The sequence below is a fragment of the Temnothorax americanus genome, unplaced genomic scaffold, assembly GCF_048541705.1.
Source record: "Temnothorax americanus isolate GAGA-0224 unplaced genomic scaffold, ASM4854170v1 Scaffold7, whole genome shotgun sequence".
Taxonomy (NCBI): domain Eukaryota; kingdom Metazoa; phylum Arthropoda; class Insecta; order Hymenoptera; family Formicidae; genus Temnothorax; species Temnothorax americanus.
The window spans coordinates 3,153,562-4,267,250 of record NW_027509792.1 but is presented as its reverse complement, the minus strand read 5'-3'; the positions used below and the strand labels follow the sequence as shown (position 1 = coordinate 4,267,250).

Below are 1,113,689 nucleotides of genomic sequence, written 5' to 3'. Positions count from 1 at the left end.
TGATTGGAAGATATTCGAGATTGCTAATACATGCAAATGTTCGCGATTATTCTTCTCGAGGATGCAAAGCATCCGCCGACAATCTTGTACAACTTGATGCGGGTTTCATGGGACGTGTCGTGGTCACGGAAAGTCGATTGTATCAGCGTGGTGCCTAAGGGATCTCGACAAGCGTCGTGTTTTCGGATAATCTTCAGGGTAAGCCGCGGGCGTACTTAATTCATAATATTCGGACGCGTCGGTGACGCGTTGAGAGACACTGGCTGCCCCGGATGACTGGTCGGTTAAGTTGAGATACCGGTCCCATAGTAGAACTAGCCGGGCTCGAGAACCGAGTGTAGCGATAGTCATTCCAGCTTCCGTGAGATCTCATGCGCGAGTGCGCGTGTGTGTGTGTGTGTGCGTGCGCGCGAGTGCGTGAAGAGTCGAGAAAAAGGAGATGAGGCGCGCGACGCGTGGAGAGGAGGATAGGAAGCTGAAGGGACGGGACGCTGAAGAAACACAAGTCCGAAAGGGGGAAAAGAGAAGGAGTGAGAGAGGCTGGGGGAAGATGCTGGAAGAGAGCGCGGAGATATAATTTAACAACCGTGTACCAGGCGTTGGTCGTGGTCGGCCGGTCGTGCCCGCTTCGGCCGTCCTCGCGGAGGCTCGTGTAGGTTCGGGCACGCGAGAACCACGCGCATCAAGGTCGCGGCCATCCACCTTTCCCTCGCGGCAAGTGCACGCGCAAGCTACGCCGTCGACGTCGGGGTCCGGCCGACCCGGCGGCCAACGCGGCAACCAGGATGACCGGCTGTCTCGATCCCCCAGGGACGCAGCCGGCGGTAGAAAGGGTTCCACGAAGAGCGGATCCGATGATCCTCTCTCGATCAACATCGCGGCGAAGAATCTTATTCGCTATCCATTAGCCTGGCTCAATTTTTTTGCGCTTCCACCGCGGGGTACCTTCGAGGAGAACCCATTGTTCTATTGTAAAACCTTTGTGGAAACGGGATACTTTTATGTTAAATCCATTAACGCCTCTTTCGCACGGATTGCAATTATTTCTTTTTTATAGTTAATTTAGGAGACGAGGAGTGTTGAGATGAAGAAAATGAGAAAGTTGAGGTACTTTAGGGGCGTTTTAAAGGAGATACGACGGGGTGCATCTTCTTTAATGTTAACAGAGTTTACGCGTCTTTTATTCTTTTCATTATTACGTTGTATATTGAAGGCTACGTGGATATATGTGTGTGTATACAATATATTCACTTGATGTTAAAAGTCGTAAATTAACAATGTAACAAAGCAACGGTTGAGACGGTATTGTCTAAACTTTAATATTTTTTGCGAGAGTGCAATAATACAGAAAAAATAAATCACCGGAAAATAATACAAGGTATAGGTATTCGAGAGAATTAGAGATCGCTTAGCTTCCTCTATGTGACGCCTGTATCATTTTAAAGATGTTTAGATATTTTCGTACACTGTTAAATTCGGTGTGTGTCAATTATACTCAATTTGAATTATTTTTAACCATTCCTGTAGGTTCGCCACTGCTTCTGTTCAATATGACGTTAATTTGACTTAAAAGAATGTTAATTTAACTAAACCAATGAAAAGTTAAAATAATATTGTTTTGTGTTAAAGTAATCAATACACGTGGTAGTTAAAATAACAAAACGTTATTTAACTCAAGAGATTGGTTTAAATTTCAACCTTTAATATTTTAACAGTGTATGATGCATATAGAATTTTAGCCTTTTTATTCCCTTTGGTATTTGGTACTGGGAAAATATCTAAATATCTATTAAATATCTTTAAAATGATATATATATATATACAGGCGTCACATGGAAGAAGCGATCTCTAATTCTCGAGTATACCTACCTCGTATTATTTTCCGGTGATCTATTTTTTCTATTTCTATTGCAGTATTGCATTCGCGCGAAAAGTATTAAAATTTAGACAAACTACGGAAGTATTCAACGATGTAGTGTCTTAATTGGTGGTGGTATATCTTATAACTAACGGCAGGCTAAAGGGATGAGTGATACAATTGGTATAAGTTACAGAAAGTTTTTAACGTTAGAAGTTAGAACAGGGTCGACAATTAAAACTCGAAGTTTAACGAAAGGGAACAAGCTAAGTTTCTTCGCGACTTATTTTTCGCAGTATTCTCCCGAATACAAAATGTGTTTCTAGTATCTTCGCGGCACTCATTTGCGAGGAAATAAGCAAGGCTGCGGCCCTGGCTGAGAGAAAGGTGTTGCGAGCGGAGTTCGTCCTTCGAGAAGAAGCTGGGGTCCAGAACTAATCGTCAAAATATAAGGGAGCCCGTCGAGCCACCTGCTTGATTCGATAGGATACCGGTTACAATACATCAGCGAGAGGATATAGCACTATATTGAAGGAAATTATGGTGAGGCGCCGCGGACGCGGACGGTACGCTGCCGATCGAGGCTGCCGCCGCGCCGCGCCGCGCGCTTCTCGTATTATGCTTGAAGAAAGAAAAAAGAGAAGATTCGACAAAGCTAATTTCCTTTAAATTCCGCGCACGTAAGCAGGTGTGGGAATACGCGCGTGTGTTTCTGCGAACGACTAAAATCAATAAGCGCTGCATGGGATATCTGTAATCCGTAACGATCATGGACAGAGGAATCGGATTGATGGCGCGGATCCAATCGGTACGCGTACCGAGAGACAGTCGAACATCCGTTTCAATTGAACGTGGAATTTCAAAGAAACAGAGTGTCAAAATTCTCTCTCTATCGTGTCGAATTCGGACTGGCGACTCGCGGAACCAATTTGCGAAAGCTAGTGTAACGCGCGCCCGCGCGCGCGCGTGCATCTTCGTTCCCGCGGCGTACCGCGCGCGGCCAGCTTCCCCGGCCATCATCATCCGGCACGATCAATCCGCTCATTTTTTTTCTAGCCCCATTACACGTAATGGCGCAATTTGTGTGTAATGCTGGAACTGGCTGGAACTCGGACGCTTCCGCCGATCCTCGGCTGCGTCCGGCCACGCGAGCAACACGCGATCCGGCCTGGACCGGTTCGGGGAACCTGTACCCATCGGAGTCTGCGGAGGCGCAAAAGGGGAGAGAGAACCGGTTGCCGCGCGCGTATCTTTCCTACCTGCCGACCTGTGCGTATATAAACCCCACCCTTTCAACCTCCTCAATCTACCTCGCCCTCTTATTCCACACGGGTTTCTGGTGTGCGCATACACGCTGATTTTTTGCCACGAGAAGGGAAGAGGGGGAACAAGGAAGGGGGGAAAGATGAGAGATAGAGGACTGGGAGCAGCGGGCAACGGAAGCGGGGCGGTGGAGATCGGAGCGAGGTATAAGCGGCAGCAGAAGATAGCCGGGGGGTTTGACCCTGCCAAGAATCCCGCATCTGCCTCTGCTCCTTCTCTCTCTCTCTCTCCCCAACCCCGCGCGCCGTCCGGCCGGCTAATTTGCCGTCTCCGACTGACCGTGGAACCTGTTAGCGCAGCGAAATCAGCGCGAAGATACAGCCGAGCGAGAGGCGGTTCGAAGATAAACAATCCGTCCGCCACAATGGCCGGCAAAAATATATAGCCGATTAATAGATCGGAATTATTCAATGTCTCTGTCTCTGCCGCAACGATGTTCCACACCATGCTCGTAACCGTTCATAACCGATTTATTAATCCGCCGGTTTAGCATGTGCTTAACGCTTTCCTTTTTTTTTTTCCATGGTCCCCCATCGGCAATTACCAGGCTCCGTTAACGCGCGGCGCGTCGATATCTTCATCTCGCGCGAGCTAGAAAATATCGACGCGAAAGAATTTAACGCGATCGCTTACAATTTCGAGTTTTATATATCGCGATATCGCGGTCGGAAGAAAAAACATATGGGCAAGAACGGAAGGAATAGAATAAGGGCGAAACACCGCGTCATTGTTACCGTCGCGCTACATCACAGGTTTTCAGAAATGCTGAATAAGCGTTTTTAATGCGTCACCCGCGACGCACCCGGGCGACGGCAACGACGGATTAACTTGTCTTTCTAATTCATTAAAAGTTCTGTGCAACACGTTTCAGATATTTATCTCGGCGGTTCTTTTTGTCCGGTAGGAGCGTGATTACGCTTTTGTTTTCTATACACGACGTCAGATACAGGACCACTCCTTTCTCTCTCCCTGTCCTCCTTTCTCTCTTTCACTCGGTCCGCCTTCTTATAATGCCCTCGCGCTCCCTCGTTCTTTCTTTCGGACGCGCGCGGTAAGGCTGCTGCATCGGGTGTTTGCGGTTTCCCGCAGCTCCGCAGCGGAGCGGAGAATGCACCTGGACCGACTTGCGCGCCGACTTCTCCAAGGTACAATCGACGATCGCCGTTTGTCGGTTGTGCTCGGATTCCTTCACGACTGTAGAAAGAGGTAGAGAGAGAGAGAGAGAGAGAGAGAGAGAGAGAGAGAGAGAGGAGGCCAGGAAGAACGAGAAAGAGGAAGAAGTTATTTCTCTTTTGCGGACCGAACCGAAAAATATATCGCTGTAAGATTTATCATCGTTCCGTGTTCTTCGCGACGTGAGCACCTTGTATGGAGCAAAGAGCGACAACGACTCGCGGAGTTGTTTTTTTTTTAAACTTTATAATGACAGATTCTTTTTGACGAAGTCGACTCGTTTTCAGCGAGGATGTCGTGATGCCGATGCCGCTCGAGCTATAAAGCGAGAGCAAAGAGATGCCCTTGCGAAATAAGTACATAGATAAAAAAAACCTCATCCTTTTAATTGGGACACAATATGCAATTATTCCCTATCGGTTCTCGATAACGTTAACCCGTGAAATTTATAAAGCCGCGTTTATTTATCTCGATTTATCCACGACAGAAATCCACATTTTGCGAAAAATACCGCGATCGCATTACCATTGAAACCTTTCGACGAGCGAGTTTCTCGGCAAGCCGCCATTACGCTTCTGCTAAGCCGTCTTAGCCGGTTTTACAGGTTTGGATTGACCACAGTAAGTTCACACATTACGTTGTTTCGTTTAAGCGAATGCCTTCACAACGGGCAATTGAAGTTTGAAGCTAAACTGCATATAATGATACTTATAAAGTAGCGCTTTGAGAGACTCCGTAACTTCATTCCCGTAACGATCGCTTTCCTCTTTACGCGAAACGGTCTTTATTATAATATTAATTCCACTTTTTCTTATTAAGAGCCACCAGGCACTTGCTGTATTAGTCAAAACGCTTATTATCTACGTAAATGCGAAAATAAATTGCCTTTTGAGCGCGGATTATCGAAAGATACACGTTCCTCGCGTCCCGTCCGACCTGATTTCCCTAAACCTGGACGTTCCCTAGCTGTTCATAAAGGCCTCTCCTATAATACGCTCCCGGTCGTGGATACGCATCTTCTTACAGAGACGGCAGGCGTGCACATACGAAGCGAACAGATTCGCTAGTTGAGCAAGCGTCGTCGCTGAGGAGAAGCGATAGGATGCTGCGCACCTGCTTGCCTCCAGGCAACATAGTGCTCGCTTCTTGTCTGTATCCACCTCTTTCTGATCTATTCCTCTTGCTTTATACCAGCGGTTTCCAACTTCCCTTTACGCTATATTTTTATTGCGTATATCATACTGAAGTCTCTTTAAAACCAGTTACGTATATATACGTCACAGAAAACGAAAAAAAAAACTTTTTAAAAATAGATTGAAGTTTTAAATTTAATTGTGCATTCGGGTCACAAGCATTAAAAAGGTATAAAAAAGGACGATTCGCAATTCGATTTTCGTTTAAGTGACGAGTGGTCCGATCTTATATTCATAAATTATATATGTTAATATCAAAGATAAGAGTAAGGATTAAACGCGCGTGCCATCAAAAGCAAGAATTAATTTTAGTTTCAGTATCTCGGATGAATTATAAATATCTAACTTTAATTAGTCACTAGTTAAAAAAAAAGAGGTACTTTTATTTTACATATTTCTCCGTTTCACGAACGTGCGGCGCCGTGGCGTCGCGACCGATCTCGTTCGTCCAACACGAAGTTGAAAGCGTTTCGCGCGCGTGTCGCTAAAAATATCTTTAATTAATGTGAATGTTAATGAGTTTTCCCTCTGAATTCCGAATGCGGGACCGTCCGGAATGCCCGTGGACCCGTAAATGTCCACGAAACATCAGTTGGGAATCTCTGTCTCGAAGCGAACACGAACACAGCGGAACATTCTCCTCCGTGATCCGGTTACTCTGGACATTATGTAGCCCAGTAGCAAGAGCGATACCTTACCTGAGCTCGTCGCGATATAAAGGCTCTATTAAATTTAATTACAGCGAATAATCAATGTTACAGCTCAAACTTTTTAAATCGCAGATGCATCGCACATATATTTATATATATTGTATCTTTTTTAAAATGTGTATATTTGCCTTTCAACTTTCACGTCGCGCGTTCGTCGAAAAAAAGAGATGTTACATAGATGCGCCTTGTCATAAAGAAACTAATAATCTAGATTCTATCTTGTAGAGATAATTGCAGCTAATCGCTTTTACGTCTCTTCGATACTTGGGAAGCAACGCTGATTTCCCACGTGCGATATATTATTAGTGATAACCAGGGTACAAGTAAACGTGTAACTGTAAATTATAGATATATGTGTGTCACAGAGGATTGTAAATTACGCCCCGTGCACTTATTTACATCCGCGGAACGGCATCGCGCGTCTCGTCTCGGATTACATTCATGTATTGTACATGTCTACGTATTATACATCCGGGTCGGAGAGATTCCTTTGCCGTATCACCACCTTCACGCCATTATCCTTTCCGCACACGTCTGTCACCCACATCCCCCACCCCCCGTACGCGCGGTCTAAAGTTTCGCGCTGGGAAATTAGCGCGAAAATTAGCGTGTCCTCGGTCTCGGGCGAAACGGCGCCGTTCGGCAAAATTCGCCTGTTCAGAATTCGCTATCGGGAGATCATGGCGTACAAAGAAGCCCGTGACACATATCCGGCGGTTAATGAACTTGCCGACGGTGGAGTTGGGGCGATCCGCCACTCGATAGTTAAGACCTCGGAGAAACAACTATTACGTTGAAGTTTGCACATTAATTTGACCGTTGGCCCAGGCTTCTCCAAACTTTGTCCGACTTGAGATATTCTTCAAAGTAACCGTACGAATCCCCCCGTCCCACCTTCCTGCCGGGAAACTTGCTGGCGTCGCGCTATTGTGGGCAAAAGGGCTTTCATTAGGAGCGGATGGGCGCTTTAGCTCGGCGCGCGGCGTATATAGCCTCGGCAAACCGACGCGACGACGCGTTATCGACGCAAAATTATTTCCGCGTGACTCGACAATTTTTGTAAAACTCTCAATTTTCGAGTTTTACGGCAGAAATGTATTACGCCGCTTGCGTCATCGCAATTTTATTTCACGTACGCTTTATTAATACAGAACGAACTAAACCGAGTAACGGTAATCGGAGTACATCTCGTCGCGTCAGCGCGATATGACAGTGCAGTGTACACACATCCGCCTTTTCATGCTATTTGTACCGTAGTTCCCCGCGCTCTCTTGCGAGAGGATAAAAGTAATTTTGCAGGAATGGCAAATAACGTTTTCGTCGGGGGCCGCGGTGAACGTATAAGCGATTTCCGCTTATGACATTTTAACATCAACGACATCATTGAATCCGTCTCGAGTATCACAACGACGGGCTAGCAGAGACTCGGCGCGCGTGTTTTCACGGTCGCAAATGGAATATTTGCGCGGTGTAACGGCGAGGGGCAAGTAAATATTTAGGATGCACACTATGCGCCGCAATTTCCTCGTTCACAGATACCGCCCCGGTGCCGAAGCGAGAATACAACGCAATTTCCACCGTGAACTTCCCTATACCTTTCCCTCTACCTCGAGGAACGTTTTTACGGGAGTAGTTTTAACGGAAAAGTCGCCGGTGCAGCGATGGTACGTCCGTCGATACGAGCGATAAAAATCTTCGTTGAAGATTCCAAAGAAAAAAAAAACGATAGAGGATATTACTTTAAAAATTTATATTTGACAGATTCGCGTTATAAAGAAGTACTAGAACAAGAATTTGTGTTAAAATAAGACCTTCTCATCTAGATTCAGTTTATATCGTAATAAGCTGCTTCATAAAGTAAGCTGATACACAGCTTAATTCCTTTCTTTTCTTCAATTTAACACAAACGCAATAGTTACTTTTCTTCAGCAGTTTTTATCAAACAGAAGGAAGATGCGAGGTATGTTAATGTCATGAATTAATTATAAGATACAATAATGTATGTAAAAAATAAATGGATAAATAACAAAGAATTCTCGATAATGAAATTAAGTGACGAATAAAAAGGAGTTTTAAAAATTAAACGCGGTTAACGATGCGTAAGACAACATTGTATCACCTTTAATAACTACTAAGGTACACAATTATAAATCAGACTTCAGCGAGCCGAAACGTCTGATTAATAATTATATCTTATTAAAGATCGGTATAACGTTAACCTACGCACCGACAACCACGTTGAACTCTCAAAGTTCGAACCTCTTTCTACTTGTCACTTTGTTGATAGAAAATAAAATAATGAATTAAATATTCGTACGTGAGGGACCGAAGGTAACGCGAAAGCGCTTATCGACACGAGACAGACGGATAATTGAAAGCGGAAAGCTCGTATGGGGACACGACTGACTACCATCCTCCGTTCTCGCGATGCACTCGAGTGCAACAGACACTGGGGGGGCGTCATACAATCGCCGCCGACCCGCTGACACGTTTTGTTTTCGGTTCTCGTGTCAGCCGACTCAATTAACTGACGTGGCGGCGCGGCGCGGCGGCGACGGTTGGCTCCCGCCGCCTTGCTTTCCTTCGTTTCTTTCTTTTTCTTTCCCCATTCGCGCACGCATCAGCCGCACGTCTGCCTGTCCGTTCCTTTCCGACTTCTCTCCTTGATGCTATTGCACGTGCGGGTCTGCGTTTCATTTTGACGGCGCGCGTATCCGCCGTCGGCGTCGGCTTTCGCGGGGACACGTACCGCGACGCGTTTTAATTGCACTCCCAATTAGTACACGCGCTCGATCAAGGGCCACTCCACCACCGATTGAAACCCACGTGACCAATTTATTAACGTTCGAGCCTCTTCGAGAGATGATGGCGTTACGTGCAGTATTTACGGCCCTTTTCTCCTCTCATGATCAACATCTCGGTGATCTGTTGACACTGTTGTGATAAACTCAGCAACGAATTTCTACGCGTGAGAGAAAAACGTAGTACCCGCACACACGCAGATGCAAATGGACGCCTACTGAGAACAACTACAAAAAACGATATACCAGAACGACAGGCACGATATACCATCCTACCCCATGAATTTAAACCGCAGATCAACTATCTACTTAACAAGCACGCAATCATAAAAAAATTATACGTTTCTAGGCAGAACGTTGCTCGCTCTTATTTGTTAACTGTCATTCATTCGATCTCTTTCTTCTCCCTATTTGTATTATGTTGGATGATGTAAAAAAATGATTCTCGAAATACAATGATTCTTAAATATAAAAATATTGCGAGAGAAATTCATCTCTTATTGAATTTCGGCCTCTTATCGAAATTCCAATGACGAGAAAGATATGTAATATCTATATACGTATTTTATTTTTGAATGTGATAAACGCTTATATTTTGACTCAATAAAATAACAAAATATAAAACAAAGGTAGAGGTAAGAAAGAGTGGGGAAAGAAGCATCTTGAAATATATGAAAAATGATAAAGGCGATGGTCGCGCGATTACGACACGCTTCTAAACGGTGAAAATTTAGTCCCATCGAATTATACAGCTCGTTATCGCGCGCAAACAGAGAAGGCACGGACAGCGGGAATGACATTAACGAATAACCGCACATGAGAGGCCTCGCCAGCACTCTGTCTCGCTTCCCGCAGCCACCAGCCCTCGCCCCACTTCCACGACCCTACAATTTCTCCGCCGGTCTCCCCACGCGACCCTCGTGACCGAAGCTGCACGCTTTAACCGACCTCGGGGTTGTGCTTTCGTGAAATCTGGCCAAACTTTCGTCATAAATAAAGGGTAAACAACGCCACCTCACCCTTCCACTTTGCTCTTTCTCTTGCCGAGTCCTCGTAACTCATGGCCCTGGTACTCCTTATGTCAGCCACCACTATTCGATCAGATTTCTTTTCGGACACGACGTTCCTCGCATTGATCTTCTACTAAAAACTAATAGCAATACTTTTCGTGAATTACTTAATACATATAGGGCAAAAAGAAAATTTATAAAGCAAATGGTACCTTAAGATAAAATTTATTTAAGATTGCATTTACTTTTCTTTCTATTAGTTTATTTATCGCATACATCTTTCTCTAAGATGCGTAGATCAACCTTTCGTTTGTAACTAAACGCTACCGATAGTATATCGCAAGTTGGAAACTTTCGGTTTGCTTCCTTTTTTTCGATTCTACTCTGTGGCTATTTATAAGATGTTGTGTAAATGTCTGCGTCACAGCGGGAGTAAAGGAACGTGGGATACCACACGATCGAGGTTAAAGTCGCGAACGATTAGGGCGAAAGCGTTTCTCGAGGGACGGTATCTCACCCCCTCCTGCAACACTACACCAATCTTGTTTGCGACCTCACATTATAACTTCCTTAAAGCTCGCGCCGTCGCCCATCTCAGGGAGACATTCTCATCTCGTAACCCTTAATCGTAACAAGCGGGAGAGATCGCGGCGATTTTGATCCCCCTTGTAAGAGCGGCTCACGTATCCTCTCGCGGATTACCAGCCGATTTAAGACGGCGCGACGTCGTTCTAACGAAATTTCCCGTTATTGGCATATCAGCGCGCGCGGATTTTCCTTTCCACCCTTTCAAAAAGTTTTCGTTCTCGTACACACGGCACTTTCGGTGTTGGAGGATTTATCGCTCGTTCCTGCCTCCGGCCCCGGCGATTTAACTTTAGCGCGTTTCGATCCAGCCGAGTTTTGTCCTTTGTATCTATGCGGCGCAGGAGAAGCCGGATCTGCCAGCGACGAGATATATATGAGACGTCGGCTGGTGGTGCGCTCTTTGAAGATAGGAAAATTGTTCGGCAAAAATTAGGTTTCAGCGACGTTATAACGAATACGCGCTCCTCAGAGACATTGAAAGGCTATCTCAAATCGATGGCAAAAAATACGACGAGACACAAATTTATGTAACTTTGCGAGAAGCGTACGGCGGTTTCCGAAAAAGCGTTTTAGTATCCGAAAGACTCTGCTTTTAAACCTCATCCATTTTCCTCGGCGATGTTTCTGCCCTAAGTGTAAAATTGGCAAAAACACCTTGGGGTGTAAAGTTAGAGTTTCGAGCTTTAAAAAGCTTTGAAAAGCTTTTTTTGAAAAACAGTTTCGCGATATGCAACGTCATAAAAATTGAAACTATATATTAAGAAATAAAACTGTATTTCTGGATTTTTATAAACGAATTTTTAAATGCGTTAAGTTTAAATGTGTTTAGAATTGTGTGCTTTCGACGAGATCAATAAGTCGTTTACATTTATATTTAAATTTTGCGAGTAGAAAATAATAACGCGAATGAGAAATATTTCGTGATGTAACACAAGTATATTTGCGTGCAGAAAATTAATTTATTGTATATAACTACTGGCGCATGAGTAGTATCAGTGAATTTAATACTTTAGGAAACCCTGATTATATCGTATCATATGTATCAAGTGCATTTAATCTAGCGCACGTGTTGAAAAATTTCATTTTTCTTTTATTTATGCTGAAAGGTGTATATAACAAAGTCTTCAAATGTTTAAAAGTTTTTTCAAATATTCGTTAGGTTAAAAAAAGTGTTCACGGCAATTTTTAAACATATCAATGTAAAGTATTAAACAAGACTCCAAATTGTAATATTTTTTATAAAAATATTACAATTGACGCGTTGAAACATCTATGCGACGCGACGAATTGTTTTACATGCAATTTAGCAAACGCTCGAAGCGGCTAATATTATATGATCGAACCGTTCGTTATTTTGAATATTTAAACGTCAAAACGTAATACGAGCATAATTATTATAGCTATTGCAAATCATTAAATCCGTTTGGTTGGCACTCAGTGACATATCGTAATTTCAGTCGCAACATCGAATAATTGTTATTAAGCGCGCATAAATACTGGTATGATCGCGGCGCTTCAACATCGCCGGCATATTTTTAACATTAGATTTCGCAAAACCGTGCAAATTAGATAATGCTATAATACTCATAAATAAATCTCACGATTTTATGTACGTACTGATTGTCAAATTTTATAATTTATTGTATCCTCCATTATAATACATATAGATGTGGATGTTTTTTACGTTTTGCTATAACATTGTTTGCAAATATAAGAGAAACGGGTTAATTAAGAGTCATACGCGGTAAATAGTTATTTCGCGAAAGTTATTTCTATTTAAAATTTTTCTTACATATTTTTTCCAACCTTAGTATGTAAAAATTTAAAATCAAAATAACTTTCGCGCATTATTTACCGCGTCTGGCTCTTAATTAGTCCGTTTCTCTTATATTCGTGGATTTTCAACGGAGCCTACACATAAAAAATAATAGAGAGAGGAAGAGAGGGCGGGGAGTTCTTTTTAATTTATTTCAGTAAGTTATTTCTAAAACAGCTCTCTCTTCTATATGTATATAAAAATTATTTCAGAAATAATTTATTACAAAAAAGCTCATAAATACATCTACTGTATCTATGATGCCCCATAGCTGCGTAATTAGCTACCTACTTTGATACCAACGTTATGACTTTCGCATGTCGTGCTGGTTTTGAAGGAAACCAGCTTCTCTGTACTCAAAGCGCTTTGCTTAAAGAGCGTAGCCAAAGCTAGGAAACTCCAAGTATAGTGGTTATGATGCGGTTATCCGAAGCAGGCTTTATAATTAATTCTATTGTTTGAATCGGCTACATGATAAATGTATAAGTTTATACACACGCAACATACATATATATATGTATGCACTCTTTTACATATATATAAATAATTTTGTATATTATACATATAAAATATCAACAATTACAGAGAAACCATGATCGGCCGTCTCGACACCTTTATGCAGTATGGTACACCATTAATTGCGTCGTGTGCGTTATACCGTTCCGCATCTCTGTAGCGAGATCAAACGATTACACGTGGTCGCGTGTGACGTGTCACGAAAGGCGTCACGGGAATACGGGAAGAAGTAATTTTTATGCATATTCACAATGGGCTGCATAAAAGCGTTCAAAAGCAAGTTTCTTTTTACCGGGGCTATTAATAATAGAGGGACAAATTGTTTTTTTTTCGCGGTCACAGTTCACTGAAGCTGTCTAGATGATAAAGCGAGATTGTCTCTCGCCCGGGTACCGACGACTCCTCCCTTATTGTGCAATCCGATGAACGATTTTTCCGTTTCAAGCAAAGCCCGCGAGTCTAGGGAGGCGTCATCCTTCCTAACGGGGCGGAAACGTTTACACGTACCAGTACGCTCGAGAACACGCCGGAGTCTGACGCTCAAGCCGCTTAACAGAGTTTTCACGAGAATCTCGTAAATGCCACGTTTCGAGGACGGCTCGCAAACCGACGAGAAAGCACGCACGTACACCGTGCGCGGCGCGGCACGGCGCGGCGGACGGGCTGCTTGAAGAATGGCATGTTGCGCGAACCGGCCTGAGATGCTCGTGAGGGTAAATGGACGACGAGGAAGCTCGGCGAAGGAGAAGGATAGCGAAAAGGGGGGTGGGTGGGTGGGAAGGGGACGAGGGAGGGTAGAACAGAGAGCGGATGGTGAATAGGTAGGCAGAAGGATACGGAAGAAGCATCGTTCGCGCAAAGGAATGATGTATGATCTATCCGTGCCACGCTCTGCGGTGGCGAGATTTTCAACCCCTTCATCTTTCCGTACTTGAATCCTATCCCTCTCGTGCCGTGCCCAGCCGTGACCAGCTCGCCGCACGAATTGATGGTGACCGTCTTCATAAAAATGACCGTAATGCATTCGCGGGGTAAACTTGATCCAGTTGCGAGCGGCTCATCATTTTTCTCTATACTTCCCTTTTGACGTACGAAATAATTTTGTGTAGTACGATTCTTGTCGGGGATGCGCGTATATGAAATTTATATTACAAGGAATTATTTCAATATTACTCTTTTTTGAATAATCTAAATAATGCCCCAAAGAATTATTCTCATACATTTTAAAATAAGATTTAGTGTCTAGAAGAAATATATGTATATATAACAACTATATAAAACTTAGTTTATATGTATCTATTATTTAATTAATATATTATTAATTGGATTTTTTTCTTTACTCCACAAGAAATAAAAAATATATAATTTGTTTCTAATTGTTTTCGTGTAAAAGTTTTGTTCTTCGTTGTTTTAGGCTAAAATTACTTAATCTCCTAGAGGAAGTTATAACTCTTTGCAACCCTTTGCTCAAGCATATGAACCATTTTGCCTAAACAGTACACGAAAGCCTCGCTAGATGACATCGCATGTAATATTGGGGGTTGATTATGCATATTTATCGCATAAAAAAAGACTTTTCGGCATCTGATACAGCTTCGGGTATTTTTCGCTTCTTATATTACGCGGCGCGCAAGACCTCGTTTTTTTTCTGCGGGCGGGATGAAAGTAAGCTCACTTCGCATTACGTAACATGTAGAAAACCTTAAATATAATCAAATATTAAGAGAAGATGCGAATTAAAATTCTGTAACGAGGTGCAGCGACAACTGTCTGAGACTTATAAAAAAAATAATGCTTAACGGAGCGCTTAGGGGTAAACAATAGTATTTTTCGTTATGTCATATCAGACTATATTTTGTGTAGCGTGTAAAGCTCTTCTCGCGCTGTTCCGCATGGTCCACGAGACGCGGCAAGACCCCGCGAAACAAACAATGCACTTTTCGTGTAACGTATATTTTACGTACCTTTCTCTGTAGCCCCGTGGCCCATGTGCCGCGCGATACGCTTCGTTACAAGGTACACTACGTTTGTTTCTCAAAGCACACTGCGCCACTCTGCGCAGCGCAGATTATTTCTTGCAAAAATTCCTTTTTATGTTAATAAGAAAAACGTAATAACCATGTCTTTTGAGACCAACTAATTTTCGCGCGACTCGTTTTGGAATATTCGTTATTCCGCCCAGATATTTTCCTCGCGGTATACATGCCGTTTTCGCTCGAAATCGACAAATTGTCTTGAAATAGACTATTTCACGTGAATTGGATCACGATAGAAACGCCATTTAAAATATTTGCTGAATTATGTAGAAAGAAAGAGAAAAAGAAAAAGAAAGACAGAGGGGTGGAGGGAGGGATTTTCTGCCTTGAACGTTTCTGATTTCGCTTCATACATTTATTTTCGCGACTGGATACACTTCTTTCGACCGGCAAGACTGTGAGCTAATGTAACGGTTTAATTAAAGAATTTTACTTGGTAATTAAGTCACTTTTACTTAATGCAGGCAAAGGGATACTTTGCAATGACAAATAGTTGAAATAGTTTGTCGTCTGCGCGCAACTTGGCGTTATTTTGTTGAAAAATAGTTAACAAGAAAATTTAGCAATTAAATACATTTGTAACACTGAAGTGTATAACATAATTAAATAAAAACAATTTTAGCGCAAGCAATTAAGTTTTCATCATGTAGCGCGATATAAGGTGAATCTTCGGCGGCAGCTAACTTCAAAAATTATGTTATATAATATCGCACGCAGCGAGGAATAAATAAAACTCGAGGCGCGCGAAACTTTCTCCCGAGTTATATATTTGTTAATCCCTTCAAATTTAATCGGCTTAGGTAAAAGGATTAAGTTACACAAAATGCAAAGAAGAAGGAAAGGAAGGAGATGTTGGGACAATCACACCGCCTATTTCTCCGCCGCTAGGTTGGACAAACTTTCGCAACTCTTCAATTTCCTCCGTATATCGTAAACGTAATGGAAATTTCAGACGAATAACCTACCGAAGCAACTTTATATCTTTCTTCTTAATCTCGGGGGGGGGGGGAATAACTCACCCGAAATATGTAGCAATATCTTATAGTATTACGTGTAAGCATAACTTTCCACAATAAAAGAGGTAATATATTCTATCTTCTTTTTCCAAGTTCTACATCATTGGAGTTCTACACGTCGGTTCATTCAGAGATGTCCTGTACGATTTAAAAGGTAAAAATCCCAACGTCAATCTCTTCTGCGCTCGGTATTACAAGCAATTTAAACTGCATCGATATGCGGCGGGGAGATTTATGGAACTCATGGATATAGTCAATTCATGCTGGCGCATCGATTGACAGATATTTCTGAACAAACGGCCTAATCAAGTGTGAATAACATGTGTGGAACGTTAATAACCTCACAACAATCCGACGATGAAATGATGGTGATTTTTAAAACTGCCAGCCGATTTTCAGCAGGGAATCGTTTTCGGTCGGTATATGTGATTTTATGTTCGAAATAACGTTTACGTAATATTTTGACGCGACGCCATTTGCGAGTCTGCTATTCATTTAGAAACGCGATGCTGTCGAGCGAAAATTAAATATGATATTCGCATTGCTACCCGTGTATGTACACCTGACTTATATATCAGTTATTTTTATTCACGCCCGTTCTATTAAACGCAGCGCATTAATATCAAAATGCTAAGCATTACTGTTGCAGATATATTCTATTATTGATCTGCGTTGTTATACGGATTACCGTGAATTTGCATTGTATTGTTTTAAATAGATACCGTAAATTAGCTTCGCTGACGGAGAGGTTTAATTAGATAGAGATTGTTCGGTATAAGCTTACAATTTGAAAATTTGCCTAAAATTGACTCGCATTTTTCCCTTTCAAATTCTTAAAATAGTAGAGTATACAATCCCGTTAACGAAGTGACGGAATTACATCAGAAACTCGATACGCCTCAAACAAATTTCTCTTCCAATGCGAAATGCAAGAACTTTTTTCTTATTCTTATACATAGTCTCCGCGCGAAGAATATATGGAAGAGGTGGATTAATTTGGCTCCAAAATTTGAGCCGTCTTATACGCGTTCCGCGCGGCTCTAGATCTTCTCTAGTATTCCATAATATTCCTACGCTCACAGATGGGGGTACTCGTTCTCATAATTCATCTCACGGTTCTCACGGGTCCGTAGATTCAGCCAAGATTTTACAATATCTCGTACAAGCAAATTATCCGAGATCCGTCACATCGACATCGTGTCTTTTGATTAAGTAATACTTCGTCGTCGACTTTTCATCTCGCCTTGGTAATTTCACTCACCCGTTTTTTTACGCCTTGCTGTCCTGACACTTTCTACCCGTCTTACGTCTCTCTATCTCCCCGCCCGATTCCCGTTCTATAGTTAAGAGTGTTCGAACATTTGTGCTATATAAATCTTCCACGTCGATCCACTTAAAACGCGTAACGAAATTGATCGCTATGCTAGATCCGCTTCTTGCGTGAAAAACCATTCATCTTTCATTAACGCTCTCCTCATCCCTTATGGTAAAACTCTAATTAAAGTGGCCTGTTCGTAAAGAGTACCTTGGCCTATCGAGTTTATTTTTCACGTTACAATTAAGAATTAATTCTAAAAGATTATTGCAAGATATACCGCGATGCTGTGGAGAGATCGCTATTAGCCGTAACAGCTTTGCGTGCACATAATTGATAAATATGAGGCATTACGACGTCGTGTTAATTACGAGATAGATGTAACGTAAGCGTAAAGGTCATCGCTTAATACTAAATGTGTCTCGTTAAGCAACGATTTCTCGTCGCGCCTCTCTCGGTCATCTTATCCTCTCTAGTCTCGAGGAAAACTCTACGGACACGGACTCCTCAGCTTCCCTCTTCTCTCTTTTCTCATTGTTTCTCCTTTACGTACGGCACGCCTTAGCGCTTTCCTTACCTGGTAAAATGTACGTCGACTTAATTGGACAAAGCTGCCGCCTACTTGTGACTTTTCAGGCTATACTTATACAAGCCGGTAAGCACTGCGACTTGAGGAAGCAGCAATTCCGAAACACGTTAGCATCTCCTCCCTTCGGGATTCGTGCTTCTACGAAGTAGCTACATTTAAAGCGAACAAAATCAATCAGTGTGCGTTCAACTTTTAAAATAATTATAGGTGCGTCTTTAATTACTCAATTACTGTTATCGGTCACTAATTGTTAGATATAAATTATCCCACGATAACAAGTTACAAGACGAAAATAATGGCCAGTCTGATAATTATCGCTCCAATTTGGTCTTCACGCCGCGGTTTTTATTGTAGACTAATTTTTTTCCTCGTGCCATTAATGAATATTTCTTTATACGATTCGCCGTGGTATAATAGTAACGTCGCGATGCAATCTCTCCCGTAACGATATAATCATTTGATTAGCTGCACAATGCCTATCGGTAAAGTATTCTATGTGCATGTTTATATAGGCGGATTTCGTAAACGCGCGTGGAGTAACAACAGCCGTCAGCAGTCGACGCGCAAAATTGGTTCGTGACGTGTTTGCCGTTTCGCGTGCACCAGTGTGCGTAACACAAGTAAATCATGCCGACGACAGTCGGCACGAGGAGAGACATAAATGTTGATCTAAACATGCACTATACTCGCGAAATGTGTCGCGTGAGCCGCGAAAAAAAAATCCGCGATAAAAATATCTCGTTCATCCGTAGTTCTTTGAGCCAACGAATGAGTGGGAGGGAGATCTGGGGTTCGTCGCGAAGATTAAATTTTAAGGATGTAGGTAGAACTCACATTCTATCCTTTTATGTGAATATTGCTTCAACGGAATTCGCAATTTCGTCTCCCGAAGACTCTTAAGACGTTAAGAAAAATAAAAATCACCGACGTTCCTCCTGATCTCCTGATATCTCCTCCAAAGGGGACGACAATTACAAATACAAAATCGTCAATCTGCGCCCTCACTCTCCAGCCTGCGGTTTTGAATCATCGTTATACGAACGTTTTCAGGTACGCACGTGCGCTTAATGGGTCCCGGATGGTGGCGGAATCAACGGGGGGCTTTATAAACGCCATAACAAATAAGATCTATCATTTAAATCGAAAATGGGTCGATAACGCGAATGCGGCTTTACACACGTCAAGGTCCGATGCATGCCGGCATCGACCGCAGCTCGCGAAGTCACGGATGGCTTCCGGTTGTGACATGTGGTTTCGCGGCTGATAAGCCGTAACCGCGAAACCAATATTTTGGAGGCGAGTAGCGCAGAGATTTTGATTTAGCCCAGTGTCACCTTAAAAGCATATCCGATTGACGATCCGTCGGAAAATACGCGGATTGTCAATAACATCGATTATCTTTTTAACTTTCGAAAACAGCACGCTGCATGTCGAGCGGCGGCATCACGACCACGACCATCGAAGAGACGGGAGCATAAAGATAGTATCTTCGCGTGATATGCATATAAGAACGAAGAGAAACGCGTGTGAACGAAAAGTCCCGTTTATAAATTACGTTGTGTACTGCTCAATATAAAACTTACGGGAGAAGATAGCGTGCAAACTTCTCAATACGGCGCCGTACTATTACTTCCTAAGCCTGTGAGCTTTACATAGAATATCGTAAGTAACTCTGGCACGTGTGCCGCGAAAGAATATACAAAAGAATATTATTCTTAAAATCTTTTCGGGTAAAATGTCGAGCTCTCACCGTCACTCGAGCCCGCCGCGAGAGAAGCTCGAGATTGCGGGAGAATATATCGATCACGTCTATACCCGAAAATATATGGATTTGCTTCCTGAGCAAGGGGGCTTGCGTGTGTGTGCTCGAGGCAGAGAGATCAAAAATCGGTAACGGGTTTTACTAATAAATCCAATATTTCAATCGCGAGTCACATCAATCAACGTTATATCCGCGCGATTGTTTCGACAGAGCAATCTCGGAAGCCACGATTAGAAATGAGGCGATCAATTCGCAGGATTTCTCATTACGTCAGCTCGCGATTCCATTACCGTATAACGCGCCACGAAGTTATTGTTCGGGGAGGGTTTTTTTTTTCATTAATCTTCTCGCAAACTCGTGCTTTTCCGAAGAAATCGTCAGAAGTTCGCACTCCCTTTTTCTTTGCACGGCCCTCTTCTCTATCTCCTTTCCTCTCTTTCTCCCTTTCTTTCCCTTTTCCTTACCCTCGTCGCTCGATACTCGAGCAGAAATGCTGCCGCGGCACTCGACATCCTCGCGCGCTCTTTGGAGCCCTTCAGCACCCTCTAGCAGCCTTTGAGACCCTTCACCTCCGACATTACCCGCACCCCCGCGGTGCTAGTCACCACTAGTCATTTCAGGAGCGACCGCTCGCCGCATCGAACAAGATCGACGTGCGCGTCTGAAAATGTTGCGTCGCGTCGTTTCTCCTCGACGTTCGCCAAATTGCGAAGACACGAGCACGCAAAGAAGAAGTGCGCGCCAAAGGAAATAAGCGGGAAATTTGTTCTAACGAAAATTAATTAAAATATTGATTGGCAATATCGTAATTTTCATCATACTCCGTAGCGAATAACAGCGGATGAGAGGTCTCTAAGAGAACACGTAATGTAATCCAATGTAGCTTAAAATATATAGAAGTAAAACTAATTTCCTTCGTAATATTCTCTTTTATAATATTCCCTCAATTTGATATTGCAAGATTCACGATTAACTAGAAAACTATCTCTTTATTTCTCCCTCGCGGTGTAAGAAGATCTCTCCTCAAGGCGACACATCCGTTTGTGGATATTACTCATGCAATATAAAGTGATTCGCGACTACCATCTGAGACGCGGATTTATTTATATAAAATCCGAGAGACGACAATCTAATGTATGAACGCGTATAAATGTGAATCTCGGTTCAACAGTCGATTCAGCCGTGCGATATCAACTGTACTCGTCACGCAACTGCGTACACTCAAATTACTCAAATATGCACGAAGCATATAACTGATTTTGTACGATTATTCCGTTCCGTTAGTAAATCACGCAGCGGAAAAACCACATAGTATTTTCTCGCCTCCTTTCCTTCCAATTCTTTTCTTTCAACGTTCCTCGCCACGTAGCGCGCAATTGGCTCATTAACATCCGGGAGACGTGTCTCGCACGATAGAAAAATTCTCGGATTAAACTGCACCTGCCGTGTGCCCGTGTGTCCATGCAATATGCCCGCGCGGCAAAATAGAACTATCGATATATATAAAATTGTAATTTGCATCTAAATTGCGACCTTCTATGTTACTCCTCCAACTGGATAACCACATTTCCCGAAGTAACTAGTCGGCGCGACTGTTGCGTCATGGTCAGACGCCGCGCGCACCATCGGGGATTTCGCGATGCGCGTTTCTACGAAGTAAACTCGAGTAAACTCGAAATGCCTGAATATGAGCCGACGTGTGGTGGGCTTTAGCGTGTGTTCCCATCGCCAAACTAGATTACATTCTTTTGAAGAAGACTCAACTCGTAACTGTTATTATGCAATCTTTGATCTTTATATAACGATATACCTGGTACGAGTTTACATCGCTACTTCGAAAGCCAGGATATTTATTAATGTTACGTTATTATTGACTAGAATTATTGACGTAATAAATCATATATAATTATTATTTAATTAACACTAATTACGTAACATCCGCAATAAAAATGTGATCCTTATACGAAATATAGTCAAGTGATGTAATACGCGATTCTTTCTTATTCAATTTAAATCAAATGGTGCACTTTAAAAAAGCTCAAATGTGTCTAATATAAGTCTAATACGGAAACATTCCCTTCGATATCGCGCGCAGGGACAACATTACAATGGCAGAGGTGGTAGCACAACTGTGGCGTGTTAGTATTCGGTTTATCAATGTAGGAAGAGCAATCCTGAGACTTTGTTGATCAGATTAATAATTTAGAATGCGAAAGATACGTTCATACATCTGCATACGGGGATATCTACGGTCATTCGCGTCATAAATAGAATGCAGTCTCTTGTAAAACGTATATCTCCGTATGATTGCGGTGATATTTCATGATTCTACAGACGGGAAATAAATCAAAGTTCTTTTTTCTTTAATCATTAAAAATATTGCCGCAAAAAATACTTTGAATTGCTATACGATTATTTTACTTAATTATACAACGTTAATCAGTCATAACATTCACATCACGACTGTGATGATAAATATAATTATGGTATCCAACATTCGCGTCCTCGATCATCCGTATATATCTTCGCAGCGCCTGCTTCAGCAATCGTTTACGTAATCCTTTAACTTTCAAGCACAAATGTCCTAACATCTTTATTCATACTTTTCGAAAAATTTAGCTTGATAAATAGCACGGAGGCGTTCGCATCATTTTATTCATACGGTCCAGTGTTTCATATATCGTGCACTCCGAGTGATATTCAGTCACAGGATCAAATACGTCGAGTTAGCTTCGAGGCATACGAGCACTAGACGTCCAGCAGAAGTCCAGTGGATTTCGGTAGGACATGATAAACGTACATACGGCATTTACTGGACGTATGATACTGTCCTGGAGAGAGAGGGCTGTTCCAATCTCGTAACCTGCATTAGAGCAGATATAAAACCAAGTCCCTTTGAGCCGCTCTCGGTGGCACGGCAAATTTTCTCTATTTTATTTCATTTTTTCCTTTGAAAATGAAATAAAATAGTGAAAATAGCAACGTACACCGCGCTATTTTCGGCAGCCCTCTCTCCGACACCTAGAGTCACTTTTTTTAAATAGATTTTACGAAATTTTTAGAGATTTAATATTTTCTGTCTCCTCTCTCTCTCTCTCTCTCTCTCTCTCTCTCTCTCTAAAAATGTTGAAATAAAATAATCTAATATTCGTCAAAAAGCTGCTCGGTCGTTGATATATTGGAAACCGCGGGAACTCGGCAGTTCCCGCCTTCGAAGCTCCCCCTTTTTTCTACGCGCGAGGGTGAGAGTCTCTAATAAATTCGCTGAGAAAGACCTTTGACTCACGGTGTCAAGCGTGGGGTTGCACAGTCACCGCGAAAACTCGATCCTTGCACCCTGTCTAGACGCCCGTACCTCCACCTGTGGTATTGATCGTGGCGCACCAATGGGATTTTCGTCCGACTAACATAAAACGTCGAACTTGCGGGAATTTCGGACGTGTCACGCACATGCGAGCCGGAATGGGAACTTTCGCACGGAGTTGGAACGGAAATTGTTTTTGACGAGTCCGAACTGTCCGGTTTACATATAGCATAAAGGGTTTTGTACACGCGCGGAAACGTAAACCGGCCGCGAACTTTACGGGTTTCGTTGCGATCGTTGCGATGTTAAGCGGATATCCGTTAATTCGTTGATGATCTACTCTCAGCGGAACATAATTTCGCTAAATAATATGCCTTCAATCGCGCCATCGAAGCCAAATGACACACGGACAGTTTGTATCGCGCGCGTAAAAATATCACGTACGATTAAAAAGAAGAAAGTCATTCGAAACGGCACGCATCGCTTGGCGCACGATTGTAACATCGCTTGACATCGATATATCATGCACGGTGTCGCAGTTATAGAGTCAAAACCGCGTATACGATTTGACATCCTTCGCGCCAGTCCGCGATAGTTTCATCAGGTTCATCGTCGCGTACGGAGATTCGTTTCGAAGCCTCGATAGACGCGCGAGCGCGGCAAACGGCAAGCCGTACGAGCGACACGGTGCGGCGGGGCCGAGCCGATGGGAAATGGGATCTCGATTGAATGGAAATGACGTTCAAAGCTGGACACGTGTACTCTGCGCGGAATGCACACGAGTAGTGCTAATCGGTGTCTATGGCAAATGTTCGTGAGTGCGTGTTCTCCTACGTGGAGTGTTAATTTCGGTCGCAACATTCGACATGCCCTTACACCTTGTCGTACCGCGCATAGAACACAACGCGCGGTAACGATAATGCGCCAGGCGTATTAACGACCGAAGCATGATTTCGGCTTCCCTTTAACGATTCGATCGTCTACGGTCTCCGGATTTGTGCCAAACCTTTGGATTTTAATTCGCGACGCGGCGATATTTAACAACATAATTGCAACAGCTTTTCAGATGCATTAGATCGAACTTCTGACTACGTATTTTATATACCTCTCTTCAGATGTACGCTTAATCTTGCCGAGACTCCGCAGGTACACACATATGTACCATCAAATTTAAATTCAGGACTAAAGTTTAAAACAAAAAGAAATCAAAAACTTTTTATTTCTTTTTTTGCATAAATCTAATGGTTCATATCAGTACCACGAAAAAATGTTAATGGTGCATATATATAAGTACCACCACCTATATCCTCTTCATTTTTCCATATTTTTTAATATAAAAAAAAGTGAATCTTAATTTATATATATAAGAGAACTAAAAACACAAAAAAGTTTCCACTGTTCTAGATAAATACCGCCTTGAAAGGGTTAAGCAAAATCAGGTCTTACTACATCTCACGTTGTCGTGTCGAATGTCGTGTGAAATGTAAATGAGGCTGTCACTTTCTTAGTAAAAAATGGATATATCAAATTACAAGAAAGAGATCTAGACTAAAGAAAAAAAAAGTTGGCGTTTGCAAAACACTCCAAAAATAAAATAAATTTAAAAAAAAATTGGTTATTTAATCACATTATAGCATTATGCATTCAATCGTTTTTCTTTATCTAAGAAATAAAAGCATTTTCGACAAAAAAAATTGATAAAGAAGAGAAACTTTTCGTAAAAACAGATCATTTCAAAATTTCTATTGTTAAAAACAAAAACATCTTTCGCAAAATTTCAAACAACTTGATGTATTATTCGAAGTTTAATTAAAGCTCCAATACACTATAACTATTTATTAGAGATTCTACCTTTCTTGCGTCTATTGATCTTAAAGCTATTTTACGACGCGTTGTCTCTCCCGAAAGGCTTTGTTCTAGCTAGAATACAGCTGCTACGGTGTTGGATTACCAAAATCTTAGGGGCTCATGCTGTCTGTTCGCCCGTTTGCCCGTCGGTGAGAGTCCGGTGACATTACCGGATAAGCAGTAAGATCTGTACGACCGGCGCTAGAATTTTGATGCCGGAGATGCCGGTCCTCCGCAAGGCCCTGGTCAGTTGAGCAGGTAAAAAAAGGGAAAGATACAATGACAGCCGCATATAAAGTCATCGCTTTTTCCTTTGATGTCTTTATCTAAATGCTAATTACTTGTAATAATTCCCACAAAGATTAGCATTACAAAAAACATCTGGGAAACGCGTGGGAAAAGAAAGAAAAGTTTTTTACATAGCACCGAAAGTATTCTGAAACTCTCTTTTTATAAGCTCTTCATTCTTAAACACTTTTTAGTCACGTATTAATTTCCGTCTCTGTTTTTCTCTGAGAGAGAAAAAAACCTTCGTATGCAGCACATTATTTATATGAATTTGTGAAACAACTGTTATGCAGATGTAAATCATACGATAAAATATCTGCATTATTTAATTCGCAATCGTGTTATTAAATTTTATATTTCCTGAACGTTTTGTGGTGACTTTTTATGCATGAAATGTCGCGGTGATCGTTTACATTCTATCACGACAACTCCTGTTATATTTAACTTTTTCAAACATAAGATATTGTAAAAATGTTATTATTGTATAAAAATTGTTAAAAAATTGTAATATAAATTAAAATAAAATCTATTATAAAAAAAACATACATATTTTGTTGATACTAATCCCTGAACTATATATCATAATGCCGTTACGTTCTTTAGCGTATACGTCTTTATGATATCTCAGTGACGTTATCATTTGGGTAATTAAGTTTCACGTTGTCGATAACGTTTGCTGGGATTAGGAACATTTTTCACGTGACTCGAGATAGCCCGACGATTAATCATCTTATCACGTGGCGATACTTTTTCGTGCTTCTCTTCCAAAAGATTCTAACGAGTCCTTTCTCCGTTTTCTATGATTATTAATTAAACGTCGCACGGAACGAATTACGAGTGGAGCCAAGTCCATCAGCGAACGTTTGCGCGAGAGACATGCAGGTTAATTAATACGACGCTTTTTCCACGAGCCATCGTATCGCGCGTGTACGTATACATATGGTTTAATTACTGTATTAATATGACATCATAATTGAACATCGCAGGTTGAAATATTCAGTCTGCGTCGCGGTTCGCGCCGGCCAACGGTAACTTTTCGTTAGATACTGTATACGTAGATAGAAGTAAAAGTAGATCGTGGAAATGCGATCGCGCTGCCCAGAGATGCGCGACACGAGAAATATATCGCTAAGGTCGCGGTCGTCCTTTGACAGTATGCTGATCAAAATGGGGATGCGGAACGACGGAAAATCGGCGAATACATCTGAAACCACGTCTCGCGCTTTGAAGCACGTCTCTCTCTCTCTCTCTCTCCCTCGCGGCAGACAGATTTGCTTGAGGTACAGCGCTAGTTCCCGCCGGCTATGCGCTTCGGCCAAAGTTCCACATTTGTATGCTGAAATAGCGGCGTGATATAAGTTCAGGGTCGAAGCCACTATGCGCCTGGACCTATCCCTCTATATACGCGGCAAGGTTATCCGGTGCTACGGAAAGTTTTCCAGCCGCCAATCAGGCCCGTTTTTAACTTCTACGTCTCTCCGTTGCCCCGCAGACGCGTTTCCGTGTATACGTGTTAGGTTTCACGTGTATCCGGTATATATGTAGACACGTATACACGATACCGCCCGTTCGAGTCCATCCGAGCCGGGAACATCGTCACATCCGTCGCATCTGTGCATCAACCATTCACTTTTTTTCGTGAGTTTCCCCCTGCCTGGCACCCTGCCCTCCGCGTCACCGGCCCTTCTGTCTCTGCTCCTTACTTGCCGCCACATGACGCCCTTTTCTCGTCCCATACTCCAACTACGCTATCCTAAACGTTACACCAACGGTACAGAACCCCACAAAAATCGCGCCGCGAAAGGAACGCTATTAAAAGGAGATCGTCAGATTTTGCAAACTGAAAGATAACGTCGTAAAACGACACGAAGCGAAATTCGGAACTGTGTATGTTATTCTGTATTTTAAGTATTTTAAGGCTCGATAACGTCAGGTGTCACATCACTCTGCAAAGAGGTCGACATGGAGACGATTACATTTTTACGTTGCATAATATCGTTTTCGAGGCACGATATGACGCTATACAGGACCGAGATTGTTATCGAATTGTCATGGCAGTTGTGCAACCTCAGTATACCATTCCGTTTGTCTTTGTGCCTCTTACTACTAGACCCCGTTATTGTAAACAACTGTGAGAGCAGTACTGTGTTTCGTACGTAACACTGGTCTGCTATCGCAATATTATTACGCGGTGGCTGTTCTACTTCCATTAATATTCAAACGGGTCGCATTCGGGTTTTCCTTTTTCTAAATTCAAGGATCTTGTAAATATTAAATGTCAAATGCCCTCGTCAAGTATCTTCGTGAAATATTCATCCAATACATGTTTGAAGGGATCACTTTACCTCCGTCGTTTCGTTTTATTTTCCATTCTTGGCGTAAAATCATTATATACGGATATTTTCAACGGCAATGTCGTACAAAAGTACGACGTTTGCTCGCAAAGCTAATTATTTCCATCTGTCTCGGGCGCTGACTCGGCGTCGACTCCTCTTCCTCGTGTTTCTTTCTCGTAGAAGCCGAGACACTGGAGACTGCGCGCGCTTTAGCTCGAAAATAACCGAGTCGGGCGTTTCTTTGTCGTAGAGCAGAAGGATCTACAGACGTTTCTGCGAAACGTCGAACGACAACCGCAGGGAAACGAACTCACCGCGTTCCGAGAGTTTCGTATAGAAGCGCCCGACGCGGCGGCGCGCGTCTTTCCTGTGATGATCGTTTAGTAAGCTAAACCGCATCGAAACTATTCCAAATAAACGTCAAACGACCATTTTATTTTCGGTTTCCAAAAGAGTCGGCGGAACCAAGTTATGCATTTGCGTAATATCGAGGATATCCGAGGAGGTACCGAGCGTTTCGGCGAAACTTTTTCTCTCGCATCCCAAATTTCTCTCTCAGGCTTCTCTCATAAATACACAAAGAACGTCCGGAAAAACACATTTTCCTTTGTGATAGGAAAAAGTTGTTACGTTAATTGAATTCTCCCGTAGGAGGCAGGGAGGGCGCCGCTGCGCGCGGTGCAGCATCGCATTACCAAGAGTCTTTACTCGCCTCGCCTTACAACGACAACGGCGAATTTCGAGAAAGCAGTTATCTCTTTCGCTTCCCTACGCAATTTGATTTCGCGTTATTCAGTCTCACGTACTTGGTTGTGAAAATTCCTAAAGGACTCTCGACAAGAAGATTGGCCGGAACAAAGCAACGGGGACGGGAACGGGTATTAGGCTACTGCAGAGTTGAAAAAATAATGATCGAGCGAGAGAAAGGGGAGAGAAGAAGGGACGGGAGAAGGCTAACTGGTACCGACCTTCGTTTCGTTTCTCTTCTGGAGCAAGGTTGAACTGGCAGCGGACACCAAAATGCGTTTATCGTTTTGTTTTATCCGAATAGCGATAATAATACGCTGACTGTCGTGGCGATCACCGTTAACCGCGGTAACGATACTGACATATTTCACTGCAAATTGCGACTGAGTGTATTTATGAAATTATACGGTACCGCCAACGACGAGCCAATTAGACGATATAACGAGTATATTTGTTCAAAATTATATTTGTTTCCCACGACGGGAGAAAACACCAATGTAATTCTCTGGGCAACGCGAGCGTTTGAGAGAGACGCATTCTTCAAAACGTCCTTTAAACTTCTCTCGCAAACAAGCTTTGGTTTCAATTGTTTAATCGTCAAGGCGTGTGCGTCTATGCAGACCTCCATTCTCGGGTGAGATGTGAAAAAAGAACGCGGCGGCCTCTAATTGTCGTCTCATTATTTGCGCTCGGTGACAAAATGGAGAAAAAGAGAGAAAAAGTATGACATGAGAGGGAGAGGGGGAGAGAGAGAGAGAGAGAGAGAGAGAGAGAGAGAGAGAGAGAGAGGGGGGGACAACGTTGTTCGCCGCAATATAATTTACTTAATTCTCTCTCGGTGCACCAGGGTACGAGCTAACTTACGTCCCGGGTATAACGTCCTAACGATAACTCGGTTTTCATCAGTGAGAGCACGTTGCGACTGGTCAGTTCCAGCAAACTTGACTATCTGATAAGGTCCCTCGTAACTAAATCGAGCCACACAGTACGACCCAATATATATATATATATATATATATATATATATATATATCTACATATACACATACATATATATGTATATATGTATGCGCGTTCACGTGCGATACCAACGCGGAATTATTCATCGGAACTGATCAACAATAGAGCGGCATACTACTCTCGTTCAGAAACAAATCACCTTTCGAAGGCACGGAAACCGATTTCCGATTATTCCCGCTTCTGGCAAAATAGAATATTTCATTACCGTCGCGCACAAAGTGCGCCTTGCCGCGTAACGGTGAAATTGTGTTATTGATGCACGCGACATGAAATATTATGCATAACTTCAGACTTCAGCGTAAATAATTTGACCGAAAGTGTAGTATGGAAATATATATTAAATGCCGATAATATCACGAGTCACTGAATAATGTGAAAGTGCCATAGATATAAAAAGGAGAGAGAAAAAGGCGAGATACATCGAAAGCGCGAGGAGGACAAACTGGAGAGGAGGAAATGCGGATGAAACGAGAGCGCCAGACTATTCTCATCCTCTCTCGACTTTTCGCGATACGGGAGATCGGGAAGCGCAAGATGAGATGACTTTAATTCACTTAATTACGGTAATTATCCGTTTGAGACTCGCTGAATCCAAAGGCGTGTCGCGCGACTCGGCGCGCCCGAAAAAGAACGGAGAGAGAGAGAGAGGGAAGGGAGCAGAGAAAAAAAAACGGGAGGAACGTTCGGCTGATATCACGATTTCCTGCTAAAAATTCGATATTCGTGTCTGACGAAGTCTCTAAGGGGAGGGACGCAAACATTGCCCGCGCGTTGTGACTCATTACCCTGTCACGTATGCGCATTAATCCGAAAGCATGCAGAAGGAACCCAGCCTTCGGTGTACGCTTGTATACGTGTACGTGTATGTGTCGTGCAGTCAACGTGGCTAGACGTAATCGCTCGCGGCTATATCGTGTCCGATGAGGCAGAGGGTTGTCCGAGCGTAACGTAGCGCGACAAGTGAAGTAGCGCCAGTCGTGGGGTGGGTGACTCAGGGATAGTCGCTCGCACTGTCACGCGCCCCTGATGTTGTCGCATAATTATCATAGCGAAAACCTATGCATCCTAAAGTCACGTAAAGTGACGTGTTTTCGTAGGTCGAGTATCATCCGCAGGGATTATGGCGGAGCATAAGTGCCGGGAGAGACCGAAATAATTCCAAAAATCGATATTACTATTATACGCGACGGAGAATTGCCCATCAACAAATTAACAAATATCTCTGCTCTCCCCATCACTTTTGTTTCAAAAGAAAACCAATATATCATTCGCGGGTGAATTTACGTCACGAAGACTCGACATTAGTTAATTGACAAATAATACCGCTTCTCTATTTGTTTCAAAGAACGAACATATCACTCGTCGCGGTCGCGACGAATTTGATCTGGCAAATTGATATAGATAACATTTTTTCATACTCTGACATTTAAACAAATATATATATATATATATATATATGTATATATTTTTTTTTGTAACAGTTTTAAAGAATTGAATTTGACGATAAATGGCGTTTTTGTAACTTCATCATTTTTTAACAAGCTGATATTCGTTTGTCACACAAGTGTAAGAAGATACAAAGTAAATAAAAAGATGTGCGAAGTTCGCTAATTAGACGTTAAAATAGTAACGGGATACGCACGGATGTAGGCTTATTTAATACTCGTTATGCCCTATTTTACGCATCGTTAGATCATGTTCACGCATAACCAATTACAGCCGAGAGGCAAATCTCGACTAAAATAAGAGGGGGGGAGGAGGGGGAGAAGATCCGCTTAATCGATATTTGATCGTTGCACCGGGATGAATAAAGACCGTTAGGTCGTATTTTCCTTCGGACTTCTACAACGGGAGAGTAGTTCGCCGATAACGAGTTTCATCGTTTCATTGCACCTAGGTCGCGTCTTTTGAGAGAAAGTTAATGATCTGCCTCTGGGACGCCGTTGTGGTCGGATAGGATGTTTTCGGCTCATCCGGATAATATATCTGTCTTTGGTTCTTTCTGGGCATAGCAAAAAGACTACGCCGCGCGTCGGATAATCATTTTAGTTCGAGAACGGATTTTGCCTCTGAACGGGAACAATCTTTACGTTGTCGTATGCGGAACATTGAATATTAAAATATTCATCATGATACACGTTCGTCAAGCTTTCTCTCTCTCTCTCTCTCTCTCTCTCTCTCTCTCTCTCTCTCTCTCTCTCTCTCTCTCTCTCTCTCTCTCTCTTTCTCTCACCATAAAAAAATTGCCAAGTTTCTTACAAGTTTCTTCTGCCAAGTAACTTTACGAGTAGTTACGTTTTTTACTCTCATTTATGTACCTAAGAAGATGACATAGCTACGGTCTCATAATGTATTTCGCTGAAATATGCATAACTAACATAATTAATGAATATCATTATTTTGATGTCAACATCACATTATTTGATAATGACACTACGGCGGCGCGACGACGTTAAATTGATTAGTCGGTATATCAGCATTTTTTATCGTTCATCGCCGCGTAATGTACGATAATACTTATTTTCCACGCGTGGTTAATAAGTGGTGTTGCGTGCGCCATATGTTTCGTTTATCGAAACAATTTATTTCTATTACGTTTCATGTTTATTAAAGTTGTAAGAATAGTCAATTTGTACGAAAACATCGAAAACTGTCGGATTCGAATTCGTTGAAACTGTCGTCACGCTTGCCCGGTTTTGTAGAAACGTCATTCCAAAATTTTTAATTGCGAATGTTATATGTACATATTTTTCCCCATAAAAAGAAAGAATTATTCCTTTATTAATAAATTATTATTAAATTGTATTAGAGAATCATTTCCCCACAAAAAGAGAAATTATTCGTTGGCTGTACATATGTTGCATAGACGTGACAGCGTAACATCTTCGCGCGCGGAGTTTCTCGTTCCGCTTGTCAATGCGACGTGTCATAATCAATATTCAGAATGTACGCTAATCGAAGAGGTTCCGGCAGTAAATCAGAAACCATTCGAAGCGCGGATGTTGCGAATTGGATTCGGTTTTGGAAATTGGTTATTCAGCCGCGCCGAAAATATAGCCCGCGGTAAGGTTGATCATTGAATACGTATTGATATATATCTTTGTACTTTACGGAAAATGTAAATGATGTATATATTTATTACGTTATTATCCATCTTTTACGAAAAGAGAATCTACGAGATATTCCAATGTATTCGGCGCGTATCCTTTCTGTTACAAATTCCTTGAGCGATCTTAGATCGATACTTTATTCGTGGTAAAAATTTGATAACAGGAATATCGAGTTCTGCTGCTCGCCTATACGTCGGTTATCAATGGATAGTCAAACAGATTTTTGAGAATTAACTTTCTTAATTTAAATTAACTAGCTTCTTTACGCGTAGCTGATCGACAAAAGCTTTATGCAGTAAATCTCAACGTAGACGCGACAGAACGTGACTTGGGATCATTTCCAAAATGATTAAGTACGCTATTTCAAAATAGGCATCACACGCTTCGCGCTCATATCGAGCAAGTAACAGATGACCGAAAGGTGCTGAACCATGGCGCTCCATGTCAGAAACTGACACTGTTCGATGCTTTCCGCCGTCCGCTATTACCCAGCCCTGCTCGGTATGAATACATTATTACGTGTATCGGCAAGCAACGCGAAACATGAATTCAATAGCCTACTGTACTCACATTTCACACTAGATACGTACCCTGTTCCCCGTCCCGAAATATTATTTATCTGTTATGATCGTATATCTGTATAACGTTATCGTTGACATTACCGTGGACTGAAATCCAAATAGTCACATTTAGCGCCATGAATATGGACCTGTTCGGATAATAGTATGCGCTCTCTATTCGTATTTCATCGACTGAAACGGGGAGCCGACGCATTAAATCTATTCTATTATTGATTGACACCTTTTCCATGCGGTTAATAAGGGGGAATTAAACAGGCGAATTAATTACGCTTATTGTTAACTCTCTTCAATAAGATAAATCGTTTACGTGCTCGATAATTAAAAATTGACGGGAAGTATCGTGGAAAATCGTTAATTGCGACTTTCACAATTATAATTGCGCGATTTCGATCTTCGCGCGACATTATGCATCTTCATAACGGATCTCGAATTAAGATTTCCGTTGAAAGAAAAGAAAGTTCACCTAAGATTAATTTATTAATGTTAAAAGAACGTAAGACTTGGATTTACGATCTAAGCAATATTTCTAAGAGCACGCTTTTATATATTCGCGGTATATGCGGAGAACGTCGATTTTCTCAACCTCGCCGATTGAGCGAGGTCCCCGAGCGCGAGAAAGAAAAGATTTCTTGTTACGCTTATGTGCGAGCGCCCGAGAAAAATGAAAATACGTCACGTCGTGGTTTGACACATACAGAAATACTGAAAGGAGGGCCGCGAAATATTCGCAAAACTTTCGAACGTACAAACGATGCAAATCTTTTCTCTTCTCCGCGCCCCACCCTTTCTCGCCTTTTTATTTTTTTTTCTTTCTTATTCTCCTTCGCTACGCGCAAAGGCGCAAATCATTCTCGGCGCCAGCTGTTGCGCAACACCTTGATACAATCCCAAGAAAGTCGACTGCTTCGACAAAATCGCAGTCTTATATTGGCGTTACACCCCCTGCTACAGTGTCATGAAAATAGAACGGGAAGCATATACGTTTGCCAAAAGGGGATACAAGATGTCCCAGAAGCATACCGCTTAACTGCAGTACATCACAATTTAAGAGTCGTGTAAGTTTATTTTTCTCAATAATATATTAGAGCGAGTATATTATAAGTTGGGAGAGAGTAATTTGTTGGACACACACATAAATGTACCGATATTAAATCAAATGTGTAAATATTCAATAACGATACTATTTTACTCTGTATTATAATATTATAAATATATATTATTTGAATAAATATATTATTAGATAAAATATATGATTTCAACGCGGAAAGATTTAATATATTTAACTGACAAGTACGCTTTTGACACATATAATAAAATTAATAAAACGTACAATCGATGCAAAAATCTCATTTTATTTAACGTGTAATTAAATAATCTCGGTATTTCGATTCGACGTTTTTTTTTAAATCTGTGTAGGGATTTTGTTATTTAACGATGTCTTTTAAAGATTAATAGAACATTTTAAGCATTTGTATTCTAAAATTTGCTATTATATCATTTAACGATATCAATTGCTGTACACAAAAAATTAAGAGACAAAAATTGCTGAATGTGAAAATCAATAATAGGTGGTAAATCGGTACGTGTGTAATGGCTTGTCCATCAGATAACTTTGATCGCTTACGAGTCAGAAATCGTCGTGACCTCGACATTTACATATTAGGATTTCCAACCGCGATTAATCTCTTGAATACATCATTAAAACTTTTTTTACGATTTTTTTGCGCGGCCGCCTGTACGAAAGGACCGAATGGAAGAATTGAGGTAGCCGTGCGCGGTATACCTCGTGATTCGACACAGGACGCCGATGAGCGCTGAATGGTGAACGGCGGCAGCGGGCCATCCATTTCGAAACTCCGGCAATTCCTGAAAACGAAACTTTCCGGCGGAACCGTTCGATGCTAATGGCGGAACAATGGCCGCAAAAACAATTGGATAACTCGACCGCGGGGGCGGGAACCTTCATAGCCCCCGTACGTGGCTGTTTGTGGGATCGCCACCCCAAAATCGACCGACACCCGTCTGCATCGTTCGTCGAAATTCAGCCGTTCCGCAATACGACAGAAGATGAAAATCTAAGCCACACGCATGAAAACCTGGCGTGGCCATGCAAGCACACGGGATACGCGCTGCTTTTGTTATAGCTTCGTATCATCATTGTATTTTATATATATAATTGTTTAAGAAAAGAATATAATCAATAAACTGATAATGAAGGGAATTACAATCTTATTGTCAGTATTAGGGATATCAGATTGTGGCGATTGTGGTGCAGAGAGATGTCTAGTGAGGCGGAGAATCCGAGTTCAAATCCGATCAAAAATTGTAGGCTTTTACTCGATCGCCACCTCTCGGAAGCAGGGGATGGCGCCCACCGAGAGTATCCTGTCTAGCTCTCTATATTTAGAGAGGAAACCGATCCCCCCAGGTTGGGGGTTAGACAACAATAAGTGCGCCCAGTTTTCATATTTGCTTTATGCTTCGAGTTGTTTCCTAAGCTTATTGTCCAATTAAGCATTCACACTGGGTTTTCTTCCTCGTGTTCGTTAGTTAAGAGCAGAATATTTATCAAGGTAAACGTTGGCAAGTTTTCCATGTGTTGCGTTTTAAGTTCATTATAATAAGATAGCAGAACTTAAAGCCAAATTATCTGCTCTGCAATGCGCGCATTAATTATATGAAATTAATGCGCGCATTGCAGAGCAGATGTGTTGGCTTCAAGTTCTGCTATTTTGTTTTGCCTCATTTCCATTTTAGGTTCAAGATTAGATCGTTCTTGAATGCTTGACTCATAACTACAACCGAGTATTCGTGTCGCAATATTTTATCGAAATAAAAATTTAACAAACGTTTCTCGATCTGCTATTATACCATTTTTAGTGTCATAAAAGTTATTTAACAATAAAAACCGGTATAAAGTTCGCAAATGCGCATAGCTCGCATTAAGTATTCATTTACAAAAACCACGTAGCTCGCACTAAGCGCAAATCGTGTTCCCTCGAAAGTATGAAAAAGTCAAACAATAAAAAATAAAAGTATGTGACATGAAAACTTCTATTACAGGTTTTTCCCGCTATCCGAAAGTAGGGCGTTCCTATATGAAACCTTTCATAAGCCGCGTAAAATGAAGAAGCAATTACCATTAATTCATATACCATAAATTTATATATAAAAATTTCTTTTTCGTAAAAGTAAAAATCTTCTTCGGATTTCTATCGATTAGCGAAAACAGGTAGTGATGTAGGTCTTTTGTAAAAGCATAATGTGAAGAGAACCTTCGAAAAGCGCCGAGATACCTGTATTCTCTCTGTAGAAAGTCATGTTGAGAAACTGTTACCTCTAACGTTATTAAAAACTGATAAGGATATATATCGACAAAAATTTTTGTCAATTTATGGAAAATTACATTGATTTTTGTCGATACGTGTTCCGTTCGGTTTTTAATAACATTAGAAATGACAGTTTCTCAATATAACTCTTCCCACAGAGAATATTAAAAGTTTTCGTGTCACAGTTTTTATTTTTTATTGTTTGACTTTTTTATATTAAGGGAACATGATTTGCGCTTGTGCGATTTGTGCAAGCTACGTGGTTTGCGACGAATACTTAATACGAGTTATGCATTTGCGAAAGTAGCTTTTTGTCCGTTTCTATTGTTTAAATAACTTTTATCACACTGAAGATGGTCTAATGACAGACCAAAACGTTTGTCAAATTTGAATTTCAATAAAACATAGCAACATGAATACTTTGTTGTTCTGATGAGCCGTTTTTTTCATCAGTTGATTTGTTAATCCTTTGATCCTCTTATTGTTAGAATATACAATCAAGTCCTATATAATAGGAAAATTATATATCTCCTATATGCGCGTCTCATGAGCATATTTTGACGATAAACCTTTAATCAGTAGCGTCCCTCAAGGCGGTTCGAAGGCGGTCCTCGTTCGCGACGTGTATATTCGCGGGATATTGTAATTGTGCTTGACAAACAATCTATGCATTTTTGTCGGCCTACGGCGACGCGACGGTTGTCTCACGCCTTATTTCGAGACGCACCGTGGAATTTCGAGCGTCTACAGCACGCGATGGCGTTCCTCGCGATCCTCAGCCGTAGCGCAGTTCAACGAGAGAGGCGAATGCCCTTTGGTTCGCAAGATCGACTACTTGTCACGTAGGTGCAATTAGTTCACGTTCAATCTGCCGGTTCGCTCGGATCGAAATTGTGCCGCGCTGCGTCGCGTCGTGCCGTCGAGCAGCACCGCCGACGGCGGCTTAATAATGGAATTGACAGAACGACTCACTTTCGATTCTATTAGCAACTGCCTCGCGATCTAAATGGTCACCACCGTTGGCCACCGTCGATGGCTATTAATCGCCGGTGTATCGATCAGCTCTGGCGCGGCGACCGACGGCGCCAGCGAACGATTTGCGTAACGCGTAACGGCAAATTTGTTTTGACCGCTAAAGTGTTGGAGAAATAATTTCGATGATTCGTTGACGGTAATTAATGTTTCGCAACCCGGGCGAAAATTATCCGCGATTCTATCGGAGGATACGAATTGATATCGAACTCGAAGCGACGATGTAAACCATTGCCGATGCCGCGGTTTCGTGCGCCGTGGTGTCAATTCGGATGCGCTCGATCGAAAATCGTATAACGCGATATCGACAGGTGTACCTGTCTAAGTTCCTACGAGCTGGAAACTTACGAAATAACGCAACATTCAAGAACTGCAAGCACGAATGGATGTGTCACGTGTCTCGCGTATTGTGCTTACTGAGCAGCAGTTTAAAAATCGTAAAAAAAATATGTTCGCGAGACGCAAAGTTTTCCAACAATGTAATTATTTTAGAAAGCATTTTCCGATTTCTTGAACCCTTCCACCGAGAATCTCTTCTTCCCGATTTTACAAGCATATTGTTCGGTTACACCGCGTAGACGCGGCTTCGTCGCAGCCGCACAAGTTTATTAACTCGCAAATCTACATTTATGACCGTTATTTATAGCCACTGTTACATAGGTGTATTATAGCTTATAGACACATTTTCAAATTCACATGGTATACGTTTTCCGGAGTGCCTATACGCGCGACAGCGCGTCGTATCGGCAGAACACGCGGTATGAATTGCGAGTTCTTTATGACTACGACTTTCGTCGCCCCCATTCTCTTCGACGACGACGCGTATCCCGCTGCCTTTTCCGATCCACCCTCGCAGCCTTGCGTCGCGCACATATTTGCCCCTCTTCGACATTTCCTGTTCGGTTTATTTATCGTCTCGTGCATGGATTCATCTTATAAGATCTTCGCGTCTCTCCCTTGTATTTTAATACGTATAAAAGAATGCACATGATCTCATATATAAAATACATATATGAAATAAAATTTCTGCTTCTATTGATCGAGGTAGAAAAAAAATGTCCATATAAAATGTAAAATTTGCTTCTACTGGAGCACAAATGAATGAATAAAATGAATGAAATTTTTATTATTAAAGATTTCAACATAAAACAAGTCTGCTTTTTTTATTTGCTCGACAAACATTTACATTTAATATCTCGATCGCGCGCACACAAATATGTAATAATAGTAAATATAGAATCTTCAAAAAAGGTTTATTTTACAATGACCCAGTCTCTCTGCAATGTATACTAAGTGTAAAATGTCCGCGATTTATTTTAAACGTAAATCTGAAAAGAAAATTTGACACGGGCTGTCGTTTGTTCAGAGTGTTCAGACACAGCTCTAATTATAGAGCGTGCTCGGATTAATTAGAACTTACTTCCTTCCTGGAGAAAGTACTTCCGCTGATGTCGTGCTAAAATAAAACCTCGCTTGAAAGGGGTCCCCTAACGAGAAGAATTCACGAGCTTTTAAATTCGGTCGAGTAAAGCGCGTATAGTCGGCCGTTAAACTCCTTCCGAAAAATGCCGTTTCAACGGGCAGCGAAAAGATATTCGGAGGACAGATTCGCCATAGGAATAAAATCGCATATATCTTTAGAGAGGGATGGCTAGAGGGCGAGCAGGGGGAGGAAGAGAGAGAGAGAGGATTTTATCGCTCGAGGAACGACAGTCGTCGCTTCTTCGCGAGTCGACGAGGATATCGTTAGCCAGAAGAATGCCAGCGCAGCGGTACGACCCTCGCGACGCCGAAATCGTCGTCTCCGAGTAATTTTAGGCCACCCTTCCCATCCGCGTTTAGACCTGCCCTCGTCTGGTCTCTCTCCTTTTCCCAATCCTCCACATCCGGCGCGAATCCGGATACGTGGCACGTACGAAAATCGGCTCGTGTGCCACCCGGGTGTTCCCCTTTGCGCGAGACACAAAAGAGAGAGAGAGAGAAAGAGAGAGAGAGAGAGAGAGAAAGAGAAAGAGAAAGAGAAAGAGAGAGAGAGAGAGAGAGAGAGAGAGAGAGAGAGAGAGAGAGAGAGAGAGAGAGAGAGAGAGAGAGAGAGAGAGAGAGAGAGAGAGAGAAGTCCTCGCGCGCTCCAGCTTTTATTTCACGCGACTTCTACGAGTCCTACGCGGCGGGCGACGACATGCTATTCTTAGTTACCGGAGGACGTGCCGGCGCAGCGCGGCGCGGCACGGCACGGCGACAAAAGACAGATTCCAACAGCCGGCGATGAACTCCCTAAAAGGCGAGGAGGAGCCGTGAAGGAAGGGCACATAACACGACGTGCGACGAGGGGTCGCGCCACCTGGGTATTTACGAGGTGGGGAAAGAAAGAGGGTTGTGTCGTGTGTCGATTGTCGTCAAACTACATATCTCTCGGAATTCCAGCTTTCCGCTTTTTCTCCGTAGATTCGACAAATTACGTATCGAGATAGTGGTTGAATGGAGCAGATAGTAGAAAAACCACTTGTCAGATCAAGAAACGATAGTATTATCACGATATCCATAGAATGTTGAGACAGCATTCTTCCACGTTAATTAATTGATATAATGTATTAAACTCTAGAATTTTTGCGATTATATTATTTTTCTATTGTTTCCAACAAATTGTTTATAGAAAAAGAGAAGATTTCGAACAGGGAGGAAAAGCAAACAGCGCAGCGAAACTTGGAAATCCATCTCGCGATAAGGCGTACAATTTAAATATTGCAACGAAAGTTGAGTTTTTCGCTTACATTATTTACGAACTAAAGCAAGCTGAACTACGAAGTTTCCGCTACAAGTACATGCAAAAAAAAATGAATTTTCTTATAATATAAAATTTATATTTTTACGAACCGTTTTCTCCGTATTTAGAATAAAAAGTCCATGCATCGTGAACTTCATTGTCAATGATGTACAGACGTACGAAGTTAAATATTCAAAGCGCTATTTTTGAAGAAGTACATCGTTATGTAATAAAGTTATGTAATAAAGAAAGAATAAGTAATCTAAGTCTAAATCTGCAGTTTTAGTAGTGAGAGAAATAGCTCGCGTTCAAGCCAATGGCGCAAAAGTGCTCTTAAACAGACCTGCAATTTAAAGTTTGCAGATACTTGTCGAGGATACTCGGAGCTTTTCTAATTGGGCTAGTTATAGTCAACCGTCACTTTATATTCCTCATTTTTTAATCTGGCAACAGCAAATTGACTTACGTAAATGGCGAGATAAGACACTTATCATTTTGGAAACAGAAATTACATTAATTTCATGTTTGTCCGAGAGCAAGGACGCACCACATGACCCGATAATCTTAATCGGGTTGAATAAAACTTAATAAACCGCGCAAAACTGTCACACTGTAATCCTATATCGTGCTCACAATTTCGTCGTGCAAAAATTCGATCCCTCGAACCATCTAATGGCGTGTCACACGACATGAGTAACATCCATTTGCTGATTAAACCTCACGTACGCGAATAAATCTACGCCGAACTTAGTTTCGTACCGCGAGTTGTCGTCTCCAAATTGGGAGGAGGAAGGAAAGCGATCCTCATTAACGAAAATGACTCGTGACCATCATTGCGTGGAGCTATATAATTATTTACTACGATATACGCAACGCGTCCGGTCTATAAACGATCAGCCTCGACCGGACGAGGATCGGTTCCCTGGTTTTCTGTGCGATGGGGAGATCATACGGGGAACAACCGCACGGATGAGAGCCACTGATCCGCTCGACCGCTCCTCGCGTGATAAACGATCCAGCTGCATCAGCGATACCGCCGTGATCTCAAACGGAGAAACGAACCGGATTACGATCGCTAATCGGTTTTGATGTACGATAAATCGTGCCTCCGCCCTACTTACTTTGCAGATTTTATCTCCGACCGGACTTTTCCCGCACAAAAGCGAGATCGATAGTGGCTATGTAATAAGCGCGCGAACCAAATCGAGCAATATTCACATTCAAACTCGGATTGGAATATCTTTTGCAGTATACATATGTAGAAGCAAAGGCAATCGTGTCAATATTATACTGCCAGTACTATATGATAAACGCTGCGACTATGATTTAATTCACTTTAATCAAATCGTTTTCAAACATTAAATATCGCTGTAATTCTGATATGTGGATAAATCGATGAACCGGTCACTTATGTCCTTCCAAGTTCTTTGACTAATTTAAAGTCAATCAATTCAATAAAAATTCGATTAATCTCTATCTGTTCAAACAATTTTTTTTAATATAAACGTTCCGATAACTAAATATTAAATCAAAATTCTTTTCATGTTTAATTCATTTAAAATTAAAAATAAATATTTAAAAAATTCCCGTTCAATTTTGTAACTTAAAAAAATAATCAAATTCTACATAAAGTAAAATATTTGAGACAGTTTTCTTATTTTGCTAAGAGCATCCCTAAGATAATTTTTAATTAGTTTCAGTCAATTCACTCTTCAATTATAAATGGGGCAAGGGGGCCGAAAAATGCGAAAATACTGAAGAAGACGTGAGAGCCACTGATAGGAGGAATCGAGCCGCGTTTGTACACTCCCGCGGCAATATTAAATGGCGGAGGCACAGTCAATGACTCCTCCTAGGAAGCCGAGAGAGGCGCAAAAACTTGGAGGAATCGAAGCAAACGGAGAACCCGCTGTTCGGCGTCGTTAAGTTCAAAGTCGCTCTATCATAAACCGTATGCTAAATCGAGCGGCGAAAAAAGCTCGGCGGCGCGGTCTCTAATCGGCCGACAAAACGTAAATTATTCCGCATTCCGCATACGGAACATTACAAATTTCGTGCCACTATTCACCATACTATGCTACTCGTGAGCACACGCGTAATTACATAATATACAATATATCCCCACTAATGAATTACACGGTGTTAAAGTGACAGTTTAACGGGGCCGAAATGATTTGTACACGTCAGGAGATATCGTAATTATCAACGAGGGCGAAAGCGTACCTACATTCAACCGGGGATCCTTTGTTGTTGTATCCCACTGGAAACGAGGCTTCCACCTCTGCAATCTTCCTTAATTCGAACTACACGGTTTGGCCGGCGCCGGTAGTATTACATTCTGCGGCAAATTGAGCGCGTCGCGGCGAGATACAGGGAAAGATGGGACAAAACGGGGCACTTAACGTCGAAATGAGAGCAATAGATGTCAAACCGCGAAAAATTGTGTTTTTTATACAACGTAATGTTAATACATTTAATTCTTAAAACCACGTGAATTTTTCAGACTCCAATTGCCAAAGAAAACAACGCTATTGAATTCGTCGCCGGGAATTGAAAGCTTCGCTAAAAAAAAAGGAAATCTAATAATTAAATAAGTAAAGAACTCTCAATAATGAAAAAAGGAAATTAATTCTCACTTTAAATAATTATCATTACTGTCATTATGGATAATTATTATCATTCTACGTAGCGAGCTATAAGCAAACTGCTGTGGCCTCTAAATATTTTATTCGATATCTCCTTTAACCCTCATATATCTTTTTTCAATTCAAAGTACCTTCTGGAAATACATTCATTTATAGATTAAGATATGGGTTACCCTGTATATATGAATATATCGGAAGCACATTTCTGTCGTATCTAAGAAAGGGTCTAAAGTATGCAAAAAAAAGAAGCAATCGTTTGGCGATATCAAGAGACGAAGTATAGCAACGGCAAACGCGGAGCATGAATATTTAAGCTGATTATTTTGCAGTTATTCATCGGTTAAGTTTCAAACGAGCCCGGTGGCAACTTAGTTACGGAGCCGCAGTTAAGAACTTTACTGGCGCGGCGGCATCGCGTTCTACGTCGCTTTCCGCTCTTCGTCTCCATTTTGCACCTTCCGTCGTCCACGCTACGATTTAATTTATTGCGAGCGATCTAATTTCACGGCGACATTATAGCCCGACCGCATTAGTTGCAGAACGATCGTTAGCCGATCGTGGTATTCCCATCTTCGTGGAAGAAATAACAGCCGGCGTTTACTTTGCGCGCGACGGTTTTCGCAATAAACTTGCAAACGTAAGCAATATAAATAGAACGATAATTCTATCACTCTAGAAACGGAACTCAATAACAAACTTTAACAAAGTTACTTTAACAAAATTGCTATTTATATATATCTAGCATCGCAAATGTGAAGAGTTTTAAATATAGTTTGTACATTAATCGGTGTGTATGTGCGAATAAAGCCAATTGCTGAAAAATGGTTAGTGTGCGAAGCACGTAGGGGAAGGATCTTTCTAACGGTAACTTTGAATTTTCCAGGATTTCGAGTCGACATGGCGACGGCTCAAAGTGAATTCTAGAGTACGATAATCGAAAAAGTTGACGATCACCGTATCAGACGTTACCATTAGAGGGATAGAAGATCGAGACGACGAAATGCATTCGAGACACATCGAGACTAAGTTGAACCGGCAGGAACCAAAGTTTCGACTCAGTCCACAGAGTCTCTTTCCCCTTTGAGCTGCAGAATTACCCGGCGAAGATGTGTAAACGCAAATTTTCAAGCGGCTACAGTATTAGACCAAACTCGGCTTGAAATCAATGGTACCATCTACTTTGAGTGTCACGCTATGGCTTCATCTCTCCAAGTTTATTCGTGCAATATGTTGCGGCTTTTCAACATTATTCAAAGGGTGTATGTACTGGGACAAAAAGATGGAAAAACCAAAAGACAAAGGTTATACAAGCGATGTAATTTCCATCCAAAAATCGTACAACTCGTAAGAGTTAAACGCTCGTTTTAAGAATATCAGCGAATTATATTTTCAATTTTAAGCTCCATAAAAAGTGGATCGAACTACGTTGTATTCTGCAAATGCGATGAAAATGGTTTGCACACACCGTCGCATCCGATCATACATCGCGAGGATCGCGTCAACCTTACATTCACCTCGATGCAGCAAATGCATAACGATCTGTGTCGGTCCCCGCATCACCTTGCCACTCCATTTTCACACGTAATGTTGTTATCGCTACGCGCGACGATGGAATACCCGGGCGTAATTTCTCCCCTTCGAACTTCCCTGTATTGCGACGCATTTCAAGATATATTACACCTGCGGAATCGAAATGTATTCAAAACGCGGTACATCTCTGCGATACATACTCTATCTCTCTATATTATCTCTTTCCATCTCCGTTATCTTTCTTCTATTTGGATTGGATTTGATTTCCGATGTAGAAAGAGTATATATACGTTAAATAATGAGATCGACTACCGAATTTTTTTTCTTCTCAAAGCAAATGGTTTTTCTTTGACTCTTTGCTAACTTTCTAACAATAGCTTGAAAGAATCTGTTCTACTTTGCCCAGACTTTTGCGGAAAGATTTAAAAAAATCACTTTTGAGATTACTCTCAGACGGCGATCTTATTCAATCTACGTATTATCGTGCTATTATATTGTCTATAATGAGATTGGCCAAAGAGCGACAAATCTTTCTTTCCTCACCAAAATTCTCAAATCTAAATTTAAGTTTGGCTAAAACAGAACTTTTAGAAAGGACATTAAAAATTTGGAAACATGGCTCGTTGATAATGGCTCACTATATTCGATACGTTGTTAGCACGATCAATGTTGGTGTATCTAAAAAAGAATCACGAATAATGAATTTTAAAATATATTCTTGCAAATTGATACGCGTGCGAGATTATTTTCGCGTTCTGGACTAAAAAATCCCGAATCGAAAAATATTTGTGTAAAAGTACGCAAAGAAAAGGGTATTGTATATAAAATTGCATATTCCGTTGAATATCAACGCGCGGAATTCAGAGATCCTAATTAGCGAAAAAAATATTTTACTCTTCAGCAAACGAAGTCTCAAACTTTTGTCACTGCGTTATTCAGAATAAGCGAGGGGGATTCAATATAAGCGCGGGGTAAACCCGAGCGCGAAGTATTCGCGTGTTTTCGATCGGTCCCCCTTTTCTGTTCGAAACTTTTAAGTCATCTCCCTTTGCGTCATCCTGCTTTTTATCCGAAAGTAGCAGCACGCTGCCTGTAATAACCGCGTGGAGAGAATAGATGAGAGAAGAGTAATTCCCAACTCCGAGAGAGAAAAAGAGAAAGAGAGAGAGAGAGAGAGAGAGAGAGAGAGAGAGAGAGAGAAAAAAATCGCGATATATATTCATCCACCAGCGTTGCCCTGCTGGCTGAGTACGGTCCACTGTTTGTCACCCCAGGTTCTCTCGCTCTCGCATTGTATTCTTTCTTCCGCCTCTCCTCTCGTCCACGTCTTTCACTTCCTATCTCTGTCTTCTCGCTTTTTCTCGCTTCCAAATTTTGCCGTGTCTCCCGTACCTCCGTCTATCCCATTGTCAACATCGGAATACCGCTTCTCCGCCTTCGCTGCTTCTCTCCCTCTCTCTCCGTGTCCGTCTGCATTTCTCTTTAACAGCGTATATCCCTTTTCCACCCTGTTTCTCTCCACCGGCCCTCCGCAGCCTTCTGTGATCTGGCTGCAGTCCCTTTATCTCTTCACGTCGTCCGTTTACGTTTCTAAGCGCACGGCCACGGGCCGCTTCACTCCAATTCTCATGTATTTTTGGATGTAGCACGTCGTGGAAACGGTTCAACGACCCCCTTAGTCTCCGGACCAGGACGTGCCTACGTATACGGCCGCACGCATCGACGAGAGACATGGAAAATTGTGATTGATCGTCGTCGTACGTCATACGAACACTCGACGACACTACGGCGATTCTCTTAACGAGTCCTCAATATGCTTTCGGTTCCTTCTGCTTTACGGCCCGAGAAACGGTCCCTCGACCAAATGGCGCAGAGTGCATCGGAGTATATGCACTATGCACGTCGATAGTTCAACGATCAGAATGTGCGGTCGGAAGTGCTCGTATTCCAATTGTTTTTACGGTTTCTCGCGAATCGTGTTCGTATATAATATATAATGCGTAAGGCAACCCAAGACTTTTTCTTCCTCGAAAATATCATATACTATATTAAAATAGCTATCCTATTTTAAAAACGCATTCTAAAAATTAATTAAAAATTATAATGCGAAAATGTCGAGATTATGATAGTCTTTGATTTATAAACGATTAAAATTGTAAATATTTTTATTTATCGCGAACAAGATATCGGGATTATTTCTAATATATTAGAAGTTATATTATATCCCAATGTCAAGTATATTTAAAATAACTGACTGTCTAATATAATATTGTATATCTACTTTGAGATATCTCTCGTGCCGAATAATTGATTGTATCTCATGTGCTTCTATTTCATTTCAAGTACAGCCAACTTATCAATAAATATAAATGGATAAGCTATTCAAGATTAGTACAAATGTGACGAACTATTAGAATACATATAATTAAATATTTTATCTATAAAATATTCATTATATTTTTAAATTTATATTTAATTGTTCTATAATATAAATTTTAGGTAAACTCGTAATTAATATTTTGTCATACGAGATAGCAAAATGTCCTGATAAATGATGAAATCAGTAAACAATTCATCGATAATAAGCTATCTTTCATAAATTTGCATATATGCATCGTTATACACACAATAGCTCAATTTATGATTATATAAACGTATAGTAGTTTCGTATTAGCCCCTTTAAAGACAATGAATCTACGAGATGTTGTATTTATCTGTAACATTCTCTCTTGTACTTCCTATACCTGCGTACATTCTCTCTTATGTATATTTGATTCATATTCCCTCGAATTAAGATTAAAGATAATATATAATATTCACCGATATGACGCGCAGCAGTGGAGTTTTAGACTGCGTTGTGAACTACGTTGAATTGTAACATAAAGATAACATACAAGTCATTACAAGTTTTTACAAGCGCAGCACCGAATTATAACTTATATTTAAACAAAAGGTTATTGCACGCACCGAATTCTTTCATAGCTATTTATCAAAATAATTATAGTCCAAAAAAGTTCTTTTTTAAGCTTTTATAAGATTTTAAAAAATCAATTACTCTTCGTCTAATTCGTACTTAAATTATCCGAGTAAACGATTCAAATAAATGGCGATAAATATAACTGATATATCGCAAGAAATAAATAATATACGTACAAAATAAATTTTTCACTTTACGGTTGCTCCGTCGCCCGATGCCTGACACATCCGGGCTTTCTCATCCTTACAGATTCCTTCGTTGCATTCACACATCACTCACTCGTAGAAATACTGTTAATTAAGCTCGCGCACTAATTACACAACGACGTTCCCGATGTTAATTGTACGAAATATTTTTCGACGATAGAAGGTAAGATAAGAAAAGCGGAATCGCACGAAACTGTGACGTCTGATAAATTAACGCAATGTATGAGATGAAGGCAATACAAAAATCGCGCGGCCAACTTTAACACGCCATCCGCGACGACGCTGCACCTGTTGCTAAAAAAATAATATATACTCTCGCGGATTTTTAATGCGATTATTATTCCGTGTTGCAAGCCAAGTGAATAAAAACGTAAGAGTTAAAATTAAAGACAAATACGCGCGAAGTGGAATTGCGTGATTTTTAGAAATACGCGTCTTGCATTATCGATGTACGAACGTCGAATTTATGTTACACGGACAGTACATTACGATCGTCATTGTACTCGATTCGGAGTTGATTCACTTTCGTAAGGAACGATCGCGTTTCGAGAGATAATTGCGACGATTCGCGAGACAGTTCGCATTCGCGCATACTTGCCTGCTCGTATGTATAAGATACAGTTTATATGTGTAACGAAATACATCGCGAAATAACGATCGTTAAATAATGAGAGTCATATACCAGTCGCGAGATATCTATACGGGATGATATCAGAAATTATTCGTAACGAAGGATCGTCTTTCCGAGAGTACTTGTCGCGGCCGTGTCTCGAGAGAGAGAGAGAGAACAACGAACAACGCCCCGGCGCGCGATGCGGCGCGGCGCGGTGTTACCGACTGCCTGCCGGCTCGAATTACGCCGCGCGAATGTAAACAAAATAAACGTTGAAACATCGTGACGCGTCGTAAACCGTCGAGCGCTCCACAACAGCCGACAACAGGTCCGTTACGAATTTATCGTATTATTATTACAAATAAATCACGAATGTTAATTGGTCGTGCGGACCGATAGTAATTATTTGTTCGTAAAAAACGATCGCGTTTCGAGAGATAACGTGATGATTTGCGGAATAGCCTGTGTCACTATTTTTCTTATTTGCCGATTCTCGTCGTGGAAGTAAAATAACCGCACATATTCAATAGCACACTTTACATTACGAAAAAACGAGCGTCGAATGGGGAGAGTAGTACGACATTTAATAAATTGATCAATATATATAAAATTATATAATAGTATTCAATATAATATAACAAGTATTCAATATAATTTTTAAAATAATTTTTACGTGGATTGAATTTTCCATTTGTTGTTTTAAAGTAGGAACTATTTAAATACAATAACAATATAATTTTTAAACAAATTTATGTTGACTTCTATATAATTTTACAAATAAAAGTTTTCATTTTTACTTAAATAATAATAAAAATAATTTAATTATTAGGTTGGTACATATAAAATGTCGGATATTTAAATAATTAATTAAAAAATCTGGTTTTGGAGTGTAACTGGGGGCTGACTTTTATCAGCACCAACCTAATAAATAATCATAATGTTCGAGAGAAAGAGGACTTCTTGATTGTTCCGTCATTTCGCCCAATGTTTCCTAGGTCTCCTCTTCCTCTCAGGTTCCATTGTCGCATGCTCATTCGCTCGTTAAAATACCGTTAATTACGATCGCGCATAAATCATTATAGAATACGGCAATCGTACGGGTCTTTGCAGGATACTCCCGAAGTTAATCGCACGCGATGCTTTATTACGCTCGATAGAGATCATCCAAAAATATATGTATAATTGAAATTTAGTATTACACGCGCGGTAAACACGGAACGTATAAATCTCGCGAGAAACACAGGTATTATTAATAAACAAATAATTGGCGATTATCAAGGCCTTCTGTAACTTGAATCGTATAATTCGACGATTCGTGAATTACTCCGCACCTCTCAATCTGACAATGATGCGGCAAATTACGTTTAATTAAGCGGAAAATTCAACGCGCGATGGCGAGATAAATCCAAACGAGATATCGTCAAATAAGTAATAATTGTCTGTAAATGTCACAACGAGATTTAGGATTTCTATATCCCCGCAACCCCGCGAGCAATGCCAATTTCGAGAAATTAAATATCTGCTTCGATAAAGAGCCTCCGATACACTTATGATTTAATTGCGAGAGTTAATCAATCGCAAATCCCGACAATCGATTATTTGGGAACAATTACGAGCCGAGGAGTAAACGCGCGCTCGCTTGAGTCTCGTGCGACATAGGCTGTAGGTATAGAACGTTGTATAGACTCAATTACACTTGTTTATGATTAAGTTCCGAGATTTGGAGTCAACAAACGGAGACGCGAGCCATTTGTATTGTTGTTTCATTATCCCTCGAGACATGGTAGTGGCAGGTACGGTGAAATGCTAAATGCGCGATCTTTCGTTACGAATAATTTGTTACTATATCGTCCCACACGATTAGATAATTGTCACGACTTCTTTTATAGTGCGTCAAATATTTTGAGACGACGTAACAAATTCACTCAGATGTAGTAGCTAAAACAAATACAAGAAGAATTGGAAATGTTTCAGTGATATATTTCAACTCACTTATATTTAACAAAAAACACACCAATAATTAATAGTTGTATTTATTTTTATTAACACATCGATTTTATCACAATCTTTCATAATTCATCCGTCAATATTTATTAATTTAATTTTATATCAATTGAAATAAGATAAAAATTCGTCGCGGAAGAATTTTTAAAAATAGATTATTTCATAATTAATCAGCTATGTTAAAATCAGTCATATTGAAATAATTTTTAATGCAGTGTATTAAACGTAATTCCAAACGTATCAGAAATATAATAAGTTTGCAGGAATATTTATTTGTATTTGGTACTTGACGTATAACGTAATCTCTGGGAATTAATAAGAAATAATAGAGATTCTCCTCTTTTCTTTTTAGTAGGTACTTTTTCTTAATATGTAGGTGAAGTTACGGATTTCCGAATGAAAAAATGATTATATATATATATATATATATAATAAGTAAATTAAATTCAACCGTGCGCGTCACGTCTAATTCATGATTAATGATTGCGATGCGCATTAAATCCATGCAAGTGCATTACAATACAAATTATACGATTCTCGCAGACGCATTAAATTGGAACCCACTTATTGGTGCTTAATATCGTTGCGTAACTATAATTTCACAAATAGCCTTTCTAATTTTCCTTTCTGTTTTTTTCTCGTTTGATGAAACTATCGGCACGTAAATTGATGCAGCGTTGAGTAATAAGCGTGCTTCTGACGCTTCGTTTCTGCAACTCTCGCACACGAGACTATCGACGGTTGAGATATCGAACGTATCGATGAGCGGTCGATCTCTTCGCAGAACGGCATCGTGGCTCTTTGATCGCCGCGGAAATGGGGAAGAGGACAAGAAAGTGGGTATAGGCAGTGGAGCAGGTTGTAAAGCGTTGAACGGTTCGGAAGCAAAGCGCGGAAAATTAAAACGGACCACAGAGAGGAACGAGTTAGGTCGTTTTCCACCTCTTTTCTGCCTTCGGCTTTTCCACGAGCCTTTTATCCCCTTCCAACTCCCCCTCTCACCCTGAGACTGCGGCAAGCTCGCGTGTAACGTGCATTATTCTATGAAATTAATAGGGATCAAACCCCATCTACGTGCATTAAAGAGCGACGTCAAGAGCGATGCTACATAAAAATGGTCAAGATGTGAACGAGATAAATATATAGAAAATAGATTATTTTTCTCATTAGCTTTTTGTTATGTTAAAGCGTTTTCAATATAGATATATGTACACGAGGTGTGACAAAGTTTTGAGAATAATTTTGTTTCTGCCAAAGTACATATATATATATATATATATATATATATATGTATCTTTCATAAAATTATAGCGAAATTAAGTTTCATTGATAAGTATACCTGGCGCGCGAAGACAATTAGATATTTAATTGTCTTTAATTTAAAATGTATTACTACGGATTATTAAATAATCACATCTTTTAGTAAATGTTTTAAACTCATCACATCTCGTCGTACTAATGAAAGGTTAATACGACCTAGCGTAATCACACGCGTGAACGAAGAGATTAGATTCCGGGGCAGCGTTATTCTCCAACTGTAAGCCGAACGTAATACAAGGTCGAGTGGCGCGCGGGGACAAATTGACCTCCGTAGTTTAATGGTACGGCCAGCTTCGAGTAGTTGTAGCGTGGTAGATAATGGAAGCGACGGTATAGTCCAATGATAATATTCCGAAGGCAACGCCGCGTACCTCGAAGAAGGAAGAGCGGAAAATGGGTCGCACCCTCGGAAACAGCCCGACGCTTTTGTCGACGTGGAAACGGGACGTAAATGGATCGTATAATCGGTACCGCTGTTAATTCGCGAGTTAAAAAACGCCGCGGAAAACTCTTCGACAAGATCGATCGCGTTGCGATAACGTCCAAACTAATAGAGTGATCGAGTAGTGCGCGCGGCAAATTTTTATGCGTTTTTATCGATTTTAACTCGATCTAATGAACGTTATCTAACTATCCATAGCTATTGTATTCGTCTCTTTTTGTATTTTCTTTTTATAATTTCATGAAAAAAATATCTTTTGCATAAATTTTGCATGATACGTGAGCGTATTATGTATAGAGTGTATGCAAATATATTTCATTCTATAATTATTATATTATTAGCGTGAGGAATTAGAGCACGTTCACTTCAAGGCACATATGCATAAAATAACGATTTTGTAAACACGAGCACTTATACATTAGCTTTTAATTATATTATATATAAAATCTTTGAACAGTTATATATATAATTCGAAATATATCTCGTAATCGATTACACACAGGGATACATTTCGCGAACGTGCGTGCATAAAATCCGAGAGGCGGCGGAGGTCGTCGCTTTGAAGCGTAATAATTCAACAAATTGATATTTCTTTGAAAGCGCGCTGCCGGCGCGGAAAAAAATGAAAAAAAAAAAAAAGAGGAAAAGAACCTAGTTGGAGTCGGGAATAAAGAAACGAAGAAAAAAAATAGAAGAGGAGAGAGCAATGAAATCAAGGGATTCAAGGAAATACGGAAAAGCTTAAAACGTCCTCGGCGCGCTCACCTGCATATAGTTACACTTAGAATCTTGGTAATCATCCGATCGTCACAAAAGAAAGAAATTTGTACTCCATCTCTTTATGAAATAATTTTTATTCCTTCGATGTTTCATCTCTTTTCGTTGTAACATTGTCGTAAAAATAATAATTCGAGCGAAAATAAGGCCGGGAGTCTATACGGATAACGTTCGTGGTGTCTAAAAGCTACTCCGTAACTAATATCAATACCGGTTCTTCTTTCCAAGTTCTCGAATTACCGGCCCAGATGTCTTATCCATGGGGGGATAATAGAGTAAAGAGAGGATTGATGAGACAGGTAATTAAAGTCACTAAAACAAACAATATATGAGAGCCATTATGAATCGCATCGGTTGCATTGGACCCAGACTCGTTCATTTTGTACACAAACGGAAAATTAAACAGGTACATGTAATAATATGATCGATTCTCGGAAATTGTATTTAGTATAATACTCGACGATGTTTCGTCCAGTTAAGTTCGCGTCAAGCTTAATTAAGCCGCCGCGCCGGCCTAACTTCGTATGCGTGGATTTTATTATTCCCGATGTGCGCCGGATTGAATGAAACGCGTTAAATAGAGTTATGAGCATACGCCATTGAATATCCGGCTACTAATATTCCGGCCAAAGAGGCGGAAATTATTTCATGAATGTGCCATGTTGAACGTGTGATTGGGTCACTGCATTCGGATCTGTATCGGGCAATACATCTCCCTCTCCTTCCTAATATGCTATTGTACGTTCAATCTATGTCGCTGAGATGGCTGTCGCTGTCATCGTGTTTCTATTTGGTCGATAATTCCGCACGCGTGAATATAACGCAAATGTATAAATATTACCGTGGGCACTTCCCTGTACGAGAAACGTTATTTAAACGTGAGAGACCCGATGGAAATTGGATGAAAATATCGCACACGCGCCTCTTTCGGATTTATCGTCGGTCAGTACACGATTCAATTTACGCTCTCCGGATATCTTGCAGAAACACGGGCTGGCGCAATGCCATTGTGGCAATATGTCCATTCTGTTTTTGACTCTCTCTCCTCCTACCACCTACCCTCTTTCGCTCCGAAGCTTTTGCTAGGCAAATATGTCGCGATGCTATCTCGACGCGCGCGGCCGGCAAAAATCTGTGCGCCACTCTCTGACCACACCACGCTCGCCGTTTGTGTTCCGTCCTCTCCTTTCAAATAAAGTGACGCCGAGGTGTAACCCGGAATTTGTCCGACTTCTGAGCGGAAAATTTACTTCCATTGCTTCAAACGTTCTTTAAAAAAGTTTCCCATCTCGCTTGCCACTTAGTTACTCTCGCCGAATACTTTTTACTTTTTACACAAAGATTTCCATAAAAAAAAGAGTGATTCTTGATTTATGTAGGAAAGTAAAAAGATGATAAATTGAAAGACAAACTTGCTGTTTTACTTTATCATATGACAAAGATTTTGAGTAATCATGAAATACGAGTAAAAAAATTTTTGCGGAAGTAATATCTACGCCGAAATATCTCATCGGGGTCTCATCTTTCTTATGACGTATCAGATGATAGATCTTTTCATTTTCAATTACACATGTGGACGCCAAAGCATTTTCGATCAAGTATAGCCTTCGCAGCAGTTATAAATGGATCATCAGGAACACATACATCCGAGAAAGCTGTAAGAGATGCCAATGTCTTTCCAATACTAGATAAATCGTATAAAAAGCTGCTTTAAAGTCAGCTTCGAATGGCCGACGTGGGAAACGTATTTTGATCCTTATTCTTTTGTTTGCGAATCGAACAACGCTCGCGAATAAACATATATAACATCGCGATGACACATTTTGCGTTAACATATCGAGATATATACATATATTATGTTAATTTTGCGAAACGTCTATTTACGAAAACTTCTAAATGAATGAATAATCAGCGAGATTGGATCGTGGATATCGTAATGTATGCAATTCTGCAAATACTTTATTTTCAAGGAAAACACAATAATCCGTTTCATTAATCGGACAAAATTTATGAAACAATGTAAATACCGGTCAAAAATATATGGATGACCAAAATTCGAAATATAGCACGGTTAATATTTATATTTCGATTCAGCATGATTACGCGTACAAATTTTAACGAGAATCAATTTCCTAAGAACAATAGGGCTTATTATGTTTTGAAAGAAAACTCAAAGTAACAAAGAAATCTGATTAAAATTTCTCGAGAAAAATCTAAAGTCTTTCTTTCTAAAACCTTTTTCTTCCTTTTAAATATAAAAGGAAGAAATAACGTGGACGTTATAACGTGAAATTATTTTTAAATTAATGCATAAAATAACCCAAAATAAAATAAAATAAAAAGAAAATTGATAATATAAATAACATAAATAAGTCTTTGATGCATTTATATATTCCATTATACTAAAATGCATCAAGAAATACTCGGAACTGTTAAAAAATTGATATTTTTACAAAGCAAAATATACATTTCTCGAATAAAATTAATTACCTCAAATCGCGAGGTACATTTTCGTTGTAATTTATTCAAGTTTAGCGGAGAGAAAAAAATTACAAAAAATTTAGACATTTACAAAAGGCGATAATTTCACAAAAGACGCTGTGCGTACACCGTGTCTACGTATCCTATCGTTCTGCTAATGCGAGTTTTCTCGATGTAACTTCGGAAAGAGGTTGGTTCCCGAAGCAGACATTACGCGGAATTAAAAAAGGAAACCATCTCGATTAAGCTAACAGTGACTGTGGAGGCGTGTTACGCTCCCCGACGGCATTACTTCCGGATAATTACGTGAAATTTCACACGTTTCATTGGTTTTGCTACCTCAAACAGTCGTGGTTTGATCACTTGTAGGGTGGATACGATTTTTGGCGTCTTAAGAGGCTTTGTCGCACTGACATGTATATCAATGCAAAAATAAAATATATATTCGATCTTAAGCGACATATATATGACGCATTAGATTGCATTTCCTTTATATTTCTCTGACTTTACAATTAATAATTAAATAATAAAACAAAGTTATTATAAACTAATATCAACTTAATGGAATAATTAGGTATGCAATTGCAATGTTGATTATGCGAGTTATTACATGATAGTGGCAATATTGATATTACTTGATATTTAATTAATGTAATGTTCATTTAATTGAAAACCACCTATGGGTCCGTTTATCCGAGCAATTTCTTTCCGAGTACGTCAAAAGTAAAAGTTTGTTCCCACCGTCCGCCCCTATTAGCGAAGAATGAACTCTCTTCTTATTACGATAACCAGTTTAAGCTAGTCCCACATTATACGCGAACGAGGAAGGGAGTTCGCCTAGTGCGTATCCCGAACCGGATTCGTTCGGTCGTTCGCCCTTCTGTCCGGTCCTGCACCTGCTCCGAGTATGGTCGGTGCATGAAAAAGCGCATCCGTACAATCCGAACGAACGAATGAACGAACGAACGAGCAAACAAAGAGAGTTCGGTCAGTGCAGTCAAGTGCACTGTATACAATAGTATTTACGCCGACATCGCTGTAGCATTTTTTTTTCGTATAGCCATCTCTCGCATCATCAATTTATTCTTGCACGCACTCACGTCGTTTCTTTGAGAGGATACGATCGTTATCGGAAAAGAAATAATCGAAAAATCGCAAGTGAGGCAAATTCTATTCGGAGTTGGCCACGGACGAGCAACGGTATTTGGATTGCCGCAAAAGTTTCAGTTTCGCGAGAGTCTCGCTACCGCGAGCTTTCCTCCGTAGCCGCCTCCGCAGCGCCTGATATAGGGAGCTGGAAGATTCAACAGACCGAGTTCAGCATTACGGATTAATATTCTCTGGAGGAAGCACGTAACCTCGCGCCGTCGGGCTCTCGTTATTACCGTCTGTGGTGTCGAATGAGATGCCTCTCGCGCGAAGCTCCAGCCCCATATTCCGAATTCTCTAGCGAAGTTCCCTGGCGAACGCGAAAGCGCGAGGATGCTCATCGCGCGCAGGATACGCGCTTTCTTTTCATAATTCTTTCTTTGAGGCTTTTGAACCGCGAACGTCGTGCAGTGAAGCGAGAATCGAACATAATTTATTCTCACAGTCTAGTAAATTAATTATTCGCACGTCAGCGTTCGCGTTTGACGGAGCAGACTCGCGAAATGTGCCGATGTAACGCAGTAAATTTGCAGCAGCAAATTTTAATCAACCGCCATAAACTTCGCTTTCGTAAAGAAAAAGAAATAACAAATCTGTGGATATACGTTTTTTTTTTTCGACAAACATCGCGTTGCCCATAGCGCAATATGGGCTAACCTGATAAAATCTTTATCAGACGTTCGCGGATGCCGGATGTAATATCTTAACGAATAATTGAAGCGTACGTATACATACGGTACGAAGAAAGAAAATATCCGACGAGAAAGGCATTCAGCGCAAGCTACACGTACAAACCTAAACACGCGCGTCGTTAGCATGATATACAAAATTAAAATTTCAATGGTAGGGCTTCGGAATTACGATGCGATATTTTCTCAAGGAGGCACGTAACAGCCGGGGCTGTCGTGTTCCGTTATCATTGTCGGCGGCGTCGAGTAGGACACGCCACCTCCTCTCTCGTTTCTATACCTATTGCCTCGTGCTCCAAATTATTAAACGCCTAAAAGAGATTTACTCGAAACTATCCACGAGATTCCATTAAACTGGCTTAATAACATTCGTTCTTGACGCGAACGATTGTCTCGATATTTAGAGTAAGATAAAACTTTAGAAGTTGTTTGAAAATTTGCGCGTCACGGCCCTACAGAGTCTCTTTTCAATTCCGCGATATGCATGGACATGGACGCATTTTGTTATTTTGTAAATAATTATATTGAAATGTAAAATTTCTCCGCTACGCGGAAAAACACGACAAGGGACCGCGGCCCATATTTTTCTTTCTGCCGATGCGTGTATAGTACCGTGCTTTAAATATACGTATAGAATTCTAATCACAATGCAATGATTTTGGTTCGAGCATTCGCTGCAAAAAAATACCATCTCTCGAAATACGTTACGTGTACCTTGCAATACGAGAGTTTATTTCATTTCCATATACGATTGGACATAATTTCACAATGATTTTCAGAAACTCTTTTTACAGAACGCGCTCCGTTCAAAGAGCACGTAAGCCAGCATCGCCATCGCTTCTGGCTGCAGTTTGCAGTCTCCGCAATCCCTGACGTATTTCCTGTGCGATAAACGAACGGACGCTCCGTAAATAGATGCGCTTCATTCCGTTTTTCTTTCGACATATTCTTTGCGAATGTTCTGAAAACGCGATGTATTTATAACATTCCAGCGTAGCGCAAGATTGGAATTCCATTCGAGTAAAATACTCCGGATGTTAAACATTTAAACGTCGAGAGTTTAATATTAACATTCCACATAATTACCCAACAATGTAACAACATCAATGAACGGCTGAAAGTACCACAAGTGCCTAATTTATAGTTACAAGCGCTTTATCTCAAACAAATGTATAAATTTCGATGTCTTTCCGACACCATTCGGCCATTAAAATGAATGGTGAAGTTTTAACATTCGCGGTGCTTAAGCACTCTTACTTAAATGTGAAAGATAATGATATATTCTCGCCGGCGCCGGCGTCGCGAAAACGCATGCAAGAAACTGCAAACGACGCCTTCACGTAATCTCGTGATATCGCGACGGCATTCCACGCGAGTTGGCGATATTATTACACTTTATACCGTATACGATAACTCATAATCTCTTTTGCAGTAAAACTCCGAAAAAGTCGCGCGAATTCTTTTCCGATGCGCCGTGTAATTCGCTCCGTAATGTTCTCCCGCCTCCGGCCGGCGGACAGAAGTCACGTAGCTGCGTTTAGCCAGCATCCTCGTCGCGGTCGACGCGACGCGGAGCGAAGGCACGACGACGGCCGACGGAGCGGTGGCAGCGCGGCGCGGAGGCAGAGGTCCCTGCACTCTCGCGGCCTTCGTTTGTACGCGTCGCTCGCGTACGTACGTACACGTATACGAGTGTACGTACGCACTTGTCGTGGATTTTCAGGAGGCCGCGCGCGGTGCATCCACCGTCGGAGCAACGAGCAACGAGAGCGGCAGTGACGTAGGACGCGTGGCGTGCGCATGCGTTGCTAACCACCACCGCCACCATCGCCGCCGCCGCCGCCGTTGCTGCCGCCGCTGATGCCGCCGCCGCCGCCGCCACCGCCGCCACCGCCGCCGTTGCTGCTGCCTGCTGCCGAGGCTTCCACCACCGCCGCCAAGTTCATCTCGCATCCCCTCCGAGTCGTACCGCCGCCACGCGACTGTAGCCCCCACCAGAAGCGTAAGCGTGTGTCACGCTCCGGATAGCTCTCGGTGCGTGCCCATTATTGAGGAGGGGGTAAGGGGCGCGTGTAGCAACGACGCCGTCGTGGGGGTAACCTGGCCGTCGGCGCGGTGGGGATGGAATTACGCTCGCGTAGGGACCGCCAGTAGTTCCGTGCTGTCTGCCGTGCGGGTCGGATACGACGTATATCCGCGACGCGATAGTCTCGTTTCGTCTCGTCTCGTCACCCCTTTAGCCACCCTTACCCTGCGAAACGAACGACGTCAGCAACGTCGTCAGCATCGTCGAAACGCGCGCGCTTGTTTCTCTCCTTCGCGCTCTCTCTCTCTCTCTCTCACTCTGTCTCCTCGAGTGGACCCGGGGACACGAGGAGTTTGATCGTGCGGAAGGAACGTCGCTCGCGCCTCTCCGCGTCCGCGTTTCGCACCTGGAGATTCTCGTTTCAACCCCCGACGAGCGACCGCGTTCGGTGGACGCCGCGCCGCGCGAGTATACATGTCGTGATGCCGCGGGGTGAGCGACGCGCGCCGCCGAGAGGACTCGCGGCCGAGGGTGCTTCGATCTCGTCCTGACGATACCAGCCCTCGTGCGTCACCCTCATCGGACACACTATAGTGGTGCGTTCGGTAGAATGATGTTGGTGTGAGTGGGAAAAGAGGCCCGACGGTGGTGTCGTACTCCGGGTTCCGCGAATGGATCGGGGATACGTCTTTAGGGATTGTGCCGCCGGCTCTGCCCGCTTGTGATCTCGACGGGGAAAACAGGCAAGCGACGCGCGTACACGAGACATCCGTACTCTGCATTCTCCCGTATGCCAAGTGTGTGCGACGTGTAACACGTGTGACAGTTACCCGTGGGATACCACCGCGGATTATACGTTTCTTCGACCGCAAAAGGGTGGTTGGAGGCGCCGTGTGCGGAATTACACATACGTACACATACATACACACACATACACACACACACACACACACACACACCCCCAGTGGTTCTCCTTGGTGCACGTTACGGCGGATTCATCCCTAAAGGATATGTCGCTATAGTGCTCGCACGGATCGCAGCTACGATGGCCGGATACTCCAGTGCGCTCAATACGGATTTCGCTCCGGAATCAGCGCGGAGGATGCAACGATCTGCGATCGATGCTATTGAGGATGCCAGGGAATCCACCGGATGCGCAATAACGAGGTACATACCTTACGTTTTGAGAAGAAGGCTGCGATATTACAGAATTACTTAATTATAAACTGATATCTCGTTTAAGCCACGAAATTTATGACGTCGAAAAGTTTAAGCACGAGGACAAACACGCGTTCACTCACGTGCGAATTTTTATTCGCGGAGTAAGAAAAAAGGTAGATATTGTTTAGAAGTTTTTAGACTACACATGTTTAAGTACACGAAAAAAAAGGATTAGCTACTATAGCAAATCTAATCGTAAAATATGGGATAACTAACATTTTTTATAACGAGAGCTATTTTGCAATAATAGCAAAACCTTTTGTTAAAGTTTTGCTGAACCTTTTGCTATTTAGTAATAATTGCAAAAAGATTTTGCCATCTACTATAATGCTAAATTATAGCTCTCGCTGCAAAAAATGTTAGTTATCCCATTATTTACGACTTACAGATTTGCTACAGTAGCTAATCCTTTATTTCCGTGTAGAAGGTATTAGATGAAAGATCATCAATTTATGTTATAAAATCTACTTGTGCATATTGCATGCCATGTACTTTAAATATCAAATACTCGGCCGTGTCAGTTAAACACATAAATTTAAATACACATAAAACGTCCGTTCAAAAAGCGCTGCATGTACACATTTTTGATGATATTATACTATTACAAACTCTTGTATATCGCATTACGGAATATAAAAAATACGTATATTCTATTTCAAATCTAATATAAAAATGGGTCCATTCCACTTTGTAAGAGTGAATTGCGAGGAAATAAAAGATTCTTCCTCCTCTTTCTTTAAAACTTTCGGAAGAGCATACAGCGTTCTTTGAAGCGCGGCTTCGAATAAGAAATGACTTTTTAATTACCGTACCGTAATTGCAAAATGTAAACTAAACATCCAACGAACCGTGCAAATTAACGAAGAATTGTACGGCTATCGTACGCATACGGCTATTATTCTTCTAGGTAAATTTAGCATCTCGTCGTTTCATAATTAAACACGAGAGTATCGCGAGAATACTCACTTTTGAATCCCCGTACCAACTTGGTAAATCTAAAACATGTAAACGTTCGTCACGTATGTACATTATACATATGCACATGCGTGCGACGCTACTCGGCATTTGCCACAATGCAGAATAATCTATGGGGATTCCAGTGACAACGGTTACCGCGTTTGTAGCGCGCGCGTGTGTGTATGCACGTGTGTACGTTCGACGCCTTAAAATATTCACGAGATCAATATTCCGCACTTGTCGCGATATACGATTTTAGCATCGCGTTGCGAGACTTTTCGCGAGAATTTCGGCAAGTGAATCAGACACGAGAAAAATGCGAGCCATCCATACGTGACCTCTCGCGCAATGCGTGGCCCCGTCTGCACGTATCGAAATTAACCCTTATCTTATTATGGTGTTTAAGTACATCGAGGATTTCGCACCTTTCATAAATATTGTATATAATTTTAGATACGTTTTTGCACTTTATCTTATGTAGAAACAGGATCTTGCAATTTTTTCCGATATCTTACGCGTTTACACGAAATATCGCGCCGAGAGTTAAGAAAGCTGTTTCTCTAATTGATTACACGAACGTAGTTCTCGAAACAGGTGCGGGCCTAATGGACGGGAGGGAGGGTTAAGTGACACACGGTAAAATTAAATGCCATTACCCCCCGAAGAAATTTACGCGATCGATACAGATACGCGTATAAATATGGCGCTATCAAGGTCCAAGAGATGCCAGATCGCCACATCGGCCGATGATAAATGGTCGAGTTAATGGCCGACGTACTATTAATGAGAAAGGAGGATTTGTTGATGTCGGCAAAAATAAGCGACCGACGAATCAACGTAAAGGGTGGTAGATGTTTAGATTAAGCTTTTTGCTCGTTCGTCTTTGTTAGGGACTGACCATCAGGGTTGGTAGTAGTAGGATCTTGACACAACGCCTGCGATTCTAGTCCAAAACTTCCTTTCATTGATCTTAATGCTTTCTTGCAAACATATTGTCAAAACTATACAAGTAATTATAAATACTATTGCAAAATTTTTTATTTTTTAATTTCCGTTTTACATTTCTTTTTAAACCGTGTACTGACATTCGAATTTCGTATAATTCACATCGAGGATTGATGTGAATATATAATAGATAAGTATTTTAAAAGAAGAATTTGAGGAAATTTTAAATTTGACTCATAACGTCTAAAAATTAGAAATCGATATCAAGTTTGAAATACGTTGTCACTGATGATCTTTAATAACGATATAACGTGAACGTAAAATTGAATATTTAACACTACCGTGCAACATAGCGGATATAGACTAATTTTGTTAGACTCTCGCTGAATGCCGTACGTTCAGTGATATATATAAATGCTTTTTTGTATCTATTGACGATGGAATATCGTAGTTCGCGGTATCAATTTGCAGTATCAATTTTAATTCAATTATTCAACCACGACGAATGTAAAAGTTTGAAAAGTCAACACGTTAACGGAAATACCCCGATTTACTTGTTGACAATGACAAAACGCGCGCTGTTACAAACAACTCAAGATATATTTTTCTCAATTTGAGCACAATGTATATGTAATAAACTTATAACTTCTTTAATGCGGTATAGAGTGTAGATATTTGAGAATAAAGGTAACTAGGAGAACAAGTATAACGTATATAATATTCGGTACACCGCTATGTTGCACGGAAATAGTTTCTAATATGTGCACAGAAAGCTCATAGCACGAGCGTTCACGGGTTAATGTCTCTATATTCTGGCGTTCGTGTTTGTTACTGAAAGCGTGGATGTATAGATCGTATCGGCCGGACATTTACTGCCTTCATTGTTCCTTGGTAAAGAAATATTTGAACAACAGCTTGGGATCTTATAAATTTGCAGTATGAAATCGATTAGCTTTCGCAAACTTGAGCAGAATTTATTTAACCAGTCTTATGTATTTTCCGAATCGTTTATGCGTGAAACGTCCTTAATGTAGCAGTTTCTTTCGCAACGGGGTGTAGAACAATCCTACTATTTGACTGTTTGCCTTCAGGCGACTTTATAGCAGATAATATCGCTAATTAGTTCCAAGCGTTATATCAACAAGGTTTTGATATTGTCGTTGACATCGTCATACAATCATCGTCGAAAAATTTACATTTGTATAATATTAGAGAAGTAGATATATATATATATATGTATTATATATATTAAATAATTAAATGTTTAATGACTAAAATTTCTTTTTGACTCGTTTTACGTTTAGCGCAACATATACATATGTTTGTCGCTTGTTTCTGCCATTTATGAATTATGTCAAATGAATGAACATTCCACTAGAACTAGATCAACTCGTGACATAGTTTTTTGTGTTACTTTATTTCTATAGTATTTTCAAACATATTTTTTAATTAATCTTCTAAGATCAACTTAATGTTATCTGATACTTTTTACTAAAATTCAAATATATGAACAAATCAAAAAATTTATTTTACATGAGGTTTACTTTAAATAGTAAACTTTCATAATAAAAGCAAGTTTACAAATTATAGATACATTCTACATTTGTATTCCAAATTTTCTTATTAATTTGATAAGTAGTATTTTTAAACAAATGTAACGTTCTATCGTCACTCACAAATTTTAAATTGTTTTTTCAGCATAGAAATGTGAACATGTAAGAAATAAAAACTTGACTTTTCAAATTTGTCGCATTCCTAAAAGGATAAGATTTGAAATATTTTAAGTATTATTATCAGATTTTTCTGTATATTGATTGATTGCCAACCGTGTGAATCGCCTGTGCAAATTCGGCTCGGTGATGAATTTTATATTGACAGCTTGACATTCGGCGGTTAACCGCGCATCGAGAAGTGATGGATTGAGAGCAAATTATAAAAATAGAAAATAGAAAACAAAGTATCTCTAAAAGGAGACGTGAATTAAATATAAGAGAAATGCATTGTACACCAAATGCTATAAAATATTCAACTTATGAGACTAAATCGGACTAAATAGGTATAAAATATATCCGTTTTTTTGTTTTAATCCAATATATCTGAAAGTACCTAATTAAATTATAAGATCTTGAAAATTTAATCGGTCAAGTTAATTTTTTTTATTCAGATCGTTTTTATTACTTTTACCGGATGCGAGCGTGGAATATATGATTGCATTACACTATAGGAACAAACCGAGTACGCGGTCGTTCCTCGCATCCCTCGTTCCGAAGAAAAGCCAGTAAAAATCAATGAACCAAAGCTGTTGGCGCGGGACTAGCCCAGGGCTCTTCTCAGCCTGTTGAATGAACGAAGTAACATTGCCCGTAAGAACTGGTTTAACTGTTGGACGAACGTGTCTATATATTGGCTTCCTTCGATATCGACTTCCCGAATATGTCTGCAGTGATCACGTCGCGGACGCGGAAAGGAAAACGAACGTCACGATCGCGGGTAGGGAAAAACGTAACGAGCTTACGAAGTCGCGGATCGCCAATCACCCGCATTTCCCGTTTTGTTTTCCATTAGAGAGGAGAAAAACCGAGAGCGCGTCGGAAGGCTGTCCGTCGCCTGAGTTTTAATGGTTCGTCGCGCGCAATAACGTGTAAAGCAACCCGATTATATGTCGCGCTCTCGAGAATTTGTCCGTCAAAAGATGTCCGTCTAGATTGGTATTCTCGCGTTCGTTGTGAAATATTTGATAGTGTATAATAGCGTGGCGGCGCAGGCATGCAAGAAACGGTGACAGAAATCGCCTGTAGGCGACTGGTTCAGGACCTTGCCGGGTTACTTTGCGAGGTCGTACTCATTTATTCATCTCCTTAAAAAACTACGCCATACTACGCACGGCGGGCGCGCGCACACGCCGCTCTCGAGTCGACTCTCGTTTTATCTTCGGCGGAAAGAAAATTCGCTCCAGAATTCTGAGAAAAATTTAACGTCGGACGAGCGACCGCGCGCGCGCACTTATTTCCTAGACGTTCTACTCAAATCCATTTCAACTTCATCGACGTAACGCTAGCGAAAGAGAATTGATTTACACACCATGATGGTCTCTCGATGGTCTCTATCGACTTTTCCAGGGAGAGGACGGGTATATATAAGATATTTCGTCCTTTTTCTCTTTTCTAATCCTCAATATTCCGGAGTCAACGCAGTCGTGAAAGACTTGAAAACCCATTACTTCATTTCGTTTTTATTATTATAATACTATTCGCGATCTAGATCGCGTACCTCGATATCATGTCCTTCGATTTAAGAGGCAGCGAAATGATGGAGAACTTTTACTTCGCACGAGCGAGTAGCTCGATTGTTATACATCACACTCCCTGAGCTGGTGAAGTAGCCCTTTACTGGAAGCACTCACGACGTACTTTGTAGAATTTATGATTGACTGCTCGTATAAAGAACAAAAAATATATGATAAGTAAATACAAAGAGTGTCGATATACGCACACAAAACAGCGTTCGTTGACACGAGCGTATACATAATACAACGTTTAATAATATCGTTAATGTTAGATCCATTCCTCGCGCTAATATCTTATCCAATCTCTTTCGCCCCCCCCCCTCTCTCTCTCTCTCTCTCTGCATTCTAAATTTATTATCGATGGTAATATCATGGCGATGGATTCGAATGCTTCGCGTTTAATAACGTAGATTGCAAGATAATTTAATTTCTTCTTAATCCCTCATTCAATAATAATTCTTATCTCTTTATTTTGCACTTTTTTATTTATTTTATTGATGTACGCAGCCAATTAAATTCATATAAATTAGTATTTAAATCTAGACTACAAAACTCGCCACCACATATCGAATGAATAAAACATGCCGCGACACGCTGCGACAAATAAATTTATTAATGGGATATTACAGCTGATGCAAAAGTTCTTTTGCAGAATCCAATAATTTGCCGAGAATCACTGCGGATAAGAAGTAAAGCGGCTTATTTGGAGCTCACGAGTATTTCTCCAATTATATCGCGTGCGTGTACATAAAACGGCGCGGTTCTCACAATCCGGAGCGTATGTAATCTGGTTAAAGCGTATTCGGGGAACTCCTTGTGCTGCATCTAGCTATTGTTCGGGGGAGTACATTTGGTCGACCGAAATTGTACTCATAAGCCATTTTGGAATACAGACGCGCGTCGCTTTCTCACAGCGAATTAATACGAGCCTTGTCATTGTCTCGTAGGAATATATTTGACGAATCTCGTAGTCTTGCCGACGAATTGTTGAGATGTAAAAATATTGGCCATACAACGTAATCGTACAACATATATGTAGTTATTTAAAAATTATGTAATTGTAGTGCAATTATTAAGCTGATGAAGGTGAGATCATGCTGAAGTTATATAATTTTTCTCTATTTTGCAGAATGGCTCAATGAGAGTTCGGTGGTGATTTAGTAAAAACCAGTATTTATTTTTGCGATGTCAAAGCAAGATAAAATTTCTCGTTTCTGATTTTTAAAAGCAGTACAAAAATAACGAAAATAATATATGTATAGTTATTCCTATTGATGCTTAATACATTAATTTCCAGAAATTATGAAAATCTAAATTCTGTAAAAATCAATGAAATGTGCGATCGAGCGAGAAGAAATTATTGACAAGAATTATTTAACCGCTGTCTGACGGTACAGATTAAGATTCTTCTGACAGGAAATAAAAGTTGACCTGTATACTCGCATATTAAGATCAATGACCTTGTATACTCCAGACGGATACATACCCAAAGCATGTATTTTTAGCGAGACATCGCGACGGAAGTTTGCGAACATAGGCGCCGAGCGCGATAATTGTATATCTCAGATTTCGCGCGTTATTATTGGCTTTAACGCAGCCGTTAAATTTATTTTTCTACTTGAAAAGTTAATAAAAAAATTGGATTAAAATTAAAAACTATTTTACGCGAGCGTGGACGGCGTGATTACTCTAAACGATAGAATTTCTTATTTCGTTAAATTAAAATTGTTTGAATGCGCGCGGGGTTGTGAAAAAAATAAATTAATTTACAATATGAAAAAAAATTAATTATAAATATATCTATATGGATCGTGTGCAAATGCTGCATTTTAAGCTTAACAATTATAATTAAACATTGCCATTCACAGTCATTTCTATTTTTATACATATCTTGTTATACACATATAACACATATCATACATATTTTGTGAATATAAATATATTTTTGTTTAATGATAATATAATATACGATAAATTTGAATGTTTAAAAATAGAAACTCGATAAAACGAAAACTCTTTAACGTCGTGAAATAATCGACGCCAATGTTTCGTCTGTGCATTTACGTTCGAGACGAGGCGGAGGCTAAATCGGGACTGTCTCGCGTGTAGTCAAAGCTCAAACTAAGTGTAGAAGCATTAGCTTTTATTGTAGCGTACTCTTCGGATTTTTGCGTCTGACACATGATATGCAAGTTCTGCTAAACCAAAAAGACCAAAGCTATCTTACAGTCTGGCTTGAAAAGTTGGAGTTAACGGTCGTCTCTTTAGATGATAGCTGAAGTGCAGGCAGAGAAGAAAATTAAGATCTGATCAAAACTCAAATTGATGCGTTACAACGGTTAAATTACGTTGATTTAATAAACTGATATTGATTAGAGCGAGAAAAATCAATTATTCAGGTATACGCGTGCACATGTACAGTAATTTATCTCGTAGTAAAAGGAAGAGAGAAAATATCGAGTTGCATGAACGTTTCGTAAACGTTTCCAGCGCAAATGAGGTGTTCTAGAGGCAATATGGAAGCTCTCGACCTGGGGACTTGATGTACAGGGATGCTGAACTATTCCGCCATTTCGATAGGTTGTTGGCAGAAATCCGAGCGGGTCTCATCATTAAGTAAGAATCCATTACCGCGTTAGTGGCACGTCAATATCGAGAGACCGGCGGAGGTCGCGTTAAATTATTCCCGTAACATCAAGGTGAACGAACACGGAAAGTCCTTTCCGCGCCTTTCCCTACATTATTTAAGGAGATACTATTTAAAAGTATAATCATCTATATCAGAGTACATCTCTCCACGGATATTTCTCGATCGCCATCGAAAAGTATAAGACTATACTCATCGAGAGTCTATATCGGTTCGGTATCCATTCTTATCTATTGTCCATTCGTTTGCTCGCATCCCGTACGGCATCTACTTCTGTCGTGCATATCGCATATCTTTTCTATATGCAATACAATATATACAAATAGACATTCGCATTTCTCCTATTCGCTTGGATTTTCGTCACAGATTCGCAGTCTGCAGCGTAGAGCGGGAGACGCGAAAATCCGGATCATAGCGCATATAAAAAAAAATATGAATATTGAAGAACGTTTCGGATCTTCGCCGTCGTATATTTGTCTTCCTTCAAACTCGGAACGCGATATAGTTACGGTTTCATTTTTGCCGTTATGCAGAAGGGGTTAAGCGAACTGATGGCGTTCTCATCATCCCCCGGCTACGCGAAAAAGTTTCAAACGGATTCTCGCTACCGGAGCCGGGCGCTATTTTCGGAAACCTCGACCAGGATAAGGCCGAAAGTACCCAATTACCCGAGGAACACAATACCTGGGAAATTTTTGCGAAGAAACTCAGAGCTAGGAGTAACTCGTTTCGAAGGCATCGCTTTCGAACGATGTCGAAAGTATCGATTCCCAAAGGCCGTTCTCCGATTCTCGCTCACTCTACCCTCGTGTTTCCCGCGCTCAATCGTACCCCACCGTCGAAATGACGGTGCTTTTATCTTACTTCGGGTAGGAGAAGAATGTTTCATCGTATCGGACGGGAACCGATCCGCGTCATCAACGCAAACGAGTATCGCGAAAAAGATGGCAGTTTTTTTTTTAAGAATTATCTTGAATTAGAATCTAAATGGAATAAATATAAGAAGAGCTCGATCTCGTATTAAATCTCGTTTTGTCGTCGAGATTATTATTATTTGGACAAATTTGGAAATGTCAGAAACTGTATTGAAACAAGAATCTATTACAAGAATAAATTGAAAAATCGATATAACTTTGGCGTATACGTTCAATTCACGATGCTATAGATATGCGAAAAAGAGATTGCTTTACGCCAATTGCCGAGTTTCTGCTGTCACAGATAAACATATAGAGATTATTTTCCGGTACGTTTATGTGTTTTGAACTGACCCAAAATTATACTGTTTTCAAACTCCGCTTTTGAGAGATATTGTATCCTACACTGTAACGGTAATACGTGTCAGATTAACAACTAACTTTCTGACACATTTTATATAGGCGCTCCGTTGAACTCTCCGGCGGTATATGTCACGTTTCTGCAGCACAAATGGAGTGTTTTGTTACCTTCCGACATTTTCTTCCGTACGGCTATCTCGCCCCATGATAACAACATTCCGCGTATCGTTATCGCGCGGTGTTTAAATGATGAAAAAGTGGGAGCGGTGAAAATCGCCGGACAGGAAAATGCATCTCGCGTGTACTCTTTTTTTTTTTTTACCGCGTCCGAAACGGCGTTATGCGTCCTCGGCGGATTCCAAAAGGGAATTACGGCTTGGTCACGACAGTCGGAACTATACATTTTACGCGATAACTCGATTATGTTTCACGGCTGGTGCACTCACGCACTTGCCCGAGCTGATATGCGACGCGATATCGCTTTATTACACGGAGACATCTTTTCGACAACGTCGTTGCCGGTCATTACCCAACGACAGCGTGTTTTCGTTGGGGAAACACGAGCCTGTCATCGATATTGTCATCCATCGTTACAAAAGGGAAGGATAACGTCGCGAGGAAATCACGGATAGCGAATTCTTGTTTTTCGTGTCGCACGCGTGCGGCATGCATCATCCTCAGGCGTGAACCGCAATTAGATCGGCATAATTGCGTCATTGCGCGACGTGGCGCGCCGTTAGCGTAAATAATACTATATCATTATTTACATCTGTCCCATGCGCTTCACGTGCATCGCTCCCACGTTTGCCTTCCCGCACATTATGTGCGCCGCTTTATAATTAAAGCTTTTCCCACTTGCGGTTATATTAAATGTCTGTACTTCTCCAAAATCATCCGGTCGTATAAATCCCACGATCACCATTTCGATGCATATTATTAGTTGCTGTGGAAGTGATATCTCTCGCGATGTTATACGTGAAAATAGAGGAAAATATATATATATATAACCGTGCGATTATTTTTCCAAAATTAGTGAGATTAATAATACTTTTACCGCGCGTTACTTTTCTTAGCATTCGACGATAGATTATAGTTAGGAAGTTTCGCGCACACTGACATATTAAAAGTGTCGGCAATTTTGTTAGAGGCGCGAGTTTTAATCGAATTAACTCGCCTTTCGCGAAGAACGAACTTTTCGCGACGTGTTAGCGACGCACGCTAATAGCATTACCGGCAGACGTACGCGAAATTTGCACTCGGCGGCGACTCGTCCGTTACTTTAATTTCCAAGCACGTACGCGACGGACGGAGGGATGAAATTATGGGGTGGAAATATATCGCGCACGTCCATGGAAAGGGAGATCCGTCGCTGTCGATCGGTTTGCTCGCTTTTTGGGATAGGATAAAGGAATGCGTTATTATAAAACGATCGTCTTTTTCGCTTCGCTTATCATCATCGCGCGCGTGTTTCCCATTTCTTCGCTTCTTTTCCCCGGGACTGACGAATAAATCCGACATATCTCCAAGTGACGGAATCGTTTAGATTCTAATCGAAACAGATAGAAATTAACTTTTATATTGTCGACATTTCCATGTCAACTGAATATTTTAAATCAAAATTTATACGAATAACAACGCTACTATATGAGCGTACGTGACAGTTAAAAATTTCAATCATATCAATATAATGTAAAAATAAATGCAGAAAATAAATCGCGTAACGTTTAAAATTCACCTTCCGAGTTAATAAATTTTCTCAAGATTTTTATAGACTACCGAATGATACACAGAATTCTCCGAAGAATACGGAAGTCGAAGAATACCGCGAAATCTTCCTAAAGAAAACTAAAAGCACACCAGAGAGAGCTCGAGCGAACGTAACTAACTGTGAAAGCACTATATACACCAAGTGAAACAGAAGTATTTCCGTGAGTAACCATGCGGTTAAAATTCCTTTCGCACGAGTGAATTAAAATATAGTCATTGCAAAACGACAAGAAAGCGAGGTCAGGAACGAAACGAGATGACGTTCCGTCGCGCTTTTGACATTTATCCTTTTAGAGAAATGGCATGAGTCAAAGTGACCCAGATGAGACAATATTTCTTCTGTCTCGAATATTCGCATCCGTCTCTTCTGCACACAGAAAAATACAAATAAACGTGCGTTTAATTTCTTTCTTTTTTAACATTATTGCCCCTATATGAACAAGACATTATGAATACCGTGTACTCTAGGGTCAAGCAAATACGTGAAAACTGAGAAAATATTAGACTATGTCAATGATGATATATTACGTTCCTCTCCACCAGGAAGTTCCTTCGAGGAAATTCTGACGCTGCTTCTATCGCTCGGTCTGCTTTTCGGATCGAGGGTTCGCATTATCCTCGCTCAATTTCCTCTCGTTTTATGTAGCCGCGTGTCTCTTTATCCTCCACCCACGGCTAGAGTTTTTTATCCTTATCCAGCAAGGTGTGCAATAGTCGGTGAATTCGGTGTAGCCCGAGTTGAGAGAGCGAAGGTATAAAGACGATAAATGAAGGAGCTTTCAAAGAAAACCGGAAACTACTTCAAAAAACGAAATAAGTGTCGACTAAGTTACTGTAGAGACTCCCTCGCGTAGAGAAGGACGCCTCGCGGCGATCGATTTTTGAAAATTCTGTCGTCTGACGTAATAAAGAGCGAAGAGTAAAAAGGACGAGCTTCATTTTTCTGCGCGTCTGTGCGCGATAGGTAAAATAAAAGGAAGATATAGAAGAAGAAAATGTGAGATTGATATGAGCTCGATATGTATCTTTAAATATATCTTCGAAACTTAATTCTTCCTACCGTTTTAAAGAATTCATTATTTTACTAAAAAATATCGATTCTGAATTTTACAACGAAGAATGTTACCTATCCATTTTCTGCCAATTCCGGAACATCCTCTATACACGTCCGCACAAGAAAGAGATACTCTGAAGAGAACGAATAAAGGAACTTTTGAAGAGATTCAGGAGCTCGAGGACGTTAAAACGTGAAATAAAAGTCGTTAGAAGTTACTGGGTCACAGCGGAAACTTTTGAAGTGAGCAATTTCGAAAATTTTGTAGGCGAGCCAGCGAGCGCCAGCGAGCCAATATCAACAAAAGAACGAAGAACTCGTAATTGGCAAGAATTCCTTATGATTACACATCTTTCTGATATTTCTTACCGTCTATCTTTGTAAAGTACAGAAAAGCTTGATGTGCAACCGAGAAAGATATTACGAGGAAAAATAACGTTTTAGAATTCTGCAGGCAAATCAGGAACTGCACTAAAATTTGGAAGCTGGTCCAAAATTGCTGCGGAGTATGAAAATTAGAAGCCAGCGATTTCAGAAACTCCACAGGAGGACGAGAGAACTGAACAAAGTTGTGAAATAGTGAGTATCGAAGAGTCTTTTTCTTCCTTCTCGTCTAAGGAATCTCATATAGGTATTAAGAGTCTTTTCGAAGAAAATATATCGCATACATGGCACTCTCGCGGAATCTATCCATTTCTCGCCGTGCTTTGTCGAACGGAATTATTCTTGGCCGATTTGAGGCATTTGTCTTTTCTTATACTTACGGCGCAATTTTCTCTTTCCTCGTATATTTGTTTGAAGAATTGAGTATCTTCGTGCGCGAGAGGGAAAACGATAAATAAAAGGCGCCGAAGAAAAAAAAAAACTTAAACTCCTTCAAGCTTGAGTCGGAGCTTCTCTCGACGAAGTCGACGTTTCTAATAAGAAGCAACGCGAGTGCTACGAAAGTAGGAGCGAAGGCCGGCCGACCCTTTTCTCACTTTCGTGCAGTGTAAATGTAAAAAGACATTTCAGAAAGACGGCGCATAGATAAGGTAGACAGAAAGATATATTTCGCGAAATATTACCGGTTAAAATATTCGCTCTCATACGCTGCGCTTTTCAGATCGAGAGGATACATTATTCTCAATCGATTTTCTTTCGCTTTACTTTGCAGCGTGTCCCTTTGACTTCCCCTTGACATTTTCTGCCTTCTTCCTCTCGTCTCTTTAGCAGTACGTGCGGCGAAGCTGATTTCCAGCCGGAGAAAAAGAAAAGATAAAGAGGGGAGGGGGGTGAAAGTAAGTTGAGCTTTTCAAAGGAAACCAGAAACTGTGTTGGAAATAAAATGAAAGTTACTGCACTGGGAGTACTACTAGGAGAACTCTTCCGGAGACCCTCTGACGTGAGCGGTTTTGCGAATTTTGTGATTAAGAGTTATAGCAAGAAGAAACAAACTGGATGTAAAAAGGGACGACGATAGTTGCGAATACAGAAAACACGATATGAAATATTCGATAATATCCGATATCCGTATTATAACGGCATCGAAAAAGAGGTAGTAGTATCAATTTAACGATAAACATCGAAAGAATAAGAATTTATTGCTCGGCACTTAAGTCTTTTACGTTTTCACATTTATCATGCATATTTTTATCATATATTTTCACACGTACCTATGTCTCTTTCAATTTTTTTTATGACAGTGGGATTTCTACATTCCGACAGTTTTATTGCGTTTAATCATGATATATATGAAAAGTCCCGAAAATATAATCACGATAACAGACTAAAAACAACAAGAGTCACGGCGCGTGAAAGAATCTGTACGACAGACACGATTTCTGAAATCTACAGACCGTTACAGACGATAAGGACGATAATAGTCGTGGTAGAAACAACGAGCGACGAACGACGAGGTAACAAAGAAAATGCTGGTTGTTTCTTTTTGATGCTGGTGCCTAGGGGGTCGTAAGAATAACGCAAGTTAAAGGAATTATGTTTTCCTTTTGTCCGGGACGTGGACAAAGGCTCGCCGAGGAAAATGGCAGACTCGCCGAGAGAAAGAATTCTTTGGTATGACGAGGGTGGAATAAAAGTTGGAAAAAAAAAGGAATGGAATGTCGCTAATTTTAGCATGTAACGCGTAATCGCGTTATATTACGCGTAAATTCAGATCAAACTGCATCGAAATATAATTTTTATTTAACCGTTTAGTATATATATATATATATATATATATATATATATATATATAATTAATTCTTCCTTTTAAACTTTCAGACTTTCAACATATTTAAAACACGTGCAGTTTGCAATTTTATATTACAGGTTTACGCTGTTTTTGACGGTTTTCAACAAATTCAAAAAAACCTTTATTATATAAATGCACACAGCATTTTTTTCATACTATATGATGAAATGCGCGCTAAGCAACGCAAATGCGCGGGATGCAACCAAAGGTTAACGCAGACGTCAATATTGAAATTTCCTCTGAAGGTTTATTAAAGGATATCTCTTCGCTATACAATTATCGGCTGACTATCAACCATGATAAAACTCGAGCAACATAGTAAAGCGGAAAATAAAACGAGAGAAACGTACCAGCATGGCGATCCGTAGCATTGTTGTTTAGTGCAGGGAGAATAATGTCATCACGATAACCGACATTTTCTCTCCATGAATGCGAGACCGAGTAAAATTATGCTGCAGAATACCTCAAAACATTTTGAATGAGAATAATAACCGACTTTATTTAAATTTTATTCTCATTTTCTATAAGTTTTGGAGTGTGCATTATTTTTATTTAACCATATTGTCACTCTCTATTTAGTTTTCATACAAATTAATTTAATATAACGAAATTATGAAAAGCAGCGTTAAAACAAGCAAAAGACATAATTATTTTTCATATTTCGTTACCATATTAATATAATTTTGAAAAATAAATGAATAGCAAAAATTTCGTGACCAAATATTACATATAATATCAACAATGTTTGTTATTATATATACAAATAATGTTAAAGACTCGAGTGGTCAGTTATTCATTATTATAAAGCGACAAGTTTGTCGATTCGTGATTATTGGAGAAAATGCCGTTTTATATCAAATTAATTTTTTTACATTTTACGATATAACTTGGTTGAAAAGCTCAGTTCGATAAAGAAAAGAATAGTCGAATTTAGGATTAATTGGATTTTTTATCGACGTTAGGATTCGATGTTAGGAAAGAACGTAACGTAATGTAGAAGCGTGTAGATATCTTTGGTAAGTACGTCAAGTTTACCACGACGCGCGCGCTCAATGATAACACACTCGTCCGCACAATCGTTTCCTCCTCCAGCGTCGTCGCGACGTTGATCGACCGTCGTCGTTCGAGAAGAGAGTACTTGGGTCGCTCCTCCTCAGGGTTCTCAAGGTCGATGACATTACGCCCCTTTTAATTGCTGACGCATGCGCGGCGAACCCGCGCGATTTAATGCTCTGGGCGTGAGCAGTCACGCATTTCACGCGAAATAGCCTCTTGAATTAAGCAGCGAGGACCCAGGGGCACCTGGAACGAGTTTACCAGGACTCATGCATACGTTTACGCGGTCACCCCGATTCAGGATCACCGCCCCGCCACTGCCACCGCCGCCGCTATGCCGCCGCGGTCGCATCCCGCCGCTCCATCATCCATAATCCAACGAGCGAAATCACGGACACGCCAAATCCCAACGCCATCGAATCGCGAGAGTCGTTTCTTTCCTTCTTTCTTTTTCTTATCTAACCGGCCGAGAGTTTAATCCTTTTCGCAATTAGTGGATTACGTGTGCCTCCTAAAGCTTAATTCGCAATTTACGTGTTATACGAGCGGCGTGGCAGAAGAGGCAGCGCATTAATGGAAAGATATGCATCGGTTCTTATTTGCATGACGCGCGTACGCGATCTCGAGTCGATTCTTGGATGAGGGATTCTGAGCGCCTATGGGGTATGTATCGCGCAAATGCGAATTAACCCTTTCAGACTGACGGACGAGTTATCTGCGATCTAATGCCGCCGTCTCGCGCCGCGCTTTGGACGTAATATGTCGCGATGCTACATCGTCTGTCTGCCACTCTTCAGGCCAGACATAATGATGGCTCTGGGAGATATATGTATCCTCTATCCTCTATAATATAAAAAGCAGATGTCAAATTATATTACTTTAAAAGGTTGGAAAAAAACACATCTTGTGAATATTAAATTAAGAGAGCTGAATTGCGATATTCCTATCGCGGTCTTCCTCCCACGCTACACATATCGATATATCTCTCTTGGTTCGGTAAATACGTAATTGTATTTCGTAGGCGAACACCTCGAAACATGAAATTCCTCTTCGCGTACGCTATCGGTTTTATTACGTGTTCACCCTGGCTCTTTCTCTCTCTCTCTATCTCTATGTGTATATGCATCAAACGCAATCGAAATACGCGACCGATGCAACCAGACGCATTTCTCGCCGTTCTTATTTCCCAAATATATGTGTTGCCTCTTGTTTATGGAACGCCGATGTCTTCTATTTCCGCGGACCGTTGCGCAAACAATATTCGCGGGTTACGCCGCGCCGTCTGAATAAATCATACAGCCGCGACTAGCTAGCTCCGCCGAGCCGCGCTGCACCGGAAGGAAATACACGCGTACAGTACGAGCCACATGCCTCCGGCCAAATGAAGAGTTACTTTCGAAATATGGGCTTTCTCCGATTTGCGACGTTTACCGGGAAATTCGTCGCGCGAAAGGAAAGACGGATGAACGGGCGCGTATTCCGGTCCGAATAAAATATTTCTTCATTTCAAAATTGCACGTGTATACGCCAATTATAGTAAAAATCCTACAACCATTTAACATTTCGGTAAAAATATTACACCTCGGCGAAATTTTCTTCTCTTTAAACCTACACATTCTCCGAAGTATTAATTGGCCGCGCTTTAAACACGTCTCATCTTATCCGTGTTCTCGTTATAGTTACATATATGCATAATTTCTTGGGGAATTTGATCCTCCCTGCGGTAGATAAGTAAGCATGTGTATTAACAACATTGACAAATATAGCGTCTCCTATATGCGCCCGCGCTTGTACTATGCGCTTCGGAATTCATTAACTTTAACAAGCGTCGGACGAGGTTACATTTAAGAGAATAACCCTCTCCAGCGCGTTTCGTGCCGGTCGCGATTCGGGTCTCGGTTAATGCAGTAATATTGTAGCCATCGGCTTCTCTTTGTAATCTTAATTGGTTCTTGGCTATCGAACATCTTGATTGCAAGCACATGTTCTTGCTCAGCGCTGCCGGCGGGCTACGCGACTCGAATACCAGCTAACGAAGGAACGTTCGTTATGCCAACAGAACAATTTATCCCGAAGCTTATTGTCACCCTGCTCGCCGTGCACTTTGTGTGCATTTTAACTATCCATATTGCTAATATATTTATACAATTGTTAATCCTCAAATATGTTCGCGCGAAATCATTGATAATTTCTTTAGTTTTAGTACAAACTTTTTTGGCGCTGATTGGGCATCTGATTTTTACATCGCGTAAAATATGATCTTTATTTAAATAAGCTGAACACGATATTATAATTTAACTGAAAATGCAGTGTGACGTGCAAATATATTATATAGATATTAAGATAAATAAGCTGAACACGATATTAAATTTAACTGAAAATGCAGTGGCACACAATTATATAAATGTGTTGCAGGTATCATATTTTACGAAGTGCGAAACTTCTTTTTTCAGATTGTGAAATATAAAAATAAACGTATAAATATGGAAATATCATAATTAGACGATTGCTTTCCGATGAAATTTACAAAAGACGCACTAATGAGAAAAAAAGTCTTGTGCGTTTCAGTAAAATTGGTTTATTAAAGTCAAAATTAATAATTAATTTTCAACTGATGCATAACGTCAAATCGCTGATGGAATAAATCTTCGTAATGCGATTATGCTGAAGTGAAATTGCAACTGTCACAAATAATTTTGGTAAATTTGCGTTAAAACCATTATTATGCATTATAATTCTCTGACTATTAAGATCTACAATAAGGACATTCAGCTAAATTATTTTGCGGTTCTACTTAGTTTTTGTACATGTGCAATTAATATATTCATCTTGCAAAAATTTGATGAACATTTCAGTTTGAAAGATATTTTTTCAATATTTTAATATAAGTCACACAACATTTTCACATTTGGATGCTGATATTTAGTCTTAAAGTTAATCCTGATGTATGTAAAGTTAATCCTTAATGTAACTTATAAATTCAATTTCGAAAACTTACGGATTATAACGACATATACATACATTAAAGCAGTATGTCGATCTTAATCTTAATTTCAGTACTGATTTTCATGTTTGTCTTGAAACAATTGGTAGTTATTATACAGATATAAAGTTCGGAGTAAGAGCCAAAGCACATTACATGGCGTAGCGATATATGACAGTCGTAGTCGTGGACGTAAGTAACGCACAAGCTTTAGCGTATTCTGACTGTCAGAATTCCAAAGCCTATGCCAAAAGCTTGTGCGTTACTTACGTCCACGACTACGACTGTCATATATCGCTACGCCATGTTATGTGCTTTCGCCCTAAAGCCACTCGACAAAAATGATAAAGTAACTGACGCGCGCGATATATCTTTGGATTTATTTTTGTTCGGTATGTCGGAAAAAGAGAGTATCAGGAAGAATTCACGAGATAATCAAAGCCCTGCCTCCCCTTGCTATAAATGTAATGGTTGCGCGAATGTGATCATCGAGGACGCCGGTATCGCCGGTAACTCGTATCAAAATTAACAGCCGGCGATGATGGTAATATTGCACGCTCTTTGTAACATAATTGGCAATTCGCTACCGCGGATCTTGATTAAGGTGAGCTATTCCCGTTACTACTTGAATAGACTCTCAATCCAATCGAGTTTCCACAAATTGCTGCCATTGTTAGATTGCATCGGATGAAGCTCAACAAATACGCCGCGGAAAGTTACCTAGATTTCGATTTTGCCTGCAGTTGTTACATCGATTTGGCGTAACAACTTTGACAACGCCACTAAACGCAGATGCCATATTCGTCGATGATACAACTGGAGTATAGTTTTCAGTGCAATAGCATAACGAGCGAGTATAGGAAGAAACTTTATGTTCAATATCTTCTATTGAGGAAATTGATGTTTAGACGGGAAATTTATGAGCTCTTCAAATATACATACTTTTCTTAACAAACGTAGTGAGTCACGGCGAGTAGTGCGGGATCAAATAACGCTTTATGACACAGGAAAATATTGCGCCTTCGAAGGAAAAATCGTCGCTATTTAACATTACTCTCAATGTACGAATTTCGATTTTCGCGATACGCAGAGCGGAGGAGCGAGCGTCTCAGCGCGCGACGTCGCGTCGTTCGTATTTCTCGAGTTTTTCCCCGAGATTGGATCGTTAAAACTTGGAAAAATGAGAACTTACTCCACCTGCGACCCCCATCGCGCGATGAGAAATTCAAAATGACAGCATTTCATATTGATGAACACGTTACGGGAAAATGCATATTTTTATATGTACGTCTCGAAATCATGTATATAAAAATGTTTATTACTTCAATCAGACGACATATGAAGCGTAATATTATTTTTTTAAATCCTGGTATCATGAGTTTATTAATTCTCTTATATACCGGGCGTGGTGCATAAAATACACGCGCGAAAACGCGATTTTACGATGCCCATCCTTAAAGAGTTAAAGTGATAAAAATGCAAATATAGGAAGATCGAAGTTAAAATAGCGAAATAAAGGGAAATGATTTAAAAAGGATATTCCCCTCTCATACTTTTCGCAAACCCGAATGCATTAATCATTCCTTTATCGCGGTCATGCCTAAAGATTCCAATTAGACTCCCGATTATATTATTAGTTCTCGGAGAGGATTCGATCGCGCGGAAAGTCAGATATAGAAAATTACCGGTCACGGCTATCGCGGCTAACGCTCGGCGAATGATACATGGTCGACGGTTATTCTCGGCTCATTCTTCACATTCCCCGCATTTATATATTTGGCTTCGAAACTCCATCGCGATCGATCGGGCTTTTACTCGCGTTACGTCAGATATATATGTCAAAAACGCAGCGATGAACTCGAAGTTTGAATTACCGAATTAAAATTATCAGGTCTGTATGCATCCAACTTTGTCGAGTGTATGGATCCCTCGATCCCCACTACGATCGCAAGCTCCTATTGTTGACCGGATGCATATGGATGCAATTTCATCTATTTCGCCGTCTATCTGTTTTATTCGATTAAGCAGCAAAAAGCCGGAGGTGTTTTGCACGCGAGCGAAAACTTCGATAGGCTTGATATGCATCGATGTTGGTGAATTTGATCAATTTTGTACTCCCTCTTTCTCTCTGCCTCTCTTTCTCACTCCGCGCTCTTTCCCTTTCCTTCGCCTCCGTCCCGCGTTTATATCCGCGATATCCGATACCGATAATCCTGCGCCGAGCAATACCCGGTCGGTTAGTCAAATCACGCGCATATACGATCGATCCAGAATCGGCGTTTCGCTAATAAGAGAATATGCAGATCAGAGAGATATTAATTCTACGGCTCTTTTTTTGCAAAAGTCGATATCTGTAAAACCAAGGATTTTATATCCGAAAAATTAAAATTTGTCTTTGCTTAAGAAACAATAATGTACATTGATAAATATGATACTGCAACAATAAAAATCGCAACTACTATAGCGACGCATAATAAACAAAGTTTTACACACATTGTGCGTTTCTTGTAATATTCTGAGTAACTGTCTACGACGGAAAATCGAGGTGTCAACAACGAAAACGAATGCATGCCATCGATATTTAATCTTTCAAGCTGGATAAATTGCGTGAAAAGAACCACGTTTTCACACGTTTAACTGCACCTTTTGAACGCGCTAATAAAAAGAACGACGAAACCATCCGAGTCACAGATCCTTTGCTCTAGCTGTTTCAATCAATCCTACACGCTGGTGAAATTTGAGGACAATCGAAATCAGGAGATTCTATCACTCTTCGTAAGCTTCTCCGATTTATTATACCTCTCGTCTCTGCGTCCATAGGGGAGTTAGTCTCTTCGCTGCGTGTTTTTTGTCAGACACTCTCTCAACATTCACGCTAGTCTTTACCCTTATCTCGATTTTATCCCTTTTATCTTCCTTTATCCTCGATCGCTTTATTATTTTTTTATTCACGCTGTACATCCTCCGACTTGTTAAAAAAAATATTTTTTTATTCTACTTTAAAAACAATTTAAAATGGGAAAATTTATCTTCAGATTATTCTTTTGCAGCTGCTAAATCTAATAATTGCTCGCGGAGAAAAACTAACAGGATATAATTGCATCACGAAATTACCTCCAGTTAACATTAATTTTATTATTCAAGACTTCATTGGAATATATTAAAACTATAATGAAAAAGGTATTCGCGCGCGCGGCGGCGGGACTTAATCATTTAAACGATGTGAAAAAGATTATTCTTGCTTTATGAAGTTTTCTTTCAATGTGCTCTTTCAAATTTTCCTATCTATATATCGCGCATAATGGCGCGTATCTTTTCATTAGCGCCGCAATCTCCATGCGGCACGGAAATTCGATCGAATAAACTCGACCGGATTCACTCGCGGCGAATAAACTCTTAACGCACATCAAAGTCGATCCAATTAACGAAAACTATCGCGGGAAACGACAATTTCTAAAAGGGAAAGAGAAAAAAATATCACCGCGAAACTTTATTCCGGCCTTCGAGCAGCGGTCCACTGAACCGTATAAACGCTCAGTTGCCGAACTAAATTCCCGATAAAGTCACGTTCGACCGAAACGGGTCACCTGATGTAACTCTGACTGTCCGTATATTTGTTTGTGCCATGTCGGAAAATTTGTGAGTTACCGCAAAGTGCGTGCACAGGCCTTGGTAAAGAGATATGTAATAAAAAATCGCGAGAGAAAACTTCCAATGATTTATCATTAATCAGTATAGTAATGTTATAAAATATGAAGAGATAGAGGGAAGAGGAAAAAGAGAGATAACAAAGGGATGGAAAAAACTGCGCTAAATGGAAATACATTTGAAGGAACGAGAGATCGAGTGCATCGTATACCTATTCTTTAAACGGTTAAAACGAAAATCAGACGGAATGGAGCGTGCGACGCCGCTCCATCCAATTTATCGCTCCGCACAGTTATTGACTTACAAATTTTTCACATATGTCACGTAGCGCCACGCCGTTCAGATTAAAGGTCGGTCGAGCAACGAGGAGACACGCGAACTACGAAATTTCACACGTTTCTCCTTACACCGAACTCATATATCGCAACTGTCGAATTGATCAACATTTTTCCGGAAAGTGCCCACCGCAAATAGCCCACCAATTCGGTCAAACAAATTCTTGTTAATCAATTTATGTGAAGGTTGCTAATCGATGGAATTATATCTTAAAAATAATCTTCATGCATCTTGTATATACCTGATTTCATTTTCCTCTAATTTATTTTTATTTGTAACGTACATTTTTCATAATCTTATGTATATCTATTACTTTGATATTCTGAAATCACTTTCATAATAGCAAATAATTGAATACATGCAGATATTTTGAAAAACCAATATATTTGATCGGATCCAACTGCGGAAACTGACAAACTGTTACTGATAAAAACGAAAAAAGCTCAAATTTCGATAATAATAGAAACGTATGTTTTTATTAAAATAATATATTTATCGCAAACCCCCAGGCTGCTTTATCCAGCCTACGCCGGTTTATTGTCAAATTGCTTATTTTCTATTTAATAACATAGTTTTAATATCAGTAGCGGCCATGAACGCGGAAACGACGCTGTATTTGCCGGCCGTATACGCTTATGCAAGTTGTTCGGAAACTATGTACAGAATGCGACTCACGATCAATCCGTCAGTACTTTATGATCTGTAAATTATTCAGTTGTATTACTTGTTAATGCACATTCCACGTAAAACGTAACTTGCAAATTAAATTATATTTTGTTAAAAAATAAATATCTGTTTTTATATGTATATACGAAATCTTTAGGTTCTATTTCGGGTTCTCACATTTCCTTATAGAGAGGAATTGACTGACAATTTCACGAGAGACAATCTCTGATAAACTCCGTCATCTCGTTTTCTCGATTCTGGGAAATGCCGCGGCCGCGGCCGCGGAGCCGGTATATATCGTACATTCAGGAAATATATATATCAAAAATCGCATTGAATTGATTCACGCCAATGGCCTCGCGCACGTTACATATTTATTGAGCTATGCAAATCACCCGCGATTAACGCAACGTCCATTCGCGCGTAGGTCGATTATCAGTTATTATTAATGGTTATCAATTTGTCAGAGCCACGAACGTGTATGAATACGCGGTCGACAATCGATATATACAGAATAACAAAGCACACGATAACGCTTAACGCCGCAGATGTAACAGGCCAAATTATAGGATATACGTTCATAGGCCTGCAAGCGCGAATAAGGTACTTACCGTTTCTCCAAGCGGATTTGATGACGCGCGGGAATTAATTTATGATATCGCGAGATACAATACGCTCGCGAAACTCGGTTATATATTTCGTCTCCGATGACACGAGAAAGATGATTGTAAATCGTCGCGCTTATATGACCGGACGCCGACTTACAACGAGGTCTTAACGAATGTGGCGTAAGTAAAGAACGACGGGCGTTAAATCATCTTCGCTCCCCCGAGCGGCTTAGCCGGGCGCAAACTGCATAGCGGGCGCGAAGAACGGAGCAGGTGGCGGTTATCCTTGTACAATTCATGTACCCTGACGCGGGGTTGACGGTGAAATTTCAGGGTAGCTAACGCGTCAGCGCTAGGGCCACGTGCTGCTGTGGCCCTGTTCGATACGTCGATATTATGCAGCAGGTATGCGACTGTGTAACGGATGAGCGTTGGTAACCGGGGAATTCGTTGGTGTAAGTGTAGAGCTCTCGATAGCCGTCACTCGGTAGACCGAAAACGACGGATGTGTGTACGTGTACGTATGTGTGCGTCTGTGTATATGTGGATACACAGAGAAAGAGAGAACGGCGAAGAAACCGAGAGGGATAGCCTCTACAGCGAAACAGATAGAGTGTGAAAATACTATTGCATATACAGCCCCATATATCGTGCGGCAAATGCTTTGAATATAACGCTGCAGATAATGAGGATATATTCGACGCTCTTGCGCCTTGCTTTCCTCTTTCTCTTTTTCTCTTTTTCTCTCTCTCTCTCTCTCTCTCTCTCTCTCTCTCTCTCTTCCTCTCTTCTCCCCCACCTCTCCTCATTCTCTCGCTTCGTTAATTCTCCCTAATTACAAAAATTGCATTTGGCCATACTACTACAAAGTGAATTCGTACAATGAGCTGCGTTTCGAAAATATGACGTGCTCGTCCTATAGCATATGAAAATTTTAATCTGGCACGTAAAAAATTCACAAGCCGGAAAACTCGCGAGGTACAAGCTTATCGTGAGATTCAGGAACGTTTATAAGCGCGAACCCCCATTTTTGCAGAATACTTCGTTAATAATGTTTAGTAATTTTTAATAATGCACGAGGTGACAGAAAACCATATTAACGCACGCTGCCGTTAAAATCACCGCAAGACCCCCTCCGTAGTTTCATATTTTGTGGCGAGGTGTGCCTGCGAGGTATAATATATCTTCGCGCGCTTGTCAGTTTTCAAATAAACGCCAAAGTGTTGAGATAACAGGATCTCTTGCCATTTGATATATATCGGCTCGAGAGAACGAGGCGGATTAAAGAGCCGGAAATACGTATAAAGCGGAGAGCCATCACGAGCGAATGGGCACACAGACATGACGAACAGTGTGAAAATTTCACGTACGCGCGTACTGGGTGGCTGCTTCGAATATACCACCGTGGATAATGAGGATGCATTCGACCGGCACGTATATGCCATTTACCCCAACTGTATCCGCCGCGCCGCGAGAGTCAGAGCGCACGAAATTACGCGCTCCGAGAGAGAGATATACGGCAAATGGTAACTGTTAAAAATGTGTTCGACAGCGGTCAGCCGCGCTTCAACATGCGCGGTCGAAAGAGGGCGGAAGAAAGTCACTTGTGAAATTGATATCAGGCGTTACCTAGCGATAAAAAATAACGGAGAATTGATTTGAAGTAAGTTAAATGGAATCGAGAAAGAGTTAATTTAAGATTAGTCTCGAAATTATATGGAATATACAAAAAAGATCGATCGAAACTACTACAGGAAATGTTGCAAAGAAATAAGTACGTCGCTCTTAAAAACATCTCATGCATCGAGGGATTACAGAAGTGAGACATCCTCTTGTCGATGTTGATCATCGTGAGAAACGTAAAACGATGGAGAGAGGAAACGGGAGTTGGATAATGATGGACAGGAGTGGAAATAATACACAACGTTGCACGGATGTTCGCGAGGATGCCGTGGTTAATGAAGGTTCATTATGATGCCGGAGACATCGACGAAATAATTATGTTTTTCTATCGCCGACGTGACTACGTGTCGTTATCGCCTGTTAATATTTGTTTGATAAATATGGAATAAATAGCAAATGCAACGGTAATAAATAATATAGGATCTCGTTGTGTACAACTATTACGAAAAGCTTTCAAATATATTACTTGATATTAGCTATGCTATGTTTGCTATATCACTCGAATACGCAGGTATAAATATCGCTAGAGAATATACTTCCCATATTTTTCCATTTTTGTAATTGATACAGCTTGCATGCGCCTCTGTCATAGCTTGAATTAATAAAAGTGATGAGCATCAAAACGCTATCCGCGGAATACACGGAATACACCGTATTATGTGGAATATCCCATGTGCCCCATACTCTTCTGCGTGAAACGCAAAATGTATCATATTTTTCTGCCAGTTTTCAAACTTGCACATAAATTGTTTAAATAAACTGTCTTTAAAATACCTTAGATATGTGCAAATTTAAAGGTTTGTCGAGCATATTAAGCGGAGTATTGTAATAACGTTATTCGGTAAAAAAAATTCAATGACGTCGAGTAATTAGCATTATCATTACCGGCGCGTTTTAAGTTTTCTAAATATTTATTAATATATTCCTAGTCACTTTTTCGATTTTCCTTTACGCGAACATTGGGGACTGATCGTAAAAATTTAACGTGTTCTACCGGAACGAATAAAAAGTCGTATTGTACGTTCAATAAAATACCGTCTATATTGCATGGGGCAGGTAAGTACAATCGCGTCTTCCACGTCGCGTCTTCTCGTAAAAAGCGGCTCCGTCTTTCAGTAGCCAAGTAGCACCGACGCGAAATTGACGCGCCTAGCTAAATAAGGACGATCAAACAAGATCATGTTTCTGATAATGAACATCAATTACACGATTCGCTTTTTAGTGGTTTAACTTGCCCTTGTGTCGCAGTGTAGTTCCGTGAGAGATTTATCCAGGTAGATCGGCAAGTTCCTCGTAAATCATCGATCGTATCTCACCACCACTATCGGGAAACTTCCGCAAGTCAATTATCAGATCCACAGTAAGCAATTGCTGCGATCGCAAATACAGTGCGTCGCGAAACTCTGTCTAAAAGCACTCTCTTGGACTTGCAGTACACACGTAGTGAACAATATAATATCAAATCTCAATTTAATCGCAAAAATGATGTACAGACAACAAATTCTTTTACCTGTAATATTTTTAGTGAAAAATGCTTGCTACGTAACGTTAAAGAAGCTAACCGGAAAGAGAAGAGAATTAATCTTTCTGTGAAATTCTCCAATATTTTATATATCCGAGAGGAAGGAAATGCATTCGGAACGATATACAATTCGGCGAATCCATCGATCTTTTTTTTTTGTTTCAAACGCACCGAGAGGAACGAATTCGGTTGATTATATTTGTATTTTGTCTCGCGCGTTTCGTGCATAAGCGATGCGTACGGCTCAGAGAGTTACATACCAAGTATTTAATCCTCGCGTCTATACTCGCTGCTCGCCGTAAATTAGCTGATAACCAGTCCAATTTTATTCAAGATGATATGTGTAAATCGGTTCATGCATTTACTCACGTTGAAATGTTTAACGCAAATAATCATACATTAAACAACGCGATTATACGTACGGTACAGACAAATGAATGCTATTCGAACGATAAAGTGCTCTCCAGTATCGAATCTGTAACAATACGAACGGTATTCGAAGCGGTGTGCATCGCAACTAAACCGATGAACTAGGTGATCAGTCTATCGAATATCCTTGGGGCACATTGTATGAATCTGACATTCGTTTGGTTTCGCGGAGCTATCTCTCGCGAGAAGACAGGTAATTCTCTATAATACATAGCAAATGCATTACGCGCTCCACTGCCACGCGTGTGTGCACTAATGATGCATTAAGTTAACAGCGTGAAACCTGAACGGGCGTACGAAACGCTTTACATAAATTGTTCAACGTGCTCTTTGATTTGGAAAATTAACTCCCTATCACGGAACTTTTTATTTCGATGCGATTAACTCGGCAATTACCGAGAAGCAAACAATGCAATAAAGCCGTGCCAAAGCAAGTCTTATTCATTTAAATCGAAAGACATGTGTCGTCAAGCTGTATAAATCTTAATAAATCGCGAGTTACACTACACGAAGGGTAATTATCTACGTGTAATAACAAATAATTGGAGCATACGAGAGATAATATCAGGCTGTAAATGTGACAAAAGTCTTGTGCCGATAGACTGACGACAATGGATCAAGAATCTTAAAAAGATACGAAAGGAAGACCGAACGTGCATTCACGCAAAATCCCTCGTCTCTCCTTTGTCAGTCTTCTCTCGTACAAAATCGGACGACGATTTACTCCGCGTCTGACGTGACATTTGTCTCTCTTTCTCTTCCCGAAACTTGTTTGCGAGCGTCTCTTGAAGAGTCGCTGAATAAGACGGCCGGCGAAAAGCGCAAAATGGCTCTTCCACAAAAATTACCCGCGGGCAAGTGTGATTTTGTACACCCTTTTTCGCAATTGGTCAAATCTTCTCTTATATACCGATGAAATGAGATCCTAACCGAAAGCTTGGCGCCGTTCCAATACGTTATTACAACGTTTTACTCCTCTAACCAAGATACCAGAAGATTGAATCTCTCCGTATCTATGGGAGGTTAATCGTAGTGAGTGAATTGTGAATTGAACTCTAAAACGGATCGCAGAGTTTGCGTTGAGTAACAGCGCAAATAACGGGGGACTTGCATGTATCAAAAACGATACGCCGGACTTAACAGAGTTAAGTTAGCCAAACTTCACACTCATGAATATTGATGGAACATTTTATCGATGAAAAAAATTCTCGCGTGCGTGCGGGGAAAAGAGAAAGAGAGAGAGAGAGAGAGAGAGAGAGAGAGAGAGAGAGAGAGAGAGAGAGAGAAAAGAGCATATATTAACGTCTACATGGTGGTTCAACTAATACCGACGGCAGTATCGTGAGGTCGAACAGTTACGCTCGCACATTCTTTACATCGTGTATGGGCTTGAGCGTGCGTTACGGATCTACCGGCTCGTTATAATGTCTGTGTTTTAAAAGCTCGATAGATCCATTAACGCACGCCAATTTATTTTCGTGCTTCTATTTCCCGGAATAAATGACACCGCGCCGATAGGCGTCCTCGCGACGAGTTATCGCGCATGCAGCAACAATTATCGCCGCACGCGGCGATTGTGAAAAAGAGCGTATATTGATCTGATGCAACCTTTATAACGTCGACCCGGCGCGGGCCACTTTGCGGAATCTGTGTACCGCGGCGAATCGCGCGGCGAGGAGGGCGGGGGGGGGGGAATTGTTGAATAAATTATAGCCGTATAAACATATATGATAATGTGCGCGCATTTCGTTCAATAGACGCAGTATAATCGTTAAATTGGCAATATCGCTCCAGCATAGTCAGGAAATAATGGAAAAGATGGTATGCCGCGACGAGCGACGGTGCAGAAATGGCAGATAAAACAAGTAGTAAATTGTACCGTCGGTATAATGTTCTCGATGTAAATATAATCAGCATAGCGAGCAAATATTGCAAGCGACTCTAAATACACTGTGCGCGTCAAGCTAAATGCAAATATCTCGTAAATTGTACGTTCGCTCGTTTTAATACTAAAGTAATACTAAAGTATCTAAAAAATAGTAACAGCGCGATTCCTTTATCAGGTTATTCATAGATAATTAGCAGCAATTTTCACGTTTGTCGCTCGTAATCGCCGACGAATTAATTTGCCAAAACTGTCGACGTTATACTTCCACGTCAACGAATATACCGGCAAGATTTTCGCGGCTTATTTTAGAATCCACTCTATATATTTCACCAATAGCGCCGAATAAGGGGAGCTCGACGCAGGTTGACAGTAATGCGGGAAAAGATCGTAAGGAGAAAAACTAGTCTTGCAAAGTAAACTCTCGTGCTTGAGATGCAAACTCGGAAGTGGTGGTGGGTGTCTTTAAATAGTATCATTTATCGTGTTGCAGCTGGAAAGAACTAAAAGTGGAACCTTAAATGATGCCATTTATCGTCTCACAGCTGGAACGCTTACTTTGCCTCGGCATACTTTAAACAATCTACGACTGCACGCCATACGTTAGCACTTTTTTCCTTCATGCGCGAGATAATGGGAACCAGCGGTAGGCTTTCTCGCGCGCACTCGCGATGCTTTTCTTTCCAGAAATTAAATAAATATCAAAGTTCCGATGATTACTTCAATGATAAATGATAGAAAGGACAAGTTTCTTGCAAAACATTTCAAGTACAAGTTCCGGGCAAAACTATTTTCTACGAGCGTTATGCGAAATAAATAATTCAGTCCGTCTCACTTCAAAAACGTCGTAAATTCAATCAACTATTTATATTTCCTTAGGAAAGAAAATGCTGCTAAATAAAATGTGAAAATAAACGTCACTGAAATATCACTTGCCCTATCGTTCATTTAATAATATAGCTGTTAATTGTGGACAGCCATGTTTAGCAGAAAACAGTTGTCTTCTTCATAAAAATATACGTACTTTATATAACTCATATCCTTCCCGAAATATAACTGATATAATTTAATATTGATGGATTTATTCTTATATTACGTGAGTGGACTGATAATTTCATGATGAATACGACATTTATCTCAGAGTGAGTAGGCGAGGAAATTATGGCATTTATTAAGAATGGAGACAGCCGGATATGCGGGGGCGACAATAACGTAACTTCGCGAAGAGAGCAAGGTATATCAATGCAAAAACCTTCTTCTACTACGTCGGCCCGAGAATAATTCAGTGTCACGTTCCGGGTGGAGACTACCGGGAAGAGGAAGCTATATCGCGGCTATTTTACATTCTGTATTTCCCGGTTCGTTATTTATGCAAACCACCGGAATATACGATGAGAAAATGTATGTTTATGTAAATTGAGCGCACAAACGTTTACTTATGTTTCAAACGGAATCTTAATCTTTAACTCGTGTGCGCGCGTCTTCTACTCCTCTTTTATTTTATCCTCTCTTTCCTCGGCTCCCTTTTTCTCTCTCTCCCTCCCTCTCTCTCTCTCTCTCTCTCTCTCTTCCTCTCTTCTCTCTCGCTCTCTCTCGCTCTCTCTCGCTCTCTCTCGCACGTTATCCGGAATATCGACGTTTACGTCCCAACGTTTGGTAACCAAACTGCATTACGGAAGGAATTACACCGAATCGCTCCTGCCTCCATTTTCGATCGATGTCGGCACGGTCACTTGGCGCTAACTGCCACTAAATATTGTTACCCGACGGCGCCGACCGACGATGTTGCATTCTGGTGTTACGATGAAGGATAATATCCGGTAAGCTATGCAACGCGGATGCTCGCTCCCTCGTTCTCCGTAGACGATAATGAATTTATTCGATTTTCGTAGCAGGAGCTCGTAGTAGCTCGTGCTCGTTGCATTTATATCCATTTCTTAGCGAGAGCTCGAGAGTAGTCGGCTAAGAGCAAGAGCTTCTTACGCAACCCCGGCGCTTTTGTGTATAACTCACAATTAGTCTCTTCTAATGACGACATTTTGCTGAGCACCTTGCGCACAATGCGTCTTTATCCAGCTATCGCGCGTGAAGCGTAAAGCTCCGTAATAATGTCTGTTGTAATAACGGATTCAGTTTAGTGTATTTCACGTGTACCTACCTACGTTGCACGCAGCTTTTTTCTCGTTCGAATCCTACGAATATCACTTTACATTATTATTGCAAAGAAAGCTCTTGAATACATTCCACGCTTCGCATAAACAAAACACGATTTTACACTACAAAAACGAGTTGCAGCTCTACGAAGGTCCGAGGCGCGGTGCACGCCATGAGAGAATAAAGCGCGTTCTTATATCAAGTTAAAAAGTTGGGCTAACAAAAGATGAGTTTACCCAGCAAGATTGTAAATGTACATTGTTACGTAAGAATTAATCCGCAAAATAGTAGCGGTAACAAAATTAAAATTTCGACAAGCTATATACTTATTAAATTAAAGGGACACGGACGCGTGATGATATGGTTTGTCAAAACATGGAATACATAGAATGTTTTGCGATCGGCTTAAACTCCCGCGGAATATCTACCCAAAGTTTAAGATAAATAGCGCGTATAATATCTACTTTGTAATAGGCGAGCATACTCTGAAGCGATTAATCATTTTTCGTATATATACATCGCGGTTAATCTTCTATTTAGCGCGGGCCCTCCGTAATTCGAACGATGTTTTTCCGCGTAATTGCGGGTAATCATTCTTGTTAGAGCGGCGCAGCGGCACCTAAGAAGAACGGAAACAAGAGGCACGAGAGCGAAATACGGTGCGAATACCTACCGTGCTTTAATCATCAACGTTAATTAAAATAATGCTTACGAGATAATTACTTTATGGCCAGACAAAGTGATGGACGACCGCGCGGCTATAACGCTATTCGTGCGGTCAACGCGTGAGCAGAAAAGAGGAGGATATAACACCGGCCACGAGGGTATTTGGTATTCACAAATTAATCGATTAGAATTAATTGTTCCCAATTGAAATATCTTTGGCTTGCGCGTGGCATTCCTTTTTTTTTTTCACCGGGCACCGCTATGATAAATTGTTCATTTAGCGCGGGTTAACGTTTTCCGAAACGTTTTTTGTAAAAGGCATCAATTTATCGTCGAATAAACATTAGCGTAATTGCATTATCAAGGTAAACGGCGTTTCCAAAAATTTACGCTTACAGACTTTACATAAAGCAGAGTCGTAGCGTTTGATAATTCACAAAAGCAAATTTCAATTTGTCTTCTGCTGTGACCACATCTGACAACAAAAGAGATAATGATTAATTAGATGACAAACATCCAAGAAAATTATATAAAAGGATAAAAAATATATTTGATAAATATATTTCATTAAATTTTTTACACGCTTGTCGAGGGAATGTCCTATTTGTGTTTCGACTTTCGGATCACGTTGCAGCGATCGTTAGAGGATCAGTTTCGAATACATCGTCATGCACTGATCTCGGAATAATTTTAAAGGACAATTTTTTTCTCATTAAAAGTGTCACAATAATTTTCAAACGCGTTCAATATTTGTTTTAATGTGTCCGCCTTCTGTATGCTTCTCTTTGAAACTTCGAAATGTACAGTGCAACGTAGAGAGGATTGCTGGCGGCGAAATCAAGCTGACATTGCGTCGTTCGCAGAAAACTTTCTCGTCTCCGGATGGAATGAACTTCACAACTTGCCACTAACCCTATCCTATACCGTCCATGTTTAACGTTATCTCTGTTAAAGTAGCATCAACCCACCTGTAACATTATTCCTTGCAAACTGTTAGAGTTTAATCAATGATTTAACATATCAGAAAACATAATTATGAGTACCCTATTTTCTCTACAATGGAAAATTTAGCGTGTGTTTGCTATCTCATTTTATTCTACTGTAAAACTACGCTGGTGTGTTTTATTTTACGCTGTTGCTTTTATGGGCAGCCCAGTCGTACCTTTTATCAGACTTGGGACTGACAACTTTAAAACTTTTAGACAACTAACATTTCTCTTCTGTGTGTTTTACGAAATAAATACATTTAGAAGAAAAAGTCTGATAGATCACACTTCAATTTAATTAATTGAGACTCGCTTGTCAAAATATCTAATACTGAAAATAAAAAGATAGATTTTTGTCAATGAAAAAGAAAAGTCCAAAGTCATCACGAGTTTTTAAAAGAGCTTTAGCTTATTTGCAACATAGATAGTTTTAAAGAAAGTATGTGAGAGAGACGAAACGAGTCTGGGCTTCACCATTTTGCAGGGAAATGAAGATAAAGTTGGCAAAGAACATCCTTGCCTTTCATCTGCGGTTTCTTTGACGGATTTGGAGAATATATTATCCCTTAACAAAAACGTTAGATTAAAAACGTAGGAACTTTCACTAATTAAAGATAATAAAACTTAATTCTTCATTTAATTTTAGGCGGACTTTACTGTAATGGAATTTTAAGAGAGTTCAGGGTTAGTTGCAAAGAGATATTTAAAGTTAAACATTGAATTTTCTCCGAGAAAAAATGGACTCCAAATTAGTTAAGGAATCCGACGAGAAGAAGTTAAGGAAACATAGTATGCCCATGCATGTTAATCGCTCATTAAATTCGTCCTTGAAGATCAGAAACTTAAACTATAAATATACGCGATATACTTTATTAACTTATTGCAATATATTACTATTGAAACACGGAAATTAAAAAAATTTCGTGGTTAATTACGCAGAAACAAATAATTACGAGTCTGTGTTGCGTCGATATATACCTTCACGATTACCTGAAATATAATCGAGCAAAGATTCTTTCAAAAAGTTGGTCCTCGTAATTAAACTTTCCTCCAGCAAATGAAAATTGGACGGAACAACTTTATCTGTGTCTGCTCGAGTGCAATTTTATTATCACCTCACAATAAAACACATTTATCTGCCGTTGTGAACTGTCGCACCGTAAACAATCGCCACGTAGATTACAGATTTTACGCGACGACTTCAGGCTTTTTCCATCGAAGCCTTGATTTATTGCATTACACTTGGTACTGACGCTTTACACTACCGCCGGCCCCTTCAGGCAACTCAGACTGAGTTTTATTTACTTTTAGCGAATCGATCGACCGCGGGGGTTAGTACAGGAGGAGAGACTAGGTGGTTGCTGCGCGCCAACCCCCGGCAATGCGCGCGAGCTTACGTGGTCCCGGCAACTCCGAGTAGCCTGGCCTTTCGTTCCTCTAACGTTATATCATCGCCTACTTTCCTCTAACCGTGAATTTACGTCGACAGATCGGCCCGAGGATCGGCACGATTCTCTTTCGCCGTAATGCTTTACGAATCGACGTATATATAAGAACACATGTACAAAATATTACGCGAATCGATTGAGTTTTTTGCAGTCGTACCTTCCGTTACGTTCGAATTTCAAGGTCTTCGACGTGAATAAAAGATGAAATCTGTTCTTTTATGTTTTACGACTTTCGTGTTTCACCATAAATGTGTGATCTCTTCATTCAGCATTAGATAATACATTGGACAATTTATCTACGAAAACCTGCAGAGCGTACAAGGAATAAATATCTATACTGGCACAATGATAAATATACCTAATAATGAGTTGATTTCAATTAACAATCGTAGAATAATACGATAATATAGCTTCCATACATATTATTTTTTTAATAAAAAAAAACTTAAATCCCGAACTCTTCCGAAGAAGTTTGCTTTCGAAAAAAAATCGTCAACTTTGCACATTCGCGAACTAGAAAGGAAAATTGATCAGAACTTTTGTTTGCAATTGAATCGGCTTCAGCCGTAAGTATTAACTTTGGCGAGAGTTCTAGATAACTCTCGAAGAATTCTATCGATAATCTTTCTTATGACTGAAATTGATCCGGATACAAAGGAAAACGCGATTGTGCCAATTTTTATATAATGTAAATTTAGATGACGCAAATTCTTATTTTTTGTGTTTAATTATCAAACCTATTTAAAACTATCAATAATTTTTTTTTATCAAGAAAGAACCGGGATCACATACCAATTGCGAGGAGTTTGAAAAACGGGGTGTTAATACAGGTACGTGCGATTTTATTCTCGCTAGTAAATAGCAATAACGGAATATATCGATTGTTTCATTTATCTGCTGGCACACGAGGTAATTTAGTCCGAAGAGAATTAACAAAAATGAAAGCGTAAATGTTGTTAATGTCACAGGGCTATGGCGCGTGCTGGCGCGGCAACGACTATGCTCTGACGATTATACGATCTGAATTATTCACAATACAATCCGAGCGTAATTCGATCACACATGCTGTACGTTTTATCAAGAATTAATTTTCATTCGGAGAACCATAATTAATAGTAATCTGTTAATAATAAGCAACAATAGGGAGAAAATAGTAATGCACTGGACGGAATACAAGCAGCTTTATCGATTATCATCGACAATGGATAAACAGAACGAGGGTTACGTTCATTTAGGATTGGGATATGCTAAAATCACACGCGAACAAGTCGTACAATTTAATTTAGATGAACGCCGTATATATTCCAAATTAAATTAATTGTCCAGCGTGTGTCAATTATTACCGTGTCAATTAAATGTAGCAGTAAAAATGGAAAAGCTCGGTAATGCTGAGAATGCAAAAGTGCAGTAGCCAAAAAGTGACGTTAAACATTTGCGTTAAAATAGCGTTAAACATTTGTGTGCAGATTGTAATTTTTTCTCGATTTTTATTTGCGAATTCTCTACTTTTATAATTTTGCGTAGCAGGTGGCCGCGCCGCCAGGTGCGCTACAACGTGTCACGAAAATTCCAAGTGGCAGAAGCAATCAAACGTTTTATTACAAACAAACCGTGATATTAAACTAAGATTTCTATCTGCTTCGCGAGGAAGATCCGTACCTTTCTCTCTTCTCAAATGGGCCCTGTTATTCTTTCCTCTAAGTGTCTTTCTAACGCATATATTTTTCATCCGCCATGCCAGCGGATTGACGCGACACGGATTCGCCGCGCTACGTGCGAATATTAAATCGCTATCCATCCTCCCTCGCTGACTGCCTAAATTAAAATTCCATCTACGAATTCCATCTTGTCGCGCCTATACGCGCTCGCGACTTGGGCGAAACTCTCGTAAGCCGATGTCTTGGCGAAACTCTAGAATTTTTCTCCCCCGGTAACGTTGAAAAGAAAGACGCGCCCTACCTACGACTTCGTTATCGAACTTATAAAACCTTAGAGATTGAAGTTGGCCCCCCTCCCTCCCCGTACTATTAAGTGGAATTAACCTTCTCGGTGAGAATCTTAAGATTCCGATTGCTCTAACTTCGCGCGTACCATCGTAGAACTTTGCCGCGGAACTCATTGCAACATTCAATCCGCAATTTAGATTTCTCATTAAACGTTGAAAATTACCGATAGATGCACGCGAGTTAACCGTAGTCTCGCTCCTCAGACTACGGGCTTGCGCGCCGACTTAATTATTAGGGGCTGTTAGCTTATCGTGTAACGTACATACATAAAGTACACAGGAAGCGTACATGAATGACACGGGACGCGTGCCCGAGCTACCGCTATAATCGTTAGTCACAATCCTGACAGATACGGACGTTTTGACATATTTGAATTCAATTTTTGATTAAAATTTGATGAAGGAGTCGATTCGATAGAATTCAATTTCTCGATTAAATATTTCGAAAAGTAAAAATCTGATATACATATATATATATATATATTTTTTTTCTAATCGTTTCTTTGCAATTAAATATCGCGGAAAATGGATTAATTCTGACCATAATTCCATTTCCAATAACATGATATAAGCTTTTAGAACGTGATATAAGCTTTTGGAACATTTCACGGTAAAATCCATGGAGCGGTACTTGATCAAAAATTTTTGAAGCAAAAAATAAGATAGCTCCATAATTTATAAGGTTCACTTTAAACATAGAACAGTGTGTCTAAAATGATCTTAAAAACTTGAAATTTTCTCCGCTTGAGAACTCTTTAATTTAGCTGCCATCGGATTTTGTCGAAATCATGGCTTCGAGATACGCTCATCTTCGGCATACCGTAAGACACACGAACCAAAAATGAAGCAATAACGAAATAGATAACGCGCGCGTGGACACTTTAAAGGGTTAAATAAATAATTGCGCCAACCTTCTATAATTCAGTTGAGTATAACCTTCGGTCCCGTTTCTGCGGTTTCTGCTGATTCCATTGATTTTTGTCTGTTTTTTCGTCACGGACGAAATGACATGCCATTACAACACTATATGGTAATTATGTGAATACGTTAAGCATTACTACGTCGGCTTTATTATCACGGCCAGCGCCGGTTTTCGTTTTGCACACGTACCGCGTAACGAGCGGCGCGAGAGTAGACTATCATAAATTCATACTTACAATATTGTTATATCACGCTAGATTTTATTCCGAGCCTCGATCGTTAATTTACAAAATTACAAGCATATACAAATGTTAGTCTTTCCGAGAGACGAAAGATGTATCTCGACGCTCGTCGCGAAATCGTAATTCGTTCCATCAGCTTCTTCGCCTCTCGTTTGTATCAGATCGGCTTTCCGATTTACGATTCTGATTCCGATTTATATCGATGTTGCAAAGTGTCAACACTCACGATACAATTGAACACAGTTACGAATATAGAAGCATAAGTCTACAAATACAGGCGTTAATTGTGATTTGTTTATAAAAATATTGTAAAATACAATTTGGTAATATGTATTAAAAATAAAATCAGAAAATATCAATATATTTGGAATAATTTCTCTTGAATAATTATTAAGGACAACTAGCGATGTAAAACAAAAACAATTTCAAAACTGATATCAAGTTAGTTGATAGCTATTTGATGTAATAGCAGTTTCTTATAAATATCTATTACTATTATGTTTCTTATGAATAAAGAATAACGAATTCTGTTGAGAAAAATAGAAACGCCGCCGGAAGTTTCTGTAGTTCTATTCTTGTAAGGCAACAGGATTTACCAGCACAGTTTTCGGCAGTCTAGATTTATGAAGCTGCAACTCTCGGCGTTCGAAAACTTGCGCGAAACAATTTAACAAAAAATGCTAGAAACATTTTCCGAAAACTAGAATATTTTAACATATAAAAGTGTTTTGTGAGATATTCCCGCTGTAGTCGAGAAACTTTTTGAAGTTGGCTTTATATTGCACAGCTAGCTCCATATGGACGGTGTTGCACAACAATGAAATAACCCATGAAATTAAAAAAAAAATGAATTATGCACATTGCTGAGTGTCGACCACATGTAACTTTGCATTTGAAAGTTAATTTACGCGAAACCAGCACTTGGTACGTAATTTTTTGCATAACACGGTCCGTGTAATCCGTTACAAATACTTGATAAAAGTTGCAATCACTTCGCAGGGCGAATAATATGTAAATTTATATAACGTATATCTATAACGAAATAACACACCTTTACCACCCATGATGGCACGTAGACGTAGCAAGCGGAGAACTGTAGAATTTTCAATGCTAATTTTGAACATAGCTGCCTGTTCCGCGGTCGTTGCCTCGTCGACAAAACCATACTCCGGGACATTGTGCAAATGCAAGTGACCCCCGTCCGCGTTCGATTAAGAAGCAAAACAACGACCGAACATTGGCTTTGTATTCCTGATTAACGTCCCGATCCCTCCCCATGATTCGAGCTCGTATTAACACGCGGCGAACCTGGCGAACGGGAACATCGAGCGAAAAAGCTCGGCCCGTCATTCGCGTGCAGCGGGAATTTTTGTTTTACTAATATTTGCAATTTTAACATGGGTGGCCGACTTTGGGAAAAGAGAGAGAGGGGGGGAAGAGGAAGGAAAAGAAAGAGTAAGCCGCAAAGCAGATTACCTTGGAGCCAGAATCTTTTTACTTTTCTTTTCCCTCTTCTTATTTTATTTCTTTTTTAAGCATTTTTTTTTTAATTTGTACGCTACTGTAACATTGTAGTCCGTGTAGCTGCACCGTGTTCTAATGTTCTTCACGGCGAAAAAATCTTTTAAGGAAAATCAAGACGCGCTGAAACGAAGACTAAAATCGATGAAGTTTCATAATGCGAAGGGCTCTAAATGCGCGGCAAATAATACGTTTAAAGAAAGAAAAAACAGGGAATCTGAAAATTTAGTTGACATCTTCCATAAAGTGACCACAGGGAATTTAGCTTTTGGTGACTGTATTTTTGCTAGCGTACGAGAAAATAGATGTCAAAATAAAAGAAAAGAAAAAGAAAGCGAAAGAGGAAGCGCATCTGTCCCCTCACGCGCGGTATTACGTCAATCGGATTATTATTGTGATAAAAACAAAACTCCTTTTGCAGGCAGTTTCTGTCTGATGCTCGTTTGCCCGTAAAGCGTTGTGATATAAAAATATTTCAAGCGACACCGTACTGAATTAAATCGACTGTAAGTAATTATACTGCCGGGAATAGCTAGAACGCAATACTCTGCAAGAGGTACGTATTATTTCGTTGATAAGACCATTTTATTTTTATTCTCGCGCCGCTTTTATTTATATACTCGTTCGTCGTTTCAACGTATTTTACTTTTTATCCGTAATTACGCAGCTCTCATTGTCGATATTTTCCTGCCTATTGTATCGCGCAGATTTAACTGATATATCAAAAAAAAGGTATCTCTCTCTAAATAATTTATCGCGAACACAAAATTATACTTTTAACCATTTTGAATAGTGTAAAATTTTCGAAGATGTTCCCGAGGGAATGTTATTCAAACGAGCACACAGTTGATATGTGAAATGCATGTCGCCGCGAAAGAATGTTCTTCTCACGGAAGAAAGTAGAATTTTCCGTGGTAGAAGACTCCACTTGCGCGCGCGAAAGAGGTCATGTCATTACTGTTATCAGCGGCTGCGGTGAAGCAGTCGTCTATCAAATTCGCGCATCCGTCCCCTTCCTTATTGTTCCGCTATTACGGCAAACGATGCGTTCAAAAAGACTAAACGAGTTACGTTTCCGATCTCGATAGTCGAGACATTTCGCGGTGCACGTGGGTTCATTAAATAGAGTATCCTCTAGTCTACCGTCACGTGGTACGGTTTACTACTGCGAAAGGCAGGAAGGGAATGGAGATGGGGTGCGGGATAGAGCGAAAGGAGAACGAGATGAAGGATAGAATTCGCAACGGAGGAAAAAAAGTGGGAAAGAGTATATTCGCGGCGCGGCGTTCGTGCGAGCGCACTTGCGCCTAGAGCGCTATAACGTACTCTAGGGTAGGTGGAATGGTGGCAGCGCTGTGGTTCGAACGAGGGGGGTCACGGGAACGGCGAAAGGGGTAGTAGGAGACCGAGTGAAAGGTGGGGTTGCCGCTCGATACCACTGCGGCACGGCCAAAGTCGAAGCTATACCACGAATCCCTCCGCTTCGCTCTTTCTCTCTCCCTATTTCACCCTTCCCCGATCCCCGTCGCTACCCTCTCGCTCGCTATGCCACCCCTATCACCCTGCCACCCTGCTCTGTCTTTCCTCCTCTCTCGCCTCCTGGTACGTGCGCACTATAGCAAACGGCCTACAGCCTTTGCCCGGTATCTATCCCCGAAATCTACCCGAGCGACCCTCTAACTCTGCCGCTTCCTCTCGCGCGTTCGCGCTCATCCTACCTATCCCTCAGGATCCCCCGAGGGGATCTACCGACTGCGCGCTCTTTAAACAACGAGACACCTTTCCCTCGACTACGTCTCAATTCTCGCCCGGAAGAAGCCCGATCTGCCTCGCTTTTCCGGGCAAAAGCCCCACGCGCGTCCGTGATCGGCCGACTCTCAACCTACCTAATACCTGTTCTCCTCTCTCCATCCGACGCGTCCCGTCTTCTCTCTTCACGATTTCCGCACCCTGACCTTTCTACCTCCATCCACTAGCGAGATCGATCTCCGTTAGTCCCGTATAAAAGAACAACTCTATTAAAAAAAATCGCACGAGTTATCATATTTGTGCGAGATAAATCCACAAACGAAAGAGAGGACACTGAACGAAAATTTCCTGCAAAATTTACCCTGAGATTAAGATAGTCTTAAGAAAATTAGACAGATAATTTCTGTCAGCTATATCCCAAGACCACACCTATAGATACTTTCTTTCTTCAAAAACAATTTCGTTAAGAGCTACGACAGAGAAGAATCAACTTATTTAATTAAATTACTTTCCCTCTACACACGATAAACTCTGTATTACATAGATAAATTCTAATTGAGTCTCTAGGGTCGCTTATATATATATATATATATATATATATATATATATATATTAATCGCTGTATATTATATAAATAAGAAACGCTGTCATATTCTTAAATTAGATAATATTCTGATTAAATCGGTTACTAAAAAAAAGAATATAAATAAGAGAATAATTTTCAGGAATAAAAAGTTGAAGAAATTTCATATATTATTAAATTAACAGATTTAATTTAATAGTTTCAACACTAAAACTAAAATATAATTCGAGCATTTTTCATTTTTATATATTTTTTTTTAATTTCGGGCATTAACTTGTTAAATAAATCAACGAGAGTGAATAATTGATTTCTATGATTTATATTAAAGAGATATATTTGCTCATTCCGTCAGTCGTCGATTGATTAATCTATCTATAAAACTTTCATTAAGAAATGCGCAACGTGGAATTCATCAGAAAACCTGTAGCTGGGAGATACATGCGCGACTTCTGATAATATCTGTACAGCCAATCATCTTGATCGGTCTCGTTTCAGGGCGTACGCTACTCTACGCTATCGAATCTCCCGATGCAAATTAAGTATAGTCTCCATGGTGTTACCGTATTAAATTGAATATGTTAAGCACGGCGGCAGCTGTGTATCAAAGTCCCATGGCGAAGTGCGCCATGCCGCAATATTTGGCCCTCAGGGTAGCGAACGCTGTTTTCTTACACGAGGCGGGAAACAGCGTATGATCGTATACGTTGCACCTTATTTCTATTACGCGACAGAAAACGTAAAATACAAGGAGCATCTGTACCGAGCACCCTTCAGAGTTTGTAACATATAAGTAACGTATAAGAAAAATTATTTTCTTCTGGGTATATTATAAGAAAAAGTTTACGTGCGATGATTTATTTCTGATATCATAATTTAATTTGACACCGGTGATGGATTAAGGGAGTCTAAGTTAGTTTAGAGTTCAATATAACTTTATTCAAGAAATTTTTTGGTCTAGACTTTGACAAAATGTATATTAAGATTATAGAACGCCAACGCTTTCTAGTCCCTGGCATCCTAGAAGGGTCTCAACCAATTTAGCCCATATGTGTCGAGGTGCATCGACGTCTACATGCTTGCTTTCAAAGTCATCAGGTTTGAATAAAAGCGTGGTTGTCTTGGTACCATATTTTTATCAACTCAACAGAACGATGATGTCTCTCAGCATCGAGCACATTAAGTATTTATTCACATAGCAAATGAGCTTGCTCGTCTCGGATTTTTTTGATGAACATATCAACTTTAGTGATAACGTCAATATTAATTTCGTAATGTTTTTAAATTACATCGAATAAAAATTTATTTGTTACAGTTACCGCTGCGTTATGTTCAAATTGATTGTGTTATAAGTATGTCTCAGTTGCAAGGTACAAATACAGAGTATAATAAACGCGATATTTAACCCACAAGGTATCGAGCCTTGCATTCTTACACGAAGCACTAAGCGCGCGATGCTTACAAAGCTCTAGATTATAATCTGAGATTTGCATGGAAAACTTCATGATCGTGCGAAAGAAGTATGTAAATTAATACACTTTGAGAGAAAGAGATCGGCGATTGCGCTCGGAAGAGGACTATATAAGTGCAAAAACCTGATGTAATCGGGCGCAATTAACTAACGACTGAACTTTTTCCTTATCTATTAACGCCATGCATAATGTCTTTATTATACCACATCATTTCATCTTCTCGTCGTCAGCTCTTGCTGTCGATTTTTATGTAGAATAATTTAATTTTGAATTCCTGTGTCAATAGAATTGATATCCATCATAAAAAAAATTCAATACCGAATATATGAGCAGAAAAAATTTAATATACAATAATAGAAGTATTAAAATAATTGTTTTAATACACAGTAGAAGCAGGAACATGAAAAGTTTAAATACTTCTATATATTTATACCTTTTATGAATATTATTGTCTTTAGAATTACGTTCCTGAAATGTTAACGTTCAAATTATATTGTGATTTTCACGTATCTAGACCACAAAATTTGCACTGAATTATATAAATACAGGGGTTATGGCCAGTGGCATAACTAGGTGAGCGTGCACACAGTGCAATCAGCACTTAAGTGCATTCTCCCTCCTTTTAAACACATCTCCTTCTCAAAGTATAAGCAGTATGGAGGTTCATTAAGAGTAAAAACGAACTAGATCCCTAGTACATTAATAACTTGTACGTAAATTAATAAATGCTATAAATCGAGGTTAGTTGAGTAAACATCCCACGTGTAAATTTCACAACTTCCTCCGATTATTTGAAGATGACTTCGAGTTATTATATATTTTATAATATTATTTCGACGACTTTAAAACACTGACACGTCTCTACATGATAATATTGTAGTTCTTTAGTTACAGGTCATAGTTCATCGATTAATCGCAAGCTCGAATTTCTTTCTTAACGTTATATCGTCTCGTATCGTGTAGCAATATTTATGCCAGCAAGAACTCGCAAACGTGATACAAGAATCCGATACCGGCTAATATTTCTTTCATAAATCGTGTAAATGTCAGGGAGATTTTAAACAACGCGAAAACATGGCAGACACGATCGGGTAAAGCGAAAAATATACGATAAATACGATATTCGCGATAAATAAGAGAAGGTATAATAAGATACCCAAAATAGACAAAAATAAATAATTTTTAGCAACACGAAGTCGCGAAGGAACAGTTTTGACATTATGAGATTAATACTTCTTATATATAAACAATGCGAGCAAATAAAAGTACGAAAAGTTAAGGAAGCTGAAAAACTGCTAAAATCGCTTTTACTACAATGTGTATTTTTGAATTATTACGCGATGTAATTATTATTTAGCACAGAAACCACTCAGTATATATTTAGCATACATTTCCTATCCCAAAATTCATTAATTCTTTATTACACACGTATGATATAAATATAATAATATTGACCTTATTCGAAATAATTGAAAATGGATGACGCATCTGAAATAACGTTTCGTTTATACGTAGAATTTTATTTTACCGAACTCAATATATCAGCTCGAAGTGCTAACAGTGAGGCATGATCGTATTAACAAAGGTTTAATGTAACGAACAAAAAATTAATTACTTTAAAATGTTTAAAGAAACGTGATATGCGATCAATGCAATCGAATAATGAATATGAGGTTGTTTAAATATTTTAAGATATTTCTTGAAAAATAAATTTTATTTCACGCTTTTCTCTTCTGATGTCGCTTATGTAAATGTTTAATATATGTGAATGTGTAAAATGTGAGTAGAATAAAATTTGGATGGAAAAATGCATGAATTAAATGACAATTAAATGACACATTATTCAGCTTCATTCAACTTGCAACTTTACGAAGCTGTTTTCATTGACCAATTACGGCAATTACCGACAATTCGCTACGAGCAATTAATATCTCGCGATTCTCGCTAATCCGCGAAAATTAGCTGTCTATATACGATCAGTAATACAAAGCGTGGACATTCAAACAAATCCGCTGTGCAGGACAAGAAAGAGGATAATGTTTAGCGACCGAAATCTTGAATAGTGAGAAGCGTAAACGTGAACACATATGTATACAATAGGTACATAATGAAACATATCTCATACCGCTTTTAATTCCAAACTGCTTTTTTCCACCATTCTGAAAGCAAGTTTTTTTCATTTTTAAACTTTCGTCATCAAGATTTCAAAATTTCACAATTTATATATAAAATTCAAGGATTTTATTTAAAATTTCCGATATATAAATTTTACGCATGTATTTTAGTTTATTTTATTTCTGCGGGTGAACTTTGAAGTTATATACTGCGCCGATATGCAAAACATTAAGCGCGGTCATTAATTTTAGAAATTAGTATGTAATTAATATTAGAAAATTAATATCTCTAATAAGATTAATATAGAATATAGAACAAAGAATCAAATTCTCATTAAAAATATTCTGCGTAGGAAATTAATTAGCAGAAATCACAGTTTTGTAGTAATAGAATTAATCTATTATTTAAAATATTTTCATTTTATTTTTATTTTTATTTAAACTATGCTAAACTAAAATTATATGTATTCTCTTCAATCATTCTATTTTCCACAAAGTGAATCTTACGATCATAAGCGTGAATGCATGTAACCATGTTAATGATGATTAAGAATGGATATTAATATCCATCAAAATCTCTCCCAAATGCTGGGTTGTTCTAGATTTAAACTCATTTGATGGCTGCTGTCACATTTAATCATTTTAAGCTTCAGGATGTATCGAACTTTGATAGCGGAATGTCTATATTACATTTAATATCGTATTATATTGATTCAGGGTAATTGACGAAAAGTCGATTTAATACGAATAAAAAAACCTTTCATATTTTCTCGCAATTTTCTTCCCTTCCTTCGAAACGAGAACTCAAGATTAAACAATTATTAAAAATTCTTGAATGATAAATAGCATTCAAGCACGTGATAGCGGTAATTCATTAAAACGACGGACGTTTACGAAGCAATCGATCGATCGATCGATCGATATCAGATCCTATCAGGATCTTTCCTTCACCTCATACCGTAAATATTTCTCGATGATTGCCATTGTTCGAGTTTGTTAGACTTCGACCGGAGGGGTTCCGGGTGAGAGATGCGAGAAAGGTGAAGCACGAGGAAGAATACAGAACGATAAGTTTTTTGATGAAACTTCTGTTGAGATGCCTGAGGGAGAACGAGACTAAAGAATATCTTTGTCAATCTTCCAAGAAGAGAATGGGAAAGTTCCGCCGATACTGTCGTTATATTTTCTTCTATCTCTCCAGTTTCCGCGATTCTTCCTTTCCGTCTCGTTGCTGAACAGCGTGATATTGTTTCGTTAAGACGTCGATGCGGCGGAATATAAATCGTGCTCTGCATTTTCGTGCCTAAGTGTTAAGCTCTTCTCGCCAACCTCTTATCTCGCTCTTCTCTTTTTATGCACGAGAATGGTCGCAACAGTTATTGGAACGAAGGTTTATTTCAACAGTCCACCGGATGTGTCGAATAAGCGAGGTATATCGCGTTTGCACGAATACGCATTTGTACGAGAATGCGATACGCGAAATAGCCACGATCAAGCGGTAATGCCGGTGCAGTTGCACAACGTAAACTCGAGGTTAGAGCCAGGATATTACGTCTTTTTCCTCCAGAAAGTATATTTCCGCGAAAATTTGCTGTATATATACAACACGTAGAAAATGCAAAGGTAGCAACGAAGGTTCTTGCAATTTGCATAATTTATTGAGTACCAGGGGTGGAATCACTCTTATATCATCCGCGAAAAATGAGGAAGCTGAGGAACGACAGGATGAAAAATCGTTGGTACACAGAATTACCTTTTCCCACACTTCGGGGGTCCGCGGAATCTCATATACCCGTGGCTTTTTCTTGAAACTCATCCTACGTGGCAAATAGCACGGTACTTAAGAACATCAGCGATGCATGAGCTTAGCTTGGAGAAGATATTTAAATAAAGCTCATGTAACTAAGCAAACATGGACGACATAAACTGACAAGCTTAATCAATAACATATTCTAATATTCGAAAGGAAAGCTCACATCTAATAGATTCAGAATTTTGCTTGTCAATACGAAAATGTATTAAAAATAACGAAATATGTAAAATTGCATTTTCGAGATGAAAACAACTTAAATTGCTCAATCGAAGAACCGTCACTTCTAGAAGACCTCTCAAAAGGATCACTGTTCTATTCACGCTCAAGTTTTTCGCTTACTACTGTCCGTTTGTCTCTCGGAGCGAGCCAGAGAATTCACCGCGTATATCATACGACCTAATTTGCTGTCGCGCGGCAGGCGGACCGACCTCAATCGAAAATCGATCAAATTCAGTTCCACTATCCCAACTTTTTCCATCAGCATCGCGAAAACACATCTTACTTCCATCCGCGAGCGTAAGTGATCGCGCGACGTACGCACGTAAAAAAAAAAAGGAGAAACTTACCCGTTTACCAGCTCTATTAGATTGCATGCGCGCGCGATTCATCTGAATAAAAAGATACGATTACCTCGGAGAGAGAAAACAGATTCACAGTGGGGTATTTATTAGCGAGATTTCTGTTTCGCAAAAGACTAGGAAACTCGACGGCGGAAAAAAAATTAACAACGTTGGCAGTGTCAAACGCGCGGTAACTCGCTGATGCAAAATTCTTTTTTTAGTGCGTAGAGCGAATCCGAGTTGAAAGCTGTGGACACCGCTTGGACTGCTCCAAGGCAAGGAACGAGCGGAATAAAAAAAAGCGAAAAGGGCAAAGCTGGTAGCCAAGAGGCATGCAGAAACAGAGACGACACTTTCGTAATACTTAACTTACCCTGGCAAGCCTTTCGAGATTCGCTTGGAGAATGTTTCATAGCGAGGGTGGATTTAGAGAAAGTAACGGCGCAATTTCGTACGGCGGTCTACGGCGGAAATCTACGACGCGATTTAAACGCTAAAGTACACCACGAAAAATATTAAACAAAAGCCAATAGTGGAACAAATTGTGAACAATGCTTTCGAGAATCTCTCCACGAAAATTTCAATGCGACCTCGTTTGGTAAGATTTATCAAAAATTATACAATAGAAACGCGAAAAGAATGAATCAAGTATAAAAACGGTAGAACTTTGTTCAATGTATTTGAAATTTTTATACAGAAGACAGATTCAATTTTCTTTGAAATTCGATAAACATTGAAAATATTTGTCTAAAATTCATATTATTTTGTATCCTAAAATGTTAATTTTTATTTTTTTTTATTTTTTAATAAAGAGGCATTCGGGTCGGAATAATTTTTTTCTTGAATTGATTCCATCCGGCTTTCCTCGATTCTATTCAAATCACATAAATCTACAGATTCATAGCTTTATAAACTTATAAATTCACGAAGATATAGATCAACAGCTTTACAGATGCATACTACGAATCTGTAGCTAGAGGGAATAAGTAAAAAATACTTCATATGACATCGCGTCCCACATAAACTAATATTTTATCTCAATTTATTGATTAATAAATGTTTTTGCTCGTTACTTTTGCCTTATGTATTCATGATATTATAGTTATAAATTAACGATTGAAAATTGAGAGTATATATTACGAGATGAGACGTGAGAGTCGCAGATTGAAAGCCAATCGTTAAGGATTGAGAATTGAAGGTTAAGGATTACGGGTTGAGAGCTGAGGGCTGAAGCTGATAATTGATACTTGAGGATTGAATGTTGAAAGCTTGAAGCTAAAGATTATGGATTGAGAAAGGATGGAGATTTGAAGACTTAGGATTGAGAGGTTGGAAGTTGGAGTTTGAAGATTGGTAGTTAACAATTAACAGCGGAGAAGCAAGTTGAAGTACTGAACTGAAAGAGAAAAATGTGTTTTGTGAGGCATTTGGCATCAAGCATCGTATTAACGACGCTTGATGATAAAACTTGAAAAGCACACATTTTATAAATTTAATGTAATGACCTAAAAGTGTAAAACAATTGTTTTTTTAACAATTGCTTAGTTGACTCCAATTTTCCACAGATCATCTCTAAAAATGGAATGAACGGAACGTTTCTAAAATGTTACTCAACTTTTTGTATGATAAAGAAACATGATAACGTGTTTTCATACGGTGCAAATAAGCTACGCAGTTGTGAAGTACAGTGAATCTTTCTTGATTCGCTGTAGAAATTATTTTAATTAACTAAAGAGTAACGTGTGTATATGTGTCCGAGGTTGACACAGGTTTGCCGTTTAAATTAATGACTTGCCATTTGCCCCTAGATTAACCCTTATTTTATGTATTCTAAATCCCTTTTACGCGATGACAGTCTTCGTGAACGCTGAATCCATTTGACGAATTTTAACGCGCTTAAAATAGCTGCGCAAACGTTTCGTCAAAATTGTCGACCCAATAAAAAAAAATCCGCCTGAATCTCTAAAAATATCGGAATATTTATTATTCGCAGGCGCGACCGTTACAAGCTCGAAATATTCATTCCAGCAAGATACGTCCGGTATTTGCCGTAAACATTTTCCGCGAAATATACCAGTGCATATTTGCGAGAGCAGTATCCGTGAGTATTCGCGAGGTGCTCAACGCAACGCAAACCGCGCATATGTTCCGTCTGGTCCAACGAGTACGTGTACGTACACCCCGTTAGACACGCTTTTACAAATTCTGCTGTTTTAAAATACGCGTGCTAACCCGTGCATACTTTGCACGAACAAAGCTCACGGTGCTCACGCGATACTCAGAAACGACGTTAACGAAATCTCTGGCGACAATATATACGTCGACGTTTGTGTAAACACGATTGCAACTGGTTGCAGCAATTGGTCGCGGTGCAACGAAGCGCTTTTCTTTTCTGAAGATCAACGCGCGTCCACGAGAGCGTTTTCCTTCGCGTTCCTTCCCTCTGTTCCCCCGTATTCGTATCCCATTTCCCTCTTAATGCTCTCTGCTTTTATGCTGTAAATGAAATCTCCGTGCCAGGGCGTAACGTTCAGCTCGCAACGAGAGCATCGAATATCTCTGTTTGTTGAGTTTAAAATGCGCCGTACGATATTGGCATCGTTAGAGAAGAAGCGGCATATTTTATTTTGCATGAACGCCTCGTGTTCTTTTCTTTGTTAAAGAAATTTTCACGCAAATGAATAAACCGCGTCACACGTATTACGAGCAACGTACGGGACAACGTTTTTTTTTTTATCCGTATTTCTTAGCGGACTAGGTGTAATGTTCTTGTATAATGCGCGTATCTCGCGTTAAATGTATGGGAAAGATAATATCACGCCGAGGAAAGAAGAGTACATATTCCTAAAAGCGCGCAAGCCATCAGAGGAGAATTTCTCGCGAATAAACAGTCGCGGTATCGTGTTCTATAGGAAGAAGCGAGCAACGCGATCGGAACGTTACGTCAATTCGCCAAAGTGGTTTACACCGAATCGATAATCCGAGTAAAAATCATGCATGAAAGCGTATTTCAAGGCGGCCGTATTTGCGCATGCAAAGATACGAATCTTGACGCTCAATTTATACCGTTTTCACGGCAAGCCGGGGGTGGGAAGAGCGAGAAACGCAGACAATAAAGGAAGAGAATAAATCGTTTACCGTTGGAGACACCCGTCGTGAACGGATCTTCACGGTTCAAGAGCGCCGTGTCTCTACAGTTTTGCCGGGTGCGAGAGAAAGAACGTTACTCCTTTTTCTTCTTATAAAATATAACCACACTGCGTCTACGCTCCTACGGTTCGATCTTTTCTTTCTGCTCCCCTTTCCACGAGTTTACTTTATCGCGAGAAATATCAGGTTCCACCAGCACCTCGTGCAAACACGGGAGACACTCGCGCCCATGTATAAGCGACGACATTTGCTCCTTTTTCATGTCCCTCTGACACTCGTTCCGTGAAATTTCTTACTCCCTTCGCGCGCGCGAAACTCCTCGCAGAGCCGTTTACGGTGCGGTCGCGTCATCGGGTTTGCGCGAGATAATAAATATCGGATCGTACGAGCGTGCACGCAGCTGCGGGGAAAATAGCGCCGACACGTCGCGTCGCCGACGTGTACAGTCAGTCGCTAAGCTCGAAACTGCTATTTTTAGCAGTAACATCAAAGAGAATGACTTATACATTCGATCTCGCGAGAGGCGTAACGATGACACATTTCTGCACCGGTTTGATATATCAAAGCGTCCTTTTCAATCTTCACATTTCACGCAAAAATTCAGAAACGTGCACATATATACATATAATCTACGCTTTTGTGTGTCCTATTTGTTTACAGCAAAAATGGAAAATTATTCAAATTGCTATAAAATTTTTTATTTTGCGCATCGGAAAAAAATTTTAAATAAATCTTGAGAATCTTTTTTTTTTTTTTTTTTAATGTTGACAATATTATTTTAGTCATTGCTATGTTCAATTGTACTGTATATCGAAATAAATTCGTTGTTATTGCGTTATATTTGCGCTAAGATTAATATTTAATCTTGATGATCTCAGAAGAAATTTCGTACATCCATTTAATTTCCTATTGTTAATTATCTTGCGGAATGACAAACAGGTTTAATAACAACAGAGGTGTGCATTACAAAAATTGCAAAAACTGTCTCGCGCTAAATAGATTAAATACTACCGCGGCGCAAAATATATACATAATTACGGAATAAAGTACTAGGTAATTGCGAAGCTGCGTGTAGCACCTATATGCACCATCCGCGAGTGAAAAAAAGAATTATATTTTCGTACCGCCGTGATTTCAAAGGCGATTCAGACGGGATGATTAAATCAGACTATGATATATACACGTCGAAAAAAAAGCCGAAAGTGCAAAATTTCGCGCGCTCTTGCCCGCGAACCATACGCACTTTACTTTTATAACATGCGAGCAAACTCAACGTAAAGTCGACAGTCGGCCGATGACGTTGCTTTGAAGGAACAAAATAAACTTTGAAAATGAACGTCAATAAACTTGACAATTCCCTATTTAAAATCATATCAGCGTAAGTCGCACATCCATTCGTTCTCATATATCTAAGTTTTTTTTAGAGCACTTTTAATAAGATTTTTTTTAGGAATCAATATCTTAAATATTGTCATGTATACCAATTCAACTTTTGAATACACAGAAAAAATAACGTCCAATTCCGGTATTGCTTGGCAAACTTTGGAAATTTTAAAATAAGAAACGAAATGACATTGAGTTTGAAGACAATTTACTACAAAGTGCGAAAGCATTTGCGCGGAAAGCACGACCGAGTTTTCGTATTCTCCGCGAGAATATCCTTACACAAACTGCAACAGTAAGATTATAAACTAAGAAGTTTCCTGTTCATGTTATAATCCGCCATTCGTGTTTACTCGGGCGATAATATCCAAGCTGACAAAGCTATCGTAAGCCGATATTTCGCAGGAGCGCTCTCATAAAATATTTAAATCAACAATTCCTGAAAAGTATCATTTAGATCTTCCGATCAAATTACATTTACTTTATCTTTCTTTTCACAGTCTGAATACGATCAATTTGAAATTATTATTAGATCGGAATGTACAAACACCTTAGAATGCACAAACTGCAACAGTAAGATTGTAAGCTAAGAAGTTTCCTGTTCACATTATAATCTGCCATTCATGTTTACTCGGGCGATAATATCCAAGCTGACAAAGCTATCGTAAGCCGATATTTCGCAGGAGCGAAATCTCATAAGATATTTAAAGCAGCAATTCCTAAAAAGTATCATTTGGATCCTCTAACCAAATTATATTTGTTTTCTTTGCTTTCGCGAACTAAATACGGTCGATTTCAAACTATTATTAGGTCGGGATGTGCAAATACGTGTTATTTTCGAGCATCTTAACTGAGTCTGCTTTGATTAGATCGAATCGAATTGTAGTTCTGATTTTTGTTCGAGTTACTTAGGTTTTTCGAAATTATTCTCTATACAAGAGCGTTCCGATATTTCTGCGCGATTTTATTTTTAACTTTAATATAATCGATAAATTAATCAATAAATTCCGCTGTCTTTTAGAAGGAAATTTCTGTGCTTAAAAAAAAAAACATACAACTAAAGAGACATCACGTTAATTAATTCAGATATTAAGATAACTAAAATAGCATTAATTTCGCGAGCTCAAATATATATACCTACCTGTACAATATAGTATTATGATATATCACGATATATCTATTATACGGCATGTGTATAGTAGCATGTATATATTACATACAAGCTAGCGTAAATCCATCAGATTTGAAATTATCCGATCTATCTCATTATCTTGCGATATCTGGTTTATGTAACTGAGAAAACTCCTGACTCCACACATTCAGCCTCATTATTAGGAAGGGCTTTTTCAGCGGTGAAAGTAAGCGTGAATTTTTTCCGTCACTGGCCGAATCGAACACCTCTGAGCGACGTGTAAACGCCACTCGGCGATGCTTAGCACACACGCGTGTATTTCCATTCCGGGGAATATATATTCCTAGCGTTAGAGCCTCGTGAGCACGAGAGACGTGACGTTGCAACAATCGCCTCCGTCCCTCGCTCGCCTATATACCGTCCGTCTTTTCCCGAAAGGGAAAATTGCGACATGCCCCAGCAAAAACATGACGCGGCCTTCGCATTCCGTTGTTCTCTCTCTTTCTCTCTCTCTCTCTCTCTCGTCGCGTTTTCCATCCCCCCGGTTCTCTCCTTCCCACGATTCCCATCGTCCAGAGGGAATGAAAATCCCGAGGACGTCGCCTGTGCGGCGTCAGTGTGTCAGCCGGCGGGAGAGACAGTCATTCGAGTCTCCGGTCATCCCTCTTTTCTCCGTCCTCCCTTGCTATCTACCGGGCATGAATTTGTGCAATCTGAGTCTTTAATACTGTGAGTGGTTTTTGCTTTTATTAGAACGGTAAACGCGCGAGACACGAGAACGTAGATTAAACGACCCTCTACGGGACCTCGTTAAAGGATCCTTCCCCGCCTGAGACAACGACAGTTTTCGGTAAATGATACCGGCGACGTCAAGTGACTGCATCGGATCGGGATCCCCGATACTCGTCTCTTCCGGGAACAGTACGACGTCGGATCGCTAGCTAATAACGTTTAATACCGAAGTTAGGTTACGACACGAACGAACGAAGAACTTAGGGTCTCGTCGACTTTGAGATAAGTTTGCGTAGTGCCTCACCTCTTCGTTTGTTCTCTCGAAACATCGGCGGCATCGCGTCGTTACTTTGTACAAAATTTTCAGCACGTTCGCGCGCGCAATAGCTTTAGAACTTTCGAAAAGAACGAGAGGGTGATATAAAGGGGGAGGGAGCAGGAGGAGCGAAGAAGAGAGAAGAAGAAAGAGAGGGAGAGATATGGAGAGGGAGAGCGAGGCTGATGGAAATGGCGAGAACGAGCACGTCGCGTGATATCGGCCGGTGATGGATGCAGTCATTCGAAACGCGGAGCAGGCAGCAACCGCGACGACGATCCATTCGATCCGGTCGATCCGTGTAATTAAATGCCCACCGCGCGTATACCCACCGCTGGGTTTCTCCACCGCACGAAAGTGTACCCCGTGGTTGCTGTAATCCATCCACACTTGTAAAACGGCTCAGATATAGGCCGATACATCAGGCAGCGTCGATTCACCTTAAGCCAGGTCCAGACGTGTATCGTAATATCACCGTATCGTATCATGATATTTTCTTATTAAAATACGGATATGTCGGTTATGTAATGATCAAGCCAAGGCCTTGTTTTCAATCTATAAAATACGGGATACGAATACAGATTGAAAACAATAAGGCCTTGGCGTATAATTATAACTAACATATCCGTATTTTTATAAGAAAATATCACGATACGGTGATCTGATACATGTCTGGACCCGGCCTTAAATCAGGCAACGGTTAGTGCGAAAAAGATCATCGCGACACGTATGTACAGACGCACACGCAAATACCCCCGTCTGAATAATTTAATAAATCTTCGAGTGATATCGGCTGAAAATATATAAGCGTCTCTTTCAGAATATGTTCATTAATTTTTATCACGTTTATCACTGTGCATTTGTCACTCGGATATCGACAGTATTACTCACTAATATTGCTCTATATCGTTACAAATATGGCGATAACTAATTCGTCGCGACAACACACGGTTAATCAATATTGCCGGACAATACGCACTGATGAATTAACACGTGTATTGACGTATTTTTATTATCCGTACCTATATACCCTAACAAAAGAGCGAAACTAAATATTGACGCTCATAAGTGCGCGTGATTAAACTGACCATAATAATTATTTATGCAAAAGACAGGTATGAAACGTACGCAGCGATAGATGCGATCATTTATGAGGCTACGCGATGTTTTGGAGCCCCAATTAATGATATTTCGAGTGTCCGCGAAACGAATTTGAAAAAACACCAGAAAGTACGCAACTTGGTCATGCAATTCTGTAAGGCAGTTACGTGTTAACTAGGAGTTACCGCATTAAAAACTATAAAAAAATATAGTGACTTATTAGTATACCAACAGTTTAAATAACAAAACAAATCGCGAATTTGCAGGATAATGTTTATTTGAAAACAAATTCGGAAATTTTGGCTTTTAATTTTTCGATAACTGAAAGCGCTGATATTTTTATCGCGGAAAATTTCGTGAAATTTAATAAAAATGCGGAAATCTGAAAATTAAATCGTGCTTAAATAATGAGAGCGATTGGCGCAATGAAACGGAAAGATCTTCTAATATATATCCATTTACCAATTGTAATGTACCATACAAACAATTTATTAAATACAAGTGCAACTTAAAGTAAATTTTATAGAAACTCAGGAAAATATCTCTGAATAAAAAATTTAAAGCTTTCACATATATATAGAAATTGTATCTAGTAAACTGCGTCAAGAATCCACAGTGGGACATCTCGTACAAATTGAGATTGTTAAAATATCACCGCAGATTTCGCATGCACAAGCGAAACGTAAATATTTAATGGAAGATTTATCGTGGAGAAAGAAGAAAATAAGAGAAAAAGAGAAAGAGAGAGAGAGAGAGAGAGAGAGAGAGAGAGAGAGAGAGAGAGAGAGAGAGAAAGCGCGAAGGCAAGAATAGGAAGGTACGCAAGACAATGGAAAGTCGGAAGAGGAAGAACCGAGCCAAGTTTCGGTCGTAAGAGAGACAAGTACCGAGATCGCCGAGGTCGTGCCAATATTCGCGAACGCAGTCTTTGGTGAAATGCAAATTCACTAGTCGTTCGACTGATGGACTTCTTTGGAAATATACGGGAATGAGAGAAAAAGAGAAAGAGAGAGAATTGCAGATGCGGGATTAAATTTCTATTAAATGTGGAACTGAAACTTTTAATACGTTGCAGTCGGCGAAATTGAATTGTTATTTCGGTAATCGTTCCCATAATCCTGCAGAAAGGGAGTTAATAAACTCGATAATTATGACATTACGCTATTGTCATTTTGACTATAGTAATTAACGTCTGACAAATTAATTTTCAGCCTGCCGTTATTTGAAATTATGTATATTATTCTCTTTGGTGTCATAACGGGTTTTACAGAATTTATCCAATTGTCAGGTCCTTTTCGTGACTTAATTAACTCATCCGCTGTCAGCTATTTCAATCGTGAATATGGTTTCTCAAATATCTTAATAGATTTGAAGCCATTCGATATTTTTTTACACAGTTATCCAGCTATGATTAGCTGCAATGGTCGGTCAGCGTTATATTCGTTTCAATTCCAATTGCACAATTCTATTGTCATGCAGAAACGACTAACGAATATCAGTATCCAATTATGTCAACTTGTTCGTTGCAAACGATTATAATCCGCGCCTATAAATCGGAATGTATGCTAATACCGGCATTAATACGATGTATCTTTCTGAAAGCAGTAATAAGGTAATTGCGTGTACAATTGCAGCACAATAGAACGGAATATTCGCACGGCTGATAAGATTGTTAAATAATACGACGCGACCGGTGTTACTACGCGCCGGGGCGTATTTCAGAGGAAGCCATATTTGCTCCTACTATCTGGTCTATGGATATCTTCTCGGAATGACGCGATAACGAACCATCGCGAGCCGTACAGCTTCGTCGATCGAAGCTTCCCGTTCCACTCTTTACTCGCACTCGCCGTCAACACGTACGAGGTAACCCGCGTCTGGTAACCGAGAATCGTCCGTTGGTTCGTTCCCGGTGGACTCCAAATGAAAATCGGAAAAACTACGGGCGAGGCGAATTTAATCGGAAAGTATACGTGTAAAAGCATCGTGTAATAATCGTGCATTATCACATGAATCGGAACTACCAGAACTTTTCGAGTTATTTTGACACCCTTTGGTCGTATACTTTGAAAGCGTTATGTGTGTTTTGCGGAAATAATACATCCTCCGGCACCGCTACATCATTTGATTTAGATGTCACAAGAAAACATCTCGAGGGCGAACAACACATTTTCTCTTCTTTGCAGTCTGCAATGTTCACAAATGATTTAAAAAGAGATAACAAACCCATTTAAAATTTGCCAGTACTTTAACTTTACTGCTACTTTAACGTGAATTTTAATAAGACATCAATTATTTATCGTATCGAAAAATCTTTTAGACGACAGTTATCCAATTTTGACGTAGGATTATATGAATAAACAACATAGAAAAAAACCACATCGACTTTATTTAATAGTTGTGTAGTTATATATTACTGCGTATGATTTATTAATTATATAGGTTAATTAATGATAAGTATTAATACGTATAATTAATTATAAGTATATTATTGCATAATTTTTTTTATGAACGGGAAATCGAGATACATATAAAAATTGCCGTGCGATAAATGCGGCGTGTGTTGCGTGTTAGGTTTTGGTTTTACAGCAGTTACGCGAGCACAATCTAGCAGGGGTATCTGAATTTGCCTAAAAGCCTCGCTGGATAGTATCTGGGCGCTGCGCGTTCGCTACGGTCCACGCAATCCTCATAGTTTGCATCGCGAGATCCCCGCGCCATATGGACGGCACACTTCGGCCAACTATTCCCGGTACGGGAATCTCCTTCGCTTAGTGACGCATAGCCGAAATCTGATAGTTACCGCCGTGGAATGAATATGCGATACCCGCGCGATGCCCACACTGACGCGTACACGGCGTGCACGGCAAGTAAATGCCAAGTTCCACCAAGTGCCTCTATCCGTTAACGCATATATCCGCTCGCGCGAGAGTACCAAATGGATAATACGCGTTTTGACTCGATCACCAAATCCGGCTAATTAGTGCAGCGCAGTTGTCACGATACTAATCGCACTTGGAGACAAATCGAACCATCGGACGCTGTTGAGAATTGGTCTGAAATTCACACGCGTCAGCTTGAGGTCGAATAGACAACGCAATTGTTAACGAAGAGAATCTCGAAAATGTTGTTTTCTTCTAAAAAGTTATTGCTACGCAAAAAAAAATTTTTGACGAATTTTTTTCCAATTTTACGACAGCCGTACCTTAGATCTTAAGTCATGAAACTGTAGCTTTTTTATACCTAAATCCGCTCCAAAAAAAACTAAAATATTGTCATTTTGTTAATATTTCTATTCATTGTACACAGAGAGTTTTAGAGTTTAAGTTAAATATAAAAAGGAATATATATTTTAACGTGATATTAACCACGTATATCATATTTAGTGAAAGTTAACAATGGCACAGAATTAGAATTTTATGCAGTCTCGAAATTTAGAATCGATATCTACAAAATTAACGTATTTCAGGAATAAAAGCAGATTGAAACAGACTGAAATAGACTGAACGGTGACTTTTGTTTGATGAACGTCGAATGAAAAAATTGTAGCAGCCAATTTTGATCCGTTTAATAATGGAACGTGTCAATTACAAAGGCTCTATTTCCGAGTTTACAACGCGTCCGAATATGTACTTGTACAAAAATTTGAAAACCAGTTTCTATCGCCGAAATATCGGGGAGTACAATTGCGATTTGCATCGGACTGCCTCTCGACAAAAAATATGCGCGCCCGCAGTGCGTCGAATAATGGCGAGAAAAAAGAATAGAAGGTAACAAAAAATAAAGTAGAGCGAATGTCGTACTCGGTGAATCGCCACGAACCCTTCTTCACGCGAATGCATTTCGAGCATAACACGCGCGTGTATTATACGTTCGAATAAATTTGAATGCTAATGAGGACGCGATAAAAAAAAAGAGAGAGGGACAGTGGGAGGGGAAACAAAAGAAAGACGGAGACAGAGGGAGACGCGAGAAGAAACAAAAGGAAGGATATATCGCGAGTAATTTTGACGGGCTCGACACGTGTGCGACGTATCTCGAAATGAGAAGAAATTGGAATTTGGAATAGGTCGACATTCTCTAGATAATGATCGGGAGCTGCCAATTAATCGATCAGCGCTACTCCGGCTCACGCTCCTCTTTATCGTCTGGGTCCTATCTTTTAATTGGAAGGACAGCACACCGGCCGGCCGGCCGACCGGGCGGATTAGCCGGTTCTCTTGACTTCGAAAGATCAATAAAAGCTGCCCGAGAGCTACAGTCCAAACCGTGTTTCCCGCTGGCATCGCCGACCTTATCGTCGCCATTACCGTGGAAAATGGCATCCAGTACGCGTCAATATTTTTCTATGCCGTATACTGTTGCAGCGAGAAAAACCAAGTCCGGAGCGGATCGTCGACTTATCTCTGGTTCCCGCGCTTCGCCTGTTTTGCGCGCGCACCGTTCTTACCTCTCGCTCGTAAAAAAAGCTAATCGATCAAAAAACTAATTATTCTAACCCTCAAAGATCCTTACCCGATCTCTCTTTAGTCTTCTCAGAAAAATAATATTTCTGTATTACAAGGCTCTTCCACGTGTCACGTGCGAGCTAAAAGATTAGTAGACGGGAAGGGACGTATAAGGGAACGCGAAAATGACTGATGGAGAAAAAGGCCCATCGTAATGGCGAGTGTCGCTTGTAGTCAGCCATTGTGTCGAAATGCAAATCGCTCGATAGCCGGCGGCAGACGGAAATCATGGACCGTCTATGTGTGTGCGCGGCTTCTCCCCGCTGCGCCGCGTCGCGTCGCGGGAAAAGCTTTCTTTCTGGCGCTGCTACCTCTCCACTGCTCCGCGCTCATAGAGGAATCTGACTCGTCAGACTGGTTTATTAAATTTTCACGGTACGGCGGACACGTTTAATTTTACTTTGTATTGATTTTACCGCAGAATGGGAATACGGCGCGGACGGACGATGTAATTCTTTTCCACAGTCTGTGCGGAGAGTTGAACCTCACACACAATGCGCGACGATACGAAGCTCCAATCGACGGTGTACCCAATGAAAATTGACTCGTCCCTGCGTCAATCAATCGATTAATAGTCGAAAAGTACACAGCGCGTGGCTGCGAAAACCGCCGGTCGTTTTGTGCCGCGCGCAAATGTATATTATAGGTTCGTTGGGGAAATATTTACAGTTACCCCACAAATCGTTCGAAAAATTATTAAAAAGGATCGGATATATCAATAAAAGTCTGTCAATAATTGATGAATAGTGGTGACCGTTGACCCGTCCACACAATTTTCTCTTCGTCGAGCCATTCCCCCTCAGTTCTCTCAGATAAAGTGTTTCGAAACATGTGCATGTGTAACCGAAGCCATCTCGACCGGACGATAGGTTTCCGAAATTAGAAAATACCAGCACGCGTTAGCCGAGAAACAATTATTTGTTGCAAGCGTCTCATGAAGTACGTGCTACGCCTCGATGAAACTGTTACCGTACACCCGTACTGTATACCCGTCCGTAAAATGTCGCGCACGTTTCTGGCGTTTCAGTTTGTTCTGATACAAGACTGGAACCGAGTGTCTCGGAGGCGAGTCAGTAAGATATAGGGATAAAGTTTTGATAAATATCCTCGAGAATGTATCACAATGATAGCACTTCCCCGCGCGTAAAAGTATATCTACAATTATATTGTAACCGTGTAAGATTCTCGCAGTTTTCTTCGCTCCTCGGGTGAGAGTCGATAACGCTTGGTTAAATCTTTAAAATCGTGACGGAAATTTAATAAGTATCGAGACACGCGATATCTTCCCAATATATAATATAGATACGAAATCTCGCCGAGTGATCGAGATCGTATTATACATTGGCGTATTACCAAAAAGCGATTATAAGCCTAGAAATGAGAAATTACAGGCTGAGATATAGTTACGTCCTTCGGACACGCAATACCCACATGGGCTGTTTTTCGAGACAGCATAATGGAGATGTAGCGTAACATGCCTGATGTGCTTATTTTAATGAGAGTCCGGCTGGTAGAAGTCGAAACTTTTCCCGATAACATTGCCGGCTCCGTCGAGCTTGTAAAAGTAGTTAAGTCGACTTGTGATTTATAGCTGATACAATAAGTCTGCTTCCACTTGTATATCCTTTTTTTTTATCAATATGAATGAGACAAGCGGGCATAATTCCCGGATGTGATTACTTAATAGAGTTAGGTACAGTCGTATTTCTGTATCTCAGCACACGTATCATTCCTCGATACGTGTGCTTCCTCCGTTTGACAGGTTTATTGAGAGCAACCAAGTCGATATTCTCTATTAAAGACGTACGTTATAACATTATTAATAATACGTATACTAACGCGTATATACGTAACAATACATATATTAACGTATTTTTACGTGACGTAATTTCTGTCCTTTATATCACTTTATTGAACCTTTTTGTTTCCCAGTGGAATACCGATTCCAATCTTCCTAGTCTTCGATTTTTTTTTTTACGTTATCATTGTAATAATAGATGACAATAGGAAGCCTTGGGCACGTAGAAAATTAGTTCCAAGCATTACTACAGGAATAGTCGTCGGTCCGGGACGTCGTCGTAACGTCGTTGAATAATGCATTCTCCGTTACAGCGATGATATTTACAAACGAATACTTCAAAATACAGATGTAATAAAAGCAACAAATTATTCATACGAAATGCAAAATGTGATTCTCCCCTTTATGCTTTTTACTTCTAAATAAAAGCGCGTTTGCTTTTATCTTCTACCATACATAAAAGCGTTTGCTTTATTTCCATGTAATCCAATATCTTTCTCGATACCTAGAGCCGCGCGAACACAATAAATACACTAATATCACCTCGGTGTACTGTCGGAAGAAGAGACAGTACTTAGCCTCTAAAGCGTAATGACAACACGATTAAGCGACCGTATCGTTAATCTCACGCAAATGTATCTTTACGAAATATTATTCAGAGAGCTTGCAGTATTATGATGTGTATGTACATGCGCGCACGCGAAGCAAGGGCGTTGATTATCCCCGCGTAAGACCTCTCCGTCCTTCAGTTCTCTTCGTAATTAAAGTCAAAACATGAAAAAGAATGTCCTGCCACACACGGCAATTCCATTTGGCTACCGCGAATGTCGCTGATAATTAATAATCCGAACGAATGCTGCTCGCCTTTATGCGACGCGGTGAATTTCGATTATAATAATTAGAATATTCGATGCTATTCCGTGCAATTAAGAGTTTTTCGTCAGCGATTCTAGAAAGTGTCTAAGTTTCTAAAATTAATTAGCATATTAAATTTATATTACTTCATCTAATTAGAAGCAGCAATTAAGGAAACCAAGAAAAATACGTTTGTTAGGCAAACATGGTTGTGTCACTAATTTAAATGTATACAGGAGAGAGAGAGAGAGAGAGAGAGAGAGAGAGAGAGAGAGAGAGAGAGAGAGAGAGAGAGAGAGAGATGTTATATTCCTCTTTGAAAGATCGTGTCGGCGCGTTCCACAAAGGATTTAATTAATGATATTAAGACTCCGTATTATCAGATTAATTAAACGATCTCTCTTCTGTTGCGTTTCAGTTTTTATTATCAATGAAAACCGCCAATTTAGTACAAGGTAGCAAGATGGATCGATGAAAAGCATACGGCGACAACGCATTCTGTTCCATTGTTCATGATTTTTTGCCTCTCTACTATAAATTCTTTTTATACGAATTGCAGTAATAAAATAACTTTTTTTTTTTGAAAAATTTTTTTTATGAAATTTGAATTAACAATGAGACAAAGCGTAAGCCATATCATATATGTATTCTCATTTATGCATTCTCATTTAATTATTTTGCGTAATTGGAAGAACATTTCAGAGTTAAGACCAAAGCTCACGGAAAACCGTAAGCATTAACATTTAAGCAGTAAGCAAGCCGATCAATCACAGCTGAGAGTTTTAGTTTCATCCACAATTTTCGATTGATTTGACCGATTCGCTTACCGCTTCTATTTTACTGTTTATGTTTTCTGTGTGTCGCGGCCTTAACAAATTGTGGGTACAGTGCTATACACAATACATATCGGCAACGGGAAGAGTGTTATTTCATAGGGCCTGGGTAGCTTAGTGGTAAAAGCAATCGCCCGGCATGCGAAAGATCCGGGTTCAATTCCCGGTCCAGTCGCATCGCGCTTGATATTTCTCTCGCTCGATTTTCTCTCGATATATTTCTCTCCTAACGACACACTTCTTCTCCGTCTCACCCTGGGACGAGAGAACCGGAATTAGCATCCCCGGAATTTTATCAAGTCGGGGCGTGTGTACGTGTGCACAATTGTAAGTTGACAATTAAAGTAATTTAAATCGACACAATTGTAAGTTACATTTATGTAGAAAAGTCAATTAACTAGTTGGATATCATTACATTGTACATACAATAGAACCAATCCGAATGAAGTGCGCTTGTTCCTTCTGTCATTTGTTCAAATGATTGAGCGGGCAAATCAGATGGTTCTCCACTTTGATGTCCTGCAGAAGGAGCCATAGCATAAACGCGTTGAACTTGAAGCGTTCTATATTTCTATATTCTATGTTTTCAGCTCTGATCTTGCGACAGAGCGCCGTACTTGTTGCCAAGGGAGAGCTTGGGTGTTTGAGCTTGCGAATCTGGCACATGCGGGTTTCATCCCCATGTAAACCAGAAAAATCCTGAGCGGAGGATATTAACGTGAACTGGATAGCTTAAATGGTGAAGAGCAGTCGCCCGGAAAAACGAAAGGATTCGATTCTTGGAATCACCCGCGCCCCTTTTTTTTCTTCGTGTAGCGAGATAAAAGTCCAACAAGCTGTTAAAATATATTTAGTAACAAAGTAATTTATTTTCATATATTCTGCTCCCCTCTGTTAATTTTTTATTAAATTAGCGCGCGTAATAAATGAGAACGATAACACATGAATGGTATCAGATCTTCGCATATATATTATACATTTAAACTCTGAATCAATCATTTTTACATACTTTCTCTTGTCACATATCTTAAAACTTCGCTCTAACGCGAAATGACTTATTTGTAGTTATTTTTCCATTACAAGAGACAAAGAATAACGGAGGAAGCAGTATACACAAGAAAAAAGGGGAAAAGTCGAAAACCGTGTATTATATTATATGGTATAATTTCGGAAACTACCCTTTTTAATTCCCCGCAGCTCCAGCGATTACGTCAGGAAGCGCCAGTGTATATATTCGCGCATTACTTCTCATTTCTGCGAGATTTATTTGACACCGCGCGTCGGTGAATATCCGCGCGCCTTCGTATTCGAAAATAGGTACATATTTCATGGTACATTTCGCTCTCTTACTCTCGAGGATTACCAGATTCTTGGTTCTTTTTTTATATTCTGCTGTGTTTGCTTATTTTGTGCGCGTGCGAATACATATAGGGTACGGACGCAGTTGTGTCTTTCTCGAAAAAGTTGATAAGATAACACGATCTCAATAAACCATAAAGCGTTTATATGGAAAAAACATTAGTTATTGTCGCCTTGTAGCGATATTTTGTAGTCGCCGTACGTTATCGCAAATACCGCGGTGCGTCGCGTCACCAAATTATTAACAGAGAAATTTTGCTCTCACCAGCCTAGATCCATCGTATCTCGTCGTTTTCTTCGGCGTTTACATCTGAATTTTCCATCATCCCTCTGAACTCCCCTATGCACTTGGCGCAAAGTTTCCACTCACCTCTAGAGATTGTAAACAGTATAATAATGGCCGTTCTTATTACAGGCTGGTACAATGGGAGTTTCGGGAAAACTTCTGAGATTTGCCATTCCTCAGCATTCTAATTAGTAATGCTAACGAAACTTCGCGGAATAATGAACGCCGAAGCAGTATTAAATCAAGTGCTGTCGCATGTATTAACGTGTGTCAGTGCCGCTGTTCAGATTTTGCTAGCGAAGGGTATCATTCTCGTTGTTTGCCTTACTTAAATTAACACGAAACGGGGCGATCCGGTGAAAGTGAGAAGACACACGCGAAAGTATCGTTCGTAACTAACGGAGTGATATAACGTACAAAATGATCTATAAACTTAATTAAAGCCTTTTATGAAGCAATATTAACGGGGCAAGAAAATTAAGATACGGAAAATCTGTTTTTTTTTCTTTTTCTAAAAGTAAAATAGAAATTAATTCACGATATATTAGTAAGACCGAAACATTAATTAAAGTAACACGTATGCAGTCATCTTCAATAATCGTATTTCTATTTTGTAAGAACAAACGTATTAAATAATATTAAAATAATTCTTACTGCATAAAATATTTTCAGCATATTTACATATGCTGTAATGATTACGCGCTATAAGACGGCACTGATAAGTAAATATATAGGCGTAATAGCAGGGGCTCTCTATATGTCTTACAGTCCATTTACCTCGGATACCGAGTTCTTGTCATCGTCAAGTATTTTCGTTCTACCTAAGTTTGTGTTCGGCGGGTTCGGCCACCAAAGTTTTTGCTCTTCAACCTCAATGGATGTGTCGATCTGTTAGGTCGACGTGGTATTAGCTCCTCTCAGTATCATCGAATAGCTCTTTATACCTTCTCTTTTTCAATGAGGAGAAATTTCGTGGATACGCGTTGTAGGAATTTAAAAACGATGCTGGATTTCTAAAATTCTCTCCCGCTCCTGTGCATTCTTATCGACGTACGTGGAATAATACGGTAATTCTTGCGCTACAATACATGTGTAACAACAATTATTGTGCTCGAAATGAAACCGGAAATTCTACGAACAAATAGCATTTGTCCGTAGAAGAGAGGAAGCGAGGCTTCGCTCGAGCCAATAAACCGTATTTTCGCGGTCTGCTCGTCCGCTCAAACCAGATTATCGATACTTCGATTATTCCACTTACTGCCTTAACGATGTTATTGTTTGTTCAATCAACGACATTATCTGGACAATCGTCCAACTAACCACACCGGGGCCCGCGCGTTATGCCCATCGCAGTTCTCTTTTCTTACCCCCTTGTTATAAAGAATGTAAAGACAATACAGACAATATATGCGGATTAACAGAAAACTTTGCGGAAACGCGGTAAAAGAATGCGCGCGGATAATTTTAATTGAATGTTGCCCCGCGAAAGAGGTGCAATCGAAAATCGACGCAACGCGCATCGTAAATACGTTGTGCTCTGCCAATGGTTTTACACGCGAAACGTTACGTATAAATTTTACGTCTCTCCCTCCTCACCTTCTTATAGCAGAAAGTAAAAATAATATGGCACATATCAATATGGATTAACAGCATAATCATAATAATATGACCAATTTACAGAAATATCAAAAGCACATAACGTATGTGTATTTTCGATTAAACGTCGCGTCGCGAAAATACAATCGGAAATCGATAAAACGCGGCGCGGCGGCGGAGTAAACGTATATACTTACTTGGCCAATCGCTTTATGCGCGAAACCGTGAATGTTACGTTAACTCGGTATGGAAATACATCTCGTATTTCTTCATGCTGCCTTTCCAAGAGGTTTCTCTAGAAAATTTGCCAGATGCGGCTCAGAGAAAGGTTTGTATCAAAGGATCTTTCCATATATTACGACCTAAGAGGCTTCCTTCAATAGATTATGGCAACGTTGCGCTGTTGCAACTTGCTATAAGGAGCTTATAGCTCCTCGCTATCAGAGACATTGCCGAGAAAAGCGATCATGCCTTTTGCCTTGACGGACACTATCAGGTATTGATGCTGTCAATGCGAATATATATAGCCGGGGTGCTTGATGCGGTGAGACCGCCGCTTTAGACCTGGACATGCAATTAATCGCGAGTTAATCAAATTAGCGGCTATTGTCCTTGGGAACAGTTGGGACCGCGATCGAAGTGTCAACCGCAAAGGGGATGACTCTAGATAGTTTCTGTGAAACAATTTGAACTTCTATCGCATTCCATCGTACACTGTTTTCCCTCCCGTGAGCCATTTCTAAGCTCAATATTTTCAAGTTTATTTTCTCGCGAATAGAAACGGTCATCTATTTATAATGCAAAAAGGTAATCTTTGCTCCGAGAGTTTTCTGCTTTTAAAGATTTTAAAAATATCGCGCGTATTTTCGAATGGCTCGAAAGTTTCTCAATTATTTGTGTTGAGATATTATAACCGAAAATTTGCTCCAACTTACCTCATTATTCTTTAGGAATTTTAATAATTTCCAAATCTGACAATTCAAAACTTAAATCAATCGAACGATGACGAATTATGATTCGCGGCTCGCTGTTTGATTCTCATCCATCCCGTCATTGTTTGATCTTACCAGCGTTTTTGAAACAGATTTATCCGCGCCGCGCCGACGCGACGTGCGGCAGTAACAAGGAAATATCGTTCCACGAATCGATCCGCGGCGTGAAAAGGTCACCGAGAAGGGGTCGTCGGTTGTCGAACGTGGCGGATGCCGTGTCGATTATACCGAGCAATGTGGCCGCATGAATATGCGCTCCAAACGAGAAACACTGGGATTTCGCGATGCCTATACAGAATTCGGCGATGTGTAACGAGTCGCGTACTTGATCAAACTTGAATACGCAGCGACCGATATATTCAAATATAAAGAATAAATTCTGCAACATTATCATACCCTCTGCAATATGATATATTTATATTCGACGTATCAATGATGAAAATCAACGTCCACCTCGGTGTATTTTCCGAGTATTCCATGGATATTTATAATAGTCTAGAAAATTAACGCAATCGTTAAATTTATATAATTAAGAAAGTTAATACTTTCAAACCTAATTATAATATTGGACCGCGCGATACTTGGATAAAGATATTAAAATTTCACAAACATTTGACGTACACATGATATATCTACATATATATGGGAATGTAAATATGGAGATGTCTCAACCTTATAACTTTTTAATGTCAAATTTCTGATTCGGAGACGAAACTCCTGATACCAAAACGTCATAACTTTCAAATAGGAAGCGTTCAACTACGGTGAATCTGCACGACGAAAGTTCGTAACGCCCATCAGATTTGGTGCGCCGCACATATTGCTGGTGTACGGTACCTACGCCGTGCAATGCTTTAGGAGGAAGTGGAGGAAGCCCTCATCTGACGACCTGCCTCCTGATATCGACATACTTCTGCATACAATAATTTTGAAGTCTTTCCCTCGTGTACCATTTATACAGTAATTATTAATATATCATAAAAATGTCGGAATATATATTATCTCTCTCTCTCTCTCTCTCTTTCTCTCTCTCTCTCTCTCTCTCTCTCTCTCTCTCTCTCTCTCTCTCTCTCTCTCTCTCTCTCTCTCTCTCTCTTTCTCTCTCTCTCTCTCTCTCTCTCTCTCTCTCTCTCTCTCTCTTAATTCAATACCCTAATTTCATTATTACTCTTAATAAACGTATCAATGTTGACATATTTCTTACTCTTTTACTGTAAACGTTTCGATCGATGAATTATCTAATTATCTCTTATCTCTATAAACGTTTAGACATATCGACATATTACTTAAAGCAGTTTGTATTGGTTTACTAAGTAAACTTTACTTAATATGTTTCATTTAAAGGTTATTTATTGTTATGCCGAGGCTTTAATATTAGTTTTTTATATTCAAATTATTTCAGAAGTATGTGTGTATTGAAGAATACGATACATCTGATATTGTTTATGTATAAAATAATTATCGAACATTTTATTTCTATTCAATAACATATTTATGAAAAATAGAATTATTAATTAATACTATAAACAATACTAAAACAATAACCCGTTTTGTTAAAATTAAATATAACCTGTTATTTTATTAAAATTATAATTGCTACAAACCTATAGCTTATGGCATATAAATCACAATATTATTTTATAATTATTTTATGTTTTATTACTTGTTATAGAAATTATATTACTATAAAAGCATTTTAACTCGAAAATGCGATAATTTGATTCTTCGAAAATAACGTTTTGCTTGCTTCTGTTCTATAACATATATCACTCTCTTTGCAATCATTTCTGTTAAATTTTTATGTATTTACAATTTTTTTTGTTTTAATGATATTCAGAGATATAAAATGTTGAAAAGGAGAAAATTTAATTCAATATACAGTAAACTCTTGCTAATCCGACCCTTCGATAATACGGCCCGTCCAGTAATCCGACACTGTCGCGGGCTTCCGCGGCGCTCTAGGCGAGGCTCGCGTATTTTGTTTATTTATATATTAAGGTAGTTGTGTGTCACAAAACCCATTTTCATAGGAATCTTTTAAAATTTGAACAGTATATTAATGTAAACACGCTCTACACACACGTGCAAGTAGAAAAAGCTTGACTATACCAAAGTTGAAATAATGGAAATCAAACTTAGCACTTTTTACATGTATCGTAGGACGAAAACGGCTTCCTATATCACGTTTGTAATTGTAGCGATCAAACTACTCATTAGGATTTTAATAAAAAACAAAGAGATGACGAAAGAGACTTGTAAAAATATTCTTACAAAAGTACAAGACCCTTATCTATTTAGTTTTGAAGCAATTGTTACACAAAGTACACAATTTCTCATAGCGGTGGACGCATACGACAGCTAACCTGTAAAAATCTTGCAACACTGCGCATATGAAGATTAGATATATATGTAGTTCAGACATTGCCGCTAAAGCTTTAAGTCTTTTCTTTAATACTTTTTTTTCATTAATCTTCCTTTGTAATGTTCAACAGATATTTTCGCTTCTATTTCTTCTATTTATTCAAAATAACCTCGATAGCATACTAACGCGAGCGTCGCGAGTTAATCTCGATGGTATACTGACATTACTGACGCGAGTGAAAACAATAAAAATAGTACAAGCTCAGTCAAAAGTTTTACACAGATATATATATAAGTAGAGTTTTCCGTACATTATCGTATTGCAGTGTGACCATTATTTTTTACTAATACTGTCCCGATACAACTACCTTAATGACCGTTGAACTATCGTTGATGCATTATTAGCGTTTCCGCAAAGATGCATTGCCGCTTTTCTCAGTTTTCTTTTGTTTATTGTAAATTCCAAAGTTTTAAAAAATGTCTAATAAAAGAAAACATAGGTAAAACTTTTAGATTAAAAGAAGAGTTTAAAGCAAAAATAGTTGCAAAAAGGCAAACTTCTATTAAAGACTATTTTTCTAAACAATAAATTGTTTTGTATACTGAACACCAAATAGTAGTGTGCAATACATAATTATAATATGTATTTTTCAAATTTTAATACATGTAATAAGTTTAATTTATACTATGACAATTTCACATATTATTTAATTTATTTCCTATATGTATTTCGTATATTCCAGTAATCCGGCCTTATCTGGTTTTTAATAGTGTCGGGTTAGCGAGAGTTTACTGTACTTTGTTTAATTATGACATTGTAACGTTCAACTGGAGTAACAACTGGTTTCTCTTCTTTTTTAACTCATCACTTAAATAATTAAATCATTATAGAACGTCTATCTCTCATCTCAATAAAATATAGATAATTATTCTTTTTAAAAGACACATTATTTTACAAATTTTTATCTCTATCCGCAATTCTTTAACATTTGATTGACAGTCGCGAGCAACGTTACAATCTTCTAAATTGTTAATATTACTTTCATGTTCTGATATCGCATCCCATGTGCGATTTCTTCGCACATGAATGGCGTCTATATCCCGGAGTGAAGGGTGGACGGATCGCAATCCATGTACGTCGTCGTATCATGGTGCAACAATGCGGTATATAACTCCCATTCCGCCCATATCAACGTAGCATCATAGCCGTATCTCGCGTTATGCGCGAATTGTTGCGATCTTAAAATTCGAGTTTAAACTTAATTTTCTTTTCCGTCTCTCTCCTCTCCGCTTCTCTTCTCATTCGCCTCGGCGGAATGTTGTGGCTCTTTCCCGAAATAGGTTGTATCGTATACATATAGGGTAGGGTAGGACGGGGACGCGAGTACATATACGGCAAAGCCTTAGTACCGGAGACCATTTTCTCGCTGGCCCGTCTATACGTTTAAGCTCCCTGTGATACTGTAGCGCATATGACAATTTAAGCATCTGGGTCGGATAGGCACACACGCGGGTTCCCTCCTCTTCGGGTATGATCATTCCATCACGGTGCAAATATTGAATTTGCATGGTCCTCTCGTTTCTGCAATGCAGATGTATCCCCTCCAAAAGTGTGTGCGCGCGTGTGTGTCGCCGGTCGCCGCGCTCGTACGTATATACGCGTCATGTACGACGACGTGGCGACACCGTTTATTGCTCTTTGCAATGGGTTCGTACAACCTATTGTATCAACTCCCTGTCTAATGAAATCTGATTCGCGAAAACGAATTTCCTCTCGCGGCGTAGAAAGTATTACCCGCGGAGCAATTCGAAGAGCCGTATTCCCCGACTTGCACAGATAGCGTTATTGATATCGATATTCCGATGCTATCAACTGCTAAGTACCAATGTTATAAATCTGGATTTACGAAATCTGGTACGGGGTTGGCTTAACATACACCTCCGGTATGATTATAGACAGCCGTCGTTAAAGTGAGTTACTTCTATTTGTAAAATTTTACGGAAATAAATACTTTTATCTTATGATAAACCGTTAAACGTTTTCGAATTGAAAATGCGCGGATGATGTTGAATAAAATATAATACGCTAGTGAGAGTCGCGCACAGAGATAAAACGTGCAAAGAACCAGACGCATAACGCGCGCTATGTTCTTGACATATACATATCCCAGTCTTTGAAAATATATTTTCATATTACGACAAAAATATGAGACTTTCAAGAATTGTCGACGTGAAAGTACATCCCTGTGACACGCATACGCATTTGCGCTTTCCTTTGAATAGGAATTTTTATATCATAACGAGAATACCCCCCGCGCACCTGAAACGCCGTCTGAGTTGAAATTGTGCGGCATTGCTCTCGTCAGTACACAGATATTTGCTTTCGCAAGCATCCGGCATTACGGCGATTGTGCGATGCGTAGCTGCATTACGCCGGCAAAATCGACGGTGGAATGCGAAAACGACGTATTCGATATTCGACCACGTGGCGAGATATGATGTAAGAAGAATTTCTGCATACGAAGTCCTCGCGGCGGACGAGAACGCGCAATAATAAAACGATTCCACATATGCGCGAATAGTTGAACGTCGCTACAAACATTACGATCTAAATATTCAAACAAAATATTCCCAAAATTCGAGTAAGTTGAAATCAGATAAAAGAATATCGTCGAATAACTCAGATATATATTGACATCGCGCGCGCGTATATCGTTAGAGGGAAAAAAAGGATATACATATATGGACAATTGCGATCTTATCTTAACATTCATAACAGGATCGACAAAAAAATTGCCATTACAAATTGATCGTACGTCCATTAATCGTCGCGTTAAAGAAATAGATCGTTTCGCGATGCAATAAAAACTGATCGAATTGGATCAACGGTATCGAACATTTTTCGAGGCGATAACAGCAAGATTTTCTCATAAAATAAACAGAAATCAATGTGCCACTTCGCGTCGGTCCCATCAGTCAATTAATCCCAAAAGGAAACGTATATCATCCGTTTCGATTTCGCATGCTCTGTTTTAACCGATAAAAAGAGTTCCGTTGTTGCATCTTGCGAATTTTCGCTCGTGGGGGAGGAAATGTATCGTTGCTTGCCGCACATCAGGAATGCACACATCACGTGCAGTATATACAGCATTATACACTTGTATATGCAACGGTGCACATAGGCAATGTTGATTGTTGCGTGAGTATACAATGCGGCGCGTTACAACAGTTGGTTGTGTCCTGGAAAGGGGAACGTTTGACAGTCTTCGACAACCCGTGAATACTGATACGAATAAACGGGTCCACCAAATAGATTTCGCGATAATAATCCGATTTTCTCGAAGAATGCACACTGCGGAAGGGAGCGGGGGAAAACGCGACGGTTTACCTTTAAAGCCGGATTGTTTGCTAACGTCACAGGAAGGCTACAAGAGAGTGCAGTTTGGATAAAAACATCCTGAAACCGACCGTCAACCTGCAGCTAAATGCTGCGGATAATCATAAAATTCCTAAGACGAAGTAATTTCTGTGAAATCGCACCTTTACGAACTTGATATTGTGCCGGGCTATAATAAATCGAGTCACGATAAGCGTAAATGGACGAAATTCGCGTCTCTAACTTGAACTTCATTACGCAAGACTAATGCGCTCTCGTAACTTCCACGTCACTTTCGTCGCGCCCTGTTTTTACGTGACAAATATTCGTTCCATTCCGCGATGGCGATGGGTCGATTTCGTCGTGTGACTTCAGATGTGTTGGCACAGCCGTTGCACGGAGTTAAGGAACTACTAATGGCTTCGTTAATACCGGCCGCCGAATTGATGATGGAATACGGCTTAAATTCGAACCTGCATCGAGGGGGGCTCCCTGCGGTATAATCTCGACCTTCTCTCCGTGGATCGAAGGTTAAGCCTCTCCTCCACTCCATCCCTAGAGCCAATCAAAAATTAGGTTGCATCTATCCATATGACCTGCGCGCTGCACAAGCGCGAAGGTTGCACTATCCGCGTTAAAATATACAAATCGTCCCAAAAGAATTGCAGCACAGAGTTCGAAAATTACCCGACCTTTCTCACCTTCCTCGACGTATATAATTTCTTTTTTTTACTTTCATTTTAACGAACTACAATTAATATTAAGTTGGAAGTGAAATAATGATCGATCTAACTTATTTGTCAAGTTTTATTAAATTGCCCATCCTACTTGAAAAACATTTTAATGAAAACTTGGAAAATTCCAAATTTATTTTGCGCGCACGATAAAACATTTCAAATATAAAATATCCGCGATAGGTATAATTTGATAATTATCAACCAAATTTTTGACAGAAAGACCCAACTGCCATGCACCATAGAATTTATATTTAAAGTAAAAATACGCCACTATGTATTAGGTCACATTCCATACATAAAGCATACATAATAAAGCGGTCGCAAATCCGATTCTATCCTACAAATCCATCGCATGATGTTCAGAAGATAAGAACTATAAAACAGGAATCCTATAAGATAAAATGGCTATTCAATAATGGCCATCTCAATGTAGTGTACATACATCAAATTGTCAGCTTTCTACATTTAAATTCTGTATGAGGCAAAGTTATCCAGGGTGAATCACTAAATGTGTTACAAGCTGATAAATAAAATTCTAAAACTAGAAAGAAGAGCTTGACATAGTTATATTGAAAAACGCATTGAGAAACTATAAATATTTTAGGTTTTTCGATGTCAAGTTAACGTGCAGAAACGTGATCATCCGAGTAATTGATGATATAAAAAAAAGAAGTTTTTTTTATTATAAGCTTTATTACAAACCAGATTCTTTGAAACAAAAAAAGAGACGCGACCTCTTGAGATATAGCGCGGATAAACGGAGCGGATGCGGAAAATTGATTCCTGCATTTTTGATTCTACGGCACCCTCATCACTCTTATCCGGTGCAGTGTCAGCTGCAGCGGCGTGACGAAATATTTTCCGACTTTGTCGGGGAGTATCGAAAATCGCGATAACCATTGAATACATGCCATATATACGTGCGTACACGATCGTAGGGTTATATTCAGATAGTCGTGCGACCGGCGAACAAGCGCGCACACAACACGCACGGACACAAACGTACGGCGTACGTACATGTATCGCAGCGTATGCCACATTGCCACATCGTGTGTTTGCATATGTGTACACATCGCGTTGCGTCGCGTCGACCGCGTGTATCCGTGTGCATGTATCAACGTTCCCAGAAACACGTTACACTGACCCAAGGGACTCGTATCTTTGATACTGGGTCATCCCATGACAAATTGATCGGTGACGTTGCGCCGTTGAGCTTCGGCGTGAGTCTTCCACGCTCGAACGAGGAAGATCCTTCCGAGGGACATGTATACGGTGAGGTGGATTATACCACCGCTAGGTGTGAGATCTACTAGAGATCCACGTCTGGGCTGTGCCGGGTAAATTTTGAGAGATGTAACGCACTGATAAGCGTTATATGAAACACGATAAGCCTATGGGGGAATAATATTGGCGATAAATACTTGGTATTTACACGAATAGCAAACAGTGTTTAAAACTTGCGTTGATTTTATTTTCGAAAAAATAAACGTAAATTCAATTTACGTTTAAGCCGCAATCGTAAAAAGATTGAAGATTCTTTTAGGTTTCTGTTTTATGTATTGATTATCGAATTATGCTCCTCTTGGCGACTGAATTTGACAAGTATAATTCTGGATTAGAATCATACCTCAGAAATCACCGGCTAAATATATATTATACATTTATATAAACATTTATATAAACGTCAATAACAAATTGGTAATAAATGAGTAGCATATCGCTATTGAGATTATCTGTATAGCTTATCTGTTAGCGTATATTCTTTAGAAGTGCCTGTGTTACTGTAACGTTTTATTTTTATGCAAAACTTTTGAAACGTGCAGCCCTCACGTAAATACGGGGATTGGAGAAAAATTGAATATCGCAAAACAGGGTATCGAATAATGTGCAACGTAGCAACGTGAAAATTGATTTCGAAGGTCAAATCGGGGTAGCGATCGATTCGACGCGACGCGGCGTGCCGACCGAAATGTATTTACAGAGGAACAAATAGAGAGAGAGAGAGAGAGAGAGAGAGAGAGAGAGAGAGAGAGAGAGAGAGAGAGAGAGAGAGAGAGAGAGAGAGAGAGAGAGAGAGAGAGAAGCGTGTTCTCGAGCGCTAAAATTTCTAACCGACGAACGCAACGCGACGTCCAACAGGCAAACCGATTCGACGCGACGCTCCGTCTCGATTAGTGACTTTATTTAAATATACTTAAACGCCCGTTTGCCTACACGCTAGTGATTATCGCAACATTCGCTAGTAATTGCCGGTACGACATGACGATTGATTGTTTTACGCTGCTATCAGCGTGCTCTATTTTATCGGGGCCGGCGGCATAATCTACGAATACGCCTACGCGCCCGTTCGGGGCGATTCGAAATTTCCGATACTCTCGCGAATGATAAAAAGCCAATGGGCGTGATACAAGCCGTTGGACGTAACGCGCGCGTGCGATATTTTCATGATATACGTTTACATGTAAAATCACTGGTAGTAAAATCGCCTGGGACGTATCCCATCCAATTCCGACATGACCCAATTCTGTTTCGTAAGCTGGTGGCGTGCCTTGTCATAGACGTCACGGAATATGATAAATGTTTTTCCAAGTAAATGAGTAAATTGCATTCGATACAAAATTTATTTTTACTCCCTTGCAAATTATTATGTGGAGAATAAACGGAAATCTATCCGAGCGATGTCAAGATAACCTGACGATGCACGATGAAAATGTCGATCTCGTCGTTGAGCGGGTCGATTATGCGGTATCGTTCGAGTATCTTTAGATGTGTGACGTTTCAAAGGCAAATAATCTCGCGCGATATCGTTCGCGTTCGTCAAAGACGTATAAGAATGGCTTAACGGAGGTCAAAAGAAGCGCGCTTTGTGGGAGCCAAATGAGATAAATTGTACGCGCGCGCGCGCGCGCGCGAAGCCTTGTAACGCGCCGCACGATTACCGCACGTTGTCGTCGGAGGGGACGCGAGGACGCCCCAAATACGAGGCACAAGCGCAATTATTATTACGCTCGTTACTCGCATATTCCATTCAAAGCATTCGGGCGGACATGCGGCGGCAGCGGCTGCCGCGGGGGTTATTATCCTATTGAGCTCATAAGAAGCAACCCGCGTGCGATATCGCATGAGCCGTCGTCTTACGACATCCTCTATCTGCTAACCAACGGAACACGATGTAACAAGAAACGCTTAGCTCGTAGAAAGAACCCCGGTAACTTTGCTCCTCTCCGAGGAACACCGCGCGAGAGGAAGAGAGATCCTCTCTTGAGAGAGAGAGAAAGAGAGAGAAAGAGAGAGAGAGAGAGAGAGAGAGAAAGGGGGGGACGCAACTTCAGTATAACGAACGGCTTCGACGATAACAGAGGGCGACGCCGAGGCGCCACGTCTGTGCGAAGACCGCACGAGTCCCGACAAGACATACGAGAACGATACATCGTTCTCAAGAATCTCTCCTCGAGCGATTTTCAGTTCTATCGATCATTTCACCGACGACGAATAAGAACGGCGCACGTTACCGGAGGAAACGTAGATAGATGACAGAGGAGCGGCTCGTACAGCACAGACGCGAGATACGGAGCGAGAAGAGTAGAAGCTGAGTGCCATCTTGTTCCCGTTATTAAATGACGGACGATAGCCGATACGAATATAAATGACACGACGAAAATGAATTAGCGATTAGGTCGATGAGACGTTTGAGAGATCCGGTTGAGCGAGTGGTGCACTTTCCGTTTGTTTTGCAAAGTGATAATATAACGATTAATAGTTACGTTAATGAGCGCGCAGTTCTGAACGCTCAAAGTCAACATGTTGAATGTTGAATCTGTTAGAAGCACTCGCCTCTGAAATTCCTCGATTCTTAATCTCCGTTAAAATTTATCTGTGAAAGACTGAACGAAATCTATATATCGCATAAGCTTTGAATTAAGAAATACCGTTGAGTCTCATCAGACACCAGTGCTCAGATAAAAAGGCCAATCAGCATTCTTGATCTTTTTATGCTGTCGCCGAATGAGAGGCTTGGAACGAGAGGTATTTTGTTAGAAAGGGTCAAACGATCGATTCTTAGGAAACGTTCCTAATGGGAAGGAATGATAGTTGAACAGCCCGCCAGTTATAACCTATCTCTGAATTATATTTAGTTCTGAATAAAGATCACTGCCGCTTTTTTTTATCCGATAGGATATCGCCCGTTTTAATACTCCGTAAAACGTTCCGCGTGATAATTGTTAAGACGTAGTATATTTTCACGGCAAAACTATATTACCGTCGTAAAAAAGCTTCCCTCATAATGGCAATTCCATATGTGCTCTTAGCTACATACGCATGTATACGTGTATGAGTAGACCCTTGCTTCCCAATACTAACGTGTGCTGGCACCCGGCAATACTTTTATCGCCTCTTTTACGGCACCGGTGCCGCCTTGCCCTCTAACTCCGTTTTTGAATCCGAAGGGACTATAAAAATAAATTAGATAAGAAAGCAAATGAGTAAAGAACGACAACCCACATACTCATTAAATGACATGAAAACGAAAGAAAGCACGCTAGAAATTAACGAAAAGAAAGTGACAGCTTTTCATGCTGTCTCAATTAGAAGATCGAATATTCCAAGATCGAACATTTCACATATACATATAAGTAGTAAAGAACGACATTTTTATTGATTTTTTTCCTAATATAAATTATGTTCAGTCAAATTTTATACAGAAAATATGTTTGAATTTTATATCAGTTATATATCACGTCGTATTATACTTCCGCTTTACGATATGGAATTAAAAAATATCAATAAATAGTAATTAGTGTTGTATTATATATAATTATCCAATTTTTACAAGTATACACGCGATTGATCTAATAAATCTTTTTTATCTATTGCGCAGGAACGAGAGCAGGAGAGTCGGGCGAAGAAGAGCACCGTTAATAATTTGCCTCTCGCTGCTGATGACAATGGAGGCGAAGACAGTGGTAGCTACGAACGTGACAAACGCGTCGTCCGTGCTAGCGTCGACGCTGAAGCCGTTTACAACGACGGAAGTAGTTTATCAGCGATTCGCCATCGAGCCGATGGATCAAACCGCGGTGATCGGCAGCCGGGTGACGCTTCCATGCCGAGTTCTCGATCAGAAGGGGCCCATTCAATGGACCAAGGACGACTTTGGCCTGGGAGCGGTCAGGAATCTCACCGGATACGAGCGATACGCCATGATCGGTAGCGACGAAGAAGGCAAGTATGAGTGGATAAGATAATTCCGGAAATTTTATTTTCACGCTGAAATGGATTCCTTCACCAACCGTGTAACATGCTCGCAGATACTGCAATTATGCAAAATACAGTGCGATTTGCGATTACATTAATATGAAGCTTCCTGTCTCAGGCTCTTTAGAAAGATTGTTTTAACTTTCGTTACTGGAAAAATATTGGGGAAATCCGTTCATTGGATAGCTAATTTCAACAATTTTTTAGCATTGAAATTCGTGAAATAACGTTTCAAACGCTAATTGCGGATCATATTAATGTTCTTCGATATATATGCTCTCTCGAGCGCGCTTAAATTCCCTACTGATAAAACTACTTTATATATATATATATATATATTGGCGAAGAATTATTTAAAAATCTATATATACAGTATATAAACATACACTATAATACGTCGCTAGCATGTTTACTCGTTCAAATTTAATTTCCGGCCGCAAAGTATTGATTTTCTGCCGTGTCGAAAAAGTGTACGCACATTCGTCCGGTTGGCCCATAGGACTCTCGCGCGTCATGAAAAAATATTTCTCGTCGCTTAGAGATCTATATATTTGCGGACGTAGCGACACTCGCGCATAATGCATGAAGAGAGACAAAACTTGAGTAAATTCTCAAAGGCAATATTCACAGTAAATAATGAGGTACATATATATCTGAGATGGAAATCGTAGCACGACAAAAAGGTCAGCAGTGTATGTTTTTACATTTGTATAATTTTACATGTGACTGCATTTCCGAGAAATTCTGTTCTAAATATTGGAATCTTTTTTTTAACGTTGGATAATCTCTTCGTGTATCATATAAAAATTTTTTCAAGCATCATTGGTTATTAAATTTTTATTTAGTGTGTGTGTTTAAAATAATTTAAGATACTGTAAAAGTTATATATACATATAAAAGAAAAAATATATATACATAAAAGAAAAACGTAAAATAAGCTTAATTTTTTTAACGAAAAAATATTTTTTTTTATTTAATTTTGACAACCGCTGCCGACGTGGCTTAAAAAAAAATTTTATTTCGCACTTTCAAGCTTCTTTTTGTGCGAGAGGAATGACCTCCTTTTCAGTTGTGCCATCATTTCCGCTTCACTATAGCACTTCCGAAAGAGGTTCTCTTTTGTTAGCACGCTTTAAAACAAAGATGGACCTCGCGCTACTCTTGTGTCGACTACGTCGCATAAAGCCGATGCAGTTCGCATTAAAAGCTACTGCGAAGTTAAATTAGTTTCCTAACGAGTTACTAAAAAATGCCGCCCAGCACTCGTAACACTTGCTGGTATAGGAACATTTTACACACATGTAAACGTTTCCATATACAAAATAGTCGCTGGGACGCAACCTGGCGCACGAGACGACATTCTTTATTGCAGAATTTTTAATATGTAACGGCATATATATGTATACTCGTAGGTGAATTAATTCAAAATGTGTAATAGCAAAAGCAACGAGGGCACAGAGAATTTCGTCCAATCAGTAAATTGTGTCGGCAAATGAACATAAGGGTGATGTTCAAATAAAGACCTTCACGGTTCACGTCTCCGGACTCAGTAGCGAGAACGCTGATGATGTTAGCGTTGCTCACGAATAAACTCGAGAGACACAAACGCAAATAACAAAGCACACCCGAATGAAATATTCTTACCGCGGACAGCAAATCACGCGGTAATAATAATGACAGAGATGGACCGCGGTGAAGAAATTAATGGCACAATTGTACCGCGGTCAATTTTTCCCAACATGACAGACAGAAGTAATTTATACAGTTCAATAACAGCGCAAAATTTTCTTTCAAAGACGGAAAAAAACTTTAATTTTAAAATTTATTTCGAGCAAACGAGATGTAAAGTCTGTAGTCGCGAATAAAGGGAGATATCGTTGTTATATTTGATCTCGAAGTGACAAAGCACGATCTTCATTATGAAGCCTATAGGGTTAGAAAAGACGGCGTCCAAAATATAACAACATTGTGATATAAATATACTGTATAGAGCCCGGCATACTAAATCGACAATAATTTTATGGAAATCAAGCGTTGCTACCACGGTACGTGCTATAGAGACGATGGGACGCGCTTATATGGAGAAGAATGAACGAGGACCAAGGCATCGTGCAACGGCATATAGTTACAAGTATATTATGGTTTCTCGGCTTAAACTGGATTTCAAACGCGCGCGAGCGTTATCGTCCCAACACACTGTGATTGTTGGGGAAGTCCGCGTATATATACGCACCGGGGAGGCACACACGGCGCGGCGGTGTGTCAGCTTAAGAATATAGTGCCACCTGTACCTAATCCTACTTTTGACTGACGCGTCGTCGTCATCGAGTTTCACGAGAGATCCTTGCAAAGGAAACTTTTTGCATAACTCGATAATTCTTTTCGAAAAATTATGCTCAATTATTCTCGGATAATCGCGCGAATAAATATAAAAATCGTATTGAAGCATTCACACGTGAACAATTGTATTCGAAACTAACTCGTGCGAAAAAAATGATGTCAAGATAGCGACAGATTTGACGCGAACATTATTGTTATAACAACGAAAACATTCGAATAGAATATAGCTTATCGCTGACAATTTTATTAGCCAAATAAACGTAATGCGATATCTTTTTTTTCGGGCTATAGGAATATTGCCGAACAATGTAATATTTTTTAACATATTGTGAATGCACGAAATGGAATATCGGCATGGAACGATACAATATCGTGGGATCACTCTATCTTCGGCAAGCCCGGCGACTAATCCTGCACCCGGCAAATACCGTAACCGAAAAACGAATAGAAATAAAAAAATAAACGCCGCGTTCGCATATACCGTTCGCGTTCCAATATGCCGACGCGCACGAGCAGGACAGCTTCGCGAAACACGTTACAAATTTTGATTGAATAAACGTTGGATCGTTTCGCTTTCGGCGCGCTGATTTTTGCGGAATTAAATGACGAATGCAGCGAGAGCGCGGAAAGATACGCACGCGTCGAAAGACAATCTATATGTTGAAAGAGATACAAACAGATGAAATAAACCAGTTCGCTGCTCCGCCTCCGCGCGCGCCTAAATAAAAGCAAAATAATTCTCTCCCTTTTTTTTCTTTTTCGAAAAATGCTGCACCACGCTGCAAAAATGTAGATTAAGGTCGGTCTGAAAATTATCCGCCAGTAGAAAAAAAATTAATCGAAGGTGCAGGAAAAAATTAGGTGTATGCATCCGAAAGTTAATTAGTGCAGAACATAGTGTGAGTGTTCGTTGCCGGTGGCGAATTTATGATTAACTATCGGAAAACCCGTTTAATTAACGTTTCCATCATTTAATTCGAATGTAAAGGGGATCAAGAAAACTCGGCATTTTCAAGCTTTATCTCGTATGACCACAATGCAAACCCATCGAAATCAATCTTACTAAATAATGTGTCAGCTTCTATATCAGTCATTTAGCACGAGGCTATAAAATGCTTCTTTTTTCCCCCCAAAAAAATGATTTACTAAATCCAAATAATAAAAAAGTATCAAGTAACGAGAATTGAATTACTGCGATAAAGCTTTCGATTAGGAAGAAGCTCTAAATTCAGGAATAATTCAGAATGTATTTTCTGTAAAAATTTTTCTGTTCTTTATTTTACGCGATATTAATTTCAATTTATACATGATTTAATTGCAATCCACAGAATTGTTTCAAGACCAACATGTCTCGAGTTGCGGAAGATATATCAATATCCGAGCAAACCGCCAACGGGAGCAGATGTCGCAAACGGAATCACAACATGTCGCGGTCGTTTTAATCGGCGAAGGCTCGCACATATCAATATACACACGATAGCGTAGCGATAGAGCAAAGTCTTTAATTCGACGTCGTGTATGCCGCGGGCGGAGAAGCGGTTAAGTTTAAATTAGTTCCGAAACATTCGGTGCACGCTCTGATGGTTAATGGTTCTACCATAGATCAATAAGATCAGTAGCGGCGGCGGCGGCGGCGGCGACGGCGGCGGTGGTGGCTGCAGCTGCAGCTGCGGCAGCGGCAGCGGCAGTGACGGTGCGACGAGAGAAGTTGCAGAGCGCATCGCGTTGTATTGCGCTGTGCGCTGCGCTACGCTGCGCCGCGCCGCGCCGCGCCGCGGTGCGTTGTCGCGTTTCGCCGCGGGGCACCCAGCTGCGAAACGCGCCGCAGCCGCTTGACCGGATACCCCCGCCGCGGTCGCTTCTGTTACATGCTCGATATACCTGTTTCTCGCAAGCTCACGAGCGCACGGAAATGAAAAACGTACACGAGGTCATAATTTCCACCTTCGATAAGGCGCGCCTGCGTGGCAACGGACGCGCTCGACCTTGTTACGGGCGTTACGGCACCCGCCGCCGCGTGTAATACGATATGTCTTTAAGGGATCTGAGATACGTGCGATTCGTTCGGGGTGCTGTGCGATCGTTGGTATTAGAAATAGCTTATCGTTCGGACGAATTTATTACGATAACAGGTGACTGGGGGAGGATGCGTTGCCGGAACGGAGGCAATCGGCGGCGCTCCGCACTTACTCTGCGGATATTATCGATTTCATATCTTTCTACCCCGGGCGGATGTTATTCGCGTAAGCATACGCTTAAATAGATTTTAATCGATGAAGCGATCATGCCTAAAGCAAAACTGACCCAGCTTTAACGAGGTAATAATATCGAAGATTTTGATCAAAAATATGGCGCGTTCTACTTTCTCTCTTTTTCGAGGCAATCGTCTGTCTGTTTAATGAGCGCGATTGTTTAGTAAAAATTTGCATATTTTAAACTGCCAACTTAATTATACTCTTAACAATTAGCTCGTTATCGTTATAGAAATAATGGTTATCGTTCGATACCGCTTTACCGCGATGAATATGGCTTTCAAGGGAATCTTAAGAAAATGTTATAAAGCTGCTATTAATGTACAACGAAGAAACTTTGACCTTTAAAGTATTTTCGATCCGATGATGAACATCACGTTACGCAAAGCAGTTCAGTATATCTTACGTACTAGATTCGTAAATCTTAAGTATTCAGAAAAATGTTATTATCTCTTTATTTTTCTCTCCGTCCGCGGTAAAATCTTCCGAGAAATTAGCAGTCAGCGTGGGGTGACTTGCTCGACCAGATCCTGTCCGACTGTTGTCTAGCCAATTAATCGGTCGATAAACGAAGTCGATAAAAATAGCGTCCTACTTGCAACTTGCTTTTAAATTATGAGAAGAGCAGTTTCATCATCGTATTACGTTATAAATATATGTATTAAGTATTTGATAAATAATAGAAGTACAAATAAAATCTCAAGTTTCTATTTCGTATCCTTATATGTATCTTCGTAATTCTTATATGTATAATTTATTTTAATTGATTTTTGCACATGTATTTTATTGCACATTTAAAAAAAGACACATAATTTTTGAGACAGCTACATAAAATAGCGCACAATTTCTAACATCACTTGAAATCTATCGAAGATTTTAGCCGACTCGCGTAAATTTATCTTGGATCAGAGGGCAGGTTCCACTCTGATAATTAGCGCCGGATATCGCCGCCGCACAGGCCACCTGATATTAATTGACGCAATTATAAGCATACAACGTAATTCCGGCAATATTCGTTCTCCAGCATACGTACGAGAGATCCGTACTTTTAAGATCGCTTGCAGAAGCAGCGCGGCAGCGGCAGCAGCAATGGCAGCAATATCGGGGGCGCCCAACCTGCTCGACCGGATCCGGAGCCGCTCCTGCCGCTGCAACTGCGGCCGATTAATCGACCTTACCGGTTCCCGCGGTATATTTTTCTCACTACCACCACGCTCGCGCACAAGCCAGATATTATATTCTGCCGGATACACACTTCGGCCGACGTAATTTAAATCGCAAACCTCCGCCCATGCGAATTCTTATTCAGCAGATGTCGCGTCTAACGCCGAGATAATGAAAATGGACTCGATAAAAAAAGAGGGGAAAAAAGAACGTCATCTCTAATGAAATTATATACATAGACCAGACTTGAAAGATCAGCAAGTCGACCGCGCATAACTATTTTCCGTGTAAGTAAGCGGTTTATCGACATTTCATTTAATCTTCCGTGAGAAATCGTAACTCGCGCGCCTGGTTTAGGGTCGCTCCCATAAACGTTAGTGAAAATTAACTGAGCTTTAATTCATTCTCCGTTTCTCATCAGAGACAAAACTAGAAAGAGATAGCGAATTGATTAAACCTCGGTCAAGTCCACGTAATTTTTATGGAGTACGACCCTTAGATGTGCGAAGCAGTTAAAACATAAATTTAACACTGGACACTTTGAACCTAATACATTTTTCTTTATAATTATAAATTTCTCGATAAAATTCTATTGCTAGAGAAAACTTGATTTGAGATGCAATTAATTAAGAGTTGCAGTTACTTGACATTTGATATGAAACATCCTGATTTAATGAAATTTCGATTCAATCGGAGAAAATGGAGCGTCGAGCCGTTTAATCTTGTGAGCCTCTTTATTATTATATTAAATTTCAATTCATTTCGAAAAATTTGAAATCCAAAATTTGAAGTTACTTTATTGACACAATCATTTACGTCTGTTACTTATTTTTAAGATGATATATTCGTAAACCTTATTGTACACTTTAGTTCCGCTATTTACAGAACTTTATGTAGGTCATTGTATTAAGTATTTACAAACCTTCGAATTTATCGAACATATATATATGTATAACGGCAATATGCAAGTACATTCAAATGTACATGAAATTACACAATCGACTGAAATATTAGCATGTTCGATTTTCACGAAGTATTAATAAAGTATCGGATTCAATTCTAGTTTCTTGAGCTTTTATTATTACTCGCAAGATATTTGCACTTCTGTTACAAATTAATCATTAAGAATTACATTTCTTTTATTTCTGATAAAATTAAAAGAATTAAATTTTTACTGAAACTAAAAACATTTACAATTAGTCGCTTCAAGAAGCACATATATATTATTAGACGCGTTAGTAACTAAGGACATGCAAAGATAAAAATTGTTCTTCATTATGCTTGCGCGCATTAATCGTGTAAATCGTGCGTGTGTAAAATGCTAAAAATTCAACTAATCTCCTTTAGCTCCGAAATCCATCGCTCTGTGGTTCAATCATCAGGCTCGCCGTATACGAAAGCGTGAATCAATTAAGCCTCTCGCGTATACGTATAAAATTAATAGAAGCGACCCAATGTTAGAAAGATGATATAAATAATCGAATTCTCATAAATAACACATCGATTACTAATGCGCGCTTAATTCGCTATAGAAATGTCGTGAATGTACTTCGCTGTACAAATCGCTGCAAATTAATATCGTCATCGGTGCCAAAATAATAACGAGAACGAGCATATGATACTGAAATTTTAGCGAATTCCGAACCGCAACGAGAAACCACCGGTTGGTTTACGAAATCAATACGATCGTCGGCGTTGTCGGCCAATATAGGGACGATTGAACCTCGTTGTGCATCAGCAAAAGCTGAGTATAATTTCGAGACCTGTCGCTCTGTACTATCATTGTGGTAATCATCACATATCGTCCATCTTCCTTCTATTTGCTAACTATCCGCGAGACCATATCGCCGCGATAATTGGCCTGAATAATGGCGTTACATCATTGTAAATATTAAACCGGTGTTTTGAAGCATTTCTCGCGTGTAGCGGAACACCTCAAAGATAAATGCGTATTTACTCATAATCATACACGTCGCTCTATTGCCTCATTTTTTTAAACAAACTTGATTAACATCCGATTGAAATTTTTCAAACAGTCACGCTTATTTTATGAAAATTAATGTAAAGATATTTAAAAAAAGAAGATTTTGTGATGTTTAAATATATATAGCAAATCGTGTGCAGTCAGCATGTTCTACCGTGCGGCATGAAAAATTCAACCGCATTTCGGAGCTGAGCTTTAAAGCACTTTTACCGAAATCTTGCCTTATCCATATGGTAATGTTCACTCTACGACGAGATAGCAAATTCGGAGCTGCATTTCCAGCTGCACATGCGCGAATAGAGATCTACGTTAACACCAATCAGATATCCAGATGCGCTTAATTGGCAATTGTTGCGACCTTAGGATGTATGGTTGGTTTGTCGATTAAAGGATAACTATCTGTAACGACGTATTAGCCTATGCCAGGTGGCCGGCACGCTGAGGAAAATGCGACAAATATTTGCCTCTGGTATAAAGCCACAACCGCAAGAATATGCTATAACAAAACTGAAAAATATATCTTGAAAATATCGTTAGAAATTGTATTTATATTTTACTAATTTATCTATCTTAATTCTTTTGCTTTTTTCTTTACTTTTATATTTATATACTTATGTATATGCGTAGCTTTAATCTTTTGTATTTCGTACGTATTTTGTACGTTTTATTTTCTTTATTACTTTTTGGTAATAATATTATCCAGAAGATGGAGGGTTTCGGTGAATAGCCAACTAGATGAACGATGGTGACAACTTCTTATTTACAAAATGTTAACGCACGTCAGTGTTATCGGGGTAGGAACTTTTATACGGAAGAGATCCTCGAATACTACACCTGCGCGTCAAGTAAAGTTTGTTGCATTAAGCATGAAAAATTATAATGCCAGAAAACTTTGACGCCAGACAGAAGTGAAGTGAACCCTGATTATATTAAAACTCCCCGCCGAATTTTTTGAATAATGAATCGTCGCTGGTGTTCAATTAAAAAAAAAATGATAAAAACTCGCAAAACTTTTGTAATTATAGAATGTCGCCGTTTTGATCGTAATAAACCGATTGCAATTAGCAATTTTAACTGATTGCAATTATCCGATATTTTCCGAGAAATATCTTACCAATTTCGTGTTTTATTGCGTCAGCGTATAACGCAGTTGTTTGATATAGCGCTAGAATTCTGGTCTTCGTGCCATAATTTGAGAACATTTCCGATGTAAGGGTCCAACGTAAAAGCCGGACAAAGGAGAAAGGATCTTTTGGCAGCAAAGGTACGAGAGGAGCCGTGAAGACTTGTTCGATGTGGTGGAACAATACATCGCGAGAAATTAATTAACTCTCGCGTTGTCCGCTCCGCTACAAACAGCCATAATTAATTTTAATTACAAGAGTCAAGAAACGAACATTGTATCATAAACCGTTACGATTAATTACAATTCGCTACAGTTAACAGAGAGTATAATACTACGGCGTATTTTAATCGACTAAAAATCGCGAAAATTAATATTCAGCTTTTCGCGGGACGATAATGCATGGCAGGTAAACAAATAAGAAAAAGATGATCGCGAAAATAAAAAGGAAATTAATGTTTTCTGGATAATATGTATTTAATGTATTTGCTATCAGTGTAAATATGTTTATCGATTAAGCAAAGTGTGTTTGTGCCGCAGTGTAATGATATTTAATATTAAATATTTAATATTATGATAACACGAGAGAGAGAGAGAGAGAGAGAGAGAGAGAGAGAGAGAGAGAGAGAGAGAGATAATGACGAGCCCGACGTCTACGACATATAACATTTGATTCTACATTGTAACGTAAGAACATTCTTCTTAAGCACCGAGGTCGGCCTTGCTCATTAATATCAGTTGAATTTTACAAATGCGATCTCAGCGTCGAGAATGTATAACAAGCCCAAAGTTTGCGCAGCAGAGAATTTCACCCTTCCGGATACATAATTTATGCGGGTACTCGGCTTTCTCCGTTGCCAGACTTGGACATTTTATGCTTCAAAGGGCATAAAAATGGCGACGATTTAAAAAATTCCCATCGTGTTCTGACGTCCGCAATTTTGTATGTCGAAGTTGAGATTGTCATTTTTAGAAAAATCGCGTACGAGACACAGGTACATATCTCGGAAGAAGGTTATGCGGCAATATTTGTAACTTGAATACTAAAAAAGTAGTATATTGCAACGGAGGAACTTATACTAACAACAAGAATAACAGCGGAGAACATGGCAAACAGATTTTCCCGGAGGGACGCCGTGGAAAGAAATACGTCTGGATACCAAAACTCTCTTTCAAAAGATATTCGATGCGATACATCCGCGGTAAATATGAATTCAGGGGGTGACGTAAAATATAATAAATAAATAAATGAATACATATATTTTCCGATCTTGCGATTATAGCGATGACCTATCAAGAAATTAAATCGTGGACATCGCGTCATAATCAAGATAGTCTTAACACAAGGCCATTAATCCTCTAACCAGAAACGTGTGCTAGTTGTTTCGGTAAACTCTCCCCCTCCCCTTTCTCTCCCTCAGTTGGCTCTGTAACTAGACAAACGGCGTAATGATAACATCGCGCGCGGTTACCGGCCTTTATTGCAATACGTAGTAAATCACACACGGCCTAACTAACAGTGGATTGTCTTTACACGCGATGCGATTACGCTGCAAATTTCGTTCTTCGCTATACGGTCTCCGGTCGCTCGGTTTTCGTACCGCGAAAAACCAGGTGCAGGGACGATGAGCGTAAAATGTAAAAAAAAAAAAAGGAGTGAGCGTTCGATAACTCGGACGGTGCGCGCGAAAGCTGCAAAAATATCGAAAACGTAATCCGACGGGGTTTCCCCGAAGCTCTCTGATATACGTTCGCGAGAACGGCGGCCGCGAACGAGCCTCGTAAAAGCTTGTGTGTTTACTGTCGACGAGGTTGCGCGCGGATTCGGTCTCCCGGCACGAAGTAATCGTGTAATCAGCGGGCGCGGCTTTATCTATTCTGGCATATCGGCATTTGGTCGGTGCGGCGGTTGGTTAGTGGTAGGATTCGCGGTGTTCGAGTCGAGGGCCGCAAAACGGGCAAACGATAACATCCTACGGACATCGGGGGGGCACAACGGGGTTGTAACGCGGGCGCGCGGGTCTTTATCGCGACGATAAATCAGCGCTCCGTCAATAATACGGGGCAGGCCTTTCGCGTAAGACGTCGGGTGCCGTGCACGTTAACACGCGCCACACGGACAAACGGACACACGCGGGACGTGCGCTAGGCCAGTTAGGTCGGGTATGTAATAGCGGGGCCATAATTCCCTCCGAAATTAGTAACGGTTAGGCCTACAAACGGCCGCTAGGCAAGCGAACGCCTGCCGGACGAGCCAGTCGTGACATTAATCGCGTCTGTAAATTTCACGAAAGCACGGCCGGGCATAGCTGCGCACTTGGAAACTCGCGGTGAGCTTCATCCTGGCGGGGGAGGGGGGGGTTATGAACGGGGGGAGGACATGGCGCGATCCGAACAAACGGCATTAGCGTTCGTCCAGCCGAGCGGATTCGATCATCGAAGAAAATCGATACTCGTGAAACGACGGCTGCCGTCGACACCGTCCACTGTTGATTCTGGCCGTGACGACGTAATTCTACACGGATATCGATTCAAAAAGAAGGTCGAGAAAGTCAGGGATTATACTTAGATGGACATAAAACATTCACAATCAGTTAATTTAGGTCCATAAATCAGTCTTGATCAAAAAGTGAGGGCAACCATTTATTTCAAGTCAGATATTTATGTATATCAGCTTTCTAAGATTATAAAGATATGCTACGTGTCTATTTTCCATCTCGACGTTAATTGAAATTTTTCTAACACAGGATCATGTATTCGCGCACCAAGATTTACCTTGAAATATAGAAATGTCTGTCTATTTCGAATTTTCTAAATTAGAATTAAGCCTTACGTATCTCCTACATCACGGTTGTGGCTTATACAGAGGCAAATATTTGTACCGATATAGGCAATACCTTGCAATAATCTTGAGAAAACTTAAAACAATATAAAACAAAAATAGTAGATTTATCGAGCTTGCGAAAAAGCCTGATTGAAAAACCATCTGTTCAACAATATTGCACTTGCACAACCAATGCAGTATACTAAAACAAACTCCACTAGTTTAAATATTTATCGTTATGGAACGTTTCGAAACAACTCTGAATAAACTTAACATAAAAGAAATTTGTAAAATGTAGATCTTTTAAAAGAAAGTTATTTTACAAAGTCGTACGATATATCAGCTGCGCAAACAATAGCATGCTAAAAGTTCGCAGCACGAAAATTACCAAGTTACGTTCGTTGAAGTAAATTCAACTGATTATGAGGGCATTATAGATGATCGTCCTAACTGACGTCGCGATATATAACATTGACTATATCTATAGCGAAAGTAATTATCGTAGTATTACAGAAGTCTACGGACAATGTGCTGTATGTCAAAGTTTCGAAAGTTTATTCAACGGGGATCCTGAGAGAAGCGTTAATTGTATAGTTAGCAAGAAAATGTACGTTTCAATTGGCTTTTAACTTCCACGAATGGATATAGGTGAATGCACTTTATCGCTCGGTTACGGTTTCCACTATTCGGTTTACGTTAATTGGAAGGTATCATGTAAAAATAAGTTAAACCGTGAAATTTGAAAAAAAGTGAGTTGCTGGGTCGGCAATATGAAACTAATGAAACTTTACATTAAAAAAAGAGGTGATTAAAGTCAAATTCAATATCGCACGCCATTCAAGAAAAATTATTTCTTAAAATATTTCTTCAAAATTTTAAATCTGATTTATTTGGAATTGCACTAGTTGATGGGCTAAATCACTTTTACATAATAAAGTACGTTCGATAAAGCTGTACGATTCGAAAGGATAAGTTGATCATTGGCACATTGGTGGAAATAGCTAATAAATATGCCACCGCAGTCAAAATAGAATGTAAAAAGATTAAAAAAAAAAAAAAAAAAAAACCGCTTTATCATTTAATGCAAGGGCGCTCGTCAATTTTACTTGCGCGACCATCACGGACGGGTGACTCGGCGAAGCTTTTCGCGTCATCCCACACCGTACCGCACAAAATTTCCTATGGAAATTATTGTCGATAACGCCCTGACGTTTAACAACTGAAACGCGCGGTATTACGAGCGGCTCATACACGTTTCATCGGGCATAAGCCACCGTAGCTTTGAACAAAAGCGCAACAATCAAGGGACATACTGTCCTAACAGAGAATAAATCAAAAAATTATTTATAGAGTTTCATGCTCCATAGTGTTCTATAGTACAGGTGCTAAATAGAATGTCAAATTAAATAACAAATTTTATCTGGTGTTGAAGTTATGAAGAGAGAGAAAGAGAGAATAATATAAAGTATTTAAAACTGTGTTATATTTTTAAGTTAATTTCGTTACATGAAATTAACTTTCTCAAGTTGCTGATTTCAACATCTTTGTTAGTTATAAAATTTTAATAGAAATTTAACGACTTCATTTTCTTCTTTTTATGCTGCTTATAATACTCGTTATTTATATCAATCTTTAAAAAGAAATTGATAATTTCATGGAAATAAAATTATCGTCTCGAGATACATGTATCTACTTGCTTCATATTTTCTGTGAAATTTTATATTTCATATATAAGGGCAGTAAATTAGGGCTGACATCTAAGCGGACACCGGCCTTAACGCGTCCCCGGGTCGGACGCGCCGCCGTTGTCAACCGGCTTTATCGCGAAGGTGCAATTTATTGTGGAAATTATTCCGCGTCGCACGCACGCACGGAGACTGACAATTACATTCTTCTACCGTCTGGCCATGAGATGTCCCTTCGACCACCGCACTCGTGTTCGCGGAATGTATCCTTCGTCGTGTTCGCTTTGCTCCGCTCGTGGATCCGAGAAGCGTAATACTATATATGTATAGCCATCGAGATACATGCGTGACATCGATCCGCGAGAAGGAGCAAGAGAACGGTCCAACGGGACGGTGAGGGGGGAGAAAAAAAGTGCCGATGTGCGAAAGAAGGAAACGGCACACGCACGGAAAGGGGGATAAATTGTACAAGCGACGCGGATTTATTCGAGCACGATACGTTACCGTGATACGTGATGCGACTTGGCGTGAATCGACGAGCTCGCGATACTTTTGAACGACGACGCCACTTTCGTTCGACAGACAATGCGTATTCTCGCGATTTGACGAGAGAATCAGCGGTGGCGGTGGTCGAAAATCACCGGGAAGAGAAAAGAAAGGGGAGACGCAAGAGAAAAAGAGAGAGACTTTCTCACAGTACGATGAGCTCGCTCTAATTCGTCGATGGTAGTTATCAAGCTGGCTGGTTCCTGACAGTTTACGTGAATACGCGACGAATTTAAAAATAAAACCGCGCCACGATAAATTCTATATCTGCGTTCCGACGCTATGCCGTATAAGCGACTGACATATTCCACTGCAGTTGATATCGTTTTTTCGATCTCCTCCATTGTCTACAATTCAAAGAGTATCCATATAATATAGAGATTATTTTCACTTCGCATTGTATTTCAGTGATAGATTCTTTACCCAAATTAGGATAGATTATCTTTGAAAGAAAATACATATTCAAAGAGATCTCATCGTTTACCACAATTTTTCAATCTTCTCCATTGTTATATATCTTTATGATAGAGATTCAAATTAAATTGATGTTAGAGTGATGTTTACATCAATTGAACGTGATTTTAATTCCAGTGAGAGTTTTATGAGAAAATACCTCATCAACATTTAACTTGATGCGAAATGTTACGAGTTCGATATTGATCGTATTTTTTTCTGCTTTCAGGCGATTTTTCACTGCACATATATCCGGTGGAACTCGAGGACGATGGCACGTATCAATGTCAGGCTTCGCCGACAAACGACGGACAGCCGGCTTTACGATCGAGATTTGCTAAGCTAAGCGTGCTAGTGCCACCGCAGAAGCCGAAGATCCTGCAAGGCGACTTCCTCGTCACCACCGAAGATCGCGAGCTGGTGATCGAATGCATAAGCAGCGCCGGAAAACCGCCGGCAGAGGCAAGTACCCTTTCCCTTTTCCGTATTTTCTGGGATTTTTGTTAACGAATATATATATAATATATTCGGTCTTTGAGAGAGAGAGCCTAACACACACACACACACACACATATCTATATATGTATATATACATATGTTTATGTCTGTATATATCGATAGGATTATCTGAGATTAGACCGGATTAATAGTCGTGAAAGCAACCTCCGGCAATTGCATCTGGAAACTTCACGGATATCCCTTGGCAATGGGCAGTACGCTGCCTCGAAGATTACGCTCGATTGATTTTACGTTTAGGCGTATATCTTCTCGTCGTTTTGTTTCCGAAAACGGCTCTTTGTTGCGATAGATTATCCATCGCGATTCTAAACGAAAAATAAATATTTAAAAAACTCGATTTATATATGTTTCTGATGAATATATCAACATAATATATGCGTGGGAAATATATTCTATATAATTCTTTGTACTATATCTAATAATATATCTAGAGCTATATGATATATATATATATATATATATATATATATATATATTACATTATATGTAATAATATATCTTAACGTGGCTCTATATATATAAACTGAGTTATAGTCGCGGATCGGTCATAAAACAGGATGAACATATCCACATATCAAATTTCCTTGTTCGTGGCGGATTGCTACGCAGAAATACAAGGTACGAACTATTTTCTCACGATTAATTTTTATCAAATTTTATGTCAAATCGATGGAGCGTGATTCGAAGCTCTTTTGTCGCGTGAAGCTAGACAAATTGCTGAATGGCCGGATATTGCTCGATGTCAAATTAGATCCATTGGAGGGCTTTCGTGTCAGACGGATCTTAACTGCTGGAATAGATAACGTGAAGGAATACGGTCCGCATTATTACTCCTAACTGATTGATTGAACTAAAAGCGAGAATCCAAGCGCGACACCCTTAGTAGTATCGAATCTGCCCTGAAAATCTGGCCGGGGCCGAAGCTAAGGGCTGCATTTCTTGCCGCGAAGTCCACTCAGCCGAACGCGTGGTTCCGCGCAACAAAAACAACTTCGAACCACGCTCGGTGAGCCTGAGATTTATGTGGGTTACCTATGTCCCTATACATCTAGCCTGTCAGTTAATACTGATTGCTCTTGCACAATTCCACCTCTTGAACTTATAAACGTATAAAATACACACGTTTGACACGTAATACGCGAATCGATATAACGAGTTCGAGAAACAAAACAGTTTGAAAAAAAAGAAAGAACAATAAACTCATGGATTTTGCATTCTATTGTATGTACAAGCTATATACTGATGGTATAAATTAGTGTCATTAGCAGTTATTATATGTATATTTTTACACTCAGATATCGCGCAACAATAGCTCGATAATACGCGTGCATTTTTTATATTAAGGCAAATATTTTTACCGTAATAATCGCGATAACATAATATGGTACACTATTATACAATTATTCTTGCATAAAATATCATTAAAAAGGATGGATAAATCGATTTTGCTATATTACACTCAATCCAAAGTGACTGCTTTACGAGACACACGTAATACCAGGAAAAAATTCTCGTTAGCTTCATGAGCTTGCGAGATGTATTTCCATAATATTCGTGACAAAAAGAAGTTTATCCGTATACAAAAGAGCTTAAACTTAATAACTGCTCTGGAGATAAGGGTTTTCTATTACGCTAATGTACCGCCTACGGATTTCATACGGCGGCGCGCTTTATTTTCATTCATTACATAGCAGAAGTTCGGCTATGTGGGCCCTAACAACATCGGAAGTTATCACGGCTGCATAACTTATTTCCATTACGATTGCACGCTAAGAAGTTTTTCGCAAGACAATACGTACAGGGTGCTCCAAATCTACTCATTCGACCGTCTTTCACGTAGAAATTTATTGACTCATCTGGAATTGATTAATTTATTTAACAAAATCGTAAACAAACAATAATCACGGTAACAAGTGGTTGAAATGTTAAATTAAAAGTATGCACAAAATTTTTAAATAATTTCCGAAGGTATTTACAAGTTACTTGCAAGAAAAAAAGTTTCTTACGCATAAAACAATATTTTATACTTAAAACTCAAAGTATTCATTTTTTATGTAAATCTCATAGCCATATCTTTTGCTTGTTGAACCTAGGAAATAAATAAGATAATTTATTATCACGATCAAGAAATTAATTAAAAGTTACGAAACGTATATTCAATGCATTTTGTAAATATCGACATATGCCAAGAACGCAGATCTGTCCAACATGAATTTTACCCTCAGATAAATATGATCGCGACGTTGTCACTGTCGTTAATATTAAATTCAGCCTAGCAGGAGCAGCCAGTTAATCGGCAACTGGCGAAGAATTTAATGAAATTTGTTTCTCGATCGCTCGCAAACACATGCTTTTTAATTAAAATTATGCAAATCCGACGATTAATAGCCCGATTGGGGAGTCGACGTATCGACTCGCGCGAGTAATGATCACGGAATATTTAAATAGGAAAAAATATCCATTTTGAATGTATTCCTGCGGCATACAAAAAGAATACATTAAATCATAGAGTGACTAAAATGGTCGACTGCAATCTGATGGAAAATTGAACCACATAATCCTACGGAAGTTCCATAATTTTGGTGGAATATTAATGGTCAAAATAAATGGCATCGCTAGTCAGAGAAATAATTTAATATGACTTTCGTAACGTTGGCTATATTGTGTACGTTGCATATTGTATATCGTGGATTGCGTAAATTTTTCTTGAAAATTTGGTTCGCAATTCGTGATGCGTCAAATCGTAATCGTGTAAATTCGTGAAAAGTATCATATTTTATGAGAGCTTGATTTTCGCATTATTCATTACCGCGAAACCACATTTTGCGTGCCCATTAATTAAATCGATATTCTCCGGCGTTACAAATATTATTGCGGAAATAGGCTGTGCACAACATCTGAATTTCATTATACGGCAAAATTCTCATCCGACCATTATTTCAATCGTTTTATGAAAAGTTTTATAAGATGCGCTTAATGGCCACACGCATACACACACATCTACAGATATCGAAATGCCCGAATGAAAAAAGCATGATGAAAAAAACGGTGTACTAATAGAAAATAATAAAATACATGAATAATGAAACATTTTTTTAAATATCTGTTTTCTCCATAAAATATCAATCATTTTTACAACGCTGAACAAACCATTACATTTTTGAGCAAAATAATGATTAGTTAATGCCAATGTCTATACTTTTAATACTTGTTCAATATACACTGTTACGTAAAATTTACAAACATTTGTTTAAATTGTTCGTTCATGTCTAAATTTTACTCTTATAGCTTTTAGCTTCGTTAAAATTGCTCATTTACAAAACTGAAAAATTAATTTCTCGACAATAGTACTTTTCACGAATTTTCGTTAATTGCGTTATTATTGCGCTCGGGTCTGTTCAGTTAAACAACAGACTACCTTCATAATCGATCATTGACGTGACTCAACGTTATCCGCTCACAGGGCGGAAAAATGGAGCGAAAGCTACTCGCAAAATTCCGATGCATTGTTGGGATCAGTGAAAGCGTTAGTGCAAGAGGGAAAGAGTGGAGCGCTAATCACGCGATATCGTGCGTAAAGTTCGTGCGGTTTCATTGTTAGACCGCTGTTCTACGCGTACCACGTGCTGCGGCATTATCAGAGTATAATATGAAAAGTAAAATGGATAAGGTCATAAAATAAATGGAAATCAGCAATAGAAATACACGATACGTTTCGATTTTCGACATATTCACAGTCTACAGACGTTTCTAATAGACACTTATCGCAAGAGCCAAATTTTTTTACATTAAATGTCTATCGTGAAAATACGAAATTTTTTGGCGGCGAGTTCGGATTGGCGAAAATCTGTTATCGGTTTATGAGCTACCGTAGACGAACGGTTACATCCACAGCAATGCATTTTTATATTTGATTTTTATTCGCTCTTGCTTTACTTGTCGTTGGAAATATTTTAATGATTGCATCAAGCTAAATGAATGCCGCGTTATCGAAATTTGCACAAGTTTCTTGCTGAAAACCTGTTTATAATTTTTTTAAACGGCATATCTCAAAAGCAACAGAAATAAATCTTTAATCGTGTATATCCTAATACTTGTTTACCATATCCGAAAATGCCGGGATAACATCTCCAATAAAATCTAATTTATACGTTAATTTATATCATATCAAATTGTATTAAAATGTATTGCATCTACGTTATACTATAATAAAAAAAATTAGAATATATTAAATATCTTTCAAGGAAATCTTTTAAAAAAAATAGAGAATGACCATATAAATACATCGCGCCAAAAGAAAGTTATAGTATTAAGACGGGTTAATTAAATATTCGATAGACTGCACTCTTAGATTTCACTTGTTCTTGACTTTGCATTCCGTTTGCTATGCCTCGCGCATCGGAAAATTTATGGGGATGAATAAAACAGAAGGATTTTCCGAAATAATTTTCACGAAGTCGCGGGTAAATGCGAAATTGTCTTCGTCGCGTATAATCTTGAGATTAATATTAAACAGCGTCTAATAATTGTTCCCAAACACGTAACGTCTACTTGCCACGACTCTCACGCAATTGTTTGAATCATTGTACTTCGTACACTTTCACCCCGATGATATATCTCTCACCTCCTATCTCGCCTTCTTCGTCTCCTCGACAACGCTAAAGTTTTAAGACTTCCTATCGTATTGCCGCCAAAACTCGCGAGATACCGCAAGTTTCCCTTAAGGCAGAATTGTAATATTGCTTTTATTTTACCAAGTATTATCCTCCTCTATTTATATTGCATTGTACGAGAAGTATTCAGCAAACGTACGAAATATACGCATATACTTATCCATATCGACGTTTTAAACTGCGAACGACAACAATTTGCCATAACTACGACGATTAATTCAACTTGAGAAATCTCGGGAAGCTCTGCGCACGATAAAATTGAAGGAAACATTTAATAAATGCAGATCTCTCGATTTTACGACTTAATGTACAAGCCATCTGATCTCATTCCCTTTACGATGCCCGGTCGGGTGACGCTAGCTCCAAGCCGCCGATATTGCTGAATCTATCGCGGCCTTATCGGCCTTCATTAGGCGAGCGAATCGTACGGAAGAGAAAAAGCGAACGACAGAGAGAGAGAGAGAGAGAGAGAGAGAGAGAGAGAGAGAAGGAGAGGAACGGTGCAATTCCGCTAGAAATTCAGAGTCACCACAGTCGAATGCTTCGCAGCTCTCGCGATAATCCGATTTCGCTTCTCTCTTCTTTCCTCGATCCGCTGTCGGGCGCGCACCCTCTCTCGCGCGTCCCTCCGTTTGCCTTTCAACTGATAACTAGTAATTAAACAGCTCCAACAACGGAATAGAGCATTTACTCGCGCAATTCCCGTCCCTACCTCCACTTTTCTTCACCTTCTCTCTCTCTCCCCCCCTCTCTCTCTCTCTCTTTTTGCTTCTCTCTTTCTCTCTACTACTACTACTACCATTACTATTACTACCACTACTACTAGTGCCTTCTCTTCACCTGGCCGCACCGCGCTTATTCCACATTCCATAACTCCACTTTCAGAGCTATTGTCCATCGTGCGAATGGTCCGTGCGAGGATGATAGGGGGGGATGGGGAGCGCGTGGATGCCCACGGGAAATTATTAGTTGTGAATCTATTCATCTTACCAGAGAAAACCGCTACGGGATATCCTGATACGATTCTCAATATGCTTCGTAATAAAGCTGGACGCGCGCGCGCCTCGAAATCTCTAGCCTATGAGGGCAACCAGCTGCGCGTGTATTTCTGCCATTCTCGGCCAGAAAATGCGAAATACACGTTTCAATACGTGAAAACGTAAAAATTGAATATCGGATGATTAAGCGAGCAAGAAAGTGGGATGAGCGTTCGATGGAGATTAGCTTTGGAGCCATGTTTATTGAAACATAAAATAAAGATTTGAAATAAAAACGGGATTATATGTCATAATCATAATTTTGCGACAAATGATACTTTTTCGCGGGGCTCTCATATAGTACTGTTACCGCCATTAATATACAGCTTTTTATATTTTAATAATATTTTATCTCATTTCTCTATTGTAAAACCTTTAAATGTTTCCGTTTTTTTTTCTTTTCGAAAATTCCGGATTCTCCCTTTAAAAATAACGCATTTCGTGAAAGTTAATTATATTATGAGTTTTATGAGGCTATATATTTTATGAGGAAATTTTGAGAGAAGGAGAGGGTAAAAATACTCTGATTTCTCGCTCCTTTAGACAGATGCACTTTGCACGGTAATTTCATTCGTATTCGTGACACAATAGTAAATGGCACTGCACCGCGGGACCGCAGAACTCTTAATTAGAGCGGACGAGATCGATTTCCTGCGGAGGCCGCAGTTAGAAAAGCGACTAAACGAATCTGCCTCGCGAGAAAGGCGTCAACGGGAAGCATTTTCGACGCGCGCTGATTATGCACGGAAGAAGGCAAGCTCGCGTAAATCGTATATAGCTGTCGATTTCCGATATTTCACTCACGTTTTAAAAATATTTCAACACATGTTTGTGAAATCGCGCAGTATCACGCGCTAATACTACGTTTACGCGAGCGTTACTTATGTAGTAACTTGCGATAATTCCTTCGCGTAAACGGGATTTTCCTTCGCGTAAACGGGATTTTGGAGTAACTTACGATAATTTACTCCGCGTAAACGAGCAATATATCGTAAGTTACTACAGAAGTAACGCTCGCGTAAACGTAGTATAGATCCGATATGTTATGATTTTAACATTATAGATTGTGGGTGGCAAACTAACAATATAGTAATCGTATTTCTGAATTTCACTTAACTGTGAAAAATAGAACCAACTGCAGTTGCTGAATCCTTTTATTCCGTATTGCGAAAATGTATTTCGAGGTAATTTATTATATTGACACTTATAGAACGTTTCTCTGAGAATAATATTCAATAATTATTTCTGACATTTCAAAGCAGATATTCTAATTAGACATTGTGATACTTCCTCACACTTTTAATAGCAGAGAAATTATAAGAAATTGCACAAATATTAATATATCAGATGAATTTTATTAAAAAGTATGAGTACGACAGATTGCACGTTGCTGATTAATCCGAAAAAAGAAACAAAATTATCGGGAACGTAATCACGGAACGCCCCGAAAAGCAGGATATATCCGATAGATAATCTGTCCGCCGCGTCGGTGAAATTGCGATAATGTTGATACATCGCAAAAATCGTGCGAAGAGTACATAAATCATGATATGGGGCCATACTGTAATTTCTAATCGCGACACTGTATGGGACTGGGAATACAATTATTCTAGTGATCCCTAACGCGGCAAACGCGCGCGGAAGGACGCTGCGGCACTTGCAGCCCGGAGATCTCATATCGATAACGAACAGCAGGAACTCTCGCACGAGGTGTCTAATTAGAGCCGATAAGCTTGATTTCCGCGACACGCACGCACATACGCGCGCAATTGTGTTTGAACCGAGCCGGCAGAACAATCATGTTACGGCATTATGCACGGAAATTCGTTCGCAACTTCATTATTAATTGATCGTTGCGAATCGCGTCCCCTCCCAACAACTCCGAGGCTATATTGGTTTTTATCTGTAAACAACGTCGTGAAAATTTTAAACACAATTGTGCAAATTGGGAGCGGATATCGTTTGAAATTTTCGAAATTTTGCGTCTATTTTTTTTTTGATCGGAATATATTAAGAAAATATAATATATTATTCCAACTAGTTATTTAAGATAAATGGCAACGAATTACCTTCAATATAACGTCAAAATGGGCTTGCATTTTTGTTGGAATGTTTCCCTAAAAGAGCAGCAGCCTTTTCGAAAAAAAACCTCAAGTTTTTAAGTCCCACGGGCAACATTATGGTAATAAAAGCATAAGAATTCCGGTCACGGGTCAATTCCCTGACGCGGGTGTTTTCTCGAACGACGCTATTTTTAACTGTAACGTTTCTTGCAGATCACGTGGATCGATGGACTGGGCAACGTGCTACACCGTGGCATCAAAACCACGAAGGAGGCGTACGATAACGGTCCGCTGACTACTGTAAAGTCCGTCCTGAGAGTGATGCCGCGGAAGGATCACGACAACACGACTTTCACGTGCCAAAGTCAAAATATGGCGGATCGTTCGCCGCAAAGCGCCAAACTTCGCGTCGAGGTACGTAGAAGTAATTGGTACCTAAGTGCTCAGCGCGCACCCACGATTCTGATAATAGCTCCCCGAGCTTAAGCCCAGTGTTACGTGAAATATATAGGGTAATAAGTCCTGAAATAAATCTCTGAACCGTGTCAGCAAGACGTCGAGAAATCAGAGGAAAATAAAAGAAAGCGGGAAGATAGAAATCTTGCTTAAAAGGGAAATAAAATTACTGGTCTTTTGCGCGCGCTCTTTTTACTCGCTGACCGGAGGAAGAAATTAACGCGAGTCGCGCGAAAGCGAGGCCGGGATGGGGGAAAGGGGGGAAGGGGGCAGAGGGAAGGGTAACGAGGGTAACGAGGCGACGTATAATAATTAACGTCGTGTCTTGAGAAGCGGTTAGCGCGCGGTAATCGCCATCGCTGGCGCAACTTTCGTGCTGCGAGCGCGCGAGTACTTTGGCGCGTTCACCGGGTACTACTTCCGCCCTCTTTTCTTCAGAGACGTAGACTCCATTATCCGAAGTGGCAAAGGGAACAAATAGTTTCATGGAAAAGGGCAACGAAGCGAACTCGCGGGGATTTTTGCCCGGGCGGAACATTCGAATTTGCGACGACAACGGCGACAGCGACGGCGACGACGAAGAGGGCGCGATATTACGAACGCGCCGCGCCGCGCCGCGCCGGCCTGCAAAGAAAATTTTCACGAGTTATTACTTAACTCTTTTACACTGCGCCGGATATATTACCCGCGCTCTTCACGACTCCTAATATAAGTTCGACGTTAATATCGTCCTAATTGGAAGCAATTCTTACGCAAGCGAGTTCGAGCAAACTCCTATTTCCTCGACGTACTTTTTCTTTATCATCCACGCACGTGTCGACAAAGCGAATCAATTATCGATATACGGAGAAAGAGAGTGTCTCGCCTTTATTATATTTTAGTGGCAAATTGACAATTCAGAAGTCGCTTTCTATTAAAATACCTGTTATTATTGTATAATCTTTTTACAGATTACGTAACGTAATTTATTAAAATGTTACTTGTTTATTTTATCGAATAAATATAACGTAGTTTAACAAAATTTTACTTGTTTACTTAATCGAATAAATCTTTTAACGTAATATTGATCAATTTTTAATACTAAATTAAATACTTTTGTATAAATCTTTAGATATTAAAATTCTGTTTAAATAAATTCGAAATGTTTCTCGCAGAATAACCTTTTGTTACTACAATAGCGTTTTTAAAATTAAACTTTTCTCTTGAATCGAAAATTGAGAAAGTACAAGAAAACTTGGTAGAAAAAATCCATCGATAAAAGGAATGAATTACGATAAATGCAAGAAGAACGCACTATACCTACAAACGAACCAGTACTAACTTTAAAATCATGCGATAGCCTTAAAAGGGATTTTAAATAACATATAATAAATACATGTCCATATTGTCCATAAAAGATTTCGGACAAGCTCTTGCAATCGAACATTGCAGGTATAAAATTTCATTCAATTCTGGAAGTGTATCGAGTTTGAGTGATATACTACGGGATGTATCTCCCTATTTCCCTTGTGAAATATGTAACGAACGCTTCGAAAATTTCAAACGCGCAGTAATGGATATGCATCATTATTATTCCGGGCTACGCACACGTAGCCCACACCTCGGGATGAGAGCGCGACGATAATATCGAGCGGACCGGAAAACGGAGGAAGGCGATTTACGCGTTTTGTTTTCAGGTACGTTACGCACCGAAGGTGTCTCTCTCGAAGATCGATCGCATTGTCGAAGGTTCCGAGCTTAGGTTCAAATGTTGCGCCGAGGCCAACCCACCCGACGTAGAATACAGGTAAGCAAAAACACGAATAAGATATCGACTTAATGCTTCATTAATATCGGAACAAGCGTCAAGATTTAAATACCCAATTCCTAATTGAGTTATTGTAAAATAATTTAATGGATTTATGTTAGCTTCTAAAGATCATAATTATATTTTGTCGTAAGAACGTACAAAACTGATAAAACTGTTAAATTAATTATTATTTATTAAAAATCAAGTAAGACTCCCCTCTCCACGGATTTACGATAATCCAAACTTTATTCTAAATCGGGTCGCCTCGGTACGTTGTTCAATATAAAGTCAATATAGCTGGAACGCGAGCTTCAAAATGGTTACTTAATAGTTACCCTCTGTGTACCTATAATTAACATACAACAAGCGAAATATTGATAATAGGACAAGAAGGCTAATACCGGAAATCGCAAATAACGCACGATTAAATTTTCCTATACGTATTACGTCAGAAATCATCGTAATCAGCCGTAAAATATCGACCGTTTCGTTTTAATTCTCGTCTGAATTATTTTTCCAAACTTTCGGGTGTTCGTTGGGAAAATATTTGCTGGAGAGCGGTCTCGAGATATATAAACTGAAACTTCCCTTTTTGCATGCGCAAATAAAATATGACGTATACAAGCGCGCCGACTCGTATCAGCTCCCCTTTCCTTAAAACGATCGGTTCCCAGTGAGCTTTAAACTATACTCAAAGTTTCCCCGAAATATCGATAGTTTCTCACGATATCATGTCGCTACAGGTGAGCGACGCCGTCGGCGCGAACGAGCACGCGAGGGCGCGTAAGCAAAACGTGAGTCGCGTTGTTCGTACATTGGCTACGAGCGACAAAGAGAAGGCGGATGATCGATATCCGTCTCTACAAAGAGGACAATGTCAAATTCAGGACGGTGTTGCGCGCGCACGTGTCAACGTGCAGCGCGTTTGCGGGTTTCGCCTAGCGGGCCCCCGCACATTGATTGCTTTTAAATTATTCGTTACGCAACATCCCGCCGGGGTAAAAAAAAAAGGACACCGCGCTCGCCCCGGATGACGCGGCTGTATTAATTTACGAGATTATCGGATGGTCGCTCGAATTAAATCGGCTCGTCGAAAATATCACCCCCCGAGAAAACGGCAGATTGGATATCTAAAAAAAACATTACCGTAATTTGCAGAACCAGGTTTCTCTTTTTAGAGTTTCGAACGTTTAGCGTGTAGTATTGACGCGCAATGTGGCTCTCCGACGTTCTTTTACTTCGTTGCATATTTTATCCCGCGAGAGTTTTGTAAATTATAACTTAAATGTAAAGGTAGAAACAAAAGGATTTCGATTTACGATAATTTTTTCCGACTGAGATTTAAATATTGCGGCTCTTTTCCCGTATATAAACTGAACGGGCAGCTTTTACATTGCACGGATACAAAAGCTCAAAATCATTTTCTTTCTTCTTTTTTTTTTTTTTGAGTTGCGACAGATCTTTTCCAGGCGTAGGTAATGTGTGTGTTAAAGCTCCGTGGAAAAAAAGAAACTTGATCCGCTTATGGGACTTCACGGGTAGGATAGACGGAGAAACGAGTAAAGAGCAGCCAGAGGACCACATTGTATCGACGATAACGAACGTTAGTTACCAGTCGCTTTAACAGCTTTTATACAGCTTCCGCAGCTTTTTATAGCTTTTACAACGGTCGTCGCCGTCCGTAAAAAAGGTCCGAATACAAGTGAAAATTGAGGAAGAGAGAGAGAGAGACGAGAGTCCGACGACGTGATTTTCGATGCTTTCGCGCGGCGTTAAACAGCGAGACAACAAAAGTAACAAAGCCCGCGCTATCGTATCAGTTTTTGCACGATCTCATTACGCAGTGGTGCGGAGAAAGGATCGTACAATATTCAAGGAAATGTAGGAAGTCAGATGCGCGAGAGATAAGTTAATTCGTAGGGTTAATTAATTTTGCGTTATTTCCGTGATCAAAATCACTTTGATAAATTCGCAGGTTACGGAAAATGAAGTGGTACAGAAAATATCTACCTATTCATCGCGAGACTAAATTTTCCGCTCTTTCTTATTCATAATTTATTCATGTGCAAATTATTGCACATGAATAAATTATGAATAAGAAAGAAATTGGCCCGCACGTCGGAGCAAGTGCACAAACTGTTTTTTCAAACTGACAAAAACTCGTTTCTCGAGACGTATTCCGCTCGCGCTAGAGACGAGAAACAACCCCCTCCGGTGACAAAACACATATAACGTATTACAACTCGAAATAGGAAGATATTGGCGGATTCATAAAACTTCTTTCAATCTCGCTGCGAGTAAAATATCTTGCTAAAGTTAGATCGCGCCTTTCTCGAACACACACTCTACAGATGCGTATACGCGGAAGAGTTGAAACTTTACCGGAAGGTACGAGATGACCTACAGACACTTGGATGTTTATCGAGTCGTTATGGCACAGTATTCGCGCGAATGTACGTCGCACAGCGCTTTTGCCGGCATCTTTGCGAGGTAAATAGTCTGTCGGACGGCTCTACGGCTCCGATAAAATCGATCGCGATGCGAGGGGTGAAGGGCGCGCGAAAGGAGGGTTTCGGGTCTCTCTTGCCTAGAGACACACGAGCTCGGTATAAGTCGTCGTTCCAGTTCGATTCGACTCACTCTCCCTCGCTCTCTCGCTCTCTCGCCTTTTCGCTGATCGTACGCGAAGGCCGTTTCGTCGCTGTGAAAAGCGCAGCCTGCCCTCTCCCGTTTATTACCATTCGAAACGACGACGCCGAGACTCTTTTCCTCGATTGTGCGGCCAAACGATGCTCGAGATAAATCGCTCGGATCCTTCGCGAGGACGCCTCGGTTGGCAAAAGTCGAGTGGCGGAGTACTTCGCGGTAAGGAAACGTCATAAAGCACGTGTACAAAACGTCCCCGAACCAACTTTACAAAGTATCCGTCTTGATTAATTTAAAATCGACCTCTCGCGACATCGCAAACGTTGCGAAACTAATCATATTTCGATTAGGAGCGATCGAAAGTAAAATAAAATTTGAGAAATTCGAACCAATGTTAATTGCAACATTTATTTTTCACATTTGATTCGTAATTAACCCTATAAAAGTTTTAACTTAAGATTACCGAAATGTCAAATGTTGAAACGTAAAGAAAGGGGTATGTATATATATCCAGCTACATTTAAAAAGAAATCCAATTGAAAACCATGTGCACATTTCGTACACTAACCGCATATTAATTTCGAGATGCCCTATATGTACGATGTGAAATATATATACAATGCAAAATCGGTAGGGAAAAAAACGGCTCTGGCGTCGAGTCACAGAGAAGTAATAGTTTAGATGCACCGCGTTATTAAAACGTCGTATTGATCCGGGATAAGAGATGACGCGGGGAAGTTGTAAAACGGTTGAGGGAGAAGACTCGAGTTGCGTGAAAAATGCCTGATAATCCCGTGAGTTTTCGATCGACAGCGTCGGCTCATTGCTCACGGCCAAGGGTCGAATTATTTACGCGGAGAGAAGACGCTACCTTTGGACCATCCTCTTTACGCGACATTTATTTCGCTTCTCTCTTCCAGGTGGTTCATCAACAAGAAAAAGGTGATCGGGGACTACACCACGGAGATGATTATTCACAACGCTACCCGCGAGCTGCACGACGCGACCGTCAAGTGCGAGGTTTCGAACGAAGTCGGCAAGAGCGAGGAGAGCCAAACCTTGGATATAAGATGTAAGCGCGAGAAAAACTTAATTAATATTACTCCGCGGTAATAAGGAAATAACAGCAGCGGGGATTAATAATTTTTTTTAAGGACTGTCATATACGAGATTTCAGATTTTCGTTTCGCTGAAAAATTAAATTAAATTTCGCGATCACGTACGTTAAGAATTCCGGAGAGTTCCAAGAACGTTCGTTCCGTACGAAAGAAAAAAATGATACCGTTTCAACTCGCAGCGGTCTGAAAATACAATCGCGCAAAGGAATAAAACGGTGCGCCGCGCGTTCCGCACGCGCGCTGCTCGAAACCGTGCCAAGAGAGAATTTCGTTTTACCGTAAAGCCGGTACCTTACAAGCGTGTTAAAGGAGCAATCGCGGTAACGATATAAAATATAGAGCGCCGCGCGCAAAGCAACATTTTTTTTCTCTCTCTTCCACCCCGCGCGAGTTCATTTTCGCGCAAGCTGACCCGAGGGAGGGGGTTAAAATTGAATTTCCTCAGACGGCCCGCAATTTCGACACCCGCCGCTCTCCGTGGAAACGCATTACGGCGCGACGGAGATCCTGCAGTGCGACGCAGACGGGAATCCGACGCCTGAGATTCTGTGGTACCACGAGGATTCGGAGCGAACGGTCGCCACCAGTCCGAACATAAGCGTCTTTGTGAGCCCCGACACCGCCGGTCGTTACTACTGTAAGGCCCGTGTGCCGGGCTTTCCGGAATTAACCGGCCATGCCAACATCTACATTCGCGCCCCGCCGAGCATAGTGTCGCAAAGGATCCAGTACGTGCCCGACGAGGGAGTGGTCAAGGTGCGTACACACATATTCTCGGGGGCGACGTTCTTTGACCCGCGATCGGTGGAAACGTCAAGTGTCACGTAATACCTGTACAGACGCGACCGTCTAGCGAAAAGGAACGCGCGACCCGCGCGTAATTTTCTTGAGTGCGCCGTCCCGCCCGCGCGTATATCACGAATTATTATTTCACGGAAGCACACCCCGCCGCCGGAAAGATCTTTTCAGCCGGGGACGGCAGTTATCGAGAAGCACTCGGTATAATTTGCTCTGGATAATTTAACTTCGTCCTCGACATGAAAATATGAAAATCTGTCCGTAGGGCGGTCAACGTACGGAGTGTTGATTCGCTCCGATCGACCGGCCTCGATAAACGTTTTCGCGTCGAAACGCGGAGGAAAAATTTGTATCAAATTCGTCCAGAAATAACTGCGTTCCCGCAAGTTTTTGCCGAAGCAGCGCGATAAGTATCCCGGTCGAGCAATAGCTGTTTAATTTGCGCAATAATTAACGCAATAAGACAACGTTTATCCAAAATTCATTAAAATTATATCGGTTTCGATCTCCGGTTGAAAAAGGCGCGCGTGAATTTTCGGTACTTACCGTGTTTCGAATTCAGATAAACTTCGCCTCGCGTTTCGCCAACGCTCCCATATTGTACGTATACGCGTGTCCTCGCGCTGACACAGGGGCTCACGATGATCGCGCGATCGCACGTCCCACATTTTTCTCTCCGCCGACGTACGCTTGAAACACTTTTGGAAGAGACAGAAGAGCCGCGCGGATCGCCCAGGTTGACGAGGGTGAAAGACCGGGGAATGGCGATGGCGGGGTCGGGGGGTCGGGGGTGGTGGAAAAGGATTCCCGCTTAACCGCAATTTTTTTTATTCCAACCGGGACGTTTTTCCCCCGATTTGCTTCCCAGGTTAAGTGCACCGCGATATCCGTGCCAAAAGCGGAATCGGTGGTGTGGAGCTTCGCCGGCCGCGAGCTCAATTTCACGTCGAACAATACGCCGTTCTACGCGCAAGAGGAATACGCGGCCGAGAGAGTAGTCAGCACCGTCACCCTACTGGATCCTATATCGACGTACTTCGGGGATTACAACTGCACGGTTACGAACAGCTTCGGCACGGATTCCGTCATCATCAAACTGACGGCGCACGGTAAGCGTTTGATACCCGACGGCGGATCACTCTCTCTTGCTCTCGCGCGCCCGATCGCGCGCGCCTCATCTCTAGATAAGCTACCCAAGATTTTGCCAATTCGAATGTACACATTGTCGGACAATAGGTTCGTTTAGCGAGGGGAAGCGATACCATTTGTCGAGGGCCGCAGAGTGAATTTTCCTCTCCGCGAAGATTTAATCGCGATATCGCTGCTAAATATTTCATATTGTTTATATGTAACTTTATGCGCTGCTGTATACCAACTTTTTTCGACTAATTTATTAAATTAAATATATTTTCACGATCTATATAGAAATGTCAAGTGAATCGTTATACTCACGATCGTTCACAGCGACCGCAGCTTCCCTCGATGCGCTCCGATCGGAAATCACTCGCGATTCGCGAATACGATACGCGCATATGTATTAGCGAAACGGTTCACTCGTTATCGATCGCGATCGAGCGAAATAACCGACCCACCAACACTGGATTGATCGCTCGTCGCTCGGTACATTCGTGCGGTACACTCCCGACTCCCGTCGCGCGACGTTTTTCGTTCGAATGTTTGCGAGGCGGCGCGAAATTCCGAGAAGCGACGAGCATCGCGCGATTCTGGGAACTGGGAACTCCGGGAAGACGCGAGCAATCACGACTGACCGCTGACGGGGAGCACCGGCCGTTACTCGAACATTCTAGACGCGCGCGAGTATTCGCCTCCATTGATCCACGGCGACGTCGGCGACGGTTCCTTGGACGCGCTCGACGATCCTCGACAGCTGAACGTCACTCGCGGTGCTCGCCGGACGAGCCGAGATACGAGAGACGCAAATATCGAGATCCCGGCGAAGCGAATCCCGCCCAACATCGGACTCCGGGGTCGCGCGCGCGATACTATATGTCCCGGCGCGGGCAGTTAGCGAAACTCGGTTGCGCGACCGCGGCTAACTTCGTGCGTTCCGATAAAATTCCCGACGACGAGAACGTACGCCGTCGATTTCGATACCCGAGATACGTGCTAATCGCGATCGCGCGAGTCAATTAACACGACGAAACGAACGCCCGTCACTAGATTCGATATCCCCGACACTCGTTTGTACGCGAGAATTACTTGGGACGAGCGAAAGGACGCGGGGATACGCGGCGATTGCGACCCGACGCACTCCGCGAGACGCGCAACGCGTAATGGCGTACTTAGGCGGTTGAGGAAACTCGGCAACGTCACCGCGGCTAACTTCGTGCGTTCCGAAAAAATTCTCAACGACGAGAACGCGTACGCCGTTGATTTCGCGGAGGCCTGAGAGACGTACCAAATCGTGATCGCGCGGGTCAATTAACAAGCCGAGATGATCGCCCGTCACTATATTCGGTATCCCAGACCAGACACTCGTTATTTGTACGCGAGGTTTACCTGCGACACGTAAAAAGATGCGGGGTCGCGGGGCGGCTGCGATCCGACATACTCGCGAGCAGCGCGCAAGGCGTACTTAGTGGGCGATTAGGGAAGTTTGGTCACGTCACGCATGGCCAACTTCATGCGTTCTCGAAAAAATTTCCAACGGGCCCCGATTTCGAGACTCGAGAGACACGTTAATCGCGCGCGCGCGCGCGGGTCAATTAACAAGCCGAAATGATCGCCCGTCACTAGATTCGATACCCCAGACACTCGTTATTTGTACGCGAGGTTTACCTGCGACACGTAAAAAGATGCGGGGTCGCGGGGCGGCTGCGATCCGACATACTCGCGAGCAGCGCGCAAGGCGTACTTAGTGGGCGATTAGGGAAGTTTGACCACGACCACGGCTAACTTCTCGCGAGATTCTCCAGCCGAACGCGAAGCGACGGGCGCGAGAATCGACGAGAGCGCGCGTTAATAGCAATCGCATGAACCGAATAATAGATAAATCGTCCGACTCCCGACATTCCCCCGATGCTCGTTTCTACGTTAGGTTTATCCGGGGCGGGTAAAAAGACGCGAGGATACGCGGCGATTGCCATTCGACGTGCACCCGGGGGGGGGCGCGCTCGCTCGCTCGCTCGCACACCACGTACCGCGGCCGGTGATCAACGAAATTCGACGCGTCATCGCGGCTAATTTCACGCAACGCGATGTTTTGCTAAAACGCTGAGAGGATATTAACACTTCCACCGACGGGGACGCATAAAACTTCGTATGAACCGTTGTTTTCTTTCTTATACATCGCGCGTTTGTCGCGACAAAGGCGCGAAGCCGCAAATCATTAACTATTTTATTCATATTTATTAATATGTCAAAAACTTACCTTCCCTCCCTTCGCCTCTTCTTCTAACTTTTTCGAAAACTTACGAATATATAGTTTAAATATTGTTAAAATATTTCGAATAAAAAATCGTAGTAAAATGTCGAGCGCGCGCGAATCAATCTTGATATTCGTATCAAAATATAACGAGAATACAGTGAAACGCGAATTATCGTCTTCTCTAATCTCGATAATAGTAGCGCATTTCTGGGGCAAGAAGTAATATCATTGATCGAAACGTTCCGTCTCGTTGTAAAAATCCCCGCGATTAAAGAGTATACCGCTGTCTAACATATAATTTTAAAGACGTATATTCAAAGAGGATAAATTTAACTGACGCCCGTGTTAGCTCGACGAGCGCTCGTTAAAAACTTAAGAAAGATATATAAAAACCGATATCGTTAGAAACGAAAAAGTTCTAATTTTACGATCGTGACATTAACGATTATGAGAACCCGTGTTTGCGCGGGAAGCAAACAATACGGGCTAATTGTAAACTCGACGAGAATATATGTGTCTACGTACGCAAAAACATATATACGCGTCCGTTTTACAGCGGCCATTCATATTTTCTAAATGCATAAAAGCCTCTCTCAAAAGCGCAAGAGATATAATATCTTTTGTTAACAATCTTGATATTTTTGTTGAGACAGAGAATCGACTTTAAATATTAAATATTGCTCGAGGAAACACTTATGATAATAGGGCAAAGATAGGTGTACGTAAGAAACCTTTGTGACATTAAGATAATGGAGCTACGTGAATTATCTATTCTTCTCTTTGATGATCACATATACAAAATTCGCGGAAACAGATGTAGGTCTAATGGACGTAGACGGCGCGCGGCGGCGTGTTATAAATCGGTTCGCTCTTTCCAAACAGATCGAAAGTATGTAAAGTAGTTAAAGAATGATTAGGGAGTTGAAATATATTGCCCGAGTCTCTTACCGCATATATACCTAGACTCGCCGAGATAAAGCCGGTGAAATAGATATTTCGCTTATAAAAGCCAAGTAAATCAGATATTTAAATGTCTGAATCTATATCACCGTGTGTATTACATATTTATCGGAATACACGAAATGTTTTACCGCGCTGTTTACGCGGAAGAAAGATATTTTCACTTTCCGGAATTTACATTGTCGTTTGTCGCGATATAACGTCCGTATAACTATCTCGTAGACTTTTTGTGCAGAAGCCAGCGGAATACCTTTTTACCGGCGTAATAATTTGAATTCTTTTGTACCGAGCTGCTTTTACGCGTTTACGATGCCCCGGAAAATCACAATTTGTAAGAATAATATATACGTTCACGGCGGAACGCTTTATCGCCATCCGCGCTTCTGAAAGATCGGAGAGATTCTAGATCGGCTCATTTGCGCGGCTAGCTCTCTAGCCAATGATTTGCAAACTACTTTAATCGCTACCCACGGTCAAATAATTGCCTCCGATAAATGACTCGCTGTTAATGTATATCAAACGTTGTAAGCTGTTCGAGTCACTATCCAATTTCTGTCGACTTAATTCTAAAAAAAAAGGGAGAAATCTTGGGAGCGTAGGAACATTTCTGCAAAAAGTGACACGAGTAAAAAAAAAACGAAACACGAATCTCGAATTTATTATAGCATAAAAATCGTGAAAATAAATTTAATGAATGAAAATAAATATTTACGCTTAATCTGCAAGTAAAATACGACGTGACACGCGGATACGCATTGCTGTTATTCGAGAGAGACGTCTGGAATTTGATGTTGTTGACTCGTGCCACTTTTCATGCCACGATGCGTATATTAATAACATAGCGCGCCTCGCGCTCTTCATCTGGCAAACGAGATTTTAACCAGCCATGACGCTTAGCGTTGATTCCAGTCGATTGGCAACTGATCTTGATCATCGCCGGACTGGTTGTCTGCGTGATCCTGATTGGCATAATAGTCATACTCATTCTACAATGTCGCGATCGTATTAAGCAGCCACGACCGCGAACGGCGCAAAATCAAGAGACTGATATGCGTAAGTAATTACCTACAACGCCAATAATATACGAGTTGTTGTAAGCTTAATTGTTTTTAAGTAATGAATGTTACACCCAATACGATAGAAAGTAATATCCAATATAATATACTTGGAATAGCTCTTTAAAATCTAACTTTTATTCTGCCTTGCAATAAATACGTTAACGTGCTCTTTTTCGACGTTTTAAAAATTTATATTCTTAAATTTTTTTAAGACCCCTGCGTGTGCATCGATTGCAATCTTTTTTTTCCTAATTCATACAGAGGAAACCGATTCTAACGCCGATCGATACAGAGAAAGCGATAGGAGCAGCAACCTCTCGGATGTCAAAGCGGACATCCGAGCGGGGTCCAGTGTCAGCAACGCGGAAAGTGTCACGGCCCTTGACAGTGAAGGCGAAGGAAGTACCAGAGGAGTAAATGCCTTGGCGCTTGCTGGACCAGTGCCGAATCCATTATCCGGTTATCGTTACAGCGCCGATTATACCGAGCCTTCCTTCCCGCCGAAGAATACCGTAAGTGGATTTAGAGTACGTTTGCGCTCGATACTTTAACGACTGTGAGAAACCGCTTGAAAAAGTGCGAAGAAAAAGGATCCATTTATCTGAGAATAGACTTTTTTACGCGCAGAGGTATTACTCGTTGTTTGTCTTGTCTATCCAATAAAAACATTATTAAAATCTATTCAATATTGAGACGTTGCGTTTGTTTCCGTAGGACGGCAGTAACAACAACGGTTACGTGCCGTACGTTGACTACACTCGCGATTATATGCCACCAACGACACAGAGCATGGGCGCTTCGCGAGAGTCCTTGAGCAGGATATCCTCGGGCGGTATCCTGTCATCGAAAAAAATCGGACTCAGCTCGGCCAACCTGGGCAGCACGACTCCGCAGACGACGCCGATCGATCCGCGATTTTCCGCGACGTATGGCAACCCTTATCTCAGGTAAGCCAGAAGGAAAACAAGAGGATTTACTATTTTATTATTAATTACTATCCAATCGATAATTAAAATCGCGATAGTTGAAATTTTTCTAAAAATTTTCGACTCCAGATGCGTGAGATAATCTGCAAGAACGATAGCCCCGGTGTATCTCTATAGTGCAACATAATTCCTTCTCCGTGTAAGCCAAGGAAATAACGCTCGTTGACGCTCGATCAAAGTTCCAAAATTTCTGAGAGCGTCAACATAGTCCCGAGAATCTTGGATCGGAGCTCGCGCGCGGATGCCTCGGACTAATTTTAATTGGCTCGTGTCATTGATCGGCCGCGGATACCTTAGGTGACATCACGTTCCGTTTACGTATACGTCGCGCAACGCTTGTCATCCCCGTGCGCGAGAATCTCACGCCGTACGTGCCGGGAATGCGCCCGTCGCGAACGGCTAAATTAGATATGAGAGCGAAGCGCGGTTGCGCCTTGCGCCTCGCGCGAGCTCCGGAAAATGCTCGCCTGCCTTGAAAATATTACGGAAGCACGATGATTAAAAAATCAAGTAAGAAGAGAGGAAGGAAAAAATTTGCTTGGGGAAAAAAACAGACCGTAAATTCTATTCGAGGATCGCGTAAATTCCGTCTGCGACTGTACATTGAATTTGGCTCTCTCTCTCTCTCTCTCTCTCTCTCTCTCTGCTTTTCCGAGCTCTTAAAATTCTTGTTTCGTTGCGTTTCAGCGGTCCTCTTTTCAAAATTTTATACTCTCCTACCGGATGATGACCTCGCCTCGAAGCGTCTCACTATTGTGTCTAGATACCCGAGTCCACGTTTCGCCATCCGCATCTGGTTCATACGTGCCTTCGCTTCCTTCTGTTTACCTTCCTCCGCCAAGGATGCAAACAGCAACAACTTCACATGTTTTGTTTCAATTCAGACCCAGAATCCAAGACTCCTTTCGCGTCGGACTCGAGTACGAGGCCGAGTCCGAAACGAAGAGTGAATTCGTTATAGTTTCAGTTCATGTCCGCGTTATAACGTAGTTGTATAGGATAAAAGCTGACCGAGAGCTGTCAACGTCGAGGTCTCTTGAAAATTTCCTTTTTCGAAATAGGAAGAGATACCAGAGAGGAACGCTTTGCAATGGTATAAACGTGACTGACGGAACTTTGAGATACTTTTCTTCGAGTGATTCAATTTCAAAATCTGAATATACCACATTCCTGTTCTTTTTTACGCGCGATCGATTTCTACGCTAAAAAAAAAAAAAAAAAAAAGTAGCATAAATATGTTAAATATATATATATTAATTAATATTTGGTATATTTTTTGAGTAAAATTTTGAAAAATACGTGATATCTATTAAGATAATTATAAGTTTCATTTGTAACACAGATAAAATAAGCAACGTTGAGCGCAATGTTTTATAACTAAGGTTTAACGTATCACACTTTACGAACAAACTTTGCTTATTACTCTGCAATTTTATTAAGCGTCAAAGTGTCAGCTATTAATCATTAATCGGCCAATACGATACGATACGATAAACGACAAACGTATGTGAGAATATATTCGACGATGCGCGCGTCGATGTTCGTATAACAAAGAAACGTTGAAGCACTCGTGACACCTGGTACAGGAACGAAACCGCGACGAGTCGGATTCAGTTACTGTTTGCATGCCTGTTTTCTCGCGCTCTCATCTCTTTCCGTGATTTAAATTCCGACACGGGGAAAAAAAGTCCGATTTCCCGTCACTAACGCTGCATTTCTTTCTTACAAACGAATACAGAATGTCAGCGGCCGAGCAGCTCCGACACGCGCCGCACACAGCCGTGCCGGGAGTCACGCCGGCACCGCCGCCGTACACGCAGGCAATGAGAATGAATAGCTTGAATACCTTGAACGGCGCTGGCCCGCAGGTTGGTACAAAGTGAAATGTATGTCAAATTCCCAAACGCGCCGTAGTGCTGTGGTGCTTCGTGCAACTTGGGGTAGATCGGGAGCAAACTGTCAATATTGCAAAGCCATTGCAACTGCGCGCGCGCTACTTTCATTTTGCAACGCTAATCCTTTCCCGTACGGCCCCATTCCAATTCCCCGACGCACGTAAATTTCTGCTGTAAATTGTTTTTGCCCGTTCTCTGCATCGCATGCCTTCGCGTAAGATACGCAAAGAAAAAAAACTCCGCTTGAAAAAAGAAAAATAAATTTAAAAATCTGGTAGTCAGGTAAGTTGTGTTTTAAGCACGGTTGAGTTTCATCGACGGTCCGGATTTAATCTCGGAGCACATAAAGCGCGGTATTAAGGGATATATGCATATTAATATGGGTTTTGGTAATTACGCGGATGCGCATAGATTATGATAAAATTGATTTATTTTTTGTCCTTCTACGTTGTTTATTTCTGTAACTTTTATTAGACAAAATTCGCAATAGCGATTTATTATTTTTCACTTACATTTTTTTATTTAACTAAGCATACCGATTATACGTGTATGTTTATGATCGAAGCAAACGGAGTGAAAAACAGGCAGCGTAGCGTAGTATACGAGCGCTATTGAGCGAAATAATAATATAAACCAGTAATAATATCACTTATTTTTGATAAAGTGCAATGTTTAGTCACTGTGGCAAAAACGTAAAATTTTCAATATTTTTTGTTCTGGAATCGTAGAAAAAGTACCATAATAACGTAGCTGAAATTCGTATTACGCAGTTTCGCAAATTCTTTTATTTCCCGAAATGAGAAAAAATATGGCTTTTATCACTTTTCCGCTTGCATATTACTCGCTGTTTTCATACCGTATAATTCAATCTTTGCACTATTTAAAGCTTTATATAGTTTAATGGATATAGATGGAAACATTATAGCTAGAATATCTCTTTTATGTTTCTATGGAGATGGCGTAATTAAATATGTGTGTTATGTATCATAAAAATATATTAATGGTACTTCAACTTTTATACATGCACGAAAAAGCATACAAAATCAGAGGAGGAAAAAAATAATTTTACTTATATTTTTTTATAATTTTCTCTATAATTGATAGATATAATCTTGATTTTGGAAAATCAAAATCTGTAGAATCTGTATAATTGATCTTCTATTCAGCAAACTTATCGAGCAATTAATTCAGCATTACTCGCATTTTTTACTTGCACGTCTATGTACATATCTTTAATTAACAAGTATCTGTCTCGATTCAAAAAATGATTTAAAATAAATAAATAAAAGAGATTATATATTTTTTCTTAAATTTAACTAACAGAATATATCGTAGTTAGAAAAACAAAGTAGTAGGTATCTGTAGGATTTAACCAGCGGGTTCAATGGTCGATAATGTGACTCAGAATCCTGCGTTTCTTTTTGTTTTTTGTAGGCCCCATTGTCAGCGCATTACATCACCGGCGGTCCAAACGGGGCCATGGCGACGGTGAAGCGCACATCCGCGGTGGGCACGTTAGCGACGCACGTATGAGGCCAGGGGATCTATCCGAATTAGAACCGTCGATACTCGGGCCTAACTGAAACCACCTTCGAACTCGGCCGTACCCTCGAGACGCCCCGCTATTTGCTCGGTCCGCGCCCGGCTACGCTAAGATCGACGACGCGCGACTCGCGACGTCTCGTTGACGTATCGGAACAAAGTCAATGTCGTTACGACGAGACCCGCCACGCTCACGACGCGGAACGTTATAGAGCGGAATGCGAGCGACTTGTGTGTGTGGGACGAAGGTCGCAGGGCAGCTGGGGCAGCAGGGGTCACGGCGGGGTCACGGGCCGAGCACAACGAATGGCGGAGAATGGCGAGGCGCTCAAATATATCGAGCTGGTGCTTCGGCAGTTGCAAAGGGCCAGCAGAGATCATCAAGAACTCGTGCGACAACGTCACGCGGACGTCCAATACGAGATCGGTAAGCGAATCAACGAGAGAGTCTGGCATCATCGTTATCATCATCATTATCGAGATGGACGCGAGAATTCGACGGACGGATCTAGAACTTGGTCCAGGTCCTCGAGCAGCCCGTGGCAATCGGACTTGACTTTGAGGAAAACGCAACCGGACGTTACAACGAGATTGCTGACGAAGAGAAGGGATTACGGAGGAACGGCGCAGACCACAGTCGACATTCTAAGGCCAGTCCCAGGACGCGCTCGGGATGGAATAGCTGCCTCTTACCAAGAGATGAAACACATTCCCGAAAGTGTTGGCTGGAAGGGCGCGCGGGAAACGTTCGGTGCGTGGAGTCTTGGAGCTTCGTCGAGCAACGATCGAAGGACATCCTCCACCGTCGTTTAACGCGAGGAAGATCGGCTTTGTCGGCCGACCAAGTTCGTCGATTTCGGCAAGAGGGTTGCGAAGGAACGTGGGACACTTGAAAGACTCGAGATGACGCGGAGACTCTCTCGCGAAGAAAGGAAGGTATCGACGAGGAAACCTTCGTCGACGAGCGATTCGTTCGCGTTTAATGATACGCTTGCGCTAAGATTGCATCGATCGAAATCAAATCTATCTGCGCGATGATGAACGCACGCTGAAGAGATGGCTGCGAAAGGAACGCCGATATCGAAGGGAACGGACGTACTCTCCTTTTGGGTCAATAAGATTAGATTTAGGACGACGAAGAGCGCCGTGAGTAGTGCTCGGAGGATATTCACGAGTACGAGGGAGGGAGGAACGATGTTGGTTGGGTTCGTGGATCGAAGGTACTCTCTTCGGTCGGTGGCGAAAACAGACCACTCGGTATCGACAATCTTCTATTGACGTACTTTAGATCTTCTATATGATAAGCGTTTAATGAGACTCGCTCGAGCGGAAAGCGACGGGAGACGGAAGGTCCGAACGAATCACGTCGCGAATTGTTGCTGTCGCGGTGGTAGCCGAATATCGGGAGATATGTCGGCGTGATCGACGGCGCGGTCATTTTTCGAAACCTCGAGGACCCTCTTCGAGGCTAGAAGCTTTATCGTGGAAGCCGCTTTCCCGGTAATTCGTGAGCCGAAGCTGGGTTTACGTTTGACATTTACAACGCGACGATTCTATCTGACACTGCCCTTATTAGCGAGGATGCAACAACGGGAGTAGTTATTACTTCTTCGTAGCATTTCACCCTATTCTTTCTCGACGATCTCTCAGTTATTATTTCTAACAATGTATTTCTCAAAATTTTTTAAGTACACTTCACATATAATTTCTCAATTTTTAAGTACGCTTGACGAAGTTTAAGTATAAAAAAAATATGATATAGAAGTAACTTCGGAGATTTTTCTTCGCAGCTACAAAATCAAAAAATTGACTTTCATGCCTCTACTAATAGATTTTTTTTTTCTTTTTTCAACAAAACATTCGGGATGTTTCGGGATGTTCACATTACACGTGGTAACACCATCGAATATGTACTCGACGAATGTCAGGCGCAAACCCAGCATGCACCGTAACGAGAACAGTCTCGGCTGCCACTCCGATGTTCACTGTGTCGCGCTGCCTTTTTGTATTCGTAGGGAAAAAAAAAATAATGAGAGATTTTAGCTTATAAGGGATGTGCTCGTGCAACATTCGCAGACTTAAGGGCGCACGTTAAGGATTAACGACGACGTCGCGGCGGCCACGTGGCTTACGTTAGCGACGATAGATCGCGACAAGTTTCGTGGCTTCGCGTTTCCTCCGGCCTCAAGTTCCACGTGCGACGGACAGGTAATTAGTAAGCGCGGGTTCGCGCTAAAGGAAATCGGCACCGCGTGTTTTGCGGCTGTTCGCATTTGTAAGATAGATAGCGAAAATCATTAGGTATACATACATAAATATATTATACACCTGTTGTCAATATGAGCATAGGGCCTATATATAGTTTGATGGCACTACGTGAAAGCGAATTCTATTTGAAATAAGCTCGTTCGCGCGGGATGGAACGGCTTCGTGTAAATAACTATTGATAAATGATTATTATGTACGTGTAAAAGAAAAACGTAAAAACGGGAAATACGGAACGGCGCGATGTCCTTCGGCGTCGTAGTTTCGTCATGCATTTTTCCAAAAAAGAAGAATGACGAGAGAGAGCGCGCGACTAGATCCGCGCTCAATTTTACTCTCTCGTTACGCATTATGTTGTCATCCTTTCCATTGCATATGTTGTTTTCACTGCGACATGCCGTGGCTCGTTACCGAGGGTCGGTTGACATAGATTCAAGAAAAAGATTTGATAAGTTCATTTCTTCGTTTCGACACCATGCATTGCAATTTTATCAATTCTTTTATCCGTATCATTGGTATCCTCAAAATAAGTGATATGTGACTTACGATTTAAGAAATCAGCTATTATCAGCGAGATTAAAAAAATCAAGTGAATTTAATTTTCAGATTTAACAACATTAGGTCTTCCATGAGATGTCTCTAAGTTTAAAGTTCTAAAAAATAATTGCTCTGAAAAATCTACGAAAAACGCGACTTATCAAATTATGTCCCCCCCCCCCTCCCATTATGTCTTACATTTCATCATTCCTCGGGAACGATCGACGGCGCGAGCGATCTTCGATTTATTATAGTGCGACCGAAAAAAATGTGTCCTGAAAAATATGTCGTGATGTACAGAGCGGGCATAGGGGATACCATTCATAATGATAACGAAACAGGGTAGCCTATCAATTATTAAGACAATTTGAAAAATCGAAGGCTGCACATTACAGACTGGGCCGTATCCTGCGGCGACATCAGGATAACGATTAATCCGCGCGAGAGGAACCCTCGGCGATTCGTACTACCGTACGAGGGGGAGAGGGCGAAATTATTATTAAACGATACCGATCGTCGCACGTTGAGGAGCTAAAATTCCGACTGCGAATGCGCATACACATTCGCGCGTCAAGGAGGTATCTTTATATCGTAACGTCTGTAACATAACACTTCTGTACATATCTGGAATTATTGCTCACCGTATCTCGTAAGATTTAGTTAGTTTTGTAACTGTGAACCACTATGTGCATACATACTTCACTTTATGAGAGGCGCCTCGTGACGAATGTTTCGCGATAAAGAGACAGAGTCTCGAGTCATATATACGAAAGGACATCAGCCGCGTCTCTCTTTCTCTCTTACGAAAGTATTTCGTAAATCTGACGAAAAGTTATACGGCTTATCTCCTAATAATGACCGTGACTGTTTTCTCTCGAAGCGAAAACGCGTCGTCGAAGTCATGACGTAGGCAAGGCTTTAACGATATGGCTTTAATTTAATGTTAACGCACCGAATGTACTAACATCTTTCTTAACTGTCGTCCACGTGGAGGAAAGCAGAGCTAACCCGTGTTAGACCTTTAAGCTATATTATTAATTGAAATTATCCCCTTTTTCTCCTGTTACAACGTCGTTCTTTTTTCTCTTGCGTGCCGGCAACACAAACTTTCGGCTTACTGAGAACAAGTGGGAAAGAAGTGCGATACTTTAATTAAAGCGACTCCGTCGCTTACGATAACGTGGAAACTTTTTTAATTTCGCGTGAATGACAGTTAATTGCAGTTTCGTCGACGCGTTGTCAAATCATCGATGCAGGCCGTTGACCAGGGATTACGCGAATCATCCATCCGGGGTTTCGCTTCTCGTGCATCATTCGATCATTCTGTATATACAATGTTCACGCCGATGTTATTGTTAACTATTTAAGATCTCGGAATCTTCAGTTCAGGGCGCGCACATGACGGCACCATGTGTGCGCGCGCGCGCGGAATGGTGAATAATGCATATATAAATATCGTGCTTGTGCAAGAGTGGTACTCTCCGAATGCCGAATGTACGAACGACGGGTGGCGGGGAGAAGATGATCGCCGGAGAGGCTCATCGCGAGTACATTCGGCACGAGAAGTTAAACATACAGAAGTTACATACGATTTCTATTATAACAAAGATGAAAAAAAAAAGAGAAAAAACGTAGATTAAAGAGGTATACACGCGAGAAGTAACTACAATCAATGTACTGGATGGTCCGTGTGGCGATGTTAAAATTAGAAAAAGTTTATGTCGTTTGAATCTTAGGAGTTTACGCCTTTTCTGCCGTAGGACCATCCTATACGTATTAATTGGTTATCTGTCAATTATTAATTGAATTATATCAATTTCTTCGCCTTTAGTCAAGGAACGCGGGGAATGGGTGTAGCGTGGATGGCGCGATCGCGTTGTTGTAAAGTCAAATTTCCTAGGCAATGTAAGAAAACGGTCCCTTTAGCGAAACGCGAGCGACCCCGTTCGCATAACGAAAGACGATAATTGCCTAAGGGAGTGGACGAGAATTTTTCAAATTTGTTGATACTTTTCATACTTTACGACTAGGGATTATGGCCTATTACTACTATTACGCAAAGTTTATCCGCCGGCTCGGCCGTTTTTATTCGTCCTCAGCCGCGTTCCGTAGAGCACGTTTCAAATCACGTCGAAATGCAAAACTGTAAATAATTTCATCGGAATAATACCTTAGAACGGCATACGTCGTGTATCCTTTGATCTCACACTTTAATATAACTTCGCTTACCTACATTTATATTAATAATTTTATTTTTCTATATTTGGCGCGTATTCATGGTCGATTAACGGGTTTCAAATTATTATTTCAGTAATCTATTTAAAACTAGCGATCTCACATTTTAATATAACTTCACTCTTACCTACATTTATATTAATAATTTTATTTTTCTATATTTGGCGCGTATCCATTGTCGATTAACGGGTTTCAAATTATTACTTCAGTAATCTATTTAAAACTAGCGATCCTTTAACACCGAGATCTCATAATTTTACGATTTACGTTACAAAATTCCAGTCTCTCGACTGCCGCATAAAATGTATATAACGGTATATAAATTTCATAGCTCTTTTAGTAGGCTTCAAAGTTACGCGCTACGACTGCATGAATATGCTAGACGCTGAGAGGATCAAATTAATTAAAATGCAAATGAAATCAGTAAATGCCGCGATGTTGAAGAGTTAAAAGAACCGAACCGAACGGGCATAAAAAAATATGGCGAGTATGCCTTTCTAGGGTAATGCGCCCGACTTTGCTCCCCCGTCTTATAAATCGCGAGTATTAAAAAGGGCCGAGTCGGCTAAGAGATTCGTGAATGGAAAAGTGACTTTTTAGAGAATGAGAGCGCTCTCTTCGCGTGCTACTATACGAGCTGCGTAACGTGGCAATGGATTACGCGAATATAAATCTATTTCGAATTCGACTGAACGACACACATAGGAGATAATATATACCCTCGTATTTTTCTCGATGTTAAGCTTTTTCTCAGAAACGTATATGGAACGTATACGTGAGTCTATACGCGAATCAATCGGAAAAAAACGGGACGACGTCGTCGTCGTCGTCGTCGTCGTCGTGCGCGTCAATCGACATTGACGCGCATCACCGGCGACCGGACGCAGCTGATCGTTTTAAAAGTGTGAACTGTGAACCGTGAATCCCGATTCAGAATGATCACTTTCGCTCAATTACCGGGAGGAACGCGTTTATTTCAGCGACAACGGAGATCCTCTTTTGCCGAAAATAAAAAGAATATATTAAATTTCTTCCGCGGTCTTTTCTCGCGACCGCCACTGTTACGGTTAGAGGGAGGGAAAGCGGGAAATTAAAAGAGTAGCCATCCGCGAAAAGTATATGTTACGTATCTTCCGTGTGTGTATGTGCAATGTATCGTGTGCATGTGTGCGTATGTGCGTGCGTGTACCGTGATCATTTTTCAAAGGAAATCAGATCTGTCAAATTGATTACGCATTCGACGCAATTGATTGCATTTTAATACGTTAGGAACGACACTCTCGCGTACTCGGGAACAAGTAACCGACGTCAATCTGTCATTTTGTTTACTTCGCGATACGTCGCGCAGATGTAGGGCAATAATAAGGAACGTTATTCCGAAATCGGTCAGAAAAAGCGCTAATAGCAGAGAAGAAAATGTCTAGGCGCGAGAAAGATAGGCCGCAATTGTTTGCTATTAAATAACTTTCTTATAAGAATTATCGTAAATCAAATGTGAAGACTCTTCAGATTTCCCATTTTCCAACTTTGATATATCCAGCACTTAGTTCTCTAAATAAAAACTTAATTTCTTTTACTATCCGTGATCTTCTTACACGGAAATATTTCAATAAGGTTTCTCTACAGAAACGATACGTTGATGAAATAAATTAATTTATCGGTATCCGCGAAAATCATATCGGAGAAACTAAATGAAAATTAACAAGCGTATTCCCAGCGTGCAACGCAGAGATGCACAAATCAATTAGATCGATAAATTGCCGTGTAAAGGGTACAAAAGAATTCTTGTACCGTGATTTGACGGCGACATTCGACTAAAGCACCTCGTATCTCATAATTTACACATCGCGAAACATATCGTAGCGTGATTACTGTATGATATTGCCGAGTTGATGGCAATCAACGTGATTTACAAAATAGAATTTCCCCGTGAATGCAGAAACATAATCGTATAAGGTGACACGTCGTTTTACTCGACGGTACAAGAACTTTTGTTACAAGTATTATATCTGGTGCGACGAATAAACTTCGAGAAACGATCCTTTTTTTTTGGATCAAACTCGCCGACCATTTCTGAACTGATAACTTTTATCGATTAATTAATTCTTATTACAGCGGCTTGACAATTAGGACTCTCTAAATCTTGAAACATATATCAATAGAAAATTATCATTGCGATAGTGACTAGTTCAAAAGCGATGTGAAACGCCAACAAAATAAGTATAAAGATTGTCTTTTTTCTTGTTTTGTCACAGACATGAATTCGCAGGATTCATTTAATTTTGTTCTTAGACAATCGACTCTATTCGACCAAGTTTCCTCGTCAGCATAACGAAATCGCACAAACTAAATATAGAAAATATGAAATCATATATTAATCCACTACAGACTGAATTGGAAAAGAATGCGTTTACATCGCAGTATCCAAGCACTTTCTTATCAGCGCATATAAATGCACTTCCTATCGAAGAAGGAGCCAAAGTTGAAATTCAGATTTTTCCCAATGCCGAATCTACAATAAACTCGCGAGATTGACGCATTTAGTGCGAGAATAAATTTCTTTTTGAAATGACGTGCGTTCAATTAAAGGTACGTCAGACACAAGACACAACATACGCCCGAACGCATGTAACATATCATGTCCATTACTCGTTCGTATCGCGGAGCCTCGATTGCAATTACCGCTATCGATTAAATTAAGATTGAATTCCGAATTCCTCGCATGTACATACCTGTAGCATTAAAAAAAAAAGAAGAACAAAGGGCGTGAGTGACGCCGACAGAGATTATATATACACGCAATGTTCGCACAAGATCTTCCGTTAAAAAAGATATGAACGAACGAGAGAAAGAGAGAAAAGGGAATGAATGAGAACACGTTAGCGTGAAAGAGAAGAAAGAATGAGACATTTTTTTTGCAATAGCGTGCTTTCGATATACGTTGAACGCGAGGACTGAAAATCGGTATGTATATACATCTTCGGCGGTTTCAATTTCCGCGAGACGGTGCATCGAGAGACGTAAACCGAGCGAAATTATACCGATTTCAAGCCCCTGATTAAACGCTAATCTCGACGGATTGCATAGTACAGTAAATAACGACGTAAGCGTAAGAGAAAAATTGCCATGGCAATTCGTAACTGTCTCGCGCCGAACGTGGCGGGAGGACTTGAAGCGCTTACCGTATTATCCAACGGCACGGTATTGCAAAAACTCTCTAATGCGAGTGAGTGAGTGAGTAAGTCTGAGAACTTTACAACGCAAAGTGGTCAATCTATTTCGATATGACAGTGTGCCAATAATTCTTCATCCCATTGTATAGCTAAACGTACATCACGTTTTTTCATTCGTTTCACCGTAACGAGGTCTCGGGAATCCGATCGCGGCCGCGTAATCGCATTTTTATTCGTCACACGCATGATATTGGTATATTATACCGTAAGAGTGTAAGTACAAAAATATTACGACCCACTTACTTTCGAATTTTCACGTTTCTTGCACGGTAGAGCCGATTATAGATATCACCCGTATCCCATCATTCCCCTTATAGCTTATCCGCGCGCGGATACATCTTCTTTTTTTTTCACACCGCGGCGAAATCTCTATCTTATTTGTCTTATGCACGAGTGAGGACAAAGCACGATTTGCAACGATGTAAATACGTATAAAGCTGTATCAGAGAAGTCCCCTCTGTTAAACAGAGATTTCTGACGATTTTAAGCTTCAAGCGTGAGAATAGGTAGCAAATTCTAAAAGAAATCTTCCACCTAATTTTAAACGAACTCTAACAAAAATTAAAAGCCGAATAGCAATTATACGTGTTTAAAACGCATATTTGTGATAGAGAATGATGTGCAATTCAACCTTTTTCTGTGCAAAAAGAAAATTTAATTTCAACGTCGCGATAAAGGAATTATCATCGGGAGGATGTGCGCAATTTCTGATACACCCTCGTACATTTACGCGCGGAGCGTATTTCTTTTCAATCGTGTAAAAAGCCAAAGAGATTTTAGTTTACGTTACATTACATGTGTATTATTTGAATTACCGTCATGTACGTGGTCGCATGATTTGTGTGCACGTTCACACACACGAGTGCTTTAATTACTTTATTATTAATTATTTTTTTACACACGCATATTATACTTCCGCATGAGACTGGTGTAACTCGACGTATTAACGTTTTTATGAAATTTTTAATTAATTTTGCAGTCCCTTTAAAGTTTCCTTTTTAAAGCAAAATTTTGTTGCTTTATCTAATAAATCATGTCTTCTTCTTGATAAAGATATAAGATAAAGATAAACGATAATAGGTCAATTATCCATAATTATCGATTATGGTCAATCAAAGCGCTTAAAAGATTCTGTTGTTAATATCCTCGAAGATACTGTGCTATAATTATTATCGCTATATCGCGAGATTAATTATTATCGGTATATGAGATTATTAAAATATATAATTAAATATCGCACCCTTATCGAATCATTTTAGTTGCACCAATCACAGATTTTGGAAATATAATATCTAGAAATGTGTTTTAAAAAGCGCAATTTTTACTAGCAATACGATTTTATAGCTTGAGAGAAGGACACATATATATAAATATATATATATATACACGATCTATTTTATCATGATGTACATTTTATCTCTTGGTGATCGCATTTTCGTGCAAATAATTATGTAGTAATGATTATTATTAATATTATTTTTATTATTATTATTATTTTGTTATTTGTAATCCATTTACGTACTTATCATTATTAAGCGAATGTAGTGCCGTTTATTTCATGTTTCCGTAGAATGTAATATGTACATATATACATCGCCGATGTTATTATATTTTATTAAATATCTGCCATAACATATATATATATAGTCCACGTTAGTCTGACATTTCCCTTCGTTCTCGTATCATATTTTTTCTTGACTCATACCTTGGATATTGCGGCACGCTATTTTTTTTATGCTGCCTTATCCAGTGCGCAATTATCGATGCGTCGATATATTGGAAATTACATTGTATCTCGCTTCCGCGTAACGTTGTATATGTTTATCATTTTGTGCGAGGCCGAGATGAAACAAGGTAATCTTTGTGCGACCAACGTTGCATCGTTGCAAAGAAAATGCTAGGAGCAAACCCCGAGCCAGCCGTCTTTCTTAAAAGAGCACATTAACGTATGCATCGGTGCACCTATTCTATATTCGGTACCGGCGCGTATATACGGTCAAGCAGAGTAATTGTGACACTAAGATAATAGTGACGTGGCAACAATAAGAGCAATAATAATTATAAAGTCACATTGGATTACGATGGCACTTCATTCGGGCGTCATAAAATTATTTTGAAAAGCGACGATTTATCATTTGTCTCTCTCCATCCTCGAAAAATTGTTGCGATATTACGTTTAACTTAGTATCGCAGTTAGCCGACCCAAAATCTTTCGCAGAAGAGTATCGATGAAGAGAAAAAAAATTACGAGATATTCCGCGAGAATGTTCGAAACTTGTTTCGCGTTCACGAAGTTTTCGTCCGATCTCCAGACGATGTAGAGTGGGTCGGATTATATACGCTACAAGAAAGAAACAAAAAAGAAATTTGCTACGCTAATCGCTTTATTCTTGAGTGGCACGCTCCAAAGTGTTATTTTCCAAAGTATTCGGCTTTGCGCGAGCAAGTGAAAGACGATGAATTTGCACTTTCCATGTATGTGCCTCGGAAACCAAGACTTTCGTTGCCGTATTCGCCTAAGTATACAGTCTTCTATATCTCGCGTACATAATCGCGTACGATTCCTTTGTATACCATCGATGATTTTTTCAGGGAAGGCTTAACGAGACGGTGGATCGGTTTGTGAATAATGTAAAACATTTCCCTCTCCGGGGGAAGGTTAACTTCCGGGCCCCGCGGCCAAGATGGAGATTATTTATAATTTTTATCGCTTCGAATCGCGGTGGCCTGTACTTTCATTCTCTGCGTGACCCGGAACTTCACCCCCCCGATATGTTATCCGGACTGATCTCCGTGCAAACGTTTCGCGCAGGCGTTTGACGAAGATCAGTTGTGCGTATCCGTTTCAAGAAAGAGAGAAAGAGAACAAATAAAAAATAGATTACTTCATATAGCACACAGTTGAGCAAACTGTAATGAAAGCAATGAAAGAAAATAATGCTATTTTTATATGTTGCACTTCGTCATCATCTCCGCCGTAAAATGACCCGTAGTTATATAAAAAAGAGAAGATCTATTTCGGTTTCCTTTTACTTTTGGATCCATTGGGCCATTTCGTGTCGCCAAAAAAATCTCGCCGAAAATAACTTCCGTGGAACAATTGGAGAAAACGATCCGACACCTCTGGGTGTATATCAAATCAAACGTAGTTACATTGAGAAATATGTAAGCAGATTCTTTCTCTATCGTTTTATTTAAAATTTAACAAACATATGTAGATTTAGATGATATCAAAGCGATTTGATATACTTCAAGCGCCTTTATTTTATGTGTACGCGTCAAATATTTCCGCGGATCATTATACGAATAGACTGTGGTGACAGAAAAATTCAAATGCAATTTGCACACCGTTATTCGTGCGCGATCCTGACAAGAAATGACCCAATAATATTACCGTCATGATATTTAGCAGCTTAGAACAATCGAATCGATGAAGAAATATCTCCAGGAAGATGATCCAAGAGATGCTCTTGCTCACGATTAATCTAGATTACTATACTAAGAGATTTACGATTATTGTATTATTACTAAAATATATCTACATTCCTTTTCAGAATCTACCACTATTACTTTACGAAGCTATCTGTAAATAAGTATTTTGTATTCCTGCAAAAGAATAAAATTAAGAATCATTATAACTCGTCTGATATTTTTAACGCCGATACAAGTACCGCGTAGACTAATGAAAGTGATACTTTATAAATAATCAGACTTGTAGATAATATGTGCTTTTTTATTAAAACTTAAATAAATTCAAGTTTTTCGAACAATCTACCATCTGCCGCCCTAGGTATTTTCCAAGAATTAATAGTACAGGATGTCAGAAAATTACAACTCCAAGGGCCGGTTGTTCCAACCTGTTGGTAAGTCTATATTTGTCTAATGTAAAGGATAAACAAAGACAGATATATGATTTAACTATTAGTTAGTTTACCAACAGGTTGAAACAATCGGGCCTAAATGTCTTACCGTTACTTATTGAAAATTCAAAAAAAGAACTCTTATAAATAGACAATCTGTTTACATCGTGTTCATTTAATGAAAATTAAAGAGATATAAAAATAAATGGTAATTATATTTAGCTCAACAAAAATCGACTTCAATTTGTGCAAAGAATTTATTACAAAATTGGTGACTGCAGTTTTGACATCCTGTACGTCCATAAAATTAATACAATTCTGTGTAATTTATTTTCAAGTTATAATTGATCGCGCAATTCTTTTACGCCATATTATCGCACATTATATTAAAATGATCACTTGAAAAACGTATATAAGAAGATATTCCATTGATCTCTGTTATATTTTTTAATTATTTATTTTTTACGATACATGTACAGAATAATATCCCATTGAGATAAATATTATAGTACAATCAACTTTTATAATTAAGATAAAAATGTCAATTATAATTAACTTTTATAATGACGAACAATATCTATTAAAACTTTTACATTAGCGGCAAAAAATAGAAGACCAGATATCCAAAGAAAGAAGAACGAATTGAAACTTTGGAATTCTAGCACGTAAGCGACTAACAACCAAACAACTTGACTTAAAATCCAAAAACACGCTAAACACGTGCCCCTACGCAGGCTCATTTCGATATTTGGCAGACACAGAGGTAACAACGACAGAAACCAGAAGAAATACTGGGAAGTTATCACCGGATTATACATCACCGCGATTATCGCCTGGACGAACATAGCGAATGGCAACTTGGACTTTTCCGAATAGTAATATGACGACATCAACAATAGTAATAACTGAGGCAGAAACGTAAGGACCTTCCGAATCGCATCCCGTGGTTGATCAGCGGATAAATAGAGCATGTAGAAATAGACGGAAAAATTGTGCCTCGTGTCTTTACGCACTAAATGATATATAAAACTCTCGTACAAGAATTTAAAGCCATACAGGCAATAACCCGTGCCTGTTAACGTAACAATGGAGAACGCGCAACTCAGCACGAGCTTCCATTGGTCCCTGTTCGGTAGGAAACGATTATCTTTACACAGAGACAAAAACATGGGCAAACTGAACATCAATGGATACAATCTGAAATGTACAGATATCCCGTGTAGCAATCCGGCCGATACAATTTTGTCTCTCTGTAAAAAATCCAACGTGAGCGCAACTAAAAGAACTGCCAATGAATCTGCGTTACCTCTCGTCGAGATCACCAATGTTAACGGATTATAGAGCCATAGGAGCGCGCAGTTATCTCTTACGATATTATTACATCTCCGTCGCGCGAGAATATTTCTAATTAGAACCGCAATCGGTATGTCTACCGCGGAAAATAAAATCTTTCCGAAGTCCTTGTGCAATATGATATTTGGTGTCAAGAGCCAAGCGAGAAAAGGCGAATAGCGGTAAGTATGACGGTCGAACGGTGATCTCTGTTCTACCACGTGCCTAGCGGCGTCGGTAAATACTCGATAGTCCACATCCGTGTACGACACTGCGAAGTACTCGTCGTGAAAGTTGGCGTACAGTATCAAAACTAATCGTAGAACAAACGCCAGTAAACAATGCGACGTAAATGACGAGACACTTATTTTAGCGCGCGTCGCAGTCATCATTTTCGTACGGCTAAAGGTGAGGCGTTAAATCAAACACACGGAAACCCCACTGATCCAATCGTCAAGCTCGTTTATAATCTCGTATTACCGCTCGCGGCGGCTTTAACAAGACATTTTTTCAATTCGTCGAACTCCGCGGCGCAAGCGTTCTTTTCTAAATTGGATTTCGCTAATACGCAAGACGCGTACTTTGACGCCGATTCTTGACACCGAGCTAACAAAATCGGATATCGTCTCAATCTCTGCTTCGCTTTCTTTACAGCCTCCATTCTCTTGCGCGAACAGATTTATCCGGACTCAAAATCGATCGGAAAGATTAATTTTTTTCAAGTTCTCTGGCGGTTTAGCAAAGAATACGTCGTAAATTGGTTTGCTGAATATCATACACATAGCAATCGCTGTACCCGAGAAAACGAATATTCGTGGATAACGGTACATAAATCCTCTTTTCGGCACTGTCCTTCTTCTCCCTTCGTTTTGCATCGCTTATCTTAGAACTCTTCGCTGAAAGAACGTTAATAAAGTCGAAGATTAGAACGAAGTCTACAGTTGTCGAGAGGTATCGCAGCTCTCCAATAAAAAGACAAGATTCTATATTTGGACGAAACAAATATCAAACTTACGTAATCCACGGTATTATGTTCGTATGGTTTCAAAGTATTTATACCGTCGCAAACCGTAGAGTTAGCGGAATTTTTTAAGCAACACTTTCTTATTTCTTCAAGCACGTCCGCACAACGGGAAGGCTGGAACACGTTGTCTGACAACGGAAATATTATTATTATTGAAGTACTATTCCACATTTATTTAATAAAAACTTAACCACGCGTTTTTATCATATCAGCTACGTTGCTGATCGAGATATCAGCTAACGTCGTGCGATTTTCATGCTCGGTTCAAAAGGAGAGGTTAGAAACCTATTATGTTTCCTAATACTTCGATTAAATTAGATTATACAATTATGTACAAACCGTTTAAGCATTTCTGCAATTTACATGCAATTTGTTTGCAAGGATCGGCGGTCGTCATGCAAAATAATTAAAAAATCTTTAATTCTTCCTCGCAACACGCTGCACGGTGCAATCTTACGTAACTTCAACCGGCGTTACATGGAATGGCAGTAATGGCACTACCAGGCACTACATGGGTCAATCGGGTGTCCCACACGTGTATTCCTTTCGCAACGAAAATATCAATGTTTCCAATGAGAGACAAGAATCACAAATTGATTTTTTTATTTTCTCATAGCTATACAATTCCATTATATTTACAGATATGTCCCTGGTCGATTTATTATGTTTAACAAATTTACGAAGGTATCGATACGTGATAAAATCCCCTCGAGACGGTAATGTTTTTTCCAGCTACGCATTTTATTGAAATCTAGTTTTTTCTCGAGTAATTATGACAATTTTAATCTCTTCACGAAAAATTTTTACTCAATTATTAAATGAAAAGGTTCAATTATCGCTGAATGTCCTTTTAAAATTTCCATACACCTGATCAGAGAGAAGCCTGCCTGAGACCTGAGACTCTGAGACCCGCGGCCTTTTTCGTAGGACCGTCGAAAGCCCCTGTACCGCCACTCCATTTTCGAAATTGGTACCACGTAGCCACGCTCATTTTCCGACACTGCCGATAAAGGTGAAATTTCATGAGCAGTGAAAAGCAGCAGCAGATCGTACTGATTGGCTACAAAATAGAGAAGTTCTCGAGTTTCTACAACTTCTCTATTTTGTAGCCAATCAGTACAATCTGCTGCTGCTTTTCACTGCTCATGAAATTTTACCTTAAGTCATCATTTTTCTATGTGTCCGGGCCTTTATATGTATAACACCTAACACCAATGCATTTGCAGACGTAGCGCGGATGCGCATGCACCAGAATGACGTTTTATCGACAGTGTCGGAAAATGGCTTCTCTTCCGATACATAAGTTAAAGACGATGCGCACGCACAGAGAAACGTATAATCAACCAATCGTCGTCGTTCTTGAGAATTCTCGATCGTAAATGGTTGAGGATCGGTTTAATATCGATAAACATTAACTTATTTTATATATTTATATCATATGTTAAATATATATATATATATATCTCTAATAGCCCTCTCTCCTTCTCTCTCGTTAGACGTCTTATGTCCTGCTTTTGGACATGCGTGCCGTCCGGATTATTTTATCTCTTATCAATTTATCAGAATCCGAATACGAGACGATAAGCCTTTGTGGAAAAAATTTTGTAAGCAAAACGAATAATATTTGTTGAAGAAGCAACGGAGAATGTTTTATAATTTTCATCGTCTTTTACACGAATAAAAAAGCACATACACAAATACATTTGAAACATTTTGTAAACGTAACGAATTACGTGAACGCGAGCGACGTATGTGTCGCACGTATTATTTCAGCTTGTTCGCACTCTCGATATTCATACGCATTTTGAAGCAGTCTCGCACCCTCATTCGCGATCGTTTGCGATCCCGCGACAAGCAAAGCGCGACTTGAAACGCGCGATCGTTCTGCTCGATCACTTAATTAATTATTAATTCTCGCACTTTAACGAGAGATTCAAACTATTCGTTGAAGCGTCGCGTCTTCCCGCGCGATTTACTCAACGAAGAAATCGATCGAAACGGAGACAGCGATGAGACGTGAATTCCGAGATCATCGTTTCACCGCGACACGCGGAACAACGATTCCGCGGCGTTAAGATTCGGGTATGTCGCGCTTCGAAACGCTTATTTCTCAAGTAAAATTCACTCACCGATCGTCGGAGCACCGCGCCGGGAGATCCGCCAAATGACAGCCGGGAGGGTGACACGTACGGCAGTGTTACGGCATTCGGCATTTATTTCGGCCCAGCGACGGCATCCCACTTCGTTTCACTCGACACTCGACACCAGAAGGAACGGAATATTCGGCGTACGTTTATTTTTGCAACGCTCCGTAACCGGATTTCTTTTCGTTCGCGAGAAAAGAATTACACGATCGAGCGACAACGTCTCACACCGCCCGCGCCGTTGAACGTGTCACGGGTCGCGTATCACTTGCGTAGTGCGTGTGCGTAGGCCGTTGCCGCCGCACAGTCGAGCGCGACGCGTCGAATGCGATAAATGCGATTGGCTCGTGAGTCGAGCTTCCGGATCTGGCTAATCACGTCCCGCCGCTCCGCGCCGCCGGCGCGGTGTGGCTCGATGCGGCGGCGTAGCAGCACCGCGTCCCCGCAGACCCCCCACCGCCCGGCGCCCCCACCACTTTCCGTACTAGCCGCGCGACCGTTGAACTTGAAAACCGCGTGTCTCGAAAATCGGCGCGTTTTCGTTTTCGGCGTTAATTCTGACGACGAGCGGACTTGCCACTTGCTTCCGTCAACGCCTGGAGTTACTGTTACCCGCGTGAGTGACTCAGCTATCGTTCTCCCGAGGACGTTCGCACAGGTAGGAGGAAGTGTTTGCGCTCCGCGCGCTCGCGCTCGTCACCGTGCTGTTTTCGGAACGCGTTCATTTCGGTGATTGGCATTCCTGCTTCCTCGTGTTATTTTGATGTAAAATTAATCCAATTTTTAATCCGAAGGAATATTTATCTAAAGATTATTGAGTTTCTTTGACATACGTAATCCATTTTTAATATGTTTTTATATAAAAAATACGGGGGGGAAGGGGGGGAAGAGTGAAAATATTAAATAAATATCTGCGACGTATCACACAGAACGATGTTTTATCGGCAGTGTCGGAAAATAAACGTGGCTACGTAATACCAATTTCGAATATGGATATACTGGCGCTAACGTCGTACATATACAGGGGCTTTCGACGGCCCCTGCATGAAAAAGACCGGGATTATCTGACGTTATATTACGTCAATTACGTGTACGTGCGTATATTTGAATATCAACCTGTCATTGGGTTGTTATTCTGGCAATAAAACATTTTTTTTTTTTTTACGTAAAGTAAAATTTTAGTTTGGGCTCGGACATGTAAATCCGGGGAAACACGGTGCGGAGAGTGAGAGCGTGGCAGAGCGCAACTAGAACGTGCAGACTTTTGGATGACGTATACTACTGGAATGAAAGAAAAATAGAGATATGCTCGATCCTATATACTTTTCATCTCTCGTTATCTAATTGTCAAGCGTTCTCCAGTGCTGAAATGTTATCATTGGGATGTTTACTCTGTTACGGAGTATTGCTGGCTGCACTCGTCACAATTTTGGTACGCTCAGGTTATCTCGCGCTTGTTTCTTTTTCGATTAAGACGTATCGCTAATTAACAATTTAAAGAATACGTCTATTTTGTACTTTTATTCTGTACAATCGTATAAAAAATACAATGAAATAATTGTTCTTTTAATACGATGGCTTTTTACAGAAGCGTACGCGTCTGTTTTAGTCTTTTGCAGTGATATACGTGACGAGCGAGCGATATCCCAGAATCTCGAGGGATGAAAGTGAAAAGTTCTTTCTCGACTGCAACGCGAAGAGAAGGGAGGCATTCCCTTCGTTGCGCGATCCCTGGAGCGTACATCTCAGCGTCGTTATACCCGCTTACAATGAGGAACAAAGACGTAAGATTCGTTGCACATGTATTATTTCTAGGCGTTCGCGTATGTGTTGTTTATTACATTTACTTTTATTCAACAGTGCCTCCAATGTTGGACGAATGTCTGGGATATTTGGAGGAACGTAGCAAGTCTGGATTAACTTACGAAGTGATAGTAGTCAGCGACGGCGGTAGAGACAGGACTGTAGATTTTGCGCATAGTTACGCGTCGAAATACAATACCGTCAGAGTACTGAACCTTGTAAAAAATAGAGGAAAAGGTGGTGCCGTAAGATTGGTTAGTAATTCTGACGGAGCTAAGGAAGCTTCGTTGTTGTTACAGTCGGTTTTAGATTGTCGTATCGTTATTTAGAATTGTCGTATTTTAATTTATTCAAGGGTATGCTGAGTGCGAGAGGTAGCGCTTTATTATTCGCGGATGCGGACGGCGCTACCAAGTTCAGCGATCTAAAAAAGTTGGACGAGAGTTTAACAAACGTTTTAGGATGTAAGTTGAAAAGAAATTATGATTTTTTGATATATTTAATTTCTTATATTTAATAATTCTATAGAGCTACAGATTGCAATATTAGAGTATTATTAATTCCAATCAATTTATTTCAGTCGATTACACGAGCAAGCCTGAGGAAACGGCGTCGTCCGACGCGGTAATATGTGGATCAAGAGCGCATTTAGAGAAGGAAGAAACTGCCAAGCGATCCTACTTCCGTCTCTTTCTCATGCACGGATTTCATTTCCTAGTTTGGCTGTTGTGCGTTAGAGGCATCAGAGATACGCAGTGCGGATTTAAGCTCCTAACGAGAAAATCAGCGAGAACGATATTCGAATCGTTGCACGTCGAACGTTGGGCATTCGACGTAGAAATGCTCTACATCGCCCAGACTCTTGACATTCCCGTGACCGAAATAGCGGTTAACTGGACGGAGATCGAGGGCTCCAAGATAGTACCGTTTTGGAGCTGGCTGCAGATGGGCGGGGATCTACTACTCATCTGGCTTAGATACAAAATCGGAGCGTGGAAGATAAATAAACCTAAAACGACTTAGTATCAACGCATGAAACAGTCGGTCGAAAGATTCCCATCTCGATTGACCTTTCTCCCGATCTATTTGTAAGGATACTTTTAACAATGAAATATATTGTGAAAATTTATACGCATGGAACACATCTAGATCTACATCTACATCTAGATCTTTTCCAGATCTTTTAACGATAACATATTATTTATAAATAAAAAGTATTTTTAATTTTATATATTTAATTGAAATTAACAAGAATAGTTATAAATGGTTATATGTAAACTGTAAACATTAAAAATATTAGCTAATTTATTTTAAATTGATCTTATTACGGTATAATTGAGATGAAATATATATCTCCGAGGTCAACGGAGGCCTTTTTTTACAGCTAAACTTTTCGCATTTTTACATTTTTACCTTTTCCTCCAATATCGAAGCATCCGCGCGTATCTCGTTTCAAGCGCGGAAAGTGCAACGAGATGCACCTGTAAAGTACAGACCTAATACATTTCGGAACGCAGTTCCGGTGTTGGCAAACGGTTGGTATTGGTCGTCGGTATAAAGTGACGTGTGACGTGTCGTAAAGTCACTCTTTCGAGAAATTCCAGCCGAGCCACTCGAGCCAGTGAATTTCGGCGTAGATTGCGTAGAACGGTCGCGCGATTATCTGCTCCTAACAAACGCAATATCGCGCAAGATATCGTACCGTTGTCTCATTTCGTCGTGAAGTTCCTTGTCGCTTATTCACGAAAATGTCTTTCATATCGCCGATGCCGAGCCAGCAATTCCTTTGGGATGTATTCCAGCGGTACGGTATCCCCTTCTACACAAATTATTCTTTAATTTTCCGATTTTCTGTACAATAAATTATTGTACAATTATGACGTTACTTAATACGTACCCTCTCTTTCTAAATAGTCTCCGACACCTGCGGAGTTTCGTTGCGCGACGAGAACCCTCATTTTCAGGATTTAGTTTAACCTACACGAATTTTGCTTTTGTATTTTTTTTACTCCGCATTAGACGCCTTTTTATCCAGCAAAATTCTGTTTTCTCTCCCTGACGTAATCGTGCGTTTCGATAAATTTAAAGATTCAAACGAATAAATTTGGCAATGACTAACGACGTTCGGTTGACAATTGAAAATAATCACTTTTTATCAGGGTGGACAGGGACAGATCCGGTACAATCACCGCGGAGGAGCTACAGCAAGCTCTCTCAAACGGTACGTGGACGCCGTTCAATCCCGAAACAGTACGTCTGATGATCGGTACGATATGTTTTCAGTATATTTTCAAAACGACCATGTGAATTTATATAATGTATATATTATTTATGTATATCTATGGTTTCCTCTATTCTCTTAAAACCTTCTCATCTCTTTTCTATAGCGCTAAATGGGAAAGGCTGCATCCTAGTTCAAATGTAGACTGTTTTAATTCCTTTAAATCACGGCATGTCGCACACTCTTGGTTCTTTCAGTATATCGTTGTTGTAAAATGATAAGCGTACGATATCGATTTGCATGGTCTTTTGATATCGTTATTATTTCGTTCCCTACTTTTGTTGGCACAGGTATGTTTGATAAAACCGATCCTGCTACAGGTATGTTTGACAAGAAGCAGGCAGGTACCGTCAGTTTCGAGGAGTTCGGAGCGCTGTGGAAGTACGTTACCGATTGGGAGAGTTGCTTCCGATCGTTCGATCGCGACAACAGCGGCAACATTGATCGCAATGAGTTGAAGACGGCTCTTACAAACTTTGGGTACCGTTTAACCGATCAAACGATCGACATGCTAATACGAAAGTACGATCGTGCGGGACGCGGCACAATATACTTCGACGACTTTATACAGTGCTGCATTGTCTTATACGTAAGTACAGGTGTCTAAGTATCTCAATCGTTTCATCAGGCAGAGCTCGTGACTTTGCCCGAAAATATCTGTTAACTTTTATACGCGTAAAAGCTTTGATACGAGCACAACTGCGTGCGATCTACTCGAGTTAGACGTGTATTTAAATGAGTTATTATATCGTTATTCATAGATTTAAATAATATTGGGCAAGCAGATATTTTTAAGCCTACACGTTTGTTCACAGTTTTAAAAATACGTTCGACCGATAATCTTGAAACGTTTGAATTAATTAGGAAGAAATGGTAATAATTATACTTTCTCTATCTTCAGACTCTTACAACCGCCTTTAGACGACTGGATACAGATCTGGATGGCGTCATAACGATTCACTACGAACAATTTTTGGGCATGGTGTTTAATCTTAAGATATAAGTTGCGCGACGTCACTCTACAAATATTTCATTCTTTCTTGCCGGTTCGGCAGCATATTCGATACCTAAAGATACGCTATGAGATGCCAAATAAAGACACGAGAATTTTTATGTACTATATATGGAGATAAACCCAGAATCTCCAAAACCAATATTCATTTTTACATTTTCTTTGCAGTATTAATTAAATTTGATCAGGTTAACGAAGAGTTTATTGGAAAATTAATCGTAGATTACGGTACATGTCCGTTTATTTGAATATTTTCGTAATAGTAATACTCGGTTAATGTTACTATTGTTCTTAAATTGTTTTATTTCTTATAAAATACGATTTCATACGTGAAATTCTTGTCAAATAATAAATTTTGGAGTAATAAGTTCTGAAACAATTCGTCGATTGAACAGGTAATTTGCGTCGACAGAGATATACCGCTATATCCATTTAAGAAGCGATATAGTCCGTTAATGCAAGTCGGTTATAATAACTCGTATCTGTTACGAAACATCGCTGATTATTATTGTTTGAAAATCAAGTTTGAACGCACTATATATGCGCTTCCAGCATTACCGTTATATATGTATATCGCGCGTAATGAAAACATTTCCGAATATAAATGTGCGTTTAAATAATTATAAGCAACAATGACAAAACTGGCAAATGTCCTACATTTCTTAATACGTTGTTACATATTTTACGCATATTAATATTTGTCGATATATAACGTTCGTAGTTATATTTTTCTATAATTATTATACCAATATTATTGTAACGGATGATCGAAAAATATATTTCTTTTACAAAGGAATTAACGGTGTATTACTTTCCTAAGATCAGGTAGCGTGGATCAAATGCAGAAAAAATAGATTATTGCGGTAAAGATACTTAGTTTATTAAAATTTTTATCTCGATAATAACTTCAATTTCGCTTTTACACGTCGCTCTAATCATTTCTTTTCCTCAAGTTTACAACTTCTGGGCGTCTGTCGACGTATCGATGCGTCGAGGTCTTTCTCGCAATTGGAATATGCCATACCTAATCCGAAACCAGCACCGGTTATAACGGGCCACTTCCTTCCTACAGAGAAAATTCAGCATCCATATACACATCTCGTAAAACAATTGAAAAGTAATTTGACAAAATTATGTAATTTCTTTAAATTTCTTTCATAAATTATTTAATTAAACAAACATTTATTTATCCAAGTATATTACCGTCGTCTAACGTAGAATGCATCAAAGTAGCACTAATCGCACTGTAAAACTATCGTTCTCGAGACGCAAGACAAAGAAACTAATCTATGAAAACTTGTACTACACGAACAAAAGAAATTATACACTTTCGTTTAGAATTAAAGGAATCGTAAAATAAGTATCAACTCTCTAATGACGTCGCTTATGAAAAAAATTATACGATCGGTAGGACGGCGGACCGAATATAAGTACATCCGCGTCTCTGATTATCTCGCTACTGGCTCCAACAATTATATCGATAAATACAGTTATGTCATAGGGGTGTAACGGCACAAAACACACGCGCGCACATCGGCAACAAGGTGATCTTACTTTTGAAGAAAAATAGAGAAAACACTCCGCCAAGGACCACGCCGCCACCTGAGGAAAGATAAATCTCGTCAGTAACATTCGCGGACGGTACATTCGTCGTCGCGGACGGTTCGGGAGCGACGATTACCCAGCTTGAGGATCGCGTCCGTGAAGCAGCGGTCCCACTTTCGCCCGATCTCGTCCTCGGCCCACACGGCGCCGGCCATTTTTCGCTGGGTTATGACTTACGACGACTGGTTATGTTATAACGCCACACGCCACTGCCACTGCCGTTACGTCATTCGCGCGAAACGAGACCGTTCACGCGCGTCCGACGATCGGTCATATTGATCCGGCGGGCTCGCACCTCGCACGCCTCTCTTTCTCCGGCTCCGTCTCGCGCGCGCAGTCGCGCAACCCGCGAGAGAATCGCTGGCGATGGAAATAGCGAAGCGAAGAAACTGGATTCTTGATTCTTTCCGGCCGATATTTTTCCTTCCGAGATAAGTGGATTTTCGCAACGCGCGCCTTCGCGCCGCTCCGCTCGCGCACGGCTACCAATCTGCGTCGATGCCGTCGATCACCGTCGATATTCACGAAATGTGTAAAATTGGAGTAAATTCCTTCCGTTCCCGGCTTTCCCTGCGACCTTTCTCCCTCTCGTCCGGACAACTCGAGAGAGTCGTTTACAACGTGCAATTCGCGAGAGAAATCATTCTCTCGTCACATCTGCGACTAGAATATTTTATTAACAGGCCAGCGTGAAAGCAAGTTCAGAGTTCAGACCAGTCGTGATTGGTCGGTCACTGTGAAGAATAATCGAACGAAAGATGTAGATGAATTTAACGTTAAATTTCTATTTCTATTTAAATTTTTATTTATTTCTAAGCTTCACCCACTTGCCCAGTTTAGCAGACACGATTATTTGTCTTTTTAAATAAAAATATTTTATTTTTTTGCCTATATAATATTATATGTAAAATAATTTTGCGTGAAAACGTGCGCGATGTTTCTTTTCAGGCGGATTTATTTATTTCTGAGCTTTTTAGTTTGCCGGACACGATCATTTTCGTACGCGTGTCCGCGTCCCGATTGTCGTCGCCCACGAGAACTCTCGAACCGACTCGAACTCGCAGGCGCGGTCGATTCGGCGTGACGTAGGGTAGGACGGTTGGCCGGCCTGCCGGTGTCTCGTCGTAGTCTCGTAAGCGACTCATTTCACCCGCGTCTCGTCGTCCTCGTCGAGCGCGAGAGAGAGGCAGGTGCGCTGGCCCGTGGACGAGTCCACGGGGTTACCGTTCGTGCGTGCGGCGTGCGTTTGCGAGATTCGCGCGCGGACGACTCCGTGTGGAAAAACGCGCGAAAGACCGAGTCGCGCGGGCCGCCGAGGTGGCTGCACATCCGGCGGAGCGGCGCGCGACGTCGCGAGAAGAAAGTCCGCTGTCGTGGCGGCAGGCGGCGGCGGCAGTAGAGAGAGAGATAGAGAGAGTGGGCGCGAGTGTTTTTTTTTTCTTCGCGCGCGCGTGTACGCGTGCGTTATTCAAGACCGATCGGGAGCATTTCCGCGCGGGACGGCAGGAGAGTCCCGCGCGCGGCGTGTGCGATCTACGTAGGTGCGGATTACGCGAAGAGGCGTCGGGGGGAGAGGGGGGCCCGCGCGCCAGTCCGCCAGTCCCCTAGGGAATCTCGGCGCCTCGCCGTTGCCCGTTGCCTGTCGCGCGGATCGGCGGACGGAGCCGCCGCGCTGCGCGCTGCGTTGAGTCGCGCTGCGAACGGAGCCGCGGGTCGTGCGCGCGGAGTCGAGCGAGATACGCCGATACGCCGCCGTGTCGACGAAGAGGAGCCGGAGTAGCGTGAAACTCGCGACGAGGATCCAGCGAGCGAGAGAGAGAGAGAGAGAGTGTGTGTGTGTCTCCGGACGCGCGCGAGCGCACGCGGCTCGCTCGCGCAGGTAAAATCCGCGGCGCTCCGCGCGGCGCGTAATGGAGGAGCCGACGACCGCGAAGCGCGCTCGCGGCAGTACCAGCAGCGACAGCGATAGCAGCGGCAGCAACGGGAGCAGCGGCAGCAGCAGGAGCAGCAGAAGCAGAAACACCAGGAGGAGCGACAACGGCACAACCGTGCGCAGCAACAACAGCAACGACCGTCGTCACCACCGCCACCGCCGCCACGGTAATGCCGTGCTGCGCCGCCACCGCGTCGTCAGAGCGTGAGCCGCGCGATTCCCGTCGTCGACTGTTCCGGCACCCGGCAATCCCGGCAGCATCCCGGCGGCCGCCGCCGGGCGCGAGAGGCGGGTCGAAATTGCTATGGGATCGTCCGGGAGCGACGACGCCGCGCGACGCCGCAACGACCGCGACCGTTCGATTCCACCCGTTACGTTCGCCGTGACGTTCGCCGACCGTCGGGCCGCGAGCAGGGAGTAGGAGCAGCGACAGCACCTCGGATACGCTTCCTCGGCGCGCCGCGACGCACCGCGCCCTTCCACGTCCTACGTGTCCTACGCGTCCTACGCGTCGTCGATCACACCTAAACGTAAACGCGGACGCCCCCGCCGGCCGTGAGGGATAAGATCGGCGGCTCTCGGGCGAGAGGTTAGGCTGGCATGGGGATTGATCCCCGTGAGGTGGCATCGTCCGTCGAACTCTGACGATCGGCCAGCCAGTCTCGGCCCCCTTTGGCACCCTCTATATATATATATACATATATATATATCTTCCTCTCGCTCTTTCCTTCTCCCCTCCTCCCCCCTTTCCCGTTCTGTCGCCGCCACCCGCGCGCGTCCTACCCTTCCGCGCCCTACGCGGTGTACACCGCGCCCGCGCGTGCCCTTTTCCGCTTGCGGAAACTGCGGCGAGTGTCGCGTTGTGTCGTTCCGCTTCTATCGCGTCGCGTCGCGTCGCGTCGCGTCGGGTCCCGCCGTCGTGCCCGTCGTTCGCGCTTCCCAGGGGCACGAGGGATTGTGCCCTGCACGGGGATCGGGATCGAGCCCCGTCACTGACCCGAAACAAGACATCGACAACGTCGTCGCCGCGAGTGTGGTGAAAAGTCGCGTGCACGCGCAGTTAGATCGTGTATCGATAATTAAATCGCCGCAACCGTGGATAACAACGGCCGGTACGAGATGCAGAAACGGGACGGCAGGGACAACCGCGACGACAAGGAGCTCGGAGCGCGCCGCACCGACCAGGAGGTCGCCAAACGGGCCTCCAGGGGCAGCGGGAACGCCGCCCGGTCGAACGTGCACTCGTCCCGGCACAGCGTCACCTCGTCGTCCGGCGTGCTCATGGTCGGTCCGAACTTCCGGGTCGGCAAGAAAATTGGCTGTGGAAACTTCGGGGAGCTCCGTCTCGGTGAGTCCTTCGTCGTTATTGTTCTTTTCCCGCGCGATTAAGTCGTTTTGCAGGGAGAGGGACGAGCGAAACTCTTTACAATCTTTTAGAAACGAAAGAAAATGTTTGATATGCAAATGTAACGTTCCATTGTCGTCTCTGTTCAAGTATCCGTCTTGACGCTCGGAACGACGGCACGTCCGACGAATCACGACGTTGATTTTAATGGCAGGTTTCCCGATAAAATTATTATCGATTTTTCCTCGGCGAAGACAGAGAGAGATACCGACGGTCGTCGAGAGCGATTGAGAGAGACTTTCCGGCAAGCTGAGCTCCAGGAGCACGAATGACGAAATGGAGAAACAAAGTCGTATCCCTCGGTTAATTCTTAAAATACGTTCCAACGTGATTTCATGCTTGAAATTACGAAGAAACGCGTGACTCAAAGTGAAAAAGTGAAAGACGAACGATGACCTCCCACGACATTTTCGCCGAGGAAAAGTCGACTCTAAATTAAGGCACGAGCATTCCGCTGTTACACGTAAGGTCGCGAGAATTGCGGGACAACACCCCGCGCATGTATACGCGAGAGAGATATCGTGCGATATGAAAATCCGTTCTAGACAATTTTTAGAATCAAGCTCATTCTCGAATGAACGATTGATCCCGCGATACGTCGGCGCAACTCCCTGTTACGTCGGACTTCTTTTTTCGAAGACGTCGTTTCTTTATTTTTACACGTCGAATTAGTTCTTTGTAAAGCGGCACTGAAAATAGGATCGATGCCGATCCGTGAGAGGCGTCGCGAAATTAAATTAACGAATACTTAAAAATAATTTCTCTCTCGGTGTTGCTATACTCGGTGAATTTATACGTTATATTTATTTATTATATACGTTAAAAAAGTTTTTTAAACGTTTAAGTATTTATTCATCGATTGCGAATTTATACGAAGTATATACATAATGGATTAAGACAATTTGAAAAATTTTTATATGTTTATCCCTCGCGAATTTATATGTTTATTTATTATACGCTGCATTGAGAAAATTTCTAAAATGTTCAAATATTTGTTCATCGCGAATTTATACGAAGTACGTATAATGGATTAAGAAAATTTATCTATCGCGAACATATACGCGTGAAGTTTCATTTTATACAAATTCGTTTAAAACAGCGAAAAGGAGATAAGATAAAAACGCTGTGCCGAGAAAAGATTTCGGAATGATCGCCAGGAGCGACGAAAGGACACGCGAACTTCTCTCATATCTTACGAAAAAACGAGCGAAACGTCACGTCGGATCTCCTCGCGTGGTCAGCGTTCGCCGTTTTTACGAATCGAACTATCGAGCAATGTTTACGACGATATCCGCAATCTGCGGTCTTGCGCGTAACGACGATGAAATCTGGAGTTATCGGCCCCTCGAGTGCTCGCGGCGCGAGTTCGTGTGACTAATGATGTCTGCCGCGCGCTGAAAACAATGATTCTAACATCGGGAGAGGCTAACGCTCTCCCGATTATCGCGGCAATGGCATAATACAGAGCGGTTCTACATATACTGACGCTACTGTACGGTAGACCGGAAGCCTGCAAATATTGATGTTCTTCCTCCGACAAAGCGCCAACGTGTTCTCACAATTATCAATCGCAAACAGTGCGATATTTATTTTTACCCCTTTTGAATTATAAAATTAAACATTCTTTCCATCTCTATACTCGATCTCTTTTTTATGCAATTTTTCTAATCAAAATTCGGATCGAGGGACGATCGTTTTGTGCAAGAGTTCTCCGATGCCTTTGAGAATTGTTACCGAAAAGTAAAATAAACCTGTTCCCTTCGGTATTAGAGATACCTCTTTACCGACGTGTCTTAGAGACGCGAACGGAGAAATCTTTTGCCGAGCTGACGAAATATCAGGCGGGCTGACACAGCGAAACGGCTTTGCAGCTTTGATGCGCTCGGAGCAACATCTTTCGTGGCGTTTCATCGCGCGCGAAACGACGCGACGCTCGGCTCGGCTCGGCTCGGCTCGGGGAAACATTGCGTTTTCCAGCCGTAATGGCCGCGGTTGTTACTGCAAAAAGCGCGGCGTTCGTGCGGAAAATCCTACGGCGCTCGGCTCGTTGCACGGTTAACACGAGCCGCGATTTCGCTAACGCGTTATTACCCATTCGTATAATGACGACTTTGTTAGTAATAGCCGCTTTAACAGCTCGTTCGATGTCATCGTCGACGATTATATCGCTCGTGACAAGCTAGTAATTAGCTGTTAATATCGGAGATTGTATACTTAAAAAGATAGATAGACTTATCCTACAGCTTATCTTGCGTATGTTTGCCTAGAGGAGAAAGAGAGAGAGAGAGAGAGAGAGAGAGAGAGAGAGAGAGAGAGAGAGAGAGAGAGAGAGAGAATGAATAAAGGGACACATAAATTTTGATTGTTCCGCGAAATATTTATCCGGAGTGAATATGGAGAAAACATGTAGGGAGAATAATGGTCTCTTTCGACAACGCCGCCGGGGCGAGCGAAAGAATTTCCAGAAACCGCTCTCGCGTGATTCATCTTTGAATACTCGCTCTCTTGTGGGTGAATATTCGTGCGGTTCTACCGCCGGCCGCCTTCTTGAAGTACCTGCCGCGACGCGAGACCGCAGAACTCGCACGAAAAATATTTTAAGTTTACCGGACGTTCTGGCGTTAGGAGCGACAGTTGAGAAGTAAGTATATCGCGTTATCTTTCCTCGAGTAAACAAGTCACGCCGGGAGTTCCAATGCGGAAAAGCGAAATTTGACGCGGAATACAGATTTCAACCTAGTTTTAATTTTGATATCGGATCCATCTCGTCGGAAGTTATAACGTTACGTGGAAGAGGATATGTATAGTGTCCGATTGAATCTTTGCTCGAAAAAGAATTTGTTCCAAATTTGTCGAAGGCAGCTCGAAAAAAATTTTATTCTAAATTCGCTCGCTGCTGGAGATTATTTGACCGTTGATATATTCTGTAGATAGGCTGCCGGTGTATTTCGGCAAAGCACGAGAACCGGCACTCGCGCTTACAAAAATGACATCTGATATGCCATCAATGATAACACGCATGAGTCATTGACAATTATAAATTATTTCATCATGCTGCATCTTTTTAAGGCCTAAACAGAAGTACAGGCAATAGAAACAGGGAATTAGCCAGGCAACGGAAATAACCACGTTTCAACTTGTAATAAAATACTCATTAGGGTGATTGGTCAGGTACAGGCAATAGAAAATAGAAATCCACAACGCGTCGGAAATTTTGTTCCCTGTGTTCCCATTGCCTATTTCATATTTCGTTGCGTTGATACGCAGTTTTTGGCAAGTTGAAATCTGGTCATTTCTTTTACCTGGCTTATTCCCCGTTCCTATCACCCGTACCTTTGTATCGCGTTTAGACCTTTACGCTTGCATCGATGCCACGTCGATGTTACCTTTCTTCTTCCTTTTTTTATCGTAGCTCGAATATATCGAAACGTGACTATCCTTAAAACGGATGATTTATATATCTCTCGTTAATATTTCTTACTTATTATATTTCCCTGCTTTGAAAAATTGTCTTATTCAACACATGTGGAATCGCTAATTATACAGGGATATAACGGAACATCGCACAAATATTCGATAATTAATACCGCTTTGTGTAATTGTATTGAATAATGTCCGTATCCCTTGTTTCTTCTTCCTTATTCTAACTCGAGAGTTCCAAAATACGCGCAGCTATTTTATTTTGACAAGCGCAAAAATGTCTGCAAGATAAAACGCGAATAAAGCGAACAAGTTTGCTCGGTGTCCCTCCTGACGACGACAAAAACGAGCATCACAGCGGCGGTGGCGGCAACGACGCGTTTGTCGAACAACAACACTCGACACCGGAATGAATCCGAGCCCTTCATCGGCTTGGCCGGCTGCTCCGCGCAATGAGGGACACGCGTGTGTCGTTAATATCGTTATGCATGCGTTATCAGTTTATCACCTACCTCGTGCTTGTTTCTCGCTCGCTCGCTCGCTCGCTCGCTCGCTCGAGGGTCGTAAACGCGTCCACCAATTGACCCGTCGGCGTCGCGCGCACCATGCGCGAATCTAAACGAAAATTGTCGGCAAATTGCTTTCCGGGCTGCTGATACATCGCTCCGAATCCGGAATCGTATATACACCTTGATGACCCAATTTCGAACCACTCACGGTCCAGATTTTTGCAAGTCGCGCGTGTACGTATATACACACACGTAATTGCATGCCAACAATCGTTACTTTGCGCACAGTTGGACGACAAACAAGTTCTTCGGACAGTAGGGATAGCTTGCGCGAGTCGACGTTCCTTTTACAAGAAAAATATTATTATTTGATTCGGTATTATTTGATACATAAATCTTAATGTATATGTTAATTTCTTCGATATTGTTATATTACATATTTCATTCGTAAAATTTTTCGCACCGATTAGCCTGTAAAGGATTAAGGTATCGCGTGGTAGAAATGGAACACTCTGTACACCGAGAAAACGGCTCACTCCGTAAATCTAGAAGCGATAAGGCCTGTCCGCTTTTCGTGCGCAGCAATCTTCGTGCACGGCAGCCGGAACCGCGATACGTGTTCGAGGACGGGAAGTACGAAATTCCAAACCGTAGGCCACAAAGTGGCACACACGTAAGACCTTCCGGTTGTACCTGAGGGGGTCGATCGCAGCCCGCCGTTACGTTCCCACGGTCACGTCCGACAAAAATTGATCGACTCTTCTGAGAAGAGCGCACTCCGATTCGTCCCCGTCGAGGGATTCTCCCCGCTCCCTCTCGAAGAAGATGAAAGCACATCTGAATGAAGTCGCAACTGCGACAGGCGTATTTTTCTCTCTCAGAACGCGCGAAATACAAAGCGCAAGTTAGATTCTAAATTAGATTCTTATAGGAAAACGTGAATTATTTACGCAACAAAGCTTTACGCGCGCGCGAGACCGCCTTCCTTCACAAATCTAATCTATTTTCCCAAAAGAAATATTCTCCTCGTTCTTCTGTTGTTTCGCGTCTTGATTACCGGCCCACCCTTTACGTCGAGTCATTCGTGCCTCGGCGTATAAGCGCGCTCGCGAGGCCGCAATTAGGCGTTACTTCCGCTTACGCGGATCAGCTGATTCCCAGCAGCCGCCCAGCTGACTCTCAAATTCTCGTATATATCTGCCTCTCACGACGCGCAGCAGCTGTCATCGTCGCGGTAATTTTCCAGTCTTCAACCGATCCAAACTTTCAGGTAGGGACACGCAATTACGGCGTTACGCGAGCCCATGCACGCTATCTCTTTTATCATTAGCGTCGTATAAATGACATCGTTTAATAAAGCTCTCATCGATTTGCAGTTCTTTTGTCATTTACCTACATGCGCTATGTCTCGCTCGCCGCTACTGCCCCGGTCGATCCTGTGCATTCTTTCCCATCGGGACGTTACTGTCATCTGGGACAAACCCAGGCCCGCGACGGCTCGTTTTTACGATCTACGAATTCTTGAAATTTCAAAGTCCGCTTTTCTTTCTTTCTTTCTCCTCTGTTTTACGTTATACTTGGATGAGTAGGCGCTATACTATGCGCTCGTTCGACAATGTAATACAACGTGACCAACGTGACGAACACACGGACTCACGAGAGAGTCGCGTGCTCGTGCGCGCGTCACACGTGTACAGCAGTGTATACACGCATTGCATGTCCGCGCAGGTTCTCGAGGGCACGTAGCAACTAGCAACCTGTCTGCTCGGCCGACTCGGCTCTTCGAGTGACTCAGGACGACAGACTTGCCGGCTGGTCGCGTTGCCGAGCGAAACGAACGAGCCGCGTACCGTGCAACGCCCTTTTAACCCTGCTCTTACATTCGCTTCCTGCACGCGTTTTAGTATATACGTTGGAATCCGACACGCTCCGAGTTTTAAATCTACGGCCTTAATCAGCCGTACTGTCGTTCCCTCACGTTGCACAAATACTTGAAAATTGAATGTATATCTAATTTATACTGATATTAAAATTTGGATTTAACGGAAAAAAATAAGAGCTGAGTCTACTCGAAGATATGAGGATCTCTAACGAAGGCTTTAATTTGAGAAATATTTAAGAATAATTCGCGCTTCAGGATTTTCACTTTTTCTTCGCTTCTGCAGTTAATTGATGCGTTACTCGACCGGTAATATGGGAATTAAGAAGACCTTTGATAAGCGTTTTTATTGATTTATTTTATTGTGTTGGTATATCGGATGCGTAGATGTCCGCATCGAGCGAAACCCGATTATTCTAGTCAATATACGCTCGTTCATAAATCAACGGTGCGAGTGCCACGCGAATCAATAATAGCGAAACGCCACGCTATTCACGTACTTAATATCGGCAATTTGTTGAGTATCTAATGGTTACGTAAAGCGAACATTTCAATATTAACTATTGCAAAATAGCACAACACATATAAATTGATATAAATAAAGTCATATGTTACAGTTACAGTATTTTCCGCGTTTGACAAAATTAGGGTAAAATATATGAGGCACAGAGAAAGGAAAATAAATTTTTCTGTAAAACGATTGTAGCAAAACAATTCTTTTTTATTTCTCCGAACAATTGACATTGTGAAAATTTTCCATCGAATAATTTACGTCAATGAGCAAACAAATATTGCGTGGGAAAAGAATATGTGCATATGTGGCGAGCCGTCGAATATTTTGTTAAATATCCAGTAATTAAAATGTTTATCACACATATAAAACAAAATAGATTTTGCTAGACACGCCGACCGAATCATTCATATTTCCAGAATCATTTTACGATAACAATCCATTTCTCTGTTTGCGACAAAAACACACTGCACTTGGAGTGTTTCCAGGTAGTTTTCACTCATCTTCTTCTTTCTTTCGTTCGCCCGAACGCGCGCTCTTGCCGTCCCTCGTGACGCTCGTCGGCTTGAATAAAAATTATATCGCGCGTCCCGTTGAAGGTTTCGCGCCGTTGCAAGTGGATTATCGTCGGCGCGCTCCGCGGCTCTCCAACACGCGCCGCTCTTCTTCGAGTTATTACTCCGACTGGGCAATGACTGATGCCCACGCGGACTGCCGGCGCGCGGTGTCGTTTCGCGATGTCGTTGAAGCAACTTTCTCCGAGTCGAGTTTTTCTGATTAAGTCGAGGGGCGTGGTGCGTATTAATCAACGTTAATTTAAACTATCTATCGTTTCCGTTCGCCATCGTTTCCGATACCTGTTACTTCCCTGGTCATGCACGTACAACAGTTTCTTCTCCCACGTCGATTTGTCGGTGAAAACTATCTCGCCCTCGATCATCTCAAAATCGTCAATCATTTCTCTGGTCTTGGCAAAACCTCGCCGAATACTTCGTCCGCGATATTAATCGCTCAAGTCATTTAATGTAAATACCTTCGGGCACAAATGCTGCCTGATTTACGGCACGCTCGGTCGGCGAAATGGTTATAACGGATTTACGTACGTAGGTCGATTTATCGCGCTGACGTCGTCCTTACGAACGTAACGTTCGTTATAGCTGTTACCTTCTTACATCCGCAACAAAGTCCAGGAATACCTGGCTATACGCGAAAGTCAATACTTCGTCCACCGAGAACCGCGCTCGTGATGAAGATTTATCATCTAGAAAATACGTGGCGCGGGGAAAAGAGGCGATCACTTTCGAAAATATCGATTTTAGAAGACGATATATTCGAAGACGATACGCGCGGAATCGCCAACATCGCGGCACGGCGTTACTCGTCCAGGGTTAAAAATACAGCTATAAAAGCGTTGCTGGCCGGTAACGGTTGCTCAGCGCTGCGTGTAAGTCGTGAGTGAAATTAAACGCGCCTGAGAGAGCGATCTACGATCGGCCCTCCTGCCTTTTTTTTTTCTTTCGAGCGCTCGCGAACAATAGTCCGACGAGAGGCGGTCGGACGTTTTTGCGCGTCGTTCTCGTTCCGCGGTCCGTCACCGGAGGAAACTGTTCTCTGTTGCCGGGTTCGCAACACGAATCCAGAAGGGCCTGGCGATAGCGAGGTCTTCTCGGTGGCGAAGGCCTAAACGCGTCTAGAATTCCTCGATCACCTATACAGGGTGTTCCAGATCTACTATCCCTCGATCAATCAGCCTTTGCTTTACAGAGGCAAAATTCTGTTAAATGTCATTAGGATCTGAGAAAAAGTCTATTAACGCGTGAGCTCTATGTTGCATATCCGCGCCTTAGAAACTGCTCGGCAAACTTCTTCATATTCTTGTTTATAATCCGGAATCTCTATCGCTTCGTTGCACCGAGGAGAAATTGATTTCAAATTAGCTAAAAGAGAATTCACGGACGAAAGGTGCGGCGACAGTTCTGGAACACCGTCTACACGCGGCGCAGCTACATCACTGCTAACTGATGTTTCGCGCGACGATATCGATATCGGCGCGATGGTACTCGAGAACGAACATTACTTTTCGATGATGATTCAAGCGTCATCTGCCTTGTCCAGCGAAACCAGTCCATTAACCTTTGTCCGGCGTATCGGGGTTTGAAATAGCCTGGAAGACGGTCTCTGACAATGAGAGAGCTCCGGGTAAACAGCGTTCCAGTTGAAAATTATCGAGGTCTGCTCGGGACGAGTATTGCCGTTCAAGTACCCGCCTGGATACTTATCCGTATACTCTCCGCTGTCCTTCGACGTATTCTTCCCCGGCGTTACACGCGGCCTGGCTCCGCTGCACGTGCTGGTACCCTGACCTACATTCACACCTACGTGTCTAAGCCTATGTCTACGACGGTCGATCGCGCCATCGCATCGTTCGTTCGCCTGGCGACTCGGCCTGGCAACCGGGCGGTCCGATTTAATATTTTCGAAATTGCGGAGCCTGACGGCCAGCGCCGCGCCGCCGCCGCCATCGCCGTCGCCGCCTCCGCCTCCGGTTGCCCTACATTTCGCTCTTGCTTCTACACTCTTACGCTCCGTATCATAGGGCATACCTTCGGACCTGTTGCGCTCCTCTGCGCAGCGGACTCGCTTCCTTCCTCGCGGCTCGAATCAGATGGCAACGGATCGCGCGAGCGAATGCGAGGCCAGATGCTCTTAGCGAAACGTAGAAGCGAAAGCATTCGCGCTAATCGCGATAAAATAGAGTTACGACATTGTCGAATCCCCCTCGAGGTCTCTCGAGTGCAGAGAGCAGATCGCGCTTTCCGCACGTTTCCTTGATAATTATTTATTTAACTCCGTCACGAATGTATATAAATATTGCTTTGTCAGACGCGAGGGTGACGAAGCGTGAGAGCTAATTCGCGATCAATTTTTAATTAATGCTTTCATTATTCGCGAATGGGACGCGGGTGCTCTTCACACTCGATGATATATCTAGGTCGATCGCGCGCACGTTTATTTTTTTTTTTTTTTCACCGCCATCGCGCTGTCGGACTTGGTTTCACTACGGCGCTATTCGCGGATGCGCCAGGACGTATCGCGGAGCACATCAAAATTCTTGCTGTGAAAAGAGATATTCAGTTCCGTATGTGAGGGCTTTTCAAACGCTAAACTTGTTTTCGAACTTTGTTATTTCGAAACACACTTTCATATTAACACACATTGCATATTAATATTCTATAAATAGCTCAAAATGTATTTCGAACTTTATTATTTCGAAATACACTTTGTGCTATTTATAGAGTATTAATATGCAATGTTGTGACTATCTGAAACTGGAAATTATCACTTTTTTTTATTACTTTTTTTGATATCTTTGACGCGATGAAAAACAGGCTCTCCGACATTTATACATCTTGGACTCGAAGTATTTACACGTGGAAACTGGACATGAAGATATTACAATTGTCAGTATTGAGACATAAAAGCGTAAAAGCTTGCTTCTCTAATTTTAGATCGAGAAATTGCCGTAGCGTCCAATGAGCATGTATATTATTAGAGAAGGACGATCGAATCGAAGAGTGGCGAACACGTGTATTATATTTTGCGAGAAAGTCTTTTTTTTTCTCTTGCTTCGACCTCGCTCGAAGACGTTCGAAATTGAATTCGTCTAGAAGCCGGCGACATCCGGCGATGTTTCCCATTAATGCTCCGAATGGGTGTCTTGAGTGCTAATTTACACCCAGCCCACTATTCTCTTCGTCCCTGGCTGACTTACGCGAGGGTGGAAATGGGTCGCGTGTTATATCGCGCGGCGCGGTGTACAGAGTGTACCATTTCTATCGCGTTATTTTCCAACGATAGATTATTCGGTCAATTTGGAGTCAATAAGGATCACGGAGCGCGTCCCAGTTTTATCGCAATTATTTTTTTATCGCGACAGATTCCTCAGCCAATTTAGAGTTTTTCTTTCGATCAAAATGACAGCTATAATTTTCAAGTATAACCGATGATTGGAAAATAATTTCTAATAAACTAAACTCGAGGAAATAAAATGGCTCATGTTCTTCGATTAATTAATTTCAAATATGGATTACCAATTTGAGACTTAATTATGAAGATACATGCCTTGGGAAAGATACGATAATGATCTTTCTTAACATTTTTGTTAATGAAGAATCTATTACGAAACGGTCAAAGAATTTTCCGCTAAAAATAATATGGCAAAAATGGGACATCCTATGAAAAGTGACAAAAGTGAGCAGGGAGGGGCAGATCGAAGAGTCTCTAATGAGGATGAAGTTGGAATGCGGAACGTCTCGTATTACTGTTGACACGTAAACATCAAATACATATTTCATATTGCATTTCATATTTTTTAGATGATTCTTACTTCTGACATCTTCTAAAAGATTTAAATGCGGTCTTTTTTTTAATCAAAATCTAGTATGACATTCGCTGTTCATGTGAAAAATTGTAATATTAAATATCTTGGTATAAGTATGAGTCAGAAGTCGGTTAAAAGTCGATCCGAAATTGGCTGAGAAATAAGGTCTTCTTATCTGCAACCGCGACAAATAAATCAACAGCCGCGTTCTAATCGCGCGACGATCGACGGCCGTGCTTATCGATCCGCCGTTTTTTCCTTTTTTTCATCTCGGGCCGTTCTTCCGCACACACCTTCGACATTCTTCCACGCGTGTTAACCTTTCGTTATCGTTGCAAGTGAAGTTTAAAAATAGTCCCGTGCGGCCCCTCAGGTGGCGGATCGTCGGAAATTTGCCGCCGTGTCCTTAAATCGGTGCCGAACTTCCGCGTTAATAAATACGACGTCCTATTTTCGCCGCAGGCTTAGTCGTAATACGTATTATTGGCTCTCCCTGGCTCAAATTAATTTAATGGAACAGTTGCCACGCCACAGACGTATCTGCCGCCTATATATCGGAAAACAACGTAAAGCGCCGGAGAAGCGCGTTCTCTGGTCAATGTGGGATAGATTTTCCATTAAGTAAAACTTGATTGAATGCCATTACTCATAACACTTTTAATTTCCATTAAATACACACATTTTGATTTTACTGATATTCAACTTACGAATATGTTATGGTGTAAAAAAATTTCGAATTTTCTGTGATGATAATTTCTAGATAATTACTTGATATAGACTTTTGTATACATGCTGAGCACTTTCTCCAACAAATTGTAGTTTCTTTTTTTTTACAGTTTTTTACACAGTTACAGATATCAGACGCGCAATTTGTATATATAATAATTCCGAAATAATATCCTTATCGCTATTTGCATTACAAATATTGAAGCATTTAGGCGGCGGAAATAATTTGTATTTTAACACAGCTCTCGATGACTCTTGGCGTCAACAGACGCGTCGAATTGCACGTGTCGTCCGCTTCGACGTTTCACTCGCAACACCTGCGGCCATCTCCTCTGTCGCTCTCACACGTTTTTCCGTTGCTCGCCTTAGTGCCCTCGGGAACCATCGACCGTGCCTACTTTATGCCATTTCTCTCTCGAAGCTCGCAACATCGAACGTTGCCAGTTCGTACCATTTCACGGCGGTGCGGCGGACAGCTGCCCATAGTAACGGTCGGAGAAGACACGTCGACTGCCGCGAGGGATCCTCAAGGTCCTACGTCGCTCTGTCATGCTTTCGAAATTATCCTCTCCCTTGCGCATTCTCCATTATACATTCCCCTACAGCGCGAAAGAATTTTCCTGACAGTCGTTACGATAATATCATTACAAATGAACCATTAAAAAAATGATACAATCTATAAAATGTAATATAGATCGGGTAGAAGAAAAATTTCAGGATATCCTCATCGCGTGAGGATATGGTACCCCCGAGGACTTTGCAAGAGCAAGAATCGATAAAAGATCTAAAGAAAATCATGCTATTTATATAATAGCGCACAATTATCCTATTTTTATCAAGAAAAGAGAGAGATGGACAACGATAATATCACTTAATGACTATTCACGTATTTCTGTGTATAATTTCTACTTTGTAATCATGCAGTAATCATATACAGTTATCACCGTTTCATATTAATGACAATTTCGTAGTTCTCATACAGTTTATCTATTGACTTATTTTAATCGTTTACTTGATAGAATAATTATTTCTCATTTCATTGGCTTTTGTTCCTTTTCCTCGGCCTTGCTAACGATCGTGTTTTCACTGCGATTTCGCAGTGAAACATCCTCATGCGACGTCCCATGCGACGTTATTGCGCCAAATCTGCAATGTATATGTTTCATTCGTTTTATTCAATATAACGATGAAACGTTTAATATGTTAATACTTTACAGTACGGAGATAATAGAATAATTGTACAATAACGCGTGAAATATCCTTTTCATTAAATAGTAGAAACGATCGAGATAAACGATATCATTGCAAATTTACCGCACACACAAGTGCGAAGCACTTGTCAAACTGTACCGTCGAAAGTTTAACTCGGATACTTTAGCGACGACAAAGTTTCGTTACCTAACAGAACCCAAGTTTTGTTAGGTAACAAAAGTACAGAGCTTCTCATACGCTTTCACGACGAGGATATTTCCCGAATCGTACAGGCTTAAACACTTAATAATAATCGTATACGCGAGTTGAATTGCAGGCGTGAAGAATTGAAGAATCGATATGATAAATGAATACGATATTAATTCTCATTTGCCTACTCACATCGTAAATGAATATTAATTCTCATTTGTCTGTTTGCATCATCGTCATGGCTACTGTTGCAAATCAACGGTGGTGGCACTTCAATTTCAACTTTTAACACTTGGAGCGTAATGATGTACCGTATGTTGCGTCAATTTGCGAAACAATTCGATACGATTTCGATTACCTTCGCAGAAGCCATTGCACGTTATCAGTTTCCGATAAAACGCGCGTGCGCCTTACGAAATCGCGCGACATCCTGACGGGTTTTCCTTGACGGAATCGCTAATAAGGCTCTTCCGTAGTTTTCCCGTAATTAACGTGCCGTGGCGGTATTCTTGCAAACGAAATACTTGAGAAACGAAAGAGTTCAGAGTTATTGGTTTCTCGATATATTGTAGTCGAGGAAATGAGTGTTGCGACTATAACAAAGCGAGAGGTAAATTGAAAATCGTCAGGTGTGCATTACGAGTTGTTGCGCAAACTCGCAATTTTTTGTCGCCTCTCCAATCCGGTAGAAATAATGGATGGAAATATTTTAGGTATTTATAGTCACACGTCGTTGCATTTCGCGTCGTCTATTCGCTCTTTCAGCGACGACCGTAATTCGCCTGGTTTTGATCGTCGCGCGATATCGATCCTTTCCGAAATTTGCGACGGCCGCGGCGGCAGGTATATTATAATACCGTACTCGTAACTGGAGTCATCAGCCGGAGCATCGTAATAATAGAATAAAGGATATTACGGAATCGAAATTGTTTCTCAAAGATGACAGCACGATTATAAAATAATTTAAATGCGTTTAATAACATTAATTCGATCTTTCTTAAATCTTACAAAGCGTTCACAGAATAATTAATAAAATGTATTTTATATTGTACAAAAAATTATGGAATGTGTGATTCTTAAATCTTTCATCTTCCTAAAGACTATTTCTATTTTTTTCATCCAATACGGTTTTTTTTTTTCATGAAATATTAAAGTTTCTATACCTTCAATACCTTCAAGACTATGACGATTACGGCGAATGCATATTCGGAAATTCATTCTGATGGATTTGTGCCAAGCGTCAAAATAAAATATATTGATGCGTAAGAGTACTTACGATGCGTGTGATCTAATCTCGCGCGGTATAAAACCGTCTCGAGTGTCCCGACTTACCTCAAGGTGTATGATTAACTTCGAAGCTTGGCACGAAATCGTCAAAACAAATTTCCACTATAACTTTGGTCTAAACTGATCTTTACGTCTACGTTAGCCGATAAATTGTCCGCGAATATGTCGATTGTAAAACGAGAAACATAATTAAGAATTAAAATACCTAATTATTCTAATTAAAGTTTTAGATAAGAGGAGGACACCGGTGACTTAATCGTTTCATTCAGAGAAAATTGTAGCGATTATACCGTTTCTACAGTTTTTTCTTGCTACTTTCGCCACTCCGCTTTGCAATTCTAGCCAGGCCGGAGTATACGAGAGTATATACGTGCCCCAGGCGTCACGCACTTTCTCCCGGACGTTTTTCCGGTAGATGCAGAGTAGCGAAAGGGTTAATCCTCCCACGCGCACGCGGTTTCTGTGCATACGTCGCGGTAGGGTATGTATATACCCTCGCGAAGCCGTGCAAGGGGATGCATGTGCGTGTGTTCATTTTGCACGCCGTTTGCGCACGCTCCCCTCTCATGAGTCTCATGCCTATTCGGCTCCAATCCTTTCAACATCCTCTTTGTCTTTCTCGTTGTCTCCGCGTGCTCGTGCGTTAATCGCAGATTAAGCGAGAAAGGGAGAGGAGAAGGCGGACGAGGAGACCATCGGCGAAAAGAAGACGGCGGAAAGGGGTGGGATCAGGGTCGGATTTCCCATTAGTAGCCGCCGTGGTACTGGCGTTAGTGGACAGCGTTTATCTTTCGTTAGCTCTAGAGAAGACCTTCCGAAAACAAACAAAATGTGAAGGCTATAAAAATGCGCGAGTAAGCGCGACGTTAAAAAAAATAGCTATGTCGATATTATCAGAAATGTATTCCTGATTCGATTTTGTGTACGTTCAAGAGCTTGGCTATTTAACAATTTAATTCTCTATAACACGATTAAAAAATTACATACCGACATATATCCTGTGCTTTTGAAGTTTTAATGATTTGATGAATGATTTAATCATTGCTTTCCGTTTAATTATAAAAAAAATCCGGTTATAGAGGGTTAAAGTCTTTGAAAATTGAAACGTTTCAAACTTCTCGAAAATATTCCCGTCACTTTCCATCGATTTTCTATGTAACATATACTCTGTAGTCCTATATTCTCCTGCTTATCGCGATCACCGAAATAAGCTTGTTAAAATTTTAGAAACCCTGGCTCACACACTCGCTCGCTCGGGCAGGATGCGACGACCCTTTCTGAACTCGGTCTTTTTTTTGTCTGACGGGTCTCCGCTGCGTTCAGTACCTCCGTACGGACTCGCGCTCGGTGTCAGGTCGATAGTTTTCCACGCTCTCCGTCGTGGCATGGCACACACAATTTTTGCCTCTGTGCTCTCTCTCTCTCGCCGTGCGGCACCCGTTCGCACCGGTAAGACTGGTTTATATCCACGAAGAGTGGCCGCCCGATGAAAGGATCCTCTCGGTAGCTCTTTACGGCCGGGTTCAATCGATCGTTCCCTTAACGCGCGCCGAGCACCTCGGACGTGTCGTGCAAAATTGCAACCATTATTTCATATCGCGCAACACTTTATTTTACGCCATCGATCACGACTCGTTTTACGTCGTTATCATCAGTATTGCTATTTATTACTGGCGTGCACGATTATATCGCGGGTATCTCTCCGCTTAAGAAAATTGATTCGGTATCTGGAGTAAAAATTAGCATTTGTAGGAAATACTTCTGAGAAAGTGTATGCAGCTTTCAAGTGATTATAAATATAACACCGGTTTCCTTACAATATCTGTATTCTTGCAATTAGAAGCTACATTAGTAAAACACAGCGAAATGTATTTCACACAATAACGTCAAGGAGAGGAAACCCCGCGAAGACTTCTGCAACGAAACTGCGGAAGGCTTGAGAAAGATCATCCTGATAAGGGGCACGAAATTAATATAATGAACTGTGCAACGATGTTAACTATTAATTATAATTTATTTTACATCGTTGCCGTTATTGCTGTTATCATTGACACGTCGCTTATCATTTTCCCTCTAAGAATTATTATTATTAATTTAAAAAGATAGAACATGACTAAAGCGTATATATGACTTCGCGAGAAAAGCGATTGAGCGCGGGCCGCGTAGTCATACAACGGCCAACCGATATATCGACATCTTCGCAATATCTGGTATTCGACGGTGTCATCGGTGCTTCCTGTCGAGGAAGCCACGAGTCCTCCGCGGTCGCAGGGTTGATCGTGAGGCGGCGATGCGACAGCTGGCCCTGTATACAAGGGCGTGGCGCTATCTTTGTCCGAAATAATCGGCGACGCGCATCGGCGAGCGAGCGGGAATAAAGCGGCCGAAGAAGCGCGGCCGTCGCGCTAATTATCGCGAAAGTATCGAACCGCTAATTGCAGAACGCGCCCGCGCGCGCGCGCGCGCGCACAAGCGAGTGAGCGAGCGCGAGCGAGTCATTGACCTTCGCTTCTGGCGAAGAGTTTCGTTCGTTCGTTCGTGCGTTCCGGCCCGCATCCTTTATGTCTCCGCAGGTAGGTGCGCAAGTGGCCGCAGGAATGTGCTTTCGTTCGAGCGACGAGGCCCCGAGTGCTTCATTTTTCTTCACGTGGACGTCAAGTAGCGTCAACGACGCGTGATATTATCCTCGTCGTCGATTTACGGCCACGCGGCTACGTTATCCGGATAAGAGACCGCTCGCGAATAGGAAACGAGAAACGCGCCATACATTCGTTCGCTTTAAAAGAAGAAAACACATGGCTCGCCTCTGTGCCGGCTAATTTTAAGAGAGATTACATTCTCGATTCTTTTAGGTAAATCCCCGAAGGAGATTCGAAGGATTAAACGATAAGACTCGTGACGTAGCTTTTCCGCACATTTCTCTTATCTTCGCTGCACACTCCTTACAGCGTTTGCTATTTCTCTCTCCTTTTATTTTTATTCTCGTTGTTCTATTCTCCTCGAATGGCGTCGCGCACAAGTCGCCGTGCGACTCTGCGACATGCTTACAGTTCGCTCGACGGTTCGTGCTCCTTAGCTTAGGTATATATAATGAAAAATAAGAAAACACGCTACTTAGTGCACGCGCGTTTCATTTATTAGATTCGCGAAGAAGCCTTTGCAGGATATAAAATTAAACCGCGTCAAAATTGAATTTTGTGCTTTAGCCGGCTTCTGTAGCGTCCGGCGAAGCTGATTGCCCCGTCATTTCTCCATAAGTCACGTGCAGATCGTGATACGTACATGCCTCTGCGTATAGCACACGCTTGTAAAATTAAATTCAATATTAATTGCTGGATATTATTTTCAAAAGTTTTCGCTCCGTAACTCGTATAGAGAGTAGAAATGTTCCGTATGTTTATCTCTCCATTATCGAATTTTACAAAGAGATTTGTATACTATAATTGTATTATATTATTTCTATTCTCATACTCTCCTACATTTTAATTGCTATTTAGATTTGCAATGAAAGCAGTCTTAATTTGGCAATTAACTAACTCGACACGAAACGAGCTAATATCGTTTTGTATCCTGAAGATAAAATTATCTTCGTAATTCGACGTATAACATTATTTTTCTTTATATCCTCGAGGAAAAATGATCGGATTGCCCTGGCCTTTGTTCACATCGATATAGTTTATGGGTATTGGTCAAATAATACCCCAACTGCTCTTCATTTGCCGAAAATTTACTCTCGATCAGCACTTAAATTACAGATTTACCCGCGACGGTATCGCGATCGTCGCAGCTTTATTGCTATCCGATGCGCGCTTTGAAACAACGCAAATTATCGGATTAATTGCTATATACGCGATTGCGTTAAATGGAACATCCCCCGACAAGTTTGCGCGAGAATTTCATAGCCGGCGACCATAATTCCGCAGTGACCGCGCGTACCGCAGCCGATCTCGACAATCTAATTTTCTCACGTTGACTGCAATCAGTAGCAGCATGGAGCTATCGCGCGGCATTTAATTATCGCGCAATCATATTGTCATCGGGGGCGTAATATCTGTGAAACATCACGTAACTCGGTGCAATAGTACTATAACGGGCCATTGTACGCGAATTGAATCAGATAATTTAGAAGGGAAAATTGCACGTCCGGAGGCCCTACTATAATAACTTGTCATCGCTCATCCTCGGAATTCTCCCTTATAATTTATCCCTATGCCCTCCCGGCTATATCATTTCAATTATAATGCTCTTATCGACCTTCCTTTCTCTTTACAGGGAAGAACCTGTACAATAATGAGCACGTAGCAATTAAAATGGTAAGTAAGAAAACCGGGCGTTTTGTGTAACCGCGCGATACGTGAAAAACTCGACGAACCTCTGCTGAGCCCTCCTGCTCGCTTGTCGTTGCAGGAACCAATGAAGTCAAAGGCACCACAGCTACATTTAGAATATAGGTTTTACAAATTATTAGGTACACATGGTGAGTATCACTTTCACGCTATTACGTTCAAGATCTCGTGTAATAAGGCATGAATTCATAAATACGGTAAAAAGAAATTAGAGAGTGTGAATTGAATTATCTAAGTATTGAATTATTAAAAAAAATAGAATGAAAAGGAAAGAGCTAAAGAGTATATTCGCAGTAAAATATAATACAGACACGTCTATATAAAAAGTGACGGAGAGAAGTAGAAGGTAGATCATTAATTCTACGACGCCTGAGATAAGTCGATAACTCTCAAATAAACGTTTTCGATATTTTAGAGTGCCGTTAATCTTTCGTCGATGACGCTGCGAGAAAATAGTCTCGCAGCCGTTCGAATCGACTTTGCGTAATTTGACGCGATACGACACGCGAGATATATAATTTACTTCAATTTTAATACGACCTGAGTTGGCTAAATCCCATGTGAGACAATCGCGCATGTAGTTTCCGCACGCTTGACTAAAGCTCGACACAAATTAGCGTCACGAATTGAGATTGTATCGGAAACGTACACCTCGTGCGTCGAATCATGCCCGGAGAAATAAAGGTACTGCGTTTTTTTTTTTCCCCATATACAGGCTGTTCCGCGTTTTATCTTTTAACGGTTAATTCCTCGGCTAATTTTGAGTCGGTTTTTCCACGGGTGGTGATATCGAGGTTTTTTTGTCGCAACTTCATAATTTTCAATATTGCACGTATTGAACATCTATTAGCCACGCATTTGATAAACACAGCGACGTTTCTCGTCAGTCTTGTATTATTTTTAATTATCATTACCTTTGTAATTATTCCCATTGGAGGCAATATTTCTGAATTATTTATTTAAAGAATCATCATATGTAATACCGAAACTTAAAGCGTTAACGTTCCATTTGGAGCTTTATGTATTCTGCAAAGTCGCTCGTGAAAAATATTCGCGAAATATTGCGTTCAGAATGATGCAAAAATGTAAATTTCATTGCGTATATCTTTTCATTCTCTCTTGCTCCTGCGTGCGCGTATCCGCGTCAAATGAGAAATTAATCAGAAAATTTTAAACATCCTCGCATATGTGCTTATTTTCGACGTTTTCAAGATCTTCCATCGTCGTAGAGTTACATCTGCCTGATCTACAATCGTCACACTATTCTTATTTCATTTTTACACGTTCCGTTGCGACGAAACTGATAATATCGCGCATACTGGGGGTAATCTGGGGTGTGATCTGCTTTTGTCGATCGGTATAGTTCATAACACACATATAGAGGGTATACCGGAGGTGTACTACTTCGGCCCGTGCGGGAAGTACAACGCTCTGGTGATGGAGCTCCTCGGTCCGAGCCTTGAGGACCTCTTCGACCTCTGCGGGAGAAGGTTTACCCTCAAGACCGTTCTCAACATTGCCACACAGCTCGTAAGTCGCATTACCGTAACACTTTCGGTCCGCAAAACTAACTCTGAAACACCGCACTTTGGGGGGTCGATCTCAAACACCAAACTTGGATGTTTGAGGTCCGGCAAACCCCACGGACATCGATCGTCTTACATTCGCTTATTTCCTCGGGCTTTTCTCCTTTTACCACCTGAAAGATTTGTTTGAAAGTAAAAAATCATTTCTCAAAATTGTTACAACAGTAAATTGCACCGTGAGAACGAAAATCTATATAATTTTGCTACGTATAGAATAAAATGCACAAATATATCTTTTTTTCCAGCTCCATAGGATAGAATACGTTCATAGTCGGCATTTGATATACCGCGACATCAAGCCGGAAAATTTTCTGATAGGACGATCCACTACCAAGCGGGAAAAAATCATTCACATAATCGATTTTGGACTAGCCAAAGAGTATATAGACCTGGAGACGAACAAGCACATACCGTATCGGGAGCACAAGAGTCTCACCGGCACGGCGCGTTACATGAGCATTAACACGCATCTTGGCAAAGGTAACGGGCGTTTACTTTTGTTTCGTCGTGTGTGTGTGTGTGTGTGTGTGTGTGTATGTGTATGTGTGCGTGCGTCGCACTACATAACGAACCGCCACGTGCTAAGCCATCTGGCTCGAGAGAAAGCGCGGCGAGTGTTTTAATCTTCAGCAGGTATTGTGAAATCTTTTAAACCTCAAGTAACGTAAATTAAAGTTATTTAAATTTTAATAAGCTTTTAAATGTGAAATTACACAGATACCTATGGCGTACCGAGGACTTGACAGAACTTACGATACCTGCTGAGGATGAAGCCGCCGCGAATATATCATTTTTATAACGCGCTTCTCAGAATTTTGTGTCTTCTAATATCGTCGGGAGCACGGAATGAAATTTTCCATTATGCAGATAATGCCAAAAGCTATGTGAAGTATACAAGAGGTACGTTTTACCATAAACAGAGCAAAGCAGAAGGGACGACCTGGAGGCGTTGGGTCACATGTTCATGTACTTCCTGCGCGGCAGCCTGCCGTGGCAAGGGCTGAAGGCCGACACGCTGAAGGAGCGCTACCAAAAGATCGGCGACACGAAACGAGCGACGCCGATCGAGGTGCTCTGCGACGGCCATCCCGAGGAGATGGCCACGTATCTGCGCTACGTACGCAGGCTCGACTTCTTCGAGACGCCGGACTACGAGTACTTGAGGAAGCTCTTCCACGATCTGTATGAAAGACGTGGTTTCGTCAACGACGGCGAGTTCGATTGGACCGGCAAGACAATGGTGTGTGTCAAATGATCTTTTATTTATTTACGTTATGCAAAAAGCTTTTTTTATGTAAAAAAAACTTTTCAGCGGATTACTTTTTTCACGTTCGCGCATTACTTTTTATCCGATAATCTGCAAAAGCAATGACGTCAGTGCGTGCATGTTAACTTGTTTGTGTTGTATCGGGGAACGTTGGTGATAACAGTCGTCGCTTCAATAAGAGAAAACGAATCGACGACTGAATCGTGATCTCGCATTGACGTTATCTATATATTTTCCTGTCCAATAAAGTAAAAAACGGGGATTTTATCGCCCACGTCATTTATTTGTGAGCAATCTTATATAATTAGAAAATTTGTACGAAGCATTTTTCATCAAAATATTACTCTGATCTTTGAAATGTAAAAAATGACGATAATAATATTTACGAGTGACGGTGCAAAGTCAATACCGTTTCCTCTTTTTTTTTTTCCGGCAAAAAAGATTCTCTTTCTTCCAAATTATTCATAAATTCTTGATAGTAACTTTTTTGTCAGCCGTAATTTTCTAAATGAAATTGATTTGTCGGGAAAAGATTCTGGCAGCTGGGTAAGTAAATCGCCCGCCTATATTCCAACAGACCCGACACAAAGAGCTATGCGGTACCGAAGAGCGGTTTCACATTTGATTTTTAACGTTTGCATGCTGCCTTCCCCCTCAATGCACTATCTCTAGCCATCCTTCGAGAACTTCGAGAACCTCAGAGCGCTGCGGATGGCGGCCCCCTCGCATATCGACAAAACTAAGTCCGACAAGGTTGGTGATGGCCTCTCGAGTAGCGACAATATCTTACGACAGATAATTGCGCGGGCCGAGTAATTGAGCTTCGATATCTTTGCTCATTGCAATATAATCGCATATTCTTCATGTAGTATAAAATATCGCTGCGTTGTCGCACAATATTCTATCTAACTAATCGTTGCCACTTGTCACGGCCGACTGGCCTTTCGTATATAGGGATCTAATGTGATTGTGATGTCACAGGTCTTCTGTTAAGCGTAAATTAAAGTGCACAGTTCGTCAATAAGTCTGTTTGTCTGTCTGTCTGTCTGTCCGCTTTCCAGCTCCAAGTATGTTATCCATATATCCTCGTGAAATACGTAGAAGCGTGCGATAACAGTGCTCATTACAGACTTTCGTCCACTATATATGTATATAAAGCAAACATTTTCTCTCTCGTTACAGTCCACGCCCGTCGGATCCCTTCAAACCGGCCAGGAGATCGTCGTATCACCAAATCGCGATCGGCATCCCGCCGCTTACAAGGTATTCCTTGTTTTCTTTCGTTTCTTCTTCCTTTTCTTTACTTTTCTTTTCTTCTAAGCCAAAAAGCATGGACGACGTGTGTAGCCCATTTGTTATTCGAGTTAACCGCATGGATACACGCCTCAGTAGCGAAAGAACCGAAAACAGAGTTTTAACAACGACCTTGATTCAGAATTCTTGTTTATCTCGGGGTAGAGATACAGATCAAACGAACAAATTTTACGGGGAGATACTGGCATGCGCTGGTATTAAGTGCAGAAAACGAAAACACATCACGCAAACCTATTGTCGGTTTCTCTCAGCACGTAATCTCAACGCGAGTATGATGGCGTATCAATTTGTAGGAGTACGATGATTTTGAGGAGGATGTGATCCTCACGATGGATGAGGTTCGCTTCGAGTTGCAAGGCCGATATGTAAGCCATCCTTAGGTTACGCTGAATCGACTTCTTCATGCATACTTTATCTTATCAGCTGGGAGATGACTATATAGTCGGAAAGATACCCGCGGTCACATTTTATAATGCGTATTATTAATGCGTAATGTTTTTCTACTCGTGAAACAAGGTCGCGCGAGATGTAACGATCGTGGAGCGTGAACTCTGCGAACTCACGTCTTTTAGATCAATAGTCGATTAACAGATTGATAACGGCAATAAATTTCCTTTCGCGCAACGTTATTAGAGTGACTAAATATAGATGATGGACCGTGACGAAGTCGTGCGAGCCGATACGTTCAATTCAAAACCTGCGATAGCGATAAACTCATGCACGAAGAAGTAATTTTTCTATTGGTTGCTCAAGTAGCTCAGCAGCTTGTAACAAACTAGAGCCCAGGAAATACGTTGCATCTCTCCTCGTAGCTCATCAGAGTGAAATATATAAAAATATTTGATGCGTAGATAATTATGTACATTTCATTTATCAGAGAGCGAACCGCATTTTTATCCCTTCCCGAATATAGTCATAGAGATTAATATCGGATTAGATTAATCTTATTAATGCGCGGATAATCTCGCGTTTTATCATCACTGATCGCCATGCTATATACGTACCAAAAGATTTCTCTCTCGGATCTCTCCTCGACATCTTTTTTTTTCTACTGTTCTTCGCGTTTATTCGCGGAGCTGTTTAACGCGACGCAACTGCGAAATTGTCATGCTTGTTCCTTCAGGATGTGGCAGGTGGAGGGGTGGGAGGTGGGGGCGGTAAGGGGGTGGGAGCCACGTGGCCAGATACTGTGAAGCAATCAGGAGCCGGTGGTACATTGACACCTGCTGACAGGCACGGTTCTGTACAGGTGAGTTTACCTGCGCATCTTCCGTCTTTCCCCTCTTTCTCCCTCTCTCGTGCCATTCTCTCGACTTCCCCACAGAAGCTTCTCCCTTTTTTTCGACTTTCTTTGCATCTTCTCGTCTCTTATTTAACAGCTGATTCATTTGCAACCGCGAAGGAAACGTGATTTTTAGACGCGACGTTGAAACTCACGCGTTAAATCTCATTACACATTAATTACTTAATCTCATCTCATACACTCTTTTTCCTATGAAACGTATTATAATATTCCTAAAGATTATAAAGATACCACGTGATATATGGAAAGATCGATTAAGGGCAAAATTATTCATTATTCTTCCCCAACCATCATCTTTCTTGTCTCACCTTCATAATATCAACGTATACGGGATGCCTCAATTTATCAGGAGTTAAACTGTTCGCTCTATTTCTAGACAAGGCACCACTGGATTATGGTCAGTTAGAAGTCTGTGCAATTTGATTTGTTGCGGCATGTTGTCTTTGTGTCGATTGTGTGTGATCGAGACTTACCTTCTTTCTTTAATTAGATACGAGATACTAATCCGGTATTAGTACAGATCACTTGTCTTCCTATGCACTTGCAATAACAAAAGCATCATCGTCACGTACAAACCGTATGACTTTTGAGGAAGATCAGATCTTTATTACTTACGCTTCTTTTTTTCCTTTAGTATATTGCTTTATTGAATCTATGTTACCAACAGTAGTCTTGTCTTACGTTAAATTCTCATCTCCGTTCCCTCCCTTTGTAAGATCTCACTTGGTTCTTTGTGTAACTTGCAAGTAGACTTTGGACAAATCAATTTTCGATGTGTACGTTACTTTATCATCAAATCCAAGTAGAGTGGAAAAAGGATTCTTTCCTGATTTTCACATCCAATATAGTATTTGAGACATAAAATCTATATAGTTACGTAAAAATCCCTTAATGTGATATTGACCTGTATATTTGTTTTCGTTTTCTTTGCAATAACGTTGTACGATGTGTACAGGTGGTATCGTCAACTAATGGAGAACTGGCTAACGATGATCCGACCGCTGGTCACTCCAACACACCAATTACAGCACCTCAGGAAGTGGACATGATCGACGAAACCAAGTTAGTAGCAGTTTGTTTTATTGCAATTCGTCTCTTTGTCTGTTCTCCTAAATATGGATAATCAAATGAATAAAACTGCAATTGTTTGATCAATTCCACGAATATTTTTGGTCGCGTTCCGTTATTGCATTTATCTACGCGATATTCTGAAATGTTATTAGTACAATTTTAATTAATTAACTCGAAAGAAAGCCTTAGTCTAAACTTCGACTGTTAAAGTAAGTGTTGAAGTCAGAATAAAAACAATAGCAGCTTATATCTTTAACATCAAAAGATATTGAAGATATAAAATATTGAATTAAATTAGATAATAAGACGCTCGATCTCTAAGCTATGCATGTATGTGTGTCTGTTATTTTCAGAAAAGTAATTCGAAAACCGAAACGTTGTCCCCGATGTGGAAAATTGTTGTTCCATTCTTTACAAGCATACATTTCCAGCACCTATCCTACCCTCATTCCCGAAATAGGTTTGTTACACCAATTGAAATGGTCGGTTCAAGATTTTCTATTTCGCAATATAAGAAGAAAATATAATATTTGTTAAATATTATTGAAGATCGGGGGAGATTATTGTCGTAGAAATTTTATTACTAGACTGCTAATGATGAGAAAATCAGTGTCGTGAACAAAATATAAAATTACAATAAGATGAATATATATTTGTGAGATGCTTTTACCTTATAGAATATTTTATAAAAATATTACAGAGCTATGTAGTTCAAGTTTCGCTATTTGTTCTCGCAATCATATCTGCAATTTATGTAAGATGTAGGGGCAAGATTTGACTTGATAATGTAGAGATAATTATTTGTCATTCTCGCAAAACGAAATGAATGTTTCTTTTGTTTATATTATCTAATACGGAGACTTGACTATTACATCGTTAATATACTATCTATGTCAATAAATCATCGGAGAGAAAGAATTTTTATTTATATGTAATTTAGACAATTTTCTTTAAGCCCCGTCTTCTCAGTTATATTGTATTGTACAAATCGAAACAATGTATTTCTCTATATTTGACACAATTGTAATTAAATGTCTGATTATTATTTTTGTTTATCCCGTATTCTCTACTCTTTCCTGACGTTCCTATTCCTTATCATTCTTCTACGAGTTTTGATGAAATCGAATTAACAACTGCATGATTAATTAACATAACAAATAACTGTGTACATTTACATGCAATCGGATAAAGTATCTTGTTGGGAGATCGACAATTTCTTTCTCTCTCGTATTGCGCGATCGTATGCCGAATGCAACTATTGTCTCATCTCTGCTGCATGCTCGATGTGTTGATCGACGAAAGACGCTGCCAAGGGGACGACTCTAAGTCCTATTAGTGTTTGCTTCATTTCCAGATGCTGTTGCTTCTTCAAGCGCAAGAAGAAGAAAAGTGGAAGGCAGAAATGACTGTCCGTTACCGTTGGTCTCGGGGGGGCGGTGCAGTGCGCGGGTAATAGTGCCGACGAGACCGTGGAAGCCGTCGCCACAACGTCAAGGACTGGCAAGCGCGGCGCGGGAACGGGAGCACGTGCGGGCGCAGGTACGACCGACGGTGTCGCAGGCGGCGATGCCGAGAGAGAAGCCGTCACCCTGCTACGCGTCGGTAGCCGATCCGCGTCACGGGACTCGGTGCTGCACACCACTGTCACGATGACGCCGACGCTGACGCCGACGCCGACGCCGCCGCCGCTGTCGAACTGAATCCATCATCATCACCTTTATCACCACCACCATCGTCACCACCATCACACAACCATTCTACTACCGTCGCCGCTATTATCATTAATTGGACGGTTGCGCGACTGAGTCGAGATCGTGAGAATGAAGCTGCTTTTCCTCTGGCCAATCGAGCTTGATCTCTTCGATAAATAGGCGGACTCGCTGACGACGATTCAGGCACTTGCTCCTCGGTGTAGTGAAATTCTGTAGTAATCTCAGTAGCGTTGCGATTAGAATTGTCTTGATTATGTGTTACGATGAAAGCGCACAATTATCGGCTTTACTTAAAACTTTGTATTCAAAGAACTCAAGATATATTGATGCCAGACTTTCATTGAGCTTTGTCAGGAGCTGCCAGTTCTTTTTCGTCAACTCATTTCTTTTAGTGGAACACATTTGGACAGATGGAAAATGGCTAATAAACGATATATATTCTGTGACTAATATAAAGTCTTTCTCGGAGAAAATTTAATTGATAGTCTCTAGTCAAGACTGACTTCTTATCTTCGTGACTGATAAATTCAGTGATAATTAAATTTCCACGTAAACTTTCACTAAGGTCAATCGATACAGCTCTAGCCATCTGGTATCCATCATTTTAGATTTTGCGCCTCACATGCATCTTGTAATTTCATTTAATTCATACCCTTCCCTCATTCTCATGGACAGGCTGATGAATATTCCTTGTAGCCTTGAGCTACTGACAGATTCAAGACGTTAGCGAATCCACTTACCTACTTACTGAATAAATCCTCTCGTTTAGCCAAGAAAAGTGACCTCGTGCTGTTAGATTATTGCTACTATTGTCATGATTACATTTCATCTTGTTGCTCTGCCCACTACCCAATACTATTACTACTTACTACTGCTACCATTACTACTACCATTACTACTAGGTACTACGATTACTATTATTGTAATGATTATTCTTAATTATTTTATTTTATTTCATTATTATTATTGATATTATTATTATGTTGATCATCTTTATCGTCATCGTCATTATCATCGTCGTTGGTCCATTGTCATCATCATCGTCATTCCCATCGTCCACACCCGCGTTTATCAATTACGTTGTTATCGTTGTCATCAATATATTGACACGTCGCTGTTGACTGTGAACGGTCGTCGGCCGTGACGGCGGCCGTGACGTTTCAGTATCGGGAAACCAACCGGATCACATCCGCATTAGAGTAAGAAGGAATTGATGTACCCCGATGGTGAGAGAACTTGTTTGTGCCTACGACTCTCTTCTTGTAACACGGGGACGCTTTTTAATACACCGCCGCGCCGTGTCGTGCGATCGCATGTATAACTGTGAATTATAACGAATTGAAGCTACCGCTGATCTCATTGTATTCACAGCCCTGCAGGATGAGCGAGCGTAGCGTGTTCCCGAACTTCTTGTAATCGAGATTTCGATTGTCGCGAAGTCTGATTTATATAAATCCTCTTGAAAGGCATGAAACTGAAAGAAATGGGAAAACGACGATCGCGGGTGCCACCGGCCTTCGGGGGGACGGGATTGAGACGTCAGATATCTGTAAATAAAATGCTCTCATTTTGCCCTCGTCGCGTCCGCAGATTGATAAATCGTGCGCGTCGCGAATCGCGAGAATATATAGCGCTATGTATAAAGTGAAAGTTCGCGCTTTTATTCCCGATTTTATTAGGTATTTTTTTATTATTTCGATTTTCGTTTTAATCCACCGTCCAAGTGAATTATTCTAATGCATTGGAATATTTATATTAGGATACTTGTAGTACATACGAGCCTTCCGTACAGTAAACGACTTTTATATAACTTTAATTTCGAGTTATATATATAAGGGGATGTGAAAGAGCAGCGTTTAGGATAATACTGAATCGTATCCGTACTAAAAAAATCCGTACTAAAGTCTAAACCATCCCAGTGCGTTAATTGTCGAAATGATTTCTTTCATATGTGTACACTGCCTATTTTTTCTACACGGGGATCATGTATGCAAGATAGTTCTATCATCACCATACGGATCATAGCTAATATACATTAACGAACGTTTCGCCGTGAATTCCTCGAACAAAACGCGAAATGTCTTTTTGTGAATATCGCAATCACGGATTATCGTTCGCGTATTGTTTATGATAATTTCCTATCCGTAATTTTTTAATACGGTGACATAAATCGCGCAGAGAATTCGCGCACAGTTTCCGCGCAACATTTTTCCATAGTAATATCATGGGTTCATTTCGGTTTCGTGCCTTCCAAAGCGAAATTATCATGTGAGAAAGTAATCTATCGCGATGAACAGTTGAAACAATTACATTTTACATAACATATCGATGAAGTAAGGTTTTTTCTGTCTGTAGACTCTATAGCGTATATAATGAAAATTTAGTAACGCGTAAATGCGAGGAAATTATGTGACATAACCGAAATTGTGTGACATTGCAGTCGAACTCGTGTTCCATCACCAGTGTGTATCGATTCAAAAAAGGAAAAGGAAAAAGAAAGAAAGAAAAAACCCGATAAAAGGAACAAATAAGGAAGCGTTTCTTTCGATATAAATTATCCTCTGCGAAGAGAATGCGATGTTCGCGGACAGCTCTTGTTTCTTAATCCATGCTCGTTTTCGATTTATTAAAGAGGACATTAACGAACAAGCGCGAGAGGAAGGAGTGAATCAACGGGATGCCCGCGCCTTGATTCTATTTCGATGTTCTTGATATGAAAACCTACGTCGTCGGAATAAATAATAAAAGCTGGAACCGAATGTACGTGATCTTCATGGAGAGATCCGATCTAAATGCGAGACGGAAGAGATGAATCATCGAGTACGGTGGTACATGCAATAACGTAAAGATCCACTGTAACGAACTCACTCTGCTGCGAACACATTTAATCCACTATTTTTCATGATGCAACGAGGAGAGCCTTATGTCGCGAGGCGTTTCTAGGGATTTACACAAAGTGACACGTGCGATTTTCTACTAATGGTCCGCGACGAAACATTAAAGCGACCAAGAGACGAACGAGACGAGAAAAACGTACGAAAACTCGGAGAGCTTGGGAAGCAAGGATCTCACCAGCCGTATTGATTAGACAAGCAAGTAAGGATATTTCATTATGATTGCTTGTTGTTGATTATTTATTCGTAATTGCTCATTTAAAATTGACTTTGAATAAAACTCTTTCGCTTAATTTGATTATGATTGCTTATTATTATTTATTCATAATTGCTCGTTTAAAATCGACTTTGAGTAAAACTCTTTCGCTTAAATTCAACTATAAACGAAAATTTCATAGTAAGATTTCAACATTTCTTAGGCATATTAAAATCAGTATTAAAAAATTCAGAGAAAATTTGCAAACTTACTACTCTTATATTAAGAAGAAATCGGAGATTTCTTTTTATTAAAAGTACAAGTGTTTTTTTAAGTAATACAAACTCACATATAAATTTCTAAGAAACGTCAACAAACCCATTTCTCTTGTTTTCAATGTTTTTCCCAGAGAGAATTTCCCGTTAGACTCGTGTTACTTGTTTGCCCAAAGGTATAGTTAAACTTAAGTTTGTTTCTTTTTGCAGGAACACGGTAAACGGCAGGTCGAGCGAGGGAGTACGGGCGCGGAGGTGGCGAATGTGAGGAAACTTGTGTTACGTCGAAACGTCCACACCCACACGTTAAGTCTTGGCCGGTGACTTCGTCACACTTCCCAAGACATATATGCGCATACGTACCGTACTATGTAATACGCCCGTACACCACGTTGTATCCACGTTGAATATCTTAAATACCCAACAAGCGCATGCGACAACAGGCAACCCATGTACTTACGGAGCTATCGCGTACTCGAACCATAGTGTACACTCGACCGTGCGTGCTCTCGTGCGATGAAAAGCGAAACGAGAGACGGAAGAGAGGGAGAGAACCAGTCCGTCGAACGTCTTGAAAAATGATACGCTTAAAAAAATCATAGAGCTTATAATTCCATTCTATGGATTTCATCTTTCTCTTTCTCTCCCCCTCTCTTCCTTTCTCTTTCTCTCATTATCTGTATCTTCCCACTGTTGACCGAGTATCGTTCCTTTCTTTTGTAAGCTCGCCGCATCGCGTCGGCGAGCGACCGTCGAAACAGTCAATCGTTCTACGTTTATATCCAGCGGAAAGAGAGTGAGTGATCCGATGAATGTCTGACACTGGATGGTATCCGCGTAGAAAGAGAGCGAGTCGAGAGGAGACATTACTCCGGGACGCTTTCCTCCCGGCGAGGCTGGTTTGTAGCTTCGCGCAAGTCGTACTTGTACATAAGACGCTAGACCGTGATCGTCGCGTACGCGATTTATCCTCACGAGCGACGCATATAAATTGTAATTCCCGATTATCGCGGATGAGAAAGAAGAGCACGTGCGTGCTTGCGTACGCGAGAGATCCACGTAGACGCGACACAGGGAGAAAGAGAGAGAGAAAGTCTCCGATATTTATATCACTGTCCTGCCACCGGGGAATCCGTGTTGGCGTAATTATAATAAATCCCGCTGTGCAACCATGTTGCGCAAGGACGTTTAGCCCGTAGTTTTCTAGCCGATTTTTCAAAGCGCGCGCGCGCAAAGTCACGATTTTTAATATAACACGACTGACTGCTGGTTAAGTATGGTTGTGAGCAAGAGTCCTGGTCTCCTCGGACATTGTAGACACACACACACACACACACACAAAGATAACATAACACATTTACATACCACACAGAACACACATCTTCCCAATTCCCTTAGATACGTACCTTGCACGGAGAGAAGAGCGATTGTTGCATACATGCTTAGGATGGGAATTAAGGCTTGTAATCCACAAAAAAACGACCATCTCCTTCGCTAGAGAGCCATTTCATTTTCTTCTTTTTTTTTTTGTACGTTTGTAAATTGGTACGAGTAGAGAGATCGGGCCAGGACCGATATATCCTCGGTGTCTTTCATTCCACGGCTCGTCGGTCGAAGAGCGGCGTATACAGCGATAAATGTGGTCGTGCGTATCTGTGAAAAAAAATGAGGCTGCGCGTAATTAATTATCTCGTTGCGTAAAGCGTAAGTTCGAGAGAAAGATTGAGGGATTGGATGATCGCGCGTTTCCCCTCGTGTGTTGTGATCGTTTAGTTGCATTGACACGTCGATTCGGCGATGTTTGGAGAGATGTCGATGGGAGAGACTCCTGAGATTAAGTTAATCAGCACTATAGTTTCTCGCGTAGTGAGGCTTATGTGTATACATTTTTTGACTTACTATATGTTCGTACTGTTTTAATGGACGAATTGTTGAACAATAAAATCGCTGATTGCTACGATAATAACAAATCGCCGTTTTTATGAAATTGGCAGCTCGCGTGCGTGGGTGTGCGCATCCATGTGTGCGTTCGATATCTTGTTAGAACACGAGATTCACGAGACGCAATTGGCATTACAATTTGAATGTGTCGAAAACTAGTGCTGTTTATTGCAGACACTCGAAGAGAAAGGAAAATTAAGTGAGAGAGAAAGATGGAAGATTTTTTTTAACATACGCGCAACGCTTGCGTTCACTTCGATCCGTCTACGTAACTACACCGTAAAAATGAAATTTTATTATATTATTACGCGATACTGACATCCTTATATCGTCATGAATTTTATTTTATTAATTAACAAAACGTATCACTGACAACAGTTTTACGAGATTGTATTACCCCGCAATTTTTCGTCGGACAGCGTAAAGTTAATCTGTATCTGGACCTGGTCAACGTTACGTTCTTTGACGGAATTTCAATGCCGTTCCCTTCAAGTGTGGATTCATTTTCTTTCCGCTCGCCTTCCGAACTGATCTATCCAAAACCGAGCAAACTTCGTGTATATAGCGATTGAATTGTTTTAGTACTATCATAGTGAGAATTATGTGTTTGCACGTGCTCATATATACGTATATGGGTGTGTGATTGTGGAAGTATTAAGGAGAGTGATCTACATTTTAAAAAAATGGACATTATATATACATATAACTGAGACTGAGTGATATATACATACATCGGACCATGAAAAAAGAAACCGATTGTCTTACACTTGCATTTTGTCGTCATATGCAATGATTATTATTATTATTATATAATATAACGCGAATTATATAATTATACAATTATAATTATATATAATTCCGCGCGAAAAAACGAAAGTCTCCCAACTGTACCGATTCTAACGAAACGGATATGTACATCTCTCTCCCCCTATAGCGAAGATTTTACTACATTATACGTAAGCTGTGATTACTATCATAATTTTTAACTTATATTACAATACCGATTATGCTTTGTTTAACAATTAACTTGTACGTGGCCGTCTGGCAAGGCGCTTTAATAGGAGAACTTAAAAAAACAGAATGAGGAGACGAAAATAAGAAAGACATTGAGACTTGCGTGGAAGCTTATTCTTGTAAATATGTGTTGTGTCTATTACGCTTAGCGAGTAAGAAGAAAAAAAGTTCTTAATGAAAGTTCCTGCGTACTTCCTCCGAGATTTCTTTTGTCTTTCTGGCCTAGTTTACGCCGATCTCTTGATACGCGTATCAAATGGTATATTTGAGCTGGTCAGCCAATAATCAAACTAATTTACTAGTTATTTACTATGCGTATCAAGTGATCGGTGTAAACCGATCGGAGGGTTCTCTATCTCTCTTCGATACTTTGTGACATTTTCACTATCGTTTCGATGTTCATCAATTCTCTATGATTCTCCAGCATCTCCAGCAGTATCGGCTCCTCCGCTAGCATGTAACCGGACACCGCTACGAAGTTTCTAATGAGTTTCCTCATTATATTTATCTTCCGTATCGTTCTTTCCACTTTATCTTTATTTCTGAAAAAAAAAAAAGGAAACGAAAATTTTAAATACGCAAATGCTTCGTAAGATACCTTTTGATGTTTGCGGATCTTCACTCACTCCACAATCCCGGGATTCGTCTTCTGCAGTCTCTCGCTTCGCAGCTGCTCCTGCTCCTTGAGAAAATTCTTATAGTTGTACAGCGCCTTCTGACATTCGACTTTCAGATCCAGCTGCACTCGGGACGCTTCCTCGATGGTCTTCTGAATGGTCAAAACACTGTCGTTGAGACTCAACAGTTTGCTCATGTAGGTATGGAGCTTCCTAGGAGCAAAATTGAAAATTTATTACGTCTTCTTACGTGGAACATTTTGGCTCACATCTAGCACTAATCTAGCTACAATTAACCCAGGAACAGCTGATTTTTGTTTGTATGAATGATCGCACCTAGGTTGATTTTTACATCCCAATTAAAACTCTTTGTTATTAATTACATATATTTTTGATTGTTCTATAATTTATTAGTATTTAAGGACAATATATGTACACAGATTTGCTCAACCTTTTTCTGAAAAACAATAGGGAGAAACAAAAAGAGATGTTTAAAGAACGAAAGAAACACATTGAAATTACTGAAAGGTAAGATTCATTTTGTCGATACTGAGGTGCAAAAATCATCCCTGGCACTCGTTACCAGGTTAATAGTAGGAGCTTTCCAGCAAGCGACAAAAGTTGACACAAACGTCGTTTTATCTTTCTCTTTTTGGCAATGAGTAACAAAGACAAAACAACACTTGTGTGGACTTGTGTCGGTTGCTGGAAAGCTCCCAATATTTACAAGTCTCTTCCTCACTCTCGATCCTCCGCGTTGCCCTCCTTATTGCTGAGAATAGACAGGACGGTAGTGCTGTGAAGGCACAACTTGATAGCCTTGGCGTTGATGAGCGCGTCGCTCACGACACTCTGCAACGCGTCTCCGGCTTGATCCTCGTCTTCTTCGCGTCCATCGTCGATGTACTCTGTAAACGAACGAGACTTCAGAAAGAGATCTCCCAGTGGAGAAAACCGCTCCGGGCGGAAATCGCTCCGCGACCCGCAACGCCGACGAACGTACGTTTGTACTTCGCTCTAAGCATTAACGACCTGGCGTTCAGGCGCATCAGCGACTCCCTGGCAGCTCGGATCTTCTCCTCGATCGGCTTGAAATCGTCCAGCGAGGCCGCGCCGATCGGGAACCCGTCGACCACCGCGTTCAGCCGCTTCACGGACCGCTCCAGCTCGTCGAGCTCCATCGTCCATGCATCCGCGGACCTTCGCGCGCGACGGAGATACCGTTCAAGTGCGTTTTTAGGTGCGCGACGCCCGATTCTCGCCGCCGCGATCGCATGCCGAGGCTATGCGACTGCTTCCCTCGACGAATACATCGCGCGTCGTATGCATGCACGAGTCGAAAATGACACGAATGTCACGAATTCACGCAGCGATTAAGCGATCTCACGAACGCGGGACGCGGGACCACGCGCGACTGTTTACCATCCCGATTCCCGCGTTTTGAAATTCCACAGAGCACAGGCATGCCTCCTCGGGATTCTCGGGAAATTGAAACTCACTAGGATCTAGGATCTCGTCGTCTCGTCCTGAAAACAGCATGGACCAATCGGCGCGAAGAAATCGACTCCTCGCGCTTGTTCTTCGCTTCAATTGGTCGGAAATTCCCCTGTCCAATTTAATTGTCATGTAATCAAAGAGGAGGTTAGGTTAGGTTTGACGCGCGCTTGTGGCGGATGGCTGACCGCCACAGTTACCATGACAGCGGATTTAAATCACGAGGAGCGTGTAAATACACGCGTGGTGGACACTGGTGGATATATTTGTCGAATTTGTTATTTTGTATAGAATATTTTACGTCTTTACACGAGGACCGAACGAGATGACTGAGGCGACTAAATCTGACGTGCAGATTATTTTGAGCATAAAAGAGGGTAAGATACCGTGTCCTAATTTCTCCAACATTGCGAGGTCTATTTTCTCTGTCTTTCTTGAAAATTATTTTTGAACGAAATGTTCCTTACTTCTTCTTTATAACTGCATTACAATTACAATAATAAATAGAATAGAAAGAAGAAAACGTTATCATTGATTTGTATATCTTATAAATTATGTTATGTTTATGTTGACATATGTTTATGATGTAGGGAAGGGTTTTGAGCAAGTTTTACAACCAACGTTATTGATTGGGACTTTAAATGGACATTCCTTAGAGACTGACAGAATCGAGCCTTGTCCAACTCCACAATATGCTACTGATTTGGTTTGGGAAACTAATAAAATGGTGTTGAGAAGGTAAGAATAGTATTTCTTCCTCTTTATTCAAATTACTATTAGTTGTGGATATAATACAGATATTTCATCTTGTATTCAATTTATAGAATGCGATCAGAGCAAGCCTCATTAAAATTAGAATGCTTTGCTTTTAAAGAGAACGACGGTAGAGAGAGAATTGGATATGTTCTGCTAAACGTACGTTCTGCGCTAGTATTGTCAAAATGTGGAGATCTGAATCCGAAAGCAGCTTGGCACAAGTTGCTGGGATTAAGAAGCGATCTTAAAGCACAAAAGCCTGAGTTACTTCTTGGGTTAAGAGTCGAGGATCGAAAGGACATAAATCTAAATCCAACAGTAGAGGTAAAATATACTTTTATCTTGTATGAGTAGTATATGTAGTTTAATAATAATTAGCGCATCTATACTTTCCTAGTGACTGAGCAACAAATAATGATAATAAAATAATAAAATGATACAATAAACCATTATTTAATAAACTGTAATTATTATATAATTACATTTTATAAAGCACATATACATATAAATATTGCTATCGTATCTCATGTCGTTTTATAGCTAAGAAATTTAATGATAGACAAAGATGTTGTCTTGGAAAGTGATGAAATAATCCCTTACTTACATGCTGATGAGCAATTGATTCAATTGGGGCCTCTAAACACCTGTTGCGAATTATTTATATTAAGTATCACAACCATGTGTATAGAAAATTTGAATCTATTATTACCCGAATGTCTAAACAAGCGTAACACCGTGCGTTTCTTATATCGAGTTCTGGAAAACGATGTGGAACTTGAACCGTTCAAAACAGAGTCCGGAAAATCCCATTTTGTCTCTGAGAAAGTAGTAGTGAGAATACGAAGCTCTTTGAGCGTCTTAAAGCAATACCTCCAATTGAAGCCATATCTGTTAATATATGTGAAACATGAAAGTAATGTAATAGCCGAATCGTCGGTTAATCTGCAATCCTTAGTACCTGCAGACAATCCCCAAGAATTTCTCAAATGTACTGCAAGTGCAAGTACTACCTTACACGAACAATGTTTTCTAATTAAACAAGGTTCAACGGAAAAACCTATTGAAAACCAACATCAGAAATCTTATCTCGATTTACAACTTAAATTGCAATATATTGGAAGTAGAACAATTATCTTGGTCAACTCCGACACGGCAATAAACTCCAACAATTGCGTATCTAGCACTCGAATAAATTATAACGAAGAAAGTATAAATAATGTTGACCAGGTAGAATAGGAACTTTGTTTTATCAATCTCCCATCCCAATGATTATATCATAGCAAAATTGATAACAAAGATGACTTGTAATTTAAAATAATGCCCAATTTCAGAGGTGTCCAGAGATTGAGTCTCACAGAAATCCTAGTGGCGATTTTGGAAAGTTTAGTGTCAAAAATCTTCCTGGCGAAGTAAAATGCACAACAGAATGTAAGAATATAAATAAACAGCCCGTTGATTGCCAATGCTGCAAACATCAGACGGATACTTCGCGCTCATGCGATGGAATGCTCTGCATTAATAAGAATCGTATCAAAGGCGTAGGATCTTATCACTGCTATTGTCTACGCATCTCACTTGTGGCAATAACACTGGCTTCTGAAACACTATCTGGACGAGAAATTGAATTTCGGTTTGTTTGATTTTAAGGTTTTTTTCCAATTAAAGGAATATAATAAAGTATATGTTCTTTTTTTTAATGTAACGTAATCTCTACATATATATATAGATTTCATCATCCAAAAACTGAAATCATGTCAACGGCATACGCGAAAATGCCAGACTTATCCGACAAGAAAGTTAAATTGCAAGATATTGTATGTCAATTTCACTTCATATCCGCGCCAGACGAAATAAAACAATTACTACAATCTTTCCCACCGAAAATTAGTATATACGACACGAACGAAGGTGATGAATTATCATTGTTAGTACTTGATGTAAAACCGTTATTTCATCAAGAAAAGGTAATATTAATGTTATATTCATAGAGAATATCTTTTGCAGAATAATAGAAATTAAAACAAGAACTTCTTTTTTCAGTCCGAATGTCAGTATAAATTATTTTTGTTCGATAAAGACCGAAATAAAATTGCTGATATGGACATTATACTGAAATTAGAGGATCGTGGACCTCGTTGTATATTAAAGAAAGAAACTATCGGTAGGTAATACATTCGTTAAACATTTTTGTTATAATTTTCTCTCTTGTTTTCTATTGCTTCGATAGATTTTGGCCCTCTATTTATTGAAATGATTTATTTAAGATAAAAATCTTGGCCCACCAATATTGGACGATAGCTTGGCATATAAAATAGTGGACGAGCTCGAAACTTGGAAGGACCGTCAAAAGGAAATGTTTAAAGCAGAGGTAAAACGATAACAGCAACGATTAGAATTTCCATTTGCTGAAATATTATTTACATTGGATATGAATTATAGCTCAAAAGAAAGGAAGAACGATATTTGAACGTGCTGAGCGAGGAATGGCGAATACAGAGAGAAAATCTAGAGTCAAAGCTCGCATACAGTGTTGAACAATGTAAGACGTTAGCCAACGGTTTAAACAACGCTACTGAAGATCTGAGAAAGCGCCGTTTAAAGAGCTTGGAAAACGAGACCAGATTAATTAAAGCGAACGAGGACTTGCAATGGAGGTATGAAACCAAATTGCAAGAGCTAAAGGATATCTTGCAAGCGACGCAAAGCGATCTTACAACAAAGGTTTGTGAAGTACACTTCAGTTGCGTTACATTTTGATTGATTCTGCATCCGTAATTTATCATGCGCTTAAAAGTACTATTAAATATTGTTATCTTATGAGATATATACATGTAACACTGTGTTTCATGCAGGTCGTCAAACTTGAGGAGAAGAAAGTTGCTCTAGAGGCTCAAGTGGAGATACTATCGTACGAAAATGAGAATCTGAAATCATCGATAAGTAAACAGATGAATGAACTACAAATGTATCAAAAGGGATCTTTAACTCAGGATCAAACAGCCTCTTTGTTGCAGGAGGTAAAAATTCTCGAGGAAAAATTAGACAATGCTCAGAAGGGGAAGGAATTTTTTAGAGAGCAATGGGGCAAAGCGGTTCGCGAATTACACAGAATGAAAGTAGATTATCAACAAGCTATGCAAGTTCAAATCAAGACTAGTAGGGAGGAACTAATGAGCGCGGAGTACGTTTTATAACACTTTTAACTAATTTTCTTTGTACAAGGAATTTCACTTCAGTCCAAGTCCTACTGGCAAAATTTTAGATAAACTGGTAATTGAATTAAAACAAAAATAATAGAGTATCTTTGTTCTTTCTTGAAATGTTGGTGATATTGAGTCATTTTACACGGTTGTACCTTACATTTTTACAGAATCTAATCGTATAACGCTGTCACAGTTAAAATACTCAATACGATTTGAATATGATTTGATAGAAGTGGAACATCTTGTACTTTGATATTAACAACAATTCCATTATGACTTAAATTTTCATTTTTCTCGCATGCAGCCTCGCAGAAATTTTGTCTGCAGATAGAAAAGCTTTGAACAATGATCAAATTTTGCTGAACGAGCTGCAGAAGGAGATCGATGTGATCAAGCCGAAACAACCTTTCGCTGCGGAAGAAACCTACGATCAAATATTTACGACAGCCGACGACACGTGTTACAACGTTCCCTATAATCGTAATAAAACCGTTTATGATAAATCAGACGAATACAACGAGCGGTTGTGGGCGCTGAGAGAGGAACGCGAGTCACTTTTAAAAACCGGAAATTACACGGCCGATGACGTAGTAATAAAGAAACTTAACGCAGAGATTCGATCTTTACTGGTAAGCAGATAGCGAATTTATTTCCTGCTTGGCTTTCTCTGATTAGTATTCAATCTTTACATATGAAAAGAAAGCATACACATCTCGAAACAAAAATCTATGACATGTTGCAAGATAATTTATATACATTTGTATAAATAAATATTTTATTGAAATCTTTTTAATCCTTTTGTATTTATTTTTCTCTTAAAAAGTATGGAAGTACGTTTAGGGGAGCAAGATAGTCCGTCAGCCATATCGGTCCTTCATGAGTCTTGTTTCGATTCACATCGTGCCACTTTCCTTTAGGTAGATAGATATTGCGACTTTCGGCAGCTTCTATGGTCACTGGAGCAACTAGTATATTCTCTCCAAGAAGATATTCTGTAATTCGATTAAGCAGCAACATTCGATTATGTATTATTTACAAATCACCTCGTGTGTGCTTTCCAGATTTATCAAGAATATCTATTTATGAATAAGTAATAATTCATATGTTTGGCAAATCTGGAATACAATCTTTACATTGTTACGAACTCACCATCATTAATCTTGTGAGCTACCGGGTCAAGCGGATCAATCCACCAAATAGGTGGATTTACGGGAGTGCCCTTTTCGATAGCCTGCTTCATGGCGTTTATAATTTCGTCGGTATAATTGGCGTGCAGTTCGGTATACTCTCGGCAGATCTCAATGGTCTAATAAAATGCAGATGGATATTATTTTTTCGCAATGACGTGTTTTGATTTAAGAAAGATATTCGTTAATCTATCGTACAGCAATTCATCCATCTCGGATAGAATTTTTCAGATTACTCACTTCATCGTCATATTCCCATGGCACGAAAGAATATTGCAACGACGGCATGAAAACGTTGGCCTGCAACCATCTAATGAATATCTCTTTGGATGGGTATTCGGTTCCGTTGAGCGAACCGTCCAAGTAGCCATTGCCGCCGATCATGTCCGGCAGCACGTGGACGTATCCGTTGAGATTCATCTGCAACAGCGTCGTGATCAGCGTGGGCAGACCGTTATTCCACGTCCACCTGGTGTCCTTGTCGATCATGCGAACGAATATCGGTAAATCCTGGCTGCGCCATCCCACCCGCACTTCAATGCTATCGTCGAAGTTGGCGGCGAGCGTACGAACATATTTTTCCGTGAATATACCTGGCTGCAACTCAGGCGAGGCGTTCAGATTCGCCACCTGCGGTAACCAGGACACCTCACCGGCATCGAACTTGAAGCTGTCAATACCGAGGGCTTCAAGACGCTTTAATCGCGCCACCCACCATGCAACCGCCTTCGGATTCGTGAAATCAATCGTGGCAGCATCCGCACCTGAAGAAGACAAAATTAAATGGCATGAAAATAATTTACTAGAACATTTGCTAATAAACGTCTAGGTGCTTTATCTTTAATTTCAGGAACATAGTTTTTAAGCCAATTCTTACCCTGCCACCACGACATCTGAACCTTTCCCTCGAGGTTTTTAACGAAGTAAGAGTTGTTTAGCGCCGTAGAGTACGCGGGCTCGCAACCTCGGTTGATGAACGGATGTATCCACAGGGTGACGCGAAAGCCTTTGCTCTTCAGTCGTTTCGTGAGAGCGCGGACATCGGGAAACTTGACGGAATCGAATTCGGCAGAGCCGTAGCAGGTTTCCCAGTTGTCGTCAATTTCGATCTGACTGTTTTTGAAATTATGAGCGATGATCTCGTCCGCGTAGGCCTCCACCCTTTTCTCGGTGACGTTGACCTTGTACCTGGCCCAGGTGGACCATACGGGATGCTGGATCATCCGTTTACTGGGGTGACCTTTTGGCTTACCCAGATGGTTTTCCACCGCGTGCCGATGAGCAATTGTCGGATTCGGGAAGACACCTAATGTGTAGGTGAGCTGGATCCTGTCGCGATGCTGATAGGGTGCCTTGTTCTTGGCGATCAGGCACAGGTACTTATCCCGATAATTATTCTGATCGATGAATAGCGGGTTTGTCTCGTTCACATAGATGTAAATCCCTTTACTGGATAGCCAGTAACGCTCGGCTAGTGCCATGTTTACAGGATGCGTCGGCACATACGGCTCCTCCTGGAAGTACATATTCTGCACGGGCCAGTGCTGGTAGCGAAGCTCCGGCCCACCGAACCATTGCGTGTCGTCAGTAAGCTGGAAACAATCGATGAGTTCACCGGCGGGATCGGTGAGCGTACGGGTGATAATGGCGGTTTCGTTTTTGGCATCAGTGTCAATGTTCATAAACGTTCCGGGCGATTGACTCCTTGTGAAAAGGTAATTAACCATGTTCGTGCCGTCTGAAACAAATGTAGCATTCATTCAAGTAGCTTCTTCATTAGAATCTATAAAAATTAAACTGCGAAGGTATTAATTAACAAGAGAAAACATTAGCTTGCGACAGTAATTAAAGAGTTGCATATGTGTTGCGAAATTAACAGAAATTAGCAGAAAAATTTAACAAAATAACATGAAGAACAAAAAGTTATGTATTATATTATAACTCACCATTTTTCGTAAGATTGAGAACCATGAGCTTATCATTAAATTCGTCTATCCTGATAACGCCATTTTTGAAAGGAATTATTGAAACTGCTGTGGCAGCAGTGAAGAATAGCAGTATTATCAAAGAACGCATCGCTAAAACAATTATATTAATACGCAATTATATAAATTTTCTTAGACAATACAAATGTCTTAAAGAAACATTGCAAAATATAAGGTGCGTATATGTCTTTCAGATACGTCGTTTATATTTTTGTCTGTTATTTGCGATTTTGATCCAAGAAACTCTATACTTACTGCTCCGTTCCAACGGTTGCATTTTGTTTAAACCATATCTGACGACTGAAGCGGCGCCGTTTACACCGTCGGCTTATATACATATACACTTGCTCAACGACAGACGTGCATCATGCTGATATTGTTATATCAGCACGAAGTTATATCAATCATGTCCAGTAAATAGATAACTAAAAATCGGATAATAAATCAGGTAATATATACCTAGTTTTTATATTGTATTTAGAAGAGGATAACATTACTAGAAACATTATGTAATGGTGTGATATCCAATTTCTAATTACCAATATCTCTGTAGAAGATCAAGTTGACTCAGCCACAAGACTTCATAAGAATAGAAAGTTAATGACGAATAGTCGGATACCTGTTTTTTTTTTCTTTTTATCAATGTATTTAACCATTTTTCTCAACTTGACACATGGAACTAATATATTCACGCCTTCAAACGACGAATAATGTTTCAATATTGTTTTGATTCACCGACTCAAACGGACCTTGTTTTTAACGAACATTGTTTTCTATTCGGTTATTACATGAATTTAATCATCATGATTCTTTGTAATTTTTAGCTTAATTTTCTCTTCCTCCTTATTAATTTTAATCTTGATTTTCTTATTCCTTTTTTATATTAAATTATTGTTTACTGAAGAAGCGTACAGTCGAAACGTTAAAATTTTAATACACTATTGTAAATAAATTAGATTTTATTTCAAACCAACATCCTTATTGTGCTCATAAATTATCCATTGACTTTCTTACATAACTTGATATATTTTTAATGTACGATAAGTTTTAGTCTATCACAACATTATCATGAATATCAGATATTTTTTGCGATAAGCCTATCTATGCATTTATTACTTATCTACGAAAATATGTCCCCAATAGATAGTAAGTATGTAATAATTGTTAACTGTGGAGAAAACAAGTTCGGTCATAAGAAATCAAGAGAGATTACTGCAATATTAATTATCGCTCTTACGATTTAAACAAGATAACATTTAAAATAATGTATCTTATTATTTTACTTTGTTATATAAATTTATTATGCAACATTTATTAATTTACTATTCACCATTTTAATTCGAAGTAAAAAATATAGCACATTTCGAAATATCGTGTTAAAGATACCAAAATACGTTCGTATTTCGCTTGACACGCAGTAAGATTTAACCTTGAATTATATATAGAGAGAAGCAATTAAAAATACATCCGTTTTGCGCGACGCGATTATTCCAGCTAGTAAATCGTGCAATTGTTCGATAATAAAGGAAAAAAAAACTCGTCGAATTCATACAAATTTACTATATTTTATACAACGACTATTATTTAACTCAAACAATTAGTTATTACAAAACTAAAAATGAGGAAGTTTACTATTCATCTTCCTGCTGATATTGTAACAAAGATGACTAAAATATAAACAAGTGTTTTATTTTTACGGTGCTTTAATACAATATCTCGGTAGTTTCTTTCTACAATACAACATTTATTTTCTATATTTACAGAATATAAAAATCTTGCTTTTCGTAGATCTCGAGATAACCCTTTGCCTACGTAGTCGACTCTGATGTCGTCAAGGAAAATCTTTTGTTCGGAATATCGATCGTGCGTATAATACCTCTCCCCAGAACATAAAAGTCCTCGATCATCGTTGATACGTTTAAGACGAGTTTACCGTCGGCGTCGAGTTTTCTGCAATTGGTGTCCGATACTTTGAAATCTTTACGCTCAAGAACGGTGGGTTTCAACAGAACGGCAATCACCGAGCCACCATAAGTATCGTGGAAAAACAAGGCGTACTCCCCATAACCGTCCTGAAAACGAAAGAGACAGTATAGAACACTTTGAAATATTAGATATTTAATAATAATAATTAATTTTTAGACGTTTAGCATCTAAATCATATACAAGTGGTTTTTTTCTTTTTTAAAAGCGTATATGTATGCATCGATTCAATGAGATTTACAAATACTTTAATTGTTAACAACTTATTAATAAGTTATCCGAGATACTTACTCTTAAATCTTTCAAGAAACATTGTACAGGATCAAAATCCACGACTGGAATCTTTTGAAGAGAATGAGTCTTGTACGGATGTAGATCTACGATTTTGGTTTTGCTAGGTACATCGACTGCCTGCAATCTTCTTGGAATCATACTTGACTTCAAATGTAATAAACAATCGTATTCCAAGAGCGGAGGACGGAACATGGGTTTTACATCCAGGACTGTGTCATTGAACAACAAGTTGTCGAATAATTTCAACGATTCCTTTGCAAGCACGCTTATACGGTTTAAAATCAACTGCGACGGCGCTTTCCTGGTCCACAAGGATTTCTGTTGATCGTAAGGGGTAGATACGAATAAGGGTGGAAGAGAACTGCGAGCTGTACCAAATAATGTTTCTACGGCAACGATTTCTTCATCTGTGAAATTTAACATCATACATTCTCTTGTGTAACAAGGTCAGAAGCGATAATACAGATTTTGCGATAATACAAAATTTGAAGTGAGATTATTTCCTCTCGTTATCATCTTTATCTATCTAAAGTCAACTTTGATTTTTGTATCAATTCATTTTTTCAATGAAGTGATAATTTCACGATAATGCATTACGGAAATTCACGTTTTAGAGAAATAGAAAAACAAAAAATACATTAAGATATGGACTTACTGGTCATTTCGCCATTGAAATTAACAATGACGGGATCAGTGTTCCAGTGAGCTCTCGCAACAATTTCGAGGAACCGTAGAAATGCCACTTGCGGCGTCTGAGCCGGCTTATACGGCTCCGGTGCGAGGTACAGCGATGCCACGAGCAATTCAATCACAACTCCTGGTATGTGTGTGTCGTCCAAGAGCTGCGCCGATAACCATCGTTTCGCCAAACAGCAGGCTGGACCGAACGATGGTTGCTGAGAGTGCAACCTAAAAGAACGAGAATGTCATATATACCGTATATATCTTTTTATTTATTGCACATGATTTATCAATTGTACGAATTATTAGATATCTTATTTAATCCTCAATATCAATAAATTTTGTTAAACTTTTGGTATAATATATGAAATCTCAAAAAAAAGTATAATTTTTTCTCCATCATCTTATAGATTGCTATTAATTATAACGTCTCTTATATCACGAAGTCCAAGAGATATCTGCTGACGATTAAATTCGAGGGAAAAATTATCATTTGGGAAAAATAGTTTCAAAAATAAAAGGTATCCTGCTTAACATTCTATACAAATTATCCTAACAAGGATTCATCAATTCTTACCCATGCAAAGCACTACTCAATTTCGGTAAATGAAACAATTTGTTTTCCAGTTCAATGGATTCCTCATTGTCTCTGTATTTAATTACTCCATTCTCTTTGACTTGTTTCATTAAAGCAATTTCCTTCTGGTGCGCCACTTTTAATCGAAAAACGAATCCGTCCTAATAAAAAAGAAAATTTCATATTACATCAAGAAGAGTGTGCTGTTATAAATGTAATACTACGAGATATTCCCATTTAAAATAAAATTAATATTACAAATACAATACTATTATACTGTTAAATTAATCCATCGTATTAACCTGGTACACATCTACATAAGAAGGATTGGCCTGCACTGTCAGTTCATGTTGAGTCCTGAGACATTCCGCGATTTGTATGTGAAACGCCGCCTTTGTCTTCCTAATGGCTTCCAGTTCCTCAGGCCATTTCCCGCTAGTCGATAACTGTAACGTCGCATCAAGCGCGTGAACATACATAGGGCATTTCGTGATGTTCTTTGAAAGGCTCAAACAATTTTTGTCCTCCTCGGTGACACCATCGCTCTTCCGATGGACAGTAGCAAGCGGCGGAAAGATTTCCGCGTATCGGAAAACCGGGGTCGAGCCCTGCACACCATTTATCGTCAAAGGCATATCCTTCAGCGACATCAAATTCTTTTCCAAAGTGTTAAAAGCTTGTAGAACCTTTAACGTAGCTTCTTCGCCAGTGCCGTATACGAAGTGCGTTATTTTGTACTAAATAAAAGTATATAATCATATTTATGTAAAATTTAAAGAATAACAATAATTTAAAACAACGCACTTTAATTGAAGATGATTATGTTAAGTAGCAGTTGTAAAATTACCTTGTGCAACTTTAGCAAATCTTCCATTTGATCCGCGACATATAAATAATGTTTTTTGAGGATATTAAACTTTGCTTTTAGCAGAAACATTATTATCTTCTTGCATATTATTCTCTTGTCCGCGAGAGTTTTGCCTTTCGACCAAACCACAGCCTCACGAATGGTTCCGTCTTTAAATCTGCGTAATTCAGACTTATCGCCCCAAAAATTTCTAAAGTCAGTTGCCTGCAAAATAAAATACGAAGTCTTATATCTTGTGGCATGTAATATAATAATAAAAAAATACTTTAAATAACAATTATTATATATATATTCTCTACTTCATTATCGTATTGTTTAAGGCATTTTATTTCAATGAGTTGCTTACTTCTGGTAGATTAGCTTCAGGTCCTTTGTCCACGATGTCAAAACATGTTTCAGGATTCAATTCTAGTCCAATAACGAGTTTCTCAATACTATCTGGCATCACCTCAGTACATTCCCATTCCTTGCATATACTGGGTAATACGCATAATCGATTAATCCTATCTTTTAGACCTTTCTTCAGAACTTCGAAAAATAATTTAATCACCTGACTACGTTTGTCAGGCCCGTAATTCAGTTTGTCGTCCACGCTGGATTTATCATTCACAACTCTCTCTAAAACTGACTTATCCTGAAAACTACACACATAAGAATGATAAGTTATTAAAATGGATGTGACGCTTCTCAATACATAAATTTTATATTAAGTTCTCTTCATATAAATTACCATAAAATATGATCGAATGCTCTGTGAAATGGTACATTTCGCATAAAAAGTGCATGAAAGCTATCCACATGTAGGTTGTCCAAATGCTTCAGGCACGACGCCGCTTCTCTCTGTACCCACGAAAAGGTATCCTTCGACAGATTCGCCGCGAAATTGTGATAGCCGGTACTATCAAGAAAGACACAATCGTAATAATTGTGATAATGGGACACTTGTTTCTGATTATCTTTGTCTTCGCACATGGTAATTCCTTTCTCGCACCAATTTCCCTGTTCTATAATTGTCAAATAATTAACATCATGGATAATGTAAGAGAACAGCGTAATTTAATTATCAACTTTTTCCAAGATACCTAGGCAAATCCAGACATTCCGTACAATCTGATAGCTGCTCATGAAAGTGTTGAGCTTTTTCTCGCGCAGCAAATAGATTACAAACATTGCGACGATGTGGCCGGTGAAACCGTCGTATCCCTTGTTCAATTCGCGTTGGCGCAACCATATTTTCAGTAAAATTATACCGTCCCTCAAATTTGGATATTCTTTTATTACTTGCGCAACTTCGGAATTTGTCCTCGACATCACTAGGTCGCGCAATACCAGAGAATTGTAGTGCGAAGTGGACGGTAAAGATGCTGTAGGAAAAAAAACAATACAATATAAAAAATTAGAAACACTTCCATCGATCTATGTAAAGTATTATAAATCCATCGTGTAACTCTTACCGTCTTCCATAGACTTCTTGTTGAAATACCATCTTGGCCTAACGCTATTTTTCTCCGGCAGAAATCTGTTCAACTTGAAGCTGGTTTCCTGCGCGGATACGTGTATTACTACGTCCACCTTCTTGTTCAACCTTCCGCTGGGCCGAAGCTTCAAGGAAGGTGTTGGATTGTCGCCGATAAATCTCTTACTCTCGGCGATGTCGCTTCCTATGATCGACGCTACGAACGCCAGGTATATCGCTCTTTTTCTAAAATATACATAGTTTTGATAATCCTGCTTCCGGAATAAAGTAGCCGGCATCTCCACCATTACATCCACGGTAACGGTAGGACCGAGAATACATCCAAAATCGTAAGATCCAACCACGCTAACGTTCACCGGCTTCAAGAACTTAAAAACGCTCTTAGTTTCTTTTGGTATACGCGACGCAGGAATGCAAATGCCCAGTTCACGATCCAAATTATTATTTACAAGCTGAAATACATCAATATAATAAATCAAATATTATTTCATTGCCTTATATCGTGCAGTTCAATTTACTAACCGGAACTTCTTCGGTCTCTTCGATAGATTCAATCGCTGCTTTCAACTTCCCAAACCAAATCTCAAATAACGCTTTATATTTATCTTTGAGCCTCACTTCGTTGAGAACCTCTTCGATTTGTAATCGGAACAGATTCGAGTGAAATAAATTCTCGGTTTCCCTAAGCTGACTGAGTTCTTCGACCGTTGGCTGCTTGTAAAGGCTGTTTTCAAATTTTTTCTTCTTCTTGGGCACTGCCTCCGTTAACTCGTCCGTGACTTTCTTCCTCTTCTTCTCTGAATTTACTGCGTGACATTCAGTCTCGTGACTTTCCAGTTCTTCTACTTCTCCTTCTTCTTCATCTTCTACCGAGCCCGCATTGTCACATTCAGGATCTTCATCATCGTTCGTGTCTTCCATCAGATCTGCATTATCAGATTCAGACTCCACTGGATCCTCATCGTCGACCCCTGAATTCACTGTACTTTCGTCGTCGAATTCAGAATTCATCGAATCTTCATCTTCAATGGCACATTCAGCCTCGTGCCTGTTGCTCTTTGCTTTGCTCGACTGAAATTATTCATCAAATGTCTTATTTCTTTCATTTCTTCCCATCCAAACATCATTACGCGTTAAGAAATAATATTTCAAAATATATCGGTATCTTAGAGGTAAAGAATTATATCTCATTTTTGTCGAAATGGAGTTAATACTTTTTCAACTATACCAGAAGCTTAAATTGTATAATGGTAAAGGGCAGTAAAGGGTCTTACGTCCATTATTACTAATTCCTAAGATACAATGTTTAATCAAAGTTATACTGGAAATTTTCATAGAAATAAGAAACTTTAAACCTTGTTTTCTCAAAATTTATAATAATTAAGATTCTTTGCTTCTAAAGCACAGATACATAAATACACTAATATTCAAATTAACATAAATATCAATTATAAACAGTGTGTTCATAAATCATCACTTTAAATGACAGTTCAAATTGTAAACGTTATTACGTATTAAGGAACAATATGTCTAAATTAAAATATATACAAATATACACTAATATTTTAGATTTAACAGAAAAATTTGTAATTGATGCAGAAATATAAAACAATTTGAGGTTATAGAGTAGAAAGTCCGACCGATGCCTCGCCGAATAAATAAGATATAACAATAGAATTTAGTGTACCCTCGAAGGCCCCTTCATTTTCCTCGCGCTGCTGCGTGTCTTAAAAGGGTTTTAATTCTTATTCGAGTCTCACGTTGCAAAACACACGCCGGCTACCTCAACGCGTCACGCCACATGCTCGCACATGCTTTCCCAGCACACGTGATCAAATTCACACGTCGCGACATCTCTCCTTTATTTCTCTCCCTAAAAGCCCGCGTTTCTTCGTCGGTACGGAGAACACTCGACGTAGAAGCTTTTCAGATTACATCCCGATTACATCCGGATGAGAAATAAAATGCCTCGTATCGCGAATAAAGTATCTCGGAGAGATTCAAGAGATATAATTTATGATATCTGTGAAAGAAGCATAACCAACGCTGGAGAACGAGGCGTTTCAATTGGAACGCACTGTTCCGCGAAGCGATCGCGAATATCGCGATGCGGGTTCCATCCCGCTTTTCCGGTAAAAGTCGTTGCATAACGGTCGATCGTTAATCGCGACGCTCTCACTTATACCCCCCGTCATTTTGACGCCGCCGTTTTTTTTTTTTCGCGCGGAAGGAATTAAGAAAAGACTCCAAAAAATAAGATTCTCGGGGGCGCGACTGTTATCGGCGGATACTGACCCGCGACCCCCCCCCTTCCCCCACGGCCACGTCGGTGTCGACGGCGGTGTCAATGACAGCTGGGCCGCCGATGACGGCAATCAGCAATGTCGCCAGTCAATGGCGTACGCGCGCAATAGGCGCACCTGTGTCGATGTGTCAGAGCCCAGAGCCCAGAGCCAGACCTCTGCAGACCCCGGCCGTGTTATTGTATCTCGTTTTCGCGTGACGCCTCGAGCTCTGCCGATCCCGCGACGATGCGCCGCGCGTAGGAGTGGCCCCCGCGTATAAGCGAGTCGCGCCGAACTCCGGGGACTGGGGAGTCCGGAGGAACCGCGGCACTTCTCGACGGGGAAACCGTATGCGTCGTGTTTATCGTCGTTATTCGCGGATGTTTACGGCTGGCATGTTAAATGGCAATGAACATGGAAGTGGCGGAGGTGTCCGGGGTGACGTCCGACGACGCTAGCTCGTCGGGGGCCCAGGGCGGACCCGCGACCCTCGCGAGCGAGTCGTCGCCGTCGCCGTCGCCATCGCCGTCGCCGCGCGCCGGCGACGACGCGACGGTCGTCGAGGGACGCGAGGAGGAGGAGGAGGATCCCGCGAGAAGCTCGCCGCAGCAGCCGGACGACGGTCCGCGCGTGCCGCAGACCCCGTTGGCTTTCACCATCGATTTCGGCAACAACAAGGAGGTGGACACGGCGAGGTATCGGAATCTATTCGAGAGGTACAACGCCAGGCACAGGCGGAACCTCTCCACGTCCAAGGTAATCGAGGATTCTGTTGTTTTTAACATATGTTTCACGCAAGTAGATATATTTGAACGCGCTCAGTAAACAAACCGTTGTTAGCGTATGCCAGCAGTGGCCAGCAGTTTGGCAGCGATGGATTGAAGCAGAACGTTGTAGCACAGATTGACTTCGACTTCGTCCACGTTAAGCATGTTTTGTCAGCGGAGACCGTGCTGTCGACGATCTGACAGCGGATTGCCAGCAGAAACCAAGCGGAATCAATTTGTAGTCATTTAGATGAATATTATATCGTTCAAATTGTTAAAGTGACAGATTCCGCTTGATTTCTACAGTCAATCTGTCATCGCGTTCTGCTAACAGATTCTGTTATATTTCTATTGGCATTCTGCCGACAAGCGAATTTGCAGCAGACTTGTCACGAAATTTGTTTTTGACAGATTTGGCTATTTGGGCAGTAAGCTTGAACGTTACAAATGTCTTTTTATAATAAAATATAATTATTTTGTATACAAATTGTTATTTTGTGTAATCTTGATGTGACGTACGAACGCAAAAACACATTAAATATTGCGGAGCTTTACATAAATTATACATATATTGTAATGATGTTTTTAGGTAGAAGTAAAATCAAAGAAACCGGGCACTATATTGTCTCCAAACTTAGTGCAGAAGCAGAAAGTTCCTAGCGCTCATTCGGAGGGTTATTTTAGCAGCGAGGATGATACAAAGCGAAAATCTGACCAATTGTCAGAAAGACTTAAACAATTAGGTAAATAGATATCGCATTTTTGTTTCTCCTCTCTTTTTTTTCTGAAGAATAATTCCGTTCAATATTTACAATTAATGTATTTTTAATTGTAAAAGGTCAAGGTTTATATTGCATTTATTACTTTAAAATAAAATGTATAAAAAAGAATTTGTACTATATAATACATAAAATTAATTGTAAAATTTATTATTAAATTTTTATATTGAGAATAGTCTGATAAAGGCATTCAGTTCCAATACAGGATTTTTTTCTCTAAAGTGAATCCTGTATTGGAATTGAATGTCTGTGATGTATGAGTCATGGTGAAGTCATGTTCCGCAAGCTTCTTAATATTCCTTACAAGTGCCTTCTACCTATCCTGAATGATGTAGCCTGCCGACATATTAATGACTCTGGTGTCATAACCGTTCCCATGTTAGGAATTATGTGTGATTCCCCAGAAATTATGAAGAATATTGACAATTCTTCTGTCGTCATTTTTGTAATAACTACTGTTTTTAAGATGATTTTTCAGAAGACATACATTGTCCCCAAATTACAAATACTATAGAAACCAAATTAAGAAGAATTGCATGTATATTTATTTTTATAAATAAATTTTTGTTATTTTGCTTAAATCTTATTCGATATTAATTATCAATTCGAACTGTATATGGTTCTTTAGGTGTCAAGAATCCTTTAAGAGCGCATTCTAGCACAAAGAAGTCTACGAATGAGCATGTAGCTCCCTCTCATCAAAATAAGCAGTATTTAATGACAAGGTCCTGTGATGATGAATTACGTCACAGCAACAAGCTGTCGTCTCAAGGTCTTTCTTTGGAACTGGAAACCAATGAAAACGTGTACTGGACATCCCAAAGGTCCGCAACGATAAATGATTTAAGTCGCATTCAGATTAGCAATTACGACGATGACGAAAATGAGAAGCGATACACGAAGAACATCGAATATATCGACGTTAATCACGAGTGCAAGGAAGTAAACAGTGTAGAGGACAACAAAGTGTCTAATATGAATTATCTCGCCGATGAATTATCTCACGCTTTCAATATAAAGAGTACCAGTGAGAGAGAGAACAATTTGTCCGCCGATCAGAGAGAACAATTCGTCAGTTACGCGATGGATCTGAACGCGGACGATATAGCGGATACAAATCTAGATGCGTTCAACGTCAGTAACGTCGACGCTAATTCCGATGGTGCGGTGAGCGAGGCTGGAACGTACACGATTCATAAGGATTATACGGACGAGGAGAAAGCGAGAATGGATATCGACAAAGTTTTCAGCGTCGGTGTTCTAACTGAAGACGAGAACAACGAGGCATACGTTCATAATTTTAAGGTAAATAACGTCTATAAGTGGTCGGCATGCGTAACGCGCGCAGGTGTTTGAAATAATTTTATCTTACAGATGAGCATTTCGCGCGATAACAACGCATGGATATCGGAATGGGCTACTCGAGTAGCGGAGCATAACTCTCTCCCTCCGATAATAGGCGGCTCGACAGGTCGTACGCCGCCTCTGAGTCCCACTAAGATACCATCTCCAATTCACACTAGATCTCAACGAGCGACACGTAGTCGTTATGTATGTATCGCGCATTTTCAAGTATATAAAAATGATAAAGATATATCTATGAAATAGCTATAAAATCTATAGACGATAACAAAATTTCTATAAAATAGCAAATTTTCTATATTATACATACTGTCTCTCGATAATTATAAAAATTCGACATCTTTATTACACCAATGTTTTTTTATTGTTTTGTGACTTTTCGTTTTTTTTTCCTTTAAACATTTTTATTTTTTTGCTCGCAGGAACAGTCGCCCGACAACAATCTGGACACGGACTCGTATGTACGAATAAAAGAAAGGCTCGGTTTAGTTTCGAGTCAGCATCAAATTATAGACTCCGGCGGAGAATCCGATGAAGACACCAGCAACAGTTACAACACGCCGCCTAACAGCTCACAACGTACACCTGTACATAGTACCGTAGTTAGACGCGGCAGCTTGTCCGAGTCGTTGTTTCGGCGAGCGAACAGCAACGAAAATAGGCGAAGCGTCCGAAAATACTTAAGTTCAGCCAAATCGAAGACTACTGATACTAACGTAGAATTACCGAAGAGCCCGTCCCAGGTCTTGTCGCCTCTCCATTTTGAGAGAAGAAGTAGCTCTCTAGATAGGTAAATGATCCATTTCACATTACATTCCGATAAATTAATCTGTTAACAACAAAGATAATTTGCATTAATTAACATCGTACGTAACAGTTTTTGCGAGTGGCAAAATATAGAATTTTGTAACGTAGTACATAGATTATTATTGGGTTCTTTTACACTTTACAAGAAACTTATTTTTTTTGTAATGCAGGAAAGAATATGCTTCTGATACAACGGAATCTAATACGTCCAGAAGAAATAGCGCGAAGTATAAGGAAGACTTAAAACATACGAATAGTCCCATTTTAAGCCGTCTCAGACCACCCACACCAAAATTGACTAACAGCCCAATCGTGAGCCGTAAAGCTACCGCAACGAAGATTCTCAGTTCTCCTATGTTAGAAAGATCTAAGCACTTGGCGAAACCGTCACAAGCGAAAAATATAGGATATTTTACATGCGTCGAAAATAGGTACATATTTTTCATGTTTATTATATTATATGATATAACTTTAAAACGTCACGCTTCAACATTTAATCTCAAAGTGATTGATATGTCTCAAATATGTTAATTTTTTTATAGTCCGTATATGCTGAGAAAATCCAACAGCACCACGAACTATCATGAAGGAACCAGTTATTTTGATAAGGATATGCCTCTTAAAGCGCCTAATATGCTACGAAACAGTCCAGAACTTCACCGGTATCTCAATATACAAAGATCGTCAAGTAACGCGAGCATTAGGAACATGAAGTCGCAGAATCTCGTGTCGCGTCGCAGCAGTTTCAACAGTAGCGACATCGACAGAATATCGTCGAGAGGAAAGTATGCCTCTGTTGTTGCCTCCGATAGTAGTAGCGAAACTGGTGAACAACACAGAAAATCTCCTCTGACGCCAATCTCATCTGGAATCAAGCTGAATAGGGCTTTCAGCATAAGAAGAGCAAGGTATCCTACTCAAAAAGTATAAGAATTTCGGGAATCTACTTCAATTTCTATAGAAAATTAAGAATGGAATGTATTACAGATTAAACTGCGAATCCGATACAACGCCGAATACAACCCCTGAGGAAAGGCGTAGAAGAGCGCAGTCCGAAGTTAAGACTGTAGCACCTGTGAACAAGCAACAAAGTTATCATCGTATTCGCACAAATAGTGTTGGAGCGCACAGCAAGGAATCGTCGAAGAAACCGGAGACAACGAAATTCAGAGCGCCGTCTATATCTAGGACCGATACTGGGAGATTTAGTATGAGAGCCCCGAAGCCGACTCACGTAAGTGTCACATCTGTGCAAGGAATTATTTTATTTGTAGAATATTTTAAATATAGGTTTTTTGTTCTTTTTTTTCTAAAGCATCCTCCCGGTAGCCAGAAAACTAATCAGAAGCCAAGTAAAGATCACAAAAAATCTGGTAGAAGTAATTCCTCTCTTACGTCGAAGGAAGTGGAGTTTCAGAATTGGAAGAGGCGGAAAAGTTACGATCCGATGAAAGCAGCGGCCGAAGGGAGAAAGAAATTAATAGACAGTACAAAGAAACATCACAGTACCGAGGACGGTTCTGGCAAGTGAGTATACAGAAACATATGGAGCGTTTTCGCGGGTAATAAACATAATTCAGTTTTCGAAAAGTGTGATGTGTATTCCAGCCATGACAATTCCGTGCTGAGATCTGCAAGTTTTCACGGTACGGGAGGTGCTCTCTCATTAGCCAACGATTGGTCGGATAATGAATTAAATTACTGTTACGAGGACAACCAAGTACCACCGCCTAGTAGTCCGCAGCTGGTACGTTTTGAGATATGCGTGGATTATAATTGATTCATTAGTTATATTAATTGACGAATTTAACTACTCTTAGCTAATCTTAATAAACTATAAACTATAATGAATAATTGTGCACCAAATACTTTATAAAATCTGTAATTGATTAGGAGAGCGACAGTGATTTAGAAACTTCGTCTTATCTGCAAACAACTCAGAATGTCGTATCCGCAATGTCCGCTCGCATGACGGGATACCGTCCTCCACTCGTTTCCGACAACGAGAGCGACGAAGACACGAGTCACAGCCTGCATCAGAATATATCGAAAGGATTACGCCATCCGAGCGATACGGAGAGCAGTGACGAGCAGCATCCTATACCACACTCTCCTGTCTCCAGTAGTAAATACAACAAAGAATTTAGGTGCCTACTCTTTTTCTATTTTTTTTTTACATTTTGATAATATAATATTTCTCTTACATATCCAACTGTTTCTTCTTTTTAGTTTGCGTAAAGCAAAATTGGATCTGCAACGAACAAAACCCGTGTCTTCCAATGTGAACAAAGCTGCTTACAGCAAATCTGAGTCGCTTTCCAGTATCAATAGAACTGATTCTGGACGACCTAGCACGCGAGTTAATAGAGGTTTGAGCATGGTAAGTGTATAATGTGTCTTCTTATTTTTAATATATAGTAAGATTTATCACGTAACATAAATATATGTATGAATGTAGGGGCCTAAAAGCAAACCAAAGGAACCGAAAAAGCCCTCGGCGCCAAATGTACGCGAAGTCGAGATGCAAAATTGGAAACGTCGCAAGAGCTATGATCCCATGAAAGCTGCTATGGAAGGACGGAGAAAAGCCGGCCTAGCGAAGAAAAATGCAACTTTGTCACCGAGGTAAGAGTCGTTGATTCAACTTTTCATAAAGGAAGAAGTGATGTACGAAGAATTTTTCTAGACAACGCAAAAATCCAGATGTCTATGTCTCTCGGTCTTTTGCATTGTCTAGGATACATTATTGCTCAACTAATTGAGAAGACAATTATTTTACTTGTTATATTTTGTTGTTAGGACCGATAGCGATCGATAATCTAAAAATATTGTGGCGAAACTAGCAAGTGGTATGGTACAAACTCATTTGAACATTTTGCATAGATTCTCTCATTTTATATAGATTTTGTCAAGAGGTACATTTAATAGATGTTTTTCATTTTTCAAAGATATAAAACACTTTTACTGACGAATGCTTGTTTATTTTTATTGCACTAACTCAGAGCTCCTACCAGATTAAGATTTTAAGAATAATAGAAGAGATATACTGTACCTGTGTTCTGCATTAGTTTATCTATTTTAGTGATATGATGCTTTTGCACTTTGTTTACTACCCATCTAATCTCTTACCATTTATAGTTACAGCAAACGATCAAAAAACCCCATACTTATTTCTATGGAGAAAAATATAGTGTATAATTAATTCTAAATACAGAAGTCTAATAATTTTATTTGTCTAATATTGAGATTGCGTTTAATTTGATCAGATAGTCCAATTTTAGCAATAATATGATATGTAAATATGCGTTTACAAAGTTTGCCCTTTGATAAAGAAGGGTGTAAACGAAATGAAAGATTTGTTTCTTTACTTGTTCATAATTCAACTGCATTCTACTTATACTTTTATCTGATTTTAGCCACGTAGCGAGATCGCAGAGCTTTCACGGATCAGTAGGATTAGCAATCAGCGATTGGAGCGACGAGGAACCGGTCATATCCGCAGATGAAGGCCCACTTTACTAAAATTGTCTCAAAGTTAGTGAAAAACACGAAAACGAGCACATATGTGAAAATAAGATGAAACCAATTACAAAAATTCTTATTATATATAAAAAGTGCAAGAATAAGCGAATTTTACAGGATGTTATAGGAATTAAGCACTCCTATATCTAAATATAAATCTATTGAAAAGGATTGTAGCGAGCCAAATAATTAACTGGAAAAGTCTTTTCTATATTATAAATTTGTGGGCTATCGACTTATTCGATTGCTAAATCCTGAGTTACAAAAAATGCGCTTCCTAAAAGTGATACTTGAAAATTATATGCCGAAATTTACGATGTTAGTATTGAAACGTCCAATTGTTTGTAATTAATTTGTACGAGATACTCTTTCTTCTCAAATTATTTCGTACTTTTTATTACAATGTAAAATAAAAAATATTGCCTAAATATAGGGATAAATATATTTCACACATGTGTACAATAATATTAAAAAGAAAAAGAAGATTAATAAAAAAGACTCAAGATGTCTTAATTATCGAGCGAGAATATAATAATACGGTATTCAAATTATAATAAGGAGTGCTAAGTAGAGAAATATATGTGTGTCATTGGTTTAATTATGATTGGACCAATCGTGTAGCGTTTATGTAGAAATATTTTTATGTATAAAACGTATTTTGTTTCGCATTGGTGCAGGCGATTCGTCTAATTATATTTACTTGAATATTTTATAAAGTGTATTTTTTTTTATTTAAAACGAAAAGAGCAAAAAACTTTATGTATAGATTCGTGTATCTTTCTTTATCATATTACGGTTGATCAAATTATGTAAGTTACGTTGCTTGTAATAGCGAATACAATCTCAAATTGGGTACTCGCGATTTCTTTCTGCTAATGCAATTATCGACACAGAAAGAATGTTGTGCTAAAGCTCTCTTCCAAAGCGCGCAATGAATTGTAGTAAATATTTTTCCTGTACGATAATTTAATGTGATCATGAAAGGCTTTACGATGATCTTAATCATTAAGATGTATATATCACTGTCGAACGATTTAATTGTACATTCTTTCTCTCGATTTTTACGTAAGAACTAACCGGTATGTCTGTCAATTTGGTTCGGAGAAGTTGAATTGTCTCTGTAACATACTCGACCAGATAATATTAAATAACACGGACATAACATAAGACATATTTTATACTTGTTCAAAGGATTGTATCACCTGTTCATCATATGCCTGTTGTTCTAATATAAATTTGATGAAAATTTTATCTGAATTTCCTGGAGAGTTTCGTGAAATTTATACAAGTTCGTTGTGCATATCGCAAACATGATAAAGAGTTATATTAATGTTCCCTTTATTGCGTAATTCTTAGATTGTTCCATCATTTTAAAGCAATTTCTTTGTATTTTCTTTAATATCTCAGCGTAAAAAAAAATAAAAATTTAAATTGAGTAATTCATATATTTTTTTTATCGCGATACAATTTACAATTCATTGATTTGCGATACACTTTCATTGTGGGATTATGCAATAAAGGTCACAGAAGAATGTGATACTACGACAGGATTAGAAAGTTATTATGTATAAGTTAAATATGATAGTAATTTGAATTTCTTTGTTAGAAATTAATAGATAAATATATGATAGTTTCCTAATTAAGTTTCCATTACATGTTCGGTTCTAAAAATGTTTAATTCTGTAGTGCTATGCAGAATCTGTTAATAATATTGCAAAGATTATGAAAATATGGTGTGCTTCTATCATTAAAATTCAAATTTACTTTTAATTATTCGATTATTTATAAAAAAATATTATTTAAAATAATATATTTTTAAAATGCACTCTTAAATTTACAGAACTGACACTCGATAGAAAGAATCTATTACATTTTATGCAGTAACATGCCATGTTGGAAGTTACAATTAGTTCTTCCTTTTTTTGTTTACAAATTTATGCGTATAATTAAAATATCTCACGAACGTACAAACTTCTAGGCTCATAATGTTCTTAAACACATATTTATTTTTTATTCTTTCTTTAAAAAGAAATGGGCTTCCCCAATGTGCACACACAAACACGAATCACTATATATTTTCAAGATAGATACATCAAAATACATGGCAAGATATATTGCGTCATTTTAATTTTGTATCTGGAAATATGAGGGTCATTAAAACAAAAAAGAATGTAATTTCATTGCTCTCACGCAACAAAGATAAATCTCAATTATTTCTGAATACACTTGCCGCAGATCCTCACTTTTCTAGATCGATTTAGTGAGCAATAATTTGTAAACTTGTAAGCGTTTTTATTTTGTCAAGGAATCTTTTAAGTAACCGATTATCAACGAATCTTAGTTTTGCTTTTATCATTAATGATATTGTATCTCAAAAGGTCGCCTTATTAATATGATCTGAAATCGTTTATTTCAATGCTATGTACACATAATTGCTGTTATTCGCATAATAGCGTACAAAATGTATGTGTTTCGCATCCTGTTTTGTCACAGAAAGAAGCGCGTGCATATATATTTAATAACAATGGGATATATTTTTGTATATTCAGAGCCTACACAGCCGTAAGCGCGTTAAGTTCCAATTCTACAGTTAATTAACTTTTATCAGAATATGTATGTACACAGTTCTTTTGCAGAATGTTATTACACGATAGCGAAATATAGCATCCGTATCTTAAGAGCGTGTCAATCGATCGTATGTATCGTAATAATATATAAGTGTAAATCGCAAAGCAGTCGTTTGTTCCTTTATTTGGGAAAAGAGCGTTCAAAATATTGTCAAGTGTTCGCCAATTCGCCTGCCGACCGAATCAATTTATCAGGAACTGGAACCTTATATTATCATTTTATTTCAATTCCTTTTACCTTCTATATCCGTGTATAAGCGTGTGGTATCCGCGTTTAAAACTTGTACAACGATCATTTACAAAGACTGAGACTGAATTGCAGCAACAATTCACTCACTCCCGACTTTTTTTCAGATCATACTGTTTGTTCATCATGCGGATGAAAGAAAGGAAATAAAGTCGGAATCTTTGGACTTGTGCAATATTGAGAATAAAAAGTTGTCAAGAGTATATAATGTTTCTTTATACGACTACTGTTACTTAATTCGCGTTTTATTTTAGTTTTAATAGCTCGATCTCTTTTCTAAACATATTCATCACAAAACGTTAACAAATATATCAATTATAATGTTAAAAGAGAAATCTTCATGCTCTGTCCAGCGAATAATGCACTTACATAAAACATTAATTTTGCTATAATATATAAAGAGTAACTTTATTAATACTTTATTAAGCAAATAGCTTTTTTTGAATAACAAAGTAAATTTACTTATATCGCAAGAAAAACTTGAAAAATAATGTGATACATTTGTACAAGATAATAATTCAATTGTACCATAATATATAAAGAGTAAATGTTATTAATATAATACTTTAATAAGCAAATAACTTTATAAATAAATAAATAAATAATAAGTAGGAAAACTTTGTCAATATTAGAAAAAATAACAAAGAATCCATAAATATGCATTTTTTTATGTCAGATTTCCATTATTTTTCTATCCGTATGGGTATACAGTTTTGAGCAAGTCTCGAAACGTGACTCATCCTTGTCATTCGGTGCCACAATCACATGTAGCCACTACACTGGCCACATGATCACACACATGATGGAGAAACGTGATTGATCATCAGTCTTGTTGACAACGCTTGCCTTGTTCTAGTGAGTAAAATGCCACGCGTTTCTTTAAATTACTCAAAATCATGTATCTAAATCATCAATATGTGTATCAATAAACGCATATAGTGCGACAGATTTGTCATGAAATACTGAAAATACGTACGAATTCTTTTTCAATGTACCACCGGTCGACGTTATAGGTTATCTCGCTTTAGAGTACGCATGTATATTTTCTTTGATATATCTACAAAACACTTGGACCTGAGTAACAGGGTGTTTTTTAACTCGTGTTTACGTTTGCAGGTTTTATCTTATCGCGCATTATTGAAAATCATGGACAACGATATCGCCGAGACAATCATAACGCAGGCTACAGATCCGAAGGTGGCATTTATGGCCGCGGTCGTCTTCGGTTATTGTTTGTACAAACTCATGACCATGGCAAACAGAAGGAGCCCTCAATCCTTCGCGGAGGACTCCGACGAAACGGATGACGATGGCGTGGTAAAGAAACCACATATAACTTGTCTTCGAATCTCTCTCTCTGAAACTTTTATGTAATTTTTCTCTTATAATCCATTAAGCGTTTTAATTGTTACAATTGTTTTCTGTTTACCTAGGCATACACAGACAAATATGACAATTACAAGTTGATTCTGGTAATTAGAACGGATTTGAAAATGGGGAAGGGAAAAGTGGCGGCTCAGTGCTCCCATGCCGCTGTCGCAGCGTACAAAGCTGCCAGGAAACATCCGAAAATTCTGAGAGGGTGGGAGGAGTCTGGCCAAGCCAAAATCACCCTTAAGGTACTGTTATTTTAAGCGATTCTGAATACTGGTAGTGTTGACGAAGGAAATACACTCTTGTAAAATATATAACGAATTCGATATATTCGTATCTCAGTCCAATATATTAAATATTCCTTGTAAACATATATGAACCAGATCGTGAGGTTTCGATCGAAAGAGACCATATTCGCTCGACATTTAATAAATATATTTAACTATACACAGTTAAAAAATAAATATCTTTTTTCGCACGCACGCACGTACAAGGGGATGAAGAAAGGATATATTGACCTTCCAGGTTGACAGCGAGGCTGCTCTGACGGAGATAGCGAAGCAAGCTAAGGCTGCGGGTCTCTTATCGAACGTAGTACAGGATGCGGGACACACGCAAATACCAGCGGGAAGCAAGACGGTATGCGCGGTCGGACCGGGCCCGGCGAAATTGATAGATCAAGTAACCGGTCATTTAAAGTTATTTTAACTGCTTATCAAATAAAGCCCGAGCTTTTTGATACACCCTCGATTTTTATATTTTATTTCTAACACCCCTAAAATATCTCGTATCTGCTATTTTAATTATATCAGTCTGTTGGCGAAATTTATTGAGTTATATGCAGAGAAATCAAGAAATCGTAACGCAGCAGAAGTTGACGTTAATATCGCGAATTTTTAGTATCCACTTACATATATTATAGGAAGGTTAATATTATATAATTTTATTTTTTTTTTTTTTTTTTTTTTTTATATTGCTTTGAAAAGCAGAATTTTGAGATTAACATTCGACTTGATAAAATGTACGAGTAAAACAAATTTCCTTCATGACAAGCTTTAACAAAAGTATTTTTATCTTACTAGATTTCTCTTACAATTAATATAATACGTATTTGTGTGTGTGTTGCGAAGTACAAACGTACCACAGAGTGTCGATCAGACTCTCGCGTTATCCTCGCACACTTTTGAGAACGCATGATTTCTAAGAAACATGATAGTCGAAGTCAGAGCTCGGATGTTGGTGCAGCTAGTACTATTTATCGTAAATATCAATTATAAAAATGAGAATGAATATATAAAGAAGTTGATTCTTTTAGCTCATTAAACATCCGAACTCCACGAACAGTCGTCTTTTGCTATATTAATTAAGAACGTTAATAATTAAACGTTTGGACGGATTACAATTAAAATCATAGTTGAGCATATTAGCGCTTATTAGCGAGATTATTTTGTCCTTGTATGTATATATGTATAGAGCTCGTTACATCACGAGCTCCGACGTATGAGAAACAGACATGTATGCAAATATGTGCATTTAGCGAATGTTAAGGCATTTATGGTCCCTAGCGCATTCTTTCAGGGTTTCATCTCGAATACCAAGAGATATTGGCAAGTTTGTTCTTCGTCGATCGCTTTTCTGTCAGCTCTGCCGTGGCTGCAAGGCGGTGACCACCTGTTTCCCGATGTGTCTCCCATTCTTTGGTACCCAGTACTATATACTCCGCAAAATTAACTTATAAATATAAATAATCTATATCGGTGGCGCGGGAGCTTTCCGAGGTATTTTATTCGAACTGGCAGCGCTGCACTGCGACTCCGCGATTGATCTACCGTCGGCCTCGTCTCTCCTGCAGAGCTCCGGCTCGTTCTGTATCCAATTCTGCGTCTGACTGTGACCCACCGTCTTCGCCGATTGCGATTCCTCGTTCTCGGACACGGCGCCCACCTCCTCCAGCAATTTCGACAAGGACGGCGCCAGACCCAATCCCAAATTACGCTCGTGGTAAACCTCCGAAATCGTGGGCGTGAGTTCGCGCGTCAGGCTCGTCAGGGATGTAGCCAGGTTCCTCAAATTTTGCGGATGTGTCTCCGTAGACTGCGTCGCGTCGGTCTGCGCGCTACAGATGTCCTCGTTCGCCGCCGTGGAATGCCGCGGCTTCCTCGACGAATTCGTGCCGATCTCCGTTCTCACGCTCAATCTCTCCAACACGTTAGCTGGCAACGGCGGTAACGGCTGTCGTCTCAGCACGGTAGCATGACCGTTATCCCAGTCTGTCACCGAACTGCTCGAGCTCGAGCCGGGCCTCACCGGATTCTGATCGGGATAAAGATTCCGGATTCGAGTCTGATGATTCAAGTTAAGCGCCACTGGAGGACTAGGTGTAAATGCCACGTCTGATTCACCTGGAGCGTTCAAACATAATATTAAATTTCTGCGTAAAGTATATCTTATGAAATTTCTATACAAGATTATTTAATGTGAAATTCTCGCCGATTGAGCAAATCGTCTTTTAACATTTGAAAAAGACAGAGTCAATTTAGAGATACTCTGTCTTGTAACTTTAAAATATTTATATGTACCTCCACCATTTTGACACGGCTGTCGTGACGCTGGTATCAAAACGTTCGGCGGTTCCATGGTTTTTCCATCTGGTTCGCCACGATGTCGTACGTAACTAGCGAACGCTCCTCCCAATCGTGGCCGTTCTACAAGGTTTTTCTCGGTATGGGCTACGGAAGCTAAACTCTCCATTGAGCTGCCTGAATCTAAGCTAAGACTTTTTGGTGCTTCCTGTGTGTCTGCAATTGATAATAATAAACACATTATACCAACGAATATAATTAATTTACATTTATTACTGTGTTACTATGTATCAATATTTGAATTTTAATTTACCAAATAATGCGAGAAGAGCTTGAAGAGCAAATTGGACAGCTCTACGTGAGGCTTGTTTGCCTGTTCTCAGTATCACTTCCGATTGCCCGACTTCCATCAAGTCAAATCCTAAGCTAGCGAACAGTTCGTGCGATCCTGATGCTCTCCAAACATGTACAGGCAATATAACTTCTTGTCCTTCTGTAGCGCAGCTGGCTCTTCTCATGGCAGCGATGACGTCTTCTGCGGCTTCCGGTGCCTAAAATATTTTTTGCGCAATTAATTAAAATCAACTTTATACCATATTTAGTTAAGCATAAATTGAAATGAGTCAATACTTGTAAAAGCCTAGTCAAGGCGTGCAACGACGATTGACCTAATCCTAGTAGAGCTTGTAGGCTGGCGCTACATCTCGTCAGTCTTTCCTCGGGATCGCTTTGTGGGAAGAACACGGAGGACGGTATACCGTTACCGGCCGGCTCGAATCTAAATCCCACGGACATCAGGAGCTCTCGCCAACCGGTGGCCGCGCCCACCTTGTTCTCAATACTACGCTGCGTCGTATACATGGCGTTTTTCTGTCCGCGATGAATTCTCTGTAACGATTTCTCTACCAGATGAAGCGTTACTCGCAGCGCGTCTCTGCTCTGCTCGGGGCCACCGCGCAATAATTCCGCCAGCGCTTGACCCATGAGCGCGACCTGATGAAACGAGAGAAAAATGATGAAATATTACGATTAAAGTTGCGAAAAACGACACTATATTAAAATAATTTTTTCATTCAGAACCGTCTGATATAGTGTGTTATATAATTATAATTTAATAATTAAAACAATGTACGAAAAAATTCTGTAACTAAAGGGGTCTACTTTCTAGAAGATTAGATTTATCCACGACATTTCAGAACATTAATCAATTGATTCGTTCGTTGTTTTGCATCTTACATTTGTTCAAATAGCACATACAATTTTTATCGAATATACCTTGTTGGATAATCTCGCGTCTCCGCCGATAAGCAGCCAGCCGGCCCAGTTAGCGGGATGAGCAAAGTGTCTGGTATGCTGGACGGTCTGCATCGCCTCGGCCAAGGCACGGGACGCTCTCGCGCCTTGCAACATCGCGCTGTAGAACGCTCGCAATAAAATGCTGCCGGCGGTCGGTGGTACTGCCCACATCCCTATGAGCACACATTGCGCGCCCGTGCTCAGTAAGGTCTTGGCGAGATTCTGTATACCGTCTGACGTAGCGTTCGTGCAATCTACGTTGCTCCAACTTTGACCGCTGGACACAACAACCAGACGGGCGGACATCTTTAGCCTAAGTAAGTCCGCCTGGCTTATCAGGTATTCCGGTCTCTCGGACGGCTCCTCACACTGATCGGGTGAGAACGCTAAACTGCTGGTACTCCAGAAGATCGGCACCGTCAAGTGAACGCACTCCGCATCCGGTAAAGATCGCAGAACCGCTGATCTGGTAGCTTCCAATCCTGTAATGAACGAATGAGAGTCGGAAATTGTATGTAACACTTTTGTAGAATTAAGAATTTTAATATTCTAGCTGATACTAACCAGTCATTGCACGGGCCTCCAGCAATTCGGCGACTATTTCCGACTCGGTCTCGGTGGAAGCGACGCTCTCGGCCCAACCGTACTCCTTTCGAATGTCCTCCGGCAGAACAGGATTTCCGGCGACTAGCGCGGCCACAGTAGCACCGCCTTCCAGCACAGGTGTCTTCGACCTCTTTCTGAGCGCCGCAAGGGATGGTACTACCAACAACGAAAATCTTTCGCACAGGTAATCCTCGCCTGGATTGGATTGCAAAGCCGGGAACGGTGCCAAGTAGAGAGACTTCTCCACCACGAGGATCAGCTCCTTTCGCGGCGGCGGTAGCAGATCCTCGAACGGAGCGAGGAGAAGGTCGTAGAGCACTTGTATCGGCAATGGTGCCTGCCACGTAGGTCCTTTCGCGCCTCGTCCCCAACGGGCGCTTCCGGCGCGAGAGCTTACGGAACCGACGCTGAAGAGGCTGCTCAAACTGTAGGAACTGGCGTTCAAGTGATGACCCCTCGATGGGATTTTGGTAGATTCCTCGATGAGCTCGTTGCTCTCGTCCAAAAGCGCTTCGCGCGCTTGAAGGACTCTCTTTTCCAGACCCACCCCATCGTCCAACGTGGTGGAGTGGAATCGTAACAAACCGCGTCCTGGCGCTAAGCACCACGCATGCAATTCACATCCCACTTCACTGAAATAATTTCGTTCGATTATTTTAATCTATTAATAGAATCACGAACCAACAAATTATTATGATATTAAATAACATTAGGGGAACGCGGGGGGTAGCCACGGACATTATTGAAATTCAAGTATATCGCATATCTATGGCCATTGTTTAAACATTCTGCATATGTCGAGAAGGGCATATTAGAATGTTTAAACAATGGCCATAGATACGCGATATACTTGAATTTCAATAATGTCCGGGGCTACCCTCCGTTTCCCTATATTTCGCTGTCTCTCTTCTTTAAGTTGTAATAATACTCGCTTGCAAAAAAATCATACCTGTAGTACAGGATAATTCCGCGTTGCCGATCAATAATCTCAGAATAGTGAGCTGCGTCGTCCAGGGAATTACTTTTAGATCGTCTAGATCTTTCCGCCCAATTCAAAGCTTCTTCTGCTCGGTTTAGGTGGATCAATACCTTTTGCAACATCCTATACGTCTCTGATAGCAACTCGGTTCGATTGGGTTGACCGCAAGACAGGGACACACAAGTTCCGTCTAATGACTCTAAGAGATTCGCGGCCTTCTCCAAGTGTTCTACGGAGATGGTCGCTTCTGCGGCCTCCCAGTGCACGAGACCAAGTCTGTGTCTCAGTCTGGCGGCTTCTTCCCTTCTGCCCAAGCCCTCGGACAGAGACAGACCAGACTGCAGATAACTCAGAGCGCGTGGCAGGTCCCCGCACAGATGATGGAGTCGACCCAGACTCGCGAAAGCCGCCGCTCGAGCGGGTTGATCCCCCGCCGCAGCCGCAAGACTCAACGACTGTTCCTGCAATCTGATAGCTTCCTCATATTGTCCCAACGTCTCCTGGGTCACTCCCAGATTAGCACAGGCACGGGCTTGCAATCCAGCCGCGTCCAGACCCTCGGCGATCGACAGCTCCAACTGATGATGGCGTAACGCGGAATTTGGATCGTCCATCAAAAGATGTACCGCTCCCAAACCACTGGCAGCTTCAGCCTCGGCCGCTTTGTCGCCGAACCCGCGAGCAAGGGCCAATTGATGCGACAAACAACTGACGGCCTGCTCGTGATTACCTAACGCGGCGTGTACTCTGCCTGCAAATTGACATTCGAACAATACACAATTAATATAATTGTGTTAAAATTAGGTGAGTGAAAACGCTTCCATGAATTTTGTATATAAACATATTTGCTAAAAGATTTCTATATGATCTCTTTTTTACGAACTTGATAAAATTAATCTATATTTCATTCTCAATTTACCTAAGTCACCGTAAGCGGCACCCCTTGCCTCGGGACTGTCCACTTCATGAGCAGTTACTAATCTCTTCTCGAAACACACCAAGGCTTCCTGTAAGTTTCCGGTAGCCTCACGAGCTCTTCCCAATCCTCTGTACGCCCTCTCCTGATCTCTTGTACTTTTCAACTTCAAGGCGGCTGTCAATTGTTGCTCATGACATTTGATAGCTTCTTCCAGATCACCCAAGGCCTCGTAACAATCCCCCAAGTTTCCGAGTGCTCGAGCTTTGTCGAGTAAAGCGGTGTTAGTAGTTAGCGGTTCTAAAGTTGCTAACTGTTGCTCGAAATAACCGATAGCATCCTCATAATGCGCCATATTAAGTCTAGCTATGCCCAAATTTCCTATAATAAAGAGTTATAGTTAAAAAAATGGATGGTATGTTATTTTATTCATATCTTTTCAAAAAGATTATCTGTTTATTTTTATTTAATTATCTTCTTCTTGATTCTAGCACATCATTCTGTATATACGTTATATATATATTGCGTTTATCTTTTTCATTTAAGCAAGAAATTTTAAATTTACATTTTGAATGTTTTATTAAAAAAAAATTCCAAATTTAATATTATAAATTTAAATTACCTAATGCTTGAGCTTCAACTCCGGAGTCCGCTAGTTCTTTCGCCCTCTCCAATTGTTCTTGATAACACTTGACCGCGTGAGTGTACTGTCCCAATGCCATGTGTACGGCACCCAGATTTCCATGTGCCCTGCATTCGCCGCGCAAGTCACCAGCTTCTTGCCTCAAAGTTAATTCCTGCGTGTGAAAACCTAGAGCCTTGTCCAAGTTCTTCGTAGCTCGATGAGCGATCCCCAATGCGCCATAGGCAGCCGCTTCCAAGCAACGATCGGCCGCTTGACGTGCCAAGTTCAACTGACGTTGATGCATCTTGATAGCTTCGTCGATCTCTCCCATGCGCAACAAACAGTCGCCGATATTTCCCAGAGCGCGGAACTTGCCGGCCAGATGCTTGGTCATGTGCGCAATCGCTGCGTTAAATAATTAACGATTATTTATTACAATATATTTTTTATCATTATTCATTTTATTTTTTCTATTTATTCTCCTACTTTTTTACTATATTAATATATAATTATAAAATATTAATTACATTATTGTGTACATGTATGTTGAAAATACGCAAAACGTGTTACCCAAATAATATTTTTGGCATTCCAAAGCGGTGTCCAGATTTTCCAGCGCCAAGTGAGCTAATCCCAGATTGCAGTAAGCTCTACCCATTCCAGATTTATCCTGCAAGTCCTTCGCTAATGCTAAATCCTGATCGTAATATCTGACCGCTTCTCGATGGTTTCCCAGGCAATAGTGAGCGTATCCCAGAAAATGGCACGCTTTAGCTTCCCCTTCAACGTCGTGCAATTCTTGCGACAGCATCAGATAGTGCTCGTAATATGGCACTGCTTCCTCGAATCTGCCGCGCGAAGAAAGACAATTGGCGAGATTCAGCAGGGCACACGCCTCACCAGCCGTGTCTTTCAGTTCGCGCGCAATAGCTAAGTGAGCTCTGTAATGTCTCAATGCCGCTTCATGGCCTTGCACAGCCTGATACGCGACCGCCAAGTTTCCGTGTGTGCTGGCTTCCGAGCTACGATCGTTTACCTGAACGACATTTTTCATTAACAGTGTTTCATAATAATGACACAGTTATTCTAGAGACGCCTACCTCTTTGCTTATCGTTAATTCCTGTTTGTGGTACTTGATGGCTTGTTCGTAATAACCCAAGGCGTTATAAGCATTACCGATGTTTCCGTATGCTCTACCCATACCAGCTTTGTCTCCTAACGATCTCGCGATTCCCAGGTGTGCCTGATGTAGTTTCAAGGCGGCATCGTGCTCGCCGAGCAGTTGGTATACTATGCCCAGGTTGCTGCAGGCTCGTCCCTCGGCCACCTTGTCTTTCGTGACCAACGCGACGTCAAGCTGTCTTTGATGCCAGAGTTTTGCTTGCGCCAAGTCGCCTATAATATTTAGAATAAAATCAGGTTAACGTAAAGGAAAGTTAAAAATAGAAATAATACGTTAATGTATTGCAACATGACGTTACAGTACTTTAATAATAATTATCGTTATCATCACCTGCACATCTGGCGGCATGACCTAATCCCGCGTATGCTCTGATCTCTATCGCTCTATCTCCGAGTTCCTGAGCTATTCTCAGAACGTTCTCGTGATAAGCCATAGCCTGTCCGAAATTTCTACGATAGTGGTGAGACGATCCCAAGTTACTGAAGGCCCTCGCTTCCTCCACGCGATCACCCAGCCGTCTGGCTATCCTCAGGTGTTGCGTGTGACAGTCGACAGCGCTTTCGAACTCTCCCATCGCCAAATAGACCGCCCCGACGTTACCGATCTCGCGAGCCTCCTGCAGCCGATCCCCCATCTGCTTCACCAATTGTACGCACTGCTTATGGGAGGCCAGAGCGTTCGGCAAATCGCCGATCGCCGTGTAGACGTGTCCCAGACTGGTCAAGGCCGACGCCGCCGCCTGCGTATCTTTGCATTTCATAGCTAGAACAAGTTGGTACCTATGAGCTGTTAAAGCCTCCTTGAAGCTGCCCTTGCTGAAATAAGCGGCGCCTAAATTCCCGTGGGCTCTGCACTCGCCCTGCGGATCCCCTAGGGAACGAGCCACTCCTGAAAATTTCAATTATCGGTAAACAAACTTGCTCCATTAGATCCTCAGATTCACAGATTACAAATTGAAAGGAATCAAATGCAAAAATTTCTGCTCGATTTATTCTCCCGACTTATCCGCTACTTACCCAGATCCTGCTGCATGTAGTGTAATGACTTGTCCAGGGAGTTCAATGTCCAGTACGCGCTGGACAGAGCGGAGAGTACGGAACCCTTCAATTTCAAGCTGCACGTTCCGATGGTGAGCGCGGCTTCTAGCACGCCAGCGGACGCCCTGTATTGTCCAGCTCCGAGCAGCTCTTGACCAACCACGGATATAACGACGAACGGAGACTCGTCGAGCTTCATCACGCGCAACTGTTGGAACGTCGGCTCTAAGGTCGGTCGCAACGGAGACTTCAGAGACGCTTCTACCAAGCCTGATAACAGCTGATGATTGGACACGTCGTGAGCTAATCCCGTGCTGAAGGCAACGAGTGCCTCTCCGTAACGTCCTAGGCATTGCAGCGCTACTCCTTGTCGGTAGTACGCCTGAAAACAGATCGTTAAAGATCCAAAATTGGTAGGAATGCGCGAAAGAATACGAGAAAGAATGCACATACCTTCGGCCACTGTGGACTCAGCTCGGTAGCTCTGACAGCATCCTGCAATGCGAGCGCAAACAATCCCATTTTGAGCCTGGCGGCTGATCTGTTCGAGTATAACACGTGACTAAGGGGGTCCAAGGCAAGGGCTTCCGTATACAATGTCGCGGCCAGGGCGTAATCTCCATTCTGGCACGCCGCGTTACTCCTGCGTACCGTTTCTAAGAATAGTGCCCTGGATCCAGCGGCCAAGGCCGACGTACCTTCGGGCTCCACCTTACAATCATCAAATTGGCACAATCTTATTTAAAGCAAATAACTTCCTGCTTTTATTAATAGATAAAACTAAGCTATTTATATAAATTAAAATAAGAAATCACATACATGGAAAGATCCATGGAACTAAAAGTGGCTACTAAACGAGTTATTTTTACTCTTAATTATGTGATAAATTTTATATGATGAAATCAATGATAATTAAAAAACTTAACTCATAACGTTAATAATATATATATATATATATATATATATATATATATATATATATATAAACACGAGTTATATTTTATTTTAAAAAATATAATGTAAATTTGTGAAAAATTCCAAATAGAGTTAAAAGCGAAGAAGATACTTTTTATCTCAATATTTAAAAGTAATTAACATGTATAAACGATTTCTTTATTATAAAAGACAAGGGATAAAATTAACATAAATCAGTATCAATGAAATACTCGATTGAATTAATAAGTACGAGACCTCGAACGAGACTGATCAAAACACGAGATGTAACGTGTAAGCGAGGGCCAGATCCCGATTCGGGATTGGGCCCAAAGTTGCAAATAGGAACCTCGCAATTACCTCAGAGATATCCCTATGAGACATTGCTTAAGACGAGCTAGTAGCATCCTCTGGCATGGGCATCATCTGCGGCGTGCTGGCATGAAGAACAGGCCCCGGATTGAACGTGCGATACCACTATTTCTCGCTGTCCCTCGCTCTCTCGGCTCTCCTTCTCTCCCTCACGAGATGGGACTTACCCTCACGGCACCACGTTCCCTCGACGTCCGCTCGCAAACTAAACTCTGCACGTACGCGCGTTACATTGTTTCACCTCGCGCGAGCGGTAATAAGGGGGTTTCTTTTCGCTAGAACGGGCAAATGGGACCGATTAATAAAAAAGGAGGGAGGCAGGCGTCTTAGGGGGGCACCCACTGCATTCCTCAAGCACAGCCATCTTGGAATGTGACCCCGGGTCCCCCCGTTGGGCCCAGAGCGGAGCCGGCACTGCTGCCTGCCGCTTGCCCGGTGCTGTTTGCTTCTTCTATGCGCTCCTCTCCTCCTCTTCCTCCTCCTCCTCCTCCTCCTCTTCCACCTCGCCGGGCCCTCGATGAGGCCCCGGCCGTGTGTTGCCCCGCTCGTTTTGCAACACTATCATCAACATACGAGCGTGCAAATCGAGCGCGCGCGCACATACGCATACACACACGTGGAAACGTGGGCCACGCGCGCGAAGATACGTGGGTTCGCGATGGGCCCTGATGCCCCGCTATGCAACGGCAGCCGCTCCGCATCTTGCACTTCGAGTATCAAAGAGGGACCGTCTTCGTCTCACTTCCCAAGTCCCATGTAGATTCGTTAATTAACTATATATAGATCGAGGAAGATCTTCCGGAGAACAATCGGACGTTCTTTGAGCTCTTTGAGGCTCCGCGTTAATCCGAGATACCGTTATGATGCGGGATACCCTGTATGCATATGTAAAAATGTAAATGACGGGAGATCTTTATCCTGCGACGAGAGGGAAAGTTACATCGACGTTGATGATTAAGAACTATGACTTTTAATGCGTATACTGAATAACGAATATGATTAAAAATTCAATTTTTTTGACTAGTTTGTGAAGATCAATCAGTGTCATAAATGTTACCTTTGATCCTCCACGTGTCGGTTTTTACATTGGCAATTATTATTTTTTAGACGTCGAAACAAAGAACGGAAAGCCGAACGAGCGTTTTAAAAAATTGTGTCCATGACGTTCCCGAGACGGCAGCTCTCAGATTATTTTTACAGAGTCCTGGAGCTCTGCCAGCTTATACTAAAAAAAAAAAAACTGTTATTGAGAAGGAGATAAAGATATCAAAACGCATAAAAAAAACCCGTGAAACTAGGCTGCTAAATAAAAATTCGAAGTGCTATTTTCATATTCTGTTGAACGGAAGATTGCATGTTAAAGAAAACTAAATACAAAATCTTGCATATCTTTTTTATTAACATACATCCTTCTATATTTACTTCTGCAACATCGATGTAGTTCTCAGGCTCGAGAAATTATTCAAAATTAAAATCGTTGGAGAGCTTTCCTTGTGTTCTATCAATTAGTGCTACACAACTTTCTGTACACAATTGTACATAAATATATCTATGTATTGTCATCTATGTACGTTGTGGCTTATATATCTATTACACACCGACTATTTTCTCGCACTTTAACGAGTTTATAAAAACGACACTCTCGTATCTTCGTACTTGGACTGAGATTGCAGGAATGTAACGTCGTTGCAGAATGTTAGATTCTATAATGCTAAACGAATTATTTCACGACACACACATTCAACCAAACGCAACGTTTCTGCAGTTAATATGATTTTTGTGTATCGCACATCATATAAATGCAACTAGAGCCGGAGGTAGTAATATCACACAATTATACCGCGCAAAATGAAAGCTCACATCTTTTTCTCGTAAAAACGATCTGTGTCAAAGAGATGCACTCGCGACACGTTTGCCCCATTATGATTTTCGATATACATACACATGTCTGTTATAAGCATCGCCATTGAATAATGTTTCTCTCATCACATACATCTTAAATAAGAATATAAATAAACTCTAAAAAATACGTTGTACAAATACGGTTGTAGAAAAATACGTCAACGTAAAAGCAATATTTGTAAAATCTGAGAGAATGTATCGTGTATACGTATGTACAAAATGCGACAGACCTAAGGCCATACTTTGTTAAAAAGTTCCATGAAGGAATCATATATCATGAATGTTATGGCAACGTCTAAGCATACTCGGCCCAATCGCGGAATGGTTCCCTTGTAAAATGCCGTTGGACCCTCTTTCTTCCACACTTGGATCGCGCAGTCCACGCTGCTCTTGTACTTCGAAGCTTCCAATCCCTAAATACAAAACAAATTCAGAACAATAAAGTTTAATGGCATTACGATGAGCGTGGATCATCAATTGACGGAGTAGCAATTTTCAATATAAATATAAAGTGTAAATACACGCGAAACGCGTTATACGCATACCTGCATCCTAGTTTTTATGACATCAATAGGCGTGTTTCCAAAAACTGATGCTGCGCCAGCAACCGCACCAAACGCACCGACGACCATCTTAGGAACACTTTTAGTATTGTCGCCTCCTTTGTACCAGTCTTTTAAAGTTTCCATCACGAAGAAACGGATGGCTTGATTGGATCCTTGCTTCAAGATTGTGGGCACTACTCCTTGGTATACTCCTTTAAAGCCTACATACAAAAAAAAACTCGCATGTACTATATCGTCAATATTACGTTTCACACTATAAACGTAACTGCGTTACATTAACATTAAAAATAATTTTGGCAAATAAAATTATTTTAAGACAAATATATTTTTATGTATATAAATGTCGTTGTCTATTGTACATTACGCAAAATTTGAGAACCAAATTTCCAATATAACTTAATGTATTAATTTTATACGTTCTTTTAACTTTTTTATACGATATCTTTGTACGATTATCATTTAACGTGGAGACGAAAATTCAAGATTATTTCATAACATACTAAACCGACCGACTATACAAGCTCGCGTTGCAATCTGACCCAGTTAAACGAGTCATGTCTCTGAACTGGATTCCACAGTTAAAAATTGTACTTATTTAAATTTACTATATAATTTTATAATAATTCTCTTTTCTTTCTGTTACAATTCGATTGCAATTCAAATGTGTTCCACTTTCAATTGACAAACATATGAAAATTAATAAGAAATAAAATTTAGATATATAATATGTACGTATATATTTTTTAAGCTTGAGAAATTGGTACTTGAATCTTCTTTCTTACCGTGTTCCTTCACAATCACGCGTACGCCGTGGAAAAATCCTTTGAATCTTGGATTCGCCGAACGTTGATCGTTGATGAATTTCACTTTAACCGTTTCCATCGGGGTAACCGCGAAAATAGCCTCGCACACACCGGCGCAGAGACCGGCGAGGAGCCGCCTTTGCGGATTGAGCTTTCCGTCCGCGTCCACCAACTGGTTTTTCACCGATTCAAAAGCGCCAAATCGCACCGCCGACTTCGGTATAGAGCCGTAAACCAGGACGGACAGGCCTCTGTACAAGCCGAGGAATCCGCGAGTCTTGACGGTCTTGGTGACGCAGTCGGCTATTCCCGTATATTCTTTTCCAGCGCCAGCTTTTCCATCCAGCTGCAGCTGCGTTTTGACGTATTCGGTCGGATACGTGATGCAAATTTCTATCCCTCCGGTAATACCACCTGGAAAAGCAATTGTATTTCCAATTCTTATTTATAAACGCGAAAATGGTACGTGTATATACGTGCATGCGTTAATTGGCGTTATTAACGAGGTCTTGTTGAGGAAGAGACTGACTTTAAGTGGTCCAAAGAATTGAAGTGCCATTCAAAAGTACAAGTAAAAGATCGTACAATTTCAAAATGTGCAAGAAATAGTATAAAAATATACGATTACATTGCAACGTAATTTTGCATCTTTATCTTCTAATTAATCTTACTAGTAAAACTAAAAAAAAAAAATTTAAATAATGTATCTTTCCTTTATTAATTAAATTTTATTTGATGCGTCCACAGTCCACAGTCGTCAGCTCGTTAAATCGTTTTACGCGGAGTTGTCGCGTCTCCATTACTATGGAAATTTAGATAAATTATTCGATGACCTTGCGAGGATACGTATCCACATATACGTACGCACGCAATCGCGCGAGATCGCGATCGCGCGATCCCGCGTGTTATCGTACGATTTGCCAGAGTGCACTGACTCCGAAGAGTCCAAAGAAAAAAAAAGAAAGAAAAAGGAGGCTCTCCGTGCACGTTTCCGCGTGACGTGGGCACCCAGACAGGTGTCAAAGGTCGGCGGGTCACGGGCAATCGCGCGAGCGAGAGCGAGAGAACGCTCTCCCGTTCCCTCCTCGGAGGAGAGAAAGACGAGGACGAAACGAGAAGGAGTGAAGGAGTAAACGTACCGGCTATGACCCCTTTGAGGCCCAGGTTGCCGGAGGCGGCGGCGGCGGCGGCGACGCCGGTCTCGCTCATCCACGGCCTGCGTGGAAACGGCAACGGGCCGTGGCACGCGCTCGCCAGCGATCGCCGCTGCTGTTGCTGCCTCGTCAGATCCATGCTCGGTCGCACCAAGGACTCGTAAACTGACGTAAACTCGTGCTCCACGCGCTGCCGCCCGCCGCTGGACTACCGCCGAGGCTGGACTGACACCAGCGGATTTTGACACTCATGCGTGCGTCCCGATGAGCGCGTAACGCATCGGCTTCCCCCATATTTTCCCCCTTCCGCGATCGGCGTAACTACGTCGCCTCATTTGACGTGGTTGCTTCACCTTTCCTTGCCTTGCCTCGCCTTGCCCTGCCTCGTTACGCATGGGTGTATCATGGATCCGCGCACACACACATGCAGGATGGGTCACCGGTGACTGAAGGGATCTGTTGAATTAATTGCGCTTGCTCGCACTCTCTTCTTTCTCTCTGTTATCCGCTTTCTCTTTTTCTTTCTCTCTGCGCTTAAAATAGAATAAAGCAAATATTTATGATTATGAAGCATAAATATTTATGTTTTAAAAAGAAAATTCGGAAAAATATGAAAAATATAGAGGAAGGTAACAGACCTCGGATATATGTGTTCACCAGTACGTCTTTACGGATTTTCCACGAGCGTTTACTAAGGGTTGAATGTATTGGAATATTCGCAATATCATGTATTGTACATATATATCTTTGAAAAAATCGATAATTATCTCCGAAAGTTTGGATTTAAAAAATATTCCGAGTAAAAGTTTCAAGCTTGCGAGGAATCGTGGCGACTTGGAATATTCTTTAAATAAAAATCAGATGTACATATGTAGATCATTGCAGGACTGTAACAAGGACTTGAGAATGTAGAAAAAGAGATCGTTCGTCGATAGCTATTGTCAGAACCATCAGCGTTCAAAACAATTGCTAAAACTTGTTCTGCAATTGAGAGTTTATGTGTACAAATACGTGTGTAGATAAAAAAGTCACGTGTGTGTGTGTGTGTGTGTGTGTGTGTGGACGTGTTAAATTATATTTTGAAAACAAAAAAGCAAGTAAAAATTGAGATTGGGCCGCAGAAAATGTCTTGGCGAGGGCACCGGTCGAATCTGTCGCGGTCCTATCGGTCAGTCCATAGTCCAGGGCTAAATACAGGAGTGCTTCGTCACGGAAAAAATCGATTACCTCCTTCTAAATTCATTCTTCAGAACGTAGAGCGTCGTATTACACGAGCGGTAAACAGATATCGTAGCTAAGTTAAGTAGAACAACTAATCTACATTCCGATTCATTCGTCGAAGGTCGCTCATAAATCTCGAAAGGTGTAACAGTCTTTTCTTTCACACACTCAAGTTTTCTCCATTTAATCCATTCAGACGGATGTAAATGTTGGTACAACCAAGTGCAACAAAGATGTTGACCCGCATGATTAATGAGATGCCGAAATGTTAGATAATTGCCGAACACGTGCTTTGCGACGATCGTTTATCATAAATGACATACAATCGCGTGATCTGTTATCTCGTCGTACGATTGCAGCCGACTAAAACAGATAATTGCAGCACTGTAGTTAATTTTGTAATATACGACATGTTTCAAATAAAATATTCAAGATATATTTCATATAATATATAATTTTCACATATGAAACGAATCGTATTTTTTTACTATTACATAAGATTGCGTTCCACAGTCAGCTGTTATCAAACCCCGATTGAAGTGTTACGCGATATGTACGTATCAATAACTGCGTTGTAGACCGTACCATGCATCGTACGATATAAAGAGACACCAGTTATTCATCACACAATGATACAAATTGACTGTCACGTATAATAAAAAAATTAGATTAGCAAGATTTTTTAAATATATAAAAATGGAAAAAAAGTAGACTCTAAATTGAAAAATGACTCGTTAGATCTCTGGAATATCTTGTATATAAGAACATTTCATAAACAATGATGACTGATTATGTAGTTATTCTTTTTTTTTTTAATAAATGCAACCATGTATCCGTTATTTTTACAAATAGTTACTTCCGCATATTTCGTACTCTACGATGGTATCTTAATAAAAATTATATCGTTACTTATAAATCTTACAAATATCAGGGCATACTAAAAATTAGGATGGTACTGGTTGAAAAGTGTAGATGGTATGGAGTTTTCTTTCGAGATGTACTTTTTCTACCAGCCAGGCGTCGTGTTTGCTAAACGTCGCATACGTCTGAAAGAAAGAAGAAAACGAATGATCACAATCAAGCGCATTTATTACAATAAAGTTTACGTATACCGCTGCCAAATTCACTTCTTACCGAGTATTTCGATCTTGATCGCGTATCTTTTTTTCCATCTCTGCGTCTGTCAAGGTTTCTAAAAATGGTGCCCACTGATCGGCCTCTGACGGAGGTCTAAAGGGAACTTCTACGGTTGGTAGAGGTGCTTCAGAAAATGCGTACGTTCTTTGATGCCACGATAATTGCCCGCGTACACTGCGAATAAATATAACGGTATTACTTGAGTAACAATCAATGTCAACTGGGTATATAACAAATTTTAGTTTTGATAATAAAGTTAGTATACAATTTATTATTATATGCTCACAATATTTGAGTATTCAAAATAGCTTTTAACTTGGCTAATTTTTGTGAAAAATCTTTTTCTAAGAATTTCGGTAATAAAACTATCATTTTACACAAAACGGTGGCACAATTACGTGGTCACAGAGTACGTAAAGATTCATTGTTTCACCTGTAAGCGATAGCGGTGACGAATTCTCCACCAAGGCCAAGCTCCGCGCAAAGCTTCATCGCAAACTTCTCTGGATTATTCTCCTTTTCAGACATATCCCATTCTACCTGATCTACTAGAGAGGTATTGCCCACGTGTATATTTAATTTAATTATAACTCTCTGATCGCATTGGTCTTCCAGAATTGTTTCCTGAGGGAACGCTTCTATTTGCTGCCTTATCGCCTGCGCGATTGCAGGAACAAAGGTTAATGGATTTAAGTCTAAATCGTCGCAGAGCACTTCGGCAAATTGTTCGGGTGTTATGAGACTTTCTGCGAAACAAACAGATATACCGTTACAATTTGTAAAAATTAATCGTCATCGGATACAAGAATACATACCATTTTTATTCCAAGTAAAAGTGTCCCTTAATTTCTGGCCTTCGATTTCCATATCTAAACGTATCGGGACCAGCATTTCCTGTTGCGCCGCATTCTCCAAGTTTGCCGATGGATCTGTATCGTCGAAACTATATTGGAAATAAAATAAGAGTTATATTTTTATTATAGGGGTCTGTTTTCTATTGCTGAACTGGTTACGCTAGAGTTCAGAGTTTATCTTTCTTATTTCACATGGGAAGGAAAAAAATAAACTTTGAACTAGTGCAGCCAGTTTAGCAATAGAAAACGGACCTACGATAGAACGTACGTAGAATTTGGCTGTACTTTCTCGCTCACCATAATGGAAACGTCCTAACTTTTTTATTGTGCACTCTGTTGCGATTTATTGGCGTAGCTTGAGGAACCGCATCCAGATGCGAACTGTTTGGTAGACTGGGTACCCACGCCATCGATTTCTTGGATTTACCCTCTCTAGGCGCCGGCGGTTCGGTCGAGTGCACAGACACGGCTTTGTATTTGTCGTCATTGCCCTCGATAATATCCTCCACCTCGCTGGCTCTCAACAGTGAAACACTAGATGCGAGAACGTGCTGACTCAGCCCGAGCTCCACTAATTTCTTGCGTTCGTCGTTGGTTATGGATCTCCTGAACATGCCGGGATACCTCTTGTACAGAGACCCGCGAAAGAGGCGCAGGTAATTGCCGACCTCCGACCCGATGCAGTAGTACTCCCCATTTTCCTCCACTTGGAAACTTATGGGCTTGTCTCCGTAGGTGCGTAACGCCATTTTAGAGGCTACTTTTGCTGCAATCAGTAAAACACAGGTCAACGCGAGTATCGATAAGAATGTGGGACGATTACGTACGTTTGGGACACTATTATGTAGACAGATCAGAGAATACAAAAAAAAAATACATTTGATACAAGGTATCGCTAGCTTTACAAAACACACAACGGAGCTCTCACCGGAGGCTAATATTATTCAGCAGGTTTATCCAGGTTCTATTTTCCTCTTAATTTGAACGTGCGCGACGCGACGAATTTATAAAAATTAACGCAACGATCAAATATTCATTTAATCGGTATAAAATGGACAGCGTCGAAAACGCCGCGAGCGTTTTTGTAGTGAATAGTGAATATACTCCCGGGGATCTCGGACCCTCTTTATCGCACCTGGCAACAGGGATAATTCATCCACTCGCGTTTAAGCTCTCGTAAACTCTCCTCTCCTCTCCGCCCACGTTTGTTTACGTTTCCCTCAGTTTCCCTGAAAACAGACTAGACGCACGGCATCCGCTCCGCTGGCGGATATCAAGTTTAATTATATTTTTCTTATCGTAGATCAACGAATGCCGGGAGAGGGGAATCCGGTGCCGAAATCATCTGTTGCGATTTGCGATTCGTTGGACGGACCTAAAGGCGAACTCGCAAGTGATCGAGGAAGCCATAGCGACGTGCGCGCGCCGATCAAGTTCGAACATCACGTATGTACAGGTCTATTCTTCTTGAGGTTTTTCCGCTTGAAATGAAGTAAACGGCATGGATTGGATATCAAAAAGGGAAGAGGAAAAATAAAGGAAAGAAAAAATATACGGAAAATGCATCGACCGAGAAAAAGAGAGAAAGCGAGCGAGAGATTCGTAGGGATTTAGAAATAACGGACCTAACGCCGAGCGCACACGCGCATTCCACGGGGGCCAATCGGGGGCGAGCCGCTTATCGATAACTGGAAAACGGAGTACGGAGTAGTGGAGTACGGAGAGGCCCGTCAACCTATCCCCTACATGTGCGCGAGGCCTGCGTGGCCCGATAGCCGTGTCAGCGGCACAAGCGGCAGCGAAGTGTCGCAAGGTGCCCCGGTGCATCACACGTCACGCACGCACAACAGAGGCCCCAAGGTTCCCCGGGGGGCGGACGACGTCTCTCCCGTCCTCGGTTCGCTGATAAAATCGTTCGACCCTACTCGCCCCTTCTCCCCGCCGCCGCCGCCGCAGCCGTCGGTCACTGTTAAATAGACAGGTAATTTAATGAGGCACGGCGCGAGCAGTTGCGGCGGCCACGCTCCAGATGCAACCGTTCGAGATTCTACGTAATGTGTTTCTAAACGCTTTTTTACTCCGCTCTTTAATTGTGACAATCAAATTGTCCCGCGAGAGCGCCATGCCGTCGCTTATCTCGCCTCGCGCCCCCCGCGAGATTATCTATCGACGAGGCGTCTCCCCCAGGTCCCAGCCTCGGCCAGCTCCGCGTTTAAATGACAGCTCGAATTCGCTTCGGCGGGGGAGTTAGCGCTACGGCACTATAGATTCTGGACATTGATCCAATCCCGGGTTCGCTATACAGCGAAATCTTATTTAATTTTGCTGCAGACGTGTCTCTTTCTCTCTCTCTCTCTCTCTTTCCAGTGTGCGGAAGTCTGTTGCCGCTCCTCCGCGAGTTTCTCGGCTGTCGAAAATTTTGGAACTTCCATTGCGCCACAGTTCACAACTTTGACCTTAATATCAGTTTGATGTAATTAGATTGTAGTTACGTCTTGAGGTAAATTCAGTTTTATAAAACGATATTTGTATAACATTAACGATTATTCGTTTTATTATGAAAAAGCTAACATAAGGTATTGTTATGCGCTTAGAGATCAGATGATTACTCCGATTATTTTTGTGAAGAAGATAGTTAAATTGATGGAAAGTAGATAAGAGTAACGATAGTTCTATACATATTCATATAAGTGACATTAGAGATTTCATATTTCTTTGTGCGTGTGTGTGTAGCGATTGTAAATTTATATTGACTTACTTACGTTTTGTTACATGCGCTACCGCAGACAAGATGACGGATTCAAAGTATTTTACCACCACGAAGAAGGGAGAGATATTTGAGCTCAAGTCGGAGCTGAACAATGAGAAGAAAGAGAAGAAGAAGGAAGCTGTGAAAAAGGTAAATAAAATAGATCCGTTATCGTATACCTTTTAGTATTTCTAGCTTTTATGACGAGTGATAACTTTGGTCTTGCTAGTAATACTTTAATATGATGCGAATAGTAAGCATTTTCATGCAGAATACTTGAAACAGAAGGTAATTTGGATATTATTTAGGTAAGTTGCAAAATCTAAGACAAGGAGACTTGAATTTTATAATTTCAATAATTTCTTTCTACAAGAATACTTCTTGTATGTATAATACTCTTTTAGGTTTTAATAATCCCTTGATTATCCTTGAATTTATTAATATATTGAGAACGTGTGTCACGTATATGGTAGATATGATGAGAAGCATATTCGATGTATCTTAATTAAAAAACAAGAATTAAGAAAGTAATGCTGATGCACGTAGTCTAGCAAAATGTACTTGTCTCTGATTGTATCGCTGTGCTTCTTTTAGTAAAGTGTATCACGTATGGAACCAAAATTATGTGTGAATAATAAATATATAATGTAGTAACGTATGATAGCAATTACATAGACGTCAAATGCCTTTTCTTAGAAAATGATATCAAGGACAAGATTAATTGATTTTAATAAATGAAAATGATAGATCTGTACCCGTTAATAACATTATAGTTGCATTGTAATAACACAGGTGTATTGTTGACTGTCTGTCCAGGTAATTGCTTCCATGACAGTAGGGAAAGACGTGTCTGCGTTGTTTCCCGATGTGGTGAACTGCATGCAGACCGACAATCTGGAACTGAAAAAGCTGGTGTACCTGTACCTGATGAACTACGCCAAGAGCCAACCGGACATGGCCATTATGGCGGTCAACACGTTCGTCAAGGTAACGTAGCTTAGAAACTCGTCATTCAATTCGCCATCACGATTTTACTATATATAACGCACCTTTACCCCCTCTTACATATTTCTTAATAACACTTGGATGATGTTCAGAGTCTGTCTCTAACGAGAGGCAAACTAGAGAATCGTTCGCCGTTATGTATTCCCAATGACGGCCGTTGGAATTGTAAATATAATCTTCTTTAACGGATATCATCCTCGTTGTGTTACATTTTACAGCGTGCCTCGCACTGTATACAGACTGTGCTTTGCAAATTACAGCTTGCACAGAGCTGTCTGCGTTATGGGACGGAATGTAACTTTTCCGTTCATTACGATCGAATTGTTTGTTTTTCAAAGGGCACGGGTCTGGATTTTGGTTGTCCCAATAATTAATTTTAATAACAAAAAGACTAATAAATTACTTTCTGGACGATGAATAACGTAATACGCGATAAATCTTTTTCCCACTTTTTCATGATGTCACGTTATGGGACCAAATTCCAGAATGTACTCCGTTAGGCAGACTATTATATTAATATGTACGTCCATAATACATGATTAATTTACCAAATGATTGATGAATCAATAGTGATTTAAAATCTCGTTATTCTTTTCACGCTAATGCACCGATACATACATCTTGTTTCTTCCGGAATTGAGCATGTTATTTTGAGAGATCACGCAATTTTTTATCTATACATGCGAAACGCTTGAAACAAAAATGTACATTCTTCACTGATGCTGTGTTTTTTTTATAATATAAATATATTAAATTAATTCTTATATATATATTGCAGTTGTGATACGAGTTTTGAATCGAGGAATGATAGATTCGAACATTAATCTTTTACTCGTAAATTTCTAATGTGCAGCAGCATGAAAAAATTGTGATTCCATGTTTAATTTATAGTACGACTGCATCACTAATCGATGCTTGTATAAAGATAATATTTACTAATTGCACGCAATTTGTATCATACTCAAAATTTCAGTGTATCTAATGAATGTAATTCGCGTTACAAATAATATCTTAATAATGCGATTAACATAAATATTTGTAAATATATACTTTTCTATATATGTGTGTATATATATATATATATATATATATATATATATATATACAATAATATATGTTAGATGATATACCGTTTATCTCTATTTGCATGGCGCTAATATTGGTGCAACACAATTCTTAATTTTCTATTCGCAAAGTTATGCCGCTACGATTGTAAAGAAAGAGAGAAAGAACTAACGAAGAATAATACCTCGTGCTCTTTAAAAAATGACCAGTTCTCGATTACACGCTACTTTAAATGGCTGATAAGTATAGTATTTAACACTTAATGAAAAATGGTGACGGTGACCAATTTGACCTTTTTCGTTCTGACACGCAAAAGGAGCTAGCGACATCTCCGATGACAAAGGTACCAATGCTACTTTCTACTTTGTTAAAGTGGGTTGAGATAGATAGCCACTACTGTGACTAGACTTGAATCCCTGGCTTGCCCGATTTTTGCGCAGGACTGCGAAGACCCGAATCCGCTGATACGCGCGCTAGCAGTTCGCACGATGGGCTGCATACGTGTCGACAAGATAACCGAGTATCTGTGCGAGCCGCTGCGCAAGTGCCTGAAGGACGAGGACCCGTATGTACGCAAGACCGCAGCCGTGTGCGTCGCCAAACTTTATGACATTAATGCAGCCTTGGTCGAGGACCAGGGATTCCTGGATCAGTTGAAGGATCTTTTGTCCGACAGCAATCCAATGGTACGTAAAGCTATCCTCTCTTATGTCACAGAGCTTGATGTAACTGAAATAATATAACAAACGTTTTAAGATCTTATACCATTTATACAGATATTTGATAAAATATTGTTAGAAGCGGTATTAAACGAAAAAGATTTTAATTTACCCGAAGATAACAACACTGCAGATAATACATGCCGTGTGTTATTAGGTTGTCGCAAATGCGGTAGCTGCTCTGTCCGAGATCAACGAGGCCAGTCCGAGCGGTCAACCGTTGGTTGAAATGAACTCGCAGACCATAAACAAGCTGCTTACGGCGCTCAACGAGTGTACGGAATGGGGCCAAGTTTTCATCCTGGATTCACTGGCGAATTATCCGCCCAGAGACGATCGCGAGGCACAAAGCATCTGCGAACGGATCACTCCGCGCCTGGCGCACGCTAACGCTGCAGTCGTGCTTTCTGCTGTCAAAGTAAATGCAGATAAATAACGGGTTCGGAAGAAGAATGCGATTAGCCCTATCTCATACAATTTATCAAATGTTCTACTATGTAACTTCTATGCGGGCTCATCGATTTCTCTCTCTTCTCTTATTTAAATTTATCTTCAAGTCTTCGCTAACAGAAAGATAATTTTATATTAATCGGATGTACATTGACATTTTAGGTATTAATGAAATTGATGGAGATGCTGCAGTCCGAGTCGGATTTTGTTGCCACACTTACGAAGAAATTGGCGCCTCCTCTCGTCACGTTATTGAGCTCCGAACCGGAAGTTCAGTACGTCGCATTGAGAAATATCAATCTCATTGTGCAAAAGCGACCAGATATTCTGAAACACGAGATGAAAGTATTCTTCGTCAAGTACAACGATCCCATTTACGTAAAATTGGAGAAGCTGGACATTATGATTCGTTTAGCGTCGCAGGCCAACATCGCGCAAGTCCTGTCGGAGCTGAAGGAGTACGCCACCGAAGTCGACGTGGATTTCGTTAGGAAAGCTGTGAGAGCCATAGGTCGCTGCGCCATAAAAGTCGAGCCATCCGCGGAGCGTTGCGTCTCCACGTTACTGGACCTGATACAAACGAAAGTAATTAAATTAAAAGATATTACGAGACCTAAAATAGAACAGCAAATTTTAGGGTATATCTTTAACATAATTTCATATTTCTCAAATACTATATCAAAATTTAATATTTCAAAATTAATTGATTATTGATTAATCGATATCTTTAATTTTCCTCAGGTGAATTACGTTGTTCAAGAAGCGATTGTAGTAATAAAAGATATCTTCCGCAAGTATCCCAATAAATACGAAAGCATAATTTCGACTCTGTGCGAAAATCTTGACACGCTCGATGAGCCTGAGGCGCGTGCCTCTATGATATGGATCATCGGAGAATACGCGGAGCGTATCGACAACGCTGACGAGTTGCTGGAGAGCTTCCTGGAAGGATTCCACGACGAGAACACGCAGGTGCAGCTGCAGTTGCTCACCGCGATTGTCAAACTGTTCCTCAAGAGGCCCACGGATACGCAGGAGTTGGTTCAGCAGGTGCTCAGCCTGGCCACGCAGGATTCCGACAATCCTGATCTGCGAGACCGCGGTTTCATCTACTGGCGGCTGCTCAGCACCGATCCGGCAGCGGCTAAGGAGGTAGTGCTCGCGGAAAAGCCTCTAATCTCGGAGGAGACGGATCTGCTGGAACCGACATTGTTAGACGAATTGATTTGCCATATCTCGAGCTTGGCGTCCGTGTATCACAAACCACCCACGGCATTCGTAGAAGGCAGAGCGGCTGGTGCTAGAAAGTCGTTACCCGCTAGAAGTAACTCAAACGAGGACTCCACCCGCACAACTGCACAACAACCCCATGCGCAGGTCATACCCGCTCAGGACTCTTTAATCGGCGACCTTCTTAGCATGGATATTGGTGAGCAAAATCCTAAATTAAAAGTAGAATTAAAATTAGAAAATTAAAATGTACAATAATATTAAAGTATAATACGTGAATGTTTCAGTTTTTGCAAAAATTGCGAGCATGCCGTTAGTCCTTATTTTTTTATACGATATTTTTCGCAGATAAAAAATTATACTTATTCACTTATTTCATTCCAGGTGGCCCGGCGTTGGTCACACCAGCGCCTGCACCAGCGTCCACGGGAATAGGATTGGATCTTTTAGGCGGTGGTCTCGACGGAATCCTGAACAACGATAGCACGAACGCGCAACCAGCCGTTTCTCAGAGCACCACGGGTCTCCTCGGCGACATATTCGGTTTCAACCAAGGTCCCACGCCTTACATACCTCCCAAAGTTAATTGGTTACCAGCCGAAAAGGGCAAAGGCTTTGATATCTGGGGCACATTCTCGAGAAAGTAATTAATACAGAGCGATATATATGATACACATTAATGAATATAGAGGTCTTGCGATATACATCTCTTTGATTGCAAATAATTATAGCGCGCAAAATGTGTCATAGGAATGGACAAATTAGCATGGACATGACCTTCACGAACAAGGCGATGCAACCTATGGGAGGATTCGCGATACAGCTCAACAAGAACAGCTTCGGTTTGACGCCAGCGGCCCCGTTGCAAGTGGCGGCTCCCCTGAGTCCCGGATCGAGTATAGAAACGAACATTATACTGTCCACTACCGGTGCGGTGCAACGCATGGAGCCCTTGAGCAATCTGCAGGTTGCTATCAAAAACAACATCGACGTTTTCTATTTCGCGTGTATCGTGCCTATGAATGTATACTTTGTGGAAGACGGACAATTGGACAAGAGGGTGTTTCTTTCCACCTGGAAAGACATACCTGCGCAGAATGAGGTATCACTCGTTCACTTTTTTTCTATATTTATAAAAAAAAATGAATTATTGTGGGACTCATTAATAGAGGGGAGAAAAATCTTCAAGGGACATATCTCACATTTGCAGGTACAGTATACGCTAAACGGAGTAATGTTGACCGCGGATCAAGTGGTGCAAAAAATGCAACAGAATAATGTCTTCACGATCGCTAAGAGAAATGTGGAAGGACAGGATATGCTTTATCAGTCTCTCAAGTTGACGAACAATGTCTGGGTATTGAATGAGCTGAAAATTCAGCCAGGCAATCCCGATGTCACGGTACGTTTAACACAGAGCATTACGTTTAAATCTTTCCAACGCGATTGTTTCTGAAATTAATGGTTATTTAGAAGAAATGTATTTAGTTCTAAGTCAATCTTAGATCAATTGATAGATCAATAATATATATTTTATCTTGAGTTAGAATACATCCTTTTCTAACAGCCACTAGTTATGAAGAATAATTGCATAAAAGGATGTTATATGGGATATTTTATACTTCTTATATACATTTATCTCAAATTTTATTTTATCGTTAATTTCGCGTTTTTCATAATTGGTCTCTTCTTTTCTCGTTGCAGTTGTCCCTGAAATCTCGATCCGTAGAAGTCGCCCCTGGAGTATTTCAATCGTACAATGCGATTTTACATTCTTAAGTTTTCTCTTTTCCCGTCAATTAGGATAATGCTATAAGATGCGAATTAAAAAAAAAAAAAGACATAAATACGCGAACACATGCGCAACAGCTTATTTATAGAAGCTATCTATGTACATTCGCATGAGACTCGAGAGTATCTTGAAACACAGTACTACACAGGAATCTCTGTTACAGATTGTCGAATTTATTATAAAAACGATCATAGGCGTGTATGGAAATAAAAATTTATGATCACGTCTATATCCTTATTTATACGCCTTTTTCACATTTGGTATGTCAGAGATATATATTTTACATACATATCTTAGGTACATTTTCATGGCTGCAGGACGTAACATACAGTTGGGAAAAATCAATATAAAAATTAATTATAGTCTTTATCGATTTTGCTAAAACGTTCGCAGCAAAAACTTTATAGAACATTAAATTGGTTCCATTGTGTGCATATATATATATATATATATATATATATATATAATTTGGCTTAAAAAATATTTTTATTCGTTATATTTCAAAAATATATGAAATCCAGTTATAAAATATTTTAAAATCTTATATAACTGGATATATGTTCTAAAACATATAATTGGATTTGTCTTAAGAGAAATCCAATTTAAACTCGAGAATATATATATATGCATACATATATATATATATATATATATATATATATATATTTACACGATCTACAATTTTGCATCTATTTCAAATAACTATTATTTAAAATAATTTATCAATATTAAATAGCAGTAATTCAACTTGCGATAATAAAGGATCAGTTTTTAAGTTCCTAAAAAAAATGTCTGCAGATCGACCACATTTATTGCAACGTATCCTGTACGTTACACAGGTAGATTGTATCTCACAGTGAAATAACGCTATATAGTACGTAATGTGATTGTGTTTATTTATCGAATATAAAGAAAAGCATCTCGAATACATTATCGCATAAAATTAACACTGGACCTTTCTTCTAAAAGAGCATCCCTCAGTTAATCGTGCTTTCCCGCCTGTCGGCGTGCAAAGTATCGTACGGCAGCCGTCACATTCTACCGGCCTCTGGGCGTGTGAGAAGATTGTTTTGATGGCGTAGCACCCCGGGCATTTGACGTCCATAAAATAACTGTTGGGCTTCTGTACGAGCCTCTTCAGCTTGTGTTTTCTCTTCTCCTCGATGGGACTCGGATGGAGAAAATCTCTGGCCAGCGGCATTCTGCAATAACAGGTCCGGTTGTCAAAAAACTCGTGCTCGGAACAGATTCGCAAATATCTCGTGTCAAAATAACAATAAAACAAGTGCAATTTCTTCCATTAGTATACAAGATGTATACACAACATTGTGCAATCTTGTGGGGTAACCAGTGACAGTGGGATCGCGCGCAAGAGCTCGAGGATCGCGAATAACGCGAGCTCGGCTCGTCGAACGTTTCACCGACACGGATGCGACAGTCCTCAACGTTAAATTAACAAGTGGATACCGTACAAAATTTGCCTACTGTGTAATGGGCGATAGCGATACCGCAAAGGGGTAGGAAGCGCGGACAGCACGCCGCATACGATATGCGATATGCGGGCGCGAATAACTCGATTCCCGGGCCGGGCGAGGCCGGCGGGTCGCGGCCAAGCGGAATTCGCGCGACGGCGAACGAAACGGCGCGGATACTTACGTGATTCGCAGAGTATTTCGCGTTAAATCCGATAATTACAGTCGTAACCACGTGTTTACGGGACAACGTTACGCACGGAAAGGAACATTGTTCGACGTAAGGCTGCGGTAAGGCGAAACACTTAAAACCCCAGGCACCTCGGCAGCGTCGCCAACTGTCCTTCGGCGCGCGAATCGTTGAAAATATCCGGTCCGGTGAAAAAACTCCAGGCGCTCCCTTGATTTAATTGGTTCTAAAAGTAAGAGCCAACCACGTTCGATTGCTACCGAGCGGCAAGCGGTTCGTTTTGCTGATACGCGCGCCCAAGGGAAGCTGGACAAACTCGTAAGCGCTTCCAACGCAAAGCGAAGACTAATGTATGATGTATTTTTTGTTTCAATATAGTCTTTATCGCATTTGGATGTTATTGCGTAGGATGTAAAGGCAACGTTTATATCACCGATTATGTCGAAAGCTTTCGAATTAAAACTGCTTAAATCGTCTCCGAATAACTCACGTCATCGGGTAACTTCCATATCACGTTTCAACATACCAGTTCTCGTCCGATCACTGAAGTCAAGCAACGTTGAGCGCGGTTAGTACTTGGATGGGTGACCGCTTGGGAACACCGCGTGATGTTATCCAATTTTTTTTTTTTTTTGCCATAAGTCTAGGATCGAGTGCCAACACATGGGATGTGAAACATACTTGGAGATCTTCAATTAAATATAAAGGACATAAGACATTCCGAAGATCCACAACCACAACACATACTGTATTTTGTGTGCCGAGATGTCAGAAGAGAAGAAGAAAGTACTCATGATTTGTTTAGGTATTATAGATAATACCGTTATAGGTAATACAGATATTTTATGGACTTTAATTTTATAAATATATGGGCAAAAATATTTTCTAGGGGGGAAACATAAAAATAAAACAATAAGCTATTTGTACGTGTGTCGTTAATTAGCAGTTATTTATGTAGCCTTGTGCCTACAGGCAACATTTGTCGATCGCCGATAGCGGAGGCTGTATTCCAGAATGAGGTGAACAAGAGAGGTTTGCAAGATCAGTGGGAAGTAGACAGCGCTGCCATCATAGGATTTCACAAAGGACGTCGCCCAGACGATAGGGCCCTGAGTACGCTAAAGGCAAATGGGATCACTGATTATTCCCACAGAGCACGCCAAGTAAGATCTTAACAGTTTTCGGATGCAAATGTTAAGGAGCTTATCATTGCAATCCTGTGCAATAATAATTTCAGACTTTTCTACGTGTCAAATAGTTTTATGATCAAATTCTTCTTACAAAGGAAAGAAATAGGATGATTCTCGCTGTAATTAAATGAATTATTGAATGAATAATTATTTAGAATCGTCAAATTGTTATATTATGTAAATTATTTATTGTATATTTTTAAATATTTTTTTATTTACGTATATACAGATGAAGCAAGCTGATTTCAACAGATATGACTGGATATTTGGAATGGATCGGGAGAACATGGTCTTTTTGACTAAGAATAGACCAGAGAATTGCCGAGCAAAAGTACAGCTTCTAGGAAGTTATGATCCAAGTGGAAATGACGTAATACGAGATCCATATTACGTATGTAATTTTTTAGCATTCATAGAACCAAAAAAAAAGACAATAAAGATGTATATTAAACTGTTCCCATGATCTTCTTACAGGATCACGATAGCGTAGGATTTCAGAAAGTCTACGATCAATGTTTAGCAAGCGTAACAGCATTTTTGGACCAATATTCGAATTAATGCGAAGACTAATCTAAAGTATCAATGTTATAACTTTGGCGTAAATCGGGCCGTGTAAACGTAGTCAATTAACGTCGAATTTACTGTAAAATATTTAACGTTTCCAAAGAATATTTCTATACTTAATGCAGTGAAATAAATATTTTTTATTATTAATACACCGTCGTAGGACATGATGATTTGCGCCCTCAGGTATTATTTTATAAGAAAGAGATAAGAAATACATAATAAAAAAATTTACGCAAGAGATAGATTATAATGCATTGTCTTGTATGTGTCAAAATATGTTATAACATATAACACAATTATAGTAACCGATAATAATAATACATTTCTTCTCTTTTCGAGATACTTTTTTTTATATATTTTTACACAGTAATACTAGATATATTAACTGAAAAAATTAATGTATAAAAGGTTAACCAGAATTTTTCATATTTAATTTTGAAACCAAGTCATCTATTACTTTTTATTTTTGCATTAATATTTCAGCAAAAAGCATGGAATTAATATTTTGAAAATGTCATTCACTCATATGTGCGAGTCTGTGTTTCTGGAATTTGACGAAGGACTTGAGCTTCTCTATCTAATCACACACTTGAAATATAATTTGCAAATAGATTTTCATGAAAGGTTTATCATTTTGTTTCAATCATAAACTTGCAATTTGGTAATTTGAAATCTAAAAGATGTCAATGCATTGTCTCAAGAATAGATATATTACTAGCCCTATTCACAACGTTTTTTCCGCCCCTTTAATCCTCCAACCATGCACTTTCGTGTCCCACCGAAATTTTGATTGTTCGCCGTTTCGAGAGTAAATGAGCTAGGATTTTGAAATTTCTACCTGATGTTTCCTACTATAACAACTTTTTTTAGGGAGGGGGGGGATTGTCTGACGATCATTTGTTTTCCGGAACAAACGACCATTAGAAACTCGTGGGACACGAAAGGACATGGTTTATGGGTTATGGTTAGAGTGAATAGGGCTAGGAATGTATGATTTCTTTTACCATTGTCTCACCGACTAGCAAGAAATCAATATGATGCGAAAGAGAAGAGTCCTCATGGTTTGTTTGGGTATTGTATAATATAATTTATCTATTTTTAATTAAAAAAGCTGAATTTGTTGAATTGTCACACTTTTCTTAAAGTATAAGACGTTAAGTATAGGAAGTTAAATATTATTATTTCAATAACTCTTTTTCTGGAAAGAAATATAATTGAAGTAAAAATTACTATTGTGACACACTTGTGTTGAAATAATCTTTTTAGTAAATGAGAGATTCTAAATTATTTCACGTGAGGTTAGTTTACTATTTTTAAGAGTTACGTAAATAAATGCATATATAACTTGTCAAACTGAAGTAAATGCTAAATGCAACACTCTTGTCCTTTCTTACAACGCTATATCAGTAGTCTGCATGCTTAATCTCAGTTAAAGTAATAATTTTAAGAGATAAGATCAACGGTATAAAATATTGTTACTTTTGTCAGCACTTCGTATAATATGATACATAAAGTTATTATTTACATTTTCACATGTTACGGACTGATCCCAAGCGTTACTTATAAATGCGTTATCGCGCCGTTCATATACTTAAATCATTTATGTCTGTATGTCATTAAATCTCGGCTTTGCGTTGGAATTATTAGAAAGGCTGCAAGGAAAAATACTTGTGTAAATTGCTTGCGAGAAATGCGTTATTTTGCACTAAATCTGGAAGAAGTTCCGAAGCGTTAAATATCACTGTTGCTGTTCACATAAGTTTGCGAAATTTTGGAGTCCATTTCAAAACATTTCAACGATAATCTAATTAAATTTTAATTTAAATTAACGCGTTTTAAACTGATTTTTTTGCGCAGGGAATAGCTGCCGCTCCCCTATGGCAGAAGCAGTGTTTCAGGATCAAGTGCGACAGATGGGTTTGACCGATCTTTGGGAGGTCGAAAGCGCCGCTATTCTGGGGTATCACGTAGGCAATGGTCCTGAACCCAGGGCGATGTCCACACTTCGGAAGGCTGGAATTACGGATTACTCTCATATCGCGAGACAAGTAAGAATTACAATTCTTGACCCTCGCCTGTGTTTGTCTATCAGTTTTACATGATTGCTGGACCAAAATATTTTCCACGGTGATACGGAAACTTGAATTGTTAGGGATAATTTTAGATCACGTCCAACGATTTCTACAAATTTGATTGGATATTCGGAATGGACGAGTATAATATCCACGAGCTGTACGAGATGCAACCAGAGGATAGCCGAGCAAAGATAGAGCTACTTGGGAAATACGATCCAGCTGGAATAGTCATTATAAGAGATCCTATCTTTGTACGTATCGCACAAGATGTCCTGCAAAAAGTAGAAGAATTTAATAAAAAAGATTTGGATTTTTTGGGGATTTAACAAAATAGATCGTATATTTTTCTAATGTAAAATTGATCATGCGTAATCAGTGGGTTCTGCTTACCGACAGGATGCTGGTAGTGCTGGATTTGAGAAAGCATTTGAGCAGGCTCTGAGAAGCGCACGCGCATTTTTGGAAATTAATAAGGTGTATTTCTCGTTTCATCTTTCTAGTATTATTTGTATATAATTCTAAAAGACCACTTTACTATCCTAATCTTTGCGAATCCTATCTCTGAAAACTTTATTAGCGATTTGTTTCGAGATCACTTTCTGTATCTTATTTCAAATTTTGTAGATTTTTATAACTAACTCAAGTACGTTTTATTTACAGGATAATACGCTCGAAAAACTACAATAAAAATTTAATTTAATTTTTTAAATTTATCTATCTAGCAGCTTGTCTACCGCAGAGTATTTACAAAAATAAAAAGTTTATTTTTAAATGAAAAAGACATTGACTGTTCTCTGAAATCCAATTTCACTGAACGATAATATACGCGATCTTTCGTCTCGAGATTCGACCGTGTAAAGACAAGACGATACTTTTTTCGATTTACCTTTCCAGACCCATTAGTTTATAATTTTGTTTGCAAATTATAAAATGTATATCCTTTCTAAAAGAGTTTGATTCTTTGAGAAAATGGAATTTAATTCGAGATTTATTAAAATAATTTGCTGTTAAGAAAGGCCAAGAAACATGGCCTTTAAGAAGGGGTCTTTTTGTTCCGAATCAATTGCGCGTAAAAATTTGACGAAGCAATTACAGTACGAGTATACACGGTGCCCTGTATCGCGCTTCGAAATAGGCCGTAAAATGCTACATTTGCAGATTTTGTTCCGCAAATGAAACCTTTTGCGTAATTTGTTCCTTCGAATAGAGAAATTTAATTAACATCTCGCGATGGTGAATGTCAGTTCGAGCGTAAATTCCTTCCGCTACCTTTGCCGCTACAGCCTCGCGAGACGTCAGAACGAGATGCGGAGAGAACGAAACTCGGGAAATACATGTTTTCTTGTTAAATGTGGAATACGATAAAGCAAACTTCGCACGCCAATTTCATCAAGCTTTTATTACTCTCAAATATACAAGAAATTAATGAAATCTTAGAAAGAGAAGTGTGCGTTCTACTTTTCTTGCTCTGAGAAATGAAACAGTTTGTCGAGCTCGAAAAATTGGAAAAAATATTAGAAAGATTAGAGGTTTCTCTACCGATACGAAATGCTCCAGAGATAATTAGTACAATTATCCTGTTAAATGTTACCCAGAAGCAGGAAAATTGTACGTCTGAAGAGCCGTTAAGCGTGAATTTAATGGATGTTATCTAATTCGAAAGAAAGTTGGTGAAATCGACGGTAATACCTACCAGGTAATACCCGCAAAATTCGATCGCGCTCGTTTCGAGCCGCTTCGCGAAAGATCGATTGCAAGCTGCGGGACGTAATTGCGCGCATTAAATTGATACGGATTGGAACGCGAACGAATAGCATTGAGTCTGTGAGAGCAACGCAGCCGGGGTGTTTTGCATACGGCGTGCTTTGAATTCTGAAATAATGAATACTTATATCGAATATATACAGAAATGTTCACGCACATCCCAAAATAAAAATGCTGAGAAAAATCTCTTGCCATCAATTCGATATTATATATATTATATGTATATAAAAAACTAAACGAAATCGATTCATGTAAGAAAAATATGGTTTTGTTTAAAAAATATGTAGATGACGATCTTAATACGATCTAATAGAACAAGTAAAGAAAAAATGTTTTCTGCGCTATCAGATTTTATATTAAAATATAATTAAGAAAACCTTGTTACTCTATTATTATTATATATTGTATATATAATATCTTATACGCGATATATATATATATATATATATATATATATATATTATATAAAATATATATATAAAATGTTTTTTTTATTTTACATTTTTTGTCATACACACAATTACATATATTTTTATGTACAGTATAAAAATTAAATGCAATGTTAGTTAAATTATCATTATAATCAAAACATTGAAAAATTATAAGCGTCTTCTTCCCATTTCTCAATACACAAAGAAAAAAATTACCATACAAGTAATGTTTTAAAACGATTATAATAGATTGTATTATTTTTCGATCAAGCTAAAATCAATGTTATGAGGATCATAGATCACGGACGTCTTTTGCCGTTACGAGGAAAATTCCACGTGGTATTCGTCACCGCGTGGTGTCGTACGTCGCGAAGTTAGCCGCGTAGCGTCACAGAGGTGCATCGTTGGATGATCTTTCCCCACCACGCTTCTCTTTACAGTCACGTTCCTTAGCACGAGATCCGTCTGTATGTATATACATACCGGAATTGTTGAAATTATTCGAATAAATTATTGTAGCGCACAAGTCATTTAAATTTATAATTGGTGCATACATTAGCGCGCTTCTCGGGTTTCTCCTTCGTAGCCGAATCTCTCCTCTGCTCCTTCTCGTGAGGGGGGGAAATTTTATAAGACGTACGGAAAGAAGAATCCCTCGCGACCAAATTTTCTGGACATTTCACCTTCCGCTTTTCTCTCGTCCTGGTTTTGCAAGAATTCGATCTCGTCCGTTTCGTCCTAAGTACAGAAAACAATGCGATCCAGAAAGGGGAGCAGACCTCATTTTATCTCTTTTTTTCTCTATTTCTCTCACAATTCTCTTATCACACACACACACACACACACACACATGCATACGTACAAGTGACATTAACCGTGATTACATGCGTGTACACACGTGCATACTTGTCTCGGTTGAGTGCAGAAGGTGTGACGCCGCGATTTTTCATTATTTTCTTTTTTCTCCATCACCACATACAGACGTACATGCATACATACAGACGTTAGACGCACACATATGCGTTTACTAAATTTTATTACGTCTAGACGGCTACACGTGTGTGCGTCCGTTTCAGTTCGAGTACAGAAGGGTGTAGCACGTGTAGCACAGTGTAGCGCTCGCAATCAGCAGACCTGGTTTCGCGAATCGCGAGAATCGAGCCCACGGTCGCGGGTCGAGTCCGAGCCTCTCGCAGCCTCTCGCATCGAGTGAAGTGCGCCGCAAATGCCGCAATCCGTAAGTAATAGGAAGGGTACAGCCGGTGCGGTGGGGAGAAATCGCGCTCTCTCGCTCGCGCGATTCGTTCCCCGGGTCCCCGGGGTTATAAAGTAATGCGCCGGCGAGGGGAACGCACGGAATCGGGCCTGCGAGACACACCGCGCTGCGATGCCCTACATGCTGACGATGGCTGACGAAATACCGAGGGATACGTTGCTGAATCGCGTGAGGGAGCAGGGCGAGGTGGTGCGACGGCTGAAAGCCGCGAAAGCCGATAACACGCAGGTACGCGCCCGCCCTTCCCTCGACCCTTCGCGCTCCCTTTTTTCCTATTTTTCCCGCGGGAATCCTCGGCCTCGGCGCGTCGTCGCGATCGCGAACCTCGCGACTCGCGTCCCTGTGACAGATGTGCGCCTCCTTTCTCCCTCTCGTTTTCGGAGGGGGGAATCAGCAATCAGCTCCGCTCCGCTCCGCGCTCGATTACACCCTGTCGTCGTGTCACCTTCACTTCCTTCCGCGAAATCGAGGGTTCGCCGCACTCGAAAGCAGTCTTCTGGTCTTTTCACCTCGAGCGTTTCTACCTATTTACCTCATCACCTCGCACCTCGCATCATGCCTCCTTGATTCATGGCTTCGACCTTTCTTTCACGTCGGGCCCTGTTGGCTTTCAATCGCGCTCGCCGCTCTCTCTCTCTTTCTTTTCCAACAAAGAAAATATGATTAGAGCTAACCTTTCGTAACGGTGGATATGACGCAACAGGCCCCTCGCAATGTGACGGCAATCTTGATTGAAACCGGCGCAAAAAGTAGATTTCTCTTTTCCCCCCTTTTTTTTTGCCACCAACGTTCCCGAGCCTTTTCTTTAGAGCGACACGTCTCATTTCTCAGGAATACAGAGAGCAGTCTGATATAAATGTTGAGTTAGAAAGCTTGAACGATGATCTTGCGGATGTCAGCTACGTGTGCGGTTGGTGGCCAACGTCCAAGGACGCCGAACTGTACGATACGTTGCGCGTCGTCGTCCTTAACGATGAGCTTGCAAGGTGGCCGCATCTGAACAGGTGGCACATTAACGTGAAAAGCTTTACTCGGGAAGAGCGCCTAGCGTTTCCCGCTGCGGAAGCGCCGCTCGCTTCCCTGGCGGAAAAGCTCGAGCGGTTAAAGAGCACTCGCTATATTGGCAAAGATACGCTGGACAAAAAGGTGAGGCAGCCGGTTGCTTGCGAGGCAGAGCTGCCATAAATTATTTCGCAAATTGCCGCGGCAGAACGCGCGGGAGAAGATTCTCCCAGCTGAAAATCGTTTTTCCTGTGTGATGTTCCTCCTTTCCAAATTCTGAAAGCTTGAAATTTGTTAAGAAAGGAAAAAATATTAGAGACAATGTCTTTGTTGATTGTAGACTATACGGTAATAATTAATGGCAGCCTCTTACTAGCTTGCTTACTGATATTATCTCTGCTGTTTCGACTAGTTTGATAAATCAACATTGAGGGGGCTTTTCTCTTTCATTCTGGTTGCCTTGTAATTCCTTCATCCATTCCACGATGTTACGCCTGATACGCAACAATACTTTCCCCGTCGTATGGAAACGCAATTGCAACGTTGTGATGTCCACGACGCCACAGGTGGGTACGACGTTCTCGACTATCGTGCCCCGGATAACTGAGAACGAGAGTGATGCCCCCACACGTTCCTTATATCAATGGCGCGTTTATTTGCTTGTTCGTAGATAGCGGAGGAAGTTGCCAAGTTGTTGGACCTGAAAGCACAATTGGGAGAGGAGAATGGTTGCTCTCACAAACTCATCCTCAAAACGCCGAAAGGCACGAGGGATTATAATCCGGAGCAAATGGCGCTGCGACTGGGAGTGCTGGAGAAAATAATATCGGTATTCAAGCGTCACGGCGCTGAGACGATAGATACGCCTGTATTCGAGCTGAAAGTAAGGGTTGCTGTCAGAGACGACGTTAATCTCGACCTTACCGGTTATTGGATATTAATATTGATACCTACTTTTACTTGTTACACAGGATGTCTTAACGGGCAAATACGGTGAAGACTCCAAGCTCATCTATGACCTGAAGGACCAGGGTGGTGAGATCCTCGCACTTAGATACGATTTGACAGTTCCTTTCGCGAGGTATCTGGCCATGAGCAAGATCTCTTCCATTAAAAGATATCACATTGCCAAGGTCTACCGGAGAGATAACCCTGCTACGACGAAAGGCAGATATAGGGAATTTTATCAATGTGTAAGCACAATATGCTTGTTATTGTATCCCAGGGATACTTTATTTCATTGACGTTGACATTTTGGCATTAACATTTCATATTTAATTTGATATTTTCAAGGATTTCGATATCGCTGGCCAGTACGATCCAATGCTACCGGATGTAGAGTGCATCCGGGTTGTGTGCGAAGCGTTGGAAGTCTTGAACCTGGGACCCTACTTAATTAAGCTGAATCATAGGTCTTTGCTGGATGGCATATTCGCTGCGTGCGGCGTGCCGCAGAGTAAATTCCGCGGTATCTGTTCCGCCGTGGACAAGCTGGACAAGAGCCCGTGGGAAGAGGTGAAGAAAGAGATGATAGACGAGAAAGGATTGGACGAGCATATCGCCGATAAGGTCGGCAAGTACGTCTCGCAGTCCGGTGGAGTGGAACTGATAGCCGAATTGAGAAAAGACAAAGAGCTGATGAAACAGTCTGTCGCTGTGCAAGGTTTAGACTCCATGGAACTGTTGCTAAAGTACTGCGGCATCTACAAAATTCTGGACAAAATTAAGTTTGACTTGAGTCTCGCGAGAGGACTCGATTACTACACGGGTGTTATCTACGAAGCTATATTGTGCGGTATGTATATTGATCTTTACTTTTTAAATTTTCTTGGTATATTACGTAATGGAATACAGGTTACGAAATAATTCTGGCAAAATATTAATAGCGTTCGTTGATTCTTTGCAGGAGACGACGTCGGTGTTGGTAGCGTAGCAGGCGGTGGCCGTTACGATAATTTAGTGGGAATGTTCGACAGCAAAAACAAAAATGTACCCTGTGTCGGCGTGTCCGTGGGCGTGGAGCGGATATTCAGTGTTATGGAGGCGAAATTGGCGAATAAGGGCCTAAAAACGCGTACCGCCGAGATCGAGGTGTTTGTGGCGAGCGCGCAGAAGAATCTACACGAGGAGAGGATGAAGATACTAGTGGATCTGTGGGATGCCGGCGTGAAGGCGGAACAGTCCTACAAGAAGAACGCCAAGCTCCTGGCGCAATTGCAGCACTGCGAGGAGAACGGCATCCCGCTGGCGCTAATCGTCGGAGAAGGCGAGCTGGCGAAGGGTGAAGTTACGCTGAGAGTCGTCTCGACGCGAGAGGAGACTCGCGTGCCACGTAGCAACCTTATCATGGAAATACGGAGGCAGTTAAAAACGTTATCGTAGCATCCCTGTGTAAGTTCTCCTCACCGTCGCGAGATCGACATCAGTACAAGAAAATATTTATATCGCATTTAGTTTCATTTTGATCCGCGCGCCGGGAAAAGTTTATTTATTAGATTTTGCATAAATTTATTTGTATTATTTCACACGACGTGCTAACGCGCGCGCAACCGTGATAAACTCTTTATAACCGATAGACGCTAACTGTGAAGTCGTACGACAAGTGAACGCACGAGGAAGTGTAACGACGCTCTACACTTACTACGTGAGCATGTAGACAATTTTCACATGAATAATCCTTTAACTGAATTTCTCCGGATGAAATCTGGAATTTAACTGGTAAAATAATTCACAGCTTTGAGCTACCGCTCGAGAAACCAAATACATCTTTATAATTTATTCTGCAAGGACCTGTCAATAAAGTGTTATAAATTTCGTAAAAAACGTGCCTCGTTCCTTCCTTTGTTAAATTCAAACATTACAATCAAACATTTTAAGATTTAGCAGAATAAATATGATCGCGCGAATGGCTGTGATAAATGTCCAAGTCACAAGATCGCAGCTGACAATGTTTGAATTGCGATACGAAATATTAATCCGTAAATCACTTCGATTATTTGACATGATTTACGTCCTAACTTAATAAATTCTCGAATCGATGAATTTTAATTCAATAGAAAATATTTTTAATATTTCTATTTATATAATATCTACGTTTTCTAAGTAATTTGTTTAACTATTAGTTTGTTAAATTAAGGATATATATGCCTTATTCATTATATCACAGTCTTCTCTTATCAAGTTTAAATTAAAATCTAATAACTTGCATATTTTATAATTTACTTACATTTCTAATAATTATCATTATACTAGCGTTATCTAGTATCTTATAAAATAGATTTCTCTTAAAAAATGTTACAAATTGGACTAGTCTGAAAAATTAGATACTTGTATACATTGATACAGACAACCTTTCACGAAGCTGATCGCCTTATTGTTAAATGACATTGCCTGGAATTTGCATATAAATGCATCTAAAAATTATACTTCTTTTATCTACAGTGTTTCTTGATAAATTATGCATTGTTTTGAAGCGAAACACGAATTTGTTAATTACTGTAAAAAGTTCTTGTACCAGCATATATGGGATAAAATAATAATTTTTTGTACATGCAATATATGCAGTGGAATTGAAAATTTCTAATAGGCAAGATTCCCGTCTTACGCGTAAGTTTCAGAGTAATTCGGGAAAAATTCGTTTTGCGAGAATGTAGAGTCAATCTTTTTTTAACAAAAATTATAGTTAAATTTATATCATAAATAGCGTTTATATATCTTAAAAACTGTTAGTATCTCGATATTTTTGCTAACAAAACTTGACTCTAAATTTCTCTGTCTTTAAAATAAAATAAAACAGTTTCTTTAATCGTTACCTTTCGCACAACATGATTACGAATTTGTTTTCCTTTCATTTTTTACCAGGTTTCTCGACTTTAACTTCTTTCAAGTCCGTATCCTCTTCCTTTCGAGCAGACCTCGTCATAGCTTTGTACTGCTCGAACGGATTGATCGTCGGCTTCTCTATCGTCATTTGCAGCGATGGCTTGTACGAGTCTATCAACACGCTGGGCTTTTTTGATTCTGGGGACCTTCCGCTGCTCGTCGAAGCATCTAAATGATCAATTACACGCATGTGTGTGTCATCCAGTTTCTTCTCCATTTCAAGCGGAACATCTTTGAAATCCACATTCGTCTCCTGCATTCCTCTTTCAAGTGTCCTACCCAATTCGTCGTTAAACTTTACTAATTTTTGCTCGAACACGGAGGAGGGTGGCTTGTAAACCGGTTCATAAACTGGTACAGAATCTTTTTGGGGATATATTCCATCTTTATGCATGCTTAATATCATGGATTCATTTAACGCCGCAGGCGGCTTTTTAGAAATCTCGAGAACGAAAGGACCGATTGACGAAACACCTTCCTGATCTCTCCAAGGTGTAATTTGCTCGTCTCTCGAACCCGAGGGAACTACCGTGGAATCTTGATGTTCATTTTTCGGTAGCATATTCATCTCCTCTGCCGGCGACATGATAGTCACCGTTTTCTGACTTGGACTGGTCGATTTGCTAATGTCAAAAGTTTTGGTGTTGTCCATAGCGAGGGGACTGAGGGGGGGAGTGGTTTTCTCGGGTTTGTCGGAATAAACGTCACTTAGGCTGAATGCCCTGGCGCGACGACGTAGATTCATCTCCGTGATCTGTCGCTGAAGCATACCCGCTTTCCATTTCGGCACCGGTTTAGGCGTGTTTAACGGCGTAGGTGTGGACTTGGTGCTCGTCGGACTCGGTTGCAGATTGAGTTGAGCGGGTCTTATGGAAAAACGTTGATTACCGGACGGTTGTTGGATCGGTGACGAAATTCCAGGCGGTCCCTCCATGTTCACGAGCGGTTCCTTCGGTGACACAGAAATGAAGGGTTCCATTGAGACGGGTTCTTGAAGATTTCGATCGTTCATTCTTTTAGGGAGTCGTAGCTGAAAGTATTTTTTATAGAATAAATTTCAAGATTACTATCGTTTGTGTTAAATTATTAATTGGTGTACGCTGTTGTGTTTTATAATTTATTTCAAAGTTCAAAATTTTTAATATTATAGGTGTGAGAATTTTATAGTCGTCGAATTTTACAAAAATGTAATTTTTAGTAGTGCAAGCTTACCGACAATCGTGGTGAATCATAATCAGGCGGCGTGGGAGGACTTATCGGGGTCACTACCGGTCTTAAAGAGAATCTCCTAGGCTTCACAGGAACGCTTCCCTTCCTGATGTAAGATGAAGGTGTGCTGGAGCCGGAATAACTGTTGTCAGCCAATTTGAGAGACATTCTCCTGCTTGATTGCGCTCCCGTGACGGTATTCTGATTGCTTTGATTCGCCGAAACTGAAGCAGGCGCGTTTGAGAAAAGGGTGAAGAGACTGGGTAACTTCGGCGGGCTCAAACAGGCCGTTCCCAATTTTCTCTTTGGTTTCTCTTGGGCGACGTACTCGTCGGGAACCGTTCCTACCCGTGCGTGAAGAGCGGTCAATGCTCTAAGGAAATCCGCCAGACTCGTCTCTTCCAGCAGATTGTTACCTTCCAGATAACTCGGCAGATTGCCGCCCGTGTGTGTGTAATAATGTGGCCTACTCGAGATCGAATCGTGCCTCACGTTGAAGTACGAGGGCAGCGGGCCGATCGAATTATTCTGCTGATTGCCGTCGTCCACTATTTCAACGGGTTTCTCCGTGTTCCGCGTATTAGGACCCGCGTCCGACGACCTCTTATTCGCGAACTGTTTTCTCCATCTAGGGAAAAAGTTCTTGGGCGCCGGTAATGCGATCGACGCAAATTTCTTGTACGGTTTGTTATCCTTTGAGGACATGCTCGTGTCGCGATCCTTCATCATCTCCCGCAGCTTCGTCGAGGTTACTCCGGACCAGGTCCACTCGCTGTTACGTTGAACGGAATCGTCCCTCGTCGCGTGCAGTCGTATCTCGCTGGCCGCTCTGGGTCGAGGTTTGGCAAACGGAAACTTCTCACCGCCGATTGTCCATTGAGTGACGCCTTGATCGGCTGATTCATTCTGCGCGTCGGTCTGTCTCTCCATTTGGTCCAACTCGAAGTCATCCCGTGGAGGTATGTAACCGAGGACGTTCACCAAGCGCGCCAAGAGTTCCGCCGGTTGCACTATGGCGTGCGCGGCGAATGTCGCGTTTTTGTCTATCCTTTGAAGATCAGTCTCGGACACCACGCGTGTCAGTTCGTCCTTTAAATAACGCGTTGCGTAAGGCATCACAGTATTTAAAAAGAGGTGATGAGAAAATTATGGCTTACCGTTGGTACCACTTCGCTGTTAGCTCGTCGTCGTGGATGCGGTATAAAGCCGTCCGTGTATCCGCCAATTGTTAAATCTCGGAGATTCGGAAAACTGTTACTGCGCTGGAATTTCGCCGGAGGTTCCTCGGTATCGTACTTGTTCACATATACTCTCTAATAAAAAAAAAAAAAACGTCGAATAAATAAATGCTAAACAAATTAATAATCGGTGCTTAGAGAATTTCACTGATAATATTAATAAAAATAATAATATAAAAAAATATATATAATTGATAATTATGTAAAATCCTGTATTAATTCATATTAATTATTAAAAATATAATTAAAGGTAACTAGCGAATGAGAGAGATTAAACAGTAAGCTATGTGTTCGATGTAGCAAATTAAAAGAGAATTTCGTTATTAGTTTATTAATAATCGAATAAATTTATAAAGATTTCGAACAACACGTATTTAGACAGAACAAAAAAGATGATAAAACAAAGAACTTTCATATGTGGCAGACAGTTTCATGTATGCAGAATATGGCAAAAGTATGCAGTTGCTTAAGGCCATCTGGTCCAAGCCAACCAGGTCACTTACTTTGACCTTAGAGAGCTGTAACTCGTTGAAAACGCGGCGCAGGTAGTCGACCTCTTTGTTAAACTCGTTCCAAATCTTGCTCTGCGTAAGCTTGAGATTCATCGCCAGTTTGTGCTCGAGCCTCGTAATCTTCTTGCTGCGCATACCGCGAGCGATGAATGTCATTATCATGACGATGTAGCCCAGCCCGAAGGAGATCCAGCAAATCAGGAATATCTTGTACATAATGAAGAACGGGCCGCTCCCCTTCGTATTGTCCTGGCCTGCGAGATTTAAGCAGAGAGCTAAGAATATAATCTTCTTCGTAGAGCACAAAAGCTTCTCCCTTTATTATTTCCGTCAATTTTCACTCGCGCTTGATTTTAATCTGAAGATATTCGTTTTGAATAACTTCGAATAATTTTCATTCAGCGAGTTATGAATATATATTTTAATTGTACATTTCATGTATTGCTGTGACTTATCTTTTTGTTTCTCATATATACAATATATTTTATACTCCATTTTCAATTACATATTTTAATTAGCTACATATGATTATGCATGCAAACAGTTTTATTTTTTAATTTATGACGGGCGTGTAGAAAACACTACTTACGTATTAAGATCTGCTTCCCACGTGAGCATGTAACGATTGAAAACATTCATTTTTTAATTAGGCGAAACAGGCTAAGCTCGTAGATTGTAGCAATTGATGTTTATGATAAGAATACAAGTGTATACTGTTTCAATATTATCAATCAAGAAAGCCGGCGAAATTGATCAAACGTATGTAGTTTTAAGTGACTCGATATTATCAAATTAAATCAACTAAATGTTAATCATTCTGAATTACGTATTATTTCTTACTAAAAATAAACACTTCGGTATAGCAAACTCGTATTTACTCAATTTCTTCTCGAAAATAAATTAAACATCAATTTTTTTATATTTTTAAGCTCGTAAAACTTTTTATATTTTTCTGTTACGCATAGGCACAAAGTAGAAAAATTTTAATTTACCATTATTTCTCAATTTTCTACAATAATTTAATTTTTTAAATTTTAATTTATGTATTTCCTCATTCCAGTATTTTGTACGTGGTATCTAGGTATCTTTTTGCGGAATGTTTTGTAAGTTTCTCAAAAATATTATCTTGTTCAGTAATTATATCGATTATATAATACAGATTCATCGTCCATGAACAATTCTGTTTGTTTTATAACAGACAGCCTGTACACAAAATTCCTTTAATCACGTCGCAATCAATATCAATTTTATACTTCTGCAATATACCTATGTTGTTGCCATAAGTCTGTGCCATACTTAGTTTGAATTACAAATGATGCGACTGAATAAATGATATGAACGATGTATTATATCATTCATATCTATATATATAAAAAGAGCTGTTTTCAAGAACCGTTCAAGAATGCATGATTCTACGACTCGCGCGCACGGTTGCGAAAATAAAACTTCACTCTTATACTAGCGATAAAAAAATAAGTTAATCACGTTTCGCGTGCGCGTTTGAAGGAATCGATAAGATAGGACATTTACCCGCCACGAAATCTCCGAAACCGATGGTCGTGAGGGTAACAAAGGCGTAATAGACCGATTCATCGTAGGACCATTTCTCGAAATACGAGAACAGGATCGCCGGGAAGAAGATGAACACGATGAAGCCGGGCGTCAGGTACAGAAAGATCTGGGCAGCCAGTCTCATTGTTTTATGCGTCTTGGGCGGTATCGACTTGTTGGACGAATAATCGGTGAAAGACTGACGTTGCTTATAGGACTTGTACTTCTGATAGGCCCTGATAAACACTTGGCTGAAAAATTCACCCAGCTGCGTCAGCAAAATCCCGTTCATCGGGATGCCTATGAGACCGTAGAAGATCATCAAGATGCGGCTGAGGGTGTTTGTAGGTGCCAAATTGCCATATCCTGCATAGTTTATAATAATAACGTTAATAATAATAATAATAATAAATCAATTATTTAGAAAGACTAAAGAATAACGAAGATTACTGATAGAAAGGAAGTTATTGATAAGGAGAGACCTCCTCACACTTCAAAGAAAAATCATGATAATTTAAAATCTATTAATTTTCAGGAAATATTTTAAAGATTATGTATAATAAAATTATAGCTGATAAAATTATATAATTATCCTAATTTAAAGGGAAGAAAAGCTTAAACAAACCGATAATTCGATATGTACTTATTCTCTAAATTCAAAAGACGTCTCAATGTTCCGAACAATGTTTTTTTAAAATGTCTGTTAGATCTTTGGCACAAATACGTAAATAAAAAAATTTTGTAACTATGCGTAATTGAAGGGTATGAAGACGGAATGGCGTAGGCTATAGTCCATTGACTTTAGATAAAAACTGATTATAATTACGACTTAGATACGTTTAAAAAAAAAAACGCTTCCACTGATAGGTATCTACCGATAGTGCTGACGACCGTGTAGGCAAAATAAAAGCTGTTGTAATAGTCCCATCGTAACTGAACGACCTCGTCCTCGGTCGGTTTGTGGACTGATTTGCCGCAGTAATCGGTGATCTTCTGCAGAATCTCTTTCTCACTATGGTTTCCACTGGGTATGTAGTGTTTGTGAAGTAACTCTGAAAGAAATAATTACACGTGCGTATGTACTTGAAAAGTGGATTGGCCGTCGGATAATCTTAAATTTTATCTCGCCGTCCGCTCTCATCCGTCTGTCTGCTGAAAGATAATCTCTATTTCTTCCCGAACGGGGACGTTTTCGAGACAATTGCTGTATCGCAGCTATCTTATCAGCCGATATTTGTCGTACAAGCAGACCCCCGCCTGGACCTTCCGCGTGCGCAATTGTGATCGGAACGCGATTGTCTTTTGTCGCGTATCGAGGCTAACGGAATATCAGGACGATGCCATCCTTGTAGAGAGAGAAAAAAAAAAGATAAATTATAAATCATCCCGCAGTTTTCCAGAGTATATTTTTAATTCTCGTGATGGGGCATATAGCCACCCGAGGTAGAGGATAATAGCCACGTGAGCGGATATCGCCACTTTCGGTTTTGACAGGAGTGGCCGAGATAACGATTTCGTAATCGATTTCGGTGACACTGACACTGGCCGTCGACTAACTCTTCCCGTCGCACCGACATTGTCTGGTTATTTGAATAATGCCCTTTTCTTGCACGAACAATGCATCGGGCATGGTCATGTACACAAAACCCAATGGCGCCAAATAGCCGCGCCGACTTTCCGGCTATTTGCGAAATTGTTACAAAAGATATGACGCATTTTGTAGAGTTGCGAAATCAGCATCCCGAGAAGTTCAACTTTTCAAGGATCCGATAGCTCATCTGAATTTGAATCGCGTTCCGAGAAGGGGTGAAAATCCAGATTCTGAAACTCTTGATCGCGGCATCTGGAAAATTTAAGACGTTGAAAGCTTCTTGAGATTCCCGAGGAATCTATCTCCGATATATCTCCGATAAATATATGAACTTTAGAAAAATTAAACGAGAGAAATTAAACTTCTCCGCATCTGTTACAATCGAACTACGGATTTAAAAAGCGACAGGCGCGACCATCGGTGCAACCTCAAGTGACAATCTCGATGACACAACTGTTTTAGGATGCTAGAAGCATAAAGGTATTTCGTTACTAAATGCATGTCGGAAGTTTCAAACGTTTTACACGCCAGACTCGTATTCTGCACGAATGGCCTAAGCACAGTTTGCATTATTATCACCGAAATCTCGTAACACGTCGCGAGCAACACGGCATGAGTCGATATAGTCGGCGTAGTTAATTAATCGATTGATTAATTAACTAGCACGCGATACGGGCATGATAGCGACATTTTTTATGACGTGAATATAAATATATAAATATGCTTTCCTAATTAATATTTAGAGATGTTAAACTTTAATCTTCCGTGATAACGCGCGCGCATGGAATCTCGAAAGTGCCGTTCCGCTTATCGAAAGAAAAAAACATTATTTGGTATTTGAAAGATACGGAGATACCAATCAATAATAAGATTCTCGGGAACATTGGCTTTTAAACGATTAAACTAATTGTAAGATAAAAATGCGCGCACTTGATGTAAGCGAAGCTTCCGTTTGTTGTTCTTAGCTACTAAATTGCCACGACAAAAAAGCTACAACTGTTACTGATCCCTTTTTCCAGGATTGGTTCATAAAATAAGTTTCGCGTCAATATCTCGAGAACTTCTCTCTCCGTGTTGCGTTTCTAACAAACAGAGATATGCAAATAGTTTTGCAAAGTCGCATTGCAATAACGACTTGCAAATGACATGCAACTCCGTTCGCGTTTTCGCCATTCCGCTCGCATGTAGCTTTCTTCTTGATACTTCGACGAAGCTCGTCAATCAAAACGACTTCCAGAAATCAGGACTGCTTTGCTATTTTTATACCTAAATGGCTTTGTTATTTTTATGTCTGCTTTATAATCACGAATAAAAATTTAATGAATATGCGTAAAGTACGCGCAAAATGATTTCCAAGAATCTATGCTTTACTTGAGCGATAGCGTTTTCGCTAGTTTTCAATTTTGGACATTAAGTACCTCTGTAAATCTTCGAATTATCATGCAGTAATCAATTTATCAAAGTGCATGTTTCTCGAGAGATCCTTCATTCTATCAAGGAGAAATCGATCGTGGAATTTATAGGCAAGACGAGTTTTGGTAGGTCTAGAACACCGAGTCGTGCCTATCAAATATCAGGATAATCTATCAATTACATCAAGTATCCGGAAATCATGAGTTCTCGTTAACGAGAACAGATTATAGGGACCGATCTTCGCGCGAGATAGCCGATATCGGAGATTGTCATAATTATTTTCTTACTGTTGATCGTAATGCGTTCAGCTTTTTCTTCCTCGTTCTTCATTATCTCGTTGTCGTTCTCGATGAAGTAGAAGATGGTAGCGCCCAGCACCAGGTACGCGAGGAACAACAGCAGCAGGGCGAGCCATTGCTTCTTGGACATTCTCGAATACTGTCGACGAGATGCTGAAATCTAGCGTGGACCCGTCTGCCAGACGAGATGAGGGATAATTTCCAAGAAATGACGATTCCCGTCGTCAGACAGTCAAGACGTCCCCGTTAAAGCGGCGGATATGCCGCGGACTCGGATTCTCGACATGATTCCTGGTTGGGCCGAACAGCCGATCGAGTGAGCTTCCTGGCTCGCTCGCCACAAGCGCACTAACTCTTTCCCGTGAAGAGCGGCTTTCTTTTACGGCTTCTTAGGCGGCGATTATCGTATCGATTATGACGAGCTCTCACGAGGGCGATGTTATCACCCGATGTCTCCGATCCATCAGAAGTCTTCTTGACGATTTAGGCGTCGCGTCGTCATCGCGGTTGCGTCTCACTGCTAAGTGCCTGGAGGACCCTGTGACCAAGAGATCGTACAATGTATAACGATACACTGATGCAGCGGTCAAAACGCAGGGAGCCTTGCAAAACTTGAAATATGCAACGCCGCAGTATTAATTTAATTTATACCAAGTGTTAATATGAACTACGTTGCAAGATAATTGATATATGAGTTAAAATATCAGAGCAGGATGTGGATTAGATATAAAAAAATCGATAATATCTTCCTCACCCTTTGGGAGGCGATGACACCGCTCTATTAAAATTTCTTGAGACTATTTGACTATAATCAGGTTTCGTTGCACGGCCAATAATTCGGCAGCTCGAAAAGGAGAGACGTGTTGGCTCGTGGAACTCGTAATTACCCGAGGTGAAATCTATCTGGCGCACCTTCGACGTCAAACCGCCAAAACCCTTCCCTCAACAATGCCGGTTGCACAATACGTTCGGTCTCCGCCGGTGAACATCATGTATCCTACCGGCTTGCCGGATCGCGAATAAGAAATAGCGATCCACGTGGATCGTAATAGCGATCGATTTTTGCATTCGCAAGGATAATTTACGGCGTGAAACATAACGTCGCGCGTGTCTCCCTCAAGTTCACGCCTCTCGTCCGGTCGCGTGACTCGTCGCCGGTTCGAGCGCACGGTACAGAAATTTGCATAAGTGCATATCGAGCTCGAGACGGCACAAAGTATTTCAGAATTGGCGGAAAGTCATATGAGGTCATATGAAAGAGCTCGTATCGCTTATTGTGAGAAACGGGACGACGATTTCGTCGGTTGCTCCCTGATGAAAATATCGAATTAAATTAAATGAAAGAGGCGATCACAAATGTCGACGTTTCGATATCCTAGCTAAGAGTTAGAATTAAAAGTTATTAAATTAAAATCGTTATGCAACAAGGCGAGTCCGTTTCAAGCTAGAGAATCATATGATACCAATTCGGATCGAAAGTCGAGAATTGATATACAAAATTATTGCGTGACACAGTAAAATGGAGAACGGCGAGCGATCGATTCGTCTTGATCCTCTTACGGCGTCATTGCATGTCCATAAATATGATTTATAACGCGCGAGGAACGTCTCGGCCGCAATGGTCTCGACGTGTCGATCGCTATTTGCTAATAACGCCGTTGTGGACATTGCTCGTTTATACTGGTTTGAGAAAATTCGCGTTTATTGCGAGCAGAGGTCGGAGACTCCTCGGTAACAGAGATACATAACAGGTTTCAGATAAAAAAAAAAAGAGAAAGAGAGAGAGCTCTTGTCTGCCGAATTTGGCCTCGAATGCGAACGAAGAAATACTTATATATATATTAAAAGACAAACAGATACTGATACGTTTCTTCAAAGAGTTAAGACTTTAGAGGATTACGTTTTAACAAATCCATCTCTCGATATCTTCACTTCGTCCGAGAAATCCGTCGCCGGGCCTTCTTCTCCTCCACCCGTGTGACGATGGAACAACGCGTCACGTTATCGCGAATCTTCGGTGACGTTAACGCACATCACGCTAGTATCGATGATCGCCTCTAATTGACGAGATAAATTTACGGACGCGTTTCGTGCACGGATATTTTCTTCACTCGCAAAACGGTGACGAATGACGACCAGTTATCGCATTATTCTCTCTTCAAGTACATTGCAGTTCGCCGGTCTTACTTCTTTTGTAACGTCTAGCTAAAACGAGAAGTATGATTTATTATAAAAGTGCAATTATAATTAGCAGAATGTCGGAATGTTTGAAGCAAACAGTTTATCGCGCTACTTTTTGTTTTGAGGAAATAATTTTCTTTCAAGAACGTTTAATAAAATAATGTTCTGGAAAGCGCGAGTCTAAAAAAAAAGCTATCATTCATAGCTATTTTGGAGATATTTATCAGTTATATAGTTATATAGTTATATAGTTATATATAGTTATATATATAGTTATATAGTTATCAGTTATATAGTTATATAGTTATATAGTTATATAGTTATATAGTTGCAACAATTTTTTCGTAACATAAACTAATTGTTTTAGTATTTTCGGATGATTGCATTAGGTAGTTTGGTAGCTTTAATTTATAATTTACAAAGACTATCTTCTCGCTTACGATGACACGAGTATAACAAAATCTTGGACCTATACACTTCTCAAACGAAGAGACCATGCAAATGCGGATGCCTTATTCGATAACGTAACCGCTATTGTTTCATTGCAATCCGGTAATAATTGCGAATCTCACGCAGAGCCTGTAACTTTGAAAACGTAATGACGCACTTTAATGTAAGCAGGTTGAAATGATTAGTTGAATGACGTTTTACGACGGCATTTTAACTCGAATAATTTTATGGCTGTTAACGGCCGTTTAACAACTGTTATTATCTTCCATTTACTGCACACGTCGTGTCGGTCACGGCTGCGGTTAAAATATGCCGATACTAACGCACGTGCGGTAATTAGTTAACAATTAATGTGTAAAACAGTTGGTCGGAAAGAAATATGAAGTATTAATCACGTGTCCTCATATCGATCAACTCACACGAGTCGCACGATCAAACAAACTAATAGTCGTACCTTAAAAAAATTGAACGCGTCAGTATTTCGTGGAATCGATGTCGATTACGTTACTAGAAAGATAATTCTTTTTAGTACGTTGCAATTTAATTAATATCATTAGTTAATGTTGGTGCTATAAAAAGAATAAATTGCGTCAATAGCTTTCTTATTATGTATAAATTATTTTGAAAAAAACTTAAACTTTTAAAAGTAAACTTTGCGACTTGCTTAAATAATGCTCAATATCTAAAAATAACATTTATTTTCTTATCGTCAGATACAATGTTGCAAAGTCAATGTATTCTTCAATAAATCATACTATTTTTTTGCATATTAATTAAGGTGAACATATGTCCGACATCGATCATTAAAATCGATCGAAAAATACCAGCCGGCAAATATCTGTGAGACAGCATTACGCAGTAATAATTGTAATTGTGTAGTAGCAATTAAATTACAGGAGATATACATGAGATCGTAATTATTGAATGGTATAGAATTGATGGCCATATTGACTGTTTCATCTCTGTGATAACGTTAAGATTGACAACGATACGTTATCAAATATTTTTTCATTTCTTGAATTTTCCATTACTTAATCGCTACTGCACTACTCAGCTGCCGCATTTAATAACTTTTAAATGTACTTGTTTATTTTTCACTTTCAATATTTTTTTTGTGAAAAGATCTAAATGAGAAACTTCTGGTGAACAAAGGTGGCATTATTATTTTAATTCAATTAATTTCTATATAATATAAAATGTACTTAAAATTTTTGTGAGAAATAATCAAGACACTCTATGTTGATGTTTGAAGTGATATTAATGATAAACATAATTTCTTTTTAGATAAATCGTAAATTCAACGAGTTAATTAAAGTTATATAATAATGAGATTGATCAAATGGAAACAATTACACGTAAGAGTAATTACACATAAAGTGTTATACAATTTATTTAGAATATATATACTTAGAGAGAACGTATTTATTTAATTAATATATACAATAAATATATATATATATCATAATCCTAATTTTCATCTTATATATATATAATTCGTCATTATTTTCCATTTTTACAAAAAATCATAATCAATATCTTAATCCACATGGACATGTCAAATACAAATTCTCCAAAGTTCAATAACATACATACAAAAGTCAAGAGACATATACTTCATATATTAAGTGTCAACAATAGTTAATCCGAAAATATTACTGTTCTTTTATCTTTATTGGCTTATTTAATCGCTTTATACCCGTAATACTCACCTGTCTCATGCGTTGCATACTGCTTTAGCACGTTGCACATATCTGCCTTAAGCCGACGATCCACATTTTGTAATAACGTTTATGATCACAGGCGCGGAACTTTGAATCATTTTCGGACGGCCGGATTAATTCTATTGACAGAGATTCCGCAATCCCGTTGTTGTAAAAAGTCTAAGAGTTTATCTGTCGAATTAACGGATCAGCGCGGTCGAGTACTTGGCCGAATGAAGACTATCCGTAATCGAGAGCAGCACTAGGCGAAAGATCGTCCGGATGATGGTGGGAGGACCGAAAACGAGTTCTGCACAGTACTTGTCAAAAATGATCTTCTTAAACGGTATGTTAAAGTGCTGCAAAAATAATAAGAGAATAGAAAAAATGTTTTTAATGTAATTCAAGAAAATAATTCAATATATTTGATGATTATATCAACCGCTTTGAAAGATGGAACACTAAAAAGAAAGCTAAAAATTGAGAATAAAGAAGTCGATGTTTCCATTCGTTTTTAATACAAGGCCAAGCGTTTCGATCACGGCGTGTATATAACTGCATTATCTGCTACATTTCACGTCCCGTACTTAGCTGTGTTAATGTGTCTGTTTAATCAGCAACCAAACGCTAATAACAGCTCCCTTTTTAGCCATGAGAATTCGATCGGAGAAAAATATTGAATTTATTCGAAAGGTGAGATAGCATAATTTATTATTTCAATAATTGCCGAAAGATTAATCTAGAGATTTAATTTTCCAAGCTTTAATTAAATTTTTCTTAAGGTTTAAATCAAACGTCCATACCAAATCTTTCATTTCCACCCAGGTTTGCTTAAACTTCACACAAATACGTTTCATGGTATTTACGAAAAAACAATTTAATTCTCGAAAAAAATACCATATCCATCTATCGTTATAAAATAATATGTCATCACATATTTTAGTTTAACTGTTATATTCTTATATTGTATTTCATATAGTGATGTAGTATTAATCACAACGGAACTTTTTGTTTGCCAGATTATTTATGTGTATAGCATTTTTTTACACATACTCAATTAAGCTGTGGTTCATACTATTTTATTTAATGACATAAAAAAAAAACAATATAAATTTACAGTCATTGTACGTAGTCATTGCTAATAAGCAAAATGTTAGCAATGAGCCAGCAGTTTGCCAGTAGACTCGAACAGGATATTGAGGCAAATTGCCATCAACTGTGTTGACAGTAAACGCATGTTCTACCAGCAGTCTGCTGACATAATTTGGCAACAAATTTCTAACAGAAACCAAGCAAAATCTAACAGTATCTAACGATACTCCAAATGGAATATACATTTAAGTCAAATGAATTATATTTAAATGGTATGAAATGGCAGATTCTCTGCAATCAATTTGTCATCCTATTTTGCTGACATTTTGCTGACAAAATTTGTAGCAGATACTTTGCAAAATCTGTTTTCGACGGACTTGTTTCTCTGGGAATTATGGAAAAGAAATAAAATAATAATTATCGTTTGCACGTATTAAAAAAATTAAAATGCCTCGAAGTCACTCAAACTAAAAATGAAATAAAATTACACGATAAAACAACTTACAAATTGCTAATCAGATCATAATTTTTCAATAACTACTCTTATAAAACTGAATAAAAAATAATCTATATATATTAATCTATTTCTTTTCATTTGTTTCAAAGAAATTAATAGACAAACTGGTTATAAAAAAAAAACACGAATATAACAGTCCAATATATAATTTTTGCTATAAAGAAAAGAATTTAGAATATTACATAAAAATATTACACGCTCGATAACTATAGATGGATAAAATGTAATATATGTATATGTAATATAATATATATTTTCCTTCACATTTTTTCACACTTTCAGGTAAGGCACTGCCTTTAGTTCAAGAACGTAATCGGATATCGTGTAAGTGTTGATCTCTCCTGTATACTTTTGTTAAGTAAATCTTACCTTGCTCGTTTACGTTCGGAGTATGACCTGGTGATCATATAATTTCGCTGAGGTCATTAGATTCGATGTGAAAGAAGTATGAAGTACCACAATGTGCGATATTCTTAAGAATTTTTCAGCATATCTTAGCATATCTATTGTATCAGATATTTTATCCATTACGCCGGATTAATTTTTACTTTGTTAATGACCATGGAAACTGTCGTACATACATCAACGAATCACTCATTATTACAAAAATCGTTAATGCGCTATATATACAGGGTCTGGTAATTACCGTGCTATCTCTCTCTCGTACGTAGGTAGAACGAGTTGAACTGAATAGAAAAGTTCTGTACTATTTTGCGAGTTTCTTAATAATTAATAAAGAATCAATAAATATAGATCTGCGAATCAGTGTGTGCTTTCCATTTCAGTCAGTAACACTAGTTGACACAAACGTCGCTCTATCTTTCTTGGCGTTCAATGAGTAACAAAGACAGGACACTTGCGTCGACTTGTGTCTTGTGTCAGTAAATGGTATCACCCAAAAGTGTATCCGCGCAATTCGGCGAGAAGAGACAGCACAGCGTCGTACAACGGTTGTGGTTGCTACGCGCGCGGCAACAACAAATAATGCGTAACACCGAGATGTTGCTTGTCGCTGAATCGCGCGAATAAACACTTACTCGTAAATCATTAATTAATTTCTCTTTACTTATTGAGAAACTCGCAAAACGGTAGACTTTTCTATTCAGTTTAATCCGCCCTACTCAGGAGAGATGGCATGGTAATTATCAGATGCCCTGTATTTATATATGATGAATTTATGAAATTGACGAGAAACTTAAATTTCAGCTCTCAGCTATTATCGCGTTGCTTACGCAAGCAAACGTCGTTTGACTTTTTTTTTGTAATTTGCATTTGCTTATTTGATTTTGCTCTGGTATTAAAATTACATCCATAAATGAATGTTAACACGATTATTCACATTTAATGTGCTCAAGACTTTTCTCACACATACAAAATCACGTACGTTACGCGTTCTATTATGCATTACTAGTGATACTTGTGAAATTTAAGAAATATCTTCTTTTTATTAAGTATTTTACACGCAGATATAAAAGTTAAATTGAGAGAATAATAAAAATAGTATAAAATCATAATAAAATTTGTAGTATTAAAGTACAGATGGCAGTACAAATTTAGAATGGCCGTAAAAAGTATATTTCTTGTATTTCGTCAGATTGATATAAAAATTTCTCTCGTAGTACGCAATTTATCAATTAATAAAGTTCACAAATTTTCTTTATAATAATATAACATTGGATTTCCTTCTCCTTCGCACTAGTACTTCCATCTAAATTCTATGTCCTCGATTTTGATATTCAATCCTTCGAACGTCGTATCGATGCCAGGATCATCGAAACTTTCATCCAGGTCGATCTTCTATAATTAAAATTTCACATGAATAAATTTCAGGAATATTGATTTTTTTCGATGATAATTATCTAGATATCTAGAGAGAAATCTAGCAAAAAAAATATATCAAGTTCTTATACAAACCTGTAATGCAGCGATTTGCGAAGGATCGCCCACCAACAAAATTTGTGGTTCTTTCTCGTTCGTGTCGTCGATCATTTTAGAAACCTGGACCTGTTTGTCTTTCGCTAGCAGCTTATGCTAAATTCAATTAAATTCAATAAGTTAGTTGCATAATTACATCGGACTGCACAAAATATATCAGTCAGTTTTTACATCTACGTCATACTTACAGTTTCTTTCACGGCCTTCTTTTTATTTTTATTCGGACTAGAGGGTTCAAGAGAATCTTGCAAAAATGCATCGGCACCGTCGTCACTGTCGACCAACGCATGAGCTGTTCTCTTGTGCATCACCAGCGTGCTACTTTGACGATATTTTCTGGAGCATAGTGTGCACTCGAATGGTCGTTGAGGTGTATGTACCTACAAAGGTAAAAATATCTAATCTTTGACCAGTACTGTATTATACTCTTAATAATAGATTGATTAATTGATATTAAATGCTTACAAGATGATGCTTATATAGACTAGAATATTCGGTAAACCTTCTACCACAGTTTTCTATAGAACAAACGTAGGGCTTTTCGCCTGAGTGTATCCGTATGTGATTTTTGTAGTTTGTCGCGCTAGCGAACGCTTTACCACACATCGGTTGCGTACATTTATATGGTCGCTCGCCAGTGTGGGTCCTTACATGAACCTAATAAGCATGAAGCCTTTATTACATTTCGACGATAAAACATCTGGACAATAAATTAATCATCAAACCTCTTGCGTACCTTCCTAATGTTACTCGTAGTAAATGATCGGCCACATCCGTTAAACGGGCATACGAAAGGACGTTCTCCCGTGTGAGTTCTCACGTGTTTTAGCAGATCGCCCGACGTCTTGAAACTCTTGTTACACGTTCCGTTCGTGCATTTGTATGGTTTTTCGCCCGTGTGTGTCCGTGAATGCGCTTTCAGACTGTAACCGGTCGAAAAGCTCTTTTTACATTTTGGATGAGAACATCTATATGGTCTCTGGCCAGTATGCGAACGCTCGTGAACCTATAAAAAAAGATTAAGAATACCGCTTTGAATAACTCGGTTTAAAAAATTTTGTGTGTGTGTGTGTGTGTGTGTGTGAGGTTTTTCAATTATTTAAAATTATTCGTGCTAATCTTGAAAAACTGGATTACCTTGAGATGATGGGGCGTGCTGTAAACCTTTGGACATCCTTCCCTGGGACAAGGATATTTAACTTTTGCGTCGGATAGTTTGTTGATAAAAATCTTGGGATCTTTTTTCTTTAACTTCCCATCTTCAATCTCCCATAAACTTTCGTCTACGTCCACATGGCCGGCCACCATGTACGCGGTGCCATTGATAAATTCAACCTGCGAATATGTGTCCTCTACATTTTCAGTAGCAGCGTCTTCGGTTTGTACAAATGTAGCCGGATCTAATTCCAGTTGGAGAGCCTTGCCATCGCCAAATTCTGATAAGTCTCGCAGTAAAATAGTATCTCCGTTCTCGAGCGTCGTTTGCAATGTTTGCGTCTTGAAATCTGGATCTGCAAATGAGTTTCATCAGAATAAACAAAGTGTTCAAATAGATGTATGCTTTCTTTCAAATATAAATTGTATTAAAAAGAATAGTGCTTTTCTATCATCTAGAATAATATTCAAGAGTTCATCGAATTCAAATGGCTACTGACCGATATCACTGAGATTATTCGTAACAAAAGCTTGAGTTCCGTCGGGCAACGTAATCGTAGTCACCATCGTGCCAAGCAACTGGTCGTCCAATATAAGCTCCTGTACTTGGTCCGCATCCTTTCCATTGCTATCATTGATCATAACTGACAGACACTCCAGAATATCCACAGGATTATTCTGAAATTAATCATCATACATAGAATATATCGAAAATCGATATCGAAACAGGTTGGAAGCAGAAAGGTAAATGAAACAAATAATTAGGTAAGCAAAATGAGAAGAATTACATTCGACTTGTAAACTATTTTAATTACTCATCGTTAAACCATTAGCTTATTGATAGAAGCTAATATGAAGCAATCCTGTGCGATGATTAAAATAAAATTCTCACAAAAGCACGACACGGTATTATTTATTTCCATACAAGTACCTCAGGCTCGTGCAAAATCATCTCCTCCTCTTCCTCCTCCTCCTCCTCCTCCTCCTGATTCGCAGTGCAATTCGGAGAATCCGCACTTTGAGCCGACATAATCCCCTACGACTGTGACCCAGCTGCGAACAGAAAACATTTCTCGTTGATATCCGTCGGACGAGGTGTTCCACGATATTATTGTGTCTTTCGAGAGCGCGCACGTCGAGCGGCATGGGTACCTTTACCGCGCAAATCGCAATCGAACGGCCCCTTCGTTCCTCATGATAAGGGGTGATAGTCAACCGGCTCGATGACGGTTAACAGTGAACGTTATATCGCCGATGCGGCCGATGCCGCGATCGACGTGCGGTATCGCTTCCTGGACGGGCACGTCGAGTTGCGTGTCATCCTCGTGCACAGCCGTCCCGCGAGAGGAGACAGACCGATACGCGGTGCGAGGCAACACGACGAATAGCCGTGAATAGCCGTCGTACCCGTGTTACGAGGGACGAGACGTCAACACGACGTGCCATGACATAACGTGACGCGACGTGACCCGCTCGCCCGTCCGCACGCGGTGAAGTGAATTGAATTTTCGCCGGTTCGGCCTTCGGCCGGTCAAGCCGGTTCCCCGTATGTATCACGTACACCAGCACGCCACAAAGAATCTTGGGAAATATTACCCATAAACTCGACCGCCCGCGAAATCCTCTTGCGACCAGCGCGCGACGGACCGGAACTCCGGCTACGCGGTTATCTCGTCATGGAGGCGTAAGCGCGCCCAGATTCGAACGTCCGAACGCACGTGAGCGAACTAGCGAAGCCGCGATCCGGTTTCCGAACGGTCTTCCGAGAGACGGCCGTCAGCGAAATGAGGAGCCAAAAGCAATATACTCACGATCGTCTGAAATATGATTTGAATGTAATGACGGTACCAATTATTAAGATCAAACTTAAGTATATCGAATTAAAAATATCGCCCCGTAAGATCAACCGTTCGCGAGTCATCAAGGAACTTCGCCGTCATCCAATTTACAGTAATCACATGTACAATCAATTAACATCTACAGATTATTCGTTACAACTGTTGATTAGAATCGAATCACATCCGCGCAAAGTCAAATATGTAATGTACATACAGCGATAGTATCATGACAATCGCGACATGCTCTAATTAGTCTAAGAAAATACACAACGTTTGCATTTTTCGGCGATCCTTAACTCGCTTCCTGTTTCGCGCGGTATAAGGTTACATAATTTACATATCAAGACGCTAGTTACAATTGTAAGGACGACTTCGACTAAACTTCAATTAACTCAGTCGGCAGAATATTATAGCATAGAAAGAAATTTCTAATTATATAATTTCTTATTCTTAATCTCCAATCTTTCTTATCAATCCATCTTTTATTACAAAATTAGTCATTTTATGTTAACAAAACAATACAAAGTTGCTTGATAATTTATAATCGTTAATTAAGTTAATCGAGATTCGATTAAGTCACCCCCTAAATGTTTGGCGCAAAATGGGAATAAGCCAGTGCCTCGCAGCGCAAAAGGCGCGGGAAGAGAAATGAACGTAAAATCCATCTGACTTATGTTAATTATAAATTATATTATGTTCATTACAATTTTGTAACTGCAAGCATATCCGCTTAGAAAGTCATGAAGCCTTCGAGAATGCCCTTCCCTAAAAGATATCACTCGCCGCTTATACAAGCTCGTTCGACAGGCCCGCTTCTTTCTCCTCGGCAACCGATTCGACGATTCGACCGCGCGGCTCGGATCGTGACCGCGGGGACGAAAAATGCGTGTTGCGCGTTCGCGGACGAACGTGTCCGTTTCGCAAGCGAGAGTTCGCTAATTCGATCGCGAGCCGCGCGATCCCGTAGAGAGATGAAAGTGCCTCGCCGTGATCCCCTGCGAGAGTTTAGTCCTTATTACCTCGGGAGCCTCAGAGTCACACGCAGGTGGGGTACACCATGCACGTGGCGAGTGGCGAGAAGGGGGATGCTGAAATTCATGCACGCGCGGCCGCGGCGGTGGCCGCCGACGTTCTCCGCACGACCTGGATCAGTTCCTTGCACCGCATCCACGACGCGTCCCGCGGAATCCGACTGGGTCCTTTAGAGTCCCCCGCGAGTCCGATAAATAAGACAGATCCTCGCCGCGGCGACTCTGCTATCCGATCCGGGCGCGTGCGGGTGTGCGCCGTGCTCTCGTCCCATTGGGATCCTGCTCGATCGGTGGCCCGACGATCGATCGCGCGACGATGACGACGGTGGGTGGAAGTGACGAGACGAATCTGCATATTTCCTCCGCGGGAGAGACCGCTTCACCGGTGGTTACAGCCACTGTGTCGTTTGATCTGAAAATTTGAAATAATTTTAAAGCCTGCTCGGCGCGCGCGCGCGCTGGGACGCTGAAAAAGGGTTGCGACGAACGATACCTCACGATTCGATTAATTGGCAGCTATTCAGGTAGCATTAATGTCTAAAAGACATCATAAAGATGTCTTTAAGATGCCAGAAATCTTAAAGATGTCTTTTAGACATTAATTGCTACCTGGGTAACTTCACGGGAAATGCCGCGTGTCCTTTTCGCGCCAATTTCAGAAAATTTTGAAAATTATAGAATTTTCTTTTTCGGAACGTTTAGAAGATAGATATTCAAATATGGAATTTGTATTTCGATGGTTAATTCAATATTGAAACTTGAAATCTCAATGGAGCGTTATTCGGCGCGAAAGGTGCTCGGCACAATTTTATGAAGGCTCGATAATTAAAAAAAAAATGTCACTAATAAAAAGTTTTGAATAATTTAACTTTGAGTAAATTTTATATAGTGCTGTTCGATTAGTTATCCGAATTAATGATATTCTTGGCTTTCAAGCAGTTTGATGTAATTTTTAATAATTATAAGAAATAAAAATAATTTGTTGCAATCTAGAAAAGTCGTAAGTGGTCTTGATGCAAAAATATGTTTACTTTGTAATTTATAAAGAAAAAATGATGGTTTAAGCAACTTTTCCATTTCAATTTTTACTACTTAAAGTAAGAAAGGAACATAAATCAGCTTTACAACGAAGTTTCTTTGACAAAAGAAACTTGTTTGTGAAGCTACTTACGTTCCATCACCTTCTGGGCTGCTATATTGCAATTCGTATCGAGTAATTACTCCCACGCGATAAATTAGTTTATCTACGGATTTAATGTATCATTAGAAAGGTAGAGGACGGTAACTAGGTGCATTATTCACGCACTTATAAATTCTTGTGCATGCGTATGCGTGTGTATCGATGTAATTGCTTCATTGCGGTTTGCTGTTACTTAATCAAATCGTGATGTATCACGAGAACGGGATCGCTCTCAATTTACAGCAATACATATATTTTTTCTTCATCCTCATACGCTATGTGTCAACACTCTTACTAATCAGACTATATTGTGCAAAAGTAAATTAGGTCGCAAACGAATTGTCTCTACTCGTGTTTAAAACATTTTGTTCTCAACCCAACATTTATAAATCATAAATTACTTTCAAATTATATATATATATAGCAAACATTTAGAAGCGATACATATATCAGGAAAATTATAACAGAAAATTATGTTATGCAAAAGTAAATTCAGTCGCAAACTAATTGTCTCGAGTCGAGTTTAAGACGTCTTTGTTCCCGATCTAACATTTAGAAACAGCAATATAAAAAAAGTTATAAGAAAAAATTATGTTATGTAAAAGTAAATTAAATCGCAATAAACTAATTGTCTCGGCTTGAGTTCAAAACGTTTTGTTCTCAATTCAAAACATTTATAGATTAATAAATTACTTTCTAATAATATGTGAAACATTAATGAACAGCGATTATATATCAACAAAGTTGCAACAGAAAATTAAAAGATTATATTATGTATAAACCGCTTAATTTTACTTGGCGAGTTAGTTTACTTTTGCATAACGTTGCCTCTAAAATTTGTCGTCATTACAATCGAGTTTTCTCTCTCGTGAGAGAGACCTCACGCCCTTTCGAAACTCGTTCCTTTCGCGAATTCCATTGTCCGGCTCGCCGATCGATTATCTATCAGTAGCGTAGAAATACTACTTATGCGCACGAGGTTTCCGCACTGTTGAATCTCAAATGTCGAATTCAATAGCGGCCGAATGTACTCGCCCAAGTGAAGGTGAGCGGGAAGGAAGGCGAAAGGGTGGGTTTGACACGCACTGCCTAGCACGCGTGTGTCTTCATACGAGCCTCCTTCGAGGACTAAGCTCGGCGTGCAACACACGCGTTTTGTCGAGGCGTAGGCACGCTTACTCGCGATCAGTCAGATCAGTGTAGGAGTATTATACCGATGGTATGCGGAGATATAATGTAACTACTGTCGCGATCGCGTTAAAAATATTGCCTTTCAAAGCGCAATGTTGCTGGCTCCAATCCTGGTGGGAAAAGTCTGTTTTGTATACTCGCAGAGCAGCGTTCCGCAAGCAGGTCGTCGAAATGATGTAATGTGTTTCGACGTTACGTCAAGTTTACGTTATAATAAATTACTCCCGATGCCTTTGGAGAATCTAGAAGCAAGAATAATGTGTTAGAAATTGATAAGTACGAGATCGTAAAGGAGTAACAGAATGCGCTCTCTGAGCCTTCTTGTTATATGCAAGAGTGTCGATATTTTACGGCGAGGGATAAAAAATGCATTGAGAATTAATAATTACAAATTAAAAATAATGATTTAACTCTTTATAAATAAGAGCATATTTTTTATCTTAAAAAAATGTAATATAAACATGTAACAAATATATATATATGGAATCTCGATTGATCAATGTTGTTATTTCGTTTTTTATTAAGCTATTGCGCACGAAGCGTTTCATTAGCATGTAAAATGGTTGATGGTAAAAAACGTTGACCATAAAACAGATATAAAAATATTCTATAAAACATATACGTACTTAAACCTTCTAAATTGATTTAACTAGACATAATTCTTGTTAAGATACAGACGATTGATATAGTTCTTTCATATTCATATTTTTACATATTAATAAAATATCTCTTGCAGGTTTTTTATTTCGAAGATTAATTTCGGAGGCAATTATATAACTTCTTCCTATATTATGCAATTATGAATTCTATATATGCGTTTACATACAAGGATTTTTAGAAACGTACTCACCTTGACATATTTTTGTAACATATATTTTGCACGGTCCGTTTTCTGCATTGTGATTCATCAGAAAAGAGATTTATCTGTCGTAAACGTGTATATTGTGACGTAGAAGCCCTCGCCCCGGGCTGGTTTCACGAAGAATAACACAACGTCTAAAGTTTCCGTCAGATTTGGAGTCCATTCTTTTGTAGTGATGCAAGAAATGGCATAATATATAAATATAAAATGTAAATAATCACATTGCTAATTTCGAAATTCGAAAATCGGTTTAACATACCTAATACTAAAATCTACAAAATCAATTATTTTGTATTAATGATTATTATTGTTGCATATTCTATAATAAATATTTGATTTAATTCGTGAACAATAACTCGTGAATTCTTTATATTTCAAATTTAAGGAAAAGCCGTGTAAGAAGCGGTAGCTAGTTTTGTTGTCGCCGTTGGCTACTTTACTTTATTTCTTTGCGAACAAATCTGTACGAAAGTATCGTATATGCACATACATCCGCAGGTAATATCTTGAGTGCGCAATATATGATATAACTCTTACCAAGAAAAATTTCTGTGACAGCTATTTCATAGTGTATTCGGTTTCAGCAACCATAAATTGTTGAACAGCATAATTTTTCGAGTCAAAGATTTAATGGACACAATAAAGTACTCCATAATACGATAGGCAGAGACAGATCGAGACATTTCAAAGCGCAGCAAAAACTATTTTCTATAAGTCTATTTTTACACGAATCTTGTTTCAACAAAAGTTTGAATGTCTTGCTGAGGAGAAATCGACTCCAAAGTAGACGTGAAATATGCTCTAGAATTTCTAAATCGCTTTTCTCACGTTTTTTGTAACTAGCAGACAATTCGGCAATAGTTCTGATGACAAGATACATCGTTAATTACAAGATAAATCGCTATTCCAGATAACAGTGGTGTTGCTGCTTCTCACGGTGACTGTGGCCAGTTCCCTGCCACTCGCCAATGTACACGTGAAATTTGTGTCGCCTCCCAATGTGTACGAACACAGCATTACAACAGATGGTTAGCTACCGATTGTGCAATAATACTTTATGTCGCTAAGTTGAAGTGCTTTAACTCGTTCGCATTCGTTTTCAGGAGATCGAACGGTGGCTCAGAAATCGTTCATCTCGATCGGCCGACGAAGCGCGCCGAAGCGTTCTAAGGATTCCGGTGATTATTTTATTTATATACTTGTATAATTATTAATTTAAGAGCTAATCAATATTAATAATATATCTTTCAAACGATACCCAATGAGTAAATCATTCATATCTATGGTTCATTTTTACAGAGTATAATTATAGGACGACGAGTTTACGGCAAAATCATTTACGACAAGTGATAACGAGTTCAAACGCTGAATCTCTGTGGCCGGTTGGCGTTTTCCTGCCACCGATTGACGTTAATGATCTTGGGTATAGCTGGCAGGAGGTGCATCGCAACCTCCCCGAGGAATTCTACAAGCAGCGTAAGCATGTCTTTTCGCCGATAATTGCTGGCTGATAAACTGATAACACAAAGTGGCTTAATCTGTCCGCTTTTTAATTCATGCTTTCTATTGAACTTTTACGTTTTGGACAAAATGACGTTCTAATTTGTCATCTTCTTTATATATGTGTACATATCGCTTCATACAATTCTGGTTCGTTCCGATTTCAGAACGAGATCCATATTTATTGACCAACCGTGAAGCAATGATGGCAGTTAAATACCTCTATGGATTGGGTGAGCTTTTCTTCGACGATTATCCTCACGCAAGAGCGTTACTACGAAATCAGGAAGAGAGAAAGCTGAATGGTCTGCATGGACATGTTCTGGGTAGTCTGAATCCTAGGTCTCCGTTTCGCAGGAAAGATAGAAGGAACTAATCTCTCTCTCTCATCTCTCTCTAAGAGTGTGATGAAATTCAAACACAAGCTTAATTTTGATATTCTTTTTACAATTTCCTGAATTTTGTTAATATAAATGCAACAAAATATAACAAGTTATAAACTAACGTGTATTTTCACGGAGAAAACAAAAATAATGTATTTAAGATCATTCTGCTTTAAATTACTAATTTTAAATTACTAATTAATAAGGTATGATGTCCAATCACTGCTGTATCAACGCTGAATGGCAGATTTTTATACATTTTTGTCAAATTGATTTCAAATTAACAAAATTAAATAATTAATTAAAATGAAAAAAAATATATATATGTAATACTAAAACCTTACTTGTTATTGTTTTATGTATTATAAAGAATACATTATTTTATACATCCGCAACACATGCATCCGTCAGAGTGCTGATTCTTACGGAAAATCTCGCGTTTTTTACAAAAGACTCACAGGAAGTTTAATCACTTTAGTTCATCCGTACGACGGAGTATCACGTTTGTCCTTAAATAAGCCACCGTGTTAAGCATACAGCTATCATTATTAAAAGACCACTGGCGACGGTCGTTCTCATTGTTCCATTACAAAGATCTCCGTAACAGAGACACATATACACTTTTTTGTAATTCCACACGGTGTAAGCACATCTCTCCTCGTTGTCGTCAGGACCTCGCTGGAAGCATAATCTCTGCGTGGCGGTACCATATTCTGCAAAATATAAATTTAAGATTTTTAGAAGATCTTTTTATAAAAGAACAATTAAGCTGCATCAATTAAAAATTTTTTATTATTTAATAAATAATTTGTATGATTAATAACGTAATATGGTATAATATTAATATAAACTTTATATATGCAAAATATATATTTTTATTACAATACAAAACAATATACAAAACAATATAAATTATTTTGTGCTAATTGTAAATTTTTTAAAAATAATTTACCGTTATTTAAGTTTTGACTCTCGATGATTTTTCCGCACCATCCGGAAACACACGGCACCGCGTCGATGCCTTTTTCGAGCTCGATTTGCGTAGAATTCATGGTGAAAGGATCCTTGCACGAACCCAGATCTCCCCTCGATCTGCAGCTTACGCATCTTCGAAGAATGCCTGCAATAGCACGACGAATGCAACTGTCACTTTTACCTGCTATCGCTCAAGCATCATTTCACTTGCGCCGCGATAGACATCGAACGATTAATGATACTCAGAATTTTCTTATGATCTGTGTAAACTATAAAGCATTGAATAAAGTAAAATTTGTAAAATACGATGCAATATAATTTGTACTTTAGTAATAGTTAATCCATATTGAAATTAAATTTGTTTTTATATAAGACATATAGGAATAAATATTCACAGGAAATACTAGTATTCCAGATCTATCATTAACAAAACAGAAGTTCTTGTTAAAAATAAAGTATTGATTAAAACTTGTAAAGTTTCGAACGTTTCCACGTTTGTAATTTTACATTATTCAAAAAAGAGAGAAATTCTATCAAATATATTCTCCTGAGCATATATTTGTTAATCGCTATGTATTATCTGTTATTAAATATTATTTGTTATTTTGTTAAAAAGATATTTAAGAATATGAACACACAAATGTACGGATAAGAGTAATTGAGAAAGTTTGTTGGCTCGCGATAGAAACTCACCGACGCATTCTTGAAGCGCGATTATGCAGAAAGCCGCGACGATCGCTTGGACGCTTGTTCGAAGTTTCATCCTATTTAATTTCAGTTCAGTCTTTTTGTGATTGAAGCCTATTAGCCCGTTAATAATCACCGTAGACAACGAGCCGGGAGCTACGATGAAACACAGCCATGTTGTTACTAAACGTAACTGTCTGGAGACGGATACGTACGCCTTGTAGCTGTCTCTACCAGTTCCCCCTTTCACTCGAGTTTAAGGTCACAGCATGCCAAAGAAGATCGGATCGAGGGAACGCGAAGGAGATAGCCACGAGGTCTCACGAAGTGTTCTCGACCGATAACCAGTCGCACAAAATGCTTGTTCAATAAAGTCATCCACAATAACATTAAAAATACATAATTGCGCGTGACAAAACTATGCAATTAACAGCCTTAGCCATAAGAGGCAAAACGACTTTTAAATAATTCTCGATATCTTTCTGGAAATAAATTTTTAATTTTAATAAACACAAAAATTATTGTGAGATTGTGAGAAAAAATACATTATATATATATCTACAAGAAGATTAATAGTTTAAAATAAACGTTTAATTTAAGATAATATGATGTAAGTATTATTATTAACTTCTATAAAATGTCAAGATAATTTACAACTTGACATCGAAATTATTCAACTTCTTCTCCTGAAAGATCGTCTTGCGGCAAAGGCTGAAATTTGATTCTTTGCCGACAGGCCATTATTACACCCGCGCAATAGCAGAGTGAAGTCAAGAAAATTATAAATCCTAAGTAGCTCAAATGTCGAAAGAAAGCTGTAAAAAAACGACACGTACGAACAAATTTATACATTTAGAAAAATTTTACGCGCTTACAAAGATGTTAATAATTTTATAATTAGCTATTTAATAATAAAACTTTTATAATTATTTTTGTTATTACATTTTATGTATTTGTTGATAATAATTTTAATTGTGCGAGTTTTAACTGACCTTGCGTCAAAAGCCGAGTCTTAGATACGACGATAATCTTCAAGCGCATCATATTAATGTTATCCACGTAACATGTATAGTTACCTTGTTCCTCTTTGGACACGTCTATCGAGAAAGAATGCGCACAGTATTAAAATTTATTACGCGTAGAAGTTATTAAGTTTTGTCATGCATTTGAATAAATAAAACAAATATATTTCAGATTGTGCTTTCGTAAAATCTAATTCTAAGAGATCAATATACGTAACGTTGCGTTACCTGTTAAATAGAGCGTTGAGAAAGTGTCCACCATCACTCGAGCTTCTTCATCTTTTTTACGAAATGACTGACCCATTCCCTTCTTCAGAGTGAGCGTATCCTTTTTCCAAATTACTTGCGACGCTGTGCTCGATCTATATTGAAGATACGTCCGTTTCCAATTTTTGTATTTAAGTGTATAAGATGTGATACGTTAAGCGCAGAAGAATTAATTGGATTTTGTAAAAGATTGCGCTTGAGGAATCTTTGGGCAAATTACTCCGGACAGGATACGGCGAGATGCGCGCCTTCGGCGAGAACATATCGTTTGGCGTAGCGAAACTTTTCGCCCTTCCTCCTTTTCTTTACGCGTGGACACTTCTTGCAAGGTTCTGTTAAAATAAATTCCGGCAAATATCGTACGACACGGCTGATGCTAGGAAATTCATTCTGGAGCAGGACAGATCTGAGAACGCACAGGGTTTTTAAAATTTGCATACTATATTGCGTAAAGAATCGCTGTTAGAGTTTCGCAATTACAGACATTTACTTGCAAGGAAGAATTGGAGATCCTCGGAAGAAGTGTATAACGATCGAGTCATTTTTCTCTATCACCGTCTAAAATAATAATAGATATTAATAAAGCAATTAATAAAATAATAATAAAAGATTATATCATTAGAGTGTTTAAAATTTGAAGTTTACAATGGACGTTTCAAATTTATAATAGGAAAGAATAAAAACACAAATACAGCCACTCGCCGAATTTATATTGCGCTTTAATCTACAATAACCCCTACTGGTTTTGATACCGCGATTATATATGCATTGCTTGCACGAACTCCAGGGACCCCATTCGGACACTGCCCGAAGGGTTACTCCTTCCTCACGGATATCTGCTAAATCTCTCATTTTCGAGACCTGACGAGAAATTCCTTTCTTTGAAATCACGTTAATTTAGAAAATTACTTTTCAATATTACGTCTCAATATGACGCGTATGTGTCGTGTAGTTATTTCAAATATAAATAATTCTTTATTTAAATTTACTGAATTAACACAGAACAATATATATCGTAATCTTATTTATAATCAACTAACAGTTCATTAACTCACTGCAAATCTCATAGTGACAGGCCATAAATATGTTTCGCGATACTTTTCCCACTCGGTTATGTTTCCCTTTTCTATAAACTCGCCGCCAATATCTTTGAGAATAGCTGTCGCGCATAAAAATGAATGTTAATTTCGATACTCAAGAACTGGCAAATATATATTGTACAACGAAAATTTGTAAGAATCAAATAATTAAAATTAACATTTTAAAAACACGAATTGAATTGCAATTAATATCCTATAATCGGTGAAAAATTTTTAGTGATAATCCATCGTTAAAAATAAAGCTAATTGTAAGTGTCAAAATATGCATTCAATACAAAGTATGTATAACGTAATATTATAACGAAATGAAATATTACGTCTATCGTTATAATTTATCTTACGTTCGATCCTATAATTATATTTATTTTCTTTCTCTTGCCCCTCTTCGCCGTGACAACGATAAACGCCGGCGTCGGTGACTGTGAAGTTTTTCACGACAAGAGAAAGATCCGGTGTTACGTAGACTCGACTGTATGAAACATTATTATCCATTCCCAACTCGACTTCCTTTTCCGATTCTTCTCGATACCGATCTTGATAGTACCAAATTTTTGGTTGGGGCTCCTCGTGCTCGTTGCTTCTGCGAAAATTCGGATTCCCAACAGTTTACCGAAAAATATATCGCTTCAGAAAATATATATAGTTCTCGATCGTGTCCCGAGAAATTATCATAATTAATTAAATTCATTAAAAAAAGCTTTTATTTAGCACGACTTTACTCAAACTCTGATTAACTTTAATGGCCGATCAACCAGCAGAACTGTTTAAAGCATTTTTGTAATTATTTAATTTCTTGTCCCTAATTTAATATTTTTTTCTACATACTGAAAAACAAAATAAATACATTTATATGTTAATAAAATAGAGTACAAGTATTACTTTGTAAGTTAATCGACAGAATTGGTTAAAGCAAACATTTTTATAACAATTATAACTATACAATTAATTAATCTTATCTTTTTTCCTTTATATGATTTACTTATTAACATTTTAATAATTCTATTGATGTAAAGAAAATAGCACAAGCATCACTTGGTAAATTAATCGCCGATTAAGTTAATGAACACTGAACTAATAAGAGTTGACGAACATTAACAGTGTCATCAAACTAATATTATAATTTTATAAAATTATATAATTTATCATAAATGTATATATTACATAATACTGTAATATATTATAGTATATAATTATACTCAACAATATAAGTGCATTTATAACATGTGTTGCAGATAACAGTTACAAATGTTGAGTATTATAGAAAACTATAATTAATATTGATATATGTTAAATAGAGTGTAGGGGAAAGAGGGGTGTCGAACGTTATTATTTTAAACTCATTGACTTCAAATGAACGAAAAAGCTATCGCTTTTCTGCGGATTCGTAGATCCGACAATCGTGTGTCTTGACGATTTTTACCAGTAGTGACAGGCTAGCATAATGTTCGTTTTACTCTCCGCACCGATGAGCAAATACTCGTCGTTCTCCTCGGACGTGATCAATCTGTCTCTATCTCGGCAGTACTCGTTGACAAGCGTGCCGTCGGTGGCCACGCAGTTTCTCCATGTCAAAGCTGCAATAATTATCAAAGCGACGTGCATAGTCGTTACGAAAAAACTGAGGGAAATTAAGGCACGAAGTACGAAGAAGGAGCGTCAACGCTGTCAACTGCGGGGAACCGCTTGAAGTGGCTTGAAGTGAGCAGTGAAGAAACCGGGATAGGCGGGAGGAGCCGCGCATGCTAACGAGGTTCGTTCCTTGCGGTTGAATTTTTCGTCTTCCCTCCTTCTCTCTCCAAATCCAATCGTACACCTATCTCGTTTTAAGTGCAGAAGGTGCAACATAACTTCGAGTCTGTTCCTGTAACTGAACTTTTTGATATATCTTCCATATGTCTTGCATCTATTTTCTCCTTTACGTTTTCAATGTGACGATTTTGATCGCAAAAAGCGTAATTATAGTAGCAGCAGCGTGATGCAGCTACAATCGGAACTTGTATCAAGAAATTTTTTATCGAAACAAGCGATGTCTTAAAACAAGGTGTATTCAAATGGCCACTTCTTCGAACAAAAATGACCACGGAATTCAAAATTTTAATTGAATCTCATCACGAGTCCAGCGATAATAAAAATCATATCGAGGAATAGAATATTAAACGTTTACTTTCCTGCACCGCATAATTACGTCACGAAAATGAAGTTTATTGTATCGTCGTTGATTCTCCTGGATCGGGAACGTCCAGGTGTGGGGCAGAAAACTCATATAATGACGTCATCAGAGTTACCTGGACACACATTCTAACTTTTTGAGTGACGAATAAAGTCACGATGATTGTTATCATGAGTTTTATGTTCAATCTCGTTCAGGGGGTGCGAGGGGGGGATCGAGAACCCGCGGGAGTCGTCAACTTTCTGACTTTCTCACCTTGCGCGTCCCAGATGGTCCCAAAAACGCGTCGCGCGCGAGGGGCGAGAGGGGGGGAACGGCGCGCAACTTCCGGCGCGGCGCCCAATCGCCAACCGGGCCCGGTTTTACGCGAGATGGCGGACCGACAAGTCGGAAGTATGTACGTACCCATGATGCATCATTTGACTGACAACATGGCGGATGTGGTTGAAAGTGAGTAAACTTTGCGTTATTTTCGGGGAAATTCGTGGGACGGGCGGCCGCGGGCGACCCCGTGGACCGACGCCCGTGGATTCCGCGTTCCCGGTTTACCGATACGGCGGGCGCCGCCGCGGCCGACGCGCCCGCACCGGCCGCAATCACCGTTCGAACGGCGATCGGGTGCGGGTCGGGTTTAAAATTTCAAAAATCATCAGCACGCGATTCAAGCGGGATACCGCCGTGGTTGCCCGTGGGCACGTCGTCAATCCAGCGGGGCACCGACGGCGGAGCGTCCGCGTGCCGCGCCCGACCCGCGGCGCCCACCCGCCGGCGACGGCCGCCGCCGCGGGCTCGGCCGCCCGCGCGGTCCGTTTATCGGACGCCCACCGTGTTTGGTTATGTCGTCCCTGTTGCGGAGTTCGATGGGTGCACGGTCGATACCACCCTCGCGAATTTGCCGTCCTCGCCGATCTGACGTCCCGCAACTCCATCCGCGGGGCCGAAGGTGCGGGCGTACGCGTTTCCCCAACCCCCGTGATCGACCCGGTCGGATTCTAGCTTCTTACGTTCACCGCGAATGCATTAGCTGATGGCCAAGCTTGAGTATATACATTTTTTAAAAATTTCCCGGTTTTATTCTTTCGCGCGATGTCAATTTGTATACGTATCGGAGATATTGCCAGTTTTTGCCGAGAACATGTAATTTATAATGGGAATAAATCTTACTTGAGCATTGATAGCTTTCACGTATGCACATATTGATTTTGAATAAATTCGTCCAGGTGAATCTGCGGAGGCTTTGCTGTCCATAAAAAATGGTGGATATCCATCCGTTGATGAAATTAAGACAGAAATAATGGACGACGATATGATGGATATGGATGAGCAGCATAATTCGAATCACTCGATGGATCAGCAAATGGACACGGAGGAATCGGAGCCGATACCGGAACTGGGACCTGCGGCTCTAGGTCTCCAAAGGGTAGGCACTCAACCGCCCTCCAAACCCAAACCGAATCCCCCGACTCAGCCTGTACAGGTGTTGAATCGCAGAGGCATGCCAGCTAGAATCAGGAAAAAGAATAAGTTATTTTATGACGACGTATTGATCAATCATCCACACCATAGGTGAGTAACTTTTCTCGTTACCTAGAAATAGAAGTTAATGGTAATTCGATAAATGATCAATTTTACCAATTAAATATGTAATAATTATGTTCGCAGAATCAAGAAGGACCCTTCGGCGATAGATGTGAAACAATCTCCCAAAAAGATGATGCGACCGTCGCCGGTAAAGAGGCAGGCCAAGATATCGAGTACGCCGAAAAGTACAAGTTCATCTTCGCAACCGGCAACTCCTGCGACGACTCCGGTCAAGCAGGAAAAGGAGCCCGATAAGCTGTCCCAACTTGCGTCGCCGGATCGTAAGATAGGACAGAAGATTGGCATGAGACTGAGAAACTTGTTGAAGCTACCGAAAGCGCATAAGTGGGTCTGTTACGAGTGGTTTTACAGCAATATTGACAAGTACGTGCAAACATGACAACGTGAAACAATACTGAAAAATACAGGTAATAATAGTATTGGAAAAATAAATCAGCTTTCTCTTAATACCATATAATGATATTTCGCGCAGGATATTATTCGAGGGTGACAACGACTTCATGATATGCTTGAAAGAATCGTTTCCACAATTGAAAACTCGCAAACTCACGCGCGTGGAATGGTGCAAGATCAGAAGGATGATGGGCAAGCCGCGGAGATGCTCGCAGTCGTTCTTCGAGGAGGAGAGACGCGAGCTGGAGAGGAAGAGGCAGAAAATACGGATGCTGCAGCAGAGGAAGACGGCGGATATAAGCACTTTCAAGGATCTGCCACCTGAAATACCGTTGCAATTAGTAATCGGTACGAAAGTCACGGCGAGATTAAGAAAACCGCAAGATGGTTTATTCACTGGGAGCATCGACGCCGTCGATACCAGTAATAATACTTACAGAATTACGTTTGAGAGAGCCGGACTTGGGACGCACAGTGTCCCTGATTATGAAGTTTTGGTATGTTGCTCGATCTCTCTCTCTCTCCGATAAAAATTCACGATTACGTTCGCATATTAATGTACAATTTATTTCTGCTAGTCGAATGAACCACCGGAAACGATCAGCTTGGCATCGTTCTCTCAAAAGTTTAGACCGCGGCCTTTGCAATATGTACCTTCGCCACCGTACATGATGAAATTATCCCCGCGATTGACCAATGATCCTTTGATATCCAATGCCTCTGTATCCATTCCGAAAAAGACGAATACTGGTGGTATGGTGAATGGTTTTCCGCTCAAGTTACTCGAACTTATGGTCAAAGTGAACAAAATATTATTAACTAAGAAGAGTAAGATCAAGAAATTGAAAGAGATGAATGGGGAAGCTGAGAAGAGACGCTCCTTAGGTGAATCGCTTCCTCCCGATTTCGAAAAAAAATACGCAGGGTACGATTAGCTAAATTAAACATTTTGTTGATAAAAAATATTTAAGGGATACCTAATTTAAATATAATGTATCGTGGTGTCTTTAATGTACTATATTGTCATTTCCAGAATTATTGTTGAATTGGAGAGAATGAACGGAGCTCTTCAAGATTTTTTGAACGAGATACAAGAATTGTGTCAAGAAATGGCGCCCGAACCGAGCGTGGCGGCGATGTTAGCACCGTCACATCTCCGAGAGAAGTGCAAGCAAGAAGCGACAGATATGGTCGCTAAAAATAATATAATGAACGATAAAGGACCAGGAAAAATGACTCAATTGGTGACGGATTTGACCGCGTTGATGTTACAAGTGAAAGTAAGTATATATAAAATGGATGTTTTTGCTAAATTTATTTTGTTCCTCACTTGTCTGATACTAAAACCATTATTTTCTCTAACGCAGAGCTTGTCGGATTCCGATCAAAACGCATACGAGCTCAAAGTATTGCAAGGTACCATGGAACAAATAAGATCGAAACTCAGTCCGGAGAATCAGCAAGTATTTCAAAACTGCGTAGAAATTCATATGCAGCACATTCAAGTAGGCTTAGGGCAGATGGGTCCTCTAACGCCGTTTATGGCGCAAAGAGTTTAAAGATGAAGCAGAAACTATATATATCGTGTATTCTCACGAAATGTACAGTATGACGGACGATCACGGCATCACGATATTTTTTAGAAAACAAGAAACTAATTCCTGTATTTTCTCAACTCTTGTATAGGCCATAATAATATATTTCCCCGTAAAGTGCATGTCTACACAATACACATGTATGATTTAAGCAACTATATTAGTTTTGTATTTGTATATACAGAATATATTTGTCCTTTAATTTCTTTAATGACATGCTCATGAAACACTTGGAAGAAAGTTCGTGTATTATTGGATAAAAAATACTATTGAAAATGTTAAATATCTAAGAATCCATTTTTTCAGGTTTTTATGTACTTTATGTATCATTTAATTAGAGATAAACACAATTTATTGTCTAATCAATTGCGATATTACTATATGTGTGAAATTATATTCCTTGAAATCTAAAAAGAAACATCAGACTTGTATATATACAATCGGTTTATATAGATAATTCTATAATTTGTTATAAGAGGCTCTTCTCAGTGCAAATGTAATTTAAAAGCTTCAGCTAATTATAAGAAATTTATTGTCATGAATAAAGTGTCTTTCAATCTATTTGTATCTAAAAATTACTTCTGCTGATATTTTTCTCGTGAATTTTCTCACGAAAAGATTATTAGATATATACGTATATATATATCTTCATTTTATATATTCGTTCGTTATATTTCTTATATAATTGTCTATGATTCAAATAATATACGCAATCCAAAAAAAAAAATACTTTTGATCGAAAGGAAGAAATTTTTGAGGTAGAATAATTTTGTATGATTAGATACGTATAACAAATGTATAAAGTGACAGAGTAAATGATAGATAATTTATAACTATAACTTGTGGAAAATTAATATCTCCTCACCTTGAAATGTTCGTTGATTTTCGAATGTGTAATCTAACTCGCAATACGTAAGTTCTATTCAAAATACAACACGATAGTAGAGTAATGTCAAATATTTTTTTTTACTTATTTTGTACCAATTACTATAAATACATTAAATGTCAAACAATTCTGCTTAATCTATAATTCTTTCGAACTTGTAATTAACTTCAGTAACAGTACAATTATTTCTGTAATTAATAGTACAGAATATTTCACCAGCTGTCACAAACATAAACTGCCTTGTTCGTAATATACACTATTGTATTTCTACTATGTACATATATTTCCAATTGTTATTATTATTACATTATTGATTACAATTGCAACACTCATTCCGATTCACAATGTCATACGTGTAAATTGAGACATCTTTTTAGAAACTATTGAATTTTTGTATCTCTTCTTAGGTAGAATCTAGCAAGACAAATAATTACATGTTTATTCAGTACCTGTATATGAACAATTGGAACAAATTTATCATTAATATCTATTCAGGAATTTTCGTCGTTCACTCCCGATGTTCAAAGTCCTAGACGATCGCAAAATTTACATTTTATGGAACGATGAATAAAGCTCGATATGAAACCGTTACGCTGATTAATAATAAACAAATTTTCCATTATGTATAGAATAGCACTCATTTCATTCTTCGCGAGATAACGTCGAAAAAAAAATGTTTTTGTTCGGATACGCAAACTGAGCTTTGCGTAATTTCTTTTCTACTCTTTATGCTTATTCAACGCCTCCAGTAATTCATCCGCGGCTTCACTAGTTTTTACTCTCAACAGCACTGGGATTGGCGGCGGTGAGGAATCTGGCATCGGTAGGCAGACTAACATTATCGTGTTCTTGTTCATGCGCTTCACGGGAATGCTTTGAGTCAACAGGGTATTGAGTAACAAACTGCCCAAAGCAGTGTCGGCACGTACTATCAATTGTGTTTTCCCGTTCGGCGTCGGTTTCAGATACAACATCCCGACGCCCCTGTCACTAAAATTGTTGTCTTTCTTCACGAAGACTTTACATCTGTAAAAAGAGAAACGTATTTAATTAACTCGCTGCAACAATAAAGGTAATCTCACTATTTAAAAAGTTTTGTATAGTTTTTATTTCAATATTCGCACTATAATGTAAAAATCACGACAACCACCTTTGTTCATAAGTAGCACCTTCTTCAGCTACTGGTTTAAAATCCGGCGTCGGCGGTTCCTCATCTTCTTCTTCCTTATTTTCATTGTCGGCCTTGTCTTCGGAATCTTGCGGTTTTACCGCTTGAGGAGCAAACGAAAATGGTTTCGCACTATAAATTACAAGAATATATTTTCGCATCTCATTTAATACAGGATATCATATCAAGAAAGTTAATGAACGAATTACCTTCCGAAGCTAAATCCAGCACACACGTTACTGGCAGTGGAACTCTGGCCGAAACTAAAAGTAGGGAAGGTAGGAGCAACGGACTTCGCGTTGGACTTGGTTTCCTCCTCGTCCGAAACGGTGGGTTTATGTAAGAAAGGGTTACCTTCCACATTCGTATTGCCAAATATACTCTTACTAGCGACGTTCGATTCTACGTTTCCAAAAATAGATTTGCTCTTATCGGGAGTTACATCCGTATTGCCAAATACGGATTTAGGACTTTCCTTCTGTTCCGTGTTACTGAATATCGATTTGGTATTTGCGGTAATATTGGAAAATATCGACTTCTCGGGCTTCCATTCTGCTCCCGCGGTTAAACCAGGCTTCGTATTAGAGTTTAAATTGCTAAACGCCGACTTTTCTGATTTCGTCTCCGTGCTCACGTCCTGTTTACTATCGTTTTGCGCAGCCTGTGTCAAAGTTTGCGAAATTTTCGCCTTAGTACGTTCCTCTTTTGATGTAATCTCTTTCAAATATCGCTCATAATCCTTAAATATAGGTGTCAATATACAAAACGGATTTGCGTCTACGTGGCTCTTTATCCACGTAGCGACGCTTTCGTTCAGTCCCTTTAGTTTCGCGTAATAATCTGACGAGTGATTCTTCGACTTTTCAATCCCTTGCTTGGTCGAAATCTTCTTGCTCACACTCGTGCTCGAAGGTGTTTGTGACTCGGCGGTATTCTCTCTTTTATCTGCATCAATTTCCGAAATCTCGGGAGCACCGTTGCTCGCAATCTGTCTGCTACTCGTATTTACAGTCGTCGCTGCTGACGCCGTAGAAGTAGTCGTACTAGAAGCGGTGGTTGAACCAGCTAAAAAACTAAACGGAGACATGCTTGTCGTAGGTGTGGTTTTGAAACCTGCAAATGTCCCAAATGCACTTTTCGTGGGACTTCCCTAAAACAGTTAACGCAGCATAGCGATAAAAGGCAAATATAATTGAGGCAGTTTCAAACGGCGGGGACGTATACTCACATCCTTGGACGGCAAACGACGCCTCGCTGTTTTTATAACCCTCTTCTCGAGTATATCATTCGACGCCATTGCAAACGTCCCCGCATCCTCTGGTTCGTTCTCCTCGTTCCAGTTGTCGTGATTCAATTCTGTTGTCGCAGATCGCTTGCCCGACATTTCTGCTACCTAACAACAGACTTTGTGCGCGAGAGACCAAGAAGAAAACGTAATTAATAACAGTGAGATAAGTGCGTTACTTGAAACAGAAGAAACTTTTAATGTATTCGATAACGTAATTTCGCGCGAGCGAAATGCCACAACCAAATATCTCTGTCAGAAGCAGAGAGGAGCTGAAATTCTACTTCCCACTGCGTTGGACAGTTCGAGATGACAAATCGACTTACGGACAAGAAACGCAACACACAAATTCTTATTTCTCGCGAGATATAAAATAAGAAGGGAAATCGGAGGTACATTTACGGAATTTATTTGCGTGAGAGATGATTCGGTCGATATCACGTTGCCAAATCAGGTTAGGTTTCAAAGCGACGTCGGGTTCCGGCGAGTTTCGAATCGCCAGCTGAAATTTCTTCGGCGGACGCTCCGGAGCGAACGATTTTTTTGTTCCGCCGGGTGAACGAACGAGACGCAAAGGTGAGACGCACGGGTCCACCGCATAACCTCGCGGCGGCGAACGACGGTGATGTGATATCGATTTTTATCGCACTCACCTCGAGAAATTGAAAACGTTTGCCGCGGTGATTTCGACACTCTCGACGTCTCGTCCGCGACAAACGCAGAGAGGCCAAGAGCAGCCAAGAGAGGCAACTGGTTGGTCTCGAATGGTCTGGAAGTTGCTCTTTGAAGTCCGTTACATATCGATGTCGTCTCGTTAGGCTGAGTTTCCACTGGGCGCGTCACGCGTCGCGTCGTACGAGTTGAACCAATCAAAACATCCCATTTCGATCCCGTCACAAGAATGTAATGAAATGGGATGTTTCGATTGGTTAACTTGTGACGACGCGACGCGTGACGCGCTCAGTGGAAACTCAGCCTTAGCTATCAAGCGGCGTTTTCACTGGCCTTTTTTGTCCGATAGAACAGTCTGGTCTGGATAGGCTAACCATTTGTCGGGTAATTATTTATATATATGTAAGCTTATTTTTCTCATTTTTGTTCAAGATAACAAATAAATTAGCACTTCATTAAGCTATAATATTTTATTTGTCGTATGATAAATGATTTCAACTTGTTGATTAGCTAAAGAAGTTATCGAGAGTTTCTATTTGCATGGAAAATTTGTATGAAAAACTATATACAGTCTTATTTCGCGTTCATAGGATTTGAGCAAGTGACATTTGCTACCCACATTGGACGATTGACTGTTGCTGAACGTGTAAAAAACAACAAAAGTGTAAACGCACATCCAGACAAACTTTCAGCTGCGTATAATTATAAATATAAAGAAAATTATTTGATTGCATTTTAACATAAAATCCGCGCGTAAAATGCGATTGGATCATTTTCTTTGTATTTATAGTACGCAAATTATCTGGATAAACTCTAAACTTGTAATATTTTCATGTGGCATCGCACGTTTCGGTATTTTTCATTTCAATAAATAATATTTTATTTTGTTGAAAATATTATTTTATATTTTATTATACAAAAATTGACGCAATATTATTCAATTATTAGGTTATTACCAAGATCCAGTTCGAACCGTAAATGGCGCTTTTCGGTCTAATTGATCGAATATTATTTTATTTATTACAACATTGGAGCGTGAAGGCGATGAGGATGAAGATATGAACGGTAAGAAGGCTCCAAACATAAATCTGTATTTCTCTTAACCCATGTGAAAAGCTATTTAATAGGCAGAATAAGTAACCACCTACGTGGTCCAAAAAGCTATTTAATTAAAATAGTTGCATTGTAAAAACATTCGAGCGAGAGGTTCGCGTTATTCTAATTGAGAAATTAAATATAGCTTTGCGCGTATAGCCGGTTTACGTAGCGTACGGTACGCAAGGCGATTCAAGTTGACGCGCAGTCGCGGACGCGATGGCATTTTTTCAAACATTTCCAAGTATGGCTACTCGAAATTAACGCGAGTTTATTTTTCAAGGTGGCGGCACACCACGAGGCGACGCAGTGCGGCGAAAATGTGGAAATTCGGGGAAGAAGTGTCGAAGGTGGCCGAAAGAGACGCTACAAAGGGACCCACGCGACTTCCGGCGTGCCAACTGCGGCGAGCTATCCGCCAGCTGTCGCTGGCCGTGTCGCGCGCCGATTGGCCGAGCGGCGCGTCGATGGCGACGGCGACGAATCAGGGAGCCGAACCCAGCGCGGCGCGGAACTGTCTCTCGGCGGCGTGACGCGGAAGTTGCTCCTCTTTCCTCTCCTCTCTTGTAGCCAAAGCCGGCGAGGCAAGTTACACCGGTCCGTTATTTAAGCGAATATCCAACGACGACGTCGAGCTCCGGATCCGTGCCACGCGCCTAGAATATCTGCCTGCGGAACGTGCTCCGATTTCGGTTTCCGAGCCGGGAGACGACGCGCCCTGACGCTGCTGGCAGTTGGCACCGAGGTCCAAGGGATACGGGCACGCTTTGTCTATATCGCGCGGCGAAGTTGTACGGAGGAACGCGAATCACGATGGCGGCAGCGGTAGATTACCAGAACCAGGCGCAAGACGACGCGCAGGATCAACCAGGGAAAGGGCATCCCAACGATTCTCAGCAACATAATCAGGATCACGGCCATCAGCAGCACCATCACCAGCAACAGCACTCGTCCTCGCAACCGGGCCAACAACAGGCGACCGCCGGGATCCCCGGCAAGGACGACGAGCGTAAGCTCTTTGTTGGCGGGCTGTCCCGCAGCACCACCGACAAGGATCTCCGCGATCACTTCGGCAAGTTTGGCGAGATCGAGAGCATCTCGGTCAAGGTCGATCCCCACACCGGCATTTCGCGCGGTTTCGCGTTCATGGTGTTCACCAATCCAAAGACCATCGACAAGCTACTCGCATCCGGCGAGCATTATATCAATAAACGCAAGGTACGTGTGTGGGCAGCGTTATTACGCGGGTACTTTGCGCGCTGGATTATTGCGACCTTAATAATGAAAGCACGTTTTTGCAATGCGACGAGGGATGTGGAACGACGCTCAACGCCACCCCCTCTCGTGCCGCTCTATTGTACACGTGTATATTTATGCATTTTTTTTTTTTTTTTTTAATTGTTTATACAGGTAGACCCAAAGCGAGTCAGTAAAAAACCTCAACACGGCAAAATCTTCGTGGGTGGTCTTACTCCCGATATTACCGACGACGACATTAAGAACTACTTCAGCCAATACGGTACCATTGTCGAGCTGCAGGCGCCTTTTGACAAAGTTAAGAATCAGCGTAAAGGTTTTTGCTTTATTACGTTCGATTCGAAAGAAGTCGTGTACAAGTTGTTGAAGACGCCTAAGCAGACGATTAATGGTAAGGAAGTAGACGTCAAGAAAGTGAAGGTTAATCCGGATCCAAGAAATCAGGGCTTCTGGGCGCCTGGTTACGGCTACGGATACGGCGGCGGTTACGGCTACATCCCCGAGTACAACGGTTATCACAGCGGCTACGATGACATGTACGCGAACTACGATTACGCTGGTTATGATGGCTACGACAATATGGGATATGGTCCCAAACCGCGAGGTAACGGTCCGGGACCGCGTCAATTTCAGAGACATCAACCGTATTGAGAAAGAGTGTGAGGGAGAGAAAGAGAGAGAGAGAAAGAAAAGTGTGCGTGCGTGTGTGAAAGTAAGAGAGAGAGAAAAAAAAGTACAACCGAGAGCTAAATCTCTTGGTTATATATTGAAACATTTGATGATTACGAGTAGAACCTTTTATTATAGGTGGAACGTTTCGTCTATCAAACCGAGACTGAATCCGGGATTATGGGGGGGGAGAGAAAAGATTTAAAAAAAATGGAAAAGCCTCACCCCAAATACCCCGAATTTAGTACGTTGTGAAGGATGCTTTCGCAAGTAATGGCTTAATAATGGATATTAACAGTAACAATTAAGAGTAACAATATTAATATCTTCGTTCAACGAGTGTTGAGCAAAAAGTCGTTCTCCAAAAAAAAACCAGTGTTTCAGAATTGAGGATCGAAATGTAAAACGGATCGACCGCACGTTAAATTTTTCTCTGTAGTATCTCGTCAATTTCAAACTGATTAATTTAAATAATAGCAATTTAAATTAATTCTAGTTTTAATTTAATTGGCAATTCAACAAACTTGCTAAGCAAGATTTCTGAAGTCGGATCCAGAACAAGATAACGAGTCTGCTCGTTAAAGCGTTAATGACCCTGTGTACTATTCTGTAAAAAACATATGTTTTGCTCTTTGTATCGTGTTATACTTTTTACACTTGAAGTGAAAAAGTTATGCTGTATGTATATGATGTATGTGTATAATGAAAGGAAAACGAGCGAATGCCTTCAAAAAAGAAAGAAATTAGAATTAGAAGGAGCGAACCTACAGACATTTTGATCAATAAAATATCTACTATTAATTGTCATTTTCAAAATTGTGCTTTTTACCACGTCGATAATTTCTTATCGTGTGAAATATGTTTTTCCTATGTGAGATACAAGCTTGACAATGTGAGAATTATATAAAACGGCACGAAACATTTTTTTTTTGCGCAGAACCAGTAGCAATTACAATAATTTTAATGCCATTCGACTTTTTTCTACTTGTAATGGTAAAGTCTGTGTAAAAATGGCAAACAAACGAACGAACTTGCTTTATATTGCGCGTGAATATTAACTAATATTGGGTTTGTTTTCTATTGCGCACTGACCGCACTAGTTTGAGAAGTGTACGTATACGTTGAAGCGTGAGAAACGTACATATGAGACTCTCACGCTTTAGTATATGTACAGTTCTTGAACTACCGCAGCCGGTGCAGCAATAGAAAACAGACGTAGCGTGATCGTGACTTTAGTTAAGTGAAGTAGACCAGCAAGTCCTGAAATATGATTTGATCTAGATCTATTTGTCTTATATTCCTAATTTGCTATTAACATGTATATCCATCGTATTGGATTATCCAGAAAGTTTATGCCACATCTTTAGAAGTATTCGCTGGCCCAACAAGATGAAATTTTCATAATTTTTCTTATAGGCCGGTATTCGTAGTTCGTTCCTAATATTTAAGTACAATCTTAAAATGTTACAAATCGATCACAGCCGTGTCAGCATCTCGGGACATTAATTAAGACGGTCTTGAGATAAGAATGGACTACGAACACGGATCTTAGATACGGAAACAAAAGTATACGTTTGCTATTTCTTTTTTTAATCGGCACAAACTTGGGAAAATTCAATACCTTAATATCCTACTTTAGTGATCCTTTATACGTTAAAAAAATTTGAGTTTTATTATTCAAATATTACTTTCCTATAGCTTACAGTTGTATCTCAGACTACGTTTGCAATTTAATGTGTGTAATAATTCAAATTGTTAGACAATCTTAATTTTTACAATCGCAGTCTAATTATATGATCAAAAAAAGAAGATCAATCCACGAAAGAGAAAATACAGTCCAATCTGAGTCTGACGCGTCTTTCGAGACTGGATGAAATGACAATTACATTTATAGTATACTCACGAGTCATAATGATTGCAAAAGAAAGTATCGTATCGTACATCATTTGGAAAAAAAAAAAGAATCATCGATTTCTGAGCGTGCTTGAAGCGCTTTTTTTTCAACGCCCTACGTTTGAAAGCGCAAGTTAATAGTATTCGGTCTTCTTCTCACGTCCACGTTCATCTTCTCTTCGCAATCACAAGCTCTCGCTTTATTGGAAATGGCAAAAAAGGAGTGGTTAACATTCAAGGACCAAGGCCTTAGATCAAAATCGATTTCTCTGCTTAGCGTTAGTAAATAATTCTCATAATTAGTAAATAATAACATAATGTACTCTATCCTTTGATTTCGATTAGCAATGTAATGATGAACATCTTATGGCTGCAAGATTATATGTACATATCGTATATATGCGTGCATGCGCGCATTATATACATAGTATGCGTGTACGCATGCACGTACGTGTATGTGTATATATGTACGTGCGTTTAATGGATACGAAGCATGCGGAAACGAGATAAAAATTAATATTTAGAGCAAAAAAGTAAAAAAAAAAATTATATAATGAAAATATACACGTGATGTACGCGCGCGAGCGGCGAGTCCAACTTGTAACTTCCCGCTGTCGACGAAATAGCACATTTAGTAGTAACGAGAGAAAAAAAAACGGGGGAGAACCTTGCCGGTATAATCATAGTTTACACAATATTTAACGCAGCATCGTGTCATAACTATCGATATCCTAAATGTATCATAAAACGTATATCGCCCGTAATTAATTGTCTGGCAGTTTGTCTCTAATAACGTAAGACGGATAAAATCTGTCTTGAAACAATAGTTCTATTCACTTGCGCGTCGTCTGTGTACGGTCTGCGTATCTCGGTCTGTACTGAAAAATATGGGAAAAAAATGCAAAAAAAAAAAAAAAGAATAGAATAGGATAGACGTATGCGAGGATGATCGCCGCTGGAGATAATTAACGAGGAGTGTGACAAAGGCTTCCCTAAACTGATCCAGGTGACCAGTAACGTTTAAGGCGCGCGAAATGACCGGGGATGATAAACGAGTTATAAACATTTCTTTCACACACACTTCTGTGTCGGGCAATTCCTGTTCGCCGTGTATAAAGACTGCTCTTCATATCGCGAAAAGACTGTTAACACAAGCGATGAATACAGGCACTAGGAAATCTTGAAACAGTTGACAGAACTTGCGGTTTCGAAACCACGCGAAATTGAGAGGATTAACTGATTAACGCGTATAATTGTAAAGAATGTAGATAAGGTACACAATGGGACTACATTTAGGTACATCGAAATTATTACAATCGAAATGTTATAACGAGGCCGACGAAGCTACATTCGAAAGAAAAGAAAAGAAACAAGTTTTTTCCGCAGACGTCGCAAAGGCACGGCGGTTTGGCTCGACTCTCGCCATCGTGAGCACGTGCAAATGGGAATTATCCCCTCGTGAAGATCCCGAGCCAAGCTGATGCCTTTGAAATTAATTCTGTATACTGTGTATACCATATTTGCTGCGTGCGAAAATATATATTGAAAAACAGAGGGGTAGAGTGTAGAGAGAGAAAGGGAGAGAGAGAAAAAAAAATTTTAAAGGGAAACGATACAAAAAAATATTTTGTTACTATTAATTACTATTCGCCTGTTTCACCCATGACACAGTGTATATTTTAATTATAACAAAAAAAAAATAAAAATATCCCCATTATTTCAAATGTTCTTTGTGGAAATTTATGATATTACAATATATACATATATATATAAAAAAAATGCAAAAAGTTTACTTGTTTCACCGGTTGAGTTCTGTGCGCTCATTTCTTCCCGAGGAAGATCGAGAGAATTTGAAGACTGCGTCTTCTGATTTTATATATATAAGATATATTTGATATATATATTTATAAGATATATACACATAAGGTATATAACAAATATAATTATATAGCCAATCTTAATCTTCTACTTTACATGTTCGATTTTTAATCTTCTGTGTGTCTACATATATATCCAATTTTAATCTTCTATCTTATATATTCGTTCTTAATTTTTTCTGTCTATATACATTCAGTTTTAAATGTACACAAATATGACTTTATTTTATCTCTCTCGAATAAAATACGGTAAGCTTTTTGCACCGATCGGATCTAATGCTTTTTTTAATCTCTCCGCGGAGGGGGGGGTGATCGGGGGGATCACGGGGACGACGTTACGGTGCCCTCGACAGATGCCGCGTCGCGCGATCCTCGCGACGATGCTCTCGACAACGCTTCGGCTCGGCAGTACGGCGTTTTCCGACACCCTGGTAGTTGCGGCGCTGACTCGTTCCGGTGTGTTCCGCAACAGCTGTGTGGTTGATCGAGCTCGTCGCGTTTTCGGAGCGGCTCTTGCGACTTCTCTGAGCGGAGGCGGAGCGCGGAGGATCCGACGGAAAGGAGCAGCGTGCGAGCGGAGCGACTGAGGAGAGAGAGAGAGAGAGGGAGGGAGGGAGGGAAAGCGTGCTATGCCTCACCCAGAATCGGCACGGTTGCCGTCGCGATCGGTCACGCCGCTCCGACGATCGCGGGGATTCGCGATGTAGCCCCCTCCTCCCTCTTCCACCGCTCCTGCTCCTCGCTTCTTACCCCGCAAGAATCCGTGGAAAAATACGCACTCTCTTCCTCTCTCTTTCTCCCTCGGCGTTTTGTCGCAACACCCTGGTCACATCGATGCGTCGTCACGCAACGTCGACGGGCACTCGCGCAACAACGCTCACGGATCCTGGCCGCCGCGCCGAGTGCACCTCGTCGTCGTCCTCATCGTCATCGTCGTTAACGTCGCTGTCTCCAACGAGAAGTGCCTTCCCTCGACTCCGATCGTGCGGCCGTGCGAGCGTGCGAGCCTCCCGATCGCAGGGGAGGCAGCGTGTACGTTTCACCTGCCCCGACGACGATCGCCGACCGACACGCACCTTTGTCCAATCCTGCCTGTGCGCCTCGGTAAGTGACGAGTCTCGAGCGATACGTTCTGTCGAGGGGACGGATACCCGCGGGAAATAATGAAGGGGGGGAAAAAACGGCTGCGGGAATAGAGGATCGGGTACCAGGTCAACCGAGTTGAACAATGCCGTTGGAAATTATATATCTTCGAGGCTTGTCCCGGATAGAACTTACTGAAGCGAGTTTCAGATCAGCCAATTACTAATGTTGCGCGCATCGCAGGCCGAACCTGCGACCTGCGACGTGAGAAAAACGTTAGATTGAATTATGAAAATGAATTATCGTCTTTTCTGTTTTCTAAGAATCTTAAACCAGTACTCGAACTACCTTCACGAATTAGGAGACACATTTTTTTGCCGAAGAACTTTAACATACTTTTTTGTTAGCAAACTGATATACTTAAGGAACGAGATCGCTATTGAGATTGTTTCATCCATAATTTGTCTTTCAGAGACAAATTTGTGATCATTGGTGGATCGAGGATTTGGAGTAACGGCGGGCGTCGCGTGTGTCTTTCACGGAAGATGAAGCTGCTAATCGCCCACGAGATCGGAAAGTTTCCGAGCCGGCATGGTCTTCTCTTTTCTTTGCTGTGCGTGAAATAAAAAAAAAAAACACCGCGTGACTCGGCATTGATATATAATTTGTTGCGTGTCGTTGAACGCACGCTTGTAAAAAAGTGACTCACCTCGCACTTACGCGGTTTTTTTGTTGAGCTGAAGACGTGGCAACCTAATTGAAATTGATAATTACAGTGGGACGGCAAAACGGAGATTTAGATTGCAACAAGTTTTTCCTTCTTCCAACTGATACGGTGATCTCTGGCAAAATTATGTAGCCCAACAGACTTGACAAATGATCTAAATATTATAGTAACAACCTAAATCGATTCGTATAGTTTCGTTCTATCGTGCGTAACTCACTGTAATTATTATCGATAGGCACATGAGCATTGTATACAAGTATCGTTATGACGGTAACTCAATGATGCATTTAAGAGTTAATCTAAGGATATATAATAATTAGCCCTTGCGTACTCGCTGAGTCAGATCCACTGGATCAAAGCTATTCTCCTATTATTCGTATTTACAGAGAAAAATATTTTAGAACGTTTTCTCTTTCAGGTATATTCTCTTTTTTTAGACTTAGATTCCTAACCTGTTATTAAGGTGAAAATATGGTTTATCAAATCCTAACTAATCTAAGAATTTAAGTCATATAGACACTAGTAACAGATAACGTGAAATTTTTAGAACAATCTTAAATCAAATTTGGACCAAATTATGCTAATAAAATTGGTCCAAACTTAGAAAATCCGGAATTATTTTACAATTTCTTTTTATTACAATGACAGAGCAGTGGGTAAAAATTAGATTACATTTATAGTACCCGAGCTCATCATATCCCACTTTAATAAGGATTAAGGTTCTGAAATTTGTTAGAGTAAGGCCATTGCACGTAACAAAGTTTTAGTCATAATCGTAAGGTCGTAAGAAAATAGACCACGCACACTCGATTATTCTTCGAGCTCAAGGAGAATAATCGACTGTGCGTGGTCTATTTTCCGGCCTTACGATTATGACTAAAACTTTATTACGTGCAATGGCCTGAAGATTTTCATTGTTCAATTGTCAAGATTTAAGGATTTATCATAATGATTTTTTAGATATGGATAGATATCGATAAACGGTAGAAACAGAGAGAGAGAGAAAACACGTGTGACTTTACTGACTTTGTTTCTAGTTTCTAGCACGCGAGTACTCGAGGGTTAAGTAGAAGATAGCGAGTTGACGCGATAAGATTTCACATTTATGGGTATTTGCGATTTTGCAGATAAGTGAATCAGCTAATTGAGGCGGAAATGCATTGCTGAGACGGCGCGAGAAGCAACGGGGATTGTCTTTCGAGTAGTCGGAGTCAGTCGGAGTGGCGATCCTCGGTACATAACCTGAAAAGACAAAATGTCCCAACTAAACATCAACACGGGCAAGCGAGGGAGAGGGGTCGCGAGTACCTCCGCGTCGACCGTTTCCGCCCTGAGCAGCTCCACCGATCTGGCGAGCCTCTTCGAATGCCCCGTGTGTTTCGACTACGTGCTTCCACCTATTTTGCAATGTCAGAGCGGACATCTAGTCTGCACGAATTGCAGACCGAAACTCTCCTGTTGCCCTACGTGCAGAGGTCCTTTGGGTATGGAAAGACTTTCTTGTTATTGTTATCGAAAACTGGTTGTTGGAATTGTATCTAACGAGCGGTCGACCAACACAGGTAACATTCGTAATTTGGCAATGGAAAAGGTGGCGAGCAACGTGATGTTTCCCTGCAAATACTCCACCAGTGGCTGCACGGTCTCGCTGGTGCATACGGAAAAGGCAGATCACGAGGATGCGTGCGAGTTCCGTCCATACAGCTGTCCCTGCCCGGGCGCGTCCTGCAAATGGCAGGGATCGCTGGAACAAGTGATGCCGCATCTTATTATGAGTCACAAAAGTATTACGACCTTACAAGGTATTAAATCTGTATCCCGTTTACCGATACTTCGGTTGTAACTATTTACGCATTGTCTTTTCTGCAATCTCCTCCAGGCGAAGACATTGTTTTTTTGGCAACTGACATTAATCTCCCCGGAGCTGTGGATTGGGTCATGATGCAATCTTGTTTTGGCCACCACTTTATGCTGGTGCTTGAAAAACAAGAGAAGTACGACGGACATCAACAGTTCTTTGCAATTGTACAATTGATCGGATCTAGGAAGCAAGCGGAGAACTTTGCTTACAGGTAACTGTAACTCGTGTTATTTATCTAAAAGTAATAAAATCTGTCTTAAAAAATTCGGTAGATTTAACATTTTCATCTCGTGTAAGTGTCTATATTCATTTTCTTGTATGTATTCATTTCTTATTTTAATTAAACTATTCTAATCAACAGACTAGAACTAAATGGGCACAGAAGACGTCTCACGTGGGAAGCGATGCCGCGATCTATTCACGAAGGTGTGTCGTCTGCAATTTTAAATTCTGACTGCCTTGTATTTGACACCTCCATCGCGCAGCTTTTCGCTGACAATGGAAACCTAGGAATTAACGTTACAATTTCTATGGCCTGAGGAAAGCCAGAAAAAGCAGTGTAAAAAGAAGGAGGAAACGTCACTTCCCGGACATATCGAGCAGCCCTTGAGAATAGGTGCAATAAGGTACTCAAATGGGACTGCCCGCTATGCGCAGAGAACGGTTCTTTTTGTGTTACCAAATGGATATTAGCAATACGGAAACATTAAGGAATGTTGATTCGAGTATGTTGACTATATGCAGCATTTGGATTCTCGGCACAGGACCGTCGTTGAAAAGCTTTAAAGAGTTGGATGTGATATTGATACGTCACGGAGACAAACGTAATAAACATCTTTTCGATATATCCGTACTATGATTTTAGAGCTTTGATGCTGAGCACGATATCGAATTCCGAGAAAAAGAAAGTACCTGATAAAAACTGCGCTGTTGTCACATTACTCTCGCTCTTTTTCGCATCGAACTTTCATTCATACCTCTTCGGGGAGATTTTAATAATGCGAGACAACTTTTCTGGACTTAGTACGGCGAAAGGCGAATTACGAAACAAATTTCACAAGTTTACTGAATCTCGTTATGTATTTATGTATTTTGTTCTCCGTATATATTTTTATAGTGTTATTTTCGTTTATATAAAATTTACTTCCTCACGGTCTTCTAAAATCGCTATACTTCGTTTTTTTTCCCCTTCAATTAAAGGTCTTGTACGTATGTGTTTTCTGTATAACACGATGAATCCGGTTTTTGTGACTAACACAGTAAGCGTAGCCGCAACTGTTTCGTTATTCTACATTATGATTGCATGATATCGTGCTTTTTGCGATTTTTATACGCAAATAGCGGTGAAAGGCAGATCAGTTTTTCACGATCTAGTCTGAATGTCGAAGCAAGATGCTAATATTTTTACAACAGTTATATTAACATGGGGTGCGTTCCAAATGCATTGATAGTACTGAATATCTATAGCATATGTGAGCTATAGATTGTCAGAGCTGTCAGTACATTTCGAGATGCACCTATGGTGTGGAGCAATGTTCAATTGCAGCAAAGTTCCTGTAAGCGAGATAAAAAGGAAGTTTAAAAGTGACTGAAGCAACGATATTAAAATAAGTAAAAGAAATGTTTTATTCAATTTGAATTAAAGTACGTTGCACAGCATTCTCTCTTTTTCTTTTGCAAATATTAACGTCACGTTATACTTGCTCTCAAATAAAACTCATTTTTATCAATATCAGTGCGAAAGGAAGAAAAAATTGCTCTGTACCACGTTTAATGTTTATTGAGTTAATTTTCTTAACAAATGTCTTTTTTCAAGTAAGATATTTTTTATAGGAAATGCTATTATGGATAACAATCGTTCTTGCGATAAGATTTTCTCATAGCTATAAAGATTTTCTTTATTCTCGTAACTTATGCTTTTCGAGACACGCCAGATTTTTCCTTTATACCGTTATTTTATGTAATATTCGTTAAGCCCCTTGCACAATAGGCGATAACGATAGCGATAGCGACAGCGACAAGGTTGCCGACACAAAGCTATATTAGTTAAAAAGAATTAACTATATATGGATGTATATATACGTTGGGTGTATAAATATATATATATATATATATATATATATATATATATATATACACCCAACGTTAGCAAAAGTAAGGGTGCCTATGTATTGAAAATGCTATTTCAGTTTAATTCTTTGACTAAAGGGAAATTTCTCCACGGGGCTTTGTCGGCAACCTTGTCGCTATCGCTATCGCTATCGCATATTGTGCAAGGGGCTTTAGTTTTGAAAAGCAAAGAGATATTTAGCAAAATCAGAGCATTGAACCGAATTGCGTCACAAAGTCGTTCAATAAAAATTCGAGCTAACGGAAAGAAGTTATGGGGAACATTGTTTTCTTCGGAGGAACAATTTAGACTGAAATGTAATTATACGAGATGAGTAGGCTAAGTCTATAACGATTGATTATATATTTTTCATAGGTTACGGAAATTTGCACGAATTTTACTTTTGCTAAGTAAGTAATTTCATACGTATTGTTGAAACTGCCTTGTCAAAAGGCTGCTGACGACATTGGATTAATATATATTCTCTATCACCCGCAATTACTCGCGAATTATTTATCGGTTTAATGCCCTGTAACACAGTTGTAAGTGAGATAGAGAGAGAGAGATAGATAGAGAGGAGGTTCACGAAGTGTATAGGCGGAAGCACTGTTATTGTAAATAAGACGCGAAAACTTATTATGTGATATAATTAGTATTAGTAATGTACATCACAACATGCCGATATTCACGATGTTGGAAATAACTCGAGGGAACCAAGTGCACGGTGTACGCGCACACCGTAAATATGATTTAACGTGTATTAGCCCAAGCTTGTAACGGATTATGTTTACACACGTCTATCAGGCGGATAATTTAATTTTAGTGGATTCGCATGGAGAAATGAGCGTTCTTGGCGGTTACCGAAAAAAAAAAGAAAACAGGAGAGAAAACGAGATCGAGCCCCTGAGTATGACGTTGATTGTTACACCCCGTATCGAGACTCTGGAGAGTATCTTCCCGACTGTTAGCATGAAACATAATTCGGCAAATCGAGATTGCGGATTAATCAGTGCGCTCATCGTATCGAGATCACGATTGGTACGCACAATTGGATTCTACACAAGTATATCGTAGTGCGATATAGAGAAGGATTACATGCTAGATGTGATTTTTCTCTCTGTAAACGCGGCACTGGGTGGTGACCTAATGATTTATGTTTCAAGAAAACGCACATTACGTTGTTGAGTACCCTGTACATACGATAAGATAAACGATATAGCGTAATCCTTATTCTTTAACCAAGTAGTAATTTATTCTCTAGCATTCGCGAGGGTTCCATTGCCGTTTCATCGAAATCATGATCACGGATAATGCATTTTCAATTTTTTTAACGGATATATCCACTGTTTCGCTCGTATCGCAGAGGATGATTATGTAATATTCCCGAAAAAAAAAATGAAAGCGAGAAAATAAATACGAGAAAATAATTAGTTGCGTTATGAGCTGCACGAAGAATAAATGAGCTGGCGAATGAGAATGTATGTAAAACGTCGAAGGCTTTGGGAGCTCGCGATCGATAGATAACGAAGTCGTACGACAAACTCATCGTTATTTCGTTTCCACGTGAAGGCGCCTTGTGTTAGATTTATGTTACAGTACATGACTTCTCCTTTTTTTACTTGAGACGCGTTGAAATTATTACGTTTGAAATAAAGATACTTCGAAATCAATTGTGTATACAGCGGACGATTTGGAGGAATTATCCCATTTTACACACGCGCTTGGAGAGCCGTCCGTTGATTTTAATTTTTAGCTACTCGCGAGATCTGCGCTTTGATGATGAGATGTGAAGAACGTAGTTGCACTGAGCTGTGCAACTTGGCGAATGCCCGACATATCCCGGATAAATCGAGCAGGAATACGAACGAACGAGAGAACGAGAGTTTTTCCTTGTTTGACGACACAATTTGCGAATCGCGAATGAATTGTTGCGAGCAGCGAGTCCACGACGGAATCTTCGTGCTCTACGAGATGTCTGGCGGAGAAGCCGGCGGTGCTCGCGTGTTATTCGCAGAATAGTATAATTGTCGAGAGAATAGCTTTATTTAAATATAATGTATATACTTATATATGCATATTTATAGAATCTACAAAATGTTCAAGCCATGTATAAAGAGCATGAATAAATTTTTTTTTTATAGATACTTTTCTATCACCGGCGACATCGCTTTTTTGTCATATATCACAGTATATTACAGAAGTATATAATTGAATCATTTTAACTTGTAATACTTTGCATTATTGCGATTTTATTTAATTCGTCAATTTTATTGATGTTACATGTTATTACGTTAAAATGAGGAAGATCAAAAGTAAGAGAGATTCGATAACGAGGAAGATTAGAAAATTTTGATTGAATAAAGGAATAAATGAATAAAATCAATGAAACGGTGAACAAGCAATTCACTAATTTTGCACGTCCCATAGCGTTTTGTTCAGCGAAATGGATTTGTGGGAAACAAAGTTAACTTTTATGCATAATTATACCCGATTAAATTTTATTTTAATACAAATAAGTTACAAATTATGTGAGTACTCATTATAATGAATATGTATTCTAAATTAGGTAGATTTTAGTTAACTAGCGTTCATAGTGATGCGAAATACATAATTAAGTTACTGAAGATGATTCACATTGATAAATATTGCAATTAGAAACTTTTCTACACTTGTAAGTGTGATTATCTATGACGACAAATGCTATCTGAATATATCGTGAATTTAGGAAAAAAAATGGCACATTTACATAGTTTTATTTATGTTGATGTCTATTAATTACATATGTAAATAAGTAATGCGAATGTATTGAAGAATGGACTTGTCTCATTTCCAACAACTCAATATTATTTTTCAAGTTTAATCCACACCCCTAAATATAAATCATATTTATCTTCTTATATGAAAAACATATGAATATATGGTTCGTGTTGGTCTGAACATGCGATGTGCTCCAATGTGCTCATTGGTGCCCATGTGCCTCATGTCTCATGTGCCGTACGGCACATGCTCGGAGTTTATGGTTATGTGCTCTCGAGCCGAGTCTGAATCATTCCTGTAGCCCTGTAGCTTTCGTCTATGAATTGATCGGTGAAAATGCGCTGGATAACTTCGAAACCGGTTGTTTACACTTCCTTGGCAGCAACTACCATCGGCGCGGCGTTTTTGACAAAGTATTAGCGTTACTCAAAAGTCTTCCTCAAAATCCTGCACAATCAAGCTGATCAATTATTTCCCTCATGCTCGCGCTTTTGTCTTTCTTTTAAAGTTCTCGATCCACGAATGCATTCCTATTTTGTTGTAAAGATATAAGTAAAACCAAGTTTATACCGAGCCAAAATAATTTCAATGCTCACTGAGACAGTGTCTTAAACTTTTTGTTGCTTTTTTATGACTTATTAAGCGATGTATGCGTTACATGGAAGAAAGTTATGTGAAATAGTAAAAGTAAATTACGTTGAATTTGCAGGGATTACATGGGAGGCCCAAAATACGAAGGAAAGGAGAATCTAGAGGATAAAGTAGTCATTGTGACGGGAGCCAATTCTGGTATCGGAATGGCAGTAACGACAGAGTTGGCCAAACGTAAAGCAAAAGTTATCATGGCATGCAGGGACATGGAAAAATGTGAAATGGTACTTGTATCGTTGTTAGTATCTACTCAATTTACAAATAAAGTATAAAATCAAATGGATAACGTTGTACCGTAAGGATATTACGCTTAAGTCGAGCGACCAGCTTCTCTCTCGTGTCGCTTATTATTTTAAATCGCTGCAACGTGGTTCTGTTCTCGCTTACAGGAACGCCGAAGTATCGTACTCGATACGAAGAATAAGTACGTTTATTGTAGAAAGTGTGACTTAGCGTCGCAAGAAAGTATTAGAAAATTTGTCACACAATTTAAGAAAGGTGATTGACGTTTGGTACACAGCTATTCTGATTTTTTTTTTACTTTACTTAACTGACGCGTGTCTATCCTGTTTACGTTGTGTACAGAATATGGCAAACTTCATATACTTATTAATAACGCCGGCGTAATGAGATGTCCAAAGAGTCACACTAAGGATGGTATCGAGATGCAACTTGGGGTAAATTACATGGGGCCCTTCTTGCTCACGAACTTGCTCCTGGACGTCTTGCGAGCATCCGCGCCATCCAGAATTGTGAATTTGACGAGCGTTGCCTATCGCAGTGCCCAAATAAATGTGAAGGATTTAAATTGGGAGAATGATTATGACGCTGGTGGAGCGTACGCGCAAAGTAAATTAGCTATAATGCTTTTTACTCGTGAATTGGCGAACAGATTAAAAGGTGATCTAGCATAAATTACATAATTTTCCTCGTTTCGCGATGACCGCTATGCTCTACTTTCCATTTATTTTACAGGAACTGACGTTACTGCGAACGCTGTCCATCCTGGTATAGTTGATACAAATATAACGCGGCATATGTTTGTATATACCAACTTCTTTTCCCGATTTCTTCTTTACCCATTCGCTTGGCCATTTATCAAAGCACCTTTGCAAGCAGCTCAAACCGTTTTGTATGCAGCATTAGATCCTAGTCTTACAAATGTTTCCGGATGTTATCTCGCGTAAGTACCGTCGAAAATTGAACAAACGATAAACGTCGCGAATGTAATATCGATGTCATTGTTATATTTGCTACAGCAATAGTGAAATCAAGGAATTAACAGAAGAGGCCAAGGACGATGACCTAGCGAAATGGTTGTGGAAAGTTGGTGAAAAGTGGACAAAACTCAATGTTGCATAAATATATGTACGATAGAAATATACAGTTGCCAGTTGTAATTTGTTTTTAAATGAAATATGAAATTTAAACACGTTCTTGAAATTCTTTTCCTTCGTAAAACATTCATGTTTAATTGAAGTATAAAATAACATGAGATGTCGCATAGTCATTCTTCGCACGATTTGAGATTTATGTGAGAAATCTTATCGATGTAAGATTTAGTACATTGTTTCTGTAAATTAATTAAAAAATATCTGTTTTAAACTAATCTATCGCGTATTAAATTTAACGTTATTTGAACAAAATTTTTACTTTGATCAAAAAAGCTATTTATACAAATTAATTTATTACTACACTACTTCTTGCTAAACGAGAAGAAAGGATATAACTCTAGAATCGTTCTGCTTTTCAAGTGGTTTTCGTAAAGTAAAAGAAATTCGCATTTTTATTGATCTAAAGCATCTAAAAATATTTTCATTGAGAAAAAAAAAATCCCAATAATATGCCAACACAGTTTATCATCGTTCATTAATGCAAAGCATATCTTTTCTTGAAAAAAATTCCATGATAAAAAGATTCAAAATATTTTTGAATAATGACGGTAAAGACGAGAAAAACAAAGTTATAGGTATATAGGTGATACAGGTGAACGTGGTGTCTGGTGGTGTGTTACCTGTTGAAAACAGGCGTGGCTATGTAGTTCAACGTTTACGTTTTGTGCATAGAGGCGCCAGTAGACATGGCAAGTCAAGATTGTCAAGAATGTCAAGGATGGTTTATGCCGTTTATGGTTTCATCGTTTCATCTGAAATGTTGACATGTTGGACTTACAGCTCACAGGTTCCACTCTGGTTATTTCAATAAATGAATTTAAGGAACATGTATTGAAACAAGGAGGTTGAACAGTTTGTACGTTAAACTAACACCACATTAATACAATGTTAACGTCTTCAATCGCTGATTAATAATATCGTTTTGCAGAATTGATCGTCGATTTGTCATCATGGTGCCGCAATTGTGGGAATCGGCGGACAAAAGCGTCAAGAAGGAAGTGTTAAAGCCAGGTGTGTTTACGAAGAAGCCAACGGAATGCTCCGCGTGTACTGTTATTGTGGATAAGATAAATGTTACTGGAACATCTGAAGCGGATTTGAGAGATCAGTATCATAGCGCTATTCTTGATGGCGAGCCCGAGAAGACTGTGATTGTAGGAGAGGCCAGCTCAGAAATTGACGAAAATGTTGAGAGAGCGATTTGCATGATGAATGTCAGTGAGAGGAGTCTCGTTACCATTGTCCTGCCTCCAAAACGCTCAGATGAATCTATAGGTAGCGATGAATCCATAATAGTTAAGTTCGAGATCACGTTGACTCGGTGTAAACGTCACAAACCAGTTTGGGAATGGAGCGCGGAGGAAAAGTACGAAGTGGCTTTGAAATACAAAGAGAGAGGTGCCGAATTGTTCAAGGACTCCCGAATCGTAGATGCGTTTCGCAAGTTCAGCAGAGCTTGCAAGCTTCTGATAACGTTGGAGCCGATAGCGGACTTGGAATTAGATAAGCAATTGGAGTACGGCATTAATGATTTAAGACTTGCGTTGTACAACAATATGGCTATATGTCATCTGAAGCGAAAGAACTTTCAGCGTGTCGTTACGTTGTGTACCAAGGTGTTGGATAAGGACGGAATTAATGTTAAGGCTTTATATAGAAGAGGAGTGGCGTATGGCAGTATGGGAGATAACGAAAAAGCTATAACAGATCTGAAAGCGGTACTTACCTTAGAATCTAGTAATCACTTGGCGAAAGAACAGTTCGATGTCTATAACACCAGGTTACAAGAATCAATTCGGAGAAATAAAGACATGATGAAAAGAATGTTTAAGACTTAATAATAAATTTTAAGTATTTTGTATATAAATTTAATTTTTCGAGAAATAAAGTATTTATTTTATAAATAGAAAAATAAGATTTTCATTTTTATACGTAATAATCTATTCTTATTTATCTTAATTATTTTTTATTATCAGCGCACTATATACCGTCACATGTAATTACCATTATATAATGTGTTTGTGTCCTAAACGAAGTAATAGCATTAAAATTAAAAAGTTGTGCTGCGTGTAGTTATAGAAGTAATATATATTATTTATTTCGTAATCTTTTTATTACAATAAGTGAAACTTTTTATTACAATATTTATTAGTATAAAATAGATAGCTGAAAGATAGAATTACGTGCGGTAAATATACATAATGCATCCTACACAAGTTTTCCTTTTATGATACAAAATTTTTAATCCAGGTAACTTTGTCAATAGCCGCGACTATAAGTTATTCAATAGTGTCATGTTTGTATATTTTTAATTACATCACAATTGTGTAAAATATATGAGATATTACATGTTCTCTTTTCATACAAATATCGGTATCAGCAAATGACTTGGACAATCTGTTCGTTTAACCGTCATATATTTATATATCAGTTCTTAATTATTTTATAAAATTGCATAACAATACAACTGCTCTAATATAAAAAAAAATCATGGTTTAATAGACAATTGATATCATGTATATACATATTATCCCTAGTTTGATATTGTGATGACTAACTTGGGTTAATACGTAGTCATATGCTGATTTACTTATAATCTATGAAATTAAAAATGAAATTTGAGGAATTCTATAAAATTAGTAAATAAAATTTAGCACGGGACACACAAAATCTTGTTAACCCGAAATTAAATTTTAATGGCACCTCCATAACCATACATTTTCGCTTAATTCTATTCTCCTACGCGCGTACATTCATTCTGTATAAAATACAATAAGATGACGAATACGGCTATATATTAATAATACAAAACTCATTATTTCCTATTGTACTGCATTTCAACTAATAAAACAAATATATTAATCAAGAATATTTTTAAAGCTGCCTGTAGTATTTATATCAGTAAATAGAGATACGAAAAGATACAATTACAAAAAATAATGCACTTTAAATTTTGAACCTATCGTGTTACAAAGCAGCAATTATATTTTGGGGTATAAATGTGAACTTGTTTTTTACGTACGTCTTCAAGTAGTAAATAATTCAAAATATCGATACATAAATAAATTATAGTGTTATTAAAACCACCGCCAAGTACGCTTCTAATTTTTATTATGTTAGGGAAAGTATCTTCTTTTGACATAATATGCTATATATATTTTTCAAAACGATAATGTACGTTATATTTAATAAACTGTAATAATTATTATCTGTCGATAAAACTTTGCAAGTCCAATGTTATAATTCGTTAATTGCGTGTTTAAAAATTAGAATTCTATGCAAGTATAAATAAATTCATTTCTCTATCAAGGTATACGTTGTAGATCGGCTACAAAGTATATTAAGAATCGCTTGGCAAGACTTGGTAGAGTTTCAACACACGTATACGTCAAATTATATTACCAAAATTACTCATTGAACAAAATTCATTGAAACAAAAAGCTAAGTTTTTTTTTTTATATATGTACATCGCTTTTAGATAAACGTAACATTACAAACTTGATAAATTTCAAGCAGTAATATTTGCCAGTTTCATTCAATGAGCAATATAGGATATGGAGTCCAGCACACTTACGATACAAATTTGATTACTATTAACAGCGTGTTGGCAATAAGACTTATATTATTCTTAAGTAAACCAATATAATTGCTACAGCAATATGGCGTGTGAATATCTATATCGGAGTTAGTTAAATAAGTTTCTAAATATTTTTATCACTTTTTCTTTTCAAACTATGTAGAATGTGAATAACATCGTGCGATATATACAATCTTATTTCTTTTTTTTATTAAACAGTAGTCCAGTACAACTCATGTAGCACATTTCTGGCACAAATGAAATCTGAACTTCGTTAGTCCAAGCATATAAATAAGACGTAAAATAACAAGAACATAATCTTGAGACATAATCTATGCAAAACAAAATCCTTCTTATTAAAACAAAAAAATTTACTGCAAAATGCATTTTGAATGTAATAGATACAACAAAAAAGCTTCATATATTTAATGGAAACGAACAAAAAGAGCTGTTACGGACTTAATTTTCTAACGTTTCTTAATATTTTCACAAATGCATTTTTCTACCTTTTAATAATTTGTAATAATTTTAAACATATTAACATCCCTATGATAAAACTTTTAGGTCAAGCTACAATAATAATATTTTTCACCAGTACAAGATTTTATTTTTACAACATTCATACCAAGGATATACTAGGCAATACTAGTAATCACGGTTGCCATCAATCTAACGCTGATTTATAATTAGAATACATCGTATATACATTCACAGTCATTTTCAAATTAGTGCTTCCAAGCCATAATGTTTAATCCAGTTTTAAACAAAGAGAAAACTAGTCATGGCGGTACGTCAAAAGATAACGATATTGTAAAATTTAGTTATGCCACTTAATATTGACACATAAGGATGCAATATTTCGATTTGTTTGAACAATCGGGATATTATGGGAATGAATATTATAATAATTTAGGCTTGCCATTGGCAGTGACAGTGGCGTTCAATGTTGAATTCGTTACCGCTATTTCAGCAGCCTGCGCCACTGCTACAGACACGGACTTCTCCACAAATTGTTGGTAGACGGGCTTCATGAACTGAACAAAAGTAAAGATAATTCTTTCCATCAGTACCGCACTGTTTTATGATATGCAACACTATGATTGTATATGCTATATTTCAAATTGCGAGATTATTTTTTAGCTACAAGATGCAGCATTTACTTTATGAAATTTAATGCGTCAACATGGAAGAAATATTAAGTTACACGGAAGAAATAGAGTTTTTTGATCAAGCGCATATAGATGCATATAGATGTTTGGAAAGAAAGGTGTAATCAGTGTTAATAGAAAGTTATCAAATATATGATTGTATATGTAGCCGAATGTCATACCTTTTCGATATTTGCTCCTGTTAGCTCTCAGCTTATGACAGGAATAAAAAAAGACAATAAAAGAGAGTGATATTAATGGTTATGCTTCCATTATGAAACGACTTTGGTTAGTAATAAAAAAGGTGCAAAACATAAATGTGTACGAAACATAAAGAGTTAAAGAGAGAAGCAATTCGGAATTGAAGATAATTAAAGACTAAAATTATACAAAAGAAGAAAAGCGTGTGATCAGATATAGCCATGTCTACGAAAGGCACGATAAGTATCATGACATATAGGTATTGCAAATACAATTACAATAATGGACAGGATTAGGTATCTTAAAGTATACGTTAATTTATAACAACGATGAGCACATAGCCAGACCTGTTGCAATAAAAAAATATTACATATTAATTGTTAGATGAACATTATACTATGTTAATAATATGCAAGATATACACATATTGTGTCAAGTGCTGCTTGTATGCGACATGTAAAAACAGACATAACTTTTTATGTATGTGTGATTGTAGTGCGAATTTGAATATTTGATAAATATTTTATGCCACTAATCGTAACTTCTCTTTCATGAATTATATTTTAGATTAAAACTAACGTTGAATATATGTTAGAAAACGAGTACATTCCACGTTTATAAAACTAATAAGTGAATAAAAAAAAATCTCTACCTTTCTCAAATATCGTTTTTCATTAGTACACTGTGAACAATATAATTCTTATCAGAGAGGTGTTAACTCATACGATAAGAATAAAAAACAGGTATATAGGAAAAATAAAGAATTCTCGCGATAATTTCTAAAAAGATACTTGTACTTACATTTTCCCATATTGTACTGGCTAAGTCATCTATTTGTGTTCCAATTTCTCTGAATTCTCCGCTATACCTAAATAATATCCGAACAAAAGACGGTATTCAGAAATCCTAATCGTAGGATAATAGAAAATTGTAACAAATGCATTTATGGAAATATTAACATACCTTATATATGCCCACAAGACAAGCGTGAGGAGACCAATACCCATAATAAGATTACATACATTTGCTAACGTGTACAGACCAACAAGACCAAATATTCCAGATAAAATGTACATAGTAACGGCAATTGCGAAGAACACTGCTGGCGTTCGCGCAGCTTTAAAAATATTTTTGCTCTCATTGTGCGCCTTAAATTGCGAGAAAGCGTCATCCATGTCCTATATAGTAGAAGAAAAATAATTTATGATAAAATAAATATTTAAGAAAGAATAAATAAATAAAATTGCAAACAATAAAAAAAAAGTTAATTAAATGCATAGTTGCCTTAATCAATTTTTCCATATATATTTGACTGAATTCTTCTCCGCCCATCTTTCGTTTATTCTGGAATTGACGAAGAGCTGAGTTCATACAGTGTTGATGTTCGGATTCTAAGTGAGCGGTCGCTAAAAATGGTTTTGACCCACCGCACACGGTCTCCATCATCTGAAGGTATAAATCCTTAGCTTCTGCTACAGCGGTTAAATTGTTAGCTTCTGCTGTAGCCTGTAAATGTAAAACACGATTACTGCGGTTGAGATGATTGCTTGTTCCAGTTGAATGAAACAAAAGATCGACTTGTAAATAAAAATCGTGAATTATAGAAACCGCTAAAATTATACGTACCACAAGCATACTTTTTGGTTCGGGAAGTTCATCTCCCTTGTAAAGATTGATGTAACTCTTGAAATATTCCAACAGATCTTTCGCTTTCACGACTTGGCCGTTGATCTTCTTGGTCACCAGATTTTCCGGCGCCAGTATCATCGGTATGAGCACTTTCAACTGTTTTTTAAACTCTGCCTGTATCTCGGATAATCTACCGTCGAATATCGGATTCGTTGCGATCTCGAGACCGGGATGAGGCATGAGAAAACACGATATGTCCGAAAAACAGGACTTAATGTGCTTTCGCAAGCTCTGCAATTCCGGATGCTGCCTGTCGGAAATCTCCAGTCTCTTGTCGAGTAATTTCTTTCCGCCGTTTGCACCGTAATCGGCCTCGTACGGATAGACCCAGTCTCTGACTAAAAATTGCAATCTTTGGAAAGGCGTGCTGTCGGAGCTTTCCAGCGCCAATCTACCGTACTCGGTGAACAACTGCAGGTGCTGAAGATCATCCTCCTGAATATTTTGCGACAGATTGTATATTTGCACGGAGGACAGCATCGTACTCAACGCGAACACCGTCGCGCAGTCCCGCACCGTGGATTGACTGTCGAAAGCGCCTTGAGTGTCCATGAGAATCACAGCGATCTCTTCACCGTTCGCCAAAGTAGCAGGATAAACCTTCGACCACATCAATATTCCCGTGGTATCCCTTTCGGAACCTCCCCTCCATGAAAAACCACTTAGTGGCTCGTCCTCGGCACCCAACCAGGAATCAGTATCGTTGTGTAGCGTGTACTGTTGATTAATGTGATAAATTATTGGTAATCATTCAGTAATCGGGTTTTGTGTCGATCAATGATGAGCGAGTGAGTATTTGATAAATATCTAATTATCTATGTATGCTCTTTTCTAATTTAGATACTGATGATTAAAGTAACAAAACGCCAATTATCGAATCTGTGAATATCACCTACTTTGTTGTTCATGTAACGAAGAAAAAAGTCAAGAAGGAAACTTTTGCCTTTCCTGAAGGCACCCGCAACAGATACAACAACCACATTTCTATCTTTCACGTCGTCATGTAGGAGAATTTTTGACAATGCAGCTTCATCTAATTCAAAGGTATGATCTGGATGGGCAAGTACCACTTGCACAGGCCGCCCACCATCCGCGTCTTGCATTTGTGCATCCATCGGCGAGAGCCTTTCTATCCGATCGAGTTTTCCTAGATAATCTGCAAAAGAAAGCTGGATTAAAATATCTGTATACAAATAACAGATAATTAATAGTAATAATAATAATAATAATAATAATAATAATGCAGATATAAAAAAGATTACGTCATTAAAAGAATAAAAAAGTTATCTATTTTATCATTTTATCTTCAATATTAATGGAGCATCTCTGAAAAATAAATTTTGTCTCAAATTACAAAATAATATCAGTGCCATCGATACTTCGTTTCTCAAAAAAGCACGATGAAGAATATGACGAGGAAATTATACACAGTCATGTGGAGATTTTGACCACCAGTCGAGTACGTAAACAGGTTTCCGGTGAAATTTATTGCACACATGAAAATAGTTCAAGAATAAAACCGCTGCCAGTTACGTGTAATACGTTGGCTTGTGACATGTGTCTTGGATCAGGTGTGAGACCGATTGGCGATTTAAATCACCGATATGAGCGACCGACTGATCGAAGATCAAATGTAAATCGCCAGAAGATAAGACTGTATTGTTAAATGTTTTATCAGTTATATATAGAAAGTTATTATATAAAAAAAATTATGTACTTATTTACAGTTAGTCTTTTTATAAAATAATCTGGAAGGTCTGGGATAGAAGTTATTCGCGCTGCAGTCTTAACTATATTTTATATATTGCGGCAAAATAGTGTCATCATATAATAAAATAAAGATTTAAATCTTAATATTAACGTGTTAGTGGTTTTCTGAAGTGTAATAAATTTATCTTCATAGCGGTGTCTTCTGGTAACGTGGTAACCGCAGAAAAAGTTGAGTTTCTCCACTCAAAGAAATGACATGAGGAGTACCGTTATGATACGGAATACCAGACTTTCAAGTAATATAAATGAAGCGAAACAAGAAATGCTTGTTCTCAAAATTAATATACCATGCAATAATAAGCTAACTGCTAGACACCGTTATTTGCGTTATGAAAACGATCGGTAATAATTACACGGCAAAAAGATATACCGGAAAATTAGTACAGAAGACTTCAACATATTCCATTTCTTACGATTTTTTGTCATAAATAAGAAGAGATTTATGTTTATTTATGTTTATATATAGAATGTATAAAAAATGTGTTTTAAATTGCTATTTATGTAAAGCAAATTTATTTCCCGATTACTACTATTACTCTTGACACTTTTAATTCCTTTACGTATAATGAAATAAACATAATATGAAATAGTATACGTTCATCATTAAAAAATAAAAGAATATTTCACGGTTCTTACGATGATAATTCTCTATTATTAAAGCGCGTTACGCTCGAAGGAACTGACTTCATCACATCTTCATATAATTTTCATTAGCGATATCAAGAGATATCACGAGAAATTAAAAGTTTAATCAGCAATAAATAATGTTGATAATCAACAAGAATCAATAGAAACACATCATTTATATATCCTATTTCTGCCTATTTTAAAACATGATAAAATTTTCATTGGTAACGAGCAACAAGTCTGAAATGATAAATGAGAGTAATTAATATAGGCCGGTATGCATAGTCAGATCTTATTTCAAGACCGTCTTAAGTAATATCTTAAGATGCTAATACGGCTCTGTGATTGGTTAAAATGACATCTTAAGATTGTACTTAAGACGGTCTTAAATATGTATAAGAACCGATGATATATACCGGCCATAGAGATATAATTCGCGTAAATCTATATTTATATTTTTCCGAGACATTTCCAATTTCAACTGTAAATTCATTATCAGCAATATATTAAATCATAATATCATGTCATGCGACAGTCGATATTTTCAGTGATATCGCATGCAATGCTTCGTCATACTGAAGGTAATACATCGTACTCGGTTTATGCGCGATATCTTCAATCGTTCCTCGTGTTGCTACTTGTTTTATAATCCGATGACTATTATGTTTTTATTGACGGTCTTGCATAATTTTTCAGTCAAGAGTGCTGCAAAGACTTCAAGAGCAAGTTATATAAATAGTAAAAAATGCTAAACATAGTTATGTAATTTAAGCAATTCTCACATGAATATTCTTTTAACATCGTTAAAAAAATTTTAAATTTTTGCGCGTGAATGCGTGAGTGTATCTATCGCTTCGAATTATATCTCTTAATAATTCTTGATCGCATTTATATATTGGGATTGCTGCCAAACTATTTCAGGAACGTCCTGAATATTTATAAAGTTATCGAAGATTTCATCAGAAATACACGTACGTGGTTGATATTCCTGTTGGTATTCATGTATTAATTACGTAATATCTTAATAAAATCGAACGCATAGAATATTTTAAATTATGAGTAACGTTGAGATCAAGACCAGTACAGTGTTACACAATGAAACATCGTTTTTTTAAATCGATATAACCTTCAGCAATTACATATTGCGAACGAACAGCTATAAGTTATATTCGTGCGAATGCCACACACTTATATACTATATGGTTCCTTCTTCTCTCTACGTCTCTCTACTTCCACGAGGAATCTTCACGTCATCGTCGTTTACGTAGTAACACACTGCCGTCCGAGCTCAATGTCTCTCCTTATCTCAAAATTGTACGAATCATTATATTATTATACTACATAACGATATAAATTCCTCATTTAGAAACGGCGAAAAAAGAGCGAATGCACAAGATTCAACTAATTACAGTGTCAGAAAAAACTGAGGCAAGAGCAACAAAAGAATAATGTTGTGAACGCTATATCCAGATTATTTTATAGATTAATTTAGTTAAATTTTATTTTTTGTAAATATTATATAAATATAAAAATAACATGACATTATATATATTAAGATAAACTCAATGGAGCTGTCATTAATAATGACTCTTAATTATCACGAACAACGATATGAAGAAACGATTAAATTTAACGAAAAACTCGTGTCACATCGATCGTTCATGCGTTTAGAAGAAACGTTTTACGGTTTTCAAGAAAATTTCACATTTCCCGTGATATAATAACAAACTTTCACACACTGCATCCTTTTCTTCGAATCCTCTGAAATACATGCGACCGAGATTACGAGGACTCACGTGAATTCGAAAGACGGCTTTTGCCGCGAACGATCCGGAAAAGTTGTAAATTCGGGGCAAACCTCTCGCAAGAATCGCAGATAGAACTCGGGCGATCCCTGAGAAAGCTACTTGGCCGTAGCGAATCCGTCGCAAAAATTTGATCCAGCGCGGCGAGACTACTTGACGAGTCCTTTTTGTTGGTTTTCTCTCGTACACAAAGGAAAAGTATTTTAGCCGCGAAAAGGGGGACTCTCGTGTGCGCCTAAGAAGTCGGTTGTCGCTTAGAAATTCACACGGAATCGTTACATTTTTAGGAGGCTTTCAGCGATACGGGGCAACGGGGCTATGATCAGCGACGCGATTTACGAACGAGAAAAGGCGGAGAAACAAACGGATGGACAAACGATTTGAAGAAAGCAGCCGGACAAATACTTAAGCCGACTTGAAAAAGCAACTCACCCATATTTTCGGTTGTCTTATGCTGTTGTCGTGGTACACGGTTCACGTTCTCGTCGAGGGTCGTCATCGGGGCCTTCTCGGCTGAAAGCAAATTTTTGATACGTTTAAGTCACTGTTTCGAACACTATCATGCTCGTGCTTCGCGTAAAATCTGCTTTAAACTATTAAAAGTAATTAAAGACAGATGAATCTTATTTAAGTCGGTTTGAAATCGATAATAATCTTTCATCGATCTTTTATCCTGTCTAGGCTCTTCATAAATTTATAAATATACGAAAGAAAAGATCAACGCAACTATCGTATAAGTAAATCCAGTTTGAAATCACTGTTCCCCAAAAATTTCGTATAAATTTCAATAATCAACATTTTATTATTTTATTAAATTTTTTTATTTTAATATAAGACTTTTCAATTTCATTAATTATTTACATGAAAAGTGATTTCAAAAATAAGATCGAAAAATAAGGGAAAAGAAAAATCGGGGAACATCGAATCAAACAGTTTCTCATGCATGGACTATAGATACCGAATTAATCGACAAGAGAGAAGAGAGGAGACGATCGCGTTTCTAAAAAATTATTTGACAAACTAACTCGGCTTCTGCCGCGCTTCCACAAACACGCTACGTTGCGTGCCATTTCCGAAATCGGAATTGTTAGTCGGCGTCACATATACGGTCTGCTGCGTCCTCGTTCTCGGCGGTCTCGCCGGTTCCTTCGTTACGTTCGACCTTTCCGACGGCCTTGACCCAGAAGGGTCGTTGAGCCGTTTCCGTCTCGGCGTTATGGCTTTTCTCTCGGCCATATCACCGGCTCTCACATTCGTCACCGAATCGACACGACACCCGAACGCTCGTTAGGATTAAAACGAACGCGAATTAAATATATATCGGGACGAAACACTCGTCCGCGACGCGTAGATGCACTATGCACACACGATACTCGGATACTAAGTCCGCGAGAAGAGCCAGACTAGAAATATCCCAGTCCCCGATGGTCGGCACTCTTGAGGCCGTGCGTGACGGCGAACCTCGCTAGTTGGCAGCATCCCACGAGTGGCGATGCCGACACCGACAAGAAATCAGCCTGACACAATCGTAGAAACGGTAGTGGGGCACACACGCACATGGGCGCCGACAGAATTTTCTTCGAGTTAACGCGCGCGCGTGTGTCTGGAGTTTAAATAAATAGACTACAGCCTCACGTCATTTGGAGAAGTTATGACTCTCAAGTTATACGCGTTATACGTTCGAAAGATATACTTTGTAGATTATTTATATGTAATGTATACTTTTAATTTTTTGTTATTGTCAATGACAAAAACAAAAGGTCCCTCGTATCATAACTTAGAACCACAATATATTTATTATTGAAGACTCTAATATATATTTCTTTAATTATTTTAGAAAACTGCATTTCACGGAATACCTACAGCGTTATTATTTTTAACATCCCATATCCTTACTTCGCCACAGTTTATCTTTTATTGTCCCAAATAAATGTACGGATCTTATCAAAGAATACTAAATTTTTGTAATCGCGATTTTAAAAAGTCTTTCCAAGATATGAGTGCACAGTTTTGAGGCGACGCCGATGGAAATATACATTCGCTCCGTTTTTATGTTGGAAGTGGGGGGGTTATAGAAGTCGGCATGAAAAATGCAGGATACGATGACGATGTCATCAACGTCTTAAGATATTGCTTTACGCCGTCGAGTTCAGCTTCGCTCGACACATGGATACTAGTGGATTTAAAAGCGATTGGTGATCTCAGAGAGAAACCGAGTGCGATCAGTGATAAAAGAGAATAAAATGATGGCTATGATCAGACGTTATATTCGCTCAAAGGATAATGTTTTATGTTTCTAAAAGTGTTTGATATTATCGAACATTGATCATAATTGTGAAAGAATTAACGTGAAATAATATTACATCACGTGTTAGATTATTTTATGTGCAATTATACAATTATTTAGATCTACCGCAAAAAATAAACAAAAAAGGTGAATTCTGTCATTATATCTCGAAGCAATTTGTTTGATTTTTTGCATTTTGTACAATATAAAGAAAATGTCTTTTCAATATGTACCCTGTATTATTAAATAATACTGCTGTGATGAAAAATTAGATACTTGATCCGCTTAATAAAAATTAAGATAGTAATAAATTCTCTGTACAAGAGAGCAAGAACATAAAGAATATTTGATAAAAATTATGCACTAACGTCTGCAAAACGAGCAAACGCAAAACTTGAAGACTTCCACGCGCAGCGTAAAAACTTAATTGAACACTGCCAGCGGCAATAAGATTATTATTGATACCGATCGCAAAAGAAGCACAATTGCTGACGTCATAATTCTACAACGGTATTTCCTTCAGAGAAATATTTTGCTATAATGCTCGTATTCAATTAATATTGAAATAAGGTCACAGTGGATATGACAAATAATAATTGACAATCAATACATCAAAATTCTCATAATTAAGCATAATTTTGAACGTCTCAATCAATCTGTCGTTCGTGCCATCTAAATGGGATCATAGGAATAAGGTTTTTGGCAAGATTCTATATTCCATAGTCTGGGTGCAAAACGACTTACACGATATATCGTTTCTAATTGCAGTGTTTCACGAATAAATTTTAACGAGATGTAAAAGTAGATTATGCAGAGAAGATAACTGTTACAAATTATTAAAAACCTACTACAAAATAACGTAGAAAGTACAAGTTTTTCTTATGTATCAACATTTTCATCTACAGATTCTTTAATCGATTTAGAATTCATCCGATGAGAACATTTCTTAGAATTAAAACATTGAAACGATAACATTAAAAAACTGTCCGACGAAGAATAATTAATTAGTTTCTAAATAAGACAAAAAATCTGTAATCAGTGACGCAACAGAAAAATTAAATTCGTCGAACATTAGTTAATATCATTTTCTGAGTATCATGCATGCACCTTGGACTTTCTTGACCTTTGAATTGCTTTACGTGTCGCTTTTTGCATGAATTCGCGACGGTGTGTGACGTGGCTAGTATCCATGCGCGGACTGTAGAAGAAATAACGAGCTTTAGGTTTAATTTAGAAATGAACGACACGAGTAATTTCGTACTCTCGCATTTACAAACGCCAACTGGGAAGAAGATCGCGCCATATGTCGCAAATATTGGCACTGCATCTTCGTGGAAAGTTTTAAGTAGCGCTTCATAAATGTAATAAATAGAAATTATCGAAGAACGGGAGTACAACCTACTTGTTGACTTGGATTAAAATTGTGCTCAACTATTTTACTCCTAGATATTATCTTATATGTATTTTGATGTGTAAAAAAATATCAGATAAAATAGAAACTTTCGCGACATTTTGGAATAATTATAGGCACTTTATTTTTATAAAAGTATACGGTTAAGTAATGCTTTTAAAATATTATGCTAAGATAATACCGAAATATCATTTATTTGAATTATAATACACTTAAAAAGAAAGATAGAGCTCGTGTGGATGCTGAGACAAAGCATTTTTTTGAAAGGTTTAAGCTCTGCAATAAAATTTATTCTGCTTTAGTATACTTATGCGTTACTTTCCTACTTTGCGCGATTGTTAAACCGCACCGAAGTGACATCGGCGAGCAAGCATAATCGAAGTCAGTGGCTGTCACTATGAGGATTTTGGATCGGTAACCGATTTGCACGGGTGGTAAAGCGCGAGGTTAACGATCGCGACGGGCGTTACACGTGAAAATTACGATGTGCTTTTCCCTAAGATATTTATTTTACGAAGGTATATCTCCCCGCTAGAGCATTTACACCGTGCGGAGGCAAATGTTTTACGACAAATGAGGGTTTATTGCGAGAAGAAAAAGCGAACGGGATCGGCGAACGAGAGAGAGAGAGAGAGAGAGAGAGAGAGAGAGAGAGAGAGAGAGAGAGAGAGAGAGAGAGAGAGAGAGAGAGAAGAAATCGCCCCTCGTGTAAACGAATGTGAGTTAGGATTATTGTGGCTCCTTCAGACATCTCGGTTATCGTTAATCTCGCACACACGATGTTATCCGGCACGAGGTTTATTTATATTTCCATCTCGGCGTATATGCCGAGCATAACCGCGACTCCCGAAGTTTATGCAATACCGTATGCAGTTTGGTTATGAGCTCTGCAACGGCCCGAACGATTCTACCCTCTCGCGATTTTGCGAGTTGCAGCCGGCAGGTTCTTAAATCTTCATGACTGCGTTACGCTGAGTGAGATAAGACACGATAACATTCGATGCGAAATGGATTATAACGTAATTCCATCGTGGAGATCATAATGTAAATATTAATTTTTAACGATCGATACAAATTTAATAATTAAAACAATTTACGACAATATAATTTCTCATAATTGGATTGTTTATTTCGATGCAATTTACTATATATGTGAAAAAAGAATCATTTCTTTTAACGCGCTTCAGGTTTAATTATGGAAGGTACATCGGTCTATCGTAGTACAAGTTTTATCGCAATTTCCAGCTAATTGACTCGCGTCACTTACGCACGGTGCAGTTAGTATAGAATCAATATCCCTGAACTTGTCTCTTTTAAAGGCCACACTTTACGAAGTTACCGGGATAAGTTGGCGCGTATATACGCGTCTCTTGCGTCGTGCGATAAAACAAACAAAAGCAATATGCCTCGTCGTGCCATATGCAATCGCACTTACGCTCGTTTTTGCCGCGTGCCCCGACTAACTCGATTGCATCGTTGCGCGGGTTATGAGAAAAAACGGCAGAGATACGGCTGTGCGTCTCTCGAAAATGCTCTCGCGATCGCGTTTTAGAGCTCCGAGATTTGCGGCGTCGGTTATGCCCGCAAACGCATCACGCACGAGGTACAACTCTTTCATTTTACGACCTCGATGCCGTGCCATTCAGAACTTTGAATACAAAACGTCCTCACACTATAGGAGAGGGTTAATAAAAATTGTTTATGGGGGAACCGCGAGCACACCCGTCGTCAAACCCCGTTAAACATTGACGACCCCCTCGCAAAGAGGGGCTTTCCCTCTTTCTCTCGAATCCACATTTTCGCCATGGTATCGCTGGATCGCGATTAATGGCGTACGACCGATTGGTTTCCGATTCATCCGACTGAATAATGCAAGTCTAATTAGCGAAGTGCACAAACGCGAGAGCGCTCGATGAATCCGACTCGAGCGGAGAATTGACGCGCCGAGAACGAGCATTCGCGTTGGCTCGATCGTCAGACCTCTCTCGTCAGCCAATCGACATCCTTCGTATAACTTTGCTTTGTATCACAGTTCGAGTTATCGCGGCTTGAACAAGGGACGCAAATTGACGCACGATATACGCGCGTCTGTACTCGCATTATTTTCAAAATTGGGTTTTTTCTCCGGTTCTCGAGCGCGCACGATCGCGTATCAGTTTTTCCCAATTAGAATATCACAGCCACCTACAAAAAAAATAATTGGTAATCAGCAGCATGGAAACGTACAGCGTGTTACCGGTCGAAGAGCGATATACAGTGCTAATTTCAAGCGGATGTGAGAGAAACTCTAAAGAAGAAACACAAGTCATCAAGAAGAAGAAGAAAAAAAAAACCATTACGATCGTATACATGCATGATTGTGCTCGAAAGTCATAGATAGTGGAATCAAGGTATAGCACGCGGAAACTTTTCCCTCGTCCGAGGCTAATCGCAGTCTAACTACGTCTCGCCGGATCTATAGAGAAAGAACGCCTCATCGTGGTCAGGTCGCGAGAAGAGAAAGGTGACACGTCCCGCAGGTGGACGGCGAAGAACCGCAGGAATCAGCTTCAATTAACTCGGTGAATCGTCTCGGGCTCCGCGCCGCGCGAATCCGGTGTGTAACGCTCGGGACTTCCGCCCTAATTTATCGCGGGCGGCTCAGAAATTTATTGTCGAGGCGTTGTTTCCCGTCCCGGCGACGCGACGGGGGATCGTCGTAAACTATCGGGAAAACGGGGGGGGGGCCTCGGTTCGGCTCCCGTTTCCATCGGACGTGCATACATGGCCGCGCGCGCGCGGCGCAAAGCAAAGCTATCGATGCTTATCAATAAAACACGCGCCACGTCGGGCTGAATAGGCGTATTCGCCAATATGCGACTCTCATTTCCAATTCCGGAACGAGCTATGCGCTCGTTCGCTCGCGGTACACGCGTATATGCGCGGCGCACGCGTTATTAGAGCGTTGCGCCGCTTTGAGCGTACCGGCGCATTTTTTTTCCCATTCAACATATTGTCGCGCGGATTTCATTTAACGCGAGAAATAATATTACGACTTCCCGCTGAGAGAGAGGCATCGCCGGTGGGACGACGTTACGAGAGAGACAGAGAAAGAGAAAGAGTGCATTTCTCGGATTTCTCTGCGGGCGCGCACACGCGCGTGGCTCGTCGCCGGATTAAAGCGACACGCCGATTCTAAAAAGAGCAACTTCGTTTACAACGTACGAGCCCACATTCTCGCGTTTCCTCTCGCGCGCGTTGTTTGCCGTCCTTTGATACTTTTAATTCCGGAAATCAAATCAGTCGACGCCAGCGGGATACCCTGCAATCCGATTATCCGCGTCGCGCTCTTTCCCGCGTTTTTGCTTTTGTTTTCTATATATTTACACCGGTACTGTATTCCCCCCCCCCATCCATCGTGATAGAATAACGCGTCATCTGAAATGTAACGTCTCCTGTCCGTCTGTAGCGAATAACCGGCCGATGTGAGTGATGTGACTGAATTATATTGATTTTACGACACACTCTCAGAGAATCGCAAACTCATCCGCAATCACGTAACTGCAGATTAATTGAAACGCGCGACCGTAGATTAGTACTCATTGCAGACAATCGTAATTTCGAAGTTCTCGTTGCGAAAAGAAGCAGAGTCATTGGTCGCGGGATGTTTTTCAAGTTGGGAGTATAAACTTGTAAAACAGATTCTAGCGCAATGACTAATCACTTTTTTTTTTTTTTTAAAGAAAAACTGGTAGAGACAAAACTTTCCTGTTAACCTTGGAACAACGTATATGTATATCTATATAATATTCAGTGTTTTCGTGTTAAAACATACACGTAACTCTGGAAACGAGAAATATGTGGGTACACCGGTAAAGTTCGTAGTGCATAATTATACTGAATTTGAGTCATTTTTAACCATTCCTATATAGTCGTCGCTGTTTTCCTACTCAATTAATCGTTAATTTAACTAAACCGACAAAGTTAAAATAATTATACTGTTTTGTTGAAATAATAAATTTGAACGACACACACGGCAGTTACAAACAAAATATTATTTGACTCGAGACTCTACCTATTCGTTTAAATTTCGTCCTTAAATATTTAACAGAGTACAGCAATGTGTTTCGATTCTTTCGATTTTCTGGTTCCGCTCTGACTTTACATTGGCGTTCTTTACATTAAAAACCCGATCCATCGCGATCGACCGTCGCGATGCCATTCGCGCCTGCACGACAAACGTCGCATGATTGAAATGACCAAAATATATATAGCTGGAGCGTTCCTACGTCAGCGTTATCTCATCCACGCTGTGCAACAACCTGCGTTAGACTTGACGGAAACCTACCGAGTTTAACGCGTCGCGTCGCGTCGCGTCGTCGCCGGGGCAGTCTCTCGACTGCGATCGTGCCCACGGGGTGACGTGACGCGTGACGTGCCGCGGGAGACGAGCTCGTGCAATTCTCAAGCTTGCTGACTAATCGAAACGCAAGGTCGCGCGGATATACGCAGCGGCCGCGGCCGCGGAGAGCTGTCACGCTTTCGCCGCGAGCGGGCGGCACCTACGAGGAGAACCGAGAACCGTACTCTCCGAGGATCGCGTCGTCATCCTCGTTCTTTCGACGGGATCTCTTCTTCGTTACGTGGATTCGGCGCGCGCGTAAACGCGATATTTATAGACGCTCGCGTCGTCTGGCTGCCGTGCGACGCCGACGTGTTTTTCTCGTTACGCGAGCGCGTTATAACCTCCGCGCGAGCTGCCGCATCGCTCGCGTTCTCGATGCAATTCTTACAATCTCGGTGCCGTCACTCGAGGTTACACTTACCGGTATTTAATCACACACGGAGGCGCGAACGCGCAGCCTAAGCGCGCTTCGTCTTTCGCGAAGGAACTCGCGCGACGTCACTCTGTCTCTCTCTCTCTCTCACTCGCTCACTCACCGTCGTCCCCTTTCTCGTTTCGTCTCTCGTCACCGTGATTCGCGAGATTGCACGTCGCTCGTACTTGGACGGGAAATCGAAATTTCACGCGGACGCGCGAGGGGTATCAACGAGGATCCCGGGAATCGGGAGATGAAGCGGCACGAGCGAAGTGTCAAGCGGCGAGGAGGCATGGGACACGGCACGTTGCGCGGGTCAGCTCGCGCACAGCTGGCTCACGTCCACTCACGTCCGAGACGCGCGCGACGGGCTCGGGATCCCGGCGACGGCACGCGAGCGATCGGTGTGGCGCGGCGCCTCGCCGCGCCGGGCGAGACGATGAAAAATCAGACGAAATACTCACCCACGTATGAGCTGCCGTGACCGCCGTACTGTTTACGTTGTCCAGCGTCCGCCATATTGCGCCGCGCGTGACGTCACTTCCCGCACTTCCGCCGTTGGGCGCCACGGTCGCCCGAGTCGCCTCTCGCATAGTCAGTTTCGCCGTTTCGCGGCGAACTTCGCTCGCACGTACACGCGCGCGCGCGCTCGTTTGCATTCGCGGACCTCGCGGTGTCCAGCATTCCATTTATTTAAATTAATTTAAAGCGATGTCCATTCCCGTTTGTTTAACCATGAAACGCACAATTTTCGTAGATCATTCTAATTAGTATTTTTTAGATAAATAAATAAATTCCTGTTTAAGGAATCCTAACAAACTATTTAAAAAATTCTTCTTTACTAAATTGAACCCTTTTTAACCTTTTTCGTCTTATCGGACAATCGATAAAGTACACGCAGAGAAGGCCCTTTACGGGTGCGCAAAGCCACGCGTTCGAATTTCATGAGGGGAGCATCGAAAAGTCACTTTGCATATGTGCAAAGCTGCGTATACGGCGATACTGGAATCGTCCGTTTTACCGACAAAATGTAATTTTCACGTACATTTTTTTTATTAGTTATATAAAATTATAAATCCTTTTCGAGGATTAAAATATATACGCGCGCAAATGGAGAAGAGACGAGTCACCTTTACGTTGAGAAAGACGAGAATTATAAAAGTATAAAATTTTTTTCCTTTTTCAACGTTGACTTGTCTCTTCTTCGTTTGCGCGTATATTTTAATCCTGGCAAAGGATTTATAATTTTATAGAACCAATAAAAAATGGTACGTACGCGAAAATTAGGTTCTGAGGTTCTGCCGGTACAACTCCGGCATCTAATTTTCTATAATTAAAGATTAAAGCAGGGCACGCGCACTTTTCGTAGAACGTAACGGTATAAGGTTTCGACCAATCGTGTTGCTCGATTCTTACGTCTACGGTTACGGACGGCCGAATCGAGCAACGCGATTGGTCAAAACCTTACTGTTACGTTCTACGAAAAGTGCGCGTGCCCTGCTTAACGCGAATCGGTAGCCTCCATCTCGAAAATTTAAAGCAACCGAAACGCAGCTGGTATCAATCAGATGGATGTTAATTTATCAATGGATAAATACATCGTGTATTTCAGGCGCGTGTTTCAACATCTTCTCGCAAGAATCGTAAAACTCCGTTAGGCCGGTTCTACGATCAGTCGGATGTCGGAACGTAGCCGGACGGTCCAATGAGGAAAATTGGTTTTCGAAAAAGAAATTCTCTCATTGGACCATATCGGTTGCGTTCCGACATCCAACTGCTACGTACGACTGATCGTATAGAATCGGCCTTAAAGTTTCATCAATTTGCAGATTATTATTCCGCTATTCGAATTCAAACTACGCCGATACGCGTATGTTTGAAAGCAATATAATGAAAGAGCGATAGAAGACGACATAATTCGCATATTCGCATTTTGTTACGATAACAAAATCGTTATAACCCAGGTAGAACGGCAAGCACGCAATAAGGTCGAAATAATGTTAAAATGACAGCAAAACGATGATTTTAGGCCATTTTATCATCATTTTACCATTATTTTGACGTCATTTTAACTTTATTGTGACTTTCTATCTGAGAAATGTCACCTGAACATCTTTTCGGTGAACCGCGAATATACATTGCGAAACGAAAGGCATCACGCTTGCGTAGAGACGCTTTAAACTAAATGTATCTGAACACGTTTCGCGTATAATACAGAACTTTTCGGAATAAATTCCGGTCGGAATGATTCGGTTATCTCCTATGATTTTTATTGTGAATTCCGATCGGAATCCATTCTGAAAAGTTCCATAATACGATCGTACCCATGATATCGGAGCGAGGCGTAATTCGCCCGTTCGCCACGTTGGCGCGACGCGGGGAAGCGAGCGTCCGATCGGCGTCGCGAATGAATTCGAATCTCGCGGCAGCATTCACGCACTCGGCACTAGTCGCAGAGCCAGCGGCCGCTTCGCGCGCGTCCGCTCGTAGAATCCGCAGGAATCCGTGAGAATCCGCGGTTGTCCGCGGTAATCGTCGATCGCCCCGGCCTCGGCTGCGTTGTCGGCGACGATATTTAACGTTCGTGAGTATCCGTAAACGCGCGCAGCGTCCCGGAGTTGCGATTTTGACGGCCGTTACTTTCGCCGACGAACGGGTCGTTTTGAGGCGAAGGCAGCCATTTTTCGGACTTCTACGTCTTCTATCTCGTAAAGCTTTTTCTGCCTCGTTAACGCATTTAATTGAAATTGTGGAACGTATAAGCTAGCGAAAAGAGTAATCTGACGTATTTCGAGATTTCGAGACATATATATATATATATATATATGTGTAATAAATAATTTAATATATGTATAATGAATATAAATATTGATATAATATGCATATATAGTAATATAATATTAAATCTAAATAAAAGTATAATCCATTGTACGTCAACATATATATATGGATGCTGAAAGAAAGTTTCGACATTTTTGCGCGCGAGAAGCTTCCGCTTCCCCTGACGAGAGTCTACGCGTTTGTCTCTCTTTCCCCTGGCGTCCCATATAGGGACTTTCTGCCTTTCCGAAAGATGGCGGCACGACTCCCGTGCTATCGCGTCCCGAAGTGTCTCGAACGCGCTCGATAGTGCGCGGTCTAGGTACTTCGCGCGTAGGAGCCCGTGATCGCGGAGATATACCGTACCTCATGGTGGAACGTGGATGCTGTGCGCGGTGGTCCGTGTCTCGTACGCGCGCGAGTACGCACGGCAATACGCGGACAGCCGTGCGGTGTCCGTCGACGACGCCGACGACGACGTGTGCGCGGAGTGTCCGCGACGTTACGCGCGGCTCTCTCGTCGTACGGCGTAAAACGGTTTCCCGCGAGTGACAGCCGTTCGTTCGGCGAGACGACGTATACGACGACGATGCGGCGTCAGCGGTCCGCCGACAGCAGCAGCGGCCCGTGCGATTCGCGTCGCGACGCGCGACCGGCCAGTCCGAGTCCGCTGGAACGGTCGACCGCGACGGGTTGATAAACGAATCTCGGGTGGAGGTGGGACTACGTCGCGAGGAGCGGACGAGGGAAAGGAGGGGTGACAGCGTGGCGAGGATCGAGTGAGAAACGTCAGTGTTCTTCGCGGCGACGCCGACGCGGTGAGAGTGGAAATTCAAACGGCGATCGCTGGCGCTGGACCGAAGGAAAGAGAGCGGACAGGAAGGATACGGAGAAAGCGAAGGAAAAGATACGCGCCGATCGCGTTTTCGGATGTCTCGCGTCGCGTGTGCGCGGTGAGTGGGTGTGTGTGCGCGCGAAACGTGCGGTCGAAACGAACTCGGAGTCGGAGCGCGCCTTTTCGATTAACTGCGTCGCGCAGCGTCGCGTGACGCGCAACGGACTCCCCGGCCGCGACGTTGCGCGGGTGTTTCGCGAGCGTTTACGCGCGCGCGCACGTACGAGTGTCCCCGAGTGACGGTACGTGCCTATACGTGCCATGGTTCGGTAGCACCCGCGAGCCCGTTCGCCTCCGGGTCGACCGCCGCGGTCGTTTTTCGTCGACGCGATCTCGCTCGTGGAATCGCGTCGCGCGCGCGCGTGATCGCTTCGTGCCGCGCGGAGCGTGGAACTTTGACGCGGCGCCGCCGGCCCTTTAAATCGCCCGGGGCGTGCCCCCTCCCCCCACTACGACGCGCGCGTGTAACGGTGCCCCGGAGCCCCCTCCGGCCATTTAAATCCCACCGGCGCGGCGGCCGGCGCCGGCGTACCGGTTTTCGGAGCGTTTAAAGGGCCCCGGGAAGCGCTCCGGCGCGGCGGTCCTTTCGCTTTCGATGCCGCCGTCGCCGTTTAACGCGCGCGAGTTCGCAAACTTTCCGCGCGGAGATTCACGACGCGACGCTTGACCGTGTTTTGGCAACGATCACCGAGGCCGACCTCCCTCCAGTCACCACTGCTTTTGCTCCTCGGCCGCAGCCTCGGGAACCGAAGAATTGTGTAACGCTCGCCGAGAGAAGCCGCCGACCACCGAACTCGCCCGCGCCCGGCTCGCGGAATGCGGGATTTCTCCTTCGCAGTTTTCGGCGAGACGCGTTTGGCTTCGTGAGTATCCAAAACCTTTTGTTACACCCTCCCCTGGCCGTCGCCGGCGTCGGCGCGGGGTCGCCTCATTCTGTGCGAAATTAATCCTCGGATATACCGAGCGCGTCCGCGCGCGATCGTTTTTGCGCCACTGTTTGCACGGGATGTTTGGCACGACGAATATTTATTACCTTCGTCGTATCAAAAAAGCGCGTTTTTTAATTTATCACGATAATAAAATTGGATCAAAATTTATGAAAATTGCAGAATTCATTGTTAATGTTTTCGAGTATCCAGAGAAATAAAATTTCATGTAAAATATTCTCTTAATACTCCACAATTTGCGCTTGGTATCGAGAATTACTTTCGGTTTGAGATGACCGGATAGAATAAAAATTGTTTGATTGATATATAATTAAATGATATCAATCGGTAAATGATCGAATATGAGATTCGTATTCGAATACAATTTTTCTAATGAAGAAAATAGAGCACGTTTTTCGGGGAAGAAACAATTTGAAATATTTTAGTTTTAAGTACGATTTATCCAACGTATCGATGCTATTTTTTAACGAGGATCGTAATTTCCGCTGCGCTAAGAATCTGAGCGCTTCAAACGTGCGTCAACGCATCTGCATATGCCGCGTGTCACGCCAAGATTTGCGTAAACTCAATGCATATGTATATGTTGTACGAAAATGTGAAGTAAGCGTGACACGCGCGTCGCTGAAGATATTATAAAATATTAAGATTCGATCGATAGCTCATTTTCTCGGGTAAGGCGTCATAAAGCGACTTTTAACGAGACGATTGTCGACACGGCGATGCGCGCACAGCTGACGTTGCTTTTGACTAACGAAATCCCGGTAAAACGAGCGAAATTCTAGCGGACGCGTCTTCGCGCGCGCGCACGTGGAGATGAGTTTCAGAGGAGGCGTATATACATGTTCGCCACGAATATCGAATAATCGCCGCGTGTGTGATAATCGATACCCTCGTCCTCGTTGTCGGCGCTTTGCCTTGAGCGTAACGAGGAGAAAAACCGAAAAGTTAATGCCTCGCGTGCACTTTGACGCTATATCGTTCAAGGAAAATACGATAAAAACTATGGATGCGTGTCAGCAAAAGTCTATATTAATTTAATGGTAACTGCTTACGTGTTCGCGAACGACTCCTTCCTTCCATTACATACAATTACGTATTTTTCCTTCTTCGTATTATGCAAATATTAATTAAGTATATGCGAATTATAAATATTAAGTATTTTCGATAACTTATCTTTTTTTTTTCTTAAGATATGTGAATAGAAAGGGATCTAGCTCTTACTATCCTGCTTTAGCTTTATAAACACATATAAATCTTAATCTTATTTTTACTGTTATCAAATTAAATTGTATCTTATTTCTTCTGCTTTTTTAAAATGTTTTTTTTTTGGTATGTGAGTACATTGTATTACTCAGATTCGTGAGTGAGTTTAGTAGGTATAAATGAAATTTAGACCTCTTCTAAGCTAGCACGGTTAGCTCTTATTCGCACGGTCGCAGTATTATTTGCACAATTTTTCGCGGATTAATTATGCGAACTGGTTAACACGGAAATATCCAGCCGCTTGCGGCCCCGGCGGCCGCGATTGTTTCTTACATTTTAAAATCAGACATTTGTTAAAATAACGTTTTAAAAACGCGCAATAATTATTTACTTCAAAAATTATTTACTATCAATTATCTTGGACGTAGCTTTAATATAAAAATATTTCTTTTGTTACAGATCAACTCAGAATTACAACTCCGCTGTTGCGCATCGGCCGGTGAGTTATTTTTTTTAGCAGAAGGGATGAATATATTAAGTTTATTTGTATGGTACAACGTAGTACAAATTCAGTCCTTCAAATTCCTGTATTGAATTTTCTTTTTTTCTTTTTTTTTCTTGTGGCCTTTCTAGCTTAATGCTAAGGTAGCACCGCCACGATTTTCTCCGAAATGGCACGGGATACGAAATTGTTATTATTTGGTACAAAATGGGTACTAAATATTCTGACAGGTACGGTTTGATTCTGCCGATTTGGTCCTGCTAGCTTAGAAGAAGTGAGTCATCCTTGCGCGAAAGTATTTTCGAATCATTTATCTCAATTCAGGAACATATCCTGAATGTATTATTAATAATTCTTGAATATGACGATAAGTATATATCTACTCATATATTCATATATTCATATACCGTATATACCTTTTTTTTAAATAAGAAAGTTTCGTTAAATATGTAGGAAATTTATTTTACGTACTTTATCACTCTCCCATTACATTTTTTTGGTGGCTAATGGTCACGTAATTTTTCATTCATAATATTCCTGTTACATTCCGCAATTATGATTGATCAGTTTATCAAAGAAATACTTAACACATTGGATAAATAATTGCCAATTATATATTAGGTCATTTTCGTCGCAAACCGCTCGACCGACGCGATTAAGAATCGCCGATAACTTATAGACCGCGTTTTTGCGATGTATTTTTTTTTAATCTTATCTCACGAGCGCATGCTGCAATTATTGAACGAAGTCGCTTTAATGTCATAAATAAGAGCGGGTAAAAAGACGTCGATGTCGTCGCAGGCGCGCAATATCTCTTGTATTGTCGTTTTTAACTAACGATCGCATTAAGATCCACGAGACCTCGCAGCTCGCGGAGATGCCAAATGTTGTGCCTAATAGATTCCCGTTGCCAAGGAGTGCAGCCAGCTGCGAGGTATCAATTTTATTAATCTGACTTCTCCCTGAGCGAGAGCTCGCGTGGCCTATTTTTCCTATATAGCGATAGTTAATTTTTAGAGTAGTTAGACACTTAATTTTACCCGCAGATATTAATCGATAGATTATATAGCAAATTGCTCGTGGCATCGAACACATTATTGAACCTTCGACGATCGTTGGTCGGATACGTTTGAGATATAATACCATCGATTGATCTTTGGGCATTCACGCAGGGAACTGATCCGTAAGTTATTACGTTGATATTTTATATTTTCCCTCCGTGCTGTTTATAGCTAGAGGATATTTGTTTATATTTGTTCTATAAAATACGACGCCGACGCGATGGTGATAAAGCTCTATCGGCAGTCGACGCACGATGCATAGTCGTAATGAAAAGCCGTGTGCCATTAGTCCGCGTGTCGTGGCCGGAAATGGATGGCTGTTTTTTCCTTCCCTTCTTTTTTTTTCCACGAAAATCGCGTGACATTGCCGCACCGCGAGCCGTCACGTGCACGCGCGGGCATTTCTGATATCGCCACCGACCGACTGCATGCAAAATGCCCGTCATTCTCGTTCTCTCGACGTGCCTTTCGCACGAACGAACGCCGTGAAATCCGATTGAACGCGTGCGACGTGTAATGTATCATCTTTCCGTTACGTTCTTGCCTGAAATTTGTGTTCCACGCGTATCTTTAGATATTGATTCAGTCTTCTGGGCGGACATATATCACGCGGGTGAGAAGTGAATCATGAGTAGAGAAGTGAATCTTGCTTAAATAATTTCTGAGTGATGTGTTTGGCGAAAGGAAATTGATATAGCGCGTTAAGACGTTAGATTACGCCGTGCGATGCAATATCAGCGAGAAATCAATTCTTCTCTCAAGCTTCTAATCTTACTTGAAACTTAGAACAAACAACTATTATTTCTCGAACCGCAGCCGTAAAACCGTTGCTCTTGTCATTCTATTACGCGTGTCATAGATTTTCACAAACGGAGGGTGAACCGTAATTTCAAGTTTTGTCCTTGGCTCTTCTTCTTTCTCTCTCTCTCTCTCTCTCTTGCTCTCTTTCTCTCCACTAATCTTAACCGAAAACGTCGAGCTCGCCAACTCGCGCGGGCAGAAAATCGAAGTATCGACGCAGTCCAAGCTGGCCATGGCGGCGCGGCGTGTAATTACTCCGGTTGGTTTTTTAACGGTGCGGCCGTGCGGCGCGCACGTTCGCTTTATATTCGCGAAAAACTCGGAAAAAGAATTCTTCGCGCATCCAACCGCTGCTTTCCCGCGCGTCTCGGCCCTTTCACTTGCGAACTCATCAATCTCGCCGGTTGCTCTTCCGATACGCGGCCACGATCCCTCATTTTCAATCGTCTCTTATTCCCTTTCTTCCTCGGCCACTTCGCGTTATGTAAGCTCGCATTATCATATCTCACATACGTCGTGCCGTATCTCGCGTTACCACAGAAAATTCATTGACACTTATCGGTAAACACAATAATTTTTTATGTACTTCACGTACAATGTACGCGTTTTAAGCTATAAAATATTGAGGCGCAATAATTTTGTGTGTCGCAATTTTTCTAGTATATTATTTAGCACAGACCACAGTATAAATTTCCTGTAGTATTCTCGTATATAATTTTTTAAATTTTAATATGTATGAATATACTTTTTAATTTGAGACAATTTGAGTGCATTTTTTAACAATGAGTTGGCCTAATAAATTAAAAATTGTGCGGGGAAAAAAAAAACAGATAAATTGTACATAATGTACATACATTTCTGTTTAAAAATAGTTCTATCATAATCAATTTAAATGTGTTAATCAAAATTCACATGGTTTTATGCAGCGTTTTATAAATATTTTGAAGGATAGAGTGATTCACAGAGAAATGTTGGATTTCGATGAAATCTCATGTTCTACGATATATGTGCGTGCAAATTCTGCTCAACGTTTTGCTATTACGTCATGTGGTTTCCACCGAGTGCACGTGCCGTGCGCATATAAACCGGGGTTAATAACGTTACTGACTTCACGAGCCGTCGTAGTTAAATATTTTTGTTCATTGACCACTAACGGCAGACGTTAATGTTGGTTTCGATATTATTTGCGAGATTGACAGATTTCCTGTTTTTCGTCATAATTATCCTATCTTGTAATACAATATTTTAGTTATTTATTGATGCCTTTTATCTTTGTTGAATGTTAAACAGACCTCAAAATTATAATATTGTATGCTTCAATATAAATATATTAATAAGTATACATTTATATACACTTAAATTTTTCAAAGTACAGCTCGTTCACGGTTGTTATTTAATTTCGACACGCGTATAAGATTGTGGGTTCTAATAACGTGGTGCACACCTGTGTATCGTATTTTTATGCGTATCGATCGGGTTATATGAACCGTTAACTCGCAATTAATGTCGCATGCCTATATACTGTAGAATTTTCGGCATTCTCCGGGAGACTTTAATTTTGCGGTGACGGTGTTCGCATCATATTTCCTTCGCTCCACATGCATGATTAACTTTCCACGCGGGTACATATTTATACTTTCACGCATCGCACACGTATAGACTTATATTTTTAGATTATATATTATATATATTAGATTGAAAATTTATACTTTTAGATTTTTATATAAGCCGACATGTGGAGAGGCAAAAACGACTTTCTGATATCTTAAATCGTTTTAGAAACATACGTTCACTCATTACACTTTTGTTGTCGAATCTATGAATTCCTTTATCTTGCGTCTAACAAATAAACGATAGCGCATATAGCACAACATATAGCAGCAGCGTATAAATATACAGCATTGTTGTGTGCGTTCTCGAGAAATTACATTAATATTGCACGCGGCGCTGCGCATTTGGGATTTTATCGGATGCTATATTTATTAACCGGCCGCCACGCGCGCCTGTTCCTTCCATGAGGGGTAATTGGATGTCTATACCTTCGAAAAACTTCGCGGTCTATTCGTAAATCGGATATATTTCGCGTCTGTGACGGGTGCCGGCTCGTCTGTGTAAATTTGTCATGTCCGTGAGTCCAAAGCTCCAAAAATAAGCTCCTTTGCTACTGTCGGTAGTATAGCTAACCTCCGTTTATATCGTAACTCTTTGACTCGATTCTATCGCGTTTCTTTAATTAGCGCACCCCTAGCGAGATCAAAGTGCATAATTAATATCTGATTACTCAGGTATTTTTTATACAACGTCAATATAGATATTACTATTTTTCTATTTGAATTGTGTGTTCAACATTTGTCATTGGAACTAATCTTATTATTTTAACTTTATTGTTATGGTTTCCTATAAAACAATTATAAGTTTTGAGTGAAAGTTTTACGAAAATATATAATTGACGTAAAAAGAACGTATATAATTTATTTAAACAGAATATCTTACGAGAGACAAAGCATTTTTTTTCAACAATTGCTATTCAAGTGTATAAGATATTTGTCGCAAACGAGAGATAATTCTAACATTAACATCTAGTAAAAATTAACGACGCGAGATAAGTTATCATTGTATTTGTATTTCTTAGTCACGGTAAGGTATATTAGTCATCATTGTATATCGTCTACTTTCCTCACTTTAATAATGCTTTTATCCTGTTGAAAATATTGACGTAGCTATAATTAAGCTAATAATTATGATAGTTCTTTTACGAGGTACATTTGGAGTGACGTAAGAGACCTTATCGGCCGCTTTCTGGTCAGCAAATTTTTCATGTCCTTATACGATGTCGGCTAGATCCCGAGTTTCCGGTCTGCGCAGGCGATTTGAATAAAGGACCCTGACCGCAGAATGCTAACTATATCGCGTGTTCAAATCCCGAGAGCGGGAGGAAACGTTACAATAAGTATGATTGCGTTCGTTGGCGAGTTCGTATTTGCTGCGAACCTATATACGCAAATGCATACGCAAACGTTTCGTAATTTCAGGTCAGTTATCGTTTTCACCAGTTTCAATTTAATTACAATAGAAGGTTCCGTTACAAAACTGAATATACCATCGTTAACATACGACGGTTGCTCATATACAAATACGATCGTCAGTATAACGGAGTGACGTACGGCATTCATCTACAAAATGTAGCTTGTCGTCTTTTTAAAATTGAAATTCGTTTCAATGAACGACGACAATAAACGTATATACATAAATGATATTATATAATATTAATGGAATTATATGCGCCAACATGTAATATTCCCGTACGCTTATGTCATTTTTAAATTAAAATCCGCTTTACTATAAGTATTAATATAATGAGTATAATAATATTAATAAAGAGTATAAATAATATTACGCGATATTAATATATTATCGGTAATGTGCGTATCCACGTGCACGATAGCGGATAAAAACCAGATTAACTTGTTGGCTTTTCATCGTTACGCCGGTAAACGTATGCCGTTTCACGCACCGCTACGTTATGCCCGTATACTGACTCTAGTAGTACAACGTTAAAATCAGTTATTATCGGCGAGTAAACGTGGCGGCAACATTTAACGCTTAATTATTTTACCGCGGTGCGCAATGTGGCGTGTCAATACGAAAATGTGCCCGCCGTTTATATACATATATATGTGTGTGTGTATTATATATATATAATATTAAAGGCTTCAAAGCATAACGTGAAAGCGCGATGGAAAAGTCGACGTCACATTTCGCATAACTCTGCAGGCATCGACATTACGTCTTGTACGTGCTCGATACACATTTTCTATTTAGTCTGCAAAATGCCAGGAGCAAATTCGACATGCAAATATCGTCCGACAAGATATATATTATCGATTTCCTTTCTAATCTTGATTCTCTGCACTCTCGATTGTCGAAGAAATTATCTTCCGTGCAATCTACAATCAGGTTGCGTATATCCGACGACACACACGCAACATTTTCTCATATACGAGAAATTAGTGTTATCTTTCTTTTTTAATTGTTTATTTTCGGTTTAGTCCACAAAACAGCAGACGTCGAGTCGCACGCACGCACGCAGGAAGCGATGTGTGTCACGCGGCAGATTCACGCTCTGACGGCGACACGGACGCGAAGTAATTGCAATTAAAATTTGTTTCGCGAAATTGTTTAGCCGCGCCCACGCCACGTCGCGCGCGCGGGCGGCGAGAACTTTTATCCCACGCATGTTTCGCCTTTATCTTAATCCCCCGGCGAATCGAAAGTTGCCATTAGGACCTCCGATTTTCCCCCCTTTTTTCTCTCTCGATTGTAATCAACGATTCGCGTCCAACAACAACGGATCACGCGCTGTCGTGATCGAACGGATTATCGTAAATCGAAACTGTCGAGAGATGTTGCTTTCGATACATCAAATATAAATGCAATTTTTCTCTATCCATGCGGGTAACGCGTAACGCAACTCTCATATCTTTGGAAATTTGTTGTTGATTTATGGGGCGTTAAATTATTGCGCAATATAAATCAATCATTCTTTTACTTACGAAACATATCGAGAATAGTTGCTTTAATATTACTTGGTACCTAAGATGACTTCAATTATATTTTTCGTTTACACTTTATTGTACATTGGGTTATAATTTAGAAAGGCGAATCATAAGGCTACAATCCAAATTGAGACAATTGGATCTAAAATTGCTTTAGCGAAATAAAATTATAATACGACACTGTGCCGCATATTACCGCGTAAAATATACTTTCTTTCCACGTGCGGAATACACGATATAGATATTTAAACGCTAGCTGTTGCATTAAATACGAAGATCTATATTCTCTCCCGAGTCTGATTTGCAGCAGCTTTCCATGGTCTCTAAAAATCATGGCATATGCATTATGACTGATACTCAAATGTGTGTGACGTGTGTAAAGCAAATTCGGGTTTCGGGATGATTATCGGTAATATTTCCGGTACACCCGGCTGTTAATAATGCTTCTATTATTAATGAACGAACTCGCGCACGAGCGCGGTGTTAACGGTCTACCAGGCGCGGGGGACAATATCGTCACGATGCCCGTAACGCACCGTATGGGACAGGTGACGTGTAATTGTAAACTCGATCAAAAAGGCCGCGACTGCCAATGCGATCGGCCAATGCCGCATGTGCCGGCCGCGTTCGCCGTGTCATATATGCGCCCGTTTACTATATAACTACCCCGCCCGTCACGCGCAGGGATCATTCGGCGAGTTTTCGAAATATTCGAAATCATTAAAAACGCTGTTGACAGAGGGACCCGCCTCGATTTCGGATTTATATCTCGACGCCCGAGTTCGACGTCCGAAATATCTCGCGTAATAGCCGCCGAAATACGAGCAACGCGATTTGCATTTTAACGTGTATAGAAATAAGCTCGCGCCGCATGCAAATTCGGGTTTTTGTTGCCAATTTATTAATACGCGGAGATTCGAGGTTCGTTTCGGCGAGAGATGAATTTTTTGCATTTTTTTTTTAAACTGGCAAATTTTGAATGACTTCAGGAAGGAGAGCGAAACGCATATTCGACGCGCGTGTGAACGTATTACGTTATCGGGAGAATAAATATTTCCTTACACGTATAAGACTTAATACGAAGATAGAACCATCTCTATGACAATATGACCGATAATCTTCGCGCTTTTATACACGGCACATGGATACTCACATGTTAATGGTTATCTCAAGGATATCAAACCAGTTCTATGACCTACCACTACAACGTCTATAAAACTGCTGCACTCACTTTCGTGCGAACAGAAACTTTCTCAGGGACGTAATACCGATGGCGTGTGTCTAATGAGTCGCAATTAGTCTGCGAATAATATCGCTTATTAATACTGCACGATGAATAGAATGTCATGAACATCTCCGTGTTAGAAATTAAAATCTGCATTGTTATACATTATTAAATCTTCATTTACCAGGCTTTCAATTTTATTCCCGAAATGAAACGTTACGTATTAAATATTCTTTCGTTATGTGTTAAAACGGTTAAAATATAGTCGTTCGATTATTTTATATCGCGTTTTAATTAATTCGGATCGCCTCGCTGTATCTCTTTTTTTATATCACGTGCGATATTTCTGGCGTGTAACGAGAAGAATAACGTACGTATTAAAATATCTTTTACCCAGCAACGAGCTTGCGCACGGGGCGTCATAACCCGAAACGTAAAGAACGATACGAGCGATGGCGGACCATCGCGAGCGACAAGATTTATAAGGCTCTCGCCGGGCCGCCATAAAGCTTGAGAATTCTATTTATTTCGCGCACGCGGGGCCAAATGTGGGCCGGACGCGCGATGAGATAAATTTACGGTCCTTTTCAGGCATCAAATCTGGCGGGTCGACAAAGTTTGGCTTGCAGCCAGCGGAGGCCTCGGCCACTGCGAGAGCCGAGATACACCAACACGCGAACGCGGCATTATGAGGATATTTAATTTGTGCTTCGCGCCGTTATATATTTCACTCGGCGTTGATGGAACGGCTTGTTCTCTCACGATTCCCCCGATTCCCCGTTTCTGCGTGGCCTAGACGTGATTTACCGTGATCTCTATCAAGCCGGCTTCAAAATACGCGTTGATTCCATTTTTTTTACCTTCCATCCCCCTTTTCTGTCCCCTCTTCTCCTACCTTCTGTCTGTTACCTTCTTTTGGCTCTCTCTCGGAACAATTCTATTTTCATCTCCACGTGTCTGTGTCCTATATGTTACACATTGTGATTCATTTTTCATTCGGCAGCGAGAGGATTAGCATCGTACGTCATCGCGAATGGAGGAGATCAATTTACGTTCGTTTATAATTTAGAATATTTTTTTTATACATTTCAGGAATTTTCACGCTTTGATAGATTACGGAAAAAAATGGCGTACTAAATTTTCGTATCTGTAGTTGTCCAACTGGACAAAGGTAGAACTCGCTTTCGGCGAGTGTCCCGTGAAATTGCGGGGCTTTTTAGCAGCGTGGTATATAATTAACGTTTCCAGCAGGATGATGTTGAAAATCTGCGATGTTAAGAATTCCACTACGAATGAATGTTTAACGGCGAGCGGACGATTGCGTTTACCTCCGCGATTATCCGCGATAATAATTAACGACGCGTATTTTAATAAATCGTTATTATTGTTATTGCGAGTGCGCAGTTGCGATAATCAAGGGAAATCATTACGGAATGCAATCCGGTTATAATAATAAAAGCGCGTATAATAATGACGGGAATAATAAAATAGGACACGAAACACATAAATGTCCATTATTTTCGTTTAAATTCGTGTCTGAAGATGAACAAGTGATATATCTGTTTATATCTTACAAGTTATATTTGTATCTTTCGATATAAATACCTTAAATATAAATAATGAATAATTCAAAACATGATAATTTTTTTTATTTTATAGTTAAACTTTTCTTAACGTAGCGAACAATATTTGGAGGTTATACGAAAAAATATATTAAGTGATATTTAAACGGAAAGTCTTGAAATGATATTCAATTAGAAATGTATGTGTACGATCTCTCTTTGAGACTTTTCGACATATTTCTTTTTTATTTTTTTTAGATGTTTTAAAAATTTTACTATTTAATTTATAGTTTATTTAAATATTCCCAGTGAACTTATATTTCAGCTTAACGTTTAATCAGATCCATTTTTAACCTGCACCTGGTAGTATGTACATATACGTGTAACGTAGCCCTGTCGTTTATATAGACGACTCGAAAATACGTAAAATGGGCGGTGTGGCTATTCGATTGCATTCAGAGAGAATGGCGCGTCGCGGATTTAAAGCGCGGCGTATTAAAATTTCACGCCACCAACGTGTCGGGGACGACTACTAATTTCGCGACGGTGCAGAGCGGGCGGCGCGCGGGATTCATTAGTACCAGTAATTTCATTCCGTACTGTAATCCGCGCCTGATTCACCCCGCGCGTACGTATACGTATGCGCTATGCGCGCGCGCCATTATTCTGTTACATAGCTTTGTAAAGATCTCTGCGTCATTCCCACGGGCAAACACGCCCCTCCCTAAACAAGCGCCTCTTATTTTCTGCTCTTGTGCAAGATTATTATTCCACGGCGATGCAGTGCACAGGCACACGCACGCATACATACCTATACGCTTAAATAGCCATTGTTGTGTACCGTCGAAAGGTCGATCGATCGAGAGACATGGCGCTTTCATCTTGTAATAATGATGGACCGCGAGCGCCTCTTTATGCGCTATCCTTCGTTACGACACGATTGACTGCTCTTTCTCGACTGTATTTTATCTCTCGTTGGAACACTCTTACCTTCCTATCTCGCAGATGTCTAACTGATTTCGTAAAATAACTGATACGTTCCGTACGTACGAAGACCTTATCGGTTCTGATCGGTTTAAAGATTCATATTTTTTTTTGGATCAATATCATCTTGTCTCATGTTGGATATTTTGATCTTTAATCGATTTAAGAAGCTCTTGCAATTAATTTTTATTCCCAAAATTAGCCTATAATAATGACATTATGATTAACACGTATATTTTTATCCCGTTTATCGGTGCTTGTATTTTTATACCAAATCTTCAGCAATATTTGTCGCCGTCTAAATAAACGCGAGAAACTATGAATAAGCAATGTCGTCGCTTTTGAACGGCGACCGTGAAAGTGTTTCAGCACAAAAGGAAGACGCGAAAACAGGCCGAGGCCGAGAGTAGTGATTCAATAAGGATAGCACGAGTGTGCATGAGTTACATGGAAGAGAGGCAGAACGTGAAAGTCTTGAAAGTTTTGAACGTAACGGCTGTTCGTAGTTGTTTCGCCCGTCAATTAGGCACGCTTCATTGATCGCGTTAATAAACCTGTTGTCGGGCGTCGCTTATGTTTAGATGGACTAATGTTCCGCGTGGAAGCTATCAACAATTCAGACAACTGTATGATACCAATCTTTCGATCAATAGCTACTCATATTTGAACAAAGTAGTTTTATTTATTATAGCAGTTTTGCTGTATTATCAATCGATGGAAAGCGAATCAAATATAGATTAAAGCCAATTTTACTCGTTTTTCCACACATATATTTTTATAAATAATGACGGCGTATATAAAAAGAATATATGGAGTACATTCATATATAAATGAGATCATATTTGTTCCGTGTTAATGGAAATAATTTATATTAATGAAAATAAAACTTCAATAAAAATAATATCAGAAGTGTCGAGAATAACGAATGTTATCCGAGGACTAGATATACACAGATAACCAGCTTACAATTAGAACAATATAGTTTCTAATCATTAATTTCTAATCAAAATGTTATCTTCATGTTTTAAATATACGTAAATGTATGAAATAAAATTTATGCAAGAACGAAGCAATTAGTGACAAAATATTGGTTGGTTTTTTTTTTCGGTTTAACGTGAGCCGCATAAAGGATATTTCTATTATAGGTACTTCTACCTTTTGCATTTATAAAAGAACCGTTCTGGCGTTTCTTTTTTGCAAACGTCAGTGAAAGCGACAAACCTCGATTTCTGCGCCAATGTCGAGCAACGTAACGGCGAAAGGCTTAACAGTTCGCGAAAGATACAACCCAGCGGTGCTTTGGAGGCTTTCGCGTAATGACGTGGGTAATCTATGAAAGCAACGTCGCCACGCGTGAAAAAGTAGGACGGATCGAAATATCGATCACCGAAGAGCGATAATGACTGGCGATGGATTCGAAAGCGGAAGATGCCTGGCACAACCTTTTCAAACGACTCTCATTTTCTCCGTCCTGATCCGTGATTACTCCCGCATCATTTGTCCTTGCTCTGCGCGCCACAAAAGCAGCTTTGCCTTTAATCTCCGCGTTGTAACATAAAGCCCTGTTCAAGACCGTTCGTTCTGTATAATAATGTTAATGTTGCACTTTATACACCTTTTTACGTGTCCTCTCGTTATTTATAAAAGTATCTTTACAACTAACATTAATTTTCAAATTTAATTTGTTTTCTGTAATTGATTCACGTTCAACTAAAATTTTCATTAAGCTTGATGGAAAAAATTTTATTAGTGAGTTAATTAACACATAATTCTCTTGGAATTAATAATTTCACAGTTTTAAATAACAAAGCCTGTGTTGATGGACGGAAAATCGTGTGCATCCTGTCTCCAAGATTCGGTCTCTTTGGGATCAATAAGATAGATGTGTTTGTCATTTCGCGTGTACTAATTTGCAATTTTTTAAATTTAAAAGCGACTGTGTAGTGGCGTGTAATATCCGAAGCAGTCAGTAATTTAAAAAGTCGGAAGAAATCGTGGCGACAGACAACGTGTCGATCGCAACAGGGTGAGGCGTGACGTGCAGGAAAAGCGAAAAAGTAAAGACTGTCCACATAAAAGTTTTACGAACCGTCGCGGCACCGCCTCGTTGCATCTGTTCACGCTTTATTCGGCTGTTTTTCGCTATTTCGGACTCGTCTGCGCCGCGAAGTTTACATCCCGCGTGTAAATTAACTCCCAAATCGTAAAAGGAGCCGCGCAGCAATGACTCCGCCGTTCTCCTTCTACCGAGCCCTCTTCTCTCTTATCCAGCTCCCTGTTCTTTTTAATGTGACGCCGCTCTTTCCTAGAAGTATGATCTCCTGGGACCGATGTTTACAGACCGGCAGCCTTTTTTCGGACGTATACGACAGATAAAACGTCTCGCCTAATGAATTTGCTGAGATCACTGTGACGGCGAATTGCTTTGTTAGTTCAGTGCTTTTTTTATTATTGGTTGAATGGTCATTGAGAGAGAGAGAGAGAGAGAGAGAGAGAGAGAGAGAGAGAGAGAGAGAGAGAGAGAGAGAGAGAGAGAGAGAGAGAGAGAGAGAGAGAGAGAGAGAGAGAGAGAGAGAGAGAGAGAGAGAGAGAGAGAGAGAGCCAAAACTGACTCTTTCACTCTTGGCTTCTCTAAATTCTTTTCTTTTCCTACGTTAATTATACAAAGATGAGACATGAATCGCGCGAATGTTTATGGCGCAGGAAAACAAACTACATCCTTGACAGGAAACATTTGTAATACGCAAACATACGGCTTTAAAGTTACACTATTTAGAAATTTAAGAATTAAAATCTTATTCAGGAACATTTAAAAAAATTACGGTAGGGGTGTCTTCTTTTGCATACTTGAAAAAATAATCCCTGAAGAATAGATCGTTTTGTCCGTAAATAGGAGTGCGGGTTGTTTCCACGCTTTTTCTACGCAGTACTCTCGCGAGTTTCCGTGCGATGCCACTCGAAATCGGCTACCGGGTATAAATTTCAAGTTTCTTTCACGTGTGTTTTGTCTGTGGTCACGCAGCACGAGGGACGCACGGTAGAGCGATTGTTATTAATTCTGTCTCCTGGGTGCCACTAATATTCATTTGGCCAGTGGATAGGGACGTACCAAGAGCCGCCGATACCCACTCGAGTCCCCGGAAAACGGAGTATCTACAACGGGCGAATAACTCAATATCGACGTCGGTTGATACCGTAGGGACGAGACCCGCGACCGCTTCCGTGCGTATTTCCTCTATTTTTTCCCTGTCTCGCCTATTCTCACTTTTCGCGGATGTAGCGTCGAATATAGCGCGGATTTAAATTCAGTCCATTGACTCTCGACTTTCTCGCGGCGACTATTACTGATTGAGGTCCGTGAAAACCGTGGCCATTTTTATCGAATTTCCGAGAACGCACGAACGACGGTTCTTGTTTCTTTTTTTGTATTCATGTATTCGAGATTAGATAGAAAGTACGTAATGTATTATTTAATTCTCATTCATGTACACGCTTTTCGTATATATATTTGCAATATTATTTAAATGTATTTTAGACATTTGCAATTTTAGTAGAAATTAGAAAAATTTGTTTGGACGTGTATATTGAATCAATTGTATTCGTTATCTGGATTAGGACGATTGTCTCTTCAGTTATAATTGACAATCGATATTTCCGGCATGTACGCCCAAGTTTAATTTCCTGCCGAGGATGTAGTTTGCTTTCACGCCGTGAACATTCGGAACGCGACTCGTGTCGTCTTTGTAACTAACAAGGGAAGTGCGAATATCTCCTTCGCGAGTAAGTATAAGCATCAAACGCGAAATTATTCCCGCCGCGAAATCTCTCGTAATATGTTACCGGTCGGTCTCCTGAATACAAGTTCCGTCAGGATATGCTCTCGGTAAATAATTCCGCGCATCGGAAATTTCTATCGTGCTATCCGTCGCGTCCGTATTTTTATCTTCGCATATTCTTTCGTGCTCTCGAGAGGTAATCTCTCCTGATATACGTACCTCGGAGCAAGCACAACGATTTAAAATGACGGGAGGGAGGAAGAGGAGGAGAGAGAGAGAGAGAGAGAGAGAGAGAGAGGGAGGGAGGGAGGAGCAGGGAAGAACAGGCTGAGGACTCCGTCCGAATCATCCTACTCGTATTTTTCTTCGTGAAATACGTTCCGCGGCGAAGGATTTACCTGATGCCATCCCTCCCGCAGCGACGTACATAAACCTCGAGAAATTAATCCCTCAGGATAAGACAGTATGACGAAGCGAGCGTGGAGGCAAGATAGAAAAAGGGTCCTCTTTTCTTTCTTTTTCTTTCTACGCGCGAGAAGCAACCCGATGTCTCGCGCTTGCTGAGCAACGATCAACCTAAAAAGTATATACGACTCCCCGCGCCCCTTACTTTCCGCGATCTTTTTTTATTCGTTTCTTTCAGTCCCCGTCGCCTTTTTATTCCACATTTTATTTACGGTCTTTCTTATCTATCTTTTTGATAGAGAACGCATTGTTTCTAGATATTTATAAATTAGTGGCATTTGACACGTGTTATATTGTAAATATACTGTTTCCTGTATAGTCGTCATATAATATTTTAGTATATTCCGGAGATTATTTAAAATCGGAAATTCTTTCGCGAAAATACCATAGCTTTCAAAATATAATTGATTAAAATTAGTCGAATGTATCGCACATAAAGTTCTCGCTCTGTGTTCCATAACTGGTGCACGCGTGTATACTGTCATTCGTTACCAAGTTTTGCAGGTCGTGATATCGCATATCGATTTTTAATTTAATCAACACACATGTAATTGATTAACTTTAAGGTAACTTACACACATAACAAATTTTTCATTTTACGATGAAATATTTGTTAGACGTAATATAATTCGATTTTGTTTTAAATAAGTATGAAGTCAAATCATTAATAAATTCTTAATTAATAGATTGTGAAAGATTTAGATGTAAAATTGGCACGTTATAAAAATGAATACAATAATCATTAAACGCGCTTTTTATTATGTCAATTATTTTACGGAATATACTATGTAAATTATTCTAGTGTTATATATTATATTTTTATTACTTTACTGAATATATTCTAATTGTGTAATATTTTTTATCATTTTTTGCTATACATGTTTCAAGACGTTAAGTACATACATATCCTAATCTTAGTCACATTTTTTTAAGGCAATAAAATTATATAGTATGATTTTTTGTTATTTTGAGATACATGTCTACTTATATTCTGTATACATTTGATAGCATTTTCATAGATATTACCTTTTAAATTAAAATAATTTGTCACTCATCGACACGATGTACAGCAACGGAGTTGATCACGTTGCATCGACTATAACGTTAAACTACAAAAAAAAGAATTTAAATTATAGCAGCACTCAAAATAATTTATATTTTAAAAATAATTGTCGTGCGTGTGAATAATTGTCAGTGATTAATTCCGCGATAACGTAACATAATAAATAACAGACTTACTTCATGGTTGTTCCGCCGACGCATAATGCTTCCTCGGGATCTTCGCCTCTTCTCAGATTCCTCTATTCTTCGTTGTTGCTTGATAGCGCTCAAAACTTATTCGCGAGAACACATCTAATTACGATCGCGTGCGCGCTGATCATAACGAGATTAAGATTGTCCAAAAAGAGATAATTAAAATTTAATGTTGCTCGGACAATCGTCGTTTGAAAAGCATAAATCTCTTAAAATATGCGTACCATTGAACGATCGATGGTTTACCATTTCTCCGCCGCTCGTTATTCTCTTCCGTAATTCGAAAGTGGTGAGCAAATTGCATTTATATCGGCGAACAATTTAAAGCGCGGTATGAAATGCATCGCAATCTTTAGAAATATAATATTCAAAGTATGATACGAATTTTGATTTTCGTCGACGATCGTTTTGATTGAACAGAGTCGCGCAAAATAAGTATCTGCTTCGACGAACGATCATTGACTTGATACGTAAAATGATGTTGATCGTGCAAACGAATAGTTTATTAATTGTGGAATAATCTTTAGTCATATATCAAGAGACATGGCATGGGCAGTGTCCCGCGTCAAGTGTACGCGCTATACGAGACACAGAACGTATATCTATGAGTTTGAGATTGAGAAAACGGTAGCATTTTATTTGTCGCGATCACGAGAGGTAACAATGCTAAAACCTGCCTGCCCGAGTTGCTTGCCGGCTCGAATCTCGAATGTAAAAAACAAAGAGACCTTGAAACACAACGACGCGGCGACGCGGCAAGCCACAACCGAAGTATATTTAAATTATTGCAAGTAAATCGCGGATGAGATAATTAAATGCGTTGGCAAATAATGGTTATTTGTCCGTAAGAGATAATGTTATGAAGGAATCATTTAATACTCCTTTTTACATAAAAGTCTTAATTGAAGAATCATAAGAATCGTTATATATATATATCTCATAGCTTTCGAGCTTACACGAAATAAAGCTGAAAACGTGTTGTATGATAAGATTAATAAGTTATCCTAATTGATTTGAGAAGCATAATTGAAAGAATATTCGGCGTACATATTTCACCATTAAATATTTCGTTGAATATTTTATAACGATGACGCGCGGCATGCCCCCATTCCCACTACCGCGCTCCGCCGCGCCGTCCTGCCTGCCTTTGTTTTCGTTTCGGCGTACGGTCGCGCGCGCCGCGCGGCGCGCGCGACCGCGTGCGTAGTACGTACAGGTGCGTCAGGTGCGTCGTGCTTATCATTCGCTCGGCGAGTCTCTCGCGGGTTATACGTATATGTCGCTGCGTGAGTAGCTTCGTATTATTGATCGTTACTTACCTTTCGATAGCGGCAAGTACTACAAGACGCTAAACGTGACCGGTGACCGTTCTTTACGAACGCGTAGTTTATTCTAGCGATTTACTTTCTGGCGCGTTAAACATTTTGCGACGGTCGCGAGTTCACTATCGCACGGCGCTCGTTTTTCGCGATATACAAGCATGCTATTGCGCATATATATGCAGTCATCTTTCTTCTACTGGTAACGAGATATTAGTATATGATAACGACTCTGAATCGTTCAGTATGCCGCAGCTGACATTGTTCGAAACATCGCGAGAAGTACTACGAAATGCCAAAACGTAATTATCTCTCGCGTATATTCCTCTTACATCTGCGACTTGCTTGCAATATTTCAAATATTTCGTAACGGCTGGTACGCGGCGAGACTCGAGCCGGCAGGCAGTGGCGCGGTTATCTATCTTTGGGGACAAATTCTAAAAGAAAGTGCATTCCTTTGATACAATTAACAATTATTCGTTCGCACGATACTACGTTTCAAGTCAATCATCGGCGCATTTTGCGCGATTCTCTTGCTCGAGTCGAAACGATTGTCGATAAAAATAAAAATTATTTCGGGTGATAGTGTTTTTTAATCTTACGATGTATTTCGTATCGCGCTTTAAATTTTTTGCCCCATATAAACGTAATTGCTAATTACTTTCGGATTACGAAAGCGTATGATACGCGAATTGTGAGTGATTAAAGTAACGGTAAGCCATATATTTCGTGAGACTTATGCTTTTTGATCATGTTGCATGTGGGCAATATTAATTTTAATTATCTTTCTTTGGACAGTCTATCTTAATCTCGTTATGACGAACGTGTGTGAGTGTAATTAGATGTGTTTTCGCGAGTGAATGTTGAGTGCCATCAAGAAACAATGAGGAATGGGGGAATCTGAGAGGAGGCGGAGGTCCGGGGAGACATCGTGCACCGGCGGAGCAACCATGAGGTAAGTTTATTTTTTATATATATTATATCATATTTTTTATATATGTGTCGCGGATTTAATCTCTGCTAATTATTTACGTGCGCGCGACAATTAATTTTTAAAATACTGATTATCTTGAATGCTACTGTAGTTTATATTTGTTTTTATTTTATAGTTCAACATCAGTAATCGGTGCAACGTAGTTTTAACTCCGCTGTTGCGCATCGTGTCGGTAAGTGACAAGTTATTTTAATTTAAGAAGTAATGGATCTGTGAAAATTGTATCAAATATATGTATAGATATTTGTATTAAGTTAAAAGCATAAAAAAATATACACCGATAAATATTTCATAGATCTATTCCTAAAAAAAAAATGGATGGGTTAATTGATTGATTAAAATATATATGTATCTAATCTTGGAATATATTATCGTTTATCGATTTATTTTGCGTAAGGATGCATACGTACGAAGCTTATAAAATAGAGTTCATTATCGGTGGATTATTCACCGGTTTTGTCATTTATTGGTAAATTTTGCTGCCTTGTTATATGAATGAAATATTAATGACGGAATAAACCACTTGCCTAAAATTTGTAGGACAGAGTGGCAAATATAAATAAGTGATGCAAGAGAATATTTTACTGATAGAATGAGCGCGACGAAAAGTAATAATGATAGAGTAATTTTCGGAATAAAAACATAGTTTCTAAATTTAATAAAAATAATTGTCGTTTCTTCTACTTTTTATCAAGCACTTTATATATGAATACGAGAATTGAAAACCGGAGAAAAGGAAAAAAAAATAAAATTATAATAAATAAAATTGACGTTTCTTGCCGTTTTCTTAGCAAATAAACTTTTATCTGAATTTCTTTTCAAGCTGTTCATATTTCGTGGATGATGAAGATAGGAGAGGGGGGAGGAGAGAGCAAGAGAGAGAATGTGGAATAAAAATTAATTGAGGTTACATTGGATCTTTCTATATTAGGTATTATATAAATTGATATTATACAAAAAGAAGATTTTTCTGTGTGTATATGAATTATATCATAAATAAAATAAATATTTAATAGTATTCTAATTGCATAACATATTCTAATTAATTTAATATGAAACGTGTTACTGATTAATTGTATTTATTTTTATAACGCGCCAATTTTATTTTAATCTTTCATTAACCGTTTATATTTATTAATAGTTTGACTTTATATTTACTTGAACAAAATAAAACAAAAGAATGTTATGTAGATTATTTCAGAAAGCATAATCCAATTAGTTACATGTCACTAATTAAAAAATACTCGATACTGAAATATAATTTCTTATACATGTCGTATTACAAATAATTCCAACAATTCTAATATTTAGATGTAATACATTTCTTTGATTTATCATTTGAGATATTGAATTCAGATTCGATAAAGCGGAAATAATAATTGCGAACCGTTTATCGGATATTAAATACGAGGACACATTAAATATTTCGATAGACTTCTGAATTTATGAAAAGAGGAATTAATATTAAAAAGAGTACTGCTGAAGGTACTACGTCGATTGCGCGAGCTGTATACTTATTATAGATTCACTGTCCTTTTATACGTACAATGTAAAGGGAGCCCCTATTGTTTTGAGAAATTGTCATCCGTGTGTTTCCTCCTTTCATTTCCTCCGGCGATCGAAGGAAGCAATGTCAGCAACCCTATCCAACCCATCAGCCATTGAAACCGTTTGAGCTCAGCTGCACTGTACCCTGCACTCCCCTATATATATACCCTTCCACTCTTTCGCCGATTTTTCTTTCCGCTATCAATATATCTGCGGACTCGGCGGTCCACGCCATCTCCGATACAACCTCCCCCATCTCGAAGGGTACGCTACAACTATCGGTGGTACTCGCGTATTTTTCGACCGACCAATAACATCCGGCTTTACCTCCTCGCCACCGCCATTCCGAAGTACTTGGAAGTACGTTGTTACAGACAGGCGTATTATGTTATTTCCGCGCTTGTGCTTGCTTGTGCTTACCGTTTCCGATCAGCAATTTTCTTTCCCGTTTTCTCATATGCCGCCACTTGCGGGATTTGTGGGAGTTTTACTTACCTCTTGTGCGCGCGCGAGACGAGAGGGGAAGAATATACGTAAGTACGTGTGTATGTGTCGCGGGGGATTTGGAGTGTACGTTCCTGGCGCAATCTACGATAGGCTGCGCGAAAATTGCGGGCGAGAATTGCGGAGAGAGAACGTGGAGGCGAACGTGGAGGGGAAAGAAACATCGGAAGCTGTGCAAAAATGCGGGAGACGAGAATCCTCTTCGTGAGTCACGATCCATTCCCAGTCGCTGGACAGTCCGATCACGTGTTTCGCTCGCGAATATAAGAATAAAGCGAACACTTATTTTCGCTGTTGTCCAGGGGCGTCGTATTTGCATTCGCGAAATCCCGCTTGTACGTGCATACGGTAACCTTCGACGAGCTCGAGAGATTTCTCGTATATAGGGAAAGAACGCTTGACTGCTTCTTTCCGCGGTTTCCGCTAGTTACAGACGGCGTTGGAGGAAGCGAGAAAAAGAGTCACCGTTTTTTGCGACGCGAACGCGAGTTATTTTTCCTATTTCTGCGAGCTACGTCTCTTTATCGCGATTCGCTGACCGAAATCGTTTTGTTTCTCGAATAATAATAAGTCTTGTGTTCGGTATAGTTGCAAATTACTAATATAGGATCTGTCAAGATAAATATTCTTCAGTGACGATGATCATTGCACTTTAATGATGCCATTAATTAAAATAATGGTTATCACTCGATATTACACTGTTAAATTCGTAGTGTCAAACTATACTCAATTTAAGTCATTTTTAATTATTCCTGTAGGTCGCTACTTCTTCTATACTCAATATGTCGTTAGTTTAACACTAAAACAATGATAATTTAATTATATACCAATGGAGTTAAAATAATACTGTTTTGTGTTAAAATAATAAATTTTGACACATAATAGTTAAAAATAACAAAATGTTATTTAACTCCAGGTATTTTAAATTTTATCCTTTAATATTTAGTATAAGACGGTTATAAGATTTTCTATAAAAATATTTCAATGTAGCACTTATTCCAATTATATACACATATAATTGACATTACAACTATTTCAGTTAAGTCTGTAAATCTTTGTCTTCTTTCTCGCAATCTCACTATAACTCTGTCCGTCAGACTACACCTGCGTGTGTATACCGTATGCCGTATGTTCGTGTGTACACGTTTCGAAGTTCTTTGTGCGTAGGGTCGCGTCCATGTCGGCAACAGCGAGAATCTAAAGGGAATAATGAATCCACGTAGCAACGTCGGTTCGCTCGTGTGCTTCGAAGGTCTTTTGCTGCCATTGGAAGGGAGAAAAGGGAGCCTGGAGAGAAGAAGCCTTAAGCTTTTCCCCGGCAGCGAGGAAACTTCGATAATCCTCGTCGTTTACGCTCACGTACATAGGTGCACGTTTCGCAGGCGTCCCTTTTCTCCTCTTGCTCTTCCCCCTTCTGTTCTTTGCGTCGTCGTCGTCGTCGTCGGCGTCGTAATTGGGGGACAGGGCAGCGCCAGGTCGATAACGGGGCACGTAAGTTAAAACGCGCGATAAAATCGCCGTTATTTGCTTGCTGGGCGCGCGATCTTTTGTATCTTACTGTAAAAAGATAGCATTTAACTCCTTGCACTTTGATTAGCGCCCGCAAATCCTCGGCGTTTCGATTTGGACAGATTTGTTTCCGCGTCACTCGCGGCTTTCCACGTACGTGAATAATGCATGAATAAGTTTATCATACGTGGAAATGGTGGAAAGTGTGTGTTCATAAATATTTAAGGTGCTTACGTTCAATGTAAAAGCCTGACGTTAGCACGATTTGCTGTATCTGGTAGATTCAACTGTGAGGGTCTTTTACACGAGAATACATACGTTGATGCTTTATATACGATGCTTTGCTGCATGTAAATTTGTGAGAGTCTGATAAGATAAAATGAATATCGACGGTGACAATAGTAAATCGTAAAAATATGTATGCAGAGTTGTATTGATATTATACCTGCTAATATAATCGTAAATTGTATATCTTTCCTGCGTGCGGTGGTGGTGGTATCTCATACCTATATTAATATTTAAAATTTATAAAAAATTTGGAAAGACTTGAAAGAGAATTTTTTGCTATTCCAAGAGATTCCGGGGATATCCTTTCACGTCATATTCTTTACGAATTCGAATGTAAAATGTAACAAAGGAATTTACGAAGTTGTACTCCCGCGGCGGGCCATGGTATTGGAGGTGGACACGATATAGCGGAACTTTAAAATTCACCCCGGCGACTTTAGCTACGTTCCGACGAAAGTTTTATAATCCCGCTTTCCTGCGACCACGTAGGTGAGCTCATGTCGCTCCGGTCGAGGTATATAAGTCGAAAAAGGGGTTGCGCACGGCGACAGGGGTTAAGAGACGCGGTGCTGAAGTTGTCATTCGAGAGAGGATGAGAGAGAGAAAGAGAGGTCGGGCAAGAAAAATAAGAGCAAGACGGTCACGGAGCCGAATTACACGACATGGAAACGAACGGCGCAGCTGAACTTGTAATCAAGAAAAAGGAAAAGGCCAGCGAGGAACGAGGGTAAAGATCTACTCTTGTGGCTAGGAATGAAAAAGAGATAGAAGGAAAGAAAAAGCAATTTTGGAAAAAAAAAATTTTTTTTTTTTAAGTTTGTACTTTTCTATGAAACGCAATTCTTCTGGTCTCTTTCTCTCGAGATTTACCAATTAAAATTTTACATGTAAATGTGCCCGGAAATAGCGCCGTTTATCACAATCAAATCAGGAAATATTATCATAAGATAAGACGAAAGTCGTTTCGAGCGCGGAATTAGATACAGTACACCGGCCATCAAGGAAGGGCCGAGTTACACTTGTAAATTACACTCGACTAGGCACCAATCGCGTAAACTCAGTGCGAGACAGCGGGAGAGCAAGCGAGGGGGGGGGGGTGGAGGGGCTGAGTGCTTTCGGTTGGCAGCCAGGAATCGCTGAATCGAACACAATTTCTCTGCGGGCGTTCGGGACGTAGAGAGTGAGCGCAGTAATCTGAGATCGCTTAAACGCTTTGCCGGTGCGCAGCACGATAATTGATTGCGCGACTCCTGATTAGGGTTTCCGATCATTTGACACTCGCTCTGTCTGCAATTCGCGCCAGGGTGGTACCCCGTCTCGCTTCCGTTAGTACTCGAGTAGAAGAGCAGCGTATAGCGGAGGAATATCTAAATTGCTTTAAAATCGGTCATTTTCCTTCCTTTATCTCACAATCGCATCATATGATATATAAAAGGAAATTTTTTTAATATTATATTTGTATTAATTTTGATATTTTTATCACACGAGTGCAAATATATGGATTAAAAATCGCATTTAGCACTATCTTTAAAATTAATATGCTGCTTTTTTACAGTATAATCATTACTTTATGAAAAAAATTAATGAGTAAGAAAAAGGCAACAACTTTCATTTCTCTCATATTCTTTTAAAATAACATTATATTAGTTTCTTCATAAATATATAACAGCTGTGTTTCAAACAATTAAATAGTTGATAATTTATATTATATAACGACGATAAACAGAAATTGTTCGTAATTTTGGCGAATTACCTTCACGCAACCCAGCATGTATTTACGTGCATTTTTTAACGTGAGAGCGTATTTTGGAATATATGCGTGGAATATATGCGTGCGCGCGAGAAAAGCGAGAGATATTTTTGTAATCCACACACGTCCGGAACTCGTAAGCGCTGTCCAATTTTTCGGTACGGTCAAGTTGGCGAGGACTCCTTCAATTTCTGCTCGTTTCATCTCGCACCCTCATTGCAGGTTCCCGTTTCCGTTTTCGTGTCTGCAATGTTTTCTGTATCCCGAGGAACTAGTAGCACCACCTTTACCCGAGGAAACGCGCGCGAGCGATCGTTACCGAGCCAGAAAGTTTCGCGGATCGATCCCACGTGCAAGCTGAATTGCTCTCCGCCAACCCTCTCCCCCTTTTATTCTCTTTCGCCTGCAATCTCTCTCATTCTTCTTTCCAGCCGCGCTTTGTTAAGTAAGGTGTGCGTCTCGACGTTTATCGTGCGGCACGAGATATACAGAGATATATTCTTACTCTGTCTCACCAAACCGTCGTGCTTCTTCAGTATCACTGGCCTTATGTAATTTCCGCCTCCTCTCGTTTTCTCTATCTCTTTCTTTTAACTGCGCCTTTGTTTCGTGTCTTGCTACTTTTTTCCGTAAACTCTCGATCGATTATAGCTCGCAGGGAACGAGGTTTTGAATGTCTCGATGAAAGTTTAGAGACTTTACTACCTCTTTTCCTTTTTCTTACACTTTTTTTTTTTGAAAACATTCTCTCTATCGCTCGTGTGCAATGGAGAAAAATTTCGACGTTATTTCAAAGTTCATTTTCAAAGTAATTTTTCTCTTTGAATAATATTCCCTCTTTATTCTTTTTATTTTGGTTTTACGAACGGGGAAAATTTATCGTTCGCTTGTTCACCGTTGCGCCGTTGTTTACTCGAAAAACATCGTGTTACATACCGTGACCCAGTTTCGTACTAAAGAGGAGCGAAGGGAATGTTAAGTACAGTTGTCTTAAAATTATCCCGTGCTAGCGTAGCAAAGTGCACGCGTTTCGAGTTCGTGTAGCGCGCGTTTAGAGTTACTTGAGACTCATCTTTCGCCATTTTATTCAAAACTGTGTACGTCTCAGTAAGATCGCTATTATCTGATGTCTTAATGTGAACCAGCACTGAGTTTCCATCAGAGATGACTTTCGACACATTGTTCCATAGATCTCCGCAGTGACGTTTTACATAAATTCAACGAATAAACGATCTCTCTCTCTCTCTCTCAAATAAATATAAAAATTAAATTAATGAAATTTACAAGTACCTTTCCACGATGAAAAATGATATTACCGCCTCTACATTCCACATAACGTTTTTAATGATCATTTAATATTTGTGTAGCAGGCAACAGTGCGGAAAATTCGATGGAATCGAGAGGCGTGAATATCCGCACGGCTGTGAATGGTGTTAATGGTCAGAGAAATTTTCGATATTATATATCGTTTGGCCACTCTCTCGTACGATTCACCGAAAATTCCCGTTGACGTTCGAAAGAATAATTTGCACCGAAAGCTAACTTAAATAAATCTATTGGCGATTTATTCCCACACATTAATGCAAAATTACTGCTAATGTTGAATTTAAATTTAACGTTAATTTATTAACATTGAGTTCTTATATATTCTCATTTGTTTTCATGCTTAAATAAACTATGAAGAGATTGCATATTTTAATTATTATCAGTTAAAACGAGCATACGCCAACGATAGTTTTTATTTACCGGTAATTTAATATTTTTCATTTAATTTTAGTACTTACAAACAATACGCTTTTTATTTAAAAATCGATGTCGTACGAAATTTTAAATCGTAATTTTCATTTAGAAGGCAATCACATGATTCGAATATTTGGAAAAAAATGAATTATTTAACAATTTAGAATATAATGTATCCACTCTGACAGTTTGACGGGATTCATGTCGGTTATAATCGAAGGTGATATTGTGCCAAATTAATTTTTTTGCCGTCGCTTTGTCGTTACGCGCCGCGCGCAAACACCACACCCGATGGTTTTTCGAGAGCCATATTCGCGAGGCAATCGTCGAATCGTTTTGCGGAACCAGCCGGAATATCGCGGGGCATACGCGTTTAATCGAATCGTAAATCCATTCCTCTCCTCCGTTCGCGCGGAACAGCTCGAAAATTGCATGCAAATGCAGAAATATTCCGGCGAGAGCGCGCGCGCCCCGTGATTTCTTATCGATTCCCGACGAGCGCTTTTTCTCTCTCTCCTATGCCTTTTCTACTCTTCGATCCTTCGTCGTTCGCACGCTTTTCCATTTTTCGACTCTTTTAGTGTTTTCAACTATACCTATTCCTATTCTTTCTCTCTTTCTCTTTTTATTGATCAGACGCTTCGAAACGTTATAAGGCGGGATCGCAAAACGAAATTTTGATCACGTTATAGTTTATTTTCTTTTCTTTGATTTCGAAACAGAGATACATGTGTGTGTGTGTCGGTGATGTTCGGAAGTATCGGTCCGCCGCGGATGTAGGTCAAACTTCACCATCGCCGGTCGGAAACTTTTCGTCGAGTTGATAGAAATACAGGGTGCAAAAGTCGTATATCGATTTGTGCCCGTATACGAGATTCCATTCGTTCGTGTATCGACGATCAATTAAGAGAAGCCGTTGGGGAAAATGTGAAAGCTCTAAAAGCTTTTCAAATTAAATAAAGGCCATTGTATTTAAAGTATTCAGCTAAATAAACTTGTGACTGCTCGCTTTTCCAGAGCGACGGCCAAATTAATCGCGCTTCGGAAAAGAGGAGAGGAGAAATGTAGAGATTTCTGGCTAAAGTAGTTATGAAATTATAGTACATTTGTGTTGTTTTCGCATGCATACAAATTATACCAACGACAAAATTTGGGATTGTCACGTCTCCCATTGCCAATACACTTAGTTAAATTATAGCACGTAATGCAATAACGTTAACGAGAATATTCTTGCAAATCTATAATTCTGTCGAGTTTTGTACTTTCGGATTAATATATCTAACGCAATCTATCTTTTAATTTCTTTTTACAAATAAGATTATGTAAAAATATATTTTGACACATCTGGACACATCTCGCGATTATAACTTATTTTTTTTTATAATGCATTTTATAAATAATATTTTAAGACATTTTGGATTGATTTATTATTGGCAATCTCGCTAAATGTCCAATCTCTTACATTTTTAGTCTTACTTTTATTTTTTTCTCTGAACAGATTAACATGCTTTCACCCATTATTATGTACCTTGTAGCAACTCCGTTTGCTGGAGTATGCTTCCTGCGACGACGTATTAGAATCAAGAATCTGTCGAGCGTGTAATGGCATGCAATTTTCGTGATTGGCAGATGGAAGCCTCGCGTAATGGCTTTTGTATTGGGCGCGATTCTTTTCTTTCTCTTTGCGTTTGGTCAGAGAGGCGTCGAGCTAGCGGTGGCAATCCTACGGGTGTGATCCGTCTATGTCCCTGGCATCGACAAGCTTTCACAAACCCGCACTATTCCTCGGAGATTTAAGAGGGACATTTCGGGAAGAGAGAGAGCGCGCGCGTGAGAGATGTCTGCGTGGAAAAATGTCGGCTGCGAGACACGCCGATAATGCGACGTGCGATTTGTTTCCGCCGGGCGGAATGACAGCGTATCAAAAAGACTGACTTGCGATATTTTCATCGAAACGCGTAACATTTCTTCGTCAATACGTAACTCGCAGATATATTGTTTTATTTCGTTGTGAAAGGAAGGACATTATCAGTTCATTCGTGCGTGCGAATGACGACAGAGTGACGAAGCTTGGTTTTACATTAAGAAAGGTTAAACCTATCACACACGCAATTAATTGCATTATGCTACAGCAAGCAATTTAATTCAAAGTTATATTTTAATTTTTTAAAATAATGCAATTACGAGATGAAAATATTTAAATGGAGTTGAATTACAAATAATGTTATAATGCTCGAAAACTTTGAATCGTTAATATTTTAACGAAAAATCATTATTTAACATTGCTATACATGCGTGTATTATAACACGTAACGACTAAAGCAGGAAAGATTTTGATCAGGATTAAAAGTTGAAGACGAGATTATCCGTAATACCCAGTTTTTAATTTTATATGACGTCAAAGTTTAAAGTTCTTACTGCCGGTTTGATGAAAATTGTTCTTAATGACCGAACCATTAACAAGAAGATAAAAAGACTTACGATATTAAAATTAAATACGCTTTAGACATGGTCGCTACTGTGTATAATTTGAAAAGAAGAATACTCATGGATAAAAGTGACTTTAAATTTAACCATTACGAGTGTAATTAATGTAGCTATTATTAACTTTATAGCGCTATATAGCCGACGAGAACATCTTAATTATTGCTGATCTTTGGTGCTTCTACGTACTGCGTTATTCTAAGAACCGATTGTATCGCGAAAAAAATTTCTTATTTTCATCTTTATCTTTCCATCATATCTTTTATTTTCTTTCGTTTCTCATTATGATTGATTACTTAAACATACATTTCGTTATCCATATTTGTAAATTACTCCGCAATTTTTGAAATTGTACCGGCTTTATCAAGATCGAAATTTAGTTTGCATATAAAAGTATAGAAGAATAAAAATATATCGGATATCCGTACCGGTTATATCACAAGAGATATAAGATATTTTCTACTGGGGATTTACGTTTCTCGATGTTATTGATGCTAGACGTGATGGAAAAGAATGGGAATCGATAGTTACAGCATCGTGAGCCGAGAGATAACATTCTCGTTGCGCTAATGCGCACGAAGATAGTAGCATAACCATTAATGGATAAATGGCCCGGCGGGCAAAGGAGAGTAGAGAGGTCAATAGTCCGGAGCGATTCGTATTTTCTATGTTAATGCACAGACATAAACTACAGCCCGTACTAGACGCGATGTTTCTCTCAGCTGGCTTCTCCGGGTGGAACAGCTGTAACCAATGTCGAAATCGATTACCGTGAGCATAAATTTATGAAAATATATGTCTGCGATGTCGTGTGAAAAAAAATATCACCTCCAAAGCAACGTCTCTTCCCGATATTCATCGCGTAACATCTTTGTTTTGGTGACGACGACGTAATACGAAGTTTGACGTCTCTGAGTTATTGATGCGATTCACTTTTCTCTTCGCATCTTTTCCATTATACGTATTGTTTTTCAGCAATCGGCCAACTTTACTAAACTTGCTATGTTATATTATTATAAAAATGCATTCTGGCTATATGTGGGTGGATGTTCATCGTGCATATATTTCGCGATGTATTATCGCGTAAAAGCACGAAGATGGATAATCAACCATATTCGTTAGTCGAATCGAGATAAGCAGGAAAAGTGATATAGCGACTGTATTATTCTTTCAGTTTATCATTGTATCCTCGTCATTCGCGTAGCGCAAAGTTCGTTAATTCACATCGCGTATTTCGATCTCGCTCGGTTTTAGAATTCATCTTCAATTCTCGCTATATTCCACGCTACTCTTCAATTTACATCCTCTTTATCGGAGCTAACTTCCCACCGCGTAACATTATATCCACCGACGTTGCTGGTTAAACTTTTTATACGTTTACGAGATTAAACTTTGGCCCCGTGGGTACAAAGAGCCCGCGCGTTCCTTCCTATTTTTCCCTTTGTCTTACTTTCTCTCTCTCTCTCTCTCTCTCTCTCTCTCTCTCTCTCTCTCTCTCTCTCTCTCTCCTTCTCTCTCTATTTATCTATCTATCTATCTATCTTTTTGGCGTCCTAGTAGAGTTTTCACGTGGTTGATTAGCGGAACGAGACGCTTATTATAAGCGTCGACTAAACGAGTTCGCATCAAGACTGCATTATCCTTGCATTGTCTTTTTTTGCAGTACTACAATCTAAGGGAGGAATAAGATGTGATAGCATATAGATGTAACTGCATTTTCTTCCCAAGTTTTCTTGGAAAAATTTCTGGAATGCTACCTATATATATAATTAGCATTATATACACATTCTAATTTTGTATTCTTGTAATTATACCGAATTAATTGTTCAGTAATAATCGCAGTAAGTGATCATACTTTGAAGACAGATTAATATCTTTCTGCCGGCAAATTATGACGTTAAGGTCCGGAATATCTCTCACGCGGGGATTGGGTTTCGTTTAAATTCACCCTCGGTGGGCCGCCGGCCGCAGGCTCCGAGGGGGTCCCTGAGGAGAGAAAAACGAGCGAAGGAGAGGGCCCCGGTTCTTAACCCAATTCCGGAGATAAATGCTAAGTAGAGGCGGAGATTTCTGAGATACGAGATTCCGGCTCGGTGATGCCTTAGGGTGAGGGCGACGTCGTATCCCTTAAATTTCACGCTCGTAACTTTGCACACATAGCTTAGTGCGTATAAGGAAGATAACGAGCATATATATATATATATATATATATATATATATATATATATATTCGTGAATGTACCATCCCACGCGTTTATTTCAAGTTTTACGTCGATGTTTTTACGTACGAAAAACTGACGCTTCCTGCACGCATAGAACAACAGCTGTTTATTGCATGTTGTTTTTTTCATTATGTTTTATGTGAATATATTATTAGCCTATGACAAATATCTCAATATCTATATCTATATTATTACAATCATTTTATTTGAATATTTAATATTTATGTATCACATATATATCCTGCATAGAAATTTTTTAAAATCTTTTTAGTACAGATTTTAATAAGAATGCGCAAATTTGTTTCAAATATATCGCATTGCGATGCTAATTGAGAAATCCCAAATATAGATTTTCTGTTTAGATTAAAACGGAAATAATGCGGAAATTTGTCGATTATGATATGACGTATATACATATTCTCGTAACAGAGGATTTGTTAGACAAAAATTTGTAGGCACTATATCGAGTGTTTCCCAATGATTCGTTAAAATCTGCAATCACATTTCCCTGCAATACGTTATAACCGCTGGCTTTTAGAGTGCACTTTTGTTCCTTCCGCATTAATTAACGCTTTGCATTTTTCCGCGCGTTGGTTAGCGGTTTGTGCCTCGCCAACGATACACGCCGGCTTATTGTTTCTCCCGCATTGCTCAATTGTCCAATAGTTTGCGGTGCAAGGGTGCATAGGCGAGAGCGACAGCGGTGCAGCACACAGTATTATATAAATGTTGCACATGTCACTGTTCTGTATACATATGCATATGCGTACACGTCGTCTGTATTATTTCGTCGTTCCACAAAAGCGCGGTGGTACCGCATTTATCTGATGACTGACCATAAATGCGAATTCAGTTGTGGTCGTCGCGGTGCATCAATATGTTCTTTTACCGCTTTGGACACGGTTGTAAGGTGAAATCGGTTTAAATCGGCTTTGCAGTTACGAATAAATAATTATCTCGACACGTCGAGGAAAAAGCGAAAATCACGACACGAGCAAAGGATTTAGGAAACAAATAAACACTTCTTAGTGATATTAAAAATTACGAAAAAGTAAATAATTTAATTTTTGTGTAGAACTTTCTTCGCCTTTCTTTGCCTCTGGTTTATATATGTATGTACGTGTACAAACATTAAGAAAATAGGAAAAATTATAAGAAAATATTCTTTGCGGAATTAATATGTCGAATTAACATAACAGCCTAAACTTTTAAAACTTGCATTAAGAATCCTCTTCACTATAGCTATGTACACGAACTTATCGGCGGTACTACATACAGCTGTGTTGGTACAGGTTTTTTCATTAAACGCGAAAGAAAAATTTTAATTTTCTCTGATGGCTGTGAGGGAATTCATAAGTTCCTTCGCAAGAGATACCCTTTCTTTTTAGTACTAATATTCACGTTGTTGTAAAAGTGCATAGATTCCGTTCTAACCGAATTTTTCTGGATGTCCAGTAGAGTTTATGAATTTATTTTTGAAATGCCATTAAAACGTATCACAAATATACAGCGAGGATGCGACGTTGTTGCGTGACCTTCCGTTTAAATATTTTTTTTTCTTGCACGCGAACCAAAGAAGCGTCGGCGCATTTGCATAATAACTAAGAATTTGCATAATGGGAAAGAATGTATAATACGAAGTTATACGAGGAGCATGTGTGCACTGGTGCTCCTATTACGGTTGTTTCGCGGGATACCAGGACAGTCTGCGATGTTAATGAAACTAACCGAAGAAGATTTTGCATGACGTTCCGACTAAAATGTAAGTGCCCGCATGCTCGCTGTAATCATTACATGCGACTGCGATCGATTTTCGTGTGCTTTGGTAATTCGACGAGAGAGCTCCATTGACATTCCAGGACTATCGATTACTCAGTCGATGATCGGTGTTTTCAAATACTCGACGGCAATTTCCGTCTCGTTTCATTTGCATGAAATTCGTGCTACGTTAATTATTTAAGCCAATTACATTTACGTGCCAATAATCGAAGTATTATTTTTAATCTATTTAATATCGCGTTATGTCATATTTATATCCTGATTAATTTTTAAGTAACTATCTATTTATTATTTATCAAACTTTAATTTATGTAAAATATTTGCGTTTAAATCAAATCTCGAATAGTTTCACGTATTTTAGATGCATAATTTTACAACATATAATTGTTTAGGATAAATTTAGTTAAAAAAATTGTAAATATGCAAAAGTTGCAAAGAGACAGTAGTAAAAAATTGATCGGTGTTCTCTTCGATGCATCAGGATTGCCAGTCGTTAGCTCATTGCGTTCGAGGCGATGCATAACAACGGCAAAGTAAATACCGGTACGATATTCCGACCTATCCACCTTATTGGCGGATTGTTGGCCCATGCAAAGATCGATGTTCCTTCAGAGATGTTATTTGGGCGCCACCGGAAACTACGCCCGGAAATGTCGGCGCTGTTGAATAGTGGTCGTGTTTTGGCCCACCCTGTACGTGTCGGTCGGTTGTATAGGTGTTTTGCACGTTAACACATATACGCACACGCGAGGATCCAACGTTGGACGAGTATCTTCTCTTCGTTCCTCGTTCCTCGTTTCTCTCGCGTCGCCGTCTTCAGTTGGTACAGGATTTAAGGAAGGAAGGTACTATATTTGGCTGCCAGGTACCGCCCATCTCGTTTATGCGCCCTGCCTGACTCAGCAAGGTCGTAAAAGGCCTTCTTATTCGCAGAAACGATTTCTCGCAGAAAATCTTGTTTGCTGCCAATATCATTCCTGCGAAATCCTACCTGCCTCTGACTCTCTTTCTCGGATTTTAGATCCCCTTTAAAACGGCACCGCGCAGTCGGCATAATTTTCAAATTGCAACGAGCACTTCTGCATTTCGACTGCACGAAGCTGAGCTGAAGATATATTGCTATTACTAAAAATAGACTTTCATATACTTACTGCGTTTCTGCTTTAATATTGCTCGCTTACACGAAAATTATTCATGATGGAAAATGAATTTTCATCATTTAGCGTTAGCTTAGTCGCAATAACACGTTATAGAGACGTTATCTCTCATGCGCGTAGACATGCCTGTCTGATCTAAAATTGTAATAATTGCTCCATTCGGTGTTAGGCAAATCGATTCCCCGGGTGGACGAAACCGTTTGTTTACCTCTAAAATGCTCGCGATACGCGATGGATGGCCATGTTCATAAATTAATATCCCGAGTTATAATTTTCTCTCTTGGTACATCCGCATCGCATAATGCCACAAACCTGTCGAATCCCTCGACGAGCCCACAAAATGCAATATCGTGCGATCTTCTACAGCTGACAACAGTCAGTTACCTATCGCAAAAACGTGAAGCACGAGGTGCTTTAATGTAATCCCGCGATGGAGAAAAAATAATATTATTCTAGTCCCGGCCCGTCCAAAGTTGTCGGACGCTATGGGAAAGTTGCCACGCGCCCGTGACAAAGTTACTTTTGCATTACCCTTTGTCCGCCGAGAGGAGTTTCCCGTCTAAGGCATAAGTAGATTCTCCGATAAAGGAGCCGCATTTCTTTCGAAAATCCTTCGATCGGCGAAACGGCAGCGCTATCGGGGATAGTTACCATCTATATTCGCTTACGGACTTGCAATTTTTTCTTTTAATTTTATAGTCAGGAAATTAGGTTTAACTCGATTACCTTATCCGAATGTCGTATTTCCTCCTCTCACGTGGCTAAAATTCGGCTAAAATAGATTCTGAAATAGCAATGCGTTTCCAAGTTATTAAAGTTCAAAATTAAATTCCGCAAAAGACCGTAATACGCCAATATGTGGGAGGGGCAATAGTTTGCCGGTGCTTGCAGGCTATCGGTAGGCTAAGTCAGAAGAGTTGACATTAATTGGACCGTCTTGACAACTTTCATTCATCTCCTAACAAGCTACATTCGTCCCCATCCGTATTACCGGTTACCTCGCCCGCTTGCTGCAGACGCGGCTTTAGCTACTCCCACGTTTCAAGAGCGATTGCGTATTGGAGCTTACTCTGAAAGCTCGTTCCAATTTCTGAGCGAAGTACTTATAGCCCCTACAAAGTAGAATAGCTTGCTTAACAATTTTTGCTATATATACATCCTTCTATTTATATATGTAGAGATTGGAAAGTATATAAGTTATAATATGTGTGCTTGCGTTGTCACTTATGATTTTTCGTTTCTTGTTCATCTTTTATCTTTGTCATCTCTTATCTTTATCAATTTAATTTCTTCGTTGTTTCTATTTCCTTATTCTTCTTTTACAAGTTTTTAGATTTTATCGGTCAATGCGAAAATTGTTATTAACGTTGTAAAGTCGTGAAAAATATATGTGAATGTGAATGTTTTTCAAGAAGAGCGCTGATTTTCCGGGGATTTGAGGATTTATTCGGCTTTATAATTCGATAGTCAACACGCAACATACGCGTGAGCATTTATGCATATTTATTATAATGTATATGAATATTTGTAAACTTACTGATTCTCTATTGTGCCGAGACAATTTGGTGCACTGCATCCCTCATTACCTCAGCTGCATACAACAATGAATTTAACCGTCAACGAAACGCATTCACAACGGAGACAGGCACTGTCAGCGCGTGCGACTGGCGCTGAAGCATCGGAGAATTCCATATGCAGGTTTGTTATACCGGGGTTTAACTTGTGTTATTACTGCCCCAACAAGTCAAACAATGGGGAGAGCACACCGCCGCTCCTTCCTGAAGTTCGTGATAGGTACGCTGTTCCATAAGCCAGCTCCCGAAACCGGGAACGTCGGGCTATCGCAGGGAAATTGGAGAGAATTCGGTGGAAAATTTGTGTCTGTGGTCTGGCTCTTACACGTACCGCATTTCCGAGTCTTCCACCATTGCCCTCCTGGTACGCGCTCGTTCGCGATTTCCCGCGCGTCTAATTATATTACGCGCCGGTAACGAATGTTTGCTTCGCGTGATTTCGTTCCTGCCACGCTTTTTTTCTCTCCCGTCGATCTCACTCCGAGATCTTCCGAATAACGAACCCACAAACATCACGTACAGCCGCAATCGTATAGAATTTATCGAATCTAACATTGACCGATCTCCCTGGAAATTTGCGCGCTATTGATCGATATCGGATATTACAGCGTATGTAACGAGTACGATGATTTCCGTAATGTAGAAATGAGAAACGAAAGTAGTTTTGCTTGTACCTCAGACACATTTATCTCTAAAAATTATTATGAATGAATTTATTATGAAGTATTACATAAAAACTTTCGCATTTTATAGAAGAATGTATGTTTAGCAGTAGATATTATAGAGAATTAGTTGCTAACGCAGTTTAAAGGTATATCAGAAATATATTTGCACCGGGTAAATATAGTTGGTATATTGTTAGAGTAAAAAAAAAAAAAAAAAAAAAAAAACACGCAGGCGGGGGAATTTGGGAATCAATACTGGAAATTAATACCTTTCAAAAACGGTGCAGCGAATAGTGCACTGTTGCGATCAACGTTACCGGTTACATCAGGATAACGATGTAATCGAGATGGATGCGATCATGGATGTATAAGACAATACACTAAATTTTGTTGTATTAATAACGAGATGTATACTTGCACACCATGTTAATGATTTTGTTCTATTTTTTTGCGCGCGGCGATACGCCTTTCATAAGGCTACCCTTTCTTTTATTATGCCCCTATTTCTTTTATTTTCACGTCGATCTATTCTCCCTTCATTCGCGTCCAGGCTTTTGTCTGCCTTTGCTCGACTTGACGTCTCGTTTCCTCCGCGTTAAGGGTTGCTCCTCGGCGCGTCTGCTTTTTTCAGCTGCGTAAAGAAGGAAGCCGCGACGCCAATATCGCACAAAGATTCATCTCGGTTCGGATAGAAGCCCGCCGTAACAATCACGCTGATGGAACCACGTGTGTGCGTGCGAGGGTGGGTTTTGTCCCTTAGTGATAGGATTGATCAAACCATGAAGTTTGATATTCCATAGAATAGAAAGGTTTTCTTTTGATTACTGTCAGTGGGAGTAACGATCGATGAAATGAAATCTATTTGTTTCGTGTAGAAATAGAGAAAAATTAAATGTAGCGTAATGGTGATGTAAATATGCAGACAGAAATTAAGAATTATATGCATAAGAATGAAACGGATTTTAATTAGTTTGACTATAAATCTTTTCTTTTTTTAAGGATTAAAAGCGATACTTCCTTGTTGCGAAGAGAAATTTGCCGATTTTATCGATTTAATTTAAAGTTTCCTTCAGATTGTCGAACTCGGCCCATTGCTTTGGCGGCAAACTTTATGAAGGAAATAAAATAACTTTGCTGTGCACGAAATATCGATTTGTTCCTCGCGATGTTCTTTATGAAGAACGATATCACAAAAGTAAGAATCGTAGAAAGGTTGAAAAATTAGACATTTTTCCGCTGACTTTGCGTATCACGATCCAAACAACATGCTCGAAGATAATCAATTTTCCTTGTGACCCCATTTTTCTTCGAACTTCATCAATTTTCGTCAACTGACGATTCTCGAAAATCGTCCACGTCGGTCTTTGGTCAAGTCGGTGGGAGTTGTGACCGAGGAGGCACTCCGTCTTACGATAGTTTCCGCAGTTTGTGCAACATCGCAACGTGCACGGGACATTAATATTCCTGTCACGCGGCCCTTTCGAAAACCCCAGTCCAGCGCACTGTTCTCTCCTCTCGCTGTTCGGTACCGATGGTGAGTCGATATTAGCCGAAGCCGTATCCAGAATCTCATCGCGGCATTTCGTCCCCAATTCGAATTCCACGAAATCCTTTCGACGAAGCCAATTCGCTCTTATACCACGGCACGGACCTCGCGCTTCACGTTCACGTCTCAAAGGGACACACATATATAGATTTCTGAAAAGTCCTCGACATAGACGGGAAGAATGGCTGGAATCAGAGAGGGAGAGAGAGAGAGACGGAAGAACCGAAAACTGTGGAGCCGCCCAAACTTCCGGGGGAACTGAAGATCCCGAATATTGTTCGCGAGTTTTTCTCTTTTTCCTTTTCTCCCTGTCCTCTTTCTTTTTCTTTCATACGCGTATGTGCGTATCTTTCTATTCTCTTTTGGAAAATCGGACTTAAGCAACTGCTCGAATGGCAGATACCGCTCGTCTGGTATTGAAAGGGCGATACTACTCCCTGACGCTGTAGTCTGACTTTACAGCTAGTTTTACTACTACGATACGCTTGAATTTTCATCCCGTTCGAAGCTCAAATTTTGAAGCTTATTTTGTGCATGGAATATTTATATCATCTGAAAAGTACAATATATCGCAACAAGGAAAGATCAATTACTATCTCTCTCTAACTATTTTTCTCAAAGAAATTACTGTTTTAATTTTTTAATAATATGTAATTTTAATCTTGATAATTTGTAGTTATTCAATAAATTATTGAAATAATAGCGACTATGCAAAAATGTTATATTCTTCTAAACAAGTTAAAATATTTGATGTTAGGTTTGTTTACGATTTGTTTTATTATCAAAAGCGACGTCTTCGTGCTTAATGCGCAATGTTACAGGAAATATTACGTGTATACGTCTGCTGTGAATTGCATAGTTTATATAGAGTGGATATATTTAGGTTTCGCGGCATATCATGCGAGGGCAATTTTTATAGTCTGAGACGCATCGATATTGCCATCCTTCCCTTTATCGAGATATCTATAACTTTTATACTCGCTTTTATAACTTATATATTCGCCAACTTATAGTCAGATTTGTTGAAAAAGCTTGATATTCTTATATATATCTTTATTTAGAGCTCTATGAAAATTATATATATATATATGAATTGCTGTGCATCCGAAATGAAGAGAAACATCAAATTTGCGGATGTTCATTGCACTTTTATATAACGAATACATATACTTATAGATTTCTTTTAGATATCCATAAATTTTGTCTTTAGCAGTTACTCTGTTTTTAAGAAAAACTGTTTTTAATCGATAACATTTGGCAATGTCGTGACAGTTCGACGACCATTGGATAGTAGGATTAATCGTCACGTCTCGATCATGGGTTTTGATCTTTTCTAAATTGACTCTGTTTTTAGTGTGCAAAGAGATCTTATAACATTTCCTCACTTAATAAATATTCTTGCTACAGTATATATATATATATCCAGAGTATTCTATAACGATTCAACGAAATGCATTCAATCCAATTTCCGATGTGATTTAAAGAAAATGGTCCTTTTGATAAAATACGCGTATTCAGTTTGTTCATATGTCTCTCTCGCAAATAAAAGGCAGTTCGAAATCGGTCTTGCTATTTCCCGTACGATCGGTCGTTATGATTTAAAGCTGCTCGTAGATGTCTTCTTCAGTTCAATTATTGAATGATCGCGTGCGATGCTCGTGCGTGGTATTGACGGTGTGTCGAAAGGCGGTGCCAGCAGCGATATGAAAGAGCGATATACACGCGACAGAAGTGGATGCCGGCGGAAGGAAAATCGTGCCCGATTCATTAAAGTCCTTAGTCGGCGCGCCGCCGTTTTATTATATGTTGAACGTTGATTTAGGGATTCGCGACGGGGTGCGGACCAGCCGCGGTGCATTGTCTCGCCACTCGCCTCATGCTGGGCATTGTTATCCTCTTCCCCCATTGTCCAGCGTATCGACTTTCTCCTCTCTCTCTCTCGGTCTCTCTCTCTCTCTGTTTCTTTCTCTCTCTATTCCTCTCTTACCCTTTTGACTCTTGCCCATCACCCAGGCATTCACGTATGCACTCGTGTTGCGAAACGCCGAATGAGCGAGCCAAGAGCGTTTTCCGTGAATTAATTGTCTGGGCAACCTGAATTTTTCGATGCGGTCAGCTCAACGAATTAATTAATTAAATCGTTCTTGAATATTCAGGACCACATTTTGATGTGTAGCATAATTCCAGATATTTTAGGCATTGCTAATTAAACAATATTGGATGACATCACTCTTTAATATTGACATGGAAGACTAAATTTTACATTATGGATGGAAGCATTATTAATATTTCATGAAGACCGTAGAACAATAACAATACATGGGCAATACACTTTCCATTGTTATTTGATATTTTAATTGTGTACATCTTCCATGTCTATTTCTTATCCGTTTCCTGAAACGGATTTTGCATGCCTTTTACATTTGCGCGTGTAGAATGGAGTTAAATCAGAATTAAGATTTTGCTTTTTTTTTTGCTTGATTTTAGTACGAGTAATTTATAAATTTTCGGCAACTTTTGGAGAAAAATAAAAGAGAAACGAAATCCGAATATACATGTATAACGTTACACGTCCAGAGACGCGTACAATGTGCGTCTCTGGTTAGTAATACACTTTATGCTATATGCTTTTTTGGTCATACTCGTCACGAAACAGTACATTGTGGAATTAGTGCTGTACAGCACATAGCTATACTATACTGCATTACACGGAAGTCTCTCGGTATGACAACTGGCTTAACGCTCTCGGCTCGGTGTATGCACTTCGTACGCGCGGTTCAAAATGTAGAAGCAGGCAGTGGCCACTCTGTAGCATCATCCGCGGATCCCGCGATGCAGTGGCTCGCAATCAGTACGAATGCTCACGTTGAACAATAGCGCGGCACGGAGACGATCCAGCGTAACATCCCGTGTTCTACGATTGTGCCGCATCGTTCTCGCATTGTTACCATCGAGACACGATAATGGCATTGGCGCGCAACGGCCGAACCTGCGACAGTCCATCGCCGATGCACCGGTGCGGCGTTTCCGGACTCGTCATGTTCGCGATTTACCCCGAGCACCGGCGCGGCGGCAGTGGTCCTCTCCCTCACACCCGTCCACGGTTAACTCAGCTACTCGACGAGCTGGATTTGAGCATCGAGAGACCATCGATATCCATCGGGACGTCCTCGACGTCCGTGACAGACGCGTGCTCCCCGGCGCGTGACGAACAGCGAGCGTAGCGGCGGCGATGCACTCTCGCCTTTTGTCTCTCGCGCGCGACCTAAATTCCTTGTAGCCCTAAAAGTTTGGCCAACGTGGGATGTGGGATGCGGAAGTGGAAACGTTCGTCACGAGGATCGTAAAACAATCGGTCTTGCACTCGTGCTGGTCCCCGCATTGCGAAATTCCGCTGATTCCGCATTATTCGATATTATACATATATTGATAAAGATCTAAAAAGTATCTAATAATTTAATGCTTTGTATATGAAACTAATTGAACTGATGCCTAATTACTCTTTCCCATTTTTGCGAACTTTTGTGATATTATAACAACTAGAAAGTTTTCATCTAAGAACTGAAAAAATATCAACTATTTCATTTTTGTTTTTATTGTTTCGAATATTAAGGATTATCGTTAGAATTTGTGAGAAAATAAAGGTGGAAATAGAGGTGATTTTTCTAGTTGCTACGGATTAAGCCATTTTTTTCAGGAGTTAAAAATTTTTTCAAAGGATTGAAATTGTATCGCGTTCGTGAAAATGTATCTTTCTTTCTCTTCTTTTTCCAAGGGAAACTTTGGGCTCTCGTCGTCGATGGGCGAAAGGAAATTGACTTGGAAAAATGTTATAAAAAGGCGTAACGACTCGTCCTGTCTCTAGCAGGTCTCGCCGCGGGCCAGGAAATTGATTTACCTGCACGCGCAGATTTATCCTCGCCAGGGAAAAATAAATTCCCTCTCTTCCCTCACCATATATATCGACCGCGAACGGGTCCGATGAAACGTTCTCGCGCAATCTTCTCGTCTGTCTGCACGTCGACATGTTTCGCGTTACGTTCGCATAATGCTGATGTCCTTTCAATTTTAATGTGCCCTCACTGTTGCTCGGGTCAGCGTTCCTTTAGCATAGCAAATAAATTACAATGATCGTTAGATCTAACAAGACTAACCTTTATTCGAGCGGCTTGGTAATGCACCAACCGAATTTTTTTTTTAAACCAGACTTTATTATTCTTTACATTTGTAGCGCGCACGATGGTCCATATATAGCCTGTAATCATGTATTTACGTATTCTCTGTGTATCTGGAAATTTATCGTACAAAATGCATTGTAACGCGTACCATTTCGCTGGTAACGTATAATTTTCGCAGTGTAGCTTTGTATAGTCAACGCTACATGTGAAATAAATTATAATTTTTGTGGCACTACGTTGAGATGGATTTAACGCACAGATTTTCAATATACTATATGCATACTCTCTCACGTGAAAAAGAAAACAGTTGTAATTCGCGAACTATGTTTACGGATTTTCAAGCGAGACTGTTATATTACGCAAAGGTAATAATTGATTTGACTAAAAAAGAAAAAAGAACTTAATATTCACCCATCCCTCTCGAAATTTTCTTGGGGCGTAAAGGGTTAATTGGCGCATTACTCTAATACGATTCTGCGCGCTATGCTCGATGTAACCGGCGGAATTTGCTCTAACCGGGTAATATTTTTCCTCGCAGTATAATGATAAGCGTTGTCGGAATGACGAATTATAATCGACCTCGCCCCGCGTTCTCCTGAAGAGATCTTGAATTCTGGAAACGGACGCGGCGTTCGGTGATGTCCTATTTATTCCAGTGAAATTACTCGTGAAACGAAAGTTTTCTCTCGAATAATGGTCGCAATGGGTGCGTGAACGGTGGAATTTCTTTCGGAATATCCTGAAGTCCGACGGGGAAATCTATGACTTAATGTCGCGCTGCTTGACATTAAGTATGATATTTCTTTGACCATCTAATTTATTTCAAATGGTCAAGTCCATCTTAAAATTAATTGCAAGAGAGAGAGAGAGAGAGAGAGAGAGAGAAAGAAGGGGGAAAAGGGGGAGAAGCATTTTTCTTTCACTCTTAAAAATAGTACTTATTTGAAAATCGTTATTGTTTAGTCGGTTGTGCCATCAATGTATATGTATATGGAAAAACTATAACGCAGTGTATATTTTTTTGTTTAAAAAATAAACCGCGTTAATGGATCGATTCCTTCGTAACGAATCGAATGGTCGCGGCGTGTTTTTCAGTTGCCGCGCATCATAACAATTTTATTCTAGTTTTCTCTACATAGTTTACATTTTATTTTCGCCGACGTATTTTCGTTCTATTCGGGTACAATTTTTTTCAATCACGTTGCAGACCGATCCGCCCTCGTAGTTATTGTTATAAAAAATATCAAGAAGGGATTCGCTCGCCCAAGGGAGATCCGCATGATTAATTCCGCGATTTTGCTGCTCGAGCGATTCCGCTAGTTGGAACTGCAATTATTATTCGCTACGGTAACGCAACTCCGATCACGTTCGTCAATATAGCAATGTGGAACGAGAAGACGCACTAATTTTGGATTTCCGATCCAAGTTTCCGCTTTATTATCGCGAAACTTCCCTCATCTTACGTTGTCGCGATCTGCGAATAGGCGTGCGAGCGCGGTACGTGTGCGTAGCTCTTATAGGTTCGCTCTTAGGTTGCAATCAAATCGACGAGTAGCAACGTGCCGCCGACTGATTGTGCCAATACACGTCGCTATCTCCTCCTGTCGCGTCCCATGTCCAATCGGTAACTTTACGCTTTCTCTTCCTGTTCCGTCTCCATTTCCTCGTCATCGGTCTCTTGCCTTTCTATTTTGATTCCCTTTATCTCTTGTTCTTATTTGTATATCGTTCGCTTGTTTCTCCTCTTTTTCTCTTGCCGTAGGTGATTGCGCGCGGTATTTCGCAAACTTGACTCTATAAAAGGGATGCAATTAACGGGGCAAGAAGGACAATAAAGAAGACATATTTAAGCTGTTCATTCAAGAAGAAATGTTTGCGAGCAAAGTTTCGCGTTTTCGCTCTCTCTCGTCGCCGTTTATGCGTTTTCGGCATCGTCGTCGTTGTCGTTGTCGACGAACGCGGATTTTCTCGAAGGACTTTTCCGCAAAGTGCCTTCGTCGCGCGAGACTTTCCGTAAGATTTTCGAGGGAAGTTAATCGCGCAAGAAAGTTTGTGTTAGTATTACCTTGCCCGGTATATATGCACTCACTTGCTTCGTTCAAAGAAGACCGCGCTGGCCGTCAGAAGACGACGCTTTATGACATTCACGTCCCCCTGAGCGAGTCTGCCGACTGAACGATAATTAATCAGCCGACTATAATAAGCTTCCGTCTCATGGCGGCGGCACGGAGAGAACCTTCGACCTTTGAGCTTCGATTTTCGACGAAGATTACGCCGCCGCAGTCGCGCTGGAACGACGAATTGCGTTGTTTTTTTAAAAATGTGAAATGAGCAGAGGAAGGGCGTGCGAGGAAGAGTTGCATTGATCTAACGGTAGATGCTGCAACCACCCTTAAAGCCGCAAGTAATTAGAGAAAAAGTCGCGACCCAGATGCAGACCGCCATATCGATCGATCCTTGTCGGTTCTCGCGCGCACGCTTCGGGAAAGGAAAGGAAAATCTCCCTGTGAGAGAGGAAAAGGCACTCGTGCGGATGTCAAAAAGATAAATTGATCTGGCAGGCCGGTTTTCATTGTTCGGGTTTTTTTCTACGTGTCGTTAATTGAACAAAGGAAAAAGATAGATATTGTATATACGTGGAATGTTCTTTTTTCTCTTCCTTTCTGATGACTATAATGACTGTTTAGTCGTATTGCTGCTTCATGATTTAAATTTTAAATTTATATTTTAAAGTATAAGGTAGCACTAATGGCAAGGAATCTTTATTTGTGTTGTGGGCTTATATTTTATATTACATATTGAGAATACGGCAAAATATTTCATTCTTTAAATATACAACATGATATGGATACAAATTTTGCAAATTTTATATTTTTTGAGTATCCAATTTGACAACGACTTTTATTTGTTTGCGATAAAGCTTGTTGCAAACTTTTTAGTGTACCGTTGATGCTCAATTTTGAAAAAAGCACATTTGTTATAACCATATAGAGAACTCCAGTAAGTACTCTATTATCGTAAAAATACGACTCTCTTTCGGGGGAGATTGGAAAAAAGAATCGCGATCGTTTATACTGCGATTTAATATCAGATTAACGAGGCAATTTGCGTCGAGGTTGGAGAGAGGAGTCGTTTAATCGACGGGGGCGACTAATTTGTCATCGACATCGATACCCGTCTACTCGTAATTTCGTACCTCGAACGGTAATTCTTATAATTCTTGCCGCTCATAGATCAAAAAGGCGATCTGCGCCAGCTTTCCAACCATCGATTCAGAAAATCAATAGAGTCTGCCGTATCAAACTATACGAGGTAGGCGGCCAATCCTGCATCGTGGGGAGAAAGCACCAAGCTTTGATTTAATTGCCTGAGGTAGTCCTGAAATAGTTGTCGGTACCTCATTGATAATTGACACGCTTAATGCGAGCGCTATTGATTAAATGCGCCCGACAGAAGGGCGCATCCCGCGCTTGTTTACAATGCGCCGCGTTACATATTCATAGGAAATTGATTAATTTTGATAAATTCGGTACGAACGAGCGACATGCAATACGATTTAAAAGGCTTTCGCGGCGCGTGCGCTTATCTAAATTACACATTAACGAAATTATTTATTCGAGAGGCGGAACAAAGTGGCAACGACGCGACCGACGCGACGGGCGGGGCGGCAGGGGAAAGCAATTAATTTGAATGAATTTATCTCGAAATAGCGCACCAACGCTCGCTGTTTCGCCGTCCCGTTCCTTTTGCGCGAACCAGCGTATCTTTTCATCTGCTTCAAAATGCACATTAATTCCTTATCGCGGAAATTTTCTCCTTTGCAAAGGAGAAAGAAATGCTTTGCGTAGGTAGCATTGCGTAGGTGAATTAATTAAAAAAAGAAGACGGTTTGTATTTTATATGGCGGTACAAGAGGTTGAAACACGTAGTCCCGTTCTGAATTTCAGCGAATATTATTCCGCCCTTGTTCGCGTACGAACATCAATCGATACGTCCCACTTTTTATCGGCCTCGATATTTTCCCTAGATTACGCTGGATTTGGTGTCGTGGAACGGTGCTGGTACCATACGGCGAATAGCGGTCGTATTTAATGGATAGTTAAGTGGAGGAGGTTTCCTACGTGGCTCGAATACTCGTCGACGGTGCATATGCGCCGGGCATACGTATACGATAAAACGCAACGATGGCGTCTCTGGTGAGCGTGTCTCGCTGTTGTGTACCTTCGCATCTTTTTCTCCACACCTTCATCCTTTACCGTCCCTGCGGTATACACTTGCACGAGATGTAGGAACAGTAAAAGAAATTTAGAAAAGAGCAAATTAGTTTATCATTGCATTCCGAAATAAATCTCATAAATGTCACAGGCGTAAATTATTTTACGCGCACAGTTAAAAATTGTATGTCGAGACACGAACGTGTTAAATGGGAACACGTAAATCCTCCAAGGATTGCAATATTTATTCGATATGTCTTTTATGTATATGCAATGTCTGTACGTGCGACCTTATAATTTTAACGACAGGTTTTCTCATGAATATGCATCAGCTGACTTTTCGTTTCCTTACATAAATCATGACTTATTTCGAAATAAATCTCTGTTATAATGTCATAATAGAATGCAAATTTTGTAAGCACGATTTTAATGTGTATTTACCATTATATATTGTACTCATCTCTGACGTATGGGGAAGACTTTGGACTCATATCAGTTGCCGTTATTGTAGTTCTTTTATGCAATCGCGACTCACATGGCGGGCACGCACGCACTTCTTGCGAATACGTGTCTCGCTATATTTGTCGGCGGCGTGTAGCACGAGAAGCGGTGCATAACCACACCAAACACGTATTCACCCCCGCGCCGCGTCTCGCCACCAGGCGTTCTCATCCTCTACGATGGCGTTGGCTGTGCCGGGGATTCGTATAGACGGTTTTACGGGCCGCTTTAGATTATACGCCTGAGATAACGGGTGCAGGAGCGAGCCTTTATTTGCAGCCGGGCGAAAGTATGCGCGAGCGTGCTCGCGCCGCTTTTCCACGGTAATGCGCCCGAACGGCCCGAACCAACCCCGGAGATCCGTCGCCTCTTTTTCCACTTTCGGCAACGCGAAAGGCGATTTCTTTCCCCCTCCGCACTCTCAATAGTCGCGCTGCCGAGACCAAGTTCAGCCGTTCTCTTGGCGGAAAGGAGCGATTTATATCGGGACCGAATGAGAAGAGCAGTGGGGTCGGTTTTAGTCCCGCTTTCCTCGATATTCGTGATTTCGTTTAATAGTCTGAATTTATATGCCCGTCCCACTGGGGCTATATATCGCAATTGTGGCTCGCGAGCAGTACGCGTGACTTACGACAAAGTTAATATAGAGCATCGTTCATTGAAGATCGATTGTCAGAGCAAAGAGATCGTGGTTTGAGAAATATTGGAAAATAATTTGTCACGATTTACATTTAAGTTTGATCATCAGTATCTACTGTATATTATAAATGCAGTGCGAATATTGGAACTGACAAATGTTAACAATTTATTCGATGCATGACGTCGCTTGTTTATAATCCGAATTAATCTATTTACAATACATGTCACTATTTATAATTAAGACTTATTAGATCTTAAATCAAGGCACACACACATACTACCTATTTGATTATCCTCGGATTTTAAACGTTATGTCGATCGCTTCACCACGTCTAGCCTCAACGCACGGTTGTAAAAATCATCGCGCGGCATCATTAAACTCGCACGATATTTCCCGGCGGTCTCTTCAAACGGATCTCGATTCCAAGCATTTTCCCGAGTGCAGCAGCGATTGCTGTTATTGAGCGAGCCGCGGACGGTAAAAGGGACGGTAGAGAGGTGGTCTCTGTTCGTCATTCGCGGTTTCTATCTCGTGGAAACTTGAGATAGACTACACACACATTGGGACCTGCAGTTTCATACGAGGTAGCACTTGTCGTGCTCGTAAAAATCTGCCTGATCCCTTTATCGCGTCAACACTCTCGCTACTACCCCTAGACACGGATTTCTTCCCTCCTTCCTCCATCTGTCCTTCGCGCAGTATCAATAACCGGTTCTATCGTCGTTATAGGTGTATCGTCGAGAGGCTGTTCGTCGCGACATTACGATGTGGAATATTTTCGTTTATTATCGTGAATAACGCGGAGCTTCTCGTTCTCGTCGGCGGATTATGAGAGCAATCGAGCCGCCGCAAGCCATGGTGAGGGGGTGATTTATTTCCGACAGAATTATTACTTGTTTTTCCCGAACTGTTTACCGCGTCCCGTGTGGTTTTGCAGTTTGCGGATCTTTTTTCGATACGCTCGAGCGTGCAGGCGGTATCAACAATTAATTTTTTTACATATATTTTTTATAAAAACAGCCTGGAGGTATTCTGAAACTGGACTTTTCACTAATTATTACGATCGCTCTGCCGACCATAACATTTCGCAACGAATTTCATGATATTTTCCCGGTCGAAAACGCGCCGCGCATTTAAATTCGGATCGCCAATGTTCGCTTTGCGTTAACTTGCTCGCGGGATATCGAACGCGGCATTCTTGTTTCCCGCTCGCGGTTTTATATTTTTTTTTATCCACCGCCGACGCGTCAGGCGCCACGGTGAAATAAAGGAAATATACGCGGGGGAATGTGGCGTACTCTTCGCGCCGTGGCGAAAAATCTGACACTTTTCGTTTATCCGACTAATCCGCGGAAAATTCCGCATTCGCCGCACGCCCTCTCGCCGCTTTTGTGCGCTTGCTTCTTTTCGATGCGAGCGGGCGCGTATTTGCGTACACCTACCTGTTCCGCCATTTTCACGGATTCTAAAGGTCTTTTTTTCTCAACACGAATATAAAGCTTTTCTCTTTCTCTCCCTCTGCTCCTTCTCGCCATCTGTCCCTTTTCTGTCTCCTTCTCTCGGTTATCCTGCTTGGATACGCTTGCCGAGACCGAGTTCGAGGTCGCATATCGATTTGCCGCGTTGGCACCCTCGAATCCTCGTAAAGCCCCATGCTTCATACGCATCGCCGAGAAATTGAAAGATATCGCGTCCTCGGCACGCGAAGAAAAAGGAGAGAAAGAGGGAAGAAGACTGGAGTGAGAGAGGAAATGAGAGAGAGAGGGAGAGACTTCCACTTTCGATCAAAAATTGTATGTCTCTCGAGCGTGTGCATCTCGAAGATGACGAGTTTTACGAACGCTTTTCTTTCGTCGAACATCAGCGGAAACGACGCGCGCGATGCGAGAGAAACTCGTGTTCTCGGTGCGTTAGTGAATATTTGGATATCGCGGAAGCATTTCTTTTTGACGTGTGAGCCGTGGAAAAAGCTTGACGCTTCGCGAACTCGTGTAGCGTACCTACGAATATGTTTCGTTAAACATTCGCACAGGAGCGATGCTCGAGAGACTCGCGATTCGCCGACAAGTCGAGAGAAAATCCGAGCGGTAACGTTCGCGGAATCTGTATATGCCGCTCGACAATATGAATTTCTCTCGTGCCACGGGGACAGCAAAAACTGCGATTTAAATTTAATTTGTAAAGTTTGCCGTGCGAAACAACAGCCGCGCTACGTTCGCGCGCGGGACACCGTTTGACGGCCGTTCTAATTTTGTACATTATCCAATTATTGTTACGATTGTTTTTGCGGATGTAAAATATTTCGCTTAAAATCGGTTTCGCGCACGTTTTCACGCACGTGTGATGTTTTTCTATACGTTTGCACGCCAAGTCCGTCTGGGTCGTAGCGTTTTTCAAATTCGACGCTCTTCCGCTCGTCTATAATTTCTGCGAAAATATGTATTCCAACATGGGAAAGTCGTGTGCACGGAATGCTTATGGCAGCAACGTGAGCGCAATGCGTACCGATTTGATTGCTGCATCGGTGAATCTGCATTTGTTTGTTTCTGTAGTATATATAAAGCAACTATGGTTATATAGGTATATGTATTTTTCAAAATGAGGGCACTATCAATTTTTAACTATCACATAGTTACGAATCAAATGGCTATTATTCTTCTTCCATTATTAATGCCTTTTAAAATTATGAAAGGAATTAATTAATTAATTGTAATTAATTTAATTCTACGTCTTAATTGATTGAATTACTTAAAGGGTAAATGCATGGCGAAAATGCCAATGTTATTTACGAAGGATAAAGAGATTAAATTATCTTTAACAAAGTTTCTTAAACGATCATTCACTGCTGCGTCTATCGGTTTGCCTTTACTCGACGGCGGCTGATAAGCCCGATAATTCACGGGGATACAAAGAACTAATTTTCAACGTACTTCGTGGAACAGCAGCCTGAGCGGCTGGTAATTTCGTTTATACCCACGGTAGAGAAGAGTTAGGAGTCGCGTAACATCCTGCTGGAGTTGCGTAAAACTCACGAGGGGTGAACGAAAGGGGATGATTCATAAAAGCAGTGCTGTCTAGTAATGCAAGTCTCCAGTCTTTTTTTGTAACGATACGATTCTTTGGAATTTTACGATTTTCTTTTAATGCTGTCGCATTATAAAGTTATTTTATACATATTAACGATCGCACCGCATTCAAGATATTTTAGATAGAACTTCTCATTCATCTCGGGTATCATACGTAACCGTCTAGACTTGTCTTTAAATTACGTACTGTGCGTAAAGAAGTTATTGTAATGAATATTTGCATCTCTCTTCTCTGTTGACGTGCGCGCAATATTTCCGAGGAACGTCGTTATCTCGAACGTTTCTGAAATCTTTATAAATAGCTTTTATTTGTGTTGCGACAGTGATGCAGTATTTCTTACTATAACGAGATTACCTGCAGCGCTGCAGGATGTTCCTATCTCACGTAATTTTAATCATGGATTACGCGTTTACTTAACAGGAATAGAACATATTCTCCTCTCTAGCAACGATAAGAGAACTGGAGATAGCGTGTATACTTTACTCTCGCTTATGAGGGCGATATTCCTAAATGAATATCCTCACGCACGTGCGCGTCTCGGAATCGCAGTTCGCCGGTTTAAACGTCGAAATTTTGTTCTCCCTCGCGATCACGAGAAGGCCGTACCTACAGAGTACAGAGGGTTGGGGAATCATATGTAAAAGCGACGCGCGCAAGTAGTTAGGGTGCTGCCGAATGGAAACGGGGCGGCGGTGCGAGGGGTCGGTAATGCCGGAGTAAGGGTAACAGGTGCTATCTAGAGTGGCTGTTACAGACGCACGCGCGCGTGTACGTGTATGCGGGCGTGCGTGTTACCAGCCTGCAGCCGAGGCGAAGCTGTTCGCGAGAAACCGCGACGGTTCATTTCATCTCGTACAGCAGAAACACGGCTACGCACCCTCACACACCATGCCGCGACCCCGCCGTCGCCGCCAGTTTTTACCACCGACTAATCCCGCCGAGCATTCGCAGTCGGATGTGTCCTCGACGTGCATACATCTCCTGGGAAAAGATTCGCCGTTTTTCCGCGGAAGTGTCTAGGAAGTGTCACGCGTATTATACGCCCCTTTCTCACTTCCGAAGACGTGAAATGCAAAATTAAATTAATTTACTAATTAAAGCTCTTTTAAAAATCCAATTTTTATAATCCATTTTTTATATTATAGATAATACGATAGTTTCGTATATCGCGTATAATTAATTTTCAGTAAAATAAACACGGTATCAATAAATCATCAAATGGCAGATCTGTGTTGCTGTGTTGCTCATCACATGACTTTAGCTTCATTCACGTTCTTACAGATAAATCCAAGTACAGGTCGGTACTTTGACACGATTCATGTGCTGCAGATAATTTGGCACAGGTTTACTCAAAGAGGAAATCTCGTACGTGTTTATGACTAATCCGCATTATGATCTTTTTCCAACATTTTCGCATTGCGCGAGATGATATTAGGATATCTACTAATAAACCTGTATTTGAATTTATTTGTTTGTTTTTAAAATTGTAAAGAAAGTATGTTGGCCCTTTAGATCTTATTGTCAGTGAACAATGCGAGATTCATGGGTTTGTTTCGCTTTATATGCGACACTGAACATTAATGCGATTTGTCGAACGTTATAATAGTAATAACGTGCTGAGACTGCTTTATTGATTTTGCAATAATAATGGAGGGTACTGTTTATCCGATTACTCTCGCTGTATACGTACCATAATGCTGGGTTCTTCTCGATGCACGCGTATGTGAAAACGGTGCGTATATGCGCATAACATACGTTATAACATACGTCATGATTTTAATATAATTCAGTTGGACGTATATATCTCGATGTAACTCACGAACGTAACCTGGCTACCTGATGCAGCGGGTAACGATAAAAATTGAAATTCTTTAGTGTAGCTCAAATATTTTCCTAAATTAAATTTTCTATTTTGTTCTCTTTTTAACACCAATGATATATTCTGTTATAATTGCCAGTAATTAATTAATATTGCATGGACGCACGAGAGCAAACTCAACAACGTATATTTTTTATTATTTTATTTATTTACCGTTCTGGTTGCTCATCTGTCACGGGGTAAAACTGTTCTGTAAACTGTCGACAACATTTATGTTGCATATATCGTATTCTAAAAACATGGTAGAAACATTTAGACCGCGGTGCTTTTTATTTATTACTCAAGATGTGGCGCGGCAAAATCTTTCCACGACGTTGTAGAGCTCGACGAACGATAAAAAGCAGGTGTTGAGCGGGCTGTCGGAAATTGCTTGCAGGTCAAAATTTGTAAGTTTGAAAAAGAAAAGGGGAAAAAACATCGTAAATCAATAAGCAGCGAGAGAGATATGCCAATGATATGGACTAGCTTAAAACATAACGTTGCGTTTCTGATGAAAAGAAAATTATAGCAATTACAATTTTTAGATTAGACGAATCGAGAACCTATATACGCGATAGCTGAAAGGTTAGAGATCCTCAGAATTTCTAAGGAAATACAAGGTATCGTTTTCTCTCATGGATTCGACGTAACATTGGCAGGTTCGCGTAGTATTTTACATTTGCTATTTCGCGAGAAGCGAGCGTGGTTGACGCGCCGAAGATTCCATTTTCCGCGGCGGCGAGTCGCGGGAATATATCTTTACTCCCGGACGCTATTTTTCTCGCGGCCTCCGCACGAATTTCTCGCCGCGGTCGGATTGAACTGACGGAGGGGGGAAGGGGTGGATGCATTTGCACGCAGCCAGTCTGGGAAACGGAAACTGGCACGTTGCGTGCATCGCACGCTCGCATATACCTACGTATTCTATCGTGCCATGCAATTCGCAGAAGGTGCATAAACCGCTTGTCGATTTCGGAATGCATACCGAACTTTATTGAAATACACCGACGTCCCGCCTATCTCGTGAGCTGCGCGCTATTCGACTATCATTTGCGTATTTTCCAAGGAGAGACAATGTCTCTTGGTATTTCTTGTGCGCGCTATTTTACATAGAAATGATTTTGTTCTGGCATTTTCTCGCTTATCGAAAACGTATTTTGAAATATAAAATTATATGAAGTATATTTATAAATTTTACACAATTTTTTTTTGTGTAATATTACAGCATGCGAAAAATTTGCCGTGAGATGCGAGGCAAATTTAAGTAATATTTAGGAGTGTTAAATGATAATAACATTGCGTGAGTAATACTCTATTGCGGAACAATAGGTAGTTGTTAGCTTACCCCTTTATTTTTCCCGCGTAATACGCTCGATACACGGTTGAGCTTTTTCGGTGTTGTGTTCACCAATTATTGGTTTCGGTTGTTCGACCTGCAACCGAAACACGCTTCGCTCGATGTCGCCGACCCTCGTTAGTAGTTGGGTATTACATTCTCTATCGGAAATAAAATATCGTATAAAAGCTCTCCAAGGACGATCGCGAACGACGGCCGATCGATATTCATCGCTAAAACATGGTGTGTAAATTTCAACGTGGTCCTGTGGCTTTCAAAAAAGGGAGAAAAAATCACAACCATGTAATGCCTTAAATTTGCATCGGGCTTTCATCATGCGCTGAAAACGTATATTTCAATGTATTACCATTTTGTTGCTATTGCGATATTTTTATGCGCTCCTGTGTTTATTCAAACTTGTGTCGAACCCTTGAAAGTTCGATATCAATATCAAGTATCGATGTCAATATCAAGTACCGTAAAATAAATTACATTTAATTTGAAAAATTTGCATTGAATTCTAAAATTATTTTTATTTTATCGAAGTTTTCGTGCAAAATAAATATTGCTCGTTCAACAAACTTGTTTTAGTTTATTTTCTATTTTTCTATATATCTCAAAATTCGATAGATAAATCTGTCTTTCAAAAAGAAGATCGAAGGAAAACGTCCAACCAAATATCGCGAAGTCTGCAAACTTGCAGTTTTGACAATAACGTCAGAAAATGTGTAATTTTGCAGAGTTTATAAGCGTCGATTGACGCAAAATATTATTAATAATAAATAATAAAATAACGCTAAAGAAATGGTTAAACAATAATTTATCTGCGGTGGACTATTCGCATCATGCTAGCGGAAGTCGTGCGGCAAACGGTAGAAAGGAGAGCACCGCGGAAAGGGCGCGGTGGACGGATAAATTGATGGGTATAGATACGGGTCGGAGAAAAGCAGAAAAGATAAAGAAGGGAAGGATACCCATTTTGGAACGGTGGTCGACTGCTCTTGGCTCTTGTCCAATTTCGGACATTTCGATGTAGAAAGAAAAGGATGAATGTCGAGAGAAGTGCAATAACAAGTGGACGAGCGGAGTTCACGTTCGAACATGAGTTTTGCGATAGAACGAAACGGGGTTACACGAAAAAGTATTACGTTCGCTAAGTTGAGAGAGTATTCAGTTTTAAGAATAGGTATACTTCGCTCGAGGATATACGTGTTCTTTCGCACATTAAAACTCACGACTAGGATCTTGAAAACTAACTCTGACAAGGTTTTGCTTTGAAAAGTCAAATGCATGTACATTTTAATGAATATGAATTATTTTAATGAAAATGGAGAAAATTAATATAATACTTTAGTTGAGAAAAAAAATGTTCCATGTGGCAACAGTTGATATTATTTTGTTGTCAAATCTTACTTTGAATCAATCAATATTTATTCATTTTTATTTTCTTTGGAGATTATTTTACGATTATCGATGGTTTTCATAAAGTGAGTCATTTAAAATATTCTGTAACTTTGATATACTACACTCCTAACTGTAGCGGTCAGTTGAGTTGACATTTGCTAGTTGTCACAGTCGCCTGATACAAGCTTATCAGCGTTAATGCAACGGTACGATCGGGCGTTATTCTAAAATTCCAGCGAGCGAATCGCGCGACGTAAATCGCTCGCTAACTGCCGGACGGCGCGTTAGTGTCGCCTATGATGATTTGTCGCTTCGCTCGATCGGAAGTAACGACCGTTTCGGGGCCAAGCTTAACGATCGTCGGATATGGAGTCACGTACCATCGCCCGTCGACTACGGGGGCTCAGCTGCACTCTCGTTCGTGCCGCGCTTCGTCCGAGCGTGTGTTTATGCAACTCGCGCGTTCGCCGCGAGCGTTCGCGATCGTCTCTCGGTGTTTTCCGGCGAATAGCAAACTCCGCGGCTCCTCCTCGTCGGAATTGCAAATACCACGCGCCGTCGGTATATTTTAAAACGAGCGCTTCCCGATAATGGGTTCACCGTTGAATTTTCGCCGAATCTCTGACCGAATGGCGCCCGCGACGACGATTCGTCGTTTCGGACTGGACGCGGAATTGGTATTTTTTTTCGCGTCCAATCATGTATTTTTCTTTTCTAGGATTGCAGACAGTTTTATGTACTTGCAAATGTATGCGAGCTACGTGATATATTATAGATAGCGAAATGTATTCTCATTCGTTGGAAAATCGAACGTCAGTGAGCATACTTATGCGAAAAAAAGAATTACAAATTAACTAAGTATTAGTGCTATTTTAAGTTATGTGCATGTAATTTTTGTTACAGATTATTAATGCTTATATTATGCAAGTTCAAAGATACTGATTTATTTATATAGAGATTTTCATTTTTTATTTAAATACTTATATTACATGGCATGGATATGAAAAATCGCATTTTTTGTTGTAATAAGACAATTGTATTTCAATATATCTTATATAGATTTCTATATTATATATTATAGATAACTTTTTTTTAAAATAAGATACAAATTAAATAATGCATAAAAAGATAATTACGCAGGCAGCTGCACACGCTGCAAAAAGCGGCGTGACACGCGGCGAACTCTACTCCGGAATAGCGGTCGGGTCGGTCTCTCGGTGCGTCGATACGCGAAAATAGAAAAATTCGTATGGCAAGCGTAGCGCGGTAAGATGGCCGACGCGGAACCTTGTGCCAATTTCTTAGACCGACTGAATTTCCTAGAAGAGCCACCGCGACCGGACAAGCGAAAAAGCGACGTAATGATGAAACGGGGATCAGAACGGAGTTGCGGGATCGGGGTGCCGGGCGAAGGGTGTCTATTATTCACGCGGCGACGGCGTTAAGCGGGACGTAATTGTGAATATTTTTGCCGCATCTGCGCTGTCGCTCAAGACGATGGCCCTCGTCCAATTGTCTCGGTTCGAGCCAACTTCGACTCTCCGTTAAAGCCGTCGAACTTGGCTCTGCGGTCGCTCGAATTCCGTTTCGTAGAACGCAGACTCACATAAGCTGTAATACACGACGTATGTACATATCTTGCTCATTAACGTGCGTGGTACGTACGTTAACGTAGCGCGTTAACGACGTTTCACGGCAAACCCGCCATCAGCTATTAATATTTGGTAATGGACGATCGGTTAATTTCTAGCTGTGTCATCAAATTCGCACCTTACGTAGCAAATTCAATCCTTTTGTGGATATCTCACATGATTTTGAGTTTTATCTCATTTTTGTATAGTGTTGGAAAACAATAGTCTTACTTAATTATGCTTAAATTAAAAAGTAAAGGTTCGAGGTAAAACGATGATTGAGGATTTGAGCGATAAAATTTAATGTAAAAGTTGAAATTTGAAGCTTACGATATTTTTTAACATATTTATTATTAAACGTGTAATTGTCGCGATTAATTGTCACTTTGTCATTTTTTTAGTTCTCTCGTGCGTGAAATATGCATCAAGCATTCACTTTATGTGCCACGAATTGGATATACGTTTAATCGATATTCTCGTTGCGTCAAGTCAAGCCTTTTGTACATACTCATCCACACGCATCGTTCGCTTACGATTATCCTACGTTTCGTCGATCGCTAGTATTTACCGGCGGATTAAAAGCTGTGTAGAGGGAGAGTGGATGGGATCGGCGATGGAAGATTTATCGCGTCGCTCGTTGCTCGCAAAAGGGCGATCCTCTCCTCGTTAGGGGATGCGTACTGCCCCGAGCAAAAATAACATCATCCTTTTCGACCGATATCAATCTCTTTGGGCTGGGAATAAGGGATCAGGTGGATCTGGCTTATTTCGTTCGGTTCGGTGGATTCTGTCTCTCCTCTCTCCCCCTCTCGCGTGCACGTGAATCTACGTGCTCGTCCGCCTTCATGGCTTTGAACGCCCGGGCACGCATAAACGTCGAGGTTGAGTCTTAAGCGAAAATCGATACGGCAATTAGACACTCGTAAAGATTGCACAATAATTCGGATATAAGTTTGCACTTACATTGGGAAAAGTTCTGCACATTTTACACGCATTTCTAATCAATCTGCGAGAAATTATTTCTAAGTTTCTATTTATTTGCTAATTATGAAGATATGGATTAATGCTATATCTTATCATTTGTTCCTAATTTAGTGTTTAAATTTTTGTTTTCCAGCAATATGTTAAACAGTATTTATTTGAGAGAAAACAATTTTTTTTCAACAATAAAAAGTTTTAAAATTATAAAAATTACAAGCTTGAAGGAATAAAAAATTTTATCGATTTATAATGGTCCTCGATAATACATAACGGTGGGTATAACGATTTAAAATATACATCGCGCGGATACATCCGTGCGAAAGGCAAGCAATTTTCGGCATGATATCGAGATACGATCGAAGCGTGCAAAGGCTTAAAGCGTTAGCGTCAAGCAGTCGCGACGTAAGCAAAGTTTCCCGAAAACGTTATGGTCTCAACGGAGTCGGGAAGTCGCGCTCGAGTTGCCGCGGCTAAGTCCGTTGCGGCGGCCGAAGGCGGGTGATCCACATTACTCGTGGTATCATGTAGACGCGAATAGGGAGACGGCTGCGGCGACGACGGTGGCGGGGCAGATATTCCAGTAACAGAGACAAACTGTGTGTTTGCCCCTTCATTACCCCCGGGTAAACAGCAGTCGGTTTTAATTACGACCCGCGCGCACTTCCTTGCGTCTCTTCTCGTTTGTTATTTGCTCGCACGCTCGCCATGCCGAGCTATCCAACTTTCTTTACTCGGCTCGGTTAAACGTCGCCAACGAGACTGTCTCGTCTTCTGGCGTTGGTTTCGCTCGGGAGCGACGCGTCTCCGGAATCACGCGATTTTGCCGAAACAAGGCGACGCTATACGCTATCATTCGTAACAGCACGTTGTACATACACGCACTAATGATACAGTATAGTATCTATACCATCGTTCGATTCCAAATATATAGTTTATTAACTTTAGCATAACAGCCAGAAAGTGGTTCGTTCGATTCCAAATGAAATTGTGGATTTTGACCGAAAACGTTCGCTCTCAAATTTCGCGTACGTATATGGCTGGGGAATAGAAATGTATAATAACATGATCATATATGTGATATTTTTTATGCAACAACGTAATGCAGTAATGACGTAGATGCGGATGCATTTGCCACATATATGTTCCGTAGAATTTACTGCTCGCAAAGTCATTATTTATGATATTAGATGTGAAGAATAATGCAATGTTTTAATTATATTGAATCGCCTGCGACGCTTAATAACAATTCACGAATATCTTAATTCTCTTTCATAAATCGAGATTTTAGTTTGAAAGGGTTAAATGATCCAGTGCAGACGAATTAAAGCGCGCCCACGTTCAGTTCACCTTCAGCAAGCGAATTAATGCACTCGACTGTATATCGAGTGCATCCAGTTCCTGAGGCAGAAGCAGTCAGCCGTGCAGTCGTAACGGATCGTTTCGATCGTTTTGTAAAGCCCGTCGTTATCGCCCTGCGAATCCAAGGCGTAACTTGATGACGGAAATAAATTTCGTAAAACGCGCTTAAGGAGCGATCGGCCTCCTCGTCCATAAATACGAGACAGCGGAAGTACAGGAAGAGAATCAAGGGCCGATGGCCGATGGCGAGGAGATAAGAAGATCGCGCGAGGGGATTGCGAAGGAACGAAGTGGGCGCGCAATACCGGCAAAGGGTGAAATTCCGGCGACTTTATCGTATTTAATCTTTTCTTCTCGCTTCCTGTCGCGAAGATCGGAAGCTGATTGGCAGCGGGCAGCGAGGGGGATTGAGAGGCTGTTTGGGGCGAAAAGTCGCGGAAATCCTTTCTAATCCGCTAACCATTTGGTTAGGAGTCGACGTGGCCGGTGGCGTAAAGTTGACTTGCTCGAAATGGGATGCAAGCGGGTCGCGAGCATGAATTTGCCTTGCGGTAAATGAGTCGTGGAAGAAATACTTTATCTGTGCGACCTCGTTTCTATCCTCCACCGTCGGCCTTGCGGCGAACGGAAACTCGTCGAAAGCTGCGCGAGCCAGTGATAAGAGATTCGCATAAGAGTGACAAAACGTAACGTGAAACTAACCCGTGTCTCATCACATACGTTACATTGAGGTATCAATATTCTTGACCTGTTAACACTATAATAGATATCATAATTAATTTGCATACATATATGTTTTGGACAATTATTTTGTGAAATAAAAGATACGGTATACAATAAAGTAGAATTTTTGGCAAATTTGAAAGGTATAAATTGAAATTTTTGAAATGAATGTACGAATACCTTTTATGTGCCTTTATTCGATCGCGGCGATTCAATTCAATTACTCATACGCGTTCTATTAATCTTCTGCTAGCGACGGGAAAATCAAATCGTGGTAGTTATTAATGAAGCTTTATTATTACAAAATCACCTGCATTCACAAGCGGATGGTACTTCTTCAGAATTTTAATTTGAAGTTTAATTACCGAGAGATATTTAATCCTCAATATTAAAAAGCTGCAGAAATATCTTTTGCCTCCTACAGGAAGTATGGATTTAATGCAAAAAAAGTAAGAATCGATATTCTGAAAGATTTCTCCGACACGTGATTCTACAAGTACAATACAAAGAGATATTATAATTTTGTGATTTTTATTTTTAATTTGTTTACGTGCATCTCTCTCTCAAGCGAAATACCATATATTGTCACGTACTGTGAATACCACAGCCAATTTAGAATGGCTCTCTTTACGGTAGATATAAGTGACCTTTTTAACCCCCAGCCGCGGTCCGTTACGCATAATTTACGTTCATTATCTTTAATGGGTGGGCTATTAGGAGGGGCGCGAGTAATAGTATGGCAATACCACTAATGCTTCCGCCCTCTCTTACCCTGTCCCTTCTCTTCTTTTTCTTCCACCATTTTTCTACCGGTACGTTTAAATGTCTGCTCAATGCAAATAATGGCCGGTAGCGGAAGAATATTGTTTCTTGCGCGGAAGAAAGTAATGACCATGGTGCGCGAAGGTACGAGACCCGGATGTATCCGGAATTATATCGGGAATTGCGCGTCAGGCGTTTTCCAAGAGAGACTTATTGCCTCATCTATAGCTCTCGTCGAAAAGACAATGAGATTGCGCAGGAGATTGTACGTCCTATGTTTTTCTAAGGCAAAATTGGAAATTGTCTTTCTTTTTTAATAAATTTCTTTTAATTTTTTAGGCCAATTTTCTTAGAGAATTTAAACTTTAAAAATTAATATTTTACCGAGATTGATTATTTTAATCAAATATCAGTATTTTAAATTTACCTACTAACATATTTAATTGTAAATTAAGGAACAATTAATAACTGCCACTAAAAACTTGTGAGGTTTTTTCTGTGTGGTGGTTCATCGTTGCGTGGTTATCCTTAAAGGCGCATCGCGATGGACGTGGTGGACATCCCGACGGCGATGGCGGCGCAAGTACTTCCGAACGTCCCTCGGGCTGTCACTTAGTGTCCTAAAGAAATAACATTTCCTTCTCGTGTATCAAGCGCGTCATTGTCGTCGTCGTCGTCGTCGTTGTCTCGACGACGTCTCTCCCGGAGACGTCGGCTGGGTAACACCGCGGATTCGCGTCTCGCCGCATTTTTATTTCGCCACGAGGCCAGCCTCGAGTCCGACAAGGGGTAGAGGCATAGAGGGATGGAAAGGGGACGGGATCTACCCTCGCTAGGCATTGCACAAGTGTCAGCCTGAATAATACATGTTCGTTGCAGCGAGTATACAGCTTGACACGACCTGTTCCCCGTACGTATATACCTATATGTACACGATGAACGATATACATATATATATATATGTGCACATGCGTACGCGCATACATATGTAACGACCTACATGGACGTATTTCTTTCCCCTCGTCCTCTCTTTTCGCTCGTTTCATCGTTCTGCGCTCTGTTTCTCTCTCTCTCTCTCTCTCTCTCTCTCTCTCTCTCTCTCTCTCTCTCTCTCCCCCTCTTTCTCTCCCCACTTGCTTGCAGTTACGCTCAGCGGGTCCTTTGACAAGCGAGTTTACGTTATCGCACAAATCGCAGCGTCGGCATACATAGGCGCGTGTAGACGGCAGGACGTGTCACGGCCGTCGTTCTCGCGACGCGACGCGATCTCCGCATCCCGCCGTGGGTCGACACCTGGCGTATGCAGGCTTACCGGAACACACCGTCTTACCACCGGATAACAGAGACAAAGACACAGAGGGAGAGAGAGAACGTGACTGACCTAGTCGAAGGCTGTACTTACGAATTATATATTCATGTAAATTTGAAATTTTCGACTCTGCGCAATGCGCATTTAATGATGATGTTGATAATTCAGTTTGCCAAGTATTGCGGACACTAATGGTCGTTGGTAGTTGAGTTTGCCAGGTATTGCGGACATCAATGGTCATTGATAGCCGAGTTTGCTAGGTATTATGGTCACTGACGATCATTGAAATGTTTATTGTGATATTAGGGGTACAAATGCGTTGAATTATAATCATGAATCATGCTACGTACAAGCATCATTGTACGTGATCTTGAATTGCTTTCGCTTGTCTCCTGCATCTGCGAGCCTAAACGAAAATAATTTTTCATATAACTAAATGCTGCTATCCGGGACACATTACGAACGTCGTGAGAACGATACAAAAATATAAAAACGAGAAAGGCGTGAGAAATCGTTTAGATCCGGGTGATACCCGTTATGCACAAATTTGAAGAATTGCTCGAACGAAAGTGGAATTTTTGCCTCGATTTTTATTTTTCAAGCGGCGCGCGGAACACGTATCGCGTGTGATATTCTTTTTTTTTCCTTGTCGAATTTCTCGGCCTCGTTTTACCACGTGCGCGCATCGCATAGTCTTAGGAAAGCGGAGGTTATACTCCAACTCTTATAACGGTCCACTCGACTCCCATCCTCGTAGTTTCTATTTCCGACGATCTGACTAACGTTCGCTTTCCTTGTGTGTGTGTTGCAGGGATTACGTTCGACGCGAATTGGATGCAGTGACGTCATCGGGAGTTAGCTCCACGGTGAGTAAAGTTATGCACGATCCCGATTTCAATCTGATTCGGTCGCGCGATTCAAGCATTTCAAAACGTACGACACGAGCCCGGCTGACTCGAACTTTTCTAGCGAAAGAACTTTGCACGCGCCTTGAATATGTATTCCGGCTATATTATGAGGACACGATGATATGAGATCATCAATTTATGAGGCGGAGTAAAAGAAAATGATGCTTTCGACGTAATATGAAAGTATTCAGAGGAATAGCGGCAAATACATTTCTTTTAAAAACCTGAGAAAATTATTCTAAATTTAAATTATTCAATCTTAAGATGTTGCGTCGAACTTTTTCTCCAGATTATTGGTTAAATCTAAAGAGAACTTGGTATTTTTCTAAGTGCCATCGATACATCGTGTGTTTAGAAAAGTGTGTTGGGGTAGTACCCCGTTTGTTCGGGCTCCCGCTTCGCGGTAAGTAAAATATGCCGTAACAGGGTTAGCCGGGCTATGAATAAATTTAACACGGCGATCGAGATTATAGGATAGAAAGTGAGAGAGAGTAAAAGGGGGGAGGATAAGGAAAGTAATAATATGTGAGAGAGGAGACATTTTCAACCTGCGAACTGACTCTTCTCTGCTCGCGATAACGTTGTCGCGCAACCCTCTGCTACGTGGAACTTCAAACCGCGCGCATACACGGCCGTAAATGAAAGCCCCGTGTATGAGATATCTGCAGGCTCACGACGAGAAAGCCTCTCGACAAAAAAGTCCGATGAGTGAGACGGGAAGTGCGCGAAAGGGAGAAAGCGTGGGAGAAAGAGGGAGGCGAAGGGGAAAGAGGGGAAGAGAACGGGAAGAGACGGAGAGGTGGTCGCGCTCGAAAACATTTACAGCGAATCGGATTAGCGCGGGTATTTAATCTCGCTCGCGGCTTTCTCGTCGGCGAAACAAAAAGGGGACAGGTAAAAAGGGACGCGAAAAAGATAGCGCGCGCGCGCGAAACACTTTAGCGCACGTGTGCGGAACACACTTTTCTACACACAGAGCAGAATCGCAGGCATAAAGGGTTCGCCCCAGAATGGAGCAGAGAGTGAGAGAGAAGGGGAAGATAGAGGAAACGCAGTCCTCGGTAAGATCTCATCTCTTTAATGGGAGCAGCTTTCCGCGACGAACGAAGCTACCTCCCGCGAGCTTTCATCGAATATCGAGATTTCTGACTGATAACGCCGACATCGAACGACAGTGCGAAACCGCGAAAAACTCGACCTGCAATTTGATTTACGTTTCGGAGAGCGATTTTCAATCTTGTTGAAAAGAAACGTGACGAACGAAAACATCTTACGATTTTTATCGGCCGCGATTGTTAATTTTATTCACGAGTATGAGCAAATTCTTAAAATTGTCTCCTTCTATTCTATTCTCAGTAATTTAATAACATAATAACTCGTGTTTAGGATAATTCATTGTAATTCAGTCACAAGAAAATTATAAAAAATGCAGTATAATTCTATATATACATAGTTAAATAGGAAAGGAAAAGATCGAAGAGAAATATGGATACGTATATAGGTATAAGATTATATTTTTATTATATACAACTTTATTATATGATTATTACATAATATATGTAACATATAGTTTTTCCAATATTTTTTAAAAACTCTTATTAAAGTTTCTATTTTTAATAACACGACGTAGCATGTTCACATTTTCGTTCAGCGTGCAGACTTATGAATAACGCGCAGTAAATCTCGAGAAACGAAGTTTTGGGCCGGGCCGGGATCTCATTTGAGAAATCGCAATTTCCCTTACGTCGTCCGCATGCATACGGTTTCGCTGTTGCAAGCGCTCGCTCTCGTCGCGACGCCTGTCGATATATTCCGCGTACGTTGTAACGACGTGCGCCGATTGCTCGCCTTCATTTTACAGCCGTATTACGAGACGGGCAGCGGGCGAGGCGCGCGCGCGCGCGGGCGTATTTTCTTCAGCTTCCATCAAATCGTACAGCGAGGTCGAAACATCGGCGGCAAACCGGGGAACGGCGGTAGCACGTATCGCTCAGACATTCGTCCGCACTCGGCTAGCTGTGCTTCACGGCATTCGCAATTTCGCTTTTCTCTCACTTTCCACCTCGGCTCCTCCGTCTCTATCTCACCTTTCTTTCCTTCTCGCGCTCGTATTTCGCGCGCGGTACTGATGGGAAACGTAGCCTTTACGTCTTATCGAGAACCAGCCGGCAGCGGTAATCGTGACGGCCCGATTTTGTGCCGCGGACGATCTACTACGGTCGAGGAAACCCAGTGAAAAATGATCCGGTTCAGATACGTATATGGGACCTGCAGCCCGCGGGCCCGTTCGTATATGAAAGGACGCGGAGCGATACGTGATCCCTAAGGCAAGTCTTCATAAATCCCGCGTCAACTTCGGCGAAAACGTGCGCTGCTCCTGCTTTTTTTTCGTTACCCGTTTAAACGTTGTTTGCATTACGTTATTTCAATCTATTAATTCGGTAGCCGACTTTAATCAACGTGACTCTTTTTTTGCGGTGGCTCGGTGGAATTATCGGTAGAACTAGAGAAGCGAAAGTAAAAGCTCTCCCTTTTCTCTCAACGGGAAACGTCCGAACGTGATACCTGCTTAATTACTGAAGCTTTTGTAAGCGAAACGAGGCGAGTGCTCGAAAAGGGGATAGTGAAATCGGTGAGAAGAGGCGGAAAAAAAGGAACGGGACGATACGACGATATATACCGATGTTGAGAGGGGTTCGCGAGAATGTCCATTGCTAACAGGCTTTGTATGTAAATGGCCTCATAGTTGCGAAAGTCTCATCGAGAGAGCAGCGGAACCGGCAGCAGAGTGAAGCTATAACGAGACCGATCGTCTCGACGAGAAAAAGAACGAGACACCGGCAGGCAAAAAGAGAATACCAAAGCGAGGAAATAAAACGATCGCGCGTTTTTGAGTTTGAACTCGTGTCTGCCGTTAATGTTCCTCCGACTGTTTCCTCTCTTCGCTGTCTTTTCCCGCTTCGCGCGGACCGACATCTATTTCCTACGCTGCGTTGCCTCCGTCGACAAAACTCGAAACTTCGTCAATCGCCTTTTAGAACATTCCCGCCATTTCCGTCAGAGCCGAATGGATAAGTAAAACACGTTATACACGTTCACGAAAGACAAGTCCCGCTCGCAAATATTATGTCATTATTTTTCGTTATACGGTACGCTGCACTCAGAGAGCGTTTGATGAAGTTGGGACGATGAGTGATTTACGTATGAAATCAGGTCACGCTATTACTTTAAAATCGATAATTTTTAAATATTAGGGTAAAGACTCGGGTAAGATGGCCATACAGGAAAGATGACCAACCCATGTTTATTCGATGTTTCATGGCGAGCTAGATTGAAAGAACATAGGTTGGCCATCTTTCCTGTATGGCCATCTTACCCGAGTTTACCCTATATGTATGTATATCTTTTTTTATCTTCTACGAAATTTTTAAATATAGTTCTTGGCGAGTTAATCCTTATTATAACACACAATTAAATAATAATTTAATTCAATAAAACTACATATAGAACGCACTCAAAATTGCAATATTCCAAAGGCAACGTATTTTAATCGTTGCGTAATCCCTCTTTTACGAATTGTTATTGGTTTGATATTTACGATAATACGCGGGACTTTTTGCATTCGATAAAGAATTTCTACGTTCGATTACGTTGAACGCGAGATATACGGGATCTGGATCCGAATCCACGTATCTGAATAAATCATTGATACGCGATCGAACGTATACGGCGCGGCGCGCGGACGAGATACGAAATAACGTGAAGACTAAACACGAATTTATATACCGCGCCGTATATTTATTTAGGATAGAATTTATATTTCTTTCCCCGGACAGGCGGTAAAACGAGATATATGAAGCCGTTCCTAAAAGCTTGGCATGCCAGTTTACAGTCGCGCAGCGGCGACCAGCCGAAGGAGTACGTGCGTGTGATTTTCGCGCATCAGGGCGGAGGGAGTTGTCCGGCAAATAGTTGGAGACCCTTCCTCCTCCCGGTACCGTATATCATCCCGACGGGATTTAGGCAACTGGCACGCACACATGCTCTTCTCCGTCGGCTTAACTCAAGGCGGCGGCGTACACGCCGTTGATGATGGTGCCCTTCGCGACGTGCCGTGTCGCGATGGCGCATCTCACCGAGTTGCTACATTGTAGCGAGCGATATAGAATTACCCCTGATGTATAGGACGATGTAGGAGAAATGCGTCAACTTAAATTTCATCAATCAAACGCGAATAACTGATGTATGAATGCGACTCGCGCGGTAATATATCGTTTGCGACGTATTACACGCCGCACAACGCGACTCGTCGCTATTCTTAGCTTTGGCATTCTTTCGGCTTTTGTTCGGCGACGACAACGATGACGACGACGACGACGACGACGATGGCGATGGTGACGGTGACGGTGAGGTCGGATCGACGGATGGATCCTTGATTCCGACAGATCGACAAATGTACCGTAAGCCTGTAAGCTCCTCCTACGCGCTTATAAGCTCGCACGATGAACATGCCTCGCGAATGGCTGACTGACGTGAATCCGTAATTGCATTTCTCGTGACGCGCGAATACATTTTAGCTGATTGCATTGGATTATCTATTCTCGATGCGCCTACAGTTCTCTTGTAACGCGACGTTAAGTTAAGTGGAATAATAGCCTTGTGCGCACGAACGAGAGAGAGAGGTTTATCCGGAGTTGTCTTTTAATATCGACACGCGCTTGAATGGCGGACTCACGGATAGTTTAGGTTCAGTCATTGAACAAGTAACGAGTTACCATTACGTGTTGCTACTGCGGCAACCGATCATCGGCTTGCAACTGGACTGATTGCTACCGCCTGCATCATCGCAATGGATCTATACGCCCGATACTGAATCTGAAAGCAAAATTAGTACCGCTTTTCTAAGCTATAATATGGCAATTTCCATCGATTGACGTGTCGGAAAGTTACAGTAATAATCGGTTTACGAGGAACTTTCTATTCGAATATTTAGTGAAAGTTATAATTACATTTTGACCGAACTGCGTACAGGATAATTTACCCTTTTCTAAGATAACGTTTTATTGTTGATGAAATTATATGTATTTTTTTAGTAGATATTTATATCAAACGTATGAAGTTTAACAACGAAAGTATCAATTTAATTTAATTACTTATTCGGCACATTGTTATTTACATTGAGAAGAACAGATATATATACATATATAAATTATTAACGGGAATGTGCAACGTGCGCGAAAACAGTTTTACAGAAGACCAAATATGCATTATAATTTTCCATTAATTGATACTGAATTCATATACGTTTTTGCTGACTCACGGTAGCGATTTGTTCGACAGCTTTTCCGAGTTAACCACTGCGATCCGGTCGCGGCACGTAACGTGTAGAAGGAATAAAATGGAGCAGCGAAGATAAGGATACCATGCACAGGCACTATAGCGAGGTAGAATGACAGTGCGATAAAGCCGTGGACAGCGAATCGGTCCCGTGTAGCCAATCATTGGGGGATCCTCCCATTCCCTGTTTAATCGTCTCAGCAACCTGGGTTCCGGCGGGCCGATAATGAATACGCCCCGTAGTGCAGTTAGGTACATCTGCAACCGACCATCGAGACATTCTCCGCGAGCGAGAAGGCCTCGGAGCGAGGAATGTCTGTTTCGCTAGAGAGCGTCTGCGAGAGGAGATGGTCGTCTTGGAACCCTATCAGCGATGAATATTACCGTCAGACTTCTGTTCCGCGGAAATTATGGGAATCATCGATGGAGTTTCGGGAAACGTTCGCTCGCACTTGGAAAATTTCCTTGTCGCGTTTATCTTTCGTGTCCAATAAAATCTTCCAGATTTTGGGCAGATGTGCTTAAACATCGGTTTTAACGTTCCGTTTTAAGTGTCGTCGTATGCTATTGCATTTATTTGCTATAAAGAGCAATTACATATGCTTTTAATACATCTGTAATATAGGGATATTTTTAATTTGTTTCTGTATGCTTTGATACGGTTTCTCGATTATTCTGCCTCGTTGCCAGTGCGGTTGACTCTTCATACCACTCTTAACAAAATAACATTGTTTCGCGAACCGCTTGTTCGTCAGAGAGAAATCACGGGTGGTAGAGTCGCTAATCGAGTCGAATATAGATCGGAACGCCACTAAGTTTGATCAAAAGCGGGCGCGCGAGCCGGTTCTCGACCCAATTTCAAGTATCGGTGAATTCCGATCGGCCAGGCCGTGATAGAATGACGAGCGGCTCGTTTTCATCGGAGTTAGCTCCATGTATCGTGTTTGATGATCGCAACGCGACGTTTTCCTATTCTGCGTTCTATGAACAAGTTGTAGTACGCTACGTTGCTTTCGCCAGGAAGCTGGGAAAAATCGCACGTGCATCGCGAAACAGGATTCGATCGTGTAGAGCTAGGTGAATCAAGATGAGTAAAGCGGAGCGCGTTGTGACCTCGCGCGAGATTGCTCCGAGCATGATTTACGCCGAAACGAAGTGACGATTTCGCAGGTGGTTCGACGCAGATACCCGACATAGCGTCGCGCGTGTCTAATGGCGCCCGTATACGTGCAATTACGCTAACGGCTGAGGGCTGCGGGGATGAATTGCGCGTGTCACAGCGTTCCGAGTAGAGGCAAATGGTCTATTCGAACGGCCGCTCGTACACCGTGACCATATTTCTGTGCTCGCCATCGTCTAATGAATGCGAGGAACCGCGCGAGGATCTCTAATCAGATTTTAGAGTACGATGTTTTCGTCATTCCCGGATAGATATAGCGGTTCTAACATTTAATTAATATACAGTTAAATCATATTTTATGCTTTAGATGCGCTTTTTAGAACCTATGCTACCTTCGTTGCAATTTAAATATTAATATGAGATTTCTGAGATTACAAGACATTTATTACTAAAAATTGTTATTTTAATTACAATTTATACTTTACAACAGTTTGTCTGAGGCGAGTCTGAAGCAACACATATGTGAGCAGGAACTAATCGACATATATTTAAGCGCTATTTATCAGCTGATTGAAATATCGATGACAGAAGCTCAGATTCCTCAGATTCCTCTGGAATCTCATTTTGTATACGTGTTTATTTTCATATATATACTATCTACATATGTATCGATAGAATTCTACGGGAATAGGAAGCGGTTATATCTGTGATACCATACGTGTACAAGCATTTACACATGATTACGCAGCAAATGAAGCTGTAATGAAGATATTATTAAGATTGGTGCATTCGCGTTATAACGATAATGAAAACGCGAAAAGTCATTTAAATGAGAATGCGTTCAAATCGTGTCGTTAACGTTTTTGGCATAGTATTTTTATCGATTTTTAGCGATGGTAGCGATAGGATTTCTATATACAAAAATGTACATAGTTTTAATTGATTATAATGTACATTTTTAATTTGTTACTTTGTTTAGGATTTTTTTATTTGGGTATAAATTTTAATTAGTTTGCAATGTTTTGTTTATATTTTGACATTAATCAAATGTAGTTTTGAGTAATGAGAAAGCGATTATAACTTGAATATATTATTGAATACTTCAATTAATTATATATAATAATTATATTGTTTTTCTCAATTACAGCAATTTTTTAATTTAAAAATATTGAAACATGAAATAATTAAGTACGTAATGTATTATATGTACATATATGTAATTGAATAACAATGCAAAATCTAAAGATATTAAAAATTCTTAATATTATTTCTTTACATATAGATTTATAATATTATTATATTATCTTTTTGAAAGTAATATAGATTATGTTAAGATGTGACTAAAAAATATAGCATTTCTCGACTCATCTTTAATGAATTGCAATACGCAATACATCGGGCGAATCTTAGAGAAACAAAAATCGGGTCTTTCTCCAATTGTTCTGCATTAGTAATCGACATTCGTCGAGTCGAGTCGCGTCACGTTGTCTGGACCGCTCATATTCGGTTGCGCGTTTCGCGACAGATTTCGGTTCGATTTCGCGAGACGTGCTTTCAATTTCGCGTGCGAACATGCGATGGTCTCTCTCTCTCTCTCTCTGTTTTTCTCTATGCGTGCGTGATGTTACATTTCGTCGCGATGCAACGCGATCCAACATTCCGCGCGGTTTACCGATCCGCAAACGGATTCGCGCGTGTTCGCGCGGTACGCCGCGCGTGCACATTTGCGTACAAACGAGGCTGCATTCAGATGTAGCCTAGGTTATCGCTCGTATTTTAAACCCAGCGCTACTCGTATCGCTTCGGAATCGCGTTCTCGACGCAACGCGAATAACTGCTCGCTTTTTGATAGCCGCGGCGTGTGCGTTTCAGTCTAACGGGCTGAATAGAACTCTTTTTTTTTTGTTGAAAGAGAGATATGTGTGGATTCTACCGTGTTCTTCTACGTAGGATTTATATTTATTAAAAATTTTAAAAAACAATCACTCCTCTTTGCTATAACTATATTATTTTTTTCTTTTTTTTGGTTTGTTTTCTCAATAATACTATTGCCGTAAATAATTCCTTTCGGGATTAATGTGTTTAGAATTATATGTAAAATATTTGTAACGTAATTAAAAATATCTGCTGCATTTTTATCGTAATTAAAATTTTAAGATATTTATTGTACGCGAACTTTGTACACAAGGAAAAGGACGATCGATGAGTTAACGATCTTTTTATTTTTGCGGAGATAATTTGGCATAGAGCTTTGGGATTGTACACTTGGTATGTCGCCGAGAATCGGAGCAGACGTTTTGCTACGTGAGCACGAAACTCGCATGCACGATCCCAGGGGCATGTCAGCCCAATCGGACAAGAATGTCAGGTGGTCGCGTCACGGACCACCAGCTGTCCATCAATTCTGTCCATGGGGTACACGGGGGTTCCCGTCTCTCTCTGATTACGTCCGCATGCCGGTTGGATTTCACGTGGAAATTGCGACTTTGTTCCCTTCGGCGCTCTCTCTCTCTTTCCCTCTCTCCCTCTCTCCCTCCCCCCTCTCTATCTATCTATCTATCTATCTATCTATCTATCTATCTATCTTATCTATCTTTATCTTTATCTCTATATCTCTCGTCCGTTGGGTCGGCGATCAGATATCCTACAACGATGGCGACACAGAGAATAATGAAGTTTTACGAAAGATAGCCGCGAGATATTTTGCGAATCTGACTGGAAGTTAAATCCGATATATTGCGACACACCGATTTTGCAAGCGTGCGATCGACGTGTACGTAACAACTCTTCTGCTTGTAATTTCTGTTGAAGAACTTAGTCTACGTTTCAAAGTAGGAAACTTTATTTTGAGTACCTCTCTACGCTTTTTGATACGATATTTATACAATGATAAATACACGAATCTTGTAATCGTTAGATATAAACCGGACGTTATGCTTAATTTTTTTATGCACTGCGTAGCTTACCTGTCGATGCAGTTCAAATGCAACTACGGCGACAAAACCTACGCTTTTCTCTTTTCTCTTCTCTATATCTTTCATCGCTACACGGCCGTTCAATAATATCTCGCCCAAGTTCACCCGATCTTTCGCGTGCTCCGCGAGTCTCGTGCATAAGCTACGGATGTGTTGCATCCTTGCTCCCTTCGTTCTCCTCATCCAGCTTCTTCTACTGCCGTGACTTTCTATGATCTTCGCCGCTGACGCTACGTCGGAGCACCAGCCAATCCGACATATCAATATTGGAATTGCATCTCAATGACGTAACTCCCGTTCCTCTGATCGCTCTGCCAAGTCCCCTTCTCCCAGCTGTCTTTCTTTTTTCCATTTTCCATTTCGCTCCGCGATACGCTCGATCTTCCTATATTTTCTTTGCACGAGCGTAGGTAGTTAAACGGGGAGCGTTAAAAACACGCTTGGGGGAAGAGAGAAAGAGACGAAAAGAACGGGGAAGAGTGGCAGAATTGAAAACGGAGAAATCGCGTCTGTCACTTTGCATTTTATCACGTTGCAGAATCTCGTTAGCCTTCAATAATATTTATCTGCCAGTCATAGCGATCGTTTGACGATGATGGCAGGAAACGTATTTATGCGCAGGATGCCCCCGTGTATCGCTCGTATCATCGCTAAAGTGCGGTGAGTGTGGCTACGATAGTTATAATTGTATGGAGAGCACGCCCGCGTATAATCAAAATAGCTTCTCTTCTAATGGCATTAATAACCTGCGTTGCATTTAGTTCGTACACAATTATCTGTGCTAAACTACGTTCAACTACGTTAAAAGTTAGGATATTAAAAACACGAAATCCACTAGAAATTCTTTTTTTCTAACTTTTAATATTGATTTTACGTATAACTAAGATTTAATTTGCCTATACAGTATTTATAATAGATGCACATCTACATTTCTGGATAGTTTACAGAAATCCTCATTTAATTGCTTGTTAAAAGTCGTCGATGCCTTGATATTCTTTTGTTAAAACAATTCTAAGTACAAAATATTTATGGATGCGAACAAGCGCGAAGCTGGAAAGCGCCACGTCGCGTCGGAGGCGTAAGCATCAATATTATTCGGTATAGTGCGACTGTTGCCGTTGCATTGGTGATTCGAGGGGGCTGCGCCGCGGTGTTTAAGATTCCAAACGCGCCGGCACACCGCCGTACGGTCCAGGATTTTGAAGCTCAATCCGCGATAGTGGTTAACGCGAGCAATATCGCGATATTCTCGTGGGGCGCGAGCAACCCGACGCCACTGCCTCGAGACAGCACCGTTTATTCCCGATCGCGGTTCGACAGCCGACTTCTCTTTTCCTTCGTGCTCCCGTGTGTACTTACGTGATCGAATACGTAAGCAGTTGGCTGGCCCGTCCTTCTACTTCTTCCCCGAACTGATCCTCTTTTTCTTTCCTGCTCTCTCTCTTACTTCTCTTTTCGCGTGTTCTCGTATCTCGAATCAGATGGAAATACAGATAGAATTTAGGTTATTTGCGGGGATATTTTAACTCGATGGAGTACGAAGTAACATCTCTTTTTCCTCCCTCGTCGTTTTATTCTCGATTGGATTTTTGGCGAGCGAAGCGTGCAGTCGCGCCTTCGTATACGTAATCTTGTCGTCGATAACGATGGGACTCAAGCGTGCGTCAAGTATAATTGGAAGAATGCGAGAGACAACTCTGTTTCTTTCTTTATTCCATCATTTAGGATGTATATTTGGATTTTCTTGCTGCCTAATGCGAATTCAATATTTTCACGTAAAAACGTAAAACGTTGAATTTGTTTTTGCAGTTTCCTTCTCGTAGCGAAATGTTATTTACTGTGCGCAATTAAAGCTCTATAACCATCCGAAAAGAACGCAGAAAGAATAACGGGCACGAGACAGAGACTACATTCTGCGTGTACCCGACATTTCGTAGGCATACGTGCTTCGTACTTCCCCGCAAGCACAACCATACGCTTTATGACGTAAAGGATAATAACGCGGAGTTGAAGAGAGATTCGGCCGGCGGGTGTTGCCTTTTAAATGTTACGTTACGAGCTTGAATTAGTTTAGTTGCCTTCGGTGCTTTAACTCGCTTTACGAGCAGTCGACCAAATTCCGCTATATAAATTTAAGTCACAAACGGGAGATGATATAAAAATTTAATGTGTCGAGAAAAAAAAAAGGACTGGACAAGATGAATGCGAGATATAGCGTCGCAAAAAACCGCGTGCAGATATGGTGCGTTCTTGCTTTACAACAACGCAGGAATGGCTCTGTGAATTTTTATAATGAAGGTTGGATTATTTGGATTATTTCTGAATTAATTAAGTTGAAGTGCGCTCATGAATTCCACAACGAAGAAGTATCGCGATAAGTTCGAACGAATAAGCGCGTTTTAATGATCGCTACAGATAACGTATCAGAAATAACATGCTGAACAACATTTTTATTCGAAACTTTTTAATTTGTCTAAAGCTTTTTAGTCATCGCTATATTAAATTATAATAATAGAAATTTTAACGAGACCGCACGATTTTTTTCTACTTCGTTGCTTGACAAAGTTACAGTCATAATGGGTATCTCGTCGCTTTTCAGATATGTTTACATCGACGAGGTAACATTATGGCTGCAGGCGCAGGCAAGGAACGTCGAACGATTATCGGTTTAAATATTTCGTGTCCCCTGATTGAGTTTTCCGTAACGAAGCGTAACTACGTTACCGGTGTAAAAGCCTGTTAACTTATCCTCTAATGTCTCGACGAATTAACGTCGGCGCACTGCGAAACTTAATTTTGACCGGTATCCCGTTAACGCGGCAGTTATGGAATATACTAGAGAAAGCCATTTTGGATCTCTCTAACGGGCGAGACTCGGTTGGTCATGTAAATGCAAGAACTGCTTTTGTAAGGGGGGTAGCTGCAGAGAGAGAGATAATATCGTTACTGCTTGTGTAAGTTTAATTTAACTGTCCCGATTCTACCTTATATAATACAAAATAGTCGTGGACGAGACCTTAGTGGGTTTCCCGTGGTTAAATTAAACTTCCGCCTCGTATATGTATCTACATATATCCCGATCTTGCACTGATACGTACAAATACGAGAGGAAACACACAATAACAATCAAGTTAAAGCCTTCGTTGTACGAGGTATCTCTTTAAAGAAGTGACAGATCAAGGTTAAATTAGAATAGAATCGAGGGTATAATACGCAGTCAGAATACAAATGCATTTATTCAATAATGCCGATGTTCTGTCTATTTTTTTTTCTAAGTATACTGCATATGTGCATTGTTGCCAGACGACGATCGTTCCCTTATCGCTTTGAATATTCAACAGCTACCGCAATAAAAGCACCCGTTTTGTTTCTGCATTCGCCTCTTGCTTCCTTTTATTCGATTAAAATCTCCATCAAAATTTTCGGAAGCGGAAGCGACGGGTACGAGAAGTTGAATATTACAGAAGCCGCACAGGAAACCGGTCTCAAAACTTACGGTGACTACGTAGCTCGTAAAGTCAGGTAGATCATCAGGTTTACGATTTATGGGACTTTTATATTACGACATTATTGTCGTGTTTAAGTTATGATTAATATTGGTGCAATAATTTTATGTTAAATAATAAAAATGTGACTTTCTGAAAGGGAAGTGAATTTTTTAGATTTTGTATTTGCATGTATTATATTTATCGAAAGACACGCAGTGTCTCGCGCCAATATACATATAGCTTACATTATACATATATCATTTTGATTTATATATTATTTTGATACCTTGATGAATGATAATATTCCGAAGATACAACAATTGTCAAGATTTTTATATAATTTTTACATCATTTTTGTTCGACCGATATTAACCATTTCTCTGCTTATGCAGAATATATATATGCATATCATTGCATTGGTATTGATATGGAAAGCACGGCATGTTGATCATCATAATTACGATACGTTGTACGTTATACATACGTACATACATTTTGCATATTAAGCGTGTAATTCGGGATTGCATAAACACGGTACGTGCTGTATCAGAATTTTTCGCCCGGCTGCTGTTGAAATCAATCGATGCGGTTATAATCGTAACAGGCAGTTGACGCAATCGGATGAAATTATATTAAGTATGAATTGAACGAATCTCGGATATCCTGACGATAGATTCTTCATGAAGACTCTATAACAATAAACTCGAGCGCGTTGCTGAACAGATGGAAGTTTCACTATTTTCTTTTTCTCTTTTTAAACTCGCGCACAAAACTTTCGCACTTTGAAATTAAATCATTGCAAAATCTTCTTCGCGATATTGTTGGTCACGCGTTTGCGTCATTTTCATTGATTCAACTCGCAGCCGATTTTTCTTAATGGTTATCGCCTTTTCCGATCGGGTACGGGGGTGTTTCCATCTCATCGCCGATTGTGCCGGGTGAGGACAACACGAAGCGCAAGAAGCTGAAAATGCGGCTGGGGGATGGAACGAGGTCAAGTTGATTTTATCTCCTTGTAAGCGCGGGTACACGCCTTCGAAACCCGACCGACGTTATTTACGGCCAATGCATTTTCATCGGCTTTACGTTCGGGGTGGAAGCACGCTCGGCCGCGAACATCGCGAACGTATATATCGCATGAACTCGATATAAGGCTACGAGCGCGCAGCGCGGATTGGGTAAATAACCTTCATAAGAACGAAATAGGATAATGACGTTGATATATTTCATACATCTCTGGAAAGTATCGTAGATCGACTCGGGCGTATGATTCGCTGCATGCTGCATATTTAAACAGTTTTTTTTAAGCCATTGCGATAACTGAATTATTGTTTTAGATTAAATGTAAAGGAACTGCTTTTTTTTAAACCAATTCTTTTTCGATATCAGTAAAAATAATCATTATTGATTTGTAACCTCGAAGATATGTTTGAATTTAATCGAAAAAAGATATCTAGGCTATTTAAATATCTTAATATGATGATTTGAAATATAAAGCGGCGAGTCGCGTCTGATTGTTTCCATTATAATTTACAATAAATTTATTTCTGATAAAATTCTACTAGATTATACATGCGATCATAAGTCTGAATTTAATTGATGGACGTGATTATCTTAGTATTTATTATGTTAAGTATTTGTAAATAATGATATTTGAATTACCGCAATTTCCAAGTATTTCGATAATCGACGCGTTTGTTTGTATCTGGATCTGTTTGAACGCGTTTACGGGAACAAGTTACTGCTGGATCATTGCAAATACGATTCTTTAGGAAAGCGGGCGACAACAATCGATAGCGGTTATCCGCGCCGAACCAAATATCGGATCGCGCGGAAGAAGGGAGCCAAGAGTGGCGTATGGGGAAGGAATACACAAACGGCGTGCCGAATTTACGAGAGCGACGTTGGGCTGTTCAAATACTATCAAATTCGAATCCGTTTGAGAGCAGGGCTTAGCGATCCTACGCCCGATATCCTTCCCATCTCCTCGATCGAAAGGGGGCCTCGGGACTCGATGTTCTCTGCTCCTTCGCCGAGTTAACGTCGATGAAATCAGGTCAGAGCTCGCGCTTATCGATCGCTCGGCGGGAATCTGCCGGGCACTTATTCTTCCGCGCTACGGTCGAAGATGGAAAGAAAGGAGATAAATATCGGTGAACCGGATATTGAGGGAATAAATAGATAACATAGGTTTCGTATAACCCCGTTAAGTGCCGATTCGTTTCCGAAACTTGTGAGTTTCCCAAGAAGAACGAGGGAAAAGTAAGCAGAAAAAATCAATAAATAAAAATCAATAAATTTTCTCGATGATGGAAGGAAATAACGAACAGGTGAATAGTAATAGCGGGAGTTAAACATCAAGTATCAAAAATATCAAAATGATATACCTAATAATATCTTACTCCTCAGTTAATTTAAAACTGATTATGTAGGACATTGATTATGAACATTGTCGCGTCTACGTGTGACTAAATAAAATAAAATAAAATTATCTACGCGTAATGATTCTTTTGATATCGGATCACGCGAATCGCGATAAGCTTCAATCTCGTGCGTCACATATTTCGCGAAAAATAATGTAACAGATACGCTCGTTTTCTCACTTGTTTTTATCCCCCCCCCCCCCCGCGCGAATGAGACTGGACCGGAGTGTAGATCCCGATAATTATAATCAGTCGGGAGGGTCCAGCGTCAAGGCAAAGGGAGTTAGAGCGACGATCGTCAGAGCTGGTGGTACAAGGGGTGGCGGCAGCAGCGACCAGTCGGAAGGGCGGTGGACGCGAGAGGGTAACCCTGTGTGCCGTCTCCGCTCGCAGCGATGGAGGGTGGACAGAGCATTTACATCATTTAATTTATGACCCTCTCCGCCGCGATCGGCCTGTACGATGGCCGATGGTTCTCCGCAACATATACGCATACACGCGTCACGCAATGTGCCATCGTACAAGTACATGTGCACGTATGCGCTGATACACGCATATACAGAACACAGTCGCGCGTCGCGCTCACTAATGCACCGGCAGAATAAATTTGCATATGCATGTGACTGTGTTCGGATGGAACTACGCGACGGAAAGAGGGAGGCTGCGGGAGACCCCGATGGAAGCCACCTATGGGCAAGAACGGGAATGAAAAACACACACACACACACACACACACACACACACACACACACACACACACACACATCGGGTGCTTCCTTTTCGAATCGAAAGTAGCCAACCGGGGTGGTCATTGCGATCGGATAGTGGCACTGAAAAAGTAATGCGTTTGCTTTAAGTAATTTTATTTGCTAGAACTCGGTCCTTCGGTTTCCTTCTACGTGTAGTTTTATAGAGATTGCTACATTTCCCGCTCTTCTCTTTTTACTCTTCTTTTCCCTTTCTTTCGCCTTTCTTTTATTTACACGTTTCTCACTAATTAACTCGACTAACGAATGGTAGGTGGTCTATGAGAACTCCTATATTTGGAAATCAGCAAACGTAATCCCGTACGAGAGAGAGAGAGAGAGAGAGAAAAGGTTTAACAATTTATTCGGCGTACAGACGCTTTTGTAAGTTTTAATTCATTTTTTCTTTTCGGATAAGAAAATTGCGGTCTCGCGATTGTAACCCGGCTGCCATACCGCCACCGGATGACAACTTGCGGCCGAAACTCCGGGTATTAGCGGCGGCGAAACTCAAGGAAACGGGCCGTCTTATACCATAACCTGTAACGTGTAAACGGGAGTATTTGGCCCGGGGATTACCGAAACTCGAAGTTTGATTGGCTGTGCCAGGGGTATCAAGTTTTGGCGGGGGCGTGTGAAACTTTGGTTAATTTGCCGGGTTGCACCGGGCGCAGCGAACCCCGCAAGTTCCGTGAAGCGAAAGCGAAGGGAGCGAAACGGGGCGCAATGTTGTCTTTGATTGGATTGATTGGATTTAAGTTTTTCTTTCCGCGGCGCAATGTCCGGTGCTTCCTGTCGAAAACACCGTATCCTGCCGTCAGCAATCTCTTGCAATTAGACACGATAAAACGCGCGGATGCAATTTGGATGAAATGAGGGTTTAAATTATACGTACATTATTAATGATTATTACGTCGGTATGACGCGCTAATTTATTATAATAAGGTTTATGAATTTATCATTTAAATTTATTACGATATTTTATAAATCTGCAATAATTTGCATAATATTTAGAACCACTTTTGAATACTTAACATATTGTTTTCGAGATTATGCGCTTACAGAAATATTTTCAAATATATATGATATTCTCTTGTCATTTTATTAAGACACATTTGACGATACTTTTGGCGTCGATATGAACGCGAATGTGACTTGACTGACACGTGATTTGAACAATTAACATTTATAATCTGCAACACATGTGGATATATTTTAATTGTATCTATATTTTCTCATCATAACATTATAACGTACACATGTTACAACAAAATTGTTTCTTATAGGATATATTTCGCAAAAACATTAAATAGATTTGACGTATCGCACACATAGTTTCGTGCGAGATGTTCCCTCCGCTTTATCCAATATATTCGTTAAATCACATCGGTATACCGTACAGGAATCTCCAATAAAATTCCAATAAAATTCGAATCGGCGCGGGCGCCGGCGAAGGAACGACCAGAATTTCGGCAATTTTGTTTTATCGTCGCAGTGAGATTTTGAGCGATGCTATATAGTGGCTTTGACCAGAAGACGTAATTTTTTTAATTACAGGGACGCGTGTACGATGCGGTTCTTGTAAAGCGTGCGATGAATGAAGGAGTACTTACCTCTTCGCGAATATTTTTACTCTTTATTCGGGTGTCCGAATGAGTCAACGCTAGAACGCTTTTGCGTGACTTTAAATTAAAACGCACAGCAGTTACGCGAGAGCGAATTTGCTCTCAATTAGTATACGATTATCCGTTGCCTTTCTCTCTGTATTCTCTCTCACTCGTTCATTCGCTAACTCACTCACATTCTCTCTTTCTTTTCCTCTCTCGTTGGACTCATTCGCCTTTGAATTTCTGAAATTGATTTCCATGTAACAACACGGTTGTGTAATTCGCGTTTTTTGCAAGTGACCGAAATGAGAAACTCCGGAAAATTCAAATTTTCAATATCGAGAAGAGAAATTGTCGTTATATAACTCAGCGATGTGAGACTTTTTTAAAACACGCTCTTTACATCTTTTACTTTATTCGTTATTTTTTACAAACAATGCACAGTTGTGTAAAAATTGCTTATAAAAATTGGAACATCTCTCGCCATTTATTGCGTTATATTGCTCAGTCTTGCGAAATTGTGTTACAGACCCGGAAACAAAAATACCACTTTTGTGGTCTCGCGGCGTCGGATATCGTACGCACAAAATTGAATTCCTCAATTCGCTATATACATATTGCGCGATATGCGCTCGCGTTTCACTACATTTTTTGCCAACAAAATTTGTCTTGCGAATATTTTCTAGTACCAAATTTTTCTCGACATTTTTAGCTCGGGATAAAATAAACGCTTTTGAACACACTTCAAGCATATGGTTAAAATTATTTTATGTACATGACGAATCTGATTTCATATTACTGCATTACTATATAAAATGAAAAATTCTTTATGTTGTTACAGAATGTCAGAAGGCAGTTTGCTATGGCTCGTGTACTGAAGCCACAACTGGTGCCCTCCAAGCCGCCCCTTATTTCTTCATGGCAGCAACGGTGAGTGAGTTAAACATATATAATATCTCTCCATCAATTAATATAACTTAAATATCTTATATAGATATTTGTACGTACAAATTTTAAAAAATCGTGGAAACAAATTTTTTTCGGTTTGCGATTTTTTATAAAGTATAATATGATTAATTGTATGGTTGGACTTATTGTTAGACTATATTAAACTATATTAAATTAAACGAGCTTTTTTTTACTATTTTTATAATAGTTGTAGAATTAGGAGGAACTAATAGATATCGAAAAGAAACTTCTCTAAAAATCTGAAACAATCGAGAGGCACTTTAAAGTCTCTCTTGTTAGGTGCATTTTCGTACACATCACGTGCGTGTATAGATATGTGTGCACATTCACGAAGGTAGAAAACCGCTTTGCGCTCTCTCTTTCTCTTTCTCTTCCTCTCGTTCTGTGGTCTCTCGGACGGAGTCCAGAATTCCAGACCGCCCCTTCCGGATATTCATCCGTCGTATATCTTCGAACCGGTCGCGCACTTCGGTACTTACGTGCGATCGCCAGTCTACCGATTAGGGAAAGGAGAGAAACACGGTTGAAGTCGCCACACGAGTTACGTGTGACAGTTTAAGGACGGCAGACGGAACGACGTTATCTACGTTCTCTTGATAACCCCGTCAACCGGTCAGTCTGGCTCCTCCCTACCATCTGTACCAGACACTCTGTAACCGGAAGACGTAATGCCAGATTCGAGTATAATTTTATCTAAACGCCCCTTTTTAGGTTTTCGATCTCTTTCAACATTATTGCGATCTTCGAATTGTTATAGGGCCAGGGTGGAGAGTATTTATTTATTTTACTTCTTTATATTTTATATTTTATCTTGATAGAAAAATAGTCATATTTTGCTGAGAATATAGCAAATACATGTATTTTACGATTTTCAGTCTTTATTTTTCTAATGTATAAATCTTTTATATATGTATACGTATATATGTGCATATGTAATATATTTGAAAGTTATTTAGTTATATAGAGGTTCTATATAAGTATATAAATGTGTGTGAATAGACATTTAGGTTTAATGCTTTTTTTAGAAATTAATGCGCACTCCGAGGGTATGCGGGGAATATCTCTGGAATTGAAGGGCTGAAGATGTATTTCCTTAGAGATACGTACATCGCGAAATCAGCACGTTATTACGCCGAGGTGCTTAATGGGAAGAGCGACGCAAAATGAAAGGGCCGTAAAGAGTCTGACACGCACTTCGCGTTTAGGGTGGTGTTCGCCGTTTGAAATACATGCGTGTTCCGACGCTCCGCGCCAGGAGTGCGGGGAATGTAATCGAGGGTTGCCGCGCGTTCGAATCGCGTCGACTTTGCTGAATGTGCGGTGGCGCTTCGATTAATAGTTATTGGTTTCGTTGCCGGTTGCGGACGCCTCCGCCGCCACCGCTTCGCGGCTTCGGCTTCCTTTTCTCCTCTCCTCGTTCGTGACGGAGCGCCAGCCGTATCGGCAGCTTCGGATAATATTAATCGCTTTCGAATCGCGCCGTGAAACGCCCGATCGAATCCGGAGAGTGTGGGCACCCACAGGGTACGAAAGATACGCGAGTGTATCGGCACGAGGAATTACGCCTGGGCATCGTATTAAGCAACATTTTTATCTTAACATGGTAGCGTGTATTTTAGCAGCTTTATGTTTCTTTGATATTTTTAATATTTTTACGCAACTTTTTTTCATGTGGGAGAATATAAATTACTAACATGTAAATAATACATACATACATACATACACACAAACATACAAACATATTAATAATAATACTAACATATAAACTATTAAAAATTATAACAAAGAAAAGTTGACATAAGAGGTAAGATGAAATTGCGGTTTTATGCAGAAATGATTGGTATTTTAAAGAATTAAATAATTACGTGGATACATGGAATGCGCCCCGTCGACGTATCCTATGGGGGAACTGAAAGCGACTGGTGACTGGTCGTCGGTTTCGCGGTCAAATGCAGACTCGGGATAGCGCTAATCGTTTTTGAATCGTATCGCGATTTGTCGTAGATGCGGGCGGTGTAGCGCGGGCATTATCAACGTGAACATTCATTTTGATCATGCCGTCCAACGATGGGGAGACCGACTTACCGTCGTTCTCGGTGTTCGCGTATCACGTCAATGTATCGTCTAGTGTTTATCGCTGGTCGATAACGCGTGGGACACGCACCTGCGCCAGCGTCGAATTTTACATCGCCGTGGACCACTCCGAGGTCGCTGGGAGGTCTGTGACACGCAAGAGATATTCGTTCCCGCAGAGATGACAAATCCGCACCGTCATTTAGGCTTAACGAACCCGCGGACCCGAGCTCTATTACGAATACTCGCATACATTTACGCATATCATACATACGATTTCGCGAACAATAGTGTAATAAATATTTGAGAAAAATTTGAAACAAGATTTAATTAAATAATAATAAAGAGAATAGCGAAAGTTAAAGAGCTCTTTTTTTATTTATATTTTTTATTTAAAAAGAATAAAAGGAGATGTTTGAAATAAAGCACCACATCGCCAATCCTTTAATTCTGATGATCCTATATTTATAATCTATAAAAATGTGAGTTTTACAAAATTTGATTTAATATTTCTTGTGTACCTACATATTCCTGCATACATCTGCTTTTATTGCTTAATTAGCTATTGACAAGCAATTGATATCAATACGAAAAAGTGTTTCTTTTGGTTTCTTTCTTTATCAATCTTGTTCGATTTATTTCGTCATCGTAAAGACAATTATTCGGAAAAGTTTGAAAAGCGAAAGTTAGCTATGAAGTTTGACATGAGTGAGGGAATAATGAGAAATAATTGGACATCGCGTTTTTCGCCGAGACAAGCGCGGATAAACACTTTCTCTTACAGAAAATGGGGAGAGGGCATAAAGGAGGCGGACATAAATATATTCAGCCTCTAATCGAGCGCCTCGCTCCGCGCCATGCCGTCGTTAATTTTCTGTAAAGGCCGATGAAGAGAGTAAAAAGTTAAGGCCGAGTGTATCGGGGAGTATAAAAGCGTAGACGCTTGCGTAACGAGCAACACGGCGGCTCTTCCGGTTACTTTTCCATCGAGTTATTGCATTCGCGCTTCTCGCCATCGTTAAAAGGTAAACGAGCGTACGGTTCTTTTCGCGAGACGATGCTTTATCGCTTTATAAGTAGTCACGATGAAGTAGACAATCGCGCGCGCGCGCGTGAAGGCTATTATGGCTCACTCCACTGCTTGTCGCTACAGCGTGCAGCTCGTTCGTGTCAGCGTTCATCAGGAGCGACTAAATTTTCCTTCTCTGTCCATATTAAAGATGATAATATAATAAATGACCGAAGAAACATAGAGAAAATTGTTTATACAAAATTGAAACTTTTTAGAATTCGAAACATAGTAGTAAACTTGGATTTTCTATTTCTGCATTCGTCGCTTTATTCGTTACTTTATGAAGTTAAAACCGTATTTTTCTTAAATGCATTCTCACTTACGTCGATGTACTTAGGATATGCGTGTATAGAACGAGAGAGAGTTGATCGCTGGCAAGGTATATGTAAAACAGCATAGCGAATTAGCCGTGCATTTGAACCTCATTCCGTTTGCGTTGGGAATACCAGTGCTAAGCGAGTCGTGCCTCCAATTTTAAGGCAAAGCAAACCTGACGTTTCCATGCCGTTGGTTTTCATTAAGAAGCCGGGCGGCAAGCAAATGTAACCGACTGGCCGTGCTTAGCATTCAGCCCCGTTTCTACCTACCAGCCAGGTTTGCTATAAGTTTCTGCCGGTCCAGCGACCCCTTCGTAACCTTCCTCTCTCGTTGTTCCGGTCTCGGTATAGTACATGCAGAGACGATAAAGGCGATATATGCAAACGAGACACGTGCGCTGCTTGTCCCTAATTAATGTGTCAATTGAAACCACGGGTCGCGCGTTGATATTTTTCGCTCGTGCTTATCATAAATGATCAAATTAACATTATTTAATTACATATTCTGCTTATCCATGCATAGCGTAGGAAACATTATGGTGAGAATTTTTTTTTATATTTGCGTAGGCATAATTGTCAGAGATATCGCCGCGCAAGAATATATTTTGAATATAATTCATGACATTTTTAAAGGTAAAATTTACAAAGCTAAATATGATAACCGCGAAATGGTGGGTGTATTTACAAAAATATTGATTCTCATCAATGTGCAACATCTGAAATTTGTTATTCCGAGCTGGGAAGACCTACTACTTCGAGATACGGCTCACATATCATATATCGTCGAAAACGAGAAAATTTTTTGGAGTATTTTTCATCCGTAACGCTCATAAGCTTACACGCTCGCTCGTTTCTCATTAGTTGGTCCTTTTTTTTCGTGCAACATGACGGCAAGCGAGCTCCAGAATCCCGGACCGGCACAAAGTAAACGCGCCAACAATTTTGCACGAGGTATACACACGCGCGGTGGGTGCATTAGCGAGGCCTTAACATCGCCACGTGGCTTTACGCGGAATGCTCAAGTGGCTTTGGCCGTCTTGGCTCTGCGAGACCTTTCTCTCCACGCCCACGCATTCGCTTGCTCGGTGTCTGTTACCACCGCCGCGGTCGATGTTGTACACGTGCAATGCAAACGTTTCGTCACGACGAAGTCAGGGAAAATGGAAAAGAGAGATTCCTGGGCCCCCTCTTATCCGCTCATTGCGCCGCTCGTATTCGCCGAGGAGAGAAGGAATCAGACTTGCTCCGCGCTCGGCCGAGTTTCCTACGTTAGCACTGACTTAGCTCGCAGCATCTCACGAAACCAATGAAGTGAGTTCTTTCTCAGAACCGCGGGAGATAAAGTAGCGAACTTTTTTTCTAACTTGGAGGGATTGCTTGGTTTCACATCCAACGCTCCGCTCGCGCTTAAACACGTGGAGATATCTCGCTTTCGTTTCTCGCAGATGTATTTACTTCTTTTTACGTACGGAAATTTTGCAGACGTTATAAAAATTAAAATTCAACGGCATTATAATTCTAAATTACTAGAGCAAGTGTTTTAGGCTGCCTGCTATCGTACATCTCGAAGCGAATTAATGCTTTGTTCTGCAATTTCTTCCAAGGAAAATTACGTTGCGGTAAAGTTTCCGTCCATAATGCTCTTTTCGTCGTTGCAACGAACGAGTTATCCTCTTCGGCAGCAGACAGCCTCGAGAAATGAGAACGGGAAGGGTGAAGCGGGTGGTGCGCGAAGTGGCAAGGGGTGCCGAGGGAGTGCATGAGAGAAGGAAAAGCTTTGTGTTACAGCCCACAACAATGCCGGTGATGCAAGGGCCGTCCTCTCAAACGATAGTCAAGCTAGTGCACAATGGGCTGCAGTTTATCGGGCTTTTATTATTCCTCCTTCGAAATAACGCCACTTACCACGTATGTTGCATGTCCAAATATTTGGTTTTTATCGGCAAATATTAGAGCTTTTCTTTCTCTAGTACTTTATAGTGCATCGCTCTCCCGGTGTACATTGCACAGTTTAGAGTAAATTTATTTCGCGTTTACCATTTTTTAATTATATTTACTGATGTATCTGGTTATTATTTCTTATCTATAATTAACTATATTTATAATACATACTTATGTATATCGTATGAACTTCCTGTCTAAGATATTTTCGAATAATATCGATGAATCGCGACGAAACTGACACCCGTTCAAATACAACGAAGCATATATCGGAAGTTTAACTTGACAACGGAAAATTGACCGTATATACATCGCGTTCTCGTTTACTTTCTTTTTCCTTTTTAAGCGTGCACTTAGTTTTGCCCGTACTTCTCGAGCCGATCCGAGCGGAGTCTAGAGTTCTCAGCCCCGTAAATCCTTTAAGTGTCTCTCCGCTTTTACCACCCAACCCTCGGACCATAGATAGCGGGCCAGGGAGTTGGGTTGGTGGAGGAGGATGGTTGTGGAGGCGGACTACTTGCGCAGTAGTTGTACCATTTTTCTTTACGTACGTTTAGCCCGGCTTATCCCGTATCGTTTCCGCAGTGTAGTCGTTTTCTCACAATCAGAAGATTAGACGATAGTCATCTCGGTGATGAAGCCGCCTAGAGAAATAAAGTGAAGCCCTTGTTCACGACACGTTCTGATCTCATCGATGTCTGTATGATGCGTCCGAGTGTGCGTGAAAGTAAACGCGTCGGCACAAAATAGATTCGCGAGTGCAATGTTGATGGATACACATGTATCGCAAGACGATTAATTGGCAGGATTGGTCATTAAGGAATATAAATAAATAAGTAAATAACGAAACACAGAAAGCTCTGTTACTTTAATCATATATCGTTCGTGCAACTGTAATACATCGTAGTTTACGAAATGTAATGAAATACCAAAGTATCATTCAAATTACTGTTATTTCAATAATCAAATATAATTTACGTTTTTAAAATTGTATGGCAGATTTGATTGTCATTTAATTATCGTATTTATTGAATAAAAGATACACTCGAAATTTGTAATCGTTAATAAATTTATATTTAAAACCATTAAAGTTACATTCTTGATCGATATCTTATATATCATTGTCCAACGGTTTAACTTCAGTTCTCATAAATACCGCGGTAAGACCTCGTAATATAATCAGCGACCGAAAACTTTCGCGCGAGTTTGCACTATTTCAAAGGTTGAAGGATAGTCACTACCACAAACTACGTCCGGACCTCTGCATTAATTAAGGGCGCGAGTTTCTCGTTTGTGCAGGCGAGCGGGATGATTACTGGTACCGATACAAGAGAAACGGTGTTTGAAGGGCCCTCTTGACGGCCGGGTTCGTCGAGCGAATATCGCGGTAAGAAATAATTGTGACACCCGACTTGAACGTATTTAGTATACCCGGGCGAACTATACACGTTTCTTCCGCGTGCTATTACATCGGGTTACTTTGTAGTCCTTGTCCTAACGACGCCGCTCGTTGATGGCGATGCTGATGCCAATGGTGGTGGTGGTGATGCCGCTGCTGCTACTGCTGCTGGCGGACGCTCCGGGTGCTGTGATTGTAATATAGGTCAACGTTTACACAGCTGCCTTAAGCTGGATTTACTGAAGAGCTTTCGCCGTACTACGCCAACCGGAGCAAACTGGGACGGCAAATATATTTTTTATCGCACAGTTGTACACTGTGCTTTTCCCTTTCCCTTTGCTGGTTACATGCAGAAATGATTTCGCACGTGCGTATGTGACCACGTATGTGAATGATTCTTCCATCTTTTTTATGATTATCCACGTAAATCGATCTAACTCTTCATTATCGTGTTCTTTTCCGTAAGTTGACATTGCGTTTGCAAGGTTTAACAATTTTTCAGTCTTAATCCTGTTTACTATTACCGACTTGAATTTCTTTTTCGACATAATTAACTTGATGTCAGTTTAAATTAATTCAAAATATTACGTTTAATAAGTATAATTTAATATTAGGTTTCATAAAGTTTATTATGGTTTAAATCTCGAATTAACAGTGCCTAGGTTGTTAGATTCATCGATTAAAATAACATAATCGATAACCCATATTGTCCCGGTGAGCAAACTGATCTAATTATAGCCCTATAGCCTTCAATAGAATCGAAGGCGAATAATGCTATCGCCTATGGCTGCACATTAACTATGGCTAAATATGTAATTATTTGGGGAGCAAGGCTTTTGGCACCGATAATGCGCGGATCAGAGATAAGGTAAGAGTTGCAACGCGTCAATGTGCGTTGCTTTGAACATACGTCACGGCATACGCGAGCGGGGAAATGTGTCCGCAAACAGAACTTTGGTTTCGTCTTCAAAGGCGTCTCCGCAGCCTCAGTTTGCACTACCGACGCTTAGTTTGTCTCGCGGTCTCGCGATCTCCTTGCGAGTCTCACGAGATGGATTGGACCACCCACCGAGTGGCGGAGCGTACGTGCATTTGCTAAGTGATTAATCCTAACTTCCTGAAACCGGGTCACGATATATTTAAGAACTCTCATGCCGCGATATTTTCTTTGAATTAAATACCGCACGGACGTAAAAATACCGTAAATACCGCAGAGAAATATTAACATGTAAAAATGTAGGTATACATATGTGGGGGTATATATAACATGTTTTCGCGTATTGATCACTTTGAAATTAATTTTAATGATAGATTCTTTAATGAGTTAGACTGAAGTTGGATCACCCATTTCGCACAAATACTTCAGAAGGGATTAATGAATCATATGAGTTTATGAATTATGTGAGTTAATATAATAAATAATATTCCGCTGAATGCGTCTTGCTATTAAATGCAAACCTCCGTTAATATAAGTGTTTAAATTGAGGTACATTTGTCAATGTATATGATCGATAATGTATACGTAAATAACGAGATACTAATGATGATCTGTGTTCATCGGTTTTTTTTTACACGCGAACGATTTTAATCTTAAGTTATTTACATTTTTGGAATTGGTATTTAAAAGATGTAATAATTAATGTATCCATTATAATATATGTAGGTACATAGGTGATTTCACGTTTTTAACTTTTCTTACGACAGGACTGAAACATGTCTTTACTATTTGAAAGATTATTTCAACTTTATTTTAATTACGACGACATCAACATTCTAAAGAATAGTTTTCCATTTTGCTGATTGCTAACTACAAATTGGAATATCTGCTGCATCTCCTATTTTCCTTTTTCCTTTTCTTCGTACCACCAAGACATTGGTAATTCGAGGGGAAATGCGGACAGGCAGTGTCTCCGAGCGCTATTATCAGGTGGTGCATTCCCCGAGCTTGACTTCAATGCGGTAGCAGCAACGGGGAACGGTTTCTTTTCAGAACGTGCTATGAGAAATTTTAACTAGCAAAGTTTCCCGGGAGTGGCGCGAAAACGGGAACGTGCCAGGGATAAAGGGAACGCGGGGAATAGCCGAGATGAAGAAAGGAAAGAGCAGTTGACAACTTTTTAATCTCATTGAGATCTCATTGGACCCGCTCTCGTTGTTCCAACGGGGCGAAACTCCGGCTCGCGGCAAACAAATTTCGTTCCCAGCTACCCTCGGCAATCACACTAAGGTAAACGCACGTAGGTTTTTGTCTCACCGTTGATAATCACTAATAAATTTCAATCTTTCGTAATGTGAAGGTATTTTATTCTTACCGCTTGCTTGTAGCCACATACTGTTAAATTCGTAGTGCCAAATTATACTCAATTTGAGCCATTTTTAACCATTCCTATAGGTCACTACTGCTCTTACTTAATATGTCGTTTATTTAACTAAAACAATAACTTAACTAAATCAATGGAGTTAAAATAATACTGTTTTTTATTAAAATAATAAATTTTGACATATACATGACAGTTAAAAGTAACAAAATGTTATTTAACTCAAGATATTGGTTTAAATTTTATTCTTTAATATTCAACATTGCACGTTAATCGATCAACACATTTTGATAACACAGCAGAAAAGAAACACAGTAAACGAGATAAATAAAAACTTACATTTTTGATTCGTTAATTATTTTAATTATTGTATTACTTTTGGAGTTATTACAAAATAATATGAGAATATATACAATTTAATCTTTTATGCTATATAGAAAACGTTCGCTGTTAACTCAGTTACTTAAACCGCTAACTAAACTATATAGTCACTTTTCGATGATCATGAAAATGCAAAGAATATCATGGATCATCACGCTTTTTCGTATGTACGGCGCAAAAAGACGACGAAATGTGAAAATACATGCGACATTGGCGGGAATGGCGGTCGTTGCTCTCGTTGGTTACCGCGAGCAAGGAAGCGAACGGAATTGGATGCGAAGTAACTCTAACCCGGGGAGAAAAGGGCGCCGGGAGAAAACGGAAACTTTCATATTTCCACTTTTCGTCCCTTTCTCGCACTTTCGCGTGCGAGATCTCGTTTCTCGAATTTCCAATGTTTAGAACCGCGCGCTTTTGCCGGAATGCGCAAACATAATGTGAGTGTAGATGAGACACGTATTGGTAACGTGGTCGATATGACATGCATTGGGGAGACAAATTAAACAATATAATTTTTATATTTATATACGGGCTCTTATATTCAATATCTTAGACTTTTGTTTTGGAATTTTTGTCGTATAAATTATATTGCACTTTTCTAATCTCTAATCTAATTCAATTTTTCTTTAGTAAAAAATTGTAAAGTTTAATTAGATTAATATTATTAAGCACAAAAGATTTAGCCTATATATAAGGCGTAGACATTTCTATGTATTTGTGTTATTCACATGTCGGTCCAGTTCACTTATATTGTTTAATGAGATTAATTTTATGCAAGAAGTATATATATTTATACATTATAGTTATATTGTAGTATTGATAATAAAAGAAGGATGTTAAAATTGATTTTACGTGACTATAGAGAAACAAACATTAGAGTCATTCACTGATCACTTGTTCTGCGTGATGTAAATAAAATACAGATGGTACACGGACTGCCAACTGAAAACTAGAATGAGAAAATAAATCATCGCGGGGATATGATTAAACGCGCAAGTTGGCCCGGAAGCGATAGAAATCACTTTGGACGATACGTCGGCCGTTTGGAGGGAACATTCGATGCGAAAATCAATACGACGGGAGAGTCGCTCGATTTAGACTGATATCGGTGTGGAGGATAATATATAGTAAAGTCCAACGAGTACGAGCACGCATAAACGATAAGCCCACTCTGTTTCTATCTGACTGTTTGCATCGGATGCGTGTCGTTTATCTATCGCGTGTATGCGCGAGTCGCGGTCTGTAACGCGATTTACATACCAATTACAGTCCCTCGCTCTTTCTCTCTTTCTCTCTCTGTTTTCCTCTGTCCGATCTTCAAAACGGCGCATGGCAATAAAATCTCTGCGAAACATCGCGCACAATCAATTTGTTTATAAGGATGTATTGATGTTATTGATTTAAGTAATTTTAACCAGTCTTTATGATTATTAACAGCGTATTTGTAAATATTCTTAAGGATGTATGTCCGTTCAGTCAAAATAAATAAGGGATCAAGCTGAAATTTACAGAGATTGTGCACTTATATGTCCTAAAAACCTGTGTTAAATTTCAGATCGATTGTCTGACTTATTTAAAAGATATTAATTTTTTAATTTACAAAATTAATTAATTTACAAAATTAATTAAAAAATTAATATCTTTTAAACAAGTCAGACGATCGATCTGAAATTTAACACAGGTTTTTAAGACATATAAGTGCACAATCTCTGTAAATTTCAGCTTGATCCCTTTATTTTGACTGAACGGACATACATCTCTAAGAATATTTACAAATACGCTGTTAATAATCATAAAAACTGGTTAAAATCACTTAAATCAGTAACGTTAATGTCCTTGTTATGATATTAAATAGTAGTAACTGTTAAAGTATCCATACAACCGATATAATTGGATTTCTCAGATTACTGTACTTTTGGCTTGGAAGAGGTATAATACATCCTTAAGTCTTTATAACATTGTAGAAAGATGGATTTTTCAATATATATAGAACTAATAACAAATAAATTTTAGAAAAAGATAGTATTTTTATCTACTTACTTTTTGTTAGTACAATATAATTTTCGACAACTGTAAAAAATGCGTTTATTTTATATAAGTGCTTTTGAATTACTATTTCGAGTTTTGGAGTCCTTAGTCTAAGCGTTTGCCTGCAAATATAAAGTTTTTCTTTTCTAAGAAAAAATATAATTTTGCGACAGCCGAATGTTCTTTCTCTTATATTTTCGAAGCGATCGTCTGCTGAAACATACGTACGAATGTTATGCAAATGCGAACTAAGTATTCCCGTTTGAGAGATTTTCTAAGGGACTCTTTACCGGTCGTAATGGTATGCGAGACGATCCCTGAGGCTCGTTCATGTATCATTCATGCGTCAGTTTCCGTAGGCGTTACTCAGCCCGACGAAATGTGAAGTCCGCAAGTTTACATCGGTCTTCGGGCGGTGACTATTTCAGATCATATTACAGTTATATTTTAGACTATTTTAGTACATATATCACGATTGATTTTAATTTAATGCGATCATTTAAATTCCGACTCTAACAGGTTTGCAATATATACAATCTCTCAGTTCTTATTTATATTTTATAAACACGTGATCAGAAAAATTTAGTTGTTATTTTTTATACGCGTTGGAATAACCTATTATTTTTAAGAAAAGTATTCATGATTATACGTTTACGATATAATATTGGCAATAAAAGTTAGGCTTAGTGTATTAAGATGGTTTTACTCATATAATTTACAATTTTCGTAAATTATGTGATCAATGCTCTTAATCGAACAAAATCAATATCGTGTCGGTTATTTTTTCGGTCTGTTGAAGTACAAGCGCGTTAACTATTCGATTGATCGTCATCGTCCACTTTGTTGTCAGTGGCGAGAGATGCACGCATCGAAGAGTCGGGGCAATCCGTTGCCTCGATTCACCGTGACACAAAAATACGGTATAAGAAAGTGAGAAAAGATAGAGGAATCAGCGACGCGGAGGAGTATCGATGGTATTTTGGTCACGTACAGAGATAGGTAAGCGCCACGCCGCGCTGGTACGATAGGCCGCGACACTGGATAATAGACTACATACCGCATTATGTACACGTACCTGCTCTGTAACATTATATACCTTTAACGCCCCCGTAGGAATTATTATTGCATTTGAAAGTTTCCATTCGGGGATCATTCGGTCATAAAGACCGCTCGCGAATTGCCGTCATTCTTGTAGCCGCGATGCAGTTGGAATATGTGAGCCTGCTGAGACGAAACTTGATTTCCTACAGCCCGAAAAGTACGATTCAGCAATCGCCATGGGTGTTTGTGACTCTGCGTCGCAAGCCACAAGCGGGATATGATGTGGATAGAAATGAAAAACATATTTTTTTTTGTGAGAAACGCGTTTAGAAAGCGCTTTTAACAGTAATTTTCAAAAGTAAATGTAAAAGCAAATTTTTATTAAGCAAAAATTGACTTTAAATTTATTATATATACAATTTTTAACTTATTTATAGCGACATGAGAGAAAATATTGTACTTTCAACATTTTTCGACTTGAGATTTTTGGCATTGAGATTTGTTTAGACAGAATCTCTTTCACTATTAACTTTATTGACTGTGCTAGGAGGACGGATTTCATTAACTTAATAGTCGTGACCGTCGATCGATTGAGTATTCGATCATTCGATGCAATTTATGTTTCCACGTCTTGGTCTTATGCATCCTACGAGAAACTTACTCCGACTTTAACGGTGATAATTTACGAAAGTGCGCTGCTTTTAGAGTGGGTGGAATTAAATATGTCCGGGGACCGAAATCCGTTTCGGAGCAATGTCGTACGCGTGGCAACTTCCCGATAAGCCGAAGATCGTTTTAACTTCTTTAACCGAGAGATTGAATTTTCACCCTACCTCTATCTCTTCCTCTTTTTCTCATTGCTTTCTTTTTTTTTTTTTTTTTTTAAATTATTTATACATATACAGTGTGTTCTCTTGTTATTATCTCTATATGGTTTCTTTAATTAATTTGGAAACATTTTCCGATAATGGACATATCTTTTGTATCAATAAAATCTTTTGATTACAAAATAACGTTAATCTTTAGCATGTAGATTAGCAACAAAACAGATTTAACTATTAATATGTAATATTGAAAATTGATAATTGGTAATTTCTGGAAAAAGGAAAAATTTCTGGATAATCAGTAAAATTTTATTTGATAAAAACTCCTATATTCTATAGCAGAGAGAAACTGCATAACTTTTGTGAGATATCTAGTATATATACACTTTTCTCTTTTTTTACGCTTTTCTGTTCGCGTAGAAACGCTCCTGGAACTTTCGGGGAAAGGTATACTACCATTGTTATCCCGCCGCTCAGCGAAATTCCCTCGAAAATCACGGCGAATCGTGGATTTACGTCACCGAGAGCGAAGGAAAGGAAATGACCGGTTGAGGCAATAGAATGACTTCCCCTTGAACGTTCTATCTTTATCTGGTTTATTTGCGCTGAGATAGGTTCATCGCGTTCGTGCGAATGTTTATTCTGGTCGAACGATGTTCGATATGCGATATGTAGAAATATGGCTAGCGGAAGTCTATTTTCGCGATGTTCGATCGGCCTAACGCGTTACAATAGCCTCGTTTTCTCGTTTCTATTAATAGCGTATTTTTTTAGCACGAAAATCACACGTGCGACGAGATGGCAAGAGTTAATGTTATTAACAATGAATTTGAAAAACTAATAGACACTAAGTTTACATTACAATTCTTTACCGCTGCAAACATTTTGCACACGTTGTAACGAATATTAGCATTACCGTAGCGTTTATGTAACATGATTTGTAACCTCACACCACGTGAGTGACATACTCATTGATTAACATTAATATGTCGTTATTAATTATGCGAGGACTGTACGACGATTAATGCGCTACGAACGGAACAAATAGCATTATTGCTGTTTGTACTTTGGTCTAGACAGTTGTAATTAATTTATTTTGACTATTCTGAAATGTGACTAGCTCCACCCGGTGAATTATCGGAGTTATAATTATCGCTTCCTCTGTTAATCCGCATACGCTTCCATGATTTATTAGTGTTGTCGTTAAATTACTTATTCAAAGTCGTTAAACAAAACGTATTTCGCAGCGATGGAACAACGTCATCGTGTTTAACCGCGTATATACGTAATTTGCGGCAATTATAACGGAAAGACAGGATGTCAGGTACCGGACCGCTGAACGCGTGGACGTGAAAGGAGCCCGGCCAATTATTTTATGACCGCGCGCTCAGCGAAATATCGAGAAGGAGGAATCGTAGCGGAGGATCTTTGTGGATCGAGAAGCTAACGGATGGGTAAAGGGAAGTAAGAAACGAGTTACCGGACCGTGGTCGGCCTCGAACATTTCACATACACACGTACGTGCACGTATACATAAAGGTTTAATTGCCCGCGGGCTGCAGACGGTCGGCGAAAGAGGAGAGAAAACTTCCTCGATCCGTTCCGGTCCCGCATAGGACGAGGGCTCCGCCTGCCGAGTTTTTCAGAATTTCATTGCCCGTTCCATTGTCCGAGCCGCCAACAATGGCGCGCAGTGCAATTCGGGAAGGATTTCCTTTACCTTACGTATACCCTATATCACAGCATCCTTCGTGAACCGACAACGGCGGGATAGTACATACCGCGCTTCGTCGCGTTCAAGTTTTTGCTTTTCAATTCGCCCATATCGCTCGCGTGCTCGCAAAGCACGTTGCCGCGATAATCGCGTGTGTGCTGACGCACAATTTAATGCGTTATCGATTAACTGGCGCCCATCGCTCGTGCATGTAACGTTATAGCTATGACGTGTAACAGGAACGAGGCGGAAAAATGAAAATCACGCGCGAGAAACCTGTGCTGCGTTTATTTGCAGTGCGGCGAAGGCGTTCGACGAATATATATTCGTAGCGATATTTACATGCAAAAATTATTCCATAGCGAAAGGTTGAATCAACGAACGGAATTAGATGCGCGAATTGACGTGGAAGTTAGAACAAGTTGTTGCTCAAACGAAATTTCTCGCAATATTATGGAAAAGCTCATTATTTTGAACGTTTAGAAAAATGTGAAAATTTCATGACATATTAAATTAATTTTAGGAAAAGAGTTTGTCGCCTCAAATTAATGACGATGTGGTCATCGACGGTTTTCTCGGACGTTTCATTTCCACCCTAGGTGGGCGAAGTATTCTGTAAGAAGAAAACTATATTTTTGGTTTTCGATAACGCAGAAGGAGGTCGAGCACAGATGCTTGTGACGCAAAGTATGTTTTACCCGCGATAACGTTTATTAACAGCCTTCTGTGTTACGTGGTGTAAGCAGTGGATACAGCAACTCAAGGAAGATAATATTTCTTTCTTGATAAACAACCAGCGGCAACAATTTCTTGAATAAATGAAATAACGAACGTTCGTTTAATAAAGCAGAATATGGCGCGGATATAATATGAAATATTATTCATTTCTCTGGTATGATTAGACATTCTAATATTTAATCAACAATTTAGTGTGACTTTTTACTTGCAAGTTTTTAAATAGAGGAACTTTATTTTAATATTAAGAGAAAATAAGAAAAGATTTTAGAAAGGCAACATTTTTTCTACTAAATGCCTTCGATCTATTCTGATTCCTATACGACGGAAAAGACATTGGAATAATAGATAACGAATTCCGAGTGATGCGAGCATATTTTCAGATCGATTATGCTAAGTACGATGCTAAAAAAAATGAGAGATCCGAGGTTCTATTAAGAATGAACTTTAGGATCGCGTTAAAATATCGTTCCACCGCTTCGTTCCCGAGTACGCCACGTAATCTCGAGGTATATTACGACACTCGTGGATTAAAAGGAAGGAGCCTTTAACCGGGCATTAATCAGCGCGAGCTGTCAGGCTCTTCGCGGCTCTCGGAGCGGAGTCGAAGCGAGAGCGATTTATTCGTGCCGTTGCGCGGCCAATAAAAATGCAATTAAAGGATGGATAATGTGTTATACTGCTATTGTCAGCGGCGGCGGTGGCAGCAGCGCCTATAAAGGGAACAAAGAGGGGAGAAGAATTAACCCAGTTGCGGAAAATAATACCAGCGAGAAGATCTATTTCTCGCGAGCTGTTCTCGCCGGACAACGTTCAGCTCGAAATCGGCCACGTGTTTCCGTCCCGCGACCCGCCTTCTAATAAAGGCCGGTCTCGCGCACATTTTCTCTTTCTCTTCCCTTCGTCGCCGTTTCGTACTCGTGTTCGTTCGGGAGTGGCTATTAAAATCACAGAGAGAATCAACCACAACCGACTCGCACGATGACGAAGCTCCCTAATGGCGGCCCGTTAAATTGAAAGTCTCGCGAATAGTGCAGTATGCGAAATGAAAGGGTCTTTTTTTAATTGCAACGGTGAAAACGCAAGTGCTATGTTGCAAGATATATATTTAATGAATTTGGAATTTGTAGAAATATTTCTACAGAGGAAAAGTCAGTGCAATCTCTTGCTTGTATTCTCCAATAATTAATGAAGCATTATAATTGGATTGATATATAAGAACTGAATATTTGACGATCATCATTTTAGCGAACGTATCTTGGTCGAGTAATTGATACGAAATCGCTTAGAACTGACCTGTCGAGAAGAGAATAATGAAATTGCGCAATGATCGGAGAATCGCGACGAGGACGCGTGTACGCGATGCGGGGGTGATATTACACGTCCCCTTCTACCGAAGTACGTTTTCCGCTAGCCATTGTGCGGTATCGATTACCGATGTCCGTCGTATTTAGTCGACTGAGGTCTGCAGTTTCCTCGGCAGGCTGGTGCGCTATTTTCTGTTCATTGCTCGTCTTATCGCGCGCTCAGCCTCTCTCTTTCGTTCCTCGTCTCTCTCTCTCTCTCTCTCTCTCTCTCTCTCTCTCTCTCTCTCTCTCTCTCTCTCTCTCTCTTTTTCTCTTTCGTTGAGACCGAGCAGGTTCAAATTGTTTGCATTGTACGGATCCTCCCGATGATATTAGCTATTATATTAAACTCCGCGCGGAATCGAGAGTCGAAAGATAGTGGAACGGGAGAACTCTCCAGCGCCGGCAGCTGGGCGAGAGATATACTTCCGTCCGTCCCATTCTTAACTTCTTCTCCTTCTGCTTCCGTTCCCCGGAGCATTCTCCTGATATTTCTGCTCGCCCTAAGTCCCATGCACGCTTCGCGAAGAACGCCCGAGTGGTAATACACGCCGAGACGACGTCGCCGGATGTTTACCAAAGTCGGCGAGTTGGTTCATTTAGCCTTTTGCAATCGGATTAACTCCTGTTGTCTATCGACACGCGGGAGTCGCCCTTCGATCAAGGATTATAAATCCGAAATGGAGTTCCGTTGTAATACACGGCAATGTTTATTCTAGAAATATACGCTGCGTCAAGTTTACTCAAGTTTCATGCATTTTCAACATCAGCTTTCGGATGCGTCGCGTGTATTTGATACGGTTTCAATATGCGGATTTTATTGAGCGCTGCCACACGAAAAGGAAATATATCCTATTTTTTTTTAATTTTCTTTTATTATAAAAATAATTTTTCTCTGCATTTAGAATACGCTCCCGTCTTCTCTTGTGTGTGTTTAGTCATATTTTAATATATTTTACTATTATAAAGTTTTATGCATTTCAAGCTCGAAAAGAAAGAATTTGTTTGCTTTTTTAAATAATTATAATCGCATTCGGTCAACTTGGATTATTCTTTTCTGTAATTCGCGATAAATTATATTTTTCATACGTTTTTGTGGTGCGAGGCAAACAATGGAATTCATAAATTTAGATTAGCACAAAGATAAAAAGTGCGCTGTGAGTAAACTCAAAGATGTGCATAACTCATTTCGCGGAAGCTACTTACCCGCCAGTTTATCTGCCCGTTGCACAATTACGAAACGCGAACGTGTACCGTCCGTGCGATGATGTACACCCTCCCGCGCGTATAGTTCGTTGTACTAGCCATATTGCTCCATAAATACTGAGGAAGGATATCTTCCGACGAGTCTTTCGCGGGGATTGGGAGAGAAGGGCGGATATTTTCGAATATTATTCGCAGAAGGTGTATCCAAACATTTCGGTTACAAATAGGTTTCATAAAAATAAAACTCATTTTTCTTATTCTTATAGTTTATTTATACGATTAAATGTCTAATTGTGCATATAATGATCACATTTATTAATTAACGCTAGACTAGAAATATATCAAAGAAATTTTTCAAACAATCTTCTGAAACAAAAAATTAAAACATCTGTATCTGTGTAAATATACTGTATAAGGTATCCCATAATATTTGATGAATAATCTGACGTAGTCAGATCTCCTGAACAGTATCAGGATTGTTGTTTTCAGTCAGTCTCTGAATTTTCTACTCAAGTATCGTGCAGTGTTGGGGATATATTCTGCATACCTATGACCTTACTAAAAAGGTTAATGATGGTTTTATATTTTTACAGTTTAGCATTGCTCGTTAAACATGCTCAGTTAAAAGATTTACCGTGTGTAGTACAAACAATTTTTTCTGTTTAATGGAAATAAATTCATCCTCGCGGTGGTTTACGGCGACTTCGTCATACGAAGGGCGGGCAGTATTCATACAAGGTCGGCTTCCAGATGGTAGTAATCGGAAAGAGGAGCGATGAGAGATCTATCGTCGTGAAAGATACGCGACTTCTCTCTCTCTCTCTCTCTCTCTTTCTCTCTCTCTCTCTCTCTCTTTAAAGCTGGCAGCCACGCTTTATTGCTTGCGTGCACGTCCACGGAAATGCATTTGGTAGTGCCGCGCGTATCCCACGCTGTAAATCAAACACTACAGACCATTAGGGCGGCCCATAACTCGCCGATATCTCGAGGACCGCCAGCTTATTATATCCTGCATATATAATTCGGCGAAGTGCGGGCATCCGTTCCGGTAGCGGAGCGTGTATCGCGCGATGGATGGATGGATCGATCGTGGCGGCGCGGCATAATTGATCGGGCGCGCGAGCGATCGATTGGACGCTCGATTGATCCCGTATGATCGACGTCGTCGTTCGCGATTCATTATTCAGCCGCAGGAGGTTACTGCACGATCATCGTAATTGATTTTAATGCCTGAAAATTTCAACGCCCCAACGGCAGATTATATCCGCCAGCGCGTAATTAATGATACACCCGCTACGGGCACGTAAAACGAATGCGAATAACCGATAAATGTGCCGACTCGCAAATGATGTGAAGCTGTCCGAAAAGAAAGCTAAATAATCAAGTTTCTCAAGGCCTTCAATGTACGCGCACGAAATAGAAAGGTATAAGGCATAGTCTTGAGCGTTTCGAGCGTTGGTCGATCAGATGCAAGTGGCTCGATAAAGGAGGACGATGAAATAAAATAAGCTAGTTTAGTTGACGCCAAAGATGCAGCCATACACGCATGGCTTATAGGACTTCCAGTTTTTATGAAGTGTCTTCGGGATATTTCAGGAATTTCGATGCAGTCGATATCGATTTCAATAAAAAGTTGGCTCACGGCAAACATGATAAGAAATTCATCGCACGCGCGCCGGGGATTGAATACAAATATATATTTTAGATATAGTTTTGTAATATCTTTTCTGTTAAGCGTACTTTTCTACGTTGTCTGATTTCGCTCAGTAATTTCTAATCAATTTATTGGCAATAATTGATGTGATTAATCAACGTTCGTAGCACGGCACGTTCTCAATATATCATTTTACAGCTCCTAAAATATCGCTAATAGATACTTATTTTGAAATGTTAGAAATTTATGAAGTCTCTCCGAATGCTAGCATTTAGTAGAGAATAATAAATTTTGCAGTGCCTTTAAAATCGTTGCTGTCGAACAACGGGATAGAGCTTCCGACAAGTGATATATGTTTGCGAAAATGACAAACACGCCGGCGCCGTTAAAATCCAGCGCGCCACGTTCCTCCTTCCGAGATACGTTGTACATTCGGCCCCAGCTGCGCTCATATGTAACCTGTAATAGAATAGTTGTTGCTATTTTTGTGCGCGCCACACCGTACACAGGAGAACGGAGATCTTTTGATCAACTCGAAACCTCAAACACGATCCCGCTCTTAAAATGCAAGCGCGGATATGCCACGTCAAACGCACACGTGCGTCGACAGAGGAGTCGTCTCGAGTATGTGGGCCCTACGCCTTCTGCTCCTATTCAGGCTTTATGAAAATTTTGCATTTAAAAAAAATAAATTTTAATTATTTTTATGCATTATTATGCTATATAAGATATTTCAATTTCTAGCTGGAGTATCCCGATGAGGGAAATCTTTAAATACACGCCGCAAATCGCTGGCCAAAAATTCGTGAGAATCAACGTCAGATCGCTTAAAAATTTTTTTAGAAGAAATTTAATTAAAATTTGAATGAGCTTTGTATTCTTTGTGTTCATTCGATCGGAATTTAGGATTGCTTCCGACGTAATACGTCGTACATGCACATGCTCGGGCGCTCTCTCACGTTTCTCTTTCTGTTCTTCTTCTGCGAGCCGTGTTATGCAATGCGCCGTTCGAAAATAGAAGAAGGTTCCAACGACGACGACGACGACCGCGACGAGAAGTGACACGCTATGCCTTCTCGGAATTGGACGAGAACTAGACGTCCCATCTCGTAGCACGTGCTACGTAGATTTGTCAGTTTCGATACCCCCCTTTTTTACGGCGTGTTTTACGAGGGACAATTTCGATAGACGGGTCGGCGAATATTACACTTTTCTTACGGGCTGCGCGATATGCAAAATATCCAATAGAATTAATACATTCCGTCGCAATGATCATAACTGGAAATGGAAAATGAATGGAAATCGTCACAATGTGGCTTCCCATATTGCATGACGCATTGTTCGACGACACCCGATATTAAATTAAAGGGCCCCCGGTAATTGGATCCTCGTCATGTTACACACGGACTCGCCTGCAGCTTGAACTGCGTGTGTTATTCTGTTACATTTACTTATATATACGACTGAAACGGGCAGTCCTAACGAAAGTTTGTTATAGTGCGTGTGCGTGGGTATAGCGACTGAATGACAATCAAGCAAAATATTAACGAACGCGCAAATTAATAACGTTCGTGCTGTAAACGAGACGATTGATAATTGCCAAGTCCCATTGATGGTAACTCGGTTAATTATACGTTATAAATATTTGAGTTACACTCATTTGTTTGTTAATAGACACTAAATGCAAGCTATAAAACATTCACGTTCGCTCGTTTATTGCGCTACGTTATTAGCATCAACGTTTTTTGAAAGTATCATTAAAGCTTCTCTATGCGCGAAGTGAACTATTTGTTCGAATAAAATCCTGAGAAAATTTTAGTAAAAAGTGATGTATAATTAATAAATAGTCGCAATAACATTCTTGATATTTTTCTGAATAACGAACTAACTTACTTTTATATAGATTTATTATAATTTGAAATCTGAAAGATATTTTCGAAGAAAAAAAATAATTCTGTTAAAACAAATATCATCTCTCATTTTTCTTTCTCTCATTTTTCGATGCCTCATATAATAATTATAAGATTTACTGTATAAAAATATTTTGTAGAATATATATAGAAATTATATTAATTATATATTTAAACAAATTGAAGTTGAAATGAGGCCGAATATTGTTATCGAATTAGTGAATAAACTAATCGTAGAACAATCATACCGTTGCTATGAAATCACAGCCGATACGGCAAGACGAATGTTCGTTGGTAATTTGACCGGGATCGAATTGGGTATCGCAAAAACTGTAATTATCATAACGCTGAACTCATCATATCGGCTCTGTGAGTTATTGTCCCGCCGCGCCGAGTAAATGCTTCCTTTCCGAGCATAAGTAGATACTATTTCCATGCTAATAGCCAATTTCTGTACCGTCGCCGTTGCTCGCCCGAGCCGCGACCGTTTTCGATAAATCGCGATATACGCGCGTGGCGGAAAAGAAGCTCATTTATTTCCGGTCGGTTTATAAGCCAGCAAATTTACAACTTTGTCGCCACGTCACTCCGATATAATTTAGCACGCGAATGCGCCAGATACGTCGACATTACGCAAACCCCCGAACTCGTACTCGCGCTAATTAATAATGCGCGCTCTATATCGACAATCGTTATCGGCAAATGCGGCACTTTGCGAACAACAGTCTTGCAAATTCACGATGTTGATGTGGTATCGAATGCACGATATATGCATTTGAATGTTTTGAAATATGCAAGCTCGCATCGCGCTTAATTCTGGAGCAACGCTAAACAAGCTCGGGCTGGCTGAAAGCGTATTTTGATACGTAAAGGTAAAAGCATATTTTTGTTTTCGGGCGCTGCTATACGTATTTCGAATGCTGCTGTGTAGCTTCAACACTGCTGTATAGAGCATGTATGCTTGAAAACATATAAACATATTTCGAAATTCATCGTGTAATTTGCAGGGTGGGCGATCGTCAGACCAATGGTCTTTGTGCCATTGTATCAAAAGTTTTATGTAGTTCGACGATCGATATCTGGTTTGACAACGTATTTTTCTATAATATACGATGCAAGACGATGCAACAATCACAATACTGGTAAATATGTTAAAATAATGAACAATCGTAATCGTCTCCCGCTTAATCACTCTAACGTGAAATTCTGTACAAATGTATCCTAATGCAAGATTTAGCGGATTTGGCGTCGCATTAGATACAATTAATAAATGACACGATATATCGTGGTTACTATCGGTGAGTATTTGCCCAACACGCACATTTTATATGCGATGGAGTATTACCGCGCTTTATAGGTACACCGCAGCGCGTTTCGAAATATCACGATGCCGGGCTTAGTCCGGCGAATAAATTCGGAAAGGGTAAAAGCATATTTTAGCCGATGCCGAATGTCGCCTGTTACAGTTTCGATTCGGTCGAGAGTCGAGTCGCTCGTTGATGAAACGATGAACGGGGGTTAAAAAGGGGAACGAGAAGTGTGTGCGGGAGGACTCGCGCGAGCGATGGGAATCCAATGTTTACCGGCGGAGAAATTAAACTGAAGCTTGTGTCAATACCGTTCTCGGCTTTCGTCACAGTCCCCCCTTCTGCACCGTGTACACCTATGTTTTACCTTTTTAAATCCCCCGTGGATTCGGAAAGCTTTTTTTTCCACCCCCAAAGTATCGTCATCGTGCGCTGTTATTCGTAATCGGACAACCGACTGGCAACCGTGCGCAATAATTCGCGAGTATAAATTATATCTAACTATCAGCAACATTTTTATGATTTATCAGCGAAAGCCGATTCAGTTTGTCAACGATGCTGAGGCACGTGGTTATGCCGTTGTTATATTAGTTGGCAAACATTTTTGTGAGGTTTGATATTATGATAGGGATAAAAATAAAAAGTGTATTAATGTTATGTGGCGCAGTATTTTATTGCATTAAAATTTTTATGGTGATACTGTATCGGTAAACAAAATATTTTCACTTGAATAAATGAACGCGAATGTTGCGTATTAACGCATGGCTTACTCCTGTACAAAGATAATTTTTCAAATGCAATTTTTATATAATTTTCATACAAGTCTGATACAATTTAATATCTCAGATTACGTGCACGTCACTTAACAACGATATACAAAGTGCAGTATATAATTTTTACAGCAAAGCTTCACTGGATCCATGTGTTGCCTTAAAGATAAATTCGCTTCTTGGCTTACGTATTCGATTTTATCGCGAAAGTGCGGAAAGTCTCCCTGCTGGATTTTCAGTTTTTTCCCCATCATTTCCCGTGCATTTTCATCGGACCTTTTCAGATTATCAGTGACCCGCAAGCAGATCTCTTTGTGGCTGTTGCAGGGTCAGGGCACAATGGCGCTACAATACTATCGCATCGAGCCGTAAAACCATAGCTTTGGAAGTCGTAAAGCGATGCGAAACGCAGTATGCGTTGTGAATATTGCGTTTCACAGTCCGTATTCGATTAGCTCGGTCTTTTGCCACAACTAAAGACCGTGGATAATTAGCAGATAGTTCGCTGCGTTGAAGTACAGAGAACGAAGCTTTCTATTCCGTTGAACATATAAAGAAAAATTTTGATTTAATTTTTGTGGGTAGAATAGCTTTGAAAGCTCACGGCATTAGGATGACAATCTGCCTGTTACACGTGTTGTAGGATGCAATTGGGTAACAAAATTGTGAAAGCACAATCTGTCATCCTATTTGGATTCTTGAAACAATTTTTTGGAATTAATTAATGATTTCACGAAAGTTAGAATTTAATATGTTAAGTCTAAATTTAGATAAATTTAGAAGAAATGTCATTTTAAGGAAAAGTTTATTCAAGGACGAAAAGTTAAATTATTAATTTTTTCTTTTTTTGTATTATTTCTATACTCTTAGCTTAATTCGTGAAAACCTTTATTTTCTACGTAGTTATTACTCAAATCTTAAATTTTTATCATGTTGAAATTACATTTCAAATTTTCGGCAATATCGTGCTGCTTTCCAAATGTACCACCTGTCATGCGTTTGATATAATGCTAGTTACCGGTTATTATTATTATATTCAATTTCCATACATATCTTTTGTGTTCTTAAAACAATTTTAATCAAAATCCACTCGAAAATTTTCGTATAAAGCACGATCGATCTCGAAAAGATCAAAAGACCGCGAGTGAAAGGGAGAGGGGGGATTGAGCGTACAGTGTAAAAAGAACATGGCGGCAGAATAATTAAAAGTAATTAAAACTGTGTTGGTGGCGCTTTGCGGTAATCCAGCCCCGACAAATTCCATTTTGGACCTCCGGCGTTGTTTGCTGCTGAGCGACCGATCGGAGCGAAACGCGCCACTCCGCTTTCCGATGCTTTCCGGCCATCCCTGTACGCCGCGCGCATGCACTGAAATTATTCGTCCTCGCGTGGAGAGCCATCGACGCTCTATTCGTCCGGAAACACAGTCGATACAATTTAGATATTCAAGTCGAGCGCCGGGGTCTCATTGTTGCGCGCGATCGGGGAACGGAAAACCCGGAACGCTTCCGCGCACGGTCGGACACACGCGGAAATTTCGTTTGAGCGTTAAATGCGGCTGTTAAATGTTGCGTGAGCGCGACAGGGAAATGCGCGACAGCGCCGCAGAATTTAGTAGTTTACGATTATCCCCGATATAATTAAGTTTTAAGGTATGTCGGGTCTCTCGCTCCCTTTCTCGGGGATTCAGTGAATGGATCTTAGGAATAACTGCGCAAAAATTAATTATAATAATTATTCATGCGTTGCTCATCAGATCGAATTTGTCGCTGGTACTAGAAAGGTTTTTAATTTTCCTTTATATTTTGATAGAACATTGATATCGTTATTGTATGATATTGTGATTACGTCACGTGTGATATAAATAATTATTTATTCATGATAACTCAGTTTTATCTATACAAATTTTCTTTTTTGCGTTTGCTTTCTCATCTCGTGTAACTTATTTGAAGCGTAGGTACTGCAATTTGTTCTTTCGTTCCGCGTGGTTTCGTTTTTCTCGCGCCAAAAATTTCTAGGGTGGCACATTCGTTGCAAGGACGAGCGTCGTACGCGAAATCGATCTATTGTAGATCGAGAGAGGATCGCGCGTCTCGTACAATTTTCGCACACGTATCCGTAATGCTGCGTTGCTCGCGAAAATCGAGCGACGCGGGCAGGCGCGCTCGAGTGAAGTGGAGTGGAGTGGTGTGGCGCGGAGTGCATGCGTGCGAGTTTTCGGCGGTAGGTAGGTAGAGATAGGTAGGCCACGTACGCATGTATGCACGTCGTGCGAAACGCGTAGAGCAAGCGTGTGCCGTGTGCGGATAGGAGAGTAGTAGCAGAATATAGTCTCGCGAATGGGTCGATAACGCGCAACTCTCTCGCTCATCGCGGAGTCGGCGATGCCACGCTGCCGCGGCCCCCCGTAAGCCGAGCTTTCCTCTCATTCCGTCGTAAGCCCGCACTCTGGCACATCCATCCGTCGTCGCCGCCGCCGCCGCCGCCGCCGCCACCGCCGCCGCCGCCGCCGTCGTCGTCGTCATCGTCGTCGTCGACATAGTCGTTGCCGCTGCTACTTGCATCGAACGACCGACCGACCGACCGATCGCCCGACCGACCAAAACCGACCGACCACCCCGTGAAACCACCACCGACGCCGACGCCGCCGCCACCACCGCCGTCCCCACCGTCGCCACCTTCGTCCACCGCCGCGCGAGCAGCACTATCTGCAGCAACAGCAGGAATCAGGAGCAGTACCAGCGGCAGCAGCGGTTGTCACCTTGCGATCGCTGCCACGCTGCGCGAGAGTCGACCAATAACATCCGTGCGAATCACGAGAACAACGGAGCGGTTCGCTGTATCAGGAACAAAAGGACGGTCGAACGGAGCGGCGGTCTGTGAGGGTGGCGAATCTTCATCGCGAACTCTGTCTCCGAGAGCTCCGTGCGTTTCAGTGTCGATGGACGAGACGTTTCCCCAACGTGACTCTCAAGCAGTCTCTCGCGATACATCGCTAAAGTGATGAGGAATGTAATACGCGAATTCCGTCCTCGAGAGCGAATCTTCTCTATTCGTGCTCCGGTCTTCGCGCTCCACTCGAGTCGTCGTTAACAGGTTGTCGTCACAAGCTTCGCTCGTCGTCGGTATCGTCCGCTGTATTTTAGTACGAAGAAATCTTCGCTTGAGTGAAATCTGAATACTAAAAAATTCCTTCCGAGCTATTCTTGAATATTGTCCTTTTTAATGCGGGAATTCACCCTTCGCTTAAACTGAAACACACTACCGAGCTTAAATTTAACAAACGGTGAGCGAAGGTAAACAGTTCGCGAAATTGCTCGATCGTCAATATTATGACGGAATATCGAGTGAACTTATTTCGCGAGTGAGATGCTTCATTCGCGGCGGTTATTAGCCATTATTGCACGGTGCTTAGCCAGGTGATTGTGGCATTGAGGTGCAAGCGTGATGAGAGCCCATCATAAGCGATCGGTGAATTTCCGCCGGAGTTGAATATCGTTCCGATTTCCGTCTCGAAGCAAGCCAAGTTGATTGAATTGCGCGATCGGATGGAGATTCGGAAGATGCCTCTCACCGCGTTAGCTTCTCAAGATCCGACACTCTCCCGGCCAGGCGAGCCGCTGTGCTCCACCATCGTGCGATTCGCCAGTTCGTGATTAAGATCTCAGATAAGATGCGGTCGGCGGTTTTTTTGGAGAAGAGTTCCAGTGATTTCGGCGGGATGTTCGGCCAGCGCGTGCTAATCGCTCGGGCTGGATAGTCGATTGGCCGGATCTTCTCGACCTCAGAGTGCTTCGCGAACGCGAATTCCGGTCCGAAGCGGCGCGGTGGCGTTTGCCGTTGGTATGCGGAACAGTCGGCGGTTCGTGCAAGAAAAAGCGAAAAGCGTCGGTTTCCAGTCGATTCGCGGCGGTTTCGGATATCGCCGTCGTGTCGCGAGTGCGTCGTCAGTTAAATATTGGCAATCGGCTGAAGCGATTCGCGTGAAATGCGATAGTTTCCGCGATCGACCGGATATTTTGACGGCGTCAGGCCGAAGTACAAAGCGGAAGTTTCTCGTCTGGTGTACTTCGCAATCACTCGAAGGTGATGTGCTATTATTGTGAGTCTTTTAATTTTTCGCTCTTTCGCGGATGAATGAATTTACCGTTCATCAGAGTGAATCACGATTCAGTGAATTTATCACACATCTGCCGACGAGTCATTGGATATTCGTCTTGAATACGTATTGTTTTTCTGGACCGCGAGAGTCTCCAGAGTTTTTAGTTAAACGGCTGTATCACGTTTCCGTTTAATTCCCAGTTTTGCGATCCCAGTGTATGTCAGTGTCGTGCGTTATCTTAACGTCAAAACATTTTAGGCCAGTCCGATGCGAAAAATGAAAGTCCCGATCGTGAAGTAGATCGAACACGGAAGTACGATTTTCGGTAGAAATTACGCGTTCTCGTGTTCGCTATCGAATGACGATCGTGATCGTGCGTGGTGTTGGTGCTTTTGTCGACGACAGCGAGAATCATCCACGGGTACGGTGATCGTGTGATCGTTACCGTCGTTTGTGACGCATTGAATTACCAAGGCACGAAACATTAGTGCCCCACGGGAAAATGAAGAGATCCTCTTCGTTCTTCACCTCAAGGTAGGACCCTACTTTAGGGAACTGTTGGTGCATTTTAAAAGAATGTAAAAGTTTCGCGATGCCGTTAGTGATATATATATATATATAAGGGGTATTCAAATAAGTTAGAGTTTAACGGTTTGACAGGTTATGTCGGGTTAAAGTCGGGTAAAAAGTTACGTTTTACATTTGTAACCCAAAGATTAATGTGATAGGTTAATGAGACACTTGTGTATTTTGCATAACCTTAGACAGTAGCGCGCCCAAAGTTAATTAATTAACTTTTTACTCGACTTTAACCCGACATAACCTGTCAAACCGTTAAACTTTAACTTATTTGAATATACCCCTATAGTAATCTCTTTGACCGTGTCTCACAATCAGTACCTACGTTCTACTTTTGACAGTACTCCAATTTTAATTCTTAAGCGACAACACTATTCTAAAGAATATTGGTTAATTATAATAGGATATAATACGATAATTATTGATAATATATTATAATAGGATTTTATATATATTATCAGATGATTATGTAATCAATACAGAGTACAAGTAATGCATTGAGATTAAATACAGTTAATATGAAATTTATTTATGACAAGTAAAAAAAGCAATCCATAAAATGGTACATATTTGTATTTGTAACGGGTTTCGATTTGCGCACGAAAAATTAATTCTACAAAATTTTGTACATTAGATATCGAACTTTGGTCTATTTCTTAATTGCTTACATTAAGTTAAGCAGGTGTTATTCCAGCGAGAATCGGAATCGGAAATTGCACGTGCATACGAATACCGCGTTCGTCGACTGACGCATATTCTAAAAAGACTTCGAACCCGCGAAATAAATTGCCGAGTGCGTTCTTCAAGGTGATTAATGTCTACGTCAACTAGCGTTCGGTCGCTATTCGTCTTGCGCAATCGTTGGAATGCGGACGCCACAGAATTTAATCGTCCGTGAACAGTGGCGCGAGCGCGGGTCGCGTGAATTTCATCTTGTCTCGTGTAATTAGTCGACGGACGGGGCGATTGTTACTTATTTGTCAATTTATTTGTGAATATACCGTACGCGTGGACAAATCGCGTCTCTTTAAACCAAATGAGCGTGGCGCGCAAATTATACCGATCGATAATACTGTTAGTAATTCTCGAATGTCTACGTTCCGTTTTTCCTACGCTTCTGACAAGATCGTCACGGATGACTAAAAGATCAAAGTGTTATTCGAGAAAAACAACGTGAGAAGGGAAACGAGTGCTAGCCGAAGTAAAAATATTTGCTTTTAAACAAGAAACATTAGATTGCAAGCTTTTTCTCACTTCGGCACAATATAATAATTATGTTCTCGACGCGTCGTAACGCGCGACGGGTTTGTTTCTTGTGGGTGTTACGTTAGCCCTGTATGGGTAAACATAGTCTTGACAAGTTTTGCTTTCAACGTTCTTCTAATCTTTCGGAAAAGATCTTCCTCTTTCCTAAGGCTAGCTGCTGAACGGGTAAACATCGATGTTGGCGATAGTATCGCCCTGCGTTTTCGTTGGTTTTACTGGCTCCGCGGTAATATTTCGTTTGAAAGCGATCGGCGAGGCGTGCCGTGTAAGTAGATGCTGAGAAAACAACGAGAATAACTACGGTGGTGGGTAACTTTGAAATCGGAGGCGCGCGGCGCCAAGCGCAAACTGATGCTTCGCTTATTTTCAACGATCTCGATCCGAGGGAAATCTCGTAAACGACTGAAAGACCGGTAAATCTTTCTCTCGGGTGTTTGACTATATCGTCTGAATCGTGTTCTTTTTGTTTTTGCATAATAGCAATAACGAGTTTATTTTATCATTAGTTTTTGTTCTCGCAAATAAATTGCAACAATTAACAATTTGTCTTTAGTAATATACTACGTAATTACGTGGACAATCGAATAGACCATTGCTTCGGCTATATTGTCTTGGATATTCGCAACTATTTCTCTTTCTTGAGCGTTCGCGTTTTACCTTTTTGGAGTATCGACAAGATTGAAAGCGGTGCTTTTTTTTAACACTCTTTTCGCATTAGCAATGCGGAAGCGACGCGACATACTTTGACATTTCATCGATTGATCGTCGTTATTGTATCTTCGCGGAGGGCTCGAAGGCGTTCGTTAGTCACTCGCGAGAATATTCCCGTAACTCTGCGTCTTCGTAATGATTGTGTTGTTGCATCGCTAAATCCGCTCGCGTTTCTCGTCGCGTCTTCTTTGCGAATTGCGCAAAACGAAAGTTCGGCACTCGGGAGGAATATATTGAAATATCGGGCTTCGATTTCGCGTTTGCCGCGATAAACGAGGGGGGTCTTCGTAATAACGTCACGTACACATCCCCCGACTACCGCCACCCCAGCGGATCAAAGGAAGAGAGCTCCTAGCTCGGAGCAATACGTGCTTTTAATTTAGCTCACGAACCAGTCGGCCCGCCGCCGCCGGCTACTACAACGAACGTGTCCGGGTTATCCTTATTCAGAAATTATCCGAAACTGTCGCTAAATTTCCTCTCCACCACGAGCACTTTTCCTTGCCCTCCCCTTCATCACGCTCTCTGTTCGCAGCTTTTGTGTCCGCGGCGGTAGCCCTGAATTTCCTATCCTCCCCGACTAATGTATATCGTTACTCCCGCGACGCGGATAATTTTAGATCTCCGTCTCGCGTTTCTCATTTCTCTTTCGTTGCGTTTCCCGATACATTTTCCGTCCTCGATGCTTTCCACGTGAATCGCTTTTAAATTCACTCCAAGTTTCCTCTCGAAGTAACTTTCGCGACTCCGCGATCGCAATAATAACTTAGCGGAGAGCAATCCGTTATGGCGCGCTTCTGAAATGGATATATTCGTGTTTTTTTTTATACGTCGTAATATTAGATATCGGTGGTCTGATGGTGGTAAAATAATTGGCGTGCCATTTTTGCATTATTTTTGATATGGATATGATATCTGTAACAAATGTTATGTCCTGCACATAAATTTTGCGCGGACCTGCGACGGACGTTTATGGTTCATAAAATGCAATTTGTTTTGACAGGTAAAAGTTTACAAAATTGAGTGCCGCGGCATCGGTGCGTTTAACGAGATATGACACGAGCGTCGGTAATTTTTTTAATAAATGCGTGAAACAAACACGTACAACACACGCAAATAAGTGACGATCCGGATCAGGCGGGTTTCGTAACTACGCGCACGTAAGTAAGCGCACGTTTTGCTTATTTCATCGCGTGGCGAGCTGCTAATGCAATATTTTCTCACTCTCCTTTTATCGAAATTACCAACGCTCGCTGGCGCACACGAACGTGACGCGAAGCGCGGAAAAACGTCACTCGGGACGCAGTAAAAACTTGCGCGGGGCAAATTTTACAGCGAAAATACAACGCGTCGAAATGCGTTAACACGTCAAAAGCGAGAATCGTGAAACTATTTTCAGACCTTATCGCGTTGCCGCCTCGTTCTGCTCTTTTGTTCACGTCACGCCACTTAAAATATTACCAATTAAAAGGAGTACGACGTCAGGCGGTAAATCGATGTATCGTTTGATGTTGAAGATTTTCATTTAGAAAGATAGTTTTTGCTCATGAGAGATGTAATTCTAATTATCAAAATGAAGAAAAATTACTTAATCCTGAGGCTTCGCCTTGGGACAGGCAGGAAGTACCGTCATTAACCGAAATGAGCGGTTCTTCTACATCCTTTGCCTTTCACGCTTCTTTTTTTGCGCCTATATTTTTTCTTTCAGCAAAGTTCCGCCCATCCTTTGACCTCGACTATCATTACTGAAGAGTTAGTGGGAAAAAGGCGGTCACCCAAATAGATTACACTGGGCTCTCGTAATCAAGTTGGGGAAAATCGATATTAATGCATCGCGCGAGATATTCGTATCGTTGTATTTTCTAACTAAACGTATCGTAACGTAAAGTAAAGAAACCGAATAAAAATGAACTTGAATGCTGAACTTGAATGCGCGCATAAAAGCTTGACAGCAAGATAGTGCATAATGTTTTAAGACGCGGCTTACGGCGGAAATGCGTTGAACAAATGAGTGAAGAGGATAGAGAGGAAAGAGAGAGAGAGAGAGAGAGAGAGAGAGGGGGGGAGAGAAAGAGAGAGACAATGAACGTATTACCGCACAGTCTGCTCCTAATGACGTAACCTGTTGACGAGATTATAATCAGGCGGCGGACATTAAAGCTAGAGCGGAGCTGGAGCGCGAGTATCTAACTTCAGCTTTTCTAAAGACCTGGATGTTACACATGGGAGATATATTATATGGACACATACCTATACGTATGCCTGTGTATGCGGTACACGTAAATTATATTCATACGTTTATAATGTCATCGTCGTTGTCGCGTGTCGGGGGAGTGGGAGGGGGATGGGGGTGAAGGTCTTTTGCGGACGAGAGCCGGCTCTCTCGGCTTTTCGCTAACAGCGTAAGCGCACTTACCTTTGATCCGGAGCTAGCCATAAACATCCTTTTATCGGCCCTTCGTTAAGGAGAATCAACTAAAAATGCAGAACGACGTGCCATTCAACGACACAAAGGACGTGTAAAAGCCTAGCTCTCGAATAGTGGTGAGGCGTCGCTTGTTGCATCCCTCTCTTGCTTTTATTAAAGAAAAAAGGAAAGAGCTCTGAGCGGGCACATTTCGTAATAAGATCTCCTAAATCTATTACAACAATCGTCAATGGTCTATTTTATTATTACGAGTCATATAATTTTCAACATTTCATTTATTTTGAGATACACTACAAGAACATATATCTATTATATTTTATATTTACATTAAATTCTTGCGTTAATCGATGTATTATCTATAAAATTTTGCCGTCATTAAATTGATCTTTTGGAATTTTATTATGATTTTTAGGAAATATGTGTCATTTCTTGTCGGATCTTGACAAATTTGGCTGAATAAGTAAATACGCTCACAATTTTCCAAGCTCAAATACTCTTGACCTCTTTTAGAAAATTCAACTTTTTGGCACGCTGAGCTAATAAGCTGCGTGCGGGTATCGTAAAATTCGCCATCGAATACTTCCGCATCGTTGTACATACAAGGTCTTCGAATACTCCGAAACGACCTCTGCCTCTATCTCCCGTCTGAGTAAGCCCTCGGGAATCTGATTCGCGACTTTACGATTTCATGCTGCAAGCACGCCGCGCGCGAGTTAGTAAAAGCTGCGGCGAGAAAGAGAAGAGAGAGAGAGAGAGAGAGAGAGAGAGAGAGAGAGAGAGAGAGAGAGAGGGGGAGCAGAAGAAGAAGTTGTAAACCCGCACTTAAGCCAAGCGATAAAAACTTTCGAGGGCGGCATGGCCGCGGACGTATTTCCGGCTCACGGCCGGGATGACTCCGCGCCGAGGTAACTGTAGAGAAAAACGACAACGGGACCTTCGAGAAGAGATAATGAGAAAGTCGAAACGCGCGCAAGATGGACTTTTCTGTTCAGCTTAGAGTGAATCTTGTAGGGATTTATCGGTTATTAAAACCCGCTATATATTTTTTTAACTTAATTCCGTAATAAAATCAGGTCTGAAAAATAATTTCAAATAGAAAATTTATTGGCACACATGCAATCGATTTCCAACATAGAATAATACAGGTTGATATAAAATGAAATTAAATAAAATAAAATGAAATTAATAAGATAAAATGAATTAATTATTAACATAAAATGAAGATACATCGTCTACGAGAAACAGGTTTTACAAGATTCAATTATATTAAGACTCATTTTTCTTTTTATTTTTATGGCATAATAAGGTAGGAATAATAGAAGAGATTAAAATTTAATGAAATATACAAGTTGTACTTTTGATGTGTACCTACTTGAGTCGGAATATCGAATAGGCGACGAAGCTTTTATAAATGCGAATTAATCTTACATAACAGCGGAGGGAAGCATACGACGATGAACGTTATCCCACGGTCCGAGCGAATGAATTTAGATTACCTTTCGCACTAGCACGAGTGGAAGCAGATTTTTATGAAGCAGATAATACGCTCCACGATCTACATTCCATGCAGAGCGGAAATAGGCCGTAAATTCGCGTTTAAGCCCCGCGTTGTTTCCAGCATCCGCTAAAAAATTACCGCGGTACACTATCTAAGAAGAAAAATGACGCAATCCGCGTATTTATTCTCTGCAAGAATCACGCTGAGATATTACGGTTGATAAAATATCGCGATTAAAGACGCTATCTTTTTATATTTTGCAGAATATACACAGATCGTAGAGATATACGATTATATTAATAATTAATTATAATCGTTTTAATTTCTGATGTAATATAAAAATATTGTGCAAATGAAACATTACATATATTTATACTGCGATTTTTGGATAGAACAGCATCTTACATCAGTCACGGTACACTATCTAAGAAGAAAAATGACGCAATCCGCGTATTTATTCTCTGCAAGAATCACGCTGAGATATTACGGTTGATAAAATATCGCGATTAAAGACGCTATCTTTTTATATTTTGCAGAATATACACAGATCGTAGAGATATACGATTATATTAATAATTAATTATAATCGTTTTAATTTCTGATGTAATATAAAAATATTGTGCAAATGAAACATTACATATATTTATACTGCGATTTTTGGATAGAACAGCATCTTACATCAGTCACACAAATCTAATTGAGATCACACAGAGAATACAATGTACAATGAAGATCGCTCGCGCGCGATAATTACGAATGCGTTTTTGCTTTTATGACGCTTGTCCGTATTTGTTCCTTTACTATTTTTCGTTAAGTATGCCAACTGCATTAGGGCATGTGCCCGCGAAAATACGCGGTCTTGTGTACGCGTATACGTATACATATTACAGAAACAGGGAAAATACAAAGAGGCGGGTACGAATGCACCGAATTTCAGAGTTCGCAGTTTATCTTGGCGCATTTGCAGTGGCACGAGGTAAAACACAAACGTTGGCTGTATAGGGGGGAGGGGTGAAGAGGTGAGAGGGCGGTAATCGGAGGAGTGGTTTCGCTCCCGTTGTTTCAGAGGGTTCAGAGAGGAGGAGAACAGGGGATGGGGGCGAAATGGAAAAAGGGGTTGCTAGCGGGCTATAGCGCTTGTCGGGAAAAGCTCGTTAAAGAGATACCGTGGCCGAAGTTAATGAACAAAGATCGGTGTAGCATCTTGTCATTATCCGATTGAAAGTCTATAACGAGCGGATGTTTATATCGCAATCGTTCGTAAATGTGAATTTGGGCCGGTAGTCGGCAGTTTTTAATTACAGATTACTTCAAGTCTTCGTTGTTCTGTTGGCATTGTTAAAGATACTATTGTGACTATAGAATCGATTTGTTAAAAATTATTTTATACATTGTATTGCAGATTATTCACAATGTTGTATAATTATTTATAAAGCCTGGTATGTGCATTAGACACATGTCTACTCTCTTATTTCATATAAAGTTATTTTAAGTTTGCTCTTTTGAATCATCGAAGAATATTTTGATTTTAAGAAAATAAATAGTTATGACACGATTATCGCAAGACAAATAGATATGGGAAGAGTTTGACGCGACATAATTGATCTGATCGATATAGGAATACAAAAGGCATCCGTGAAAACTTGATCTACGTTATAAACAAGCATCCAGAGATCTTCTCGCTTCTTTTTCTCATCCTTAGGCACATGTCTATTTTTAAAAAATTATTTGTGTTGCGGTTTCTTCAGCTCACGTTGATACATTTGACTTTCTTTCGTCGTCTCTTTTATTCGCCTGCAACACTGGTCATTCTCATCGAATTTTCGCGCTGCCATTCCGACACGTTCAGATTTATATTTTCTGCCCGTTATCGGGCTTTCCCTTTTGTGCGTTGCCCTTCTACGTCCAGTCTTTCATTCCGCTTTCAAAGCACCACCGCTCTTCTCTCCCTCCTCCCCCAGGCGAATGAAAGCGCCCTTCTTATATAAATAGCGTCGCGGAGTGCCATGGCAATAACGATTTAATCGTTGTCAGAAGTAGCGTTTTTTATCGCAGGTGCAGCTGTTCGGAGATTCTTCGTGAAAATCAGGAGTAGCGATTTCCGATGCTGATGCTTGGGATCATCATATCGCTTCTCTCGCGCCGAAACGATCCGGATTTTCGCCTTTTTCTCCCGACCCAACTGTTCTCTTTCTCTTTCACCCGATATTCCCCAGTGGCCCCTTATCTCCTGGCGCGACTCCAAGTCTCCGTTATCGGGTCTTTCTGACGCCAATTACGCGATTTTTCAAATCGACGACTCGCCCGCGCGAGGAACGCGGGGAAAAATATCGTAAGTGATCGCGAAATCAATAGCACGTTGACATTTTTAGCATAAGTTTTATCAATTCATTCTTTACGTCGTGCACGGCAAAAAATTAGTATAGAGTAGATACTCACACGGCGGATATTAATACTAAAATATCAAAGTTCAGCATTAAATATCGAAATTTACGTGAAAGGTTTAATTTTATAATAACATTTGTTGCAAGAAAAGTAAAGAGAAGTTTGTCTCTCAGAGAGTTCTTTCGAACTTCTGAGGTGCGACGTCTAATTAACGTTATCCACGTGCGTTTACGCCTGTTTACCATGTCTAGGAGCTTTGAGTGAGAGGCGCTGCTTTTCAAACTGGTCAGAATAGGATGGTAAAGATACTCGTTTCTCTCTCTCGTCTCGGCAGAAGTTCTGAGCCGAATATATCTTGGCCATCTAATTATAACGAGGGTGGGAGTTCTTACTTCTCTTAGTGGGGCAATATAATGAGGCTAACTCTCCATTTAACTTTATGCAGTTATAATATATACATATATGTGTAAAAGCGATATATATTTCGTGAATATATATTTTAGAGTCGCGTATGTACGTATAAACGCGTATTTATGAATGCACACGGTTCGAGAAAAATTTCTTTATTAACTTACAGCACCAACGAGCGGAATAATATTACGCATTTTACACATATTGCACATTAGACGATGTTACTGTTTACCGATGGCAAAACGTTTGATTATTCTGCATCCTCTTTCTATTATTTTACCGCTTTGCTACGAAATGCAATATTGTCTGAAATAATATCTATTCACGTTTGTTTGCATAATAGACATAAAGGCGTATACGTTCCCGTCATTTAATTAAGTTTGCACTAGCGTAACGATGGTACTGTACACGTTGCGCATTATAATTAACAAAGTGAATTTTGCACGTACAATCACGGTGCTTGCATGTCTGCGGCACACATTTATGTTACACAAATGTAATTTTTATTTTACAAACAAAAGTATATTCTTATACTTATAACAACGCATGCACAAAGAGCATATTTAATATTTTTATGTTAATGTCTCATCGTTGTTTTCCTATTCTATAGCATAACTGTAATTGAAAAAGCATGCATATAATAATATTATTATGTTTATTAATTTTGAAATTTTATTTGCAAAGATATATTGATTTTTCTTTTAAAGCACGCAAATGATGATCGCATGCGATTGCTTATATCGCGATTTATATTTTCATCCGAGTTGAGAAACATAAATCATCTTATTTGAAACAAAGATATCCGTTAGTACATTAACGTTTCCCCGCTTAACATTTATCGCGCGAGGCGTTTTCTTAAATTAATCTCGCGATATCATTGAACTGTAGGAGCAATAGAAAATCATGATCAGAGAATGTAGCAATGCTCAAATGCATATATTTTCTTCGTCTTATTCGGCGTGTCGTCTTTAGCAAACGTCATCGTCTTCGTCGTCATTCTCTCCGTCGTCATCTTTGTTGTCGATGCCCGCTCCCTTCGATCGCGCGGGGCGAAGTACGGCCTCGTCGTCTAATTAGTTTTACATTAACGAGGTAAGGGGATTGTACTCTTCATACGGTGGAATTAACGGCGCCAATTTCGTATTTAAGTCTACGCCAGTCTCTCTCTCATCGGTTCCTCTCTACGCACAGAGAGCGACATTGAGGTAATTACGGAGTAGCTCTTTTGCTGCCTCGCGCTTGTAACGTGGTGGTGGTCCATCCTTTCCTCGTACGTACGTACGTTCGTACGTATCGCGCGTAGGTACATATCAAGGCACGTATCCTCCATGTGTACCGTACCGGGGTGGGTTTACGTTAGTTTGCCTAATGTCTGTTGCACCGCCTTTGGCTACGCCGGGGCTCCTTTCTCCGTGGCGTGCCTATTAATTAACCCCGAGACGTTAATTGCGTCGCGAGTGGCGGGAGACGCGGGGAGGATCGGCGCGTGTTCTCTCTGTACACACTCGCGTGTACGACGCTACGCATGCGATACACGTAGCCGCGAGCGTAGTCGCGTGTCTCTCTACGTGCCTCTTCTCTATATGTTTAACCTTGCCCCTTGGCAGCCGTGAATAAGCTCCGACGTAACGGTACGCGGATAAGAGCCGAAAGGGGAGAAATGAATTAACACGCTTAATTAGACGACGTCGAGCGGCTTCTTTCTCTTTTTCTCCCGCTTTCCGCCTCGTCCTTTTTAATTCCCCTTATTTATTTTCGGCTATCTCTTCATGCCTTTCGCGGCTTTTCTCTCTCGACTTTTCTACTTATCTTTTCGGCTTTTTTCAATGTTTTATGTCGGCAAGGCATGCCGACGTAATGGCCATTAATGACCATTGACGAAACCGACGACAAGGTTGACTATTTGATGCTAATTGCCAAGGCGGATTGTCTCGTCGGGTCACTCGACTCGACGAGTGCAGCCCCCTTGTTGCTTTTGCTTTTCCGTGCAGTGCTTCTGTATGTGGATTAACTTTCGAGATATTTTTTTGCGTTGATATATTGTACAGGAATTCCTTTTTTTTAAATTAAATTTAAAGATGACCAATTTTTGAGTGTATTAGTCTGGTTAATTTTAGGTGATTTTTATTATTACGAAATTTCAAGTTTTTATGATATATTAAGGCTGAATATTAAATGTAAAAACATTGAAGTATATAATTTTTCCTTCTTAGAATCAGCTATGTATATTTAATGTAGCGGATCAATTAAGTATTCTATCTTTGATTTTGATTTTTACGCGGAGCGTCACGTCGGAAACAACCACATGCGCGAAATGTCGATAAGGCGGAGGAACGAGCGCTCGTTGGGGCTGATCGATGGATGCGCCTATCGTTTGAAATTACGTTAATTGGACGTTGTCGAGAGCGGAGAGACAGTTTTCTATGCTATATCGAGCGTGCACGCATTTGTCAGGCGGCGAAAGCGGAAAAGAGGTCGAAAAACGGAGACGGAAAAGGAAGAGAGAGATCTGATGGATGAGATAAAGAGCGAAACGGAATCAATGGACGGAACGAGGAGGAGAAACGTACGCGGTGGTCCCATTGGGCCGCATTGAAGTGTTGCCCTTCGTTACAGCAACGCGGGCTCTCCATGTATCGATTCGTCTTTCGAACTTCGAATTTTCAGGACGTGCGCGCGCGTGCCCACGCTCGACTCGCGCGTATATCGTCAAACGAGTAACGCGATTTAAATGGTTTCGAGGATTCGAAACGAGCGATTGTGTGCGCCCGCGCCGCCCCGTTGGATTTTTTTCACGTGCGCGCGCGACGTGTACACGGGGGATTCGATTACATGGCAAAAATATTTCCGAGCGACGACGCACACACGCTCGGAGCTTTTAATATGTTGTTATTATTTGCGTTTCGTTTTTGCTACGCGAGTTCGCGCGCTGCATTCTGCATCCGACGAATACAGACGTTTGATGTGCGAATGAATGGATATTTCCCGGCGACGCGGACGCCGTCGCGCTGCGGGTTAACGTTTATGCGGATTACGTTTATAGAAGTGCGATCAACAGCGCCAGTGTTTGCGCCGAATCGTCGTCTGAATAAACATGAAATTTTCAATAAATTGCGCGGTATTTTTCGAAAAGTTTCGAAACAGTTTCCGAAATGCGACAGTTGATTCAAATGGGAGTGGCCGCCGGAGTGCTATTCAGTTTGAGCAAAAGTTTGGTCGTTCTCCCAGGATCTCCCAGCTGGGATATTCTATTTTGTAAAATACCAGACATTCGCGCGCAATCATGTCCTCGCTTTTAGCGCGTAATGGCGCACCAGACTGCGTCTGACTAAGTATCCATCCCGGGAGGGAGGCGGAGGACGGAAAGCACACTGTCGTCGATGTGAGAGACTGATGGGCGGGGTAGAGATGGAATCTCGGCATAAATTAATCGACCGATGATAAATTGCAAAACGCGACCGAATCAGAACGGAGGAGAATAGTCGAGACACGAGACGCGAAAGAGAAAGGGAGATGCGGAGGGAAGGGAGATGCAAAAAGAGATTGTCAAGGGAGATGGATGTCTCCGGTTTCTCGTGCATCTATACTATTGCATCACGGGAGTGCTTCGGCCGTCGTGCATATCCATCCTTTTCATACAGGGATGGGTATCTTGTGGGTATCCAACTTTAATTTCTTTGACGAATTTGTCGACTTTTCCTTACAGAAGTTATGACGCCGATAGAACGCTTTCCGTGTCCATCATTTTCGGACGTAAAAACTCTTGGCTGGAAATGTCGAAATTTTTCCATACGTTCGTTATGTGTTTGCGTGAGACCACACTTTGATCGCGACCTTTTAAAATAATATCGTCATTCCTGGAATCTTGATTCTGATTCTGAAACAGCGCGGAACGGATTTGCGAAATGATACGACGAATTTTTGGCGCTTGGCGCTGCCGACGGGATTAACAAAACTTTGGCACATTTTCAAATCTTCGCGGTAAATCCTCGGTCGTTTTTATGTTTTTATCCTTGTTATCAGCGATCGCCAATATTATTCTCGATTTGCTACGCGGCTCCTTTTTTAAGTGAATTGCTGATCGGTTGCATTCTATGTGTTTTTGAAGCGTGGCGATGGCAGCAGAAGTTTCGATAAATTCGGAATTTCTCGGAAAAGTTCACCAATGGATTTTTCCGGGGCGCAGAAGTTATGGAAGGATGCTGCTCCATTAAATGGAAAAACGTTCTCTTCCACCATCTCTCGATTTTCTATAAAACGATGGCGCATTCTCTTCGATTTTCCACTGGCTTCGGTACTTCCCCTGATTTTTACGTTCTTCTTCTTATTGCTTCGATTAACTTGAAATCCCTGGATAGAGACCGGTGTAACTGTCAAGTGCAGTGTCACCAGAGTCCCCCTGTCGTTATATATTCCGCGTGTATCTCCGCTGTCGTTACATATTCCGTATATATTTCCGAGAATTGAGATTACGCCGACCAGTCTCGATTGTCTTCGCTCGTTAGCTCGGAACTCTTCCGTAAAAGAGTTCGCGCGAAACGAACGTCGAAAAAAAAAAGGAACATACTATTTCCCACCTGCTTCTCTCTTTTTGTGAAGCTTCCCGGATTTTTCCCGTTTTGCTCCTTCCGGCGCAACGATTTCCTGCCTGTGACATGGCCGGACTTTTAATTTTAATCATCGACCGGGGAATTATAAAAGTTGCTCTCGCTCGAGGACGCTTTCAATTAAGGATTTCCATTTCTCTCGGGACGATCGGTCCGGTTGGCAGGAGAGAGAGAGAGAGAGAGAGAAGAGGGAAAGGGGCCAGGGAGAGAAATCGGGGACGAATGGTTGAGGAGAGTTTTTTTCGTCTGTATCTACTGTCCGTCCTACGTCCTCTCATCCTTTACCTACCTACGTACTCCCTCAGGAAGGCAAACCGCAGGAACAACGTGCGAGGATTTTTCCAATTAATTTTATGAATCGGAAGATCTTTATAAGGACTATTTGTGAAATTAACTCGTAACTCGACTTACGTCGTAGCTTCTATTGGTAATCACGAGATGTTTCAAGTATATGTACATGTTGTAGCTACAATGCAATATCAGACGTATGTCGATAATGTTACATGTAAAAATAATTATAGCTTTTCCTATGTACTGCATCATTAATATCGCGTCATCTTTTTAAACCAATTTTTAAAACTAACTTGTCCCTCGTTATTGTTTAATTAAGTGTTAAAACCCGAATTGTGATTATATTATAAAGGTAAAAGAATTGCAATTATGTCTTGAAAATATATGGTACAACGGTAAAAAAAGCTACGTGTTGCGTCTGGAAATAGTAGCATACAATGTGTTTCCGTTTCACGGAAAAATAACCACAAGATAGCTAGGGCTTCTCGTTGACAATGCAAACAAAAAGGACGAAAAAGTAATTCGACCAAATAAAACAGTTGTGCGGTGCCTTGGGCGATGCACTCATTGTTGTACGCGCATATGCGCCTAAAACTATTCAGGTTTTTTGCGCATTTTGCGACAGGGCGAGACGGTAGAGCAGGAAGGAGTACAAGACTCTTACGCAAGCAAAGGTATTATTCTTCCCAAAAGACTTATGTGAAGCAGCTGCTCTTGCAATGCGGCTGCTCTCGGTCAGAACTACATTATGGTTGACACAGCCGTACAATCTGGTAATAACCCAGTAACAGAACAGAGATTATTTGTTGTTCGGTAAGAGCAATTAGTAGATAATTACTAAAATTAAACGTTAAAACAACAGGGAGGAAGGAAGGCTTTGGCACGTTTTATCTCTATCAATAACTACTGTCTGTTCAGGACTATTAAACGTTCTCTATTAATGGTATCTCGCATGAATATCTCGGGATTTTTTTTCATAAACATTGTTTTATCCGAGTTACTACTTTTATATTAAAAAAAAAAGATTAGTAATTAGTACAGAGTTCGTGTTTTATCCATATAATTCGTGAATTTTGTTCAAGGATGTTAAGCTACATAACGATACGCGTCCTATATTCGCAGTAAGAAAGAAGGAAAGGAAATTAGTTATTAGAGAGCGAATTAGCTAAGGTGGCAACGAATTAAACATTAACGTGATTACACGGTGAACACAGGCGGAGCGTAGCGAATTTCGAGGCCGCTCGCATTCTCTTTGTGCAACTAGAGATCCACGAGCTTGCGCTAATTTGGCGGTTCTTCGAAGCGTATACATCCTCGAGAGGATACTCCGAGAGGATAGATTGCGGCGTGTATATCCGCCGGTTCGCATAACTTCTCCGAAATCGAATTCTGCAACGGTGATGCTATTTGCGCGAGGTGGAACATGCATCTAACGGTGTGCTCGCGTTTATATACGGACATAAGAGAATGGAATGGAGGAATCATAGGTACATATTTCTTAAGGTCTTAAGTTAAAATCATAAGAGTGTACTTTTTACAATCTCTCTCTCTCTCTCTCACTTTTAGTCAAGAACTCTAAGTGTTGCAAAATTGGTTATTTGGTAAATTCACCAAATTTATTGTTTCAATATCTGATTGAAATTAGTTTCGGTACTTCGACGTCAAGACTTTTTTAAGTTGACCGTTCTTCGATCGAGCTCTCAGTTTTTCTGTCCGTCACGGTGCGGCGCCCCGCGACTTTGTTTCCCACCTTTATTAAGTCAACTAACTTTTAAATCTTCATTTTCATGCAATTACGCGCGGAGATGAATTATTGGTTTTCCGTCGGTTTCGGTTGCGAGTAATTGAACACGGTCGGGTATCTTCCGAGGTCTAAGGTTTCTCAGGCGCAATGAGGATATAAACCATGCTGGCACCGTACTTTCCGTGTGCGATATCGTTCCGCGATTATGTATCGGCCATCGTTTTGTGAGATAACTGTCCCTCTTGGTACTCACAAGTGGATCCGATACGGCGTTTGCAGTGCACAGGCTCCGTACTGTAATTAAGTGGTTCGAGGAAACGGCTAGACCGAGAGAAGTACTATGTAACGGCTGCTCTGAACGATTACCGATGAGGGATAATACTACGAGGAGACAAGTAAAGCTTCCGTCGATAGAAAATCAATATGTCTCCAACTTTGCGGTATATCTCGTGTTATATCTTTTTTTTCAAATACGGTTATTTAATAGGATTAATCCTTTGCTCTGATCGATACTTAATCGTATCGCTGGTAGATATGCCGACTTGTTAAGGTATCGTATTCTCTCCTCTTTCCGCTGTTAGTACAACACATTAGAGCTTGCTAAGTGTCTCTGCTGGGAATTGAAGGGATGGTCGAAGAGAATTAGAGGACAAGTCGGGGCTGCATCGCTGCAGGGCTTGTAGCAGTATATATTGAAAATTAATGTTGCGTAGTGTAGCAGTGCGCGACGATAAATTACACTACGTTATATCTAGAATTAATTAATAATTGCGAACACAAGACATAGTACGAATTTTTTATCTGTTTCTGAGAGGGAATAGAAATTGGAGAATATCTTGGTGAAGGTGTAATAATTTAGTGGATAAAGGAACACACAATTAGAAGGAGATTTAGAGCGGAATGGTAGAAAAACGAAATTGATATTTTAGAAAAAAATATATCAGCTGTTCGTGAGTTTGTGCATGAGAGAAGAAATTGAAATCAATGGTAGAGGAGGCGGTTGGTGCGAAGTGCTTTCGCACTTTAAGATTTGATCTCTTTCCAGCAATCTCCCATTCGCTTGGCGTGATTATACGCGGGTTCCATACGGCTTACAGCTGTCTGTCTAACGGTCTGAAGTCCGTTACGAGGTAGCAGCGAGCGCTTCCTCGTGGAAGCTTGGCATCTGCCGTCCATTGCCACCCAGCGCGCGCGCAATGCAGCAATCGCGCGGTAGTAAGGCCGGGGCATGTGTAATTAAATGCAATCAGGCAATAGAGTACTCCGAATTGCCGTGCGTTTAGCTCGCTTCGTCGGCTGCTTCTACGATTCTCGGCTCGTCCGGCTCTTACGCTCTCCGGTCAGGCTCTTTCATTCGTTTCCTTTCGTACCTCTCGTCTCGCCGACCAACGAGCAAGCGGAATGAACGCTCACGCACGCGAGCGCGAGCGGAGCGAGCGTCGCCCGCGGCAACGTCTATTCGGCATTTCATTCGACGGACGGGCGGGCGTGCTCTCGAAAGAGCGAAGCTGAAAGGCTTTCAATTCGATAAAGCGCTTTCAGCAAACTTCAGCTCCGAGCAATTAACGGGAATTAATTCTCGTTTCTTTTTCCATCGCTCGCGCGCGCATCCACTCCCCTTTCCCTGTCGGTGCCGCGCTCTCTCGCGAGTGAAGGCGAACGCAAGAGCGAATTTCTCGTCGTTCGGAGCGACCCTTTGCACGACTTCTTATTTGATTTAAGATCGCTGAGCTCTGCAGTTCCTGAAAGCACCCCGCGCCTTCTCTCTCTCTCTCTCTCTCTCTCTCTCTCTCTCTCTCTCTCTTCTGCCTCTCTCTTCTGCCTTAATGCTTCCTCATTTTGACTACTGCTGCACAGTTCTCACTAACGTCACAGGCCAGCATAACCTGCGCCTGCAGAGAGCCTAGAACAGATGTGTCCGCTTCATCTTCAACCTCAAGCGCGACGAACACATCACTCCGTATCTTGTCAGATTGGGCTGGCTCAAGATCGATCTTCGGCGGTCATATTTGGTGGGAAGTCTGACATTCTCTGTACTCAGGAAGGAAAAGCCGCAAGTTATCTACAGCAATTTTACTTTTAGGCACGAAAACATGCAGCGGAATACTAGATCTCCGACCGATGTCCTTAACCTTCCGCTCTGCCGTACTGAATTCTTTAAGCGATCTTTTTATTTCTCTGCTGCCGAGCTGTGGAATTCTCTCCCTTCCGACATTCGCAACGCGACGTGTATCGGCTCTTTCAAGGCGAAATTATATAAATTCCTGTTCTCATCTTTTTAGGTGTATGAGATTTCTGTCGGTAGACCTGAGCGTATCTTGAAATTATTGTGTAAACTATCTTTTGCCCTACGGCATTTGTAAATCATTTTTTATAGCTATGGTTATTTCTTTTCAGTTGTAAACGCTAAGTTACTGTCGTAATACGTCCTATTTAGTATCTGTATTTTCTTTACTTACTTTACTCTTATATCTCTTTTATTTGTAGTTATTTTTTTATATATGAATGCACGAATGTTTTATATTTTATTCGACACTCTTTTTGTAACTTAGTTTCGACGCTTTAGGGGACGTAGTCCCAGAGCGTCTAATAAATGGTGATTCTGATTCTGATTCTCTTTCTCTCGCGCGAGAGAGTACGGAGATAGAAATTTGTTTACCTGAAAGCGCGGAATCCTGACGATGTAACGGTACTGAAAGAATGCGCGATGAATGAGAGATCGTGTCGTTCGTTCTTATCTCTAGAAAGTTTCTTCCCCCTTTTATTCTTTACTTTTTTCGTTATAATTTAATGCTGTTTATCGCATCCTTTTTCGCTTTGACGAATAAATGTTTGTTGGAAATGTGATATTTAAACTCGTATTTAAACGTTGCATGTATAACGATTAGAGTGAAACAACAATTTGTATACGTCCGTACGATTATTAGACTAATCCCTGTGTCTCGACGTAGGAAGTGATGCAGAGCGGAGAGAAAGTCGTAAACGAAACAAAAGCGTCCGAAAATCGGAAACGCCGTAGGAGAGATGGCGGGTGGGATGCCTCGAATTCTCGACAGGAAAAGCGTAGACAAAAGGGTTCGGGGGCGGCCTATAATTCAGACTTGATGGCTAGATGGACGGGGAGGGAGAGTGGATGGGTCCGCGGCAACGTGGAGGAACAGTAACGGGAAGGACGAGGGCGGGAGGGATTGCAAGGGAGAGAATTACGAGGTCACTTCCGGTGGCGCCTGCACGAGCTTCCGCTTCCGGTCGCGCAGCACACTGTCCCTCCTGCTTCAGCCGCCACCGCGACCGTCTCATCCTTCTTCTTCCGCCCTCTCTTCTCGCGTCTGGTCCTGGCTGCTGGATAGCTTGGTCGCTCGCTTTTCTGACCCCCTTTTTCACCGGGAACCCCCTTCCCTCCCTCCCTCTCTCCCTCCCTCCCTCTCTCTCTCTCTCTCTCTCTCTCTCTCTCTCTCTTTTCTCATTCGAGAACCTCGTCCACTATCCGGTGCAGGACCTCGGTGCAGCAAAACTTTGCACAATGGCGTAACTTGGCTATTTACTATCGCGTGCCCATACTCCCCGGTCTATGCATACCCCCCACCAGATAAATGGCGGATACGGTGGACCGTTCGGCGGACCGGACTCGTGTACATCTATAATACAATTTGGTGCAGAGGGTGCTGGTGTCCAGGATACTCCAGGAGCTCAGGAAGTTTCTCGCTTAGGTGCGCAGGTGACCCGCTCTAACTGGCGTAAATTGTCGTCGTTAAAACGAGTCCCTCATAACGCGCGCGCGATGTCACACACATGTGATTAAGCTCCGTTATAAGAAATAAAAAGCTTGCGGAAAATAATTAATGTTAGTATTGTATCGTTATTTTTATGTCGAGCAGAATAGGATTAAGAATAAAACAAGTCTCAAGACTGATTAATTGAAAATTAATAATTGGTATCACAAAGGAACGAAATGAAGAATAATTAAATTATTTGCTCGCCTCGAGTGTAGTAAGCGAATTAGTTATTCATTCGTTTCCGCGAATGTGCTAGTTATTTCGTCATAACGGGAAAAGACAGCCGCTATTCTTATTTCGCATTTCATTCCGAAAAATTTCACTCTGGCACACAACAATTTTCTCTCACGCGTGCGATATGTAGGTATTATCTACCAGAAAAGAAGCTCTTACGCGCGAGTTTTTCCCGAGGATTTCTCCCTGGGTGAAAAATGGTGACGCGGCGTACTATCGCGAGCACGTTGCAGCATAACGATAGCGGACTCACGAACGCAAGTGGGTCACGATGCAAATAGTCGAGTGCATTTGTGCAGCAGAGCGACGGACGACGAAGCACGCCGGCGGTCGGCGTGCACCAAAAGCGCGTGGATTTGCGTCACAATGGGACGATGAATTTTTCTCGGCGACATTTTGTTACCGAGCGAAGGAAGAGAGACAGAGAGAGAGAGAGAATGAGGCGCAATGCTATCTCGCAAACGAGAGAGCTGCCATAAGCGTTGTTCTTACACCGTCGACTGGCGTTAACTGCGAGACGCGCAGGAAGGCAATATAACCGGCGATCGTAATTACGGCGGATCGAGGGAAGGCAATTTCCACGGTTACAGTGACCGTGAAACGATTATTGGTCCTGCCGGAGCCGTTCGTTCGCGGTGAAATTACGATTAGGCCAGTCGACCGACTTCACTCACGTTAAGCTCGCGCAACACGGCCGTTTAATTCGTTTGTTCGCCGCGGTTAATTACGAATACTCCGGCGTATTGCTCGCTGAAAGAGTTCAAGATACGCCGTAGTTAATTACCAGTGGGGATTACATTCGGTAGAGGATGATTTGAGTAGTGCAACGCGACAGGGGAATAATTTCGTCAGTAAACGCTCGAAGATTCCGAACGGTTGTAATTTATAATTTGTTGAAACATTATCGATTTTTGAAATGATATGAAATCATATGAACGAAACGAGTTTCGAACGTCTCGAATTACGAAGCGCACGAAGAACTATGGATTATTGATACGGAACTTGGAATTCTGCCAGTGAAACGAAATTGAAGCATAAACAGTCATGCTATTGAGATATTCAGAAAGTTCCTACCGACTTCATATTTCCATGACCATCATTGAGCGTTATATTATTTAGCACAATAAAAGGATTAAGACATCTTTTTGATAGTTTTGATAGGTAGTATAGATTCCATCGAGAAAGTAAATATTGCGATCAATATACAATTATATTAATTTATTACATTATAAGGTGATTATATTTTGATTGAAAGACGTGTAATGTAGGAAAAAATTTTTGGATAAGATCGAGCGAAGGATTGAGACAAAACCCATTCGGTTACCGCTCGTTATTCACATTTGATATGCAGATCCGATCGGATAACTGTTTTTTCCCCGTTTTTCGTGTTTTCTATTTAAGAAAAAAAAATCATCGGTTCACGCATTTCTAAAATGCTATCACAGTGGTTCGCTTGATGCATATATACATTTTATCTTTATTTTTTTAAATATTAAATAAGCAATATTGAAATAAGCGAAATTAAAGTTAATTTTTATTATACGAATAATTTTTTTGATTTTAAGTGAGAAATCAAGCAATAAAAGTATTCTTTCTTTTTCGAGATATAATAAAAAAAACACATAATAGTCTTTTTTTCGGGTTTATTTTATCTTTAGCTTTGTAATCCTTGATACTCATTTTCTTTTATCTCGGGAATACATGATTTAATTGTACGAGTAAAACGTAATCAAAGAAAGATAGATGCGTCTGAAAATTTGTGAGCAGATATTGTGAGGATTAGTCATTAGCGATGCGCCGTGCAATTAGGCATTCAGCGAGTAGAAAAGTCCGTTCACGGGCAGACGGCCAAGGAATGCAGACACAGTTACGCGGGCGTACATCGGGATCTATCGTAACAATCCTAAACCACCGGTGGGGCGGTGGCGAGGAAAAACATGCTGATTGCATTTTAACGCAGGCGTGACGAAAAGCAAAAGCAACGGCCGTCGGCAAGCCTTGGCGGCGATGCATATCGACCATTATTTGTGCTTTATAACCATTGTTCGAAATATTTAATGCTTATGTTAGGCAGTTAGACAATGCAACGAAAATGTGTTTTCTATCTTTGAACACGGCGCATCAAATCGTCATGTCGAGATTTTATTTCCGATGATAAACGACATTTTTCAGCGCAGTCCGATAGTTCGTGATGTACGAAAAACTTCAAAAAGGTGGATTTATTCCGCGCAAGAATAATACCAAACAAATCTATTGCATAGGTAATATATTTCTTAAACTGGACGAATTTTTTTGTCCAAGTTTCAGCAGATTTCTTACGTTTCGTGAAATTTTTAATGAAGACTAATTTGTTGAAATTTCTAAAACTACATGTCTATATAATCGACATATAGGATACGATTTTTGGCAGAAAGTATAGACATACAATTTTTTTTATTAACAGACAGTAGCAAACATCGCTTATACATATATTCAAACCTTCTATGTTTTGCATATTATCAGCTGTTATGGCATCTCGTCATAATATTATCGAACAACAAACCCTTGGTGACGCAGCAGAGTTTCGATGCGACGATATGTCTTGTCCGACGGTGACGTAGTTGCATCAAGACAATGCTTTACTTGGTTGGACATTGCAAAAAAAAAAAAAAAAAAAAAAAAACTTGAGAGGGCGAAAATATCATCTTCCACGAACGACATGATGACAACCACGTCGTATACGCGAATCGTCGACGTGAGACGCGCACAAACTGACGCGTTTTAACGAGCGTCACTAAAGCCAGTGCTATTCTGTTTCATAGAGCCAAAAACAACAAAGCAAAGGATCGTATGAAACACACAGACAGCAACATTAACGTAGTATTTGTACTCGTTGACTTAATTGAAATATTTTCTTACGCTTCTCCGCATTCTGGATCGATGTTAAGAAGCGCGCGTATTATAACTTAATGCATGACATTTCTTCGTCGTTGCATTTTCTCGCAGGTTAGATAGGTCTAAAATAAAATAACGAGAGGCATGTTTAAAAAATATTGTGTTTTCATTAATTTAAGCGAAACATACATATAATAGCTATCATTATATATTCAGTACATGAAAATTTCATGGGAGGGACATGGGATGGTTGCTCATCACACTTTAGGATTTAACTCTAAGGTTCATAAGTAGATGGGGAGAGAAGCGCGCGCCGGGAGATAACAGAGGCTTTTCTCGGAGAAAATAGTTTGCCATTCGTCAGCAAACGACGCGATCGTGTACTATAATATACCGAGTCGACGGATAAGTTATTGCGAGGGACAGGCATTAATTTCAGGCTGGGTCGACGGGCGCGAGACGCCGCGCCGTCCCGCACGTCGCGTCTTGGAGGTCGACAGGCCGCGTTGTGTGCGCTGTGCACGGTTCAGGATCTCTCCCCGGAGGCTATTCCGTCCCGTTAACGGATAGCTGTTGCCCTTAGACGAATCGATTCTTCTTAGACGGAGGCGGCGGCGGTGGTGGCGGCGGGAGCGCCGACCCGCCCGCGGGTGAAAGGAGGCGAATTTACCCGGGACTTTCTCCTCGCGCTCGCGAAAGGCAAACACTCGCCGCGCCGTTCGTCTTCCCTGTTCGTGTAACGAGTCCGCGGAACTTGCCGAGACTTTCCTAGATGGGAGGAATCGCCCGGCGCTCGTTTCGTGATTGACGACGATGTCTGAGAACTGCGGCGAACTTCTCCGCGTGCGTCGTTACTTTCGTGCGCTTTGATTCCGCGATCGACAAACGTTGACTGGGATACTAATCCAAATATCGTTATTCTCCTGATGCTGTTGACAAGATTTATATAATCGTCGACATTGCAAACATTACATATTTTTACATAACATACAGTTTATTTATTGTTTATATATTATTATTAACTAAATATTTTTAATAAATTGCTTATAAGTTATACGACATGTAAATCTATAGTTTCTGTAGTTGTCATTTGATGGAGTTTTTGAGATCATGTTCGCATAGCACGCGATATACGTGCTATCCATTGAAATTGGTTTTCCAAATCTTGAATACATATTAAAGTCATAACGTAAAACGTGGATTTTTGATCGAGTAAACGGTAGCTACAATGCGATACCAACAATGCAATGGTAAAAGAAAGAGCAATTTAGTCCCGCTAGTTTCCCTTCGAAACGTCACCTTAGAAGGCCGCGGAATTCAACTTGCACGCGATAATTCCATATCCTGGGAATGGTGGCTCAATCGTACCAGGACAAGACTTATTACATATATATTCAGTATTAATTAAGTGCAGACTGTGTATGTATTTGTAGTCACGAGAAGCTTTTTTAATCCCGCTTAAAAATGCAGCTTTAAAATTAAAATTACAGCCAACGTTAAATGGAAAAAAGCTATCTCGAGCATCGTCTTCCTGGAAGGAACTGCGATTGTCCTCTGTGTTCGACTATCGCGGTCGACTTATTTTACCTCGAATTAATCTCAGACTCGAAAATAGCTCTTGTATTTCTCGCACCGTTTGCGCGAGATTACGTTTATCTTTTTTTTTAGCTCATTGCTTTCAGTTAATTAAGCCGTACTCTTTTTCGATAGTGAATCTTTGCATCCGGGATATTGCACAATGTTTTTCGGGTACATCGTGAATATTATCTTGTCTAAATGAATTTTAAATAGAACGCGGTTTAAACGTCAGAAATATTCTCTCACGTCAAAAAATGCACTACCCGCGGGTTTCCTGGGAGAACCGTGACGTAATATGTACATTCGGCAGAAGGAAGGACACAGCGCCAACAAAATACGAGTCGGACAGGACAGGGTACGATGCGTTAAAAAGTTAATTAAACTACAGTTAACGTGAGATCGCTCGGGCTGCTGCGACGTGCGAAACGAGGTGGGACGACGACGGTATTCAACCCAGTGTGCACAATTCCTCATTAAAGTAATTCGACGGACGCTGACAGGGCGCAGGGCACAGTGACGAAAGGATTAACGCTTCTGCTGCCGTCAGGGCTGCGAAGGGAGCCGGAGTGACAGTAATAACAGACCTGTCTGTCAAAAACGAAGTTTCGCCGGTCCGCGCAGTAATCTACGGGCCACCGCAGCGGTAACACCATTCAGTCGGCTATCTGTCAGCTATTTTTGCGCCCACGCTCCAACATCCGCTGTCGCAATCGGCTCCCTGAGCATTACACGGAGCATTTCGAAATATATAAAAAGAGAGAGAGAGAGAGAGAGAGCAAGCGCCGATCGATCGATGGCGAGGTGATTTCGCGTCGATGTAACGTCAGCGTGATTTTGAAAAAGGGAAACCCTGCACTGCGCTTATTGCGCGGCATTCGATATTCTCGCGGAATTGTCGACGAGTAACAAGCAGATTGGAGGGCTGAAGCTGTCTTTAACGTCACGTCGTGTCCCCTTCGTGTTTAATCGCAGTTACGAAATTGCAGCATGAAACGTGCAAATGGCTTTGCGTGTGTCCATAGACAGACGGGAAGTAATAAAGCTTTATAATCACTGACATAAGTAACGAATATATATCTACATGTTTTCTGCAAATAAGATATAGAATTGATGATTTTGTCAAATTTATTATTTTATTGAAAATAATCTGAAGATTTATAGTTAATAAAACCTATTAGATAAACTTATCTATATTCAAAGACTATTATTTAAAAATGGTAAATTTTTATATTATAAAAGGAAACTTGTTAATTGTTACCATATAATGTATCACTAATATAAAATATCTAAATATTTAAAGAATCGTGAAATACATATCTATCTATTAGTTCAATTCAATCATGTTATAAAAAGGTTTTATGGTAATTTGTAATAACACGTGTGCACACGAAGTTACGAAAGCTACCGCGTGCGTGCATCGCATAGTTCTTAATGCATATCACGGCTCATGATTTGAGCCGAGAGGAGGGGGATAATATCGGAATGCTCATTAGCGGAGGCCGCAACTACGACGTACACGCGTACTATGGAGCGATTCCGCGAAATCTACCGCGAATGTACGTCAGCGAAAATTTCTGGTAACGGCCGATAAGCTCTTTTCGTTCTCCGCTATGTTCCCAACGGCTTTTGGAAGCATTCCATAGCCGTGGTGCACACGATTCACGCGAAACGCAGCCATAAGCCGCGTGGGCTTAATCAAATGAACCATGATGAATGAAACGGCAGAGCCGAAGCTATGCTATAGAATATAGAAGCGTAGAGCGGATCGCGCTCGTTTCGACGTTATAGTTGATCCTCTGCCAAAAATGTGTGACGATATGTCTCGACGTTATGACGTTTCTCTAGCAATAAATAGGTATCGAATGTTGTTTTTATCATCGACGTTCGATCTTTTCTTTTTCCGATGACGTCAATGTAACGGTCGCATTTATTATTAATCGCGGATCACGGAAGAGAGCGAGCGCGAAATATAATCTTTACTAATGGGTGCGTTTTTACGTGAAAAGATGGTCAGAATTTATCTCGGCGGGGTTCTCTCGGATTACGCATTGTATTCGGAGGGGGAATATCTTTATATAGCGTGCGCAAAGCGTATTTCGTGCTGGCATGAAAAGCGCATGGAATATTTTAATTAAATCCGTGCTTTTTTTTTTCGAAGCACGCATCGGTTGAATAGAAAAAAAGGCAATGTTTATAGCCACGAAATACGCTTTCAAATAAATTTATTGCCTCATGTACAGAACAAGATTAAAACGTGAATAAATAAATATTGAATCTTACTTTGCATGGAATTGTTAAAAATTTCTCGAGTAGTTGCATCGAGGATTATGCGCTCCGCGCGATGACGAGCATATAAGAGAGTCCCCCACTGCTATTGTATTATATAATCTGAACTTAAGATACTTCATTTATATTTTACGAGTGATTAAAGTATCCCTTTTTCAAAAAACATTTTCTTTATAATTAATCTGTGCATTAAAGATTACGAGAGCTTTGTAAAATAATTATAGTAATCTTGCCATGTAGTTTCTATTTGAAATGTATCGAATACTTATCTGCAAATACTGGATCATATATCTAAGCTATTACGACAGCGCGTGCAGAATATTCTAAAATGACGTGACTCACGGAGCTACGTGTATGCAGACATTTAGATGTGTGAATACGACAACAACGTTATAGTGTACGAGATGCAGGGACACAGAGAACTCAATTTATTTGCACACGCACTTAATAACACCATCGTGTTGATGCAGTCGAGCGCTCGCTGTCTCGGTGATCAACGTCGAATATAACCGTGTCCATTGTTAATAGTAGTTTAGCGTCTTAGAATTTTCTTCACAGGTCAAGGCTACGTTGCACCCAATTACTGTCAGTCAGTGTTAATTAAAATTGGAATTGAGTTTTCCAATATTCAATATTAAATTTCTTTGCTTTAAAGCATCATATGAGAGACCTTCGTTAAAGCAAAGGATATTTAGAATTAATTAAAAAGGAAGTCTCTACTGCTAATTAAAAATAAACTCGTTAAAATCAATTTCTTACGTGGAATTTTAAATGATTCGGTGCGACGATTATATTTCCCTGAATCCATATTAACTTCCGACAAGCGTTCGTATTTCTCTCCGTAAGATCGAGCATCCAGTATTAGCACACGCGTCCAATAAATCCCGGGACTTTATTTAGTTTACGCGAGTACTAATTAGGTGAACGAGACAAATAGAGCCGCGCTTTCTCCTCGCTTCGTAAATCTATTAGGGAACAGGCTCTAAATTTTCGAGTCTCGTGAATTTTGCGAAAGAGGAAGAGGGAATAGCCCACTGTCTAAACCTAAACTGAATAAAATGATGTGATTTTCTGCAGACTATTTTGCACAGTTATTTAGGCTTGGCAAACTCACCGACTCGAACTCAAGACTTTGTAGACATTTACATATATTTATACATCATATACATGCATATTACATATATTTATACATCGTATACATGCATATACATGTTTTTATGAACAATAATCATTCGAAAAGAAATGGAAGTAAAATGCGATCTAATTTAAGAGTAATAAGAAAAATAAAATCCTGTTGGAATAAGAATAAATACACTATTTGATACAAATGAAGCAAGAAATAGCGAAATCTGAATTACATTTTTTTTATATATTTTTTAATTAAAAGACGCGATTTTTTTCTGCAACGCCATTTTTGCGATTTGTGGCACTGCCGGTCGATCTCTATGCTCTCTATGACCCAGGGCCGTAATTTTCTCGGCTAATACGCTTAACCGTCGTCAATTCGCGGTTTGCCTCTACCGACCACCTCGATCTCATTCCATTCGAAAATAAATCGATATTATCTTTGTCGTATGTGGTCATGTCTAACGCAGAATTAGGAAAAATTAATCTCATTTTCTATTTAAATTCCAAATATTCTTCAACACATTACGATATTTCGTAAAGTATTATTTTATTGTATATTTTTTTATACATGTAAGGGAGCTTAATCGAATTCTCGCGCACGTTGCCAATCCCTTGGGCTTCTGGCGTTATCTGCGGGATCGCGTCGAGAAATACGCGAAATCAAGCGGATTATGACTTCGCGGCGGCGAGAGTGCGTGCTGCCTCTCCCTTTTTTCTCTTTTTCTCTCATTCTCTCTCTCCCGAGCGTCTGCTTCCGGCTCGATAAACCATGCTCCGCCAGATCCCACTTTTTTTTGCCCTAAATGCGCGGCTGCGCGTCCCGCGGATTGCGAAAACAAACGTTTGCATTCGGCACCGCGCGGGGAAATACTACGGGTGGCGGATCGAACGATAACATTTGTACTACGGGGGTAAGCTTGTCCACGCTTTTCCTCGTGCCGTGGGTTACCTATATCGGAGATACATCTTGGGACTCGCCGGTCTGGGAGATCTTAAAAAAAGAATCGTTTGTTTTTCCTCGATCCATCCACGAGTCGTTTTGCCTCGACGGATCGAATATCCCGTTACAACGTATGGGATGTTTTATGAAGTTCCCATTCATCTTTTTGATATTGATGGGATTTACAATTCTTCTCGAGTCCAATAAACGTGACATCTATTTCATAGTTTATGAGACGCACAAATACGTCGTTTATCATATTTTCCTAAATTCTTATAATATTACATTTCTCTTCACGATGTGTCTTCTTCAAAAGATACATCTTGGAAATACTCATTACGAAATATTAATTCGTCCTACATACACACACACCCACGCAATTTCCCGCCGCGCAATGGCGTCGCGGAGTTATTCAAAACGGTTAAGATAAATGTTTCACCCTGTACACGGACGGATTCAAATGACGTAAGAAGGAAAGCGGTAAAAAGGGTAGGAGGGTAGGTGCGCGACGGTACGGAGTGGAAGAAGAGGAGAAACGAGCACGCGCGTGGCGGAGCGCGTGTGCGCGAACATCGGGACGCCTCTCTCCCTGGCACATTGGTAGCGGAAGGACGCGAGACGACGGGGGTAGTCGAACATCACAGGTGATGGGCGTCCCGACGTCGAGAGCGCCGCGACGCAGAGCGCGGCAAACGACTGAAAACGCGTCCACGGACGAAAATCTATTCGTTTCCTCGCGCACGTCGCACGTATTCGCGTTTATCTGTGTATGTTCGTTCATTTGTCGCTTACGAGTTTTATCGCAGTTTTTTCTTAGCGTCGGTTTCGATCCTTTCCGTTGATTTTGTTCAAGAACGGAAAACGCGACTTATGACAATGTCATAACGGAGATTATTTATATACAACCCATCCGCGCCGCACCATACTCTCTCTATCGTCGCTCTATTTCACCGGCAGCTCGCGAGATTCGAGTTCTTGCATCGTTCTTTGTTTCACTGTCCGCCCCGCTCCGCGCCGCGCCGCGCCGCTCGTCGCTCTACTCCACTGGCCGTCTCGCGCCGCGCCGCACCGCTCGTCGCTCTACTCCACTAGGCGCGCGACTTGCGCCGGTGCACCGTTGTCCGTTTCCACTAGCCGCCCCGCGCGTCGCGCCGCTCGTCGTTCTACTCCACTGGTCGCCCCTTGCCGCGCCGCGTCGTTCGTCGCTCTACTCCACTGGCCACCCCGCGCCGCGCCGCTCGTCGCTCTATTCTACTACGCGCGGGAAGCGGGAAGCGCGCCGGTGCATCGCTTTCCGTTTCTACTGGGCGCGCTCCGCGTTGCGCCGCTCATCGCTGTACTCCACTACGCGCGGGACGCGCGCCGGTGCACCGCTCTCTGTTTCCACTGGTCTCGTGCCTCGTCAGTCGTTCTCGCTCGTTCTCCCTCGACGGTTCGTCGACTGGCCGTGCGACGGCGCTTGCGGCATCCGCGAGAACGTCGTGCTCTCTCCGTCGTCGGTGGTGGCGAATCGTGCGCGGCGGAAGAGAAGAGTCCTCGCGTGCCGGTTGTTGTCGTCGTCGGCGTGCCCGTTGTCGTCGTCGTCGTCGTCGTTCGTCATCGTTGTCGTCATCGCAGTCGTCGTCGAGCTCTCGGCGTCGATCTCGCGTGCGCACAGTGTTTCCGTCCGGTGAGAATTGGCTCTCGGCCGTGCCGCTGGTTCGCTCCACGCGAGAGCCCGAGAGCGATGGAAATTCGTACGCGCGTGTCACGTCGCGGTGGTTGTTGCATCGTCGTTAATCACCGAACGTGGCGCCATAACGGAGCGCGTTCGCGCGCGATTAGAGTGTGAGGGAGCAGAGAATCGACCGAAGGATCGCGACCACGCCATCGATCGGCGATTAAATCGATCGCCGGCTGTTTTCTCGAGAGGAGCAAGTGCCGAGGATAGGCCGAAGCCTGGTGTCCGCGCGCGATTCCCGTCGATTTTCCTCGCGATTGTACCGCAGCTCGTGTCGTAACGGGAAAGGCGGGAGAGAGGAAGGCGAAGAGAGATCGTCGCGACGAAGGAAGATGACGTGAGTGATCTCGTGCTTTGAAAATTTGACCGCACAACATCGTTACGTGTGTGTGAAAGTAAATCTTTTTTTTCCTTCGCGCTAAGGAAACACTCCTCTATATACACATCCGTGTTACGACACGGTTTGTATTTTTCTACTTTCGCTCCGCTTTATTTTTCTTTATCTTACTGCACTCCTTTTGCTCGTACACGATTCGTATAATGTGCACGTTACGAAACGAGTTGTTTGCGTTTGAAACCATGATTCACAGCCGTGCGTATTTACGCGATCGCGTAATTTTATTAATAAATTATATGCTTTAGTGATTTTTGATCGAGCGAGATATACGTTCGGGTTCAGCATTAAGTGCACAATGAGAAAGCGAATTTGTTAATTGCCAATCTTTCTCTCGTTGATTTTTGTACGGATCACGTTTGGCATTTGCGAGACTAAACATGAGGTGGCCAGAAAATAACATCGATGACGCCGTCGTATATCCGCGTGCATTTTATCGCAGATAAATCTGTCATAATCGTATTGACAAACTTCCGCGCACTGCTACATTCGCCGAGAAACGGCTATACAAATAAAACTGTGCTTTACGGTGGGAATGAAGTCTCGCCGGTTTGTGCGAGAGACATTTACACGCCTGCCGCTCTCGTTGCGAAACGGCCTCGTGAAAATACGATTCTTATTACAGACACGAAATACGATAGCGAGTCTTGAGTGGGTATTTAGGTCAATATTTTTACTAATATACGTATATATAAACATTTATTAGACACATATATTTAACAAGATATCAATGCCTCTATTCATTTGAAATCGAATACAAGTTGCTTTATAGTATACATCACTAATATAAATTAAGGAATTTTTACATTTATTGCAATAATTAAATTAATAAAAATTAATACAATTGTTTAAAATTTTTATTTTAGAAATTGATGTAGTGTTTTTTAAATGTCGATATTTCTTTCGTTGGTTTCAGCGTTTCAATGACTTATGTCGTATTTTTTATTACACAATCAAAATCGCGCAATACGGAGGTATAAAGATTACAGTAGATCATGTACTTTCTAGTTCCTCGGTCGCACGTGTCGCGTCATTATTGTTTCTTTTGTCAGTATAGGAGATATATGGCGATTTTTGGCGACGTGCCGATCTTTGTTTTGATTGGACATTGATTGCGGTACTTAAAATGCTGAGACATTTATCATATCTCAAATAGATAGATGATAGATGATGTAAATGAGAAGAAATATATTTTTACATATTTTATATTTTACTCTATAAAAAACCTTACGATATTATATTTTTATTATATTATTTCTATTATTCCATTTTTAATGTACGGTTTGTTTGCTAATGGATTAAACTCAAAAAGCTCTTTGAATGATATGATTTTAAAACCAAATTTGAAACGCTAATGGTTAATCGATTATGTAACTCATCCAACAGCAGATATTGTTTACAATTGCGTTCGGGATATTCGCAGACTTTCTGTCAAATGTTCAATTTTATCATTATCAATGGCGCGATCAAAGTTTCAATGACTGCTTTTATGATTTAATGAACGGATCGTCGTGGGTATGTGTCTCGCGAATATACAAAAGACTGTGGCTGTGTAAAAAGACAGTCGATAAGAACGATTCGTATTGTACATTAACGCGTATATTTCCGGTTTTGTAAAAGCACATACATTCCTCGATGAACAAGTAGAATATTTTATAATTGCTTTTCGACTTTTTCCGTTTTATTGAGACACGACTCTTTCGACAGTTTCTTTTCTGATTTCAAAAAGACTTTATTTTATTTAAGATTTTGTAAGATAGAGAGAGAGAGATAGATATTTATTATTGAAAGTTTTTAAAAGTTATTTTTTGCTATTTTTTAAATTTATTACCAAGAAAAATTGCAAAACAAAAGAATTATCCAGAAAAGAATAGATCATACAAATAAAGAGATGGATCTAGGATACGTTTAACGGCCATTACTCGACGATATTTCCGCAGAATGTGGCTGACTATTGCAGTTTGAAATTTTCTTCGTGTCATAAGAATCTATGAATGGAAGACGATTTGCAGAAAGCAGGCAACGCACCAATTGCGCCAACGAGATGAGTCGTGCCAGACGTTTCCTTTCGGTAATTAGGTCAATCTGTGCCCAATGAGACGTTACTCGCGCGTTCTTGTACGATCGTTCGCGACGTTCCGCCTCGTTTAGGACGGCGAGATCGTTCCCCCGATTCTGAAGGTTTTAATTAAATCTTAGACTTTTTTGCATCGCGCGTTTACACGCTTATGGGACACAATGCTTATATCTTGGCTTTAACTGTGTAAAGGAACTTGCAATTATAGTATTGTGTGGGCAATGTGCCTGTTTCTGAATTGTAATAACATTGAAATTAATTTTATTTATATCTGTTACGTTAATATATATATATATATATATATATATATATATATATATATATGTATGTAGGTCCAGAGGTATGTTCCGGGACTGTTTACGTTTTTTGAAATGTACAGTCCTGGAATATAACGCATATATATGTTATCAGATTCAAAAAACTGTCCCGAAAATTGCCGTAGGACATCAATTTTTTCCAGGACAGTCTTGGAAACTGCCAAATGTCCCGGAATATACCGATATCAAAAATAAAAGTCCCGGAACATACTTCCGGACCTACATATATATACAAGAATATATATATATATATATATATATATATATAATATATGTATATATACAATATATAGAAATTAGTTAACTTTGTAATAATTTTAGGCACGTTCGTCATGAGGTTAATTTCTTCGCGAAGACCTCGATCTTCCGATAACGAACGGGCCGCTAGAAATAAATCACGATCAGGCACGCGCGCACATTACGTTACGTTTGACGAGTCCTCAAAATACTGCGCTCAGTTTTAACTTTGCAGCGCTTAAAACACGACGTTGACGAGACCGTGTTGCGAAATCAGAGTCTCTCTCTCGTTCTTTCTCTCTCTCTTTACCTTCCTCTTTCTTTCGTTCTCTTCGTGTGACCGTGCAACCATATAAATAGAATAACTTACATTGTGTATCCCGTGGCCACAGCCGTCCGAGATCAGCGACCATCCCCGACATAACGTATTGCATCCATGCCGCATGTCGAAATGTTAGCTTCTGCATTTGTTGCATTTTTACTTCACGGCGCGGGCGATGTGTACTTTCTTGCCGGTAAGGACACTTTTGTTATCTATATCACGTTATGAAAATAATTATCTACTTGTTGCGTAGGCGAGCTAAATAAACTGCGGATTACATATCGCTGCGAGAATCGTTTTAATTCCGATTAGTAATCGATATTTTTTTTTCTTGCGCGGACGGCGCTGAATAGGATTGATAATATCCGAAGTAGTATATAAATAGTTGATAATATTCTGTGACTTAAAGAATGAGAAAACAAATATGTTATATACGTATATATGACATATTTTTTCCAAATTTCAGTGCCATTGATTTTTGTTCCAAGACACCAATTTATTTTAAACATGAGAGGCATTTAATGCTTCTAATTATTACACATACTGATGGGGCATCTTGACGGGAAAAATTTGTACTTGTCTTGGCACATAGCATTGTTTAGCTACTATTTTGTATAACAATGTGAAATCGGTTATTTGATTTTGATCTAATTGGTCGACGTACCAATTCTATTTGTCACATGCGGGATTAAATACAGTAATTAGCGATAAATAATTTGCCACTAGATTTATTTTGTTTAATCTTTTTTCTTAAAAGATAAAATATACAGAGTTCTTAAAAAAATATTAGTTTATATGAAAATAACTTTTTTAGATAAACAGAACTGATGATACAAGATGTCATAATAACAAATGTATTTTATCTTCGAAAAGTCTCCATTTGTTCGCCATCACTGTCAACATATTCTTGGAATCTTCTCTAGGTGGTTTCCAAAGTCCTGAAGCACATTTCTTTGGGTATTGTTGCAATCACATTTGCAATTTTATGTCGGAGATCTTGCACATTGCAATGATGAACAAATGAAGACTCTTTGAAGACAAAATATATTTATTACTATGATGTTTTGTGAAATTATCAATCCTGTTTTTCTAAAGAAGTTACTTCCATATAAGTGTTAACATTTTTTTCAAAGTACCCTTGTATAGTGAGAATATATATACGAATCTTCACACAACTATATATCTCTATATCTCTTGCGATACATATTATTTTAACACTGATTTTTTCTCTTCTCAAGTTGACGTGTACAAAGAAGGAGGTTCAATAGCTGAGGGATAAATCGTTCGTGCGTGAACGTGCAGGTAGCAACCGTTTTCCCCGAATAAACCAAACGCTCGAGGGGTCGAGATCACGGTCGCACCTTATCAAAAGTGTCCTACCGTTTCCGTGGTAACCCGGGGGAGTAGGAGTCTGCGATATTTCCGACCTATCTTCCGTCGCCTCCCCTTCAAGGTCGATTCTTTTTATCGGCAAACCGAGAGCAACCGCGAGCTCCCGTAATATAATTTCAGACGTCGCAATTATTCACACGGATTTTTTATATTAAAGCTTTTTTATGAATGTGTGTAATATGTCGCGCGAGGAATATTACGAAATGTCTGCTCGCTGTGTGAAATAAAATATTATGCCGCGATCGGCGATAGGATTTTTCTACGCGAACCATTGAAATGCGTATTTTTATAAAATATAATTATGAAAATATCTTTATATTTCTAGATATATTTTTATCATTCTTTTTTTTTCTATTGAATTATTTGCACAGAATTATTTTTATACGTGTTTAAATGTGTTTCTATTTACACCGTAGACAGACGTCTATAATCCTATAAAAGGAAATATCATTAAATCATCTTCTCTTCGCCCAGGAAAGTAAAACAGAAGGGAAAAACGCAACTCGCTCTCGATGCTTACTCTTCCGTTACCTGGGTCTTACTCGCGATTCATTTCCGGTTGCATGGACGGTAGTTTCCGTTTATTGCGGTTGTTCCACTCGCTCACGCGGTCCTACCGTTCTTCTTTCCTGTTCCTCGCGGAATATTTCTCCGCGTTCGGCGTTCCTTGGTTTATTTCAATATATCGCTGCGAGAGGAAATCGATGGAACTCGTTAGGAACTTTCTGCACCGTAGAAAAGCCGGCGACTAGGTGCTGACTTCAATAACAAAAAAAAAAAAGAAAAAGGGAAAGAAAGAGAAAAGAAAAAAGTCGGATAAACGATTTCTGCTGCACGCGAGATCTGAATCGTGAAATTGCCTGCAAGCTCGATGGAGTAAACTTTTTCAGGAAAAGGAATCCCGTGTCGAGAGAAAGCCACGTGTGCGCACGTACGATCGAAAACCGCGGAATGTTTCGATAATGCCTATTCACCTGTCGTCGGCGTTCTGCAACTTTAATTTAATTAACGACCTCTTTTGACACACGTCTTCCTTTAGCCGTGTTAAAGAATTTGACATTAGAATGGATCGATCGCGATGCTCATCGAAAATTGTTCCTAAAAATAGGGCTGCGCACATGAAGAGCGCCATCAGACATGCCAGAACTGTTCTTTTTTTGTTTATTTCATATCCATTGCCGGTCAATTTCGGGAAAAAGGGCCATCGCGCTGAATGTGACACACGACTGACACGCACGTAAACGTCATCGTGGGCTACACATTGAGGCCAAACCGACAAGCTGTTCCTCGTTCTCGTCTCCTGTCTTTGTTCTGAATATTTCTACGCCTCTCGATTTACTCTTGTCCGTTATATGGCGTTTCCTATCGCTGATAAGGTTGACCTGTTGTTACGCACGTGCGTAATGTCATTGTTTCGTGTTTGGAAGTTATCCAAGAAATATACATAGATTTATATAACTTTTATTGTGCGCAAGAAGAATCATATACTAATCGCGCACAAGATCGTATGCAGAACGTCAAATTTTGATAACGGTTTTTATATATATATATAATTTAATACAATAATTTTAATATTATAAAATTTCCAACATTTTTATTCAATAGTTTTAAAAAATTATCCATTTCTAAAAACGAATTTCTTTAAATATATGCGTTCTCTTTTCTTCTATTTTATTATGGAGAGAATTTTCCGGGCGGACGCTAATTGTTGTTGATTAGATGCATCAGTCGCAATTAGAGAGCTTATTTGAAGGAGATACGGAGCATACTGGCCATACGATGTTTCACGTTCGCAATTTCGAGACGACGAACATTTGTTGGCAAACCACGAAGTCCTCGAGACATTCTCGTGTCGCATGCTGAATTCATTAGGCTACCTGACTGGCGCTTTGTGCGATTCCATTTTCCGAGCTAGTCGCGCGTGCTCGCCTCGAGGACGTACGCTTTTATATCGGTATCGACGCGCCTCACACAATAGCGCCCCGTCGGCATTTCGAGTACGCAATGGTTAGAATTTAGATGTTGCTTGCATCACAAATGCGGTACCTTGAAACAGTAACGACCGGTATTTAAGAAGAACTCAATTTCGTGTTTAATATTCGCTTTTTTTATTTTATTGATCTATTAACGATAATAAATTAGAAATAATTTATCAGATTATTTTTTTCTTTCTGTCGTATTATCGATTTTATATTATGTATATTTAAATTCCTCGGGGCTTGTATATTGCTCACTCGCATTTTTCATTTTTACTTCCCCGTCGCGAAGAAATAGGAAGAAGCGCTTTGAAATATCGCTCATGCTAATGGACGAATCCGGGAAGAATAAACATGTATCTTAAGAGTAATGACGCGCAGGAAGGCGGGCGTGTAAAGAGGTAACGAGATATAAAACGGTCATTTAAATGTCATGAAGGCCCTCTAGAGGGACGGGACACACAAACGGGCGGGTTGCATTTTTGTCCTTCGGTGCAACAGTGTTACGGTCGTTAGGAGGCGATCGTGCGTGCAAGATGACGCGGCTTCTTTCTCTTAATGCTCCTCGTATTCTTTTACGGTTATCACTGCACCGCCTGACGACGATCACTTCAGGCGTCCACGGGGTATCTTTACTTTAATGACTCCCTTAATCGTTGGATACCGGGCGATCTTCCTTCACGACATCGTGATATCTTTATATATTTTCGCGTTGGAGTCTAGTTGATCTCGAACTGCAACTCGAGAATTCGATGCTTGTCGTTTTCGAAAGAAAACGTTATGCAAAACGGTACAGCTTTTCAAGATTTAATGATGTTATAATATTTTATAGTCTTTCTTTTGAACAGGAATTTACGATTATATGACTAGTATGAGACAGAGAGATTTGTTATATACGGATATATTAATTTTTTAGGAAATTGTAAAAATGTAAACTGTATTTGTTTAAATTTATTTAGTGAAGGTAGAAAAGAATATTGTAGATGTAATCGAGCTAATATTTTTAAAATTAAGTTTAAAAATTTATATAAAACTAAAAATAAATTTAAAGACTAATACGAAATTAAAAAGGGTAACGCAATAATTAGCGCGCGATGAACTGTTTTATTCGATAATTGCTACCATCAAATCGAAAAGCTACTTAAGTGATAAGAAAATCATGTTTTTCATCGATTTCGATAGTCATTCCGCACTTTCTATAGAACATAATAGCTGGGAGCAGATGTCTGAAAATCAAAGACTTAGCAATAGCTCCGGGCAACGATGCTGGCGAACAGGAAAAGCTCGATAAAATCGAAATACGCCATGTCGATCGCTAGGTTGTTCGGCTTTAAGACCTTCCACGATAACCACTGAAGAAAACCTTGCAAGCTAGTCATTGCTTTGGAATCTTCGTGGTCAATTGGATATCCGGTGCATCGTATCGATTCTTATGGCTCAAGTGGGCTTACGATATTTCTTCCATATAGATACTTGCAATGCCCATTCAGATGCATGTAAATTGGAGTTTAGTTGAGTATTTATAAAATTGGTTTTATGAATTTATAGAGGAAGTATGCGAATATGACGTAAAACTCATGACCGATTTTAGATCCATAATTTTCATATTTTCTCCCAGAGTACCGTATAGTTTTACACAATGGTATAATTTATTTAGAAAGCAGCGAAAGATATTTTTTCTTGTTATGTGAATCACACATGTAACTTTACATGCTGTTATACGAATTGGAGCACTCAGGATTGTGCGAAAGCAAGAAAGAACTCTGAGAGTATTCGAATAATAAGTTTAATATATCCATGCACGATGTACTCTACAAGCGGATATATATAGATATCCGCGATCGATCGTTTTTGGTAATGTTTCGGAAGCGAGAGAGCGAGCCGCTCCGGTTCTGCCGATTCTATACACGTATTGCTCGCACCGTAAGCGCGTATTAACGCGACTTTTCTATCTCTCTATTCATTTCTCGTACATCTCTAACACATGCGATACGAAGCATTTTGAATATTAATTAGTCATTATTTCATGCGAGATATACGTTTCTAATTTAATCTAACTATTTTCTCTATAATGAGGTTGGCTACATAATAAATTAAAAAATTATTTAGTTAGTTAAAAAATGAGTTATGTAAGTCTAAATATTAAGGATTTGAATCAGGTTTATGTTTTGCGTTATATTATTATAAGAAAATGCACGCGTGTAACATTTTTTTGTTTTTTCCGTACTTTTTGTCGCTTAGGAGTGGATGTGAGGGAAGTATGAAATTTTTTTATTACCGTGTATACTAGCAGTCGATGCCAGTAACAGGGTAGTAATAGTGGACGGCGACCTTAGCCATTACCCGCAGGGATCTTTAATTTCGGTTGGTAAGTTCGTCGAGCCCGAAGTGGTTGACAAATAAAGCTATATAGGAGTACTCGCTGTGAAGTTGCCGCGCGCAAGTCAAGGCTGAATATCCACTTTTCTACGTGTCGAGCACCCTTGGTTCTAGGCAAAAGGAACAGTGACAGAGATAAATAGATAGATAGACAGACAGAGAAAGATAAGCGGTAGAAATGAAATGCCGAATGATTGAAAGAGGGAGAAGCAGCGAGACGGAAAGCGGAGACGAAGAGAGAAGGAAAGAGAGGTCTAGGATTTTGGCGACACTCCAGTCTTTGTATAAATATCACTGGGAGTCACCACGTGCCCTTTTCCTTCCCGCTTCTCACATCCCCATCCCTGGTGATATATAAACTTTATTATTTTTTTCCCTGTCCACTCTACGCTTTTTATCATATCCTTCGCCGCGCGCGTATCAAAAGAGGCGCGACTCGTCCCAGTCGTATATGTCACAACTCGTAATGAGGTTTAGCGTGCTTTCGCTGCTTCCACGTGTCACGATTCTTATGCACGTTCGCGTTGTTCTGTATTTTTCGCGAAAGGTCTGGGTTGAGCGAAACTTTCTATCGTACAGTTCGTATCGCTATTCGAAATTATGTTGTCGACGAAGCAGTAATGTTGACGTAATTTCTACGGATGTCAGGCATCAATCATTTGTGTTCATGTACATTAATCATTTTTACGAGATTACATTTAGCTCGATATTTTTACGAATGAATTATATCGCGTGACGTTGCTTCTTACTTTTTTACTTTTGCGCAATTGCTGTTATTGCCATGCAGCTCTACGATGTAGTTGCTAAAAATTAATGACATATTGCATTCACGTGACAGTTGAGGCTCATAAATTTTGCTTTAATTTTGGAGTCATGGACTATTAATTTCAACATTACAGTGTTCTAGAATAATGTGTTTATCATCAAGAGATGTATGCTAAATTCTAAGAATGCGCGAAGATACAGAGTAATGAAAGCCATTTCGCAATTGTCAATCCACGTGTAAGCTACTTGACAGTCTATTTCACGTCCCATAAATGTTGAGGTACAGTCCACGACTAATTTACAAGCGGAGAATGCGAAGCCAATCCTTGCGTCACGCTGCTAACAATATCATCGCTGAAGATGAGACGACGACGTTATCGCGCGTGTCCCTGTTATTTCTCGTAGTAATAGAAAGCTTATGTGTCTTTTCGCCGCTAGGCATTCCATTTTTCGCTTTGCGTTCACGCATCACGGCATTTGACCTTCGAGCGAAATCTCGCGGAAAATAGTTTCGAAAAATCCTGGGCCAGCTGGGTGTGTGCAGTTACGTTCACGAATACTATTTCGAGCGCGGAAGGAAGCGCTCTCGTGTAACATTCTCGATATTCTCTTATCCTCGAAGGACTGCCGGGCTTCTTGCGAGAACGGTGAATGGGGGCATAGAGGTGTTCGTCGACGACGAGTAGAGAGTATAAAGACGTCGCGAAAGCAAGTACGCTCGGATCCACTTGGGAAATTTAAGAGAACGTTCCATCGCGCGTAGTTATCACGAGGATACGTGTCGCTCGCGCGTCGTCGCGCGGTGACGTTACCGACGAAGTCTTTTTTTGACCCCGTTTGGGTATTCCGCGAGGGCCGGAAGCTTGGCCATCGTTTTTAGAATTTATCGCGCTTAACGGCGCACAAATACTTACGGCTTACCACTTATTACCTGGCCGCGGATAAAAGCAAAAATCTTTTTTCATGATGGAAAGAGGAGGTAGCGTACTTTGGATATATTTATACGGCAATACCATAGAATTTAATTATTATTTTGTTGTATTCGCGAAACATTGATTTACGAGTGCAAGCTTTTCAAATCCAAGTGCAAAATTTTAATAATAATATTCATGTGCTTTTGATTATTGTTATTATAACCGAATTATAACAAATCACACTGTAGCCCTTAATTTTTTAAATTAACAGTTAATCAAAGGATAATTATCGCACTTATAAAAATCGTTTATAATAATATAAAATTATTTAAATACGCAATCTGCAATGAATATTACGTCAAGATTTTAATAAGTTGCAAACTAAGTTGTGTTACATAATTTTAGTTTATTATAGGTTCATATTTTGTGAGTACATTTTTATATTTGAAAAGAAAAATATAATTTAGTAATATTTAATATCATATAGCTATACTTTATTTTTTTAATTTTTTATAAATGGCATTCTTTAGAGGACAGAACTTTTACTAAACTTCTGTCTCTTCTCCGCATCTAAATATATCTTATCTATAAATTTGTTCTAGCTTGACCCAATATCCCCGGTAATATTTAATATGTTTATATTAAAAAAAAATAATCTTAGTAGTACTACTTTTCGGACGTATTGCACATTTTGATAGAAAATAAATTATAAATGAATAAAATTATAAACTAGTACGCAATTCTTTCTAGTACATTTTCGATCTATTCCTTCGATGAAAAACGATTTTTTCTCGTGCTGCAATAAAATCATAAATGCAGCACGGTACTCCCTTGGCGCATCGTGGAAACTCTCGTGGTATTTCACGCGCACCTGTGTATAAATATTGTCGCCACGGTGCTACAGAGAACGCACGGACGTCGTCGAATTATAGGTTGAACAGGTGCAGGGCCACTTCGTCGTCGTTTCGACGATTGACGCGCCGTTGCGAACGTGTGGTCGCTTGAAAGCTCCGCGTCGTAGCTTCGTCGACTTCGACGTTTACGATCGGCATGGTCGCACAGTCGTACGTTTTCCCTGAAACGATACAGAAACTAGCTACGTGCCGGGGTTTAAGGGAATCGACCGCCATTCTTTCGAAGAGACCACTTGCTTTCTCGCTTAGATTTTATGAAGAAAACAATATACCACAATTAATTCCAAAAATAATTTGTTGGCATGATTTTTCACTTTTATATTACAGCGAACATGAAAATAGTTTATACATTAATTGCATAACATTATTGTTAAATGGTAATTTTCGTTAGTAATTTTAATATGTTATTTTAATGACTGCAAACGGTATTTTTTCATTCCGTTGACTTTTAATTTTACAATTCAAATTATATTGAATATTAATTTCACAATAAAGGTTTTTATGATTGTTATATTTTTTTTTATTTCGTTGAATGAATTTGCTAATCGATAACATTGAAAGCCACGATAATATCAAAAAGATTACAAGTGGGGTATTACAGAGTAAATGATGAAGTGTTTGACATCGAGTAGTAGCTTTTTAATTAGCTGGAAACGTAGTATTATTTAATATTAAACAATTTTTTCATTATCGACAACTGCAATTTAAATTAATTTGATTATTATGAATCGTCAAGGGAAAATTGTGAATTCAAATATCTGGCAATTATTAGCGGAATTTTGTAATAAACCGTCGGGAACGCAGAAAATTTCGTTATTTAATTACACCACCCCGTCGTGCTCCAGGAGCGAATTTAAGAACTTTGTAGGGCAGTTTAATGCGGAAATTACTATCAGACATTCCACAGTTTATATTGCGTAACTGCCGCTTTGAAGTAATTCCGCATTAATACGGCTTCACATTTCTTCTTTTTTTTCTTGTCCCATATACCCCGCGGCCGTTTAATCGGTTTGCAAACCAATCATCATTAGGAGAACGTTATAATTTCGTATTTACACAATTCTGCATTTGCGGATATCGGGGATTAATTTGCTACTTTCAATTATAGTTTTTACACTCTGACTCGAAATTACCGTCGAGCCAGATTAAACGCAAATAATCACTAGTAGTAATTGGTAGACACGGTAAATGCTACGTAATTAATCGCGTGCCAAAAACGTGTTATCGACTCGCGTTAAAAGTTAAATTGAATGTCGGGGAGTAGCAGTTGAACGATATACCTTGTTGCTGCTGTAGCCGACAAACCGCTCTCGTTACGAGTGACTGTAATTTCTTAGTACCTCCGACCGCGCGCGCGCGTGTCCCGCGGATCGGTAAACTATTGCCAGCAGCGTTACACCGTTTGCGCATTAGGACGACGGGGGTAGCCGGAAGAAATGCAACGTTTCAGCTAGACACGCGGCAATCGCGTTCTCGCTGAGACACAATTGCCAAGAAGTTCCTTGTGTTCCAAACGACAAATGAAGGAGCAAATTTGAAGGGAATTACAATATAATATATACATAGATATTATATACACGTACAGAATATTTTCTGGCACATTTGTGTCTATAAAATTCGTAAAAATATTGTATATTAACATTTTTAATTTAGTTTTAATAAATTTTAGTTTTCTTTTTTCCATTAAGAGATTTGTACGTATTTACATGTACGAGCGGTACCGTCGAGCCACTAACGCAACGATCGTATATGATTAGGTATGCAGCGCTTGAGTACTATAAACATCGTCAAGAAAGTACTAAGTTTGGAGCGAGAAGTAATATTTGAAAAGAAATTTAAAAAAACGCACGACCATGATCGATAACTTCTATGCATACGTCATTAACATGACAATGAGTAGCATCGCGCCGCGCGCACGTGAGAGAGAAAGGGAAACGCTTCTCTTAAGTTCGCCTTGGTGTCCGTCGTGATTCATTGTTCCGTTGTTCCGCGGCTAGCAGTAGTACGTCTTCGCGTAAGTAATGCCCGCTTTTCCGGGAATCGTCTACCCGCGGGATTCTCTCGTTCCATGCGAACTAGAATCCGAGGAGGAAAATTAATTCTCAGTGCGCGGAAGTTGGCCGCGAAGCACCGCTTCCCTAGGCTTCTCTTCGTTAATAGACGGGCTGCTTTATTACAGAATTGCGTCGGTAGGGAGAAAGAGGGGAGAGGGAGAGGCAGAGAGAGTAAAAGAGAGAGATTGATAAAAACTGCATACTAACAACTCTGTGTCCTCCATATAGACGTGCTTTCGTAGGACTTGTATTTGCCTTGCTTCCGCGTGCGCGGGCAAATAAGTCAGCACAGGATAATCGCGTTTTTTGCTTGGAAACTATACTCATTCTGCGGCGCACACTCGAGGGTGTAATTTAAATTTCTGACAATATGAAGTACGAACTTTGCGAAGCTCGTCGGAAACATTGAGATTAGTACTTTCTTAATCCAGAAAATGTTTCGAAACTAACTTTTATAGCCCCAAGGGAGTCAAGCTTATTGAAACGAATAAATGGCACAACCATACGTTAATAAATTTCCCCTCGTTATATTATTTTTTGTACTTGTAAAACTGTTTTTAAATTTTCTATCATAAAAAGTAGAATTAACATCATTGTGGAAATATTTTAATAATTAATAATTGTGAATATATATATATATCAACTAAATTTTTCTGAAGCGTAAAAATGAGGAAAAAATATATTTTTTGGGAGCAAGTTTCATTTTCTGTAGGATATTTTCTTTAAATAAATTTTATATCGTGCAATAAACATAAAAGATCCAAGTCTTATTTCTTAGACTTACGATAAGTTGGTTCTGAGAGAAGTAGAGATTTACAACGCGACGTTATAAGGGCTTGAAACTTTGGCAGAAATCACGCTAGAAGCTCCTCATACTCGTTACGCAACGACCGGCGTCGGCTGGCTGACTAGTCCGCAACTTTTCTACTCGACAACTTCGTTTGTCGGACTCTTTTTACGTCGCGTGGATGTGCCCTCTGTACAAGTGCGTTATCCTACCATCACAGTCTTACTTAACACCATCTAATAATAATACTCGTGTCCGCTTCCTATGATATACTTTACGCGAAGGAAGAAAAATGTGGTACTTTTTTGAATTCTTGTCAAGTGGACGGCGCATTAAAAATAAAACGAAGCGAAGCGCTGAAAGTGGCAGTTTGAATTCTTGATGTTTTCGCGCGCAATGACCTCAAAACTTGTAGCATCGCCGAACCCGAGAATAACTGCCGATAACAAATTGCGCCGCGCCCCGTCGAGATATATTTCGGTGTGCGCGTTTTCCGATTCGCGCGTTCGTGAATACCGACGAGTTGTAATTGGATAATAAATCATTCGACATTCGATCATCTTGTTTTGTATGTGTCGGCAGCGTGCCGCTAATTATGGCCGTGGCCGAAAGTGGATTTCTCGTCCTTAGTCGTTGTAAGTCTCGCGACACGTCGATAATCGTTTCCCGAATCGATCAATCACGTTTAGCCTCGGGAAGTCTCGTCTCGAAGAACTTGATAGCTGGCAGTGCTCTTTTACGAGACGTTAATCAATGTCCGAATCGCCGTAGTGTTTGACGTCACTTCGCCATTATACGGCTGTCTTCTTTTTACTCTTTGCGCATCCTCTTGTATCGGACATGTGTCAACACATAGCGTATCGGTAATATTGTAATTTTATTGTATAAGTCACTAAATCGTAAATATTGAATCGCCCGCAAATCGCGTAATCTGCTTCACATTTAAAATTGCAATCGATCGTGGAATAATTTCATAACTTTGCTGTTTGAAAAGGTGAAATATCCGAAATATCCATAACAGAAAATGTGTTTCGCGATTTTAGATTTTTCTTTATTAAAAATAGAACTAGTAGATCGAGCTTTGAGAATTTTTTCTCAATTTAGTCTGCTTTGGAACTTTACCATTTTTCTGTCTGCACGGATTATTCATATTCTGACTTCCATTTTTCGCGAGATATGCGAATTCGAAAGAATTGACGTCTGTTTTTCTTTCTTATTGCTCTTCTCGTCGTTCTTTCGCATTTTCCGACATCTTTTCCTTGTACTCCACTCTCCCGGCGCCGCGGCGGCCGCCGAACTTCCACCTCTCTTTGTCCTGAAAGACTTCCTTTCTTCTCTCTCGTTCCTTTTTATACGCTCCGAACTACGCTGACTCCGCTGCATTGTCATGAATCATAACTTTAAATTAAAACCCAGCGAAACGTCTGTGACGAATGATGCGGAGCTGTTTAATTATGCGCTAAAGAGCACTTGCGAAAACGTGGGTAGGGCAGCCGGAGAAGAAGACTCACTTTTCATCACGTTTGCTTCTCGCTGGTCTGCTTTTTGTTATCCGATGCCGACGATGTCCGACAATTCGCTCTGCTCTCGCGTCCATCTCTTCTACCCTATTTTTAACGCTCGTAACGCGTGTCGAGAGATTGCCGATGAATTATCATGGACTTCACATCCGTTCTCCTTCTGAGCACGACTATCGATCGGACTACATCAATCAATCTTTCGCACTTTCCGTTTACCAAAGAGCTGTTTTTTTTGTCAACATCACTTTGAAAAGTATTTAATACCACGTGACTCTCCTCCCATGATTTTCAAGGCGCTACTGTGATCGATCGGGAAATATTTCTTCGGTTGTTTTTTTACAAAAGCACATAAAATTACGATATGCAGTAATTGAAACAGAGATTTCACGTGTTGAGCGAACGGATTACGTGAATCGAATGAAGTTGTACTTCTCTTTATCCGAACAACAATATTGATCAGCCTTGCGCCAATAAACTTCGGTTTTTACGGTTTCGCGTCTGCGATCCGGAGAGCGATAAAAAGGAGAGACGAGGTAGCGCAAAGAGAAGTAGCAAAGAGAAACAGCGTACAGATAGGGCGAGGTTTAAATGCGAGCGCGCAAAGAGAGAGACTCTAAGCTGTCTCCGCGGCGTCTTCCCATAAATCGAAGAAGTCCGACTTTTCAGGTCGCGTACCGCCGAGCTTTCTCGAGCTTATTTAAATCATCTCTAAAGCCTCCTTAATATTGAAAAATGGTCGCCGGCAATAGTTCGCCCTTCACGTTCTCGTTTCTTCCATTGGAAATGTCTGCTCCGAGCTCGGAGCTCGTTGAATAAACGAATCGAGTTCGTTCATGCAATTATGAATGTTGAGTTAGTAATAATTGCGCTAATTTCTGCATGTTTTTATTCGTTGATATTTTTCATGGACTTAGTTGTTCATTAAAATCGACGAATGAATCGTAATGCTCTAACAGCGCTTTTTATATACCGTGCGTTCGAGTGTTGTGCAATATTGAATGCTATAATATTTGCTTTGTATAATCCGTTACCCGGAAAACGCGATTTCCGAATATTGGATATGCCACGAACGAGATTTGCGCGGCGTTGGCGTTACCCGATATTCATTTGCAGCAATCCGGAATGATTCGCATTTCACAAATGTATGCGATTAATTCAGGCTCCCTCGTGTAGTTACGGATGTTGCGCTCGATAGATGATCTAAATTAATCATTGCCATTTTTCTGCGCATCATCGCCAAATTTACCCCGCTAAATTTTATCGCGTTTCGATATCGCATTACATCGTTACGCTTTTATTAACGGTAAAACATCCGTTAAAAAAAAAAGGGATTGCCGGACGGAATTTTAGGTTATCGAACGACTGTATACGACTGTGTGGAGACCTGCGGATATGCCGAACGTCGGATATCCGATATACGGATATCCGTAAATTCAGAGCGAGAGGGCAAGAGGACGCGTCGCGTTCTAACTATCTTCCGTTTAGCCTGACTCACGTATCGTGTCCATTTCCGTACTCGATGCGCCGCGTTTCAGAGGATAGCCGAGGGATTTAGGTAGAACGTTAATAACATTCGCCTAACTTCAACCCTCCAGGCTGTCGAGCTAGAGCTAATGAAGCTCTGACGACCTTTCGTGTTCGCTATATGTCGCTCGACATGCGTTGACGTGTTCTAGGATTCTCATTCCGCTTCGTGACGCCGCATAATCGGCCTGACCGCAGGATCGCAGGCGTATCGTTGTCGAATCAGTCCTTCCAAACAACGTTGAAATTAAGGTGTTCGCGCAATGACTCGCACTTTACTCGCCGGGAACATTAATCCTCGTTTTCGTACGAAAAATACGTAATTTTATCGATGAACTGAAATTGAGATAAATCGGCGAATAAAACCTATATAGTTAAAACTTGTAGCGTCATCGCGAATTGCATTATGCAAATATGACGAGTGACCGGCAATGAATTGAGAGAAGTTGAGTGAATTATAAGAGATTATTTATATAATTATTATAATTAACATTTTGTATATATTTGCTTTTATTCTCTGGTATTTTTTTCAATATTTTATATTATTGATTAATAAAATTTGCGTTCTGTTTTTAATAATGTTTTGCTGTTTTAAAGTTGACACAATAGATTTAATTAAAGCGATCTTTTTGTAACTTAAATACTTCGATAATTGATTACCGTAGGTTCTCCTCACCGCTCGACGAAACTGCATAGCGAAACAAATGTGCATGCACATTGCTTCGTCATGTCATAAATCCGGTGGCGGAAAGTCGACGGCGATTTCGTGCGGGTCGCTTCGCCGTAAATTATTATGAGGCGGTCATAATACGTTTTATGACTTTTCGTTTTAGTCGCCCACTACGGCCCGCGACTTTGTATTCCTCGGGCACCATCCCGGGACGACACCTTTGCATCTTCGTCATGCCTCGGTTATCCTTCGTCTGCCTCTGTTAGACAAACCGACAGTTAGGTACGTCTTTTTGCTGCGCGTTTCGCAACGTTGGCACGTAATAGCGTAGCGCGAAACTCCCTTCGGCGTTTGCTGTTTATTCATTATACGCGAGCTCTCTGCTCGTTAGAACAATATGTAAGTTGAGCTTTTATTCGACATGGAATGACTCGGGGGAAATTTCTCGCTGTGCTGCGCTTTTTATTTTTATTACCGTTTATTATATGGGCGGTTGGTCTACGAAAACGACATATGTTTTACACAAAGTAATCGAGAAAACAGTAAATATAAGTTAAATTAATGATTAATTATTTGAAGGCACGTATATTGTGCCTTTTATCATTGTTCAGATATTTTATCTAGAAAGTTATTTTTAAAATAAACTTATGTATAAGTGATAAGATACTTTATGAGAAGACTGTAATTACTTAAAAAATTAATAAAAAATGTTAATAAAGTATATATATCTAATTGTAAGTTTTAATTAAATAAAATAAAAATTCATGGAATTTGCAATTTGTTTGTAAGGTTCAAAATTGTGCATACAATTTAGTGCAATGTTTTAAATATTTTCAACAGTATACCATTAAAAAAAAAACTGTTTTACAGTAATGTGTTGCATTACGATTATATTTTCATTACGCATTTTACAACAATTAATATTATTAGGCATTGATGCGAACATATTCCTTCCTTTTCTTTTTGTTTTCTTATATATAGTTTCACGCTCTCTTTTGTCCGCGCGTAGGCATTAGAGCTCACCGTTCCATTTCCGCCAGCACAGGTCCAACCTTGCCCGACACGCAGGAACCGTCGCGGCTCCTTCGTTCATACGAAGTTTGACACGGAAATTTATTCGCGCTTAACCGATTTGGCTGCGGTTCAAGACGGATGCTCCACCCACCCGAGAAGTCTGCCGCTGTTTTACGATCAAAGTTCAGAACGACATTTGCACGTCGGCTCTTTCGTCTCGGTTCCGCAGCCGCCACCGCCATTGCCACTCTCCATTCTTTGTACTATTTCTTCGCTGCACCCTCTACGAGGCCGATTTCTCGGTTTCTCTCGACGTCGTCGTCATCGTCGTCGTCAACGTACGCCTCCCTCGCCCGACACGCCCGAACGACTCGCCGTCATTTCCTTTCCGGAGAATTTCCGTCTCGGTAATCCCGGCTTCCGTCATCCAGATTCATCGGGAGTGACCGATGGCAGGCTGGGACGGTTATATCGGACGGTAAAAATTCGCGAACGAATTCGGGCAAACGCGCCTCGCTGGCGAGCTTTGCGAGATTGAAACGCCTGATGGGCGAATGAAAGAAACAGACATTCATAAAATGCGATATGCGGAGTGCAAAGAATGTTTAGCGCATTGACCGACGAGGAAAAATTCTATACAGAACCTTCGAGAGCTTTGTTCGACGAGAACATTTGTTTGAAGTATTTTATATCCGCTTCGATATCGCGTTTCCGCGTTACTTCGTGTAATTCGACTTACGCTGTAACGAAATTTGAGATCTTTTTGCGCCTATATAAGAATTTATTTATATTTGTAACATAGAAAATATGTACTGAAATATTCGGACGGTGAGATAAATTTATATATAACGTTAATATTTTATTTTAATTTTGGATACACTTCATATCTGCTTAAACGTGAAACTTGATTTTGATTAATTCATCACGGAGCAATAACACGGAAAAACAGTATACATTTGATGAAACCCAGTTCTAGCGGCGAATGATTACAGAAAATTTCATAGCGGATGGTGGAGTGCACTCGGCTTTCACATGCGTTGGGATTTCGCAGCTTTCGAATGATTTTCATATGAATGTTGTTCACTTTCCACAATATTGCATTTCCGAAATTATTAACAATATGCCCCGTTTGCAATTTTGCGTTTGGAAATTATTCGCTTCTGTGCTTCGAAAACACGTAAAAGGCGATAATATATGGCGCGAGAAAAATATCCTCTTATTTGAATAACTCTTCTTTCCATCTCCACGAATCTCGAACGCGTTTTAACACATGATAGTGATATATACGAAATTTAGCTCGAATGCAAATAACAATAGGAGAAATTATCGATCTTTCCCGTTCTCTAAATTGTCTTCCTGTTTCTGTTACAGAGTGACAGCGGGCTAGTGGACACAGATCCAGGTCGAGTTAGCAGCATGACAGCCATTAACTCGGTGAGCCAGCGTTAAATTAATACGCGACGATAAAAGCAATGCGCACAGTATCGCTTCGTTTAATAACTCGGCGTTATACCAACTGGTTGCGTCCGTTTTAAATTATGCAAATTGAATAATTTACCGATAATTTACGATAATGGTCACGACCCTATTTGGCCAAGCTGTGACCAAGGAAGCAAGAAATCTTTTAACATAAAGAAAACTTTCTGTTAATTCAATTATCATTTCCGCTCTGTTATGCGTTACTGTGTACATTTGAGTTTCTCGTCGCAATAAGTTGTCGATTATGGTCGTATGAGAAATAGCGTAAATCTGGGCGAAAAGCTGTTCGGAGAAAAGATATTCTCGATGCTCGTGAAGTATCGATTCTGAAATAGTTTCACGCACTCGCGTGGCGAACCATAGGGGAACGAGAAAGAGTGATGGTAACGCGCGCCTCGTTGTATGGCCATTCCTCATCAAATATGTAGGAAACTGTTCCCGATATAGGACAGACGGCTGCGAAGTTTCCGTCCGCTAATAATCCCGTAATGCCACTCACGCGACCGTAGTTTCTTGGGGGAAAGAAGATAGCGGCTTGTATGGTCTGCGCGAATGTTTGCGCGGCGGGGCGTTTCGACTCGGCAAACAAGCGGAAAGCCAGGAGGGTGCACAAGCCTAGTATTTTATCGGCCCTAATACAGTTATCATCGCGTAACATTTGGTATTGTTATGATTAAGGGACGAGAGTTGCTCATCCTTCGGTCAGACGGCGTCTGTTAATCCCTTTGTGTTACCGTCGTGTTCGTTGAACAGAGTTTACCATGCAGCTTTATATTATGTATGTTTTATTATATATATACATATGTGTGCGTTGGACTTAACAAATTAGTATAGCCTTAGCATGATTTTTACTGTAAACAAGCTTTTTTTACACATGAGCCGATGTATCTATATGAATATGGAAATATCGACAATAACCCCTTAAAACTAGATTAAAGTTTTAGCTCTGAAATGTAGATGATGAGATGTGATATTCTTGGCATTCTCCGTAAAATTATTCCGCCAAATGGAGCTTCTGAAAGATTCGATATCAAAGAAAAGAATGAATATTAAAATTAGAATAATTAGAACGAAAATTTGTTTGATTTAGCACACTATTTTTACATGCACACCGCTTTAACAGATCATTTCTGGATGAATGGGATTAATCACGTGGTTTCGCCAAATGAGAAACGACGGTTCGTCTCATTTCTTTCTTACAACGTAGTCCGATGATTTATATTCATACCGCATCGCGAACGCAATGAATCAAACCTCTTTTCTCTAATCGAGCACCGTTCGTTCCTCCTTCTGCGGAGTTAGGCATGAACTTTGCGACACCTGACGTTCGGATGCGTTGCATTATGAATCGTGCGCAAAATCACCGTTTGCATGATAATGACACGGGATAGGTGAAAGGTGAGAGACACGCGAGACGACGACGGGGTGGCTTTCCAGCGTGGGAGGGAGAACCAGCGCGCCTTCCTCCGGGATTTGTACACGAATACACCCCCGACATACGGCGTATTCATAGTTTTCGACCACTCTCACGGAATTCGTGCACTTGTTCGGCGATGTGAGAACCGGCGGAATTCAGCTGGATGTTTCTTCCACCTCCCTTTTCCCTCATTTCCGTCGCCATCGCTGTCGCGATCGATTTGGGAATACGGCCGCGCGCGTGCATCGCGACAGAATTCCGAGAATTCGTAGTGCGTCTTCTCGAGAGAGAACAACCCCGGCTGGTTAGGAACTTGTCTCTACGACCTGCTGCACTGTCGCGACAACGGTATATCGGTTGTAGCAGCTTCGAGTCCCGCGGGAGTACGCTCGTTGATTACTCATGAAGATTACGCCGCGGTGCGAATTTGTATTCTTCCTTACAAACGTCCGCGGTATAAGTGCCAAGGATATTCGTATTCAACGCGAATTGGTTGACGACAAACGTCAAAATGCTAAAAATGATATTCCGATATGAGAGAAAGTGGAGAAAGATATACGAGGGCGGAAAGTATCTAACATTTTTTAACTCTATAGAACTTTCATGTGTTGTTGTGGTATTGGAAAAATTTCTTCGAGCTCAATAAGACATCGATATCCATCGTATAGCGTTTGACACAATAAATGATGCGATATCCAAGTAGTTGGGAAGTTTGGCAATCGTCCCATTATACGCGTTTCGCAACGGGATGAATTTCTGGGCGAGTGAGTGGCTCGACGAAAGGAAAGTTTTTCTTCGTTTTTCCAGAATCGAATTACTATCCACCTCATGATATAAAAGCAGGTTGTCTTATGATAGCGTGCGCAAACAGCTAGAAATAAAGCAACGCTTGCAACGCTCGTTCGATTAGGAGATGCGAAATCTGATACGCGCGCTCGTATTACGATGTTGTCTGAGTATATCCGTAGTATTACGCGGGCGTAATTGAGAGGAGTATCAGATCTGCGTTTGAATTATAATAAGTAATATGCGTGTTAATCAGAACAAGTCGGAGCGAGATAATTGTTTTAATGATATTCGAGTTTTTTGGTAGTTCTTCGCAATTGCTCATAGCTTACAAAAAAAAAAAGATCTTGATGATCTGAGATAACGTTAATAATTATTATATAGATATAATATACAGGACATGAAGGTTGTGAAGATGATGGAATAATTATGCGATTGATATTCACAATCTATTAGAATGTTTGCTGCATTATAGAGTTTGAATAGATTTATATAAAATGTACAATGTGTGTACATTTATAACATATAAATTAGAATTGTTTTGTATTGTTGTATCGTTATTTTTACTCTGAAGAGACCTCGAAACCCGTACGATGTCGATGCAAGAGTAGCGGGATCGATGGAAACATAATGATGCATTTTTATTCCGCGTTGCTCCTTTTTGTTCGCTACCTCTTCGCCTTCTTTGTGCTGTATTATTCAAACTTTACATACGTTTGAGAAACAAGAATATTCGACGAGGCGGGAACGCGTTGATGCTTAAAAAACGCTCGTCTCGGAAGCTCGTTATTCCCTTCGGTATAAAAGTCGACGGGCATTTGCAATTGAAATTTTCGCGGTTCTATAAGTCTACCGCGAACAAATTCGAACTTCACCGTGGCCTACGCGAAGAGGTGATTCCGCAATTGCTTTCATCGTACATACATTATTATAAAAAAGACACAAATGCGTAAAAAGTGACTACACGATTTTACAGGCACACTTAAATGTGTAAAAATAACACACTTGGATTTGCGGCGTATGTTGCATTATTAATAGAAATGAAATAATAAGAATATGTATACATTACATATATCGTATAGACAATATTATAGGCTAGTTTCATTAAATCTTGGAAAGGAAGAGATCTTGGGAAAATTATTAAAAATATTAACAATTTTACAAAAAGGGAGATTTTTTATAAGATAACCGTTTATATTCTTCGTGCAACGTCATCTCAAACCACAGATTAATCGGATTGTTTTTTTGCGAGATATTTACAAACATATATGTACAAGCCGACCTTTCCCGAGCTGCGGTCTCGCGGAAAATGACGCGCCGGAATCCGGTGACCCGGCGACCGGAGCACAGACGAAAGTCGGGTCTAAAGGACGCCGAGGAGGAAACCAGTTTAAATAAAGACCACGCATGTGGGTCAGCCGGCGTGGCGTTGCGGCGTGCGTTACGCAAGCTGCATCGCGCATCAGCGGCGACGTCGTTTGGTCGAGCTTTGCTAGCCGTGCGAGAGATGCGTACTGTATGCATAATGTACATCAGCTGAATTACTGTAGCCTACCTCCGAAAAGTTTCCGAACGTATATCACGGGCGTAGAATAAAGGTATATCCAAGTCAGCTTGTAACAAGCTTTCCTTTAGTTGGTTGACACACACGGATGGAGTAACAAGAAATACTAATTACGGAATTACGAGAAATTATTCTATAATTGCGGAGATGTATGTCGGAATGGTTCTCGCGGATGATGTATCTCACTCCAGACTTCATCTGTCTGCACTCTTCTTCTTCTCGTTGCTATACATCCCTTAGTTTAACGTCACGAGCAACACTGTTTGTTTGATAAAATTACAAAGCTGGAGAAATGCAAAAGAGTTGTCCTAAAATTTAGTTTAATCGATAATTGAAATAAGTTTGTATACAGATCATTTTCTTGTAGCATATATTTTATTTTATGAGTATTAACTTATCGAGATCTTTGTGGCTATTTTATTATTTATAAATTTTTTTTTACACTTTGCGAGATTATGCAGTATATCGATCGATATTCAGACTCAAATTGGTATGACTTTCAAATTAGGTAAGGGGCCGTAGATGGTGTGTTCGGAGGATTAGTTTTTCTACGCAGGCGAATACGGGCTAAGCTTCGGAACATTACGCGCTGTATTTGTAAGTAGCCGTATGTAGTTGATAAACCGGGCGCATCTGCGTACATCGTGCTGAACTTTACGCGAGGCTGGACCGAAACTGACTGTCGTAATGCGGGATTCGGGACCACTTCAAACGAAGCGCCACACGGAAATCTGCCCGCGAGCCTCACGAGCACACACGGGGCTTCCGGCGCAGCTCTCTCTCTCTCTTTTGTGATACATACGAGAAGTCAGATGTCGGTTCGTCGGAGTAGGAGAAAAGCTTCTCTCCGCCGCGGGGAGTTATATTATATTCAGAGTGCACTCCTGGAGACGTTGCATTTTCCGAGGTTATTCTAAATTTGCGTCGTGAAAGTCGCACAGGGAGAGAGGAAAGAACGCATTTCGCTAGCTTCGATCGATCCTGAAATTCGAAGTGCTCGATACACACCGAATATGTAGCAACGACGAATTCGCGCAGTTTGCGAAAAGATGCTGGAATTCTATAAATATCCAGTTATTAAAGAAAGGTCGACGCTAAATTTCTTCAAGAAAAAGAAAAGACTTTTGCATTTTCGACGTGCCAACTTTATAACGTGCAATACACAGAATAGATGAGTGATCGCGCGTTTTACTTCTTGTCATGTGCAATATATTATTTCGTTATTGCGTGAAAACGTATATGTACGACTAATGCGACGAAGAAACTCGGTCAGGCCACGCTGTTTCGTTCCGCTAAATATCCATTTCCGTATAGGCGAGAATCGCCGTGCTATATTTTCTGAAATGACGTGACGAAACATAACTTGAAGTGACGTGACGCGACACTGCCTGACACGCCACGTCGCTCTTCTCGACCATTTTTTTTCGAACGAGTTTAGTTTTTCACGCGGCGCGGACCGGCTTTGCGCCGACGATATCTTCAAAGTGATTGCAAAAGAATGCGATTAATCTTTTCTTTAAACACGATCTTTAAATGGTGATCTTCATAAGTCACCATACGTCTATAGTGAAATATTCTTTGAAATTATTGTTAAAGATTAGGTTCTAAATTTATTTAGAACGTATATCGTACATATTTTACAGCAGTCCAAATATGAATACTAAATCATCGTAGATTAAATACTTAGATTTTACTGTGCGGAATGGTCATGGTGATTTAAGAGGGGGCGATCACAATTCGCTTCGCAGTTTCTAAAATTGCGAAAACAATTGCTCGAGCTTTCGTAGAAAAATCCGATGTATTGGACTTGTAAATTATTCGGGGATGCGCGAGGCAACGACATCGTAAATGGTTGGTTCTGTGTACGCGGACAATTAAGGCATAGATAGATCGCCGTCGATTCTACCTCTCGCGCACGCGAAATCGACCGCCGGCGGTCTCGAGGGATGGACCCAGGTGCAAGATCCGTTCGGGAGAGGGCGAATCTCCCTCCGCCTCTATATTATCCCGTACGTCGAACTCCGCGGGTGGAGCCGGGAGGTTTGCGAGGTGAATTGCGCCGCCGACATCACCGACATCGTTTTCTTTCGCGAGAAAGAAAGAGGAAAGGAGAAGAGTGCGCGTCCGACCATTCCTCGACGTCGCGGATCCGGAACAGCAGCGGGATTTATTATCTCGACCGGAACGGACGCACCTGGCTAATGCCATTGCCATAATGCTGTTGACTTTGTTGCCCGACGACGCGCTGCGGAGTGGAATGGAATACGGATACGTGCATCGGTGAAGTGAAGCGCATCAGAGCCTCTCGATGGAATCGAGAAGCGGATGGACATGACAAGATACGTCTTTTAGATGCAAAACGCAGAATTATATATGGATATTTGAGAGCACAAAATCTAAAAGCTGCGCTTGCGTTCGTTATATTTTGGTTTAAAAACATTTAAACATATCAGAATTAACGAGAAAAAGGCATGACCCTCTTTAATAGTTTTATTGGAGATTATATAATATGTTACTCGGTTATTACGGTATTATATATATAAGGCGCTGCATTTTCCATCTGTCGGTTTTATTGCTCGCGCATTTAGCGTCCATTAAATCATTCCTCGCGTCTTTTATGGAATGACGAGGTCACTTCCGAGAAGCGCAGGTACGTAATATCCCCAAGTCGCTCCGATCGCCGCATCGTCGCACGCGAGTTAAAAGCGACGTCCGCAGCCGCGCGCTCATCTAACTTACCGTCGCGATTTTAACTGTCCGTATATTCGCGCGGACATCACAAGGTCGGCCATTCCAGTGATTGTCGACAGCTGCTGCGCGTCGTTAACCGCGTTGAAAGAGCGGAGATAAAGAGAAAACAACTCTGCAGTGCGTGCGAAAAAATTCCCTCCATCATTGGCAACGTCCAAGTGGAAGACGATGGATATTGATATTTTTTTATCCGTCGTCACCGATGTATAAAAGCTGAGACCTTTCTCTCTCTCTTTTTTGCCTTCTCTTTTTTTGCTCTCTTTCTCTCTCTTTCTGTATCGAGTGACTAACGTTCAACAAACGCGTGCACCGAAATACACGCGTGCGTGGGCTATACACAAAGTTAAACGGATGTCCACTGCTCGTCAAGGCTGTGTCTGTCTGACTGCGTGCGTGCGAGCGTTCGTGACTCTTATCACCGATTATTCTGTCGTTAATTGTTCATGTAGTCGCCGGGTTGCGCGCCTAAAGCCCGTATCAGACTACCGACTGCGAAGGCCGACCCGACTGCCGATCGCGACTGCCGACTCACATCTAGCCAATAGACCATGGTCTATTGGCTAAATGTGAGTCGGCAGTCGCGATCGGCAGTCGGGTCGGTCTTCGCAGTCGATAGTCTGATACGGGCTTAATGGAACAGAATATGACGCATCACCCAGTAATAAATCATAGCCGCGTTCTACAAATGTATACCGCTTCATTTAGCTGCAATGAGTGAAGAAGTCGAATATAACAGTTTAGTTCCGTCATCGATGTAAATATGTAACATTATAAAATTTGCTATAAAATAGTATATTTGATATGTTTGATGTTATCAGGTTTTTTATATGAAGGCACGATATACAGGGATATATTTTTTTCAAAAGATCGAATATTAAATCATGATCAAAAAATTGAATATTATTAGGTTAAAATAGATAAAGAAAATTATAATAATTCAAAAGAATGTATTTTTTTATGACGATTACATAAAAAGGTAGATTTCTTTCCATACGTATCCGTTCGAACATTTTTGCTTTATTTTCAAAGAGGTAAGTGCTTCTCTTTTGAGGTTTGTGAGTGTCTCTTATGAACATATACACAGCCGAGTTCTGTATATGCTGTATATGCCGTCGACATCACGACAATGTTGCGTAACCCAAAAGCAAACAGAATTGCACGCAATGTCTGATTCGCGACGATGCGCTCGCGGAAAACACTGACGCGTCAATAACGTCTTAATATACCTTATGATATCATCGACCGCGTTGGATCGGAATATCGCGTGTCGTCGTGAGACTGTGACGAAGCGAATCGACGCACATCGATGAGGAAACTTATAGCGTTTTTCACTGGCAGAGCCGGTGCGCACTCAGTGCACATTAAAGCCGTCGTACACAAACCAACGTAAAGTGTATGTTTAATATAATCGGGTTAAATCATGAAATCCTCAATATTCTTTATTGCACTATTTGGTAAAATATGTACTGAGTATTTTATCAGTCAAAATATTTGCATTTTACTTTAAATATTAGAGACTAAATCAGTGTACAACGGCTTTAATGTGCACTGAGTGCGCACCAGTTCTGCCAGTGAAAAACGCTATTAGATTCGCAAAATGTGGATGACGTGTAGTGAACGCGCGATGTGGATTCCATCGAGACGACTTTCTTAACGGGAACGAGTGTGTGGGATTGTCGGGGTCGTTCCTCGGTGTTCTGTCTCTTCCACTTATATCACCACGATCTGTCATTACACCATCACCCAGAGCCCAGAGGACACGTGGCGTTTTCTTTTTCGTCATTCCCGCGATCAGTCAAGCGTTAGTCCACCCACCCGATTCTTATTTCGAGTTGTACGGTGTCATTGGGAGAATCCTGGATATGATGGGAGATTGAAAGATACGACGTGAGTATTCTCGTCGTAAAAATTGCATTTTTTAATTTACAATTACGATTAATCATTTAGGTACTTGAATTTATTTTGTCTACATTTTTTTTAATACAATTTTTATTGAATGAGATGGTGATATTTTATTAAGTATGTATTACTTAACTCGAAATAAGAGATTACAATCTATTATAAGATTTTTTCTACTACGTTTTCCAGCAAAATAGTCTCGCTGCTATCGTTTATCTTATTATAGACTTAAACTTTGCTGAGAATAATACATAGTCAGCACGAACGACGTTTGTATTTTACCCAAATGGTAATCGAGGGATAAGACCGGACATATTTGTCTAATAAACGCGCGATGTGCCCTACCGTATGACCCGCGCACCCTACAGAAGGGCCGGCGTAACGTCTTCTTAAGCGAGAGGGTAGTGTCTCCCCGAAGTACACTGGGTCGACGAGATCGCCCGTCCGGAAAATAACCTCCACCAAAACAACCGTTATGCTTTTCCAAGTCTTATACATTTTGGCGCGTAATGTGCTTCCTGGCTGTGCCTGCCGGGACCTACAATGTCGTTCCCCTGACTCCACTCTGTCCGGTCAGCGATCGTCCCTTTTCTGCTCCAAGAACCTCTTTCGTATGCGGCCACGCCGTGTTTTATCGCGCCGATAAAACATATAGCTTTCCTTTGATGCGGGTCTGCTCCAGATGCGATGTTTAACTTATGCATACGGACCGGGAATAAGGATAATCTTGAGATGAGAGATATCTATCACAATATCTTTAAGTATTAAAAATAGCACGTTTTACGTCACTATATACCACAGCCTTTAAGCAGAAAGTAAACCAAGAATCTTTGATTGCTTAAAACTTTACGTAATGTTAAAAGAAATTCAATTCCTGAACATAATAAAAAATTATTTATATAGTTTAATTTCTATCTCATTCAATATAATATGTATATATAAAGAATCTCTCTTCTGTAGTTTAGTTTAGAAAACTGAAATTAAATTTAGACGGATTTTTAAAATATCCGATATATAGAGAAAAAAGAACTGTAGCTAGACATTCAAGGATTAAGCGTCATCGTCAGTATAATATACCCGTATATATAGTTAGTTTTTTCCCGAGATTCTCTGGATCGTTACAATATGTATTTCGGCGGTCCCTTGTCGTTCGCTCTCAGGATGGTCGAATAATATATATACGCAATAACGATAGGAGCAACGATGGTAGACCGTGACCTATCGCCGACGCCCCCGTGAGAGTCTTTTATTGTACGTTAAGCCGCGGACCGCCCTATACATCATCTGCCTGTAGCCTCGCGACGGTCCAATCGCAAGCGATTAATGGATTTTTTATTCTGTTTGTAAAATCGTTTTATATTAAACCTGGCATGGCTGCGAGGCTGCATCGATACGGCGCGCCGCGCGTGCAACACACTGTTCTCACTACCGATCGACGAATATTCATTCTGCCTCTCTGCATCCCTTCGCGCAAACTCTATTTTCTCCGTCTTCCATTTGTCTCCTCGTAGGAGAATGAAGATGGCATAATCCTTTCCACTTCCGTTCTCTTTTTCTTTCTCTCCCCCCTTTAATCTTCCTTTCCTCTGAGAATTTATTCGGTGCAGCGACTGATACTGGAAACGAATTTTGGTCGCGTCGTTTGTACATTTTTAGCGAGCAGAGTGCGTTTTTAACGTTCCTTATAAACATTTGGTGGATTCTTTCTGGAACCGAGTATTCATGGAATGCGAGGATTGTTGGAATTACATTATAATGAAGTTTTAAAGCATTTTGCTTCTGATTTTCTTACTGGTGAAGCAGCTTCTGGTGAAAGTCATATAGAGTGTTTAAAAAATGTTTCAGAGAAATTTCAAATTACGCACAAGTATCTTTGAAAAAATATAAAAGTATAATACGTTTCTTATATAGTTTTTTGACATTTTATTTTAAAGCGTGATCTGTAGAGATTATTAATTTACAATATTTTAAGACAAAAAATAGATCGACTTCGAATCGCCAGAGTCAGCAAGTTATTTCTGTTCCATTATTGAGACTTGCTTTCGTCGTGGAATTGTTCCAGGATGAAATCCCCGATACGATAACCCGTCTGATGTCATACAACGGTACTGCGACAAATGCACAGTGCAATTTTGTGTCGTTGTTACCACACGTTCGCTGTCGTTCCTTGGAACCGACGTAGCATTTCCGGTTTTGCGTCTCGACATGCCCGCGGCTTATTACGATCCACCTCCGAAAACACGTCGCGTGTGCGCGCGATAATACTTACGAATGCAATTTTCTCGGGCAACAGCGTCGTCGTCGTCATCGTCGTCGTCGTCGTCGTCGTTATCGCGCGGTAACGCTCGTGCCGGAAGATTGTTTGCGCGGCGAAACGAAGACAAGGCGATACCGTGTTCCTCGAGAGAACCGGCGAGAAGCGAAAGTCTACGTGTATATGAAACGTTTCTCGGCTTGTTTGTTTCTCGCGTATACGTAGGTCCGTAAATACATAGTTACCTCCGCCGTAACTTGCATTTACAGTTACCTATGCGCCGGCGCGCATATCCGCGGGTTGCTGCGCGAGCTCACAACCGCACGGGGAGTCAACCCTGCAGGGGGAATTTTTAAATTTGTTTCCACTCCATTAACCTCGCCTCGTTCCCCTCGTATCTTCCCTCGGTGCTCTCCGCCTCTCACCCTCGCCGCTCGTTTCCTCCCTGTCTCGTTTCTCTCTGTTTGTACACGAACGTCGACTACTGACAGCTAGCAGGACATAAGACCCAGTCAGTAATATCCATTTGCCGAATCGCGGGGGCGACCGGAGTCGTCGCCCCTTTACGATCTTCCATATGGTTCGAATTTGCGAAAGCTCTTTCCGTCCGACTTTCCTTTCTCCCTGCTCGCTTTCTCTTCATTCAGAGATTCGTCCCTCTACGTTGTCAAAGCTAAAACTCAACGCGTGTTGTTTGCATCGGAAACTTGTGTCAGATAGTTACGAAGAGACATATAATACACGTATCTTTTCATAATATGTAAATACAGTTTACGGATAGGAGGGTAAAATATGTAAATGTATTTTGCAAATGAAAATGTAAAATATGTATATATATTTTGTGGATGAAAATGTAAAATGGGTAATTATCTTTCGCGGATGAAAATGTAAAACAGGTAATTATATTTTGTGAATAAAATATAAAATTCGAAAACCTCGTCTAATTTATGGAAAGAACAGTTAATATGTTAGGTGCGTGAAAATCGTATGTTGGATTATGGAAATTGGTTTCCAACGCGTTATCAACGGTTGCATTTGGGAAATTTTTATATTTTTACTGTGTGATTCTTGTATGAAAAAAATATAACAAATTAAAATTATATATTAAAGTATATGGATAGAGTTTTGCTCAACATGGAAGATTTTATATCAAAATCTTGATTTGATATTCTATTACAGTTGTATAATCAAATCACCTTATTAATTTATTTTACTTATTAATTAATTCTGACAATACTTTAGTGATTTATTCAAAGAACTATAATTAGTTATAAAATGAATAACATTATTATCTTAAAATTCTAATTTTAAGATAAGATTAGATTTCTAGAGATATCACTGAGATCACGTCAGTTTAATCCGCAAAGAATTAGTTATAATGTATTCTTGGTATTCCAATGTCGTTGCCAAGTGTCTTCTTCGTATGCCAAGATACATTGTCGCTTGTCGTTCATTAGTAAAAAGTCAACGTGATTGCAGTTAGTATAATTGTGGACTTGGAGAATAGTCGCACGTGTTCGGACGACACGTCTGTACATTTTATTGTTTAAAATATTTAACGATTCATATGATATACAAAATATCACATAGTTATATATATTTACTAGATATTTCTTTTACTTGAACTTTTATCGTTTTATTAATTATTAAGAGTATTTTTTTGACAAAGGCTTAGGACAAAATTTTTAGAGCAAAACCTTTAGGACACCGACAATCGTGTTAGTTTTGTATGCCAAGGCGATATAGGTCAAGAATTATATTTCAAGTTGTTGATATTACTCATTTATAAACGTTATCTCTTCCTGCTAGTACATAGCTGCATTCGATAAAATTATTTCTATCGCGGCGTAAACCACGAATTAATGCGAATTACGTAGCACGCCGCGCCTCGCCGAGCTTAAACGCGATACCGCGAAATGTTTTACTACCGTGCTGTCACGTGTTATGCCAGCTCGAGAGCGATTTCAATGTGAAAACTGCATTACGGTTTAGCAGCAGACTCTTCCCGAATATGCTGCAATAAACAAAGAAGTTATTGCTTTAGACAAGTTCTCGCTCTTGATTCCAATTTCGTTTAGAGCTGAAATAAAATGCATCGATAAGTAATAACATTTAGGAATAAAAAATAGCTACATTCTTTTATAATATCTAAACTCGTACATGTATTATGATTCTAAAATTACGAATTTTTTGTTATTATGACAGATTGAGAAGGTTTATATAATTATGCAAGCGAAAGACGTGCAAGTTATGACAAATGTTCTCAACGTAATTATACATTTCTTTGTAATTATTATTAGTTAAAAATAATCACAGGATATGAATTGACACAGCTTTGTTCCGTCAATTGTACCTCGTAGAACTTGAACACGACACGGCGAGATGCTTCACGACGCCCGCTTTCACGCGTTATATCAGCCGCGGCGAGATTTCAACGCGGAAGTTAAACCTCGAATCTGGTCGATGCCGGGTGCCGGCCGTACATTTCGCGCGTTACGTCCTTGTGCATTTTCATGATCGTCCGACACGATAAGTCACTTTCCACTCGCCACTGCCGCGACTGCGATCACGACCGCGACTGCATACCCACCACGTGTTTCGAATTCCTGTTTCGAACAATGTCGCGTCTCTGCGAGAGCGTGTCAGACCGATCCGGACGATGGCTTTCGATGATGGAAGTGCGCGCCTCCGCGAATACGTCGTATATTAGGATTACGGCACTTGGCTCTATTGTTAGCGTTATAATTCTGATGGATTTACGGTCTTCCGGAATCAGGCGTTCTTTTCAAGTTAAAATTATAACGTTCTTTTTTGGCAAAATAGTGATTTAACTCTGAGGAGCCGTGACGCATATAACTTTAGTTGTAAAATTACGTCGCGGCGTCGTAATCCGCACAGAATTAAAACAATGTAGTTCTGACATTACGACGACAACATCGTAATTTTGACGAAGAGACAAATTTTGTTATTTTGTTGCCTTACGATGTGTCGTTAATTAAGTAATCCGAGTGAGCCGCGTCGGTGGATATCATCAGGATATTTTTACGCTATTTTTTTTGCGTCCGAAGAGAAATACTCACGTTCGTGTGGTTTATATATTACGTTTAGTTCTCGTGGCTGCATTAATGTAAACGACAGAGTCCGCATCGGTATGCAGAGAGAAGGCTTTATGGTAATGAAATCTAGATTCCGGTTATCAGGCGCACGCGTAATCCAACGCGTGCGTGCACACATGCGTGCGCGCGTCTGTTTATTAACTAAAAAAAAAAAAGAAGGAAAAATAGCGGACAAAAATAAGGGATGCAACTAGGAAGTAACGCGGCGCAGACTTCCGATGCATCGCGCGTTTCGCGCAGGATATACATGGCATACGTTGCTTTTTCTTTTTTGCCCATTTTCGTGAATGTCGCGCGGCATTTGCATTTTGCATTTCGTGTACTTTATGATTTTTTCCGCGGTCGTGCGCCGCCACTGCCAGCGACATGCCGCCGAATCTGTGTACATAACTCACCTATACATACATATATATGTACATATACATATACATATACCTATATATACATATGTATATGAGTATATAATATAGTACATATAAGCGGCCTGTCGGATTCGGCGTCCTGTGTATTTTACCGAATTTGAATTTAAATTTTCTAAAATGAAATAGGCGCTCCCGGTCGCGCGTCTTCGTCGCCCCGTGATCTCTGGGCCCGGCTCGAGGGTCGATTTTAATTTGTAATCATCAGCGATTTGCATCCCGCGGCGACCTCATGTCGCTCGTCTTTCGTTCTCGAGGACGAGCTATATACCCAATATCTCGGAACGAACGAGCTTGTATCCAGTCGGGCTAGAATTGTCATTTGTACTGTGGAGTCGTCTTATCTGAACAGAGATCGGTGGTGAATTGCAAATTTGTTCGATGGCGTCGAGGATAGCGTACTTTGGATTCGCGATTAGGGTCGTAAAGGTCATATGTGGACCAATCAATTTCCTTATATGCGTATATGTTTATGCGCTATGCAAGTTTGCCTGGATAGACCGTAAAGGTCATCGCACACAAAATTGCATAGGCTGCATAAGCATAGCACAAGACCGCTGGACCAATGAGCATCTTATGTAAATCAATATGGCGACTTTATGCTGGATGCTCATTGGTCCAGCGGTCTTATGCTATGCTTATGCAGCCTTGCAGCCTATGCAATTTTGTGTGCAATGGCCTAAAAGGTCAATCCAGACAAACTTGCATAGCGCATAAACATAAGCATAAGAGACGTGCGTGGTCCATATGCATGTGCATAAGGAAATAGACCAATCCATTTCTCGATGCATATGGTTATGCACCTATGCAAGTTTGTCTGGATAGACCTTTAGAGCGACGAGGGAGAGGATGCGCGTGTAGAAAGGAGCGCTGAGAAAGGAGCAGAAACGCGGCAACGCGCGAACATTCTGTTATTTCGCCCACGCGAGATTCAGCCACGTGTGTAACACGTATCACGTTTCCACGGCCGCATTTGTGCACGCGGCGTGCTTTCGCGCCGCGTCTGTTTACGCTCAATCATCGCGTTCGCTCGATATGAACAGGCGAGAACAGACGGAGCGTGTTGTGACAACGATGTATAGCGCTGATCTAGATTAGCAAATGAAATAATTCGTAACTTGGACTATTTATAGATTTTAGATGTTTCTAAGCATGCGAGATGTTCGTGAAAATGTTAATTAGTGAGAATGAAGCGCTCACAGAAATATCACTGCTTGCCTAAAGAATTAAATTCTATTTTGGCAAGATGAAACGTCGGACTTAAATTTTATCTTGATATGATTTATATTTTTATTCGTTTATTTTATTTCAGACTAAATGACGGAATAAAATTCGTCGTATTTTCCATTTCCAATTAATTTTACTTTACGAGATTATTAACTCATCGCATCTTTTGGGTGTGGTGGCGGACATCAAGAATACGAGGTATGTTTTCCCGCTCTCGGTACGCATGGCATCGATCTTCGTTAAGAGCAATGTAAATCACGGCTACGGAATCCGGGGTGGCGATGGCGAATTCTCCGTGATTTTCCGAAAGCGCGAAACGTCTGCAGCCGTGACTGATGCGAGTTCGTCTTCGTCGTGGGTGACGTTATTAACCTGCGAGTGGCCGCCTCATGATAAATCGCACCGTTGATCGCGACTGAGAGAAAGCCGCCGTAATACTTTGAGAAAGAGAGGGCCGTTCTTTGGCAAACGGCGCCTAGAGCGAGGAACAATGAGATATAACAACAAGATATATATATGCATGGGAGAAGTCATAATACATTATGATGTATTAATCGCTAACTGCCATGCTGCAAATATATGCTAGACATTCGCGAGCGTTCCATCGTTACACGATATACATTGTATATGCGGTGAAGGAAGTGAAGCAGACGAGATTGCAAAACGACGTGTCGCGGAATACTTTCGTAAAGAGGAAACAATTTTTTGTCGAATACTCGCAGTGCGATTGATCACGGATTTTAAGCGTAACTTTAAACGCTGGCGATCCGTGAATTGGCAGCGGCGCGAGATTGTCTCGTAGGCATATAGCGCGCGCGGCCACTATGTCTCTCGCGTAATATTTGCCATTCGGCGCATAAATCAGTGTCTATTTTTGAACGGCGGCCAAAACTTTATTCCGGATTTATTCGACCGTTACATCAACGAGAATTACCGCTCTCGCCACGACGCGACCCGCCGTTGGTGCATAATTACCGCTACGCGCGTCGATTGTCGCGTATTCGAGGATAAAAAGGAAATTGGCGCGAAGCACGCCGAGAGAGAATCTCGCCAATGACTCAGCGGGGTACATCTGTCCCACCGATGTGGTGTAGGCAAATCAGGGCTATTTTGAACGTGCTAGATAACTCATCCAGAAACTATGAAAATCTATCTAGAAAATCTATGAAATTTATAAAAAAAAATGCGTTAAACCGATCAGAATAACTACGAAATATCGCGAAATATATAATTGATTTAGTACACAAGCATATTCCACAACGATATTTTATTATTAATCGTTACGTATTATAAAGATTAATTGTAGTTGAAATATTAATGTAGAAATATTGCAATTAACATTCGGGTTATAAGCACTTGGAGCTGGAATTATGATAAAATATGTAGAATGTGTATTTTCAAGTTTCTAATTGCGTTTTTATACACAATGAATTTATCATCAATTTTGTGCTTAAATAATATTGATTTCTGCTGCTCAGCTGATTTTTTTATTCGTTAGATTTTTAGAAAAGACGCTACCGCGTGTGTAGCATTTATTACGCGTAGTACTAATTGCATCATTTTATTAAGAAATTTATGAGCAAAGTTTAGCTATTAAATGGAAATTGTGTAATTTTTATGAATGAAAATTTGAATCATTGATTATAACTGCTCCACTTAAAAGAATTATTAAATTTAATGTTCCATCTATAATATATATTTGAAGAATAAAATTTAACTCCATTTTTCGATTGAAAAGAAGTAATGATATAATTTATTATTTTTTCAAACTTTTGCCCGTAAAGAGGCGAAAAAAATTTGAATCTAATTTCAAGTAAAAATAAGGAAATAAGTTTGTATATTCCGTTTGCAGCGCGGCGGTTTATAATTTCATCTTCGTGATTTATTAAAATCATCCACAGATTCTCGATGTTCCAAGATCACTATTTTAATTCTTTCGGGGTGTAAAAATATAGCAAAGATAACAATGAAATTAAATCTAATTTCCGTAACTTATTGTCAGACAAAGAAATAAATCTGTACATTCTATTTGCAGTTTTATCTTTTTCGTTTATTAAAAATCATCCATAAAATTCCTGATGTTCCGAGAAGATTAAAATCGCTATTCTAATCTTCTCGGGATATCAAAATATGGCAAAAATAATAAATTAATTCACATATAAAATAATGCAAAATGTACTCTTTTAAAAAGAACGTTAGATTTCAATAAGCGATAATAGCACATTCGTTGAAATCAATTCGAAATGTATAAGAAACGGATTATTCGCTTATTTATGCCATTTTACGTTAAATATTTTTGTAGGCGGTTAATTTGTTTGAAACGCGGTAACACCGAGCGCGCGAGCGCTCGCTTCCGCGGCGCACGACGCCGGGCCAATGCGCCAATAGCGTAAACAAGGTCGCCGCGCCATACCATTCGGTCGTTGATACTCGAGCCGTAAAGGTGTTGCCGCGCGCACCGCTCCGCTCTCCCGTGCGTCATTATCTCTCGGAACGTGGTCGCGTCAAGTCTGCGAGATGCAAAACGGTAATTCCTTACGAATGGGTTAACCAGTAACCACTGTCGGTCGGCGCGATGCGTCTCGAAGGCGCGAATCCCGCGAGCGAGATGGATATTGTGTTCGGTAACCTATAATACATCGCGGCCTTTCTTTAAGTGACTTCCAAGTGCTACTTGAACCAGTCGGATCCGCGCGCTAATTCGCTTTCGCAATCCGCAGAGCAAATCCGTGCGATTTATTTGTCAGACGTTTATAGATATCTCGTACTCGTAGTAGCGCGGCGCGTTGCGTTTCTGGTTTGCCTTCGGATATAAGTTCGTTATTTGTAGAAAGAGACTCGTGCAACTCCGTTCGTCGCGACGCCGCGACAGGCCCGGAGTCCGGAGTTCCGGAGTCCGGAGTACGGCGACGAGCGCCGCGAGATGCGAGATACCAAACGCGGGCGCGGTTATTCCGCGGTTATCCCGTCCGCGCGATTATCATTTATTTTTGCAATGTGTTAAATATTTCATAACGGCTGGAGCACAGAGCACGGCGGGCGCCGGGCGGGCGCTCGGCGAGTCTCGGGACTTGGGACTCGAACCGGCGCCCGGCATGGCAGATCTCTCGGGACGTGGTCGCGACAAATGCCGTTAGAGGAGAACGCCCGATGCTTTCGGATTATATACGCGCGCGAATTGCCTGATTCTGAACGATTTAAGTAACGGCGACGTGATGTATCGATCGTCCGACAGTAACACGTACAGGTATTTCGCGATGTTTGCGCGTTTTCTGAATCATGTGTATCGTGCGTGCGCCGGTGACAGACGATTGGGTTAGGTTAGGTTATAATTTCTGTTCTCCACGGAACGCGATGAATTTATCGTGTGGATATTAGATCGTATCCTTTTTGGAGTCGCCGCATCTCAATTCTGTATCAATCGGTGCGCGATTCGAGTTGCATTTTCGCGAGTGAGTGGTAAATAAGTGACTGCCAATGAAGAGACAACGAGCAACGGTGAAGTCTGAGAGGAGGCGGAGGCCTGGGGAGAGGCATCGGGCGACGGCGGAGCAACCACCGGGTAAGTTTGTTTGTTATCTTATTCATTACGCTGATGGAATTAATCGTTAATTACGTTACGCGCGGAACAATTGTTTTTTTTTTTTTTTTTTTTTTTTTAATAATTATCTTGAAAGCTACTTGGATATATCTTAATTAAAGTATATTTTTACTTTACAGTTCAATGTAGTTGGCGACGTTGGCGTTACATCTCCGCTGCTGCGCGTCGTAAATGTGAGTTTGACAAATTGTTTTATTTTAATTATTTATCTTGACTTGAGAGGTAATAAATTTGTGACATTTGCAGGTATCGAATACTTATATATAAGATGAATATAAACATATTTACGTATAAAAAAATATTGTAATTTAAACAGAAAATCTCATAGACTTATTGCCCTCAAATAGAAGGGCTATGACAGATTAGAATATACATTTAACCCTGAGATGTGTGATCGAATAAAAAGAGTTATTATGTAGGTAAAATATGCTTGATAAAAAGTAATAGGTAATGATCTGATTTTCGAAACAGAAAATTGTATTTTTATTATTTATACTTTTTACCATGCATATGCATTTTATATACAGATAAGATTTTCAGGAGATGGTTAAGATTACCACGAGGTGATATGACAAACGTATGATTAACAATCTTATTTCGATATCTTATATCAAATACGTTATGCCTACTTAAGTTTAAGATTTTATGAATTTACTGCATAGATAAATGGTAAAAAATAAAGATAAAGACATTGAAGTTGAATAAAACTATAACAGACATATATAAAATATTGGTATTTTTATCTTACATGTATAACTTTACTGAAGTTTCTTCGTGGTATTTATTTTTGAAGACGAATACCGAAGGTGAAGAAATGCTTTTGTATCTAAATGTAATAAAAGTAACTTGATATTTAAACAACATAGGGAAAATATTATAATATTTAGAGAGATACGTTACTTTATTTTCTCTTTTCTCTCTTTTTGAAACAGTTTTTAATTAAAATCCAAGACTTGCGTTTGGCCTTTCTATATCTATCCAAGGTTAAATATCTCATAAAGTACCATAGTAACAAAAATATCCAAGTTTTATATGTGAGCGATACAAGCATAAATCGGACAGAAAACATTTTATTATAATCACGTAGCATATTTTAACTGATTTATTTAATGAAAATTGATCTAGTAATTATTATTATTTGCATAAATTACATTTTTTATTTTAATCTTTCATAGCCTACTTATTCATCCATGAAATATTTAATTTTATTTTATTTGAAACAAAATGACACGAGAGACGATAAATATTCTATCGTAATACAGGAAAAATTTGTATGTAAATTATCTTTATAATACGTAATATCTGAACACAAGAAACATAAGAAATATAATTCGAATTGTAAAGATTTGATACCAAATATGCGTTTAGAAGTGAGCGTAACCATTCTACGTGATAGATAACTTTAAATTACAATCTCGACATTTTAGAATTTTCGTTTCTAATTAATTTTTGCGCGGAATACGCTATTCAAATATTATACGGCGATATTGGTAGATGAAATATTTTATGTACACACTTTGTTAATATGTTTGTACTTTCTTGAAAAAGGGAAAATTGGGGTTTTCTTAAAATTTGAATATATTTTTTTTCCGACTGAACAATCCCCAGCACAGTAACAATTTTTACAGCTCGTCAGTCTCGAAAAATAAATCATAGGAAAAATCGCATTGTTTGGCGAATCGCTGTTGTTATAAGCAAAGAGATTCAGCTGATATAAATCGCAGTTATTTCGATGAATAGTTTCCGAGCTCGCGAAACGCATTCCCAATGTTTTCGGCCATGCATTCTACAGTTCCGCAATCGATGGGAGTATCGCCGCTACAGGTACACCCCGCTATTGTTCCGCGAATAAATCCCTCTCGCGAGTTACAATGCAAAGGTAATATGAAACTCATTATCTAGGAAACGCGAAACTCGTGAATTAAAAGCTATTTTGCAGAGTAATTTGATATGATTCATTGTCGATTACGGGCAATTAACTGAGGGCGAAGAAAGAGACGCGGGTCAGGATAAATGTATATATGTATTCGTAATGCGTAATTAAGATATTTATTATGCAAAATGCTATCATGCAACGATAAACGTGGAATTAAAAAGTCAATATTGACGTGAAAATTACGCGGAATCTATAATACACTGATATTTTAATGAACATTTGGACATTTAATGAACTTTACGTAAACTTTGCGTTTTTTCGCTTCGACATTTGTAGATGGAGGGTCGTATTTGACTTGGCATATTTCGCGATGAAAAATTTTGCTGGGGCAGCACGTGTTGCTGGCACGGTGCGTTTAATAGCCTCCATTATTATGGTGAAGGGGAAAAACTGATGTTCCGCGGCCGATAGATAACCAATTTGTCTGTTCGCGTTCCTCATTAACTTTTTTGACTCGTGTTTTTCGCTCGTAGAGCCTTAGAAAAATATTTTTCAAATATTCTGAAAATATCGTTATACGAAATTTTATTAAAAAAGCGGCGATTAATTAATATGTTTTTATTTTAGTTTAATATGTTTAGTACCGAACACACAAGTACTTGCGTTTTACTTTAATTTCTATCATAATGATGTTGTGGTACATTTTTATTTAATGCATAAATTTTGATTAAAATAAGATTTTTTTATTAGTATTCGATGCAGCTGTTTTAATTGCGAAATGAAATCTCTTGGTTGGTTATTTTGTTCGTTTACTTGGCATACATCTATATATTTCTATTTATATTGCCGATGCTCGCCTTACCCTTTATTCATCTGAATATTCGCGTTCCTGTCTACTACTCCCGGGAGTGTTGTTAAAGACGTTATCGTCGTGTAACCGTGTACTGGTTTCTCATGTCCCTGCGCAAAAAGTTTTTCCTGAAGCGCTCAAGATACACTCCAAGTTGCGAGTTAATATTTTTATAAGTGCATAATGACAGTCGCTATGACGATAAATATTTATCACTCTGTTTCATTAGCGTAATCTATAAAATTAAAAAGTTACGAACGGCACGGAAATAGCTCTACGCGTGGAAGCGATTGCGGTAACAATTCTTTGTCAGGTTGCAGATAATTTACTAGTTCCGCAAACTTTCTTCGTCTAATATAACCGGTACCTTTTGAAATTATAATATTAATGCGATATTTGAGGATTTTGACAATTTATGAAATGTTATAAAATTGTGAAATTTATAAACGCTCTCGAGTTTTGTAACCGATATCTAATAATAGCCTCGTTTATATGGCTGATAGTTAAATGACTACAATAATTAAACCGGCAATAATTATCCAATAATTAAAATTAAAATTGATAAGCCGGTTAAATTACTATGTTTGCGTGTATGCGCTAAAAGCGGCGGCAAAGCAATCGATCGCGTCGACCTAGCGCGCGCAGAGTTACCTTTCGAAACGCGCGCAATCGCCGATCGCCGCTCTCGTAGTGGAAACTCAATTTTTAACGCCGCCGGCAAAATCCGATCGCGTCGGACGTATTAATTTCGCGGCGCGATATACGCTCGTACAGGTAAATCACATTTAATCGAAATACGAAGAGCCGTGACTTCGGTCGAGTTCGTGACGTTCGTGCCGCCAGCTTCGCGCTCGAGTATATTTGTACGGCCGCGATATATCGCTACGACCTCTTGACAGTTTTGAGCCTGGATTTCCAGCGATAACTAATGACGAGGTCGCGTTTACTCGAAGATTATTGAGATTTATGAGATCGCCGGACGAGTGTCGAATCCGAGGACAGACGAACTGTTCTTTGTTGCATTGAAATGGCAAAACGAGATTTCAAGATCTGCAAACAAATGTGTCGCGATCGTCATGTTAAAGATTCTTCTTGCTATCGGGAAGAGGGACTGAATACAGAGAAAAGATAAGAAAAGGAGGAAGTTGAAATGCAAATGTAATAACAATTAAATAGCGGATGTAATATATTCCTCGGACGCGCTCTAATAACAAGTAAAATTGATCGACCGGCGTTGCAACGTTCGTGGAAATTATTTGCCCTGCAACATATAGTAAAAATGTCATTGTCTCTCGTAGTCGCGAACATCTGCGACATAGTTTTCCCCGCGTATGCTTTACACACATTAACTGTTATCATAACTTCGAACGTGATAAAAACCGAATTTTAATCCCACGTAAATGGAATTACGAAGCGATGAATTTTTCTAATATCTCTGCAAGTGCAAATATTTTTCACTTGGTTTCCATCGTTATTGCAAATTTTATATGAAGATTATCTCACATTTTATATTATTAATATTATGTTATTAATATATATTTTATCGAAATATATGATAGATATATTAATACCGTATTTTAGGTCATTAAAACTCTATAATGTTTTTGCAAAATGGTTATTTGAAATATATATCCGTGACCGTATTATATTATTCGTTGATATTTAACAAACAAATATCTGAAATGTCTACGCATAACCATGCACAACTTTGTCGAGCCAGCTGTTACATCAGGTAGTTGTAAAAATAAAAATGATCTTAGAAATAACCTGCGGCAATAACTGAGTTAGGTTAGGTAGATCCTCCGTAAGCTTAATCTTAAGCTTAATTTAGTTTCCGGTATGGAACGGTCGCGTCTTAAGACGTCTTGTGTCTCCCCATCGAAGACGTATATCCATCCACGTAGCGCCATTAATTTAATATTTCAAAGAAGCGATATCATCCCCTTAAAAGTAATCGCCTCAATTTCTTAAAGTGTTCGAAATCTAAGAAATATTGGACTCAACCTACAGCATTCTCGAAGAACTATTTTCACTACTAATTTTCCGGAAATGATACACACATGACATTTTTCTAAAGTTCAATGATGAGTTGAAAGTATTGCATGTATAATGTTTTACGGAAGTAATGCCATTCCTTTTATATAATGCTTTGACTAGATAGAATAATAATATATTAATAATATATTAATAATTGAAAGATTAATAATCTTTCAATTAAAACATATAAATTGCGAAACCGATTTGTGCGGTCCAAGCGTCGCTGTCGTTTGGCTAAATAATTAACTTCCAATTCTTGCGTTTGCAATTAAGCCGCGCTTGCCAAATGCGCGTTGCGCGGATTCACGTCAGCTCTCGTCTGTGCACGCGTAGAATATGCGCTCAGAATTCGGCGCGACATCAATTCGCTTCAACCCCCCGTGGGAGACGTGACGTGTTTTTCTTGGATCGCTTTAAAGCGGCGAAGTGTGTTCCTCGCGACACGCGATCGACGTAGCCGGGACGCAGTGGTATCGCGATACAACGGCGGGTTCTCTTGTACGTCTCTCCCGTGGCCAAATCTCCTCGTGTAGATGACATTCGGTACAAGGATGCGCCGAGTTACGGCACGATGTGGTAATCTCGCATCACGATCTCGTGCCAAGAATTGAGTCACCGTGTCGGGCGCGCCTGTCTCCCCTCGCCCACCATTTTTCTTGCCTATGTGTGTCTTTTGTTCGTCGCACTCGCACATGCGAATCGTACACGTGTAAATGCGTATTTTTGAAACTCGTCATCTTCCAAGTTAGATGCATATGCCGTTAATTCGTGGGTTTTGTTTTTCTTAAGAGTCATTTGTTTATTAACGACGAGCTATAAACTTACTTGATACTATTGGACTAATGATTTTTATTATTTATAATAAAATATATCTATTATCGCCATTAATAGAATATGAAATTGAATAGACAATGTAGGTCAAATCGTTATTATATCGTGATAATCATTTTGCATAAATTAATGCAAATTGAAAGAAAGACATATTGTAAGAATATGAAATTAATTCTTCGTGGTTGAAAGCCACCAATTCCAAGTCATTATGTTAATAGAATGTATGTCGTATGTTAACACACGACTACACGACGTTAAAAAGACTTTGCTTCAGGCTATAGCGTTTATTAAATGAAACAATGGAGAGGTGTACGACAGTGATTCCCTTTTTGAGTTACGGAAATGACCGGAGCGTAATGCACGCCTCGTTGTGTCGCGAATTATCGCGCGTCTTGTCTTCTCTCTCCTTCTCTCTCTCTTTCTCTCTATGATCTACGTCTAAAGTCGTGCTTGTAGGCGACACGCGACTAAGATTCATGAGGTCGGCGCCGAAAGCATGAGCTTACGTCTGGTTTGCGCCGAGTCGCGACTACTTCTCTCTCCGAGCGGGAATCCGGTCGGCACAGTTGACGTGGACAAACGAGCCCTCGTTACAATAAAGTTACGGGTAACGGGTAAGACGGACGGTGACGTTGAGGACGAAGACGCGAAAAACGAAAATCCATTCTTCTGGGCGAATTGTTCGGACCTGTCAGAAACGCGCCAGGGGCGACGTTCGTTTCGCATTTTATTTACTGTTCGCGTATTATACACGACGGAGCCCCTGCGGCAGATATACGAGGTAATTAAGCCTCGGGTATGCTTTTGAAAATTATACTTCGTCTGGCGGTCGATATTATCCTACGCGATTATTTGTTAAAAACCCGGCGTCGTTTCTGTACCTTTTGAAAAAAATCACTCGACACGTTACCACCCACGTTGTTAACATTAATTACACGCTTTTAAGCAGCCGCGGCACCCGCGTTTTCTCTCGCGAAACTCGAGAAACTACGGAATATTATCCGAGCGTCACCAGTTTCGCGCATGCTCCCAGGGTCGGCTGCCCGCTAAATTACGTCGCGCGATTTCTTTTTTTTTTTGCGACGGCTTTTAAAGTTACGCAAATTTTTAATCGCATTTATGTTGTGAGCGGCAAATTACAGCGCAATTATAAAGGTATTTAAAGCGCACAATCGCGTTCCCGAACGTTTTGCACGCTCTCGACGTAACGACTTCATTTACCGTGCGTCCGAAGTATTTCTAAAGTGTGCACTTCACACATCAGCAGACAGGATTTTTGACTGTCTGCTGCATGAAGGAATAAAAATAATTTACTTGCATTCTTTTCACGCGTGCACGTACGTTCTTTGAATGCTTTTCTTAAGGCGCGAATGTTGAATAACATGTAATTAATTCACGTCAAATGACCGCCGCATATTCGTTCTCGCTGATGCATGTAAATTTATATAGATAGATAGGTGATTCTAAAAAGACTGAGATTTTTTTCTAGTTCTTGTACACAAGTGTAACGGGACCGTGAAATTTCCATTCGACTCATGCGTTTATCGACATTTTGTTGCTATCGGTTCTTCTCCTTGGCTAGATCTTACTTATAGATTATGGCATTACTAATCAACAAAGTTAATGCTATTGTAGTATATTGTTCTGTAATTTTTTGAAATAGTATAGAATTAATAATCTGCTCAAAAACCTATAGGTGCGATGCAAATGAAATTTTCATTTGCGTGCTCTCTGATTATCAAACAAATTATATAAAACCACAGAGAAACTTATTTTACTTTTATTATTAATAAAATAATCAGATCTCGCACAAAGGCGAGGAATCCTATACGTTTAAAGAAAGCTGAGCAAAGAAAAGCATAAGGAAGAGAAGGGACTTCGGGCCGTGGGGCGTGAAAAAGGGCACGATGAGAAAAAGGGATTTTCCTCTTTCTCGAGGCTATTCTAAACAGAGAGACCGCACCGATGAGGACCGAGCGGAAACGCCGCCGTCGTAGGTACAGAGGAGACGCTAGACCCGTCGATTGAATATTTTTACATGTATGAGATTTTTATTCTCGCGATGCGATTGGCCGAATCGCGCTTTATTCCGCTCTACATTCCCTCGTCTCATCGTCTCACGTCAAGCAAGGATGAAAAAATTCTAGATCCTTTGACTGTAAAAGAAGGATGCGCCACTTGGTTTCCGGAAAGAAATCCTCGGCGATTTACGCTTCGCTCCGCAAAAGAGGACGATCGTCGAGGATATTTTTTCCAGATTATCGGATCTTGCGCGACGTAGAACTTGCATTTATTGTTGGCACACTTGATTTCTCGTTTATGTCAGTTGCATTTAATTTTATAATATGTAATTGTTATATGTGTTCCGTTAAATTTAAGAAGTAATAATGATATAACAATGTCGCGAAGGATACATTCTCCTACAATATATTCCAGAGAAATTAGGAATAGACTTCTTTCCACTCTCTTTAAATAATTTCTTAGACGTTCGTCTGCAGATATGTCTTACTGCTCTTATCGCTATCCTGATGCGCAACATATCGCGCAGCTCTAAAAGAGCACGGTAAATATAATATCCGACAATCCGCACGCGCGTGTTCCATATATTCTCTGTTTACGGTGACGTTTGACGTTAAGCGTTTTATAAGTTCCGCGATTGCGGAAAACGGAGGCATCGTGTTCCATTTCTTCCTAGAAACGTATATCCTTCAGGCGCAGGTCGTACGATCGCAGTCGTAGTACGCGTAACCTCGGTCTCCGTTTTCGCTCGTTTTTCCTCCCTCGGGTACCTCTTTCCTTCCTCCGTCTCTCTTCTCCCGCGTCTCTGAGAATCTTCTCGTCCTGCCGCCGCGCCGCGTCGTCGCGCCCCGCGTTCTACCGCCTCGCCACTCGTTGCGAGGATTATTGAATTTCCTGTCATTTCCAGAAGAAATACGCTTTATTTACTTTGGCGGGGTATGAAGGTAGTTTTATTTGGTGCGGATGTGTGAGAGAAATAAGAAATACACGGAGGAGCCGCAACGAATCAACGGCGGCGGTCTTTCCATCTCGACACCGCACCGCGCAATTCAATGGGTTCTCGGCGTATTGGTGCTGGCGATGATAACGCTCGCAGAATTGCGAAAACCGCGTTAGATAAGACTAATACACTTCAGAAATCGAACATCGTTTTTTAGTTGTAGATATCCATTATCAAGTATTATCAAATTTTGATTAATATTATTTTTAATAGTTAGTAAAACTTGTGGAAAGAGACAGAAACGCTACTTTTTCTCGGAACAAAACTCGAGGAACAAAAATTGTATCTTTTTTCTTACGAAAGAGGCATAAGTTTGGCCATAAATATTCGCCCTTTCTAATTCGCAAACCGCAGAGCAGACCGATATTAGTCGTTCTAGTTCCGAGATATCGATACATTTAGCGAAATGTCCTGCCTTATACATATAACCGACTCCCTCGACGGGCGTTTCTCAAAAAGCCGAGATATCGTGGCGCATAATGGCGCTTTACGCCCGAAGTTTGCGCCCTTCCCCGCCTTCCCTTCGCCGCGCCGTCGCCTCCTCTTGCCTGTTCCTCCGGCACGTGATTGCAATATTCCTCATGGGTGTCGGACGCGGTAGGGAACGACCTGGCACACTCGCGTATATGACAAGAAAGGGTCAGGAAGAGGGCGAACGGGTTCTCCTTCTCTTTTCTCCTTCTTGTCGCCGTCACCGAGCACGAAATTCGTTCTCCGCCGTCCCCGACCGGTCCCGTCACCTTCCGCATATACGGACCGGAAGCGGGAAGAACACGGCGAATCCCTCCGCCGCGATTCGGAGCACGTACGAGGAATTTATTCGCGCGGAGGCAGGTCGCGTATGTCGCCATGCTCATCTCCGTCCGAGTTTCCGGATCCTCTCCCTTTCCTCCGAGTTTTGCCGGTTTTGACGCAATATGCGGCCTCGTCGCATCGCCGACTTGTCCGCCGACTTTTGCTTCCCGGCCTCTGTACTTTCCATTGAACTTCGATGGGAAACTTCTCTATATAAACCCTCCTTCTTTCCCCTCCCCCCTTTTCCTCGCCGGTCGATCAATGGATATTTAAACGCACCGGCTTATCGAAATACCGCGTCTTTCTCGAGGCACCCGAAGTCGTTAGCTCCCTTCAGAAGGACGATAGTTGAGCCCATCGTTAATATCCTCCGCTAATCCCGCGATTTTTCCCGTTATGTTGAATGAATTACCCTCTTTCGCACGCATATATCGAGAACAGTTGCTTAGCATTTAAGTCATTGACGAATATCTTTATCGTAAATGGATCGTCTTTAAAAATAATTCAAACGTGATTGAACCTAAGATTTTAGATGTGATCTGCGAAAATAAATCTAATAAATGATTGCTCGAGAAGCAGATTTCCAAGAATTATTATACTTCTCAAACTAAGATTTTGTATATTACTTTCATACTGAGAAAGAAGAGAAAGGGATTTATCGCACGATTTCGGAGAATTAGCATAAACTGCATTACACTGCAAATCCAAGTGTGTTATTTTAACTGAAGCTCTTCTTACACATTTCTTGCCGTTTTAAATGCATGACGTCATTTAACACGGTTAAACGTATTAATACGATTAAATGTGTTAATTTAACACGCAACAAAACATGTAGCACGAGCTTCAGTCAAATGTGTCATTTTGAAACGTTTATGCGTGTAGAAATAACACACGTGGATTTACAGTGTAGTATTTTTGTTTTATATGTAATCGATATTTTCCCTTACCAGAGCAGGTATGGTATGTTGCCCTTCGCTAGGTACGACATTAATCGATAGGTATCTCGCAGTTACATGACATATCTCTATCCGACGCGGAAAATTACGGCACGGTGGACGTTTTACTACAATACCGAATAACGCGAATGATTTATCAGCGGCACGCACACACATGCCGGAAAGTTATTGCCGGGTATTCGTAAATGTATGCTAATGGCCGTAATCGAAACCTATGTTTTTTCGCTATGCTACGTGTGTGGCGTTATTATATTTTAGCTCGATATGTTTTTTTTCCGTGCGCATTTTCCGAATGAGATTCGATATTACGTTCGGGCGTGAGGATTGAGGATGAGGCCATCAGATTTATCGGGAAGGGACGCGTTACATAGGATCGATGTTTCAATTTACGCGGAATAGAACATACAAACGCTCGATCGCGGACGATTTTTTAAACGCCGCAGGGAATTTGGCTCTTGGCCGCGCTCAAAGTTGGGAAGATGCCCGACGCGCCGCAGGATTTTCATAAATTTATGAAACACAGTTGTGGAAAGCGTCACTAAAGATATTTACGGTGCTAGTGATACTATCAAATTTATTTGTTTTTGGTATTAAATTTGCTTGACATTGATATTTGCTAAATTTATGAAAATAGTCGTTACTAAATCATTAAATTTATCATCTCCCATTAATTTTTTTCAACAAGACGGCAATAATTAAATTAGTCTATCGTAACAGAGATTGTTTATATAATTGTTCTCGCGAAAGAATTCTCGAAATATTAACGAAACATTTTTTCGTAGTTTTGTCTCTAAGAAGCAGTGACAACTCGACGTTTTCATTGTACCTACATCTGCTATTTACGTTGAATAAATTTTAATCTATCGCAGAGACCATGTGAGAGTTATTAGCGAAACATACTTTTTATATATATATATATATATATATATATCTTTTGATATTTAATTAGATTCGAGCAGTAACTGTATATTTCTAATTATTTTGTATCACGTTCTATTGTAGTGTTTAGATATATTATTTACAAGATATATTTAAATCGATTGAGTGTGGTCAGTAGCTGTATTCAACCTTGTGTAACATATCCTTTTATAGAAGTATCTTTCTGTTGAAAATGTCGAGGAAACCTCGCAGGAGTCAGTTCTCTGTATAGACGTATACTTGTAAGGGCATTTACGCCACACGTTGCATTATACAGAGACTGATATGCCAAGATATCTCTCTGGTTCGGCGAACAGCTGGTGTAACCATTTCACGCGCCTCGTTCTCCCCGCCGTATGCTGGAATAGCGTATAACTTCGTAGTTTCTTCGGGAAAAAGATGAAGTAGCGTATACACGCGGTTCTCTCAGCCCTCATATGTCCTTCAGTACCACGTGTCTCTCGCTTAACTTTATGGCTCATGATACATGCGTACGAATAATATGTGCCACTTTCAAATTCGCAACAGTTGGAAGCACATAATTCATGCTTATTAGGCAAATGAAAAAAGGGAGGGAGTTAATATTTATTCCATTATTTTCGACATTTTCAACGTTCTGACATTTAGCGCTGTAATTAGATATTTGTTCGATTATTTTTGTTTGTGTGAAAGGAGTGATTTTACGTAGGTAAAATGTCATTCGATAATTTTACAAATCTACCTGTTATATGAATTACATTACTATTTTATTATTTCTCGGGAAAGCAAAGGTCAAAGATTTATATTTCATTAAACATTTTTCTTTGGACATCGTTTTGCTGGCCGACTCACGAGGCTGATTGAAAACTGTAAACGTTGTAGTATACGGCGTGAATTTTTAATGCATAGTGGAGACGAGGAAACGGGATGAAACAACCTGGGGAGCCTCGTAGACGTTAATGTGCGCCTTTACACGCCTTTATCACTTCACGTGAATCAGCAATTCTCGCTTCATGATTGCGCGTTTAGTTTCGTTCCAAGTTACACGATCTATCGGTGATGTCGTCTAGGAAAGTTGCAACTGGTGTTAGGGATTGAGTTAGGGATACAGCGTTAAAAATGTTTTCTTCAACATAGGATTAAAGCGGAATAAAAACTCCGTAAAAATATATGAGTGATTTTTTAAATTTATTTGTTAGGCCAAGACGCTGCTAATGCAAACGACATTCATGAATATGTTGCATGCACCGTGTAACAATAATATCGTATCACGTTGCGCTATTATCATTATCATCAAATATAGTGATGTTACGTTGAAAGATCATTTGTCGGTAGGGTTCTAATCGATCTCCGCACCGATCGTCGTTGCGTGTCTCATTGCGCTCGTAATAGAAGTACGTTTTCAAATCGATCCTGCAACGCGACATCGCGCCGATCTCGCGTACCGTGAGCAGGCTTTTAGCGTGTTCGCTCACGTTACGGAATTTCTCGATGAGAATCGCGAGTGTCGATGGGAAACGAAACTTCGTTCGCGCAACCTCGAGTCTTGGCGTAGCGCCGTCGGGACTTCTTACGGCTCCTCCGCGATAATAGTTTCGCGCAACTAATTTCCAACGTATTTAGTCCGCACGGAGATGCGTAGAGATGGGGTTCTCGGATAATTTGGCGCCCAGAGCAAGCGTGCGTGCACGCTATTACGACACCTCATTTATGCGCGTGCGTTCACGACGTGCGATATATCTATCTCTACATCATACAGCGTCTTCCCGCGTTTCATTTTGTTCTCTCTCGCCAAGCTGTCTCGTCCGCGAAATATCGATCGTCAAACGAGTAGGCTCTTTAGAAATGTCGAATACATTATAATTTTCATCTCTGCGGCAGTTATTTGAATCGATAGCGATATTTAGATTGAAATATCAATATATCCCGCGATACTTATGTGTTATTTAATATTTTCCGATATCATATATTTCATGTTATTTATGTTATATTTATTTGAAAAAAAATAGCGTGGGCTGGGACGTAAACTTTGTCTTCCTCATAGAATTAATAGAGTGCGACAAGTTTCCTTTCCACAGTTTCCGTTTACTGCTTCGTTCGCACGCACTGCACTTGCATCTCTAATGATTGCTCTTTTCTTGGATATCTCGTTTTTCAACGTCAGATATATCTCTTTAGTAGAATATTGTTGATACGATTTCCTGTCGGCAAGGATATCAACATAACAACCGTTACGTGAAAGATGAAAGGTTGCGGCGGGATCGTGTCGTGCGACAGGAGCTGGGGAGAGTTCCTTCGGCTGCAGGATGTTTAACGCCCACATATTTATCTCGACGATGGATCCACGCGTTACCAAGGAAAACGTCGCGCAGACAACGGCGGGTCGGGATGATGCCGCGGCATCGGAAACAGCGGGGCGAGAGAAAGGCATTCTAACGCTGCGCGCTGGGGGTATATACGACGCTATTATTTACGCTAGATCCGGAAGAAATATTACATTTTCAAACCACTCTTTTTCTCCACCCTGCTTTTCTATCTTTTCTCCCGCTCCACCCGCTCGACCCCCGCGTACCCGTTTCTCTCCTGCCTCGTAACAGCCCGACCTGCCCTGCTCTTCTCCGCTATATACCCTCGTTTACTTCCCATCTTTCCGGTTCCTCGGTGCGCGGAAGCTCGGCAGAGCCGAGGTGTGCGAGCCGCTCTTCATTACCATTTATAGTGATTCCTGAACCACTCTCGGAACGCTCGCGTACACGTAAAAACGCGTATACACGCGAATTGATACACGCTAGCCGCGGAATCAGCAGCTGGTGTCTATCGACGCTCCACGACATCGATCTTTTATATAGGTATGTCCTTTATCGCACTTTGATATTTCTTTCCTTTTCGTCTTTAGTTTGGGCGCTGGCGACCATTATCGCGCACGATCGACGACGCGCTTAACGATTTTTGTTCCGGGAACAACTCTGGTTAAACTGACGACCGTGCGTATTAATTATATTTTTACACCGGCAAATGGATCGTCAGGATGGAATGCGATCGATAATGCAACGAATATCCGACAACCATCTATACCGTCGTAATATTTTACTGCGCGCTATGATTGTGGAAAAACTACGGAAATGCAACGCTACATATTTACCTTTGAAAATTTATTTAACGCAACAATACAAAAAAAGCATTTATATTTATAAACAGACTGTGCACTTCGATTTCGCGCGCTGCGTTTTATACTGGAAAAACACATCCGAAGAGAAATTTTGCAATTTTAATGAAAGCCATACGTGCGCGGCGTAAATAAATAAATTGCCTTCGCTTCCGTGCAGGCAATAACGTCACACAGCCTTCGCGTACTTAAAACGCGCACCTCCGCAAAAAGTCTCTCTATTACATCGAGATCACAGCGCGCCAGCTTTTTTCTCGGACGCGTTCGGCATCAATTTGTACATTTCTCGGCTTCTTACGCCGTTTCTTCTTTCGAGAAACAGCCAGCGGTGCGCGAGGAGACACGTGCAACGCCTGGCATCGTCTCGCGGTGACAAACGTGACGGAGTACGTTTTACTCGGGCGTTCCGTTTTTCGAAAGCTTGCTCGTTTCACCTCGCCACTTGGCTTCCCTGACCGATGCTGTTATACTCCACCGAATTGCAACGCCGGGTGCAATCAGCTTTATAATTTGAACCCATGTAGAGAGTCGCGTTACCCTTCGACCGACATTATAATGCTGCGTAAGCGATTATAATGCTACATTATTGTAAAATTGTACAATAACCGCTACGTTATTTAAAACTTTTGAAAATAATACGAATTACGCCATTAAAAAATATATCTAAAAATGTAGCGCTCAAAAACATTCCCTAAAAATTATGTATGCAAGTTTCTAAAAATAAAATTGATATCAAGTCAAATAAGTAATATTAATATTATATTACAACACTTTAAATAAGTTTTTTAATTTCGTGGTTATAATTTCTAACAAGATGTCGATGCAAATAAGTAGCTGTATAACTAGCTGATCTTGGGAACTACTTTTTAAGTTAAGATTCTTATACAAACTAGTTAAGTATAATTGGATTTCGTTTCACGAGAATAACTCTGATTAGGATGGATCCTTACGAGAAGAGAGAAAGTTTTGCTATTAGATCGTTCCGGGAATACATCGTCGCACTTTCTTCTCATACGTATCTTCACGTTTATTTCATCTTTTCGCACGCGCTCACGCGTTTTTATTTTCTTTTTTTTTTCGCTCGAATGAGCAGCCGAAAACGAGCCCGTATCGAACGAATCGTCTTTACCCTTGTCTTGACGTTTTCCAACATTCCGCTTTTCCCCGAAGGTGCTTTTCCTTCCCACCTACCGTGGAATGTTAACGACTTTCGAACGATAACGCCGTGACTCCACTTAAACGGTTCTCTCGGCGCTTAACGAGTCTCGTGCCGTGGCTTAAGGGAATGATTAACGAATGCGAATAATACAAACATTGCGAGCCGAGCGAACGCGCAGTCGTTAGTCGGATAAACGACAGAAGGCACTTTTCCTTTTAATGTGCGAGGAGAGAAGTAACTGGTTGGTAACAATTACGATCAGATTTATGAACCATAATGAAAATGTGTCCGTATCAATAACGAGAAATAAATTCGTAATAATTTTGTAACGGACGCATCAGTGAATAATCAGTTATTGCTAAATGACCAAATTTTGAATTTATAATTATTTTTGCAATGTCACGTTAAACGATGTACTTGTTTGACAAAAATGAGAAGAAGCTATTCTATTATTCATTAATTATGTAGTTGTTGTTATTTACTACAGTGATTTTAGTAGTTACCTTTGCACTTTGATATAATTTTATTATTGTAACGTTTCATCTTATTCGACGGCTCGGTCACGACGATGACGACAATTCTCGTGATTGTTTTTGCGACGGTAACTGCGAAGTCGAACCGCGGATTTTAAACGCGCCATTACGCAAATTAACTTTTACATTGCCGACGCCTACGAGAGAATTGTGACAAAGGGAAAGAGAAGGGAGAAAGAGAAACGAGACGGCTTCTGGCTCGACGCCAGAAGTTTACTTGCCCTCGATGTTTTCGCACTCGTCGCCTCCAAATCCGATGCGTACATTATCCTCGTCGTCTCTCTTCTCGCTTCGACGAATCCGTCTGTAGACGAAATTTATTACGCATTTAACCGCTACGTTTTTAACGATGCTAACAGAAATTACGTAAAACGTAATGCACAGCGCTATATTGAAATATGCGAAACTATATCGAGATGTTTCCTACGTTTCGTCTTGTAGTTTGTTGCGTAAGAGACACGTGTGACAGTAGATACGGCCAAGACTAGTCAGACAGTTCGGCTTGTCCAAGTTAGAGGCGTGTCTCTAGCTAAAAAGATCCACGCTGAACATGTATCATGGGGATAGATGCGAGAGACAGAAATGAGAGAAAGGGAGAAAGAAGTATCAGTCGAGAAACGACGCGGGCGTTACTTCGGCCTTATCTCGTCTCAAGGGACGGACTTTCGTAAAGTGCCGCGGCGAATTCGTGCACGTTCACGGCGACCATCTGCTCGCTCGCTTGCTCCACGCTCAGTGACCGCAGGGCTGCAGAGTAATTTGCAGCCATAAAGTTAAATATTCCCACGTGAAAATGTTTAGGCCGTCGTGGTCCGCGACGGGGGTGGAAGGCGGTAGAGAGAAGTGACCGATGCGAGAGCGTGACTAATGCAGTGTCCCGCAAGACCCGCGGTTCTCTCTCGGTTCGCCCAGGTCCTTTCTACCGACCGCCGACGCGAACCTACGCTTGCGCTTCCCCCTTTTAACCCCGCCGACATCCACCCCTTGATTTCCTGTCCTGTGTCCTTCCGCGGCGGCGGTGGAAACGCCGGCGCCGCCGCTAGCTAAGCAATCCATCAAATAATCTGTTAAATATGAATGATTGCACTTGGAGAAAAGACCCTCGGGTAGCGCGCCCTAAATTTTCGACCCCTCGCGCGAGCGACGAATTAGCGAAATTCAAAGACCGGTATTTCGCGATAGTGGATATCCTTGTCTGCGTTAAGGAGGATCATCTCGTTTGATGTCTAGATTGCGACGTTGTCTGATGGTTTTTAGGGACCCACGATGGACGTTCTATACAGATTTTTGAGGATAATATTAATCAAATTAATGGGGAGACAATAGAATTTGTACATAGTGAAATTATATGCTCTGTGATTAAGTTATGTCATTTAATTGTTTTTGAAGACGCTAAGCGTGCGATTGTAATTTTTTAATATTAACTTGGAAGTTCTATGTCAAAGTTATATTACGTTTAGTATAATTACAAAACGCCTTGAATTTTATCTAGTTTTATATTGAACCACCTTTTTACGGATTTTAGAAACTCTTTTCTTTTTCGGATTTTGAGTATTTATCTCGTAGCCACTTAAGCAACATCAGGATAATTAAGCTGAGAATATTTGTGTGGGGCCTTTAGTGCATCGTGGAGTTTTTGTTCTTCGCGGCAGTGACATTTTTCATCGTTTACCCCGGCTTTTTCGCCCTTCATCATATTTCTCTTTTCGCAGTCTCTTCTTTAGCGGTCCACGACCGCATGTTTATTCAAGAGTCTCACGTACAAAAGATATTCCTCGGGCGAGAAACGTGACGCGTCCCTCTTCGGACGGGCGGCAGTTCTTTCTGGTACGAGCAAGAACGTCCAAGCGGAGGCACGGAAACAGCACGCGAAACACTGGAGGGGGGGAGCACCGGAAATGAAAAAGTTATGTTTCGATCTGCGAGCTTTCGAGCGCGGACGCGTTTCGTCTTTTCCGGTGCATTTGAGGAAACGCTCGTGTGCAGTATCGCCGATAAATTCGCTCGCTTGTGACCTGGCAGAACTAGCACATCTCGTTACATTCTTTCGTTTTGAAGAAGTGTAGTCATCTCGAGAAAATATATTCGTATAGGCGATAGTTTCTTCGTACTTTATACAAATTTTTAATTACAACATAACTCACAATTAGTAGTTGTTTAAATAACGAAATCTATATTTCGCGATGTGTTTTTAGTGAATTAAATTTTTGACGTTTACATGATTTATTATAGGTCTAAAACATAGTATGCATGTACATGTATGTATGTATGAAATACATTATGGATTTTTTGATTGTACGAATGAGAACTATTATGCAAGTTGAAAATTCAGATGAAGAGACAGCGTTAAATGAAACTGCGAGCTCTCGACGAGATCATTAAGGTGCGTTTTTTAAAAGCTGTTCTCTGGGAAGCTAACGGATGGAAATAGTGGTGCAACAGTCACAGGATGTACGAAGAAAACACGTAGCTGTCTAACGATTCTGATTTTTTGAATGTGCCAATTAAATGCATGTCATGCATCTAACGACGATCTAAATATTAGTATATCTTCTTTAATTTAACCAAATTGTTGCTTTTTACGAGGGAGAATTTTTATCGTAATATATATTGATGTATAGTCAAAATTTACCATATCGTTGCACTATAACTATATCAACGTCTGAATAAGGACAGCGATATTATATACGTTACTTTGATGAACTTTACCTGCCTGCGTAATAGCAAAGTTCATCGAGGTATGATATTTAGCTGTATAACGTCTAGCCTGGAATACCAGCAAGGATGAAAATTCTATTGCCTTGAAAAAAAGGAAACGAGAGGGCGAAATTGTGATTGCGGTCTATATTACACGCGGTGTACTTCGTGCGCGGGATGACGGAATGGTTACATATCCGTTTTAACAAGACAACGTCACGTAGCGATGCCGCGTTAGTGGATGAGAGACGGAAATCCGAGCGAGGCCGCGAAGTTGGATGCTGGGAAATTCAAGCGCACGTTGGACTCGTTCGTGTGTACGTGCTTCGTTTACCGGGTTCAACTACTGATAGTTCTCGTTGCGCGAAATCAGCCTCGTTATATCCAACATGGAAAATATATACATACATATACATACATGCATGCATGCATATACAATACGCGTGCATAACCGTACCTAGCCACCAGCAATTCACCGGTTAATGTGAACTAATTACCGGTCGACTGGAAGTTAAAAAGTGTGGACAAGCCACCGCCGGTATTCGGTTACTCTACCTTTCGCTTGGCGGCTTCCATTCCGCCTGGTGATGTGCCCGTGCGCGCTTTACAATTCCCGCGAAATGAAAGTTTCGCAAAGCGGCGGCAGCGGCGTTTCCGCCTCTGCCCCGCGATACTTTGTCTCGCGCCTCCGACTTCTCCCGTCGGGCGCGTTTTAATCCCCGACATAATTTTTGCAACAAAGCGAAAGTACACATAACTATGTGGCTGCTGTTACTACGAGAACGCGATACCAAAGGTTTTCGCGTGGCTTCCCTCTGCCCGTTGTGCTTAACGAACTGTGTACACGTTCCTTAGCGGTCGCTGGCGAACGCTTTTCTTTGATGATTTGAAGCGCGAGTTTCCGCGTAAAACTCAATCGGAATTTTGTGTGTAGAATCAATGTTTTGCTGAATAACCGCGTTATTCGTTATTAAAATCTCATTTTTCTTAGTTTTCCGTTTAACGTGAGCTTTAAAGGTGCATGTGGTATGTTGAAACAACGTTCGATAGCAGTTCTGAATAAGACTGGAGAGTGAATACTGAATCGGACTAAAGTTAAAATCTCTTGCTATATACATACATATCTACTGCCGTTACTAACGTCATTGACATCCTCTGGCTATTAATGTGCTAACAATCTGTGTGCTCCCCCTCGAAGTCTGTTTATAACTTCAACTGCTGACTGTGGAAGGTACGGTTATTTCGTCGGAGCGGAATTACATATCGGAGCTGCTCGCGGAATACTGTTTTCGGGGCTCAAGCGTTCGTTACCTATATATACGTGCGCAAGGTGGATGTAACGAAGGGCGGTATTCTATTTCTATCTTACTCTATCTCTCTCCTCCTTCTCTTTCTCTTTCTGGCCAGGGTGGCCTGAGGGGAGAACAAGGAGCGTTTAAGCAGCTTTCGTCGCGCCGCTTCTGTAAGCTCGGCCGGCGCTAGTTTTCGTACTAATATTTGCCACTCGACTACCACCAGGCAACTCCAGGTTTCAGGCTGCTTTCTCTGTCCCGCTTCGCCCCTTTTCCCCTTCGTGGAGAAGCTTACTTCGTGCAAATTCAATTCGCATGCTTTCGAACGCGTCGAACTCCAAGATCTATAGGAGCGCCGAGCGTCGACTGCCATGGCTGATATTCCGCGTGATTTCTGCTCGACTTCGATCCCGAGTCTCGATCCAAACTTCTGAGTAACGGAAATATCTTCCGGTTATCGACGGTATTCTGCATTTGTAACTTGCAGTAACATCGTTGCTCTGTATTTTATCTACTTTTCAGCTTCGTTTTAGTTATTTGTACTTATCTGATCTATTTAAAAGATCAAAGAAAAATTATTTTCAGCTACATGATCAAATAAGGAATCTATGCGCACTTTAATGTTCAAAAATAGAAGTATAATTATTTTTTTGAAAATTATATTTTTCTCACAGCTACGATTGTTAATGAATTCATCGGTTATTGTGAAACTTGGCGTGCTAATAAACCTACGCGATTTACGATCGAACAGAAATTGATTACGCGCGAATTCATCCGCTCGCTCGGCTCTTTAATATTGAACCTGCGACCGTGCATTGCATTTTGCGTCCATGCGTTCGCCGATCGATCGGTACAATGCAAGGTTTATAACGCTTGCGCTCTATACGCGATAGACCAAATTTATTTTGCGGCGGGCCACGTCGGATTGCGATCGCGAGAGCGTGCGACTTTGCTGTTCGCAACGTAGCGTAGCGGCAAATACGAAGAAAGATCTCAGGATCATAAATCGCAGAACGCTGGACTTCCTTCGACGGTAGAAATTGCGAAACTAAATTAATTATCTGTGAACCTGGACGCATCGCGTGCGCACGCTACGCGAGAGAAAAGGGCGTTAATAAATGGCTGCGGGTAAGGGAGCCTAGGAGGAAGAGTTTTTGAGACGGCTCAAAGGGGGTAGTTACGCGAGGGTTCGGCGTTTCGGGCGAACGATACCGTCGTCTCTCGAGCCATTAAAGCGTACAATTGTATAGGCCAATTCGTATTCGACATGGTGCTAATTATCTTCACTTTTGATCGACGAATTAGAAACTCGGGAGATGAAGCTCTCGCGCACCTTGTTAATTATAAAACGAAAAGTTGTACGAACTGATTCTTTTCTCGCGCTGCCTCTCCATTTTTTATTTATTTGAAACGTTAAGATAGCGAAGTTTACTAGTTTTTTCCATTACTGCGTTTACAAAAGACCCTCGTTAGACGAAACTGTACGGTACATTAAGTATGATTAGTAATGATTACTAATTTAACATTGATTACACGTGAATTGTAACATTTTTATATAATTAGTAACGCTGACAAGATTATTTCAAGTTTTCAACTTAAAAAACATGTCGTTAAGGTTGATGCGATAGCAAATGGATACGCTGTCTATCTTCCGTATTTTATGCAAAGTTATCAAAATGCAATGTTTATCTCGTTCTCTATAGTTGCAACGACGGAGCTTCCGAATGTTGCGAAATTTTCTCGGGAGGATCGAGACATGGTCGGAGGAACGATGGCGCTTTGCCTCTCGTCTCGTTAAATATGCAACAATTATTTCCGTATATCTACAGCGGCACGTAGTCTTTCTCCGTCGCTTCGTGACGCTGCGAAACGGTCCTTATTTGGTTTCACTGACGGAGAGGAGAGCGCGGTACAAAAGCGGTGAATTTTCTGCGAGGAAATTGGTGTGCCATGGTGGCGCGACCCTGTTACCTTATACCTCGTTAAATATGCAAGAATTATTTCCGTACGTTCCTGGATACGTAATTCACGAAATTGTTTGCGTCAAGCAACGCGAAAGGATCGTCTATCATGCGATGGCACAAAGTCACAGTTCGCGAACGTGTTTTGAAAAGTGTCTCGATGATACATCTCTTGATACCAATTAATTTACCTATAATGAAGAATTTCTGGATTTTATTTATTACATGCAGTTATTAAATAATACAGTTTTTTGGTAGGAATTAGAAACTGTTAAAAATGTATTGTTGCTTAATTGAACATTACAATAATCATATGATGGGGTCGTGTTTCGCCAGTTTCGTCAGAAAATTATGGCGTGCAAGATAATTAGATATATACAGAAGGGTGAAACTGTAATTGTAAAACTATTAGATTTTATCATTAGAATTACAGTTTTTTGAATATAATTTTTGATATCTCAATCGAGGGCGATGTGCCTATGTCCAGATCGATGGTGCATTATATATGCATTTAAGCTACATTTCGTATGCGCGCGAACATTATGGACACCGTATCCCGAGCCTGGTAAAATACGCCTCGGGCCGCATACGCGCGAGTTATCCGAAATTATGGCCGAGGAATATTATTTCACCCCGCATAGTCCCCATTTAGACCCTCCTCCTCGTGTCCCTCGCATGCCCGCTTCGAGTTATGCGGGATACCTTGCAAGTATCGCACTATATTACGAAGGATACGGTCATCCCCGCCGCCGCTCTCTGATATTCCGCTGCATATTTAACTAACTGTAAGTATGGGGGAATTTAGCGTAGTTTATGCGGCTTGCGCAACGCGAACTCGCGCGGGGATCATGGTTTTGCGCCAGCGATGTTTTGCGAATTTGGAAAACTGCGTCCGAGCTCTCCTCCGACGTGTCGCGACATTAATATATGCGTAACGAATTTGCGGTTAGCTTTTCGGAACGAGGCCGTAGAGCGGTCTGATGGAAATAAAGTTGATCGCCGAGCGCGACGCTTGCCAAAACGATACTTTGACGAAAATTTGAAGTGAAAAGTTATTGATGCTGCAATTATAGAGATTTTTAGATTTATATTTAGATAATTGCTATAAATGATAACTCAATGACTTTTAACATATTTTTACAGTAATTTTGCGTGACGTACTTATTATCTGTGTTATAAATCATTACTTAAACTACAACAGTATTATCTATATTTTCCTCATCAATAAGCACGGAATGTGTAATTATGCGACAATCTTTATATTAAATTAAAACTCATGGTAAAACGTTAATCAAAAGTACTGCGAAGTACTGCCTTGCTCGCTTCATGTGCGAAAGCTATCGTGAAAAGGATCGTGCGTACTTTCGCGACAAGTAAAAATGTTCACGATAACTATATAGAGCCGTGTTCTGCGGGGAACGTTGAAAAGAGATTGTAGCGAAAGATACTTTCTGACGGGAGAACTTATTTAAGTGACGACCTTTGTGTAGGCGATAATGCTAATGAGTTAGATAAGCCATTATCACGTTTCCAACGCCATTTATTTTTTCGCAACGCACGCTCCACAGTAGGTATGCGAATTTGCGGCAATATCGAATAAGATATGCAAAAATGAGATGCACATTTTAAGAAACTTAAACGGTTTATTCAATTCGACCACTTGTGTTTCAAATTCACGAATATCTGATACAAAAATAAAAAAAAGAGCTTCTTGTAAAAAAAGTTTATTTAAAAAACAAAAACGCGAAATGACTGACCGGTATATCGGACGTATTTCATTATTTAATTAAAATGCGGCGCGGTATTTGGACGAGTAACTGAAAACCTGAGAATTACATATGGAAAAATAGGGATAATCGAATAGTACACGACTAGTTTTCCGATCTAGGGTGCGTTCCACTTAACGCTCGCAACGCTCGTGGAATCATTTCATTCTTGTTTGTCAAATGTTAAACAAGGACGAATGATGCTCGCGAGCGTTTGTGAGCGTTAAGTGGAACGCACCCTTATAGACGCACGGCGGAGGTGCAAGAGCGATGAAAAGCGAAAAAGGGCGAGAAAGACGCGAGCTAATTTGTGGAATATTGCCGAGGCATCGATGCGAAGCGCACAGGCGTCGAAAACTTTGGACGAGAGCTCTTTTTGCGCTTCTTTTCGCGCTATACTTTCGTGCCGCGAATAATTATTGGCGACTATTAACTGGTAAAGTTACAAGCGGGGAAAGCTTGCCGATGCACTTCCTTCCGACAGCTTTACAGAGTTGGAAAGTAGACTATGTCCGCCATGTAAATTAGGTACGGCGGCCAGTAGTTTATAACCGTAATAAAATACGGCTTGATTAACATTCGACCCTTATTAGCGAACGTCTTGCAGTTCCTTCGAATCTTTCTCGTGGCTTAATGTGTGGATCTGTGTCGTGTTATCGAAACCAAGCGCTCTGTCACATATATTCATATTCGTTTAGGCAAGTTTAATCGATGTTAGGCTCGTTTAAGTCGATACGAGCTGGGTCTCGTTCAACTTTAACTGATAACATAAAAGCCACTAGTTCTAGATTGTGAAACTTCAACTGATAATGTGGAAGTTATCAGTTATAAGCTGAACCACTTTAGCTGATAACTTTTACCTTATCCGGTAGAGTTCCGAAATCTATAATATATTGGATTCATCTAAACGAAAAACGTTGAATATAGCGCTTTACTCGATAAGTTTCCGATCTGCGAAAGTTATGGAATATATGAACACGTTCAACGTTTGCATGCGTTATATCGTCCCGAGGTGTTCGCAGCACTTAAACGCAGAATCTTTTACAGGCGAATGTAAAAGAATCGCGACACGGAAATGGCAATTTTAATGAAATCACGAAATTTAATTGAAAACTAACATTTAGCTAATGGATTCGGCGAATTAACCGCGCTGAGGCGTAAAAAAACGCAGGAATTATTTCTCCTTCCCCTGGAAAACCACAGTCGATCGCGCCCGTCCGCATTTTTCCGACTGTGGACGTATGCGACGAACCGCAATAACGTTTAGCCAATATTCCATCAAATTGACTGGCCCGTGTCCTGTCTTTTTCTTCTTGATTCGCTCGCGAGAACGAAACGAGCGAATATGGGAAACTCTTTTTCCACATTTCACCGCGGCGGCTCAATAGCGTCGGGACTTTTCGCGAAATCGACACATTGTAATTTGTCGACTGTGCCCGGTGTCATTTCGCAAAAATGTCTTTTAAATGGCAAATTGTGTCACAAAAATTAATTTTTCCATTAACGTTAAGACTTATTACATTATATTTTTGTTAGTACATTTTCTGTATCTTCGTGTTTTTCTACTTCCACAACGAGAGAATTCTATTTTATAAAAGTTTTACTTTGAATCAAAAATACGCCAACGTGCGAGACTAGATATTTCACAGCCTAAGAGGATAATTATTTCGAGAGTAGCGCTCGCGGCGAGAGCTTCTGCGGATTAGCGGCGCGAAGAAAACAACGGGGACGCATATAATTTCGCCGACAAGCTAATCCGGTAGCCATGCCTTCGATAACGTCGGTTCCGGATTTACTCCTGGGACGGGCGGTAAATTTCGCAACTGACAAAGCCCGAGCCCTTCGTTCCACTTCCGGGCCGCGGCTGGACCGATGTAATTAGTGCCCTCCGCGTTGGGCCACATCGGCGGAGATTATAATTGGACGCGTGAAATGTCTACCGATTAATAATCGGAGGAGCCGGGAAATGTAGCAGCGCAAGGTATGACCGATCACCGAACTTTCTGGTCCGCTTTTCGCTGAATTAATAGCGGGGTTAACCTCGAGGAAAATGGTGGACGTATAATAAGCCGATAAAGAATGGATGCTAATTCTGCGGAATGATAATGCATGCATAACGTTATAACCAGAAATACTGAAAAATATAATCTTTAGACTTTAACCCGTATATAATCTCAAATTTCAATAATCTGACGTTTATTTTATTTTTATTTTCTATACCTCGAAATAATTTAATCCTTGAATTATAATTCAATGTAAAGTCGAATGTAAAATTGAGCGCAGTACATTGATCGAACAAATAATCGATCTTGCGTTGTTCGATCATTGAAAAGAAGAGGATGGTATTGATGTAACGGAAAATATCGCCGGCATTTGTCACGTTCACGACTAGACCGCCGCCGGATGCGGGAAACAAAGTTGAACGATATATCGTATTCGACATAACTTGATTGCCACTGTCTCTCCTCTTTTCTTTCCCGTCCGTTCTTTCATTCGCCGCTCGTCGACTCGGCATAGCAGGCGTGTGGATATGATAGATCGTTTCTTCGGGGCCCAATTTTCAGCGTGTAACGCATTTTGCGTCTAACATCATGCGACGTTTTCGTCCTTTCGCCTGTTCTCTCTTCGTCTTATTTCTTTCCACACCACCCATCACCACCTAATGTATTTATCAATGTGCGCATGCACGTGGCCGCGCACGCATGCACGATCGATATAAATTTGAAATAACTGCCGATAATTTTTTAAATACAATAATAGCAATTTGCAAAACACTCGAAATGTTTTAGTGCATATCTTACGTGGGTGATCAATTCCTACGGATTTGAGAGGCTCCGGGATTACACTTGCCACGTATATGTCGCTTGCTCGAATGAAATATCGGAATACGTGGATTAGGCACCTGCGACGTTTAGCTACTCGTCCAAACTGTTCATCTTACTTTTGTATCTTTACGTGTACGCTCGTCTGACGGCTTGACGATGTAAAATGCCGGCACGGCGGACCTTTTCCCGTCCGCTCGTATATTACGAGTCGACGGCACGTGTTACATCCCATATAAGCTCATCGTTCATAAAGCTCGTGGCCCCCGCGCGCGTCGCGACGACGTGGGTCGGGACGCCACTGACAAGCGTACACGAGTGCTCCGTCGTCCGCCAGACGTTTTCCCGCTGCGAGAACGATCCATTCGTCTTGGTAAGAAATGGTTGCGAGAAATCGAGTTTCAAGTGCGTTTTCGATGAGATAGCCAAATCCACATACGTCGAGATTTTTTTTTCCCTCAATCATAACAAATGTAGTTTCCATTACGGGACAAATTACGATCCATCGATAATAATTGGTAACTACAGCCATTCGCATAGTAATAATAACTTTATTGAATATTGAATGCAATATGTAATACAACAGAAACGAACAATAATGATAATGCGGATAGTTGCAGGCGATGTACGAGGCTGCAATAATCGTTATCGCGAGGCAATGAAATCTTGACGTTATTTAGCAGCAATAACTCTTGAATAATCGAGATGTTCTGAAAACAAGTTGCGCGAAGTCGGTAACGTATAATATTATCGGTACAGCGCGCAGTACGGATATGTTTAGCGAACGAGATTTCGTATGTAAATGCTCCCAGGAGTGACTATCTGCACACTGGTGTTACAACTCGCGGTAGTAATTTAAATTGCGCAACTCCCGAGTGTTAGCGCTTCGCTTCGAATACCTTGCTCCAGTTACGGCGCGCGGTTGTGTGCCACTCGTTATAGTAAAAGCGACATCGATAGTTACAAATGTCCGTTGTCAGACGGTACAACTCGTTCTCGTCAGTAATTCGTGAGCGCATTTACATGGCAAAACGATCGGGCACGTTTCGCGGTATCTCTCTGCCGTTGCTCGCAAAGTATTAAATTATTTGCTACAACGTTGCGTAGAGTAATTGTTGCGTAACTATCGCTGAACATTTGCAACGTAATCGAATATATCGGATAGGGGATTTTAATGCTGCACGTTCGAATGAGCGGAAAATGCGGCCGTGCGATAAAAGGACGGAACGAAATTTTAATTTTCCACACGCGTCCTTTGTAATTTAACGAAATGAAAAAAATTACATAGGTTTGCAATTGCACGACGCCGCATTTCCGATACACGCTGCGTTCAATTAATTAATGTTATCTACTTTGGCACATTACGTTGCGTTTGACGCTTGCGAAAGCGGTAATAAAATCTTACGAGTCTGATCTAGTAGGTCCTTTTCTCCTTAGAACAATCATCTTCGCGAAACTCGTCTTCTCTTTCTTCCCGGTGATAAGTCCTTATCGTCGATGGTACGTCGCGCGTGAAGGATAACTCTCGCGAAAACAGAATCGTAAAGAAAAGCGCGAGGAGATGTTACGTGCGAGGAAAATGCGTACACGTGCAACGTCAGTCTTTACGGGCGAGTATAAACGCGGTTTTTGTCGCGGCTGCTGTAGGTGTCATCGCGCGCCAGATGCGACACCGCGTAAACTTGCTCTCCACGTCGCGGATCCCCTCCGCAATTTTTCCTCCTTTAGAGAAGAGCGGCCCCACGGCGCTGTTTAATCATCGCTCGCGCAGGTAACCGCGCGCCCGAGGGCGAAAGCAAGGGAGAGAGAGAGAGAGAGAGAGAGAGAGAGAGAGAGAGGGAGGGAGGGAGGGAGGGGGAGAGAGGGAGAGAGGGGCGAGGGCAGGATGCAGCTGCGTTTCGTTGCGAGTTGCGTTTATCAGGCGAGTGCATCCATTTGCTGCGGATATAGTCGAGACTGTGGCCTGTGATTTGCCGCAACTATCGCCGCTTGCATAAATCATTGACCGTTTCAGCCGTAAATAATCGCGCTCATGAATCATTCGTTATTATTCAGTCGTAAATAATTTGAATTTCTCCTATCTACAGCCGATCAGTTTCCGCTCGGCTTCGATTTCCTTTTTGAACGAAAAGTTCTGCCGTCGTCTTTCCCTCGCACGCACCGGCAAAGTTTTTAATTTATTATTATCCGCTCTCGCGAAGCAAGGAGCATCGTATAAATACTTGCTTCGTTTGCCGGTACTTTTTTTTTTATCTCTTTGTATTGTTCATCTTCGCCCCTTTGTTTTAAGTCAACGTTCTCTCGTTGTACTTATAGTCACTGCTAATTAGACTGATATTTTATAACTGCGGACTTCAAAATTAAATTAATAATACGACATCATTAAGAATGATTATGGATGTTTTTTTAATGCACTTCTTTTATCTACGAGATAAACTTTACTGCCTCGCCAAAAAAAATACGAAAATACGAAATCATTCGCGTATATAATTCGGCATTTTGGTAAAGTGCATAACGCTCTTTCGTTTTTGTCGAGATGTGCGTAGAAAAATTCGCGATCAGCTTTTTATCCGGGAAAGCACGATGGTGGTAGGTCGTGTCCGACGCAACCTCGTGCGTCACGTATTCTCCGCGCCATTTCTGGCTCTTCATCCCGTTCCACTTGCATTTCCTCTTTAGTCCTCTTCTTTTTTTCACGGTGCTGCTCGTAATTACGCTTGAAATAAAAGAAAGGCGCTCGTCGACAAAAGCGTACCCATAAAAGTTTTATTTTAACAATCTGTTTTATTATATGCAATCTAGAACGTTAATACAAGGCTGCCACGAATTGTACCGCGAAGAAACGTTTGAAATAAGGGCACGTATAATTGTTCTCAGGCAATCGAGAGAAAGGAGTCAGCCTATATTATTTACTCGTTAAATAAATTTCTATAGGTAAAGAATTTTACATTCATATTAAGTACAATTATGAAAACGTTATTACATTAACTGTTACTAACTAACGTTATTATATACTAACTGACCTAGAATGTGTATGTATATATAGGTATATACATATCTACATGTATTTATAATAATAGTATATATATATATATATATATATATGCGCACGTAAAAATTATCGACAGCTTTGACAATTACACTTTTCATCAATCTAGGCGAACGCAACAGGCGGCTTTAATATATCCGCGGTGTAGTATCTACGTTTTGTCGAAATCTATAGTTCTTTCGCTTTGTCGTTATGGAAGGTGCTCTTTTTATTCACATTAACTTATTGCTTTTTCTCGTCTGTCTGTCAGCACGTATCTCCGTAGGGAGAAATTTCCTATTAATTCCTAGCTGCTGACTGTATATCAAGCAGCATTATTATTATTAACAATTGTTTTCTTGGATATGTTATAGTTATTTCGTGGTTTTGTTGTCCTAGATGAAGGTATTCTAGATAATCTATTTATCTTTTTATAATAGATAGGGGCGAAACTCAGCGTTTTCGCACAAAAATCTTTTGAGTATTATGGATTAATTGCTGATAACGCGGAAACTAATTTGGAAAACGACAATAGCCATTGTGTTTATTATAAAGGCCGAAATTTTTAATCCGTGGAACGAGTATCACGGCAGAGGAAAACGCATTAACATTTGTGGTTTTACGCTATTATTTGGCGTAATATCCCGCAAAACTGTACAACTATATTCCTGTAATGACCGTAATTTGCGGAATCATGGAAACGCGCGCGCGCGCGCGCTGTATCGGCAAAATTATTTTCCAGCGAGAGCATTATTCGTGGCAAATGTATTTCGCGCAGCAAAAATTATTCTACGTATAATGGCTACGTGTACTGGTCGGTTTTAAAAGGTTACCGCCGCGCGCATTGAAGTTTTTACATAGCCAGTAATAACTTTTAATGAAAACAAATGGTGGTATCGCAGCCCGGGGGAGTGTTCCGCGCGCATCTCTCGTATAAACTGTTACAGCCATTCCGGACTCTGGTTGTTTATACAAGGTGTCTCTGAAGCGTTGGACACCCTTTGATTTTTCTTTAGTTTACATTTCATTGAACATTTTATTTTTCGTAACTTAGTTTTATGCTTGAGTCTCGCCGTTAATATCCCGTTGAAGTAAAGTCTTAATGAAATGGTTCACGAGAGAGAGAGAGAGAGAGAGAGAGAGAGAGAGAGAGAGAGAGAGAGAGAGAGAGAGAGAGAGAGAGAGAGAGAATTCGAATATCTCTTCGTAATCCTATAATTCAATTTGTGATAAATTCGTAATATTTAACCACTCATAACGTAAAAGTTAATAATATTTTTCATATGTGTAGTATTGAAATTATCTATTCGGAAACATAAAAACCATTTCGCATCTTCAACATTTGTGAAAGGATACACCCTGTATACTCGATATTTGTACTAAGAGCATGGAGAAAATTCGAACCATCACGTTAACGTTCAAACCTGATTCTATTTGTTAACGAAAGCACAAAATGAACTGGCCGTCGATGTAATATGTTCCCGTTGTTTGTGCACCGGGCTACATTTATCGGCATAATATATAGAGCCGGGCTGTAGTAGATTACATGGCTATTTCATACGCGCTTGTTCAGAACGTACTCGTTGTTCAATTCAGTTTTGTGTAATTCTAAACCTCTCGTGTTTCCACGATTTTGCAATTAGATATTCCGTAAATAGGAAGAGCGCACGTCAGTCGTTCACTCGTCGTTTATTTCGTGCCCGGGTGGGTAGTCGTGATTAGTCGTGCGGCGCAAATAATTATTGCTAATTGCGGGATGGAATACAAAACGTCATCACGGATGTCGGTTGTGGATTTAATATAATATCACAATGCAATTTAGATCGAAATTAATAGTAGAAACTGCAACGTCATAAATGCAATCGAGAAATGCTTTATATTTAATTAATTACATCTGTTTTCGAATGGCTTAACCGTAACGTGTGTTTTGAAACTCACACTACTGGTGTGTTCAGTTTATTATCAAGTATCGTATACCTTATGGTACATTTACTACCGATAAACAAACGTAACGTATGACAGAATAAATGCTTAGAGTTGTATATTGCAAAAGATATTAATTTAAACAATGGCAATCTAAAATATTGAATGAAAGAATTATACACAATACAAATATTATAACTCATTAATAATCAAAAGAAATTATTATTATACTGTATTATCGTATTTTGTGAAAGCAGAAGGTAAAAGCTAACGCCATCACCCATGCAAAGATATCTTTAAGTTAACTTTTTTTTACATGACATCAGTAATTGAAAAGGTAATTAATACGTGATTTCTTTTATAGTAGATACAAAGTATTTTTTTTTTCGTTAATATGTAAAAAATATTTCTCTTGGTCGATAACGAGTAAGCGAACGCAAGAGAGAAAAGAGAGAGAGAGAGAGAGAGAGGGAGAGAGATGATCGACAATCGGGGGTGGTCTGGTGTAGATATAGGAGGAAACCAACAGGGGGAATGGTGACCATCCCCGCCTTGCTTCGGGGCCTGCAGGTGGCAGAGTAAACGGGAAGGGATCGCCGTAATTACGCGATTATCGCGGGGCTACCGAGGGAGGAAAATCTACATGCACGATCGGCGGGGGATGGAAGTTACGCAAGATGATGCAATGGCGTATGTACGCGAGCACACGCAATTCCGAATGGAATTTTTAATCGATTCCGCGCAATTTTCCCTTCGCCCGCGGCTCGCTGTCGGCGTTTCGTCAATGCGAACCACGCGAATCCATGGCATTGTTCCTTTGGCGGACTTTGGCCAATTGCGCGAATCAACGTCTATACCCGGAGGCCGATTAATGGCCAATCGCTCGATTCTTTGTCGCATAAGTGCAATTTTATGTCGCCGGTTTCACGCCAGCCACTTTGCCGAAGTTTCGAGCTTGGATAATCGGGGCGAATCGATTTTAATTTCCTAATACTTTCGATTCGATTCTTAGACCTTAGATTGGCCGATTGATATATATATATATATATATATATATATATATATATATATCTTTTACGTGAGGGATTATGTTATTTGCATCTAAACGTGCAAATATTATTTTGCGTACTAACTATTTTAACATTTTCTTTGACATTATTTGCGTATGTAATTATGCTTATATTTCAATTATGTTTGTGGAATTATTTTAACAATAAATCACAAAGTTCAAATAGATGGGAGTTTAATTTGAAACAAACATAATTAATTTAATAATGGGTTTCTGTTTTCAATTTGATTCATTTATTGCTATATCGACCGTCCGCCCACAGTTTTTGACCCGTGGTTTTCCTGTGGGCCATAGGGTATTATGAAATGAGATTTGCATTACATCAGGATCGCGGTAATAACGGATATAATAATATTGTTTCTCTCGTCCTAATAAGTCCTTCTTAACCTGGCCATGTAATTTTCCTTAACCCAGAAGCAAAAGGTGTCGAGTTCCTCGGAAGATGATCTTAGCGAGATAATTTCCCCAGAGGCTGCATTTGTAGGCTCCTTGTTATCTTTTTCGGGATAAACTTGGTAACGCGTTAAGCCAGACGTTACGTTGTAATCATAATGTCATGCTCGCGTTAAAATCATATTCGCGCGTTTTTATTTTTCCGCGTGTTGCCTTGGTCGAATTTGGAACACGTTATCGCGGGCGCGTGTGCGCGACGTCACTCGACATTTTCGCGAAAAGTTCGTCGGTATCATCCGTTACGACGACATGTCGCGTTTCCGCGTTGTACCTTGGTGCACGACCGATTTAACGGGCAGGATTAATACAACGGGACGCGTTTTATCTGTCACGGGCGAAAAAAGGGATGCCAGCGCACCACGTCGTCTAGGCTGATAGCCGTGGCGTAAAGCGAACGCACGATGTCCGCTTCGAGTTGTAAACAATACGCGATATGCAGGGCGACTCGTGTGCGTCGTTACCGCTGAGTGCACCCCTTTTATAGCGATAATTCATCGTGCAAACACATTTACGCGCGTCACGATGCGCGGTGTTTCGTTTTCCATCCGTTGCTCTCGCACATTACGTGTATCATGTGCTATCGCGTGTCTTACTGCACGATTTTTTACACGGTTCGACATGCATTTTATCGATATGGATATTTTTCTAAAGTACACTTGATGAAGTACTTTAGTAACAGTACTTTAAGAATCATATACGTCTAACGTTTTTATAATGTTTACTTTGGAAGACTATACTTTGCAGTACATTTAGAAATTCTAATGAAACTTTATAAACGGGTATGTACAATTTAGAAAATGCTACATATTGAGTTAAACTAAAGTGGATTTCGAATAAATAGGGTGCAAAATAGAAGGAGCGAAGTGCGGAGTTAGAATACACAAGGGCGCAGTAGAACATGCCATTATAAGTCAGACACGGCGTAAAGGTATTTCGGCTCACTTTACTTCTCACTTTATACGCTGTATATTCCGGTACTTAAGTCTCTTTACCGACTTTCAGCTTTTTATTATAATTTCTTTATGGCCGGATTATTGCAATTGACGAAAAACAAATTTTGAATACCGGCAGTTCTCAATCTTCATCGCGTTGTGTGCAACCGCGCGACACTCTGTTGTCGTGTATAATTTAGCGTGGACCACTGGTACGTAGAGTGGAAAGAAAAAAAGGGAGACGGGTGTGTGAATGCGACGCGTTACACGTGTCGCATGCGTTACCCGATGGCGCGCAGATACATACCTTGTAAACAATGTTCGCGGCATGACTCGTATAGCCATGCGAACGACCGCCCGCTGCAACCGGATACACCCGTTTTTCGCAACAATGATTCATCGCCCGAACGTTTTAAACGTGCGTCTGTCTGTCCATGGACGACGCTAAAATTTTTCGTCGAACATCCTTTTTCAGAGGCCAGAGGGGCGTAGCTGTCGAGCGGCGGGAGTGTGAAAAGTGTAAAAACCCACGAATTTAAAAAGACCGATAATTTTATTTTCCATCACAATATTAAAAATAATTTATCGGATTTATCAGAAATTGGCTTAATTGAAATATGTATTAATCTAATAGTTTATATTGCTTATTTGATGCACACAATATGCGTATTGTTTTATTATGTACGATTTGTTTATTTATATTGGCAAATATGACTTTGTGTGTGTGCGTGGTATTTGATTATTAAAATGAAAGGTCCCATCAGTAAAAACTCGGTGGAAGAGATATTAAATATAAAATATGCCGTTTATATTGATCGTCGCATACGCGCTTGTTCATATATCGTTTGTAATTGGCCCTTATCACTCTATTCCATCTACTCTATCTCATCTTTACTTTTCTCCACATAAGTGCCATCAATATTTGTCTTTATGACGATGTATCGGTGTGTATCGAGCATATTCTCGCTCCGTAGCACATCGTTATATCGTAATTGAAAATGCCAGAATGGCTTGACGACCAAGGAAAAGATTTTTCATCGAAATTATTTTGTCCCTGTAATAAATTTCGGCGCTTTGAAGAGAATCAAGTAGGTCAGTTAGCGTTACGTATTCTTTGTATTACATTTAGCGTTCGTATTTTTTAAATTCAAGTTCTACTTCTATAACTTGACGTTTAAAGTTTATTGTTACGGTAATACGACAAAATCATGGGCATCGTGGTGAAACGAGAGACCGCGAAAACGACGCGACAGGGAAGAAGCCGTCGTAAATTTTCCAGTGACGAGTAACTGCCGCCTGCTGCTGCTGGTGCTGCTGCAAATATGCAGCTGCGTCAAATGCACAAAGCGAGATCGCCCAACCATCTCGCCTGTCGTAAGCGTTTTCACGCCTCCGTCATTCGCGCTTTGGAAACGGCGAACAAAGAAAATTGCTGCTGGCTCTCGTGTCACGCGCAAATTTCACTCCGTGCCTGCTCGATCGGTCATCCATCGAAAGATGCGAGGCTTATATAGCTTTCTTGTGAACTCTGACCCGAGCGTTTTCGAATCGACACCTACACCTAACTTTTTGGTTTGCAAATACTTCTGTGATAAATGGATAAATCGAGAGGGTCAGTTTGAAGTTTATTTTTCTGCAGCGGAAATGTCGGGACATTATTTTTTTTTGTGGACCATAAACGCGTGCAGGTGAAAGGCTTTTCGCGAGTGATATTCTATGATTTGACGTAGAAACCCACCCACATTGGGATGTCGAATTCAAATGTTTTTTAGCCATTGCATTTGTTCTAAAAATAGAAAAAAAAATCCCACACACATCTTCTCTCGCACACAGACGCGCGCGATTTTTCGCACTAAAGTGCCTATACGCATCACGCCATATACGTGGGCGCAATTCGCATTTTTCGATAGAGCTCGGTCCAGCTCTTTGATTTGTAACCCCAATAGTCCGCGCCGTAAACGAACTCGATCGATGCGCGGCCCCCGACATCCGAAACGCGCGCGAGGCAGAGATAATCCTTTCGGTGCACTCTCCATTTAGTAAAGTTCGTATGGGCCGTGGTGTGTGCTACGGGTCGCTTCGATTTTCAGAGCGAGACGGACGAACGGACGGCGAACGAGGGGGGTGGGGCGAGGGAGGAGGGGGCAGAGAGGGCAAAAGGGAAGTCCGCGTTTACGAGCGCGGTTCGCATTTTGCGTTATGGCCGAGGAAATCTGCGTCGCGCGTCCGTGTGCAATGCCTCGCGCGTACGCGAAAGCTCGCGCGCGCATGCGGCTGCACCGGCGCATATCCGCATTGTTATGGCTACATTTCCGGTTGTTTGTCGTGCGAGAAGGGACTTGGCAGCTCGCCGTACGTACGTACGTACGTAGACTATCGTGGCACGACCCCGCGGTAAGCTCGTGCGTGTACGACACGTAATGCCAACGCGATATCTCGACTTCCAATTCCTCACATCGATGGACTCGCGCTTCGAAAACTCTTGACATTGGCTTGTATCTCTTGAATTCTAAACGCTACGATATTTTCCGATGTGTCATGCGACATTTTGAATGCTCGCCAAATTTGTATGTCACCGTTTAACAAAGATATGAAAATATATTGCGGTTATATGTACATTTTTTTTCATTATTGGCGGAGATTTGTGACACGCACACATAACGTGCAGGCAATATCGTGTCATGCAACGTTTGCCAAAGCTATATATCTATTTTATTTCTTTTTGGAGAAAATTCGATATTTCTCGTGGAAAGACCGCGCTCTCGAAGCTGAAAAGACGAAAGCCGAATAATTGTCGCACGTTTACCGCATCCCGTAAATAATCACTTGGTACTTGGTCACTGTTTATTGGGAATTCCGGAACGAAGGATGCTGATTAATGTTCCGAAATCGGAATCGCGCTCCAGCGTGAAATCGCGGCCGTATCCGCTTTTCATTCGGTTTTTTGCGGGTCATATATCGGCTTGTATATCGTTCTCTTTTATTTCGGAACGGCGGACGAAGTGAAATTCAATTTGTCAATTTGCATACGTGCCGAAATAAAATCTATCAGGCTTCCGAGAGTTGTAGTTTCCGTTTGTTGTTACTTCTTCCTAAATCCCAAAGAGAGTTGGCTTTTCATCATCCAGAAGCAAATCCGAATCGTCGACATTTCGTGAAAAATCATATTCGTTAAAATCTCTAGATGATAAAACCGTTTTTAAACTATAAAGTAATATATTGCTGTGGTATTTTCATTTCTCTTTTTATTATTATTATTTTTTTACGTTTTTATCTTGAAGCAAGAATCGAATCGTGTCTTTCTAGAAGTATTTTTTACAAGAATTCTTAATTCTATTCTTATTTTTTTTAAAGAAGCATTGTTTCTGTGTATTTTCTTTAATTTCTGACAAAGTATTTCAATCTTAAATAATTTTTTTTTCGTCGATTTTATGCAACAAGAACACATTTTGACACGATGTGATTCAAGTTTTTTTAAGGTATCATCAATGTGAAATTATGGAACATTAGTTTATACGGATTTTTAAAAATTTGAGACGAATGTGCAGATAGCGATAGGATGTATGAGCGACAAATTAATGGGGAATAATAAAAGGATATTTGTAAGGTATTTATAAAGACTCGTATATCAGCTAACTCGAAGCACCTTATATTAGTCCTTTTTCCACGAATGTGCCGTGGATATTTATCCGAGAGTATCCACGAGAGAGACTTTCGCCCTTGACCGAGCACGTGTAATAGCGTGTATCGAGAATGACGTCGATCCAGGGCCGATGTGTGCTCTGCCCGGTTTTCAGAGCCCCGCCGTATCTATTACCGTAATCTTCCGCCTTGCCGAGCGAGAACGCCGGATTCCGACTTTGAAGCTCGCTTTTGCTTCCACGGCGAAAGTCGAATCAGAAAGTCTTCTCCGTTCTTCCGGTGAACTTGAAATCGATTTAACTTTCCGACGTTTCTCGGGTACCTCCTCGTTTACTCGATGTACTCACGGTAAAAGTGATTTCGAAAAATATTTCCTCGTTGGGCAACGAACGGAGAGAAAAACATCGCGTAATATATTCGTATATAATGAACGAAGTGACTAATTGTTAAGCGAGCAAGCGTTTTTCTATTACAAAAACGTTTTCTGGGCGCGTCACATAAATCACAGTTCCTCGGGTTAGATTCAATTATAATTGCAGCTTCACAGAAATGATCCTCGGGCGTCATAAATGGGTCGTCGCTTTACCAATTGTACCGGAATCCCCCGTTATACCCGGCGTACTACAATGCCGGCCGTAAAAACGAGAAAGAGCGGGGTGAAACGGAAAAGTTTTCGCGGTTGCTAAAATGGAAAAGTGTGGAGACGGCGAGCATTGTTTCCGGTAACAAGTGCCATTTTCGCGAATGGCACAGTTACCGTGCGTTCTCGCCGCGCTCGCGCGCGCGTGGAGCTCGTCGACCACGTGCACATACAGAGGGAGCAGAGGCAGGAAGAGCGAGATCGTCGTGTTACGCTATACGTGTCCTATTCAGAAATGCGCCCTGTTCAAAGACCCATTACGAAAATGACCATTAAAATAAATTACTCTCATCACGCCGGCTATAGCGATGGTTTGCTGGCCGCCTATAACGCCAAGCCGGCTAGCTCGATGGCTGCGAATACGTGACACGGAAATAGTCGACGGTACGAATCAATTTACGTAAATAATAGAGAGAGTACGCGGCTCGCGCCTGGACCGCTAACAATGGGAAAATTCGCGCCACCGGATACACGGCACTGGCCATTAAATCGGACGCATTACGGGTGCATGTACGTGCGAACTTGAAATTTCTCAGCTTAAGCGTACCGTGCTTTTGGAAATATTTCGACGGAATTTATGATATCAAAAAATTTCACAAATCGCATTTGAAGTTTGCAAAAAATTATTAAAACCATATTTTAAGTGTTGATTTGCCACAATCCGTAATATTTAACAACCGTACGTAAAAATAATATTGGCTATTACTAGAACGCTATTGTCTTTTTTTTTCGTAGTTAATTTTATGATTATACATAGAGGCATATAAAAGAATATTTGTTTCAATTAATAGGACTGTTTCAAAGCTTTCGTAACTTTTAAATTTTATTATAATAATATATATGACAAGATGACATTAATTATAATAATTAATGTTATTTTTTCTTTTTTAATAAGACACTTTGCATTGTTTCTGTTTAGTTTATTCCTTATTCGCAAAATTCAAGAAATGTTGAGCTAACATAATCTTTTGCAAACGCAAAGACTTTAAAATTGCTTGATATAAGTAAATAAGGTGTTATAATATAACCTGTTAGAACCCAAACTATCGCATAACAGCTTCATCTTTTAAAATATAGATATTACAATTACAACGAATAATAAAATTATAATCTTTTATTATATCTGATACATATCTCTAAAAAGGAGATAGAGTTAATTAAAAATATAATTTAGAAGTTTGTGGATGAAGATAATAACGCTTTTATTTTTATTTTGATAAAAATATATTTACAGATTTCTTTTTTATAATATTATTACCAGCGTATTTTTTATAGCTATACAGGCAAATTTTTTTTCAATTATACCGCGTAATATTTTAATCGGTAAACGGACTACTCTCTGTTTGTACGGTTCGCATCTGTATAGATTCGCGTCAGAATTAAAACCGGTGTTTGTACTAGCGGGGCACATTGCCTTTATACAAATGGCATTTATACGTGCCCGAGTTCTACAAACATTTCCAGTAAACCTTGTTTGTACCAGTATTACACTGATATTTTTAATTCTCGCCGGCTTGTACACGAATCGACTTTCCTGTTTACGGAAACCAACAACATCTGTTATTTCAAATTTATGCTTGGCTACAAACATATCTATATTTAGCTTTGACGTTGTATGTGCATGTCCAAAAAACACTTTTTTTTATTATTGATAACATGCAAATTATTTCTATCAGTTTGCTTACATCAGATTGTCGTCAATAGTATTTTTTTCAATTTGCAAGGTAGAATTTTCTATTCTATTCGAAAAAGTACACATTCTGTGAACAACTCTTTGTTAGATTTTGTTTTCATAAAGTATATCTTTTTGTTAACTTTCACATGATGGCCGTAATCGATAAACTTTGCCGAAGGCGACTCTCTCTCTCTCTCTCTCTCTCTCTCTCTCTCTTTCTATCTCTTTCTCTAGCGGGTTTGGGAAATAGCAGAATAATTCATTTATAGCGAACACTATAATTCCATTTCACTGGGTAGTGACATTAACTTACCGATCGATCGCGCGAAACAAAACATCGGATACTTTCCATTGTATCTCGATATTGCATCGCACTTTTTCTGAGTAATATCGATTATCGTTATCACCACGTTTCTTCGATATTAATTATTACGTCCGACAGCATATCAGAAACTGTGCGCGCGGAGAAATACGCGCGGCGGTAATTGAAAATCTCTTCGTTCCATTTAAATTCTTCAAGCAGAGTCGATCTCTTACTAAGAAGAGGCCTCTCTTTTTCTCTCTACGTGTATATGCTTTTTTTTATCGTAGTTCTAAATGCTAGGGAAGTTCTATTTTATTCGCATTTGTCGGAAATTTTCTGTCTTTATTTTTCACCGTGGCGTGGAATCTTTTTCGCACGGAAGTCAAACGTGCGTTCGATGGCGGATAAAATTCCAGTACATCAAAATCCTTTTTCGGCACGATTCAGCAAATATTGACGCTCGCGAATTGAAATTTGCATCGACAGCGAAATTGGTAAAATATTTCCGTACGTAAAAGAGAACGTTAGGCTGCGGTGGCGGTGAAAACGAGACGAGAGTTGAGAGGAACGGCAAAAGGGAACGAGGGTCTTCCCGCGGGATACGACCGGACGAAGGGAAAACTGTAGCCTTAAATTTAATATGACGCGTGCTACGATCGATGCAGGACGCGCTTCCCACAGCCACTCGTTCCGCCAATCGAATTCCATGGCATATATATTATATTATGCGGTTTCTCGGTACTGTTCCACAGGATGCAACATGCGCGCCGTGTTTTCACGATCGTTTTATTTGGCGAAATAGAACTATCGTTTTTTTTCATTGTTTCTCCGACCTTACACTATGCGCGAAAGGCATCGTTAGATTTCCATAAAACTCGAAGTATCGAGTTAAACGATAAAACAGAATATAAAGACGGTTACTGCGAAGCTATTTTTTTTCTAAATGTACGTATCTATGTTAAAGTTGTTATATCGTTAACTGTATTTGCTATATTTTACTATCGCTGATTTATCAATTTCTGATATATGGATTGAAAAGATTATCAGATAAATGATATATATATATGTATCATATATTATATATATATATATATATATATATAATATATTATAATCTTTTCAAAAAATTATATATTATATATATTATATATATATATATATATATATATAATAAGAAATGTACATCATTGAAGAAGAAAATAGTCTTTAATTTATATTTATTTTAAAATTTTTAAAAATTATGTATTAGTTTGTAATCTGATACATAGAACCTAACAATTTTACGTACACAACCAATTAAAATTGTCATTTTTATTGGCCCGTTTTTCTAATAACGATCTATCTTTCGATTTTCAGGGTCCGGTCGGAGAGGTGGGCGGCGTGAGGCTGCCACTGCAGTCGTTACATGGATACGGATCTGTGTTCATGTACTCGGCGTCGACGAGTCCCGGGGGTGGAGGTGGCCAGGGTGGCGGAGGCGGGGGTGAAGTCACTCTCCGCCTCCGCGAACCCGAGGACATTCCCGAAGAGGTCCTCGCCCGCCTCGAGGACACCGCCACCCTTTCCATCTCTCTTCAAAGCGATGCAGTCCTGAGGCTAGGGGCGGCTGGCGCAGGTAACATGCCTCTTACCTCTTACTCTCTTCTTCACGTTTGCTTACTGATCAAACATAAAACGCGCGCAGAAGTGCGCTTGTTATGATACCGTAGAAGATGGTTAGACATGAAAGTTGCTACGATCGATCAAGTAATTCCAACAAAAATAGCGTTCTATAGCCCGGTAGTCGACTAAATTATATTGATATATGTTAAAGTTTTGTTAGATTAGCTAGAAGCGGTCAATCCCAACACGAAAAGGCAACGTTTTATAAGTACAAAGCTAAGCTATTAACTTGCATCTTATATTATAATACATTATTAAGATTATAGCACATAATTGTATGAGACTCTATGGCGTATAAATCGATTTCTGTAGTATAATACTAGCTTTAATGTTTTATTTAAATTTATTTCCATGCTTTTTCGCATTAAGATCGACCGCTGTATTTCGTTTATTTCTTTTCACTGCGGTTGCGGCAGAGCTAAAAAGGTTTCTATTCCGACTACCCCTGAATCGTGGCGGCATATAATAAATAATTGGCTTATACGATGCATAAATTTCTACTGGTTACTCTGGGATTTATTATAACGAAGGTCGCTTCCCTCATATTTTTGGGATCGCGTTTAATTCCCGCGTTTTCGAAGAGCACTCGGTCCTGGTCCGAGTAGATTAGCCCCATATCCAACCCCGTGTGTGCTCTAATGCAAAATTATTTCGATGGATTAGAGTAATCTTTGCTTTGTGTGATCAGATCCGAGATTTTCCCCGACAAAGCGATCCGCTTGCGTTACCGATAGTCCTTGGACGACAAAATTCACAAAGCCAATTAATGCAATTCAAACGTTTATTTTCTCAAATATAATCGATAATATTATAATATTAATGGTAATAATGATATCTGGATTTTTATTTCTAAAATTGAAACATTTTTATTTACGAAGATATTAATTTATTCTTTATAGTTTTTAAAATGTTAAGTCAGTAATTATTGATTATTATTGCAATATATGTGGTGTATTGTAATACCGGATTTATGATTTATCTGAGCACATTAAGATAAATAGACGAAGATGATAAATTACAATGTATAGATGAGATAAAGAAGCACATTGAATTTTGGACATCGCGTTTATCTCCGCGTGCAGCGAGCATTTCGATCTTATTCGTTCTTACGAACAAAGAGTCCGGCAATTGAGGGTTCTACTTCTATAGAAACGCACGGAATCAAACGATTATTGCTTTCTTCTAAACGGCGCAGGTGACTATTCGGATTGGATCGTTTCTCGAGCGCCGAAAGCAAGAAGCCGAATCATTTATATCGGCGCTTAAACTCACAGTCTTTCTCTATTTTCAGTTTTCCGAAGCTCGAAACTTTTAGACTTTCCTTATAGTTGCCATTTTCCATTCAGCCGAGGCATTCATGTTCCTTCCTTTCTTCGGTAATTCTACTTCATCGGGTCTTTTTACGAACGGTTGCCGATATACGTAGAACTTTAGCACGAAAATTCCGTGAGAAATACATGTGGGTTCTCATGCTCGAAGATCAAGAGAGAGACATAGCGCGCCAGGATCTCTTTCAGCACAATCAGGGATTATATTTCGAATTCGGTGATATGGAGCGGCAAATACTTTGTTCAAAATTCCTGCGCACCTATCTTTATAGAATGTCCCGGATCACTGTCGTTTTTTCTTTCAGTTCAGATCCATTGACGAATCTCAGAATCAATCTGGAAAGTTTACCTTGGGATATTGTTTACGGCGGAAAATATGATAGAGCCGTAATAGGAAGATTTTTTTCTGATACTATGATTTTATTTAAAATCTTTCGTAAATTGATAAGATTTCCGATCGGTCGTCTGAATATGAAGCTGGATGTAAAATAGCACTTTTCTACGTATTTGAAAAAGAATTTGTTTTATTAACTCAATGCGTAGCGTACATAACTAACTGAAACATTTATTATTATAAAATATCTACTATCAAGTGCCTATTTAGATTTATTGATTTGTTTTGAGTTTATAATATTCAGTCGCAATTTTACTTTACCAATCTTCGTTCTTTTCAACGTGAGTTTTGCGAAAACATGCTTCTCCCGTAAATTATAAAGTAGCCAAACGGTAAAACAAAATATAAGAATTTGAAACCAATATCGTGGTGTTTATCGATTTCCCGACTTTTAAAAAAGAAACAACTTTAACTTCGTTGAAAGCGTTTGCCGTCGAAGCGAGACGCATGCAAACTTTCGATACGAAATACGGATATCTAGAAGGTCGAAAGTTTTTTTTTCTTCTCAGAATCGGGCACCAAGGGAGGGATTCGCCTTTGCGGAAAGGCGATCCAGGGACGATCGAGAACGTTAACTTCCAAACGATTTGTCAGAGCCGAGCCACAGCGGTCTGGCCCGATTCTCGCTCACACGTCCCCATAAATCCCGGATTTTCATAAGTTTTTCTCCCCCATCCCCCGATCTGCAGTTCCCCCTCCCCTCGTTTCCCACTACTGCCCCTCTTTTCGTATCGCATCTCTCGAGCGCCTTCGCCGAAATCGATCCGAGATATATCTTTTGCTTGCCTTTCTTCTTTCGTTCTTACTAATGCCGCGGAATCGCGGCTCTCGGGGAAAGAAAGACGGTGCGGGGGAGATTTATCGAAGTTGCGGCTTGTTACGGGGGCTTTAGACTTCCGGCAGGAAAGGGTGGAGCAGGACGGTGCTCCATGCACAGCTCGAGCTGTAGAGCCGAGGCAGCCGGGAGAAGAAGAGAGGTGCTAGCGATTGATTAAGAGGGTCGTTTGTGCCAAGGAAATGCTACTTGAAACGCCACCGCTATCCGAGCCCATTCTCGAGCACGCCCGTTCCGCGCTCTGACTTCCTTCTTCTTGCGGCACCTATCCTCGCTGCGGGACGTTACGGCGAATCACTTCGAGACATTAAAGACAATGGCAGGGTTTCGAAGTTGGTTTCGAAGCTTAACTCGGTGATTATTATAGAAATCAGAAAACTGCGGGTGAAATTTAATTGATAATAAAAGATCCAGGAGAGAGAGCAAAGCGAAAGAAATTAGAAAGTCAGATTATTGCTGTTCAAACTATTTAACAGAATTGAAACTTTAACTCTTATAATATAATATTTCCTTCATTAAGGATTTTATTTGTATCCGTATTTAAAAGTGAAAAATTCTCTACAATTTTTTATACTTTCGACGTCAAGTAAGCGTATCTCGAGTTGCGCTAATTATCTTTTGAATGAATTACGGATCCCTTTCGTTATTGAATAACGCAAGGTTTGACAAATAGCGACAATATCCTTGTGGATCAATGCGGGTCAAAGGGTCGAAACCATTCCAACCATTCACAGTATCGATTATTGGGAGCCTTACCCAAAGTACCATTCGGTACTTAAGCGACAGTCTGACAGTGTAATAGGGTTTCCCCAGTAATGCGACAGTATCAATAATCAGACACATTGAAATTAATCCAAGCTGTTTGCTCGGATAACGATAATACAGAAATAAACTATCCTATCCTGCAGAATATTGGCAGAACGTATTTGGAAGTTAAAAAAAATTGGTAAAATACAATAATCGGAATCTTTTATTGCTAGTGTAATATTCGCATAAATAATTTTGCTGTTAAAATTATTTATTAAAGAATGAGACAGCGTGGAAAATTTTATTGTGTGTATAATTGTAATTCTTTCCTTTATAAATATTATTATATATTATTGTTTATCGAGACATTCCACCTGATAACAATCATTAAGAAATTATAAAAAGATTATTAAATTATGTTAAAAGTATATGACATACAAAATTGAATGTTTAAAAGAAAAATAATTTTTTTTTACAAAAACATTAACAGATATAGACGCTTTTTTTTACCAAAGCCATCGTAATTCATTTATATATTTAGCACTGCTCTATAGAAAATATTGGATATAATTTTGGATAATATTGGATACTCCGTAAGGTTTTATTTTCGAAGAAAACTTTCAAAGTTCTTTAATTTTAGTTCTTTCTCGGTGTTTAAACTCAAAATTTAAAAGTCTCGAAGAAAGACAGTATTAATCAAATTTTCTTTTTATCTGTTGAAATATTTTAAATTGATTAGAGATTATATAAAAAAAACGGGATATTTTTAGAACATTCTTAGCAGAATATGTAGTTTTAATATTAGAAGATTTCCTTTAATTCGGAGGGTATTTGTAAGCGAGAATTAAAAACGCCACAATCTGTAGATGAATACCTCGAGGATACGCAAAACGATAGAACCGCGGAATCGAGCGATGTTGCGTGCACAAGGACGGGGATAAGAACGCTGAAACGCATGTAATACCGTTGCGGTAATACCGTAAAAGAATGAAACTAGGCGCAATAAAGGAGCCGAGATAACTCGGCGAGCGCGGAGGGGCAATAAGTCTGAAATATGCCAGCGTTTTATTTGCGCCGTACGAATATCCGCCGCGAAGGCAATGGGGAACGAGTGCGCGGTGACAAAGAGAACTCGAGAATGGCGAGAGAAAGAGACGGTGGGTCTTGCATTCGGAAAAAAATACCTGCGATGTACACGGCTTACACGGGGGCGAGAGCACGACAGAGCGGGCGTATGCACAATTCTCTGGCAACGTGTGCCGTATAATCGTATAAATAGACACGAGAAAAAGAGAGACAGAGAGAGGCGAGGAAAAACACAAGGGCAGGAAAGAGGGAGAGTGAGAAAAATAGGGAAAGGTATGTACGCGCGGTGGAACTCGAAGGTGGAAAACTTTATGGCAAGAGAGCGAAAGAGAGAGGGGAGGAGGGGAGAGCAATTCTCGTTATAACTTTGGCGCCCCGCGGAAACTTAAACTGCTGCGAGCCGAACATGCAGAACTTTCGGCCGTTTTCCTACTCGGGACAATTCGGATCGCCCATCCCTTTCTACACTTCCTTTGCTTCCACCTCCGGGTTTGCCCCAGGTACGCGCACCGTCGTCATCGTCGTCCTTTTTACGAGGGACTGCTCTTTTAACATTGTCGGAGAGAATGCCTCAGGTAAATCGCGTTCCCATGTCGCTGTGACTTTTGGTGTAGTAAAAAATGCGTGCGCGATGCACTCTTATATATAATTCGAACTTTGCCCCATGAATTCGAGGACGAGTGGGAGTAAAGTTGTAAATCAGAAATTACCGACGTGACCGACGATGGTTTGGCATTGAAAAAAAAACGTCTCATATTAAATTTTTCGTATAAATGTAAAAAGAAAAAAAACCGTAACATATAACAGTCGCGAAACTATCTAGATTAAAATTTCTCCACGTAGAGAATTTCTTCACGTAATATGTACGTGCGAAAACGTTATTACTGTTAAGTAAGTTTTTAAACAGTAACGTGTGCTCTCTTATTTTATTAAATCCACACATTTTACATTTGCGAGGATGCTGATTCGTCTTTAAGTAGCAGTGGTTTCAAATCTTCTGCATTCACAAAACTTGCCGTCGTCGATCGTTGCGACGTCTGAAAACTTCGCGCTCTCCCTTCGAGTCTCTCTTTTCCTTCTTTTTCCCAGGGTGATGTTGCGCACTAAGAAACTCTCTTTTGCCTCAACAGCTTGCGATCTACAACGTTCGCGGAGAATTCGTTTAGCAGCCACGTTGCTTGCTCGCGCGCAGTTTCATTCTTCATGAAATTGCGTCACGTGTCCCATGGAGTGTTATTGGCCTAAAACGACGATTTTCCCGTTTACCGCGATTGACTGGGCAAATTGTGCGCGAAACTCGTCGTCCGACACTCGTTCAATCTCGGTTCTAATTTCGAGTAGCCTTGCGCTTGAAAATACTGCCGAGTATTTGTCGCGTATAATTAAAAACGCTATTTTATTATGATATTTTATTGTGGGCCGAAGAAATATAGCAAACTTATTTAAGCTCTGAATAAATCATTTAATTTTTAATGATATTTTTTATATCTAACATCTGTACTTACATATACATCATTCTTATTTATAGGTAACATCAAACGTCGATTATTTAGAAAACTGACATAAATTTTGCTCCCCCAAAAAATTAGAACTTTTAATATAAAAATATAATTATTGCGATCTCGATATGTTTTCGATATTGAAATATGCCTCTAATTGATTTTCAGAATACATTGTTAAAGTATTTATATGCGGATGATCGTGGGAGATCTTGTATTAAATTCTATTATAATCTTTTACATTTTTTTTAACGCTTCTTTATTTCTTCTGAAAAACTTTATAGTACGTAAATAATAGAACGGTTAGCGTTTTCAAACATGGTTGGTCAAGAAATTAGAGAACTTTGATTACGTAGTAAAATTGATATCAATATTTATAGTCAGTTTTGAGACAAATAAATATGAAAGTATACATCCCAAATTATTATTATAAGAAATGTGTTATATATATCGGGAATATTTATCAAGTAAAGCCATTGTGTATCTCCGTGGCAGTCTCAGCGCATTCAATTCACGTCATTGCGCTTGTAGATTTGGCGTTTGCACAGGGAATAAGTGTGAATAACCCCAGTCGTAATGATTTATGATGCGCGATGAATATTTGTTGATAAATGATCGTGCGCGCGCGTTTTGTACCGGATCTATTTGATATTTCGTTGTGACGAGACGGCCGGATCGTGGGATGACAGCTGGGGCCTTTTAGGGCGGAATGCAGCGCACGGTGAAATTGTTGTGATATCCGGCTACGTGGCGCACGGTGATCCCCGTCGCGGACGAAACTACGTAAATTATGAATGCTGTTTGACTGCATGCCAGCTACACCCCATAACCGGCAACTGCCATGACCCCGGGCTTTGCACGTGTCTGGTATACGTATAGAGGCCACGGCGCATAGAGCGGGAGGCTGTGGAAGCGCACGTGCGCGGAACTGCAAACAGGCGGAATAAATTCTCGCAGCGTCATACACACCGCTGCGAACATGACCGGCTCAGGAACGACACGTTTCCTTCAAGGCGGACACGTTTGTATGAAGTTGAATTTTTATGAGAGGGATAATCATGAGCAATCTAGTCTTGACTTATGCTACGAAGCGCGCTATTTCGCATAGATTGGCGCGGAATTTCCTCAATATTCCGTTGAACGGGCGAGGACAGCAAACGTCGCGGATGTTATCGCAGAGACGCATCGGAGGTCCCGTCTCTCGTTTCCCGCATACGAGAATTTGCGCCGCGACTTCTCAACGGTACGAGTTCTGTATATTTTCCCTGGGTATGAAGTCGACATACCGGGAAAGCACCGTGGCGGCCGAAAAATAACAAGGATGATACGATGAGAGTTAGGTAAACCAAATGTTTATCCGCGATACGCGGCTACATCCAGTGCCGAACGAACGAACGAGCGAACGAACGAGCGAATCGATTTCGCCCACATAGCCGACGGCAAGCCGCGTTGAAAATAATAAAAGGACCAACAGTGCTTGCAATTTATACCCCCCGGTAGGGCCGGCGCGTGCATGTCTCACGGTAGTGCATTCCGGTCGATCCCCCGGCCAGTGTGTTTCCGACCGAGAGATAAAGGCGTCGCGTTGGCTTACAACCCACCCGTATATTCAGGGCGCGCTTTTAGCACCGATCGTGCCCACGGTCACTAACTAAAAAGGGATCAAAGGGCAGAGAGCGCGGCCGCCTCGACGTGTCGGACGAGTGTTTTTGTCGCCGCGATTACTTTTTTACAATGACGTTTTTCATCGTGACTCGACATGCCGTACCTATACGCCCGTCCGATTTTCGAGATTCGGTGACGCGATTCGCGAAAAACCCGCCATCCCGAAATCCGAATTTCTTCGAAAGAGTTGTATTTCCCGAAATTTTTTTATCAAACGCGCGCGACATATTTTGCAAGGCGTGTTTGACTACTATAGAATGCAAAACGTCGATTTCTTATAAATGGAATACTTTATAGAAAGAACACAGCGAGACATTCTACATGAAAATACGTGATGTCTTTTAGCATATAATATAGCAGTTCGTCTCATTTGAAAGTATATCATTGTTGCTTTTTCTCATGCAAGAGAAGCTGTTATCAGTATTTCTTCATACGTCTCTTATCCTCGCGCGCTTTGTAATTCATATATTTAGTTTATATTTAAATATGTAAATGTTACGGTATATATCGCGTTGATTCCTCCGTAGAGGCGGATCGTTGAAATTCGTGCTAGGCCAACCCAACGACGGATTATCGCGTTTACTCGTTAGAAGAAAGCGCGATGCTGACAAGAGAAAAGGCAGGATGGGGTTCGGTGCTCAACATAAAGGACAGCCGGGTTGCACGGTGGGAAATTAGTCTGCAAAATTTTCCCCGGAATTACGTCGTAAATTAAAGTTTGTATACACGCGAGTGAATCTGCATCCCCTTCTCCTACGTCCGTCCTTTTCTGTCTTCCCTTTTCGCCACCCCGGCGCGATTCGCCGAAACGAATTCTTCCCTCTTCCGAGTTTCGGCCGCGAGATTAATTCGAAAATAACGAGATGCGCGAAAAAGTATCTCCCTTCGTTATCTCGTCAACCGTAACCATCCGTCATTCATTGAAAGACGCATCGACGTGTGTATATACAATGCATCTTTATTCTCTCATAATTATGCCCAAATTCATTTGCATGTCGCATGTACTCAAATATACGTATAGTCGTCGTATATGTGCCAAATTTTAATCGCACAATTTTACTTTCGCTTTTATAAGATCTATTATCCAGTTTTTACATTAGTTTTATTTCTTGTGTTTAATTTTGGCAAAATTGAATACAACTAATATTTCCTAAACTGTCGAATTCCTACTATATGGTATCAATGGTATCAATAATTAAATGGTCAAAATTTCAAAGATTAATAAAAAAATATATATATTTTTTTTATATAATGGAAGGTAGGAAAAAAAATAAAAGTAAAATGTAATTATAAATACATAATATGTTTAATAAACATATAATAATATGTTTCTTTTATTAATTTGCAGATAATTAGTTACATTCTAAATTGGTACATTTATCTGCCGTCAATCATTAGTCATCAGTTATCTGCTAAATCATGAAGACACCCAATTTTTAACTTGCACTTTAATTCTTGTTTTGTTCTCACTTTCTTCTGTTATCTTTGCTTGCCGAACGCATCGGCGGCCGACTTATCGATATACGGGCACGTATAATCTTCAAACAGATTTTAGTTTCTGATCTGCAAGACTTACATAACGGCTTACGTAATGGTTACGGGTTGTCAGTATTAGGCGGCAGTAGCGCCGAGTCAATATTGATGCGGGCGCACGATGAAACTGGAGACCTTTATCCGTTTGTGCATTCTGGATATTGAATTCTGCAGTCGGATCGTCCAGGATCGCGGTTGCCGCGATTTGGCGCTTGATGACGATCGGCGATCCGAATTGGCAGTTTATATCGCTCTCGGAACGCTCGTTAGGTTCATATTCCGCAGGGGATAGCGCCGATCTCGCGATTATCGGATCGATTTGCGCCGAGTCCCTCGATAGCTGTCGCAGAAATTCTCCTGAGCTCGGTGACGGAGGTCGTCGTAGTAATCATATGTTAATTACGTATAATCCATGATCTGCTTAACCCAGCGACAACGATCGATAGCACGAGTGGCAGCGTGCAGTTATCCATACACATAGCAGTCCCAACTAGGTTTATACCTGCTGACACAGTTCTGTAATTTTGCGTTGTTAAACAGTTTTGAGGCTCTTTACGTTCCATAAACGATCTCATTCCTTTTTCCCTCTTTCACGGTGATCAAAAGGTCCGAACGTCGATTTTCATGAAACCACAAAGCAATTTTTTTTAACAACCTGATAACCGGTGGTCATACCGAACGCCAACGGGTAATCCTTCGAGCCCGCACGCTCTTTTATCTTCAATTTTTCTCACGATCGCATACTCCGCTGTTGCGCCAGCGAAATTTGATTGCCGTCGTTACAGTTCACGTGCACTTTGCGCATACATATTCCGCGCGCCGCTAACAACGGTATTCCACGCTTCGTTGCGGGACGCCACAAAAGAACGGAAACTACCTCCCTATACTATATTGATTGTCATGAATAGTGTTCGGCAGAAGTCCCTACTTTGCCGAATAAGTCTGAATAATAGGAAGCATAATCGCTATATCGCTATAGTACAACTCCGTGGTTAACATTTATGCAAAAGGCGAATAGATATAGGAATCTGAATAAGAGAGAGAGAGAGAGAGAGAAAGAGATAGAACGATATTTCTACGCTAGAGTGATCATAAATTTTCAAGAAATATGTTTTAATAACTTTTATAATTGTATTAAAAGTTTTACTCTTTTTTAAGAGTTAGAATTTCTTTAAACTTTATGTTACTCTTTGACTTTAATGGTAAACTTTCTAAAATAGGGGTCGCAAATGACTATTTTATAGCTTTCATATAGATATTTTATTAACAACACAGGTTTACGTTACTGCAGAGTGTGCAAGCAAATGTCGCGTCGAGCCAATTACCAAGATTCCATTGCGTAGATTGTTAGAGACAAGTTCAGCTGCGGAGCAAGCATCGAGCAACGAAGCTCATTGGACAACTACGGCAGCCGACGTGAGAACAAGTTGGGAATCCCGTCTGATTTGAAATCCCGATAAAGAGCGTTGTCGCGGTTTAAATTTGTATTAACCCACGGCCAGGAGATTCTCATGTATCCGCGGAATAAAGCTATCTGCGCGCGGTATTAAGCCATTAGACCGTAACGAAAGTTGATTAAGTGTACCATGGGATCGGACAAAAAGAATATACCCGGCGGTGAAACGAGACTACCGGGGGTCGGAACGCGACGCTATACGGGAAAAGAGAAGCGGAAGAGCGCCGTGCGAAGCTTTCTCGGGGCACGTCGGCCTAATGAAAATTCACGGGTTCTCCATCGACGCGATAAAGTCTACCGCGTCATTACCATTGCCCTGTAGCTCGTTACGGCGTTTATTTAGCCGCGACTCTTTTCCCGAGATCGGAACGAACGGCGCGCTTACGCACACCAAAACCAAACGTTTAATCTCGGATTTATTTTAACGAGAGTTTACGATGACGGGGGAAAGTTCACGTAGAGATCGTGCGATGGATATCGGGCTATTACGCAACGATTTCCTGTGACGAGTACGACGTGTATAATAAGTGAGTTATCTCGTTAGTTATCTTGTCACGGAGAAGAAATTGCTGATTAGCGTTCGCATTTATTTCCTACTTAACATTTTCGATGACATTTTAATTCGATGACTTATAGTATATGATTAAAAGGGATTTGATTATTGTTTTAAGCGAAGGGAGAATTATTGTTGTAGGATTAACAAGAATTACCCTCTCACTCTCAGCAATCACACAATTCTGGGGACTGTGAAATTAATTCGTTCGTTGTTAGGTCGATAAACAAAAGATTATACGCGCTATTTCACGGTAATAACGAGTCAAAGAACGGCATTGCGCCGCATGCCGTTGGAATTGCGAAAGAATCGGCAATTCAAATATATCCTTTGATATTTTCGAGAGGATTATTCCAAGTATGTGTCCACAGGCGTGCGTTCTCATACAGGATGCGATATTTGAACGACACACATATATCCGGGTGGTGGAAGGGGCACGGCACGGGGGGGAATGAGGGGCAACGATAAATCCGGCTCGCCGAATAAATATTCCGAATCGAGACCCGGCCGAGCGCGCGGAATCCGCGTCCGCGTCCGCGCCCGCGCGCGCATGGAATTATTTTCACGCGCGCCAAACCGGACTTTAATTTGCGATAGTGACTGCCACAAGCTCAAAGGGATGCCGACCCTCTCTCTTTCCCTCTTCTACACGACCAGCTCAATTTAATTAATGCTCGTTGCATAGCCGGCGCGGGACCCGCGCTATACAACGAGACACGCTTATCCTCTCGCGCGAATGATTATAGAAAAGACCCTTGAGAGAACGCGCTTGTGAATGTGTGCAGATTTACGTAGATATAATTGAAATTATGCGCGACCGAGAATTACATTTTTATAATAACAAATGTAACGCCGTTTAACATATGATACGTCTCGTCTCATTATCTTTCTGTAAGTTTTTAATTCTCAGACGCGCACGCTGCACTTTTTTTCACGAAAGTCTTGAATTATTTCCAGTTATTTTCCAGAATCGAGTGCGTAAAAACATTATAAATCTTTTTAATGGTTGAATTTAATAAGAAATGAATAATTTGATTGCTTATTAAGAAATGTCTTCTTATAATTTATTCGATATTCTTTTGGCAAGCATGATAAAAGAATTTCTTTGCGTTGGAAAACGTACGTTTACATTAATATTATTGATGCAGGGAACTTTTTTAAATTATTGATCTAACAAGTTTTTATTGATATAAACTTATAGGTTATTGATATAAGTTTAGTATAACGCATGCTTTGCCAAAATACATTACAAGAGAGTTTCTCTAGTAGTTTGATGAATATGGAGATCCGCTGTTATCGTCATTGATATGTTGTTATCAGGAGAATAGGTAGATCGCCCCAGACAAATTGGCCACTCAAATCCTCTGAGGACTCACATCCCTTACTATCCGTCCTTGCTCCACCGGCTGTCACGATAAAGACTTAATCCATGCGTTCGTACATGTGCGACTCGCGTATACTTCAGCCGTCAATTTGACACTGTTTTATGTAAATCTATGCATATACTTGTCGTATGTACAGTGGGGAGCATTAATGAGAATGCTCCCCACTGTACTATAAAATATATATCGAAAAATCTCTCTGGCTTATACATATAAAACAAATTTTGCTGCTCGAAATAAAACATCTGCTACGACACCGTTTATTTTATTGTCAATTTAAAGTCACTACTGATCATGTATTAACTGATGCATATATTTCTTACAAATATAATATCTATTAACTATAATATTATTTAAATTTTATTGTAGAAATTGATTTATAACTAAACTTATATGAGTGATATTATAAATCTTTGAGATTTGAATTTATTTAAATGCGACGATCAGAATCGTAATCTATTTTTACGGGCATAAACGTAGAGTAGCAAAGTAGGTGCGTACTTTCTTTCACGCGATCGAAGCATTCATAACACGAGGCGCTTTAGGCAAATGGCGAAGTTATCTCGATAGGCAAACTCGACGTAGAGGGTCGGAGGGATATGGGGCGACTCCGGCATTCAAGAATTCAAATATCTTCGAATTCGGTCATCCGCCTCTCGCTCCCCGCGTCGCTTTATATCCCCCTCGATTTTATATCTCTCCTCGTTAAATGGGCTCGTTTATGATACCTCAGTTACATTTGGCATGCATGTGGCCATTTCTAAGCAGCGCTTTCTATACCTACGATCTATTCTACGGAGTCATTTCGTTACATCGAGCTTAAGTGCACCTGTTATGGCTTTTGCTTTACACGCCACTAAAACGTTCGGGAATATAAGCTATAGGAAAGAGGCGGAAAGATAAAAATTAATACGTTTTTTAAGTCAAAGTAATTCATTTCTTTAGAAACAGTTTACATAAATTTTGAAGATGTAATACATTTAATGATTTTCGTTATTATTATCAATAAAAATGTCTGCAATCAAGTTTTAATGTTAAAATCTGCGTGAAAAATCTTGATATTCTAACAATTTTGTAATATTCTTGATAATCAATAATCTTTTCTAGTTGTAGCAAACATTTATTAATTAATGTTATTATTATGTGATTAAACTTACTATTAGGTATAATATGTACATTAGAAAGTTAGGTTTAATTTTATTTTTCGATCACACATATACAGAATGAAAACTTTGTGGGTAAACACTTTAAGATAAATAAATGATTTCTGCTGCGAGTCGGTAGGAGGCAGAAAAAATGATGGAGAAAGTTCATAAAAAGAGAGAAGGTAAAAAAAAGATACCTCAATGGATGGCTCCGAACCGTGGTAAGCAAGGTTGACAGACGGAATCTTTAACGAAACTCTTTCGCTCTCGAAAGAGATCCACTCGTAAACAGTCTGACGTGGCTTAACGTGTGTACTGATCCGCTTTAGAGAACGTAAGTTCCACCTAATTTCTCTTCGACGTTTGAGGGCATTAAAAGAATGCGGTAAAATAATTTCCCCCCTCTCTCTCTCTCTCTCTCTCTCTCTCTCTCTCTCTCTCTCTTTCTCTCTCTCTCTCTCTCTCTCTCTCTCTTTCTCTCCGTGCATCTTACGAGTTTTTCTTCTAACTGACCGTTGTGAAAAGTGCGTCATCGAGTAGCGTTATCGAGAAAATTTCAGCTACGAAAGATAGGAATTAGTTTTCGACGATGCCAGTTTGTCACGGTATTCAAATACAATGTTGGTGCACGCGATTTGATTACAATATTGTACTTTCGGGGATTTTTCGCAAACTTGCGCATCGTTGAGAAATGCAGAACGGAATTGCGCCCTCGAAGCTCTCGTTAGTCGCTTTCGAATGAACACATTCGCGAGCAATTTCGGAAAGTAGGAAAATCTACTTTTCTCCGAGTTTTACAGGGATTTTGCGCGGCTGGCAACTGTTTAAGGAAATAAGGAAGCACCGGCGAGAGAGAAAGGACGAGGAAAAAGATCCAGGGAGAGACAACCCAGACTCATTTAAATGTACGATACCCTTCGCCTCTTATCGCATTATGGTAAATACAGGGTGTACTTTTCTTTCTTCGTTGGCACGAGGAAGGGGGAGGGGGTGGGCAAGCGGGGAGGGAAGACGAAACGAGGGGAGAAACGGCTGCATCGCTGATTGCAAATTGACTTCGCTACCGAAATAATACCGGCGGCCGCGCGTTACTTGCAATTCTTATTGCGCGAAGTTCGTTACGGATTTCCTCCGCCTCTCCTATCTCCGTCTCTCTTTGTGCAAACATACACACAGGCGTGCCCGTGCGCGCGCACACAAGTACATGCACATACATACGTGTTTCATTCACCTGATGCCGCCCATGCACGTGTACGCGGCTAACGGGCTGTGGGGTATCCCGCACGATTTACTTCCCCAATTTGCTGGTTTGGTGGGAGCTCTATCATCTCGTTGCGCGCGCGCAACTCGTTTTTCCCGATCTCTCCACTGTTTTTTCTCTCTCGTTTCCCCTTCCTCCGTCGGTACAGAAATGCGCGCGGGTCGCCCGATAAAATTGCTTCATCAACGCGATCGCCGTCGCGTGCGCGCGTGCGTTTAATTACCCAAATGCCATTTGCGCGCCCCGAGGTGCGAAAAATGTTATTATACGTAGCACTCGTTAGCGATTGGCGACGATATCATTGAACGCCTTTGGTCGGCTTTCATATAGGCGATCGATACAAGGCCGCAACTCTCTGAAAGTGTAATTCAGACGTCGCGTCGTCTGGAGAGCTCGTTCAATGAATGCTTAACGCGTGACTCAATTATGCATATACTGCGATCGCGTAAATCCTAAACTTTTGCAAACACGTAAGAGTATTATTTTCGAGAAACGATCCAATATTAACAATAGTATCGTTATAACTTTTTCATTTTTTTATTAGAAAGAATTTAGAGAGAAATAGAATTCTTGCAAATATATCGGAATATATTGGAACGGCGTTTAAAAATATTGATATACATATATTATGCGCATGCATTTTTTGCGTTAAAAATTGGGCGAAAGAAGCGGCCGATAACTGTCGACGCTAACGTCGCGAAGAAATATTATACCCAGCGTTGTCCATTTCGAGGTATGTACAGCGCTCGTGCAGAATCTGAATACGTTTCACGGTCGCTCGAGCTCGAAAATTGGCTCCGTGAGTTCTGTCGGCGCGAAATCCGACGGCGCGTAGATGTCGGAGGACGTTAAAAGGCGCTTTTAGCCCCTGCGCGCTGTGCGAACTAACGAGCCACCCCTTCGCGAGAGAGAAGAACAGTCGTTCGGGGGGAAGCTGGCGTCGCGCAGCCTCGGAAATTGTGTCGCTGCATCGACGCGAAAATGTTTAATCGACAATCACGGCTCGATTGTCGTCCGTCCTACGAAACCGCCTTAATTGCGGCGCGTTAATTATAACGGTATGATTATTGGACCGTGAACGTGATTACCCGGCGCGCGCGTGTCTGCGATGATTAGCTCTGCTTTTGTGAGGGTGAGTCGGATCGGAAATTGCCTCCTACCCAAAATCCGGACATTATGACTGAAAAAGATACTAAGTTTACGATGAGCTAACTTGGATGAATAATCGATCGATTTAATCGAAGCCCTTATCTTATAATCCCATTCGTGCATTCGTACACATAAAACAGACCATCAATCAAATGATTGTTGCCGAACGGTCGGTTTTTACGCGATCTTAGCTGGCATACGTACTTTCTAGATTAGATACACACTATATTCATACAAGAAGCGAAGGGACCATGGCGTGTATTTTCGCCGTGCTGTAAACTCGAGAAAGATGTCCAACCCATGTCCATTCGATGTTTCATGGCGAGCTAGATTGAAAGAACATATGTTGGCCATCTTTCCTGTATGGCCATCTTATCCGAGTTTACCCTACAAATTACGGTCGCCTTAGCCATACGAGGATTAATTATAAGAACAAACTTGCTTGCGTGATGAAGAAGAGCGCCGTAAAGACAGAGGCCACTGGGAATCGACGGAATAGTCAAGAAGCATTTCTAGGAGATTTCGTGGTTGCTATGATGGGGATGTGCGAAGGGGTGCTAAGTTTAAATTTTAGAGAAAGAGAGAGAGAGAGTGATACCGGGGGTACGACTAAGATAATGGCGCCGGCTTACGCCGCACAAAGGTGGAGAGGATGCCCAGGGCACTCGGCCGGGGTCGGACTCGTAACGCGACACTTGTGCGCTACGGCTTAAGTTTCGTAATACCACTCTCGGGCGACTGCGATACAGAAGATACGACCGCCACCAACGGCCGAGGGGAGGCCGCGGGAGACTTAATACAATTTGCATATCCTTGGCTATACACGCCACGCCCTCGGCGATCTTCGCGGTGTTCGCGAATTCGCGTCCAGGATAGTCCTTCGCTACCTTTTAGCTCGTCTGATATCGGCTGCTCGAGAATGACACGTGCGGAAAAATGTGCGAACGCTAATAAAACGAGCTTTAAACTGACGCACGAGCGCTGTTGATTCAAGAGCCGGTAAAAGCGCTTTCGTGCCGCATGTCCTTCGATGTTTAATTAAGTTTCGAGGAGAGTTTAGAGGATGAATATTATACGTGCGGTATATACATCGCACGCGATCCAATTGCTTCGACGCGAGACGCAAGAAGGAGAAGCTTTTGGCGATTACTAATTTTAGGAGAATATTTTTAAATACTTGTATAAGTAGAAATGTATTTTATAAATGTCAAAAATTGCACACCTTATTTGAATGCGCGCTGTTTTCAATTGTGAAGGTTCGCTATGAAATCGTGTAGATGTCGGTCATTTTACGAACGCACTGTCAAGCACAGAAATCCTTTTACAATCTTCTGGATTTAATTTAACGGAAAGAACGTATCCCCTAATTCGCAACCGGCTTGCCGAATACCGAGTTTTCATTAATTATTCTCGGATCCCCGTTGAATCGATGATTACATCGAATTCCGCGAATTCGCGCAAATACGCCGGGGGTCGGCGCGACGAGTAATTACGAGCGTGAATAAACGCGAGAGAAGCCGGCGTCGCTTATAATTAAACGCATTCCTTTCCTTTTTTTTTTGGTTCTTTTTTATAGCGGGATAAAATTTGCAAGAACTCGGATATCACCGGAGAGTGCGTTCGCATTCGCGTTTTGCATTCACGCGCGCAATTTCGATACCGAACGCTATTTTGGCTGATCCACGCGATAAACAAGCACCCGTAAAATAAGCGGTGGTTCTATTTACCGAACATTGAAATATGATGCTTTTAATGAAATTATATCCAGCAGAGGGGCGGCTGAAAACTAAGCGATCGTCGGATAGACGTGCATTTGTAGTTACCGTACACCAATTTTATTGTGCGCTCTTGAGTAGCATCGTTTTGCAATTATTATTATTCTAATTTGTGTCATCAGTACGCATGTAAAACTCAGCTAAAAAATGTTTTTTTTTTACGTGCACAGGTACTATTATTTCACAATTTTTGAGCAGTGAAACGACTATATCTTTTTCCCAATTTCCAGAAAATATTCTATCATTCAACTTTTGACACATTTACGTATACGATGGTGCAACGTGTCGAACTCGCGCGAGACTTTCGCCGCGATACGAAAATCGAGCATTAAAAACGCTCCAACCCCGATACCGGCGCCGAATTTTAGCACGCTGGGGCTGGGAAGATACGCAAACGCCGAGGGATTAACCGATCGAGCGGTCGAGCTATCAGAATCGGTGATACGAAAAGCCGGGGATCTCCATCAAACTGATAACGCATATTCGCGTAATGCGTCGACAGCGCGGGACGGGCAGGAACGCGAGGGGACCAGGGGGGGATGCGAAAGGCTCGGGAGATGGGTGCTGCAAGGTAAACGATATTTACGTGGCTGCAAGATCGATAGCAATTTAGCCCCCTTCGCCGTTCTGAACGAACACCTCCCGGCAGCGACGGCGGTGGTGCACAGCCGCATCATCCCCCGTCCTCCCTCACCCGCCCCGTCGTTACGCAGGTACGTCCACCATCACCGCCGCCGCTTCCTTTCTCTTGCTTCCAAGCCTTCCACTTTCGTCCGTCTTCCTCCAGCATCTCCGTAACATGGCCTAGTCAGTACTCATCCATATACATCGAGAAAATTAATACCTGGGTTTCGTCGGGTTCGTTCGCGCGCACTGTGAATAAACTCGGTTGCGCCGCTCGGGTTTCCAACCTCTCCCTCTAAAACTCTTCTCGTTCTTCCCTCTCGTTCCCCTTTCTCGCGCAGCGCAGCTTCCTCTCCTCGCTCCGTCGCGTCGCTTTTTTGCCGCGCGCGAATATGGCTCTTACTCCTGCAGTAACGTCGTTTAGTACACAGCCCAGCTTCGGTTAAATAAATTTCTTTGTGATTTCCGTGTCCTATGAAATAGCGACGTTGCGGGAAACTTTTTTATAGCACATAACGTTACACGTGGCTATCTTCCTCGGCATTTACAAGTAACTTGAGTTAGTCATGAGAATTGCTCCAAGCGTCGTATATTGCACGTTAACTGTGGAATGTATTCATAATGAATACTACTCTGATACGAGCTATAGCGACCAACCTGGGTTGATGTTAATAATAATAGCAAAGAGAGAATTGCATTGTTCTTTTATTTGCTGTTTTCTCCCGAAAGATGTTGCGCAGCCGACTTTTTCCATTACGTATCGCGTAATCCTTCCTTTATTACTTGCAGAAGGCTTAATACTCTCGTTCTGTGAAGATAAATGTATCACCACCGATAATTAATACGTGTGCAAAAGGGAACAAAAATTTAATTCGAAACTGTAACGTGAGCTCGTATACATTGCATGTAGCTGCACGTTTCTGAAGATCATATTGACGTACTACACATTTATTTTGATTGATCGCGTTTTAGCATACATTATTTGAAAGTTGAAAAATATGCCGCATCAGCATCTAATTAAAAAATGTCGCGCGGTTTTCGAACCTCAAAAAAAAAGTTTGAAATTTTTCAATTTGTGTATTTTCGAGGGAATACACGCGCGAGACTTTTAATGTAATAATTTATATCGGTATCCGATCCTTCGCCACGTCATGTATTTTTTACAAACACGGATTACGTTACCCTTATTCGTCATTCCGCCGCACGTCGACGTTGTAACCAGGGGGTAACGTCCGGCGTAGCCGCGCGCACGCCGCTTATATTTACATATTTAACTAACCTAACGGCGCGAGCATTAACGCAAACACAGACGGATAATCCGGAATATATTAATCCGCGGCGGGCGCATACCATCGCTTTGAATTAACGCGAATATTCCTGTGTAAGCCCCCGCACACGCAGCAACGTCGAATCGGACGAGTACACCACCTCGCATGCATATTGCAGGTATGTTAATGCGCTTTCTCTCCCGCTCCCTCTGTCTCGTTTCCCTCGGTCTCGCTGGCATGGCCGTTCCCCGCGATGCAGTCGGATGCGCACTTTAACGACGTAAGTGGAGAACGAGGGAGCGCGCGCGAAAACGACGAGGCGCGCGACGCGACGCGACGCGACGCGGCCGAACGTGCTCTATCGGAATGTCCTCATTGTCTCCCTCCGAGCGAGTTAATCTGTCTCCTGGGGGAGCGCGAAATGCACCGGGAACAAATCGTTTTAATGCAGGAACAAACGAGTGGCGCTTTGGATTTTGGACGCAATAAATGCCGGTCCTTATCGACCTGCTCTCGTGTACGAGATCCATTTTTGCATTTCAGACATGTATATTTCTGTGAAAGAGAATGTTTTGTCTAAAAATTGCTTTATCTCTTTGAAGCTTAACAATAAACAAACAATTGCGTATAGTATTATTACAGCGTCGCTCTGTTATTATGCAACACTATTATACCGGGGTTAATGCGTGTCAATATTATTACTGACGTGTACAAAATATCCATCGGTGTAAAGCTCGAATCTGGTTGGTTTCAGCAGAGAAAACGATATTTGCCCGCAACACTAACTATTGTTATCGGTGTTCTATTAACTACAACGTTCAATTGACTGATATCTGGGAGAATGCGATTTCGCGTTATTATTGAGGCTTATTAGGACATGTATTGATAGCTTTTGGACAATGTTACTCACGCGGATCAACGTCCGCGTTGTCCATCGATATTCGCGATATATATATTTTCCGCGAGTCTCGAGATGTTTAAGCCCGATGATGAGAGGACGGGTCGAAAGCCACGGACGACGGGACGGAGCTTCCGTAAGCCGCTTTCGTCCGTATCCTCGGAGGGATTTAAGTCCCGACTCGTGCAGATCAAAATTGTCGTCAAATATTTACGGGGACGGAGCCATTCGTCGTATATGCAGCGCGTTTCGGATGAAGACGCCGGCGACGCGGACGCCGCACTCCGATTGCGCCGTCACGCGCCCGCGGAACGCGCTCTTTGAATTTTAATAAGTCGTAAAATCGTGGCGATTTTTAATCCGGGTTTAGTTCGAGTCCTCATCGAACCAAATAGGAAACGCTTATCTTTTTATCGATTTCGATAAACGATTTTACCAAGTCGTTTTTGTAAATTTTTTTTTAGATAGAAGTATTCTTTGCTTTTTAATCTTATTCTTTATAGTGAATACAGTACGTTCGCATAAACTTCGTTATAAATGAAGATTTATTCACAATTTTTATCTGTATTTTGATAAAGAAACTTTCGCACTTATTGTTTTTTCTTCTTTTTTTTTAGAAAGTTCGTGAATTTTTTTAATAATTTATATTGATTGAAAATTTAAATGTTGTTATTGTTATTTTAAATAATTATTGGTCCTCTTGCGTGATCCGATGTTGTTTTGGTCGGGGAATGTCATTAACGATACACTTAAGTGGGCTAGTATCCTAAAATGCACAAAGTTTGGCGCATAGCCGTTCTCGTTGTATCACGGAAATCATCCGGAGCCTCGAGAGATCTTCACTGTCTGCGAGATCTTTCAAGTGTGCTCCAGCGTTGTTGCCGTTTAGTGGCGAGATATGCGAAAGATACGCAAGCCGCGCTGCTCTTGTGCAGCTGAGAAATTCTCGTTTAATCCGTAGCAAGTAATTTTGTCGCGCGTTGATAGTTGAGTAAAAATGCGGTCAATGGATATCTTGAATTTAGGTATGCACACACATTTCTATACGAGGCTTGTTCTTAAGTTGTAATTTTTTTAAACGTTTTTATATAGGTAACGTTACTTTTAAAAATATATATGTTATGAAAATATATATTGTGAGAAAAGAAATAGAAATATGTTTATTAACAGATGATATCCGCAAAAGAATTGGTGACAATAATTCTGAGCGCTACGTAGGAACGCAACTTATTTATAAAGAGTTTATTTTTGCGGTACGCACTTTTAGCGCACGAAGAATCTTATTCGTTTGTCAACGCAGGTCACCTGTCTTTTATTTGACATTTAGATCTATAAATAAAATTAATTGACTTTAGGATACAAATCTATTGCTGATGCGAGACATAATACTAATTAATAATATATACTACTTAATATTTTATTTTCAGGAAATGGGAACTTAGAATTGTTCGATAGTGAGAGCGGGCCGGACCTCACGCTATCACCTCAAACCTTCACGTCAACGGCGGAGGCCTTCATCAATGACAATAGCGACAGTCTCGGAGTTCCAGGAGACAACGATACCGGCAAGTTATTTTTATTTAATTATCAATTAATTTTTATTCGAGATGAAAACATCTCGATATATCTCAGAAAAAGTGGAATTTTCGTTGAAAATATAAACGAGCCTCCGTGATTGACTAACGACCGAAAGAAATTTTCGACGTACTAGAAATTATGCGTTAATGTCGATAAATAATGACAATTTTATTCAGTTTAACTCATGTCAACCCGCGCTAATAACGAAGTTTCGTAGCGCTTAGTACGTCACGTTGTCTACAATCGAAATGCTTAATTTCTCAATTTCGACTTAGGATAAGATGATGAATCATAAGATAACTGCGACAATGCAATTCGCCTGACAATGATTTTAACGCGCGACTTCCCGTAATTCGATTTAATTCAATCTGCGAGAGTGCAAAACGTCGATGGGGGCGCCGAGTCGTTAAGCGCCGGAACACGGGACAATGCATTAACGTAATTGTTGCTCTCCTCGTCAGCGGCACGTAGGAACAGCGGTTATAACTAGTTCGAACAAGTCAGAAGGGGGAGGGAAAGCTGTTGTCGCGCGTGTGCCGCGGCACATATAATGCCTATTGTTTCCGACAAGTATATAACGGGCCACCGTCGGGACAGTCGTGCACAAGTGCAACGCGCACGCTTTGTTTCTTGGAGAAATGTTGAGGGACAATCAAGATCAGCCGGTGGGTGTAATAGTAATTTCAATTATTACATTCTACTTCCTCCGGAGCGGAGATTAGTTATTAATTCGATGTACCTAAGAAGAATGAGGAATTCTATAGAACAAAGTATTTTGGTATTATAATATTTATTGAAAAATATTATTGTAATATTGATTAAAAAACGAATTAATTTGAACATAAAATGGTATATCACTTCTCTCGTTCAGTCAAGTACATAGCGTATATTTATTTATTTCCTTTAGAACAGCTGTACTAAATCAATTATCCTAGTTTTTAACGTATGCAGAGATTTTTAAGTTCTTGGCAAATTTGTTTAAATCGTCCATTTGCTTTACAAAGTGCGTCATACACATTCGGCGTTTGATATTATATTCTAAACAGCAGCTTTTAGCAAACGTATCCAATGAATCAGCTGTCCTATTTATAAAACGTGATGCAAAACATCGAAGCTTGCGACGTCATTAATATCATCGTGCATCTCCCACGCGAACTCGAACGCAGGTTGAGCCAAAAGTCGTAATCAATACGCATCGAAATTATGTTTCGCACAAGTTGTTCGAGAGGTTATTACGTTTTCAGTATAGCGAAGATATCGTTAATTATATGCGAAGAATATCGGTTTGGTATATATCCGTCGATTTTGCAGCAAGAATGAATATTGGCGCATTGTGGTAGCGTGAGTCAGTTGATCGATGTCATTCAGCTCGTCTCGACGTGTGTGATTTCACGAGCCAAAAACGTTCTGATCATGAAACACGAGCCACTAAACACGCGCCTGACCGCGGTGCTCGCATCACATTTCCGCAAGACACATCTCACTCGTGCTATGTTATCGAAACTGAAACACTTCTTATTTAACTATCAAATGAAGATTTTTATAAACAATTTGTGATTATATGTGAAACATAATCGTTTTAAGAAAGTCGCAAAAATTTCATTGCTTACTATACTCTTCGCAATCTTTGTGTTTCATGTATCCTTGTGCGAATAAAGTTTTAGATAAAAATGTTATCAGGGATCTACTTAAAATTAGCCGAAGAATACGGAAATTAAATCCATAAATCTTAAAATTGATTCAGAATAGTTAGGCAACTTCGTATAACGTTTTGATTTATTAAGTAAACTTTGGGCAAACCTTGCAAAATAACTCGTGCAGTTCGAGCGCTTTTCATCTCGCTTTGCAGTTAGCATTCTCTCATTCCGTATATTTTGCGGCATAGGAAGTTCTCCTCCATCATTCTTTGGTTCTCGTATATGTTGAGTGGATTTATAGGGGAGTCGGTTTGCGACGGGCGAAACGTGCCAGAGAGAGAGAGAGAGAGAGAGAGAGAGAGAGAGAGAGAGAGAGAGAGAGAGAGAGAGAGAGAGAGAGAGAGAGAGTGAGAGACAGAGAAAGAGGAAGTCGGCGCCGGATTTTGCCACCAAACTCCAAACGAGCGCGGTCGCCGGCAGGCCCTTCTTTGTGAAGCGTGCGTGTACGGATAGCACATAACTTTCGCGCGAGTGTAAGTTCGTTAGAACAATTTCGCGGCGAGTGGTTGTACCGATGCGATGCGATGCGACGATGCGGAGAGACCGCAGAGCTTCCGACGCGGAAGGCCGCACGGATATGTGGCTCGCCTATGAACAAGTCTCATCGCGACAAGACGATTTGCATGTATCGTCTGGCATAAGACGTTTCCTTGTTTGTGCAACTAGTGATATAAGCAAGGAAACAATTTGCTCTTTACATCGGCGAAGAAAAAAAACGGCTAGCAGCGTAATATTCCGGATACGTCTTCCTCGTGACATAAAGATTTGATATTTGATATAAAATGAATACGTTGAATATTTCTGTCATGATGGTAAACCAGAGTATGCGGTTTCTTATATTTGCCAAGTGAGCTTTATCCGGTTTTCGCAATGCTTACGAAATCAAACCTGCTTTACGATAATATTTCGTAATATTTTTGCTATGTTTTCAATTCTATGCAAAAACGTATACCACAGTTTTTGCAGTGGTGTATAATATCTGGATTTATGTCATACTGTACGCATATGGATCATGTTCGTTTTTAGAACCGAAGCGAACGATGGTAAATGTAAATCTCACGAGAAAAGTTCGTTTTTGTGCTCTTCGTTGCGAGAGCAATCCGATACAAGCTGATTGCGGGTCGCGCAAACGAATGGAATGAACTGAACGGTCGGATAATTCGCGATAGCTCCTGTTGTTCTTGAAACAATACCGTGAACTGGATCGTAAGATGCTGGGAAGAGCGCAATCGCAGTCGGACGTGATGTAGTTTACTTTGGCGCACCGGTGGCATTCGTGATTCCGTCGAGTCTCGAGATGCATGTCGTTCTTTTCTCTGTGTCGGTGCGCTATGTGATAGACGTTAATTTGGCTCTTTCCGATTTGTTCGATTTGCAGAAAGGACTACGCTCCGAAATTTTAAATCACTATATTATTTACTTGCGTTAAAGGAATTACTCGTCTTGCACAACATGTCATTTCCATTTGCGAGCCCGAGAAACGATTTCTCTAATGTTATTACGTTCAGAAATTTCTTTTTCTCTTATATTTATCGTTTCTTAACGTATTATCTTTAATTGCTTCTGATGCGGATCATCGACTTTTGCTTGTTATTGGAAGGATCTCGGATTCTATTTCACGTTGACGGTCTTTAAATTGATCATTTCTGAAAGCCGGTTTCCCTACGTAATTGCATAAGCTTCGATCCTTGGGATAGAACATCAATTATAGTCGATCGTAAACGATGGATATAATTGAACCGTTATCAGCTGCGTATTCTATTTGCAAATTGCGATTGGTGCATTACCAATATGCCTGAGTTATAATAAAGGTAGTTGCGACACGCGCTGATTAATTAATTACGACAATTAAAGTTATGTTACCCGACATGGGAATCTGGAACTTGTTAAATTTTTTATCGACAGATGATATAAATGCCGGTGAAAGAATAATCATTTTTTCATTCATTGTGCCTGGTATACGCTGATTATAATTTCATATGCGTGAAATGTTTACATCAATTGTTACATTATCATAATAATTGCGTTTATGATGCGTTTAATACTTGATCCTTCTCAAGTATGCATTATATATTGTATATATTATTAAGCCACAATGACGTGTTATTATTATTGACGAGTCACGGTAATATTGAATTTTGTTTCTCAAGATTATAACGTAAATTTATCGAATAGCTTTCACAAACATCAAAAGAAATGTCACTGTTAATTGATTACGTTATTTTTTTGATAATTGCAATATTTCATCATTCTTAGTGCCATTAAAGCGAGAAACGTTTTTTTTTTTTTAGAATTGCAAGCTCTGGAATAATTCCAGTTTTTACGATGATAGATTAGACTTTTCTTTGGTGATAAATTCTGGAATTCGCCAGTCTTTCTGGAAGAAGGTCGGATACATTTTATGCATAATTCTTCTCTTTTTTTTCTTTGTCATGTGAGCGTCGCGTTTTTTAGCATGAAAAGACATTTAAAAGCGAAAAGAAACTGTATATGTAGCTACATTTTTCATTTTTCTTCAAATTAGAGGAGAAAGGAATTTTCGCTCGAGATATTTTTAGAGCTTCGGATTATTCTATTCGTAACTCAGTTAACGAGAGAATGTTTTCGATAATACACGGGAAGAGGATAGGGAGAACCATATTGACGGCGTGGCGCATCGGCGATCGATATAACGCCACCGGCGCTTTCTAAACAATACTGATCGAGATTCGTCGATGCAATTGCAAAAATCCACAGCCCGCGGTCGTCGTAGTGCCATTGGCCAAGGCAGAGAGATATCGAAACAGATCCGTCGGTAGGAAATTTGTCCTCAGATTTCTTCGTCCGCTCTCTTATCCTTTCTCGCCCTCGCCGTTCCCTTCCTCTTTCTCCTCCTCTTCCTCCGCTTTTCATCCTCTGTTGGAGGGAATTCACTTCGTCGGATAGTCCTCTGAGATTCCAATGCGCTCTCAAACACGTTGAGATTACGTCGGAGCTTATGGATTCCTTATCCAATCTTTCGATCAGCACTCGAACTTGGCGTCTTACGCTCTTAGAACCGCGCGTCTATGTAGGGGGGAATTCATTCGCGAGAAACTTGATTTTATGTGTCAAATGATGCTAAATTGACCCGAGCTGGTCGAACAATGGCATTCTCAGTAGGAAAAAAGGAGCTTTCTTTTGACGTAAACGCGAAATTGGATTGTCACCAAATCAATGTCCAACTATTATTTATATTTGTTATTACAATAAAACTTATTTTGATGTATAAGGAAGAAAATTAATTGTGTTGACCGCGGTACAATAAATAAATTAAGAAATCTTAGTTTCAATATGATATAATTGATTAGAAAACGTCTCTAAAGAATATTTCTCTCCGGAATGAAATTGACGTCACGTTATTTTTGAAAATTTAAATGAACAAATGCGCGACTAAGAATGCAAGGAAAAGCGAATCAAGAACAAGAGAAATCTAGAAAATCAAGAATTTCTTACGAAGTTTAAAACAATATACAGAGGAGTGTATAGGCGATTTGCGCACGTGACGTTTCCCTCGTGTAACGATGAGAAGAAGTTACCTGAAGAAAAGTGTAATTTTAGATCGAACACTCGTACATCGCAAGAAATATTATCCATTTCTCTGAATCGCGGTATATAACGCATATCAATACTTGGCGCCGGTCGCGCGCAATATTAAAATATCCCCCGGAGATGTGGAGGATATTGATTTTCTAACGAATGGCGTCGACATAACGATAATCGTTATTAACGGCGCTTAAATAGTATTTTCGATATTTCGGGAAGCTATTACTGGTTATCGGCCCGACGAGGCGGGTTCGCAAAGACGCGTAAATATTACAGTTTACATAAAAGCGCCCAGTGGATTACGGTCATCGCCGGATCTGCACGCCCGTGCAGATATAATCGTTCATGTATATGTGTATACTACCACCATTTTCTCGAAATTTCCGTAACGCGAGAGAGGAGAGGAGGAGTAAGAGGACGAGTGAGTTTATGCCTCGGCCGTTCACCGATCGCGCTCTTTACTGCTCTTAACGATCGTTCGTTCGGCGTCATATCTCTTCCTCAGATCCCTTCGATAGTCCGGCCGTAGGTACTAATTTACACCGAAATTCATAAACCGCCCAAAGCGGTCTTTCCCGTTTCGCTCGCGGTAAACAGCGTCGTAGAACGCTCGTTTCCGGGACGGGAAGGTCTCTCTCGGAGTCCAGAGGTCGGGGATACCGGATAGCAGGTGGCGGAAGGAAGAGCATGTGGGAGGATGTGCGACGAAGGATTCGCGGGATGGCGGATACGAGGGGAGAGGCGCGAGAAAGACGAGGATGAAAGGAGACTGCGAACGGAGGCGACACACGGGGGATGGAAAGCGGGACGAGAGCGAGTGTGTGACGAGGGAGAGAAAGAGACGGTGAGATGGAGCAGGAACGGCCTGCTGCAACCTCGTTGGCTCTAATGCCGGCTATTCAGATCTCACAATGCACTAGTAATACGATTTCGCTGTCGTCCTGCGCTGTGCTTGCGCTCTCACCAGACACGGGGCGGACACATGGTCGACGCACTCACGCACGTAGCCGTGACACGCATGCACGTTTGTATACAAGGCACGATCCTCGCACGCGCGAAACACGCCAAGCCCGGATTCATCTAAGGACAAAAAATAAAATTTGTTCTCTCAGAAAATAAATTATCGATATTATTTCGCGAATAATGCTAAAATGGTAGATTAAGTACCCACTGATTCAAAAATGATGTAGTTTTGGGGTATAATACAGAACAAAAATCCACTCCCTCGTCAAAATATCATAATAATAGTTAAAGCTTTTAATACTCCATATTTACACGAAAGTCGAGAAGAAAGAAAGGGAAAGGAGATAATAAAGTGTATTAGTTGAAAAGAAATTTAGCCGAAAGCCTGAGAAAACAGAGAATCGATTTTCGAATTCAGAAAAAAGGATTCCCAATGTTTCTACACTTGGTACACGTGCACGCCTGTCAGAAAGTTAATGAAATGTCGAAACGTTCATCTTTGATCGAGCCGAGACAGGCATGGGCGCGTCTGTGAGTGAAAAGCTCCGCGTTCTTGAGCAGAGGTGAACTTAAATTGAAAAGAGGAAGAAGGAAGAAAAGGCTCTCTTCCTTCCTCCTTCGTTTTGCTAACATCACCGGGGTATACAGGAGGAGCGGGGGATACTAGAAGGAGGTAGGGAGGAAGAGCCAGTAGTAAGGACGGAGTTCTCCGCGACATAAAGAGTAAATAGCCGAAGGAACGGTCGGCTCGGCGAAAGAGAGACGGAAGGAGGAAAAGATAAGAGGCTCGCCTTCCAAAGGAAAAGAACCGGTTGCCACCGGGGTAAAGAGGAAATGGAGGAGACGCTGAGGGGTTGTAGTGCATTTTAATAATCGTGACTAAAGCGAACGGCAGCCATCCGGCAACGTTCAGAGCCGCGCGAATTGCCATTACGTTCGCTTTAGCGAGCTCCGAAAGTGGCTGAGTATTGAAATTAAGTGTCCTTCATCCGGAGGCGCGTGTACATCTTTTTCTTCTTTCTCCTCTTCGCGGCGAAGACAACGTGGAACGTTTCGCGGAAGTGTTTCGCGAGCTTGCGCGCGTGCGCGCACACGAGATCTTCACTAACGAAACGCAATTAATCATCGGTAAGTCGGGATTACCGGCCCGGGGCGGCTCTGATCGGCGGTGTTTTATTTCTCCGCGTAATTAATTAAAATTTCTTGCAACCTCTACCCCGGAACGACTTCTTGTTGCACGATGCTTTCTCTGAATAAATCATTCGATGTCGCGAAGCTACTCGCGAGTAATAATAATATTCCATGGAGAATCGTCATTTTTTTTAATACTCGTTAAACACTTCTTGTAAATATCGATCTTCTCGAATACTTACGAAAGGAAACTTCGGCAATTTATAAGTTTAAACTGAAAACATTTGTATTTTGGTAAAATAGTTTGGGTTGCGCCACTTAAAATTTTTCGCAGTTTCGATGTTCTTGCCAATCCTTTTTGTTAGCAGCTCCTTCTGAGTTTTTGATGTTGAAGATGCTAGTCGCTCTTTAACACTTTGAACGAACGATGCCGGACGATTAGAAATCTTGTTAGGAATTCAATGCCGGAGCATAAAGTTCCTTTGTGACTGCTCTCTCTGTGAGTGAGCTGCCATTTATTTGCAAAGAGTATGCGCATTATAAAGGAAATTTCTAAAGTTGATTTTTAACATCGTGCTATATATAATATCTCGAAACTTTATAATTGACATAATGTAATAAAATAATTTATAATGATTGCTTAATGAATCGAATTATATTCTGCCTTCGTTTTAATGTTCGTTGGGAATTATTTATTTATCGTCGGAGTTTAATATCTTCTTAATTTATGATGCTCTATATCTTGATCTTAAGTGCTTTTCGAGCATTATACATCATTAGTATGAAAGTTTTTAATGGTTGAATTAAGTATTGCGACACGAAAGTTTACTCGCGACGAGAATATTTTTATATCATAGCTCCGAAAGTTTTCCTTGATAGAAAGATGGAAGATGGGAAATTCAGATCGATTATTCAAATCGATTAAATAGCTTTATCTATATACCTATATTATACATAGACAGAATCATATAAAGACAAAAGCGTAGTTGTTTTTGCACCTCTTCAGCACCGTTAAAAGCTTCGTCTACCTTATTATGAACACTATTAACATTTCGTTATTCTTAGTATATAAACTAATTTTATTTAATTAATGTAATATAATTCTCTATTTTTTTTTTAAATTAAAATATCAGTGCTAACCAATGTTATCAAAAAATACATGTGCTAGTCATATGTAGCAAGAACATCGTTATCTAGATCTTGCCGATACCGGGATAGAAGCTTAATCCAAATTTAATGTTTCCATGAAATGGGCCTCGCCGATTAGGCTGCGAGTGGCTAAACGTGCGTCGTTGAAACGTGGCGAGAATGGCCGAATAAAAACGTCTGGGTAGCAATTTGAAACGACCGGAAGTAGGTAATTCGCGGCATTGGGGGCGGGTATTACGGGGTCGAAAGGGGAATCGACTCGTAGCCGCGTGCTCGTTTTGCGAATATATTTTTATGCGCGCCTAATCCTAGGATCACGAAGACCGCTAACGCCGTTTCCTCTTACCGAAGTTTAATGTGAAAACTAGCTAGTTTTTCACGGACCGAAAGCGAGACCGAAAACAAAAGGGAGTAAATAGAAAATCGACATATTAACATCATCAATAAATCTTGATGCCGATTCGTGCAATTTGCTGCGTGAAATTTTACAATAGCCGAACGTGAAACATTTTCTGCATGGTCCAATTCAACGCTATAATTATTTGCCGTAATCGTTCTGTCGTTATTAGCAGTTTTGCTAAACCCTTCAAGTCACATTTATGTCCCGCGTATCTCGTATACTCATACGCTTCTCACCTTAGTCGCAAGTAAGTTCCGATTCGAAATGAAATGGGACTGCCATGCCGGCGTCGATCCATGCGGGAATACCTAATTACGTATATTACGACGCACCATTTCGCCGATGACGAATGTTCCATCCCGCATTGATATGCAGCCGAGAAGTAAATTGATCGAGACAGGTCACGGCGGCGGGAGGGCGGGCCATGACTGAAATTCGACCACGGACCATCTACTCTGTTCCCGGTTTCTCCATGACATCCGCAGTTTCTATTATACGCCCCGACGTTCCCACATTTGAAACGCGTTCCGCATCGCGGAGGGAGTTATACATCATGACGGCGAACTGGTGACAGAGGGAATATGGCACAATTCAGCCGAAATGTACGCGCATTACCCGTGCATTTTTATTAATCGTACAGGCAGGTTGGCGTGATATTACAATCGCTCACGGTAATAGCGTTATGCGATTCGAAATTAAAACTTGATTCACTTAGACAGATGTAACATTAGCTATATATATGTATTCTGAGTTTTACATGCTTATCTATATTCTATTAGATTATAGCCGAGAGATTTTATATGAAATAATTAGAAGATTGATAAAGCAAAAAAATGTAGGGAAACAAAACCAGCATTGGATCATTGTTCGAGTACTGAATATTCGACGAAAATGCAGCCTATTGAAAAGTTCGCTCGCTCGCTTTATCATATTACCACAAAACTCTCCACGATATTCAAGCCGAAACATTTTTCTCCCGACTTCTTATTATATCGCTCTACCACGCCATCAATACGCTCCTAGCTGATGGGTCCATTACAGGCTCTTTTCTCGCGCGTATCCGCCGTCTGTCGTCGCATAATTGCCCCGAATTTCCAAGCAAGGGGCCGCGTTTCTCCATCCGCTACTTCCTATTCGGCACACCGCCAGTCGACTCCGCCTTGTCAATATTATCGCAATTCGTAACGTCGACGTCGACGATGTTACGAGCGCCAGCGTCATAGTAGGCGGAGGCGGAGACGGCGAAAAGGCAGAGGAGAAGCGATGAAAAGAAGAGGCGACATTACGTTCTCCTTTCCCTTTCCGGCGTAGGAAGCAGCAATTTGCCTCGCCGCCGCTTCGCGAAAATCACCTCGAGGTGCTCTAGGATGCCGCCTCTTTCTCTGCCGTCGGAGATATCATCCTCTCGGTGCTTCCGAAGTTTTATCGCGGCCAATAGCAGCGGGGAAGAACATTTAGCCCTATAAAGTACCGGGCGCTCTACCGGTTACCTCTCGGTGCTAGAAATTGTTCTCGGAATGATGCCCGATATCGCGGCCTCCCGCTCGAATCTCGTTACCGAGGGGATGTTGCGAGCGAGATTAATCGAACCGTGTCGGTGGTTACAATTACAGTAGCTATTCATTACCCGAAGAGGAAGACACCGCTCCATGGGGGCGAGGTTCATCTGTTTCTTTAGGTAGTGTAAAGCGTCTATACAATCTGGAATTTGTGTGGCATTGTAGAATATATCAAGAGTTGCATTTTTCAAAGAATTAATTGTTATTAATAAGATTAATAGCTAATTCAATTTTGAGATAGAATGAATAGTCAAATTCCTTTTTTTAGTCATTAAATGTTAACTGAGAAATTTTTTTAAATTAATTTATAGCATTATGACTCGATTATTTTTATTTTTTCTCTTAGTAGCGTTGAAAGACTTAAACTCGACTGTTCGTCACGATAAGTGGAAGTGCTTTTCGACGGTTTATCCCGCAAATTGCGCGGCAGATATAAAATAGACACATGTAGACAGAGATTATGGGATGGCACTTCATATTTTATGCCGCGCATGCTTCGCGCTTCTTTTTCTCCTGATGTCGTCCTAAAGTAGCGCTATACGCATCTCCCTCACACACACGCATGTACGCAATCGCCGTTAACCTTTCAATGTTTCTCCGTATATCTGCTGTATACACGTAAACGATTTCACAGCGATTTATGGTCCGAACAATCGTCGTGCGACAAGGTCGGTCGTTTTCGCTTGGGAGAAAGATAGTGTTCGCCACCGCGCATACCACTGGCAATACAGAGAACGCTATAAATGGGCTTATGATACGCAAAACGCGTTAGCGACTCGCGGAATTCAAATGAATGAGGAATTAATAGAATTTAAGCTACATTTATCGTCTAGCTGCTATACGTCAGAAGGAAATATAATTAACATTCGTCGATGCAAATTTTATAAGAATTATTAACGTTTATCGAATTCGTATCAGCGAACGGTGAGATATTAAGTGAACAAGAGAGGGAATAAAGCTACATGCTACATTGATCTATCATAAATATGTAAATCGTAGAATAATATAATTAACATTTTTATCTACGCAATTTCGATATCGAAGAATACTTCTCGGCGTCGATACCGAGTTAATTAAAAATAATTTCGATATCGAAAAGAATTTTGCGAAATTCTCCGCTCGGTTACTCGATCGGAGTCGAGGGAAAATTGACTTTGCGGTTGCGTTTAACCCGTAAAATAGCTACGCGTCTGTTTTGAATTTTCGATTTCGCAGCCATACAACTTTTCCATCGCCAGACTCCTCGTCTTTGTATTCACTCGATTTAAACATCCGCCGTGCATTACGTATGTATATAAGCACGGGTAACAGTTAATTTCAAAGTGCCGTCGCGGTAGTCGGCGACGTATCTCGGTTTTTCGCTCGCTCCGCGCGTTTTCGAGAAGAGCGCAAGAGAAGGACGGAGGACACACAGAGAGGATAGAGCGGCATAGTGATTTCGCGACGGCGAGCGCGCCGCGAGAAAAGTGATAGCGCTTCCCTCGCAGAAAGGAAGAAAGGGAGCTCTTTTCTCGCGCGTCTTCGCTTCCGTGTAATGGATTCAAGTATAAATATGAATTTCCGCGGGAGAACGCATTTAATTATTCTGCGCGAGCGTGCACCACCGTTCCGTTTCGCTTCATTTTTTATCTTCTTCTCGTTCGCTTTTTCCCTTTCTTTATCTTCTCGGTTGCCGCGCCCGCGCGCGCAGACGTCGAGTTAATGAAAACGTCACGAAGATTTGCATAGACAGCGCGGCGAGAGAACACACCGCGCTATAATCAATTCCGCGCGATCCGTGTGTGATTCAATTACTCACTCAATTACTTACAGCCCAATTATTCAGCGCCGCCAAAGTTTCTCGCTGGAGAGATCGCGCGAGACGATCTTTCCAAGAATCTATTCAAACTTAATCCTTTCTCTCTCTCTCTCCCTCTCTTTCTCTCTGAGCTGTTGAAAATATATTTATTACTTGCTTATTTAATGAACATACATCACTCGAAGAAAGATGACGCAAGACGTAAACCGAGTTTTCCTTATATTTTCCTATTCTATCTCATTTCACGTCGTAACTTCTTTTTTGTTTCTTAATGCCGGAAAAAGTTTTCTTTCACTTTACCCTTGTACCGTCCGCCTTAAATTGTTTCTTACTATTATTATGCCTTCTTCTGTTTCATAATTAGCTTGTATTATAACTCCTTCCCTGAATGTATCTTCTCTCATGTTGTGTATTCAGAGAGGACTTAGGTTTCCAGAATATGAAATGTTACTCCACTTTTATTTTGTCATTTATTTTTGTACACACAGTAAGTTCTACGGCAATGCATATCTTCTTGTGCAAATTAACTTTAAGTCTCTTAAAGAATACTTTGATTAAATTAGGATCAAGAGTACCGGAGAGAGAGAAAGAATACTCTGTATTTTCTATATTATATAAGATCGAATATCGTATATAAACATTATTAGTAACTTATTTTAATTATATGATGATTTTAATCAATGATATAACGTATGAAGGTCGTCCTTCGTCATATTGATGATGTTAGCTTAGGATAAGGCGCGAGACATGGCTGTGCGCTTTTCTCGTGTTTTATCCTCACGGAATACACGAAGTTACGTGACATGGCGCGACATCTCTTTGTACTCTCGGCCGCTATTATCCCGGGAAAGTATTTTGCCTTCGACGTCGCGTCGAAAAACTTTCCGAGGGGGGTGTTCTCTCGCACCGGTGTGCGTATTCATCCGTCATTTCGACGTAGCGCATATCCCTCGTCAACCTCTTTGTCATCCGAGCTTCTACGATCTGTCTTACTCGTATATTTATGACGAGATACGAATCCATTCTCGTAGCGCACGTGGTGGTTTTTCGGCGGGACATAGTAGCTGATAATTCTTGGGTTCCAAAATCAGTAGCATACATTACTCAACGTGATGGTATGATGAATGACCCAACGGTAAATGTTAATTTTTATGGGTTAAAAAAGTCCACGTATTCTTCTCCTTCATACTTTAAAGAAATTTAATTTTTCTTTGCCCGAACAAATTTGTTTTGCGAGATCTCTCTCTCTCTCGATTTCACAGTTTTCCATATAAATCCATTCCGAGGCGAAGATTCTCGCTCTTCTCCCTTATTTACTCAGTAGACACGGAAGATTCCACCGAGGTGACAATACACTATAGAAGTAGTGATGGAAGAGGGAGACGGCCGTGTAAATGAAGTGATCGATAGGCAAATTCGAGGACTGACGAAGGCTTGTTCGTGCAGAAGACACACGGGAAGTTCGCGGTCGTAGTTTGGTGTACTTTCTTACCCCGTATACACGTTCTCCTGTCTTTCACACTCAGGCTGCCATCGACGCGCGGTACAGTAGATCTCGCTTGTCGATGAAAACTTTGTTTCGCGAGGGAGGAAAAAAAAGAAAATCTTCGTGGTCTACCGAAGAAGCGTGGAAGTTGACCGTTAAGAAAACGCGAGCTGTAATACATTTTCTCAACTCTTCGGCGATTTTCTATACGGATCCGACGTGAATGATTTATGATGACCCCGTCTTTTCAATTGGACGAAGAAGTTAATTTGAACTATATATTTCCTTTCGTAGAACTACGCAAATGACCGTATAGAATGTCTCCCAGATTGTCCGCGCGCATTCTTTTATCTATAAAAATTTTTCCACGATAAAAAGTGAATTAATAGCAGAAGCGTGAGAGCCGCGTAATTCTCCGCGTTGCCGCGTTGGCTTACTTCCCGAAATTACTCGGCAATAAAGCCGCACGCCGGTATGTTGTGTATAAAATGTAGCGTGTGGGGGACGGACGGGGCAGTCGAGTGAAAGGATGTAGGAGATAGGAAGAAGGGCAAAGAGAGAGAAAGACAGTCAGCGGAAACGTCGCGCGCGCTTTCGCGCTTGGCTCTGCTCCATAATTTTATTGCTTTATCTCCTGTGTTTGCGACACAGCCGAAAAAGGGGAGAAGAGGGTAAGGGCGGCTGTTTTATTATTTCTCGGCAAGAAATTCCTGCGAACGTGACTGTCGAAACTGCGGTCCGCGTGAAATTAGCGCGAGCGTTAGTCGTGTCAATCACTCTCGAACACTTCCAATTAGATATTCATTGATGCTTCTTTTCGAATGACGTAAACAGATATCCTTGAAATGAGAAATGAGCTTTTCTCTTCGTGAAAAATTTCTCCTCTCCGATGGACGAAATAAGATATACTCTTGTATCGAATATCTTGTATTGATTTTTCACGCTCGCCGTAAAGTCTTGATACTAACTGACGTCAAATGTATTTAGCCGGCATGACGTCAAATGTATTATTGACGTCTTTTTAGCAGTCTTAAGTCTAAAGTATATATTTAGCCTGGAAGATAATCTGGAAGGACTAAATATATACTTCCTGATGCAAAAAGAGACCGGATACACTTTTCGGCACAAGAAAGTTTGTACGGTATACAAGTGGCCCGCGCATTATCTTTCAAGTTTATCAAGGATCTCTAATATTGTCACCATTCATCACTTTGTTTGCCGTGTGATGAATTTTCGGTTTTTCCGAATCTCTCTCGCCGAGATGCAGCCTCCGATCTGAAGTCACTCCGAAATCCTCTCGTTAATTCACGTATCATGTTCGCCGTCGATATGCCGGCCCATTATCCGCGTCAACTTTTCCGCACCGTAAGCTCTCGCGTTGATACACCCATCTCGACATTGTTAACGTGAAAAGAGTCAACGTGCACTTTCGACGCGGTGACGCGAAGGCGCGTCACGTCGGGCCTTCGGCGCGCAAACAGTATAGCCAGGACAATGGGGTACGGCATATGGTGTAACAACGAGAAACCCGCGAACGCGCGCGCGGCCGGGACACACTGTGGCACCCTTTTCCATTGTTGTCCGCACTCTCGATACCCCCCGGCCGACGGCGGCAGCGGCGCGGTGGCGGCAGCAGCGCGTGTTCTTTCGCGGTATATACGACACTTGGAGTCCCCGATGGCACTTCCACCGAACGGCTGACCCGACAATGGACCACTCCACTCCACTCGAGAGAGGGCGAACCATTCCTATGCTAACGGCCTTTCACGCCAAGTGCAGGGGCAGCCGCCACCTCCAGACCCGGTGAGCGTTCCTGGCTGGGATTCACAGACGCGACACACATACACCTGCAAAAATATATATACGCGTCTATGTACGCGGTCACCACGCATAGAGACGCGGACAAAACCGGGCTAGTCTTGCGGGCATATATTTACCCTCTTGACTTTCGACGACGCGGGGACCAAGAGGGACGAGCAGGAAAAACCATTTCCGGCCTCCGACACTGCGCCGCCGCGCCGGTGGCCAGCGGTAGAGCAGCCGTCGACAAAGAGCCGATTTCTCGCCGATGCTCAACCGCTCGCGGATCGAGTTCGCTGCGCTTTCGGCTTTGCGAGAAAATTCTTTCCCGCGTAAAATCCATTTTCGCACTTTCGGTCCGATGTCTGCTCTTTTTTCTACCTCACGATGTTAGCAAAAGTGATCTAAAATCGATAGATATATACAAACAGGTTAAAGTTGCACCTTTCCATCGATCTCGACGGTAAACGCGGGCTCGTGATTCTCTTCGAAATAGCTTTTTAAATAATTGCACGACCCTTTCGCGATCAATAATCGATGTATTGCGTAAATATTTACGAACATAAATTTGAAACGTTCCAGCTGATTGCACTTTGCGGTTGCACAGGTACACAGTTTGCAAACGATATCGATCGTTCGTAATCATCGATCTTCGCTTGAACGAATTTTTAATAATCCGTAAACTTTATGATGACGCTGTTTATTTTACTAAAACTTAAAAAACAGCGAAACGTTATCTTTATAATTGTGATTAATTGCGTATGTTGTACTAAAAGAGCATTTTTTATTCTGAATTAATATAAGAAAATTTAATGGACTTTGGAAACTTTATTGCTATTTTCTTATTTTAAGGTAAATTTATTTTTGTATATACGTGCTATTTTTTTTTAAGCTTTTGTCATGCTACAAAATTACTTCTGTATAATTTCAAAATAGAGTTTGTAATGAAGAAAAAATAAATCTATTATTAACGTATTTGGTACAAAAGAAGACGAGACGCAAGTTTCGATTAATTTATTCGAAATAAGTGCACAAGCTCTGTGAAGCTAAAGAGCTATAATCTCCGATAAGCGAGAAATTATTAGTGCTTTGTGCGCGCTTGAAAAGGCACCGCCACATCGCCGATCATCGTCGTCGTCGTCGTCGTCGCCGTCTAGCAACAAGTGGCGGTAGGCCGCGCGATTGCGCTGTAAAATAGTATATTCATTAGACTCCTTTTATCAACGACCCTCGCACGTCGACGACGAGAACGATGATAAATTAGACATTAGTCCGGAGCTTCGACACGGGCGCATAGCGCGTGTCAGGCTTCGTGCGCGTTCGAAAGTTTCGGAATAGGAACGACGGACGAAGACACAGTAAAGCCGCGAACACGGTAGTGAGGTAGAAGTGAACCGCGCGGTAATAAAGTGGAGTAGTTGCGCCCGAAGTAGTTTCCCTATACGGTGCCCCTACCTCCGGGTGCCTTCGAAGGAAGCGAGTTCGGCAGTCTTTACTGCCGGTGCTACACATGACGCTACAGAAGTTCATCGCTCATCCCTCGCCCCACGATGATAAAACGTATTATCGTGTGTCCGGTAGAATGTCAAATTTCCAGCACGGGATTTGTTGCGCCGCCGTTGTCGAGTGTGCTAAAGTGCCGGTAAATTCCTACGGAAACTGCAATTTTCGGAACGCGACACAATGCCGCACCGCACCGCCTAGCACAGCGGATGCGGCGATCACGCGCGCGCGTTTCTCCCGTCGGAAAATAATCCAGTTTACAGGGACAATCGTAATCGCGCGCGTTTCGGTGACGCTTTTCGACGCACCGCCAAAGCTCGTCTCGCGAGCCGGGGCAAGCTAATTACGTCCGTGGATTATTTGCCAGGGTACTAACTCTTACAAATACAACATATATGAGATTTAAATCGACAATTTGATATTCAATCCCAAAATATCTTGTATTTAATTCCTATTATTTTGATTTAAAACGTAGGTGGATTTTTCTTTTACTGAAAGACGCAATTTCAGCTTTTAATTTATTAATTATTGCATAGAAAGAATTATTTCAACTATATGTAATCTCGATGAATTTTGCAACCAGCCATGTGTATATATATATAGCTGGGTCTGACCGTATTGCGTTAATTTCGGTTGTAGTTTTAACTCCTGATTCATCTCGACCTCATTCTTCGGATGCGCGCAAAGCACATACACGGTATCGAAGTTGATAGAAACGATTTATCTCTCCGCGGTGAGTTTTTCCACCGGTCAAAGCAACCCGCGAGCGAAATTACGGACGGATTTAACGACCGTTTCCTCCGGCTTTGTCATGCTCTGGAATCCCGATCTATATCTGCGTCACCACAAACCCCCAACCCCTTTCTCTGTAGTCGCCTTTCGCATTCTCGTCGTCATCGTTTCCCTCCGTTTCTCTCTCTCTCTCTTTCTCTCTCTCTCTCTCTCTCTCTCTCTCTCTCTCTCTCTCTCTCTCTCTCTCTCTCTCTCTCTCTCTCTCTCTCTCTCTCTCTCTCTCTCTCTCTCTCTCTCTCTTCCTCTTCCTCTCCCTCTCCCTCTCTCCGTCGACAACCGCTTTGAGGAAACTCGTTAATCCAGCTCGAAACTGCGAAAGCACTCGAACTTCCCGAGTCGAAAATGATCGATCGAACCGCGCATTTGGGACTCGGTTTCTCCCAAAGATCGTAGATACACATACACACACATATACACAAAGCGAGACGCGAATCTCCAACTGTAATTAGAAGTTGACTCGATCTATGTGCATTTCCAATGGAGTTTAACGTCGCTGCGGTTACGCCGTCGCGATCGTGGCACAGTCCAAGTATACGGCCGATCTCGAGGGTATCGAAAACATACGGGGATCTTTGGGGAGTCACACGTGTATTAAAAAAATGCGTGATAAAAATAATAAATTTTGTAAGAGAAACAGAAAAAGCAATGTATCATAAACGAGATAATTCTGCGAGGATAACTTTATTCGGCTACGATCATAGTTTATATTTCAGCACGTGACGTTGTCTTCCATATATCTCGAATCTCTTGCTGTAATCCTCGCGTACATAATATATACGAGCGACACGCGGCTACTGTGATAAGCTCCGAGTTTTGACATGACCGGGCATGATTCAGATTGCAGTCGGAATAATAAGAAGCGAAATCGATTTTCTGTAAGCTTACGCCGGAAACAAGACGCGGACGTAAAAACTGAATCCTGTCTGTCCTGGACGAGCGTAAATCTCCGTGATCCATCTATAAAACACAATCCTTGCGGAATAGAGAAGGCAGGGGCAAGAGGGCCGACGTGGACGCGCCACGTATATCCCACGCGTTAGCCGGACGAATCTCTTACCCGAGGTCAATAAGCGTATCATGCGGATCTCCATCTCCGCGAATTATATCTAGGTTCGCCCGTTCCCGTCGAATCCGGCGTGGTTTACTTTTCCGGGTTATTACTTTGGCGAAGTCTATACCATATGCGGCTTCCTCCTTGGTAAAGAACTTTTTAGAGTTACGATTACGAACGATATCCCCGCGAGCGAGCGTCCTAGAACCTTAAAGTCAATAAAATTCTTCAGCAAAATGACAAAAAGATGAGACGTGGCATAAATAGATATTTCAGAGAGATGATTGATCGTAATTGAACGGCCAAAACAAATGCATTTTGTATCCTGGCATGCAGCGAACAATAAAAGTCAATTGTAAAAGCGTTTTTACGATAATTGGTTTAGGTATTGTAATATGTGTATACGTTGTCCCTGATTCTATTTATGAATATTCGATTATGTCGCATGCGTATCGGCTTAATTACTCGAATTAATTCTTCGCTTTGATGCATTAACAGTTGTATATCATTCCACGGGTAATACTCAATTAAAATAATTACAGCGGCCGAGGCCAGGCAATATAACGTAAAATACAATCTCGCATTCGTGTATTATGTAAGCGGTTATTAAAATTACTTGGAGCGCTTTTGTGCTCGCTGTACGCACGAAATATTGTTTTCTATTTTTAACTAGATATACAGCGAGCTCCCCTGTCAGACATATCGCGGATAGCAACAAAAAATTTACGCTACACGCCGGTGTAAATTGCAATGAGCAATTTTATTTCTCTCGGAAAAATGTAACGAAACCGGACTTATCCGGCTCATAACCGGGCTTTGTTTTTCGACGTTCCGCGCGGCCTCGCGCGGTTTCATCGTTGGGAAATGGTTGTAGCGGGTTATTTCATGGCTCCGCGAGCGTATCGATTATGTTTGGATCGAATGGTGTAAGGTGAACGATGTAAGGATCTCCCCCATAGGTTGTGCAGCCCTTGTCTTCCTTCCTCTCGTAAGAGAGAAAGGGCTCGACTCTCCTCCCCCTCGTCCGCACAAAAGCCGCGGGCTAATCCTCCGACAAAGGGGACTATCGAGTATCGATCCCTTATTCTCTTTGACGTGCTGCTTACTATCTCCCGCCTGCACACCGGCCCCTTGATAAAGGTCCAGAGTTTATGGGCAACGCACAGGGCGCGGCGAATCGACGCGAAACGTGCCCGCAGATCTTCTCTCTCTCTCTCTCTCTCTCTCTCTCCCCTCCTCTCTTATGAGCGCATATCTCCTCTGGTCTCCTTAACGAGATCGCGATTTTCGATGCACCTGCGATCAAGTTGCATTTTTCCGCTAGCGCCGCGAGGATCGCCTTATGGCGAGCGTAAAAAATTTTTTGACGACGCTGCGTCGCGAGATATAAGTTGGTACGGCGATGCGTGTTATTAATCGGGAACCGCGCTGCGGATGCAGTATATTTTCGCAAGAATATGGCACGAGATTCTAAATTTTACGAGACGATATAAGGAAGGGATATTCCGGTCCGGCTCTTTATAAAAGAAGATTGGATGTTCAATAATGAAACCGCTCTGTGAGATGGAACATAGTAACGCGACTGAATCGGCGAGCTTCGTGGGAATATATTCTTGTGCATTCATTGAAACGGATATTCATATCTGGAATCCGCAGCTTTGACTATTCGAGGCGAAAAGTGAGAATTGCGGAGCTTGATAATCACATTTTAATGACGATCTGCTGAGAATCGCTCGGTTTGATCCGGAGCAATTTGACGGAAATGTCGAATATCTGCTAACAGGTCTATTGATAGAAATTGAAGGATGTGATGTCTCATTATGAATCGCTTGTTCTTGATTAATCTTTAGACCACTCCGCTTGCTATAATTTCAGCATCGCTCGAATCGAGAACTAATCCGTTCAATCACGCGCGGATGATACTGGGTTGCTTGATTAAAGTTCAATGGAAACGAACAAAGCCGAATCATATACAAGAGAGAACTAAAAGCATTCGTGTCATATATGATTTTATGTGAGCAATTTATAGCGTATGGAAGCACAAAGTATATGAAATTATTAATTTTTTTATAAAAAGTCATTTTTTGTAGCTTAATAAATAACAGTATTTTGCATGTTAAAATTAATATCTCTCTTAGTGACTCTTAATGACTCGATGATTTCTCATGATCTTAAATATCTCAAATGAGCCTGCTTTTAAAAAATTTATCTTCAAAAGGATTAACGCGAGCGGGTTCGCACATATTCAGGATGATTCTGAGATTTCGTGATTAGCCCCCTTCAACAAGGACTACTCTCACGACTGAGTTATGAGAAGTCCTGAAAGGCGGAAACGTTCACCTGCGAGGGCTGCATAATTCGGCGGCATAAATTAATACGTTCCTGGGAATCTCGGCGCCACCGCCGTCGTCGCCGCGCGTTTGACACAATTAGGCGGAGATTAATTAAACCCATTTCACATCTCGGCGGACTTCGCCCCTCGTCTTTCAGTGGTCCTTCCCGTCTCTCATCCTTCTGTATCGGCCGTACAGAAGAATAAAATTACCCGTATATGAAATCATATAATAAAAAATAAATCATAATCTTTCATAAATAATGAAGAGTGATGTAATAATTCATAAATGACATTTATTAAAGGTCAATTTAATTTCAAGCGATTATTGGTGTTGCCACGAAATTTTTAATCATTTGTTACCCATAACTACAAGTAATTAATCATAAATTTATCCGTTATTTAAACAATTTATATTCACATTGATAATTTTTGTACGTTTGTGTGAACTGTTGTACGATTTATTATTTTATTTATATATTTTTTATATAGAGAGTATTCCACAAATATGTGAAAAAATTTGCTTGCTTTGTCAGCAACAAATGTAAAATAATCTTTGTATTCCAATATTTTACATATGTATATTTGAATGTACGTTCGAAATTTTATGAAGGCAGTATTGTATCGCGGTTCATTACTTTTAGTAAAAAATACAAATAAACGATATTAGCGCTTGTCTTAATTAGCTACGCAGACATCGATAGGCGCGATTCTATTTTGGGACGAATCGAACAGAAATCGACTCGAGCATCCGAGGTGCCGCGTCTTCCGCTCGCAGTATCCCAAGAATGTCGGTGCGACAACTTCTTAATTAAACCATTATGCGTTATAGCGTAAGCTTTTATTGCCGATGAAACCGCGCGGGCTGAGGGAAGGCACGAAGGATCGAGGGTAGATCCTCCGTGCGACGAAGGGGAATAAGGATGAATAAGGAAGGAGGGAAAGGAGATCCGGGCATCTCGTACCCTCGTCTCCCTCGTCCTTACCACCCGGGCATGTAAATTCGCGATAATAGCGGGGGATGCTTCATCCTTTAGCCCTACCTTAACTTGGCCTTTATGAGTTAATAACTTGGGTTATCGAGAAATTCGCCTTGGCTGCTTGCATCCTACCGGGTATGTCTATACCTATGTCGTGCGCCGCGTTCGACTACACACAATACAGCCACGTGTGCGTTCCTAGGAGAATCTTAAACAATCCCTCTCGCGAAGCAAATTCCGAAAGCAGCCGAGAGGTAATAATACCATGGACTCGGTTATCCTTACATATAGCGCGGTGCAGCGAATCATCTCCGTAGTGTTTTGTACTTGCTGTTTTATCCTCCTTTGTCTAGAGAGATTGTGATGAATAACAACGAAACTTGACGCAACTGTATAGTAACTGTTGTAGCAATATTGCTCTACTTTTGTCGGGACTCAAGAACATACTATTATCGCAATTCCAAGTTTATCTCTTCTCTCTTTCTACATCAGAATATTCTTCTCTTTTAAACTTCTATAATATTCTATTTTTAGGATAAAAGTATAATTGTGAAAAAGAATATTTTTTATTCTCAATAATTTTCGACATTTAACAAAGAGGACCAATTTTGCGTCGCGATTTCAATTGTCAAATTTATCAAATTCCATCCAGATATGGGAAAGCCGACAGTTCATAAGCATTTCTTGTGAGCATGAGACACAGAGATTGCATAATCGAGTGACAGGTGTTTGTTGCCCGTGCTTGTGCGTAATCGTTATTAGCAGCCATTCCGGGCAAACAAACTTAATTTTGACGTGTAAACAGCTCGACAAGTAAACAATTTTTGTAAGTGATGAAAATGGATTAATTATTTGAGTCGAACTCGCAACTGCGCGCGTGCGTGCGCCAATGTCGGCCGTAATTAACGATTTCGTAGTTTCCAGCCGAGCCAACAATAGCGCGAACTCGGGTCAATATTTGGGACAAAATTAAAGAGGGTTAATTAGCAAATCGAACGCCCTTCCGCGCAGTTTGCAGCTCGATTTATCGAGCCCAGCGCCGAGAGCGGACATCGCAAATACATATGCAAATTGTATTACAATGTCGATCGGGATTTGTAATAGAATGTGTTACATGCGAGAGCATAGGCGCATATATCTGGACATGCACGGCTACTACACTACGGATGTCATGAAATTCTCGAGCTAAAAGCTGAAGCTAAAGGCACAAACGTTACAGAACCTTATTTAGATAAGAGTTTGATCTGCAATGAACTGCATAGAAATGTATAATATCAAAAATTGCAGAGTTACACAGTGGTAAATATTAACTACATTCGAAATTTTTGTTGAGAAAATATCGATTTTATATTACCTACATAATTTGTAATTAAAAAGATATCCGTAGTGACTTGTGTCGACCTGAGCGATCGCGGATTATCATCCGTTTACACATATCCGCGATAATATCCGCGATCGGAAAAAAATATGCGCTCCATGCGGGAGGGTGGGCGCGTGCATTTACGACGAATATTACGACTTTGCCGTGGGGGCGTACCGATTCGGGATTTTGTATCGGCGCTGCGAATCGCGCGGAGTCGCGTCGGCGAAATTCCATTATCGGTCACCGGCGATAAATATTATAAATTGGGCTGTGCTCGCTCCGCATACAGGTCCTCGCAATTTCGCTCTTTTTTTTCTTCTCCCTCTCTCTCATCCAACCTCCCATCCCGTCGTGCAGAAACACCCTCCACGAAGAGGATCGTCGAGCGAATATATCCTCGTCCGTCTCCCCGTATTCTGAGCCTCTCCTCCCGCTTCTTTTTTAAACCCTCCGCGATAAATCTAACGAAGGGGCAGCTTGGAAGGGGGGTAGTTCGAGCGATTTTAACGGCGGGTGGTGCTTTACGCCCATTATTGGCCGGCGTTATCGCGACGGCACCCCGACGTTTTATTTCCTTTCTCTTTTTTTGTGCTTTCGTTCTTCTCTAGGTCGGTCCAGGCATCACACGCGTTTCTCTCTGTCTCGCTTCTACCGTTCTATTCAATCTATCTACTTATAAAACTTCACATCTACTTTTTATTTCCTTTTCTATTATACTTATAGGTTTTTTTCCTATAGCATTTACTTACAAAGCGATTTATATCGTTCGCTTAAAAAGTAATGAATACAGATTTAGAAAGAATAACAATTGCGCTTGATTGATTCGTTCGTAAAAAGGCTATTTTTTTATTTGCGCGCCGGACGGTGAATCGAGAACACTTCGGGAGTTCCGTCTTTCGCGAAACTTTGCACAATTAAAAGAAGAGCCCGGAAAACACTTGGATGCCATCGAAGGAAACGGAGAACGGAGCGAGAGACATTTCTTCGCTCCTGTTGCTCGGTATCGATCCTCGTTAGGAGTGATTATGGCTAATGAGGAGACGGGCAAGTGTCTTTGTCGAGGAAGAGCGGAGAGACACTTTCGGCTGGCATCGATTGGACTGATAATCGCGGACGTCAATTATTCGGACACGTCGATCATGTCGGCGGCGTTGATCCCCGACCATTATCCGCCTTTCAACTATCCCGGGACAGTCATGCGCCGCGTGCGTTTACCGGACGTGAAACGTGACGCGCGAGCGCGATGTCGAAATGAAAATCGTGACGGAGCGCTGATACGACGATTAAAGATCGACGACCGTACATATTCATCGTACATGTTCGGCAAAATGTCATCCTCTATCTCTATGTATATCCGAAAAGTTATAATTCGCTGTATTATTCCGACGAATGTGATCCCGTGCTAATTGACAAGCGTTTAAAAGGCTTCTCCGATGCAATCGCGCAAAATTCGACCTGCGCCGCGCGAAACTCGATATACGCACGGTAATTAAAAGCGGCAGCCGAGCACACATTTCCGGACAATTCCGACCGATGGTACTAGAAACGTTTCCTCGCGAAAGAAGCGCGAGCGAGTTAAATAACGCTCGGGATGTCTCGCTCCGGCTCTGCTCGCGCTAATCGCGAAAATTAACGGAATGGAAACGATCAGAGAGAGAGAGAGAGAGAGAGAGAGAGAGAGAGAGAGAGCAGAGAGAGAGAAAGAGAAAGAGCGAACGAGCGGACGAGCCATGCGACACGACGTGCAACGAATTCTTCATTAAAAATGGAAAACCACTAATCGATATGAGTGACGTACTAGCGCGCTGGACCAATATCGCGTTACGCTTCGCTCGGATTTCAATATTTAACGATTCCCGCCCCTGTTTACGGTTTGCAGCCGTTACGATCGATCAGGGTATTTCTCTTTCTCTCTCCCTTCTCTGCAGCTCTGTTTCTATCGCGCTGTCTCTTTCGCATCTCCGGATTCGTCCGCAAACTTGAACGGGTTAGACAATTTGTCGTCGCTCGTATTGTCAGTCTCAGGGAGTTCCGCGACATCTTGTCGTCGATACTATTCGAAACTCTTGGCCTCACGGAAATCTTCCTCGGCCGAAACTCGATATTGTCCCTCGTGTCAGCTCAAATTTCGATGTTTTCTTAACTCTGTTTTATGTACAGCTGCTCTAACGAATATACGCTATAATATAGACTTGCGTGCTTGTGGCACTTGAAATTTATTTATTCAAAGTGTATCAGATTTCTCTTCTGAATATATTAAAAGAGATTTTTTTGTTATATTGAATAATTAGAAACCATCGCCGCGATTTTTTTTTTAAATGTTGATTGCCCCAGTTCCATTACTTTATTCAGAACACGAATTTTTGTTTTCGACTCGAGTCATTTCCAGTTTATTTACACAGAAAAAGTCCGCTATATCAAACACACGACATGAATTGATTACGGGCTACTAACGATTTTTGTATGACTAACGAGATGACTCCTAGAAAAAGCCGAAACAATATATAGCGTTGCGAACACAAGGCTGCAACGATGATCGACCCCGGATGTTGAGAGTCCCGATAGTGAACGCGAGATGGACGTACAGTTTGCTTTTTCATTCGCACGTTTATCTTCCTAACGACGATTTAACGACGTAGCAATAATCCAACAGCTTCGAGCATCATATCATTATCATTGATGAAATGTATTACTAGAAAAGTATTAAAATATACATTCAAATTATATCAAATGCACACACACACACACCACACACACACACACACACACACACACACACACACACACATCAAATATTAAAATGTACATTCTATTATATCAAAAATTGAATAATTTAATAACGATCTTTAATTTTTAATTAGAGATATCAACTGCGTAATTAAAATTAGAGATTAACTCAGAATTAATTCCAAAATACCTTGAATATCTTTGCATTGCAACAAAATGAGTGAATTAATTCTTATCAAATAATTGAAAGCGTCGAAATTCTCATTGAAGTGAAGACATCGTAAGAAAAGATAGATGTTAATTGGTATTTAAGTAATATCAAGATAAGTATTCACTATCAGAAAATAAATGCCGATACTTTATTTGAAGTGTCGTAACTCAGTCCTCTTTTGAGAATCAGTCTTAGCTCACCGTGGTCCAAGCAATTTTTCAGGCTCGGCCCCTCGGTCGTAAAATTTATACTGACACGATACACTTCCTGGCTACATGCGACCGCACGCAACCGAGCGCATGCGTTTATGTATATAGCCTTATCCTGAATATCCGCGTTATATGACGGTATCATCTCTCACTGGTGTACACCAAGTGTCTTCGAAAGTATCGGCGCGATAATAGAGCGCTGGTGCATCACGCGTAAATTTATAAACAACCTTAATCCCGTAGTTTATTATGATGGTGATAAAAAGTAAGTTGCGACTTTGGCCGGAGGATTAGTGGCGGAGCCTATGTGACCTGTGAATATTAAACGAGGATTTCAATGAATTTAATACGTCGTTGCGGTTGATAGAAATGTTTCTGGTATATTAGGTAGCTTCTCTCGCGCGCTGTCAAACTGTATCAACAATGTTCGCCCGTCAATTTTGCATCATTGCACACGAAATTGAAACACGCAAATTGAAACTAGATATTAAATGTATGCATATTTTACAACATGTCTCAGTCAAACGCAAACACGTAAATATATATTTAATCCGCGTTATTTCATAATTATTTTCGTAATGTGCTGCGCAACGATAGAAAGACCAGAATTCTTGAGTACCTAATGGAAATTTTCTAAATCTCTCATTCTACGAGAGCTAAGAATTTATTTCACCTTTGTGCATAAATTTTGTGTTGAGCGAGTCTCGCAATTTTTAAATCGACATCTCTCTGTACTCCATTTATGTATATACATATGTATATATAAATATGCGCTTCTCTGAATACACGTGATTGCGGCACGCGAGCAGAGAGCATCGGCAATGCGTTCTAATGGCCTACTTTAAACGAACGCGTGCTCACACTCCACTCTCGTGACACGCGTGTGCCGACGCATACCGTTACGGTTACCAGGATATTTTTACGTCCTTGCCTGCGTGCGATTGCATAAATGCATCGCAACATGATAGCGGAAAAAGTGGCATAGAGGTACGCACATCGGCTTGCACTGTCATCGTGATATATTAATATCTGCATCTTTCGTGTGACTCTTTTGCTGTTTTTATTACTTTCTATTATCTATAGTGTCACATATCATCAACAATGATATGCTAAATATGGCGTAAAAGCAATAGAAATTGCTTTTTACACATCTGAATTGATTTCAATTGCATTTATCATTATGGTACAATTGAATTTACATTGTTACATGATATTTCTGTTGAATATAAATCATTAACGCAGATAAATAAAATTAATTGACGAACAAGTTTTCGTTTTCGATAAAATAAATGAGAAATTAGTCGTTTGATTAATGCAAATCCTAAGATGATAATAACACCGGTGTTTTAAAAAACGTGCGGACGGGGAAGATCCCCGTGTGCGAGATCCTGCATCTTCTAACGCGAAGGGCGTTCTCCTTACACCTGGTTAAATCTCAACGGTGGGATTAAAACGGGAAGAAAACTTAAGGGATGCTCGGAGAGTGGGAGCGCGCACGCGGCCATATCTTAAGCTATAAAGCTCTCAGGCCGCGGTGGATTACGTGGAGATGGACGGTTACGCTTTTATACGCGACGGTATAGTTTATGATTTCCGCGATGAACTACTTTGCTAAAATGAATGCGGAACGCACGCCCGCGTGACTATGTGGGTCAAGGGACCGGGACCGATGCATCGCGATGGGTCGCCGGTCGCCGGAGGAAGGATGAGGGCGAGCGAGTTCGCGTTTCTCCCTTTCCGGTTTACGCATCGTTTTCATTGCCCGACCGTTAAGCTTAACTGCGGACTTTTACAGCGTCAGCCTGCATAAAAGCGCATACGACATTTTATGCGCGCCCGCGCGTAAAATCGTCCGTAACTTCTCGCGCCCTGGCCCGACCGGGGCGGTACTTGCAATTTTTTAATTTCTATTCCGGCCAGCGGCTACTCGACTCGTCGGTCTCTCTCTCTCTCTCTCTCTCTCTCTCTCTCTCTCTTTTTTCTCTCTCTCTCTCTCTCTCTCTCTCTCTCTCTCTCTTTTTTCTCTCTCTCTCTCTCTTTTCCTTCCTCGTGACCATGTCGAGCTCTCCTGAATCGCGGTGTGCGCGTTCGCGCATTTTTTCTTGCCGACGCATTTTTTTTTTTGAGGCGCGCGGGAGCGTACTTACGGGACAACGATAAAAGCGTTACGGTCGCGCAATTCGCGAAAGGAGATAGACATCGTGTAGCGTACTCACGTGCTGATGCACCAATAATATTTACAAACTGATATTTTGCGTCTCGTTTCTGATCAAATATAGCTTGTATTATTATGGAAATAAACGCAGATACAGCGTTGAGTTTCTAGGATCTGTTTTACAATGTTTGTTTCGAGCTATAATTCTGTAACGGTGATTTCACGTTGTAACGCTTTTAACTCTGGGGAGCTCGCTCTAGGAATCGGAGATTTCGAAGTTACAATATAATCTGAAATATAACTTGGAGAGTTTTTGCGAGACACAATTTCGGACGCTGGTATACACGGTACGGAAATTTTCGCGGCGGCTTACAACTTGGTAACCACGGCGCACGGTACGGTGTTATCGCGAAAGTCCCCTAATGCGGAATTTAATTCCCGTTGGACGCGGGGACACAAAGCCCCTGATACGCGCAGCAGTTATCAAGGCGCCCTGCTGCGATGACGCACTGGGCCGGCAAAACTCCTCTACGTCCGTGTCCATGCAGTAATCTCGTAAAAACTCGTTAATACGGTAAAAGCGCGGAAAATGGTCATGCGCAACGAAATACAATTACTCATTAGTCGAATCCCATTGCGCGCGGCTCGCCGGCGACCGGAAACTCTCGGTCGCCGAATCAACCGTGACGCGGAGGGGGCTTTGAAGTTCGCGTTCGCGTGGCTCGACGGTAATTAACCGTGGAACGTCAGCCGGCGAGGGTTATTGGCAGCCCCGATGCAGTTTCGAATGCGTGCCATTTGTTCATTCGTGCGTCAATATGTATAATCCTTCTGTAACTGTCGCAAATAATAAGATTTACATCGCATGTTAACGACCGAGCCGTTTAACCCCAGTAATTTGCGTTTTGCCTCAAATTTTGTAAGCGCGACGAAATAATTCGCGGGGAACAGGTGGCATATTCAACAGGAGCACCAAAAATGATATCGCTCCGTAGAGATCGAAAATAGACTTCCTCTAAATGCTATTCGCGAATTACAATCCTTAACGTGTAATCATATTGATGAATTAGTATTTTACTATTGATAATATTCGCTGGTTTCTTCAACCCTTTAGTAGATGTACTGGTGCACGCGCACGTATTGATTTTAACTGTAAAGTTCGCGGTATCGCAGACACAACGGAGAAAACCGTTGTGTCCGTCAAGCGATCAGATTTAACGATAGAGCGTGGCATAATTAGATCCTATCCTCTAATGCCTGTTACCAATCAAGGCATTATCAGCGCCTGGTAATTATGACAGTCGAGATTACCTATTCTCTACAACGTCGCTCGTCATCTCCGTTAACACAACCGACACGACCTTATCGCGCGCGACTCTCGTATTCGTTTCTGCCCCTTGAAACGCCGCGCCGCGACGACGCGAGTCCTCTTTCCGGCGGCGGCTCCATTGTTGGACGAACGTAAATCCCGATAGATCCACCCGACCACCGGGGAAGCCACGCATGTCGTAGAATATGGATCGTGCGTTATACTGTGTATAGCTTCCTGTTATCTAGGCCCAATCGCCGTACACGAGTAGCGTGCAATAATAGTGTTGCGCATGGAGAAGATGTAAAATTTGCGAAGAAAATTGTCAAGGATATAATTTGTATATACAATTATAGCGGACAGTAGCACTGCCTAAAGCTTTAATTAAAAGCGTTTGTGTTATATACCCTGATAATGAACGTACATCTCGGGATTATTGTATATGTATTATCAGTGGGAGAAGATGGAACTAAACAGATTCACAGGCGAGCCTACATAATTCTAACAATGGTGAATCCATTATAATATATCCGTTACAATATATATAGATGAAATGGGCGTACAATAATAATACTATCTGTAACTGTGCAATCGTTTGAATATCCACTAATTTGCGTCATGAAATAACGCGCGGTCTTCGCATCGAGAGCGCGCCTGCCATGAGTGTAAATTTTTCATCACGTCGCGGAAAATTACGCAGGGATTTATGCATACGATCTGCTTTGTCTTATTAGACACCGCGCGTTTGTATACGGAACGTGTCCCCGATGTGATCAACGCCGAACGTGCAATTATGCACGTTCGCCGAGTAAACCCGTTCCACACTTTCTAAGCCGCGGGATTTCGAGAAGGGAGAATCATTTAGGCGTGTGGGGAGCTCTCGGTCGTAATCGCATTTGCAGATACGCCGTTTCTTGAAGTAATAGCACATCCACGAGATTTCCGCGGCTTTGAAGTCTCACATTCAGTTCTAATTGATATATTTATATCGTATGATGTTTTGCCTTCAGCACGAAAATAACGGAGATGTTAAACGCGTTGATATAAATACTGATATTCTAAAATTCTGATATTTACAGCTACGGTCTATTTTTTTTTCTTTAACTCATATATTTAATACATATCGCTTTAAACATTTAATATTTCTTATCTTCCCAAGAAGTTTGTGAATTCATAAATAATTTTTGAGTTGATGTATATAAACCTATAGTCTTCACACGATCATAGATCGATTTTTCTTATTTGGGTATTTAATGACAGTTAATAAAGAATAATGACGTGAAGTGTTTAGTGCAGAAACTCTCTGGAAGAAAAAAAATAATCCAACAGTACGGCCTCTTAAAATTTAGAATTAAATACTATTCTTTTGCCAAATTATGTTTACACGAGTTTATGAACGACAGACCGTGTTTGTCGCCGTCAATTTGGCAGGGGTTCAAATGCACGACGATCTTACGATCATCGACAGACCGCCAAGAATGTCGAACGCATATGCGAGTTTGTTAGTATTTGTAGTATGATCACAGCCGCGGGAAATTATTTGCAGTCATGGCCACGTTTGTTTTCCAGTGGCGCGCGGTATTATTGACGATTGCTCGAGTATAATTATGGACGAGTCGTCCAGTTGCGAAGCGTCCTCCGTTATTCATGCAGATGTGTTGTTATTGGCGAATCAAGAATCTCAGAAAGTTGAGGCGCGATTATTAGTTTTCCTACGCAATCCGCATGCGAAAACGATCTGATTCCCTCTAACTTAACTTCCGTCTTTCAGAAATTTCAATGCCGATTGATTTACATCTACTGAATTTTCATGCCGTTTCAAAATTAATCTTTACAGAAAATATTATTATCCTATCTCCGAGATAAATTATATGCTTTTAAAGACCCTGAAATGTCAAGTATAACAAGTAGATATTGATTTTTAGAGTCATTAAGAATATTTGAAATTTTTAATCAATGACCACAAAATTATATAATATATCGATGTTAAATATCCTTAATAATAACGTAATTACGGTTTACAAGAAACATCAGACGCGCGCGTGGTACATGTCTGTTACAATTGGCAATGCAATTATGAACAGTTGTCGTGGCGAGAGATGCACTCCACTTTCTGAGACCATCAGAGGTTCGAATACCATATAGTGGGGAGGGAAACACGAAACGCGAGTGCAATCGAGGCCGGGTCGAGGCGCGGTTCAGCCTCGACTCGGTTAAGTACACTTTATTAAGCATGCCATCTGCACGTTGCGCCATCCACTTATGTGGTAAATGGAATTACAAACGCATCCCTATGCTGCGGGATCCCAGGTTGCGGCTCACACCTTGCGTTCACAATGAGCGTGCATACGTCGGGCTAACTGTTGTATATATAGCATCGTAATTGAATAACAGTTGGAAATTCGTAGTCGGCAACGACGATTAGCGCCAGGGGGGAAAAATTGCCATAGAACGCGCGCCGTTTTATAATGAAACTATTTATTTTGCAAAAGGTTTTTTTTTTACTACACGAGACTCTTTTTCGCAGCCGTAACGTGCGTCATATTACCATTTCAATCTAATCTTTTGATACCATTGTGAACGCGCTGCTCTGATGGAACGCCAATTCTCGGCTGAGCGTGAGTCACGAATTCTGACGGATTTGATTGATCGCATTGTGGTTGCAGTCCACGTTGCAGAAAATCCACATAAAAGAGAAAGCGCGGACTGGCCCGGCTACAATGATTTAGAGCGATGCTATCTACGAGCACGGGCGATTTTGCTCATAACAAACTTTTACTCGCTTTATTCGGCGGACCCACTCGTCCGCGCGCTCGCTCGCGATCTCCGCGAAATCGATGAAGAATTTATCGAACGTAATCGCGGTCGCGAAACCTGAAATTCCGCATCGCGGCCGAATTCGGATGAGCCTCGCGAATCGAGATCGGCAAATTATTCGGCCGTGAGAGAAGCCGCCGTTTATCAAACTCGACTGAGTATATGTATGTGTGCGTGTTGCCGGCCCATCGAAGACAGGCTCGTTGATTTATTAAATTGCCGCGCCAAGCGAGAGAAGAAAAGTGAAAGAGAGAGAGAGAGAGAGAGAGAGAGAGAGAGAGAGAGAGAGAGAGAGAGAGAGAGAGAGAGAGAGAGAAATCTATTAAGAGCGAATATGGTCGAGCGAGATGTTGCGGCGCAGCGCGACGTCATCGTTGCACCTTCTCGCTGGGATCGAAGACAAAATTATTAAAGTTCCGTCGTACAAGCGTGCGCCATCGATGTTTACGCTCGTAGTTGCTGACTATACGAGTTTCCGGTAAATACGGCCGCGCCGTCCGTCGAAGCTGATGAAAAGAGACTTGTTTACTCGCCAGCTGATTTTCGAAGTACGACGCGATGCTGCAAAACTCACGAGCGAGAAACATCCACGTAAAGGGTTTTCGTGTATACAAACTGTCCGGTTTTCAAAGGGAGAGTTCTCGTTTTATCAGCAGGATGGATAAATCCTGTTTGTCCGCGAGAGTTCAATAATCGGTATGATATTGCGCCAAGTATAAATACGGTTTAAAGTAACTTCGTTATTTTTACGTTATTTTTCTGTTTGTTTATCTATTTACTTTCCACAAAAAGAGCAGAAGCTTTTTTTTTAAAAAAATAAAGGATGCGTTTATTGTGATTTTTTGTGTAAAGGGTCGAATCAAACTTCTTGCTCGGCAGAAGATAGAAAATAAGAAAATTATATGATATGTAATTTGATTTATGCATGTGCTTTAACCGATTACCGTGTGTACTCCTTTGCACAATTATTTCGACGTGAAATATAGCGCAATATAATCAGTGATTATTAATCACTTATACGTGAGAAAGATACCGTTTAGATGCACTCCCAGTTGATTTCCCACGACGTACGAAAATTGCGCCGGGGAAAAATAAAATCGCTCGTCGACCTTCATCCTTCGCGCAACTATATGAGTCATAATTTTGTACTAAGCGAGCCCATCTTTTCTTCAGTCGGCGCTGTGCAAATAGTGCACCGGGAGTTTCCAGCAGCGCCGCTGCGGCAGTGGCAGCTCTGAAACAATAATTAATTAGCTGCCTCGCAAGGAAGCAAGCACGGCGAGGAGAACGATGATCGCAGATGTTGCACGTCGGTAACGACGACCCGTAGAGACGTACGTACAAGCATCCCTGCCGTTGCAGAGGTAAATTGCAGACGGATACTGTTCTCTGTAACCGGGAGTCGGAATCGATCGGAAACATTTTTCGATCATGCATTGATGAATAATGAAACTGATGTAATTAATAATAACGAATGGTTGACTAATTGAGAGATAACCTATATTTTTTATTTATAAAATTTTTTTGTTGCAAAACTTTGTTATACGATGTATTAATGGATACATTTATGGTTTTGTAATGTTATTAAAGGGAAAATTTTTTTATCAATATTCGTGTTATTTGATATTGAAACACTACATATAGACATTCTTATTTGATACATTCAGTAAGCGTATCAAAAAATATTTCAATAAGCGGATCAGAGAATATATTCTGATTTTAAGTTTAATATATTTATTATACATATATTTATTCGCTTATTTATTTGTGATTACAAATTTTAGATATTTTTGCATCATATAAAATTTATAAGCATTACGAATCTTTATAAGTTAAATTCTTCTTGTCAATATTCTTCCATTAAGTTTTCTCAGCGGAAAGAAATAAATTTATTATAGCATAAATGATATGATATATTAACATTATTGATTTCGATACTGAAGTTTTCTAATTGTAAGAGTTTATGCTGTCTGATACCATTCCAAAAACCATGGTCCCCAATAAAACAGGAGGAGGGGGCTTTTCGTTAAGGAAGCCCACGTGATCTTTAACGAGAAGCCACTTCGAGATCCTTTCTTCCACGACACAGTTGGTGCTCGATCGATGTTGACGACCAGATCAATCGACCATTAAGTATATCCCAGGTCGCGCGCAAAAAGAACACGGTAGGCAATCAATCTTTCATACGTCGAAGTCTTGTAGACGCTACCTCGCGTCTCTCATGACGACGTGGAGGGAAACAGGAGGTGATGTCGGGGGCGCGGAAGAAACGTTGCGGGATGAGCGAACCTTGGGCGTCGTCGCCGCAAAAAGTTGTCAGTCCTCGACGATAGAGGAGAGAGACACCGCTTAGAAGCAATCTAGCGTCCGGAGGAAACGACTCTTGCTCCTCGGCAATTCGCGAGCTAGTCGAGCAACATCGATTTGTCTCTCGATTCGTCGAACGTCGAGGCGTTACGGCAATTTAACGGGTTCTATATCTCTGATTTCAGGTAGCAGCGAGGAATCGAGGGCCGGTGGCGGTGATCCTGGGAAGCTGGGAGTGAAGAAATCGAGACCGAAGGCCTCCTCGCCGAACAGGCAGGGACCACAGCAGTGTCAGGTGAGGAAGCGATGAAGAAGCGACGAGATGAATCATTGCACTTTAGAGAAAAATAAAATTCTTGCGATTGAGACGTGGGGGTCTTAGCCGAAAGTGTAATGAAATTGAGCTGATAAATTAATTCGACGAAAAAGTGTTTTCTTACGTATAATCTAACAGCTTTTTCTGTAGCAGTTAATTTATTAAAATTATAGACAATTAAAAAATTATAATTCTCCATAATTTTATTTGTTCTCTTCTAAATTGTATTCTTTCAATGGTTGAAGTTAATGTTATTTTTGCTATGATTTAAATATAGTTATACAGGAACATTAATAATATTGATGGAACGATATTGGCACTTGTTATGTGATTTGTAACAGATGAGCGGGATAGATTGTCATTCGAATTTTATTCAAATTGGCTCTTCCGCAGCGGTAGTACGATTGCTCGTATGTGCATCAAGATTATTTATGCAATTACTATCAATCAGAATATCCAGCTGCCGTGACAACGTCAAGCGCGCTTCATAGCGATCGCGCGGCCTTCGACAAGATATTTTTGCATAATGAAATTTGTTTAATAATTATTTGCTTAACAATCACAGAGTTTTAAAGCTACTCGCAATTTTTAATGCTAAATGAGCTGAAAAAAATTGCGTTCTATTATCAATAATTATCATGCGTGGCGCGCACCCTCATTTTACCTTAATAAAATTACTCAGATAGTCTTAATTATACTGTCATGCTGGGAACATTATTTTTAAATATTCCCTTGTGTACATATATACGCATAGCTTGTTTAAATTACGTGTATGCATAATGTAGCTACGTTCTTGACGAGCGCAGTTTTTTTTACCGGTATGTTTTAATTAAATCTGAAATCACCCGCGGAAATAACGAGAACGTACCGCGCTTCTACGTAAACTGACATTAGATAATTGTCTCTGTCAATTGATTTAAAGTTTGCTGAAATATAGTGTTCAACTACGTGTGCGAATCGGAAGCCGGTCCGCGCGGTTCAAATTGATAATTGCGCTGTTCTTTAATTACTCGTGCATCGCGAAAGTATATAACTAAAATTTTTTACAGTCTATTTTTCCGTATCTGTTATACAATTTCGCGATGTACCAGATACAGATCGCGAAGCTGCGTTTTGTTTAACGGCTCTCTCTGACGTTTTTCCCCGCTGTGCTCCATTTTAACAGTTAGTTTCCTTTCGAAAGCACGCAGCGACAAAGAGCATTTTCACGGGGAAGAACGAGGCGACGGTTCGTTAGCGACCGATCGAGTTAGACGACCACGATCGATGACCACGGGGGTGTGCTCGAAAACCGTAGCGCGAGGCCGCAAAATTCGTGCTAACCCGCCCCGTTCTCTACCCCCGTGTGTCTGCCCCCTTTCCGTCCCTTTCGCCCGCGGCTGGAACGAGTCGAAATGGCGCCATCGAACGCTAACGATGCTGACCCACTTTCCGCTCCGCGCCGGCGCGCTCGTTGCGGAAAGCCACGACGCGCGCGGGGATGCGCTCTCGCATCCGTGACGTGCAATCCGTACGAGTTTTCGCACGCACGCGGCATTTTTACGACGGCGGCCCTTCGAGCCCGCTTTATCACGGACCCGTACGGACGCGTTACGTCCGTGCCTTCAGACAACTTTTTTATGACGTAGTTATTTTCCTTTCCGACTTGAAGCGCAGCAAATTAGATGCAGGCTCCGACACTAAGCGCGAAGCACATCCTGAGAATTCATTATTACAGCGTTGTAGCGTTCTATTTTATTCGCGAATCGCGATTTAACATTTTTTTTTTTTTATATATTATTCGGACACGGAATTAATTTGATACCAGCGAAATAGAAGAAATTATAGACACTCGGTTTTTCTGCATATCTCCTTTATCATTGCATTGATTTATATCATCCATGGTATTTCTACATGATGGTTTTCTGCGCGTATTGCCTCGATATATATAAATGTAAAATAGAAATGAACTTTAATCGGCCCGATTTCGAATTGACGTGACTGCAATTTATTTCTACGTGACGACAGCGCAAAATGGCAGCGCGCGCTAGCCTTGATTTCAGCGCGGCTCAATTTCCTTCTTCCGAGGCCCAACCCCCTTGTGACCCACATTAAGACGCAACGGTCTCGGCGCTAAAGTGCCAGGCGGTTGTCGGCACTGTTTATACACGCGGTACACGCTCGCGCGCGTGCAAGCACGGCGTCGTGACCGTGTGCCGTGTGCCGTGTGTCGAGTGCCGTGTGTGGAAAGGCTGTTGAATATTCAGGCGACGCCGGCGCGAGCCTCGAGCACAGGCAGAGCAAACACGGCGGCACCCCGTGAGGTAACACACGAACGCGATACTTCCCCGCGCGCGTTTCCCCCGTTCGTCGTCTGTACACTCGACCGATTTAGGCGTGCCTCGTGGTGGTATTTAGGAGCTAACCCTTTCAGAACCCGCCACCTTCGCTGATTGATCCGCTTTCCCCTCCTCGTCGTACATCGCGCGGTCTATATACGGCTCCGAGCTTTTGACTGTGAGGAAAACCACTTTGCTCCTTGAGCTCGTAGATTTGTATTCCTGTTGCGAGTTTAACAGTCAGATATGTTGGCCTGATTCGGAGAAATCTTATTTACTTGGTATATTTAATCTCAGTAAGACGAGAATTATGCAGCCATCTTTAGACTCGCGATGGAAATGCGCGCAGTACTGTTTAAGGGAAGGAAGCCCTTTCTTCCGCAGATCCATTGTCTTTGCGACTGATCCTTCGCTTCTATCTCACTTCGTCCCCGTTCTCCTCTGTTAGAGGATCATACGTCATACTCTCTCGTTTCCACCCTTTTCACATATAGCATCCCTCCTTGTCGCACGAGCTTCTTGCTCTTTCATCCTCGCTACTCGTTCTCCTTCATCTCTGCCACTTCCTCTTTCGCCCCCTTTGACCCGTACTCTCGTCGTTTCATCTCTTCTCTTTCTCCCGCGCGTATGCCTGGATGGCCCCTCGTCCTGGTGTGCCTTGTTACGTAATTAAATGACGGTCCGCCTGACTTGTTGACAAGCCTTGTCGATGTATCGAGTTAGCGACGAATTAAGCCCGTCCGCCTCAGCTCGATTATGGCTCTCGGATATCGCCGCGATCCAAAGGGGGTGGTACTCGAACGAGAGAGAGAGAGAGAAAGAGAGAGGGAGCAAAGAAGGGAAATGGCGAGGGAAAGAGAGAGAGAGGGAAAGAGGAGAGAGAAGGCTAGCGGTCTTTGCAGCAGCGTCCGACGTGACGCTCGGCTGTCTCGCCGGAAATTGATCGTTATTCATTACAGGACGCCCGTGGAATTTTCCTCGTCACGGCGGGCTCTGTACCGCCATAATTTATGCGCCAATTATCGCGTACGGCATTATGCGCGAGACGGTCGATTAATGCCGCGCGACGCGAGATAAAGTTTTTTAATGCACCCTTATGATCGCTCGCAATGCATCAACGATTTCCATTTAGAGTTTCGTTGGCGTGGCGTGGCGTGGCGTGGCGTGACCCGGCCTCTCTCATAGATGCCATCATCTCTACGCTGGACGCAGCACCGGTGCGTGCTAATTAATAATTCAAACTCAACGCGTCGGGTATTTTATACCATGTATAACGACACAGCAGATTGCGGGTATGATGATATTGAAAGTTTGAAAATCTAACGGGATGGAAAAGAATAATGCATGCGATTATTAATCGTTTTGCTTGTGCAGCGCTTTATGCTAAAAATAATTTGCGGCAAATGTGAACGCGTTTACATCGATTTAATAAACCCGAAGTCTTGTTAAGTTTCATATGAGAATTTAATTTGTGCTTTAGCTATCACCATCGAGGGAGCTATTGTTGTTGCAATTATTTAATCCGCACTCGTGTAAAAGCAATGGGTTTCACGTGGATGATGGAATCGCTGATGAACTCTCCGATCGATCGATTTTTCGCTTCGTCAACTGTACATTAAATCATTAATTAATTTAGACCAGACAGTTCACACATCGTAAAAAGTCAGGAAACTTCCGCGATAATTTTAATAAGCGAATGGACTTTTTTTCTCTGAAAAGCATATATGACATGAGTGATACACGATAATCTAAAAGCGCGCACGCGCGCGTGGGATACTATACAACGAAATTATGATTAATTCCGGACAAGATTAAATGACTTCTTCGTTACCCTCGCGTTGATTAAACCGCTACTCTACTTTTTGATTTAACGCCGTCGTTTAGTTACTTTCTCTTGCTTTTTATCTTTTCATCTCGCTGTCTTTTTACGATATCGCTGCGAAGTGACTTTGCATGCAATCTGGTTATCGCGAACATTGTATTTTTGGCTGGAAGAGACTTCGAGAAAACGGGCCAATGTAATCCCCAAATTCGTGCAAACACATGCGCATGTACTATGCTGACATATACGTGACCGTTATTCTGGATACCTATATGTGCTTCCAACATTCGTGGTGACACGAGCTGTTAATTAAGCCGACTTCAACCCAAGTTGTTGGTAGATCTACGTGCAGCTTCACCCCATTACGTCGTAGTTTCTACCCCAGTCCGTTGCTCTTGTTGTCGATCCTGCTCTTTACCATTTCGCTACATTCCGTATCTCTTTAGTCGCGACAAAGGGACTAAGGCTTCGTTTTCTGGCGACGAACTACGCGCGTCACGAATTTGCCGTACGACGAAATTTATCTGCTTTGAATACGAAAGAAACATATAGTATTATCTGATAAAAGAGGTGAAGTATTTGTAAATTTATTTTCTACTTATCGAAATAAGGAATCGAGATAAAGTTTTTTTTTGATCGCTCGCAATGTGTCCACGATTTTTGTTTAGAGCCCCGTTGCGTATTTTATAGACTCGATAGTTTTGATAGCTCGATAGTTTTAATTTATTTTTGTGAAGTTAATTTTTTGCTGGCAATAATTTAAGAAAATACTATATATCAATTATTTGTGAATGTCGATATATTAATTTATTGTCGTAAAGAATCACTTTTATTTATGTTCAATAACGCTTGTTATGTTCGAGACAAAGATGAGTAAGGATAATGATCTTCTCCCTTTGACATTTAACCATCTATGGTCTGATTGATTATAACGTTGATATTTTCTTGATGGTTGCTCGGCGAATACTCGCAAGAGAAGTATTCCACTTACACTACTCTTGTTACGTCTGTCTTTCGCGAGAAGTCGCTGGTAAACGAACGACTCGGTACGGTCGTCTTTCGCGACACAATGGAAATCCCGAGCGGTAACGCGATTTCCTGCATTCTATTCATCGTCCTTTTTCCTAGCAACGTAGTCCGTTCGTGCATTACTTTGCCTCAAACGAGAATAATATCCTCCTGCGCCATCATGGCGGCGGGGCCTTTGTCTCTTTGCAGCATCAGCAGCAACGACGGCACACCGAGTCTTTCCTTCTCGCGAAGGCTGTCTTCTTCATTATTTACGGAAGCGTGAGTTTCTTGTCTTTTTAACGGTTGCTGGTAATAAGATGCACTTCTTTAAAAGATTCGCCTGCCCGGAAGCGACAAATTGCATTCGCCCAGTGGCCTCGCCCCCTCGGGGTGTTACGCTACCGCTTCCAGCCCCGGCCCTGTTAGAAGAAAACTCGGGACGGGACGCGAACGTGGTTAGCTGGAACAAACGTTAACCGAATGAAACCGCAGATGCATGTTACCCACGAGCCGTGTGCGACGACTGTTCACTTGCGAACTTTATATAACGAAATGATCTCTTGTCCTCCTTTTTTTCCTTCCCTTTCTTCTTTTCGCTAGATATTAATGTTCGCACTATTGTGATGTGTAATACGAATTATGTATATGCTAAACTATTTCACCTACAATGTACATTTTCAAAATAAGATGATCCAATTAAAATTATAGTCATCTTATTGTAATCAAATGACACGTAATATTTTTACCGCAGTTTTTAAGAAAATTATGCAACTACGCGGACAGTCGCTCGTCCCTCATTTTCGTGGTTGCTAGAGACACGATTCAAATCAGTTATTAGATTGAATCGAGCATTATTGAGACGACCAAGGGCCCAGAGAGCCCAGTGAATGATAACCGCTCTCGACGGAAATCCTCTCGTTCGTAATTCCCTCGAAACTTCAGAATGTAACATCCGCCGGAGCTTTCGCCGAGGACACGCGCGATTTCACATCCGGTCCCTCATACTCGTACTTCATCTCAATGGAAGAGAGCGCCGCGATGGACGCGGTTGGTCGGAACGACTGTTAAGCGGATCGACCGATCGATGGGACCGGTTTAAACCACGAATCGCTCTGTGGTTGCCTCTCCGAGCACCGGTTCGGTGCAAATGTCCTCCCGCGCGCCTCTCTCCCATCGAGGTTCCCTCTTAACGAAGTATCAATGTTACCATCCGCGGGATTACGTATTCAGGACCCGATGTTGGCCGGTGTACATTGGCTGCGGCGCTACAGGCTGCAGTCGCGAGCGAGCCAAGTGGCGACGACCGAGAACCATCGTGTACAGACGAAGTGCGGCCAGAGATCGTGGCGAGGGGAGGAGGGGGTGGGTTGGCAAAGATAGTGGTAGCCAGAAAGGCCAGGAGTAATGATGTTTGTTTAGCTCTCAAGGAGAGGGTCTGCGTCGAGGGGGTGGAAGATACGGGTTTTGGCACGAGGATGATGGGCGGGAGACGCGAAAGACCGTACCCATGGTCGTTGAGCTCTCTCTCCGCAGCATCCTCCTTTGAATCTTTGTCTCTCTCTCTCTCTCTTTCTCTCTCTCTCTCTCTCTCTCTCTCTCTCTCTCTCTCTCTCTCTCTCTCTCTCTCTCTCTTTCTCTCCTGCACTTTCTTACTCTCTTTCTCTTTATTTATCTTTCTTTGTCTTATCCCCATCTCGCCATCTGCCGTTTCTACTACCGCCTTTCTGTCACTCCAGCAGCTTCTCTCATCTTTCTCCCTGGTCTCGGTCCTCGCCTCGTAAATTGAAACTCCCGTGTGTTGGCGTCCGTGCATCTGGAGCTCCTTAGGAGTTAAGCTACGCAAATTAGATTTTCTGCTTAGGAGCCAGAAGTACGACTCCCTCTTTCCCTCGGCGCTTCGCCCCTTTTCATCCCTCGGCTCCTGCGAGACCTCCACGAAACCGTGCGCAAACGTTCATCCCACCTCGTGAATATATACGGCCGCCATCTCTACACGTTTCAAGTCTTTGCGTTTGTGTCATTTCTGGCTCCCTTCTTTTTTTTTTATTCCCTTTTTCGTAGTTTTCACGTCCTCTTATCTGCGTCCCTGCCTTCTCGTCGCCCCTCCTCCCTTATCTCTCCCCCTGCCGGTCCGCTTCACGTCTTCGGTCAATATTATCCGCGACGCGTCAGGAACGTCTTAATACTTTTTTCTTTAATCTGGGATTTGCTCTCGGTAGTGGAGGCGACGTGAAGTTTTTCTATCTATAGCCCGGAAATTTCTTCTGTCATGTTGGAGGGTACTTCTCGTTTTCTCGAGAACGTTCGTTATGTACGTACGCTCGTTCCTTCATGAAATGGAATTTGTTGCCTGTTTGCTGGATCCCGGCAAATGTTTGCCGACAGACTGTACCGTTTAAGCTATACGTGAGTCGTCATAGCAACCGTGGCTCATGGTTAAATAGTATCGCTTTACATGAGTGCTCGCGAGGATCCCGCAGGAAGTTCGTATTCCGCCGGATGTCACCAAGTTTCTTTTTTTTTTCTACCGAAAAGCCAGCATCACTGTCTACATCGCTTCCACGATTCTTATATTTAAATAATATCGAAGTACGTAGATGATAAGAGTGTGTGAGTAAGAATTTTATAATTTTAATTTTTAATTATCTACGTCTTGCTCGATCTTACTGTTGTACGTAAAAAATCGAATCGTATATTATCTTCCTGCTTCGCATGTGACTGCGAAAATTAACGGTTTCAAATAATGTGATAAATACAATCGACAATACGTTTACGCCTCCTTCCTCTTTTCTTAAGTAAACGCGGTTTTTCTCAAAAGTCAAAAGAAATTTCTTCATTCAGGGAAGCGACGGTATTCTTTCGCGACTTTGGATTCGGTTTTTTTTTTCGTTTTACCGAAATCACCGACGGATTCATGTACCCCCCGTGCCTATCGAACGATTGGAAATAACAGCGAAACGAGAAGCGGAAAAGACTTTTCCGATAATGGAGGCCCGGAATCGTGCTATCGCACGTTTTCCGCGTCGTCACGTGACGCGGCGGCGGCTGCAGGTGCATTGGAAATTAATTTCGGCTTAATGCCGCGGCGCCGGCGCCGGCACCGCGAATCCTTCGACGTGACGACGAATTCCCGATGCCCTCGAGACGTGATATTCCGAATCTCGTCCGCGAGATTCCTCGAGCAGGCCATTAAAGCGAGTTTAGCCACATCGCGGGCGTTCGGTACCTTTCGCATTATTGATCCCATGCATTTGCGAAGTGTGATCTGATCAATGTGTTTTGTTCGTTTTTCGTAATTTCTTTCTGCAGTGCGCGAATATTGAGATTTATTTTACAAGAACGTGATATCTATCAATTTTACGACAGCATAGAGGAGATAGATCATTTATAGTAAATTAATTTATTTAGACTCGGATTTAACTTACGGATTAATCTTACGTTATTCAAACAAACGATCTTAAAAAGTTTCAAAATTATATCACAATCATATTGATTTCTTAATTTTTCTTGTAAAGTTTATACTTGAATCTTAGATATTATTTTATGAAATAATGTTAATAGAGAGAGTTATTATTTTAGCATTTTTTAATCATGTTGCTTTTGGTGTTGCCAATGTTGTTCGATGATACCGCGTTATTACATTATGCATGGCATTTTGAGAGGTCGAGACAGGCTCGGTGACGAAAGACGCAGGGCAAATTTATTGGAAATGTTAATTGTTCCTGTCGTTCATGGACCCGCGGAATTCGCACGATTTTCCACGACGGCGAACTCGTCGCCCATTTGAACGGGGCATTGAATTTTCGGGTGGAACACTGGCCGCATTCAATTCCTCGGCCTTTGGCTTCCTGAAATAGTTCCTGAAATAGTGCGCGACCCGGAGGCGCGTATAATAAACCTAATTCCACATACTTAACGGGCATACCATCTCCGGGACTGATGGTGGCACGATGTGCGGTCGGTGTTAAATCCGCGAGTAATTTCTACGTACGTATTGCGGTGATACCGGCGGCGATCTCTTATTCTTTAGGACAGATGAAAATGGCATCGTTTATCAGGGAAGCATTAACGGCCATGAAATTTTCGGTACCGTTGCTCCATTTCGGTATTTTGCGGCGAGAATAGCCAATTTAATTCTGTAACACAAAAAAATACGTTTTCCACGTTATATTCTTAATGTTTAAAAAACTGGATGTATTCTTATTAATTTCTAGGATATCGAGTGATTATAAAGTCCTTGTACTTTAAACTTTTACAACTTCCGTTTTGTTTTTCATATACAAAATCAAAATTAAAAATTAAATAGGATAAATTAATTTATTTTAATTTATTTATTTTAAGAATTTTATTTTTTATTTACATATATTTATTTTTAGAATTATTATTTTTTAATATATTCATTTATTATTCTTAATACTTATTAAATTTCACTAAATTTTACTTGTAATGCTTTTATAAATTAATTTTATAAAGTATTTTATAGTACAGAGCGGAAGCTATAAAAGTGTAAAGCTGGAAAAAGATTTTGTAATTATTCTGTATTTTGCTTTTAAAATATTGAACGAGATTGAGCATATAATGCATAATAAAACAAATAAGAAATATTTTTTGATGTTTAAAGCGCAACGACTTTGTCGACTTAATAACGCTTTTCAATTATCGCTGTTCAGAAATTGTTAATTTATTCTTATCGCCGATACTGTGGACATAACAATTGTTTCGTCGTGCAGCGATAAGCTCGCGAATACGAGGAAGATTCGCGTTTATATTTCGCGCGATAGCCATGCCATATCACTAGTTCTAATATCCGTCATAAAGCGACGTTCTTTACACAACGGTCATGCACGCTAATTAAAACCCATGGCCACGCTTCAATTTTTGTAGCGCAGTTTTAAAACAGAGTTTCGCCCGACTCTTCTTTGCGCGTCGCTAGTGCACTCGAGGGAAAAAGAAATTCCGTCAAATATGTGTACAATGAACTTTCCGCTACGTTGTCGTAATCAAGAGAGATGCATCCACTGGCAGGTGGTAATGTAATCGCGCGTAGCCGCGATTCGACAGACGCCACGTGTAATTTTCATCCATATCGCTGTTGCAACGAAGATTGTTTCTCTCTGTTACAGGTCTGCGGGAAGGTGTTTAACAACGCATCGGCGCTCACGAAGCACAAACTGACGCATAGCGACGAGAGGAAATACGTGTGCACGATGTGCGGCAAGGCGTTCAAACGGCAGGACCACCTGTGAGTACAGATTAGAGTATTTCACATCAGAGAATTAGCGGTACACTTGCGAATATGTCAAATTTTATGAAACAAGTTCTCAGCTAGTAGCTGTACGATTAGCAATTCTCTGACAGCAGAGAACTATTCTAACTATATTACAACGCTATTTCGAATCATATGTCAGAGCAACGAATGAAAATCGTTGTATTGACCAAAAAGCAATATTTAGAGAAAAAAGCGTATTTATTACTACGATCTTATTACAATTAAGTCTGGCTCTCCACTTTTCGATCAGCTATTCTCGCGTTTCTACCCGCCGTTATTGACAGGACCGATCTATTTACCTTTTCGCATTTCCTCCTCTTTCTCGATTTAAGCGTCATAGGGCATATTACGGATTCCCCATGCTATAAAACAATAACGAGAACAACACTCGAGCCAGAGCTTAAAGGAAAACGCTCGTGCTCGCGGTACTGAGCCGTTCATTATGTTCATCAAAGCCTCTCAACGCTCCACTTCGGCAATAGTATACGCAGGTATATCGTTCGCGTACAAGTGTGCGTTATACGTACGTGTATGTGTGCTCACGTGTAGATGTATCTCTCCGCGTTCTCTTCTTTGCTGGTGCGCTCGTAAGAAGCCTTCTAAGCTGCCCCGGAGTGCCTTCTTAAGGCCGGTAGTTGGAGAAATTTCTACGCGTAGGTATGTCGAAGTAATCCCTTAGATATTTCCCTTACGTAATGCCCGGCTGTCCGAATATTGGATGGGAGAGCTCGCGGAGCTTGTATCGGCGCGTACGGGTATTAGAACTCCCCTGAATTTATAGCGGTAATAGTTATTGTCAGAAAAAGCTCGTTCGGAGATACGTTTCTCTTTACATCGAATTACACTTTATATTTTCGTTGGGTATATTAAATAATTTAGGCGATAAGAGAAAAACGATTATGAAATCAGAAGAAAAATTTGCATTCAGACATTTATGTTGTGTATTTAAAAATTGTTATCTTATTCGCGCAAAATCGAATAACTTAATATTTAGCTCATCCGATCTCTTTACAAATCAACTATCTAAAGCTAATGTTTTTAATATAGACCGCACTTATGGAAAATACAATGCGAGATACAATGCATTTAAATGCAATGAAGAACGTCATGTCGTACGATTTAGGATTTTCGTTTCGTGAGACACGGATGAGGAAAATGGACAGGCGCGATATAGCAATCAAGGAGGGACAAGGGGCAAGACGGGGGCGGCACACAAAAGCGAGTGATGGAGGCGAACCATAGCGACTAAGGATTCAATTCTTGCCGGGAACGGGCAAAGGAATAACGTGGAATCAATAGAGGTCGGTCTCGCGACTCCGTTCGGCTTCGTCGTTGTAGTGTTGTCCGTCCGGCGCGGGTCGAATACCTCGGCCAGGTTGAACGTTATATTTTCTCGAAAAAGACGGATCTTCAAATCCTCCAACCCTCCCCTATATCCTTCCCTGCGCTCCTCTACCCCTTGACTTTGCTCGAAATCCGCCACGGCCGGCAAGGTCCATTCTGCGGGGACAGTATTTTTCTTTTCTTTACTGCTTCCTCAATGTCTTCCCTCGTTCTATTTCCTCAAACTCGAGCGACTCGTCGCGCTCAATGCGACCCGGCGGAAGGGTGCGAGGAATTACTTACGTTTCATTGCGAACATTGGATTTGTGGCTCCTCTAGGCGGAGCTGTCTGCGGTGGCACTTGCTCCTTTTCTCTCTTTCTTTCTTCGATCCCTTTCGTTCCGCCGATAAATGATAATAGCATTCAATCTGTCTAGAAGAAGATCGTAAAGGTAAGACATATCTGTCGACTTTAACTAATCTTATTCGCTACCTTAAATTTGATGTCTCAATTTATTTTCACTATTAGACAAATGTTCTGCGAACAAATTGCAATAAATCCCTGGCTGAACGGTACCGAACTCGCTGTTATCGCGGTTTATCTTGTTTATCGGTGATATCGAAGCGTTGGTTTTATTTATCATATATTTACTATCTTGCTATAACTCTCGGAGAGGTTTTTCCGAGAGGTTCTTTTTGTTTATTTGTTAGCGTAAGTTAAACGTTTGTTTGTATCCATTTCATCGAACGTCGCTTTCGAACGATATTCCCCCCTCGATTGTTGGGATCCATATATTCCCAGATGCAAGTAAACGAACCGTGCGATACTATCTCATGCGCGAAATCGCGAAGTCTTTACCCCAGTTCCTGTTTTTCGCCGGAAGCTGCCGCTTTTCCGTCTTCCAAGTACGGCGTGCGCGATCGAGAGAATGCGCCCCGGAGTTCCTTCTTTACTTTAGAAAACATGCCGGCTTTTTCGCTGGATTTGCATCGCTGATGTGTGGGAAAGGGAACGCTTAGCGTTATGCTTCTCCGATAAAGCACGTATTGGCAATTTAGCGTAACCGCAATATTGCTTGGGCACAATATTCCATATATAAAATATATATCACATTACGAGTTCGCGACGACGAAAGAAAGAACAATAACAGGCAGCCCGAGCAATAATAGTGCCACGGGCGAAGATTTTACGTAGGAGAAAGAGAAGAGATCTTTCAGCTCCATTTCCCGTTTGAATGGACTTTCAAACTTAATTGAGAACGGGAAAAAGAGTCGGTACGAAGTCTCGCCGTGCTTCATTCTCTTCTCTAAGAATTGGCAGACCTGTGCAACTACAGTTTCCATCGCCTCTCACCTTCTTTGTCCAGACAGGTCCCCCATTGTAAATCTTTTGTCGAATAACCGTTACCTACAATTTTTCTAAATTCTAAAGGTAATGTCCACATTGATGAATATTATTGCTTTAAAATAACTTGCGTTAAATATATGTCGTATTTAATATTTATTAATTTTTAAGATGGAGTTTATTAAAGAAATAGTTTTGCATAATCGTATACATAAATAATATTTGTGCTGCGATTAGCAATTTTAGTTTAAAGTGATTTACAATGTTTTCGAGTTTATTGGTAGGATTGATTTGCGAGGACAACAAGGAGGAAGAAGATGATACATTCCTTTAATCTCGTCTATCAAAATCGATAGATTCCTGGACTGATAGGATGACTTCATCACTTTTTAAATTCTTTGCGTCTGTGAACCTAGCACTCTCACCACTAAAAAGAATTCTTTACTGACTCGTTAGATTTTGTTAGATGCTTCCCTTGCCCTGAAAACTTAGTTTCGTACGATTTTATTGTTTCAAAAAGAAAAAAATATTTTGAATAATCTTTTTGTGATAATAGCTTTCTAAAACATATGACAGATCAATAGATAGACCCTTAATACATTTTACATTAAATAATAATATCGGGCCGCGATAACCAAGGAAACATTTGTTAACGTCGTACAAATGGATCCTCGGGTTTAATCGGAAGACAAAGAGCATAGACGCTTTGTCGCTCCTATATCGCGCTCCCGGGAAAAAAAACTAACGGACTTCCAGAACGAAAGCTTCGTCGATTTCTTCAGTATCGAACAAGGCACCATTGTACGTTTCTCGGTGTATCTCTGTTATCGAAGTAAATCCACGTAGTCCCTTTGCTGAGTCGGAGCGCCCGCCGCCGCGCGAAATAAGGAACGGAAGCGCTTACACCTCGAGAGGAATTCTCTTCGAGAGCTTTTCTTCAAACGCGGAGATATATACCGACCGCTTCTTCCTCGCCCGAAAGGGATTTGAGAGGACACTGGAGCTAAAGGGAGGAGCGACACACAACGTGAGCAGCGGAAGAGGAAAGCTAGCCCCTTCGAGAAACAAAGTCCTCCCCTTTGCTTGTAGCACTGTCGAAAGCTTCATTTTTCTCAGAATGCGTTCGATATTTCGATAATTGCTTCCTCTTATGATTCTCGTCATATACCAAGGAGTTACTAGTGCTAACTTTTACGGAAAGAAAACAAGATAAAATAGATTTTTTATCGATAATTTTCAAAATCTCTAAATTAAAAGTACATTGCGTATCTTATAAAAACTAATATATTATAATTTATATATTAAATAAACAGCGTGCACTACGATAACATTAATTGACTCAATATAGTTGGAAGTTAAAAAATAATTCGTCTCCAACTTGGTTAATGAGCAAGTAAAAAAGAAATGTAAAGAAAAAGTAGGCTTTTTTTGTTAAGTCTCGTTAGGCCACTGGGATTCAGGCGGAACTAATCGAGAGTTGATAATTAGTGCTGATTTAATCACCGTTCCAGGCAAAATTCTGCGCGTGCTCATTGACGCGGCCCTTTACGAGATCCAATTAAAGTTTCGTGGAAATTCTCGTTGTCGGTTGAGCGCAGGTTCATAACAATTAATAATAATTTCCTTTTCATCATCATATCACCAAGTTATGAGATAATATAAGACGATGAACTCGCGAACAAGACGTGAATTTTATTATGATTTCGGATAATGAAACTGCTGCTAAAGTCACGCGCCATGGAACAGCAATTTATTCTTGATCATTTTTATAACCTCATATTGTTATATACAATAATATTTGTAGAAATTGTAGAATTGTAAAATTGTGTAGCGCGCGTATTAATTAAATAAAAACACAATACTGCAGAGACAATAAATGCGTAAACGAATGCGTTCACGAAATGAATATTATCATAACTATCGATTACTATTATTCAATTGTTATCCAGACCGTTGTGTGTGTGTGTGTGGCGTGTGCGTGTGCGTGTGCGTGTGCGTGTGCGTGTGCGTGTGCGTGCGTGTGTGTGTGTGTGATTCTCTGAACAATTGAACTATTTCAATTGTGCAAATTAAATGTAGCCATTAAACTCAGTTTATTCATTTGTGTTAAGTATATGTAATGCGTTAAAAGATTTAGTTTTTCTATGGCACTGATTAAATAAGTATTCTAAATAAAACACGTCGGTTGACCAGCGAAAACGATCGTCGGATAAAAGCTAAGGGTAGAGTCTTCACGTTCGCGTTTCTCTCGCTTCCTTTCCGTGTCCCACGGAAAACGAAAAGGAAGAATGATACACGTGCGGTCGACACGTCGTCCCAGGTGTTCTTGATTATCTGCGGGAAGGGAAAGCGCTGGGAGCTCGGAACGGGTCACCTTAAATGTTCGACAAGTTAGCTTTTACAAATTAAACCCTCCCCACGGTCCTAACTTTACCGGCGGAATTTAAGGGAATCCGTTCGTATATCGATAGACTATAAAACTTTGCCGGATAGGAGTGGCCTCGTGTCTACCGAAGAATTTACTGGAAACGATATCCCTTCCATCGTGCCCGCCGTATCCGTACGACTTCTTCTCGCAATCCACTGCGAAAGATCCGACGAAAGGATGTCCACGCTCGGAATCTCGTTAAAGTTTCAGGGAACAGGAAAGGCGGCTCCTTTCGACCACAGCGAAGAAATTTTATGTACGCCAGATAACGTGTATTTATCGATCGCGTATATTGTCGCGGAATATTAGCAATTAGTCTTAATTTGCAATTAATCTTGGATTGGAATTAACGAAAGGACGATGTGCGTAGAGTACAGTTTTATGTAACAGACAAATACACAATAGTTTAGAATTTTTGCTTTGTGCATTACACCTCGAGTAAACATTGATGTAAATACGAGCATGGAGATCGTTTCAATTATATAAGCAGATCGTGTATTTCAATCGAGATCCCGCACACGCCATTATTCTGCTTATCGAGCCGATCGACAATCTTGCGATTGGGACCATCAACGATGAAATCGACTGCGAATCGCGTCAATGGGGGTCGTGGATTTTATCGCGAACGCGATCGCGTAATCCGACATCGTGAAATCGCGCAACTTGTTGCATGCCGGACACACCCTCGGATCTCCACGCTTTTTCTCAGCGCTCTTCGGTAATGTCGAGAGAATGGCCAGGTTTCATTTCCCAGAATATCCCAGTAGTATAGAGAGGAGGAATCTTTCCGCGCGCGAGCGCGTTTTGCCCCGTCGATGTCAGCCGGAATATCGGGCAAATGGAGTGGATAAGTCCTTAGGCGGACCGGCGGGGTGTAAGGGCGACACACTGGGGATGAGTTTAGATGTTCCTCCTAGATAAGACAGGGGGAATCGTGCCCAGCGCCCGGCGGTATATGGGATTTCCGTGTCGGGGGTAGATCGTCGATATAGATAGGCGGCATAATCGGGCCGACATAATTTCGGCCGGGCACTAAAGAGCAGGTGTACGATCAGATTTCCGTGCCCATCGAGCATCCGCGAGTGCTATATAGTGTGTCGCCCGAGACGTTCTTATGATTAATGCTGGATGCGAGAGGAATTCGAATGGGAGCGCGTGGGATGTTCCAGCCTCGGGGTGATATTTCCTGACCGAAATGTTACAGTCGATTTATATTCCGGTTGAAATCCCAGCAGGTGATTCTCTGTCGGAAAGGACGGTTCTCTCTAAAAAGTTAAATTTCTGAACAAAATTAGCTGTAACAAATGGATAAATGTGATTGTGTTACAAAATTATTTTTACCATAAGTTTCAGTTGTTGAATTTAAATTTTTATAGAAGAAAGAATAAAAGAGTAGAATCTTTTCTCAATTTTAACTTCGCGATACGTTCGATACGACGATTCTTTTTCTTACGAAGAAATTAAAAATGTTTAAGAGCACCGAGTTCACTCTCCCGTTTACGAACGTAAAAAATATGACGGAGCTTTTGGAACTAACGAGCAAATTTTTTTGGTTGTAGGAACGGGCACATGCTGACACATCGAAATAAGAAACCGTACGAGTGCAAGGCCGAAGGGTGCGGCAAGTCTTACTGCGACGCGAGGAGCTTGAGGAGGCACACAGAGAATCACCATGCCGGCAGCAAAATCAACGAAAGCATCAGTCCTAGCAGCCCCACGACCGGGCCTCACACGCCTAACACCCCCGGAAGCAATCCCAGCACACCGAGCACACCTGGTGCAACCTCCACGACAAATGGTCACGGGCACGCGGCCTTGAAGCAGCTTCTCGCCACCGAACCCGCGCAAACGCAACAGCAAAAGGTAAGTCATCATCGTCGCATTCTTCCCAGCGAATTCTTTAACCAATTTCGAGTAAAAAAAAAGATGCGTTATAAATATTTATCATATGTTTAATTTCTTTACTTACGTAGCGGTTCTGAACGTAAGCTGATTTGAACGTAATTATATTCCGATTCGTAATTATAGTTACATTACGTAGTTACTATATACTATTAAGTTGGTGAGTTTACAGACAAATTGAGATGACCAATCGATTCTTAATTTGTTTCACATGACACGAAACAAGGGATTTGAGTCTCACGTCCTTATTGTTTCTGTCGATCCGTCGATTCTCGTAGCGCTGCCCGTGCTGTATATTTCACGATTGAATTTTTTCGAAATTGGTCTGGAATTGCTGCGCCCGAGATGGGTTTAAGGGCTTACAGGGGGGGGGAGGGGCGAACCTTTCAAAGAGTCGGTCAGCACGCGTCCGACGCGAATCCGCAAAGATGTAAGAGGATTAGGTGGCTTTTCCGCGATTGCCGAGTATGTCGCGCGATCCGTAACTAAAATGCCATTAATTTCTGTATCAGTCTTTATCATTCAATTTGTCAATTCCGCCGATCCCTTTAACCGGATTTGTCCCATTCGCGTATCGAGCTTGTATGATTACGACCACGTAATTAAGAGGAAATGCACATATAGAGAGACCGCGAAATGAAATCTTCAAAATGAAGATGATAATTCCTGCTCACGTAGAATCGTTAATTAGAATTCGAGCCCACACAACTCGGCCAGGTTGTCGAGCGATATAGAGCGCTTTTATCTCCTCGTTGCAGATTTAATTTTATAGCTTGTTAGCTTTCGGTAACTTTTATTATCCGCAATGGTCTCGTACACCGAATGTAATGCACGGCGATAACGAACTTCAGATTACTATCTCGCTAATTACTACAATCATTACTCAGACCCCGCGATAGTTTAACTTCTTTGCAACTCTGATGAACTTAATTTTCATCGGCCGCAAGGTTGAGTGGATTCTCTTTTGAGACCGGTATAAATTATATCTAGAAAGCCTCTTTAAAAGTAGCTATTTTGCATCACTGAACAAATTATTTCTCGTTAATGAAGGAAATGCGTTTCAACGGGAAGTAAGAGCGTAAAATATATCAATTTAATTGCTATTCAATTCAACATACGTATTTCGTGACATGAAATACAACGAATATTTTTTTTTGCAAATTTTATAACGATATATTTTTTTGTAAAATATTCTGTGATATATGTATTTTATGACATAAAATACAACGTATTTATTTACAAAATACACAAATAACAATTTTCAATACATCTTTCTTTTTGTAAAACGTAATATTTTCTATCATTTTGAATCATCTGTGATAGCTATAATTTCACGTTGATTACTGGCTCTCTACTCTCCGTTCGTTTTTCGACGGCGTTTTCCAGACGGTGCCTACCATCAGTCTTTCGAACATGGTAAAAATCGCAGAGGCGACCGTTTTCGGCATCACGTTCGTAAATGTCACATCAGCAGCGTCGCCGCGGCTTTTAAACGCCACCGAAAGAAAGTCGTTAGTTCCAATTCCGGCCGTTGCAATTAAAGGACGCGAAGCGGAAACTTCGCGCCCCGTCAGAAAGGCCTCTCTCCCCGATCCTTTCCTTTCTCTCTTTCTTCACCATCTGTAAATGTCGTCGTCTTACCATCTTTCTACGGGTTCGACCGACACGTAGGTTAGTAGCTCGCTGGCAAAGTTTATTGGCTGCGACCCTTGACCACGTAGGGCCGAGGTGGCTACACCCCGGCGAGCCATTGTCGGACGATAAAAGGGCGCGCGAGAAAACGAACCGTCCGTGAGGAATGAGAGAAGTCGGAAGGAGAGCCCCGAAGGTGAAACCACCCTTCGTCTTCCCTCGCCTGCTCTTTACCAACCTCCTTCCTCCGCAGTACCCTCTCTCTCCCTGTCAGACCTAGTGGAAATTAGTTCTTGGCCGTAGAGCACGGAATTATTGCCGCTTTCAAAGTCGCTCGCTGCGCTTGCATTCGAAGGCGAGTGAGAGATGCGAGAAGAAAAGCGCGCATGGTTGGAGAGGGTAAGAAAAGGAGCGGAGAGAGAGAAAGAGATCGAGAAAGAGACGGGAAACAGCTATGCCAATGTGTGTAGGTATGCTTCCGTGTGCGCTGCGCTGAGAGAGGATGGGAGGGTAGTTAAACCGAGACTACGAATCTACGATATTGAGTTAGAAGTAAGGCGGGCCGGCTCTGAAGTGGGGGCTAATAAAATTTGATGACCGGGAACTTCGTAATGAGAATGAGACGCGGAAAGGAGGTGGAATCGAGGGAGGCGAGGGAGAGCGTGGTAAGAGAGAGAGGGAGAGAGACGAAAGCGGTCGGCTATGAAAACTTCTCAGACGTAGCGAGCCCGCGATTTATGATATTTCATCGGACAGCCGCGGAGTCCGGAGAGTAATCTTTTGTAGTCATTAATTTTCTTTCGCTACGTCGTCGTAAGTTGCAGCCGCCTTTGTCGGAAATGGCGCAGCTGCGGATATTTATGAATTTGCTTCTCTCCGACGCGTGAAATTTAATCAACGCCCGCGGATATCGCTTTAATTATTCACCGTAACGTTATTGCGTGTTAAATCTGCTTACGAATTCTCAACGTCAATCCTCGATCGGCCGATAGTGCTCGCACTTCAGATTTCAAATTTCAGATTTCGAAAAAGTTTTAATTAATCCTCGATTTAAAGACATTTCAAGTCATAAATATGTATGCGCTTCGATAAGAAAATAATTTCTGCGATATATTTCATAGCTGAACAATATTACATATTCAGTTATGAAATATATTAATTAATAATTAAGTTAGGAAATATTTTACATTAATTGCTACGTGGCAACTTTGTAAATAAAAGATTGATCAAAACAATTGACCGGTGTTTACCATAGCACACAACTTAGCACAATTTCGAAAGAAGCTGCTATAAGTAGTATCATTGGCTGTGAAATTATGTTGTATAAGAGGTTGCCGTGAGATTGCCCGTTGAACAAACCGAGAAGTCATCTCGCGCCTCCTCGAGCTTGCGCCTCGTTCGAATCGGTAACTTTCCGTACGTGCCACGTTTGGGATTCCGCCGAGGACCCGCCATAAAGTCGTCAGGGCACAATCGCGCGTGCGAAAGTAGAACCACGAAGCGCGAGAAGTAGGAAAATACGAGAGTAGAGAGGAGCACGTGTGGCAGAGGAGAGAGAGAGAGAGAGAGAGAGAGAGAGAGAGAGAGAGAGAGAGAGAGAGAGAGAGAGAGAGGGAGGGAGGGAGAGAGAGAGAGAGAGAGAGAGAGAGAGAGAGAGAGAGAGAGAGAGAGGGAGAGAGAGAGAGGAGAAGAGAGAGAGAGAGAGAGAGAGAGAGAGAGAGAGAGAGAGAGAGAGAGAGAGAGAGGTACGTGGGAGGAACAAGTACAAGAGGACGGGGGAGGATGATAGATGAGGGTGCGTATATACCGGGGCGAGAGAGGGGCGACGAGAGAGAAGAAGTGGCTTTCCGACGTGCGAACAAGCTCGCGATTTTCCCGTCACGTAGAGATGCGAGCTCGACTAGACGACGACGACGACGACGACGATCAAATTTGTTCGGGAATTCGAAATCGCTGGGACGGAACGATGGGTTGGGAATAAAGTGTATGCGGCAGCCGAGTGTGTTCGCGCCGCGCCCTAGGAACCTTTCAGCAGGTTCGCCACGAGCGCGCGGGAGATGAGACGAACCGACAGAGGAGGAAAGAGTGATTCGACATCAAAAGGTGTCTACCGGTCGTTCAACTGACTTCGGTTCGCGCTTACCGAGAGACGGCCTCGTCTGAAAATCATGCACAGTTATCGTCCCGGAAAATCACTGTATCGCTCCAGGGCCACGTGCTAAGTCAAAGAATACGTTTCTTCTTTTAGATACTCGACTTTTCCAGGATAAAGTTGCATTATCGAATCCCACGTCTTATTTGAGTCTCATTAAAAATTGCGAACGTAATCATCTTCATCGTTATTTAGCGCATTGTTTCGCGTGAATCATCCTGATGTTAATTTATTGCAGAAAAGAGAAAGAGAGATAGAAAAAGAATAAAATTAAGAATTTAATGCAATAAAAGTTTTTTAAACAACGGGTGATTTCTGCATAATTAATACTACTGTGATTTAAATATATTTTGTGATTATGTCGATATCACTAACTGTAAAAGCAATTTCAAATTTTTGGAGAATTAAGGCGATTTATTTTATTCATTTATCATTGGAAATTAAAAATTAAATCCCTAAAATGTGCAATTATTCTCGCGTAACATGGCGAAAATATTAATATCGTAAATTTATTTTGTAATGAGTAGTTATTTCTCCTTCAACCTGAATCTACGCGAAGAAATTTTATGCGTATATTCGCGGCCAATTACTAAGCATACCAGACGCCATCAGCGTGATTTTCAGTCGTGCAAATATTTGCCCGTGCAGGAATTACGGAATTCAATCTTGATGATACCGCTCCCACGAATTTTCATGCGGATCTTTGACGAGCGGTAATGACGTCAAAGAAATGTGGAATTTCATAACGTTCTCGCTAACACACATTACGCTTGTTACAGCGAAACAACTATATATATATATATATATATATATATATATATATATATAGAAAGGATTTCGTATAATTATAGTTAATACGCACGTCCGCCGCACTCGCTCGATTGGAGATTACAGCGCAATCGCAGTTTCCGAAAGCAAATTGAAACACGTGTATTTTAAAAGCTATTTTTTTCACAATATAATACGTATTTTTTTTTTTTAATAATTGCATTCCGTGAATGCTTCGACAAAATATTAAAACGCTTTTATGTGTTTGAGACAAGTTTTCCATACAAAAAAGAAAAACTTTTTGTGTATTTATATATTTTAGTGTATATCGACATTAACGCATAAAGCTCTCTTTAACGAAACATAATTTTTTTTTATATATTGCACTCTTTTAACCTTTTTATTCATTTAATCAAATGCTCTGCGTTTTTGTTCTCGACAAATGCGAAATGTTTAGCAAATGTTTATTTCCGTCGACGCTTTATTCAATCCTTGTCCATCCATTTTAAAACTGTCCCGACAAAAAATAAGAATCGTCCAATCGTCCTCTCAGCGACGCGGCGAGAACAACTGGGTCGAACAACTGCGAGAGAGACTAAATTTCTCGAAGACTGATTTACGAGTGCCGCCGAATCGATTTATGCGACTTCGGACATCCCGCCGCTGCGGTTCTAACTAATTTCGCGTCGCGCCGATGTAGTATTTTCCACCGAAAACAATTTTCCCACTCTAGCTGCGTCGGGGTATCCGGCTTTAATTACATTATGGAATTCCATATCGCGCTGAACGTATTCAACGAATTCCGCGCGATGTGATTCCGTGCATTCGTGATTGCCACCGTCGCGCATGTTAACCAGCACACGTTTGACGCTCGATGGAGTTAGCTTCTTGCCGACACGGCTTCCACGTGGCGAAACGAAGTCCTCAATCCCGAAAATAATTCAGTTCTGGCGCGGACCCGATTCTCATTCGATGTCAGCGCCAGCCAATCCGTGGCGTGGCGCGCACAATTGGCGAAATTCCTGAAATCTACTGGAAAGGCGATTAACTTTGAGGGTTGAACAGTCGGGACTTTGTCGTTATTAAATTTTTACAGATTGGAAGTAAAATACGTTACGTCGGCGATAATTTAGATTTCGTGCCGCCAGGAAAGTATACGCATTTTATATTTCTTCCAGTATACTCATGATATGAAATCAACATTTGTTTAAATGTTTAGTTTACGTTTCTAGAGACGGGTAATTATATAAAATCTTCTATGACTGTGTCGTAATTTAGTAATAATAAGAAACTTCGCAACATACATTACCTCGCCGTCTGTTTTTTTTTAGTGAAGCTATCTCATGTTTAATCGGCCCCGCCAGAACTTTAATTTAGAACCGTACGAAGTTTTTAAATTATTAAGCTAACGCCGGATATCCCGTCGTACAATATTTATATGCCGCTTTTCCGCTTTCGAACTTTTCTAGCAATTTCATTTGGTTAATCATCCTACCGACGTTGTTTCCGTGTCCACTTTGATAATATTAATTATTACATAATTACTTTGGACGCTATGTGAAACTTCAAATATTTAGCGTGTCATTAATAACGAAATTAATTATAGTATAATATAAATTGTTATTGACACTAGTTTCTAAATAGAAAGAATAATCATTACTGTTTATTGATGTTATTAAAATGATTTATGTACTTACATTAATCCGAATCAATATTTTGAAAGATGATAATTATAAAGAATAGTAACAACGTGAAACAAAAAATCTTAGACGATTCATATTTTCTTTCTTTCTTGAAATGAATATGGCAAAACACTCTTGTATAACGTCGTTACAAGTTTTTGAACAGACGGTAAACTTCATGATCCAAAAAATATTTCAGTTCAAGAAGGGTATCCATCATCTTTGAAGTATAATTATGCCCCTACATTCAATCGTTGCCGCCGATTAATCTCTCGTAATTCCCAATATTCCCAACCTTCTCGCGTTCCCGCAGTCATCGAATTTCCGATTGCCAGACGAAATCGCCCGCCCGTACTTTCTTTTCTGAGAGAGAATATATCGTACCTCCGCGGTGCAATCTTAACAGAATTACGAGCGTAATAGCCTCTACTCTGCTTTGGTACTTCGACTGATTTATATCTGGGCTCTTTCACCGAATGAAGTCGATACAAATGACCGCCACGCGAACGTTCCCGTCCGTAATGTTCGAGTATTGTAATAATGGATACCGTATCCCTCTTGAATTATTAAACCCGCTCGAATTCAAGTTAAGTGCCATAAACAGCTCTTACGCATTTAGATAAATAAATACGTTGTATAATAGGCATTGCGTCGATAATACGGTTTTTAATTTCTGAGTACGTTCGCCGGGTAATTTTTCTACTTTACCCCCCCCTCCCTTGCAAAGGGGCCATGGCTGGTTGTCTGTGAAAAATAAACGAGCCCGTGCAACTTGGCGCAACGCCGTTCCGAGCCATTAAACTTGCACGCGGTAGCAAGTTTTTCGAAGCTGCGCATGCACTCTTCCTCATGCACGGAGGGAGAGAAAGAGATCGTTGCGTGCTGTACGGCGTTGCACACACGAAGCGAAGCGCCTGTGCTGTGTGCCCGTAGGGGCTTTCGATATTCCGGCGCTAGTGCCGCGCGGAAAAAGCCTAAGCACTACCGTTATTGATGACCGTCGTGTCGAACGGACCGCGTTGATTTATCGGCCCGGAGGAAAGAAATATTTCTCCGGGGCGCGTCGGAGAGAGGCGGAGATAGGACGACGGGGAACCGCAGGTGATACGCCGAGGCGGAAATTTACGATAATATTTGCCGGGGCCGGACGAGCCACGAAATGAAATTTCCACGATATGGCTTACGCTTCTCGCTGCGAGACCGTTTTCCCGACCGCGAATTTCACGGTAGTCGCGATAGAAGGAACCGTGACACCGGGGAACGGAAAGCAGAAAGTCTTGAAGATAAATTTTATTTTTATTCAGCTATCGCGAGAGATATTTAAATCTAGAAGCTAAACACGTAACTTGTCAGAGGACTTTTTTTTACTCTAATTATGTAAAAAGCTTCAGAGTCGTGAAATCTTTCCCTGCTGATAATCATAAATAGATATATATGCAGATTAATGTGTTCTCACGCGGAAAGCGAGTGCTACTTTGCATCGATACACTAATTAAACGATACACAAAGGATAGCATAAAGGAATCAAGCTGGTTTGGTGTATGTACAATACCGTGAAACAAACCCGAACGGACACAATATCCGCAGTTTATATGCCGAGCCTCCAGTTTACTCGCCGTAACGCCGCGAGCTACGAGCTAGTGTGTGTTCTAACGCCGTGAACAACCATTCCCAATACGCGACGTACGTCTAGCTAAGGTATATTTACTCCGGGCTCTCTCGTTGCAGCTCACAGCGGCTCCAGAGATGGCCCGAGAGATCCTCGACGAAAACTTGTTAACCGTCGACGAGCTTAAACCACTCGAAGGCTTCGCCTTCCAATTTCTCGTTTGTCATCCTCTACGTCTCCAGCGTCGAACTGCTCTCGCGGCCATCCCTCTCTTAGCTCGACTCTCTCGTAAGATCCGATAGAAGCGATGGAGGAGGAAGCCCGTCCCTCTTGGTATCATACCCGGTGTGGTCCTTTGATGCATTTACCGCGAGCGGTCTGATGACATGTAGCGCGGCAAGTAGTAACGCTTCGGTTCGCCGGCTGACTTGTGTCTGCGCTCTTTCACTAGAGTAGATACAGACGAGCGCTATGGTATATCTATTAAATATATTACGTTCTTTATATATATATATATATATATATACACTCGTTGTGGATGTGCGTATTACATAAAATATTTGATTTTTCGACTCACAGACGCTAGTTCTAAACAGATTTTGTTTCATTTCTAATATGTTTATTATTAATTAATTTAATGTTAAAGAAATCTTATCGTTCATTATTTTGTCCTCAAAGAAATAGCTTGTTATGCTTTTAAATATTATAGTATTATATGACTGTAATTATCTAGGGATACTTATCGTACATACGTAAATGAAAAGATCGATATGAGATAAACCTCTTTGAATGTATTTATCTATACCTTTCCTTTTTCCGCAAACGACCGGGAAAGGAAACCGCTGGGAAGCTACTTCGCACGGGGGACCTTTATAAATTTACGTCGAGCGGCGTGATGACGCGTCAAGCTTCAAGTAGACGATAAAAGAATAACTGACTTGAGCGTCGAAACTTGGAGCGTATACACGAGCTGTAGTAGAAGTCCGCGTAATGATATATGGGAGTTCAGAGTGTCCGTTCCTGCGCCGGCATGGCATCCCGCCGCTCCGGCGGCGCACCGATAGGACGTTCCAATGAAAATTGCATCAGCGAACGGTAAAATTCTGTATACCGATGTGAGAGGCTTTTGAGTATCCATCACGGCACCGCGCTGTCGGTCAGGTAAAAGTATCTCGACGGAAATTGGATCGTCGCGTCGACCGGGAATACCTACTCCACACCGTGTCCGACAAAAATTGTCTTTTGGTCGCAGAGAAGGCACTTTTCCACCCCTCTCTTTCGTTATTCTTCGTTTCGCGCGAAAGTAGCTTCCACTTATCCGCGCGCAAGCAGGTTACGTCGTGATCATCGAGCGACATTTTAAAAACATACATCCGTCTCACGTTGGTGGAGAACGAACGAGGAATCGACGGAGAAAAACATTGCTCGTCTGATACTTCCGTAGAAAATTGCTCTAATGAGTTCGCAGAATTGGAATAGCTCCGTATCGCGATAACGTCTCTCTTTAACGTCGGTCATATAGCCATTATCCCGCGAGATTTATCTTCAATTCTTTCAAATGCACATTCTCGGTGCGCAAAACGCGTTCCTCTGCACGTAGAATATCATTTCCAAAAATGATGGCATGCGCTACTACGGGACGCTCGAGGAAAATTGAATCATATTTTCTTCAGCTCGCTAAACTTCTAAGTCACGTATAGCGCCGTCTGAATTTCGAGTTTGGGCCTTCTGGTCTTTTTACCCCGTTTTACAGCGGGGTCGACGCTGTGCGATTTACAAAGTAGCTCACGTAGCTTGCACTTTTTTAAAGTAATTGCGTCTCTTTATAATAAGTTGTCTTGTATATAGTAGTCCAAGAGAGTCCATCCTTAAGATCTCCGTTTTGTTATACAAGAACCCGCGCGATGTTTTATGCAGTTTTCCTCTTGTCGTTGCGTCGATCATCTTTTTTCTTTGTATACCGATAGCACGATCGTGTATTCCATATTCATGTTCAGAAGCAAACCCCGGCCAGGCACAGGTCGTACATATTCGTTCTCTCTCCGTTAATCATTCGACGATCTCGGCTATCGGTGCTGCTGCATCATGTTCGTCCATTCGCCGATCGCGCGTTACAAATCAAAGTCAAGCGGCGAGCAGGATAGAGACGTGCCATGCACCAATGTCGAAACGGGACATTGGCATGCGAGAAGATGCGACATGGACAGAGACGATGCGTCCAAGGGGTGAGGGGAAAAGCACGATCGTGCACGGGTGCACGGGTGCGAAGCAGCGCGACGGCGACACGGCGACGTTTCGTGTTCAAGTGGACCCGGGCCGTTCATTTGATATACAGCTAATTAGAGATCGAAATCGCGACTCGTCAGAGAGTGCATCTCGCTTTGAAACGGTTAGAGGCCGTGTCCGTGAGGCTAATACCTCGTATGCGTGTACACGTACGTGCGTGGGTAGATATGCGCGCCGCCCCGTGTCGCCAAGCGTCGCGATCCGGATTAACGATATAGGAAATTTTATTCATAATAAAGATCACGCTCGAGTTACCGTGGAATGTTAGAGCTTTAGAAATAGCAATAGAAATATCTTGTCGAGAAATCTTATAAGTGATCTATAATATGATCTATAATAAATATGGGTATCGTAATATACATATATTAGCTTGTTCCATTCAAGAGAGAGTTCGTTTATTCGGTACTTAATTGCTATTCAGCCGAGGCATCGTTTCTGATCCTCATTTTCAGCAGTTTTATACAATTATTTTAAGTACGCGCTGGTATCCTAAAAAGGGAAACCCGATTAAGGCACATCCGATTGAGGCACAATTAATTGAAGATCAAAGTCTTAGTTCAGTCACACGTGGGATGTAGTATAACAATTAAGCAAATGAAAGCGTTACACTGTGTTGTTCAGCGGAACTAGATTACGAATAGTATTTTATATGGAAAATACATGTCACTTTATGCATATCTGTCACACTGTGAAGTTGAAAATGAGATGCAAACTAAACTCGCATTCGTGAATACTGCTCAAATTGCGAACTGCCGATAAGCTAGTTTGATAAAGACAATAATAACCGATTTTACTTGTCAAACGCGCGTTCGCGTATGGAAAATAGCAATAATTTTGCGCTAAACATAACTTATGATTTTATGATATATACTTATGATATATATATACTTATATATACTTATTATTATATATTATTATTATTATATTATTATTATTATTATATATACTTATGATATATATATATATATAATGACTCAATTACATATAATTAAGAACATTGTAATGACGATTATATAATTTGCGCATGCTGACTTTTAGTTGACATGTTCGGATTTTAATAAATCGTTGATTTCACCTTTTTATATTTGCGGATGTTATACGAAAACGTTTCAAATTAAGTCAGATTTCTGATGAAAAACCGAATTCCTTCTGACGACAGTTTTAAATGCATTGCCCGCAACCAGGATAAGCTTTTTTGCACGCGCGCGCGCGCACACACGCGCGCGCACACACACACACACACACACACACACACACACACACACACGTGCGCGCGCGGACGCGTTCAATGGAAGGCAGAATCGGATCATTGTGTTCAACGTTCACCCTTCAACTTGATATACAGCTAATTGGAGATCTGAATCTCGGAGCGTAGATCGTATCCCGGGGCGTGAGAGAGGAACGCGTAGATGTACAAAACGTTTTGCGGTGTCATGCGCAGCAGCGTTTCTCAATGCTATCGACCATATATTATTAAAAAATCGTATTAAATGTCTCTTTATAGAATCTATGAAGCATATATAAGCACAAAATTGAAACAAGGCATATAAGGTTTACAATTATTTCTTGCACGTGTAATTTCTTTTCAAAGCACTGCACGTGTAATGTTTTTTTTTCAAAGCGCACGTGTAATGTCTTTTCTCTGAGACTGTATTGATCGTTGAAGCATTAAGTTGAGAAACCCTGATGTATAGCATGCCGTGCGCTTCTGGATTTGCGTCTACGTGGGAGCGGGCACCTGCACTCTCGCGTAAAACACGTCTCCGCGATCCCTTCGACAATAGACGGGAGACGAGATGGGAAAATAGAAAGGATCCGCTCTAGCAAACTATAACTAAACCGCGTTCGCGTTGGTGTGTACTGCTCCATAAATTATATATCATCCGCCGCATGTGCAATGTGTGTGTGGAGCCGGACGCCATTCCGATGCCGCGTTTGAGTAATATATTATATCTTTGCTTGTCATGACTATGCTTGCACCTGTACACTACCACAAGCTACTATTTCTTTTTCTGATATATCGCTATACCGTTCATTCTTTTCTCGCGGAATTGTGCATAAAATTCGTGGACTTGACACGAATTATCAAGGATCATTCTGATCGCTATCGTAATGTCACAATACGAAGCTCAGGAGGGTCTTTTCTATTACGACATTGAGATTTAATTTTTTACAAAATAATAATATATAAGAAAAAATAGGAAAATTCTTTTATATATAATATATCTATGTACACACTCTCTCTCACATACATACTTTATATATGTATAAGTGCTAGATAGAAAATTATAAACTTGAAAAAAAACTCGAAGAATCATAAATGATTTATCAGAGAAAAACAAAAAGTGGAAAAGATATTCAGCTTGCTCTTGCATGGTCGTAAAAAAATCTCAACTCGATCCGAACTCCGAAATTTTCATTTACGGCCATGTTCATATTTTTCATTTTCTACTGTCGAAATGTCAAAACTACGTCAAGCAAATGACTCGCAATCCCATTCTACATGCTCGACATGTTCATCCAACATTTCTCTTCCCTTTTTCCTTGAAACGGAGAGAGACTTGTCTCGTCGCTGCGAGACTCGTTTCGTACGACTGCACTTCGTTAAATCAACGAAGCTACTGTACATCGTAACCGAGTTAACGTATACTTTGCGCGTGTTTTATCAAACTACTATATCCCGCGGAGCAGAGCAAGCTGACGTATCGTATCGCGCTATCACTTGGACTAGGAGTTATGTAACCGACGCAAATATTTTCTTCAATAACAGAGAGTTTAATTAATTTGAAATGCGCGCAAATGCCGATTTAGCAGTTGAAAATTATCGCAATAATCCACTCGTATCCTCTATCGATATAAATTCTCTCAGCAAAGTCTTCAAAAATACTATTACTCATATGGAAAGTGCATTCCCGATCTTGCAATTATATTGCGCGCGAATTGAGATCGGTACAAGTACCGCTAATTGATTCGGCAATTAATCGCGTCGCGCGGAGTCAAGCGAGCCGCCGCGCCGCGGACTAATGCGTCGTCGTTCTCGGTCGGTCCCGATATCGCGGTCGGCAATTTTATTATCTTCCCGACGAACAAAGTTGGGAAATCGCGCGACAGCCATCCCGGCCGCAAGAAGGAAAGGAAAACTTTCCGTCGCGCGGCTTCAGCAAAAGAAATAGCACGCGCGTTCGCCGACTTGGCGGACTCGGCTCGGCTTGACTCGACTCGACCGATGCGATGCGATGCGATGCGATGCGATGCGATGCGATGCGATGCGATGCGATGCGATGCGATGCGATGCGTAACTGGATCGGGACTTTATCGAGTTTCCGTACTTTCGGATTCCGCCTGCCGTCGACGAACAACGGCCACCCTGATGCGCGCGCGACCTGAGGCGGTGAATTTGCTTTTCAAATTTTCGTTCTTTCGCTCGCGGGCGACCAACTACCGTAGCTGCGGATCAATGGGTTTCCAATTTAGCATTAGTTTCACATCTTACTGCACCTCGCCTCGAGAACACGTTTCTCCGCATCGCCGCGCCGTCGCTTTTCGCAATCTATGAGACTGTTGGATGAAAATATTAGAGTTTATACTTCTTGAATAAAAGAAAAGGTATATTTTTTAAAGATCAAGTTATATATGCACATATACAATTGAATAAGGAGGGCGTAGTTTTAACTCTTTGCATATAGCAGAAATAAAGAACTATAATATATAGCTAAATATATAAAATACGGATTAATCCGTATTTTATATATTTAGCTCTCATTATGAAATAATTTCAAAAATTTCAGGACCGTTCTTGAGACTCTCTCTATCTCGTATTGATTGACGGAGCTGCCAGTTTCTCGATATCGTAGCTGATCGAAATGGGATTCCGGTTTAATGCCAGCTTCGAATGCCGAGCCCTGAACGGATAATATTGCAATTAGGTTCCTGGACAGTCGATCGAATGTCGGGTACGTCCCTGTTGCAAGCGTGTACACGCGCGGCACGCCTCGCGAGTCTGATTTAGGTAATTTAGATTACCGCCGCAACTGCGTGCTGTGCAACCTTTCAGCCTGTCAATTCTTGTCCTGACGAAATGGCAAAATCGTCGGCGCGTCTCTCGATCGGTTTTGCCCGCCGGCGATGTGAAACAACGACGACGGCGGCGATGGAAAATTCAAGATCCGGGAAAACTTTCCAGGAACGCGGCTAACGAACAAACTTTCGCTGTACAGCCCGCCGTCGCAAGACCTCGACAGAGTTGAGATTTCGCAACGATTTATATAACGAAATGACTGCGCGTTGGTACGGAGTCGATAAACTGAGTATTAATTAAACGTACGACGATGAGACGAATCTTCGAGCATCTCGATCGGTTTGCGATCTTTGAAAGTTCGTAAGATAAACGGAAGGATGCATTGGTTATTTCTGATTACGTTGGAAATGTTATTTGATGAAATTCCTGTAAAAGACTTGAGAAAACTCGAGCTTTATATTGGTTTTCGCGGTTACCTAAATATATAGAATAAAAAGAAAATAGAAAAGTAGACATTCAATATTTTGCCAGTGCTAGTTATCGATATATAACTATATATATATATATATATATATATATATATATAAGAAAAAATTGCATGAATATTAAAAAAAAAAAAAATACAAAGGGTATCAATAAATCGAGACACATTTTGCAGCAACGCGATAAAAATTATCTTCGATTAGAACGTTTTCAAAGCTACGCCGTGAGATAAAGTATGATAATTTTTTATCCGCGAAGATATCGTAATACGAACATTATAGCAAAATCTCTGTTGCTTCTTCCGGAGCTTATCTGCCTGCTCCCCCAACGCCAAGCCGAAACAAAGTATAACTATCCCGCGAGTCTCGCGCTTCTCGCTGCCTGGCCTTAAAGCGCCATAGAATCACCAAGGCGCTACATTTCGCGGAAACTCTTGCGGTGACGGAGAAACAAGAAGCGAGGAAAGTTATCTCGAAGCGCGCCGTCCCGGGAGAAAGTGGGGGAGCTGCTCATCGTGGTTGAGGAGCGACTTGGGGACTCGACTAGGAAGAGCCCGGGATTCTCAGGGTGATAACCTGCGCGAGGGGGAGTAACTTGCGAGAAGGGAGGATCACGCGTCTTCTCGAAAGATTGAAAAACTTTGGGATGAAAATTGACGGCCGGCGACGAAAACATGTGAGGGCGCAGGGAGAGGGTCTTAACACCTGCCTTTTCGCGCCGTAATAAGGTCGCTCGTCGGTCCTTAAAGCGGTCGCGCATGGGCCGCCTAAACGAATTAAAAGTACGAAGAGTTCTTCCTCCTTTCGTCCCGTTCTCTTCGGCTCTTCTCTCGTCGTCTTCATCGTTGTCGACGTAAAGCTCGGAAAGTTGCTCGGCTACGTCTGCCGTATTGAAGTTTTTTACATCCGCCGAGATAATCTGGCTTAATTAATTTAATTCCGGTAGAAGAGGAGGAGGGAAGGGCTACGACCTTCCACCCCGCTTTTCCTCTCCCGCTTCGTTAGCGTCCCTTTTCTCCCAGAAGGTTCTCTCGCAGCGAGGAATATTTTATTGTGCGAAAGCGATTTTATGAGATGGCTGCACGATGTAACGATTGTATTTAGAGACCCTCGCTTGTCGCAAAAATGCGCGAAGAACGAGATGATTTAAACGATTTTTGTTTTCCTCGCCGAGTTTATGCGAGATTCAATTTAATAAGGACACGATGATTAAGTCGAGAATTCTTATAATATCTGAAAATTAATATCGCTAGCGGCAGATCGTAATATAGCAGTGTATAGATTTTTATGACAGCATCAGATGGAAGTAGGCAATTAAAATTACGTTGAAGGCACGAGGAAATATCGGACATCGATATATCGGAACCTCGTTTTAATTGTTTGATAACATAAAATATCTTCTTTTTGTCTCCCGTCAAAGTTTATAATCAGTTTTGACAAGGTTTTCATGATAATTCCATGTGCCAATACAGCTCATATTCTGCCAATGGCGCGTATTTATTTCGTGCTATTCACAGGCGCGGAAAATGCATTTTTTTTTTTCATGTTCGATGCTTCTTTACACCTCGCGTTATACTTGTATTTCTTTTTTTTCCATCGAAACAAGTTCATCTATTATAGCTTGTATTTTTTCAGCGTTTTTCGTTTACATTAAAATTTCCCTGGCCGATGCGCGTGCATCGTACTTTCTTGATCGAGCGTATTTTCGCATCTCCCATTTCCTGTTTTGTGGAGAGCCTTCATTTGAAGCTCGGATTTTCCCTTCGTCCATATTATATCGTTTATTATTCTGGATTGTAGCTGTGACGCGCGAATTACGCACAGAGAGAGAGAGAGAGAGAGAGAAGGGGATGAGCGTAGAGATGGATTTCGCACCCTGTATATTACACGTTCACATCCCGTCATATTATAACGTCGACACGGTAAAAAGGCGTTATACGAGCACGAAAAATTCCTTTCCCTCATACATTCGCATGTTCGCATTGTGCGTGAGTCACATGTACGATTCGGCGGTAACGGTTGTGAAAATAAGTTCATAAAAGCGAAGCTTGCGTTATATCGCAGACGAATACGATGTGTGCTTCGTATAATAAAACATCGATAAGGAACGGCGTTCGCGGTTCACGCCGGTCTATTTTATTATCTTTATTATCTGCCCGAGAAGAAAAAGCTTGCAATTATAAATTCTGATTATATCGCTTTTTTTATCGTTTCATCGAACATTTATGGATGAAGTTTTTGAACGAGGCCGCGGTCGTACGATGTTATAAATCATGCAGTATCGTCGGAGTATATGCGCTCAGTTGGTACATAGCGTGTATGTATTTTAGTCGATATTTGATCTTGCGTCAAAAAATAATGATAATAAATAAGGCATGCGCACGTTTGCTCTAACAAAAAATATTTGCATATAACAATAATTTCTAATGTAAAAGTAATATACGCGATTTAGCGTCCATAATTCGTCATTTGCAACAAGTAAATCTTAAAAAATCGCCAAGTACACAGAATTATTTTGTATAGCGCATTTTTTTAATAATCAGTGGTTTGAAGCTTTTTCATTAGTTTTTATCGATTTGACCATGATTAACGAATCAACCATGTGTATTTAATTATGAAAACCGCACAAAAGGCACGGTGTGAATGTTCAAATAATGGTACCAAGCCGCAATAGCGTTCCTCTCGTGCGAGAGGAGAAACAGAGCAGATCGAAAGTGGGTCGAGTCGCCGATGGGCGAGGACGATAATGAACGAGAGGGTCAGAACGCGCGTAAGGGAGAACGGGGGGTGGGAGAAGTAATGCGATTCTCGCGTGAGAATCGAGCGAGGGTGCCAAGGACGCGCGCGGGGAGATCATGACAGAGAAGAGGAAGGAGACCTCAGAAAGGTCTCCTGATCTTGGTTCTGGTCTCTCGAGAGAGGACAAGAGTTTCGAGACGTTCCTGCTGCCGTTCCACCCGCCCCTTGCGGGTCGGCGATTTGTCAGGCGGGCGAATACACGACGAGAGATAACTGCGAAGTTTCGCAGACGCTCCGACGGCCACGGACTTTCTCTCTCTCTCTCTCTCTCTGCCTCGCGGTTGACAAATGCGCGACCGTCGCCAGTGCGCTTTCGGGGAACGGCGCGTTTTGTAGGCGTACAAATGGCGATCGCGACACAGGGGGACACGCGCGTATATGATAAGCGCGCCATCGGGGAACGGGATGATCCGGGACGCCGCGGTTTCGCTACGGTCTCGGAGGAACTTGACGAATGAGCCTATAGCGAATACACAACGTTTGCATTTTTATCGCGAAGGCGATATCTTTTTAATTAAGTCGCGAATATCCGAGGCATTTTTCGATGATAAACGGTTGGCTTTTTCGTGACGAAAGTTTGTAACAACGTTAAAGCCGGCAGTGAAAAAAATCGACAAATTCGTTACGTTATTGCGTAAACAATGAAAGGTACGTGCAAGTTTATAATATTGTTATAGATGAATAGGATTTATGTTATTCCTATACATGAATTTTGTGATTATCACGATTTATATAGGGCGGATGAATTATTGAAACGGGAAAACATGCACACTACATAAATGCACCGTGAAATAACATTCGCGATAATGTGCATAATGCGCGACAGTACAATGTGAATCGATATATACATCGCGATGGCCAGCGAAAATATTTACGATTAAAGAGCGTATTTTAATAAACGCCCACGTCAATTAGCGCAATGCTCTGGTTTAATGTTTTTGGTAATTACGCGAGTAATACGTATTATTGATACGGAACGAACATTTTGCGCGAGATATCGTGGGGCAACAAATTGAAGAATCGAAAGGCAAGAGCGTGTTGAAAAACATGATACGGATTAATATCCTCAAACTCATGAATAAAACGGAAATACTGGCGCATATTATATCAATAGTCGGGGCATCGCGTATGTGCGGGTATTTACAAACCTATCGCTCCCGGCATCGATTGTTTGCGAATGCGGGCGCGGCTCGTGTTTGCGCGAGACTCTAACGGTAGTCAAATACGTCGCTAATTATTCACGGGAAATTATTGCGCGGAAAGATGCGGCGCGGGATAATATCTTAAAATGCAAGTATCGTTATCCTTTTTTCTCGCGAGCCAGGGAAATGGCGGCTACTCTCGTCGGGGGCGACGAGGGCTGTCCGCTGATTACGACGATGACAAACGACAGCGCGTGGGAATTACGAAATGAAGGTTTAATAAGGTATGAGCCAGATCGGGACCCGCGCCAGCCACCGCCACCGCCGCCGCCGCCGTCGCCACGTTCCCTGCAGTAATTAACAAATCCAATTTTAATCGACGGTTCAATTCACGCTGCGTCCTGCCGGCCGGAAATGCACTCGCGAGCACCGCCTCGTTCCGTACATGCAATCGTCATATCAGCGCGTAAAACTGATTAGCGGTTCCCCTCGCGACGCAATTATCTCGCGCTGCGCCACGCCGCGCCGGACGGCTCGTTCTCATTTTGTCGCGCGTAGTAAACGAAATAAGCTCGCAAACAAAATAAATTCCTTTGTCCGCAATCTATGCTTTTAGTCGGCGTACCGGAAACTCGGCTGATGGTAATTAGAGCTGTCTATCGATTAGGCTGTTTGCGTATTTCTAATTTGCAGTTTGTATCAGTCATGATTATACGTACGAGTAATGTTATACACTAATAAGGATATAAAGAATTGTAATAAATTATATGACAAATTAAAATGATCAAAAACAGAAGAATATGTCGCGTTTGTTAAATTTATACCGTAGAGCAGTCTTGAAAGTCATCTATTTTATAATTTAAAAAGAAAAGGCGCGGTGTTTTTAGTTTTATTAATTAAAGCATTATAAATATGCCGGGAGATCGTGACGCTCATGTCTTGATGTGGTGTGAGGAAAATCGAGAAATCATAATTTACCGAAGAAAATGATAGCAACGGTATCTCGTTTCACCAGTGGTGTAACATTCTAATATTTAAAAATCCCGTGCGGTATCATTTTTATCACCCATATTTCGCATTCTCGCGTGAAAGGAAAACTCGGAGCCGCAGTATCGCAATTTCTATGCGTCGTCCCCCTGAAAATCGCAATGCGAATTGGGAACATCGTATCGCCCGCATCTGTATTTCCTGTGTGCGCGCACGTTGGCGTCCTGTGTACCATTCGAAAAGGGCTCAATCGAAAAATCTGCAGTAACGCTCGAAACGACGTAGCCAAAGCGCACCGCGCCGCACGATTGCCGGATTGTAAAACAAAGCATGCAGCACGGCAGTGCAAGCATGCAGGTGTGAACGCTGATCGTGAATGTTTCCGCGTTTTTTGTAGCCCGTTTGTGTATACGAATACGCGAGAGCGTGTACGTTAAGTCCGCGTTGTATAAAACAATGCAATAACCTCTCGCTCACGTATATAATGCGCGAAAATGATTTAGTAATAGCTGTTTTTTCCGTTTTAAATAATATAAAATTGAAATTTTAGTTTTTTCCTACTGCTGTATTATAATCATGGTTATACGGATTTATCATCTTTATGTAACAATGAAATGTGTGGGTGAAGTAAAAATCTGCATTTCCCCTTTCTCTCTCCGTTCATAATGCATATTTATTATTTATATATTTTAAAATATTGGACTCTTGAAATATTGAAATATGGCAGATGAGGCTACTTCCACATGCAATCGTAATGTAGTTTACCTCCGCGTATATATACGGTGACCGCTTTAATAGGGCACAAAGACGGATTAGCACAGGCGGCATTCTAGGCGTCACGTGTACGTGCGTAATTATAGTCGCGCGTTAGTTAACGGACACATCGATGCACGATATATTTATGGTTTATTGCAGCGCGTTTACGGGTGGAATTACAGTCGGCGCTCGTTTTAATGGATGTCGAGATTGCGGCGTCGCGCGCGCGGTACCGCGCTCGTAATTTCGCATCGGTTCGGTAAATTATTAAATTTCGATCGGTTTAACTATTGTCACAGAACGTGGGCTCGGCTCGGACACTAAGGCTACGTTATGCTCTATTAAGGTATGATCGATTATGGTTTGCGGCCACGTTGGCGACCGATCGCGAACGGAACTGACTGGACTCCGCCAAATGCGGTTAAATTCGATCAAATGTACAATCACGCCTCTTGCTCTTCAACATAAATGGTACAACGATTTACATTCATCACTTTAACACGATGGCGATTAAGCGGAATTTTTTTTCAAATTAATTAAATATCGAAAAAACGTGAAGATATTTCAAACTCGATATAGTAGGTCAGTAGGAGATTGGAAATGAGAAAATGAGAGAAGAAATAAGCTTTGACGAAGTTTTTATAAGTTTTCAGCAATATATACTGTGAATTTCTAAAAATAATTTTCAAATCAGTTTCATTAATCCGCTAAATATATATTTTACAGAGCGCCACGTCTCCCGGTGCCAGTAACGATGGCCTCACGAAACAACAGCTGGAGCTCATCCAGCAGATCATGCAGCAAACGCAACAACAGCAACAGCAAACAACTACGCAACAGCAGCAACAGCAGCAGCAGCAACAACAGCAGCAACGGACTGCGACTCCCTCGGCAGCGGTGACCGCACAAATACAAAAGACACAAAAACCGTCCATCAAATCTACTGCGTCGCCCGGCAATATTTCCAACAATTCCGCGAGCGGAAACGCGACCAACAATGCGAGATCGAGTCCAAAACCGAAGATGTGGAATCACACGCAGGTAAGTGTGACATCGTAAATGAAAAAAATATTCTCTATTTTTCGATGCATTTCTTATTTGCTAAGTGTGAAGATCGAAAGTCGCATTGAGCGCTGCAACCAATTATTGAATAAAACGTTGTAAATTGAAAATGATATCAAAAAAGTATATAACTATCCATAGTTATATACTTTTTTGATAGTAATACGGAAAATTGCAGAGCTAAAGATCAATGCAATCAGTATTTATTTTAATAAACGTGAAGAATAATTATATTTTATACAAAGAGAACTTTATTTCTTCTGCGCGTGTTTCTGCGAAATAAAGTAATGAAATTAAATCGTCTATACTAAGAATACAACAGAAATTTATCGCGATGCAGAGTAAAGAATAACAAATAACTTTTAATTATTATCAGTATTAATCATTTGACATCATTTCGATGATATCAAATCAAGCTGTCTCAATTATATCGATCGAAATAAATCTCATTGATGAATATTATGATTACGATGCACTGGCTCGCGTACATCCTGTATGATTTCATTACGCGTAACGAGATTCCGAGCGCTCCGAAGGTAATACCTGTAGTACCTTCAAACTGCTTTCTGTTGAAAGGGCCCTTCTTCCGCATTAGGCAGCGGAAGTATTACCGGGCGCACCCAAGATACCGTGTACACGGCTCGTTGGAACTCGCCGCGGTAATCTTTTGTGCGGCGTATACACCGCAAATCGCATTACGTATCGCGGCCGGAGTAGATACCATCCCGGTACTCGTAATCCCGTCGACGAGGACTCGTCGAATATTATATACGGAAACGCGAAACAGCGAGATATCGCGCGCGTGACCCTTTGTGCGAGATTATTCTGTTCATTTTCTCGTTGAGACACGAAGCACAATCGGATGAAACGATAGGCAGACGCGATATCCTTCCGAGAGCCTGCGCGCATATCATGAATGTTTAAATTAAAGAGATTCGAATTCGAAGAAATTCTGATACGAGAAAAAAAATACATTTTACTTTTTAATATAGATATTAAAATAATGTTTATTTATTGATTTTATTCTCGAATCGGTAACGTAATATTTTCGCAAGGTATTTTTGCCACAATTTTTCCGCCGAATTGAATTGATCGCTCTGCTTTTTTACGGAGTAAATCCTGCGCAGTGTTGAAATAGCGGTCGAGCCGGTTTCGCGAGTGGGTCTTCGGGAACCGTTCAGAATGAAACATTTGCCAGCGCGAGAATTAAATCCGCCATTGAGAGCCATGTAGCGCAGCTTAATCCGTCCTCGTTGAATTACGCGGTGCTCGCTTGATAAAATTGCGCGAATCGCTAATTGGTCTCGCTCGCATCCCCTTTACATCCCTGTCCTTCCGACCGTCCGAATCTTCGGCGATCAAAAGGACGAACACTGTGAAAGGAACCTTTGAGTAGATCCTTTCACGGTTCGGCGCATCGAATGCTGCAAAATTTTCTTCTGACGTCCTCCTTGCCGTCCACTGGAGAAAGGCGTGCGATTAGCGTGGAGAATCGTAGCCGGAAGTCCAGTCGAATATCTCTTGCTTCCGACAAGTCGGGAAAGTTCATTGTTGTCTCGTTTAATGCGAAAATGTATAACAAAATAACTTCAACTCGCTGAACTTGTTAAATTACTTAGGTTGATTAATAACATCTGAAAAAGTTTTTGAAATTCCTCTTTTCTCGCCATTTGTTGGGCTGTCTATGCAAGCGAAATATTTGTGTAACCCATTAAGTGCTGATACGAGGAATATTAATAACGAGTCTCCGTAATCGAGTGTTGGCACAAGGAACTCGTCTCTCCAATGTACAAACATATCAACCGTATGTCCAACGCGTCAACTGCATCGATCTGGTAATAGTGTGACTGAACGTTCCTGGCCTGTCTATAAACCGTTTACTGTCGTTGTTATACTGAATCATGCATAAAAGACGATCACCGTTCACGTACTTAGTCGAGAGTTTTAAACTTTCATGCTGCGTGGGACGACTCTATGATGGATTAATGCACAATTGTATGTACATTTTTTTTACGGTGATAATATATTATTTTAAAATATTTTAATTGACTGAATCGTTACGGTCGATAACTGAGATCACCTTATTAATAACTAAATTATTGTATTAAATAACTGGAAAAGTACTTGCAAATCCGAATGGTCAATAACTACGTGGTCGTTGACTGTACGGGTTCACTATAGCTTATAGAATTATCTGCTATAACGCCGGCTCTATAATTGCGCCCATCGATCGCCCGCGTTCGACGCAAGAAAACGTACGCGCAGTTCATCATCGAAGATTCCCGCTCGCCTGTATTTCAGCGCGTTTTTCCGCGACGGGACCCGCCGCCAACACCCCCGGTAGCACCTCTCCGCCACCTAACTTCATTACGTTAATGGCATAATAACCATTGCGGGCGGCCCGAAGAGCTTATGCGCCGGAACGTCGATGTCCCTAAACACAGCAAGAAGCGAGCGAGGAGTAAAATCGATCCGATCTCCATTAATATGTATGAGGTCTTCGCCAATGGACGCGGATGGGGGTGGCCGTGGGGAAAGCGGGAACGAGACCGGGGGATTCGTACTCTTCTTGCCATTCCGCGCCCTTCCCCGCGTCGCCACCTCGAACGCCGAACTGTGGGCGATCGCGAAATGCTCTCGGAAACTGTCGTAATTGCTTAGGAACTCGAGGACGAACGGATTCTTCGGGATCTGCGTCGCGATGAAAGGGGCGGACGAGGGGAGTGGGAAGAGGATCGTGCATATAGAGCGAACTCGGCAAACTCGATTTAATTGCGATCCCTTATACAATTACGTTATGGTCGCGAGCGTTAGCATTGCTCGATCGCACAATGAAAACGCGTACATATATATACCGAATCGCGGCTTTGGAATATATCGCACTTAGAAATTCACATTGCTCTTATTTGCATATTTATCGAAGATGCATTATACGGGCGTGTACATCAGGTCTGAAGGATCATCGCGAGATGAGAAAGTTATTCGTCGCCGTCGGTAATGCACGATAGACATTAAAGACGAGCGCAAAGTGCGCCGTTAAATTATATTTAGCCTTCTTGTGTCACTTTGATATCGTAAACACGTCTCGGCCATTATCCGCCAGCTTTATATTGCACGGCGCGGGAATATTCATCGTATTTCCCTGTGTATTTATGATCCGTTACGCGTCCTAGACGATTCGGCTATAATACAAATATACACGCGCGAACCGACGCGAAGATCCGCGAGGCTATCACTAGGAGCAACGACATTTCGTCATTACGTTATATCTTATTTCTACCCTGTTCGCGACGGCGAAGTATCTTTTTTATTACGCACGAAAAGAGAGACAGTAAATGTATAGTTGCAACTTACACAGTCGCAACGATTTACATCTCGGCTTACCCTCGACGCTGTTACCCGCGTCGTTAACAGGTATTCGCCCCGCACGCGTTGGATCTGCGTTACGAATATCGATGACGACCGTATTTGCGAGCACGACGCGAGCACCGTGCGCGCGTGTATTCGCCACACATTCCGAACGTATAATTCACGTCATTCTATGTGAAATATATACGGTCGCCCGCGATTACGGGGACCCAACTACGTTAATTCGATTATATTTAGCCTTCTTATGCCACGCCGGCCGATATCGTAAACATGCCCGTTGGCTCGCGGCACTAAATTCACCCGCACGCCCCTTCGTGTCTCGCGATAGCGTCGCATGGACGAACGCGCGTCCGGAAGAAGAGATTTCGTTGTTCGTACCGAGCGGAAGACATCGTCGGGGGAACGTGTATCTCGGGACGCATGTCGCGAAACGCAACACCGAGGGGTCCTCTTAGTCATCTCCTGATGGCAGTCGAGTCACAGCCACGAAATAGTGCGATCTCGTATATGTAATCGCTTTGGCATAGCGCGCACTCGAGTACCGTGGATGTCACGTTGCATTACGTTAAGTTTGCACCGTTACATCAGGACTCCTTTTACGAACGTCTGTTTAACTATGTTGCGGACTAAAGATAAGACAACCTAACTTGATATAAATAGTATTAAAGCCAGATCTAGAATGATGCTTAAGTAAAAATTTATAGTGCACCGCGATTGATTATAAAATGAAGTGATGAAGACCCGACATATATAGAACATTTTTAACGTTAATTAGTTTTTTTGTTTTATTCTTTTAGACTTTATTTCTATATTTGTTATCTTTATCTATGTATATACTGCTAAGAGTATCGGTGGAGCAAATAATGGCCAATCAAGAGTGTGTCAACTACATTTGGTGTTTTACGTGTTTTTCAAACCGTGTAGCACTAAACGCGATGTGTTTCTCAAATGCGATATATCCGGCGATATCAAACCGGTACGACGTCATAACTGTATAACTGCCGAGTTATAACCCTGGCTTCGAGCTATACTCTCTCCCCCTCCTCTCCTTTTTCTTGGCTGCTACTTGTTACTTATGTAAATATTCACATAACGCGTATACATATTCTGGAGACTCTGGTTCATTACGTTTACGAGGTGACACACATATTAAATGCAAGCATATTAAACGCAGCCTGCATTCATATTAGTTTAGCGTGTCTGTCAAATGTGTGACACTTATTCTCTCCGAATAAACGAAAATATAGGACGTTCCCAAGACGAGTAGCCGAATTTCTACAACATATTTCTACAACATGCTTGTCCTTTCTGAATAAAGTCTTTTTTTTTTTAGGGAAAACCAGGAGAAGGAATTTCTCGAATTCTATAACACCTAAAGGGAATAAAAGTGGCCGCCGAGGTCGCGATCGATAAATGCTATTAATATGTATGGAGTCTTTGCCGACTCTCTTCGGCGGAGGATTTGAGTAGATTCAGAGCGAAAGTTTTTCCTTCTAAATAAATAAACGATAATAATAAATAAAGCGCGCGACGTAAAGTAGTCGACGAAGATGCGACACATCGTGCATCCGCAAAGACGACTCGTAATAAACTTGGTAGGCGATATGACGCAACGATTATACGTTCTGGTCGTAAAAGAAAGTTTGCCCGTAACAAGGAATATTGAAATTAATACGATCCGATATATCCTCCGATGCTTACGTATAATCATAATCGAGAAAATGTATATAATGAGTGGTAATCTGCATCAAACGCGGAAACTTTGCAAAATTCACGTTTTATAGATGGTTCCAAAATGGGTGATGAGCCCAGCTAATATTACATTCCGACGCTATTATGTTTGACAGGAACTCGATTTGATTTACGTCGAACGCCAACACATTTATCATATACCACTGAAAGGAAAATACAGAAACAGGTAGTTATACTAGAGTAACGATAACGATAGTGTTACGTCTCGGCGCCTTCACTGTGGCGTAAGTAATTTAACAGGTAACTCTGGAAGGATGTAATCTGTATCTTCGCGAAATTGCGGTTGGCGGAAGTCTAAAAGTTGAGCTCCTCAATTATGAAAGATCGTTGGTACGCCGCTCGTTGTTCCGCGAGCGGTCGTGATATAGTCAAGTTGGCCTTATACTTAAGTGAAAGTCGGGGATGTTTCGTTAACCCTTAAATGAAATTTTTACATCGCTGCTCGAAGCGTCTACAGTGAAGAACAAGAAGCTATTTTAATCCCCCTCATATATATTCAAGACGTCTTTAATTTCTCTTGCATTGAAAAATTGAAATGCAAAAGAAAAACATGAAGAAAAGCGATTATTAATTCAGTAGCAATGACAAGGATGACAACGTAACGTATCATTATTATATCGAGCGTATTATATGTAATATTGATCACAGTGAAAAATCATATGATATTATTGAGTACCAGCAAAAATGAAAAGCAAGAAGAAAAATACTTGGCGTTGCGAGACCCTTCTCTTCGTCAGTGTGAATCCGCTATTTACAACACGTCGCGTCGTCCGAATTGAATTAGAATTTCAAAGCGGAGCGAGGACTAAGCGGAATTTGTTCGCGGACATGTAGAGTGTAGAGTCGTCGTCGTCGTCGAACGGGATGGCTACGAGCAACCGCACTCGTGTACTCCTTTCGCCGAGAGGAGACATTCGGTCGGCTGAACGAAACACGCACGTTTTACGCGGCCGCGCAAATAAGAATTACGGCCGGTCGTTACCGGCGAGGCGCGCGCGTACAAATACCGACGCGAATAAACCCGGGTCGGGCGAAGTGAGGAACCACCTCTCCGGCTCCCGAGGACCGACTCCCGCCGCTGTCGCGGTCGTTTGCGCTATCGTAAGTTTATGTCGTCGGTTGCAGGCTACTATCCTCTCCGTCTGCTCCACCCCCGGACGGCGGCGGCAACGACGGCTCACCCCTTTATACGACACGATAGTTTCATCGCGAAACTGCCGCCGCGCCGTTCGCATCTGTCGCCTTTCCCATTATACCGTATACATACAAGCATACACCGGCCCGTTTCCCGCCGGTAAACTCAAGTGCGCTCTCAATTCGCTCGACTCCGATGTTTTTCTTTTACCACTTGGCGCGGCGCGGCGCTCTTTTCTTCCGCGAGCTCGCGCTACAACCGCGGCTTATCGCCGTGATTACATGAAACGAATTACCCCCGGTTTTAATCGACCGTTACGAAGAGGCGTTGCGACTGTTCGCCGCTAAGCTCGTACCTGACAATGTTGTTGTTGATTAGACGTGAGGTCTCGAAGGAGTCCATTCGATGGACGGTTTGATGGCAAGGGGAAGATTCAACGACAAATGGTATGCGCGGGTTCTATTATAATTTAATCGCAATGCAGTTGTTGAAAAATGTATACTGAATGAATATAGAATAGTATTATATAACGAAAAATTAAAATTAGCGCTTAAAGATCATTTATAACAATTTACACGGTTCGAATTATATTTCTTTTTTGAGCTATCGTTGGAAAAGACAGAGGAACTAAATTTGTGGATGGTTTGCGCCACGTTGTGCATTCGTGCGCTCCAGACTCAAGTGAAACATCGCGGAGAATGCGCACGAAAATTCCTGAAATGGCATCGCATGCGGCGTTATGTTCGAGCGAAGAATTCACGAGAAATATTTATCTAGCGAGTTTTGCTGCTGGTGCGCGTCCGTGGAGATGTTGGTACCCTCGTCAAATATTACACGGCCACCCGTAGCGCTCGCGCCACCATCGCCGTTTCCATTAATAAACGCAAGAGAGTCGCGGAGATAAATTTTAGCGCGGCGTAACACAAAACCGAGCGGCGCCGCGCGGCCTTTGCTGCCGCAATACGAAGAGAGAAAGAAAGGGGGGGAGAGAGAGAGAACGCGCGCTACCGGGCGCTTTTCATAAAATATGACTGCTTTAATAAATCCCGCGTGATGTTGCGACGGGGCCCAAGACAAGGTCCGAGACAAGGTGCGCCGGTTTGTCCTAAGAGAGAGAGACAGAGACAGAGAGGGAGGGAGGGAGGAAAGAGAGTGACGTTCCTCACGGCGGAAGTAAAAATTCAATGCCCCCCGTTTAAATAACCCATCATCAACGGCGTCTTCCGTTCGGTAGCTTCGCAGGGGTCGGTATGCCCCCCGTCCTCCTCGCCCCCCCCCCTTCGTAAGGGCGAAAGCGGGAAAGCGAGAGAGGGGAGGGTAAGAGAAGCAGGTCCCGAAAATCCTCAGGGGTGCGATCGTGAACGGGCTAGACGCGCTTTCCACAACGTATCTTCCCACCGTTGAACCCGCTCGACCGGTGTCACGTCCACCCCGTTACACGAAAGAATTTTCAGCGGCCCTTCCGCTTCTAAAGAGACCCCCAGCGAATCGACGAGGGGACCCCCAGCGTGTGCCCCGGCGCATCTCTCGACCCCCCAGCGTCTCGTTCGCCAATGACGATCGAGTGATTCAAAAAATTTCGCCTTTCCGGACCAATCGCCACCGCGTCGCGCGATTGCGATCTTCCTCGTGTCTATTCGTACGTTGGAACATCTTCTTGATGGCCTTGAAAAATTACAGGCACGTGTGGCCTCCTTCCCCGCTTGTTCCAAATTTTATTGTCGGTTTTATGTGCGCGAACCCGGTCGATCGGGACGAGCAGCTGCCGGTTGGCCACGTTTCGCGCCTTTTTCGCGCGTCGCCTCTTTCCTTTCTTTTGCCATTCTTTCGGTTTTCTTTCCTCGCCGCACTCGCCTCTCTTCCTCGTGGCTTCTCTCGCACGGCGTATGTCTGTCTGGTTTGGCCGCGCGCGCGTGCTACGACCACGATACTGGGTCGCGAAGCATTGCGTAAGGGTTTTTTAAAGGGACACGGACGGCGCTTCCTGACTCGCGTCCTTCCGTTGTTCCTTCCGCGATTCGCCGACACGGGGATTTAAATTTTAAACCATACCAAAAATGCTAATGCGCCCGACACCGCGGCGACCTCGTTCCTTTTCCTGTCTCCGGGTCAAGAAAAACCGTTGCCGTTTATCGTGGCTTTAAGTGACATATGCGCATCTTGTCAGACAGGAATGAGATTATTTCTCTAACAGATTCGGATAGTGAACTATTTAAATTTCCAAACCAAAATTCTACACAAATTTATGTATCTCTTTAAATGACTCAATGCTACAATTCGATTTTATTGAATTACGGCAGCATCACTGGCGAACAAATATTTCCTCCATCACGATAAATTTTTCCGTTTACTTATCGTGAGCCGCTGCCGACATCGTAATTCATGATAGCTGATCTTCACATTTTCGATAAATTAGTTTTCCCATCAGGATGCACCGTTGTCGTCCGACCCCTCGATATTTTCTTTTTCAGTCTGCCGCACCATACAATATTGCTTCCGAGTTCGAAGTGGCGATATTACAACGGCGCGCACGAGACATTCCTATCTAGATTAATTAATAATGTATATACGGTGCCGGGCGAATTTTCCACGGCGTGCAGAATTCTTCGATCGACCCTCCCCGACGGACGCCGCGTACACGCGGCGGGATCGTTAATGGAAGATGTAATTGGAAAATACTTGGCGCGCCTCCGTTCAATTCACCGCCGTGTTTGCTCGCGATACGCGACGAACCGAGTTATCGCAAGAATCCTGCTTCTATCGGTGGTATATAATCCCGCGGCACACGGTGTATAAACTTTATTCCGCCGGTCCGCTCCGACGCGATGTTGCTACGCGCTTTTACGTCGGCACCTCCACTCGAGAGAGGATCGATGTCCGAATCTTTGTGAAATTTCATCACCGCCTATCGCGGACGCGAAGGAAATGTACAATAGAAAATGTTATTCTTCCTTCTGGAAGAAAAATACGATAGTCTGTAATCAAAATATTAAAGTAATTTGGATAAATGAAAACGATATCACGCAAGTAAAATTATGATGAAGATAAAATATAAATTACTTTAAAGTTAAGTAATAATAAACAGCGTAAAGTTCTGATTTTTCTGATGTTCTGGAAATTGCAACAGTTTAAAATCTACTGTTTAATATTTAAGAATTAATATTTTAGTTAAATTTCTATTAAATTTTATCTCTTTTTTTTTTCAAAATTAAGAACATTAATCGCTCTATTATGTCTTTCAGTTATAATTTATGAAATTTTAAGAGCATGCAAGAACGAGAATTTGTTTTCACGTTTTTACGATAAGAGATTTAGTATCTAAGATTTCTTTGTCGTTGTATGTGATTTTCAAAGTGATACGATACCAAGAAAAAATGTTACGCTATTTCGAAACATATATTCTTCGTATAACGGTAATGATTCGTCAGACATCGACACGTCAATAATTTGGCTCGCGGCACAGGCGCATTGGGTATTATCACGACCATTTTCCACGATACGGCGCACCTAATGCACATATTTTCCCCTTCTCGATATAACCGGTTTACTGGTTTTCACTAATTAACCATCCGAATTACAAACTTCGGCTGGGATTGAATTGTTTTGCGGTCTTGAGACGTCGTTATTTGTCGCGAATCGAAACGGCATATCCGTTTCCTGATGTTGTTACATTATATTGAGACAGAGAACGAGAAAGAGAAAGGTCTGGGACCGAGATAAGGGGGGACTGAAGGGGTAGAGAACTTGATGCATAAACGGAGAGCGGAACGTGAGGGTGGCTACAAAGCGCGGCAAGAATACTCTTGAAAGTGAATACTTGTATCCAATTGCAGTTACCTACCGTGTCTCCAGTTGTTCAAAGTGCGTATAACGGATGGGAGAGGTAGCAATTAATTGGTATGATTTCACCGGCGCGAGCGCGCGACGAGGGAAGCCAGGGGAGGAAGTGAAAAGGAAAGGTCTTTGAGAGAGTGAGAGAGAGAGAGAGAGAGAGAGAGAGAGAGAGAGAGAAGAAACGAAAAACACAGAGCACGCCTCAGCAGTTTTTCGATGGAGAACGACATGTTCCGCGAATATATCATAGATTTAAAAAAAAAAGATGACTTATTGAAACAGAATAAATAGTCAGCGCAAACCGCGTTTACGAAATGTTGCAAACTGTGAATTGAGATGCAGTGCAGATATGAAATTGAAGAAAAATATGACTTTATGCCATTTTTTCGCCATTAGCTGCTTCTCATATTGATGTTTAGAATCGAGTACATGAATATTTAGAGCTAAAACTTAACTAAATTTTCTTTTCCATCATAGATACAACTGACAACAAACGAAACTTAAAAAAAACAAATCGCTAAATGCAATTTTAATCCTAATTATTAGTGCATAAAGTTTACTTTTGAACATCTATTAAAAAGATCGCAATTTTTATAATAGTCACAATAAATATTTCGCAATATCTCCTGTTTTCGGTCCATTGCCGGTTCACGTTGTTAACGGCGTAGGCATAGGTCGTAGAAACTAACTTAACTAACTTAAACGATTCATTCAGAGCTTATCGAGTAGTCCGACATAAAACCGCGCGTTACACTATGAAATACACAATTCTAATACCCTCTTTCATGGCGATGCCTTAAGATATAATGCGCTCTGATGACAATCATTATAATTGCAAAGTAGCGCCAAAGCTACCATTGCCCATGACTGAAGAGTAGTAGCGTGTTGAGATGCTAATTAGTGGGTTAGACTAGAGAAGACATTTACAGCAAGCGAGGGAAAGCTTTCAGGTGCACTTTCAAAGACTTTCAAAGTGCCTCGCGAGAGTATACTATCTCCATAAATTTTTGGCAAAGTCTCGGCTCTCTTTCTCTTTTCTTCCTTTTGAATATTATTCATTAATGACAAACAATTTGCAGTTTGTGTAAGACATAAAAATGATTTTTTTCCCTTTAAACTCTCTTGTTTCGCGAATTTCTAATTGGAATAAACAAACCTTGATGTATACCCTTAAAACAACGAACCACTACTCATTACCGATAGTACATTTTGTAGCTTTAACCAAATTTCCTCTCTTAATTTTTTCAGTAAACAGATTGACACGCGGAAATGTCGACAAAATTGCATTTGGATGGAACCTGTGCGATCCGCGCGTTTGTTGATAAAAACAACGCGCCAGATGGATGAAGATAGAAGTGCGTTGAAAATAAAGAGATAGTCATTTATATTAATCGGTTGTTTCAACATTCACCCTGACAGGTAGACATAATTATTTATGCAAATCGTTCCGTGATGTTCGATTTATTCGCTCGAAACGCACAATCGATGCGCATTTACATGCACGTGTCCCTACCTCTTTCTCCAAATAATTTTCATAAATATTTTACGAAGGTATGAAAAAATTAAATTGAAAAAGTCACACGAGCGCGAAGCTAAATTAGCAGCACAAAACCGGTGTCACCTGTCCGCTTTCTCGCGACTACTCGATATCGCGATTATGCGGATCCGCGAGACGAGCTCGCGTTCTTTTTACATAAAACGGGAACGATCTCGCGGAACTATCAGCGGTTAATTGCGTTCTCTTTCGCGCGCGAGGAGACGGCGCGGAAATAAAAAGGGGATACCCGGGGTTAGCTCGCGCGAGCCCCCGCGCGAATTCATATTTATTCAAAGTGGAATTAACGACGAACGCGAGCCCGGGGTGGAGGAGCCGAGGGGAGAGGGATAAAAAGCGAGCGCGCGCATTCCCGATCAATAAGTTCGACCAATTCTGCTACGGCCCGACGCTTTATGGACTCGTTACAAACTCGCGCACGTAATTATCTCCATTCCGAATTCATATAGGTGTGCGCGCACACGCACACACGCACACGCGTACGCGTCAGCAACACGACGATCGCATAAAGGTCCCTTTAATCTGCACGGCCGCTTCCTACACGTTATCGGCGCTTGTCGCGAACCGGAGCGTAACGCCCTCGGATTATCGCGCGCGCGACGCGCGTATTAAGGTCGCGCCGCGAGCGCGCGTTTGGCCGGTTTAATTTTGGTAGTTTTTAACACGTCACGTTTGGCGCGACAAAGGCGGGCTCATTTCCTCGCCGAACGCCCGAACGATTTTCCAATTTCGCACGAATCACCGCAAGCACGTTGCCCTCGTTACGCGTTAAATACAATTACTCGCCCTTTAAAAAAATTCTCTTTTAACACCGCGATCGACCGCGAACTCGGGCGAGCGCCGTTAATTCGTGATAAAAATTTTATTAAGACCGCCAGCAAGAAAAGAGAAATGCACGGTCTATCGTAACATGTTTGACGTCGTAACAACGATATGAATTTGCGCTCTGAAAGGCGTTGATTTAATGTCAATCGCAGCTGCAGCGAACATTGAAAACGTTAATAGCATCCGCGATTGTGCAATTACTCAACGTTAGACATTCAGAGTGAAATCGCGGATGAAAAAGACGTGTAATGGAACAAATGAAATAAGTGCTCATCGACATTGCAGTAAGAAGAATTTAATATCGTGCACGCTGACATTAATGTTTTCGTAATAGAATCAAGTAAAACATTTATAGAAATTATGGAACATGCAGAAAGTTAGAAACACGTATGTATTTATAAAACAGTTTGTCTTACAATAAATATCAAATTATTCTGTCAGAAATAAATTTGCGGTTTTGATATACTTTGATATTAAGATTTTATTACGTTTTTTTTAATCAAAATGAGAAATATGTCAATATATCCAGTTTGATCAGATATTTGCAATTTCTTCTGGCGGGTTGCCAATAACAGTCACCCTCGAGCTGTCCCGATAGTTTGCGTATCGTTAACTTCCGTCTCAGCGTCCGCGATCGAACGAGAAGCCCCGGGTAGCGGGGAGAAATTGACTTGTGGCGTCTGTGAAAGCTCACACGAGATCGAAACCGCAGCAAACAGAAGGCGTCTACGCGGCCTTAATTAGCTGACGGAAGAGTGAGGAAAATTGTGCGCCAGCCTAATGGCAGTGGCGTTTATAGGGAAAAAGTAGATGAGAGAGGTGTACAAGAGAAAGAGAGAGAGAGAGAGAGAGAGAGAAGGTAAAGGTTGCAATGACCCGCGTCGGCTAATGACGTCACGTCGCACAAAGAGCGGTGAGAAATTACGATTGCAGCTGGTCGGGGCATTTCTCCGTTTACGTATATCGGCGAACGGCGTTATTCGGCGAAAGTGTGTGGAACATTTAATTGGCCTACCAGTGTCAGATAAAAATAGACATTTTGACGATTTGATTTGCGGTTGTCTCTCCATCGATTACAATACAATATATCTGCATTTCGAAAAAAAAGAAGTAAAAATTAAGAGATACAACTTGAAATAATTGAACTGTCGCCGTTATAAATCCATTCGTAAAAAAACCCGCGTAAGAGGTTTTATAAAATTAAAGCTAAATAGTGCGCGGCTGAGATGTCTAGTTTACTTATATTTTCCATTAATTCTTTCGTATCTCTCAATTATATTTTTCTGCTTTCCCAAATTCCGAGCCATTAATAATAAATGTTAAAATTAAAGATTCAAATTATTACACTTTGTACGTAACTGAATTTTACGGCCGAAAGGAAGCAGGAAGGTTTTTTTTTTACTGCAAAGGTGTATCATGTATAAAATAGTAGTTTATATAATATTTCAGAAGTAGACTGTTAATTGACACTGCAGGCAATAACCGTCATTTCGATCGCGCGTTTTGTTATGGACGTTTCACGCGCGCACGTTAACCGCACAGTTCGTTTCATTGCGCTTCGTCCACTCCAGCTGTTTTTGCCGTGGCGAATAGAGCTCGCGAATACTCTTCAGGATACGTGGCGAAGAGGAGAGAGTGTGTCACACTTGACGATTTTCAATTTCTCCCGAGCCTGAAGTTCGTACGTTCATTCGCTCGTCCGCCCGCTCGCTCGCGATTTTCCCCGAGCGAGAGAGCTTTGAATTTTTCGTTCCACCTTCTTGAGCGCTCGCACATACGCGGCTTCCATCCCCTCGAGCAGCGATGCCCATTCAACTGCTACCCCTGTTACTCGCAATCGCGAAATTTTCCCGATACGTCTTCCAACGCAGGCTGCGCGGAAACCAGCCGATGAAAAGGAACTAGGTCGAAAACTCTGACGTCAGCTCCTTGAATATCGTTCGATTACCGCATTTTTTATGAAAATGTATTTTCTATTAGCTCGTAGCGCGTATGCACGCGTATATAGAGATGTTTTTGGTAGAGCTCGTTTGCGTGGTTGAACGGTGGTCACTGTATGGCGATACAAGGTCCAAAATGCTCTCAAAGTTTAGTTTTTAGCTAATTAGCATCATCATCCAAAAAGTTCCCAATTATTTGCGATGATTAATTAACGCTTCTTATGTTAGATTATTTTGTGTTGAATAAATTATTGATTTAATTTCCCCATAAATCATACATGTACATATGTATATTAAATTACATTATCAGATATCTTTCACCATCAATAAATTAATGATATATCTGTTTTAATTTTTAAACAGCTGGACAATGCAGATATTTAATGTATCAATACGTAATATATTTCTCTCTTCGAAAATAATATTTAAATCAACGACTGTTCACACATTTTCTTCTGATGTTGCATCTATTTTTTCTTTTTTTTTTTAGAATTAGATGAGCCTACTTTTTTCCGCAATTGCAAATGTTTCTAGACGTTATTGGCTTTATTCTTTTAAGCTTGACCAAGAGATCTGCTAGTCCAGAATTTGCCATCCTCGTACTACCCTCCCTCCAACTCTTTCCAATAGCGACCCCCATGAGACACCATCCCCGATTACTATCCCCGAATAACCTGTTTACACATGAACCAGAGAGATCGTTAGGATAGGACGGAAAGAAACTAAAAACGTCAATAGCAGGAGACATTGTTGCATGCGTAACGTTCGGCAGATGTCGTCTAGAAAGACAAATAACAATGTCGATTTTTCTCTCTCATCGTGTTCCGGTTCTGCTCACAGGATTTAACTCTGCATTTCCTTTCTCTCGCACACAATATTCCTATCTTCCAGAAACTCGACGTCTCGCAAGAAACTCGTTCGATTTTCTAATATATGCTGTTTTACGGTAATAGTATTTCTAGGATGAAGCTATTCGAAGTTATAAGATAAACATGTTTCGCCCAAATGCTTTTTTCTAAAAAATTAACATCGTGAAAATTTTATTTAGTTTTGAAATCTCTCATTTAGGTTCACTATTAATTCCGTTTCCGCATACCTATTTCTACATTTCTATAGCCTTATAAAATTCTTGGGAGCCGCGGCTGGTCGTTGCCCTGGCGATTTAAAAGTTACTGGCACCCAGTTCATCCCCGCGGCTACGTCCTCCGTCGTTCCTCGAGGATTCAATTCGGCATGCATAATTTCGCGAGCGGGAAGGATGAGCCGTGCCACATATACCACCACATCCAGGAAAAGGAAGTACCGGCAGGTTTTCGGGCGCGAAAGGAATTCCCGACCTCGTCGAAAGCGTGTCGGTAACCCTTTTTCTTCCCGATGCGCTCCGGCTTTTCCCAGCAACGACCCCCTGCGAGAACAAAAACCCGCGAGACCGACCGGTTCGGCGCGAGCGAGAAGTAGCGGGAACTGGACACGAGGGCACGCAAAGGAGGAATAATGAAATGCCACGTTGAAGACGAAGGTAGTGGGGAGGAAGACCACCAGCAGCTTCTCTCGTCGCGATTTCGTGAATTTCTCATCGCGAGTTAGTTGGCCTGTCGTCATCAGCTAGAGTGCAATTGCGAATCTAGTTGCGCCGGAAGTGCAAAGTATCATCAACGTTCGATTCCGCGATCCCGATCCCGGGGATCTTAATATTTTGTACGCGCCGTCAATCGAAGCGAAGTTCGAAGATTCGATAATCGCTAATGAGATTTCACTTCCGTTGAAATTCGAGCGAATTGACCGTCTCGATTCGCCGCTTAAGACACCGAGATGATTAATGACACCTAATATTTTCCGGAACAACGTTCAACCGTCGAGAGATCCGATCTATCTCGCGAATCTACGCCCCCCCTGGCCGCCATTAGAGTTGCTCGCGTGCTTTATTGCTATAATACCGAAAGACACCGCGGATTCCACGCCGGAAATACCGCGGATGCCATCCGATAACGCTCCTCCAGGCACGAACGGTCGCGCCTTATCGATAGATGATTGATATGTTTGCCACGTCTGTGTATGTGCCGTTTCGTTTTCTGCGTCGAATCGCGGACGCATTCGAACCGGTAAAGCGTGACTCCGGCATATGACATGGATGGATACAATAACGGCTGGTACCATCATCATCAGCATCATCATGATCATCATCATCAACGCCAACAGCAGCACCAACTCCAGCAGCAGCAGCAGCAACAGCAGCAGCCGCAGCAGCAGCCGCAGCAGCAGCCGCCGCCGCCATATCAGCAACAACAGTATTACGGACATCACCATCAGTACCAGAGCCAGCATCATCAGTACTCGCAGCAATACTCGCCGAATTATCTCTATCGATTTTCCCTCCAGGTAATCCGCGGTATCATCGAACAAAACAGCGCGGTTAATTTACTCGCTGCTTTGTCTTTACAGATAAATGCAACATCGCGTGTAGAATAAGGGGGGGAAAATAAAAAACGGTATTACCCTGATTTTTAATGTTACTCGCGAATTTTGTGCGAAAAGACTGTGATTTAAAAAATGCTGTAAGATTTAGCATATCACGAGCGACACGCACAGCGTTAAGTTAATTAATAAATCATTGTCATATTACTAATAATATGACAATAATTTATTTTATGTGTTATTTTCCATAATTAACAAGATGTGATTTACTGATATCTTTTCATTGTATGTATTTAAAATCAGTGGAAATATATTACGGCAAAAATATCATATTATCATATTAAAACGATTATAATGGCAAAACAGCAGTTATTAAACAGCGGTAAAACATTCTAAATTATAGAATATTACAACGATTTAATGGCTATTTTTAAACGACGCGTGTGGAATATTTTTGATTGTTTAATGCCATCGAAAAGGATTAACTCCGCGAGCTGAAATTAATTATATCCAGTTATTTCTCGATTAGGCACGCGAATGTAATTTTGCACGTGGGCCGCTCAGCGCGTTGATAATACTGATGGCTAAATAGAGATACTGACAGGGAGACGAGAGAGAGAGAGAGAGAGAGAGAGAGAGAGAGAGAGAGAGAGAGAGAGAGACGCAAAGCTCCTCTTTAATATATATATATCTCTCTCACACACTCATTGCCCATGAAAATCATTATATTCGGCATCAAATGAACGCGCTAATTGTAATTTAATTATTTTACAGTATTGCATGAACGCGAGGTTTCAAAATCCCATTATCAATTACCATTATTTCGATAATGTCGTGTGTGAAATTTGTGATGCAATTCTTATTAAGTGTAGCAGTTTGCAGCAATGTTATGTTTCCAGTATGATGACGCCGTACCGTAATCGTCTAACAAACGGATTACGCGTAATATTGTTTTCCATCTCGCGAAATCTCGCTCGACAATATCGAATGAAGGTTTAATACTTTTCCGTTTGCATGCGAAGATTACTTTAATCCAAGAAACGACGCTTTGCATATTTATCAGTAATCAATTCCGACCTCGATCGGGGCATAGAGCACGGTGGTGTGCGCGCACGGTTATTATTAACAACGTGAATGCACATAATATATATTATACTTCCGACAACAAACGATTTTACTCTGTAACATTTTTGCGCGTGTATATCTCCACTTGGTTCTGCTTTTTACAATTACGAGAAATACGCGGCGGTAGCTATACGAGGCCGGTAATTTTTCACCGGAAATCAACCCTTTCGCTTACTCACGTCCGCATCACGTTGCAATCAATATTTCCCGCTTGCAACGAGCGCGCGCGATAATATTTGCAGAATCCTCCGATATCGCGCTACGTTTGCGCCTGGAATAAAATTTATTGCGGAATAAAAAGAGCGGCGTGTGTGTGTCCCCAATATCTCCTCCCCCTCGAATTTCTCCAAGAAATTTACACGCGCAGAATTTTCTCCGCGTGGGCAATGAAACCGGAGAATAGAAGGAATAACATCGACTCGAGGCAAAAAAAAGACAGCGATGCGGACGCAATCTGCGATTTTTATGATCTGCGCACGGACGCGAACCGGTCGCATGTGCGTCCAACGACGTTTGTAAAATATTACACGGTACATCGGGGATGGTAAAAATAGCGTTGCGGCGGCCTCTTACACAATTTCCCTAAGATTTACACGCACGAAACTTTTGTCGCACATTGTGTACATTGGGTAGATGGAGAGGAAAATGCTATCTTCGACAAAAGAAAAACGTCCGTTTATGACGTAGACTTTTTTACGACGGGCAAGCGAGGGCAATCACGAGCCGGAGCTCGTATACGATGCTTATCCGACGAGAGTTAATTCTGCGCACGAATTAATCATACTCGACGCGCACCGATCGGACGCGTATGTACGATTTTATAGCGGGGGGGAGGGGGGGGCGTTCTGTACGCCGGCGGCATGAACAACCGCATATCGATGAGCGTGTTGGGGTTGCGAAAGTGGGCTGAGACAGGCAAACAGAGCAGAGAGGAGGAGAGAAACGAGGGCGCGCAGAAACGGAGACGGCGATAGAGGGGGCAGATACAGAATCCCATCTCCCACGAACCGAGTGAATTCTGCGTCCACTGTCGACCCGAATGCGACGAGGCATGCCTTATCTGACAGGTAGATACCAGCCGGAGTTATGCGTTACCTACGCCAAATTATACTCCCGCCGTCCTTCCATCTCACGCGGGAGCGTGTACACGGGGGTTACGATCTGTGTGTCGCAGAATGCTAACGAAATCTCTACATGTTGTCCAATATTTATTAGAAATCGAGTCACCATTCGAAAAGTTTCTTTCCTAAAAAGTATTTCAGCCCTCTTCAGGGGAAGAAACCAAGTGACTTTAAAATATAATTATAATAAAGTTGTATGATATACATAAAATATATAAGAGAGAGGGAGAGAGAGAGAGAGTCAGAAAAGTGGCGAGTTTCCACGAGGCGTTCTTCCTACTGCCTCTCTGCATCGTGAATACGTATTTAAAATGCAGAAAATATAAAAAACTGCAGCTAAAAGGGGCGTACCGTCGCATTTGCGAGCGCCGGCGACAGCGGAAGCGTAAAGCGTAAAACTTATCTCTGCCTGCGGAAATTATCGCCGCGACATAACCGCTGCGAAAAACACGCGCGCGTCGGGCGCGTCCTCGCGCTTCGTGCTCGCGCGATACGGACGGAAGGATTTCTGGACGCGTAAAAGCTCGGGTGAAGGGCCTCTATCTGATAAAGAGCGCGCGAGAGGCACGTCTGTCTGTTACCGTCACCGTATAGATACGAGCGAAATTATGCCCCCTTGTATAGTGTTTTCACGCCGAACGAGCCCGTCGCTATCGTGCGGATTTACGATTCTGCACGTCGCGCGCGCAAATAAGCGCCCTCCGAATTTCCCGGCTCTGTGAAAATATCTTGAGAATCTTTATCGTAGCTCGATAAGACGGATTATGCGCTCATTCATCCGCGCGCGATGCAAACTCGCCGGTTTATCGACATTTAAGTGAATGGTCCGCTTTACAGAAGCACAGTAGAAAAAAAAGGTCAATAAAATAACGATCTCAACGTCGAATATGTTCACGTGCAGGATAAGAACGTAGCTAATGAACTTGGCGAAGACAAAATAAAATTAACGAAAGAGACGCATATATAAATAACAACACATATGAGAAGAAATGAGAAGAATTGTCTCGCAGTCAATTTAAGATCCGTCGGAAATATTCTGGCATGCGGAATATCGCTGAACTGGCGCTAATTAGCGGCGCGCGAAACAAGCGATAATTACGATCATGTTATCAGTATCGAAGTAGACCACTCTGGAAAAGGTTTGACGCGACTGCCGTGTCGTGGACGGGAAATAGCTAGGTGCCGATGGGGCACGCAGGAGGAGGCATCGAGGGGGAGAGAATCGAAAGTCGCGGGTGATACGGCGAAGGAGAAAGCGCGTCGGAGATGGCTGGCTGGCTGGCTGGTCGGGAGTGAAAACGGAGCAAATGAGAGAGGGGTCTAAACAGCAACAGTAATTCGTTCACTGACAAAAGGCCTGGCTGGAACAATGACGTCTGTACCGCGTCCGTGTGCGCGCGTCTGCGTGTGCCGACTGCCGTTTATTGTGCCGCGCGCTTTTCACCGGATTTTCCGTCTGTTACTTACGCCCGGCTCGTTTAGATCGATCGACCGTCGAGTACGCACGCACGCACACGCACACGCGCATCCATACGTACGCACGCCCGCAGAGAGACGGTGCGACGAAAGGGGGTTGCAACGCGCGTCGAACGCGCGGGGGATACTCGCGCGGAAAGTGAAGAGTAATTGCCGCTTCGTGTTATCGCGTACTACATCTTCGTCGGTGTTTTTGATGCATCGCGAGTATACGGCGCGACGCGACGTATACGTGCCGGCATCGTAAATTCTATTACGCGATGGAGGAGCGCGTGTGCGCACGCGGTCGCGCGCGGTTTTGTGTGCGGGTAATTTCAGGGTAGAAGCGCGCGCGGGCAGGAGAGGAATGGTACCGGTCAACGCTTTTCGTTGCACGTATCTCGTTCGTGCGATCGAAAGTTGGAATAGCCGAACGTTATAATACCATCGAGCGAAACAAAAGTTGCGTTAAAAATAAAGTATATTTACACAATATAAGATAGAGCTTTGGTTTACTGTCGCGTTAATTATTGTTATCTTTGATCGTTATTATTGCGTCACAGCTTTGCGCTGCGCGCAAGATTTTTGCCCTACTATATATCTGTAAACGTGACGAAGATATATACAGATATATCTCTACCATACAAGAATTATTATCCATGAACCGTTATGAGGCAAATAACGCAGCCTTGTCTTTTATGGCAGAATTTATTGCACTTAATCTTGTGGAAACGAAGCGCAGTGCATTTACAGGCACAGTTACTCTGCAAAAGCGTACCAAACCATTGTTTACATTTCTCTTATTGCGCTTACTAGGTGCTATTATTTAAAGCTCGGTATTTAAACGGCCATTAAACTAATGGCGGAAGCTTAAGCGTCAGTCTAAGCCCGAATTCCAGCGGGATAATCGCGAGAGCCCTAGATAACCGTGCTCTGGTCCGTCCGCTTCGCTAATTATGATAATTGTTATGGTAATTACAAAGTCGATCATACAATTAGCGAGAAGACGCGCCCATTGTGCCAACGTGCGAGAGAACATGCGTGCAACACGATAGACAATGACATTTAACAATGGCCATCGTTCTTCAATAATAATAGATCCAATAGTTGTCAATCTCTCGTAATTTTCTCATTAATATTGTTTATCGTTTGTCAATACGCACGCATTCTCCAACGGCGTGATTCACGGAGCTTTAAAACACGCGTAAAAAAAAAAAGAAAGAGCAAAACGCCCGGGGAGCCGCGCTCTCGATTATAGATCCATCTTCGTTGCGGATCGGTCGCCCTGACAAGTGTCTCCTCTATGTCACGGTTGTATTGTGATTTACCGCTCCCTTCCCTCCTCCCCCGATTCACGGTACATTGGATCGCGGGGGCGATTCAGCATTGCCAGATTGCAGTTCGAACCATTCAGTAGCGACGATCTGCATCCGCCCCGCCTATCGGAAAAGTGATACATATCCCTCATTAGCAAGTTGCCATTCCGGTTCCTGCCAGTATACCTTGCCAACCCGTACCGAACACCAATCAAGCCCACGCTCATTCGTCCATAGTGCTTGCTATTCGCGTTGTTGTTCCCCCCGTGCCCGTGGGTTGTATCGCCTACTCGCGTATCGGCTGACGAAGCAAACAAGCCTTCCATTAGTATTTGTTGTTTTCTAAAAGCCATTTATATAACCGCCTGCATTTTGATGTATTGAAATGTCCCTCTTCCTCGTATCTTGCTTGATTATGCGAAAAACATCGATCTCGAATTACAAAACATGTCATAATACTCTCTCCCATACCAGATATTATCTTATTTTTAAATCTGGTTATAGTTTACTGATATCGTGATACTATTGTTCCATTAATTGGCATTGGATGGTAATAACACATTGCATCGGAGTTCTAGTTTATAATATCATATATTTTCGAGATAGAAATAATATTGTATTTAATTTTGCGGAGATCTTACAGTGCCCGAAATTTTTCCGGAATAATTTTCGCGCTTCGCTCTGTCGGCGTTTCACGGAATTTTCAAGACTTGGCTCAATTTGGCCAACGGAAAAGAATTTTATCCCTTGAGCACGATTACGGGTGCTCGGTATAAAATTACTATTCGTAGGTGCGCATTCAAAAAGCCCTCGCGCGCGCGTCCAACGGCGAGGAATGGGGCCAGAACGGGGATCAGAACGGCGTATGTCGTATTTCGCTGGAAAGGGTGGCTTTTGCGTCGGGTAATTAGACACGTCGTCCAGTTTACGGGCGGACGTTAAACTCTCGAACTGGAGATGGTCGAGATAGAGAGGTGCTTTCACCCTCTTCTGGCCGGCGCGCGGCGGAGATATGCGCTCTCGCTCTCTGGACGTCGCTCTTCATGGCATTCGCGGGAATGAAGGTCTGGCCAAATTGAACGATCCTTTTCCGCTGGACGCTGCCTGGGGATACTAAAGCGTCGCGGCGCATCCACGTCATATAATTGCCATGCGGAGTGCATGCAAAATGCACCTGCTGGATCGTACGGGCAAAATTTTCGTCGGGCACGACGACGGCGACGACGACGACAACGCAACGATGCGAATTAACGGGCGACTCTGGTGCAACCGGTTTAAGGCAGGACGTGCTTTGTTCGTCGGAAGTTACATGAAGTTACACGATGAAAAATATAAACCGCATAGAGTCCACGAATTTTGAGTGAATTCACGAAGCAAGATCGGAGACTGCGAAAATGTTACAGATGTATAATGCGCGCTAACGAGTTATTGGATATATACGCGTTTGAATTAATGAATATGTATTTACGTAATGAATTATTGTATTCGTTTTGTGCTCTAGTTTGCGTCGGTGTTATTTATGATATCCGTGCGGCAGAATTTATGGCGTAATAACGACGCGATTCGCTCGAATGAAAATGGAAAATTGCGCGAGGACATCATAATTACCGTTAACTACGACTTAATGCGTTAACGACTTTGTCGAATTTCCAATCGCATTAATTTTATCTCGGATATTGATCAGTGATCAGTGTGAAACATTAAGAAGGAAGTAGATATCTATTAAATTAATATGTGGAGGAATAATTTTTTATTCTTCCTATCTGCGCTATTTTAAAATATATCTGCTACTCTTGTTCTCCGAAGAAAACTAAATCGTGAGAAATATTTATGAGTATACAGTATAACGATATTCGATGTGTTGCATTGCAACGTTAACTAAAAGCGTACAAATAGATGAAGGGAATTTTAACGATTTGTTCAACACATTACCCTACTTATTCAATCCTCGGCGGCGCTTCTCTCATGTAAAATATGTACGAGCGCGAGAGTCTTTTCAGGATATCCTCTGCGACACTCTGTCGTACTTCGAACATATCAGAGGTACTTTACCAAGTTTCTTCCGCTCGAAAACGCTGTATTCTCGGGGACTTCCCCTTTCTTTTTGCCCGACAGTTGCTCGATCGCGCGGTCGGAAATTTATTTCTCGCCAGAGGCGTGCGCGGAATTATCCAAAATCCCAGCGTGTCGCCTCGCACGTGCTTCCACTTTACGTAAGAATGCAAAATCTGTCGTTGGGGCACCATCTTTCTTCGGGAACCTCGTTCCTGCGAGAACATTTGTTGCAAATTTAACGCGAAGAGCGGAGAAACGGGCGATGTAACGAAGAAGAATATATACAGTTCCTGAATTAATAGACCAATTCTGGGTCAAGAAGAAAAGATAAGTTTAAGTTTTCGCGTTGTCTTTCTTTTTTTAATTTTTTTCATTTATGTATGTATATCCTTCAGTTTCAACGTATCTGTATAGGTATATAAGTATAAAACACACTCAAATCTGGCCGCATCTTATCGTCATTATTCAACGATATAAAAATAATCATAAGATAAAGAGAGAGGAAGAGACACAGAATATACATCCCGATAATATCGATTCGAAGAAATCAATTACGAGGTAACCCCTTTTAGCGGAGAGACTCGGCGGTTTCTTCAACCGGAGCGTAATTTCCACGTGGCATTAAACCGCGGTGGAAACCGGACTCGTCGCGCGTTGGTGGACAGAAAGACGACGGAACGAGATTTCCTAATCGGTATGAGAGAGTTTCCAGCAGGCGACTCTCAATTCGTACCGAAGCAATTCACCGAACTCGGGAAGCGAACGCGCGCGCGAGGCGCTTCAGAATGGAAAGAAAGGGAGGATCTCTGGGTGAAAGAGAGGAGAGAGAGAAGCACAACGAGAAAGAGAGAGAGAGAGAGAGAGAGAGAGAGAGAGAGAGAGAGAGAGAGATGGACTCGGGCGAACGACTCGAAGACAATGCAATTATTCGCAATTACCGCGTCCGTCCGCGGCTCGCAGAATTATCCCATTCTGTTTCCATTACTGGTCCCGCCAGCCTTGGGCTCTTCCCCTCTCTCTCCGTCTCTCCGTTTCATCCTCCCACTGAATTACCCTTTCTCTCTCTTTACACTCGCGTTCCATTCCGCCAGACGTTCATACTTGTATACACGCCGTGTACACATGCATTTATGTATATACGTATAAATGCCAACACACGCCGTCAAAGCATCGACGGGAGAAATTAATAGACTTTGAACGCGCGCCGCAGACACGCCAACCTCGGGCGGGATAATGCGGCGAAATCTATAGAATTTGCTCACCGATCCGTTAACGAACGACGTAACTCGGAATCTTCGCGCCTTCCCGCATCGCACGCCATCCTGCTCTTCGGGGGATTACCAGCGAAGTATCCAAGAGTAACGCCACTCTCCTTTGGATCCATCGCCGCGATTCGGTCGAGTGATCCAGCTGAGCGTAAGCCGCTTTCGCGCGCAGCACTCCGCGTTACTCTAAGCTTCGCTTGAATAACGACGTCGGACACCGGTGATATTACTCTTTTTAGATAGTTAAAGACTGCTCGGAGAGTAGATAGATGACGCTTAGTGTATATTATGCAGCAAAAAGTCCATTAAAGAACACAATAATGCTACAATTATACATTCCTATCTTGTTAAAAATCTTGAAATGTTGAAAAAAATTTTTAGACGGTGTAGTTTAAAATGTTCCCGATTAAATAGGAAACCCGCCAAACTGTATTAAATTCCTAATATGTTCAATGCAGTTTTTACATGACATATTCAGGTGAAAATTTTTCTATAATTATACAATATCTTAAAACAGTCGCTATCACGTGCAGCTGCATATAGGACACTGGAGTACGGGTAAAAGTATCGGTCTAATCTATTCAGGGATCCGCTCGTGCAACGGGATTCTTTTTCTCGGCCGGCTTTGACCGCGCGTAAACTGGATCAGCATCGTCTACGACGACGGCAGCCGCTAAAAACAGGAGAGGAAACGGCGGGATTCGATTACAAAGCCCTCTCATCGCACCCTCCCGTGTCCCCCGTTCTATCGTTCGGTCGGAGATCGGACACTTTCTCTCCCTTTTCGCCGTGCCGATCCCGGTGTGCTCAGGTCGTTAAAGATTAACGGCGCTCTCCTCTCCCAGCGACGTCGTATTTATGGCTCCGGGCGCCGTAGGACAGGGGAGCGGCTAATGTAACAAAGGAAATCCGGGCGACGAGCGACAAAACGTAATTACACCCGTCCGCCCCCGTGTCCCGCTGACTCTCTCTCTCTCTCTCTCTCTCTCTCTCTCTCTCTCTCTCTCTCTCTCTCTCTCTCTCTCTCTCTTCCTCTCCCCCCTCGCCTCACTACCTCTCCTCACCGCTTTGCGTCCTCCTGCGTGTAACGCGGAACCTCAGCGGGACGTCGTCCGTGACGCGCTTTCCCATATCTTCCGCTCACCTATGTACACTTCAGCGCTCTTCGTATATCTACCTACATATATAACATCCTTCTTCGCCACGTCCTCTCGCACGTCCGCGCCACCCGCTTTCCGCCAGCGTCGCGGTTTTGGCGCGCGCAGATTACCGCCGAAAGGGAATCGATTAAACGCAAAGCGCACGCGACGTCGCGCCACCTTCGTTCGCTAATGCATTTTGCAGTTGACAGCCTCTTTAATTGCGGTACGGTTCTCTCGTCGTTCTTAACACCTTTTCGCGCATCACCACGTCGCGCAAGATTCACCCCGATTATTTATGCAATGTCGTAGAACGTGCGATGATTTGTTACGCTTTAATTCTTAAATGGGCATCAGGTTTCTACGCCGGCTCGAAATCTTATTGAACTTGAATGTTACATGAGATGTCCATGTGAAATATTACGAGCTGTTTTCTCAAATATATTAGGGATAGCGACAAAATTATTTCTGGTGTTTTAAAATTCGTTGCGGCTCTTTGTGAATACACTTAATGCAAAAGGGCCTAAGAGAGAGTTCTATATATTAAGAAAGGAAACAATCTAAATCAATTAAAAATGTTGTGAAAATGATGTTAAAAATGATGTTTAAAAATGATGTTAAAAATGTTCCTCTGTAATTTATTCAATACCTATTATTCGTCGTTAATGGCAACGACCATTCAAAGTCTAGAAAAAAGTTACTAGAGTTCTCGTTACTTTCTTTTCGTACAATGTTATCCGTAATTATGTCCGCATCTGTAGCTTGTTTCTGGCATGGTAAATATTAGTCCGGTGAATATTAAATAGGCAGGATCGATGGAAATGAGTTTTCCAGTGTTTTTTGCCGAGTTCTATGTTTTATAGATGTCGACGAGAGCTCAAAAGCTTCCCACGTTTTTTACCTTGTGCGATGATTATAGGGGCCTGGTAGCTGCGTATTTGCTCGCGAGCAGCAGCGTACCAGTAGCACGCTTTTCATGTGCTTTCTTTTCCTCACAATCCTTATTCACCGATTTTGTTGAAGTAAAACCCCGCGCGTACTTCTTGCCGCGGTAAAATTCAAAGAGAATAGGTTAATAATATAGCGAGCGTAATAAGCTTTTAGTTCGCTTCATAACATTTTTTCAAGCGCAAAAAAAAACTCGGGCACCGAGATAATTTTGCCCGCGGTATATCCACTTAAAATTTCATGCAAGTTGTACAAATTGACGGTATCGCGAATTACGTATTTGCGACCTGCGAGAACTTTTTCAAATCAGAAGAGGGGAAAAGAAGCATTACTTTTGTCAATTCCTCAAATTTTTTTACAATTTAATTGAAAAAATTCTTTAACTTTAACTTTAATTAAATCGCATGTAACTCAAAGATTATAGATACCAATAAAACCATTCTAAAAATTGCTGTTTTTTTTCGTTCGCTACGTGTGGTTTCATAGACTTCCAAATACATCGAACAGCTGAGATATTAATACGAATTTTCGCGGAGATGCGACAGCTGCGCCAAATTTCATATTGCCTAAGACCCGACCCTCCTATCTCGTCCCACGAGTTGCCTCCGTGGATGACAAAATCCAGCGAAAATTTTAATAGATCGCGCCGGGATAATATCCTTTCCATGCCGGAGGCAGAGAGGAAGTAGGCAAACTTCCATCCGAGAAATGAAATACTTTTGCCGTCGCAACTTCCTTCGCTTTGTATGCTCGCCGTAATTTTGCTAAGAGTCACAGGAGCAGTCTGAACTGGGTGCATCCAAGGAGTTCTTTAATCGAACAAGATGAATATATACAAAAGACATTCTTGTAGTTCTATTTAAGCACAAGATGTCTTGAAAAGTGTTTTTTTCAGAAGCGTTTATTTACAGACTTATTTTAAATATATTAATGATAACATGCAGTATATATCGAACTTCAATCAGCGTGAAAGTTTTACGCGAGAATATTTATCCTGACATATATAATTATACATGTGGAAAAAGCTTTTAATTTCTAACACTTTTATGAAAAAATTGTGTAGAAAATCGCGCTGTACAGAATTGCAAAAGAATTTACAGAAAATATTACCAAATAACATTTGTTGTTCGCGACGAGAGCAAATAAAGCAAATAATAGAAAATTACAGCAGTATTTTCGCGACCTGCATGTTGCCTAGGCATTTTGGCAATTTTTACCACGAATTACCACTTTCATTAGAGTAATTGGCATTATGGGGGGCATGAGATGAATTTGTCAAATGAATGGATGTTCATTTTCATTTTCGGACTGCTCTATCTTTCTCGTTTCGTTTCAGACCTAATATTTATCTTTGCTCTGCTTTCCTGTCTGTATCTCCACTGTAACGCCACGAGCGCTTCCAATTTTGTTTAATTAAAAGATATTTTAAGGCCACTGTAATTCGCTGTGTTTAGACAAGATGGTCGCGGAACTAGGGCATGAAGTTTTTTCCCGCAAGGATTGTAGTACTTTATTTTACCAGGCTATTTTGTAATTCTGCTCCGCGATAACTGCTCAAATATATACTGCGAAAATACCGAAGGTACGAGGTAAAATTTATTATTTTAATGGAAGTTACAAGATTTTCCTTGTCTTTTTATTTTAATTCAAGATTTTTTTCTCTTTATTACCACACAACTTACAATTTCCTGAGATTTTGTAAATGTTCTTAGACTACTTAGTTCCATTTAAATAAAATCTGTGAATTTATTTGAAGAATAAACATGTCGTTGGTATTTTCTAACAATAAGTGGATAAAAAGCTAGCAAAAAATATTTATTTTGCACGTTCTACGAACATCTGAGACTTTTACCTTACAACTTCGTAACCATGTGTAAAATTCATCGAATTTTGTGCTGAACATTTACGAATACGCGGGACTACCGCATATAATCCATTAGGTGCGAAAGGGTTAACGCGTTAGCGCAATCTCCTCGAGAAGCGGGCCGTGCGAAAGCGATTAACTCGACGTGGCTGAAGTCGCATTGTCGTCCTGACAAGTACGCACGCACGCCGTAAAATTACGGATTGCCGCGAGATTACAAGCGCGCGGAGAGACCGAATCGGCGACGATAAACGGAGGAAGAAACGAGAGAACGAGAAAGGCGAAGAGAATAAGGCAGGGAGGAAAGAGAGAGAGAGAGAGACTGAGAGAGTTTCTAAACTACTAGCATCTACTAGTAAGTGGTAAACCTGGCGCAAGATGCAGGGACTGACTGCGGTGGAAGGGGATGAGCATGCTAGGCGAGTTATGCCGGCATTGTTCTAATTTAATCATACATGCCAGGACCAACCAAGATACTGGCTCAAGGAGCAAGCCGCTAGTAACGATCCACTCGCGCAATTCACCGGCACTTGTAGATCGCTCCCCTTCTCTCTCGCGCTTGTATAAATTGCCTATTCTCGATTTTCTCCAATGTTACATCATTCTTCATTCAAAGTATAAACCTGCCCTCTCACATAATTGCGAAAATTGTGTTTCGATCAATCTAGCTTATTGATGTAACTCAATATTTACATCTAATCTGTAAACACGCAGTTAATATTCTCGGCCATATTGCTGTATATTCTATGTTAGTTATTATTGATATATATACTGCTCTATTTTGAATTTGATATAATCAACCACCAATAAATTTTATATCGTTGCCTTCATCATGTCGAGCCTCAAATGTCACATCTAAACCGGTTTTCGAAGACTGGAATGATGGAATCACCAAATTTCCGCTCACTATGCGGACCAGCGGCCCGGAAACGGGCCGTAATTTTACTCCGGCCGTACTTGAACGGGTTAAGTTGTTGCCGAGGCGCTACGATGTCTCTCGAAGCGGAAGGAGAGAGGAGGAATGACGCTCCTCGCACTTCTTGGGACAATTGCGTCTCCGTCGCGTCGGCTAAACTGTCGAAGCGACGCTAATAGCGAACGTAAAAGGAACAACATCGCGATCACGGATTTGCCATGCAAAACGTCTTTTGCATTTTCAGCACGTATTCCGCATTAATCCCGAAATAATTGAGTCACGTTATTCAATGGAAATGCGGAAAATCGAGAAGAAGCCACAGATATTTTTACACGTCATTTATCGTTATGTATCGACTTTGAATTCGCGCTAGGGATGTAAAAGGAGAATATAAAAGAAATCCAAGTGATGTATAATTATATGATGCGGAATCTATCCAATGTCCATTCTATCGAAACGAATGGAAAGTACGCGATGATCGATGTGTTGTCTCGAAATAGATTTCTAATTCCGTGTAAAAAGAATATTTTATATTTTTAGACTGTGCATTCTCGTTTTTTATCGTGGAAATCGCCCGTGAATTTTTTTTGTGATCGAAATTTGTAGCTCGGCAAATAAGCGCGTTGCCTTAACACGAGGCGAAAGCTTCTTCTCTCTCGTTTCGAACGAAATTCAGACTCTCGTTGGGATCGAAGATTGTTTGCAGAAATTGATGAGATATCTGCCGCGATCGAGTACTTCGGTATCGTGAAAGATGAACATGGTAGGTCGCAGGCGACGCGCGGAGGATCGATAGCTATCTCGCGATCTATCAACGGCATGCTTCGAACGATGACGAGCGAAATACACCAGCTGGTTCGAGAGGAGTATATAATCGCGCTCATCAACGCGCGAATTAAACCAATTTTGCCCCGGAGCTGCTTTCCATGAAAAAGCCTACTTTTAAGTTAAACTCGTTCACGGAGGCTGCACATCGACGCCGTTGAACCATAATGCGAATTACGCGATAAACCTATAGGGTAAAAAAATAATTGAATCCGAGCGAGGTGTTAGTGGGCGTCAATGATTACGCGTTCGTACCTCTTTAGCGCTTTAAACTCACCAGGATTAATACTTAATGCATTAAACTCCGACAGTGTTAAAAATTAAGCTTTAATCCTTAACTTTAATTCCAATCCAGTGGCGATATATTACTATGCTTTAAACACAACGATATTGTGCTGTTAATATTCAAAGAAACGCAGACGATGGAACATTTAATAGCGCAACGGAATTTATTTACGCAAGAGTTTTCAGATATAAACGACGTGTATGTGTGTGTGTGTGTGATCAAAGCTGTTAAATAACTAATACGCATTTCGCTCGCAAATTGATCGTACTTTTCCCCGCGGCGATCGCGTTCCAACGTCGATCATCCTGTACTCTCATCCGCGAAGCTACATCCATTTGCGCGTGACAAAAGCTTTTTCGCAATTCAATACTTTTCCTCGACTGAACAACGGAACGAACGATGTATCCATCAGCAATATCACGCAAAAAACGCGCCAATGAAAAGTCAAGACCACAGAGCGTCCTTTGATTACCGTCGCAACGCTTGCGTTTCTTTTTCATGTAATTACGTGGCTCGTGCTATAGGTGATCTATCTTTATGAAGACACCCGCTGCTGCTATTCTTTCGCGCTTCTCTTCGTCTTTCCCATCCTTTCTTTCGCGAAATACGTTTGTTCGTTGGCCGGAAATCCGTTCCTTTTTCTCTAACAAGTGATAAAAGATTGTTGAGCGATGATATATATTTAACTCGCGATATTTGCTATATATAAAGGTTTATAAAGGATATGAAAGGCTTCTCTCTCTATAAAGTATTTTATAATTCTGTATGAAAATTTCTGAAGCTCTTTCTTCTATAAAAAATTCCGCGTAAGAATATCCGTATAAAGACGGCTCTATAAAAAAATATCGACTCTGCGCGAAGTTCTAAAATTATAACTCAATAGTGCAAGTTGGCAAAATCTATCTTTGAATTGTTAATAATAGCGACAGTAGATTCAAGTTAGAGGACTTCCTTTAGGAAACAAATTGCGATGGCAAATCGCTTTCAGTAAGAAGAGGTAGTTAAGACCGTATAACGTTCCGTTATTATTGAGCAAAGAAGGGTGAGAAATGGAGAAGGGTCAGATATGAAGACTAGTCGCGCGCACGTATATATGTGGCTTCTTGTACTCTCGCCCTGCCGAATGCCTCTCACGTACATACGATGCACGTGTGTGGTTACGTGCGGCTTCATTTGCAGATCAAAATGAGAAAAACGATTCGGACGCGAGCGAACATCTTGAGAACGGTAGATTGGCCAACCAATATGTCGGTGAATGTGATTTTAAATGCCAAATATAAGGCGGCAAGAATCACAATATTATCCATATTATGCAAAGCGTTTTAAATATTAGCTGTATTGCTTCCGCACTTTAAACGCGCGACCTTTTAAGTTCCTTCCGTAGGATATCGAGTATTGGATCTACTTACAGTTATTAAATTTCGAAAGCTCTTATCCAGACATGCCTCGCGGCAGCATCGAATATGTACTTACGACTAAGCTTAGAATTCTCGATTCCGGGAGGCTTGATGGAAGAGGAAGCGCAACTTCGCTCTTCTCGCAGCAATTCTCGAACTTATACGACGGGAGTTTTGCACGCCGCAAAAGGAGGCGTTACCTCGATGCAATCCCGAGTCTCTAAGACTCGTAATTCTAGTTACGTTTCTCTATCAAGGGACTCAACTGAAAACCAGTTTTAAGACATGCCTCAATGGATGGATCTTGGGAGCCAATTTGATATTCGTGACGAATACAAAGTTGATCTCCATAAATCGGCTACAGAATTTTTAATTTGTTAACAATTTTTTCTGCCATTAGCGAAAATGTAAAATACAAAATGTGTAATAGTAATATAATAGGAAACAAAGAAGAGGTTTTTGTCCTCAAGTTAGCGCTACAAAAATCCATCCATCAAATCCGTCTCAAAATATGAATCTCATTGTAAATATTCCATTTGATACACTCTTAAGACGATTTAAGTGGCGAGTATTAGTAGGATCTAAGGTCAGCATTATAATGTAAAAAGCAATAGAAAAATCGTTGGCCATTTGTAATTATATTCGGAAGCGAGACTATTGAGAAGCACGTCTCATTGTTCCTAGAAATCAACACGTTCTCATTAATGCAAAGTTCAGAGCATCATCCACAACGCTTAGAGGATAGCGTTAAGATCGCGTCTAGCTCTAAAATACAAAAGCGAAGTTATAATATGTCATAATATAGAAGCCGGGCTTCTCGCACGCGCGGTATCTCGCGTCCCCGGGCGATCGTCGTATCGCCTGGAAGCGATGCAAATTGTGCAGCGGGCGTGCAACGTTCTCCGATCTGTAGTTAGCAATTCTCCCATCTCTATTCCCTCTTACGCGCTTACGAAGTTGCGGAGTTTATACAAGGCTCCGAAGGAGGTGGAAGAGGAACGGTTCTCTCGGTCCTCGAGAGGGCTTAACCGGCGGGCAGAGAGCGGCAACTTTCGCGTGCTACGTAGTCGTATTACGCGTGCTACACTATCGTTCTCCTCCTCCTTCCCCCCGTCTCTCCCTTCAGATGGAATTTCGTCCTCTTCGAAACGCGAAGCGGTGGTCCCCGACAGGAAATGGAAACACCGAAAAGCAGAGAGCTTCGTGCGTTGCCACTAAAAATCGTCCGCGACTTCAGAAGAAGGTCATTAAGCCAGATGTAGGGCGCGGCATAAAAGAAGAAGCTACCATAAAGGAAATTTCTCCTTTGTTCAATTATTCTTGGTCTTGCGCTTAATCTGGTCTTAACTCGTTATGTGCGCGACCGTTGGAAATAATGAAATCATTACGTTGCGAATATTTTATAAATGCTCTTCTCTCTCCTGCAGAAATACAGGATTGAGTACACCAGCAATTATATATGCGACATTTGTTGCATCTCTTTAAATTATTTATTATTTAATATTAAATAATTGTAATTGTGATTTAAATTCTTATTCTTCGATTAAATTCTCGTGTATATATATACATACATATAAAACAAGTTCACTATATTTCTTAAAATCCAATGCAGATCAATCTCGAGATTTTTGAAATATTTTGTAGTTGTAAATATTTAAACATTTTCTTCAATCTTTCTTTATATAAATATATTAGAAGAGAATTTATTTCTTGCTTGCAGCAACAACAACAACAAGCGCAGCAGCAGGCACAACAGCAGCAGCAGCAACAACAACAGCAGGTCGGCTCACCGGGAAACGGAAATGTAGGGAAGGGCAGTCCGTCTCCCGGAAATTCATCTTCTCCCGGTACGGTCGCGACTTCCAACAAGCCCCAAACGGAACCGAAACCGGTGGAGTGCAATCTGTGCCATCGAAAATTTAAAAACATACCAGCTCTTAATGGCCATATGCGACTCCACGGTGGTTATTTCAAAAAGGTAAATATTTGATAAGGCTGACGCGCGTTAAGGAAGCGTTTGTTCACGTATTTATGCGAATAGAGCTAAGAGCTCAGCAAGAAACGAACTTGCGGCGCTCTAAAATATTCTAATACCGTTTTATCTAGTTATTTAAGCCGTTTGCTACATGTATTTTAACAGTTAGCGATTATGAAGCGGAATCAAAAAATATATATAACGGATTTTCAATTCTGCGCAGTACAAAATAATTAAAGTAAATGTATACATAATTAGTTACATTTCCATCCGACATACTAAGTAAAAAGTAAATTTCATATAACGTCCTAGTTATATTATAAATTTTTCTACATCTTATTTTATGCAAAAGAGATTAAACGTTTTCTGAGGAAGTCACGATATAGTGTGTGTGTGTGTGTGTGTGTATATATATATGTATACACTTAAGAAAACTGCCGGATAGCGATTTCATTACAATCATATAAAAAAATATGTTGTCTTCAAATTTCACTGCGGAATGTAATGGACGTAAGATCATACGTTGTAGCTTGGCACTTCCTTTCGGTCGCAGCTATTTCTTTAGGATAAAGCAACTCATCTCGCGGCGGCTGATTTCATTTGCATCCGCTCGACCGCGTCGTCTAAACTTCATTTTCGGCGCGAAAACTTTAATATTCGAGAAAATCTCCGCGCGCAGTTCCGCCAAAGTTATACCGCGCCGACAGTTGCATCACCATATGAATTCGCAATCGCGCGAATTCGCGCGAGCGCGCATTGCATCCGAATAATCAACCGGCGTTTCTATGAAAATCTCATCAAGCCGCCGCCGCCGTCTCGCGGCCTCGAGAAACGCGATACTCGAGAATGCATCCTCAAGGTGATAAGCGTCGCGGCGAAGGTGTAAAAAAGAGGCAAAAGAAGTGATGTAAGAAACCGCGGAAATCGCCCCGGAGATCCGCGCGACTTCAGCACACTTTTCCCTCCCTGTGCGTCCCTTTTCCCCAATTTCTTCTACTTCCAGACGGGGGAGGAACAGTGGACGAATAGTGGTGTTCTTAATAAGGTCAGGGGGTAAGGGGTTGTTGCAGCCGTTGAAATAGAAAGATCAGCGATTCCGCGAAAGTCCTTTCTCCCCTCGCCGCTTTCGCCTCTTCGAAGCTCTTCTCCCACTGATTAAAAATGTCTTAACGAAGGCCGCGTCGTTTAGAAAAGTGCTGAAAAACTCTTCGGACAAAAGTTTCCCCTTTTTCGCTCGATTCCGGGTTGCAGACGGGGGAGAGGGAAATGAACGGCGGACTGGGGATGTTCTTTATGCTGCGATTGAAAGACCATGACGTAATCGGTAACTGGGAAACGAGTGGAAATAAACCGATCTGGCATTAAGAAGCAAAAAGAATTATAATCGACATAATGAATCTCTATAAATCGGAATTATTTTTTTCCAAGCCATAAGGCGGCTTTATCGCATAATTGCATAAATAAGAAAGTTAAGGAAGTTTGAGAGAAGTGATATATTTCAATAATCTGATATTAATAATATATTGATATATACAATAATACATACATCTAATATAATTATGTAAAATTATAAATGTGAATATGAAGATGAACGTGGATATAAATTGAATTTCAAAATTTTTCTTTAAAGCGGGGAACACAGACTTTTGAATAACGCATAATGCATAAGCATAAGAAAATTGATTGGCCTATTTCCTTATACACATGCATACGGACAAATCAATTTTCTTAATGCTTTCGCCTTGGCTTTCGCACTATGCGTTATGTAAAAGTCTATGCTCTCCGCTTAAGACTACAAAAAAGTATCTAATGTTAAAATATTTAGTGATTTATTCCTAATCATGCACGCACGTAACGTTTTTACATTCGACCTCGTGAATTCTAAAGTTATTTTCCTTTTATCTCGTTTACGCTCTTGACAAATACGTGGAATTAATTTTCCAATCAACATTTTTAACGACCGCCTAACCTTCCGCCGTCGCTTGCCCGGTGACTCGTTCCGTCTCACCTTATTCCATTCAGCTCTACGTAAGCGATGGCGGATGAGAAGACCGCTCAGTAACGACTCGATAGAGTAAAGATTGGAACGAGGTGGGTACGAGGACGAGTAAATCAGCGAAGACGAGATAAAACGCGGACGAGCGAGGGAAACGTACCACCGGTGGATGGGAAAGGTAAGGCGATGATCGAATCCAAATGAACCCATTAACAAGCTCTTTGGTTCAACCCGAACCCCGAACCAATCCGCAGTGAGTCCGCCGGTCTTGGGGTTGAAAAAGAGAAGAAGAGTGAGAGAGGAGAGAGAAAGATACGATTCAACGGTTGGAGGGAGAGAGAGAGAGAGAGAGAGAGAGAGAGAGAGAGAGAGAGAGAGAGAGAGAGAGAGAGAGAGAGAGAGAGAGAGAGAGAGAGAGGGACACGAGAGAGGGAAACGTAGCACGCGCGGAGAGCCCCGTGCAAACATTGTCTCGAGCTTTCTCCATTATGCAGATTGAATCTGACTGGTTACGGTCGGGGTTTTCAACGGCGCTGCTCTCGTTTCGAGCACCCGAGTTTTCACCACGATACGCCTCTGCCTCCTGCCCTATGTCCACCCTCTCGAACGCTCCCTCGTTTCTCCTCTCCTTTCTCCGCGTATTCGCCCCGTCCGTGTTCGAACCGGGGAGACCAAAGGGCGCCGCGCTACCGCGAAAGCTCTATCCGGCGCAGCCAGCGGCCCAACTTCCCGTGCGGCTGAGCTTTTTGCTCGGCCGTACGGAATTATTGAAAAGTTTCGATGGCTCTTCGGATTCGTGGATATACATAGCCAGATTAATGCACGTCGCAGGAGGGGGAGGGGGAGGGAGAAGAAGAGCGAAACAGGAAAACTCATCGAGTTGTAGGCAGAATTTCGCGAAACCGCGTTATAGTTGTTTAGGGCGCGTGTCCGCGGTGAGAGGAGTTAGCGACCGCGCGAGGGGGACGTGCTTCTCGTGCCGGGGCGAGCAGCCCGTAGATAAATATGTAGTTGCGGGCTTTAGAGCGAATTACGGCGTATAATTCGTTCCAAAGCCATTTTCGGGAGGAATTACCCGCATATGCCGTACACAGCCTCTCGCCGCCCTCGCGAGCCGCGCCGATGGCCGTTTTTCATTACATTGTACCGTCGCGTGACGAATGATTTTTCGGAGCGATAAATCGTCAGCAATAAATCTGCGCCGACGCGTTTCAGATTTATTTTCTGTAAGTAGTTGACGTGTAGGACGATTGATCGTCCGGAGGTAAGAATTGTTGGAAAACGTAAGCGCGCCATGGATTGTCGATTGATCGATGCCCCGCGTGGCCGAGATAAGAACAAGAAATATCGGAAATAGCCGCACAGGACCCCCGGCAGCATCGTTCATTAATCGCCCCTTTGTAATCGTGCTCCAAGACATGGTCTACGTGTACCTTCTTTGAATTGTATTACTCGCAACGCAGTCGTAAAATAGAATACTGATAGATATATTGACCAGTGAAGATAAAAACGCCGAGTCGTCTTTTTCCATAGCTGTACGAGACGAGTTTCACAGAAACGTAAAAATAATTTGGAATTAAATTAAATCGATAAATCAATGAGAGCTGTTGATGGACTAAATAAATCTCTGTCCGCAATTGTACACTTTTTTCGCGGGGCATAAAAATAATTCGTAAAAAGAACCGTCGCCGAAGAACTCACAAGGGTCTAATCACGGACAATGGCGGTCGCTGGGGATAATTCCGGTAGCTGGAATCGACGCAGATCGAATTGATGAGTTCGGGATCGGCGCGGCGTGGCGGACGTTCCGCAATCAATTCCGCGTATTAACGGCCGCCGATCAATATTCATGAAGCGAGCGCAACGATGTACGCCCCGTCAAAGACAGAGTTCAATTTCGTGGGAGGCGTGATATATACGCGGCTGCGGGTGCGTAAGTGCGCCCGCGTTACACGCGTATCGAAGTAGGAGATAGGAAATTGAAGGTCCACGCGATGACGACCCGACTGCCCCGCGCGTCCGTCCCATTAAGGCTCGATGAAGATGACGATGATGACGTATGTATCCGTATATGTATCCGAAGAGATATATTATCGACGCCGGTCACTAAGGGTGACGGTGGCGGGATGCAGACGCGCGGAAGATGTATGCGCGTGAAGCGGTATTAGTATGCTAATTATAAACGAATCGCGAAACGGAGGTCGGTATAGGTAAATGCTTGGGGAGGGCAGCAATCTCGCCGGCTCCGCGTATCGCGAAGGGACGAGTCGCGAGGTCCACTTTACACGACGTGTGCGTATAACTCGCGGAAACTTTAAGTAATATAACTTTTACGCGCGAGCGCCTTAGGGAAAAAAATTACACGGACTTTAAGGAATTCCCGTGCTTAGTGAGTTAGGGAAGTAGGGCCTCCGTAGCTCGCGGCGACGCGACGGTAAGTTCGTGACCAAGAACGGCTTACCTTGCGGGATGCGCGGAACGGGAGAGAGTACTTGCGATGTGACATTACTTCGGGAATAATAATAATAAATCGATACAATGATGATAAGTCTGATGCGATAGCGAGATGCTATTGTATCGTCAATGTATTATATTTCTTTCGATTGCTTCAATCGGTATTGTAAATAGATAGAAAAAATTTTTATCGTCTTGGAAATGCTATGTAGAAGCATTGAGCAATGGAGGGCTTTTTAAAAGGAAAAGAAAATATAATCTTAATAAAAATGCAATAATCTACCAAAGTAAAATAGAAAAACATTACAATTTTCAAATGGCTTCGTGGATTAAAATTCAGAGTGAAGAATAGGGCAAGGAAAGCCGTAACAGGATGTTCGTGTTGAATTATTATTTTTAATAGACAGTTATTACAACCATATGGTAAACTGCGCGCCGACATATTGTCAGATTTGAAACACAATTTTGGTTGGAGTAGTAAAATCCCCTCCCACTCTCCCTAATTAAATCGTTAAGATTTAATTTGTGATGCTAAGCATCTAAAAACTGTCAAGATGTTATTGCGAAAAATATTAAGATAGAAATCTCAAGATTAGAAAAAATTAAAAATAATGCGAAAAACGTTTTCCATAATTCTTCTAAAATGTGTTTCATATATTCTTTATTAAATACACGGAAAAAAAATATAAATAGTTAATTCAATTGGATATTATTGGATCAAATATTTAAATTATTAAAACAATTATCTGATGTTTTGTGTTCATTAATATTGATGTGTTGCATCAATAAATTTTTTTCTCAACACTGATGCTGTTTATACATCTTTTTTTTTCTGTGTAGAGATATATCTTCAACGCACGCGGATTAAATATTCAATTATATAAAGAATGAAAAATGTGTATAAATTTTATCAGTGAACTAAAGCGAGTTTTCGTGATTCGGAATCGAAGCTTATCAGATACTAATTTGATTCTTCGCATCTAGAAACTAGGCAGAGCGCCTTCCTTAGCGCCGGTGTATTACAGGATGTTGAATCGCACACGCCGGAGATTCCATTACGATATAATCCAACGGGCGCCTCAATTAGCCTTGCTCAGTGATTAGCGTGCATCTCCGGCCCCTCCCGCCCTTCTGCTTCTCCTATTCACCATTGTAGTCTCCCTACATCTCCCCCTTAGTATCCCGCGCGTCAATTTGCCCGTGATTTGAGCTTCTAATCCAGGTTCTCCCGTCACGAGTCCTTCATGGCCGGGTTCAACGAGGATTCTGGCTAAACTACGAGTCCTAGATGAGCTCGAGCGAGATCCTACTGCCACGCGCGACCAATAAAATCTAGCTTTATTATATTCGACCGCGACCAGTTGACAAAATGCCGATTTTATGCAATAACGCGATATCGAGTTATGCGATTTTTCCTATCTTTATTTCAACCAATCCATTTTTGAATCTGGGCGAACGCAATGTAGAAAATTTATGATATTTAGGACAGTTATATTAGTGTCCGACTTGATTTGATGACATCTTTTGTATCGCATATTGCAGGACGCGGAGAACAAGAAGAGCGAGAAGAAAGAAGTCGTTGGGCCGCCTCTGCAGACGGCTTCCGTCAGCGTGAGAGCGCTCATCGAGGAGAAGATCATACAGAAAAGAACGACAGGTAAGTTAGTCAACACCGTGGCGAGTTTAAGGCGAGAAGACAATCGAGAACAATTTTGTCAATTATTTATATTAGCATTTTTCGTAGTATTACGATGATACGACACATTGATCGTGATTCCGATAACAAGGTCACTACGATAATTCTACGGATAGTAAAGACGCTACTCCCGTTTTGTGTCAGCGACGCATTGTTCGACACAATATGGCCAAGAGAGGTGCAGTGGCCGCGATAACGTCATTGTTTCGTTTAGAATCCCGAAGGTATACACGTGTCATAACCGCGGGAAAAAAAAAAGAATTAATACGGTGTTACGGCGAGCAATGCTGAGAACACAGAATCCACGAATGCGATTCCGGCGTGATTTACGGGCGCGTATCCCGATTCGACTGCGATATCTCCCGTTGCGTCGCGTCGTCCTCCCGTTCGTCTGTTTCTCCCTCGCGCGCGTGCATGCACATTTGCCAGAACCGGGGAGGGCCGCCCCGTGATATTTCGCGAGAGGGGGAGAGGGTGCCTCATCTCTATGGGGGTATGGTGTATGGACTGCCGAAGAGCCGTGATTTACGAAGCGAACACGCCAGAATATTTCTCGCATTGTCCACGTTGGCGCGATAAATCAAGCCGGCGGCAGTAGTAGAACGGACCGGCGCGCGGCGGGCACCAGGCCCATGCTTTTGTAACAAAGTGCGCGTCGTTAGCGATTTATGCGCGATTTCGTCGCGGCATCTGCCAAGAACGGCGAGGGACGATCCGCTATCCGCTACCCGACGCCTTCTGCGTCGCTCTTTTCGGCGACCGTAAACCCGAAATAAGCGCAAAGTAATCCTCGGGGCACGATCATGCCCTCGCAGACGTATATGCAATGCGGGTGATCACTGGCTGTTGACTCCTGATAGTCTAAAATAATTTCGAATAATTCAACACCGAAAGTCTATATTTCAATGTTATTGTTACAATGCTTTCGCTTCTTGGAGATTTAAAAAAATATATAGTTTGCTTCAAGATTTGTTTTAGGAGTTTGTTGAGTTTTTTTATCCGAGATATTCCGTATTTTTATATTATTTGTAATTATGAAAAGATTAACGGCAGTTACCCCCATAGAAATGATTTTTTGATTTCGCATCGAGAATTCACGCGAAACGCCCTTGTGACAATGGATACGCTATAATATTCGAGTAACACATACTTTCCATAATTTATTCGGAAGAGGTAAAATTAATGCAGCGCGACATTTCCTGTGTAAATCTGGATTTGATTTTTAACGAGATTATTCGTTCTCGACCAGCGTAGAATTTGTAATGTCTAACCGGGAATTGTTTGTTCATACCATGCGAGGAAGTATGCGATATACGCGGAAAACAGCGCCGTTTCCAGTAGTGGTATAGCTCGATTGTTGGATGCGACATTGTAGTACGGCCGCGCGGTAAACGGGCAAGCTCCTTTTCGAGTTCTACCACATGATGGACTCGGAAATTCTATGAATATTCGATCACGCGCGGTTATTAATCAGCGTACAATAGGAACCGCTGTCTACACACAACGTCGTTTCCATCGGCACGCCGGGAATTGTTGACAGTCATTTAGCCAGGCCGTTGGTCGCCGGCCATTATTTTTTGAAAGCCTCGAAAGTGGCCGCACAACTAGATCGATCGATAAATAATTTGCTGGCGCGAGCATGCTAGTCGCGATGCGCCGCTGACGATGCATCGGGAATGCGCGTTGCACCGTTATTTGGTTGTCCGGTGGTGCAACGGCGTTGGCGCACATTTTTGACAAAAGGCTGGCGAGAGGGCAAGAGAGAATGGAACATCGATAGGAACGCGCGCGCTCGGTCGTGCTGGTCGCCCAGCAAAATATCACCTATCGAACGTTTCCCGTGCGCCAAAGAACGCGTATAGGGGTGTCTGATAACAATCATGCGATAAATCAAACAAATAATTAGACCTGTGACATTCCGCGACGATTGTTTTTCGATAGTTCAATTTAGTTCTTCGCAGATATATGTTCAACAACAGCAACAAGAGTGTATTCAACGATAAGAGCATATAATTACGCATAAACTCGATCATAATCCATTTCTCGGCAATTATGTTTGTTGTATGTTCTTATTACACATTTTAAAATATGGAATAAATGACAAAATATATTAATTTTTAAGTTTTACTATCAAAAGGTAGTTAAAAATTTTTTAAATATAAAGTCATTAGATTGAATTAAATGTGCGTGATTTCTAATATGCGTATGTCCAAAAATTGTCACGCGATGTGTGGATTATCAACACAAATGAATCTTTGTTTTGTCCTATTGGCTTTTTCGCGGCGGCGAATGCTGCTTGCTGCATCGACCACAACAATTTCCATTCGAAGTGCGGACAGGACAGGCCGGAGACAGGCCCGCGCGACTGCCTCGTTGGAAGCAATTTGCCTCGCCGCGATCGATGATTGGCAATTTGTAAAAATATTACACGGTCTCGCGCCAGTGTGTGCCGATACGCTGTCACACGTACGTCACAGAATTTGCGGTTTATGCAAATATATAATAAGTCTCGCATGCCGTTCACGTGACGTTCGACAAAACCGGACGGGCACCATCGAGTTTTTTTTTTATAAGCTGAGGAGTAGATGTTCTTTGTTTCCATAAATGAGAAAATCTAATCTTGTGAAGTTTCGAATTTTATAAGATTCGCCCTGCTGCTTCGGACGAAGCTAGAGATAATCTTTCATAAGTTTATGAAAGATTACAAGTTTATACAGACGTATTTATTGCAGCATCGGTCGCGTAAAAAATTCATAGTGCTCTTACAAGAAATCACCTGAGTCTGCTGATTATACGCTATACGTGTGATAAAACTACAGGATATGGACCGCGATGCACGGTGTAATGGGCAAAAAAAAGTGAAACGAAAAGAGCCGGCTCGAAGCCAGAAAGAAGGCCAGATATTCATGAAATCGTCGTGGAAAAGTTTCGTCACGATACAGCTGTATCCTCGGCGAATCCCATTTCCTCCTTTCGCCCCCCGCGGCGACCAGGATACGCACGCATTTATTTCCGTCAAGTTGTATGGCTACCATGAACGATTGTGCGCGCTATAGAATATAATTTTCAGTATGCTGCGATTTCAGCGGCGGCGGAATATTTATTGCGAAGCGGCGCCAAGTGCGAAGTGAAGAATTGCACATCTTTTTGCCTTGGTTTAAATAAGTGGCAAAATATATTCCATTAACCTTTTGTAATTTTAACTAAATTAAATAACATGTGTATGTGTGCGTGTGAAAATTAACCCTTAGCTGGCACTGTGGGGTATTAAACGCCCCAGACTAGTTCAGCTCAAATTTAAGCCCCTTTATATTACTAAGCTCTAATTTAAGTTCCCTTTAGTACGTCCCAGTGTGCCAGCTATGTGATTCTGATGAAGTGTGCCAGCTAAGGGTTAAATACATTTGCTTCTTTCTCCATTACATTTAGAAATTATTGGAAACTATTGAAATTTCTCTCATAGCTTGAAATCGTGAAATAAATCCATAGAAAGCTATGAATCTCTCATAATACTTTGGTTAATTAAAAAAATGTCATATTCGTTCTTTCATAGTCGGGCGGAAAAGGAACACGAACTTTCGCCGGATATTTCTGATCAATGATTATGATCGAAAAACTCACTAATATTTTTTCTCACATGCTCGGCGCGGCATGTCGGCTGAATGTACTTCGTGTCTCCTCGGTTATAATACTCTGTCATTCGTGCGCTTTCGTAAAAATTGAGTCAGTCCGTCGGACTGCGGAATACATTATAACCAGAACGGCATGAGCGCTTTTTGAAATTTAAATGTAGTTATTCCTGCAAACTCGCCGTTCTCAGGATATGCCGTGACGTACCAGCACGCGCGCTTTTTTGAAATTTAAATATTGTTATTTTTAGAGATACAACGTACCGAAAAATTTTTATTGCGCGGACGGAGGGCGCGCCGTACGACGTATGTTGTTGCTTCAGCCAATCCTCTCTACGCTTTATTTCTTTTTCCTCTCTTCAATTATATATACGTAAAGCCAAAGGGAAAACAAAAACCGTCGACATGCGGAACGGCTGAAACAGCACCAATTCGCGACCGCCATCGTCGGATGAAGGGTGAATCGAGGGGAAAAAAGGGCGACAAAAGTTTCTTTTATTTCGAACGCTATATAGACCCGTTTACGCATACGGGAAAGCTCTCTTTCCGCTTTTTCCGCTTTCCGTTTCATGGTAGTCTGCGCCGTCTTTCTGTTTATTCCACTCGGAAACACGAGGCGCCGCGCACGCATCATGCCGTTCTTAGCAAAAAGGAAAAATATTCTTACCGACCAATCCATTTTCCGCGCTCGCAAACACGAGGTCTTCAGAGACACATCTCACGCCCGGTGTTTATTCTCGACCTGAAACACGAGAGCAAACTATATAGAGTCACCGTGCATTTATCGCCAGCCGTTATAAAGAAAAGCGCTTCTGCTTTTCAATAATAGATGATAATAGACTAATAATAGGTAGATGAAAATATGATCGTGATGAAAGCACAGTTTCTTTCGTCAAGCACGAAGACAGACTAAAGATTTTTAGCGTAGCACTTAATTGTATAATGCCTAATTGTACAGTCTGTTTAGTCTCCGCCTGTATTCAGTGTACGTTATTTGATATTTATCAGGTTTTTCAAGATAAGAGACTTTTGCAATCAAACGCCAGCAAGATTGGATCAATAGGAAATATGTATGTACATTTTAGCAGTGGACGCGAATGGCAATCAGCAACCTCGTACGAATGCTACCGTCTTCACCACGCAAGCCGACGCCGTTTCGCAAATCGCCGTCAAAACGAATTTTGCGGTGCCGGCTCCGCCGCCCTTGGCAGCGGGGGAAAAGGTGCGTCGTTTTTCCGATGGCGAACACTTCCGGCAGCCCAATATCACCGTGGGTGGCCACGCGACTGTGCAGAAGCAATTGCAGGAAGCGAAAACTCAGGCTCAAGCGCAAGCCCTCGCCGACATGATCCTGAAGGTATAATGTCGCAAATTTTTCTTTCGCTCTTCATTATTCAGTTGTGATGACATTCGAATTATATATCAGAAATTTCTCATGGATTAACGATGTAACACACGGTTACATTTATTACGAGAAACACGGATAATATACATGTCACTAATAACTCGCAGGGTGCGAAGGTAGCTGTGAAGAGAACAACTTCCGATCCAGGACAAAGATTACACTTGACTTATCAGCAGCCCGTGCAATCAGCGACGACCAACCAGCAACCGAATAATCAGCAGCCGCAGGCACAACCCGCGGTAACGGAAAGCTTTACGATGACAGGATACGCCGAGGATGGCGGTTACTTTAGCCCAAGCCTGCAGGACGAAGTGTTTCAACAGGTTACAACGGTTCCTGATAGCGTGCTCCTGCACGCTACTCATTTGGACTCGATTCAGGTAAATAATTCTGCTTATGACTTTCACAACGAAAGCCAAATGCAAATATAATTTTATACAAAAAGATTTGTGTTTCTGATGCCATAAACAAGTATCGCAAGTAAAAAATAAAAATCATATTCCTTTTTTTGAATCGTTTATGAAAATTAATAAAAATTCTTTTTGTACCATTCGTGGTGCGAAGTCGAAGAGCGCAGCGAAAGAAACAACATTTCTATTTTCATCATGCTCGTTCGTGCCACAGTTTCAGACGGCCAGTTTGTTGCAAGAGCAATCTACCGAACAGCTGCAGGATATCACGTTGGAGGACCGATACTCCTCGCAGCACACGGTCAATCCAGACCTTCAAGCGCTGGTGAACTCGCCGTTGCCCGATTCCCTGGCCGAATTCAGTACTTACGCCGCGCAATACACGGAAAGTCCTCATACGTTACCAACCCAGTCACCCCTGCCGTCGCCTTTAACGCGACACGACAGCCCGAGCTTCACGTACCCAACACCACCGGCCAGCCAGGAGGGCCTGCTCACCGGAAGCCTGCCGTTGCTGAGTCCCCAAGAGGACCCGGAGAACGTGAGACACGTGTCGTCGCCGCTCTCGGCGGCGTTCTACACCAGCACGATGTCGTCCGCTGCGGCCGTGGAGGAGGCGCTGAACGAGGTACTGCCGGGCGAATCCGAGGGTGATGCGGACCTCTACGGGTCCGATTCGCCAAATCCGCACTCGCCACTGCCAAGCCCGTTGTCGGCGACGTCGGCGCCGTCACCGCTGCCGCCGTCCTCCGTTTCGTCGCCGGGACCGGTCACCTTTACAGGCACGAGCTTTCCCGTGTCGCCACATCACGCGCTTCAAAATCAGATGATGCCGAATTCGGAGGACCCCCTGCTTTCCTCGACCTCGAAGGACTTCGCCGCCTCCGGTCGTAGACGATTCGAGTTTCAATCGTACAAGCTGATCACGAGCCAGAACTTGGTGGACTTCGGTCTCGGAAACGGCAGCCTGGCTGGCATTGTCGTCGATAACAACGGCGAGTTCAAGCTGATACAAACAGCGGGTCTGCAGAAGGCGAACGTGTTCGTTCAGGCGGGCTCTCTCAGTCCCGCGCTGGCATTCAAGAAGGAGATCCGTCTGGCGACGCCGAAAATCGAACCTGTCACCGTGAATCTCGGCCTAAACGTTCAAACGACAAATCAGCAGCAGTGCAACACGGGACAGTTCAATCAACAACAAGTTGTCAATCCGGCCAAGTTCTTCGTGCAAACTAACCACGCGACGAAGAACAACATCTTGAGACACAAAACGGCCGGAAATTTACCAATACCCATCGAACAGATCAAGCAGGAGCTATTAGACGAAGACGTGTTTCTCAGTCCTGGCAGTTTACCCACCAGCAGCCCTGTGCGCCACTGTCGGAAGAGGCCACGCATGGACGGCGGCCAATACGTCAGCAGTTCGCACTCTTATCCGTCGCGGTTGCGAAAGGCTTGTGACCGCCACTGGGATAGCAGCTACACCCCGCCACCGATCCTAGACCCGTCTCGTTCCGGTCCGGGGCTCTATGCGAGATTGCATCAACACGAGAGAGATTCGGACTTCAGTTCGGACGATTCTCCAGGGAATGACGGTCCACCGCCGAGGATCAACATCGGCACGAGGTATCAGGCCACGATACCTCCGGTGGAATACGACGGAGACAGGGGAAACGACGGGCCCGAGGCCGACCATCTTCTGTGGGATCCCGGCATAAACAACGTGCTCACGAATACCGAACGTAAGTTCTCTTTCGCGAATGTGTATGTCTTGAAAAAGTGAATGGCGAAATGTAACAAACAACGATTGCTTGCAGTGGAGATGTACCTACAGTTCGCGTGTTGCGCCGCGGTGCCGGGCGGTGGTAGGAACAAGGAATACGCGCTTCATCTGTTGCATATGTGCAAAGGGAATATTCGCGTAAGATATTTTTTGCAGTAGAATTCACACAAGTGCATCGCCATTGTTTGATACAGCGATATTTATGCACAATCGACGTATGTTTCAGGAAGCAATGGTGAAATTGATGCGACCAACGCCTACACTACCAATGGAGCATCCTTTGCTCAGTTACGAGTGCCACGAGTCCGACAGATGGACGTCACATGAAATGGACGTGTTTTATCAGGGACTGCTCAAGTACAACAAGGACTTCTCCGCGATATCGCGGGACGTCGGTGCCAAGACCGCGAAACAGTGCGTGCAGTTCTACTACCTTTGGAAGAGACTTTGTCCTGACGAGTACAAGAGGCTACGTATTTGCCATGGAAAAGCGAAGATCAAGAGCGAGATTAAAGATAGCAAAGATACCAAAGAGCTACGCGACGCCATTGCGTCTGTGACGGAAATGGACTTCAGTGAAGACAAATCAATCCTTCATCGTACATTGGTAAGCTTAAGTGTAACCAGTCGCTTTCTGCTTTAACAATGCCATATTAAAATAAACGTAAACGCGTAAATGCGAGTATAAAAACGTTCTTTACTTTTCTGTCGATTTAGCTACAAACAAACGAAAGAGAAAATTCGGCGACTCTGACCACCAGCGAAGGAGAGCTGAGGTTATTCGCATACGACTGCACAGATGTAAGTAATAATATTTCTTATTATATAAACATCTCATGTACCATCGGGTGCTTACAATTACACGAGAATCACATATCTAACTCCTGATAATGCTATTCAATATTTTCATAAATTAACTTGAAAATGAATTTAAATTTTCTCAATTAGGCAATACACGTTGCTCTCTAATATATTATATTATAACAGCATATTATGAAATATATGTAAGAATAACTGATTCAGAGAAGAAAATATACATTTACATAAGTTATTTCTATGTTTGCTGCTCACCGCATATCCTACTTCTTCACGTACGCCGAGTACGAAGAAAGTTTTTTTTATATATTATATCTCGATTATACTCCTTAAAAAAATAAAAGGACAATTTTTACCTTTATGAAATATATTAATATAAATTTTATTTAACAATTTTTTGTACTCGGTGTGTCTGAAATATCTTACACGCGTACATACGTGTGAAGATTTAAATGTCGCATGAGATTGATTGCTGATCCGTCGTTTTCTCACGCTTTGTTTTAAGAGAATCGAGGATGTTGTGCGTTGTGTGGCCGTTGCGTTACTTATCTGTCGTCGCCGTTGTCGTTTGTTTGTGTTGTTTATTTTGGCTTTGTGTTTTCTTTGTGTTGTCAGAGCTTTAGCGGAAGTGTAACAGTAACGATGGCCGGAAGCACCCAAACCGCCCAAATCGGCAATACCGGCCGCGCCACAGTCAACACCAACTCACAAACTCACACTAGTTCTGAGCAACAACTACCCGCGCCCACCCCACTTCACTACCCCTGCAAGATTTGCGGGAAGTAAGTCTCCAATCTCTAATCTAAATTATCCATTTCCAATAATTGACGACGGAGCTCGTGTGACGCGCGTGCTCTAACGGCAATGTAAGCGGCAAGTATTGGCACATCTCACATAGATATCCTTGCTTGTAGAGGGACAGAGTGCCTTTCTGCATATGATTTAAAGCCAAATAGCGAACCGATGCCAGCTATGTAGTTACAGAATTCCATACAATTATCACATGTATATGACTTTCGTCAAATAACTCGTAACAAAAAAAATCAAAATTATTTGAAGTCAATGCAACAGCAAAATCTTGAGCAAAATACATGTTTTGGAAAGAAAGAGATATCATGTACTTTGAATTTATGTACACGAAAATAGGAGTGCAATTAAACAGTTAAATTTCTGAATACTTTAAAAAATAGAGTCAACCCTGTGTATAACTTATGTAATAAAACTGATTTTTTTATGATATAAAATACATATTAACACATTTTTTAAAACTGCACAAACGCCATTCACGATATACATCACGATTTACCAAAAAAAAACTTAATATTTTTAATAAATAAATATGACAATGAAATTTATTTTACGACATATTAATTTTGTTTGATATTTATTTGATATTTACTGCTGTATTTTTAATTAAACTATATCATTTTTAATCTTTTTTTGCCATTGGCGATTTTGATTGATTATTCAATTTTTTTTTAAATATGCCTGGCACACATTCTTATACTCTACTATTATTTTAATTTGCTGCCTATGTTCTTTCAATTGTACTTCTCTATGTTTCACTTTCCAATATAAATATATGTATAAATTGACTATATGGTATGTTATATATAATTAAATTCAAATGCATAACGCAAGCATGATTTGTTAGACTGCTGTTGCACATGTCCGATATTTCCAACTTCTTATCTTATGTGTTAAATATATGTGAACTTACTAAACTGTACACTATAAGTGTCTAAATTAAGATATAATCCAACGCTTGCTGAACGAAATATTTCTAAATGTACAACATATAAAATTCAATCGTCTTTCTACATCTGCATTATTTCTTATTGACATCTCATAACTATCTTATAATCGAGAGAGCGTATTCGCGCTTGCAGATCTCGCAACGCCAGTTTCCGTCCACGTTTCACCCTATTTGACTCCCTGATAAGCAATAACTTGTTTGACGTTCCAATTATACTTTTCTTTCAGAGTTTTCAACAAAGTGAAAAGCAGAAGTGCACACATGAAATCCCACAGGCCAATACCCTTGCCCGATTCAACGGGTCAGGAATCTAAGCGAGCCACGCAACAACCGTCGAAAGCGCAACAACTGCAACAGCCAATGCCGTTGCAGCAAAGCCAACAACAGCAGCAACAGCCGGACAATGCTACGCCGCAAGCTCAAGACCATCAACAACAACTGCCCGCGAGTATCAGTGACAACAGCGCCAAAAATACAGCACATTTATGCCATAATCCGACGAGGCCCCCATAGGACAGGATCCAAGTAATTAAACTTAAGCTACCTTAACGAAGGCTGTAATGGTACTGTAGGAAAGTAATATGGTCGCGCGTGGTACCAGGCTCTAAACAATCGCGATCGTCAATTGTTATGAATAACGTTGCGAGAATATCTTTTTACGAAACCTTTTCTCACAATGGGGCAGGTTGCGTGAGTAAACTTCCAAAATAGATAGTTTCGAAAACGCGAATATCTCCCCTATATATGCGAAACTGTGCAAAAGAACGTAACTGGTATGTTTAATCAGTCAAATGGACTAATTGAATTTATGAGACTCATACGGAATACGTATCGTAGTCGGCCGTTCAGGAAAAAGAAAGGAAAAGACACATCTATCAGTAATGGAAACTATGCATGAGAAGTTGTAGAACTCGTAGGGTTTAATGGCGCAGCGGTAGAAGGTATTTAACTATGCAATCATAATTCGAGCTCTGTTCAACAAGGCGACAGGGTACCGATCGTAAATATCTTCCTCAGCGTGGAAGACAAGATGCCGGCATCAGTGTAAGAAAAGAAGAAAAAACGGTTACTGTCATTGAAAGATGAAGCGAACGTATAGACACTATAGACTTTGCGTTTTGTTGAAGACAAAAGGTCAACGCGATCATTTAACATGGCCTAGAAAAATCAAACACAACTCGATAATCGTGCGAAAAACATACTTTCGTCACAATGAGTGCTGAATCAACAAAACTGAAAGAGATTGATGTGCACTTACAATAAGCGCTCTAACGATACAACGCGATTTCAGTGTACCTATTTATTATGCACGTGAAATGTTCCCAGATTGTGCCACAAGACATTACTGTTACCTGTTACCCTTCCGCAATTTTTTAATAATGTTTTAGGTTTTTTCTCTTTCAATTACAACCGGGATCAGTTTACATGAAGCTGTATTATTCAGGATTTCGGTAAGAAATCTTTAATTCGCTTTAATTTATGAATTTTGTAATCTCTTTAAATTACGAGACATTATTATAATGTCTTGTTTAAATAAAATCAACGCATTCAACATTTATAATATATTTAATTTGAATAAATATCGGTAAAATAATAAGATAAAGTGCAGTTGGTAAATGGATCCCGGATTGTAATATACAAATTGTTGCACGTTCGCTCTAATTACATTTAGTTAAAATATCATTAGCATAACTAAAATTTGATGAAAATAAGTGGGTCTTATATCAAACGTACGTAGATTTGTTGAAACTCCTTAATTTCTTTACCTCTGTTACTTAGTAGATTAATAGTATACAATTGAATAAAAATTTTAATATATACGATATATATATGAATATAAATATATATAAATATAAATATGTATAAACACAAATTGATGTAATTGAAAAGAACTCGTTTTAGCTTAGGCAAATGATTCTCTAGGAAGGACGTTGTTCAAGTTTCACTTCAGAGGCGTTCCCTGCGTCGCCGATACTGAATGTAAAATGATTATACATACGCCCATACATACATATTATACATACGCACACGCAAACACACAGATACAGAGAATAGAGTACATTTATTAAATAATATTCAACTTCAATGATCATTAAAAATAGCTATATGTACATAAGATGTGTACATGTTTGTACATATATAACGTCAGTGTCTGTATGTACAATTAAAATGAACTCTACGCAAAGTAAGTAGGCTAGGTTTTAGGTTGTTTTAGGAGGGATCTATATACATATAGATATAAAGAAAAATATATATATACTTGGCTTCATTTTCTACCTTACTAGAGGCTACGTGGCGAGGCTCTTGTAAAAACAATGACTGGTCGCATCTTTCCACAATCTATGAATTTTTATTTCCCGTTCAAAAGTTGTTATAATGATGTTCCTATATGTAAGGTGCCTTAAGCAATCAAAAAATAATATACTTGTCTCTGATATACCTTGATGGTACACTGAACTAAAATTCCCCCGATTAACGTTACCGCATTTCTTTGATTAAATTAAGAACAAAGAAATAGAAATCACAATTATATGAGCGTTGAAAAGCATATATCTATTTTCTTTCTTTGTGAAAGATATTATATGTTCTGATCAAGATTTCACAATTTACGTCTTTCGATCTTCGGGCACGCTTAGCTATTTTAATTCGCGAGAGTTTATCTTTAGTTGTGTTTATGTATTTATATATATATATAGGAACATCCCTCACACAATCATTCAGTACATTTAGAACAAAAACAGCGTGCATTTTATTAAGACAAATATAATAAATGTACTAAATTTTATAAAGATTAAAATATATTTATATATCAAGTTTCATTTATATTGAAACTCTAAATTGTTATTCAAGAGAATTGCCAATCGTAGATGCTCTGATTCTGTCTTGAGAACATTGTTATTGTTAACATTCTTCTTCTTATTAACTTTTACCATTGAATGAATCGCGCGCACACACAATGTACACACTTTAACTTTTGCAACTTTTCTCAAGTAAACGCAAGTGACTGAGGACACTTAAAAAAATCTGCCAAGTCTTCATAAATAATAATGGCTCTAAATCTTCCATTTATTTCAAAGTAAAAACTATGATTGTAAATGAAAGTCTAATTGTCGAAAATGGGAAATATCTTCTCTTTAAGACATTAGATATTCAGAACTCTGTACTTTAGTGTTTATTCTATCTTTATGTGTGTGTCTCTCTCATTAATCTTCTCCCCGATCTACAAAAATGTAATGCAAACTAAACATCAAGTATTCCGGCCACAACATCTGCATTATCTATTTATTTACAGACAAGAGATTAATATGAGGGGGTATCACTAAGGGCACTAACTTAATGTTCACATGATATTATTGGAGAATTTAGAATTTATTTGTCGTTCTTGTTAAATTTACCGGCCTATAATAATTATATACAATATTATAAAGAACAATTTTATTAAATATTTTCATAATAATAAACAAATTTCTATCCGTGCGTATTTTAATTCTTTTGATATAGTCGTGATATTATAAGGATTATATTTATAAATGTGATAATTTCTAAGCCCATGGAAATACTCCTTTGTAGCCAAACTAAATGATTCTGTAACGGCTGAGTAATGGCCCCCAATACAGGAACAAAAGTGTAGTATTAGAGATCTATATACTATACTATAAGATTCTAGAATTTCGAATCTTAAAGTTAGTTTATTTAAGGAATAAAATTGTTATGAATTCCGACCACAGGCTCGGTGCGTAGGTCGAATACAACAAAATTAGCAGACATATCATTTAAGACAATACACTTGTTACAGAAACTAAGTTTCTACTAATATAATTATTATTGTACGTAATCTAACTCTTAATCAGACTTAGAGCTTCAAGGAAAAAATCATAGGTAGTAATAAAACGAGATAATATGTATTGGCTGACCAAATCCAGAAGATATTTAATAATTGCAGCAATAAGTTTTTTCTACAGTGCAAAATAATTTGCTGCGTTTTACTAAAATTCTGGAGGTGAATTCAAGTCTATCCACTATAAATTTTATAAAATAAGAACTGGAATATTAAGAGTTTTTAATTCTTGACAGATATATATATTTTTTTTTATGTTAAGACAAACAATACTCTGGATTTAGAACAGTAACAATACAGAACAGTACTGGGGGCTACTTACTCAGAATGTGGGAAAGGCATGAAACGAAGCAATGAAACAGTAACGAAGATATGCATTGTACAAACGAGTCCCTCCACGTCACAGAAAAAAATGATATATCTATATGAAGAATATATATATAACAAAATGATAACTATGTGATGTATTTAAATGATATGTGGTATATGGTATTACATATTTGTACATAGGCGGACCCGTGCCATCAACTAGTGAGTTGTACCGATATTGTACTGCCATAAATCGAATAGCGATGACATCGAGTGAATGGATCTGAACTAATCATCGACAAATCTATATATTATTTTTGTTTTTTGTGCTCTCGTACGTGTATGTGATTAGACGATTAACTTGAAGTTACCAACTAACACTTAACTTAATGGCTGTGCAAATGGAGCATTTTGCACTCATCGACAATTATTAAACAAAGTTTTGTTGTTTCATATTTTACATTTTATTGTATGACAGTTTATTCATATCGAAAATTACCGTTTCTGTTATTATTATATTACTCCTATTTAAGTTGATGTCACAACACATCTAGATATGTGCTGATGTCACATGTTTAATTCGTTAAAATATTTATTTACGTTTATTTTCGAAATCCCATAACAAGCTGACAAAAGACATTAATCGTGATTAATTTCGTGCTTGTTTCTATTATAGACGACTACCCTTTATTATATTACTGTACTAATATTGATACTGTATTGATGATTAAAACGTTTACTGGTTCCCACATTCGCAGTTGTAAATCATATTACAAATTCACGCATTAAACAATTGGAATTATACTATTGGAGGGAAGAAAAAGCACATAATAATCGAGCAACATGTACAAAAAAGAAGTTAGATATCTTTTTTCGGCAACGAATACTTATAAACGTATCATCGTTTCCTAGCATATAGTTGCAGAATTGTTAGTAATGTTTTGATATATTAAGTTAATTTCATTATTATCGATAATTTATTTTCATTATTTAAGTAATTACTATTATACTGTAACTATTGTACTACTTATTCTCTTGTTTAAGTAAATTTCGCGCAATATTTCCCACAGTATGTTCAATGCACGCCATGGCTCGTACGTTGACAAAAGCTATTGATAATCGTTAAATAATTTAGTACCGGTGAAGTTTAATAAGTTGTGGAATATATTGGTACAACTCGATGAAGAAAGTGTAGCGTGGTTATACACCTGAGGAATGTGCTCAAAATATTGTATTAAAGAGAAAAAAGTCTACTAAATGATCATCAACGTTTATGCAAAATTACTCTTAATAAGTGAAAAAAGTTATTACGGATTATTAATATCGTAATCTATATCGTCCTCTTACCTATTACCTACTTTAATGTCTATCTCTATACACCAGCATGGTTCTTTATACTCTTCTATTTGATGTTATACTATTCTCTATTAACTTTTACTACAGAACGTATTGTTAATAGTGTTTTTAATGTACTAGAACATGGTCAGCTGTAGAGGAGCCACGCAAGTGTCACATCGAGATTTATATGAGAACCAGATATTACGATTAAAAAGATAATGAGCATGCGTTTACGTCGCGAAGTAACGCGAGTTCTGACAACTATATGCAATTTCATAAACTTACGACTTTAAATTTTCCGTATTGTATTAATACGTAAATATTAATCTCCACGTAAATCCCTTAAAATGTGTATCTAAGACTCATTTCTATTATTATACTCAGATATATAATTTAACGGTCAGATTGTTATAGATTAGTTTATATGCGAATTAAAATTAAACGGGACGAGTAAAAGTCATCCAGATGTTCACACAACACACTTCTCTTGCTCGTATAAATTATCGCAATAATTTTAATAGAATGAAAGAGAAGAGCGCGTGCTCGGTAGCAATATATACAAGTGGCGCGTTTGTACTGTCGTTGTTTTCCCATCTCTCTCTGCTCAACTAGATATTACCTATAAATATACCTATACATTAGAATCCACGTTATCTTAGCTACTTGAAAACCTAATCACTTAATTAGATTCTTGTCTTGCTCAAAGAGACGCGGGCTCGGACGAAGCAACACACAATTATCTCTCGTATCCGGACTGTGTAATAAAATCGCTCAAAAGTTGGTGCCATAAGCAATATGGACAATATATTATTAAATGTGTTATAGTTACGCGCGTGGACTAACTACAGCTGGCCGGCTAAGTTCTGCTTTAAAAAAAAGCTCGATAACGAAACGCTTTGCGGTTATCTTCCGCGAGTGATCGCGAGAGTTCTCAATATCATTCGCCTTCGATCGGCGATGCTTTATCGTAAAATTGCGTTTATAAAATATTCCGAAGTTGTCTACGCACAATAAAAACTTTAATGTTATCTTTAATTTAGATATAAAACTGATTTTTGCGATCAATTATATTGCGATTTGCGTAAGATTTTATCTCACGTCAAAACTCTCATTTCTTCAGAGAGTTTTTCTACCGTAAGGTGCTCTCGCAATTGTCTCTTGGCGGAAAACTGCAATGCGTTGTTTACATAATTAAGCACAGTTCAGTCAATTTCAAGTGCGATGTGGTATCGAGTTGCCGATAAAAGCCTAATTTAATCTGGAGCCTATCAAAGTGATATCACTTAATAACGAAGCGAGAGATAGAGAGAAAGATAGATCCGTTGACGAAGAGGAAAACCCCAAAGGAGGCCTCCAGAACCCCTTACGAAGAAGCAACTCCGCCACATTAGTCTTCGTCGACGAAGAAACGGCACAAACGACGCGGCGGATTATCTGCGAATGCAAGGAATTCGAGAATTCTCTCTTACGTAAGCCTACGAAGGAAGATGCGCGCAAAATGTTAATGAAAATCACACAGAGCATTTATATCGTTATAGGTCTCTCCGCCAGTCAACTTTCATTATTGCCGCGAATTTGGCTATCTTGTATAATCGACGACTTCCGATCTGTCGGTTCGTTTAATCTAATAGATTTACTGATTCATAATCTAAGTGAGCTCAAATTTCAATAAATATTTATTTCTTCGACGAGCAACATAACTTCAGTGTATATGGAATGTGAAAAATTGCTTTCGAGAGAGAGCGAATTTCTTAAGAGTACTATTCAATTATTTCTATGAAATAATTGCACGACGTAGAATTTTCGATTCCTCTTTGTCCAGGTAGGGGCCGCGTTCGCGAGTAGTCTGGCGAAGCGTTAAACAGAGGTGCGAGATAAGCGAGAAAACGGGCTCGAGTTATCGGGAGTTAAAGTCCGATTGTATTAGGAGCTAATTGCAAATCGAACGGCTTAGCCAGGTCAACGAGCGTCTGCGCATCAGTATTACGTTGAAGCGATATACTTATATACATTAAACTAGTGATTACATTGCGCATACATATATACATACCATTTTATTTAATATATACATATATATATATATATATATATATATATATATTATATATATATATATTGAATATATGGAGAAGAGGCGATATTACTATTATACACATACATGCATATTAACTCAGATGGTAGCGTACGCGCATGTATGTGTCGCTGCGTACATACATATACGTACGCTCAATATATATTTATATATATATACAAAACTGAGTATGTGTGATGTACAGAAAATCAGAGGGGCCGAACGGCCCGTACTTGCTGCGTTAAATGTCGATGTTGTTCGTTAAAAAAAAAAGAGGAAAAATACGGAAACCCCACGGCTTCTCTTGAATCGTGAGTGGCGGGACTTCGGTATACAGATCAGCGGCAACTACGAAGAGAGAGAGAGAGAGAGAGAGAGAGAGAGAGAGAGAGAAAAAAAGAGAGAACACAGTCAAATATACAATCACAATATCAAAACAAAAGAAAAAGAAACGAGAAACCTGCGGTTTACTAACTCGCGATCCAGTTTTCAAGAGTACGCGCGAATGGGGAAAAAACGAAACCGAGAAATTATTTCACGCAAAACGCATGGAGAAGCAACCACTGACCGATTTGCGCCACAGTCGTTGTCGATGGACAGCGTAATCAAAGAGGAAACGAGAAACGAGAATCAAAGAGAATGCTAAAAAAAAAACGTTCTGCGTAGATCGACGATACATGTTAACGTATATAGACGTATATAAGCTTTTCGGCCGCTCGGATCGTCACAGGTCGGCCTGTCCAGCGATCCGTGTTAGAAAACGAGAAAATAGGGCGCAAGAGGAAATACCGAAAATTCTGCCTCACGACATGAGCATGAGCATTAAGTGTACCATTAAACTCTACTACTACGATGGAATAGGAAAGCGAAAATGTACGCGTGCACGAGTTGGTCCGCATGTGTTTTGCGCGCGTGTATGTGTGTGTGTGTGTGTGTGTGTGTGTGTGTGTGTGTGTGTGTGTGTGTGTGTGTGTGTGTGTGTGTGTGTGTGTGTGTGTGTGTGTGTGTGTGTGTGTGTGTGTGTGTGTGTGTGTGTGTGTGTGTGTGTGTGTGTGTGAGAGAGAGAGAGAGAGAAAGAAAGAGAGAGAAAGAGCGAAAGAGGATAGAAGACGAGGAGTTTTAATACTGAGATGTGTAATTGAATAATCTAACCGTCGTTTATAAATGAATATATATTAAGACAAATACTGAATATATATAAAGTAAATGTATATTATATATATTATTACTGCATTGCATAGATAGTATATATATTATATGTACGACGACACATACATATATGTATGACTATTTTCTTCTATGAATATTGCGTATGTGAGATGAGTGCTATTTTCATTGTACGTCGGAAGACGCACCGCGGATCCGTAACGAGACGCGAAATACAACACGATCCACATGAGATTCTATAGATCGGAACCTTTCCAGCTTCTTTCTCGTGAGAGCAAATAATTTATCTGATATAGTATAAACGAATGTTTAAGACCATTTTAATTACTATTTTAATAGGGAAAGTGTAGAAGACAGTTCTTCGTAGATTATCACTACGTAACGCTGTACTTCATTCAACTATAACGTACGTCCTCTCAAAAAATTTCATTGCCGCCTCCATACATCTTTCGAAAGTTTGGATCGATTTGGCGAATACGTTACACTGTCGCGAGATTATTGCTCTTCAATATCTTTGATATATATGTTGTCCCCCGCGGCGCGTCTTGCGCCAGCTATCTCAACACCGAGCTATACCAAAAAGCAAATTAATAACAAAAAAAGACATGTATGAAGTGTAAGCCAAGTGCCTTGTGTTCTGGTAACTAATCGTTGACTTTTAACTACGATATTAGGGGAAGTGAGAACGAGAGCGAGAAAGAATGAAAATGCGAGGGGATGAAGAACTTGTCAATATCAGCTTACGCAAGTGTAAGCGTGTTTTTTCGGTGGGAGACGAGGGAGGGATTCTTTAATTTTTAACTGGAAATGGAAAAGGAAAGCACAAGCGATACTGGACATCCTATATCCTATTTGATACCCGAGAAGTGCTCTGCGTTGCAAATTCAACGAATCTAGTAGAATTAAACGAACTATATCTGGAAAGTATATTATTTTACAATGTTCTGTGAAAACATTGATCGAAACTTTGCAATTTACTTAGCTAATTCACGAAATTCAAATATATCGCGTTCTTTTTGGATCATTAATTGTTTGGAAAACCGACAGAAGTTAGTTTGTAATTCCATATTTATGAGAAGTGTCTGTGCTTCTAGTCCATCCTTATTGTCAACTATTAACAAGTCTAAGCAGATGCTAATATTGTGCCAAACAAAACTGATGATAGCCAACACGCGTACCTGGTTCTGCAATTTCAACTTTCAATCACACGTTCGACATTACTAACTGGTTTTTTTCGCTTTTCCCACTGCCAATGTGCATCAGATATGTAATACAATTCTTCGACTGTTAATGAAATGATCTCGATGATTTTGCAACGCATTGGCGAGATATTGAAATCATTTAAATTAAATTTCCACTTCCACAAAAAAACCCAGGCAATAATTCCTGAAAATCCGATTTCTATCCCACCTTTTCATTACGAAATCATAAGAAAGAATATCTGAATTCATACATTCTAGGAGGAGCGCCTGCAATCTCATTTAGCTTTGATAATTTCCGTGATTATTAATAACGCGACACTTAATAATAGTAATCAGTAAATATATTATCAATAAAACAATTGTAAGTGCAAATAAACTACAAATTTTTACTAACAATTCGATGAAGATTAATAATAGAATGTGGAAGTATTGCTTCCTGTAAGAAGAATATATTAATTTTGAAATAAAATAGATAAAGTATCGTTGAGCGATAAAAATGGCCTTAAGATAAATCAATATCGAAGGTATAATCACACATATATCACTCTACTGAAAATTTAATCACGGAAATAATATAAGCGAGGTGAGAATATTTGGCGGGGTGTCACCGGGGGACATAACGCGTGCGAATTCGACAGCGGGACAAAAGGACTACCCATTATCCTAACAATAACGGTTGTTAGTAGAGATACTTCTGCCGTAGCGCAGCCAAGGCCCCCATACGGGGTCTCTTTTATTCGAAGTGGGCACTGTTTGGTGTTGTGATAAGGGGCAAAAGTGGTAGAGCAACAACAACAAAAAAAGATATAGTCGCGAGTGTTACGTGCGAATGGGACGAGACAACCGAGCGAGGTGATCGAGTGCGGAGTGCGTGTGCGTTTCTTTCCAGCGATTCTTACACTTAACGTATATCTCTCAACTGTAAAACGCTAGCTATGTCTACAAGGAATTGATGTAAATAGTAGGTTTCGTTAGATAGCAAAAGTGTCGTGGCCGAGGGAGCTCTGCATCCATGACGCCCTGAGGAAACTGCCTCGCAATCTTGTTCATCAGTCGAAAACGAACTAATTTACAAGTGGCCGCATAATCGCGTATTTAAGTTCCTCCAGTGACGTGTGATTATCGTTACAGATGCCGGTAATCGCGGAATATTCGCAAAAGAAACGACGTTAGTCTTAAATTTTTTTAAAAAAAGAAGAAATTACGAGATAAAAGAGAATTTCTCCCAGTCCGAGATAGTCCTCTGAGATATTTTTGCAAGAAATTGGATTCCCGTCAGAGATAACGCTATAACGAGATAATAATTAATGCGTATAGAAGCTCGTGCCAAAATCTCGGTTAAAGGTGCTAATACCTTCTCCTATAGGTAATTTGCAAATTAATAATCTATGATTGATCGCGGCGAGCACTGGTGAAATTCTCTCGATTAACGCCGTGCGGCATTTCGCCTCATGGATGCATTGACGTGGATGGAAAAAGACCCTGAGCAGACAATCCTCCGTTAGTTAGTCCTTTAAGTGCGAGTTGTGCCACTGATCGCGGGTGTGAATGCTTACGGAAAGTATTAATTTATAAGATGCAGGTGTAGAGAAGGCCCTGAACGTGTTAGATTCCGTCGTAACGATGTTTTTTCGTCTAGATAGAGTATAATGTGAACTTTTGTCGCACGGGCGCGACAGTGGATACGAGCGTAGATCCATTATGCAACGCGATAATCGCGTGCCGACTCGCGAAGCCACAAAATCAATGCAAGTCTTACAATCTGTCGGTAAATAATTTGAAGCGCAATCACGCTTTGAACTTCTATACGATGCGGTTAGTTCTCTCTTTCATGAGCATTGCGAGATATGTGAAATTGTATAAGATTTCATATATATATATATAATTTGTCCTAACTAATAAATCGACGCTGGTATCCACGTCAGCTCGTTTGTGTTGCTCTTGTATTGTTAACGATTACTATATCTTCTTCCTAAACGATCTCCTGTGCAATCGGTGCTGTAACGAAGATTCAGTTGTACGAGCGTTGATTGACATTTACGAAGATGCGCTTTAATATGTATAACTTGCGCGATTACATTGAGGAACACTGTTACGAGGCATTTTCAACGTCGTTCGACGAGGTGAGGCGGCGATTTACACAGCGGTGTGAGCCAATCTATCGCCAAGTCCAAACGCAAAGCGGCGCCGGTACTTCCGACAACTAATGTCGCTAATTAATCGCGAGCGTGAGTACAATGAGTCTAATTTTATTGTATGTTAAATGTAACAACATCCCGTAATTATTGTTATCGTTATTATTGCGGTGGCTTCCAGACATATGGCGACGTGTCTCAATGTACCGACCACCGTGACCGAAGCTGTGACGATGATTTTCACGGTATCGATCCCCGAATTTGCGTACTTATATCCGTTCCCCCTTGTATCTCGCGAAGATCTAGCGATAAATAACGATGCGCTTAAAAAAAAAAATCAAAGCGAAAATTATATACGATCAAGGGATATACGCTTTCTCACGAGAACGTCAATGTCGGTGCTTACCATTTTTCTTACTACTACCGAACGTCGGCCTTTCGTCAACAATCAAACGGCGCGTCATGCCGGGAAATCAAACTGTATCGAGTCACACGTCACAAAGAAGTCGATATCGCTTCAAGCGTCATGTTCTCGTGTTAAAATATTACGGCTGGATTTGATAAATCGTGAAGAAGATCTACCTCCCTCGATCGTACCGATTAAGATCGTTCTCGCACGAGCGTTCTCGACAAAAGCGAGGAAGACGCTCAACAATAATTACTGTGCCAAATTCATCAAGTAATCAAACCACTCAATCAAAAATCTCGAGGCAGCGAGAACCGGGTTAAAAACCGTAGATACAGCAAAAAAGATATGAAGAAGCGGCGAAAATCAAAATGCTATTCACAAATCGAGCGATTCGAGTGACAAGAAAGGGTTGATCTTATTTCTTCGCGAAATGAAAAATCATCGTAGATGTTCGCGCCCCCGAATTTTTAGACCACGGAAATCTTTTTGCACCTTTTCTGCGTAGCAATGATATATTTCAAACTCGAGTTAGGCGTGCGATAGGAAGAAGAAGATGGCTCGTTCGTGTTTACTCGGTTCGCTTGCTCGACACCGTTCGTTCACCCGGCTCGCCGAGAGCCCTTCGCGGACATTCTCGCTCCTCAGCCACTGACCCTTTTTAAGATTTAAATACTTTTTAAGCGAGAAGACAGGAGAGAGAGGCGCTTCGTGGCCCGCAGCGGCGAACGTGTAGTATGCAATAATAACATGTATAAAGAGCATGGATTTTATATGTGTCGTATTATACTCGTACATGGGAAAAAAAGCACCCTCACCTCCCCGATTTTTCTCACTTCTGATATTAATCAATTGAATGCGACTGCGTTGCGAGCTAATACTCGTCGTGCACGTGACGCAGAACCACCCTCGAGAGTCGCTCTCATGATATATTGAAATCATTCTCGACAATCAAAAGGATAATACTTGAGGAATCGATCCTTTGACGGAGACATATATCGCGAATTTTTACAGAACAATCTTATTAAAAATGCGCATATTCCCTCTAATCTGATGAATGTATCTTCATATAAAATATGATCATTTGTTTATTACGATACAATATTTCTTTTACTACCTCTGTTACTAAACGAAATTAAATTAACTTATACATTCGGCGACAGATTCTCGAGGTGGTTTCACGTGGAGGAAGCGCGTCGAACTTTTTTTTCCATCCACGCGCTTCCGCGTGTGACACAGGTGCTGTTAATGATAATCAACGGATGGACATGTGTCGCATTGAAATGCAAGAATCACGGCTGAAGCACCGAATAAAGAATGGATCCATCTGGGTCATCTAGGAGTTCTAGAGAATTAACGTCCCGCTCGCGTGTGTCCGCGACGGCGATGTGTCGCGAGGATTCTTCGTACATTTTTAAGTAGCTCATTAAGTGGAAGCAGTATTAAGAATCATCAGCAAGCCATAGGTCTGCATTCTCACACTTATTTAGCGGCGCATTTAATGCCCGAGTATCTTATTTCTGTACGACAGCCGTGACTACGTGACGAGAAATGGATACGTGCATTTAGCGCCGAAAGTGCGCGATAACGATACGAGATACATTAGAGAATATACGTGCCATTAATCGTGACTAAGACGCAAAGCGATCGCGGAATTCGGTGTGATCGAGATGTCGAAGAGCAACCGGCGTTGTTAAAACGTCAATAATCGAAGAAGCTACGGGCTGGCTTTACCGAAAGATTAATTTTAATCTCTGTTTAATGTCGCCTATGTCGCTTTCCAGAAATAAAAAGAGATATTATCGATGTGTGCGGTTAAAACTAATTGGCGGTAAAACCAGCCTTTCTTGCGCTCGAAATCTGCGGACGAGAGACCCGAACCTGAAGAGATTTGTCCTAATTGCATCCGCTCGATGGGCTGGACGAGTATTTACTTAAAAAGACATACGCCAATTCTTCCCTTGACTCTCTGGTCGTTATCCTTCCGCCATATAAGGTATACATAATATAAATGTATATATTTATGATTGTCAAAGGTGTCCGCGCATATTTTTATGTATGTCAAGAATGAAGTCTCGCAGTGTGTACATTGCAGATGGATCGGTGTGTCGCTATCCGTGCTCAATGTCCTTCACTTTTGTATATAAAACTGTAAAAAAGTATCCCCCCTTGTCCTTCCCTATCAGCCATGAGCGCATACGTCCAGCCCTACAGCAGAAAGAGAAAAGAGCTTCCTAAGTATTGCTTAATTATCATTTTCTTTCCGCGCGTCTCTTTTCACGCACGTCGTCCTTGAAAGAAATGAGAAGAGCGAGAAACGTTGAAAGGGGTTCAATATCACGTTGTACGAATGAGTGCGAGAGCGGGAGAAAATAAGGGAGAGCGAGAGAAAGAGCGAAGGAGTGACAAAACGAATATGAAGGAAACGGAGGAGGGCGAGATACGGGCATCTGACATATCAAAATAATTCTTCTTGACAACCATATAGCAATACCTCTCCGCTCAATAATAGAAACATTTTTTAAAGAAAGAGAGAGAAAGAGAGAGAGAGAGAGAGAGAATGTAACAATCTTCCAAAGCGTCTTAATCGGCGGCGGGAAGGGTCTTATGAACTTCGTGTCTCCAGTTAGAAGCTATAGATACGCTTAGCTTGATGCTTACGGTTGGAAAAAGAGCTGGGACCCGAGAGAAGTCTTTGAATTTCGTTGTCGATCGAATCTTTCGGAGATATTTAAAGATCTCACTATGTTCACGCTATCACGAGATAGTTACGTAAGAATTACTGACAATCTGACAGCTTCGATCGAGAACTAAATGCACAATTAGAGAAATTTTCACTTGATAGTGTCATCTTCTGAGGATACAGAAACGATTTCTTTCAGAGTCGCCAATTATGAAAATGATAATAAAAGCGAGAATCAAAAGAAAGGAAATCTATACATTCCTTATTAATTTTGCAAAATTTTAGACGGTGCTGTTGAAAGCTGCATTATATCACCTGTTAATGTATCTCTTGCTACTGTATGAAGATACATTTGAATCAAAAATGTCTCTGTGTGAATTTTATCAAATAACATTGTATCGCACACGTGTAACGATAATTATCCGTGAAATAAATACAAAGGCGACTCTAAATTCAATCGTTATCGAATAAAAGACATCACGAGAGCTACGAAAGTGTCAAGAAACACAACTGCGGATATTTCAGCATTTCTAAGCGTTTCTCGCAATTTGTATACATGGCCATTCGCGATACTTTCTACAAAATGGCATTAAGAACCCGAGGAAAGAGAGAGGAAGGAGAAATCCACCCACTATCTGTTTTGTAATCGTGACGTAACAATCAAAGTGCGAGAAAAGAAGATAGCAGAATCAAAATAAAAACGCTTATGAGACTTGAAATACATAGCGAAGGTAATTTACGGTAGATGAATAAGATTGGAGAGCGATTTCAAATAAAATCTTGTCGACTCTAATTCAATTTATTCCATTAGCTGTATGTATTGCTTCGGCACAGGATAGTTACTCTCACCAATATCTTTTTAAAAGCAAATCTCTTCAATTTTAATCCGATTCACTCGCCGTCGTTGTACGAAGATCACGTTAAAATCCCGATCTCAAAAACCGCAAAAATAATCTCTTTCTCTCTCTCTCTCTTCAGATATCTGTATCATTGCGTAGACTCGCGTATATGCGAGTATAGGTTCTCAAATGTCACGTGTTAAAAAGACGCGAACACCGAATACGTAATAAATAACTGAAAGGAAAGATAGATCGCGAAGGCAAACGCTATAAGCGGCACGGCGAAAATGCCTGCCAGGACACAGGACGACGAGACGTGTTCGCTAGATGCAAGGATACGTACTACAGTACAAGATAGGCAAAAAAACCGTTTGTAAGATATCGACTAGGTACCGATGAGAATTTCCCTGTATATTGGCAGTACGACAGACAGATAATGTAAATGTATGAAAGATCTGTCCCCCCTTTTCCAATCCCCTTCCCGGTCCCGCATCCGCTCACTCGAGCCTTCGCGCCATCCTTTTCCTCCCTCTGTACGACGAGTGTAAAAAATATCATGTAATTAACACACCGATAAATATATATATATGTATGTATATATTTTATATATATATATATATATATATATATATATATTATATATATAAATATATATGTACACGCGCGTGCGCGTATGGGCGCGTATACGTGCACGGCATGCACGCTCGACGTATATGCGCGCTATGGCAAGATGATTGATTGTGAGTCATTTAAATAATTGTTATATGTATTTTCTATATATTATGATAAACTAATACAATGTGAGATATATACATATATATATGTATGTATACATACATACATACATATATATATGTATATATAATATATATTGAGATGACATTATGGTACTATTAACTATTAAGTGTAGCTAATTTAGAGACTATAAAGCGGGGATACTGTCCGCGCGGTCGCGCGCGATGAAAAGTTGGCTCGCTCTCTGCAGAGTCCAACGCTTTTTACAACACACTCTCCGCACATTACTAAGGAAGAGGAAAGAGAAACAAAAGGACGGAAAGAAAGGAATTGCGTGCGCGAGGCACGTAGGAAGCGGGGACACTCGAGACGCGCGGCGGCCACCCCGCGACCGTCTCCGACGACGAGGCCTCCTTTTTCTCGCGGAAATGCGAACGACCGAAAAGCGCGAGGCCGTAAAGTGCCGGAGAAAGGAAGGAGAATAAAAATCGCGATGCGGATATCATATGTTCGCGGGTCACGCTCGTCTCGGGGGTGTTCGCGCGTAAGATCGACGACACTCGGGAAAAAAAAAGAACAAAAGCAAGAGATACACACACACACACATACACACATACATAAAAACACACGCTGAGTGACGAAACCACAACGCGGAATTTGCGACAAAAAAATAATGTATTTTCTCACTCCCACTGCGCGAGATGTATGTTCATCGCTACGTCTTATTTGGAACGAAAACCTAAATATTATATTATATAAAATTACTGTATAATTGTAACGAAAATTGTTTTTCAAACGATATGGTATTTTTATTGTAGATATTATTATATAACAAATAAAATCATGATTCATTGTACCCGTGCGCGTGATTATTTCCTCTTGCGACCACTTCTTTTTATCACCTTCCTATCCTTGGTGAGATCTTTTGCGCGTTACATTCGGTATTCGCGAAATCAACGATCCGAACGATCCTCCGATATCTATCCTAATCGTTTCTTTGACGCGATTGATAGAAACGACTGTCTGATTCGTCTCAAAATTTATGAATACATCATATACCTTTGGAAGATTATAATTAGATGCATCAGCCCGCGGCGGAAGACGAGATGCGTAGAACTGTCATCACAACATACAAGACGCACCAGAAGTCGGAAACGCGCAGCCGATCCGATCTCGCGTCCACGAAGCAGCGACGTTAGAATGACGACGGCGGCAGCGGAGGACGTAAAAAGTATCTGAAAATACAGAAAATTCGTGAAAATGTGAAAAATTCTCGGAAATATTAATGGAATTCTCGAGATTTTACACAGTTGCTACCTCCTCGCTGATTATGCGCTCGTTATTTTCGACTTTATCGATTTTCATGATTTTTAATTTTCACGGTTCGAAAATTCTACGATTCTCGGACATCTTGGAATTTTTAATAGCGCAACCTCCGTGCCGTTCGTACATCTCCCGCATTACCGAGCGACAAATAATATATATATGCTCGCCTTTCATGGCCGTTGTTATTTAGCGGATACATATTTCATTATACCCCATTGCAAGTTAATTGGAACAGGCGAATTGATACAGACAGATAGATATCCGCGATCCTTACTCGAAAACCAGTATACCCGAAAATACGATAACCGCTTTGTCGCGTTTACGCGTGCCAGACTCTTCGGTCAGATAAGTCGTTCGATATAATCGCGTTCTAACACAATTCGTCAATGCACAGACCCCGGATCCATGTTTGTATGCGATGATTAGATACCGTGATAAGTGACAGACGCAGAGGTAATTCAGATTTTGCTTACCAATTAACCGGGTCGCTGCGCCGCTCGTCCCGGAGCCGATCCGTTAACGCGCGGCGTCCACTCTCGGCACTCTCTCCGTGCATCGTGCATCGCGTTCCGCCGAATGGCGCCGGAATATTCGAATGTGCCGATCGATAAGTTCACGGTAGCCGGCGACACCACGCGAGTCAGGTGGACGACTAATGAAAACGCGCTGTCGATCAACATAAATAAAATGCAATATTGCGCGCGCAGTAGACATTTAAACCATAAATCTCGCAAAAATTATATAAAACTAAAATGTGTTATTAATATATATTGTTTCTTTTAATTTTCTTTTTAATTTTCTTTTTCGTTCGATTGTCCGAAAGAAATTATTTTGAGAAGGTATGTATCAGCAATTTTATTCTGCTCACGAAAACTTTGAAAAGGAGAAATAATGGTGTATTATTTTGGTCTTCAATCACAACAGGGAGGTTAAACTTTATCCTTTAATACTGAGTTTAATTGAAAATTCTTTTCAAATAACGCAGTCGTCTCCTTGCCTCGAATCCTATTGGCTGCGCTACGGCGATGGCGTCTGGCTTCATTTGCTAGATGCCGCGTTGTTCCGTCACTTCCGTCTCGCGGAAGCCCCGTGTCGCGACTGTCGCGAGCGCCGCGGACAGCGACAGCGGACAACTTCCTCTCTCTTTCTGTTCCTCTCAACGACGTGCCGTCCGGTCGCCAAGATGCAGAAGGTGAGTCTCGCGATCCGTCCTCGGAATTACGTCGACGCGAACGGGAGTGAGTACTGATCGAACCGCCTTCCTCTTTCAGAAACAAAAGGAACCGATCCACTCCGTGCAGGTCTTCGGACGCAAGGTGAGCTGGAGCGCGTTTGAGAGGTTAGGTGTCCACGCGTGGCTAAACGCGCGGCGTGTGTCTAATGCGAATCCTCTTGTTGCAGAAAAGCGCGACCGCGGTCGCCTACTGCAAGCGTGGCCGTGGAAATCTCCGCGTCAACGGCCGGCCGCTGGAGCTGGTGGAGCCCCGCGTGTTGCAGTACAAATTGCAGGAGCCCATTCTGCTGCTCGGCAAGGTGAGTGACGCAGGGGAACGCCGCCCACCTTTCGGTGACCCTTGAAGCCCGATCGTGGAGAAAACGTTTGGAGCAACGCGGCGCAAATTGTCGCACGAATTTGTCGCGACTACTCGTAGCTCGGTCCGTGATGTTCTACTTATTCCGAACATGATGGTTCATGATTAGCGGTAGATTCTGAAAGCGATCTCGTCTTCGAGTTGCCATGGGCGTGAGCAAGATACAACTTTTGAAACGGCGCGCGCTTCCGTTTGTGTTCCAGGAGAAGTTCTCCGGAGTCGATATCAGAGTGAGGGTAAACGGCGGTGGTCATGTTGCCCAGATCTATGCCATTCGTCAGGCTATTTCCAAAGCTCTCGTTGCCTACTATCAAAAGTGTAAGCCTAAATTGACGACGAGTATGCAGTTGTACAAATTATTAAATTATTAACAATAAATGTTGGTTTTTCAGATGTCGATGAAGCCAGCAAGAAGGAGGTAAAGGACATTCTTATCCAATACGATCGTACTCTCCTCGTTGCTGACCCAAGGAGGTGCGAGCCAAAGAAGTTCGGTGGTCCAGGTGCCAGAGCGCGATACCAGAAATCGTATCGTTAAGATCTGCAGTTTACATCTTATTCATATTATTGAATAAAAAAAAAACATTTAAATATATGTATCCTATCTTTCTTTGCTCATTTCCTACATTACTAATAGTAGATATATATCTGTACTTTAGACTTGAGAGGTAAAGAATAGTACCTTTATAGTTTTTGTCAAAATAGAGTTAATTTACTTTTTCCAATACACCAGGAGTTGCATTGTATAATGATAAAGGGTTTTATGCCTATTATTACTAATTGTAAGATGTAACGTTTAGAAAAAGTTGGAAATTTTCATAGAAATAATAAACTTTAAACCCCCTGTTTTTTCTCAATTTCTAATGTAGATACGATTCTTTATTTCTAAGGTATATATATATATTTTTTATATATAGGATTATTATTGTAACTTCTAAATAACTTTTCTCTAAAATTTTCAAATCAACACAAAGTAATCTTTATAACAGACATTCTTCTATTTTGTATTTTTCTGTTTTTAAAACTGAAGACAATTATTTCCCTTTTTTAATTATGTGTTTATTTTCTATACTTGAAAATTATAAGAGAGAGAGAAAGAGAGAGTTTATATATATATACCCAGCCAGGAGAGAGACCTCCCGGTAGTCCGCACTTCCTTCCGCAGTTTCCGCACCATGATCCCTCTCTGGAGGATCCCTAGCTGCGCGATGCCTACACTGCCTACTACGTCACTGTATCGATCCGCCGCGCCGGAGGCGCGGAGCGGCGGAACGTGATTGGCCAGATCCGGCTCGACTCACACGAAAAAGGCCGGGGCCGGGATGCCGGGATGGCCTCTCTCACTCTCAGGTTTCTCTCTGACCCAGCTTAGAGAGAGAGGGAGAAAGAAGAAAGATAAATTATCTCAACAAAATTTAACGGATAAGAATATGATTTATAGATAAGATTAATTTCGCAAAAAATTTTCAATAAATGTTTATCTATATTTTATTTACGCATATGACGTGAACGTGACTTTTCGCTCATTCTACACAAGTGGTCCCGAGTAGCGTCATATTGTGCAAGCCAGCAACGTAGGATAAACTGTCAAGTGTGTTAAATTGTCACCGTGTTTTTCGATAAATTTTTCAAAGAGAAAGCACAATCCATCTAAAAATGAAGACGCGATTTAACACTTACGATCTCGTATGTTCAGTTACTGAACTACAAAGGTAAGAGAGAAATATTAGAAGAACGTAACTTGATTTTAATAACGTGTTCAGGTTATGACCAAAATGTTCCACTTCTCAGAATATGTAATTTACCTTCAAAAAAAAAAAATATAATCAATTTCGTTTTATTTCAATAGATACTTAAATCAATCGCACGTAGTTGTCGTTGCTAAATAAACGTGGATATGAATTATATAATATCATGATATTAACAGGTTAACACAAGTTTTCCAAATTATTTTTAACCTTGTAAAAACTTTCAGGCTCATTGGCATGCGTGTCAATCAAATATACGACATTGATCACCGTACGTATCTCATACGTCTTCAGCGGAGCGAGGAAAAATGCGTTCTTTTGCTCGAATCTGGTAACAGAATCCACACGACAGGTTTTGAGTGGCCAAAGAATGTGGCTCCTTCAGGTTTCTCCATGAAGGTATGTGCTAAATAAAAATTAAATTAATTAAAAAAATATATATATGTAAGAGCTCTGCTAATAACGATAAACGTGTATATCTTGTGTTCTTGCACAGATGCGCAAACATCTTAAAAATAAAAGATTAGAGAGTCTTATGCAAGTTGGTACGGATCGGATAATAAAGTTACAATTCGGAAGTGGTGAAGCTGCCTACCACGTAATTTTAGAAGTGTACGATCGTGGTAATATAATCCTCACTGATTATGAAATGGTAATTTTATATGTGCTAAGGCCTCATACGGAAGGAGATAAGATTAGGTAAATGTACAAAATGTGTCTATAACGTAAAACACATATGGTCATCGTATAAAGTACTGATAAAATCATATAATATTTAGAATTGCAGTGAAAGAGAAATATCCCTTAGATAAAGCTCATTCCACGACTATGCCACCTATAGATGTAATACATGAGCACATTGAAAAAGCTAAGGCGGGAGATAGTCTTAAAAAAGTGTTAAATCCACTATTAGAATTTGGCGCGGCTGTGATCGATCATGTTTTGCTTAAAGCCGGATTTAATCTTGGTTGCAAAATCGGCAAGGATTTTAATATCACTGAAGATATGCCAAAATTAATCCTAGCGCTCGAGGAGGCAAATAACATGATGGATCATGCAAAGAACAATATATCAAAAGGCTATGTTATACAGAAAAAAGAATCGAAACTGACTCCAGATGGCAAGGAAGATTTTATATTCACTAACATTGAATTTCATCCTTTCCTGTTTGAGCAATATAATAAGCAACCGTACAAGGAGTTTGATTCTTTTGACGTCGCAGTGGATGAATATTTCTCTACGATGGAAGGGCAAAAGATAGATTTGAAGACTTTGCAACAGGAAAGAGAAGCTCTGCAAAAATTAGAAAGAGTAAGAAAGGATCATAGTCAGAGATTGATTACATTGGAAAAGACACAGGAGGTAGATAAACAAAAAGCAGAATTGATCTCAAGGAATCAGGCTTTAGTGGATAACGCTATATTAGCCATACAAAGCGCCTTGGCGAATCAGATGTCTTGGCCGGACATTCAAATTTTATTGAAAGAAGCTCAAGCCAGAGGTGATCCGGTCGCTTCTGCTATAAAACAATTAAAATTAGAAACAAATCATATTGCTCTACTATTGCACGATCCTTATGAAGACAGTGACGAGGAATCTGAGCTCAAACCTATGACGATTGATATAGATTTGGCTCATTCAGCGTTCAGTAATGCCGAAAAGTACTACAGTCAAAAGAAAACAGCTGCAAAGAAGCAACGAAAAACGATAGAATCCCATGGAAAAGCTTTGAAGTCGGCGGAAAAGAAGACAAAGCAAACATTGAAAGAAGTGCAAACCATACATACCATTAATAAATTAAGAAAGACATATTGGTTTGAAAAATTTTATTGGTTTATTACATCTGAAAATTACTTAGGTACGTTTTTCTTTTAATAATTAAGTTGAATTTACATCGAAATTTTACTAACTTTGACGTATGAATATATAGTGATTGGAGGGAGAGATCAACAGCAGAACGAGTTGATAGTAAAAAGATATCTAAAGGCGGGAGATTTATATGTTCACGCAGATTTAACTGGTGCTAGTTCTGTCGTAATAAAAAATCCCAGTGGCAATCCTGTACCGCCAAAATCGTTAGCAGAGGCAGGTACAATGGCTGTTGCATACAGGTACATAGTTCTGACAAAGTATTATTATAAAGATGTATGTAAATGATGATTAATATTATGTTCATAGCATAGCATGGGATTCGAAAGTAATAGCTAGTGCATGGTGGGTGCATCATGATCAAGTATCCAAGAGTGCGCCTACCGGAGAATATCTTACTACCGGATCCTTCATGATACGTGGAAAGAAGAATTATTTGACGCAAAGTCAATTAATTATGGGATTGGGTATCATGTTTCGCCTGGAGGACAGTTCCATAGAACGACACAAGGATGAGAGAAGAGTGAAAACAGTAGACGAGGAAAGCGAAAAAGCGGATTCGGTAGTTGAAGATGACAAGGAAATAGAGTTAGAAGGTGATTCGGACGAAGGTAAGTGACGTAGAAAAAATCATCTAACATTTAATTAAATTATTCTTTAACTGTTGATACATTTTCAAAAACTTGTAAAAACTTTTAATGTTAGATGAAAATCTAGAAAATAGAGATACATTAAATCCAATTCAAGAAGAAGACCAAGAAAAAGATGGGGAATCAGAATCCTACACGACAGATAATGCTGAGAAAGATGCATGTGAACAAGATGAAGAAGACACAAAATATAAATTTCCTGATACACAAATTAAAATTGATCTTTCAGGCCCAAAGTAAGTTAATAAAAAACTTTCGATTATAAAAATCAAATGCTACATATGATATTTTACATTGAACAGGGTAAAATTACACGTTGACAATAATCAGCCCTTGATACAATCTCAAAAGGACACGAAAGAAAACGTAGTTTATTTAGGGGATGATAAGCCTGTTATAATAAATGCATCGACTATGGAGAAAAATGCAAAGGCGAAACAAAAAGCACATCGAACAGAATCAATAGAATCGACAGAAAAGATTGAAAAGAATGATAAGAATGAAAGTGATAACAAAAAAGGAGAGCAACCTGCATTAAAACGAGGACAAAAGGGGAAACTAAAGAAAATGAAAGAAAAATACAAAGATCAGGATGAGGAAGATAGACGACTTTCAATGCTCGTCTTGCAGGTTCTATTTTCTTTCTTTCAATTTTACTGAGTACTTGCTCTCTAATTTAATTCATTTAATCTAATATACATTTTTGCCAATTATTCAGTCGGCAGGCGCAGCTAAAGAAGATAAAAGAAAAAATAGGGCTAAAGATCCATCAGGTCCGAAGCAACAAGGAAAGAAAAAGACAAATCCAAAACCAAATATTCCACCGCAATCTATGTATGTGATAGATAACGTTGACGACGAAGACGCAGGTCCAGTTCCTGAAGTTGATATGCTCGATCAATTAACAGGAAAGCCGTTTTCAGAAGACGAGTTACTGTTTGCTGTTCCTGTGGTGGCGCCTTATAATACCTTACAAAATTACAAGTAAGTGATTGCATAAAACGCTTAATATAACTTTTTATTTGTAACATTTCAATATTCATTTTAATATTTATTTTAGATTTAAGGTGAAATTGACACCTGGCATTGGTAAGAGAGGCAAAGCTGCCAAAACAGCTATAGCCGTATTTCTTAGAGACAAAGAAATTTCTTCACGTGAAAAAGATCTACTAAAGGCAATTAAGGATGAGACAATAGCCAGGAATATACCTGGAAAAGTGAAAATAAGCGCCCCTCAGATTCAAAAGCTAAAAAAATAATTGTTTGAAGAGTGCTAATTTTAATTCAAATAAATGATTTTTAATTATTTGCAACACAAATTTACTTTTAAGGGAATTACGAATTTTTTTCAAACAGACAATATTTAATGAATATTAATTGGCAAACATATTAATTATGTATTTTTCTTAACAAGAAAGTGTAATCTATTATTTACTATTAATAACAATTATCACAAATATTCAATCCAAATACTCAAGTTTGGATATAATAGATATATGTGTATAATATGTAAATACGTAAAATCTTTTTAAGACAATATAATTTTATAACCCTCCGATTAATTCATTTTGGAATTTTATCATTTGAAAAGACGTCTGATAAATATTACATGCCGAATATAATAAACTGAATTAATTCCCCAAACGATTATTTATTTCTGTGATTATATTGTAACCAAGGAAAAAGAAATTAAAGACCTTGTTATAATCAGTATATATAAGAATAAATAACATTCAGCAACGTGCATTCAACATTTTATTTTATTAAATTAGAGCAGTTTTTATAACTATCATAACAGTTTTATAATTCAAATTTTTTTCATTTTTGAAAACTATTCACATGTATACAAAAACCTGAGATAATATTGTCATTAGCGTTATCATGATCAACATGTAATGTTATTGGTGATTATTAATGTTAATGCGTAAGAGACCATGTACAAAAGAATATAAATGTATAAATGCAAGTTACATAATTTCATTTTCAGTAAAAATACCATATATAATTGTACTTTGTTATTTTATTCTTTGTGAAACTACATGTCAAATATATCTTCATCTGAACGAGTTTCACTTTTAGGTGTTCTTTTATTGGATTGCATCCTACTGGTTACCTTACTACTACTAGCAGTCGCAGCAGGTCTTGATTTTGTTCCTTTTGATACAATCTAAACATATATTGAATATAGAATTAAACAAGGAGACAGTTTAAAATTAACAAAGGAGACAGTTCAATTCGATCCAACTGCTATTTATAAATATAATACTCAAATACACAACGTTTCGACTATGATTTGTGGTCTTTATCAAGTATAAACTAAGTCATAAATTTAAAATGTAGCTATTCTACGAAACATCTTAATTAGAAAAACTGATAATAAAACTAAAATAATTTAAATTACGGATTTACATATTGCATATGTCATCGAAGGTAAAAAAGGGTTTCTTGCAACGGTAACATAGTCTCAAAGAATCTGGCGCGGCATCGCAATTCGTCTCGATGTACACAAAGCACAGAGAACTGAAGACCATCCGAAAGCCAACAAACTCCAGTTTGAATAGCCACATTTTAAATTTATGACTTAGTTTACATTTGATAAAGATTAAAAACCATGGTTGAGACGTTGTGTATCTGAGTATTATATTAATAAATAGAGTTGGATCGAATTAAACCGTCTCTTTTGTTTAACTGGTGAAAAAAGATTACCTCTGATATATTAAATACTTATTTATATATTATTTACATATTGATTTTGAATTTTTATTTATATCGCAGAAAAATACAAGTCTATTAATTAACCCTCGCAAGCCACACTAGAATCTGGAATTTTTCCCAGCCATTTTTCGCCCCAAGTTTCAAAAAATCAACGTAATGTTTCTTTTTTTTGTTTTTTCCCCCCAATCACAATCGTAAATTTTCTGAGAATTATAATGGTAATCTCAGAAATTGTAAAACAATTATTATCAAAAAATACACATTAAAAATAAAAATGATGGTTCCAAACGTAGTTCCAAAATTTCGTTCGGGTCCTTGACACGCCAGTGTGACTTTTGAGGATTAAATATATCTATAAATTTTATTACCTCAGGCTCAGAAATTTCTGAATCATTCGAAGACATGATCTTTCGTCTTGTTTTATTTGTAACCGGCTTTTTCCGTTGTGTTTTATTTGGACGTTTTGGTGACGACTAGAATGGTAGAAATAAGTATTTTAATAACAAAAAAAGTCTGAAAATTAAATTAAGAGTAACGCACTCCTTTCTCAGATAGATTACTAAAATTACCTCTATATTAGAATCATCTTCAGAATCATCTTCAGAGTCATCTTTGATTGAATCGATTAAAATATTTTTTCGACGTGATGAAGCTGTATTCTTCGTTATCTGACTCGCTTTTTCAGTAGATTCTTTTTTCGCTTTTTTAAGAATTTGTATATCATATTCACCATCAGACTCCATATCATCTAATACTTTCTCAATATCCTTTATATTACAACGTTTTTTGTCCATTACAACACCTATAGTACTTTTTCTTGAGTTTGCCATAGGAATGTTTGCACTTGGAACATCTAAACATTTCGTACGAGGACTCTTTCTGATTCCATTTATGGGTTTTTTAATTTTCTGTGGAGTATATTTAGAGGTAGCTTGTTGAGTTGCCACGCTAATGTTGTTCAATTTTAATTTCCCATCTGGTTTATGATTCAGTTTCTTTATGCCAGCTATTAATATTTCTTTCAATTTTTCATAAGACGGTGTTTCATTAAATTTTATACTGGCTAATAAAGTCATAAATTTTTGTACAGCTTGTGGAACAGATCCATGAAAACACTTGGCCAAGAAACTGTCTATATTATTAAAAGCCTTTTCCTTCTCTTTTTGAACGGTAACTGGTTCAAGTAACTTTCCCCATGGCAGCGAACCACATAACCACATAATTATGTTGTAACTCAAAATTTCAATATCTCCACGACGTGTTGGTACTAAAAAAAAAAACAAAAAAAAACATTTAAAGTATAATAATGATTTTTATAATTTATATTCAAAAGAAATTGATAAATTGCGTTAAGTATTGAAATTGCTAAATTTTATTGAAATTTCTAATTCTTACCTCCCATATGAGCATCTCTGCTTGTGTATTGTAAAGTACCATTATGTGCCTTCTTTGGGTCAACTTTTAATTCAGTGCTCGATGTACAACGAGAAGCTAAACCAAAGTCAACTAAATAGACTTGATCATAGGAATGCAGATCCAGTAGCAAATTTTCGCCTTTGATATCAGCATGTACATAGTTCTTATGATGAATATATTCCAATATATCTATCTAGAAATTTATTAGAATAACACATAAATTATCTTTTCTTCAAGCAGTTATTTACTACAAATATTTTTTTTACAATTGTCTTACTATTTGCAAAGCCAGTTTATATACTACATGTTCTGGAAACTGTTTGTTATTTTCCTCAAATATTTTCCATAAATCTTTTCCGTATCGATCTATTACTAAAAATCGATATTTTGTATTTTTATATTCATGACTTCCAGAAGCAACATATCTAGGGATTCCGAGCGCAGCAAGTTTCTTTTTTTTCTGCCAGCTAACAACTAAAAAGACACTATATGTTTATCTCTGGAATATTTTGTTATGCAATTGGATAACGTTATCCGTTGTAGACTGCAATTTTAAAAGAAATTAATCATGTAATAGAATATTAAAAATAAATTTTACTTTTAGACTCACTTTCATCTGATTTACAGTTTCTCATATAAAAATGCATTTCTACAAATAACGGGCCATTTCCATGTGGTTCCTAAAACAAATTTTAAGGAAAAGCAAAGTTAGGATAAAAACTGGACAAAAAGGTAGCAAGAATAAGGAGATATAATACTTACAATTTTTATAACATTAGGATAATCTTTAGGAATTTTTTCAGAATATGGCGCAGCTGCAATTAATCAATAATCAATTAATTACGTAGCACAATAACTAAAATATTTAACACTGCACGAACACCGTGGGCCTTTTAAGACACAGTCAATTTTTCATTTATGATTTCCACAGGAGTGGAAAAAAATTGCAACAGTTCCGGCCTATGTAAATATAGAAATCACTTTTTGAAACCTTAAAGATGATAGTACGTGAACTTTTATAGATTCTTTGTAACATAGAAACACTTTCAAAAACCCTTTAGACTTCGGGCCACTTCGACCAAACTTTGATTAACTTAATCGTCGATTAGTCCATTTGTCAATCTGCTTAATGAGCAAATGTGAAATCAGAGCTTGGTCGATGTGGCCCTTAAAGAGTCCCAGGGTGACCGGGTCAGTGCTTCAAAAACACAGTGTCCGCACAGCGTTAATGAACATGTTTTTAAGAGATATATCTTGTAAAAGAAACGCAATATAACTGGATATAGTTATGTAAGACATGATTAGGAACTTTTTACGTGTCTTTTGCAGATAACTCTGCATATAAAACTTGCAGAAAGGAAACAATATTTATAATTCTTCTTTGCATAACTACTATCTAAACGTCTATATTCTTTTCAGCTGATCTTCTTGCAGAGTTTATCTTTTCTTCTTTTCTCTCCAATGTAAAAAGAAAAGGAGAAAAGATGAACCGTGCATTAAAGTTCAGCTAAAACAAACAGGCCTAGATAGAAGAAAGGAAAAAATAAACGGTGCAAGAAGTTCAGCTAAAAAGAACAGAACTGTGTGTGTGTTTTAGAATATTTTGCCGTTCGTGTTTACAACGCGGGGGCACAATATGTCACGCAATATAACAGCAAGGGGCAACGGGATTCGTTTCGCGTACCAGAGTAAACCTCCCCGAAACCGCCGACGCCGATCGATTTGCCGAGGATCCACTGGCCCTTCGCTATGTCCCTGAGAATCTCTCCGGCCGGTATCGGCTCGGGCATTTGATAACCTCCTTTCTTCCTCGGTGCTTTCTTTGCTGCTTTCGCTGCCATCGCGTCGTCGGATCGTCCGAAGAAATCAAAGATCAGCTCACTGGACGCGTCACGTAACAGAACCGATCGACAGATTGTGAATAATGTATGCGAGAAACGAATAAACGATTACGCGCCAATATGAATAACGATGCGAGTAAATGCGAGGCTTTCGTTACGAACATGTGACGACACTGACGACAGGCACAGGCAACTGCCTGAAGTCGTCAAGGAATTCAAACGCTCGCGACTCGGCCAACCGACGCGACGAGCGCTGAAGGTTTGAAGCAGCTACGCGCGCAATATAATTACGGCACAGTATATACTGGGCTGCGTTCCAAAATTCACTCTAGTTAACTAAAATGCTACGGTGTACATGACGTAAACTATAGATTTTAGTTACCCAGAGTGAATTTTGGAACGCAACCCTGTGATTACGGGGAGGGTGGGGAATTTACTCGCCGGTGTAAATATTGCCTAGCATTGTGCAAGGGACTTTAAGCATAGGTTAGTCCGAAAAACGCGACGAGTTTGCGCGCGCGCGCGCGCCCGCCGGGTTTAGGTTATCTCCGTTTCATCCATCGAGGTTTCTCTCGTCTTTTTTTCTTTTTCTTTAAATGGAAGAAACCGCGCCCGACTCGCCGATATTACAATTAGGGGAAAGCAACCACGTTAACGAGCCAAACGTTGATACGACCTACAGTGATAATGACACGGAACGTCATGGGGAGCGCACGCCGCAACCGTCCGAGAGATGCATCAACAATTCCATTTTCAATACCATTTCCAAGATCGTTAATCCCACGACAAAGGTAAGCGTTTCTTTTATCTCCAAAAGGCAGGGAGTTAGCTAAGCAATTCTTGAAGGTTCTGAATAGAATTTTACTTAGGACTGCGCTGAAAAAACTGTTGCTCATGCTTGATTTCTCAATGTAATATATATACATGAGCGAAATATGTAATTTTTAAAAGTGAACAAAAGTTTAGAGTAAAATTATTGATATTTCTTGATGGAAGCCTAAAAATGTAAATTTTATTAATTTCCATGATTTCTTCATTAGTTTTTTTTAATGCAATTTCATGCTGACTCTTTTTAAATTTATTATATTGTAATAATAATTATTATTATATTATAGATTTTATTTAAATGTAAATCTTAAGAAATAATAATATTAGTGATATATATATATATATAAAACTGAGAATATTTTCAAGAAATGAAATAAATGTTAAGTTGTATAATTAAAGTATGTATTTTTATAATCTTGATTAAGAATGATAATAAAATTAATTGATTGTATTACACTGATATAATGTATATGAATAGTGTAGTTTACATTATAATATAATTTGTCCAATTTTATGATATAAAAAGAAAACGCATACTTTAAGCAATATATTTAGTAGTATTTTTTTTGCTAGGTGCCAGATATACAGGATTTTAAGATAGTAAAACCGATAAGCAGAGGAGCGTTTGGTAAAGTATTTTTAGGGTACAAGAAAACCAATCCCGAGCAGGTATACGCAATCAAAGTAATGAAGAAGAACGAGATGATAAATAAGAATATGGCGTCGCAAGTGGTAATTGAACGCAATGCGTTAGCCCTGACTCGTAGTCCGTATTGCGTGCAACTCTTTTATTCGCTGCAGTCCATCAGCAGCGTGTATCTAGTCATGGAGTACATGGTGGGCGGCGATCTCAAGAGTCTGCTCGGCGTTTACGGTTTCATGGAGGAGTCCATGGCGGCATTTTACACGGCGGAAGTTTGCCTGGCGCTCGAGTATCTTCACTCGCACGGTATTGTGCATAGGGATCTTAAACCTGACAACATGCTACTTTCACGCGAAGGACACGTCAAGCTTACAGACTTTGGACTCAGTAGGATATCGTCCTTGCACAGGGATCTTGAAATATCGGATCTAGTGAATTCTATGACGCCTAGCATGTGTACCAGGACACCTGGTCAACTGCTCTCGCTGACGTCCCATCTGTCCTTCGGTTCCGGCCAAAAATCCACCAACGAATCGAATCTCAGTGACAGGAGCACGCCAGCTATGAACTTACTTTCCGCGCTGCAAAGGAATTGCAATCTTAAATCGGCAGAACATATGTCACCGAATTCGGTCATATCTTCTGTCGCGTCCGGAGATTATTCTCTAATATCTGGCGTTACGCCCTTTCAATCGGCGGAGGATCTGCGCTTCGAGCAAAGTAATGAAGAACAAAGTATAGAAGAAGACGACACAATTGCAAAGTACGAGAATGGTGTGGATAGCTCTAGCAGCTACCACACATGCGAGGCATTTTCTACACAAACGAATAATCGTACCGATCAGATTATAGAGGAGGAAGAGGAGGAAGAGAAGGACGAATCTACGCTCGAGGCCGAGCAGCCGGAGCATCGGTCTCTCGTACATACTAGTCCTGTGAGCACTTGCACGAATTCATTCGTGTTTCGAGGATCAAAGAAGAGGAAGCGGGGCGGCGCGAGTGCAACGACGGGCTTAACGTGCGAGATCGACGCGATAGATCTGGACGTGGATAAGACACCCAAGAGAAACAATCGTGACTTTATGTATCCATATACGAGTCCGACGATCAACGTCGTTTCTACAAAAGCAGCGGATATTATCGCTGGTTCAGCGGAAAACAATGGTAGCAGGACACCGAATCAGGACACCGAGCAAAATACCGGATCTGCGGGTAGGGTAGCTTTCAGCACGCCAGTATCCTCTGCCAGACAAAGAGATCGCAACGAGAAGCAGCAGAAATGCCAGGAAGAGGATGACACGAGAACTTTGATCAAGACGAGATTTCGCCTACCACCGTCCGCTTTGCATTCCGCTCACGATCCGCACACGGATTCAGACAACACGTCCGAGGGTCATCGTTCGCCCCAGGGTATTTCGCCTATCAAGACACCCGCGACATCGGGCAACTGTTACACACCCTATAGAACGCCCAAGTCCGTCAGAAGGGGCGGCCAGGGTGGCGCTAGATCAGACGATCGCATACTCGGTACGCCCGATTACCTCGCCCCAGAATTGTTGCTTAAACAGGGTCACGGGCCGGCCGTTGACTGGTGGGCACTAGGCGTCTGTCTGTACGAGTTCTGTACGGGCTTGCCGCCATTCAACGACGAAACACCGCAGGCAGTGTTCGCGAATATTCTCGCACGTGATGTTCCCTGGCCCGAGGATGAGGAGGCCTTGTCGTCAGCGGCGATCGATGCTATCGATGCGCTGCTCACCTTGGATCAAGGTTCTCGTCCCACAGCGAAGGAGGTGCGTACCATGGTCCTCTTCCGCGACTTTCCCTGGGACGAACCGTCGAAAGCGGTGCCCCCGTTCATCCCGCAGCCGGACGACAAGTATGATACGTGCTATTTTCAGGGTACGTCGCCCCGGTATTGTAATATCGTCGTCGTTTCAGAAATAATACCGTGTAATACAGGGATTAAAATTTCAAGTGCTGTAAAATATTCTGTTAGCAAAATCTAAATAGTTTTATTAATATATAGCTGCTAGAATGCGGAAAGCATTGCCATTGCATTTAATATGGGCAAGATTATCGTCTAATAAGATTTCGAGTAGTTTAAGAAGGAACTTTATAGCTTTCTATTGAAGAGAAAGGTATTTTAAAATTATATTTTCTCAATATCATTCTTACGCGGTATTATTTCTTGAATATTGAACTTTACCGTTTATAGTATTGGCGGCTAACAGAAGAATTTTTTCTTTCTTTTTTTTCCAGCGCGGAATACTATGCAGCAATTAAATATAAGTAATTGCGATACATAGTCTTCGGCGTATCGCATGCAGACGTGGCCGAAACAGAAGCCTATAATATCAAAATCGTTACTATATATAACTTTATTTTTTATATACTGTGTATATGTATAGCAATATAAAATATAAAATATTTTGTTACTACTTGTAATCATCGAGTTTGCTGACTTCTACAATAGATGAATGACGATGATTTTATTAAATGATGAGAGAACATACACACAGAGCGCGATGACATGGAACTTAAAATGGAATGTCGCGTAATTAAAAAAAAAAGGACTGATATCAAATTTCCTTAAAAGAGAGGCGATGCGTTATCACTTTCAACAACGAAAGTGAATATTTTTAATATCGCTATGAAGCTCTTCGTTAGGGCTCGACAGTTTTTATCACATTTTTTCGGAGCGAATGCGATCGATTCCGCGTTTCTTCGGCAATCTCTCACGTCGAAGAAACAGCGATGGTGCGAAAGGGATATGGCGGTAAATACGTGCGTGTACTCTACTTTAAATTTTTATAAATCCACGGCAAAAAGTGTGTCACTCTCGTGTACACGCCTGGATATTGTCCTTTACCGCATCCTATGCCCCATGATACGATGCCAACTTGCGTCCAGCGACCATCGTTTACCATTAAAGGTCCTCCACTGTCGCCCTATAAATGCAACGTTATTACGTCAATTCTTACAATAAAACTTGGTTGTAAATATAAGTAATACATTCATATTTCGTATTTGACACAGAATGAGATAGTCTGATTGTAACTTTCAATTTTTTTTACGAACTCAACAATCTTTTTTATCAAACCGACTTTTTTTTTACTAAAACTAGTTATAATTTAGATAATAATTTAATTAATAAATAATTGATCGCATTCATGGTTATGGACTACGAATTATGTTTGACATTTAAATAATGTGAAAGAGCCAACGAATGTATAAATACAAACCGAGCAGGAATCCTTAGCGGCTCGGCCAGCGCACAAGAAACTGTCAACTATACCACCTGGTGCCGCTGCACCGTATTTCAGTTTACACTCGCTGTTCGACCACACTGGTATTGAAACTTCTTGCAAAATCGCTGGTTGCGGCCCACCTGGTTGAATATAATAAATTGCTATTAAATCCTTCGATTATATTGCCTAAGAGACGTTTTAGAGTTTGAACAGCCCGTGAATAGCCCGGTATGAATGACTATGCAAATTGACCCTTTATACGAGAATATTTAGGAGAGTATATGAATGTTAATTACACATTTTTTGGTCTTAATTTAAGTACAAATTTTTTTCTCATTGTAACTATTTAAGTGACTAGTGCGAGTTGACATATTAGTGTAAAAATATTCCTACTTTCTCTCAAAGAACCCCATCCAATGACGGTTGCCGTCTTGCCGGAATACAATTGCGACCCGCTAGGAAGACAGATAGGTCGTATTTGTTCAGTGAATTCCACGGGCTCGCTTAGCGTAAGAAGTGCTACATCGTTGTAGAGCGTACGGGAGTTGAAGCCTCGGTGTCTAACAACTCTCTTCACGCGTCTCTCGATGTGACGAATCTCGGTATTCGTTTTAATATTGTAGTCACCGAGGCGAACTGTCAATCTCGCAACGTCCCAAGAGTTCATACTGAAACGATACAATATTTTCTTTTGTTAGATATTTCAAAATTATTCGCAATAACTTCTAATTATTCGTATAGTCTAATTATAAGGAATCTTCCGGTATATATATCAATAGTAAAGAAATAGTTTTAGACATTATATCATTTCAATCAATTTATTTCATTCCGCAAATGAGATGCCACGTTTGATTTGCGAAATAAAATAAATAGACAAATAAATTAGACTCACTTTGCGACGCAGTGCGCCGCCGTCAACACGTGCTTGTCGTCGATGAGCGATCCGCCGCAGAATTGTCGTCCAGCGTTGAAGAGCGCGGCGATCCACGGCCACTCGCCCGGGTCTGCGTTCTTACCTCCTACGATACGCTCTTGATCTTGATTACCGTTCTTGGCACCGCACTGCGAGGTGGTGCCGCCGATCGGAGACTTGCTGGTCGTCGACGTGGACGTCGACGAGGTGCTCCACCAGCCTGGTTTCTTCGTCGGCCACGTAGTAGCGACGCTGGGTTTCTTGGAGCTCGTGCTGGAGGTCGATTTCGACGTGGTGGATAACGTCGGTAGACTGGGCGATGGTGGATGAGTCGGAAGCGGCGGTATCGTGTGATTGGGCGGATGTGTGGGAATCGGTGGTGGCCAAGTAGGTGCAGCCTGAGGACGTGCTATCCCATCGTTCTTGTTTTTCTTATTGTCCTCCACCTATAAAACAATTTATAACTTAATTTTGTTCAATTGACAGAAAGATCCTCAGGGACGGATGAAAGGAATGACCGTGCGGTATTGCGCCCGACTGAAGGAAGGAATGCGCGAACACCGAGCAATAAAAGCGCGGGCCGTAAAAAGGCCTTTTGTGAAATCGTATTGCCGAATCGACGCGGCAGAGAATATAACTTTCTAATAGGATCTAACGGGGTTTATAATTCAGATCACGTATAATTTTTACGACTTTCCGGTAAGGAAAGTGATTACCACGAATGTAGAACGGGAGCGCGAATATTAGATGTTATGGAATTAGGTCGAATTATTTAAGCTGGCGCACCACTAGGTTTTATGCAATTGGGTCGAATCGTAACTGCGACACACACGGTCTGGTGCCTTACTTGCGGTTCTTCTACGGTAGATTTGTCGCAATTGTCAGGGTCAGGCGTGACGAAGGGATTCAGAAACAGATTCGAGCAACAGATCCCGAAGCTCGGATTTCCATCCTCGCGGATGTAGCTGCACGTGTCGTAAACGCCGAGGACCCAGCCGTCCAGGGCACCCAGGTCCGGAATCTTGAAGTACGGATAGCACTCTTTGAAGGTCGTGCAACGACCGATTTCGCCTTTCGAAGTCAAGCAGGTCTCTCGAGTCGTGGCTCCGTTCCAAAGAATGCCCCGACCCTCCCTCGATCCGAGCTGATCCGGATCGATTGCGGCTGCAAATTGAACATATAATTCATTAATTTTTGTACGATGAAGCACATTTCTTTTCGGGAATATTTCGTATAATATGTTGATTAAATACGCATTATCTTTTTTATATCTTTATTTTTTTCAATTTTTTAAATATATTCTGTCATTGCCACCCGTTTATGATCTTCTGTCTCGATAGTCATACGTCAGCTTGAAAATTTAAATGAAATTTATTCAGGTATGTCTCTTGTTGTCTTTACCCGTTAAAGTACCTGTATGTTATCGTGTTTACCATCGCGGAATCAGGATGCATCGAGCATGTTTATCTCAGCACGTACTCCGGGAATGCTTGTTCTTTAGCATTAATGTCCGGATGCATTAATATACATGATGTGTGTGTTTTTCTGATGTTAAGAACTAGAAAAAATCGCGATAAAATTAGCGGGACGTTGTCCTTCAATTTTGTCATCCGCAAAAACTTCGAGCTTATAATTGCACTACATCAGAAATAAATTGTACATGAAAATGAATTGAAAAGTGTAGGCAAATTTTTAGAATTTGTTTGCTTATTCCATTATACGTTTAAATATATTATTTGTGTTATTGTGTTTTTGAAAAACTCGGCACATATGTTTGTCATAATGCCTGACGGCTGATCACGTGATTGAGTTGTATCATAAAAGTAAAAAGATAATCGCTTTTTAAGAAGCATTTGTTTTTCTTACGCAAAAAGTTGCTTTTTTAATTTAAAAATTGCATCAATAGAAATTAAGTATACGAAAGGGAGAAATTTGTTTTTAATGCTGCCGACTGCATAAAATTTGCACGGTGAATAATCGAAACATCATAATAGAATTCCATCGAAATACTTAGCAGCGAGTTCGCTGACCTACGCAAGGCACACAGGTGCACACGTACGTCGAAGGTGAGGTTTGTGCACGCCGGGAGAACTTCCGGCTGCCGTGTATATGGGATGTGCGAATTATTATTCTGTTTCCGATATGTATTGCACCTCTGTTATATTTCACGATCATCAACGAAGAAAGCAAAAATTGATAACATTAATTGTAAGACTAAATCATTGACAAACGAAGAAAAAGTCACATAGAACGACCGTTGTCTTCTTGACTAATGAACAGTCATATCATCAATTATCTTGACTAGTATTTTATGTGCGAAATACGCACATAAGAGGATAGATTCGATGCTCGATATGATATCTAAAAATATTTTCGCATAAAAGCTGAGCTATTTTAATATTCGAAAAAAGAGAAGACCGTGGAATCGCGAAAGAATTCTTTAATTCAAATCTTGATTAAAAATATATCTTGCTATATATATATCATCGAAACAAATTTTAACTAAATAAAATTAATGGGAACTATTATAGGTAGAGAGAGAGAGAGTGGAATAGCATTAAAGGACAATGGTATTCTATACAGATCTCTTCTTCATTGCTGAACGATGACATAACTTTTCACGTCGGTATTTAAAATTAATCTTCATTCTCGCCTTACATCGGCATCGCTTTTCTAAGAGATTGGTCCGCGGGATTCTTGACGTAATTCTCAATTAAAATTATCGAAACATCATATGAAATGTCCAAAGCAGACGCAGATGAGCGTATATGTCACGAGAAATCAGCATCCAGACGAGGATCGCGCATGTGAAATTATACTTGGCAATCGCTACCGACCTTCGACGACGACGGCGTTGTCCTCCAGGCGAACGTCGTCGAAGTTTAGTGACCTGGACAGGGGCCCGACAGCCGCCGCGGGTACGATCGTCGCGATCACCTGCACCACGAGCACCAGCACCAGCATCGCGAACGGCGACGGTCTGCGTGGCCGATTATTCATACTTTGAGCTGCCAGAATTGTACTGGCGCGCGAAGAGCTCAAGGTACCGCGGAAAGAAACAACGAACGGCGCGCGGGGACACGGGACTGACAGGCCCACGTGCGCGGATCATCGGCGGGGACCCTGCCGACTCCACTAGGCCGTCTAAGCTGCTGAATAGCCGCTGCTCGAGCTTATAACGGGCTCGCCCTCCTCCTCGATACAACGCACGAGGTGTTCTCGCGCACCTTACTTCTCTTGCTCTTTTATCATCACTTTGATAGCCGCAGGGTAAAGGATAGGGCGCAGACGGCAGGGAGGATAGACGGTATAGGGATCAGACACGGTGTGCCTCCCCACGGTGATGTGCAAAATAATCGTTTCGATTATTTATGCTCTGATGCGCGCAAAGCGGATTGATTCCTATCGCGAAGAGGGATTGATTTAAAGCAACCGAGTTTAGCTGCCTCTGTGCTTTTCAATTATACCTCTAAAGTAAGAAAACCGTAAACATGTAGAAATTACTTTAAATTATGAAGCATGAATTTTGTTGCATTTCATCATTTATGTGTTCCTATATTTATAATATAAAACTGTCTTTTATATCAACCAAACGTGTTTGTTACGTGGGTTGTTGCATATAAAAGGTATAAGAAAAGGCTTCTTCTTTCTACCACATTATATCTTTATATAATTTTTTATAACAATATTTATTTTGCAATATAATTCTAATTTCTACGTAATTACTTACTCGCGGTAAAGTTCTTCGAGAAATATTCGCGAGTGAGATTCGCGGTCTGAGCATATAATCCGGGGACAATAACTTCTATCTGTGAATGGGATTTAAGTTATCTCGATTATGTAAGCTATATGATGGAACCGGATCACGCTCGATCGGTCTTTGCTCGCACGGTTCGTGTTCAACTCGAATGCCGCGCAATGGCATTTGCATAGAGAGCACGATCCTTCATCACATCTTGGCCTTGAAGATGCCAGGAGAAGGCTGCACGTAAGGGACGGCCGTGAACTTGCTTGCCGCGTATGGATCCCCGCCTTCTGGTCTATCCCGACGCTTAGGTACTTACGCATTTCCTTCCGCCGACGTAGAATGCAGAACCGCCTTTCCCCCCCTGTATGTGATCTTTGTGATCTTTTCTTTATTCTGAAGCTACCTCAGTTCTTCAACTCTTGCCTATTATACTCGACTCGTGTCATTCATTTGACAGCGTTATGCAAAAATATTATTATACATATACTTTAGCGTAATATATATAAATTGATACAAAAAAATAATAAAAAGATATTCATTAGATTAATCTGGAGAAATACCGGGGGATGTTTTTACATTTATGAAGTATCTTTATGATTTGAAGCGAGTGAAACGCCCAACGCGTATTTTATCGCGTCTTGCACATCGATAGGCAAGCCTGTTTCGCTAGAAACAGTCCATTGCGACGGGATCTTCGATCTTTCGCGGAGGTATAAACAGTACCTTCCGCAGAGGAGAGCGAAGAGCGGAGGACCTTGAAGTGTACGTCAGGATCGCGATACCTAGGTCGACGAACCGCATCTCAAGGGGCGGAGGGAGGAAGAGAGATTTTAAGTTCGTGCGTTCTTTGACCGTGCATTCTTTGAACGGTTAATAACCACTTACTGTCGACATCTCGACGGGATAAAACTTTTTTTTGTTGTCGTTCGCGAAACAGGGCTCGGTAATCGATAAGGACAGCGGGTTAGCGTCTAACTCGCCAAACCGGACCTTGCCGAAAATACACGCGTATTATCAAGGCCTAACGATAGATGACGATCGTGGGTGGCAGGAACGTAGATCTTGAACTTCATTCTGTGTGCCTATATGTGTCACACGTTTGTACAACCGTCTGTCAAATTTCGTAACGTTTATATTTACTATCGATATAAAGTTCTCTCAGAACACGATTCTCGAGAAGCTATATAATAATGACGCATCTTTTGCTACTAAAGTTCAATGTTCTTGTTCGAGTCGTTGACCCATTATTGTGGGAACGTCATGCGTATGTATATGTCGGATATTTAACACGCGTACGCAAAAATTGGGTTCAAGATTTCGTACCGATTCCAATGGTAATATTACTGGACCTTGTTGGCAAAATCCTTCCTCCGAAACGTGCAAACCGGTTGGGCCGGAGTTACTCGTAATTAACTGAGAAATATCGAAGTCGTTTGTTGAGGGTTCTAACGACGTTATTCGAAAGGAAGGGTCTGTGAAAAGAAAAAGACAGATATCTGTACACCACGTATCAAATGTATTGATTGATAGATAAATAAAATTAAACAAAAAGAAGCATGAAGCTATAAATGTTATGGTTTAAGTTTTGATAGAATTCGTTAATTCTTACTTATTTAGAAATGTCTTAAAAGTGAGTACATCTAATAATGTTTTAGTGTGTACCTAATAATGCATTTTAGTATGAAAAAACACAAAGTGCTTCGTGAAACAGGTCAAGGATGATAATGTTACAGACGGAAATTTTATTTCCTTCTATATGTTCTGTTACTATACTCCTTATGACGCGATATAACGGAGTAGACAATAAAACGGCTTCACTTTCATAGCGTCATAAAAGTTGCACGTACGATTGCTTACGTCGTTGAATCCTGTTACTTAGAAATTATAAAAAATTGGTTCCTGTTAATTAGCAACGGTATAAAATTGAACTATGTAAATTATATAATATATACATCTTCATTAGAAAAATTGTACATAAATATATATATAAACAGCAATTTTTCTAGGTTGAACCGGTACTACGCAAAATGTTTGATACCAGTTTAATGTATTAACGGTATATCAATCCTATAATATATCAATTCAATTTTATTATCCTCAAAGAAGCTTTAAATCTTTTTATAGCGTTTATTTATTTTGATTTGTAGTTTTTATGCGTGCTTATTTGTTGACATTTTGCGTTGATGTAGCAGGCAAAACCTGTTAATTTAAAAAGCAGATCTAACTATGTCAGTATACATGTGCCTATGTATCAAGGTATTGATGAATATCATTCGCCGATGAGCAAATTTTATTGATCGTTTCCTGGGAAATAAATATCTCGCATCATAATGTGTCTCGAGGAATCTATCTGCGAGGAAATAATTCCTTGAAATATAAGAAATTTAAATTTTGTCCTGTTTTTGAAGTCTTCTCTGTAAAAGAAGAAGTCTCGAATAAAAACACTCTTCAAAAACTATGCCAGAAATTCTTTGCCGCGCATATTCATTGATCGGTTCCGCAAACTATACACTACACGTATCCAATCGATATATTCAGACACCCATATAACACGGATTCGTATAACACATTTTAATATTTGTTTGTTTTAAAGTGAAATGAAAGAAATATTTTAATGTTACATCTATAATATTCCTTTTACATTTTTTCATAATAAACCTTTACATCTCTTATAAATATGTTTCCATATGAATATGCAATATATATACGTATAATCTATGCGATTATAATATGGAACCCTCGTGTTGTACGGGGATCTACTGTATCTCTATCGCGCGGGCAAGACAGAGAGAACAACACAAATACTACGCCTAAGAACTATAATTCACGTCAGGGCCAGTGACCCTACAAGGTCTTGGATTCTCGCACGATTGCCATGATGCTTGCATACACACCAGCTGACTTCTAGCCGACGATGATAACCGCCTGACTAAATCGCGCTGTAACCACTTACAACACTCTCCATCTCCCTGTTCCTCCTTGTGTCCGAGGAAATACGCAAGCTGCATCCCGTAATCAAGGTGCCAATTAATTCTCCTCTGTAATTTTTATTTGTAAAACTGATCAGGCTCCCATGTCTCATGGAGAAATATAAGAAGATTCTTGCTTTAACGAATACTTTGAAGCTTCTTTCTTTTGAGAAATAAGCTGTCAGAGAGAGAGAGAGTTTTCACAAAAGATAGATAAATTGAAAAAAAGTATGACCAGAATTCTTTTGAAAAATCATGAATTTTTAATATATGCCCATCAATTATTTTTACATCTATTTTGACAGGATTCAAGTAAAAAAATGTTTTTTCGCAAAGCTTATTATAAAAATTGTAGACTTAAATTTTTTATATTTTGTATTGTGGAAAATTTATCTATTAAATTCTCATTATTAACAGAACGCGTTTAATTTTTGGCGAACCGTAGTTATAAGTTGGAATTAATCAGCTTCTTATCTTATCGATGATCATCGTAATTGTGTCGGGTTCATGATTGATCGGGATTAAATGTAATCCCCTTGTCATCGAAGTCGAATACACATCATTCAGATCACGTTCCGTTAGTCGATTTGGCGCGGGATAACGTCGCACGCTTGTTCCGTACTAATCGTACTGGATGTGTCATGTCAGACTTTTTCGGATAAGCGATTCCATCGAAGTGTCTGCTGAGGAGACGGCTCGTTAAGGTACGTCAGCCGTGAAATACGCGCGGACCCTTCTGAAAGCGGCCTGACGCTCTCTCCACAGCGCCGCTGATTTTATGGCGCGCTCCCTTCGTTCTTTCTCTAAGACATGGAATCTTCTTTATTTCTCCTTATGGGTTTCCACGCTCGGAATTCCTTTTTTTTTCCTTTTGAATTCCTCTCCAACAGGTTTCCTTCGGGGCGCTGCTTCGTGATCTCCTCAGCGCTGCGTGAAACGAAATAAAGCGAGAGCCGGCGACTTTTATAGCAGGAATGACGAGAACAATGATAGACTCGACTATCGTTTTCCGTGATTATATTACAATTAAATTTTTACAATCTGTTAAAAGTATTCGTTCGTTTGTATACGATTATATTTTAGTAATGCAATCTTTTGTTGACGGGTGAACAAAGTTGTTTAAGACGTTTAAGCTCGCACGAATATCTTTTGCGGTGTTTTATGCTAATATGATCGCGATTTTTTTTTATCTCGCATATGTATCGCGGAACTCCGTGAAATGAAATGAGACATTGAATCATACTTATGCTAATGAGGACTCCGGAGAAACGACTTGCTATCGCCTATCATAATGTCATCGAACCGTGAATACAGATATGAATGATATCGCGATACGAAAAATATAGGGAAAAATATGCGAAATACACGAGATTATATAATATTAATACCTCTAAACGCGAGAACAAATAATCTGTCATTTCAATTATTTTTCTTCTGGATAACTTCGCATCTCCTTGCTTCTGTTTCTCGATATTCTTATAATAATTGTTAACTTAGTTTTCTCAATTACTTTATCCAATATATACGTGATGAGAATTTTTTAAAAATATATTTACATAATTGTTGATTCTATGATCTTTATATATTTTGACGCGCTCTACTTTTGTGTGGTGAAAGTATTTCAGATTTACAATGATGTCGGTTAGATTGATTCTTAATATTAATAATATCAATAATATGGTAATCATGGCGGGCATGGCGATAAAGGTAACAACGATTTATCTTCAGCAATGAAGGAGGCGTACAATTTTTTTTTATAAAACGTACTAATATAATATTTATTGTTGCAATGAACATTATAATAATATAATATCACCTCTGACACAATCTCACGATGGCAAGACAACGCGACGGTAGTAAAACAATTCTGGGCATTTTTGAGTTCTATCCTTCAACGTAGCTCTCGCTACCTACTTCAACACGGCGCTCTCGATCCGGTCCGACCGGCAACGGTTTCTTTTTTTTTCTTCAATACATTCCTCTATTTCTAACAATAAATCTAAAGCCCGCGGGCTTGTTCCACGTCGCCATTTACGTCGTTTAAGTACGATATCGGGACGGCCCGAGGAACCGTAGCGAGGGGACCGCGATCGCATCCGTGTACATAAGTCTACAGCCTCCGAAAAAGCGGAAGCAATGATAAACGGAGAGAGAGAGAGACACAATTTTCAGTTGCCACCAGCGGGCACGATCGACGTTCCCTCGCGACGACAGCTGGTCCGTCCAGCTTTTATAATGTAAAATTGTAGATAATAATATTAATAATCGTAAGGATAATAAAGGGATGATACTATTATAATAAAATGGCTCGATGAGAACGACACATCCGTTCGTTCACGTAACGAGTCGTATTTTCGACCTCGTTTCGAGATGCAACGGCAACGGTCGAGGGGCACGGGGGTGATGGGTACGGGATGTTTATGATTACGTGAAAAAAATGTCATGGACTAAAGCTAATCAACGGCCTTGATTTCATACATCTATCTTGTATAAAGATTGATTTCGCAAATTCTATCTATATCTCTATCTCATTCTCTGACGTTCCCATACGCAGGCATTCTGAGCTATCCATTCATGCGCGCTCTTTCTCTCGGTTTCTCTCTCGCTTTTTGTTCTTCTTTCTGCATCATTTGCATTCTCACTCGTGAGTACAGACACTCGTCCTCTCGTGTATAAAAATAATAATAAGATTTTATAATAATATATATAATAATATAATTATAATAATATATATGCGTCTTACGCGTAATTTAATAAAATCCATAAAATTAATATAATATCCATCTACATGCTGCTTGCAATAAATGTAACAAAAAATAGTACTCAATAATAATAAGGCATTTTACAAGCGTATTTTGATCGTTGCTTTGATATGGGTATGTATCGACGTACATATGATTAACATCAAACGAGAAAAAGTGTCGTAACCGTGATTCTGCACTAATCCAACGGTTCTAACATAATTGGCAACAGATACGTGTATATTTGTCTTATTTCTGTATATGTACGATGTACGCGTATGCAGATCACTAGGTATCCGTATTGTCTCTCTACGCGTGATGGGGCATATATATATATATATATATATATATATATGCGCAATCGTGTATCTCGAATGCGCGGTATAAGCTGGCAAGCGACTCGCTTTCGTCGGTGGCACATATTAACGTTACTTCAAATTTTACCTTACAAACTACATAACCACGGATTATTGGTACCGGTATCGTGCTCGGCTGTCTTTCGTTTCACATCGTTGTGAACTCAATACTGCTCGAGTGCAATGGTGGGTCCTCGTTGTAGGCAATCGGCACGAATTCTTATCTAGCACAGATTCCGAATCAATATCTCGAAAGTGGAAGCACTCAAGGTATACTCGTATGTATAAAAATAATATATAAAAATAATAATATAGATAAAAATGATCCCAGTAAACAAACTGTCTGCAGTATACAGATTGACAACAAATTCGCTCGATTGCTGATCAATTGGCATCAACTGTGTCCGTATTGAGCTCATATTTTGCCGACAATGCCTACCGACATAACTTAACAGCAGATTGGCAGCAGAAACCGAATAGGTTCCATCTAATCTGGATTATCTGCTCCGTCTCTATTACCAATCCGCGTCAGACTGTGTTGTAGCAAACAAAAAATCAAAATTTTTATTTTTGCCATCAATCTGCTAGCTTGTAGCATTTATGCAAACAGTAGCATATACGGCAAATATAGCAAACAAAATGTTGTCACCTTGTTTCTATATGTCTGCCAATGTTCTGCCAACAGCATCGTATACGCCAGATCTTAAATAAAATCTGTAGCATCTCTGCTGATGAAATTTGTAGCGAACACTTTGCGCAATCTATTCTCGACAGACTTTTATATGGGAATGAAATATAAAATGTAATGAAGATTTTTGTACGTAAAAGTATATACATATATAATGGCGTTTTCTTCTACTCCAGAGACGTAGAAAGACAATTTCATTTATCATTCCGTACCTCGGAAATAAAAGAATAAATGCGTATGATGCTTTTTTTCTTCTCTTGCAGGGAACAACGTCACTTTAGTTTCGAGATATTGAATCGCCATCTTATCCTCTAACGTCTGGACCGAGTTCTTACGCGCGTGTAAAGAGATTATACGGATACATGTATAGCGTGATTATATTACTCTTATTAGTCTTAAGACTTAGAAAAAGTCGTGGCTTCTCGATGCTATCTCGAGCATGACATGGCAGAGAATGCGGCACAGGGAGATCCGCGCGCGCGGCTTCATGGATTTTTTCTTAAATGGTTTTCTTTTTTCATACACACGGCAAGATTTCCACTTCAAGCCGACGTTTATTCTTGCGCGATGATCGGCTTGCGACTGACAGTGGCATTACGAAATCGCGCGATGTCTTCATGCACACGCGTAAATACGTCGGCGCTCGTAAATGTGAAGCTATAAAAGTCTCGTTAGCGACAACGGGCCAAATGAGAAGAAAGTGTCGATTAGCGTTTTACGGGTTGTTGATGAGATTCGAATATTTTTTTTTGTTTTTATGCGTTTCGCGCATATTTTACAACTTCTCGCGGAATCGATATCGTTTAAAAAATTATGGGTAGAATCGAATAAAGACGCGAAAACAGAGAAAGCAACGGTTCGCTTCTGTCATTGACTAACACAAACATTCGGAGTCATTTATGTGAAAGGACGACACGTGCATTTTTACGAATGCATTACGACACGTGCATACATATACGAATTTATCGGCTTTCGAAGATGACAATTCGCAAGATCGACGGCAGTAATGCGACGCGTTTCTTAAACATGCTTAAATTGAGAGCCTAAATGTCGGCGTGCGAATTAAGATACAAATTAATAGAGACGAATGGGCGTCTCTCTCAAATGCATTTACAATATACGTATGCTTAACACATACCGGGATCCTTAAATCAATTTTGATTGATTTACATGGCGTTCGCGTTTGCAACACGACGCTTCGGTATCCTAAGCTAACAACCATCAATATAAATCGTTCATGGGACGAAAACAAATGATATGTAACGTGTCGCTTTTCATACGGCCAGCGACATAAGTGTACATTCTTGCACATTTGATTTACTCCAGTCGAGTCGAAGCCCATACATCTATATTCTATGAGATCATTTAACCCTTTCTTATTTGAGAGAAAGAACATGTTTAGTTTAATTATTTTTGAAGGTTTTCGAAATTGCTAAATACAATAAAGACACAAGATATAATACAATAAAGACATCAGATATAATAAGTTCGAAATGACCGAATATCAATAAGGCAACATAAAAGATAAAATATATTCAAATTTAACAAAAGTTTGTACTGACACATGGTCTGAAATAATTTTTCATGATTTGTACTGATTGTGAGACATGGTTTTTCATAGTCGCAATGTCGCAAGTATTTTCAATGCAGATTCAGTTTATAAAATAAAATAAAAAATATAACAAAATGTACATTGATAAGAATTACGTAGTAAAGTCCAAAAGTTTTCGACCTGATCTATATCGCGCAAGCCAATAGCACCGTCATATTCCTCTATCATTGAAATACAAGAACCTCCAAAATGTCATCTTACATATAATATAAACATCATATATATTGATATGTAATATTTAATATAAATATTATGTGTGTGATATGCAATATGTATTATATAAATATTATATTAAACGTATATTATCGGAATTTATATTATTTTCTCAGTTGAAATAATTCTTACGCAAAGGTAACGCTGCGTACTTTTCACGATTAATCCAACTTTCGGATCTTACTACTATTTCAAGTTCATTCTGTCTAGTCAAATATCTAATCAAATATCTAGTCTAACTGTCTATTAAGTGTTCCAAGTTCGATCCCGATCCTCATACTTTGATTTTATAAAAAGTTGACTGGACAATCGAAAGTTATGAATAAAGGAGTTTTGGAAACCTATTTCACTTATATTTACATTACATTTTATCTTTTTTATTACAACTTAAACAATTTTCTTTAAAATAAGTTCTATTTCAGCTTTTTAATGACTGAATATCTACCGGAGATATGTTATTTGAAATACAAATTTCGATCTGATGGGCTTCATAATAACCATCTGACTTTGTCGGAGTTTTCTCGACTTCTCGGAGCGCCGTACTATATGTCGCGAGGTCATATTTATACATTGACTAAAAACTACTCGCGGCCGCACACGATTGGTATCAGCGCGCGTATCCTCGATATATTCGCGCGTGCCAATACAAATCTCAGCAGAAAGCCATGCGTTATCATCGTCGTCGAGGTTGATGACGTTGGACCGTGATTGCGGGGTGTTGATAAGAGAATGTCTGTCCAGTCCCCTTCCTTCTGCCCGAATTGACGAAACGCGAATTGCAACTAAAAATGGACAATTATCGCGTGGTAGTAATGTCGCGGATCAACCGTTTCAACACTTTCGATATTTTATAAATTGGGTTTATATCGCGTAGCTTCGTTCTGCGCTATTGAGTTGCTCTCGAGTTCACAATGCTTTAAGTATGTTTCATACTTAGGAGATATGATTTTTTAAATGTTCTAAAAATATATATGTTCCGCTAAACACGAAAGGGTCGAAGTCTCATAGAAACGATAATTATTAGCGAAACGTTCACCAAAACTCTAACATGCGTCAAGAAATATTACAAAATATTTGTCTGCTAAGATACAGGCTTCGACTGTGATATTATACTACGATCATACGGTCAGTATCCAACAGGTGCTGATTCTTCTTCAACTATCACGTTGAAAATTTGCTTATTCTTCTGATATCCTCTTCATTCTTCTTGATTGTCCTTGCTGAAAGATAATTAACACGTTGCTACTTGTATGCTCTCTCGATGAACATCCTTGGCACCATCATCGACTAAACTATACAATAATCTTCAACGTGGCGCGAGAATATTCGTTGCCGATTTAGCAATCATCATTATTCGATGGAAGATGTTGCTGATCCTTCATTGTCCCGAATTATCAGTCTTCGTCAAGCTTACATGGCGTATTTACACAAATGCTTCTCGTTCGGGTTCACGTGTTACTGTTGTCGTGAACGTGCACGTGTGCATGCGTGGAATTGGCGAGGGGTGAGTGCGGTAGATGCGGTAGTTCGATGAGAGTGACATCGTATCCGGCGGGAGGATCACCCGGATCGCCAGGATCGCCCGGCGAGCCCGGATTGTTCCGATTGCGCTCGCTATCCGGATTGATCCGCGAGTGACTCACCTCCAACAGGAACAGGTCCTCGTCGACGTAATATCGAATCATGTCGTCGTCAATTTTCGCTGTAATTCTGCAACAGGGTAGGATGATGGTCTCATTAAATTCTCAGCGTGACTAGCGCGAACGAAAGCGACGGATCTCGTTCCGAAGAACGTGATCGCTCGACTTTTGGCATGCAACACGGTAATTTCGGCCGCAATAATATTGTGATGCTTGATGAATGAATTGCGTATTACCGTACAATTTCCGTATTTGATGTCGATAAACGCCAAAATTTCACGTTAAATTTGTGCAACAGTGTTTTATGCGAGAAATTTTGCATTGTGATGATTATTATTGTTTCTCTATGACATTTAGTATTTTTTAAATATGTCTTTTCTCTTAATACAATTTTGTAACGTTGAAATGGACACGAAAAAGAAATTATTGCATAGAATATTGCATCATCGTTAAATCATTACAGTATTATAACGGCAAGATGATGTATATACTGTTTTGCGGTGGATCTCGAAGATCTCGCAGTCAAAGTGAAAAAAGTGGATTGTAAAGTTTGCATCGCATTGTGCGTAGCTTGAGAGAAAGAGAAAGAAAGAGAGAAAGAGAGAGCGTAAGATAGGGTTTGCTTGAATGACGTGAAATGTACATGTCGAGTAACGAAAAATATCTATTCGAGGGAAAAGGTTCCTGCAAGAATACGCAGTATATGTAACCACCGTATGTTGGAGAACCGGCAGAATAAATAATCAGTTGAACGAGACGCATGACGACATTAGGCGAGGCAGGCAAGGCGTGCATGAGTGAGCTCATGACGGAAGGCAGAAGACGAGAAGCGTGAAGGATTAGTGGATTAATCAGGCGTGATTGTGCGTAGCGGTAGCGAGATGCAGTCAGCAGTGCAGCGACATTCGCGTTAAGGTGATCGGCAAAGAGAGGACACTTTTATAACGAGAGAGTACACGAGAATGGCGTATACATTTAAATACATATATCGCAGAGAAAACGCGTGTCCGACATTTGAAAGAGGCACGATCATAGGCGAGAGGGAGAGGCAAAAGAGAAAGAAAGAGAGATAAAAGGAGATAAAAGTAGAGAAAGAGAGAGAGAGAGAGAGAGAGAGAGAGAGAGAGAGAGAGAGAGAGAGAGAGAGAGAGAGAGAGAGAGAGAGAGAAAGAGACTACCAAACCAGGCGGAGAGAGTCAGGCAATGTCACCGTTATGGCATGCATCGCGTGGGCGTGCATGCAAGTAAAGATGACACTCTACTAAACTTACCCCTTTGTGTTTTTGCGATAGAGGTTATTAATACTCGAGGATGCAATTTTGTACTTTGACTCAATCTGCAAAATAGAAAAAAAGTAGAACATTAGAATTTTGATAGTGGCTTGCGGACCGTCGTTTTCGTTTCGCGCACGCACTCGAGAAAGTGTGCTCGAGAGAGACGCGCGTAGGTAGACGCAACATTTACTGCGAGAATGACAGCAAGAGAGAGAGAGAGAGAGAGAGAGAGAGAGAGAGAGAGAGAGAGAGAGAGAGAGAGAGAGAGATAAAGAGAGAAGGATAGAGCGAGAGTAAAGTAGACAAGACAGATCGAAACGGGAAGATATAACGATGAAAAGATATATCGCGCGTCGCGCGAAAGAACGCGGAGGCAGTTTAAGATCGATTGGAGCGCGGCCGGAGATAGGAGTACGTAGATCAACGCGTGGATCAATTTTAGATCCGTTCGTTTGCGGGGCTGCGTAGAAGCGCGACGAGAAAAGAGAAATCGTTGACAAGAGAAAAAAAACGGGTGTTTTTTTTTCTTTCCACTTTTTTCTTCCGCCAAGTTTTGATCTCAGATTTAACTCTTCCACTCTTAACGTCAACGTCCGGTAGATCGTTAAGAGCCGCCGACAGTCTCGCATATCCGCGGTGGAGGAGAGAGGTAAATATGATCGTACGTCTTGCACTATCGATATATTGTATTAATGAGGATCTTGGACACAGTGGACAGTGATGCATGCGCATTAATATTAATTAGCGAGTGGACCAGTGCGAACGAGTATTAATAATGGCGCAGTATATGCTTTCACATGCATGAGTAATATATACTCTCTGCTCATGGGGCTTGGGTATATGTGCACGTAAATGCTATAATATGTATATGTGTATGCGTGTATAATTTCCGCGCTCATCGAATCGTGCGCAATTGAATAAGCGAAACCAAACTGGTATCGATTGAAATCGAAACGGACATTAGTTACCTTCCGGCGTACGGCTTTATTAAGCCTGGAAGTGTTTTGCTGGGGCTACATTACAGGAAGCGTAATATCGATCGATGGTAGCGATAGCACGTTGCATTATTATTGTCTCGCTTCTCGTTCTGTTTCCAGAGCAAAGCCTCGCCGGCGAATGACAGCGTAATCACGGATTAACCCATTAACGCCCACGGTTGCGCATATTCGATGCTGCGCGGGGTGTTTTGCATAAAACACATTACTGCTACCGTACGTATAGTCACCGGTATCGGTCGCGGTATGGAAATGGTGAGAATTTCCATTTTCCCATTTCCATTTCTACGAGACATACGAACGAGCTTGTTAGAAGACGTTAGACGTTACTTTACCTACTTTACTACCGAATGACAAGTATCAATACTCAGCACAAAATTTGCTGAGCATATTTCCTCTTGATTATACGTGTTCAATTTTACGATTGTATATCAATGCTATTCATCCCTCGTTCCGAGATTAACGTTACAATTATGTCGTACGATTTATAGTAAAGATCAACAATTTTCTCTATACTGCGGGCGTTAATAGCTCACGATGAGAACGGGATACCTATGTACTAGCTCTACAAAACTTCCGCTATTTCTCTCAAAAGCATCTCCGAGAACGATGCAGACGCAAGAGAGCAGATCGTGCGAATCGTGTCCTTGCAGCTGTGAAGGTCTCTGAAATCTCTCTCTACGCGCGCGAATGTTTGCGTGTTGTGAGATGTCAATGTGTGTTGGCGGTATTAAAAGAAAAGAGATCCTTAAAGGATGTTCCTTACAGCGTTGAGAAGCCCCTGGACCGTCGGCGGGGTGACGTGTAACGGCGTGTAGATGTCTTCCGATTCCTGACGCACGTAAAGCATGACGCGCTCCTCGGCGTCCGTCGGGCGCAGATGCGGCGGCTGCTGTTGCAGGTGCAGCCGATTACCGACGCTGGACACCACCGCGCCCGTCAGGCCGGCCTGTTGCACCCCCTGCAGCACCGAGCCCTGCAGCTCCTGCACCTGCATCAGCAACGAGTCCTTCTTGTCGTGCAGGCTACTGAGATTGTCGGGCGGAAAGTGGTTGTGGAACTTGAGGGCCGGCAGACTTGGCCGGCCGCATGCCGCCGGATAGGGGCTGCTGCCCCCCGCCGCCTTTAATCCTCCACCTTCACCGTTACTGAGAGACGAGGTGTCGGTGTCACCCCCGCCCCCGCCGCCGCCACCACCGTAGAAGCCCGACAACTCCATCGTCGAGAACTGTCGTGGAAGAGAAGAACATCAAGGTTTATTTCTACTTTACATCTTTTTCTTTTCTCCGCGAGACAAGGCGGAGTTCGAATTTCACGTTAGAAAACCAAGAGTAACTTTGAAGCTACGTTAATTTTTTTTTCTTAACACGTAACGTCAAAGAGATTGACAAACATGCGAAATGCGAACAAATCGAAAGTCAGGGGTGATAAGAAATCAATTTGAAAACTCCTCAGTTTTGATAGTAAAAGTAAAATAATGCTACACATTGCTCAGTCATAATGTAACAACATTAATTTTAACGATAACAACTGGCATATTTATTAGGATAGAGCTAAGAACATAAAAATACTGAAAGGCTACTACTGCAGTTCGTTGAACCGAACTGACGTGAAATTCGAAAGTCTATCTTCAAAAAAATCCACGTCATTACTTTGCGATGCAAGAGTTGTGGTTAGTGCAGGGTTTCGGCGGGGGTGAGAGCAGAGGATTATGGATGCCACACGATTTTTTTTTTTTTTTAAGTTCTCTTTTGCATCGTTAGTTGAGATACATGCTATATAATAAGATACCGTAGCGTTTGATCTGCACTCGTATTTGATCAAAAACAAACAAGTTGTCAATTCAACAAATGTAGATGCCTTGTATTGAGTTTTATTCACGTTAACGTAGCATATTAAGAAAAGTTTATTCTTCTTTATAATTCATTGTATTTTCATAATGAAATAATATCTTCTGCACAATTATTAAATTTAATATATCGCAATTAACATTGTCTGCGGTCTATGAGAGCATAGCATGTCTTTATAGACCCTGTTTCTTATTTGAGTAACATACGAAAAAAGGATGGATGTGATTACCTTATCGATGGCGTGCTCGGCCGGCGGGGAGAACAGCACAGGCGGTTTGTGCAGATCGACCATGGAGTAAAACTCGCTACGCTCCGTGACGGGGTGATAAAGCTCGTCGAGCTTTTTTCTGCCGGTCGCCGTCATCTTCCTCTTAGCCGCGCGTCTCTCCTCGTCCCGGGTCTTTCTCTCTGCTCCCTGCGATAAGCAACGTCATCTCTCAACTTAATTTCAACGATCGTATATTGCGACCAGGAAGCGATCGCGCGTTATTTACATCGCAAATGAAGAGAGAAGAAGAGAGGGGGAGGGGAAGGGAAAAAAGATAAACATATGAAAATGCAAAAGCGCTTACCTTATCGCAGAAGACCTTAATTTGACAGTAGCCGCGATGAGAAGGCGGCGTGTACGTGTGCGCGTGAGGCGGCGGTTCCTCGTACGTGTCGACTTGGATATGCAGCGGCAAACCCTTCACGCCTTTCTGACTCGAGAAATCGGTACTGAGACACTGCACCGCCACGTTTATCTGCGGATCAGAAATCGGACAGGTAGCAGTGGCGGCATACGGCGACGTACGCGGGAAGGGAATTGCTTTATTAACGTTTCCGCTAAATGGCCATGCAATCGAATGCGCGAATGCGATACGATATTTGCGCGTGTAGCACAAGATCGCGCGGCGATAAACGAGATATATTACGGGAAAGGGGGAACGCGGAGAGGGCACTGTGGGGTACGCGTGTGTCGTTAAGGAGGTAACGTGAATCGACATTTCCGGCGTTCCTTACCTTCGCCGACGATTCGAGTGGGTTCCAGTAAACGGCAATCGCATTGTGCGCGACTTCCTCTATGCAGCCCACCAGGCCGACGCTATTCTTTGTGTCTGTAACAACGGACGTGACTCTGAAACTCGCGGATCATGCAGGGGAATATGAAGTAGCTAGTGCTGTTCTCCGGGACGCTTTTAGACAGAATATTAACATAACGGATCATACGTCCGTGATAATATCTTACCACTTGTCCGTTATGAATTAAGCAGCTTGCGCAAAAGTACGAGAGATTTGAAGATTTAATCGATCATAAATGTCGAGAATTTTTGTTAAAAATAACACACACACTACTTCAGTCGTTCTTATATCATTTATATTTATTCATATATTATTTAGGTTTATATCATTTTATTTATACATCACTGTACCAGCATCGAGAATCCGTTGTTTGACGGAATGCTGTCTGCCGTGCCAAAACTGCCAGGATTTGATTTCGTCCTCCGGACTCTTCTCCTCTCGGAACATCAACATTACCACGCTCTGTGACAGGACATGTAAATAATTATTAATCGTGTGACGGGCTGATCACTATTATTACACTTATCTGTATGTGCATTATTCCTAGGGGCAAGATGGGGCCAGGAAAATATGCACGCATTTCGCGATGTGTTTCAAGATTTTTCGTATTTTATAATCATCGCTCGAGATTCCTACCGTGTTTTATAATTAATCCGGTATGTGTAAAGTGGCACGGCATAAATAAATGTCTTGTGTCTACAAAGTTAACATTCGGGTTTCACGTTTCAGCCGCGGATCGGCGATACGCTGGAAGACGCACATCGGCCGCGACAGACGCACGCTCGAGCGGGCACACGCGGGCGTGAGCGTTTCGCCGCGAGCGGGGAGCGACCGCCGAGACGGAGGAAGGATTTTTCGCGATTCGGGTGAATGGGCGAAGAACTGCTCTCCGACGTACGGGCGCGGAGAGAAAATATGGGCGCGAGCGCGATCGGGAAGGAAAGAGCAGAGGCTCCGTGAATAAGAGGCTCGCGTTACGCGGTTACACTTTACTTAACCGATCTCCCTTGAGGCTCGCGCCGCGAGAGACGCGAATATACCGTTCGAATTGCCACACGCCTCGCTCTCGACGCTCGATTAGCAATTAACGAGGAAGCCGTAACTCGTCGCGGCGACGGCGCGCACGACGGAGAAAGAATCGGCCAACCTTTATCAGAATGGAAATTGCTAACGGTGAGCGCGCACCGCGGCTACCAATTAGAGCCGCGAGAACAAACGATCCCGTCTGACTTCTTCTTTCGACTTTCGACACGCCGATCATCTCCGCGCGAATTTTGCTCCGCTCCAGTCACGCGAACGGAACGTGTGTAACGCTGCGAAACGCTCGTTAGCCGGTTCAACGTTGATCGAATTGTATCGTGGACTAGGTCGTGAAATTAGATCATGGACATTATATTACATTATGTTAGTCTCTTGTTACTGAATCACAAAATTGATTCGTATAGAGAGAGAGAACTATGAATAAATAATAAATATATTATATAGCTTCTTCTGAACATCGTTTCGTACAAAATTAATTGTGGATTTAAAACTATTGAAATTCAGGCAATTATTATATTATTATTTGTGTTAAGCAGTTTGTACGATCTTCGGGATGCAAACTTCTCTATCCTTGAAACGATATATTTACTTACATACATCATCCTATAAATACCGTTATGCAAACAGTATAATTATCCTTTTTGCTCTTACCTTGACTGTCTGCCCTGCCTTGAGGAGCGGCTTGTCCGGATCGGACACATATTCCAACGTGATCCCGTAGAATTGGCCCTTGTTGATGTACGTTATTCTGTCGTCCTCGCGGCGCTGCGACGTGCTGATCGGCGACTCCAGGTGATACTTAAATCCGTAATTCGAGAAACTAAAGGACAGACGAATAAGATTCCCCAAATGAAGCGTGGACACACAGCTCCGGCGTATGCGCGCGCGCGTAAATAAAAAAGCACATGTTTAAGAAGCAATCTCCCTGGTCATTATGCAGCTGGCCGTTTCACACTCGGTCAAGATTGAATCACGTTTACTTAATAGGCAGTTACGAGCTCGCAAACGAATGCTCAATTAGCTGATTAATGCGCGATGCAATATGAATGATTATCGTGTCATTATCGGCTAATTCTTCGCCAATGTAATCCTACTTCGCCGCCAAGACAAACATACCTGACGCCGCTCTTCGCGTGGAAAACGCGCTGCGTGCGCGAGGCAAACAAGACCGCGCGAAGAACCTCCGCTAATTAGAACGTTCGTCATTGCGTGGAAAGAAGCGGTCGCGATCGAGGTATGAATATTCCAATCGCTAATCGCGGGGCAAAACGATAATGAAGAGCTCGGGCACCCGGAGCCTGGGAAGCCGGCAACCCGGCGAGCGCGCCAAGTGGAAAAAGAAAGACGTCGACAGACACGCGTCAAGCTTCCCCTGAAGGGGGGAGAAAATCGCGGCTTCTAATCGAGCTTATCTCTGCGCCGGCCACGACTAAGGCAAGGCAGGTAGGCGGGCGACCGATAACTTATGAAAAATGAATGCCCATAACCCAAGAGACCGCCGGGGGAAGAGACCGCGCGATATAAGTAAAACGCGAGACGACACAACAACGCGCACGGTGGAGGATGGTGGACGCGATGGGAAAACGCGAGCAAAACGATCGGGCCCGCCGAGATCGAGGAAAATCTGTAATCGCGCCAAGCCGCCACTTCTCGTTTCAAACCCGATTTATCGATACCGGTCCTCCATCGGTCTACCGTCGGCGATATGAGCTCTCCGAACGTATAATCGTATTCTCGCGCGAACGTCCTATTGTCTCTACGAAGCGCGTGCACGCTTTCGTATTCGTAGCGCGGTCCTTTCGTTCTTTTTTCTTATGTGTGGCTCTCTTCTTTTATTTTTCTCTTTGGGGAACCGAGGGGACGAACGAGGGGGCAGCGTGCGTGGCGAGCGAGGCGATAACTGACCGTGGCGGGTGAACGCCCTCCTGTGCGCCTTTACTGCTCGCTACCGTTGCACAGCCGCCGCCTACCCGATCTGTATGTACCTTATTACAACTCCCCGTGTGGGTTACGCATGACGCTACCAAGTCACTCCTTCTCTTTCTCGAATCTGTCTGTCTGACCGTCTCGCTTTCGTTTCGCGAAAAAGAACCCGGCCTCGGTCGAAAAGAGAGAGGCTACCCCTCTTGACATTTCGATTTCACGCTGCGAATGGCCGGCGCGGCGGACCGCGCGATTTTTCAGCCCGGTCCCGGCGCGGCGCGACCCCGAGGCGCTTGTCCGCTCTTCGAGAGTCGACTTCGGGCGAGAGCGGGCTGCGACTTAATAACTTTAACATCATTGTTCATCCCGCGCGTCGGTGAGTACTCCAGAGAGATGGAGCGAGAAATATTCAGCGCCGCTGATCGTACGGTCGGCTCTTAACAATGGAAGGCAACAAATTACAAAAGACGGATGAAGCGCAACGGGAAGTAGAAAGATCGCTAGGAAAGATGGATACGGGAGAAGAGAAAGACCGAATGAGTCGGCAAGCGGATGTGATGAACCGCGAAGGAAATGAGGGGTGCGCGAAGAGTAAGGGGCACAGGAAGTTCTTCTTCTAGACTATTGAAGATATTAGTTTCCCGCGCGAAACAGAAATGACATCGTTATTCTCTGTTTTTAGAGGCGCCATTAGTTGTCAGTCACAAGAGAAATCTTACATCGAGCATTAGCGCATAAACGAAAATATTATTCTGCATATGTATACAAGAATTCCATCTTTGTCATTAATCTTTGTAACGATTAAGCGCATTAATGCGCAACGAAAGCTATATGAATTATTAATTAACTATATAAAATAATATTTCTATCATTTATAATCGTGTATATACGTGTACGTTAATTGATTCTTCGGGCCATTAATTATTTTTTACGAACATTTGTGTCCACAAGATGAAAGCCGAATATAAATTTTAGACATTGAACAACGAGTTAAGAACGGTATTTCCGTTTGCAGTCACGAGGCGCTTTCTTTGTTGCGTGAATTCGCAATTGCTTGCCGTATGGGCGGCGCAAGTTATTAACTTTTATCGTTGCTCTTCCGTGCCTTCCATGTAATAAAATAGATTAATAGATATTTATCTATCAATCCCGATATCCGTCTATTTATTCGTCTATCTATATCTGATCGAGCAAATTGAGCATTCGACTTTGCACATCGTTATTATAACGTTATTATGACATTTGTACAATTTCCTACACTCTACCATGCAACCTCTAATCAAAACATATCAACAATCACAGATCATATCAAGGTACGATTCTATTAAGCGATATTGCCTTTATTCTTAATGCGTAAGAAGTATAACTACTTTTTATCAAAGCAGCTATAAATAGCTTCTTTTTAAAGTAAAGTAAAGAGATGCATTTTTTAAGTTTCTCAAACATTTTTCGCGACCGACACTTGCGTTAAATGTTGCGTTTATTTTTAAAGAGCATCTTAAGAGCTATACCATATCTCTATCGTCGACTTTTCAACAACTGTAGCTCGCAGAGCTTACTTACATTTTCGGTATCTGGATCTTATCAGCGTCGTTCTGCCTGCCGAAATCGTGCCAAGGCCGCGATCTCTGCGGATTCGGAGTTGGATTCGGATTTGCCGCACCCGACACCAGACTACTGCGTTGCACCTGCGCTTGTGCATGGCTCTGCTGCAGTTGCAGTTGCAGGGGTTGATGTAATACCGCGCCACTCTCGAGGACCACCGCCGTTCCAGCTGTAGTCCCACCGGGGCATAATTCTGTGTAGTCGAATGAGGACTAAAAAAAAATTTAATTTATTGAATGAAAAAATAAGGATCATATTTGATAATATATAATACACAAAAATTTCATTTAATTAATTTAAATTAATAACTTCCATATTGGAATTAAGCATCTTGAATTTTCCCATTCTTTTCCAATTTTACTTAATTCGAAAATCCGCCCACTCTAAAAATTACACGAGCGTGGAAATGTACAAAAAAAATTAAAAATGTATAATAATAATATTAAAATTATATTTATTTTCAATGGTTCAAGTAATAAATAATAACAAAAGATTTTGCTCTCTTATCTTAATAGCATTTTTTATGATATAAATAATAATTTTTAAAATGTTTTTCGCGGGGAGAAACGCATGGGATGTAATAATAGTATATATATATATATATATATATATATATATATATATAGAAACATTAATATAGAATAAATAGCGTGTAAAGGTAGTTGCAACTCCTTCCAGTCATGTTCTCGTATAGATAAAACGCGCTCGCATGTATGAGCGTATTTAATCTCGCTAATTTAAATGCTCGCTGATTACGCTGTAATTAGTATTTAAAAACCTAGTAAGACGTAATTATTTATCGATATCGTTGTGGTTTCGTATATCAGCGGTATCGCGATTCAATATCTGCACACGTTCGCGTCTTATTTTGCATATCAATGCATTTCATTAGATTTTTCCGTTCCTCAAGTATCCCTCAATAAATTTCAAACTGCGCCGATTAAAGGGATCACTGAACCGATGAATGATTAACCGCTCGCAAACACGCGATTTCACGTGACTATGTCCCGATGCGTCCGCCTCGCGGATCTCTCCTCTCCTCGTTGATTACACACGTATCGCCGTAAACAAATCTCGATATATCGACGCAAATGGATTGCAGCGAAAAAACAACCGATTTTTACCTCATATATCATTAGTATGCATTTTCGATCGTGCGCTCCGCTGCGCATTGCGCATATGCTGCTGCCGAAGGAGAAAGAATAGAGGAGCTTTGTGGTGTCTCGTAAAATCAACCGCACAATCCGCACACCCGCTTCCAACCGTTGGCTGTTAATAAGCGGCTTGCCAAACGACCTATTCCCTCATACGTCTTCATGCGATTGCGCGTCGCCTGCAGTTATTTTTCAATGCAGCGCGGTTACCGCAGCTCGTTACCTCAACTCTCTGTCATCCCGAAAAAAGAATCATGGCAGCTTCTTTCTTGCTAAATTCTCTAACCACTGAACCTACCGCATGTCGCGTCGGCACGAAGCTATTCGTCGTTTTGGAATTTTTCAAATGCTTTATGCATTAAATGTATGAGATGCAATGAACATGAAAGTCGCATATTTTCTTCCAACAGTTTTCGACACTCGAAGACGATGTCTCGTCAACAAAAATTTTATCGCCTGTCATATATCTTTCTATTAACATTCAACGCTCTCGTAATTACCTCCTAAAATACAATATGTGAAAATTCTTAAATATTTAATTGTGAAAAAAATTTTTTAAATTTAAATTAATGTTTTATTTATTATAACACGTGCATGCGACAGAACTTAATAGATCGTCATTTTTTGCAATTTTATCATGTCGTGTAATTACTAATTAAGCAACTTGCGCGCGCAATTTACCGATTTATTCATTTATCGTGTTTTATCGTCAGAGGTACACGACTGTTCTAATTGAGACGTCAGCGGTGGTAATCGAATCAACGTTTCGTGAGAAACTTGAGCCGCGGCGTGCAGACGCGAATGCGAAAACTGTCGTGTACGCGCGTCGCGAACAAGAAAAAAAACACGGGGATAAATGTTTAATATCTAAACACGCTTAGAGTCTCGAGCTCTAAGTGACAACCGGCTAAAAGTTCCGCGGCTGGAATATGATACATACGATTTGCACGCCTTATCGGAGGCGATGTCCGCGGAACGCGCTAAAATAACACGTCATTTTTGAAATGCCGCGCACCGTATTATAGTTTACGATTAGTTTAACGAGAGACATTTTTCGGCCGACTCGCGCGCCCGCGAGTCATCGAATTCATTAAGCAGACATATCGTTCGCGTCGTACGGCTATAATTGGCGTGTTACGCGTTATCTCGTTGTGATTTAGAGCGACACCGCTCCTCAAATGTTCAGGATATCGACGAAAAGCGCCATTAGTCGCGAGATTAAAACGAGCGCGCGGGAGAATTTAATGCGTTACCCACTTTGAATATCAACGTTTTAATTGCGTGCTATAACACAAGCGTGCCGATCGGGCGAGCGGATCGGTTTTCAGTAGCACTTACATCCGATACCTAATCCGCCCGACCCGGAGCTTCGGATTTTATTTCAGCGTCTGCCGCGCACAAGCGGAGCAGAACGGAACGCGTGCTTTCTAATTCGTAATGTCGACTGCAATGCTAATGACTTACTCTCTCGCGTGTAACGCGCGCGAGACACGATTAATACTTCCGGAAGCGGACGAGATATCCAGCAGCTATAGGATGACAAATTGTCCGTCAAGAACTGCCGACGTAGACGAAACGATACGTCGACCATTGTCGTTTAATTATACGAGAGAGATTCACGTAGAAAGAATCAAATGCCTCTAACATAAAACCGATAAGTCGAGAGAGACTTTCAAAGTATTTTCTATATGCTGAAAACGCGATAAGACGGTCTACTGAAATTAATGTTGTCTCTTTCAAAAATTTGCCGTCCAATTACGTAAAGTTCTAATTTTATTCTAATACATAGATAAACCGTAATGGATCTCGCGATTCTATATTTATTGAGTCTCAAATGAGGCCTGATAAGGGAATCGCTTCAACAAAACACGTCTATTACGAAAAGTCTTTGTAGGCATTATGTTTTAACAACCGGATGAACGGGTTCGCTTTTTCGATACGGCTGAATTTTGCGGTTTATCGTAATCTAAGATACCATAATCGCTCCTTCGGAGTATTATATGCGCCGCGATGTACAGTATTAGCGTATCCGAATTTATTGCGTCGGCGTAACTGTACGCGACGTTAAGATGAAAAAATTCGCCTGGCAAATCGCATCGAGAGCGGCGATCGCCGCGTGTGCATTCGACCCGTCGGTATTTAGAGCGCTTTAAGCGTAATACCGTGCCACGGTGCGCGTTGCAGGAGACACGGGGAATTAATCGCGTGAGAGAGAGAGAGAGAGCCCGGCTCTCTCGCGCTACGCGCTGGTGAGGCGTCGTCGTCGTGGGCGAAAGCACTTACCTGACAAATCGCATTGAAAACGATAGCATAGCGCGGCGATACCGACACGCATCCGCGATATCCGCGCTCGAATATGCTCGCAATAGGATATAACGGTTAATACCGCATATATTAACGTGCCGAGGGTGTCTTTTGAGCGGGGCAAACCGGCCGAGCGTTAACGAACGATATTTACGATATCTCGCCGCGAGATTAATTGCATCGCAATCGCTTATGGCGCCGTGGGCGAAGTAATTTGTACACGCGCAGCCGATCGAATTGAAAACGATAGCGCGGGAGCGGCCGCGGATGATGCCGTCGTTTCCCATCGTGCCGTTTCTGCAGTTTGATTGAGCTACGGTTATTCCGCGTCGCGTTGGGGCACGCCGCGCGGTCGTTTCTGCCTCCTCGACTCGGCCACACGCTCCTGAAGCATTTTTCTCGAGCAAATTAATGACGTTGCCGGCATGCTATCCGCGTAATTCAGTAGCGAGCATCTCCGCGCGGTAAACATTTCTTCATATATCTCCCGCAATCCTCCCTGCAGCCCGTTAACTTCGATCCCCGCTGACGAGACAGCCGCGATCTCGCCTGGATCTCGCGGCTTGATCCCGCTAACGTCGCCTGCTGATTGCAATTTATATAGACGTGAGCCGTTTACGATCGTCCCTGTCGGCTAACTCCGTGACACCATATTACGCCGGGGCTATGTTAATATTACGTGGCAGGATAACACGCGCGCGCGAGGATCGTTTTATTCCATTTTAAAGGTTTTTCAGTTCTCTACGTCCGAGCGTTCCGAACTTTACGTTAAGTTGCTAATATTATTGTGGCATCAACACATTTCTTCCGCGGAATTTCTTATCTAATATATACTTGTTTGTCTGTTTTATCGTGGCAATTCTCACCCTGGACTTATACTGTCATCCGACTTTAATGACCGTACATTACCGTATCAGAAACACGGTATTGCGAGAGATCTTTATTCACTTCGATCGTTAACAATGTCGCTCGTAAATGCATCCGCGATTACCTGCGCTTGAAAATACACGCTGATGACGCGAGAGGATCGCTTTTGAAGTCGTATACGCATCACGCGAGCCGAGAAACGTGTCGAACGTATCAAGGAGATGAAATTGATCGCGCTCGAAAGACTCACCTGATGAAGAGCCGTGGTCGGATGATGGTCTTGCCTGGGCGTCACTGCGTCCGCGCCTATTCCAGAGTCGGGGCTGGGAAGATCAACGGTCAGGACTTTGCTGCTGCTCGACGACGAGCGAATGGCGTGTGTCGTAGCGTATGAGCTCGGCACAACCTCGTACCTCGTGTACGAAGCGGTCGTGGTGGATAGCGAGGATGTGGAGCTCGATGACGCGAGCGGTGGTAGCGCGTCGCCGGCGACGTAGACCGTCGTCGCCTCCTGATGGAGCCCGCTACCCGGATTCGCCGTTCCATTTCCGGTCCCGGTCCCTGATGTGGACGTGTACGCAGCCGACTGCAGCCTCGGACTGCAGGACGTGTAGGGGTCGTAAGGGCTGCCGTACTGCTGCACCTATATAACGCCAATATACGTCAATTGCGGTTGATTTTCCTCCACTTTTCGAACGATTCGCCGTCATCGGCGCAATCGCTGTCCCGCGCGTTTCCATACCGTCGCATTCACACGTCTTCTTTTTATAAAGGAAAAAGATGATGTGGAACTCGCGAGACACGCTGCAATTGAGCAATTTTCGCGATCCTTACGCGCGGGAACGGACGTTGGAAGAATTTGAGCGATGTTATTTTCTCAAATATTATCTTGTGGCGTGCGAATATTGCGTTGGGAATTATACGTGACGCGTCGTTTCGGCGATGATCGTATAGAAGTTGCAAATCTTTAGCAATCTTTAGCAATTTTACACCAAAAGAATAAACCACATAATGTTTGAAGTCACTTGAAAACTGATTATACAAATTATTTTCTCGCCGTATGTGATTGTTAAGGGAAAAATTTTGTGACACAAAGTGATTGAGAATTCTTGTAAGAATATATCATTAAGTTAATATTGAAGTTTCACACGTTGTATAAAAAACGTCGTACTTTTGAAAAATCGGAGTAAATCGAATAAATATATAAATGATCGCGAATTCTATAAGGGGAGGACGCGTGATTGCGCTTGACAATAATAATCGTCTGTAACTTACCTGCAACTGATGCTGATGATGATGGTACATTCCCGGCGGTGTGGGACTGTCCGGCTGTGCTTGTTTGTGCCGTTTGCTGGATTGCTGGCCCCCGCGCGACGAGCTGAGATCCTCCGGTTCCCTCTTGACCCCGACGATGCCAGCGCTCGAGGCACCGTCGTGTCGCAGGGGCTGCGGGCTCAGCGGAAGCGGAAGGCCACCCTGCAGGCTCTGGCTAGGACTGTGGGACTGCTGGTTGTACTGGAGGAAGTGGTGTAGCTCCCCCCCTCCGGCACCTTCGCCGCCTTCCATGCGATTCGTCGAGGCGGAACCGGAGCCAGGCGCCTCCTGCACCAGCAGCTTCTGGCCCATCACACCCCTTCAACAGTCCGTGAAGAATTGACCTTCAGTTATAGCTCCTTTACCGATCACCGAGATCGACATCGATCCGCGACGTGCCCTAAGAACGCCTGACGAATTTTCACTATGTATATCGAAGTCGATACAGCGGACCCATTCGCGTCGCTACCGCCGATTGCCTTTTATGATGGGATCCGCCATCTGGGCCATCTGGGCAGTTTTTGATTGACACCGGCCGCTCGGTGAAAAAGATCAGATTCTTCGTGCTCACGAGATATTGCGGCAAGTGGTATAGGAGGATTACGTTCGTCTTTTATATATATGTCTAATACAATTGAAATTTTTTTTAAATTTTAATGATAACAAATGTTTTTATAAAGTTTCAAGTATTAGATATGACATTAGATTAGATCGCGAATACAAAACATATATTTTCATTATGAAAATATAAATATTGCAGCAATTTATACTTTTATGATTAGAAATAACTGACGTTACTTAGATCCTATGTGTTCATTGAAATGATAATCGAATTGGCATCTCCAAAGAAACACAAGAGACGGGCCGTACTTTTCTTTCACCTTTCTCCGCGCCCCGTTGACGAATGAAATCAGCGAGGAAAACCGGCGCTACACTTCCGCCGCATCTGCCGAATTCGGCAATAAAATTTTCGACGCGCGACGCGCGCGAAGAAACGCGATTCGCCGATCGACCGTACGGGAGATGAATCGAGAGGATCGCGGTATTATGCGAAGTAGTTAACATGTTATATTTAGCATGATAATACGTATCCACAATACCGGGGACCCTTATAAACTGCCAACGCTTTCGGTGCATGCCACATCTTTCCCCTCCTCTCACCCTCTTCCTATCGTCTCTTCGTCTTTTCCATCGCGAAGGATCACCCCTCGCGTCCCTGCCGGCGCGCCCTGGTAACCTTCGCCAGATTCTCTCTCTTTATCTCTGTCTCTTCTTAATTCTTTTTCTCTCTAAAAAAGTACACACATCCCTCTTTTCTCATCTCACTCTATCCTTTCGCACCGTCGCGTCAACGTGATTCCTACCCTACGGTCAGATGCTCCCGTACAATGATCTTTTTTTACACTTGATACCTGATCTCTCGTCTACTTTCTCTCTCCTGTTTCTCCGTCCTGCCTCTTCTCGTCTGTCTCGCAATACAACGAGAATAAGGGTGACGCCGAGAGAGACTATCCCGCGTGGTGCGTCTCAGGTCGTCCTCGGCACACTTGTGCTTGAAGAGGTGCGGATAGGCTTCGAGGATAGCGGCCGAGGCCGGGGAAAAGACGGCGGGGTAGATAGACCCTGCCGCGGCGAGAGACCGGGCACGTTCTTTCGAACAAGCAAAGAGAATGCATCGCCATCACCCGGGGCCATGGCGGCAAAACCTCGGGGCCTCATGAATTCGGCTTACGTGAAATGGATCCGCTCGCGCGCTCTCCATTCGCGATGCCTCTCTCGCGAGAGCGTTTCCCGATAATGCGATGCTAATCCGAGGACGCGCGATGCGAAACGGGATTCGCGTGCGCGCACCTTGGGAACCCGATACGCACCCCTGGAAATTTGGGAACGGTAGGTGCGAGGTATCAGATTGCAGACCGCGTCTGACTGGCGTTTTAAGCTCTCGGGAACGTCAGTTGTTCTGTGCAACTGTCATCGACACGTCTTCATCCAAGATCCCTCGAGTTTGGGACGAAAGTTTTCGTTAATTAAAACAATATCTTCGTATACATTTTAAAGCGTTACCCCGTGAAAAATTTCGAAGGCTATATGACATTGTCCTTCTTGCATCTCTCTTTACATGTTCACTTTGATTTCTCTCAAGTATAAAATTGTATTGTATTTGTAATCCCCAAAATATTTTTATGAGCTTCGGAATAAATCTTGTGTGGCACGATCTTCCCACGTCACAGTATTAAAGGATGTGCGAAACGAAGTATTCTTTTCGTAGCTTCGTAGCTGTCGTGAAGCTAAGAATTAAATGTTAGTGGTCAAACGAGAAGAAGAGAAGGAGAAAGCATACAAGAACGAAGAAAAGAAGTTTAACGTAAAACGAAGGGAAAAGGAGTCAATGCTCGTTTTAGGCCAGCTCGTTAGAGCGTAGCCATCAGTTTCACGCATTCGCACCGTCATGCGAAAAAGATTGATAATGTCAACAGAAGTATCGCTAATATTCGATGCAAGCAAATATCCCTAGGTCGAAATATATTAGGTCAGATGCAATAATAGTCAGCGTGTTACAAGTTTGTCGATAAGATATGCCTCAGAAAACTACTGGAGATATGTTATCACGACTATAAATTTCATTTCTAACAAGAAAATTATTAACTTTAATGCGCAGCTGTGCTATTTGCGATTTATGCAAATATATGCGAACATATATCAAGTTTTATTCCCGTTATTACAATGGCGTTGTTACATTGCTATGTAACGACTGTGAAAGACTTTACATACAATAGATATAGTCGGAAATATACTAAGCGAGTATCTTTCTAACTTGAAAGTTCTTTCCTTTCCGGCGACTTGAAAACGTAATAAAAATATAAAGTGAGCAAAAAGAATTTTAAAAATATTAATCGATACCTATATTAAACTTTGATATTGTAAAAATGATTTGTCGCTTTTACATTTTTTGTCTCATACGTTAACAAAAAAAATTAATTGCAGCGGATGACATCAATTAAACGCGTGAGATATTCGTAGGAATCCGTCGTCCTGGGTGAAATAAACGCTACAAAGGGGAGAGAAGCGCATTTAGTGTTGCCGACGACGTCGTTTTTTATCGCCTCACCTCTGCACCCTCGGGAAAAGCTAGTCTTCGACAACGAGCGGAGGCGACCAGAAGAGATCGGCCAGCCGCATTCTTTTTCCGTGCGCGTGGAAAATCTCGCTGATTACACCGGTATTCGCGGCGCGTTGTCTTCCATCTTCTGTCGGGGGATCAATACACACCGCGCACGAATTCGTGCCCCTTGCGAGTCGTTCGCGCTGCAAACGAGTAAATTACCGCTGCGCGTCGCGTTATACAGTCCACTAGCGGCATTCCATCGTGTTTTATATCGCGCCGCGTCCCGGTCCCGCGCGGCAGAGAGGATGCCGTGCGCGCAAAATACGCGCGGTGACCGCGCGACGCGCGGATACCGTGTGCACAAGTACGAGCGCAAGAGGCAATTACGTGCCTACGGTGCAGCATTATCGACGACAAGGCACTCACCCCGGCGCGGCGGCAACGGCGGCCCGACACGTGAACCTGCAATGCAGGTCGCCGGGGTCACCGCAGGGTCGCGACGCGCACACGCATACGCACACGCACGAACGTGAACGTTAGCCTCCGTCGAAGCAACCTGCAACGCCGGGACGCCGGGCTTGCGGTACCGAGTCCCCCGGACCCAGACCTCGCGGTATAGACCAGACCCCGCTTCGGAACCGGAATCGGGCATTTCTCAAACCGGAAATCGGGCGTATCGCGGGGTACCCGCTGCGAACGCGTGTGCGTATACGTCATAAGCGACGGACCTGTCTGTATGTGGCACGAGACGAAACTCGAAAGACAGGTCCGACAAAGTGGCGCTCTACCGGCTGCTCGCTCGGGTCACTTCTTTGATTATTATTGCCGGTCTGCTCTTTTTTTTTTCCATCTCGCGTCTGCCGGCTTCTCGTACTCGCTCGCTCGCTCGCGCGTCTACGGCTTTTTTGCCTTTACGAGCGCACGCATGCACGCACGTCGGCACCTGTGCTTATACAGCACGTGCCGCCGTGTCGCGGCAATGTCAACGTATGCGTATACGTATGTATATACGCGTACGCGATGGACGGTCGGAGAGGAAATTTAGATGCGCGCGGCGTGGTCAACGATGTCTGCCACTTCTCACGATGACCGCCGCGTGGCTTTCCTAGTGCTTCACTTCCTAGGATTATCGCGCGTTTCCTGGAACATAATACCGCCGGTGGCTTTCGGGAATTATGAAACGTTCCTTGACCCTCGCCTTAATACCCCGCGATTTCATCTACGTTTTTGTAGAGGTATTCTCGTTTGTATATCTCGTAGGACTGTCTTTCGGAATTTTATTAAATATTTCATATAGAAATTGTTAAGAGAGAGATTACAATTCTCATCTCGTGGAAAAGATTCGTACGGAATAGAAAATCCTAATTGCGACATTTTAATAAGGGAGTCTTATTCTGAAATTTATTCTATGAAAGTTGTGTATGAAGTAAAGACATGAATTCTAATGAGCGAGGAATAGAACAAGCGCTGCATTGAGGTTCGTACGATTTTTTAAACTGTACTCGTGTCTTTTTTTAAATCAATGACCTAATTCAGGTTCGTGGATTATCGCGATGCAAATGTCCCGATGTCGATGCTTCTTCGTGCCGGTCGGGATTACCGTCCTATCAAATGTTGGCGGTAATCTTACGCCGTGGAGACGTGGCGGATTTTCGTTCTTGCGTAACGATTTGCGCGGGATTCGATGTCGAGGTTGCTCGTACATCGCAAACCGCGAAATGTCACCGAATAATCGCATACCCGCCGAAACTCGACACCGGCTTGTCACCTCCCGAGGTCGACTCCTCGGCTTTCGTCTGGTTTTACCGTGGTCGTCGACGTTATACGGAACAGGCTACGAATTCGCTCCGGTTCTCAGACCTCTGCGTGTCCTCCTCGAAGTCATATGCGCCTTCCTGTGCTTCGCTAATGAGCATAACTACCGCGATCCGGTTTTCGGATCTGGTTCGTTCGAGCGCCGTGTATCGACCCCTTGCGAGAAAACACGTCCGTTTAATGCCTCCTTGACTTCGTTACGACGATCGAGATCGTTGGCAGCGTCGTCGGAGTGTCGGATTTTAAGTGTTTCTTGTGACCCCTGCGAAGTCCAAGAGATTTCACACCGTTCTCTCCGCGAAGAACTCGGGCGCGTGCGTTTCCGCGGTCGCCGAACCGAGGGATTCTAGGCAGAAACCCGTAAGGTGATACAAAACAGACGACGGCGTTTTCTAATCGTAAATTCGAGCTAACGAGATAATATCGCCGCGAGCTGGCTACCTCGATCGTCCGATCCAGTTCTTGCCTGGTAATCGAGACCTCATAGTACCACAGCGTTGTCGACATTGTAACATCGCAGCGTCCGTAATTGGCGGACTATTCGCTTCCCTTTCTCGTTTATCGAGATCATATTTCGCGTGAGAGAGAAAATCTACAGATAGAATATTCAATATATAATATATAATTTAATTGGTAACAGAAAACACAGAGGGTCCGGCCAATGTCATTCTACAGAAAATCTAAAATCGAGTTCACCGCGACGAAAATTTTTCGCAAATTGTTAATCCAAAATCCTTAACAATTAATTCTTAAATAAAGTTTTAAATTTCATCGGAACAAAATTAAGATTAGCTGGAAACCAAGCTTTTGTTTATACATATTCTCGAATTTTACTTTAGCTTTCAATCTTTCAACATTGAATGCTTTATTTTTCTAGATTCTATCAATATTTCATATATTTTTTAGCTTGCTAAAATAGGTATGATATAGGCACGAACATGTCCAACAATGTTGGTATGCTCTGTGATCCTTACGTTTTAGTCTTACAGCTCATCATGTGCCTCGGATCTTAGCACGCGACTCGCTCGTGTGTAATTTTCGCGACCGCGAAAAGATCCGGCGCTACTGGAGAACGCGGAGATGCGATCCCACGCGGCGAGCGCGAAACGAGGGCGTTGCCATTCGCGTATCGCGCTCCGTCGAGGAGCCATTACGCGTTCTTCTATAATCGTAAATCCAAACAAACGAGTACGCGCTCGTGCGAAGCTACGTGTCGGGCATAAAATAGCGTGTAGCGTGGCGGCGGACGGCGAAAACGGGGCATGGCACTCGTGGCCGTGGTTTCTGGTTCCGGCCTGCCGTTGGCCGGGTCGTTTCGTTTTACGACGTGACACGCGGGTCCCCCTCGTTCTCCCCCCCGGGGCTCGTCAGGTGGGTCAGAGGCCACCGCGGTAGTGGCCGGGATTCGTCGTAGTGGCGACTCTATGCTCTTAAGCAGATCGCCGCGTAACGATAACCGAGAGAAACGAAATGTGTAATAAGAAGTAGCGACAACCCGTTCGTATTCGTCGTACGGCTGATTGCCGACCACCGTAAAGGCCCACGATCTCGGAAACGGAAGGTTTCATTATGTCTTCGCACGCATGTACAGCGGAGGGGAACGGTGCTGCGAGGAGAGGAGAGAACGGACTGGACTTCGAACGGTGTGTCGACAGCGAGCGGTTAATTAGAAATTTCTAATTGCCGCAATTAGGAATTCACAACTCCGCCGTTTGGCGTCATTCAGATTGTTCCATGCACGAGCGAGCGGTTAATTAGGATCTTTTAACGTCACGAAGTAATTCTTTCCCGTGATATACTTTTTTCCGATTAAAAGATTTCTATAAGATATATCTTTGAAATTTTTCGAGTCTGTTGTGAAAAAGTCAGATTTTTCAGCCTGATTTTAACGCAATTATTCATGTACTTGATTCCGTAGCGTTATTTCTCAAGATAATAAGAAGACAGCAAAGACGACAAAGAACAATCTTCTTCGCGGAACGTGTTCACGTCGGCTATCTGTCTAATCCCACAGAGACAGGTCGGTTGGCTGAGCATGCACCCTCCCGGCGTGCGTAAAGGCCACTGCCGCCTCGTTCCTAAGTAGATCTTGGCGTGACGATAACCAGGAAACGTAATAAGAAGTTGCGGCGTGCCGGCGCTCATTGCCGAGTTCATTCTTGAGCCCTTTAAAGACTGGCCTCTCTACGAGCAAGACTTCATTATACGTTCCGCGCCATTCCGTCGCACGTACGAAAAGATGGTCGTAAAGAAAGGTCCCAGGCACGGGTATTACGACCGCCGCTCGTATTATGTGTAATACGGGCGTATATGATACAGAAGCGTGGCTAACACCATATTTACACGACCCCGTGTCTCTCGTTTTTCTCATCAGAGACATCTCAGGATTGAATATTTTGCTATACACGAAGATCGTTTTGTATCGATCGTAACACTTTATTATTATCTTCGTTTTGACCGATTCGCTTACCGCTTCTATTTTACTGTTTATGTTTTCTGTGTGTCGCGGCCTTAACGAATTGTGGGTACAGTGCTGTACACAATACATATCGACAACGGGAAGAGTGTTATTTCATAGGGCCGGGTAGCTTAGTGGTAAAAGCAATCGCACGGCATGCGAAAGATCCGGGGGTTCAATTCCCGGTCCAGTCGATCGCGCTCGATATTTTTCTCGCTCCTAAACGACACACTTCTTCTCCACACTGCAGACCCCATTCCGGCTGATCGATACAACTTTGAACTTGGTGAGCGAAACATCGCTATCGTCGTCCCATCGCGTTAGCCTCGCGATTAATCTCTATATAACGTTTCCACAGCGAGGCGCAGGAAGAACGCAGTGAAAGGGCCTTGATGATTAAAACTTCTAGACTTCGCCACACACACACATTCAACAATTTCTTATCGAATAAAAATTTTCCCAAAGGTTCATACGTTTGTATCATTTTATCCAGAGTTGAGATTTTCCCGGCAAGATCGCGTTGCCCTTTGTATTGTTCATCCAAGAAATCGCTAGAGTGAGGTAGTCCACCAAGTGGTCATTGAAGGAAGGTGATTTTGGGTTTTCGTATACCCGACACTACGGTGCTCCTCGTTCAACTGAAGTTGATCGGATCAGGAAGGTCCTGAGCGGAGGATATTAACGGGAGCTGGATAGCTTAAATGGTGAAAAGCATTCGCCCGGAAAAACGAAAGGATTCGATTCTTGGAATCACCCGCGCCTTTTTTTCTTCGTGTAGCGAGATAAAAGTCCAACAAGTTGTAAAATATATTTAGTAACGAAGTAATTTATTTTCATATATTCTGCTCCCCTCTGTTAATTTTTTATTAAATTAGCGCGTGATAAATGAAAACGATAACACATGAATGGCATCAGATCTTCGCATATATTATAAATTTAAACTTTGAATCAATCATTTACGTACTTCCTCTTGTCACGTATCTTAAAACTTCGCTCTAATGCGAAATGACTTATTTGTAGTTATTTTTCCATTACAAGAGACGAGGAATAACGGAGGATGCAGTATACACAAGAAAAAAGGGAAAAAGTCGAAAAACGTGTATTATATCATATGGTATATAATTTCGGAAACTACTCTTTTTAGATGCTGAAACATTCACGGCGTTGCTCGCCGCCGGATAAACATTCATCATATTGATGACGTTATTCATGCGCGGCCTTGGGGGTCTGAATTTAATATGAATTAATTAGAAATTTGTTATCTCCGGGAGGGAATTTCACTTTCGAGAGCTCGGAGCGTGATCACCACCGCCTGCGGAAAACACGCATCACCGAGATGGAATGTACGGGTTGGCGCTTGAATTTCATCTCTCAATACGTTGTGCTGCAAAGTCTTTGATGTGATGACATGTTATCGCGCGTCAGGAAGAAAGAATCGACAAAAACATTTCCTGAGTTATCCAATCGCAAAAAAGAATTAGATTGAAGACAGTATCATTCGCGTACATTCGCGATGAACGCGATATACATGCATATATTCGGTTGCATCGATCGCGAAGTTTCAAAGAACTCCCGATAGTACGTACGATTGTGTGAGGAGATTCACGTGCAACAGTTGTCATTAACATCTCGAATGTGTGAGACTCACAATTCGCGTGTATGCGTTCATTGCGAAATGCGGTCGCTTTTCTCGGTACATCGCATGACCGACGATGAAGCAATCGGCCGCAATTGAACGAAAAAAATACTCGACCGTTGTGACAATTACTATGATTCTGAAAGGATACTTCCTGCCGAGTCACGGCGCACGCAATTGCGGTGATTTTTTTGTGTCAAATATTACGGCCGTCACTCGCAAAAATTGCGGCAATAAATAATAATGTTCGTATCTATTATCTAAATTTCTATCCATATTTTAATTTATTAAAACTTATTAACATATATATATATTTTGTGCCTCTTTTACTTTTCAATTAAATTAAACGCTTATAGAATTATCTTTTACGCTTCAATTTAAATTTAATGAAGAATGTAAGTGTGCAACTGTTCACGCTTTCCCTCGGCATCGTCCCTGCGACTCTCCATCGAATACTTTTTTACGTTTCAATTGCCATCATCGTCCACGTCCGAGAGGCGTCTTCATCCGCTAATTGAATCAATGTTACAGGACGCGAGAGCTACACGCGGCGAGTACGTATCTCCTTATTTCCCGCGGCCGGCCGGTCTCCACGTTTGGAAGGCGGATATCGCGGTTGTCGCTTATGCCCGCGGACGTTAAGATTAAGGCGGCGATCTCGCGAAGTGCCAGGAGGCCGTCTTTTACGGCGGCGGCTTGCTGTGAAACCGTACGCCGATTCTCGATGGCTTTGCGCCATCATTCTACAACCCCGTGGCGAACCTTAAGCGACCGCCGGACTCCGTAAGAGCCCTGGCGAGCTATCCGCCTCCTCTGCAGACTCGGTTCTGCACACTTCAGGGTCTGGCACTCGAAGATTGAGCCTCTCATAAAAATTGCGTCAGTAACGATACGTTCTCTTAAAAAGACAAGTCAATCTTGCATTGATCTTTGGACATTGATCTGACAATAGAGGATAGTCGGATAAGAATATGGCAGGAAAAGGTGAAGGAACGACTGAAGAAACGAAGGCGTCTTTACAACGAATAAACCAAAACGGCCGCCGGCCGTTTCATTCGCTTGACGGTAGATGCGGCCCTGTCTCTACGGATTGAACGCTTAAAAACCCACGGACACCTAATGGTATCCTTATGCGCTTACAACAATATAGTTAATTGAACAGAATATTCTTGGTGCTTGGCTTCGCAGCAGGTCCATTATTCGAATTACGACATGGCCGTCTCTCGGCGTGATCGCGGCGATCGCGCCGAGTTCCGCATATTTTTCTGGGCCTTGTGTTGGGCAGGACGTTAACGTTATAATTTAGTACGTTCGAAGGATCCCGCATTGCTGCTCGTGTCGAAAAAGTTATTCTAGGGTTAATATCATAAATTCAGTATGTCCGAGAGTCAAAGTCGGCTTGTGAAAGCATCACGGTACGTAGAGTTTCTAAAGTTACTATATATTCCTAAGAGCTCATCTCTTAGTTTTTAATCTATAATTTAGTCATGAATCACGCGTTTGACTGAAGCTCTGACGTTTAGAAACTCGCTTTACTCGTTATTAATTACTATCATCGTAAGACGTCGTCATAAAACTTCATCTTCCAGTAATCGCAATAAATAAGTATCTAATATAAAATAAGCTTCGAGAGAAAAGCGGTAAAACAAGGCCCGCTTGAGTTTTTACTGTATACAAACTCGTTTTAAATTTCGATTAGGGAAGTCGTGGGAAAATTGCAGCGCATCTTTTGGCATGCATTTCAACAACGCTAAAAAAAATGCATCAACGAACTACAACACAATCGTATGTAGCTACGAAAATAAGTAAATCAGATTGCGCGCGAATTTATTCTACGCGTTCTCCACGTCGAAAATACATTTCTCCTGAACCGTGTTCCGTGTCAACCATTTCATTTTTTTTCCCTTATTTTCGCAGTCGTGGTGGCCAAAGAAACGTCTGATCCCTTCAACGAATGCGACACAATGAAATTGGATTAAAGTCGTGCCCTCGCTAGTTCTCGCCGGCTCGTTCTCTCTCCCCGCAGCGACGCTCTCTCGAGAGCGAGAGAGGAGTTTTAACGATCTACCGCGCCGTACAAATTGTCGAGATGCTATCATCTCTCAGCGGGGAGAGAGAGCGAACGGGGGTAAGAGAGGCAGATAGGATGATACGACGCGAGAGAGGTGAAGAGAAAGAGAGAGATAGAGAGGCGCGAGAGGAGGGAGGGCAACGAAGGGGGCGAAAGGAGAAGATGCGAGGGAAGATTAGGGCGGCATCTCCCCACGGCGAGGTCGGTAACAGAAACTGCTGTTGGTGATGCTCTTGATGCCGCGCCGCAGTCGCTGTTGCCGCCGCGTTTCGCCGCACCACCACCGTGCTCCTCTCGGCTGCCCTCGTATCTGACGCGATTCGTACGTTGAGGATTCTCAACAGTAAATTACAAAATATGCTAAGCGGCCGATATAAATCAAAAGTGGGGTCCCCCGAGGGGTGAGAGAGAGTCCTTTACCCGTCGCCTCCGTCTCCCGGATTCCACGGCGCAAAGGGGTAAAGGGTCCTCCGCATCCTCCGTGAGTCGAGCGAACCCAAAATATAAGGAGGAGACCCCCATCACGAATCGGGAACGAGGGAGAATATCTTTCCCTTTCTCTCTTTCTCTTGTTCTCGTGCAGGGCGTAGAACGCCAATGCGATGGTGCAGTTTGCAAACCGAGCAAATGGACCGGAAGACTCGAACGCGAGATATAAATAGGCTCGACTGGAGAGCAATATATCTACTCAACTAAACTCCACTAAATTGCTTCGAAGTAATGTAGACGGGAACGATGTAGAATCGGGAACGTTCGCGGTTCCGTATGAGTAAAGAGGGAGAAAGAAAGAGAAAGAGTAAGAAAGAGAGAGAGGGGGGAGGAGGGAGGGAAAGAAAGGCTCCGTTTATCGATGGCACGCTGCGTACTCATTTAAGCGCGAGAGATTTATGGAATATCGATAAACTCCTGAAGAGAGAATTGTGATTGCTATTCCCTCGAACCATAAGAGTGTAATCTACGTAAATGCCGTGTGCGTGGAAAGTTCGGGTCATTTTATGCCTCTTTCTTGCGGTATCAACAATTTTATACAATTTGTCTTAACATCATGTTAGAACAGATATCTAATATACACGCTATTCGATTAACGAGAATTACATTCATTCAATTCCATATTTAAAGAGAAAACAATTTGAACGTATCATCAGTGTCGAATTGATGCACAGCCCCTCTCTGCACTTATCTCGCAATTAAGATAACAGAAATATACCTATGCTCGGCAGAATGCGCGAATCATCTAATTAACGCGTCAAACGTCTCTCTGCGCCGATCGATTTTACACGCGATTGTTCCGCGTAATCGGTCGCGGTAACGAATTATGTTCACCGCGAGCGCTCAATTACGCGGTCGAGACTATTAATCGAGATACGGCGAAACACGAATAGCTAATAACGCGCTAAGAGTGTTCGCTGTAACATCAGGACTAACGCGGTACTATCTGCGGATCTACGCTAATCGAGTCCTCCCGATGCACCCGGTACGTACGCCGTCACGCACACGCACGTGTTTATGGATGAGCCATGTACGAGCCGCGCGGCCACGTGCACGCGCGCGGCCGGCGCGCTTCTAAATTAAGTGCATCGAGCGAAGAAGAGCCGCGCAAGTGCATAAAATTACGTGCGTTACATGCGAAAGGTACTTTTGCAGATTACTCTACCAAGGCTATGCACTTTCAAAAAACACCGAGAAAAATAATTATCCTCTCAGTTCCTCTTTCATATAAATTATTATAAAATGGAGAGAGAGAGAGAGAGAGAGAGAGAGAGAGAAAGAGAGAGAGGAGAAGAAAACGAAGAAAGGGAGAGTAATATGTAATCGTGTAAGAAAGTTATATAAATACACGAATAAAACATAACAAATAATTTAATTTAAAAAAATTGATAAATGTGTGGTTATATATATATATATATATATATATATATATATATTACGGAATTATTTTAAGATTTTAGTATAGCAAAATAGTATTAAACATTTACTTCGTTCTATTGTAAAGCCTTCAATTATACACAAAGCTTCACTTATTATTGTTCCTAACTAATACTGGCTTCAGATTTCTATCGAAAAGCAAAAATCATTTTAAATTTTATAGCTATTTGTTCAGGAAATTGTGTTTCTATTCCAGGCTCCGCAAAAGTTCCAGTTAATCTCGACGGAGTCTCGGGAACGCGAATATTCCTGAATTATTAAAATGCGCGAGAGGCGTGCAGAATCTTCCAACATTCGCATGATTATATTCCGTGGATCGAGCCGTGGAAAATCGCGTTTTTTTCCCCTCGCCTCGCGTACGATGATTACGAAGCTTACACGCGCGGATGAGAATCTGAAATAGCGAAATAGCGAGGTACCCGCGAAACTTCAAAGCAGCGAGAGAACGTTGCATAAAGCGTGCATAATAGCGACCGTTGTCTCCGGTCTTATTTTTATCGATATCGAGATAAACTTCGCATTTTGGAATTTTATTTTAGCATTATAGTATTTATTATAATATTATAAAAAGTAAGAAGGTACTTTTGAGTGTTACGAGAAGTTAACGAAAACTTAAAGGTACCTAAATTATACGTATACGTTACGATAAACAAAGATATCCCGATTTCGGCAGCTGCCAAAGATCGTCAAAAATCGTTCCTCGAACCTTTCTCCGCATCGCTTAATCGTATAATACCTATATTGTACGATCCCTTCGGGTCATACTAAATTTTACAACGTGACAAAATCAACACTCACGTGGACCAGAGTTCGTGCGTGGGCGGCAGTTTGACATCTGCCGTTTTTTCGGGCAGCTTGTAGTATTCGTAGACATAGGACGCGGCGGGATCGTCGCTGTGGTTAGCCACCGCCGACTGATGCTGCTGCTGAAGGTTTAGCATAGCCGCGGTCGCTACGGAGAGCGGATGCTCGCAGTAGGCGCGCCAGTCACCCTCCATACCCTGAACCTGCACCTGCACCGCGGCGACCCTCTTGTGAACTTCCGGATCGGCGCCCTCGGCGCCGCTCTGCAGGGTCTGCGCCGCTGCCTGGGCCGCTGCCTCCTCCGCTCCCAGGTCCTCCTCCTCTTCCGGTTCACGCTGCCCGGACACGTAACTCTGTTGCTGTTGCTGCTGCTGCTGCTGCGCGTCGTCGCTGACGACGGTACCGTTGGTATCCTCCTCGCTGCGACTGCGTCGCCTGTAATCAAGCGAAGCGATTCGTTTAATCACTGAAACCACAAGTACTCAGCCTCAGACAATTTCGCAAACCATAATTGCAAGAAGCTGTATATATATTATCGCTCACACAAGTTCGTCGCTATTATCGCGTTTAAATGTGATATAAAATGTAATTAACGCGAGTGTATAGAAGATATAATAATTAACTATCTCTTCGGTAAAGATATAAGAATAATGCTTCCAATATCGCCGGGCGGTAATGTGTTCTATAGATCCAGCAGGAAGAGGAAGCGTAGTACTTATGGTCGACAATGTTCATCGAGCAGTCGTCAATTCCCGCTGTTGGCGACGACCATAAGCGACACGGCAGTGCGTGTCGCTTAAAAAATAAAATAAAATAAAATAAAAATATTCCCCGAAGGCTTCTACGGTAATGAATGTGCCGCGGGATAACAGTTAGAAATAACCGGGCCCGGTAGAATGTAATAAATTACAACGGACCCATCGAATTTATCAATTAGCGATAATCGCGGCGCATAAGCCGCACTGATGATTCCTCAATTTAGCAATGACCACCAACGGTGGAAGTGCATCGCGCATCGGCGGACGGTTGCGCCGCGGTAATTTATCGCCGTCGCGTACATCGCGATACCCAATCGCCCCGTGCGAGCGAGCGAGAGAGACAGAGAGAGAGGGAGAGAACCGTGTGCACTTTCGACTCCGCGCTTAGCCACCTGGATATTTGTCACCGGTCGTTACTTTCCGCTGAAGTAATACCTTCCGGCTACACGGCGAAGACGATCGACGACGATGAGAATCTATGAGGAGCTGGTGCACGCGCGAGTCGCATTTGAGCTTCAACGAAAAAAGTTTAATCGTTACGTAGATTAAGCTGGTTACACTTGGCTAATTTTTATGGATATTCGAGTAGTTAATATGTAGATAAGGAATTCTTAATCTCCGTTTCTATTTTGTGTCCCAACACGGCACGAGTATGTACGAATACATATTTTAAAACCAAGCTAACAGAATTATATTCATGGCACGGTTTTTATTTCAAAGTCTACATTTTGACGCTTGCCCTTTTTTTTGCAGTACGCGCATCACCTGTCTCCGCGCGACAGGGATAAACTTAATCGCGGATCGAGAAAGAAATCTCGCGCATTGCCACCGGGTCGGAGCAGATGACGGAGGAGACGGGGCGACGAAGGACAAGGGTAAGGGGAGAGGGTTACATCGTAAATACGTATACACGCACGAAGATTAATTATTATAAACCTCTGCCTGTTGCCTGCAGTCATCAATTTATACTCCTCTCTCGTGCATCCCAATTCCAATCCCGATCCCGATCCCGTGAGTCGCGCTACGGAATAAAGGCTCATCCTCTCTAATTTATGCATGTCGAATCAATCTCCCTCCTTCCACCCTTCCTTTCTCCGTCTCTCTCTTTCTCCCTCTTCCTCATTCTCGTTTTACCTACGTGCGTTCCTTCTACGTTCCTCCTCGCGCACCTGGACAACCGTCTCGACCCTGAGAGAGAGAGAGAGAGAGAGAGAGAAAGACCAGCCACCCCGATAATGAGGACCCGAGTTATCCTGTGCAAATATTTTCCTCGACGGCTGTTTGCACAGGCACGAACGGACCGGAGATCCGATCATTCAATGCACCGCCGACGTACGTGCATATAGACGTGAGTTTTTGCGCGGAGAAATCTCGGGCGCGCGAATGTGGTAGTCGATTCCGTATAGCCGGGCTTCTGCCTCCGTCTAGAATATCTGCATCGTCTAGACAATGAATTTATGCGCGATCATCCGGGCGAAAACTTCATTCCCGGCGAAATGCAAACACGGATTTCACGGCGATGAAATACCGCGCCGCGAGTATGATGCTATTCTTCTTTACCCGCGTGCAATCTTCATCTTGTTCGTTCGCTATCATCCTACCGTTTTTCACTTGAATTTTCTCTCTGCTATATTAATAGTGTTCATTGATCACGTGCGGCGTGAAACTATTAATCGAGAATATTTCTCATCGCGACTCGGTCAAATTTCTATGGTTCGACATTAGCGATAAATTTACGAGCTTATTATGGGAGAATTAATTGTAATCACATATCCTATCGAGTCACAGACTCCAATAAATTTTGCTCTCCTGCAGAGATCGAAACCGTTATAATTTCGCTAAGTCTCATTTTTAATGTTGTGAATAAAAAATCTTACGCCAATTATCGCAAATGGATAGAGATTATTAGTATCGTTCAATTTGAACTGTCACTAGAGTTATAACGACATCGATTCCTTGCCGTAATTTTATACCTCGTAATAATGTCACGTCCCCACGTATAATACTTATCCGCGTTTATTTATTTCTAAAATTCGAAATAAATCTTGTTACGCTCTTTCTACCGTATCTTTGTTTGAGGAATTTCTCTCCAGACTTGATATAAATGAAGTTTTAATAATAATAACTTATGATACATGACATAATTGATAACGGACGTGTATATCGTTCCCTTATTATTAAGGTATTTCAAGCAAATCCGACATAATAATGTTCTATAATTTTATCTCGCGGAAGCCCTGGGGATCCGACTCGCAAGAAGAAACTTCCGTTGATAGGCCCTATGTTCCTTGTTGCTCTCGAGAAAAAGCGTAAGACGCGTGCATGACATTAAAAGCACCGAATCGAGAGGAGCTCGCGCATCGACGGTCGAATTTCAGAATAATGCAAGCACGTATCGCGTCGCATTGCGTGCCGTTTCGTATACGTGACCGGTGTAGGTACCTCTCTTACATGGGTAACACGAGAAAAAGGTTAAAAAAAAAAGAAACGGAGGATCATAAAGGCGAAAAAAGGGAGACGGGGGAAAGAAGAGAAAAAGAACGAGGGATAGACAAAACGTATGTCTCGTTCGTCTCGTATGGGGATATAAGTTCTAAGGACGTACTGCTCCTGTGTATACGCTAGGCTGGTGGATACATATGTAAATTGCGAGTACCCTTATTACGGAGACTTCACCTGCGCATCCGGTTTTCGCGTGTGCTTTGATTTCGGCCCCGTACGTCACGTCCTCCCTTCCGTCCATCTCTCAGCTCGCTACCGCGCGCGCGTTCGTGCGACGCATACCACTTTTCTATAACGTTAAATCATAGTCGATTTCATTAAAATCGCCGGGATGAGTAATTGCCGGTGTATCGGCCGTGGTTGGCACGGCGGAGAGAACACGTTCGTGTTTAGACGGCAATATATCTTGCAAATTAAGGTTTGTGTCCCGATAGATATCGCGCCGTCGCATCTTAAACATTGCGCAATTTCGACGACGCCGATGATTTCGAGAATAATTTGAAAACTCGCGTAATTATGTCGCAGCTGGCAAAAAGAACTATAATTTGTGTTGCAGCATATCTCTCTATCAAATATCAACTATCTGAAATATCTGGAAATAAAGCAAATTTCTAAAATTAATTTGAAATTAATCGAAAAATGGAGTTTTACGATAAGTACCAAAAAAAAATTAATTTCCGATTCGTCGCAGTTGCTAAAATATGTGATAGCTCTAAGGCATTCTGTATATTCAGATATTGACGATAATTTATATTCCGCGAATAAATGAGGGAGGGTGAGAGGACAATGCGAGGAATCTCTTTTACAACGGTTCGTTTGCATTACGACAGATAAAATTTTATTGCGGCAATGAGGCGTACGAGCAAGAGACACCAGATATCTTCGTGGAAATCATCGATTTCTTCCCGCCGGTTAATGTAACGGACAGAAAGGACTACCGCAGCCGATGTCTTTCGAATACAATCCTGGGAATGTATAATGCCCGCTCATGTATTTTACCACCGACTATCTATCATAGCTCTTGACACTCCGAGGTCACTAACACATGACTATCCAGATACATCCAAAGATCTTAATGTTCTGGGCACAAGCATGTATTATACGGACAACACCATTGAGCCTGGCATTGATCTCTTGCTGGAATCTTGAAATCAGGGATTGACATTTCTCTCACGGAACCAAATCTTATTAGCATTCCTCTTTTAAATAATCGCGCTGTTAATGAAACCATTTTTTTCGAGCAAATGTCTCAATTTAAGCGACACATATTAAGATGATCAAAATTTCAGTACAAAAAACCTGTTTATTACATAGATTGAGCAATTTTGAAATATTTTATCAAAACAAAATTATTTTATCTCCAGACATTATAAACGTGTCATAATTTTATAATCTTGCCGTTTTTTTCTTTAGAAAAGATAAAGGAGTTAATGTCAAGACATAATATTAACATAGCTTTATGTAAACATGTACTCCGCGGTGATATCATGCGGAGCACGCGTAACTGTTGCACGTATATTAAAAAAAAAAAATTAATCCGTTATTCGCTACAAGCGTCAGGATTTCCAATTGAATAGCTGCATCTCGGCCGATCGATCCGCTCCGTTATTAGGATCATCCGTCTTGAATGGCGGCAATCGTGTTCGCTCGGACAGTTCGCCCATAAACATACAAACGTACGTACCGATTCTCTTCTATGCGTGTTTCTCGGACGTGCGTCCCGCGGTATCGTCAGGCGGTATATGCGTTACGGTGCGTGCGCGCCGAGACGACCCCGTCGACATGACTCGCACGAGTCGCGCGCAGTCGTTATGCACCTACCTCAATACGCGAATGGTTGCAGGTAGGTGGAATGCACGAGGCTCGAGACCGAGATAAACGCGATCCGTTGGAGAAAGAGCGACGAGGAGAGAGAGGACATCCCGCGCTTAATATTCCGTAGGAGTGTTGTCCACGCGACCCGAGAACCCACCCCGTGTGCTCCCTCGTGTGCATTTCAATAAAGCCGCCTTCGCTCGACCGCACGTCCGACCGAATGACACAAAGTCCAGTTGTGTCGGCGTCGTACTTTATCCTTGCACGTCTGTCAAAAGCGCGACCGCGCTCTATCGGCGTGTAAAGGAGCGCGAAGAGTCATGAAACTTTTTGCCGCGGTCTATAAGACGCGAGGAAAAGACGTTCGTGTGTGATAGACGAAAATATATCTATAAAATTATATTTTCATTGTTTATTTCCATTTTATTCCTACTCGAAGAGGCTTTACACGTGCCATAGCCGAGCACTGCTGACCGGCCTCGGATGTTTTTTTTACAAACTTAAAATATCACGCGCGGCGAGATTCACGCGGCCATGGAAATTTCCTTGGGCGCGGCATGAATATCTCCGTAAAAATATTGGACTCCCGGCGCATCTAATTTGATAAGCATCGAAGTGTAATATCGCCTTCGTCCGATCACACATCTCGGTCGTTTACTCGACCGGTGGCCGCGCGGCATGCATACTAAGTTCACGATGAGATTTATGTCTCTAGTCGGTGAAAATAACTCATATAAATCTGGCGATTAATCGATTTCTCGGAAAATTTTTGAGAGGCGAAGGTAAACCGGTGCTCTACAATGGTGCGCGACGCGCGTTGCACTTTGTGGCGCGTACGCGGTTGTTATTCCATGGATTAAAATAACGAACGGCGATATCAATTGCGACATTTCGAGCTACGCAGAGAAGTAAAAGGGCAGGAACGCTTTGCTGCGTACGATATCTCAGCGCTACGTAAGTGCTCTACGTAACCTTTTTTTAGATGCAGTTAAATAGATGCAGTTGCGTTAGTTAGAAACTATGCAAATACCCGAGAACAATGTTCTTGGATATATTTGCATAGGTATGGCGCATTCTTATCTTCCCATAAAATGTTTTCTAACTTCGATAGGAGAGATAGTCAAAGCAAAGGAGATTACTGAACAATTCTTATTTGCTAAATTCATTCTCGATTCATTATACGATTATGTACGTTCGTGTATCATTCAAGCGAATTTAGCATTATTAAAAGACACGACAAAATCCTCAATTATAACATTAGGTTATAAAAGATATCGACCATTTTTGTATGTTAATTAATTGCGTCAACTAATATCTTCTTTAAGAAAATTAGTTAAATTTCGTTATAAATTATAAACTCCGTTATAGCTCTTAATGCTTCCAATGATTTTCAAAATGTATTTTTGCAACAAAAAGATAAAAAACCGCAGAAGATTCAAGCGTGTCTGGTCGAAAAATAAGCCGTTTACACGGCTAAGTAATAAGCAACAATCCTTTTATGGAGCCATATATTACCGGGTAAGAATATAATCTCATGTTCTAGCAGCACTTTCGAACTTTCCACGTTGTCCTTTTGTCGTGTATTGCTCTGTAATCATTATTCCTTCGCTCTAGCGAGTCTGCTCGAATAATCGGTCATTTCCGGCGGTAGCCGCGGCGACATCACCCAATGTTATGAAAATAAAAAAGGCAAAATGTCTTTACGATGGCTTAATGTATACGGTTATAAGTACATGCGCGACACACGAGTTTTCAGTTTGTTGGAAGTACAGCGCGCGCGGGCCTTCGCGACATCGCGTCTCTTTTAAAACATTGACGTTTAATAATTCTGGTCGATTAAATTTTTTTTAATCTATATTAGACACAAGTAACGTTGAAAAATTCATACTTATTTTTTCCGATCCGTTTGTAAGGCTTGAATTAGAAACAAAATCTTATCCTACGTCTAATATGATAATTTTTTATTATGTAACGACATTAACGGACATTTATATATTCATTATGTAAATTAATTATTCTATAGAGATTTATCAGGATTAATTGAAGGAAAAATACTTAATTAATTGGTTTAAGTATTTAAGTATTACGTAAGATTGTAACTTAAGAGAATGATTGCCTAATTCAGGATTAACGAATTCAGAGTGTCGAATGCAACGCTGTGTGGATGTAACGCGAGCAACGGCTGGCAGTAACCTCCAGGATGGATAATATATTCCTCGAGGACATTCGACACGCTTGTAAAAATTCGATCGTACGGCCCGCAGCGGATCGGAGGTGACAGGGGGCGAGAGAGGAAGGGGGACGAAGCGTCGTTTCCCGGGCTGACTTTGATGGATCGAAGATCTCCCTCGATCCGTCTTTTTTTCGTCGCGAACCACCGGCTCGGTGTTTGTTTTTTGTTTTTCCGCGGATAAAAACGCCGCGTCCGACAGGTTATTCTCTCACGGTGGATGACATCGCGCATGCACGCGATACGCTCGAATGTGAAATTGCTGCCGCGAGATCGAGCGGCATCAGGTATGCAGCTGCAGTTGCTCCGGAATAGGGTGCCCCTCGACGCCGTGCGCAGTTAAGATAACTGCGATGATTGAACACCGAATATTAAGAAGGGCTTAAGTAGCAGCCATAAAAAAGTTTCGATGATACCATAGAAAAGAGTATAAGCTAATATAATAAAAAGGTTCTACGTCACCCCAATCGAGAGAACCTCAAATACGCCGTTTGTCCAATGTTCCTGCATTATGAATCGCGAAAAAAATATTGCGCAAAAGTGAATGAAGCACTTGGAATTTTATCACTGGGTTCACATATACTGGATGATACATTAATGAATTTATATAAATGATCTATGTAAAATATCTTCTTCTCGTTATTTTCCTTGAGAATTAGAGACAACTTATTTTTAGAGAGCTTATATTTTCGACGAATGGGAAAATAATTTATCAATGATATTTACAGCGACTACATTTTGCATAATCGATTAGCCGTCCTCGCGTCTTTTTAGGCGGCTCCCGTTACGGACCTCAGGAATTTTCGCTCAGTCGTTCACTCGGGCTATCGGAACCGGATAATGCGAGAAGGCGGCGGGCCGTTATCTGTCCTTTCAATGTACCCCGTATCTCCCGGCTCTGGTTTCAAAAGCCCCTTCGGGAGGGCCGCGTCGTCCGAACCGTTCCAAAGAGGGTTAGGAGCGAACGTACGAGCGTGCCTATCCACCGTGACCACCGGCGATATGATAAGAGGCGCCCTGGACTTCCTACACCGCTTTAAAATTACCCGCTACGAGACGAGAACAATTAGCATTGCCTACGTACGCGCGCGCCCGCGGAAGAAACGACGAGATAGCCCGTTATCGCCATGCTGCCTACGTCGCGAATCGCGGCTCGTCGATATCGCGCGCGCACTGCCGTAATCGGTCCTTCACTCGGCAATACTGAGAAAATAAATTTAAATTATAGTACGTTACAAAATACACAAGTACATCGTAAAAACTTCAACAACTGTAACGTAATTTCTAGAAATCTTTTGTAATATTAGAGTTACAATAATACAGCAAAAAAGATATTAAATTATAATTCGCAAGAGATTTAATAAATGATTCGAATAAATTAGTTAATTGTACACAGTGATGTGTTGCTAAAATGAATGATTTACAATAGCGTGCTTTAGTTATGTCTCCAATTCGCGAGAATACAATGACTGGCGTTTCGTATTGGCGTTATTACCATCGAGATGCCTCTGACCTTTCGTTGGCGTGGTGGTATAGTGAAAAAAATCCAAAGGTCGCAAGACAGATTCGCCTTCGATGAATGACGACTGGACTTGTCTCAAAGTTAATTTAAATACCTATTTATAGACACGAAGTTATGAAACAGTGAGAGAGAAATAGCAGGACGTAACAGACGAGAAAAATCCTGTATAATCCTCGGTTTTTAATTTCCCCGCAACGAGTCGGCTGTAAAGTATATCCGCGTATGACGGAGCACGCGAAAGGGAGGCGCGTTGGTAAAAATAGCAAGAGATGCGTTGGGAGAGCATTAATTAATTGCAGGCTTAATTGAAATGCACGCGCATACGTGCAGGGTGAAGTATATAAAATACACGTTTAATTCTTTCGTGAAAGAGCGGGAGAAATCTGTCAAACAGCCATTTCACAATCGATCAGAGATACCTAAAGGCGAGTTTTTCGCGCAGTAGCTGTAGACGGAGCTGATCAGATTAATCCAGTTAAAGATTACTCGCAGCAGAATTAATAGAATCTACGTGATCGCCGTGACGATCGCGTTTCAATCTGTATTCCTTCAGGGAACAATGAAACTGTCGTGTAACAAAATAAGCTATTGTCCGCGAGCAATTCCGACATCTCGTCGCAACCGAATCTCGTCACGCGTCTTCCGTCCTTGCATGCGCGAACCGGGTCTTCTTCTCGTATTTCCCTCTGTCGAAAGAGAGAGTGAGAGTGAGAGAGAGAGAGAGAGAGAGAGAGAGAGAGAGAGAGAGAGAGAGAGAGAGAGAGAGCGTGAGTGACGAAGAAGACACAAGGCGATGCGACGCGTGACCCTTGCGAGGGCTCCCGCGGAGATGACTTTTCGCGCGTGCAAAAGTGTGCCCGCCACTTGGGAATACTTAATGCCGGCGAGTCTCTCTCTTGTGTTCTCTCTCGCTGGATGGGACGTCCCGTCGCGCGGAACCGAAAACAGCGAGGCGCTGGACCGAGAAAGAGGCGGGGAAAGGCAAGGCCTCGCAGAGATCGCGAGGAGAAAGAAGGACGGAAGAGAGGGTGAGCGAAAAAGGGGAAGAGAAGGAGAGAGAAGGGACGGCGAGAAGAAGAGAGCGTACCCGATATGAAATATTCTCCGACGCGGGGTAAAGCGCGCGCCGAGCGGCTAGAGTAACTCTATATTATTATCCTCTTTCACACCTCCCTGCACTTCTATACACCGCGAAAAACCTTGGTACAATCAACAAGAGGCCGCCCATTGTCTCTCATTGTCGTGCCTCGTGCAGATACGTGCACGGGCACGTACGGCTACGAGGTGCTACGCTAGGAGAGCCGCTCGCTGTTGGTAAAAAGTTATTATTCCCCGAGAGACCGAGTGAAAGAGACAGCGGGTATTAATTGGGCACGACGTAGACCCTAATTAGCACATCGAGTCTCCTCGGAGTTGTGAATTTCGGGAACAGACGATTCGAGTGATCCGAGTCCTCGGTTCACGAGACAGCTAGCTGAGAAACTACCGCCGTAACATTATCTTTATCGGTTATGTTATAACTTATATAAATATCACGAGTGATTAACTGATATTGATAAATTATACTAAGTTGCAGTAATATTTGTCGGTGCGCGTGCAAAAGCTTCGCGTGTTTATATAATCACTAATTATAATTATCCGTCTCGACGTGTACGATGACGAGCGACGCTGGGCTTGGCAACAACGTCGAAATAAATAAATATAAACAAATCGTTACACGCGCGTAAACAATCATTATAATTTCTACTGCGGATCAGACGTTTTAATAGTGAACGGTATGTGAATGAAATCGATCACTCGCAGCAAAAACTTTTCCGTTTACGAATAAGACAATTACCCTCACGCGCGCCAGAAAAACTGACAGTCGTTCAGAAAAGTCGCAAACGCGATAAAACTGAACGTACACAGCGTTGGACTGAAAGTAAATTCTGAATAAAAAATAAACGAGTGCTTCCGATCTCAGTCGTAATCGCACTCCTTTGCCAAGATCGGTGTGCAAAAATAACAAGAAAACTGTCTGTCTGTTTGTCGTAAGTGCGGTCTTTGAATCACGATTCGTTCGGCCATTGTGCGCACCTTTGTACGATCCATCAGCTTCGGCGCGCGTATCTCTCGCGTATTCGTCTCCGTATTAAATAATTCAATGAACTGCCTCGCGCGTATCCTGCGGCCGAGCAGGCGGAAAGAAACGCTACCCAGTGGTAGCGCTCGACGGAAAGACGGGCGAGAGGGAAAAAAAAGAAGAAAAACCGGGGGATATATAGGCACGGAGGAGCATTGCCCGGAGGTGATTCGATACGTGAGACCGTTCGCGTCGCGTTTTGTTTTTTTTTCCTACCATCTTTCTGCAATGTATTGTCGGCGCTGCAATGCCGATACTGATGCAAGAAGCGCGCATCTCCTGTTTCAGGAAGTCCGCCACGCAAGAAAAAAAAAACGCCCCTCGTGTGTGATAATGCGGCCCGATATGGTTCTCCCGGTCGGAATTGCATTAAGATAAACGCGAGCGGCTTGCGATATTTCGCGAAAGAAAGGTTTCAACGAGAGAGGATCGGATGTCCGAAGAAACTTTTAACTTCCATATCGAGAGCTATTAAGCTTGAGATTCTTTATCTTAATTTCCCACTTTTCAATTTTAATTCCATACATCCCTTTCTCTCTCGCTCGTTTTGACAAAAATTGTAAATTATGAGAAAAAGTCGAATGTAAAAATGGTAACAAAAAAAAAAAAGGGAAGCGCATGGGAAGCGGGGAACCCGAGGTATTCCGCATATGTATGTACGTACGTCGCCAGGTGATTTTAAAGTTCCGACGACTCAATTTCGAATGCAATTTGGAACGCATTTGCATACGTCAAGATGAAAGCTCTGAAGTTACTTTTAACAGACGTCTCGACCATTAAAACACGTTCCTGCCCGAGACAGGATACGTTTTACTGAAGATATAAATTTCTTTTAATTGTATTTACACATACGAATCTACGATGCTTATGGTAATTTTCGCAGGCGTACATTCATCAAAGAATCGCACATGAGCTTTTTTTTAATACGTTTTTCCTCGTAGCGAAGAACATCCGCAGCAGCATCCGCCGTTTGTCGCATTGCAGCAGGCAATCGCGGGTTCCGCAGTTTTTCAAGCAAAACGCTTACGCAATTCAGGCCGCGCGTTTCAATTTCCAAGTCTAACAGCAGCTCGCGACTGCATCGGGGAGGATTTTATCTTTACATCATTCTCGAGTCGAGATGACAAATGCCTAGAGACTACGGGAGCGGTATATCGAAATTAGAGATCTCGTACGTGTCCGGCTATTGACGAAGGTCTTTAATCTTCGCCTCGCAGATGGGCCCTAACGATCACATGGATTGCCTTATCAACACGGCCGTCTCTCTCTCTCTCTCTCTCCGGCGGGAAACCTTGTCTTTTGTATTGTGTCACGCGCATAATAATATTCTCCCCGAGTCCCCCCGCGTAACACTTACCGCCAATGTCAGGCATATAAATCGGCCTAATCGGAATAAATATCGGCGGTAGATGGAAATAAATTTATGTGTTGCGCGTCGGAGTTTATGAGAGGTATGCGCACGTTTTTTTTTCTTTTCGCAGTTCGAGAAACGTGAAAATACCTTTTTGTCGCGCAGCAAATACAAACGGATGACCGTCGCGTCGGTGATATTTTTGGATACATATACAGAACACACTACGGGTATCTATCGCTTATTTTAGTCTTGAATTTTTAACGATGACGACAGACGCCAAACATAAAACTCTTCCACAACATTCTTCGGAATCTGATTATTCGGCAAGGAGTGGCAGAATTACGGCGGTAAAACTGCAGTTGTTTTGATATCTGCTCTGTGCCGATGGCACAAACTATAAAAAAAAATCCTTGAAAAACGCCTTTTCCAGCTTTTTCGCCGCTTTTTAAATATTCAGACGCATCATATTTTAGACTTATAAACTCTATCGTTTTTTTTTAATTGTTAAATAATTCAATTCGCATACTCGGCAATAATCTGCATCTAAACCAAATAATGAGAAACTCTGCTTCACTAGTAAATAACTTACAATAATGACATATAACAAAAAAGACGAGATTAAAAATCAATCGAAGAAAAAGGAGCGTCGAGCTGGTAATAAGGTGTTAGTGTTCATATATTCATATAATTTTAGTTTTTTTTTTGTAATATTTTGTAAGGTATGTTTAACTTTATCCGAAATTTTGACTTATTTGTCATGCGACACTGAGGATGGTCCTATAAAGGTCCGAAACGTTTGTTATTTTTTACTTTATCAATAGAATTTACTTTAGAATATATGAACACTAACACCTTATTGCGGCTCGACGCTCCTTTTTCTTCGATTGATTTACAATAATGATTTTTTCTCAACCCAACTGACACACAATCATATTTAGTAGTCATTTGGGTCGAATTTAAATCATTGTAATCCACAATAATTCAATTCAATGATCAATTCATAGCACTTACATTTTTCAGTCGTGATTTGAATGCTCAGGAACGAATTCTCTCTCTCTCTCTCTCTCTCTCTCTCTCTCTCTCTCTCTCTCTCCCACGAACATGCGGGTGTCTTTAATTTATGATGATCAATCCTGCGACGAACGGAGAATTGGCAACGAAACGGCGAGACGCGGGGAACGGGGACGGACTCCGCCGACACGCCGACAGCCACGCTCGGCACCCAGAGAGAGAGAGAGAGAGAGAGAAAAAGAGAGAGCGAGAGAGAGAGAAGGATGTGGCAGTGGCAAATGGGAAATTGTAAGCGGGTAGGCCACTAGTGCGCTCCGAACATGAATGAATGGAACCTGCTTCGCCGCTTACATGTCCATTATAGGCACCGCGCCCCGTATGCACGTACAGCTCGTACATACACGTAGCGGTGGCCTCTTCGCGCCAACAGATCGGTCGCCATTGCGCGCACACTTGCATACGTACATACGTATCGGCACCCGGACACACAATGCCGCGGTCTATACTCGCCCGTGTTCCGTGTTCCGTCGCGGTGGACGCGCGCGGATATCAACACACGATGACGCGATCTCTGTTTATCCCGCACCCGTGTGTTTGCGAAAGGCGCGCGTCTGAGGAACCCAACGAACATCTTGGGCGTTTGTGCGCGTACCGTCCGTGTGTCCGAGCGAGGAGTAAGTACGCCGGTACGTACGTGCGCCACGATATGCCGCTGCGCGTCGCGAGAGTGTAGAATGTATGTGTGCGCGCGCGCGCGCGCCCGCGAATCCGCGAGCGACGAAGCCGGGCGGCGGGCAGGCGGGCAGTGGTTAATGGATTCTCGCCGGCCGCCGCCGCGGCGAAACGGTGCACGGTGCGCGTCGGGATTGAATCGCCAAGGCCGCGCGCGATCGAGTGCGATTCCACGATGAACGGCCGGAGGCGAGGGCCTCGGCCACGAAGCCCGATTCCGACACCCGTCGGCCGACGGAGAACGTTCCTGGGAGCCCGGGCCTGATCTCCGAGACGGGACCTAACCCTATAGGTGAGCGATCGATTCGTCCGGGTCCATGATCCAGCGTCGTCGCTCGCTCGACACTCGAAAGTCGAATTCTGGATTTCGATTTCGACTTCCGGAGTAGGTACGTTAAGATGGCGAATCTAGGAAATCGACGTAATTACCTCGTTCTTAACTCGGAGTTATCAAGGTGGGCTGTGACAAATCCCAGGTTCTATGAATATAGCGTTATTCTTCCAACTGTTCTGCCTGTCGTCGTTGTAATAAGACAACATTTTAAAATGCTTTTGAATCATACTAATTTTATTGATGCAACTGAATGGTCTAAGAGCCGCGGTTGAGTTAGTTAGTTTGTCAACTATATAGATAAAAAGTAAGTTGAACCGGGGATTAAAGTTAACCTACATTGATAGAAATATATCATTAACCATTTAGCGACTAATCCGGTCCAGGAGATAATCATGGTAGTATTTTCGCCCTGGTAACGCCGGGTTATCAATATTTCGGTTGGCTTTCTATTTACGCCAAGCACATTATTTTGCAATGAGAAGAACTAAATACAAAATGGAAAAAAAAAAGAAATTAAATTATAATATTATAAAAGATAAAGATATTCATTTTTTTGTTTACCAATGCACTTTGTTACACTTTCCTGTCGTTAAATGCAATGAGTCTTACAAATGCAAGCAACTGTATGCTTTACACATTAATTGTGTCTAACAATTAACCATATAGGTAATCGATAAGGATAAGCGTAAACGGAAAGCTAACAATTAGTGTCATGGCGGTAAACGTGTTAAATTTTCTCAGTTTTGAAATTTGTATCAGAGATTGACAAAAAAAACTGTTTTTCTATTAAAGGTTAGATAATAAATATTTTAGGCTTTGCCAGACCAAGAAGCTGTTACGTAGATGATTTTATAAGAAAGAAAATAAATTTTCAAATTTTTATTGATAAAATTTAAAATGATACCGAACCACGTAAAAACAGATTGCGATTTGAGCTGTACTTTGCCGGCGTCTGATTTATAACATTGTGCGCGCGCTTGATTGCAAGCACTTTGGATCGCATCTAAATGCGAATTCGGCGGCAATAATCGTCGGGACATTCGGCAAATAAATGGCAACCGAAATACGCATCTAAGTGAATCATATATATATATATAAACCGATCTTCCCTCTCTCTCTCACTCTCTTTCCTCGTTTCGACAACGATTGTTGCAACGGTCTTTCGCGACCGTGAGTCTTTAACGCCCGAAGGCGCATTACGAATTCGCGTCGGCATCGAATCGCGAATGAATATTATTCTGGCATTTGCGCCGCGCTAAAAATCTGTCTAGCCAATTATAATAGCGGTGAACGGAGGCCCGAAAACTGCGCCGAGCTGTTTACGATTGTCCGGTTTTACGGCCGTTTTATATCTCGCGTCGCGGAAATTTAATGAACGTTCTCGCGACGTTTTTATATATCACCGAGTCGAATTTCCGAGGCCACGTCGTAATTTGCATATTAAGATGTGTCTAGAATAAATTGCGCGACAATTTATTCCGCCCTTCAATTGATTGGCACTTATAAGCAAAAATATTTCTGTTTGCTCCGGTTCTGCGTATCCTCCGTTAAATATATAATTCTCTTGGATAACAAAATACGAGGTTATTTAAACAGGTTTAAATGCCCAACTGATTGAAACACATCAACCTATAATATCTATATACACGGTAAGTCATTTTAATTTAGCATCCCCCAAAAATGCTTTTTTTTCTCAAATTAAAAACAAAAAAGTTTTTGGGGGTGGTAAATTAAAATGACTCACTCTGTATAGTAAAACGATGCAATGAAGCAATGACAAAGAAATAGAAAAACATTTTTTATGGTATATAATTATTATTGATTTGCATTGCACCATTTAATCAAATTATTATATTTTAATTTTATTTTTTATTTGTCAATTTAGACTTGAACATACACTATACAACTGCAAAATATTTTATCAATTATATATCTAAATATATATAACTTTTATTCTAGATAAAAGTATTCTATATATATATGCTGTCCCTTATCGTTTCACGAACTGAAGTAGATCCGAGAGTAGATCCTAGACAATTTATGGCAGATACTTTCCATGTAGATCCGCCTCTGATTTTCACTCGGCATATTCTCGCAACAGAGTGCGATATCGCGACCGCTTTTGAAAAGCAACTCGTTAATTGTACGATGTATCGATAATTATTAAGCCCGTTTAGCACGTCGATGAAGTTTATTAGCCAATATATTACTGTTACGCGTCTCCGAATATGCGTCGGCGAAAACCTAATGGTTTGCGCGGCGCGATAGACACATGCAGGACCGCCATCGTCGCCGTGGCAATAGTCAATAATTTGAGCATGTGCTTGAGATTATTACGTAATATGACTATATCTCATCCTCACCGCGCTGGAGGAAAGTTTAAACCGCAAAATCGGCGGACCGCACAATCGCAATTACCGTACAAACTTTGCCGGCGCACTTGCGGGAAGCACAACGCTTCAGTACCGCGATACACAAGTTGGGAATGTCAAATAACTCAATAGGAAAAAGTTAAGCTTGAAAAACTGCTGTGCTACATCCATTGCGTTCTACAAAAAGGATTTTTGCTGCCGGACGCAAAGTACATTTCTCTATCTCGAAATCATTATCTCGCTTTTATCATTTTTGAAAGTTTGTGGGTGTTATTCGTCTTCGTTCCATATATTTATCCGTGTTTAGTCATGTCGCCGTTTTGCGTAATAGGTCGCAGCTGAGCCTGACAAATGTTCGCGCACGAGAAGCGTCAGTACTTATAGATAGTTCCGCGCGACTTATTACCGAATTACGTGCGTCGATCTCTCGAGCGTGCAGCGCGATTACCGGGCCATTACGGTGACGCCGAATCCTCGCCTTTTTCGCCCTGCGCGCGACGAGTGGGAGAGTTCTATTACATATATTCGATTTATGGCTCGCAAGGGCGCGACTATCTCGTCGCCGTCGTCCGGCAGGATGTTGCAAAATTGCCCGATCGTTAGCGGAAGGTACTCGCCACTTATCACGTCGCGCATTACATATGTACCTTTAATCGTGCGTACGAGAATATCGTAAATACATCGGGAGAGAACAATCTCGCGGCGCGCACCTCAGAGCGAAGGTCGTTTAGGCTCGTTAACTTTCGTCGGAAAACGGTAACGTACGGAGCGAAACAATTATCGGTACCGTATCGCACGATATGATGACGCGGGCGGACGGAGTACGAGAGATCGAAGGGTTGGGAGGGGCACGGGCACTCTCGTAATTCGTGGGCCTGTCTGCGGCCTGCGCCCACGGCCGATGGGCTATCGTTATCGAAAGTCAGCCTGTCAGATTGAAACGTTTTCGCGCGGCGCTCTTAATGGGCCAGTGTCAGTCAATTAAGTCAATTTGTTTCGCGATACGCCCGGCACCGAAAAACGTAACTCAGATACCCGAAAATTATCCGCCTCGTATCGGGGCCACAGTCGTAATGCCGCTCGCGATGGTCTGTAATTTTCGCTCGTCTCTCTCTTAAGATAGATTTATTCCGCTCGTGACGGTCGTTTTCATTTTTTCGGCGGTATTATTATCCGCGACCGCCCGCACGTTCTCACCGCGGGAGAAACTCGCGAAACGCCAGCGATAAGTATGTGAACGCGCGTTGAATGCAGTTATTATAAATTATTTCAAGGTTTATTTTCACTGAAAAATATCGGCTAATCTTTAAATATTAAAAACAAGCAATATGTGTAAATTAAAATATATGAAATTAAAAAGTAAATATATTAAATAATATAGAAAATGTTTATTGGAATATGTGCTAATAATGTAACGTTTTATTAAATCCGTTTTCTTTTTCTTGCAACATTTTAATGCCATTATAATTAGATTACTCTGACAACGTAACAAAAATTGTATTGTTAGTAGCTATTATGAAAAAATTGTGATAAAAATTTTTTATGCCAATTTTACGAGTATTATTAGATTTATTTTTACAAACATGCGCAACGCGCGTATATATTTATTTTACAATTTGATGAATTTTGTGCCTATGGTTGAAGGTGCAAGGATTAAAATTTTACAAGTCAATTCGCAGTGACGTAATTTAAATGAATTCTCTTATCGGTCGATTTCCACGGTGCGTAACATTATCCGCTTCGAAGCATTGAATCCGATCCTTCAAGACATCGCACATGCTCCGGATTCCAGTCAGGGTATTCCTACCTTCTGGACCGGCTGGCGGCCCTCGGAAACCAGTTCAGCGAAGCATTATAATGCCGAATACACAACCATACGGCTCGTTAACTAATCTCTCTGTAGCGACCTTCCATTAGCTCGATTCCACGGCCGATACATCATTGCGCGACGGTGCCCTGTCGATCTCTCGCACCCGTTTCTTTAAGCCTCGAGAATGTAAATAGATGGTAAAATCTTGTTTCTTTTTTTCCGAAAAAAATTATTCTTATTAAGATAACAAAATTCGAGACTCGTTTTTACAAATATTCGATATCTGAAACAAAAAAGTTTCGTTCAAAGAACGATACTTCTCATATCCGAATTATTACCATATGATACTGGAACGACTTAAGAATTTAAGAGTTATACACGTTGATTTTTTAACTTATTTTTCAATTACTCATTTATGCACCGAAGCGTAGATATTAGAAGTAACAAATTGTGTGGTGAGCGAGCCAACTTATTCCAGCCAGACGTCTGGAGTAGAGTACTCTACTCTCGGCAATCCAGTCCAAAGGGTTGACGCGAAAAATGCGCGGCGCGGACGAAGCGAGCAGGACACGTCGGGAACTTCCAGCACGGCAAGAGCAGGGGAGGATGCGTTCTCGCCAGGCTCGTATACGTTACGCAGTCATAATTCTCGCGTCTAGCCGCCGGCTACGTCACTACCACGCCGGCCACTCGACAAATCATTCCTCGTTAACGCGGACTTTTTATTACGGGAAAAAATATCAATTTGTGCCGTTCCTTCGCCGTATGCGGCCGTCTGGCTAACGGTCCCTTGCAAGGTCCCTTGGCTTACCGCGGATCTGTGTGTGCGCGCGCGCGCGCGGCATTTCTCCCTCGGATTTTCAAGGCTTCCCTATATATTATCATCTTCTCGATATCTACGCAATGATACCGCTTTGTCGAGCGGTCCACCGGCGGAAACGCGGATTGCCGCGAGGAAATCCTGAAACGCGCGAGAGGGAATTTTATTGCGGGATGCTGTCGGGAAATCCTGAGATATTCGAGGGAGTGATCAGATTTTTTACGTATAATTATACGTATATAATTATGCATTTTTATGACGAATTAGGAAGGAAAATCTTCCAATTGATTCCGAACGGTGATTTGATTTTCTTCAAGTAAATTTCTAAATAAGTAGGCGATATCGGAGTATAGGTATATATTTATTCTCATTACATTCCAAAAAGTTCCAAGAAAGGGTTCTTGGAAAACTTTTTGGAATGCAGTGAGAATAAGTATTCTCTCATTCTTCGTTTGCGTACAATTCTTATTAATTTTTCATCTTTAATTATCAGCAGCAGAGCAAACGCACACTTTCTCTCGCTATATATTATCTGGTATTAGGAAGACACGCAAAATTTTCTAAACGTTTATCCTGGCCGTTTATCCTGGCGATTGGTGCGTACATAAAACACGACGGCGGTTATATATCATGGCTATCAGCCACGCGTAGCGCCTGTGATCATTCAAAACGTCCCGACAAATCATTCCTCGTTAAAGACGGTTTTTTTTCCCTCGTACAGGGGAAAAATATCAATTTCTGCCGTTTCCCGCCCATATCTCTTCGTCCATCTAACGGTCCCTTTCTTCGTCGCGCGTTTATCCCTCATCCCGTCTCTTCCACACTTTCCGCGCCCATCTTTTTCCACGCCGGGATGTGATAACCGCGAGAAACTCCGCCGTCGTAAGACAAGGTGTAGCTAAAGGTAGCGCGATTACTCGTTGTGCATGAAAGACGCGTATGGGGCTCCGCAGCGGAGGGGGGGTCGAGCGAGAAAAGACGCGAGAACACGTAAGCGGCGAATGGCGTAAGGATAGGGGAAGGATGAGCGATGGTATTAACGCAATTTCCTATATAGGCAACCGTGTACGCACGGCAAGAAGAGACTAAGAGGTAATTACCGTGACACCGTCAGTATAGCGCGTCGCGCATATGGAACGGCTGGATGCGGCCGTTGATTTCTGGCCACGCTCGATTTTGCCCGGTCGGACGTAGAATTACGAGCAGGCCGCTTGTAACCCGCTCGTAAAACCGCCGTGTCGAGAGGCGTCCGATGCACGACGCGTCGAATCGGACGTGTCTATTTCCCTTGTCCAATCGACGCGACGTACGATATACGGTAGAAAATACCATAGACGTCACTTAAGATCATCGCGGATATTATACCGGCGATTTCATAGGATATTACTGTTTAATACTAATATAAATTATGATTTAATACTCGGATATTGCCTGCGAAAACTGCTGATAAACCTTTCGATGGCTTACCCTCGGTTCGATGTGCTTTCTATCATTGAGCTAAGAACGACGAGATCGTTGACCGATTCTCATTCGCGAGCTCGTCGCGATTTATATTTATTATTTGCGCTGTCGCGACACTCGTCTTGACAAGGAGGACTCCGGAGCGTGTTACTTTGACGTAACACAAGGAAACAGAAGAGACAGAGAGAGAGAGAGAGAGAGAGAGAGAGAGAGAGAGAGAGGGAGAGAGGAGAGTGTGAGCCTTGTGCAGTAAGTAGCGAGCGCTCTCGACAATGCGCGACGGGTGTGCTTTTACCTCTAGGCTCTTTACCTTCCCCTTCCTGGCCATTCAACGAAAATGGCCTGCCATTATTGGCATTGTGGCGACGACGAGAAAAGCGAAGGCGCGAAGAGAACGGTAAGCCCCGTCGCCGCTTGACTCTCGCCGTGGGCTAACGATCGTGTTATTAGCGCAAATCAAATTGGCGACTGTCTCACGCCGGAACAACGGCGAGAGACCGCCAAGAGGCGGAAGGAGCTCACCAAGGACCGATTTACTCTCTCGCGGCGAGAGCGTAAGGACGCGTTAATTTGCATATCGAAATCGAACGCACGCGCAGTCGGAATCGTCCTGATTTCCAGCCTCGCTGGCACTTATTCGCTTCGTAACGCCGTTTATTACTGCCTCCAACACAAAGCTTCCTGCTGTCACGAAGAAACGTTCCTACATTATTACCGCGCGGAAAGAAATATACCCTCCGTATATAATTCACTATTTCTTTATTATAGGTGTAACTAGTAATATGACTACTAGTAATAACTACTAGTTATATACCTATCAGTTGCACCTTACACTGTTTTTCATAGCTGTAATTAGTAATAACAACTGCTTATTATTATTGATTTTTTTAATTCTATGTTGATATTAATATTTTATCAACAAACTTATCACTTCATGACTCATGACTGTTTAACAGCGGAGAAAGCCTTGTTTCTCAATGTATTGAGTCACAAATAATTTCTTAACCTTTTACGTATCTGCTAATTATCCGGTTAATTGACATGAATTTTGTTCAACTATAACACTATCAAAAAATTGTCGTTAAAGTTTTCTATTTCACTTTCTTTAAAATCATGTTTTGATTGTCGATTTGAAAATAAGAGATGCTTATGGAGAATAAAAGTCACTAATCAAGATAATTCATTTGCTATTTCTCGAAAAGATAAATATTTCCAAAAACAACGATAAAGCTCTCTAGACATACAATCAAATTAATAAAATACAATAAAGGCAAATGAGAGCCGGTGATGAACATAAATTAGGTATTATACAATCAATTATAACAATTTATTGTATTTTATTAATTTGATTAAATATATATCTTGTTATTGCCGCGGAAGTTATTTATGTCTCTATCCAATATCAATCAACGCAAGGGAGCTGAATTTGCTCTTTAAATCTGCTTGAAGCGTCGCGGTTGTTTTTAATTACGTCGCATCTTCCCGCTTCGCACTAATTACGGCGTGAAATACGGTTTCTCCTTAAGCTGTCGACGTTTGTGCTTTACGGTACTCTCTCGCGAGCAGTCGCGGCGCCCGATTTCTTTCTCGCGATCGCCTCGATCTCCGTTGCCGAGAACGGTAAATTAACACGCTACAGAGCAAACGTCATGACCGATTATTTATCACTTTTATCTGCGATAAACGACACGATACGACGGCCTCGCCGCGACGCCTATTCACGCGTGCCGGGCTAATTGTCAATCTTTTTTCCCCGCGCCGCGCGACCGCTTTCGCAAATTACGGATCTGATCGCGCGATAAGCTACACGCGTGTTCAATCCCAGGTGTCATTCGCGCGCCGTGTCGCCGTCGATGAACACTGACAGTGGCCGGTGCAACAATCAAGGCACTGATTGCCCCGCGTGTCTCACGGAGAACCCAGTGATCTTATTATCAAAGCGATCGATCGAACTGTCGCGACGAAGGACAGGGTTGACCCGTTCACCCTCTCTCTCGCTCCCCTTTCCACGCTTATGTACCATTTAGTTGGGTTCATATACCTATGATAAGCTAGCGATTCCAATGCTGATCTTGCGTATTAAAACTATATTACGTTATACCATGTTAGGAGTTAATCTCGGGATAATTTTACGACTTCATTAAGAGAGTTCGCGATGTAATATCGCTTTTCCGGCGCAACCGATATATGGCCTCGGTAAGATAGAGCTTCAAGAAGCACCGCGATGTCGATTCGTTGATACCTTGTCGTCTCTTTTTATTATGTATCCCCGATTTTTTTACGTTTCGTCTCCGCGTGCGTGTCGCCGCAGTGGAATCACGAATTACCGCCGCCGATCGCTCGAGGCTTCAACGGACACTCGCCGACTTGTAGGACGTTGCACGTTTACCTGCATACAGGGTGCCCCATTAGTAGTCATTAAACTTTCCCGCATGACTGACCTGCCCGGCTTTCGGGATCTGGCAACGCCGGGTGTTCGCGTCGGCCTTGCGGAGAGGCCGGCCCTCGCCGTGCGCTCGATCCTTAGAAAATTGGATCGGTACTTGCATCGATTTGCGCGTGTGCGACAGGTTGCCATTATGAAATCTGAAATTCAGCGAGTCGCGCCGTGTACCGCGAAGTAATTTACATTTTTGTGAGTATCGCGCGTATATCGCGCATTAATAATCTGAAGGAAATTCTAAGAAAAATCTACGATCGCGATGCATTGTTGATTCCAACGTTGTTGGAATTATGCTGTTTCGATTATTAACGACATTTGCATCGCGACGACTAGATAAGGCCGATAATGCGAGCAGATAGCCTATATTTCGCGTGAATAAACATCATTAAGAGACGCAAAATGAAACATACTATTTCATATGCATGAGACAGTATCGGCATATCCTGATGTATATTTGTAGGCAATAATAACACTAACGTATATCTTATTCGCGAACTGGTAACGTTCGAATATTATTTTGTCTCATTACGAGTACGACAACGAAGTGCGGCAAACGTATAATGATAATATTATCAATATTACAATAATCACATGCGTAATAATCAAGCGAAATAAAAGTGCTGTCGACCTCGAATCACATGAATAAATTGACGTATATTAAATGATATATTGCATTTCTTCCGCAATTATCGGCCAAGAGCACGGCCAAGCCGACCGTACAGCCCGGCGTGTTGCCCAACGCGATTTCGAGGGTCACCCTATGTGAGAGGCGCGAAGGAAGCTTTGTGGGTACGGGAATGGTAGCCGGGAAGTGTCCGGTGTGTCCGGGAGCGGCCGTCCGAGAGCGGATGGTCACCCTGTTCCAAAGGGTCATCCATTGGCTCGCTCTCACTTAGCATAAAAGGGGTAACTAGCAATGCCCGCTGCCATAATGGAACGAGTGTCCCATGGACATATAATTAGGCGCGTAGTCCATGGGAAATTCGGACCCCATTCCGACGTTTTAGCCAGTCGGTCTGAAACGTTTCGCATAAGCATTATTAAACGATGGGGGTCATCCTCGCGCGAGCAGAAAAATTGTCGCGGAGTGTCGACGAGCAGTTGTCAAACACCGGGAAATACGACACGCGCGAAATAAAGACTATAGGCCACGATAGAGAGACGCCAATAAAATCGCAGATAATCTATCTCGTCTGTCGATGACGTAAAACAGCGCTTAATCCTTCCATCAATGTTTCCTCGTTTGTTCATTTATTACGTCGCGTTCTTACGCGACTCGTCTCGTGCAGCATATTATTGGCGGTGAGAAACACACAAGACTGACAGCGATGTAGACATACCAAAGAGAATGCAATATTATTAATTTTACATTATCAACTGTCGTTGGGAAACGTATCGTTCCTCGTTACGCGCCGATCTCTGTTTGCTTAACGGCTTGATAACTACTCGCTTTAAAACGATTACACCTCTGATTACACCATAAAAAAATACTTATCGTGTAACAAGAAAATTAAAAACACGACAATACGCTATACACCGCTACATTCCAGATAGTCGGTAATCAAGGAATATCGATGGAAAACTTTTCCTGGGAAACACTGACTTTTTGATGTTACAGGATTTGTTTGAAGAAAATAATCATCCGAACGATGTTTCGCATCGCAAGGTTAAAGATGACATAGAATTATCATTAATAGTCAGTTCACGTGTAAGAATACGATTTACATAACTGCAATGTTATATTCCGTGATGAAAGATGCTTTATGATGAAAATCTTATCGTGGGCAACATCAATTCCGATTAAAACTGATTTATGATGCATGTGCCCAAAGCACTGTTTATATTAAAATTGAATATATAGTAAAGATTAACAATTCATTCAATCGCGTATATTAGAACGACGTCTGAATATGACTTTAGTGATATTCTTATCAAAGCTGTTAATATTTTTTTTAGTGTAAAAAACAGTAACACATCTTTCTGATAGAATATTTTATATATAATTAATATTCTGTTATGATATATATATAGTATACTTATATAGTACCATATAATTGATAAATTGATAACTAAATTTATCCCTGCAATATTTGTTAAATGCCAAAAGTGAAACTGACATTCTAGGCCTATATGAATTTTATCATTATCAGCTTATCGAAATTTACTATCGAGTTTGCTATGCATTTTTGTTTCTCGCGGATAACAGTGTCGATCGTACATTATAGACCATATCGCAAAACATCGGAAGGAATGCCGTTCTGATAGCGCCGTTCGAAAAGAATCTGTACGAGCCTCAAGGTCGATTGAAACGCACACCTCCTACTCGCGTTGAAATCACCAAACTTCGCGTTTTAGACATTGAAATCAGTATAACAGTCAGACTAATTTTTTACACTTAGAAGAATAAATGTAAATGAATTTATTTCATTAAATAAGTCATTGCTCTTAACGGTTCGTAACTGTATATAACAGTATTTTTTTAAACATTTCTAACGTCAGAATTAATTCGATTGACGCCTTCGTCGCAGATAACACGTAATAGCGATTATTTTTACGTGTCTACGGGATCTCGGAGTCTATATATAAACTCACCGAAATTGTACCGGTTTCTCGATCCCTCCCTCCAGACGGACGTTCGTGCGAGCTGTTAATTTATTCCCGATACCGATACCGGCGCGGGGCTCTACCGCGAGACAAATCCGGTGCGCCTACGCGCGCGCCCATCGAAATCTCAATTCAATCGAAGGCAAAGACTCACGGGTGCGCTTTATCGGTCGAGTGCTGTCAACGGATCGGGGTGACACATCCGGCCGCAGGCAGGGAGATCATGAGATGTATCCTGCTGGATATCCAAGTGGACGATACCCTCAAGATACGTGCGAATTGCGTAGCACGAGGTCTGGTAGAACTCCGAAAAAAAAACGGAGCTCGGATACGCGCACTCACACACTTTCCTGTTTCTCGTTTCGAAAAGGAGCACTCCGTAAAGGTTTCTCGTTCACACGCGTGTTCTTTTTTCTCTCTTCCTCACTTTCTTTCTCCCTTTCTCTCCCTTAGTCGTTTTCGGATCACAGTTGCGTTCACGCGGCACTCGCACAATTAAAAAGTCTCCCGCGTAGGATCGGCAAGATAATCGGCGACGGATTTTCGAGCTCGCGAGTCGACTCGAGGCTCCTCCTCGTCGGCGATTCTGCGGACTGGCTCGTCGAGTCGTGGCGCGTATTCATTAATATGATAATCATCCAATACGTATACGATGCCTCTCGATGATCGCCCTCGTCTCCGTCATCTTCATCGTCTTCTTCGTCGTCATCGTCGTCGTCGTCGTCATCGTGGACGACGGCGGCGCCGCGCAAAACACCATCATAAATCTGAACGAGATCGCGTTCGCGTATTATGATTTCGCGATCGATAAAACGAAATGGAAAAAAAACTAAAATGGAAAAGAAAATGTACGACAGCGGCAATGCGCCGCGCACTCCGAATCACTCGCGATTGAAACTCGGCTCAATTTTATCTTGACCCGGCAAAATCCGTCACGCAGAAAATAAGTTCTCGCGCCCTTTCACGTGCGATAAAAAAATCCTTGTCCCTTCTTCCGCTTAACGTTCCGCTGACGTCGAGAGATTCGTGACGACCGATGCACTTTTCTCTATACCTCGACACCGTCACTCTCCGTGTCTCGGCACGTTTTCACGTATCTCCGGTCATTTCGTTATCGCGCCTCCGCCTTCGCCGTCCACCTCATTCTCCGTCCTTCCTCGTCCTTTCCTTCTTCCTCTTCTCCACCCCCGCCTCCACCTCCTTCCTCCTCCTCCTCCGCCTCCGTTTCTTCCTCTTCCACCTCCAGCTTCTCCACCTTCCACCAGCGGAGACGACTCGTCGTGCTGCTGTCCTCTTTCCTCTTCCTCTTCCTTCCTACGGTTCTTCCTCTGATCCCGTACGATCAAACAACTACCACCGGCAACCAATAACCACTTGGTCCCGCTGCGATGCCGCGAGCGGAGGTGCTGTTGCGCGCGTCGACTAATTTTCGGACGAACTTTCCGGTTCGGTGTCTTGTATTGGACTGTGCAGAAGTGGCACCTTCCAGTTTCTGAACTTACATCTTGTCAGGTAAGTGTGAGCTTTGCCCGCGCGGTCCCGGGGCGGTGGCGCGTGTATGCGTTCGCCTGTACGTACGTACGACTCGCATGCGTGTGTTACGTATGCGTGTACACGTGTATGCGTGTCGCGCCGCAGACCCGCCTCTTTCCCCACTCTATACGCGGCTCTATCTCTGACCTCTCTCTCTCTCTCGCGCGCGTGCTCTCGATCGCCGCCATACGAGTGTGATAGCGGTGCGCTCCCTCGTCGAATGTGCGTATAGAGAACATGCGTTGCTGCGTGTGCGTGCGAGCTGCCGCCGCGGACGCACGCACGCGAGTGTACGGGTTACCCCCGTGTGTCGCCCGTAGACGACGACGACGACGACCACTGGTAGCTTCCAGGTAGACCAGCGTAGACGTTCCTCTTTTTCTCTCTCCCGTTCACGTTTCTCGCCTTCTCTCTGTCCTCCTCCTTCTCTAGATATCCCTCCCCTCCTCAGTGTTGGTTTTTTTTCACCACGCGTTGTCTCCGTTTCTTTCCTTCTCTCCTTCTCCTCCCGCTTAGTTCTCTAGATGCGTGAGTGCGTGCGTGACTCTGCCGATGCGCGTAGAGGACATTTAACGCATCGCGATCGTGTTTTATCCCTACCAATTGCGTTCCGAGAAAGAAAGAGAAAAAGAGAGGAGGAGAGACCGAATGAGGATTTCCTAGGATTAGATAGGCTGCAAGGGTTAGCTGAGGCGAGGGTAGTTGCTCACGTGACAATCTCTTCCGGGGATGGTTGCGATCCTCGAAGCTGATTAGCCAAGTGCTTCTCATTCATGATTATTTTATATGCTTACATATTATTGCGTTATTCTAATTAAAATGTAAGAAGCTTAAAAGCCATGATGTGTACATTTGCCTGAGTACAAATCGAGACTTAAAACTCTTGATAATGTTATATCACTGTTGGTTATATATCTCATGCTGCGCATCGCGTCGAACGCGAGGAGCTGCGGATTAAATAAACTTGTCCGTCGCCGAATATATTTAGCATATTTTCGATGACAGCGATAAGAGAATATAAATCTGCGCTGAGAGCCTCATTCGAGGATTTGCATATTCATAAAATAGCGTAAGAAAATAAAATTAAAAAAAATTCTAGTTACCTAGTTACCTTAAGATAATTAAAAAATCTTCGATTAAAATAGATGTCCGTTGTTGCCTGTTAAAGAGAAAGTCCGTGTCTATGTTTTGCGACTCTTCCAGAGTCAAAATTTTAATGTTGATCACTTGAATTCTCTGTAACATGTCGAATATGTACGTTTGATTATTTAAAAGAAAACAGTGTACCACAGTATACATGCTTCAGACTACATCAGATTATATAAAACGCGCGAACAATACGGTCATTTTTTTCCACTCGTGTATGTATTATGTATTATAAACCCTTGATTAACTCACTTAAATCTGATATTCTTTTTTTTTCGCTCGGATGCAATCTTCTTTCACAACATTTCAATTTCGACGTTAATTACCTTGGTAACTATATTCAAAATTAAAACCCAGTTGAAGAGTCCATTTGAAAGTGACTTGAAAACAAGGTTGTCTTAATTTGCCAGAACCTCTTCATCCTTGAACGTTTATAACGCAAAAACCGCTGACGCCTTCTGGGGCATCCCGCATGGACATTATAAGCGTCCGGCGACGAAGAAAGAGAAATCCACTTGACGTTTTAATATTGTCCCCCTCCCTGGCACGAATAAATCGCTCGTCCGAGAGAACGACCGCAGGCGTGGAAAACAGATCCCCGGTATCTCCCCGGTCTTTTTTTTTTCCTCCGAGTGGAAACTCGATGAAAGTTTCACCGAGATGTCAACGGCAGTTACTCTTCATTATGTCGCTCTGATATTCCGATTGAAAGATCTTCAACGCGGTACGGATTTTACTCTTTTGATATTTTCTGCATCTATTTACGCGATGTTTCGTAAACAAGATGCGAGAAGGTTTATGGTCTTTAACCGCCATCTCTTCGGACCGAATGATCCCGGCGTGTCCTTCCTGAGAAGGCTATCCGTTCAAATATATACGCGGTATGTCCGCCTCATAAAAATTTTAATTTATCGCCCAATCGAAATTTCATCGTGCGCGTCTCTCTTGACGACGCGTCCCGACTGATTGTATCATTAATCGCGTCCGCGTTAACATAAAAATAACCGGAATTGACGGAAAGACCCGGTGGGCATGTTGCAAACGGATGCAAATATATCGTGTCGGTATATTAGCGTGAATTGAATCACCGATTTCGCGCGACAGAAAACCTCCGGCGAGGAAAACACGTGGATTCCCGTTTTCTCGTTATCTCTCTTTTCCTCGCCTTTCCGTTTTCCTTTTTTTTTTCACGGACTCTCTCAATCGACGACGAGGGTAACGAAGCCGGTCGTCGTTCGAGAGTTTCACCTCGGGCGTCTCCATCGGCTATTTTAACGAAGCCGAAGCGCGTACGCCCCGAAGTTCGTGGAGGCGCAAATAAGAGGATAGTTTCACGACCGGCTCGTCGTCGGCCGTCCATTTTTCCATCTTCGGTCGTCCACGTTACGCCCATAAGTGATCCCGAGTGTCGATCTCATACCTATAACGAGGCTGATCGAGTGCGCCGGCCCCGGCTCGAGAGACTCGCGCGCGATCGCTCTTGCATGCTCGGTAAGAAAAGACGAGACGAAGACAGAGGGAGAGAGAATGAGAGGGCCGTAGATAGGTGCTCTGTTAATCGAGCGAAATCCCGCCGTTCGAACCAGTTTCGTTAATGAAGCGGTGACATGATATCCATTAAGGCGAGAAATTTTATGCCCGCGCGCGAAATTCGCGGCTCTCGATTCGCGCCGACAGCGAGACGTGCTAGGTATTACGCGCGGAAAAAAACGATCCAAATCAATGACCGAGTAAAAAACAATCGCAAACGTTCTATTATTTCATTGAATTCTATGAAATTAGTATGAAACATTTTCGTTAATGACATCTGCTGTTCTAATTTTTCTATATTTAGATATTGATACAGGTGATATTGTGAATAATAAAAAAAAGAAAATACACATACATTTATACGCTAATTCGTATAAAAGTCGATATTTAAAAATAGACAATTAACTTATAAAATAAATCATAAAATAAATTAAATATATATGATGATGTTATTTTGCAATCGTAATAAGAATCGGCTAATAGCTTGGGACGTGAAAAATAAAACGATTTTGTATCTTCTCTCATAAAAAATATCTCATTCCATTTATAGGAATTTATAGAATATAAGCCTTTCACGAAATGCTAATTATTGTGCAACACATGTGAAATATTGCGCGCGCAAACTCTTTTTTTATACAAATTGTTACATTAGTAACTCTGTATCTCATTCTCTCGCTAATGGTTTTCGCAAAGATTGTAAACAAATCATTTAATTACTACTTAAGTCACCTTCATGTAAAACAGATCGCATTTTAATGCATAATGTAGCTTGGACACGCGCAAACAAGTACTGGGACAATTTTAAGTAGTAAAAGCAGTCGCTGCGGCCAGCCAGCGCTTACATAATAACGAAGACCATCTGTCGATAATGAGATTGTTCTTACTTTTATTATATGTAAATATAATTTCTCATAGTCTACAGACATTCAAAATTGCGCGAGAAAAACAAGGAAAAACATCGGAAAATACGTCGATATCACACTTTAAAGAAATATTTCTTGTAGAAATTCTGCATGATTATAAAAAATATAAACTGAATATATATTTACATTTTAATAAACGTACATATTTATGAAGACTACGTTAAGACGATACACATTGAAAAAAACACGAAAATCTAAAAACTAACATTATCTATTCAAGATTCATCGCTCGATTTTCAGGCTTAGAACCTTTCCGTCCTTGAAATTCGTCCATCTAACTAGGTGGTGGAGAGAAAATCGGCAGGCAACGTTCCCCGTTTATATGCTGATATTTTAGCGTTAACGAATTAACATATCTTTCTCCGTCCATGTTAAAATATAAGCGCGTGCGTTGTAAAAAATTCGACGGCTTTCTATCATCGTCCGTTTTGTTTTTTACCATTTTCATCAGGTAGGCTCTTGCGACTGAAACGTGTGTGCGACAGCGCGTTTCCCTCGGTCGCATCGCGCGATTTATCGGGTCTCTTTTCGAATTCTTATCGCGCTTCATAAAAACGACGTCGCGCGTTATGGCTGTGGCGGCGACAACGGCGGAGGGCCGGGACACATATAACAGTGAATTGTCGTTACGTTTGTCATTGTCGTGGCAAATAAAAGACCGCGACGTATCTACCGCCGAGAAAGAGCGAGAGAGAGAGGAAGATCTATCGCAGATATCCCTGGGGTAAACGAGTATCCGCTCGCGTCTGCCGCGACAATAATGTCGGGGCGAGCTCTTTTATTAGCCGGCCCTCTCGGTCTACCTTCCCTTCTTCGCGCTCGTTTGTCGAAAACCTTTCTCTTCGCGGTATTTGCTCGGACTACCGATGTAACTACCGATGTACGCCATGACAAATTCTGATGAGAAGCATATTTTTTTAGACATTGCACTTCAACTTCCGTGCACGATTGCAATCCAATTTATTTATTATTCAATGCACACATTTCTGTGCGATAAAATGTGAATATTCGTGAGAAATACCGAAAGTTCTGATACTTTAATACAAGAAAATATTGCATACACCAAACTTACTTTATTTTCAATCAATTTAGAAACGACCAAAACCCATGGTCGAAAAAGTCTTGACGATTAATCTGACCAAAACCAATGGTCGAATTGTCACGACATTAGCCAAACGTTGTCGAATATAAAAATAGAGTCTTTCTCGTTTATTAATTATTGGCGAAACAAATACATATACTTTTCTGTTACTTTATTGTCTCGAAATTTTCCTGAAGATAATGATATAATTTTTATGTATAAAAATATGCATACATTTGCTTGCGTTACATCCACTCCTGTTCCAATCGGAAAGGCGATAAAATAATGCAAAGTGAAAATAATTAGATCGTTCAACATGACCCGGAAAGCTCCGGACAAGGCTTTAACTGGCGCGAGATAAAATATGATGCGAAAATTCGTCGCGGTTTAGTAATTGCGAGGAAATTCCACTTAACGCGACATGGCGTAACGCGACATTACACACATTACACTATCGTATTATATAAATTTATAAAGGGCAAACGCGTTCACAGAGTGCGTTTTACGTAATGCACACCGAGCGTGCACCGTGCGGCGCTATGGTTTCCGGTTGAACGCTTCGAACGGATAATGCCCAAATCAAATCGCCACTTTTGCAGAGGCGAGCGCTGGAATAACATGTGCTCGAAAGTTGAATGTCGCGTGGCGACAGGTGCTTCGCTATGCGTTAAATCGACAAAGCGTACATACATACAGAGATTCGGAGCGATTTTATCGCGATTTCATGTAGGCAAAAATATGATCGACGATTCTCACATTTATATTACCGGTTACGAGAGATAGTTCAATTTCTGATGATATATTAGTATACGTCACGCTATAACAACTTGATGACTCGAAAAACGCGCGCTACAAAGTGATCTCGTTTTTTGTGATGTTAGACTTACAATTAGAAAGAAATAGAGAGATGAGTTCAACAGCAAGTGAAACTGGCTTTAATTTGCGTTTTTCATTGCTTCGATCTTTTGCTAAGTCCGTGACGTCTACGCAAAATCGGCGCTTTCATCATTAATTTATCAGCTTCCGCAGTTTCTTTTCATGCTTTTCGAGATAAGAAACGCTGTAATACAGCCGCGAAGAAGCGGGGAGCGTATAACCCGCGCAAATTTAGTGTTCCGCTTTAATCTACGTTTATACTCGGCTATATTCTCTCCTTCTCTCTCTTTCTTTCGTCTTCTTCCCGTTCCTGCTCTCTCCCGGCTTCGTCGCGTTTCGCGCCTCCCTTTCTCGTTTCGCCATTGCATCGTTTAATCTGCATGCCGCGTGCGTTTACGCCGTGAATAAGGCGCATCGGGAACGCCCCGTGTGTACGCACTTGGGAACACTTTTAATGGGCCCGCACCATCGACGAGAGTCGACTGAGCATTAAAACAAATCTCTACCTTGCGAACGGCGACGATACCTATCGGCCGCACGTTGCACCGGTTGTTTGTGCGATAAGTGCGACGCGAATACCATTCGCGTAGACATTCCCGAGGCCTAGAATCCACGGCGGCCAGTGTGACAGGCGATTTGTTGCGTCGCTGCGATTGGCTGTATTATGTCCGATAATTTAGCGATAAGGCATTGCGGATTCCCTATTTTTGCGATCTCTGATTTAAACGTTATGTAATTATTCCTCGACGTGTTATTTAGTGTTTTATTTAGTGTTTTAATTGAAAAAAAAGAAAAAACGACATATTGATTTTACTCAACTGAAAATGATTTATATATATTGGCAGAAAAAACTCGACCGATCGGCCAGATTCTTCGTGCCTGATGGTAGATCCGCGTGTGAACACGGAATGCAGCACGACAGTACCGTTGTTCGATATAGAGCATTTAAATATCGCCTACTGTACTGTAATTACAGTGTTCGTACTGCGATTTCGTCATGGTGCACCGTGCAGCTTTTCATAAATTACAGCACGGTCGAACTGTGACTTGTAATTTGGCGAATTGCTGTTCTCCATGAAAGATCGAAACGTCGTTCATACACGTCGATTACCGATCGATTGTCGATCGTTGATTAACGATTTCTCGCGATCAATTTCTATTTTGTCCGTTCTGACTGTAATTAAAACTAACCGTTTGTCCTCTGCATTTTTGTACCGCCTATAACATTTTTTCTTTTTACGACAATACTTCGAGATTTTCACAGCGTCGTTCCCGAATTCAGTTTTCAAAAACTCGGCAATCTCGATTGATCGCCGATGTTGGTCGGCGTTTTAAAGAGAAGCGCAAGTTTATCGGAGATTGTTTTTAATTATTGGCCACAAACTCGCGCGGGGATAATCCGCGCGCCACCCGTAAATTTTCCACATCGTGTAATTAGATGGAAATTAGATAGTTTAATATTTATCAGCAGGTGGCAATTACACCGTCGGTATCTAAACATTTTTTTGCATTATGTAATTACATTTTGCATTTTAAGTTCATCGACGAGATTTCCTCGTTTTATTAACGGCCGCGACGCTACAAAGTACAAATATTAGGCATTTTTCGATCTTGAGATCTTGTTTTAATACCGCGCACATATATTTTCATTTTTCGATCTTAAGATCTTGTTTTAATACCGCGCACATATATTTTCTATTAAGAAATAGAAAATGAAAATCAAGCTTTTTCCCCACTTTACTCACTATGTATCTGAGTTTCTTTCATTATTCTTATTCGTCTTAGTTTAAGTTATCTTGTTTCCACTTTTCTACAAATGTTTATTGCACCATCTCTCTCATAAAAATTTATGAGAGTTATAAGTAATATATATATAGATATATATGGGTGTGTATGTTATGTAAATGTATTATTCATTGTGTGCGTTGAGCTCTGATTTGGTTTCTGCGGGAACAACGTATATGGAAGTGCAACGTTAAAATCGCACCGGTCGTACTTAGCGTTAAATCGAAGCCGATAATGTCCATTGTCGCCGACATTACTTCACGTTGCGAAGAAAATGCTCATGCTTATAGCGTGATTATAGCGTGGCGTCACGTATCGTTGTTCGTTAGCTATACCATACGTATATATATTTCTCGTACATTTACACGGGCACTATAAGCGCCGGGTAACTAGATTGAAATTGAGCAAGAGCTTGTATGCGTACGCTGTTATCATCAAAGTATTAGGATACCTTGCCTGTGCACGCACAGGCACAAATCAGTTTTACATAACAGCAACGCCGATTGTAACGCCGGGAGGTACACGACTAATTCGCGTCGCGGCCATACACGGCGTTTATACGTTTAATTTTCGTAACATATCGGACCACATACATCAGCGGAAAAGCTAAACTCTACGGATAGTATAATTATTGGTCGGTGTGTGAGAGAAGTCATACGTTTACGGGCGAATCGCTGTAATGATTACGCGACGTTACATGCGTAAGTAACATTTAATTCGTTGGAAGTTGCTGAAGTTTATACCCCGCAGCCCTCGAGTATTAATTACGTTGATAAAATACAGACACTTTTATTTCCTACGCAGTCGCGTAGTTCGCGCGTACGCGAATTACGAGCGCTATGTAATTACGGTAAACTGTATTCGAGTTGCACCAACTGAAACTTTTAATATATAGTCGCGCCACAGGTGCATCGTTGCGCGCGTATATAAGATAAATCTTCCTTTTTCTCTCTCCGTACGACGATATCTATCGATGATCGCTAAGGCTTTCACGGATCTCGCAATCTACGGATATATCACGTGATACGGAATTACCAGACGTTTTCGTTGAAAAAAGCAATCTCTTTAAAAATTGGCGTTCACCTGCAGTATCTTCCTCTTCATCATCAACTCTCTTATTCGGGCAAAGTAAATTAACTGATGGACGCATCTCACGGCAGTACAAAATTACTGATAAAAGATTGTACTGTCTTCATTTTTTGTCAAATGTGATATGTATTATGTAACAGAGTCTCTTTACGAAAGTAAAATTGATCCTCGTGGCTGCGGATTATCCTGGATGCCACAATGTAGCGAACAATTTCAATCGCCCGGAATTTTGCCGATAAAATCGCTAGAAGTTATTATTATTAATATTATTATTATTATTATTATTATTATTATTATTATTATGCAAATGGCGCGTTATTACAGCGAGGTAAGGGGGCGTCGATGCGCATATTGCCATTGCTTTATCAATGCTTTTGTATCATTTATATAATCGAACAACGTCGGAGAACAATGCGTACGTGCGGTCGAAGCCTCTTATTAATTACGGCCGTTCTTTGCGAGAATTCTTCTCTCAATTAACCGAGCGTGCATTAAAAGCAAGCACTTATCTTCCTTTTTCTCATCGAAAGTTAACTATACCAGAGAAATTGACGATGGTCGCGCGGTAGATCCTGGTGATCTACGATTCAGGTGGATACACTCTGCGGTAGAGGCAATAGGTCATCGCCCCGCTGTCGTTATAACATTGTACCACAAATATAGGTATGTCTACGAGCTATCGATTTATCGGCAAACTCTCGATCAGGCTCTCCGTGCACGATGATTACGCAACCGAAAGATTACCTTTACGTAGAAATTTAATATTACCGTTCGCGAGGTGTGTGGAGGGAACAGTGTTAATACCCCAGTTAATACGTTAATGCATTTCTAAAAGAATCCAAAAATTATTAATGCGCGCGCGATAAAATCAATTATACTTTCGTGAATATAGTACCTTTGCAAGTAAGAAAGAACGATTACAGCCATTTTTAAGATGATGGATGACCTCGATTGACTTGAGAATTTCTGGGCGTCTTTCTGAATAGTCTTTTGTATAATTTATTTATATTTATCATGAAAGCAAACTGTATTTATTTTATTTTATTGTAATTTAATTTTGAGAATATTTTTAATTTTTTATAATTAGCGAGACTAATGCGACCGTGAAGACTTATTAGTCGTTAATAAACGTCGCTTTCTCCTTATCTTTTACATAATTCATACAACAGGAAACATCGATGTTTCAAACTTCGATATCGGGTGGAATTTTAATTCAAATCGATATTTAAAAAGAAACTTCAGTATTTCTGATTTCAATAGAAGTTCAAGAGCACGTCGTGTATAATTATCTTCATGGATTGTGAGAGAGAATGTAATCTCGCTTGCTAATTAATAAATTACTGTCTATATCACATATTTTCCATAGATTTATTAAACCGTTAGACGCGTTAAACACAATCTATTAAATCCCCGCAATTTTTTATTGCTTTAAAACAAAGATAAGAACAACTTTTGTATTTTCGTGAAATCTATTCGTAAATGATTTTTATGATAATGATTAGGAAGATATATTGCAAATCATGCTAAAGCCGAAAATTTTAAATTGAGTTTTATATCCTAGAAAATTTTCAAGAATGACACAAGTGTTAAAAGAACAGGTTGTTTGAAGAATCTGGTTAATATTATCCGATATTATCATTACTTACATATATTTTTATGATTTATATTCCTTATTAAGCTTATATTTTATTGCTATTGTATGTGAGCATATTATTTAAATTTAAAGAAAGACTTGTGACTTGAATAACCTGACTGAAATAATGATGCTGAGTCATACATTTGGACACATGAATCATCTTTCTTAAAACATGAGGTAAAAATTTTAAGTAGATGTAAATTTTGGAAACGCGATTCTCTGTAACGAGTAGCATGAGTCATGTTAGGATCGTGAGAAAAGACGCGTGTGACAACGTTTTGCCTCGTCACGTTTCAATCGATTCACGCGGATGATTAAAGATTAATTAGTGAAGGAACCTTGCAGCAGTAAAATTTAACATTTCTTATACAGAACGGCGTCTGGAAACTTAAAATTCTTCGGATAACGTTGCTTTCCCGCAGGTTTGCCGATTTAATGCTACGTCCGCACGATGGATTGCAATTACAGCGGCGATGCGGGATGGTTTTTTTTTTTACTCTTTAAACCAGCGGAATACAATAGACAATCGAATCAATTAATCATTAATTGATGCTCGTGTCACGGAGGGCGCGAATAAAATATTGCCTTTACGACATAGCCGCGACAAGTTTAACCCATTGCGGATTTACAGTTAACGTACGTAAATGCAAAGTGGACTTGGCAATTACCGTCAGTTTCCAACAATTGTGATTAGCGACACTTAAATGTCAATTTACCATCTCCTTTTGTTATGCGCTTATTTAATATTTATAAAATCTTTCCGTTAAAAAGATGATCCCAATCGGCTCTAGATATTTCGCACGTGCGTATATACTCAACGTTTGAAACACTATCGTCGAGGTATGCGATATAAAAATAGGCGCGATCGCGTAACATTTCGCAAGTTTCACCATTCAACAAACCGATGATTGAACAATCGAAAGTTTGCGTGCTAGGACTTGAATGCGTTTTGTGCACAAACACACTCGAAGTCGAACTCATTATACCGATTCATAACTAAGTCAACGCCATTCTCTTTCCGAATACGATGTACTGTCACATTGAGTGTTATGGCGAGCATCGCTGTCCATTATACTCAACGCGATATAACGAAACTCTATTTGCATACGTGCGTATGTGGCACATATCCGGACGATACCAATGTCGAGCTTCATGATTTTTTATTCCATTTTCTACAAAATTTTTTCCAGCTTTTATAACATTATTGAATAATAAAACCGGCAAGATCAGTTAAAGAAAGCTTGAAGTGATAGGATATTGCGATTATTTTGCTTTTCTTGCATTCGATAATCGAATTATTAGATATGTATTAAAATATATTTTCTCATATTTCAGTCTAAAATGCGATATGCTATTATTAAAATTGATAAATCAATTAGACTTTGATTTGTCTCTAAATTTGATTTACTTGATGATGTATGTATCTTTCATATGCAAGACGGCAATAAAAACAACTTCGCATTACTTCATTCTTATTCTTGCAAAACAGAAGGATCAATGAGCGAGTACACCCACACCTAGCCGCTTATCGGTTGCTAATGTGCGCGTAGGATATCGATCGCGATTATAGATCGTGGAAAAGGCATAATCGATCCGACGTTTATAAGGTTCTATCGCTTGTCCGGTAATCGAAGTTACGAATCGGCCGATCGAAAGGTCGTGCGTGCGCGCTAATGGTGAGACACGATAAAAATGCTGATATACCGTCCGGCGTGCCGGACGTTCGAAAGGCTTTTGCGCGTGTGGTACAACGATAAAAAGCACCGATATACCCGGCAACGTTTGAAAGGCCTTTGGGTAACGCGTGGTGTCTGGTGTGTGCTCTCTCTCTCTCTCTCTTTTTCGCGCGCGGAGCACGCACACGCGTCTTGCGCCTCTCGCGAGAAACCGCGGATCATTACGCGCGGTCGTAACGCGGCAGCGCGGAGGCTCCGTGACATTTGTACGGGAAAACGCACGTGCGCATCGCGACGGACGCGACGGTTCATCATAAATAAACTTGCCACTCGGTGCAAACGCAATTCGTCGGCGCATGCCGCTTAAATTGTCGACTTATCGCTTACTATGTTATCGCTTACCTCCGCTTCGCCTTGCTCACCCGCGAGCTCGTTGAACATCGCATTCGTCTCCCGAGCGAACATTATCCGCGTAAGATCTAACTGAGATAAGATTCTATTTCGTATCCAGAGGCCATATTTTTCCTTCGTGAAAAGTAAGATATAAGTATCTTGTCTCATCAGTTACAATAAGGGGGAAAAAGACAAAATTATTTTCGCAGTCTCCAATCTCCCTGATACATGACTTTCACAAAGTTATATATCTGTAGAAACGTAAAGAGCGACTGAGATACGAATTGATGGAGAATATATATGTACTTCCTTTATATATTTTTATATACGACGCTGAAATTGGATCTCTTTTTGACACGGTTTCTGCGTGCGTTTAAAACGCTCTATGTTTTATCCACCGTAGCACATATCAAAGCGAACAATCGCGAGTTAAGTCCGTCCAGACGCCGTACGTGCGCGTGTAACGCTTTAAGCCCCGTGTCACGTATTCCGGTTGAGAGACAGATTATAATATCAAAGGTAAACCGCGATTGGACAGTCGGTATCGTGCGAAAGTCAACAACGATGAGAGAATGACAAGCGCAGGTGGAACAAATAATTTTATAGTAATTGTCACGATCTTGCAACAATAGATTAATCAAATTCAAGGCAATTAACTAAAGTGATGGGAGAAAAGCGCATTAATCCGTTTTTTTTTTTTCAAAGATTAATTCGATGTATCTATTTTGTCTCACGAATGCTTCGAGAATGCTTGAAGACAAATTCTAATTTCAATTGAATTGTTAATTATGACTTCAATTAAATTTTTGTAATATATTTACAAAATATATGTTTTGTAACTGTCACTTGCGAGATATTTTTATCCACAGTTCCTGACCCTCGATATTCCCTATCTGATTCCAGACTCGATGACTGCTATATTGAAATTAAAATATCCAAGAGAGAATACCCGCCGTCTCTGAGACAGAGGAGCATCCGATACTCCGATAATATCGAAGCGTTCCTCCGTAAGAACGAACCGCATCCGTGTATCGCGTTACGCATTGGATCAAAATATCAAAGGTAAGTCCGGCGTATATGAGAGAAAGACGGGGCTAATTGCGCGCGAATGCACAAGGGCAGCAACGGCCTCGTGATGCAACGAGGGTTCGACGTCGATGCGAGCGCATAAGGAGGTAGAAACGTGTATAGGGTAGACAGGAGGAAAAAAGCGAGAGAGAAACGAAGGAGAGTGACGAGCTAGAGGGAATCGATCGGTCATTACCATAATTTGTATATGAGTACCACCTGGAACGGTGGCAGTATACCCGATGGTCAATGCTCACAAACCTTCTCGGAACTCTTTTTTCTCTTTTGATCTCTGCCCCTAACTGCTCGCTGTCCCTCTTCTTTGAAGCGCGCAAGCTGCTTGCGCGCGCTAGAGGATCGTCTTCGTGCATCCCATTAGGAATCTCGACAAAAAGAAAAATGCAAAAGTGCCGCCAATTGCGCGACGGCGGATTGTTCGCGGTCGTGCGTAAAACTAGCAGATTTCCGTCACTCCATCGGCCGTGATAAATCGAAGCCATTTTCACGAGTGATAAATTAAGTGCTAATCACGACTAAATATTAATCGTCCCGATAATTATTCCAGCAGTATCGGATTATTACCTCAGGCAACAATCGCGATCATCCTGGATTACACGGGAGCCTAGCCGCCTAACATTCTGCATGCAAGCGCGTCGAAAAGCGCACGCTCGTAACAGTTTATTACCGCTAATAACCGGTGTTTTACAACGTTTTCAGGAAAGAAACGCGGGCGAAGTAAGTGATACTTTTAACCGGATTTACCGCGTGCTTACGGATACATAAAATATGAAAGAATTGTGATTCAGGTGCGCGGGCTCGTAGAGCAACCGCGCGCGCGCGCTAATAATGTGCGGCCCATTAAAATACCCAGCTTCATTGCATTTAAGATGATGTTCAAATTACTATGATACCGGCCGTTACGTTTATGCCTTTCAGCAGCGCGCGGCAGACCGTTATTATTAAGACATCGGTAGGTCCGATAACCGAAGCAATTTTCACTCCGGCGCGGCCAGGTGAGTTTAAGCGTGACCGAGAAGTCGCTGCTCTTCAAAACAGCTAGAACTTACTTAAATTGTCGTCGTGGCCTTCAAGACAAACACTCGTTCCGTATATATAAGTATAACGCGTCGCGTAAAAGAGTCACGGTCGGTCTCGCTCCGCGTGTACTTGGCGCGAGACACTACCGTGTCTCTTGATTCGCCGTGTATCGGTCACCCGCCATAAATCCAAAATCCGAGAAAGATCAAGGCCTCCCTTATCTCAAGCGAGAGAGCGTTCTGCGATTTTTACGACCGACCACGAATTTCGTCTTTTTCCATATCTCGTCGTTATATCTCGAGAACGGTCCAGCACCCAAAGGAATGCGCGGATTAAGGATATTCGAATTAGAGAGACTTGCCTTTATTTTTATTAAAATTAACATGAAATATTTTTTTGATCGCAAAAAATTAAGTAGCTTGGAATTATGTATTAAGAAATAATTGAATAATAAATAAATTATGCAGATGAATTAATAATTTAAGAAATTTAAGTTCCTTATCTTTTGTTTATGAAATATAATATATACAGCAAAAAGTTATTTCAGTATAAAATTAAAATCCCTTTGTTCAAGCGGCATTTTTTTCTCTAAAATTTTTTCTCAACCAGAACTGAACACCCTATAGAGAATTAGAGATCCTGAAGGACCGTATCAGTCGAAACAGAGCATGTTACTTAAGAGTTAAACTCCTCGTCATTGCGTTCGTCACACCTGTGCCACTCGTCCTCATTCAATGCCGAAATCGCGACGCTTCGGCCCACCTTTTTTCCAGCGCATTGCGGTGTAACATCGGGTCTCACCGCGGTAAGCCGAGACCTCGTTGCGATCGTATATCAATGGCTATAGCCGCATACGTACGCTGTGCGAATAAATATAATTATAAGTAAGAGCAAGGCTGGACCACGCCCTGTCTCCGCTCTACTCTCTTTTTCTCTTCCCTTGCCTTCTCTCCGCGAGGCAAGGCACGCACTTCTCCTCGGCGTCGTTTCTTTGCTCTCCTCTCTCTCTCTCTCTCTCTCTCTCTCTCTCTCTCTCTCTCTCTCTCTCTCTTTCTCTCTCTCCTCTCTTTCTCGATCCTTCTATCGGGCACACGGTTAGGTTCTCCACACGATAGATAGGCCTTAGGCTCAGGTTAGGTATACTTCCATTTCTCCATTGCGCCGCTGATACACGCGTCCGCGAGCACGCATACACGCGTGTCGCGTTGCGTGTACGCAGCGAGAGATATCTGGAGGCGGATCGAGCGAGTTCCTCGGAAGGACGTCGCGAGATCGATCGGGGATCGTCGACGATGACGGAGGAAGAGGAAGGGATAGGAGAGAGAAAGGCGGGAGATTTCTTAAAAATATACCGAATACGTGCGAATATCCGCGGTGTTAGCTCGACCGTTCTCTTTTGAAATTAATTTGTGTATAAATACAAAAATACATGGAAAATTTTAATATATTTCTAATCTTTCCTTCTCTCTAATACTTTCTGACAATTAAAAATGTCAAGAAGAGGATTAGATTGTTATTCCAAATTTCAGATATATATATAGAAGCGATTTCGGTAACTAATTAAAGGCGAATTAAGCGAATAGATCAAAAGTCGATTTAAATATACGATGAATATCTAATTGCGGATGTTTCGAGAGTTTGGCAAGTTAGACTCACGTTTTCTCCGACTACATTTTAACTCATGTAACGTATTCGACTCGCGTATGCATTAACAGTTCGTCTGACATCTTTGTTCCTGCACGCCTGTTCGTGATTGATAGCATTGTTTTTGATAGAGCGATCAGAAATTTCTATAGAGCGCCGCGGAATAAGTTTGTGTTAGGGAAAACTTGGTATAATGACTTTCTAATACGTCACGGAGAGGTCGAGAGGCCTAGACAGAATATATTTTGAGATCAAATGTCACGAGCGAACATGCTTTTAACTCCGGTAAACTGTATCTTTCATCGAGAAGCGCTTTGCTTTTGTCTATGCTTTGCTACGCGATAGTTAGCATGTATACGTCTATTATCTAAATGAATAGCTGTCGTATGCACTTTATTGGACTTGCAACATTATGATGCAATCTGAACGGCTTGACCCCGGGTTGTGACTTTCTAATGTGCGAACTATGTTGCGTTAGGAATAGATTGATTCATTCAATTGAACCTTTCTCTGTCCTGAATCTTCCTTTTCTCGTGTCAAGATGTTCCGCATGTCGCGGAAGCAGAAAATAAAAGAAACATATATAAAATAATCAATATAATGCCAATTTAAAATAATAATCATTATAATGCTAGGTATATCAATATCACCTCATCACGTTTCAAACATTTATATATGTTAAACAGATTCATTTCCAAAAAAATTATTGGTCAAGAATGTCAAAAGATGTACTTTCATCTCTTGGTGCATAATATACATATATAAGAAGAGATTATTGGCGGCCATAAAATCGTACAATATGTAGACCTGATAACCATATAAATTGTTTAATTGATAAAAGTTTGTTATAAGTACGATATTCTCATGTAGTCGGTAGGACAAAAATGCAAGGCTATATATCGTCCCACGGGGGGTCGTCGTATCCATTTCGTTCAGTGTATATTTTTTAAAGCAATCTGAAATTGCCGTTATTTAATAAACCGTGTAGACCTTAGATGCAATCACGTTTTACGGGGGGCGATTAGTACACAAAGAGGGGCAATTAACGAACCCATTCTCGCGCATTAAGATGAAAGCGCCCGGGGATGTCGCTGCATCCCCGAAATAAATTGCTTTATAAACGAAGGGCGAGAGCGTATCTCGCGTTCACGAAGAGAGATCGCGTTTCTTCCACGTTCGCAGACATTTGCGTTCGCGTATGCGCATCCTCGTTGACAAAGAGGTCCTACCGGCGATATGCTTCGCTGAAATGACCGAACGTAAGCACTCCGACCGACACTAAAGATAAAACTCGTTGCCGATGCACCGCAACTTATCGTGACATAATTGCCGGTGTGCGTTTTATTGTCGCCGATACGGTCGCGCGATTTTCAAGCTAATCCGCGGCGCAGACGCTACGGAATTTATTAAATTACGTTTAAGCGTCACGGCGCGTCAGTTTCGTTTATGAAAATTTAAGATCTCCGATTATCTTTGAAAATATTGAGAGGAAGAACGGCGCGCAGAGAGAGCGCGAGACACGTGGAATCTTCTGTAAAAGGCATGCATTCTCGTTAGCAGGCGAACTTTTGCGCCTATATATACTTACGGTTATGCGGGTTCGGGAAATAATGCGACACACGCATTAGATAATACTTATCGCGAGGTAATTGCAAAGCCAACTCGCCGCTGAAGCGCGATCGTTAAGATATTGCGACAAAGTTTTACTCCAAAGCTGCTTTCGTCGTTTTAAAGAGTTTCGTGTTGCTTCATCGCTTAACTCAAATACAAACAGAAACGCGCGACAAACTGTTTCTCCTTCACAATCTTGATTTTTAAGATGATTCTTGAGATTCGCGTGAGAACTTTATCGCATTGAAGCAGAAATTACATTCATACATACTCTTTGAATACATTTACATTATAAAAGTGAACGTGAGAATTAATTGATTTGGAGATCGAGTGGCCACTTACGAAATTTACATCAAAATTTCTAAGAATAGTTAATCATATGCGGTGATATGGGCACAACTTTGTGAAGATTTATTTACAATAAACAAAATTTATTTGGGCACGAATTCTGATTACCGAACGTGAGAAATTGTGGAACTCTAACGGAATAGAGACAGAAATAGATATTCTGTCCGTTACGCGATGGACCTGCGTTCAGCGTGTTCGTGTTGACACACGGTTAATAAGCATTTGTACACGAAGATTCTACGGAGTAATTAAGCTCTGGAAGACCGTCGGGAGATCGAAGTATCGATTAGACGCGTGCGATATAGCGAGACGAGTATTCCGAGCCGTTTTAAGAAGCGAGCCCTGACACGACCGCGTGTTATCGCATCGTAATCGCGAAGCCGTTTTAGCGCCGGTGATAGAGCGTGCGATCGTTAGACTAATCCGACGAGTTCAGTGGCGATCGGTAAGACGAGATCCGACAAACGTCATTGCGCGCCGATCGCGACAACTTGATCGTGTAGCAACTCGGCTCGAGTGCGCGAGATAAGAAAGAGATCGGCCGGCGAGAGAGAGAGAGAGAGAGAGAGAGAGAGAGAGAGAGAGAGAGAGAGAGAGAGAGAGAGAGAGAGAGAGAGAGAGAGAGAGAGAGAGAGAGAGAGAGAGAGAGAGAGATTCACGATTTCACGATTAATTCCGAGTCTCTGTTATCGGGCTGTTTATGGGGGAAACGTGGTGGCTGAGTTATGGATCGTAAAGCGGAGATCCATGGCAGCCGTTAAACACGCACTTGAATTCGTAATCTTTCGTGACTCGCGATCGTTACCGAACATGCGTTAGACCGATCTGAACGTTTTTGTTTTGCGAATGTTAATCGGAATCTCATTTTATTTGACATAATCTATAAATAAATGTTTAATACAGTTTATCGATTATCAAGGACGATTTACGCAACTGACGAAACCCATACGTATACAAAATTGAGATGACAATTAAAGCGACGTTTCTAATTGTTTAATAAAAATTGAGTGTCCATGTAATGTAAAATATGTAGAATAATGTGGATTTCTAAGTGTAACAGGGGAATTTAAAATAACGAACGTAAAAACAGCTTATGCAAGTCCCTATCAGTTTAGCGCGGAACTATTGACTTTAAATATAAACACATCGTTCAAGGTTTAATCGATTGAGCATTTCGATTTCAGCTTTGAGATCGAAGTAGGATTTGAGCCTCGCATGTTGTTTATAGCGCATAATATACGATAATTGTCCAAGATAAAATCATCAATATATAATTACATACTATTACGTTCTCGTTATACGTACGTGCATCTTTCAAATTATCAACCGTCTCTACCTAACTCTTTGCATCCTGCTTGCAATTATACTTCCGTTCACTTATAATTACGAATCTGTTCAAATCTGTTTTCTAAGCCATCATGTACTTCAGATTGCATGAGACATTTAAATGGAAAATAACTACAATCATCGAGAGACGAGTTTAAAAAATCGTAATTAAAAAAAAAGGAAAAAGTTGACTTATGACGTAGAGAAAATATGATATTATCTTTAGCGTTCATCAATGACTGCTTTTATGCTATTTTTTCACATCTTCAACAAAAAGACAGCTATATATATGTATAACCGTCAAAGAAAGTATACCAATTGTAATTTTTTGTCCTTTGTTGTATTTCTATAACATCGTTATATTTGAGCGGTTACAAAATTAGAGGATACTTTTGACGGTAGAAAATCATGGTATTAACTTATTTTTGTTGCAAACACGTAGCACGTCACCATCCAGCATTTCGCGTAAACGCGATTTCCCAAAAAGAAGAAGCTCAACAGTCAGTAGAAACTTACAGGAGATTTATGAAAAGTAGCGTGTGTAAAAAAGAAATGCGGAGTCGCTCAAATGTGCAAATCGCATAATTATGCGTGATGTTGTTATCACGCAGTTGCGGGCTAACGAGCGTACGCCCATCCGAAAGGTGGGGGCGATAAAAACCACCCCTTCCCACACTCTCGTCCACTCGCCGGCATGCAAAGTTGCAATCGTCGCGCGCGAGTGCAATCGTCGTAAATCAAAGGCATTCCTCTTCGTGTGACGCGAGAAAAACAGCTGCTCGCGCGCTCGCGAAGACGACGGCGACGGCGACGGCGACGGCGACGGCGATGTCTCCGAGGGCGTGAGCCGATATGCACGCGCACGCACGTTATATACGCGTGTGTGCACGCCGCTCCGAGCTAACAATGCGCGAGATAGCACAAGGCTCGCTAATCCGGCCGATTGTGCTCTCTTCGTGGCTGTCGTTCAAGCGACGGCTAAAAAAGCAACCTGACCGTAGATCCGACCGTGGACATCAGCTGCCTCTCTCTTTCTACCACCCCGACCTGCCTTGCCTGCCTATAATACTTCGCTAGCGTTGAATTCTTCCTCATTGAGTGTGGCACTCATCGGCTGAGAATGAGACGAAAATGAAATGTGTCTGAAGGAACGGTTTTTTTTTGTATGTATGCGTGACTGACGTAGAGAACCGACCTTCTGTATATCACTACCGGCGGCAGCGCTCAGCCGCCGTGAAAAGATAGCCCTCTCTCGCCGGGAGAGTTTCTATTGGAACCAGATTCGCATATGACGCAACTTGCACCCGTCAAGTTATGCTATCTAAATTCTACGTCCTGATTAATGATCATAATTCACTATTAATCCATGATAAAGGAGATTTCTCGATGGTAGATTATATTTACTCATTAAATCCTATCGACTATTTCCTTCAACCGTCGTTTCTCCGAGTTGATATTATTTGCAGATCGCCAGCATGCGCGTTTTTTAAAGAAAATACACGAGTGATATTTCACAGCTGATGTCTTCTTGTTCGAATAAACTACAAGTTTTATCATTATAATCATTACCTATCGTACCGTGCTTACATTACGTAATATTGTTATGTGAGACAAATTGCGTATTTGCTTTTAAAGCAATAATAATCCGCTTTCGCAAAATAAACGTGCAATTTTGCTCGATTTCTCGGACGGGAGAACGCCGTGTCGCTCTATAACGATCTTTCGTGACAACCGGAGAACTTGGCGTTTGTTCGGTATCCGGGAAGCAATCCGCGGATAGATCCCATAAAGAATTCCACGGAGCAGGAGTGTAGAGAAACACACCCATGAACCCGCCCGGATACGAGCGTGCCGGTATACCACGTGCAGCACACGGGAGCACCCATGCGCGAATAATCCGTGAGCGACACACGCAAATTGCGCACGCATAAGCCCACACGGAGCTTTCTCCGGTCTGACGGCAGTCAACGTGGAGAACCAGCGGAGAGTTGGGTATCCGATGTCCGCTGAATCCTCTTTTCTCCTGTCGGGAGCTTCGAGATATATAGGGATTGAAACCGTGTATAATTTCGGTAGATCCAATTCTCGACGTTACATCAGATATACGAAGAAATGTATTTTACTCGCTCTCATTATTCAAATGTGAAAATTTTCTGTACAGAAATTTAGGTCCAATATTCATCCGGTTTAATGTTAACACAAAACGAAAGTTATTCTTAGAATAGTTTTTTGTCGCGAAAAAAAGATGAAAGTTTCTGATTTACAAGTTATGAGAAACTATCATTAATATTAATTAGCCTGTAAGAATTTAAACTCTGAAGAAATATGGATATCTGAAACATTATCTAGCGATTAAAATAACTGCTTCGGTTATTTGTTCGCAATGTTAAAAGAGAGAAAAAAAATTAAAATATGCATAATAAGTAAATATCATTCAAAAATGACGATACTTTATTCTGATCTTTGCCAAAACGATAACTGTTTCAATGCCTGCAATTCGAGATACGATTTGAGAAAAACAGATCTTCGTCTCGTGCGATACGAGCACGCTCACATACACGAGTATCCACGCATATGCATGGATCAGCTATTCACAAAGGCCGTTCGAGTATGCGAGACCAGGTCATGGACCGAGCGCGTCAGCGAGAGAGGTCTGGTTACACTCGTGGATCAATACGCGGAGAAAAGAGAGAAAAATGTAAAGATGACTGAGCAAAGGAACGACGGATGACGGGAAAACGCATACGTTTGTTCTCCGAGTGTCCGCGGAGTCGCGTGTAAACACACGCGTTCACGCGCGCGCGTGTGCACGTGTCACCGCGCGTCTCCTACTCGCGGCCGATTCTCTCCGTCCGACCTGCGTGCCGTCCGTTTCTCCTCGCTCGCTCGCTCACTCGTCCGCGTCTCTCCTTCGCTCTTGCTCCTTCTCGCTCCTAGGTACTACGGTTGGACGCCGAAGTGCTCGGCGTTCGAGACTGCCTCTCGCGACCCGCGGTAAGCAAAGCGAACGACCTTCCGTGGAATCTGGACAACCTGTCTGCCCGCCTGCAGCCGCCGAGACCAGGCCTGCACTTGTTCTGCACACGAGTCTGTCTCTCTCTCTCTCTCCTCTCTCTCTCTTTCCGTCTTTCTCCATCGCTCCGCCATCCGTCTCGTTTCTTCGAGGCGCTAACCGCGTCGAGGGTGTTTTAACGCGACCCTTAGGCGATCATTAACCTTACGAAGACCGGGTTAAGATAATCATTATATGCGCCGAGTCGCGCCGCTGCCGCTTCGCCGTTTTTCGAGCGATATCTCAGATATCCATGAATGAAACCGTACCCTATCTCGTGCTGTTATCCTTAGTCTCGTGCCATAAACCAGTTATCACCAGCACGACTTCGATGCTTTTACTTTCACCTGATCTGTATATGTCTTTAATTCTTCTGATTTTTCGGAAAAATATATGCGCTGATTCAGATTGTCACATTTAGAAGAATTGATGGGAATAACAAGGCTAAGAAAACTAATTGATATTAAGTACAGATATATGATAATTGAATAAAATAAATTTGAATTTAACAACGCGTACTTGTATTTATGTCATATATTTTTAATTACAATGTAAGTTGTATTTTTTTTGTACTTTGCATATCAGTGATGGCGATTTTTTAACTGTCATATATTGTATCTCTTGTGACATTTGATCAGATTCTTAAAAAAAGGTATGAAAGGTAAAAAATATAGAAAAAATTGAATTTGTGTTTGCGTCAGAGACGTGGGGTTTGTCCCGAAAAAAAATTCACGACCTGCGATTAACGTGACTTGCCGAAATTTAAGACCGAAATCTCAGACAGCCGTGGCGGCGCATCACGTTTATTTTAGGGCCACTGTTGAATCACCTGCGCATTTCCGAATTCGAATGACAAACGTTTATTGCCACCTCGAGCAAAAACGCTCTTCGGGATCTGACTTTTTCTCTCCTCTCCATTTCGTTTTGTCCATCACGCGCGCGTTTGCTTTCGTCGTCTCCACGCGGCATTCGCGCACACACTCGAAATTCTCATTGTATTTACGAATTGACGCATCACTTTACAAGATATCTTTACGATTAATGTGCGTGCAGGAACACGAAAAATATTTTAGTAGCCTCGGAGAAGATTGCATTTTCATTACGAATAGATTCCATCTTGCTGAATAGCGCATCGGAATTCATTGACATAAATCTGCGATAATCTTATCGAATCTCTTAGGTAAATAATCCCTCATTTACATTCCTCTAGCGCGACATCGCTTAACTTAAATCGATTATCTGTCCGTATCTCCCCGGTTGACATTTTTCTCGTCTCCATTTCCGCCTCTGATCGCTATAACCGTAAGTACTGATCGAACCAGATGCCGGAGCAAGTTTTCCTTAATCGCAGGGTTTTCCCCCTTTATGAGAAATGCGACCGGTGCATTTGAATATCGAGCAGGGCGCCGAGAGTGCGCCGCGCCGGTCGAATCGCGCCGGCTCGCTCGCAAATGCGATTTTATTAATTACGACCGTCGGTTATGAAATACACGCGGTCGCGCCAATTTCTCGTTCATTCATTAACCGCCTTTATAATTGCGCCGGTAAGTGCACGGCGGCTGTAAAGTATTCCAGGCGACGCGCCACGACGAACACCGATAATTATCGTGGCCGATGGATATCGATCGCCGGGACACCGATGATATATCGCGGCGTGTGAAACGGCTGCCGCGAAAATTGTGGTAAATCGAGGGTAACGCGTTTCGATTCGTTAACAAGCTTATCTCGAATCGATCGATTATCGGCTGGCGCTCTCATTAACAAACCCACGATAAACGCGCCTCTTTTCTTTCTCCCTTTTACCGTTTAATGCCCGTTTTCACCAACGTCGTTTAACTTGAACCTTAGTTCAATTCACTCTTTGTCTGTTTCTAAGGAAGACTGTTAGAAAGAAACAAAGAGTGAATTGAACTAAGGTTCAAGTTAAACGACGTTGGTGAAAAAGGGCATAAGTCGTCGTAGGTGATTTTTCCTACGCCCGTTCCCTTCGATTATCTCGACTTTCGAGAAGTCGTTCAAGGGTCGCTCGCGAATTCCTTCGTTTGAGCGACAACTGTCGATGAAATGGTAACGATCGTTATATTTATGGAGTATCCCACCGGGATAGGTGTTATTAAGTTCACGACCGCGAACCGATTGACAGATTAACGTCCGACATCTATTGATTTATATTAGCACGTCGGATTATTAATCAAACTTGAAGCCCGGAGTGTGTCTAATGGCTTCTACGATTTGTAACTGTGCGTCAGATTTTGACAAGTACTACGATCGCCATTCAGCGAAATGCGCTTAAGATATCAATGGAAGTAAATTACTGCGAGGTTCGATATATCAATCGTGTAAATATTTTCGCGTATCAATAATTGCGTTGCATATAAGCTCGCCACGACAATCGGTACACTTTAGGCAACGAGAGAGTCGTTGATATATATATAACTGCAGATAACATCACGCGCAGAGCGTGGTGTAATAAATCGTAATAACAACTGTTATTAAATCATTAATATTAATGATGGGAAAAAATATAGAACCAAGCATGGAAGGATATCAATGCCGCCGATCATTGCGGACATCCAGCGATCGGGAAAGCCGTTATTAAATTTTTGCCTTTGGCCGCGTGCGCTCCGCGAACACGCTGATGATTTCACCTAAACTGACGTTTTTCTGAATTTTTTGCTTCAAGAACACGAGAGGGAATAATAATGCAATATACATATTCAAGTATTAGTACGCAATAATGTTAATTATTATGATAATCAATTTTTTGTATCAACACATTTTTCGTGTTAGTTTTATATGACATGTGGTCGTTGCAAACGGTCACGATCAATTAATGACAATGAAGAGTGACTAAAGAGTGGCATTGCTCGCCTATAAGATTAACAATAGTGGGTAATTATATGTAGAGGTTAGGAGAAATCTTAAGATTTGAATATGAGAAACGTTATCCGACTTAAAGTGACATTTTTAATTTCAGAGAGTTTTTTTACATTCTAAATACCTTTCTAATTACAATAAAAACAATTATGCTTTAAATTGCACTATATTTTTTGTGGAGTATCAAAGTTAGATTATTAGATCTACGGTTCACTGAACTTCTGTCTGAGCGAGCAGATCTAATGGCGAGCGTAATAACATGCGGTATAATAATATACGATCGATGGCAGCGTAGGAGAGGGGAAAAAAAAGAGACGCGGAGCGTAATCTCAAATCGAGCGAGACCGCGATACTGCCGTTTATCGGGCAAGTCGCAATCAGCGGGCAAGACACCCGTGTTACGCTCGGAATAACGCGGCAACGAGAGCAAAGCGAAACGCGAATCCAGACAGATGGATAGGGAATGCGCCGGTTTTCCGCGCCGATCGAAGGGGGGAATTCGCTCCGCGCGCCGAGAGAGTTCGTTGCCGTGAAATCACTTATTGGACGTCCGTCCGGACTTAGGAGGCGGAGGCGCGTCCGCTACCCCCTTCGAGCGCCGCGCGCCGGTACACGTGGCCGTGCCGCGTCGGGGGCCCCGTCGGAGCTCACCAGGGACCCGACGCATTGCAACATTATTGCCAAGCGTGTACCGCGTTATGCCCGTATCACACTAGCGATTGGCGATTGCGTCTACGTTTGCGTTTACGTCTCTCGACCAATCGGAAAGTAGCTGCTGGCGATTGCGATTCGCGATTTCCGTTCTGCGTGGTCAAAAGACGTAGACGCAAACGTAAACGCAATCGCCAATCGCCTAGTGTGACACGGGCATTAAAGGGTGTTATTACGTGTATCTGACGACCGGACTCGCGGGACTCGCGGACTCTCCGCCGAGAGAGCTCGCAGTATAATTCCACGATCGCTTTTCGATCGCCCGTTCGCCGTGGCGAGCAAAAAGTCATGCCGAGTCTCGATCGCGTTCCTAGATAGATAGCGCGAACCGACCGCAATTATCCCTTCCGCCGCGACGCGATCGCGGACCGCGAAATTGTACGAATTAATGCGCGCCCGACGACAAACGGCCTCCGCGACACTCCCTCTCGCTCGATTACGGCGTTTCCTCGATCTAATTCCAGCCGTCGATCGCGCGCTGTAATTAATATAATACAATCAGTAATCAGTTAAGGCGGACGCGGAGCTCTTAAACCCGGGAGCTGCTTCTGTAACCTGATCGATTTGTAAAACTGATATATCGCGTCGATCAATGTTTTCTTTTCCTGTCGCGATGCAAAACATATCTGATTACGTGACTATTATATTAATATGGTGAAGAGATGTACGAGGAATTGAGCAGAAGCAGAGACGTGCTAAGCGCCGAGATATTATAAAAAGTTATTAAAAATACCATCGAACATTGTATAATCAGAACGAAGTATACGTGTGCGCAACAATTGATTACGAATATATGTTTATTGGCGGTCGCGAAGTGAAAGAAACCCGTCGATTATTACACCATATGCATCGATTATCTTAATACACTGCTCGCATAAAAATTATTGCCTCTCGTAGATTGAAGAATGTAAATAATATGGGATGATTACTCGGCGATATATCGCGTGCCAAAGTGCTTACGCTCGAGCGTTTCTCCCCGCATTTTTATCACCACAATTATCGATATTTTTTTTCAAATTTCCTTATGTCCGAGCGAAACGAAACGTAACGCGGTTGTTTCTCGACATTAGACACACGCGGTGTTTCGCGAGATAACGCGCGCAATTACGATCTCCGTCCGACCGACACGGCCGACAATACACTTTAATGACTAATAATTTCAGGCGATGCCGATAATTATGAAACCGCGCTCTCGCGCGGCTCGATTTCGCGATTATTTTCTCTCGCAATTCTTAGGCGTGTCGAGCCGTCGAGCCGTCGACGGGTGAAAGAGGGGCACACGCAAAATATCGAAATTCTCGCGGAATTTGTTAATTAACGATCTACCGATGAGACGCGTTGCTCGGACACGCTAATTGCTTATTTTTCTCTCGGTTTATCTCGTCTCGGAGATATCTTCACGTTACAAGATAGTTGATATGGGCGTGATTGAATGAAAAAATCACGAGGAATTAGATCGGGAAAGGACAGACGGATTTTGTTAAGCCATAATATAGTCCTCCATCTTATATTAATCGTACGACAAACATTGCAAATTTTTTTAGCGCTTGGTCTTGCGGGATAAGCGTTATATTATAAAATACGTAATTAATATTGCGATTTATTTTCTATGACGTATCAGAATCATGAATTTTAAAAAATTCTTTTAACTCCTCAGAGTTTTTCTTAATCTCTCCCTAACGAATTCTTATTGATCGACACGATCGACGGAACATTCACGGCAACCGAGCGTTTTTATCGCCTTTGCTAGAAGAGGACACAATCTCGCGAACATCAGAAGGGACACAGAGACGGAGAGGTGGATGTCTGTCGACAGGCAGCATCGTAATTCGATAAACGTACGAATCGGCGATTTTGCGCCGGTTTTCTGGATAGCCGCTCGCATAAAACGTCTAACGCTCCTCGATCACGTGGCATCATGGCGATCGCCCGAAGGAGGGAGAGCGTATTGGAGAACGAGCAGAATCATTGTTGGCGGGACCGAGACGGCGAGAGCGCGACAGAAACGGAGCGAGAAAGAGAGAAAAACAGTCGAGAGAAGCGCGAGAGGCAGAAGGGGAGAAAGAGAGAGAGAGAGAGAGAGAGAGAGAGAGAGAGAGAGAGAGAGAGAGAGAGAGAGAGAGAGAGAGAGAGAGAGAGAGAGAGCTGCCGCGCCAGAAAAGAGGGAACGAGAGGGGCAAGGAGGCGAGAAAGGGCAAGGAGAGAGGACGGGCAGGAGGACGAAGAAGGCACCAAGTACAGACGAAGGACGGCGGTGGGAATTAAAAGGGGAGACGGACGACGATGCGGAGGTCCGACGCTTTTCCTCGTAGAGGTCTGGACCGCGCCGCGCCGCGCCGCGCCGTTGCAGCGGCCATCTTGCCCTCCGACATCCTTCTTCCTGCCCTCCGGTTGCTCCTTCTTTCTCCTTATCTCCGTTCCGCGCGTCCGAGTGTGCGTGAGCGCGATAGCGTGGTGTGCGTGCACGTTCCTCGCGTCCTCCTATATCGGCCTACCTTATATCTTACTTCCTCACCTACTCGCGTTCCTCGCGCTCGCGCGCGCTCCGGTGAGCGGGAACGGTGAACGAGCTCGTCCGCTCGTTGCGCCGGATGACGCGGCGACGCGACGCGACGCGACGTGCCGCGCCGCGCGGCGCGGCGCGACCACGCACAATGCTCGATCGGATTATCATGGCCGGACCTCTATGCCTAAGGCCGTGCCACAATGGGACGCAGAACGCACGTCACTCCGCTCCAGAATGCGCGGAGTTGAATGTGCCGCGTCCCCCCGCAGATCTCCGCGCGCGCAAACCTCCTCCTCGCGTCTTACGATCTGTTAACGCGACCCCGCGTTCATTGTAGAATAAGCTTTGTACGCTAAACTGCTGGCGTGCTATTTCTTGCAAACGGGCACTAAGGCAGACCGGCAATACGCTCTATTGTAGATTAATATAACGAAGGAATTCACAGACACGCCGAATCAGATTGTAATAAAACGTGCGTCTACTTATATAAGTAAATACTTCGCATGCGTGGTATATATATTTAAAATCTATCCACAAGACACACACACACACACACACACACACACACACACACAAAGATGGTTACGCAATGAGATATTTTTAGAAATTAGAAAATATTAAAATTCTGTCTTGGAGAAAAGTAGTACAAAGTTTCTGAGAGATATAATATTATTACAAAGTTAGCAATAACTTTTAGATCTTGCACGTTTGTTCTGGCTTAGGGATATAATGCGTGTCAATTAATTTGCGGAAGTCTGTGGTCGGACGTCTCTGCAATCTGAATTATATTTTATGCTAATTGTACCAGGAAAAAGTATTTTTGCGACATATTATGGATATAAGGAGAATTTCTTATGAGAATGATGTCTCATTAGGTCTAAAAAGACATATCCGTGAGAGTTAACGATATCAATGTCACAGATAAATTACACATCCATCATTTGCAAACGATATTACAAACGTTCCAGAAATAGCAAAATTATCTTAATAACCGCTGTCATCATTCTGACGTTATATTCCGCAACGACGATTTAACATACTACATCAGAATTAAAGCACGCATGCATTTTAGCATACAAAAGACTATTCACTTGGCAAATGCCAAACAGATCGTTGTATACGCTCATTGTTGCGGGACAAGTTGAAAGCGATCGCCGGGCGTAAAGAAGCAATCGACAGCACTTAATTCCATTCATACCGGCATACGCTCACGTCCCGTATTCAACCGGTTGCGAACGTGAATGAAGTAGCGCCGTGTGTCGTCAAACTAGCGTGGAAACAAATCGCGATCACGCGGCCGTGAAGACGCGAATGCGTCTTCTTAGCAGCCATCGGCTCGCAGCCACTCTTCATTCGATTCCGCGGCTACTCCTTGTCTGTCATTCAACGTACCCGAGCGTCTTGGTAATTTACGAGAGCTCGATATGGAAATACACCGAGTTTATCGACATGCACACGTCTCGCGTGTGTAAACGTGTATTTGTATACTATGCCGTATGTTGTGCTCTATCAGCAATAGGCTAGAGTGAACCATTTATTACTGGCATTGGATTACTTAACTCTTTTATAGGACGTCAATATTTCAATTTAGTTTATTGACGTCAATATTACTCTTATTTGGTATCAGTTTAAAGAAATAAAGACAACGAGATTTTTAAATGCCGAACAAGAGACAACTAATAAAATATTTTCTATACTCATATTTGTAGTACTGATTTAAAAATTCTTAATATTCTATATAAATTTATTGTAATGTATGTGTATGTGTATGTATGTATGATATTAAATATTGAAAGAGGAGTAGCCGAACCTCGATATTATCGTAGCATCGCGAGCATCCCTAGCCGGCGGGCACGTATCGAACGGATTTTCTTGCGTGTACCTCATGCGTGCCGCCGCTTCATGCATGCGTGCACGCACGCGTCCTTCTTATTTTGGCTTTTTGCACCGTGGCACCGCGCGCGGTATAAGGATATGACCGACGGGGGACGACTAATTGGATTTTTTCCGCGGGCCGAATACGCGCGTTTAAAGGACCGCCAAGTTATAAAAACCGCTTCTCTCTCTCTCTCTCTCTCTCCCCCATTCTCTTATCGGAAGCCCTTTTACGCGGTTATGCTCCGAAACTGTCTCAGGAGAAGAATTTGAGAAATCGTGAGAGCGATTCACGTGCGAGAGCGGGTGCGCGATCTGGCGCAACGAGAGCGCCTGCCTATTCTCGCGTTCCGGCGATTTGCCGATCTGAATGTCGACCATTCAACGATGCGCGCGAAATAACAGACATTTGCTGGATGAGAGAGAAAGAGAAACCACAGAGGCGAAATAGCTCTGGCTGCACGTCCGACACGCGAAATCTATCGAGCGGAAGCGCGAAGGTTCGCAGTACGCGTCCGGAACTAATGGAGCACGACGAAGTTCTTGCTATTCTTGCTGCCGCGAATAAAAATTGGCTAGTCGATTCCGCGTTGATGACGCGATAAGAATCGCCCGCGAATAGCAACGGTGATAATTGGGAGGGTCTCGGTGTGTAATTTTATTAACGATCCCCATTAAATCGGATATTAAATCGATCGATTCTCGCGACAAACTGACAAACGACAAAAGAGTTGGTTTCATAAGCGTTCTCAATTTGCATTTGTAAGCGCGGGACGTAATCGACGCGAAGACTATCGTCGTCGACGTTGAGACACCGGGGGAAACGATCCTCGATTCAGTCCGCGGAAGCAAGAGCCGGGGAGATCGGCTGACCGATGGTTGATTTCACTTCTCGACGGAGTCATACGTAACGCTTACTAATACACTGGTCCGTATGCAAATTTGCCGACCGCACAGAGATAGATAGATAGATAGAGAGAGAGAGCGAGAGATTGATTGATTGATTAATTGATTGTTTAATATGCCCAAACATAAGTTATAGGGCAAAGAGAGAGAGAGAGAGAGAGAGAGAGAGAGAGAGAGGGAGAGACGGAAAAAATAGGAAGGCGGAGGAAAAAATAGAGATATCGTTCGCCGCGAGGAAATATGTTAACACAGGCGGCTGACACACGCGGCAGGTCTTGCATTAGCATGCACACGATTTACACTATTGCGCCGTATCATAATCATTCACAGGCGCAAACGAACGAATTTGTCTTTACGTCGATCGATTTCTATTTCTGAGTGATTTATATATATATAATATACATGCATATCGCGCACGAACGAGACCGTATTCGAATCGTACTCTATTTATATCGATGTATTAGAATCGTGAAAAACCAAACGCATTACGAAATCGGCATGGAAATTTCTGATCTTGGATTTCAGCCACAACTTTGCGTGGGTTAACGTGAGGTAGACGGTGACTCAGTTTTTTCCTGGTACTTATTGTCGAAGCAAATCACTCTCGTTAGTGAATATCTTAGTTCAATAGCTTTTTTTCATCGATTGCTACATATAATTATATGTATAACCACGTAGAATCGTGGAAGCACAGTGTAAATTAGAGATATGAGACTCCACGAACACAAAAGAAATGTCGTTTATTAAATGTAAATCATTTTCTGATATGTTTTAATATATCTTACAAAGGTATCATCAATCCATCGCGATGAAAAACGCTGATTTACGATAGGCGATATTTATCACGTAGTCACATCAGGATATTTTTTTTTTATGACAGTCTCTCTGCAGTCGCAAAGTGCTACAAAAAAATCTGGGAAGAAATATCTCATAGACAAGCGTCGATTAACCGATTTTATCGTAATAAAGGCAATGACGTAAAACCGATAGTGCGAGATAGTCGAATAAAGCGTTTTCATACGTAGCGCTTATTTCATACATCGATAATTTTTTCCCGACGTTCTCTAGAAGAGCAACGTGAGAGGAACGACTGTGGAGTCGCTTCGTGGAACGGGATACGGGACGTACAAGAAACGGACGAGGGACAAACGAAAGAGACGCGGGGGGCCCCCGACTTATACATTCTCGTTTCCACGAACGAGAGAGAGAAACGGTTTTTACGTCGGTGCACCGTCATTACGGCAATTTGGCGCGCATACGAAACGCTGGGCCTCCGGTAATCCAAAAATTCGCGGGATACGGCGGCACTTTCACGAACGATGAGGGAGATTTCATTCCGAGTGTATACTTAAAACTGGGAACCCACGCGATACAGTTTGCGAACGCGTCGTTATTTTGCATACGCACGCCAATTTGTTGACCGATTGATCCTTAATGCTAACAATATAATACGCACATATATATAACTGAACCTCGTGTCATTCGGATATTTCAATATGATATCTTTATATAGCTCTTGCGTTAATTAATATGATCGACAATCGACACCGCTATTACAATCATCAATATTATGGTGCGTTTTATTTCTTCTCGCACGACAGCCCTGCGTAAAGTTCTAATATTATGCATAGAATCACATTAACATTAATTGATAATCACTTGGCGTCGGCGCTGCGCGCTTAATGCAATTTACATAATATAACGTTTTCGCTCGCGATTCCCGTCGGCGAGTATCTTTCGCGCTTTTTGAGAAGCGCGTGTGGAAAACGGAGCTGAAAAAATTCCGGTGCCGTGCCGCGCGGGCATTCTCGAAACCGATTCTCGCCGTGCCTGCAGGTATACGCGGATATATCGTGCCGTCCACGGCCGGCGTTAATAGGCCACTGGTAACTTACACCGGTACGCCGACCGGACGCGCGCTGTATATGGTGGGACACAAATTCCGAGAGAGAGAGAGAGAGAGAGAGAGAGAGAGAGAGAGAGAGAGGATGCCGGGTTATAAACGTAGAAACGCCCCGTAGGGAGATCTGTCAAATAAATAATCCACGAAAAGCGCATATGCGTGCATGTTCCGTGCGTGCGCGTGTGCGTGCGCGACGGTGTGACGTCATATCCTCGAAAACACTATTATTATACCTCAACCACCTCCGCCGGCGCATTAACATAGATTACGCCGCCGCGGCCCTCGAGCGGTGCACTGCGCGCTCGGTTCCTCGCCATTAGACGATCGCCATTGTGGTTACCGCGGCGACCGACGCGGACTTGCACGTGGGACAGGATTATATTTGCGCGAGCGCGTTCCATTGACGGAAAACACGGTGATCAGCGACGTGTGAAGTCGTCACGCGAGAACATTATAATTTCCCGACGCGACCCGCGATATGAAAAAAACCGCATCGCGGTCTCCGGCGCCGGACGGAACGCCTCGAGATAAGGGCACCGAGTGCCTTTCCGCGTGGGAGCAACGTTATAAATTTCCACGCGCGGGCAAATTACGGAATCACGAAAAATACTCGTGTTTGTAGGTCGTACCGTGATGTCTCTCGCGGACGTTATTAATATCCATTATTTTAGCATGGCGTAGAAACACGCCGGTCGCCGATAACATCGGTTAAACGCGGCGGTGATTCGAGGGAGAGACGGTGATCGATCGGCGCAGCGGACTTGTTTGTCGTGCGTTATTTGTAAAACGGCAGGAAAGTCGTCGTTGTCGTTGTGGTATACGATCCGGTAACGATCGATTAGCTCGGGCGAGCGGGACCTATCTCGGTGTACTGTTTGGCTAATTGAAAAGACGGAATGCGTAGGAGTATATTAAGTCGTATCGCGTTGCGCAAATTGGGGTGGCAGGAAATGGACCATAAATTAGGTACGCATGAAATAACAGCATTTCTTCCTGCTGTCACTGATACAGTAATTCATATGTATACGATCTTACGTCAGCTATGAGCTATAATTATCATAAAAGTATTTTATTCATCGTTCATTGACGTCGCGGCGATTTATTTCTAGATAGTCATGGTTTTTCACGCGTTTCGCGCGCACAACGTGCAATTTGAGATTTCGATAAAACGCGATATTAATTATTGAGGAAATACACTCTTGCTTTTTTATAATCAGATTAAAATGTATCGCGAGTACATTTATGATACTTATAAGTACGGGATGAGCGCGCGATTCGTCGGGATAAAACTCACAATCATTCGGTCGATTTGAAACTTGTCGAAAGCGAAGATCTGTTCTCCTCGCGCTCCCTTTAAGCTACTTATTCCAGGGCTTAAACTCGTTCACGGTTGCTCGCCCGACGGCGAAATCCGAGACAGGTTCTCAATTTAAGATGGATCAATCCGTCCTGACGGATAATCTTCTCTTGGAAGGAACTTGAATTAAAAGGACGAGCCAGCCGAGAGAGGAGAGACAGACATACCGTTTCCATTTTACACGCTGACAATTATAGGACGTACATATGGACCGCGATCATCGATTCGCGCCCTGCTCCATTCATTTACGGCGAAATAATCACTTTATATAAGATTAAAATAAAATCTCGACGAATATTTCATAATGTCAGACAAAGGAATTGGCCGCGAGCGACACGTGCCTTTTTTAAATATTTTATCTCTATCCATAACTCAACGCTGCGCGACACGCACATTTAAATATATTAATAAAGCTATTTGCACGTTCCCGGCATAAAGATGACGGTGCATCGAACTCTCTCACGTCTCGATAGATTTTTGTACTACGGGTCCGATATAGTTGGCGAAGCGTTAGGCGGCGATTATATTGAACTGTTGTACGGCGGATAAAATATACTGCGCTTTTCTTGAACATTTATACCGATAACATGCATCACCTGTCATACGTATTCATTCATATCACGCACCCACGCATGTCAGCTTAACCAGTTCCCTTTGAATCGGTCTTTAGCTATAAGGTGCTTAGGTAGGAACGTTTCTTCTCAAATGTTGGAAAATTAACACGAATTATTCCCGTGTTATATTCTCACTTTTCCAATATAATTCAAAAATAAGAGATATACATCTCTTCTATTTCACGCTCGTAAATTGTGTTTTACGGAAAATTATATTGTGTGTGCGAATTATAAACGGTTAATTTTGTGCAAATTAAATAAGAAGAAATGAGAATTTGCGCGTGGAACTCGTTTTCTTACTTCCTTCTTGAGACCATGGGCCTTCTTTCCTCTCTTATAGTACTCCTTTTCTCTCTCTTCATTCTTACGGCTATGGACGACCGACAGAAAGAGATTGAGAGAACACGAGGGATTCTTTTTTGCGCGCTACGTTCTGATCGTGGAGGACTAGACAAAAGAGAATAGCAGAGAAGGCCTTCTAGGGGCCTTTTTCTTGTTCGCCTTATTCGACCGCGGAGAACGAAAGAATTCAACTCGGAATATTTTCTTTGTTACGCAAGAAATTATTTGTTATCAATTATTTACTGCGTTGCTGGAGGGATGAGCATAGAAAAATTAAGTATTTTTACGAGATTTCTAAAAAATTTCGTTTCTCGACAGGTATTGCAATAGCAAGAACAAATATATTTTCTTATTTCGTAGAGCTGTAATAAATTTAACAAGTTCAATTCTTCGCGAACATTACGTCAAGATCCACTGATATCACGGAAGAGAATCATATGTTCGAAAAATGCGAGTGAATTGTACATACGATATCTTTTCAAGGTCTCCTTTTTCTTTTTCTGCTACATCTCGATTGTTGTCGAAACTCACGGTGACGCGTCTGAAGGTGCGAAGTGAAAGGGAACTTGAATTTTCGAAGATCACTATGGAGGCACCTCTCAGCGAGAAAGGCAGTCGCCATTTCTCAGGAATGAGTCGGCCGAATATTTCAATCCGTATGCGTCCAACCATATATTCCGACGAAAAATGGAAAGGCGAGGAGGCGTGAAAGGAGAAAAAAAATGGGAGGGAGAAAACAGCGGTCGCTCGTTTGGCGAACGGACCCGCGAGAAAGAGTCTTACTCGAAAACGACGGAATTCGGCGGGAGAGCGTACCGGCCAACACACCTCGCTTCGTAATAACGGGGTAAGCGAAAAAATAAGCGGTCGCGGAGAAGTGGCGCGGTTTTTCTTTCGTGGCATCCAAGGTCTCCCGCGTGCATATCTCACGCCGATTAATTGCGGCTGATTTTTATTTATTGCAAAAGTGCAAGATGGCGCACGCCGGTGTGCGTGCGTGGTTAATGATTATTGGCTCGCCGATATTCTCCGCGTGTGGAGAACGGTTTGCGATCGGCGGCGATCGCCGCGGCGCGCGTAACTCGCGCGCTCTCGCGTATCAAGCTGTACGCGCACATACGCGCGCGAGATGGTAGAGTCTTCGTCATAATAATAAATTCTACATAGCAACGTGACTTATCCGCGCCGCTCGCGGCTAAGTGCGCGCAATGATTGTTAATTGTCGACGCTGATACATACGCCAGATAGCGCACCCCGCTCCTCGAACGCTATACGTACTCCCGTTCCGATTCTTTCTGTGACGTCTGCGCTACCGTCCGTGTAAACAACCTGTTTGCGATAATTCGCTAATAAATTCAATAAAAAGAAAAATTATTGATCGTTATTCACTAAGACGGTTTTTTAATGTAAAGACGTCATTGGCTTTATCAGATCGTCCCGATGATTTATCTGTGCTTCTGGGAAAAAAATTAGCTAGTCTTACCGTTGGCTAGCACCGAATAAGTGTTTAATCTCGATTGAACCAAATAAATGTTTAATATCCGTTTCTACTAATGCAGATTAACTTTGATCTTGATTTAAACTTACCGTTTATTTTTCACTAATTTTAGGAACTAGAAAAAAATGATGCCTGAAATTAGTGAAAAATAAACGGTAAGTATATATATAGAACGGTATATATATAGAAATGGACATAATCTAATCACACGTGCTTATTTTTAAGAATAGGTTGAATTACTTCTGTAAGTTTCCGACCTTGCAGTTCCTTTACGAATGGAAATAGAATCGCTTTGCGCGTAACTCGTAAGTTCGCAATTATTACTCTCGTTTCGGTCGCACTCTCGTAAATACAGGCGCTAACGAAACACTGAATCTCTACATTCATTTGTGAGCCTGTAACAAGCTCCGAAGCTGACATTTAGCTTATCCCTCTATTTTTTCGTTATGACCTTTGCCGCGTCTCTTCGGGTCCTCCTCTCGTTTTAATATATTATCACTTTGCGTATCCCCAGGCAATCTCGAGACAGAAGGAAAGTATATGCGTATCCGGCAATCACGCCTTTTTCTCTTCCAATGCCTTTCGCAACGTTACAAACAAACGTGATTCATTCTCATTAATCTTTTTTACTTGCTGTTATCTTAATAGCGCAACTAGCGACACGATATCAATCAGTTTGCACTGCAACATAATATATTTTTAATCTCATGCGCGAACGTATGTAGTCACTGTACATAGAAATATTTTTGACACACTTTGTGAACATACCGAAGATACGTGTTAATGATAAACATTAACAGCGAAGTTCCCACACCGACTTTCGTTCGTAACGTTGCGGTCGCATCTGCTATACGGATAGAACAAACCGCAAGAGGCATTGTGAGTCAATAATCAAAGAAAGGATGAATTACAACTTGTCTCGAATACACCGTCATTCACAGCGACAGTGACACGGATAGATTTAATTATATATATGAAATATGCGCGTGGGACTTGCGACGTAAACATATAATACTCAATCGCACATGATTATTTATTCAAGACATTTTCGAATAAATCAGGCTACGAGATGATACATAATACGAAAATTCTTCGCTAAATTATGTTATCATATATACGCTTCTCCTTTCCATTAGGTAAAAATTCTGTTTGCGCATGCACTGGCATCATTCCGATTAATTCCTCAATCAAGTCAATAGCCTGCTGTTTAGCATTGTATGATATAAATATTTAATGATTTCGCGGAATCTATGATGCAGGCGTATACTTTTTACTTTGTAAGAACAGTCGTATTCATTCAGGTTACCTGAATCTGAGAGTGAGAGGACAGCAGCATGCGAGATCGAAAGATCGGTTGGCGAACAAGTCGAACGGATAGGAGGAAAATTCGAGAAACGTAGAGGAAAAGCGTGACTTACCCAGCGCGAAAGGACGCTGCGGCAGCGGCGGCGGTGAGTGTCAGTTGTTGCGCGGCTGCAGCTGCACCGGCGGTAGCCGGATCGGCCGCGACGAGTTCCGACAGCACGAGCACCGTCGTCGTGGTTGTCGCGGCGCCGCAATTCGGCACGGTCGCGTTGACGGCGTGGCGCACCGTCGGCGGCAGATCGTCCTCGTGCTGCAACTGCAGCTGCGGGTAGTGGTGCAGATGCAGGGCGGTCGCGGCGGCAGCCGTGGCGGCGGATCTCGGGGTGACGCAGGTCGGTGGCAGCAGGCCCGTCGTCCGCGTGACGCCGGCCGACGGCGGCGACGGTGACGGCGGTGGCGGCGGGTACTCGACCACCTGCACGCGGTCCGCGTGCTCGTTCTCGTAGATGATCTCCTTGTCGTGGGTATACATGATCGTTTTCTGCCCGTCGTTGTAGATCAGGTCGATCATCTTGTGCTCGCCGACGCCGAGCGCGTTGTTGCCCGCGGCAGCGGCGGCGGCGGCGGCCGCCTCGGCGTCGGGAGTCACGCGGCCGTCAGGATCGTCCGTGGCCGCGGTGCGTTGCTGCACGTCATCCGAATCATTGTCCTGGATATGTTGTTGCTGCTGCTGTTGCTGATGGTGATGATGATGGTGATGGTGATGGTGACGATGGTGATGATGGTACTTGTGGTGGAGCGTGTGCACGGCCGGTGGTTCGTGCAGATCGAGCACGTTCACCGGCTGCATGGTCGCCAGCAGGACCTGCTCGCTCTCGTTTTGATTTTGGTTGCTCAGAGAGGAGGACGCCGGCGAGACTGGTGCCTCCTGCACCTGTAAACGTAGATAGGTAGGGTCATTGTCGCGGCGTTATCGCAACGACTGCAATATCACCATTTCGATTTGTCGAATAGACGGTTGGATGCATAATCACGATTGTTGGTCGAGATATTATTCCAATGTTCAACGTGTAACGATCGTATATAACGATTTCAGTATCACGCTAGATGTATTTATAGCATTATTTTTTATCGCGCCAGATTAAAATAAAAGAAAAGAACGCTATTGTGAAATCATGCTTCATAATCGAGCGGAGGTATTACGGTCGCGTTACATCGAGTATTAACAACAAGACACCTTGATCTTTGCACAATACCAATCGCGCTCCGTTTTTTTCTTTTTACCGAAATAGCGCGTTTGTCATCGGTCGTATGCGCGCAGACTAGACTAAATCATTTACAAATACAATGGTAACGGAATTAAAACACAACGCGCGGCCGGCGTTAATTTATTAATCGCCATTAACAGGCGCGTGGTTTACGACATTGGGATTTATACGCCCGAGCGCGCTCGGAGTCCTGGGCAACGCCATGCGTATGTTGCAACAGCCTATAACATTTTCGAACGCTATAATAACTCCGCGATAGAAATTATATTAATATCTTCGCGCGCGGGTCCGAAGCGCGAGGCATTTCGTACTGTCAGACATCCTCCTCGTCATAATTAATCGTCCGTACGCTCGTTGCCTGTAACACGCGTGCCGAGAAATTCTTACAGTGTATTCAAAGATCAAACGATCATACGGGCACGATCTAGGTCCACTCACGGCTTACCGCGAGAGACGATCTACCATCGCGAGAGGCTGTCGGCCGTTTTCGTCACGATATTCAGGAAGGATTGGCAATGGTAGCTTTCATTTCCGAGAGAAGCTAGTAATTTTCGCGCGACATCGGTATTACTTAATTGCCTCTACGAGCGTTTTATTTGCCGCGATTTATATTATCCCCCCGAAGTTCGCGCGTTACGTGATACGTTTTCACCGAGAGCTCTCCGAAAGACAGTCACGCGGAAAGGTGAGCCACGAATTAAGTTAAACGCACCGGCAGATTACCGGTTGAATAATTTCATTTTCTTTCTCTCGAATAAAAATATTCCCTTCGTTACACATTTATTATCGTACGAAATAATATTCCAATGTCTGGGAGATATTTTCTTCACGGGTTAATGTTTGATAAAATTGCAAAATTATACATGAGTTACAGAATCCCTGCGATTCAGAAGTTTTAGTGGTCGAACGTCGTGCGAAGGGAAGTCTCTTTAGATTTTACTGAAACCATTACTGGAAATATATTACTCGTAAAACAGATATCCTACATAAGTATACTTAATGGTCAGTTAAACGGCGACGGTCACTTTACTGATGCACTTATATCCTAGTATTCCCGAAGTTGTTGGCGCGCACGGGAACCCCTGCGACCCGCATGAATAAGAATACGGTACAGTAATGACGTCGTTTGGAATTTCCCACGTGTCGCCGGATTATCGTGCTTTCTAGCCAGTAACATAAGTTATGGCGCGAAGTCTCTCTCTCTTTCTTTCCTTTTCCTTCTCTCTCCTTTCTTTTCTTTTTTCCTGGCAAAACCTCCGAGACCTCGAGAGCTGCCCGATGCCACACAGTCACCGCGGCATCATTCGTAACGTGACAGCGACGTGGCAATGCTATTAAGGCCCGTGCATATTGCAGCAGCCTGCAGTCGCAGCGATGGGTTCCGTCAATTAACATAATTAACAATATTATGAATCATCCTCTTAGTGCTCAGGCACCTCGCGCGTGGAGGTGCGCATGAATTACGCACGCCGTTAGCCTAAGCACAAAAATACACTCTTTTTCCTCTCTTTCTCTGTCTCCTCGTCTCCTCGGAAAGTATCTTTTTTCCCCCCTTTGCTCATTTTCTACGGTGTGCGCGGGACTTAATCCCGAGTGTCACCGGTTCCTATATTTCCTCGTGTTGACCGTTATAAATTCACCCGCTGATGAATAATCGCGATTCTACGATTAAGCGCGAGGATTAGCACGATGAAATACGGTTGGTAGGTACGGGTAAAATCGTTAATGGACGAACGCAAGCTCTCTGAATAGACCACACGTGTCTCCACGAGCCAAGGTAACAATGTTTATCTCGCGATTATGACTTTCTGCCGTACAGATGTGACAAACTTATTAATTAATAACATCGTAATTTTACGCCTTTTGCCTGCTTTTTACGCGCAGAACTGCTTTATGATTTTATTTTTTGGAGGCTTTTCTATTAACTACGCTTACGTTATTCGTATATTTTATCTGCATATGCATAATTCTAAATTAAATGTGTCGTATTAACGTTAATTCTGATTACGTAATGTAATTACAGATATTGTATAAATTCTCATTGCATATCAGCACACCTTTATTTGAGCATAAATAACTATTATTAAATAGAAAACGCGCGCGCACGTGTGTGTGTGTGTGTGTGTGTGTGACCACCTATGTTTTATTAATCGTTAATATCTAAAATTTTCTTGTAATGGTACGATATGCTTTTATATTATTATTTTTGTTGCTAATTCTTCTTCAAATCTCGACGTTTTTAAGAACCATGCAGAAATATGAGGAGCGTTATAACTCAATTTTATTTTCATATTTTACCGTGCCAGTAAATTCTTTATAGGTCTTAAAAACAAGACTCATAGACATCAGGCATTGTGTCGTGAGCGTCTAATGGACGAAACGGTCCTGATGTAACGGTAATCGCGCTAACGTCATAAAAACGTCAACTCGCTGCGAGCGGTTTTGCGGTTTCGCGAATTTCGACCGCCGCGTGCCGCGACGCGCGTTTCCCCGTAATTCCCCGATGTCGTTAGGAATCTCCGCGGATTCATTACTTAAAGTCGTCGAGCTACTGAGGCGCTATCCTTGACATCGCACCGCCGCGACACGCTCCATCGGCGGTGTCAAGGGGTCTCAGATACGCCGGCTGGGGACAATTAATCAGCCCGACCCGCGGCGAGTCCGCGACCGCGACACGAACCTCCCGCGGTCGTTACACGACATTACTTAAGTACTCCGCGATGCGAATACCCGGCCGTGTACCGACTTCATTCGAAATCTAATCCCACGTCAGTCGATGAAATTTATCGCGTTCGCAAGGCAAGCGGGATCGAACGCGCAGCCCCCCCACCCCCCGTTCAACGGTGATCCGCTGGAACCGGAACCGCGCGCGGATCTATTCGTTTTTATTGCGTTTCGCGTACGGACAACCAACAACGGAGATGTAAATGGCAGCGGACGTCCAGCGTAAAAGTATATAGATATTTTACGATCCCCCGGTATTGCTTTGCAAGTTATCGCTGTATTTATCGACTAACATTTAATCTGTCATTACACGAATCCGTTGATCTAATCCATTGATCAGCATCTTGTAGCGCGCAGATTGGAGTAATTCATTAAAGATGATATATTTAAACGATACGATTAAATCCGAGTTTATTGAACTGTTAGCTATAGGTACATCACGATCTGAATAAGAACAACAACAAAATGTTTTTATACGTACCTACATTTTTACAATTGTATCACTCGTCCTTTAATGATAACGAGAAACGCTATCATGAAATTTATTTTACACAAGAAACGAGGACGGCCGTTTCTCACGTATCGCCCGAATGTTATCCAATCGCGACAAAACTTCCGAACAAGACAAACGATCGCGATTTCGCGAGTAGCTCGAAATGACTACCGCGAATCCTACGGATCGCCGTCGCGCGGTCAGCTCGTTTAGGATGCTGCGCGTCCTCTTTACACGCAAGAAGTCCTTCATAATAACAGTTAATTGGCCGACCGGTCTCTGCGCTCGTGAGAGTTCATGTCGGACAGTAGTCCAACGTGTCTGTCGGTCGAATGGCCCCCGTCCGTCCGTCCATGGCTAAACTCGCGGATACTCGAACGTCTTTCTCATTTCTTACCCGTCCGCCGCGCCGTAGGCTGCTAGGCTGCGAATCGCGCGCGTACATCCCCCTTGCAACGTGCAGTTATTGCCGATCGCGACGCGGTACGCAGCTGCGTGCAACGCGGATGTAGATACGTGGAATCGTTAGATGCTTTTCTTTCGCGGTATACTCGTACGTGTCTTAGGGGTACGATTCCTCGTCCGTTTGCCGTAACGGCCGGAATATCCTAACGATTCGCTTTTTATAATCGTAAACATTATCGCTCGTTGCATTACCTTTAGCGCGAGGATTGCCGATATCTATTAGTCTTCGGGTTACAATACATTGGCGTTCCGTTAGTGATTCATCAACCGTTAACTGAATTAACAAATAAAACTTGATAGACTCAGAATGAATTAAAAATCCAACAAGCGTAAAGATATTTTCTTTCCAGAAAACGATAAACAAGAGTCGAGACTTTTAAACCGCGAGCTGCAGACTGTGTCGTTTGTGCTATCGTGATGCGTCTAGACAACAGCTCGTAAAGCAACTTTTTTTTCCACTACTTCATGATGTTAATGCTCTCAGTTGCACGCGTAAGAAACGCCAGTCTTAACTTGAGTGCGTTAATTGCGAGTTTCAGTGAAATTTTTCTCTTGCATTATACTGTTCAGTGTTCATCGATAATGTCCCGATATGGCTCGTTTTATCGCCTTCGATAATCGTACAGTGACGGCTCGAATAACATATTGCCGCAGCTATACTCCAATCTTTTATATAACTTAGATATTGAGTATTTCGCAAACGTCTGATATACGCGGAGGATCAAAATATCTGGCTTAAGTTTATTAATCTTGCGCGCGTACCGCGCGCACGGCTTATTTAATTAACGTCATCGCTGATTATCGCTTATCATCCATTCATCAGGCGCTCCCCTTTTTGCCGCGAGTTTATTTCGCAAGCAAAATATTTCGGCGCGCCGGCGTGTGTGTGCGTGTGTGTGCGCATACTTATTTTCGATACATTTTTCTTGCACGCTTTCAATCTCGTTTTTGTGATTGGTATGAGTCATTTGAATCGAGAAAAGATTTGCGTGCGCGAATTACAGGGACTTTCCTTGTCTCTCTTTTTTTTTCTTTTACCTACCATGCAATAATGAATCGGTTAACGAAAAAGTTAATGAAGATACAAAATGACCAGTCGCTCGGAATTCTATTAAAGAGCCTTTACTTCTTATCTCCATAATGAACGGCGCGATCATCGACGAGGGTTCCCTTCGTTTGACCATCAGGTACGAGAAATCTGAAGAGTCATCACTGCGCACAGCGAATCTCTTCCTTCGTCCAGTTCTGTCCGCAGGTAGATAGGTAGAGATCCCATCACGTATACGAAGAGACGAAAAAAAAATGGACGATTAACGTATCGTTCGCGTCTACGATGTGAGGATATCGAAGACATCCGCAGAGACATTGGCGCGTACATAATAAATTCACAAATAACGGAAAACAGACGCGGCCATTCACGTCACCGATGAAGAAGCGCGCGTTCTCTTTTTCGATCCGGAAGCGCGATTATATTTACACGGCTACTTGAACACCCGGTATGCTTGTGCACTTGCGATGCTTGTCGTAAACAGATTTAACCGGCGTATTAAAAGGCGCCAGCCGCAGGTGCCAAACGGGTCGTCCTTATTTTCGTCTTTCTACGAGATTTATGCGCGCATATTTACACGCGACGTTTAAGGAGAGCAAAATGCAAATGACTTTTTTTTATTAATTTTCGTATAGTGTTCACTGATGGTATCTTAAATCCTCGTGATTTTTCTCGCTTAAACGTTTTATCTTACTGCAAAAACTTTTCTTCCTGACTTTTTGTGCTATTTGCACATTATTGGCGCAATAATAATATTACACAAATCATTGTGTGCCTATCTTTTTCATCTTTATAATTAAGATCATCTTATTGGAGAGAGAAGGGAAGAGAATGAAGAGAGAGAGAGAGAGAGAGAGAGAGAGAGAGAGAGAGAGAGAGAGAGAGAGAGAGAGAGAGAGAGAGAGAGAGAGAGAGAGAGAGAGAGGGGGGGGGAAGTTTCGTTTATTGGTCAATTTTTAAGTTGCTGTATCGTTTAATTGCGATCTTTATATTCTTTTTATAGTCAGATAAAACAACACAAGTCGAGAAGCTGGACGCTCTTTAGTTTTAAAATATGCAATCCGCGTCATAGAAGCCGCAAATCACACGCAATCCGGGCCAAAATAGGCCCATAATGTGCCCGCGGGGATTTATCCATAACCCGTCGAGCTATTAAGATTCTTGGAGAACGGCTTACGTGCCATACTCATGCTTCTCATTGTAGAGCGTCGTATCGCGAGTAATGGGGTTGATCAATGCATTTCACTTTCGTACGGCGGAGGCTCTTTGAAGCTACAAAAACTCGAAGTTACCCGCGGTGATTTGAATTAAATTTTCATGAAAACGCGCACGCTCTTCTGCTTTCGAAAGTTGCCTTATTGCATCGGAAATGAGTTTGTATTATAAAATATTACAATCAAAAGTAAAAATCGTACCAATTTTTTTAAACAGTTGTTCAACAGATTTCTATTATTGAGGAATTCAAACTATAAAAGATTTCGCGTTATTAATGAAACGCCGGCTATAACAGAAATCTTAGCAATTTAAAACAAGTAAATTGAATAATAAAATACGAATATAGTACTTTAAATTGATTCTAAAGCTAATTCTTTCTGATCCATGCTATTTTCAAAGAATTTAGTATTTTCGAGGCGTTTAATACGCGCTTTTAAACCATAAAATCAAAAATCCACAAAGACTTAAGTCATTAAAAGCAGATTTTCGTTTCCTATACAGACTCGTACATCATTTAGAAATCTTGGCGTCTCGGGACTTTTCCCAAAATATCTCTTCATGACTGTTAATAATCCAGCGGTCTACCCTCATTATTTCACGCAACAGGGTGCTGTCGGGATAAACAGAGAAAGGTGGTGCGAGTAAAAGAATAATAAGTGAGGAAAAAGGTGACGATTATATAAAAGAAAAAGGGAACAGGTAGATGAAACGATAATCTATGTGGTGGATTATGTCATTGTGTTATTATTTTAGTTATGAAGTGTTGGAATCTTTGGAGTTTGCGTAATAAAAAAGTAAACACACGCACACACTTCTTTATATTCTTTTTAAATCCTTTTAAAGATTAGAATAGAAATAGACGTTTATATATATATATATATAATTATATATATATATATATATATATATATATATATAATTAGTCTCCATTTATGTCACAAAAATAAAATATTAGCCAGAAAAATTATAAATTTTCTACAGATCTTAAATTGCCGACTACGCCTATTTAATTTTTGTATATCGTTTAACGTAAAATAAGATTGTCTGATTTTAATTCGCCTCTGTATTGAGTTTACACCATTACTTTATGGAAATATTCTCACAATCAGACAATTTTATTTAATAATAGATGTATCATGTAAAAATATTTGGCGCTAAGTTTTATTATCCGAAAGTAAGAGTTTGTCACTGACCGGAGACAGAGTGCAGGGTGCATTATCGGCCTCGTCGGTGCACGTCGACATTCTCCGGCGCCGTCTTCCGTTTCTCTTTTCTCTCTTCGTACTGCTAAATCCGCTTAAAACGCGTAGTCGGCTGAATTCTCGTTGTCTTAGGACTCGCAGTTCTCTTTCGACGGTGAAAACCCTTCAGCCTGATCTAGTCTTCGACTAGATGTCTCTACGTCTATGTAAATATTTAGGCATCGAGTATTATATCACAGGTTGCTGAGGGTTGTATGGCACGTTGTTTGAAGAACAGCGGGCGGTAAAAATCTGCAAGAAACAGAAAGAAAGGTGCTTAAGGTTTATCACGACTACCGACATCATTATTTATCTTCAACATTAAATAATTTACAGCCGCTGATGATTCGTTACAAATAGATTTCCTTCTATTTGTCTGTTCACGAGTAATCTAATTGTGTGCATTTAACGTAAGCGTATAAAGAATGAGATGAACTGGCGATCGACGACTGTTAGGGTGAAATGCAAGTGTAAACAGGTAACCCTATGTTTTCCTCGCAATAGCAAGCAGAACCGGAGAATCCGCGTCTCGGTTTCGCCACGTGGCTCGCCAGGAGAAGGAGAAGCGTCACGCACGCGAGACACGTACTCCCGCGACCGGGAAACCGGAACCCGCGCGCGAATGAGCGAGCAGGTTCGGCGTTATTCGCTTATCGCCGGGCGAGGATCCGCGCGAATGTCGGTCAACCAGTCTGACACCGCGAATTCTACGTTCTCGCGCGCGGTCTCGTCCAGGTGGATGGTTAGCAAAACCAGTCAGTTTGCTCTTCTCTTCGACTCGCCCATCTGCTCCTACTACTACGGCGGAGTAAGCGCGCGTGAGCGCGCGCGTGGAGGAGGGCGCGCGCGTAAAACTGGAATTCAGCTCGCGGGCACTGCTCTGACTGATAGACAGGTATAATAATAGACGTAACGAGGAAGCCGGACCATCGAGAGTGAACACACAGGACGGTGCTGGTTCTCACCATCTCTCTCTCTCTCTCTCTCCCTCTCTCTCTCTCTCTCTCTCTCTCTCTCTCTCTCTCTCTCTCTCTCTCTCTCTCTCTCTCTCCACCTTCCTGTCTCTTTCTCTTTCTTGGACCACGCGTCGTCAATAATGGAGACGCGGTGATGTTCGCGAGGAAGGAACAAGACTGGTTGTTAGAAAGATAGAGAGAGAGACGGAGAGGAACAGAGAGATACGTCGAAGAGGGTGGCGGCGGGAAGTAGGTAGGTAGGTATCTACCTACTACGCGGAAGAAGGAGATTGGGGCGACCGGGGAGAAGGAGTAGGTACGCACGGGGCCGGTATACAACCGCGAACCGGAGACGAGAAGCCAGAGAAGCAGGTTCAGAGGAGCCGGTCTAACCTGATTCTCAAAGGGAACCCTGCATCAGATTGGACCCACCACCGTGGGTCCGTTTGTATTTCAAGTACCTGTACGCCCTCGCCTCGCGTCAGTGGACGATGCCTCCGGAGAACGGAGGACTCCGTCGAGTCGTACAAAGAGGAGGAAGCGTCTTCCTCTGTCGACGAGTCGCGCGAAGGCGATGTGTCTATCAGAGGCCAGACGCCTCGATCGTGCGTTGCACCTGCCGCCAATAGATCCTAGACCTGCCATCACGGCGGTGTGCATCGCGGCGACCGCGATTCGGCCGGTTAGAATCGTTCATGGCGCGCAGCTGCAACGGCTGCAATTGCCGTTAAGTGTATTGAGAGTGAAATTCTAGAGATTCTAGTGAGAGTTTCCAGATGATTCCCTTTGGGTACGGTGTGGACGTCGAGCCTCGGAAATGGAATTTAATATAATACGAAAGGATACTTCTTTACCTGTGGTACGGTACGTAAAGAACGTACCATAATGGACCATAACGTATCGTAACGATTTTTAAACTACAGTTTGGTTCTAAAGCCTTCTTTCTTATGGCCGACCGTGGTGATTGGTCCATTATATTCTTTTGAACTTTTGTATGGCTTTTGCCGAATGACCTACACTTGCTGGAGCAGTGAAATTGGATTTGGGATAATAAATAAGTTTTGTAGACTTTTGTAAAATTTTAAAATGCAAGTATTTGTGTAAAGTATGTCTCAATAGTTTCTAAGTAAAACGATTAGAGCATGTCGCTGAAAAAAAAGATGCAATAACGACAATTTTCTAAGTAACTTATTCACATGTATATATGTATTAAATATATTTATATAATACACTAAAGAGAGAGAGAGAGAATTAAATTATGAAAAAAGTAACTGCGATTCTGATTATATTTGTAGCGATGAGTATGCATATATATATTTTTGTTAATTCTAACTATTAGTTTATGCTTTAAATTCGAGTACAATGATGAAATAAAACGAAGTTGTGTTATTATAAAAATCATTTATTAATGAGCCTTTTCTGTTTTCTGAAAAATAGTATAGTCACATGAATAAGTTCTGCAAATATATGCATGCTTACTCTTACATTTCTATGAAATATCTTCAGTAAATAATTTATCTAGGAATTCTTGCTATCTCTCTAATAGCCATAGCGTGTATCGCAATATTGTAAGAGGTAAAACGCGTTAAAATGTTGATAAGCGACATATACGACTGCAAATAACCAAAAAGAGGATTCGAAACACTTTACCGGCAAGATATCGCGCGGTAAATCTCACATGGGCCGCACATCTTCGCGGGCCTCACTTGCTCATCGGTAGGTCACCTGCGCGTCACCTGTGCGTCATCGCGCAGGTAGCCTCCAGCTATTGACGAAGCCGTGCGCTATAGTAAGGCCTAGACTATCGTAATAAAACGATGTGAAGACAATACTCACTCATTGGGATCGTAATAGAAGGGAGGGAGAAGTGTCGTTGAGCGGTACAGCAGCCGGCGCAATCAAAAGTCCGGCTGATCCGGTGATGGTTGCTTTATCGGTGAGGTGGATTATCACACGTGCATGTGTACGAGGGGAGACGAGAGGGGGAGGTAGAGTAGGTGGTAGAAGTCACGAGGGGGCTAGTGGGGTGGTGGGGTAATAGAGGGGGGGGAGGTGGGGACCAACTACAAACTACTGAGTGTCCCTCCTATGTTCTGGATCACATCTCAACGGATGATAGTGTCACCACCTTCTCCATAGACCGAGGCGTCCGTCGTCTTGGCGAATTCGTTGATGTTGGGACCACTCTTCTCTCGGGGGCACCCTTCGTCGGGGGCCCGCGGTTCTTCGCTTGGTTGACTCTCGTTCTTCACCGGTGAAGCTGTTGGTTCTACGAAATATCTCGGTAAGAAGCTCTACCTTGAGCGGCGTCGTCTGTTCACCTGATATCACAACCGCGATTCACTACGCGCACATTATTACGTTGACATTTCTCCGAGTCTCGAATGTCACATTCGGTCGTTCTGCACTGGTTTCGGTTTCTTTCAAGCGTACCGCTCGATCGCCTACGAATTTGTTCGTTAGGGTCTTGTTGGACTTGTTCGTATCCTGTTTATACTTTCAATCGCATAATCGCACACCGGCTTGATACACACTCGGACGTTCACGCGCGCGACAACGGTGACGACGGCGCACGTTACCGTCGCATACAATCACTCGAAAACTTGGAAACTTGGGAACCGAACTATATAAGCTAAACAAAAGATCCTGCCGGAATTCGAAGGTTTTTAATAAAAGAGACTAGGCTTCACTAAAACTCCGTCTGAAGCAGCAGGTAGTATTTTAACCTTTAAAACTTTGGGTTGGTCCACCAAACCCAGCAGCTTCACGGTGCTGTCTCGGATCGTTCTTTCCTCTCGAGATACGGCAATATGGCCGTCGCCGCCGCCGCCTCCCAGCATCACGCTCTTAGCTCCGTGCTTCGGATCCCCCCCTCCCTTCCATTCGCGTCTCACACACGCTCGCGCGTCTCTCTACCTCCTGCCCCCTGTCTCTTTCTCTCTCCCACTCGTTCTCATTCGCATGTTTTCCGTCTACGGCCTTTCAGCCTCCCTCGCTCCTGAGCCTCGTCCTCCTCTCCTCACTCTCGCTCTTCCGTTTACCTGCGCACCGCATAACGCCTTCCCTTCGAGACTATCTCCCTTCGGCGTTTGCTTTTTTTATTTCTCTTTCTCTTTCTTCCGTTCACCGTTTCTTTGCCCTCCCACTTCTGGTGGAGAAAGAGAGAGAGATGAAGAGAATGGTAGAGGACTCTCAAGCTCCTCTGAGCCATCTTTTCTCTCTCCTTCGCTCCAAGTATTCTCCCGAGAGGGACGGTGAGAGTGAGAGCTTCGAGACGATCGCAAAGTACAAGTGGATACGAGACACTGCCGAGAGAAAGAGAGAGAGAGAGAGAGAGAGAGAGAGAGAGAGAGAGAGAGAGGGAGAGAAAGACAGATGGATATTGTAGGCGCAGGTAGGAGAGGCGCGGCAGTGGGGTTACGCAGGTAGCTAACGCGACAAGGACGGTCTCATGGGTTTCGCCGACGAGTGTGACCAGGACGGAACTATCGTCTCCGCGACGAGTTGCACAGATACAAACAGAACATCGAATCATCAACAAGGCGGGATCCTGGCCACCCGGCATTATCGTGTTTCTACAGTCATCTCTCTCTAACGCGTCGCTTCTTCATCTCCCTCTCTCCGTTCAATCATCTGCGAGAGAGATACCTGACGAGAGTTGTAACGGGAGGAACGTAGACGATCACGGTGTACGCACACGTGCATTATCATTTCTCTTCGTTCAGCTCCACTGTCTTTCTGGCTCTCTCTTTCTTCTGCCCTCTTTCCCTCTGCCTCCTTTTCTTCTCTCTCTCTCTCTCTCTCTCTCTCTCTCTCTCTCTCTTTCTTTTCCGTTCTCTCGCTGGTGCCAGCTTCGAGCCGCCTTGCTAACTTGAGAAGGATACACGCGGTCGAAGATCCTTAAGCGGAACGAAGACGACTGCGCAGACGTACGTTATCGCCGGCGTCTCGGCGTCCTTCTTACTTCGGATTTCATTTTCGTAGCTCTGTCCCGCTTCGGCTTTACTACCTTGAGAAGGGTAGCCGCGGGAAGGACTGCCATAGGAACGAGAAGGAGGACACGCACATGTAAGATTATCGTATCCGAGCTCTGGGCCTCCGCCTTCCATCTCCTTTTCCCTTACCCTCCTCGCTTCGATTTTATAACGCTCGCTCTTTATCTCGCCACCTTGAGAAGGATATCCACATACCAAACTGTATCCGAAAGGGATATCTAATAGAAGGACGTAAAGAGTCATCTGGCCGAATGTACGCGCTAAATAGGCCGATGGCAGATGCCTATTATCGAACGGAAAGGCATCCTTAGATATATTTATTTAAATTTTTATTTTGCAATATCTTTTTTATTCGGCTTATCGCTACGCGCGCTATAAAGAAAGCCTCTGCCTGAAACTATCCGCCTTAGATGATCGAGGCATCTTCCCGAGTCATCGCGAGACAGACGCGCACACGCACACACAACCAAACTCTTTCCTCTCATCTGCTCTTTCTCGCCGAATGAAAGAGAGAGAAAGAGAAAGAAAGAGAAAAAGAGCTTCTTCTTTATGGAGAGGAGAGCTCTATATCGTCTCGCGCGTCTCTTCCTCCTTTCTTTCTACCGCGCCATTGCGAGAAGGATATCCACGAGGGAGATCGGCCGATGGTGGGACGGAGAGAAGAAGTACGTTCATATATGTATGTCCGATTGATTCTCTCTTATACGGGGCACGCGGTAAGAGACGTCTATGCTGGACGCCAGATGCCGAAGAGAGCGGAGCTGCTGCTGGTGCTGCTGGCGTAGTCGCGCGAACGGAGATGGACTCGGGATCGAAAGAGCAAGAGATACGAGGCGGGAATGTTGTGGAAGGAGGGAGGATGGAAGAGGAGGGCGTGTGCGTGATGAGACGAAGAGAAGGAAAGATGAAGAGAGAGAGACAGAGAAAGAAACAGAGGAAGAGGAGGAGGAGAAGGAGGAGAAGAAATGGAGAAGCCGTACGAGCGACGAAGAGAACGGGCGTTGGCTACGCGCACGAAGGGAGATTAAAAGGAGAAAAAGAAGAAGATGGAATTAAAAGATGAAAAAAAGGAGGGAGTCAGGGAGTCAAAAGGAGGGAGAGAAAGAGGCAGGAGGGAGGAACACGAGGAGGGAGAGAGAGAGAGACCTCGTGAAAAATGGGCACCCAGCGAGAGAGGACAGCCTCGGGCTACGTCGCACGATGCGACCCTGCTCAGGGAGGGATTCGTTCCTCGTTCGTGGGCTCCGAACGCGCCGCGTATGTGGATCCGACGAAATCGACGCGTTTAATCGCTCTAGCCCGAGCGTTTTCCTCGGAGAATTTTGAGAGATACGAGCCACGCGGCCTAGACCGATTCGAATTCCTCGGATTACACCGACCCTTTTCTTCGGAGATAGCCCGAACGTGACGCTTTCCGTGGCGGATGAAGATAATTTGAACTCGCGCGCGCCTCTTTCCGTGGGAATCGTCACGATCTCCGCACGCTTGTGCGCAGCGTGGGTGGCTGCGCGCACACTTGCGTAGGTGGATCGAGTGGCAAAGTAAAAGAGAAGGAGGGAGAAGCAACGATTTCTGAGAGGGGTGGAATCCCGTACGCGCGGGTTGAGATATTTCTTTTCTGATTTTTTAGCTCCATTTTCGCGGTCCGTGGCGTATTTGCGTAGCGAATTAGGTGCGAGTGTAATCGCGCATCGGCGTACGCGCCAGCAGAAGTAACTGGCGGACCATCTTTCAGCATCGTGCTCGCGCTATGGGCGAAGAATCGGTCCCGGACGAGCGCGCGTTACGCGCGCGCGGCTTTCTAACGTCGACCTCGTGAAAGCAGATCGAAGTCCGATCCTCGCCGAGAAAATCCCTCTCTATTCATCGTATCTATCGACGCGCGCGCGTAGTCGTAAAGTCGCCTTCCGCGCCCACCTTCCCGCCGTATATCTCTCGCACCGACAGAATAAAACGCGCTCACCGGCCACATTTATGCAGATTGCAAAGCGTGTCGGAAAATGTGCGAGAACGTGTCCATAATTCAATTCGATCAAAGACAAAGTTTACTTTTAGAGTGACAATGTATAGAGTGGTTCGATACTTTTCGATACTTTTCTCAACACTACATTACCGTCACGCTTTGACCTATTTTAGTAAAATATTGCCTAAAGTTTTTGCTTTTGCAGGCAAAAACGCTCCTTTCAAAGAATATCAAAGTTTATTTGAAATATATTATTTCGTCAACACAATCTATAGTAAATTGAAAAAGAGATATTTTTCCACAATTTATGTATATATTTTCGCAAGAGGGAAATTGCCGCTGGTATTCGAGAAGGGGTATACATCATATGCTCGTTTCAGCAGAAGCATCCACGGACGATTCTGTCGTAGGTCGCGTCACCCGTAATTATGCACATCCCTCTGCATACTCGCCGACATGTTATTATCGGCGAAATGCGCGTTCTCCTTGGCAAAACGCTCATTTGTCACGTGTGCCGGGATAGAAGGGGTGAAGAGCGCGAAAATCATGCTCGGTTCATTATAATCTTATCCTATCTGCGCATTCCCGCTTCTTCGGCGCGAGCGAGACAAAAAAACCGCCGATTCTTGCTCGGATCTCTGGATCGCTTCGTCCTTATATTTCCTTGACAACGGACTTCTCGATTGTCATTCGTGAAATAGAATAGCTTGACGTAAGAATAGAATAACTTCAAGAAAATAACGACTAATTTACAAAGAATGGACTTTTTTTAGTGCAGAGCTTAAATAAATTTCAAAGATCTTATTGTTTTATGACTTTCAGACTTGTGCCGCACTTGGTGATAACGTCTTATATTGATAAATAGTTCCAAACAGATTCATTTTATATACTTAGCAAAAGTTAAAGCGTATTCTAGTTTCTTTTTCGCACATAATTATTGTTGGATGAAGTATGAGATTTTAGATTTCTCTTTTCTGATATAAAGACTACAGTAAAATAGTTTTGCTTTATTTTACATGTATCATGTCCTTTCTCACGTTAAATATAGCAGAATAAAATAGCCATATAAACTATATAATAATTTCAAACCTCTAATATATAAAAAGATTTCTGTAAAAAATATAAATGAGTAGAATATAAAATAACACTGAGATAATTTTAATGATATGCTAAGAGTATCGAGAGAGTCGGAGAGAGTTATGGCTGAGTACCTATTGATACATTTTATTTATGAGATTTTCGGTCTGCGTGACTCACTTTGGAGCTAATTTCTAAGTTTTATTCATAAAGAATAATTTATCCATATAATATTTATTTTACCGTTCTCATCACTATTACTATCGTTACGTGTAAGATGTAACATCGTCGAATGAATTAAAAGTGTAGACCAGATCTCGATTTCTGACTGACTGACAATGACCGACTGGTGATGCGTTGAGTGCAGTCATCGAAGTCTCCGAGCGAGTTTCGACGAAATTGCGGGTGCGACGAGACGTAAGGCAATGCCTTGTGCGGGCGTTGAAGTCTCCAGTGCCTCGTTATTAGACGTCTCGTAATCGCGTATAATAGTTCTCAACTGGTTCATCCGAGGTTCATTCAGAGAAACGTCAATGTTGCATCTATTCACGCACATGTACTTACACGTATGTGTACACACGTGCGCGCGTGTAGATCGTCACTACCTGTTCGCCGAGAGAGACCGGTCAGCTCTTGCCGGTTACGTCTTACCAAAGCAAATACCGGTGTGTTTACGTCTGGATATAAAAATGCAGCGAGGCAAACGAAAGAAGCGGTCGCGATATCTGTGTGTGTATATATGTATGTATAACGAGATTGATTTTTGGACATAATTTATTGAGATAATTTCGTATAAAATATTCTTATTATTTTTGTTTTGTTACTTTTTATTTTTATTGCAGCGTTTTAAACACAACAGGATGTCCTCAGGTAATCTTTTATCAGTTTACAATTAGATATATACATATAATTATATACACAATGTGAAGTAATATGTGGAGTAATATACATATATATATATATATATATATATATATATATATATATATATATATATATTGTATGGTAATAATAATGTATACACAGAAAAAAAGAATATTCTTGATTCGAAAATATTTTTAGTTTCAACGTAGAAATCTTGAAATGAGATTATATTGCGTTAAATGAAGAAAACTTGCTTGAAATCCTTTATACATATAGTTCAACCAAGAAAAAAAAGTTGAAATGAAAAATTGAAATTTTTATAAGAAGATTATAGATTGTTTCGTATATAAAAAAGATCACTATCTTCTGATAAATCATCTTCTTATAAAAATTTCAACTTTTTATTTCAACATTTTTTTCTTGGTTGAATTATATAAATGACTTATTAAAGCAAGTGTTCTTAATTTAACGCAATATAATCTCATTTCAAGATTTCCACGTTGAAACTGCAGATATTTTCAAATCAAGAATATCCAGGATTATTTTCTGTGTATAATAATGCTATAATGCTATATATGTATATATGTATATAGAAATATATACATATAGAAAGATAGAGACCTCTCTACTCTTCTCATTCTTGGATAAGCCATTTAGTTTGAAGGAGTTTTATAAAAAAAATATACAAAAATATGGAGTACTTATCAGCTACGATATACATATATATAATCCGCTTTGCGGGCGAAGCAGAATTTTCGCTCAGCAAGAAGTGATAATTTAAAATACCAGCCTGGCTGATCGGAAAGTTCTGTCCGGCTAATGCTAATTAAACGTCAATGCAAAAAATGAATCTGATTTATCCTGATGTCGATAATTATATTCCAGCGACCGGCTCGCAAATCGGCGTTTCTTACGCTCGCTCGCGCGCTCATATCGCGACATAAAAGAACTCTGAGCACGAGAGATTGGCGGCAGGAAGCGCAGCAATGACGCTCGTGATAACGGTATCGAAAGTGTTACGCATACGAGCATAAGCAGCCGGGCTCGTACATTCGCGAGGTTATCGGTGGTTTAAACGCGCTTTTCGACGACGCGTCGCGCTCCATTCGCGTTGTTAGGCGAGCCTAGTGACTTAAGCCGATTTCACACAGGTGAAACAATATATTTGCCCACAGTGAAACATTAAACTGACTGTTCTGTGAATCAACTTTGGCCACGTAAAAGGAATAATAATAAACAGAATATGACAATAGATTTGTAACCGTAACTTTTCCGATGTCCTATTATCTCATCATATCGGTAAGATTATCAATGTATATTTATACTTTTTTATAGAAATCTTTCTCGTACATTAGAGATTTGATTTATTAGTTTACATGACTTATTTTATTATTTCATGCATATGTATATTAACTGATTCATTAATAATACATTTTTTTTTAATTTTAACAATTAATTTTTTTCGAATGATTCAATATCTTGTTCCTGCAACTGTGGTTGCACGAGTCTGTGCGAAAGCGGCTTTACGCTATAGTAGAGCCGAGCGTAGAAACACGTGCGTTTAAAGCTCCTCTCTAATTTACCATAGCGCCACTAATCAGTCGTCGTGGAAAATTTACTCTCGCGAAATATCGACGTTGCACGTGAACATATCTTCGTACAAAACCACGTACGCCACTGAAGTGGCGTTTATCGCCCGGTACGTCGTTACGGGAGCTCCGTAACGATTATGTGCGAACCAATCCTGCGTCTACCTGGACGTGCAAGGATAATAATTGCCTAACGCGGACAATAAGTTGATCATCGGAATGACCAGACGCGTTTCATGCTCGGCTACTGTTGCAAGAATGCATCGTTGGAACCTTGAAGAGATCATACGACTTACAATTAGATACAAAAATAAATTTTGCCAGCCTGTATAATAAAATTCGTTTAGTTTTTCTAATAATATATTGTATATATATATATATATATATATATATATATATATATAAATACCGAACAGAATTTTATTAGAGATTATTTTTCTAAAAGTCAAAGTTGAAATATTTTTGCATGAAGGATAAATATGTATTAAAATAGTATTAAAAGAACATAAAAAGGACATAAAAAGACAATTTTTCATAGTCTATACTTTGCATTCTGAATTTTTTAAAGATAAAATCTTCTCTCTCTTGATGTTCTTTTTTATTTTACATCTTTGGCTTTGAGACGTTTGATGCCCGAATTAATTGCTACATTGAATGCACGATCAACGACTTTTGTTAATGCCACACTGTTGTCGCGCGACTAAGCAACTACGTAATAACACGAGGACGCGATCGAGGTACGATAAATTTCGTCGGTAATTGCGCAACTGGAACTGCGCTTAAGATGCGCGTGTAATTAGTGTTAATGTTGCTTGTTTTTGTACTCGGCCGAACGTTCTTATCTTAATATTCATCTACGTATCTTTAATTCCCTTGCGAGAGAAAAAGTATCTGGAAATAGTCAAGTTTGTAATGCAAGGTCAGCTGCATTTCATAATTAATTATATCGACTTGTATGTTAATCTTTACATTATATTTTAGAAAATATTCCAATCTTACAAAATATAATATAAATATGATTTAATTAATTAATTCTGTAATATGTGTATCTTATATGAATGTATAGATTTGAGTCTGATTATATTCGTGACGGTAAAAATTTATCACAATGATTACTATATTTTCTTTTTATTTGCGCTTGTCTGTCGCATTTACTTGTATCCTTTCAAGTTGTGAGATGCACAAAATTATTGTATATTTTAAACGCAGAGATAGCGTAATAATACTTATATATCGAAAACTGGTCTGGTAGAAATCGATGAGCCATCCGTAGCGCGCAAACGAGACACTGACAAAACGAGTCCAAATCTGAATTACCGAATCGAGTCACGATTAATGGACGCAATTAGTCTCAGCGCGAAAACAACTCGTTGTGCCAACAAGTGGAAGGTGGATCGGCGAAATCAGGTTGTCGAGAGGATCCCGCTGAACCAGAAAAAGAACTTTCTTCGGCCGATTCTCTTGCACAAACACACACGCACGCACACATACACATACATACACTAACGACATCAACATTAATCGCGTATCTTTCTTAAACACATGCAGTACAATTAACTGCGTAGCAACTAAAAGTGGCCATTAAATTTAACCGCTCTTGCGTAATGCTGCGAAGAAACTATCTGTTTAACCTTTGGATTATTGTGCGAATGAGATCTATATTTGTATTTCAAAAAATATGTGTAAGCTTTATATTATCGAGAAATTTTTATTTTGTTTGACACAACTTCGATTTCGAAGTAGAAATCAAAGTTTCTCTCGCTTCTAGAAGTTCTGTACTTCTGTACTTAACAGGATTTTTCTTGCAGACTGCCGATTTTAGATCTAGAATAGTTTCACGATATACCGGTAATGGCCTTGTGACCTGAGTCGCGTCGGGATCGCGCCGAGAAACCCGACGTGGAATTTCGCCGTCTCGCCGATAAATCGATCGCGTAGGAAATTAAGTTGCCCTTGCGCGTAACGGTACCTGTAAAATCGCGCGGATACCCAACGGCTGTTCTTACGTCGTTGTCCGGTACGTTGCTACGCCCGGCATCGCCGCTTCCATAAGCCGGCGAAATTACAGCGTGATCTCGAACGCGGGCCGTTAACTTTTCGCAAGAACGGAAAACAGTTACCCCGTTCAGACATGCGTCCGGTGCGTCTTGCGTTCCGGAGGGCGAGGAGGAGAGAAATAAGGAGGGCGTTTCATTGACTCGAGAGCAAGTGCGGTTTAATGGTCACGACGAAACGAGACAGTACAACCGCGTGCCGTAATTCGCGAGAGGGTTTTTCCTTGGGACAACGACGACGCGGCAGTCCCGACTGATTTCGTTAACTGGTCGCTTCCGCGACGTAATTGGCTGAATCGTTCTCTGAAAAAGGCATGCGATGATATTTCAGAGAGGTTATTTGTACAAAAAAATGTCCTTTTCGACCGGTAAATTAATCGAATAAATCGTTCAACGCATGATTTTTTTGTAAAGTAACGAAAATTACAAAAGATAGCGATAACGACGGAGTGTTCCGCTTATTTTTAAAGCCATCCAAGTTTCCAGTTTTACAATATATGTTACAAATTTGAAGCAAACATTGTGTGTGTGTATTCGGATTAATGTTGAATAAAGTAAAAATTAAACTCGAGAAAGCAAATAATGCCGATTTAAAAAACTAAGATTTAAAACAGATAGGTACTTATACACTCAAAATTTGGAAGTCAGGTCGGTAAGGACTCTCGATCGAGACTGAAATTTTTCTTACAAGATAAAGAACAAAAGGTAAGAGGTTTCGCTTAGATTCGGCAAATTTCGGCGTGCCATCGGTGAAAATGTAAATAAATATATTAAGGAAAATTTGTTTTCACGTCGGTGGCTTAACAGAGGCAGAAGCAAATAGATGTAAACATTACAATAAGCATTGGAGAGAACCGGTGTGTGATTCTATTGTATGTATATTTTTGGAACATACTGCAATATTGGTATAAATTATTATAATTAATGTCGATTTTAATAAAATTTTCGTAATTAATGCTAGTTAAACAAGAATAAAAAAATTTGTATTTTGTGTTTAAATGTAATTTTCATTTCGTATATTTATATAGACTTCTTAAAGAATATATATGCGCCACATACGATAATTCAAAGCATCCACGAAATGATAACGACAAATTCCATTAATGACTTAACTTGATAACTCCAATTGAATTAAATCTTTGTTTACTCGTCGCTGTCGCGGGAATTATCGTGCATAATTTAAAGAAGCTTTTTTTTATCAGCCAATGCAGGTACATGTCGCTTATTAACTTTCCATCGAATATGATGCCTATACGTAACTTCCAGCGTAATTATCGTTTCGAATTAATGGATAAGCATAAAGCACAAGTCCATGTCCGGACTTACGTGCCTGCCAATATTCCCTGATTAGATTGAGAATCGTGTTCATTTGGAGAGCCACGGTTAGGTCGCGAATTCGTAAAAATTGTTAAGGGGCGGCACAAAATTTGCATCCTTTTCGTTCGAGTATTCCGGTATGCATAAATCCGAAAGAAGGAGCGAGAGAAGAATTCTGATGTGTGACCAATGAACGCTTACAGTAAAACGACACTAGGGTACCCGGTGATATAAATACTCGTGTGTGTGTGCGGATGTATGCTATACTGGGCCTATATATACATGATTCGTGAACGCTGCAATGGCCTGACCAGCAGCCATCGTGGGTCGGGGAGAACAGCCATTGGGGAGCCCGCCATCAAGGATCCACGAGGCATAATTTGGAGATTGTTCGTGGCCGTCGTTGTGTCTGATGTTATATTTTATGAATTATCTAACTACTATTTTTAAATAAGAATTTTATATCAGGTGCTTGTATATCAAGCGTATGTAATAAACGGAATACTTTATTAAAATGTTATTAAAAAGTAATTTCCTCTTTATCTGAATTTAGTTAAACGCTATTGTCTCTAGTAATTTAAAGTCTTAACAATAAATATCTCGATAGTTGAACTTCGAATAAAAATTCCTAAAGCAAATACTTGAAATTAATTGAAGAAAAAGATTTTGTTACCGTTCTTAATTGTACTTTACTATTCCTTCGCTGTACCTAATTATTCTCGATATTTAATTTCTCAAAAGTTTTTGGTTCAAATTTATGATGAAAAGATATTTCAAATTTTTTATATACATTTGACTTTTTCCATAATAACGACGTATCTGGTTTTCAATTATTATAAGGAACACGATATAAAGTAAATAAGCATGTATCAAAGTATACTTAAGCTTACTTAAGAAATCGATGCGTATTAATCACAGTCTCAGTTTATTTGCCTTATTCGACGGTCGTCATACCTCTGCTTCTGTCTAAGAACGCTAAAAGTTCACCGCTGCTTTTATGCCCGGCTGCACATGCATTATTTATCTCGTCTCTCATTATAAAATCATGCCAACCAGAAAGAGAGGAAAAAAAAGCGAAGCTCGCGGTGGAGGCCGTCATTTATTTCTCGGTCGTTGATAAGTTTCGCCCGAGGATTTTCGCACGATTAGAAGAAGCTCGCGGTGGCAGCAGCGAACTGCGGTTCCATCATCGTTTGATACGTAGTCATTAGAGATCTGTTAAGATGTCGTCGTTTAGCGATCTTTTATTATGCATAGCTCAATTACGATAGGAGGAAGAAGGATGAGGCTGACCGGCGCGCGACTGCGGCAATTGCCTCTCCTATCGGCTTTACATATTGTCCAACGATGCCGTGGATAAGCGTAAGAGATAATTTATCATTAGGCGTTACGCAATTAACGTTGATTGCGCATCTCCCAGAGACCCGTACTCGTGTGTAAGCGCACGGAAAAACTTGAATCCCCGAGCGAGTTTGTGAAGGTATATTAATTACTTCGCGATTACGCAATAATGCGACAGTGCTTCGCGCGGTCGCGGTAATTAAGAGCGGAATAAAAACATCTTAGAGACCTTCCCTCTCCGTGCGTTAATTACGTTGCGCGGACACACGTGGGATACGCGTATAAATTGCGCGCGGCGTATACCTAAGAGCCGAAATGTATTACGGCTCTTAAATATTCCCTCGCATTATATTAAGGTCATCGAATGTGCTCGGCGCGCGATCGTGTTACCTCCGCGTGATTCAGCAACGGAGAAAAATTGGTTTCTTTAATCTTGCGCGCATTGCGCGCGAGAGCTGATACCTCGCTACTATGCATTCAATCCCGGACAGCTGAATCAATCTTAATTAGTTGTCCCAACTAATCTTAGAAACCTGTTAAGTGTATTCGTAATTTGATCCTGAAAAATACGCGTGTAAAATCTACTTACACAAATCGCTACATTATATAACGTATTATAAAACGCAGGTTAACACGTGTTAAAGAGCTCTATTCTTCTAGTTTACTTTTACGGAAATTAGACAAATGTAGGATATATGGAATGACCAGCGAAAACTGTGATGTTTACTCTAATTGTGTAATATATTCAAAGAATAAAGTGCTGAAAGATACCTTTTGTCCTTCTTGAAAATAAAGATTTTTTTTAACCCAATACTCTATATACATTCTAGATCTTGATATATTTGATGATTCCTGAAATTCTTCTAGAAATTCCTTTAAATTCAATAGGTATTACAATCTATCTCTCATACACGTAGCGGATTTTTCATGCGCTCTTTCTTCTTTAGCGTCTTTAGGGTCCTACTTCGGACGAAGCTTATCCTTCTGCTAGATAATCTTTTTTCCTTGGTCATTTCAGTCAGGTAGAGGCCTATATATATACATAGGCCTTTCCTACCTGCTTGCTGAGAGATTTACTTCTACATACCTGCGATACATGGTCAATATATATTTCGGCAACGCACACGTGTGTGTTTGTGTGTTTGTGTGTGACGCGCGCGTTCACGTCGACTAAGCATATTCCTACCCAGTAGACCAGTGGACCGATGATCTTCTACTACTCTATAGAAAATGTTAAAAAGAAATACACCTGCCAAAGGTTGGGGAACACCCCCGACAGAGTTCTACCTGTCGGAGTGTAAAAAGCCAAAAACCTTTGCCACATCTCTGTTTCTTCCTTTTCTCTCTTTTGTAAAGAGAGTTTCCCGCTACTTTTTCGTTACCACCAGAGGGCCGTATATATCGGGTGCACATCTGAAACATAGCCGTGAGAACGATCTCTTCTTTCTCGCGTCCTAATTGAATTCGGGTAAAAGAAATGATTTATTATCGAGTATCCAAATGCTGCATTACAATTGAAGCGAGGAAGGCTTATTCCCTAGATATAATAATTAGTGGCTATTTTAATTTTTCCTTTCTTACGCACATATAAAATCGTAATAAGTTATAATCTCATCTATGAAAATTGAGAGAGTAATGAATGTAAAATATAATAAAAATAAATGTATGATTTAATGAAATATCTATATAGTAATTTTTAAAGATCACCTTAGACAATCTATAATTCTTAACATTTCAAAGATATCTTAGCCCCGATTTATAACTTCTTTGATATATATGTTAGTTAAAAGATATCTTTAAGACGTTTTATTTGAGATCATTTCGTGACAAAGATGTGAGACGCATTAACAAGAAAAATGAGCACGAGAGAGGAACTAGAATTGCTTAATAAATCGGTATATCAATGATTTAATTCTTACGTATTTTAATTTATCTTCTATTTCGCGTTCCTCTTCTTAGCTTAGCTTAGAAATAACTGTGCGCATGCTTCAAAAATATCTTATAAAAGGTAACTTTCAGATATTTTTTTCAGAAAGTCTTAAAAACATTCTTTAGATATACGTGTTATTTAATTATAAAAAGATCACTATTCTGAATTCCAACACGATTGCAGATCGTATATAATGGCCATAACGAGAATGTCAAAAATGTCGCAACCATTGTGACAATTAATTCGATTCACCTTACTGTCGCATTATTTATAATGAATTTTTTTTTTGACGTATTTTTTAGCGCGCGCAATGATATAGAATTGAAATTAGACGAATGGCGATAGGGGATAACGAACCCTGTTACGCAATGGCGAATTTGCATTTGCTGCCGCCGCGGTGCGCCGGTATTACGTAATTATGTCTCGTATTAGCGTGGGCAGCCTTTGAAATGTGGGAATATATAATTAGTGTATAATAATTATAGCGAAAATCGGAATCGTCGACGTGTGATACCACACTACATATTATCAGCTCGGATCGGGCCGCGTCGTTAATCAACGTCACCATTGAATATAGTCGTAAGAACAACGAATATAATATCGTTTAACGTTATATCATTAATGTCGCTGTGTAGAAGTCCGATAAATACACGATATCGTACACCATCTTGCGATAAACAAGTGCGCCAGTAATTTCCTAGAAAGTTACTTATACCGATACCGCACACCTCATTAATGCGGCGAATTAATTACATTGCATTTATTTGCCTCCAATTGCAAATCGTGTTTTCGCGTGTGCCGACGCGAATAAAATTGAGTCTGTCGTCTGTAAAAGTTTCTTTGATTAGATTGATGGATTTTCGCAATTGCCTTGATCGCGCGATTTCACAAAGGCGATGGAAGATCTAACACCTGGATGTTGACGTTTATTTAAAACTCGACGCGCTTAAACTAGTTTTTATCCGGTGTTATTATGTAAATTAGACAGCCGCTTTTTAAACGTTGGCACTTTCAAAGGTGCATTTAAGCTATATTGATACAAATAGACCGGCATGTGAATCAGCGCGGTATTAAAAAAAAAATGTAGATTTTATATTAGGAGAATTTTTATCGGTGAGTTGACATAACAGTTTCGCATAAAAGAAAAACGTTAATGGCGCGTTAAATGAACTTTATAGAAATGACAGGGAAGAAATTTGCTACTATCGCTTGGCAGAAAAAGATTTAGACAAGGCGAGTAACGTTGCTTCATTCTCGCATAATTATCTTATTCATTATCCATGACGCTTGTTATGTAATAGTTCTGAATATTCAAATTAATTGGAAAAAAATATTAATGCAGGATAAGTTTCAACGATAATTATATTAAAATGGAGAAAAATATGTTCTGAATTTGATATTATAAAAATACATAGAGACGGGAGCGATAGCTTTGCGTAAAGACTCAAAAGAATGTACTATCGAATCATATAGTTTTTTTGTAAAAAAAAAGCGAGGCATAAATATCCAGCAAATAAGGATTACTAATTGAAACTATTTTTGTCTTATTATTTGTTCTGACTTTTTCATCGGTTCCATATTTCGCAGATTGGTGTAAAAATCTTCATTCATCAACAATTAGGATTTAATAATAAATGCAATTCGCAACTCGCGTCACGTTTCGGTCGAAAACCATATCATTAAGTCAAATTTCACGCGGCGAGCCGCGATAGCCTTCCTATTTTGCACGTGTACTGTCTCTCTTTCTCTCTCTCTATCTATCTCTCGCCGTCCAAGTGACTCGCTCGTAAATCTGTTATACAGTTACAGGAAATATTATCCTGCATCTAGACAAGACCTGAATGCGTAACGCGAAGGACCAGGTAGCCGATCAAGTCGACCGGCCGGCTAGCCGGTCAGCCGGTCTTAAGGATTGGGATAAGCGTGAAAGAGGAGGAAGAGAGAGAGAGAGAGAGAGAGAGAGAGAGAGAGAGAGAGAGAGAGAGAGAGAAAATCAAAGCGCGGGGTGATATTAAAGGATAAAAGAAGTAAAAATAATTAATGCGGCGGAGACATCGCGGAACGCAAAGAAAGTGCAGCGAGCCGACATACATGGCTTGCACAGGCGGGTTTCCCTACTCCCTATCGGTAAATTGCAATTTTCCCCTCACTCGCGACATGACAACTTTCTGGGCGCCTTCTGTGTTATTAATTACGATCAAGCATGCGAGACGATTCGTGTGCGCTGGTTTTCCGCGAAAACAGGCTACCGATCATAATCGTTCGACCAATCATAATCGCTCGAGCGAGCGAACGAACAGTTCGCTCCACGAGCGGCGGGGGATGTGTGTGCGCGCTCCGACGTCGAATCATATAATTTATGGATTGTCGAATGTGAGTATAACAACTGTTCCGTTAGTTCGCGCTTATTCACGCAGAATGGAAAAAGAACCGCGGGGTATCTCAAGCGTTACGGCGAACAATAATTTCGTTTGGATACACGTTTCGCTTTTTCCTTCTTTCGACTGTGTCGGATCGCAGCAGTCATAAATGATTGACGCGTGCAAATTTCGCATGCGTACGTAACACGCCCGATATTATTTCGTCTGCCTTTCCTTCGGAGAAATAATTTCAATTTTATCTTTTTTATTAGCTTGAGGCTTAACTTGTAGGAGGACTTAACTTTTTGCGAGTAAAACATTATCGATTATTCAAGGAAGAATATAATATTATAAAAATGTCGACAGTACGATAGAAAAAAATATTATTTTTTTATTTCTTTCATTGATAATCATATCCTGGTATCGTTAGAAATCTGTCAAAGATATTTATGCAAACGATGCGTCAGTCTGACCTGCATGCCGATAACAACGTTCTACAAATTTTCATTAGCGATATATTCGCATGCCCGCGGGGCTTTAGCCGGCGGATAGTGCGAGCTTGATTTATAGAACCGCGCTCCGTAGATTTCGCGGTATAATGTGCTTTATGAAGTCAACGTTATTTATGCATTACAAATACGTACGCGGAGCGCGACGGCAGCGAGGCGCACGACCGCGTTCTCAAGGAACTCCCGCGATGAACCGGTCCGAGATAAAGAATTGATAAACGGCAACGATTCTCGGGCGGCGTGTGTGCAGCCGTTCGCCGATGGTCCCGCGAGGACATTTTTCCGTTCGGCGATCGGCGTCTGGTCGGCCGCGGTAGCCGATCGCTAATTGCCGGCAAATATTAGAAATCGATGGTGGAGTAAAAAGGAGTGCTTTGAATTATATAGCGATCTCAGGGCGGAGCGCGAGATAATCTAACTTATCAATGGCGGAAAAGAGATCGTTTTTATTCTGCGCGAGCGACGCATTGGGTTGCAGCTCACGTCCATCCATCATCATTGCGCCTCTTTACTTTGCAATGCAAAACGCTCGGGCAGCGGCGATTAACCGGCGCGGCGCGCGGTAATCCGCGGCCAAAAAATCATGCGCAACCGATTGCACGTAACGTGCGTAACTTCCTACTGTACGACATGCCCGAGTGAGATGCGACGGCAAAAACGAACCGCGATACCGCCTCCGTCTCATCGCGCGCTAATCTAAACGTCAACTTGTCGAATCCGTCACTTCCGGAGAGGTTGCGCGAATCGCGTAGCGCTGAGACGTCAGCATAGATTTCCGGGCTGTTTCACCGAGAGATCACCTGTCGGATTAAGCTTATAATAACAGTAAGCTGTGATCTCGCGGAAAACGACACAAATATGAAAGTTCTCAACTTTGAAGAGTGGTTATATCATTAGTCGACGTAAGCGTTTAATTGATTGAGAATAAATAAAGTTAATGAGGCGATAATGAACTCGTATATGAACGACCATTTCCCGTGTAAGTTGATCCGCCGAAGTTGTCCTCAAGAAAATCTTCATATTTTATTATCACAGGAAGTATCCGTCGAGAGTACTATATGTTTCTTATAATTTTCTCACGTAGATCTATTTAGCGCACGAATAAATCGTCGCGACGCACGCTGGAGGCTGGACAGCGTCGATATACTGATTCTGTTTCATGATTATTTTATTGCGAGAGGAATTGCAGCCCGCGACGAGCAAAACGGCGCGTATTGCAGCAGTACAGAAAACTAATGCGCGGTACAAGACGACGGCGTATTAGCGGCCATTAATATTTATCATGGTCACGGGCTCTGCACTAATCGTATTTTGCAATATACATGTTTTCCGTAACGTATGGCGATCGCGACCGCCCGCGCGACCGCTCCTTAATTGCTCGATATTCCCGTTGTAATTTGTAAATTTATTCACGTTGGCTAATATAGTAATAAATAGATGGTTTTATAGGAGAATTAAGTACCAATTTAAATAAATGGCGAATTAGATTTAATCGAACCGAATCTCGCAAGCTAAACTGTTTAATTTAACAACTTTTATCTTAAAAACTGGGTATGTAATGTTCAAGATTGCTAAATCGTAATTACGTGCAAGAACTTGTCTCTTTTTCATTAGTCTCTTTAGGGACAACCTTTTAAAGATAGAAACTAAAAAGTGTTTAATACTGCGATTTGAAGTGATAATACTGCATTTTTGTTATGATGAGATTTCTTTTTTATATTTATTATATATTTATTTTTCATATTCGTTTCTTTCTTCAATATTAAAATTTAAAAAAATTAAACGTCCCATATGTGTTCCTAAAGAGATTGTTGAAAAATTCATCCCAAGTTTTCGAAGGAAAGATAATCCTACGATAATCCAAAGTAGAACTTTAACAATCCTTTATGTCCATTTCTATACCAATACAGATTAACTTTAATCTCGGTTTACTTACATTTTATCTGTCTGTAATTCTTAAAACTATGTAGAAAAAAATAAAATGTAAGTTAGGCCAAGATTGAAGTTAATCTACATTGGTATATAGAAATTGACATTAAAGAACCTGTGCCAAGTGTTAAATTTTATATGCAATAAAACAAGGATCACGTTGTGCAAGGGTCATTCATATATAAAGGCGCAATCTATCGATGGCACTGTTTACATAATCTATCATTGTTGTGGTATCAGTCCTCGACGCGAACACAAATTTCGAAGTACGTCTCGCGTGTCGCGTTTTCGCATTTCCCCTCATGCATAAAGCGTGCATCCGTAGGCTGCGTATCGCTGTATCGTATCGACGTATCACTCCCGGCGCGAATCTGAATTGCAAAATTGCGAACGAGTCACGTGTATCTCGTCGGCGTATCTGCTCGCGGCGTTATCGGTCGCGGATGTGAAGGCATCAAGGTCGAGCGAGATAGCGCGCACGCGGAGGTACTTAACGGACCGACGTGCGCCTGCACGTACCGCACACGTAAACGTCCATCCGCAGCCGGATGTTTCCGAGCTGAGAGCGTGCGATATACGAGCAAAATGACCACGGACCACACGGCGCCGTCGCATCTAGGGATGAAAGCTGAATCTTCGCTGGCGCTACGGCGCGATAACTATCCCGGAAAAATGACCGGTATTAGTACCACTCCTCCGGCAGTAGATACGCGATTTTTCGCAGTATTCGCAATTTCGACTTGATGTGGGAATCGATAGGGAGGGTAGTGACATAACGGATGTAAGGCAAGTAATTTTCTTGTTCTTTGACGTCTCTAAACGTATGACGGCGTGCGCGAGATATTTGTGATAATTCAACTTCTTTGAATTTATTATTAGTTCAAATTTAAATATTATAAAAATTTAATATTACTATATTATATATATTAATTGAAATTGAATATTATTAAAAACTATCTCATAGCGGGTCATTTGATGGTTCTGGTAATTGATGAGTCGTGATAATAAACTATAGATTATAACAGTTTATGAAGGGAATGATAAAAAGAAGAAAATTTTCCATCTGGATTCGTCAACATGCAAGTTATTACAGTCGGCGCAACTATATCTTGGATTATTACATATAAATGGTATTTCTTGCTAGTTGCACGACAATCACAGTGCTTTTACATTTCTTATAACTGTAACAAAAATAAGGGTCTTTCAATCGTGCAGTGAGATATCTGTCGGTGCGCATACGTGAGAAAATGGCGAATGTGGAAGAATTCACATGTAGTAATAAACGAATTATAAAGTATGACTGATCTGTACGTTTACGAGAACATCGCTTACGACCACCGCACGAAGAATGTAATCAGCCGGGGCGGGTTTGTAATTTTCGCGACGCGTGTAAACGATACTAATGCGCCGAGCATGCGTTACGCGCTCGTTCGTAACGAGGATCCATCTATCTAAGCTAATTAAAACGGATTCGTGCGATCCTATCTAATTATAAAACGAAATCCTTGCTACCAGTGTGCGTGCCTATAGTCGGCTACCGTCGTTTCCGCCCTCGCTCGTGTCCGTTGCCGTCTCCCGATAGTCGGGAGTTCAACGACAACTTATACCACACGTTGTCGCGCGGACATTACTAGACGCGGGCACGTACACGCTCGCACGGACGCTCGTGGCACACGTGCATGCCGGCGAGTAGCCGGTCGGTCGCAACTGCAGCCAATGCGCAGCACGAACGTAAATCATAACGCGTAATCATTTCCAAGGTGTAGGCTCCACCTTACCGATACGCGCATATAATATCCGCGCGTCGCGGTTACCATTATCGCCTTCACCTCCGCCTTCGCGTCCCCCCCGCGCGCGTATACTTAATATATTTCTTCCCCTTCTGCTTTAATAATCCGCGCGTACACCACCCCGGGCGTCGGGGATCGATGAATTATGGAATCGAATCTCGTCGGGACAACACCGCCGCGCGCCGCAATTTCCGACCGGCGTTCTCCTCGCGCAGATGGACGAGGGTGATCCGTTTTCCTGGGGAAATTACGTAGCAGTGCACACTTCCGCGATTTCGAGGTACGGATCGCGCTTTATCGCTCCGGGCACACGATCGTACCGGAAGATCGCGCGATTCTTTATCCTTCGAGAGGTACGCCGTGTATCGCGTTATGAGATCGAGCGCGCGAGAATAATTTCTTCCGCGATCTTGATACGCGAAATATGATAGCGCAATAATGCGACCAGCTATAACGCGGTTTCCGCTATCTCAGCATTACACTCGTGTATTGATTAATATAGCGCCAATTATAAACGGTATACCATTTGGAGCAGCGCTATTTTTTTTCTTGTTAAATGTCGACTGCAATCGCCTATAAGAATATCTTTCGCAATTCGATATGTTAATTCGGCGTATCGTATTCTCGACAGCGTTTTAACTTACTTACTCGACTACGCTATGATTGCAGCGTAAGAGTCATCGGGCGTGCGGGGATGCACCGCTGCACCGCTGCGTGTGGACCGGCGTTATATCAAGGCCCAAAATAATTTATCGCTGATCCGACAAGAATTATTGCCCTCGATATAAGTAGCATTTATCGGTGTAAGAGCCGGGGATAATGTTCTACGCGGTAATTTAGTGTACATTAACGCATCGGAATAGTAGACGGGGGTCTTACGGAATATTTAATTTAATAATCCGACTCTTATCTACACGCTCGTCCCGCGGCCGTAAGTACGGCTTTATCGTTGCGATAAGATTAATTATAACGACCGGTGTATTCAGATTAAAGCGCGAGTAAAATTTCGCCCGTTGATTCGCGTTCGACTCTCTCGCGATCTTCACCGAAGATGCGAGACGCTGGCTACCCTCTCGTACAGATCTAAAAAACAAATCGAGTGGGCCGCGTGAATCACGCGGTAGAGTAGTGTGCACGTAACTGGCAACGATAAATCATACTTAGAGCTCCCTGGCGAAATGTATAACCCGCCCGGTTTCGTGCGTAACTCGGCGAAAGACGCTGAAAAGCCCGGGGCACGTAAGGATACCCAGGGGCTTCATCGATTTATATCTGCAATTCAGTTGCATTCGATCGAAAGCTGCGTATAAAACGTCGAACGCGTTCACGCACATATACACACGCATACGCATACACAGACGCACGAGATCAGCGTGGATTTTTCAGCAAAAGTCCATCGGGGATAGCAACTACGCGTTCTGTGGATGTGCGAGCACGCGATACTCCCATACGCACCGCTCCTCAACAGGGACGAAACCGAGCGAGAGAACGATAAAGAACGAGAAAGCGAGAGCGAGAGAATCTGGAAAGGACAGAAAACCGCTTGGAATCTCGAGGCGGGACGCACGGATGGTGCACGCGGTATATTTTTAGGCATTAAAATCGCTCCATAAATTAAATCCGCAAAAGGACGAGAAGGCGGCCGGGCCGCCGGAATGGGACGGCATCGGTGAACCGTTTCGGGGCCTTCTTGAGTTTCTCCGCATCGTCGTGTAGCCTCGTGGGAGATAAGGCCATAACATGACCTGACTTAACGCATCGTTCTGGAAGGAGACTTGCAAAAAGGGGCTCTGACAAATTTCGAATAATTTCGACGCCTGGCTAAAGGCAACGTCCAACCGAGTCAACAGTTTCTGGGTACGATTGTTTGCGCAAATATCTCGACTGAGAGCGTTTGGCTTTCGGAATGCTTAAGAACCGCAAAGGCCTCGTCGCGATATATACGAATATTACACGCGTTGAAACATGTATTTTATAGGATGTATCTGCGAGAGAGGCTATCACTTAGGGTTTGTTTATTACAATATGCAAGATTACGTTAATACGACATGGAAAACAAGTACATTATTTTATAGTACACACGAGAAAAATACTGTTAACACAACATTAGTCTTTTCCCGTGTATAGTTACGACAACCGTAAAAATGTAAAAAGATGTCTTATAGATTGAGACAGAAATAATCATTTTACATCTGAAAGGATTACAATATAGATATTAATAATATCCCGTTTTTCACTGGTATAAAAAAAGAATAGAATGATAACATGATACAATTCATGTTGCATGTTTCAAACGTATAAAGTCAGATTAATAAAATATTGAAAAGTATATCGAAGAGAATATTTGGAAAGATCTTCCGTTTCAGCGCAAATCACATACATGTATATGCCTATGTACGAAAGGTGGATGAAACACTCTTATAGATTAAACCGAATTAGCCAAGCTCGAATCGTGCCACGGAAGGTCACGCGACCAATAAAATTAAAATTTTTATTGCAGTCTCCATTTGTGCTATTTTTATCGACGACGTAGCTATGTGTGTGCTCTCTCTCAATACATTGATATCTGTACACACACACACACACACACACACACACACACACACACACATGATGGCGACTTCTAGATTTTTAAACTTCGGTATTATAAAGATCACGATGCTTCCACCAATCGGATGTTTATAAGAATATTTATCGAGAATGTTTGAATATATTTTGCCACTTTGTTGACGTTTAAGATTTTATCTTGGTTAATCTTGTCTGTTGACTTGAAAGCGTGAATAAATTTTCGGTTAATTGCATAAAGTTTTGCAATGATCGTAGATTCATAGTTTTATTCGGCGATTATCGCTACCGAGTGATTTACGACGGACATTTTTATACCCGCAACCACGACGATCGCGATAGCTCACTGAATTCGCGATGCAATATAGTAAAATCTCAGGATACAGGAAATACTATAACAGATACCTACATGAGAAATATCTCACAATCAGCTAAAACTTCTCTCTCTTTGACCTTTTTTTTTACGATCCTTAAAAAACCAAAATTTCTTATGTATAATATATAAATGAGTCATTTTCAAGAATAACAAGAAAATCTGTAAACATAAATCAGCATTTTTAAATATTTGCGTTTTTCGTTAAAATAAGCGCGGGTGACCAAACTGCGATACGTTGTAAGGAAGAAAATAAAATAATCGTTATCGGCGCAAAGAGAAAACAGTCTCCTTTCCTGCAAACATAAGTCATTTCTCCCTGCTTTAAAATATACGCACAACGTGCGTTTCTGTGAATAATTACATGAACATGACGGACGATCGATCATGCGTCTCGTAATTGATATAAATGGTAGCGAAACAGATTCGCGATTACTTTATTTATCCCTGGTACTCCCTTTTCCGGCTCAGATACCAAATCGATTGATCACGGTGTTTTTGCATGGCAATTTATATATATAAAGCGTTGCGCAGTTTCATTCGTCAGATTATTAGTAGATCATTCGAACGGAAACAGTGATCATTATGTAGTCACCCCTGATTGTAAACTCGGGAAACAGAGAAATGTATTGGATGATTTAACGGGGCGACCTACCAACAATACAAACTTCTTACGATCTGAGAAAACGAAGAAAATTGTCAAATGATTGACAGCTGATAGTTTTACATTCGACATATGATGATGAAATTTAAAATAGATAACGTAATATGCAATTAATAAGAAACTTACTTGGGACACTTTTTCAATTGAATTTAACTTAATGCTTATATCGGCATGACTCTTTAATTGTGATTATTATAATTTATATATTTAGATTCTAATTATTATTTCTATATTTATTATATTGTTTAAATATTTAATTATTACCTGGTTTTGTTAAAAGTATAAATTTTCTTTTGATAATCAGAAAATCTGTGAGATATTAACCATATGTACGAAAAAAATATGTGACTAATATTTATATTATATAACATTTTGAAATTTAACTTTTGATATTCTAATATGATCATTTTTTGATTATTTTCCAGATACATTCCTGAATATGCTTGAGGAACGATCTTGACAATCGCAGTCAGTTTTTCTTCGCCAGCAACTTTCGATGCAGGAGGCATCAGAAAGGTAGATGAGGTATTCTTTGTTTCGCGAAATTGTTCACATTAAAAGTGAAAAGTGTTTAAAAGCGAAGTCACGCTTATATATATATTTTTTTAAAGCAGAAGTAAAGGCTAATCGTGTTTGTCTTGTTTTTCTTCTAGAATTTAACTTGTCCATAATGTTGCATTTGTAATTATAAGTTTGATAGCAATTATATCTGTAAAGACTCAGTCCGAATTGTGGCGACTGTTAACTTATCCCGCCTCTTTTCAGATAGTTTTCGTAATGTAGATGAAATGTACATGACGAAAGAAAGAAAATAAAGTTAAAGTTCCTGGAAATACAATAAAGTTTTAATTTTTGCTTTACCTCTTACTTAAAATTCTATGAAATAAATTTAATAAATGTTTGAAATTTTATTTTCCGATTAAGATTAGTGTATCTTCTTCTTGTGCACTATTATTCTCATGACGTCGAGTGTAGCAGCGGTGTCCAGTTCTCACCGAGTCGATAGTGGTTTGTCTTTCGCGCACATGCACACATTCACGTATATAGAAGTGTATGACGCGACGGTCAAGAGAACACGGACCAAACGAAAAGCGTGTACGTATGTACACAGGTAGGTGCGTATACAGGTGAGCCGCGAACCCGTGCTCGTATAGCCCTTCGGGCTATGCACCGGCGCTCAATGCCGACCCGGAGGAGAATGAAGGATGAGGAGCGCGAAAAGGGAACGGGAGTAGTCGGGGCCCTCGTAAGACACGTGAAACTGACCAATAGATCCGGTTTAGCGAGTTTCCGGATTCCACGGGGTCATCGGGTAGGCCCCTCGGTTTGCGCAAGGAGCGGTATTCCCGTCATCGCCCCTCTTTCAGCTCCCCCGTTCACGGACCAGGGAGAGAGAGAGAGAGAGAGGGGGACGGGAGAGGGAGAGAGAGTACGGAAGGTCCGGTCGCAGGACCTGCAACCCCTTGCCACTGTTCGTCCTGTAGTGCGCGCACTGTCCATAAGCATACATTACCGCGAAATCCGGTTTTCGACAATACCTGATGCGCTGCCCTCGCGCACCTCTCGCGATGGCCCCGATCATGGGTCACGCTTGAGCCTTGAGCCCCGAATGGCTTTGATGGAGAGGGGCCTGCAACCTGCCGTGGGCAGTGTGAGACCACGGAACGGAGTGGAAGAGAAAGAGTTCGTGAGATCTATTTTCCCTATTTTTTTTTCTGGCAAACATAGACTAAACATAGTATTTTATTGGTTTTTAATCTGAATCATATGAAGTTTTTTCACCAAGGTGCGTAATTAAAAGAGAAAGGTGGATCTATTATTCGCTTACAATAATGTTTTTATAGAAAAAATAGATAAGTCGTTTATATGACGTTAAAAATTACCGATTTATTTTAATCATGTTTTTTTCAATATTTCAAGTGTTATGAACCTAAAAAAAAAAAAAATTCTGAAATAATCTTACATAAATAAAATCTAATGTTCATGGACGATGCGCCCTGCCCATCACAGCAGCAGTCTCCCCCTCTTTCCTGAGCCGCGCGATGCGCAATGACCATTCGCATACATTATCGCCCGTCCATCGAAATCCGGTTTTCGACAATACCCGGTGATACGGACCAGGGTTTCGGTCACCCTCCCCAAAGAGAAGAGCCGCGCGCGCAACCTGCGACGAAACTCGTGAGACCGCGGCGAGGGATATACACGTAGTGGAATATGTGAGGGACAGTAACTATGGTCTCTGTCCGGCCGTGATGGCGACGACGGTTCGCAGATTTCCTTTGGGGATGACCATCGATGACCGGGGGGTTGCGCGAGCGACTTCTTTCCTGTTTCTTTTTTTTCTCAATTCTTTTATTTCCTCCGTTGTCGCCACCGGTCCGGTGGGAACGAAAACCTGATCGGGGGAGTCTTCGTCCACTCTGATCGTCCTGCAACCACCTCGACGTCGCGAGTGCGAAAGAGAGAGAGAGAGACACGAGGGATGGACGGAGAGGACAGGCGTGAACCGTTTGGACTTACCAACCCCGTACAGACATATGCGCGCAATGAGACTTACCGGCCAGTAAGATCGTTGCCGCTTTCGTTACGTTGTTCGCAGGGTCATGGGAAAACCGGGCTAACCGGACATTGGTCACGAACGGAACTGGAACTTTCTTTGATAAGTCGCGGCGCGTGGAGAGCGTCACGACGCGTCTCGTGCGGAGGGATACTCCCCGAGCCGATTCCGGCGAGTTAACGTCCGCCTCGAGAGAAAGGGATGGAAAAGAAAAATTGCGCGGCAGTTACATCCGAGATTTTGTTCGGAACCGTCTGTACGACGATGACGGTTACCACCTTCAGTTCTAACCGCCGTCGTCGTTCTAACGTCTCGCGACCGAGATTTGTTGGTTGGCCTAACTTTTGACATATCATATTAACGGTTAGGGCATCAACGAACGCGCGGGACGGTTGGTACGTTAAGCTTAAGCTCAACGAATTTTGTAGCCCTACCGTTCGTCTAGGAGCTTTATCTAGATACGTTTGTTACGCTATTAGATTTATCGCTTCTTTAGCGCTGCGGAATGACTCAGGAAATAATTGAGGAAATTGGAATCTGTTCAAATACTGTTGCGGAATTATTGCAACACGCTGTCTTACGCAAGTCTGATATGAAAAGGCATTCGCGTGTTATCGATTTGCTGGAATATGTCAAACTGCCTTTTTTTTTTGCTCGGCACCGGCATAGAGCTGTATACAATATGAAGTGTATTAATGAACGTAGCATGTAAGTGCAAAATGCTTCGGGAATTGTTCGGGAGATCGATCCTTGAACGGCTTGTCCGGCACGGCAAAGAAATCGATCGAGGAAATTGACTTCTTTTTCTACGCTCCGATAAATAACCGCAATAAGCGCGCCGCCGCGGTAGCCAAATGGAATCTAACGTATTGCGTAAGAGCGATATTGCTGTTTTGCGTCTGCCGTTTTGCAAAAAGAGACAACTCACCCGCCACGATATGTCGCGTAATAATGAATGATAACGCGCGAGATAACACGCAGGCCTCCTGACGTCTACATTATTAGCCATTAATAATCGCAACGTTCTTTTCTCGAAGACGTCAATAACGGTAGCCAATACGCGACTGCGATACTCCAAATGAAACGAAACAGTACGTCTCGGTAAGAGGACTCGCGTTCCTATATGAGCGGCGGCGTGTTTCGTGGAGATATTGACATAGGCCAAGTGTTTCCCGGTAAGCTATCGCAACGTAACCGATGCCAGCTTAGCGTGCTAATTACCTCGCGCGATATTGAAAGCCCGCCAGTCAGCCCGAGGACCGTTCGTGCCATTGACGGGCGTTAAGAACGTCATCGTAGAAAATTACACTCCGCTCCGACTATACCCTCGCGGATAACCGCAATAAACCCGTCACGCGGCGGTAGGTAAAACGCTCGCTCGCGTTGCGCTAGATTTCCTACGAGAGAGAATAATTCCTCGCGCCTATTGGCACACGCGAGAACCGCCGCGCTGGACGATTATTGTTGGACAACAGGCCGAACAAAAAATCGTTTTTCCTGAAACGATCTCGCGATGTCGATGCACGCACGATTTTTCAGAGCGAGTTGCACGATCCGCCGAGGAAGCTGCTCCATACAGCCAATCTGAAGATAAGCGGCTGTCGTTTGGTACGCGTTGATTTATTCGATCAAATGATCGACATTTATCATTCCTCATCCTTCGAGTAGCCTCGCCCTTCCGTTGCGCGCGTTTTGTGCCTTTTGCAACGTGTCGCAATTAAATTAAATGCCGTATAATCGGCGCAAAGTAGTCGCAGGTGCACGTAGAACAGGAAGAGGCTAAATGTAAAATAAATTAATCCTGAAATACGCACGTGTTAGATAAGTACGGGAATAAGAATAATTTGATCTTTTGGTGTCTAGCCTTTCCACGTGAGTATACGATCTTGGTTTTCGGCGTGAGAGCAAAAAGACGTGGCTCTATATCTGGCAGCGGAAATTTAACGATATTTACGTGTTGCTCATCGCGTCGCGCGCAATTGGATTATTAATTAACAGCTAGTTTGTAATCAGATTTGATACGATGTGCAGCATGATAAATCACTGTTTTTTTTCTTATGATACACGGGGGGTCATCGACCAACGAGACCATTGACCATTGACCGTCAGGCCTGCGAGGCATTAACGACCGCGTGTCCAGCCGATGTGAAACGCTTAGAAATTATTCTATCGCGAGATAGCGGCTATATAGAGTCGCGCTATTATGCGCGTCATCGAGCGCTGCGCAAGAAATTCCCCGAGCGTTAACGGGCAATATTATGAATTCCACAGGATTGTCGAACTATCGGCAGCTCCGATATATACCGTAACAACTGATTACCGGCCGTTTATGCATTCGTAATCCTTTCTCCACGTCCGCTCGTTGCGCACAATCGTCCTCGAGCAATAATCGACACGCGGACACGGCGGTTTTTACCGAATACCGAATCCGGTTTGCTCCGCTTTGTTCGCGTCGCCAATAATAAGTAATCGTTCCTCTTAATACCTCAATTTACCGCCGATTTTCTGCCCCTAACTGCTCGCATTTGCGCTTATCGCCGTCGCTATACGTGTCATTGGCTTTCAGCTGTCTCTCAACCGTTTCCTTTAACGGTCGATTAATAATAGGCAACACGTGGCGTTCCAGTTTCGTGCCCGGCAGTCACGGTAAAGCGTTCTCTCTTCCTCGTGCCCGGCATCGTACTAATTAGCGTATCGCGGAAGTTATCGAAAATCCACGTGAGCGTTACAGATAATGCTCATTACTACACTCTCGGTTTATTTGCGAAATGTAATAGACCACGCCCAATATCGCGATCGAAGTAATCTTAGGCGAGAATAAAAGAAGACTGTAGTCCCCTATATGACTCTTTCTGATTATGGACTTATTGTGTGATAATCGATGATATCTCCTTGTAGCTATTCTGGACTGATTTTCACCCTATTTGCTAGTTATCAATATTTTCAGTCGATCTCTGTAACCGGTATCTATGATAATTCAAATTTCTAATAATCTGATGTGAATTTCACAGGCACGTGCATTAAGGAATTTATTATAAAATTATATAAATCTTCAACTTTATAGGTTTGGCACGTGTAATAGGCATGTATAATTCTTCCAAATTACAGCCGCAGTTTCATTGGCAATGCGGTATTATATATCAGGTTAAAGACTTAGGGCTTCATTGCATCAATCTATTTGTAATTTGATAGCGGTAGTAGTAGTTGTAATACTTGAAGCATTTTCTTCTACAACACGCGAAGCCCCGAGATTACAGGTATAATGCCGGGCCGGCGCGCGGCATCCAAGCCGGGCGTTGCAAGAAGACGTCCCGGTAAATCCAAGCGAAGGCAATGCTCCGCGTCGATCGAGAGCCCAATTTCAGTCGCGTCACGCGCGCTTACCTTACCTCTCTTAGCCGTAGGCTGTAAGCCGATTTTCTATTGCGGCCGCGTTTCGCGCGGCGCGCACCGTAAGAAGGGGCCATTAGAGAGACGCGTCCATTCATAATCCATTCATAAATTAGCTCAGCCGTGGGGGGAGGATAATGGTACGGACCAGCCTCGTAAGGATTCTCTCTTGATCCGCGGACCGACGGACGGAGCCGCTCACGGTGGACGAGGATGGTCGCGAGGATGGGGAGAAGACGAAGCCGCGAAGTTAAAGGAGGACGAAGGGGATACTGAAGATCGGTGTTGCGATCCGCCGCGATTCCGCTCGTGTCTGCTCTCGGGCGAATCGTCGCGCCGCGATGGAATTTATGCGTTTAGGCGTCGGCTGAATGCTGATGTATACGACCTCGTATAATGTTGCTATCGCGCGGCCAACGGCATAATGGCTCTCGCGTCCGAGAATGACGGCGTATACGGCGCGCGGCGTTCGCGACGCAGCGAGGCTATCGGTAATTATTTATCTGCCGATCCCCGAATGACCGTGGCACACAGGAACAACGTGCTCGTCGACGTTCTATCGACGGTGTATATCCGTGTGATCTCCTCTCTCTCTCCTCCTTCCTTCCCATGCTTTCACATCTATCCCTTAATCCGCCCTGACGCCGTTGACGAGAGAGCCCTGTATGACGTTATCTATCGCGCGATATTTTACGATGTCATATACAGACATAATGCGCGAATGACGCGTGGATATTTTTACGCGCGTATATTTGCGCAGTGTTAATAATGCACTTTACGTACAAAGATAAAAAGACGTCCAAAATTTTAAATTCTTAATCCTTATAGTGTAAAGTTTAGTCAGTTATCAAATATTCCGTCATATATTATAATGATAACTATAATGATATATGTCATATATGCAATGATAATTACTTCGAATATATATAGATATATATTACATCTTTATACATACGCTATCTAACCAAGATTTTATGGTATTATTAAGCCTGATGTAGATATAAATACCATAATACACGCAAGCGCAAGAGTCGAAGTCACTTCATTCTTTGCGAAGTACAGACAATATTAATGATTTACATCCTAAAAATGCTAGAGATATCTATACTCTGTCTCGTCGTATAAGAGATGCGTTACGCAATATTGCAGGTAATTACGACTGATAACGCGATGGCCAACGCTGCAACTCGTCCCCCCGATAACACCACAGCTGTGATCGCGTGCATGGACAAGATTATAAGCAATTAGTCAGGTATCGACCGACTCTAAATCATTGTTGCTCGAGAGACGCTGGAGATATCTCGGTCTCTTCTCTCGCGGTCTCTTATTTCTATGCGCCCTCTTAATCGCGCTGCAGCTTTATATGTCGCGCAGCCAAGAAGATCGGAGGATTTTACGACCCTCACAAACGCGCAAACAGCACTATGTAAATAAATATACACATCGCAGTGCCGGCGTTGCGGCGTTAAAACCGCGTTGCGACATCGCGGTGAAAGAAGACCACGTGGCGTGTCGCGTAAATAGATCTCTCATATACACGATACAATCTATCGTCGTCGTAAGATCAATCTTGTCACACATCGCCCTTTATTCGTTCCTTTGCGCGACTCATTAATTTTTATCGTCGATGTTTATCGCATACCCTCCCCTCCGTCTCGCATTCGCGCTTTCGTCGGTGCAAACTAACGCGATGACGTTCAGCGATACTGTTGCGTGACCTAACGGGGGTCCGCCCTGTAATTTCATTTGTCGAGATTCTATCGCGGAATTTATACGGTCGACCGGTGGAAATACGTCGTGAAAACCGATAAAGCGGCCGTGCATAATGCAAATGGTATTACGCGTCTCTCGAGCTTCCACGTTCGGCGAGCCGTTAAATCGGCTCGAACGTGAAGAAACACGATATTTTCTTTATTTATTTTGTAGGAGTAACTGCTTGATTTCCCGACAGTTATGGGGAATTCAGAATTAGAGTCAATAAATTCACCTTTTTCACGCAGATGACAAGTTCATGCATCGCTGATTAAATAATAAATAATTAATGAAGCAAAACGGGTGGACATGTCCGGTTCTGTATATGCGATTCTAAATCTCTTAATAATATTTGTATAAATCTTCTGATAAATAACATTAAATTAAATTTATACAGCAAGTGTTATTTACAAAGTACGTCTTTTCATATGTCACTGCACATATTAAAATTAGCAAGTCTCGATCGCACTTTTGCAACTTACACGGATACGTTATGTCGAATACGAGTCACGTAAGTACGACTGAAAAACAGGCAAGAAATCCATAATGATACATCAGTATCAGAGTAATACAGCGCGGGATCCCGATACATGCCGTTTTAATACTACGGATTCGACGTCCTTTATCTTACAGATAGAATGCGTTTATTAAATGCTTGGCGTCTAATAAAAATCTATTATTTAAAATACGTTGGCTGTCGAAGAAATTTCGAGTTTGACACGTCGAGTGAGATACTGGGTATTGCAAAGGCTAGAATCGCGAAAAGTTTTTCTGGTACCTTGGCATTATTTATGTTAAAGTTAATGAATTTCATCTCATTTCTCTCTTTTCGCAATACTTCAAGAGTTCTAAAACTCTGCTAACAATAATGGGTTCTTGAATACTTAGAATTCAGCAATGCGTGATTTCGTTATTTAATGAATGTTACGCGATTCTACGATATTTCACACAATGCAATTCGTTTAAAATTGTGCCAATGAACGGGAACTTCGAAACTGTGCATTGTCGGCTATCAATTGGTACAATAGGTAGGTTGATATCGCATTAACGGTACTAAGGAGACTCGAGACTGAGTAAATACTCATGTAGCGATACTCGTGACAAGGACGAGCCATGTCGCAACAGGAAGCAGCCGACAGTTCGACTGCGGTCATGATGACTGATGAATATCTGAAAGATAAAGTTTGATAGAGACTAATTGTATACCACAACGTTTCATTCTTCTGCCGAAAGATATTTTTGACCAGAGAGTAAACATATTCATCGTTAATAAGATAAAATAAAAATGCAGTCGATAAATATAAAATTGAATATATATAGAATAACGAATAAACTTGTCTTACGCAAAATTGTAATTTGTTAATATTTATAATTTAAATATATCTAGTATAAGTAAAACAAAAGAAGCCTCAGAATTGCTTATTAAGCATAAATAAAATGGAAAAGAAAATAATGCCAAAACCTGTTGAATCCACATTTGCTGTATAAAGCAGCATCAAAGCGGGTCTTTTAATGACGCAACGATAACGATTATGGTGACAGTTTTATATCCCCCTGAATGATAACGCGTTTTGCATCTTGATATCATTACATCGTACCATTAATGCAATTTTCTACTCTTGTCGGATATAAATTCGGGAAAGTTTGTTGTAGACAGCTATTGGTTGCTATATAAGTGAGATAAACATAGAAAAAATTCGCTACATATAACTTGAAGCAGTTTTGATAACGTAATTATTTTCTAATCTAATCAGCATTTAGTAGGTATGCACACGCACACGTGAATGCATCAACTTTCACGCGCGAGAAATTTTAATGTTTAAAAGAATGCATTTTTCCAACTTTTAATAATTAGACATTCCTGTAAATTATGTTCCCTGAAATCGAAAATTTCGACAAAAATTTACGTGCAGAATTGTCTTATAAGTTTACTGTTTAAGTAATTTCTAAAATTTACAGCTTAAAGAAAATTGCCAGGCAACGGCTAAAAATATTTACATCTTCCAAAATAAATGTAAGCAAACGGAGGAATGACAGAAATCGTAGCGGCGTCTCCGTTGAATATCGAGAGGATGAGAATACTAAGTGCATTTAATCTCGATCGCAGCGCGACAAAAAAGGGTCATCGGCTCATCGCCGAACCAGCGGCGCGGCGGCGTGCGCATCACGGAGTTACGGGGAAGCATGAAGGGAGGAAGCGGCAGTCGCAGAAGAAGACGAGGAGGAGGAGAGGAAGAAGATGATGATGATGAAAAGGATGAGAAGAGAAGAGAAGAGAAGGAAGAGGAGCTTCTCTCTCGGCGCGTCGGTTCCCTCGTGGCAATGCGGGTGCCGATTACGGGCGGCGGGCTTGAATCGCGACGCGACGCTTTATGCGCCTTGATAGCTAGCTGCACCAGGAGGCGGCGCCGCTACGTGCAACGGCGAGAGCCTACCTACCGGACGAGAAGTCGGGGACCCATTGGCCACCGCAATGACCAATCATCATTTGACATTCTTTCACCTTGCTTCGTGCATGTGTGCGCTAAACCGCCGCGCCGCGCCGCGCCGCGCCGGGCAACGCGGCGCCCGTCCGCGCACGTACGCGTGCACGCACACGTGTGGCGTGTGCACGCACGTGATGTCGCGGCCGACACATCGAACGTGCCCGTGTTACCACTACCACCGCGGTCACCACTACCGAGGATGCAGGCGATCGAGAGCGCGTCTGACAAGGCTCCAAACAGCGTGGAACACATGCAGCGTCGTGCTTAGCGTGCATCGGTAGCCGGCCGGAGTACAGGTTTATTAGGAAAAATCAGAGTCACTTCGAATTTCAAGTCGCGTCTGATATATGGCGCATACGTCCCGTGTACGTCGATGTACCCGGCTGATTTTAACGTCGCATGGAGCGATGCTATTTATGGAACTGATTTGCAACGTAGATACACGCATAAAAAAATCTATTTGTAAAAAAAATGGTGTACACCGGTAGCGCGATGCTTCTCGACGAGTAATATGTGTTTGGCGGCTTGCTTACCGGCTATTAAATTAATCACCCAAGTACGAAGTTAGATTAGTCCTAACTTAACGCGTCCGAAGAGTATAGGAATTGATGTCTCCGGCGTTGAAATCACTAAAGCGCTGGCATCTCAGTCACCGGTGAATTTACTGACGTCGAGACATGTACGACAGTGTTTTGAAATAAAATAAAATATAGTCAGATAATGTAAACGATATAATGTTAAACGATTAATTAAGTTATAATTCCTAAATCATATTAATTGCACAGATAATATTTATAGTTTATTCAAGCAACATTTATGTTGCATCTGTAATCGTAAAGTTGATATTCATTCAATGAATGGACTTCCCGTGTGGATCCTCCAGATTTCTCGTTATGCGGTACGCTGTGCTATGGGTGTGCCCCTTTCCATTTCGTGAGTCAAATGAGAGCGGCTTTCGCCAATGCGCAGCACACAACTGCAGGAATGCAGGACCAATCTCTCCTGCCAATTCGCGATCCTTCAGCCCGGTTGATTGCGGAATTTCATTGACTGTTATCGGACTGGAATCGTCTCCTGATCTCCAAATCGACGAACTTCGGCTCTTTTCGAAATGAATATCGTCTGGCTAATCTGAAACAATTTGAGTCACGCACATTCGAGACTTTTGGTCGTCTACTGATTTATGCGCGAGCGAGCAGTCATACTCACATCATGCTAGTCTTTTGAAAAATTTTTCAAAGCTTGTTATATTATTTCGAAATTATTATATAATTATTCCTTTTTTATATTATCCTTCAATTTTATTAAAAAACAGGATGGAGTATTTAAAAATTTATTAAACGATTAAAAAACTTAAAAACGATAAAGATCAAACAAGGTATTCAAATAAAGACGCGAATATAGACGCAGCTTGTTTACTTCTTCAAAGCGTCATTCCGGCAGTCAAGATAATATTTGTGGTCACGAAGTTTCGTGTGCATCGCGATTTACACACGCACGACATACGTCAGCGCGAGTCTCGATAATTTGCCGTGCTAGAATTGAAATGAAATCAAGATTGCCATGAGTCTTCCGTAAGTACTTGTAGCGGAATGTTTATCGGATAAGTTTCTAGCTTCTGTAAAATATTATATATGCAGGATACATGAATCTTATCTGATTTTGAGTAATATCGTCTCTATATCCATCTTTATTAGAGAACTTTTGTTAATTAATAGAATATTCACGTATTCATATTGATCGTTAATCGTGATAATCGCGATCCATATCATTATTTACGATCTTAAATCCGGTTGCTCCGTGATGTATATACGTATACGTATTTATTACTGATGCACGCGTTGTCACCGGACTTAGGGCATCAGGGACACGTCAAGGGGTTGTTGACTCCACGGCACTCAGCGCAGACTCGCGCCTGGAAAAACGCCGACTTGGGCATTCAACGTGTCAGCTGCGGCCGATTCCGCGGTAGCACACGCCGGACCAGTTCAGCGAATTGAACAGCTCCACTTGCCATATCCCGTCACATCCTGCAGGCATTTTCCTGCCTATTACGGCCGCGACGGATCACGGCCTAGAGCAAAGAATTGTTCAATGAAATTCTTCGCCGCGAAAACCCGCCTCTCAGACTCGTGCATCTCGCGCACGTTCTGGGAAATAGACCGCGGAATTCGATTCACTCGCCATTACTCGGAAATCGCTAAAAATTACCTTTGAATAATATCAAAGTCGATGAGAAAACGTTCAATTATGACGTACACTTGTTAAATTATGATAGTTATAGAATTGAATATATAAAAAATCTTTGCTTTCAAAAGTGCAATCCCATACAGAGCCTAACATCCAACAGATATTTAATGGATATCTAGATATCCAATGGCTATCCATTGGATGGCTATCCACTGGATATCTATAGATATCCATTAAATATCCATTAAACTTGGTATATAACAAAAAACTACACACATAGTGACACTCCCCGGAAAATTCTACCCCTATTTTATATACTTTTGGTAAAAATTCGGTTCAGGAGTTTGGGCTGGGCGTTGATGAGTCAGTAAGTGAGTCAGTCAGTCAGTCAGGACATCTTCCTTTATATATATATATAGATCTGACGCGTAAAATGTTAAGCGATTTGCAGAGCGTAGCACGAAAAGAATTTTGATATATCAACAAGATATCGACCAGTTATGCATGACAAAAACGATATGTCCGCGCAAACATACGACCTCGAACCTTGATATACCTCTCCAAACGCAAGGAAAGTGGAGTATACTGTAAAATGTGTATATCAGAATAAAACTATAAACGCGTTGTAATACGCACGGTACCTAGACGCAGTTAACTATGCGTCACGGTTCACCGCAGAAACAACAATTACGTGAAAAATGACTATTGCGCGGCGTGAAGGTCGTTGCGGTGCAACAAGAATCGCTATCCGAGCGATCATACGCGGCAGAGAGATATTTACCTGGCCTATCCCACCGGCTTGTAATATTTTATAGCTTATGGAAGTTAATATGCCGATTAAATGCAAATTCGCTGCAAGCGATTAAATCTCAAACACCGAAGAGGCAGCCTCGCGGAAAGATCGTAAACAATCTGACATATCATCGTCGAATATCGAAATGTTACACTCGAGTCAATATAGAGAAGAAAATCGTTTGAATCGTTGATAATATATCACACCTCGAATGGCGCAAGATGATGATTGTTTAGGTCGCTATAATCCGACAAACAGTAGCGCGCGATGGGAATAATAAGAAGCTCGATTGCACTGAGTGACGAGAAATTAGGTGACATAATGATTTACTAAGAAGCAGCTGTCAGAGAACAAGCATGATATAACAGACTCTAACGAGCCGGAACTTGTTACTCTCCTTATAAAAGTTAGCCATTACATCACACGCACCGTACGTTAACGGTGACGGCTAATACTTTTCAGATCAAATATAACTAAATAATTCTTATATATGTACCACGAGAGAAAAAGTGAGAGACGTTTCCATGTAGGTATTTGCTACATGTATATTTTATGTATCAAGACACTAAATGACCATTGAGCGTGTTCTATTCCTTCCAGGGCACCAATTCCTAGATCTCATCATCCTCTGCTCATCCTAAGCCCAAAATCACACCCATCATACAATGCAGTCTGGTGTGAGAAGGCGCCGCATTGGCGTGGGTCGTCTTTCTTCTTCCTCCGCTCCTAACGATGATTCTGACGATTCTTCTCATCTTCGAACCCGCGTTGGTTACCCGCGCGTTGGTCGTATGACCGTCCCTAAGTGGCTGCGCGACCGGTGCATTAGTTACGGCCGAATTGGTAATGACGTTTTCATTCTAATAAATGATGCGCATGGAGATGCAAGAGCGGAGAGGTCGGTGAAGAAGGAAAGGACCCGAAAAGAAGGAAAACAGAGTGAGATAGAGCGAAGAGTCGTTGTCCAGAAACGACGATGCACCCTCGTCCTTTCTCTCCCGCTCGATTCTCCACCCAACGTCTCTCGCGCACACGCATACACGCATACACACATGAGTAGCATCGTTATGGTCCTTTTACGCTAAACCGCCTCCTCTTCCTCCTCCCAGGTGGAGAATTTTCTCATCGTGTAGATGTAGAGGACTCGTCAGTTTCTTCGAGAGAGGCGCCCTTGGCCCTCTCCGGACCTCGGCCGGCGGTACTACTCTGCGGTCCTTACACGCACATATATATATTTGTGTGTGTATGCGTGTGTATTGCGTGCGTGCATGTGCGAGCAGGCACACGCGCTCTCCACTTCCTTTCGCCGCGTCTTTCGTTCGTTTGTATATTCGGTCCCGAGTCCCGAAGAGTCGAAGGAAGGCCAACAGCGGCAAGAGAAGAAGACAGGGCGTGGCCGCGATCTCCCGCACTGCGAAGCGCGTTTATTTGGTCGAGAAATATCTCCTGCGTTCTCTCTCTCTCTCTCTCTCTCTCTCTCTCTCTCTCTCCTCCCCCATCTTTACCTCCCTTCCCTCTGAGCGGATTAAAATATTTAGAAGCAACGACTATATATAAATTGCTTCTCCTCTTCTTCTTAAAATCTTATGGCATACATTTATAACCGAGGTAATGCTTTGATATCAATAAATATTGTTATCTTGACTAACCGTGCGCGATTTTTGAATTGAATAAATTTATGGAATTGGAAACTGAGTTTTGTATTTTTTCAATTTCTTGAGTCTCAGGCGCGTACTTTATACTTCATCCAATCTTGCTCCTCTCTAACTGCCCAGCTTCCGATGGACATCCGCACGTATGTACGCCCTTTCCTTGTTCTCTTTCCACGCTTTCCAATCGCGGCTAGAGCCGCGATGCACGCGCACACGTGTACGCACGTGTGTCGGGTCGCATCGAAAGGCGCGTCACGCGTTTCGAATCGCCCGTCCAACGTCGTTCTTCGTGGCGTGGAAGAGAAACGGGGAACGTGGACAGCGCAATGAGAACGGCTTGTGCAACGAAGGAACGAAAATAGCGAAGAGGGATAGAGAGAAATGGGAGCGAGGAGAAGGACGGAATATACCAGCGCGAGGCGGAGTAAAAACAGCCCTCTCTTCTGCCCCTTATCTTGCTCTCTTTTTCTCTTCATTCCCTCCTTTCCATCTTGGCAGAGTCACGTCCTCGGACTTTGTGTCGAAAAAGAAGAGACGAGATGGAGTGAGGACGAGGTTCAGGAAATTTACGCCTGGATGATTATCGTTCGATCGATTCGAGGATCGATAGGCATCCGTCCGGCTAGATAACTCTGCTAGCGGATGGATTTAATTACGAACGGAATATTTAATCGGCTTATTTTAACTCCTCGTCGTAAACGTTCTTCAGCCTGCGATAGAAATACCATGTTGTTACTTAGAAGATACTTATAAAATCAATTTACAGAATTATGTTGATTTTAATTCAAATGTTTCTTTCTTTCTTCGTTTCTACCAGAGGGAACCATTTTTAATCGTAAAATTTGCTCCACACTTAGAAAAGATTGTTGTATTGATACTTGCATTTTGTTACTTCTCTTCCACGATGCTAATTAATTTTCTTATATTGTATACATTAAGCTTGCTTCGTGTAACGAGAAATTGATACGATGGAGTTCTTTGATTCGAATATTAGGTCAATTAGTAAATAGCATAAGTAATTTTATTTTAATTATTTTAAGCTATATAATGATAAACAATCTTTTATTTAAAGTTTTTACATTAAAAAAATAATAGGTTTTACGCGAGAGTTCCATATACCAGTATAAAATATTTTCTCAGCCTGGTGTGCAAGTTGTATCCTCATATTTATACTTTTTGGCAGTTTTCTAAAACTTATAATACTATTTATGTGGTACACGATTATGTGTTCAAAAAAGAAAATTAGCCAATAAAAAAAGTGATAATTGTTCTCGGCAGGCAAAAAGTGCATATTAATTTCCATTATCGAATTAATTATCATGGCATTGCACATTGAACGATTTACATGACCAATTCCAAAAGTGACCTCGATTCTGAGTGGCATATCGCATATCGGGATCTCTTCAAGGCCGTTCTACCAAATGAGACCCGGAATCGAACATTGTACACTTCAAACGAGGTTCTCGATCGAGAGATACGAGAGATTTCGCCTTCTTGCTGTATCTGTCATCAGACTTTATAGTTGAGAATATTTGTCCTTCAACCTTCGAATATCGAAGTGTTTTCGCTTTCTTCGTTAATGACGATCATTTATAAACAGATTCCGTTAATTAAAACAACCTACGCGATTCCAATCCCGACTGGAACAAAGTCGCAAAGTTCATACAAAATTTCCGCTGAATTAATTTAACACAGGAAATTTATCCGTTATTTTTACGAATTAGATTTATGATCTTTTTCCTCTAGGCATTTCTCATGTCGATGCCACGAAAATCGACACGGTTTGTTAGAATTCACAAATATGGAAATAATGGTCACTGCGCGAATGGTCGAGCTAATAATAATAATGGCCGTAACGAAAGTTCTTTATAACCACGCATAATTCGCCCAGAGAGAAAGAGAGAATCCTGCGGCGCCGATCCAGTCCTAATATTGTAACCACGAATTACTGGAAATGCCTTATTTTGCGAATGTCACAGACGGCGATAAAGGGGGAAAGAAAAGAACGAGACTGCATGCCAGCATTCTCTCTTCGTGTACAGACAAGCCAGAGGCCTCTCATTACAGATTCCATGCGGAGTATTTGATTACCGGCAACGATAACAAATTTCAGTAATGCGCGTTGAGAACGAGGAGATAATTAATATCATCGAACGCGTCTCGCGTATAAAATTCCGCCGAGGTGGACGTCTACGTAACCGGGGGAGGAGAGTGAGAGAGAGGAAACATGCCCGATGTGGACGCACGGAAGATGTAATCCAACGTGACACTGAAGCGGAAAGTAACATCCCGAGGCAATGTAACTCGACGATGTACGACGTGATGAACGAGCGCTCGTCGTGAATCATTTTATGAGTTTTATAATATTGGCCAGGTTTATATAGCCTGTCTCAGAAGTCGCGCACTTTCTCCGAGCCAATATAAGAAGAATAATGGTTGTCCCAACATTACAGGTGATTTAAAATTCTGTTGAAGTAAACGTAAAGGGAAGCAAAATTCACACGTAATTTGCGAGATGCGTGGCTTGAATAATTTTAAACAAGCATAATTTTAACAGTCAATAGGGTGGTCGATGCGATGCGACGACATAAAATATAATTGTTAATATCGTTATCGGACTCGGAGACACACTTCTGCGGCGATTTACCGTAAAGTCGTATACGGATCGCCACTAGAAATTCCAGATACGCGGTTTCACTAAGGAGCGGCCACCTCTGGGAAGGGTTAAAGCGAGAAGGAAGGCGGAGAGGAACCGGGTATGGAAGGCCGCGAAAACGATGTCAGCACGACGAAACACAGCGCAGACAAACGGGGGCGGGCGGGGGCCGAGAAAGAGTTTAAGCTGGTTCGGTTTTCTCCTTGGCCTCTGGATCGCGATCGTTTCCATCGGAGCGCGCACGGGAGAGCAGCCACGCCGGTAGCCAGGGGGCAGAAGCAAAAAAATTCAAAGCCGACGCCACTCATGCCGGCGAGTGGATTTTTATATTGAGCACACACATAAACGGAGCCGCGCGACGTACGATAAATGCATGTGTGTGCGCGTACGATGACTCGTGTGATGCTACTGCACATGAAAAAAGACTGTATGTATTTAACCTTGTACAGATCGATACGCGCAAGTATCTCTATTATCTGATGCAACATTTTTTATGTTACTTGGAAGAAATTATTAAGTTATTGAAATTAAAATGTTCGAAAAAAGAGGCATCGTATAGGTAAGTTTCCTTCCTGCAATTTTTTTAATTGGTATCGAATAATGCGCAAGATCAACGATAGAAAATCAAATAACACTTTTAGATTAATATTTCAATTAAAAGTAAACTATCCAGGACTTGAAAAATAAAAATTAAAAAAAAATCTTTCTTTTAAAAGTCCATTTAGTATAGATAATCTTTTTTTTTATAGATTGCTATAATTATTTTTGAGAGATATCTTCTAAGAACGTAGGTTTCGTGGTTCCTAGAAGCGAGTAAGATAATCTTCACTGATCTGACAGACTGATGTAGATATTCTAACTAAAGAAAAATATTTCTATCGCCACTCTCTCAATTACATGAAACAAAGTTTAGACTGTACGACACGGTAATGTTTGGTTAATTTGTAAATTAATACAACAATAAAAAAAACCGGAATTTTCGTGCTTGCCGCAGATAAATGTTTATGTCTGATATCCGGCTGAGAAACATTTTTAATGATCGACGTGTACTTACTGAATTGTGCGCTTGTAAAGTGAAGAAAGCGGGTGCGCGTTTCAAAGACAGACTTCTCCTTCCTCGAAGCGAGGGAGCGCGAAGGTATACTTTGTCCAGGAGTGTTGCACGTATCGCATCGGATTTCACGTGGGGTCTGTGGTTCCTTGGGAATGGATACTCGCGCGGTTATGGATTACGATCGCGGCAGTTTGTAACCACGGCTGAGGTGCTGCGGGTACAAGTACATAACGTGCGTGAAACTTTTCGATTCACCGATTGACCCTTAAAAAGTAAACTGAAACGAAATCTGGTAGAATTATTATAGCTAAATAAAAATAAATGATCGTGATACTCGAAGAAATACAGAAAGTACAACAATGTATAATTATAAAAGACAATAAAATGTCATGGATGAGCATCGATCAAAACCGCGAAACAAATTTTTACGAACATTACATCGGGTAAATTACGTAGGTAATTGTCTTTTTTAAAAAAGAAAAAAAATATATACGTATATATATATATATATATATATATATATACACACATATACCTATATATAGATAATTCATATTTTGTGAAATATTTAACTGCACAAATGCGTTATTCCAAACAAATAGATATGTAGATATCAGTGGATGCAATTACTTGGTTCACGTCGAGAATAAATTCATAATTCTGAGTTTGAATTACGAATTGTTCTTACATGCTCTCTTTACAATGTTTACGTCTAGACGTATACGCGTTTACGATTAGGCTACGCGTTAAGGAAAGGAGGCATACATTTTGAAGCCTAGCTACAGCTGTTCTAAATTGATAATAAGATCGTATACTGACGGACGATTTAATTAGCAAAAGATCTACGCTTATTGACTTTAACGATTGATGATAACTGTTCATTCTTAGTACAGAGAGAGAAACGAAAAATAATTAAATAAATAAAGTTTTCAGGATAATAAAAGTAAATGTTTAAATGCATAACATAAATAATATAGATATGTATTGGAGAGTTGAATTTATAACGAGATCACTCTATGCTGTTTTATTGGCAGTTGTTAACAATTAAATTTTTGTAAGCTCCATCGGTTTTGCAAATTATTCTGTTTTAAATTCTTCGCTCTATATTATTTTATACTAATATTGTATAATAATATTCCCTAATAATTTATTGCAAATGTGAACTATATTATCACAAATAATTTCTATATTGTCAATGGTACATAAATACATAAGTATATTGTACAACAGCAAGTTATAAGTCAGTTTTCACCAAAACGTTGGGAAGTAAGTAGTTCTATTTTTTGAAGAAAAATCTGAAGTACGAAACTTGTCCTAATAATAAAATTTTCATATCTCATGAAGTACTCTCATTTGTAATGTATCTCATGATGTAGAAATGATAATATACCTTATTACTTGACACACAATTGTAAAAATCACTGCAATAAAGATATTTACAAAATTTTATTCTTTTCATGTCGTGCTACGCACGATAGACATAAGTGCATTGCTTGAAAAATGACGCGAATACGTTTAACTCATTGCGTTTAACTAATCAAAATAGATAATATGTAGAATGGATGGAGTATATTTAGTCGTATTATAAATACAAAGCTTTATGATCCACTAGACAATTGTAAATCTTGCAAATTCGCACACGAACGAAACGTCAACACGCTTTAATCAAATTTACAAATGACGAATGTGATAAGCAAATTACGTTTAAATCACTAACAAATTTAAAGCACAGTACAAAATACATTCGAATTTATGCGAAGACATATTATCACAAAAATAAAGCAATATTATATAATTTTCATTCTTTGTCGTTTTGATTCGTGCGTAAAAAAAGTAAATTGTACCAAATATTCAACTTTATTCACTTAAATTTATTTGCAATCGTGTCAATCGTGGACGTTGAGTACTTGCGCGAATTAATAGGAGGTTTATTGTTTGCAAGGAAATAATCGCGCGCGCGCGTTTGGTGTTTTATTTTCCAGTATTTGAAAAACGATCGTCATATTCAATGGATATGGTGGTGACAGGATGGCTCGTACTGCTACCCGTTCAATCGACTCTAGCTACGCACATGACAATGCAAAGTGCCTCGGATACGCGTGCTACATAACAACTACCAAAACAGAATTTAGTCACGAAATATTTAATATCTATATTATAAAATAAACACATATATGCCCCAAATATTTAATTTATATTCTTCTGAAATTAATTTTGTTAAATAAACTATTATTACAGACTTCGCACTTTGTGAATTTGTTACCATTGTTTAAAGTAATAACCATTAATTCCGTTCGATAACTATTAATTGTGAAAACGTTTTACATAATCTTTAATTTCGTTGAAAGCTTTACCAATTCCAATAACAAATAATCAAATAAATTCAGTTTCCATACATTATAATAAAATCAAATATTAAAATGCACAACATAGAAAATCTATATACATACATATCATATAAATATAAATATTTATAGTTTATAATAGATCCTTCCTAATGCTGTTTTACTGGCAGCAGTTAATAACTATATGCTCTCTTTATTTTGTAAATCATTATTTTAAATTATCATATATTATTTAGGATTCTTCAGCGGTTCCATTATTTTATTATAATACATTACAAATGTGAATTTGCATGATATTATCACGCATGATTTCTATATTGTCAACAGCACGCAATTCAGCTTTCACTGGACCGTCTCTAGGGAAGCGAGTTGTTTCATATCACTACTCGAAGTTGATAAAAATAAATTATTTATTATATTTTAATTATATATTATATGATATATATATTTAATCACACATAAATTGTGCACTATTTTTTATAAAATGTTCGCGATAATAAAATTTTCATCCAATATTCCCATTTGCGATGTACTTTATGCTGCTATAAAAACGGTAATACACATTTTCTTTAGATACGTTATATTAACAATATCTAAATTTTATTCGGCAATCATGTATATCAAATAATATAATTATTGTTATCAACTCAACGTAATAAGTAAAGATATTAAATTAAAATTGTTTTCAATGTTCTCTCGAGTGCTCCTCTCAAATCTATTCAGTATAACTGAGTTTAATAAATAAATAAATTCGTATTTTCTGTATTTCAACGATATAAATCCGGGTTGAATTGAGAACTTATAAAGTTGCAGAACACTTACCTGTACACGTTGCGTCGTACACGGTAAGTTCACAGATTGCCTTGAAAATAAAAGCCGGAAAATCAACATATGCAAAGATCGGGAGAGATGCATGCACGATTGCAACTGTGCTGATGATGAGTCTGGCATGCCCTTACCTCTCCGCCCTACACAGATTTTAAGGGAATTTCCTCGTGAAGAAAGAAGCAGGGGATCGAAGGTTTAGAAATTTGTGCGTTTATTAGTGAAGACGATGTTCGAGCAATCTCACCGCTTAATTTCATCGACGATGCCGACGCGAGGCCTCCGGAAGTCGCGTTGAGGTCCTAAATGAACAGCCCTGCTGATGAGAGAAGAGGAGAGAACGACGAGTCCGAGTGCCTTCGACGAAGACATTTAACTTCTATATCACAAAATTTCTATATCACATACTTCTTGCGACTTGCTTGCAAAAGTTGCAGCAAAGAAAAATCAACGAAACAAGGTTTTATAATAATAAATATATAATAATAAGGATAGTCGCAAAATAGCAGTAATAATGATAATTATTTTATAACAATATAATAACGACATATAATAACGACGACGCTAATAATAAGATAATATTGCATTTACAAGTCTTCAAAGGGACATTTACGCTTATTTATATCGTTGTCGTTCTACCCTCTTCTCTCTCTCTATCTAATCGCGCAATTCTCACTGCTTACGATCTTCACTGTATCACGTTCGTCTTTGGTGCTACGCGAGTATGGTGTCGAGTATGGTATCGATTTGAGATCTTTACTAGATACCGCGTCTTTCGTGTTTTCGGTCGCGGGCTGTCCTCGCGTCGAACAAAGAATCGAAAATTAAAAAGACTCACGCGTCTCACCCTCTCACATTCTCTCTCACGGTTACTCTCGCACGCTCGCATTCGGCACCTATGTGTGGAACATAGCACATATTTTTTTCTGTATATTTATATATATTTTTTTTCTCTCTTTATATTTATATATATATATATATATTTATATATTTATACTTATAATCATTAATCCTTCGTTCATTTTATACCTATCTATATATTATCTACAGGGCAGTAGCCAAACGCTGACTGACTGTGCGAACTGCGAGGGTTGTCACTTGTGCTATCCGCTCGCGACGATACCGACGACTTCGATTTGACTAGAGAGACGCACGCTCATACATCGTCTCATATTTCCCGATCACGATGATCCTCGGGAAAGTAAGCGCGTCTTTTGTTATGTGTTATGTATATTATGGTTGGCATGTTTTCTACCTGTCGCGACGTGTACCGTCTATAGCTGCGGTCCACTTGACGCTACAAATGCTTCGAAGAATTTCTCTTCTCTTTTCTTTCAATGAAGAAAGAAGGAGAAGAAGAACGCTCCAAAGCATTTGTAGCGTCAAGTGGACCGCAGCCTATATGTCGCAAGTGGAGAGATCGCGCGGGCGCGCCGCGATGCGCTCGAAATTCTATCGCTCTCTTGGTCGTTTCATAGCGCGGCAAATATTATGTACGTCGTCCATCGATGCGTTCCAGTAAATTCCTGAGAGTATATTGTTTCGCGAGGGAAAAAAAAAACCGAAAGAAGTACGTAAGTAATACGAGTCTCTTGAGCTTGCGATACCCCGGTTGCGGTCTCGGCCGAGCGTCGTTTTATCTTCCCGATATCGTGACGCAGAAATCGGTCTTACGACGTGAGACGAGATGCTAACAGTGGCGGCAAGTTTACATCCGACATTCATTTTGCGTGATTTGTGTCTGACATAAGTATGGACGCCAGAGGAGTTTCTTCGGGACATTACTTTATATTAAGCTGGCTATTAATCTTTGCGTTTAACATTAGTTAGGTGTTAGGCTGATATTTCACATGTCGTGCGACAAATTTTTCAAGCATGTTGATTGGTTGCGAAGTGGAAAAGTTCTCAAGCCTTTAGAAATCCTCTATCTTGTAGCCAATCAGTACGCTTGTCATAACGACATATGAAATATATCAGCCTTACCCCGTATTTCTTCATTTTGTGGCATTCTGAGACGACTCTCCAGCGCTTACGTTACTTACAATTGTCAAACACAGAGTGCTATGTACTATACATACTGCAATAGATCTCAGATGTAAACATATATTAATACGGTGAACATTCGTGTGAACTTCTGTAAGAAGAGGATAAACTCGAAGGCAAAGTATATATCGTTCGAGTCGAAGCGCATCGCGGCCGAAAGGAAATTTTGATGATAAGCGGGCGCCGCGGCGCGAACGATGTTAACTTTTCGATCGTGATTACAAACGTCGATAACGTCGCTCGAGTGTCTCATCGTGTGTATACTCCCTCTTTTATTTTATTTTTATTTTATTTTAAATTCTATTCCGTACTTATACTTATAATTAGTGTTAAAAGATGCATCTGCCGCACCGCGACGCCTCGCCATTTTTCATCGAACGCCTCTTCCGTTAAATTTCTTTCTTTCTCTCTCTTTTTCTCTCTTCCCACGTTTCTCCTGTTTCATTGCTCTCGTCGACGCATCAACGATGATGGTTCAATTTCGATGCGATAGCCTCGACTTTTCGCGCGATTTTAAGGGATATTTGGCATTTTTTTTCTCGTATTTAGGCCCTTTTCTCCCATGATTGCGCGTTTCCGCGTAACGATGACTAGATTCTATACGAGCGTACGTTGCTTTGCGTCAGCGTGGGTATGTGTGTGCGTGTCTCTGTACACGTATATATATATATATATATACATATATATATGGGGCATTCTCGCTGAAATTTTCACACTTTCACTCTGACCTATTGCAATAATTTTGACAATTTTTTCCCGAAAAGTATTTTAAAAAAGAGAAGACACCGTATTTTTTTGTTTGGACCTACGATTAATATTTCCAACAATGTAATTTTTGTAAAAATTGAATTTTTTGGTAACTACTTTTTAAATAGTAATATCTTGGAAATGTTCAATCCTATCAGGTGAAAGTTGTTCAGTTCAAAATTAATTACATAATGTATAATATTCTCTTTTGAACAGTCTAAAATTGTGTTATACGATGTTAAAGACCTTTAGACTGTCCAAAAATTAAAAAAAATATATACATCATGTGATTTATTTTAAACTGAACAAATTTCAACCAAGCGGTTTTTTGATAAGATTGAACATTTCCAAGATTCCGTTCCAAGATAACGTTTTAAAAGGTAGAGTTACCGAAAAATTCAATTTTTATAAAAATTACACTGAAAATACTGATCGTAGGTCCAAACCAAAATATACGTGTCTTCTCTTTTTCAGAATACTTCTCGGAAAAAAAATTGTCAAAATTCTTGCAGTAGGTCAGGGTGAAAATATGAAAATTTCAACGAGAATGCTTCATATATATATACATGTATGTATATATATGTATATATACGTGCGTATGTTGCGTATTCATGTGTGCGTATGCATGTGATTCGTGTCGATTGAATGTCATTCTTTTCTTTGGTGATCGTCAAATTAGTTCACTTCAACGCCGCACGTTCGATCTTTGGTGTGTTCTCGCTGGCAGTAGCTCAATATCCGCCATGGGGATGACGCCGAAGTGGCGAAGATCCTTGTCCATCGGTAATCCGTAAAAGTATGATGAAAGCGAACGATTCGAGGTATCCTTAGCAATAATTTTTGAAGAGAGATTCCCTTTGTCTCTCCCTTTCTCTTTCTCGACACTCTCCTTGTTTTTTTTCGATAAATACGATTTCGCGACCTCGTCCTTCCCGAGGAGGAAAATTCGCGGACTACTGTTGATTATAGAAAAGTGCGCGCGATAAAAAATGCATTATGATACGTTACCCTGAAGTTACAGCGGGCTGTATGACGATGTTAACTCGATTCTCCCCCATCCATGGAAGGTAAATGTCGCAGAACGAGAGAGATATAAAGAGAAAAAGAAGGAAAGAGAAAAAAAAGAGACAGAAAGAAAGAGAAAGAGAGAGAGAGAAAGAGAGAAGGGAGAGAAAAAGAGCAAACAGTAAGTTCGATCTTGAGCAGATTAAACCTATCTTCACGAAGACACGCGTCATTTTCGACGAGTTCTTGCTACGCGCGTGTTAATCTTAAGATCACAGGAGACACAATCGCCATAAAATATGTCCGGGATCAATTGCGTCCTGAGAGAGGGATAAATATCCATTATTCTGAAAGCTCAATTCGCGAGCTTGCAGAGTATGTCCGTCCGCGGAAAAATGCGTGTTCGCGGAATTTCGGTCGAATACATATGACTAGAAATATATGTAGCGATTATCTCTTCAACATCAAACGCATCAGCTAATTATAGTTATGTATTACATTGTGAGCATCTCGTTTCGTCGAACGTACCAGACTTAAATCAAATAGTCAGCCTCTTTCAGTCTGCTTGGCCTGTGGCAAATTGAGTTAGAATCATATCATTCACATTTTACATGCGCGAATTTAATTAATAAGAATAACCCAGAATGTTTTTCCAATTTTTCCTTTGTACTTGCTGAGAAATAGAAGAGGATATCTCGACTATTTGTAATCGCTCGTGAAAGACATAAGGTATGTGGTATGTGATTCAAATCGAATTAGCTTTTAAGCCGAGAAGAGCGAAAGAGAAAGGGGGGAAGCTCGCGAGCTTTCGTTCGAGCTTTTGAGTTACAATTACAACGAGGGTAGATTGCGAGGCTCGAAGAGCGATGGACACGGAAGGATCGATGGTGTTCGCGTTTGGTGCCCGCCATCCCCGTGCGATCGCGTGACCTTCCTTTCTCGGGCTACGATCCACCGTCCCGCGTGCATGCGCTCTGCGCCGAACTCCTGAAAGTGGAACGCCGCGATTTGTGATCTACGCGACCGACCGCGATCGCGATCTCGTCGTACGTTCAGTTTATCATCATCATCATTATCATTATCATCATCATCGGTGTCGTAATGGCTCGCGTGCAATGGCGAGCGCGATTACATGGCCCCGTTGCGCCTTCGCGTGGAAGAGCGAATCACTGAACAAGCTCCCGACTTCCGTGCGAGCGATCTGACGCGACCAGAAAGCTCGTCGTCCACCCGAGGGGATGGAGATTCCCTCCTGCGAGGGATTAGCTTCGTCAGCCATGTCCGCTCGGGCGATTCCTCGCCTCGACGGAGGCTCTCCGACGAGGAGGGTGTTGCGAAACCCTTGCCGAACGGTTCGGCCGATCGTGACTTTGATGAAGGTGCTTGATTTTAAAGGTCTTGGTCCGCGCTCCCGACGTCTCTGGACCATCACGATCACGATTACGTCGTCCCTCGTTTGCTCTTCGCCTTACCACTATGCTCCTGCCCAGTGCTCGGGCTGGGCGGAGCGCTGTTATTCATTCTGGCCACCCTTCGATAAATCTCGCTGTTGACGAATCGCGGATACGAGTCCCGGTGCATGAGGGTGTAGATTTGCAGCTGTGCTTCGTCGAAGGTGTGCGGCGTAGGCTCCACCATGTTGCGGTTCACGATTTCCCGCACTCGCGAGTCCAGACTCACCTGCAAAAAACACAATCGACAAAGAAAATGGGTTAATAAAAATTCTCGTAACATATTTATGATTACATGTATGTGAAAATATCTTGCGAAACTGCAACTCGTTATATTGTTCTTAAGTCTTAACTTACAAATCACTGTTCGCATGCAATTCACATGTTTTTCCATAAAACATTAAAATCTTGTTCTACGATAGTTTATTATCTATATCGTATAATTCTACGATGTTTCTTTGTATGATAATGAGTAATACAATTTTTAAAGTTGCATTTTATTTTTTTAATTGACTACATAAATATAACTTTTTCGAAACAGACAAACTTAATACCTCAAAAATAAAGATAAATAGGCCGAATATGCCAGTCCTTTGACCAATTTTGCAACAATTTTTCTTTATCACAAAAATGGCGAAGCATCGAACTATCGATATGTTCAAAGCTGTAAACAATGATGAAAAAAACTTTCTGAGAATTATAGGCCACAGTATGTATACGAGGTACCTTTAGCACGATCTTTTTTATGTTATCTCGTAAAATTATGTAGGTGATTGCAATAATGCACGGAATTATACGTGCACTGTACAATTTGCCGTAATGTTCGAATGGCAAAAGAAGGTTTCGTGCATTCGCCCCGTTTGGGTGAATAAGTCGTTAAAGCGGTCACTAGGTCACTAGGTCAGTCGGTTAATATGAAAAAAATCAGTCACGCGCATTCGCAGAGCTTTTCTCAAACAAAACATTACATTGCAAAAGTACATCCCTCTTCACTTCAAACTGCATTTAATTTTACTGCCTCGTTTTTCTAATTCTCGCGCGTTTGTACCCTCTATTTTTCGCATCTCGATAAAATGGCGCAATTAGATAATACATAACGTTATCGATTCTATCGTCAAAGCTAACAGCTCTGGAAGCGTAGGAATTATTTTGTTACGAAATTTATAAGTTCTTATGATGCATCGCTATTCAAAGTAGTAGATACTGATCGCATGACGCTGTAATGCTATTTATATTAACTAAATGGATGGTCACGTTAGAAACTGCTTATATATTTCTAGGAATTGATACTATCTCTACTTCGATCGAATGTAGGTACCATAATGTATCATAGTACCAGAATGTATTATAATGTACCATAAATATACTTTCAAGTGTCACATAAAATAATTGTAACTATACTTAATTCACATAGTCATATATTGAGGATGCTTATACGAATGTATATATATGACTTTATTATTTATACTGTTTTGAAGTAATATGTCGTTATTTTATATAAACTAGACACTACAGACGCGCGCTTCGCGCGCGCTATTTAGCTTTAACATTATGCTATTACTATTACACTATTAACCCTTGATATACACAACTGTCAAAATATACAATGACAGCTGCAAATGAAGTAAGCGCAGCAAAAGAACCAATCGGCATCGCGGAAAAGTGACAACAATACCTACGACATGCTCTTTTTAGAAGAGGATACCATTTACTACTTTCTATCTTACTATAAATAAAAATTTATTAAAACTATCTAACAATTGCAAAAAAAAAACAGTAACAAATTGAAATAACCGATCCAAAAAGACTTTACAATTGCTAAATAAATTAAAAGAAACATGAAAATATATAAAGAATATATATACAAATTTGTTTCAAAATAAATTCTAGCTTTAACTATCGTTAGTAATTATATATTAATAGTAATAAAAATATCTTTTATCTCTATTTTTTACAAGAAAACTATAATTATGCCATTTTTTATAATTGTACATGTAAATAATAGATCAGCGATTATTTACTAGCTCCTCCTAAATGTCTCAATCGAGTCACGATTACGATTATCATGAATAAGTAAGTATTTCATGCGAGAGATTAAGAGTCTACTTACTTCTTTTGGCGATAGTATGGATATGTAATCCTCGTAAATGTAGCGCGCCTTTTCTTCGATCTTCTCAGGATTGCTCTCCCTCTTGAGTTGCTCGCAGGCAAGCCAGAAGGCGATGTTCTCCTCGCTGTACTCGCTCACGAGGAACTCTCTGAAGAGCTTGCGGCCGGTGGCGCTCTTCATTAGTTTGTCGAAGGACGAGCCCCAGGTCCTGACCTCCTCCAAGCTGCAGCGCTCCAGACCGCCGTCGAGGCCGTCGAGTCCGTCGAGACCATTACCCGCACCTGCACCCGCGAAGTCGGTAACGCTGATACCGCTGCCATGCTCACCGCCGACACCGGCATTGCCCTTTTTTTTGCCCTGATCGTCCGCACCGGTACCCGTCGAATTACCGCCGACTGCCGCCAAACTGAGACGACAGCGCACGTTAGAACCATCTTATAGGTTTCTCATTATCGTTAACACCGTGTAGAATTATGCGAAATAATCGAGACTGTTAATGGGCTGATACGATGATTCCATGATCAATTTCTATGACGAAAAATTACCAACTATTTCACGTTTGAATCGCGTTCGAAAAGAAGCATATGTATACGTATTTATGTATAATATGTACTTAAAGCTTATTACTGCAAAAGAATAATTAAAAATAAAAATTCATTGTACATTTTTTGTTGTGCAATCGCTTTAATCTACTTTACGTTATTGTGACAGTAGATCTGATCGATTCTATTACCAATCAGATTGAAATTTATCATAAATTATCGTGTCGATATTGGTGTCGAGGTTGAAGATCATAAACCATCGTGTTAATTATAATTATACGATTGTACGATTGTAGAGGAACGAAAAAGGAGCGAGGGGAAAATGAATATCAAACTCGGTAGCCTCGGGAAACGAAGATATAAAATGAGTGGCTAATGGAGGAGTGTAATCCGGCGGACACGCACACAAATGCAATAGGAAATAATAATAGGCAACTATATAACGTCAAGATGAACTAATTTAATTGAGACACCGCGGATAACGTGAGACACAAAGAGATGTGAACGAGCGGCATCGAATCGCGACAGAAAATATTAGTCGTGTCGATAACAGGCCCAGAACCGGGTCATTGAAAGGCCGATTCTTTGTGCTTGATAACGCAGCTGTACTATGGTGTTTGCGAATCACAACTGTGGAAATAAATGGCGATTCTGAACGCGGTTTACGCGACTTGGTCAGTTGGCAAATAACAAAAATGACTGTTTCTCTACTGGCTGCCATCTGAATCAATCAGACCTGCATTGATTTCTAAAAGTTTTTTTACTTGACTGAATAAGAGAATAATAATATTTGGTAATTTTATATTTCTTACGTGCTACAAGCGTTTGTTGCAAAGTATTAAAGTATACCATTTTATTTGATTAATTTTACAAACAACTGTAAAATTATTGCGTGTTTGCAGGCTTATTCAATTTTTCATTATTATTCATTTTTACGTCAGCAGTGATTTCTTTTAAAAATATTTCTCAGTTATAGCTATAATATAACAACTAATAAAATGGACAACCACAGTGATTTCATTGTCAGACATGTTATTGCTTTCGAATGAAGCTTTGAACTGTTATCGAGGGTGCATTTGCCCTCGAGGGTTAAGGAAAAATATAACGTTGCGCAACATGAAGCAAGTAGAAAATTTTATAGTGCTAAATCAGAGAAATTGTTATATTTCAAAATACGGATTTTTCGAAAGATTCCTATATATTAGTATAACGAAACAGTTAAGAGTACACGGTCATGTTTTCTCGTGGTATAGCAATTCAGGAAATGTCGTTGCACCTTAGAAATAAACTCTTTCGCGTCGATGCCAGCCCAGAATGAGTAGGTTACGCGTATAATCTGCAAAGATGGTTCGCGTAGGAAGGACGCGTGGTATGTGCATAACCCCGTTTCTGTCAGCCGTAATACGTGCATTACGATAGAGCATCATCATCGACATAACAAACAAGCAGCATTAACGCACACAGTCCGTGGCCTGCTTACCATTTATTCCTACTTGTGGCATGAAACACAGAAAGGCAATATGTAGGTACGTCTGCACGGTAATAAATGGATCACACGCGAGAGTTTAAAGACAATGGACCGATATCGTTTCAATGCCGAGAGGTTCAGTGGATGAAGTAAGCACGAAAATAGCCGCGCGATAACGATAATAGCGCGTTACTCGTTTTCATCTACCTTATGTTAGTGATTAAAATGAAAACTCTTTGCGTAGACTTTTCAGTAACTCGCCATCGCGAGTACGTAAGGCAAACGTACCAATGCCGGGACACTTAAGACCTATGTCTGGACACCTTTATTATCTTAGTTTATAAATAAGTATAACGCAAATCATAATCAAAAATAAAAATATAATGCAAGAAAAATATTATCTTTGATTCTTTGATTTTAATTCGCGTTATAACTTATTTAAGGATAAAAATATCCAGACATAGGTACGTGTCCAGGCATCGGTACATTTTCCTTAATCACAGACCGAGAGACTGAAGTCACTTCGCGCGATTCGGAGATCTATCTTTTGTTTATTAACGATTTGTCCATTGTCGTATATAAATCATCGAGTATCATTCTTCACAATTTAATAAAACATTTCGTACATTGGTGCGCTGTCCGTTTCACGGAGTTGAATCAATGTAAAACGTCAATATAAACGTTATGAAAAGAAAAACATTTCGAATAAAAATCTAAGAAACGGCAAGAATATTTGATTTTTTAAGATTTTTTAATATTTAAAAGAAGATTATCAAGATTTTTTGTTTTAATAAACAAAAGCCTGGCTCGTTTTTGCAAAGCAATTAGAAAGGACGCGGGACAATAAACGAGTAAAACAAAATTAATCGTATTGTTCTAATATCTAATCACCTGTTTTGCTCGTTTATTATCCCGCGTCCTTTCCAGTTAATTTTCTGCTTTAAATAATTCTGCTCTAAATAATTACTGAAAGTGTTAGATTGACATTACAAAAGAACAAGAAGCCGTTGCTCGACTATTGTGCCAGCAATTTCCTTTAGATCAATCGCATCGATGTACGAGATGTGATCGGGCAAGATCGATAATACCACGAGCAACTGCAGCAACAGCACCAGCATAGGCAACAGTTGTCCTTCTTCGATCGGCCCGTGAATCCGGCCGCTTGGCGTTGCTGTTGCTGCGACTGCTGTTGCGACGTGGGCGCCTGTTGCTGCTGCTGCTGCGACTGCTGCTGCTGCTGAGACGATTGTTGCGGATTGCTATGCTGCATCGTGGACCCCGAGGCCTGGCCTTGGTTCTGTGCACGGAGGCGGCAACCACCAGCTACACCTTCGCCGCCTGTCCCGTGACTAACGCCAATCCCCATTGCGGTTGCACCGAGTCCACTCGACATCTGGAAGCGACATCCGCCCTCTGAATCCGCACACCACGTGCGAACGAGCTTATCCTGATGCTAAGAATAGTTCTACTAAATCAGTGGTTTCCGGAACACAATGGACCACTTGTCGGCTTTGTGATTTGTTTACGCAAGGTGGCTGACATTGAATCTTTTTAGAAACACACTCTCGAATATAGACTAATAATATGAGATTCTTCAACGCTAGTATTGCGCACATTTCGTGCACATATTAGGGTACAAAGAGTTAAATTATATTTTATAATTATAATAATTTAATTTTTTTTTGCGTATATGCGAAAAAAATAATCATTCTTTAAATATCAATGTTTAATTTATCATTAAAATGTAACAGACATTTTTATTGCAAATCAAAATTATATTGATTATAAAATTTGTGGAAATAACTGGGAAAAGTTTTGGGAGGGAAACAGAATTGTTATACGTCGAAAGTAGAGTTCAATTAAGCATTTAGCACGAGAACTGCAATCATCAAGTTCCCATTTAAAATGGTTCATAAATCATAAATCCTAAGAAGAGAATAGGACAATCTACTCGTGTGGCAACACGATAAAGTTAAGCTTAAATCAAAATAAGCTGGTTGTACGATAATTGACACATAAGCCTTCAAAAAGCAACCAATTAGTTCGGATACGATTGTCGTACGCTCAGCTGCACGTATCGATTGGCTTGTATTTTCAGCGCGGCCCGGCGATGGCGATATCGAAGTGAGAGATGTAGCTGGAGATTTATTATTCTTCCGTTCGCTGTTCCATTCGAGGTCTCCGGTATTTAAAATTCATGATCGCCAGACGGCTGAGCTGACCGATATTGGATTCCCGGAGAAAGTCTAAGGAGAGGATTAAACCCTTAATGCCATATTTAAGAACGCGATCTCAATACGAAATCACCATATTTCCGACCATTTCTTAGTAAGTTTTGACATTACTCAATTGCAGTTTTGCTTATAACGTTTTACGTTTTGGAGCAAATCGATAATTAATCTAGTTTATTTTCGCGTTGTATTTTTTTTCCTTTTTTAAAATTACGAAAAATACATATTATAGCGACAAAAAATATCAACGGGAAGACCACCTCTTTTTTTGTAGGTTTTATTGTAGGTACGATATGTTGAATCAAAATCAATATTCGAGAATCTCAAATATCACTAAAGTCTTGATGCAATTCGCATATTTATGAATTCTATCTTCTCATATTTTCCTATTCCGTTAAACGAAAGAGAGGTATCTAAATAGACGAACGAAATTCTGAGCACATAAATTTATTCTAGCATCGAAACCTCGCGATTCTCGCGAAAATATTCACAAGCGCGGCTTATCCATTTTCCTTCGTAACCCAAAAGAGATTCGCGGAACGAAGTTTGGGTATGTGCCTGCACATGCACGTAACCGCGTGCGGCCCTTTATTTTTACACCGTGTTGTATATCGATGACCCGTTCTCCGTGCGGCCTCGCGCGATAACGACTACATCGGACAGAGTCGCTTATAGGGAATGTGGGTAGAGGTTGATAAACAGCGAGCACTGGCGTAAAGTATACACGTGTATCCGCGAGTAAACGTGGTAGTGCATACGAATGAGCCGCCTGAAGATGAGAGGGAGGAGAGAGAAAGAGATGGGGAAAAGGAAGAGAGAAAAACAGATACGAAACAATTGGGATAGGAAATCGAAATTAGACAATCGAGGTCGTAGAGATTGGGAAGAGAAACTGTCGTTTAATCGCCTACAGTCGCTTATAGAGCGATATATAAATCGGACACGGATTTACACGCGAGCGCGGTGATTTAGAGCGGTCAGGAAATAGAAGCCGGAAATCGGAGAGACCACGCGCAAAAACCACGTTTCAAGTGGCTGGCTCGTAAAAACACACCACGCGATTTATACACGAGGCGAATTCCAACTCGTATCTCAGGGTTCATCTGTTCGAAAACGAGACTTCAATTACGAGACAATATAACGATGCAAATTTCAATAATCTCCCAGCGCGATTTGTTTTGGCAGACATTATGGAAACAAGAGCCGCGTTGTTTATGGAGAACAATGGGAAATTTAGGAAACATTTCGTGCTAGGCGATTAATTATAAGCTACGAATTTTGCAGTTAAGATAGTTTCAAGATAGCTAGAATATAATAATAAAGATTTATATCTCAGTGACAAGAGCCACGTATCTGCAAAGTTGCGCGAGATTGTGTTAATATAATTAAATAAAAATAATTACATAAAAGTAGTATTGTGTCAATTAACCATCTATATTAGTTTTACAATGCTTAGAGAAATTAAATTTGATAGTTATTATTAATTATAACAAAAATGAGAATAAGTAAATCTGATGATTATTATTAATTAATTATAACAAAAACAAGAATAATAAGTAAATTATTTGCGTTAATTGATTAATTATTATTGGTTTATCTTCAATAGTTATCAAAATTTGTATAGAGAAATGTGTATTTTTGTATGGAAGATAATTGACATTTTTTTATACAATTTTGGATGTTAATTTCTTTTCATAATGCCCTCAAATGCAAATACTGTCACTGCGTTTAAAATGGTTCTGAAACGGCGATAGTGTTTACGCATAGGTGCATGTCAACATGTCAATGGCCCAATGGTGTGTTGGCTTCATGCAGCACGCAATCGCGAAGCACGTGCAAGCTGCAACCCCCGTTTTCCTCCTCGCAAGCTTCGCCCAATAATCCCGTGAATTTATTTCGATCGGAGCAAGCGTATGCGCATATCCATATAAATGATCTTATTGTGTCCTTACGTGAACATTGAACGAATGGCAAGCTGTAGATATTTCGAGCGACATTCTAACTAGTGATAATAAAGGTCTTGTTCATGTTATTACACTATGCTATTTCAGAATTAATTTGCAATAATCCAATTCTATATTGGGATAATTTAAGCACGGTTGAATGCAATCGGTTTTCAATATCCAATCCAGCCACGTTGTTTATTTGCACGTTACTAAATTAGAAAACGCTTCATAAACTCCGAAAATTAGATCGTTAATTAAGTAAGGCATATATACGTAGGAATTTTTATATTGTTATAGCTCTTTTTTTTAACTTTTCGTTCCACGGATTTAACTGCGATGTTGCATGCTTAACTGCCATGTGCACACATTTGTATGAGAAATATCACTGCGTTCCATCGCGCCGTAAATCGAATTGGCTGCTGCAGTTAAATAATCTTCGAAGAAGATCAGCGCGACTCCATTACTATTTCGTGCTAAATCTTTAATTCTTTTCTTAAGACAGACGTAACGAATGCAAGTATACGTTTACGTCTTGGCTCTTACCTCTATCATGTTCCATGCATTCGAAAGCGAGCCCAGCTCGCTTTCCGCGTCTTCAGGATCAACCTAATCGGTGCGTGACCGGCGCGGCGCCGAGATGCGAGGGTGCGGGTGCGGGCACGGCCGCGAATGCACCGTGCCCGCGTTTGCGAGTGTCCCTCCCGATATGCGGTCGTCCCTTTAGCCCGGTCCTCCCGCGGAGCCGCCTCGCCGGGCCTCGCCCGAAGCCCGCATGCTCCCAGCGCGCACCAGTGCCCCTCAGCTGAAACCGCGTAACAGCCCAGCGCACGTACCCTTCACGGACTCGCGGACGGATACATAGGTACACGCACCACCAAACAGCCAACCGACAAGCAGGTTCCTCGCCTCGCGATCGGGCGAGGCGCTACTACGCCGACGATGATGGCGACGTCGCGCGACGACACTGAACAACGGCAGACCCCGACAAGCGGAAGGTTACGTCGTCGACGTCGCGCATGATATTTTATCCATTTCCCGCCTTCTTCCGCTTCCTGCTGCTGCCGATTGTCCGTCGTTTTTCCCTCGATGATCCTCTTCGTTAATACCACCCGTGCCACGATACCATTCCACCACTGTCACCCTCTCGCGGCGCCCTCCAGCCCTCCACCCTTCTCTCTTAACGGGACAGCCGCGCGCGCGGATCGACTGGTCGGTCAGACGAGTTAGAGAGGAGTAGGAGAGAAAAGGAGAGAGCAGAGAGAGAGAGAGAGAGAGAGAGAGAGAGAGAGAGAGGGGCGGGAGTGCGCGGATGCGAAACCTGCCACAGAAAGGAACAGGAAGTGGAGATCCTTTGCTACTGATGGCGTTTACTTTCAAGGATGAGCGTGATACGATTGAATGAATTCGTCGTGCTCCATCGAGATACGCAGTCCCGTATCTCGAACTTCGAAAATTCGCTCGTTCGGTCAACCAACTGGGACCGAATCCTTGAACTTTAGGACGATGACGATAACGACGATGCTGATGATGATGAAGACGTCGCACGCGATCGACTCATCACATGCTTCAATTACGCGATTTAAAAGTGCGACTGCGTCGCGCCGTGCCACGTTCTCGGGTCAGCGCCGACCTCACATCATCTCTTTTCTTCGTGGTTGACCTAGGTGGCCGGACGCGATCGTGCAGCAGTTTCGTTCCCCGTTGCGCTTGATGGAATTATAAATAGGTACTCGCGCCTGTTAGAAGATGTTACGCGAGGCGCTGGCGCGGCCAAGCTTAAATGTCTCCGCTGCTGCCGCTCAGACTGATGCTGATGCTACCGCTGTGTCTGCCTATGTTCTTGATGCTGTTGATCGCGCTGACAGGTGCCCGTCCCGCGTATCTTGTACGCGCGAGCGCGGAAGAAGGTGCAAGGAAGAAAGACAGACGAGAAAGAAAGAGAAAGATAGGAAAAGAGGGAAAGACGATGAACGGAGAATGTTAGCGTATTTGGTTCGGCAGAAGGAGAGAAACGTTGAAAGTAAGAGCGTGAGATATTGAGAAGATATAGATGAGGCAAAGAGAAAGGGAGCAGGCGAGAGAGAGAGAGAGAGAGAGAGAGAGAGAGCAAAGAGAGCAGAGAGAGCGAGAGAGAGAGAGAGAGGAGGGGAAGGAGATTGGAGCGTAAGTGAGTCGATGCGCTGGTTATTGATTGGCAGCAGTCGAGACCAGACGGAGAGACAAACTCGCGCGCTGTCACGCCGGCAAGGTAGACTGCTGAAGACTATCTTCGAGTTAGCTTCTCGTCGACTGACCGTTTGGTATCCTGCCGGAAGACTTCCGGTCGCGTGTTGATCTTTGCCGGTCGTACGGAAAACTTTTGAGGAAGATTAGTTTCGGGAAGAGATTCGGATTTATTGATGATAATTATACTGGAAGTTGTCGTAAATCCTCTCTTGCACGATTTCGAATGTATTATACCGTTTTCGGAGCACACCGACGTTTTCTCGTTTCTTTGTTGATATTCGTCGGGAACGCTGATAAATTGTGATAGAATGGAAGCGATGTAGAATCCGACGCGGGAGTCGGGAGTTTATCTTGACGAAAGAAATCTTTGGAGGATACGGCCTGAGAGAGAGAGAGTACAGCAAGATGGATATCGATATATTCGGATGCACTGCTGCGATCGATTGCCACGATTTTCCCTCGATTTATGTCGCGTGTATCCGAAACACTTATCACTGCTACGTCCGCGTGTTGTATCTTATCCTTATCTTTTTCTCCTTTTCTCTCTCTCTCTCTCTCTCTCTCTCTCTCTCTCTCTCTCTCTCTCTAGCTCTTTTTCACTGTTCGATGCGACGTTCGAAGGCGTATCCGGTATTATCGCGTGTCCTTTCCTCGCCGCCTCTTTTTTCGCGCGGGGACCGTTCGCCTTCGCGCCACTTTATGCGCGTTCCCCGTTATTATGCCCGGGCCGACGCGGGCAACGGTCGGGAAAGCTACCGGGAGCTTTAAAGCTCCGCGACCCGCGGGGAGCTGTCGTCCGGAGTTCGGCCAATATGGCGGTTACACGCGCTTACACGGTGCCTTAGCCACCACTGTCTGCCTATTTCGCGCGAACGATTCCAGCGACGCCGACGCCAAGCGCCGCCGACGCCAAGCGCCGCCGACGCCAAGCGCCGCGACGCGGATGCGTCTTCGCAGACCGACGCCGACGCTGTTACCATCATAGAACGTCGACGCCGACACCGACACGATGGTCGAGCCATCGGCCGATGTACGAGTACCGCGGTGACGGCGGCAGTGCTCGTACTCGCGATCCTTGCGTGCGAATGACCCGCCGATCATAGAAGCGTCGTTACAACTATGGCTCGCCACGACGAGCAATCGACGATATGATCATGACGACGGAAATCCGTGTACATGTAATTTGAGAGGAGAACAGAGAATAGAGCGCAAGATAAAGCGGGAGCACGGGCAAACTAATCGGAAATGTTAAAACGATATGTTGGAATGATCTCTTAATGATAATACTATTAGTTATGACAGAATCATCGATACATAATGATAACACTAATAGTCATGACAGAATCATCAATACGTAGTGGACAAATTAGATAAATTAATTGCCGTGCTTTACGCATTTCAAGCAGAGTAAATAAGTAGTAACGTTAAGAGATAAAAACAAATTTGATTCTAAAAACGTTAAGAGAATTTATGTCTAGGAATTACATATAAATGTATAAAACCATTCGACAAATATATTGCCGTAAGTCTGAAAGAACAGTTGAATATTTCGGTGAAAATAAAATAGTAAATAGCTTGAGAGTATATTCTAATTTATATTAATAATTATAAATAATAACTATTGTTTAGGATAGAAAGATTCGAAGATGTATTCGAAATTATCATTGTTTCTCCATCGGGTGAAAGAATTTGAGATAACAAATTCTTCTATTAGATATTCTTTATATTTAATAGCAAATCTTTATAATTTCAAACCATTGTGTGTTAACGTAAACAAGAATTCTCTTAAAACAGTATGGCATATTAATGCAATTACGAGATATAATTCTATGTAAAAAAATTGTTTGCAATTTTTAATCTTATTTCGTTCACTCATCAGTGACAATCTTGGTGAAAAATGACGTCAAAAGGGCTGAGAGTTAAAACTATCATTTCTTGGTAGGTTAAAACTATCGTTCTCTCGATGAACTTTGAATCTTATATAAAGCGCTGTTAATAATAGATAAATAAACAGCTAATAATAAAAGTGATATAAGAGAACTAGAAGAAAGCGAAAGCAAAACGCATTTGTGGCAACGTGATATGCCAGGATATTTTTGCAAAATATGGATATAAGGCTCTTTCATAATTATAAATATCATCACATTCTGAAAGGAGGCGCTTGTACGCAAAAATAAATAGACACAAGCTTCATCGTGGACGTCGCAAACCTATGCTTAGATTTTTATGGAAATCTCCCGTCGTGTATTTTAGGGATATTACGTTTTCGTGGCAAATCTCATTTTCTTCCACCCTTCCCTAACCGATGACGCCGTCCTTGGCACATCGTCGTTTTAGCAGCTTTTAAGTTAAGTAGTTCCGCGTTTGTGGTGCGAGAGCGGAAATTTCTCTCGCGCTAAAGTACCATCTCCTCCTTCCGTTCGCGGCGCGGCGTCCGATCGATCATGCGACTGCGGCCAATACTAGACATCATCATCCCTCCGTTAGTTTTTTCCGCCTCGCATCTACGTAAGGAAGAGATGGGCGACGCGCGAGCGTAAGGGAATGTCTGAACAGGGGCAGGGATCAATACGCCGACGTCGGCAGCGGCCCGATGCACTCGTCGTTCCTAAAATTACGACTCGGATGCGGATGCAGATGTATCTCCGGCTGCTCCCGTTGAATGATCCGCGCTCGTCCGTGTGCAGGGCGGCCTCCGGCTGCATGATAACGAAGTGACGGGACGCTGGAAGTTAATTTCAGACCCGCGTCACGGAACGTTACACATGGTAACGCCGCTGGTACAACAACTCTCGTACTCTCGGTAGGGAACTCACCAAGAATGCCGACCCAGACTGAACCCAAACTGGTTCTGGAAACAGTCGGTTTGGTCGACTGCTTGCTTATCGGCTGAAGCGAGCTTCTGATATCAGTACTCTTGCTTTTGGATATGTTAGCTCTGCGTTTACGTACAACATGCCAGCGGTATCTTCTAAAGATATAAAAAGCTACTGATAATATTCAAAACTTTATTTTTATACGATACGCTAGTATTATTCGTTTTAAGTCTTAAATAGATTGTTATTAGAAATATTACAAAAATTTTGACACAATTTTCACAATAATTTTTATTTGTAATTTTTATGTGAAGGCGACTCTAACGTAGTTTTCTTTAAAAGCTCCAATAAACAATATTAGCAACATCGTTGAACATTTTTTGGACGATATTGTGGAATTTCAAGAATTTGTAAAATTCTAAGGAAAATTTTAGAAAAGGCGTATCTATAAATTCCTCTTTCTTTCTTTCTTTCCTTTGTCAAGGATTTTTCCCAAAGCTTTTGCGAGTCGCAACTTTCTCTTTCCAGAACAGTTAAAAAAAATTAAGGCAAGAAGGTCTAGCGACATGCTGAGAGGGGGGGAGGGACCTTCAAACATTCCTGAGTTTTAGACCTTTTTAGAGGTTCTCCGAAAAAGGATTTCAAAGGTCTTCCTAGACCCCCCTATTTCTCTCCTTCTTTCTCACATCCTAATTCGCCCCTGGAGTGCTTGGCTGCGTCCTGAACACGTGTAGAGAAACAGACGTGCAGGGAAGTTCGAGGGCGGGTATGTCTTCTTGTGTAGGTATATGCGTACAAGACAGAGTCTACACATACACGCGCAAACGGGTCTATCGTCGCCAGCTGTTGGTGTGTAGTGGGCTGTTGGGTGTACGATGGGAGGAGGGGAAACAGGCTCGACTGCTCCCCCTAATACTGGAGGATTGAATGGGCGAGGAGGGTGGTATTGGGTTCCCTCACGCCACCACCCACACACCACTGCTCCCAACCCGCCTGAGCCACCCACTTCTGTCCGCCTGCCACCCCGCCTACCCACCCACTCGCCACCCGACTGCCGTCGAGGAAACAACCTGCAACCGAACCAGCATAACGTTTCCTCGAACAACGATTTTCGTCAGCGTCGTGCACTTGGTCTTCGTTAGCGGGCACAAGAAGGTGAGCATTTTGTAAGACTCAACGTTTTCCTACGAGTCGCGAGTTCCGGTGCTCATCCGTATATCTTCACCGCGTTTGTGTGCCGTGAGTCGCCGTCGCGTTCGGCGTCGTCATCGTCCAGCGTCAGTAGGATACCAGATCTCGATCGGTGTCTTCGCCGAGGACGTACGTCCCGACGTCCCTCTCGAGACGTACGTTGCTTCACTTCCTTCCAGCCGGGAGTAGCGGGTTGCGCGCCGAAAACGAACGATCGGGAGAAAGTGCAAAGTAGGACGATGAGAAAAGAGATGGGAGAAGTAACAACAAGTAGAGAGTGAGAACCGAATCTGAGTGCGAGACTACGAATGATGACGAGTCGCGGCGCGAACGAGAGCGAGAGGAGAGGCCGCTGCCGCGGCCGACGTATTGTGTATCGCGAATAGGCCGCTCGCGAATACCCATCGAGACGCGCGGAGCGCGCGGCTATATGTGCGACGTCTCGGCGTCCATGTGTTCGTCGGTGTTTCGACGGGCAGCGCGCGGTGAGACAGACGGAGAGAGGTGCCGGGTGTCCATGTGTGTTCCGGGAGCGCGCGTGTGCGCGCGGGGGCGGCCATTCGCGGGTGCTCCGCGATATCGTACGCGATGCCGAGCGCGAACGACGACAGGCCGGCGGCATTCGCCGCAGCCCTTTCCGCGACGTGGGCACGCGTTCACGGCAACGGGACGAGAACGGTCGCTGATAGCGACGGCGATTTTGCGCGCTCCGCCGCGTGTAGAAGCGGCGGAAGGCGGAAAACAGAGACGAAAGAGCTAAAGCGAAAAGAAGGGATCTTTCGGCTGTACGCGGGCGATCGTGCATGCGTGTGTGCAATCGCGTTAAATATGTGTGCACGATCGTACATGTGCATGCGCGGGCGTGGAGGAGACCTGCCTGACGTCCTTGGTTAGCCGGCAATAATTTCCGCATGGATTTGAATGGAGCATTGCGCGTGTCTTCTTTCTCTCTCTTTCTCCCTCTCCCACTACATTTTCTCGACTATTCTCACTCTCTCGCTCTCTTATTCTCTCTTTCTTTCTTCATCTATCTATCTGACTCTTTCTCTCTTTCTCGAAGACTTTGCCTTGTGTGTCTTTGCCTTTATCCCAACCGACCGACCGTGTTCCCGCCGCGCCGCTGTGTCATCTCTCCTTTTTTCCCCCTTCGAGCTTCTCTCTGCGCCATAAAGTAGAGGTTCTCAACCAGCGGAGAAATGTAAAGGCTCCACTCTAGAATACCCTCTACGTTCCACCATCTGTCGTTTCGTTTCTAGGGAACGTGCCCCCGATCGGTGGCGGAGGGCCATATTGATTTATTCTTCACAGTAACCCCTTCCACGCACAGAAATGTGCTTGCTTCCCCCTCTGCGTACATATACACGGCTGATCGTGGTATATGCGCACGCACACACAGTACGAGGTTACCAGCAGGGTTGCTCGTTTCCCCCTCTCAGTTACTCGAGCAGCAATCGTGACGATCAATACACTCTCGCTCCTTCCTCTTTCCGGATGCTGTCGGCACCCCTGCAGAACATAGTGCTAAATCTTTGTGCATGCATCATTCGATCGAAATCAATTAAAACACGGTATTCATAAAAGCAAAAGAAATAATATCAGGTAAAATAAAAAATCAATGGATACATATTTGTAATAAATCCGACAATACATAAAAATTTAAATTCTATCTGCGAGGAAAATAGAAAAGACAAAGATCGAAATATAATACAAAAAATGTATAACATTATTCTTAAACAATTCTTATTAGATCTTAACATAATAGTGTGAGAATAACTGCCTTGTTAAAAATAAAGACACGGTTCAAGAGATAATATTATAGTACTTCAATTTTCTTTTCTGATCGACAAGCATCTTGCAAAATTTAGAAAATCTAATAATTACTCGAGAGAGGCATGCATTATTTTTTAAAGAAAAATTGCAAATTGTTTCTATTTATTTAAGTATCGATTATAATGTATAATAATTTTAGGCGAAAAATTTTTTTTATGTACGATATGAGATCACTCAGAATTTAAAAGGAAATCCTGCAGAGATATTATAATAGGATAAATTGATTAATTTAGAGAAAACATCTAATTGTATTTGAAAATGCAGTTATGCATTACATCGCAAGTACATCGTGTTGTATTTGCGAAAAAAACTAACGTTAATAAAAAGTTAGACATCATTATACTTTTATTATACTTTTTCCCACACACACACACACACACACACACACACACACACACACACACACACACACACACACACACACACACACATACATACCATATTTCTCTATTATCGATCATAAGAGATATGGCCCGTCCGAATCATGTGACTCACTTTTTACATATCGTCCAACTATTCTGAATCTAATCTTGTAGTAACGCCCAGAAGTCATTAAGACATGCGTTATGAAATTTTGCACATTATTCTCCTCATTCTCTCTACATTGCTCCTTATTATTCTCGCACTTACGCTTTGTGAAATATAGACCCGATAATCCGAATATAATTATTCTCTATTTATGATATAAATACATGAAAAAAATGTGCTCAAGTACTGCCATCAGTATAATAAAGCTTTTACGTTATCATTCTCTCATTACTATAATTTCAATTAACTATCTGGTGTAGGTTGGCGAATTTAACGCTAATCCGCACGTGATCATATGAAATTAAGAAATATAACTTTAAATATATAATACTCGTATAAAGAAAAACATTTTTAATTATATATTAATAACTGTGTACTAATATATACTAATATATACACAATTATATAATTATATCTATATATTGGTTATTAAATTTGTTATATTTCAAATTTGTCATAATTTTTGTAATTTTTTTATAATTATCTTAGGCGTATTACAGAAAAATCGTTGAATAATATCTTGTATTAAATCTTCTATACTCTCGTTTGACCGCACCAAAACATCGTAAATGTGGTGGAAATAAAGGAAAATAACTGGCCTATGTTTCCAAGGTTATTTACTGAAATCAATAGTAAATATATGAACTTGTTATCAAAACAATCCGTGCAGATAATACTTAATAGAATAATCGTGAGGAAATACTCAAAGAACTGCGAATATTTAAAACATACAACTTCGAGAATTAATCTTCCGCGATAACTATTTATAGTCCCTTCGCGAGAACTAGTTATGTGCAATTTTGAAATTTGTTCGTATAGTATAGTGTATCGTGAAAATTAATTTAAATAAGATATAAATCATGGAAATTTACATAGTTTTTATTCGCAGCTAGTTACTTCAGAGGATGATGAAGAGCGATCAATATGTTCAAATATTGGAAAAAAGCGTGACATCGTACCTACAGAAAATATGGCATTTTTCAACTAAATTTGGTTGTTTGCCATATATCGCGCAAAGAATTTTTTTGGTATAATCAAACGGCCGCATTATAGTCGGGAATTTTCCAGGTTCAGATCCAATAGAATGCCTTCTAGGCAATTTTTAAAAGAAAATTGTTATAAATAAATTATTTTATCGTACGATAAAATATTTCCCGATTACATCTAGGATAAAAATATGGCTTCAATAAAGAAAATATTTTAAAAACGTGTCAAAAAAAAACTCGTAAAATTTAAATAAATCAAAGAAAGGATGAAAAAAAAACTTATATGTTGCTAAATTATTATGGCATGCATCTTGCATTTAGTTGTGAATAAAGAATTAAAATCAGCAATCAATGAAAGTTCTATTTACAACTGGCAATCCAGTTCGAAATTATTTTATTTTCGTATGCTTTTAGATTTAATTTTATCTCTAAATTTTTTATTTTTGTAGTTTTATTTTGTGGATATGTTGTTTTTGATATTCTCTTAAAATCGTAAAAGATGTAGAAAGTATGCTTCTGGCACCATGAGCTCGTAACTATCGTGCGATAAAATAGACTCGGTAAGAAAAGAAAATCTTTTTTCCTGTTCAGGTCTTTGGTGACTCATCGCAGGTAGACAGACTGCCTTTGAGGGACAAAAAGAAAAGATTTATTGTTCTGTAGACAGTGAGTGGCCGTTATAAACGGTTCTTAAAATGGAAGGAAATGGCACCAGGATCGACTACGAAGATATGTTTAGAGAAATTACAAAGAAACTTTACGGCGATGATCCTGATCATAAGAGTAGGTTGAGATTTTCTGTAAAATCTTTTAGAATAAATTAAAAATAAGTAGGTATATTGTTCTACTGATTATCTAAATGTTATCTAAATAAATTATTGATTGTATTTATTGAGAAGAAATTGCGTAATATCGGCGAGTTGTGTAATCTCTCTCTGCAATAGAAATAATTTAAGTATTTATTTATAAATTTGTCGTAAGTTTTTAATAAATATCTTTTTTTACGCAACATGTGTTCACCATAAGAATGCAATCGGAATTGTTTGCATTCTCCTCGTGCAATTTATCATTCAAAACTATTCGATGTAAAATTAATTCATTATCAGAATTATTTAATTGTTTAACGTTAACTACGTTTAGTAATCAAGAAAATACCATTTATAACTGACAATCTATAGTTAAACGTTCGAAATTGCATTTATTCTGACTAGTTATTCTCACGGTAATCAATTACCGGATTGATACAGTTTAACGAGTGCCTTGTTTCACAAAGGCACGATGAATTTCTTTCGCCATTAACACGAAGAGCTTAATATAATTTATCACAATTTCGTTGATAATTTAGCGTCGAGTGTACAGAACGAGTTTGAAGCATCCGTTTCCTACAAAAACGACGAAGATACTGGAAACGGTACCGACGGTAGCGACGACGGAAACTGGACATACGAAGACGAACCACTTAAAGGAACCGATGGAAGTCGAATCGCGGCTTACCACGCCGGAAAAGCTATGTGGCGATGTGATGAGTGTGGTAAATATATATGATTCTTGTACTGTTAAGGTGCCTTTTCATGCTGACGCTCGACGCTCATTTTCAGCGGCAAGAAGGTCGCATGACCACACGTGACGTCGGCGTCAATTGAAAATCATGAAAAGGAAAACAGCGTCAAAATTTCGGCGTCTTCGCGCTGCTTTGGCTTTGACGCTAAAGCTGAGAAAATCCAGCTTTCTTTGCTTGACGCTAGCGTCAGCGCGAAATCACGTGATTTCGCGATACGCTGAAACGAGCGTCCCATGAATTCGCACCTTTAAAAATATTGTTGCGTACCGATCGATATTATCGATAGAGGATCGACGATCGAGACACTAGCGCTTTTCGGAAGTAGGGAGTAGGCTAGCGATCGGAGCGTGATGATCCGTTCCGGCGATAGTTGGAGATCGGACACCGTAACGACAAGATGTAAATCGAGAATTAGTCTGTATATATAGAATAAAGTTTGTAAGAATTCGTAAGTATAATCGAGTATAATTAACAAAGAATCGCGAGACCTATATACTTATCCTTGAGATTGTCTCTGATCTAAAGACTCGACCCAACGGCGGAGCGGGACGGACTAGATATCAAACAAATATTTTTGCAATAATAATATGCAGCAAATGAATTTAAATGCATGAGTGTATGTGATAACGTTGCATAAACCTTTTTGAAAAATTTTTCGCGAGGCTGACTTGTTTACAATCTCACGTTTAAAGGTCTAGATCGATAGAGCACAGGATATAGTTGAGTAATTTTCTATCCAATAGTGTAAAAAGTTTAGCTGGCGTAAGATAAAAATAAGTTAATTAGCAGGGGTAGATAGCGAGAAAAGTCTCCTTGCTAATGAACGATCATGATACATTGTTTGGCCGCATTTCTCGATTTACACATTGCAAGATAATAAGTCGAATACAGTTATAGATTTACTCTTAAAAGAAAAAATATAAATAGTAGGGTAAACTCGGGTAAGATGGCCATAGAGGAAAGATGGCCAACCTATGTTCTTTCAATCTAGCTCGTCATGAAACATCAAATGAACACGTGTTGGCCATCTTCCCTCTATGGCCATCTTACTCGAGTTTACCCTATAAGAAACAAGAACAAGGAATCTGTATTTATTATACATACATATCGAATAAATTAACATCAAGTATCGGATTCAGATATAAGCAAATAGATTGAAGTGATAGGATATCGATAATGATAGAAATATGATATTTTAATTAGTACGTCATAGAAAAGCGGATCTATTAAAAGTATCATAGTTCATAATCTCTTTTTGAAAATAAATTTAATAAATTAAATAGCACATGGGATAAAGGAAATTAATAAATTAAGAAGAAATAATACTAATACTTTAGTTAAAAACAAAAGAAAGAATTTAACGTAAATTGCACAAAAATTTAACAAGAGTCGATGCGTAACTTGAAATTTTCTACGTAATTCTAAAAGGTAGAGAAAAAAAAATCACCACAAAAAAAAGCGTACACTTTTGGTATTTTAAATAGAAAATGCTTATAATCTTTTCTTTTCCTATCATGTTCTTTCTTCTTCAAATATTATATATATTACACTGTTCGTGTATTAATTGAGAATTTGTTCACTTCCTTATATTGTTTGTATCCTGATTGTTCGAATGTAAAATTGGTCTTTTGTAAGATAACGCTTATACATAGTTCGACAATTATAGTACTTAATTTATCATATACTAATGGATTTAATTTGTATATCGATGTTTTTGCAGCTCTCTCTCTCTCTAAAGTGATTTTATCCACTTTAACAGGAGACATCATAACGAGTGGTCCGCGGGAAATTGCCGAGCACTTTATGGAATATCATCCATCGAGAATCCTAGCCGATAACAGTAGGAATAGACATCATTCACCACGCAAAGATTATATGCAAACAGATTTAAAAATGGAAGATGTGGTCATGTATCTAGAAAGACTCCGTGAACGCGCCGAACGGGCGGCTCCTCCTTCTCGGAGAACTCAAGAAACACAAACTGTACCTGCGGCTTTACTGCCGGTTACATCGAGCTTCCTCTTGCAAGAACTGCCATCCGCCCCTGCGCCCCAACATTTGCAACAGGTATTGTATAATGTAATATAATCATATATAATATAATCAATTGGAATCATATATTCCAAGATAATATATTATATAATAAATATAACTGATAATACAAAAAAATAATTCTATTCTATTCTTGAAAAATGACACTCCTAAAAAATTAATACAAGGATTTTGTCGATTTTTCTAAACGTTCAAGAACATTAACAGATTGGTGAAAAGACAAGTATGAAAAGAAAATTTCTTTTTACTTGTCACTTTTATACGGATCCTTACAGTTAAAACGTAATCAGTATTTAAAAAAAGAACTGGTGGTTATTGATGCCAACAAATACAAATATATAATAATAATTAATCTGATACACTAGTTATTTTAATTAAAATAAATGTTTTGATTCAAGCTGAACTCTAGTCAATAAATTCAAAAAAACAAGACTTAAAAACGTTATATAAATTAAAAAATTATTTAAAAGAGAATAAGGTCGGTTTTATATACAATCAGTCGTATGTCGGAGTCGGATGTCGGAACGCAGCTAATGGGTCCAATGAGAGAATTTCTTTCTTAAAAACGAATTTTTCTCATTGGACCATCGGCTACGTTCCGACATCCGACTCCGACATACGACTGATTGTAGAACCGGCCTAATAGTCACACATATCATTTCAAAAAAATTCAAACACTATATTCAGTGATAAATAAGACGTCTTTACAAATGCATGCTTTCATTATGTTTTCTTCTTGTTTCTTCAGGCTGCAATGTACTATTTGTACATCATGTAGCCTGATTAAAGCCTCTTTTAAAGCAATGTAAATTATCGCAGAACACAACCACAATGTCTTCTCCTGTTGCGGCATCCACAAGCGGTAAACGTTATACCTGTCCATATTGCCCTTACGGCACGGACAGACGAGATCTTTATACACGACATGAGAACATTCACCGCGAAGACAAACCGTTTCACTGCTACATGTGCTATAAAATGTTTAATCGTGCGGATCACGTGAAGAAACATTTCATGAGGATGCATCGCGATCACGTGTACGATGTGTCGAGGATACGAAAACCGGTAGAACCAACCGCTCCTAAGCCGTTGCAACAGGATTCGACGGCACCGCCGGCGACTGTCAACGTGAGCAACCAACAGCAACCGCAACAGCAACACATGAGCAATCAGTTCGGTTTCGCTAGCAATAAGGGCTATCAGCTACAGCCGAACGCTGCGACATCGGGCACCAGTACCGGTACTGGCACCACCGGTATTCATCAAGCGATAATCATGCCTTCACCGACGAGTATCGTGCAATCGGACGCGAATAATTGCAATACAGGCAGACGAGTGCAAAACGGCGGATGTAATAGTAAGAGTCATCTTAAAGGTGGCTCCAAGAGCACACAGGAACGAAGGTATGTTACATATCCAACTCGAGTTACTTTCATTACGTGCTTTGATATTTATAGTTATTTTCCTATTTTTTTTATTAATTTATGTAATTTTTTAAATACATGTTTAAATATATATCAAATTTATATTATTTAAAAATCTTCGTGCTTATACGCGAATAAACGAAACGCGATGTTTGGCATAAAGTCCTTTTTCGCGCATTCATAGCATTGTAAGTTGAATTTAGCGAAATTATATTAACGTGTTAAAATTTTTGATATCAAGATACACCTGCGTGTACTGTTCATGGACCGGAGTTGATAATTGGTGTCTAAAGCGTCATTTAAATACTCACACGAAGCCGTTTGCGTGCTCTTTGTGCGAGTACAAAGCAGCACGCGCTGAGCGGCTTGCAACACATGTTCTGAAGGTGCACAATAGAAGGCAATGTTCGAGATGTTCGTTTCTCGGCGATGATGCGAATCAATTGCAATTACATCAAATACATGTTCATCGTGTGCCGTCGACATCAACAACTCAGGACGCACCACCACCGAGCAATCGTCATCAGCAACCTTTGCAGTAAGATTCTTAATTGTGTGCAGTCATACCTCGATTAACGTTAGATACGCGTTCCTCAAAGTCATTACTTTAAGTGAATTAAACGGAGTACATTTTAAGGTGGAAAGAGTAGGATTGTACATATTACTCGGCTTCGCCTCGGGGCATCACGACGCGCAGGGCCGAAAATTTAACTTTCGGCCCTTGTAGTGTAATATACTATTAAGGGATAACGTGAAGCGGGGTATGACTGTATTTGGTATAGTAAAATTTGATGGAATTATTTATGCATTTAGTTGCATTTGATAAAATATGCAAGACAATTTTTGATGCAAAAGTAATGTTGATGTTTAATTTCCATACAGATTTGTTGTACATTTTGCGAGAAATTAAAATACATAAAAGCCTTGAAATTGTTTCTAAACAATTTAACATATTGCGAATAAAGTTTCACAAGTTCCACAAGATTGATGCAGGGTTGATATCGATAAAAGCATACGAGTTTAAAGTTAGAACATGACGATAGTAGTAGTATTAGTAGTAGTAATATTCGGTGGTGTGGTGATGTGTTTCTGCTATTACAATAAAAATAATATTACGAGTAACTGTGATAATATTACGAGTGAAATGTTTAATTACTGTCAACTAATTTAACAACATGTAATTATACATTGCAAATTGCATTGTATAATGAGCAATGTCTAATTTCTTTTATTCGATCAGAGTTTGGAAACTTTATTAACAAACTTAATCAGCACTAGATAACGGTGCATAACTATTTCAATTCATTCTCTGTGCATTAAAAAATCGGGATGTTAGAATATCGATTCGGATCGCGGTAAATTATTTTTATACCGAAATTAAATTAAACATCATAACATAAAACTGTTGACAAGAATAATTCCAAGTGATTTGAAAATTACATATAAATATAATTATTTATACAAAGGCGAAAAAAATATCTGCTTTAAAATATATCATTTCACAAATATAAAAGGTTGCGGGCTTAAAAAATGTAATATATATATATATTTTTTTTTTCTTAGGGCTTAGGGATTTTAAATATCGATGAATGAATTCTTTATATAATTTCGCACGACGAGAATATTTGCAAATTTCCAAGTTCAATCTTTTCTCAGAAGTTTGAAGCATCAACATTCTGACGTGAATAATTTACGCGATTATTTATTGCTCATTATTGGATTATTTAGTCCCGTGGGAGGACGACCGCCACCTGGGCCACCAGTTTTTCCAGCACCGGCAGCCCCAACAATTGCACCTGCTACCACTGTGATACCACCGAGCACCATACTCGGGTAAGTCTCATGGCGTTTATCATCGCTGCATGTGACACTCGGCTTCCGTTTGTTTATTCAATTAATTGCATTTTGTTGCGTTTTCCCCCTTTTTTGGTTACCATTAATTGCGCGATGAATGCCGTACCGGCATTAAACGACGAGCTCTTCTGAATTTTACGTTCGCTCATCTGGCTAATGTTGGCGCATTCGACGACGGGTCACGATTCGTATATGCACTAACTTTTTGTCATTGGTCCTGATCGTTAGTCTGCTATTGTGCAGACGATTTATGAAGCGTCCGATGATATTACAATTTTCTGTGACAATTGCATCTAATGCAAAATCTCACATACATTAATCGTAACCCGTTCGTGAAGCGGTCCGACGATTCGTCATCTCGCGCGTCATTATCCACTCCTCCTCCTATATTTTATGTTACGTTCTGGCGTCATTTTTTGATATTATTTTTAGTTTAAGAAACATACAGAGATCTTTTGATTTCGTATGTCATCACGTGCACGCTTCGTTTGCTTTCGATGTCGTAAGCCGCGCGATTCTGATACGCGCTGTTATTGCTGGATGTGTACCCTTGTCTAGTTACACAGTTTTTATTTCTCTCACGTCGTGTTACGACGAACACTCGTACGTTGGTAGAAAAATGACGCGAACGTAACTTATGGAACAGTGCCGCGGTGGTTGCAGCCACGAGATGGTAAAGTCCCCTGCAACTGCAGCGACTATGGCATACCCCACGGAGGAGGAGAAGCGGTCGCACCGTCGCATAGGCGGCACCAACGGTGACGACGACGACGACGACGACGACGATGTCGTGCGAAGCAACGGTAACCGCGAGGCACGCAGTCGTGACCTCGTCATGTGTGTCGCGTCTGCGATTTCAAGAGCGATAGGAATGACGAGCTTGAGTCGTATTTGAACGATCACAATAACGGGGGTAGAATCGGCGCTACCGATACGTCTAATTGTGATTTTACATGCAGTGACCCGCTACCATCGACCAGCTACGGCAGCTACGGCAGCTACGGCAGCTACGGCAGCTACAGCAGCTACAGCAGCTACAGCAGCTACTATCCTGACGAAGTCGGTGATCGACTTTCGGAATCACCATCGTCACAGGAATCCGAGAGTAGGCCGGACGAGAAGGAAAATCATCGAATCAGACGATCCCGGAAACAAAGCCAGCCAAGAAAAGTCACATCAGTATGGCATCATCGTGAAAATCAGAAGCGTTATTTGATACCTGCTTTAGGTTTCCAAAATGTAAGAAAACAAAAATTCAAAATTAATAGTAAAAGTATTCAGTCACAGCAGAGATCGGCATCGCAGAGAGTGTTTAAGTGTCACATGTGCCCGAAATATGCGCCTGCACGAGGGAAGACTCATCGGCCATATCACAGTAGAGCTTCGTTGACACTTCACATGTTGTGGCGACATAAACGAGGATCTTGGGCGGCCAAGAATCAAGCGATAAGAGACAATTTGGCATCGACCGTCTCCTCGGTTACGCTTAAAGCAACGTTTTTCACTAACCCGAATTATAGATATAATAGATAACAGCAAAAGAGGCTGGAAATGGCCAAGAGTGTATAAATTGTAATTTTTAACTAATTGTAAGTTAAATTCGATTCAAATCATAAATAAATTTAAATCACAGTTTTTCATAAAAAAAAACCTGACGAACTTTACGTTGACGTACTTACTTGACGCACAGAATTTGAATTTTGATATATATTTAGTAATTTTCTGACTAATGTAAAGAATAAACCTTACTGCAGGAGATTTTGACGTGAGAATTTGTGATTCAGATTTTTTCGCAAGATAGAAATATTTTAATTTATTGCAAAGATGACGTTCGTGCTCGCACAACGTATCTAGAAAAAAAAGAATATTCTTGATTTGAAAATATCTTTAGTTTTAATGTGGAAATCTTGAAATGAAATTATATTGCGTTAAACAAAGAAAATTTGCTTGATTGAAGTCATTATACATAGTTCAATTATAGTTTGCGCATTGATTACCGCGCTTGGCTCCGATTGCCTCATTTATTTCCCTTTGATTACATAGTTCAACCAAAAAAAAATATGTCGAAATAAAAAGTCGAAATTCTTATAAAAAAATGTAGATTGTTTTGTACGCAAGATTATTATAATCTTTTTATAAGAAATTTTAACGTTTTTTTCTTGGTTGAACTCTATAATGACTTTATTCAAGCAAATTTTCTTCGTTTAACGCAATATAATCTCATTTCAAGATTTCCACATTAAAACTAGATATATTTTCAAATCAAGAATATTCTTTTTTTCTGTGCATCTCTGTGACATAATAAGTTCAGTTCTCCGAATGGGAAAATTGCAGAATAAGTTCTGTATTTTCAAGGCAAAATAACCTCTTAAAGGCGAAATAGCGAGAGAGTGGCAGCAAAGGATGCACGAAGTCTGTCTCATTTTTAGAACTTTACAAAGAATGATGAAATTACTGTGAACGGTAGGTGCGTTCCTAAGAAACATATTCTGATGATTATATTTCTTTTATTATATATAAATTCAATAATAATTTTTAAAATGAAATTGTTACTTCTGAGAGACAGATATCGTACGTGTGATATGAGTCTGAATTGAAAGTATTTTAACGTAACGTACATAAGAATGTAAATATGTTTTTTCCACAATAGTTTTAACTGCTTCAATATTAGATAAGATATTCAAATTGATTATAAATGTTATGTAAATAATTTTTTCGAAGCATTGGCGAAAGTATGCGAGTGTACTTTCTATATAAAATTAAAAGAGTAATACGAAAGATCGCTTTTGATAATTGATGTCATAATCAGTCTTATGAACTCCTCAGTCATGGATTTGTTTTCAGCTATTTATATTTTGCATCAATCTTTTTTCAAAAATTAATGAGCAATCTGAAATTCTGGGAATTTAATTCCAACCCTTGGTTGAAATAAGATTTCCGACATTGTCTATGATGAGTATAAGTCACAATTTTCATAAAACTACGGTATAATGTAAGGCATTTGTACAGAAACATTATCTTGTTTACGTTATTACGTGAAATATGTCTATTGTGCATGAATAAAATGATGACTCGAAGATGAAATTTCTCACATTTTTCTCTAAATATTTGTGTTTTTATAAAAAGAATCCTTTTTTTCACTTGTCTCTTGCTAAAATCAATTTTTAATAGTATTTCTCAAAGTTTAGTTTGTAAAGTATAATAAAAACAATTCCTATTTTTAGCCAACGCGCAATCGGCAATATAGATGCGGTAAAAAGATGATTAAAATTATTTATTAAAATATAACAATGTGGGATATATTTATATCTAATAATTTCATTTTTATAATTTATAAATAAAAATTATTAGTAGCGGGTATTGTAGCGAAAGAAATCGTATATCGAATCATATATCGTACGTCGGTATATAGTATATGAATACGGGCGGGAAGCTTTGTATAAGAATCAAAAGTTGTCGCCACGGTTTCTATATTCCTGCACATTTCTATATAGAGCAACATATAATTTGACCCATTGCGCAATAATATTTTATTGCAGCGTAATACGTTACAATAAATTATAAAAAAATATTTATATCTTATAAAAACTACAAAGTATAAGCTCTTTTATTGATCATTTCCGATAACACGAAAAAATATAAGAGCTAATAGTTTTTTAAAATATAATATCTATAGTTTCCGATATACAGTTAATTTATATATAACAACATATATACGATATTTCTAATTTCTCATTTTATGTCAATTTTATTGTATCGCAATAATAATGCAACAAGAACCGTGTGGCTCTTCGCATTACAAAACTGTTGCAAAGATATCGGACGTTAATGAACGTTGAAACAATATTAAGATAATGATGAGATAGAATTTAATGAAGAAGAAATTTTAAGAGAAGATATATTTACGTGCAGATATATGTATTGTGCAGAGAGAAATTGTTAAATATAAACTATAAGTTGTTTTTGCATTATCATCACGGTCATCGGAATTTATTTAATCCGCTTTTATGACGTGTAGAATAAACGGCTACCTTTTATTGAAAATTATTTCGCCATCGAATGATTATCCTAACGAACTTTCAGTAATGTAAAACCTTGAAAGCACCGCTAAGAGAGAACGTCGGCCTGATGTCGACAGTCGATAATTGGATGAAATCTGAAACTGTTCGATACCACATTCCTCGCTTCTCGCAACGGAATAACGTTACCCTAAAATTATCAACAAACTTTAACAAACTGATTTAATTCGTCAAATTAAACAATACAACGGGAGAAACAATTACAAAGGTGCCTTGTTTAGGATATAGCTACATAGCGAGTTTATCGAGTTGTCTTGTAAATCAAGTCAGATGACGTGAGTTTATATGAATTGTCTATAAAAATCTTACATCTAGCCATTGATAACGCATGAAATTGGATTGCATAGTTCAATGTATTATACTCTGTTTCAGGATAACATTTAAAATGTATGGACTATAAAATTAATCTTTGCTGGTCACAACGTTACAAATAACAATTCGAAAAAAAAATATATATATAGATAATATTCATATAAATTGTACGATTACATTAGAGAATGTTGTCATTTCGAAATATAATGTATTTTACGTACCGGTTATTTGAAAAACAAAAAATACTTTTTGCTTGATAACATATTGTACTTCCAGAAACATTTCAAAATTTTAATTAATTAATTTTTTAGAATTTTTTGAATGCTTGAGGCTAATATTTACATTTTGATTGCCATGTCAGCATACTGCTATATCTAGGTGTCGCGTGAGTTTTCGCAACCTATCATCCATTTGTGGATGACAGTTTTATTTGCTTGGTTAGGAATGATTTTATTAACAATAAGCTTGAGAGACGTTAGAAAAGAATAAAGTAATAAAATAATGCACTAGATTTATTAAAAATAGAATTATTTTATTTTTAATTTGATATCTATTCTTTTGCTCGGTTATTGGCCCTTTCCACATTATTTTGACTCTTATATATTTTATAAAAAACTGTGCAGTTCTCGACGTCAGCCGAAACAACTTGGCAGTCAAGGTGTTAATTTATCGTGCGACGAATTTTTCATATGATTGGTCATTAGGAGAAAAAGTTTTCAAATTTTCAGAAATTCTGTTTCCTGTACACCGTAATTTTAATACGTATAATAAAAAATTTGTCGTATGACAAATGTACCGTTAAATAGAGTACTTATACGTTTTAATGTTGATCAAAATTATTACTTGAATATGTGCAGGAATCAGTTCCAAATGAACCATCTGTCAAGAGACATCGAGTATCTGACGGCAATGAAGCAATTGACATGAGATGTCGAAAAGAATAAAAGTCTTTAATCAATATCGAACTGTGGAATGCATTCGGTTTCTGAAATCTCTGTAAAGATCGAGAATCAGGACGGAGTTATGATGAGCACGAAGGATCAATCGCGAGATATGGAAAAGGCAACTTTGACGAGCAAGACCCCACGTCAACATGGTGGAAATCGCATTTTATCGAGTCGGGCACGAAGCGAGTTAATCGCCAGAGTAAATCAGGTTAAAAAAGTCACGTAAACTCGCGTTTTGCTTAGATAAAGTATACAAATACTCGTATCATTCGTTTCATGTGAAAGTTTTGGTACACATGTATATGCCCGCCTAGCTCTTGTCGTCCGATAAGATCTGTCGGTGGGAGCGTCGATCGAGGCAATGAATATTAAGTCGGCGCGGTCGAGCGCTCGCGAGAAAACGCGGTTAATTAGTGTGGTGCCATCTTTGGTAAGGGCACGCGCGTCTACCACACTACATATTACTAATCGATGTACATATTACTAGTCCATATACATAACACTAGTCAATGTATATATTACTAGTCGATGTATTATCGTATCTCCTTTATTACTATAATGGAGGGATCGACAGATTTACTTAAGGTACATATTGCTGATCGATGTACATAAAACTAGTCCATTACATAATATTAGTCAGTGTATATATTACTATATGTACTATGTATACATTAAAAAAATACTTAAGTTTTTATATTTTCATATAAATTGTACATAGTAATTATCCAATAATTCACTTAGTTTAATGATCAAACGCGTAATTAGCTTGTTCATCTAATGTAAAATCATCAATATGCATATATCATATTGAGGTGTAACAATGATTAGTATAATGACAATGCGATTAATTGTCATTGGACTGATTGGTACAACAAAACGTGAGAATGATGCAATGATATATTGAACTTTATCCTAAATTTAAAATAGCTTAGTAGATGTATATGACTTGTATATTTTTCAGAGTGTACATAGTACATATATGTGTATATGTATATGTATATATACACACACATATATATTATTTTTCGCAATAAATTTTCTACATATCGATTCAATAAAAAATTACTTTTTTCGAGCACAAGAACGAGAATATTTCCTGTAATTTTTTAAACACTGAATACGATTTGTTTCTCAAATTGCTCGACTATGTCACAATTTTGAGAAATTTGCAGTTAAAGTTGCAAAAGAGATATTTTAGTGTATTTTGGGCATATTATAATTATGATATGTAATGTGTTGGAGAAGTTTTATTGCAATCAAAATTAAGTATGTTGTTAGAAATTTGTTGTGTCGATTATAGTTAAAAAGATATTAATGATAACATAGAGTCTATTGCGTCAAAGTTGCAACTTACATAGACCATTAAGGGGATCTATAAAATATTTTTTAATTATGTTATTTAAACTTGAGGTTTCTTCATGTCACTGAATACTAATCTGATGTCAAAATTAAAAATTCAACTATTTTTTAATTCAGACATTCTGAAAAACTCTTAGGTTTGAATAATTAAAAAGTATTTCATAGATCTTTAATGGTCTATGTAAGTCGTAACTTTGACGCGATAGATTCTATGTTAATTATCAATATCTTTCTAATATAAACTATAATTGACACAACAAATTCCGTTTAAAAGTTAAAAGTTCTAACAACATATATACTTAATTTTGATTACAATAAAATTTCTCCAACACATCACATATCATAGCTACAATATGCCAAAATACAGTAAAATAGCCCTTTTTGCAAATTTAACTGCAAATTCCTCAAAATTGTGAGCAATTTGATAAACGTGATCGTATTCAGCGTTCAAGAAACTACGGAAAACGATTATTTTCGTTCTTGCATTTTTTTTTGTTGAACATGCAGTGTTATCAATTTCAGTATGTGGATTTACTGTTCCAACAAAGAGTGTTTTAAAGATCCGCAAATAATCGGCGTGCGGTTTACCGAGTTTGGAAAAAGTACAAAAAATTCACAAAGAAATATTATTATTAAGCTATATACTAATAATAAAGATCCAGCCCGGATCGTAAGTAGCATTTTCTCTAATTGAATCTATATATTTTATGGCACTCATTCAGTTGGATTATAAAGTGGGTATTAGATGTAGAGTTAAGTTAATATCGTCATGGCCTTGTTTTATCGTGCAACTGACCCTGGACGTGGAAACCGATGGGTAAATAAATTAAGTATTTTTATCGTTTGCGCGAAAAAAAAAGACCGAGAGTACGTTCGTGAGAAAAAGCGAGACTTTTACACGACATGTTAAAATGCAAAAAATAAGAAATGGGCGCGCACGCTAAACGTTATGGTTTGCATCACGTTCCGTTGCACGTCGATAATCAAACATTTGTTCATTCATGAGAACAACAGTAAAATATTCCCACGCTATTCATAATCTATGAGATTTACACGCACCATTGCGCATTTTCTTCTCGGTTAACTTTTACCGATATTTAAATGCGATTATAAGCGCATTATTCAATTCGTTTAATCGTGATTCAGTCGCTCTTTAGAAACTATCAAAGCATGAGCGCGAAATAGAAAATCGATTAAATTATAATGTTCCAGTAATTAGGCATATGTAATGATAATAAATAGTTATTACAATGTCTTTATACACATGGAAAACATTGTATAATCTCAACAAAATTTAACGTTTAATTTTGAGAAAAATCTATGTAATTGGTATATTATAGAAACATTGCGCATTTTTCCTGCAATAATTTTTCTCGATTGAGATACCATTATACTTCGTCATTTATGCTTTATACGCAAACAAATATTTCACTCCTTCGACATTGGATTCGTTTGTTACTACACATATATACGTTCGGATATATCAAAACGAATCTGTTTCACGATAAAATATTGGCAATTTACTTGATTTTTGCGCTTATTTCCTCGCAATATCCATTTGTGTATGACAAATAGTGCATTAATCGATTGATAAATCTGCCGTCCGCGTCTCTCTAATTTGTCATCGTAACGAACGGAGATAGATAATCGTGCTGTCGAAATCATGCAATGTAATGCGTTTTAATTGCACGCGTTTAACCGATCATTAAAACTTACGCTTTCAAACGTCTTACACTTACGATCGCTGTGCAGCAGAGCGTTTCCAACATTGTGTTCAACATCTCGCTAAAACCGACCCACTTCAACTTTAAAGCAGACTCAGGACTCAGGTCACCAAGTATAACGAAGTTGCGCACCTTCGAGCACATAATTAATCGCTTCCACCCAGCAAATGAAAGGCAGCCAGGTCACGGGAGGACCATTTTGGCCTCTTTTTTTTCTCTCCACTTCATGCTCACGCGTCGCAATGCTGGCGCGATATAACACAGATTTTCCCGGGTGATATTCCGCGGTGCAGCTCGCGGCAGTCGTTTGCAACAGTGATAAATAATTACCTCGGTAATCGCGCGATTGGTTTGAAACACGTGCATGCCAGCACAGCGTTCGAGTATGTTCGTGATTTTCTCGGGGATTCCGCGCGTTCTAGCGTGTGCCAACAGAGGATTAATCAAGTACATGTCACTGAAAACGTTTTTCACTTTCCCCTTTTTATCTTTGCAAACTTCCACTAATCAAATTTCACACGTTTTGCGTTAAAAATCGTGATTACAATTGTAACAAATTAAATAAAATCATCATATAAAAATAATGAACTCGTGTTTTTCGTGATTCGCTCTCCCATTTCTCTCTTAAGAGGAAAATTATATGATTCATCTGTGCGATAGTGCTTGTTCTTCCGAAATTGAGTCTTAATAGGATGTCATACAAAAGCAATCACGAAGCTTCATAAAGTGAGTCGCTAACCCAAAGTTACAAGAAGCGCACACCGGTTCAACGTGTTACGTGCATGCCCATCAATTATTTCACGAAAATTATGCACGCGCGTTATGGTACGCCGCGATAACCTCGTTGCGCGAGTCGCTATTTTACGCGAGAAGAAATTTGATCGCCCTCACGCAAGTCAACTCATGTAAAGTTAACTTTATGTCAACATAGTGCGTTATGTCCCGGCGCGGTAAACCGAGGATTTGCGACCGTCGCGAGAATCGATTTTGTTCCGTCGGGGAAGTCGCTCGTGTAATCAGATGATTAGATTCACATATTAGTGCTAATTTCATATTAATCTCATAACACGCAGCGCGCCTACAGCCTACAGCGTGGTCCGCCAGTTTAGTGATTGCCGAATTACGTCCGCTATTTGAATCGGTTGCGCATAGCTCGTTAGCTCTCACATGCGCGTCTGTAAGCTCGCAGCCAACAAAGTTAATTCGTTTTTAGCATGCCTCCCCGTTATATTGCCAGTGAAACAAAATGCGAGGCCATGTTATTATCGTTAAAAAAGTTCCTATAGTCCTGTTACAAAATCAATATTGTTTTATCATTCGTTAAAACTTTTTAGAGCCGATTCCTCTCATAGAAATTGTCACTGAATAGTTTCGTACCAGCGATAAACAAAAGTGATTGGATAAAAAATTTACAATAAAAATTTCTATGCATATGATTGAAAAAAATCTTGCACTCGAGATAGAACTAGAAGTCTCTTGGGAGAAGATACATTATAACTCTCTATACCAATCTATGTTACATCGTATCTAGAACTAGCATGCAATACGCCGCAGGCTTGGTTCGTCGAATATATTACGAACTCGTTAACTGCATCGTGAAAGTTAGCGCGAACTGTCGAAGATCGACGGGTCGCGATAGCGTCTTCGCGGAAATGGGATTCCTTATCTTTTTAGCACCGATTTCCAATTTTACAAACGCGGATGTGAGGATGGCTGTTATTCGATACGAAAGGTGGCAGAGTAAGCCGCAACCATAGGAAACCCTCCGTCAACCGCTTCCCCTCCTCTGCTCTAATCGCCCTTAGTCGACTCTCTCTCTTGCTACCCTTCTCGATAAATTGAGCGAGAGATTATCCCTTGAATCAATTTTCATCGCGGATATCTAATTGATCTGCCCCGCGTTTTGCGATTGATCTGTGAGAGTAGAACTGATCAACGGCATGTCAGACGATACGTGCCTCTCGCGATGCAATGTGCGCATGCAATTTCTTGCCATATGCCGTCATTACTTTCCACTGCGAGCGGGAATACCCAACTGTATTAACTCGGTCGCCAAAATTCCGGGAAATCGGCTTCGAATTACGCGAGGATTACGCGAGGTTTCCGGCATTGTCGAACGGATCGCCGTATGGGCTTCATTTAATGACCGACCGTGCAACATGCACGAGTCGATCATCCCCCTTTTCGCATTTTCATCGGGCTTACGAATCCTATCGTCGATTACGAATTGTAAATTAATTAATACTTAATCCGCGTCGTGATCCACGTTGAAAATCGCTACGTACTCGAGTGTTGAATTAACGGACCGAGTTTCCGTTCGTGCGTCGCTTAAAATTTTTGAAAGATCCGGATATTTCGAATTGTGTACTTCAAAGTATCCGGATCTTTCAAAAATTACAATTAATTTGCATAATTAAAGTTGGGAGAGATTTCATTTGAAGCCGAAGAAAAAGAATCCCAGAGAGAACTTACCTATAATGATATGATTATATCTCATAATTGAATAAGTTTAATTGTAAAATAGTTGATTATAAAATAGAAGATAATTATGTTGTTCTCTCAAAAAAGCAAATATCAAAAATTTAATTAGAGAAAAAAACCGCATTTTACGGCCGAGCTAGATCTCGTTAACCTAATAATAATATTGTGTGAATTTTTGTATATTTTTTCCAAACTCAGAAACTGCCGATTTTTGTCACTCTTTAAAACACAACTCTTTGTTGAAACAATAAACTTAAAATAAATATAAAAAAATTCTCACATATAAATATTATTATACACTCTGTTATTCTAAACTCTTTTTTTCATTAGATGATTTATCAATCTGAATATTTTATTCAATATATGTACTCATATATAGTGCGCATTTTTCGATTGTAAAATAGATGAAAACAATTGCATTGTTTTGCCAAAAAGCAAACACCGATAATTTAAATCTACATATAAAAAATTTCAACTTATGTATATATATTTTTTTTTGTTTCATTTATGTATATATGCTTTATATATGCTTAGCTTTCCTTTGGATCTGATATAAAATTCTTTATTAAATATTAATTATATTTCTCTCTTAAATATGTTGATAGACATTTTAAATCCATCATAGCGATTATATAAATTTTAATTAACTCCGACAGTGGATTGGTAACTAGTTGCGCATTAGCAAACTGCTCAGCGTATAATTAATATCTTAGCTTGTTATTGTCACGTGACAGGCTTGCAGGTGGCTTAAGTGTACTATGGATAATTATCTCGGATAATTCCGGTAGCATGGCGATTACGTTGAATTATTCTCATTGTGTACGGTTTACAATTGCATAGATACAAGTGATGCTGTCCTACTACAAAAAGTGTAGGTACTATATTTTTATGGTGATGCCAGAGATAAATAAAACGTCATGCATATAGTGGCCGCTTGGTCGGCCATATGAACGTAACAGAAACAACAATTATCGGATCCCCTCTGACATCCGTTCCGGAAATGATGGTAACCGTGTCTCGTTTCCTTCCTTCCTTCCTTCCTACCTTTGTGTATACCTCTCTATCTGCGCCTCATGCGTGCAGAATTGATCGGCGATTAATGTCGGCCGACCGAGCAAAAGGATTACGGTATGTGATTGTTTTATTTATCATACAAGGTATTTTTATCGTTCGCGCAACAGCAGGAAGCGGATGAAACGCGTCGAAGAAAAAAATAGATGCTTAGAGGGAGCAGGAAAGAGAGAAAGAGTGTAAAGCGTAGGCAGAAAAAAAATATCGAGAATAATAGAAGATAATCTGTGGGTACATGAAGGAACAAGGTAAATGAATATTAATTATTCGTGTCCGCGGCACGAATAAAATTGTTCGCGCGTTCACCAATTGACCAATCGGGAAACGTAAAAATATCAGTTCAAAAGAATTGGTTTACTTAAAGTGTTAAAGCGCTTTAGCGCTTTTATGGATTTAAACGTGAAAATTACGCGTTCGCGTAGCGAGATAGGCAGGGAGGAAGCGGAACCATATGAGAGAGAATTGATAGCGAACAAGATAATAAAGAATGGCGATTCGTTTCAGAGATGTAATAACAGTAATTATGATCCCACAGAGCGCTATTATCCCCTACATCCGTTTTCGGAGGGAACATTTACGGACGCGCGTGACTTTGCTTCCTCTCCTTTTATTACGAATCGATTCATGTGAATTCTCTTAAATCAGCGTACGTGTCGGGATAAGTCTCCCTGCATGTTGGGTACATTGATAAAACGTGATGTTGGGATCAAAAAGAGTCTTTATCAAAGAGAACTTCATATTTCTCGATGCAATCAGAGAGATAAAAATAATATCTAATATTTAATTTTGTATAAAGATGAAGTCTCATATATATGTATGTATATATGTAATAAATGTAATAAATATATACATATTACATTTTATTCATTCATATAGTCATATATATGTATATTAGAACATATTTTAATAATGTTCAGTAGATGAACGACTAATATTTAATCACTAATGTTTAGTTTATGTCTCATATTTAAATTATGGTAATCTAAACATTGATATCTGATTAAACTAGGGAAGCTACAGTAAACTTCAATTTAAATCACGCTCGGAATTGTCTGCATTCTTGGCTGCTTTCTCCGTCGAATGGTATTTTCGCTATCACCGGCGTTTACGGGTCGCTCGGCGCCGCGTTTGTCAAAACAGGAACGCGGACTCCCGAGAGCTATCAACGGCTTCCCTACGTGCGAACAGTGTGAAGCCGAACGTCGATTAACGGCGGACAAGTTAAAAAGATTATCGTGCCGGTCGCGTCGGTTAACTGAGTGCAAGTAGAGTAATGCGAGAAACCGTGCACGTCATCCGAACGCTCGTCCACCCAGAAAATTACGGCGCCGTCGTGCTCGTCGTCTTCGTCATTCGTTCGCTCGCACGTTCGTCCGCTCATTCGTTTTTTCGCTCACTTCGTCCGTCTGTTCATTCGTTCGTTCATTTGTCCGCAACCTGGATTTATTCCGCGCAATTACCACGATAAGGGTCCACCTTAATAATCGTTCGTTAATCGTCATCCGCCCGTTTCCAACCCCGCCCGTTCCGTCATTCTAGCTTTTCAGCCGCATACGCCATGGCCCGGGAAATAGAGAACATCCTGCCTCTCTCTCTCTCTCTCTCTCTCTCTCTCTCTCTCTCTCTCTCTCTCTCTCTCTCTCTCTCTCTCTCTCTGGGCATACATCACCGACCGTTTAGGGAATGTATTAAGGACGCTACGCTCGGTTAACGCAATTTAAATTTACAATAACGTACAGTATGATCTTTAAGTAATCGAAACTGCTTTTCGAAATTAAAAAGAAATCATCTATATAGAAATTTCATTTGAGATGAACAATAATATTAAAGTCAAATGTATCGCACGGGGTACGTATTGTATTTAAAAATATGTAACTATTGAAGAGAAATTAAAGGAATCAGTGCACTTTTTTGAGAGTTTGAAAAAGATGAACCTACATTCGAGATCGATTGAAATATTATAAGTATAATTTGGATAGGAGTCTTATTAGTGTGTCTGTATACATGTGCGGATACTTGGCTTCAGGTTCATATGGTTACGTCAGTAACAACATTTGCGCGCAAGAGTGTACACAAAGCCTTCAAGGAAATGTCGACCTAAAGAAGTGACAATTAACGCCGTATGTAGCACACAAACTGCTCGTGGTTTGGTGTCTCAGAAAAGCCCTTTGAATATACGATGTAGTAGCGTCAACACTTAGATTGGGATGATCAAAGAACCCGAGTAACGCGTAATTCTCGTTATGCACATTAATTGATGATATTAATCGAGATAACGTTTAATCGTTCGAAAACGCTATGGAAATAATCAATCCTGATATCCTTCGGAGGGTACTCGGGTTGGAACTTAATTACAACTTTTCTCTTCTTTTGTTGGATTCGATTAACTCGGGAATCTTAATTGCTGTTCTTAACGAGCGATATACGTACACATTCCTGATAACGATAACTTCGATTTCGTCGTTAATATTTCACGGTGTACTATAATTAGCAATTAACAAAGTCGGGAATACTCACGGGAATATTCCGATGCGAACGCATATGAAACGAGAGATGTACCGTGCTAGAATTTATTGATCCTATAATAGGTTGTTACACACGTATATACATATACACACATAGCTAGAATTCGGATCTTTATATTTAATAAGCTTGTTCAAGAGAAAGGGTTATGCTAAAATTAATTGTTACAATATTCATGAATAAATATTTACTGTATTATAGCACTGAAAAAAGTGTCAAGATTCATATACGCGCGGTATATACGCAAGAATCTGTAATCTTCGTATAAGGCGTTCAACTTTTTATTTCATTTTTTTCTTGATTGAACTATATAAATACCTTGAACATTCAAACAAGTTTTCTTCGTAACGCAATTTATATCTCATTTCAAGATTCTTGCGTATATACAAGTATATAAGTCTTGATTTAACACTTCTTTTTTTTCTGTGAGTGTTTCTAGAAATAATGATTGCATTTTGTATTTATAATTTCCAAAATTTTCCTCTTTTTTCCCCGAATTTTAAATATCAAAATTTTATCTCACGTTATTAATCTGCAACCTACATAATAAATATAAGTGTGAGCATACACGAAACATTACAAAAATATTTAGTTCCTTTATCATTGTGAAATATTTAGAAGCGCAACAGGGAGCAAATGCGCGATAAAAATCCGAAAACATTAAACGAATTACTCTCCGCGGTCACAGCCGTTTGTTAAAAAATATCTAAAAGCCTGATACATTAGCGAAACGGTTATGCGGTTGTTGCGAACGCGTTCGCGTGGCAGCGCATGTAAGTGCGCGCGTGCCGTAACAGGTGAAGCGTAAACTTCGTACTTTGCACCTGGTAAATATTTGACGAAGTTGGCGTGCAGGGCACGGCAGGATGGTTGATACGTGTATGGCACCGATACGCCAATCTCTCCCTTAAGTTCAGAAAGCAGACGCGAGGTATATAGCGTTTCTCGCGCTCGCAATCAAGCTAATCCAATCCGGCCGCGAAATCGGAATCAATGTCAAATACCCATAAACGCGACATAACAGCTTAGGACGGTCCCGCGTTATCCGCGCGACAGTTCGAGGGAGATAGAGTTGTCCTGCCGAATCGCCACGCGCCCGCGCCGCACCAATCCCAGCTGATATCCTAGGAAGAGGATCGATATCCGAAGCGCAGACTGCAGCTGCTCGAGCCGAAAAGCCTTGCCGATAATTGGACGCGTCACTCCTCTCCGCGCGCGGAGCTTTCCTATGAATCGATATTATCTGTCTTATATATATCTGGCGAAACGTCGAATAACCCCGAACGGTCTGTCGGAGGATTTCATTTTACAATCTACCTAAACCTCGACCTAGATCTCTCTCGACTTTCGATTTTCAGCAACGGTTTTTTAAGAAACGTCCGTAAGAGAAGACGAGCGTAAAAAGCTGCATCCACGGCGCGCTAGTTGTTTTTTTATGTCCGCGTCATCGCGTCGCGTCGTAACCGTCCGCCTTGGGATTTCGGGCGTTAACCGAAACACAAAATCTTTACGATCTACTTGTTTCTCGATCTGGAGAAGCGTGGGAGAAGCGAAGGAGCTAATACGAACTCGCGTTTCCTTTGGGTGCTCTTTCTCTCTTTTTCTTCCCCGTCCGCCGCTTTTCTTTCATGAAATTTCGCTCAAGCGTCTCTACCGAGCAACTTGCGAAGTAGCCGGAGTAGAGAGTATGTTTGTTTCTCCACGGCGAATTCCCGACATCCTCGTTCTATCTTATCCGCGTAACTAAGACCAGTGGCGACCATTCTTCGTCCCGGCCGATTTAATTTCGGAACATCTAATTCGCACACTGACTACAGCTTCGTCCACTTCTTCCGAACAATAGGCGATTCAGTCGAGAAGAAAGGGTACTAACTAACTAATGTATACAAAGCTTCTCGCCGATCGCTCTGCTCGGAGAACGCTCGAAGATCGTTCGAAGCGCAAGACGGAGAAGAGATAGACGCGTTTTGAATCATGCAAACTTACAAAGGTCCTTAATTATTTTTGCGACTTTTCCAGAGCGTTCGCTTCAGTCGGACGAGTTAAAATCGGACTTTACATATAGCTTTACGTCTCTCGAACTATGATTTCACCGAGTTCACCGTGGTAGAAATATAAAATTGTTTTCATGCACGACTAAGAAATAACGAGGTAAAAAGTACCAACTCTGTCTGCTTTGTGCTTTGTCGACTGAAAGCGCGCACATAAGTGTTAGTCATAAAATATTTATTTAAATAAACAGCGATGGCTATTCATCAAACGATTTTCTTCTTATTACCTAGATAAAGTATGTACTTTAAGCTTTGATATGTAAAAGTGCTCGAACAGAACACAATTATCGATCACAAGTTTATAATATTTTATTCTTTCAACGTTTTGCTTTCATTATATGTGGCTATAATAACGCTCGCTTAATTAAAATAAAATAGATACAGTAAATTTATATGCTTTGATAAGATTGGACGTATTTGTTCCCTGCATTATTAAAAGTGCATTAACATAATAAGTCGAGTTTTGTCAATGTCGATAATTTCGAAAAATGGAAATTTTTTCCGCGATTGGAATAATCCCTCGGGATATATTATATTGCGAGGAAAGAATAATGCGCCGAGCGAGATGGATCGAAGCATAATCCAGATCTACTCGAGAAGTGAATACTGAATACATTACAGATCTAATGCAGTTCGCACATAAATTAACATATATCGTTGAGAAATCGCCGCGCTGCGAAATCTTCCTTAAAGTTTCAATGGGCCGCGAAAACTTTTCGACGAAATGAAAATTTGCCAAAACTTTTCCTCGCGTATAGGAGAATCGATCGGCATATCTATATCAGAATCAACCGACTTTGGTTTTCCTGCGTCACGTTAAGTTCAGTGTTACGAGAGTATTGGAAGTAATGAAGAACGCTGCATTGACTTCATAGATTTATCGAGAAAAAATATTGTCTTATTTACTGTGTTCGCGCAAACATTAGTTACGTTCATTGAGGTGTAATTAATCCTTTGCTTCTCTTTACAAAAGAGAAATTAGAAAATAACTGTTGACTTTAATTAATATTTATAGAACGTTTTTCATTTGCAGGGCAAAGAGTAAAATTGATTAAGACGCACGACGATATTAGAGAAATTTATCAATAGTATCGTAACAATGTGGAGGTAATAATCGACCAATCATTTCAACAATCTATAACACGAACGTAGCACAGCTAGATGAAAAACGATCGTAATCAACGATAAGAAATCTACTGACCAAATTATTTATTGAGCACAGAGAATTTATTGAGACTCTAATGTTTCACTTTTCATAACAGAAATCTGATGATTGTTTTCACTTCAATAAGCTATCAAAGAACGAACAATATACTCGCGTTATAGAAAAAACGATGTGAATCTCTAACATAATAGGGATAATACAAATCAAATATGTGTAAAATAGCTCTCCTTTGAAAAGACTTAGGAATCACTTTTAATATTCCAATAATATAGAATTTATGTGATCCTATTGAACGAAAATGTAAGAAACTTTGCATTTGCGCTTATATAATATTTTCTAAACGTGTAAAAGCATAAAGTATTTTGAAAGTCTACTACACGTGTTAACTATATTCGAGTTAACGTATACATATAAGTAAAAAGAATTATATTTAATACTCGAAAGTTATGACTAAAAATTAAGCATTTAAATAATAATAAATAAAACACATTAGACAGCTTAATTAATATGATAACATTGCGATAACTATTATAATTTTTAGCCATTTTAAGAGATCATATTTATAATTATATGATTGTTTCAGTTAAAAATTGCAAAAATTTGATTGTTTCCTATTACTTTTAATCTTTTATTCTTTATCGTTGCTTTTCCAAATTTCTGAAAGATTCCTCATGGGACATTCCGTGGAGAGATGTCCCATGGAGATTCTCTCGCAAGACCGGAAATTCGGAAAAGACGAGACCGTAACCGAACACCCTGTAGATCCTCTGGATTCTTTGCCGTATAGAATCACCAAGGGACCGCGTCCTGCACGAGCTTCTACCTCTTCTTCTCCAGCACGTTTCTGTTTACCATGGCGGGCACGTTGCTGTCCACCGGCGTCTGGTGCTTCCTGGTTAGGCTACCCATGATCCATCTGGCGCGCGGGCCCTCGAGGATCGTCGTCGTCCTCAGCGGTTATGTCTTCGCTGCCGGTACACTCACGTTACCTGCCTCATGCATCCTGTATCGGGAGCATAACGTGACTCGGGGCCGCCGTACGTTGCTTCCGGTAAGATCGTCGGCAATAATTACAAAATCGCAGTGGATTTTACAACATGCAATTAAACGATGTTTTGTACGTATTTCAAAGGATCTCAATCCTTTCAAAGAAGAAGAGCAATTTTGTATGTTCAGTCTACATTGTCTGTATTTTAGTTAAACTTAAAAGTCGTCTTTTTTTATGATGCCAACATTTTTATGACGCTTTCCGATCGGGTTATCGATTCGGCTCGTCAACGCGGTCGAGAATTCAGAAATGACTATTATATTGCCTTTTTGTTTTACATTACAATACCCTCTTCGCTCATCTCTTCCCGTTACAGTAAATTTTCGATAACAAATATCTATATTATTTTAATTCCGATGGAGTAAGTAAATTTTTACTTCGCCAGCAAATAATTAACAGTAAAGACTCTTTATTCGACCTAACTGGCTATCTTTATAATCGTCGTGACATACGATTCATATTTGACGATTAACTGACAAAAACCAACGGTTATATTGTCACGACGATTATAAAGATAGCCAGTTAGGTCGAATAAAGAGTCTTTACTTTTAATTCCGACGATTAAAATTGGAATTAAAATAAGAATAAAAATTGGCGAATTTGAGACTGTAATAGATAGACAGGCGAAGGGAATAATTCTAGTCTGTAAATTGAGTCTTTCTACCTCGTTAAACGCAAATCGTCAAAGCAGACAAAACAAGCGAAAATCTGCTAAAATAAACGTGAACGGAATAAAAAACAAATTTTCATTGTTTCACTCTGATCACCGTTATATACATATGTGTGTGTGTGATAAAATCAATCGAACGAAATATTCAGTTTTTATTTTATAAGAAAAGTTTGTTTCCTTCGAGGGTTCTTAGGCCCGGCATTTATTGATCGAAAGGACTAAAACGGACGTTTTCAAACGTGTGCTCGCACGATGACGCGATCGACTTGAGATTTAAGAGAAAATCCTCGTAACCCGCTCGCTGCGTTACTGCTCGCAGCTGCGGGCGCAGATCGACCACTTAAATCTTCGCGGACGATTTCCCCGTGATCTATGACGGACACGGTGTACCCAGCGGTCGCTTCGAATAAATGTTTCTTGACTTGGTCCCTATAACTTCCTGAAAGCTCAGTCGTTCGTCCTATTAACTTTTCCTACGCTAGCGTTCTTAACTCTTTTTCTATGACTGACGACTATCGATGGTCGCCAAACCAAACGAATCGTTGTTACAAGCGAGAAATAATTGATTGTGCATTTCTGTCAATGAAATATCAACATCACTGAGCTTTTTTATTTTTCCCTCCCGATTTTTGATAGATTTTTTTAGTTGTGTACGCTTTTATAAATATAATAAATTAAAAATATATATATACATATATTATATATATATATATATATAATATATGTATATATATTTTTTAAATTTATATGTATATTATGTATATATATTTAATCAGACAAGATTTTGTAATATGCATGTAATAGCAGACAATAAGTGAAATAAAAAGACAAGACTGACACAAGATTAATAGAATTCAACAAATGACACTCGATATTAGATTTCAGTTAATTATAAAGTAGCATTTTGAATTGTAAATTTAAATTAAACGAAACAGAACGCTTCTCCTGAAAAATATAAAAGTCTCAAAAAGCTTCGAGAGAATGTCAAAGCGCGTCTTTTAAACGAGATAAATGTGCCAAATGTAACATATAATAACACAAATAAAAGATAAATATATTATAATAATACGAAACTGAGGTTACATAAATTGACTGTCTGCTACGGACGTGCGCTCGCAACTCTACAACGCTCGAAAATTGTCAGAACAATTATCATTTCCGAGACGATTGTTACTCTCACGAAAATAGAAACCTGAATTTAATATTATCTTAACGTCGTCTCGAGAGAGTCAGAGAAAGAGAGAGAAAGAGAGAGAGAGACACTTAAGAGATATAAGCGCAGTCTGCGCAATAAAACTAGGAATGCAACGTCACGAAAATTCGAATGGATCGCCTACAAATTAAAACTATATTCCAGGAATTGTGTAAATGCTTTAAAAAACGTATGTATGTACATTTTGAGACATACGCGAAATAACGAGTTTTAACACGTACAAATAGAAATTTTAATAATTAAAAAATACATTTCTGTAATTTCTGTAATTAATATGTAATATTAAAATCATAATCTAAATATAATATATAAATGAATCTTTCTCTCTCTCTCTCTCTTTCTCTCTCTCTCTCTCTCTCTCTCTCTCTCTCTCTCTCTCTCTCTCTCTCTCTCTCTCTCTTCAACATAATTCTTTGTAAATTCATAATAAGAAATAATTAAATTATGCATGTGAAAAATACCAAATAATTAATAATGCCGCGCTACAAAATAGATGAGAATCAATTCTATTCATTATTATATAATTCGCGCGGACATAATATCGAATACGAGAGAGAGAAAGAGAGGGAGAGGCTCTAATTGAAACTCGTTTATCGTGACGCTGCGGCACAAAATTATTCCAAATATATCACAATACAACGAAATAATCGTACACGAGTATTATCAGAGTTACTCACAGTCCGATGATGCGCAACAGCGGAGTTGTAAGTCGTAACCCTGCGTTGATCTGTAACAGATAAATATTTTCACATTAAAGCACCGTGTCTAAGATAATCGATACTAGAAATAATTAATTATGGCACCCGTTAAATTTTGAAAACATTATTTTAACAGATATCTGATTTTACGACCGCGCGAATAAGAGAGAGACGCGACGCTCGCGACGTAATATTTCTTCTCGCATATGCCGAAGATCGAGATCCGAAATTGTGCAATCAAATTGCGCCGGAGTTAAACATCAAAGTAACGAGTACTTGTCACACATAATTGGCATAACGAGCGAATTAAGTCGCGCTTGAAAAAGTAACGGAATCCGCCACAGAGGACAGCAAAATGATATAGTAACGAATAATTACTTACTCCACGGTTGCCCCGCTGTCGCCCGATGCCTCCCAGGCCTCCTCCTCCTCTCCTCGGTCCTCGCTCTCCATCGGCGCACTCACTCACGACGTTCACGAAAATCGACGTTATCGTCGCTTACGCGATCGCGCGACACTTTCGACACTTTGCACGGCACTCCCGGTATTAATCTCTCGACGCGGCGCGTACTTTGTTGCACGGCGACGAAAGAATTACGTCGGAGAAGCTACGTACGAAACTATTGCGATCCGCTTGCCGCCCGTGACGCTCGACGTTCCGCAGGTAGACGCTAAATGGCGGACAGCGGAAAGAATTTCGCGAATCGCGCGGCCAACTTCACTCGCCAGGAGCAACCGCCGCGCCGCGAGAACGCCACAACGCCACACTCGCAGCTCGTCACGCGATTTTATATCGTCGATTTACGAACGCACTCTAGCTGTCCCCCACGATTGACAAAATCACGATATCGAAACACGATTAAACGTACGACGTTATTAGAGACTGTGATCGCTAATTAAACACGTCGCGGCACTACTCGATTGTAAGGCTCCGCCAGTATATCTTTAATCCGTGTTCGGAAAACGACGCGATATAGCAACTTTACTCCGAATCCGAAACCGTGCGACACGACGCCGTGACGCGAGTCAAGTCGACGGTTGAGAAAAGCGAGACCGTTCACCCGAAAGAATGTAATCGAATGCGACATACCTCATCGGTATCCGTACAAATTCCGCGAAGCACACGTATCAAATAAACATTCGGTATGTGTGTGTCAGAGTTTTCGTTAATCTCAATCACCGGCAAGCGGCACCGGAGTCCGACGATATATACGTGTTTACTTCCGCGTCTAACTCCGCGATGTGATCGTGCGATCCGAGAGAAAGTAATGACGTCACAGCGGGTCGCGCCGGTCGCGCGCGCCGCGGTAAACATGAGAAGGGGGATCGAGAGTGGGGATAGGCTGATACGCATACCAAACTCGCACCGACGCGCTCCGTGCCTAGTCACTCTATCCCCTCACCATTTTCACGGCTCGTGTCGTCGCGGCGTCCGCGACTCCCTTCTCACTGTATGTACGTCGTTGCTCTCGGATCTCATCGCGGAGCAAATATACATGCGTATCGTCGGATTCCGGTGCCGCATGCCGGTGGTTGAGATTACGGGAAAACTGTGATACATCGAGTGTTCATTCGATACGTGTGCTTCGCGGAATTTGCACGGATACCGAGGTATATCGCATTCGATTACATTCTTTCGGGTGATCGGTCTCGCTTTTCTCAACCGTCGACTTTGACTCGTGTCGCACGGTTTCGGATTCGGAGTAAAGTTGCCATCGCGTCGTTTTCCGAACACGGATTAAAGATACTGGCGAAGCCTTACAATCGAGTAGTGCCGCGACGTGCCGACGTTTAATTAGCGATCACAGTCTCTAATAACGTCGTACGTTTAATCGTGTTTCGATATCGTGATTTTGTCAATCGTGGGGGACAGCTAGAGTGCGTTCGTAAATCGATGATATAAAATCGCGTGACGAGCTGCGAGTGTGGCGTTCTCGCGGCGCGGCGGTTGCTCCTGGCGAGTGAAGTTGGCCGCGCGATTCGCGAAATTCTTCCCGCTGTCCGCCATTTAGCGTCTATCTGCGGAACGTCGAGCGTCACGGGCGGCAAGCGGATCCCAATAGTTTTGTACGTAGCTCTCCGACGTAATTCTTTCGTCGCCGTGTAACCAAGTACGCGCCGCGTCGAGAGATTAATACCGGGAGTGCCGTGCAAAGTGTCGAAAGTGTCGCGCGATCGCGTAAGCGACGATAACGTCGATTTTCGTGAACGTCGTGTCGCGAGTGAGTGCGCCGATGGAGAGCGAGGACCGAGGAGAGGAGGAGGAGGCCTGGGAGGCATCGGGCGACAGCGGGGCAACCGTGGAGTAAGTAATTATTCGTTACTATATCATTTTGCTGTCCTCTGTGGCGGATTCCGTTACTTTTTCAAGCGCGACTTAATTCGCTCGTTATGCCAATTATGTGTGACAAGTACTCGTTACTTTGATGTTTAACTCCGGCGCAATTTGATTGCACAATTTCGGATCTCGATCTTCGGCATATGCGAGAAGAAATATTACGTCGCGAGCGTCGCGTCTCTCTTATTCGCGCGGTCGTAAAATCAGATATCTGTTAAAATAATGTTTTCAAAATTTAACGGGTGCCATAATTAATTATTTCTAGTATCGATTATCTTAGACACGGTGCTTTAATGTGAAAATATTTATCTGTTACAGATCAACGCAGGGTTACGACTTACAACTCCGCTGTTGCGCATCGGCACCGGTGAGTTATTTTTTTATTCAGCTTCGAAAGAATAAATAACCGCGAGAGAGGCGACGATCGGATCGTCATTTTTCGGTTCCCGTTAACGCGCGCGATGAAACTTTATGCATTTTACTTTTTCCTGTTCTAAACTATCTCGCGTTGTTCTTCGTAATCGCGGGCGTCGGGAGTTTCGTTCGACGATCAATGATGGTCGCTGTACCGTGGACAGCAATTGGCGATACTCGCGCGACGATCGGCCGTTGCGTGTGCGCCATTTATCGCGGGCCGAAAGTTCCATCGCGCGCGTTAACGGGAACCGAAAAATAACGATCGATCGTCGCCTCCCTCGGTTATTTATTCTTTCGAAGTGTATTGCGCGCGTATAAATCAGCGTCGGAGTATGAACCGCCGCGCCGGGCGATCGTGGGATTAATTAGTACGCTGGTTCGTAATTAGCCGCGTTTTCCGTTCGGCTTTCCGCGATCAATTTTACTCGCCCAGGGTATATGTTTGGGTTTGTGAGTACGTTGAATTACGCAACATCGCCTGTGGAGCAATATAACCGGACGACACGTCGACCGGTGAGTCAATTTTTCATCAAATTTATATGATCGATTGTTTATTCACGCTAATTAGTATTTGAATGTATTTTTATATAGATCAGACAGTTGTTAATTCAGGCAGTGCAGTTATACATTTCGCAATGTTCGCGAAGTTTATTTCATCTTTTATTTTTGAATTGTTAACTATTCGCGGCGAAAATTCTTTATCCCATTTAATTATGCAAATTTGCAGCTTTGCGGTCATAATTATCTTTTTAGTGCGTCGTATTCCATGAATATTAGGATTAATTTTTGCAACTTTGTACCTTCTCTATTTTTAATTCGTTAAAAAACGAGAAAAATTTTGTATAAAGATATCGTCAAATAACGCAATATACGCTTTGATTGCGGTGAAAATTATATCTTTATACAGATCAGTATTAATTTTTTGACATTTTTGCCGTATTTCGTAATATTCAGATTTATTTTATTACATCTTTTATTTATGGATCGCTAACTCTTCGCGGTGGAAGTTTCTCTCATTTAGTTACATTAATTTAGTTACAGTTAATTTTGCAGTCTTACTATCACGGAGTTTTTATTAACATCGTTATAAATTTCATGAATATTGAAATTAATTCTATTTTGAATTCGTTAAGAATAGATAAAGAGATGACGTCTTGATTGTGAAGAAAGTTATATAGATCAGTGTTAATTTTTGAACATTGCGGCATTGTTTTTAATATACGTATTCCATAAATATTGGGAATTTTTACATTATCTTCTCTATTTTGAATTCATTAAAAACAAATACTGTACAAAGATATAGTCAAGTAGCGTAATATCGCTTGATTATGAAGAAAGTATGATCCTTGTAAATCGAAGTAAGAAAGTCGATGACGCTTCCACGCGGAAATGGTATTCGCGGGATACAACATTGTTATTAGTGGTACAAATACAAAATGGGTACTAAATATTCTGATATAGGTCCAATTTGATTCTGTCGATTTGGTCCTGCTAGCTTAGAAGAGGTCTCTCTTAATCTCTCTCAATTTGCTCCGAACTAACGGTTAGTCCTCATCACGCTAATTATCGCGATCGCTCGTAGCTGGATTCGATGTACGTGACGCGCGTTTCTCTTTACAATGTGCGATCTTTCGCGTACATTTTTCAAGTCGCTTAAGTGGCATCGAAACTATTGCGCGAAACGAGTATCGAGCGAGCGAACGACGCATTTAATCATTCAAGGTATATATCGTACACAGCGTAATATATCGAACGCAGCGTAGAATCTAGTTTGGCATTAATTAAGGTGCGTGATAGCGATTAGCTGCTAGACCGCGGCGTAACGATAATTACCGATTCGCGGACGGCGTGTCGCGGCGTCATTGTCGATCCGTCTCACTCCGGATTTTCGGTTGTTCGAAGAAGTCGTTTTGATTGTTCGTCGCGAATGCAGGCGCGAAACGAGTATACGCCGCAGCTAAAGTGGCGAATCGTCACGTTTCGCGTTATTTTACAGAGGCGCGTTATACAGGCCGTGTAACAAGCGCCGAGAGTATGTTGCGCGTGCTAGGATCGTCGTATCGGCGTTAATTAGCGGTTGTAATTAACCATACTCATTCCGCATCGACGTAAACTACTAATCATGAGACGAATTTCGTTATTACACTCGTCGGGAGTATATATCGCGCTCGGAAATCATAATCGAGTAGGGAAAATTTGGGACGGACAATACGTCGAAAGCGGTAGTAATTAACGCTTTAGAGTAATTAGGCACGATAATATTCCATTTAATGCCTAATCTAGTCTCGAATTTATCACCATCATGGAAAGCGGCGCCGATCATATAGCGTATATACACGCGATTACTATTATTTGTACAGTTTATCAATCATGTATATCGCGTAAATAAATAATAAATCGTCGCGTACATTTCCGTAATGTATTGAATTAAGATACGCGTATCGATTATTAATTTCTCGATTACGCGACGCAACCTGTGGAAACGTATATCATATTATTTGCGTTACACGACGAATTAAACTCGCTTAACGACGTTAGATCAAAATACCGGGGTAGTAATTAGCCACCCACGAGAAATTTTCTCTCGTCAAAAGCGCGGAATATTGTGCGGGTAGACTGACTGGACATACCGAACCGTGATTTTATATTAAGTTATCAATCAGGATACCGGAGTAGCGGGGTCTCATTCAGGTATTACTATTACTGCGAGTGCGCGTAACATTGTGTAATAAAAAGTCGACAGAAGATCATATTATAAATTATAAAAATTCTTTCTAGACTAGAGTCTATCCATTTCGAGGCAATAGATAGAGGCACTTTATTCACATTTATAATATAATTTTACAAATCTATTGAACATTGCTTATGAGACATTTTTATCGTCTTTTAATATACGTATTCCATAAATATTGGGAATTTTTACATTATCTGCTCTATTTTAAATTCATTAAAAACAAATATTGTACAAAGATATAGTCAAGTATTATAGCATAATATCGCTTGATTATGAAGAAAGTATGATCCTTGTAAATCGAAGTAAGAAAGTCGATGGCGCTTCCATGCGGAAATGGTATTCGCGAACCGCACTGTCGCGCTGATTTTTACACGGCGCGAAAGCTCGCCGCGCGTTATTAGACGGATATAAGAATAAGTGCGAGTGAAGCGATAAATCGTACGGTGAATTTAATAACAAGAATGTGAGGTGCGCGGCTCCGCTGACTCGCTTAATGAAAAAGTATAGAACTGGCGGGCCGACCGATTATTTTGCAAAAGCCATTCAATCTTAATACATATTCCTACGCCCGAGTAGTGTTTTGCAGCCGCCGTTGCATTACGCGAGCGGATCGAGATACGCGCTGGAGTCGTCGTGTTTGGATTCTAATGCGAATACCCTCTCGCATCGCCATTACAACGTATCGTGCTTAAATCGTATGGTCGATGCACCGGAAGCCAGGTTATACGCAATCGGTATCTCTCGGGCTACATGAATCTTTCTTCTTTTTTTACAATCAATTTAATTAGATCCCTCATCCTGCGCGCACGAGCGACGAGCGCGTTCACACGCGCCGGGGGCCGATGCCCGTTGGGTACAATTTACAATATTTACATGCAGAATTTCGTACGTACCTGCGGAGCTATGTAATGCATTGCGCGCGCGAAACGTCTGGCCCGGAATTCTCACGTTAATATGCGGCCGAATCAATTGTTTCTCGCCGTCGCGTCGACTTCGAGACCGGGCGCGTCCCACGTGTTTCACAGATAGCTACGCGCCATTTCCACCTCGTGATTGAAATTTCATGAAGTTGCGCGCCAAACTTTCTGTTCACAAACTCACTGTTTTTGAATCCAACTTCCGTCGACGTCGGTGCGCATATGATATTGCGATATATTTTACGTTCTACCTCAGCTTCGGTAATCTGTAGAATTCTTAGATTTATCATGACACACACGTAAATTCTAGTTCTTATAAAATAGAGAGATTTGAGATAAGAATTGTCGCTCGAACATTGTAGAAAGGATATCCGAAATCAATCAGTGCAGTTATTTCAGATTGGACTTTGTTTAATTATTGAAAAAATTAAAATTATTTATATAACCTTTTTATAAAAGAAGCTCTGTTAAACATTATTGCAATAATTGCAATAATTGATGTAAATAATTGATCTGCGCGAGCGATCTTTGCTATACACTTTGTATTTAAAGCCGTCATATTTCATTGTTGACAGTCAATCGATTGCTCGTTTATTTGCTGTTTTTTTTACCGTGAGCTAAGGCATAGACGAGTGCTATGCGTAGTTAACGAGAGAGTTTATATATAGTTCACGAAAGTAATTTGACGATCACGCGCGGAAAGAAAGGCTCGACGCGCGGTGTGAAACGCGCGGAAAGAAGGAATCCTCGATTCGGCTGCTGATTGACAGGCTTATTTACTTGTTAATGATGAATATCGGGAATAAACACGTTGCGCCTGTAACGTTTACATTTGCTCGACAGTTCTGAGCGCATCACCAAAGCATTTTCAGCTCGATGACAGGCTTTATGAAGTTTGTACGTTTGTAGCGATTAACCAGTTTATATATATACATCGTCCCCCCTATTCAGATTATCCAAATAACTCCATGAACGCAATTCGCGATTTATCGTTGTGCAACGCGAATTATTCCTTGCAGTTGTGGCAATAAGGAGAAAACGAGGCTATGCATCTATAATCGAGTTTTCCGAACCGTTTTTTATTCTATGATTAGTTATCGATACTAATGTCTATGTAATTAATAAAATTAGGGAAAGTATTGATATATTACATTTTTTTCTCGAAGATTCAAGAAAAGTAAATACTCAATACTTTATGAAAACTTATCTTGGTGCTTCAAGGCATAGAAATCTTATAATTAATTAATTAATTTTAAAGATGATTGGTCGAACATAAAATCGTGCTTTTTCATAGCGTTGAAAGTTAGTAATTCTTTATATTGATATAAAATGAAGCTCTCTTCGCAATAAATCTTTTCTACAACGTTTCAGGCGTTCTAAATGGAATTTGCAGCTTTCAATGATGTTGAATACATTCAAAACTCGAATATTTTATATGTTATACGTTTGATTTCATGCATTTTTTATATAAATGTCAGGCTACATTGTCGGCGATTATCATCTTCATGTGCTCGCATTTTAGAATATATATAATATTGACAAGAACAATCCGGTCACTCTCTTTTTATTATTACAGTCACATTATTTTGAGAGACACTTTATCGGAGTTTTCCAAGATTTACATAAAGAAGCTTACGGCACATGACACATGCTGCAGACAGAATTTTCTTTTCAATTAATATAACAACATATTGGGGTCATATTGTTGACATTCACCTAACGATATCGCTGAGAGAAATTGTAGTCGAATTCGGTTTTTAAATAGAATATAACGAGAAAACTGCAAATCTAGGTCGCTCAGATTGGAAATCGTTGACGCTTTTCCACGAAATTGTGAAAAAACAAATTCTCCGAAAATTGAGAACGTTGAAAAGTTATTTTCAACGCGAAAATCAACGGGTCAAATTCGGCCTCCAATTCTAGTCGATTGTCGAGAAAGCGTAGGGTGGTCTTCCGATCGGTGTCACCTTTAATAATGATAAAATCGATGAGGCGCGAAGATATTCTCCATGTCGGATATATGTTTCGCGCCATTCACCGGTGGTCCCGTTATCTCTTTTAATCGCACGCGATAAAAAATCCGCGCCGCGAAATAGTGCAACAGTGGCATGGCCACGTCGTTCGCCGATATCAATGGAGAAAGACAAAAATTCCGACCGCGTTCGTTATAACCGCCGGTTACAAAGCGACCCCCAGTTGCGCGCCGCAATAATGGACACGCCGGACAAATAACGGAATCGATCCGTTGGTGACATATCGATTGGCGTGCGTTACTTATTGCTTCCGTCAACGAGTGATTTCCTCTTTATCCAGGACCGCGGTCCATTCGTACGGATAGACGACATGGGCATGATGACTGGGTAATATGTTCGACAAATTGGTAAAGAGCTAATTACCGGCCAACCGCGGAAATTATGGCTGGCGTGCCGAGATATGGTAGCACGTGTAACGCATTTGATTCGTCGTTCGGCTGCGGTATATGCGTTTCTGTATAGTATACAGTACACATTGCTGTATGTAAGCGCGATGGGATAATAGTCGAATGTGCTGTTGCGGGAAAGAAGGACACACACTTGCTTCCTAATGCACGTTGCACGTTGAAATCGTTTCCGTTTAAATTTTGTTTTGATAAGCTTCATAACAAAAGCGAAATATTTTTGAATTTTTTGCATTTATTGCACATTTAAATTTAGAATTTTTATATAACATTTGAATCTCACGTCAGTGTCGATATGCGAATAAATAGTTGAAAGATTATATTTTTATTTTGTTTTCTATCTCGTAACTAACATTTTCGAGCTTCTTATGAAAGTAATGAACATTTATGACATTGTCTATAATAGCAAATATACTTCAATAATTAGCAATTGCGGACGCTAACGATAATTAATCGTTTATCGGTTCTTATAGAACTTGGAGAATTGTCTCAAAGAGAGATAATATTCGTGACTTAGATCAGTTCTAATAGTGACATGTTTACTTAACACAATTTCGCCGCAGGCAAGGAAGGATTTGCTATTGCAATGAAAGCTTAGCTTCCACTTCACGTCCCACTTGCCTGCTCCCATCTGCTCCCCCTAATCTGCTTTCGCACAGGCGAGGACAATGCGACTCACTGAAATGTATCGCATTGAAACTTAAGCTATCGATCCGCCGATAATGGCGTGCCGTGAATCGTTAGGCTATCAGGCCTCACGTTAATATTTTTTTAACTATATCGCCTCTCGCGCGCGCGCGTTATATAGCTGCGGCAATCACGAATTTACTCGCTGCTATCGTTCAGATGACATTGACGTATGTATCATGATAATCTCTTTATCTGTGTAATATTGTGCTTACCTCCGTCTGGTCGATATGAATATAAAGCAGATGGCTGATTATGGATATTATGTGAAAATGACTCTCGCGTGTGTTTTCGTCGTTAGTTAATATACGTAATCATTTGTCGTAAGAAGGAGAACTGCTTGTTCTCGCGATGCAAGCGTAAATTGCAAGGCAAATTGCCACGACTACGCGAAATTCGAATTTGCATATATTTATATAGCGAAAGAATGCAGCACGGGAGAATGCAATAATTAAATATACGCTCTCTCGCATTTATCAATTAACGTAAATAGCGTCGGGACGCTGAAGTCGCGATTTGTTCAAAGTAACGCATTAAAACGTCCGCGTCGCGGAGAAATCCTTGCGACCTGCTGCATTTGCCGCACATAAATCTGTAACTCCTGTGCGTGTTTACTGTATATCTCAAACCTTTCTTTTGTCGTGCCGCGCCGAGCGAGAAAACTCCGCAAACTTTTTCTCCCGATGCACACGACAACCGCTTCATGCATCTTTGGTGCACTTTTCCGGCGCATCGACAGAACGAAGTTCTCTCTGTTCACTGACTCCGAATCCGCGATCGCCATACTCTGTTACCGGCATTTCACTAAAAAATTTCTCCCTTTTTCGCGACAATGTTTAGGAATTTACTAGTTCTTCGTAGTTCGTCTGGCGAATCGTTTATAAATTAAAAGTAGGGGGGACTGCTTTTGGTAAAAACATTTATGAATTTAATATTTTCCTTCATCATATATATATTGGTAAGATTTTACTTCGTCAAATGTCCATACAATTTGGACTAAGAGGTTTAAGCAATTCATTTCCTTCGCACATTAAGTAATCGATTTTTTTTATATGCCATTGTGTCCATTATATTAGTTACGATATAATAGAATTACATTTTTTTCTGTTACTGAAAGGAAACACTATATCTTTTTCTAACTAGGATGATAGATGCTCATTGCATTTATCATGCTTACAGACGATATGTCTGCTATTACGTCCGTGCATTGTGCGATTATGGTTATTGTACGCATCGAAAAAAGCCTATAATCTTAAAAGCATACAAGGTATTTTTGCCTCAAGTTTCGAGACTATATAACTTGAAAAAAACTTAAAAAAGAATTAAGTAAAAAATATAGCAAGATATTGATTTTAGGAAACATTATTTTTTTTGTTCATATAAATTCTCGATAACGTGATATTCTCATTGACGTTATTTTGTATTATTTTTACATGTTTAAAATGTTCAGTCTCGAAATTGGACATGAGATGTCTTGTGTGTAATCCTCAGATAGCATATAAAAATTAGTTATGAAAAAAAAAGAAATTGGATGCGCGCAATGCATTTCCAAATATGATTCCGGAACTAGTCGACGAATATACTTGCGACGTTTCCGACGAAAGACATGCCAAGTGAAAAGTGTCAACATTTGCAGTGCTTTTAGCATTATGCTTGAGTAGTGCGCCTTCTTGGGCACTTTATGCGCATTGACACATGCTTAATGCTCGCTTCACTCTGAATACACCATTTTATCGTACTTTTTCGAATCCTTTTACCGTGTAAATCATGATTGACGTGGCTAAAAATGGAGCATATATGTACCAACGAATAATTATAATTGTTCGCAAAAAAGTGAATCCGTGAAAAAGTTACTACGCACAATGGAGCCCTAGAAAAACATGACTCGGTTAGCTACCAGTAAATAAGAAATATGAGAGATTACAATAATGTTTGATATATGCGGTATATCAAAATTCTAAACTAAACGATGGCATATAAATTTATTAATGTATTTCCTGACGTATAATACTTCAAAGTGAATGAAAAGAGCTCTAATCAAAGCACAGATAAATTTTTCTGCTGATTGAAAAGTATTAATCTTTATAAAGTTGATTTTCGATGTACAGTAAAATCATGATAAATGTATAAATCTGCGGTATGAATTCACATACAAATTTGAACTATATACGATATCAATTTGAATGATTAAAACAATAATAACGGAATTTGAAAAAGAACAGGATTTTATAAATATATATATATATATATTATGGATATATATATATATATATATATATATATATATATATGGATTTTAATTAAATTAAACTTTAGCAATGCGTTTGGTCCATTTTAGTGAAATACTTGTACAATGTGATTGGCTTGTATTAATAAATCTCTCAGGTATGTTCAATCTATGTAACAGTAATAGTATCTTCGGGATTTTATTATTATATTCTGAATCTGTGATTGTGAGAGTAAATCTTTATTTAAAATATTCAAAATATAATTGGACGGAATTTAATTAAATTCTTACTTGCTCTCCATATTATACGTGAATGTACATTTTAATATTTGAATTTTTTTTAATTAAGTATTTTTAATAAGTATCAAGAATTGACAACAATAATGGGTAACGGGAAATTCTTGCATTATAAGATAATATTTTTATAATTTATTATAATTTATGTCTTACGCTCTACCCTGACTTCGTATTCGTTCGTTTCCCTGCATATAGTAGGCGCTCGTCATCGACAACAGGATTATGCAAAGTTGCAACCTTGTTAGACCGAATGCACCTGAAAAGTTCTAATACTTCCGTAAACGACGTTGAATTAAACAGTTTCGAGCCAAAGCTCCCCAGGAATTATATACGTTGGCGCTCAGCGCCGCTCGAGATCGACGAGGCTAAAATTTCTCCCGGGGAAATTGGCGACTAATCCGTTCATTTTCAAACAAGAAATTAGTTTAGGAAGTCCCGGAATATGTCAAATTAGTCTTACGATCTTTCTAAAAAATGTACGCTTCTTTTCCCCCTTTGTTTATATTCTCTATTATTAGAACAAGAATCACTTCTTTTTCTACGTATATATAAATACCAATTATATTAATATACAGTAAATGAATATAGTTTTGCATTCTTTACGCGTTCTAATATTACACTGAGAAAAAAATACTTAAAAATTTATTTGTTTATTTTTTTACAGAAATAAACCGTATATTCCACAAATAAACTTTTAAGTATTTTTTTCTCAGTGCACTTTTATATACAAACTAAGTTATTATTTGCACAGTTAAGTTCGAGATAGCGTTTTTTTTATAAATTCAACTCCGCTCGAAATGCATACGATGCACGATTGCGAGATCGTCAGGCGATCTATTACGTAATCTGCGTAAAAGGCCGAAACTCGACATTCGTGGTATCTGAACAGCACGAAGTGCGATCGACAGTCTCTTGCAAAATTGACAGCTGAAGCTGCCCGTCACAGGGACCGCAAAATTCGAACGTTCGATTTAACCAAGCGTTACGATCGGTAGCGAGATATCGCGGAGCAACGAAAATTCGTCAAAAGCGAGCTGGGAGTTGCAACCTTCCGAATTCGATGACATCGATCGAAACAGTAATAGCCCCGCTCTATTTCTTTCTTTACCATTCGCCGTTCTTCGTTCTTCGTGGCGCTCCTTCCTCTCTTGGCGACTACTCGAATCTTTCCGCCGCGATCCCCCTTCTCCCTACTGGAAAACCCATTTATCCGTGCACGAGTGCTCCTGTGTTGCTGATAAACCGGACCACCGGCTATCCCGATGAATATAAATCCAATTGCTGTACCGACGTATTATCCTAGCTATATTTTTAACGGCGTGATAAAACAGCCACGTTACGGTGAAAATCCCCAGAAACTTCTATGTTCGACCGCGACACTTTGAGTATCGACGTAGAAAGCGATTGCACTATAGAAGTAATTATTCCCGTACTCGGAATTTTTTGATGCGCATTTTTCTTACGTTTATCTAATATCCATAAATATCGTCTCCAAGTGCACTATTCTTCTTGCGATTATTAAATTAATACAATTTATTATTATTATAGTATTAGCAATTTTTTTTGTCAAGTAATTATTTAATTTTTTAATGTCTTTATTTTAATTTGTTTCTTAGGTACTTGTTTAACTAAACGTGCTATTTGATTTTTATTGGAATAAAAAATTAGCATTAAAATTATATACATAAATAATGTAGAAATGTAACCATTGATATGTATTTGAAACAATATTTTTGAAGGATATGTTATTGTGTTGCAAAGAGAATGTTACTAAAAACATTATTCTCTACATATAACTTTTATTTTAGGCAATTCTGTATATTGTTCTCGCGTATTTATTTATGCTACTTCCATTAATATGTGTTTTTTTTACCTTTAATTATATAATATATATAATATATTTTTTTATTAAGTGTAGAAATGAAACATATACTAAATATATATTTCAGATGATAATAATGCTGTGCATGAGTATAATTTTCTTAATTTGCGGCGCCACTCACGGAATCGTGTACCGTAAATCATATCACCCTCTTTTTCAAGAATTCGCACCAGCGCAAGTGAGTACGCATATATTAACCAGATGATAAATGCGCACGCATTGCGACACAATAAATTGGCAGTGCGGGTCAATATATTTTTTTCGTAGGGCGCGTTGATAAAATGTACATATATGTATATACATAATCTCGTTTTCTCTCTCTTTCTCTGGATTTTATTTGCGCTACTTTAATACCGAAAAATCCCCGGGATTTTCAATCGCTTATAATCCTGCAGAAACGAGTGCAATGCCGTGACATTTCCATCGTGGAAAAATCAATATATTAAATTGCTCAAACAATATTCTTTCTCATTTATCGAACTCCCTTAGTACGTTGTAGACATTTAGCCTCTTATCTTACAAGTAGTTTGTATAAGAATATGTTACGAGAACTTAAAACTCTTTAATAACGTTTCAAAGTAATTCGACAAATTGCTAATGCAAAAGAATCTTAAGAATCTTTAAGAAAACAATGAGTATGAGCACGGCCAGGTAAATTCCTCTCTTGTAATATACGTTTTCATTACGCTTACTTGCTGGAGAGTCTAGGGACCTAGGCAGGCATTCTCTTGCCTGCACTTCCGGTTCAACAGGCATTAAGATGAGTATCGTTGACATTGTTTCCGCCCAGAGACGTTGCGCCCGGCTCGCGAGGTAGAAATTTAACGAACAAGACAAAATCGAGGGTTTTAGCAGGGAAACGGGGAGGGGAAAAAAAAGAGGAGCTCCCTTTCTGATGTATCTCCCGAAGGAAAGTTCTGCTCGTTACGAGAACGTTCGCGAAGCGAAGCCGTGATTTATTCGCTCAAATATATATGTCACGCTCTTCTATCGGAAAGTTCGTAAAACTTCAAAGAGCTTTCATTATTTATCGAAACTTGTAATTTGCAGAGAAAGAAAGAAAGTTAGTTGATTGATGAATATGCGTAGGCATACATCCGCGAAAGGCTAAAAGAATAGATTAATTTGTAAAAAGCAAAAAATATCTATTGTTAAGCTTAATTAATATCGATATTCTCCCCGATGTGACTCAGGCATATTAATTCAGCCTTTGGTGCAGGCTGAATATATCGAGCTGAGTCCTTTGATGAGAGTAACTGTACGCATAGCTCCTGCTGTGAATTATAATCATAGTGTTCATTGTAGCTACTTTTTACGGTCTTTTTACGTTACTTTTTCCGTTATTAAATTACGGGTACTACTTTACCTCTCGTATCATTTACATCCGTTATTTTACAATATTGCAGTATTTTCGATTAGATTATTACGTTATTTTTTTATTGACACGAATATTCTTCTACACGCAGCGCGGTGCTTCTAACAATTTGTACACAAAGAATAATTAATTTAGTCGCAAGTCTGCTCACGACACATGATTTTAACCCTTTCGCCGTACATAGGTTCCACCGAAGTGCACTTACACCGTGCACTGAAGTTTCCACTTGCGCCTGTGTATAAACTTATTTACGACCGTGCCCCGAATACAAGAGGATGCATTCGCCCTCTAGTTTTCAACGTGCTCTATTGTTCTTCTATATAAAATATTTGAATTAAATTATACCAATCATTGTGTGCTGCCAGCAGCATAAATCAATTCCTTTTTGAAAAGATTATTTAAATCCAACTTAAAAGGAAGATATAAGTATTCAGGATATAAATAGGTCGTATTTCGTGCGGTTATAATTCATGTCTCGGCAATTTAAATGTAGATGTTAGCAGCACATTTATCGCGTAAAGTGAAAACTATCTGCGATTGCGGAAATAGCGTGCAGTCTTTCTGCCGTACTCGATCCGGTGAAAATAAAGTGATATAAACCATGTGTAAATTAGATTAATTTGAAAATACGAGAATTATAATTTCCCGAAATCATATAATTCTTTAAGCAACTATGTCTGTGAAGTGTGAATATTATTTGCGTATAATCCTTTGTGGTTTTAAGCTGAGATATTTAGGATATTATACTTGCCAAAATATCTTGAATAACCCAGATTACAACCGCAAAGAGTTAATACCAGGTTCTGTTACAAACAGCAATACAAGAGCTTTCATCCGAGTCACGTCAGCATTCCGCATAAAATACAAACAAGAGCTATTTTCTCGACTAAAAAATTTTCTGATGTCATAACATTAAAATATATTTACGTATACATTTCGTAATATTTTCACGCGAGATGTCTTTTCTGGAGAAAAAGCCCTGCTTGCGTTTGGGAAACACGTCGGCCGGACGCGAGTTAAATTCTCTAAATGAAGAAGATCTGATTTATACCACTTTATCTCTCGTTCGTGCGTCCTCGACGACGAGAGGATTAAACTCGACATACGCTCGTCGTCGTGGTCCAACAGAAAGATCGGGGCGCCTGTCGGCGATAGCGGTGGAGTTTGTCGACGTCGCGCGCGGAAACGACGGAAACGGGTGCAACGGCGTTAGCCTCGTTAGCGTCACCGGCTGCGCGAACCTACAGCAAACTTTCCACGAGAATAATCTCGTTTCTGCTCTCTCGGTGGCGCGCAACTTTCGTCTTCGCGGCGTTTATTCGCGCGGAGGAGCGCGTCAGAAGTGCGCTCCTTCCGCGCGCGGTTTCGAGAAACAATAAGTGCGGGTCAATTAGCGGGGTAGGTACATCAACCACGTGCCCCGCGGGGGTTAGGTTCAAGAGACAGACGGGCGGGATGAGCGGAGTGTGAGTCGAAAGGGAGCGGACGGGAAAACGAAGCGATGGCGCGAGTTAAAAGTTTCGAAACGTCGGGTAATTTGTATTCATATTACGGCACGTTGGAGAGGGCGGATATATACGGGGTAAGGGTGAATTTTCGTCGGCCAGCAACTTCGGAAGCGCGCCCGTGCCTCGCGTTTACGAGTCTTGGTACTTAAAAGCTCATTTCGCTGATTTGTAACGTCCGCGGCACGTTCGCAAAGCTCGCGTGCTTAGCTTCACTGATATCAGTCGGCTCAGGAGGAAAAGAGAAAGAACACCATTCTTTCTTTCTCTCTCTCTCTCTCTCTCTCTCTCTCTTTCTCGCATTTGTGAAAGACGGAAGTCTTGAATATTATGAAACGCCGCCACGAACGAGCAAAGCTCGTACTTCGTTTTTGACGCCGACGATTAATATCGCCGTCGCGAACAACGCTTCGGGTGGGAACGAACTGCTGCCCTCATAATTAGACAATATTGAAAAAGTACTAAAACTGCAAATTATATACTTCGCGCTTTAGACGTGACATTATTAATAAGAAAACGCCTCCAATTTTAATTTATAATTTTAAACGAAATTTTATAAGTATATAAAATTAAGAGATGATGTAACTTTCTTTTCGCTTGCGTTTAATCAGTTTTTAAAAGTAATTGGTAAAAAAATTAAACGCATTTATTTTTACATTTTCCCATGGGTAATACAATTAATTATAGAAATCCTTACATGTATAAAATATTAGTGTTTATTCTAAACTCAATAACAGAAACTTGTCTTACAAAAATTATCATGAAGATAGAGAATCTTACGCCGCATATATTGTCCAGTATCACTTTATATTTCGCAATGTTTAAGACTTTAATGAAACGAAAGCCTTGAAAATTGTGAAAAGCTAGCGCGCGTCTAAGGCTCGTGCTTTGTTTTCATGATCGTCGATTAATATTACGAAGGAACGGTAGCACACGGTATAATTGAAAGATATTACGAAATTTATGCACAACAATATGAAGCAGCGACAAAGATAAATGGGAATCGCGAACTGAGCACGGTCAACTACTCGACGAGAAGCATTAAAATTGGTATGTCGCGTCGAGAACACTCGCGTTTCGCAATTACGTATGTTGTTACGATCGTGATAATTGGTAAAGACTTGAATCAACCGCGTGTAATGTTTGTGAAATCTATCCGTTCAACGGATTTAGCATGACATAAATACAGAAATTATGGAAAATGATGGAAATCATAGCGAATTATGTAAGTGTCGGATACTACGCGAAAATGTACATGTAAATCGCGCGATGAACGACGGATGGACAATGAATCGGACAGATAATGTTATACGATCGCGGTGCGATAGAAAGGTAGATACCGGGCGAGCAATTCTCTCGAACGATAATTACGAATAGATGAAAGCGCAGACGATGAGAATCGGACAGACCGCGGAATCGAAGTAGCTACAAAATTTTTAGCGGCACTCAGTGCTGACCGTAAAATTCTTGTACGTTTAAACCGGCACCGGTAAATTCCCGGGCATTTCGGATTTCCGGATTAGCTGTGAGACGGGTTCGTGGCATATATCCGTTCATCCCTTCCGACCACTACGTTTCCGACGCAACCACCGCTGAAAACAATCCGTTAAAAAAGGAACGCGTATACTCGCGTACGCACGTATACGCCGCGCCCGTATAAGCGCGCGACACGTGAACGACACGCGAACGGAGGACGTGAATTTTTTAACGTCGGAAACGAGACGGACGTCCGCAGGTGGCGTCGAATATTTCGCGGCTCGTTTCAAAGTGGGCGGAGAGATTGCGGATAGGAAGAACAATAGCAAACACGCCGCGCGTTGTCCACACGTATGTGCTGTACCTCGGGATTATTGTAACTTCGCCATTTTCCAGCAGGACAAGGGTTTATTAATATCGCAGCGGGAACGCGCAGCGCTTCCATTCGAGACACTGCGCGGACGGATTAATGCCGCGCTTACTTCTCGTTTACGAGATTACCCAAACTACTCGTCCGCCTGGGATTTAATGCAGGTACGTATACCCTTTCTCCGCCGTATGCTCTCCCTCCCGACAAATCCCGAACTACCCTCGCGACGCGAACTTTGCGAATTTCGGGACCGACCGTGACGGCGCCGCGCCGTGAAAACATTTATCGACAAATTAATCCGTATAGTAAATATCGGACCGTTACGGACGCTCGGGTAGTAGTCAACAAGCTTCCTGGCAGTCTGCCGTTGTGAATCTGGTCTGCGCACCCTCGGTATCGACCTACCGGATAACGGTGTTTTTCAATTTACGCTAATTGCGCGCTTCGTAAACTCTGTTTACCGGTGACTTTCGGTTTCGTGCGGCGTGCATCTTGTCGGCATGAATCTCCTGCCGCGTTAATTCCGGAGTCTCATGCAATTTCTCGACCAATTTGAGGAATTACGGTAACAAAATTCATTTGGCCACCCTAATATTGATTTCATTCCTTTTATTTTTATACTACACAGATAAATGTATAACGTAAATGACTTTTTGCGGTAGAGGATGTTTTTATAAACAAATATTTCCAAATATATTTTATACAAAGATATTTTATTATATTTTAAAATTTGTAAGAACGATTATATATATATATATATATATATATATATGTAAAATTTTAAAATTTGTAATAATAAAATATATATTTTTTCTCAATTTTTTAATTTTAATTTTAACATGAGAATTCAATTATTATTATTATTATTATTATATTTTATAAATCCCGCTTTAATAAAAAATAATTTTTGTTGTCTGTAAAATTGATAACATTTTAGACTATTAAGTATACTATAATTTATGCAAAAGATTCTTGTTAAATGCAAAGCATAAAGAATTTCATGCAAGCTTCTCAACACTTTAAGCATATAGCTTTAAAGGCATTTCTCTCTTTACTTTTACCTTTACTCATTTTATCTCGAAAATGCCAGTTAGACGATGCTATAGATTCGGCTTTTGCTTTATCAAAGATTCCAAGCGCTCTAACGATTATACAATGCATTCCAATACAATTATAATTTTAATTCGTAAATAAAATTTTAAAACTTTTTTTATGAAATATTTGTTATATTAGAAAAAGATTGATTGCTCGGAAATGAAAGTAAATCGCAGTGTCAATTTAATGAGTACTTTCGTTGAATTTTTTCTGACTTTGTGTCGCTCAAAGCGTAAAAAAACATTATTTTCGGACACATATTTCCGGAGATACTGTCGCAACACCATATAAATGCTGCTTTATGACATTTAAATAATTTTAATAGATTGATATTATCATATATATAATATCCGTCTCCAATATATTAAATACCCTTTCCAATATGCGCGAGAGGAAATCCAATATATGCGGTTGCCATGCATCACTTTTATTTCGAGTATCTTGATCCGTAATTAATCTGTCTCTTATACGTATATAGCGTAGCGTGCGAGTCGTAATGAAATCGTTTGTCGCGTATCGACAGACACGCCTGCAGTGTTGCGGAATTAACGATGCGAGCGACTGGACCAGATATCCTGGTTTGCCCGAGCCCCCTCCGTCCTGCTATTCCACGAGGTTCGTACAACACCCTAGAAACACCTCTGAGTGCACGAGACGGCCAGCGGTAACGCAAGTTTCAGATTTAGTACCGAGAGTTGCCTCGAGGATTCGTCCGAGATGAGAATCCAAAACAAGCCCGCTAAGCGGCGCGTCCTGGTTTCTCTTTAAAGAAACTCTCCCGGTGCCACTTAATCGATCCCCACTCGGCTTTTCGGGTACGAGAGCGCTACGTATGCATCGTTGCTTTTAGGCGGATCATGTTGCTCGCCAACACGCGAGAGCAGCTTGCAGATGATCCGATATATCTTGCCAGTCTGATGAGCAAGTTTCTTTAAGATTTCGTAGACTCTGGAGAGATATTGTTCAGTATCACAAAGATTTATGTGTCAAAGTGTCTTGTATCATCTTTAAGATTTTTCTTAAGACTCATCTTTATTGATGAAATAAAAGCCAGGGTACATAGAGATACAAAGACAAACAATAATTTTCGTTAAAGGGGAACAAATTCGTCCCGCATCTTACGATTGATTTTTTTTCCGCCGTACTTGAAATCAGAATTGACGATGTATTAAACGTATGATCAAACTTTTAAACCGCACGATAGAGTTCGCACTCCTCAGAAATTGACGTCTGCCGATACTTTTTATCGCGTAAAATCTCCCGCCTGATATTCGACATCGCGAATCAAGTTCGATAAGCCTTTAGTTACCTATATACCTAGCGCGATCCGGTGATGGAATTATGCCTATTTAAAGGTATCAGTAGAAATATATACTTGTCCGTCGTAATTGAAAAGTGACACACTACGAGTGCGTTGAATTTCCGCAGCTGTCACGAGAACGCAGTATATTTCGCTGTAGGAAACTGGTAGAGGAAAGTTCGTGTCGTCCGTAGCGTGTATAACAGACGTCTGTTACCACTTTTCGCGCATTTTCGAGTTTTCAAAACGCTCAGCGTTACCTATCAACGGACGGGATAAAGGGAGAAGAGATCGCTTTATCAATACGACAGCTCGTATTATAACGTGATTACGTGTACTTCACCGGACGTATATTCGGAGTCATTTACCGCGCGATCATTATTCTCATTCGAAAGGGAGGCACGGCCTATTATGATAATGACGTCGAAGGCCTTTCATGGAGACCGACGACAATGCACGTACACGTGTCCCTTCGTTGAACGCGATGTTGTATGCTTAACAAACCGCGTTTGGTCCTACGCTTGACTTGACAAACCGCGCGTACTGCAGCCATAAATTAGTTTAAATATTGATTCTCATTTTAATGCGAGGCGAATTGCTCGCGTTGTACAAATTATATCTGATTACGTCATATGTCGGATTTGTCGCCCGCAAGATATACGCAGTGCGGTATTTAACGCGTTAATAATCGACACAGGATCTTGATTATTCCGACCGTATATTCTTTTGATCACTGATAGCGGCATTTCATTCTTCATTTCAATATAGCGGAAACAAGTCGCCGGATAAATCAATGACGAGCATTACGATACGTTACGAAGAGTGTCACCAGCTGCTGGTGCGGTTTTTGCGATATGAAATTTACGAGTTCGTCGTCGACACTAAAAAAAGATACTTTTCGCCTAAATTCCGAGCGGAATATAATCGGATGCTTATCGTCTTCGAGCAACGCGTTGTGCAATCTGGCAAGGAACATTAATAATTCTACATTCTCATATTATAATATATCGACCGATTGTTTTTATAACTAGAAGTTACCAGAAGTTGCAACCGTGCGCTAAATGTTGGGGAGAATAATAAAAAGTCAAAATTAAAGAGCCACATCAGCGAAACCACGTCTGTGCCATACTTTTACCATTATACATATTTTTCATGAAAATGGAAAATCCACTATTCTCCCATGTGCCGTTCTGCGTTTCTTTATACACATACATTTTTCATTCAAAGCAATATACGTCTGTTTTGCATTTTTCGCCGTGGTGTATTTTATATAATATTTATAACGAAATATTTGCAGGAAAAAGAAATATATAAAATGCACTTCATAGATCAATTTTTGATAAGTGAAACCTGTGTACGCGTCGGTAGATAAAACGTTTTCATACTTACATTAATAGAAAAAAATTAATTTGAAAAAGATTTAAATAATTTATCATTCTTAACATTAGATTAACATAATAGTTCCATAAATTAAAGTTAAAAATGTTCTTGCTTTTTACCTAATTGTAAGTGATTTATTAATAGTGATGGTGTTCCAATCAGTAAAGACTATTAATTATGATCTCAAGCCCTTGCAATGTATTGCGGAAAGAAGGGATATTTTCTATTACACTAATTAATTTTTTATTTTACGTAAAATATAAGTCTTTTTAGTATAAGACTAATATTGCAAAGCTCTAGTATCTAATATGTAATAAAACATTTTCAATAAAATTTTGGAATTTTTTGCAATGTAATCAGTAAACTATATTTTTTTATTTACAATTTTTAGTACATGTTTTTGTTTTCCCATTCTCTTTTAACGTTACGTCTTTTTTATAGATAAAGTTTTCTCACAGAAATGTAGTTGTTTTTAATTTAATTTAATTTTATCTATTTTTTATTTTACGCGCGAGTCCGAATTTATTTCTGTTTAAAATCTGTTCTATAACTCCAATATGTACACAAGGGATGCAAAATAACTTTTCTTTTGCATTTGCTAAAAGTTCTTATTTAGGTTTTTAAAGCGACAGGTTTTCCTTTACATCAACAACTCTTAGATAAACTGCCGGAAAACTAAATTCATTAATTGAAATAATTTTAATTATAACGTTAATATTTCTTTGAACGAGAAACTATTCACGCGCTGGTTTATTCCAACACGTATTTCCGTTGTCGTCAAATATGAGTCCGTTCTCTTTTGTCCCGACTAAAACTGATTTCTCGTTCAGGCAGCTAGCCATCGATCACAGCAAAGTAAACGTCTCGTACCAGTGTGTCTGTCTAACGGACGCGAGAAAGCAGCTATTAACGTATAGGTATTAGCCCTTGTCGCGAAGATTAAGTTGCATCCGAACTAAATTGCACTGTACGGCGATCGGAAACGTTCGTATACGCTGCACACAACGCCGACGCTTCTTTTCTCTATTAATAATTCCTACGGGGTACTTATGCGAGTTTCAACGAGGCCGTGAGCAAGGAAATTTATTTTTATCTGTCGTACACAAAGAGTGTGCATACGTATCCGTGCGCATATGCGCATATGCGATGTCCGGCGGACAAACGAGGGTGCAAACAGGCCGGCCGAGGAGATCGATGCTGCATTCTCGCCGGCAAAACGTCACGCAACGTCGCTTATGCATGTGACCCACGTTGGCAGGGAGGAATAATGGTGAGAGAGAGAGAGGGGGGGAAGGGGAGAAAGAGAGAAAGGTAATAAAAGAAACAAAAATAAAGAAGAGCGATCGCCATCAAGTCCGAAGCATGTTTTTCTATAGACGCGGTTATACGTCCTGTCGCAACGCAACGCAACGTAACGCCGACACTTTTATATCCGCGATGCAACAGTCATACATTATGCGTCGCGATTCTTCTCACGAGAACAATGAGTAAGCGCATCAGGTCAGGTGGCATCTCGTCGATGCCGGAATTGATTTGAAAGTTAAGCCCCGTTTTTTTTTTCGTAGGCGAGGAGCATTGGAAAGCGCGCCGCTACGAGCGAATTTATCACGAGGTGTTCTCGCGTGACTCGCGCCCTCCTGAAAATATCTAGTCCGTGTATCTCTCCCGTTCGTTTCCTCTCGCACTGTTTGTGCGCCTCTCGCAACGTATACACGTGGCCTCTTGTATTTTTTTTATTGGTGCCCGTGCACATCCGTCGCGAGGGAAATCCGGGCGACTCAGCGTTGGCTTTTTTCCGTCGCCGATATGCGTGAGCGTGACTGCAATGCCGATATGATATTTATGTGATATGCGTTATACCACATTACATCACGATGTTTCAATTCGCGCGTAAAATGATTTACCTGTGATAAATGAATGACAGTTTCAATCGATGCGTACTACTGTATCTGCTGTTATAATTGTTAGCCATATTCGCGTGTCGCTTTATAAACATTTCAATAAATTTTCGTTCCGTTCGTATCGGCGTATCAAAAGAACGAGTTTATACAGCAATGTAAATATTTAATTTTTTAAAAGCGAGAACATTTTTATTTCTACAGTCACGCCGTAAGATATTTTCATACGTTCTATCAAATTGCAAAAATAGGATGATCGCGCAGAAAATGAAAGAGTCAATAACTCATGGTGCTCTTGTGATGCTTCTGATAATGAAAATTTAGTAAACCTACGAATTCCACGAATGCTTGTGCATCGAGGCGAAGTACCGCGTTTATATTGACGAGCGATTGCGACCACACATTATACGTGCATTCCACGCTGCAGTGTCCGCAAAGAAGCCGCGAAAGAATTACAGATTTTTCTACTCGGGGTATTTTATTCTTGCCGACGGGTGACCTGATGCGAGCGCGAGGATAGTGATGAGCACAGCTGCCGGACTGCCATAACGTGCAGCGCGTTGATACTTCTCCCGAGATGAACTTTTCGCTACTCACTCTGCCGTGAAATGCACAAGCTCACGGGGTCGCGACCACAGTCCGACATCGCGGTGTTATATTAAAACTTTCAGTCCGATAGAGATAATCCCATTAGCACTTTTAATTTTCGTTCAAAGAAATCACCGCGTCCTTTGTCTCAAAGTTTTTATTTAATATGCGATCATCTACCGTGGGCCTCTCCCGTTCGCGCGGAACATTAGCGACTTGCTTGAATTATTGTTCTCTTATTGTTTAGTGTACTCTTTCGCACGAATATATTTCTCAAAAGTGTTGATAAATTCCTCAAGGCTAATAACCTCGTAATCAGAATTTTAGTTGCATTTTGCGTTTACGTAATGCGTTAACGTGTTATGGTTTATAATTTTTCTAGAGTAGATAAAACGCGCAATATCTCTTGCGTGCTGCTGCTAATGCACGCGAAAAATTAGATCGTTCGTAATGTCGTTGCTGCCACGCTAAAACGCGTTAAAGCAACGCCAAAAACGTAGCTTAAATATTTGTATGCAATCGCAGGGGAATAAATGCGCGCGTTGCAAAACCATTCGTTGCGACCATTTGCAAATTTATCTCATGTTGAGTAACAATTCCATTCGTACGATACAGTAAAATCAATCTGTTGTAGGTGCGCTATATGTGATACTTTGAAAGTTTAATTATAATTGATGAATTAACTTGTAAATATCTAGTAAATTTATGATTAAGTGGATTCAATTTATTGGAATAAATTCGCACAATGTTACAATACTAATACGTAATATTACCAACAGGCTATAAAACGGGTTATAATACGGGCATGCGTACACCAATAAATACATTATGCGCGACTGAATATACATATTGTACCAGTAAGAATAGCAACATGCTACACATGTCGATAATTGGCTAGGAAATACGACAATCGCAATATACATTGTTGGTATACAACCATTATTACTCTCTCAGCAATTCTTCCATTTCACAGTTTTATTCGAAAATTTCATTCTTTGGCATTCGATTTTTGCTCGAAAATATTATCTTCCATTATCAAAAATAACGTTGTCGGGTCTTTCTATTGGTAATAATTGTTTGAAAAATATCAAAAATATCAAACATGCAATTTGCAATTTATACGCTTGTGAGACGATAATTCAAATAAACATCGTGCATTTTTTGTAAAGATAAGGGTAAATATTGTAATACTTACAAATAATAATAATAATGAGATGCGTAATATAAAATATGATAAGCAAAAGTAACAGCAGTCTTCTTGAAAATTTTTTCTAAATAAAGATCTACTGCAAACTTGTTATAGAATTTGCCAACAAAATTAATTTTCGGGATTCTGCAACATTCTGTATATAGCACTCTCTTTCGTGGTCGCTCGTGAGAAACGAGGCAGCTTCGTAAATCCTGAAACGCGGCGAAAAGTCGCCGCAACGACGTCGCTGCGTCGCGTGCTGATACTCTTCTCGAAGTTTTCGCCTCGGCGAAATGGCCGGGGATGAAGCGACGCCCGGCGAGAGAAATTCACCGCCTTTGGTAGTACCGGTCGGGAAGTACAACCACGTCTCTTGGAACGCGTGTACATGAACGGTTTCGTTGTCGTTCCCTTTCCCTTTGGCTCTCTCGCCCTCTCGTCTCCCAGTTTCTCCTTGCACCCCAGCCCCGTAATTCCCCTTTAAGCTGCTGTGGGAGGTCCGCTCGCGTGTCACACGTAGCGCGAGGATGAATATACAAAGGCGCCTTAAGGAGACGCCGCCCGTACTGATGTTCTCGATATTCACGTGCACGTTCACGTACGACGGTACGTCGGTACACGTGGACCGTTGGCGCATACTTAGCCGAGTGTGTGTGCGAAAGCTTAGAGTTGCGCGTATATGTGTGTGCGCGCGGCAGGCTTACAGAAGACTACCGACTACACCGACCGCTGACGTCGCGAACAATGGGGCGATTAACGCGACGGGAATGTGGAAAAGCGGCGACGTCTTGCACGCCGATAATGGAAACGCCTGGCGGCTTGAAAGACGTGAAACGGGACGTGCCGCACCTGGACGGACGTTGCGCGGTTCAATGAGATTTTTGTCAGGGCGACAGCGTTCTTTTTAGAGCTAATTCCTTTTTGTCATAACTTTACGTTAATGATATATAGTAGAAAGCATTAAAAAACCTTCTGTAATTTAAATTTTAAGTGCTGAAGTGGAAATAATGAGATCTTGTTTTTTAATAATTACGTAAACTTCATGTTTTATTAAATAACAAAATGTATAGCTCATCGAGTTATTGCAGCTCGTTGATTGAAAATTAAGATAAGGTAATATTAATATTAATATTTTCAATTTTTTATATATCCCTTATAGTTAGCTGTATATTTATAAATATTATATATTTAGTCGAATACATGCTCTTTGTATCAAGGGGATCGTATGGAAGATTTCATGTCAACAGTCGAAAAGAGCACACAATTATTATTTTTCTCAAAACAGAGAAGGTAGATCGCAAATGGGTCAACTGTTGGATTGAAATATTATATTTTGCGAGGTCGACCTGATCGCATTTTTGTGAGAGCGTAACAGTGGATTTTCCAAGCCGATGTAACTGCGGCATTATTGCCTCGGAAGAAATTTCAACGTTACGATTGCCCTTTAACCCCGAAAGTATATATTTCCCGATTTTTGATACGTATCGCCTCAATAGCTTTTATCGCAGGATATCTTTGTGCGCGCGAGTGTATTTTGCCCTTCTTCTTCTATACCTTCGCCTCCGTTAAACACCTTTCGTATCTTCCTGGAGAAAAGTATTCCTCTTCTAATCTTAAGAGGGGATCACGAGACGTATATAGAAAGACTCTCTTCGTTTTTTTTTTTATAATTGGACGTACGTGACGGAGAGAAAATATTTGAAGAAAATTCGAAAATTGTTCATATTATTTTTCTAGTAGTAGTTTCGTGACGCACAGGTAGTTTTAGTATTTCATTTTTTGAATATTATCAAATAAGATTGTCTTACTTCCTGCAAGAGTAAAACTTTATTTAACACAGTGTAAAAAAAGATAAATAAGATAAATTGATTTTTTAATAATTTATAAAAATTGCCTGTGACCTAACTATATACTTGTTAATTATTTTAGATAGTAAATAGTTATTTAATATTATTTTTTAATACTGCAAAATTACGTTGACTGAAGATGTATGGAAAGATGCGTTTCTCAATCCCGTCGACAATGCGCCAAAAGAAAAAAAAATCACTCGCGCGTATTAAAACTTTTTTATAGCTCCATTATTTTACTTGTCATTAGCGCACGTTCTCAACTCATTAACGAACGTTAAATGTACCATTAACAATGAAATAAGTTGCGAAGTAAAATAGGCAGTCGGTTCTTTCAAGAGATTCTGCCTTAATGCACCATAAACGAGAAAAGGTACCGAGATTCTGGGCAACGTGTTTTCAGTGTTTTGCCATGGACCTACACTTCCAGCCACATTTTCTTGAGAATTCCTCATCATTTCGAATTTCGCGAATAAATCTTCGCTTGCCCCCGAGAGTGTACAACGGCTATCGCGGCCGGAAGTGGGGGTTGTGCGGGAGGACAAGCAGCTTTTCCGCTAGAAAATTGAATTTCTCAGATAAAGCTCTTCATCCTCGCCTTACAACCGGAACATCAAACGCGCACCGCCACATTTTCTCTCGGTCTCCCCTAGCCTGATAATTACAGTGAGGGGGCATCGTAATTTAAATTCGCTTTTTTTTGCAAGGAAATAAAACGATTGCACGACAACGCGTTGCACGAAAGGCAAGTCGGGTGGGATATATTAGGACGTTGCAACATTATAGCTGTTGATAAACGCAGGACACGCGATACATGAGAGGAACGACGTTTATTAATCGACGCTACGATGTCGTCACCCTTTAAGCGTTAAAGCCTCGCATCTTATTAGTGGCACTGTGAGGGAACTAACAACAGACGTCCCCGTCGATTCTTTTCGTAATTCCGTTGCCTCTATCCTTCTGTGGACGAGGAAACGGGACAAAGTAGTAGGGGGCGTCTTATAATCTCGAATAATAATCAGAAGATCACCGGAAGACGGTTGCAAAATCAGAAAGGCAGCAATTTGTATAAGCAGATTCGAATAATCTCACAAATTATTGTTAGATATCGTAAGATTATAGATATTATATCTATCTGCTCTTAAGATATTATGTATCTGTATTGCTATATATTATTGTATCCTGTCACATTTTCTTTAAGATCTTCTCGTCGAATATGTCTTTCATGCTTTAGCCTCGATGAAGACGATAGGAGGAGCATGTGGAAAAAAGGCTGTCTCGATGCGATAGCGTTGGATTTGGCCTGGATCACCGCGTATGTGGTGGGACTGTGCTTCATGTCGATCCCGTCACATATTCTGGCTATTGTATCGGCCGGGATACTTTTGCGGATCTCAGAACGAACAACGGTCTCCAATGGCTAACATTCTTCCGCGATTCACCGTAAATGCCGTGGCGATTTTATTCGTTCGCGTTGCACCGCTTCAATTCGTGACTCGGCGAGTGGCAATTTTCTTTAAGTAAAACTTTTTGTTAAAAGTACTCGATCGTTACTTGTATTATTCTATACGAAAAATAATTATCAAACGTTTCTTATTATAACGTAGGCTATTTAGAAATACAAATACCTTTCACGTTTATATTATATAAGTTTTGATATGTATTATTATTAAATAATTTTATTAGCTCGTTTTTGTTTGCTTTGGCCACAATTACGAATAATTAATTATACAATTAATGCTCTAACATTATAAAATTGAACAGAAAATATATTTTGCGCGTAATACTCTGTTTACATAAAGAAATAAATGCGGTAATTTTCTTCGATTATGAATGTCCACATAAATATTATACGGCGTAAATTGATCCCGCATTTACGCTTTTAAGGGTGTTTGTTATTGTTTCTCGTTATAAAGTGGTGGCCAGTAATTTGTATTCCAATCAAAAAAGTTTCCCTAACTGTACATGGCTCTTGTAAGCGAGAAAGAAAATGGATGGGAGTGGCGATAGGAAGAGAATAGAAGTTCTTATTGCTTCCGCTTTGCAAACCCGATGGCCATCAAAGGGGGGGGCGAATCCCTTAGGGAAAACGGGATGTTTCGTCGCGATAATGGTCAGACCACTTTGAACAGAACTATTCTCGATCGCGCCATACGTTATCGGATTGTCCTTTGTGATGATTCTGACCTACGCTTTTGTTATCATCTTTTAACAAAGATTCTCGTTTGATTCCTCGACGAAAATTGAACGTGTATTTAAAAAGTTGTGAAGTTGATGTTAAATTTACGATAATCAATTAGTTTCGCATTTACATTGTTGTAGGAAAAATCTGTAGAATTTTCCTCCGTGAAAGAGCGTGTAAAATGAATTAATTTACGAATAATTTACTTACACCGTCGCATCATACTTGCATTGTTATGTTAATTCTCCAAGAATTTACATACACAATATGCCGTATGATTTACGATACTAAAAAGTTACTGTATAATAATTGGAGAAAGATTAATATTGAAATTCGCGAAATATGTTAATCTTTATTTTAACCATGTTAATTCTCACATAAACAGGATCCAGACGATTTTTCCTCCAAAATTTTCAGATTGCAAATTGACTAATTAAAATATTTATTATTTATTATCATTTATCGCTTCTTTCCGTTCGACTAACTCGATATAAATAATTATTATAACGAAATAAGTAGCGAATATCTTTTGTTAATGTACACAATAATTGCATAATGTAACGATATAGCATGCAATTTTTTTCGATGAAAGTATCTCAGAATTCCAGAGATATGATGGATAAGAGAATAGAAAAGAATGCGCAGTTTCTTTATATTTTTCGTTCGCTAACTGGAGAGCTGTAGTTGTGCTATGATAAACGAGTTGTCTCACGGCGATAGCACCGGACCTGGTGTAGATCATGGCGCGCGCCGTTATCGAACTGTGTTTCATGGCCGAAGCTGGCCCACATTCCGACGATTACTAGTCGAAGTTCTTCTGTGTACGAATCGGATCGGCCGCGGATTATCGTTGGCTGATCCGTTTACATTGGTGCTCCATTATCGCCCGCTGGATTAGCGAGCGTTTCGAAAATTTCGGACAATCGACCATCTGTATCGCATATATATATACATAGCAAGAGCGCGGAAAATATTCCGCTAGATAGTACAGTCACATACACATATGGCAAATATTTAAAAAAAATTCGACATGTATACAAAAATTTATTTGAACATTTATTTGAATATAACCATATTTAAATATGTGATCATTTATAAAATTGTTCAAATAGATTTAACTAAAATCAAAGTTTTAAATATTGGCGATAAAAGCCTGTGGAAAAACATATTGTATAAAAGAGAGTGGATATATTAACAATCTTAATTCTTTCAAATAGAAGCATATTTTAAAGTTCTGATGTATATATAATAATAACAAAATTGCTGCTTGGAGTTTTTCTCTAATTTCAATTGTTTTTTAATTTCATTGTTGTGACGATGTTGTGACAATCACTATTTCCGCGGAAATGTTCAGCGAAAATTATGTATCTCCAAAGGTAGATCTGAACAGCGTGACGAGCAAATTTTTTTTATTCGCGAATAAAACAACTGTTTATGGTAGTGTAGCCGTCCGTATGGCTCACGAATTTCAAAATCGGTTTAGCGCGCGATTTAGTATTTATATTTTGATGCATACCACAAACGACAACAAACGCCGCATTGTTGCACTGTTGCATTGTTGCATAGCTTTTCGCTGTTTACCGGCGAAAATAATATTTGCCTCGGGCAACTTTTTAAACACGCTCTCTACACGCAGCCGCTTGTAATTTGCACGCGCAATTATAGCATGATCAAACGAGATGGTGCCGCAAAAAAGTCCCTATTTATACGTCGTGCGTCTCCGCGGTCCAGAGGCGGCGAATATTCGAAGCTTTGGATGCTTCTCAACGCAAGCCCGATTATATCGAAAGCCGATCGGTTTACATGGATGCTCCATTATCGCGACCGCTTTGTTTCGCATCGACGGAATTGTGAACGCGTCGCGTTCAGACCGTTCGCGTTCGTGCGGCTGGTCTTAAAAGATTAAGTGCGATCTTGCGTTCGTGTATCGAAGAACGAAGAACGATATCAAACTCCTTCTCACCGGAGAGTCCTCGACGAAATCATGTTAATAGAGAGCGAAACGTTTTCGCAAAAGTTTCGTTCTGCGAAGCGACGAGAGAAACCGTCGAATTTAAGTCGAGCGGTTCCGCAAGCGACCGGCCGATCCCGGATTACCTTTGTTTGATCCGTTTACGTCGATGCTCCATTATCATGGATTCGATTCGCGCGATAACGGATTGACAAAGTGGCTCCGCGAAAGTCTGCGCGACACTTCGAATCGTCATCGCGCCCGTGAGAAATCGAACACGCTGTTTTAAATTCCATCTGGTTTTCTGCATCAACGGAGTATATCCGCCCACCGAGTACTATAACCGCTGCAAATCGCGATTATACGCACGACCTACTTTTTTCCCCTACGTTTTTCTTTTTATCGCATTGTTGACGCTCCTCGAATAGCCGGAGTAAGTGTTATCGAACAATAATTTCACGTTTTCACCAATCTCCATGCGAGAAGGACAAACACATGACAAAGTGTCCGCAAAGCGCGATTGCGATCGCGATCAAAACATGGGATTGTCGCGCGATTGCGATTTAAAATTCGTTACTAGCGCGTTAATCTGTTAAGTTTGCAACACTATTCTTTTTCATCATCAGAATTGAATTATTTTTCTATACTCTGACGATATTTGCGCTGATATGACTAAGAAGAATTACATTTGCTCTTATATCAGGAATAATTCATTAGCATAGTCCTAATGATACTTTAACAAATATGAAGATTATATCCTCGTGTCCGACAACTGTAGGAAAAGAAATAATACCTAATTTGTTTTAAAACAAGATAAATATTTTAATAATTATGTTATTTTCAATTATCAAACTCTTTGTGTAATTATTTTATTTCAACAAAAAGGTATTAGTGTTTTATCTAAAAAATCTTTAATTATATTTTAAAGCAGTTTCACTATAATAAAATATTAAATTTGTTAATGAGAGAATATGTAAGAATATTCGGCTTAAAAAGCGAATGTTTAAGAATAGACTTACAACTATTTTATATCATTTTTATTACTAGCAATTTTGAATGCGCAGCACGATCACAAAAGTACATGCTGTCTTTCAGTTTATTTATCGTGGGATAGAGTACGATTCATTGATCCATTAATAAGTTGCGACACATATCTTGTCGAATTTCTCGCACTACATACATTCTCAGCACATAAAGCAAGCGCGTAGTTCATAACGTCAAGCGCTATATCTACCCTTTAACCCATATATATACTTTTCCATGTAACGAAATGGAGAAGCAGCGGATCCGGTATAAAGCGGCACTCGCGCTGATGCAAATATATAGCCGACGCGATTATATTTTCATTAGACGGATCATGAATAGAAATTACGTCGTTATGACTCAAAGGTAACCGCGGACATCAGAGATCTTGTGACGGGGGCGCTTTCGTACGCGATACTTTTTAATCGCAATGCTCTTCCCTTCTTTTGGATCTTTTTCTTGGAGAGAAAAATTCCGCGAGAAAAAGAATGAGGAAGCAGCGGAAGCGTGAGAGTTGCGAGAAATATATATAAAGAGTACGCAACTGCAATCCTCTGTGTTTTCCAAAGAATAGAGAGAAAGAATTTCGTTTTGTTAGCAATCTTTTTGTAGATGTATGAAAGTAAGTATGAAAATATAAGTACTTGTTTCGAAAACGAGAGGGTTAAAACTGGGAAGATTAAAAATACTGGTTTTCGATATATAGGAATGTTTATGAAAGTTATTAAATGCTCAAAAATATACAGTGTTGCGCAAATGCTGCACATATTCATGTAACGTACGTTTAATAAACGTTTGGTCATGTAGCTGTTATTGAAAACGTAATTCTAGGGGGTATGGAAAATTGGAATATTCATGCATATATATGCGAATTTGTATAATATATTCATATTGAAGACTCCTGCTACTATATTCATAAATCGTGATTTATCTTTTGTTATTGTAAATTGAAAAATGTCTAATTAAATATTAATATTTCTCACCAAAGGAAATTTCATGAGAATCTAAACTAATTTATATTCATATATATATGCGCGTGTTTTAGTTATAACTAGAAATTCACATCTGCTTTAATAAAAAAAAATATAAAATTTTGAAAATAGTCGAGAGAGAAGGAAAGAGCATTACCAATAGCATAATTAATACTAGCTGTACAGTCTTGTCGTGGAAAAAGTTTTCACGAATCGCGGGATGCTGGAAATTAGAACAATAATTTTTAAAAGTTTTTACGAAATGCTATTAACTGCGTTTTGTTTTGTTATATAATCATTATTGTTATATAATGATCGTAATGATTAATCGTAACCAGTTGTAATCAATAATTATTTCTTTAGTCGTGATTTAAACAACTATTTTTTAGAATCTTTCCCAGTGTTTTCGTTCGTTTCTCGTTCGTTAGGATATTATAACGGAATTCTAAAGCACTTTAATTTTGTTCTGTTTGCATCCCAATCCCGTTTTTGAAAGTTGATAACTCCGACGCTGAGTCAGTAGTAGCATCGACGCGTCTCCTCAAAGCATCAAATCCGCGATTTGTTCGTCAAATGGATTCTACCAATTTCGAATCGGGTCTCTGTGCCTGCGGGCTCGCAGAAATAATCGCTCGAGGGTTGTATTCGTCGACTATATACAAGTGCGAGTGCGAACGCGTAAAAATCTCTCAATCGCCGTGCTCCGTGCGACCGCTGATGAAGTTCCCTTTTCGACGGACGTGTTGTCTTTTTTCCTCGTTTTTTTTCGCCTGTTTTTGCAGCGTGCCATGCACGCTCAGAGATGCGGCGAAAGAGTTTCGAAAAATAGCCGCCTTTTGCCGCGGTTGTTATTCCGCAGTCTGCGCGAAAAAAATGCGGCACGAGAACGGGCGTGCCGAGGTCTGGCGAGTGGGTGGGTGATAAATCGACGTCGCGACAATAATTACGAGCAAACTCGATTATTCTCGATTATTGGAAAGCGACAAATATTTCTCGTGCGGAATAAAGCGTATTGGTTCGTCGTATACCGTCTCTTAATGCGCTACGCAATGTTTGCGATAATTTATCGGTCGTTAATAAATTGTCTGTATCATACTATTGTTACTTTACATATTGTCAGTTGATTTCGCGTACGTTTCTGCCAGGAGTGACCCGGAGCGATAATTCGCCTTCGCGTACTAACGACGACGAGTTTCGCCGACGACGACGATGGTCGTCAGTGATTGTTCCGCTTCGTTCTCGTTTGAGGTCCGAAAATTACAGGCTGACCCGGGAACACGATGACGCTCGTCGGACGATTCGCACGAGTGTGTGTGTGCTTTACAATTATAGTGTCCGAATTAAGGACCCCGTGTCCTGGAACTGGGAGTGAGAATTTGAAGTCTAACTTTGCTTTCATACGCGCCTGTCCTCGCGCATCCGAGGTCCGACTCGCACGTATCCGAGCATTTTCAAGAAAAATCGATAATCCTTTATAGGGCATAAAACGAGGTAGTCTTTTTTATTGCTTATCGACGCTGTTGTACGTGTCATGCAACGCCCGCTTCGTCGCGAAGTTCCCGAGCGTTGCGGGAAAGTGCGATAAATCTCTTCTCTTTTAGCGCATAAAACTTTTTCGTTAAATCAAACCGGGTAATCGAGGCACTTGTGAGTTTGAGTTATTAACAGCGAATTGAAGTGGAACCTGTCGAAAAATGGGATGCAAGAACAATTTCACTACTCTATTACATACGCTTGATAACCAGGGGAGATTAAATTTCAGTTTCGTTGATAGCTACGGCTACGTTTCGCGAACTTTAGGAGCCAGTGCGCTTTCAAGATTTTCGGTCAGATTCGAGTAGCATCCGCAAAGGCGAGCACTGTTATCTATATACGTAATCGCAATCTCTTGAGGTAACGGAGGTATTCGGGACTCCGTATATCTAGCATAAGTCAAAAGTTATTTCGTGTTGGTGATTTATGGTCGAGGGAAATTTAATAACAATGGTATTTCAGGATCTCTTAGTTGTGCATTATTGTTGAATATACATAATGGAGAGCATTAATGTCGATATACGCTTGCACGTATTTCTCTGTAATTTGAGAAACTTATTTGTCTTTTAATGCATAACTAATAATATAGCTTAAATACTTTGTTTTATGAAAGAACAAAAAGTATCAGTGAATCGCATGTCATAAAGTCTCTTTGTGAATACGGCGGTACCGGACGGCATTAATATGCTTCCGATTGTACGAGCGCAGTCGAAGTGCATCATAACGATCATAACGAGCATCGCGTCTATAGCGGTGCATTCATCCGAAAAGTATTTTGATTAGAGTCAATTGAAAGTAATAGTGAGTGGGTTGAGTGCAACTCTGCAATATTTTTCAATTAGCCTAAAATTCACCCTGAAAATATGCAGAAAACTATATTTTCCACTTGTAAACATATATATGCCGAAATTAATATTTACTATAATATCGTTAAAAAGGTGGCGACTATTAATTTCATAATATCACGATGACAATGACAATTAATAATTTTGCAATAACGATGATATATCGTATCGTATCATATACACGTATATTAGCTGCAGACTCATTATTTCAGCTGCATTTTTTAAAATCAATTTAACAGTTATCGTGAAATTGTTAAAAAATGTGTTTTATTAATTGCGTCATTGAAAAAATCACATTTATTGGATGAAATTTCAAGTAATTTTATTTATTACATATATCTTGCACGAGTTTATGACAATTGGTTATACCAGCACGGTACGGTAACACGCGTACATGCATAACACGCGTAAATTCTGCGGTATCAAGATGCTAATTATGAATTATGCCGATAATTCGACCGCGAAATTTCGCGGTCGCGAACATTCCGTGCGATGCGCCAGTGCGTGCTGACAGAAAATGTCATTATTCGGCACGCGCGTGACGCAAGCAATCGAGATGGTTGAAACAGCGACGGGTAATGTTTGGATCATGTTCTCGTAGACGCCGCCGGAAATGCCGACTTATTCCATTATCGCGTAATATTACGACGTATCACCGACTACCGCGCGCAATCTTCGTTAAATCACGAAACGTTTGCTGCGATATATACGCTTGTGAGTCGCGATATACTCTCGGGGGTATTACAAACGTTTGTTTCGGACTTAAACTAATATTGCTGGAATCTCTGACAAGAGCATTCGAATGAATGTTATTTGCCGTACTGCCGACGGGTGTCGTAAGTCGTAACGCTCGAGAGAGATTGCGTATATAAATCTTGGAGAGCACATCTTGGAGAATAATGCGAAATGCACGGCACGCATGCGAGCGTCAATCACGCGAGGAGAAAAAGAGGAACGAAAATTAAAAGAATGCTAAACGTTTAGCGTTTCTGCGCTCGCGCGTCCCGCCGATAATAATAACGCAATGGAATGGCGTGCGGGTTTCGCCGGCCCGCGCATTTCTGAACTCCGAGGAAACAGCATGTAATACGTCAGAATGCTCATGCATCAGTGCTGATCATATTTAGATGGAGCGTTGGGTTCGCGCAAATATTTGTGTCTCGCGTACCTCGCACGCGATGCTTCTCCATTATCGTGGTATGTGTCCTACGCCGTTTGCACATATATGTGGTGGATGCAGCGGGCACGGTGTATTTTACTAAATGTGCCACGTCGCGTCACATTTAATCTGATGGCGTTTTTCCTCGTTATTAGATCGCCGCGACGTAAAAGGAACTTTTTTTCTTCCCTTTTAGTGTCCCGATATACACGACGTACTTTTTTTTTTAAGTCGACGTTAAATAACGTCGTCTCTCTTCCCTCTATTTCTCCACAGTATTGGGATATTTCCAATTTTCAGCCATTCCCGAGCTTCTTTAACATTGATCACATCTCCTACCTCCTCGCTCAGTAACGCGATAAGTCGAATAATTAATTAACTATTCTAATAGAAGAAACTATATAGCTGCTTTGCGTCCACCAATACCTAACACTGAAAATTTCATTATCGTAATGTTATTATCGTGCAGTAGAGGCAGAAAAAGGATTCAGTAATCATTTTATAACGTAGTAACGACCGTATATTTTTACAAATTATCTATAATTAGAAGAAGACTTAATTAAAAGAAGCTCAGCTTTTATAATACATCACGAGCAAAATAGAGCCATTCACTGATTTCCGCAATCTAAAAAAACAAACAATCTGGCGTCGTTTGAGTGGAACGTGAAAAAGAAATTAACGATTCGTAGAATCTGCGGAAGTAATCTGTGGCAAGAGGCACACGGCATGTGGCTGCCAAGTGATGCGAGACCGGACCGAAATTCCGAGACGGTTTTTCGCGGTGCAGTCGGTCGTTTTAACTGCACGCGCGCGAGTCGTCGAAAAAGCGGTTCGGTATTTTTTTCCCCCTCCGAAATCGATAATTGGTGCCGTATAAGCTGCGGCAAAAAAGCTAGGCTAGCGATTCGTTCGATCGAGCAGTTAATTGATAAATCGCATCGCACAGACCCCCACATTTCGACGGCAGATTTCAATGGCGGAATCATGGGCATCGGTGACGAGCTTGTTTTATATATAAAACCTTAAATTGAGGGAAGACCGATTTTTGGTCGATATCACGTCGAGCGATATATTATGCATATACCGTTACCACATGTACATTTGAATATTATACAATACTTGAGTTATAATATGTTTTCCGCGGCGGCTGTGCGTTGCAGTGACTACATGTTACTGCCTTTTCATTGACTTTTAAAATTCGTGAAAAGCGACACGGGCAATGCACACGGAGTTTGTAGGTTTAATGAAATTGATATAAAATGAACAAACTGTCATACAATGCAACGCGACAATATTCAAATTCGCGAATAATATTTTTAACTAAAGCTCTTTCTCTTTCCCCTTCTCCCTTTTTCATCTCTCTCTTTCTCTCTTTCTATCTCTCTCTGCGGGAATTCTTTTATAACATATATAAACAATTTATAGTCGCGTACGCGTATTTACATCTTAATTACTATGGTTGTAATTTAGGTAACTGTTACAATGGAATCAATTTGATTCGAATATAAATAAATAACGTTTTAATTTATGTACATTTACAATTTGAAAGGCAACGTCAATATTATTTTTTATTATATTTTGCCTTTATACCAAATGTAGAAAAATTATACATTGTGTATAGAAAATAATAAAGATATTTAGTAACGTAATAAATTGATAAATTCAATTTTCTTTAACATATTTAAAATTAATATGTGGTTTCTTCAAATGTATAGAAAAGATATTTACATTTTACGCAGAAATTATATTTATTTAATGTATAATAAGACTATATATAATTATATAAAATATGAAGAAAATTAGATACCGGTAGATATAAGTTGTCATTGAACGTGTGCTGTTTTTAGTATGGTCGAATTTTCTTATGAAAACGGGAGTTTATTCTCTATCGAAATTTATGATTTGGACAAGCGAGTCATTTATATGTAGTGCCGGTTATCTAAACAAATAACTTTGCTCGTCGAGAGGGAAATACACGATAAGAAATTTTCGGCGCGCGTGGCACATGCATCTTCGTTGATCGTTCCAAACAAGGGCTTCGGGAGGATGAATGGAGCGCCCATACGAACTTTCAACCGAAGACAGAACATGGCAAGTACATACAATACATACAACATTTCTTATGTTAGTGGCAAATTTTTGCCTTTTAGCGAAATGTACGCGGTGAATAAGGAGGTCTTAAAGCGAAGTTCCGGCTTTTTTCCGACGTAAATTCCGCGCTGTAAAATTGGTACATACGTACACGTGTTCCGAATTCTGTGTTCTAATAAAATAGAGCGTACAATTTCCACCAAGATATTATGAAAATGAAAGGATATACCACATTTATCGTGTATATCTGTACATCACGTACAATGTCTACGAAGTTTTTAACACTCCTTAAAAACTTTTCATTAAATATCCATTATCTGTAATATCATCGACATGTTTCGTGTGTTTCTTAAAGTACGCGTAAAGTAAGTCGACTAATTTTAAGTTTCTTCGAAGTTATCGAAAATGGTTAGAGACGATAAGTCAGACCAATTAAATATAAAATAAAACGTTTTTATGCCTTTCGTGCACGCCGGGGATAGTCGTATATAAAATTTAAATCAGATATCGCCGAACGATGTTACATCTCGAATGCAACCGGATGCGATCAACGGAAGCGGAAAAATACGAGAACTTCGTTTTAGCAACAATTTGTGTCAAACGAGCGGCGCGAGCCGACAAACTTGATCCAAGCGAATAGACCGGGCTTCTTTCGTCAAACTTCGCGCAAGCAGAACGAGCGAGAGGTTGTTATCAAGTTAGAGAGAAGTTCGTCGCGAGTTCGCCGATGCAACATGATGTAAACAGACTGCACCGCTTTCTTTGTGTCGCAGTAGTTGGAAAATGTGTATTTACTTTTGTACGAAATTGGCCGCTTTTCTAAAAAAAAATTCCCTCGCAATGTATTCTTCAGTAATAAGTTTCTCTGTTTTATCATATTTTTGCTATACTGTTTCGAATGAGAGTAGGCATGATATAATGAATTCTTGAAAGAGCTCTCTTATTTTCAATGTCGAATCAAGTTTTCATAGGACTCATATAAATTCAAAGTTGTTCTCAATTGACGGAATATCTCGTTTTACTTGTAAGTTTTACTTGTAAAATTATTGCATTCTCTTTGATATTTTTAGAGATTGTCACTATTCATTACAATTATATCTATATGACTTTTTAAATATTTGTTTTATTTCGCAAAATCATAATAGTAATTTTTGTCTCTTACAATTAGTGAAACGTGTCTAAACTGATTTTTCTAAGAGCTTATATACGTTTGTTTTTGGTTTCATTAAATTGCATAACGTTTTAACATTAGAGCATACGTAGGATCTATTATATAAATTGAATACTTACGCTCAATACTTACACATTTGTTGTCGCTTGGAAGCTGGCATTGACAATCTTCTCCTGTCGCGCACGAAGCTACCATTCAACAATCTTGCAACGGCAAGAGTAACAGAAATGAGGGCACACTTTTCGTCCTGATAGAAATCGCGCCGGTTGCATGCAGCGGGGTACGGAATGAGAGCACGTGCGAACTCGACTGGACATCCCTCGATTACGTTCATCCACCGCACCCTCGCGTTTCTTCGAAATCGGTAAGGAGGCGCCATCGCCTCGTTTCCTTTCGAGAGCACCTTCAACTCCCGTCTTTTTTCGTCCTCCCCCGTCCTTCCTCAACGCCCCGCGCATCCACGAGACTCTCCTCGATTTCTTACAAGCTCTCTATCTCCGGGGTTAGCAGACAGCAGAGCGGCGTTGGCTCTCTAAACACGTCATTTGTATGCGCGGCGGCTGCATAAGAAATTTCGCGCGAGTATTTGTCTTCACCGTTAGCACGATGAAGGTTTGAAGAGACCATGATGGTAGAAGTGGGATAGCTTAGAAGGGACAGAAGGGAGGTAGGGAGGGTAGGAGGTGGCAAAACGAAGTGGTGCACGAGAGCAATCACGTCGACGAGAGAAAGGATGACCTCCAGATATAGCATCTTCCTTACACGTACACCCTGTAGATAGACCTCAGCTGTAGAAACCAGGTTGAGGGCGCGTCCCGGAGATTAATGAAATTTCGATCGGCGGTGTAAGATGAATCAGACGCGTCTTATAAGACAGATACACGCGGGCACATAATTCGTATGGAGGAGAGAAATCCTCCTGCCGGATATGACACCATCTTAATATTATCTTGAATATGTCGAAGCATTTTCCGGTTATATTTCCAGTTTTGATATCCATAGCCCATCTGTCTGGATCATCCATTTTTCAAACATGCGTTGCGTGAGAGAGTATATTTTACGACGTATACTTTGTTCCAAGTCGCTGCTACATCCACGCACGCAGGAAAAATATATCTGTACGTCATTTTAAATAATTCTGGCTCAGATAAATCGATCGTGATATGGTACATGCCTTTTTAAATGGCATATACAGGCGTATCACACAGCATTCACGCTTCAGAATACGGAAGTTATCGTTATATTACTCATTTTTTCCTCTTTCCCTTGAACGACTATCTCTTTTGTATTATGCGCGTCAGCGGTTTTTGTATGTAGGTCACATCATGCCACTTTTTTGTCGTAAGTAAGTGTCCTCGTGGTTATTCAAGAAGTTTCTTGAAAACTAGAAACTTGAAGAAAATTGCTAGTATCGCGTCTTTTGATTGGTGGTTGGGAAAGACTGTATCGGTGAAGGCAAAAAGGGTTTTAGCGAGTGATGGCCGTCCGGGGATTCACGCGGCTTCAACGGCTTGTAGGAAGAAGTGTCATAAAGACTGGCGTTCGCTGTACCGCCTCGCCTTATGGCAACGTGGACATCGATAATCCACGTTAAGGGAAAAGTCGCACCTAACTTGAGCACCCTCCTGTGACAACATTAATAGCTTAACTTTCAGAATCGATCGCTCGTTAATATCTTAGCACTTTTTACACTTCTTTTATTTAAGGAAAAATAATAATTTTTTAATTTTCCGTTAGGTGAAAGAAGATAAATTTAATTTGATATTAGATTGAGCTAAATAATATATCTCTTTGAACAAATATATTAATTTTCTAAAAGAATTTCTCATATACGTTTCGAATAAAAAACTTTGTTAGAAATGGATCTTTAGATTTATAAAAAATTTACAGTCAAAAATGTTATTATTTTGTGAATAAATTTATATTATGGGTGTTTGATGATATATTTTATATTTAAATATTACAATTTATAATAAATGTTAAAATATGATTATATAATACGACTTATAACTTGTATAAAATTATTAGATAATTAAATGTCATGTAATGTTAACTCACGCACAGCTAACCGCGTTTGACTCTTAAAGTCTCACTTTCTTTTATTATTTATTAATTTTAATATCAAAAGTCTTTAGTTAATTAATCATGTATTTTACAAAAAATATTATACAACAAAATATATAGAATTAAAGTTTATAATTTTAACATTTAAAGTTCTCTCTCTCTCTCTCTCTCTCTCTCTCCCTCTCTATTTATTATATTGATGGTCTTCTCAAATACATATACATTTTAAGGATAATAATACACTTTTTTTTAAAATAACATATATATATATATATATATATATATATATATATAATATACGCCAGATATTTAATACATAATATGAAGTCATTGAAACGACTTTTAAACAATATTTTGAATATTTGAACGACGCTCGGAAGAATATCGCGATTCTATCAAACTGAAACTATTTATTCATTGGTTTCTCTAACACGGCATGGCTATTTGCGCCAATGTACGTACATACTTGGGTATAATATATGTACGGATATATGTAGAGGCATATGAATGTACGTATGCATATATGTACTGTTTACCGGAGCACCTGTGGGAATGGTCTGAAAGGAAACTAGGAAAGGGGGAAAGAAAACGATTGAGATTAATGAAATTTCGATTTCCCAGGATTAATCGGGCTTCCGTGAAAACGAAAATTCCACATTGTACAGCTGTGAAGAAGCAGATTAAAAAATGGAAATATATAAAAGGCGAGAATAGAAAGAGATCTTTTAAATTAAGAAAATTATGGTTCTCAAAAAAGGTCCACATGCTTCTTGGAAAATATAGCGAAAGAAGAAAGAGAGAAGCGCGCCAAAAAGAGATACAGTAGGTTTCTATCGTTATTACAATAGGATAATTTTGGGAACAGCGATTTAACGAAGAGTTTCGCAGCTGTAACGGTGTTATTAACGAAACCTAGACTCAGGTGCGCTGGTGTTGGTTAACGTTAAAATATTTATTCTATTTACCGGACGAGAATTTACAGGGTCAACGAGCAACTGCGGAATAGGTCGTTTTAATTATGTAAAGCCTCAACGTCGAATATATTAACACAATCGTAATAATGCACTCTATATAATATCGCAGCCATAGAAAGAAATAAAGGCGAAATATCGCGCTTTTTTCGTATATTTTCTGTTATCGTTAAATAACATATACGAGAGTTTTTGTTACCTTCCGCACTAGTGAAAAAGAGTAAAACTCACGTCATTTGTGACAATTAGCGGTTTATAATTTTGAACATAGCTTTATTTATGAGTGCTATTTAATTAAGCACTACCTCTAGCTGCATGTACCTCCAAATTGCTGACGGAAAATACTTTTTTCTTTAGACATTTTTATTTAGACGAAATATCTTTATTGTTGACGTCAGGTCAACACGAAAACAGTATGCAATCCAGTCGGTAAATCAGTAGGCATTATATTTTAACAGATTATGTTTGCCACACAGATACGTACAACAAGTTATATCTAAAATCATATCTTTGATTACATATCTACGTATTAGAAATGTAAATGAGAGATGTGACTTGAATAGCATACCAGTGACGCTACTTTATATTCTTTTGTAAGCTATTTATTTATCAAAAGTTTCGCGCGGCGTCGTTTGCACATGGAAAATAAACTGATTACTAAAAAACTCAAGATTCGCGACAGCGTTGTCTTTTGCCGCGGCCTTGTCTCTTATTCTGTTAGCCTTGGAATTGTGTCACTTTCCCTTTTTCGTGTTTCTCAGATAATTTGAGAAGCAAGAGAACGGAAGAGGGAAATTTGACGTGAAAACCGTAGGAAGTAGTCGAGGAAATTCGCGCGCGCGCGAGCGTGGAGTTTAATGAAATTTCGATCCGTGAGGGCCACGAATACTTCACAGAAAGGGCGGCAAACCGGAAACCGAAGTCGGCAATGGTGGAATCGTCGAGCGGTGTGCTGCTGATAGTACGACACAGCATGGTGCGGTGCGGTGCGGTACGGTGCGGGATCGTGCGGAACACCTGAATAGAGGGAAATTACCTCGAAGAATCGGAGTTGCCGCTACGCGCTACTGCGAGAGCGGGCCCTTTGATTTTGTAACTACTACAGTCTCGTTCTGCATCAACTGCACCGTAAAAGTAAATGTGTGTGCGCGCGCGCGCGTGTACGCCATGCTCGAAACTTTTCATCCTTTGCCCAACGCGATTCTTTGAATCGCTCGCTCGCCGAAATGCCCCGATAGTCTTCGGCTCTTCTCGCGTTCGTTTGTTGGCGACATTTTTACGCACGCAAACACACTAGCACATATGACATGAAAGATATACAGGAAAGAAAACGAAAGAGTTGGCAGGGAGGGAGAGGGAGGAACTAAATAGCGGAGGAAAGCGGAAAGGAAGTAGCGCGCGCGGTGCGACGACGAGAGGAGGGAAGGAGGTGGTTCGCCGGTACGTAGAGGCCACTTCCGCTTCACTGTACATTTCACGTGCGGGTGGACCGGATTTATACGCGTAACCGGACGTGCACACATGTGGGAGTGCCCGCGAACACACACGAACAGCAATCTGAACACGGACGAATTCGAACGTTTCCGCTTAGCCTGTCGCGAAACTCGCATAAGAGAAACAGAGAAAGAGCCGAGAGCAGCGAGGACCGTACGTCCGTGGCGTGGACAGTGCTGATCCCGCAGTTTTGGGAATAGAGATCTGGGTATTCTTTGAGGAGACGTTGCGATGTCATTGTTGAAATATATATAACGGTAGCGATTGTTGTATGCCAGCTTGATTTATAAGCGTCGCACCCGCGTTACGTTAACGAACGAAAATCGCGCTTGGTCGCCCCTATCCGCCACCATGCGCGAAATGCAATTATATGCACTGCTATTGTTTGCAACGAATTAAAGAATTTTTACTTGATAGTAAAGTGTAAAATATTTTTTTTTTTATAATTTTATTCACCAATACAAATACTTCTTTATTTACAATATTGTATAGTTCTGTAATATTTACATAATTTTTATACAACAATAGAAAATAATGGTCGTAAAAATTTTCATTTTTACAATAAAATGTATTAATATATACTGCAGCTATATTATTGGCCAAATTAACTTAAAATTAATTATAGATTAGATTCTATAGTCAATATAGTCATTTAGTATGTCTTTTCTCTCTTTCTTCTTTGATTAATTTTTATTTTTTTTTTATTATATGTTCTACATACTAATTTATTCTATAAAATAATTATAATATATTATACATTTTTATTTGCATTATTTTTACACATGTCATACCGAAGTCTGAAGATCGCGAAACGCACAGTATTATTCGTTTATGGCTTTAACAAACTCTCGATAACGTCGAAAATTTCTTGATCGTGCGACCTTCATATCGCTAATTGCTCGGTATTTTTTACACGCACGATAAAAGTAATAAAGGGTGTTCCACGACCGCTAAGAAATTGCTTCGTATCAAGCTGGAATTAATCGTGCAGTCAAATCGGGCTTTTATAATCGCACCACGACTGTAACAAAGTTAATTCGTCGAACTTTCTCTTGGCACGCACTATAAAGATCAGCATTTTTTAAAAGTGGTTCTTATATCAGTTTTAAGAAATATTTATGCGTGTTATAACATAAATTTATAAATCGCGTGAATTACACTCTTTAACTGTAATATTAAAGCTTAAACTAGGTGCGAATTAAACCTTAGGCAACGTGTGTATTTTTATAAAAATATAAAATACTTGTCGTTTAGAATCAATACCATTAAAATACATGGATCGATTAACTGTTAAACACTATTAAATACGTACAATATTATGAAAAATTGCTTTTGGAATATCGTACCTTTCTTCTGATACAAAATATGTTAGTTTTATGCTTCTTCTGAAAGAATAACGAAGCCTTTTACGTTATAATGGCTACAATTTTAATTAAAACATTAATTTAATTCTAATGGCGGCGCGAGGCCATTGTTTCTTTATTTGTTTATTGCTCTCTCGACATTTCCGTCGAGCGTGAATGAAACGTAGGAATTCAGCTAACGCGAATTTTTAGAAAAATAGAAGCGGACATGGGCGAGAGAGAGAATCATATTCGGAGAAAATGGTACGCCAGAAAAGGTAATGAGCAGCCAGCCATTCGTACAACAGCGTCATCGGAGCATAATAGACGATGACGCTGTTTAAGTGCATTTGAACAAACAAAACGAAACCGCTGAACAAAACAAAGACGGGTGAGTGTTGCGGTGAAACGAAACAGTGAGAGAGAAAGAAAGCGAGAGAGAAAGAGAGAGTCCTTTCAGCAAGCCACCATGTATGGGGATCACACCGGAAGCGAGGGCGCTCGTTTCCCTCACCGTCACCTCGACGCACAAAAGGCCTCGGGCTACGCGGAGGTGCGGGTCTTCGCGGTGATGTACCACGGTGCCAAGAGTGGGATAGCTTTGCTAGTTCTCGTGTGAGGAGCCCACTTTTATATCTGCACATCTGAGACTTTAGCCCCCATATGTCTGCACGATGAAATTTTGACGGAAAACCAGTGAAGCTTGCATACACTGCGTGCGGTTTGCCCTGTTGAGAATAAGTGTCTAATTATCTCCAGCGAGAGATTTTTGGTATATATAGACTAATATATATATAATTCAGTGCTTTTGGGAAAAAGGAATTTATATATAAAGAATATGATGATGCGTATAGAAGTTGCGTTACATAAAAATTTGAATCAGATGTAAAACTTTTCAAATAAAGCAAATTATGCACGTTGTTTATCATTATCTTGAATCAAGGAGTTGGATTAGGTGATCAGAATGGCTTCGCTATTCACGCGATGATAATCGCGCGACGACTCGTGACGAGACGATTTTATTGAACGTTGTAATTTCGATTGGAATGTTTCACAAGGGACGAATACGAATTACGTCGACGTTCCTTTTCATGCTTCATCGAACATGGCCCTTTTGTAATGCCATCTCAATCACGGAATTACAAACTGGGCTGCTAAACGAACGATGAGGCTGTATAATCAGTCGACGAATGATAATTCCGAGATTAAAGCGAATGTAGCTTTCTATGTGTCGCATTGCGTGCTCGTTCCAACATCGTTTCGTGCTTTTGCGATCAAAGAGCTACGCGCTCGAGAAGAATCTTTCGCTGATCTTTATTTTTAGCCGAGGAATTGTCGTATTTACTCGATTAGCGAATTCGAATCAAACGGTGGAGATATCACGCAAAGCGAGAAAACGGAAGTGGAGCGCATAAAGATTTTGTGTAATTCGATTCCTTTTGCGGGTATTCTATCCCAAGAAGCAGAAATATTTGTCGAACATTTCGTGATCAGATTATATTCGGATATCGAGTATATGTTGGTTTAGTCTGTAGAATAATACATTTTATCTCGTATAAATATCGTGTTAAAATTTAATATTTATATTTGAACGTGCAAATGTGGTCTTACGATTTGAATACAATTAGCAATCGATAAAGAAACTATCGGTTTTCATCTCGTTTTTATTGAAATTTATAGGTATGTGGTCTTATGTCCTTCGATTGAGAGGAAAGTTGATTTTAGATATCGAAAGCTGAAGAATACATCGTTTGTTCTACAAACAGGTTGTATCAGATGTGAGCGAGTTAAATAAATACATAGAAAAGCAAAAGTTAAGAAAGTAGATCTCTCTTAAGCTGTATTTTTGTTGGCTACGTATACGCGAACTCAGTTATACTTTATAGAATTTTTCTTTATTATATCTCGGATCGATAAAAAAGTAGTAAGGTATATTTTTACGCCAGAAAAATGCAATATTAATTGTCAGAGTCGATTATTCCATTACATAAATGCGAAATTTTGAAAACACTCTTGTTCGATGTCTATTCGGTTGTCAGTGCCATCAAATTTGGGAACTCTAGTCGTCAAAAGCAGAGCTTTAGTGAATATTTTTAAATGTTTTTTTTATTGCGACCATCTATCTCGAACGTTGTAGACATAAAAGCATGTGCTTGAAAATTGCCCGAGCTCTATGATTTTATTAATCTGTCAATGCCGAAAAATCTATCGAAAAATCAAAACTCGCGGGGAATCATGCGAAAACGATTACTGACGTAGCCGATCGACGTATTAAATCTACTGCAGGTTCTCATTTCCGATGAGAGAAAACGGAAGCATACGGGCTCGCTATTATTTTCTCGTCCGCACCAAACGGCGAATGTATTTTCAGGTGAAATGATTGTTTGCTCCGCGAATTACTCGCGCGAAGAAATCGGAAGGGGCGAGGGCGGATGTTTTCTATAACCGTGAAATGAATTTACGGATCTCTTTTTAGCTCAAAGTTCAATTTGCCGCGGCCTTACCCGTCGGTGTATCGCCGCTTTTATACGCTGCCGGCTAACAGATCGCTTGAGCGGATTTCACATTGGCGGACACTATTCTCTCGAAACAGTCAATTTATAAATTTAATCGGGCGATGCATTGCAATTGAATTCGCGGAGCTGCCGACAGCGAAGGGGCGTCGCGCGTTCTCTCTGCCTCGGCAACGAATATACATTTCCATTCTTCTCCCCGGGTTTACACACGCGCGCGGCCACTTCCGCCTTATAATTTCAGGGAGAGAGCGGAGAATGAAAAAGTAAAAATGATGGCCATGCGGCGAAAAAGAGAAGAAATAAAATCCGTTAGACGTCGAGAGAACCGAGCGAGCTACCTCGACCGGCAATTTTAGCCGTTTTAACGTTCTTCCAGAAACGCGACGCGCCACTCCGTGCGATTCTCAAAGTATAGAAACGTTAGTCGCAAAGATCGGAGAAAGCACGATTCTCGCGGGTTGATGATTTCGCCCCTAGACAAGGACATGGAAACGCTGCCGCGACAAGACGCTTCGACGCCCGTTCTTAGACAAATTAATTAACGAAGTAATATCGAATTTAATTAATATTCCGAGGTACTACATCGGACGCGCCCGCTCGGCTTATGCTTCGCGCAAAAGCTACTAACGTAAATTACGAAGTTTTGATATTCATGAAACAGTACACCCACGATATTACCGTAAAACTAACAAGCCGCAATTGCTTATATATGCAAATAAATTTAATTATCTAAAAGAATTAAACACACGGACAAAGTGTGATTTACAGGCTATCTGTTCTACATCTTATATTTCAATTAATATATCAAGAAATTTATGTTTAATACATAAACCATATTACTTGACGTGGCGGTTAATGTATTATGATGTCGAATAATTTATGCGAGCGCTTGAGAAAAAGGCGCAATTGCGTTTTCAACATTACTAATACGAAATGTCGAGTTTTCATCGTTACATCGTTTCATCGTGTGTGTTTAACTGCATCTTGAATGCTTCATCGCGGTCGATACTTTAACACGGAGTATAGAGCGAAGGTTTCTTTCAGGTCGGCCCCGGAAGGTATACTTTTCTCTTATTAAATGGTTGCGGTATCGGAAATAGAGAAAAAAGGGTACGCGTCGCGCAACATCGCAAGCCGGGGCAGCTTGTGTTCCCATCCATTCCAACGGCTTTTCACCCTCGCTTGCCCACTCCTTCGCTTCTTTTTCCCGGCAGTTTATCCGTGTATATCGGATACAATGAGCAGTTATTTTCCAAAACTCGGTCTGACGTGCGTCGCGACTGGCCCCGAAGAACAAAGTGAGAGAAACTATCGTACGATTCTCAAATCGGTCCGGTCAGTGCACCGCACCGTCGGGGGTTGAAAGTTGAGTATACCCGAGACTTGTGAAATCTCGAGTCGCGCGCTTGATCCGATCAGCCCAAGTGCGATTTGGTACATCTCTATTCTCTATAAAAAACGCTTTCTGAATAGTCGATTGGCTTACAGCTCTATGGCTCTCTTTACCCCTCCTCCCTTCTTCTATCTTTCGCCTCCTATTTACTCGTGATCTCGCAAGGAAGTATATATGTACAGGCGAAATTGTTTGCTGTAGCGGGTTTGTGGCTTCGTTATAAGAAACATTAAATGTATAGCGCGTACAAGTTATTGCCTTCGGCATAGAGACCTTGAAGCTTAAAGAAGCGAAGACTTGTTGTTCCACGATAGCAGATGTGTGTTGGGTGCTTCTCAAATAATTTATCTAAAGAATTTTTGAAGAAGAAGGATAATACTTTCGGAAGGAAACAGTGAAATATTACATTGAGAGAGGAATATGGCATTTTTTAAAGAAAAAAAAAGACAAAAATTTAATACATATCTTTCCCTTTTTTTACTTTTATAAATAATTGAAACAGTGAGTGCAGCAGTTTTTATCTCATACTATTAAGAAATATAGTATCAGCAACGAAATTGACACTTTTTAATTTTGTAGTTATATCGTGCTCGTAAATTTTGTGATAGTAAAAAACTGCTTACTGCTTAGCTGTAAGAGACTCTTTTTTCTTATAAGGCTCGTAATAGTCGTATGACATCAGTGCTCAACAGAGTGAATATATCATATATATGTATGTAATTGCACTCAAGAAAGTCAAGCCGAGTGCAATCGTGAGAATTGAGATTTACGATAAGAATTATTAACCTTTAATTGTATCTGTGTCGCTTGATTGCCTCTAATATTCGTACAATTTACGTTGTATTTCTATTTCAAGTAATAGAATTGCTAAATATACAGTCTAATATACATATCCAATAATATAACTCGCGATAAATCTGAACCTTATAAATTTCACTTTAACGGAAATTTTTGTGAAAATTGTATGGGTACTTTGAGTTGACACTTTTAAAATACAAAATTTGCACCGTGTAGTGAGTATATGGACTTAAATCTAACTACATACTAATCTTATAACAACGCTTTTTTTCATTTTTATCTTTGTTGTAGCACGAAATGATGTTTCTCGCGCGATCCGCTATAATCTGAAGGGATATATAGGTAAGCCTGCACAGTCAGACGTCCTCGCGAACATCGAGCTTGGCATGTCGATGTAAAAAATGTAATTACCGGAGCAAAATTGCGCGAGGTTCCCTTTTTCATTCCGGTAGTGACAATTCTTTCGATAGCACAAATCTTCGATCGCGATCGTCTTACGTAACGTTCACATAACGCTCACGTCTCATAGAATTGTTCTGAAATCGTTTGAGAGCGATCTCGCGCCGATCGTGTCGAGCCAGTGTACGGTCCGTTAATTGCTGATGGGAAGAGGCAAACAATTCATGCTAATTATCGCGACGACGATGCCGCGTAACGTCCAATTACCAACTACGGTGATGACCTTTTTCTCTTCTTCTGTTTAACTAGGTTGCTCGACTTTTTTTACTGTAAAGATGATTTATTGGATGCTCATGGCGCGTGGGAATCTCGTCGTTGTTTCGATCCGTTTTTGAGCTGATAAAAGCGAGATAGAAAAAGAGAAAGAAAAAGGGGCTGACCGAATGAAGGAGATAGATAGATAAGACAGTTACATAGATAGATAGATAGATGTATTAAATCTTAAAGGTTGATCTTCCCGAAAATCAAGGAAAATGCAAACACGAAACAATGTTGCGCGGAAGAGTAAAGAATCGGACGCGCGTATACGTGAATCGCGAAATTATGGTAGATATTTACGTATCCGTGTACTTATACGTTTTATACGCAGATATTTTCGTCAGTAGGAATGCACAGATATGCAAATATGCACAGACATCTTGGTCTACAACGTCGACTGATGTCAATAAACCTGAGAACTTGGAGAAGAGATTATTCCAACAACAACCTCCCGCGTGTTTGCGAACGTAAATTATTGCCGAGAATATTTCATTTGTATTTATCATACATTTCACCAATCTCGCGTATGTTCTTTCAATATACTTCTGCGGAGAAGCGGTTTGAAGCTAATTGAACCGTGTTAATTTAATCATCTATCGAATTTTATTTACCTGTTCAGTCTAGCTCGATATTCTTCTACACATTCCGTTTTACTCGTTTCTATATGAAAATTATAACTAATGAATATGGATGGATGTCAATTTATTTTTAGTTATATATTCTAGATTCTTAATTATCTTTTATATTTCCGAGAAATTATTGAAATCAGTCAAACGGATGAATGAATGAAGCGTACACTAATGTCGATGCTGGTTATGTCAACGTAACTCGCGAAAGGGACCGATAATGAAGAGAACTTTAAAGAGAGAGAGAGAGAGAGAAAGAGAGAGTGTGTTCATACTTGTAAGACAGTATGCGTCGCCGATCGAAGAGGGAAAAACGGGGGCAAAAACGGTAAATGGCAGGCGGGAAAATGAGGGGACGTGTCCAGAGCCGTCGACACAATCGCCTGCATTTTCCTCCATCGACATCAATCCGACGTCCTCGCGCTGCACCTCTCTATCCCTCAATTTTCCCTCACTTCTCGCTCTTCTCTCCCGCTTCGATCTTCATTCGTTCTCTCCGTTGTCTCTTCTCGCGTCCGTGCTCCACGCGTCATCTCGCGGCCTCCTCTCTCCGCTGTCTAACCACTTATCGCGAAAAACTCATTCTATTCGATGAACGATGGCGCATTGAGCCTTTCGCAGCGCTGAGCGTTCGACGTAATTTTCCCGCTCCTTGTAGTGCGTAGTCTTCCAAACGGCTTCCTTTTACAGGAAGCCATCGTTTGGTCAAGGAGAAGTTGAGTAAAGACGAAAGACACAAGTACTTATTCCTCTTCGCTTCGTGAGCTCGTTAATGAAATTGGGATGTGATAGACGATTCGATTTGAAATCGGACATACAAAGATAAATTTGTTTGGCCGTTACGAGTATATTTCAAGTTTATTTCAATGAAATTAACGAATTTCAAATTGTACCGACACTTAAAATTCAAACTGCATCATATAACTTCTCGTTTAGTTGAATTTGTAATTAATATCGTGGATTTTTCTGCACCTCGATTGATCTGCGCATATTGACTTATGCGAAAGAAACTCTCTGGGTAACGCTTCCGATGCATTCAACGCTCGATGCACTCGTTCCATATTCCGGTGTCTCGGTCACCTCTATCGGGGATAGTAATACCGCGGTTGCTCTCGCTTAATTACATTCGAGTCAAGGGAAATGGGACTTTTACAAAGGACGACAGAAGGAAACGGTGTAACCTCGCGGTAGCGAGTGTGCGACGTACGACAAGCACGTGTCTGCGCTGCCTTCTCTCTCTCTCTCTCTCTCTCTCTCTCTCTCTCTCTCTCTCTCTCTCTCTCTCTCTCTCTCTCTCTCTCTCTCCTCCGTTTCTTTTTGTCGTATCTCGCGCGCCAATCAATTAATTTTTTTCGAGTGCGATCGCTACGGTCGGTCCTATCCACCGCGGTTATACATAAATGCATGAGAACTCGTGTGCCGACTTTAAAGACCGATATTTTCCGCATCGATATTTTCATGGTACAACTAGAGAACAGCAAGTCGCCGCCGTTACTGGTTACGAGGGGGGAAGAGGGAGGCGGTTGTCTGGTATTTCTGGTGCGGTGAAAATTTCACAATCAGAAGAGTCCTCGAGAACGCTCGTACTGACGACGAGAGGGACGACACGCGGCGAGCGCAATCGTACAAGCGTATTCCGCGTATTTCCCCTTCCGGACACGTTTGTAACGCGACAGTGGCCGCGCTTTATAACGAGGTTTGCCGACGTTGTTAGTCCGACGCGTACCATCACCGAGACAAATGAAAACGAAAAACGGCCATCTTTTCCGGTGTCGCGACGACGCGACGTTGCATGTACGAAGAGTCATCAGGGAAACAGGTGAACTAGCGTCGCAGCGTTGATTACCGATCAATTGGTGGTTAATGAAACCATGCAGTATCTATTAGCGGTACACCATCAGTTCGATTGGTTAATAGTTCGCGACGTGCTATCGAGTCTTACATTACATTCGATAAGGTATTCGTATATCTTCAATGACTCATGTAGAGTGTACGAGAGTTAAAAGAGGCAAGAGGTAGGAAAAAAATATGCTGGAATGAATGACGTAACTTTGTAATTTGAAACAAAGAACATTGAGGACGGTAATATCTTCCGAGTGTACGAAACAATGTACTTTCAGTCGCCTGTCGCGCAGCATCTGTTAATGTAGATCTTATTAAAGTAACATCCAATGTTGCCGTCCGAGATACTTTTACGAGATTTTCTGCAAACCGCTCGTTACTGCATCTTATTCTCTTTTGCTCCTTGTTTGCCTACGCCGTGTCTTCTGATGAATACAGGCAGCTCTTGGTTGAAATGCGTTATATCCTTTAAAGAGGTGATGTTGGATGAGAGGCAGTCGTTTTATTCCGGAATAAAAGACGCGGGACTTTATCTTTGTGGGTACATTGGTGAGATCAACTAGACATCTGCTAGACATTATTACGCAAAGTTCTATTATTACCCATTTGCATTACGTTTTTAAAAACGTCTACCACATCACTGAAATATAAAATGTTTTTTATATTTTATTTTAAAATATTTTAAATTTAAATATAGATGCATATATGGAGAGTATTTTAAATTTATAAATTTATCTTAAAATATTTTAAATATAGATGTACACACTACACACATATATGTAGGTCTATGTAAATATATAGAAAAGTTATAAATATTCTTTATTAAATATAAATTGTAATGTATATATATATATATATATATATATATATATATATAATTGTAATTATAAATATACTTGTATTTTTTGTCTAAAGTTAAAATATTATCATTAATTGGCATTTTTAATGAATTTTAATGTTTACATATTTATCGTAATAGCTATTTTCAAAAGTCATGTTGATAATATTACTTTATTGCAATGCAGCGAAAAATTGCCCTTCCAAAAGGGGATAACGAAATTGTATTTTATCTCATAAAATAGAAGAGGTTTCTTCTTAAGATAGAGCAAAAAGGACAGGTCAATCCCTTCAGCACTAATGAGGAAAATCGCTCGACCGAGAGATATTAGTTTGACGTTATTAACGTTTTTGTCAAACAAAGTCATTATTATTATTATAGTATTAAATTGCAGCAATTACAATTACATGAAAAATTATATTATTTGAACAAATGACTCAGCGCGACAATCGTAATAAAAAAGTATAACAACGAGAACGTTTAATAGAAATTAATAAATGAAACAACGAGGTCACATAAAATCTCGAATCAGTTGTTTTCCAAATAATAAAAAGGGAAGTTAAATATTTTTATAATTTATTTTGGCTCGTATAAATGAATATTATTTAACTTTAGCAAAATAAAATTATTGACAAGTGCACGTAACAATTGCAGTTTTCTGTTTTTCGACCGTTCGCCGAACGAGAGGGTGGCCTGAGTGAATTAAGATCGCACGTTCGCCAAAACTGAGTTCCATTTAATTAACGGAATGTGATTGGCCTAGTGCCCAGTATCAGACAATTGTTACACTACGCTCGATAATATGGCTCCTACACAGAAATTTTTGCTCTTACAATTGCGCAAATTCGATTGACCTTCTCGATCGTGGCGTAACAAAATTCTGAAAGTGCTATCAGTTTTATCGCCGATACGATCCGAGCGAATTATTAAATGAAACTCATATGTCCTAATTTAGAAAGCGCCGATGTTGGTTTTTTTTGTTTATTCTTATAGCTCCTTTTGGCAATTTTGAACGATTTTTTTCTCAAAACCCTGTGTGCATTTACTCTACTAAATTACTTGCATTTTATACGAATGATTTCGTACCGTTCGGTAATATTTAACCGCTTCGTTCGTTTCGTTACGTTTTCGACAAAATCCAATTCAACGAGCCGTAGAATGTTTTATTACTTTTTCTAGTATTTCAAAATATTCGGTAATTCAAACATTTATATGTACAATTTTCTCAATATTATGAATCACAATATTATTATCCGATACCGTGCACGAATTTTAATAAAACTTGCACGTGAAGCGGACAGCTATACGGATGAATGAACACTGGCCTGGCCGAGTAGATTGTGTCTACTCTGGCTTGTTTCCGGAAAGAGTGAATACCGGCTAGTTACCGTTTCATTCCCTTGGCTCGACAGTCCGGATTGACGTTGCCGTTCAACCGCGATGCGAAATAGTGCGCGCGTCCGAACACGAAAGCGAAGTGCACCCACGGGTGTATTCTGTATTCGTCCGTGAGAAATTGTGGTCTTCAAAACGAAGACACTCTCACCGCGAAGAATTAAAAACTCCGACAAAAGATGGAACAACGGGCGGTCACAAGAGTTTACTAGAAGTACTCGTCGCCTTTTCTCCAAGAAGATGTACTATAGATACAGCAAAATAACAAAAAGTTTCCTAGTATCAAAAATATCCTGGCGGACAATAGCGAGCAACAATTATAAATGTTTAGTTGTCGCGCGGTAGATCATGCTTTAGTAAAAAATGATAATAAGTGATAAGTTCAATCGTATTATAGCTCGAACGGTTGATTAAAATTTTCAATATAGACAGAAAGAGAAGAATCCTTCTCGCACGAAGAACAGAACGCGATTCTCTTTGTGTGAGATCTGTTAGTTTCACTTAACATAATTTTATATCCGCGTGCCATAAAGCCGCCGAGGGGCGAGATAGACACGCTTTCAAAATATGAAAAGAAGCGACGCGCGACTGAAAGATGGAAGAGCAATATAAACGCAACAACACCGGCGCGGCGCGGTGGTGTAATTCCGTGGCGGGTGATGTATGATGATTGCTAGATTAAATAAAGGCGGAATTGTGGAGAGAACCGTCCACGGTTGAAGGAAAATTCCGAATATTTTCTTCCAGTATTTCGACATCATCGACATGCCTCGCGCGTCCGCACCAGAGTACGCTAATTTCTCATGTACCGAAAGATTCCAGTTTGGTGCTAACGTCAAGATCGATTATCCGATCGCTCATACGGGGTTAGCCGGTGCGATGGTACAATATTTGCCGTAATTTTATTCGGACCAGTTTCCATTACCTCTAACCCCTACTCCCTACCCCACGCGCACGATCCATTTTCGATTCTCGGCTCGATCGTGCGTACCTACGTATCGGTTCATTCTTGAATTTCTAAGGAGCATTAGATCGTATTCTCGTCAAAGCGACCGTCACGTTTCTCGCGTGCGCGTTCGAATCCCGATCCGATTTGTGAAATTGCCGCCGAAGCGTGCAACACGAATCGTGTCCTACGTGAGCGTTATTATTAAATGAAGAACGCAGCGACGAATAAGCGTCGTATGCTTTTCTCTAATCAGCGTAACGAGATAGTAAAATGATACATTATCATTTTCATACAGTATAGGAAAAACAGGATTTTTAATACGATAATGGTCTTTACGATGGTAAACAAATTCCTTGCATATTGAGACATATTTTTTTGGACGCACTTTGTATTCGCAACATGGTTTATCCGAATAGTGAAGACATTATGAGCGACATTATGGTCGCCAGATGCAAACTCGGTACTCGAATATATCACGTGTATCTTGAACCTAGAAATGCATCGTGGTCTTAAAAAAGGAGGATTTAGAGCGCTAACGAGATTCCGCAGGTCTCATTGACGTGCACAGCGGGATGCATTGTTTCTTCCTGGGCATCTCGCCGGCGTATGTATCTCTCTCTCTCTCTCTCTCTCTCTCTCTCTCTCTCTCTTTCTATCTCTATCTCTCTACGAGTACATGTGCAACGCCTATTATTATCGCTTAACGGCAGAGTGGAGAGCTCTCTCGTGCTGCGCTTTCCCTCGGTCTCGCAGGTAGCGTAGCTGCCACACGTAACATTTATCTGCGAAAAGCGAGCGAACGTGCTCTCCCATGGTAAAACGCTTTTCGATAATAATGTCATCGGATGAGTGCGTCGACATAAGTGTGCGTGGACGGCACGAAGCGGGGCGGTAACACGCGCGCGGTGCAATGCCGATATTAAATGCGCGAATAAAGTCCGGTTACTAACCTGCGCTAATTCGCGCAGTAAACAAAATCTCTCTCTGTATATCGTTTCCATATATATGTGACGGAATTTAATAGCTCGCGCTATGGCGCGAGTCCATTAACTGCGGAGTTTCGCAAATTGAAGCGTACTTGGCTTCGCGCGAGCCTTCACTAATCTATTAGCGACACATATCGAGAGTTGTTGTAATTTTGGGGAAAAAAATTGTTAAAAAATTTCTTTATCCTTTTGGTACTAATAAAAGTGCTTCTCTTTTTCCTCTTCGCGCACCGCGCACGGATTGGTCGCACGACTTTACTGTAATTCGCAAATCATCGAGACGTAAAAAATTGGACCGCGTTCCATCGTTTGTTAATATCATTTACCGTATCGGAGTAGCAAACACATTGTGCTTTCCCTTGGACAATATATCGTGTACGAATGTGTTTGGCGCAGCACTCTATAGCTTAAATCCAATTTCTTTCGCATCCAATTTTCATACCATATTATATAGAAAGATTTTTTCTACACTCCACACAACGAAGAACCCATTTGCGAAAAATTGAATCTAAGACGTTTTGCCCGCATACCGAATATTCGTATCTACCCATCTCCGGAATTCAAATAACTGTTGTACTTAGTCTACGAATTTTCGCAAACAGACAGAAAATGCTTTGAGAATTCTGCGATTAATCTGAAGAATCTTATTGTGTAATCTAGCATGACAGATCTTCATAATATATTTGTATATACTTGATTAAATTATAAATATTTAAATTATTTTATGCGATTATATATATATATATATATATATATATATATACGCAATTGCACAAAGTTCCTAAATTTTCAATATCTTTGTGCGTATAAGGCTCTGCGGTCCACTTGACGCTACAAAACTCTACAAATGCTTCGAAGCATTCCTCTTCTCCTTTCTTTCAAAATGAAGAAAGAAGAAGAAAAACGCTCCAAAAAGTTTGTAGCGTCAAATGGAACGCAGTCTAAGTATGATTATTTACTGTCTATTCGTCATTTATTTGAGCAAACCAATCAAATAACATCTACAAGAACAAAAGAGCAGTTCGAGTCAGACGAAATCTAATATTCGGAATACGAAGCGAACATATCTGCAAATGAATGTGAAACACATCCGTGACAAAGTGTCGTGCTCGTTCTGCGTACCGTCTCGCACGTAGGAAGTCCAATTTTGTTCTTCAACCTCGACGGTCCTCATCGCCCGCTTCCGGCAGATATAAGGCGCTGTCAAGAATTCGATGGGGCATCATTTCTTGGCGGAGCTCTTTTAGCGATGTAGAAAAAGGAAGTCACAATGGCAACTGAATTTTCTACATGATGTTTATTATCCATATACATTATATACGCGTAATAATTATACCTCCGAAATACAATCTACGCGCGTAATCTAGATCTTGTTTCATTCATTTAATCTAGATTCTGTTCAATATTTACGTGAAAATATAAATTTCAATTTTATTTTAAAATAAATTTAAATAATAGATAACATTCTATTATATATTACGTCTATATTTGTTTTTTTCTTGTTTATTCATATAATTTGTTTTATTATTATTTGTTATTTAACGTAACATCGAATATTTTTCTAAAATCGATTCGATATTTAGACTGAGACAAAACCCAATGAAAATATGCACATTCCTTGGCGGTAACAAATTCCAGTCTTCTTTGTATAGCTATGGTATCTCTTTTTTCGCGAATTTCTTGCCGTACGCAGGAATTCCAGGCGATGTTACAGGAGAATTATCTTAAAAGAGAGGAAAAAAGAGCAAGGATTAACGAATAAAGAGGAGAACGCATTAAGAGTGGAAAAAATTGTGTGCCGGGGGAGAAAGAGAAAAATAGTTATATCCGAGACTCCTCTTCAAATGTGACTTTTAACTATTTTTCTTTCCTTTCTTTTTGCTACATTTCTTCTTACTAGCCCAAAGAAATTATTCTTTTTTCACTATATATATCTGCTACATCTAATATATCCATATATTTAAAGTTAACATAAATCTCTAGGAACACACACACATTCTCACTCTTCTTCGAATCTCTAAATATTTTATGAACTTGTACGAGTACGTTTTTCGGAATACGTATGTAGTATAGTATATTGGAAAATGTTTCACGTACATGTGTAAAAATGTAAATTCATACTTAACTCTTCTAGAAATATTTTAGACAAGTGGGAATACTTAATGGTATATTGAAATCATATTTGAAGATGTATATTGTATTTGCTTGCGATTAGAATCGTGCGTTGAGAAAATTTGCTGACATATGAAAATAACAAAGGAAATTAACGCGTAGATCTAGGGAAGATCGCAATTTCCGCGATGAGAAAGAGAAAGGAGGACAAATTAACGAAGGGGTTCCGGTCTTTTTCATCTTTATTCGAAGACTCTCCCTGACACACGTTCCTTTCTTTAGAAAATTACCTCTATTAGACTGACGTTTGTATAGGATGCGATTATGGGGTGAAACATAAAGGGATAAAGAGGTGAGTGAAAAACGTAGGCAAAGATTGCTATGTGTGTAACGCGAAGAAAAAAAATAGATAAAAATGGAATATATTACACAAGTCCGTATGGAAACTCGTAAGCCGCATGGCACGAAGCTGAACTCACTTGTTGCACTTTGCAAATGAAAGATTATTGCACGCGCATCTGGGGATTACATGTATCGCGTTTCTAATTAAAAGCACCGCAGATTCGATGATCTGTCATTTTATCTCGCCTCTCGATCTAATCGAGATATTTCCTCTTTTGCACGATTCGTATAATTTCGTAAAACTCGACAAATAAATAACGAGTGTTCTGTTACGCGTTGCATGAGGGGCAACAGGCGGATTGTAAAGTCCGAATGCGAGAAAAGACCCCATTTTTCTTTAGAATAAATTGCTGTTGAGCGTGCACTCTTAATTACTCTTACTTTGCACTCTTACTTCCGAACGACATTCCCATTCAAAATCAATCTAATTGTAAGCTTCACTCTTTCACTTGAATTCATCTATCTTATCGCATTATTCGACTTTCCGATACGAAGCCTGATGTCCTTCAATTTAGACAAAGAGATTGTAAGAAGAGAATAATCACATATGCTTTATCATGTTTGAACAAACACTGTCAAGAATCTTCATAATGTCACACTGGAATATAACGAATGAAGTATCTTAATAAAGTAAATTTGCTTGAGCGATAAACAGTGAACAAGTTAAAGAAATATCACAATTGTTAACGCATTACACAAATATAATTTAAAATTGAATAAAAAAAAACCCCATATTAAATCAAACTTGTGTACATAAGCTGATTGATCATATCATATGGGCATGGAAAAAATTGCCGAGGAAAAAATTGATTGCATTAATCGCGTTAGAAGAAAGCGAGAGGAAGAAGAGGGAACAGAATAACGAACTCCCGTGACGAGCGCAACCGGCATGCAGCGACGGTAACGACGAAGAGGAAGCAACGCGTGCGGATACGCTGCGGAGCGGAGGCAGAAAGAGAGACACACCGGTCTCTCGCGTTCAATACGCATGCGAGGTAAAGCGTGTGCGCGGGCGCGTACAACACGGGCCTCTTTTCGATCGACGGTGTCGGTGGCAGCAGCAACGGTGGTGGCCGGTGGCGGCGGCGACGGCGACGGCGGTGGTGGTAGCGACGGCGACGACGACGGTGGCGACGACCCCGCGACGTCGACGTCGGCTGGCTGGCGGCGGTGGCGGCGGCGGAAACGACGCGTCGGTGGCGGCACCAGCGGTGGCCGCAGCAGGTGAACGGCGGTGTGCGGCGGCCGCATACGGTTCGGCCCGATACAGTCGTGGAGGGAGTGCGAAATCACGCTGACGCTGTGAGTGGCGCGCATCACGTCGTCGTGCTTGAAGCGCTGGAACGTGCCGATCGAACGTGTCATCGAGGACGCGAGTGAACGCCGAGTGAAGAAAAAGGGAAAAGTTATCCCGAGGAGGGGTGAGAAAGTTGCTGAAGGTCTTCCGAAAGGGTGGAAAAGGAACCGGCAGTGAGATAAACTTGGGGGGGATAGCGCGAAAGAGGAAAACAAACGAAGGAGTCGAAGGAAAAAGTTGCGGAGGCGGAAAAACGATGTGAACGAACGAACGAACGAACGAAGTGTAGATCAACAGAGAGGAAGAAAAAGAAGTGAAGAAAGGATATTGGAGTAGTACCGAGATGCGCGTGGTACTGGATACCGCTAACAGATCGACGATGTGATTACGCAACAAAGAATTGCTGATGCGCGGTGCGTCGACCACGCGCGATCGCTTCGATTTCCGTGATCGCGAGTCATTACACGCTCCGAGATCTCCACAAAGAGAGCTTCCAACGGTCCAGCGGAGCCTTTTTCAACGCCGTATGGTCGCGCGCGACGCGTCGCGGAATCGTCGATCTTTGGTGCTCGCGCACGATCCGTCCGGACAATCGGTCCCTCATCTCCTGTCTCCGGAAAATATTTGCTTTGAGAAAAAGGAGGATGCGCGGATATCGCGCGCGCGATAATCAGCAGACGCGCCGTCCGGATTCCGGACTCGACTAGAGTGGACTATAGAGCACGTCGGAGGAGGAACGGAGGAATCCGCTCCGTTGGATCAGTGTGCGTTCAGACAGTGCGGGTGGATGTACGACGACGACGTTCCCTGGTGATCGGTGTTGCTATGATCGTGCCGCGTTGGTCCCGTCACGTGGAACGATCATGATTTACTTTAGGCCGCACGACGGTAGGAGTCTACGGTACAACGCGAACGCGAGACACTTGAACGTGCTCGTCGTGCCGCTCTTTCCGCTCTGGATTATCGGCGCGTTCTGCGTGAAGGACAGTAAGTGGCTGTTGAATTTCGTTGTTGTATTTTATCGCATTTGCGCGAGCCTCTCGAAGGTCGAGCAGCGGATCGACCTGGTTCTCACGCACCAATCGGAATTTCTACCGATCATTTCCAGCTACCTGTTTATCAAACGAGTTAGTTGGAAGTTTTTGAGGAGCAAAAGTTGAATAAGTGGTTTGAAGAAGTCCTCTGTTGTTATGAAATTAGTTTCATGAGATCGACTTACGTTTAATGTTATATTCCTGAAAATTGAGGGGATATTCGTTCAACTTGTTCCCACTTTTAACAAAAAGAACAGCAAGATAGCTTTCAAAAACGAGAGATATCGTAAAATATTCTTTACGTATTAAATGACATATTTCTTTAAGTACAATTTAGGTACAAAAGAGTTAACGAAATTATGCATTATGTTGATACATATTATATTATATTATATCTGATGCTATGTCGAACATCTGATTGAAAGTCGCACTATCTCCCAAATATTTCATCTATTCGCGGTCCAGCGCGCGCTTTCAGAATTCTACCATGTAAACTCCTTCATCTATTATCGTTTATTTAATTATGACGTGCGAACGACCGATTTTGCGTCGGATGGCGCATCGCGGCGGTACGGACACCGGCTTATAACGAATATTTTAACACTGATGGATCAAAGGCGATTCCTCTCTTTGACGGTAGTTTCGGACGCTGCTTTCGGAGGCAAGCGGTCCGTTAATGGTCCGGTGTTTGCATATCGGTGACACTGTGGCTCGTTTACCGCCACTTACTTCGCCGCCCCCGTCGGTCATCCGCAAATACGGTTGCGCGACATACGTTGCCGAGCATCGCCCTCGTTTGCGTTATCGAAAACCTCCATCGAAAACCTTTCCGGAGCGACATGTATCGGCTCATTATTACGCGGAATAGGTAGTCCGGATGAGAGACGGGAAAAATAAAGAGATCCGTCGATAAGCGTCAACGGGAGCACTGTGTGTAACGAATTGCGCCGACCAAAGCGCAGCAATTTCAGAATGCGACGAGCCAAGTTTGACGATCGCACAGATCTGTGTCGGATCAAACTCTTGCTTTTTGACACGCGACTCTAATTGTCTCACGGATAGAAGCTCGAGGGGGCAAATTCCCGTCTTAATCTCGCAAACAGACGAGGCCTCGCGTCTCTCGCGATGCGCTCGCAGTTCTATTCAATTGCCGTTGCAGTCTATACGTGTCATCGCTGAAAGTTCAACGCTTGTTGCACATGACGTGAGATCGATTAAATAATTATCGCCAGACCGGAAAGTTTTTCGCCGCGTTAACGCGGTGAAACTTAACTTCCTTTGGTGGAATTTTTCATTGGAATGAAAGATATTAGCGCGCTCCATGGTAAACCGGCGAAAGTGTTAATAATGTCAAAGTGTGGTCGAGGGAGCTGCTTGAAAGACTTACTAGATCGTCATGATAATCTTAACGACTTCGTCATTTAGATTTTCTCTGCTGTATAATTTCAACTAGTGAGTAAGTTAATCAAGATTCAGTTAACATAAGACATTCTTGAAATATTTATTTCAATATATTTGAAGTAAACTAATATAATAACATAAAATGATACATTATATACATAGCAATAATGATATTTGTTACAAATTGAGATTTACAATCTTTTTATACATCGATAAGGATTGATTAAATAGTAATATAATTAATGAAATCTTATCGAATAGTGAAATATTTTATCGAATGGGGATGTTTTTCCGTTAACAAAATATGACCGCAAGACAAACGCGCGTTATAAATGAAAGCATTATCTGGCAGACGCTTATTAGATTGCAATAAATTACCGGCCAAAGTCGTGTCATTTGCGCGAATGCGCACACTTAGATCGCATCAAAGACAAGCATTTTACTGTGCCATGGACCTCTGATTACTTGAGGTGAATCGAGGAAATTCGTGGTTGGCTTTTAGTGAAACGTTAGAATCTCGTATGTAGGGATGACCGGGCGATTGGCTTCCTTTAGTTGGTATTCAGTTGATTTCTCTACTAGAATATATAAACGGGCATCGTTGTTGCTTACAAAGGAATGCGACTGCTATTCTCGCACGAGATGTTCCGTTTTAGGTGGCGGTGTCGAGCGGGCCAAAGATAAACGGCTGCGACGAAGCGCGAAACGCTAAAGAGTCGAGGAAATCTCGTTTCGGTACTTGTAATCGAGTATTTAATGTCGATTCTCTCTACGACGCGAAAAATACATTGAGATTTGATCCGAATTGCTTGTTGAGCGTAACGTCACAATGCCGAAGACAGATATAAAATGCACCGTATATTATTTACTGATTTACAGTGACAATATTCCAATTATAAATTAACGAAGTGATCATGAAAAAGATATGTTCTTCTATTTTAAGCAATTCACGGTCACGTTTGCGAGATTTTCTTTGCACGCGAAGATAATTGAATTTTGTCTGCTTAAAGCTTACCTGTCTGATTGCACTTATCATGATAAGAGTCTAGTTTATAAATTATATAATTTTTCTACATCACCTATTATTTGTCCAGAGTATTAAATACTATCTGCACAGAGGCTATTTTGCTATTTACGGTTAAATGATTTTATTCGGGATTATATGTTATTGTCAATCAACCAACAAAACAACGAATTATTTCTATTCGATAATAGTGACGCAGTGTATCTACCGTTAATTAGTTTTGTCATGCTTAATGATTGGCCTCGTTGATTCGCAATACCTGTAATGCACGTTTACACGTGCATCAAAGCGTATTCCGCATGCGTTAATATCCCTCCACGTCCCGACGAACGATAAATTTGGTCGGACTTATTTACCGCCGGTGGTGATTAATTCTAGGACGGATCGAAATTTGCTGAAATGGCAACAGGGCCCTCTTGATGCCCTCTTCCTCCTCGTCCCGTTTTGTCATAAGTCAAAAAGTTACGACAAGCCGCGCTACACGTTTATCATTGCTAACGGTTCTCGCAACTCATCATACAGACGGATCACGTCACGGGGTCATGCCGGGAGTTATAGTGTTTCCAACAGAGCAGTAGCAGAAGCAGCAGTTCATCCCCTCGACAAACAGATTCTCATCCAGCGACTGCCATGCGCCCGGCCGAATTTTAAAGCGAGCTTACCTCCTCGCCGCCAGGTCAAATACGACGTAAGGTCGATCCCCCGTTTAACGTCGCGCTGAAAGAACGCTTTCTAAAACACTTTCGGCGCATCTCGTACGTGCTTGAGAGCGCAGCTAGCTCGATGATCGATAGTGCTCGCGCGTGCAGCGGCGTTCCGTTCTTACGCTCTAATTCTACGCTAAAATGCTTCCGCTCCACGCAGTAGATTTCCGTTGCTACACTCTCTTCGTAATCTCTTCCACAATATATTATGTAGGGTGTATATTCTTTGTGCTATATTTTTCGTACGAATTATTATTCTAATTTATTTCCGAGATATGTTCGATCGATGTTTAAAAGAATAAAGATTAAAAGTAATATATGTAGATTGACATGGCTTGGGCAGAATTGATATTAAAGCTGAAATATCGTTTTTATCGTGTATACCGAATTGTGGACAGCATTTTATACGAAATTTTCGATTCTGTTTTTAAAGAGCAATATACTGTTCTGTATATTGCTTTTTTGCGTGACGCAAAACGAGATAACTTTTATGTTTTTTCATAATCGCTAAATACGATTACCAATGTCATTGTCTCTTCACGTGTGATACGTGTTTTTTATTGCAAACAATGACAGAATAAATATTCAATTTGTGTAAATTGTACTTGGGTGTAAAAAGGGTATATGTGCATCACTTGACACATTTGCACAGTTGAACAAACCTATGGCATTTTATGGCGCAAAAACAATTTTATTTTTATATAAAAAATAAAATTTTTTTTTATAAATATAAAATCTTGGATAGAAAGGATATATAGGAAGGCTTATGAAATTCTTCTTGGGTATCACAGTTGTATACTTTCTTTATCAGTGCAGAAAGGTACCTTTAATAGAGTACGAGATTAAGAGATCGTATCGAAAACATCGGAAAATATCCTCGACGGACGATTACGCGTTATCGACAACGCGGTCAGTTGTTAATCGAACACCCGTCGCTCGCCATTCTTTCGGATGAAGTATGGGACGTTCCTTTCCGCGTCTGCTGGCCGACGATAAGTTCCGAGGGCGATGGGCATTTCTAACACTTCACGGCTTGGAGGGACTTTCGTCTGTTGGAACAGTTTCGCTGGCTTCTCTGCGGGATTTGCCGGATCAAGACCAATCTCCCTTGAATTTTAATGTGTGGCTTGACTGACTCTCATATGTCAGTCATGTATACTTCACTTCGTTCCTTTACGGCATGACGGTACTTCGGGGAACGTAGATACTGTTGTGGATCGCTGTCATTTATACTGACGTAAAACGTTACGTAGACGCTCGAGGCGTAACACTTTATCTTCTACTCGCTAGCTGAAACCCGACTTTTACGTTTTTCGCGGGGATTATTAGCGCATTGCGTCAGCGCTTTTAATTCTCACGCCTGGAATCAAAGCGGACCCGTGTTCTCTGAAATTAAACTTGCGGGCTGCCATTGTCGGAGGATACATTAAAAATGAGAGCTGCATAATGCAATGAGGAGAACATAGAGCATTAGCTTATGAAATAAAAGTATTAACGGTTTTTTAATACCTAGGTATCGCGTATCACGTGGTACATCCGAGAAATGTCAGCCAACTAATTGACACGTATATTCACAAATTCCTATTCATTTGTGGAAAAAAAATGGAAAACATAGACATTAACATCATCATATATCGAGTTCAACTCTCAATTAGTAGAAATAGAGATAGAGATACTTTTTTCAGTTTTACACACGAATTCTCTCGAATTGATTTTTGTTGACGTTGACAAGCCAATTACTATTGTTGTCGATATTTGATCGTACTATCATTTTTCTAGTTGAAAATCGTATTGCGCGATTCGTTATACAGCGCAATTGCAATCAAAAAAAGTATTATTAGTCGGCGAAGTGGCGCGTACTGACAATGAGTCTTGAGCCTATCGGTAAAAATAATCTTGGCAATCCCTGACGATAGCATTGAAATTTAACAAGAAATTTATTTTCCATAAAGTGATGACATAAGACGTCTGATAGTAGGTATCACTGCGAATTACGGTTGAAGTCGGGCCGCACTTGTAAAAAACATGGAAGTCGATTAATCGATCTTATGCATATCGGTGACGCTGGCGAGAAAACTGTCAAGTTGCAACGTTATCACTGTTAGCCGCAGTGGCCATAAAAATTTAGTTTTATACGGAGTTACCATCGGTTCCATCGTAGCACGGACGACATCTTTATTACGGTAAAGACCCGTTTGCCCGCGCCGAGTTATGGATGTAAAAAATTGTTTAAGCTCCTCGTATGTCATACGAGACAAAATTCACACGCCGCGTTATTCTTATTGCGCTCATTGAAATTCAATGCAAGCCTCCGAATTGCGCGCAATATAGCGAACCGCTCCGTTCTCGCGCTCTCGCACGTTTACGTTATAAAGTATTAAAATTATCATTCTTATCGTACGAAAAGATAGACAAATTCTTCTCGAGCTTTGCTCGTACGTCCAAGAGAAAGATACTCGCGTGCGCGAGTACCCTCAAATAATATTGTCGATTAATTCATATATAGAGGCGCAAAGCGCATCGGTTGATCAAAGGGATTATGCGACCGGCATTGAAATGTCTGTTACGCATCTGCGTGCCTTTTGTGCTCAATACGCATTTAGCTGTGATATACGCGGCACCCTTATAAATCGGCCTCGAGGCCCCGTTTCTCGTATGTATACGCTAAACGTAGCTAATGGATTGAATCAGGGTGTGATATATCGGACTGCACGTCGAACGTTGATATCAAATCTGTGTGCATCCGTGTGACACCCAGGTCGATTAATCGACACCGTGTACGACACCGTCGGCGACAACATTGCCCAGTTTTACGATCAGCCCAGTCGAGCCCGCCCTTTACTGGCAAATATCTTAGGCGCGTTTCGGGCGCACATCCGCGTCATCGTCGTCACGCAGCCGCGTTAATCGCGAACGTGACAACGGGCCGGATAATTTTTCGCCGCGCGATATTGCGGGCGTTAGCGTGCGGTGGCAACGTCGTGCAAAACCGAGGCGACATTCGCCCAGCGATACCATCGCTCGAATTGCTCGAACCCTATCCTTTACGAGGCCCGCTCCACCGTAACCGCGCGAACAATTTTGGAATCGCTTCTATAGTTTCCAACCCGCAATACGCCAAAACGATCATCGTGAGACTCGTGCATGCGGCGAATACGTTTCGCGCAATCGTAATTTTCGCGTACGTTCCCCCAACGATTCCACCAGTCATTTGCCAATAAATTTCACGACTGCTTGTATAGTCTGCAGAGGCAACGGCGATAATGCAAATGCGTCTCGAACTGTGAATCGCCTGTCAGTATATCGTAAAACGTTATTAAATCCTTCCCTCGGTCGAGAACGCTCTCCGCGCCTAACTTTCGATAACTTCATTTAAAACTCCGTAATCGTTTAATGCCTGTGTTATCTGCTGGTTATTGAGTTGAAATACTTTCTCGAATGGACGCTCGCTGGTTATCTATCGACGATTGTCGAAGTTGATCGAACTTGGCACAGCGCATGTCAGCGACAGCGATGACGCAGTGCGGGCGATCACTGCGATTCAAGAAAAGAAATGTTATAAACGGTGACAATTAATGACAATTATGCAATATGAATATAGACAGTTATGAAAATGAGATTACTCCGAGTTTCAGTGTTGCGTTACGTCTAACCCTTCGCAGAACAAATGGGGCTTTCAAGACCCACTCGATATTTCCATTTTGAATTTTACGGAGATTTTACGGACTCTTATAAAAAAAAACCTAAACAAGAATCAGGCATATATAACGGTATAAATAGATTCTTAAAGTCTTTGAAAGTATACTTGAATTTTTTCAGATTTTTTATGGCACCATTACAGCTTGAAAATCTTAACTGGCGTAAAAGACCCACTCGTTCCACGAAAGTAGCAGAATTATACATATTCTGCGAAGGGCTAATATTCTGCAATAACCGTTGCAGGAAAATACATTTATTTCGGTCAGAACAGCTCCGAGATGTTTTTCGTAGTTACAAGGCATTAAATTCAAGCTGATGGAATCGTTCGTCGTAACAAGAACGCTGCCGGCTTTGCAATTAAGCGAATTAACCTGTAACATGTCGTGGGAAAACTAAGTTCGCGTTACGCGCTCGATTGTTAGTATGCGATAATTTCGTTTTGGCAACCTCAATAATTGTAATAATCGTTTTCCACGCATTAATGTCTTTTATAGTTGGGTAAAGTACTTGACGTCATAGAGTAGAATGGTTTTGAAATTAACTCGATGAAATTGACTTAATACGATGAAATCCAATAAGTTCTCATCGACGCGCGGAACTTCTCTCGTCGAGTTCTTACTACTCGGCAATTTCATTTAAACAATTGTAGCTTTATCTCTGCGTATTGGATAATTCTCACAATGCGCCGTCGCGCCAGTGCAATTCTTCGTAATTTTATAAAATTTATCCAGCAATTTTATTTCACTGACAACGTGACAATTCAGAATTATTTCGTTAGCCAAATAATGCATAAAAGTCAATTCATCTAATAGAATGAAAACCAATCTAATAGAATCGTAAAATATTTACTTCTAACATCGTAGAAATTTCAGAGCGGGAATTCATTATCGATGTGTTGAGTTGTGATTAAATGGCAATAATTCGTCGCTCGCGATATACCTATATCTATACATCTATATAGTACCAAAGTTATAAAGAGAAGGAGAGAGAGAGAGAGAGAGAGAGAGAGAGAGAGGGAAAGAGAGAGAAGGTAACGACGACATGGAGTGTCTCGTAATTGGAACATAATTGGTATCGAAACGTGCGACACGGACTTCTATTGAACGTGTAAAATCCTGCCAATACACTTTATTGCTCGTTAATTATTATACGCAATTAATGGGCGTTTGAGGAAAATGTTATATAAGCAGTTAACGATTTCCGACTTATATGATCTTCCTTGTATACGTGTCGCGTGTATGTATTTATAATTATCGCGTTTTGACATTGGCAAATCTAATTATAAATAATCACGCATGATTGCTCGATAAGAGCTTGATTATCTTCGTCACGGGCTCTACTAATAATAAATCGAACGCGACGTAAAACTACACGGTGTGAAAGAAAGGTGAAAATGCATTTACTCTTAAAAAAGCCGACTACTCCATTTCTCAAGAGACTGATAAAACATTACGATGCCTCTCGGCATCTTTATCCATCCATCCATCCATCCATCAGCAACTTTTCATAAAACAATGGCCTTCTTGCTGGCTCGTAAGAGCACTTTTAGCTGAAAGCCCTCTTAATCGCCGGATATAAAAGCGGGCCTAAACAGTTTGCCCAGGCACGTTGTAACCGTTGTTAATTTAGCGGCGTGAGCGCCGTCGAGCGATGAATATTACACGTCTGGCCGTGATCCAAACCTAGCGATTGCGCACGCGATTATCCGCGACAACCACGATATTTGAACTACGAGGAATCCGTTTTCCGTAACAATTCTCGTAAAAGACATGAAATATGAGATATATGGGAATAAGATATAACAAGACATGAAAAAGAAATTATTGAAGATATATTAATTAATTATATATAGAACTATATATATGCAACTCTCTGTATTTCATATATTTCTCTTTTTTTAATCGCCTGCTTTTTAGATTACTTACTCGTATATTTATTGCTGGCAGCTTGTAATATCTTTATTGTGTATTGAACATATATTTTATTTCCTCTTTCTTATATTTCTTATCTTTTATGTCTCCTTATGTTTCCCATCATGGCAGCTACGGATCTGTCGAGTAGTCTAGGTCAACGGCTATACGTATTCTCCCGGGATGCGAAAATATCCCGTCGAAATATATTTACCTCCTCTTATCCATTTATTCGGGTGCTTTAGTCACCCAATTGCTCCCGTGACACAAGAGAAGTGAGCGAGTTTGCCACTTAAGGGCAAACGACGACATGAGACGACCTAAGGCGGTATGTTATCGATACTCTCGCAATCTCTGGCGTATATTCGCCTACCTCAGAATCGGCGGAACTCGGGGATTAAAGGTAGCGAGAGCGAGAATTTACGGACGGTGTAATCAATTACGTGTGCTATTGCGCGACAATGTACTCACTATAAAATTACGCTAGAGTGTTTTATTGCACGTCGTGCTTTGTGCGAGTATTTTTTTACAAAAAAATCCACAGTATAGTTTTGCATGTAAGAGAGAAAGGAATGAACTTTTTGTTGAAAAAAAAACTCATACAAATTATATACAGATTTATTTGCATGCGTTTACGGAATATTTTTTACATATTTATTTCTCCGCAGTTTAACATTAATATTAATTAGATATTAATACGATTGATATATCTTGTACATAAGTGACGATCAATTTTGCTGCTTTATAATGAAGATGTACGAGAGAGATATATATAGCTCACATCACTATTATTCGCTATTTCCATGATTTGCGGAAAGCGTATGAAGTCGTCGTAACTCGCCATCGAGATTCCATCTCGATATGGAATCTCGGAAGGCTTACAGCTCATACTCGACGTCAGCCGCATCTTCTTTATCTCTCGTCCGAGATCGCGAGTCCTCGGTGACGAGGTCACGTTGCGACCCGCATCGCCGATAAGCCGCCGATAATTCCAATCAGTCGCTTCGAGGAAACGCCGATTGACGATTCCTCACCGTTAACGGCGCGCACACAGACACACACACACACACACACGATCGTTCAACGACCCGACGGTATTATTCGGGCTCGCTTTACGTTACGCGGGAGAAATGCGGTGTCTCTCGCCATCAACCCTAATCTTGGCAATCTTCATATCCTGTAAGCACTCGAGAAGTCGGGACCGGAGCCCACGAGGTGCTTAGTCGGCTGATGCCGTTGTCGCGTTACAGGTTACAGGTTGCGGTGGCGGCCGCGTTGTATTAGTCTAAAGCGTCTTTAAGCCAGACTTTACCTACACCCCAAAAGGCGTAAATTATGGATAGGGATGCTAGCGCGTACGAGCTCGCGTCGTTTCTCTTTTACGAGCATAATACGCCTCCTGGCACGTCGCGTCGCATCGCGTCGCGTCGCATCGTTCTCGACGTTGCCTCGACGTCGGGGAAACTTTTCGAAATCGCTTCCACGACGCCCGATGAGAATCGCCTCTCGGGTCGTAAAACGTTATTGAATCTTCGGGCCTCTTCAAGGACCTTGAGTCTTCACGACGAGACGACGAGCTGAGAATGACGTCGTACACTCGGAAAAAAAAAATATAGTCGATTCTCGGTCGATTCGATCGAGATTTTTTTTTAAATTGAAAATTTTGATTTTAAAGATTATGTGATTCTTGACGCGCGTTACTTCAATGTTGGAAAAATTTTCCGAAATTGTTTTTGCAACGTTGAACGCGAGTTCTCTTTTCCAGACTGTAAAACCTTATTCAATCTCCGAAGCTTTTCGAGCACGTTGAAGCTCAGCAAATCGACTGTAAAATAGATATATTCAACACAAGCTCGTCCGGCTTAACAAAAGCATTTTGTTAACTTCTGAAATATCGGGACTTTGAACAGTAACAGATTGATCTATAAATCCGCATGCGTTGTATGAACAAGTATTTATGCAATAGCTTAATTCGAAACAAAATATAGATTGTAAGAAATACGTAGTAAAGTGAAAGTGCATCTCACGATGGCAGAAACAAACGAATCAACGTATATAATAAAACTCCAGTTTATCGTTTTTCGATAAATTCTGCCCCACGTGTGTGTGTCGTCCATATTTTTAAATCTCAAAACGACTCTTGCAGCTTATTGTTCCCCGCGCGTTCGTATTTACTCTCGTTAATCATCCGGATCTAACAATCCATCCGCGCGAAATTGGTCGATGGAAGTTTCTACGCAACCTGCAATTACATGAGGCGTGTTACGATGGATATACGAGAATTTGAATGTAGCGGCATCTCTCTCTCTCTCTCTCTCTCTCTCTCTCTCTCTCTCTCTCTCTCTCTCTCTCTCTCTCTCTCTCTCTCTCAACGCTCTGTAGTGTAATTAATAGAAGTACGGAAGTGGCAGTTAGCACGCGACCAATCTCTCTTAACAAGCACGCATTATACGATAATAGCCCCGACTGAAGTCTTAATGCGGCCTAAGTATTCCACGGAGTTGGGTGTAAAAGTTAGTACCTAAGCAGTGCCGCTATTATTGTAGCGGCGGCGGCGGTAGTCGCTCTGCCATTCCTCGCCTTGCCTACCTAATGAGCCGAGCGCGTGTCTTCTACTTTCGATGGAAACTGAGTTAGTCCGCGCGGCTTCCATCGCCGCCACCGCTGCCGCTGCCGCCGTCGCCGCAAGCTCTTGCTGCCGCCGCTCATTCAGCGGTGAACGACGAGTTCCGAAAGTGAATTTACGCAATCGCGAAGTTTGCGCGAGATTTCCGCGAGCGAAGGTCGCCGTAAGAAATCGCCGGGAAGAGCACTTACCGAACTCCGCGACTCGCGCGGCAAGCGCTCCTACGAGGTACTTAGCTCAGCATTCCGTGTGGGAAGACTTATCATAGTTATTATAACAATTCATTTGTGTGTACGTTGGCGGTAATCGCGATAATTTTCCAGTCCTTCCCGCTCGCAGAGGATATATACGTGACGTTTGCGCGATGACGCATTTCCACGCTCCAGCCGGCAGCCGTGAAAAGCGATCTCAACCGTTGAACGCATCAGAAAATACAGTTAATTTTAATTTCTGTCACGATAAAAATTAAACTCCCACGCGAAACACTATTTTTATTTCGCGAGGAAAAATGTATGCGCCCGGCCATGCCGCTCGAGTTTATAAACAAAACGCAATTACGCCGGTTTATACTCGTTTACTAGAGTAAACTGGCCGCATCGGGACACCAGAGGTTATTCGACGGCGAAATGTTGACAGATTTACGGAACTGCGTTACTGTTTTGATATGGAAATTATTCCGCCGTACATTTTCCTGGCTGACTACTAGACCGCTGTCTTGCTGATTCGGTCCGCGGACTCCCCGTGAATTCCGTAAGCAGATTTATAGTAGTCGCAAAGTTAGCGGCGCGACGTATCCGCCGGAAGTTGCCACAAAACATCATTAAGGACAATACTTACATTTTCAGCTGGAAATCCGCTGACTATAATTTTCGCCGCGATATTCCCCCCCTACCCCCTCGCTGTATTCTGCTGTTTGCCGACTGAAATGCAATTTGCGCTATATGAAAATGTAATTGTAGCTCCGAGGATTATCTACGTGCATGCGCGATGCCGAGTTTCCCTCGGCGGCGCTGTTTTTCTGTTCTCTGTCTCTTTCAGATCTGGCTGTATTCCGCGTCTTGCAACCCCGGGGTAAGAATATAATCCTTGATGAGGCCCGGTAATGAATTTATTCGCCGACGCGCAGAGCGAGAGAGATTGTCGAAATGCACGTCTCTACTTTCGATGCATGGAAATCGAGTTAGTTTGCCGCGGCGCGCTCGCACGTCGGAAGAGATAGCTCCGTTCGGTCACGAGTCCGCCAGTTCTGCAAGTGAATTTGCGCAATCGCGAAGTTAGCCAAACGTTCCGCTCTCCGTGAGCAGAAGAAATCGTTAAGGACCATGCTTAGTTTTTCGACGAACTTCGGCGACTCCGTTCGAAACTTTTTCGCAATCGAGTTAATTTCATACTCGAGGCGTGATCCCGGCCGCTTCTCGCGATACTGCTATTTCTACTTTTAGCTAAAAGCAGATACGTATCGCGTGTTCACGTAACGATTAACATGTAAACACGAAAAAACTTTAAATACAATGTATTGTAAAAAGAATTAAAATGTAATATATGTTTAATATATGTACGCCAAGGGGTATTAATCAAATTTTGCAAAAATATTATATAGCCTATATTAAATTTTCCGTAATACGGCGAAAATATAAACACAATCTGTCATAAATTTATTTAAATAATTTATTTAAATATGACGTTAAAATATATTGAAAATAAGCTTTTTGCATAATTACTTTATAAATTATCTATTAAAATATTTATTTTCCATACGAAACGCCTTTTTAAATAAATTCGATTATTAATTTAAATTGCATATACGCGTACTAAAGAGTGATATATCATTGTAAAAGATACATTAATATAAATTGAATTGTTTCATATTTAACGTAATCTCTTACAATAGAAAGCTGTACCGCAGTATCTTATGCAATAATAATTGACGTGTATTAGGAGTGACATTATCTCAATCGCCTATTGATGCCGGAGGTCAAATTAGCAAGATCGTAACGGACGATAAGATACCTTCCGCAGGCATACGTGGTGTTTGAACAGCATGAGGACATCAGCTTGCATCTGCGAAGGCACCGGTTAAGTGGTGTGGAGTGAAATGTAAACGTCGCTATGCTGGTATTTCGAAGTCGTTTGCACCTTGTGTGTACCTTGTTCTACCTCACTTTAGAAGAGCAATCGCGTCGCTCTCATGCGACATATCATACGCGATACAATTGCTAGATTTATAGAACTTTGAGGAGAATTCTTTTTAAACAACAAATTTTTTTAACTATTGATATTGAGACATATCTTTCGATATTAATATGCTACTTATACAATGTCTATTAATTTTCTTTTATACATGAAAATGTGTATTTTAGACGTTGCATGAATTTGTTTTATCTTCAGAACTATAATTTACCATATTTTCTGTAGAAGTGTAAAATTGTTCACAGCTTTCTCTCTCAACCCTTTAAGCAATTTCTTAGTATCTGTGATGTACGCGAAACTGCAAAACTATTTATGTCACTATACGTTCTTGACGTTAACGCCACGTAATTGACAGCATGTCAGAAACGTTATTTAAAAAGCAAAAAGAATACGGTTTTCTTTCCCCCTTAAGAGATTTAGTACGTATATGCAATTTAAGCAATTCTGTAACTTCTTTAAAAAAAAAAAGGGCAAATAGATTTATGTACTCATGTAGTTGTTATAGTTTGAAGTTTTATTTGCCAGAGTCACGCGAATCTAAGTTTAATAACGCTGCTTCAAACGATAAATATGGCACATAAGATTGTATACTCTCAGACGTGCCGGCAGATACTCCGTAAACTGTTTTCCGTGCAGATAGCAATTTTTTCTCGTTTCACTAAAACTTAAAGGGGGCGATTAATAATGTTGCCGTTATTTTATGGCATATATAACACAACCATCTTACATCCATTCACAAAATAATGCGTCATATATTTTTTCATCGGTATCAGTACCGATTCAGCGGTACTTTTCGTCAATGTTTGTAAAACAAAGAAAGTCAATAGATTATAAATAATTTTAATTATTATTTAATGGTTTAAATAAATAATTATATAATAAAAATAATACTTTTTCTCAGTACAGAAGTTATCTAACAATAATTTTTAATCGATAACACGAAAATGTTGATTAGTAATAATCAATTATGCACTTATTATTAGAAAATATTATAATGTCACTCTTATCCCAATATCGTAATTATCCTAATTTCACACTATATTTCGCCACTTGTCCTATCTACCGTGTCCAACCTAATTATATTTTAAGCTAAGATAAATAATTTAAATAACTATTTGTAACAAGAAGAATAGAAATCGGTTTTATCAATCGGAGAATTAAAAGTCACGTTGGTGTCACGGCGGCTGACCGGTAGTGGCTGTTACTACTTGCTGGGTACAAGGACCCTTGTCGACTAGCTAACTCAACGAAAGGCCAGACGCACTCGACATCGCGCCCGACTATATAGTGCATAGGCGGTGTTTGTCGGCGGTCTAACGACATGGACAACCTGCAAACGCTATAACTATATAGGTAATGTCGAGCGTAATGTAAACCTTATGACGGCTGCTGTTCTCTCAACGCTGTTTTCCCCTCAATCGTTGTCTCTTTCTTTCTTTCGCGAGCGACGCGCCACGAATCCGCGGCGAAGTCTGACGTCGCGGTTTGCGCCTTCGAAAGCCCGAAACGTAAATTACGCGAGTTGAGGGTTTTTTCTTTTAGACGCGATCGTAGTTCGACGGCAAAAAACACCCACGTGCGCAGCATCGTATTTCCCGAGCCCGACGCCGCCGTTAGAACCAGAGCAGCCCCGTCGAGTCGAGTCGAGTCGAGCGGAGCGTCACTCGACTTGGGGGCGTGCACCTATGTAAATCACCGCTTGCTCTTGGCGATAAAACCTTGGTCGAGCAAGGGTTATAATTATCGTCGGCGATATTGCGATTTCTATGTTGCGCCAATGAACGATCGTTACTCGGTAAGTAGGACAAGTGACGAAATATAGCGCGAAATTAGAGCAATCACGATATTGGGATAAGAGTGTGACATTATAATATTTTCGAATAATATTGATTATTATATTAATTAATATTTTTGTGTGATATGTATATAAGCGTTTATAATATCGAGCATCTTATTAGATTCAAAATTGCACGAAGTATTTCGCTGTCACGTGTATATCAGTGTCACATATTAGCGCGATTGGGGATGAAGTTTAAATAATTTGTACTTCCGGCCAAGTAGAAGAAAAATTATTCATTTCTCAGATTTAATTAAGAAGAGTTAATTACAGACGATGGTTATGACAATCGGGCGAATTCAACGTTTGACGCGAGCTCTCTCTGGTTTCTGCAAACAGCGCCGTCACTTGCAGTAACGCCGACCCAATGATACACAAAAGGACGGGAGATGTTAAAAGAGACGGTACGGCGCGCGACGCAATTAGCATCTAGAATTACATAACGTTTCTGCATCTCGCTCTATTGTCATAGTCAAGCCAAACGAACGCGCATCACAAAGGATGCAACGGCAAGGCGCGTGGAGGGAGAGAGAGAGAGAGAGAGCAGAAGGAATGCCGGTGCTCGGCACAAGGAAAAGACAGGGAAATATGCAAAGATGCGCGAGATGATGCAAGAGAATTCTCGCGAGTAAGTCTCGCAGGATATAACGCATTTCTCGAGAGCAATGGACACAGATCGGTAGAAAGGAGAAGCAAAAGGCAGGAATAATAAAATGAAAGAAAAACGAACTTATCTATTCTGAAATACATATTATTATTAAAGATATTTCTTATTTATACATAATATATTTGTTACAGTATTGTTACACATTATATAATATTTTCGTACAATTATTATTATTAAAGATACCACAGTTTGCAGAGATACATAACAAAATGATCAAGACTTTGCTTTGTTTTAAGTTGCCATTAAACGTTCGTTGCACCATTGAATGCGCCGGTTAACAAAGTAGCCGTTGCGCAACTGGAGAGCGAAAGAATATTATACGCGAATGTTGCATGCGCGTCTGCCGTTGATCACGTCTTAATGTCCGTGGTGCATGTGTTCCGGTTTGTGCACGGTCACGTTCTGGACAAGCCGCGTTAAAACTCGTGCGCTTAACTTCCGATACGTAGGCGACGTTAATCTCCGTTGCTACGGGCTCGAAACGGCGTGGCGGCCACCTGGTGCTACACGAAAGAGGGCTTCGAAGCATCATGCGCGGTCGGAAAGTGCTCGTTTGGATCGCTAACAATAAAGAATTATTTTTAGCTGTTCTGCAAAAAGAATGAATGAATTAAAAAGAATTTGCGGGAAATAATTTTTCCAAATTCTATATTACTAATTCTCGAAGGCACTGACTTATTGTTAGTCTCTTTCTATTTTTTTTTGCCAATTTCCATTTGCATAGTTTAATTTAATAAAACAGAATCCATAGTTTTGAAAATTATGTTGAATTATGTTGAAAAGTTGGTTGTAAATTTGCAGAAAAACTCGGCATTAAAATATCTATTTATATTTCCGCGTGAAGGGGGATAATATATTTAATTAGTGTAAGCGAGGTCCGCGTAGTGAATATTGTATCATAAAGGCGAGCACGATGATGGTGGAGCGCGTTAGCACGGTGTTTCACTCTTGCACCGCGAACGATGCAATTTTCAAGGTACGTAAGCCAGTATGCGATTCCGTTGCATCCAGCACCGTGGAATATAATTCCCTCATGTATTAGCCCAGTTTCCAACCTAAAATCTGCATCGCTTAGCTATCAAGCGTAACATATAAATTGAAAATTAAAACGTAAAACGGACATTTTTTTGAAGCTGACCCATGCAATTTACTGTTATAATGTTTCGGTATAACATTGTGAGATTACAAGATTAATTGATTTGTCTTCGATCGTATAGACACAAAATCTCTGAGACACAAGTTAATGGTATATCGGGAACAATCGATAATTACTAAAACTTAAAGCGTATATTCAAAACAACTACGGTCAACTGCGTTGCATCGCGCATGAATTGGTTTACAAAATCTACCTTGCAACGTGCCACGCAAAATATTGTGTTATTGTGAGACGAAATTAATATGTGCGCCCGTCAATCGTCGCCGAACTAATAAATTGATTTTCATAACGAGTAAACGTCTTTATTCCATTACCGACATACGTTTGCTTAACTATGGCTTGTTTAAAAACATCTTTATAAAAACAATCTTTTTCCATCAACACTAATCGATAGGATCAGATATCAGTTGCTAAAAAACCTGTATATTTAAACACGCTTTCACTCTAGCTACACTTATTTTCGAGTACTTAATTCGTCACGGTTCGTGAGACCACTCGACTTTGTCACATTGTCATTTTCACTCTACTTAATATTTTCAAGCTTGTACTGTAGACATTGGAAATACAGACTTGAAATAAGATGTTTATGATAATATCAGGTCAAGAAAATGATTTGAATATAAACTTTGAACTTATAAAGAAACTAGAAAATTATGTTATTATGTAAAAACTAAAAAAACCGAAAAAAACGTTTAACGGTTTACTGGAGTGTGGCGAGCTAGGCTTAAACACGTGTATACATAGATTTCCGATTATATTTAATTACGTCAAAAATTATGGATAAAAAATCTTCCGTATTCATCATTATCGTTTTTCTCGAAGTTCGGAATAATTCAACAACATTGATTATAATATTCAGACCAGGGAATTATCTTACCTTCCACTTCGTTCACTTCGCCATCGTCGCAGGAACGAACTGAAATGACCCAAATATGCTTTGAAGTAGATAATGTGCATATATCGATCACGACATTTCCTGATCCTCTCGTAATGCATCCTGAAATTTCGTATCGTGTTTCAAGCAAACGCGGCAATTAGTTGCGCGCATTGAAGATCGATCTTCGAAATTGTCTTGGTAAAATGATTGATGAAACCGACTGTGCGATCTCTCTTACTGCGATTGACGACAACAAGGGCAACGGAAGGAGGCTGGCAGAATTAGAATTTTGACCGGTTGAGAGTTGAAAAGCGCGGATGTGCGATCTATCACGTAAAATCACGTTTTTACGAAGAATTTAAGCCACTTTGTCGTTCACGCCGCCATCCGCTGCTTAATTAATTTTTTATTCACATTGGACTCCATGTACATATATATTCGCTGATACATGCAAATCGCGTCTACACAGAAAAGTGATTACACCCAACTCTCTTTTTAGGCGGGTTTTTTACGCGATTTTTTTTACGCGGTTTTTTGAAAAATTTTTGTAATCTCTCGTGTATGTGTAACGGACCTTAATTCCAATTCGTAATAATGAATTAATGAAAATTTTTCAATCGGACACATGTCCTCTCATATTATCACGCCGTTAAAAAGCGAGTAATACTCTAGACAGATTATATTTTTCGATCGTCGTTATAGCTCCAATCATATTTCAGCAGCTCGGTTGTCATTGTCAATCATGATTTAATTATAATTCATACATTGTTCGTTCACCTTTATTTTCTTCAAAATCAGTCATGTAAAGCTTTCAATACAAAAGCGTGCGCATATTTTCCCTCTTTTATAAGATTAGAAATTGCATGCACTTTCAACGAAGAGAGTGTGCGTATTAATTAAGCTAGAAGTTTGAAGTTCTACGTAATTGTTTCAGTCTTTCTGCTAGCACCATTTTTTACGTGGGTTTTTCCAAAAAACGCGATTTCTTCTTACGCACGAAACGTATCTAAGTATTGCATAAAAAGAGAGTTGAATGTATTTCGATAAAAGTGTAAATGTCCCACGCATACTTGCAATTTACGAAGGGCACCAGCCCTGCCATACGTAATAAGTAATAGTTATTTCAGTCCCTCGAGAAAAATAGCACCATAAAAAAACAAGTATATATTATAAATTGTGAGAATAATTATACTTTATTATAGAAAAGCTTAGCGCGAAAGAATTAGCAATGTTGACTTTGCACGACGGTAGGGTGCAATGTTATCGATTTGATTCTTTTAAGATAGCGTGTAGCTTTAGTATCTGGCATATATAGCTGTACTCTCTTTTAACGAATAGACATTTCCTCTCGCGTAGTAGTATACAACGCGGTGGCTTGCCGTCCACGGTGAAAAGCTTTTCAAGAAAAGATCGAACCGGGAAGTAAAGAAAGCGTGAGTGGTTTGAAATACGGGTTCTACGACACGGTGATACAACACGAAGAGGTTTCCTCGTTCCGGTTAGAAAGAAGCAAAAGTCACGTTCGACGGTTATAGCAAGTGGTGCTCGCCTGAAACAATCACGGCGTTTGGATCGAACGGATAGTTCGCGGCGTCTATACTTCAAGTACGAGTACAGTAATACTGCAGAATGTTATGTTACTAACTTTCGTAATTATTTTCCATTATGTCATCATTATGTATTTTAACGTTCATCCAAATTTTCTCGAATTTTAATCGCAGAGGCGAAAATCACTTACATATGAGATGAAAAATTAGCAAGTCATGATTACTGCAATTAATATAATATATCAATGTTATTGTAGTATCAATATAATATAAATAGTGTCTTTTATAAACTAAACGTTTAGTATCGCGTTATACAATATAAACGTAATATATTTTTACATTTTATGTTAAAATTTATATGGTTATATACTGCACAAACTTTAGTAAGATACGTTTTAATATTGATCGCTGGTAGTTGAATTTTGTACAGAAACAGCAAAGCATTCCACAGTTAGTTAACATCATCAGAATCTAAATACACGTAAGTGATCACTTGCGGTTCAACGTTAATATTATCTCTTGGTACATTATATACAATAATTTACAGTCATTAGAGATGCACAAAGGAAGCCGTTTGCTTTTGAACGTTGCTCATTGCAGTGATTATACCGCGATATATCATTAAGAAACATAATTTAATATCGCACGTAAATGGTGAAATTATGATATTTTTCTATATATAAATTAGATATTTTGATATGCCAGCATAGAAATTCCTTTTCGAAATAATTCACAAATTTATGTTTCGAGTTTATTCGAACAAGGTAAATAATATTAGAGATACTTTTATACGTATACAGATATCTTTTAGCACTACTATTGCATGAGTATTTGCATCTACGATCTTACTTCAACAGAGAATATTCTCGTTCAACCGTGCAGTCTGCACACGTAAACGCGATCATCGGAAGTTTTAACAATAGCGAGAGGAAGGTCGCGATAAAACGAGCGTATTTTTTCACACGTACATTGCGACAAAATCGACGACTTGCAGCTGACGGCGAGAAAGTAAAAAAAAAAATTCGTCAATGCCAGAGGAGAGAAAGCTCGTGCGAGAGTGCCGAAAGTTGCCTACGTGCCGCGATAAACTGTCCAATCTGCCGCTCTTGTTATAACGCCGGGAGGTTTACGAGAACGAGCGACACCTCGAAATACCGCAGTCAATTTTTCAGGTTTATTACAGCCGTGCTCGAGCGTCATCCTGCTGAGCGTCGCTCGACTGTAATCTGAAAATTGCAGGCAGACGCTAGCAATCAGAGATGCGAAAAATAAGAAGTGTGCGCGTCTTGAAATAAATTTAAAGGTAGATAATTTACGTATAATTATATCAAGAATAAGCAGATGAAACATGCACCGGAGCGATTTGCGGGCTGCAAATCTGACAGCTAATTATTGCCGCATGGCAGAAGTTTCGTATATATCCGTTCTCACGGTACACAGCCGATTGCATCGTACCTAGCAGCAGGATGCAGGACGGTAGACGTTCCCTGCGGCTTGATTATCGTGATGGCGCGGATAACACCGGGGGATAGCCCGAGAAGTGTGATAGAGACGCAGCGTGGTGTACTCATATGCATACGGGCACAGCCGTTAGAGACACATCGAGCGAGCGAGTGGGTTGCGTACGTCGTAGAAGGCGACGCGTGACTATCGTGATGTCCCTCCTCTCTCTCTCTCTCTCTCTCTCTCTCTTTCTCTCTCTCTCTCTCTCTGCGTCCGATGCAGAGATCATGTGTACTCGGTATATCACTCATCGCGTAGAATGTAATAACCCAGTGACACGCGGATATATCTCAGCGACCATATAACCCGCGATATACCCGCGGGCCACTCTCAATCCTAACTACTCTGCTTAGTTGTAGCATCACAAACGTTTTAGAGCAGCGGGAACTGGCACGATTAACAGCAGTACACTATATGGACCTATCGTGTTAGATCGTAGACATCTCGTGTCGGCCGTACTTAGTTAGTGGTGAACCGAGAGATTTTATTGAGTTCGTCAATGCAGCACAGTTGAAGACAACAATATCGTCATATAATTTTTATTTCGTGTTATTGAAAGAAAATTGTTACAGAGTCAGAGTAAAAAATAAAGTACAGAAGTACAGTAGGGTTCATCCGTGTCCGCATTGTTCATCCGCGCGGAATAACAAAACTGTATACGCGTGATTAAACAATCGCCAATTGGAATACGCTTCGAAATTGTTCAATCCGACACGCGATAGAGAGACGCGTATGCAACTTTGTGACCGCGTTCTGAATACGGGCCATTGTCTCGTCGGTAGTACGAGGATTAATGTCTTGGCGTATACGTATAGAATGGCACATCGATGTAACAATAGCATAACGTGTAGAGCTTTTGATTACTTCGCATGAAATGGAAGGTAACATTTGCAACGACCTCGCGTCGGCGAACGCAAATGTCGATCGACATGTACGATACGTATTCAATTAATCGACAAGTGCTGATGCTCCTGTGTCAGTGCGCTCGTCAGTTACAAACCACGTTACTTGTAGGGCTCTTTACTTTCTCTCTTTCTCTTTTCTTCTTTCTGCCTTTCTCTCTCTCTCTCTCTCTCTCTCTCTCTCTCTCTCTCTACCGTTCCTGTTTGCTCGCAGTTAAAATGGGCCTTCATTAGTATATCGCATCGATAAAATTGATGAATACGAATCCGCCCTCGCGTGTATAATCAGATTTTACACGGCGAGTCGAACGAGTGTCCGGGGGAGGAGAGCGGCGCGTTAATAAATTTAATTCGAGCAGCTTTACAACCTCCGATCGCGAAACGTTACACGCCGCTCGCGTCCATTATTCTGGCCCATATATAACTTTCGTCGGCGTGCTCGCGAGATAAATTCGATAAGTTTACCTCCGCCGGCTCAGTCGTTGTTAATAATATGATTTCATCTCGCGCAATTCGATCCGCGCGTGCCCCGGCTAAAAATTTAACTGTTCGCCGGCGTGAATTCATCGGCTCGCGTTATCCTCGTCAAGCCTCTCTCAATTACGCGCGGTTCGCTATTTGCAGTGTTGGGTTAGTGGCGGCGCAATAAACGTTTTGCACAACGCGATGCTCGTAAGGCTCACGCGTGTCGCATGCAAATGCGGCGAATTATAATAGGGCTAATGTGGCCTACATACGCTACAAAAGGACTCTATTTTCCGGAATTACTGCACCGGATTAATACAATATCTATATACGAAATGCGCGCGCGCGCTACGTACGGAATGGAAACGTTCTGCATTGAAAAATCCAGAGATAAATAATTTATTGAACAACACTACGATAAGCCCAACAATTTTCTTTATGACAGAAACGTAATTTATCTGTTTTACTCTGTTGCCTCACAAGATCTTTATACCACCGACGTTAATGAATAACAATGAGAATGCAAATTTATTCGATATTCGATTTGAATTGCTCATGTTTACGCGCGGTATTACTGATAAATATTATAGATTCTGTTTTCTTATCATCCTGATTTTTACTGTGATACGGAACAGTTATACGAGCCATCTGGAATACGGGCAAAACGACATACAGGTAAAACGAATTACTCTTGGTCCGACATTTATCAACGTTGATATTTTCCACGTGCAGTTTTTCCCTCCTCTACGAACGTATTCTTTCACAGGATCTTTTATCACATGTCAGCAGACATTTCACGAGCGTATACGCGACCGTGTTCTACTCTAAATCCCGTTAACAATCCGAAAGGCATGTTATGCGTTATGTGCATGATCATACAGCGTCTGCCATCATTCACGAATCGAGCCTATATTGATCCCCTGGTCTGTCATTCTATTTGAATTTCCTAATAGCATCATGTTCTTGCATCACGACCTCGACAGCTTGAACACAATACCTTGGAGAATAATCAAAGTTTCTCGCGCATCTAATATATATATATATATATATATATATATATATATATTCATCTATACTTTACACGCACATCAACTGAGCATAACGCACCGGATAATATTCAACGCGAAATCGTGACATTTCGCGTCGAATATTCAACAGTTCAACCTTTCTATTGAAATATGAAAGTATATTATTCATCTCCATAGATATTCTTAGAGGTTGCACGCGCATTCGTGCGTGTGCGCAACCACACGTATATGTGAAAAGTAAAGCAATATTTTTAGATTTTATAATACGGTTAGATACCTTTGCGACGTACGTACATTTTTGTATGTGAATTTCTTTTTAGAAAGAACTTTTCGATAATAAACTTTTTTTCTATCTCACTATCTCTGCGTATAATAATTAATAAAAACGTAACGGAACGGCGTGAGTAAAGTACAATCGATCTTGCACAACGCGCATGAGAGAAAAACGATAAACGGGAAAAGTTCTAACAAGGGCAATATGAAAATATATGAATTACTGAAGTTTTTATTACGTTTCTTTTTCCCATGATCTGAAAAAGCCTTACATTTTAATTAATAACTGACGTTATTATATCAATGCGTTTTAGCACACATACATATACACAATTTTTAAATACCCTACGAGCATACATTATGAATTCGAGAAGATATCCTTCCAGAGAAACTTTGAGGGAAAGTTCAACCCTTTGTAAAAACCGCGGGCGGTTATATGAAGTGCGATGTACCATTTAAGGGTTGCTCCACCGATCTTCTCTGAGGGCGCTTAAGCGTTTTGCCGTGCCGAAGGACGAGTTCGTGTAATGAAATCCTGCGCGCTGTAGCTAGTACACCCGAAAAGTTTATCGTCGCAGTGATTAGCCGGGTCTCGCCCTATTAAAACGGGTAATCCTTTATCGCAAGTAAGATCCGTTATTTATGAAGTCTGAAACGCTCCGGTATCGTGGAAAGTTTTGATTACACAAAGCACTTCTCACTTCCAGGAATTATCACCGGTGTACCGAAGCCGTTTTTAGTTCGCGAATAAGTTGAGCTCCGTCACACTTCAATTTCAATTTTAAATCAGTTACCCATTTGATAGTCATCGCAGAATAATTAAAATGTTATGACTATTAGCCGAATCGCTCGCGCACTTGTGAAACACATTGCGTTTCTCAATTCAGCAAATAGTACCAATTACATTGACCGATTTTGCGCATAATTTATTCGTAGAACTGATACGACAGTGTAAAGCGAGATAAGCTTTGAATTATTGATGAACGTAGGACGATGTTTCGTACCGTCATCTTCAGCTTTGCATTATACGCATCGCGGAATATCATTTATATTCCCAAATTTTCACAGTCGGCAACACATGCATATGTGAAAACTATAAATATAACGACACTTACCCTCTGTACATTCAGCAAGAAATTTCGTCGCCGAGAAACCTTCGGTATATTTAACGGCCAACGCGCCGTTATCTATCGCCATTATTATATTATGTAGGTATATCCTTTTTTCGCCGGCGGTATTTCGCCGCGGCGCTCAGCCGTAAAATTAATTCCCGCTGATCTTTAATTCGGCGGATGTAGCGTTGGTGCGGGTACCTGTACGGTGCTATTGTGAAATTGCGCGGAACGAGCATGCATCGCTGCAGGAGAGTGTAGAAGTCACACGGGAAGAGTTATGGAAATAAAGCGGCACGGTCAGCGGCTATAAGATAATCTACTCGCTATCATCGGAATTCTCTTTTTTCTCTTATTATATATATGTTACACGTTTCGTTTGTCCACCGTTCTTTCGTTGCAGGGATTAATTCCAATAGAAAATTTTTTTCCTTTCTCTTTCTCTTTCTCTTATTATCATTCCGTTATTACTACTGCGTTGCGTCCACTTACCATATTGTTTATTAATATTCTATTCTCTCATTGCGCTAGTAGCGCGGAATCAGCGTTAATAAATTATCAAAACAAAACATACGTTTCGCACCCATCATATGGTTTTGCAGTTAACAATTTACTTGAATACATAACCGAGCCTCATAAATGCATTAGCATGGCTTTTCCCTAGAAACGCAGTTGAAACGAGTATATATCATTGTAAACAGTCAGTTAAGTTTGTCAGAAAATACATTTCCCAGACATATGTTCGCCATATTTTGCATTATCTCCCAGCTATCCAGTTTATAATATATGGGCGCAACTACGCTCTTCCAGTTACAATAACACAGTTTTGATGCACTATATCATAATGCATTATAATGATCTCTTGACAAATATGGATACCTATGAGTATGCGGATGGGGTGACTGTGTACGTATACCGAAGGAAAATGTAACATAGCCCGTATCTGGCGTCGTGTTGCACTCAAGTTATTTCACGTATACAAATTCGAATTTTGTGATGTCGGTAAAATACAGGGAAATGCGATTAATGTTGAAACTTACTTGAAAATTTTCCGCAATATATTCCTACTGCTTGCGATGTTTTTCCCGTTTTATTAAGATGCGCTTAGACATTTTTCTTTTTACCACGCTTTACTACTACGTCCTGCTTAAAACGAATAAATCGGCTTTCATGAGGTTTCAAATTCAATCCCTCTGTATAGTAGCCCTTGGCTTGACCCGAGAGGTTGTGAAAACCGCCTGTGGAGCGTTGGCACCTATATCTTTAAAATGAAGAAATGTCGCGTGAAAAGAGTGACAACTATAACTCGACATTTACAACTGTGTAAAATTTATACACTTTATTACTTGCGCTTTATACTGCTCTGGATGATAAGATACAATAGATAGAGGCTAGTGAATTTGCGTTTTTTATTTATTTTGGCACTTTTCTACGTCAAATTTTAGCGACAAGGCAAATCAAACGCACTTGTAAAGTAGCGCTTGATTAAATACGGTCGAATTTCATGGCGCAGTGCAATGGCAAATATACATTTTTGATGTCTATGGCACGTGTACACACGCGGAAACATACACGAAAACTTATGTAAGCATCGGACATAAAACAAATCGACTGCTGGCGATGTGTGTATATATTCTCCCGGGATGTTTGCCGTATGCGAGCACCTCTAAACAATGACTCGTTCGCGAAGTTTCGATGAGGATGAAATGAAATGGAAATCGTGGCTGCGCATTGGCTTTTAAGCTGATTAGAGTTCACGTGGGAACACAAAGGAGAGAAGGGCCGAAAAGAGAAAGTAAGAGAATGAAGAGTAAACCGCCGGAAATAAAGCATCGCCGTGCGGTTGGTCCCCGGTAATGGAGTCGCCGCGACCGGTTACGAAGTTTGATACGAAATAGTGCGCGCGGCGCCCCGTTCTCTAGATACTCTATAGCGTACGTACGATTTTCACCCGTTGGTAGCGCCGACCGCGGCGCCATTTGGAATATTCAACATCTACTGAATTATTAAAAGGCCGCGAGGTTCTTCTAATTGCTTTTCCTACGCGCAACCTCTCGCCGGGCCGGGCACGGACTCGTTTCCGCGTATCGTCGAGCGTATACCTTTGCACTTGCGTAAATGCACAGGCGCGAAATAAAGCAAACATGCGATTCGTGAAAAATTTAGGCACAGCGCGGCGAAGTATCGAGGGAAGAACGAGGGAACACGTTTCGCGTGAGGGATTATGTAAATAAAGTCGTCGAGGTAGCTCGTCTGAAATAATCTCTCGCCCTCGCCGCGAAAAGTTTTAATTATTCGCCGGCCAATAAATTATTAAGGCTCCTTCGATATTCCGCCAATTAATCTTTCTTCAATTATCCCTTATTGTACCTTCCTAGAATATTCAAGTTTGGATGGGCAAGTTCGCGCGACAGGAGAAATGGGGCGAAAAATGAAAGAAACGACAGTCTTTCCGAACATTCGGCTAAAGCGTGGCTCGGCGAGCTTCGCGGCGAAAAAAAGAGTAGCAAGTTGTAAAATTATATGAAAATAAAACGGCGCCAGGACTCAACGCGAAGTAGTCTGTTCCTTACCGCGACGAGCAGCAGCCTTTTAATTATATATTCCTTCCTCGATAAATCGTCTTAAAGCTCTTAATTTCTTAGTAATACTTCTAGCCTATTTTAACTACCTTATTTTTTATGTATTTGCCAATTAATCACACAACTTCGACGCGGAAATTGAGGATTTCCAATACGTCGAATCATTTGGAATACATCGAACGAAAGAGTATGAGAGCTAATCGGGAGATCTTTTACGTAAAGTAACTACTGAGCTTTGTAGCTACTGTGTAATATTGGCAATTCGCTTTCTATTCCAGCCAATATAATGTCCCGCGTATCTCGATGTAAATTGCATAAGTTTACGGGAAACATCGAAACGGAGGATGCAAGAACAAAGGCGAGGAGAGGAGATATAAAATTTGCCAAACGTCTGAAATGTAACTTTGGAAACCAATTGCGCGAGCTCCCGCAAAGGAAGAATCGAGTACTGCGGAGCTTGCAGGCAAGATGGAACGACGGCATATGGAACAGCGAGCTCAAACAGCATCGTGTGTGAAACTCCCGCTATTTGTTTGCCATCGTTGCCGAACGCTATTTATTCTGATCGATCCGCGTTCAATATATAATGTACCAAAGGATTTTAATATCTCAAGTCCCGCCCGTCTCTTTCGTCTCTGTCGTTATTTATTTCCTGCGGATTCAGATTTTAATTACGGAAGTTCGCGGAAGAAGGAGGCGAGGGCGCGTAACTCCCATCTCGTTTGAAGCGCAGCTTCGCCTAATCGGTGAGTAGCGGGGGTAGCGATCAAACGGCGAGGAAGTATTAGCACGCCGTATAGCGACAATAGGAGCGTGCAGCGTAACTGCTATTGTTGAAGATACTAATTGCTGTGATATACGTCTTCCATTACAAACAATTAGCCGAGCGATAACGTAACGGCAGGTAGTACGGGAAACAAAGGATCAGGAAGCGAGCGAGACATTCGTGTGTGAGGAAGTGTAAAAAAAATTACCAGTAACATCGGTGCACGCACGAAATGTTGCGGGAGATATTTATTTGAACGGCCTGGGGTGCAAGAACGTGTTAGTCGCGTGCTAACAATAAGTGAAGGAAAGTCGTGTGCCTATATATAAGGCTCTTAGATTATAATTATTTTCAGATTTTATCGCGACGCGCACACACAAAGACATTGAGTAATTTAACTCGCGTTACAATGGGTTTATAGAGCTGCACTTAGCAGACCCCGCTTTTCTCTCTTTCTCTCTTTTTCTTTGTAACGGTAGAAAAATATTTTTCTCTTAATCTCCGCACTTTAGAGTCACTATCATAAAAGCTTCCTGAGTCTTTGTAGGCATACCGTATATATAATCAGAGTTTATATCGTTCCCTTGTAGAGAGCTTGCTTTTTGCATGATATGCGTGCACGCTGCGCGAGCTTCGGCGTACGTAGTACTAATTTATTTTATGCGAAATAACAGAGAGAAGAAATATTGTCAGAAATTTAGAAAGTTGCGGAAAAACATAGTTCTTCGTAAAAAAAAAGAACATTAAAAGACATCGCGAGAGACCGCCGAAAGGGTATCGTGATACGGAATGAAGGAGTAACCTAAATCCCAAATCGAGCGTAAGCTGCGCTACTGTTGCATTACCGCAACACACCGGCCATTAGCTATACCTATCATTATTGCGGTCAGAGGGGCCCACCACTGCCGGAAGCCGCCCGCTCAATGCGTTCGATACTCTAATGGCTTTATTAAGCTGCAAAACGCAATACCGATTTATTCCGGTCGGTTTGTCGCGCTTTGTTGGCCGCTCGATCGAAAAACAGCGAACTAATTTCGCGAGGTGGCCGCTTCGGTGAATGTCGGAAATCAACAACCTGTAGGCAGAGGGAACCGGCACGGCCTCTTTCCTTACTCCCTCGCGTAACTCGCCCTGCTCGCCGGTGTGTTTTACACTCCCAGCACGTTCGCCGCAGTTCGCGGACCGTAGCCGCACATCGCAAAACGTGGACAAAGACGACCTTCTACGATAGTGGCTAACTAGAAGACGAGCGTGATCGCCAGGCACGTGTTGCTGCACCGCGGTAAATCGTGCTTCGCATTCTCGACACTTTACCCGCGATTGGACCGCGCTTCTTTTGACTATACCATACTATACCCGTCTTGGAGTAAGGTTCCAACCAAAGAAAAAAATATTAGAATTTTCACTCGAATAAAATTAATCTGGCAAAGTTTACAAAAACCGCCCGAGTTTCAAAACTTGGTTAGGAGATCAGAGTTTCATTCTCCGTAACACTGGGATGTATAGAAATATAATGAGAGACTATAACTAGAGAGAATTTGATTCAGTTGATGTAGGACACCATTTTTTGTATTGCAAAAAATTGAAACTCGAATTTTCTTTGAAAGCACTAGTCGACTACTCTTGTACCGACTATACGGCTGGTGGCATTTCAGCGAAAATTCAAGCGAGCATGTAGCATAGCACGGGAAAGCGAGAGATGAAAGGCGATATTCTTACTGGTTGGTCCGCTATAAACTTGAAACTAGAAGTTTAGAGCGACGCCTTCGGCCTCTGTAATTGTATGTCATATCCACTGTCCGAAATAAAATTTCCAAGCACTCAATTCCTGAAGGAAACTTTGATATAGTTATAGATCTTTCTTTCTTTCGCGCGCGCGCGCGCACACACACACACACACACACACACACACACACACACACACACACACACACACACACAAGTGGAGGATTATTTTATATTGTCGTACATAAAATTCGTAATATAAAAATCGAATTGAAATGGCTCACACAAAAAAGTCACTTGAAAGTCGGTAGTATGTTGTAGAAGAAAATAAAGAGCGAATGTCTCTGTTATGAGAAAAAATAGGCAGATAATTAAGAGTTTAATATAGTCTTGAATTAAAAACGATTAAATTATATATGGAATTTTAATTAGCACTATAAATATAGTATTAAAAAATGTAGCTTTTTAATTGTTGTATTACTCGATGTTATTTTTTTTCTCAGAATTTGCACAGCCGATTACTTTAAATTCACCCGAATGCAATATCCGATATAAACCGTACGTATTGTTCGTGCATTAAAACATCCACATAATTAACAGTATTTAAAGAATATGTGTTTGAAAAATTACGAGTTGAAAAATTAGGCTACCAAATTACTATCTATAGTTGCTGTGCGCATAGTTACGACAGGAATAAAACTTTATTGCGCGCGTGACATTGTTTACATAAATCGCACGCAAAGCCGATGGGACACGTATCTTACTTTAGCGAGTTAAGTAACTTCCGATGCTATCTTGCGGATCGAGCGCAATGCAAGCTCTCTATATTTGTATCGAGCTAGATGCGAAAATAAAATTCCCCTCGGAAATGCAAATAATACGTGAGAACGATATACGAACGTGCGTTTTTCTCTATCTAAACTGAACTCGAATATCATGTTTAATAATGGAATATGTCTTGAGACTATAAATATCTGGCTTAATATTATAAATAAGTATCATTGACATTTTAATGCCATGCATATTTAATGCCACAATATCCGTGCCAAACTTTTAGACGAGATTGCAGTAAATATGTCGCGTTAATTTCAGTATGAGATTCGTCGATATTCACGCGGACTCCGTTCAAATCCACCTTGCTGCGCAAATGCGACGAGTTATTTTGCCGAGTCGTTTACATACGCAAACTATATAGTATCGAGTCACATCACGGAAGAATGCGCGCTACGAAACGCTAGAACCGGCGGCGCAGACCGCCGTGGCCTAGCATTTAGTGTACGCGTGTTCGCGTCCCAGAAAGACGGATGCCACACGAGTTTGCTTGCGAGAGAGGGTGAGGTGGATGCGGAAGAGACCACAGCCCAGGACTCGTATATCATATATATATCCAGCTTTCTATGCAAGGCGCGAAAGGTTGGTAAGGACGCACAGTTATTGCAAGTGTGGTAGCCGATACTTTCTCTCTCTCTTTCTCTCTTTCTCTCCCTCTTTCTCAATCATCTCTCTTTTTCTTCCTCTCTGAAAATTCCGGGAAGCGCGAGAGAAGTATCGGCTGTACACCCGGAGGCGAAGCTCGCGAGCTCCATCTTCGAGGGAGCAGCCGGATGCGACGGTGAATATACAACGTGCATGCAAAGCGTGCATCCGGCGAAGTTCTCCCGCGGCGAACTAACGATCGCCGAATGCCGTATTTCAGCCGGAACGAGCTCCGGCTGTACGTCCGCGCGCTATCGGGAAACTGTGAAATTTTTCTTACCGTTCGATCATACCATTTTTTACGAGATCGATTTCGGCAGTTTTTCGCCGCGCGCGTTAACGTACGTCCGTTACCTTTAGTGTGAGTGACTGCTTTATATATGCGATCGTCAATTTCCAGCTCAGTGTTCGCCAATCGGATTGGCATTAACGAGGGATCCGGATCCGGATACTTGAGCGATGAAATTCTGATTACGTCATCAAGTACGCACGGCGAAGGCGAAATTACGTCCGGTGACGTAATTTCGCACAATGCGGCGACTGCGGAATATTAGTATTATCATGAGTTTTTTCTCAGTAAAACTAGCGAGTCTCTTAAAGCCGTTACCATGACAGAATCGTGAAAAATTATATGAGCGTTAATAAAACCTCACAAACATTAGCCCATTTCGAAAGGCATAGCTCTCTATATCTCGGCAGACGATTACATTCGAAGCTGGTGAAACTCGAATGCGCAATCCAACAACCGAACGCCGCATGAATATTTCATAATTAAATTCCGAAGCTTTGAACTTCAACTCGCGCATTGAGCGATACATGTTGCACGTGTTTTACAGATCAAATTACGCTACATAATACAAACATCGAATCCTGATATTTTAATTTAATTTTAATTTTAATTTAATCATTCTAAAGGCGTGTCGCTGTATTGAAAATGCAGCGATATTACATTGCACAATTGGCTGTGACGGTAAAATTGCATCGAGGTTTCAACGCTGGAGCTGCGTAATTAAAGGATAACAAGTGATACACTTTATGTAATAGCGCGTTATAAAAAATTAAGGGGAGTGAAACAATTCAGTCATCGGTGGATATTCGATTTTATCTCGTAAACCTACTTTTAATTTTCCAGCGAGTAGGTTCTTGTGGCGTTTCCAATATTCAGCGGGTGTCATCCCTCCTTCGGTTTCCCCGGTGAAATTACACGGAAACGACAGGTTACGCAGATCTATATGTCCCCCGAGTCTTTTGAGAGACTTCGTTCAATTTCGTCCGCCTCGAACATTTTGCGTCTGCTTTTTAATTTAATATGCGTAAAGGGGAGCCCGTACCGAGGAGCCGCTGCGATAAACGATGAACAAATAAAAAGGCAGTCGGGCAATATTGTGCATAATAACGCGTTTAGTATGCCGCTACCGGGTAAAGAGGATAGCCGTGGCGGAGAAACAACAGCGGTGCCTCCGGTTCATCTACATGAAAAGTTATAGTGTTCATGGCATCGTAGGCCGACGCGACGGACGGAAGACGAGTTTTTTTTCTGTCTCATAACGTCGCCAATGTAAGTCAATAACGTGGAAGTTTACGATTTTTCAAAGTACGACGTATTATTCCTGATTCGCGCCCGCGCTCGAAATGTCTTCGTTCCATTTTAACGCGTTTTTATTTTTACGCGAGAAGCATGCTTTAAGGGCTCGTCGCGTCGGCGCTACTATTACATCCCCGTGATTAGATTACACCGAAACGTTTCCCCCGGAAATCCAGTGGCGCGTTACAGTGGCTGGAAAGACAGTTATTTCGATGTTTCGCCGTTTAACGAGTAAAGTTGTGGTTGCTTACTAAAAATTCTTACTCTGTTCCGACGGTCCTTTAACTTTTTCCATTAGGCGGAGAGAATGCAACAGCGTGTCACGCGCGCGCGCGGGTTTCTCTCTTTCTCTGCCTCTCTAAATCGTGTCTCCTACCGACTCTTCTGCTTTCCCGCGGCTACTCAGATGTACCAATTACACAGAAACGTTCTGTGGTTGAAGATAAACAAGAGGAGGATGGGATTAAGAATACTTGCGCGCAAGCAAAGGCGTTTTCTAGTGCCCGCCGGCACTCGTTAAATTTTAGATCTGTTTAGTCCACAGAACGTTTCTAGTTATTCGCGAATTTTCTGGGTACACTTCTGGACTGTTGACGAACTTTTACGGACCGGCCGTCACCAGACGCGCGATCGTCAAACGAATGCTTCGATTAAAACCTTGGCATATAAGCTCTTTGACAACGACCGGATCTACTTAGTAAGACATAGTACGGTTACATAGAGGATTAAAAATAATGCTGGATATTCAACTTTAGTCTGTCGTTCATACTCGATTATACTGATATTCTATTCTTTTTGTGCAGTTACTGTCATATTGTAAGAAATATATAAGATACCTGGTTCTAAGAAGTAATAAAAAGGGAATTGTGACAAATTTATAACAGCAGAGAATTACTAGCAGTAAAAAACTAGGAAGGGTGATCTATTTTTTGATAATCCATTGTTACAAGCTTCCGAGAATACGAGGAAATTATCAAAAATGGCAACAAATGTTTTTATATCGAGATTTATCGAGATTTATCGACATTTTTTATATATGACTTACAAGGAACCATTGTATTTTCTAATCTAAAAGATTTATAGGGATATAGATCTCAATATAGAGATATTTATACTATCATATATTTATGAAGCAATCGCAGGATTCGTTAGAGGAATATCGGGATTGAGACGATGAAAATGTAATACAGAAATGAATCTGTATAACGAGTCGGGAGTTGAAATAATTTGCATCTTACTGCGCTAAGTTTTAATTACTCAGAGCGATCTTCGTCCAACAATCCCTCAAAGTCCTGAGTGTTGAAAATTGTTTTATGACTTACGGCGAGATGTGCGCTATCACATTTACCAGCTGCGCGAAATTGGATATCACTGCTTTTTGCTTAATTAACTGACTTCATTTATTATTTAAATATACCATTAAACGCAACATGAAGTTATCGATATTGACTAGTGACAGAAATTCTATTTCTCGCGTAACTTATGAACGTACTATTTCTAAAAAGTTGAGATAATTGTTATTTGTATGATGCTTTTGATGCAGATATGGGTTAAAATTATTTAACCAGTTTAGTTTCGCGTTTTTTTTCTATTTCAAGTAATAGTAGGGCGATCAGTGGACAATGATGTCAATGATACAATGACCTGTAAATTGTTCGTTTGTTTTCAGTCTAGAAAACGCAGTTACGCAGTCAATGGGAATGGGGTATATCGTTATACGCGTGCGGTCCAGTGCCGAACCGCGAGTCGGAAACGTTTCCCGGTCATTAGGAAGAAATACAATAATCGCCCAATGATTCGATTGAAACTCTGATCGACGGTGTAGACCGGGAGCAGCCCGATGCATTTGCGGTTTCTCAAATTCGCTGCACCGGAGGTTAATTACCTACGAATACTTAAGTGATCGAACAATTCTGTTGGAGCTTGGCTGGATGATAATTGCCGAGGGACGGCACTGTGAATTTAACTCCAACGATCAATCAAACAACCGGTACATTCTCGCAGTTTCTCTGCCTCCTTTCTGACACTTTGCGTCTTCGGTATGCTCTCGCATTAATTTGCGCTCAAACGCTAAGTTTCGCGTAAAGCAGCAAAATGAAAAGCCTCCAAAGCCCGTTTTCGGGCGTTAATTTCCAAGAATTATTTTTGTCGGACTCGATCTCATATACCCTAATATTTCCCCTCGTCTGATTTTAATGAAGAATTAATTGAAGACGCACGATTATTCATGTTTGCTCGCGTTAACATCTGTGCATCTTTGCGCCGCGTGTGTACGCTGCGAGCTACTAATAGGAGCGCCAGTATTAATTGCAAGTATATGTTTGAGCTGGGAATTGCAAATGCGCCGAGCGTTTTGCACTACTGATGTTATACATATATCTTTGTGTTGCGCAACATACGCAGCCGACCGACGAATATTAAAACGATCTTGACGTTTCTAGCTCATTCCTATTTTTTTGAAGTATTATATAAATAAAAGTTAGCACAAAATCTATATATGAAAAATAATAACTGTGTTTATTAAGTAGAACTTTATTAAAAGTTACCTATTATAATTGCCCGTTATAATTATTAGGGGTGTACATTATTTATTTATTTTTTATGCAAAATTAGGATTTATTGAAATGCTCAATTTGTGATGATATCAAAACTGTTAAAAGTTTATAGTTATTTTGTTATAAAAATAGCTGCGTCGATTCTCTCTCTCTCTCTCTCTCTCTCTCTCTCTCTCTCTCTTTCTTATGTATTATTAAATTGTATTTACTTTGTTTTGCTGATTCGATCTGCTTATATATTTGATGAGCTATCTAATTGGATGATTACGAGAAAGGTTTTTCGCAAATCGATGCATGGTATCAAGTTCAAAATCCCTTTCATGTTAAAATTAAGTAATAAAATATAATTATAAGCGTAGAAATTGTTCGAAAAAAAAACAAAAGATGAAATCGATAACAATTCTATTACGTTTTTGACTTGGAACGCTTTTTGGAGGAATCACAGATGCTGTTGTTTTCTTAAAACTTGTTCGGTATAAGCAACGTTCTCTTAAGCTGTCAGGACCATCTTCTCATTTTGGAGTGAGTTGTTGGAGATTGAAGAGAGTTCGCGGTCTTCTCATAAGCTTGCTTGGGATACAAGTAAATTTTCTTGGCTAAAAGTTCGTCGTAACTTGGTGCCGGTGGATAACTCGTGTGGACATTCTCGAGGAAGCTATACATGCTTTATTCTCTTTCTTCGTGGTATTGTAGAATTTTCTACGGATTGTACTTAGAAGACAGCATGTATCACCTGTGCATTATTTGTATTTAGATAGTTATATAACAAAATTATTATAAATATAAATATGTAAATGAATGTCGTGTATAGGTATATTATAATGCTCGGTAAGTTGTATAATTAATAATTAAAGGTGCGCAAAATAACACTATAAATATTATTGTGCATATTATTAATACAATCATCTCGATTATCACATTTATTACGCATGTACGATTATTGTGCACGACTGTAGGATTATAAACTTAGCGCACGAGCTTTCGAAACAGTATCTAAATCTTATATATTCCAATCTAAACTTTATCTTATTAGAATATTTATTGGATTCTCTTGATAATCTCTGTCACGGTAAACAGATTATAAATTTACGAGAGACATCTCTTATAAAAATAAAGGTTGGCTGTGGTGAGACTTGTGCTATATAATATAAGCACAAGACGCAAATGTGACGCATGATCCGTCGGAGACGACTAAATGTACACAGGCGAGAGTTTTCATCCTTTCGTTCTATCCATCCGTTTATTCTTCTTATATCTTCTGCCCCAGTCTCCTCTAGGGCGGTAGTCTCATCAGCCCTCTCGAAGCATCCATCCAACGGCTCGTCAAGCTTTCAACGGATATTACAAACTTCACCTTTCATCCATTTTCCGCTTCGAGCGTAGCGACGATAACCGCGAGTCTACGAGTGCCGTACTCAAACTCACTACCTGACCTACTACGTCATTATCCCATTTTTTTGCATAGCGGTACTTGATTCTTTCCGATTCGTTGGCAGCCGCATGCGCCGTGTACGCGATCGCCAGTATTCGCTCGCGTAGTATTCGCGAATAGCGATAAGATGATACGCGTCTGTGGGATAAGTATTGTCGGATGGCCTTCACTCAAACGGTGGACGGATACATGTGAGGTTGCTTCGGTTTATTACAAACAAGGTGCAATTAAAATCTCGCGAGTTTGCGTTGTTTACGGAACATTGGCGTGTAATTAAGAAGGCGCACACAAGTGTTGGTGTATAGCGTGCCGTGATAACGAAGCTAAATCTTTCTCTCTCTCTCTCTCGTTGCAGAGAGAGAGAGAGAAGAGATTGAGAGATTGAGATTGATCGAAGACCTATTTTAAGCTTTGAACACAATTATAGCTGTACGAGAAAATACGAACTCTATCTTTATTTCTAAATTAAAAACGATATTATTGGGATGTTTAAAAGAACATTTAAATTCTCGAATTTTTAATAGTGATACATTTTTATTACATTTATATATGGATTATTACAAGACTGTACTGTATTTACAACAAGTGATACGATCGCAAAAAGTTCGTCAGACCACAAAGAACTATTATCCCGTGCGATAAGAAGTCTGGTATATAATAATCGCTTGGATGGGTTGCGATCGATTGGTTTCTTCCGGCGCGCGCGATAACTAGGTCATCATAATTACGCGTTGGGAGAAACGACCACACTTCGTTCGTCCCTTTTTAATTCAAGCATGTCGTTGGACTCCCGCGAGTCTCTCGACGACGCCACCGCGGCCGGCTAATTTGTATTCATGAGAGCGAACGGACCACGACGATGCGCCTCAGTATGGAGACGCGTAAAAAATCTTCGGCTTTCGCCGAGCGGACGTGGAAAAAGCACCGGCGTGCTCGGTGCGCTCGACACTTATTGCGACCAAATTTCAATCCGTTTCGCATCTCTGCAGGGTGCCCGACGTATTGGAATGAAGATGGTCCGGTCGCGCCACGCAAGAAATGTGCGCGATTGGCGCATGGCAGTGACACTTTTAACGCTCTTTTATCTTGACATCTCCGCTTTACGCTTCTGTAATAAGTTTTCAATCGAAATCTTATCTGTAATTAGAAACCTTAGATTAGTTTGAAAATATTTCTGAAACGTTATATCGTTTGCCCCGTTAACGCTTTAATTATCGAGTGGAAAGTGGTTTCTATTTCTATTCACCCATGTTAATCCTTCTTTTACAAAAATTAATTGTTGCAGTTTAGCTTCAGTAAACGAACACGTGGCAAATGATCGATCGTCTTTACGTGGGAAATTTTATAAATCGTTTTTTTTTCGTACACTGTCGTTGTAGCGTGCACGCGCGGGATAGGGACGTAGCAGCGAGAAGATAAAGCGAAGTGCGGATTTAGCCTTACAACTATGACGACGAAAGCATTTTTCTTGTTATACGGCTTAACGTGCCACGGCGAAACATTGCGAGGCACGTATTTCTTTCTCTCTGGGACTCCGGGACTTTGATTTGAGCCGTGTGAAGCACTCTCACGACCTTAATTGATTCTAGCTGACGTACGCGCTACTGCCTCGAGAAGACGCTCACACAGACTCAGCAGTAACGTGTGATACATATTTAAAGAGGAAAAAGGGTCGCGCCATTTTTATAGCGTGCAGCTACCAGTCTCACATACGACCTCTGGGTCTGACGAGCGCGAAAAGTGTCGTGACCACGTTTTTGCGGTGTCTGGCATACATCAGTGTCTTGTCTTCCTTAAAAAAGCTCGGGGTCTCTCCTCGGCGTTGCCGCGAGCAGATGCACTATTGTAATAAAATTTAACGTACCGATGTGTACAGTCGAGACGAATCTTGAAAAGTGCGGATTATCTGCCGTACCGGAGGATTATTTTTCCCGCAGCGAATCGCAATATTTTTGTCGAGAAAGCGACACCTGAAAAAAAATAGAGCTGCGCAGCTAAGAAAGTTAAGAAGGCGTAATTCAGTTTTCGCCACGTTGAACGAAACTCAACTTTTGTCCCGCTTTTCTCTCTCGCGTCCCGTTAATTCGTACAAAAATGTCGTCGCAACGAGATCTCGCAGCGTTTCCGCTTCACGTTAATTACAGCGCCGGATTTCGCGCGACACAATCGTTCGACGAGAACGAATTACTTCAATGCGAAACAGCGAAGCGCGCGCAGGGCGCCGATACGCCCGTTGTATAAAATATGCCTAAATAATTTCCCGTCAATTATTATCATAATTGGCTTATGAATATGCATGTGTCGCAACATTAACCTTTGTCCTATCATTTTGTCCTGGTGACGTTTATGCGTGAGCGCGCATCCCGCATATCCATATACACGCTGGCGCCATGTCGGTTCCGGTATTGCCCGAACATCTGCACACGCGGGCTGCAAATGTCGTTGGAAGAGCGGGGAAACCACTATCCGTTTCCGTGCTGCAGCAACAGCAGCAGCAGCAGCGGCAGCCGCGGCAGCC

The 1,113,689-nt window shown here is 40.8% G+C and overlaps 39 protein-coding genes, 6 long non-coding RNA genes, 1 other non-coding gene and 1 pseudogene across 127 annotated transcripts in view; 26 read left to right on the top strand and 21 right to left on the bottom strand.

Moving 5' to 3' along the window:
• The first annotated feature begins 59,060 nt into the window (after positions 1-59,060).
• LOC143906347 (irregular chiasm C-roughest protein) lies at positions 59,061-183,731 on the top strand. 3 transcript variants are annotated; one of them, XM_077422401.1, is made up of 13 exons: positions 59,061-60,091; positions 138,750-139,093; positions 153,727-153,959; positions 162,003-162,203; positions 163,922-164,031; positions 167,601-167,752; positions 168,244-168,554; positions 169,465-169,705; positions 173,854-173,997; positions 174,264-174,514; positions 174,717-174,949; positions 176,727-176,856; positions 178,318-183,731. In XM_077422401.1, the coding sequence occupies exons 1-13, from the start codon at positions 59,970-59,972 to the stop codon at positions 178,414-178,416; spliced, it is 2,571 nt and encodes an 856-aa protein (XP_077278527.1). In that variant the 5' UTR covers positions 59,061-59,969; the 3' UTR covers positions 178,417-183,731. The 3 variants fall into 3 exon arrangements, with proteins under 3 accessions (XP_077278527.1, XP_077278526.1, XP_077278528.1); XM_077422400.1 differs by having other exon boundaries at positions 173,842-173,997; XM_077422402.1 differs by lacking the exon at positions 176,727-176,856 and having other exon boundaries at positions 173,842-173,997.
• Positions 123,267-123,340, top strand: Trnaa-ggc (transfer RNA alanine (anticodon GGC)). The gene has a single exon. It is a non-coding gene; the product is annotated as a tRNA-Ala (tRNA).
• Positions 183,732-190,989: 7,258 nt separating the features above from the next.
• On the bottom strand, positions 190,990-192,426 carry LOC143906354 (GPI alpha-1,4-mannosyltransferase I, catalytic subunit). Its single transcript, XM_077422425.1, has one exon. The coding sequence runs from the start codon at positions 192,277-192,279 to the stop codon at positions 191,107-191,109; it is 1,173 nt and encodes a 390-aa protein (XP_077278551.1). The 5' UTR covers positions 192,280-192,426; the 3' UTR covers positions 190,990-191,106.
• A 3,601-nt stretch (positions 192,427-196,027) lies between these two features.
• Wol (Dolichyl-phosphate beta-glucosyltransferase wollknaeuel) lies at positions 196,028-198,096 on the top strand. Of its 4 annotated transcripts, none has more exons than XM_077422433.1 (6): positions 196,028-196,145; positions 196,238-196,487; positions 196,665-196,839; positions 196,916-197,112; positions 197,214-197,322; positions 197,439-198,096. In XM_077422433.1, the coding sequence occupies exons 2-6, from the start codon at positions 196,425-196,427 to the stop codon at positions 197,879-197,881; spliced, it is 987 nt and encodes a 328-aa protein (XP_077278559.1). In that variant the 5' UTR covers positions 196,028-196,145; positions 196,238-196,424; the 3' UTR covers positions 197,882-198,096. The 4 variants fall into 4 exon arrangements, with proteins under 4 accessions (XP_077278559.1, XP_077278557.1, XP_077278558.1 ...); XM_077422431.1 differs by having other exon boundaries at positions 196,068-196,145; positions 196,227-196,487; XM_077422432.1 differs by having other exon boundaries at positions 196,075-196,149; positions 196,227-196,487.
• A 315-nt stretch (positions 198,097-198,411) lies between these two features.
• Positions 198,412-200,947, top strand: Alg-2 (Apoptosis-linked gene-2). Of its 4 annotated transcripts, none has more exons than XM_077422440.1 (4): positions 198,412-198,662; positions 199,018-199,079; positions 199,460-199,728; positions 200,041-200,947. In XM_077422440.1, the coding sequence occupies exons 1-4, from the start codon at positions 198,607-198,609 to the stop codon at positions 200,140-200,142; spliced, it is 489 nt and encodes a 162-aa protein (XP_077278566.1). In that variant the 5' UTR covers positions 198,412-198,606; the 3' UTR covers positions 200,143-200,947. The 4 variants fall into 4 exon arrangements, with proteins under 4 accessions (XP_077278566.1, XP_077278565.1, XP_077278563.1 ...); XM_077422439.1 differs by having other exon boundaries at positions 199,430-199,728; XM_077422437.1 differs by having other exon boundaries at positions 198,414-198,662; positions 199,018-199,124; positions 199,430-199,728.
• Positions 200,948-201,006: 59 nt separating this feature from the next.
• On the bottom strand, positions 201,007-202,184 carry LOC143906365 (MICOS complex subunit Mic10). The gene is made up of 3 exons (XM_077422449.1): positions 201,833-202,184; positions 201,706-201,753; positions 201,007-201,217 (listed from the first exon to the last, which is right to left on the bottom strand). Exons 1-3 carry the CDS (start codon positions 201,909-201,911, stop codon positions 201,087-201,089), a joined length of 258 nt encoding a protein of 85 aa, XP_077278575.1. The 5' UTR covers positions 201,912-202,184; the 3' UTR covers positions 201,007-201,086.
• Positions 202,185-202,461: 277 nt separating this feature from the next.
• On the top strand, positions 202,462-235,751 carry Gish (casein kinase I gish). Of its 13 annotated transcripts, none has more exons than XM_077422412.1 (13): positions 202,462-205,037; positions 223,481-223,521; positions 223,616-223,685; positions 224,918-225,084; positions 225,386-225,620; positions 226,061-226,380; positions 227,590-227,670; positions 228,845-228,970; positions 229,401-229,421; positions 229,980-230,086; positions 231,432-231,634; positions 234,248-234,903; positions 235,383-235,751. In XM_077422412.1, the coding sequence occupies exons 1-11, from the start codon at positions 204,809-204,811 to the stop codon at positions 231,499-231,501; spliced, it is 1,467 nt and encodes a 488-aa protein (XP_077278538.1). In that variant the 5' UTR covers positions 202,462-204,808; the 3' UTR covers positions 231,502-231,634; positions 234,248-234,903; positions 235,383-235,751. The 13 variants fall into 13 exon arrangements, with proteins under 13 accessions (XP_077278538.1, XP_077278547.1, XP_077278541.1 ...); XM_077422421.1 differs by adding an exon at positions 227,080-227,160 and having other exon boundaries at positions 231,450-234,903; XM_077422415.1 differs by having other exon boundaries at positions 231,450-234,903.
• Positions 235,752-236,624: 873 nt separating this feature from the next.
• On the bottom strand, positions 236,625-240,196 carry LOC143906358 (uncharacterized). The gene is made up of 4 exons (XM_077422435.1): positions 239,748-240,196; positions 239,487-239,652; positions 238,754-238,957; positions 236,625-238,669 (listed from the first exon to the last, which is right to left on the bottom strand). The coding sequence occupies exons 1-4, from the start codon at positions 239,923-239,925 to the stop codon at positions 238,480-238,482; spliced, it is 738 nt and encodes a 245-aa protein (XP_077278561.1). The 5' UTR covers positions 239,926-240,196; the 3' UTR covers positions 236,625-238,479.
• Positions 240,197-240,382: 186 nt separating this feature from the next.
• Rha (protein rha) lies at positions 240,383-245,132 on the top strand. The gene is made up of 10 exons (XM_077422403.1): positions 240,383-240,615; positions 240,829-240,976; positions 241,063-241,318; positions 242,326-242,624; positions 242,721-242,958; positions 243,035-243,155; positions 243,259-243,362; positions 243,434-243,715; positions 243,847-244,175; positions 244,502-245,132. The coding sequence occupies exons 1-10, from the start codon at positions 240,564-240,566 to the stop codon at positions 244,836-244,838; spliced, it is 2,166 nt and encodes a 721-aa protein (XP_077278529.1). The 5' UTR covers positions 240,383-240,563; the 3' UTR covers positions 244,839-245,132.
• Positions 244,813-247,765, bottom strand: LOC143906349 (myogenesis-regulating glycosidase-like). Its single transcript, XM_077422405.1, has 6 exons — positions 247,625-247,765; positions 247,331-247,462; positions 246,262-247,122; positions 245,625-246,148; positions 245,347-245,503; positions 244,813-245,189 (listed from the first exon to the last, which is right to left on the bottom strand). The coding sequence occupies exons 1-6, from the start codon at positions 247,644-247,646 to the stop codon at positions 245,002-245,004; spliced, it is 1,884 nt and encodes a 627-aa protein (XP_077278531.1). The 5' UTR covers positions 247,647-247,765; the 3' UTR covers positions 244,813-245,001.
• LOC143906369 (uncharacterized) lies at positions 247,677-250,847 on the top strand. Of its 4 annotated transcripts, none has more exons than XR_013259495.1 (5): positions 247,677-247,817; positions 249,158-249,459; positions 249,751-250,092; positions 250,261-250,583; positions 250,738-250,847. It is a non-coding gene; the product is annotated as an uncharacterized LOC143906369 (long non-coding RNA). The 4 variants fall into 4 exon arrangements; XR_013259494.1 differs by lacking the exon at positions 247,677-247,817 and adding an exon at positions 248,950-249,088; XR_013259496.1 differs by lacking the exon at positions 247,677-247,817 and adding an exon at positions 248,950-249,088 and having other exon boundaries at positions 249,158-249,364; positions 250,738-250,846.
• Mat89ba (nucleolar protein 6 Mat89Ba) lies at positions 249,040-255,471 on the bottom strand. Its single transcript, XM_077422389.1, has 12 exons — positions 254,937-255,471; positions 253,772-254,320; positions 253,227-253,701; positions 252,855-253,136; positions 252,503-252,776; positions 252,119-252,413; positions 251,752-251,976; positions 251,207-251,641; positions 250,905-251,065; positions 250,302-250,555; positions 249,644-250,053; positions 249,040-249,441 (listed from the first exon to the last, which is right to left on the bottom strand). The coding sequence occupies exons 1-12, from the start codon at positions 254,952-254,954 to the stop codon at positions 249,178-249,180; spliced, it is 3,642 nt and encodes a 1,213-aa protein (XP_077278515.1). The 5' UTR covers positions 254,955-255,471; the 3' UTR covers positions 249,040-249,177.
• Positions 255,472-255,663: 192 nt separating this feature from the next.
• LOC143906344 (uncharacterized) lies at positions 255,664-265,845 on the top strand. Of its 2 annotated transcripts, XM_077422391.1 has the most exons (15): positions 255,664-256,290; positions 256,891-257,044; positions 257,709-258,385; positions 258,455-258,631; positions 258,865-259,232; positions 259,420-259,680; positions 259,792-260,157; positions 260,237-260,483; positions 260,565-260,776; positions 260,858-260,996; positions 261,143-261,396; positions 261,479-261,629; positions 261,708-261,874; positions 262,049-262,098; positions 262,666-265,845. In XM_077422391.1, the coding sequence occupies exons 1-14, from the start codon at positions 255,937-255,939 to the stop codon at positions 262,065-262,067; spliced, it is 3,546 nt and encodes a 1,181-aa protein (XP_077278517.1). In that variant the 5' UTR covers positions 255,664-255,936; the 3' UTR covers positions 262,068-262,098; positions 262,666-265,845. The 2 variants fall into 2 exon arrangements, with proteins under 2 accessions (XP_077278517.1, XP_077278516.1); XM_077422390.1 differs by lacking the exon at positions 262,049-262,098 and having other exon boundaries at positions 255,666-256,290.
• Positions 265,846-266,387: 542 nt separating this feature from the next.
• On the top strand, positions 266,388-267,760 carry LOC143906362 (peptidyl-tRNA hydrolase 2, mitochondrial). Of its 3 annotated transcripts, none has more exons than XM_077422443.1 (4): positions 266,388-266,500; positions 266,762-266,962; positions 267,079-267,264; positions 267,545-267,760. In XM_077422443.1, exons 2-4 carry the CDS (start codon positions 266,792-266,794, stop codon positions 267,725-267,727), a joined length of 540 nt encoding a protein of 179 aa, XP_077278569.1. In that variant the 5' UTR covers positions 266,388-266,500; positions 266,762-266,791; the 3' UTR covers positions 267,728-267,760. The 3 variants fall into 3 exon arrangements, with proteins under 3 accessions (XP_077278569.1, XP_077278570.1, XP_077278568.1); XM_077422444.1 differs by having other exon boundaries at positions 266,437-266,636; XM_077422442.1 differs by having other exon boundaries at positions 266,438-266,674.
• A 144-nt stretch (positions 267,761-267,904) lies between these two features.
• LOC143906342 (uncharacterized) lies at positions 267,905-278,791 on the bottom strand. The gene is made up of 16 exons (XM_077422388.1): positions 278,607-278,791; positions 277,538-278,424; positions 276,698-276,955; positions 276,224-276,626; positions 275,538-276,095; positions 275,124-275,419; positions 274,594-275,059; positions 274,021-274,428; positions 273,402-273,779; positions 272,453-273,233; positions 271,462-272,135; positions 270,877-271,379; positions 270,232-270,594; positions 269,915-270,152; positions 269,599-269,817; positions 267,905-269,421 (listed from the first exon to the last, which is right to left on the bottom strand). The coding sequence occupies exons 2-16, from the start codon at positions 277,559-277,561 to the stop codon at positions 268,769-268,771; spliced, it is 6,222 nt and encodes a 2,073-aa protein (XP_077278514.1). The 5' UTR covers positions 277,562-278,424; positions 278,607-278,791; the 3' UTR covers positions 267,905-268,768.
• A 137-nt stretch (positions 278,792-278,928) lies between these two features.
• Positions 278,929-282,540, bottom strand: Sea (mitochondrial citrate transporter scheggia). Its single transcript, XM_077422430.1, has 4 exons — positions 281,960-282,540; positions 280,800-281,234; positions 279,997-280,217; positions 278,929-279,864 (listed from the first exon to the last, which is right to left on the bottom strand). The coding sequence occupies exons 1-4, from the start codon at positions 282,111-282,113 to the stop codon at positions 279,682-279,684; spliced, it is 993 nt and encodes a 330-aa protein (XP_077278556.1). The 5' UTR covers positions 282,114-282,540; the 3' UTR covers positions 278,929-279,681.
• A 1,075-nt stretch (positions 282,541-283,615) lies between these two features.
• Positions 283,616-288,075, bottom strand: Snr1 (SWI/SNF related, matrix associated, actin dependent regulator of chromatin, subfamily b, member 1). 4 transcript variants are annotated; one of them, XM_077422429.1, is made up of 6 exons: positions 287,949-288,075; positions 285,484-285,952; positions 285,148-285,275; positions 284,766-285,078; positions 284,330-284,506; positions 283,616-284,241 (listed from the first exon to the last, which is right to left on the bottom strand). In XM_077422429.1, exons 2-6 carry the CDS (start codon positions 285,933-285,935, stop codon positions 284,202-284,204), a joined length of 1,110 nt encoding a protein of 369 aa, XP_077278555.1. In that variant the 5' UTR covers positions 285,936-285,952; positions 287,949-288,075; the 3' UTR covers positions 283,616-284,201. The 4 variants fall into 4 exon arrangements, with proteins under 4 accessions (XP_077278555.1, XP_077278554.1, XP_077278552.1 ...); XM_077422428.1 differs by lacking the exon at positions 287,949-288,075 and adding an exon at positions 286,291-286,727; XM_077422426.1 differs by lacking the exon at positions 287,949-288,075 and adding an exon at positions 286,322-286,727.
• On the top strand, positions 287,210-294,419 carry Ap-1-2beta (adaptor protein complex 1/2, beta subunit). Of its 3 annotated transcripts, XM_077422397.1 has the most exons (12): positions 287,210-287,237; positions 287,973-288,085; positions 288,752-288,922; positions 290,322-290,348; positions 290,446-290,691; positions 290,882-291,142; positions 291,337-291,759; positions 291,916-292,603; positions 292,789-293,047; positions 293,155-293,506; positions 293,615-293,806; positions 294,109-294,419. In XM_077422397.1, exons 1-12 carry the CDS (start codon positions 287,216-287,218, stop codon positions 294,181-294,183), a joined length of 2,829 nt encoding a protein of 942 aa, XP_077278523.1. In that variant the 5' UTR covers positions 287,210-287,215; the 3' UTR covers positions 294,184-294,419. The 3 variants fall into 3 exon arrangements, with proteins under 3 accessions (XP_077278523.1, XP_077278525.1, XP_077278524.1); XM_077422399.1 differs by lacking the exon at positions 290,322-290,348 and having other exon boundaries at positions 287,213-287,237; XM_077422398.1 differs by lacking the exon at positions 287,210-287,237 and having other exon boundaries at positions 287,978-288,085.
• A 649-nt stretch (positions 294,420-295,068) lies between these two features.
• Rps27 (ribosomal protein S27) lies at positions 295,069-296,013 on the bottom strand. The gene is made up of 2 exons (XM_077422448.1): positions 295,853-296,013; positions 295,069-295,398 (listed from the first exon to the last, which is right to left on the bottom strand). Exon 2 carries the CDS (start codon positions 295,395-295,397, stop codon positions 295,140-295,142), a length of 258 nt encoding a protein of 85 aa, XP_077278574.1. The 5' UTR covers position 295,398; positions 295,853-296,013; the 3' UTR covers positions 295,069-295,139.
• A 342-nt stretch (positions 296,014-296,355) lies between these two features.
• LOC143906378 (5S ribosomal RNA) lies at positions 296,356-296,475 on the top strand (annotated as a pseudogene).
• Positions 296,476-298,348: 1,873 nt separating this feature from the next.
• LOC143906363 (low molecular weight phosphotyrosine protein phosphatase 1-like) lies at positions 298,349-301,836 on the top strand. 3 transcript variants are annotated; one of them, XM_077422446.1, is made up of 5 exons: positions 298,354-298,686; positions 299,473-299,663; positions 299,780-299,941; positions 300,087-300,164; positions 300,351-301,836. In XM_077422446.1, exons 1-5 carry the CDS (start codon positions 298,650-298,652, stop codon positions 300,375-300,377), a joined length of 495 nt encoding a protein of 164 aa, XP_077278572.1. In that variant the 5' UTR covers positions 298,354-298,649; the 3' UTR covers positions 300,378-301,836. The 3 variants fall into 3 exon arrangements, with proteins under 3 accessions (XP_077278573.1, XP_077278571.1, XP_077278572.1); XM_077422447.1 differs by lacking the exon at positions 300,351-301,836 and having other exon boundaries at positions 298,349-298,676; positions 300,087-300,334; XM_077422445.1 differs by lacking the exon at positions 300,351-301,836 and having other exon boundaries at positions 298,353-298,686; positions 300,087-300,330.
• Positions 301,837-301,967: 131 nt separating this feature from the next.
• On the bottom strand, positions 301,968-303,145 carry LOC143906368 (uncharacterized). 2 transcript variants are annotated; one of them, XR_013259492.1, is made up of 3 exons: positions 302,792-303,145; positions 302,440-302,623; positions 301,968-302,350 (listed from the first exon to the last, which is right to left on the bottom strand). It is a non-coding gene; the product is annotated as an uncharacterized LOC143906368 (long non-coding RNA). The 2 variants fall into 2 exon arrangements; XR_013259493.1 differs by having other exon boundaries at positions 302,927-303,145.
• A 4-nt stretch (positions 303,146-303,149) lies between these two features.
• Positions 303,150-306,985, top strand: Hisrs (histidine--tRNA ligase). The gene is made up of 6 exons (XM_077422406.1): positions 303,150-303,389; positions 303,993-304,307; positions 304,834-305,046; positions 305,135-305,356; positions 305,457-305,958; positions 306,070-306,985. The coding sequence occupies exons 1-6, from the start codon at positions 303,273-303,275 to the stop codon at positions 306,543-306,545; spliced, it is 1,845 nt and encodes a 614-aa protein (XP_077278532.1). The 5' UTR covers positions 303,150-303,272; the 3' UTR covers positions 306,546-306,985.
• Positions 306,925-320,405, bottom strand: Ork1 (open rectifier K[+] channel 1). Of its 4 annotated transcripts, none has more exons than XM_077422392.1 (9): positions 320,199-320,405; positions 317,759-318,063; positions 315,847-316,396; positions 313,431-313,607; positions 312,535-312,921; positions 310,996-311,258; positions 310,412-310,567; positions 309,258-310,343; positions 306,925-309,075 (listed from the first exon to the last, which is right to left on the bottom strand). In XM_077422392.1, the coding sequence occupies exons 3-9, from the start codon at positions 315,986-315,988 to the stop codon at positions 308,011-308,013; spliced, it is 3,276 nt and encodes a 1,091-aa protein (XP_077278518.1). In that variant the 5' UTR covers positions 315,989-316,396; positions 317,759-318,063; positions 320,199-320,405; the 3' UTR covers positions 306,925-308,010. The 4 variants fall into 4 exon arrangements, with proteins under 4 accessions (XP_077278518.1, XP_077278519.1, XP_077278521.1 ...); XM_077422393.1 differs by having other exon boundaries at positions 317,759-318,059; XM_077422395.1 differs by lacking the exon at positions 317,759-318,063.
• On the top strand, positions 320,395-322,365 carry LOC143906370 (uncharacterized). Its single transcript, XR_013259498.1, has 3 exons — positions 320,395-320,535; positions 320,839-320,882; positions 322,081-322,365. It is a non-coding gene; the product is annotated as an uncharacterized LOC143906370 (long non-coding RNA).
• Positions 322,366-323,363: 998 nt separating this feature from the next.
• Positions 323,364-326,621, bottom strand: LOC143906352 (uncharacterized). Of its 3 annotated transcripts, none has more exons than XM_077422423.1 (9): positions 326,485-326,621; positions 325,820-325,941; positions 325,389-325,566; positions 324,871-325,244; positions 324,470-324,739; positions 324,199-324,390; positions 323,922-324,113; positions 323,713-323,829; positions 323,364-323,595 (listed from the first exon to the last, which is right to left on the bottom strand). In XM_077422423.1, exons 2-9 carry the CDS (start codon positions 325,916-325,918, stop codon positions 323,494-323,496), a joined length of 1,524 nt encoding a protein of 507 aa, XP_077278549.1. In that variant the 5' UTR covers positions 325,919-325,941; positions 326,485-326,621; the 3' UTR covers positions 323,364-323,493. The 3 variants fall into 3 exon arrangements, with proteins under 3 accessions (XP_077278549.1, XP_077278548.1, XP_077278550.1); XM_077422422.1 differs by lacking the exon at positions 326,485-326,621 and adding an exon at positions 326,041-326,468; XM_077422424.1 differs by lacking the exon at positions 326,485-326,621 and adding an exon at positions 326,047-326,468.
• An 805-nt stretch (positions 326,622-327,426) lies between these two features.
• Positions 327,427-333,040, top strand: LOC143906359 (uncharacterized). Its single transcript, XM_077422436.1, has 5 exons — positions 327,427-328,082; positions 331,901-332,018; positions 332,094-332,168; positions 332,290-332,466; positions 332,658-333,040. Exons 1-5 carry the CDS (start codon positions 328,074-328,076, stop codon positions 332,864-332,866), a joined length of 588 nt encoding a protein of 195 aa, XP_077278562.1. The 5' UTR covers positions 327,427-328,073; the 3' UTR covers positions 332,867-333,040.
• A 1,580-nt stretch (positions 333,041-334,620) lies between these two features.
• LOC143906367 (uncharacterized) lies at positions 334,621-338,609 on the bottom strand. Its single transcript, XM_077422450.1, has 9 exons — positions 338,345-338,609; positions 337,266-337,501; positions 336,880-336,983; positions 336,520-336,685; positions 336,315-336,372; positions 336,045-336,230; positions 335,786-335,919; positions 335,528-335,632; positions 334,621-335,350 (listed from the first exon to the last, which is right to left on the bottom strand). The coding sequence occupies exons 1-9, from the start codon at positions 338,524-338,526 to the stop codon at positions 335,205-335,207; spliced, it is 1,317 nt and encodes a 438-aa protein (XP_077278576.1). The 5' UTR covers positions 338,527-338,609; the 3' UTR covers positions 334,621-335,204.
• Positions 338,610-339,406: 797 nt separating this feature from the next.
• Positions 339,407-343,179, top strand: LOC143905967 (protein lin-9 homolog). Of its 3 annotated transcripts, none has more exons than XM_077421652.1 (7): positions 339,407-339,544; positions 340,315-340,660; positions 340,757-341,059; positions 341,169-341,586; positions 341,668-342,014; positions 342,123-342,369; positions 342,457-343,179. In XM_077421652.1, the coding sequence occupies exons 1-7, from the start codon at positions 339,466-339,468 to the stop codon at positions 342,646-342,648; spliced, it is 1,932 nt and encodes a 643-aa protein (XP_077277778.1). In that variant the 5' UTR covers positions 339,407-339,465; the 3' UTR covers positions 342,649-343,179. The 3 variants fall into 3 exon arrangements, with proteins under 3 accessions (XP_077277778.1, XP_077277779.1, XP_077277780.1); XM_077421653.1 differs by lacking the exon at positions 339,407-339,544 and adding an exon at positions 339,996-340,135; XM_077421654.1 differs by lacking the exon at positions 339,407-339,544 and adding an exon at positions 340,004-340,231.
• A 452-nt stretch (positions 343,180-343,631) lies between these two features.
• On the bottom strand, positions 343,632-346,834 carry Nup50 (nuclear pore complex protein Nup50). 4 transcript variants are annotated; one of them, XM_077421655.1, is made up of 5 exons: positions 346,677-346,834; positions 345,967-346,142; positions 344,948-345,888; positions 344,721-344,870; positions 343,632-344,596 (listed from the first exon to the last, which is right to left on the bottom strand). In XM_077421655.1, the coding sequence occupies exons 2-5, from the start codon at positions 346,120-346,122 to the stop codon at positions 344,290-344,292; spliced, it is 1,554 nt and encodes a 517-aa protein (XP_077277781.1). In that variant the 5' UTR covers positions 346,123-346,142; positions 346,677-346,834; the 3' UTR covers positions 343,632-344,289. The 4 variants fall into 4 exon arrangements, with proteins under 4 accessions (XP_077277781.1, XP_077277784.1, XP_077277782.1 ...); XM_077421658.1 differs by having other exon boundaries at positions 345,967-346,131; positions 346,677-346,786; XM_077421656.1 differs by lacking the exon at positions 346,677-346,834 and adding an exon at positions 346,420-346,670.
• Positions 346,835-348,332: 1,498 nt separating this feature from the next.
• On the top strand, positions 348,333-352,979 carry LOC143906291 (RNA-binding protein squid). 2 transcript variants are annotated; one of them, XM_077422271.1, is made up of 3 exons: positions 348,335-349,008; positions 349,201-349,651; positions 349,855-352,979. In XM_077422271.1, exons 1-3 carry the CDS (start codon positions 348,604-348,606, stop codon positions 349,884-349,886), a joined length of 888 nt encoding a protein of 295 aa, XP_077278397.1. In that variant the 5' UTR covers positions 348,335-348,603; the 3' UTR covers positions 349,887-352,979. The 2 variants fall into 2 exon arrangements, with proteins under 2 accessions (XP_077278396.1, XP_077278397.1); XM_077422270.1 differs by having other exon boundaries at positions 348,333-349,008; positions 349,201-352,979.
• An 876-nt stretch (positions 352,980-353,855) lies between these two features.
• LOC143906290 (E3 ubiquitin-protein ligase SIAH1) lies at positions 353,856-364,111 on the top strand. 5 transcript variants are annotated; one of them, XM_077422269.1, is made up of 10 exons: positions 353,856-354,590; positions 355,042-355,182; positions 356,424-356,780; positions 356,859-357,098; positions 357,176-357,368; positions 362,734-362,899; positions 363,065-363,173; positions 363,261-363,575; positions 363,651-363,858; positions 363,935-364,111. In XM_077422269.1, the coding sequence occupies exons 3-10, from the start codon at positions 356,552-356,554 to the stop codon at positions 364,035-364,037; spliced, it is 1,563 nt and encodes a 520-aa protein (XP_077278395.1). In that variant the 5' UTR covers positions 353,856-354,590; positions 355,042-355,182; positions 356,424-356,551; the 3' UTR covers positions 364,038-364,111. The 5 variants fall into 5 exon arrangements, with proteins under 5 accessions (XP_077278395.1, XP_077278392.1, XP_077278393.1 ...); XM_077422266.1 differs by lacking the exons at positions 362,734-362,899; positions 363,065-363,173; positions 363,261-363,575; positions 363,651-363,858; positions 363,935-364,111 and adding an exon at positions 357,519-360,145 and having other exon boundaries at positions 353,862-354,590; XM_077422265.1 differs by lacking the exons at positions 353,856-354,590; positions 355,042-355,182; positions 356,424-356,780; positions 356,859-357,098; positions 357,176-357,368 and adding an exon at positions 362,211-362,437.
• Positions 364,112-364,755: 644 nt separating this feature from the next.
• On the top strand, positions 364,756-365,984 carry LOC143905940 (peptidyl-prolyl cis-trans isomerase FKBP4). The gene is made up of 2 exons (XM_077421616.1): positions 364,756-364,925; positions 364,998-365,984. Exon 2 carries the CDS (start codon positions 365,020-365,022, stop codon positions 365,905-365,907), a length of 888 nt encoding a protein of 295 aa, XP_077277742.1. The 5' UTR covers positions 364,756-364,925; positions 364,998-365,019; the 3' UTR covers positions 365,908-365,984.
• Positions 365,985-366,142: 158 nt separating this feature from the next.
• On the bottom strand, positions 366,143-384,004 carry Atl (atlastin GTPase). 7 transcript variants are annotated; one of them, XR_013259380.1, is made up of 10 exons: positions 383,848-384,004; positions 375,319-375,399; positions 371,581-371,840; positions 370,622-371,401; positions 370,280-370,501; positions 369,959-370,173; positions 369,797-369,863; positions 369,648-369,677; positions 368,977-369,342; positions 368,510-368,680 (listed from the first exon to the last, which is right to left on the bottom strand). XR_013259380.1 is itself a non-coding variant. In XM_077421614.1 (9 exons), the coding sequence occupies exons 1-9, from the start codon at positions 376,120-376,122 to the stop codon at positions 368,546-368,548; spliced, it is 2,001 nt and encodes a 666-aa protein (XP_077277740.1). In that variant the 5' UTR covers positions 376,123-376,376; the 3' UTR covers positions 366,143-368,545. The 7 variants fall into 7 exon arrangements, 2 of the variants coding, with proteins under 2 accessions (XP_077277740.1, XP_077277741.1); XR_013259382.1 differs by lacking the exon at positions 383,848-384,004 and adding an exon at positions 383,505-383,774; XR_013259381.1 differs by lacking the exon at positions 383,848-384,004 and adding an exon at positions 383,390-383,414.
• A 5,553-nt stretch (positions 384,005-389,557) lies between these two features.
• On the top strand, positions 389,558-775,038 carry LOC143906217 (uncharacterized). Of its 9 annotated transcripts, none has more exons than XM_077422126.1 (20): positions 389,558-389,747; positions 451,308-451,362; positions 469,942-470,030; positions 549,291-549,353; positions 610,112-610,370; positions 632,443-632,584; positions 668,086-668,191; positions 678,487-678,605; positions 685,288-685,591; positions 706,670-706,984; positions 741,263-741,520; positions 747,510-747,624; positions 752,378-752,649; positions 752,805-753,077; positions 753,322-754,846; positions 754,922-755,025; positions 755,114-755,494; positions 755,605-755,688; positions 756,319-756,485; positions 757,687-775,038. In XM_077422126.1, exons 3-20 carry the CDS (start codon positions 470,019-470,021, stop codon positions 757,970-757,972), a joined length of 4,785 nt encoding a protein of 1,594 aa, XP_077278252.1. In that variant the 5' UTR covers positions 389,558-389,747; positions 451,308-451,362; positions 469,942-470,018; the 3' UTR covers positions 757,973-775,038. The 9 variants fall into 9 exon arrangements, with proteins under 9 accessions (XP_077278252.1, XP_077278258.1, XP_077278250.1 ...); XM_077422124.1 differs by having other exon boundaries at positions 389,559-389,747; positions 632,443-632,580; positions 668,082-668,191; XM_077422125.1 differs by lacking the exon at positions 389,558-389,747 and adding an exon at positions 407,901-407,919 and having other exon boundaries at positions 632,443-632,580; positions 668,082-668,191.
• On the bottom strand, positions 676,953-776,445 carry LOC143906222 (uncharacterized). 2 transcript variants are annotated; one of them, XR_013259465.1, is made up of 4 exons: positions 775,982-776,445; positions 775,242-775,417; positions 751,960-752,034; positions 676,953-677,499 (listed from the first exon to the last, which is right to left on the bottom strand). It is a non-coding gene; the product is annotated as an uncharacterized LOC143906222 (long non-coding RNA). The 2 variants fall into 2 exon arrangements; XR_013259464.1 differs by lacking the exon at positions 676,953-677,499 and having other exon boundaries at positions 750,591-752,034.
• Positions 776,446-776,610: 165 nt separating this feature from the next.
• Positions 776,611-777,695, top strand: Rps16 (ribosomal protein S16). Its single transcript, XM_077422136.1, has 5 exons — positions 776,611-776,700; positions 776,780-776,824; positions 776,910-777,041; positions 777,304-777,418; positions 777,493-777,695. The coding sequence occupies exons 1-5, from the start codon at positions 776,692-776,694 to the stop codon at positions 777,636-777,638; spliced, it is 447 nt and encodes a 148-aa protein (XP_077278262.1). The 5' UTR covers positions 776,611-776,691; the 3' UTR covers positions 777,639-777,695.
• A 731-nt stretch (positions 777,696-778,426) lies between these two features.
• Positions 778,427-783,434, top strand: Clbn (Nuclear export mediator factor NEMF homolog Clbn). The gene is made up of 10 exons (XM_077422133.1): positions 778,427-778,812; positions 779,076-779,247; positions 779,345-779,547; positions 779,628-780,706; positions 780,779-780,959; positions 781,027-781,328; positions 781,423-781,603; positions 781,670-781,997; positions 782,086-782,351; positions 782,428-783,434. The coding sequence occupies exons 1-10, from the start codon at positions 778,757-778,759 to the stop codon at positions 782,624-782,626; spliced, it is 2,967 nt and encodes a 988-aa protein (XP_077278259.1). The 5' UTR covers positions 778,427-778,756; the 3' UTR covers positions 782,627-783,434.
• On the bottom strand, positions 783,370-787,579 carry LOC143906220 (serine/threonine-protein kinase VRK1). The gene is made up of 8 exons (XM_077422134.1): positions 787,183-787,579; positions 786,261-786,313; positions 786,109-786,178; positions 785,776-785,972; positions 785,478-785,691; positions 784,652-785,349; positions 784,451-784,555; positions 783,370-783,534 (listed from the first exon to the last, which is right to left on the bottom strand). The coding sequence occupies exons 1-8, from the start codon at positions 787,337-787,339 to the stop codon at positions 783,403-783,405; spliced, it is 1,626 nt and encodes a 541-aa protein (XP_077278260.1). The 5' UTR covers positions 787,340-787,579; the 3' UTR covers positions 783,370-783,402.
• Positions 787,580-787,809: 230 nt separating this feature from the next.
• Positions 787,810-938,242, top strand: Gwl (serine/threonine-protein kinase greatwall). 3 transcript variants are annotated; one of them, XM_077422294.1, is made up of 3 exons: positions 787,810-788,130; positions 788,741-790,712; positions 937,841-938,242. In XM_077422294.1, exons 1-3 carry the CDS (start codon positions 787,936-787,938, stop codon positions 937,873-937,875), a joined length of 2,202 nt encoding a protein of 733 aa, XP_077278420.1. In that variant the 5' UTR covers positions 787,810-787,935; the 3' UTR covers positions 937,876-938,242. The 3 variants fall into 3 exon arrangements, with proteins under 3 accessions (XP_077278420.1, XP_077278418.1, XP_077278419.1); XM_077422293.1 differs by lacking the exon at positions 937,841-938,242 and adding an exon at positions 791,073-791,628 and having other exon boundaries at positions 787,811-788,130; XM_077422292.1 differs by lacking the exon at positions 937,841-938,242 and having other exon boundaries at positions 788,741-791,628.
• Positions 791,608-796,116, bottom strand: LOC143906301 (uncharacterized). Its single transcript, XM_077422295.1, has 6 exons — positions 795,812-796,116; positions 793,822-794,138; positions 792,954-793,420; positions 792,455-792,729; positions 792,056-792,201; positions 791,608-791,761 (listed from the first exon to the last, which is right to left on the bottom strand). The coding sequence occupies exons 1-6, from the start codon at positions 795,972-795,974 to the stop codon at positions 791,609-791,611; spliced, it is 1,521 nt and encodes a 506-aa protein (XP_077278421.1). The 5' UTR covers positions 795,975-796,116; the 3' UTR covers position 791,608.
• Positions 801,291-917,360, bottom strand: Grh (grainy head). Of its 3 annotated transcripts, none has more exons than XM_077422289.1 (15): positions 912,932-913,078; positions 910,092-910,391; positions 901,799-902,619; positions 836,141-836,581; positions 822,292-822,649; positions 821,267-821,659; positions 816,650-816,903; positions 813,815-813,983; positions 812,473-812,584; positions 812,063-812,157; positions 811,633-811,803; positions 811,290-811,475; positions 809,977-810,438; positions 808,213-808,277; positions 801,291-807,011 (listed from the first exon to the last, which is right to left on the bottom strand). In XM_077422289.1, exons 2-15 carry the CDS (start codon positions 910,140-910,142, stop codon positions 806,750-806,752), a joined length of 3,840 nt encoding a protein of 1,279 aa, XP_077278415.1. In that variant the 5' UTR covers positions 910,143-910,391; positions 912,932-913,078; the 3' UTR covers positions 801,291-806,749. The 3 variants fall into 3 exon arrangements, with proteins under 3 accessions (XP_077278415.1, XP_077278416.1, XP_077278417.1); XM_077422290.1 differs by having other exon boundaries at positions 801,292-807,011; positions 809,977-810,201; positions 912,932-913,079; XM_077422291.1 differs by lacking the exon at positions 808,213-808,277 and having other exon boundaries at positions 806,850-807,011; positions 912,932-917,360.
• Positions 862,979-909,719, top strand: LOC143906303 (uncharacterized). Its single transcript, XR_013259476.1, has 3 exons — positions 862,979-863,548; positions 876,608-876,766; positions 909,400-909,719. It is a non-coding gene; the product is annotated as an uncharacterized LOC143906303 (long non-coding RNA).
• Positions 938,243-959,307: 21,065 nt separating the features above from the next.
• Positions 959,308-975,755, bottom strand: Dhit (regulator of G protein signaling double hit). Of its 5 annotated transcripts, none has more exons than XM_077422297.1 (5): positions 973,202-975,755; positions 969,570-969,934; positions 968,494-968,505; positions 966,472-966,877; positions 959,308-964,590 (listed from the first exon to the last, which is right to left on the bottom strand). In XM_077422297.1, the coding sequence occupies exons 1-5, from the start codon at positions 973,208-973,210 to the stop codon at positions 964,351-964,353; spliced, it is 1,032 nt and encodes a 343-aa protein (XP_077278423.1). In that variant the 5' UTR covers positions 973,211-975,755; the 3' UTR covers positions 959,308-964,350. The 5 variants fall into 5 exon arrangements, with proteins under 5 accessions (XP_077278423.1, XP_077278424.1, XP_077278427.1 ...); XM_077422298.1 differs by having other exon boundaries at positions 968,494-968,502; positions 969,573-969,934; XM_077422301.1 differs by having other exon boundaries at positions 969,570-969,874; positions 973,202-975,754.
• A 2,965-nt stretch (positions 975,756-978,720) lies between these two features.
• On the top strand, positions 978,721-992,203 carry Chn (zinc finger transcriptional factor charlatan). Of its 8 annotated transcripts, none has more exons than XM_077421669.1 (9): positions 978,880-979,780; positions 982,827-983,018; positions 983,581-983,766; positions 985,517-985,636; positions 985,715-985,863; positions 986,668-987,251; positions 987,514-987,810; positions 989,001-989,105; positions 990,086-992,203. In XM_077421669.1, the coding sequence occupies exons 2-9, from the start codon at positions 982,931-982,933 to the stop codon at positions 990,657-990,659; spliced, it is 2,103 nt and encodes a 700-aa protein (XP_077277795.1). In that variant the 5' UTR covers positions 978,880-979,780; positions 982,827-982,930; the 3' UTR covers positions 990,660-992,203. The 8 variants fall into 8 exon arrangements, with proteins under 8 accessions (XP_077277791.1, XP_077277795.1, XP_077277792.1 ...); XM_077421670.1 differs by having other exon boundaries at positions 978,882-979,780; positions 985,556-985,636; XM_077421665.1 differs by lacking the exon at positions 978,880-979,780 and adding an exon at positions 978,721-978,855 and having other exon boundaries at positions 985,517-985,863.
• A 15,473-nt stretch (positions 992,204-1,007,676) lies between these two features.
• The window catches only part of LOC143905965 (neural cell adhesion molecule 2), a 262,418-nt gene continuing 156,405 nt past the window's right edge, over positions 1,007,677-1,113,689 (top strand). The window contains exons 1-2 of one of the 3 annotated variants that reach the window (XM_077421646.1): positions 1,007,677-1,007,889; positions 1,013,124-1,013,172. In XM_077421646.1, the coding sequence (XP_077277772.1) occupies positions 1,007,692-1,007,889; positions 1,013,124-1,013,172 (247 nt within the window). In that variant the 5' untranslated portion in view covers positions 1,007,677-1,007,691. Of the gene's footprint in view, positions 1,007,890-1,012,630; positions 1,012,773-1,013,123; positions 1,013,173-1,072,958; positions 1,074,083-1,113,689 lie in introns of those variants that run through there. The other 2 variants (XM_077421648.1, XM_077421647.1) reach the window with 2 other exon arrangements.
• LOC143906192 (uncharacterized) overlaps positions 1,090,230-1,113,689 on the bottom strand; it is a 41,701-nt gene continuing 18,241 nt past the window's right edge. The window contains exons 2-3 of the long non-coding RNA XR_013259461.1: positions 1,092,221-1,092,340; positions 1,090,230-1,090,748 (exon numbers count right to left, since the gene is read on the bottom strand). This is a non-coding gene — a long non-coding RNA (uncharacterized LOC143906192). The remainder of the gene's footprint in view (positions 1,090,749-1,092,220; positions 1,092,341-1,113,689) is intronic.

Coding starts and splice junctions, on each gene's coding strand:
- LOC143906217 (XM_077422126.1), top strand. Junction 678,606..685,287: donor TTCAAACGGCAGGACCACCT/GTGAGTACAGAT, acceptor TTTTGGTTGTAG/GAACGGGCACATGCTGACAC. Junction 755,689..756,318: donor TCGCATACGACTGCACAGAT/GTAAGTAATAAT, acceptor TTGTGTTGTCAG/AGCTTTAGCGGAAGTGTAAC.
- Rps27 (XM_077422448.1), bottom strand. CDS start 295,397: ATGCCGCTGGCCAGAGATTTTCTCCATCCGAGTCCCATCGAGGAGAAG.
- Ork1 (XM_077422392.1), bottom strand. CDS start 315,988: ATGTCCAAGAAGCAATGGCTCGCCCTGCTGCTGTTGTTCCTCGCGTAC. Junction 313,608..315,846: donor TGAACGCATTACGATCAACA/GTAAGAAAATAA, acceptor TATTTCTTTCAG/AGTTACTTCACAAACACTAC. Junction 310,344..310,411: donor ACAGCGAAGTGGTACCAACG/GTAAGCCATAAT, acceptor CGTTATTTAAAG/GACGAACTGACACGCGTGGT.
- LOC143906365 (XM_077422449.1), bottom strand. CDS start 201,911: ATGGCCGGCGCCGTGTGGGCCGAGGACGAGATCGGGCGAAAGTGGGAC. Junction 201,754..201,832: donor GGACGCGATCCTCAAGCTGG/GTAATCGTCGCT, acceptor ATCTTTCCTCAG/GTGGCGGCGTGGTCCTTGGC. Junction 201,218..201,705: donor TTCTCTATTTTTCTTCAAAA/GTAAGATCACCT, acceptor TTTTCTCTGTAG/GAAGGAAGTGGCCCGTTATA.
- Gwl (XM_077422292.1), top strand. CDS start 787,936: ATGGAAGAAACCGCGCCCGACTCGCCGATATTACAATTAGGGGAAAGC. Junction 788,131..788,740: donor TCGTTAATCCCACGACAAAG/GTAAGCGTTTCT, acceptor TTTTTTTGCTAG/GTGCCAGATATACAGGATTT.
- LOC143906220 (XM_077422134.1), bottom strand. CDS start 787,339: ATGGCAGCGAAAGCAGCAAAGAAAGCACCGAGGAAGAAAGGAGGTTAT. Junction 786,179..786,260: donor ATCCTAATGTTATAAAAATT/GTAAGTATTATA, acceptor AATTTGTTTTAG/GAACCACATGGAAATGGCCC. Junction 783,535..784,450: donor CAGAAATTTCTGAGCCTGAG/GTAATAAAATTT, acceptor ATATATGTTTAG/ATTGTATCAAAAGGAACAAA.
- LOC143905967 (XM_077421652.1), top strand. CDS start 339,466: ATGGCGGACCGACAAGTCGGAAGTATGTACGTACCCATGATGCATCAT. Junction 339,545..340,314: donor CATGGCGGATGTGGTTGAAA/GTGAGTAAACTT, acceptor AAATTCGTCCAG/GTGAATCTGCGGAGGCTTTG. Junction 342,015..342,122: donor TTCGAAAAAAAATACGCAGG/GTACGATTAGCT, acceptor TGTCATTTCCAG/AATTATTGTTGAATTGGAGA.
- Mat89ba (XM_077422389.1), bottom strand. Junction 253,702..253,771: donor AAGAGACCGAAGAAGTTCCG/GTTAGTAAATTG, acceptor GATGTATTTCAG/CTTGTAAATAATAATTTGGA. Junction 249,442..249,643: donor GTTTCTTGAAAGATTTAAGA/GTAAGTATCTCG, acceptor TTTCGTTTTCAG/GACGGTTATGGGGAGTACGC.
- Rps16 (XM_077422136.1), top strand. Junction 776,825..776,909: donor TGCAGGTCTTCGGACGCAAG/GTGAGCTGGAGC, acceptor CTCTTGTTGCAG/AAAAGCGCGACCGCGGTCGC. Junction 777,419..777,492: donor CGTTGCCTACTATCAAAAGT/GTAAGCCTAAAT, acceptor TTGGTTTTTCAG/ATGTCGATGAAGCCAGCAAG.
- Clbn (XM_077422133.1), top strand. CDS start 778,757: ATGAAGACGCGATTTAACACTTACGATCTCGTATGTTCAGTTACTGAA. Junction 778,813..779,075: donor TCAGTTACTGAACTACAAAG/GTAAGAGAGAAA, acceptor AAAAACTTTCAG/GCTCATTGGCATGCGTGTCA. Junction 779,248..779,344: donor CTTCAGGTTTCTCCATGAAG/GTATGTGCTAAA, acceptor GTTCTTGCACAG/ATGCGCAAACATCTTAAAAA.
- LOC143906359 (XM_077422436.1), top strand. Junction 332,169..332,289: donor GAAGCGTTCTAAGGATTCCG/GTGATTATTTTA, acceptor TCATTTTTACAG/AGTATAATTATAGGACGACG. Junction 332,467..332,657: donor CGAGGAATTCTACAAGCAGC/GTAAGCATGTCT, acceptor TTCCGATTTCAG/AACGAGATCCATATTTATTG.
- Rha (XM_077422403.1), top strand. CDS start 240,564: ATGACTGAGGCGACTAAATCTGACGTGCAGATTATTTTGAGCATAAAA. Junction 242,959..243,034: donor CGTTATTTCATCAAGAAAAG/GTAATATTAATG, acceptor TTCTTTTTTCAG/TCCGAATGTCAGTATAAATT. Junction 243,363..243,433: donor AGGAAATGTTTAAAGCAGAG/GTAAAACGATAA, acceptor TATGAATTATAG/CTCAAAAGAAAGGAAGAACG.
- LOC143906290 (XM_077422269.1), top strand. CDS start 356,552: ATGTCCCAACTAAACATCAACACGGGCAAGCGAGGGAGAGGGGTCGCG. Junction 357,099..357,175: donor AAGTATTACGACCTTACAAG/GTATTAAATCTG, acceptor AATCTCCTCCAG/GCGAAGACATTGTTTTTTTG. Junction 363,174..363,260: donor TGTCACACAATTTAAGAAAG/GTGATTGACGTT, acceptor CGTTGTGTACAG/AATATGGCAAACTTCATATA.
- LOC143906342 (XM_077422388.1), bottom strand. CDS start 277,561: ATGTCTCATAGGGATATCTCTGAG. Junction 275,420..275,537: donor TCATGCCGCCAGATGTGCAG/GTGATGATAACG, acceptor TAAATATTATAG/GCGACTTGGCGCAAGCAAAA. Junction 270,595..270,876: donor ACGCGAGATTATCCAACAAG/GTATATTCGATA, acceptor TCGTTTCATCAG/GTCGCGCTCATGGGTCAAGC.
- Snr1 (XM_077422429.1), bottom strand. CDS start 285,935: ATGGCGTTACGCACCTACGGAGACAAGCCCATAAGTTTCCAAGTGGAG. Junction 285,079..285,147: donor TTTTACTTGGAATAAAAATG/GTATGTATTCTT, acceptor TTTGTTTCGCAG/AAAGTCTCATAACACCCGAA. Junction 284,242..284,329: donor GATCAAGATCGAAATACTCG/GTAAGAAGTGAA, acceptor TCTTTCTTTCAG/ACGTATGCGACGTTTAGCAA.
- Chn (XM_077421665.1), top strand. CDS start 982,931: ATGGAAGGAAATGGCACCAGGATCGACTACGAAGATATGTTTAGAGAA. Junction 983,767..985,516: donor GTGGCGATGTGATGAGTGTG/GTAAATATATAT, acceptor ATGTTTTTGCAG/CTCTCTCTCTCTCTAAAGTG. Junction 985,864..986,667: donor CGCCCCAACATTTGCAACAG/GTATTGTATAAT, acceptor AAATTATCGCAG/AACACAACCACAATGTCTTC.
- Grh (XM_077422289.1), bottom strand. CDS start 910,142: ATGTCGACGTGCACCGACGAGGCCGATAATGCACCCTGCACTCTGTCT. Junction 902,620..910,091: donor CACCCTGCACTCTGTCTCCG/GTCAGTGACAAA, acceptor CTACGTTTACAG/GTGCAGGAGGCACCAGTCTC. Junction 812,158..812,472: donor ACAACGGATTCTCGATGCTG/GTACAGTGATGT, acceptor CCGTTGTTACAG/ACACAAAGAATAGCGTCGGC.
- Hisrs (XM_077422406.1), top strand. CDS start 303,273: ATGCCCTACATGCTGACGATGGCTGACGAAATACCGAGGGATACGTTG. Junction 304,308..304,833: donor AAGATACGCTGGACAAAAAG/GTGAGGCAGCCG, acceptor GCTTGTTCGTAG/ATAGCGGAGGAAGTTGCCAA. Junction 305,959..306,069: donor CTACGAAGCTATATTGTGCG/GTATGTATATTG, acceptor GATTCTTTGCAG/GAGACGACGTCGGTGTTGGT.
- Alg-2 (XM_077422437.1), top strand. CDS start 198,607: ATGTCTTTCATATCGCCGATGCCGAGCCAGCAATTCCTTTGGGATGTA. Junction 198,663..199,017: donor CTTTGGGATGTATTCCAGCG/GTACGGTATCCC, acceptor ACTTTTTATCAG/GGTGGACAGGGACAGATCCG. Junction 199,729..200,040: donor AGTGCTGCATTGTCTTATAC/GTAAGTACAGGT, acceptor CTCTATCTTCAG/ACTCTTACAACCGCCTTTAG.
- Atl (XM_077421614.1), bottom strand. CDS start 376,122: ATGGCCGAGAGAAAAGCCATAACGCCGAGACGGAAACGGCTCAACGAC. Junction 371,402..371,580: donor TTCGTTACATGAACAACAAA/GTAGGTGATATT, acceptor ATTAATCAACAG/TACACGCTACACAACGATAC. Junction 370,174..370,279: donor ATATGGAAAAATTGATTAAG/GCAACTATGCAT, acceptor TCTACTATATAG/GACATGGATGACGCTTTCTC.
- LOC143906367 (XM_077422450.1), bottom strand. CDS start 338,526: ATGCACGTCGCTTTGATAATTATTGCAGCTTTGACATGGAGAAACTGC. Junction 336,231..336,314: donor TCTCCAATTCTTCCTTGCAA/GTAAATGTCTGT, acceptor GTGCGTTCTCAG/ATCTGTCCTGCTCCAGAATG. Junction 335,633..335,785: donor CTCAACGCTCTATTTAACAG/GTAACGCAACGT, acceptor CTTTCTCGATAG/ACGTGTCCAAAGAGGAACAA.
- Ap-1-2beta (XM_077422397.1), top strand. CDS start 287,216: ATGCAACCGTTCGAGATTCTAC. Junction 292,604..292,788: donor CCTTCTTAGCATGGATATTG/GTGAGCAAAATC, acceptor ATTTCATTCCAG/GTGGCCCGGCGTTGGTCACA. Junction 293,507..293,614: donor ACATACCTGCGCAGAATGAG/GTATCACTCGTT, acceptor TCACATTTGCAG/GTACAGTATACGCTAAACGG.
- LOC143906352 (XM_077422423.1), bottom strand. CDS start 325,918: ATGTCGGCTCAAAGTGCGGATTCTCCGAATTGCACTGCGAATCAGGAG. Junction 325,245..325,388: donor GAATAATCTCAGTGATATCG/GTCAGTAGCCAT, acceptor ACTCATTTGCAG/ATCCAGATTTCAAGACGCAA. Junction 324,114..324,198: donor GTCTATATAAGCATCATCTT/GTAAGCATTTAA, acceptor TTACCTTTGTAG/GTACATACACCTCAACGACC.
- LOC143906354 (XM_077422425.1), bottom strand. CDS start 192,279: ATGATGACTGCGACGCGCGCTAAAATAAGTGTCTCGTCATTTACGTCG.
- LOC143906344 (XM_077422390.1), top strand. CDS start 255,937: ATGGCAATGAACATGGAAGTGGCGGAGGTGTCCGGGGTGACGTCCGAC. Junction 258,632..258,864: donor GAGCGACACGTAGTCGTTAT/GTATGTATCGCG, acceptor TTTTGCTCGCAG/GAACAGTCGCCCGACAACAA. Junction 261,397..261,478: donor AAATACAACAAAGAATTTAG/GTGCCTACTCTT, acceptor TCTTCTTTTTAG/TTTGCGTAAAGCAAAATTGG.
- LOC143906291 (XM_077422270.1), top strand. CDS start 348,604: ATGGCGGCAGCGGTAGATTACCAGAACCAGGCGCAAGACGACGCGCAG. Junction 349,009..349,200: donor ATTATATCAATAAACGCAAG/GTACGTGTGTGG, acceptor TTGTTTATACAG/GTAGACCCAAAGCGAGTCAG.
- Nup50 (XM_077421655.1), bottom strand. CDS start 346,122: ATGTCGGGCAAGCGATCTGCGACAACAGAATTGAATCACGACAACTGG. Junction 345,889..345,966: donor GTCGTTTGCCGTCCAAGGAT/GTGAGTATACGT, acceptor TAACTGTTTTAG/GGAAGTCCCACGAAAAGTGC. Junction 344,597..344,720: donor GGTGCTACTTATGAACAAAG/GTGGTTGTCGTG, acceptor CTCTTTTTACAG/ATGTAAAGTCTTCGTGAAGA.
- LOC143906363 (XM_077422445.1), top strand. CDS start 298,650: ATGATGCGAAAGAGAAGAGTCCTCATGGTTTGTTTGG. Junction 298,687..299,472: donor AGTCCTCATGGTTTGTTTGG/GTATTGTATAAT, acceptor TTTTTTGCGCAG/GGAATAGCTGCCGCTCCCCT. Junction 299,942..300,086: donor TTATAAGAGATCCTATCTTT/GTACGTATCGCA, acceptor GCTTACCGACAG/GATGCTGGTAGTGCTGGATT.
- LOC143905940 (XM_077421616.1), top strand. CDS start 365,020: ATGGTGCCGCAATTGTGGGAATCGGCGGACAAAAGCGTCAAGAAGGAA.
- Sea (XM_077422430.1), bottom strand. CDS start 282,113: ATGGATCTGACGAGGCAGCAACAGCAGCGGCGATCGCTGGCGAGCGCG. Junction 281,235..281,959: donor CCTCAAAGGGGTCATAGCCG/GTACGTTTACTC, acceptor TTGCTTTTCCAG/GTGGTATTACCGGAGGGATA. Junction 280,218..280,799: donor CGTGATTGTGAAGGAACACG/GTAAGAAAGAAG, acceptor TTTTGTATGTAG/GCTTTAAAGGAGTATACCAA.
- LOC143906301 (XM_077422295.1), bottom strand. CDS start 795,974: ATGAATAATCGGCCACGCAGACCGTCGCCGTTCGCGATGCTGGTGCTG. Junction 793,421..793,821: donor CTACCGTAGAAGAACCGCAA/GTAAGGCACCAG, acceptor ATTGTTTTATAG/GTGGAGGACAATAAGAAAAA. Junction 791,762..792,055: donor CCGCTAAGGATTCCTGCTCG/GTTTGTATTTAT, acceptor TTGCATTTATAG/GGCGACAGTGGAGGACCTTT.
- LOC143906349 (XM_077422405.1), bottom strand. CDS start 247,646: ATGCAACCGTTGGAACGGAGCA. Junction 246,149..246,261: donor TCAGATGTCGTGGTGGCAGG/GTAAGAATTGGC, acceptor TGTCTTCTTCAG/GTGCGGATGCTGCCACGATT. Junction 245,190..245,346: donor AGCTCACAAGATTAATGATG/GTGAGTTCGTAA, acceptor ATCGAATTACAG/AATATCTTCTTGGAGAGAAT.
- LOC143906358 (XM_077422435.1), bottom strand. CDS start 239,925: ATGGAGCTCGACGAGCTGGAGCGGTCCGTGAAGCGGCTGAACGCGGTG. Junction 239,653..239,747: donor GCTTAGAGCGAAGTACAAAC/GTACGTTCGTCG, acceptor GTTCGTTTACAG/AGTACATCGACGATGGACGC. Junction 238,670..238,753: donor ACGAATCCCGGGATTGTGGA/GTGAGTGAAGAT, acceptor TTTTTTTTTCAG/AAATAAAGATAAAGTGGAAA.
- Wol (XM_077422433.1), top strand. CDS start 196,425: ATGTTATCATTGGGATGTTTACTCTGTTACGGAGTATTGCTGGCTGCA. Junction 196,488..196,664: donor CTGCACTCGTCACAATTTTG/GTACGCTCAGGT, acceptor CGTCTGTTTTAG/TCTTTTGCAGTGATATACGT. Junction 196,840..196,915: donor TTACAATGAGGAACAAAGAC/GTAAGATTCGTT, acceptor TTTATTCAACAG/TGCCTCCAATGTTGGACGAA.
- Dhit (XM_077422297.1), bottom strand. Junction 964,591..966,471: donor CCATACTATCGCCAAAAGAA/GTAAGTAGACTC, acceptor TGTTTTTTGCAG/GTGAGTCTGGACTCGCGAGT.
- Gish (XM_077422407.1), top strand. CDS start 204,809: ATGCAGAAACGGGACGGCAGGGACAACCGCGACGACAAGGAGCTCGGA. Junction 205,038..223,480: donor CTTCGGGGAGCTCCGTCTCG/GTGAGTCCTTCG, acceptor TTCTCTTTACAG/GGAAGAACCTGTACAATAAT. Junction 226,381..227,589: donor ATTGGACCGGCAAGACAATG/GTGTGTGTCAAA, acceptor CTCTCGTTACAG/TCCACGCCCGTCGGATCCCT.
- LOC143906362 (XM_077422443.1), top strand. CDS start 266,792: ATGGACAACGATATCGCCGAGACAATCATAACGCAGGCTACAGATCCG. Junction 266,963..267,078: donor AAACGGATGACGATGGCGTG/GTAAAGAAACCA, acceptor CTGTTTACCTAG/GCATACACAGACAAATATGA. Junction 267,265..267,544: donor AAGCCAAAATCACCCTTAAG/GTACTGTTATTT, acceptor TTGACCTTCCAG/GTTGACAGCGAGGCTGCTCT.
- LOC143906347 (XM_077422400.1), top strand. CDS start 59,970: ATGGCCGGATACTCCAGTGCGCTCAATACGGATTTCGCTCCGGAATCA. Junction 153,960..162,002: donor CCGGAAAACCGCCGGCAGAG/GCAAGTACCCTT, acceptor CGTTTCTTGCAG/ATCACGTGGATCGATGGACT. Junction 168,555..169,464: donor CCGACGAGGGAGTGGTCAAG/GTGCGTACACAC, acceptor TTTGCTTCCCAG/GTTAAGTGCACCGCGATATC.